Genomic DNA, 1,153,433 nt, shown 5'->3' on the forward strand with positions numbered 1-1,153,433 from the left:
GTGAGTTCATTAGTAACTAAAAAGAATTCCCTCATCTGTTTGGCTTTCTTGTGTTTATTTAAAGCATTCTCAATTTTCAGGTTAGCAAAGATCTCATCATAGTTTGAGTAATAGTACTCCAAGCGACCAGTTTGGTAAAATAAGCTAGCTATCACACTGCAAGTTATGCCATAAGTAAGAGGAAGCATATTGTATGTCACTCCCTCAGAAACAGAAGCAGGCAACTTTACGCAGATATAGCAATCTTTGACACCCATAACCTTAACATACTCTCCCAAAAGCCTCGAAAATGTATTGCTTGAAAAATCACCAACAGACCTATCCTGATGAACATCTGGTCTGTGATCAATAACTTTGTTAGCTTTGTTTGTTGCACTATGTTTGTCTTGACTAACTGAAGCTTTGCTTGTCATATTGACTTTGTACATCTCCTTATCGATCCCGAAAGGAAAGATGACAGCTAAAACTAACCAGAGCAGAATTAATATGAGCGTACATATCAGAGTCATCTTACAGCATTTTTTAAAGATGGAACAGTTCGAAGTACCACGCGTCATAACAAAAGGCATTTTTTTTTCTTTTTTCAAGTAGCCTTATTTGCAAAAAGAGAAAACAAAAATGTTCAAAATTTTAAAAATATGTCTAATGAAAAACCTAAAACCTAATTTTTTAAACACCCCCTTTTAAATGTTTTTTTTTTTTTAACCCTCTAACAATTTTTCTTTGACCTTGCGTCACGAGTTATTCTCCAGCTAAACACAATTTCTTCGACCTTGTGTCACCTAACACAATTTCTTCAGCCTTATGCCAAGAACAGAAACCTAAATTCTAACAGATTAGTTCTTCAATCATTGTCACTATTTTCCTCAACTTCTTCCTGACTGCTACTATTTATCTCAATTACAGGCGGTATAATCAAATATGCCCATTCAGGAGACTTGTACTTTTGATTTGGCCTCAAAACTCTCTTTGTTTTTCTAGCTACCACTTCTATTTTCTTTCCTTTTTCTGCTTACTTTTCAGGATCCTCCTGACTAGTAATCTCATTAACCTGCTCCTTTGATCTTTTAATTAACCTGACTCTCAACCCTCCGTTTTCACTTGGCCAGGTCTCTCCTTTTCTCAAGATTTTTCTTTTTGGCTCAGTCAAGTTAGATTCTGTTTTCCAGGATCTTTTCATCACTCTTTCCCTTTGACACTCTTCATCACTCTCTCCGGAATCACTGTCAGAAATTTCAATTCTTGACTCAGGATCTTCTCTAATCGGCAGCTTCACTCCGTTAGGAACAACACTTCTTCTCCCATCACTGGTACTTGGCAATTCGTCTTCCTCCGCTTCTTTAATCACCTTCAACTTCCCAGTTCCGGTCTTCTTGTTCCTGCTTTCAGAGCTTGTTTTCTGCTTTTCGATACTTTCCTGGTCTTGCTTCTGAACTTGATCAGATTCTTCTGTTGTTTCTGCTCCCTTCTCTTTACTTTGATCAGGTTCTTTTGCTTCTCCCGCTTCTTTGTCAGATTCTTCTGCTGGTTCTTTTTCTAGCAGATTTTCCTCATCTTCAGAATCTATTTCAATTATTTTCCAATCTTTTCCAATCAAATCTCCATTCACAGATGGTTTTTCCAGATGTCGACCTCTCTGTCGATCTTCAGAATCTGGATTTTCTTCAGCTGCTTCTTCAGAATCTGAATCATCTGTTGTATCACTCTCTTCGTCAGAGTTTTCAGGTGTAGGTATCGGAATAGTATGACTGGGATGAATCCACCTTTTTATTCCTCTACACTTTACTGCATTCGTTGTCACGAGTATCACCTGCCTTGGTTTCTGCCACCTCGGGACCAGGCAGTTTCTTCTTCGATGAACTTTTGTTCTGACCCAGTCTCCAGGTCTCAGGTCATGTGTCTGCACTTTGTACTTCAGTTCCCACCTGATTAGACACAGAAGTCACGACGTCAGACAGCTTCTTACAATACTCCAAAATTGCACTGTCATTAATGCTTAACAGTTTTCCTACTGGTACAAAAGCTTGTCTCATGACTCTGCCCATGAGGATCTCATGGGGACTTAGACCTGTCTTTTTATGTGGTGTACTTCTTAGAGTCATCAGAACAAGTGGAAGAGCATCTGTCCACTTTATGCCTGTATCAAGACACATTTTCCCAATTCTATTTGTAATTGTTCCATTAATCTGCTCAACTACTCCAGATGCCTCTGGTCTGTATGCACAGTGTAACTTCTGCTCAATGTGTAAGGCTTCACAGATCAATTTCAACAGTCTGTTATCAAAATGTCCTCCTCTATCACTCTCTATAGTCACAGGGAATCCATACCTTGGTATAATCTCTCGTAAAAGCAATTTTGCTACAGTAATTGAATCACTGTGACGTGTGGGGAATGCTTCTACCCATCTTGAAAACAGACAGACAATCACCAAAACATATTGCAGCCTATTGTGTTTGGGCATTTCAATGAAATCCATTTGTAATCTGGTGAAAGGACCACCCTCCCGACCTATGGTTCCCGTTCCCACAACTGATTTCCTGTTTGGGTTCATTTGTTGACAAGTCAAACACCTTTGGCAGAGAGACTCTGCAATTGTTCTAAACTTGGTATTAAACCAAGTCTCTTTAAAAAGCCTAATCATAGAATCTCTTCCAATATGACCAGGGCCATGGTACATTCTGGCCATGTCAGCAATCATGCAATTTAGTAAAACTACCCTGCCATCTTTGTAAGTCCAAATTCCATCCGCATCACGTTGTCTACATTCTGCCTTCAACCATGTGTTTTTCTCATCATCATCAGCTTCATTTTGCAAATCTCTGATTTCCTGCCATGTCTCAACAATTGATGTTAGCATCAGTGAACTCAAAACAAATTCTTTATTTTTCTCCCAATTAAGTGCATAATTGTTCCTTGCGCAATACTTTGCGATTTCATCTGCATAAGCATTGCCTTTGGTGATTAAATCCTCACCTTTTCTGTGTGCTGCGCATTTTACTACAGCAATTTCTTTTGGCAACTGTATGCCATCAATTAGTCTTTTGATGAACTCTGCATTTCTGATGGTGAGCCTGCTGATGTCATATAGCCTCTCTGAGACCAGAGCTGTCCATAATCATGCACAACTCCGTACCCATACTGGCTATCCGTAATTATGGTAATTCTCAAATATTTTGCCAATTCACATGCACAAATTAAAGCAATTAATTCAGCCACCTGTGCTGAACGATTTCCTTCAAGACATGATGCTTCTTCAACATCTGCCACTGTACAGACTGAGTATGCTGCTCTCAAAATACCTCCTTCTGATCTCAGACAGGAGCCATCTACAAAGTAGACATAATCTGACTCAGGCAATGGTACATCTTTAATGTCTTGCCTTGTCTTGGTACAGTATTCCATAACATCCAAGCACTCATGCTCCACATCATTTTCATCAATAATTTCGGTATCAGGTAACAGTGTGGAAGGATTTAAATTCACACACCTTGCTATTGATACATTGTCTGATCCCAGAATAATTTTTTCATATTTTGTCAACCTATTGCTTGTCAGATGTTGCGTTTTGCTCCTTGTCAGGAGAATTTCAACTGAATGAGGAACATAGACTTTTACAGGAAATCCCATTATGATTCCTTCACTTTGCTCAAGACTAACACTTGTTGCTGCAACTGCTTTTAAACAACCTGGTAAGGCTTTTGCAACTGGATCAAGAACTGCTGAGAAGTAGGCAATAGGCTTTCTCAAGTTTCCATGTCTCTGAATTAACACAGACAAAGCACATCCCTTTCTTTCGCTGCAATACTGCTCAAAACCTTTTTCATAATCTGGCATGCCCAGAGCTGGAGCTTCACACAGACTTCTTTTTAGCTTTTCAAAAGCTTCCAACTCAATGTCAGTAAGGACAATTGGATCTTTTACATCTGATTTTGTCAGTCTCTGCAGTGGCTTCGCAATTACTGAAAATCCACTGATCCATTGACGACAGTAACCAACCATTCCCAAAAACATTCTGACCTGTCTTTGTGTTTTTGGAGGATGCATTCCCTGAATCATTTTAATTCTCTCAATTGTCACTTGTATCATTCCTTTTGCAATTCTATGGCCAAGATATTTTACTTCCTGTTTACAAAACTGCAACTTTGCAGGAGACACTTTATGTCCCTCATCTGCCAGATAATTCAAAAGAGTTATTGTATCTGTCACACAGTTGTCTCTTGTTTTTGCTGCTATCAACAGATCGTCAATGTACTGGACTAATGTCGATCTGCCAGGTAGATTAAGATCTTCCAAAGATTTCTTCAACAATTCATTAAAGATAGAAGGACTCTCTGTATACCCTTGAGGAATTCTGCACCATGCGAGGGTCCTACTCTGGAATCTGAAAGCAAAGATTTCCTGGCTCTCTGGATGCAATGGAACAGTAAAGAACGCATTGCAAAGATCAATGACAGTATACCATTCTGCATCATGCGGAATCTGGTAAAGAATGACTGCTGGGTTTGGAACAACTGGACAACAAGGAACAACAATTTGGTTAACTTTTCTCAAATCCTGAACGATTCTATACGTTCCATTTGGCTTTTTGATCCCCATAATCGGTGAATTACAAGGACTGCTCACAATTTCTTTCAAAACACCTTGCTTAATGAATTTCTCAATCACAGGAATAACACCCTCAATAGTTTCAGCTTTCATTTTATACTGAGGAATGTTTGGGAATTCTATTCCCTGCTTCACTGTAATTTTGACTGGATCGACATGCTTCATCAGACCCATTTCGTTTCCTGTCAAATCCCAAATTTCAGCTTTAACTGTCTTTTTTAGTTCCTCTGGTAAATTTTCTTTATCAAATGTAGGAAACAATCTTATTTCTTCTGCCTCAACCATTAGCATTGTCAATCTGTACAACCCATCTTCCTCCATGGTTTGTAATTCAATTCCATCAGGTGAGCAATATATTCTGCAATTCATTTTGCACAATATATCTCTCCCCAGCAAGTTCACTGGACTGCTGTTGCAAACTACAAACCTGTGTTTGTCTTTAAAATTGCCAATTTCAACATTCACAGGCTCTGTAAGGTCCGTTTTGATTTGCTGATTACTTACTCAGACTACTTGGATGGTACCCCCAGAGAGAGGTAGGTTTTCAATTTCCACTGATCTAACAGTAGAACGGGAAGCACCAGTGTCCACAAGAAAAGTGATTTCTACATCATTTACTTTTCCATTTACAAATGGACCAGACTGGTCAACCTCAAGAGTGGCTCCAATTACACACTCTTCCCCCTCTCTCGGGCACCGTCAGAAGCAGTCATCAGAATTGCTTCCTTGGTTTCCTGTTAACAAAAATTGTCCTGATGCATTTTGCACATTTTGCCTTTGAGCTCTTATTACCTGATCACCTCCGCTGAATCCAGTACCTGGATTATATTTTTTACCTCCCCCGCAACTAGGAAAAGGAGGCAGTGGAATCTGATTCTGCTGTTGTGTCAATTGCTGCTGTAGCTGTCGCTGAAGACTCAGGTCATTCAGTTGACGCTGTAGCTGTAGCTGTTGCTGCAGATCAACATCATTCTGCATCTGTGGGTTTAATGATGTATTTTTAAAATTTCTGGGTGGGTTTTTACACTCGTTTTTCCAATGACCGATTTCGCCGGAATTAAAACAAGGCAACTTTTGTTTTAATTCTTCAATTTTAGCATTAAATTTTGGCTTGTTGAAATTATTTTTGAATTTTCCCTGACCCTGACTCTGATTCTGAACAAAATTTCCATTTTTATTGTCAAGGCTTGCAATCTGTTGTTCAGCCACCTTCACTTGTGCCCACATTGCCTTTTCTTTTAACTTCTGTTGCTTTGCCTCCAACTCATCACTGCAGTATTTTGCCTTCCTCAAAATATCATCAACTGAATTTGATTGCCATCCGACAATATTATTCCTGATCATTTCTCCAATTTCTGGTCTAAGACCATAAACGAATCTGTGGATAAAGTGGCTCATGTCCTTTTCATCTAACTTTTCATAGCCACTATATTGTTTAAAAACCAGTAATAACCTTTCATAAAATGAATGAACTGATTCTTTTGGCTCCTGATTTGTCCTGTCTATTTTAACCCAATCAACTTCTTTTGGGGCAATTTTCTTTTTCAACCAATAAATCACTTTGTTATAAAGATCCATGACCTCTGGTGCCGGAGCACCTGTTTCTTTAATTCGATCTGGTTCCGCTTTTGGCCAACTCACAGCAATTTTACATTCTGTCCAAAGATCTGATGGGACAACAATGTCAAAAAATCAATCCAGATCAATCCACAGAACTTTCGAAACTTTAATGAATCTGTCTACCTGTCGATACCATTGCACAGGCTTCTCTCTCAGCCGAGGAAAATCATTAGTGAAAAGCAAAATATCCTGTCTTGACCATGGGACATGTACATATCCTCCACCTGCAATTTCCCTCATTGGAAACTGTTTAGACAGTTTATCCATCTTATCCAACCTTTCATCTTCCCTCTTTTTGTTCCATTTCACTCTCCATTTACTCAAGTCACCCAATCTTTTAATGTATACAATCAATTCTTTTATGTGAGTAATTCTTCTCACTGTATTGAAGTTCCCAATGTCCTTCTCTGTAAAGTCTAATCTGTAATGCTTTCACAGATTTTTCTGCTTGCTCAAATCAACTTCTAATTCTGCAGCCAATTCTTCTAGTTGATCATATTTATTCTTTGTTTTCCATTGAATGCTCTTACTGATAAACAGGAGTTCATCATCTCGATAGAATTTTAAACTGTCAGGACCAATTGTGCCAATTATTAACTCTTCCAAATCTGCTTTTAATTTTGCAACATCAAGTTTTGAACTCGACTCAGTTTTCTCAGGGGTCTCAGCATCTGACTCTGCACCCATTGGTGTCTGGTTAAAAGAACCTTGAATAAAAGTCAAGTCAGGCATTTTTGATTTTTCACAATGTATTTCAGACAAATCTGAATAAAAATTTTCAGCTACTTTTTGAATTTCTGCATTTAATGGAATTGTCAAACCTGGCTGTTTAATTTCTTTTTGATCAAAAACAGGCTGAACAGGACCAATTGTTACTGGAACTGTCACTGCTTCCATACCTTTAGTTATCTGCCGAATTAATTCCTCTTTTGATCGTAAGTATTCTGAAGTATTTGCAACTTCCTCATTTCTGTCAGTTCTCATTAAATTTCTATGAGCTTCCCTTTCCATTGGAAAACTTCTGTTTTCATTATAAACACTAGAATTAGTTCTTGTTTCAAGTCTTTCTGGAGTTCCAAAAGATTCAGAATTATCTGGGTACAATTTGGGTGATTCATTTATCGGAGGTGCACTTGGTGTGGTTCCAGTAGAAACCATTGGAGTGGACCATGAACAAGGCGGTCTCAATGGGTCATTCTTATTATTTGTCGTATAAATTTCCTCTAAGACTGCGTCTTCCGATTCACTTTCTACAACAGCATTATTTTTCTTTTCAGTTCTCTTTTCACCTGGAGACCCTAAAACCATTTCTCTAATTAAATAGAGACCATCGAACATATGTCCCTGTCTCCACATACGCATTCTATCTTCATGCGATTCCCGTCTGTAACTCGGTGTTTTCGGAGGTCTTTTTATCCCACTCGCTTCTTTCTGAAGTTGAATCATCTCATCCTCCGATTCAACTAAAGCTTCAAATTGTGTTGGTCTATGCCTTGGTACAAGAGCTGACATCTTTTCTCTTAAATTTCTTAAAATTTTCATGTTAAAAGAACCATCATCCGGCCAAACCAATACGCCGTCATCCTTTGTATAATGCTTCCAAACATCAAACCACAGAACAGTATGATAACCATATTCACCTTCCATATACGCTGCAGGTGTCTTGTACTTATGAAGTAATTTACCACCTCGCGTTTGTATTTTCTTGTCGGGTGAAATAAAATTTTAAAATTTTTGAAGCATTGTAGTCTTTTTCTCAACATGTTTGTAATAATAACTCATTTTTAAATCAAATCCGCTTAATCAGAAATGATCGTAAATATTTCCTGGTTGTTCCGCAACACCAACCAATCCGTGCGCGAAACACACCAACAAGCCAATCAGGTTCGAGCTACGTCACCACCTTGCTCGACCAGTAAGAACAGAGCTTCCCACAAAAGCCAATCAGTGTTCAGCTCAACAAAGTCACGTGAGCCAATCAGAGTACAGCCTGTGACGTATAGTACCCAATCACTGCGCGAACCGTGTGACGTACACAGCCGCTGCGGTTTCTCGCGTCTCACTCTCAACGCTTACCCCTCCTTTACAAAAACTTTTCACAGCGCCATTTTAAGGACGCTTTTTCAATAAAATTCAATTAACGACGACAAAAAGAACAAACCATTTGTCTGTTTCTCTAAAATAAAGTGATAGTTTTTACAGACATACAAGAAATTATTTGCGTGGAATAGACGACGCTACTCTCACAGAATATACATTCGTCGATAAAGTAAACGTTTACTCTACCCTTCAAACAGGTAATAGCGAACGCGTTTCCCTCTGAATGCACATAAAGTAGCAATTCAAAGTTTGACTCGAACGAAATTACAGAATCATTTACGCACTTTCAAACGGGAAGTATCCCTAACCATACACACATGAAATCTTGGCAGGACTCTAACCAGCCATGGATAACATGAATCGTCAGTAAAATAAACGACGTTACCTTACCCTTCACTCAAGCTCGAATATATTCTATTACTTTTCCCACAGAGAGTTTTAGAGCGGGCTCATTGTCCCTATACTCAAAGCTTCGATTTCATAGACAATCTTCACTATGCATACATTCTATCTAACACACCTATATCCCTAACGCGTGTTGTACGACCACAACACTTGTGATATACGTCAATACCACAATTCTGAAACAGATCAAATGCACTGTGTGACTTCACTTGTCACACCACTCTATACCGGTACAACTAGGATTTTTCACACTGCAGGAAAAAACCTTTCGACTACATGTGACGCAAATGAACGAACTCAACATATGTTAATCATCGATCCTATGTAACTACCATGTAGCATGTTGGTTACCATAGCAACCATCAAGTCTGCTACCAGGAAATTGATCCAGCGGCCTATAGGAAATATGTCATAAGCTACGCTACCCAACTTCACAATATACACCATTAATCAATAATCAATCACAAGGCCCATAAATCTAACATGACATACTTTTACCAACTGAATCATGTGACCTAATTAACCTATTCACAAAATTATATACATTTATATACATCCGCGGTAAATGAATTCATCATACTTTACAAACCCCACAAATTAATTAAGCCACTATGGCGATAAGATCTTGCTAATGGTAACCTAAACTCATGAAATAACAAGACCAGCTTGTTTTCCAAAGTAAGATTTTTATTAGCTATTTATTTAGAAGATGCATTAGAAATCTTTATTAAAGCATTTTATTAGAATCATTGCAAATAGTATTGACGGTTTAATGCAATCAAAAATATTATTCAAATTAGAAAATAACAGTTTGGCATCATCAAATCCTAAGTCCCTAACTACACTTGCTATTTAGAAGAATAAAAGAGTAAAGTCGTTGAAGACTCTTACGTGCTCCAAGGAATGTCCGTCTGCACGACACCCTCATCAAAGGTCAGCAAGAAGCAGCTTTTCTCTTCCACGGGGGAAGAGTTTTTATACCTTTCTACGCTAAGCTAATCTAAGCAAAAGTATTTTTCTCTGCTGAAATCAGAGTCCAATTGGCCGAAAAGTGACAAGCTTCGTGTCACCAAATTTTTTAGAATATCAGTTCCGTCACTTTCTTAGAGTCCATTGTCTCTAGTTTTCGAACAACGAGGCTTCCTCCAGTTTGCAACATTCAACCGAAAGAATGTAATTGCTTCCTTGGATATGAAATTGTCACAGGCTCCTCTGCCGGTTCCTGGCCTTGGCCTTGCTCGACTAAAGGATAGTCAGCTCATCACGACACAATTTTTCAGGCAGGAGGAACTCTTCATCATCATGGACTCTTTCTTGCTCCGAGCAGATTTTAGCAAACACGAATACACTAGGCCCAAAACCGCTTTCGAAAACTATCATATAAACAAACACAAAAGAATAATTAATGCGAGAAATACAGTTCGTTCTGTTGCCACCCACCATTGCTAATGTTTAACCCATTAGTCTAAATTACCTAGCTGAAGCGCACAAATAAAGCAGCATTTATATCTACCATTCTTCATTTAATCCAGCAGGATTCTTTATGCACCTGTAAAGAATAGAGTGACACTGATAGAGCGCGCGAGGCCACCCGACCAATAGTTTTCGCCGTTTCCGGCTTCAGGGCCCATATACTTTCAAATCACCATATACATCGATCAGGTGACTTCACGAGCTCTACCAATTTGTGTGTGAGTTCCCTACTATTATTTCTCAGTGCACCCGACTTACCATCCACCGATGCGGGTACCTAATGACCACAATGAATCAGGGAGCTAGCTGTAAAAGGAAAGGCAGCAAAATACAATCCCAACCAATAACATTCAAAATACTGTTTGAAATGACCACGGACAACGGGAAGTTTTAAAATGTTTATCTAAAGTTCATTTGCTTCATTCATAAGGTACATCAATATAAGGCAATCAATAACCAAGATAACGTAAATGATGTAACTGTAAAGAATTAACGATAGAGTAATCATTGAAATACTGATATAAAATGTAACGAGAAGATACTATGCTATTCAATAATATTTAAGCATGGGCGGACTATGTAGGTAAAACTACAGGAGGGCCTATAAAGAGTAACACGCTTCACTTAAGGTGTAGGGGCCTTTAAACAATCTAGGCAATGAGGTTCTAGACCATATCAGAAAATGACAAACTGCAATGCAAAATATAATTTCTAACAAGTGAGAAGACATAGGAACAAACTTATGGAAAAATGCAAATGACTTTCAATAGTTGCGGAAAGACATGGAAAAATAACATATGCAATGATAAACTTTATTGAAGCAAAGTTAGAAATTCAGAAGGTGCAAGATTTAAGAGGTTCAGAGCAATATTTACCTAGAAAGGTGTGGAAACCAAACCCTGGCCACGGGTCAGTTAAGGACAGGAAACCCTCAAGGAAGGATACCCCTCAAAGGACAGCAGGTGCAGAATGGACACCCCGGATAGGACAGGATACCCTCGGATTAGGAATCGGGACAGGACCTCAGGACAGGACAGCAAACCCTCAGGACAGGACCGCTCAGGACAGGACCGGAACCCACAGTTCGGAAGCAACGCCTGCGCTCCACCCGCTCTGCAGTTATCGATCAAGACCCCGATTGGGTCAGCGAACTCCCAGCAAAGTGCTTGCCAGCACTTTAAGGTTCAGTAGAACCTTAGTCTATGGTCAAATTCGGACAGAGTGCTCCGCAGCGCTCTGTATCTTCAGTCACCTATTGAGTACGATGGGTCAGTGACAGGTCAGCTAAACCAGACAAGTCGGACGGTTCCCTAGGTGAACCCAGGGTAGATATACAGTTTGGGGACAGTGTACCACCCCCCAATGTTGCAAAGTGTCAGAATCCCTCAATTTCGATTGGTCCTAAGGTAGGATTTGGGTAACACACCAATCACAATTCAACCTTTCAGGCCTGTATTTGCATGTTTGGGCACCGCCTAGTAAGATTGGGGTTCCCATGAGAAGCTACACGGCAAGCAGCATTACAATATTACAATGTAACATATAAGGAGCCACATTCGCTGTTCTCGCAGGGCAGAGGTGACTTTCTCAGGAGCATCTCGCCCATCGCTGCCAACTGGCTATGTTCCATCAGTCAAGGTCTACTGTGCTGCCGAAGTTGCGCAGGCGCAGAAGGGACCTCCAATATGGCTCTCCTTTCACTCAGACCCCCATTCCCCGCGGTACATGAAAAGTAAGCGAAAACAAATTAATACATAATAATGTCATCATGAAAACACATCACAGGGTTTGTACTTTCTACTTATCATTATAAAATATATTTATGCAGTTTGAATGTTAGCTACATTGATACAGACACAAGAGCAGTGGCACGAGCAGTACCACATGATGGGCACAGCTATGGATTACGCATGCGCATAAATTTCCCTCCACTTCTGCAGACGCGTCAGAACACGTGAGTGTGGCTGACGCATGCGCAGTAAATAAAATACAAGCGGCGGCCATATTAAAGTACACGGGTTAAATGTATTAGAAATACACGTAGGCAAGCTTCGTAAACTTTGCCTAAACAAAAATAAACGTTAGTAAAACATACGTTTTGTTACCTTATTACACATAAACGAGGTTCTTGACTTCGGCAAGCCGCAAAATATGCGAAGCTTTGCTTCATCAATCCCCTCTTTGATGATATTTACTATCATCACAAAAAATGGAACCAGATGCCAACTTTCTTTCACACTTTATATAGTTCTATCTCTTCCAGCAATCGTTCTAACTTTTCTCTCTCAGTTCTAGTAGGGTGAGAAGTCTTCACCTTTTTGTATATCTGATCATTCACTTCCCCCAATTCAATCTCATCCACACTCCGTTTCAACCCTCTTGCATTTACCTCGTGCTTCTTGGTGCGCTTACGGCATTTACAACAGATAAAAATGAGAAATATGATAAGACCTATAATACCAATTGGCATCAGTATCTTGAACAATAAGCTTTTACATACGCTAGCAAGCCAATGACCTACATTTGAGAGACCATCTACCAGTCTCTTCCAGGCACTATCAACCTCGAGTGGTTTGAGTTCCTTTGTCAAATTAGTAATGTTTTTCACATATCTTTTGATCTGTACACTTTTATCCGGAATATAAGTGCAACAATGTTGCGCCTTCAACATCCGGCAGACTCCGCCCTCTTTCGCTAATAAGGTGTCAAGAGCAAGTCGATTCTGCAAAACCATTGATCTGATCGCAACCATTTCGGTATTGACCAGCAGAAATCCATGAGCTGTTTCAGTAGACAACACATCCACTATAGTAGACAATTTGCAAATTCTGTGAGTGTTCAGAACCACTCCCACTCCAGGTATCAGTGCACTGAAAATACTACCCATAATTTCACCTATACTTTCTCTTTTACTACGCACTAAGCCATTAGTATCTTCATTGCTTCCAGCTTTTCCATTCACATGGTATATTTTCGGGAAGACAATGCCAAAATAGCAGCTTCCATACCAGTGATCCGGCAATTTGAAATAAGCCTTGTCCCCACAAATATAATAAATTCCAGGAAACACAGGCTCTGACCCATTTTTGAAACCCCAACCTCCAATTACCTTGTAATTATGTTCGCATTCACTGGAACCAATGAAAACATTATTATAATAGCTAGTCTTCTCGCGGTGAAGACATAGCTTGCCTTTCTTTTCAAAATCCAGCAACAGAGCAGGTCCCGCCCCACCATTTGAGGTGCCTTCCATGTTCTCAGCCCACTTTGGCTTTTTCTGACTTTCGTCATTAGCCTTCTTTTGTATTTTAATTCTTCTTTTCTCTGCCATGTTCAGGAACATCTTTTCCTGTTCACGCAAAGAACAAGTCAAGTTATCTCTGTGTGCATCAGCTATGTCAATGTTACCTATAGTCAAGAAGTAGTCTCCCATATATCTTATGGTGTCGCTTTTGGTATGTACAGGATTCAAGTTCCCACGTATAGGAAGTTCAGAAAAGATTACGTCATTATTAGAGTAATAGTACTGTAACGGTCCTCTTTTGTAAAATAAACTAGCTAAAATGCTACAGGAGATTCCATATGTCAATGGCAAGTGATGGTATGTCACGCCTTCAGCCACAGAAGTAGGTAGCTTCATGCAGACATAGCAATCTTCAATTTCCATAGTCTCTACATAGTGTATTAACAAGTTTGCAAAAACATTTAAGTGTGTCCTGTTCTTAATTCCATGATAATGTAGTCCTCCCTCATCTGATGCTTCTAAGTCTCGTTTTGTTTGTCTCAGTGCTCTCTCATGTCTTGCTACACTCTGTGTTGTCAACTCCTCACTGTCTGTATTTACAATTTCAGTAGGGACAATGTTAGTATCTTTACTTACAGTGAAGGGTATAAAGATTGTTAGTCCTATCCAAATTACTATCAGTACTACTATACTACATATACACACCTTGCAGCATGTTTTGCAACGACTGCAACTAGGTCTACCATTCACAGTTGAATCAGACATTTCGGCTCAGAAGAAGTTTCTCGACCCCTCTTTGTGTCTTTACACAGCTAGCTTACTTTGTGCAAATTCACGGTGGTTCGTCTTCTTCTTCAGCAGAGTACTCAGGGACGGGCTCTCAGTCGCTTATGTCAGTTATATCAAGATCTTCAAGTTCTTCCAAAACGAGTGTCCATTCAGGAGACTTGTACTTCTTGTTTTGTCTTTTTATTTGTTCACTCCTTCTTTTGGAAGAGTTTTCTTCTTGCTCTGCTATCCGCGCACTTCTCCTTGCTTCTGCACGTTTTTCTTCCACTGTCTTTATCCTTAGCCTCAATCTCTTTACGAACCTAGGCTCAAGGTTATTTCTTTTCTTTAGTCTCTTAGTGGGTACTTGGACTTCACCTTCTTCTCTTATCCTCTTGTTCTCTTTCGCTTGTGGCAATTCTGCTTCACTTTCTTCTTCTTCTTCCCCTATCTGGCTAGTTCCAGGGCTAGCATCAAATTCTTCTGCCTGGTTACTAATCTGGCCTTGTTCAGGAATATTTTGTTTTTGGCTTTCGATTGTCTCTGTTTCTGTTTCTGTTTCTGTTTCTGTTTCCTGAACCCGTTCTTCTAACCCTATCTGATCCTGTTCAAGCACTTCGATCTCTTGATTTTCTTCTGCTCGAACTATCACTCTATGTCTAAGCTGTCCCTTATCCACATCAGGAGTTAGTGGAGGTGTATCGAACACCTGTTCTGTCCCTGTCTGACCTTCTCCTTCCTCAGTTTTGATGTGAATCTCAAGCGGCTGAGGTTCTTCGCCTGTGCCTTGCTTTTCCTGACTAGTCCACTCTCTACCTTCACAAAGTCGTTCTCTTGTTCTGATAGGATCTTCGGTCAGATCAATCATCGGTATCCATTCTTCTGGCCATATACTTGGCAGCTCGTCATCAGCTACTCCTGGCTCAGCTTCCTGGACCTCCTCAGCAGGCTGGATTCTCGGCAGTTCGTAGTCAACTACTCCTGGGCCAACGTCTGCTGTTCCTGCAGCCTGACTGGTGCTGGGCTGCTCGTTGTCCGCTGCTTCTGGTCTGGCTCCTGCAGAGTCCTCTGCTGGATGCCCTTCTTCTTCAAATCCTTTGTCTGGTAATACCTTCTGGGTGTGGCCAGCGTGGATCCACTGGGGAATACCTGCGACCTTCACTGCAGTGGTTGTTACCAGGATTACTTGGCGTTTCTTTCCCCACCTTGGTGCCAGACAGCTTGATCGAGTGTGCTTCTTTATTTGGACCCAGTCTCCTGGAACCAAGCTGTGGAGAGGAGTCGTTGGATTGAGGATGCCGTCGTCTCCAATCTGGCGAGAGATAGAACGCACTTGGTCACCCAATCTTCTGCAGTATTCAAGCACCAAATCATCAGTAATACTCAACAGTTTGCTTCCTGGCACCCATGCTTGTCTCATCACTCTTCCCATAATGATTTCATGGGGACTTAGGCCTGTCTTGCGGTCAGGAACACTTCTTAGTCCCATCAGGACCAGGGGCAGGGCCTTCACCCAGGTCATGCCAGTTGCATCAGTCAGCTTTGCTAGTCTGTTTTTGATAGTTCCATTTACTTGTTCCACTATTCCAGAAGCCTCTGGATCATATGCACAGTGAAGTTTCTGCCTTATTCCAAAGGCCTTACAGAGTTCAGCCAGTATTTCATTCTGAAAATGTCCACCCTTATCTGATTCAATAATGAATGGCACCCCGAATCTAGGTATCAGTTCTTTTAGTAAACACTTCGCTACGGTCAGTGCGTCACTTTGGGGAGTAGGGTAAGCTTCTACCCATTTTGAAAATACGCAAACAATGACAAGGACATATCGTTTCCCTTCACAACGGGGCATGGTGATGAAATCAATCTGTATCTTTACAAAGGGACCCCCGGATCTCCCAATTTTGCTCAGTTCAACCATTGTCCTTTTGCCTGGGTTCATCTGTTGACATGACAGGCACCTCTGGCAGAGGGACTCTGCTACCTTCCTGAACTTCTTACTGTACCAAGTCTGTTGAAATACCAGAATCATGGCATCCCTACCAATGTGTGATCCTTCGTGTATTAATCTTGCCATTGTGCCAAGTAAGTGTCGGGGTAACACAGGCATACCAGTTGGGCCCAAAATGACACCATCCACACGTCTCGGTCTACACCCATCCTCCTTCCATTTCTCTCTTTCTTGCCAAGGAGCCGACTCCTGCCACTCTCTCACTTCATCCCAAGTAGGCACTTCCTCAAACACTTGAAGTTGGCAGCTGGCTCCGATTCCCCCTCGTTTAGGATTAACGATATAGTGATCTCTGGCGCACCATTGGGCCACTCGATCAGCATAATCGTTTCCCAGTGATACTTTGTCCATGCTCTTCTTATGAGCACCGCATTTTACCACTGCCAGTTCCTTGGGTAACTGGATGGCCTCTAAAAGGTCATGAACAACTTTTGCATTCCGAATGGGAGTACCTGAGGAAGTCAGGAATTCCCTCTGTAGCCACAATTGGCCAAAGTCATGCACAACTCCATAACAGTACTGACTGTCAGTATACACTGTTATGCGTAGGTTCTTCCCAATTTTGCAAGCTTTTATCATAGCAATCAATTCGGCTACTTGTGCAGACTTGATGTTATATAGGTAACCTGCTTCTTCAATTTTTGTTAAAGAGACTACTGCATAAGCAGCACTCAGGCCTCCTAGTTCATGTCTTAGACAGGAACCATCTACAAACAGCTCTTTATCATGCTCAGGCAATGGCGTTTCTTTTATGTCTGGGCGTGGTTTGGTGCTGAACTCTGTCAGATCAATGCAATCATGTTCATCATCATCCCCACCTTCCATTTCCAGGGAGTCGGGGAGTAAAGTGGCAGGGTTCAGAATACCGCACCTAACAATGCTTACATTTGCTGCACCCACAAGAATCCTCTCGTATTTAGTCAGCCGACTAGGGGTGAGATACTGCGTTTTAGTTCTGGTCAATAGAATTACCACTCCATGTGAAACATACACAGTCACAGGATGTCCCATGACTATGGACTCACTCTGTTCCAAACTTGCACAGGTAGCAGCTACTGCTTTCAGACAGCCTGGTAACCCAGCAGCTACTGGGTCCAAGGTGGCAGAGAAATAGGCCACAGGCCTTCTGGTCGTGCCATGTTCTTGAGTCAGGACTGACAATGCGCAATTATCGCGAGTGTCACAGAATAGGGCAAACTCTTTGGAATAATCTGGCATTCCCAACGCAGGAGCTGTACACAGACAGTTTTTCAGTCTTGTGAAGGCCATTAGGCTTTCATCGTCCCATTCTACAATATCCGGCATTCCTCTCGTGGTCATTTTTATCAAAGGCCTGGCTAAGACTGCAAATCCCAGAATCCATTGCCTGCAGTACCCTAGTACACCCAGGAACATTCTGACGTCTTTTTGAGTACGGGGCAACTGCATCTTTTGAATTATTCTCACTCTTTCTGATGTGACTTTTCTGACACCCTTTTCTATCTGGTGTCCTAGATATTTTACTGATTTTGCACAGAACTGTAGTTTGTCAGGGGCCACTTTATGCCCTTTCTCACACAGATGATTTAGGAGGGCAATGGTGTCAACTACACAGTCCCTATGACTTTTAGACGCCAGTAGAAGGTCGTCTATGTACTGCACTAAGACAGAGTTCCCAGGTAAGGTCAAAGTCTCTAGACATTTTTTCAAGATCTGATTAAAGATAGAGGGGCTCTCTGTATACCCCTGAGGGACCCGGTTCCAGCAATACACGTGACCTTCGAAGGCAAACGAGAAAAGAAATTTGCTGTCGGGGTGCAGGGGTATCGAAAAGAATGCATGACACAAATCAATCACAGTGAACCACTCAGCATCCCAAGGAATCTGGTACAATATCACTGCGGGGTTCGGGACAATAGGGCAACAAGGAACTACAATTTTGTTTACCTTTCTCAGGTCTTGCACTACCCTATACTTGCCACTAGGCTTCTTGATGCCCATAATCGGTGAGTTGCATGGGCTGCTCATTACTTCCTGTATGATGTTTCCTTCTAATAATTTTTGAATTTCCAGAGTGACACCTGCTTTCACTTCAGCATTCATTCGGTAGGGCTTAGTGTTAGGATATACTGCATTGTCCTTGATGGCTATCTGTATGGGGTCCACATCTTTCATTAATCCCACATCTTTTCCAGTGAAATCCCACACCTCTGGCTTTACCGCTTCCTGGAGTTCTTGGGGCAAATCCTGCAGGGTCAATCTTTTAATTTCTGAGTCAGGTCTAAGTAACAATAGTTTATAAATGCCATCTTCATCCGGGGTCTGTATTTCAACACCTTTTGGTGTGCAAAAGATGGTACAGTTCATTTTGCACAGCAAATCACGACCCAGTAGATTCACTGGACTGGTGTCACAGACGACAAACCTATGCATTTGTTTAAAATTTCCAATTGAAATCTCCATTGGTTCGGTAACAGGAGTACTAATCAATTGATTAGATACACCCACTACTTGGATATTTTCTCCCGAGAGGGGTAGGTTTGGAACGTCCACTGTTCTTACAGTAGAACGGGTAGCGCCAGTGTCCAACAGAAAGGTGACATCATTTCCGTCAACCTTTCCTTCAATGTATGGTCCAGACTGGTCTACCGGCAAGGAAGCGCCAAGTACGCACTCCTCGTCCTCCCCTCTCAGGCCCCGTCAGTACTGATCATTACAAAGGAAGGTATCATTTAGCAGATACTGCGAAGTTGCTGTATTTATGTTCTCACCGCTTTCCCAAACTTCTATCTCCTCACCCTCTCCCTGTTTTCCCCTGTATACCTGCTTGGGTGCTCGAGGCACCTGAACTGTTTTTACCTGGGGTTGAGTCTTTCTTGGTCTTTCTTTCTGCGTCTGTGGAGTTAAATCAGGTGTTTTTGCATTATCATCTGTCAATTGGGGACACTCGTTTCGCCAGTGTCCAATTTCGCCACACTGATGGCAGGGAAATTTCTTCATAGCCTCTTCCCTGCTAAATTTGGGCCGGGGCTTTCCTCCACCCCCTCCCCCAGGACTTTTGTTCTCAGCATTTTTAACCATGTTACTCAATTGTTTTTCCTGCTGTTCTGCGAGCTTCACTTGAGCCCACATCACTTTTTCCTTAAGGGCCTTTTTCTTTTCTGCCATCTCGTCCTCGCAGTACTTAGCGTACCGCAGGACGTCATCCATTTTCTTTGTATGCCAACAGATTTTATTATCTTTTATCCACTGACAAATTTCAGGTCTTAAACCATTTACAAACCTGTAAATAAAGTGCGTCATGTCCTTCAAATCGATGTTATCAATACCACTGTATGTTTTAAATACCTGCAATAACCTCTCATAGAAGGAGTGTACTGTCTCGTCCCTTTCCTGTGTTGTTCTATCTATTTTTGTCCAATCAGTTTCTTTTGCGGGCACCTTTTCTTTCAAATGCTGAATTACCTGCTCATATTTTCGCATGACATCCTTTGATGGCTCCCCTGTTTCCTTATTTCTTGGGTACTCTTCAGTAGGCCAGTCTATGGCTATTTTACACTGGGTCCATAAATCTACCGGAACCACAATGTCGAAAAACCCATCCAGGTCTTTCCACAGACATTTCTGTACCTTCACGAACCTTTCCACCTGCCTGTACCAGTCTACTGGTTTCTCTCGTAATTTTGGAAAATCGTTCGTAAAGGACACAATATCCTGTCTAGACCAGGGGACATGCACATATTTCCCTCCAGGTACTTCGCGCATGGGGCATAACTGTTCAGGTTTCTCTACCTCCCTTAAAGCAAATTCAGGAGTCACTTGTCGGGAGCGAGCCTCTTCCCTCTTTTTCGCCCACCTGCTTCTCCATCTTTCCACATCTCCCCATTTTTGCAGTACTCCCAATAATTCTTTAATCTGCAACTTTTTTCCTGCCACATTCAGGTGCTCTATATCTTTGTCTGAGAAGTCTGCTCTGTACGGTTTCTGCAAGGGCTTGGATTTTGAGATATCTACCCCCATACTAGCTGCAGTTTCGGTCAGTTTTTCGTGGAGCACTCTGGTGTTCCTTGTGAAGCTTTTACATATAAACGACAATTCTTCTTCAGAGTAGGTATTCAATCGATCCAACCCCACATTTCCTGCCATTAATTCTTCTATTTCTACCCTCAGCTTGTAGAGGTCTAAAGGTTTCGTTTGCGGAGTCTGTTTCTCTAATTCACGACTCCAACTCTCAATTTCATCCAGAGTTACCAGAGAGACATTCCTAGTGCCTGTTGCTGACTCTAATTTAATTTCTTTCGCATTAAAAGGGTTATGCCTCTGCTGCATTCCCTTTCCGGTCGGTTTGTTTGGCAAGTCCAAGAACGCAACTTCAGACTCGCACTCACTGGACTGATCATCTATGATTATCGGTTCCTGTCTCGGGGGTGCCATGACTGGGGTCATAACTGGAGTAATCGGATTTCCCTGACCATTTCCGTATAACGGGACCACTGGTCCAATAGTTACTGGAATAGTCAATGCCTCAGGACTGGTATTTAACTGGGAGATTTTCTGAATTATTTCTGTCCTTTGTCTAGCTAGAGCCTCTTGCTCCTTTTCCACTAGTATCCTTCTTAAAGTCGTATCATGTAATATCTGTGGGGTCAATGGAGGAGTAAAACTCGGGGCAGTAGGATGCGTTTCACTTGGTCCCCCACCATAATTTGGTTTCGGGAACAAAGTTCCAGTGTTAAAGGACCTGCGTTCTTCCTCATACGGAGGTTGAACAAAAGGCAGTCCTGAATTCGATGGTTTCTCTTCCTTTTCATACAGGGGTCTGGGAAAGAAAACTTTCGTACGTGAATATTTTTCTTCCTGGCTTGCGGGTACTTTGGGATATATATCCCTTGTTTCCGCCGGTTCGGGTTTCTCAAAATAGGGCAATACTTGACCACCCCCTCCCAGTCCCAGGGATCTGTCTTCTTCCTTGAGGAAGTGACGTCGGGGAGCATCTCCTACACTGGAAGATCGGGTTCCCTCGTTATAAGGTGGCGGACTTCTGGTACAGATGTCATCTATCAATTCATCATCTGACTCCCCAGGGGCCCCCTAATGCTTACACTTTTCGGTACTTTTCTCACCCGCTGCAGGGTTATGACATGCCGGCATCATGGGAAACAGACCCTCAACAATCATGCTCTGCCTCCACTGTTTCATCCTTTTATCCCTGGACTCCTGTTTCAGCCTGGGGTACCACTTGGTCAAACCCTTGTCCATTCGGGGTCTTTCTCTTTCAAAAGCCTCAATCTCCCATTCCTCTAATGCCTCATACTGCGTTAGTCTCGGTCTGGGATGCAGTTCATTCATCCGAGTTCTTAAATTAAATAAGATCCTACCATTGAAAGTACCATCTAACGGAAAAGCCAATACTCCGTCATCTTTTGTGTACTTCACCTAATTCTCCAACCACACACAGGTATTGTACCCTCGGTCAAACATCATGAATGAGGCAGGAGTATTGGGTGGTGGGACAAGAACACCTTCTCTAGATTTAATCGGTTTGTCCGTTTTAAAATAATTTTTCACCTTACTTACAAGGGACATTTTTCTCTTGGTTCCGTACATAATATCGTATCTATTAGTCTTCCACTGATCCCTTTCAAACCCTAGGTGCCTTGGATCAGGTCGAGTTCCTGTAGTCTGCGAGTGCCACATACGACTTCTACGCTAAACTTTGTTTACAAACTACCTCCAATCAGAACGCGCTTCAGAAATCCGTGCGACCAATGGGTGCGCGACTCTGAATAATCTCCGCCAATGGGTGTGCGGCCCCTTCGTGAGACAGTTCCCACGCTCTGGCGCTCACCCCTCCTTTACAATCTCAGCTCCGCTACCCGCCCGCTGCTTCTACCAATCCCAGCGCGGCACAGAGTGACGTCAGAGGCGCTTCGCGACTGACTCCCTCCCTTTACAAGGTAACGGAAACTTTCTTTCTTTTAAAGTACTCAGTGCTTGGTTATTTTACAACAAATACACATTCGCCACAGTGCTCAAGTGTCTAGATAGGAACGCTTTGTTTTACTGCAAGTAAACTACTTCCATTTACTTTTCACACACTGCGAGTAGATCTCTTCCGCCTACCCTTCACTTTAGCATCGGTGAACCTGTTATTCCCCTAAACTCATCCACTTCTTTCCGGGATATATCTGAGTCTAAGGTTTCTCAGCGGACCCCTTTGCTTTCACCCAAGCTCCGAGGAACCTGCTACTCTTCCGATGTGACCCTTACTAGGTTACGCCACTATGGGAATTTTGCCAATGAACCCCGTTACTGACATTTATTCACACATGTATTCAGAAAACCCTAGTTAGTGCTTCCCGGTTATCTTAACCTGCACCTAACTTTCCTCGAGCCTGTGACCTCAGGACAATGGATTCTATTCACCACTTGCCCTTTCAATTCCCCGGGGAGTTCGGACAACACAGAACTAAATGGTTGACAAATGCATGGATTAATACATATAACAATATAAGAACAAGAATAATAACAATACAACAATTCATGAATTCCAAAACAGCGTATTCACAAGAGAATGATCAGGTCTCTTAGAACAGCCGCTCTTCTAGCAGCATCAATACACTAGCAGCTTCCGACTCAACTAGTCCAACTAATCCCTGCCTTACTCTCAACTAGTCCCTAACCATCCTCTGGCTACCAGTAAAACTGATAGAGCGCGCGAGGCCACCCGACCAATAGTTTTCGCCGTTTACGGCTTCAGGGCCCATATACTTTCAAATCACCATATACATCGATCAGGTGACTTCACGAGCTCTACCAATTTGTGTGTGAGTTCCCTACTATTATTTCTCAGTGCACCCGACTTACCATCCACCGATGCGGGTACCTAATGACCACAATGAATCAGGGAGCTAGCTGTAAAAGGAAAGGCAGCAAAATACAATCCCAACCAATAACATTCAAAATACTGTTTGAAATGACCACGGACAACGGGAAGTTTTAAAATGTTTATCTAAAGTTCATTTGCTTCATTCATAAGGTACATCAATATAAGGCAATCAATAACCAAGATAACGTAAATGATGTAACTGTAAAGAATTAACGATAGAGTAATCATTGAAATACTGATATAAAATGTAACGAGAAGATACTATGCCATTCAATAATATTTAAGCATGGGCGGACTATGTAGGTAAAACTACAGGAGGGCCTATAAAGAGTAACACGCTTCACTTAAGGTGAACGGGCCTTTAAACAATCTAGGCAATGAGGTTCTAGACCATATCAGAAAATGACAAACTGCAATGCAAAATATAATTTCTAACAAGTGAGAAGACATAGGAACAAACTTATGGAAAAATGCAAATGACTTTCAATAGTTGCGGAAAGACATGGAAAAATAACATATGCAATGATAAACTTTATTGAAGCAAAGTTAGAAATTCAGAAGGTGCAAGATTTAAGAGGTTCAGAGCAATATTTACCTAGAAAGGTGTGGAAACCAAACCCTGGCCACGGGTCAGTTAAGGACAGGAAACCCTCAAGGAAGGATACCCCTCAAAGGACAGCAGGTGCAGAATGGACACCCCGGATAGGACAGGATACCCTCGGATTAGGAATCGGGACAGGACCTCAGGACAGGACAGCAAACCCTCAGGACAGGACCGCTCAGGACAGGACCGGAACCCACAGTTCGGAAGCAACGCCTGCGCTCCACCCGCTCTGCAGTTATCGATCAAGACCCCGATTGGGTCAGCGAACTCCCAGCAAAGTGCTTGCCAGCACTTTAAGGTTCAGTAGAACCTTAGTCTATGGTCAAATTCGGACAGAGTGCTCCGCAGCGCTCTGTATCTTCAGTCACCTATTGAGTACGATGGGTCAGTGACAGGTCAGCTAAACCAGACAAGTCGGACGGTTCCCTAGGTGAACCCAGGGTAGATATACAGTTTGGGGACAGTGTACCACCCCCCAATGTTGCAAAGTGTCAGAATCCCTCAATTTCGATTGGTCCTAAGGTAGGATTTGGGTAACACACCAATCACAATTCAACCTTTCAGGCCTGTATTTGCATGTTTGGGCACCGCCTAGTAAGATTGGGGTTCCCATGAGAAGCTACACGGCAAGCAGCATTACAATATTACAATGTAACATATAAGGAGCCACATTCGCTGTTCTCGCAGGGCAGAGGTGACTTTCTCAGGAGCATCTCGCCCATCGCTGCCAACTGGCTATGTTCCATCAGTCAAGGTCTACTGTGCTGCCGAAGTTGCGCAGGCGCAGAAGGGACCTCCAATATGGCTCTCCTTTCACTCAGACCCCCATTCCCCGCGGTACATGAAAAGTAAGCGAAAACAAATTAATACATAATAATGTCATCATGAAAACACATCACAGGGTTTGTACTTTCTACTTATCATTATAAAATATATTTATGCAGTTTGAATGTTAGCTACATTGATACAGACACAAGAGCAGTGGCACGAGCAGTACCACATGATGGGCACAGCTATGGATTACGCATGCGCATAAATTTCCCTCCACTTCTGCAGACGCGTCAGAACACGTGAGTGTGGCTGACGCATGCGCAGTAACTAAAATACAAGCGGCGGCCATATTAAAGTACACGGGTTAAATGTATTAGAAATACACGTAGGCAAGCTTTGTAAACTTTGCCTAAACAAAAATAAACGTTAGTAAAACATACGTTTTGTTACCTTATTACACATAAACGAGGTTCTTGACTTCGGCAAGCCGCAAAATATGCGAAGCTTTGCTTCATCAATACCACATAGACAAAAAGCAAAATAAGCACATGCCATTCTTTAAATCAGCCGCTATTAGTCATGACACAACAATAGACAAGTTTAATTTATTATTTTCCACATACATAGGAATGCAACATAATGCACGTTTATGAGCACACATGTTAGTAACCCTCGTGTTTTCACGTGAATGCAACTTATGTCTAGGTTGAATTAATACACACACAGCACGAATTATTAGTATAATTATTTTCAGTTATGGAAGTGTGACTTCACGAGCTGAAATGAAAACATTTGTGAATCTCGCTCCATCAATGTCACTGTTGGTTTCTCAGGCAATCTATATTTCAAGACATTATCAGTTAATACTATGGGCCAGTTTTTTGTTAAAATAGCCTTAATCTTCCGCTCTTGCATGCTATATGTCGTCACCAGCCATGGGGTTTCTTTATCACTGTCCTCCTCTATTGTGTTTACTTCATTTATGGGAAGCAAGGACTCTCTAGATCTTTCATTAGCTTTATGCACTGCTTTACTTAGTATGTTCGCAGAGTAACCTTTTCTCTTGAAGCGATCTAAGGCTTAATTTTTACTTTTCTCATAACCTTCCTGTCTACTACAAATACGTTTCAATCGCAGTAACTCCCCAAAGGGAATGCTTGCGATCAGGTGCTTCGGATGAGAACTGGTAGCATGTAATAATGCATTTCCCGCAGTTGGCTTTCTAAATGCACTAGTGACCAGTTTCTCCTCCGCAATCTGTATTCGTACATCAAGAAAATCCACCGCAGTGGAACTGCTATTGGATGTAAAATGCAGGTTACATTCGTTGATATTGATTTGATCAATGAACTCTTGAACACTGATGCTGTCACCTTTCCAAATCATAAAAACGTCGTCAATAAAACGTAACCAAACAATAACCTTCTGATCAAAAATGTCCCTGTACTTGCCCATGAGGACTTGCTTCTCCCAGAGCCCCACGTGTATATATATATTTATATGGATGTCGTAGACCTTTTTTCTATGACACCTGTCAAATAGTCCTACTTTTATGTTGGTGGTTAATGAAAACTATAGTCCTACTTCTATGTCTATGAACTGTCCCGGTTTTTTGTTTAGAGAATCTGGTCACCCTAGTTTAGTGGCTGATATAAACTGCATAAGTCATGGAGTTTGCGTTGACAGTGGGTCGCGGACCGGTTGACCATGTTTCTACAGGTGAATAAGCTAGTACCGGGCAGTAACCGCGCAACAACTTGGTGGTTTACTGGCAAAGTTCGTAGCTGCTAAATTTTGAGTTGACATATGTGTGACATTTCAATATTTTGATATGCTTATGTGTGACATTTCAAAGTCTTATGAGTGACATTGTGAGTGACGCTTCATCAAAGAAGCTATTCCTGCGTAATATTTAAATAAATACTTATTTTTCTGACAACGCAATTGTTTTGCTAGAGCTTTAAAACGGATACCAAATTTCTGAAGTGCTTGTCAAAAACCTAACATCTATTTTCTAATCATTACCCATCGTGGTGCCATGTTAAGGACTGTATGGTGGATGGCATTTAACTAAATTAAAAAGCATTTGCTGCTTATTTTCCTAAATTAAATACAGGCTTAGTGAGTTGTTAAAAGTAAGTCTTAAGATATCCTTTACATTTCTACATTTTGTGAATGCACTCCAGAATTCATATCCATGTGTGCAGCATTAAAGCCCTCTAACTTCTCAAGAAGGTTATAGATATTAAACTGACCAGAAAGAGCTTACATCTTTTTTAAGACCTTTATAAACCTGAACAGTTTGGAAGGAGATACAATGCCATACAGTGTCCCCAAAAATATTTTACACAGGCATGCCCATTGTAATAATGAGGAGACATGTAACAGGTAGGACCTTTTTTATTGCCAGCCCTCACAAAAATGCGGTTAGCCAATGGCTGCCAGTCCACTCCCTTTATCAACGTTCCACTGCGAGCGCCACGCGCACACACACACAAGAGGTGGGACGGAGGCGGGAAACGGACAGAAGTAAAGGTAGGGCATAAACAGGCAAAGGTAGAACATTACATTTTCTCCCTTTTTTTTAAGACAAACTAATAAACAACATAGTCTTTAAATCCAACAGGGGAACAATTCTTCATCTGTTTTTAAGATAACTAGTACATTACATAATCTTTAAATCTGACAGGAGGAACAATCGTTCTCTTGTTCCGAACAGTGCCATCGGTACTGGTTACAAGCCTAGGAGGAGACACATTGGTGTGAATCCCAGCAGTGGCTGGCGCAGTGCTTGCACCTCACAGTTCACTGTTACTTGTATTTCCTGAAGATGCTAATGCTTTGTTTTGTAACTTATCATGCGTGCTCACTGGTTCCGGGGTCCTGCTGCTAACAGTATTTGATCCATTCCACCACTGACCATTATCGAGTAGGACAGCAGTACTCTTGGTCTTGACAACACGCCTAGGCTCACTCTACTTGCTCATGTTTGTTCTTTTTCTAGGATATTTAACTCTCACCACATCGCCTGCCTTCACAGACAACTCCTTCACCACATTATTAGCATTGTAATTAATGCGCATGCGCTTCTGGCAATTGTCCACCAGACTTCTCACCTTGATCTCTTTTTCCCTGTAGTTCTTGTTCTCCCATTTTTTCCAAACCAAAGACCAGTATGACTGCAATTGTGTGATTGCTGCTCTACCCTTGATTAGCTCAAAGAGGGTTCTACCAGTGGCATTGTGTACGGAGAGCTGCCTCAATGGGGATGTGAGATCTTAAAGCCGTTTGGATGGTTTCTTTAATTAGACGAATGGCCCGCTCAACCTGGCCATTGCCTTGTGGGTGGTACACAGAGGATCTCACGTGTTCTATGCCATTCTTTTTCATGAATGAAGCCAACTCTGTTGATACAAACTGCACACCGTTGTCGGTGACTAACTGATGTTGAAAACCCTCTCTGCAAAACAATTCTTTCAAGAAGCTCACTACTTTATGCGTGGTAGGTTGTGACACAAATTTGACTTCCATCCACTTGCTGAAGTAATTGATTATAACTATGGTATAGGGCATTTCTTAGTTTAAAGCATTCATCAGTCCAATAAAGTCGATGCCGACTTTTATCCAAGGACCCTCAGATAGTTCCACTGATGTCATAGGGCAACGGTGTGTTGTCATTGTCTTGTTTGCCTTAGTGCAAACTGAACAATGAGTGACAAATACATCAGCATCGCGATCCATGGAGGGCCACCAGCATCTCTCCCTTAACCTTTGTTTGGTACCTGTCATCCCCACATGGCCTTCGTGGGCTGTTATCAACCTTTTGCTCAGGGACATCGGTGCCATCAAGGTTTCACCACGGAGAATGATCTCTTCGACAACACTGATGTCTTCTTTTATTTTCCAGTACGGTCTAAGTGCCTCGTCTAATACCCTTACTCAAGGCCATCCTTTAACCACATATTTCTTAATTTCAGCAAACACATTGTCACTCTTTATAGCCTCTAACCATTCTGGTTTGGTAATGGTACCATTGGATTCCTCATAGTCAAGAAAGCACACAACAAGCAAGTCATCCTCCTCCCCCTCATCACAATTAGATTCACTCTCACAAGGGGCACGTGACAAGTAATCTGCCGAAACATGAACTCTGCCAGGAATGTACTCCATCTTAATCTGATATGCCTGCAACTTACACGCAAACTTTGCTATTCTTGGAGAGGACAATTAGAACCCTTTCCTCCTAGTATGCTGACTAATGGCTTGTGATCAGTGCAGATGCTGAATTCTTTGCCCCACAGAAAACTCTTAAACTTTGTAACTGCCCAAACACAAGCCATTAATTTGCGCTCAATTACTGAGTATTTTGTCTTTGGGCCTTTAAGCTGGTGTGATGTGAATGCAATGACTTTTCCCCCTTATTCTATGTTTTGGCTGAGCACTTCCCTAGCCCGATTTGGCTAGCATCTGTGGTCACAATACTTTGCAATTTTTTGCTGAATGATTGTAGTGATTGTGCTTGCTCAAGTTCTTTTTTTAATGACCTTTATGCTCTGCTCGCATTTAACTTTCCAAATTAATTCTGCATCCCTTTTGATCAGTTTCTGTAGTTCAACTTTGGCAGCGTAATGTTGTATGCACTTAGAGTGGAATTCACTCATGCCTAGGAAAGATGCAGGTTCTTCCTTATTTGTCGGGTTTGGTGACAAAGAGAATGCAGAAATCAAAGACAGTTTTGGTCGAACTCCATTTTCATCAATGAGGTAAACTAAGTACTCTACAGTTTATTTTGAGAAATTTGCATTTGTCCTTTTGCAAGATGAGACCACAGTCCTAAGTCCTTTGCAGGACCTTCCTTAGCACGGCTTAGTGTTCTTTTTCCGTCTTGCTGTAAATCAGCACGTCATCCTGGAATTACCTCACACTTTCCATGCCACAGTCCAGTTGCGCTTGAATACAGCAGATGCTGAACACAGCCCGAAAGGTAATCTGCAAAATTGATATGCACCTTCAGGAGTGATAACTGCTGTATATTTTTTGACTCCTCATGTGGCTGTATTTGGTGGTATGCCGTGCTGAAATCTAGCGTTGTAAAGATCTTTGCCTGATCCAACATCATCGCCATCTCATTTATTAGAGGAAGAGGTTGACAATCTGCCGCCACATGGCGGTTTAGTTCATGAAGGTTGATGCATAAGCGTATCGTTCCACTCTTTTTCTTCGCAATAACCACGGGCGATAGCCATTCAGACGTATTGATTGGCTCGATTATTCCATCTTGGCACCAACTCTCCAGGATTGCTTTAACTTCAGAGCGGGCAGACAATTGTATGTTTCTGACATGTTGTTTTACAGGGTACACAAATAAAAATGGGGGAGAATGGATCACTTGTCCTGTATAACCAGGGTCTTAGTTAGCGTGGGAGACCATCGTTGTAAAAAACCCTCATATACCTACACAGGCAAAAGGCGGTATATCTTGATTCTCCGCATCAGTGTACCGTAACAGCATGATCATAGGGTCTTTTCCTTTGTCAGTATGCTGACCTCCGTATGGAGGAAGACCAACTCGTTTGTCAGTAGTGGCCAGGAACAGAAAAGAGGGTGTGCTCGTGCTCGGATGTGTGAACTAAAATTCCCTATGTCGCTCTCGTGTGTACTTTATTCCTGAGATTGTGATGTGGGAAATTAAAAACAAAGTTGTGCGTATATAGACCCAGTTACTGGTCTATCTCACTAGTGTTGGTCAACATGTTTCAGTCTCGTGGGACCTCTAGAGGCTTTCGTCAGGACCGGAAAATCTTTAAGAGCACATTTTGTCTCTCAGTGTAGGAGGAGGGGATGTACTCACCACCCTTGGATTCTGAGGTCAGATCTGTAGTATCTGTGCCTGAAAGGAAAAGTGTTCACAAAATCACGTGCTTGTTACAAAATTGCTAGAAAATAAGTAGTTCTATGCTGCGACAGTAACATTTCAAAGCTATCTCTCGCATTTCATATTAGGACAGAGACAGACAGGCGTCCCTTTGGAGCATCAACTGAAGTGAGACTAGAGTGGGTTCATGGTGGAAAAAGGGGCGAGTACTTTAGTAACATTTCAAACAGACATGTGGGTAATGTATGCTCAAAAAGCTGGTTTAATGGTGTAGCATGGGGTCAGAATATTCATTTCTCTATCTTTTGTAGGGTTTAGACAGTGCTCAGCTACGATATAGTGCACTGCTCCCATTGAGAATAATAATGTCATCCTTTCATTCATTAAACTTCAGAGTCGGTTGGCGGTTCAATTCATGTCTACATAGATCGAGTGCATAATAAAGGGTGCGCTAAATGACCAGCGGCGTTCAGTTAAAGAGTTAAGTAAATAACTGTTCCTTTATCATGCACCTGAAAATATTCTGCTGGCCTCCAAATGTGTCTTGCACTTTAATTGATTATAGGTGCCCTTTGACAAGATTGTAATTCTCGATCCAGTGTCCACCAACATCTCAACGTTTTCTCTGTTCACACAGACACTGCATTTGGGCTGGTTCTGCACGTCTTCTCTGTTGATGATGGCCACTAGCAACACCAAGTTTTCTAACAGTTCACTCTCATCAAAGTCTTCCTCTGATTTGGATTCATTCACTGTGTAAACCTTCTTTGACCATGATGTTCTGCAAACCTTAAGGAAATGTCCAATTTTTCCACATCCCTTGCAGAACTTGCCCCACGCAGGACATTCTTTATTGGATGCCACATGCGTACTGGACCCACAACGATAATAGCAAGACTTGCCACTGTATGTACTGGAGGTTTTTCTTGTGTAGTTCTTCCGTGGTCGATTAGTTGCTGACCCTTCTTCTTTTCAAACTAGATTGACACTCACTTGCTGGCTGTCAGGTTTACGCAACAACTTCACTCCCGTGGCTGACCTTTCCATGCTCATAATGGTCGAAATTACTTTCTCCAGGCTCGGGTTCCTATGACATAATAACTTCTCTTGCGCCTTCCCATAAGTGGTGCGCATCACCACCTGATCGTGTATCATTTCATCGATGTCTTTGAATGTTCATGTTGTGGCCAACATCCTTAGTGTTGCAACGTAGGATTCGATTGCCTCACCTGGTGCCTGATACCTGTAGTAGAAAGTGTATCTTTCCATTATAACGCTCATAGTGGTATCATAGTAATTCTTCATTCTTATTTTGGCTTCAATGAACACATTCCACTCCTGATCTTCCCCCTCTTTTTCAACAAGGGTTATGTTAAACAACCTTGTTTCCTAGCTGGATTGTATTCAGTCCCATCAATAGCCTCCAGATGTTTTTCAAAACATTTAACCCACTGAGTCCAGCGTTCGGCAGGAGACCCAGGGACTTCCAAAAAGGTGCTGGGCATAGCCACTGCATTCATTATACCAGCCATGCTGACGCAGTTCCACCAATGTTAATGTAATTATAGCCAAAATGTCTCTATAACACTATTTAGAGTTATTAGTGAGGTGTTTGGCTCCCTCCAGTGTCTGAAGTATCACCCGAGGACAATAATAATTGAGCCTGTTCCCTCATCCTTCGTTTCGCAACTCCTCCCAGGGGCTGGCAGGAGAGAGGCAAAGGCGAGTTTGGAAGAGGCAGAGGAACGAACAGCTGGCGTGGGTGTGAAGCAGCTGACAATCGGGAGGAGTCGACTAACACCCCTCCTACCTTGCAGCGTCGAAGAGCCGATCCGTGGTAGGATCGGAATGGCAGCCAACCTTCACCACCGTGCCTTGATGTATTCCGTAAACATGGCAGGGGCAGGAAGCATCGGCATCCCGTAATCGTTGCCAGAAAGATCCGTGTAATAACAAGGAGACATGAACAGGTATGACCTTCTTTATTACCAGCCCTCACACAAATGCCGTTAGCCAACGCCTCCACGCCTGCTCCCTTCATCATTGTTCCACCGTGTGTGGCAAGCGCCACACACAAACACACAGGAGGTGGGACAGAGGTGCGGAAGGGTCAGAAGTAAAGGTAGGGCACAGACAGGTAAAGGTAGAACATTACACCACATATACAGAACAAATTGTTTGTCCACTTGATTTTTACCAGATAAACGCACATCAGGAAAGTGGCTTAATGAACAGAATTGTTCTTTAGACTAAGTTAAACACTTCAGTAACAGAAACCTATGTGTGCAACTAAATTTCCAAATTGACAACCTGAAGGAATCAAATTTATTCTAACGGGTCACACTTACCAATAACCCATATCACATTAAGGCTTATAATAATTCAGTCGTCAATGGAGAAGGTTCAATCGTTTATTCTTCAAATACAAGCCCTGACAGGGGAGCCTCAGTCTACACGACCCTCGGAGGTGCGCAGAGGAGACTGATTACATGTTCAAAGTCCAAAGCATATATACGTTTCATGCGTTAAAGATGACACCCTACAAGGAAAAACACAGTTTGTCAGTAAGCCAAGAGGAATACCCATATAAGGCACAATCGATTGTTAGCAACCTAGGCCTCAGCTATTCCGGGGGCAGGGCAGCAGGGTGCCTCCCTGTCTATCTGAAGCTTGGGAGGATAGGAACGGGCTCTGCTAGAATGTGCGCATCCCACAAGAAAGGCAGGTGCGACCTTGAGTCTCCTTTGAGCTAACAGCTAGGAGCTATAGAAAATGGTTTAGCTGACGCCATGGTTTCGAGCAGAAAGCATAATCACGCGGTTTCAGGGAAACAGCATTTGCACACAAAGAAACGAAACAACATGGCTCCAGCCATATCAATAGGACTAACCAAGAAAAAGTGGATCATAAGTTACTAGATGATTATAGTGCATTATAACTATACGATTATATAATTATGAGGTTATATTGGACACATTAGGCCAATAATGTGTGTTATCAAAAATTCGATCCCAACAGCCGGCCCTTTAGCCTAATATGGCCAATACACATACGTTTATTCTACAAAAAAACCCTCTTCAATTTGCATGAGGTCTGACACTTCCTTTTGAATCATCTGCTTTTCTACCTTGACTTGTCGAGAAAAATGCAATGCAGATGTGATCCTGGTGGCACAAAACGAGCAGCAGGCCGGGCCACATTGGAGACACAAGCAACACGTAAATATTACTCCAAAGGCCCCCGCCAGCACCATGAATATCTTCCAACCCCAGGTAGCTAAAAGACCCCAGAACCAACTGCTAAGAGACCAGGTGCCGTTATCCACATGGGCCTCACTAGCTAATCGATGTAGTTTCTGTATAGCAAGGTGAATAGTAGGGGCTGAGTCTGGAATAAACACACAGCAAGAGCTGCCGATCACACGATAGGCTCCTCCCCTATCTGCGAGGATGACGTCAAGAACCATCCGGTTCTGGAGCGCAACAAGCCTCGTCGCAGCAAGCTCTACAGTGATATTAGTTAAAATTCCAGTAGTGGTCTGGACCACATTCTCAACTATCCGGGACAGGCGTCTTATACTGCGACTATTGAATATGGGCCCCCAGAAGGGAGTGAGTCCCTTAGCAAAGTCTTCGAATTGTTGTAAGGAAGTATCCGTTTGATCGGTACTATCAAGATCATAGCTCCTAACATTCCGGCTAACTACTACCTCTTTCTGTATCAACTGATGAGTTCTGTAATAATCGGGTGGGGCAATATACACAGGGGGATAGAGAAATGAAAGATAGCAGCTTCCTGCCCATCCCCGGGGAAGCCATGTGTAGGCATTCTCACCGCAAACGAAATAGACATCTGGTGGGGTAATCATAGGTGGGGTACTGTATACTTGTAGAGTATAGGTGTAATTACATCTACTCCTGCCTACCTTAACATGACCTCTTCCCTGTATGCAAAAGGGGGAGGTAGTATTAATGATGGGGATCGGTAAGGCCTTGTCATTTGTGACATTTCTTTCTTTAAAATGCTGAAAATACATAGTATCATTGAAAAGTTCAAAATCCTGCATTTCCTCCATTAGCCAAGTAACATTCTTATAGTCAGTATATAAGTTCATACAAGCATTGGGATCCAAGGAACCCTCTCCTCCGTTTCCAGCTGCATCAAATCCCTGATGTTTATCTGTGTATTTTAAGATAGCTTCATAATCTTTCTCAGTATACATTTTTGGTTCAGGTACATAATGCGAATACATCAAAGATAACAATTGGAACCAAGCTTCACAGCTGGCTAAATAAGACATCAGTAAAGAAATAAACAGTTTGTGCTGGTGCATGACTGAAGGGAGTAGCCCACATACCCAACAGTTCGTCTTATTCGTAGTAGAATGGGTCTGATGCAACATTTCTATAAAAGCATTTTTCATATAAGTTTCTCTATGTCTAGCCTTATGAGGGGGCAAAGAGTAGAAGAGATGCTCTTCCGGGGCAACGGTAGTTCCTAACAACTTCTGTACCGGGTGCTGAAATTCTAAATATACAAATACACTCATCATAATAATTGTAATAATAAGGATAAAAACAGCGAATGCCACCTTCACTCTGGTGGACCATCCGGAAAACAAATGCATATTATCCACATATCGCCGAGGGGCTAGTGGTCTCTCATCTTCCATTGCAAATCGGGCAAAAGGAAACATGCTCTCTAAAAGTCCAGATATAACTTGGTCCCTCTCTATAAGTCCAAAAACTATCTTTGTATCCACAAAGCACGCACGCCACTAGAGGGGTTCTTCTTCCCTGTGTCCTTTTTGGAGCCTCACAGGCAGACTCTTTGCTTTTTCTCCATGAACAAAAACGGTAAACAATTTCCTTCGTCACGTAGAACGACCGCAGCCCCCAACTCAGTCTTTCTTGCTGAACAGAGCCACTTAGTACAATGTTCCAAGCTCTCAACGCGTTCAGTCCACTGTCTCGCCCAGTACCCCAGCAAATCTATCCGATGTTTCTTAACTCAAGTCTTTCCCTAACTCCTACCATGAGGATCTGGGGTATCGTGCCGTTTTCGGGGCCGCAGGTCGTAGTTGCAGCGACCAGGTCGCTCTTGATCAGAAAACAACTCAGTTGCACGGGCATCAGATAATTCGAACCCTGTGATGTACCCACAACACTGGTCTACGCTGATTGGGTCACCACCCTGTCAACTGGGGGCACAGCTTCACTTGGCTGCCCCTCTTCTCGGGCTTCTGAAAAAGGTACAAAGCTCTGGAGCGATTCTCCTTCTTGGCTTGGAATTTCTTCGCGGTTTTGCAAATCAAAGGGCAAAGGATAGGGGGGGGGGTCGTTTCAGATGACTCACATGGATCCAGTTTTTCCGCCCATGCACCTTCACAGCCGACCTGGTAGCGAGGATGATCTGGTAGGGTTCAGACCATTTTGGTTCCAAACTCGATTTCCGTTGATAATTCCTCACCAGAACCCACTGGCCTGGTTCCAACCGATGTCCAGGACCCTCTGGGAACGGCCGCAATGTCTCGGATACCTGTTGATGAATAGAACGCAGATCTTTAGTTAAGGCATACAAGTAGTCTGTCATCAAATGATAATCAATATCTCTAAAGGACCTAGGTCTAGGGACTCCCCACACATTTGCAGGGCGGCCAAAAATAACCTCATATGGAGATAACCCGGTTCTTGTGTGCAGTGTCGTTCTCAGAGACAATAATGCTAAAGGGAGTACATCAGGCCAATTTAATCCAGTACTAGCGTAGATCTTGGCCATTTTCAATTTCAGTATACCATTATATTTTTCAACTAAACCTGCTGACTGGGGGTGCCTGGCTGCATGAAACTTCTGCCTGATTTGTAAACCATCACAAACACTCTGAACTAGTGCAGAGTTAAAATGTGTTCCATTGTCTGACCAGATAATCCGGGGCAAACAATATCTGGGGAAATACTCTTTAACTAAGGCTTTAGCAGTTGCAACCGCAGTGGCTTCTTTGGTGGGGTAGGCTTCAACCCATTTACTGAAAGCACAAACCACCACCAACACATATTTCAAATTATTCACTCTCTCCATCTGTATGTAATCAATCTGAATAACTTCAAATGGCAGAGATGGTGGTGCAAAATTGCCACTTAGGACAGATTCTCTGCCTCCCGAGTTATAACGTAAACACACTGGACAATATTTGACCACATGTACTGCCGTTTGGGAATATTTGGGTTGCTCCAGACGGGGTCTAATACAGCACAAATACCTTTTGCTCCTATGTGTGCCGGACCATGGGCCATGGTCACTATAGCGTATACTAATGCATTAGGGAGTAACCAACGCTGTCTTTCAGTTCGATCTATCCAATATTCATTCTTGTCTAGTTGTCCCACTTCCTGCTCCCATTTCTGTGCCTCATCTATGGTAGCTTCCTTCTGCAATTCTCTTACACTTTCTATTGTATTATCAAATACAGATGTTTCCGCCACCCACCGGGCTGAAGCACTAGGGAACATGGGAGTCATTTTAGTCCGGGCTGTTTCCTTTGCTACTGAATAAGCATAAGTATTTCCTTTTCCCGTGAAATCAATAATTTTCTGATGGGCACTACATTTAACGATGGCCACTTTATCTGGTAGTGTCAAAGCTAACAAACGATCAATCAAAGGACCATGCTCAATCTTTTGGCCATGCGTGGTAAAGAAGCCCCTTTCCCTCCACAGTCTCCCAAAACTATGGGCAACGCCAAAGGCGTACTGGCTGTCCGTGTAAATATTTACTCTCAATCCTTTGCTAATTTCACATGCTCGTAACAAAGCTATTAGTTCAGCTGCCTGGGCTGAATGGTGTGAAATCCTAGCAGTTTCTACCACAGTTTTTAACATCGTAATGGCATACGCAGCTGTTGCAGTTCCGTCTGGTAATTTAAAACAGGAGCCATCAACATACAATTCTCCTTGGGGGTCTGGTAAAGGGGTGTCTGTAAGATCTACACGCCCTTTTGTTTCTTCTTCAGTTCTAAATATACAATCATGGATATCGTCCTTTTTATCATTAGAGGGGAGAGGCAAAAGTGTCGCTGGATTCAATGTAGCACATCTTTTGATTGTAATATGGGGTGCAAATAATGTTAATTCATAACCTGTTAAACGAGCACTCGTGAGGTGCTGGGTTTTAGTTCTGTTTAACAGAATATCCACAGCATGTGGCACCATGACTGTAAGGTCCGTATTCAAAACTATCCCCTCTGATTGTCGAATGGCCACTGCTACCGCCGCAGTGGCACTCAGACAACTGGGAAGGGCTTGTGCGACCATGTCCAGTACTGATGAAAAGAAGGCACAGGGTCTCTGTTTCCCCCCAAAATCCTGAGTTAACACTGAAAGGGAACAATCGTCCACCTCGTGCACATAATGTGAAAAAGGCTTCCGGTAATCCGGGGTAACCAAGACAGGTGCAGAACACAAAGCAGATTTCAAAGAGTCAAAGGCTTCTTGGCATTCATCCGTCTAGGGTAGGGGTTCATGCACATCTTTGGTAGTCAAGTACAACAAGGGTTTAGAGAGAAGTGAGTAGTTAGGAATCCATTGGCGACAGTAAGAGGTTATGCCAAGAAAAGCACGGACATCAAGTTGAGTATGAGGTACAGACATGTTAGTAATCACAGATATTCGTTCCGGTGTTAGTCGTCTCCCCGCTTTCGACAGTAAGTGGCCAAGGTAGGTCACTTCCTGTCGACAATATTGAAATTTGGAAAGGGAGACTTTATTTCCTTTTTCAGCCAAATGATGTAACAATTTCACAGTTGCGTCCTTTCAACCATCCTCCGTATCGGAGGCCACCAGAATGTCATCCACATATTGAATGATCGCATTACCGGTGGGCAAGATTAGTTCATCCAATACTGCCTTCAAGGCCTGGCTATATATGCTAGGGCTCTCTGTATAGCCTTGAGGTGCGCGTGTAAGTCTGAAGCTTCGTCCTCCTAATGAGAATCCGAAGATATGTCTGCTATCAGGATGAATTGGGATGCTAAAGAAAGCGTTTTTTAAATCGATAACAGAAAATTATCGTGCGGTAGGGGGAATCATAGTAAGGATCGTTGTGATGTCTGGTACCACTGGGTATTAAGGGACTACTATTTTATTGACCGCTCGAAGGTCAATCACAAAACGATATGCGGACTTATAATCCGGGGCACCATCAATCGGTGTCTTTTTTAGAATCGGTAAAATTGGACTATTACAGACATTAGCAGCTGTTTCTTCCACTACCCCCTTGTCAATGAGGTCACGAATGATATGTAGCAAGGCTCGTTCACCTTCTGGTGAAATTTTATACTGCGGAATGCGGGGCATCTGTGCATTTGGTTTCACGGTTATTGACACAGGGGCTATTCTTAACAGACCAACATCGGTGTCCCCTGTCGCCCATAAGGTCTGAGGAATGGTAGAGAATTCAGGAGGCAAGGACTCATTCTTAGCGAAATAGTGGGCCATCTCTATGGGTGGTTTCTGCATTGTAAGAAAGACACCATCAGGGGAACAATAAATTTGTGCATGGAGTATTTTCAAGATATCCAATCCTAACAAGTTTTCTCCACAATTAGAAGTGAGGAGGAAGGGTGTATGCATAGAAATGGGACCAATCGTAAAAGGCAGAGGTTTTGAAATGGGGCTCACTACCGGTATTCCAGAGAATCCGACTGATACATTATTTTGGCCAGACAGAGCTGCCCCTGGGACCAGTGCATGGGCGACTGAACTACTCATCGCCCCAGTATCCACTAAAAACGTCCCAGATGTACCCAATAGTTCTCCTTCTACATAAGGTCCCTCTTGGTCAACTGGTACTGTAATATGGCCCCCGCTCTGTCCTTGGCTGTCTCATGCGTAATCTCGGTCATCATACCTGTCATTCTGATAAGTCTTATTGTAGTATTGTCTATTCTGAGGGTCATCAAAATGATTCTTACGAGAACCCTCGTGCTGTGATTCTTCCCTTCTCATACTATTTCGATCTATGTTCCCCCGACCTCTTCCTCGACCTCTACTGGGTCCGTTCCGCCCTTGCAGCAGAGGGCAATCCTCCCTCCAATGTCCTCCCTCCTTACAATAGGAACATTGGTTTATCCCAATATTCGGAGGGCCCCCTCTCCCTCTCCCTGCCATCTGGCCTCTCTGAAACGAGCCTCGCACTCCCCGTCCTGAAATTTGCCCTCTACTGACTTGCTGCAATAGTACCCTTGTTTTTAAATCCTTAGTCTTCTTTTCTGATCTTTCCTTACTCTCATTCTCACGATGTTCATAATATTGGGCCATACTGAGGATGACGGATGGTGCAGCCATAGTCCACGTACTCTCAGCCGATTGAAGACGGGACATAACCTCCGGGAGCAGATTGGTGACAAATCTATTCACAAATAATCGAAGGTCCTGGCCACTGAATTCTATGAACACTTTCTCGAACCGAGTAAAGAAGTCGGACACACTCTCGTCTTATTTCTGTCTACATGCTGTTAATTTATCCCAATCTACTTTCCTGGGAGGCAGAAGTGCATGGTCCGTATCATGTATCTGTCTCCAGATATCGACCGGGATTAGAAGAGCAAAAAATAGCTCGATATCAGCTATAGTCATGATGGCGGAATTGGCAGCTTCGGTCAATTCTTTGTAATAAGCTGTAGGATTTTTACGGGGGTCTGGTAGCTGGGCTTTTAATGTAAGGACTTCACTTCGTTTCCAAGGGGTATAAACCCATTGTTCCTGAAGCCTAGCATCCACACGAGCCCTAGTTATCACATTATTAGCATCCCTTATTTCAGGTACTTCAGGGAAAAAGAGGGGATGCACTTCTCTCATGGGGTGTTGCGCCCCCCATTCGGCACTCTTCCGGTGCATCCGTTCCCGAAAGTGCAAAAGGGTAGTTACGTTCTGATACACTTCTTCAGTTTGGAGATGAAACTTATGAGCACGATCCCTGATATCACGCAGTATCTGGGGAGGTAAACCCTCCTCAAAACACTGTTCCCATAGTGAAATCAACCGGATCGCCATGCTTTCTAAAGCCAGCTGCTGTGCAACCGGTTCAAAATCCTTCATAGTGCTCCAAATATCTTCCAAAGTATAAATAGGGTTCCGCATCCATTGGGATGCTTGTATAATAATAGCTCTCCTTTTCTCCTGTCCCAACAGCGACCGAGTGACAGCTCGCTGATCACTCGAGTCAGTCAACGGTCGCTTGGGTGTGGCACCCGGACTAATGGTATTTTGGAAATCCAACATAGTCTGAGTCGAAGGGGAGAGAAATACAGGGTGTAAAGAAGAAGGGACATCCGCATCCGGCTGAAGGGATATTAGGGGTGAGGTAGTTGGTCGAAGAGATGGAGGGGAAAGCAGAACGTCAGGTCCCGACCTACCAACGGGGGCCGTGGCGACCATCCCAGACTGTTGTCAGGTGGCCGAGGCGGTTCCCGTTTGGTCAACTCGTATCACCGGCACAGCCGGATACAAACCTTGAGGGGCATAAGGTGGAGGTGGCCTGGCTTCTAACAATTCTTCTAATTCATCTCCTGTCTCTGGTCTAGCCACATAGCTTTTATCGGTCTCTAACCGAAACTGCCTATCCATCCGTTCAATATTTGTCTCCACCTTTTCTTTATCATATGCTACTGCTTTCTGTGTTATTGTCTGACCTGACTTCATTTTCTCCTCTCGAATTCGTCGTCTTTTAGCCTCCTTCAACCATAGGTTCAAGGAATCAAACATCGACTGACGACTTTTCTTCATAAATAATTTATTCTGAATATAATTAGTTTTCTTCTCATCAAAAGACCCCGTAAGAGGCCATTGTAAATCCGAATTATCCTCGGTGTATTTATTCCAAAGGTTGTTGAACAAAATTGGTTGTAACCCATGTTTGACATACATATCAAAACTGTGACTGCCTTCGGGAGGGGCCGGCTGCCTTTCTTCGAGCCGCGTACCTCGCTGACAGCAGCACCCGAAACATATTTTACAAAAACACGGCATTATGCTTAATTTTACTCGCTCTCTCTACATAAAATCAAAAAACACATACTCATTCGGACGCGTCCCTTCTTAACACTCACTCATACACTCTTCATAAAATTGTCACAGTAAAGTGCTGTAAAACAGTGCAAGGCAAATATTTCTCTAAACCTATTCGAATGCAAATGACGTCTTCAAATACGAACAGAGCCCGTCGACTCCTGTTCGGGGAATCGATTCAAAAGAATTCCAGACCAACAAATTTCACAAAAGAGAGCAATCGTTCGAGTGCTCTGAGACCCTCAGTTCGGCTGACCAAGAACTCTCTCACAGGCCATCCCATGGTCCTGTTCTGGTTGGGCCGGGTATCTGGACACGTCTCCAGGCCCCTAGCTTACCCAGTTGCTCCCAGAGCTTTCCCGGAGATAATTCGGTCGAGCGAGCAACGCCGTACTCTGCTAAGGCATCAGAGGTAGTCTCAATTATTCACCAAACAAGTCCGTGAGGTCTCTACCCGTGCAGCCCCTTCGCCACAACGGTAGATCCCCAGATTCCCTCGTGGTCCGGCTTCTCCGGCCACCTTCCAACAAAGACAGTTAACTGTTTATCCAAAAATGAAAACACTCGCTCTGAGTGATCCTTATCCAATACAAATCACAAATATCACTCACCTGGTGCACTCAGGTCGATTGCGAATTCTCCACTGCTGACACCTAAACAGACCGACACAGTCTGTTCTTCTCTCGGGTTAAGCCCGTAGGACTCCGGCATAGGGTCTTCAGTAGCTGGGAGGGATACTGGGCTCGAGAGTGGAACGGCTTGTTTTCATACCACAAACGGGTGTCTCAAATCAGGATCCTCTTTCTGTCCACCCACTCGGCCAGAACTCCTCCTTGCCCCATTACTCCTTTTTACAGGAGGGGACGACCCTATCGCGGAGTCCTGGCGGAGTCGCCAACTGAAGGAATCAAATTTATTCTAACGGGTCACACTTACCAATAACCCATATCACATTAAGGCTTATAATAATTCAGTCGGCAATGGAGAAGGTTCAATCGTTTATTCTTCAAATACAAGCCCTGACAGGGGAGCCTCAGTCTACACGACCCTCGGAGGTGCGCAGAGGAGACTGATTACATGTTCAAAGTCCAAAGCATATATACGTTTCATGCGTTAAAGATGACACCCTACAAGGAAAAACACAGTTTGTCAGTAAGCCAAGAGGAATACCCATATAAGGCACAATTGATTGTTAGCAACCTAGGCCTAAGCTATTCCGGGGGCAGGGCAGCAGGGTGCCTCCCTGTCTATCTGAAGCTTGGGAGGATAGGAACGGGCTCTGCTAGAATGTGCTCATCCCACAAGAAAAATTAGGGAACGTTTTAGTAATGCGCGTATGTTAGTATGGTATTCTGGGTAGTGTAGTCTCAAGCAAAATGACGTGCACCACCACGTGAACGCGAGAGCGAGAGGCAGCGAACGGCGCGGGCCAATCAGGAGTAAGGTAGCATAGAGAACGAGCTTTAAATGAAGGGGTAACAACAGGAGGTTAACTTCACTCGATCAGAAACAAGGGAGGATGGGTTTTAGCGTCCATTGCAGGTACGTGTAAGGAGATTTGCCAATCAAAACACGAATATTTTGTGTAGCACTGAAGGTGTGCTGAGAGAATAACCGAGGCAGTTATGTTTAAACACAGGGGGGTATAACACGTGGTTTCTGATGGCGAAGGGTGAATAGAGAACGCTGTATAGATGGAGAGGGGAATGGGAGCCGGCAGTTTCTATGCACAATAGCGCTGTATGCGAGTGATAAAATGTGGCTGGATAAGCACTGTTTATAAAATGTGGCTGGATAAGCACTGCTCACAAAGGTAGAGTCTGCTAGTGTTGAGGCGACATGCTGCAGAAGAAAATGTGCACAATGATTATGTTGTACTAGCATTTAACTATTTTAGATTAGATGATGTGTAAGTTTAATATTAAATTAACGTAAGTGAATACACGATGTTTACCTTTTTCCATTATTGTGATTTATAGTGTTCCCTGACGAAGGGCAATGATGTGCCCGAAATGCATTGGATTTTTAATAAATATTGCTTTGGACGAACCACTGCGTTGATCATGTTTGAAAATGAGGTCCGGAGGGCACGGTTCAAGCATTTGAAATCTGGAAAATGGCAGCATACAGCCTGAATGTGAAGTAAAAGGACAGAGTAATGCAGAAAATGTGATAAAATGTGGAATATTATGGTTAAAACCATGGAATATTTGGAAATGGAAAAACATGGATGGAATTTTTGCCGGAAGGCGCAATGATGGCAGCTGCGACTGGTTTTGGGGTGACATGTGTTACCCCACCCTTCTTCATTCATCCCACAAGAAAGGCAGGTGCGACCTTGAGTCTCCTTTGAGCTAACAGCTAGGAGCTATTGAAAATGGTTTAGCTGACGCCATGGTTTCGAGCAGAAAGCATAACCACGTGGTTTCAGGGAAACAGCATTTGCACACAAAGAAACGAAACAACATGGCTCCAGCCATATCAATAGGACTAACCAAGAAAAAGTGGATCATAAGATACTAGATTATTATAGTGCATTCTAACTATACGATTATATAATTATGAGGTTATATTGGACACATTAGGCCAATAATGTGTGTTATCAAAAATTCGATCCCAACAAACCCCAATGAGAAAAACACTGCACACCTCCTAGATAGTATGAGCAGCCTCGGATTGACCCATATCCTCCACGACCCTATACAGGACACATGCCAGATCCCATTTTCACCCCCAGCAACTGCATCAAATACAGCCATGTCACAGAACTCACATGGATCAATCACTCCATCGTCCACCATGTAGTGACCAGCTGGTCACTGGTCTAGTGTTCCTATGTAACAGCCACTCCCAGAGGACTGGCTTACACCCCACCCCACACCCATCCCCCATAGGCGTCACAGGACATGTGACCCTGATAATAGGAGTCCGGGCGCATGTCCCCTGGGCCAGTTCTACCCACCATCTAAGTGTGTCTGTGTCGTGACTCTTTATGCATTGGGCCCTAGTGCCCAACACCATTACATCGGTGACGAGCGGGCTGAATCCACGTGTACAGACACCTTGTTTGGTGGTTGAAGGGGGAGAGTGCTGCCTGTGTTGAGGGCACCCCCTGAGAGCAGGCGCAGGATGTGCCTGGTGGCCCGCTGGGCATGTAAAGAACCCCAGGGGTGAGTGAGATGAGCGGGAGCCCACCCTGCATCAAAGTGACTGTCTGCGGGGCATGAGGTGAGCCCAAGCAAGTGCATTGCAGTGGTCAGACTTGGTGAATAGCTGGTGTAGCGGAAGGCAGACGGCTGAAGAGACCCACAGTGCGGTAAGTAACCACCCAAACAGTAGGAGAGACGGCACAGAGCGAGAGCAAAAATAGCCGCATGTGTGAGCAAAGGAGCGTGTCAGCAACTGCAGCATGAGTGCAGTTCTGAGGTGAGGAAAGTGATCAGAGAGTGCCCACCTCTCTGAGAAGTACAAAGCGGTGTGAGCGTACACGGGCCGCTACTCTGGGACAATGAACCACAGCAAGTGCGGTGGAGCGATGAATAGGCCCAGAGAAGGTAGCTAGTAGTGGGCAGTGGAGGGCGTCCCTTGAAGCAATTCTGCCGCAGGCGGATGTGTACTCCGCGGGTGGGCGGTGCCCAGCTGGACGAGGCCGAGCGAGCACAGAGAGAGTGATTGCCGCTGCGGTTCTGCCCGCAGGAGTGAGGGGCTCAGTTGCAGGCGGGGCCGTGCCAATACCAGGAGAGGCTCCCGCAGCCCCTGTGAGCAAAGAGAAACCTCTGCCAGAAAATGAAGGGACGCCAATGGAGATTCAGCTCGGCAGAGGCCGTAGACTGCCGGCAAGAAGGGGAACAATAGCCAGCCAAGAAATAGAGACAGTCAACGTGGAGAAGTGCACAGACGTCCGTTGGCGGCCCAGGTACTGTGAAGGACTGAGTCAGACACCCGCCAGAGAAACTGGGCAGCTCCCTGCCCTGAAGGTAGGCTCCAGCTGTAGCAGAGCCAAAAGGAACAAAGCAGCACGTACCTGGACGTCTCGAAGAAAAAGGCAGCACCCGCTGGTGAGTTTGCCTCCCTGACTCTGCTCCAGCAATACACGAGGGAACAAGTAGGCCAGCGGTTCTAGGCAGCGGTTTCAAGATTATGGGGAGGAAAGGCCGTGGACTGCAACAATAATCCTACAGTGCCATCTAGTTGGCAGGCACGGTGCCATTCTTAGCATACAAGTAATAGTGAACGTGGACACGGCTCAACAGCAGGACAACAAAGCTTTGTGACCTACGAAGAAGGACTGACAGTAATGGAAGACTGCCCTGATGGCACGTGGAATCGTCCAAGAAACAAAATAAAAAGAATGATAAAGGTGAAACAAACTGAGTGGAAGGGAATGCCAGCCCTGCAAATACTCCCGCCATGCACATAGTGGAGAAAAGCTACCATGGCCTGAAGAGAGGACTGCAGGGAAGCCTGTACCCATGTGAAGTGCACGCGTCGCAAAATGCAAGAACCAAAAAGAGGAAATCGCGTGGCACAAGGCCACTGCAGAAGACACCATGAGAAGATAGAGGTACAAGAGTCTGCAATGCCAAGCAAACCTGGTGACTACAGAGGTGAGCAAGCTAGCCCATTTGTGACACCCACCTTTGGGGTCGAGCGAGAGACTGGATGGCGAGAGTGCTTGGGCGTCCCAGAAGAAGAGGATCCGACCACTCCACACCAGACCGTGGAGATCCAAGGAGCAAAGACCTCAGGGATGCCTGTGAGAGCAGGTCCCACCACGAGTGATGAGTCTACGGCCGCTCTTCTGTAGGTTCCCAGAAAGACGAGGATCTAGTGTTCCAAGACCATCCTGTGAAAGGAGGTGCACCAAAGTCTAGGAGACAGAAGTAATCCTATCAAGAAACAACTACCCTCCAGGTGGAGCGATGGACTTGAAGGTGGGACTCATAGATCTTCCTCCACGAACCTAGAGGGTGGCGGTGGAGTGACACAGCAAGGGACACCCAGTCCTGTGGAAGCCTAGTGAGGTGGACCTCAGGGAAATCCTGTGAGAGGGGAATACCTGTGAGAGGGGTATCCTGGTGAGATAGGGATGTTTGTAACGACTCCATTATTCTGTGGCAAGATGGAACTGCTGCAAAGAAACAACCTGGACTGAGTTGTAAAAGGGTAACATCTACCAGATTCACTATCCATCCATCTACACCGTCCAAGATAACTGTACATATAGAGACGTGAGTGTCCACTTCCACACTTTGAGTCCAAGGAGGACCAGACCCGCAGGGCACCATTGTACTGTGCCAATTAGAACTGGTGGTCCTGGCTGCAGTGGTACCATCCTCTTGCTCTGCAGGCAGCTAAAGAGACTCAGCGGAAGTTTATGTTATTTGTTTTATTCTCTCCCACAGGTTGGACTTTGTTGGTTCCAGTTTGAATAAAGTTTGGGAGAGATGTAGTGACCTGCTGGTCACTGGTCTAGTGTTCCGATGTAACAGCCACTCCCAGAAGGCTGGTTTACACCCCACCCCACACAGGCATCACAGGACATGTGACCCTGCTAATAAAAGGGGCCGGACGCATGTGCCCTGGGCCAGTTCTACCCACCATCTAAGTGTATATGTGTTGTGACTCTTTGTGCATGGGGGCCGAGGGCCCCGCACTATTACACACTTTAGAATCTCCAGCCCCCACACTGCTACTTCCAAGATCACCAACACCCCCCACCAGAAGTGGAATACAATCTCAGAAACCAGCTGGGCAAAGGCCCTCAACACCTTCAACCCTGCTACCACCATCAACCTCGGGCTCACCATTTGCGCAAACGGCTCATCCCCATCAAGAGCAACATCCAGAGAAAATCCTCTAAAAAGGCTAGCTGGTACACCCAAGATCTCATAACAGCGAAACAAGACAGCTAACAGTTGGAGTGTAGATGGCGCACCAACAAGGACACCTCCCACAGGGCAGACTTCAAGATCTCCCTCAACCCCTACCACCACCTGCTGAGGGCAACAAAGCAGACAGTCATTGCTGCAAACATCTAAACCAGCGGCAACAACACCAAGGAACTCTTCAACATCGTTAAGGAATTCTCCAACCAGGCTGGCAGCGAAAAGAACATCACACCCTCACAGGAGCTGTGCAACAACCTCGCCGACTTCTTCCGTGACAAGATTGCAACATATACAGAAACTTCGAACCCCAACCCACACCTATAGACTTCCTCCATAGATACACCACCACCGTAACCAACACAAACCATTCATGACCTCCTGGAACATCCTCTCCACCCAGGACACCACCTCCACCTTGAAATCCATCCACTCAGGAGCTCCCACAGACATGTGGCAATACCACTTCAACCTCATAAACCAGAGGATCGCCATGAACTCACCACCCTACTCAACACCTCTCTCACCACTGCAACATTTCCCAATGCCTGGAAATATGCCACAGTCAGACCACTACTCAAAAAACCCTCCACCGACCCCAGCGAAATATAAAACTACCTGCCAATCTCCATACTCCCATTCCCAGTGAAGGTACTTGAAAAGATTATCAATAATCAACTAATGACACACCTAGAGCAGAACCAGCTACTCGACGCCTCCCAATCCGGCTTCCACAGCAACCACACCACCAAGACCGCCCTGATTGCAGCCACTGACGGCATTCGAGCCCTCTTCGACCGAGGAGAAACAGCAGCTTTGATCCTCCTAGACACCGTATCCTACCACATACTGATCGAAAGACTCCACCACATCGGCATCTGAGTGGACGCGCTCAGATGGATCACTGCCTTCCTCACCGGACAAACCCAGAGGATCCACCTTTCACATCTGAACCCAAGGAGATCACCTGCTGTGTCTCCCAGGGTTCATCCATCAGCCACACACTCTTCAAAGCATATATGACCCCACTGGCCAATATCGTCAGACCCCATGATCTCAACATCATTTTCTATGCAGACAACACCCAACTCATCCTCTCACCCAGCGACGACCCAACCACCACCACCAAGTCAAGTCAAATATACTTTTATTTGATTTTGTTAAAAATCATAAAAGGTTCTGAAGAACCATCCTGGAACATAATACTTTAAGTATACATTCTAAAAACATATTATAAAAAGCCAACTAGGTCGTGACCACAAGCGACAAACAACTGGTAAGAGTAAAAATATTGACAGGTATATCAGTGCAATTGGAAAATGTGTATACAGATTGTTGCTAAGCAACTTGAATTAAATGACTTTTGTCCAGTTCTTTTGCCGCGATTTTCCAGAAATGTATGGCTCTTCAAGACAGTTGAATCGACGACCCTCCAAGACACTTTATCACTGCCGCTCTACATGTTCCTACTTGTTCCTTCCTTAAGGCCATCTGAAGGACAGTTTTTCGAGTTTCTGATAGTGCAGTGCAGATACATAGGAGATGTAATAATGACTTGTCCCCTTGTCTGCAGAGGCGGCATTCTTTGGATTGTCATATGTATTTCAATTTCGGGGTCAAATCCTGCGTGGGAAAAGACCCCATTCGCAGCAGCGTCAGATAGTGCTTTTTCTGATAAGAAAAGTGTTCAAACAGGTACGGTGGGGTATCAACATCTGATAAGCATGTATCACAGCCCAAGCATGGTGTTTTTTCGAAAAGGCAGTTTTATACGTTAGTAAAGAAATCCGTTTGATGGCTTTATTTACGACGGATTTAAAACCGGAGTAAGTTGTAGGGAAAATCCAGGCCTCCTCTAGCTGTAATGCCGAGAGAGATTCCTTCAAAACTGTAGTAATAGAGTTGATTAGCCTTGCTTGATTTTCGATCTCTACCCAGCAATAGTGGGCTAAGGGATTTTGTATTCTGGTTCCCTCATCCTCCAATAATATTTTACTAGTGCACCTTGTCTGGCCGGGATCTGATTTTTTAATCCACATTCTAGACGGATTTGTGCTTCGGAGATATGTAACGGAATTAAAAACAATCTCTTGATAAAGGTGGATTGTGCTGTATTTAAAGTCATGACATCTTTAATGTTCAGAATTTCTGAGCCATAAGATATGGAAGGTACAAATTTTGCTGCAATCACTTTTAGCAGGTGGCCAGTAGAACAGCCTATAAGCTTTTTTGTTAAAATTTTGAATGCAAACAACAATTGTTTGGCTTTCGTGCGTCCTTGGTCCAAATGAAGCTTAAAGTTGAGATTGCAGTCCAGTTGAAAACCTAGGTATTTGTGCAAAGCGACCCTGGTCAGTGGTTGGTCATCCAATTTCCAGATAAATTTACGATTCTTCATTGTTTTATTATTATAACCACCACCAGAACAATCTTCCACGGATGCATGACAAACATCGCCAACTGAATGAAGAATAACTGCCTGCAGCTGAACACAGACAAGACAGAAGTACTGATCTTTGGCAACAGCAGCAACAAATGGAACAACTCCTGGTGGGTCCATCATACCTGCACCCACTCCCTCCAACCACACCAGAAACCTCTGAATCATCATTAACAACTAGATCACCATGAAATCACATATCAGCACCATCTCCTCCACCTGCTTCCTCACTCTGCACATGCTAGGTAAGATCTTCAAGTAGCTACCCCTAAACACGAGACACACTGTGACACAAGCCCTCATCCCTGTCCGACTGGACTACGGCAGTGCCCTCTATTTAGAAATCGCAGCACACCTTCTACAGAGACTTTAGATCATACAGAACTCTGCAGCCAGACTCATCCTCTGCCTTCCCCGAAAAACCTACATCACACCCCACCTCAGCAAACTTCACTGGCTCCCTGTTCAGAAGAAATGCCAATTCACGCTGCTGACACACACAGACAAGGCTTTACACAACCAAGGGCCTGCCTACATTAACCACCGCATGAACTTCCACCAACCATCGAGAAGACTACGGTCTGCCTCCCTTTCACTTGCCCATACTCCCTGCATCTACTGAGGCAGAAGTGGAGGATGCTGCTTCTCCCACAGCACTGCAAAAACCTGGAACTGCCTCCCCACACACCCCCAAACCATCACCTCACTTCCAGAATTCCAAATGGCCTTCAAGACCTGGCTGTTCGAATAAGCCTCTGGGGCCTGCAAGCACCTGGATACCCTATCAGATGATTAGCCGCACTTTATAAATCTTGATTGATTGATTGATTGATTGATTGATTGATTGATTGATTGAAACTTACTTTCTCCACATGACCAAATTTTGTGATCATGGGCAAATCACCGTAGGAGTGCCTACATGCAATTCAGTTTGCAGTGTGTGCTATGTAAGCAATGTCATTATGAGAAAACCATCAGAGCAGGGTCAAGAGCAAGTGCAAAAATAAAGTTAGTAGAACATTAGTGAATGGTGATCAGTTGTGACAGAGTACTGCAGCAACTTTATTTTGCTTAGACGGATGTGAAGGAGTGGTGTTACATATTGTGGATATCGTCACATTTCTGTTTGCATAAGAATCACATGAGTAGTGTCTAAGACATTACAGAGGCAGCCTTAACATATATTTTGTTCCAGATTTGTGGTTTAGTTATGCATTGATCACAATGAATTTGATACAACGTCCGAGTTGTAAGGCAGGCAGAGTGTGGCAGTAGATTTTCCATTTAACTTAAAACTGAAACAGTGTTTTGATAATCATGCTGACCATTGGATTACAGTCTCAATTCCCATTGTGACTCAGAGTCTGACAGGAGTCAGCAAACGTTGTAATTCATCAAAGGACTTTGGGACTGCCTTCTGGGGGAGTAACCATTGCAGACAGGACATTTAACACAAACGTGTGTGACTACATTTTGGGGCAGGCTGTGTGTTGTGCTGGCCTTGAGTGCTGGCCTAATACTACAGTTCCTCTAGTCCAGTAAATACCAAGTATAGCAGCAATAGTAATGTTGATGGTTGCTAGACTGGATGGCTGTGAGAGCTTACCAGAGCAGCTTGTGTTCCTGTTGATAATAGGAGGGCCTCCTCTCGCAGCTAGTAGCCAAATCACTCTTAAGAGTCAGACACTGGACTGGGAACAAATCATACAAAAAGAAGCACACACTTTCTTGTGCTTGGTCAGAAATGCTCTGCCTGGGAGGGTTGTTGAGACATGGGTCAGTATAGAAAGCAACATCCTGTCACTCTCTGAGAGTGTGACCTCAGCAGCACAGAGCAGCACCGACGGGTCTCACATGGACAAGACTGATGCCATTTTCTTCTGGTGGCAGAGGCTGTGCAGCAACAAGGTAAACAACCAAAGATGACACCTGCCGCATTAGAGACTCCCTGAGGCAAGAAGCAAAGGCACTGAAGCGATCCCAATGAAGTGGCACCTGTAGCGTCCTCCCAAGCCTGGTAGCATGCAAAAGACCACACCTCACATGGAGCTCTGTAGAGCACATCTTTATTCTTCAGAGTGCAACTGTTAACTAACTGCACACATTGTATCATGACCTTTTATTACCACACCCAGACAAAACAACGTTTACGCCATTCTACAGAGTCCATCAGGAAACAGAAGGGTCTCACTATACATATTTACAAGACACTACATCTCCCCCACTGCTAAACAAAAAGTACACACATTACACATATACATAATAGTTCCTGTCAGGAAGCCCAGGTAGGAAGACAGGGGTGAACAGGACTTTGTAGGGGTAAAGGGTATGCCGAACCCAGAAGATATTTACCACCCCCAATCCGTGGACTGAGTTACTGTCTCTAAGGTGGCACATTATATTCCAACCCACATAAACTTCAGACCCGGCGATCTATTCAATGGCAGGACCAGATGAAGTTATACTATAAGAACTCTCCCTCATGACCCATTTACTTTTTAAGGATTCGTATTACAGATTCCACCAAGGGCACTGACAAATACCAAAGACCATTTGTTTCTTTAACTTTCTTATTACACTTTATTTAATCATATTTAGTAATTAATGATGATTTCTTTTCTCTTTTTTTCTTTTTCTTTTTTCACTTCTTTCTTTTGTGAATAAAAAGTTCTAAGATAAGCACAATGCTATCACAAATTTACAATATTACAAGGAATATTTACACAATAAATTACAACTGAATTTCATACATGCCTGGGTGGAGAAAACATGCAACCAAAATCATACATACACACTTTTCACACAACACACTCCATCTGCACGAGTTAACACGTTTCAGTTGTTTGTCTATTGATCACAATTTTGTTCACTACGTTCCGTAGGATTAAGTAATAGACTTGGTCAACGCGTTTCGGTGGGGTAAACGATAGTAGTGACCACCTTCTTCAGGACCCGTCCGAGTATTGCATAAGAGTCTCTACACACAGGAGTATTCCTTTTATTCTACGCCTTTCTGTTCTCACATCCCAGCGGATTGTTTGGGGATATTCATATTCTATTCACGACTGTCTGATATTACTGACTTTTTACAGACGTGTCAAACTTAAGACACGGGGTGGACGCAAGTTATAATTCTTTTTTTATATAAAGGAGGTTTCCACTAGCTGTTCATTCTTTTACAAATATGTCCTCCTTTACTTTTTATTTTTACTTTTCCTTCTAGCGTTTTTCTTGGGTTGCTCTCCCTTATTTTTCTTTTTTTTATATATCCAATACTTCTTCAAGACTGTTAGTTAATTCTTTCTACGCTTCTGGCTTAGTCCCATCACAGAGTCCCGAGTTGCAGCATGCGTCCACACCATCAGCTGATAAACCTCCTTTATATAAAAAAAGAATTATAACTTGCGTCCACCCCGTGTCTTAAGTTTGACACGTCTGTAAAAAGTCAGTAATATCAGACAGTCGTGAATTGAATATGAATATCCCCAAACAGTCCGCTGGGATGTGAGAACAAAAAGGCGTAGAATAAAAGGAATACTCCTGGGTGTAGAGACTCTTATGCAATACTCGGACGGGTCCTGAAGAAGGTGGTCACTACTATCGTTTACCCCACCGAAACGCGTTGACCATGTCTATTACTTAATCCTACGGAACGTAGTGAACAAAATTGTGATCAATAGACAAACAACTGCAACGTGTTAACTCGTGCAGATGGAGTGTGTTGTGTGAAAAGTGTGTATGTAGTGTGTATGTATGATTTTCGTTGCATGTTTTCTCTACACAGGCATGTATGAAATTCAGTTGTAATTTATTGTGTAAATATTCCTTGTAATATTGTAAATTTGTGATAGCATTGTGTTTATCTTAGAACTTTTTATTCACAAAAGAAAGAAATGAAAAAAGAAAAATTAAAAAAGAGAACAGAAATCATCATTAATGACTAAATATGATTAAATAAAGTGTAATAAGAAAGTTAAAGAAACAAATGGTCTTTGGTATTTGTCAGTGCCCTTGGTGGAATCTGTAATACGGATCCGTAAAAAGTAAATGGGTCATGAGGGAGAGTTCTTATAGTATGGTTTGTTATTTTCCCTCTTCTCCCTGACCTAGAAATTATTTGTTTCAGATGGGGTCCCCCTTTTTCCTCTAGAGGACCAGGTGAAGGTTTCAGGGTTCTACCCCTCCCGAGGTCACGGCAGAGGCCGGGGAAGTAAAGTTGTAGTGTAGTTCCTATCTTCCCAATAGGCTCTGCGCATTGGAATAATACCTACAGCAGTAAAGGCCTAGGCCAGACGTTAACTAGGTCTACTACTGTCGATACTAGACTTAAGTTTTGGGTTTGCCAGCGTAGCTCAGAGTTCGCTAGAAACTTTCTCGAATGTTCAAGGAGGAATTAACTTCCCTGATTAGACAAGAAGGGATTTAGTTTCTGACAACCATAGAACATGACAACTTTGCTCTCCCCTAATCAAGAGTCAATCTCGAGAGTCGTGTGAACAAAAGGCAAATTATTTTACTCAGTCAGTACGTGCATTCTTAGTCTCATCAGAATGTAGAGAAAAGGAAGAGACGGGCGTGTTCAATAAAAAGGTGTGATTTATTGATCAGTCTCTTTTCTCATACAAGAGAAATGGATCGATATTATTGCAATACTTATAGCTAAGTAAAGTGCATACATTAAAAGCAATAGTATAAAGTAATACTGTAAAAACATTGATATGGTTTCTAAGCCATATGATGTTTAAAATGATTAAAATATATTTACATACACATATACATTTGACTAAACGTACTCAACTGGTGTTTCTAAATACGCCTACCCCGTGTACCTGACCTAAGTCTAATACGTGGGCGGGAATAGAAAGTTACAGTTTAAGTTAAGTTTGTTTTTGCCAAGTGAATAACTAAAGAATTCTCTGTGAGGGGTTATTCAGTTCTGTACCCGGAAGTTAGGATGAATGAGGAATGGTATCTCTCTCTCTGGTCTCGATATTGCAGGCTGCCTGCGAGGGCTACCCAGAAACGCCGGTGCTGGATTCTCGGCAGGAGAAAGCAGCGCGTCTCTCAGCGCGTCAGGAAGGCGGGGCTGCTGCCAGCGGGGTCTGCTTCTGCTCTCGGCTTCGGCAAGTATGGCTGCTCCGTCTCGTCACCACGCGTGTGTTTGCATATGGCAAGATCGGTAATATTTATACCTTTAAGGTGCCGAGATTGACGTAAGGATGGACATAGATACGTCAATAAAGATGTCATACGATTTGCTCGTTAGCACATTCTTTACTAAAGTTCTCGGTGAAATCAAAACAATGGCCGTGGGGTTTTGCCCAGGTTGTCATAGGTTTGATTTGTTATGAGAACTCCGTATGCCTTATCAGGGGCGGAGGAATATCGCTTGTCTAATTAGATCGCAAGCGTTATGACCTAATCAGATAACACGTTCCTGTGCCGTAGTGTGACTGCGTCAGATAACGGTATCTGCATCATGGGGATTTTCTGCCTCATGGGCTGACTGCTAGTTAACTTGTTGGTTTGTTTAACTAGAATAGGGTCAGGAATAGGGGGATCGATTCAGGACCTATAGGAATACATGACACCCACTCCACGCTAACTATGGACATATTTACTAATCTAGGCATAGTATAACATAGTACAACATACTATAGAGTAGTGTGTATACCTTACCACCCCAAAATACATAAATGCATTTCGAAATTTTCAAATATACTGAAAAAAATTGCAGACATATATATGGTATGCACTCAAGCTGTAGAAAAATGCCAAAGTAATCGCATTTGTATACATTATTGCTTATTTGGTATATGAGAATTACACATGAAATGGTTTCTGACAGAAAAAAGTTTCGAGACCATTCCATCACAGAATAACATATCTTTATGAACATGCCAGCGGGCAGCTAATGTCTATAAGCTATCTAAATTTTAGAAACCTTAGTTCTCTAAGAATAGTTCTTACTTTAAGCAGAAGATAGTGTCCCGGAAAATATGCAAAAATATTTGGGGGCTGCGGAAAAAACTGCTGTCCGTGAACTGGAGCGAAAATGTTCATGTGACTTTATTTTTAAAGTTGAAGGCCGAATTCAGGGAACGCCGTGTGCGAGCTTGCTCAAAAGTCTCTATTTCTGTTCGGGTGAGAACATCATATCATTTAGGCTTTCGAAAAAACTGTCAACAGCTTCCTGGGAAAGTTCCACTAACTCGGAAATAGGTGTAATCATGCATTCTTGCGCATGATTGTCTCCATTGACATTCTGATTTGCATTACTGACAGAAGGTCGTACATGTTCGATGCTGCTTTCATCTTGAACTTCACTACCCATCAATCGTAGTGGTGAAGCTTCCACGAATGCCGTCATCAGGATTGGTAGCCTTTGAGGGCAGCACAAAGCATGAACCTTGATCGGGCTCAACAATGTTTCTGCATCCATCGGCGCATCCGATTGTAGCGTCAGACAGGTGTCTAACACGCATTCTTCTCCGCATAGCAGACACCTCAATACAGGTAAAACACATCTTTGCCACATTGGTCGAAATGATAGAAACCAAGTCATGTTCAGGTCTCTAAGCCGGGAGAGTCCCAGGATTTTTGATATCCGGTCCCGGTATCCAATGGCTAGGATTGTTTCTTCCCTTGTCGCAAGAGTTTTGTCTGTGACATGGGTTGCCATAACGAAAAATAAGGACTAAGAATAGGATTCCTGCAATTAGTCCCAGGATCAGGGGAAGTCCGCCAAAAATCGAATGGACGAAATCTGGAAAAATACCCAGTATGGCTTTGAATGGTGTTAATGCCATCGAAAATACTGCCTTAAATACCTTTGAGACCCCATTGGTATCAGAAATATTTAAGATTTCATTCAGGATTTCCGCGAAATGTACGGGGGAATTAGTTGATAATAATGTATGTATCTCTGCAGTCGTCCTTGCGACTTGTAGATCATACGTTTCTTTTGATGACGAGAGCCTGGTAGGCGTCTGAAGAAGGACTGTTTTCATTCTGCTTAAAGTATCTATTCGAATAGATGTAATTTTCAAATCGGGCCATGCCCTTGCCTCCCTGTCTGGGAAGGAGCTGGGGAACAATGAGCGTCCACAGCACTTGACCTTCGCAGTCGTAGTAACTAGATAAGGAGTCCCGGGCATAAGACTACAACATCTGCGGTCTACAATAAGAATGTAACTCCCATTATAGAGTCTTTGAAAGAATGGTTCTATTTCAGTTGCAGGTGCGCCTTGCTGGTGACATGAAAGGTTGTATGAATTCCCTTCACAGGCTCCATGCAAACTAATTCCGTTACACAGAAGCGTGCCGCTTAGTGACATCGCACAATTGTTGCCACTAAGAAACACTTTCTGTCCTTTATTACTGACACATGCATGTGAATAGGGCAGGTTCCATGTTGTTTTAAGGTACCCCTTTCCCAATTTCTCGTACATGCCAGCCTGTATATATTTTTGGCAGTATTGAAGCCTGAAGGTTGAGATTGGAATATTTATGATTCCGTGTATTACCCATTCACTGACAGGTCGTTCTGACATTGTCATTGGTAATCTTTCTAGTTTTTCAATGCTCAAGATTGTATAATCAGCACCCTTTTGCGCCATACCGATTTGTCTATCAGTAAGGTTAAAGATTTGGAATAGTGACGTTGTGTTGATTAAACGCCAAGGCACATAGCCTGAACGCAGATTTTGTAACGTCCAGCCAAGCTGTACAATAGAACGCAATTGTGACTGACCATGTTGTAATAACAGTAAGTCTTGCGATAATATATCGATTGCTGACGACACAATGCTGTCCAATGAAAAAATTCTGGAGGACAGAGTCATTAACCCATTGTCCACTACAGAAAGTGATTTTTCCAAATTAATACGGTCAATTTCCCGTATTCTCTCTGCTGTTTCAATTTGATTAACCTTCCAGGCCTCATTGTATGCGGCATATACAGAGGCTGCTATGAAACGCTTCTGACGCTGTTTGCGTGGTCCCAAAGTGAAGTCACGCAAGTCAGCACCATCAGTAAGTAAAGTTAGGTGTTGCTTAATTTCTGCCAGTGTGGAAGTTTGTAGCCATTGAAGGCATAATTTGCCCACACTGTAGGTGGTTATTATCCCTGGGTGATGTCTTTGAGGATATCTAGGGTCTGGCCTGTTCATTTTGAAACCCTGTGTTTTGTTCAGGAATCTGTCTTGACAGTTATTAGTATCTGTGGGCCAGAGCAACCACTGTTTCCAATTTGGATGTGTTTTGTTTTGGTTTAATATATGGTTTACGTCTATCTATTCATCTTTAGAAGTGTTGCTAAACCTTGTTGGCTTTGGAATAGACGGGTTATTTAAATCTTTGATTTTGGCTAAGCCAAGACAGGTGGTCTGTTGAACAGTGTCATTTAAAAATATCATTTGTTCTGGGATCATGCAGGCTCTAAACAAAGCTTCTATACCCTGTACTTGCCATTCTTTTGTACCCCAAACACTTTTCAATTCAACATTTTTGTCCCAATAATCAAATCCAAAAGTATTCATTTGTTCAAAAAATGAGTCTGAATATAACAATTTAGTGTTGGTTATCATGGTTTTGGTTCCTGTCTTGTTTGACAATTTAAAATAAAATGTTTCAGCATTACTTGTGTTAAAACCTGAAAAGTATGAATATTTGTCGTAAACGGTTCTTGAGCTCCCTTTTGGAGGTGTTGCACAATGTTCCCATTGATTATAATTTAAAACATTTCTAGGTTGTGCAGATCTATGTAAAAAGTGATTACCATAGTGGTTATAGCAATACATACTGTCATAATTTGTAGAACCCTGCAAATAATCATGTTTGGTAAATTTAGCAGACATTACTAAGTCAGACATCATAATATTAATGCTTTCGAAGTCCCAATCATCAGCAAATGAGTTTGGTTTTGCAAAGTCACTCAAGGAGATCTTAATTTGGTGTGGATATTTCAGGATCTCGACAGGACCATAAATTTCATAGTCAGTGTTGTCCCAGGCTACCCCACCAGGTATCGGATTGGCTGTGAAGTTGGCTGAAGAAAGTTCTCTTTTCTCGACGTGTGAAGAGGTGTGTGGTTTGAGGATCAAGTTGATGTTCTGACTTGCTGTGTCCATTTTAGCATATTTTCCCTCAATGAAGCGTCCCAAAGTAAGTACCATGATGAGCCAAAGTATGAGGATAAATGCACCAAAACCCACCCAAAATTCAATCCATGGAGAAATTAGATATGTTACTTTCAGTTGTTTCAAAAGTTCCTTCGCTTTGTCTTTAAAGGTGCTTGATGATGGCTGTGTCTTTGATTCACTGAAGCCTTCAGAGGAATCATCGAAGTTGATGAAGTAGCCGGATGCAGTTCTGTCAATTGTTCCAATTGGTTCAGGATTTTTGTTTCTTGCATTTTCACTTGGTACTTCATTATAGATTGGTGTGACTCTGCTAAATGTTTTTATTTGGGTTTTCAGAGGTCTGAGTTCTATTGCATTGTTGCATAGTCCTTGTTGTTCTTCTGTAGGCGTTTCGAACGTGATGAGCCTCTTTGTTAGGACCTCTGTACTGGTAGCAAACCTTGGTGTTCTGCTACTTATTGGGAGTCCACTTGGCCTACTGTTTGTTATCGGCCACATGTTGTGGTTTTACCAGGTCGATGGATACAACTCGGTTCTCCTTTTTACCAGCAAGTGGCGGTAGTACAACTGATCTTGTCCCGTTGACAGACAAGACAGGAACTGCTTTTCTGTAAGAAGGCCCAAATTCCTTCTTTACCGCGATCTTTTCCCTGACTAGATCCCCGACTTTTGGAATCCAGACAGGTCTTGCTGGGACAGGTGGTGGTTCTTCAGTGGTTGTTGGCTGTTGTTTCAACTTTATGTTGCTCAGGTCTTTTCTTGTTTTGTTTAAGTCCTGCAAAATAGCCAAACGGTCTTTGATATCAAAGCTTTTTTCTTTCACCACTGAAGTCTGACTATCAATGTCAGAGATAATCATCCTAGTTCCAAATAATAATTCGTACGCACTGAATCCCTTCAGAGAATTTCTTGGCAAGTTATTGAGACTACGTTGGACACTTATTAGATGTTTGACCCACCTAGCTCCCGAACCTAATATCCTTTCCGCTATAGATTGCTTTATGCCTTGGTTTTTTCTTTACACCATCCCGTACCCTCAGGAAGGAAGTGAGAAGATTCCCGCTGGGCTGTGCTCATTTGGCCATGTTTCCCCCCAGGCTGGTGGGCTTGAGTGAAAACAATGGTCGAACGTAGCATGCTCTTAGCGTATATGCCATTTAGACTCACAAATCTTTGTATAACAGTCCGGACGTCAGCCGAGTGCTGGTGATCTACATTATAAGTGGAACTAGCCTGTATATGTTCATCGCAAGCCCTGCTTTTTACTGGTGATATTATCTGCAGTCAGATTCCACCGTATTATATTTTTTCTCTCCCCACTGCGATTTCTGTTGCAGTTTGGGCAGTTTTTTACAAACATGGTATGATGTAGGCTCATGCCTGGCCACCAGTACCGTGATTGTAATTCTTCCAGAGAATCTTTTAGTTTGAGGTGTCTGAGACCCTCGCCCATATGTGCGTCTGCGATTAACAAGTTTCTCCTGTCCATGTTTGGAATCACTCTATCCCCCACTCCAGGGATTCGAGCAAAAGGGACGGAGTTTGCATCGATTATGTATGTATAATTGAGTGGATAGTTGATCGGTAACGCTGAGCAGTCGCCTTTTGATGACGTTTTCACCGCCAGCACTGTTTCACCGTCAATGTATTTTAATGTACGCTTTTTTCGAACTACGGGAGCCGATTTAGTGGCTGCCGCTGCGGCTGTTTCAGCCAATGAATTCCCTACAACGTGAACGCCATCACGCTGATGACTCAGTGAGTGAGTCACGTGAGTCTTTGGTAGTTCTTTTTGTAAAAGAGCTATTTGTTCCCAGAGCAGTTTCTGCTTTATTGGTGCATCTGTGTCATCTTTGTAACCGTTTTGAATCCATGTCTGCAAATCCTTGTTATATGATTTGACGCAGTAATATGAATCTGACACTATAAGTGTCGGGAATTCGCGATCCGCATTATCTAGCGCCATTTTCAAAGCTAATATTTCAGTTTGTTTTTCTGAATTAGTTTCTACTGAGTGTGATTTTGTTAATAGAGGTTTTAATTTACCTCCGCGCCACACTTCTTTTGTAATCTCACATGTGGGGTTGTATGCTTGTTCTCCCCAAACGGAGGGTTGAGCATGTCCGTCTGTATAGATTACACAGGCGTAATGTCGTAGAGGCAGAATGTCGGACGGCAGAGGGTATGTTTTTTCATATTCTAGATTTTCCATTTCTTCTAGCTCTGGATCAAAGTAGTAGTATACTTTGTCCGTTGTGATTGAATTCACCCATTGTAACCATTCTGGATCCAATGTTGTTGTTGGTAAATTACACGGTGTTGTTAATGCCTCAAAGGCTGATTCAGCTGTTCTGACTGTGATATGTCTACCGTCAGCTATATCTTTTTCTCTAGCTATTGCGGTTTGAACTGCATGAACAATTTTTTCTTTGTTGCTGATTTTCTGTTCAGCTTCTGTGTACAAGTGTGATTTGAATGCAATTGGTACCTTATCTCCCTCATTAGAGGTCAGGTATGTGAATCCGCATCTCCCTGGGATGACTCGAATCACAAGATTGCGTGTGTTATCACGTGTTTCTAATTTTGTTTTAATTAACATGTCTGTTTGTAAGGATCTCAAAATTTCTGTGTGTATTTGAGTCCAACTGGATCTTTTAAAGTCTGGTTTTATTAGATCATAAAGGGGTTTGACCCTTTCTGCGTACTTTGCAATGTATGTTCTTCCGAAATTTAGGAAGCCTAGAATCGACTGTAAGTTTTTTAGTGTTCTAGGTGCTTGGAGTACGGCACATTTCTCTAGGAAATTGTCGGCCAGGCTTTTGCCTTCACTTGATAATTCATATCCTAAGAATAGGACCGTCAGATGGGCAATTCTGGATTTTTTAAAGTTGAATTTGTAACCCTCTGCAGCGAACCCAAGTATTATGGTGTTCACTCTTTTCAAGTGAGTCTCCAAGTCATCATCTGTTAAGTAAATGTCATCGACATAAGATAATGCTTCATCATCATATAGTTGTAGTAATTCTGTTACTCTCGCTGAGAATACCCCCGGGCTGTTCTTGTACCCCTGGGCTAACCGACAGAATTGCTTTTGAGTGCCATTTACTGAGAATGCAGTTAAATATCTGCTCTCTGGTGCTATGTTTTGACAAAAGAATCCATTGGAAATGTCCAAGGTTGTTTTGTATTTTTTGCGCACTATGTTATTCATTAGTGCAGCACTGTGTGAGTTTTGCACTGCAAAAGTTTTGCAACATGTGTTAAGGAGTCGGTAATCCAAAACTAGACGATATGAATTGTCTGGTTTGGAGACCGGAAACAAAGGATTGTTCATTTGTGAGGTGCAAGTTTCAATCACCCCCTGGTATTCTAGCTGATCTAGTATTTCAATTACCTGTTTTTTAGCTTCCTGCTTAATTGGGTACTGCCTTTGTGCAGTAGGTTGTGATTTTAACTGGATTTTGTGAGGAGGAGAATCCTCATCCCATCCTACGTGATTTTTATATAAAGCAGGAGCTAGAGCCACTGCCCATTTTCTAGCAAGTGTGTATTTTTTATGAATCGGAATTTGATTTGAGAAGGCAGGCATAATTACTTCTTCGCCATGAGGGCACTCCCTGACAAACTCTGGTGGCCAGTTCTTTTCAGCTAGAAGGATATCATAGCCCTTGGAGAGATTATCCCAAAATAGTCCCCTTATTTTCCTAGTCTTATCTCCCTCTATACGTAATGTTATCTCGTATATCTTGTGAGGTTTGCTAACCCTGGTGTCTGCAGTTTCCACTTGAAGATATTCATTCGTGTCCACTGTCTCCAGATGATTCATAAGGACTTTGCGAGCTATGCTCACTTCTGCTGCACTGTCTAGCATTGTCTGAGCCCACTCTCCGTTTTTCAGTTGTGTCCTCAGTATTCTCGGCATTGTTAACTACCTTGATACTGGCTACCTTCTTTTTTGGAAATTGTAATTTCTTTTTTAGTTGAGCAGGTTCCTTGTCTTTGGACTTGGCGTGCTCTTCTCTTTGTTCTGATCGTCCTCTTCTTTCCGATTTCTGCGAGGAATTCTGAAAAGATTGAGAGGGACGTGTATCAATGTCTTGATATCTATCAGGTTTTTTTATATTATCCCTATTTCTAAGGTTAGATCTATTCCCAGAGGGGTCACTCTGTGGTGACCTCTGTCTTCGGTTTGGAGATTTTTCTCTTCGCCTAGGAGACCTTCCTCTGGACTGGAATTTCTTTTCTTTAGGATTGGATTGTTTGTTTCCATCCCAGTTCTTTTTTGGTGAATTATTAAAAAATATTTTTTCTGGACTTTCAGTCAGTTGCGGTTTTACTGGTATTCCACCTAAACTATCTCTACCTAGTTCCTCATAAGATTTTTCTATGATTCTGGCAATTTCAGCTGGTTGGTCTGCTATATCTGTCTCTTTTAACCTCTGGCGGATCGCCACGTTTGCTGCTTCACCTTTTATGTTGGCTAATAGTATAGCCGAGACCTGCTTGAAGTCTTTTAGTAATTTCATACCAAGAGTTAAAGCAGGTTCTGGACCGTATTCATCTTGAATTTGTTTTAGCACATCTGGTATTACCGAAATGGATGGAACACCGTGCGTTTTTGTGTAGATGGAAGCAAAGACTGTACCCCAAGTGTCACAGTCCTCAATGTGTGGTGCGATTCCCATTGGAAGGCAGATAGTCAGAATCCTATGTTTTTCCAGCGGGGTGGTGTCAGGAAACACCGCCTCTATTTGGGTAATTTTCTGTGCCAACCAGAATGGTATTTGTTCCCGTTTAGCCGGAACTTTACCTAGGCAAGACTGGATGTTCTGTGGTGTAATTTTATTTGTGTTCCCCTGGTGAGGGGGTCAGCTGTGGAAGTTTAATTGCTGGCTGAATTGTTGAAGTCCGCATTACATACTGGACTAATTGTCTATGAATTTTTAGTAATTGTTTTAGCTGTATTAACAGCTCTCCTGTAGACATCCCTTCGATGTCTGGGTGTGGTGTGTATCCGGCTAAGACCGGCCACGTTGCTCCTGGTCTACCTAAAGGACCAAGCCTGGTGATGTGATTATTATGTTTTAGGGCGCCATCAAATAAGAGCAAATGCTCTTGGAATTTGAGTGGTACTTCCACCTCCTCGAAAGGAGTGTACATTTCAGGAGGTTCCTCTATTTTGTAATAGTGGAAGTACTTTGTTACAGCATTTGCTGCTGGAAAATGTATCCATGAATAATATACCTCTGTCTGCCGATATTCGTGTGCCTCAATTACGAATATGACTGTGCCACCTCTAGATGTCAGTCCATTTTCTATAAGTTTTAGAGTTATAGATCTCCTTTTGATGACCGGAATGAGTATTATATCCGCGTCTGCTGCTTGCATGGTAGCATCAGCTGCTGCGAGTTCAGTTGCTAATCTAACTGTCTCTCTTTCATCCTCAATGTCTGACATTTTACTGTCCAAAAGGTTATTTTGTTTGTTTGCAGATCAGGTTTCTTATGGAAACAGAGATTAGATGCACAATATTTTGGAACTGTTTATCCTTCAATGTTGACTATACCAAGAACCATACATAGGAGTTCCCTCCTGCGAGGTCTGGCGGATATAACCTTTCACCCACTCCAGACGTCTTTGGAGTATTTGGGAAAAGGGGTCTGAATGAGAAAGCACGACTGAGTTACTCTAAATGTCTTACGTTAGTTTTATCGCCCTTTCCAAACGCGTTGGGCGCCATGTAGTGTAGTTCCTATCTTCCCAATAGGCTCTGCGCATTGGAATAATACCTACAGCAGTAAAGGCCTAGGCCAGACGTTAACTAGGTCTACTACTGTCGATACTAGACTTAAGTTTTGGGTTTGCCAGCGTAGCTCAGAGTTCGCTAGAAACTTTCTCGAATGTTCAAGGAGGAATTAACTTCCCTGATTAGACAAGAAGGGATTTAGTTTCTGACAACCATAGAACATGACAACTTTGCTCTCCCCTAATCAAGAGTCAATCTCGAGAGTCGTGTGAACAAAAGGCAAATTATTTTACTCAGTCAGTACGTGCATTCTTAGTCTCATCAGAATGTAGAGAAAAGGAAGAGACGGGCGTGTTCAATAAAAAGGTGTGATTTATTGATCAGTCTCTTTTCTCGTACAAGAGAAATGGATCGATATTATTGCAATACTTATAGCTAAGTAAAGTGCATACATTAAAAGCAATAGTATAAAGTAATACTGTAAAAACATTGATATGGTTTCTAAGCCATATGATGTTTAAAATGATTAAAATATATTTACATACACATATACATTTGACTAAACGTACTCAACTGGTGTTTCTAAATACGCCTACCCCGTGTACCTGACCTAAGTCTAATACGTGGGCGGGAATAGAAAGTTACAGTTTAAGTTAAGTTTGTTTTTGCCAAGTGAATAACTAAAGAATTCTCTGTGAGGGGTTATTCAGTTCTGTACCTGGAAGTTAGGATGAATGAGGAATGGTATCTCTCTCTCTGGTCTCGATATTCCAGGCTGCCTGCGACGGCTACCCAGAAACGCCGGTGCTGGATTCTCGGCAGGAGAAAGCAGCGCGTCTCTCAGCGCGTCAGCAAGGCGGAGCTGCTGCCAGCGGGGTCTGCTTCTGCTCTCGGCTTCGGCAAGTATGGCTGCTCCGTCTCGTCACCACGCGTGTGTTTGCATATGGCAAGATCGGTAATATTTATACCTTTAAGGTGCCGAGATTGACGTAAGGATGGACATAGATACGTCAATAAAGATGTCATACGATTTGCTCGTTAGCACATTCTTTACTAAAGTTCTCGGTGAAATCAAAACAATGGCCGCGGGGTTTTGCCCAGGTTGTCATAGGTTTGATTTGTTATGAGAACTCCGTATGCCTTATCAGGGGCTGGAGGAATATCGCTTGTCTAATTAGATCGCAAGCGTTATGACCTAATCAGATAACACGTTCCTGTGCCGTAGTGTGACTGCGTCAGATAACGGTATCTGCATCATGGGGATTTTCTGCCTCATGGGCTGACTGCTAGTTAACTTGTTGGTTTGTTTAACTAGAATAGGGTCAGGAATAGGGGGATCGATTCAGGACCTATAGGAATACATGACAAAGTAACCTTCTGAGGACCCAGCAGCACGCCGGGTGACACCACTGGTAAGCAATATACCTTCTTCCCTTCACGGGGTGGGTGGCAGGTTGCAGTGTTTCAGTCAGAATTGGGTGTCCATAACAGGGGACGCATGGATACTCCAAACAGTGAAGGGCTTCCACATAGACTTCTATGGTACTCCATGTAAACGCTCCCTTCTCAGACCCTTTGTGTTCTTTCAGCAAGGGACGCGGTAGTAGACCAAGACGTGTCAGAGCTTCTGGAGAAAGGGGCAGTTACCCATTCCTTTCTTCATCTCTGGGGTTTCATGAGCAATATCTTCCTTGTGGAGAAGAATGACATGGGTTACCACCAAGTAATACATTTGAGAGATTACACCAGTGGGTTGTGTAGCAACATTTAAAAATGGTGGGCATGCACCTCATCAGGGATATCTTGCTACTAAGCAATTGGTTGGTGAGGCTCGATCTGAAGGACGGCAAGAGAACGAGGCAGAAACGCGAACTCCGAATTGAAGAGAACATATCCAGTTCACCAACGGACACACGCTGATATATGCCCGTTCAAGAAAATTTTAAAAACCTTTAAGATATATACACAGACGGATAAGAAGAGTGGAAGTGCCCTCATATATCGACAAAGAAGAGGAGAGGTTTCTTATCCCTCTGCTATATACCAGTGAAGAGGAAGAACTTCACCCTTTACTAGAAGTCACGATCCGAGGTGGCAGACTAAACAAAACACCCTCAGCGGTGCTCTGACTTACACCCATATGAGAGGGTGTCAAGTAATAGTTCTTGAAGCCGGTGACCCCAAAGAAACGGCAGTCCTGAAGAAGGTGCTCCAGTATCTAGCGTCTACAGCACCGAAATGCGTCGACGCATTCTATCCTTGTATAGAATCTAAGCAGGGTCCAGTGAGCAATAGATATGCATATATTAATGGTACTATTGACTGCACTTTTATATTAACAAAGGACCATTGGATCTAGATATTAGCAGTGGCTAAGGAATTTAAAGGTCACAGTGTGTAGGTTTAATGATTCTATGATATATCTGCCTGTCATATTGGTTTTTATATGGTTTTCTTTGTGTACATTTTATTTAAACTTGCCCATGTATGTAATGAATTGTTATGAACATGTATTTTTTACTGTACTTGTTCAAAGATTGTTCTTTGAAATTTTAATTCGTCATTTTGTGTAGATCTTTTTTTATGCTTTTATTAAAAAGACTGTGAACGTTCAATTTTAGTGTGGAAATTAACCTTTCGCCATAATATCATTTTAATTTGTTTGTTCCTGCTGGAATATAAGTGTATGAATGCTTAGATAGATAGGGTATGGAAGTATAGTAAGTCCATACGAAAGTGTGTACCCAGGGATTTCTCTCTGACTGGTCGATCTGAAGGACGCCTAGTGGGCCGGGCAGGTTTTTGACTTCACATGCCTGCTGTTCGGTCTGTCCTCCATACCCTGGTGATTCACCAAGGTGCTTTGGCCCATCATAGAATGGCTACACAAATGCCTTCCTTCAAGAGTGGAGTCATATTCGGGGGTTTCCTCCCTTCTCGATGATCGCCAGACTCACAGCGATAGTCAGACACCAGAAGGTGGAGGTGATCTGGTGACAACGCTTTGGAAATCGCAAGTATAGTATTAAGTTCTTCTGGAACTTTCTAATCCCACTTCTACAGACTCCTCATCTGATTACGGATCCTCATGGCAAATTGCACCATGTGGTTCAGGACATAACTCTCATGTTGTTGGTTTGGAAGATTACAGGAGACATTGGGAATTCCCAGGGGTTTCGACCTAGGCTGCCTCTCCTATCAGATGAGCATGAGCTGACTCTATGGACAAGAAATACGGTTAGGCCGGCCTGGTAAAGATGGTCATGCTGGAGTCTGCAAAGGGACCTTGATCCCATGGGGACAGATGTAGTGCATGTTGTCAATTTCTTGTCTGAACCTGTTGGCAAGGGGCTGGCATATCGCTCAATTAATGCCTGCAGATCGGCAATCTCAGCAGGGCATGTGCCTCTTCATGACATTCTGGTGGGAAAACATGCTTTAGTCTTTCTTCTCATCAGGGGTATTCACTTGTCTTTCCCACCTGAACCAATGTAATCCTCCCTATGGGACGTCAATGTAGTGCTACGTATGCTTTGATCATGGAATGATAACCAAAACTTGTTCCATAAACAGTTTAACAGGTAAGCTGGCGATGCTCTTATGCCTCATTTCTTGTAAGAAACTGTCTGCTATCAGGGCCAGGATATTACAGTGTGTTTGTTCACCCCTGAGGGGGTATCTTTCACCATTTCTAAACATAGCAAGGCCAATACCAGGGTGGTACTTTACCCAGCTTTTCCTTGCCATCCCAAATTGTGTGTAATTCTATGCTTTCAAACGTACGAAGTCATGACAGAAGAGTATTGTTCTCCTGGGATTGCTCAACTATTTATATATCTCAAGAAACCTTTCGAACTGGTTTCATCAACTACCATCGCTCGTAGGGAGAGATGGATTGTACAAGAAGTTGGTGTTGATAAATCCGCCTTTGGGGCTCACTCCGCAATGGGAGCCATTTGGAAGATATTCTCAGTACAGCAGATTGGTCTTCAGACTCTACGTTTAAGACCTTTTACTTTAAGCCAATTAAGTACAAGCATGGCTTCGCTGGTTGCCAACCAGCTTTAAACTAGCATAATCTGAGACTCCCGCTATATAAACTTTCCTAGCTATTGTAAAGGAAAGTTTCAGTTCTATTAAGGAGACAGAGGTGAGGATTATACGTCCAGAGTAAATTCATAATATCACCCTCCCTTTAGCCTATATGGTTTAAGGTGTTCTGGATAGGTATATGTAATATTAATGCAGTGATTTCACTGAATAATAATTGTTTACAATGTTTTCTGGTGAAGTACTGAAAAGATTGATGGATACTTTGTTTTTTTTGCCATTGAAGTGATACTTTGAGTGATGTTTTCCGTACCTGAGAACTTACACTCTATGTCTTGTTTTGTCTCATGATCAGACAAGCAGCAAGAATTCTGAGAGAAAAGCCTGGATCAGGGTGTTTCACATTAAGATAGAGGAAGTGCTTTTCCTTGATGTTCAATATTTGGGGCTTACTCTATGGTTATTGTGTTGACTTTACAGCAAAGAATCATTGGATATGTAGTCTTTGATTAAAATGTTCTTGTTAAGGTTGCTGTGTGATAAAAATGAAAGAGTTAAGCATACTCCTCGCCTCCATGTCCTTAATAGAATTGAACTTTCCTTCACAATAGGTAGAACATTTTATATTCATCAATGTTTTATAGAGAGAAGTGGCATCACTGCTTATCTCCTGAATAACAAAAAGTAAAACCCTTTGTTTTTACTCTAACTATTTACATTGTAAAAATATGTAAAAGTGTGACCAATCCTGCAAATGCTGCATAATCTTTTTGTCTGTAGTATGCCAACCCAAGTTCCACCCTTCTCAAGATTGTTATTTTAGCCCAATCGATCCTGTCCATAACACCTTCTCGGGTAACTTTATAGAAACTTCCAGATAGGTCAGGCTCCATACTATGCACGAATATATGCTTATATTCTACCTTCAGCAGTGATAAATGTAGAGTACACAACTCTTTTTCTAAAGAGCACTTGCACGTGCTTGCCTTTTTTGACTATATAATTCCTCTTTGCATTTCAGTGCGCTTAAGGTTGCAGCAGTCAACAAATTACATATATAGTGTCCTTCCGATGTAGCTTCAACTCTACATAAAAGACCTGGTTGGAGCACGCCATTCCAATGAAGGAGCTTAATACCAAGAGTAAAGCAGCATGCTGTACTGAAATTAAGTTAAAGTAAGACCAGCTTACCTCCTCAGGTATTGCATATGGAAGATGGAAGCCTCAGCTTGAGGAAATAGCTTTTGCTAGGTATTTTACAGATGGGCAGACATCCTTGAGCATCCAGGGTTATAAAAGAGGTTATTTTGATTTTGTACTTTTCAGAATGAGGACTACAAATGAGTCCCTGCGTTTTTCATTAAATAGACAGAAAACTTGCAACCAAAAGAACACTGTTTTGTTTAGTAATTTGGTTGCCATCTTAGGTTTTTGTAATCCCCAGGTGCTTTCAGTGCGATAACTTCTCTATATCGACTTTAGGATATCAACTAATTTTCTTGTTTCTATTAACTTCTACAAAGCATAATACTTGCGTCTCGGCAAAATGAAGCACCAAGGGATTGTGACCTTTGCGTGAAAGAAATGTGCCTCAGGCACGCGGCTGTCCGGCTGCAGATCTATCTGGTAGGGCCACATCATTGGTGAAGAGAATGCTAGTAATCAAGCAGGGAATAGCCGACTATTAAGTAACTTTGGAACTTAAGTCGCAGATATATAAGTTGGAGAGGAGGAGTGCCAAAATGAACCCCCTCTACGGCATTCTACCCTAATCCCCAGTGCCTTATTCTCCAGCACAATGTGTGCCCATTTGGCTGCATATGTTTCAATAATGTCGGTACACCTATTAACAAGATCTTATTTCATATCTTTATGCTGTCCACTTTGTCAAATGTCACAGAGCTGACCACAAATGCTTAGAAAAAGGGAACCAATCCATATGCAATACATTTCTTGCTATAAAGGCCGGTGGCTTTGCATATGGCTATACCTCCACGGAAACCAATCTGATTGAGTGGTACCAGTCTGGCCTGCATTATCTAGTCAAAATAACAGTAAATAGAATAGAAAGTTTGGGACAAATGCTAAAGATAATGATCCATAGGCAAGATCACATATCTTTGTGGAGATCAATCCTTTTTACATACTGATACACGGCCCCTGACCTCAGATACAACTCCCCTTCCTTTCTCATATTTCTGCATCACCCAGTTAAGGCATCACTTTGCTGACCCCATCTGTGTGTTTGTATGGGTCTCACTGTTCATCAGTGTCCCTGGCACCAGGCTCCCCAAGGAACACTTCAAGTAGAAACTGATATCTTCTGTGATTCTATCCTGGCATGGTTAAAGAAAGGAGCAGTTACAACTGCTTACAGTGACACATTTCTGAGTGGTGCCCACCCCAATCCTACCTCTAGTTCAGGGTTCTCCAAAGTCCGTCCTGGAGGGCCGGATCAAGCAAGATATTTAGCATATCCCCATTTAGATAAATGTAGTTAACTTAAAATCTGGCATGGATCCGGCCCTCCAGGACCCACTTTGGAGAACCCTGCTCTCCAAATTTAAAAGCTATTTAAGAGCTTGGATATGAAAGGCACCACTTGATCATCTTAAACCGCCCACTGCCCTCCCTTCCGCCAAAGTGAAAAAATCCTGCTGTTCAACGCATACGCCAGCTTTTTCCAGGTAAAAATCCTTCATTTTCTCAGAAATTCATTACAACTCTCTCTAATATTTTTAATGTGTGTTATATCTGGGCACGCACCCATTGGCCTATGATGCCGCCCCCACGATGTAAATATCAAAGCACTCAATTAAAGCGTGCTGTCAGGCAGATTGATACTAGAGTTTAACACTCCCTGTTATATTACTTTATCTATTACTTTATTACTTTATCTCACACTGCATTAATTCCCGTACTTACTTTACCCTAAAGCTGCTTCCATTTTCTTTGCGGTTCCAGAACAGAAATACTTTAAGCGACCTTTCATGTGAAATGGAGTAGGATAATCAATGGAATCAGAGTGGAGGGGAGAGTCGGCCCCCGAATGGCATCCTGCTGGTGGGGTACCAGACAGCAAGGCTTGCTTGGAATAGAATCTGTCTGGTGCACTCGTAGGCTTTTTCTTAAATCCTCCAAACAGACGATAGAAGCCCCTATAATAGAAACCTAACTATTCCATGGTTATCCAGGCGAGTTTGGAAGAGGCAGAGGAACGAACAGCTGGCGTGGGTGTGAAGCAGCTGACAATCGGGATGAGTCGACTAAACTTTCCTAGCTATTGCAAAGGAAAGTTTCAGTTCTATTAAGGACACAGAGGTGAGGATTATCCCTCCAGAGTAAATTCATAATATCACCCTTCCTTTATCCGATATGGTTTAAGGTGTTCTGGATAAGTATATGTAATATTAATGCAGTGATTTCACTGAATAATAATTGTTTACAATGTTTTCTGGTGAAGTACTGAAAAGATTGATGGATACTTTGTTTTTTTTGCCATTGAAGTGATACTTTGAGTGATGTTTTCCGTACCTGAGAACTTACACTCCATGTCTTGTTTTGTCTCATGATCAGACAAGCAGCAAGAATTCTGAGAGAAAAGCCTGGATCAGGGTGTTTCACATTAAGATAGAGGAAGTGCTTTTCCTTGATGTTCAATATTTGGGGCTTACCCTATGGTTATTGTGTTGACTTTACAGCAAAGAATCATTGGATATGTAGTCTTTGATTAAAATGTTCTTGTTAAGGTTGCTGTGTGATAAAAATGAAAGAGTTAAGCATACTCCTCGCCTCCATGTCCTTAATAGAATTGAACTTTCCTTCACAATAGGTAGAACATTTTATATTCATCAATGTTTTATAGAGAGAAGTGGCATCACTGCTTATCTCCTGAATAACAAAAAGTAAAACCCTTTGTTTTTACTCTAACTATTTACATTGTAAAAATGTGTAAAAGTGTGACCAATCCTGCAAATGCTGCATAATCTTTTTGTCTGTAGTATGCCAACCCAAGTTCCACCCTTCTCAAGATTGTTATTTTAGCCCAATCGATCCTGTCCATAACACCTTCTCGGGTAACTTTATAGAAACTTCCAGATAGGTCAGGCTCCATACTATGCACAAATATATGCTTATATTCTACCTTCAGCAGTGATAAATGTAGAGTAAACAACTCTTTTTCTAAAGAGCACTTGCACGTGCTTACCTTTTTTGACTATATAATTCCTCTTTGCATTTCAGTGCGCTTAAGGTTGCAGCAGTCAACAAATTACATATATAGTGTCCTTCCGATGTAGCTTCAACTCTACATAAAAGACCTGGTTGGAGCACGCCATTCCAATGAAGGAGCTTAATACCAAGAGTAAAGCAGCATGCTGTACTGAAATTAAGTTAAAGTAAGACCAGCTTACCTCCTCAGGTATTGCATATGGAAGATGGAAGCCTCGTTTGAGGAAATAGCTTTTGCTAGGTATTTTACAGATGGGCAGACATCCTTGAGCATCCAGGGTTATAAAAGAGGTTATTTTGATTTTGTACTTTTCAGAATGAGGACTACAAATGAGTCCCAGCGTTTTTCATTAAATATACAGAAAACTTGCAACCAACAGAACACTGTTTTGTTTAGTAATTTGGTTGCCATTTTAGGTTTTTGTAATCCCCAGGTGCTTTCAGTGCGATAACTTCTCTATATCGACTTTAGGATATCAACTAATTTTCTTGTTTCTATTAACTTCTACAAAGCATAATACTTGCGTCTCGGCAAAATGAAGCACCAAGGGATTGTGACCTTTGCGTGAAAGAAATGTGCCTCAGGCACGCGGCTGTCCGGCTGCAGATCTATCTGGTAGGGCCACATCATTGGTGAAGAGAATGCTAGTAATCGAGCAGGGAACAGCCGACTATTAAGTAACTTTGGAACTTAAGTCGCAGATATATAAGTTGGAGAGCAGGAGTGCCAAAATGAACCCCCTCTACGGCATTCTACCCCAATCCCCAGTGCCTTATTCTCCAGCACAATGTGTGCCCATTTGGCTGCATATGTTTCAATAATGTCGGTACACCTATTAACAAGATCTTATTTCATATCTTTATGCTGTCCACTTTGTCAAATGTCACAGAGCTGACCACAAATGCTTAGAAAAAGGGAACCAATCCATATGCAATACATTTCTTGCTATAAAGGCCGGTGGCTTTGCATATGGCTATACCTCCACGGAAACCAATCTGATTGAGTGGTACCAGTCTGGCCTGCATTATCTAGTCAAAATAACAGTAAATAGAATAGAAAGTTTGGGACAAATGCTAAAGATAATGATCCATAGGCAAGATCACATATCTTTGTGGAGATCAATCCTTTTTACATACTGATACACGGCCCCTGACCTCACATACAACTCCCCTTCCTTTCTCATATTTCTGCATCACCCAGTTAAGGCATCACTTTGCTGACCCCATCTGTGTGTTTGTATGGGTCTCACTGTTCATCAGTGTCCCTGGCACCAGGCTACCCAAGGAACACTTCAAGTAGAAACTGATATCTTCTGTGATTCTATCCTGGCATGGTTAAAGAAAGGAGCAGTTAAAACTGCTTACAGTGACACATTTCTGAGTGGTGCCCACCCCAATCCTACCTCTAGTTCAGGGTTCTCCAAAGTCCGTCCTGGAGGGCTGGATCAAGCAAGATATTTAGCATATCCCCATTTAGATAAATGTAGTTAACTTAAAATCTGGCATGGATCCGGCCCTCCAGGACCCACTTTGGAGAACCCTGCTCTCCAAATTTAAAAGCTATTTAAGAGCTTGGATATGAAAGGCACCACTTGATCATCTTAAACCGCCCACTGCCCTCCCTTCCGCCAAAGTGAAAAAATCCTGCTGTTCAACGCATACGCCAGCTTTTTCCATGTAAAAATCCTTCATTTTCTCAGAAATTCATTACAACTCTCTCTAATATTTTTAAAGTGTGTTATATCTGGGCACGCACCCATTGGCCTATGATGCCGCCCCCACAATGTAAATATCAAAGCACTCAATTAAAGCGTGCTGTCAGGCAGATTGATACTAGAGTTTAACACTCCCTGTTATATGACTTTATCTATTACTTTATTGCTTTATCTCACACTGCATTAATTCCCGTACTTACTTTACCCTAAAGCTGCTTCCATTTTCTTTGCGGTTCCAGAACAGAAATACTTTAAGCGACCTTTCATGTGAAATGGAGTAGGATAATCAATGGAATCAGAGTGGAGGGGAGAGTCGGCCCCCGAATGGCATCCTGCTGGTGGGGTACCAGGCAGCAAGGCTTCCTTGGAATAGAGGGATTCAAAGTATTCCCGCCACACCTCTTCATCCAAGTTCGGGTCTACTGACGTTTTGGGTCCAGAACTGTCAGAGTTGACAATACCCCAGAAGGTCCTCATGTCCCTGTCCCCAAGAGCAGTTCTCAATGCATCCCACCTCTCCAATTCCCACTCCTTTTTTGCTCCATAGATAGCCACCTTGTATGCCTTCCTTGCTGTTGTAATTTTCAGGCGATCCTTATCCTTGATAGATGCTACTAGCGTTCTTTTAGCCATGCGGCACCGGTCATTAAACCAGGAATGGGGCTTCCTGCCTCGGTAATATATTTTATTCTTTTTTGGGAAGAAGAAGGTCAGTGCGATTGCTCCTAATTTGGTGTGATTTTTTTCCACCTTCTCCAGATCAGGACCATCCTTTTCCATGGCTATTGAATTTGAGGCCGCCAATAGAACAGGGATTAACTCTTCATACAGGGAGCTCAGTTTGTCTTGGGAGTGGCAGAAATGGGACCATCTCACTCTTCTCCTCCTGTGGAGTGGTGTGGCTCACTGGTTAGAGGTGGCAGACCGGGGAGCAGAGGACGGCCCGGGACCAGGGTTCAATTCCCGACGCGGCAGGGTCTTGGACCAGGGTCAGTGGACTCGATAATTCTCGCCTCGGTGCCTACTCTAACTAGGGATCACACTCGGCAACTCTAGGCATTAGCTTGCCTTATCTCCACAACGGCCCCACACATACGCCAGGGATGCCTGGTTTCACCTTGGAGATACCCAGTAGGGACCATCTCACAAGGAAAACCAGAACGGGTTCCCCAGCGGTCTATAGCGCAGAGATACTCCTTCGGGAGTCGATTCTAGCGCGTTAGAAACCCACAATTAATTAATTAACTGGAGAGAGACAGTTTTACATCGCTAGATCCAGCCGGGGAGGGGGATTTCCCAGAATTCTTTGGTTTAAGTTCCAATACAAGTGCGTGGTGGTTACTGTCCAGCCGAGGAATAATTTTCAAATCAATCAGCCTGTCCCAGGATTTTAAATCAATTATGATGTAATCTAATTAAGAACCATGGTCTTTTCTATGGAAAGTATAGCTATTGGAGGTATCAGACGATGCTCTACCATTGCAAGCTCTTAATGAATGCTTAAGAACAAGACAATTCATCTGGATCGCCAGGGGGGGACCATTTTTTCACCGGCGGGCATCTCGTCTCCAAGATTATAGCTGTTGTACTGGAAAACCGTGTGTCTGGAGGGAGGCAGTCTCTTTTTAGTATTCGTGGACCTGAGGTTAGCTTTCGATATGTCCCAAGGGAAAAACTGTGGACAGTCCTCCATGAGATGGGGTTTCCTGAATACTCATCCCACCTCATTAAACGGCTACATGAGGACAATTTTGCGCAAATCAGGTTTGGCAAGGCTGGTGAGCTAACTGCTCCCATCCCGATTAAGAGCGGTGTCCGCCAGGGATGTGTCCTAGCCCCCGCTCTTTTTAGTTTATATATTAAAGGTCTAGTATATTCTCTCCTGGTTGAAAAAGACCTAGATGCACCCAAGTTGGCCTCCCGACTGATTCCGGCAATGATGTTTGCCGATGATACACTACTAGTATCCAAATCACCCATGGGGCTACAGAGGATCCTGAATAAGTTTGAGGTTTTCTGCAAAGAAAGAGGGTTAGAAATTAACCTTCAGAAAACCAATTTCATGGCATTTAACGGTTCCAAGAGCACACATTCCAACCCCCTACTGTATGGCAAACCCCTCGAAAGAGTTTCCTCTTTTATTTATCTGGGGATTACCATTACAGACAAAAGGGATTTGGAGGAACACATTAAAAAAATCTTCTCTAAAATTGGCCCAATCATCAGGTGGGATCATGAAGGTCTTCTGTAAGTCCAATCTGAAACCAATTGGCCCAGCTATAGAAATATACAAGGTGCAAGCCCAGGGAGGGGTACTTTACGGGGCTGAACTTTGGGGCCATTCTGGTCCTGAGAATTTACCGCAGGTAGAGAACCACTTTTTAAGGCACCTGTTGAATCTCCCACAGAGTACCCCGTTATCTCCTCTCCGATTAGACTTGGGTCTTATGGCAATTTCAGAAGTACTGAATCTCAAACCTCTAATGTATTGGCGCAGTTTGTGGGTAACCCCAGAACTTTTACCCTATAGAGAGGAACTCTCAGAGGTAATGAACCTCCGGGGGGCTGCCAATTTGCCGTGGTTAGCTTACATTAAACACACGTTTACTAGCATGGGGCTAAGGGAATTCTGGGTTGACCCTGAGCTTGCCTGCTCCTCATTATCTAGGAAACAACTGAAGATTTATTTTGAGAAGCATAAAATGGCCCAGCTTCATAGCAACCCACAAATAGGCAAGTTAACCTCAACATTCCTGGAGATAAAAGACAGGTTCTTCTTTGAGCCGGCTCTAGATGTTATTAAACCAGCTGCTGCGAGAAAACTTTACCTTCAGTATAGGTATGGGGTGTTGTCACTTCGCTGTTTCACTCACAAATGGAAGGGCTCCCAAGCCATGAATTGCCCGGCTTGTGATTACCCTGATGAGACAGAACTTCACATGTTCTTCAGCTGCCCTGGCTACTATAAAGCAAGGAAACGCTGGCTGGCGCAGATCTGCAGGGACCTTGGAACTAGACACTGCAAGGAAGCGTTCAGAATTCTTAAGCATGATAAGAGTATCCCTATTGTTTTCTCAGTCGCAGGCTTTTTATTTTCTGTCTGGTGCACTCGTAGGCTTTTTCTTAAATCCTCCAAACAGACTATAGAAGCCCCTATAATAGAAACCTAACTATTCCATGGTTATCCATGCTTTTTTTTTTGTTTTTTTTTCAGCCTTGTTTTTGGTTTTGAGGGACAAAAATCTAGTGCTTGGACTGTGCTGACATTTGTAATATAAGATTGTGGTAATCTTTTTATGAACCTTTTTAGTATAAATGTATTTATTTATTTATTAACTGCGCTATGCACTTTCTACAGATGAATTCTTGTCAACAGCTTAGTACAACCCCCCAGGTATGACTAGTTGTCCTCTATTTCAGGACATAGAACTCTGAAATAGGCTTGGGAATGTCTGTATTCTTATTGTATGATATCAATGTATATAGTGATATTTATTTAATCCTCCTTTTTATAACAACATGTAAATGTATTATGAGGGTATTTCTTTTTCTTTCTTCCCTCATTTTTAAAAATGTACTGTATGTATTTTCATTGTACTTTTGAGGTCATACTGACCGAAATAAAGTTTTTGATGATGATGAAATGGAGTAGGAATTTGAGTCTAGGCTCTTCCCTGCAGGAAGTTAAAGGCCATTTTATGTGTTCTAGCTGTAATCATTTGGGATTTGTGCGGACGGAATTAGTGTTTGGTTTGTAAACATGATTAGTAAAAGCATTAGCAAAATGAAAGGTCCCAGTTGGCAGTTAGTAAGGTCATACCCTCCTGGTGTGTACTCGATATATAGCGCTTAGCCCTGGCGCTTACTATACGATGCGCCACTAAAGCGCTTTGTCGGCCGGTAGCGCGCTATTCGGAGTGATCCAAGAAAGGTTATTTGGTGGTGCTTCAGTTTGTGGCGCAGTTTTCCTGCAGGCATGCTTTTTGTGCGCTGTTTTCCTGCAGTCATGCATTTTGTAATGTGCATTTCTTGTTCATTTTTTATGGAAATCCTTATGTAGCGAATCGGTAATGTTATTTTCGTTCATAAAATCCTTCTCTGTGCACGGTTTCATTGTAACTACTGTGGTCTGAGGAACCCACATACAAACTGGTCTATCACTTCAACAGTATAACTTTTGTTATTTTTTAACTGTGCACAGACTCATCCGAGACATAGAAATAGTTACTCTCAGCAGACTTGGGAGCCCTTCCACAGATCAGCTCAAGGGCAGCCCTTCCACTCCAGTTAGACTTTCCAATCCAAAAAGAACCGATTTCCTCTCTGTGTCGGTCCTCTTGAGGATTCGTCAAGCAGTAATTATATCACCTCTCAATCCATCAATCTAGCCTGGACATGTCCAGTGAAAGCCAGCCTCCCCTCAGCATCTATCTCCCTGCCGGGCACTCGGCGGCTGCCTCCCCCTGTGCTGTCCCTGCTCGCCTCATCAGCCTCGGTGTGTGGGGTGAAGACATCCGTCAGGATGGCCGGCATCCAGCGGCGATGCCCCTCCGAACTTTCCCATCTCTTTAATGAGGCAGGGCTTGACAAAATCAACACTCGTACGAGGGACTTATGAAACTTCTTCACCCCTCTCTCTCCAGAATCCCCTCCTCGTCTCACCTCTGCCCGATCGATGCAGTAAAGTCAGGAGAAGGTAAAGGACAGACTGTAATAGACTCCGCTCCCAGGAAACCAGCCCCTCTGCGCTCTCGTGTCTGTGACCCGCGCAAGGCGCAGGCCACTTTAATCCATGACATTTTCAGATGTATACATTTTCCTTCACTTTTATTGTTTCTGAGTTAGTGGTACCAGCTGGCAACACTTCACCTAGTCAAAATGCATAATTCTCTTAATTTATCACGAAGTAGGGGGCGTTTCTATTCCCTACCTCGCAATTTATGCTATTTAACAATGCATTTGTGAATATGTGCCAAATATAAATAATACATATTTGTACTCGTTTGTTCTGCATGTATAAATATGGCATAGATTGTAGAGAGGGATTAAAGGTATTCAGACATGCTTGTTATTTTCAAAGTCAGTGCATTTTTGTGCTTAATGTAGGCCGGGGTAAATTTTAATTTCAGTGAGGATAGCCCCCTTAATTCTGCAATATAGATTTCAACGCCTTTTGCATTTTTCAGTTCATGCGATTTTTGGCTTCCTGTTTCTCCTGTAAAAAAAAAAAAAATGCCGCCTGTAGAAAAGGCCTTACAGGAACTTTGAAACTTAAGTGTGCTGCGGCCACAAGACATTGTCTGCTCGAGCCAGCCTCCACAAGTATCTTGCGTGACTTCAGTATGAGTGGTATGGTATGACTCGTGTTCAATTTTTACACAAGATGCCAGCCAAGTGCATTATGCGGAATATACATAATTTCATTAACTTTTTACGAAATACAATGCATTGTTTGGCACGGCAGTGGTTTCCCTGATTTTCAAATAATATAATTATGCTGATCTAAGCCAAATTTTGGGCATATTTACAACAAAATGCTCCGTATTTACAACAATTTGGCGCACCACTGTATCTTCCCTAGCGCAGGCTTCCTTGCACCATAGTGCAAGGGTGCCTACGTTGCAGGGAAAGATTGTTTTTGTGCAGGAAGGGACACCTTCCTGCACGTAAACAATCATTAATGTTGTTTGCTCTTTCTGTGTGTGCTGCAGCACACGTAGAAAAAGCAAAAACAAGGAGAAATAAAAGCATTTCTCCTCGTTTTGCCATTCTAATGCCTGCTCTTGCATGGCGTTAGTTTTTGCCGCTGCCGCCCACTTGTAAATGTGGGGCAGCGTCAAAAAGCAATGGGTGTTGCAGCGGAACGCCCACAGCAATACCCATTGCATGCCCCTGTCACACAGATACATGTGTGAAAGGGTATCTTATTTACAAAGCGGCGTTAAGCCACAAGAAGTGGCTTAAGCCACTTTGTAAATATGGAGCAGGGTATTGCGCCACAGGAACATTGTTAAAAGTGACGTTCTCGTGGCGCAATGCCCATGCAAAAATTCCCGTTAGTCTTCTTTTTTCGTGCTAAAAGACAAGCAAAGATGTTTAATAACAACACTCCTTTTTAAAAAATTTTTTTATTTCAACAATTTTTATTAGCAAATTTTCATATATACATACAGTACGGTGATAGCATTGCCTCGCGGGCTCCGTAGGGGTTACAACGGGCTTGGCGGGCTACATGGTGGGCGTATATCACTCGTTTGATTGTATATTCATGCTGTTGAGTCTTGTTGTACCCTTGTACAAAAATAAAGAGATGAAGAGAAGAGGGTGAAAGGAAAAAGAAAGTACCTCAGGCAATTTTCATTGGTGCAGAATGCTGGCCGCATGAAAACCTAACTTCTAAACTATACAGTGCAGGCTTCAGAGCATAGCTGAACGCGTTACACAGGAAGGGCTTCATAGAAGGAATTTCGCAGCCAGCAACTCCTGAAGGGATTTACCGCTTCACGCTAGAATTGGGAGTTCACTAGGAAACATTTATGAAATTAGCTGATAGACAGGGTTGGACAAGCGTATATGGCACTCTGGCAGTGCCAGAAGGGCTGGTCTCACAGGTATGGGCTGTTTATGGCCTGATGGGCCGTCTTGTACTGTTGACTTACTTCCCTGGTATTGCCACAAACATTCCCTGCAGCAAGCGCAAGTGCACGCAGTCTCCCATTCTTTGCAAAAACCTATACAATGGATCTTTACCAATCTTTACCAATCTTTTATCAAAACTGCCCACATTTGAAATGTGGGCCACTTTTTCCAGCTATCTGGTTAGATAACGAGGGCCACTTTTATGTTGCTAGCAAGCCAAATTTTCTGTGCCGGTTTGAGTTCTCTGAGAGAGAGCCTTAACACGCACATTTGCCAAAAATATCGGACATGCCCAAAGGCCCCCTTTGCAATTATGAGGTACATTTATATTCCTGTCCAAACATCTGTTTGCGCACAAATTACGGTTGGTCCTGGAAATGGAAAACCTTTACTTCGGGAACCCACATCTCGGTGGAAGAAGGCAGTAAAAGAGAGGCAGAAATAGGGTGCAGTCAAAGGGCAGAGTAATGGGAGGCCAAAGTCTTGGTGAAGGGTTGTGTCCTGAATAGGAACAGAGTGCCCTTAAGTACAACTGTCTGGGCGTATGGGTTGCAGCTAACAGAAAGCCAAAATCACCTATTTTTTTTTTTTAAACTCTTTATTCGTGACTGATATAGGATGTCATACAATACATTCCTTCATTATACCACATAACAGTCTTTTCCGTTTTCTTTACCATTAACTTTTGGTAGCATATTCATCCAAATCATGAGACGTTTGTCTTACAAATCGCCAGATATTTCCCAGTGTTAGCCGTTAAACATCATAAACGTGACTTACATATTTTGCTAAACCCCAACTGTCCCGCCCTCCCCTCCCACCCGCCCCCCGTCTCCTGGTCGTTCTCTCTTATACATTCTACCTGTCGGGTCAATGTGCCTCAGTCTATCTAGAAATCGTTATGGTGCAGAGGCCTGGTCTATCCCTCATGAGTCATAGTCGCGCTCGTGTATCTTGGCCGTCCTCTGCTACATGGGTGCATTCATTCCATCGGATCTTGCAAACTGGTCAGATCCGTTTCTTCCAATTCAAACATCATTAAGTCCCACTCCTGTGCTATAGGGTATTTGCGAAGACCCTTGTCCTCCTCCCCCCGTAGCGCCGCGGATTCAGCCTTGCCCCATTTCAACAAATCAGCTCGCCACATTTCCGCCTGTGGGGACCTGGGCGATTTCCATCTCATAGTGAGAACCCTTATTGCTAACAAGAGTGCCAGGTCCGTAAATTTCAGTTGTGCTTTACATGTTTTGGGTCGTTTCCTGTTCCCTATTAGACAGGGTAACGCCCCCTCAGGGATCTGGAGTGCTGTTATGGAGTGTAATGTGTGTTTGATCGTCCCCCAGTAATTGCGTATCTTCGGGCATGTCAATAGCATGTGAAGGATGTGTGCCTCATCTTCTTGACATCTTGGGCAGCAGTGTGTAGTGGCAGGGAACATCCTGTGGAGTCTCTGGGGCGTGAGGTATGCTCTATGGAAAATCATGGCCTGTAAGAACTGGAACTTAACATTCCTAGATACTCTCCTATGATGGCCAAGAATGATTTTCCACTCCCCGTCTGTTAGGGGTTCCCCCGTGTCTGCAGTCCAGGCCTTACCTAAGTGTGGTGATTGGTGATATCACATGTTCTCTAATACCGACATATAGCCATTTCACCAGGTGTCCCCCTGTACCCATATAATGTAGAAGGTGCACCAATTCATGTTGATCAGGTTTCGTGCGTTGCGGAGCCCAAGTTCGCCGCACATAGTGCGTCACCGAGGCATGTATCATGTATAAGCGCGGTGACGCTCCCGTGGTTCGCACAAAGGAGGCGTGATCCAGCATGGTGTCATCACCGAACAGGTCTCCCACTCTGTCCACCCTGGCCTCCGTCCAGGGGCGCAGTCTGCGTTGTGTTAGAATCCCTTGTGGAGTCGGGAGTCCCAGGAGGGGGATATTATCTGCATATGGAGAAGTCTCCGCCGTGAATGCCAGCGCCTTCCTCCAGCAGGTCAGAGCCACACGCAGGAGGGGGTGACAGTCTCTGGGGATCCTAGCATTGGGTAAAAGGAGGGAGTGCAGATCCCCTCTTGCCAGTTTGTCCGTCGTATAAGCGATCTCATGCAGATCTCTGCCCGCCACCCATCGCGTCAACCACTGGAGCTGGCTTGCATAGTAGTAGCTCCGCAGGTCCGGTACGCCCAAGCCTCCCTGTCTGGTGTTCAATTGTAACTTTTTAAGGCTGATTCGTCGTCTCCCTGAGCCCCATATAAGGTTGATCAGTAATGTATTCAGTGTGGTAAAAATTTGCCGTGGGAGAAGTACCGGCAGGTTTAAAAAATAATATAGTATGCGGGGGAGCAGGACCATCTTTGAGACCGCCACTCGACCCATTACTGATAGGGGCAGGGACGTCCAAAAGCCTATACTCCCTCGTAGGCCAGTAATAGCCTTACGGACGTTACCGTCAATTTGATCCTCTGGGTCCCGGTACACATTTATCCCGAGATATTTAAACGTGGTTGGTGCCACCTGGATTTCATAGGTACCGAACTGTATCTGGGGGGGCTGCTGTCCTTCCCGGAAGAAGAAGCCTAGAGATTTTCCCGGGTTTATAGCCAAGCCAGATATGGTCTCAAAGCGTCTGAATATAGTCGCCAGGAGTGAGTGATCCCCACGCAGGTTCCGGAGAAACACCAAAATATCATCGGCATATATGGAGACCAAGTGGTTGGTGCCTCCCACTGGTATGCCCTCCTCCGCAGCTCTATTTCGGAGCGCAATAGCCAGGGGCTCCAGCGTCAGTACGAACAGGAGCGGTGACAGCGGGCAACCCTGTCGGGTGCCCCTGTGGACCTCATAACTGCCTGACATATATCTTCCCGTACGCGCCCTGGCCGTCGGGCCTATATATAGTAAGCAAATCCATTTTATGAGGGCCTCAGGAAAACCAAAGCGATGCAGGACTTCAAACATAAAGTCCCACGTCAATGAGTCAAACGCTTGACGGAGGTCTAGGGCTATACAGCCAGCGTGGGGCAAGTCTGGAGGGGTGGTCGTCATAAGGGCGTGGAGACGTCTCGAATTTTGGGAGGTGCTCCTCCCAGGGAGGAAGCCACATTGATCAGTATGGATCAGGCCGGGGAGGTGCTGTTGGATCCGCATGGCAATAGCCTTACTGAGGATCTTGTACTCCGTAGGGAGCATGGATAGGGGCCTGTAGTTACTTACGTCTAGGGTATCCCTGCCGGGTTTCGGGATAGAGATCACCAAAGCCTGCATGGTTGTAGCAGGTAGATGGCCAGCCTCGTAAGCGGTGTTATATATTTTCTCCAGGACGGGTGCCAGTATATCAGAATATGTTTGGTAAAATTCCCCTGGCAGGCCATCCATACCCGGAGTCTTGCCTCGGTTAAGTGTATGGATTGCTATCTTTATTTCCTGCTGCGTTATAGGTCCAGCTAGGGCCGTCTGTATTCCCGGGGCCAAAACTGGGAGTGTTAGTTCTCCTAGGAAGTCCGTCATTTCATCCCTGGCAACTACAGAGGGGGGAGAATAGAGTTTCTCCAGGTGAGTTTTAAATACATTGTTAATTCCCAGTTGTGTGTGCACCTGGTCGCCTGCCGCATTTCGGATACTCGTTATTGTAGGGCTTTCTGGGGTATCTCGGACTAGCCGAGCAAGTAAGGCACCGGACCTGTCCGCCTCCGTCTGTTGGCGTTTCAGATAGGTCCCATAGTCCACCACCCGTAGGGTTTCCAGCAATTCAGCATGCTCAATATTACACAGTTGCAGGTCGGCCTTTCTGTCGGGGTCCTGCCCCGCCGCAGTTTCAAGGTCTCGCATGCGCTTCTCCACTTCGCATATTCTATCATGGATTTCCTGCCTGACTCCCACCAGTCGGCCAATCGCAGCCCCCCGTATTACAGTTTTCATTGCATCCCACACAATCAAGTTCGAGGACGTAGAGTCCCAGTTTGTATTGAAGTAGTCAGTCAAGGTGTCAGCTATGTGTGTTCGGAAGGGGCCATCTTCAAGCAGTGAGGGGTTAAGTCTCCAGGTAGGGACTGGTGAGGGTACCTTTCCCCAGTGTAGGTCAAGTGTTAGTGGTCGATGATCCGAAAACGTTTTAGCAAGGTAATCCGAAGTGACACACTTAGCCATGATGGAGGCGGAGCATACAAACCTGTCTAACCGGGTATGTAGGTCGTGCATAGGGGAGTAGTACGAGTATTCCTTGTGTGTTGGATGTAGTGTGCGCCAGATGTCAGTCAGCCTCCAACCCTGTAGCCATGTCCCAAACGAGTCTGCCAATTTGTATATCCCCGTCCCCCGAAGGGGGGTGTGTGATCTGTCCAGGGCCCCATCTAGTATCATGTTCCAGTCACCTCCCAATATCCAGGGGACATCCACCCAATCCGCCAATGCCCGACCCACTGCAATAAGGAATCTATCTTGGTCAAAATTCGGGGCATAGATGCTGCCTAGGACTACCACCTCCCCGTCCAGGGTGCCCCTCACCAGTATATAGCGCCCTTGCTCATCGGTCCGTCTCTCTAGTTCCACAAACGGAGTGCCGTGGCGTACCCATATCGTGGCCCCCCTGGAGAAGGCAGAGTATGTTGTGGAGAATATGGTTCCTCTCCATTTCTTCCGTAGTAGGAGTGCCTCCGAGTGTGTTATATACGACTCCTGTAGGAACACTATGTGTGCCTTTTGTCTAAGCAAGAAAGCGTGTACTCTGTGTCTCTTCTGGACCGCCCCCAGCCCTCGCACATTCCAGGTGACCAGCCTATACTTTCCCTTGTCGTCAGCCATATCCCCCTGTAGGTGTCGCAAGAAGTGTTCCCATATGTCTTAACAAGTGATTCTGCAGTGTCAACCAGGAGACGGTTCCCTTCCTATCCCAAACCCCAACTTTGGAGGCGCAGCCTCTAAACCCTGCTGTGCCGAACCATGAACTTTGAAACGCAATTAAACAGATTACGGTGCATACGCTAGTGGGGGGTCGGCCAAGCATGTGCCGTGTCCAAGGTGCCATACTCGGTCAAACCGTCGGCTCAACGGCGCCGCCGGGGAAAGTTCTCTTGAAACTGTCTAGTAGCGATAGCCACGTCCTGTGGAGGGGGGGGTGAAACAGAGGGATAGAGGAGGGGGGGGGGAGAAGGGTGATCCCCTCCTAATACAATCAACAAGCTGCAGCCGTGTATCGGAGGACTGCAGGAGGTGTATGAACCTCATCCCACAAGCTTTGTACAGAGGAGTCCCCTTCCCCTCCCGGGTCCAGTCCACATAGTGTTCGTCAGCAATATAGGACTCACATATATACACCATGCAAGTAAAGCCTTTCCCCTCCCCTCCAACCCCATCGCCCCCCTGGCTAATACAGAAAAGGATATCATGTTGATCTTAATCCTCAGGTCCCGTCCATAGAAGGTATCATTCTAGGGCATTGTCTATAAGTTTGTCCGCCGCTCTGGGTGTCACAGTCGGGAACAGCACCATACTGCTGTCCGTGTCCGAATGTATAGTGCTATCCTCTGTGTCCGTGTTAATTGTCACTCGGTCTTCTCTGAAGGAGCCCACTGCTGCCACTGCATCATCCTGGCCCTGCTTCTGTTGGTGGGCCGTAGGTTTGCGCTGCCTCGGGTGATTGCGTCGAGCGCCGTTCCTGCTTTCTTCCTGGGTCGAGCTTTCTTTAGGCCCAGTGTCCGGAGAGTCTTGCGTCGAGTCCAGATGCTCGCCAATTTCCATCACTTCCATCCATTCCTCCACGTCGGTGGGGCTTTAAAAAAAGTGAGTTTTCTTGTTGTGGATCACCTTCAGGCGCGCAGGGAACAATAAGGCGTAGCGTAGTTTTGCCCTCTGGAGTTTCTGTTTAACTTCATAGTAGGAGGACCGTTGTTTCTGCACCTGAGTGGTGTAGTCTGGGTACAGTGATATTCGTTTGTTCTCCCATTGTATGACCGATTTCATTCTGGCCTGGTTTAGTAGTGTGTCTCTGTCTCGGTAATTTAGGATCTTGACAATACGTGGCCGTGGTGTTTGTCCCGGTTTTGGTTGGCCAGTTGGGATCCTATGAGCCCTCTCCACACAGAAGAATGGTGACAGACCTTCAGAGGCGACGTTATCTCGGAACCACTGTTCCATGAATTCCGTCGCATGGGATCCCTCGCTTCGTTCCGGCAGGCCAATAACGCGGAGGTTATTGCGTCGATTACGCCCTTCCGCGTCCTCCACGCGTTCCAGCAGGGATTTTACCTGATGTTGGATCACTTTGATGGAGTCCGTGTGTTCAGTCACCGCCGGGGCAAGGTCAGCTATCGTCAGCCCCTGATCCTTAACTTTATCCGCTAGTTTCTCATGATCTGCTTTAAGCAAGGAAAGATTTGTGGTGAGGGTGCCTATCTGCGTCTCCATCACAGCCCTGGAGTCCCTGATCTCTTTAAGTATGAGATCCAGTTTGTCGTCGTGCTGGCCCCCCGAGGCGGAGGAAGTCAGTATTAGTGGCGCAGAGCCCTCAGGGTCCGCATCCAGTGCTACCTCCTTGCCTTCCACAGTTTTCACGCCCTTTCGCCCCATGGTAGATGGCGAATGTTCGTGTGGCGTTAATGGTGCGTCCTAGGGCAAGTTTCAGTCGTACGTTGTGCACCTGAGTCCCCAGTAGTTGTTCCGGTGGCCTCCCGTGTCACGTACACCCGGGAGCAGTCGCTTACAGGGTCACAGTGCGTCCGCGGGGGGCTATCCCTCGCCTTTCCCAGGCTATAGTGGCGTCGGGGCGTTTCTTTAGTGTTGTCCACTACCAGGCGATATGTCGCTCCCCCTAACCGTCCAATGCCGGCGGTCCAAGGCCAGCAGTAGTATTGAGTTGTCTCCGACTCCTGTGTCCCCCTAGTCGTGAGTAGACGGGTGGGCAGACTCAGGAGGGCCGTCTGGTGATTCGCTTTCCGTGGCGCCTCGGGGGTTCTCACCGTGGTATCTCCGGCGCAGCCGACACTCGAGGCCCCGGCTCGCCGCTTGGAGACAGGCCCCGGGCTCCTCCACCTCCACAGGCACTCGGCCCTGCACCACCCTAGCTCCTCCGCCTCTCAACCGTGCGATCGGGCCTCCGCAGCAGAGTCTAGCCTCAAGCCCAGGGGTCGCTCACCTCAGTCCGCCACCTCCGTCATTCCAGGCATTAGCTGCATCCGAGGCCCCGGCTCACTGTGCAGTGCAAGACCTCAGGGGCTCCTCCTTCACTCCTTCGGGCCTCCCACCTCCAAACACGGCGGACTGTCAGCAGGGCAGGCGGGGGAGACTCCAGTCGGCAGGCGCGGACAGCAGTGCGTTTAGGCGGCTCTCCGCGTCCCTGTGAAACGAAGCTCCGGCCCGCAGCTCAGGATTGTCTGTAGTCCCCCTTTCCTATCCAGGCACCAGGCACTGCAGGGCACCGTCCGCACCTCTCTACATCAGCAGGAGCAGGATCTTCGCTGCAGGGGCCCGTCTCCGGTCCGGGAGGTTCCGCCGCACCGCCGTTCTACTTTCTCCGCAATCTGGGCACAATCCCTACTCGAGGCCCCGGTTCGCGGCGTGGTACTGGGCCGCAGGATCGATCGCGGTGTAGTTCCGGAGTCCCTGCCGTCAGACCTCCAGGATTATCAGCGGGGCAGGCGGGAAGCCCTATCTTCAGGATACAGTCGTCTATGGACGAAAACAGCCCCTCCGCATGGACGGTAGGATATTTTTTCCCCCGGCGGCACCGGAGCTCTAACAGACTCCGTCCGCCATGATGGCCTGCTAGCCACGCCCCAGCCAAAATCACCTATAACCCACATGGCGGTGAAGGGGAAGGTCGTTAGATACACTTTGTGCAAACTCTACACAGCATGCATAGTCCCTCTACTGACTCAATACGGAGGGTAATAAGAGCTAAACTTCTACCAACCTTTTGTTTCGGTCAACTTGCTTTTCCTTGTGCTTTGGCTGCTAGGATGGAGAAGGTGCAATGTCGAGCCAATACGTGAATTTTTCATCTACCTTCATATACCTGAAGTTCTTTAGTGTGCTTGGAGTTCAGCCTGAGAACACAAAATCTGGAAAATATATCCGCCTTTGTCAAGTAGTATCAAAGAACACACACTTCGGCCTCAGACACAATGAAAGAGGTACTGAAGGCCCTTTTCACAGCAGGAAAGAATCCTCGGCCAAAGTACTGGACTGAAGCGTGCACAAAACTGAATCTGGCTAGGGACAATAGGGAACACACCTAAGTTCAGCCTGTTGCACCAAAGGCATCCCTGAAAAAACAAATAATGCTTTTGTCGAGGCAGGAAGATATTAAAGCTAGAGAAGCTAACTGTAACATCAAGCACCTGTTAAAATCGTGCAGGATAAACCCCTTCCAGCGATACCTGAATGTACCCTAGGGAAGACTGCGCTCACACGCAAATTCTCTATGCAAGCCTCATGGTAATCCCAATTAAAGAAGCATATGGAAGATGGAAGTCACTTGCCAGTGCCGGCTCGTGCAGGCTGTGCCATACAAGAAAGGAAACTTTGGAGCACTTAACATGTATTTGCCCGGTTCTTTTAAATGCACAACACATTTTAATAAAACCAATATTTCTAACTTACGCACACCTGTGGGAAAGCAAAAGATCTAGGGGCAGATGTATCAAACGTATTTTTTTTGTCGCAAACGCTGCGAATCGCAAAATATTAGCGTTTGCGACAAAAAAATCAGAAAATGCTACGTATCATTGAAATCGCATCGCAAACTTAAGGAATCGCAAAATTTGCGATTCCTTAAGTTTGCGTCAGCATTTAAGGAATCGCAAATTGCGATTCCTTAAATGCTATGTATGAAGCATTCAGGTTTTGCGAATTTACACTAAGAAATTGCAAATTACCACCAACTTGTTGTTGGTGTTAATTTGCGAATTCTTTTACAAATGCACTTTTTGACATTTGTAAAGGTGCCATGTGGCGCTCATACATGCCCTTTGGGCATGTATGTGCGCCATATGTGCACACATGTAAATTTCATGGGTGCAGCAGGGTGTCCTAAAGACACCCTTACACCCTTGAAATTATTCTCAATTTGCGATTAGCAAATTGCGAATCGCAAATTGAGAAGAATTTCCCATTCCTTCCTATGGGCCTCCTGGCCCATAGAAATGAATGGAAAATTATTCCTTAATTGCGATTAGCAATTTGCTAATCGCAATTAAGGAATTTTAAGTAATCGCTAAAAAATAGCGAATTTCTAGATACATACAATTTTGCAATTCTCAAATAGCGATTCTCAAAAAATCGCTATTTGAGAATCGCAAATGGGTATCTTGATACATCTGCCCCCTACTCTTCTCCATGGAAACCCCGGCAGACTGCCAAGATGTGGGAAATACATTGCTACAATCCAAAGACTGTTAACTGGTTAAATTCCATAACATTACAGAGTATCACACAAATTATAAGGCCGAAGTAACTCCAGGAAAGAAAAAATTGAACATTAAAGCCGCCAGGTCCCCGCACAAAAACGCTGTTCGTCTCTTATTAAAGTACGATGCACTTTCCTAGATGAGGCTTCTGTCTTGTAAATAGACTTTTCATCTTCATTTCCAAGTATTAAGCGTGTACTAAGCCGCCCCTTTGAAGTACTGCCCACGATCATTTGCAATTTAAAGAATGCGCACAAGAAGACAAAGAGCTATAAAAAAAACAAGCAGCTGTTTTTAAATATGTCCGTGCTTCTGTTTGTACTTTTTTTTAAAACATCACAGGTAACATTTCATTGTCCTCTACGATACACTGTTTGAATATTTTAACAAGGATATGAATGTAATTTTAATTTCACTTTTATGGAGTTTACCTTTCTTTTGTAACAATTTCGATTAATTGAACCAAATTAATTACTTACTTTCTTACTAATAGGAGCACAGTCAATGACACTCAACCTAGGTTCTTCTTTATGTTTGTCATCAAGGGAAAAAGTGACACAAAAGGTAGTAAAGTAGCTGTGTCTTTCTCAATTGGTCTTGAATTTTACAATAATCTGGAGCCTAAAAGAACTACATAGAGATCTATGTGTACCTTGCATGTCCATGGACATATTACTGGTAAGAAAGCTCAAGTGGTAAATGTGCTTGCCTGAAGATCTGTGTGTAATCTATGGTCATAAGCTATTACCCCAAAAAAATAATTAAAAGACTAATATTTATTGGGACAGAAAAGACTTCTGCATGGTAATGGACGTGCACCCCTGCCCTGAGTTCCTTACTGTACTGCTATCTGGATCCCTAATGCTGACTTTGTTGTCACAGGCAAACACTTATCATGCGTGTGCACCATGACGTACGCCCGTCTCACAGTTTACAGTCTTATTGGAATGAGAGGGACATCCAAAGTGCTAGTCTCATAGTGGTGGAAGGCTACTCCCTTCACTAGGAGTTAAGCAGCACAAGTGCAGTGGTGGCAGCATACCGTGCAGTGATCAGTAGGAGTGAACAGGTAATTTTTAACATGTGTCACTTGTGTGCGGCCAACCAGCTCACTCACCTTTTAAAAGTTCTGCTGCAGTCTGCTCAACTCAACCATTGCGTACATCAGTTAGATTCAAAGAGCTGCAAAGCACAGGAGTGATGACTCCACGCTGGATATGTTTACCTGGGGAGGATAAAATACATTGCTAGAGCAGCGTTGTGCAGTGCATGTATGGTGGGTGTGTATAATTGCAAGGGATACATTATATGATAGATGTAGTGCTACGCTGTGTGTTCGCAGTGGAAGCATGTGCTGAGTGTATGTGTGCTTGCGAAAGGTACAATATGTGAAGTGGGAAGTGTTGTGTAAGTCGTGGTTGGAGAATGTATTTGCTGGCAGTGTGTGTTTGCAAGTAGCGAACCATAGTACAATACAGAGAGGCTACAGTATTGAACAGTGCACAGAGTGAATGTGTGTGCTGAATGTATGTGCGTCTGTGAAGGCAGAATACATGGAGGTAACAGTCTTTAATAAGTATGTGTGCTGTTTCCATACACTGAGTGCAAGTGTGACTGCAATGGAACAAGGATTGACAGATGCATCAGAAATTGACGCATCTGTTGATGCAAAAGTCACGCATTGCTGGAGTCGTGTCACATGCATGACGCAACTTCAGCAAAGCTGGGAGAGGATTATCCTCATTGTGCTGCGTCACTCCTTACTCCTGCTTCATGCAGGCGTAAGAATTTGACGCAGTGGCATCCTAGTAGTGGCGCAGTGAAATCTTGCAGTTTTCACTGCGTGACTTCTACGAGGATTTTTTGCATTAGAATGCCCACCTTGCATACATTATACCTCACACAGGTATAATGTGACGCAGGGCTTTACAACGTGACGCATCTCCCTAGATGTGTCACGTGTAAATGGGCCGCATTTTTATGCTGCTGCTGCGTCACAAAAAGTGACGCAACAGCAGCGCAAAAATGACACAAGGGGCTTGTAAATCTGCCCCTTGGCTTTTTAAACAGTAACTCCCGTGTTGGTGTACTGTGTTCTGTGTTGCTGGGTTTCTTTCATAGTGCCGGGACACTCCTTGGAGTAGCCGTGCACTTTTCAAATACCTGCTAACATAACATAACATATATTTTAAAATCGATATTTAATACAACTATATTATTGTAAATTATATATTTTTTCCGATATTTTTGTACTTTACCTTTTTAAGTACGGGGATTTGATATTTTTGTATCCTATATTTTTCCATCAATATTTTTTACATCTATATTTTTGTGGTCGATATTCTGTCTGTGATCCCAGAGATAGGTTAAAGCTCTAAGATAGACACCAGTTGAATTTAGTTGTAAAAAAAATCAGGGCTTGTCTACAATATCTTATGTTATACTCTTTTAAGGAGTGTTTTATAAAATGTATCCTGGGAACAACTTAAAAACAACAGAAAAACAAAAACTGCAGGATGAATTGTCGGGCAGTTGTATCACAGCAGCAGGGATCTAAGGACCTTGACGAGTCATTACAACGAGAGAATGAAACAATATGATTAGCCATTATATTTAATCTAAACCGGGTAAGAATACATCTTTTTTTACTATTATTTATGAAGGCCAGGTAGGGTTGCAGTCCCTGCTCAGGTGAAAGGCAGGAGTACAGCGTGTAGGTGGCTTTCTGGTTGACTTGAATACGTTTTTCTTCTCCTGAGTGGTGTAGGCATAAATGCTTCAACTATTTCCTGCCTAATTGCACTAGAGTGCAGGGGCATCAAGAAAGTGTTGTTGCTCTAATGTGCGACACAGTGCTCCAATGTTCCTGAGCCATGGTATGTGATTCACATGATCAAGAGACTGGTAGGATCGGTCTATTCAGCAGTGCCTCCTGATTTGTCATACTCTGTGCCACAAGAAGAAAGGAGTAAACATAATTGTAATCTTTAAATGCCTCTTCCAGTTCACTATGACACAGTATGGATGCACAGCTCGATGGAACTGATATTAAACTACGTAGGCAGGCTTTTTCCATCAGATGTAACTTTTTGGTTAATACATGGCCCCATACTTCATCCACATAGGTTGGCACCTATAGGCACTTAGCATAATAGATGATACACATTTCCTTCAAAGGGTTCATCCCCAATTTGTGTGAATGAGGGCAAAAAGCCCATTAATAGCCTATGCTAATGTGTCATTTCTCCAGTCAATCTGCTGCTTCCTTGGTCCTGCCTCATCAAAAGAACCCCTAAGTAGGAGAAAGTACTGATCTGTTTTAACAGCACGTCATTAATACTAAAATGACAAGGGGGCAGCTGCTTGTTTCTGATGATCATGACAATGATTTACCTTGATTAACATTTAAAGATACTTTTTTTGCCCTTAAATGATACAACAGTATCGAGTAGATAGATTGTATTTGTCACAGTTAATGCAAATCATTGCCATAATTGAATTAACACATTGTCTTCCATATACATACGTAAACATATTGAAAAATTAAATAATCACAAACAAGGGTAGTAGTGTTCCCTAAAAAGGAAATACTGCACATCAAAATAAACCAATATTATACACATTAACAGTCAATGGCTTGAATAATATACAAATTGCTGTAAGTACAGCGGGGTGCTTAGCTAGCTTGAAGCACCCACCACCCAAGAGTACTATTGGCACGTCGAAATCAACATGCACCTAAGTGACAGAAAAAGAAGCAAATACAGCACACCCATCATAAATTAGATTCTGTCCAAAGCAAAAAGCAAAATTATGGACAAATGTCAATCAAGGTTCAATACGTCAGTCCTAGTAATCCTAAAATTCCAAGGGGATCCAATAATGCACAGGGTACTTCAAAAGACTACCGTAGACAACATTCATTTAATTGATTTTCAGAAAAATTCACAACGTATAAAGCAGCAAAAATTAAATGCTAATTGGTGCGAAACAGCAAGCAAAGGGAGCCCAAACAATGGTGCAAAGCTTCAAGTAAAAAACATAAAATCCACATTCCCGTTCTCGTCTATCTTTCCTACAGTAAAACTGAAAGCAGAGTAAAACATAAAAAAATGATTACAGAATCAAATATAAAACACAGTAATATTAAAATGTACTCTTCTGCTGTACCGTTAACTACGGTATTTTTAATAATATAATTAAGGCCTAATCCGCCTGTAATTGACTGAAGTGTGTCACACAGGTTCTGAAAATCAAGGTTTTAGAAATAACACCACAATCATTTAACCCTATGTGCAACATTCATAAGGTTAGATGTTATCACCAAGGCCAAAAGTACTTGTTACCATCCTCACAAATTTCAAGAATGTTGACGTTCATTGCATGGATTCTCCCTTTAAACTGGTTTCGAATGCCTTGTTACAAGATCGGCCTTAACCACCATTTTCTATGCAGAGAGCTTTCCACAAATACACACAATATAGGTTAGTGATTATGTCGGAAAATTACATAAGCCGCATGCAGAGTCTTCAAATCCCTTCAGTCCACCATAACTGTAACCTTTAAACTGAAGCAGGCCAAATCGTATTCGCATCAGCTGGTGTTTCTGCTGCATCAAGAGAGGTAAATTAAGTATGAAGTCAAAATTAGAGATGCACCACTTTTACAGCGATATTCAGAAAAGTCCTTTGAATAATAATTCTGTAAGGATCCACACAGTCGTTGTACATTGGTCAAGTTTTTCTTTTCCTTTATTTAGTTCTTCAAAAGACAGACAGCCAACGCATTTTGTCCGAAAAAGCAGGAGTCCCTCAGGGCAATGTAGGAAATAAATGGCGGCTTTTGGCGTAATAACCTTGTCCAAATATTATATTGCGACTGGGATGGTATTCATACCCTTACGTTCCGCTAACCAGCTTATTGAACTTATCTATCTGAGCCGGTGCGCGGTCCAATCACAGCAAATGCCAAAAGGTTAGATGTTCTTCCGTTTTCTTGAGATCACTTGGTAATTTTATAGCTAGGTGTACGGCTTGTGTGGTATGATAGCCACATCAATTCAATACCACAATGGGATTATTGTTCCCTAGGCCATGTCGAAAATGTAGGCAATGGCTTTCATATCGGCTAATCCGGCGCCATATCGCAAATGGCGTTTTCCTGCCGCCAAAACCCTTGTATACTGACGATTTCTCAACATTCACATTGTTCAGGGTCACAGAACTACACAATCATTTTTAATTAACTTTCAACCAAAGATTACCAACATGGTTTTGGCAATGTTTATTTCAATTCTATTTTCTTGGCAAAATTGCCCAAGGGCATCCAATGATCTTTGCAGCCCCACTCGCGTTTGGTCCAAAAGCATGGTGTCAAGTTGGTGAAACTCTAACCTCCACCCATGTGTTTTGCACCAATTAGCATTAAAGTTTGCAATAATGCTTTACTTATGTTTATGCATGATAATGTTTTAATTCGATTATGGCAATGATTTTTTTTAATTGTGCTAAATAAAGTCTATCTATAGAGAAGAGTCTGCAAAACTCTTGGAGTGTGGACTATCAGCACCCCATTGTCTGCATTAGAATAGCTGGAATAGAGGGGGCGTGGCCAACAGCCAAGTAAGATGACCGCACATTAAGCGAGTTTCACAGCAGTCAGTTACAAATTCCCCCAAAATCTGCTATCATCCATGCATCACCGACAAAGAGGGATGCAATGATTGATACAGACACCCTCAGCAGTTGTTTGGGTACAGTTTAGGCTGCCCAGAGCCCCGTTTGGAGAGAAGAGCCAGCATCAACTCACAGGCCATGCGTAGTTGGTGGCGTTCTCCTGGGAGTTGCGTAGTACGAAGCTTGGCAGTTAGGCAAACGCTGGAGCGATTCTACCAGAGCGTGGAGAAGGGGGAAAGGTGAGTGAAGCACCAGTATGGTCTGCCCGGTGATGAGTGGGGATCGCCAGAGCGGGACGACGATGGGGGGTGGGCATGGGCCGCCCAGTTGAGATTGCTGATGCCTGGTCTGAGGAGCCCGGAGGACTCCGTCAGAGGTGGGTGCCTTCCCATACCCGGTCTCTACCCCCCACACTTTCTTCCTCTCCAGTTTCCACTCTTGGTGCCGTGGGGGCAGCTCCAGCTCTTGGCAAGATACTTGGCTGGTGGAGGAGCCTCAGAGCCAAATGGCTGAGTGGAGGTTCTCAGCAATGTAAGAGAGGTGCGATGGCGAGTGTGTGGGCCTGGGAGAGGACACCCTAAAGCCGACAAAACGCCTGTGGACCCCTGTGGGGAGGATCGGACACTGCTGGTCTGCAACAGCCGTGCTACCAACAGAGATGAGGTTCCTGAGGGGCATGCATTCCAGAGGGTGAGGCAGTACGCAGTCATCGTGGGCTGATCATAACCTCGATCTATAGAGTGGTTGGTACAATATAACAAACGGGGCCCTGAGAGCCACATTGCATAGGCACAGCTCCCACCCATCGCCCTTGTTGAGCCAGGTATAGTGAGGATTAACCTTATTGGCTGAAGGTTGCTAGGACCTGAAGTTAGCTGGGTCTGTTTGGACCCCCGGGGGTGAGCCAGCCGTGCAGAAGAGAGCAAGGGTGTCACAGGCTTGTTGGGCCCGCTGGAGCTGCAACAGGCTTCTGCGCAGTGGATGCTTCATCAGTGAGCAGCTCTTGGGAAGTAGCATGACCACCCTACTTGTCTCCTGATTTGTTGGGGCAATGATCATAACGTGTGGGGCCAGACCCACGCAATCCTATAAACTCAACAAGTATGCTGTTCTGATTTCCAACCAGGGGGAATCCTCCCTAAATGCAGGGAACAATGCTGGTCCCTCCACTTGGATCGACAAAGAAGCCACTCTATGTGAAATAATGGCGGCAGCAATAAGGTATCTGAGAGGGACATTGGAACCTAAGCTAGACACAGTCACAACAGATGTGAACCTTCTCAGGGCAGATGTCAGGAACATAGCGGACAAGGTGAAAACGGTGGAATCTCAAATTAACGGTCTTGAGTCTATGACAAACCATTTGGAAGAGCAGGTTCAGACCCTCATCAAAAACAATGTGATACTTACAGCTAAAATAACCGATCAGGAAGGCAGGTCTAGGTATAATAATATCAGGGTGGTGAGGGTCCCCAAAGGGGGAAACAGCGTTTTCAATATGGGTAATACCACGCGGGTAGGTTACAATGCGGACGTTACATCGGCCGCATTGTTACCGCGCTTGGCATTACATCGCAAGTTGTTTCAATAACTTGCGCTAGATGGCGCGTGACACCAGGGAATGTGTTTGATTTTAAATCAAACACATTCCCGGCTGTTGTGCTAACTGGAGTAGGAATAGTAATTTATTCTATTCCTAAGTCCAGCGCGCTATCTAGTGCAAGTCATAGAATCGACTTGCGATGTAAAGCCATGCGTGGTAACAACGCAGACAATGTAATGTCCGTGTTGTAACCTACCGCGTGGTATTTGCTCGCGGTGTAACAAGACATATTCCCCTGAAGGAACTAAAAGGCTAGGTGTGGACCTGTTCATAGAAGATTTGATGTAAGTATGGGCGAATTTTGCGAATTCGCAATTCGCGAAATTGCGTATTTACGGATTCGCAATCTGCAAAATTTGCGAACTCTCGCGAATTTTGCGGATTTGTTTTGTGTTCGCAAGTGTTTCTGCCATTTCGCGAGGGTTTTTTACCAGTTCGCAAACGCGAACTAACTTGTCGGGTAGCAACGGTCGCGACCATGTTGTTTCTACGTCTGGTTCATCACAGCACCCTCTTTTTCACCACTGCCACCCTTTGTTTCACCACTGCCACCCTCTGGCTCACCCATGCCACCCTCTGGTTCATCACTGTAGATTATGGGGGGAAAAGCACACCTGCCCTGCCTCAACTGACATGAATGAATTAGGGGCTGATTAATGTGTCACTGAATTTGAACTTCCAGTCTGGCACCTGCTTCCTTATCTGTAATTGCTTTCTGTTGCAGTGTAATTTTTTTTAACAGGACCTTTGTGGCATACTTGTAGCTATTCTCTGAGCCTGCTGTGAGGGTCAACGCAGGGTCATAGAATAGTTTCAAGTAGGCAACTGAACTCTGGAGGGGCCCCTCAGGAAGCACTACAGGGAATGGTTACTAATGATAAGATTGAACTTTTGCACCAGCTGAGTGCTTTCAGTTTTGCAAAAATCGTTTTTCTGCAATTTCGCGAGATTCGCGGGGCGCAAATTCGCGCGAGATCGAATTCGGAAGCCGCGAATTCGTGCGAATATACGATTTGTTTTTTTTGCGGCGTGTTAGTTCGCGTGATTTTTTGCTTTTTCGCAAGCCGCTTGTAGCGCAACGTTGCGAAGTTACCCTAGCGGTCGTTCATGGGCGCGGCCATCTTGTTTGCGTGACGTATTTCCGTTTCCGGGCGCTATGTGTAATCTCGCAAAGTGTGCGGCTCGCTAGTACAAGTTTGCGTGTGATCGCGGGGAAAATCTCGCGCGAACTTACCCATGCGGTCGTGAACGGGCGCGGCCATCTTGTTTTTCATTCATTGCTATGGTTCTGGGCATGCTTTCTGTATCCTCTGTCAATCTCTGCCATCCTTTGCTTGTTTGAATTTTTTTTTGATCTATTTTACTTATTATCTATCCCTCTATTTTTCTAGCTCTATATTTTTGTGTTTTCTGCTAATTTTGGTTAATTTCAAACTACTTTTTTAAACTCTTTTCTTTTCTTCTTCCCTATTCTATTTCTTATTTATTATTTACCTTCCTTTCTGCCCAGACCATGTAAATTGTAAATTGATACTTGTATAGCGCACTACTCACCCGCAAGGGTCTCAAGGCGCTTGTACGAATACCGCTGTGGAACCCATCCTGGCTTTCTCTGTGAGGTGTCCACTCCTGGGCACCCCCAAGGTGGAGGCCAGGCATCCTTAGCGTTGTGGGGGCCGTTGTGGAGATTAAGCAAGCTATTGCCCAGAGTTGCAGAGTGGGACTCCATGATTGGAATAGGCACTGAGGCGAGAATTATCAGGTCCGTGGAATTTTTGAGCTCAAGACCTGCCGAGGCGGGGAATTGAACCCTGGGCCCGGGCTAGACCTCTGCATCAGGATCTGCCGCTCTAACTATTGAGCCACACTTCTCCACACATGGTAAAGGGAGCCGGGAAGCAGCCTGAGAAGGGGAAGGGTCCCGCACCCCGTGCCCGGCTCCCGTGCGGACGTTTGAGGGGGGAGCAAGTCATAGCCCGGGAGATCTTTAGCGCGGAGGAGGTGGCCGCACTAGTGTTTTATGTCCAGCGCCGCCTCCCCAGGACCATCATGGCAGGCGGCAAGATCGCTAGCGGCTACGGGCTCTGGGAGCGCCGAAAGCGGTGGGAGAAGATGTGCAGGGCCATGTTTCAATTCTCCCGGGTCCGGCGCACCTACAACCAGGCCACCCACTGTTGGACGGATCTCCTGGACCGGGAACGCGACTTGCTAGACCTGCTCGGCATCGAGATCCCCGGGCTTGGTGAGTAGTAGTAGCTATTTCTAGCTATTTCATCACTACTCTGTTTTCTCCTGCTCTGTGTGTTATTATATTGCACATTTTTGTTTTTTACCAAGAGCAATAATGCTGCCGATTACATTGTAGGTAAATTATATTTCAAAATCTTCTGTGCATTTCAGGTGCACTGCTCTCCTTCTCAGTAGCGTTGCTACTATGCTTATTTTTTTCGGTTTTGTGTTCATTTCATTGGCCTGAGAAATTATGTATGAGTGTAGTTTAAAGAACTGCGTAATGCTAGACACTAAGGGTCAGATTTTCAATTACCGGCGCATCCTTGCAAAGTAGCAGGGATGCGCCAGTAATTGTGCGCCACGCCACCACCACCCATGGTGCGCCGTATTTACAATGCGGCGCACCATGGGCCCAAAACGTCACCGAAGCGTTACGCATCTGTGCCGTAAAGGCGGCGCATTGCTGGAGTTGCGTCGCAACGATGGTGCAGCTCCAGCAATGCTCTGGGGTGCCCTATCTACCCAATGCTGCGTGAAGCCGTACGTCTGCTTCAAGCAGGCGCAGGGTTTGAGTCACGCATCATTGTCCTAAAAGTGACTGATTGAAATCTTGTAGATTTCCCTCAGCCACTTTTAGGATGCGTTACTGCGCAGGAACGCCCTCCCTGCACCGGAACGCCCCCTGATGGCGCAGGGCTTTACAACGTGTTGCATCTCCCATATGCGTCACGTTGTTAATATACACTGCCGCTGCGTCATAAAAGTCACGCAACAATGGAGCGAAAGAGCCGCAAGGGGCTTGTAAATCTGCCCCTACAGACTCAAGTCCAGTCCTTACTTTGTACACCTGGCAATAAGAAGAAATAGTGGTGGTGGATTGATAGTTTGAGTATTTTAATGACTGGTTAATGTAGTAGGAACTTTTTAGTGTTGTCGCTGATCTGCAATCACAATGGAGTTTGTCTGTCACTTCGCGTGCTGCGGACTGCTGCCTGCCAGTCCTAGGCGAACCTTTTTAGTAGTTTGTTTAGTGAGTTACATAACTTTCCAAGTCGACGGTCCGCAAATCAAGCAATACTAATATCGTAGTAGACCACATGAGATAGGTCAATATATCCAGTGGAATAGTTGTCTATTTGCTATTTCGCCAAAATATTTTGTTATTGTTCTTTTGAAATGTTTAATTTGGTTGACAACAATCATCCATGTTTTCGGGTCTTTCTTTCTTTCATGTTGTACATCAGCTCCCCCCAGGGGCAAGAGGACAGAGGAGGAGGGGTTATCGGCTGCTGCTGCTGTTCAAGGCCAGGATCGGTCAGGGGAGGGCTCCTTTGCTGGCCCCGGTAAGTTTTAATTTTAATATAGAGTACCTCTTTTTTCCTAGCGTTCCTCATTTGATTTTTTCTAAATCGTCTTTGATCTTCTTGTAGACTGTATCTAAATTCTTATCCTGCCTCTACTATGACTCCCTGTGGTATTACTAGATTATTCTTATTAGTCTGTCTGTGTAGCTAACTAAGATTGCACATTTGGCAAAAGGTTTTAAACGAAACGCCCATTCTAGTCAGCAATAGCTCTATGCACTGAGTGCAGTCCTCTGGGATTGTCCATAATGTCTTTTCAAGTCTTCTAAATGTTTATGCTTTGACAATTACCAACAATAAAAAGGTGAATGACCACTAAGAAAGAATAAGATACTACTTTACTTTTGGTTTGGATAGGAGGACAATCCATACTACTACTGTTGCAGGGACAAATCTGCACAAACAGAACTATAGACACTAAATAGTGCATTGTTTATCAATAGGCGCAGGTAGACTTTCCACATACCTCAGTGATATCAGACTTTGAAGAACCCCCAATCTCCTTACTGACTAGATAGCGTGGCAGAGTCATTTAGCTCCCGAATTCATCGATGATTGTTCCCCAATGATGATTATCCAACGCAGGACAAGAGTACGGAGTCAGAGTCCAGAAGTGTCAGAGGCACGGACTCATGCTTGGAAATTGCAAAACCTTTTGCTCATTCACTCTTGACCAAAAACCACAGAATCTATTTCAGTTTTAAAGCTTTATTAAAAGTAAAAATATTTATTAAAATCAAGCTTGTCATAAAACATAAACAGTTGATTAAAAATGGGAAAGTGCTTAGTGATTTATTTCACACATTTAGGGGCCGATTATGATGGCGGACGGACTTGAGTCCGTCCGCCACCATAGAGTAGGAGGGACTGTCCGCAGGGGCAGCGGCGGTCCCTCCATACCGATTAGGATGTGACCGCCAGGGTGGCGGTCTCATCCTCTATTGTTAACATTGCGGCGGGTGGAGCTTCAAGCTGCACCCGCCACAATGTTAAAAATGCATGCACAGCATTTACGTGCACAAAGCGGCAGGCACCGCACGGTGCCTGCCGCTTTGTTCACGCAAATGCAGGGGGGTACCATAGGTACCCCCCATGTGCACCCCCCCTTCACCCAGGGAGCCCGCATCGGGCCCCCGAAGTGAAGGTCCGTATGCTTTTCCACGGCATAAAAGCCGCCGTGGAAAAGCATACTTTTTACTCCATCCTAATATGGCTGGCGGTGTCTGATAGACACCGCCAGCCATGTTACAGCTTATCCGCCGCGGTTGTAAGTCAACCGTGGCGGAAAAGCGGCGGACCGAAACCAGGACCCACCAGCCATCCTAATGTGGCGGTGGGTCTTTGGTGGGTCCACAGAGGATTTTCCGCATCCTCTAGGCCGGCGGTGGCTTCCGCCGGCCAGGAGGATGCGGAAAATCCTCCATCATAATGAGCCCCTTATTGTGGACGAGCCGAGCCCTCACCTGGTTTGAACTTTAATTTTTCTTTTTGGTGCTGAATCGTTGGTCACTCCGTCCTAGTGATGATGATTTGTTCTTAGAAGTGAAGCTTCTGTCTGTTATGAGAAAAATGGTGCGTGTTAAAAAGCAAGCATTCATCAGTTGTGCCAAAAAGTGCAGCAAGACAACACCCTTCCCTGGAAAAAGGGACATTTTTACTTTAGATTAGACAGTCACAAATTATTAGATTGGTTTCTGTATTCACATTTCTTCATTCCTAGACAAAATACTAGTGAGTGGTGTATGTCCATGACATCTAACATTCTTAAATGTACTTTGTAGGTGGAACATCTGGTGCTGGGCCCAGCGCGGAGGTGGAGGAGGACACTTCTGGGGAGGAGGCGGTGCAAGTGCCGGACAAAACTGCTGTGCGGGTTGCCACGGTAGTGGCGGGCAGTGGTAAGCTCTTATATTCCTTACTTATTGAGATTGCAGACTGCATAGTGTGCTCTCTGCACGGGTGTAGTATATATGTTCTACAGTTAAGTTACTATACTGTTAAGCAGACTTTCAAATTTAGAACAAAGTTTTTATCAACCAGGTAGTAGCCTCCTCTAAATTTACTTCAACTCAGCGGTGATTTTTTTTTCGAGATTCCAAATCAGATCTGAGATGAACTTGATGGATGGGATGAACGAAAAGCGAAAGAAGGGTGTAAGTAAGTGTGGAAGGACGAGCAAGTTAAAAGTAATGATGACTGACAAAGAAGAATGATACGTGTTTGATTGGTGCCCGAGGTGGCTGGGAAGGAATATGATGCATGGCTGGGTGAAGGATAAAGCAAGGATGGGTGGAAGGAGAACAGCCTGGGTGGGTGAAACAGAAACTGTATGTGTGCGCAATATATGCTTTGGTTGAAATTCAAATGCAAGTCAAGCACAGATGTATGGCTTGCGGTTTCCCAAATAAAATGAAAAGGTTGTTTTCCCGCGAGAAAACGTAAGGTTTGTCCAGATGAGAGACATGGAGAAGAATGATTGACATATAGTTTGAATGGATGGATGCCTGGATCATGGTACTATCTGACTCTTAGATAGCATATGTGTATCTAGAGAGAGTAGACGGTCACTGGATGAACTAAGTGTTACTTTAAAGAGCATGTAGCATCGCACCTGCACGTCCGTCCTAGTGTAGGAAAGGCAAGGAAAAAAAGTTGTAATTTTGTCCGAATACTACCATGAATAGTAGCAGTAGTTTGTATTGCAAGCACAGCATATATCCGGCTATTACGATGGCCACTCACTACCTCTGTTAATAAGTTTAGTAGAACTCGGTCATTCATGTGTGGATGTATCACTGTTCACTCAATAAAAAGCAAAGCACCTAAAGTCATCCCATATGTAAGCAAATACATACCATGTGCAGTGATAGATAATCAGATTATTTATCTTCTTCATTTTCCTTTTCTAGTATTCATTGGCACTGTAGGGTGAAAGTTAAATTAATTAAGCAGTAGCCCTTGTAACAGAGTATTCTCAGTGCCACCCGTAATAGAAAAGTAAGAGCATCACCACCTGCATGTACTGGACTGGTACAGTAACGCAAGTCTGTCTCACTCATCATGGCGGGCGTCTGTTTTTCTCGGGTGCAAGTTGACTGCGCTGGCATTATGCCGGCTTGCAGAAGTTAACGTACCAATTTTGCTAAACAAGAGAGAAGAAGAAGAATAAGACTGGTGTACTGTCATAGTCGACTCTAATGGAGTGAGTCCATAGTGCTCGTAGAATTGATTCCTTAAACTCCCACTAATGTTAGAGCAAGGATAAAGAAGTGGGAGGTTAGATAGATACTGGCCACAATAGTTATGTACTGCACTTGCAAGTTGCTAGTTCTACTGTGACACAACTTTCTGCTGAATCATTTTGTGTTAATCTTAAAGAGCATTGGTTACAGACTATGTCTTTCTTTCTTCATATAGATGCTCCTTCCAAACCAACACGGAAGGAGCTGGCTAAAAGGGCCCGGCAACGGAGGCTGGAGGCCACTGTCGCCGAATATCGGCGACTGGTGGCCCAGGAGGAGGAGGACACGCAGAGTACGTCGACAACATCCACGGCGACACCTGCATCCTCCTCCGCGCTCCCTGGGTCAGCCAGTCAGCGCAGCAGGTCTCCAGTGGTACGGAGCCGGGGTACCGCAGCCACCCGCCACCGTCGAGCAGCAAAGAAATCAGCTGCCCCCCACAGCAGGTGCAAGGCACGTGTGCACCGCCTTTCACTGAGGGTGTCCTACCTCGAGCAGGAGCTCCTCAACACCAAAACCCTGCTCGAGACCCTCCGCAAGGAGCATGCCGACCTGGCCCGAAAAGTCAACAGCAGCCAGCAGTAGGAGGAGACTGTCCCTTGCCCCTTTTTTAAAGACTTCTGGTGGGGTGGGAATTGGGAGTTGGGTTTTCTACTTTTTTGGACTTAGTTTTCATGGACATTCGTTGGGGTTTGGGAGGGGGGGTGGGTTGGGTCTTGCGGGAGATTATTTATGTTAGGGATATATAAATATACTTTAAACTTTATCTTAGCATACGTGTTTTTTAATGCTTTTGAGGCTGGTGGGTGGGGGTTTAACAGTAAGTTTGTTTTCCTGAAACTTAAGTGGCATCTTGATTCAAGTTGTGTAAGTACTAGTAATTGCCCAAATGTTTTCAAAACTAAGTGCCTGTCACAGAGTAAGTGAATTCAATAGTCCTAGGACCGTCAGTCTCTTGTCTCTCCTAATACTCCATTATACTACCTCCCCCCAAACGCTTATCTTACCGGTAATTTGTGTTTGGAAATAGGGCTAGGCACAGGGCTGGCTGCACGGGAAATGGCGATTAAGGTTGGCAATATTCGGGGCGTGGCCAACAACATGGCCGACTAGGTCGAGACTCCCGGTAGCTCAGGCGAGCCGATCCTGATCCGACTGCTTCTATCCTGCTCAGAAGTCCCGTAACTCCCGCCATACACGCCTTGTGACCCCCAGATGCAGCAGGAGTATTATCGGACCGAAGGTTGCCCGGGTGGCTGAGCTCGCGAAAGAAAACGATCTGGCGAGGATTCGGCGTCGGACCCAAGATGGCGCCTTCCCGCGATTGTGAAGCGGAGAGCCCAACTGCCTGAACAACCGACGGAGCGGACTAGCGGCCGAGGGACAGGAGGTACCGGAGCCCGCGCCGGCTGAGGGATCCGGAGTGCGGCGGCCCCACGAGGGACAGATCCCTGGAGACCCCGGAAAGTGCGGCGTGATATCTGCCGCGATCTGCGCCACAGAGAGTACCGAGACCGGCGGAGGAGGCACAGTGGGGCATACACCGTCCCCCAGCACACACCCTGCCCCCTCTATCCGGAGGGGATCTGGACAGAGGAGCCGACGCGGGGCATCTGCAGCCTGGCGGGGCTAGCGGGCTGCCTCCCAGCGACAGTGCGCAGACGGGTGAGTGAGGCGGACCCGATCTGGGCTGGGAGAGGCTACGTGAGGCCGCGGCGGCGAGGCCTACCAGCCGCGGCGGGTTGCTGAGAGCGGGCTCTGCACCTGTATGCCCAAGCAGCTGGAGCAGCACACGACCCGGTGAGTGGGGCGGACAGAAAGGCACACCCATCCCGGAGTGGGGTACAGTGGAGTCCCGGGGAGCTCGGCCCATGGGAGGTGCCGCCTGAGGGAGCGCTGACGGCCTGGACGCAGAACGTGAGGCCTAGTTGTGGAAACGGAGGGCACTGCTGGAGTCGTCTGCTGAGCCCTAGGTTCTGAGCCGAGAGGAGACGGATCGGGCCTACAACCCCCAGATGTCCTAGAGATTGACCCGGACCCCGGGCACGCGACGGGGGCCAGAAGTGTGAGAACTTGAAGTGCCTTGTGGGCAGTGACCGGTGATCGCGGACTGTGGGAGTTGGGGAAGGTGGTGGTCCCACCCCGACACACAAGATGGGGAAAAGGGAGGCACTGGCCAAGAGCCAGAAGCAAGGAACCCTTGACAGGTACAGCACAGGCCAGCCGACTGCAGACGCCACAGCGTCCCCCCCCACAATCGGACACGGCCCTATTTATGGAAGCTATACAGGCCTCTAGAAGCGATATCCCGGCCTCCCGTGCGGCGCTGGAGGTCAAAATCGGTGAAGTAGGCTCCGAGGTGACGCTACTGCGCCAGGACTTTCGCAACCTAACGGAGAGAGTGACCGTGGCGGAGCAAAAAGTGGGAGACGCTGAGGACGTCATCAGAGGATTGCAGAAGGATGTAGAGGACCTCTGGGCATCACATAAAAACCTCCAGTGGAAGGTGGACGATGCGGAAAATAGGGCCCGACGAAACAACCTCCGTTTTGTGGGCTTTAGAGAGGGAATCGAAGGGAACAACATGGAGGCCTTTCTACATGCATGGCTCCTGAAAACCTTCCCGACTGCGCGCTTCTCTAATTGCTTCGTCATAGAGAGAGCACACCGCGCACTCCTCGCAAAACCGCCGGAGGGGGCCCGGCTGAGACCCGTGATTGCCCGCTTCCTGAACTTTGCAGATAGAGACACGATACTCCGGGAGGCACACAGACTTGGGGACATCAGACTGGAGAATGTGTCCATCATGATATTCCCGGACTATAGTCAGGAGGTCCAGAGGCAACGGCGATCCTTTGACCAAATAAAAGCAAGGCTCAGAGACCTGCGGATGCAATATATGCTCCTCTTTCCTGCGAAGCTAAAAATAATCTCCCAGGGAAAATCGCACTTCTTCACGCACCCAGATGATGCCTGGCAGTGGCTGGAGGAGCGGCCCCCACGGCGAGACCCAGAGGCAGGCAACAGGGCAGGACCGAGTAGGCCAGCGGAGGATACAAGATGGAGGCAACAGAGATCCCAAAGGCCTAGGGGGTCCCGCGGCACGCGACGACAACAATCGACTCCTTACCCGGCTTATCCTACAACTCAAACACACCGAAGAAATTCATCTTCACCGCTGCGGGACCTACGCACCGGCTCCCAATTCAGCAGTCTCCTGCAAGATGCCAGATCCGATGGAGAGGAGGACAACGGTGGGCGCTCCTCTGGAGATGAGGGGGTAAAAACACCGTCGCTACATCCGCTGGTGGTGGCGATCAATGAGATGGAGAAAGAGGCGGGCGGAGGGGCCGCCACATCTTCAGGTGATCTACAAGGCTCACATTCGTGAAGTGTGAACTTCTGAGACATGACTGATACCGGCTTGAAGCCGGACTGCGCGCAAGTTGGCACACCCCTTCCTGCATTTCCTTCCTTCCTCCTTTTCTGTCACCTTAACTATAGAGGGTTAGACATTGACTGGTGGTTTGAGGGATCGACTGAGGGGGGGATTCGGGCCTCCAAGTTTTCTGTGAGTTTGGAGTTCTAAAGGGGGTTGTTTCAAGAGGGTGGGCAACAGACCCTTCCCACCGGGCACGTCCCTTTGGTGCTCTATGGCCGAAAGGGGACTGAAGGGGGGAGGTGGTGGGGTGGGGGGTGGGAGTTGCATCCAGGTTTGGGTTGTTCGATGGAGGGAGACACGGATTGCTGATGTTGATGGGTGGGGGGGAGTTTGAGGGGGGACTTGTTGTATGCATGTCAATTCACTTCGAGGGTGCTAACACAATGGGCTCATACCATGGCGCCTCTGAGACGCTGTCCACATTTTGACGAGCTGGGATGATGATGGCACCAATAGAAGAGGACACACCCAGTGGGAGGTTGAGGATCTTGACGTGGAACGTCAATGGATTGGGAAACAAACTAAAGAGGGGATTGGTGAATAACTATATTAAAAGACTGAAAGTTGACGCGGTCCTCTTACAAGAGACGCACCTACAGGGCACCTGTTGTAACTTCCTTGCTAGAGGGCAATATCGGATGTTAGCGCATGCAGGCTTTACCTCCGGCTCGAGGGGGGTGGCAATCCTCATACGGAAACAGCCGCCGTTCCACATTACACAGACATGGGTGGATCCACAGGGGTCATTCGTGGGGGTGAGGGGGAGCTGGAGGAGAGGCGACTACATGCTCATTTCGGTCTATGCTCCCCCTAAATTACAAGCCGGCACACTGAAAGCCGTGGCAGATATACTAATAAAAACGTCTGACACGATCCAAATAGTAGGGGGGGACTTCAATGATGTAATGGACCCCACGAGGGATAGAACGGGAGGGGGAGTCAGAGCATCGACAACCACACAACTAGCAAAGACCATGGCAGCACTGGGCCTCACAGATGTGTGGAGGTGGCGACATCCTGGGAGGGCGGAGTTTTCTTTCTTTTCAGGGGCACACAGGGTTTATTCCCGGCTAGATTACATCTTTATGGCCCGGAGGACTCTACACCACACGGACACTATAGAATACCAAGCAAGGGGTATTTCGGACCACTCCCCCCTCATGGCAGCTATTGGGATAGGGACGGGACAGTCGAGGTGTGACACATGGAGACTGGCGGCATGGGATCTCCAAAATGCGGATGTAGTACGTGGCCTTCAGGCAGACGTGAAGGTATACCTGGCGGAGAATGTGGGTTCTGCGGAATCCCGTGTGACACTGTGGGAAGCGCTCAAGGCGGTCCTTCGAGACAGGGCCCAAAACAGAGTAGCGGACGAAAAGAGGAAGGTTGAGGAAGAGGTGACCGCGCTGGAGAGGCGGGTCAGGGAGCTGGACTGCAGGTATCGCTCAGGGGGTGACTCAACGGTCCTTAGGCAACTGTTAGATACCCAACGTCAATACAAACATCTTGTGACAGGCGAGGCGAAGGCGCAGGCGCTGGCGACGCTTCACCGCCTATATGACGTCGGAGACAAGTCCGACAGGCTACTGTCCTGGCTCAGTAGGAAGGAACGGGATGCGCGTTGGGTGGAACAGGTTCGTGATGGGCTGGGTAACTGGGCACGGACGGATGAAAAGATAGCGGAGGCATTCGCGGCCTACTACTGCGCCTTCTATGAGGCCAGGCCGGTGGGGACGGTGGAGGACGCGCTCCAGTATATGGCTTCTATCGATCCCCCAAAATTAGAGGAGGCAGACCTCACCGATTTGGAAGCGAACTTCACTGAGGAGGAGGTCAGACAGGCATTATCCAGGCTCCGTGTGGGGAAATCACCAGGCCCTAACGGCTTCCCAGCTGAATAAAAAAAAAAACGGCAGACCTACTAGTTAAACATATGCTAGGCCTGTTCGAGGATGCCCTGGAGGAGGGTTCGCTGCCAGTCGACCTCCGCCAGGCCACAATTGTACCTATTTACAAAGAGGGCAAGCCCCCCGAGGATTGTGCGTCTTACCGGCCCATCTCCTTACTGAATGTGGAGGTTAAACTCCTGGTGACGATCCTGGCACTGCGCCTACGGGGAGTCATGTCAGGCCTAGTACACCTGGACCAGACGGGCTTCCTGCCGGACAGGGCCACCCAGTATAATCTTAGGAGGACGCACAACTGGCTGATGGAGGTCTGTGGCCGCGAGGACCCCCACCTTTTCTTATCCCTTGATGCCGAAAAGGCATTTGATGCAGTCCACTGGCCATTCCTGGAGGGAGTCTTGATTAAATTTGGGTTTGGCCTGAAATTTAGAAAATGGGTGACCCTGCTTTATACGAACCTTAGAGCGAGAGTCCGGGTGAACGGAGCACTGTCTACAGACTTCCCGGTACAACGAGGCACTAGGCAGGGGTGTCCCTTATCACCTCTGCTGTTCGCGCTAACAATAGAGGTCCTTGCGTGTGCGATTCGACAGAATGTGGACATTGCGGGGTTTGGCATGGATGTGGGAGGGGCCGCACAAGAGAAGATATCCTTGTACGCGGACGACATCCTCCTCTACGTTACGCGCCCGACTAGCACGATTCCTGCGCTGTTTGGGGAGCTGGCTAGATACGGGGCCCGAGCAGGGTACCAAATAAACTGGCATAAGTCGGTCCTCTATGACCCAGGAGCCAGGGAAAACTGGCCTGCCCTGCCGGAGAAGCTTCTGAAGACAGGGGGGGGCTTTAAGTATCTGGGGGTGTTCATGACCACGGACGGCTCCCTCTCCTACGCCAGAAATATACAGAGGGTGGTGAACAGCTTCTCGGAGGACGCGGCACGCTGGAGACTCCTCCCGTTGACACTCCTGGGCCGCTCGGCCATGTTTAAGATGATTACTCTACCAAAATTTCTGTATGCCTTCCAAAATGAATATTTCCCCTTCAGGAGACAGGTTTTTAGCGACATTCACGCAGAATTGCGTACATTTCTTTGGTTAGGGAAACAGCCCCGAATTGCGCTGACCACCTTGCAGAGACACCAGTATGATGGGGGTATATCTTTACCCAACCTAGAAGCCTACTACTGGGCTGAACACCTCGCACCAATAAATGACTGGATACACGCCCCGGCGCAACACCCCACGTACACCCTCGAAAGACACACGATGAGCACACATACATTTATGCACTTTTTGTACGGAGGAAAGGGTAAGGGCAAGCTACTGCCAGCCACCAAAATCACCCTAGGGGCGTGGGCCACAGCCACGAAGGTCACAGGATGGCAGGGCAGGCCTACTCGTCAGACACCCTTATGGAATTGTACTTGGCTCAAGGAACTGCATAAACTAAAGGGCTTTAGGGCCTGGGACACCATAGGGATTACTACCCTGGGCGATGTGACAAAGAGGGGGAAACTGCAAACGTTTGCGGAACTGAGAAAGGAATATGGTCTTGGGCCTACACAAGCCTTCAGGTACACGCAATTAAGGCACGCCTGGAGGGCTGAAGCGACTCTGGCAACTCCGCTCCCAGAGTACGCGCCACTGGAGGGGCGCCTCCTGCAAGAACAGATCCCACGACAGGCAGTCTCCCTCACATACAAGACACTCATGAATAACATACCTAATGGGCTAGTAAAGCTACGACAAATCTGGGAAAGTGAAGTGGGGGAAATGGATGAGGTGGACTGGGGAACTGTTTTAATGCATCCACGCAAAGTGGCAATTAAATCCCGCCTGCGGCTAATACAGTTTAAGGTGCTCCACAGGACCTATTTTGATCGGGTGAGACTGCATAAAATGGGGAGGGCGTCAGATCCATGCTGCCTACGTTGTGGGTTTGAAAGGGGGGATTTTCTCCACACCATTTGGGGGTGCCCGAAGATTCAGGACTATTGGGCTGCAGTACTCCAAGAATTGGGAACGGTGCTGGAGACCACACTTCAGCTGGACTCCAAACTGGTACTATTGGGGATGACAAATGACGTGGATGTAAGCCGCCCACAGTTAATTTTCTTGGGGCTGGCCTTAGTGGTGGCCAAGAGGGATGTGGCCAGGAAGTGGGGAGCCCCAGAATGCCTGAGACTGGCAGAATGGCGTGATGGCCTTGACCTGTATATGGCGGCAGAGAGGGTCACTTACAAGGCACGGGGTGTCCAAAGAAGTTTGGGAGGGTGTGGGGGAAATGGCGCCAATATCATGGGCTGGATGGTGGCCTCTGAAACGTTGCTGGGAGGGGGGTTGGGGGACCATGTGGGTCATGGACTGGCGGGTGCTGTCCTAATCATTTTTGCCAGAGACATTGATGTGGACTATACACTGTTAAGACTTTCCATGAGGAGTAGAGGATTGGGGCTCGGGCGGGTTGGTGGGGGGGCTCGGGGTTTGGATCTTTGGAGGGATATTGACATGCCTGTTTGGTTGTTCTGCACTGAAAATGCTAATAAAAATATATATATAAAAAAAAAAGGTTGGCAATCCTGGGCGGATGAAATGTCATCATTGCGGTGGTACTTGTGGTGTTACACAGTGGCAGTTGCAGCATCTGAAAAAAAAGAAAATGAAACCTTGTTTGTCCTTACCGTAGCATTAGAACGGTGCGATAGAGAATATAGCAGGTGACAGTACACTAGAACAGTGCCACAATGTAGCCGAACAAATGGTAAAGTATTGAAAGTATAACTAGTACTTGCGTTGAATTTCTTTGACATTGGCTACTACTACAAGAAATAGTACTGAAGGTGAAGGACACAGCAGCGTAATAATTTGCCACGTCTAGGAGGAGGATGTTCTTGATGAGCAATCAAGTTGATGGCGCACACGAAAATCTGCTTTCATTTGCCAATAGTTATGGGTCTGTGTCAAGCTGAGTAAGAATATATCCTCGGATTCCTTCACCAGCCTGTTGCTATGACCTTATCCTCCCCAGCAAGTGTGTGGAATTATTGCTGTCATTTAGTCACACATCAATAAAAACCACACAGCTCGGGGGAAGAGGGTTAGGGTTTGGAAAATGGATGGGAATGGGGTTTTTTGGGAAAGTTTTGTTGAGAGAAGAAAAAAAAAGCACAGCATGGACAAACAATAATTGAGATAAACAAATCTTTGGGTACAAAGCTATCCATAAATCTTTTAAGTGACATAAAGGAAGTGCATGCACTACTGCATGCATGGTTACTGAAAAGTAAGTAGTACTTTCGACAACCATGAATGAAAGAATGCGACAGTACAGGGCTGCAGTAATAATTATGTGTTTTCACTAGCCTATCTCTGCACTCAGAGAAACACTTCTTACATTAAATTAGGTTTAAAAAATAGCAGAAGTAAAACCTATAGAATGGCTGTAGGGATGAATTTAGAAGCAGAGATCAAAGAAATGCAGAGTCACACTCATAGAAGTTCACAGCAATAACATTCCTTAAAAGATATTTAGAAAAGAACGGATACTGTATCTGTATGTTGTTGTAGTTGTCCTGTTGAATTTGGTAAGTTACATGCATCCAACCATTCCTCTTATTAGCGGGACTCCTCCATTCCATCTGACGCTCCGTCCATCAATGTTGGTGACCAGAAGACACCCTGTCCACTGCCTGCCTGGCGGATGCTGAATTGCGGTTCGCTAATGTGAAGCCTGACTTCATCCTTTTTTTCCCATTGCACAGGCTGAAATCCGGCCTGTAATTATTGATGGAAAAACAGGAAGTGATATTAGAACACCACTGACAAATAAATATAAGGTATGTACGCTGTGTAGTGCAAAAAGTCACACTTTGAGTTTCCTAATAGACAGTACAATATTTTTGAAAGTGCCTACTCTGTCTGAGTCTCCTTTTGAAGGATAAATAAGTATGGGCGAATTAATTTAGCGGATCTTTCCCCTCAAGCTAGGTGTACTGTAAACTGTGTTTTAGAACAAAATTAGACCTTCCCAGCAGTGCTCCCAGACCCTTACTAAACCCAGTCGCAAAAATGTAGAAGACCCCCAATCAGATCTCCAAAATGGTGACAAAACGTACTGTGAAAGTAAAGTAGGCCCAAATCCCCCCTTACCCACCATGGATTGTATTCAAACCACTTGCAAGCAAGCAAAAGTATCCATACACAGCATTGCTCCAAGACTCGCAAACCCCCCCACAAACACCAGGAACCCCCACAAACAGCCCCTTGAAAACGGTAGAGTGAGTGAAATCTCAGAAAATGCAAAAACTTTTCCCCAGGGATTGTCTCCAAAACACTTTCTTTCGGGTATTAGACCTTCCCAGCAATGGCCCCAGAACTGTCAACCCGGGCGAAAACAAGTTTAACCCCGCCAACAAGCCAAAAGGCAAAACCCGGGAAAAGCCACACTTAAAAAAACTTTGGGCCTACCTTGAATTCAGTCCAAATGCGCTCTGCAGCTAGGCCCTAACTCCCCTTTTCCACCATGGATTTCCTGAAAAACAAATGCAATCAACATTAGACTATGTCAGCACTGCTCCCAGACCCCAAAACCCACCCACAAACACCCGGAACCCCCCCAAACAGCACCTCAAAGACAAGCAAGTCAGCAAAAACACACATAAAAATTCACCTCCGATTTTGTCCAAACCACTTTTATCCGGTATTAGACATTCCCAGCAATGGCCCCAGACCCCTGCAGCCACCCGCAAAAAAGCAGAACACCCCCAAACAGGCAAAAAGCAAAAATGGGCCTACTACCTTCAATTCTGTCCAAATACGCTGTGCAGCTAGGCCCTAACTCCCCTTTTCCACCATGGATTTCCTGAAAAACAAATGCAATCAACATTAGACTGTGCCAGCACTGCTCCCAGACCCCAAAACCCACCCACAAACACCCGGAACCCCCCCAAACAGCACCTCAAAGACAAGCAAGTCAGCAAAAACACAAAACTATTTTCACCTCCGATTTTGTCCCAACCACTTTTATCCGGTATTAGACATTCCCAGCAATGGCCCCAGACCCCTGCAGCCACCCGCAAAAAAGCAGAACTCCCCCAAACAGGCAAAAAGCAAAAATGGGCCTACTGCCTTCAACTCTGTCCAAATACGCTGTGCAGCTAGGCCCTAACTCCCCTTATCCACCATGGATTTCCTGAAAAACAAATGCAATCAACATTAGACTGTGCCAGCAGTGCTCCCAGACCCCAAAACCCACCCACAAACACCCGGAACCCCCCAAACAGCACCTCAACGACAAGCAAGTCAGCAAAAAAAAAAAAATTTCACCTCCGATTTTGTCCAAACCACTTTTATCCGGTATTAGACATTCCCAGCAATGGCCCCAGACCCCTGCAGCTACCCTCAAAAAAGCAGAACACCCCCAAACAGGCAAAAAGCAAAAATGGGCCTACTACCTTCAATTCTGTCCAAATACGGTGTGCAGATAGGCCCTAACTCCCCTTTTCCACCATGGATTTCCTAAAAAACAAATGCAATGAACATTAGACTGTGCCAGCAGTGCTCCCAGACCCAAAAACCCACCCACAAACACCCGGAACCCCCCCAAACAGCACCTCAAAGACAAGCAAGTCATCAAAAACACAAAAAAATGTTCACCTCCGATTTTGTCCAAACCACTTTTATCCGGTATTAGACATTCCCAGCAATGGCCCCAGACCCCTGCAGCCACCCGCAAAAAAGCAGAACACCCCCAAACAGGCAAAAAGCAAAAATGGGCCTACTACCTTCAATTCTGTCCAAATACGCTGTGCAGCTAGGCCCTAACTTCCCTTTTCCACCATGGATTTCCTGAAAAACAAATGCAATCAACATTAGACTGTGCCAGCAGTGCTCCCAGACCCCAAAACCCACCCACAACAACCTAAAATCCCGCCAAATAGCACCCCAAAGACAGGCAAGTGATCAAAAGCGCAAAATCTTTTTCTGCTCCGATTTTCTCCAAACCACTTTTATCGGGTATTAGACCTTCACAGCAATGCCCCAGACCCGTCAACTCACCCGCAAAGAAGTAGAACACCCCCACAACTGCAGAGTCTTTCTTCATTGGGCGTAATCCAGCCATCTGCTTTGAGGGAAATAGGAGTCTGGAAGAGGAGGATAGAGGAGCATGTTCTTGTGAACTTGTGAACCTGAGGAATGCAGACTGCGGCACCTTCAAATCAATAAGCAAATAAGTGAAGACAGTTCTGCTGATGGGCTTGTTTTTGTGATTAGGTGAATAAAGTTTTTTTGGATAGATTTTGCAAAACAAAGAAAGACAGACACACAGGAATAAAAGTGAATAAGGACGAAAAAGAAAGTTAGTGATTCCTTGACTCATTTTCAGGGCTCTGTGTCAGGGAAGAAGAGCTCGTCCTCAAACTCTGCTAATTCAGACGGGAGTAGGTCAGTTAACAGGGAAGAACTTCCCTCATCTAAGTTGGTGTCCTCCTCGTCTTCTTCCTGCGTGCATTCTCGTATTTTGTAATTTGGTGGTATGAAGTGCTGATTCATCTTGATCATTGTTAACCTCTCCACATTTTTGGGCGAGAGGTGGGTCCTTTTGGAAGTTACAATGCCACCAGCAGCACTGAAAACACGTTCAGAAGACACGCTTGCGAGTGGGCAAGACAAGTAATTTATAGCCAGGTTGGTGATCTCTGGCCACACATCTGTTTTCCCATGCCAATACGCCAATGGGTCATGAGGAACATGGACCTCTGTTGAGTCATTCAGATAGGCCTGCACCATCGACTCAAGGTTCTCCAGGGTTCCTCCACTTTGCTTACTTTTTTCTGGGACCATTTGAGAAGCAAACCCAAGCTGAGTTAGCCAATCCTCTTCTTCACACAATGTTGTGTCTGGTGCAGATGATACGGTTGCTGGTGTCGTTAACGGCTGAGAGGAAAAATCATTCACTTCTGCCACAGCCACAGATGCAAAAGTGGATTTTTTTGACTGCGGATGGCCTGCTGATGCTGATGTACTGCCTTTTCCTTCAATTGCCTGCCGTTCTCTTTCAAACCAAGTGGTTGACACAGCTAGCCAATGTTTGTACTTTGTAACATCTGCATCATCAAAAGGAAAGAATACTCTGCCTGCCACTGCCTTTTTGTACCGTGGATCCAGAATAGTAGCACAAATGTAATGCTGTTCTGTGTGGATCATTTCAAGACGATCATCGCCAAGTAGGCGGTGTAATAACTTCTCCGCCAACTCAAATGCTTTTTCCTTTCCATCTTTTTCAAACTTAGAACACACCGCCTTCAGTCGGTGCTCTAGCATGCGCAACAATGGGATAGCTTTTCCCAAATTACAGTCCTACCTGCTGACTGCACGTGTGAAGACCTCAAAAGGACGAAGCATGTCTGTCAGGTTTTTAACTAGGTCCCATTGCTCCACCTGTGTCCTCATGTCTATCATAGGTGTACCCAGTTTGAAGAAATACTGATCGACTACCGCATACTGCTCATACCGACGCTCAAGCATGTAGAAGGTTGTGTTCCAACGTGTTGCCACCTCCTGGATGAGTGCTTTCACTGGCAATTTACATTCATGTTGCAGGCACCTCAGCTGCTTCAGGGCCTTAAAAGAATGGTTGAAATGTGTGCACATTCTTCGGCAGGTGGTCAGTAACTCGAAGACTGGACTTACTTCACTCAAGATTTTTTTAACAACCAGGTTTATACAGTGCGCCAAACACGGCACTCTGAAATAGTTACCCATATCCATGGCCTTAACTACATTGGCGCCATTATCCGTGGAAACATAACCAATCATGCGTTTTCTTGGGGACAGCCATTCAAAGACCTTTGTGTTAAACTCATGCAAAATGTTTTCTCCTGTATGACTTTTCTCCATGGCAAACATGGCTATTGTTGCATGTTTCCGAGCAGCTTTATAAACTTTGTCCGAGTCAACACCTGCGTTTATCTTTGCTTTAACCCCTGAAAAAGAGACCCAGTGTGCAGTGATGCACATGTAATCAGTGGCTGCGCAACTGGTCCACATGTCTGTTGTCAGATGTATAGTGTGAACAGCACTCTTCTGCAAAGCTGCCCCAATCACCTCCAGCACATCTTCATGTAGTGCTGGAACCACAACTCTGGCAAAATAGAACCGGCTAGGAACCTTCCATTTAGGGCAGAGCGTTGCCACTATTTCAAGAAAACCCACCCCTTCCACAAAAGAAAAAGGGAGAAGATCCAGCGCTACCATTTTAGCCAGTTTAGTGTTATACAGACGCGCCGTTGGGTGGTTGCGTTCAAATGGCGCATCTGAAAACAACATGCTTCTAATGGTGGGCTGGACCATTGTACGGGATGATGATGATGACTTCTTCGACCCAGTTACGCTCAGTGATGATGAACTTTTTCGCATTGGTGTCTCACTCTCTCCCACACTCTTAGTTTGGCTCATATATCTTGCAGGGGGTGTGCTGCTGACAGGGGTACTGGGTGTAACTGAAGAAATGTTTGACGCTTCTTCCTCCTCGTCATCAGCAGATGAAACATCAACGGATACAATTTGTTGACTTGCAATTCGGGCATCCTTGATCTCCCTTAGGTGCGCATGCCATTTGACAGTGTGCTGTCTCTCAAGATGACCTCTCTGACCTCCGGTACCATAGTTGGTGCCAAGCTTACCACGACTAACTCAAACCTTACAAATGGTACAAATGGCTATGTTTTCCCTTGTTGGGCTAACACTAAAGAAGTCCCAAACTGCGGACTTCAAATGTCTGTGGTGACGGAGGAGGCGATACTGGAAATGCTGCCAATGCCAGATGAACTGGAGGATGTGTGTTGCCGAAATTTAGTACGTTGTGCACTTACAGCACCACTAATTGAGGAAATGGAGGTGGAGGTGGATGGAGGTCCCTTCTGGCGAGAAAATATGGAAGCTGTAGATGGTGGCGTACTAGTTAACTGCATTTGTGGTGGTCCCATTCCCACGTCGCCATCATCATCATCATGCTCATCAGCATTTCGGGATAGGGTAAAAATGTCTGTTTGCTGCATGCCCGCTGAGGCTGGAGTGACATCTATGATGACTGCGTCGTCGTCGTGAGAGTCTTCATCAGCAGGAGTATACGCCACTTCTTGTTCAGCGTCATCATCACACTCCATAACTCTGAGACTTTCGGGGACCTTCCTTTTACGCTTAGCTACCTTTGTCAGATCATGGTGTGCCTCATTCTCAGACAGGCCTGGTGGTTCCCAAGTTTCATCCATATCATCAGAAGGAAGGGGGCTTGAAGAAGAAGTAGACACCATCCTTGATCTTTTCCTTGCTGTGGATCTGGAAGACAATGAATAATCAGGAGGAGTGGCTTCCTCATGTGATACCTCGGCTTGAATGTCGATTTCCTGATGTGCCCCTACTTCGGGAGGAACAACTATTGTGGGCACTTGTGCCGCTCCATGCACCTCTGCTTGTGCCTCTCCTTGCTCCGCCTCTCCTTCCACATGTACTTGGGCTTGTACTTGCACATGTGGTTGTTGTTGCGGCTGTGGTTGTTGAACACTCGTCAGATGAGTTACAACAACCTGTGTTGATTGAGGGATGCTGCTACTTTCTTGCGATGAGCCAACCTCACTGGTCAATGGTGATTGAACAACTATACTGGCTGCCTCTGCAGCACTCAAGGGCTTGGACCTAAGTTGGCGTGGTGGTGGTGGCACTGAGCCCAATGGAGCGGAGGTGCTGCTCCCAGCTTGGTCCCCAGCAGACCCCGCTGCTGCTGCAGGCGTACTTTTTTTCCCCAAAAAATGTGGCGGTCGTCACACCAGTCTCCTTGGTAAGTGGCGCCAGTTGCTTCTTCTGCTCCTTACTGGCAACTTTCTTGCTAGAGGAGCTACGGGCAACTTTTTTTGGGGCCATCTTCTTCAGATGTCAGAACAGCAGGCCGCAGTTGCACAAGTTGCAGAGTTGTCTGTGGCCACACGTGACGTTGTGCTGCACACACCGCAGCAGGACTTCTTCCTGGCACTGATGAGGAACGATGAGGCTGATGATTCGTCTTTCTGCACCTAAAAGCAAACGAAGCCAGAGGAACATCAGTTAAATAAATGTTGCATATGTAGCGCTTCAATTAATAGTTTGCAAGTAAGCATTTTTATTATACCCACACCCCAAAATGGAAAGACCAATAAAATGCATCACTGACAGAGTACCCCTGGGCATAATGGATGAAAGCATGGGAGACTGGGTGCAGGCCTATGACACAACAAAGCACACTTCCTGGCTTCAAAATTGCCCCTAGACCCCCACCCACATGGCCAGGCCCTGCCTGGACCAGGCCTCAAAATGGCCCCCACCCACATGGCCATGCCCCATCAACACCCCAAAAAATCAAAAAACACACAAAAATCACCACAATCCAATGCCATCCATGACCTCCATGATGTTTAAATTCAAGACACCCCACAAAAGACTAGGCCATGCACCACTGAGTACCCCTGGGCAAAAGGCCCCAACAACATTAGCCAAAAAATCGAAAAACACAAAAAAATCACCACAATCCAATGCCATCCATGCCCTCCATGATGTTTACATTAAAGGGACCCCACAGAAAGACTAGGCCCATGCACCACTGGGTACCCCTGGGCATAATGGATGAAAGCAAGGCAGATTGGATGCAGGCCTATGGCACAAAGCACACTGCCTGGATTCAAAATGGCCCCTTGACCCCCACCACATGGCCAGGCCCTGCCTGTACCAGTCCTCAAAATGGCCCCCACCCACATGGCCATGCCCCATCAACACCCCAAAAAATCAAAAATCACCACAATCCAATGCCATCCATGACCTCCATGATGTTTACATTCAAGACACCCCACAGAAAGACTAGGCCAATGCACCACTGAGTACCCCTGGTCAAAAGGCCCCAACAACATTAGCCAAAAAACCGAAAAACACACAAAAATCACCACAATCCAATGCCATCCTTGCCCTCCATGATGTTTACATTAAAGAGACCCCACAGAAAGACTAGGCCCATACACCACTGGGTACCCCTGGGCATAATGGATGAAAGCAAGGCGCATTGGATGCAGGCCTATGGCACAAAGCACACTGCCTGGATTCAAAATGGCCCCTTGACCCCCACCGCATGGCCAGGCCCTGCCTGTACCAGTCCTCAAAACGGCCCCCACCCACATGGCCATGCCCCATCAACACCCCAAAAAATAAAAAAACACACAAAAATCACAACAATCCAATGCCATCCATGACCTCCATGATGTTTACATTAAAGAGACCCCACAGAAAGACTAGGCCCATACACCACTGGGTACCCCTGGGCAAAAGGCCCCAACAACAGCCAAAAAATCGAAAAGCACACAAAAATAACCACAATCCAATGCCATCCATGCCCTCGATGTTTACATTAAAGAGACCCCACAGAAAGACTAGGCCCATGCACCACTGAGTACCCCTGGGCAAAAGGCCCCAACAACAGCCAAAAAAACGAAAAACACACAAAAATCACCACAAACCAATGCCATCCATGCCCTCCATGATGTTTACATTAAAGAGACCCCACAGAAAGACTAGGCCCATGCACCACTGAGTACCCCTGGGCAAAAGGCCCCAACAACAGCAAAAAAATAGAAAAACACACAAAAATCACCACAATCCAATGCCATCCATGCCCTAAATGATGTTGAAATTCAACAAAACAGTTGCATCATGCACCCATAACTAACCCTGGTTCTACTGGATACTGTGGCTACCCACAATATATTTTATTTAATGTTCTGAAAAAGTTCCAAAATTGTAGTTGCAGCAACTGTAATGCCCCAAACAAACAACATCAACTTACTTGTGAAATTTCTAATCCAAAAGTGATCCAAAGAAAGTCAAAAAGGCCTCAAATCCAAATATCCAGCAGCATCCACAAAAAGTAATCCTTCCAGGTCAAGATCCAAATCAAAGTGACCAGGACATGAACAAAGCACTGGGAGGAGCCTGCTGGACTGGAACAGGAAGTTGGAGACTGTGGGGCACTTCCTTCCTCCCACCCCCCCAAAATGGACTCCTTCAAAAAAAAGTGCAGGCAAATGTCAACCTGAGGAGTTATTCTGATAAAAATCATCATTTTCAAGGTTTATGCTGCCTGCTGGTGGATTTCTTGTGCGAAATTGCAAATTTTGCAATCTCGCATTTGCGAGATTGTCGCTGCCCGCCGCATCTACGTGTTCGCAAGTGTTTACTCCCGCGATGCGTGATCACGGGCCTTTATGACGTACTCGCGTTGACAAACTCTCACTGTGCAAGGTGGCAAGCCGCGATGACGTAATCGCGGTCGACAAACTCCCGCGGGATCCCGCAGCAAGATCCAAAATGGCGCAGCACACGCTGGGGCAGTAGACCTGTGGAGACAGCATATTCCCTCTGCTTGGCATTATATATATAGGAGAAAAACAACTCTTCAAACGCTGAATGACGGTAAGTGAACGCTGCGCGCCGCAAAATTGTATAATATTCTATTTGTCAAGCGCGACCAAGCAAAAAAATCCGCTTTGCGAATTTGTTTGCGGATTGCGAATTTGCCGAAAATCCGCAAAATCCGCGAGCGGAACGGATTTTACGCCCACGCTTAATTTGATGCTCAACACTCAACACCCGAAAAAAACTTTCTAAATTCTTCTCAATAGAGCGAGCAAATAGAGTGTTGGGCCTTCAGCCAAAACTGGGTGCCCCACCACGCATGAGAATTGCCAGAATATTTAACTATAGCGATCTAGAAGCAATACTGCAGGTGACGTGTGCCAATGGATACCCATGCATCGAAAATGCAACAATCAGATTCTCCCAGACTTCACCTTGAAAGTCCAGTGACAAAGACGGAGCTTTGAGGCAGTGAAACAACCCTAACATGATAAAGACATCAAATACATGAACAAGGGCAAAACATGGCATTTCAATACTCCTGAGGAGGCTTGGGATTGGGTGGAGGGGTGGCATCCTGCTCACCGGAAAGGGACAAGAACTAAAGGAACTCATTGTCCAGGGGCGGAGGCTGCATCCCATCAGAGGTACCCCCCTGAAGACCGTCAATGTCTGGATCAGTTGGTGGGCACATACCAATATTCTCATGGGCTTAGGCTTGTTGATATGTATACTTTGTCTTGACAGGTTTATTGGTGTCTAACTGACCTCCGGGTCCTTTGTGGGTTAGTTATACGAACTATAATGTACCGTAGCTGGACAATACCCTAAAGTCAGGCTCTGGCACCAGATTACTGACACACGATCCTTTGACGGGGGATGGGTATTTATTCTTGTATATTCACATATGATTCATAATGGCATGTGCTACCCACCCCTAATTACTTATGTTTCATAGCGGTCGACAGGCACCCTGCAAATTGGGGGGCATGCTCTAGCTCACAAGGCAGGGTAGCAGGGAGGGGGGTGTTTGAGGGTTTTTTGAGGCATTCTATTTGGTTTGTTTTTTTGTTCATATTATTGATGCATCACTATAGACTCAGTTTGACGGATGGGCTTCGGAAATGCTGAGGTGTCTTTGGGCGTTTGTTGACTGAGCCAGAATGGAGCTGTCCCTGTCGAGGTGCGATTCCATCCTACGTTCCTTGTTCTAGAATGACACAACACCTGTACAGAGACTTAAATATAGGGACAGGCTCCGGATGTGATTCTACTCCAAGAGATACATCTTAAGGGCACATGCTACAAGGCCATAGATAAATTTGGTTATACACTGATAGCTCACTCAGCTTACACAACAGATTCGAGAGGAGTTGGTATATTTACTCAGAAAATCTGTTCCCTTTAGAGCACATAATACTTGGAATGACCCACAGGGTAGATCTGTGGCAGTAACAGGAACTTGGGAGGGTGAGACAGTAAATCTTTGCTCTCTATATATCCCTCTGCACCTTCATGCAAGGACTCTGCCGGATGTGGGTGTGCTACTCTTAGCCCTGCCTGTTGGAACACTAGTGCTGGGGGGCGATGTTAATGACGTAATGGACGTCACTCTTGACAGGGTCAGAGGTGCAGAGCTGGGTGGAGGCAGGGGTACGCTGCCCTCATTTGTAGAAGCGATGGGGTAGTAGACCTGTGGAGACAGCATAATCCCTCTGCTTGGCATTATACACACTTCTTCTCTGCACACACTAGTTATTCCTGCCTGGTCTATCTCTTCACGCATGGTCTATTGGCTGGACTTTTTCAGAATGCTATAATATATGTGATGGCTATCTCAGATCACCAGTAGGGGTTCACTTACAGGGACCCTCAAATACCACCCCGTTGTTCCCCAGAATTGGCACTTGGTACCGTCAAGATAGGGAAATGAAAAATAAAATAAAAAATAGGACAACCCAATACTTTGAAGAGAAATGGGGATCAGTTGACTCTCCCTGTACACTTTAGGAAGCCTACAATGCAGTGCTCCGGGACCAGTTCCTTGCCCTTATAAGGGGGGAAAAAGAAGGAACATAAACTTGAATAGGAGGCCATTGAAAAAGAGATTTTGACGCTGGAAGAGAAAGCTGCGTTAGACAGGTCGGAGGGACTGGGCCATCAGCTTAGGCTAACACAAGACACTCTTTGTGCTCTTGCAGAGAATAGGGCCAGGCACTATGCCCTGACAACACAGTGCCGCCTATATGAGGTAGGCGACAAGGCCGGCAAACACTTGGCCTAGTTGGATCGCAAGACCTGGGACAGGGCTTGAGTGCTAGAGGTCCAGGACACTGCTGGGGTGATGTGGAGGGCCAATGTGGCCATATCTGAGACATTCACCACGTATTATGAACACATATAAGCCTCCATGGAGCCCAAGACGAAGGTAGATATTGCAACCCTCTTGCAAAAATCGACCTACAGATGCTTACACAGGTCGACAGAGACAGCTTGGAGGCAGACCTGATGGAGAAAGAGGTAGCGAGTGCAGTTTGGGGGTTGTAGTCTGGGAAGGCGGCAGACCCAAATGGCTTGACAGTGGAGCTATTTAAGATTTGTATAGAAGGGGTGACCAAGCCTATGTTGGGCATGTCACAGAAAAGCCTGAGAGGACAAGTGCCTACAGAGGGACCAGCGCCTTACCACAATCATTGTCCTCCACAAGGCGGGCAAACCAACATCCTTGTGTGGTTCATATAGACCAATATCCCTCTTTAATGTGGAGGCGAATGTACTTGCTAGGGTACTGGCGACTAGACTGAGAGGGGTACTAACGTCACTAGTGCATCCGGATCGGGGAGCTTCATGCCCCATCGCAGTACTCAACTTAACCTCCGACGCCTATACGGGGTGCTGAGCCAGACCAATCTGCCCTTCTTGAAGATGGACTCTGTATTGGCCCTCAATGCTAGGATGGCTTTTGACAGCATACTATGGAACAACATTTTTGCAGTACTGCTAAGGCTGGGCTTTGGCACAAACGTTTGTGAATGGGTTAGGCTGCTATATTGGGGTCCCCTGGCACAGGATAGAGTTAATGGAGTAACATCCCAGGAGTTTCTCCTGGGCAGGAGGACAAGGCAGGGCTGCCCTATGTCACCTATGATTTTCGTGCCGGCCCTTGAGCCACTGGCGGCATGGATAAACAGGGATCCTCTGATTAGGGGATTGCGATGGTCGGCAGTTAGGAGGAACAAATATCGCTATACGCTTATGATGTTCTCCTCTATGTGACCCAACCATATCGCTCTGTCAGCTGGTTGCTCCAAATATTTGAGGAATTTAGCGATCACTCAGGTTACCCGATACATTGGTCCAAGTCTGTGGTCTTCCGCTTGCCGTAGGAATACCTCACCTTCCGTCGGATTGCGAGGCACCGATTGTGCAGGACGGGTTCAAGTACCTGGGTACATACATTACCGGAGATCTGCAGGATTTTCTCGATCTTAATGTGCTTCCCCAGTTAGAGAAACTACACTGTGATGTGGCCCACAAGATGATGACCCTCCCACCCTCATTGTACATATGGCTAAATACGCCATTTTGCCTCCCAACAATGATATTCCAAAAGATAGATCAGGAATACGAATGCTGCTACGGCAGGGATCTGCACCTCGAATTGCATAGCGTAATTTGCAGAGGGGAGTGTATGAGGGAGGACTGGGGATCCCGAATGCTCAGCTTTACTACTGGGTGACACAATTAATAATGATCAATGACTGGGTTTTCACAGACCAGCAGAAACCTAACTATGGGGTGGACAGATAGGTGTTGGGCCAGGGGAACTGCAAAGCCATTCATTCTCAGCGCTGGAGGAAGTGTACCATGCCTCCACACACGTGTTTGGTTGTCAGGGCCTGGTGGGAGGCGTCGCGCTACCTGGGTTGGCAGAGTAAACAAATAGAATGAACCCCACTGTGGTGTATTGACTTGTTAAGAGAGGTAGGGGGCCTAAAAGTCTGCTTGAGGTGGGCAATGCTTGGGATACAACATCTGGGGGATATCTGGAGAGGACAGGCTCTAATATCTTTTGCTTTTAGGCAGGATTATGGCATGGCTGACACTGAACACTACAGATTCTTACAACTGGGCAATGCGGTAAGTCGCCACATACGGGAGGGAGTGCCAGATTTGTCTCCATTGTAAGACCAACTCTTGGCAGACCCTATGCTAACAAGGGTATTTCGCTGGTCTATAGAAAATTACTAAATAACTCCCCAGGCTTACTGCTACATCTACGTCATAAGTGGACAGAGGACCTAGATGATGTTGACGATGAGGAGTGGGCTGAAGCACTTCAATTTCTTAAGGAAATAGCCATCATGACCAGATTTTGCCTGATTCAATTGCGAATCCTACATAGATCTTATAATTCATGAACCCTGTTTTTTTAAGGTAGAGACAGCACTGTCCCTGCTGTTTCTGTGAGGCTGCGGCCAAGAAGCAACATTCTTTCATATTCTTTGGAGATGCTCCCACATTTCGTCATATTGGGCACAAATCACGGAAATGTTTGCTCGCATCACATTTGGGGCCTGATTATGATTGCGGTTTTCCCGCATCCTCCGGGCCGGCGGAAGCCACCGTCCGCCCGGAGGATGCGGGAAAACCGCAGCGGACTAAAAAAGACCCCCCGCCAGATTAGGATGGCTAGGGGATCGATTTTTCAGTCCGCAGCTTTTCCGCCGCGGTCGCCTCCCGTCCGCGGCGGAAAAGCACTAACATGGCTGGCGGTGTCTATCAGACACCGCCAGCCATATTAGGATGACTGGAGGAACATGCATTTACACGGCGGCATTTCATAGCCAATAGGTCTCGCTTTTGGGACTTTTTTTTTCTTTCTTTTAGTCCTCATTTATCTATAATATGCTCTAAATTCAAGAAAGGAGTGTTCCATGCATCACACATGGTCAGAGTGATTTGTAGGGTCCTTGTCACTCCACAAGGGAGAGATGGATACCAGAGATCTCCAGACCTGCACCGTCGGCTTTATTGTGATGAGTCCAGCCCCTAATCTTGATTCTTTTTTGGAATGATGGCAGCCCTACCAGTGGGCTCCATTTGCTGCATATTCTTAATCACCAGACCAAGAAAACAACGGCGAATCCAAAATCTACAAAAAGAAAATCAATGGATCAACAGATCAACAAAGCCAGGAAATTATAACTTATAAGTGATCCTAAACAGAGGAACTCATCTCCACCCACTTATCCCAAATTCGCCCCAATTATTATTATTTTTTTTGCTTTGTGCCAGATTGGTCCAAACTTGATACCCTCTGAATGGAATGTATCCACTCTTCTTCTGTAGGAGGGCAGACTAAAATCCATTTAATACAAAGCTCTCTTTGAGCCAGAAGAATGGGTGAAGAATAGTGCTCTATGTTTTTTTGTTAAAAGGCCACCATCTAAATCCCTCGGAAATATCCCAAAAATGATGGACACAGTTGCTAATTTTATTTCAAGCCCCATACATATGCACCTCGTTTGCCTGGTCTTCTCCACAATTTGGACACTTCTTGATCTCTTGACTTCCCATTTGTGATAATTTCTGGGGTGTCCAGTAAGCTTTGTGTACTGTGAAGAGGGGGTTCTTTTTTAAAGGTGAAGCATTTACGTATGACCACAAAAAAGACATAGATACTTGCCCTATATTTTCGGGGTCTTCATCCGGCAGGTCCTTCTTCCTTCTTCCAAATCTCGTTAAATGAGGCCTGCATCTCTTCTCCATTCTGGACTAATAGCCAGTACCACTCTGACACTTCTTTTGACTTTATTGGTGAGAGCATATATTTGAGGCCAAGTTCAAGGTCACTTTTAGCTCTTTACCTATAGATCTTGCCTAACTTTTCAGCTGATAATAATTACACTTTGAAACCGCCGAGAAGTGAGGCCAGGAAATAAGTTCTGCATCGAAAACCAATTGCCCCCATGTAGCAATGCCGCAAGCACGGAGAGGAGCTGCAAGGGCATCTTCCATACACAGAGGTGTTCCTGGGGAATCCCAGACTGGAGCTACCTCATTGTAATTTGGTATTTTTAGAAGCCGTCTCACCTGAGACCAAAGCTTCATAGCTGATAATAGAGTCTTCAATTTAACCTTCTTAAAATATGCTTGTTGAGTGAACTCTGTTGGAAGGGCTTTATAAAGTGGGGAAAAAGATACACTTTCCATCAACAGCTGTCACATTTTTTTTAAATGGAAGGCACAGAAATATAGGTATAAGTCAGGGGTTACTATACCTCCATAAGCTTTCTTCTTTCTAAGTTTCTTCAAAGCTATTCTTGGATTTCTATTTCCCCAGATACAACTTGAAAAAAGCCCCTGCACCTTTTTTAACCAGATTTTTGGGAAGTCTAGAGGGATAGTATTAAACAAAAACGTATATTTTGGCAGAATTGACATTTTAAGTAAATGTAACTTCCCCAGCAGTGACAGTGTAAGCCCCCCCCATGAATGAAGTTGTGATCTGACTTTTTTTGTAACTTTTTCGAAGTTAACCGGAGCTATTTTATCAATATTTTGAACTATCTGACTGCCAAAATATCTAATTTCCTTCTTTGTGTGAGTACTCCTTAAATTGGTATTCCTTTTCATTACTTCCGTTTTTTGTTGGTTGATAAGGTACCCAGAAACCTTTCCAAAGCTCTCTAATTCAGACCATATCTCTGGGGACAAACTTTCTAAATTGCCAGTGTATATAATAAGATCGTCTGCGTATAAACACATTTTTTTCTCCCATCCATTACATTTAAAGGGGAAAATATTCTGGCAAGCTTTCAATTTACACGCTAAGGGTTCAATCTAAATGTTGAAAAGTAAAGAGGATAGGGGACACCCCTGTCTAGTACCCCTTCTTATTTGTATTGACCTAGTTAGTTTCCCATTGATAAGGATTTTAGCAGTGGGATTTTTGTAGATAGCTTTGTTTGCTGTCAAAAAAGTGTCACCTAAATTGAGACGTTGAATTACTTTGAACAGAAAAGGCCAGTTGACCCAGTCAAATGCTTTAGCAGCATCTAATGTCATTACTGCTAAAGGGATCTTATAGGTCTGAGCCATATCTATCGCCCCAATTAGATCATGTGTCAGTTCACTAAGCTGCCTCCCTTTCATAAACCCTTTCTGATATGGGTGTATTAAGGGGCCTATTACTTTATCTGGACGTTTAGTGATAATCTGGGTGTATATTTTATGATCACACTTCAGGAGCGAGAAGGGCCTATAGGACTCAGAGAGTCTTAAATTTTGTGATAGTGGCTTTTTCCCACGACACAGGGGGCTGTGACCTTCTATAAATGATAAGTCAAGCAATTGAAGGAAAAAGAGGCGAGTTCTTCTTTTAAGATAATGTAAATTTAATTAGGAATGAAGTTGTGGCTGGTGGCTTTCCCCTTTTTTAGGGAACTGATTGTTTGAATAACTTCCTCCCTAGATTTGAGACGATTTAATTGCGCTTTATTGTTTTGCTGAAGTGAAGGGAGAGCTAAGTCTGAGAGGAATTCTTCCATACTATCTTCCTCTAATGTTTTCTCATCGGTATATACATTTAAAAAAAATTGGACAAAGGCCTCCTCAATTTCAGAATCATCTGAGATGTTATTTCCAGTGCTCAAACAGTGGATGTCCCGTATCTAATTTTTTGTCTGGTCTACTTTGGTTTTCCAAACAAGAAGCGTGCTACACCCCTCACCATATTCATGGTGAGCTAGTTTACTAGCATCCCACTTTTTAAAAACTATTATTTCCAGAAAATCAGCGAGCTTATGTTTCGCAGTTTCTAGTTCCCTTAAAGTATTAGGGTTCCCCTGATCATGCTCTAAATGTTCCTACGTACATTAGCTTCTTGATTTTTGGTCTCCTCTTACACCTTCTTGGACTGGGAAATTGATATAGCTGTTCTCAGTTACATTATTTGCTTTACCCTGAGTCCTAGCAAAGGAGAGAGATAAGCTGCATGGATAATGGTCACTCATTGCTATTTCGCATATATTATAGTTGAGGATGTGACTTGAATGCTGCTTGGAGATTAAGGCAAAATCTATAGTAGATTTGCATCCCCTCCCAATGAATGTTGGCTTAAAAGGGACCGGTGGTGAACATAGTTCATTTATGAAGCCCAAATCTGATTGGAATATTATGTTATTAAAATAATTGCCCAAGATAGTATGAGAAAAGTGTGCACTAACATCCTCGCTGCTTGTGCCCAAGCCGCAAATATTCAAGTGGCTGTGTGGACTAAGAAGGGTATTAAAGCCCCCCACCCATAAGACACAGCTATCACCTGTCTTCGATACTCGTTAGATTTTGGGAGAGGTCCTCTAAAATATTACTAATCTCTGCCTTGGGGATATTATTATAGAAGTTTACCAAAACTATTTTTTGGTTTCTCCCATCCGTCATCAGTAATATTTGATAGTAATCGGACATTGATTAAAATTTTACTGTTACACCACTTAAGAGATTTGATATATAAGTACAAAGACCTCCCTTATTCCTTCCCCTTGCCATATAAGTAGCGGGTGTGTGAAAAGTACGGTAGTCGTTTATATGAATGGGCTCCATGACCCAGCATTCCTGTAGACATATGATCGAAAATTCTTGGATAAATGATAGACAGCCAGGGTCACCAATCCTACCCGATAACCCCGCGATGTTCCAAGACATCAGTCTAATGCTATCAGACATTTCTGCAGTTTTGTCAATAATCCTGTCAGTTTTCTTTGAGGGTATATCAGCTGACATACCTCCATTTTCTAACTCAGATCATTTACTCTGTACCAGGGAGACTTCCAACTCATCCACAATGCTAATGGGTAGAGTGCTCCTGTCAGAAGGATGTTTTCCAAGGGTGTTATCAATATTTTTCATTTAATCAAATTTTTGGCTGGAGTTGTTTGATGTGGCGGTACTTGTAACCAGTCAATCCACCATATCAAGTGTGCTATATCTGTTGTTGGTTGGGAAACCCATTACCTGCCCAGAGCCCTCAAGGGCTATTCTATTTATGGGATATCTTATTCCTGTGCTTCCCTCCATACAATTTCCCTGTAAGGCATAGTTCGATCTACCCGTTTCAAGGCTATAGAAATAGGTGAGATCAAATGGCTGTATCCCTGTATGTGTCATGTAGTGCCATTCATCACATATATATCTTGGAGTTTGCCTATCTCCAAAATTTATGATGATGCAATGTCCTTCAATGTTTTTCCTACTTCTCCCTACCCAGCTGACTCTCCGTACAAACAGGATCTTACTATGAATGTGTAGGGGTAAGGGTCTATTTGTATTAAGCCAATGTGTCGTCTTGTTTTTTAGTTCGACAAAAGATTCTGAGATGCCTTTCCCTAGTTCTGGGACTCCTGTCAGAACAACGACATAGGGGGTAGATTCTGGGGGTAAATCTATAGTTGGTAACAACAAGCTTCTTCATCAAATGAACCAATACCAATACGATTTCCCCGCTTTGGTGTAATTTTGGTATTTCCCCCTCCCACCGTATGATTCAAGTCCCCTTTTCCCAAGGTTTTTTCAGCATTCTTTACACACTGAACCTCTTCCGTCCTTATCTGTGATTGACGTGTCCTTGAATCACAGCCAGGTGTTTGAGCTTGTAGGCGATAGCTGGCATTTAGGGGCCCACTTTGCATGTCAGCGATAATTATCGCTAATGACATGCAAAGTGGGCGTGTCAAGATGTTAGCGACTGAAAACAGTCGCTAACATCTCTAACTCCTATTAACAACTTTTGGAAATATTCGCGCTAAGCGCGAATATCTCCAAAAGCTAACGCCTGCTAAAAGCAGTTCTTAGCCATGTTATCCAATGGAAGGTGGATAACATGGCTAAGAGCATTGTCACGATAATGCATGAATATCGCTGATTTTTCAGCTTGATTCATGCATTTCGCAGGATTTTTACAGCTTTTGAGATAAACCTTGATAATATCAAGGTATCTCAGCGGTAAAAATCCTCGGTGATATTTTTTTCCCGCTAACCAAGCAATAGCGATAATTATCGCTATTGCTTGGTAATATGCCCCATGGTTATTAAGTTTCCCTTCAAGAGTTATATTTAGCGATTTTAAGTTAAAATGTTTGCTTTGCAATTCTTGTGCATCGATTCAATATTATCATTTCTCAATGGGTCTCCATTTTCACTGTGAAGTGTTTGAAATACTACCTCAGTTCCAGCATGGCCAGATTCAAATGCATGTTTGGTCCACTTGATTTCCCTTCCAAAAGTTAGTGAAGATTGCCAAGACAGGAACATCCCATGACAGCAGAGATTTTCACTGGTGGACTACAGCTGAAAGTCTCCAATCATCAGTTGGGAATGGCAACATTAAATCATGCTGCATCTTTGGCCTAGAGTCTGTCAACAGCAGCAGCCGACTTCCAATGCCCTTGTTCAAACCAGTTACATACATAGCAATGTCCCAGGCATCGGAGTTGGCAATAGTTAGGGCAGTGATCAGCACAGAGATATATGACCATACAATCAGAACAAGCACTGACAAAGTCAATAGACCTGACTTTACATGTATGCAGAACTAACGCAGATAGAAGATTAAAGATGTACAACATAATGAGCATGCACAGACACATGAACATATAGAAACAAACTACATCAACTAACGAGCAGGCACGGACAAGGACACGGACTCACAAATTAAGATGTACCCTTGGCAAGCAAAAATCTAGAATCAATGAAGCATGTAATTCATGTAAAATACATAACTTGCAGATGGTAGTTGGTTAACTGGACTTTTTTTTAGCACGAAAGATTGCATGCATAACTTGATACAGACCCAAAAAATACACATCTTTAAAAATTGTCCAATTATATTGCTTATGCAAGGTGAAGTGGTTTTCATTTTTAGAAAACCCTCTAAAAGGCTTGTGCAAATGGCAAGCGGCGGCTACATGCTCATTGGGTCTGATTGAGATGTGCACGAGAATGGTTAAACGTGCAAGTTACCGATATAAGTGGCTGATGTGACGGCGCCATATGGGAGGTGAAAACACACAATTGTGTGAATGATTTGAGATCACAGTAAATGGCACGTATGTGGTAACTGTATGGCCAACAGTGGATGGTTCCATACACGTTTGACCGCTTTGTTAAGCTTTCTGGGGAGTAAAAAAATGCCGATTAAGAAACTGAAGTTGCGCTGGCATGCGCACCTACTTGGGTGCGCATGCCGGTCGCACATAATGGCAGAGAGGCAGTGAAACAGCACGAGTCACATTGCTTGCTGGATGCCTTGAGTGATGTTGATGACCCAGGAGGTAGTGTAGGTTTTGGGAAACTCAACATGGCCGTCAGATACTCACATTTCCATCTCCTAAACATGCATGTCTCATGGTCCTGTTGCAAAGATCTTGGAAAGCATGGAGTCAAGCACTAGCAGACATGAGATCTGTGATGGTGGCAGTTCTGGATACAGGAGCAGTGGTGATCATGTGTAAAGTGGACCTTTAACATGGTTAAAGGTAAAGCGCCGGTGCCGCGATTGCTGCAAAAGTTAAGAAATAGAAAAAAACATCTGTTTCTTTACTTTTGTTACAATCGGGGCACCCGTGCCTTACTGTGAACCATAACTGTTCACATTTTGCGCCGTTCTCTTCCGCTGATCACCAATTGTCACTTGCGTCGCCACTTCTTGTGTCAATTCAATTCAATAACTTTATTCGGTCATTATGCAGAAAAAATAACCATAAAAGTACAATTAATATATCACAATTTCAGAATTTAAAAAATATAGAAACAATCATGGTACATTATAAATAAACTGATTAAAATTTCATACATAAATTGATTTACGGGTTCTAAAAACATTCTTTAAAAACAGAAACAGATGCAACAGTTAAAATATTATCTAGTTTCTGGATGGCTAAAAAGCAAGACGACATTGCCTAAGTTCCATACTCTTCAATAATGGTACAATCCATCTTGTCCTAGGAATAGTGTAAAATCTGCAAAATAGCAAGATATGCATGTCCGATTGGCTGGACAAATCATCGCATAGACATTTACACAATTGTCTTGCCCAGTCATTCATCTTGGGAAAGTTTAGGAATCTAAATAAAATATTTAGCCTAAACCGCGTTAAAAAAAAACGTTCAAAATCACTCATGTGCAGCTTAACATACGGTTGAATATTAAAAGTGGTCATTGTTAAATGGTGAGCCACCACCGAAATCTTTGTCTCGGTATTCGTTCTATATTCTCCCAGAAACGTCATGCAAAGATTTTTAAGTTCCTTCCTGGAGACCTAGCACATAGATAAGGGATCACTATAATATTCTTGGTGGCCTATTTGTGTAAGAAACGTCTTTACGCAGTATAACCATCTTATCTTGCAAACATTATAAAGACTCATCGCGTCCTTCAAAACCAGACGGTTAAAAACACATTCCTCAGTAGTCCATACCCTGTGCCACAAAAGATCCGGTTGTACCTTGATAACATCTTCTAAATATGGTTGTCCAAGTTCAGCATGGCAAATGTACGTGGAGACACTATCCGGGACTGCTAAAAGATACCTCATAAACGCATAAAAGTTCCCCAATCGGTCGTCTGCCTATTTTTCTACTAAAATTAGTCAAGGCCATTAAGGATTTACAGAACAGCAACCTTCTTGATGATTTTATCGCGTTAATCCATGATCCGGACTGATCAAACAGTATTCCCAAATAAGGAAAAGTGGGGGTAAAATCCAGTGGTTTCGAGTTAATGTACATTAATTTTTCTTTTTATCTGCACCAATACCACAGTTCATTCAGAACGTTTTCGTACAATTAATTCTAAAATCCAAATTTGTCATGAATTGGGTGAAAGATGTTACCATCCTTTGCATGGCCACGGGTGTCCGGGCCATCAAGACCGCATCATCCGCGTATAGGAGTGCAGGGGCAGATCTACTAGCTATCATAGGCATGTCCCTGCACTCCTGTAAAAGTGTTCTTTCTAGGTCATTAATATATATTGTGAACAAGAAGGGGACGAGAACGCATCCTTGCCGCACTCCTCTTGCAATACTAAACGGCCTAGTACACTCCCCGTTCTTGGCAAATCTAACTTTACCCCTTGCCCCCGAATAAAGCTCCCTAAGAAAAATAATTATATTTTCCTCTATTCCTAATTTTTCCAGGATCAACCATAATTTGCTGTGGGTAATGCAATCAAAGGCTGATGTTAAGTCAACAAAGGTTAAAAATGTACAGCCTCCCTTGACTTTACTATATTTTTCTAAAATAATGTGTAAATTAAGGCCCAGGTCAACGGTGCCAAGGCCCTTCCTAAATCCATACTGAAGATCACTAATTATCGAGTGTTCTTCAGCCCATGATTGTAATCTATTTAAAATCACACGACCGATAATCTTAATTGTGGAGTCTAATAACGATATAGGGCGATAATAATACAATAATAGAGTCATACCATGATGGTAACAATCTGGTCGAGCAGCATGCATTAAACAACTGCGTGAGGAGTGGACCCCATAAGGCCACGTTATTTTTATACAAATCAACCGACACCCCATCCGGGCCCGGAGCCTTTCCTCCCATCCTGGCATTAATACCCAAATTAACTTCATTCAGGGTAATACCCAGATCCAGTCTCTTAAAGGTATGTGGGGTCTCCTCGCCCACTACGTCCTCAATTTGTACCTGCTCTGTTGCAGGGGAGGCACTGTATAAGTCTGCATAATGTGATACCCATTCGCTCTCTGGTATGGCTATCTCTACACTTGCTTTTGCTTTATCATTTAAAAAAGGGACATTAACTGCTTTCCAGAAAGATACAGTCGCTTTATTTAAGGAAGCCTCGCACAAAGACTCCCATGCTTCCCTTTTCAATGCATCCTTTCTTTTTTTCAGGGTCGTCTTATAGATCTTTCTCAAGTCCCTTATTAAAATCTGATCTTTATCATTGGCATTTAAGGCACGCTTAAGATTAGAATATGCCTTAGTGCAGGCTGTATCAAACCAGCCTGCTGTATTTTCTCTAAGGTTATTCGTTTCTACCCATAAGCGTGTTTTAATATGTGAAGAAATTACTGCAAAGTTTTTAATGATTGCAAAATTGTCTGAATTTTCATCCAGACAAACACCAATATTAGAATCACATTTCTTTACTAGGTTATAAAGAAAATCTTCTGGGATCACTTTTGTCCATTTTAGGGAATACCCATTTTGTCTATTCAGGACAATATTATCAATAAGCCGCCTTGGTCTACTATTTTTATCAGATTCTTAATGAGGCATTATGATTTCAACACTTCGGGGAAAATGATCGCTTAGAGCGGTATCCAAGGTATTAACATTTTTTACTAGTCCACTATGTCTAGCAGATATCAGTATATAGTCAATTATTGAAAAAACACCTCTGCCATTGTATGTGGGACAAAAAGGGACCTCTGGTTGACAGATTGTATTAGCATAACCTAAGTCACAGCAAAACATGATTTTATTCATAAGGTCCCTGCATACAGTGGGTTCAAAGTGTGTTAGACTAGTCTCTTTGTCCAACATTAAACCACATATCCCTAACTCTCCTCTCTTACATAATGAACAATTAAAATCCCCTCTCCAAATAACAAAAACTTCTTTAGAATTACATTCTAGCAGGCTTTTAACATCTGCCCTCAATGCTTTCAGCATATTGCCTCGAACGGAGCATTGATATAAAAATTTAGAATAATCAAGCAAAGTACTTTATAAATATGCATCCTGACCGTGTGATAATATCTATTATCATGGGGCATCTCTATTTTTTCACATTTAAGAAGATTCGATATAGGTGCATAGCCCCCCTTTAGCCCTACCATATGTTGAGCCAACCGCTGGGGTAAATAATGTTTTAAAACCACACAGATGATATGCCTCTTTAACCCAGGTTTCTTGTACACTCAATATGTTGTACTCATTTACGAGATCAATCCAGATTTGATTAGACACCTTAGTTTTTAGGCCTGCCACATTCCAAAACATGATCCACCATTTCCCCTTATTAATTGTACTATCTCCTCGGCGAATGCAACCAAGATTATCACTAGTGTTGATGTTATATTCAGTCATAATGTTCGCTACAATGCCATATTCCTCTACTACACCAATCTCTACAGTACTGATTACCCCAGATCTCGCACAGGAATCCAGTTGAGGACAGTTTATTCCATCTATGGGATCATCATTTGGTTATGTTGCATTTGTTAAATTTAAGCTCACATTAACAGTAGAGTTCCCGCTACTCAGTCAATCTACTCCTTCAAGGCCATAAAGCACTTATTCGTTGTACCCCAGATGAATACAAATTTAGTGGCGTATTGAAAGTGGGAGGATAAAAATAACTTAAATCTACCGTTTGCATACCATTTACCCCTCTTTGTTGGAACCAGTCACAAATGTGACGGACCACCTGTCTATCCCTGAAGTTAACAATGATACAGTCACCAACTATGTCCTTTGATCTATGACCCACCCAATTTACTCTTCGTACATGCAATATTTCACTGTGTGTATGAGGAGGGAGAGGTCTATTATTGTTTAGCCAAAAGTTTACCTTATTTTTTAGTTCGGAATAAGTTTCTATTTTATCATTGTCCAACTCGGGAACCCCTGTCACTACAACCACATATGGAAATGAGTCTGGTGGTAAATCAATGCGTGGATGAGTGCGCTTTGTTTTTACAGGATTTGTTGTTTCCTTGGGTTCACGTGTCGATTTTTGATCTTGTCCGGGATTCCTTTTCCAACCCCCCTCCCCTTACCCCTTGACGTCCCTCATTTCCTTGTATCGGTGTCCCGCTTTGAGTACTTATGCCAACCTGGCTAGTCCCACATAACAGTGATGAAGGCGTGTTAGATGCAGTTGGAATGTGCAATGGGGGAATTATGGTTGTGTGTTCTCGTGTTATGTAACTTTCCACGGCACTTGGCTTGGGTATACTCTCCACAGATTTTTTCACAATATCGAAATTTACTGTAGTTTTCCCAATCTTTCGCTAATCATTTTCAACCTCTCTAACATGGGTAGCATTAAGGACCTAATCAATTGTTCTACTTTCTCCATAATTCCTTCGACAATTTGAGCCGCAGGCAGGGGAAAATCTTCCATCTCTAGCGGCAAAGTCCTTGACGGGGGAGAAGATGTGGGCGATGTAAGTGAGGGTACAATAACTAATGGGGCCGAGATCTCAGGTTCGCCAGCCTTAGTTACTGTAGTTGTTTTTGTCATCTTGAAACATCTATCCTTATGAGAACCCCCTCCATGCTTCCTCTTAGCATTGGATACTGATATTTGTTTTAAAGGTTGGGGGTTGTGGATTTCAATGTAGACCTTGTAGGTAAGTGCAAGGATGTTTTATTAAGTGTATCATCCAAAACGGAATCGTTAGTTAAAACAGTGGGGCTCGGGTCTTTTGTCCCAGGTTGATTTGACAACTCTTGTAACTGATAGTCATTATCTTCTCCCGCAGTTATGTGTAATTGTACTGGTTGTTCTGGCGAGATTGCTGACATTATACCGCCTAGTGAGGATCGTTCGAGGTACATAGGGTCCAATGAGAGGCGACGTTCAGTCAGAGCTGTCTCATGCGCTAATACCGATGTGGCCCTAGTTATGAACTGGTCTAATGTCCCAGCAACACTCCGCCCGTCACTACTTTCTTCCCTTTCCCTACATGTGCTGCCATTATTCCTGTGTGTTCAACTCTGAAACGTGACTAAACCTTCCTACGCCACTGATTACAATAACTTTACAGTCACAATTCATACAGTCCTTACGATAATAACGTTGTTCGAGGGGTGGTCCAGCCCAGCCTCCTTCAGTCTCCGACAGGCTCTGACGGGCCCGCCCTTGGCCCGAGCTTGGCCCGGCGCGCGCCCGCTCCAGGAAGGTCTCTCAAGCAGGCTCAGGTGCGGGCTCTCCACTCACGCCCCCTGGGACTTGTAGCGTGTGCCAAACGTCCTCCTCGATATTGCTGGCGATGCGGCTCCCCGGGTGAGGTGAGTAACTAAAAGGAACTCACGACTGCTGCGAGGAGAAATGTTTTAGCGGTGCTGGCTGCATTGTATGGCAGCACACGGCTTCAGCCGCGATGAGAAGTGTTTGGCGGCGATGGCCGCGTTGTATGGCAGCGGCTTCAGCTGCGAGGAGAAATGTTTGGCGGCTCCGGCCACGTTTGAGAAATGTTTGGCGGCTCCTAGCCGCAATGAGTACTATTTTGGCGGCTCCGACCGCAAGGAGAAATGCTTAGCGGCTCCGGCCGCGTTAAGAAATGTTTGGCGGCTCTGGCCGCGAGGAAAATGTTTAGCGGCTCCGGCCGTGCCGAGAAATGCCTTGTGGCTCTGGCCGCGTTGAGAGGTGTTTAGCGGCTCCGGCCGCGTTTGGGAAATGTTTGGCGGCTCCGGCAGCAAGAAGAGATGCCCAGTGGCTCTGGCCACGTTGAGAAATGCTTGGCGGCTCCGGCCGCGTTGTGTGGCAGAATGCGGCTTCAGATGCAGGAGAGGAGTCACTCCCGCAGCCTTCAATCAGTTTGCGCCAGCTCCCTGCTTGTGTCACTTTCGCACTCTAGCACCAAGTTCGATTCGGGTTGTTCACGCATTTTAGCTTACAGTGCTGTCATAACTGTATGTTTATTTATGTTAATTTTTTGCTCTTAAATATATGATGCTGAATGCACATTCTAAAAAGCTACCAAGAGTCTCCTGGTTTGTCCTCTCATGTAAAGTTTTTTGACTTACATAACTAACTGTTCCTACCAGTGGGCATATGCACTCGCTTGAAGTGGGCTACCCACTCATTGGACGAGATTGCCACCTCTATTGACAGAGCCTCTATTCTCTGAAATATGAGCGATTGATCATCTGCCAAAACAATGGGTTGTCCTTAGCTTTGGAGACCTTCACTAGCGCATCCCAGACCTCTTCCTAGATGAATTTCTTCCTCTGAGCAAGGGCCTATTTGGGTTTCTGTCTACATTCAGTGATCTCAGTCTGGCAACTGGTGTCTTTTTTCAGGACCTCTTTTATGGATGCAAGGACCTTATTGCAGTTGTGATCAAACCATCCTTTCATCTTGCTCCCTGCCTCACTGTTTTATCCGTCAGCAGTTCTTTAACATACCTTGATGTTTCAATACAAGCTCCCAGAATTCCCATCTTTCCCGCATTATCATTCAGGCATATATTGATATTAAATATGTTGGCCCCAATAAACTTCGTCAAAAACCCCTCTGGGTTACCCCTTTCACATTTAATTTGAGTGACCATTTTTCCTGACTACTTCAATGTATTTTACTAATCGGGAATGCTGGAAGTCGAATTCCCATAACACTAAGCTGATCTCCATAATTTGAGGGTTATGATCACTGAAACAAGTAGTATATGTCTTAAAATTGTTAATGTAGGAATTCAAATTAGGTAACACCTGGGTCAAATCTATGGTGCTCTCCCCTCCTCTGCCAATGAAGTATGTTTCAAAGACGTAGTAGGTGAACTAACTTCTTTGGCAAAAGCAAAATTATTCTTGGCAAAGATTCAACTTATCGTGTTACCATAGTCAACATGGCTGAAGTGGATTTGGCTGTTGCCTACTGTGTCACAGACCCCACATACTTCTTTAGCTGTAAGTTAGCAGAGGTGAGTATTAAAATCCCCTCCCCAGGTAAGATATAAGTCATTTAGATGCTGCTAAGTCATCGTCTTACCTAAATAATACATTTGATCAGGAGAGTGTGCCATGAAAGTGGCTGCTTAGCTGCAGATCTCCATAGCTCGTGATCCCGATATCAGCATGACCCAATGGTGAATATTTTTACCTGGATGCTGTAAGGAATCTGCAGCATAGGTTTATTCTTTTAAGGTTCCGTTTAATTGTAATTCCTCTAATGCTAGGCTTTCCCTCAAAACAATGCGCTCACATTGACTGCCCAGTCTTCCCTTCACCTTTTATTCTTTTGGCATTTTTATAAGGAGCAGAGAGCCAGATACATTAGACCTCCCTAACACGGCAAGGGTTTAAGCAGAGCCACGTCGCCCTGTTCTATATTAAGAAGTTTTATGATCTCTTTGTATGTTTCTGTTTAGCCTCCTTTCTTTGGGCTTGTAAACGAAGGAGAAGTTTACTAGAATTGGAAAACGATGTTAACCCTTAGATTTAAACACACCTTGCCTCTTTGAACACAATATTATGGCATTTTGGGGTTTGCACATTTCCTAAGCTTATTTTCTGGCCTTTTTTAAATTGTTAGTATTTAAGAATTTTTATTTAAATTCATCAGTTTTTTTAAACTTATGTATCTATGAGATAACTGGGAACCTGGACCTCAGCATCTACCTTTGTATTATGTCCCTTGCACAAATAATATTTATTGAAAAGTGTAATTTGCGCAATCCGATTTTATACCCTCACTGTTTTAGGGTTAAAATTTGTACATTTCTTTTTCCTTCGATTTTTAAACTGTTAGTTTTAATATTAACTTATGACTATTGAACTGTATTGAATTGGAAACGAATTACATAGTTTTATTGTTTTTAAAAATGGATACTTTGATGATCCATGTGAAGAACCGGTTAAACCCACTTACTGGGTCTCAGCAGCTGGGGAACCGCCCAATACCTCCATACCTTCCATCTTAGTAAAAGGATACAAAGGAGCCTTCGTCTGCAGGAGGAACCCAGATTTATTCAATAGCCCGGGCTGTGGAACAGAGTCCCAAGCTAGTCAGAGACAAGACAGAGGAGGCTGCTGCTTCACTCTGCAGCTTACACGCCTTTTATACTTTTTCATCCCAGTCTTTTGGCTGTTAGTTCATTGTTTAATCAGGGCAGTGTTTGCAGTTGATAACCAGATCCAGACGATGTTTGTAGATGGTGACCTGGTCAAGGCTTGGTACACAAATCATTGTTCACTCGGCTTTGATCAAGGCTCAGTATTTCAGGTCATTGTTCTATTGCCTTGATCAAAGCCTGGTCTTTCAAGTCATTGTTTAATCACCCTGATCAAGGGCCAGCAGTCAGACCATTGTCCAGATAACTTGATCACGGTGTGAAGGATGTTTACCAGGCTGGGAGCAGGAGATGGAAAACAAATCATCTACTCAGGGTGTGAGTGTCTCGTGGCTTTCAGTTGAACTGCAAAGAACAGGGGGGGTTGTGTGTGCGACAGTTCCTGTGCAGAAATGCAGGCTGCAAGATGGTTTTTGTCGTGTCAGTTAGAATTTCCTCAGACATCAGCAGAAATGACAAGGTGGGTCATGTGGAAGTGTTTGACACGAGATGGCAATGAAAAAGCAATGGAGTCCCGGTACAAATGATGCCGATCAGAAAATCACTGTTCCTCAGACCCTCCTTTTGCCATTGAGTGGGAAATACTTTTAAGAAATGTCAATGTTCATAAGGCCATTGGTTTCTTGTTGGAGCATCATCATCATATTGGTGTTGTGAATGTTAGAGGATGGAGGCTTGATGGTCTGGACACATATTGTACAGAGCACTGGCAGACACTGAAAGCACAAACAGCAGGAGACCAGGACAGTTACTCCCAAGGCAAGGAAGATGAGAATCTTCCACCCCACTGGGAAAGGAGGCCCCAGATCCAGCCTGTGAGGGACCAGTTGCCTTCATCCAGATGAACAAAGGTGATGCAAACGTTGGATGGCATCGTACACTGTAGGTGCGTTGTCTGGGATGTACACGCAGCAGCTGGAGCTGATCAATTTACACACACCACCACGATCAGCAAGGATGATGTCTAGGACCATTCTGTTCTGAAGCATTATGAGGCGGTCTGCCTGTAGCTCTGCAGTGATGTTGGAGAGTTTTTCAACAGAACAAGGGAACCCTTAAGGTATAACATAGGGACCTTGGGCATTATCATATTCTATAAGACAGTGGTCCCTATATGTGAATAGTATACACAAGAACGTTGATCATACACTTAATAAGTGGTATGTCTTCTGTCCGTCCGGACAGGAATTTTATTTTCCATTAGATAGAATTACAGTGTTTTTAAAAAAAAAGTTAAGCGGGCACAGCCGTGACCCTCAACATACAAGACACAACAACGAAGTGAATGGCAAAAAAGGGCAAAGCAAGAAGTATGTCTGCGTACTTGTATTCAGTATATCAGACTTAAAGTATTCAAAGAAACACACCATTGCATTTTTCTCAATGTTACATAAATGTTTTGCATCTGGGGTTTATAGTCGACGACGTTTCGATGCCTTTTTATAATTGGGGCATCATCATCAGGACAAAGAATATTAACATTGTTGTCTTGAACAGGAATAGTAAGTACTAAGCCTTTTCGTTACATTTACTTTACATACATATTTACATTGGAAGGAAAGGGGAGAAAAAACAAAGGATATGGCATAAGTAACAAGCATGTAATAAAGATCCTCATGGTTGTACATAAAGTGATTTCCAGTGACGCATTTCTGTTTTTAATTCGGAGCTGCGTGATAGGTGATTGATCTTTTGATTTCAGCGAGTGCATGTCAACAAGCAATTAGTGAAAGGAGTGAAACTTGTGACAATTAAAAGTCCGTTTTGAGTGAAAGGGAGGTCTATGGCATTCGGAGACAACCATAACGGCGCGGTGGCTGTGAAGATCTATGGCATTAGGAAAAAACCATAACGGCGCAGTGGCTGGGGAGACACGAGAAAGGAGCAGCGGCTTCATGCATGGTCTGCCGTGGTGAAAAAACGAGAATAACAACTGTGGCAACATGCTCAGTGGCTCATATTGAGGTGTGCACGAGAATAACAGCGGCGGCTACATGCTCATTGGGTCTGATTGAGATGTGCACGAGAATGGTTAAACGTGCAAGTTACCGATATAAGTGGCTGATGTGACAGCTCCATATGGGAGGTGAAAACACATAATTGTGTGAATGATTTGAGATCACAGTAAATGGCACGTACGTGGTAACTGTATGGCCAACAGTGGATGGTTCCATACACGTTTGACCGCTTTGTTAAGCTTTCTGGGGAGTAAAAAACCGCTGATTAAGAAACTGAATTTGCGCCGGCATGCGCACCTACTTGGGGTAATCGTGGTAGCGTATTTACCTGGTCTGCCGGGTTTTGACCTCGACTGATGGGCCTCGGGTTCCTTAAAACCCAGAGGTAATTATGTGCGATCGGCATGCGCATCCAAGTAGGTGCGCATGCCAGCGCAACATTAGATAAAAATTTCACTTAAAATCATAAATATATTGAGATAGATTAAAAAGAATTAAAAGGAACAATATTTACAAGAATTTATCAGAGGGAAACCTTATATACAAAACATTATTTCATGAATATACAAATTACCTAAACAGTGGGAACAACTGCTGGATTCAGTTTATTCCTGCGTATTGCCCACATCCAGCTAAGGAACTTAGATAAAGCAATTATTAAACTTTCAGAGCTGTCCGTTTTGAAGACCCTAAGGGCCTCTGTGCCTTTTTGTATGCCTTTCTGAAGGCAGATCGGCCTAATCCACCTTAATCGTGGGATTTTATACACCGGGCAAATAAACAAGATGTGAGCAAGGCTTTCCGTTTGTGTAATGCAGAAGGGGCACATAACACCCCCACCAGTGGACCATTTGCCTGTAAAGATATTAATTGGCAAAGTGCCCACCCTGTATTGCTGGAACCATTTCCTGTCCTCAGGGATTGTAATAAGGTCCCAGTAGGGTTCATATGCTGGTAGGTGTTTAAGCTCCAGAAACTCACATTGTAATGAGGGCACAGTACATCTTCGAGAGTCTCGTAGAGAGAACATCGACCAATACAGTTCCTTAAGAATCTTGCGTGCGGGAAAAATATTTTGTGCGGGATTTTCCCATAGATCACCAAGGCCCATAGCGATGTAGATGGCCTTGCAGTCTCGGAACCATTTTATTTGATTGGCCATGTCCATGTCCCTAACCTCGAGGAGTGCCTGGGCATAGTGGGAGAGTTCTGGGGTGACACAAATCCTCCGCCAGTATGCTATAGGTCTGAGTTGCGCTACATCCTCTATCCTCTGACAACCTAGGTCTATATATAAAGGTAATAGTGGGGTAGATGAGGGTAACCTCACTAGACCTCTAATAAATTTGTTTTGGGCAATTGCCAAAGCAGAAATATTACATGACCCCCACAGTTCTGCCCCATACAACACAGAAGCTCAAATTTTAGTGTCATAGATTTTAAGTGCCGGAGCTATGGGTTGGGTAGCCGAGGAGCGCAATTCCCTTAAGAACACTCCCGCCAACTGGGCATGTCTAGTTACCAGTTGGTTAATATGTGGTTTCCATTCAAGCCGTGAGCCTAGTGTAATGCCCAAGTATGTGAATGATTGGGTTTGCTCAAGTAACTCCTCATTCATTATTACTCTTCCTGTCACATGCTTATGTCTATGCATTACCATGAATTTTGTTTTAGACACATTGATAACAAGGTCATAGTCATCACAGAAGGTCTCAAAACGCCCAATTGCTCTCTGAAGGCCCTGTTGGGTCCTAGAAATCAAAAGTGTGTCATCTGCAAACATCAGCAGGGGTATCGACACACCACTAAGCTTCGGAGCGTCAGTTGGAAAGTCCTTGTAGTAGTCGATAACCCTGTTGATGTACAGAGAGAAAAATGTTGGGGCCAGATCACATACCTGTCTTACGCTTTTCTGAATTGGGAACCTATCTGTGACCTGTCCTTGTTGGCCCCACCGGACCTGGGCATAATTGTTATCATGAAGTTTAACTAAAAAAGCAAGTAATTCAAGTGGCATGCCTTGTTCCTGGAGGACTTGCCACAACTTCTTTCGGGGCACTAAATCGAAGGCCGATTTTAGGTCGACGAATGCAGCGTATAGTGTGCCCCCTCCTAGAACTACCCACCTCCAATAAATAGTGACAAATCTAAAAACCTGGTCCACCGTGCTTGTATGTGCACAGAACCCAGCTTGTAGAGGTGACAAGGCATCAACCTCATCAATCCAGCTTTGGATCCTCGATAGGACTAGCCTGGCCACCACCTTTTGAATGCAGTCTATTAGGCTGATTGGCCTGTAATTTGCGGGATCGGACCGGTCACCTTTCATAAAAATAGGGATTAGCTCCGCTCCCTTCCAGGTATCTGGGATTGGGGAGCCTTTGGCAAGTGCATTAGCTAAGTGCATTATATACTGTGCCCATACATCTTTCCCGTAGATAAAGATGTCCGCTGGTATGGTATCCAGACCTGGCGCTCTGCCTTTCGGGACAGTTTTTAGGACATACTCTACCTCCTTTTGACTGAACTGTAGGGGAGTTTGGGAAACATTGGCAGGAACGATTATTGGAGATATCCCAATATCCAAGTCCTGGCAAGCAAACTCCTTCTTAAAGTACTTCACCCACATTTTGGGAGAAACATCGTTTTCTGGTTTAGCTCTGGGGCAGCCCTTGCCCCATTTTACCAGGTCCCAAAAACCTGCCATATTTCTAGTTTTACTGGCATCATATAATTCCTGCCAATATTTTCCGTCCCAGGATTTTTTTGCTTCTCGCTGGGCATTCTTATACTTAAGCCTTGCGTCTTGGATTACATCCCTATTTTTCGATTTTACTGCTGCAGCAAGTGTTTTATAAGTGACTCTACAGCTCTTATCATACCAGGAAACTGGTTTGTGGTTTTTAGTATTATGTCTGAATCCTGTCACCTCCTTAGTAAAAAATATTTTAAGATTGTTAAAAAGTGTTAAATGAATAGGAGCAGCCTTGGACAGGGAGGCTTGATTTTGCAAACATTCCTGTAGCTCGATGGATGCCCTTTCAGCTAGTTCCCCCAGAACTGTGATGTGTTCCTCTTTCAATAGACATTCGGACCATTTCACCCTCCGTTGATCATTAGTTTGGACTAGGTCAATAGTTATTTGTTTGGGGTCTGTGTGCGATGCACCGTTCAGGTCCAAAGTTAGACTTAGGGGGTAATGGTCACTCTCTGCTCTTTTGACAATGGACATATCATGAATAGATTCCCAAAACTCTAAGTTAACCAATATATAATCTATTCTACTAGTACGTACCCCATTGTCAAAAGTTGGTGCTCCTTCTTTGTCTGCGCTGGTCCTACCATTAAAGGCACGCAACCCCTGTTCTTCAATATGGGAGGGGTCAGTTTCATACTCCTTACTAGAGTCAGTGGGTACGTTGTTATCTTGTAGTTGCAATGGGATACCAAGATCTCTATCTAAGACCCTTTCCGTTCCATTGGAATCATGGGTAGTGGCATGTTGAATAAGACCCAGGGAGGAACGTTTATTTTGTAATAGTTCTAAGCATACCCTCCTCTCGGTTAGGGCTATTTCTCTTTCCAGAACGTTTGCTGCCCTTGTAATAAACTGATTAAGAGTTCCTTGGACTGGCCCACCCACCAAGGATTTTTTACCACTACTTGTGTGACGATTCATTTCACTTATAGATCGGTATGTCAAGATAAAGTCTATAAAAGAAGCAGTGGAATAGTAGTTTTTCAAACAAACAATGGATTCTCAATACAGGTCCATAAACAGTGTCAATGCCAGAGTCCTTACATGTAATGAGCCAATATTCCGGGATCCAGTGTCAGTGGGGTGGCCCTGCCCTGCCTCCTCCTGCCCCGGACCCCCACAGACGACGCGCCCTTTGCCCGGGCTTAGCCCAGCACGACCTGCGCGCGATCCCGCGATGCGGGGGGTATCCGGAATTTAAAGCGCCTCCTGGTGCGGGTGAAGGCGTCTTCCGGCCGCGAAGCAAGCTGGGACTGGTAGTCCCTGTTTCCCCAGGCAGGCAGGTCTCCCCCCCACTGCGGCCGCGCTCAGGATGTTGTAGAGCTGCGGCGGCGGGAGGAGACCTCAGACAGCAATGCGGGCAGCGGTGGCAATGCAGGCACAGGGTACGGGCTCCAGACAATGCCCCAACAACAAGCAGGGTGCGAGTTCACAAAAGATAATGTATCCACTTTTATTTATAGTGGATGACTATCTATCCTGTTCTACATTGTGGTATGGCACACTGGTCATGGTATGACTTCTAGCCTGTCACGACTACCATATTGGATTCTGACTACCTTGGAACTCAATGTCCTGATGCTGATGTTAAATATGTACATTTATGGTGAGCACCTGTCTTGTTTTCATATTTCCATACCTTGACCACTTTTGAATATCATTAGGGGTAATCGGTGCCTCAGCCCTGGCACATCTCCTTCAACACCCGCCCCCCCCCCTTTTTTGTATATATTAATATCACTTGGACATCTTTGGATACATATAAGTATATCCAAATTTATATATTTGATGTGTCTCTGCAGTCTACATTTCTATTCTTTATATAACTGACGATTTTTCACTTTTCGATATTAGGTCCTTGACCCCAAAGTTATATTTTACCTCATAGAAAAGAACTCGACGCATCCTGAACATTTCCGTTCATATAGGTCAGTTTGTTGGCTTTATCTTTCACGTACCTATTCATCTTGGTTACGGCATCTTCACAACCAAATACTCATCTGTTTACTTGATCATAGAACTGTCTTTTTAATGTGGACATGTTCATTTAAACTAACTTCATTTCCTCTGCACAGACCGTCCTTTTGACTCTCTGATCACATATTTAGGTGATATCTTACTCTCTGCTTTTTGCTTTTCATATAATCTCACACTTGGGTACTTTATCTCATCTATTGTTCTGACTCCTTCTTTTTCTCTCTGATTTTATCTGTTATATAACCCTTCTTTTTAATAAACTCTTTATTTTTTTTCACTTAGGCCTATAATGTTGTCTCAATCACATTGATTGTATATATATAAACACCTTTGTAATTTAAAAAATATTCTTGTCTCTGTTTCACAGCCTTGAGAAAGTCATGGTACTGATTGATGGTACCGACGAAACACGTGTCGGCTGTTTCTGTTAATTCTACATCTATTTTTATGACGGATCTTCAAATAAAGAAAATGAAAACATTCACTTTTTGCTCTTCTATCCTGTCTAAACATGAATATTACATGACACTTATAACTTGACTGTTGTGCATTTGTTCTTAAGGATTGTGCTCTCTTTGACCCCTCCTTTTGCCCTTATGGCTTACCTTAGTCTGACACACCAGCACTACTCTTAGCCGGGGAAGATCACAGTCTTACAGCCTATAGGTACTTGGCGAAGTCAAGGGCAAACCTTCCCTCGGGGGCGCAAGTTGTATCGGTCGGAAGTAGGGACAGTATGGTCGGGAAACAATTGTTCTTGGTGTTGAGCAGAGTTAAGGGAGGGTTCCACCCTTCCTTTCAGTATGCTGTCACTCTCTGCTTCCATAGATGTAGAATGCAGTCTGTCATCGCTGAATGGGACAAACGTCGGGACTGTTTCTGCTTTGGAGTCTCCTAGTCCTTCCCTCACCCACTGATCATAGGGGAGGGGCAGGGGCACACGCCTGCAGTGCGATGAATGCACCCAATTCTTCCGACCTTCTACTTTCACGGCGGTGCGGGTGTCTAGTAACACCTGATGGGGTTGTGATCAGTGGGGATCGAGGCTCTTAGTCCGTTGAAAATTCCGGATCAGGACCCAGTCACCAGGTTGGATAACATGTCCTGGGCCCTCGCTTTTGTCAGGTATGGCCTCATGCACCTGGTGATAAAGAGTACGAAAGGTATTAGTCAGACTGTACAGATAATCAGTTAATACAGGGTATTAGACATCAGACAGTTTCTTAGGCCACAGGACACCCCATACATTGGCAGGTCTCCCAAACACAATCTCATGGGGAGATTGCCCTATCCTGGTGTGGGCCGTTGTTCTTGTGGACAGTAGGGCTAAGGGCAGAGCATCAACCCAAGTGACACCTGTCTCGGCTACTATTTTGGCCATTTTAGTTTTTAGGATGCCATTGTACACCTCCACTAGACCTGCTGACTGGGGGTGGTTAGCTGCATGAAATTTTTGTTTTATACCCAATGCTGTACAGACGTATTCCATAATTTGTGCTGTAAAGTGTGTCCCATTGTCCCTCCAGGGGCAAAACCGAATCATGGGAGGTACTCCTTTAATAGTACTTTGGCGGTCGTGATAGCGGTGCAGTCTTTGACGGGGTAGGCCTCCACCCATCGGCTGAATGTACAGACCACCACTAGGACACATTTAAAATTGTTACATCGGTCCATCTGGATGTAATCCATTTGGAGGACTTCAAAAGGGAAGGTAGGAGGAGAGAATCCTCCCTTAGGAGTAACTGTGCCTTTTCCTGGGTTATCCATTAGGCAAATCATGCATGTTTTAACCAGTTTGTCAGCATATGCTGGTATCTTAGAGTTGTACCACGTAGGTTCCAACAGTTTACATATCCCTTTTGCACTGATCTGAGCAGGACCATGGGCCATCGTAACTACTGGTGGCACGTGACTGTCAGGTAACATCCATTGTCTTTCCATAGTTGTACGGACCCATCAAGCATCAATTCTCTCCTTTGCTAATTGCTCCTTCCACACCCTTAGTTCCTCAGGAGTAGTATGGGACTGAATATCAATCACACTCTGTGCTGTTTTCAACCATGCCCTCGTCTGCCACCCACCTAGCGGGACCTCCTACATACATTCCTTCCCTTTTTCTAAGAGCTGTTTGTCTGGCCGTCTGGTCAGCCAGGGCATTGCCTTTCCCAACATCATCTGTCACTTTCTTATGGGCCTTACATTTTATAATGGCCACCTTTCTGGGGCGTGTCAGGGAGTCCAACAGTCGGTGAATTAGGGGGCCATGTTGAATTTTGGTCCCATGGGAAGTAAGGAAATTCCTTTCTTTCCACAAACTCCCGAAGTTGTGGGCCACCCCGAAGGAATATTGGCTGTCAGTATAAATATTTACCGTCATCCCTTTGCTTAACTCACAAGCTCTAGTGAGGACCACTAATTCTGCTGCTTGAGCAGAGCACTGCGGAATCTGAGCTGTTTTTACTACTCGCACTAATGTTGTGAGAGCGTAGGCAGCTGAGGTGTTACCATCTGGCCCTCTGAGACATGATCGTCTACATACAGTGTACTTTCTGGTTCTGCTATCGGGGTGTCCTGTAAGTCAACCCGTCCCTTTGTCTCCTCCTCTGTCCTTAATATGCGGTCATGTGGGTCTAAGCGGGCATCCTGAGTATTCAGTGGGAGTAATGTGGTGGGGCTTAGTACAGTGCATTTTTTATGTTAATGTGGCTGGCAAAGAGTGTCAGTTCATATCCTGTGAGTCGTGCGCTAGTGAGGTACTGTGTCTTGGTGTTATTAAGGAGGGTATCTACAGAATGGGGGACCATCAGAGTCAGGGTAGAGTTCATGACGATCCCCGTACTCTGACGGACTATGAGGGCGGCCTCAGCGGTCGCCCGTAGGCATCCTGGGAGAGCCCTTGCAACAGGATCTAAGGTGGCTGAAAAATATGCACATGGCCGATGGTGACCTCCGAACATCTGGGTCAAGACAGCGCATGCACAGCCGTCTGTCTCATGTACAAAAAGAAAAATTGTTTGTTATAATCAGGAGTACTGAGGACTGGAGCAGTACACAGAGCCTTTTTTAAATCTAGGAAGGCCTGTGCATGCTCTCTAGTCCATGGAAAGGAACTGTCTGATATGTCTTTGGTGATGAGGGCAAGGAGAGGTTTGACCATGGTTGAAAAATTGGAAATCCACTGTCTACAATATGATGTTAGGCCTACGAAGGCTCGCACCTGCTTCTGTGTTCTTGGGGCCGTCATTGCATTGATAATGGCCACACGATCAGTGATGAGCTGCCTTCCCTCCTTCGAGAGGAGATGACCTAAATAGGTCACCTTCTCTTGACAAAACTGAAGCTTTTTCAAAGAGACTTTGTGATTATGGAGGACAAGGTGGCGTAACAAACAGAGAGTAGCTTCTTTACATGTTGGGGCAGAATTTGAAGCAATGAGGAGGTCATCTACATATTGTAATAGTGTGAAATTATCAAGGAGTTCCAAGGAATCTAGTTGACTTTTTAGGGCTTGACTATAGATACTGGGGCTCTCGGTGAAACTTTGAGGGGCGCGGCAGAATCTAAAGCTCCGACCACCAAGGGAGAAACCAAAAAAATGTCTGCTGTCAGGATGTATAGGAATGCTGAAAAAAGCATTCTTCAGGTCTATGACAGAGAAGTGCGTTGCATCAGAAGGGACCATCGTTACGAGGGCTGTAATGTCGGGGACAACAGGATATTGGGAGATTGTTATTTTGTTAAGGGCTCTAAGGTCAATCACAAATCTGTATATTTTAGGGGAGAGAGCATCTCCATTGGTCTTTTTAAGAACGGGAATAATGGGAATGTTACAGATATTGCCACGTGTTTCCTCCACTACGCCCTTGTCCATTAATTCAGATATTATCATTAAAAGGGCCATTTCTCCTTCCGTGGGCAGTCGATACTGCCGGCGGCGGGGGAGAAGTGCACCTGGCTGGATGCGTACCACATGAGGGAATATGTTGAGACACCCTACATCAGACTTTGTGTACACCTGAGGCGGAAAGCCGGGTGTTAGGCTACCTGTGTAACATTTTAAACTTTCATTTGGAAACGTTATTAAATACCTGATTTGCGCCGTGTTTTACCCATAATCCTGCAATCCCCTCGCATTGGGAAACAACTCCCACTGAACCCTGAATGAAGAGTGGTTCGTGGCGGCCATATTGGTGGAACAAGTAAGTCCCAGCGCTCTAGCGCTGTAGACTATAAAAGGAGGCAACGCGATAGCTCGCGAGACTTTGTGTACACCTGAGGCGGAAAGCCGGGTGTTAGGCTACCTGTGTAACATTTTAAACTTTCATTTGGAAACGTTATTAAATACCTGATTTTCGCCGTGTTTTACCCATAATCCTGCAATCCCCTCGCATTGGGAAACAACTCCCACTGACCCCTGAATGAAGAGTGGTTCGTGGCGGCCATATTGGTGGAACAAGTAAGTCCCAGCGCTCTAGCGCTGTAGACTATAAAAGGAGATGGCCACCTCTCCGCGCAGCGGACGCGTGCAGCGGCGCCGAAAGCACGCCGAAGTCGAGCCAAAGTCCTACCAGTCTGCGCCGGTCCGCGCTAAGGACGAGCTCAGGGCCCAACACCCTACTCCATTAATTGTTTGGTCAAGAGAGGAGCTACTATCCCTGAATACCCACTCCAAATATTGCCAGCATACCATTAATGCGGACTCCTGGCAAGAACCGATAAGCTGTTCGAAGTGTAAGTCAACATTACTACCATTCTGCAAACCTAAATGTAATGCTAAATCCATATCTATAAAAGGTGGTCTAATAAATGCACGTTCAATGTGCAAAAATGCACTCTATATCTATGATCTTATCACAGAACACGCCTTGGACTGCCTATTTATCACAGAGACATGGCTACGCGAATGGTCGAATCCCGATATAGCCCATGCCCTTCCCACGGCTATTCAATTCAGAGGCAGGACAGGCCAGTCCACCGTGGTGGTGGTTTGGCAATTATATATAAGGATACGTTAAAATGCACTATAACAGAGCTGATTGATATCTCAGGTGCAGAAAGCCTAAGTTTTTGTATTACAATAGGAGATTTATTTTCCTTTGCGGGTGTATTACTGTATAGGCCTCCAGGATATGCCAAGCAATTTCTGGAAACTATAGGGGAAGTACTCAGTGGTCAAACTCTCAGGTTTGCGAACTTTACTGTATTGGGAGATCTAAACCTCCACATGGATGACCCCAACGATAAACATGCCGCAGATTTCAAAGAAATCATGCAGGTTTTAGGTCTGATGATGCACATCTCGGAACCTACTCATTCGGCAGGACATATACTTGACTGTGTTGGCACCAACATTGAGATGATGAATGTAAAACCCCCATTACAACAAACATGGACGGACCACAAATTTATTGAATTTAACTTTAGCATTAATGATACTGAGAGAAGGAAGAAAGTCTGTAATATCAAGGACAAACAGGTCCCTTGTTGGGGCAAAATCATTGCACACCCTGACCTGACAAAATGGACTAATGATAGCAAACCTATCCTTACAGGAAATATACACACCGACAATCAGAAATTCGAGGGTTGGATGAATATGATAGGAAATTAAATCACTACCATAGGAGCAGGCCCCAAATCCAACAAAAAAAAGCTTTCGCCATCATGGTTCTCAGGCCAGCTTAAAGATATGTTAACTAATGTGAAAATCTTAGAGAGAAAGTGGTGACGCTACTATTAAATAGAGGATCAAAGAATTTATAAGACAGAGCGGAAACAATACCATACCGCCATAAAAAACGCTAAATCAGCATATTATACGGCACAGATTGAAGCGACAGGAAATAAACAAAAAGAAATATTCAATATTGTGAACAGCTTCAGAAACCCGAAGGCATTAACGCAAGATATTCCACCGTCTCAGGATTTATGCGATAAGATAGCTGACTACTTCTCCCAGAAAATTGAAACTATTACTAAAGATTTTCCAATCTTTCAGCAACACAAATCTGACAGAGAGATCAATTTAAGCTCACAAAAATCTGGATGGTACACCTTTGATCCCATCAGTCTGGAAGACACGTATAAAGCAATATTAACTATGAAATCTGGGTCACCTTTTGATCCATGCCCTCCCACACTGCTGCAAGCAATAGTAAATGAAACTAATCCCAGAATAAATTCCATTATCAAGCCTCCCTCTCCTCAGGTGAGATTCCTTCTAACTGGAAAGTAGCAGCAGTGAGACCCCTACAAAAGAAAGCTATTAAAGATCCTACCACTCTTACTAACCTACGTCCCATCTCACTCCTCCCAACCCTATGTAAACTTACTGAATCCTGTGTAAATAAACAACTGATGACTTTTCTGGAGGAGAATGAAGTCCTCCACCCATGCCAAGCGGGTTTCAGGAAACACCATTCGACTGAAACAGCATTACTTTCCACCACTGAAACCATTCGAGCTGCACTGGATCAGGGCAAGAAGGCGGTCCTGATCCTTTTAGATCTCTCTGCAGCTTTCGACACGGTATCCCATGCTATCCTTTTACATCGCCTAGCTAATGCAGGCATAGCAGGAACCGTGCTCGAATGGTTCAGAAATTTTCTGGCACACAGGCGGCAGGTCATTATGCTAGGTCAATTCTGCTCTAAGGAGAGAATGCTGAGTACAGGGGTTCCACAGGGCTCAAGCTTGAGCCCCACTCTATTCAATCTTTACATGGTTCCCCTGATCCATCTTATCTCCTCGTTTGGTATTGACTCTATAGCTTACGCTGACGATACCCAGTTAATCTTGACATTGGATAAAAATGTGGCGAATGCCGAAATCACCCTCAAAGAATGCCTCTCGGCAGTATTTGCATGGATGACTAGTAATCATCTTAAATGTAATTCTGCCAAAACAGAAATAATACCTTTTGGCACCAATAACTGTTTTTCCCCTCAATCCTGGTGGCCCAAAGAAGCAGAAGCGCCACCCAATACTATCAATGCAGCAAGAAATCTAGGGGTTAAATTTGACAACACTTTGTCCTTTAGCCAACAAACTAGAGAAGTAGCTGGTAACTGCTTTAATATTATCAGAGGCTTGAGGAAATTTTTCAAACTCCTTCCTCTGAATGCCAGACAGACTGTTGCAGTGGCACTTATTACATCGCGGTTAGACTACTGCAATGGTCTGTATGCTGGGCTAAATAAAGTTGCCCTCCACAAACTGCAGATGGTACAACATGCCGCAGCCAGGCTTGTTCTGGGTTGGACAAGAAGATCTTCAGCCTCTGCTGCGCTAAACGCACTGCACTGGCTCCCAATACAAAAGCGTATTCTGTTTTAAGTTTTGACAATTTCCTTGAAAGCCTTTCACCATCAAAGCCCAGCCTGCTTACAAAAATACTTTAAACAATACCATCCTGTACGTGAACTGAGATCTTCATCATCTAATCTGCTGATCGTCCCTAAATTCAGGCTGATAACGAAAGGTGGCAAATCCCTACATGTGATTAGCACTAAAGCATGGAACAAACTTCCTCAATCCCTTCGTGCCGCTAACACAGAAGTCAGTTTCAGAAAACAACTAAAAACATGGATTTACTCATTACCAGACAAAATCTGATCGTTCCCCAAACTGACATTTGAACATACGGGCCCCTTTGATCCACTGGAATTTGCACTCCGGTAATACCCCTTTCCTGGCTGTCCTATGCTTGATAGGACCCTGTCTCATCAACTTCATCATAATCATCATTGTAATAAGTGCGTGTTGCTTCGTACCCATCAAACCTATTGGCCGGGCGCTGCCGTATGGGATCGTCATCCCTGGGCCTGCGTTCTTCATCCTGTGGATGGGGCAGGCCATGGTCCCCAGTCGGCCTCCCCTCCCTGGGAGCCCGAGGCCAAGTCTTCCCTGCTTGGATGTTTTCAGCTAACACCGGACACTCATCTATCCAATGATCGTACGCCTTACAATAAGCACACTGATCTGTTTGGAGGGCTCCCGTACATTGAGGGCTGGAGGGGGTGGACTGGTGAGCCCTCGGAGGGGGTTGGGGTTGAGGTCTGAAATTCCCGCAGGCATCTGGACCTCGGGGAGGGTAAGCCTGCTGCAGAAGTGCCTTAGTCTTAAGATCCCTAACCTTCTTACTGTCTTTGTCTCTATCCTCTTTTTCCCTATTCTCGTGATATTGTGCCATAGCCAAGATACCAGTCATAGTTTTGGCAGACCACGTACTTTCAACTTTCTTAAGCCTGGCGGAAATCTCAGAAAGCAAGTTGCTGACAAACTTATCGACAAATACTGGGCCAGAACCTGGGGTGCAGGGATCCAAACCACTATGCCCCTTGTATTCTGTCTCAAAACGGGTAAAGAAGTCAGCCACATTCTCATCTTTTCGCTGCCTACAGGTGTTTATTTTATCCCAATTAATGACAGTTTCCGACAAAAGTGTTTTCATAAACGTAATTATTTTACTGGGCAAAGTCAGGATGGCAGCTTCTGGTTTAGTCCCTCCTACCCTTGCTTCTTCCATAGCCTCTAGGTCAGCCCATTTACCTCCCAACGCCGCTTCATGGTCAGTATGTCGAATTTTATCCCAAATTTCAGTGGGGACAACTGTACCAAAAACTAAATCTATATCCTCAAGAACGAGAGTACCTCCAGATATAATCTGACCTAATTCTCTGTAAAAGGCAGCCGGATTCTTCCGGGGATCTGGTAATTGTCCTTTTAACTGCATTACTTCTGACCTTTTCCAAGGAACATGAACCCAAAGCCTGTGCCAGTGTGCCTCAACAGCCCCTCGGCCACTATTTTGGGCATCGGTAAGTGCGTTAACAAAGACAGGGGCCGCCTCTCTCATTGGCATAGCTGTTTCTAGAGGGGTGTTGGAAAAAGCGGTCATATCACGGTTAGCCATTAAAGCAGACATAGGGCAAAACTTCCCCTCTCCCTGAACATCGCCTCTTTTTATTGGTGACCTGCGGTCCACTAGTCCGGCGGGTATCTGCATAAGCGCATTCTCGAATCTTTGCATGACCAAAGTACACAAGTATTCAGCCCAGGTGGTCTGTTCCATAATCGTCCACTGGGAAAAGGTGGACCATATTTCTTTAAAGGTATACATTTTCCCGATAATTATCCAACATTCACTCTGTTGCTTCTGCAGGTCATTTTCTCGAAGGGACGAAAAACTGATGGCAGACCTCAAGGAAGCCAGTCGGGGGGAATTCAGTAATTTATATAAGTCTTGTCTAACCATAGACCACGGGGAAGCAGGAAAAGGGCTTGTAGGGGTAAAGCCGCAGGGGTTGGACGGCTGGAGACTTGTTGTAATTCCTGCAGCAAGGACAGGGTTAGCGGGCGTGGTCGGTGTCATAGGAAAAAAGGGAGGAATAGTGTGACAGGGAGAACAGTAAGAGGGACTGTGGGGGCAGGAGTGGGCGGCGGCAGTGGGACATGCGGGGTATGAGGCATCAGGGCAGGGTACATTGGGCATATGCAGGAGGGCTTTCTAGCATGGTATCAAGCAAGGAATCACCTTCTTCTCCCTCTTCCATATGGCCCTTTCCTTTCTCCTCACGAGTTTGATAAAACTTTTGTACCCGGGCCCCATGCTCCCTATCGGCTATTTCTACTGACTTTGTCATTTGATTTTGTAAATTTTCTCTGGCATGGTCGGCCATTGACATACATTCCTGTTTCCTTTCTTGAGCCTTCTGCTTTCGAGCTCTCTGCACTATCTCTTTCCTCCAAAATCGGACAGATTCAAACATAGACGGGCGCGTTTTTCTTTTCATTAATTGTTCCTCTAAGTTTGCTAGAACTTGGGAATTAAAGGAGCCATAAAGTGGCCACTGTAATTCCGCATTACTTTGTTTTGTATATTTTACCCAGAATTAGGAAAACATTATGGCAGAAGGGCCATGTTTCACGTAAAAAACAAGGACCCCCTGAGTGGTGGATAAATTAACTCCTAGGTCAGGGAAACAAACATTTGAGAAAAAACAACCTAGGCAGTTTTACAAGTACTTGTCTGTTCAATAATAGAAAAATAAGGGACCAATAATAAGTAAAAGAACACAGTATTAAATTGTCAACACATTAAAAAGGTTTTCGTAAAAAGGTCATTTTATTTCACAGTCATTAAAGTAGAAAACATTCAGAAAATACCTATTACTAAAAGGAACAAAAACAATACAATAATAACATAAGATATAATTAATAAAGAGAAGAGTTATGTATCGACGCGCGTTTCGGCGACCAGCGCCTTCTTCAGGACCAACTCTCTATTACCTAAATACAAAACAACAGTACATAAAATTTCAATGAAATAAACCAGAAAGCATCTAATACAACAATCATCAAACTAAATCAGAAATTAATAAAAGGCAAATACATTTATTAATTGGTTAAAATAGCAAATGCTAACGACAATTTGGAACTGTGCAAACAACGCATAAAAATATATTCAAAAAGCCCCTCACAAGACAAGTTTCAAAATCCAAACAGATATGGATTGTTTTGAATTAAACTTCTGTGCTTATATGATCAGTTAGGCTAAATAGCCGTCTTGCTTAATGAAGAGCAATTGTAATAAAGAAAGGGGGGGGGGGGGTAAATAGTAGGATCACAGAGAAGAGAAAGTGAGAAAATGAAAAAAAAAAAAAGAAAGGGATAGGTGGGAAGAGGCCCACGGCCTATAATCAATGTGGCTCCATAGGTCCTTGTAGTACTGATACACCCAATCACGAAGGTTTAAACTTCATGAAGTTTGGTTCTATATGCAGAAACACGAAGATTTAAATCACATTGTCTTTACTTACTTTATCAATTTGACACGAATAGCACAAAATTAATTCTCTCACTGCAAATTTGAATGTAGACTGCAGTCTTAATTAAAACAAAACCTGTTGTAAAAGATAAATTAAAACGAAAAATAAATGGTAAATAAAAATTCTTCAAGATAAAATATCTCAAAAGTGCTCTGATACTCGAATTCCCACTTGAGGGGCAATATCTAAAGATTCCTGGGGGTACTCGATCGAGAGTGTGACATCTGAAAAAAATAAAGGCTATGACCGGTATCTAAAGTGACCTAATAATAGCAGAACATCGATAATCACATAACCCGCTAAACATCAAGACGTTCGATTTAGTTGTTTGTATACAGAGATTTTCAAATGCTCTTACTAAGAGGGCTGAGAGAATTGCAGAGGCTGGCTCGAGCCGCGCTGCTGAGATGTTATCTTTTAGTTTCCCTGTAAATAATGGAGAAGGCTGACATTTGTGACCTTTAATTAGGACTTTGCCTCCGAGGAATGCAGAATGACCTCTCTGAACGGGCCTCTAAAGGTGGGGTTTCTGGTTTCTCAGTAAAAACATCAATAAAATGAAAGAACTTAATTTAAGAGGGAAACTAAAAAGGGGTTTCTTTGAAAAGTCCCAAAACATCGTGTTAAATGCTCTGCAGAACTGATACATTTGTGCCTCCACGCTAAGTAAAATAATGTTTGCTAGTTGCATTTATTTCACAAAAAAAACGAAGTGTTGCATTAAGTCTTAGATAAAAATAAGATACAGCCCTTTTCCAAAATTTTGAAGGCTACAGGCTACAGGCCTATGTGGAAAAAAAAAAACGATTTTCTAATTAGGAATTATTTCTTTCAGTGGAAATTATAGGTCCCAAATTAATATGGAGTGTCAGTGTAACCATTTCTTTTAGAATGGTAAAAATAAAGTGGCTTGATGTTGCGAGGTGAACTGATAAGAGAGTAACAGTTAAGTAATGAAAATTTATTTTTGTATATGTTAAAATGTGTCCTTTTTTTGTGCTGTGTGTTTTTTTTCTTTTCGCTTCTGCTCACAGATCATTCATGGACTGCTCTGGGGGCTTTCAAGCATAACAAGACACGTGAGTTTGGTTGATTCAAATGAGATGTTTTTTTTTGCATAACTCCTTCAAAAAGAAATGTCCATGCGTTTTTCATGTTTGTGTATTTTGATCTATCATGAATTGTTCTTGCTGGTTCTGTGTGTCCGAAAGTTGTATTTGACAGCAGATACCCACTCTATTGGGGATCTACTGTCAAAAAGGAGGGTATCCTTACACAATATTATGTGTCACCGCTCATTTATTTACGTTTTGTGCGTTTTTGCATGCTTTATGTTGTATGTTGCTGCTTAAGAAATTATTACAAATTCACCCGTGTTGTTGTGACATGTATGACGATACGTGTCGCTGTCAACAGTTGAGTAAAATTTTCGCTGATACTAAATTTCACAGATATGATTTTTTTTTCATATTGTGAACCAGACAGACAACACTTCGCCAGTGTATGTCAAATTTGGCTATAAGTATTGAAGAAAAATAAACAGCAAATTGTGTTATTTGTAGTCACGATACTGCCCTTTTCCTGTAAGGAAACAGGCAGCCCTAAAAATTATATATCCTGATTGGACGTAAGGATAAATGATAGATTTGTGACTCTTGTACATGGTGACCTAATTTCTATTTCACATTAGTCAGTTTTATTCTGCTTCCTAAGTGGCTTTCCTATGGCTCTGGACCGTAAAAGAAACCAGGTTTCATTTTTTCCCTGAAGAAGGAACTGGAACATTAGTTAGGATTACCGTATATGGTGTAGTTGCCAGCGGTAGAGTTAAAATTTGTGTAACTTTGGTCTTTTTGTATCCCCCGTACTCTTGGTGCTGTGTCACATGCCTGAGGCACCCAAGCAAACTCTTGTTCTTCCTATAGATTTTTCTTTTGTTGCTTCTCCCCTGACCGATGTCGCATCATGCTTAGTTATTGGGGATTTTAGTTGTGTCCTAGTTTCATTTCCCTTTTCCATATTCCTTTCACCAGTCAGCCCATTTATTATTATGGGTGTATTGTTTATGTGCACACTTCTAGACTAAAGTGATGTATTAGGGACCCTCCATGTTATGTAAAATATTTTTTCAGACTGACTGTCGGGGTAGTGATAGGCTGGTTAACTGACCCAATATTATAGTAAGACACGTTTTCCATCTCAATAGGAGATATCTTAAGTTCACCTTTTGAACATGACGAATTTTCAATGTCTATTTTAATTTTTCAGTTCTCTTTTATTCCTGCTGCTTTAATTTTTGGTGGGATCAGATGTGTTCTAATCATGCAAATACCAGGACTCTCTAGTTCTTGTCCTTTTGTCTGCACACTTGATCATTAGCCTTTGTATTGCATAGTGCACTTAATGCACATTTTTTAAAGGGACTTTTCTTCATGTCTTTGATAATCTGTATTATGTCATTTCTCTATTGGAGATGTTCTAGATAAGGAATTTAGGAACACCTAGGCTTAATCATTGAGGAAAATATGTATTTGCACCATTAGACAATGCCACCATATGTGAAGACATCCATTTAGATAGAATTTTCGTGTAGTTATTTACCCTTAGATGATGAAGGATTTGCTCTCACACGGAAACCCAATTGAAAAGCCTAGAGACACTGTTTTGCCTACTGCCTTTATGTTTGAATTGCTTTTTGAAAATGACAGTGTATTCTAGACCAACATTGTCCACGGCGTGTGGCCACTCCCTTGCAGATTGCAGGCCACCTGCTTGCAGTCCCCTTGTTAAAAGCCATGAACTGTTTTTGTGCTTGATTTGAAGGAAACTAACAATTGTGTTACATTTCCTATATCACTAGGTTCTGCGGGATCTTCCAGAGTCAAAGGAAGAGTGATACCCTGCAGACCTGTGATCGAGACTAAGCCCACTCCCCATCAGTGACCGCTACAGATGAATGACAGATTTCTTGGCTCTACAATTTCTGCAACCAGAAAGTCGCGAGGCTAAACAGCGATCATCAGCGTGCCGTCAATGGTACCTCCCAAGCAAGGCATTTGCTTCATTGGAAGGCGTTGCAGAGAAAAAGAGGAGCTGGTTCCTTGTTTGCCACAGAATGAGAGCTTCTGTTTGTTTGAGCTTTGTACCTGTTATGTGCTGGAAAACCTCTGACAGTGTACAGTCCCTTGAGCCCTTGGCCCGAGTTTTGGCCACACACACACCTCTTTTGCTTTGCTCCAGCGGAAAGGCAGTGCACCCAAGGATCCACGTTTGGAAAAAGGCACTACATTCTGGTGCCCATGAGAGAGCAGCTTGAGCGTCCTCTGACACTAAATAATGAGTTTTGGAGTCTGAAAGTGCTGCTGATCTTGAGAGGTTGTTTCTCAGTAGTGCTTGGATCTGCACGAGATGTTTTGTGCCCATGATCAATGAAGAGCACATCATTTGTAGTGTCTGCCACAAAGAGGAGACACTGGTGCATTGTTTTGAGACATTGAGACTTTCAAGTGAGCTGTGGGTGTTTGCCAGGAGGGCACTCCAACTAAGCAGTACTTTTTCTCATGAAAAGGCCTGAAATCGAGAGGCCCAACGCGGAAGAAGACACTGGAAGCGGATTTGATGGACAATAGAAGTCTGCCAGAGAGGCTTTTTGAACAGACTCTGGGCATAGTTGGTTGCACAAGAGGTTTCCGTGTGATTGTATAGACTACGTGTTAGGAGAATGATTTTATTGTTCTGCTGGCATTATTTTAAAGTAGTATTCTGTTTAGAAAAAGCAGAATAAAGTCCATTTTCTGTGAAAGAGTATCCCCTTTTCACCTCAGAGCATTAATGAGGGTCACCACTGTTTCACTTGAACATATAATGAATTACAGAAATGCATAGGAAGACCTAAAATGTACTAGATAACTTTAGGATTTACCTTTTGCTTAGGGTTGTGAAAATTATGATTTCATTTGTAATAGCGGTCACTACTTTGTCTATATGTTCTTAATGACGTGTTTTCTAGTTTTTTTTAAACATGGCATTGTCTTTTATGGGTGGGATTGTTTTTGCTGCCCAATTCACATCTGTACCCACCTCCCAACCTATGTCTCTTCCTACTTCTTCTTTGCATCCTGTCCAGATTGTACAGTTTCTGCATCAACACCAGTTAGTAGTTGAACATCACTGATTGTTGGGCGTGTGGTCTTATACCACATACTACAGATAAAGGCATTCCCTATTTGGTCCTGCCATATATGGCCTTTGTGCTACTGCGTGTGCAAGGAGACCTGTCCTGAGAGAGTCGCTAAGTAATAGGATTATGCTTCAGCAACATCTTGAGGATTTTATAAATATAGACCTGGACTCAGACTAGCGTGAGTATAGGTTATTGCCTATGTAAGGGTAAAAGGAGCATCTGTGGTACTGAAAATTCTGGACTCGTGTAATAAAATTCGTCGTAGCATGACGATTTTTATATCAAAAGAGCGAGAATGGCTAGTACACTATGTACAAGCATTTTCGTCAATTTCGAGTGACGATTTCACCTCGAAATCGTCATTTTTGTTCTGAACCCTTGGCTTCCATTTTGTGTACAGCAGCCATTTTGTGTGTTGCCCTTTACATAGGCTATAATACAGCTAAATTCGATTCCAAAGGCCACGTACACCTTGATTGACTTTTCTCTGACCTGGGCAAGTTGGAACCATTGCCCCAGGCCGAACCTGTTTGGTCAGTTCCTCTCCCAGTGGCCGAGCAGATAGCATCAAGGCACAACATGCCATAAACCATTTCATCGCACACACACCCTGCCTATCTTACTTCCATCTGTTCCTGTTCCTGCCTCCACAAGCTATTTATGACATGGGCTGTGATCTTACTGTTTTGGGGTTATCCGGCCTTGTCAGCTAGAGAATGTATGCATTATGTGGACATTGTTTATGGCCTGGACTTATCTTGAAAGTGGGTTTGCATCTGTGTGCACGTCCTGGGAATGACCAACAATAATGTACTTCAAAGAGAAAATGTGTGCCTAGGGCATAATAAATGGTATAAAGGGTCTGTACTCAGACCATTCAGCAGACTGCCTCATTCAATTGCTAAGGCAGTTGGGTGACGTAGCCTCACAAATGTGTTTAATAAAGATGTCTTTTTCATATTTTCAGAGTCTGTGCCAAGTTCTTGTTATAATTAGTAAGTATTCCTGAGAGCGAAAATTACCAAGTTCTACAAGCGGTGGGATTAGGATTTGTGCTTGCGTACACCCTACAGCAACTTAGTGTGCACCACGCACCTTACACCTAATTTCTGTTCTTTCTCTGTCTGGCAATTTTGTTTTCCAAGAATTAGTCTCTTCAATTGGCATTTTTGGTTTTTCCAAAATCTTTTCTTGAGGTGGTGGTTGTAAGTAGCTCCTATTTGACGATTTTCTATCAAGTATCCCATACAAATGTCTGAGGGCCCATCTGGCAAGATGGAGTTCGAGCTGGCTGAGTTAGAAACTTACTCAGTGGCGCAGCTTAAGGAATTTTGTCAGGAGAAAGGGGTGTTCTTTAGGCGTGCTGCGAAGAAAGCAGAACTTCAAACCAGCTTGAGAGCATGGGTAGCAGCTCACCCGGATGGGGGGAGGGATGAGGAAGGAATGGAGCCTGACACCATCGCAGAATAAGACCTGCTGTACCAAACCGAAGATGGCAATCTGTTACCAGATCCTTGGACACCTTCGAGGGCGGGCAGTAGAGTGTCTGGAAGGAGCCTGTCCTCAGCAGAATTAGCGGACAGGAAGGAGAAGAGACAACTAAAATTGGAGCTAGATCAATTGGAGAAGGAGCGGTAGGAAAGGAGGTTTATCCATGAGCTTACTTTAAGGGAACTGGATCTTAAAGCCCTACAGATAGGGACCTCCAGTAATCCCATTGGTGGCAGCGCACCTAAAGAAGTTACCAGGGAGCCTAGACTTTACCTGCCCAAAGATGTAGTCGCTAGTTTTAGCGTAGGGGACGACATTGGCAAGTGGTTGGCTGCCTATGAGGTCTCATTGCGAGCCCATGGGGTTCCTGAAAGTCACTGGGGGGTGGCCTGTATAAGTACATGCCTCCCGTGGGGAGGGATGCCCTTCTAGCTTTAGAACAGGAGGAACAGACCAATTACCCCACCATGAAGATTGCCTTAGTCAGGAAGTTTGGGCTGACCCCAGAAAAATACCGGCAGAAGTTCCGGAATAGTCACAAGCTCCCCACGCAAAACTGGGTAGATTTTTTGGACTACCCTAGAAAGGCATTAGAGGGCTGGGTGCAGGGCAGTGAGATTACTGATTACGAGGGGTTGTATGATCTGTTCCTAAAGGAGCACCTCCTCGAGAAATGTTTTCCGGAGCTGCGCCAACACCTGGTGGACAGCAAGCTGACTAACCCTAGGAAGCTTGCAGATGAGGCAGACACATGGGCCAGTACCAGAGTGTCTACTAAGGGATCTGGGGGGGACTCCCAAAGAGCTGGACAGGGGTCTTCCCAGAAGAAAGAGGGGGGAGATAAAAAGAAGGAGTTCTACAAAGGCCCCCAAAATAGTTCACAAGGGAAGGAGTCAGGTTTCCCCAGCCAAATCTGGCCACCAGAAATCCACTTATCCTGACCAAAGTCAGCAGCCCAGAATTGTCCTATGCTACGAGTGCGGTGAGGTTGGACACTATGAATGAGATTCCAAGTGTCCAAAGAGAGCGCACCCTCCCACTGGAGGAAAAATCCCACGGGTGGCGAGTGTAGTGCTCAGGGAGGAGTTGCCCCTAGACAAGGGGGGTGAGTGGGCAGGGCTAACCCTAGTGTCCCTGGGAGACAGCGAGCTGGTTCCTAAGGTCCATGTGCCACCAAATACCACAAAGTATAGGCAATGGGTCACCATCAACGGCCAGAGGGGGGAGGCTCTGAGGGACACAGGTGCCAGCATGACCATGGTGAGAAGACAGCTGGTGTCCCCAGAGCAGGTGATTCCCAACGTACTCCACCCAGTTGTGATGTCTGATGGCAGAATGGGTCATTATCCCGTGGCTGAAGTTCCCTTTGAGTGGGGAGGGGTTGCAGACCTTCTACGAGTTGCGGTGAGCCCTGCCGTGCCAGTCGATTGTCTGTTGGGGAACGACCTTGAGCACAATGCTTGGAAAGAGGTAGAGTTCCAGACACATACAGAAATGCTGGGATCACCTGATTGGACCTGTTCAAGCATGTGGTCCGCGACTGCCCGGAAGGGGAGTTCGCAAGGGCTGGAGCCTCGAACAAAGGCACAGCCAGCTGCCAACAAGGGGAAGATCCGGGGACAGGAAAAACCTGCCTCGGCGTCCACACCCCGTGAGACGGATGGGGCACCTGAGGCGGTGGTCCCAAAGTCCACGGAGGGGGATGTTGTCTCCCTGGAGGACTTACCTATCCCTGCGGAGTGGCAAGTGGAGGGAGGACCTACCAGGGAGGAGTTTTGTCAAGGGCAGAAGGAGTGCCCTACCCTTGAGCGTCTAAGGCGACAGGCCGAAGCCCAGGCAGCAGGTAATACTTCAGGGAACTTTCACATCTACTGGGAGGATGGTCTCCTCTACAGTGAGCCCAAGGCTCCGGTGCACGGTTCATCCCGAGCCTTGGTAGTTCCCCAGCGATACCGAGCCTTTCTTTTGGAGTTGGACGGTGCACGGTTCATCCCGAGTTGGACGGTGCACGGTTCATCCCGAGCCTTGGTAGTTCCCCAGCGATACCGAGCCTTTCTTTTGGAGTTGGCTCATTAAATTCCTTTGGCAGGACACCTGGGCCAAGACAAGACCTTTGCCCGGCTTGTTCCACACTACTATTGGCCTCAGATGAGGGTTGCGTCCGACACTTTTTGTAGGACGTGTGTGTCCTGTCAAGCCAGTGGGAAAACAGGGGTTAAGCTGAAGGCTCCGCTGGAACCACTGCCTGTCGTTAGCACCCCCTTTGAAAGGGTGGGCATCGACATTGTTGGGCCATTAGATCCACCCACTTCAGCCGGTCACAGGTTTATCCTAGTACGGGTGGATCATGCCACTCGCTACCCAGAGGCTATTCCTCTGAGGACCGTTACTGCACCTGCGGTGGCCCGGGCCCTGATGGAGATTTTTACCCGAGTGGGTTTCCCCGAGGAAGTTGTGTCCGACAGGGGGGCCAACTTCATGTCAGCATACATGCAGGCTATGTGGCAGGAATGTGGAGTCACTTACAGGTTCTCCACTCCTTACCACCCCCAGACCAATGGTCTGGTGGAAAGGTTTAACAAAACCCTGAAGGGCATGATCAGGAGTCTGCCTGAGAGCCTGCGGAGGAAATGGGACATCCTCCTACCCTGTTTGTTGTTCTCAAACAGGGAAGTGCCACAGAAGGTGGCCACAGGCCCTTTGAGCTTCTGTATGGGCACCCTGTTAGAGGACCTCTCAGCCTGGCAAAAGATGGATGGGAAAAGACTCCCAGGAGGCTTCCCCAGGATGTGGTGAGTTACATGCTGGCTTTCCGTAGCCAAATGGCTAAGTTGTGGAAGCAAGCTTCTGACAACCTTGAGGCCAGCCAGGCAGTCATGAAAGAGTGGTACGACCACAATGCTCACCCCGCGGAGTTGGAACCTGGACAGAAGGTGTGGGTCATGGAGCCTGGAGAGCTTAGTGCCCTCCAGGATCGCTGGACAGGCCCCTTTGAAGTGGTTGAAAAGAAGGGCAAGGTCACCTATTTGGTGGATCTTAAGACCCCCAGGCAGCCCCATCGGGTGCTCCACGTCAACCGCCTCAAGCCCCACCATGAGAGGTCCGAGGTCACTTTGATGATGGTGACTGATGGGGCAGAGGAAGAGGAAAGCGAGCCTCTCCCTGACCTATTTGCGTCCCAGGAGAAGGATGGTTCAGTGGAGGGAGTGGTCCTTGCACCATAACTGACTCCCGAACAGCAGAGGGATTGCCGCCAAACCTGGAGCAGTACTCCTCGCTGTTCTCCCTTATCCCGGGAAGGAGCCACCTGTGTACCCACGATGTGGACACAGGGGACAGCCCACCTGTGAAGTCCAAGTCCTACCGGCTGTCAGGTAAGGTGAAGGCTAGCATCCATAGTGAGGTCACCAAGATGCTGGAGCTGGGAGTGATTGAACCCAGGGTGCCAGCTTATGGACCACTTATGGGAGTTTCCCTCCATGACTGAGGTAGAATTTGACAGACTGGCTCAAGGGATCTCTTCGGGCTCTCCTCTTGACCCCATTCCTCCCAAAAACTGGAAGGCTTCCGGAGAGGAACTCTTTCCCTCTCTCCGCAGGATCTGCAATCAGTCCCTAAGCAGTGGCCTAGTCCCTGCCCCTTGGAAGCAGGCTCTCATTGGGCCACTGTTAAAGAAACCCTCTCTGAACCCTGAGTGTCTACAGAACTATCGACCAATCTCCCTGTTACAAATCCCGGCAAAAATTGCCGAGCGCTGGGTGAGCTCTTGTCTCTCCGTACATCTGGAGCAGAATCATTTTCTGGACGAAATACAATTCGGCTTTCGTCCAGCCCATGGCACTGAAACAGCTTTACTTACTGCCATGGAGGACCTTCGTATGCGTGCAGACAGGGGCCAAGCAGTAGCCTTGATCCTGTTGGACCTGTCTGCCCCATTCGATACGGTCAATCACGTGATTCTATTGGAGAGACTAAGAGAGGCCGGGGTGGGCGGCACTGCCCTGCATTGGTTTCACTCCTTCCTGCGGGATAGGAAGCAGGCTGTGTCCCTCCCCCCGTTTCAATCTGCCTTCTCCCCGGTGATCCATGGGGTGCCTCAGGGCTCCTCCATCAGCCCGATTTTATTTAACGTCTATCTAAAATCACTGATTACGTTAATAAAATCCCACAGGCTAAAGGCAATTAACTATGCCGACGACACTCAGCTCATCCTCTCTTGGGAGGGCGAGGAAGCGATTCCTTTGGAGTCGTTTCATGACTGTCTGCGAGATACGCCTGGCTGGCTACACAAAAATTCCCTACAGTTCAACGCCTCTAAAACCGAGGTTCTGTTCTGTGCCAGAAGTCAGATTCCACGCCCGTTCCGGGCGGAGTTTTGGCCCCCTGAAACCTTGGAAAAGCCACAGACGGTCACCACTGTTCGCAATCTGGGGGTTATGATGGACAACAAACTCAGCATGGAAGCCCAGGTTGCGAAAACAGTGTCCACCTGCTCCGTCCTTATTCGATCACTTCGCAAGATCTTGCCACTCCTTCCCTCACAGGCCCGGGCCTTAATAGTCAGGTGCACCATTCTTAGTCGCCTTGACTATTGCAATGCGCTTTTGTTTGAGGCCCCGTCTGTGCTGCTAGACAGACTCCAAAGAGTTCAAACTGCCGCTGCCAAACTGGCCCTGGGCTGGCCTAGGAGATCCTCAGCCACGGCGGCTTTGGCCGAGCTTCATTGGCTCCCTATGAAACAGCGAGTTGCTTTTAAATCTCTCTGTCTTGTTTTTAAAGCTTTGCATGGAGTCGGGCCCGGCCCCCTGCAATCGATGTTTGACTGGTACATTCCAACCAGAGCCCTCCGATCTACAACGGCCTGTCTTGTCAAAGTACCAAGATTTAAAAAAGTCAGGACAGGAGGAAGATCTTTCAGGGTTGCTGCAGCGAAACTCTGGAACAGCTTGCCTTTGGATGTCCGTCAAACAAGTGAACTGCTCCCTTTTAGGAAACGGGTTAAAACTTGGCTGTTTCCAAAATGTTAGCCGCTGCTTATTCAACTGTTGTTCTCCCAGTGCATCTCTCTTAGGAGCTATCTCAGCGCCAGGATACCTGCAAGGTGATAGCTGCGCTATATAAATGTTTTAAAATAAACCTTCCGACAGCCCCTGGTCCAGTCCGGTGGTACTGGTAGCGAAAGCTGCCCCACCGGGTACCACACTAGAACTCAGGTACTGTGTGGATTACAGGGGACTGAACTCAGTGACGAAGACTGACGCTCATCCCATCTCAAGGGCGGATGAGCTCATTGACCGGTTGGGAGCTGCCCAATACCTGAGTACCTTTGACCTTGCATCAGGATATTGGCAGATCTCCCTAATAGATGGGGCGAAGGAGAAGTCTGCCTTCTCCACCCCTGAGGGACATTACCAGTTCCGAGTGATGTCCTTTGGGCTCAAGAACGCCTCTGCTACCTTTCAGCGGTTGGTGAACCAGGTCCTCTCCGGTATGGAGACCTTTTCTGCTGCCTACCTTGATGACATCGCTGTCCTCAGCAGCAGCTGGGAGGACCATCTGTGTCACCTCTGGAAAGTACTTCAGGCCCAGCAGCAGGCCGGCCTGACGATCAAGGCCAGCAAATGCCAGATCGGGCAGGGGTCGTTGGTGTACCTAGGTCACTTGGTGGGTCGGGGGAAGGTGCAGCCCCTCCAGGCCAAGATTGAAACCATCATGGCCTGGGAACCCCCCAAGACACAGACTGAGGTCCGAGCTTTTCTGGGCCTCACCGGCTACTACCGCCGCTTTGTCAAGGGATACGGTACCATTGTGGCTCCCTTGACGGAGCTTACATCCAAGAAACACTCTCGACAGGTTATTTAGACCTAGGCGTGCCAACAAGCCTTTGACACCTTGAAGAAAGCTATGTGCACGGCTCCAGTGCTCAGGGCCCCAGTTTTTTCCAAATAATTCATCATCCAAACAGACGCGTCTGAGCATGGTATCAGGGCAGTGTTATTGCAGCTCAATGATGAGGGTCTGGACCAACCTGTGGTTTTCCTTTCCAGGAGACTACTTCCCCGGGAACAGAGGTGGAGTGCAATAGAGCGGGGAGCTTTTGCGGTGGTCTGGGCCCTGAAGAAGTTGCGGCCATACCTGTTTGGTTCGCATTTCCTTGTTCAGACAGACCACCGGCCCCTCCGGTGGCTCATGCAAATGAGGGGTGAGAATCCCAAGTTGCTAAGGTGGTCCATCTCCCTACAGGGAATGGACTTTAGGGTGGAACACCGACCTGGAGTGGACCATGCCAACACTGATGGTCTCTCGAGGTTTTTCCGCATTAGTGATGAGAACTCCCAAGGGATTGGGTAGCTCTCCCCACTTTCAGCTGGGGGGGACGCGTGTTAGACCTGTTAGCTTTTTGGGTGGTCTCCCCTTTTATTGTTTTTGGTCCCTTTCTGCCTCCCATTATTTTTGTCCACCAGCCCTTTTTGTGTGACTTTAGGTCTCCGGGTGCCCCACCACTGCCAACCAGTGCTGAGGTACAGGTGCGCCTTCCTAAAATGGTGGCTAGAGAGGGTTCCTAAGATGGACGCCTGTCAGGAATTACCTCGGAGCTATGGCCCATAGGATAGCATTAGAGGGTTCCAGAACCTTCCAGTCCACTCTAGTGACCTTGGCCTAGGCTATATAAGGGAGGACACTGGGCGGCCATTTTGTCACTGCTGGGCTGGCTGGAGTACAGACAACTGCGTCAGGGGGATTGTGTCTCAGGCTACTCTGACTGTTCCTAGGGGCTGTGAGATAGTTGTGGGTGCTGCCCTCCTCCCTGTTGATCTGGCCCTGCCTATGAGAGAAGATCTGTGAACCTCACGACCCAGTGTGGCCACTCATCAAGAAATCTTATTAATTTCAACTGCTGGTGAGAGTGACCTTGCCCCAACCCCAGAGACCTTGGAGGTGGGCCCAAAGAGCATCGTGGAACAAGAGACCTTTGTTACGACCCCTGAGGTGAAGTGTGATCTCAACCTCAGCCCTTGCCTGGTTCGGCCGAGTTGAGGTGTACCGTTTGTGCCAGTGCCGTGTGCTGTCAAGGTGTCCCAGCGCTATAACAATCAGAGCCCCCTCTTTGCCTTTCTGACCTTTATGAGGCGCTGGGGTGCCGAGTCTGACTGGTGTTGCTGTGTCGCTGGCCTGGGTGCTGAGTGGAGCCAGGCGATCCCAGCATGGGGCGTGTGGAGGGCGTAGCGACGCGAGGTTCTGTGGAAGACACTGGGCGGGGTCGCTGAGCAACCGGACCCCCGCCTAGCGCGTCACCTTGCACAGTTTGGGTCGGAACTCCTCAGAGAGGCGGAGGCTGCAGCGGCCCTCGGACAACCGGATTGATTCACCATCCGGTGCTCCGGTAGTCGGGAGTGGACACGCGGAGACCCGTCTACTTTGGGGCCTCGGAAGCCTTCACATCACCGCTCAGCCGCCGCCCCGCCTCAGATGAAGCGGTGACGGGCCGGAGCGGGAGGACGGGGGAAGCGCGGCCTAGTCAACCTGCTTCCCAGAGGAAATAAAGAGGGCGCCGATCGGGGGCACAGGTATCTGGGGGGAGGTACAGAGGAGGGAGGGGCTGAAAGGAACAAGACCTACAAGGAGGGGGCGAACTATGGAGATTGGGGGTGCCACAAACTTGCCCTAAGCAAATCCTCCCTCCAGTAAATCGTGACTGACTGAATCGAAGAGTAGGTCTTAGACTCTGATTCCCCCCCTTTGAAGTAAGCCTCCTAGAACACATCAGAGGAGTCGGGGAGACCGCACACTCTGTGTAAGAAACTTGTCATTTCTCTCCTCTGAATATATACATCAGCTCGTCTCAGATTGATTCAGAAGCCGGTTAAAACTTAAATTCACTTATTAGCATGTTCCTATTGATTTCTGGGTGATGTATATTACCGGCTAGTAGCCTAACTGAATGTATTCAGAAACCTGGTGCTGACTACTGTGAGGAAGTGTGTTGTAATATTCAATTAATGTGATTAATTCTCCAAGTGAATTGTTGAAAATTCTACAATATTATACAGTGGAACTTTCATTCATTTTCTTCCACAATACAATGAGATAAAGTCTCACTATTTTCTATCTTACAGAGACGGTGTGGTGTCATTTTTGGTGTGTGTGCGCAGGTTCGTTACAATTGCCTTCTGGATTTAGCCTTCCCACTCGGTGCCATGCTACCCTAAGTGGGCCGGCAGCCCCGGTTCCAACAGTGGAGTCCCTGTTTGGGCACCATTTGAAGAACCGGTTAAACCCACTTACTGGGTCTCGGCGGCGGGGGAACCGCCCAAGTCTTCCATACCGTCCATACTTAGTAAAAGGAGACACAGGAGCCTTCGTCTGCAGGAGGAACCCAGATTTGTTCAATAGCCCGGGCTATGGAACAGAGTCCCAAGCTAGTCAGAGACAAGACAGAGGAGGCTGCTGCTTCACTCTGCAGCTTACAAGCCTTTTATACCTTTTCATCCCAGTCTTTAGACTGTTAGTTCATTGTTTAATCAGGGCAGTGTTTGCAGTTGATAACCAGATCCAGAAGATGTTTGTAGATGGTGACCTGGTTAAGTATTGGTACACAAATCATTGTTTACTCATCTTTGATCAAGGCTCAGTCTTTCAGGTCATTGTTCAATTGCCTTGATCAAAGCCTGGTCTTTGAAGTCATTGTTTAATCACCCTGATCAAGGGCCAACAGTCAGACCATTGTCCAGATAACCTGATCACAGTGTCAAGGACGTTTACGAGGCTGGGAGCAGGAGATGGAAAACAAATCATCTACTCAGGGTGTGAGTGTCCCGTGGCTTTCAGTTGAACTGCAAAGAACAGGCGGGGTTCGGTGTGCGACAGTTCCTGGGCAGAAATGCAGACTGCAAGATGGTTTTTGTCATGTCAGAATTTCCTCAGGCATCCGCAGAAATTACCAGGTCGGTCATGTGGAAGTGTTTGACACGAGATGGCAATGAAAAAGCAATGGAGTCCCGGTACAAATGATGCCGATCAGGTCCATAAGCTTTTGAATCTCCTTCCACAAATCATGCAGACCCTCCACTTCACAGGACTCCTACTCTCATACATTTGATGCATACACAGAACTAGATCCAGAGTGTGAGCATTCTCCTACATCACTCCAAAAGTCTGAATGACCTTCGCTTCAGATTGTAGGATGGGGTACAGGCAGCTCTGTGGTCATCTGAAGAGCCAGGTCTTGAGATCTTTTCTGAATAGGTGGAGTGTCAGGCTTCATCTGATGCGGAGGGGGAGTTTGTTCAAGGTCTTGGCCGCAATGTAGGAGAAGGATCTGCCACCCGTTCTGGCCCTGTGGATGCGGGGGACCGTGGCTAGGTCGGCGGAGCAGAGATTTCTCTTGGGACGTGGAAGGAGATTCTTTCATTAAGGTATTGGTGCCCGGTGTTATGGAGGGCTTCGTAGGCGTGGGTAAGCAGTTTGAAGGTCATTCTTTTTTGACTGGGAGCCAGTGGAGGTTGCGGAGGTGATGTGATCATTTCGTCGGATGCTGACGACAAGTCTGGCTGCGGCGTTCTGGACGGTCTGGCATTTGTGGAGGAGTGTTTTGTTGATTTTGGCATAGAGCACATTTCCGTAGTCCAGACTGCTGGTGATTAGAGCATAGGTGACAGTCTTCCTTGAGTTGGGGATCAATTTAAAGGTCTTGCAGAGCATGCGGAGGGTGTTAAAGCATGTGGAGGCCATGGCGTTGATCTGGCGGTTCATGGTGAGTGAGGAGTCGAGTATGATGCAGAGGTTGCAGGCAGGGTCCATAGGGGTGGGAGGGTTTCCGAGGGCGGGGGGCCACCATGTGTTGTCCCATGCAGGGGGGTGGATCTAAGGATGAGGACTTCCATTTTCTCAGAGTTGAGCTAACCAACACTACCTAGGCAAGGCTAGACATACATGCCTGCTCAGCACCAGTATACCCTCATGGGTGATAGCGCACTTTATAATTACACATAACATAGCATAACATTATTGTTTTGGGGCACCAACTGCAAATAGCTGCATCCAACCTGCAAGACATGAGTTTGAATCCTTTCAGGTATAAAGTCGGTGTTTTTTTTGTTTTTTTTGCAGGTTGGTCTGGGCAAGACTTATTTTTTCTGAAAATTCTGGAATTCTGGAATGAATTGAATCCGCACTGGTTTTTTATGAGGTGATAGTAGATATATTTGTACTCAATTTATAAGAGTAAGTGAAAGAAAAACAGCCAACATGTGTTTCGCCCCCTTACATGGCCATCCGGCCTGGGGCTTCCTCGGGGCGAGTGTCGGTTAGATAGATTCTATCTGCGTCATCGGTAACTATAATAGCTTGTAGATTCTCAAATAGCAGGCATAATGCCAGGGCGGGGTGCGGTGTTCTGGTCACGTAAGGTTTGATAAAAATTGGATAATTGGTGTAGCGGTATACACTTACTATAAGCTATATATATGGTTATGGTTATTGTAATCTCACACACACACTTTCCTACAGAGCACGCAGACTTATAAATGCTATAGATAGAGAGCTCAAGAAAGCAAAAAAATGCATCAAACACCACAGTTCATCTCTAAGCAACTTGTGAAGCGAAAAATATATTACAAAAAAAGCAAGGCTGCTGTTTTTTATCCCGATGGTCCTAGGAATCGGACATCAGGGTGTGTAGTGTGATTCTATACTGTTGAACTTCATCTGCTTCCAGCCAGGTAGGAGAATTCCTTGAACAAAAGCCCTACTGATTATCTGGGAAGTGAGGCAAATGCTGGAGAGAATAGTTCTCCCTCCCACCTACCTTGCAGGGCGCTGCTACAACACCCACACTGAGTACACTGAGGAGCTCAGTGCCAGTGACTGAACTGGGACTCAATATGGAGGATTCAGTGGGGGCTGCCAACAATCCTTGTTCTGGCTCGAGAGTTGCTGCCTGAGCTGGAATCCTTCAGGTTCTCACCCACTTCTAACATTACTGAAAAGAGTGAAAACTTGACAGGCTAAATACCACTTACCAGCAATTTTCCACCGCTGCATTTTGCCAGAATTTCTTTTGTTTATTTTTAGAATTGTTTAGATAGGCTCACTTTCAGGGAATGGTTCTGGAATTTAGTACACAATAATGCCTTTTAAATCTCACTAGGTCAGTGCATTGTGTAGACCTGAGAAAATTTAAAAACTCAAAAATGTTCAGAACATGAGTGCAAAAATACATTATGTCCTAACGGTGTGTATCACTTACAACGCAACTTTTACGTCGTAATGCTGTTACAACGCAGCTATTACAACGCAGGATCCATTACATCGGATGCCATTACAACGCATGGCATTACAACGCAGATGCTATTACAACGCATACCATTACATCGTAAGTATTGGTAAGTATATAATTTTTTTTTATTTTATTTAATATTATATAATTGATTTAATTATTATTAATTATAAATAAAAATAAATAAAAATATTTAATTATGTTTTTAAATATTATAAATTAAATTTATTAATTTAAGTAATTTTTTTAATAAGTATGAATATAGGAGTATATGTTTTGGTGTACTGGTTACTGGTGTACTGGTACTGGTTTGGGGTGTTTGGGTATTTTTATGTTTTAGGGCAGGTTTTGGGTTTTGGGGTACAGGGGTGTTTTTAGGTTTCAGGGTAGGGTTTGGGTTTTGGGGTACAGGGGTGTTTTTAGGTTTCAGGGTAGGGTTTGGGTTTTGGGGTACAGGGGTGTTTTTAGGTTTCAGGGTAGGGTTTGGGTTTTGGGGTACAGGGGTGTTTTTAGGTTTCAGGGTAGGGTTTGGGTTTTGGGATACAGGGGTGTTTTTAGGTTTCAGGATAGGGTTTGGGTTTTGGGGTACAGGGGTGTTTTTAGGTTTCAGGGTAGGGTTTGGGTTTTGGGGTACAGGGGTGTTTTTAGGTTTCAGGGTAGGGTTTGGGTTTTGAGGTACAGGGGTGTTTTTAGGTTTCAGGGTAGGGTTTGGGTTTTGGGGTACAGGGGTGTTTTTAGGTTTCAAGGTAGGGTTTGGGTTTTGGGGTACAGGGGTGTTTTTAGGTTTCAAGGTAGGGTTTGGGTTTTGGGGTACAGGGGTGTTTTTAGGTTTCAGGGCAGGGTTTGGGTTTTGGGGTACAGGGGTGTTTTTAGGTTAAATTAAATTAATTATATTATATTAATTACATTTCTTAATTAAAATAATTAAATTAAATACATTATTTTAAATAATTTAATTTAATTACAATAAAAAAAATATTTAAATTAAATTAATTTAATTATATTAATTAAATAAAATTAATTACAATTTTTATTACAATTAATTTAAATAAATAAATTTAAATTTATTAAATAAAAATAATTACTATTTTAAAATGTATTTTAATTAAATTAATTTAATTATATTAACTTAATTACATTTTTTAAAAAAAGGTATACTTACATATACTTACGATGTAATGCCATGCGTTGTAATAGCATCTGCTATGTAATGACATGCGTTGTAAAGGTTTGCATTGTAATGGTTCCTGCGTTGTAAAAATTGCGATGTAACGGTCTGCGTTGTAAAATAACGCGTTGTAACATCATAGATCCTGTCCTAACTCATCTCGCTTTCATTCTAATCCAATTCTCTATACCATTAACTCCATTCCACTCCATCTCTTTCACTGTCATATATACCCCCATTTCTTTTCTTTTTTAGGTTTCGCCTCGTCGAAAGCTGCGCCACACAGCTTTTCGGCGCAGGCGAAATCTAATGTTTACAGTATGTGGCTTGGGAATCCGCCCTCTGTTCCATTGGCTAGCTCCATAAATGGAGGCTAGCCATTGGAACAGAGATCTGTCCATCAATTGCGGAGCAGATTAGGGGGCGTTCCGGGCATTTTTACTCATCCTGCCCCTTTGACAACGTCATTGCGGTGGTGGGCAGTTCCTATTTTTTTTTTGGTGAAGGTTTGTTTTGGTCATTGCAGGCCAACCGCCGCCGGAAGAAGTCCAGGTGAGTGCTTTTTCTTGTCGTGCCACTCCCGCACCCCCTCCGGCTGTCCGTGCCTTTCCCGCCCCCCCCTCCCGCTGTCCGTGCCTTTCCCGCCCCCCCTCCCGGTGTCCGTGCCTTTCCTTGTTAATGCCTGCTTTTAATGTTTGATTTCATTACTTATTGAACATTTGATAATTTGCCCCTATTTCTGTCCATAATCATATATTGGAACAGATTACCCCGCACAGGAATTTCACCAAGCACTTGTTGCAATGTAACAATGAAGTTACGGGAATCAGGAAGTACTGCCACTATTCGTTTTGTTTCAGATACGCTCTAGTCTTCCTCGCACAAAACCCTGAGGCACGGGAGAGAAGTCGGGTTCATTTAATTATGAGTTGCAGCTGTCGGAAGGAAGGGTATTTAAACTGCTACGGCTGCTCATTTGCCTCAAGCTGCAGGCACAGATGGAAGTATTTTAAACGAGTAGGCGGGGACCTTCAAGTCATAAGTATGTTGTAGCGGTATGTAAGGTGGAGACTTTAATTCGCAAGAGGACCCTGCTAAATGCTTTCCTCTTTTTCCTTAGGCTAATTATATTGTATCGATAGGTGTAATTGTGAAATTGTTTTTTATCTATTTGCTGTGTATGAAAAAGCTGTTTTTATTCTGTATTTTATGTGGAATTCCATGGAATTCCAAATCATAATAAAAATAAATTAAAATTAAATTAAAATGGAGACTTTAATTCGCAAGAGGACCCTGCTAAATGCTTTCCTCTTTTTCCTTTGGCACTCGAGTGTGTGCCAACAGGCCCGCCTCTCCGTGTACCTATGGAACACTATTAAGTGCCTTAGTATGTATGTACCCACTATGTGTGTTTTGGTGTGCTGTCCAGAGTGCATGACACTTAGTTTCGCTCTGTATGAGCCCTAGATGTGCCCACGTTTGCATTTGTTTGTTCCCACAGGGACGAACTTTTAATGTTTTATTTTTCTTTATTTCGCCTCACGATTTTAAATTACAAACATGATACGGGTACTTTATACTGCTGCCCCGTTCCTCAACAGAACAGAAACAGAACAGAACAGAACAGAAACATGCCACCAGGGGCTACCCCTGTGGGTGAGTTATTTTAAGCAAAAGGATTCTTTTCCCCTTGGGTCAATGGGAGGGTTGATGGATTGATCTAATCAAGTTGGTACTCTAGTATGTTCATAGTTGTTTTCTCACCAGATTAAGCCAGTTTAGTAATTTGGATGCATACAGAGTTGCTTTGGCTGAACAAAATAGATTCCTTATCATTTGCATTGTGCTCAGCATACTTTAAAAAAAGGAATAATAGTATGTCTAGGGAGCTTTCTGTTTGTAGTTGCATGCAGAGCAGTCCAGTCCACATCAATTCAAGTGTTTACACTGTGGGTATTAAAGCTAGAAAGACTGAAGCAAATCAAACTGAAAGATACTTTACTTGTTTCTCTGCTACTTTGCAGCACCATCGCTTTAGAGGGCAAGCATACTGCTTTCCAGCTTATGCATGCAAAATGTGATCCAAACTTTGCGAACTGAAAACATTACTTCCCTATAACACTATGGTTGCAGCTTTGAGTGTTTTAAGTTGAAGTACAAATTCCTCGCCAGCCCAACGTCATGAAAGTAGCATTTTGAAATTAAAATTCACACCATCGTAAATACTTAGTACATGTACTCGGACAAGTGCAGACCAGTTCAGATTACAGGAGAGAAATGCTTATCTAAAACGTAGCTTGTGTGCCTGTGCACTGTAGTTTATAGAGACTTGCTCAAAGTTCATACCACTGCACGACGTTCACTCTTGCCTTTTTTTAAGCTTTCTGAAGCTATTGGCATTGTAAATGACAATGCCATATATTTATTTATTTTCAAAACAATCACATAAATAAAAAACTTGTCATTTACAATGCCAATAGCTCAAATTTTTCAAAAGGCGAAACCATTGCATTGTAAATGCTTGTCTTTTTATGAGTTGCTTTCAACCACCTTTCATTTTCTCTTTTCCTCCTTTATTGTATCCCTCTCCCCTTTTCTTTTGCTTCTTAATCCAGCTCTCACTTTCTTTATCTGTTTGTACTTTATGTTAATTTCTCTGTGGAAGGGAGTGCTTTATAACCTGTGAAAACCTCACAGTCAGACCTCTGCCACACGTGGGACCCCCCTAATGGAGTCTCATCCACTGTAAACGCCATGTCAAAATGGATTTGAGTTATAACCTCCACTGCTTACCTTTTAAAATAAGGTCCCCTGCTGTGCAGCTGGAGTAAGAAGCTCTCCTCAGGTTGTGTGCAAATATGTGTGCACTTGTGTGACAGCTTATTGAGGAAGATGTTTGTGTTACTCAGCCTGTCATCTGCCCACACACAGCACTGCTGCGGGTGAGACACAGCCTAAATTGACTTTACCTGCTAATGCCTTAAAATTCAATATGAAATCCAAAAAGAAATGTCATATTTCTTTTTGGCTGAAGTGTAAATCTGTAGAATTAGACACGTTTTATCCTTAAATAAAGCAGACAGAAAGAAGAGCAAGTAATATCCATTGCTGTCCTAGTGACCATCACTGTCATGATCTAGTACCCAGCTAATGGGATACCCCGCACCCTTTGGTGAAGTTAGAGAAGTATGTGTTGAGAAATGTAGTCATCAGGCGGGAGGAATCAGGTGGAGTCCCACGATACGGGAGCGGCCATGACACAGGCAACCATGGTCACAGTTGTAAATCGATGTGAGAAACAGGGTACAACTGGCCCCAGCACCACACATCTTTTGCAGAGCCTACAAAGGTTAGTGCTACTTCCCACCTGGTGGTCATATGATGCCTCAATGTGTACGGAACAACCAATCAAGACAGAAAAACAAACATATAATTTCACGTAATGGTGTTTCTAGAGCAGGCCGATCAGCAGATATTTATATGTGCAGTGTGTGGATGTGGCCATGTTGGGTGTAGATAACCACACATGTATTGCAGCTTTTACTAGACCCTAGCATGTCCTTTAATATCGTGCAGCCTAGTTTTTAATGTGTTTTGCCGACAGCATGACGATCTCACTATTAATGTACCGAAATGATGAGAAGTTCAGTCAAACCCTGCATTCGGTTTGTGTGTATAATCCAGATGGCTGTAGATGATATACAAATATTACCAAAGAGTAAACACAGCAAAGATCAGTGGCAAACATGTTTCATCCTCACAGGAGCTCTGAGAGAGTGCAACTCCAGCTGTCAAATAATGTTAAAATTCTCACAACATTCTACTGGCGTTGTGTGGGAGGGACACACAAGCTATGCCAAATGTCTGCCGGAGGAGTATATTTGGTGTCTGAAGTGCAGTGCCAGAATGGAAATGAGGAAAAGAGTGCAAGAGGAATGGGACCAGGTCGAAGAAATAGTACCTGCATCGCAGTGGACGGCAACTAATCAAGTGGAATTAATCTGTACTTGGTTGCTGCTCCTCAGCTAAGAACAAAAGTGACGGATCAGGTGTGTGCGTGAACCAATTAGGAGGCAGCAAAGAAGAGTGACACTGAATTTAACCTGTGGTAAGCAGCTGGCGGATCAAAGTCCTATATTGAATACAGCATGTCTTGAAGAAGTGCATGGGCGCTGCTTAGGCTCGACCCAAAAATGGTGGACCACTCAAAAATATGCGCTTTTGGGGGGGCGTGGCTAGCAGCCGGAGATGGCGGCAGCATAGAGGGCGAGCTCCGCGGTTGAAGCGGCCTCCGGTCAGATCCGACTATCTATCCGATTATAAAAATCACCCTGCGGGAAGGTACTGAGGCCCGGGACCGGGCGGCACACCCGACAGAAACCAGATTGCAAATCCGACTGCGGGAAGTGAAGTTCGTCGCATTGCCCACTCAGGCCGCAAATCAGAACTGGAGCCGGGGAGCTGCCTAACGCGGAGGGGCCGACAGGAAGTGCTGCGGGCTGGGCGAGGAGGTGCCGGAAGCGGTCGCTGGTGCGGGAGCACCGGGAGCGAGAGGGGTTCGCAGCCCAGCGCGAACACCGGAGACTCTGATACCCGTACCCGCGAGACGGTACATCAATACCTGCTCCCCGGTGAGTGGCGGAAGCGACCCAGGCCATTACACGGCGGCGGACGGACCCAGCTACCCGGGCCCGGGGCCGCCATCTTGAACCCCGGTCACCGGAAGGCCCGGGGTACGGGACTGTAGGGGTGCCACGGAGGACGACACGGCGCCCTGCTTGAGACATGGGGGTCGGGGGCCGGCATTGATCGGACCACAGGAGGCCTAGCGCGAGGGGCACCAACATCTCGAGTAGTGACGCAGGGGCGGCCATTAGCGCACCGGCACACGACTCCGACGCAGCTGCAGCCGCGTAGAAGTTGTCCCGCGGCATAGGTCCGGCCATCCTGGGCTCCCGCACCCCATCATCGGCATGCAGTGCTCTAAACGTGGCTGCTGGGACACGATACAGTTGGACCCCCGGCATTACAGGGGGGGGAACCACATCGCTACTGGGCATCGCTGTATTCCCATTGACTTGGCGGGTCTGTGGGCCCGTTCCTGTGGCGTCTGGAGTAGACCCGGCTGGGACCTGGGAGCAACGGGGACTGCGCCAACCATCCTGGGATTAACAGGGGCACAGAGAGGGCGGCCTCCAACGGCATGATTCGCACACACCACCCCTGCCGAGAGCTACCTCCATCCATTTAGTGACGTGGGTCGGTGGGCCCGGCGGATCACGCGGCGACATACCCTCGCCTGTTCGACTCGCCGGCGGTCTGCACCCTGAGAGTGACACGCGGTGCAGGCCACGTCCGTTTGTGGCCTACAAGTAAGAACAGAGGACAAAATCGACTGGTCCTCCAGACGTCAGCTAGGCCCAACCACGTCCATGAGCCACTGACGAAGCGGCAGGCCTCCACCGGGGTTTCTTCTGGAGGGACCCTGCTTCCTGAGAACTCTATCCACAGCGACCACCTCATTGTAACGACAGCTGTTATGGCAGGCAAAGGGCCAAAGGGAGGTAACACACAGTCGCGACTCGAAAGGTACGCATATGACAAAACGACCTCTTCCCCACCAGACGCTAAAGCGCAGGCGACCAAGACAGCTGATCCGGCGGGAGGTAAAAAGGCGACCCTGGAGGACGTGATGCGGGCCCTGACGCAAGTGCAGGCGACGGTGGGGTCGATCTCCACGGAAATAACATTAATAAGAGCAGACTTCCACAAGATGTCGGAAAAAGTTAATTCGATGGAGGTCGTGACCAAATCTTTAGTGGAGGATGTCTCGGAGCTCCAAATCAGTGTGGAACGGATCTCGAAAGAAAATAAAGACCTGCTTGCTAAGCTGGATGAGCAAGAAGGGCGCTCGAGGCGAAACAACATCCGCATAATGGGGGTTCCGGAGTCGGAGGACACGAGGGTGATGGACCTCTATGTGGAGGAGCTGATCAAACAAGAACTCAAACCCAAGGGTCTCTCCGCCTTTGTCTCAGTGGAAAGAGCGCATCAGGTCCCGGGGGGACGTCCGAAGCAAGGCGTAGCCCCGCGGCCGATCATTGCACGACTCTTCAATTTTAGAGACAGGGATGCGATCTTACAAGCGGCAAGAACTTCGCCCCCAGTTAAAATTCAAAACGCTACCTTGGCGTTCTTTCCAGACTACACGGCTGAGGTTGCACGCAGGAGGAGGACCTTCTTTGAAGTCAAGAAGGAACTTAGGGCGAGAGAAATTCCCTATGCCATGCTATTCCCGGCCAAGTTGAGGATAGTGGTGGATAACAAAACTTGGTTCTTCGACACTCCGGAGGCTGCACGCGACTGGCTGGAGGGCTGGAGACCAACGGGCCTACCTCGCCGCTCTAACAGACCAAACAAGCACCGCACTAATGGATTCCGTCCAGGCTCCCAAGCATCCGGTGGCGACGTAGACCCACACTCGCCCCTGAGTGAGGCTCAAGAAACTGAAGGTAACGAAGAACAATGACTTCCCGGGATTACTATGACAGACTAAATGCAACTCTGGCCGGGCAGGCCGCCAAGGACACTGGGCGGAGGTCCTCCGTGGACACGGAAGGAGGCCGCCGACTCCGGAGAGTCCTTCACCCCAACGAGCAAGTACTGTGTTTGGGGTTTGGGTCAGGCACTCTGCTAAGTTGGGGGGCGGGCAGTTCTAGGCCCGTTTAGCAAGGGGGCAGGGGGGGGGAGTTGGGGGTAGGGGGGGTTTGTTTTCTTCCAAGCTGTTTCTCAGGTGAAGATTGGTTTCGCGAGGCACACACACAAAGTACGGCGTGCTCCTGGCAAGGTACTAGACCGCATTTCCTATGGTACGTAGGTCCTCTCAACCACAGAAGCTATGGCACACAACACACGGGATGATATAGGGAGGGGGGAACCTAGGACGGGCAAGTGGCACCTCTGCAACTTTTGCCCTGGAATGTGAGGGGCCTGGGGGACAAGGTCAAACGAGGGCTGGTATTACAAAGTATAAAGAGATTTAATCCGGCCCTGGTCCTGCTGCAGGAAACGCACCTAACAGGCACAGCCACACATGCTCTAGACAGGAAAGGTTACCGTATGATCGCTCATTCAGAATTCACTAGGGGGTCCCGGGGGACAGGAATACTACTGCATCAATCCTCCAGATTCATACTTCAATCCACGAAAATAGACACGCAAGGGCGCTTCGCAGCGGCACTTGGACAGTGGGAAGGGAGACAGCTGAATGTAGTCTCGGTGTACATTCCACCGGCGCTGCACACGGTAGCTCTCCCGGACTTGGGGAAATTTCTGTTGGAGCTCCCAGAAGGAGATCTCATAGTAGGGGGGGATTTTAATGCAGTGGCACACACTACACTAGATAGATTCCCGGTACGACCACTGGCTCCGGGGTCTTCCCGGCTGAATGACTTCCTAGAAGCGCAAGGTCTGATAGACCTTTGGAGACGCCTACATCCTTTTTATTTATTTTTTATTTTTTTATTGAACGTTCATGACAATTTAATACATACCAAACATGATAATATACAAGAAACTATAGTAATATAGATACATGCGGTAAAAGCAGGGGCACTTAAAATATCATAAAGAGAGAATGTTAAATATTAAATATAAAACAGGGGTTAAAAAGAGTGATAATCATAACAGGATCAAGGGCATGAAGATCATTATAAGGGCCCGCATCTTGACAGCCGCCATGTAGCCACTGGCGCCCAAATCCGTATCCCCATTTCCCTAGATTTAGGTCCCTTTAAAGCATAAAGTTCTGACTCTATATTATGAATCCCTAACATCCTGCACATCCACATTTGGAAAGTTGGGGCCTCGGCATCCTTCCAAGCAGCGGCGATTAGTATTCTAAAAACCGCAGTTGATATAAAGATGAGCGCCTCACACTCAATAGTTAAAACCGATTTAGCATCACGACCAGTTATTAAAAGTGTCGGGGATAGGTCTATTTTGACAGCTAGCAGCCCCTCTAAAAATTCTGCGATTTCCTTCTTAATGGGGTCTAATTTGCCGCAGCTAGAAAACATGTGTACAACATCAGCTGGCCCGTTCCCACACCTAGGGCAGTTGTTATCCACCCTCTTGCCCCAATCGAATAATTTCGCCGGTGTATAGTATAAATTAAAGAGGGTCTTAAAGTGCTGTGCTCTTAGATTTGAGGATCGCAAGAACCTTTTATCCATTATAATGACTTTGTCCAGGTCAATATCTGGATCCCCTAGTTTTGAGGCCCAAGCTGTCTCTGTCTTAACTATGTCATCAGGGAGTACTTCAAGCAATAACCTGTATATTTCCCTCATTTTACGGCCTCCCCCCTTCATGTAATCTAGTAATGCGCATCTTTTGGATATATTTATACAGGGTCTCTTTGATTTTATTGTATTGACCAGCTGCATATACTTGAACTCTTGGCACCCTTGAAGTGAATGACGTAGTCTCAGAAGTTCTAGACGCCTACATCCAACTGACCGACAGTACACATACCACTCGGCGGTCCATGATAGTCTGTCACGGATCGACTATTTCCTGACACCGGGCCACGGGCTACTCACTGTCGACGACGTACAGATTAAGCCGAGGGGTGTCTCGGACCACTCCCCATTGACGCTGACTCTCTCCGACCCGGCACGGTCCCAAAAGCGCATATACCTGATATTCCCGGGATATCTTAGGATACCGCAGGTGACCAAGGCTCTTAAAACAGCGACTAGGTGTTACCTCGCCAAGAACAAAGGTTCGGTCTCATCCCCATCGGTCCTGTGGGAAGCCTACAAAACGGTTCTCTGAGGACAGGCCATTTCCACTATCACGAGATATAAGCGCACCCAGCAACAGGAACTGCTAGACTTAGAGGACAGACTCGCTAAGGCAAACGAAGGCCATATGGCTAACCCGACCGGGGACACACTGCACACGCTCCAGCTGTGTCAGCAACGTCATGCTGATCTCCTACGCCGTAAAGTGGTTGAATATATAGCGGCCACGGCGAATAGGGTATACGATGTAGGGGACAAGGCGAGCAAGCTCCTAGCCTGGCTAGAGAAGAAGCGAGAGGGGCAGAGGACTATTCTCCAACTGAAAGACCCTACGGGGGCGATGCACACTCGCCCTGCCCTGGTAGTCGAGCTCCTGGCTGATCACTTTCAGACAGTATATACCCCTGAAGTAGAGGTTACACAGGCAATGGCGGAGACAGCGCTCGTGGGAGTGCCCAACCGCACCCTGTCGCAGGACAATGTAGAAGATCTAGAGTCCGATCTGATGGCTGGTGAGATACAATCAGCTATCGCGGCGTTGCATTCAGGAAAAGCTTTGGGCCCCAATGGGATACCGATTGAGTGGTACAAAACCATGTCTGAGACGCTTACTACACCATTACTCAATATGTTCGTAGACAGTTTGGAACAGGGACACCTGCCACCTGACCAATGCCTGGCTACCATTGTAGCGATCCCGAAACCTGGCAAGCCCCCTGAGGAGTGCGGCTCCTACCGGCCGATTTCTCTCCTTAATGCCGAAAGCAAAATCTTGGCGAAACTGTTGGCCAACAGGTTGCTGCCTCACCTCGGACACCTAATTCATCCAGATCAATCGGGATTTATGCCACACAGAAGTACAGCAATGAATCTCAGGCGCTTGCATGGTGTAATGGCGAGGGCTCCATTATTGACGGAAGATGCAGCAATCCTCTCGTTGGACGCCAAAATGGCGTTTGATTTGGTAGAATGGCGGTACCTCTTTGCAGTCCTTCAACATATGGGCTTTGGCCCAAAATTCATAGCGTGGATTAGGCTACTGTATAGAAACCTTGTGGCGCGAGTGACAGCAAATGGCCACCTCTCGAGAGTCATTTCATTGGCAAGGGGCACGAGACAAGGTTGCCCACTCTCGCTGCTACTGTTCGCTTTAGTATTGGAACCCTTGGCAACTATTATTAGGACCACTCAGCTACTACGGGGCATAACATGGGGAGATGGCTGGGAGGACAGAGTGTCATTATACGCTGACGATATGTTAATATACCTAGCAGACCCGGCGGAGGGGATTTCAGTATTATTGACACTGTGTGAGCGACAGGGGGTAGCCTCAGGTTATAAGATCAATTGGACGAAATCGGTGCTTTACATGCTGCATGGGACCCCACCACACCTGAGAGTGGACTGCCCTTTGCTGGTGGAGGCCGTCTCCTTTAGATACTTGGGGATCCAGATCACACGGGACCACGTGACCTTTCAGGACATGAATCTAAGGCCGCTGCTCGACAGATTGAAAGCGGACGTGCGCCACTGGAAGACACTCCCGCTGACATTGTTGGGCAGAGCGGCGCTTTTCAAGATGATGGCGCTGGCCCGGTTCCTTTATGTTTTGGAAAATACACCAGCACTAGTCCCGCCTTCCTTTTTTAGACAGATATCAGGACAGCTGTCGGGCCTGTTGTGGGGGGACCGGCCGGCGAGGGTCGAGCAGGTGAAACTGGTTAGAGACTGGTACAGTGGGGGGATTGCGCTCCCAAACCTGGAACTATATTATTGGGCGGCGCACCTCAAGGTGATTAACCAATGGGTGCATGCACCGCAGGCTGACCCGGCATATCTAGCAGACAGACGGCAGCTTGGCACTAATACACTTCTGGCCCCGCTCTACCACAAAGGTCTAATGGCGAAATTGATCGGCCCGACTAAGCACACTGTCGCATTATGGCATAAAGCTCAAGCACGTCTGAAATGGGGGGGGGTGATCACACAGCTTACACCCTTGTGGGATTCTAAGTCCCTGGGCAACCTGAGACGCAGTAAGGGCTTCAATCGCTGGGACACTATCGGGATTTCCACGGTGGGTGATATGTGGACCAGGGATGGGGTGGTTCCGTTCGACACCCTGAAGGAGCAGTATGAGTTGAGTACTACTGAGACATTCCGATACATACAGATTAGACATGCATTGTTGGCTGTACTGACACCGGGCACGAAGGTCCCGGAATCTGCTCCTTTAGAAGACCGACTACTCACCGACTACATGGAGGCTAGCGCTACTTCCCTCACGTATCGCAAATTGGTAAACAACCTGCCTGACCCATTGCAGAAACTGAAAGAAAAGTGGGAGGACGAGATTGGGGAACTAGATGAGGCAAGTTGGAATGCTGCAATGGCGTCGCCTAGAGAAGCGGGAATTTCGGCGAAATTCCGATTGGTACAATTCAAGATACTGCACCGGGTATACTACACGCGCACCACCCTACACAGATTCCAAAGGGCAGATCACCCGTTTTGTTTGAGGAATTGCGGGGAAGAAGGAACACTGTTTCATACCCTGTGGTCTTGTCCTAGCATGGTAGCCTACTGGAGGCGAGTGACGCGCACGGTCGCCCAGACTCTGCAGCTCCCGGTCACACCTGATCCTAGAATGTGTCTGTTGAATGTATGGGGCCCGACCAACCTGACACCACATGGGCGGAGATGGGTAGTTATAGGAATGATGCTAGCAAAGCGGGATATAGCACAAAAGTGGGGGGCATCAGCGGCACTGACCGTAGCGCAATGGTGCAGAAACATGGACATGCTCATGATGGTGGAGCGGGCGGTATACCAGCAAAGGGCTAATCCACGTAAATGGAATAAAATATGGTCGTCATGGAATATATATAGGGGGGAGCTTTGTGACCCGCTGCCAGAGGAAGAAGATGTAGATAGTTCAGAGGAGGACGACGATATGGAGTAGGGGTGGGAAGAGCGAAGGGGATACAGGGATACAGGATGATTCAGAAACTCCCATGTCCTCCTGGCATGGACAATAGACAAACTACCTGTGGGATGTGAAGCCTTGGCCGCTGTACTGATGCAAATACAAACGGTGATTCTTATTTTGAATGCTTCTGAACTGCCAATCTATAGACCTGAATGTTGACTGTTAAGTAATAAAAAGTAAAACGTTGCGATCATGATGGGATGTGGCTGAATGTTGACGCCACACCATTTACTGTATGACACTACTGAATGCCTTATTTTGATGCAACAATAAAAAATAATAATAATAATATGCGCTTTCCTCCATGTATCATAGTTTGCAGGTTGTTAAATGGAAAAAAACACCTGTTATTCTTTCTTTGCTTTCAATGATGTGTTAGTACCCTTTGCTTAATATGTCAGTTTTCTTGCTTTGTGTTTGGATTAGTGAGGTCATTGTAAAATGGCAGCTAGGTATGTATTTTGTATAAATGTGGAGCTTCAGAGAAATTACTGAAAGCATCTAGTAGTAGTCCTCGGTGTTAAGCTCTTACATGTCAGAGGATAATAGTGAGTCTCAGCCTGTCTTGTGGGTTACTCATTGAGGGGTCCTCAGCCCTTATAGTTGGAGGCTGTCCGCCTCACACCATCTCTATCTCTCTATCTCTGACTGTAATTCTGACTCTCTTTCCCTCTCTCTTATTCTCTCCGTACTACCCTCTATTTTGTTTCATCTCACTCCTCTTCCTCTCCTCTCCTCTTTTTACTTTTCTCTTTCCCCCTCTTTTTTTTAATTCGCCAATACTCTCCTCTATCTCATTCAGTTTGAACCAATTTAAAGCGTTTCAATGTAGCTCACTTCCATGTAATAATTCTCTACCTCCATGATCATAAGTCTAATACTGTGCAGTGTTTGAAGAAGTGGATATTATTTTTCACAAAAAATATTCCTAGTGTCTAATAGAACTGGCCTCACTGAGTTGTCCATGTTTTCTTGCACTATGCTACTTTTGTCTCTCTCCTGTGGTCATTGACACATTACTTGATCGCAAGCTGCCGGTTTTAATGGTTCTTTATCTGAACAAATATTCTGCTAGGTGGTAACTATTGTCGAGCAGTCTGTAACGGGAAACATCGTTTACAACGCACAGGTTACAATGCGTGTCATTACAACGCATTTTTTACATCGGAAAATCCATTATAACGCATGTCATTACATCGCATAATCCATTACAACGCATTCCCCAAAGTAACGCCCCCAGTGGACTTAGAATAGTAATTGCGTTGTAATGGATTATGCGTTGTAACGACATGCGTTGTAATGGATTTTGCAATGTAAAAAATGTGTTGTAACACGTGCGTTGTAAAGTGTCATATTCGTCTGTATCATAACATTTAAGTTTGGATCTCGATGGATTCCCTGTTGGCTTGTATAACTTGACTTAGTTTATTTTAATACCATATTTGGATAGTGTGTTGCCGGATTTCTGTTGCTTCTTTGTGAAGGATCTGTCTCAATCTCTGGAATGGAGAGCTTATCTTCAATGACCATGAAAGTCATCATCTGGTCATGCATATCGATTTACTAAAAGGCTAGGGTTAATGAAAGTGACATCACACACCACTTAACATGGTATGACAGGAAGTGACATCATATGACCCAGAATATTCCCTGAATGTGATGCCACATTACCTTAAGCCTGGTGACATCATAATAATTGACACTGCTGAAATTCTGTAATAACTGCATGATTAATATAACAACACCACACAGAAAAATGCCTGTTTTAGATACCAACAATATGAGGATGCTGACATGACCTTTGAAAGTGGTGGGGCATAATAAATGTCCTGATTTCTATTAAACGAGCAAAGAAACTAAGCCCACCCTGTCCTAGGGGAGTTCAAGGGGGGTTCTACAGCCGAGATCCTTCTGAAAAAATGGTGTCCTGTAGTGCATTTTAAAGAACTATTTTCATATGAATTTACCTAAAAGCCATAGCCCCTGAAAAGGCACTCATAAAATATTCAAGTCCTTTAATGGAGAGCCAAGTCAATGAAACCTGACACTCCGCAGGAGCTGACCCCAATTGTTTTTAAAAGTTGCTTCAGATGCCCCTATATATTATATATAAAACTCATTGGGCCAAGGCTAACATTTCGTTATGGGTGCCCCTCATAGGGGTGGGTACCCCTTATGTCAAAAGTTACATACAATAGGTTAATTGCAGAATGCTTTCCAAAAATAGCATCCATATAGCATAGGTGACCATTATGTCAAAAATTACCTACATTTTGTCGTGATTGCATGCCATCATAACCCATGGACTTTCTCTCTAATGATATGAATTACCTCCAGTGTGCCACCATCAGCATTTTCCACAGGCGTCCCAGATGTCAAGAATTGCCTCTAGTATGCCAGTAGCAGTATTTTGCCACAGGTGCCTGTCATGCTAAAAATGTTGCTTCCAGTATGCCAGCACCAGTATTTTGCCATGAGTTATGTTATGTTATGTTGATATGTTTTGTATAGCGCTCAGCTGCTCCAGCAAAGAGTTGTCTCAGCGCTGAAGCAGAAACATAGAGGCTGGAAGTAAAAACAAGCATTGGAAATGCAATCGGGCTCGGATTTATTTGAGTTTGAGCTGATGGCATTGTAAATGGCAATGTCTTTTCGCCATGTGTTATGGAGTGTGTGCATGTGGTGTGTAGTGGAATTATGTGGGTTAGATTGGAATTGTAGCAATGGTGGCATGCTGTGCTTTACATGAATATGTTTAAAAGTAAAGTGTACCATACTGAGATTGCTACAATAGTTAATTGTGGATGTGTTAACAATTGATGCGTGCACTGATGGCTGGTGGTGTGTGTGACTGCCTGTAGAAATTGGGCACTGATGGCTGGTGGTGTGTGTGCTTGGTAAAAGACTGCACTGCCGGCTGGAGGTGTGTGTGCCTGGTGGAAGGGTGCACTGACGGCTGGTGGGTGTGTGGTTGGTAAAAGCGTGCACAGATGGCTGATGGTGTGTGTGTTTGGTGAAAGCGTGCACTGACGGTTGCTGGTGAGTTCGCCTTGTAAAAGAATGCAGTGACGGCTGGTGTTGTACGCCTGGTGGTGTTTGTGGTTCGTGAAAGCGTGCATTGATGGCTGGTGGTGTTTGGCCCTGGTGAAAGCGTGCACTGACGGCTGGTGGTGTGTTGTTGTGTGTGTGGTTGTGTGTGTAGTGGTAAGTGTGTGGGGGTGAGTCTGTGGGGGTGAGTCTGTGGGGGTGAGTGTGTGGTAGTGAGTGTGTTACACCAATGTGGCGCACTGGTGCCACTGCACCTGCTGCAGCAATGGTAGCTACGCCACACTGGTGCCACTGTACCTGCTGTAACAATGATAGCTACACCACACTGGTGCCACTGCACCTGCTGCAGCAATGGTACCTACGCCACACTGGTGCCACTGCACCTACTGCAGCAATGGTACCTACACCACACTGGTGCCACTGCACCTGCTGAACAATGGTACCTACACCGCACTGTTGCCCCTGCACCTGCTATGCCACACTGGTGCCACTGCACCTGCTGCACTAATGATAGCTATACCACACTAGTGCCACTACACCTGCTGCACAATCATAGCTAAGCAACACTACCACTGCACCTGCTCCACCAATGGTAGCTACCACTCACCGGTACCACTGCACATGCTGCACCAATGATAGCTACGCCACACTGGTACCACTGCACCTGCTGCACAATCATAGCTAAGCAACATTACCACTGCAACTGCTCCACCTATGGTAGCTACCACACACTGGTACCACTGCACCTGCTGCACTAAACTGGTACCACAGCACCTGCTCCACCAATGGTAGCTACGCCTACGCCACACTGGTACCACTGCACCTGCTCCACCAAATATACTTACACCACACTGGTGCCACTGCACCTGTTGCACAATGGTAGCTATGCCACAGTGGTGCCACTGCACCTCCTGCACAAGGGTAGCTACACCGCACTGTTGCCCCTGCACCTGCTATGCCACACACTGGTGCCACTGCACCTGCTGCACAATCATAGCTAAGCAACACTACCACTGCACCTGCTCCACCAATGGTAGCTACCACTCACCGGTACCACTGCACATGCTGCACCAATGATAGCTACGCCACACTGGTGCCACTGCACCTGCTGCACAACCATAGCTAAGCAACACTACCACTGCAACTGCTCCACCTATGGTAGCTACCACACACTGGTACCACTGCACCTGCTGCACTAAACTGGTACCACAGCACCTGCTCCACCAATGGTAGCTACGCCTACGCCACACTGGTACTACTGCACCTGCTCCACCAAATATACTTACACCACACTGGTGCCACTGCACCTGCTGCACAATGGTAGCTATGCCACAGTGGTGCCACTGCACCTCCTGCAGAAGGGTAGCTATGCCACACTGGTGCAACTGCACCTGCTGCACAAGTGTAGCTATGCTGCCTGTGATGTCCTTCTTGTGAGTGTGAGAAGCTTGCACCGCTGCTGCCTGTGATGTCCTTCTTGTGAGTGTGAGAAGCTTGCACCGCTGCTGCCTGTAAGTATGAGAAGATTGCATTGCGCATCTCTGTGCTGTGCCTGTTCTTTGTAAGGGACTCTTGCTCTGTTGCTGCTGCTGCCTTGGCACAGTACCTGCTGTGAGTGTGTAAGGGAAGCTTGCACCACTGCTGCTTGTGATCTCCTTCTTGTGAGTGTGATAAGCTTGCACCGCTGCTGCCTGTGATCTTCTTCTTGTGAGTGTGAGAAGCTTGCACCGCTGCTGCCTGTGATGTCCTTCTTGTGAGTGTGAGAAGCTTGCACCGCTGCTGCCTGTGATGTCCTTCTTGTGAGTGTGAGAAGCTTGCACCGCTGCTGCCTGTGAGTATGAGAATATTGCATTGCGCATCTCTGTGCTGTGCCTGTTCTTTGTAAGGGACTCTTGCTCTGTTGCTTCTGCTGCCTTGGCACAGTACCTGCTGTGAGTGTGTGAGGGAAGCTTGCACCACTGCTGCCTGTGATGTCCTTCTTGTGAGTGTGAGAAGCTTGCACCTCTGCTGCCTGTGGTCTCCTTGTGAGTGTAAGAAGCTTGCACAGCTGCTGCCTGTGATGTCCTTCTTGTGAGTGTGAGAAGCTTGCACCGCTGCTGCCTGTGATGTCCTTCTTGTGAGTGTGAGAAGCTTGCAGCGCTGCTGCCTGTGAGTATGAGAAGATTGCATTGTGCATCTCTGTGCTGTGTCTGTTCTTTGTAAGGGCCTCCTGCTCTGTTGCTGCTGCTGCCCTGGCACAGTACTTACTGTGAGTGTGTGAGGGAAGCTTGCACCACTGCTGCTTGTGATCTCCTTCTTGTGAGTGTGATAAGCTTGCACCTCTGCTGCCTGTGGTCTCCTTGTGAGTGTAAGAAGCTTGCACCACTGCTGCCTGTGATGTCCTTCTTGTGAGTGTAAGAAGCTTGCACCGCTGCTGCCTGTGATGTCCTTCTTGCGAGTATGAGAAGATTGCATTGCGCATCTCTGTGCTGTGCCTGTTCTTTGTACGGGACTCTTGCTCTGTTGATGCTGCTGCCTTGGCACAGTACCTGCTGTGAGTGTGTGAGGGAAGCTTGCACCACTGCTGCTTGTGATCTCCTTCTTGTGAGTGTGATAAGCTTGCACCTCTGCTGCCTGTGGTCTCCTTGTGAGTGTAAGAAGCTTGCACAGCTGCTGCCTGTGATGTCCTTCTTGTGAGTGTGAGAAGCTTGCACCGTTACTGCCTGTGATGTCCTTCTTGTGAGTGTGAGAAGCTTGTACCACTGCTGCCTGCACACACTCACAGCAGGTACTGTGCCAAGGCAGCAGCAGCACAGAGCATATCTATGTATATCAAAGCATGCTTTTTATTATATGAATTCCAGCGGTGGGGGCTGAAAGGACGAGCAGGCTGGGAGAAGTGATGTCAGAGGCTTCTGTGAGCTCCCAGCCTGTCGTTTCTAGTGGTGGGGGCTGCAGTGTGGAGCGGTGGGGGCTGAAAGGACTGTCGTTTCCAGTGGTAGGGGCTGCAGTGAGGAGCGGTGGGGGCTGAAAGGACGAGCAGGCTGGGATCGGCGATGTCAAAGCCTTCTGTTAGCTCCCAGCCTGTCGTTTCCAGTGGTAGGGGCTGCAGTGAGGAGCGGTGGGGGCTGAAAGGACGAGCAGGCTGGGAGAGGCGATATAGAGGCTTCTCTGAGCTCCCAGCCTGTCGTTTCCAGTGGTAGGGGCTGCAGTGAGGAGCGGTGGGGGCTGAAAGGACGAGCAGGCTGGGATCGCCGATGTCAGAGGCTTCTGTGAGCTCCCAGCCTCTCGTTTCCAGTGGTGGGGGCTGCAGTAAGGAGCAGGCGGGGAGAGGCAATATTAGAGGCCTCTGCGAGCCGGCATCTGGCGAAAGGCCAACACTTAAACATAAAAGGAGCCAAAGGGACGCGCGCACGCAAAACTCACGGCAGACTGGTGAACGCGCCCCGACCATCTGGATTCTATTACCGCAGCGCCCTGACAGCTTTAATGGATAATTTATTGCACTGCCGTGCGCATAACCACACAGGATATGGCGGAAGTGCTGAAGCAGAAAAACATATGGCCTATTGCGTGAAGGATACTAGAAACAGGGCACCGCGAGGACCAATTACCATGCACATGGCAAAACAAAGAACTGAAAAATCTCGCGCACTGAGGAATTTTTCCTGCACTATTCAGAACCCCCTAACAAAAGGAGCTCGGAGCTCCGCCCCCCTGCTGACGCAGTGGTGACGAAGGCCGAGCCCTAAAAAAGCACTAGACTGTAGGCAAAAGATGAGTTTTAATTGCTCTGCTAAAGGCCAAGTAATTTTTCATGGCACAAATGGAGTATGGTGGAGCATTCGACAGCTTGGCCGCCAAAAGACGGAAGGAGTGTCCGCCCGACCGTACCTTCCTCGTACGAGGCACAATAGCCAAGTGTTGTCCAGTGGAGCGGAGCTGGCGCGTAGGGTGGTAAGATGACAACAGATTGGTCAAGATTGCCAGAGAGGAGAGTTTCAGGATTTTAAATGCAGTACAGAGGACCTTAAATTCCACTTGGTTGGCCGTAGATGTGGGACAGGTTCTGGGTATGCCCAGCAGGGTTCTAGCCGCTGCGCTTTGGAAGCGCTGTAATCTCAGGGTTTCGATCTTATTAACCCCTAGGTACAGTGCATTGCATAGTCCAGTCTTGATAGAATGGACGCCTGGATGATCATTTGCCTGACTGGTGGGTCAAAGAACTCAAGCAACGGTTTAAGCCCCCTAAGTATGTCAAAGCAGGTCCCGGCGACTTTTGGTTTGGAGCTGAAAATTGAGACCAAATCTACCCAGACTCTGAGATCTTTCAATACCTGCTTAGGAGTAGGTGCACATCCCAGTATGGCTGGCCACCACCAGTCCCCCCATAGCTCTTGAGTGTTACCCACCAGCAGGACCTCTGACTTGCTGGAGTTCAATTAGCGACAATTATCAGTCATCCACTCTGCAACAGCCGGGAGATCTTCCTGAAACTTAGATGCTGCACTCCCAGAGTAGTCGGAGAGGGCTATCACTAGCTGTGTATCATCAGCATATGATACAATGGTAAGCCCTCTGCTCCTTGCCAAAACTGTAAGGGGGTTGAATGTAGAGAAAAGCAGAGGGCTCAGAACGGAGCCTTGCGGGACCTCTTGCTTATTGGCATGGTACGTAGAGGCGAAGGGGGGGGCTATAACCTGGAAGGTCCTATTTGAGAGAAAGGAAGCACACCAGGTCAAAGCTGGGCCCACAACACCTGCTTCTATTAACCTGTGTAACAAGATCTGATGAGAGACCGTGTCGAATGCGGCGCTGAGGTCTAACAGAATCAGCGCCAACGTAGGTCACTCATCCAAAGCGAGCCTAAGATGTTCCGTGACAGCCAGGAGAGCATACTCTGTACTGTAACTTGAGCGGAAGCCATTTTGAGAGATGTCCAAACAATTGTTTTCTTCCAGAAATCTGGCAAGTATGGAATGGACATAGTTCTTGGTGATCCTGTCAATCCATGGGAGGAGAGCGATTGAACGATAATTATCCAGTTTGGCAGCATCCAGGGTAGGCTTCTTAAGCAAAGGAATCACCTTTGCTTGCTTCCAAGAATTGGGAGCTGTCGCACTGGACAGAGAGTTGTTAATCACCTGTCTTGGAGGTGACAGTAGCAAAGGTAATGATCTCATAAACTGGTGAGGTTTGAGAGGGTCGGAAGGGGAACCTGATTTGATCTTGGAACACACTAACCGTAGCTCCTCCAAGGAAACCTGTGGGAATGAATCCAAAGTATGAGCAGGCGGTGGACCCGAGTCAAGGTCGGAGCTTATAGCAGTGTGAGTGAAGGATAGGTAAATGTTCTCCACTTTTCGACAAAGAAAGTAGCCAGAGCCTCACATTGCTCATTAGAGGAAATAGGGGGCACAGCTGGGACCCCGTGCTGTTTTTGACTTTTCAATATAGAAACGATAGATTTAGTGGGGTATCCACTGCTCCTAATTTCCCCAGAGAAATACGCTGTGCGTGCAGTGTGAATGGCCCCATAGTAGCTTTTCATAGTTGCTTGATGGCACTTTTTCTGTGAAAGGTCGTACTTCCGTCTCCAAGATCGTTCCAGCCTGTTACAGGTTTTACTCAAAATGGCCAGGTCATCATTATACCATGGGTTGGATTTGGAAGTGCGACTAACTGACCACTTTGCTGGGATAAGAGCATCAAGAGAGCTACAGATCCAATCTGAAAGTGCTTTATCAGCAGCGCTAGGGTCGTCAGGCAAGCTGATAGCAGAACTGGTGAGAAGGTCATGAAATTGGACGAGGTCAAGTTTATGCCAGGGGTGTTTGAAAGCAACTTTCTGACACTGCTTCCGCAGAGGGGAAACCCCTGAGAGAGACATAGTAATCAGATAGTGATCTGACCAGCAGACAGGGTTAGGAGTGTGAACTAAGAGAGAGGGGAGGTTAGAGAACACCAGGTCCAGCAGATGTCCTGCAGAGTGAGTGGGACCCTGGACCAATTGCATCAGCTGACAGGCACCCAGGCCAGGAAATTGCCAAGCTCCATTTCCTGGGGATTTTGTAAGTGTAGGTTCAGGTCTCCGATGACGCTGAAATTGTCTGTCCTTGTGGCCAAAATATTAACAGTGTCCACAAGCGATGACCTGAACTCTTTGGAGGCGCCAGGTGGATGATAAATAAGTAACTCCGACATAGTATAGCAGGCGTTTAGAGCAAGCCCGAAATGAGCACGCTCACAGCCAACAATAGTCTCTTTAACAAAAAATCAGGTGTAGCAAGATTTAAAAATCATAGCAATGCCTCCACCTCTAGACTCTCTATTGAGGTTAGCAATGTTAAAACCCTGAGGGAGGGCCAATCAGAGCATAGACTCGAAATCAGCAGATAGCCAGGTTTCAGCTAGAAAAAGGGTGTCTGGGGATTCCTCAGGGAGAAGGTCATAGATATGAGCATGATGTTTCACTGTGTGCTTCCATAAGCCAAGAATGTCCTACAGTACGGCTGGCAGACCCTTAAATATATCATATTCTTGCTTATGCTCACTTACATTCACTCACCCACATCATTCTCACTCCCTTGGCTCTCATTCACTCACTTGCACTCATTACTTCTCATTTGCTCAATATCACTTACTCCCACTCATCCTTACTCTGACAAACCCATACTTACACTTACTTGCTATCACTCATACTCTCACTTGTTCATTTTCACTCACTTTCAAGCAAACACTCATTCTCCCTTATTCATTCATACTCCTTCATATTCACTCTTACACTCACTAATACTTTCTCACTCACTCATAACCACTCGTACTCTCACTCATTCTCATGTATTCGCGCTCACAATTACACTCACGCTTAGTTGCTCACTGCATATGTTTCTCATTTACACTCTCTAACACGCCCTCACACTCATTCTTACTCATTCTCATCCTCTCTCACTCACTTGCAGTCACTTGTCACTCTTATTCACTGATAACTCTTTACTGATGTTCAGTATCACTCATACTCACTAATTACTTACACACACACATAACTCTCTTATACAAAGTCTCACCCACAATAGAATACACAACCTGCATTAAAAAAGATTTTTCTCCTTACCTCAGCTGCCACTGAAAGTCTTGTTCCTGCTCCTGCTGCTCTATTTTTACTACTCTAATAATATTGAATAATAGACATATCGGTGTAATAAAAAAGGGAAAACTGGAGCCCTAGCGACCATAACAATGAGCTTCCCCTCTATTCTTGGCACTGAGTTTGCAACCTCCGAGGCCAGGAGTAGCAAGGGCCAAGTCAGTGGTAGCACCTGCAACCCCTAGTACCTCTAAGTGGCTTCCATGGCCACCAGTGATTCACTGCTTGTAGCACCCGTTTTAAGCTGGACTTTTCAAATGTTATATACGCAGCGTATATTTATATTTCCTCAATATATACATAAACCATCATTGGTGATTTTTGTATGGGGGCGTGGCTTAAGAGCCGATGGGGCAGGCTGCGTGAGCACAGAGCTCCCCGCCCGATCCCCTGTGTTTATCCTGCTTTCGACACCTCCCAGGCCCCCAGATGGACCCGATAGTGTGGCGCGCGACCAGGAGTTGAGGGACTTAGTTAATTGCCCGATTCTAGGCGTGGGCTGGTCGCGTTGGCCCTTGGCGGAGGAGAGGGGGTCGGCTGCCAAACGAAACAAAATGGCGCTGCTCGCTGCCGTCTTTCCCGGCTGGAGCTAGCATCGAAGGCAAAGGCGTACTGTGGCTGGAGAGGCCCCGAGGTGTGGAGCGCGGACCCCCGAGGAAGAAAACTGGAACCGGAATAGCAGCAGAGCGGCTGGGTGGCGTGGAGCTCTGAGCGGAGGTGAGCGGGCGCTGTGAGAGCTGGGGCCGCAGAGCGTGAGACGGACTGAGCCGACGACCCACCATACCGGGACTGCAGAGAACTTTGGGTGCCGCCGGAATTGGGAGCGCAGTGTGCCCAGCCTGCCCTTTCTCCGGAGACTCCCCCTCGCCGCACTGGGGACACACGCGTGGTGGCTGACCCCTGCAGGGAGCACTACGTTGGACGGACCAACGGGGGACGGGCACTGAGAGGAGATCGGGGCCTCTTTCCCACAGGGACACCCACCCCACCTCACCTGCAGCTATGAACCGAGAGCTGGGGTCAAGATCACCACAGGGAGCGCTTCAGGTTAGAGCGTGGGTGGCTAAAAGCGGCGATATAAAGCACTGGACCAGTACTACCCTGGCAGGGGTGTATTGACTGGCGGAGTCCTCCTCGGAACCGTGAGGCGGAGGGAAGACGTGAGAGGCGGCACTGCGACACGGTACTGGGCAGAGGGCACTCTGGGGCGGCCTTGGGAATCAGCGCTGGGCATACGATGCTCTGCAGCGGGACCACGCGGAGGACACAGTGGGGCTACAAGATGGTATAGGGGTCACTGCAGGAGCGCAACTGCGAGGTGACGAGAGGAGTGCCTGGGCCTGCCCCCCCCCCCGTCCATGGGACCAGGGTGAATCGGGGTAACCCCGGCCTAGGGCACTGAGAGAGGAGCCTTTTGTTGGGGCAAAGGCGAGCCGAGTGGACTGCCCATCCTGCTTGGGGATGCTGTATGACCGCGATTAGCCCTACCTGGATGGCTCATTGGGACTGGGGCTCCTCCTGAGCAGTGCAATATTGGTGAGTGGAGCATGCTGAGATCGCTGGGAGGAGTGAGAAGCGCGACACTGCTTGCTTGCACGGGGAGTGAGAGTGGCACTGCTGTGCAAGGTTGCAGGATTTTAACGATCGCAGTTATGGGAAAGCCTCGCAGCAAAAAGGAGGAAGACCCCCAACAATCGGGGGCTGAGTCCCCACCCCAGGAGAATAGGGGTGAGCAGGAAATCCCACAGGACACTGGGATACAGCTCCATTTGGACAGGATACTGGCGTCATAACGGACACTCGAGTGGCTCTCCAGCAGGACATTGCGCAGGTTACAACGGGACTGCGGTTGCTGCGAGCGGGCCACTCGAAACTTGTGGACCGAGTGAAGTAGACCGAAACTGCACTTCAAGAATTGGGCCCTGCGCAGACTGCGCTGTCTACATCTATGGCGGGTGTCCTGGATCATCTCACGGTGCTTGAACGGAGGGCTGAGGATGCGGAAGACAGGAACACACCCAACAACATCCGCGTGGTGGGCCTGCCGGAGAAAATTGAATGGTCGGATATAGTGAGCTACTTAGAAACTTGCCTGCAAACTGTTGTGGCACCTGAGGGGCTATCGAATTTCTACACTTTGGAACGGGCACACCGAGTACCAGCAAAGCCACCTTTGCAGGTCCGGCCCCCGCGGCCGGTGGTGGCACGATTGCTGCACTTTCGTGATCGTGACCTGCTTCTCCGGAGGGCCCATAGTGACGGCCCATACCAGGTGGCCAACAGTAGTGTTACTATATTTCCGGACTATTCGTTCGACACGCAACAACGCCACATGTCCTTTCAAGCTGTGAAGAAGGAACTACGGGCGGAAGGGATTCAATACTCTCTGTTCTTCCCAGCCAGGTTGCGCATTGCACTAGACGGAAAGACCCACTTTCATGACACGCCGGAGGATGCGTGGGATTGGTTGGAATCGTACAGAGCGGGGAAGGATGGCCGGGCAGCCGAGATGCGAGAGCTGGCTGCGGACTCTCAGCCTCGTCGGTCGCAGAGACTGCGGCGTCGCAGGAGGAGCCTACGGAGACCATCGATCTCGCAGACGGCTATAGAGCGCAAAGGCGCCCTGGAAGCTCTGTCGGCAATCTCCGGAGAACTGCTGAGGTCCACGCCCGAGGCATCAGATCTTGGCAGTGATAAGGGTCAATCGGAGGCGGAGACTTATGTGTCAGTCGAGCAGCGACTACCAACGGTCACTCCTGGGACGGCGGATGGACTGCTGGATGAGTAAACTCTATGCTAACTGTGGGACTGGGAACTTTTACCTGTAGTGGGGAACTGCAATGTTTGATCCTTAGAGGGGGGATGTAGCGATGTGGCGAGAATGATGGGTGCCTGAAGTGGGATAATGTACAACATTGAGATTTTCTAATTTGAGTGAGGTTGGCACTAGAATACTAGTAAGGAGGGGTGTCGGGAGAGCGAAGCAGAATGCCTGGGACCGTGGTGGTGATGATGGGAATGGGGACTCTGGGGGGGCCCGGGAGGTATTGTATCAGAGGGGATTTTGGGGCAAGCACTGATTGTGTTATAGAATTTCCAGCACGTCGTCCATTAGGCTCTATCCAACCCCCACCGGATGGAATTAGTTGCTGTGCCTTAATTTTGCATGGGGCATGTCATTGGGGTAGTTTGGATGGGATTCACTATGTTAGTGCCTTTTCTTGGGGGGGTGGGTGAAGTGTTGGGTGGGTTGAGGGAGTTGGGGGATGGATTTGGTTTATTTAAGGGGATTGGTCTGCCAGTGAGCGTACTAGACGGAATACTGCTGTTGAGTGTTGGGTATACATATGAGGATGTTGCCGCCCAGCGGCCAGGGGGGGCGGGCTGCCGTGGGTGGCTATTTTATTGTTGTTACTGGTCCATCACCTGATGTAAAATGTATAACCTGGAATGTTCGGGGATTGCACTCCATGTAGCGTAGATATAAGGTACACTCTTATTTGGTTCGCAGGGGCACGCAGATAGCTCTCTTATAAGAGACACACCTCACTAGACCGGAGGGGCTTGCCCTGCAGCGCAGGTGGCGCGGACAGTTGTACTATACCACTTATTCAGCATTTGCGCGAGGGGTCCTGATTTGGATTAGAGCTGGGGTTCCTTTCCAGATGCTGGACCAACTGGTGGACCCTGAGGGTCGCTATGTCGCGGTTCGTGGCCGTCTCTATGGGCAGGAGGTGACCCTTTGTAGTATTTATGGTCCCAATGTAGACCAGGCGTCCTTCTTGGGGACTCTGTCTTCTGTCCTCGTGGATTATTTCACAGCTCCAGTATTGCTGGGGGAGACTTTAACTCAGTAGTTGACGTATCTATAGATAGGTCCCACCCACCGCTACCCACAGCCCCAATCAATAAACTGGCAGGGGCTCGAGCCTGCTGGCAAGACAATTGGGGACTCCTTGATGTTTGGAGAGTGCAACACCCAGATGATAGGGATTACTCCTACTATTTGTCGCTGCATGACCTACACGTCCGACTGGACGCTATCTTGTGTAGTTCCATACTGGCACCTCTGGTGGTTAGCAGCGAATATTTGACACTGACCATATCGGTTCACAATCCGCTATTGGTGAATCTCTGTTGGATGGCGGAGCGCCCTAAGATCCCTAATTGGAGGTTGCGACCCGAGATAATGGAGGATCAGGTCTTTAGAACGGAGTTGAGGGATGGGGTGGAACACTATTTTGAGGCGAACGCGGGCACTGCCGCGACGGCGGCCCTTGAATGGGACGCTTTCAAGGTAGTGGTCCGTGGGATATGTATCGCCAAATGGGTGGGAGTTAGGAAGCTGCTGCTGCAGGAGGGAGACGCGAGTGAACGAGCATTACGGGATGCCGAGAGATCTCACTCGGAGGGCTCGGGTCACGAGAGCTGGTCATATCCCAGAAGGAGACGGTGGCTGCACGGGTGGAGCGCCTACGGTGCTTCAATCACAAAATGTACTTGCCTCGTGCCCATGCCGAGCGGGACAAGGTGGGCACATTGTTGGCCTGGTTGGCGGACCCCACTCCGAGATACATGCCCATCTTGGCACTGGCTTCCGCAACGGGACAATTGGAATATGAGCAACATCGCATTAATGACCGATTTCGGTCCTTCTATGCGGATCTGTATACAAGCCAGTTGCAGACTGGAGAGGGGGACCCTCGTGCGTTCTTGGAGGGATTGGAACTACCCGTTCTTGAAGAGGATGAGGCAGAGGCGATCGGTCAGGATATCACACTGGCTGAGATTCGTTGTGCTATTAAGCAATTGGCGCGCAATAAAACGCCAGGTAGCGACGGCTTGCCTATCGAATTTTACTTGACATATATTGACCTCCTGGCTCCCAGATTGTTGGTGATGTACCAAGAGGCTGGACAAACCGGGATACTGCTGTCTTCTACTAGGGAGGCCATCATAGTCCCACTCCTTAAACCAGGTAAGCAGCCGACGGATCCGGCTGCTTATAGGTCTCTGTCCATGCTCACGACTGATTATAAAATACTGAGCCGAGTGCTGGCTACCAGGCTCCTCCCCTTTATGACACGGCTGATACATCCAGATCAGGCTGGATTTATACCGACGCGCAACACCGCTGGTAGCTTACGTCGATTGCTGGGAATATTAGATGGAGGTCATGGAAGAGGAGGGCAGGAACTGGTACTATCAGTGGACATTGCTAAGGTGTTTGATAGCCTGGAATGGCCCTATCTTTTTTCCGCCATGTCGAGGTTTGGACTTTGCGCCAAATATGTTCGGTGGACTGAAATCTTATATTCGTTGGCGACTGCTAGGGTCCGTGTGGGTAGGGCTGTATCCTCATCCTACCCGGTGGGAAGAGGCACCAGACACGGCTGCCCTCTGTCCCCGCTGCGATTTGCCCTAGCGATTGAGCCATTGGGGGCGTGCGCTCGGAGGGGGGAGGCATACAGGGGCTTGCAGCTCCGGGGTCAGGTGCATTACATCTCGCTCTACGCGGATGATCTCCTCATGTTCTTGGCAGACGCGGGAGACACGCTTGAAGGGGCGTGCGACCTACTAGACCGCTTTGGGGACATCTCAGGTCTGCGTGTTAACTGGGCAAAGAGTTGTGTATTCCTAGTATCGAGCACATGCGCTCAGCCGTTGTTACCACCTGGGCTGACGTGGGAGCCGAGATTCCTTCCCTATCTGGGGACACAGATTTATCATGCACAGGAAGATCTTATGGAGGGCAATATTGAGAGAGCAATGAGGAGCTTGAGGAGTAGCATGCGATTCTGGGGGACACTGCCACTGTCGGTGATGGGCAGAGTTGCACTGTTAAAGATGGTGGCGCTTCCTCGTCTGTTGTACTTCTTCCGGACCCTGACCATAAGGATACCAGCTGCGTTTTTTCGGCGGCTGAGATCAGCAGTGGGTGGCTTCATTTGGGGTGCGGGTCGACGCAGAGTAGCATTAGATACACTGATGAGGCAGAGAATTGAGGGGGGCCTATCCACCCCAGATTTCGAATTATACTATCTGGCTGCACAACTCCAGGTTCTCACACAGGCGGTGGCGCTGGAGTTCCGAGGACCGGAGAGGGGAACGGTCCCGGAAGTGCAAAGATACGTTCTATCCATTGTGATTTTGCAACAAAGACTGAGGACTGTGGACTGATCGATGGTCGAGAGCACCCTGAGGTATTGCTGGAAGCGTTCTCATTCTAGGATTGGGGAGAACCGCCCATACGCTCCTGAGATACCACTGGGCATGTGCAGCACACTACCACACGGTGGAGATTGGTCTGGTCTGGCGGAATGGGAGGAGCAGGGGCTGCAGATGGTGGGTGACCTGTATGCGGATGGTGCTCTTCTGCCCTATGGCATGCTGCAGGAGACCTTTGGTCTTCCACGCGGCAATTTCCTGCTGCATGCAGCATTGATAATGGCCATACAAAAACATTGGGGCGCCGGCCTCTCGGAACCACCATTAAGCAGGGTGTGTCAGTACGTCGTGATGGCAGCGGGTACATATAAGGCAGTCATCTGCCTATACAAACGCATGTTAGGGGAGGAATCTAACCCATTACAAAAACTGCTGGAGCGCTGGGCGGCGGACATGGGCAGAGATATCCCGGATGCGACCTGGTCACATAAGACTGCATGGAAGGGCATCAGGAATGCTAGGTTCCAACTTATCCAATTCTTTGTATTGCATAGGGCATACCTCATGCCAGCTAAAATTAATCAGTACTTTCGGGTGGATATGGCGGTCTGCCCGCGATGCCGGCTGCAGGAAGCAGATCTGTGCCATATGCTGTGGGACTGCCCTCAATTGGGAACATATTGGGAGGAGATAACTTCGTCCCTTTGCAGAGTAACTGCGCGACAGGTTGATATGGATAAGGGAGCATGTCTGCTGCACTGGTTCCCGCACACTAGTAAGAATAAAATAACTAGCAAATTTATGGACTTGGGCCTCATCCTGGCTAAAAGGGAAATTACATCACACTGGAAGGCAGCGACTGGCCCTAACTATATTAGATGGAAAGCAGCATTCCTTGTGTGGGCGGGCAGCGAGAGCTCTGTGCGGATGCAACAAGCCCATAGGTCCCATAGCGATAGGGCGCTGGAGGCGGCGCGGGCATTGGAGGCACTGGTGATGGGGCTGAGGCTGCTCGATGCAGATATGGATTCGGAGTCAGATTCTTCGATGGAAGGGGAGCAGGCGCAGGCGCAGGTGGTTTCCTCCTACCCTGGGGAGACAAGCGTGAGGGTGGGTCCTCGACTTCCAGGTGAACACAGCGATTCGTAGTGTGATAAATGAGATGGCCAGTACATAGAACATACATTAGGATAGTACATTGCTCACACTCTTTAGTTAGGTCATGGCGACGGCGGCAGGGGTGGGGGGGCTTGGGAGTTTATAGACTTTGAGGGAGGCCACACATAGAGAACAGAATAAAGGACTGGAACTATGGGATCGGGCATGGTGCGGCAGTGAATGAGGGAACTGGACATGGTGGAGAAGGATTTGAAATATGATTCAAGAGCGTTGTTATTTTATTGAAACACTGTTGTGTTCTCTCTCAGGGGTACTACCTGACATTGTATATTTGTGATGGTCCTCCTTAATGTCTTGTTTGTATCTTGAAATAATAAAAAGATTTTTTTTTTAAATAAAAAATAAAAATTGGTGTTTTTTGTATATTTTGAATTGATTAATTCTAGTATGGATTCAAAATACGTGTGGTCCTTTATACCAAGGATATTTTGATTATATAACCCCAAAATAATCGTTATTTGTATATTTTTATTACTCCCAAGTTTTAAGGGACTCGTATAGTTATATAATCAAGAACACCTTAAGCACTGCTCATTAGACTGCACACTCAGTATTCAAAAAGTCCTATTGTAGAACAATTATTGATAAATTGGTGTTGAGTACACGTTAATAAAACATAATGCTCACCTCTGCTCTTTACTTTGAAAGTAGATTTGCCAAAATAGCATTGAAGGAAAAGCCTCAAATCAATTAAGCACTTGGAACCAAGCATCATTCCACCTTATTCTTGAATCGTCCTCAATGTATTTAGTTTTTTTGTGACAATGTTTTATGATTGGAGTTTTGAAGGTGATAACTGCTGAAAAAATGTATTTTCCTCTGTTTGTTGCCGAGGCAGTGGAGTTCTGATAGTCTTTCTATATGAATGTCTTTCAGCATTCAGGATCAAAGAAAGAATAGCAGCTATGATGGATAGCAGTGGAGCTGACTTTATGGGACAGCAGGAATGCAGCCCCCCTGGAAATGAAGTGATGGGATCATGGCACCTTGGAGATAAATATTAGCATTTCAGTTACCTACTGCTGGCTGCTCAAAGACAACTCAACTTCTCAAGGCGTACAGGTAGTCACCTCCCACAGGTCTGCATGAGATAGAAACACATTCCATGTAATTTTGTTCTGAGTCTGACATTCTCGCATGGCAGGAACATGGTTTATTTATTTGCCCCCTTCCCACAGGAAGCGACAGGGGTGAGGCTCACAAGGAAGAGCATTCAACTAAATTGTGTTATATGATTAATCCTACCAAGTGCCTGGATGCTGTGACTGAAGGCAAGGTTTCCCGGACCCAGGAGGTGTGTATGCTGAGGTCAGTGTTGCCATATTTGCCTTTTTTCTTGCACAACTGAACTATTTGTTTCAATATGTGAAATAAATTATGGATTTGTCAGGGTGCTCAAATGCTTTTTTTAATGAATGTGTGTGTTTGTGTAATGGGCAAGGGAAAGGCATTCTTAGCAGCTGACATCCAATGTCATATTGACCAGGTAGCAGCCTTTTCATCAAACAGTCTGTGTTTTGAAACCCAACTACCCCACTAAGCCAAATTGCGTGATCCTGGGCAAATAATAGTCTTCTTATGCCAGTTCTTAGTATAAGTGTATAATGCAGCGCGCTCTTTGAAAGAATATGCCCTAAGAATCAAGGCATTAGAGCCTAGCAGCAAGCATGCGCCAGTAACACAGGAACATGTCCAAGAAGAAAGTTGTCGGCATACATTGAGTTGTTTTCAGAAAATTAAGCTTTTTTTTGACACACTACTTTTGCTTTCATAGTGTTCATAATAATGAAAGGATTTGTTTATTTGTCTCCTAAAAATTGATATTAGCATAAAATTAGACCGAAGTATGCAAAAACGTGATGGCTGGAATGCTTGAATTAATCTCAGACACTGGTAATTACTTGGGGCTGCATTCCAGTCCATCATTATTTTGCACCCAGCCATATGAAAACCAGTCTTGACCCTGCTCCAATATGAACAGTCCAGTCCAAATTGCCAGCCCAGGTCCTCACTGAACCAGAACACAAGTAAACCAAGACCGGTTTTGCCCTTATTAGGGCTCATCAGTTAGATATAGTTTGATCACAGTGTGCACAGGACCCACATCTGGGCATACCCGTTCCACCTAGGGCTTGCACTGAAGTGTACAAAAAAATGATCGATGGAATGCATGAATGATCTCAGCCATTGGTGGCACTGGGGCGCATTCCAGTCCATCCTTAGTTTGCACACCATGCCACCTCAATTTGGACTCAGCCACATGCAAATCTGCCTGGCCCAGCCCCACTGCCAGGCCTGGTCTTTCCTGAACCAGAATGCAACCAACCCAAGACTAGCTGCAGCCTTATTAGGTCTCATCAGTTGAGTATGGCTTGATTCTAGTGGCACAGGGTGCATGGGACACATATCTAGGCTTACCTGTCCCACCTAGGACACTGCACCGAAACAGATACAAACAGTAACAGAGGTAATGCTTGAATTCATATCAGTCCACTGGTAATCTCTGGGGACCGCACTCCAGCCCATCGTTTTTTGCCGACAATGCTACCCAAGGTTGAACCCAGCCATATGCAAATCAGTGTTGACCCTGCTCCAGTAGGTACAGTCCAGCGTGAACTGCCCAGCCAGGTGCTCCATGGACTGGTCTGGAACACAAGCAACTCAATAACTTTTTCACCTTTATTAGGGCTCTACAGTCATGTGTAGCTTGGAGCACTGAGCCCATATCACAGTGATAAAAGCAAAACTGCATGCCCCGGAATGGAATATGCTCTTAAATAAACAGCCAGGAGTGGTTGTCAGCATTGAGCATGATATTCATCTACTTGGAAGCAGGAGCTCTTGGCTACCTCCAATAAGTAGACTAAGATGTTATTAGGAAACATATTTTTAGGGAGTCTGAAATTCGGGTGGTTTAGGCTACCTCAAAACAATTAGCAGATTAGAGGGGATTGCCCATGGATGGCTTTGCAACCGCTGGTATTTAACCAGCCTGTTTCTGCTCATTAAAGAAAATGTGCCTTTTGCTTTTTGTATCAGGTGGCTATCCATGTCTATAGTAAAATGCGTCAGTCTAATTTATTTTTAATAAATGGCCATGAAACATAAAATACTAGACCCACCTTGGTAAAAAAATAAGGATGGCCAATTCTTCTGATATTTGCATGATTGTCCTGCATTTCAGTTGTCTCTCCTGCATCCCATACTGAGCTGGGTAATTTTTTTCTCCTGTTGCAGGAGGGAATTTGAAGGATGAATTATTCTAATGAGTTTGGCTATGTACTTTAAATAGAAAAGGAAAATGCAGCTTATTGACTTTAGGAGTTTTTACAACCTAGTGTCCTCCAATTTGAGACATTTTAGAAGTCTGATATTTCTGCACATCTTTGTTGTAAACATAATGTAAGAAGTAAAAAAAGAAAGCATTTTAGACTTAATAGTGTATTATGGCATACCTCTTGAGACAATCTCATTTAGAGGGTGTCATCATTCTTTGGCTTAGCTTCGTGCTCCAAAAAAGCAAAATGCCTCCAGTAGACGTCAGCAGGATCACTTAACCAGAACACCATCCTCACTATCCCAAAATTGTGTTCAGATCCATTGATTTAAATGGGATCACCCTGCTAAAGCACTCAGACTCACCCTCCTTGGAGAATCAAAAGGTTGAGGCATTTCATGGTGTTTCATGAATCTGGAGGAGTGGCAAATAAGGAGGTCAATACCTTTCAACTATCCCTCATTTGCCTAAAAACCTCTTATGAACTTATAACCACCTAGGAAAAAAAACGTGCAGAGAGGCCTTTCTGGGGAATTTGTCCTTAGTGCTCTTTTCCTGTATGGAACCCATTTTAGAGTAACATAACGGCAGATAAGGGAATAAATGCATATGGGGGCAATTATATGCCCAAAATCAAAGGATTTGGTCCAGCAGGAGAAACCGGATTGCCCAGCAGACCTGTACAGCGCCAAGAAACCAATCGGTGTAACTGCGCTTTACAAGACGATATAACATAACATACATTTTATTGTGTGTATCTTTCCCATTACCCCATACTTTATCCATTGGTTCGTGAATTGGGGCAATATCGTCCTGGGTTGATATTCACTGTGCAGTATGCGACAGTCCAGTTTAACTATCACACGTTTACCGTCACCATGTAGCCTGATTTCAAGTACTTTCATTATTGCAAAACATGACAACAGAAAAATATTTTCAAAACGTGATTGCACAAAGCACTCAATTTTGTTCCATGGGGAAGAAGGGATTACAAAATATGGGCCTGATGTACTATGATCCAGTTGCAAGTTGCATTGGATTTAGTGATCAAACCTTAAGGTCCCCATTAGGATGGTGGGAGGATCACCCCCGCCGGTAGTCACCACCGGCCCGGCGGGGGGCGATCCTGCTGCCATCCATGCGGGTCCGTGGCGGACGGAAACACCGTCTGCCGCTTTTCCCCCCGGTCGACAAGTCGACCAGGCGGAAAAGGGTTCAATATGGTGGCGGTGTCTGTGAGACACTGCCAGCCATATTACAATGGGGGCGGAAACAATGCAGCCACGGAAAGGCATGCAGAGTTTACTTGCCGGGGCCCGTTGCGGGCCCCCAGGGACTCTGGGGGGTGCACATGGGGGTATCTATGGTACCCTCCTGCATTTCAATGTACAACATGGCAGGCACCGCGCGGTTTCTGTCACGTTGTGCATTGAAAGGCACAACCTGCCTTTGTGGCATTGCGGCGGACGGTGCTTTCAGCACTGCCTGCCGCAATGTTTCAAATGCGCAATGCAACCGCCAGTGTGGTGGGCGCATCCTAATAGAGGGTGCGAGACCGCCGCTAGCATTGCGGGCGGTCCCGATTCCCGGGTTTGTCCGCCCGCCATACTAATGATCCCCTAAGTTTGCACTTGAAATGCACTTTTAAATGTAATACATTTGGTGTAATGGGCAGGTTATGATTTCAACTCCCAGCAAGGCCAATTCAATCTTCCACCCTTCTGAGGCTGTGTTTTTAGGGAGGAGGATTTACCTTGATATGTAATTTTAATTTGGATATTGTAAAGCCAACAACAGAATAAAACCAAAATATAGTTCCTGCTGTCTTTACTTACATAATCACTTCCTGTTTTTGTGAGTTACAAGTTAATCAGGGACATAATATTAAAAATTCAGACCCAGTATAGGTAAGTTCATTAGATGAATACCTGGTAAAAAGACATGCCTTCAGTCTTATGATGAGACAACCAAATCAATATCAGATCACAACCTTTTGTGAAAGCATCATATAGCAATACAGTGGGCTCCGTGTCTAGCAGATGCCATCGTTCACAGTAGTCCTAGCGCTAGAACTTGCAAAGCGACTGGGCTAAGTACCACAGCCATTGACAAACTACGGTTATAGCTGCAGTGTAACCACTCTTTCCAGAAAAAATGGCAAGCAACAATGGCCATTTCAGCAGGTTTACCCCAAACCTTTTGACTTCCTCCTCCCCTTTTTGCTGAATTCGTTTTTTGTTGGCTTTAGGACTCTGAGCATTTTACCACTGCTAATAAGTACGAAAGTGCATGTGTGCTCTTCCTATAATGTGGTAACATTGGCTTATTTACAGTTGGCACATTTAATTTACTTAAAGGTCCCTAGAAAAGTGCACTGTGTGAGCCTAGGGCCTATTAAATTAAATGCTACTAGTGAGTCCTGATGACCCATCACCAGGCTGATGGGCCTTCCTGAGGTAGATTGGGAAGGAGGAGCTGACACCGTAACAGGGCTGTAGCTGCATACCCTGCTGTAGATGTCTGGAGCCAGGCCAGTAAAGGCAGAGACCTTGTGATCTTCAATGGCCTCTTTGATATCTCCCCACTTCATATGCACAGTTGGGTATAAGTACTGGACCCCCGAGTCCACCAAATCAGAACTTTGCTGGAACCAAGGACATTCTGCCAGGAAGAAGAGCTGCTGTGCTGTAGGAGGGACTGCCACGTTGCCAACTGCATTGCTGTGTTGGCCTGCAGCCTGCTGATTGCTGACTGCTGTGCTACAGCAAGGACTGCCTCTTTGCTACTTGCTTTGCTGTGTTGGCCTGCTGCTTCTTGCCTGGGACTGGGAAGGACTGGATCTGCTCTCAATGTCCTTGCACCCAGGTTCTCCAAGGGCTTGCAGACTTGGCTCCTGTTTTTTAAGTCTCAGGGCCAACGCATCACCCTTCGACACAACAGCTGCTCAACAACAGAGTTTCTACCTCCGACGTGGCTCGACAATGACAGTGATCCTACTGCTGCCGACGATCTGTGTGGCTCGACGGCAATCCTACCACCAAAACTGCTTGAGAATGACACATCGCCTGTAGTTCAATGGAGCTCGATAACACGGGAAACTCTTTTCATGGCTCCATGATGACACATCAGGCTCTCGAAGTTAACACTTGCTTCAGCCCAGGTATTTCTTCAGCAGGACCTGTCTGAGTCCTGTAGCCAGCCTGTTTCCACTGCGGTCGGCCTGAACTTTGGATTTACCTCAGTGTAGTGTGACCTCACGTAACTGTTTAGTGCAATTGGCTTCTAAGCACTGTTTTGGTATTTCATTTTTAAAAATTCTAAGCATTTTTGTCGCTTTGGTCTTGTTTTACTCAGATAAATATTATCTATTTTCCCAAACTGGTTTGGAGTCTTTTTGTGGTCCTCTCACTGTGTTACTTAAAATTAAGTGGTGCAGAAATGCTTTACACATTGCATCTTAAGTTAAGCCTGACCACTCTGTGCTAATGTACAAGAGGGTAAGCACAGAGTAATTTAGGTTGTGCATCTGACTGACCCTGACTAGGCTTGTGGTCCCTACTTGGACAGGGCGCAAACCTCTGCCAACTAGATACCCAATTTCTAGCGCAGCCTTCACTTTATTGAATACACTGATGAGGTGAAAATAAATTCTGTACAATATGTAGGACTGCTGTCCAAATGAGCCTACTATTACTCAAATCATCTAGAGATAAGATTGATATGGTTGCACAACAAGACTTTTGAAAAAGGCTCTGAAAATTGGATAAAGGATGTGAAGAGGTTTAGTAGCCATCAAAAGTCAAATCAATTTGAGCATCTGTAACCAAACAAGCAGCTCTAAAAGGTGGCACTAATGTAGCCTCTTGTTCACAGGGCTGTGTGAAATAGATGAAGGATGTTAGAAGTGCACTTCTATGGGTACTATCATTGCTATCATCTTGGGCTAGGAAAGGACTTGCTGTGCATAAACTTACAGATGAATATTCTAATGGAATGCTTTATGCAGTAGTGGATTGACCACAGCTGACAGTATGGCTTGATAAAACAGGATTTAATGGGCTTCTCATGAAGTCCTCAATGAAATGTTGTCAATTATGTCACACGGTGTGCTTCGGAGGTTGATAAAAGATTCATGCAGAATAATTATTTTCCGGTATTTTAGATGAAACTGCTGCTATATCAATGTGAGAAAATGGGATGTTGGTTGTCTGGGGTTTGAGTCTTGGTAAAACAGTAACCACAATCCTTGTCCGGATAAGGCACAAACCAACTCTAAATTGTGAGGGCCTGCACTGTTGTGTTGGGTCATGTCGACAGAGCTTGCAATACGAAGTCCAGCGTCAGGGATGCTGTGCGCAGTCGGGGCAATACACTGGTTCAGAAGAACTGCGATGCGGAGTACGTCATCATCGAGGCTGCAGTCAACAAGGAATGCATAGGCCTGCAATGCATTACGCAGGAGCGGTTGTGAAGATGTTGCGGGCTGCTGAGGTCTTTGCGATTGGTCTAGTCCATCCAGCAGCAAAGATGCGTTGGTTCTGCTTGAGGTTGTGCACACAGCAGAGGAGATGCGTCAGTTCTGATGGGTCCACAGAGGCTTTCAAGCATCTTAGGCCCACTTCCTAGTATCCAGGACTGGGGTGGCCAAATTGGCAGGGCAAACACACAGATGGCAGATTCCAGGTGCAGGGGCAAGGTTGTTGGAAGCCTGTTGTGTCCCTGAGGTTTCAGATCATGAGGCCAGCCAACTAGCCTTTGGAGTATGGGAGTCACTCTGGGTTCTGTATTCAAGAGATGCAGATCCAGTCCTTCTCCCAGAGGCAAGAGGGCAGCAGGTCAGTACAGCAGGGCGGCAGTTCCTTCAGAGCAGCAGAGTAGCAGTCTTTCTTCCTTGCAGAATTACAGGTCCAGAAGTGTAGTGAAGTGATGGTATCTGAGGTCCATTATTTATACTCAGTTGAGCTTTTCAAAGTGGGGGGAAGCTTCTAGAGGCATGCCTTTGAAGTGCAAAGGTGCCCTGCCATCCCGACCTTGGCTCCAGAATGAATACAGGGGGTAGTGTTTTGTATGGGGGAAAGGACACAGCCTATTCAAGTGTAGGTGGGGATGGGCCCCGCTCCTCCCTCCCATCCTGTCATTGATGGCCCATCCTGTCACACTTAACTCCCCATTGCGTGTGACTGTCTAGGAGGAATACACAAAGCCCAACTGTCACCCACACCCAGTCAGGTGCCCCAGACTGTAGGCACAAAATGGCTAAGACAAGAAAATGACAACTTTCTACAAGTGGCATTTTCAAAACTAGGATTGTAAATTACATCTGCAGAGGCACCAAACATGAAGTGGTTACCGGTTACCATTTGGAAATTATACTTATAAAATATAATATGGTAACTCTGATGCTATACTATGAGAAAGGTAGCTCTTGCTGTAGTGAAAAACAACTTTAGGAGATTGTTCACTACCAGGACATGTACTACTTAAAAGTATACATCCACCTTTTTGAATAAATTGTACCCTGCCCATGAGCAGTCCTGGGCCTTCTCTAGAGGTGACATATATATTAAAAAGGAAGGTTTGGGCCTGGCAAAAGGTTTACTTTGCCAGGTCGAAATGGCAGTTTAAAACTGCACAAACACAAAGGCTACAAAGGCAGGCCTGAGACATTTTTAAGTGCTACTTAAGTGGGCAGCACAATCAGTGCTGCAGGCCCATTAGTAGCATTCAATTTACAGGCCCTGGGCACAGGTAGTTCCACTTTACTAGGGACTTACAAGTAAATTTAATATGTCAATTGGGTATAAGACAATCTAACATGTTTTAAGGTGGAGCACAAAGACTTTATCATTGGTTAGCAGTGGTAAAGTGCGGAGAGTCCTAAGGGAAGCAAAACCGCAGTCAGCAAAAACAGGTCTGAAGGCAAAACATTCGGGGGAACCACGCCAAGAATGCCAGGTAGAACAATCAGTAAGAGAGCAGATCCCTATATGCTTCCAAATAGCTTTTGAGTATCTTAATGTGAGCTATTTTGGGGGGTTTGATACAGTGGTTAGCACCACATCTCTATCTTTTAATATGTGAAAACATAATACTCTTTTTAGATTGACTTCTACACTAAAAAGAGTTGAGGTCAGTATTATGATTGAGCTTCTAATATGGCATGTGGTTAACAAGCTTCTTTGCAAGAGGTAGAACCCAGAGCCATCTACGTTCACTGCCATGCACATTATTTGAACATAGTAGTTCAAGCTAAGGCTCATGAAATTCCTGTGGCTATGAATTTCTTATATGTCATAAAAAATTACATCTGTTTGTGAGAAACTCTCCCAAAATTCTTGCGTGGTTTCAAAGCTTTCAAACAGACAGCAGCATTCCAATGAGCCCATGTAGTCTAGCTGGATGGACAGTTCATGCAGCATCTTTGAAGTCTGTGAGCACCAACTATGATCAAATTATGGAATTTTTAGAGAAAGTTTCTCTGAAGATGGTAAAGCAGGGGCAAGTGCTAGAGGGATGCTGTTTTCTCGCATAGAGAAAGTCAAAATAGCACATCAGAGAGTGAATTTAAAATTCCTAAAGGGCACAATTGTACAACTCTGTGAGACATATATAAACTTCTTTGAAAAAACTGTGTCTGCAGCTTCAGTGATGATCTTGGAAATGGAAGACCCGAAAAGACTAAGAATACTTCTCTGCCATCTGGATGATGATTCAGCTTCTCGTGTATTCCAGTCTCAAGAAGACAGATACAGACAAAGTTACTATGAACTAGTTAACAGCACAGACTATATGTCCAACATTGAAAAGTGTGTTACAGGAGAAGCAAACGGTAAATGTGTTCTGGATTTCTATTAGACAGACTTTGATGAAAGAGCTCCACGGTGACATGCAATACAAAACAGGAGAGAACTAATGTTACCTCTTTGAAACAGGTGGTTGATGCACTTCAGAGTAAACAAAGTCACCATTTGAACACTTTTCTTTCTGATCTGCACATCTTGTTAGAAGAGTGACTATCCCAGTTTTCTCCTGGACGCTGTTTTTTCAGACTGTCCGTTCCTGGAATTTAAAAGTATCCTGCAACTACTTTGATCGGACCATGTAGCAGTTATGCTAACTCTTACACTGCCTCCTACAGCCGCCAATAGGCCGCCTCCTATTGGAAGCTGCAGGCGATACCAATTGCATTGCGTGGACAAAATTGAGTTTAATAATCAATTAAGCTTGAGCTGACTGGATTGGGTCTTCAGTTCTAGCAACAATTCCTCAAAAAGCTGGGAAAATCACTAGGACAGCACCCACCGAACTTTGGTTTTCAGAAGAGCTTAGACTTCTTAAAATGCAATACCACAGACAAGAAAGGCACTAGAGACATAATTATGATATAAAGGAAAAAGAGCATTACAAGGAATTATTAGCCCAGTACAAAGGAATGATCCATAATGCTAAAATCAAGTATTTTTCAGAAAAAAATTAAAAAAGCAAAGAATAATTCTAAAGAACTGTTCGCTACAGTCTATAAACTCAGCCGAGTGCAAGATCCCAGAGATAATGTACCGGATCAAGCCTTCTGCGATACTTGGCTTCTACCTTTTGTAGTAAGGTACTTTGTAGTTATGACAAGTTTACAGCATGATCTGGAGTTGATACCATCAGACAGTTTGTACTCCCTGATACGGCTAGAGGGGAGTTAGAGGACTCTAAGGTTCCTTTTATCTCTCACCCTCAGTTTTCAACATCTGTTGCAGAAAGTCTGGACCTACATGACATTAATAATTATTAAAGCCCCGACTCTGCACATCTTTATGAGTTCCCACCTATAACATACCAGCAGGTCACCAAACTTTTTTCCGCTGCCAAATCCGGCTCACCGTTGAACCCATGCCCTCCTAAAACCAGTATATTCCCTAAAAAATGAAAAAAGTTCTACATTTTAAGACTTTTAAAAAGAGCCAACTTGGATAAAACAGACCCAGGCAATTATCATCCTATTGCCCGCCTGCCACCACCAGCAAAACTTCTGGAAAATGTATAAACCAAGAATTGACTACATTTATCCTTAGCAATGACATTCTGGATCCATCTCAATATGGTTTCCGAAGTGGACATAGCACCAAGCTGGCACTGATCACGGCATCAGAAGAAATAAGACACTCTGTAGATAAGGGAGGCATGGTGGCACTGATCCTACTGGATCTTTCGGCAGTGTTCAATACGGTGGATCACAGCCTCCTAATACATTGCGTCCAAGAAATAGGCATAGCCGGTGCTGCCTTATCACTGTTTAAATCCTTCCTCTCGGACCGGCAACAATTTGTGGAAATGGATGGTCTCAGTTCTCAGAGTTTCAATCTTCAGTGTGCGGTTCCACAGGGCTCATCCATGAGCCAACCCTTTTTTATCTATATGTGGTGCCCCTGGCCAGACTTATCAAATCCTATGGATTTGCTATGGTGTCATGCTGATGACACCCAATTTATAGTTTCCATTTCAAAAGATTCCCGCAACACAGTCCATAACGTTCATGCCTGTATGCAACAGGTGAGTAGATGAATGTCAGAAAACTGTCTCAAGTCGAACTCTAATTAGACGCAGGTTCTTCTTTTTGGCAGAGATTTATCCTTCTGGTCCCCATCTGGTGACCTACAGAATTAGGCAGTCACCAAGACTAAAAATCTGGGAGTCATCTTTGACACCACCCTGTCCTTCTCCCACCATGTGAAAGCGATTACCTCATCTACCTGTTATACTCTGAAGGTCCTGAGGATAAATGTCCCTTTTATACCACTGGACCTGCAGAAAACAGTGGTCTCTGCACTAGTTCTGTCAAGACTGGACTAATACAATGGACTTCTGATTGGAATGAACAAAGATGTTCTTGTTAAACTGCAGGTTATACAGAACTCTGCGGCCTGACTGCTCATTGGATTGCCAAAATATTCTTCTGCAGAGGTGGCCCTCAATGCTCTGCACTGGCTTCCAGTGGAAAACAGATTAATTTAAGGCACTTTGCATTGCCTTTAAGGCACTGCATAACCAGGGCCCTGCATTTCTGATTGACCAGTTTCGCTGGTATACACCAACCAGAATGCTGTGGTCCTCCTCACACATGTTGGTGTAGGTCCCCAAATCACGACTTTCTAACTGGGGTGGCAAAAGGTTTTTAAATATCACGGTCAGATTGTGGAATCATCTGCCATGCAGACTTAAAAACTCGCCTGACCTAATCTTTTTCAGGAAGAGTCTGAAGACTTGGCTTTTTAAGGCATAATTTCTGTTATATCTTTAGTCTTTAGCACTTCTGTATTTTTTTGTATTTTTTTTTTATTAAAGACTTTTATTGGTCAAAGTACAAGAACACAGCCTCAGGCCTACAACCCAAACATGGGCCGGCCGCAAAATGCATCCATCGTGCATCGCATCCAAAAACGTATCATCTCCATTCATATAAGGAAGGTAAAGAATAGCAGGTAATAATACGGAAGCTGAGTCTCGCAAGTATTCTAGTGCATATAGTAAGCAGTCTCTTTTCATAGGTAACCTAACAATACGTAACCATAAATCAACCCCCCAGTCAACATTTCAGGTTTCAGATCTAATCTTGGCATATTTCATGTTAAAGTGTGCATCCAGAGAAGGACATATAACAACTCCTAGGGCGTGTTGAAATATCAGTCCGTGATGGGCGATAAAGCAATGAACCATCTGTGAAATTCCATCGATAAACTGTGCACGGATAAGTCACCTTCATATCGCTCACATTCATCCGAGGCTGTCATTCATACCAGTCATGATCTAAGGGCTCCCCTCCTCCGCTACCCTCGACAACATGTACAATGTATACGGTCCCCACACATCCCTAGGCCTTGAGGTTTCTGGCAATTCTTCATAGTAACAGGTCAGTTGGTCACGACAATACGCCATGTCCTGTAACCATAGCTTGACAGTTGGTGCTCGCTTCCCTCCCCACGTCATAGCCACTCTACGCTTGGCCACCTGCAGCGCTAACACTATCAAACGTCAAGATCCTAAAGCCATCCCCGAAGCTATTCCCAAGCACTTCTGTATCTTACTGCGGGCAGGATGTTGGATGACAAGCGCCTAGACGCCTTAGGGTATAAGATGCGCTATACAAATAAATAAATAAATATGAGCATTCATTTCCTTGCCTTCGACACAACAAGACCTATCTGTGATCAATCATGGAGCAAACTAGAGTGAGAGCTGCTGCTTTTCTACTTGGAAAATAAAATGAGTCAACTAATTTGGATCTTGAGGCAATAGCAGATTAATTTATTTGATGATCCACATATTGTCGAAGTTCATTCTACATTAAACCATGTAGACATAAGTACATCTATATGCATGCTTATATCCAGCATTGAGAAGTCTGATGAAGAATACACTAGCTTGAAAAATGTTGTGGATTCCTAACAGATATTGATGAAAGATGCTGCTGCTTCACCATGATGTTTCTGAACTGCTACAACAAGAGAGGAATTGTTGTTACATCATTTAAGTAAGTACCCAATGCCCTCCTAAAACCAGTATTTTCCCTAAAAAATGAAAAAAGTCCTACATTTTACGACTTTTAAAAAGAGCCAACTTGGATAAAACAGACCCAGGCAATTATCATCCTATTGCCCGCCTGCCACCACCAGCAAAACTTCTGGAAAAATTTATAAACCAAGAATTGACTACATTTATCCTTAGCAATGACATTCTGGATCCATCTCAATATGGTTTCCGAAGTGGACATAGCACCAAGCTGGCACTGATCACGGCATCAGAAGAAATCAGACACTCTGTAGATAAGGGAGGCATGGTGGCACTGATCCTACTGGATCTTTCGGCAGTGTTCAATACGGTGGATCAAAGCCTCCTAATACATTGTGTCCAAGAAATAGGCATAGCCGGTGCTGCCTTATCACTGTTTAAATCCTTCCTCTCGGACCGGCAACAATTTAGTGAGTGAGCAAGATCATCAATAATTTTCTCATCTTTCTGAGTTGCTAAACCGAATATTGCTGCCCTCTTAGATCAACACAATAATGAGGCCATTAAGTTGTTTGTTAAAGCAATTAGATATGCATTTTCAGCAGTTTCTCAGTTCAAAAATATTCTGCTGTTAAATGAAAACAAAAACAGCACAATGTCTGTCTTTGAGCCTATATCTAACTTTGAAATTTGAAGCAGGAAATGCTACATGCAAAGAAGTTGTGGAGGGTGGTCTTCCCACAAACTGTTTACCTCCTTACCTCTTATTTGTGCTCATTGTTTTTGTTGGCCTTAGGACTTAGGACATGGTTACATTGGTGTATACACAATTAGAATATTTAATGCATTGGTAAGCCCCTTGTAAAGTGGTATAACAGATACACAGAGCATGTAAATTAAATGCTACTAGTGGGTATCCAGCACTGATTGTGCCACCCACAAAAATTGCCTTTTAAAATGGTCTCAGTCCAGCCACTGCAGAGCCTGTGTGCACAGTTTTACTGCCACCTCAACTTAGCATTTAAATCTATTTGCCAAGCCATAAACTCCTCTTTTATTACACATAAGTCAACCCTAAGGTAGGACCTAGGTAGCCCAGAGGGCAGGGTACTGCGTAGGTAAAAAAGGTAGGACATGTACTTTTAAGTTTTTAGCTGTAATTCCTGATTAGAAAGGAGTACCTGTGTCATGTTTTATATCTTTGGAATGGTAATGATAAATCCTTTTTACTAGTAAAGTTTAATTTAACATTTCTATTTTAGAAATGCCACTTTTAGAAAGTGCAAAAAACAACAAGTGATGGACTGAATGTGGATCAATGTCACACACTCCCCCAGTCAAAAGATCTGGGCCCAAATCCATCGTTTTTTTGCACTCCACACCACCCTGGGTCAGATAATGGCTTTATGCAAATCAGCTCTGACCCTGTTGCCCCATGGGAACAGTCCAGTCCGAACTACAACAGCCATATCTTTCCCAGACCGGAATCAAGCATCCGAGGACCGGACCGGTTTCGAGGTAACACCTCTCTTCAGCCCGGCTAGCTTGACTCCAAGTGGTGTGGAGTGCCTGGGACCCACGTCTGGGCAACAGGGTCAGAGCTGATTTGCATATCGCCATTGTCTAACCCAGGGTGGTGTGGAGTGCAAAAAAACGATGGATTTGGGCCCAGATCTTTTGACTGGGGGAGTGTGTGACATTGATCCACATTCAGTCCATCACTTGTTGTTTTTGCAATTGCCGCCCTAAGTGCGCTGGGGATGCCCAGACGTGGGTCCCAGGCACTCCACACCACTTGGAGTCAAGCTAGCCGGGCTGAAGAGAGGTGTTACCTCGAAACCGGTCCGGTCCTCGGATGCTTGATTCCGTTCTGGGAAGGACATGGCTTTTGTAGTTCGGACTGGACTGTTCCCATGGGGCAACAGGGTCAGAGCTGATTTGCATATCGCCATTGTCTAACCCAGGGTGGTGTGGAGTGCAAAAAAACGATGGATTTGGGCCCAGATCTTTTGACTGGGGGAGTGTGTGACATTGATCCACATTCAGTCCATCACTTGTTGTTTTTGCAATTGCCGCCCTAAGTGCGCTGGGGATGCCCAGACGTGGGTCCCAGGCACTCCACACCACTTGGAGTCAAGCTAGCCGGGCTGAAGAGAGGTGTTACCTCGAAACCGGTCCGGTCCTCGGATGCTTGATTCCGTTCTGGGAAGGACATGGCTTTTGTAGTTCGGACTGGACTGTTCCCATGGGGCAACAGGGTCAGAGCTGATTTGCATATCGCCATTGTCTAACCCAGGGTGGTGTGGAGTGCAAAAAAACGATGGATTTGGGCCCAGATCTTTTGACTGGGGGAGTGTGTGACATTGATCCACATTCAGTCCATCACTTGTTGTTTTTGCAATTGCCGCCCTAAGTGCGCTGGGGATGCCCAGACGTGGGTCCCAGGCACTCCACACCACTTGGAGTCAAGCTAGCCGGGCTGAAGAGAGGTGTTACCTCGAAACCGGTCCGGTCCTCGGATGCTTGATTCCGTTCTGGGAAGGACATGGCTTTTGTAGTTCGGACTGGACTGTTCCCATGGGGCAACAGGGTCAGAGCTGATTTGCATATCGCCATTGTCTAACCCAGGGTGGTGTGGAGTGCAAAAAAACGATGGATTTGGGCCCAGATCTTTTGACTGGGGGAGTGTGTGACATTGATCCACATTCAGTCCATCACTTGTTGTTTTTGCAATTGCCGCCCTAAGTGCGCTGGGGATGCCCAGACGTGGGTCCCAGGCACTCCACACCACTTGGAGTCAAGCTAGCCGGGCTGAAGAGAGGTGTTACCTCGAAACCGGTCCGGTCCTCGGATGCTTGATTCCGTTCTGGGAAGGACATGGCTTTTGTAGTTCGGACTGGACTGTTCCCATGGGGCAACAGGGTCAGAGCTGATTTGCATATCGCCATTGTCTAACCCAGGGTGGTGTGGAGTGCAAAAAAACGATGGATTTGGGCCCAGATCTTTTGACGGGGGGAGTGTGTGACATTGATCCACATTCAGTCCATCACTTGTTGTTGTTGCAATTGCCGCCCTAAGTGCGCTGGGGATGCCCAGACGTGGGTCCCAGGCACTCCACACCACTTGGAGTCAAGCTAGCCGGGCTGAAGAGAGGTGTTACCTCGAAACCGGTCCGGTCCTCGGATGCTTGATTCCGTTCTGGGAAGGACATGGCTTTTGTAGTTCGGACTGGACTGTTCCCATGGGGCAACAGGGTCAGAGCTGATTTGCATATCGCCATTGTCTAACCCAGGGTGGTGTGGAGTGCAAAAAAACGATGGATTTGGGCCCAGATCTTTTGACTGGGGGAGTGTGTGACATTGATCCACATTCAGTCCATCACTTGTTGTTTTTGCAATTGCCGCCCTAAGTGCGCTGGGGATGCCCAGACGTGGGTCCCAGGCACTCCACACCACTTGGAGTCAAGCTAGCCGGGCTGAAGAGAGGTGTTACCTCGAAACCGGTCCGGTCCTCGGATGCTTGATTCCGTTCTGGGAAGGACATGGCTTTTGTAGTTCGGACTGGACTGTTCCCATGGGGCAACAGGGTCAGAGCTGATTTGCATATCGCCATTGTCTAACCCAGGGTGGTGTGGAGTGCAAAAAAACGATGGATTTGGGCCCAGATCTTTTGACTGGGGGAGTGTGTGACATTGATCCACATTCAGTCCATCACTTGTTGTTGTTGCAATTGCCGCCCTAAGTGCGCTGGGGATGCCCAGACGTGGGTCCCAGGCACTCCACACCACTTGGAGTCAAGCTAGCCGGGCTGAAGAGAGGTGTTACCTCGAAACCGGTCCGGTCCTCGGATGCTTGATTCCGTTCTGGGAAGGACATGGCTTTTGTAGTTCGGACTGGACTGTTCCCATGGGGCAACAGGGTCAGAGCTGATTTGCATATCGCCATTGTCTAACCCAGGGTGGTGTGGAGTGCAAAAAAACGATGGATTTGGGCCCAGATCTTTTGACTGGGGGAGTGTGTGACATTGATCCACATTCAGTCCATCACTTGTTGTTTTTGCAATTGCCGCCCTAAGTGCGCTGGGGATGCCCAGACGTGGGTCCCAGGCACTCCACACCACTTGGAGTCAAGCTAGCCGGGCTGAAGAGAGGTGTTACCTCGAAACCGGTCCGGTCCTCGGATGCTTGATTCCGTTCTGGGAAGGACATGGCTTTTGTAGTTCGGACTGGACTGTTCCCATGGGGCAACAGGGTCAGAGCTGATTTGCATATCGCCATTGTCTAACCCAGGGTGGTGTGGAGTGCAAAAAAACGATGGATTTGGGCCCAGATCTTTTGACTGGGGGAGTGTGTGACATTGATCCACATTCAGTCCATCACTTGTTGTTTTTGCAATTGCCGCCCTAAGTGCGCTGGGGATGCCCAGACGTGGGTCCCAGGCACTCCACACCACTTGGAGTCAAGCTAGCCGGGCTGAAGAGAGGTGTTACCTCGAAACCGGTCCGGTCCTCGGATGCTTGATTCCGTTCTGGGAAGGACATGGCTTTTGTAGTTCGGACTGGACTGTTCCCATGGGGCAACAGGGTCAGAGCTGATTTGCATATCGCCATTGTCTAACCCAGGGTGGTGTGGAGTGCAAAAAAACGATGGATTTGGGCCCAGATCTTTTGACGGGGGGAGTGTGTGACATTGATCCACATTCAGTCCATCACTTGTTGTTGTTGCAATTGCCGCCCTAAGTGCGCTGGGGATGCCCAGACGTGGGTCCCAGGCACTCCACACCACTTGGAGTCAAGCTAGCCGGGCTGAAGAGAGGTGTTACCTCGAAACCGGTCCGGTCCTCGGATGCTTGATTCCGTTCTGGGAAGGACATGGCTTTTGTAGTTCGGACTGGACTGTTCCCATGGGGCAACAGGGTCAGAGCTGATTTGCATATCGCCATTGTCTAACCCAGGGTGGTGTGGAGTGCAAAAAAACGATGGATTTGGGCCCAGATCTTTTGACTGGGGGAGTGTGTGACATTGATCCACATTCAGTCCATCACTTGTTGTTTTTGCAATTGCCGCCCTAAGTGCGCTGGGGATGCCCAGACGTGGGTCCCAGGCACTCCACACCACTTGGAGTCAAGCTAGCCGGGCTGAAGAGAGGTGTTACCTCGAAACCGGTCCGGTCCTCGGATGCTTGATTCCGTTCTGGGAAGGACATGGCTTTTGTAGTTCGGACTGGACTGTTCCCATGGGGCAACAGGGTCAGAGCTGATTTGCATATCGCCATTGTCTAACCCAGGGTGGTGTGGAGTGCAAAAAAACGATGGATTTGGGCCCAGATCTTTTGACTGGGGGAGTGTGTGACATTGATCCACATTCAGTCCATCACTTGTTGTTGTTGCAATTGCCGCCCTAAGTGCGCTGGGGATGCCCAGACGTGGGTCCCAGGCACTCCACACCACTTGGAGTCAAGCTAGCCGGGCTGAAGAGAGGTGTTACCTCGAAACCGGTCCGGTCCTCGGATGCTTGATTCCGTTCTGGGAAGGACATGGCTTTTGTAGTTCGGACTGGACTGTTCCCATGGGGCAACAGGGTCAGAGCTGATTTGCATATCGCCATTGTCTAACCCAGGGTGGTGTGGAGTGCAAAAAAACGATGGATTTGGGCCCAGATCTTTTGACTGGGGGAGTGTGTGACATTGATCCACATTCAGTCCATCACTTGTTGTTTTTGCAATTGCCGCCCTAAGTGCGCTGGGGATGCCCAGACGTGGGTCCCAGGCACTCCACACCACTTGGAGTCAAGCTAGCCGGGCTGAAGAGAGGTGTTACCTCGAAACCGGTCCGGTCCTCGGATGCTTGATTCCGTTCTGGGAAGGACATGGCTTTTGTAGTTCGGACTGGACTGTTCCCATGGGGCAACAGGGTCAGAGCTGATTTGCATATCGCCATTGTCTAACCCAGGGTGGTGTGGAGTGCAAAAAAACGATGGATTTGGGCCCAGATCTTTTGACTGGGGGAGTGTGTGACATTGATCCACATTCAGTCCATCACTTGTTGTTTTTGCAATTGCCGCCCTAAGTGCGCTGGGGATGCCCAGACGTGGGTCCCAGGCACTCCACACCACTTGGAGTCAAGCTAGCCGGGCTGAAGAGAGGTGTTACCTCGAAACCGGTCCGGTCCTCGGATGCTTGATTCCGTTCTGGGAAGGACATGGCTTTTGTAGTTCGGACTGGACTGTTCCCATGGGGCAACAGGGTCAGAGCTGATTTGCATATCGCCATTGTCTAACCCAGGGTGGTGTGGAGTGCAAAAAAACGATGGATTTGGGCCCAGATCTTTTGACTGGGGGAGTGTGTGACATTGATCCACATTCAGTCCATCACTTGTTGTTTTTGCAATTGCCGCCCTAAGTGCGCTGGGGATGCCCAGACGTGGGTCCCAGGCACTCCACACCACTTGGAGTCAAGCTAGCCGGGCTGAAGAGAGGTGTTACCTCGAAACCGGTCCGGTCCTCGGATGCTTGATTCCGTTCTGGGAAGGACATGGCTTTTGTAGTTCGGACTGGACTGTTCCCATGGGGCAACAGGGTCAGAGCTGATTTGCATATCGCCATTGTCTAACCCAGGGTGGTGTGGAGTGCAAAAAAACGATGGATTTGGGCCCAGATCTTTTGACTGGGGGAGTGTGTGACATTGATCCACATTCAGTCCATCACTTGTTGTTTTTGCAATTGCCGCCCTAAGTGCGCTGGGGATGCCCAGACGTGGGTCCCAGGCACTCCACACCACTTGGAGTCAAGCTAGCCGGGCTGAAGAGAGGTGTTACCTCGAAACCGGTCCGGTCCTCGGATGCTTGATTCCGTTCTGGGAAGGACATGGCTTTTGTAGTTCGGACTGGACTGTTCCCATGGGGCAACAGGGTCAGAGCTGATTTGCATATCGCCATTGTCTAACCCAGGGTGGTGTGGAGTGCAAAAAAACGATGGATTTGGGCCCAGATCTTTTGACTGGGGGAGTGTGTGACATTGATCCACATTCAGTCCATCACTTGTTGTTGTTGCAATTGCCGCCCTAAGTGCGCTGGGGATGCCCAGACGTGGGTCCCAGGCACTCCACACCACTTGGAGTCAAGCTAGCCGGGCTGAAGAGAGGTGTTACCTCGAAACCGGTCCGGTCCTCGGATGCTTGATTCCGTTCTGGGAAGGACATGGCTTTTGTAGTTCGGACTGGACTGTTTCCATGGGGCAACAGGGTCAGAGCTGATTTGCATATCGCCATTGTCTAACCCAGGGTGGTGTGGAGTGCAAAAAAACGATGGATTTGGGCCCAGATCTTTTGACTGGGGGAGTGTGTGACATTGATCCACATTCAGTCCATCACTTGTTGTTTTTGCAATTGCCGCCCTAAGTGCGCTGGGGATGCCCAGACGTGGGTCCCAGGCACTCCACACCACTTGGAGTCAAGCTAGCCGGGCTGAAGAGAGGTGTTACCTCGAAACCGGTCCGGTCCTCGGATGCTTGATTCCGTTCTGGGAAGGACATGGCTTTTGTAGTTCGGACTGGACTGTTCCCATGGGGCAACAGGGTCAGAGCTGATTTGCATATCGCCATTGTCTAACCCAGGGTGGTGTGGAGTGCAAAAAAACGATGGATTTGGGCCCAGATCTTTTGACTGGGGGAGTGTGTGACATTGATCCACATTCAGTCCATCACTTGTTGTTTTTGCAATTGCCGCCCTAAGTGCGCTGGGGATGCCCAGACGTGGGTCCCAGGCACTCCACACCACTTGGAGTCAAGCTAGCCGGGCTGAAGAGAGGTGTTACCTCGAAACCGGTCCGGTCCTCGGATGCTTGATTCCGTTCTGGGAAGGACATGGCTTTTGTAGTTCGGACTGGACTGTTCCCATGGGGCAACAGGGTCAGAGCTGATTTGCATATCGCCATTGTCTAACCCAGGGTGGTGTGGAGTGCAAAAAAACGATGGATTTGGGCCCAGATCTTTTGACTGGGGGAGTGTGTGACATTGATCCACATTCAGTCCATCACTTGTTGTTGTTGCAATTGCCGCCCTAAGTGCGCTGGGGATGCCCAGACGTGGGTCCCAGGCACTCCACACCACTTGGAGTCAAGCTAGCCGGGATGAAGAGAGGTGTTACCTCGAAACCGGTCCGGTCCTCGGATGCTTGATTCCGTTCTGGGAAGGACATGGCTTTTGTAGTTCGGACTGGACTGTTCCCATGGGGCAACAGGGTCAGAGCTGATTTGCATATCGCCATTGTCTAACCCAGGGTGGTGTGGAGTGCAAAAAAACGATGGATTTGGGCCCAGATCTTTTGACTGGGGGAGTGTGTGACATTGATCCACATTCAGTCCATCACTTGTTGTTTTTGCAATTGCCGCCCTAAGTGCGCTGGGGATGCCCAGACGTGGGTCCCAGGCACTCCACACCACTTGGAGTCAAGCTAGCCGGGCTGAAGAGAGGTGTTACCTCGAAACCGGTCCGGTCCTCGGATGCTTGATTCCGTTCTGGGAAGGACATGGCTTTTGTAGTTCGGACTGGACTGTTCCCATGGGGCAACAGGGTCAGAGCTGATTTGCATATCGCCATTGTCTAACCCAGGGTGGTGTGGAGTGCAAAAAAACGATGGATTTGGGCCCAGATCTTTTGACTGGGGGAGTGTGTGACATTGATCCACATTCAGTCCATCACTTGTTGTTTTTGCAATTGCCGCCCTAAGTGCGCTGGGGATGCCCAGACGTGGGTCCCAGGCACTCCACACCACTTGGAGTCAAGCTAGCCGGGCTGAAGAGAGGTGTTACCTCGAAACCGGTCCGGTCCTCGGATGCTTGATTCCGTTCTGGGAAGGACATGGCTTTTGTAGTTCGGACTGGACTGTTCCCATGGGGCAACAGGGTCAGAGCTGATTTGCATATCGCCATTGTCTAACCCAGGGTGGTGTGGAGTGCAAAAAAACGATGGATTTGGGCCCAGATCTTTTGACTGGGGGAGTGTGTGACATTGATCCACATTCAGTCCATCACTTGTTGTTGTTGCAATTGCCGCCCTAAGTGCGCTGGGGATGCCCAGACGTGGGTCCCAGGCACTCCACACCACTTGGAGTCAAGCTAGCCGGGCTGAAGAGAGGTGTTACCTCGAAACCGGTCCGGTCCTCGGATGCTTGATTCCGTTCTGGGAAGGACATGGCTTTTGTAGTTCGGACTGGACTGTTCCCATGGGGCAACAGGGTCAGAGCTGATTTGCATATCGCCATTGTCTAACCCAGGGTGGTGTGGAGTGCAAAAAAACGATGGATTTGGGCCGAGATCTTTTGACTGGGGGAGTGTGTGACATTGATCCACATTCAGTCCATCACTTGTTGTTTTTGCAATTGCCGCCCTAAGTGCGCTGGGGATGCCCAAACGTGGGTCCCAGGCACTCCACACCACTTGGAGTCAAGCTAGCCGGGCTGAAGAGAGGTGTTACCTCGAAACCGGTCCGGTCCTCGGATACTTGATTCCGTTCTGGGAAGGACATGGCTTTTGTAGTTCGGACTGGACTGTTCCCATGGGGCAACAGGGTCAGAGCTGATTTGCATATCGCCATTGTCTAACCCAGGGTGGTGTGGAGTGCAAAAAAACGATGGATTTGGGCCCAGATCTTTTGACTGGGGGAGTGTGTGACATTGATCCACATTCAGTCCATCACTTGTTGTTTTTGCAATTGCCGCCCTAAGTGCGCTGGGGATGCCCAGACGTGGGTCCCAGGCACTCCACACCACTTGGAGTCAAGCTAGCCGGGCTGAAGAGAGGTGTTACCTCGAAACCGGTCCGGTCCTCGGATGCTTGATTCCGTTCTGGGAAGGACATGGCTTTTGTAGTTCGGACTGGACTGTTCCCATGGGGCAACAGGGTCAGAGCTGATTTGCATATCGCCAAGATTTGCAAATCTACAAGATTTCACTCAGTCACTTTTAGGCCAATGCTGCGTCAAAACCCTGCGCCTGCTTGAAGCAGGCGTAAGGCTTGAGGCAGCATTGAAAGAATAGGACCCCCCAGGGCATTGCTGGAGCTGCGTCGTGCTTGTGACGCAGCTCCAGCAATGCGCCACCTTTACGGCATAGATGCGTGACGCATCTGTGCCGTTTTGGCCCCATGGTGCGCCACATTGTAAATGCGGCGCATCATGGGTGACGGAGCTGCGGCGCACAATTACTGGCACATCCCTGCTAAGTTGCAGGGATGCGCCAGTAATTGTACATCTGCCCCCCAATTCTTAACAATATCCACAAGAAAGACGTTTATGACAGCTGCTTAAAGGTTGTGTGACATTTTTCTGAACATGTTGTAGGGATTTCTTTGCTCAATTTAAAAACAACGAAGGCAGAACTGGGTATAAGTACTGGGACTCGGACCCCACCAAATCAGACACTTCTGGACCTATAAAAAACCTCTGCCAGAAGAACTGCTATGCAGCTACAAGGATTGACACTCTGCTGCCCTGCTGCCTACTTCTCCCTGACCCTGCTGAGGGAGAGTTGGACTCTGCCCTGTAACTAAAGTGATCTCCAACGGCTTGTTAGCTTGCCTTCTGTTGCTTGAGACTCAGGGCTATGAAAGTCTCTACCCTGCTCCTGTGTCTGGTTCACTGGAAGTGGACCCAAATACTTGCACCAGAGAAATCAACACATTTCCACTCTGCTTGGAACAGAGCCGGCACATTGACCTTGTTGCGGGAGTAGAATCGGTGCATCACACTCTGAACTAACGCACCGCCTCCAGAACCCGATGCATCGGAACCGCGCATCACCGCCGCAGCAGTGATTGAGATTGACGCATCCCCTCGACTGCATGGAGAAACCTGACCCATCGCATCAGAAGAAATGCCTCTCGGCTTTGGTGCTTTGTCTCCGGAACCAATGCATCTCCAACACTGCAGGATCAACATTAATGCATCGCTTGACTGCGCGCACCCTGCATCTCGCTGTTACGACCACAATCAAGTTACTGTGTTCACTGAGCCTGCGTGGCTCTTCCCTCCCAGCCAGTGCTCAATCGCAGTGGGCTTGACCTGGTGACTTTGCCCTGCTCTAGTGTGACCAGATAACCCCACAGGCACTTATTGCTTCTAAGCACTAGAAACACTTTTATTCTTTAAAAAGTCATATCTCAACTTCTACTTATTGGATCTTTGTCGTTTTGGTCTTCATTTATGTATAAAATTATTGTCTATTTTACTAAACCAGTGTGAAGTATTTTTGTGGTGTTTTCATTGTGTTACTGTGTGTGTATGTGTTGCACAAATACTTTACACTATGACTCTTTAGATAAGCCTGAATGCTGTATTTCAAACTACCAGAGGAAGAGCACGGGTTATCTTTTAGCGTGTATATAGCTTACCCTGACTAGGATTGGGGTCTCCTTGGACAGGGTGCATTCCTCTGCCAACCAGAAACCCAATTTCTAACAATATCCGTTAGAGAGAAGTTTATGACCACTGCTTAAAGGTCCTGTGACATTTTTTGAACAGTATTCTAGGGATTCCTTGCTCCTAAATATTTAAAAACTCTGTGATTTTTGGATAATGTCATTTTATTTATCATTTCACCTCTTTTCCTGGGCTGATTTCTTTGTTTTGCTAGTGTTGGTGGTGAACGTAAAGTTTGAAACAGAATTCGCCTCTCCCTGTCTGGAACTGAGACATTTCCATCTATGCTTCCAAGAAAAATCTACATCACTGACAAACAAAACTCACGTTTTACAGTAGTGCGTTAAAATTACTGACTTTAACGTACAAAGCACAAAAAACATGCCACCTCGAACTAGAACTGAGCCTCAAATGTAAAACAAAGGGGCATATTTACAAGGAAGTGGCAGAGTGCAGCGTTGGTCTCCTTGGCTTAACACCGCGCTCCGCCACTTCTGAAACGCAAGGATGCATCGTACTTACAAGAATACAGTGCAGCCTTGTGTTTCCCCCTGCACTGGCACTAATTTATCTGCCTAGCGCCAACATAGGCACCGTTGCACCATAGAGCAAGGGTGCCTACATTTAGGGGAATGATTGTTTATGTGCAGGAGGTGTCCCTTCCTGCACATAATCAATCTGATATGGCGTTTTGAAATTTCTATGTGTGCTGCACAACACAGCACACATGGAAACAGCAAAAACTAGGAGAAATTAAACATTTCTCCTCGTTGCCCCAGGGTAAGACCATGTGTCCCTGGTCTTAATGTTTGCCCTGCCCCATATTTACACCACCCTTGTAAATACAGGGCAGCGTCAAAAGCAATGGGTGTTGCAGTGGAACGCCCACCATAACACCCACTGCCCACCCCTTTCACGCTAAGTATAGCGTGAAAGGGTGCCTTATTCACAAGGCGTTGTTAAGCCACATTAAATGGCTTAACGCCGCCTTGTGTATAAAGCGAAGCCCCCATCGCCACAACAACATCAAGAAAAAAGAAGTTGTGGTGGCGATAGGGGCTTGTAAATATGCCTGAAAGAGTATATATTTTATGGTCAATTTGAAGGGTTTTCGAGCTAGCTGGGTGTTTTACTGGAATAGTTGTCACTTTTACCAGTTCAGTGTGTTTACAGTACCCCCTGTAAATATTTCTATGTATGTCCAACACATAGCACTTATTAACAGAAAATCAAGAACACACACACAGCAACACAAAAGAGAAAGAATGTTCCTAAAACATATTTGTCGATAACCTGGAAGGCAAATTCAGAGCCATAAACCTATATCACTAGGTCCTACTACTACAATGTTTACAAGCATTATAGGCTGCATCATGACCTTTGGCATCTCCATATCGAACTTCTACTTGTTGTGAATGTTGCTGTTGAGCCTCCAGCTTTTCCTTGTTATGTCTGAATGAAAAAGTTCTGTGTGGCCCAAAAATCCCTTTGGCAGCTTCCAAATAATTACATTAACCAATTGCATTGCTGCCGTATGAGTATTTCTAAGGTTAAATACAATAACCCTACTCTGAAGAATTCACAGAATAAACAAACCCTGGAGGACGAAGGCCAAAGCTTCGCACTGTAAAACACTGGGTATTGATTTTGTTTAAAGATTTTGTCTGATGTTCCCCATTAATGAAAGCTTGATTTACTGACGTTCCACAGCACATTTCTTACATCCTGTATATATATATGTATGTATGCATATGGTATTTCTGTAGAGCAAACCTAGGAAAAGACCGAGGAGTGCTGTATAGGGTCAAAGACAAGCATAAACTCAACAAGTAACAGTAGTGGTAGCTGGGTTGTAGATGGTTAATACTTTGTACTCTAGTGTTCTCTAAAGAGGTTAGTCTTCAACTTTTTTTTTTAACTGGAGCAGCTCTGCGCTGGTCTTGATGGATACAGGGATGTAGTTCCAGCTCCTGGATGCACTGATGGAAAAGGCCTGCTACCTTTTCTTTTTTACACTTATAAGTTAGCAGTCTGATGATGTCCTGGATATGGGTGTCCATAGAATCGTGGTAGATTAGTTATCAGAACTTAATACATTAAGATTTGCTCTCAGCATTAGGATAGTTTTGATAACTTGCCAAACATTTGAGTATGATATAAGTGAACTTTATGGGGGTCACCTATTCATTCTCTACTCACTAGTTCTGTGTATATATGTATGTAGAGGGTCTTTCTATACAGCGAACCTAGCCAAAAAACAGCTGAGCACTGTATGAGGTCAAAGACAAGCATTAAATCAATAAGAGATAGGAGAAGGTGCTCTCGTTGCGGATGCTTTATTACGATGTAGTGTTCTTTATAGAGGTGCGTCTTCAACTCTTCCCCAAATTGGACCAGTGTTGGGGAACTCATGATGTCCTAATTGGCAGTAGCTTCTGTAATTCATGGACTTCTATGGAGGAATAATTTGCCACATTATATACATTTAAAGGAAACTCAGGTCACATGCCTGTCAAAAAGGTTATTTTGCAATGCTGGTCAAATTGACAGAGCACTTATCTTATTGGAACTTGAAAGGGAGAGGCGGTTACAGTATTATTGATTTATACATAGAAAACACACCAAAAATGCTACCTCAAACCAGATCCGAGCCTCGGGTGTAAAAAAACAATATTTATTTCATGTTGAATTTGCAAGCTAGCTGGGTACTTTATAGAGTTACAGTTACTGTTACCAGTTCAGCGTGTTTACAGTACCTGATGTATGTGTATGTATGTATGCATCCAACAGACAATACTTATTCACAGAAAATCAAGAAGACACAGACAGCACCACAAAAGAGAAAGAGTGTTCATAAAACATATTCATCTATAACCTTGACGACAAATTCAGAGCCATAAACGTATGCCACTAGAGCCTACTAGTGCAATGTTTACTGGCCTTACAGTCTTCATTATGACCACTGGCGGCTCCATTTCGAACTTCTGCTTGTTGTAAATGTTCCTGTTGAACCTCCAGATTGTTATGTTTAAATGAAAAGGTTTTATGTGGCTCAGAAATCACTTTGGCAGCTTCCAAATAATTACATTAACCAGGTGCATGCCTATGTTTTGGTGCTTTATAAGTAATTCTAAGGATAAATAAAATAACCCTACTCTGAAGAATTCACAGAATAATGATAAGCCTTGTGAGACTATGAACAAAGATAAGCACTATAAAACACTGTTTAATGATTTTCTTTAAAGATTTAGTCTGATGTCCCCACTAATGGCAACTTGATTTACAGATGCTCCAGCCTACCACAACACATCTCTTTCATTCTGTATATATGTGTGTATGCATGTGGTATTTCTGTAACATGAACGTAGCCAAATGGCAGAGGAGCGCTATATACGGTTAAAGACAAGCATAACGTCAATGAGTAATAGGAGAGGTAGCTGGGTTGTGGATGGTTAATACTTGTATTCTAGTGTTCTCCAAAAAGGTTAGTCTTCAACATTTTCCAAAAGTGGAGCAGCTTTGGGCCACTCCTAATGGGTACAAGAAAATGTTGTTCCAGATCCTGGCTGTATTGAAGGAAAAGGCCTGTTACCATTTTTTATAGGTATTAGTTTACATTCTGATGATGTCCTAGCTGTGGGTGTCCAGAGAATCCTGGGAGATTTATCAGAACTTTTGTCCACAGAATTAGGATCGTTTTGAAAATCTGTTAATAATACCAACTTTGACCACATGTTTTAATTAGGAAAATGTTATAATTGAACTTCATGGGGGTCACCTATTTCTATGTATATGTGTATGTGTATGCAGATGGTATTTCTATACGGTTAATATAGCCAAAAAGCAGCTGAGCACTGTATAAGGCCAAAGACAACCATAATGTCAATGAGAGATAGAAGAGGTTGCTGGGATGTGAACAGTTTATTATGATGTAGTGTTCTTTAACCCCTTCCATGGGCGTGTGCAGAGGACGGCCGGGGGCCGTCCGAACCACGCCATAAATCACCCGCACCGCGGCAGAATTTTCGCCGCGGTCAATGGGTTAAAGAGGTGCATCTTCAACTCTTCCCTAAATTAGAGCAGTGTTGGAGCACTCCTGATTTCCAAATTAGCAACAGCTTATCGAAATCACAGACTTCTATAGGGCAATGTTTGCTACTTTCCATACGTTTAATGTTAAGACCTGTAAAAAAAGTTTTGCTCCAATGCTGGTAAAATTTACACGGCACTAATCCTCTTATATATGAAAGAAAGAGGCAACTATAGTATTTGTGGTCATTTCTGCTGGAATTAGTTTTCAATGAAGTTGTCAATGTCTCGGAATACTTCAGAGTGAAGGCAATCGCCAGTGATCTCACAAAGCTAGGCAAACGTGTTTGGTGTCATGTCCAAGAGCCTACATTCCATTAGGGATTAGTGACATGACTGCTGCTGTTATCTTTGAATATGTGACACTCTCTCTCGTAGCCTTATGCTCAGTGTTTGCCTGCTAAACCTGGTCTCGGTGGCTCAGCTGTAAACCTAAAATCAACGTAATTATTATCTACAAAAGCCATGTATGAAATATGTACAGCTTGACTATATCACTCTGTAGGCAATTCAAACTGGTTTCAGAGACTCCCATGGGTTATTACAAGGTCAAAATATAAACTACACACATATATCGTGACCATAATATCGACACCAAAATATTATCAGAATGGAGTTGATAATAGTGAATCTACACTGACCAGGATGTTATTTCAGGAGATGCTATCATGATTACAATCATTCTGTGAGTGAGCATTTCAGGAGTCAATAACGTGACAACCTTTCCATCTCACACTATTATTCAAAACTTTAGATATATTGACCAACCTTTTCTGTGCTACATGGTTCAGATTTTGTTGTAGGCTTCAAATAACATTCAATAAAAAACATAACATCGGTTGCAGTGGAACATCATAGTGTCACGAAAAGAAAAACAGAAGGGCTGACGTTCTCCTTTTTGAACAAAAATAGCTTTTGGCTTGCCAGACCACCCATAGTCTGAAATTGAGATGCAAACTCCATTATATTGTTTTTACCAGTATCTGCTATTCAAAGCAATTTGGCATGTTCTTTTTAAAAAGATTTCTTTTCTTTACTCTGCAGGAATTCAGGTAATCTCTAAAATCATCGTTCTGAAACATGAAGATCTTGCTGTTAATAATTGTATAAATGAGCTGCTGCTTATGAGAGCACTTAACGATGACACCTACAATGAATATAACTTGAATTGACTCCAAATGCTGTGTGACATTTTAAATATTAGTTGAAAATTCTAATATTTTTTGCCTAGAGAATTACATGCTCATTTGTTAACCCTTGCTCAAAAGCAATTTATATTTTTATATCAATGTATCCATCTCTCTCATTAAGTTAGAAATTGTGTGAACAGAGCTTTTTTCGATTTCTTTAATGTGAAAGGGCATCAATACTTGAGTATTTGAATAGGCTGACTCCAAATTTACGCAGACTCGAATTCTTTTAGGATTAAACCGGCAGAATCATTCATCTCTATTTTACATCATGAATAATAAGGCGAAGAAAAACAAGTGTAATGAATAACAGGATTATTACATATTATTAATTGAGACAAGTTTGAACATTGTTGACATTCTAATTGATATTGAAGTTTAATCCAGCAGGCACTGTAAATTGAAATTGTGTGTATTGTAAAGCGCACTGCTACCGGCACCGCAGGCCTCGTAGCACTATAGACCGCTGGGGAACCCGTCCTGGCTTTCCCTGTGAGATAGTCCCTCCTGGGAGTCTCCAAGGTGAAACCAGGCATCCCCGGAGTTTGTGAGGGGCCGTTGTGGAGATGAGGCAAGCTTAATGCCCAGAGTTGCCGAGTGTGTTCCCTGGTTAGAGTAGGCACCGAGGCAAGAATTATCGAGTCCACTGATCCTGGTCCAAGACCCTGCCGCGTCGGGAATCGAACCCTGGTCCCGGGCCATCCTCTGCTCTCGGGTCTGCCGCCTCTAACCAGTGAGCCACACCACTCCACTGTATTTACCTAAAGAAGAACATTAACCACTTGCTGAACAGTAAGCTACTGATTACTTGAGGGCTCATATTGATAACCTCTCCTACAGTGGGCACCAAAAATTAGCATAGTCATTTATGGATCATGAATTACATTTACATTCACAGAACTGTATGTGGGTGAGAAGGATAAACAAGTCTTCCCAGAGCATGTGCGTGACATTCAAAGAAAATAACTGATGTCAAACAACAATATATGAATTCCTAAAATGTTGTTTTCCTCCTGAAGATGAAATGCCACATAACACAGAGCAGAGGAGGTCATGCATTTCACGTTAACTTTTCAGTGTTTAAAAATCAGCGACAAATGGTAACAGATACCTTTTATGTTAGAGCTCATAAATGTAGAATATCAGCCCAACACATCATTGTGCCATACAGGTCTTTTTATGCTATTCTGTGCTAAGAGACGTCTTTGCAGTAATTTGTTACACAATCTGTTTCTTCAAGATTATCAGTTTGACTGTATTTCTCCCAAATTCTGGATTGGTTTGCTGTTTTAATGAGTGTTTAGGGCTTGCTCTTTTGTTATGGCGAGCCTCTTTTTCCGATGTGCAAGCACTAGCACTTAATGCCCCTCACAGTTCTATGTAAATGGACTGGGATTACACTTTCAGCGACTCTCTATCGTCATTAGGAGTTGAATACCACGGGGCTGGAGAAGATAATACCCAAACACAGACAGTTTCTAACCTTTTTCTGTCTACACCGCTCTTAAAAAAATTCCTAATATAATTCACAGATAGGCATTTTAATCTTAGCTAAATTGGCTCCTTAGAATACCCACATTAGGATATGATGTCTCTTTAAAGCACTAGACCATTTTATTGTGTGTACAACATTGTTCATCCTTAAAATATGTGTGATATTTACATGTTTTAAATTGGAATATGCTGTGCTTTGTGATAGTTTATTCCTGACAATGTGTGATTGTTATTTCAAATGTTCAAATGTAGAGAGTTAACACAATATAATGAATTCCATGTAGGCCAATGTATGTTTTCTGTTATCACGTCTTGCTTATAATGAATTTGTTTCCAAGGACTGTGAGCATATGATTATGGATCATCCGACAATTATAGACATTTCCATGTGCCCGTATGAGATACAAACATGCAGGGAAAATCCATTGATTAGAGAGGGCTGATTAGCATGCAAAATGTAATTAATATTTTAGTATAATCGTCAAAATGGCCACAACATAAAGTCGGTCTGTATGATGATCCCAATCTCTTGATTGACTGAAGTTCATTAATTTGTAAACATATGCATGTTTGGTTGCTCTCCAGCAATATAAATAAAGCCATAGAGTGAATGGTTCAATCTGATTGAGTCGTTCACATTTCCTTAGTTGACATATAACACAAACATTTAATATGCTAACTGCAAATATTGCATTTCACTATTCTCATTAGCCCAAAAAATGATTATGAAGTACATTCTTGACATACAAAGACGAAAGTGCAAAAGAGTTGTTGTAATATCCATTTTGTTCTTGGGGACTTCTTTCTCTGCCTATGTTTGGCCCTTTCAATCACTATGTCACCCTTTGTCCTCTTTTCAGACATTTTTCACTGTTTTCAGCTTTCTCAGCAATTGTTAACTTTACCCCAAATGATGAGGGGATGCTTTCTTCTCCAACACAGTTGAAATACAGCTTGTTTTCCAGAATACAGATTTCTTGTAGTTCAACTAACGTAGTGTTCATTCTATCACATAACACTCTGGTCCTGTTTTGAAGCAGGCAATTCATGGTCATTGTTTCAAATAAACATTCAGTGTAAACATGCTGCACCCATATTTTGATCTACTCAGTCACAACAAAAATACTCTGTTTCTGACTTTTCATCATTCCAGAATGAATAATCTCCAAAACATTTGACATTTTTGGTAAGTTTGGAAACCAGATATGCATTTGTAAAGAACAACCCAGATTACAATGCTCTGTTTACTAACTGATGTGAAATATCTTCTTGAAGGTCTTCTTAAAGTTCTCATTGCAAAGGGGATAGATAAATGGGTTTAAAGTGGAATTAATGTAACCAAGCCAAATCGTAAACATGTGGAAGTTGTGATTGCTGCAATTTTGGCAAAAAGCTATGACCATAAAGAACACGAAGTACGGAATCCAACACAGCATAAATGCCGCCATTATGAATCCCAACTGCTTTGCAGCTTTCCTCTCCCTATTGAGGTGTAGCCCCTGAATGTTCTGCTTGGAGTGAGATCGTATTGTCTTCCAGGTGTATTTCAAGTAATTTAAACTGGATGTGCTCTTTATTTCAGTTTTTGACTCTACCTCTGCAGTGCAAGCAGAATCTCTCTTACACAGGACCGTGTCCGCGAACGTGGCCTCATCAGACGAACCAGACAACTCAAGTTCCTCGTTTTGTGAAACAGGTTCCTTCTCTTTCAGCTTTGCCTTCCTGACGGCTACAAATTTCCTGCTTCCCTTCCTGACTCCTGGATGTTCTTGGACAATAGTAAGGGGAAAGCATCGCAGCTTCACAACCTCACTTCTGCTTCCTTTGACCAGTTCTGGAGTTTGTTCACAGCCCCTCTGATGAGGACTGTTTTTCATACTCGAATGTGGAAACGGACTAGGTGCAAAGCTACCATTGTCTGCAAAGCTAGAGTGTGCAGCAGCATGATTTCCCTCTCTGTCCTGCTTTTTGTTGTAGACGTGCTGCTGCTCCCGAAGTCTGCTGCAACGCACCAGTTTTGTGTCACAGACAGAGTGGAAAGAACCATTAATGAGCTCTCGGTGTTGGTAATGCTCTCTGACTGCCTTATAGATTTTAGTATAGAACCACAACATCAGTATAGATGGAACATAGAAATTCACAATGGCCGTCAGCACTTTAAACCAGGTCACGCTGTGAAATTCAGTTTCACACACGTGTGGCGGCACGTCTCTTACTCCACCATTGGCAAACACGTGCCACCCCAGGATGGGTATGATCCATGTTAGAGAAAGAATCCAGGCTCCGGAAATCATCACAGCGGCCCTGGTCTTAGTTCGGTACTTCAGATATTTTAGTGGTTGCTCCACAGAACGATAGCGATCAACACACAAAATAAAGAGGCTGAAGATAGAGGCGGTACTGGCAACATAATCCATGGACAGCCAAAACAAGCATGCAGGCCTCCCGAGAATCCATTTGTCTGTTAGTAGGTACACAATGTTGAGTGGCATGACAGCAGCACCCACCATGAGATCCGCCACAGACAGACTCACAATGTACAGGTTTCCAACGGTGTGAAGCTTGCGCTCCAGTTTTACAGCATACAGGACCAGAACATTCATGACAACGGTGATCAGAGAAATGCTCCCGAGGGCAAGGCCGAGAGTAGCCGAATGTACTTCCGTGGTGTTTTCTGGAGAGGTCACATTTGCTTTCGGCATACTTCCGGGAACGCCTCCTGCAGATTTAGAAGACGTTTTCAGCTCTTGAACATTCATCATGCCTTAATTTTATGTTGGGAAGTCTGTAAAAGAAAACAAATAGCATTTGGTTAGTTAAGGAAACGCGGTAAGGCTAGAGCAGCACACACACAAACCTGAAAAATTATAGGCCCAAAAAATTAAGCAGGTTACAAAAATGAATAAACATGTCAAGTTAATTTGCAAGATATAAATATAAATGAATGTTTGCATTTTAAGTCATCTTGAAGTCTTGTAGCTTTTTGCGGTGCCGAGTAACAGCGCTACACAACCCTGCAAAGGCACCATGATTGCACTGCGTAGAAAGAACAAATTAGAGTTTAAATCAGATTATTATCCGCTAAATGGTTTTGTGTTGATTGGAAGGGAAATATGTAATTGCAGTGTGTCTTTTGACGTTATATTGTGCATGCAAACAAGTTAACAGCATGCACATTTCTTTTTTTGTGATAAAAGCATATTAATATTCACAAAACAAAAGTGAGTACGTTTAATTTTAGTTGATGCCTAGTTTTAGCTCCTGCTTCGATTTAATTCTAATTTCAAAACAAACCACTGTTTTAAATATCTTTCATTTGGAGAAGGCATGGAATCAGGAGCGGCTGGTATGCTGGAGAAACAGGAGGGGAGTGGGAGGCACTAGTGGGCGCAGGGGGGAAATAAAAAAAAAGGACCTTCATCCGGTTGCGTCCCGCTCCTCTTCACCGCTTCAGGAAGGCACACGCTCAATCCTGAAGCCAGCCGCGGCCGGAGGTGGGAGTACCTGCCGGGCGGTGATGTGGGGAGTGGGAGGGGCAGGGTTTGGGGTAGTAATGTATGGATTACGGAGTTTAACAGGTAAGTAAACATATAAATAAATAAAACAAATTTCGTTGCGCGCACTGCATCGCATTTGGTGATGCAGTGCACGCAACAAAATTTGTTTTATTTATTTATATGTTTACTTACCTGTTAAACTCCGTAATCCATACATTACTACCCCCCACCCTGCCCCTCCCCCTGCCAACGTCACCCACAGGTACTCCTACCACCGGCCACGGCTGCCTGAAGCTGCTCTCGCACGAGAGCAGCTTCGGGATTGGCCTCAGCACCCTCAATTTGCACTCCAGGACATACTGTGAGTCTGTGCCTGCTCTGTCCAACCCAGCTGCGTTGCTGGGTTGGAGAAAGCTTTCACTGCGCTTGATGGTTTGGCCGGCCTGAGACAGCCGTCCAAACAATCATGCGCAGTAATGGGAGTGCACTAACACTCCCCTCAGTGCCTGTCACTACTAGGCCCTGCCCCCAAGACTCGTCAGGAAAAAAAAACCAAACAAGTGTTTTATATTTCTTTGCCTGACGTTTTAGGGGGTGCGACACTCCGCCGCCATAGCGAAGAAGCCGCCGCTGACTGGAATGCATACAAAATTGCATCAACAGGAAACAGCCTATCTTTTGCTCAACCACAAAAAGAACTGGAAATTATAAAAGCATAGTAAATGCAATGTATAAACAATTCCAGTGTAGCACTAAGGATTGGAGTAATTACTGGTTATCTTCATTACTCTGATTCCCTTACTTCATCGACCCTCTCCCCAAAACAACTTGTCACCACTGCCGTCTTCTTTTATTGTATTACTTTCTGTATTTCTATTGTTGAGCTCTTCTTTTTCCTTCTGGTTTGTGTACTTTCAGCCAGCAGTTATAATAATAGAAGGGAGGGAGTGAAAAATTAGGGCTGTGACGAGGAAGACCAAGAATCGGAGTAACATATTTATTCCATAATATGTAAAATAACACTGTCCCAATCGATAATACGAAAAAAGAATTCAGATTAGCAATTGGGCTGCCTTACACACACCTTTCAAAGAAACATGTTGCGTTTTCGTCCATGTCGCTACCTTTGCCCGCGTGAATGTACTCCCTATCCTTTCAGGTAAAGGAGCCTGCATGACTTGGAAGCCTCCTTCATTGCCATCGTTAAGACTCAGTGTTGACAGTGTTCTCTTTTTCCCCTTTTGCTGACAAACCAAATGCAACAGAGAAGCAGATTTCAGAAAAAAAGTCTGTTCTCTCCAAGTAGATTGACAAATCTCCTGTGCAAATCTAGTGTATGTAAATCTTTTTCGTATTCATTTGCGGGATTGCGATAGAAAACACGTAATCAATATAATGATCTGCATGAATTTTGGAAGCAAAGAATATCTGGTTTGAATGCAATCTAATGTGAATAAAACTTGGTAAACATTGCTCTTCAAAGCAAATCTCCCAATTCTCCCCTACTTCATGCCTGTGCAATTGCTACCATTTTTGTATATTATTATAAGATAGTGGTACAGAATGTAAGGGTTCTAAGGGACTGACTTGTAAATCTGGTAATACTAATGATGAATCCCATCCTACAACAGGTGAATGAACCATGGGTCTGCGATTTTCAAAACCATTCAAAAGTCATTTTGCCAATTTAGCCATTTCGGAAATACTTAACAACATTTCTCGGTATGCTCCAGTGGCTACTACCTGAGAACGTAAAGTTGCTGTGGAAAGACCAAACAAGGAGCCTGTTGTCATAAAACCTAGTATTTCAAAGATAAAAGCTGTTCGTAGATGAGACCTAAAACAATTTTTTATTAGAGCAAGTAGCATTCACAACATATTAGGAATGAATGAAAATGTAACTGTAAACTTTGTTATCTTGACATATAGCATGGTCTAGCTGGAGAGCCACTGTAAAGCTCTTGGTACTGGAACAATATACTCCTGTCAGGCAAATTCTATTGTCAACAGAGCTGATGCACTTTGTACCAACTGCATATGATGTAAAGTCTGTCTTGATTCTGCCAAGTAGATGGCGTCATGTTAGTCCAGATGAGACTAGATGAGGTCATTGATCATCTGTACACAAAACTCCTGCTTGATGTAAGACAGTATCTTCCTAAGTGTTGTCAACTGTAGAAAACAGAGTATTTGCCACTTTGGGCATTTGGGTGCCTAGAGACTGATTTGAATCCATATAGATCCAGTTCTGGACTGACTTTGCTAATGTGTGACCCTTGATATGTGTCCCATCCGTATTGTACAGAATAGAGCAGTCTGAGGAAGAGTTAACCAACTTGCTTTTGAATAGATTACGTTTAAACGAATTATCATATTTCCACCACTGTGAGTAGGACACACCGCTGATGTAGCTCAAAAGTGTTCTAGGTGCCATTGGAATATATATAAAATATGGCTTGCATTAAATGTAAGAAATGTGCCAGAGGCATCATCTAGCCCTGAGGAACACCATAACTGAGATCCTGGGTTGCTCTGTAGAATCGAGAAAGAGTTACAGTTTGTTTTCTATTTTTGAGAAATGATTTGAGTAACTGATAAACTGTACCATTTAAACTGACTGTCAGTAGCCTTGAGAATGTAATTAAAAATAAAATCAAGGTATTAAAAGCCATGGGCTTCTTCAAATAGACCAGGTCCCTCAGGCCACCCCCTCAACACAAACGAACCACTACGATGCCTAGGATAGCATACATTTTATCAAAAAAGTCCATGATATGTCGAGAACGAGCCACCATTATGCAAGATAATATCAAGAATGTCACCAAGAATTAATGCTATTGGTCGTGGACTGTACCCTGACCCTTAAACTGCAATTGGTAACCATGGGTATCTGGGGAGAGCAGACAGTGGACTGATTCTTTCTCTTCTTTCGCAACATGGCTTTAATGGTATCCAGGAGCGATATAGTGCAGTATTGGAGGAAGGAGGGCAATATTAGGCCTACAATATCTAAATGGATCTTGAACATGAATTGATGCATGCAGGCAGAGGAGGTGTTATATCAAGCAAGGGGGTGCCCATGTAAATTTGAGAAGAGAAGGTGTGGGGACCATAGAAGGAGATCAGAATGGACTTCTAGCCTGACAAGGTATCTTAAGAGGTCAAGGTGGAAGGCAGCCGTGAGACCACGTCTGACAGCGGGATACTGGAAGGGTGCTGGGGGAAAGGCGTTGGAATAGATCAGGTACGCTGAGGTGGGGCACAGTAGAGGGGAGTGGGGGCGCCACGGGTGTACATGCTGCAAGGGTATTGTTAGTATAGTTGTACTTTGTTTCAAAAAGATTTTTAAAAAAAAGAATGACTGCAGTTTTTTATGGATGGCCCACTGTTTTGCCAGGTATACCCAGAAAATTACCAAGAATGCCCAAAATATGCCATGGATTGACAACTATAATGGCAGTCATAATGTCACTTTGAATGGCCACCATATGCCAAGAATGGCAACTATTATAGGAGATTTAGCTAGTAGTCAACAACAATGCTCACATTTATTCATTGATAGACCAATATTTTGCCAAGGAAAGCCACAATCTCACCAAGTCTAATAACACTGTTGTTTGCTTACCAACATACCTTGGATTTTTACTCATTGTCTCACTTATTGGTTTGGTTGTGGTTGTTGCTCACATTGGGTTCACTTTGCCCTTGCAATGTTCTAATATTAATTTTAAGATGTGATTTATGATGTTAATAAATTCACATTTTTAAAGTGGAAACCTATGCTCTGGATTGTCACGCTATCATATTACAGTAATCTTGCTGTGTCATCCAACAATTCTTTGAAAAATGAAGTCTATGTGATTAATTGTGATTGTAGGATCACAACAGTGCCAGTCTTCCTGCCAGCCCCCTCCTGCAGCTATTGACACACACACATACACAGACAACCACTCACACGGGCATGGGCACACTCACATATGCAATGTACACTCATCTAGGCACACATTTATTTGCACATGCTCAGACATACGTCACTCACAACCCCATCTCATCTTCTCTTCCTCACTAACCTCTCTGCCGAGTGCAGTGATCCTGGTTACCAGTGACTCAATGGTTTGCAATAGTTTCCTTCCTGCTCTGGAGCACCTTTGCGTGCAGATGACAATGGCAGCTGATGGTGGGATCTGGGAACAGTGGATTGTGGTGTCATGGAGCAGCAGTAGGTCTAAACTGAGGTGGAAAAGTATGATATCAAGCTGGATGAAACCAATCAGTACCCGGTCATTCAAGAACATCAGTGGCGTTGGCTAAAGTGCAAACAAAAATTGGTATTTGCTATACTTGGAGTGACATCATAATTATGTCCCATAACAGCTCGATCTCACATCTGATACTGAAACAAGTAATATTTGAGAATGCATACCCTCTGTCACAGCTTAATATAGGAGACAAAAGAGCAGACTTTTGACATGTGCCTGGAGTCTATTGGTCACTATTCTTTAATTACTGTGAAAAATATATAGAGAATGAGGAATCGCTAATATTTACAATATCAAGTTTCATCTGCTTCAATAAAACTTTTATTATAGTACCAACATTGAGAATTAGGTTTAAAGTAAGACTGTGCTGTTTATCAATTAATCATGTTATTAGACTAGCTAGTAAGAACAAAGGAGAGCGTTGTGTCTGACTCAGAGAACTGTTTTCATTCTTCCACTTACCCTTCAAGACTCACAATCTTCAGTGTGAACACAGTTTGAAGGGCCAGGGTGTTAGGTACTGTCCACAATCGTACCTAATTAGATAAGTATAAATACTATTCTGATGCTTACTTTTAACCCCAGATTCCTCTCCTTAGAATACTACTCAGACTAGATACAGAAAGCTTTTGCTAGCAATGCATCTGCCTGCTGCTAAGGTGGTGTCATAGGGATCCATGTTGACTCCACGCCATCCCGGAAGTGACAAACCTGAGCTGCATATAAGCGCTACCCCGGCGTGCTGACATGCGTTCTTTTCATTCAGCACCCTCCCACTTGGATTCAGAGCTCTGCTCCCAATTTCATTGGTCTTCTGATGACTCCTAAAAGAGAAGTCTGGTGTGCTAGGCAAAGATGTCTTCTCCTAAGACTATAGTTTTCCCTCCTTCCATGACTGTAGAAAACAGGTATAGGGACACAGACCAACACAAGGTGTCTCTCTCGTATTTGCATTCAGAACATGAGACAAAGTCGAGCAACATGTTTGCACTTATGCACCCAAAGGTGCTCTAGGACGAGAAAAAAAACTGTGGATCACTGAACATCAGAAGACGACACAGGCCTTTTGTAAGTCTGACTCCTGCTTCACACCAAGGGAGTGGACTCGCTTCTACTCCCAATGTAGCTCCTGCAAGAATTAAACTTTACAGTAAAAGTCCTATGGAAAACTAACGAAACTGGTGCTCATATAAAGCGCTCTGATACCCGATTTCTCGGGTCTAGTTCGCGCTATATAAAACTCTTTAAAAAAAAATAAAAAATAAAAATAAAAAGAAGCTGAAATCAAAGTTTAAATACAAGCACAAGAAAGTGAAGTGAGAATTGTCCCCATCCCACCACTCTGTATCCAAATAGAATGCCCAAGGCTATCACAATGTCGGGGTCTTATAACACTAGCAAATAATAACCTGATACAGTCACTCAGAAAATAAATATGTAAATACAAATCATAAAAACATTATAGTCACCAACTTAAAATTCAAAAGTAACAAGCATTTACCAATAATAAATACCTATATACCACCAGCTCTGGTTAAAGACAACAGACTCAGAGATGTATTGTCTGAATCAACCAAAAATCACACCAAAGCCTCCACAATAATAATCACTGGCAACTTCAATACTAACCTAATTGCAGTAAAAGAAGATAACTCTCTCGATGATCACTGCAATATCCCAGTCTTATCGGGCATGGGGGTAGGTATTGTACTAGGGGGCATTTAGTCGATTTAGACCAATCTACTTCGGGTCCTGCCACTGCCTCAAAATCCTGCAATATGCTTAGTATAGGGGAAAGGTCTGCCGTAATATCGCGGTCATAAATGAGCACGCCATCCGTGTACATCGACACCACGTGCATGGAGTCAGCAATTGGGATGCCCCAGCTCTCCCCCTCATTATGAAGGTGGATCGCCAGAGTTCCATCGCCATGGCGAAGAGTATGCTAACTTGAAGGCTTTATTAAAAATGCTTTTTCTCTAATGCTGACCTTTCCCTGACTTAATACAATGGACTGCTTACAACTGGTGAAATGTTGCTTTATTTGTTCTGTACATGTGTACATCTCAACATTCCTAAATGTTTCTTCAGTGTTCACAGTGACCTATTCCTGTGTTAACAGGATTTCAGCTGTTGGTATAGGGGAATACTTTGTATTTCTTTTCACCAATATTAGGCCTATGTGTACTCTCAAATCCTTTGTTTCTCATGACCAGCATGGGAAAGCTTCTCACTGTTGCAAGTGTCCTAGGTGACGTGAATTTGAGCATATGAGTGTCTTTGTCTTTTGATGGTGGGGTTATACTACATCACTAAAATTTGCTAGAGACTTTACAAAAGAAGAAACTCTAAACGGTAGCCACACCATTCTGATTTCTCCTACTTTGACATAAACACCATTGATTTTTGCTTCTAGATCAATGCTATATTCTTTCCCCCTTGCAAGAGGTTGCTATGCGGAACTTTTTCTTACTTTTGTACTGCTTTGCTGGTGCTACAGTCGGTAACTGAGGACTGAAACCATTTTTTGCAGAACCATTTTCATTTTTTATATCCTTTATCTCTTTGTTCTATGCTAATGGGCTCACCCTTAATGGACTTTCCATTTGAAACCTTTTCCCTTATGTGTAGGATTTGAGCTGTTAGACAACCTATCCTTCTGCCCTAATGGTTGTGTGACTCTTTACTCTGTAAATTGATTCTGAGTGTAGTAATTATCATTTAATAGCGCTCCTAGATGCTAAAGCAAATCCTTTTTTCAAAACATCTCTTAGGACACCAAGAAGATTAAAATAATCTTATAAAATGTAATCAATCTGGATTTAGGATCTCATGTTCTACTATAGATAATATATTTGCCTCAACAAACTTGGCAAACAAACCCAAACAGGAACAAGCATTGGCATAGCCAATAGGTCTCGCTTTTGGGACCTTATGAGCATTTAGTTGTTCTTGGCACAGAGAAAATATACTACTGGATTTCAGTTAGTGTAATCAGATATCATAGTTTAATCACACAAGAATAAGAAAAAAAAATAAAGGGTAAAGATAGGAAAGACGAAACCTTGGTAAAGTAAAATAATGTCTCACAGGTGCTGGCACTGATGTGCACTTTTTAGGCAGATGTGAACATGTGAGCGGGCGAAAAGCTGTCAGTGCACGAGAGGCAATGTCGTAAGCAACGTAAGCAAAGTATGCAGTTATGCGGGGAAGCAAAATATGATTGACAGGTGAACAGTGCAATGGGTGAACAGGGATGATATAAAGCCCCCCTATGTACCTATACAAGTATTTATACCTAGATGCACATACATATCTAGGTTTTCAATTACACATTTACTCGCCAGCAAAAGCAGTCCCTAGGCAAAACCGAAAAATAAAACACAACCCTTGTGAGCAACACTCAACTCTCTGGTGAACTTCAATACAATAGAGTTCTATGTATCACAGGATGGACCCCTATTACAGACTAATGGGAAATCCGTGCATAGAAACAACTCGATTAAGTAAATGGTCTTCAAGTTTGAAAAGGATTTTAACTGAGCAGCTTTTCTGAAAAAGAACAACGTCGCCATACTTATTATTATTAAACAAGCATTGGCAAAGCGAATAGTTTTCGAAGACCTATTGGCTTTGTTAATTTTTTTAAGCTATTGCTCAGCAGAGTAAATAAAAACAAAGCACTATAATACTGCCAGTGTAGACAACATCATAGCACTTTTATTTTATTTATTTTGAGTCAAGTGGTGTGCGACATAAAAAAATGCAACACAGCTAAATAGCTCGTGCACAGCTATTTACACTTGTTAAGTTTTTAAAGATGTTGCAGGCTGCCGTGCAACAGGACTGAAAGGAAATTTAAAAAAAAAGATCTATAGCGCCGAGTTGACTGCTTCATAGCGCTTTCTTTCTAATTTTCTTTAAGGCATGTGGGAGAGAAGCTTGCGCTGCTGTGCCACATCTTTAAAACAAAGGCAAATTCCAGTTTAGGATGTCTCCGAAGAACCAGACCAGCAGTGATCTGTTCTTGGATAACTATTCAGGAAACAATTTAATCTTTGAACTTTGGTTCACAGGCCCAACGTCGCCTGGAAGTTTAAATATGCCAACAATCTTTAGCTCTGATATATTTGTGGTATGCGCTCTAGTCTATGCGCGTATACGCGATGACGCGGCACGCACTAGACTAGAGCGGATAGGCGCGCATGCGCAGTAAAGGAAAAAGGAAAGGCGCGAACGCTAGGAACGGCAGTTGGCGACCGGAGCTTGACATAGTTAGACGCTCGGCGCCCTTAGCTCTCAACCGATTGTAATGATTTAATAAACCTGAGTTACATACACTAACCTGTCTCTGCGTGTCCTGTGGGAGAACTACAAACATTACAGTGGCGACGAGGCTGGGATCCGGACACCACCAGGTGCAGTGGACGACAGCAAACACCCCCACAGCCACACTCACGAGTCAGCAAGGCAAATCACCTGCAAGGAAGAGCAAAGGGCGTGGCAGCAGCGCAGCAGCACGGCACGAAACCGAACACCAACCTTACAAGCCAGGTTAGTGTGGCCCAAGACTCCAGGAGCCCCCAGGCAGCAACCTGGCAACCAAGGGAGACTCCCCCAAGCCAGAGGAAGGGGGGGAGAGTGCACAGACTGCGCACAGTGCGAGGGATAATACCCCAGGGAGCCCAAGGGGCCAAGGCGACACGGCAGAGAGCGCAGGAGCGTCTGGTGAACCCACCCAACGAAGGGCCCAGGAAGGTGAACCTAGAGGTGAAGGCAAAATGGCGAATCAAGCGTCAGCCCTAATGGCACCAGTCCCGTTCCTACCCAGACCAGGTGAACCCCAACTAAAATGGGAAGACTGGAAAGATTATTTCCTCAATTACATTGAGGCTCTTGGAGATGAGAGTGAAGGTGAATACACGCCGGAAAGGAAAAAGAGACTGTTGCTCCACAACTTAGGCCCAGAGGGGGTGAGGGTGTTTAAGAACCTGGTGCCCAAGGAGAGGGGTGCAACGGAGACGGATGTTTTTGTGAATGCCCTGGACGACCTGGACAGCCATTACCGCCCAGCGGTCTGCGTCTCAATAGACCGCTATAACTTCCAACAGCGAAAACAAGAGGCGGGAGAGTCCATTGATGACTATGTGGCAGCCCTCCGTCGGCTAGCAATCACGTGTAGGTATGGGAATCTGCAGGATGAATACATCAAGGACCAAATTGTAATGCACACCACCAGCAGAGCAGTTCAAGACAAGCTATGGGCGATGAATGAGACAACCCTGAAAGAAGTTGTGGCGATGGTCAAAAAGGCGGAAATGTCGAAGAGAGGCGCAGACGCGGCGAAAAGGGAAAGTGGGCCGAGACAGATGATCAACAAGATTGATGAGGCACCACAATCCAACAAACCCAAAAGCAATTACGGAGAACCGAGGAAGGATATAAGAGGGTCTGGGAAACAGATGGCTCGTTCCGGCCCGGGGACAAAATTCGCGTGCTACAGATGCGGCAGTGCAGCGCACGCGGCCCAGGACAGGCGTTGTCCCGCGTTCCGCGCCAGGTGCTCGTTCTGTGGGTTGACCGGTCACTTCGAAAAGGTCTGCCGGAAGAAAGGGACGAAGTCCACTGTTAAGTGCATCGATGCGGCCACGGCCAACGTAAGTGAGGAAGACGATTTGGATGAGGATGATCTGGTTCTGTGCATTGAGGATCAAGTGCTGGACGTGTCCGGGAAGCGAAGAGATAAGCCCCGCACCGACATGCTTATCGGGGGCGTCAAAGTACATGTGGCCGTGGATTCAGGGTCCCCCTGGACCATCGTACAAAGGTCGATATGGGAAGAGGACTTCGCGCCAGTCATAGGACCTGACCTAATGCCGCCGGACATCAGACCCATCTCGTATACCGAGAATGCCATCCCCCTGGTTGGGTGCAGGGACCTGGAGTTCGAATTCAGAGGACGGTCAGCCACGTGCACCCTGTATGTAGCGGAAAAAGGCCCGTCGGTACTGGGATGGAGAGACGCAGGTGATCTCGGCATCATACTCAATCCTGGGGGGAAAGAACAGATTTTGCTAACAGACGAATGGCCCCTCTCGAAGGAGGAAGACTGGAAGGCAGCATACCCCAAGGTCTTTGAGGGCACGGTTGGCAAACTGGACAAATTCGTGCATAAAATGGTCCTCAAGGAGGGAGCAGTACCAGTGGTGCATAAGGTCCGGAACATACCGATGTCCACGAGTGAGGCGGTGCGCCAGGAACTACTGAAGCTAGAAGAGCAAGACATCATCGAGCCAGTGGACAGTGCGGAATGGCTATCGCCCTTGGTAGTGGTCAAGAAGCCCAATGGCAAGGTCAGACTCTGCGTGGACCTAAGGGAGCTCAACAAAAACCTCATAGTGGAGAGGTTCCCGCTCCCTAGAATAGAGGAGATGCTGCCAAGGACAAAAGGCATCACCCACTTCTCCACCATAGACCTGACGTCTGCGTATTACCAGATAGAACTGCATCCGTCGAGTAGGAAGTACACAGCCTTCATAACGCCCTTTGGATGCTACCAATTCAGGAGAATGCCGTTCGGCCTAGCATCCGCTGCGGCCGTGTTCCAGAAGCTGATGCACAGGTTGTTTAAGGACATCTCGGGAGTGCAATATTTCCAAGACGACATCCTAGTGATGGGCTCCGACAAAGGTGAGCACGATAAGAAACTACATCGAGTGCTGGGAGTGCTGCAAGGCAAAGGATTGACGGCAGAATGGAGTAAGTGTAGAATAGGGTCCCGCTCTGTGACCTACCTGGGGCACGAGATAGGAACGCATGGCATCTCGCCGAAAGAGCAAAATGTGAAGGCAATAAGGGACGCCAAGGCCCCAACTACCAAAGAGGAAGTGCGGTCATTCCTCGGAATGGCCGAGTATTACAGCCGGTTTGTCAGACATTTTGCCACAAGAACGTACAGGATGAGACAACTAATCAGAAACAATGCAAAATTCGAATGGGATGCAGAAGCCCAATCCGAATTCGAGTCCATTAAAGACTGTATCAGCCATGCCATCCCATTGCAAGGGTATGTCCCCACCGGCAAGACGGTTGTGACAACAGACGCAAGCGACAAGGGCTTGGGGGCTGTCTTGGCGCAGGAAAGGGAAGATGGAGCCAAGGAAACGATCAGTTTTGCATCCCGGGCGCTGTCCCCGACGGAACAAAGGTACAGCGTAATTGAAAAGGAGATGCTGGCGGTCACGTGGGCGTTGAGCAAGTTTCGTCAGTTCATATGGGGCACGAGATTCAGACTTCAAACGGATCACAAGCCACTCATCAAAGTGTTGACATCATCGGGCCATGACACCGCCACCCCGAGAATAGCGAAAATGACCTTGAAGTTGCTAGACTATACATATGATGTAGAATATCTTCCAGGAACGCAGAACAAGGTAGCTGATTACCTCAGCCGGGCAGCGGCAATGGAGGAGGCGCCGGGTGAGACCCCGGACACAGAGGAGATGGTTGCCAGCATGGAGGATCACGAAATGTCGATCAGTGCACAGGAATGGCAGGCGGCTTACGAGCTCGATGAGGAAAAGATGGAAGTAAGGAAACACCTTACCGTGGGGTGGCCGGACAAGAAGAAGCTCACGGAGGGTGTGCGACGATTCTATGAAATAAGAGAAGAATTGTCCCTGAGTGACTCGGGGATATTCTTGTACAGAGGAGAGAAAGTGGTGCCCCCAGTGACACTGATACCCAGGCTGCTGAAATTGCTCCATGAGGGGCATTTGGGCATTGTGAAAACCAAGGCGTTGGTCAAGCAGATGTATTGGTGGCCAGGAATGGATACCCACATTGAGAGGCAAGTGCGGGAGTGCGGGCAGTGCCAAGGAGCGGATAAGGTGCTCCGCCCACTCAGACCAGCTCTGGGGAAGTTCGACACCCCGCAAGGCCCCTGGGAAGAGGTGGCCATAGACATTCTGGGGCCTGTGCTGGACAGCAGAGGTGTGAATAAGTACATCTGTGTGATAATTGACAAGTATTCCAAATGGCCGGAAGTGGACATACAAGAGTCGATGGACACGGAGACGATCCTTAAGTTCCTAACCTCGGTGTTCCTCAGAGAGGGAATACCCAAATCCATTCTCAGTGACAATGGACCGCAATTTGTATCGGACAAGTGGAGGAGATACATGAAGAGGAATGGGATCGAGGTGAAACACACGGCTGTGTACCATCCAGCTTGCAACGGCCAGGTCGAAAGGTTTAACAGGGTGCTCATGGGCTCCATTCAGGCAGCCATATCGCAAGGAAAAGACTGGGAGGTGGAAGTAATGAACATGCTATGGGCCTACCGGATAACGCCCTCGGTGGTGGGGTATAGTCCGTTCCAAGTGCTAAGGGGACGATATCCCTTCACCCGGGACAATGTAGCATGGAGGGAGAAGACCATCACCAGCAAGTGGTCCCCAGCGGTGGTGCAACACAATCTGGAGAAGGCCCAGAAGATCTATGCAGCCCACTATGACAAGCGACGCAGCACGAAGGAAACGGCGTTGGAAGAAGGGGAGTGGGTTAGGATCAAACTCCCCACTCTGCAAAAGAAAGGCGAAAGTAAATTCAGCCAGCCGCTACAAGTCAAGGAGGTGCGCGGTAGGGCGGCTCTCCTCAGTGACGGAAAGGTCTGGTCGCAAGACCGCATGGCCAGAGTCAACAAAATATTAGTCTGGCCCAAGGCTGAGGAGGGAGAGAGTTGCATGAATCACCAGGAGGCCAGAGCCCTCTCGGAGCACGGCACAGACAACCACGAAGAAGGTGCAGGTGATGACAGTGAAGCGGAGGTCCGGGGAGCCAGGACCTCCGACGGCGGTGATGTACAGGCGAATGCAGAGCAGAGAGCAGATGCGAGAGAAGCTGGGGTGTCCCGAGGAGAGACAGAAGAGGGAGAGAACATGCCGGTAAGACACACCCGCAGCGGAAGGGCAGTTATCGTGCCCTCTCGTTATAGAGACTTTGAGATGGAAGGACACTAGTTTGTTGCTGCCCCCCATGGTGCCCCACTAAGACACTTTCACAGTTGGAGGACACTCAACCTGTTGGGGGGGAACGTCATAACCTTGTTTCCATTAAAGGGGGGAGATATGTGGTATGCGCTCTAGTCTATGCGCGTATACGCGATGACGCGGCACGCACTAGACTAGAGCGGATAGGCGCGCATGCGCAGTAAAGGAAAAAGGAAAGGCGCGAACGCTAGGAACGGCAGTTGGCGACCGGAGCTTGACATAGTTAGACGCTCGGTGCCCTTAGCTCTCAACCGATTGTAATGATTTAATAAACCTGAGTTACATACACTAACCTGTCTCTGCGTGTCCTGTGGGAGAACTACAAACATTACAATATTTCATAATGGCAAGAAGCTAGAGCAGCCTCGTGTGGTACAGTGAAGTTAACCTTGGGGCAGTAATTGTAAAGTACAGGTTCAAGTCATAATCTGTGGAAAAGAATCTAAATTTTACGTCTGAGTTTATAACAGAGGTGGGATGAAATGATCTCCTAGTCTTTAAGGCAGTAATTATAAATTAATGAAAATAAAATCATCTGAGGGCGATTAAAAACTTTCAACAATAGAAAGCACGTACAATTTGTTGATCGCTCATTTGGTCCCTTAAGACTCAAGAGATCATGCGAGTCTTATTAGACATCTGAGGTTGCATATAAAACAAGCCCCAAGCTCTGAAGGACAGCCTAATGCACGCTGGGAAATGTAGTGTGTTTGTTTCCAATGAGTCAATGAGAGAGCAGCAACAATCACGCTGTTGTTTATTTTGCATTTTAAAAGGCTTTTCTCAACTAAACACAATTAATTACATGTAAAGTGGCTAAACCTAAAGCCCTGCTAATGTTGGTGTTTTTTAAATGATGGCGTCGGCTCAACATCCTGTGATTTTGGGCACATCACATTTCCCTGTGCCTACAAAAAAAGAATGTGTCCTTGTGTAATGCAACTAGTGCTCATGTAAAGCGCTTCAGTACTACTGGGCCGTGTTCAAACTATATAAAGGTACGATAAAAAATATAATAAAAAAATGTGGTAGCTACGGTAAAAAAGAAAAAAAAAATAGCACATGTGCAGCCATAGAAGTATATTAGACGTAATTCCTTCTGCAGGAGCTCTTTCAAACTTTCACAGGACTTGAACACTGTTCATGGATAAAAAAGCACAACCACAGTAATAATATACAATTAGCTCCTGTGCAGAACGGGAGTTAGCCGGACCTGTGCAGACGCAGTGATAATACATATGACACATCACCTTCCACCATCAATGAGCATGACTTAACTGGCCTTGCGATGCTGAAGCAAAACACACAATTACAAACCAAATTAAATGTTTTCTGTGATGGACATGTCGCAATATACTCTAGACAGTTCTACCAGGCCATACCAATGGCAGAACGCGTGCTATATAATTTCTATCACTTAACTTCTGATGCAGGTCACATTGCTTTATCAATCTGTGTCTGTACAAACCAGATGTCGGAAGTATATGGTGCTGTACAGGTGCACAACGCCATTGGACTCAAAGGCTTCCGCACCCTCCCCTCCTGTATGTGTCAGCCCGGGCTGAGGCAGCTTCCCGGGCACACCCACAGCCGCACCCCAGTACTTCACAGGTCTTTAAACGACCATGTACTTTTTTAACGAGGCTTTATTGTCCTTTTACTCCTTCTTAGAGCCCCTGCATCCCCACTCTGCATTTTGCTGGAAGAATTAGCACCCACCCCGCCTGAAATTTCACACTCGTTGCGCCTCTGCCGGCGGAGGGAACCAAGAGGCGAACCAGTAGGTGACCCGCGGCCGAAATGGCCAGGACCAGACGCTGGACGTGGGGACTCCTGAGGGGGTCCCAGGCATGGGGAAGCATCGGATTGGGGCACCAATGAGAGCCAAGGCAAATCATCTTTAACTTTCTCGGAAGTCCAGCCAGAACCAGCGAAGACGTTTTCTTCCACGCCGCCATGTCACGGAGTTGACAAACGCTCGAATATCCATTGTCTGATGTACACCGAGCCTGGCCCCACATTCTGCTCAACTCTGACTAGTTGGGAGCGGGGCCATACCTTCATCTATTAGTAGACTCCCTACATCTGAGGATTCAACGCTACCAAGGAGGAGGAGCGGCTGGCGTGTAATCTCTTTGCAAGCATTCACACTCTCATTGATTTATGCACCACCGCCCATTTGGCTAAAAGGGTTATAGTGCCCCTACCCGTCCTGCTCTGTTGCCCCTGTTGCTGCAGCCTCAGGACACCGAATTCTCTAAGCAGTCATGTATGCTGGGGCTATTGTACTTTTCAGGCCGTCCAAACCCCTTTGAAAAGCGGTGCGCAGCTTTATTTTTGGAACCAATTCTTTGTGTGCTTTTTTTCAGCCTACCTGCAAGATGTGACTCAACCTTTAGGGCGGCCGACTTTGAGGCTAGGCACCCAGGTTCGAATCTGGCAGGATATCTGTCTTTAATGCAACTGGTGATGATGTAAACCGCTGTGGTATCTTTCGGTCTAATTCCTACTATGTTAAACTGCAAAAATAAATATGTACGGCCTCATTAGCATATTTCTTCGCTCTCTCCATTGACAAACACACTACTAGTCACAGCCTAACTTACAACAAGAAAAAAGCACTCGCACGGCAGCAGGGGGGAGGGATTCACTCGCGGGAGCGATAATTGCGGCCAGATGGGCCGCGTACTCCCACAAGTGAATATCCTCACGTGCACCCGTTGCCATTGAAGGCACTGGCAACGCGTGCACGTGCTTGGCTGAAAAGCCTAAGCGCTCGGAAAAGGTTGTTTTCCTTTGCAGCGCATGCGCTGCGAAGGCTCGACCTAAAAAGGGGAACGTATTCATGTGTTTTATAGACTTTTTCACCACGTTTGACCGAGTTAACAGAAGTAGACTGTGGCAAAAATTTAACAAAGAATAACACTTTGGAACATGGGTTCAGGTGAAGCTGTCCGAAGGCAACAAGGTAATTCCTAAAATACCAACTAGGAATTGCTTTAAACAAGGCAGTGTTCTAGTCCCATATTACTCTCCCTATACTTTGCTTATCTTGTACACACCTAGAATCAAGGTGATGCTGATGCGCCGAAGCTTTGGAGCCCCTTGATTTTGTACTTAGTATATGCAGACAACCGTATTATCCTCTCATAATCATGCAGCATCGGGTCCCGGAAAAGCTCCACTCTTGTCCCCACACAGCTGCAGAAAGCTGAAAATTTTTTTTTGTAATAAAATGATTTTATTACAATTGTATTTTTCCGGCTTTCTGCCGAACAGAGAGGGCAGGGCAGGCCAGTGTGCCATTGACAGCAATGACGAGCTGCCCTTTCACTGTGAATTGCGCATGTTGGTTTGGCCGGCTACATTATTATGGCCAAACAGACATGCACAATTCAACCTCTTCAGCCCGGCTGTCATAGACAGCTGAGTTGGGGAGCAGGCACAGGCCTTCAGTGCTCTTCGGAGTGCTGAAGCAGCCTGCTCCAGAAAATCCAGACACTTCTCTCACGCAGCATGAGAGCAGTGTCTGGATTGGATAAGGAGCAGTGAAACCTCGCGCTGGAGGAGTCTGGAGCCGGCTGGAGAGCACAGAGGATGTGCTGCAGGCTAAGAAGGTAAGTGAAAGGTTTTTTTTCCATTTTGAAATGTAAATGTTTATATGTAGGTTTAATTTTATTTATTTCGACTCACCATTTTTGTGGGTCACCAACCGCCACTGCAAACACGACTTGGCTTTCAAGGACCCTTAACTCGCTTACAGACATTTATTGATCAGAATCACCTGAAGTTAAACTTCACCAAAACTAAAATAATGACAATAAGAGGCTGCAGCAACAACATTAACGGACCCGTAGATAGAACAAAAATACTACAGACAATCAGTAACACTTACCTTGGAGTGTAAAACTGACACAACATTCACCAAGATCCAGCACATCAATCAAGCCACAAATAAAACGATGGAAGCAGTCAACTCTATCAAGCGATATTCAAGGTAATTTGGAGGTGGGGCAATTGGTTCTACCATCATGGCCTTAATGACCACAAAATACCCCAATACTTTTATATGGTGGTGTGACTTTTCATCAATAAATAATAACCAAACTGGAGAAGCAACATAAAAAAATATATGGTCAGCAATCAAATTAAGCTTTACTACTCCTCATAAGACTTGAATTTGGAATAAACTCATTAACAGCTTTCAAGGATCAAAGCTAAGTAAAGTACATTTGCAACTGCTTGAACTTGGTGGAAGAAACACCAAACAAACTTGTTTAAAGTTTAAGTGATACACACTTCAAGATCTTCAGTATTTCCAAAGAATCTAGATATAACTTCACATCTAACCAAGTTTCAACTACCTTCACTGCTACCTAGTGCTAATTAAGCAGTTAGACAAGATCAATTTGAGGAGAATATGGCCCAGCTAAAACTATACAAAAAACTCTCACTGTCTTATCAAGACCTTTGCAATGAAACGCCAGCACTCTGCTCTTGAATAACAAACAAAAATCTACTTCCTTAGATTCAGACTTCTCTACATACCACTTTTTCAATTTGAAGGTGCATGGTGTGGAAGAGAACCCAACAAAAAACTAAACAGATCATGTGCTTTAATGTAAGAAACTAATGATCACATCGTTTTTTCTGGCCCAACCTAATACATTTAAGGAATACACATATTTCAGTCTCTAGATGTTAGAACCATTCATGGTCAATCTAGTTTCCAAGGCAACAATACTGAACACATTGGTTCAAGGAGTATATGGTTTTTTACTTGGGTACAGCAGACTAACATATTTGTATTATCAGTAGCAGCATATCCTGATATGTTTGAGAACCATCTTATTATCTCTTCTGTATATGAAGTAGATATTTTTGTTGTAAATGGCTTTAAGTAAATTATGCAATAACTTACTTACCGTTTTTTATCTATATTAATGTTATGAATCTGTGATTAGAAATAGCTTTCAGAAGAACTAGTTACTTACCTTAGGTAACTTTGTTTTTCTCTTCTGACCACTGTTTTCTGCCCTGCCACACCCCCGTTCTGTGGAGTGGCCTCTTCATACTATCTAAAAAGACCGGCAATCTACACACCGGTTCTACCACTCAATCATGCTTTGTGTCTGTGGGCATGGAAAGAAACAAGCAAGAAACTGACGGCAGCGCGCTGGGGTGCTGCTTATATGCAGCTCTGTCACTTTTTGGGTGGGATGGAGTCAACGTAGGCCCATATCCAGTCTGGCCCTATGGGAGTATTCTAAGGTGAGGAGTATGCATTTAGGTAGAGGGTCTGCCAGAAAGAGCATTACCAAAGGTAAGTATCTTGTTCTTCCAGTGTGCCTGGTAGCTTTTGCTTAAGTAGGAACTCATTAAGCGTACTATTTTATGTAACAAGCTTCAAGCACTTAGCTATTCCCTATGGAGTCTGACTTATTCAGCTAGATGCAAAATGTAGTTACAACCAAGACATAGTGTTGTGCAGGATTTTATATTGTGCACATTATTTAGTCTTCAGTAGACAGTTTTCTGTGACATCTTGTGCAGGGCACTGGGCAACAGCCAACACATGTTTCACACATTGCAATATGTAGTTGAGAAGGTTTTATACGTATATAAAATGTTTTGAATCAACATGACATTAAACGTATGCCTAGTCACGCTAATGCTATTTGTAGAGAGAAATTATAATTCTTTACGTTTAGATTTTATTACAGCTAATGTTGGCCTAAATTTCAAAATGAGTTAACATTGCTTTCCATCTTTGATTTGTGAAGTAAGTATTTTATTTCTAGTGAAGCTGAAGTTCAAATGCTGCTGGAAACGCTGTTCTTTGTCACTCTTTCCCATGTGAAGAAACGTTTCCTTTTCTTTATAATTATCATGGAATGTTGTTTTAATAAATAGCACATTCAAGATACACCTGCAGTGTGCAGGCTAGTCCATGTGGCTTATCTTGTTACAGATAGAGTACGTTTGGAGGACTAAGAGAGAAGTTTGTATAGTGGGAAACCTTAAGAACCTATCGGGTATGTAATTGTATAATTTCCCTTTAACCTGATTGGACAGTCTTTTTGACAACTGCATGTAGTTCAGTAAGATTTGAGAGGGTTGTGTATCTTTAAAGAAGAACAGAAAATACGTTTTCAGCGTGCTGTCTCAGAGAGAGGAATTACTTTTCCTCTGTCCTTCCCTTTGAGGCTACCCCATGCTGGTTCATTCTCTACTTCATGAGATTTCATTTAATTTGATTATATATTAATTGAAGCATATTCATTCTGATCATAAATTGCTGCTAACCTGATGTTGCCTTCTGTTAACCATCACCATTTCATAAACCTTCATCGTTTGATGCTAAAGAATTCTCTGTCCTTTTTGTGGAGCCTAATGTGCTTCACGTATTATTGAATGTATTTAGTTTATTAGGCTCAGATGTGGATTAGGTTAGGGGATCAGCATCTCTCCGGGTCCATCCAGAGAAACGCTTTATGGTTCTTGATTTTGCAAAAAAAAGGTTCAAATAGTGCTGGGACTTTTATCAAGGCAAATGTAGGTTGATTTTGAGGTCCCTCTATGGTTCTGTGTGGGAAGAGAAAGGTCCTCTGTGTTTTGCAGGAGGAGGGGGTCTCAGAGCAGTAACTGTTTCCCTTGGTTGGATTTCGTCTGCGGTCATGAAGCCTTGAGAAACTACCAGGCCTAAAGCCCCAAAGGGTGAAATAAATGTTGCATGATTTCCAGTGCCATGCACAAATGTGTAACAGAAAGCTGTATTCTGAAGACTTCATAATCTGTAGAATATAAACTGAAAAACTAGATTTCTCCTTCGGAACTAAATTTTGCGACTTGCTGAATATTTGAGACTCACTAACGTATTTCTAAGTTGGTGTAAGTGTTGTACCTCCGTACATAAATACTGTGCGCTAGCCGTAGAGTGGCATGCACCATGCACTCTGTCTGCTACTTTAACTAGCAAGGACAGGCCCCTACAGCCTTGAATGTGAATAGAAAGTTTAAGCTTGCCAGCACTCAGTTGTAAGTGCCTCACAACTGTGATTAGGGAGATGTGATTAAAGGGTTGAGATCGGGAGTAATCTATGCGAAAATCTATTTATTTAGCGTGACAGCACTAATTAACAAAGGCAACACGCTGCTTTGCATTTATATGAGACCATGGGGACTCATCCATCATACACAAGCACCGCAAAGCAACATTTCGCAATATATGCTGTAATTACAAGGAGGGCCCTGCATGTTTCAGGTCTTTGATTGAACGGATCGATTTATAATACACCTTTGGCGATCAGCATTTGGAGGGTCCATTGATTTCCCACATGTATTTATTTACCTTTGTTAAGTTAACTAGTTCAGTCTACCTCATGTAAATGGAAAGAAAGTTCATAATCATATTTGCATAATATTTCAGAACCTGGAGTCAGGACCTGGTTAGGTTTTACAACAGTGACTGTTTGATAGTTCTATGTTGAGAGCCTCTTAAACCTACTGCCACTCGGTAAGTGTCCTCTGTGTGTGTGCAAATTGTGCATCCAATAATATGCATTATTTCACAATATAGTACTTGTGCTCACTGATGCACAGGGAGGCTGTGATGATTCTCCAACCCGGCTGTGGAAAACAGCTGGGTTGGAAAAACCTAAGCGTGCATGTCAGTTTGGTCCACTTGAGACGGGTGGCCAAATTCACATGCACACTTAAAGTTCACCTCCCATGCCCCGCCCCTCCCGGCACACGCTGGCTCAGCCAGCAGCTGAAAAATAAAACAATAGAAAAATATATTTTTTAATTTGTCAGCTGCTAGCTCTGAGCCAATGAGGTGTTGCTCCTCCACCATTGCGTAGGAGCTGCTGCTGCCTCTAAGAAGAGAGATGCAAAGTAAAACATGTAAGAAAAATCAAAAGGGGGAGTGAAGAGGTGGTGCTGGGTGGCACCAAGGTGGGCACGTCCTCCTCTTTGCTGAAGTACCGTTAATCAGTAGGGTCCACCTCGCGTAGAGTGAGTGTATACCCTGATGTTAATGGAATACACACTAATTATTAAAATACCCCTCACACACCAAAAGGGCCCTTGGTGTCATGCTTCATCATCGGGGTCTTCCCGTCCCGCTGCGGGACGGGGCAGTGCTGCGACAAGCGACTACGCTGGAGCACCTTTAGATGGGGGTGCTATGTGAGTGGAGTGAGTGTCAGTGAGGTCAGGAGTGATACATAAAGTGATGTTAAAAAATACCTGGCCTGGTGGTAAGAAAAATTATTTAATAGGCACCGGCTGGTATTGTTAAAAACGTGTGATGTGGAGAAGTTAAGCTGGTTAATGGGCTTACTCTCCTGTGTGGGTCAACATGTTTTGGGGCGTGGAGCCCCTTCGTCAGGACCGGGAGAAGATCCCCCTGTCACTCACAAGTGTTACACCACAATACATTTTTTTTAAGTAAGGCGTATGTACATATAAGTGTAAAGAAAATGTCTTATCAATGTGTGTAGCTATATATTTTATATTTACACAGTTCCTACTACTAACAGATTTGCTGATGTAGTATGCTTTTTAGAGTGAGGAATCAATGCCCCATGAGCCAGCACTAGACAGAAGGGTATTTAGAGGGTCCACTCAACCCCCAGCACGGCGGTGCTTCCTCCTTCGTCCGCGGCTCCCGTGTTACATACACCCAACTTAATTTTTTTTTATTGTGGTGTAACACTAGTGAGTGACAGGGGGATCTTCTCCCGGTCCTGACGAAGGGGCTCCACGCCCCGAAACATGTTGACCCACACAGGAGAGTAAGCCCATTAACCAGCTTAACTTCTCCGCATCACACGTTTTTAACAATACCAGCCGGTGCCTATTAAATAATTTTTCTTACCACCAGGCCAGGTATTTTTTAACATCACTTTATGTATCACTCCTGACCTCACTGACACTCACTCCACTCACATAGCACCCCCATCTAAAGGTGCTCCAGCGTAGTCGCTTGTCGCAGCACTGCCCCGTCCCGCAGCGGGACGGGAAGACCCCGATGATGAAGCATGACACCAAGGGCCCTTTTGGTGTGTGAGGGGTATTTTAAGAATTAGTGTGTATTCCATTAACATCAGGGTATACACTCACTCTACGCGAGGTGGACCCTGCAAAGTAAAACATGTTCAGAGAGTCTTGCAAATTGCACATTAATCTATGCCCTCTTTGTGACTCTGAAAATGAAGAACCAGTTTTCATGTGCTGCTATCTTGCGGCACATCACCCCCTTCCCCAGTGGATCCCTAAACCTGCCTGGGGTATTCCAAGCTCAAATTCTCCAGGATGTATTGGTTAACTATCCTCTTCTGCTCTTGGATGTTCCTCAGATTATCATGTGCCTAGGTACACCGCCTTCCAATCTCTCTATCTCTTTTCTATACACATATTCTTATCTCTGCCTCTCTCTTCTACTCTCTCTCCCCATCCACCGTTTCTGTTCTCTCTCTTCTCTATCACTTATAATCCCCTGTTGTGCTTCTTTCAATTAACCTTAGGGAGCTGTCAAAAGTAATGGCCCTGGGCCTTCAAAAACCGGCCTCCAATGGCTCAAGTCACCAAGGGAAATGCCACATGAGAAAAATGGCCAGACCACCCCTCCTTTTTAGGTCTCGGCTATAACGTGCTGAAAGCGCGTTCTCGCCAGAGAACTATTGTCGGCGTCTCAGCAGTCTGAGACGCCGAAGTGAGACAAGACCTGGCCGCGCGCAGCGTTTTTCCATAGGATAACGTTGTGCGTGCGGCCAGGTCTTGTCTCCACGGCATGCATGGCAGGCCGGATCGCGTCGCGCGCCTCTGTGGAATGCAGGGGGAGTCTGCAGAGGGGCGCGCGGCTGACAGGAGATGAGAAACGCGCGAGGCACGCTCGGAATCCGACGCTGCGATATCAAAGAAGGGTTGTCTCTGAAGCACATTGTTCTTGATAACCTACCTGACTCTATTAGACTCTAGCTTGCAGCTAACCATCCAGCTAGCATTCGTTTATGCATCAGCGCTCTGAAGTAACTGAAGGGTGACACATCGCGTTTTAGAACACTCCTTCATAACAATAATAATTAAAAAAATTATACATCCCCGCATTAATGTGCCTTCTGTACCCTCTCGAAGCGGTCCAGTGAAGACATGGCTTGGCAGTTCGGGCTGGACTGTTCCCATGAGGCACAGGGTCAGACTGATTTGCATATAGCCATGTCTGAACTGGGGTGGCAGAGTGGGCTAAAGAACGGTGATGGATTAAACCCAGATCTTTTGACTGGGTGTGAGTGTTTGATTGATTCAGATGCTCCGTCCATCACCACCCCCTTTTGTACCTCTTTTGGCCGCCATAAGTGTGGCAGGGTATGCTCAGACGTGAGTCCCTTGCTCACTTTGCCACTGGATTCAAGCAAGCCGGGCTGAAGACGGCTGGAATGCCAGAAACCGGTCCTCGGAAGCTTGTTTCCGGTCCAGTGAAGACATGGCTTTGCAGTTCGGGCTGGACTGTTCCCATTAGGCACAGGGTCAGACTGATTTGCATATAGCCATGTCTGAACTGGGGTGGCAGAGTGGGCTAAAGAACGGTGATGGATTACACCCAGATCTTTTGACTGGGTGTGACTGTTTGATTGATTCAGATGCTCCGTCCATCACCACCCCCCTTTTGTACCGCTTCTGTACCCTCTGTCACAATGTTCAAGTCCCTTCACGCTGACTCAGCCTTTCACCTTTAGGAAATTATGAAAGAAGCTCCAGAGAGTTGGGTGGCAGTCACATTTCTGAGCTGGTGAATCTAAGCGCTGTATACGTGCTTCTGCTGCTTGACGCAGCAAAATTTCGTGTACTGCTTTGCGTAAGCAGACGAATCTTGCGTACATTTACACCGTGATAAGTGCTTGACGTTTGGCGAGCCAGACGGATTGTTGTGTTAAACAATCCGCTTGCCAGAATTAGCCCTTTAGTAATAATTGGGTAATCTGACTTTGCAATCATTTATATTGCTGAGTTTTATTTTATTTTTCTCGTGGGAATGTCATAGTTTTTCCATTTTTTTTGCACGCACCGTGGAAATCATTGAGCCTGGGGTGGGAAACAAAGCTTTATCAATGTATTTAAAACATTTTTATGGGCATACTTAATGTGCTATTGTTTTGGAAGTGTCTGCTCGTAAAACGCGTTTTATGGGCCGAGCGGAGAGAGGAGAATTCTGCAGAGCCCTCTTGTGGCGGAAGCTACGAACTTTTATTTAGCCACAACGCATCGTCTCTCCGCGCTCGGCCCAAAATTTCTGGTCTGAAATGGAATATGATAGTGATGCCAGGACACACGCAGGTTAGCAAACCTGTCATAGGGTTGTATCAGAAATTAATCTAATGCCTCTGTCTTGAGCACGACAGTGTTTAGATTTCGAGGAACTGCTGAACAAAGCGGTATACAGAAGCTTAATGCACGCGGCTATTGAGTGCCTGTGCCTACACACTTGAACACCTCGCTTCCACAGAGGTCCCCGCCCACTAACCTCTTCTGTTCAAAATTACATGATTCGATTTTTTTAAAGCCTGTCCCCGCCTAATAGTTCCAGTCAGCCATGTAAAGTAACACATCATTTTATTTCAACAACTGGAATTATCTACTGATAATAACTCCCTTGTTTTAGTAATTTAACTTTTTTTGAGGCCTCGTGTTGTGTTGTTATTTTGCTTTGGTCACAGAATAGCTTTTAAACAGTCAGGGTTTATTTAAGGGACAAGGGTTCCTGTGGAATAGGCAGCTAACGGGAAGAGCAGGGAGGTGCCAGACAGTAAATGCTACACTCGAGTGAAATAAGGTCATTTTGTGGCATTATAAATGACAATGACTTCTATTTATGTTTTGGTTTTTAAAACATAAATAAAAGACCTTGTCATTTACAATGTCAAGACCTTAAACTCGCGTTCATTTACAATGCTAATAGCTCTAACTTTTGCAATGCCGAGACCGTTGCATTGTAAATGCTTGTTTATTTATTTTACTAGCAGCCCGTCCCGACGTTGTCTGGGTATGAATTGCTGCCGGCCAGTAGTATATTGTTTTGTAGGATTTCGTTTTGATAGCAATTGTTATCTGTGACAGGCCTGTGAAAAGCTCAGATTCGCAGTGCACTGCTGATGCACTTAAGAGTGCGTGTTCAGTAGTGTGTGAACTCGGGTTTCCCCACTTTATTTTTCCTTGCAATATTATATAGCGCGAACTCGACAACATGGCATGAGCACAATTTACATTACAGAAGAACACATTCATTTGTGGTAGTCACGGGGAGACAAAGCGATTTGCCTGGAATCACAGGATGTTGAGCTGATGCCGAGATTTGAACGTAGCTGCCCAGCTCTAAAGTTCGCAATTCTAGAACTTGTGGCGGGAGGTGTGTCTAAAAGTGTATGTCGGTGCTGGCCATCAATGAGAGAGACCTGTGCATTTTTCAAATGGGTGGTGAAAAAATATGAGTATGTTGCTGGAGATGTGGGCCGCCGTGCCACCAATATACTTACCGAGGGAGGGTAAACACCCATTATTCCGCAACTTTCTTTCCGCATACCATCACTCCACATACTTTCATTACGAAGGTACCATGACTCCGCAATGCCATTATAAGCATGGCATTACATTTTATATGCTTGTACCACGCATACATTTACAACAAAATTCGTTGTAAATGCATGAATGGTAAAAGCATGTTTTTTTAAAAATGTTTGGATAATGTAAGTATGGGTATAGGGGTATATGTTTTGGGGTGTTTGGGTATTTTAAGGGTTCAGATATAGTTTTGGGTTATGGGGTACAGGGGTAGTTTTAGGGTTTAGGGATAGGTATGGGTTTTGGGGTACAGGGGTATTTTTAGGGTTCAGGGCTAGGTTTGGGTTTTGGGGTATGGGGTATTTTTAGGGTTCCGGGGTAGGTTTGGGTTTTGGGGTACAGGGGTATTTTAAGGGTTCAGGGCTAGGTTTGGGTTTTGGGGTACAGGGGTATTTTTAGGGTTCAGGGCTAGGTTTGGGTTTTGGGGTACAGTGGTATTTTAGGGTTCATGGGTAGGTTTGGGTTTTGGGGTACAGGGTTATTTTTAGGGTTCAGGGCTAGGTTTGGGTTTTGGGGTACAGGGGTATTTTTAGGGTTCAGGGGTAGGTTTGGGTTTTGGGGTACAGGGGTATTTTAAGGGTTCAGGTTTTGGGGTACAGGGGTATTTTAGGGTTCAGGGGTAGGTTTGGGTTTTGGGGTACAGTGGTATTTTTAGGGTTCAGGGCTAGGTTTGGGTTTTGGGGTACAGGGGTATTTTTAGGGTTCAGGGGTAGGTTTGGGTTTTGAGGTACAGGGGTATTTATAGGCTTTAGGGCTAGGTTTGGGTTTTGGGGTACAGGGGTATTTTTAGGTTTTAGGGATAGGTTTGGGTTTTCGGGTACAGCGTATATTTATAGGGTTAAGATGGGTTAGTGTTTAAGGGTGTTGGGGTATTTTAAGGAGTAAGGGTGGGTTATGATTATGGGGTGTAGGGGTATTTAAAAGGAGCAGGGTGGGATTAGCACATGATATGAGACATGGCATGAAGGGCGGAACGTACCACACGCCCCCAGCGTTTGTCATGCCCCCAGCACACGCCCACAGCACAACGCAGACACGTCCACAAGGGACTACTTTGCTGGCACGGTTCTTTTACCTTTTAAATGTATATGGTGGGCGTCTGCATAGCCTATGTCCATCTGCTGCAACTGCCCTTTCCAACGCTGTATTGGGTGTTGTGATTGGTGCTGTGGTTCCTGAGATTACCCGCCTCAAAGGTTTGGGCTCTCTCTTTATTATATTAGTATGGATTTTATGGGACTTATAAAGCGCACTATCGCCTAGCAGGCATCCTGGCGCTGAACAGCTCAAGCAGTGAGAGTGTGTACAGTATGGCGGCACCAGAGTGTGGGAAATAGCCAGGTCTTAATGGCTTTTCTGAAAGGGAGTAGCTCCTGAATTTGTCTGATTTCACAGGGCAGACTATTCCAGAGCTTAGCCGCTGCAACTTCAAACAGTCTACCTCCCATTCTGACTCTTCTAAATTTAGGTATCCTCACCAGTCTTGCCGAAGAGGAGCGAAGACTTCTAGAAGGAGTGTACCAGCCACATTTTTTACGCAGGGATAGGGGACCGGTCTCATGAAGAGCTTTAAATACCAGACAGCGAGATTTAAATTGTACTCTCTGTCTCAAGGGGAGCCAATGGAGTGTTGCTAGTACTAGTTTGGCAGCTGCTGACTGGATTCTCTGCAATCTATCCAGCACAAATTCAGGAGAATTTAGCAGAATGGCATTGCAGTAATCGAGCCTGCTAAGTATTGTACATCGTGCAACTTGAGCCCGAGCCTGAAAAGGGAGTAGAGGAATTTTTTTTCAGAGAGACCGGATAATTGCAAAACAAGAGGCCGTCGTCTTAATTACCTGAGCTTCTAACGTAAGTCTACTGTCAAATATAAAGCCCAAGTTCCAAGCTGTTTGCACTGGCTGTATTGCCGTTGGCGTTTCCGGAGGCCAGAAATTGTCAGTAAAGGGCGGAGGAATCTTAGATGCTGCACAGTATATCACCTCTGTCTTTCCGGCATTGAATTGCAATGAGTTTTTTCGTAACTAGGAAGCCGTATCCCGAAGGCACTCATGAAATACCTCCCCAGAGGTCGCGTTCTCACCCTCCATAGATAGGATTAACTGAGTATCATCTGCATAATTTACTATGCTAATGTTGTGTGATTTAATAACATCAATTAGAGGTCTTAAATAGACATTAAATAAAATAGGGCTGATCGATGAACCCTGAGGCACACCATGCTGTATATTAGAGAAAGCAGACTGAGGGTAGAGGAGAAAGAGGAGAGGGAACAAATAGGGTGGGAGAGGTGGGGAGAGGAGATAGGAGAGAGGGAGGGGTAGGCAGACAAGGGAAGGGGAGGCATAGAGAGGAGGTGAGGCAGAGAGAGAATGGGAAGGTGGAATTTGGAGCAGAAGTGGAAAGGGGAGGGGCATTGGAAACTGGGGCCTGGAAAGAAGAAGGGAGATGGAAAGGGACCAGGGAGGCAGAAAGATCAGAAGGCAGCATTTTACCATGGGTGGGCCTGGGAATTAGGACTGCACTGATATACATGTCTATAGACATAAATACGTAGGCATTCATGCATGAACCCACTGTCAAGCAAACGTGCATACACACAAAAAATCTAAGAGCTTTTTAGGTTTCACCTGCGCTGTGCTTTCAAAATCCCTTGCATTTTGTATATCTTAAAAGGAGGCGCCTATCAGTTCGCTTTTATGTGGTACTTTTCTTTTTTATCTGCCCCTGGATGCACTCGCTTACAATACTTCTAACAAAGCTGTTCACACTGTTTGACCCCCATTCCCTGTCAAGATAAGATCTCTTCTCACAGGAGAAGGAAGACAGCTTCTGCCTGTATGCTGGGATGCTTGCTTTTTATTACTTGGTTGTGTAAAGCAGATGCTTTAGCCTTAGAATGTCTGTAGCATTTCCTATTCATGTCTCAGTACCTTTCTTTGCACTTTGTAGGCATTATCGGATTGTTTTTTTCAACTCAATGGGCAAGATTCATAAAAGTAATCTGAGACAAATTTCTAACTTTACGACTTTCGGTATGCACAAAAGGCATTTAATATGAGTAAAGATACGATTCCTAACTTTACTATACTAAACTGAGACAAAATCCTAACTTTACGACTTTCGGTATTCACAAAAGGCATTTAGTAGTAGTAAAGTTAGGATTCCTAACTTTACTACTACTAAATGATTTTGTCTCAGATTACTTTTGTGAATCGGGCATATCTTATTTGGTCATTACAATCAAATTCAAAATGTTGTAATAAACATTGTGCATTAAAAATGGACTTAATGTACAAGAGCTATGCTATATTTTACTATTAAACAGGCAGCCACAAGTGCAGTAACCTTGCAGCAACAGGGTCATGATTTCAATTGTACAGCAGGTGCAGTCGCACTGAGCCCAAAAGTTGGCAGAACTCCTCTAAACACATAATATTGCTATATTACAGTTATCTTGCAGTTAAAAGGGACTTGATTTGAACGGTGCAATAGGTGCAGTGGCATGGGGACCAAAAGCTCTAGGGACCCCACTAAAACCCGATAACGATATCCACAAATCTCTTGATATCGACCAATGTTGCCTCCTCATTCTCCTGGACCTATTGGCAGCCTTAGACATGGTTGATCACAATCTACTCATCAAGGCTCTGCAAGAAAGGGTAGGTGTAGATGAGGTGGTCCTACACTGGTTCTCCTCCTTCTTACACAACCGCTCCCAAAGGATAAAAATCAATAACTTTACGACCGCCAAGGTTCAGTGCTATCACCACAACTGTTCAACATATACATGGAACACCTCACCACCATACTTAAAAAAGCTTATATCCCCTTCCACCTATATGCAGATGACACCCACATCTATCTCGAAACCTCCTCCATTGATTACATTCAGTGACTCAACGACACTCTAAGAGAAGTCCACCACTGGCTTTCACTAAACAACCTAAAACTCAACCAAGAAAAAACAGAAATCCTCCTCATCTCCAACAAAGAAGAGAACCCTCGAATCGTAGAATGGCTAAAAGCAATTGACGCTCTTAACGACAATCTCACTCTGGCTAACTTTGTAAAATCATTAGGAATCACCCTAGACCTAAATCTTGACATGGCCAAACACATTAAGAGCTCTGCAAAGAGTGCCTACCCAATCTGAAGCTACTTAACAAAATAAAACCCTTCATCCCGCTCAAGGACCTCAAACAAGCCCTTCAATCACTGTTGCTATCAGACTCGACTATGGGAATGCAGTCCTCACGGGTACAGCAAAATCCCCCCTAGCTCCCCTCAAAACTACTCTCAATGCAGCAGCCAGAATGGTCACCAGAGTTAAGAAATATGATCACATCTCACCCGCACTCAGAGAACTAAAATGGCTCCCAGTCAAATTGCGTACCAGCCTCAGAACTGCCTGCCTCACGCACAAAGCCCTGCACACAGGGAAACCTGACTACCTGGCCGCCAAACTCAAGAGGGACGGTCAGACAAGGAACCTCAGGAGCTCCAATACCCTACTACTCATCCTTACGATAACACGCAAACAAAAAACGCTGCACGGTCCTTCGAGGGAAATGAGCCCAAAATCTGGAACTGCATCCCAGCTAATATCAGGACTATCCGGTCCTTTGTAAACTTAAAAAAACACCCAAAAGACCTCTTCCTCACCGTTCTCTGCCGAACCGCTAGCCGCTGCCGAAGCACACAAGCCTGCATTCTGCAGCACCCTGGAACTATCATTAAGATCTACACTCCCCAACCCTTACCTTGTTCCTTCCTCCCTGAAAGAGGTTCAACTTAAGACAGCGTGCACTCAACGAGGTGATCGCAGGACTTCCCTACCTTAATGTTGCACATCACACTGGGACTTCTGAACCAATATGTATACTACTGCTTTATTGTGTGACTCTTGCATTAAAACTGCTGTAAAGCGCTCCGATACCCTCGGGTCCAGGCAGCGATATATAAAACTCCTTAATAAATAAATAATAAATAAATGAATAATTGCTAAAATGCACAACTAAACAGGCAGTCACAAGTGCAGTTACCTTGCAGATAACAGGGTCATGATTTTCATGGTGCAGCGGGTGCAGAGGCACCGGTCCCAAAAGTTGTCAGAACTCCTCTAAACGCCTGATATTGCTATATTTTACCAATATACAGGGAGACACAATTGCAGTTATCTTGCGGTTAAAAGGGGCTTGATTTGAATGGTAAAGCAGGTGCAGTGGCACTGGAGCCAAAAGATCTAGGGACCCCATTAAAAGCAGAATATTTCTAAATGTTACTACTAAACAGGCAGTCACAAGTGAAGTTATTTAGGCAGGCTCTAGGGTCATGATTTCAATAGTGCTGCAGGTGAAGTGACACCAAGGCCCAAAGCTCTAGGCACCCCATTAAGCACCTAATATTGGTATATTTTACTATTAAACATGCAGTTACAACTGCAGTTAGCTTGCAGGTAAAAGGGACTTGATTTGAATGGTGCAGCAGGTTCAGTGGCACCGGGGCCAGGGGCTCTACGTACCCCATTAAACACCTACTATTGCTATATTTTACTTCTAAACATGAATTTACAAGTGCAGGTTCCTTGCAGACAACAGGGCCATGATTTGAATTGTGCAGCAGGTGCAGTGGCACCAGGCCCAAAAGTTGTCAGTACTCCTCTAAACACAAAATATAGCTATATTTGACTACTAAACAGACAGTCACAATTACAGTTAACTTGCAGTTAAAAGGGACTTCATTTGAACGGTGCAGTTGGTGCAGTGGGACTGGAGCCAAAAGCTCTAGGGACCCCACTAAAAGCAGAATATTGCTAAATGTTACTACTACAAAAAAGATGACTGAGTGCACACCGGTTATCAAATTTTATCCAAAGTTCTTTAGTGTTCCATTTGTAAGCGTGCTAGCCCGGAAGCTTGGACTGCCCATTTGCCACGTGTTAGAAATACATCACTGAGAATGTGGGGCGTGGTATCACCCCACTCCAGACGCACAGCTTTCCTTTGCGCATACCAGATATGCTTAAAATTATTCCAATTAAACCAACATTGTTTACTTGTATTTCATCAACGCTTTATTCCATGTTTTCCATAATCGTCCTGTCACATGCAAGACTCTCTATGTTTCCCTTCATTCCTTAATGCTGTAGATATGCCTGCTGGCCTTGTTCTAGAGCATGGTGTGGTACATAGGTGTTTCTCGAACGACAATTTTCATCACCCAATGCATTTCGGGCCCATTGTTGGCCCTTCGTCAGGGGTACTCTACAATTTTAAAACATTACTATTAGACTGCGCCATAAACACTCTTGTTAAGTACACAAACATATAATGATAACTTCAGTTAAACACATTGGTAACGTTTTGCCCTCTGAATTCAAACATGGATAAATGCCCAGTCTTCCATATTCTGAATGTTTTCACCCTCCACCCCTTAAGTTCTAATCACTCGGATCTCTCACAACTGTGTTAACAATATGGAAGACTGGGCATTTATCCATGTTTGAATTCAGAGGGCAAAACGTTACCAACGTGTTTAACTGAAGTTATCATTATATGTTTGTGTACTTAACGAGAGTGTTTATGGCGCAGTCTAATAGTAATGTTTTAAAATTGCAGAGTACCCCTGACGAAGGGCCAACAATGGGCCCGAAATGCATTGGGTGATGAAAATTGTCGTTCGAGAAACACCTATGTACCACACCATGCTCTAGAACAAGGCCAGCAGGCATATCTACAGCATTAAGGAATGAAGGGAAACATAGAGAGTCTTGCATGTGACAGGACGATTATGGAAAACATGGAATAAAGCGTTGATGAAATACAAGTAAACAATGTTGGTTTAATTGGAATAATTTTAAGCATATCTGGTATGCGCAAAGGAAAGCTGTGCGTCTGGAGTGGGGTGATACCACGCCCCACATTCTCAGTGATAAATGTTACTACTAAACAGGCAGTTACAAGTGCAGTTATCTAGCAGGCACTAGGGTCATGATTTCAATTGTGCTGCAGGTGCAGTGATACCAGGACCAAACGCCCTAGGTACCCCTCTAAACACCAAATATTGAAATATTTCACTACAAAACAGGAAGTCACAATTGAAGTTACCTTGCATGGTTTGAATAGTGCAGTAGGTGCAGTGGCACCGGGGCCAAAAGTTGTCATAACTCCTCTAAACACATAATGTGATATTACACCAATTAATTGTATTATTTCCATCTTTCATTTTAAAAATGTTGCTATTACTTACCCGCACTATACCACTAGTAACAGCACAATATATTGCCCTTTTCTACATAAACAAGTCATAACACTTGAACAGACTTTCTGTAACTTCTATTGTACAACTACTCAGCAAGCTACAACTTACAACAAAAACTGCTTTTTATTAATCACGTTGGCGATACCTAGTGCATTTACCAATGCTTGTTTATACTTACCTGCTGGTTTCCCGACTCCTGGCTCTCGCTTGTGTACAGACTCCAGTTCCAGGATTACTGTCTTAGAGCTCCCTGGAGCACCAGGCCACTTTTGGGAAATTAGGTGATTGTGTACGAGTGTGAGAGTGCTGTCTCTAGTGTGACGTGAGAGCACTGTTAATATGTCGCTACTGGCTTGTGGAGCATGTAAGTGTGCCTTTTCTTGTGTGTGAATGGTAGTCTGTGAGGGATGTGAGAGCACAGTCTGTAATATGATATCTGATCTGTGAAGGGTATACGAATGAATCAGTAGTATGATTGCTAGCCTTAGTGCTGTTGGTAGCACAGGACTGCTACATTTAGGGGGGTGAGAGTGCTGCCTCTAGTGTAATTGCAATTGTGTGAGGGGTGTGCCTGTTGTTACTGTGTAAGTGCAGCTCCCAAAGGTGTGATGGTGATGTCATTATTGTGAGACTGCTTGTCTGCAAGGGGTGTAGAGATCTGGTTGTGTTTGACTGCAACTCTGTGAAGGGCATGAGAGTGCTGTTGGTAGTATGTGACTGATAGACCGTGAGGGGTGTTAGTGTGGTGTTGAAAGTGGGTGAATACTGTCTGTGAGAGGTGTGAAAGTGCTTCTGTGGCGTGACCACTACTCTGTGCGGAGTTTGAGAATGCAGTTGGCAGTGGGATTTCTGGTCTGTAAAGTGTGTGACTGCTGTCAGTCTTGTGAGACTGCTACTCTCAGAGGAGTAAGAGTGCTTCTGCTAGAATGTTACTGTTAGGGGTGAGAGTGGTGTCTGCAGTGTGAGACTCAGACACGGTAAGGGATGTGAGTGCTGTCTATACAGTGACTGTTTCTCTGTGAGGGTTGTGAGGGCTGAAGTTCAGGTGAGACTACTAGTCTGTTAGACGTGTAAGCCTGCTTTGTAGTGTGATTGCTACTTTGTGAGTGGTGGGAACATGCTGTTGGTTGTATAGGGCTGCTAGCCTTTGAGGCACGTGGAGAGTGCTGTTTGTAGTGTGTGATTGATACTCTGTGAGGGATTCGAGTAACCTCGATAGTGGGAGATTGGTGGTCTGTGAGGGTTGTACGTGATCCTGGTTGTGAGGGATGTGAAAGCACTGTAGCAACTTGTGACTGCTAGTCTATGATGGGTGCTAAAGAGCTTCTATTATTGTGCAGGTTGTGAGAGTGCGGTGGGAGTGCTGTCAGTAGTGTGCGACTGCTCGTCTTTGAGGCGGTGTAAGACTGTTTCCAGGAAGGTGCAAGTACTGCCCTGTGAACGGCGCGAGACTAGTGCTCTGTGAGGGTGTGAAAGTACTCTTGGGATTGAGTGAGTGCTAGTCTGTGAGGGGCATGAAATTGTGGCGTGCAATATGTGACTGCTGCTGTGAAGAATACGAGAGTGCTGTCTAAGTTTCAGATCTCTAGCCTGTGAAAGGTGTGCATTCTATCAGTGCGAGACTGCCACTTTGAGGACTGAAACAGTGTACTGTAGCCTGTGACCGCCACATTGTGCTGCTAATTCTAACATCTCACATTGTGTAGTGGAAGTACCCGTCTGTGAGGCTAAGCCACATTGCGCCTTGCACTTGAGACGGGACTGTTTCCAAACAAGCTCGCTGAGCCGCTCTAGTTTACGTTTTTGTTACTCTTGAAGCCATATATTAATTCTCATGGACACAGCTAGGCAGCTACCGGTTTACTTTGTGAGAATGTAATGTCACCAATACCAGGTACTGTGCTTAGTAGGGTATATATTTGGTTCTTTTCTTCCCTTGAGGAGCTTGCCTCCACTGCCGATTTAAGGGAAATCCCTTGTTGTTTTTTTCTGTGCTTCAGGACAAATTAATTTGGTTTGCATTAACCCTTTACAGTGGCAACCAAAACGTGACTGCCAGCCTCTGAAGGATGTGAGAGTTCTGTTTGTGGTGTGAGGTTGGAGGTCTGTGAGGGTGAGGGCTGGTTGTTATCAGTAGTTTGTAACTTCTACTCTGTGGAGTTTGAAAATGCTGTTGGTAGCGTGGGGATGATAGTCTCGGAGAGGGGTGTAAAATGCTTCCAGTAGTGTTTGACTACTACGCTGATGGGTGTCGGAGTGTTGTAAGTTATGCAAGATTACTTGTTGTGTAGCTTCATGTGCAAACTGCTAGTGAATGAGACGCGTGAGACCTACTATTGGTGTGTGACTGATGGTCTTTTAAGGTTGTGAGAGTGGTGAGACTACAAATGCGAGAGAAGAAAGATTATGGCTCAGTGAGAAACCAGCATCAGGCCTTGGTGTTGTTTGCTGCACACTTGAAGAACGCTTCTCTGTCATATTTATCCTTTTCTGGGCTCCCCAGCCTCTGACAAGACAGCACAGTTGTCAAAGCACCATCCGCATACCTGCAGGAACAAAAAGACAGGGGTTTGAATCTCGACTAAAGAGGATTTATGAAATTCATCAGTAGTTTGGAAAAGGGCAACTAGTTTTCATGGACTATTATATTTAACATTTATCTCAGAATCAACTATGTTTGTATTTTTCTTCTCTTGGTGGTTAAAGAGATTGAAAGGCGCATCAGGTGGACTGTCCTTTACATACCTTTCACAGGTTTATTATTGGTGGTTTCTGTTAAGTCTAAAAGTGCCTTATGTAACTAGGAGCAAAGAGTAGGTAAGCATTTTATGTTTGTCGGATGTGACAAAGTTTTACCTTGTGAGAATTCAGGGCAGGCACCTTTGGTGTTGGCTTATATTATATTGGGACATGTCTGCAGAAACATTTCTTGTTAAGCCTGTGAGGTAACTTGGTATTCAGTACTTGCCCAAGATGTGGCTGATCATGGTTCTAGAATCAAGTCAGACCCGATACAAATGTCAGGCACAAAGGAGAGCAGCACAGAATGGCATGCGAGGTCCATTCCAACAGCATCCTCCACCATGCTCTACTATATGCATGCCATCGCCCTGAAGTGTTACTTGTGGGTGCAATCTGGGCCAGTGCTGAGAGCATATCTCTATGCTCCTCCAACCAGAGAAAGTTGTAAACTTACAAAGTTGATCATTTGCTCCAAATATAGCCATAATCCCACAGCAGTTCATTTCTGAGTTTCTTCCAGTTTTTTTTTTATGCAGGCTTTGTATGTGGAACCAGGAGCTATATGCTCAAGGCGAGTGACACTGTCAATAACACATATTTGACAACGTTTATGCTACATCCGCTTATTACCATTTTCCTCCGGGGTCTGATAAGCACTCAGGATCAAATTCGGTAAGCTTGCCTTGATATTTTGTCTCTGTGCCCAAGGCCAAACATTAATGGACGCCCCTCTACTTTAAACGTAGAAGTATGCGATTGCTTCGGTATCCATCACATAATAACATCTGGGAATTTAGCTAATGATAATGAATATCCAAATATTACCCTTTGTTTATTCTAGTAATGTAATATTTGGAGTATATATGTGTATTTGAATGCAGTGCTCGTCGAAGGATAGATTCAGAGCACTAGACCCAACACATGGCCAGATGTTCGAATAACTGGTTGCAAAATACTGGTCACAAAATGAGACTAGTAAAAAATGTTACAAACTGACCTATGTATTAATAGGTTGGTTAGTAAAATTCTGAATTGTAGGCGGTCACAATCCAACCTACCTCATATAGGACGCATATTACAGCTATGATTGGAGACCATCCCACAGATTTGATTGTGTTTTGTAGATCTGAGTGGGCGGGAGGGGGCAGTGCGTTCCCCCTGCAGCCCTGGGGACCGCTACCTCCCCGGGAGCAATGCATGTTGGAAATGTGGAGGGGCCGGCAAGGCCCCACCGCAGCCCCAGGGACCGCAACTTCCCAGAGAGTTGTAAAAAAAAAAAAAAAGGAGGAGGCTGCGTGGCCCTGGGGACTGCCACCCACCAGGGCCACTCCTGCCATGTCCTGGGGTGCCCACCTGGGACATAGCTGTTTGTTATGACTTGGCAGGAGCTTTACTATTCCTGCCAACTCATAGCAAACAGTGCTCCGCTTTGAGAAAGCGCACTGCTGGTTGGGGGAAAAAGTCCCATTGGAAGCGCCAGGTCCTTGGGAAGAGGAAACCCTTCCATTAAATTGATCATTAAATACTTGTGTTTGAACCTGGCTATTTTTTGTTTGACATTGTGACCGGTATTTTGTTTGATAACATTGCTGGTCTCTTTGTCCCCTAATTCTGATGTTTACTTTAAAAAAGTTTCCCACTCGTTTTAGCTATGTTGGCCAAATAAATGCTGTTCATTATTATGGTTTATTTGTAACAAATATACAGAGCAAGTGCGTTTTGTTTTCATTTTTCCATTACTGGACAAGGCATCTATGTTTCCTGGTAAATTAATTAACAAACATGAAGATATTGTCTAAAGCCTGCAGACCTGCATATGGTGCTTCATTGAGGTTGACTCTGTAGGCCATTTAGACCCTGGTGAGCATGTGAGCTGTTTGTGAGATATCAAAATTAAATAGCCCTGATGTGCACTGAGTTATCTATTGTGCCTGAGAACCCTTATTTTCTTTCCTTTATGGAGATGTCATGCCATGTGGGTAACTAGCTAGAAAAAAATATATTGGAAGGGCACCTTTAAAATGGGAAAACCGGGTCCTACGTTTCTGATGGCAGAGCCAGCTGAGGCTTCACAATTGGAATCGTAACAGTTCCTTTCGCTGCTTAAGAAGTCAGGGGGTTTATAAACCTCAAGTTTGTCAAGGGAGAAACTTTGACAATTTAAAGCAACTCAATATCCACCAAACCCTAAAAGACCCTCTAACGAAACATTTACAATTTGAAGAAGACATCTCAGAGATCCAGAAACCTAGGCCTAGCAAGTTCAGGCTAATATTTTTCTTTTTTTTTCAAACCTGGCATATTGAGATTCAAAATAATTGCTGTGGATTAGGATCTGGCATATGAAAATGTTACTAGCATGGTTCCTAAGGCCCTGATTGCGAGTTGGGGGATTAATTCTGTCCCATGCGTAAACCTCTGTTTACACACAGGCCGGAATTATGAGTTTGGCTTAATTTAACGCATCTGACAATTATTGGATGTGGCAGGCCAAACCTGCCGAAATTTAACAGGGGAAATATGTACAGTGTTTACCTTAGCATGCAGATTTTGGGGTGTTAAACACCAAAATCTGCATGTTATTCCCAAATAACTCATAATCTGTGCTATTGATCACACCCAATTAATAGAGACCCCAGTTTATCGATATTTACCACGTGTGGTAAATAGCACCTTTATTTGTAATCAGGCTCTAAGTATTTTGTATTTACTAATCTGGAATTCAGAAGTGCTGCTTCATTTCTTTCGCAGCGATATGTCTCTGATACACTTTGCTTCTTCAGCAACTTATAATGCTGGAAATACCACCTTTTAAGCCCCCACATCTACTTTAATTGCATTCACTGGAAGTGGAAGTACACGGGGCCACTCATTGTATCTGAAACACCAGTGTCACAATTAGGAGTGATGCTGGGCACCAGAAAATCCCCTGCAGGTTGCAGTGTACCTGCAAGTCCCATGGAAAGGAACTGTGCTGTATATCAGTTATGCCGGGTATGTGCCCAGCATGGTGGTGTGTGTTTGGCTACACCCAGAGAGTACACATCCACATCGGTGTGCCAGCTTTGACTCAACACAGAAAGAATTAGAACACTAAAGGGGAGAAGTTCTAAATACGAGAAGTAATAAGAGATCAAAGGGAACTAAGAGTTATGAGGAGAAGACAAGGCAAGAGACATGATAATCAGATTGCAAAGGAAATAGAGGCATCATGTGAAAGGAGGAAAGGACAAAATATAGGTGGGACAAAGTTAATAGGAAAGCGGAGAAGGAACATTTTGTGTTTGAGGGGGAACAAGCATGCAGAGAGGAGGGGGAAGTTTGTAGTAAAGACAGACTTTTTAGCTCTCCGCTGTAGACGGCGTGCATGCACAGTCTCACACTGAGATATGTTGTATCTACATCTGGGCTTAAAGCCCACTCATAGGCTTGCCATTTGCTGGCACCATTGTCCCTCCATTTTCCTTTCTACCCATTTGTGAAGGACTTGCATACGGCATGCCTCTTCTGGTGTTTAACCCTGCCCAAGCGCAAGCCCAACTACATTATACCTGTGTGCCGGCCATTGTTGTTCATTGTTTTGGGACTGCTTTATTATTTTTCAAACTGGGTTGGGTGACTCGTCCCGCTACACATTAGGAGCGATGTTCTAAACTAGCGCCATGCGCCAATTTAATTATTTTTAAAATCCCGTGCCTGGCTGCAACCACCTCTTATTCCTCATGTGCCATCTGCGACATGAAGCCTTAGCCCTGCCCCCTCTCATGAGGGCAGCATTACCAGACTAAAGAGGCTGCGCCACACACTAAAGGCTTTCAGTGTATCGCCGTCATCTAAGATGAGAACAGGCAGCTCTTCTTACTTATGCAAAGTGCACATACTTAAGATAATGTTAAGGATGCAGCGACATTTCAATTAAAAACTGCGGTTACTACTGAAGGAAAGAAAAATATAAATGATACTGGAACAAAAGATGGACGCCTTTGCTACCTTTAGGGCAACCAATCATAGAAAACCATGAAAAAGGGAGATGGAAAGTTCAGTTTGACAACTGCTAGCGTCATTGTTAGGTACAGGAAGTTGTGCTGGGTTCACTGATAGATTATCGACCCCCAAAATATCCCCATACACAAATATCGAGTTATAAATATCGATGTCAAAAATATCAACATCCTATATCGGGAAAAAAATATTGATGTAAAAAATATAGTTGTACAAAATATACATTTATATATATATATATATATATATATATATATATATATATATATATATATATATATATATATATATATATATATATATATATATATATGTATGTATATATATATATATATATATATCTCCCAAGCCTCCAAACACCAGCCGGTTGCACTCGTGGGTGGGTGCACGCCAAAACGGGGGTGTGCCCGTTACACAATGTTTTTTACACACATCCAAGGATCATACAATCCACAAAGGAAAGCAGCACTCGCAGGGGGTTGTTCCAACCAATTTATTCGTGGCGGAACAAACAGCAACGACGCGTTTCGCCGTAGGGCTTTGTCAAGTTATGAGAGAAGCAAGGACACGCAAGAACTTAATAGTTGCCAGAATGCCATAAACAACAAAAAAGGACTGCATGATTCTTAGGACAAAAACGGCAGCCATCTTGGAACGTATATACATTCAATTAAATGCGCATATGTAGCTATACAATAGCAATTTACAACTATGCCATTAATCGCCCATGGATCCTAATATGAAATCCAGACATAATGTAGCCCTGTATGGGCAAAAGCAATCCTACTGACATCCTCAATACAAATAAAGGCTGATGTAAGTTAGCACCACAAAAAGGAGAGTAGATCTTATTTTGAAGCATATGCTGAACCCCTGTTCTAATTTCACAATCATTATAAGCACTAATGCTTATGGGTGCTTAACGAGCATAAACACTCTCCAAATTAACAAAAGTGATACACTTTGATTACGCCCTCAAATGGGCATGGATGCTTAGCCTGCAAAACAAGTCCAATGACATCTCTGCAAACAACATCTATTAGTTAAGTTAAACATTCAAAAATAGAAGAAAAACAGTCACAGTTTAGAATTCAAAGAATAGATCCAATGAATCATCATATAGAGTCAGAAAGGCACAGATATGAAAACATGATGCACGACATATTGTGGTAGAGAACAGACAAACCAGATGCATTAATACATTTGTACACGGGTCCTATCCCAAATGTACTGATAGCTCTTCATGCATATTCAAACCCCTCGGACTCTTACTCTGTAGGTCAATTATGTACCTGGATTCCAGGCGTCTGAGCTTTAAGAGGCCATCCCCTCCTCTAATGCTGGCTGGTACATTATCGAGACAGATGTAAGACAACAGATCCCTGTTGCTATTGTGCATCTTCTCGAAATGCCTTGCCACAGGGTAAGATTCATCCTTTTTGGCAATAGCACGCATGTGCTCTAGTATTCTTAGTTTTACTGCGTTGGTGGTACTGCCGATGTATTTTAAACCACACGGGCAGGTGAGGCAGTAAATCGCAAAGGGGGTAGAACATGTCAAGAATTTTGAGATTTTTTTTGGTGTTGCCAGACCAGGTATCTTAAAAGTAAGCGTCCGCTTACTATACTTACAGGCCTTACACCGACCACAGGGGTAAAAACCACTGAGGACAGGCATTTGAGGGGCAATGGCAGGGGGAGAGAAATGACTGGAGACTAGATGATCCTTAAGGGATTTAGCCTTCCTGTAAGTGACCAATGGATTGGTCGGCAGGTCAGCTTTGATGATGTTATCAGACAAAAGAATACTCCAATTCTTTTTAAAGATTTTCTTAATCTGACCAGCATTGCGCGAAAAGGTTGTAATGAGACGAAATGCCCCATTTTTGGATGCCTTAATATGTTTAGGTTGCAGCAGATCTTTCCGCTTAATCTTTTTCACTCTCTCAAAAGCGCGTGTCAAAACCCCATTTTTATACCCTCTTCTTTTAAATCTTTGAAGGCTAGCAGCCGCTGCCATTTCAAAATCAGCATCATTGGAATTGTTACGCCTCAACCTTAAAAGTTCTCCATAAGGGATACTTTCAATTAATTGGCGTGGATGACTGCTGGTTGCATAAAGCGTGGAATTCCCAGCCGTCTCTTTCCTGAACAATTTAGTCTGTAAAGAACCATCCTCATCAACATAAACAGTAAGGTCTAGATAGTTGACAGCACTCTTACTAATCTGACCTGTGAACTTCAGATTCATGTCGTTGTTATTAAGTGCCTCAACAAACACATTAGCCGTTTCCATCGAGCAATTTAAAATGATAAACAGATCTTCTATGTAACGATGCCATCCTATAATTTTGTTGGTCCATTCCTCATTGTGACACCAGGGTGCCTGTTCTTCCCAGTGGCCTACAAAAAGATTGGCAAAGCTCGGAGCAGAGCAAGCTCCCATAGCTACTCCGGACATCTGCTTATACAACTGATTGCTGAAAAGAAAGATGTTATTATTTAAGCTGAAATTCATGAATTCCATCAGCATTTTGTTATGCTCATAAAAACGAACAGGACGTTTCTCCAAGAAACTGGCCATAGCTCTAAGACCATCGCCATGAGCTATACAGGTGTATAGACTGGCGATGTCGAGAACCATCATGCAATATGTGTCTTTCCAGGTGACTAAATCAATAATGGACAAAAAGTGTTTAGTGTCTCTCAGATAGGAAGGCAGAGACATAACCAAAGGTGAAAGAAACGAGTCAACATAAATCGAAAGGTTCTCAGTGAGACCTCCATTAGAGGCAACAATAGGCCTCCCCGGAGGATTGTGTAAGTCTTTGTGAACCTTGGGAAGGTAGTAAAATGTGGGAATTACTGGGCTGAGACAACGTAAATAAAGATATTCATCTGTATTGAGCATATTCACTTTATACCACTTGGATATCATATCGTGGTACTCTACCACGCTTTGGTTGTATACTTTGTTGTTCACAAGCCTGTAGGTGTTGACATCACCCAATAAACGAAGAGCCTCAGTTTCGTATTGAGCAGTGGTGAGGAGGACAATGTTGCCCCCCTTATCGGAGGGTTTGCACACCAGATCAGAGTCTTTGCATAGAGTCTGTAATGCATTCTGTTGATGTTTGGTGAAGTTCTCACCGGAGAACGCATATGACTTCGATTTTCTTAGTCTTGAAAGATCCATCAAAACAGCATCCGAGAAGGTGTCTATGGCATCTGAGCCCATGATAGGCATAAATGTAGAGGCCGGTTTAAACACACTGCCCCCACTTTTTTGTTGTATGTCCAGATGCGCCAGTGTTTGAGTATTGGTGATATCGCCATCTTCACCTATGTTAATTTCCTGATGTAAGCCTTCTATGGCACGTAGACCACCCAAATCCCGGCATCTCAAACCATCTCCATCTTTGTCAGCTAAAATAGTAGAATTAGCACTGTGAGATTTAAGTTTGAAAAATTTGTGCAGTTTTAATTTTCTCGTGAATTTAAAAAACGTCGATTCTTGTTTGCGCAAAGTCAAAGTTCTTACGTGGGCAGAAGGATAAGCCCAGTTTTAGGATGGAATTCTCTTCTTCAGTAAGTACTTTGTTGGTCAAGTTGATGATGGTCAGATTATCTTTGTCTACAGGGTCCTGTCTTATGTCTTCTTCCTGTAGAAGTTCTTCCTGCTGCGTGTGACAGGTGGGGAACCTAATGGATTTCTTCCCACCGCCGCCGCGCCTCGTCTTCCTCTTGCCCCCGCATTGTCCGGGGGTTTGCCCCTGCCTCCCTCTAGTTGTTGGTTGCGCATGACTTTGAACTCCACGTGAAAAGAAGGAGCTTCCACGCTTCCATCCTCACTTATCGCATCGTCTGCGTTAACATCTGATTCGGAGGTCACGGGGTCTACAGAGGCGGGTGCGCTGATCTTTTGCTTCAGTTGTTTCCTTGTGTGGTCATATTTCTTTGCAAAAGTTAACACCCTTCCCATCTGATAATCATTCTCATCTCTTTCTTGAGGGCATTTCGTCTCATTACAACCTTTTCGCGCAATGCTGGTCAGATTAAGAAAATCTTTAAAAAGAATTGGAGTATTCTTTTGTCTGATAACATCATCAAAGCTGACCTGCCGACCAATCCATTGGTCACTTACAGGAAGGCTAAATCCCTTAAGGATCATCTAGTCTCCAGTCATTTCTCTCCCCCTGCCATTGCCCCTCAAATGCCTGTCCTCAGTGGTTTTTACCCCTGTGGTCGGTGTAAGGCCTGTAACTATAGTAAGCGGACGCTTACTTTTAAGATACCTGGTCTGGCAACACCGAAAAAAATCTCGAAATTCTTGACATGTTCTACCCCCTTTGCGATTTACTGCCTCACCTGCCCGTGTGGTTTAAAATACATCGGCAGTACCACCAACGCAGTAAAACTAAGAATACTAGAGCACATGCGTGCTATTGCCAAAAAGGATGAATCTTACCCTGTGGCAAGGCATTTCGAGAAGATGCACAATAGCAACAGGGATCTGTTGTCTTACATCTGTCTCGATAATGTACCAGCCAGCATTAGAGGAGGGGATCGCCTCTTAAAGCTCAGACGCCTGGAATCCAGGTACATAATTGACCTACAGAGTAAGAGTCCGAGGGGTTTGAATATGCATGAAGAGCTATCAGTACATTTGGGATAGGACCCGTGTACAAATGTATTAATGCATCTGGTTTGTCTGTTCTCTACCATAATATGTCGTGCATCATGTTTTCGTATCTGTGCCTTTCTGACTCTATATGATGATTCATTGGATCTATTCTTTGAATTCTAAACTGTGACTGTTTTTCTTCTATTTTTGAATGTTTAACTTAACTAATAGATGTTGTTTGCAGAGATGTCATTGGACTTGTTTTGCAGGCTAAGCACCCATGCCCATTTGAGGGCGTAATCAAAGTGTATCACTTTTGTTAATTTGGAGAGTGTTTATGCTCGTTAAGCACCCATAAGCATTAGTGCTTATAATGATTGTGAAATTAGAACAGGGGTTCAGCATATGCTTCAAAATAAGATCTACTCTCCTTTTTGTGGTGCTAACTTACATCAGCCTTTATTTGTATTGAGGATGTCAGTAGGATTGCTTTTGCCCATACAGGGCTACATTATGTCTGGATTTCATATTAGGATCCATGGGCGATTAATGGCATAGTTGTAAATTGCTATTGTATAGCTACATATGCGCATTTAATTGAATGTATATACGTTCCAAGATGGCTGCCGTTTTTGTCCTAAGAATCATGCAGTCCTTTTTTGTTGTTTATGGCATTCTGGCAACTATTAAGTTCTTGCGTGTCCTTGCTTCTCTCATAACTTGACAAAGCCCTACGGCGAAACGCGTCGTTGCTGTTTGTTCCGCCACGAATAAATTGGTTGGAACAACCCCCTGCGAGTGCTGCTTTCCTTTGTGGATTGTATGATCCTTGGATGTGTGTAAAGAACATATATATATATATATATATATATATATATATATATATATACACACACAACACAGATCCAGGTGAAGGTAGAGGCTGTCCAGCGGGGTGGTCCGTCACTGGGTTACCGGCAACCCCCAAACTATTCCACAAAATCTTCTGGAGTACAAGAAAAGCAGACGGACACTCCGGATAGTTGCAGATATTCATATTTAATGCTGCAGAAATCAACGAGTTTCAGCTTTCGCCTTGGTCACGCTGGAAACACATACTTGCCCACTTCCATATGAAGCCACAATTCAGCCGCATAGAAAGAGGACTAGTACCACCATCATCAAGTGCAAAACAAAGGCCGCCATCCTAGCGTGATACAAATGTAGATCAATAAAGTTTTCAATATGGTTTTCAAGTGTCTTAGTGCCTGGTATGTATGTGTAAATCCGCATATTATAAATCAAAATCATATTGGTATGACCAGCATGAAAAATGAGAAATTAAATAGTTATTCAATGTAACACATTCATGCTTATGACAATTTACACCTAGTTCATAAATGTTTCTAAGTAAAATAATATATTTCTCAGCTCCTATTCAGTGAGGAAAAACCGCCTCTATATAATTTCGTTTCACTTAATACGATTTGGGTATGACCAACATGAAAAAATGTGAAATTCAATACAGTTGTTCACTGTGACACATTTCGTTTCACTCAATAGGCGCATGCGCATTAATGACCAAATTACGCATAAACAAAGCATCTCGCCCCAGTGGGCATAAGCTGAACTAAAGAAATAGCTGATCAAAATACTAACTGTACACCATCCGTATGAAAACTGCCTGCTAGCCATTTCATGTAATCGGCACAAATGTGTCAATGTACAAATCGCAAATAAACACAGCAATCTCGCCCTAGTGGGCATAAGCTGCACTAAGACACATAGTTCATTAAATTACCAACTGTACACAATCTAGCCCTAATGGGCTATTTGCTGACAAAATGATCTTGTATCACAGCTTCGACGAAACAGCTTCATTAAGTGATATATTACATACCTATAAAAAATACAAAAATGTGACTAAAATTAAAATAGATTAAAATACAGCAGAAAAACAGGTTTCAGGGGTGTTATACTTAGTTGGACATTTCACTCGTACAAAACCATAGAAATTCCCCCGTTATTGTTAGTTCAGCTAACTAACTCGCGCGCCCGCAATGCACTGCTGATGACTTCACATATTACATCACTCATGACATGGTCAGTGATATCACTCATGACATCACTGATGACATCTGAGGGATCTGCCTTGCAGAGAGGTGTTCAGAGGCCATGCCCCTTTTTACACCTCTCTGCAACGCAGCTCTGTGGAGCTTACTGGAGGTACCTGGTGGGCTAGTAGGCCCCCAGGGACCCTCAGGATTGAAGAGGAATTAATTCCCCATCTTAAAAAGCTCCACAGGGTATGTTTGCACACATGTCATCTCAGGCCCCACCCCCTCCATTCACCACTGTGCAAACGCGTCCCGTGGTGCATTTTAAGTTGGGGGTAAGTCCGCCTGGAATCCTGAGGGTCCCTGGGGCCCAACTAGCCCACCAGGTACTTCCAGTAAGCGCCACAGAGCTACGTTGCAGAAAAGTGTAAAAAGTGGGCGTGGCCTGGACCACCTCTCTCCAACGCAACCCTATGGTGCTTTCTGGTGGTCCCTGGTGGGCTAGCTGGCCCCAAGGGACCTCCAGTATTGAAGGGAAACAAATTCCCCAATTTAAAATGCGCCACAGGGCGCGTTTGCAGAGTGTTTCTGAGAGGGGGCGGGGCCTAGGCAAGATCACATGTCTTTATTTTTTTTTTTTTGGAAGGGGCTGTGTGGCCCTCCTTTTCACTTTTTTGGGGCCCTGGGGACCCCATCCCCCAGGGCATCACCCCCAATTTAAAAAATATATATATTAACGGGAAGGGGCCTGCATGGGCCCCCCTCCCGTGGCCAATTTTTTTTATACTAATATGGAGGGGGGCTGCGAGGCCACCCTCCTCAGGCCATTTATGGCCCCGGGAACCCCAACCCCTGGGGCAGGCCTTTGCGCGTTTATTCTTTAAAAGTAATTATTGGGGCGGGGGGCCATGTGGCCCCCCCTCCCTGGCCACTTCTGGCCCCGGGAACTCCATCCCCGGGGCCTGGCCACCTCGTTGGGGACTGTGGAGGAGCCCCAATGTCCCCACGGTCCCTGCGTCCTGCGGGAGCCGACATTGCTTTTCCACATGGGGAGCTGCTGACTTGCTGCTCACCGTGTGGAAAAGCAATGTGGTTTGGATTTTGGAAGAGAGAGCAGGAAACCCAAATCCCGGTTTGCTATGTCAGGGCAGGAGCGCAATGCTTCCACCCTGTCATAGCAAACAGCAGTGTCCCGGGGGTGGGCACCCCGGGACACTGCAGGAGCAGGCCCTGGGGGGTGGCAGTCCCCAGGGCCATCACAGCTCCAGGAGGGGGCCGCGTGGCCCCCCTCCCATTACATGCAGAGTCCCAGGGATGTGGTTGTCCCCCGGGCTAGGGGGTCCTTAACGGATCCCCAAATTGACATAATATTGCCCCGGGGAGGTGGCGGTCCCGCGGGGCGTGTACACAGGTATTTATTTATTTAAAAAGAAGCCCCCGGGGTGGCGGTACCCAGGGCAGCGGATAGGCCGTGTGCCCCCACACAATAATTACAGAAAGCCCTGGGGGTGGTGGTCCCTGGGGCTTGGGGGGGGCTTTGAGGCCCCACATACATTTTAAAAAGAAGCCTGGGGGTGGCGGTCCCCGTGGCTGCGGGAGGGGCTGTGTGCCCCCGCAAATATTTCAAGAAAGCCCCGGGGGTGCGGTCCCTGGGGCTGCTGGGGTCCCCCTGGGCCCCCACAAATATTTTTGGAGATGCCCCCGGGACGTGGCCCACCCTGGGGCTAATTAATAACAAAGCACTTCATTTTTTTTATTTCCGTGGCAGGATCCATGGATCCTTTGCACATCCCGCAATTTAAAAAAATAATTGCTTTGGGCCCTGGGGGTCCTTGTGGGACCCCCTAAGTTGGCCTAGGGAGTCAGGATGTTTCTACCCTGCCCCCATTTCTTGTTTTACACATTAGTTTTTCTCCTTTCTTGTGCCTCTGTTGTACCGAGGCACAAGATGGCTGCCAACACTTCCTGGTTTGGAGTGGTGACAGCCAATTAGCATGAAGCTCGTGATCGGGAGGGTGCGCGGATCCTGCGCGCTACTATATCTTGATTTTTATTATTTTGATTTTCTCAGCAACTACTGAATGGATTTACACCATTTGACAACAAGAGTTGTTTCTGAACCAAGGGCTACCTTTTTGCCAAATTTGGTGTAATTCCGTTCAGCAGTTCGGGCTGTAGCCGTGTCTAAAGTTTCTTATGGAAATAACACGGAGAAAATACGTTTTGGGAACCCCCTTTCCCCACGAACATTGACCCCAGAGGAAGAGACTGTGTTGAAACTTGGCCTAACATTTTGCCCCACTAGCTGCTACGAATACACCCAAACCCGGATAGATTTATTTAAATTCATCCGGAAAATTAAGTTGCTGAAATTCTTCAAACTAAGAACCCCAAGTGAACAAGTATCGAGGGGTGCGGCAAGGGGAGAAAGATCTGAACATGAACCCGGAGAAGTGAATATCCGAGACTTGGAAACACTTGCTATGCTAGAAGAACTGAGAGATGAGAGTGGCACCCAAAGAACCCCCCAAAGGGATGATGTCACAAGAGCAGCAGAGATGGGGATAACCAAAGTGGGGGAACCAAGCCTGTTCAAACCACCATCACGCTTCTGTCCACAATCACCAGTGGATGCTATCGATATTTTTTCTGATACAGTGATTCGAGAACTCCAAAGTCTAAAAAGAAAAGAGGAGGACTCAAAAGGCAAAACTAAATGGAACATATCCATAAGTCAAAGAAAAGCAGTACAAAGTTTGGAACGAGATGATTCGATTATAATAAAGCCATCTGACAAGGGCGGCAACGTCGTTATACAAACCTACGACAACTACTGCAAAGAAGCTCTCCGGCAACTGCAAGACAAGACCAACTATGCCTTAACCACAGAGGAGGAATACAAAATCAGTATCCAGGAATATGCAGACCTAATTAACAAGTGGCATGGAAGAGGAACGCTTTCAAGGGAAGAACTACTATTTTCACAGAATAGACAGCCAAAAATACCAACATTTTACCACCTACCTAATGTGCATAAAGATGCTGCTAGACCACCAGGGAGACTGATTGTGTCGTCAATAGGAGGGCTGACTGAGAACATGTCAAAATTCATTGAGTATTTTCTTGCATCTTTGGTTGCTGAACTAAGCTCCTATACAAAGGATACCAAGGACTTTCTCAAACAGATACAAGATATAGGTTGGGAAAACAATTTTATAATGATAACATTGGATATTTTAACTTGTACAAGAGCATAAGACACCATGACGGTCTAGCAGCAGTAAAGACATTTCTGGGGCACCGTCCGACCAGATATTTGGAGCATAGCGAAATGTTGCTTGAATTTATTTCATTTTGCTTAAACAATATTATTTTCATCTTCCAAGGCCAACAGTACCGACAAATAAGGGGCAAGGCGATGGGCACCTGCTTTGCCCCCAGCTACGCGAACTTGTTCGTAGGCTGGTGGGAGAAGTAGGTAGCCTGGGCCGATGACATGGGTAAATGGGTGGATCAAGTGGGCTGCTGGCAGAGATATATCAACGACCTCTTCGTCATCTGGAAAGGGTCTAAGGTATCAGCAGAAGAATATATCCCCGCCCTTATTGTGAACAACTTAAATTTAAAATTCACCCCATGAGGATCAGTGAGGTGAACTTCCTGGACCTCAAAGTCTTTACAGAATATGGAATCATCCAAACAGCCCTGTACAGAAAGATCACAGTTGACAACTCTGTCCTACATGGACGTAGTAGCCACCCAGTGAGCCTAGTAAGTAGCATCCCCTAAGGGGAATTGCTACAAATAAAAAGGAATAGCTCAAGGAAAGAACATTTTGATTAGGCAGCTAGCAACAGTATTAGACAGTTCAAAGCAAGAGGCTACTCACAAAAAACATTGCAACAGGCAACAGAGAAAGTAGAATCAATTGACAGACAGACTCTACTGAGAGACACACACACCAATACATCAGAGGACAAGACAGGAAGTCTGAGACTAATTACTACTCATCAGCAGCCAGTAAAATTAGAGCTATACTGTGCAGAAATTGGAGAATCCTAAAATCAGATAATGTGATAGGGAAAGAACTCTCAGACTATCCAAAAATCTCTTTTAGAAAGTCTAGGTACTTAAAGGACCAATTGGTACAAAGCCATCTCACCAAATCTGTTCCGACGTCAGGATTACAGAACCTATAAGGCTCGTTCCCATGTGGGAAATGCAAAGCTTATAGCACTAGCAAAAGAACCCTGACCTATCAAGTCCCTGATAAAAGATCACGTACTAAAATTACCAAATTCATGACTTGTACTACAACACATGTAGTGTACTGTCTGGAATGCCCATGAGGCTATCGCTACATTGGGAGCACAGTCAACGCGGTTAAGATGTGCCTATTGGAACACCAAAGAGCAATTGCTAATAGAGATGAAAACTACCCCGTAGCCCGCCATTTTGCTAGCCACCACAAGAGCAATAGAGCTCTCCTGCAGTTCTTCAGTCTAGATTGCATCTCCAATGACATCAGGGGGGAGATAGGGAGAAGAGGCTGCGACGTCTGGAGTCCAGATATATTATCAAACTCCAAACAAAGTCACCTAAAGGCCTGAACGCTGGGGAAGAACTAATAACTCATTTATAATATGTATGATATATGCTGATTTATTGAACATCTGATCTGAGCAGAGCGGTCACACCGCATTGCTCGCTTTGTGGGGCATTTTGCTTGATTTACAAGCAGTTTTAAAACTCCTTCGTTTTTGTATTTGTTTTCATACTTTATTTCGTTTTCCCCTCCTTTTAACCGCCGCTCCTCATACCTGCATTGTAATTGGTAATTCACCGCGTTTTGCGGGTCCTGGGTCCTTTTGTTGCTGCCTCTCGGCAGTTGGGCAGTTTGGCGGCCATATTAGTTGAGGGAAGGACGCCGGGCGTGTAGTACACGCTCTAGCGCCCAAGGACGCTCGACCTCCTCTTAAGGAAGGTAAGATTAGGGCTCGGTCTTGCTGATTTATTGAACATCTGACCTGAGCAGAGCGGTCACACCGCATTGCTCGCTTTGTGGGGCATTTTGCTTGATTTACAAGCAGTTTTAAAACTCCTTCGTTTTGTATTTGTTTTCATACTTTATTTCGTTTTCCCCTGCTTTTAACCGCCGCTCCTCATACCTGCATTGTAATTGGTAATTCACCGCGTTTTGCGGGTCCTGGGTCCTTTTGTTGCTGCCTCTCGGCAGTTGGGCAGTTTGGCGGCCATATTAGGTGAGGGAAGGACGCTGGGCGTCTAGTACACGCTCTAGCGCCCAAGGACGCTCGACCTCCTCTTAAAGGAAGTCATGTTGATGCGCAGCAGTCACGCGCAGCGGGAACGCCGGATCACCGCCGGAGTCACGCCAGAGTCCAGCCCGTCTGCGCCCGTCAGCGTCCCGGAGGCGAGCGGAGCAGCGGGTGGGGCTCTTTCACCTGGATCGTCCCATCCTATTGTTATTAGGATTACCTATACGTCCCCTGAGCTATGGGCTCTGCGAAACATTCCCTGTGGTTGCTATACTGTCTTCCCGGGTCGATATAAGGGTAAGAGACGTTGCCCTGGCTGTGACTGGGTACCAGACTATGCCCCGGTCACCTTGCCGAGTAGGGAGTCGGACAGTGTGAAGCATCATTGTCTGCTTCTTAATACTAGATCTGCACGCAGGCATGCGCAGGATATCTACAATCTGCTGGCCGCTGAAAAGCCGCTTTGTCTGATGCTGACAGAGACCTGGTTTGAGGATTTGTCTAATCCCGATATAGCTATAGCAATTCCCCCCGATTATAATATCTTCAGACAAGATAGACTGGACGGGAGGGGCGGGGGTGTGGCACTTGTGGTGAATAAGTCTGCCACTTGTACCATCATTCCCGTGGATACCATTTCAGGGTCTGAAGCCCTTGCTTTTTCTATAGCTCTGTCGCCGCATCAATCCCTCAAGGGGCTCTTAGTGTATAGGCCCCCTGGACTGGCAGGCTCTTTCTTCGATGAGCTTCAGTCGATCATCTCGGCGCTGGCTCTGAGAGCGGAGCACTGCATCCTGGCCGGGGATTTCAATTTCCATATGGATGAGCGTCTGGACCCTGATACGATCAAGCTGATGGAGATCACGGCTCCCCTTGGCCTTGCCCCTTACCTTTTTGGACCAACGCATGTAAGGGGTCATACCCTAGATCAGGTTTTCTCCACGTCCCCCATTGAGGTCGTGTCACTTCTGCCGGTGCTTTGGTCTGACCATAGCCTGGCGAAATTTCATGTACTAGGTACCAATAAGCCATCTAGTACCGCTCCTAGACAGATGGGGCGAGCCCCCAGGGCCTTTCATCGGGTGACTCCAGCAATGCTGGTCCAGGCATCTCGCGATCATCCCTGCCCTTCCTCGGGAGACCTGGAGAGGGATTTAGAGGCCCTGCAGGTGTGGCTCACGGATAGGCTGAACGATCTGGCCCCCGTGATGGCCCCCGATTAACATCGAAACGGGTTTCTGCCCCCTGGTTCACTGAAGCACTGTCGGCCTCTCGTAGGCAGTGCAAGGTGGCGGAAAGGGCCTGGCGCTCTCAGTATGATCCAGCGGCCAGGCTTGTCTATAGGACTGCGGTCAAGGCCTACCATCGTGACATCCTCCTGGAGAAAAAGGGTTACTTTGCAAGAAGGATAGAGGCGGCCTCTAATTCCTGCAAGGAGATCTTTACAATTGTCAAGGAATTCAAGCCGCACAAATTAATTCAACTCAGGCCGCTCCATCGGACTCTTGGGTCTCGGCTCTCGCGGATTTTTTCACCACCAAGATCAAACTGATTCAGGACTCTTTTCCTCTGAGGGTACTTGAAGTTCCTCGGAGCCTTGAAGATGGGTCAGGTTCGCAGCCTTTGTCGGGCTCAGTTTTGGCGGCTTTTCCACCTATTTCGATTCCTTCGTCGCTGGCACTTATGGCTAATCTTAAGTCTGGGTCGCCTCTTGACCCATGTCCGGCCAAATTCCTTGCGAAAATGGCAGATGCTATAAACCCGCTGGCGAACCCGCTCTTGAATCTTTCTTTGAGTCGGGGGCTGGTCCCGCAGGCTTGGAAACAGGCGATGGTCATTCCCCTTCTCAAGAAGCCTGGTCTTGACCCGGAGGCCTTGGCCAATTATAGGCCAATCTCTCTTCTCCCGGCGCAGGCGAAGATCCGGGAGAAGCATGTTCATATTGTGCTCTCCAATTTCCTGGAATCTCACAATCTCCTGCACCCCACCCAATCTGGCTTCCGCCCCAATTTGAGCACCGAGACGGCGATTCTGGAGGTGTCTGAGGCCATTAAAGAGGTGCGGGATTCGGGAGGCAAAGCCATGCTCGTCATGCTGGACTTGTCTGCAGCCTTTGATACCGTCCCCCATGAGGGTCTCCTCATCAGACTCCATGAGTTCGGTCTGAGGGGGACGGTGCTTAGCTGGTTTAGATCATTTCTGGCTGGCCGCCGACAAACGGTCTGGGCCCCACCCAGCTCTGCCGTGATGCCGCCTTTGGGGGTCGGAGTTTCGCAAGGTTCTGTGTTGAGCCCGACGCTTTTTAACATCTATATGACCCCTCTTGCGGCACTGGCGGAGTCTTATGGGGCCCAGGTCGTATCCTATGCTGACGATACTCAGCTCCTCTTTACGTGCAGGAAAGGAGAGGAGTTTGATGGAGAGAGTATCCGTGAGTGCCTTGGGGCTGTCTTCAAATGGTTCCAGCTGAACAGCCTCAAATGCAACTCAGATAAATCTGAGGTACTCTTCTTCGGCTGCCCTCACGACCCAGATTGGCAGGAATGGTGGCCGGTCAACATGTTTCCTCCAGCACACTCGTCCCAGTTAGCTAAGAATCTGGGAATTAAGATGGATAATGGCCTGGCGTTAAGATCTCAGGTTCTTGGTCTCACGGGAACTTGTTTTGGCCTGCTTAGGATGCTGCGTAAGTTTCTTCCTTTGTTATCAGTAGATCATAGGAAGTTGACGGTGCAGGCCTTAATTGGCTCAAGATTGGACTATTCCAACGTCCTGTATCTTGGCCTGCCGGACTACCTTCTGCAGCGGCTCCAGGTGGTCCAGTACTCGGCCGCGCGGGCCTTTTTTGGCCTATATAGGCGTGCCAGAGTTTCGGGACTCCTGCAGTCGCTCCATTGGCTGCCTGTCCGGAAACGGATAATGCTCAAGGCCTTGACCTTAGCCCATAAGGCTCTCCATGCTTTGGGGGCAAAATATCTCCAGAAGAGGCTTGCCTTTTACCACCCGACCCGATCCTTGAGGTCTGAATCCCTATTCCTTGCGGTGGTCCCTCGAGTGAAAAGGGCCCACATCGGGGGTCGCTCTTTTGGGCTGTTGGCACCACAGATGTTGAACACGCTGCCTTTGGCACTACGCAGCACCTCTAACTTGTTGATTTTTAGGAAGGGCCTTAAAACCTGGCTTTTTGCCCAGTAGTCTGTTTCTGTTCCCTGTTTCACCTTGCTCCAATGTGTTGTGTTACTCTGTGATTGGTTTTAATAAAAGCGCCGGGACACTCTATGGAGTAGCCGTGCGCTATAAAAGACAAAAATAACATAACATAACATAACATATGTATATATTTCTGAGCAGCTTGACTCATGTCTGAGTTAGTGAATGGGAGGACTTAAAAACCAAAACACTTATGAGTTAGACAACCTATTAGTTAGTAGTAACATATTGTAAGTTGTGTGTCAGATCTCACCCTCCCCGTGAGGAACAGCACCGAACATCGCCGAGTCCCGCGACGGCCGGTGTTGGGACTACAATTCCCGGCATGCCGAGAATCGCGTCACGCAGGAGACGCGAGATCAGGCGCACACCCGGAAATAAAGACCGCATCAGAAGGCAGCGGCGCCGCCGATAATTCTGCTGAGTCCGGAGGTATTTGTGTGGTAAGCGGTGGTAGCGGTAAGCCTTTGTTCTCCTTTACGGGTGCCCTTGAAACCCTCAGTAACCTTTTGTGGACCACAGTTCTAATCACACGGGCAGCGTGTGTTATGGAAGTTCAAGTGACTTTATTGAGCTCCAGTTCTGGACACGCAGGTAGCGTGTGTGATGGCTTCCCAGTGACTCTCTCGGCTGAGAGAGGTCACATTTGTTCAGTGAGAACTTCTTGTGAGCATATTCAATGATGCAGTTGCTCAACGTTGCCTAAGTGCTTTATTCAAGTCTGGAGTTACTGGATTGGCAACACGAGTCTAGAAACATAAGTGATTCCAGTATGCAAACAACGTTAAGGAGGAATTAACCCTGTTTGCTGTCTTTTGTTTTCTTTCACAATTTTGTTTATTTTATCTTACACGCAGGAGAAACGAGAGAGGGGTATCAAAGACAAGGGGTCCTGTGCTGTTAGGTGAGCATCCCTAAGATGGTATGTGTGGACTTTGTGAGTGAATAGCATAGTGATTGTTGGCTTCAGGGTTCATGCAGGGTCTTTTGTCTCTTATACAGCGAAACAGAGTCCCTGGTATCACCTCAAGTCTCTTCTCCTCGCATTATTCCTAGTTATTTTCTTTCACAGGTATGAGGGAAAGTGTGTGATATTTACATGGTGTTTGATCAGCAGAAGTGTGGAAAAGTAGTGGGTACGGGGGGGATTTATTCTAATAGCGTGTTCATTTGTCATTCCAGATCTCCCTCCCCGCTGTTCCCTTCCTTTCCCTCCCCAGTGAAACTGCCTTAATGGTCTGTGTTTTAACCCAGACGTTGGGGTAGTTCTTCGGGGGAAGGTGTGGGTCTTTCAGCACAGCTCCGAAGAGATAGAGGCGGAGCCTGACAGAATTATCGGCCCACGAATATTCCCTCTTCTCGGCAGTGCTGGAAAACGCCATGACCACGTTATTTATTTATTTATTTATTTGTGTATTTGTAGAGCGCCTGAATCAGCCCCGAAGGGGTATCTCCGCGCTTTTGCTTCCGTTGTGGTGTTGTGTTGACAGACAAGGACAATACTGCAGTATGGAAGAGGAATTACTAGGCCTGAGTAAAAAGATATGTTTTTAATTTCTTTCGAAAGGAAAGAAGATTGATGGTATGTTTCAAATGTGCAGGTAGGGAATTCCACAGAACTGGGCCTTTGAGAGAGAGAGCCCGACCTCCTTGTCTGGCTCTCTTCACTTTTGGCACCTGAAGCATCTGGGAATTACTGGAACGCAAGACGCGGCCGGGTGTGTACAGTACAAATATACCTTTTAGATATTTAGGTCCTGATCCATAAATGCACTTGTGCATTATACAACATGTTTTAAAATTGACACGTTGTCTCACTGGAAGCCAGTGGAGATGAGAAAGAAGGGGACGTGATGGGGTGCGTGGTTGGGCGTCCATGATGAGTCTTGCTGCAGTATTTTGTATCACCTGCAGTTTATCCATTTGTTCCTGATTGGCCGAAATGAGAAGTCCGTTGCAGTAGTCCATCCTGTTGATGACTAATGTCTGTACCAACGTCTTCCTGTGGATGTCAGGCAGGAAGGGAAAGATACGTCGAAGCAGCCCAATTACCCGGAAGCAAGTTCCAGTGACTTGGTTGACGTGATCTTTCAGTAACAATGCTTGGTCCAGACGCACTCCCAGATTTTTAACGGTCTGCTTTGGGGCGGGAACCGGTCCCAACTCCAGGGGCCACCAATCTGGGGACCATAGTAGAGTGGCCCCTCCAAACAACATGACTTCGGTTTTAGCCACGTTGCATTGGAGAAAGTTCTGGGCCATCCAATCCGCTACAGCTCTCATCCCGTCTGCAAAGGACTGCATTATTGTCGGCGTAAGAGTTTGGAAGGGGAACAGCAACTGGGTGTCATCGGCGTAAGAGATTGGAGTGAACCCATGAGATCTTATTATGTCCGCCAAGGGGGCCACGTACACGTTAAAAAGCGTGGGGCTCAAACACGAGCCCTGTGGCACTCCCTTAGTGAGCTCCCTACAGATGGATTTGTGGGAGCCCAACTTGACACCCTGTTGGCGGCCCGTGAGAAAGCTTTCCAGCCATGACATGGCGGTCCCTCCTATTCCCATCTCCCTCAGACGGTCGAGAAGTATTCCATGCGACACCGTGTCGAAGGCAGCGGACAAATCTAATAGCACCAGAATCACTGAGCCCCCCCCATCAAGTGACATCCTCATGTTATCAGTCACTGAAAGGAGGGCTGACTCTGTGCTATGATTTGGCCTAAAACCAGATTGAGAGTGGTCTAGGCCGCCCGCTGCCTCGATGTAATTGGACAGGTGCGTATTGACCTGTTTCTCGGCTAGTTTGCTGAGGTATGGCAAGAGGGAGATGGGCTGGAGGTTGGCAAGCTCCGTCCAAGGGAGGGCAGCGTTCTTACGGATGGGGTTCACCACCGCTCTCTTCCAATCATTTGGCACGTGTCCCTTCATTAAAGACTGGTTTATAACATCTTGAATGTAAGGTCCCAGCAGAGTACTCAAAGGGGCTATGATTTTGGCGGGGAGGAGATCATCAGGGGACCCAGTTTTTACATGGGTAATCAATAGTTGGAGATCTTTACTATTAATTTGAGGAAAGGCAGTCAACGAGGAATTGATGTTATTAATTGAGGAGGGAACTTTTGGGATACCTTTTTGCTTTTGGGATGTTAAGATTTTTCCATAGATGGAGTCAATTTTATTCTCAAAATAGAGAGAGACCTCATCACACAAAGTCTGTGAGAAGTCGTCCGGACTAATACATGCCGTGGGCTTAACAAAGGTTTCAAGAATCCTGTATAGCTCCCTAGGTGAATTTCCTGCTTCGGTGAGTTGTTGGGCCAAGCTATTCTTGCGGGCGGCTTTGATGTTTTTATAATAGTTTGCTTGCGCCATACGATGAGCCTTCCTATTTTCCTCAGAGTGAACTCTCCTCCACCTTTTCTCTATTCTCCTACATTCCTGCTTCTCAGTTCTGAGTGCCTCCGTGTACCATTTTTCCTGTTTGGCCACAGGAAACTGCCTAAATGATTTCAGGGGGGCAATTTTATCTATGGCCTCAGTGAGTGAGTCATGGAATTTGTTAAGTGTATATTCTACTTCGTCTGTATCTCTGAGGTCGGGCTTCTCCCAGACTTTTTGTAGTGCCTCAATGGTTAATTTACGCCATTGTCGGCGCATTATTGGAGATAGAGGTTTCATATTGGAAGATTTATTAATTTTTAATATATTGAAATCTATTAAAAAATGGTCAGTCCAGTCTAAGTGGATCGTGTCCTTGCAAAGTATATTTCCACAGTTCGAGAAGATCAGGTCAATACAATGTCCTCCCTCGTGTGTGGGTCCCTTGTTTTTTAATATTAGACCCAAAGTAAGCAAATGTGCTAACAAGCTTTTGGTGTCTGGGAGTTCTGGTAGATCAGCATGGATGTTGAAGTCGCCTAAAAGTAGGAAATCTTCGTTTGCTCGTATGTGTGGGGCAAGTATTTTCAAGAGGGAAAAAGAAAAACCCGAACATGATCCAGGGGGTCGGTAAAGGAGTGCTCCCTTACTAGTCTTTCTGTTGGGGAAAGAGATTCTAAAAATTATGATTTCCAGTTGTGGACAACATTTTTTATCTAAAATGTCCAATTTCAGATAGTCTTTGTAGATAATGGCTACGCCACCACCTATTTTGTCAGGGCGGTCGGAATTATGGAATTTGTAGCCTTCAGGGACTCCCAAGGCAATTGCGGGCGTCGTGTGGGGCTTTAGCCAGGTTTCTGTAATGAAACATATATCTGGGGTTTGAGTGTGTACTAAGTCCCAAATAGCGAACTGGTGTTTAGGCATAGATCGAGCATTTATCAGGATACAGTGCAGGCCATCAGTGGGAGCATTGATCCTATTAGATTTGATTGGATAGGAAGTGGAAAAATGGCAGTTTAAACAAGAGAAAGGCCCTTCTGGGCAAGGCCAGTTGTCACGAGTACAACCGGAAATGATACGTTGTCTTAAGTTCAACAACTCTAAGGCTTCGTACCTGATAATTTTAGGTTCGTGAGTGCTCGGCATAGTGAGGGACCCCTCACAGCCCCGTCCTGTCGTGGACGGGCGCAGACGGGCAGCTCTTTGGCGGGTCTTCGGCGGGGCTGCGCGCGATCGCTGCGCGCTCAGAGAGGTGCGAGGGCTAAATAGCCCTGAGTGCAGCCACTAGAGCGCTAACCGCTCCTAGTGGGACCGGAAGTGGTGGAAATGCCTACCACCCCCTTGCTAGAATGGGAGGTGGGAGGCGGCTGCCAGCGCTCTAAAGCGAAAAATAAAGGGCACAAGAGTGCGGCCAGAAGCGAGTATTGGTGCGGTGGGGTGCGGGAAATGCGGTATTTCAATTCCAATTCTCCAAATGTAAGCACAATATTTAAAAACACACAATTTAAAATACGATGCAGTCGCTATGTCATTTCTTTTAAAATCACCTCTGGAGCAGGTCTAGCCGGCAAGCGGGTTGGAGACACTGCCACCATCTCCTTCCCTCAGCGAGCTCCTCCGGTGCTCCGCCTAAATAGCCCTGAGTGCAGCCACTAGAGCGCTAACCGCTCCTAGTGGGACCGGAAGTGGTGGAAATGCCTACCACCCCCTTGCTAGAATGGGAGGTGGGAGGCGGCTGCCAGCGCTCTAAAGCGAAAAATAAAGGGCACAAGAGTGCGGCCAGAAGCGAGTGTTGGTGCGGTGGGGTGCGGGAAATGCGGTATTTCAATTCCAATTCTCCAAATGTAAGCACAATATTAAAAAACACACAATTTAAAATATGATGCAGTCGCTATGTCATTTCTTTTAAAATCACCTCTGGAGCAGGTCTAACCGGCAAGCGGGTTGGAGACACTGCCTCCTTAGACGATGTAATGGCAGCTCTGGCGCAGGTTCAAGTTGAACTTGCAGCCTCTAATAGAGAAGTGGCGGCTGCCAGGGCAGAGAATGCCCAATTAAAGGCCAGAATGGATAGAACCCAAACGCCACAGGCCCTGGGAGGGGGGAGCCAGGTTCCTTCTACCTCAGTGATAGTGGAGATGCCCGCTCAAATTCCCCTAGCTCCACCTGAACGCTTTTACGGTGACAACAACAAGGTCCAAGTGTTCATAACACAAGTATTGTTGCACTTTATGTGCAAACCAAAGATGTTTGCCACAAATCAAGCGAGAGTAGCTTTTCTAATCTCACATTTAGTGGGTGAGGCAGCCCAATGGGCAGTCCCTGTCGTGAGGAGAGATGACCCCTTATTATATGCATGGGATGACTTTCGTGCTGCTTTTGAGAAAACCTTTGACAGGAGGGCTGAAACCTTTTCGGCTGATAGGGACCTTCTGAAATTAAGACAAGGCGGTTCAGATTTGGTAACATATCTGAATAGTTTCCGTCGTTTGGTGGCTGAAACAGACTGGCCTGAAGACAAACAATCTGCCCTTTTTTATCAAGGCCTGAATGATGACCTAAAGGATGTGTTGGCTCAAATCGATCCGCAGCCTCGTACTTGCTCTGCACTTATTGAACTCGCTTTACGCCTGGATCACAGGATGAAAGAACGAAAAGGGGATCATCGGACGAAGGAAAAACCTGTTCTACCATATGAACACACAGGGCATGGGGAAAAGAATTCCTCGGTGCCGGAAGCAATGGATATTGGAGCGGTTCGAGCCTCGTTGACGCTCAGTGAAAAGAACTACCGTCGGAAACAAGGTCTTTGTCTATATTGTGGGAAGAAGGGACATTTCCTGAGAGAATGTCCGGTACAGCCCAAGCCTGGTAGGGGCAGGATTGGTCAAGTAGCCGCAGGACTCACTGAAACGGAACAGGAAAACTACAAAGCTTGAAGGTGAGCGGAGGGGAACCATCAAGCAGAATAACCATCCCTTCCATCACACCAGAAAAAGAAACTGAGAAGACTCACCTGTTTTTACACCTGTCTCTAGTAATTGCTTCTAAGGAAAGGAACATCAGAGCTATGGTCGACTCGGGCGCTACCGGTTGTCTTTTGGATTTCACGGAAGCCGAGCGCCTAGGGGTGTTGTTGATTGCCAAAGAACATCCGGAAATGGTATATGCAGTGGACGGTAAAGAGCTGAATGCAGGACCCATACTGTATAATACCCCGGAATACGTACTTTCCTATGAAGGAATACAACGTGAAGAAATATCATTCAATATTATAGAGGCGCCTCAGTATGGGGTCATTCTAGGACTCGCGTGGTTAAAGAAACATGAAGCCCATATTCATTGGACCTCCGGCATGGTGCATTATCAATCTAAATTTTGTCAAGAACACTGCCGTCATGAAAGGATAACTCCTTCAGGGGCATTGGCTTCAGTACTACAAATTGCTACTGCCGCGGAAAAAGAAGTCTGCCTTCCTCCTTGTTATACTGCTTACGAAGAAGTGTTCAGCGATGTGAAGGCCGAGACACTTCCTCCTCATCGCTCGTATGACTGTCGGATTGACCTACTTCAGGATCGGTGGTGCCCAATGGCAGAATATACGCACTCACGATACCAGAGAACAAAATCCTACGAGCCTACCTAGATAAATACTTGGCCCTTGGATTTATCAGGCCTTCCAGGTCCCCAGCAGCATCGCCATTGTTTTTCATCCCTAAAGCCAATGGCGAGAAAAGATGCTGTTTTGACTACAGAGCCTTGAATACCATCACGGTAAAAAACCAATACCCATTGCCATTGATACCGGTCCTGTTGGAGCAAGTACGATCAGCCACCGTGTACACCAAGCTAGACCTGAGGGGGCTTATCACCTTGTCCGAATACGGCATGGTGAAGACAGCATTTAAGACGTGGTATGGGCTTTATGAGTATCTTGTGATGCACTTTGGATTGTGTAATGCCCCAGCCGCATTTCAATTCTTCATTAATGAAGTTTTACGGGAATTCCTGGATCATCATGTTGTCGTGTACATTGATGACATCCTAATTTACTCGGATTCCATGGAAGACCACGAAGAACACGTAAGCCAGGTGTTACAAGCCCTGATGTCCCATCATCTGTACTGTAAAATCACAAAATGTGAATTCCATGTCACCACCGTGGAATTTTTGGGAGTGATGCTTACCCCATCAGGACAGGTGATGGCGGAAAGAAAGGTCAAGGCTGTGAAAGACTGGCCGCGTCCGTGCAACATCAAGGATATACAGAGCCTGTTAGGGTTCGCCAACTTTTATAGGAGATTCATTCGTGATTTTTTTGGATTGGTGACCCCGCTAACACGCCTTACAAGGAAGAACGTCCCCTTTGTTTGGGATCAGGAAGCGCAGCAGTCGTTCGAGCAGTTAAAGATCTCCTTCTCTACGGCGCCGATATTGATCCATGCCAATCCCGAATTGCCATTCGTAGTGGGGGCAGATGCCTCGGAAGTCGCGATTGGTGCCATACTGTCCCAGAGAAACGAGACCACCGGAGTGTTGCATCCCATCGCATTTATGTCTCGGAAATTATGTGTGGCAGAGTGTAGTTACACGATTGCCGAAAAAGAACTGTTGGCCATCCGGGATGCCTTCCTGGAATGGAGACATTTGTTGTTGGGTGCAAAACAAGTGGTCACTGTACATACCGACCATCGGAATCTGCAATTCATGAGGGACGCAAGACATCTTACACCACGTCAATTGCGATGGATGTTATTCTTTGAAGAATATCGGTTTATCGTCACTTTCAGACCTGGCACCAACAACAAGAAAGCGGATGCATTGACCCGTCAAGAACATCCAACAATGCACACTTTGAAACCAGATAGAGCGATCATCGATCCTTCTCGAGTGGTTGGGGTAACACAAACCATGGATTTCCTCTCAAGAGTGAGAAACGGTGTACAGACATGTGTGTGGAGTACATGGATTAGGCACCATCCTGAATGGAAGATGAAACATGGGGTACCGATGAGAGGAAATCAAGTACTCGTACCAACAATCATTCTGCGAAAACTTGTGTACTCTTGGTGTCATGACACCCCTTGTGCGGGGCACATGGGATACTTGAAAACGTTGGAGAAGGTGTTGAGACAATTTTGGTGGCCCACTGTGCGGCCTGATGTACAGAAGTGGGTGATGGAGTGTACGACATGTGCCCAGACGAAATCTAATCGACAACAACCTCAGGGACTTCTGCAACCATTGCCCACGCCAGAACACCCTTGGGAGAGGTTTTCAGTGGACTTCATAGTCGGCCTCCCCAAAGATCAAGGGAACACCGCCATCATTGTTGTTGTGGATTACCTAACTAAAATGGGTCACTTCTTGGCATGTAAGCAGGTCCCTACAGCTGGTCAGCTGGCTCGCCTCCTTTTGGTACACGTTGTAAGGCTACACGGTCTCCCTAGAGCGATAGTGTCTGATAGGGGGCACAGTTTACTGCCCGCTTCTGGAAGACCTGGTGCGCAGAGTTACAAATAGCGCCCTCTATGTCCACCAGTTTCCATCCGCAAACCGATGGGCAAACTGAGAGGCTAAACCAGACTCTGAAGCAGTATTTGCGTTGTTATGTTCAGGACAACTCAGATGCTTGGGTGGATTGGTTGTGGGTGGCAGAGATCGCATATAACCGCACCCAACATTCGTCCCCACAGCATACTCCTTTCTTTTGTACGTATGGGCATCATCCCAGATTCACCCCTCTGTTACTGCCTAGTACGTGCAATAAGCTGCCAGAAGTCAGGGAGAGGTTGTTGCGTGTTCGCAAAGTGCTCCTTGCCACACGCAAGAATCTGGTACGGGCCAAGGCTAGTTACAAGAGGCAGGCTGATAAACATCGTAGGCCGAGTCCGGTGTACAAGCTTGGGGATTTGGTGTGGTTGTCCACGAAGCACATTAGATTCAGAAGACACAGCCTATTCAATCCAAGGTTTATAGGGCCCTACAAGGTTGTGAGACACATTAACCCGGTGGCGGTGAAGTTGCACCTACCTGCTCATTTCAGGATACATCCGGTGTTCCATGTATCCCTTTTGAAGCCTTCACATTGCCCGCAACGTCGGTTGCCCGTACCCGTCTGGGTGCATCATGACAGAGAGTATGAGGTGCAAAAGATCTTGGACTCCAGGAGGGTGAGGGGGCGTTTGTACTACTTGCTATCCTGGAAGGGCTACGGCCCGGAAGATAACTCGTGGGAACCTGCTGGGGCTGTGCACGCCCCCCGGCTGGTGGCTAATTTCCACAAAGCTTGTCCGGACAAACCCGTGTAGGGTTGGTGGCCCTTGCGAGGGGGGATGTACTGTCAGATCTCACCCGCCCCGTGAGGAACAGCACCGAACATCGCCGAGTCCCGCGACGGCCGGTGTTGGGACTACAATTCCCGGCATGCCGAGAATCGCGTCACGCAGGAGACGCGAGATCAGGCGCACACCCGGAAATAAAGACCGCATCAAAAGGCAGCGGCGCCGCCGATAATTCTGCTGAGTCCGGAGGTTTTTGTGCGGTAAGCGGTGGTAGGGGTAAGCCTTTGTTCTCCATTACGGGTGCCCTTGAAACCCTCGGTAACCTTTTGTGGACCACAGTTCTAATCATGCGGGCAGCGTGTGTTACGGAAGTTCAAGTGACTTTATTGAGCTCCAGTTCTGGACACGCAGGTAGCGTGTGTGATGGTTTCCCAGTGACTCTCTCGGCTGAGAGAGGTCACATTTGTTCAGTGAGAACTTCTTGTGAGCATATTCACTGATGCAGTTGCTCAACGTTGCCTAAGTGCATTATTCAAGTCTGGAGTTACTGGATTGGCAACACGAGTCTAGAAACATAAGTGATTCCAGTATGCAAACAACGTTAAGGAGGAATTAACCCTGTTTGCTGTCTTTTGTTTTCTTTCACAATTTTGTTTATTTTATCTTACACGCAGGAGAAACGAGAGAGGGGTATCAAAGACAAGGGGTCCTGTGCTGTTAGGTGAGCATCCCTAAGATGGTATGTGTGGACTTTGTGAGTGAATAGCATAGTGATTGTTGGCTTCAGGGTTCATGCAGGTTCTTTTGTCTCTTATACAGCGAAACAGAGTCCCTGGTATCACCTCAAGTCTCTTCTCCTCGCATTATTCCTAGTTATTTTCTTTCACAGGTATGAGGGAAAGTGTGTGATATTTACATGGTGTTTGATCAGCAGAAGTGTGGAAAAGTAGTGGGTACGGGGGGGATTTATTCTAATAGCGTGTTCATTTGTCATTCCAGATCTCCCTCCCCGCTGTTCCCTTCCTTTCCCTCCCCAGTGAAACTGCCTTAATGGTCTGTGTTTTAACCCAGACGTTGGGGTAGTTCTTCGGGGGAAGGTGTGGGTCTTTCAGCACAGCTCCGAAGAGATAGAGGCGGAGCCTGACAGAATTATCGGCCCACGAATATTCCCTCTTCTCGGCAGTGCTGGAAAACGCCATGACCACGTTATTTATTTATTTATTTATTTGTGTATTTGTAGAGCGCCTGAATCAGCCCCGAAGGGGTATCTCCGCGCTTTTGCTTCCGTTGTGGTGTTGTGTTGACAGACAAGGACAATACTGCAGTATGGAAGAGGAATTACTAGGCCTGAGTAAAAAGATATGTTTTTAATTTCTTTCGAAAGGAAAGAAGATTGATGGTATGTTTCAAATGTGCAGGTAGGGAATTCCACAGAACTGGGCCTTTGAGAGAGAGAGCCCGACCTCCTTGTCTGGCTCTCTTCACTTTTGGCACCTGAAGCATCTGGGAATTACTGGAACGCAAGACGCGGCCGGGTGTGTACAGTACAAATATACCTTTTAGATATTTAGGTCCTGATCCATAAATGCACTTGTGCATTATACAACATGTTTTAAAATTGACACGTTGTCTCACTGGAAGCCAGTGGAGATGAGAAAGAAGGGGACGTGATGGGGTGCGTGGTTGGGCGTCCATGATGAGTCTTGCTGCAGTATTTTGTATCACCTGCAGTTTATCCATTTGTTCCTGATTGGCCGAAATGAGAAGTCCGTTGCAGTAGTCCATCCTGTTGATGACTAATGTCTGTACCAACGTCTTCCTGTGGATGTCAGGCAGGAAGGGAAAGATACGTCGAAGCAGCCCAATTACCCGGAAGCAAGTTCCAGTGACTTGGTTGACGTGATCTTTCAGTAACAATGCTTGGTCCAGACGCACTCCCAGATTTTTAACGGTCTGCTTTGGGGCGGGAACCGGTCCCAACTCCAGGGGCCACCAATCTGGGGACCATAGTAGAGTGGCCCCTCCAAACAACATGACTTCGGTTTTAGCCACGTTGCATTGGAGAAAGTTCTGGGCCATCCAATCCGCTACAGCTCTCATCCCGTCTGCAAAGGACTGCATTATTGTCGGCGTAAGAGTTTGGAAGGGGAACAGCAACTGGGTGTCATCGGCGTAAGAGATTGGAGTGAACCCATGAGATCTTATTATGTCCGCCAAGGGGGCCACGTACACGTTAAAAAGCGTGGGGCTCAAACACGAGCCCTGTGGCACTCCCTTAGTGAGCTCCCTACAGATGGATTTGTGGGAGCCCAACTTGACACCCTGTTGGCGGCCCGTGAGAAAGCTTTCCAGCCATGACATGGCGGTCCCTCCTATTCCCATCTCCCTCAGACGGTCGAGAAGTATTCCATGCGACACCGTGTCGAAGGCAGCGGACAAATCTAATAGCACCAGAATCACTGAGCCCCCCCCCATCAAGTGACATCCTGATGTTATCAGTCACTGAAAGGAGGGCTGACTCTGTGCTATGATTTGGCCTAAAACCAGATTGAGAGTGGTCTAGGCCGCCCGCTGCCTCGATGTAATTGGACAGGTGCGTATTGACCTGTTTCTCGGCTAGTTTGCTGAGGTATGGCAAGAGGGAGATGGGCTGGAGGTTGGCAAGCTCCGTCCAAGGGAGGGCAGCGTTCTTACGGATGGGGTTCACCACCGCTCTCTTCCAATCATTTGGCACGTGTCCCTTCATTAAAGACTGGTTTATAACATCTTGAATGTAAGGTCCCAGCAGAGTACTCAAAGGGGCTATGATTTTGGCGGGGAGGAGATCATCAGGGGACCCAGTTTTTACATGGGTAATCAATAGTTGGAGATCTTTACTATTAATTTGAGGAAAGGCAGTCAACGAGGAATTGATGTTATTAATTGAGGAGGGAACTTTTGGGATACCTTTTTGCTTTTGGGATGTTAAGATTTTTCCATAGATGGAGTCAATTTTATTCTCAAAATAGAGAGAGACCTCATCACACAAAGTCTGTGAGAAGTCGTCCGGACTAATACATGCCGTGGGCTTAACAAAGGTTTCAAGAATCCTGTATAGCTCCCTAGGTGAATTTCCTGCTTCGGTGAGTTGTTGGGCCAAGCTATTCTTGCGGGCGGCTTTGATGTTTTTATAATAGTTTGCTTGCGCCATACGATGAGCCTTCCTATTTTCCTCAGAGTGAACTCTCCTCCACCTTTTCTCTATTCTCCTACATTCCTGCTTCTCAGTTCTGAGTGCCTCCGTGTACCATTTTTCCTGTTTGGCCACAGGAAACTGCCTAAATGATTTCAGGGGGGCAATTTTATCTATGGCCTCAGTGAGTGAGTCATGGAATTTGTTAAGTGTATATTCTACTTCGTCTGTATCTCTGAGGTCGGGCTTCTCCCAGACTTTTTGTAGTGCCTCAATGGTTAATTTACGCCATTGTCGGCGCATTATTGGAGATAGAGGTTTCATATTGGAAGATTTATTAATTTTTAATATATTGAAATCTATTAAAAAATGGTCAGTCCAGTCTAAGTGGATCGTGTCCTTGCAAAGTATATTTCCACAGTTCGAGAAGATCAGGTCAATACAATGTCCTCCCTCGTGTGTGGGTCCCTTGTTTTTTAATATTAGACCCAAAGTAAGCAAATGTGCTAACAAGCTTTTGGTGTCTGGGAGTTCTGGTAGATCAGCATGGATGTTGAAGTCGCCTAAAAGTAGGAAATCTTCGTTTGCTCGTATGTGTGGGGCAAGTATTTTCAAGAGGGAAAAAGAAAAACCCGAACATGATCCAGGGGGTCGGTAAAGGAGTGCTCCCTTACTAGTCTTTCTGTTGGGGAAAGAGATTCTAAAAATTATGATTTCCAGTTGTGGACAACATTTTTTATCTAAAATGTCCAATTTCAGATAGTCTTTGTAGATAATGGCTACGCCACCACCTATTTTGTCAGGGCGGTCGGAATTATGGAATTTGTAGCCTTCAGGGACTCCCAAGGCAATTGCGGGCGTCGTGTGGGGCTTTAGCCAGGTTTCTGTAATGAAACATATATCTGGGGTTTGAGTGTGTACTAAGTCCCAAATAGCGAACTGGTGTTTAGGCATAGATCGAGCATTTATCAGGATACAGTGCAGGCCATCAGTGGGAGCATTGATCCTATTAGATTTGATTGGATAGGAAGTGGAAAAATGGCAGTTTAAACAAGAGAAAGGCCCTTCTGGGCAAGGCCAGTTGTCACGAGTACAACCGGAAATGATACGTTGTCTTAAGTTCAACAACTCTAAGGCTTCGTACCTGATAATTTTAGGTTCGTGAGTGCTCGGCATAGTGAGGGACCCCTCACAGCCCCGTCCTGTCGTGGACGGGCGCAGACGGGCAGCTCTTTGGCGGGTCTTCGGCGGGGCTGCGCGCGATCGCTGCGCGCTCAGAGAGGTGCGAGGGCTAAATAGCCCTGAGTGCAGCCACTAGAGCGCTAACCGCTCCTAGTGGGACCGGAAGTGGTGGAAATGCCTACCACCCCCTTGCTAGAATGGGAGGTGGGAGGCGGCTGCCAGCGCTCTAAAGCGAAAAATAAAGGGCACAAGAGTGCGGCCAGAAGCGAGTATTGGTGCGGTGGGGTGCGGGAAATGCGGTATTTCAATTCCAATTCTCCAAATGTAAGCACAATATTTAAAAACACACAATTTAAAATACGATGCAGTCGCTATGTCATTTCTTTTAAAATCACCTCTGGAGCAGGTCTAGCCGGCAAGCGGGTTGGAGACACTGCCACCGTCTCCTTCCCTCAGCGAGCTCCTCCGGTGCTCCGCCTAAATAGCCCTGAGTGCAGCCACTAGAGCGCTAACCGCTCCTAGTGGGACCGGAAGTGGTGGAAATGCCTACCACCCCCTTGCTAGAATGGGAGGTGGGAGGCGGCTGCCAGCGCTCTAAAGCGAAAAATAAAGGGCACAAGAGTGCGGCCAGAAGCGAGTGTTGGTGCGGTGGGGTGCGGGAAATGCGGTATTTCAATTCCAATTCTCCAAATGTAAGCACAATATTAAAAAACACACAATTTAAAATATGATGCAGTCGCTATGTCATTTCTTTTAAAATCACCTCTGGAGCAGGTCTACCCGGCAAGCGGGTTGGAGACACTGCCTCCTTAGACGATGTAATGGCAGCTCTGGCGCAGGTTCAAGTTGAACTTGCAGCCTCTAATAGAGAAGTGGCGGCTGCCAGGGCAGAGAATGCCCAATTAAAGGCCAGAATGGATAGAACCCAAACGCCACAGGCCCTGGGAGGGGGGAGCCAGGTTCCTTCTACCTCAGTGATAGTGGAGATGCCCGCTCAAATTCCCCTAGCTCCACCTGAACGCTTTTACGGTGACAACAACAAGGTCCAAGTGTTCATAACACAAGTATTGTTCCACTTTATGTGCAAACCAAAGATGTTTGCCACAAATCAAGCGAGAGTAGCTTTTCTAATCTCACATTTAGTGGGTGAGGCAGCCCAATGGGCAGTCCCTGTCGTGAGGAGAGATGACCCCTTATTATATGCATGGGATGACTTTCGTGCTGCTTTTGAGAAAACCTTTGACAGGAGGGCTGAAACCTTTTCGGCTGATAGGGACCTTCTGAAATTAAGACAAGGCGGTTCAGATTTGGTAACATATCTGAATAGTTTCCGTCGTTTGGTGGCTGAAACAGACTGGCCTGAAGACAAACAATCTGCCCTTTTTTATCAAGGCCTGAATGATGACCTAAAGGATGTGTTGGCTCAAATCGATCCGCAGCCTCGTACTTGCTCTGCACTTATTGAACTCGCTTTACGCCTGGATCACAGGATGAAAGAACGAAAAGGGGATCATCGGACGAAGGAAAAACCTGTTCTACCATATGAACACACAGGGCATGGGGAAAAGAATTCCTCGGTGCCGGAAGCAATGGATATTGGAGCGGTTCGAGCCTCGTTGACGCTCAGTGAAAAGAACTACCGTCGGAAACAAGGTCTTTGTCTATATTGTGGGAAGAAGGGACATTTCCTGAGAGAATGTCCGGTACAGCCCAAGCCTGGTAGGGGCAGGATTGGTCAAGTAGCCGCAGGACTCACTGAAACGGAACAGGAAAACTACAAAGCTTGAAGGTGAGCGGAGGGGAACCATCAAGCAGAATAACCATCCCTTCCATCACACCAGAAAAAGAAACTGAGAAGACTCACCTGTTTTTACACCTGTCTCTAGTAATTGCTTCTAAGGAAAGGAACATCAGAGCTATGGTCGACTCGGGCGCTACCGGTTGTCTTTTGGATTTCACGGAAGCCGAGCGCCTAGGGGTGTTGTTGATTGCCAAAGAACATCCGGAAATGGTATATGCAGTGGACGGTAAAGAGCTGAATGCAGGACCCATACTGTATAATACCCCGGAATACGTACTTTCCTATGAAGGAATACAACGTGAAGAAATATCATTCAATATTATAGAGGCGCCTCAGTATGGGGTCATTCTAGGACTCGCGTGGTTAAAGAAACATGAAGCCCATATTCATTGGACCTCCGGCATGGTGCATTATCAATCTAAATTTTGTCAAGAACACTGCCGTCATGAAAGGATAACTCCTTCAGGGGCATTGGCTTCAGTACTACAAATTGCTACTGCCGCGGAAAAAGAAGTCTGCCTTCCTCCTTGTTATACTGCTTACGAAGAAGTGTTCAGCGATGTGAAGGCCGAGACACTTCCTCCTCATCGCTCGTATGACTGTCGGATTGACCTACTTCAGGATCGGTGGTGCCCAATGGCAGAATATACGCACTCACGATACCAGAGAACAAAATCCTACGAGCCTACCTAGATAAATACTTGGCCCTTGGATTTATCAGGCCTTCCAGGTCCCCAGCAGCATCGCCATTGTTTTTCATCCCTAAAGCCAATGGCGAGAAAAGATGCTGTTTTGACTACAGAGCCTTGAATACCATCACGGTAAAAAACCAATACCCATTGCCATTGATACCGGTCCTGTTGGAGCAAGTACGATCAGCCACCGTGTACACCAAGCTAGACCTGAGGGGGCTTATCACCTTGTCCGAATACGGCATGGTGAAGACAGCATTTAAGACGTGGTATGGGCTTTATGAGTATCTTGTGATGCACTTTGGATTGTGTAATGCCCCAGCCGCATTTCAATTCTTCATTAATGAAGTTTTACGGGAATTCCTGGATCATCATGTTGTCGTGTACATTGATGACATCCTAATTTACTCGGATTCCATGGAAGACCACGAAGAACACGTAAGCCAGGTGTTACAAGCCCTGATGTCCCATCATCTGTACTGTAAAATCACAAAATGTGAATTCCATGTCACCACCGTGGAATTTTTGGGAGTGATGCTTACCCCATCAGGACAGGTGATGGCGGAAAGAAAGGTCAAGGCTGTGAAAGACTGGCCGCGTCCGTGCAACATCAAGGATATACAGAGCCTGTTAGGGTTCGCCAACTTTTATAGGAGATTCATTCGTGATTTTTTTGGATTGGTGACCCCGCTAACACGCCTTACAAGGAAGAACGTCCCCTTTGTTTGGGATCAGGAAGCGCAGCAGTTGTTCGAGCAGTTAAAGATCTCCTTCTCTACGGCGCCGATATTGATCCATGCCAATCCCGAATTGCCATTCGTAGTGGGGGCAGATGCCTCGGAAGTCGCGATTGGTGCCATACTGTCCCAGAGAAACGAGACCACCGGAGTGTTGCATCCCATCGCATTTATGTCTCGGAAATTATGTGTGGCCGAGTGTAGTTACACGATTGCCGAAAAAGAACTGTTGGCCATCCGGGATGCCTTCCTGGAATGGAGACATTTGTTGTTGGGTGCAAAACAAGTGGTCACTGTACATACCGACCATCGGAATCTGCAATTCATGAGGGACGCAAGACATCTTACACCACGTCAATTGCGATGGATGTTATTCTTTGAAGAATATCGGTTTATCGTCACTTTCAGACCTGGCACCAACAACAAGAAAGCGGATGCATTGACCCGTCAAGAACATCCAACAATGCACACTTTGAAACCAGATAGAGCGATCATCGATCCTTCTCGAGTGGTTGGGGTAACACAAACCATGGATTTCCTCTCAAGAGTGAGAAACGGTGTACAGACATGTGTGTGGAGTACATGGATTAGGCACCATCCTGAATGGAAGATGAAACATGGGGTACCCATGAGAGGAAATCAAGTACTCGTACCAACAATCATTCTGCGAAAACTTGTGTACTCTTGGTGTCATGACACCCCTTGTGCGGGGCACATGGGATACTTGAAAACGTTGGAGAAGGTGTTGAGACAATTTTGGTGGCCCACTGTGCGGCCTGATGTACAGAAGTGGGTGATGGAGTGTACGACATGTGCCCAGACGAAATCTAATCGACAACAACCTCAGGGACTTCTGCAACCATTGCCCACGCCAGAACACCCTTGGGAGAGGTTTTCAGTGGACTTCATAGTCGGCCTCCCCAAAGATCAAGGGAACACCGCCATCATTGTTGTTGTGGATTACCTAACTAAAATGGGTCACTTCTTGGCATGTAAGCAGGTCCCTACAGCTGGTCAGCTGGCTCGCCTCCTTTTGGTACACGTTGTAAGGCTACACGGTCTCCCTAGAGCGATAGTGTCTGATAGGGGGCACAGTTTACTGCCCGCTTCTGGAAGACCTGGTGCGCAGAGTTACAAATAGCGCCCTCTATGTCCACCAGTTTCCATCCGCAAACCGATGGGCAAACTGAGAGGCTAAACCAGACTCTGAAGCAGTATTTGCGTTGTTATGTTCAGGACAACTCAGATGCTTGGGTGGATTGGTTGTGGGTGGCAGAGATCGCATATAACCGCACCCAACATTCGTCCCCACAGCATACTCCTTTCTTTTGTACGTATGGGCATCATCCCAGATTCACCCCTCTGTTACTGCCTAGTACGTGCAATAAGCTGCCAGAAGTCAGGGAGAGGTTGTTGCGTGTTCGCAAAGTGCTCCTTGCCACACGCAAGAATCTGGTACGGGCCAAGGCTAGTTACAAGAGGCAGGCTGATAAACATCGTAGGCCGAGTCCGGTGTACAAGCTTGGGGATTTGGTGTGGTTGTCCACGAAGCACATTAGATTCAGAAGACACAGCCTATTCAATCCAAGGTTTATAGGGCCCTACAAGGTTGTGAGAAACAATAACCCGGTGGCGGTGAAGTTGCACCTACCTGCTCATTTCAGGATACATCCGGTGTTCCATGTATCCCTTTTGAAGCCTTCACATTGCCCGCAACGTCGGTTGCCCGTACCCGTCTGGGTGCATCATGACAGAGAGTATGAGGTGCAAAAGATCTTGGACTCCAGGAGGGTGAGGGGGCGTTTGTACTACTTGCTATCCTGGAAGGGCTACGGCCCGGAAGATAACTCGTGGGAACCTGCTGGGGCTGTGCACGCCCCCGGCTGGTGGCTAATTTCCACAAAGCTTGTCCGGACAAACCCGTGTAGGGTTGGTGGCCCTTGCGAGGGGGGATGTACTGTCAGATCTCACCCGCCCCGTGAGGAACAGCACCGAACATCGCCGAGTCCCGCGACGGCCGGTGTTGGGACTACAATTCCCGGCATGCCGAGAATCGCGTCACGCAGGAGACGCGAGATCAGGCGCACACCCGGAAATAAAGACCGCATCAAAAGGCAGCGGCGCCGCCGATAATTCTGCTGAGTCCGGAGGTTTTTGTGCGGTAAGCGGTGGTAGGGGTAAGCCTTTGTTCTCCATTACGGGTGCCCTTGAAACCCTCGGTAACCTTTTGTGGACCACAGTTCTAATCATGCGGGCAGCGTGTGTTACGGAAGTTCAAGTGACTTTATTGAGCTCCAGTTCTGGACACGCAGGTAGCGTGTGTGATGGTTTCCCAGTGACTCTCTCGGCTGAGAGAGGTCACATTTGTTCAGTGAGAACTTCTTGTGAGCATATTCACTGATGCAGTTGCTCAACGTTGCCTAAGTGCATTATTCAAGTCTGGAGTTACTGGATTGGCAACACGAGTCTAGAAACATAAGTGATTCCAGTATGCAAACAACGTTAAGGAGGAATTAACCCTGTTTGCTGTCTTTTGTTTTCTTCCGCAATTTTGTTTATTTTATCTTACACGCAGGAGAAACGAGAGAGGGGTATCAAAGACAAGGGGTCCTGTGCTGTTAGGTGAGCATCCCTAAGATGGTATGTGTGGACTTTGTGAGTGAATAGCATAGTGATTGTTGGCTTCAGGGTTCATGCAGGTTCTTTTGTCTCTTATGCAGCGAAACAGAGCCCCTGGTATCACCTTAAGTCTCTTCTCCTCGCATTATTCCTAGTTATTTTCTTTCACAGGTATGAGGGAAAGTGTGTGATATTTACATGGTGTTTGATCAGCAGAAGTGTGTTAAAGTAGTGGGTACGGGGGGGGGATTTATTCTAATAGCGTGTTCATTTGTCATTCCATATCTCCCTCCCCGCTGTTCCCTTCCATTCCCTCCCCGGTGAAACTGCCTTAATGGTCTGTGTTTTAACCCAGACGTTGGGGTAGTTCTTCGGGGGAAGGTGTGGGTCTTTCAGCACAGCTCCGAAGAGATAGAGGCGGAGCCTGACATTGTGTATATAGATAATAATATCAACATAAAATTATAATTAATTGGAAACAGAAAGTATTGATTAAGAGAAGTTTTCTCACTGTGTAAACCAATGCTACCCCATCCAGGGCTTAATAACTACAAATTACATGTGTTTCTCTGTAAATATGGTATATTTAATGTAAATATTGGAATCATGTACATTGCAAAGTCAAATGTTGATAGGATTATCCCTATTTAAAGCTTTAATGAATCATGCATTGCACTGGATTTGAACAAGCGTAAATAGACTGCTGCGAGGTTCTTTGCACATTCCAATATGGCGACCGTTAAAGAATTGTATATGTCCTTTCTTTGTTTTGAGGACTATGATTTGTCAATATCAACTTCCGCCTCACTGACGCCAGCCGACACTGACGAAAGCTAAGGCTGAAACGCGTCTGTTGTTTCGAATTATTTTTGCGTGAATAAATACTAATCCGGATTGAACTTACACGAGTGCTGGTCCTTCTGTTTTTTGGCAGCGGAGCTTCATATATATAAGTATGCCTGTCACCTAGCGTGATCAAGGCGTAAAGCTGAAACGCGTTGCTGTGTAACTGCAAATAAAGAAACTTTTTCAACGTACCACTGCTGGTGTCCGGAGATCTTCTTACTTAGAAGGTAGAAAGCTGCAATATATATATATATATATATATATATATTCACTGAAAAAAACATAGGTTATAGACCATATATAGTTAGGAATTTAGCATTTAAAAAACCTTTTTTTACTCACACAAAACCATTGAAATTCCATATATAGTTAGTAGTACTAACTATATATCGCGCACCCACAATCCACTGCTGATCATGTCACATATTACATCATTCATGACATGGTCAGTGACATCACTGATGACATCACTGATGACATCTCAAATGACATCACTGATGACATCACTGATGACATCTCAAATACCATCACTGATGACAACATCCAGTGACTGTGTATTTCTGTAAAGTTAAAATATGTCTTACATATTGAAGAATGAGTGGATGTAGTAGGTGCATGACTGACTGTATGAGTGAGTGGTTAAATGTGTCTCACTGAGTGCATGGGTTAGTGACTGAACTGTCTTAATTTGTGCATCATTATGTTTGTTGTTCTGTAAACTGCTGCATGTGTTGATCAGTAGCTATATGAGTAAGTATATGGGTTATTGATTGGTTGCTCAAGTATTTGTATGGGAGACTGAGTGTGTGTGTGGGTGGCTGGGAGGTGTATGACTCTGTGCATAGATGTGTGAGCAGTTGATTCACTAGATGTATGGGTTCAAACGTGCATGTGGAAACAGCTGTATGGGTGGTTGACTGTGTGCATGAGTGCATTGGTGAGTGAATGGATATCTCAGTGCTACATGTCAAAGTAAGTACATATGTAAAACACAGTACATGTGAGAGTTGGCATATATAAATAACTGTGCATAAGAGCCAGTGAATGTGTGAGTGGCTGTATGCATCATTGTGAACTTGTATCAGGGATTGTAAAAGAGAGTAAATATGTGTTAGTATATGTTTGAATAAGTAAGGTGTGTATAACTGTATAGTTGAGGAAATGGAGGTGTGATTGATTCTTTGCATGACTGACTAGGTGTGTAAGTAACTCCATGGATGAGTGACAGTCTGTGAGTGTATCTAAGGTTATATTCGAGTCTGAAGAGGTTCATCGTATTATCACATGAATGATGTCATCAGTGATGTGATCAGTAATGTCAAATGAGATGTCATCAGTGATGTCATCAGTGATGTCATTTGAGATGTCATCAGTGATGTCATCAGTGATGTCATTTGAGATGTCATCAGTGATGTCATCAGTGATGTCATTTGAGATGTCATCAGTGATGTCATCAGTGATGTCACTGACCATGTCATGAATGATGTAATATGTGACATGATCAGCAGTGGATTGCGGGTGCGCGATATATAGTTAGTACTACTAACTATATATGGAATTTCAATGGTTTTGTGTGAGTAAAAAAAGTTTTTTAAATGCTAATTCCTAACTATATATGGTCTATAACCTATGGTTTTTTCAGTGAATTTTCAAGGTTTTGTAAATGCTAATTCCTAACTATATATGGTCTCTAACCTATGTTTTTTTCAGTGAATTTCAATGGTTTTTTAATAGCAAATATCATAAGCTGTCGAATGTCAAGTACGTGGTAAGTAAAAACATTTTCGTGTTTATGCACACTGATCTGCTTTGAATGCTGCCCCCCCCTCATTTCTATTAGGAGTACTCTCTCTTTGCAGATAGTGAAGGGTAGTTAACGCAGGCCTTTGCCCCCGTTGTAATCCGTCGTGCCTGCTTCTCTCTCCATTTGATTGATTGTTATCCAAGCATTTACTGTTTTAGAATTGGTTCTCTTTGGTTCATTCTCTATTTACAAACAAGCACAGAGTCGCAATACTCTGTTTAGTCTTTGCAGATAGTGAAAAATCGTGTAAAAAAACAAAAGGAATCGAGCAAAATCAGTAGGCCACTAATGAGATCTCTTTTTGACCTCGCTAAAATAGAAACATTAGGAACAACCCCTCATGAGAAATACGAAACTAGTGAGATGAACTGAGCTCCACACCATGATGGCTGCAAGACAGCTCGGCTCCGCCACCCACCCCGCCCAAAATAACGATAAACTCTATGCAAATATTACAAATATATACAACACACCAGCAAAGTAACAGGGTAAATCATTTTATTAAATAACTATTTACATAACTATTTTATACTTTTTGTTGCCCGATCCGGCTAGCTCAATCGATCGAGCATGAAACTCATGCATTCTGATAGTTCAAAGTTTTGAGGAGTGCTTGTTAGACTGTCTGAAGCTTATTTGCACCTGCTACAGCTTCACTATTCTCAATGTAAGTGGGGGCTGTTTGAGAACGTGACTGCATTTGAAAACAATGTGATGCGGTGCCTCCCTGAACCGCTTGACGGAGGCCACCGAGGGACGGTGTGATGGCGCGGACTCGGAGGGGGCGCTTGGCTCCGGCCCCCTCCCCAAGTCCTGTTGCCCTGGTGTGGCCTGAGATCGCCCCCGACATAGGTGGCCGGCTCCCGGGGTCAAGCGGAACTTTTTGCCTTTTGGTGACTCTTCCATTCTTGACCTTGTCCCACAATCCGTTTGACCTAAAGACACGCTGTAGTGGGGCGCCCCTTTACCGTTTCAGTTGCCATTTCGCCCGCTTTTGCTACACTGTGCCTCTTCCGCTATTCAGCTGTTTACCGCCCGCTCTTGCGACTACAGCGTCTCGCTCACCATGTAGTTGAGTTGCTCCCGCTCTTGCGGTGCAGCAACAGGCGGCTGCCACAGGACTCTCAAAATGGCGGCCGGCTCTTCAGATTTGGGCGTGGTCCACTAAAATGGCCCTGCGACACCTTGGAACTCGGACGCTTGTCTGCTAGGGCTTGGGCTCCATTCTCGAAAGCGTCCCCTCAGCCTTGAAGATTCTACAAAAGTCTTGGGGGCCCCCGACTCCCGCAGGCTTCTGGTGGGGAGCGGCTGCCATGATTGCTCGTGGAATGGCCACGACGGAGCTACGAGATGGTGGTGCTCTCATGCTGACGCCAGCTTCAGTCTGAAACATCCAGAAACACTGTAGACTACCAATTCGATCAGTTCCGGTAGCGCCCCAACGTGAACCGGTAGAGAAGAACTTGCCCTCCCCTCTTTGACTGATGGTTCTTGTTGCCTGTCCCTTCTGTTGTCATTTAACAGAACTATTTAGCCTGCTGAAAGGGGTTGTGTTCCGACCGCTGGTTGGAGGAGACATTTTGACTATATTCTGGACCTGCGTTGTCGCGTAATGCGTCATATGACGCGCCGCGTTAGCGCATCCGGAAGTGCTCTGGTGCACGAAGCGCAGCTTCCCGGAAGCGATCCGGGGCGCGGCGCGCAGCGCGTAACGTAAGCATAACAGGTCATGTGACTTGTTAATAAAACTTTTCATTGGTTCATTTTACTTTTCTTATTCTAATGATGATAGGCTTGGTCATATGACCTAAAAATGACACTTTTTATTACTTTCGAACATTATTTTTTCTTAAACATATATGTTATAATGTTCCAGGCTAATGTACTTTCCCGGAAAATTTACAACTGTCCTGCAAGTAAAATATATTCCTTTTTCGAGAAAAAGGGCGTTTCTTCGTCCCATGACGGAGCCGTTGAGCAAAAGAGGCTCGGCCTGCTGTCTTAGTCGCCGATACGCCTGAATATCAGATTCTTATCGATCACTTTATGTTGCAGGAGTAGAAAACACAACAGCCCTTGACCATTTATCTTTACTGCGTTCCTGCGTATTATACCTTTTACCCTTCATGTAATTGGACTGCTTTATTTCACTTGCCTTTTACTGATTCGAAAACAGTGACTATTATTAAAAACGTTACCAATGTAAATACTACTACCATGTTTTCTTTTAAAAACCTTTATTGTGAAAATGTCAGTATACAAATACGGTCCTACAACCACGTGGGCCGGCCACGGAGCAAACTGTAATCGTATATGATGAGGAGACATTTACACTGTAGAGGAACGTAACGGGCGGGCCATTAGGTTGCAAGAACTAAGGTGTCTAACAGTTGCGGAATCGGTGGACGTACATTTTATAATTAAAATACGACAGGGCCAGTTACAATAAAATTATCTAGATATACATTTGCGGGCAAGTACCATGGGTGACGTTAATTCGAACTTTCAATAGTACAGTAATCAATAACACATCAGAACCTAATATCAATAGGGATGTCGAAATATTCAATCAATTCTCGTCCCCGCCCGCCATGTGCTTCAAAACTGCATACGTATCTCGTGATATCAAGGTTGTGCAACCAGTACACAACAAGGAGTTACGAGTCCCATTTATTCCGGCGCCATTTTCGGCGAGGACGGGCAGGTCCAGGATATAGTCAAAATGTCTCCACCAACCATCGACTATGATGATGTTCATATGCTGTATTTATTAGAGTAACACTCATCTGTCCACATGAAATTAATTTGCCACAATCTAAACATGTCATTTTAATCTTTCCAAAGTTCTTCTGAATATTTGGGACCGTTTCCCTTGCCTCTGATGCTGTCAGTGCCACTTCTTTGGTGAATGTACTGGCAGGTCGGGGGTTGTCCTCCAAATCTCTCTTTTGTGCAGCACTATAATTAATCGGTGCCACCTCTCCATATGACGATGCATGGTATAATTACCATAACTATATTTTTTTTCGGTTCCTCTGGAGAGTACATCGTGGCAGATGAGGCAGGTAACGTACCGGGCATTTACCTTTTTTGCATGTAGAGGAAAGGAAAAAAAATTCGACCGTCCGAGTTCTAAGGTGTCCCAGGGCCATTTTAGTGGACCAGGCCCAAATCCAAAGAACAGGCCGCCATTTTGAGAGTCCTGTTGCAGCCGCCTGTCGCTGTAGCAGCAAGAGCGGGCGAAACTCAGCTAGACGGCGCTCCACTGCAGATGAAGTGCCTCAACCTGGAGAGGGGGGAGAGGCTCGTTTGCGCCGCCTCCCCCCCCCCCCTTCGGGCACCCCACGCCGTCTTTCGGCGCAGCATTGTAGGATGGCCACACCAGTGCGGCAACTTGCTAGACACCACCTCGGTGCCATCCGGATCTCGGCGCCCCACTGCAGATGAAGTGCCTCCACATGGAGAAGCGGGAGAGGCTCGTTTGCGCCGCCTCCCCCCCCCCCCCCTTCGGGCACCCCACGCCGACTTTCGGCGCAGCATTGTAGGATGGCCACACCAGTGCGGCAACTTGCTGGACACCACCTCGGTGCCAACCGAATCTCAGCGCCTTGTGGTGTCTTCCATTCCGAAAATATTGTTGGCAGCATTTTGAAAGGAAAGATAAACAGCCGTTTGTGGCCCTCACTACACCGTTCTCCTAGTGAGTCTCACATTGTTACATTTAGGAAGAATGTTGAAGAGTAGTATGTTGAAAATCTGAAGCCATTGTTCTACCAACTCTCAACCAGCCTTGGATGGAAAAATCCTGAAGAATGTACAAACTGAAAACCAGTTTTTGTCTGTATAGCATCAGCAGCAACGCTTGAGTCAGCTTTGTGTGAAGCCGCCATTTTGATTCAATCAATAGCGTCCCCCTGCACACATTCAGGGACCTGGTCGTGTCTTCAGGTCAAACGGATTGTGGGACAAGATGCACAAAGGAAAAGGAAAAAAGTTCCGCCGGACCCCGGGAGGCGGCCGCCTATGTCATGGGCGATCTTAGGCCACACCAGGGCAATAGTGAAGCTGCAGCAGGTGCAAATAAGCTTCAGACAGTGTTACAAGCGCTGCTCAGAACTCTCAACTATGACACCACCTCGGTGCCATCCGGATCTTGGCGCCTTGTGCTGGTTCCGGCCTATTCACACATCGGTCCGCTACTGACGCCACCTCACAGGCCAACGGGGCACCCCACGCCGACTTTCGGCGCAGCATTGTAGGATGGCCACACCAGTGCGGCAACTTGCTGGACACCACCTCGGTGCCATCCAGATCTCGGCGCGTTGTGCCGCCTTCGGCCTATTCGCCGCAAGTGCGCACGCAACTCAGCTGCATAGCGAGTGAAACACCAAGGGGCGCCCCACTGCAGCCGAGGAACCTCCATCTTGGGGGCGACGCACAGCATCACATTGCTTTCCAATGCAGTCAGATCCTCAAACAGCCCCCACTGACTGACGCGAACTCACAGGCCAACGGGGCGCCCCACGCCGACTTTCGGCGCAGCATTGTAGGATGGCCACACCAGTGCGGCAACTTGCTGGACACCACCTCGGTGCCATCCGGATCTTGGCGCGTTGTGCTGCCTTCGGCCTATTCGCACATCGGTCCGCTACTGACGCCGCCTCACGTGCCAACGGATTTTCTACGCTTTTTATAGCCCTATGCCGCATAACAGGTCATGTGACTTGTTTATAAAACTTTTCATTGGTTCATTTTACTTTTGGTTTCCTAATGATGGAAGGCTTGATCATATGACCTAAAAATAACACTTTTCATTGGATTAAAACATTTTTTTTCCCAAACGATGAAAGCCCCACCTTGTTTCTGGATGTTTCAGACTGAAGCTGGCGTCAGCATGAAAGCACCACCATCTCGTGGCTCCGTCGTGGTCATTCCGCGAGCAATCATGGCAGCCGCTCCCCACCGGAAGCCTGCAGGAGTCGGGGGCCCCCAAGACTTTTGTAGAATCTTCAAGGCTGAGGGGACGCTTTCGAGAATGGGGTCCAAGACCTAGCAGACAAGCGTCCGAGTTCCAAGGTGTCCCAGGGCCATTTCAGTGGACCAGGCCCAAAAAGGAAAGAGCCTGCCGCCATTTTGAGAGTCCTGTGGCAGCCGCCTATCGCTGCACCGCAAGAGTGGGCGCAACTCAAATGAATGGCGGATTTTGGCACAGTGTACCAAAAGCGGGCGGAATGGCAAGTGAAACGGTAAAGGGGCGCCCCACTACAGTAGACGAGCCTCCACCTGGGGAGGCCCGTTCACGCCGCCTCACCCCCCCCCCCCGTGGCGCCCCACGCCGTTATTCGGAGCAACATTGTAGGATACCAAAACCAGTGCGGCAACTTACTGGACATCACCTGGGTGCCATCCACATCTCAGCGCGTTCTGCTGCCTTGGGACTATTCGCACAACAGACCGCTACTGACGAGGCCTCCCCCCGCACCCCCCGGACGCCCCACGCGGTTTTTCGGAGCTGCATTGTAGGATACCAAAAACCAGTGCGGCACCCAGGTAACATCACCTGGGTGCCGTCCAGAACTCAGCACGTCGTGCTGCCTTGGGACTATTCGCACAAAACACAGCTACTGACCATTGTTGCTTCTTTTTTCAAAAAAATGTTTAAATGTATTTACTGTTTTTGTTGCGTTGTATATATTTATAAGTTATTAAAGTTTTATAATCCTACTACTTTGTTGGAGTGCTATATATTTTTAATGTGACACATAATTGTAAAAACTTTGATGTACAAAGAGGCATCCCTGGAATCTTCCGCCTCAGGCTCGGTCCCCTCCCCAATCACAATACAGGATGGTTTTCAGATAGTAGGAACGCGTGTGGTGTGACGGGTCTCATCGGGTGGGGGCCTTGATCTACTGTAACTCCTTTGAAGAGGGGTGATTCTTTACAGCTTGGGCCATAAACTACATCTGCAGGGCTAGGTGATAGCCTGGGACCGGCCTGGACAATCGGACACAGAGGAAGAGGAGTGTCAGAGGGTGCGGTAGTGAATAGGGCGAAAGGGAGGTGTCGGGCGGGCACAGGGTGTGATTCTCAAGGAAGAGCAGCGCAGATGGGGGGAGGTTTATTGCCCATGCATAAGACAGAGAGTGGGGGTGACCAGTGCCTGGGGGAGATGCTTGCGAGGGTGGGGAGCCATGCTAAGGATCGACAGCGTGCAGAGAGTGGGTCTGGTCAAGGCATCTAAAATGGCTGCCGTGCACGACAAAAGTGTGGCATTTGAAAAAAGGCAAGATGGCGCAGACAATGTTTTTCAACACTTCCTGATTTCCTTCGAATCGAACGTTAACAGACGTTATCTCTCCCACACTACCGGTCCCCCTGGGCTTAAACGCCGAGATGGTAGGGACTGCATCCCGTGGAGATAGGCCGAGACGTCACTCAGCAGAAAAAAAAAACAAAAAAAAAAAAGTCTATAAACATACAATAAGTTAAAAGTCAATCATTCTTGTTTCCTTGTAGTACGCTCCCCAGTCCGCTTTCCGTTACGCGAACCGGGCGCACCCCACGAAAAAAAACGATTTTTTTTTTTTTTTTTTTTGCCCCGCGGGGCCCTTTTAAAGCCTTCACATCAAACCTAGGGGGTCAGGGAGGATCTACTATGCCCCCTTATGGTCATTTCCCCCTTTGTTTTGGCCTCCTCTTGTCTCTCGATCCTACCGAGAGACAAGATGGCGGCCGCTCCGGACTGTTTAGAATGTTGACAGACACCGGAGAGCCAATCAGCTTCGCTTCGCGAAGTTCCGTTACGCGTCAAGTACGCGAACCGGAGCGCTACCCGGAGCGCTGTTACAGATATATATCTTTTTTTGAACGTTAATTTCTCAAAATCCACTGGAGCACATATATTGAGACCTAGCAAAGGCACATCGGGCTAACAGTCCCTACAATTTTGCCAAGTTTCGTGCAAATCCATTCAGCCGTTCGGGCTAAAAGTGAGGCCAACCGCCCTATGGAAATTAACATGGGAAAAACGCGTTTTGGGACCCCCCTTTTTTCTCGGCCCCCCCTTGACGAACCCCCCCAAATTTTCAGTGGCTGCTCAGAAACAAAATGTTCCATTTTCCTGAAAATTTCAGCCAATTCCGTCCACAAACGCCAAAGTTATTAGACATAGAATTTTCAATAATCCCATAGAGAAAAAATCCTAACTATATATACCTACTGGCGACCGCCAGTAGGTAATATATATATATATATATATATATATATATATATATATATATATATATATATATATATATATATATATATATATATATATAAATATATATATATATTACCTACTGGCGGTCGCCAGTAGGTAGTTATAGTTAGGATCTACTTTCCATAGGAAATCCGCAACATTCTATTGGGAATAAATTTGGCAACGGTGGACAAATCTTCGCGAATTTCTCAAAGAAGATGTCCCGCTCTGCTCTGCTCCTTCCCTGAAAGTTTGGGGGGATTCGTCAAGCGGGGGCCGAGATAAAAGGGGGGTCCCTAAACGTGTTTTCCCCATGTTAATTTCCATTGGGCGGTTGGACTCACTTTTAGCCCGAACGGCTGAATGGATTCCCACGAAACTTGGCAAAATTGTAGGGACTGGTAGCCCGATGTGCCTTTGCTATGTCTCAAGATATGTGCTCCAGTGGATTTTGAGTAATTTGAGTTAAAAAAAAATATATATATCTATGAGCGTGCCCCGGTACGCGCACCGGGGAGCGTACCAGCGCGCTACGCGAGTACACTAGCGGAAAGCTGATTGGCTCTCGGGTGTCTGTCAACATTCCAAACAGTCCGGAGTGGCCGCCATCTTGTGTCTCGGTAGGATCGAGACACAAGAGGTGGCAAAAACAAAGGGGGAAATGACCAAAAGGGGGCAGGGTAGACCCCCCCTGACCCCCTAGGTTTGATGTGGGGGCCATAAAAAGGCCTCGCGGGGCAAAAAAAAAAGTACTTTTTTTTTATTTTTGCAGGGGGAGCGCCCGGTACGCGCACCGGGGAGCGTATCGGGGAGCGTACCCTGGAGAAAAAAGAATGACAGTTATTAAAAAATGTAGCATTTTTTTATAAATTGGAGGTAGTTCTAAAAAGAACAGTTTTTTTATTCTTTTTGTTGTTTTATATTTTTTTATTGTTTTTTTGAATTTTTTTTACTTTTTTTGGCTTTTCTGAACAGTTTTATTTTTTTGTATTTTTTATGGAGAGAAACAAAAAACAGGGAATTGTAAATGGCTCAACTGGAGCAAAAAAAAAAAAAAACAGGAAAAAATTAATGTTTCTTCGGGCACTTGTGGTGATCCCAAGCACGGGTGATAAGTGTAATGCTTTGCTCACCATAGCATATTAACCCTCCACAAAATATGCAAACAATTTTAAAATTGGAAAACTTGGTTTGAATAGTTGAGCACATCTCCCTCGCTTCTGGACCCGATGGGGTGGGTTGATTACTTTGGGAGGTGCTGGCAGAAGATTGGGCAGGGTTTTTGGCAAGTTCCCTGACCTCTGCCCTAGCATAGTTATTAGGGTGCCGGCGGTGCATGTGCCGAATCATGGTGTTGTTGCCAAAAGAGTATTTTTTGTTAGGGTTCCCCCTTGAAAGTTGAAAACCACAGATTAAACAAGTCGCCTTTGGCGCATTAACTTTCTTCTTGTCCTTTGGGATGGAAAAAAACTACCAGATAAAGTGCTCCTTTGGCTTATATGGGGTAGTATCTTCTGGTAGGAACCCCCCCTCCTCTTGCTCCTCCTCCTCCTCTTCTTGGTCCCCACCACTGCGGTGTTGTGGTGGTCCTTGTGGTGGTGGTGGTGGTGGTGGTGGTGGAGATGGAGCAGATGCTCCTGCAGCTGCTGCTCCTGTAGCCATTTTTCAGACAAATAGGTACAGAGAGGTCTTTCAACAGGTCTTCCTCACTCTAAGTACAAAGTGAGAATGAGGAAAATAGGTGGGGGCTTTCATCATTTGGAAAACAAAACTGTCCTGAACCAATGAAAAGTGTTACTTTCAGGTCACATGACTCGGGCCTTCATCATTTGGAAACCAAAACTGATCTCAACCAATGATAAGTGTTATTTTCAGGTCACATGACCCGACGCGCTTACGCTACGCGCCCCGGGGCGCATAGCGTAAGCGCGTCAGGACGTTGCGCGATCGTATACGCCCGGGCGCTTCCGGGTGCGTTTACGCCTTGCGTCATAAGACGCATCACTTGGCTACGCGAAACGTCACGATGTTGTTTTCGTTCGCGGCAATAGCGCTAACGGGGCGCTCACTGGTACACGCCCCGGGGCGCGCCGTAACACTGCGCTCACAGGTGAGCGCATCGGTACGTGCCCCGGGAGCGCTCCGGGGCAAAATAAATAAATAAACATAAAAAAAATACTATTACATAATTATACAATATAAAATTCGTTATAAAAAATATTACTTTTCATACCTATAGAGATTTGCTATTAAAACACCTTTGAAATTCACTGAAAAAACCATAGGTTTCACACCAGTTATAGTTAGGGATTGGCATTTAAAAAACCTATTAAATTCACTGAAAAAACCATAGGTTTCACACCAGTTATAGTTAGCTGGAAATTTTACTCGCATAAAACGATTGAAATTCCCACGTTATAGTTAGTTGGACTCACTATAACTTGCGCGTGCAATGCACTGCTGATGACGTCACATATTACATCACTCATGACATGGTCAGTGACATCACTCATGACATCACTGATGACACCATCCAGTGAATGTGTGTCTTTCTGAAAAATAAATATTTGTTATGTAAAAGTTGATGGAAGAATAAATGTTTAAATAAGGGTTTACATGGATTTTTCAGTGAATATATATATATATATATATATATATATATATATATATATATATATATATATATATATATATATATATATATAAATATATATATATATATACACACACATATATATATATACACACATATATATATATTCCGTTTCTCCGTTTCACCGCCCGTCGCTCCTCTTTACCTCAGGTGCCTCCTTACCGCACGGTGAAGTGCGTAAATATTCGAAAAACACACGGTCCTCACTACCCAGGTCCGTTCCACAATTAAGGGCACTCACAGTACTCTCACGCCGTTTCTCATTGCCATAGTTTTTTTCAGGCGCTGCATAGTCGTATCAACAAACGCGTTTCGGCGTTGCCGCCTTCGTCAGTGTCGATAGATACATACTTGCATACTGTTTAAATAAGGTTACAACGTATCTTTTTCACGTGATTAAAACCAAAGTAACAAAAAGGGGAGGGTAAAAATAAAAGAAGGCACAGTGAAATCTCTACATTACTGTGGCGGCCATCTTATAAAGTCAGAGGAACGCTTAATCCAGTGATAGCATTTCTTGCTACATGGCATACAGGCTAACCAAAACTTAGCATTCATTGTCATTCAACAATATTTACAATGTACATTTCATTCTAATTATTGTCATATATATATATATAAATGATGAATAAAAAATTAACTTAAAAAAATATTTAGATTTTATATACATTTTAACAAATATAAAAAATACCTTGAATTTACAAAATGTAAACATACATGTATAAAATGTAATATATATATTTACTTTAAAACAATTAATAAACTATTATTTAAATGTATTTTATAATTTTATAAATATAAAAAAGTTACAAATAAATATATTTATTTACATACACCTATAACATAAAATCTAAGAAAAAAAATATTATAAATTAAAGCATTAAACTATTTAAAAGTCTGTAAACTTACATTTTCCACTTCAGTGAGTGCAACAGTAGGGAAAGTGTTGGATACCGGAGAGGTAAAAATTACTATTCCTACTCCTGTTAGTGCAACAGTAGGGAAAGTGTTGGATAGCGGACGGGTAAAGATTACTATAGCCACTCCAGTCTGTGCAACAGTAGGGAAAGTGTTGGATAGTGGAGGGGTAAAAAATACTATTCCTACTCCAATGAGAGCAACAGTAGGGAAAGTGTTGAATAGCGGAGGGGTAAAAATTACTATTCCCACTCCAGTAAATGCAACAAAAGGGAAAGCGTCATGCGCAACAAGCCCGGGCACCAGCCGTCATGTGACGCCTCTGTGATCCAGATCCTATACAAAGCAAGGGGTGGGCGTGCGCCAGATAATGAAGTTCAGAAAATGATATTGGATTTTCAAAGAAAGTCTTTATTTTCAATTCTTAATTTCCTTACGATATAGAAACATTGAACTCAGCCAACGTGTTTCGTTCTCTCATGGAGAACTTCATCAAGGCTCGTAAGGGCGAGTAACCTCGCGAAACTGGAGTATGGCTACACATAAAAAGCGCTAAAATAAATTATATTGGGCGCAGTATAGAACGTAAGCAAGGCCTGGTCCGGTCTGACATCTAAATGAAGGCACGAGTCCTTAAGTGGGGAATTTTTTTTGTGTGCAAGATCGCGCTCCAGAACAGCGCAGCCAGGCTCATTATGGCAAGGTAGTAGAGCCAGTTCTGGCCTCTAAATGTAGAGCTGGAATCTGAATTTAAATTAAGGGAATAGTAGCAAGGTGTGGTCGATGTTCCAGGCAGAGTAACACTGGATACAAAAGGGAATTCCCATGGCCAAGTATGGCCTTGTTAGATGAATAACAACCGTAAGGAAATTAAGAATTGAAAATAAAGACTTTCTTTGAAAATCCAATATCATTCTCTGGACTTAATTATCTGGTGTACGCCCGCCCCTTGCTTAATAATTAACAACCAATTAATAATAAATTAATTCCCACAATTAACAATATAAAATCTAAATTAAATACATATTAATACATACAATCTGTTTTACTTATTATAATTAAATTACTTCCCACCCTATTCCCCTATAAACCCACAACCCGCTCCTAAACAAATGACACAGTTAACATAATTACCAATTAATTATTGAATAATAATGAACCAATAATTAATTAATAATAAATTAATTCCCACAATGAACACTATAAAATCTAAATTAAATACTAATAAATAAAAAATAATAATGTATGTATTATAATTAAACTACTTCCCACCCTATTCCCCTGTAAACCCACAACCCACTACAGAACAAAAACATGCAACATGTAATTAAAATAAAAATAACTACAAAATATTTAACACATATTAAAAAACAAAAGCAATACTTATACAAAAAAGTAGATCACATACATTTAAAATACATAGACAATACATAACACCAATTTAAAAAATCGATATTTTAATCAACTATATTTTTGCAAACCATATTAATGACTTCAATATTTTTAAAAGCGATATTTCTTACCTTAAAGTTGATATTCTTGACCACGATATTCTAGCTGTTGATATTTCTGTCACAACATTTCCAACTCGATATTCTGTCTCTGTACCGTTGTGTTGCTTTTTAGGGAATGAGAGTGGGCTGATCTTTGTAAGAAGGGGCAAAGCATTTCTTGTCCTTCTAAAGATCTGTTGCATGCCCTGGCGCTGCAGCAGCGAGCACCTGGCATCATATCTCCTGTCCCTTGGTGTGGCCACATCCACACTTTGAGCCCGATTAGGGTTGCATTGGTACATAACACCCACCGATACACACAATCTGAGGCCCCCTTAATTTTTCACCTACACGCATCCCAGCCATTACTAATTCCCGTTCTTCATTAACACCATCAATGCTACAGGGATTAATCCTCCATGCTGAGGATCGATCAGTCCCATTGTTCATGACGAGCTGAGCTCGTCATGAGCACACAAGCAGTGTACTGCATGACGAGCTGTGCTCGTCATGAGCATGGAAGAGGTTAATTTAAAACCTAACAGCTCCCTTTTCTGGGGTTGTTGTTTGAGGAAACTATTCCCATCAAGCAAGTCCTATGTGTTTTTCTCATCCATTTATTTCATAATCTTACTGCGGCTGTTGTTCTCGCATTGTCCCTATTTTAAAATCAATTCACCTCTCAGATATTTGACATAACTATATCTGACATGGGATTCCCACACACAAGGGACCGACCGCACACACGCACCCTGTTTGCTAACCCCTCACTACAGATTCCCACATTGAAGTATATGTTCACATAGGCACGTGTTGCTGCATCAGCGTCCCCATACGAATCCTCACTATGCTTTCTAAATGCCCTGTTATTTTACTCCTGGTTTTCAGCACACAAATTAACTACTCACCTCCTCACCTGTCTGGTGTGGGGACGTGTTTGCAGGTTATCTCCTGGCTTTGTCTTGCACACTTCAGCAGGCTGCCTTTCTTCTAGCCCTTTGCCAGTTGGACCCTCCTCCTAGCTAAACGTGCAACCTCCTGGGGCAGCTAGGACAAGTTGGCTTGAGATAGAAATGATAAAAGAGCACATAAGAGCATGGGGTGACCCCTCTAGGGCAGGGGCTTCCTGCCACATGGAAGGCTGTTGTGCAGCTGCACTAGAGTCCCAGGTGACCTGTGCCCACACAGAGCCGAACCTGGGCATTGCTAGAGATCTGGGTCACACAAGAGACAAACTGTCAGCGTCTCAGGGATCGCTGGGTTCTGTTTCTCTCGGGATACGATCAGGGAGTCTACAGGTATAGGACAATTTTGCAAAGATAGGGACAAAATAATTGTTGTATTCAACTATATACAACAATGATTGACTGTGGAATTTGTACCTGATTAGTTCACTCCTATGTTTTTTGTTTCCACTCGGTTATGGTTTGTTTCGATGACGGCTAGGGGCTGTGTGTCCAAATGTTTTGCAGACTATTTCTCTCTGTTTATGCCTTCACCCGTAAGTCTCTTTCCCAGTTTGTGGTCTGGATCCCACCCAGATCATGGCTTCCCTCTCTCTTTGGTAGATGTAAAAGTTGCCCGCCTATTTCACCCACCACTTGCAGCTGAGCCTCAGTACATATGCCGTGCTCACATGTCCTCTGGGGTTTAACTTGACAAACTTAACAAATGTTTAATATTCCTTCGGATTGAATTGGCACTGGTGTAAACACATTATGTATGCGACGTCCACATCGATTGATCACACACATAGCGCATTTATGCACATAAAAACAATCCTTTACTGAGCCATTTTGCATCTAGACTTACTGATCCATTTTGAGTTCAGACTTTTTCTTTTGCAATTTAATATATGCCTTGCATATTTCTTTTGCTTGTGTATCTTTAGACAGAGTGCGTTAAGTCTTCACATTGATTGATCAGGTTTACTACTTATGCTTCAAGTGAATTGTGTTACATCTGTTATATACACCAAACTTTCTTAGAGTTATGAGTATTTGTATAACACATACGTGGATAGTAGTATGACCCTGTAGTACGGCGGCAAGTTTTTGATGTGTTTCCGTGTGTTGAGTGGTTTTGAGTTTTCCTTGAAGATTGAGTATAAATTATGTTATGAAGTGCTTCAGAGTGGTGGTGGCGTGATTCATTTTGGAACTTTGGTGTTGCAGATCCACAGTCACATCTATTTCATGAATACATTGAAGTGAATCCACCAGCAGAATACATCCCGTCCGTTAACTTACCCACAACATAAAAACTGCTTCAAAGACGTCCTAAATCACACAACTTCAGTCGTAAGACTCGGTCCGCTCAGCATAGGAGGAGCGACATGGCCGGTCTTAGCGGCTTACACTCCATATCCTGAGACAGACACTCCCAGTAGGGGAAGTGTGTACACTATACAAAGAAATGGTCAGGCTACACAGACACATTGTCCAGTTTGTCATGCGAACACTCAAATTACAACCTGCCAGAGCTGCTCCTGGTATACTATACACTCAACCAACACCAGTAATTTGTCCACAGACACTAAAAGCAGTCAAGGGTGCGTTTCCATCTACGAGGGATCAAGTACCATTTTGGATTGCTCAAAAAATAGCACAGTTGGAAGCAGTATTTCCCCATACAGGTCCGCAGGAAAAACACAGAATGTTAACAATTTGCTTGCCAATGGGAATGGTTCCTTCACTGGAGGATTGTACCACATGGGAAATAATCTTTGATGCAGTATACATTAGAATACACGGTACCTCAATCATATCAGTTATTCCTGAATGGTAAACAACCTTTACAACGCAGTCAAAACACCGCAGAGCCATTAAGACGCATCTTTTACAACACAAGTCGTTACCACGACTTGCGCTGGAGGGCGCTCTAGACTAAGGAATAGTAGATTTACTATTCCGACACCTTCCCTACTGTACGTAGGCTGGAGTTGGAATAGTAAATCTTACTATTCCTAAGTCCAGCACCCTACAGCGCAAGTCATGGTAACGACTTGCGTTGTAAAAGATGCGTTGTGATGTACCGCGATCATTTTGATCGCGTTGTTACATCATACATGCTTCCTGAAGTATTGAAACAAATACAAAACGAGTACAGGGCAGAACCTGCCCTGGACTTGAGAATGAAACTGATGGGTAGTTTTGATCAAGTCTTGGTGTCGTGTATTTCTATAGGTTCTGAATCGATCCCCCTATTCCTGACCCTATTCTGGTTAAACTAACTATCAAGTTAACTAACAGTCAGCCCATGAGGCAAGAAAACCCCCATGATGCAGATACCGTTATCTGACGCAGTCACACTACGGCACAGGAACGTGTTATCTGATTAGGTCATAACGCTTGAGATCTAATTAGACAAGCGACATTCCTCCAGCCCCTGATAAGGCATACGACGTTCTCATAACAAATCAAACCTATGACAACCTGGATAATCCGTGCGGCCATTGTTTTGATTTCACAGAGAACTTTAGTAAAGAATGTGCTAACGAGCAAGTCGTATGACATCTTTATTGACGTACCTATGTCCATCCTTACGTCAATCTCGGCACCTTTAAGGTATAAATATTGCCGACCTTGCCCTATGCAAACACACGCGTGGTGACAAGACGGAGCAGCCACCCTTGCCGAAGCCGAGAGCGGAAGCAGACCCCGCTGGCAGCAGCCCCGCCTTCCTGACGCGCTGAGAGACGCGCTGCTATCTCAAGCCGAGAGACCCAGCACCGGCGCTTCCGGGTAGCCCTCGCAGGCAGCCTGGAATATCGAGAGCAGAGAAAGAGATACCATTCCTCATTCATCCTAACTTCCAGGTACAGAACTGAATAACCCCTCACAGAGAATTCTTTAGTTATTCACTTGGCAAAAACAAACTTAACTTAAACTGTAACTTTCTATTACCGCCCACGCATTAGACTTAGGTCAGGTACACGGGGTAGGCGTATTTAGAAACACCAGTTGAGTACGTTTAGTCAAATGTATATGTGTATGTAAATATATTTTAATCATCTTAAACATCATATGGCTCAGAAACCATATCAATGTTTTTACAGTATTATTTTATACTATTGCTTTTAATGTATGCACTTTACTTAACTATAAGTATTGCAATAATATCGATCCATTTCTCATGTATGAGAAAAGAGACTGATCAATAAATAACACCTTTTTATTGAACACGCCCGTCTCTTCCTTTTCTCTACATTCTGATGAGACTAAGAATGCACGTACTGACTGAGTAAAATAATTGCCTTGTGCTCACACGACTCTTGAGATTGACTCTTGATTAGGGGAGAGCAAAGTTGTCATGTTCTATGGTTGTCAGAAACTAAATCCCTTCTTGTCTAATCAGGGGAGGTAATTCTTTCCTGAACATTCGAGAAAGTTTCTAGCGAACTCTGAGCTTAGCTGGCAAACCCAAAAATTAAGTCTAGTATCGACAGTAGTAGACCTAGTTAACGTCTGGCCTAGGCCTTTACTGCTGTAGGTACTATTCCAATGCGCAGAGCCTATTGGGAAGATAGGAGCTACACTACATGGCGCCCAACGTGTTTGGAAAGGGCGATAAAACTAACGTAAGACATTTAGAGTAACTCAGTCGTGCTTTCTCACTTAGACCCCTTTTCCCAAATACTCCAAAGACGTCTGGAGTGGGTGAAAGGTAATATCCTCCAAAACCTCGCAGGAGGGAACTCCTATGTATGGTTCTTGGTCTAGTCAACGTTGAAGGATAAACAGTGTTCCAAAATATTGTGCATCTAATCTCTGTTTCCATAAAGAAACCTGATCTGCAAATAAACATAATACCATCCTGTCAGTAAAATGGGAGACAGTGATGAAGAAAGAGAAGCAGTTAGATTAGCAGCTGAAATAGCAGCAGCTGATACTACAGCACTCGAAGCAGACCCGGATATAATACTCATCCAGGTCGCCAAAAGGAGATCTATAACCTTAAAACTTATAGAAGATGGACTGACACCTAGAGGTGGCACAGTCATATTCGTAATCGAGGCACACGAATATCGGCAGACAGAGGTATACTATACATGGATACATTTTCCAGCAGCTAATGCTGTAACAAAGTACTTCCACTATTACAAAATTGAGGTACCACCTGACATTTACACTCCTTTCGAGGAGGTGGAAGTACCACTCAAATTCCAAGAGCATTTGCTCTTATTTGATGGCGCCCTAAAACATAACAATCACATTACAAGGCTCGGTCCTTTAGGAAGACCAGGAGCAACGTGGCCGGTCCTAGCCGGATACACACCACATCCAGACATCGATAGGATGCCTGCAGCTGAACTATTAACACAGCTGAAACAATTACTAAAAATTCATAGACAATTAGTTCAGTATGTAATGCGGACTTCAACAATTCAGCCAGCGATTAAACTACCACAGCTGACCCCTCACCAGGGGAACACAAATAAAATTACACCACAGAACATCCAATCCTGCCTAGGTAAAGTTCCAGCTAAACGGGAACAAATACCATTCTGGTTGGCACAGAAAATCACCCAAATAGAGGCGGTGTTTCCTGACACCACCCCATTAGAAAAACACAGGATTCGGACTATATGTCTCCCAATGGGAATCGCACCACACATTGAGGACTGTGACACTTGGGGTACAGTCTTTGCTTCCATCTATACAAAAACGCACGGTGTCCCATCCATTTCGGTGATACCAGATGTGCTAAAACAAATTCAAGATGAATACGGTCCAGAACCTGCTTTAACTCTTGGTATGAAATTACTGAAAGACTTCAAGCAGGTCTCGGCTATATTATTAGCCAACATAAAAGGTGAAGCAGCAAACGTGGCGATCCGCCAGAGGTTAAAAGAGACAGATATAGCAGACCAACCAGCTGAAATTGCCAGAATCATAGAAAAATCCTATGAAGAACTAGGCAGAGATAGTCTAGGTGGAATACCAGTAAAACCGCAACTGACTACAAGTCCAGAAAAAATATTTTTTAATAATAATTCACCAAAAAAGAACTGGGATGGAAACAAACAATCCAATCCCAAAGAAAAGAAATTCCAGTCCAGAGGAAGGTCTCCTAGGCGAAGAGAGAAATCTCCAAACCAAAGACAGAGGTCACCGCAGTGTGACCCCTCTGGGAATAGATATAACCTTAGAAATAGGGATAATATTAAAAAACCTGATAGATATCAAGACATTGATACGCGTCCCTCTCAATCTTTTCAGAATTCCTCGCAGAAATCGGAAAGAAGAGGACGATCAGAAGAGCACGCCAAGTCCAAAGACAAGGAACCTGCTCAACTGAAAAAGAAATTACAATTTCCCAAAAAGAAGGTAGCCAGTATCAAGGTAGTTAACAATGCCGAGAATACTGAGGACACAACTGAAAAACGGAGAGTGGGCTCAGACAATGCTAGACAGCGCAGCAGAGGTGAGCATAGCTCGCAAAGTCCTTATGAATCATCTGGAGACAGTGGACACGAATGAATATCTTCAAGTGGAAACTGCAGATACCAGAGTTAGCAAGCCCCACAAGATATACGAGATAACATTACGTATAGAGGGAGATAAGACTAGGAAAATAAGGGGACTATTTTGGGATAACCTATCCAAGGGCTATGACATCCTTCTAGCTGAAAAAGACTGGCCACCAGAGTTTGTCAGGGAGTGCCCTCATGGCGAAGAAGTAATTATGCCTGCCTTCTCGAATCAAATTCCGATTCATAAAAAATATACACTTGCTAGAAAGTGGGCAGTGGCCTTAGCACCTGCTTTATATAAAAATCATGTAGGATGGGATGAGGATTCTCCTCCTCACAAAATCCAGTTAAAATCGCAACCAACTGCACAAAGGCAGTACCCAATTAAGCAAGAAGCTAACAAACAAGTAAATGAAATACTAGACCAGCTAGAATACCAGGGGGTGATTGAAACTTGCACTTCACAAATGAACAATCCTTTGTTTCCGGTCGCCAAACCAGACAACTCATATCGTCTAGTTTTGGATTACCGACACCTTAACACATGTTGCAAAACTTTTGCAGTGCAAAACTCACACAGTGCTGCACTAATGAATAACATAGTGCGCAAAAAATACAAAACAACCTTGGACATCTCCAATGGATTCTTTTGTTAAAATATAGCACCAGAGAGCAGATATTTAACTGCATTCTCAGTAAATGGCACTCAAAAACAATTCTGTCGGTTAGCCCAGGGGTACAAGAACAGCCCGGGGGTATTCTCAGCGAGAGTAACAGAATTACTACAACTATATGATGATGAAGCATTATCTTATGTCGATGACATTTACTTAACAGATGATGACTTGGAGACTCACTTGAAAAGAGTGAACACCATAATTCTTGGGTTCGCTGCAGAGGGTTACAAATTCAACTTCAAAAAATCCAGAATTGCCCATCTAAAAGTTCTATATGAAGGATATGAATTATCAAGTATAGCCTGGTTGACAATTTTTTGAGAACAAGAAGAATTGAAAAATCTAAAATATGAAAAGACGTATCCTCTGCCAATCGACATTCTGCCTCTACGACATTACGCCTGTGTAATCTATACAGACGGACATGCTCAACCGTCCGTTTGGGGAGAACATGCATACAACCCCACATGTGAGATTACAAAAGAAGTGTGGCGCGGAGGTAAATTAAAACCTCTATTAACAAAATCACACTCAGTAGAAACTAATTCAGAAAAACAAACTGAAATAATCGCATTGAAAATGGCACTAGATAATGCGGATCGCGAATTCCCGACACTTGTAGTGTCAGATTCATATTACTGCGTCAAATCATATAACAGCGATTTGCAAACATGGATTCAGAACGGTTACAAAGATGACACAGATGCACCAATAAAGCAGAGACTGCTCTGGGAACAAGTAGCTCTTTTGAAAAAAGAACTACCAAAGACTCACGTGACTCACTCACTGAGTCATCAGCGTGATGGCGTTCACGTTGTAGGGAATTCATTGGCTGAAACAGCCGCAGCGGCAGCCACTAAACCGGCTCCCGTAGATCGAAAAAAGCGTACATTAAAATACATTGACGGTGAAACATTGCTGGCGGTGAAAACGTCATCAAAAGGCGACTGCTCAGCGTTACCGATCAACTATCCACTCAATTATACATACATAATCGATGCAAACTCCGTCCCTTTTGCTCGAATCCCTGGAGTGGAGGATAGAGTGATTCCAAACATGGACAGGAGAAACTTGTTAATCGCAGACGCACACATGGGCGAGGGTCTCAGACACCTTAAATTAAAAGATTCTCTGGAAGAATTACAATCACGGTACTGGTGGCCAGGCATGAGCATGCACTACACCATGTTTGTAAAAAACTGCCCGAACTGCAACAGAGATCGCAGTGGGGAGAGAAGCAGTTTAATACCTCGTCGTATCAAGGCAGATAACATCACCAGTAAAAAGAATGGCTTGCGATTAACATATACAGGCTAGTTTCCACTTATAATGTAGATCCTCAGCACTCGGCTGACGTCCGGACTGTTATACAAAGATTTGCGAGTCTAAATGGCATATACGCTAAGAGCATGCTACGTTCGACCATTTCTTTCACTCAGGCAATCCAGCCTGGGGGGAAACATGGCCAAATGAGCACAGCCCAGCGGGAATCTTCTCACTTCCTTCCTGAGGGTATGGGATGGTGTAAAGAAAAAACCAAGGCAGAAAGCAATCTATAATAGAAAGGATATTAGGTTCGGGAGCTGGGTGGGTCAAACATCTAATAAGTGTCCAACGTAGTCCAAATAACTTGCCAAGAAATTCTCTGAAGGGATTCAGTCCGTACGAATTATTATTCGGAACTAGGATGTTGATCTCTGACCTTGATAGTCAGACTTCAGTGGTAATAGAAAAAACCTTTGATGTCAAAGACCGTTTGGCTATTTTGCAGGACTTAAACAAAACAAGAAAAGACCTGAGCAACACACAGTTGAAACAACAGCCAACAACCACTGAAGAATCACCACCTGTCCCAGCAAGACCTGTCTGGATTCCAAAAGTCGGGGATCTAGTCAGGGAGAAGATCGCGGTAAAGAAGGAATTTGGGCCTTCTTACAGAAAAGCAGTTCCTGTCTTGTCTGTCAACGGGACAAGATCAGTTGTACTACCGCCACTTGCTGGAAAAAAGGAGAACCGAGTTGTATCCATCGACCTGGTAAAACCACAACATGTGGCCGATAACAAACAGTAGGCCAAGTGGACTCCCAATAAGTAGCAGAACACCAAGGTTTGCTACCAGTACAGAGGTCCTAACAAAGAGGCTCATCACATTCGAAACGCCTACAGAAGAACAACAAGGACTATGCAACAATGCAATAGAACACAGACCTCTGAAAACCCAAATAAAGACATTTAGCAGAGACACACCAATCTATACTGAAGTACCAAGTGAAAATGCAAGAAACAAAAATCCTGAACCAATTGGAACAATTGACAGAACTGCATCTGGTTACTTCATCAACTTCGATGATTCCTCTGACGGCTTCAGTGAATCAAAGACACAGCCATCATCCAAATCCTTTAAAGACAAAGCGAAGGAACTTTTGAAACAACTGAAAGAAACATATCTGATTTCTCCATGGATTGAATTTTGGGTGGGTTTTGGTGCATTTATCCTCATACTTTGGCTCATCATGGTATTTACTTTGGGACGCTTCATTGAGGGAAAATATGCTAAAATGGACACAGCAAGTCAGAACATCAACTTGGTCCTCAAACCACACACATCTTCACACGTCGAGAAAAGAGAACTTTCTTCAGAACTTTCTTCAGCCAACTTCACAGCAATTCCAATACCTGGTGGGGTAGCCTGGGACAACACTGACTATGAAATGTATGGTCCGGTCGAGATCCTGAAATATCCACACCAAATCAAGATCTCCTTGAGTGACTTTGCAAAACCAAACTCATTTGCTGATGATTGGGACTTTGAAAGTATTAACAACATGATGTCTGACTTAGTAATGTCCGCTAAATTTACAAAACATGATGATTTGCAAGGTTCTACAAATTATGATAGTATGTATTGCTATAACCACTATGGAAACCATTTCTTGCATAAATCTGCACAACCTAGAAATGTTTTAAATTATAATCAATGGGAACATTGTGCAACACCTCCAAAAGGGAGTTCAAGAACCGTTTATGACAAATATTCATACTTTCAAGGTTTTAACACAAGTAATGCTGAAACATTTTATTACAAATTGTCAAACAAGACAGGGATGAAAACCATGATAACCAACACAAAATTGATATATTCAGATTCATTCTTCGAAAAAATGAATACTTTTGGATTTGATTATTGGGACAAAAATGTTGATTTGAAAAGTGTTTGGGGTACAAAAGATTGGCAAGTACAGGGTATAGAAGCTTTGTTTAGAGCCTGCATGATCCCAGAACAAATGATATTTTTAAATGACACTGTTCAACAAACCACCTGTCTTGGCTTAGCCAAAATCAAAGATTTAAATAACCTGTCTATTCCAAAGCCAACAATGTTTAGCAATAACTCTGATACAGATGAAGAAATAGACATAAACCATATACTTAACCAAAACAGAACACATCCTGATTGGAAACAATGGTTGATCTGGCCCACAGATACAAATCACTGTCAAAATAGATTCCTGAATAAAACACAGGGTTTCAAAATGAACAGGCCAGACCCTAGATATCCCCAAAGACATCACCCAGGGATAATAACAACCTACAGTGTGGGCAAATTATGCCTTCAATGGCTACAGACCTCCACACTGCCTGAAATTAAGCAACACCTAACTTTACTTACTGATGGTGCTGACTTGCGTGATTTCATAATGGGACCACGCAAACAGCGTCAAAAGCGTTTCATAGCAGCCTCTGTATATGCAGCATATAATGAGGCCTGGAAGGTTACTCAAATTGAAACAGCAGAGAGAATACGGGAAATTGACCGTATCAATTTGGAAAAATCACTTTCTGTAGTGGACAATGGGTTAATGACTCTGTCCTCCAGAATATTTTCATTGGACAGCATTGTGTCTTCAGCAATCGATATATTATCGCAAGACTTACTGTTATTACAACATGGTCAGTCACAATTGCGTTCCATTGTACAGCTTGGCTGGACGTTACAAAATCTGCGTTCAGGCTATGTGCCTTGGCGTTTAATCAACACAACGTCACTATTCCAAATCTTTAACCTTACTGATAGACAAATCGGTATGGCGCAAAAGGGTGCTGATTATACAATCTTGAGCATTGAAAAACTAGAAAGATTACCAATGACAATGTCAGAACGACCTGTCAGTGAATGGATAATCCACGGAATCATAAATATTCCAATCTCAACCTTCAGGTTTCAATACTGCCAAAAATATATACAGGCTGGCATGTACGAGAAATTGGGAAAGGGGTACCTTAAAACAACTTGGAACCTGCCCTATTCACATGCATGTGTCAGTAATAAAGGACAGAAAGTGTTTCTTAGTGGCAACAATTGTGCTATGTCACTAAGCGGCACGCTTCTGTGTAACGGAATTAGTTTGCACGGAGCCTGTGAAGGGAATTCATACAACCTTTCATGTCACCAGCAAGGCGCACCTGCAACTGAAATAGAACCATTCTTTCAAAGACTCTATAATGGGAGTTACATTCTTATTGTAGACCGCAGATGTTGTAGTCTTATGCCCGGGACTCCTTATCTAGTCACTACGACGGCCAAGGTCAAGTGCTGTGGACGTTCTTTGTTCCCCAGCTCCTTTCCAGACAGGGAGGCAAGGGCATGGCCCGGTTTGAAAATTACTTCTATTCGAATAGACACTTTAAGCAGAATGAAAACAGTGCTTCTTCAGACGCCTACAAGGCTCACGTCATCAAAAGAAACGTATGATCTACAAGTCGCAAGGACGACTGCAGAGATACATACATTATTATCAACCAATTCCCCCGTACATTTCGCGGAAATCCTGAGCGAAATCTTAAATATTTCTGATACCACTGGGGTCTCAAAGGTATTTAAGACAGTATTTTCGATGGCATTAACACCATTCAAAGCCATACTGGGTATTTTTCCAGATTTCGTCCATTCGATTTTTGGCGGACTTCCCTTGATCCTGGGACTAATTGCAGGAATCCTATTCCTAGTCCTTATTTTTCGTTATGGCAACCCATGTCACAGATCAAACTCTCGCGACAATGGAAGATACGATCCTAGCCATTGGATACCGGGACCGGATATCAAAAATCCTGGGACTCTCCCGGCTTAGAGACCTAAATATGACTTGGTTTCTATCATTTCGACCAATGTGGCAAAGGTGTGTTTTACCTGTACTAAGGTGTCTGCTATGCGGAGAAGAATGCGTGTTAGACACCTGTCTGACGCTACAATCGGATGCGCCGGTGGATGCAGATACACTGTTGGTTCCTACCAAGGTTCACGCTTTGTGCTGCCCTCAAAGGCTGCCAATCCTGATGACGGCATTCCTGGAATCTTCACCACTACGATTGAAGGGTAGTGAAGTTCAAGATGAAAGCAGCATCGAACAGGTACGACCTTCTGTCAGCAATGCAAATCAGAATGTCAATGGAGACAATCATGCGCATGAATGCATGGTTACACCTATTTCCGACTTAGAGGAACTTTCCCATGAAGCTGTTGACAGTTTTTTCGAAAGCCTGAATGATATGATGTTCTCTCCGGAACAGAAATAGAGACTTTTGAGTAAACTCGCACACGGCGTTCCCTGAATTCGGCCTTCAACAAGTCACATGAACAATTACAATCCAGTTCACGGACAGCAATTTTTTCAGCAAGCCCCTAAAATATTTTTCTATATATTTTTTTCCCGGGACACTGATCTTCTGCTTAAAGTAAGAAACTATTCCTAGAGAACTAAGATTTCTATTCTTAGATACTTTATAGACTTTATAGACTTTAGCTGCCCGCTGGTATGTTCACAAATATATTTTATTATGTGATGAAATGGTCTCGAACTTCCTTTCTGTATAGCCATATTAAGAGCCATTTCATGTGTATTTCTCATATACCAAAAAGCAATAATGCATAACAATGCGTGTTTTACTTTTGCATTTAATTCATAGCTTAAGTGCATACAATATATATGACTGCAATTTTTCAGTATATTGGAAAATTTCGAAATGCATTTATGTATTTTGGGGTGGTAAGGTATACACTATACTCTATAGTATGTTGTACTATGTTATACTATGCATAGATTAGTAGATATGACCATAGTTAGCGTGGAGTGGGTGTCGTGTATTTCTATAGGTTCTGAATCGATCCCCCTATTCCTGACCCTATTCTGGTTAAACTAACTATCAAGTTAACTAACAGTCAGCCCATGAGGCAAGAAAACCCCCATGATGCAGATACACTGTTGGTTCCTACCAAGGTTCACGCTTTGTGCTGCCCTCAAAGGCTGCCAATCCTGATGACGGCATTCCTGGAATCTTCACCACTACGATTGAAGGGTAGTGAAGTTCAAGATGAAAGCAGCATCGAACAGGTACGACCTTCTGTCAGCAATGCAAATCAGAATGTCAATGGAGACAATCATGCGCATGAATGCATGGTTACACCTATTTCCGACTTAGAGGAACTTTCCCATGAAGCTGTTGACAGTTTTTTCGAAAGCCTGAATGATATGATGTTCTCTCCGGAACAGAAATAGAGACTTTTGAGTAAACTCGCACACGGCGTTCCCTGAATTCGGCCTTCAACAAGTCACATGAACAATTACAATCCAGTTCACGGACAGCAATTTTTTCAGCAAGCCCCTAAAATATTTTTCTATATATTTTTTTCCCGGGACACTGATCTTCTGCTTAAAGTAAGAAACTATTCCTAGAGAACTAAGATTTCTATTCTTAGATACTTTATAGACTTTATAGACTTTAGCTGCCCGCTGGTATGTTCACAAATATATTTTATTATGTGATGAAATGGTCTCGAACTTCCTTTCTGTATAGCCATATTAAGAGCCATTTCATGTGTATTTCTCATATACCAAAAAGCAATAATGCATAACAATGCGTGTTTTACTTTTGCATTTAATTCATAGCTTAAGTGCATACAATATATATGACTGCAATTTTTCAGTATATTGGAAAATTTCGAAATGCATTTATGTATTTTGGGGTGGTAAGGTATACACTATACTCTATAGTATGTTGTACTATGTTATACTATGCATAGATTAGTAGATATGACCATAGTTAGCGTGGAGTGGGTGTCGTGTATTTCTATAGGTTCTGAATCGATCCCCCTATTCCTGACCCTATTCTGGTTAAACTAACTATCAAGTTAACTAACAGTCAGCCCATGAGGCAAGAAAACCCCCATGATGCAGATACCGTTATCTGACGCAGTCACACTACGGCACAGGAACGTGTTATCTGATTAGGTCATAACGCTTGAGATCTAATTAGACAAGCGACATTCCTCCAGCCCCTGATAAGGCATACGACGTTCTCATAACAAATCAAACCTATGACAACCTGGATAATCCGTGCGGCCATTGTTTTGATTTCACAGAGAACTTTAGTAAAGAATGTGCTAACGAGCAAGTCGTATGACATCTTTATTGACGTACCTATGTCCATCCTTACGTCAATCTCGGCACCTTTAAGGTATAAATATTGCCGACCTTGCCCTATGCAAACACACGCGTGGTGACAAGACGGAGCAGCCACCCTTGCCGAAGCCGAGAGCGGAAGCAGACCCCGCTGGCAGCAGCCCCGCCTTCCTGACACGCTGAGAGACGCGCTGCTATCTCAAGCCGAGAGACCCAGCACCGGCGCTTCCGGGTAGCCCTCGCAGGCAGCCTGGAATATCGAGAGCAGAGAAAGAGATACCATTCCTCATTCATCCTAACTTCCAGGTACAGAACTGAATAACCCCTCACAGAGAATTCTTTAGTTATTCACTTGGCAAAAACAAACTTAACTTAAACTGTAACTTTCTATTCCCGCCCACGCATTAGACTTAGGTCAGGTACACGGGGTAGGCGTATTTAGAAACACCAGTTGAGTACGTTTAGTCAAATGTATATGTGTATGTAAATATATTTTAATCATCTTAAACATCATATGGCTCAGAAACCATATCAATGTTTTTACAGTATTATTTTATACTATTGCTTTTAATGTATGCACTTTACTTAACTATAAGTATTGCAATAATATCGATCCATTTCTCATGTATGAGAAAAGAGACTGATCAATAAATAACACCTTTTTATTGAACACGCCCGTCTCTTCCTTTTCTCTACATTCTGATGAGACTAAGAATGCACGTACTGACTGAGTAAAATAATTGCCTTGTGCTCACACGACTCTTGAGATTGACTCTTGATTAGGGGAGAGCAAAGTTGTCATGTTCTATGGTTGTCAGAAACTAAATCCCTTCTTGTCTAATCAGGGGAGGTAATTCTTTCCTGAACATTCGAGAAAGTTTCTAGCGAACTCTGAGCTTAGCTGGCAAACCCAAAAATTAAGTCTAGTATCGACAGTAGTAGACCTAGTTAACGTCTGGCCTAGGCCTTTACTGCTGTAGGTACTATTCCAATGCGCAGAGCCTATTGGGAAGATAGGAGCTACACTACATTGGCAATTATGCTGAGCAACATCAAGCGGGAAGCAGCAGCGGTGGCCATACGCCAACTCTCAAGGGAAACAACTCCTGCAAATCAGGAGTGTGCATTACCAAAAATTAGCAAAGACACCTATGCTTCACTAGGTGGAGATAGTTTGGGAGCCAAACCAGCAAAACCACAAATGGTGAGTAATTCTGACAAAGATAACTCAAAGCAAGCTCCCATTTCTTCTAAAAAGAAATGGGATAAAAATCAATCTAAAAATAATAATATCAGAAACACGTCACGATCAAGGGGTGGGTCTTCCTGATGGGAGTCCTATGAAAAGAGGTACAACCTGAGAAATCATGATACCATTAGAAAACCTGACAGGTATCAGGATACTGACACACGTTCCTTTTGTTCCTTTCAGGGTTCATCAAAAAGCTCGGAGTGGCAAGGACGGTCAGAGGCAAGGACGGTCAGTACTGGCCTAAAGATTAGAAAGTCCTAGGTTACTGAGGACTTAGCTTCTGAACGGGGAATGGACTCTGACGATGCTAGACAGCGCGGCAGAAGTAACCATAGCTCACCAGAACCTGAAGGAATTTCTGGTGACCGCAGTATTGAATGAATACTTCACGGTGGAAGCCCCTTATACAAGAGTGAGTGTCCCACACCATCTACATGAAATTAATCTCCAAATTGAGGGGGACATCCCAAGAAAAATTAAAGGCCACTTTTGGAAAAATTTGGATACGACATCATGTTAGCAGAAAAAGATTGGCCACCTAAATTTTTAATGGATTGCCCAAAAGGTGAAAGCGTAATTTTGCCTGCTTTTTCCGACCTCATTCCTGTTTCCTTAAAACACTCATATGCGCTGGAGTGGGCCCAAGCGCTAGCTCTGGCATTATGCCGCAACAATGTAGGGTGAGACATGGAGTAAAAACACCACGAAATCCTGTTAAAAACTACCTCAACTCCAGAGACCGTACCCTGTTAAAAAGGAGGCGAAGAGACAGGTCAACAAAATCTTAGACCAACTTGTATACCAAGGTGTGATTGAAACTTGCACATCAATGAACAACCCTTTGTTTCCCGTACTGAAACCTGACAACACATATTGTTTGGTTTTAGATTACAGATATTTGAACACATGCACAAAAACATTTGCAGTTCAGAAAGCACATAGTGCCGCATTAATGAATAACATTGTGCAGAAAACAACACTAGATATCTCTTATGGATTATTCTGCCAAAATATAGCTCCTGAAAACAGATATTTGACCGGACTTTCTGCCCTAGGCACTCAGGGTCAATTTTGTCACCTGTCCCAAGGCTATAGGAACAGCCCCGGCAAGAGTGTCAGAGCTACTACAAACTTGCAATGAAGAGGCTGTGTCCTATGTAGATGATATTTATTTGATGGACGATAAATTACTTGAGCACTTGACCAGGGTGAACAACATAATTGTTGGTTTTGCCAATGTGGGTTACAAATTAAATTTAAAAAAATCAAAAATTGCCCATCTAAGTGTCCTATTTTTGGGATATGAGCGGTCAAGTGAAGGCAAGAGCCTTGCTGGGAATCTTTTAGAAAAATGTCTGCTGATCCAAAGAATCTGAAAGGTTTACAATCCATTTTAGGATTTCTGTATTTCGGCAGAACATACATTCAAAATTACGCAGAAAGAGTAAAACCTTTCTACAACCTAATCAGACCAGATTTCACAGCAAACAAGTGGACTCAAACATACTGATACTTTACGTTCAGTTCAGGCTGACATGATAGCTTCAAAACACCTGCAGACAAGAGTAAACAACCGAACCTGGTAATACTGGTCGTCCCCGGGTTATCAGGGTATACCTACATCAAGTTCAATGAAGGTGAGACAGTTCCTATTGCATACAAAACTCATTTGTACACAAATGCTGAAAATAGATTTGCAGCAACAGAAAAAATACTGACAGCAGTACAGACTGCTGTAGTGAGAGAAAGAGCGCTGGCACAGGGGAAACACATCATCATTGTAACCCCGATACCGACTTTAGAAGCAGTAACCACAGCCAGCATTCCAAATGCAAAGGCACTGCTTCCACGATGGATACAATGGGCTAATTCTCTCACTGCATTAGATGTAGAATACAGATACGATCCTACACTGAGAACTCAAGCATTTCTGCAGTAGGAATTAGAATACCCTCCCCCGAATTAAGTCCTGCCTCTAGATCAGTATGAATACATGATTTACACTGACAGATCTGCTCAATCCGCCGTAGGAAGCAAGCAGCAATTTAGCACCGCATGTGCTATAGTGAAAGATTGCATGCGGGATGGTAAGTTCCTTCCCAGCAATAGGACAACACAATCTCTAGTAGATTGTACAGCCCAGCTGGCAGAACTAAAAGCCCTGATACTAGAACTACAGTATACAGATTGGGAATTGTCGCACTGATTGTGTGCGCTTCATTTTACTGTGTGCAATCTTACAATGAATATCTTCACTACTGGGGTCAGAATGGGTTCAGAGATGCAAAGGGTGGCATGATAAACCATACATTTTTGTGTGAACAAGTGGCAAAGCTGAAAGAACGCCTGCCATGAGCTCAAGTTATTCGCACCGTGAGTCATCAGCATGTTGGCATACACGTTGAAGGGAATTCTTGAAGCCGCCATGGCAATAGTGTGAACTGCTGCCATTGCCGCAATCACTCGTTCACACACTAGAATAGATGGAGATATACTCATAGCTATCAATGCCACAAAGAACAGCTGAGCCCTACTGCCAAAAGGCTTTCCACTGAAATATTCCTACAAGTTAGATGCGCATAACACACCGTATGCTCAAATTCCAGGAGTGGGGGTATAGAGTAATACCAAACAAAGTACGCAGATTACGTTTAAAACTTGCTGCACACGAGGGTCTGGGCTCAGCACACGAATGAGTCACTGCAACAATTTCATTGCTGTAGCAGCGTTACTGGTGGTCGGGGTTGACATAACAAACGAAGGACTATGTCCTGACGTGTGATATTTGCCAGCAGATGAAGGGTTCCACTGTTCACAGGCCACCACGAACACCATTACTGATTTCAGACAGATCCCTCACACGTGTCTATTTGGACCACTGCGGCCCCTTAAATTCTGACAGGGCTTACCAGTACATCTTGGTGGCAGTGGATTCATGCTCTAGATTCCTGTGGGTTTGGCCCCAGCGCTCGGTTGACTCTCGAACTGTTATTAAGGATTTGCGAGTCTTATCGGGGCATACGCAATTAGCATGTTACAGTCGGATTGTGGTCCTGCGTTTAGCTCTGGGGCTTTCAAGGAAGCCATGGAAAGTATGGGCGTGGCCTTGCGAAAACTCCTCACCCAACATCCCGAGGGAAATGCGGTAGTAGAAAGGAAAAACCGGGACCTAAAGCAATCCTTAACAGCTAGAGCATTAGGCTCAGGTGGTGGTTGGGTTGATCACCTAAATGGGGTCCAAAGAGCACTAAACAATATACCAAGAATATGCTTGGTAGATTGTACCCCATATCAAATCCTGTTTGGGACAAGAATGTTGGTACCTGATCTTGATTGTGCCAGCACAGTGGCAGATGCTAAACCATTTGAAATTAATGACGTTTGGTTGTTTTACAGGAACTCTATGAATTCCGAGCATTACAGAGCGATGCGCAAGTCAAATGCACCACCACTGGTGAAGTGAAACCGGTTCTGGCAAGACCTGCCTGGGTCCCAAAGATAGGGGACCTAGTCCGGGAGAAGATCGTGGACAGAAGAGAGTTTGGGCCATCATACAGAACAGCTGTACCTGTCGTAGCGGTAGTAGGAACAAAAACAGTACTACAGGAGCCTCGAGCCGTTAAAAGAAAAATGATTTGTCTCCATTGATCTGATCAAACAGCATCATGTAGTTGGCTCTCAACAGTAGGCCGCGTGGGGTCCTGAGTAGTCGCAGACCTCCTCCAGCTACTATACATGAAGTTCAGATGGAATGACTAATAACCTTTCAAGACTCAACTACACAAAGTGAAGGAGTACCAAATAATGGAGCACCAGTTGAAATTGAAAAGCATCAAGAAGTAACAACAATGCAAGTTGCATTTCGGCCCAACAATGATGTCTACATTAATGTGTCTTCAAACGACACATCTGCCAGTTCTACAAAACCTGTGGAGCTACAAAAGATAGATCAAACTGCGTCTGGCTACTTGATCACCTTCGATGATTTCTATTCAGATCCAAGTGAACCTGATGAAACGCCGCCCACTTCAAAGAAAGAAAATGTCAACAATTCTATCTTTTGCTCAAAGAGACTTAAAGAGTGCCACCTTGGTTGACCATTTGGTTTGCAATAGAGGTAGTATATCTGTTAATTTGGATTGGCATAGTGTAGTAATGTAGTCCACGCTGATAGGATGTGGTTCAAGATGATTTATTGAAGTAAGTTACATGGAGAGGAGTGTTAGTGAAGCAGCCCCATCAGGAGCAGCCTGCATCCTGCTCAGCCCATTCTCAACTGTCAACTACACCTCACAGGCACCCAACATTCCAAAACGCATAATCACTCCCACATTCCATGCAGCACACAGCACATTCACAAAGGCTGAGCAGGTAGTGAAAATGGCAGAACATTAACATGAACAGGATACTACATATGCCCCTTTCTTATATTACAGAAGTGTAAGTCCAGTACCTTAAATAAGATATAACAATAAGAACCCAGGTAAGTAATTAATCAGAGGAACACTAATTCAACAGAATAAATGTAATCGAAATGAACAAATAAGAATAAGCAAAGAGATAGGTGAAAGAAAATGAAGAGGAAGAGATGGATAAATATACACAAATAAATAAGATCTATCTTCTCTTTCTATAAATTACAAAGAGAGGAAAAAAGTAATAAGGCATAAGAAACAACAAGTAAGCAGATGGACATAAACGCACGAATGGCTACCCCCAAACACACCCACTGGCCAGACAGGCATGCAAGGAAGAAAGACATAGCACAATACAAACTAAACACATGCTAGTCACCCAGACACACAGAGAAGAGGAGGGAGGATCTACTCCTAAACATTGGAGAAAAGGAATCACAGTACAATGAGGGAAAGACTATGGACAAAGGAAGAACAACAACCACATATTCAAGATTCCAAGGATGTAAAGATAATGTAACATCTCAAGTAGAACTGAACAAGTGAGAAAACAGAGAAGATGAGAAGGAGATACAAACAGTATCACTCATCCTCCCCCATTTTCAAATTGACAATGTAATATAATATAGGCATGGCGTTGAATTTTTAAATTGCTAATGTAAAATAAACTGTGCCGCAGCAGGGGATTACTAATGTAAACCTAGCAACGAGAAAAGTGTAAGATGGGAATGGCACCCATAGAGGTAACCATAGAGTGAGGAAAATCTCAAGCAGAACTGGGAAAATAACCCCATAAGACACTTTGTGTAAGGGTAATAATATACCACTAGTACGTGAAGGTGGGAGTAAAACACATAACCTACCCCAACATAAGGGTGATAGATAATGTAAATGGGACTGAAACCCATGACCTACCCCCAACATGAGGGCGAAAGCTAATGTAATTGGGAGTGAAACCCATGCCCCACCCCCAGCATGAGGGCGAAAGTTAATGTAAATGGGATTGAAACCCATAACCTACCCCGAGACATGAGGAAGCGAAGAAAAAGTAAATGGGACTGACACCCATAACCTACCCCCAGGACTAGGGGTGAGCAGCTAGAAAGAATGGGACTTTGACCCATAGCCACGGACCCTAAGTGGGGGTAAACATAACTTGAGCCAACGTAAATGGGAGGAACACCCATTTGAGGCAAATGTAATTTGAGCAAATGGGACTAGAACCCAATGCCATCCCTATGTAGGGAAGAAAAAAAGTGTAAGGTGTACACACGTGAAATGAACAACGAAACCATGAAGGTGTGTACTCAATGTCCATGAACATAATATGATGAGCCCACAAAACCCACTAAACAATCTCATGCAGTTAAGTGTGGAGAAAGACAGGTCTTCCATGAAATGTACCAAAAACCAAAACATAGATGCATATGGTATAATCACAGCCAAGCATACAATAGACCTAAATAACGAATCACATTAACATTTGCTGACGGTTAAAGTTTAGGGTGTGAGTGTCACCGAAGTCCTGTGCCACACACTGAAGCTCGTAAACAGACAAGCTTTGCAGAGATAGCAAATAGCTCACTATGTCTTGTAACACCCTAATTCACTGGCAGCTTATAGGAGTCAAACGTGCATTTAATCCGGTGGTTGGCACACACACAGAATATGCTGATGCAGTACACAGTGAGCCTGTGGTGAGCCTCAGAAACTACACCCACAAGTTGTATTCATGAAATACACATGTCTGTTCAAGTAACATTTCCAGCTCCTCGGATGTGCTAGCATTCCAGAATAAACATGGAGATACCTCACTTGGGGTTGAACATCGATAGATCCTTGACGACCACCATGAAGAAGACAGAATGCAGCTCGAACATGGTGCTATACCGCAAGGCAAAAAAAAATGAGAGAAACCAAGTCCCGCTGGTTGCGTGCTGTCACCAATCACAAGATGGCGGCATGCACAATGCACTGTGCCGGATAGCTCCCGGCGCACTTGGGCGCTAAACAGTGCCCCTCAGCAAGTGCTGGCATGTCGTTATAGAGGGTTCTCGAAGAGATGACCTGCGCTGCTTTACAAGTGAGGTAAGCAGCACGCGCAATGACAAAGGACTGAATAACGGATTAAATGGGTGAGAAGCCGGCCGGACGTTGAATTCTGAGGAGAACAAACGATGTTTAAGCACTCACTAGACAGTGGGAAACAAACATCAACCGGTCCCCTAGGTCCACCGCAGCTCAATCATCACGATGCACATGTAGAGAGTGTTGAAACTCTGACAAGCGTTGAATGACACCACAAAAGCAACCAGACTCCACTTAACCCTGCATTTCAAACTTTCAGTTCCCCAATGAGGTGAAACGAATGTGGACATGATCACACAATGTAGACGGCATATGAACAAACATGCCACAAATGGGTAGTTTGTGCAATCAAAACGTCAGCTGTAATGTACCCAAAACGTGTGCTGCCAGATACTTCAAACACCAAGCTGATGGCACAATGCAGTGACACCTCCATACAAGTGCCTACACCAAACTTGACTTTAGAGCTTGCCATGTGTTGCAAAGGGGACGTGATACCATTCATCTTGTGATCCCCTGCAGGGTATAGACTGAATACAATTTCCTTCCAGTTCAGTGTGACATTCAATACCAATACTTGCGCAATGTAGAATTCAGCTAGATTCTCCACAGAAACATGTTCCTAGCGACGCAAGACCAACATGTTGAATAGACAGCTGCCAGTAAGTTGTAGTGAGGGTACCACAGACTGATGTGGAAAATCCACAGTCCTTTTAAAAGTGTCAATGAGCGTGGCATGCTTAGACGGGTGCTTGCTGATGGAAAGACACTGGTGGGGCTGCAGGGCGTTGCGCTTCATTTCCACTTGTTTCTTGTAGACATCTTCATTTTTCTGTAAGGAACATCTTGCTCTCTTCCTGTCGTCTTTGTTGTACTGTGAACAACATCTTGGTTCCTCGCTTTTGCTTTTCTGTGGATTTCTCGTCTTTGTAATATATGTTACGTTGCCAGCATCTGTAGACTCTGTAGGAAGCTTCATCTTTAGGTCCTCTTTTGGCTGCCAGGTCCTCCAACTTGTTGCCAAAATAATGTAGTAATATCATCCGAGCTGATAGGATGTATTTCAACATGATTTATCGAAGTAAGTTACATGTAGAGGAGTTGTAGTGAAGCAGCCCCACCAGGAGCAGCCTGCCTCCTGCTCAGCCCATTCTCAACTGTCAACTTCACCTCACAGGCACCCAATTTTCCGAAAAGCATCATCACATCAACATTCCATGCAGCACACAGCACATTCACATAGGCTGAGCAGGTAATGGAAATGGCAGAACGTTAACATGAACAGGATACCACACACAAAATGACTGTCTTTTTCTGCTTCTGAACGGACATTATCTCCCAGAACGCTCTACAGTAAAATCTGTGTACTTGGTCCTGAAACCACATACGTCATCACACCGTGAACAAAGAGACTTGTCCTTAGTGAGCATCACAGCAATCTCAATACCGGATCGTATAGTTTGGGATAAAGTTTCTTATGATGTATATGGCCCCACTGAATATTTGAAAATACCACATTTGTTTATAAAAAAATTAAATAATTTAATTACCCCCAGTACAGTTTCTGTTGTTTGGGACATTTAAACTGTGTATACTATGCTTACAAATTTAGAACAGTCTACTACATTTTCTTACATGAATTTTATGAAGATGCAACTGATTATGATACCATGTTTTGTTACCAGCATTATGGTCATCATTCTTTGCATACAGCAAGTGTACCACGCAAAACTAATGTGTATCATCCATGGAAAATTGTCCCACACCGCCAAAAGGTAGTTCTGCCACATTCGCACAGAAGTATGCATACTTTTCAGGGTTCAATACATCAGACCCTAGATCGTTTTATTACAAACTTGCAGAAACGAATGCAACTGCAAAGAAAATTATGCTAACAAACACAAAGCTGATATACTCAGCACCTTTTATCTCCCAACTATCTATACAGGGTTTCGACTACTAGAGAGACACCATAGAGACAAAATCCATCTGGGGGATAAGAGTGGCAGGTTCAGGGAACAGAGGCTTTATTTAGGGCTTGCCTGATACCATTACAAATGATTTCCTGAACAGAAAAGTGCAGCAGACTACCTGTTATGGGTTTGCAAAAATCAGAGTCCAAATAACACAAGCATCCCCTCACCCACACCTATTAAGAGGATTTCAAATGACACACTAACAAGTGAGGGGACACATGGTATAGGTACATACAATTCTTCATATCCCGATTGGAAGGGTTGGTTGGTTTGGCCGGCTGACACGAATAGGTGTCACTCAAGATTCAGGGGTACAATTGAAGGGTTAAGTATCATTAGGCCTGACCCACACTATGTACACTCAGACGACCCAGGGGTAGTGACTTCTTATAGTGTCGGGAAGTTGTGCCTAGATTGGCTAAAGACCTTGACACTATCACAGGTGAAACAACACTTGTCCTTATTGTCAGACAACATGAATCTTAGGCATTTCTTGTTAGGTTCCACGAAACCATGTAATAGTTCCTTTTTGTTTGCCATCTATAATGAGGTTTGGAAAGTCTTCCAACAGGACGCTGTGGAGAGACTAAGTGAGATTGATAGAATTAAACTAGAAAAGGCCTTAGCTGTTGTAGACAACGGCATGAGCACACTCTTGTCTCGCATTTATTCACTGGGCAACATTGTGTCCTCCGCAATCGACATAATGGAACAAAATGTGTCTAATCTGCAACATGGGTAATCACAGTTATGAGCTATTGTGCTTTTAAGGTGGACACTTCAATCATTGCATTCTGGCCACGTTGCATGGCGATACATTAAAGACACAAATCTGTTTTCGGCTTACAATCTGACCGACAGACAGTTGACCATGGCACGCAGAGATGAGAAGTACACTATGCTGTTCATTGAGAAATTAGAGAAATTAACTTTTACTGTTGCAGAGTCACCGTCTACAGAATGGTTAATCCATGGCTATATCACACTGCCAATCACGACATTCCAATTCCAGGACTGTCTGAAATATTACCCAATAGGCAGGTATGAAGCGTTGGGCACAGGGTTCATATGAGAAACGTGGGAGTTGCTGTACACATACAGGTGCAGGAAGAAGGACAGGTTAATCTTTTTGAGTGGTTCGAACTGTAATAAAGGTCTGAGTGGGTCTTCAGTGTGTAAAGAAGTATTGTAATGCATCAATATCAAACTTGTCCTGCTTCCTGAAGGGGTCCCCAGCTGTGGCAATTCATCCAGTTTTTGAGTTACTTTCGAATGGGAGTTACTTAATGCTGAATGACCTAGGCTGCTGTGGTACAATGCCCGGCATTGCTAATCTAGTCACTGTCAACTCCAGGGTTGTTTGTTGTAAGCAAGTATGGTTTCCCCCGGCTCGTGCAATTAGGGAGGCACCACTGTGGCTTTCGTTGAATGTTTCCAACATAGGGTTTGATTCTCTCAGCAGACTGAAAGCGATGCTGTTTCAGCAAAACGTTGCCTTAACGTCAGCCCGAGAGTTCTTTGATCTCCAGGTTGCAAGGTCTTCGGCAGAGATGCAGGCGCTGATCCGGATGAACTTCCCACTCCATTTCGGAGAAATGGTCCATCATATTTATAACATGTCTGATACGCTGGGGATAGTTCACTTATTTAAGAGCATTGGATCAGGCCTGCTAACCCCCTTTCAAATCATTTTTGGATTAATTGCATCATTTATACACTCCGCACTTGGAAGTGTTTTTGGAGGGCTTCCTTTGGTCCTGCTTTCAGTAGCGGGCATCCTGATTTTAAGCCTACTGCTTTGCAATGGATGCCAACATCACTCAAGACATGGAGAGAACACTGCTGGAGCCACGTTGTCGTGAGCGCTTGGTGTTGTTCGTAGGTATACCTCGGCTTCTAGAATTGAGTGAACATTGGTTCCTGTCTTTCAGATCGACCTGGCTTGACTATGTTGTACCAGTCTTCTGCTGCCTATTTTGTGGATTTTAACGTGTGTTGGGCCTCTGTCTGCCACTTCCATCAGTTAAACCGCCGGACATAGACAAGCTCCTGGCGCCTTTGCGGGCCCACATGTACAGTTGTCCACATCGTATTCCCAAGTTGATGATGGCATTCCTAGAGCCTCCACAGGATGGTTCAGCTCCTGTTGGAATGGAGATTGGCTCCACCACGGATGTCTCAGGTGAGCAAGCATCAGTCTCAGGCACACAGGCATCTAATTCTTCCCCGACTGAGAGATAGCCACCTCTGTTCACTTGATATCATACTGGAGGTGCTGGGAGGACTGCCTCCTGTGGATGACATGTTCAGTGATGTTGACTCTCCGGCGCAGGATTCTTAAACAATCTGGCCTCTTGTGTGCTGGGAACGTTTGGCAAGTTTTTAAAAACATCTTCCAAATTAAAGGTTGAACTGACTTTGTTTCAATCATTCCTTTTTTCTCTCTCTGCTCTGTATGAATGTAGTGACTTTCAAGGTGCTCAGAGAAACTGTGCATATATATATATATATATCAAGGACACATAAAGGTCCTTTTTTAGAACATTTTTAGGAAAATATGTTTTCTGCTTTTATGAACAATATTTTAAAGACCTTTTCAAGTGCTTTTAGTATGATTTAATATACATGCTTTCTATGCCTTGTTATAGCATTTATTCGAGCATTTACCTAGCTGACCTTGTTGACCTTTTTATGAGTGGGTGTCATGTGTTTTAGGATAGTCCCATCATGTACATACAAATTACATACAGTTTGTCCCATCCACACGACATAACGGTTCTACATAGGTCACCTTTTACCTAGTAGCTTCCTTCTGTCATTTTGACAACGGGCTCTCCGCATCCTATCTTAATCCCTGTACCTGATGTACATAAACATGTCCTCAGGCACAGCCGATTTATTCTGTATAAGGGTCACCACTTTTTTCCATCCATGGCCAACAGCCAGCTGTGCATGAGTATTTTGTTTCAGAAAAGGATCAACGAGGGATTAGTGAATGTTTCCAAAACATATCAATTATTGAAAACCCCAGAGTGACATCTTTAGTATAAAAGACCCTAACTCTCCCCAAGAAAGACAGGAGGATTCTTTCCAGGCTGGACCGAGACTCTGCAGGCTGATCCTTCAATAAGCAGAGACCTGACAGGGGTGCCATCCTCGATGCAGAGACTGGGTTCTTCATTCAGAACCATCAGGTGAGGGGTTAGTACTTCCCTGGGGGTTTCTTGGCTCCATTAGGCTTCATGTAGGATCTATCCTGACATTTACATACACATGATTCACTTACATATCTAGGCTAGGTACATTTAGGTAGGCTACGCATCGTAGGAGTACGCAAATTCTATAGTTTTATATAATCTGCTTTTATTCATTTTAATAGCGATATAATAGAAATGCATCTGCTATTTACAATGTTGGTACTAGCGATCACTTTTGTCTGCTCCTGTCTTTTGATTGTCGCAGCTAATATGTTTCACACTAGACTGATGCTTAACCAATAAATACTTATTGAAACCATTCCAATCGCCATTCTATGTGTAGTCGGAGAAAAAGTAAGCACGAGTGTCTGAGCTAAACATACTGTATTGTTTCCACGATACCTGGGGAATCTGGGTAGTCATGTTCGGAGGTTGCCAGAAACTACACACCACTGTAGAATACAGGGGGAAGGTAGTGGCCCCGTAGAGGTAGCTGGTCTAATGGCTGACTCATCCTGTGGGGGTGTCCAGAGTCTGTGTGCACACCAAGCCCTTAGTTTAGGTCATCCAAAACGCACAGGTCCTGGGGGTCCTAGGAACTACAAGACAGCAAATACTGTCAAACAGGTCTCCAATGGAGGCCGCCGATATTTAGCAAAACCTACAAACACAAGCAAAACGTACCAGGAGCAGCAACGTCCACTATTAGCACTCTGCAGGCTTAGTTTTATTGTCCTTCCAAAAATGCTACTGTATGAGTGGTTAATGACACAGTGGGCAGCAGAGGTAGTAGTGGGCATTAGAGCGGCACCAATGCCTGTAGCTGGAATTGGCAGTGTCCAACACTACTTCAGCTTAAGGCGGTTACATCATCCCCTGGTGGCGTCTGACTTATTTTAAAGAGAAAGTGAGGCTGAGAGTGAGACTGTTTACTGGTATAATTTCTAGTGTGGGCATGTAATGAAATGGTTGCAGAAGAAAGTGATTTACATGCTTTATATTTGCATTCAGACACTTGACGTTTTCACACAGTAATCAAAATTTTAAAAAATTGATATTTTTAAGTTGTGGGAGCGTTTCACTTCAGTACACAAGCACTGCAGTAAGTGGCATTTATTAAACTTGATGTATTTCAAGGTGATCTCAGATGTGATGATAAAGAAAAATTAGGCAAAGCTGAGATGAATCCCAAATTTTCTTGCTTTATGCTATGCAGTTGAGCCACTAAAAGGGTTTTTCTTTCAGTCTCTCACTTTACATGTGGGCTGCTTTACAGATTGCTCTAAGTAAAGTCGGTCTGTTCTGTGCCATAGGTAAAGAATGTTACTTGTCTGATAGGTCTAATTCCGTTATTAGGTCACAAAGCCTACAAGACAGCACATCTGTCTGGCTTGCAAAAGACATCTTGGGGACATTCAGAAAGTTGACCTAGGAATGCATTCTGCCGGCTGCTTACCATTGGCTTTGTGGCTCGTGAATCTCTTTGCTGGCTTTATTCGCTTTAGGCTGTCCAGGTCGAGTCCGTCCCTCAAGTTGCCCAAACCTTGTTTACTGCATTCTTTCACTAACTTGCTTTTGGTAAACAGGCCTTTAAATCTTGTTCTTATCTTGTCACATTTGCTGTACATTCAAAGACATAGGTAAAAATGTCAGGCTGTGTATTACAGGGAGCTTGGTGTTTATTTTTCTACCTCTGACTTCAAAGTGAGAGGATTTATGTGACAATCATGTGGGGTACTGGGCGTCTGCTTGAGGAAGGCTCTAGCAACAAAAAAAAAGTGACAGCAAGAGTGCAAGATTTGGACACCGATAACCAATTTAATGGAATCTATAGCCTTTTTCAATGTTTTTCAACTCAACAGAATTACACTCTACTGAATACCACATAAATACACCCGCATAAATAAACTTTATGCCACAAAGCAAGAATCCACATAAATGCACTCCACATCATGCCACATAATACCCCTCCACATTATTTCACTCATCATCACACAGATCCATGCCAGACAATTCAACTCTACACATTTCCAATCCACACCGCATAATGCAATAAACCACACAATTCCACTCCACAACACCATTCCACACACACCACATACATCCAATCCACACCACAGAATTCCACATCATGCCACAAAATGTAACACCACACAATTCCACTCCACTGCATGTCGTTCCACAACACACATTACCATGCTACATAATTACACTCCATGACACATAATACCACTCACATAATTCCAGAACACTCAATACCACATAATTAATATCCACACATTTCCACTGCACACCATGCCACATAATTCCACTACACAACTCCACTCAACATCACAGAATTCTACGCCACACAATTCCACAACAAGCAATCCCAATCCAAATGACTTAATTCCTCTCCACACCACATACATCCACTCCATTCCATACCATATAGCTAAAATACATTGTCATTGACAACGACATTAGCTCTCGGGTTACCAATGCTTGTTTAGTCCTCTGGGTTGGTAAAACAATGTGAGGATACTTAGACAGTCCATCCTCACGTTCCCTTCTTTTTGGAATTCTTCGTGGCAGTCGCTTCAAACATGCTAATATGACTTCAGCAGCGACTGAAAGTTATCAGCAAATGTCATGAATATAAGTCCCCGTGTGCACCACCGAGCAGGAGGTTAGACTAGAGCTGCAGCACAATTTGCATTTAAACAGACTTCTGTCATTATTTTTATATTTCGATTACCCCATGATCTCCGAGTACGGCTAGTGCATCAGGGCCAGAACAGGGGAGCAATCCACAGAAAATAGCCTGACGGAGCGTCATGAAATTTTCGGCTGACTATACCGAGGGGGTTGCAGTGAAGTTAACTGGAAAAGTCTTCCTGTAAATGCATTTCATCCAAGAGTCAACAGAACTGCTGTCGCTGCTGTGATTGCACATTTCACATCATCCAGAACCAGAAGGCCACATTTAGGGACAAGAACAATTGTTGTCAGTAGAATTTGGGCAGTATTTTAGACAACACAAAGTTGGAAAGTGGAGTTAACATATAAAAGTTTCTCCGTTTTCTGTAATTCAATTTAAAGTAGAGAAATACATATATATCTGTCCCTTCAATGAATGTCAGCCAATTTACCCTACAATAGTCGAACTCTTTGTTTGCAAAAAAACCTAGCATGTCACGTCATTCATGACATACAGTATATCCCAGTTACACATGTGCTGCACAATAATGAAGGACACCTTGGCTCTATGTTTAGTGTAAAAACCTTAATATTCATAGGTCGGTATGATTCAATTCAATTCTGATGTAAACCGGGCCACATGAATTATGTCGCAGGGTTGGCTAAATCATGCAGCAAGGAAAGGCATATTATGCGGCATAATGTGGCACACTCCGTTATTTTGACATTTTAACACATTTAATATGGTAAGGGAAAACGATTCAACTCATTCATATCCGATTAATACATCAAAACTACAATCGGGTGGGCTAACATTCTCAATGTCCGCCACTGTCAGACATACATGACGTGTGACTGTTTTTTAAATAACTTTGAGCCAGAAGTTTTATTGAAATATGTAAATTATGCAGCAGATGGTGGATTATGTGCAAGTGCACCAAATCAATATTTATGGAAAAAATGCGGTTCTCGGCGCAGCACTAGCTGATGCAGCGCCACCTACTTAGTTGTTGAACACCCGGGCCGCCCTCCCCGGGTTCCCTGCAGTTCTGCGTGACCACTACATGGGCGCACCCTTCTCTATTAGTTATAAAAATAAAAAAAGTACGATTCAGACAAAAAAATATATATATAATAAATAAACTTAGTAGTAATTACACTACGCCACGACCCCCTCCAACTCAGCCTGCCACCTCTGCTCGCCACCAACAGGACACCTATCTCCGCGTCAACGACGTTCCTGTAACCCAGGCTGTAGTCCGAAGGGACAAAGAGAACGAAACCCCCCCCCGGGACACAGTCTTACATAACATGCTAGGTTTCGTTTCTGCTAGGTTTAATTTGTCCATGTCTCACAATGACATCACCACAGCCAGCCAACCCCCTTCCTTGTCCAGGGGCCCCGGAGGAGGCTCAGCCCCGTGGCACAACTAAGGGCGCCCCTCCCCTAGGCGCCTGTTCAGAATGACATAATTCCTGTGTTCGTAGGCATAGGCTATTCTCAGTGGTGGCTGCCAGCTATGGGGACAGAGGGGGCGGAGGTAGGGATTTAAATAGAGGGCAGGAGGAAAAAATAAAATAAAAATTACTTGGCCTGCAGGTCCTCGCTTGCCCCGATCTTTTTCTCCACTCCAGCATGGCCCAGCCAACTCCCTTAACCAATCCTGGCGCTGCTCTCATGCTGTGAGAGCAGCAGCACCATGATTGGCTGGAGAGGGCTGGTGGGGTGCTCCTTCAGACCCTATAGGCCTGTGCTTGGTCTCCACCCAGGTAAGACAGCTGGGTGGAGAGCTTGAAAGTGTGCATGCCACTTTGGCAGGCACAAGACAGCCGGCCAAAGTGACATGCGCACTTTGGGGCATCCAGCCAGTCACTACTCCTGTCCGCAGTGGAGACGCCCCGCATGTGGGGAAGGCTGGATGCTGCAGTGTGTGACGCTCTAGTGTTTCGCGGGTCTCGGCTGAGACCCGGAAACACTCCCACAATATGTATCACCTTCTGGCCAGGCGTGGCCAGAAGGCTATAAATAAAAGGACGGAGGTTGCTTGTGGCTTCCGGTCCAACGCTGCAACCAAAGTGTGTTGTCCATTATTCCACGTATGTGTCCTCACTTACCGGTATGCCCCAAGTGTAGTGATCTCCCACTCCCCTACACAGTGCACGTACTATGCACGTCGTGAGCCGTTGTGGTGGTGGAAGGACAGACGGCGGGAGAAGCAGGTACCGCTGTGGTATATCGCACCGGGAAGCAGCGTGAGGAAGGCTGCGAGGGGGCCGGCGAGCGGTGGCACCTTTGTGGTGTGAGACGCGGCAGTATTCAGCTGCGCAGCACGAGGGCCCGGCTGGCGCCTGGAGCGGTGCGCGCATGCGCAGTGATCGTGAGGCCTGCCCCAGCGTTGAGATCGCAAGAAGAAGCCTCGGTCTTTGTCGAGCAGGTGGTGCGCTCAAAGCAGGAAGGCAGAGGATTCCCGCAGCGACTGAGTGCAGGCAGGCAACGTGTGGCAGAGACGACATAGGCGAGTGAGAGTCTCAGAAAAAAAGAAAAAAAAGCATTGGCACCTGCAAGAAAAAAACAAAACATAAAACACACATAAAGAGGTACATACATAGAAACAAGGTGGCATGAATAAAGGGCATATACACACGAACAAAGCCAACAGGAAGTGCCTGGCTAAGTCACAAGACAGCCACACATCACGCACCAGACCGAACACGAGGTGCATCAGGAATATCCAAGACAGCTGCTGTGATGTCAGTTGTGCAAGACGCCGCAGCGACAGGAGGAGCTCAACAGGCTGCAGCCCCGGCACAAGGAGCAGGGTCGGCAGGACTACAAGCAGTAGGTCCGGTAGCTCAACTGTCACCACACTCCCAGATTAATCCAATACGACCATTTAGTGCGCTGGCTGACCCAGGCACAGCAGCGCCGAGATGGGCAGTTTTGGCTGAGTCGGTTAAATAACTACTTCACGGCAACGAGGGAAAAGGACAATGAGGTGAAAAGATCCCTGCTACTGCATTTGGGGGTGATGAACTCTACAAATTATTCTCACACCTACCGAACACCGGAGCGTCTATGGACTATAATGCTGCTGTTCAGGCGCTAAATGCACACTTTGACCTGCAATTAAACCCCCATTATGAAAGGTTCAAATTCAGACAGTCCAGGCAAAGGGAAGGAGAAACGATGGATGCCTTTCATGCAAGACTGAGAGAGCTGATAAGCAAGTGTCCGGACGATGATCAAACGAAGGAGGTAACAGCGCAGCTGATTCAAGGATGCAAGAATAAACACCTAAGGACGCTTATACTAAGACAACCCCGCATAACGTTGGATGAAATATAAATGTTAGCCAGGTCTCATGAGCTGTCGGATGCACGAGCCACGGCGATGGAGGCTGCCATCAACCCTTCAACAAGTGCTGAAGTAACAGTGAAGACAGAAAGGGTGGATGCTGTGCGGAGCAGCAGTCGCGGAGGAAGAGGAAGATGGCCGACCAGGACATAGCGGCGTGCGCAATGTGGTTCCTGCGGATATGAAGAGGACAACCAAGATGGCTGCCCTGCACGTGGCAAGACGTGCGACAAATGCGGAGGATTTAACCACTTCGCCAGTGTCTGCAGGGGTGGTGCAAGAGGAAACTTTAGAGGACAAGGAACCGCAAGGAAGAAAGCACCGTCTAAAGCAGTCAGACAACTTGCCCTAGAAGAGGTACGTGATGCACACCCGTCGAGAGGGAGTAGAACACTATCCCGCTACCCACAGCGGCTGGATGACTCGTCGACGGAGGATGAGGAAGAGTGCTACTACGTATCATTCGTGAGTGAACTCAAAAGGAGGCGAAGACCACAGCCAAAGTGTCAGATTCAAATTGATGGATCGACAGTAACAGGGGTTATAGACACTGGAGCCACGATCAATGTGATGGGCATTCAACATTACAAGGCGCTGCGGCCAAGACCGCAACTGGTACCATCGAAAGCTCGGATTCTCACGTATGGCAGCAAAACGCCGTTACCCCTGCGAGGTAAGATGACCGTGCAAGTGAAAGCCGAAGATCAAGAGCTGACAACCACCTTTCTCGTGATTGACAAAGAGGCGGACTTGCTGGTCGGCAGTCACACGGCTGAGGACCTTAAACTAATTGCTTTCGCCAATGCTGTTAAAGCGCTACACATGGAGGAAATCTTTCAATTATTCCCAACACTGTTTCAAGGCCTAGGAACCATCAAGAGGCCACCAGTCAAACTACACATTGACAAGGCGATACAACCGATAGCGTTGAGGCATAGGAGAATTCCATTTCATCTGAGGTCAGCAGTGGAACGAGAATTACTAACGCTGGAAGAGCAGGGAGTGATAGAAAAAGTAACGGGACCGACACCGTGGGTATCGCCGATGGTGGTCGCAGAGAAACCCCGGCAGCCTGGCAAGATTCGAATATGCATTGACATGAGGATGCCCAATAAAGCGATCAAGAGGGAGAGGCATCTTACGCCCACGGTAGATGACATACTAACGGACCTCAACGGAGCTCAATGGTTCTCCAAATTAGTCTTAAATGCCGGATACCATCAACTAAAGCTAGCAGAAGAGAGCCGCTACATCACAACGTTCTCGACGCACTTAGGGCTGAGGAGATATAAAAGACTCAATTTTGGCATAACATCTGCAGCAGAAATTTTTCAAAACGCCATTAAAGAGATCCTGTCTGGGTTGAGTGGGGTATTGAATGTCAGTGATGACATACTCATCCACGCCAAGACTAGCGAAGAACACCATAGGAGGCTAAAAGCTACGCTCCGAAGACTAGCTGATTTTGGAGTCACGCTGCACAAGGACAAGTGTCAGTTTTTCAAACAGTCCATAGAGTTTTTCGGATATGTCTTCGACTCGGAAGGAGTCAAGGTAGATCCTCGGAAGTCAAACGCCATCAAGTGTGCTCCAGCCCCAACCACCGCGTCGGAGGTGAGAAGCTTTATGGGCATGGCGCAATATTGTGCCCGGTTCATCCCGCAGCTTGCCACCATAGCCGAACCTCTGCGGAATCTGACGAAAAAAGAAACTCCCTGGAGGTGGTCTCAACCAGAAGCAGAGGCGTTTAACAAAGTAAAGGCAGCGTTGTTGGACAGCACCATGATGGCATATTTTGATACGGCAAGACAGACAGAAATATTGGTGGACGCCAGCCCTGTTGGTTTGGGAGCGCTATTAACACAAGAATCGGAGCCTGGGGTGTGGGTTTCCCTGGCATTTGCAAGCAAGGCCCTCACAGCGACGGAGGCAAGGTATTCACAGATCGAGAGAGAGGCTTTGGCAGTGAAGTGGGCCTGCAATCATTTCCACCTATATATCACTGGACAGCCTTTCAGGATGGTCACGGACCATTAGCCGTTGATACCTTTGTTTAAAGGTACAGCACCACACCCACCGCCGAGAATTGAGCGATGGGCCATTCAGGTCCAACATTACCAAATGGATCTGCTCTACAGACCTGGAGCAAAGAACCCGGCAAATTTTCTGTCACGACATCCCCAGGTGGAAGCGGGTGAGACTTAAGACCAAGAACTATCGACCGAAGAATTTGTAGACATAGTGTCCCAACTGTCATGTCCCCAAGCACTGGCAGCAGAAGATATTGTAGCTCAGTATGACAATGATGTTGTGTTGTCGTGACAAGAGTAAAAACAGCGATAGACACTGGATCATGGGAGAATTTCCTGCATAATGTGAGTGACTGGAATGAAGCAGACCGCACTCGTCTGTCTCAGTTCTGGAGGGTACACAATGAACTTAGTAGGGCAAACAATGGACTCATCCTTCGGGGGTCACGTGTAGTGATTCCGAATACTCTCCAGGATCGAGCGACCTCACTGGCTCATGAGGGACACCAAGGCACGAGAAGGATGAAAGCCAGAATGAGGGAAAAGGTGTGGTTTCCTGACATGGATGAAAAGGTGGACAGTGTAGTAAGAAACTGTCGAGCATGCCAGTTGACCAGCTTGCCGGATACCCCTGCACCTGTCATCACGGAAGAGCCTTCTCCAGCACCCTGGACATGGGTCAGCTTGGACTTTGGTAGTTTTCCTGACGGAAGGGTGACTGTGGTGCTGGTAGACAGTTACACTAAATACCCTGTAGTTGAGGTAGCACCATCCACCAGTTTCGTAAATGTCCAGCCGATCCTCAGCAAAATATTTGCGATGTTTGGTATCCCCCAGGTGGTCAAACCGGACAATGGCCCAACGTTTCAAGGAAACAAATTTAAAGAATTCCTGCAAAAGTTAGGGATAAAGCACCGTCGAATCACACCCCAATAGCCTCAAGCCAATGGAGAAGCAGAAAGATTTATGAGGACTGTCAATAAAATCCTGAGGATAGCAATGGTAGAAGGGACTGATCCAGAGACAGCACTGCAACTGTTTCTGAGGGAGTACAGAAGCACTCCCCACAGTACCACCCAAAGATCCCCGTGGTCATTGATGTTTGCAGGACCCCGGCATGACCTACTACCTACAGCAGAGAACTGGATGCCTGAACCATATATACCGGCCGCTGCCCAAGAGAGGAGGAGAAAGACGAAAGAGAGGGCAAGCAAGAAGAGGCGGGCACGGGACAAGAAATTGATCCCTGGAGACATGGTGTTGGTACGAACACGCAGACCGGGAGGGAAGTTTCGCACTCCCTATGAGGTTGAGCCGTGGACAATCAAGGCGACAAAAGGCACCGCTGTAACGGCACAAAAGAGTGGGGAAGAAATCACCAGGAATATATCGTGGTTTAAACGCATTCCTCCTACGCCTCAAAACCTTACGACACGTGATGGGCCCATCACTGAAGCTGCTGACCAATCTGGCAGTGTCGGCGAACGGGTTGAGAATGGTGAACGTGTCAACACACCTCCATCTCCAATAATGAGAGAGTTTGAACCCGTGCCACCCAGGGGACGAAGTTTTCACAACCTACGACCAAACCCCAGACCAAGCCAGAGATTGGCTGATTTTGTATGTATGTATGTTGACTTACTAAGACTGTTCGACAAGAAAAGAAGAACAAATACCAAGGTGGGAAGGGATGTGACGCTCTAGTGTTTCGCGGGTCTCGGCTGAGACCCTGAAACACTCCCACAATATGTATCACCTTCTGGCCAGGCGTGGCCAGAAGGCTATAATTAAAAGGACGGAGGTTGCTTGTGGCTTCCGGTCCAACACTGCAACCAAAGTGTGTTGTCCATTATTCCACGTATGTGTAACATGCTAGGTTTCGTTTCTGCTAGGTTTAATTTGTCCATGTCTCACAATGACATCACCACAGCCAGCCAACCCCCTTCCTTGTCCAGGGGCCCCGGAGGAGGCTCAGCCCCGTGGCACAACTAAGGGCACCCCTCCCCTAGGCGCCTGTTCAGAATGACATAATTCCTGTGTTCGTAGGCATAGGCTATTCTCAGTGGTGGCTGCCAGCTATGGGGACAGAGGGGGCGGAGGTAGGGATTTAAATAGAGGGCAGGAGGAAAAAAAAAAAAAAAAATTACTTGGCCTGCAGGTCCTCGCTTGTCCCGATCTTTTTCTCCACTCCAGCATGGCCCAGCCAACTCCCTTAACCAATCCTGGCGCTGCTCTCATGCTGTGAGAGCAGCAGCACCATGATTGGCTGGAGAGGGCTGGTGGGGTACTCCTTCAGACCCTATAGGCCTGTGCTTGGTCTCCACCCAGGTAAGACAGCTGGGTGGAGAGCTTGAAAGTGTGCATGCCACTTTGACAGGCACAAGACAGCCGGCCAAAGTGACATGCGCACTTTGGAGCATCCAGCCAGTCACTACTCCTGTCCGCAGTGGAGACGCCCCGCATGTGGGGAAGGCTGGATGCTGCAGTGTGTGACGCTCTAGTGTTTCGCGGGTCTCGGCTGAGACCCAGAAACCTTCCCACAATATGTATCACCTTCTGGCCAGGCGTGGCCAGAAGGCTATAAATAAAAGGACGGAGGTTGCTCGTGGCTTCCGGTCCAACACTGCAACCAAAGTGTGTTGTCCATTATTCCACGTATGTGTCCTCACTTACCGGTATGCCCCAAGTGTAGTGATCTCCCACTCCCCTACACAGTGCACGTACTATGCACGTCGGAAAAATGAAATGGGAATTAAACATTTCATCTTTTCATTGGTATTTTATTTTTCATGTGAGGCTCGCAGTGGGGCAACGCTTCCCCTGCCCAAGTGAAGAAACCGCCGCAGGCTATTCTATCAGAAAATAAAGCTATTATAGTGCTAAAAAACAGACTCGAAGGCTGCAAATTTAGGTCTACATGTACAAAATCTTGGAATTGCGATTTCTTAATTGTCAATCTTACCGAAACCAATTAGGAAATCGCAATTCCTAATGGAAAAGAACTTACAAACTTTAGATAGCAATTCCTAATGGGTCGCAACTCGATCTACCTCAGATAGTTGAAGGCCTTTAACCCTTTGCAGCTTCATGGGTATGAGAATCCCATTCTTTTAAATATGGGCAGATGTATGAAATATAGTTATGGGCTTTTTACATTATATTCTGTATATTATGGAATAGCTTTTCATCCGACTTTAGCAGGAACGATTTGTGACAGCTATATCCATTAAATGGCCTCGTGGTGAATGGGTGACATAAATCAACATGTGTGCCTTGACAACAAATTATAAGCTATTTTCACCCAGTAGGTTGGGCTTGCTGTTGCTGCGTGCAGACGCTCTGTAATGCCCTTATCAGTTAAAATATCCACATGAGGGTTTGTCGTATGTATTTGTATGTAACTTGTAAATACCAATAAAACATTTATGAAAAAAAAATATCCACATGAGATCGTCATCCTTAAGCCCTTGCATACACAAGTGAAATTCACTACTTATTTCAGTACTCGGTTCATCCTAGTCTGAAGAAAATAGACATCTGAGGGTTTAGGACAGGGCACAGAAAATGATGGGACGTGCAAAGGAAATATGCTGATGGGCCCCAAGACCTGGCTGTTCGCACAAGCCTTCAGGACCTGGATACCCTATCGGGTGATTAGCCACGATTCATAAATCCCAATTAAAGAAAAGAAGAAAATGTGCATTTGAAAAAAACGTAACAGTGTGCCGCTTTCCTCCATTGCGCGTCAACACAACCTTAACATCATCTCTTACGCCGACGACACGCAGTTAATCCTTTCCCTCACCAAAGACCCCAACACCGCCAAAACCAACCTTCACGAAGGCATGAAAGAAGTAGCCGAATGGATGAAACATAGCTGCCTTAAACTCAACTCAGACAAAACGGAGGTGCTCATCCTAGGATCTTCCCCCTCAGCCTGGGACGACTCTTGGTGGCCTTCCGCTCTGGGCGCAGCACCCACACCCACAGACCATGCACGTAACCTTGGCTTCATCCTAGACTCCTCTCTCTCGATGTCCAGACAAGTCAACGCCGTCTCGTCCTCCTGCTTCAACGTACTTCGCATTCTCAAAAAGATCTTCCGCTGGATCACCCTCGAGACAAGAAAGACTATCACCCACGCTTTGGTCACGAGTCGACTGGATTATGGTAACACACTATACGCCGGAATCTCAGCAAAACTACAGAAAAAACTCCAGCGCATCCAAAACGCGTCAGCAAGACTCATATTAGACATCCCTCGCCAAGATCACATCTCCGGACATCTAAAAGACCTCCACTGGCTACCCGTCAACAAGAGAGTTACTTTCCGCCTTCTCACCCATGCACACAAAGCCCTCTACAACCTAGGACCCGAATGCCTCAACACTCGACTGTCCTTCTACAAACCAACCCGCCAACTAAGATCGTCCAATCAAGCCCTCGCCGCAATCCCGCGCATCCGGAAATCCACCATGGGTGGCAGATCCTTCTCCTTCCTGGCTGCCAAGACCTGGAACTCTCTCCCCACCCACCTCCGCCTTACTCAGAACCACATCTCCTTCAGAAAAGAACTCAAAACCTGGCTATTCGACAAATACTGAACCCCTTCCCCCAGCGCCTTGAGACCCTCTGGGTGAGTAGTGCGCTATACAAATGATCGAACTTGAACTTGAACTTTTAACCAAGGCAGAGTTGCAGTCTGTGCACAACTCAGGATTGTGCAGACAGCAAACGTCACATAATATTCCCAGTAGTTCGTCTGGAAAGCTACGACTAGCATAGCTTTCCAGGCATACTCTGGGATTGTTTGTGAATTCCCAAAAGTCATACATATAAATATGTAAGCTGATGTTCACCGGTGTCAAGGTACACGTTTTTTAAAATGGGGCACAGATATTTTTATGTCTGACTTTAAAGTACAGAAGACCTATCATTCCAATAAGCATAGAGTGGACTTTGGATCAGCTCTCTTTAGCTATTGGCTCTTTAGGTCAGTGCCTTAAGTAACTGGCTTTGATTCTTCCATTCACATCTTGGATCAACCTAGTGGAACATACATCTCCCACCTCATGCTACTGATTGTATGTGGATCATGCTGACTTCTAGGCAGCACTCCCATTACAATGCTTGAGGCAATAATTTACACCTGAAATCTTTACTGTTATTGTCACATTTATTCTATATCTTATCCAAGCATTATAATAACCTGGTAATCCTTTTTTTGTATTTTTTCCAGTTTAGCAATCGCACAGTATTTTGCTGCCAAGGAAAGTAGTTTGTTTGCCACCCTATAAATGATGTGAATTTCTTACTGAAGAACGCTTTTATTTCAACCCCAATGGAACTTTGCAAGAGACATATACCCGATTTGCTATACTCGAGTATAACAAAATAGTTGCAGAGATGCAAAATTATGGGAATATCTTATTGAAGAAAGCTTTCATTTCAACACCAATAGAACTTTTCAAGAGGCATATCCCATATTTGCTATACAAGAGTATCACAGATTTGCAGGGATGGAAAGTGAACAACAGACCAGTGTTGGCTCTCAAACTAGCGAACAAGGGCAGCACCAAGGCTGGCTTTAAGGGGTGTGCATACGCATATGGGCATATTGGTAAGAAAACATTGTGAGGTCCCCACAAGTGACCCTGGACTATCTTGCATGTCTTTTTTTCAGAAATGTCTGGGTTTGATCAGTTTCCCAGGGTGACGGCTGATCCCAGCCCAAAATCCACAGCTTTCCACACTGGTGCGGTACCATTTTTATTGGGCGATGTGTGGGAACACCAGGTAGTAGAACATTTGTGGACCCCTGCATAGTCTGGATCATTTCCTCACAGAAATGCAAGGAACATTGTTTTAGTCGAAGTTTAAGGTTTTTAAGAGCTTCTGGGTAACAAAATGTAGTGAGATTCATGCAAAATCACACTACCCTGGAAACCCCTGGGAGTCTAGTTTTCACAAATGTCTGGATTTAGTAGGGTCATGTCCAGCCCAAAGTCCACAGCTACCCACATTGCAAAAATTAAAAGTGAAAAATCATTGTAAGGTACAGCTCAGTTGTTGGGTCTGAGTATCACATATTTTTGGAGAACCTGCAAACACTATATTTCTCAGTGACCAGAGGGACCTATCAGACATAACAGCATATTGTAAATTGGCCATTGTAACAAAAAATTACTGATGGAAACATTGACACAAAAGGCTGTTTTTTCTACTAAATTTCGGTATTTTTTTTTCAACAGTTAAATCTTGTGGGCTTAACACAAATGACCCCTTTCTGAAATCTGAATTTTGTCTACATTTCAGAAATTTATAGCTTTCCGGGTTTCACACTTTATTCACCACAAATTGCAAGTAGGTTGAAACCACAACAATCAGGAAAAATATGGCATTCTTCTTAGAAAAATGCAAAAACAGTGGTAAAAATAGTTTATACAACTCTGCTTTTTCATGACATCTGAGACGATGGTCATCCTAGCACAGCAAATCTTTCATTGACGCAATTTTGAGGGAAAAAAATACACTTTCTTGCACGTTTTCCCCATTAAAATACTTTAAAAAAAAAACTATTTTCTGAGCTTCCTCCACTGGAATCTCCAAACCTTTTGTATCTTTACAAGCCCCAGGATGCTAAAAAAAAAAAGTTATGAAAGCTTAAGCGCAAGTACACCAAACATTCAAACGAGGGCTTCGCACCAGGACAGAAAGACCAAGCAGTCAAGTGGTTAATCCTTGATTGTTCCATGTTGATCCCTCTAGTGTTCTTGGAAATTTACATCAATAAGTGTATACGTTTTTATAGGTTTTGGAAGGGTCTTCATTTTGGTTACTTGTGTTCTTTTCCAGAGAGAGCCTTTAAAATGTTTCTGCTTCCCCATACTTTGACTTCTTGTATCCTACTATACCTTATTATCATCCATGGCCATCATCTCAAGGCCTTGGTTCACTCTTTCTCAAAATTACTTCATCTATTTGTCTACTTCTTACATTTGATATTTCATCACAGAAAGAAAACCTTGTTATTGGAAGAGGCTCACATTTTGTCCAAGTGTCCAGAGGGAACACGTTCGCTGTTTTTATCAATCATTCAGTGGTACCTCTGGGATCTGTAAGAGTGAGCTTTATATTATATGTGTATCGTTATTTAGGTTTTTCTGCAGGGGTCAAGGGCAAAAGTAGGCAGCCCTGACTCGTTATTGACTGAATGTCAGAATATTTTTAATATAATTATATTGTGAAAACAATTCTGTGTACTAAATATTGTTTACAAAAACATTGTCCCATTGAGCGAGGATTTATATTTTAAAGCATTTATTCCAATTGGGCGATATGTTTGTAAGGAATATTTATTACACACACACACACACTGTATTCAGGTAGTGCATCTAGAACTTGAATTTGGATTGTGATTTATTTGTTGCAGTTAACCCTGACTGTTTCGTTCCTGTACAGGTGTCTTTTTGCTAAAAGAGCTTTGACATTATCCTAAAATGTTAACATCTAGGTTATTCAATTAAATAGGCAAATGTTTTTGACATTTTGATTTTGAAATAACCGACTTTAACTATCTGCGGAATTGTGTGAGTAGGAATCATCATGCATGTGTAACCCCTTCTTCAAGAAGCAGCGATAATTATGCTTTGGTCACATTGCAAAAGTACAATGGAAATCAAGCCCAAGCTTATTTAATAACCTTCAGCTGCAATTGCCATTGGTGAATCAACAACAGGAAAAAGAAAGTCACCTGGGATGAGAGGGTGAGCTGAATGGGTCCTAGATTTATAGCATGTTCTTTCAAGATGTCAGTGCAGTAATTGGGCAGAAGAAACAAGTGCTGTGCTGTGGTGATCTAATTTTCAGTCAGATTTGAAAGGGAGGGAATTTAGTTTGGTGTCTGCTAATTAAAGAGCCGGAAAGGATCTATCAGGCTGTAATAGCTTTTCTTACTAGTTACATTTGTCGCCCATGGTCTTGGGCAGGTTTTCTTAGAATCCAGGTTCCCTTTTAATCACCAATAAATATAAAATAATATTGCCTAAAACCACTGAACCAGACCTCCCCTTCCCTTCCTCAAACAAGTCAAAGTTGTCTTTCTAAATACTTCCGAAGGTTCATGTACTTAAAATATTAGCAACATTTTTTATTATATATTTTTTTGTCTATTGCCTCGTTCCTCACCTCTTTTCTTTCACTGATTAATAGCTCTTTTATACTTCATCACATTGTGAAGGCTTCAATTTATGTGAGGAAGGAATAGGTTCTACAACTTTCTTCTTTTTCCTGGAATGTATTGTCTTAGTTCAGTCTGTGTGGTACATTTCACAGTCATGTTTACTTGGGATCCTGTTGGCTACTGACATTGGTTCAGTAGATCTTCTCCTTTATGTGACTCCAATAAAGCTGGCGGATATCCATACGGTTGTACCCCTAAACATTTTATTCATACCTTCAACTTTGTCTATTGTGTTCAGGACACCTGGTGTGAAGTTGTGCTTTCATGACTGAAATCTCTTCTGCCTTTTTTAGCCTACAGCTTTTTTAGATCTGCTTTTTGTGTTTCTCCTGACTGGTAACTCCATTGTGTTTAGCAAGTGAAATAATGTGATTTTAAAAATCTCCATGTTCTGAATATTATTCAGACCTCATTTTATTATCTCCATGTATCCAGAATCATTTGCATTCTTTGTTTGCTCCTGTGAATACTAGAAGTCAAAAGTACAGAATTGTGACTGGGGTTTTCATAGGCTGCATGTCTCCTTCATACAACTCTGCAGCTGTACGAAGTCTAGGTTTATTAATTTTCTCTAATTGTTTCTGCTAGCTCAACATAAATGGAGCTTGTAATGCCCATACAAGTGGAGTATTAGAGTAGGAAGCACTAGAGCTGTCAGAGCTTTGGGCTCTCTGACGTTTGTGTACTTTGAATTGCAGCATTCTAATGTAAACCTTGACCTGGATTGTAGTGATATGTGCAGGCAGTGCGGCTGTGGTTGTTGAATAATAAAATAAAGGACCCAGTTAAGTATCACTACTGGCTCATTTTTCCCTAAGACACTGGAATATCTTCTCATTTTGCAGGTGGTCTACATTAAGTGGATAGAATTCATCAATGTGGGGTCTTTTGAGATGAATGGGGGATTAAATGCAGCTAAGAAGAAGGCTTTAAGATGAAGTTCAATTTAACTCTTCATATTTTGATCCAATCACTATAAACAGAGACTGGGGTAATCAAGTGTGCATAAACTCCTAAGTGTCAATATCTGATGCTCTTCTCTCCCATATTTACCCCTTCTTCACTCGTTTCTCTCTCCCATATTTGTCCCTTCTTTACTGATGCCTCACAGATTTAATTTGATTTACATTTTTAAAGCGCTAGAATGCCCAGGGGCATCTTGGTGCTGCTTTCGGCGCAGGGAGGTCATACATGTACAATGACTAGTTGTTAAAGAGACATGTTTTTAGTGAATTCCTGAAGGAGAGGAGATTTGGACTGTCTCTGAATTTGATAGAAAGAGAGTCTCGCTGTTCCTGAAATGAAAGTTTATCCACCGCACTGAACTTTTTGTATCCTGGGGACCATAAGAAATTTGGTATTCAATGATCTTAAGTGTCTTGATGGGAGCTACAAATGAAACGCTTTTTCAGAAAATCTGGGCCAATATTATGCAGCGCTTTAAAGCTATGGATAGAGATGTTAACTGGATCCTTTTGTGAGTTGGGAGCCCGTGTAATTTAACCAATTCAGGGATGGCCGATTTGTATTTAGGAATGCCTACAAGCATTCTTTCAGCCGCATTCTGAAGCATCTGTAGTTTCATTAATAGTTTTTTATAATAAGGAAAAAGGCATTCCCATAGTCCAGTCAGGACAGGGCCAGTGCAGTGACTACTGTCTTCTGAAGATCTAAGGGAAAGAAAGCACATATCTTCCTGATCAGTATTTTCCACCTTAAAAATGATGATGTTAAGGTTTTAATGGGGTCCTTAAAAGCCAATTTATCATCAAAAATGACCCCTAAATTCTTAACTTTCTTAACCGGTATGGGGAGAGAGCCCATATCGGCTGGCCACCAGTTGGGTTTCCAAAACGAGATGCCATTCCCGGGAGAAGGACCTCTGTCTTCCCAGAGTTAAGCTGCATGCAATTGGCTCTCATCCTTTTATTGATTTGAGCCATGCAGTTATTAAAGAGCTCTGCTGTTTCATTTGGATTGCTGGGTATTGAGACAATTATATGGGTATCATCGGCATATGAAATGACCAAGAAACCACAAGATTTTTTGAACTTAGCCAGTGGTATTACATATAAATTGAAAAGGGTGGGGCTCAGGGATGTCCCCTGCCGTACTCATCATGGCAACCTATAGGGGGCTGAGGAAAAGGATCACAGTGTTACATGTTGGACTCTGTATGACAGAAAGAATGTAAGAGTTTTTAGTGTTACCCCTTTTATGCTAGCATCTGAGAGTCAGTTGATTAGAATATCATGATGGACTGTATTAAAGTCTCCCGATAGGTCCAAAAAGATCAAGGCAGCCTTCCCTCCTTCATTCAGTATCAATCCTACTTCCTCAAAGGGTGCAGCTAATGCAGTCTCCAAGCTGTGAGCAGCTCGGAATTCAAACTGAGCTGGATCTAGCAGACTTATTATTCATGAGGAATGTTAGTTCCATGTTTAATGCTCTTTCTAGTACTTTAGGCGGTAAGGGTAATCTAGCAATGGGCCTGTAGCTGCTTGGGTCAGCTGGATCTAAGTTAGATTATTTTTTTAGCAATGGAGATATGGAAGCTATTTCCAATCGGCGGGGAATAGTCCTGTTGTTATAATGGCATTAAGAATTTTAGTGAGTTGGTCACTTATGACTGCCTGTGCAAGATGAATTATCCATGGAGGATAGGGGTCAGCTGGTGAGCCGGACTTGGTTATGTTTACAAGCCTCGAGACTTGCTCCATATCTAGTAGAGAAAAAACTTCTAGAGTTTTTGGTGGGCATGGGGTCTCGGTGGTTTAAGACCTTAGCTTTCTAACCGTCTCCCCTTAGTCGTCTTTGTGGCCTTTTATAGAACTTTAGCCTTCATGTGGCACCCAAGAAGTGATAGTTACAGTTAATGCATGCTCTGAAATACCACCAGTGTCAGAATATGAGACAAGGCATGCTTCACCATCCCCTGTTGCTGATAAAGTTGCTGTTGGCTGCAAAGGCAGAGACTGATAGTGAATGTAAGCAGCATCAGCATATAGCCACTCAACACCACAGCATCAAGTGGCACATTGGGGTCTTCATCCCTGTTGCTGCACTGTACTGGCAACAGGAGCTGGAAAGCATAGACCTGCTTTCAGCAAGCATGTCCACACACACGTGGTCAAAGCTCTGCTACTCCTGCACTTCCCTTCTTACCCTGAACCCTGGATGCACTGGCCAGTGCTGCTGCCGAGACTTGACGACTAACTCTGAAGGTACCTTCTCCTGCTCAACCTGCCACTACTCCTGCGCCCTCCCAAACCTGTATGCCACCTCTCAAGCACTGCATACAACCCTCACCTCACACTTGCCCATGCTCACATGATGCCCACTTCTGCCCCCCACTCCTTATCCTGCATTCTTCTGAACAACCCCTTCCTCACCAAGCAAGCACTGAGTCTGGGGCCTACTGCATTACTGCACACCAGACCAACTCTGCCTGACAGAAACCTGGCTTACTCCAATATTGGCTCCAGACATTGCCACGGCTATCCTCCTGGATACAAGTTCATTAGACAGGACAGGTCTAACAGACCTGGAGGAGGACTTGTCAACATCTTCAAATAACACTTCTAGTGATACAGTACCTCAGCTAGCACTAACAGCCCCATGGAACATTCTGACTTTTAAACTCCACATCAATGCCAATTACATCTGGAGTGGCACCCTCATCAAATCACCCCTCGGACCCTAAGCTTACTTTGGAAGCGCCATTGCAGACTCCTTCACACCCTGATACTGGACTCCAGCATCTTCACCCTCCTCCGCGACCTCAACTACCACCTGAATGACCCCACCAACCCCAACACAGCAAATGTTCTGGAGGACCTGACAAACCTTAGACTCACTCAGCGAGTTGAAGGCCCCACTCAAGCCACAGGACACCTACTGGACCCACTCTTCACAAGCTTCAGTGAAATCACAGTGGACAAGCCCATACCCATCACTTGCACTGACCGAGCCCTCATCAATTTCAACATTCCCAAACCTCACCTCTGCAGAAATTAAATCTCTGAACCCTCACAATGGGATTCAGAAAAGATCTTTGAAGAATCCTGGACCTCGAAGCATCAACACCACCGGCCGCAACCCCACAACAACGACCTGTCGAGATCCATCTCCAACGTCAATGCCTGGATCACCTACCGCGCAGACATCATGGTTGCACTCAAACACCAAGGCCATCAGAACCAGACTACAATCAAAGTACACAGAAAATCCTAAACTCACCAAGCTCCTCTGCAAGCAGATATAACGTAGATTGAGAGAGACAAAGCCAGGATTACACTGAGAAGTGCAACTACAGATAAGCCCTCAGACGATGCCTACTAACTAATCAGAACCTCTAAATGCTCTACTCTAACTAAGTGCATCAAAAGCAGCACCAAAAATGCCAAGAAAATCTTAGCTTTTTCAAAGATTCCACCTCTTCGGCAGCAAGCTTTGCTAGCATCACTCGCTCAAAAGACCTCTGCACCTAGCTCTCCCTGTTCTCCAGCTGCAAAACCTCTAGCTTCTATGACAACTTTGAGCCCCCACCAGACTGCTCCGCTCTCTCAGCCACCCTACACATCACTTTCAATGCCCAGAGAACCACCTTAACCACCTGGCCCACCATCACAATTCAAGAGACTGCAGGGACCAGTGCATTGTGAACCCCCCGCTTTAGCAGGCTAGGGGAGTGGGGGGGGGGGGGGGGGGGAGACTAAACGGTTCATTAAAAGTTATTCAATTATACATTTTGTTTTTTCAGTCTGCATGCCTGCAAATAAAAACAATCTCAGGGAATGGCATGGCTGAGAGGTAAGGGACAAGTGTTGTTATGTAAGCGAAGTTCAGTAAAGCAGAAGGAGAAAGCAATGATGCAAACGCGAAAAAGACAGAGAGCTGCAAATAGTGGGAGGGAGAGAGGAAAACAAGGAAAAATGACAGAAAATATATAAGTGTGGGTGAAACTAGAAAGGGGAAAGAGTGGAAGAAAGGGTGAAAGTAAAGCAATGTGGAAGGAAGAAAAATGAATAGCAGGAAAGGTAATGTGAAAGGAAGGATAGGTGAAAAGAAAAAAGGAATAATGGATGCATGGACTGATGGTTGAAAGGATGGATACAAGGAAGAATAAAATGATCAGTTGGTGAAAGGATGGAAGGAAGGATGAAAGAATTGATGAGAGTGGAAAGACAGATGGAAGGATGGACAGAAGAGTGATATAATGAATGGGTAGAATGACTCGATCTCTGTGTGAGGAAAATAGTCATTGGATGGACTGATGGATGGAAAGTATAGGTTAATGTAAGAACAGATGAATGAATGGAATCTCAATGGATTGTTAGAATCATAAAAGAATGGACGGTATGATGGAAATTAAAACAGGATGATGGATGGGTCGAAGGCTAGCAGGACAAATGGATTGGGTGATGAGAACTATTCTTGACGGGCCAGGCTCACTTGCTTCGCATCACTTAGAGGTGTGGTTCAACTTGGGGGTATTTTAATTTTCTGGGTTCTTGGCAGTGACACACTCTAGAGCACCATCAGAACCATGACATCATCACGTAATGACTAAAGGACTAGACCCCATCAGGTCAGCCCTCCTAATTGACTCAGTAAACAAATCCACCTTCCCAGATGCCTGGAAACATGCCACCGTTCTTCCTCTCCAAAGGAAACCCCAAGGAATCGTAAAACAGTAGCCATCTACATGCCCCTTTGCCTGCTACCCTTCCCAGCAAAAGTCATAAGAACATCATGAACAAACATCGAGCCGCTCCCCCTCAACAACAACAATCCTCTTGACACCATGCAAACAGGTTTCAGACCCAACCACAGCATTGAAGCTGCTCTCATCACCACCTCAGTTGACATCCGGCTGATCATGGGCAGAGGAGACAACATTGCAGTCCTCTGTCTGGATCTAGCCACCAACTTCAATACCATATCCCACCCCACCCTCTTTCAATGACTACATCATGCAGGTATTCAGTGACCAACGCTCCGCTTGATCTGCTCTTTCCTCACAGGCTACACCCAGTTGGTCAACCTGACTCCTTTCAGCTCAGCCACCACCTTTGACCTCATTCAAGGCATTCCATAAGATTCACTACTCAGTCCCATGCTGTTCAATGCCTACATGGCCCCACTTGCCGGTATTATTCACACCCAGGGAATCAATGTTATACCATACGCAGGTGACTCACAGTTTATCCTCTTTCTTGTTGACAAAACATCAGACACCAAAACCAGCTTCTACACATGCATGCCTGAAGTCGCCGAATGGATAAAAAACAACTGCCTCACGCTCAACACGGACAAGATGAAAATAGTTCTCTTCTGTAAAGATAACTTTTTATTGGACTCCACCTGAGTGCGTGTTTATCTGAGGCTCACACCATCCCAACTACCCATGTGAGAACTTCATAATAATTGTTAACGACCAACTCACTATGACAGGCCAAGTCAATGCCTGCACTCCCTCAAGATGCTCAAGAAGATTTTCAAGTGGCTTCTCTTTAAAACTTGCAGAAGGGTTACCCAGTCCCTCATCATTAGCAAGTTGGACTACAGCAACACACAATTCACCGGAAAAATCCAGACCATACAGGATACAGCTGCCAGACTGACATTCCGACTTCCTTCCCGCAACCACATCACTCTGCACCTCAAAGATCTCCACTAGCTCCCCATCCACAAACGGGCATCCTTCAAACTCCCCATGCACACATACAAAGCATTAACTTCCACATACCTACCTGATACCTCCTCTCAGCTGGACTCCTACTTGGACACATCCCTCACATATGCAGAACCAGATGCCATGGCCGAGCTTTCTCCTATCTTTCTCCCAAAGCCTGGAATGACCATGCACAATCAGAGCCTCCTCAGTTCTTGAATTTTGATAAAAATCTAAGACATCACTCTTTACCTAGAAAAGGGGGTGGTGATGGACAGAGTATCTGAATTAAGCAGAACACTCCTACCCAGTCAACAGATCAGGGCTTGATCCATCACCGTTTTTTAGCTCACTGCACCATCCCAGTTCAGAACCTGGCTACATGCAAATTAGTCTGTCCCTGGCCCAGTGCATCATGGGAACAGGGCAGACCAAACTACCAAGCCAATTCTTTACTGGATCACCACCCCCTTTTCTGTATCGTTTTTGGCCACTATAGGTGTGGCAGGGTATACTCAGACATGAGTCCCTTTCTCACTGCTCCATCAGGATTCAAGCAAGCCGGGCCGAAGAGGCTGAAATGCCAGAAACCGGTCCCCGGTAGCTTGTCTCCTTTCTGGTGAAGAATTGGCTTGGTAGTTTGGTCTGCCCTGTTCCCATGATGCACTGGGCCAGGGACAGACTAATTTGCATATAGCCAGGTTCTGAGCTGGGATGGGGCAGTGAGATAAATAACGGTGATGGATCAAGCCCTGATCTTTGGACTGGGTAAGAGTGGTCTGCTTAATTCAGACCCTCTGTTCATCACCACCCCCTTTTCTGTATCGTTTTTGGCCACTATAGGTGTGGCAGGGTATACTCAGACATGAGTCCCTTTCTCACTGCTCCATCAGGATTCAAGCAAGCCGGGCCGAAGAGGCTGAAATGCCAGAAACCGGTCCCCGGTAGCTTGTCTCCTTTCTGGTGAAGAATTGGCTTGGTAGTTTGGTCTGCCCTGTTCCCATGATGCACTGGGCCAGGGACAGACTAATTTGCATATAGCCAGGTTCTGAGCTGGGATGGGGCAGTGAGATAAATAACGGTGATGGATCAAGCCCTGATCTTTGGACTGGGTAAGAGTGGTCTGCTTAATTCAGACACTCTGTTCATCACCACCCCCCTTTTCTGTATCGTTTTTGGCCACTATAGGTGTGGCAGGGTATACTCAGACATGAGTCCCTTTCTCACTGCTCCATCAGGATTCAAGCAAGCCGGGCCGAAGAGGCTGAAATGCCAGAAACCGGTCCCCGGTAGCTTGTCTCCTTTCTGGTGAAGAATTGGCTTGGTAGTTTGGTCTGCCCTGTTCCCATGATGCACTGGGCCAGGGACAGACTAATTTGCATATAGCCAGGTTCTGAGCTGGGATGGGGCAGTGAGATAAATAACGGTGATGGATCAAGCCCTGATCTTTGGACTGGGTAAGAGTGGTCTGCTTAATTCAGACACTCTGTTCATCACCACCCCCTTTTCTGTATCGTTTTTGGCCACTATAGGTGTGGCAGGGTATACTCAGACATGAGTCCCTTTCTCACTGCTCCATCAGGATTCAAGCAAGCCGGGCCGAAGAGGCTGAAATGCCAGAAACCGGTCCCCGGTAGCTTGTCTCCTTTCTGGTGAAGAATTGGCTTGGTAGTTTGGTCTGCCCTGTTCCCATGATGCACTGGGCCAGGGACAGACTAATTTGCATATAGCCAGGTTCTGAGCTGGGATGGGGCAGTGAGATAAATAACGGTGATGGATCAAGCCCTGATCTTTGGACTGGGTAAGAGTGGTCTGCTTAATTCAGACACTCTGTTCATCACCACCCCCTTTTCTGTATCGTTTTTGGCCACTATAGGTGTGGCAGGGTATACTCAGACATGAGTCCCTTTCTCACTGCTCCATCAGGATTCAAGCAAGCCGGGCCGAAGAGGCTGAAATGCCAGAAACCGGTCCCCGGTAGCTTGTCTCCTTTCTGGTGAAGAATTGGCTTGGTAGTTTGGTCTGCCCTGTTCCCATGATGCACTGGGCCAGGGACAGACTAATTTGCATATAGCCAGGTTCTGAGCTGGGATGGGGCAGTGAGATAAATAACGGTGATGGATCAAGCCCTGATCTTTGGACTGGGTAAGAGTGGTCTGCTTAATTCAGACACTCTGTTCATCACCACCCCCTTTTCTGTATCGATCACTCTTTACCTAGGCTTGGCTCTGACTCGTCCCATGCCACTCTTCATTTTCAGCTCCAGGATACCCACCCGGGTGAGTTGTGCGCTCTACAAATGCCCATAACAGAACAGGAGCACATGCATGGCTACTTGGATGTATAAACCAAATTTCAGGACCAACACAAATGGCAATGTTTCATCAGGTTTATTAATACAGGAATTAACAAGAATTATAGTTCACTTGGTGTTAACTTGAAGTCGCATATCTAGGATACCTCGTTTTCATTGTAATCACTGTTTTCTCCCATAACTTTGCCTCTTCACTCCTATTTTAGCTTTTTTTCCTCCCGTAACTTTGCCTTCCTTCCTCCTAATTTCGTCTCTTACTCCCTCAACTTTGCCTTTCTTCCCCTGTAACCGCATTTCTTCCTCCCATAAACAGCATTTTTTCCTCCTAATTCCATCTCTTTCATGTAAACGCTGTGTTTCCTGACATAACTTTGCCTTTACCCCCCCGTAACCGCTCTTTTCCTCCCATAAACTTTGACCTTTTCGCCTGTAAGTGCGGTTTTCCTCCCATAAACGTTTCCTTTCCTCCCCTGTAACCGCTGTTTTCCAACAATAAACTTTGCCTTTTTTACCCTGTAACTGCTGTTCTTACTTCCAGAAACTTTGCATTATTCCCTCCCAATTCCGTCTCTTTCTCCCATAACTTTGCCTTTTTCCCTTGTAACTGCTGTTTTTCCTCGCATAACTTTACCTTTTCCCCCTGTAACCACTGTTTTCCTCCCACAAATGTTTTCTTTCTTACCCTGTAACCGCTGTTTTCATCCCTTAAACTTTGCCTTTCTGTAGAGTAATATTCCACAAAGATCTTGATTAAAACGTTAAGTTTATTGGTGAAATAAAGAGCACTCCCTGAACACAACTGTAGGCTCCAAGTGGTAAGCGGTAACTGTCTTCCAGTAACAGTTATAACTAGAAATACATATAACAACTGTACAATATAGCGAGGCAAATACATTCAAGTAATAACATATCACGAGATGTATTCAAAGATAAACATCAGCGCGAGTTGCGCACAGTAAATGTGTATCTGAAATGAAAGGTGTGCACGAGTCAAGCGCGAGAGCACACGCGTGCATGAACGCGTGCATAAATGCAAACACTACACACCTTCCCTCCTTATAGAATGAAAACAAAAAAAAACAAACAAAAAAAATTTGAAAATTAAACTTTGCTCATTATATAAGCAACAAAATCTGACAACCATTTGGGTTTTCTAGTAGTTCTCTTGGGTAAAGAAACATCTCGTTGGACACCAACACTTTGATTGATAATGTCATTGTTTGAGCAACAAGGTATAGTATCAGTGTTTGGATCAGTGTAACAACTACTCGAACAACATGGAACAGCAATTGTATTATCACTAGTTACACTTACATCTAAATCCTCATCCAAATATGACGAATCAGGATATTCAAGAATAGAATCTTTACAATACACATTCTTATCAGCCTTTAGAATAGCAATCCTACTGAGATTCCAAACTTTGTCATTTGATAATCTCACAGAATTTTTTAATACTTCTGAAACTTCATAAGGACCCATAAATGCACTTTCTCCTTTCTTAACCTTCCATGGTTTCTTTACTTTTACCATCATACCAACTTTAACCATTGGATCCTTTTTTGAACCAAATTTCTCATCAAAATATTTTTTATTAATGCAATGAGTGCGAATAAGATTTTCTTTAACTTTGCTCAAATCAACATTTGAAGAAGTAGAATTGACCAACCATGACGGATTCACTTTAGTTCTAGGAACTCTTCCCCTCATGATTTCAAAAGGAGAATACCCAGTCATGGAATTCATGTTTGTCCTATACATCCAAACTTTCTTAAATATTTCAATTTCCCACTTTTTGTCATCATTACCAGTAAGCTGTATAGCACTCTTAAGAACCCTATTGAATCTTTCTATCACTCCATTCCCACCAGGATTATACAAAGAAGTAGTGGAATGAGTAATCCCAAGTCTTGTAAAATAATCATTTGCTTTCTTCGAATTGAATTGTACACCATTGTCAGAGATGATCCTTACTGGTAATCCTTCTTCAATGAAAACTCTATCAAGAAAACATAGTACTGAATCAGTATCTATTTTCTGAACAATTTTGATAACTGGCCATTTGGAAAAAATATCAATAGCTGCAATGACAAACTTAGATTCACAACCAATGGGACCCATAATGTCAATAGCAATAGTTTCCCAAGGATTGTTAGGAATGGTATGTGCACCCATATTAGGTTTAAGAGTAACCAACGATTTATCAGAATTCGCACATACAATGCAATTTCTAACTAAACGTTCAATAAACATATCCATACCTGGCCACCAAAATAATTGTTTGACCTGTTGTTTGGTCCTGACCATACCATTATGACCTTCATGACTTTGTAAAACTATAATTTTCCTCACACCAACTGGTGGAATAATACGTTCTCCTCTTCTAACGATGTTCTCACAACATGAAAGTTCTGATCTTACCTCCCAGAAACTTTTCAACTCTGAACCTAAACATTTTTTTTCAGGCCAAGTACTAGAGACGTAATCAGCAACACTCTTTAAAATTTCATCATTTTCAAATTTCTCCTTCCATAGAGTTTGATCAATAGAAATGGGACCCTCATCATGAATCATGGCAATTTGAAAATCATCCCATTCATTATGTAAATCCTCCTGAATAGGTAAGGGCATCCTAGATAAAAAATCAGCAGAAACATTGTCTTTACCAGGTACATATTGTATAATATAAATAAAGTCTTGTAAACGCATGGACATACGTGCAATGCGTGCTGAAGCTCGTAGCATGCCTTCTGTAGTAAGAAGCCGTACTAAAGGTTTGTGATCGCTTCTCAGAATACATTCCTTACCCCACACAAACACCCTGAAATGTTCCAAAGCCCAAACGCATGCTAAAGTTTCTCTTTCTATCGTGGAATACTTTTCTTCAGCAGTTGTAAGCGCCCTGGAAGCGTGTGCAACAATTACTTCTTTTCCTTTATTATTCTTTTGAGTAAACACAGCGCCCAAACCCTTTGAGCTAGCATCAGTAGTTATGATGTTTTGCAAGGAAGGATCAAAACAAGTGAGCGCATTTGCAGAACAGATAGCATTCTTCACATCACAAAACTCTTTCTCACACTCATCCGTCCATTCAAAAACAACTCTGTTTTTAATCAACTGTCTGATATTATACGTTCTACATGAAAAATCAGGGACATATCTGGCGTAAAACTCGACTAAACCTAAAAAAGATCTCACGTCATCTTTAGACTGAGGATGAGGAGCTGACTCAATGGCTTCTAAAAGCGATGGTTTAGGCTTGATTCCTTCTTCACAGAGCTCATGTCCTAGGTAATTCACTGAATGAACACCAAATTTACATTTCTCATGCTTAATGGTAAGGCCATGTAAATTAAGTGCACTCAAAACTTCTTCAAGAGCAGCAATATGTTTGTCTTTATCATCATTGAATACCAAAATGTCATCCTGAAAACAGATGACATTTTTGCAATCCTTTAAAATGTCCTGCATAACTCTTTGAAAGATTGCTGCCGCTGATGCTAAACCGAATGGCATCCTATTGAATCTGAAGCACCCAAAAGGCGTAATAAATGCAGTCAAATCTTTACTTTTATCAATCAACTCTATCTGATGATACGCTGCAGATAAATCAATAGTAGAAAAGAACTTTGAACCCCCAACAACAGATAACATTTCTGAGATGCGGGGAAGAGGAAATTGATCAACTATAATATTATTGTTGAGATGGCGAAGGTCAATGCATAGTCTAACCTTGCCATTGGCCCGTCTAGCGACCACTATGGGCGAAACCCACTCAGATGATTCAATTCTATCTATAATTCCTTGTTCTACTAAAGCGTCTAACTCTTTTTTAACTTCATCCCTAACAGCAAAAGGAATGTTTCTAGCTTTGTGTATTTTAGGACAAGCATTTTCTTTCAATCGAATTTCGTGTTTAAAATTGTTTAACCTCCCGATGCCTTTGGAAAAAACATTAGGAAATGTATTTAACATTAGAGAAGATATTCCATTTTGTTCATCAATTAACATCACGGGATTAGGACTATTAGGATCCAGCACGATGTCAAGCTTACCACAGTCAAACCAACTAAGCACTGAAGGGCCTTTCTTTGAAACATATAATTTAGTGATACACTTCCTGTTTTTAAATCTGAACACTAAGGTTCTGAATCCTAGGATATCTATCCTTCCACCAGAATACCCTTCAGGATTGATGTCACTTTTCTCTAAGTGACTGCTTAGTCTAGGTACAAACAGTTTATTCCAGACTGATTCACACACAATAGAATAAGGAGATCCAGAATCAGCATACATGTTGATTTTTACACCCCCAATAACCATATCACATAAAGGCTTTTTCTTAATAGAGTCATTTACATTCAGAACTGTGGAATCTTTTATGTTCAGAACATAAGAACACTTGTTAGAGTCATCAGTAAAATCATCATCATCACTGTTGTCACTTAATTCAATACACTTCACCCTTTGATTAATTTTACCTTTTCTGCAAGCGGAAGTGAAGTGTCCCACTAAGCCACAATTTGTACACTTCTGTTTCAACCCCGGACAAATTTTGTTATTGGCCAAATGAGATTTACTATTGCACCTAAAACACTTTAAATTACCTTTGAGATCTTCAGAATTTCCCTTGGAGGAAAATATTTGTTTCTTCTTTGAGAAATCTTTATTTTTATTATCATATTTGTGATTGATTTTTGAAACCACTTCTCTACTAATTGAAGTGCTTTTGCCTTTAACTTGTTGTGCACTCCTACAGGAAAGTTCCGCTTTCCTAACTATGGATACTATAAAATCTAGGTTTTCATCACCATTTATCCACAGTCTTTCTTGTATGGTGTCATTACTGGAATGCATAACAACCTGATCTCTAATGAAATCTTCTTGTAAATTACCAAATTTACAATCTAATGCTAGAGTTTTTAGAGAAGAAATGAAATTATCAACAGATTCTTCACTTAACTGCTTCCTTTGAAAGAATTTATATCTAGAAATTCCTATGCATACTTTAGGAGAGCAATATTTATCAAAATCATATATAGCTTTATCAAAGATATTCATGTCCCCACTTGCTTGTGATGTAGGTAGTTGATTGAAGGCCTTTAACCCTTCTGGTCCCAAGCAGTGCAGGAAAATACCTTTCTTTTCTGGGGCTTTCATTTTTCCATTGGCATCCAATGTTTCGATATAATTTAAGAAATAAGCTTTCCACTCAATCCAGGGCATACAAGGAGAGCTACCAGCTGACCAATAACTTTGTGGTGGTGAAAGAGTATAACCCTGGGCACACATAGTGGTGTAATGAGATAGTTAAAGTGATGGTAGATATCAGTATCTTGTAAATAAAGAAATAATGACTATATATTTTATTTATTTTTTAAAAATAATCTCAAAGTTAAGATTAAAGTGCTTGGTTCTTGAATGGGCTGTCAAACGATTCCAAGAAGAAACGAACGTTTCTCTATATTAATCACAGTACCTTTTGTAATGCCCAAACCGTCTTCAACAAGCCAAGCATCGCCGTTTATTTTGCCGTTTGTAGGAAACAGATGAAGAAATTCGAAGGCACCTTCTTTATTTTCATGTAAGGCGGAGAGTAGCGTCTTGGAGGAAATGCAACAACTGTTTCCGCCCAAAATCGTACAAGCGTAACAGCGCAGTACAGATTAATCACGGGCGCAGGGAAGAGCAGCTGCAAAGACGCACTCCGTAAGGTAACAGATCCCAATTCTTGAATCCGTAGACTCCGTTTGTCTTCGTTTCAATGGCAAATCTCAAAGAAATGTATAGCGATTGTAAAATGAGCCGTTGTGATATTTTCTGAAGAATTTTTTTTTTTTAATTTTTTTAAATTGTTGAAAATCAACCAGGAAATGCTCCTTAAATAGGTTCAAGATGCTCCGTCCCTCGTCGCCAAATTGTAGAGTAATATTCCACAGAGATCTTGATTAAAACGTTAAGTTTATTGGTGAAATAAAGAGCACTCCCTGAACACAACTGTAGGCTCCAAGTGGTAAGCGGTAACTGTCTTCCAGTAACAGTTATAACTAGAAATACATATAACAACTGTACAATATAGCGAGGCAAATACATTCAAGTAATAACATATCACGAGATGTATTCAAAGATAAACATCAGCGCGAGTTGCGCACAGTAAATGTGTATCTGAAATGAAAGGTGAGCACGAGTCAAGCGCGAGAGCACGCGCGTGCATGAACGCGTGCATAAATGCAAACACTACACTTTCTTACTCTGTAACTGCTGTTCTTCCTCCCAGATACTTTGCATTTGTTCCTCCTAATTCCGACTCTTTCTCCCAAAGCTCTGCTTTTTTTCCCTTACAACCACTGTTTTCCTCCTATAAACTTTGCATTTTTTTCTTCTAGTTTTGTCTCTTCTCTCCGTTCACTTTGCATCTTTCCCCCTGTAATCACAGTTTTTCTCCTATAACCTGCCCTGCTTTTCCTCTTAAAATTGCTGCTTTTTCCTGCCATAACCCTGCCTTTTTTCATGCCTCATCTTGATCTAACCATTGTCATCTGCCCGTTTCTCCTGCATCTCGATTACCTGGCCCAGCGCCCATTCCCCTTCCAGGACCTACTTAAAGGAGGCCGCAGCACAACCCTATTCATCAGGTCCCCGGGCCAGCTCCCACTGTCACTTACAGTCAGGCTCCATAGCCGAGCTCTACCACTGTGCACCGCCATTCCAGCCTTACCCCCCACAACATTTCTTAGATCTAATTTGCCTCATTTTAATTATAATCACAGTTTTCTCCCATAACTGTCCCTCTTTCCCACTAGAACTGCTGTTTTTTCCTCCTATAAATATGCCTTCCTTTCTCCTAATTTCATCTCTTACTCTCATAACTTTGCCTTTTTCTCTTGTAACCACTGTTTTGCTCCCATACACTTTGATTTTCTTCCCTTGTAATAGATGTTCTTTCTCCCATCACTTGGCCTCCTTTTCCTTTCAAATTGTTGCTTTTTCCTCCCATAACCCTGCCTTTTTTTTCCAGCCTCTCGATCTAACCATTCTCATCCACCCGTTTCTTCTGCCTCTGGTTTATCCCAAGTGGCTTCCCCCTCCCAGGACCTACTTAATGGAGGCTGCAGCGCCGAAGGCACTCCCTTCTGTGCCTGTCGGAGCCTGGACTGTGCCCAGTGCCAGGAACTCAGTCTCTCCGACCTGCTGTAACTACACAGCTGCGGACCTCCGAGCCCTAGATCCTGACCACATTAACTGTTGCATCATGTCTCCATGAAACACCAGAGGACCATTCTCCTGTCAGCACTGCCACTGCACCTGCAACACTGGAACAACCACCAACACCTGGGACACCACAAACCTGACGGCGTCCGCCACGCCAACCGAGACTGCCATGGCACAACTCCACGCATCTAACTCAATGCATGATCACTCACCAAACACACCACGGAGATGTGGGACACAATCTCATCCCTTACCCTGGATGTCATCTTCATTTCAAAGACTTTGCTGACCCAGACATCAACATCGCCACCTCAGAGGTCTACAAGATAGCGCACTGGGACCAGACCAACAAGCACAGAGGTGGAATCGCCATAATGCACAAGAACCCCATCCGATGCACTACCGGCTCGATGAGCCCACCCCAATAATGGAACGCCTCAAATTCCAATTTCACACAGACAGTAGAAGCAGCATCAGAGGCACCCTCACCTTCCGACCTCCAGGTCCTTGCTCGAGCTTCTGTAACGCCATTCCAGACATCATCATCCCCATTGCCATAGACTCAGAACACTACATCTTCCTAGGGGACCTCAACTTCCACCTCGAAGACCCCAAACCTCCTGGAAAGCATGAGAAACATTGGCCTCAATCAAATAGTCACCGACCCAACCCACACTGCAGGACACACACTAAATCCCATTTCTGCATCTAGCAACAGAGTCATATATAACCATGTCTCTCAGCTCACTTGGACCACCCACTATAATGTCCACTTCATCATCTCAAGGCACAACATCACCAGCACCATACCCCCCCAACATTGCGCGCAGTAACTGGATGAATGTGTCAAAAGACCAGTGGAACAATGCCTTGAACTCCCACTGCCCTGACAACAGCCAACCCAGTACAGGCAGCAATAAACCTCTCCCAGTGGATCACAGACTGTGCCAACACAATCTTGACTGCCAAACCACCCAAATCCAAAGGACGGGCAAGAAGGGTCAGTTGGTTCACCAGTGAGCTCAAATCCACTAAAAGCAACTGTTGGTAACTAGAAAAGAAGCGGTGCAACAACAAAGAAACAAGGGACTACACCACCTTCAAAACGAGCCTCGAATAGTACCACGACCTCCTGAAAGATACAAAGAGGAGCACCCTAGAGGCCAACACAAACCACAGCAAGGAACTCTTCTCCATCGTGAAGGAGTTTTCCAACCTCTTAGCTGCTGAGATCAGCATCACCGCTTCTCAGGAATTGTGCGACTCACTGACAGAATTCTTCTACGAAAAGATCTCAGCCATCTATGATCATTTCAAACCCCAACAGCCTCAGCCTACTCACACCCACAAACCTAAAACCTGAACACCTGCTCAGCCAATGGGACCCTCTCACAAATCAAACCACTATCTCCATCAGGGAGCAAGTACATCAGCAACAAACTCAAGAAAGTCTTGAACACCTTCATTGCCACAGCCTCCTTCTGTGGAATCTGGAAACATGCCAAAGTGATGCCCTTTCCTGAAAAAACCTTCAGCCTACCCAACAGAACCAAAGAACTACTGGCCCATGTCCCTGTCCCCTTTCAAACAAAAGTGCTAAAAAAAAACATCATCTAACTCACCACACACCTGGAACACAACAACCTCCTGGATGCCTCTCAATCTAGATTCAGTCAACCACAGCAGCAAGACAGCCCTAATCGTACCCACAGATGACATCAGGGCCCATATAGATAGCGGCGAGACAGCAACCCTCATCTATCTGGACCTGTCAGCCGCTTTCAACACAGTCTCCCACCAAATCTTGATAAACAGACTCCACCACATTGGGGTCCAGGGAGACACCCTCAAATGGGTTGCCTCATTTCTCAATGGATGAAGCCAGAGGATCAATCTCCCACCCCTCACCTCAGAACTAGAGGAAATCGTGTGTGAGGTTGCCAAGGATTATCCCTCAGCCTCACCCTCTTCAACACCTACATGACCCCCCTGACAGACAAAGTCAGATCACACAGACTCAACATCATCTCATACACCGATGACACACAACTCATCCTCTCACTGTCCGAAGACCCCTCCACCACCAAAGCCAACTTCCAAAGATGTATGATAAACATCACCGTCTGGATGAAGGACAACTGTCTCAAGCTCAACTTCGACAAGACAGAAGTCCACATCTTTGGAAGCAACCCCTCGCCATGGAAAGACATATGGTGGCCGGTGGTCCTCAGCCTATCCCTGCCCCCACAGACCATGCCCGTAATCTCGGCATCATCGTAGACAAGAAACTATCCATGAAGATAACGGTAAACGCGGTCTGCCCAGCCTGTTTCAACACACAACTCACGCTCCACAAAATCTTCAGGTGGTTCCCTGTGAACACGAGAAAGACCATCCAGCAGGGCCTCGTCAGAAGCCGGTTGGACTACGGGAACATGCTCTACATAGGTACCACCTCACGCCTACAGGCACTACAGACAATACGAAACTAACTCAGCAGCATCTTTGACCTCCCCAAAAAGACACACATCACACCGCACCTCAAAAAACTGCACTAGCTCCCAAACCAGAAGAGGAGCCAGTTCGAGATGCTGACCCATGCATGCAAAGCCTTGCACGACACAGGGCCAGCATACATCAACAAACGCATCACTTTCCACCAACCAACCGGACTCGTATGCTCTACCTCCTTCGCTGACACCCCCCGGATCAGGCGAAGCAACAGCGGAGGATGCTCCTTCTCCCACCTAGCAGCCAAGGCTTGAAGCGACCTCCCCTTGCACCTCAGGACCACCTCAGCGCTCCAGAATTTCAGGAAAGGACTCAAGACCTGGCTGTTTGAATGAGCAGTCTACCACCAAGCGACCAGCAACCTCAGTGCATTGAGACCCTCATAGGTGATTTGTCACACTTTAAAAATATGATGGATTGATGCAATATGCAAGACCACATTAGTACATCCAAATGCGGTGCAATCCTCCAACCTGGACTTCGTAAGAAGAAGAATCCATTCATCCCAACAATTGACCTCAAAATAGCAGTACAATCTCTAGTCATATCCAGCCCTGATTACAGAAATGCAACTCTAACCGGACTACCCAAAACACAATTGGCCCCACTAAAGGCAAACCTCAACGACACAGCTAAACTAATTATGTGATCAAGGCATTTTAACCACATCACCGTCTCATTCAAGGTCCTAGAATGGCTTCCGATCGAAGCAAGGATACTCCTTAGTAGAGCATGCTTGACTCTCACCACCCTGCACTAAGGTAGACTTGAGTACTGATACCTAGCCCACAATCCAACATGATCAGGTGGTATTTGCTGTCTTAGAAGTGAGAGCTCCCTCCTGCTGGAGTCAGTGAAATCACTGACCCAAACAGGTGTTAAAAGTCAATGTCACGTTCATCTTATACTGAGTGGAAGGATAAAGCAATCTTTATAGACATAATGCATTGTGGTCGATGGAGTACAGCATTTTCGTGGTACTATTTATAGACCAATGGTATTTTTTTTCCAACAAATGCAACAAGCGACAGGTAAAATGAATCACACCTACCCCTCTTATTTCACATGTATCACCACAAATATGTACATACACGGTGCACACTCTTTTAGTATCCACCACTCTTGGATACCGATGCCATGTAGACCCCAAAATTATATAAATGTAGTGGTGTACCCAAAATTGGATCAATATCAATATCAAAAAGAACAAAGTCCAATTAGACCATCCAAATTTCTATGTTTCTTCTTTATCTTTTATATTCTGAATGTTACAGCTGCAGTAAACGTGCTTCGTCCACAGCAGTGGAGTTCTTCAGGGCAGTGATTCGAGACCCTCTTGTATTTTTACTCCCAGAGTACAATTCCTCAATGAGAATTTTCAAGGTAAAAGTCAAATGCCTAGACCTCGTATCCAGGAACAGGCCAAATCCATACCTGTCCTTTGTTTTATTCATGTGTGGAATATTCTGCCTTGATATAGAATATGGATCTAGGTGTCTGGTATGGTTAGAAGCTTGTCTCACATCGACAATTTTAAACATTTAAAAGTCAGAAGGTGACCTTTCCACCTGGGTGAACATGGTTGCTGTATCTGATGCCCTCCATTGCTGTCTTTTTGACTGTGACCCAGTGTACCGTGACCAGATAAACACAGCTAGAGCTTTATGCTTTTTGATGCTATTTTTTCAATCTTAAATAATGTATATGTCCACTCTTCCTATTAAATTTATGTTGTTTTGGTGTTATTTTATTTATTAAAATGTAATTATTTTTCTAACTTGGATTGTGCTTTTTCTTGTACTGTGTTTTCACTTTATTACTGTTTGAGTGCTGCATACTTTACACATTGCTCCAAAACTAAGCCTATCTGCACTGTGCCAGAGATACTGTGGGAGGGGGTTGAGCACAGGTTTATTTAGTGACTTTAGTGGTTCCTCCTGACAAGGATTGTGATTATTGTTATAGGTGGGTTCTTGTCCCCTCAACTAATACTCCAGTTTATTACACCCAGTCTTCAGAGCCTCCACCTAAATGGAAGTTGTATTTGCTTGCTTTGTTCATTGTTTGGCCAGATTTGAGGTTACATTTATGCCTCACCACTTTCAAATTTCACCAATGACCACTGCTCATGAGGCTAGGTTTGCTTACCCCGGCCGGATGAGACCCTAGGTATGGTCGTAAATTGTCTTATAGGAAGGAGATGCAGTCAGACCAAAACTTAAAACAGCTGTTGGGTGTAAACAACGGCTGTATATTTCTTGATCTATACATCTGATTTTAGGTTTTTTTTTAATCAAAGGTCCTTAGCACTACATTTGAATAATGTGGCCATTTTACAAAATTGCAAGACCCCGAAATTATGATAGAGCCAATTTTATTCTGGGATCATCATTTTCCACTGAAGAACTTGTTCTTGACCCAGAGGAATGCTATAATCGGTGCCACTCCTTTCTACACCAGTCCATAGGCCACCCTCATGTTTCCCCCATCATCAAAACTCTCTTAAGAATAAAGACATGAGGCCTGGTTAACAGCCCGCAGCAGAACACAGATAGATACTACACGGAATTAATGTAAGTATGACACTGTGTATTATTTATATGGAATGTTGCAAAAGACACCCCATGGGGATGTGCAATGACCACGCGCTGCACAAGTTCTCTTCTTTGTGTGACTTGGTCTAAAAACTAGAAAGATACCAAAGGGGATGATGGACGGAGCGTTTGAGCAAATCAAACACTCACCCCCAGTCAACTGATCTGGGTTTAATCCATCACCATTCTTTAGCTCACTCCACCACCCCAGTTCAGACATGGCCATATGCAAATCAGTCTGACCCTGTGCCTCATGGGAACAGTCCAGCTCGAACTGCCAAGCCATGTCTTCACTGGACCGGAAACAAGCATCCTGGGACCGGTTTCGGATTCATAATCCTCATCAGCCAGGCTATCTTGAATCCAGTGGTAGAGTGAGCAAGGGACCCACGTCTGGGCATACCCTGCCAACTTCGGGCGAACAAAGCGCTACCAAAGGGGATGATGGACGGAGCGTTTGAGCAAATTAAACACTCACCCCCAGTCAACTGATCTGGGTTTAATCCATCACCATTCTTTAGCTCACTCCACCACCCCAGTTCAGCAAATCAGTGGGTGTTTGATTTTCTCAAGCGCTCCGTCCATCATCCCCTTTGGTATCGCTAAAAACTAGAATGAAAGTTTCATATATAACATACTAGCAGCCTGTTCCGACCTTGTCCGGGAGCTTATAGGCTTCCCCCTACCCCCGCCTGCCATGACATTGCCCAGCAGCCCGTGCCCCCGCCCGCCCCGTCCCCCGCCTGCCGCCTGGTCCGACCCTCGCCTGGCCTGAGTCAATGGAGGTGTTAGTCCCCGTCCCCCGCCTTCCCCGACATTGCCTTTAGTAACTCCCCGTCCCCCGCCTCGCCTGACACCCGCCTGCTTACCTCAGCCGCCCCTCCTGAGTTGACAGCTCCTCGCCGCTCTGCTCCTCACCGCCTGTCCGCCGCCGCTCCTCCCCGGCGCCATGTTCGCCTCTCCGCTGGTCGCACCGCCGCTGGCCTGTCCGCTGCTCCTCACGTGACCGCTCCTCCCCCACGCCATGTCCGCTGCTCCTCTGACGCCGCTCTGACGCCGCTCCTCGACCTGAGTACGCACGTCACGGCCGGCGCTACTTTGGGGGGGGACTACTTTTTTTTTAAATACATTTTTTAAATAAGGTTTATTTTTAAACTTTATATAGCCTATAACCATCTACACACCCTGACGATTTCTACGGAGTATCGGGTGTGTAGATTGGTGCAGTGGTTCCGGAGTTTACCCGCCTCAAAGCCTGAAAGTTTCTCCTTTATTATAGTAGTATAGATTTGAATTGGCTGAAGGGGCACCCTCCGGATAATCACCACTTTGTGCATGTCACCATTTCAGGCACGTAAAATACTTGTTTTTCTGAGAAAGAGAGAGCCCTAATTGCTACAAAATGGCGTCTTTCTTCGGAGAACATGTCAATCATTTCCCCCTGCGCTTAAGTCGCTAGGAAGTGCTGTTATCTGGGTAACAGTCTGAGACATATGCTCGCTGAATAATCAACGGAAGTTGTTTTTAGCCACTTGTGTTGAGCATAACAAGAGATGGCACACTGCACGAATACTGCATCCACTTATGGATCCGCTGCTCAGCTAATTTACAACAAATGGAGGCCATGATTTAATTAATTATAAAACATTCTAACGTGCCATCACTGAAAGGATGTCAAACGCTTGCCATAACTTACAGGATGTCAAACTGTTCCTTTTCCCGTACATATAATCCTGTTATTGTTAACTCAGTTCTGCGGATGGTTATCTGGAAATAAAAACATGATTTGATCTGGACGTAGAAGTGTAAATGCAGATTGCACAAATGTAACATGTTTACGACATGGGCTGTAGGGCCATTTTCCGTTCAAGAATCTTTGTCAACTCTCAATTGATTCATTAGCAGGCCATAAGTCTTTTCTTGATAAAAATCTGCTGGGCCAATTGCTCTTCATATCTGGCACAAGAGCCTTGCACCTGCTGTTTATTTATGCAGGAGCCTGTCTTCTGCCAATACATTAGCATTAGGCTCATGCAAGGAACATCGAGGACAAAAATAATTAACTCTTGCAGTGCTCAAGTCAAGCCCCCTTCCCCCAGAGCGCTGCATTCTTCAAAATATTTTTGCGTGCAAGTATTAAAACTTTGTGAACGTCATTTTGTATTAAATATAATTTGCTCACTTTAAAGTATTAATCATAATGATATTAATGGTCTAAAGCTGTCATACATTTTATGAACCCCTTAATTTTTTAATTACAGACCCCAGGTGAAATATTCACCTTGTAAAACTGCACCCAAGGAACCTTTCTTCTGTATTCAATAGCTTTTTATTTACTGCACTTAAAGATGAACAGTATACAGGCAAACCACGACCTGGTTACATACGCTTATGGCATGCAGCACGTTAGGAAGACTAGACAATTCAGGGGCAGTATATTTTAATAATATAATACTGTAATTTCGTTTATTACATAATGTAGCCACAACTTCCTATTTCTTCACTTGGAAGCAGTAAGTGGATAAAGAGCATCAAAGACCACACTCACAAGGTGACAAAATAGTTGGGAAGATCAAGCCTTTTGACCCGCTTGCCAACACAAGATGATGGACGGAGTGCTCAAACCTTTCAAACATTTATCCCCAGTCAAGAGTTCTGAGTTAAATCAATCATTCATTTGCTCATCATGCCACCCCAGTTAGGACCCAGACATATGCAAATCAGTCTTGACCCTGCTCCCCATGGGAACAGTCCTGACCAAACTGTATGGCCAAGTCCTCCCTGGGCTGGAAACAAATATCCTGGGAATGGTTTGGGGGTATCACCCCTCAACAGTCAAGCTAGCTTGAATCCAGTGGCACAGCGAGCAAGAGGCCCATGTCTGGGCATTTCCTTAGCCACTTAGGGCGAACATAGCAAACACAACAAAATAATGGACCAAGCGCTCACACTTTTCAAACACTCACTAGCAGTCAAGAGATTTAGGTTAAATCCATCATTCTTTTGCTCACCATGCCATCACAGTTTGGAAAAAGCGATATGCAAATCAGTCTTGACCCTGCTCCCATGGGAACAGTCCAGACTCAACTGCCAGGCCAAGTCCTCCCTGGACTGAAAACATGCATCCTGGGACTGGGTTCGGGGTATTAAACCTAAGCCAGGCTAGCTTGAATCCTGTGACACAGCAGGCAAGGGACCCACGTTCAGGCATAACTTTGGCCACTTAGGGTGATGGACCAAGTGCTCAAACTTTTCAAACACTCCCCCCCAGCAAGCGTTCAGGTAAGAGCAGTGGCGCGGGCAGGGTGGAGGGGTGATGTCGACAGATGATGGACTAGGGAAAATAAAATGTAAAAAATATATAAAACCACTTACCTTGCGCCCACCGCATCAGCAATTTGGCAAGCGCAAGGTAAGTGGTTTTATAATTAAAAAAATATATTTTCATTAATCCGTCGTCAGTCGACTTCCCACCTCCATCCCACCACATCGCTCTTACCTGAACCAGCCGCGCCGGACCCCCAGTCAAGAGATATGGGTTAAATCCATTTTTCTTTTGCTCACCATGCCACCCTCCTAGTTTGCACCCAGCCATATGCAAATCAGTCTTTACCATGCTCCCCATGGGAACAGTCCAGCCCAAACTGCCACGCCACCAGATTCAAGCTTCCCTGGCTGATGAGTGGTGATACCCTGAAACCAGACCCAGGATGCTTGTTTCTGGTCCAGCGAGGACCTGGCCTGGTAGATCGGGCTAGGCTGTTCAACTGGGGAGCAGGGGCAAGACTGATTTGCATATGGCTGGGTTAAACTGGAATGGCGTGGTATGCAAAAAAATGGATATGATCCAACTCTGTGACTGGGGGTTTGTTCAGCATTCGGTCCATCATTTATTCTTTTTGTAATTTTGACCCACTTACCAGCAAGAAATATGTTTGTCAAAGGTACCAGTAGATGCTAAGTGAATACTCAGGACAGGTAAAACTTATTTTGAAAATCTTTTCTGAGCCATGGGGAGACCTTCATCAAGTTTGTCTTTTGCTGATTCCGTTACAGCCTAAAGAGAAAAGTCATCCATCTATTTCAGAACACACCCCTCTAAAAGCAAAAACTTTAGGATATTGCCAGCCTCATTCATGGATCATCTAAACAACACTTTTGAACAGCTCTTTGCTACCCTCTACCAAGGAGATCCAAGCCCTGAGCAATCTATGGAGAAGGGTGGCAGCTTGCACCTATCTTCTAGTATTTAATATAGAGCTATTCCTGAGCCCCAACATTGTGGACCATGGAGGCAGGCAAGTGACACAGTTTTGTCCCGTTGTTTTGTGGAATCTCAGTAAGATGATTTCCTGATGAAAAGTGGTGCCTGCTCCATGTAAACCATTGACAAGTATAAGGTATTTCGTTCAAACATTATTGAAAAAATTAATATCACAAAGCAATCCCCCTGAGCATTAGTCCAGATGAGCTTGTATGACTCAGCTGCAGAAGTTGAATCATCAACAGGCAACTTCTGGAAGAGCAATCACTCTGAAGACTTTTTCCGCTAACAAAAAGGCTCAGACCAGGGAGCACCAATGCCTTGTTATCGTCATGACCCTGGCCTCCTTGTGTTCTCACCCCTCCTTTACCTTGTGTGTGTTGTGGGATCGAGCACACATTAAAATGCCTCCCTGGCTGTTCATGGGATTAATTGCCGCATAGGCTTGATAACATTCTTAGCATGGTAATTATCTCATTTGGCCCTAGCCCACCGAGCCATGAAACACCAAAGTACAAACAGTATCATCTCCCAGGTCCTTCAGCCTGACTCATCATGACTAAGGTGATGTTTGGGCCGATTCATAGGCATATATGACTATAGGGATGTTAGGGTTGACTCATAGGTACATGATTATGGGAATATATGGGCTGGGTCCTCAGGATTTGGGATCAGTATTTATCCCACACTCAAACTAGGAGGCAGTGCTTGACTTACCCACTGGTTGAAGAGGACGGATCCTATTCACCGATCATGCTCACCTGAATGTCTCCACGACCCAACCAAGCTTCTTCTACATTGTAGGTATCCTCCAAATCCAGTGATGCAACAAACTCCATCCCTGCAACACCGCAAAGCTCTCCTGCTAATCTCCGACGCTGCAGACATTTTCTCCCCTTTAAGTCCAGCAATGTAGGGAAGACGATCCCTGCAATGCTGCACCTAAAAGGAGAAAACGTGGGGGCAGATGACGTGGGAGCAGATGTACTACTGTTTTTTGAGGTTGCAAACTGGAATTCAGCCTGTTTACGACTGCAAAATTGATCTGCCCCATGCACAAACCATATTTTGCGAGTCGCTAACCTATTACCGATTCGCAAAATATTGGTTGCAACTCGCTATTCGGCAGTTTAAACCTATTTCAAGTAGGTTGTTAACCACTCGCAAATGGGAAGGGGTCCCCCTTTCTTATTTTGCAGATTCCGAGCTTCACTTCTCCTCTCTGGTAAGTATTGGTTTCTAGATGATTAGTTATCAATATCTTTTTCTGCCTTTTAATAACACCTTATATTAGTTTGTTACTCTATATAAAATTCTTATTATCATTTGTTCTATTCTTTACTTGACAGATTTCGAGTTCTTCATGAATTCTATGGTAAGTACTTATTTATCTTATGCAACTATTTACACGTTTTTCGTAATACTTCTATGGATAGTAAACATGTCTTTATAGTATCGTTTTAACTTAGCTTTATTCTCTGTCTTCTCTCGTAGGTGGCACTGCGATGCGAAGAGCTGACCAAAAACTATGACACTGTGCAACGTCTTCTGAGGATAGCACAACGGCACATACAAACGTCCTCAGGCTCTGTGTCCTCTGTCTTTGCTTCGTAGGTGGTGCTGTGATGCGGAGCGCTGACAGGAAACTATGAGGCGGAGCAATGTCTTCTCAGGAAAGCACAACAACACCAACTGATGTCCTCAGGACCCGTTCATTCTCTAAACCCTAACTACTCCCGACGGAAGCAGTGGAGAAAATACCGGACAAACCCGACGAATAAATATCTTTCTGACACTCTAGAGGAGCGGAAGCGCAAAGGTGCGTACTCTTGAATTTCTTCAGTGAAGTGCGCGTTCATCTTAGAACGCGAGCTTCAACTAATCTCTGTACACCTGTAAGAAAAAGACTAGACCGAAGAGTTAGAAGCGGCGGCCATCTTTGAGTTTCTCTGTTGATTCAGCATTGACCAGTTATTGTTCTTTGGCTGTTTCTTCCCTGTCAGGCAGAGACGGTCAGTTACTAATGTACCAACTGTTGGTATGGCACGTTTTGAAGGTCTGACAGAGTGCTACGCATTCTCAATGGTGTTGCAAATTGCGTTTGCCTCATGAATAAAGATGAGGCATGCAATTGTGACGCCATTGGGAATAGCAAACAGTGTTGAAACACTGTTGTACATTCACTTTAGAGAGTCACAAATTGCGAGGCACATTTTGGCGCAATTTGCGACTCGCTAAAGTGAATGGTTGTACATATGGCCCATGGTTAAGTAACATCCTTAAGGTTAGTGCACTAACGGAAAGTGTATCAACCAAAGACTTGTTTTCATGATGCTGAAAATCAGAAAACAGACAACCTTGAACATTGATACATTATGGGTATTATTTAACACATAGAGGCTTTGTTTATGTGCCCTGTGACATTATGTCCCATCCCTTATTGTGCTGTAGTGTGTAAATTTAAAAGCACACTCTTGCACACCTTGTGCCTAGTGTTGAACAAACAAGGTGTGCCTTAGTGTGTGATGTGAAAACATGATCTAGCTTCTGTCGGAAGTGCCACAACTCCAAGGATAACAGTTAATTATTGGAATTCTATGGAGAAGTAGATTTATTAGTGCATAAGTGACTGTTAGTACACGTCACAGGTGGAATATTTCACAGCTACTCACTTGAATATCCTCTCTACATGAATATGCAGTACAGCTCACCATGCACTAAATTATGCTCAAATAACAACAACCCTCTCCAGGACTGAGAAAAGACATAAGTAAGACTCCAAGAAGAAGGTGGCTGAGCTCAAAGGCAAGCAAGTCTCCCTGTTATTTTGTCACAAACCCCCCTTCCGTTCTGGTGTGGCAGTTGATTCAGGGTTACAATTCCCTGACCAGATTCTACCCCTGCTTCTACTTGGAGCATTCTTTTCAACTAGAAACATTTCAATTGAGGGCACCAGTAAAGTCCGTCCCCAATGTTGAAACTTCATGTGAACCAATCTGCTGATTAAGTGTTGCTAAAGTTTAAGTACGGCATAAAATTGTTATAGTCTGTTCTGTCTTTGCCAGCATAATGGCTTCCATTCACAAGCATTCTAATAATCCATAACACAAATGCATCTTCTTGTTCCATTGGAAGTAAACTAGATACACATGTGTGGTCAGAGACCAACACTCTAACAGAGTAAAAAAAGAACTACATCAGTTCCTTGATATTTGTGTCATTTTTCTGTTTCATTAGCAACAATGCTTGTGCCATTCTTAACAAACAGATTTCAATCTGTACATACCCTATACATACAGAAAGGGGCTTTTGGGTCGCCTCCTTCAGCCATTGGCTTATTTGGCTCAGTAGGCTCAGTCATGGGTTTGAGAAATTGTCAGTCACATCTAGGATCAGCTCACAGGTGTATTTTAATATCACTGTCTTCCTGTTGTCTGTTTAAGTTTTTCCTACCTCCTTTCTTGGGATGTATACGGCATTATTTTTCAATTGAAAAGTGCACTCAGACAAAACACATTTAATGCTTTGTCTCTCATGAGCATTGCATTGGAAATAGCCCTTTCTGCAGGGTCATCCCAAAACATTTTGCCTTCCTCCTCCCCTTTTTGCTGAATTCGTTTTTCTTGGCTTTACGACTCTGTATATTTTACCACTGCTAGCCAGTGCTAAACTGCTTGTTTGCTCTCCTTAAAACTAGAATTGGCTTATTCTCAATTGGCATATTTATTTTAAAGAGAAGTCCATCGTAAAGTGCATTATATGTGCCCAGGGACTGTACATTAAATGCTACTAGTGGGCCTGCAGCACGGATTGTGTCACCCACTTAAGTAGTCCTTAAACATGTCTCATGCCTGCCACTGCAGAGCCTCTGTGTGGAGTTTACACAGCCATTTTAACCTAGCAAAATAAACCTTTACCCAGGCCCAAACCTTTCTTTTTAATACATGTAGGTCACCTCTAAGGTAAACCCTAGACAGCCTCAAGGGCAGGGTGTAGTGCATTTGAAAAGTTGGACATGTAATTTTAAGTTTTTTATATGTCCTGGTGGTAAAAAATGCTTACATTTGTTTTTTATTACCGGAAGGCCTAAATCTAACACATGATAACATGGGAGTTACCTTTTTACATTTTATAAATGTAATTTCCAAAGGTTAAGAGATAACTGGTTTAATTTTAGTGTCTCTGAATCACAATTTAAAATCTTAACTTATTGTGAAGTTGGAATTTAAATTGCAGTTCTGAAAATTTAACTTTTAGAATGATGGCATTTTCAGGCCTTAGCCTTTTAGTGCCTGCAGCCTACCTGGGTCGCATGACTGAGTGTAGCTGACAGCTGGGCTATGTGCATTCCTCCTAGACAGCTACACACAATGAGAGCTTAGGTATGACTGGTAGTGCCATTACTGGCAGGATGGGAGGGAGGAGCTGGGCTAAGGCTCACTCACACTTGAATAGGCTGTGTCCTATCTTTACACAGAGGTCATAGTGACACTTTAGCCAGCTTGAAGCCAGGGCAGGGGAGGTAGGGAATTCCATGCAATTAAAATACACTGTCCAGAAGCTTTTCCCATTTACCAGAACCAGGGAATCAGTGCATTTTAGAAGGACCTCAAACATCAACTCTTCAGCACACTTCACTTCTGAACCTGTGGATACTACTCCAGGCAAAAAAAGACTGCTGTGCTGCTGAAAGGTCTGTCACTCTGCTGGACTGCCACTCTGAAGGAGCTGCTGCCATGTTGTGCTGACCTGCTTCCCTCTTTCCTGGGGAGGAAGAACTGAACCTGCAGCCCATCCTCAACCCAGGACCCCAGAGATACTCAAAAAGCTAATCTGCTGGCCTCTTGATCTGAGCCTCAGGGACATATTAGGCTTCCCACCAGCTCCTGACCACGAAGTGGTGTGCGTTTCAGATTTTCCAACAATCATGTTGGTATATGATGTTAAAAAACATTATACAACAAGGAGGTAGCAGGAGGGGGCTTAAGGAGCAGGAGAGGAATGTAGATTGGTAGGGTGACTTAGTAGGAGAAAATACAAAATTCTATGAAAATAACCAACCAACCAAAAATAATCAACATTTTTGAAGACTTTCAAAACAGAGAGGAAGAGTGTGTGTGCGTCACCTCACCATACCTGACTGAAAGCACGTGTACCTAACTATTTATCAGAAAATATATTTATTAGGGGGTGTACCACCCCAAACATGCTCCCTGAAGCTCCACCCCTGGATCCTTGCACCACGCCGACCACCACCAGTGACACCCTCCTTACTCCCTGCGGCCCTCTCCAACAGGAACTGGTCTCTTAACAAAAAACATGAGTCCAATTTAGGTGGGACTAATATGGGACTGCATCTTACCTATGCACCATCGCAGTCAATCTGAAGTTTGACTTTGACCCAGTCCAGCGCGCTAGATGGCTGCGGTTGGCTCGTATGCTTTTAGACTCTATATTTTAGTTTATTTTTACAAATTCATAACTCCGGTTCTACTGAATGAATGTTTGTTGGTTTGATCTTGTTTTATTTATTAAATTAAGCTCTATTTTTCTAACCTGGGGTGGGGTCTATTTGTGTGGTGTTTTCAATGTTTTATTGTTTGAAGTGTTGAACAAATAATTTACACATTGCCTTCAAGTTAAGGCTGACTGCTTGGGCACATATTAATTTGGGGTTTGTTAGTGCCTTACCCTGATTAGGACTGTGGTTGTTGCGTGACCAGGTCACATCCCGGTCAACCAGTAACCCAATTTCTAACACATTGAATACAGAAATACCTGTAATTATTATTATAACAAGGTTTGTTTAAAACCTATTTTGAAAGGCAATTGTGTTTATTTACCATTTCGGAAAAGGATAATGCATTTCTGGCCATTTATCGGTGGAACAGTCAATGTAAACAAGCTCTGATGAAACAGCTACTTTTAATAATAATGTTATGCCTGCACCTAGCCACTGCCACTATCCCATGCTTACACTTACAATCAGCTCTTACTTTTTACCCCTATTGCAGGAAACAATTGATACCCCTTGAGTGGAGGCACGGGTCTTTTCTCATTCTCTGGATAGATACACGGTGCATGGTTTGTTTTGGATTAATTTAACGGGGAGCTGTCCTTTTCCATTTCTACTAAGAATAATGTACATCCCTGCCTTCCTTCAGTTGCCATTTCTCACTTGAACTTTCATACATGCTCGCACTTCCTCCCCCCACCGCCATTAAAGTCTTGCATGCCCGTCAGTGGAGAAACAGTTTTTTTCAGTGGCTCTGGATGGATACATTGGCTATTCAGAGATACTAAAAACATAAGACCTGCTTGGTTATTGACTAAAGGGGTTTTCCTTTGATGGCGGCTATGTTTGTGACATTGATCTTGCAAAACACACACAGACATTGATCTTTTCAAGCCTTCTGTCATAGAATGACAGGATTATTCTGAATTTATTTTTAAGGGCAGTGGGCTTTTTTCCGCCTCTGACGTGGATTACACAATAATCCATGTCTATTCAAGTGAGAAACCTCTGGGAAGCAACTGTCCCACATTTGCACTTTCATTCACACTTTCACTACCTACTGATTCCATTTCAGTGGAGAAATATTTCTCCTGGCTCTTGATAGGCTCGCTGGCTACACGTGTTTAGGGACCCTGACACCATATGGCCAGAGGCACATAACCAGTTTGGTTTCTTTGGCGGCAGCAAAGTTTGTTACATAGATTTATTTTTGGTACTTTTTGAATAAGCTTGCAGCATTGTTAGTTGGTTATTTGCTTCTCTTTTGCTTTTGGGACTATGCAGCAGTCGCCACCCTTCTGCTTTCATAAGAACGGTGGGCCCATCAATCTGGAAGGTTTTCTGTATATTTTAACACCCAGATCTCGATGTTACAATACAGTCTCTCGGCAGAGTGTTAATCAGTGTCTTAATACAATTCTGTCTAGGTTTCAAAATTTTATGTCACTTCTTTTCCTGAGATGACCTGCTCAAAGCTACATTTTAACTTTATTTTTTATACAGCGATATCATTTCGCAAACACCATGCTCTAATATTCCAATATACTATGACATTGATTGTATTCTGCACAAATAATACAATGGCAAATATAAACAGGGTACATTTACAAAAGTTACTTAAAACAAATTTACAGTATGAAACTTTTACGCTGTCAGTGTCTGAATATAGACCATGGATTTTGGTTTGGGCTACATGCTAACCTGACCTTTCCTTTGTACATTTCTGACTAGACGACAGATACAACTATATAATATGGTTAGGAGTATGAGCGGTGTAAATACTACTGCCATTCAGTTGCATTATATATTAGTTGATGATTTACTTTTGTTTTATTTTACGTCAAAGACATCTTAAACCAAGGGTTTCACATCAAAATAATTCTTTATCTGAGAACTTAAAGCATGATCTAAAGTAAGGTGACTGTAGAAATCCTCCAATATCTACATATAGTTCTTTCATCTGTTATAGGACGGCCTAGCAGAATTTCCTCCACCCAAATATTCCGATGGTGAATAACATTTCACCAATAAATTATTCTCTTGATTTTCTTTTTCCTCGTGGAATGAAGAGATTTTCCTTTACCACTTTTGAGAAAGCATATTACTAACTTAGTAGGAGATGGCCACACCAACTTAATAAAGCACAATTTTGTTTGGATACAACAAAGTTCACTGAGACACTGCTCAACCTCCCCTACCTATGGTAAAAGCACTAGATGTATAATGACATACAGTGCCATTGGGCTCAAGGGGCATGTACACCCACTAGGTGCGCCCACTGGGCACTATGGTATTACAGAAGGGGCTGCAGATGCTTGTGGCGTCCCTTTTGTAATACTGATAGCGCTGGCGCTCATGTAGCAAAAGCGGGTGTTCTCTCATTTCCATTGGGGTCGTGCCCCCAAGCAAATGTGGGAATCACTTTGCCTCTGTGCCAGTGCCCTATAACAGACATGGGCACTATGGCAAACAGGCCCTTTGGTGGTGCACTGATAGTGAGCCACATAAAAGGTGGTGACTTTCAGTGCAACCCTTGAGTGGAGCACTCTTGAAGGGCAAAAGTGGGTCCCATGGTTGTCCCCGAACAACCCCCTGCAGATTGGTACAGAAACTCACTACACCCAGTCCACTTGTCGGAGGATTCTATTACTTCTTTTTCAACTGCAGGCGGGTACTGCCTGCACAGAGAAAGTAGGACTGCCTGCTTCAAACAGCCAATCTGCTTAAGTTTGCAGCAACCCTGAGGACGGTGGATTACTTGCATCTCTATCCCAGTTTGTGCCTGGCACACTTATTTAAAGGTGTGACATGAGCAACCGGGACAGAGACCATTGTAGTTATACAAGAATTTTCCTCAGAGAAATGTGTGATGGGTTCATACAATGCTGCAGACTCAAGGTCATCAACATCTATCCCATAGCACCCAACATCGGTGGGCATTCGTCTACGGAGCCCCTGATCACTCAAGTGACCCAGACTCTGTCCCCTCTGCTTTCCAGTACTCTTCATCAAGAATCCGTGTTTGGATTCCCATGGATACTTTCTCCTCTTTCATCAGTGGCACTTTCCTGGAGTCCTCCATTGGGTTTGATGGGGGTTTCCGATGCCACTTCACACCTATGCACCCAGCTCCCCTGGGATAGGTAACTTGGGTACCACTGTATTCAAGGGCGGGGTGGCGATCCAACCTTCTGTCTTCCATGGCGTTTCCCCAGGGTCCACTGGGAAGGGTCACTAATCTTTAAAAATCCAACCGTGACTTACAGGTAGAGTTGTTCGAAGCCCATGGTCGAGTTCTCACACTGCACACACCCTCTGTGGGGTCCCTGTCTACTTACCTAGGGTGGTTCCTTGGGTCCCCAGTGATTCTACAACCTCTCTGCCTTGTCCTCACTCGAGTATGGTTTGGTCCCCTCCTGGGGCTCACTGTGTATTAATGCTATTTACTGTGATTTATTTGCTATAGTATTGTGTTCTTTGTGTATATCTCCGTGTGGAGATATTGGAACCTATTAGAGAGTATTATATAATAAATACATATTTTTATAAATACCTTGTGTGGTTCTTTTTCATGTATTCTATACTATAAGATTGCATTCTGGTAAAACAAGCTGCTTTAAACTCTTTCAAGACTAAGCCTGAAGGCTGCACTCCACAGCTACCACTTGGATAACTTTCTAAGGTAATCTGAGACCTCTTAAATCACCATAAGGGTTGTATGGACTGGTGCAAGGTGCCCACTTACATTAGTGGACATCATATACCACGCCAGCTTCTCACAAGAGGTGTTCCAGTCACTCTGCCACATGAAGAGTGAGAGCCCTCTCCCAGATGAGCTATTTAGAAATGGGGAACTAGGCCCATTTTCCCTCTCTGGAAACATCATCCCCACTATAAGAATCCTAAGAACTGGCAGATATGCCTTAAATTCACTCCACTTTCTAGTGCCCAATCCTTACACGTGTAAATAGGAGCACAAAGCCAACACCAGTAGTTTCCAGAGGAGAAGGGGAATGGGATGACAGATAGAGAGATATGCAGCTCAGATCTACAGAATGGTTCTCTCTGACTGGAAACAACACTGATAATCAGTGGTACTAGGACTGCAATTAAGAAATCTCATGAACTCACAGCTTCTTTCTAGCAGACTACTCTGAACCTAAGGCTGCGGAATAGAATGTTCTGCTGGAAGTCACAAGCGAAGTCCAGCGAGCAGGACCTCAGGGGAAGAAGTCAGCTATGAGACAAGTTGTAGAAAATTGCACATAAACATGAGCCTGCAGGAGCAATACGATACAGCAATAATACTATGGGCCTGATTACGAGTTGAGGCGTTATTTATCTTCCCTAATAAAGAACAATACCACAGAATATTGTCATTATAGGGAGTGATAAACAACACGTATTGTGAGTTTATGGGGAATAACATGCAGATTTTGTTTTTTTTCACACCAAACTCTGCATGATATGGTAATTACCGTATGCTTTCCTCTTAAATTTCAGCAGGTTTATTCTGCCGAAATTAAATGGATGTTTGGTTATTTAATGCATCCAATAATTATTGGATGTGCTAAATAAAACCAGCACGCCAGGAAGCTAGATCCTCTCCCGACTGACCCGGTCCCCTGGCTGCCGACGGATACCACTGAGTATCGCGGCTTCCGCCGTCCGATTCTGGGCGGTCGCTAAATATCCGGCTTCCATCCTCCGAGGCACTTCCGTAACCATCACCCTTCAGACTCACTCGGCCTCTATCCTCTGAGGCTCTTCGGCATTTAGAGGCTAAATCAATTTTAAGGCTTTTCATTGTAATTGTCCTGATGATGGACCCTGTGATTTACTAGGGGTCCGAAGCCGCGCCTAAGCCAAGCCCGTCTGCGCCCGTCCGCGACCGGACACGGCCCAGGGCCATATCCCCTGGTCTTGATGGCCGATTTACGTGGAGCAGGAATGATTTAGTAAGTCTGTCCTCTGCTACATGCACACTCGGCCATCATAGCATAAGAGTTGGGGAGGTTGAAGGGTGCAGACACTGCCAATTTCGTTTCTGCACATTGACAGCAGATTCCAGGGTCAGTTGCTTCTCTCTGTCCTGTGGTCTGCTCAATGTGAGGTCGCTTCGTCGCCACAAGCATGACATACATGATCTTCTTGCAGATAAACAACCTGATCTGCTGTTTATCACAGAAACGTGGTTGGATGCCAATTCTGACCCCGACATCATTCAGGCACTACCAGATGATTACCAGATGGTGAGACTGGATAGACCTGAAGGCAGAGGGGGAGGAATTGCGATTGGGTTCAAACAGCAACTTTCCTGTCAATTGGAACCAGTCCATCTGGCGGGAAGTGAGGCTGGTGTTTTCACCATAAAAATTGATGGGAGAACAACTGTGAAGGGCTTCTTAATCTATCGCCCACCGGGACCTATGGCTAGGTTTAAAGGCAACCTTTTAGAGTGCGTCACAGAAACAGCGATAAGGAGAGACAAGTTTCTGTTACTCGGAGACTTAAACACGCACCTAGAAGATTTGTCCGACAAAGGAGCTATGGAGTTCCGTCTAGAACTTCAGACCCTACAGTTAGAGCTAAAGGGGCAGCTTCCTACACACCAACATGGACATTTGTTAGATCCAATATTCGCCAACTGGGAGGAAGTCTTGGTTGCCTCCCCGGTGCCCCTGCCCTGGACCGATCATTTCCTTGTACCATTTTCAATCTTCCTTCCTAAATATAAAGCCACGAACCCCACCCCCCTCAACTACCACAGGCGTAAATGGGCTAGGTTTTCCCTGCCAGAGTTTAATAAGGCTCTCACCGCAGAGGGGCCCCCGGGAGGTGACAATGCGGATACGGCAAACAAACTGCTCAATGACCGTATCACGGCTGCCCTGAATTGCACAGCCCCATTGGGCCGGTCTAAGGAGGGGGCCCGGAGACAAAGAACTGCACCTTGGTTCAACGAGGCGTTGCGCTGTGCCAAGAGGGACTGTAAACGTGCAGAAAGACAGTGGAGAGTGGCCTACGATAACCAGTTGAAAGAGAGATATCTCGTCAATAGACGGGTTTATCACAATAAGATCCGGATAGAGAAAGCCGCATATTATGCGGACAAAATCCTGGGTGCAGAGAACTCAGCTAAGGAACTGTTCAGCGTATACAAATCCCTGTCCATCCCTAAAACCTCAACAGGAGGGGAAGAGTACTCGGTAGCCACCTGCAATCGTATTGCTAACTATTTTGGGGACAAAGTGTCCAAGATCTACTCTGCCTTCCCTGTCCCACCCTCAGTCGCGGAAGTATTAGCAGTACCAGCAGGAGAGGAAGCTGGACAAAACCTGCTTCTCAATTTTATTACCCCCTCATCAGAAGATCTAATTAAAATATGCAGATCAGTGAAGTCAGGTTCCCCTCGGGACCCAGCCTCTCCTAAGCGGTTGTGGGACAGCCTGATGACACTCGAACCCTACATCAGGCACCTGCTGGATGTCTCCTTCAGGTCCAGCTCTGTGCCAGAGGACTGGAAACAGGCTGTGGTGCTCCCACTCCGCAAGAAGCCCAACATAAGTCCTGAGAAGCTGGACAATCTGCGTCCCATTTCCCTGCTACCTTATTTCTCCAAAGTGGCGGAAAAGTTGGCCAATATGCAGTTAATGCACTTTGTGGAGAAGACTAATCTTCTTCATCCCACCCAATTTGGGTTTCGGCCACGTCACTCCACGGAGTCAGCTCTCCTTATGGCAACCGAAACCATCAGGCAGGGTGCAGACGAGGGTCAAACTATGGCCTTGATACTTCTGGATCTCAGCGCTGCGTTCGACACTGTGGCACATTCCATCTTGCTACAGTGTCTGAGCAAAGGAGGGGTGAGAGGCGCAGCGCTGAAATGGATCCAATCATTCCTATCTGGCCGAGGCTTTCAAGTCAGGCAGGGTGACTTCTATTCGGAGCGTGTAGCTTTGGACCAGGGGGTGCCGCAAGGCTCATCCCTGAGTCCAACTCTCTTCAATCTCTACGTTGCTCCGGTAGCCACTATAGTGGAGAGTCACGGCCTGCGCATGGTGTCTTATGCCGACGACACACAGCTGGTCATCTCCCTATCGCGTGCGCCCAGTCTCGCGGCGGACATCTTCAGATCGTGCATGCAAGATCTTGCTGTCTGGATGTCCGCCAACTGCCTCAAGCTCAACGGAGGCAAGACTGAGGAGCTGGTCGTAGGGGGTGGCCAGGCGGCGTGGACGTCGGCATGGTGGCCGCCATGCCTGGGACCAACACCTACCCCCTGCCAGGAGGCGAGGAATTTGGGCATCTGGTTTGATTCCAACCTGACCTTTGGCCCCCAGATCAATCGGGTGATTGGATCCTGCTTCGGGACTCTCAAGAGCCTTGGGAAGGTGCTGAAATTTCTACCCATCAAAGCACGCCAAACGCTAGTGCATGCACTAGTCACATCCAAGATGGACTATGGCAACCTTCTCTATTTAGGGACCTTAGAGAAGAATCTGAGCCGCCTGCAGGTCTTGCAGAACGCTGCTGCCCGATTGGTGCTCAGACTACCCAGAAGGGCTGCCTCTAAAGCGGCTCTTCAGACCCTGAACTGGCTCCCGGTAAGAAGCAGGGTGGAATTTAAAGCACTCTGCACTTGCCATCGAATCGTCAATGGTAGGGCCCCCCTTCCATTGCAGGGACTGCCGACATAATATGAGCCTGCCTGTTCCCTTTGATCGTCCGGCTCGGGGCGTCTGTCCATGCCCAAGGTGTCTAAAGCAAGGATGGGCGGAAGATCTTTCAGGCATCTGGCTGCGTTAAGCTGGAATAAACTTCCTGCGGCGTTGCGTCTTGAGCCATCCGAATCAATCTTTAGAGCCAAGTTAAAAACAATATTATTCACCCGGTAACAGGTTCTGCCCCCCTGTAGTTTCCCTGCAAGCACTCGCTCCATAGCGCGGGGACACGCCGCTGGGCTTCACCAAGCGCTTTACAAAACCCCCTATTATTATTATTATTATTATTATGCATGGGACCAATGTTGTTTGATAAAAAGTATGTTCCCCGCGGTCCCTGCTGACTGAATTGGGGCCCCTTGTTGTTGTAAAACTAAATAAAACCAAGCTTGTAATTCTGTCCAGTGCGTAAACACCTCTTAATTAGGCCCTAAGTCTCAAATGCCATGACCCAAGCCCAGAGGGAATCAAAAACAAAAAAAGGTGAAAGCCAGCTAAAACAACATTGCCAAGCTTCATTTCTAGCTCCAGAAGTCCCCTCTTTCAATGACCTATCTGCGTCTGCCAAAGATGGTGAACACAAGAGCCTTCAATGGACCTCCCTTTGTTTTTTGGTAAGTCGGATCAGACCTGACACCCGGGTGCTGAGGGCAGAGAACCCCTTGAATGAAAGGCATCTGTCACTTGTGCCTCCCTATTACATCTCCATGTGAACACAAAGGGGGTTGCTTTGAATTTAGTGAAGCAATCAGTCAGTTTACAAAGTATACCCTTGCAATAAAGGACAGAGAATTGTGTGGTTTATGACAGGGTGGGAGACTGGTATTCATGCATAAATGGTAACATGCCCATGTGAATTATAAACAAATGGGGCCATTCCTTACCATTTATGGCAATTACGAATGACTGCTTTTCAACCCACCGGGTAGTACATTCAATGTTTGTTTTCATAATATTCATGAGGAATGTGCATGAAACTAATGGCTTATAATGCATTCAACAGGAGATTATTTGAATACTCGCTGGTCTATGTAAACGTCCTGCTAGAGTTCACTGTTCGTTGGGACAATGGGTCGAAACGTAATCGCAAAGAAACATATGGTTAGTCACACAAACAATAGAGGAATTATCAGCTATTGCACAGACAGGAGAAATGGAGTGCCAAAAGACAGTAATAATCAGGCCAGCTACTGAAGTAATATTTAAGTGATTTTTGGGCAGGGATCAGAAGATCAAACAATGTCGTATCAGCTGGACCATTCCAGCGGTCAACTACTGCTTTCTGTGTTTGTAGCACTTTACATTGTGAGGTCTTGCCTTTTTCCTTGTCAGGGCAAGGGGGATACACTTCTAAAATAACCCCTGCTTACCACCTTGGTAGCTAAGCGCATGCAGACAGGCTTATCTCAGAAGCAGTGTGTAAAGAATTTGCGCACAAATAGTAATACAGTGAAAACACTACAAATGCACACCACATCAGTTTAGAAAAACACATAATCTTCATCCAAACCACACAAGACCAAAATGACAAAAATCCACAATACAATAATCAAAATATGAGTTTTAAAAGGTAGAAACAGTTTTGTCCATAGCAAACTATAGTTGGGACACTTTCAACACAAAGAACCTTGAATGCTTTAAAAATGTAAACAAAGACAGCCGCAGGGAAGGTAATGCATCGGTTCCTTACGTAAAGGGAAGGTAATGCGTCAGTTCTTCACTCCAGGGGAGGTGATGCGTCGGTTTCTTACTGTGGCCCCGGTGTCCTTGTAGATTTGGCACCCCGGGCGCTGCGCCGGTTTCTTTGGCAATGCGTCGGAAAAGTTGCAGATGTGTCGCACTTCTTGAAGTTGCGTTTCTTTTCCAGCTCCCAACAACAGGAACAACCTCCAGAGGCCCAATTCAGCAACAGGCACCTCATGGCAGGTCAGAACTCCCAGCAAGGAAGTTCAGAGGTGCCGGGTTATGAAGTCTTTGTATCCCTGAGACTTCAAAACAGGAGGCAAGCTCTACTTCAAGCCCTTGGAGATCTTCCTCAAGCAGTAGACACAGCATACAGGAAAGTCTTTATCCTCTCCTTGGCAGAAACAGCCACTACAGGCCAACCCCAAACAGCACACCCCAAAGGGGCAGTACTTCTTTAGTTTTCCCAGCTCTTCTCCTTAGCAGAGGTTACTCTTGAATTCCAGAAGTCATCTAAAGTCTGGGGTATGGGGTCTGGGTCCCACTTTTTATAGCACAAAATCTTTTGTTCTCTGGTAGCAGAGAAGTTCTTTGCCTAGACAAAACAGTTCTGTCCTCTCTGGTGCAGCTTCCTGGCAGGATGTGGAAACAGCATTGTCCAAGGCAGATCCAACCCATTCAGCTGTGGAAGAAATCTCCTCCCCCTACTCTGAATGCAGCCCAGGTCTATTCAGCCCAGCCTTGACTCACACTGGAAAGGCAGGACAGACCTCACCCTCCTCAAGTGGCTGGCTAAACAGAATGCACATCCCCAGACTCAGTCACTACAAAGCCAGACAGTCAATACCCAAACCCAGCAGAGGCACACAAGATAGCTAAGCAAGAAAATACACAGAATGTAAAAATCATCCTTTTTTTAAATTTTTTTAACTTTTTATTGATTTTTTGGCAGTGGAACAATGCATAGTGGGGAATACAGGCAATACATAGAAACATCATAATACATTAACTGATTAGACAGAGAGAGAGATAAAAAAAAATGTAAATTAAAATTTGATACAAAAATAGTCATATTTAAATCCAGTTTGAAATCATCCTTACTAAAAGTTTCATCTTCATATTCTGAGTTCAGGCATACTAAACTTTACCTTCCTATCTTGTCCCAATGAATGAATGAATGACGGAATTTGGAAAGCGTCGGAATCGCCCCCGAAGGGTTATCTCCATGCTAGAGGTGCGGTAATTTAAGGCCTGAGAGATCAGTTACTGAAAAGTTCTGTTTTCAGGAGTTTCCTGAAAAGGAAGAGATCTGAGCACTTGCGTAGATGTACAGGTAATAAATTCCAGTACCGTGGGGCGAAGTATGAGAAAGCTTTGCCCCCTGCACTGAGTTTTCTGTAATGGGGGGATAACAAGAAAAGCGTTCTCCCCTGAACGAAGTGATCTGCCAGGCTGAAAGCAATTAAGTTTTTCCGCAAGGTAGCTTGGACCTCTGCCCTGAAGTGCTTTATGGACAAGACAGCAGATCTTGAACTTAATGCTTTGGCAGGTGTGTAGCCAGTGAAGATGTCTCAGCAATTGCAGGGAAGATGTTCTGGGGGGCATGTTAAGTGCCAGGCGGGCTGCCGTATTCTGAACCGCCTGGAGCCTATTCAGCAAGGATTCATTCATGGCCGCTGGAAGGGCATTACAGTAATTGAGACAACTGATTACCAAGGCTTCAATCAGGATCCTACATAAGTATGGGCACAAAATCCGTTCCGCTCGCGGAATTTGTGAATTTTTGGCAATTTTTCGAATCTCGCAAAATTACCGAAAAATTCGCAAATTCGCTTGCGGGTGGATTTTTTTGCACATGCCGAAGTTGAAGCTCAAATAATCAGCCCAAACAACTAGTGAGCACGGTATAGGCTAGGTAGGTATGCTTCCTCCCTATATCTACCGCCTACAATTAGATGTAATCCTTGATGGAGGTCTTTGCATCCACGAGTTTCTCGAGCGCAATCCCCGTGTACTTCCTGTGACCAGGAGGCTGCTTTCTTCTCATCTGCTGCTCTGATCGGTCTCTGAACCTTTATAAAAAAGAGGCATGTGCACTCGCATAGAAGCCCCTCCCGTTTGGCCCCGCCACACACACACTAGGGTTTGCAACGTCTTCCCGCCCTTTCCTCACTATGATGGACAGCTCACTCGAGGGACCTTGGCGCCTTTCGGCGTGGTGACAAAGTTACAGACACACGTTGTCACTGGAGACAACTCTTCTGGCCCTTTACGCAGCTGTAGTGTAGCAAAAACACTATACATTTACCCAACGAGGTAGCACTCACTGATTAGCCAGTATAAAGTACTCCAGTTGAGTAGAGGTATGGCACAATACCGTGGCATCTTCGTGGATAAATATGCAGGCAAGATTCATTCTGGCACGATGCTCCTGTCACAAAAATGAAACCTCAACAGGAAGCACTTACAGATATAAGCAGGTGCCCGAGTTGAAGCTCAAATTATAGTCGCGCATTATAATCAGCCCAAACAATTAGTGAGCATGGTCCAGGTGTGCTTCCTCCCCATATCTACTGCCTACAATTAGATGTAATCCTCGATTGAGGTCTTTGCATCCACAAGTTTCTCGGGCGCAATCCCCGTGTACTTCCTGTGACCAGGAGGCTGCTTTCTTCTCATCTTCTGCTCCGATCGGTCTCTGACCCTTTATAAACAAGAGGCATGTGAACTCGCATAGAAGCCCCGCCCGTTTGGCCACACCACACACACACTAGGGTATGCAACGCCCTTTCCTCACTATGATGGACAGCTCACTCGAGGGACCTCGGCACCTTTCGGCGCGGTGGCAAAGTTACAGACACACGTTTGTGCAAATCCGCGAGTTCGCAGATTTTTTCGTGAACTTGCGGATTTTTTTGCCATTTTGAGCGAATTCGCGGACCGCGAATCTGCCAAATTCACCCATACTTAGTCCTACAAACGGATAGAGGAAGAAGATGGAGCACTCTATGGAGAAGACTAAACGTGTGGAAGCAAGTACCTGCAGTGGCCTTTACTTGGTCTCTCATAGTAAGAGAGTAGTCCAGACGGACGACAAGTTTTTTGACACTATTTTTGGGGGAAGGGCTAAGTTCAGCTCCAGAGGCCACCAGTCTGAGGACCATACAGTTTGAGTGCTGCCGAATAATAACATTTCAGTTTTATTGGCATTAAACTAGAGAAAATGTTCGTTCATCCAGCCGGAAATTGCTCGCATACGCTCAGCAAAGAGAGATTTGGTCGAGGCCTTACTGTTATCAAACGATAAAAGAAGTTGAGTATCGTCTGCATTAAAAAAAGGAGTAAACCCATGATCTCTAATTATCTTTGTGAGAAAGCCCACATACACATTAAACAGGGTGAGGCTAGGATAAGAGCCTTGTGGTACCCCCCTTTGTGAGCTCCATGATGTGGACGCGTAAAGGACCCAGGTTAACAGTTTGGGTGCGCTGGTCTAGAAAACTCGCAAGTCATTTTAGCGCAAGTCCATGGATTCCAATCAAATTCAATCTTTGGAGTAGCTTATAGTGAGACACTGTGTCAAAAGCTGCGGAAAAGCCCAACAGCACTAACAGCACAGCCTTATTGTTGTCAAGGGCAGGTTTGATGTAGTCTGTGACACCTATACAGGTGGATTCAGTAGAATGATTAGGTCTGAATCCAGACTGTGAGGAAATGAGGCAGCCTTGGGATTCTATGTACTCCATAAGCTGTGTTAATATGTCCTTCCAAGAGTTTACTCATAAGGGTAAAAAGCTAAACAGGGCAATAATTTGCCAACTCTGTTGCTGGCACATGTGCCTTTTTACAGATCTGAAGCACTTGTGCCGCCTTTCATTCATGTGGAAGTTTCCCTTCACTCAGAGATGCATTCAATATAGTAGTTGCGTAGCTAAAAGGGCAAACAGATTAGCTGGTATAATGTCGAGGGGTGAACCAGATTTTACTGTTATCAGCATCTCTTCCACTATTTATACCTGCAAAGCAGGGAACCTCTCTAAGCAGATATCTCTCTCCCTGGGAGATGTAGACAGTAAGGCAGTAATATCAAGTGATTCAGAGTCTCTGGGAAATTTATCATATTTCTTTAAATTTTTTCCTCAAAATAATTGGCAATATTGTCACATAATACAGGCAGTTTGCTTGGTAAAGGAATTGAGAACTTTATAGAGTTTGTTAGTAGAAATGCCTGCTTGGTTTAGCCTATTGGTAATATGGGCTTTACATGCTTTTTTAATGTTCTTGTGGTTCAGAGCTAAGGCATTTTTATACATTACTTTCCCCTTCACGGTTTTTGATTTCTGCCATGTCTTTTCCAATTTTTTGCAATTAGACTTTGCTCTACAAAGTTCATAGGTATACCAAGCTCTGTGTTTTCTATAGGGATTGACATGCTGTTTTAACAGCGCAAGAGTATCTGTGACTGACTTTATGGCCTCATGAAATACATTTAACCTTATGTTAATATCTCCAGGTTCTTCAAATATGAGTGGTGTAAATCTTGTACCATTGTCTTCTAAGATTACAAATGGGATTTGTAGGGGTACAGGTAGGTTGGGTGAGCCTAATCTGAAAGTTAATCAAAAATTGATCTGACCATATCACTAGACAAGAGGTTCTGCAAGTATACGGGGCGAGTTAGTAAGAATAAGGTCAAAGGTATGCCTGGCCGAATGTGTAGGGCCTATATTGATCATTTCTAATCCCAGGGAGGCCATGTCTGCAAGGAAATGAACGCCATAAATATTCACAATATTTTAACTGTGAATATTAAAATCCCCCAGCACCAAAAATTGCTTGGAAGAAGTAGTATGAGGAGCAGTTTCCAACAATACTAGGGCGTGAATTCAATTCTAAAAATACAAATCTCTATATTATTGTCCGAGGCAGAGTCAATGATAGAGACTTTCAACGTTTCCTTATAAACAATGGCAATGCCTCTGCCCACTTTACTATCCCCGTCTAGTCTTAAAATGCGATAATTTTCAGGGAGAGCTAAAGTAATGACCGATATGGAGGAGGATTTATACCAGATCTCAGTGAGGAAATCTAGATCAGGGGAATCAGAGTTCATTAGATCCCATATTTCAGTGGCATGTTTAGGCAAGGATCAAACGTTATATTGATATAGATGTTCTAAATATACTACCATTCCATCCTATGAGACAGATAGCCTTTCAATAGTGAAAAACAAAATACACTATTTCACTATCAGTACATGTCACACACATCAGGGCATGTCATTCCTTTCACATACACTGCACCCTGCCCACCGGGGTACCTTGGGCCTACCTTAGGGGTGACTCATATGTAAGAAAAGGGAGGGTTAGGGCCTGGCAAGTGGGTGCATTTGCCAGGTCAACAGGTCAGTACCAAACTGCGCACAGACACCACAGTGGCAGGTCTGAGTTACATTTAAAAGGCTGTTTGTGTGGGTGCCACAGTCAGTGCTGCAAGCCCACTAGTAGCATTTGGTTTACAGTCCCTGGGCACACAGATATCACTGTGCTAGTGACTTTACAGTAAACCAAATATGCCAATCATGGAAACACCGATCCATAACAACAATTTACAGAGAGAGCACTTTCACTTTGGCACTGAACAGCAGTGGCAAAGTCCCCAAAACATCTAGACTTGCATAAACGAAGTCCAACACACAGCAAAATCACAGGAGGCAAAGCCAAAAATACAGGGGAAACCCACGCCAATTATGCCAGGTTTAACACAGACTATATCTGGAGATTAATAAAGTTTCTCTCTGACTTAATACCTGATATCCCTGATTACCATTTCATCTTTTAGGTGAAACAGTACTTAAACTGCATTCATTATTGTATTTTTGTGCTTGGCTGCTTTTTTCCTAATTTGTGTAACAATTCATCAGATAGTTTTGTTCTTCCACATCTCTTTAGAAGAATTTTACATTTTACATGCATTCTTCTAGAACATTTTCATTTTTGCTTTACTTCATAACCCTTTATTATAATTGTGCAAGCTAGCAGCTATTATTTTCAGTCTTGTGTGGCTGTACGAGCAGTTTTAATATCAAAGTTCCTTTTGTTTGGTCAAGTCAACCAAATGTATGTATTTATCTGCACTTAACGCCATTACAAAGTAATATAAAAAAAAACGAAATGCAGTACATCTTGAGCTTAAAAACATCCAGTTTTAGTTAGCCCTCTAAAACAGAAAACAAACACAAAAATTAGGCTGACTAAGCAAAAAATAAAATAAAGTTTTCCAACATTTCATGATCTGAGCGCTTTAAGTGTCCTTTTTCTTGGTCCATGCAAAACACAATTCTCCCCTTTTCAGGTCGTAACACAATATATTGCCTCCTTTATCTGACACCCTTAAAATGATAAAAAAAATTGGAGGCAGCCAACACTTCCTTTCATTTAAACAACAATGGCAAATTCAAACTACATATTGCAATTACACAACTCTATAACTACAAAACCTACACATTGCAACGTACATTATTTCACATTCTTTTGAAATCCAAAATTGGTGATAACATGATAATGTGCATAAATAAATTGATGTTTGGAGGAAGACGATTGTTAAAAGTTTTGAAGAGCGCTGCACAGCTCTTGCCTTAAAAGGTAACTTGACGCTAAAGATGAAAGCAAAACATTTTTTGAACTAACTTTAATTGGAGTTCTTACAAACAGATAAAGACAGACGTTTCAATTTTTGGACGCAAGGTAAGAGAATGAATGTCTACCGACTGATACGAGGTATAGTGATCTGATAAGAACAGATGAACGAAGAAAGCCGGCAGGGTGATATGCTGTCGGTTGCTTTGTCAGACAGATCATTGAAGGCTTTGTGGGTAAAGCACACGGTTTATAAAGATGCTCGCTTCATAATAGGCAGTCAGTGGAGATCCAGAGATGGGAGGAGATTGAGGGAAAGAAGCCACAGCATTCTTTCTTCTGGCCTCCTCTTGCTCTACCTCCACCAGTCCTTGTTCCTCCTCCTCCCCATCTCCTGCTGACTAGGATGATCCTGATCAGCCATTCTTCTTAAAAGTAACACCAGCTACTTCCCAAACTGCACCAGAAAGGAAACAGCACATTCCCTATTCAGGTTGTAAGTGCAAATGATCAGACAGGGCTGTGAACTTCTTTATTGGCAGTCGTTCTAGCCAATTCGAATGGTTTTTAAATTTGGAAAATACTGCAGCGCTACTGCAATAGTATCTAGGAAGTACTGTGGTACAGTCAAAATACAAACAAAAAAAAAATCAAACATTTGAAAAGCGCTCATAAATTTGACAAAATATTCAAAGTACGCTATTAAAACACAATGCATAACTTCAGGTTCTAAATCTAAATATCTGGGCTACCACCACAGACCAATAGTACTATATTACAGCAAAAATCATACGCAGTGTGCTGACTGTAGAAAACTATTATAAACGTATGTATAAATTACAAAAATAAACATTAGGTAATATGGATAGCTTCATAAATATATATATGCATATATTAGGTCGTCACATATAATCATTAGCTATACTTTCAACATGAAATATACCTTTCAGCTTCATCAATATATGAAAATATGTGCATACATTAACAAACCCAATGAAATCCAATTAAAAAAACAAGGGTTAAAGCTCAGCTATGGTTGAGGAACTAATATTTATTTTTTAGCATGAACAAAACCATTAAACTACACATTCATTCGAATTTTTACCATAGTTATAACAAACATTTACAATTCATGCAAATCATTTACACGATTACAACTACTGCACTACCATACACGTTGTTTTCAGTTCTCTAAACAATCACCAATAACTATAGCTCAGTCCTTCTGCGCTGCTTATACCCTTTCATATTACATTACTTACAGCACATATCAGACCTTTCATAACAACACTTATGAAATGTAAAATCACATCATCTGTCTTTAAAGAGTGTTTTATAGAGGGTTGTGTTATAGTTACAACAATCATTAGAATGCCTGGATTTTCACTCAGTGTCGTGAGGTCCAGGACTGCAACAGGGAATGTATTTTATTACTTTGAGTCATTGGATTGCATATCCATGTGGCGACACTATACATTTTAGGGGCATATAATATGAGGGTTGTGTTATAGTTACAACAATCATTAGAATGCCTGGATTTTCACTCAGTGTCGTGAGGTCCAGGACTGCAACAGGGGATGTATTTTATTACGTTGAGTCATTGGATTGCATATCCATGTGGCGACACTATACATTTTAGGGGCATAGAATATGCACATTTGTTACCATTTTGTAATGCTTTCTACTAACTGAACAAATAAAAATAAAGGTGAAACCTTTGCCCATATAGTATTAATGTGAAGAAATTACAAAATAATATGATAATGCATATCACAGAATGTGCTGCATTATGCATATAATTTGACTTTTCTTGCAGAATAATTCGGTCCTACCCTGCAGCATAACTCCAGTGGCCTCGATTATAGTATACTTCTTGTCGTAAAAGGAAGAAGGTATCTAGTTGAGGTAGGGTTGCTGCACTTTTTTTTTTGTAAATATCTTTATTAACATGAAGGCATAGGTTATACACACAATATTGCAATCCAATTTCAATTTTGTCGTTCGCGCAAGCTCGCAGCAGCAGAGCAGTATAAGTAATGTGCATACAGATGTACGGTAAGTGCATTCTCAGAGGCAACACGGATGAGTGCCATCAGTTGTCCTTCACACAATTCTCTGAGACCAATGTCGGTGTCTCAGTTCGTATATGGTACATCATTCTACCCTTCAACTTATATGTACTAATTTGCATGACAGATATCAAAGTAAGAAGAAAAGAAAACCCAACTATTGTCATCACATTCCTATCATTATACACACGCCCTTAGCCAACCATCAGTCACCTTGCTTGTTATCAGTGTTGTTTGCAGTAGTATTACATGAATACAGCATTCCGTAGGGTACGCAACTTGGCAATCAAACACCCACCAATTTACTCTTCCTCCCCTTCTGAGTCCAGGTTCTCGTCCTCCGGCAAAGGCTCACAGATGTCCCCTCTATAGATATTCCATGGCATCCAGATTTTGTTCCATTTACGGGGGCAGGCTCGGAGCACATACACTACCCTCTCCGTCACCATAAGCATGTCCATATTTTTGGTCCATCTAGCCACTGTGGGCAGTTCTGGAGCACCCCATTTCTGCGCAATGTCTCGTTTGGCCACTGTCATGGCTAGTGTGGCCCATAGCAGGCCATATCTGTCCAGATCATTGGGGTCCCAGATGTTCAACAGGCATTTACGGGGTTCGGCCAGAATAGAGATCTTAAGGGCCTGGGAGACAGTGCGCATAATTTGCCTCCAGAATTCCTGTATCTTTGGGCAGTCCCACAGTGTGTGAAATAGTGTCCCTTCCTCCCCGCAATCTCTAAGACAGAAGGGATGCGGTGCCCTGTGTATCCTGTGGAGAAGTGTCCTAGTGTAGTAGATTCGGTGCAGAATTTTAAGTTGCACCAATCTGAATTTCGTCGAAATGCCTACTTCTCTCGGTGACGCAAGCGCTTCATTCCACTCCGACTCATCTACCTGTCCTATCTCCTCCATCCATTTCTCTTTAAGTTTCAGTGTGGGGTCTTCCAGATTATTAACCAGCTTTTGTATATGTGAGAGAAGTTGCACTTTGTGACATAAAGTCTGTCAACAGTCTATCCTCTAGCGGTGAGGACTCTGGTACTTCAGTGTCAGCAGGGATTGCTCGGAGCAGTGCGTGACGTATCTGCATGTACCTGAATGTCTCAGTGGGGTTAAGATTATACTGTTGTTGGAGTTGTGAAAATGCAATCACTGTGCCCCTGTCCCACAAGTCCCCCACCGTGGAGATCCCTATGTGGTCCCATTGAGTGAACCCTTTGCACGCTCTAAGGTTTCCCAATGAATTTGTGTCCCACAGTGGCGTCAGTTTGGTGATTCTCCCTTTCCAGCCCAGTCTTGCGTGTGCTACGTGCCACAGGGCCTCCGTGTGTTGTGTTGGGCCTATCAGTTTCTTAACCTGCGACTTGTTGTACAGAACGGAAAGCATGCCGTCCGCACCCAGTTGGGACCAGTCCGCTTTGTAAGCTGGATCCGCACGCGGGGTGTGAATCCATTGATTAATGATTTTAAGTTGGGCCCCCCAATAATATAGTTGAACGTTAGGCAGGGCAATCCCACCCTCATACCAACTTTTGACCAATTTATCATGTGCTATACGCGCCGGGCCGTTGCTCCAGAGTAGGCTGGTAACCAATGCTGCAATTCGTTTGAAATATCGCGGTGCTACCATATACGGGGTATTTTCCAACACATAAAGGAATCTGGGAAGGGCCATCATTTTATATAAAGCAGCCCGCCCAAGAAGGGTCAAGGGCAGGGCCGCCCAATGCCTAACGTCTGCACGCAGGCGATCCAGTGGCGGCTGCAAATTTTTTACAAAGAAGTCAGTGTCAGTATTTGTGATGACAATACCCAAGTACTTGAAGGAGGTAGTTGTCAGTGTCAGGGGGCAATCCTCCTGTTACAAGGGCGGTTCCGGGCCCTTAAGCACGTACAACACCGATTTGGACCAATTTATGGTATAACCTGACAATTTCCCATGTGCGTTGCAAAGATGTAATAGTGCAGGGATCCCATTGCTAGGGTCAACCATGTATATGAGCATATCGTCTGCATATAGGGAGATTTTATCCTCCCAGCCAGCCTCCCATGTGATGCCACGAATCAGTGGCATTGCCCTAATTAGGATCGCTAAGGGCTCTAGTACCAGGGCAAAGAGCAGAGGTGACAATGGGCACCCCTGTCTTGTCCCTCGCCCCAACAGAAACGTCGGTGAAATGTGGCCATTTGCTGCTACTTGTGCCACCGGTGACGTGTAAAGCAGCCGCACCCATGCTATGTATTTCGGTCCAAAGCCCATACGTGCAAGCACTGCAAACAGATATTCCCATTTTACCAAATCGAACGCCATTTTGGCATCAAGTAAGAGGATCACAGCCTGATCGGAGAGGAGGTGTGCACGCGCCAGCACTCCATGGACCCGTCTGAGATTCAGTGCCGTACTCCTGTGGGGCATAAAGCCCGACTGGTCAGGGTGTATCAGTGTGGATAGGTGTTGCGTTAGACGGCTGGCCAGTAGTTTCGCCAGAATTTTGGCTTCCACATTGAGCAAGGATATCGGGCGGTATGAGGTGCATGCGGTCGGTGGTTTGTTCGGTTTCGGTATGGTCACTATCGTGGCCGTGCGCTGGTCCAGCGGTAGTTCCCCCTTGTGCAGGCTGTCCGTGTACATGTCAAGCAGTGGCTTACTTAGTTCCGAGGCCATTGCCTTATACCATTCTACGGGTAGTCCGTTGGGACCCAGCGCCTTGCCGGACTGCAACGCCTGCACGGCCAAGTGAACCTCATCTTCCGACAGGTCAAGTTCGAGCTCTAGCTGCGCCTCTTGCGTGAGTCTGGGAATGGTAATATTTTCTAGTGATTTTGCCGCCGTCTTTGCAGTGACGACATGCTCCGGGGTGTATATCTTTTGAAAATGGCATGCCAGGGTGCGTACTATGTGTTCAGGGTGTGTCTGCAGCTGTCCGTCAGGTGTGTACAGTCTCTGTATGCCTCTAGTACTGCCTCCTCTTCTATCCAACCATGCCAGCATTTTCCCTGCCTTGTCACCCACATCATATATTCTATGCGCTGTACCCGCGATGTAGCCCTGAACTGTTGTTTTAAGGTGTGCCTGGTACTGTTGTTGACGTAGTTGCAGCAAGTGTAAAGTGTCCGGGGTGGGGTCAGACATGTGATCAGTGTTTGCGTTATGGAGTGCCAGTTCCAATTCAGTAAGCGCCCGCCGGGATTCCCGCTTGTGTCACGTTATCGCTGCTATTGCAGCACCTCGGAGGACCGCTTTGTATGCTTCCCACAGTACTGAGGGTGAGGACACCGACCCAACGTTTTCCTGAAAGTATTGTGTGGTCACCAATTTGAGTTTTTTCCTGATTTTCGGGATTTTTAGATAGTTTGGGTAAATAGGGTATATTCTAGCGCATTTCTTCTCTCTGGTAGTGAGTGATAGAGAGACTGGCGAGTGGTCAGATATGCCTCTAGGTAGGATATCCATCTTATCTACTGAGCACAGTCCCATCCCCAGAAACAAAAAATTGTCTATTCGGGAAAGGCTATTATGCGCAGCGGAGTAGTATGTGTACTGGGTCGCCTCTGGGTTCAGTTGCCGCCATATGTCTAGCAGGCCCATTGCTTCCAGAAAACCAGGAAGCGCGGCATTTCCCCTGGGGCGCTCTCTCATGGGAAAAGTGTGACTGTATCACCCTCTGGGAGGTCCAGGAGGAATTTACCAAGTGCCGGCAGTGCCGTAGAGTGGAGTGCTGGGGGAATGTACACAGATACAACATTAAGAGGCCTTCCCTCCCATTGGCCATGTATTGCGGCGAAGCGACCCTGATCGTCTGTCTTGCGGCTGTCCACCAGAAAGGGTGATGTCTTTTTCACGAGTATTCCAGTCCCTCTGGAGCCTGTCGTGAATTCTGCATGTTCTGCCATCACATACCCTCGTCTATCAAGCGCCTTACATGTTGTCCCAGCAAGGTGCGTCTCTTGGACCAACACTAGATCAGGTCCCTGACGTTTAATGGCCTGTAATACCAGCCCCCGCTTAACTTTATCCCCTAGGCCTCTAACGTTCCAAGTAAGCATGCGCAGGGGGGGCACCATAGTTGTGTTAGTGGTGGCCTCGTCTGGTGAGGCGTTCAGCCGTCGGGCCATTGGTTCGTGCTAGTAGTGTGTAGGTGATCTGCTGTCTAAGTCCCCGCAGGTACGGTGCTGTGAGGTGGCGTTTCCGAATTGGTCGGAACTTGGTGCGTGTGCGTGTCCCAGAACATGAGTGATGACTATTAACAGTAACATTAACATTACAACTCCCCCTCCAACCCCCCACCCTGCTTCCCTGCCCCACGGTCCATCTCCCTACCCGTTTCCCCAACTTGGCAGAGTGCTTTACCCCGTTCCCAACCATCTTACTTGCTCGTGGGGTTGGTGAGTCCCCTACAGGCACCGGCTATTGCCCACCCTACTCAGCTTCACCAGCTCCAGGGTCCCTCATGTCGGCCCCACTCCGCCTTCTAGACAGTCCACCCCTACAGCAGGGCCGGCTGTCCCGAGGCAAGCGGGTCCCGTTCCAAATCAGAATACATCCCCGTAGCGTCTTCTTGGTTCGCAGGAGGACTGGTTAGTACATCTGTGTGCCCTTCGCCAAGATGGTCCCCCCGGTCTCTGTGTGGATGTCGACGTTGTCCCACCTGTCTCGAGCCGTCAAGCCAGTCCTGTGCCACTTCTGGCTTGTCGAAAAACCAAGCCTTTCCGTCCGCCACAATCCTCAGTTTAGCGGGGAACAACATTGAATACTGCAGGCCCTTGTCTCGGAGTGCCTTCTTAACTTCAGTAAACGATTTCCGGCGTCTGGCCACGTCCGCTGTGTAATCCGGAAAGAAGGCCAACGTTGCGTTTTGTAGCTTGACAGGCGGTGAAACCCTTGCCGCTTGTAGGATTGCATCTCTGTCTCTAAAATTAAAAAGTCTGGCCAGTACCGGCCGCGGCGTCGCTCCAGGTTTGGGCGTTCCACCAGGCACCCTGTGCGCCCTTTCGACAGAGAAGAAGTGAGATAATCCTTTAGGTTGCAGTTTATTCTTTATGAGGTCCTCGACATATAGGTCCATCGCTCTCTTCCCTTCCGTCTCCGGTAGGCCAAGGATGCGTATGTTGTTTCTTCGGGAACGTCCTTCTTTGTCGTCCAGCTTGTCTTGTAGTATCTTAGTGACTTTCTCCATCCGTTCCATCGCCATTTGCAGTTCCGAAGTGTCTTCTATCAACGACTTTGTGACCACTTCAACCTGAGATACCCTTTCGGTCATTTTCTGGAAGTCTGCACGCAACAGCGTAACCTCGGAAGAGATGGAACCCACTGTCGTCTTTACCTCTGAGAGGGTCTTCATAATGTCCTCCAGGGTCACCCTCTTGGTTCCTTCCGAATCAGGAGTAGCGCCTGTGGAACTTCTTCCAGCAACTTGGGAGAGTCCATGTTGGCTATAAGCAAACTTATCTAGTTTGGCCTGTGTCGAAGCGCTCCTGGTCCCTTTGCCTGCCATAATTAGAGACGTGCCCCACTCCGGACTGCACCGCGGTTCTCGTGCAGCGATACGCTGGGCACCCAGCGTGTGGGTCAGGGGGGTTGTGTGAATCAGCCAATGGTTTGTCAATGTCCCGTCCCTGAGTGGGTTCCACACCGACGAGGCCGATGTCTTTTGGCAGTTTTTCTGCACCGGTTACCAGTGCCAGCAATCGCAGGGGTAGCAGTCGGTTAGTTGCGCAGTTCACCAGTTGGTGGTTCCCGTGATGATTAACCCCCTGGTACACCCCCTGCGCCGGAGTAAGTCTCCCAGCGCCGGTACTGCGTCCCCGTCGTAGTCTGGGAGAGTGGTAGGTGTCAGCCCGGGGCTCGCTCAGAGTGGTGTCCACCGTGGTCTCTCCCGCAAGCACCCCGAAAGGTTCTCCATGCGCCTCCTCCAATGTATCAAGTCAATTAGCACTGCTCCAGAGCACTTACTGGTCTCAGTGTCCGGTGTCTCAGCGAGGGGGTGTTTTTTCACTTCTGGAGCGCCGGCTCTCCCTTAAGTTGCTTGCGTTGATGCAGGTGCCCCTCCAAGATGGCGTCCCGCAGTAATCTATTGCGCTGTTCGTCACCCGGACACTCGCACCAAGCAAGTCTTCCCCCGAGTCTGCAGCGCTGTCTCACAGCCCTCGGCGGTCACCTCTACTCACTCTCGTCCCGCCGGGTTCTCAGGGACACGCACCTTCGTTTGTCGAGGTGGACTGCCTTCCGCTTCGCTCCTGCCAGGGGAGCGGCTGTTGCCACCCAGGTCAGGCCGGCCAGAGCACACTTCCGCCGGGGGTAACAATTACGCAAGGCCGGTGCTGCTGCGCAATCACAGGCCCAATGACGCCGGTGCGGGATGTTGCAGTATCCGGCTTACGATGTGCACCGGAGTCGGATCTAGCGATGCCGCCTGGGTCCCGAAGCCGGTTCCGCTACTTCGGGTGGGCGGTGTGTCGGATTCATGTGCCGGATTTCACTTAAGGCCGATATGCCTTGGGGAGCTCCCACTTCACGCTGCCGCCATGTTCGGCTGCTAGCCACGCCCCCCCCGGGTTGCTGCACTTTTAATGGTAGCCATAGAGGCATGGCTAATTGCTGTTTGTGAACATTTGTATAGTGCACAATTGGTCAATAATATGGCATAACAGTCCAAATGTTTCCCTCTCAGATAGGAGTCTGGTTCGGTCTTGCGCATTTTTGAGTCAGTAGGGTAAAGCTAGATAGATTTCATGAGTTGTTCATTATTGGTGGGAGCGTGAAATGGTGTTGACGGTCAAAAAGGAATTCTATTGATTGAATGACCCCCATTTTACCATTGTTAAGATAAAACTCAGTGGCAGCTTTTCCGCCAAGGCAGTGGAGCATTGCCCCACTGGTCAAAAGTCAGTCGCACTTTGCATCTTCCCCACCAGACTGCATTACACAGCCTGTTGGAACATGCAAAGCCTCCATGTCCACCTCTGAGCGCCGAACCACGGCGCTCAGACCAAACACAATGCTTCATTGCAGTGTTGTGATTGGCTCAGGAGTGTGCCTGAGTGCTTCCTGCTGCTGGCAAGGACTGGAGACCGGAAGATGAAGAGGACGGAGGAGAGGCGGCCGTCCGTCCGTTTCAGGTAAGCCCTGTTTATTTTTTTTTTCCATTCCTTAACCACCCCCTAACCCACCACCGCCATCCGGTGCCAGCTGCTACTGATAAAACTAAAAATAATTAATTAAAGTGTCTTGTAAATGCACGGATTAGGGCTATACATGTTAATAGCATTTCTTATACTCTCAACACTAAGACAATTGGGGAAAAAAATGACAAGCGCCCATTGGGGCTTTGCGGGGGGTGGCCGACCGAAGGGAGGCTCGCCCCCCCGGGGATTTTGGGGCACCGGGAGGAAGGGGAGGGGAGGAATAGAAAGGGGACACAGGAAGGGACTTTGGGCTGGTTGGGCTGGGCGGCGGTTTTTGGGCTCCTTTTGGGCTGGGAGGGTTAATAAGTGGCCATTTTGGGTCACTGGTCACCATTTCATGGGACAGTGACCCAGCAGCCGGGGGGCTAGGAGAATTTTGTGATTAGTTAGTTTTGTGCTCGGTCTATTTGTGAATTGATTAGGGCGAGGGTGTTGTGAGGACTTTTGTGGATAGCGGTAGGGGTTACAGGGTGAGAGCGAGAACGGTTTGTGCAGGTTGGGTGTTTTTCACAGAGTGTGAGGAGGCGAGCTGTGGTGTTTGTTACGGAGGCGGCGGGCTGACGGTGGCATACCTGGTCGAGATGGCGGCGGAAGCTTTGTCTGATCCACGGGTGCGGGAAGCGCTTCGCCTGCTAGGCGAAGCGGGCAGGACGGAACTTCTGCGCAGTGATTTGCGGGTAAGGCCCCCGCGGCGCGCTGCGGATGGCGCCGCGGCGGCGGTGGCGGCTTGCGAGCCTCCGAGGTTGCGTGCGCGAAAGGGGGAGGGGGCGGGAGCTCAGGGGAGAGCGGCGCGCGGTGGCGGCCAGCGAGCTGCTGGGGCGGCGAGGAAGAGAGGGGGGTCAAGACAGAAGCGCGGCGGCCAGAAGAAGGCGCCGCTGACATTCGTGGAAGGCGCGGAGGGCCTTGGGGGGGCAGGGGGGGGCGGGAGGGTACAGGGGGGAGCGATGGGGAGTGCGGTGGGGGGGAAGGTCATTGAAGGGGGTGCAGGTGGGGAGAATGAGGCCCGTGTGGCGAGGCACGGCTCCAGGGGTGGGGGGGGCGGGAGGAGGACACGCACTGAGAGGAGGCGGAGGGGGGGTGCATGGGCAGGTGGAGGAGGCAGAGGGGCGGAGTGGGGGCAGGACGGAGAGGAGGGAAGAGGGCCTGTGGGTGTGGACAGCGGAGTGGTGGGGGAGGGGGAGACAGGGGGGCGGGGAGCGGCAGGGGGGGAATCGCCGCTTATGATAGAAGATTCGGAGGGGGGGATGAGGGGGGTGCAGGGGGTGAGAGCGAGCAGGGGGAGAGGAGTCTGAGGATGATGAGATAATTCTGCCCAGCAGAGGGGGCTCTCCGCGGGGCGGGGGGAGGGGGGTGCAGCGGGGAGGGGGTGCGAAGGGGGGCAGACGGGGGCGGACTGGGGGTTCGGGGATGCATCTTGGGTTGGGGCGGACGGAGGAGGGGGGAGGGTGCGGGGGGGTTCGGGGGGGGTGCGGGTTTGAGGGAGCGGCAGGGGGTAGCGGGGGGGAGATGCGGAGATGGGGTGAGTGGAGGGGTTCGGGGGGGGGGCGCGTGGGACGGTCCGGGCGGGGCGGGGAGCAGGGGTTGGGGGGAGAGCGGGTGGGGGGGCGTCCGGCGTGGCGGGGAGGGCATTCTGCGGCAGGGGGGAGAGGTGGAGGGGGAGGTAGCGGAGAGGGTTTTGCCCCGGCATGCTGGACTTCCCCGTTTTTCTCTTGGCAGGAGCAGTGGGGTAAGGGCTCGGGTGAGCAGCATGCGGCTCCACCCCGCCGAGTGGATGGGCCGGCTCTGCCTAGTACGGGCGGTCGCGCTCCAACAAGGGACCTGGTGTGGACAGACGACCGATGGATGGGCCATAGCTCTCCGATGCCCCCCTCCCGATGGGTCGATCCGGCCGCCGGGGGACGGGGATGGAGCAACGATGTGACGGGTTACTCAGCTTACCACCAAGAGAGTAGGAGGAGAGTGAGTGTGGACCTAGGTACTTTGATGACGGAGTGTAGGGAGAAGGCAGGTCTCAGCAGGGTGTCCACAGGAAGGGTTTTTGCTGTCGGCGAGGGGAGTGCGGAGATGGAGTCAGAGGAAGAAGGGGAGTTGCGGGAGGACGGGGGGGAGGTCAGTAATGTTGTTGGCAGTGTTTTACAGGAATGCCCCCGGCAAGTGGTGCCGCGAGTGACGGCCCCCCCAGCTGAAATGGTTAGGCGGCGGGATCCGGTGCGGACGCCAGCCTTGACGCCAGGTAAGACCAGTACGGGGTTGGGGAGTGGCTTGGGCACGCCTCATGGAGGCAAGGCGGGTGGAAGTAGGGATGGCAGTTGCCAAGTGTCGGTGGGGACGGATGCTGTGGGTGGTGATGAGGTGAGACTGGTGAAGGGTAGGTATGTGATGGATGCCGGGGTGTGTACGGAGGCGGATGGCGCAGCGTCGGGGAGTTCGGGGACGGGCGTGGCGGCTGGCGGGTCGACGGCGGCGGGCGCCGGGGCGAAGGAGAGCTGCGAGGTTCCGGTCAAGAAGCTGCCGTACATAGGGGTAGCGAAGCCATTGGGGGCGCATTTGTCGATGGCAACTAGGGAGAAGATATGGAAGGGGGAGTACGTGGAGATTTTGAAGTTGCTCCACCGGGAATTGATGGCCAAGGAAGGGTCGAAAGAGGAGGAGCAGGAATTGGCGAGGCGGCCAAAAGTGCCGGTTACTATCGAGAATTGGTCGGCGGCCTTCTTGATTTATGCGAGCGTGTACTGTGAGAAGTACCCTGACAGGGCGGTAGCGCTGTTTAAATACATGGATGTGGTGCGGCGGGCGCAAGTGACCTACGGGGGCAATGCTTGGTCGCATTACGATGAGGAGTTCCGGGCGCGCATGGCGTCCGACCCGGAAGCTAAGTGGGGGGAGTTGGACGCGGACCTGTACCAGCAGACGATGAGTGGGGCGAAATTTGGCTGCACTATCTACACGGCCAGTGGCTTGCCGTTGGCTCCTCCCCCCTTTTCGGCCCGCCCCACCCGTGGGGGGGTGGGGACGGGGGGAGCCGGGAGCAGTCCCGGCGTTGGGACATGCTGGGATTTTAACAGGGGTTCCTGTCTCCGGCAGACGTGCCGCTTTCGGCATGAGTGCTCCGCTTGTGGAAAACGTCACCAAGAGGTGCGATGCTGGGGGCTTTGGGGAGGCCCCTCACAGGGTCAATTCCCGGCTCCCGTGCCCGGCAGGGGGAGGGGAGGGGGTAGGGGGGGAGCGAGTACCATGGGAAAAGGCTCGTACACCGGTTAGGCTGGAGCGGCTGGAGCCTTTCTTGGAGGTGTATCCGCGGGCGGACGATGCGACGGTGCTGCGTCGGGGTTTCAGGGAGGGTTTCCGGTTGGGGTACGAGGGTCCGCGGATCGCTCGATGGGCGAAGAACCTGAAGTCCGTGAACGCACACAAGGGTATCGTCCGGGAGAAGCTCTTCAAGGAAGTGAAAGAGGGGAGGATGGTGGGACCTTTCGAGGTAGCGCCGTTGAGAGATTTGATCATTTCACCCATTGGTGTGGTCCCAAAGAAGGAGCAAGGTCAATTCCGCCTGATTCAACATCTCTCATGGCCGGAGGGTGCGTCGGTGAACGACTTTATCTCGGCGGATTTGGCATCGGTGTCCTACTCGTCCGTGGACGTTGCGAGGAAGTTGGTGAAGACGGCGGGTCGGGGGGCGCTCATGGCAAAATGCGATGTAAAATCGGCATTTCGGTTGCTTCCGGTTCACCCAGCTGATCATCATTTGCTGGGGATCCAGCTGGATGGTTTCATTTTTGTCGATAGAGCGCTTCCAATGGGGTGCTCTGTGTCGTGTGCCTTGTTTGAGCGCTTCCGCTCTTTTTTGCAGTGGGCTTTTTCCTGGCGCACAGGCTCTGAGGCGATTACGCATTACCTGGACGACTTCTTCCTGGTGGGCAGCCCCGGTTCGACGGACTGCCAGCAGCAGCTGAGCAGTTTTACGGACCTTATGGATTACCTGGGGGTGCCTTTGGCGCCAGAGAAGACGCAGGGGCCCAGCACGGTGCTGTCGTTCCTCGGGATAGAGCTCGACTCAGCGGCCATGGAAGCACGCCTACCGGATGACAAGCGGTCGGCGATGATGGATTTGGTGAAGGGCATGTTGACCAAGCGGAAGGTGTTGGTGCGAGAGGTGCAGGTGTTGCTGGGGCATTTGAATTTTGCGTGCCGCGTTGTGCGAGCGGGGCGGACCTTTTGTCGACGGTTGGGATTGGCCTTGTCCGGTTTGTCGCTGCCTCACCATCACGTACGGCTATCGGCGGGCGCGACAGAAGATCTGTGCATGTGGTTGGCTTTCTTGGAACGTTTCAACGGTGTTCCCATGGCGCCCCCGGAGGATTGGGAGTGGGATGTGACGATGTCATCGGATGCGGCGGGAGTCGGAGGTTTCGGACTCTACTGGGCGGGCCGGTGGTGCGCGGAACAATGGCCGGAGCAGTGGCAGGCGGGGGGGAGAAGCATTGCTTTCTTGCAATTGTTCCCGCTGGTGGTGGCTTTGACAGTGTGGGCGCGTGAGTTGGCGCACAGGCGCGTGTTGTTCAAGGTGGACAATATGTCGGTGGTGCAGGTGGTGAACCGGCAGTCTGCAAGGGAGCCCCAGGTGCTAAAGCTGATGCGCGTGTTCGTGTTGAGGTGCTTGGAACACAATATCTTGTTTCGGGCTCAGCATGTGCCGGGAGTGGACAATGACATTGCGGATGCTTTGTCTCGTCAACAGTGGCAGAGGTTCCATGGGCTAGCCACGGAGGCGGCGGCGGTCAAGACGGAGGTGCCGGAGGAGATGTGGTTGGTGGGAGAGCGCGGGTCGTTCAATTGGTGAGGTCGTCCATGGCAGCGTCCACGTGGAGGAGTTACGAACAGGTCTGGCTGGCGTTTCTGCGTTTTGGAGCGGTAAGGCAGCGGGACAAGTGGCGTCGGGAAGAGCAGGTGGTGCAATTTGTGCTGGGGTTAATGGACAAAGGTCTGGCGAGAGTGACAATTGCGGGTAAACTGGCAGGTTTGGCGTTCATGGGCAAGCTTTGGTGGGGTTATGCCCCTCGGCGGGTGAATTGGGAGGGCGTCTTTTGGAGGGTTGGGAGAGAGAGAGAGGGGCTCAGGTGCAGAGGAGAGGGCCAATTACAGAGGCAATGTTGGAGGGACTGGTGGGCTTTTTACCGGCAGTGTGCAGAGATCGGGAGGAGACGGTGCGGTTTTCCACATTGATGTCGTGGATGTACTTCGGGGCCTTTCGGGTGTCGGAGTTGGTGGGTTTGAAGGGGCGGGCGGGGCTGACGTAGGGGGAAGTGGAGTTCCGAGGCAGGGAGGTCGCAGTGCGGCTTCAACGTTCCAAGACTGATCAGCGAGGGAGGGGTACTTGGGTGTTGCTGGGTCCTGGGGGAACAGAGGCGGTGTGTCCGGTGGAGTGGGGGAGACGGCTGGCGGAAGGAGGGGTGCAGGTTGGGGCGGAGGTGTTTGGCAGGAGAGAGGCGGGACGAGTGACGGCTGCGCAGTTGCTATGGGTCCTGCGGCACGCCCTGCGGTGTATGGGTGAGGATCCGAAAGACTTCGGGACGCATTTGTTTCGCATCGGGGCGGCGACGGAGGCGGCGCGGAAAGGTTGGGGGAAGGAGGAAATTAAACAGTTGGGACGATGGAAATCGGACTGTTATAAGACGTATGTCAGGTTGCGAGGGGTAGTGGTGGACTAAGCTGGAATTTGGATTTGCTGCTTATATATGTTTCTTTCCAGGTGTGGTGGCGGGGCCTACAGCGGCAGCAGTGTCTATATACGAGGTGGGCCATTCTTTTGTAAAGAGAGCGGAGAAGGCGGAGTGGGAAAAATACAGGAACCTTAACCTTGAATTGGATGAGCAGTTGTTTAGGTGTCATTGGAGGGGTAAAGGGGGCATGCGTTGGCACGAGTTGGTGCCGGTGTTGAATAACGTTGTGCGGGGAGGGGTGTGCCCGGATGTTTTGGTGGTTCATCTGGGGGAAAACGACCTGGTTCAGTGTAAGGGACTGGCACTGGTAAGGCAGATGAGGAGGGATTTACTAGAGATCAAGAGGCAGTGGGCAGGGTGTTACGTCATCTGGTCGGAGTTTATACCTAGGAGATGTTGGAGGGGAGCGGAGCGACTGGGGGCTATTGACAGGACTAGGAGGAAGATTAACAGGGAGATGAGGGCCTTTTGTGAGAAGGAAGGGGTAGGTAGAATGGAGCATCCGGAACTGAAGTATGGGGCGGTCTACTTTTTTATGGAGGATGGGGTACATTTGTCGAGATACGGGATGGAGCTCTATATTGTACAACTGAAGGAAGCATTGGATCGGGCAATAGGGGTGCAAAGGTATCCGAAGGTGCAAGGGTCCTAGGGGGGGGGTCGAAAGCTTTCGAGTGGCGCTTTTCCCTAGTTATAATGGGGGGGGTAGGATAGGAGGAAGGAGCTTTACTGGTTGAAGGGGAGGGAGTGTATATATGGCAGATGTTAAAACAGTTGAGGCAGGCGTTTGGGTAACTGATAAGGATTTTTATGATGTTGTCGGGGAACTGTTTAGGGGTGGGGGTGGGGGGATTGGTCAGGTATATGTATATTTAGTTAGGCCTAGTTTTGTACGGCAAAGGCCAAGGTTGGGGTATGTTTTCAGGATGCACCTGTTTCCAATAAAAGCGGCCTTTATCACACCTTACACCTGTGTCCGGTCGGTTCTTCCCCTCCCCGTCTCCCGATGGGCCCCAATGGGGCTTTGCGGGGGGTGGCCGACCGGAGGGAGGCTCGCCCCACCGGGGATTTTGGGGCACCGGGAGGAAGGGGAGGGGAGGAATAGAAAGGGGACACAGGAAGGGACTTTGGGCTGGTTGGGCTGGGCGGCTGTTTTTGGGCTCCTTTTGGGCTGGGAGGGTTAATAAGCGGCCATTTTGGGTCACTGGTCACCATTTCATGGGACAGTGACCCAGCAGCCGGGGGGCTAGGAGAATTTTGTCCCACCCGCCCTCCCTTAGGATGGGGGGGGGGTTTCCTTTCTTTTCTTCACTTCAAGGTTGGGAAAATTAAGGGGGTTTTTGTTGGTTGCAGGTGCTTTCTGTGTTAGGGTTAAAAAGTGTTGTCGCTGGGAGCAGGTGCTGGAGAGTTTTATGTAGGATGGCGCTTTTCCCTAGTTATAATGGGGGGGGTAGGATAGGAGGAAGGAGCTTTACTGGTTGAAGGGGAGGGAGTGTATATATGGCAGATGTTAAAACAGTTGAGGCAGGCGTTTGGGTAACTGATAAGGATTTTTATGATGTTGTCGGGGAACTGTTTAGGGGTGGGGGTGGGGGGATTGGTCAGGTATATGTATAATTAGTTAGGCCTAGTTTTGTACGGCAAAGGCCAAGGTTGGGGTATGTTTTCAGGATGCACCTGTTTCCAATAAAAGCGGCCTTTATCACACCTTACACCTGTGTCCGGTCGGTTCTTCCCCTCCCCGTCTCCCGATGGGCCCCAAGTAGTGTGCTGTACCAATCTGTGAATCTATTTTTACAGACAAGGGAGAATTCTGTTTTCCAAGAGGTCCCTTCCTTGCCAAATTTTGGGTTTGTAAGTTGGAAGTATGAATAAGTGAACTCAGCAATACATTCAATAAAATGGAAAGTGTGCGGGGTAGAGAGGGACGGCGTACACGTATTTTAAAGGGGTGTGTAAAAATTGGCACACACGTCTGGATTTCATAGTTTCCTGTGGTGCCTGTACAGTTGTGCATCAACATTCCTACTGACATTTTTACCAACTGAACGGAACAATATGTCGTTCTTATTGTGGTCATTTGCTTCAATTGCCGTTTTCGAACCTGTCAGGCCCTTGTCAGAGAAGACATGCCACTGAAAGTTTGCACCAGTGCGATCTTTGCAATGCTGAGATGTCAGTGGCATCAATGAACTATGCTCCGGAAAAAACTACAAACAGGCACAAATGCACCGCAATTATGACTACGTTTTACTACCCACGGGAAAGACCGGGACATTTTCCTCGATTGAAAGTGTCAGTAGCACCCACGCACAACCACTGCACAATGTATGAAAAAAAAAACTCTACATTATTTTCTGATGCTGCCATTTGTTTAAAGACCATTGCAGTGTTGTACATAGTTGTAGCTTGCTCTGAAATACAAGAGATCCGTTCTCCTGAGAGTAGTTGCAGGTTGACAAGGATATAATGGAATGCTTCTCGGTTTAGTAGCGGTAAAGAGTCTATGGTTAAAGTTCTCACTAAACACATTTAAAGGTGTCTGAAACCACTGGCAAGATTGTTGACTTCTGTTCTCATTGTTTTATTTATAGTTCCTAACCGTATTCCTATGAACAGATGCGTCACTTATGGTATCAATAGTCTAGATATGTGCACTGTTTTCCAGAGTAATTTAGGACACCTTAGCATTATATTAAAGAAAATTATTCCCATGAGACACCAGGAACGCTTTGAGCGCAGTAGTTTCTGGCATAGTTGAAAAGATGATCTTAACTCCATGTTCCATATTTTACGGTGATAAATTAACCCTTTTTTTAATCTTCTTTTAATTATTGGTTGATTAACACACAGTGATCATTAGTACCCCTCCTCCATCACTATGGGAAATTTAAACTGAAGACAAGCACTGGCACAGACAACATGTTTGGCTTTAATGGGAGTTAAATCAGCATCACAAGACAATGGTGCAATCCTGCATGTTGGTAATAATGTCAGCAGCGCAAGCATGCAGTTGCATAGGTCCTAACTAGATATTCCTGTGAAGTCAGCAGCACACAGGTGCAGCAACACAAGCTGTTAATACATGACCCTGTTGAGAAATCAGTAGGACAGAGCAATACTAAAAGCTGTTGCTAGATGTCCCTAATGAATTTCAACTCATTTTCTTAAAAAGCACGAAGACAAAAGCATAGTATTTTTTTCTATTGAATAATTTGAGACTAAGATCATCTGAAAATACACAAGTAACTTTTTTGTAACCACAATTCTCAATGTCTCCCTACACAGCAATCTTACCACAATTCCAAAAATGTCTGTCATTCTCACAGGAAAAATATTGCCTACCAGTATTAGGGAATAGTTTAAGAAGAAATATACTTTCAACTGTCATTGTTTTTGGGGAAGAGTCTGGTGCATGAAGACCCCCCTCACATGGATGGAGTCTTCATTTTCCTTTTAGGATTGTGTAACTAATGAAAACATTAAAATATATTTTAGAGTGATTTCTTTGCATGGGAAGTATTAGTGAATATATTTATGTAGACAAAGAATCCACAAAATGTAGTTTCTCAGTGTGAAATTTCTGTATAGTGTTCTTAGTGGCAATTCCCTCCTCCTCTAAACCTTTCTCCTTCACCCATTTATAAAATGAGTCTATTTTTCCTCTTCCTCGTTCTTCTTTGTTTCCCCATGTGTTTGTGGGGCGCCCTTTCCGTATACTAATATATGTTTTTAACTCTTTACCCATCCAGCTTCCCATCATCGTTTCCCTACCTATTTTTTCCGCTTTAATTATAAAACAATGTTTCAAGCATGTTCCTCTCCTGGAGAGTTTCCATGAAGTTATTTTTTTTCTTTTATGTATTTTCTTATCCTGCAGTAAGCCTTTTTTTCCTGTATTTGTGTTTTTTTAATTTTTTTTATTTTTGACCAAACTGTAATTCTGTTACATTCTTTTTTCATTAAATGGGTATCCTTACCTCTTGGTTCTCAGAAACAGGAGTTATCTTTTCTATTTTTTATCTATGAATTTAAATACTACGGGCCAGATGTAGGTAATTTTTTTTTCCGACTCTTAAATACCGACTCATACCGATCGGTATTTCAGAATCGGAAAATGGTATGTAGGGAAAAAATCTGTAAAATGTACCGAATCGGAATCACTCGGAATTTCAAATTGGTATTTACAGAATCAGTAAATACCGATTCGGTAATACCCATTCATTCCTATGATCCTCCTGGGCCATAGGAATGAATGGGTTTTAGCGAACCGTTATTTACCGATTCGGAAAATACCAATTCGGTAAATACCGATTCTGAATTTTGAAAATAACAAACATGTGAGCCTGTGAACCAATCAGGAACACTCACCACACCCAACAAAGGTACAGAGGAACCAACCAATCAGAATCAAGCACCCCTCCCCAGTACCTGGGAGTGGCCACACCCATGCAGGTGCAGACCAACTGAACAGTCTGGAGAGCAGGAGGAAAGACAGAGGAGCAGGCTTCCCTGAGCATACCTGAGCAGCACAATGGAGACCCAGGATGGCCAGAAGGAAACAGCAGAGCGCAGGAGGAAGATGAAATTCAGCCCTGCAGAACTGCAGGTGCTGCTTGAGGAGGTGGTGAAACACCACAGCAAAATATTTGGCAAACAGTCTCTGCATGTTGCAGAGTCTGTCAAGCGCACTACCTGGCTTGACATCCAAGCCAAGGTCAATTCCATTGGGGTCACCCACAGGGAAATATATTACCTTAAAAAAAGGTGGTACAATCTGCGTATCATGACAATTTTTTTTCCGCTGCACACAGAAAAGAAGCTGCAGCAACAGGGGGAGGAAAAAACCGAGCCCCACCACTCACAGACATTGAGGAGCTTGTGGAATCCACCCTGGAGCCGGAATGCATCCATGGCATTGGGGACGGTGACAGCTCTGCCAGAGCTGCAAAGAAAAAAGGTAAAAGCATGGACAATATTAACTACCCATTTCCCTGTCCCCTTCCCCACTGTGTGTGCCTGCATCATACTCCAGAACAGGTTTTACTAATGTCCAGCAATGCATCATGGGAGACGTAGTCATAGGTAGATACATAAATGCAGTCAACAGAATAGAGCAAGGGATGCGACACACTACTACCAGAAGCAGATGAGGAGCAGGCAAATGTGTGATAGTAATGTGATTTAATCAAGACACATAGGTGAACTACTCCACTGACACAATGTCCATGTCTGTCCACAGGAGAGTCATTGCGCAGCACAGCAAAGGAGAGGGAGGAGAGGGCACCAACAACAAAAAGGAGGGAGAAGAGAAGAGAAGAAGCTGGTCCCAGCGCAGTTCAGCAAGGGAAAACCACAGCGCAGGCAGCCAAGACACCTGAGTGAACAACCAGACCACAGCCTCAGTCACCTCTGTTGTTTGGGACTCATGAGTCAGGAGCAACAGCACTTTCCTCCACACCAACATCACCGTCACCTGTGCATGGAAGGGCAAGGCGGCTTGATGTGCCCCCTCTCCGCATTCTAGAAACATCTGAGGAGGAAGAGGAGGAGGTCGACGTGCAAAGCAACCCACCAGTGTCAGACAACGCTGAGGAGCAGCCCACTCCAAGAGCTGTGCGGGCCAGTGTCCGAGGCCGAAGGGCACGGGAGAGAGGTGAAGGGCAGGATGTTGAGGGGGTCTTCTGCGGTCTGGAGGCCACCATGGTGAAGGTTCAGCGCCTGCAGGCAAAGGCAGTGATGGCAGTTCACAGGCAGGTGTGCAGCTTTAACAGCAAGATCGAAAATATCGACAAGGGCATAGGTAACATTTCGGACAGCATGCAGTAGCTGGCAAATGTCATGACAGACATGACCCAGAGCATGACTGTCCTGTGCGACAAATTAGATAGGGACCACTTGGAAAGGTGCAGGGATCGTCTGGGTTGGCGGCAGCAGACCAAAGCATTGAACCGCTTTGCCACTGCAACCTCCCTGCTGTGCAGACGTTCTGTTGCTATGCAGGATGCAATTGTGCACTGCTGCACCGATTTGTCTAGGGGGATGGGTAGTCACCTCTGCCATGGAGCTGATGCTTACGCAACAGGCAGCCACTGCTGGAGACACAGGTGTGGGGGAAACTGATGAATCCACCAGCAGGAGTGGCGCAAGCACTCCTGTTCCTGAAATGCGTAGGAGCAGCAAGCGACAATCTGCAGAGCCAGGCAACACCGAAAGCCTTGACACCCAGCCTCGTCCATCCCACCCTGTACTGCGTGGACGCAAACGTTAACTTTGCCCTCAACCCACAGGACAGGTCACGGTGGGGTTAACTGTGACCACCCAGTCATGAACATTGACATTGTGATACCATGGTGTGGTAGGATTTGAATTCCGTAGTGAAAATTAAACTACGTACTTCATATTCTTTGCCTGTCTGTGTCTCATTACTTACTTAGAAAAATTGCCGTGTGATCTCTGCCCGTCTTAGTCTCCCATCTATTGCTGGTGCTGCTACTGTAGCATAGGGCTCTGCCTGTTCTGTGTCATCATCAATGTCCTCATGATGTGTGATCTCCACCTCTGTGCCTTCCTTGGTGGCAAGATTGTGCAACATGGCACAGGTTGCTATCATTTTGCAGCACAGGAATGGAGTATACTGACGTGCCCCTCCACTCTTGTGTAGGCAGCGAAACCTGCTCTTGAGGAGTCCAAATGTGCGCTCCACAACGTTGCGAGTAGATCTGTGAGCCACATTGTAAAGCCTCTCACTCCTGGTGGATGGGTTGAGGTAGGGGGTGAGCACAAAGGACCGCAGGGCATATGCACTATCGCCTAGGGGGAATAGAGAGTGCCATTAGTTGCATTATCATGATACATTCATCTACTATGACTGTCAGGGAGTGTGAAAGTCATTTACCTAGCAGGTATCCGTCCCCAAAGTCTCCAGCGACTAGGCGTGTGCATATCCCACTATTCTGGAATATGTACGAATCATGGGTACTCCCAGGGAATTTTGCCACGATGTCTGTAATGATGTTGCCAGCGTTGCATATGACCTGCACATTGATGGAGTGCATTGACTTCCGGTTCCTGTATATGTGTTCTGTGGCTGCAGGTGGGCAAAGTGGGATGTGGGTGCCATCTATGCAGCCTATCACGTGAGGGAAGTTGCCAGTTGATACAAATCAGTCTTGGTCTTTGCAAGTTCTGCAGGTGTGTCAGGGAATAAAATATAATGCTGCATACTCTGCATCATGGCCTCACGGAACTTCTGGAAAAAACGGGACAGGCATATTTACCGATTCGGGTACTTTTTGGCACCTACATCTCAAATTCCAAATACCGGTCGGTAACGGCCAAAATCACCGAATTTCAGCCGTTACCGACCGGTATTTGGCTACCTACATCTGGCCCTACATCTTTATACATATAGCACCCTATTGATTAATTAGAATGTTCCAAACATTCTACTGATTCACAACACAATTGCTAGCTGTGTGTTTGTGGGATTTCCTTGCCTTTTTCCCCTTGCCTGCCCAGCTGTTACTTCTACTTCCTGCCCCTGTTCCCTCCATGACTTTCCGTTTGTCCATAGTTTAACGAAGTTAAAGTGGTTTGAGCAGTTCACAGACGGTAGCCCACAGAGATGGTCTTAGCCCAAGCAACAGTTTATTATAAAGGTCTCATTTACTAGTTGGCTGGATGGGTTAGTAAGTCTTACACCCGGGACAAAAAGTTCAGATGAATTAGTTCTTTTACAGCATCTATCGCTCTGCACAGATCCTCCACAAACGTGGCAAATCTTAGCACAGTACCTTATCGAGTAGCTGGGAGGCTGCAGCGAACAGTGACACAGTGACACAGTCCAGGGGTAAGATGGAAGAGGGGTGGCCCTGCACTGCCTCTTCCTGGCAATGACGGGGAAGGACAGGCCCACCCTTGGCCCTGGCTTTGCCCGGCTGTGTCCCATGCTGCTGTGGATGATGGTGCTTTTTAAGTGTGGCGTGGCAGGCTCCTCCCTCCAGGGAGCAAGGTGTCCAGGGACTTGGAGTCCCCCAGCATACGGTGGGGGTCAGAGCAGATGAGCAGCGCCCCAAAATATCAGCCACTGCAATTGTGTCACTTTCTTCTCTTCTTTGCGATGCAGTTCTAGGATATCCTTCAGCTCTTTCTTCAAACAGTCTAGATAACTTTGAAACTTCTCCTCGTTCCCTTTGGCAGACACTTGGAGTGCAGTGTGTTCTTGTTCCAGTGATTCACAACAAAAAGCCTTACCTTGCCATTTAGAAGGTACCAAAATCAATGGAACTGATATCTAGCCTATTTTTGTCAAAACACATTTTAAACATATAGCTATTTCTGCATAGAACCAAGGGTTTGAAAAAAATTATCTGTGATGGTGATTTTGACACACAAGAAATCCTCAAAAATGATGTACAGAAAGACTGAAGTAGCTGTAATGAAATGGGCTTCTCTAAATGAACACGTACGTGGCCTTTGGTGGTTTTACCACTCCACACACAAATAATGAACTAATGGTAGGAGATCATTGGAACACAATCTGCCTTAGAAAAATAACAAACTCTGCAAACGAAACTGCTGAAGTTTGTTGCGACAGACCAACTCATCAGTAGTGCTTAGTCATACTTCATAAGAATCGAAGGGCGGCATAAATCAAGCCAGATATGCCTAAGAACAAAGTACAGAAATGAATGCAAGGACTGATCAAGCGAGTCACTCGAGGCAGTCTCAAGCAGATCCATCATGTTATGACGTCTGTGGTTCTTCTTAAATTGCATACGCCCCCTCCTTCTCTCAGCTTCTCTGCGGCTGTCACTTTTTATTTTGGGTCATTTCAAAGAAAGGAATTAGATCCAGAGGTTTGGTTGGCACGGAATGGCATAATTGATTTATAGATCAAACTGGTATATATAATGCAGTCTCACATTGCTCATTTTGTTTGTTGTTTCTTCAGGCTCATGGAGTAGATGGCCCCTCTCGCCTCATGCTTTTCATCATGTCATTCATGGCTACGTGACCCATCCATCAAAACATACCAGTCCACATGAGGTGGACTGAGGGTTTCTGCAGCTAACAGCAACACAATCCATCTTTAGCTGAAGTGGTTTAATGAAAACACGCCAGCCTCGATCAAAGCTTGCTGGTAATTCACAAAAAAGGAAGAGTACCAAAAAGCATAATACATCATGTGGTAAAATGCCCTGTAGCAGCCCTGAAAGAGATTAGCAAATGTGCTAAAATACACTTATTTAAAACAAGCATCACTTGTAACCTGGAGGTAACCTGAGGGCATTAACACAAAAAAGATGTTAGACAGCTCACTATTTTGAAGCATGAGTATGAGCAACAGAGTTGAATTGTCATAAACAGTAGAGTAGAGGAGGTGGACTATGAGGTTGTATCTAGGAACCAACCATTGAACACAAGTGCATATTGAATAGTTACTCAGACCATATGTACTGTGTGGAAATGTTAATTATTTGGAAAATTTCAGTGAAAGATATCCAGCCCACTTCAAAAAGCATCATCATAAGTTTTGAACTCTCACTTGGCCACATTTTCTTCAGATCTCTGGCCAGGCGAAAGACCCACTTCGGACAAATGATATTACATTGCCCGTTCCGTTATCACTTGTAATCAAGTTCTATATCTCCAGTCATTTGTTCGCAAATTAAAAGAATTATCACAAAAGACTCCATTTACTGCACTTGGCCATAGTAGTTTCTAGTGTAATTTTTTTGTGACGCTATCTTTGATAGACAAGTGCCTGCAAAATTAAAAGTTAAAAACACTCTTATTCCTTTAATATTTTGAATGCACCGAATGTTAAATGTATGTTTTACTATATTAAAAAAATAACAGTTAAAAATGCAGCTGTACATTTGCTAAGTTTGGCACTCTGATTTTCTTTGATCGCTATCTTTACTGGCTGTCTTTCTAAAGAACCTTTTAGTACAGCTGTATCATGCAACTGTACTACAACGTAATTTCTCTTTGTTCCTTGTCATTAATACTTTTTCTTAAGGGGCCCACATTCTAATTCAGCCAATGAAATATAAAGCTAATGCTACAAGTGACAACTTTGGTGTCGCCTGGTGCAGGAGAGACAGCAAAACGGTTTATCTCACCTGAAATACTTTAGTAGATCCGGTCTGCCACAACGCCCCTTGTCTTTGCTAACAGCATTTTATTTCTAATTTTTATAAGCCAGAATGCCCAAAAAGTGTCTGTGAACCACACCTGGCAATGGCCTGTCCCTGTCATTCTATGCAGTTGTCCAGCACACGTAAGACCTGTGTACTAACTGCGCCTGGAACTCACAAATTGGACTTGGTTCCCTGTTGTGCTTAGTCAACGTCATCCTACTTTTTATTTTATTTGACTACATGGGTCAGAGCTCATTCTGACATTTATTGTCTGTAAGTTAGGTCCCTCCTAAACTAATAATCTCTGGTATAGAAGCTTTTTTCGGCCTGGGAGATTCTGGGGGACCCTGGCATTAAATGGGTGCAGTATAATAGACCACCCAAACAAAACTACTTCAGAATTTCATTTCAGTGCGATTCAATAAATACTTTTAAAGAAACTAGTTACCATATCCAGCCAGTTGAATAACCTGAGAGCCTTATCAGCTACTGGAGTTGGAATAATATAACCTCTACCTGTAGTTCCGAAGATATCAGTAATATAAGCTGATACCAAGAGGTCACCTACTTCTTTGTGTGTTGATTTCTTATTTTAATTTAAAGGTTTAATAATATTCAAGCTCTTATGACCAAAGTATTATTTTTTTCATTGCAACAGGTCAACATTATATATTCACTCTGATTGAGACAACTGCGTTATTCCTTATCTGTCACAACACCTGCTTTAATTTAGTCTAGTGGTTCTGAACTTTTTGACTTCTAAGGAAGCCCAAATAATTTTTACTGGAGCCCGGTAACCGCATTGAATCATTATTGGACTCCAGGGATGCCTACTGAATTATTTAACCCTTGAGTGCTTATGACGGAACCAGGTCGTCATGAGTCACGAGCGGCGTGTGCTCATGACGGCGTGGTTCCGTCATGCTGCTGCCGCTCCGCCTATGCGGCACTAATTCCCTGCCTGTACGAGCGAATTAATGAGCGGGCGGGGTCATGACGGAACCACGCCGTCACGAGCACACGCCACCCATGACTCATGACGGTGTGGAGCCGTCATGAGCACCGAAGCGCCGCGCTCACCCCCCAGCCCGTGGCGAAATTCGTGCCGCGGCAAAGGGGTTAATACCAGTTGAAAAACTCCAGCCTAAGCATTTTTGGTGATTTAAATTTCAAAACAATTAAAAAAAATACAGAAAAGTATTCATCAAACAAATACACAAACTGTGAAATATTTTATTTAACCCACAAACAAATATAAACATACTATTAGGAAGGTTGGAGCTTTTCAAAATTCGATTCAGCCTACTTATCAACCATACTATATTCTGTTTGATGCACTTGCACTACGCGCATGAATCAATCTGAGGATACTAACTTAGGGCCTGATTCACAAAATGCCTCCACACTCGTGGCGGAGGCCATGCAGTCATGGGGGAGCCTCCGCACTCGGGGTGGAATCTTCTTAATGGGAATTCTCATTAAGGAGACTCCCCCACGTCTGCTGGGCCTCTGCCATGAGTGAGAAGGCCCTTTGTGAATCAGGCCCTTACATTTCAAATTTCTTCACATTCATAGAACATTTTACTATTTTCAAACGTATAATCATGTTATTTATTTATGTACACTTTTTTAATCCATTAATATTATTTAAAATTGTAAGGATTCCCAGACTCCCTGAGTAGGCGTCACTGACCCCTTGGGGTCCCTTAGCCACAGGTTAAGAACCAATGATCTAGTCCTTGATTGCTGAACTTGTCTAACCTGGAGAGTCATGGAGGTTTTGGAGGCCGAGCTGTGCATTGCAGATTAAGTACCCATTATGCTTGCCATTAGGGAACACTCACAGTAACAGTCAAACCCCCGAAACTGCTAGGCGGTAGCTACAAGTTCACTGACCTAAAAAATACCTGAAAAAACATCATTTTTAATGCAAAACCTTGTCAAATAAAAGTTTAGGGCTTTTTACGTCCCTATGTAGAACCTGCAACTATTACTTAGTTTATGAGTGTTGTCCCACCCCACTTAGAACCCATCTTCACACATTTATGCATAATCATCAAAATGTTGCTATTGTAATATAATCCTGGCCAAATTATCCTCATTTGCCTGTTGCGCATTTTCACAAATAACTCAAAGATACAAACTTTAAGGAGGATGTTACTCTTTACAAATTCAGATAGAAATATAAAATATTAAATAGCAGTGCAACTACTGAAGCACTTAAACGTGACTGTACTGTTATGCAGGGGATATTGGTTCAACCAAAACATACACAGTAACGCTTACATTCCTTATTATGTTGGTGCTATAGACCACAATTACATCCAACTGGTGTCACTGAAACTCACCAAAGTCCAGGGAAGAAGTATTTCATTGGAAAAGAACATTTCAATCAGTTTTCATATGACTTCCACTATAAGTGTGTGCTTCACATATATCGGCTAAGCATTTCACTATCATCCATTGCTATATTTCTCTACCAACTAGACACTATTAATTTATAACATTAATCAAACACACATCTTAAAAGAAGTCTGACATTTAAAAAGCAATATGCAAATAATCTCCAATATTCATTAGACACACTGTACCTGCTTGTCATATTTCTCTGCACCTGAATGAATGTGAAAAATGGCTTGTGACACAGCAGAGAGCCACTGGGGAGAGATGTATTATGGCTGCTGACTAAATCGGGTCTTGAAAGGCATTTTACATTATTATTATGCTTATTATTATTCCTGCATATCCATAAGAGACATTCAGCTTCCTCATTGCAGGGGAGGCTCCTCCCCTATGGCAGAGTAACGTCACCCCACTCCTTTTAAGCAGTTAGAAACATAAAATGACAATAACTTTGTGTTATTGTCATTTTATGTTTCATATCCAGCTGCTTTGCGCTGGGTGGGTGGGCGGGGCTGCTCGGCTTTCCGAGCAGGGCAGGGGAGGAGTGGTTTGCCCACTCCTAAAGTACCCAATGACTGTTTGGTGGGAACAGTCATGTGCACTTGCTTGTTCTCCATGTAGGTTGCATTATAACCTGCATGGCGAACATGCCCCCCCTTCTTGAGCACCGCGTCATGGCACCTGGACCAATCACAATGCATTGCAGCGTTGTGATTGGCTTAGGGGAGGAAGCCTGGCTGCCTGCTTCCTGTTCCTGTCAGAGGTAGGAGAGCAGGAGCAGAGAAGACGTGGGACCCGGCCTCGAGGTACGTTTTTTTATTTTTTATTTCCGATCCCAACTTCCCTCTCCCCCCTGCATAACACCCACCCCCTCCCCAACCCCACCCCTGCCTCACCACCCACGAGCCATGCCGGCCGCGACTGCCTCATTCCATTAGAGTTAGAAGTAAGGTTGTATAGATCGACCTCTACCAGTTCCATTTCTACCTTTTGTATCTTCTTTAATGTTGTTGCAGGATCTCAGTCACCACCATTAAGGACTTAACTCCCTACCTTTCAGGATGAGTACAATTTGTGATTTCGCCTTTATGCATGCAGAATAACTATTGATTATTTTACTTTGATTTTTGTCTATCATTTAATTTAGGTTGAATATTATTTTTTCATATCTCTCTCTATACCACTACAATTGTATATAGTGGCTTACTCAATTCCCCAGGATCTTCTGGATCCTCAGATCAGTGTGCAATGTGTAGTTTATGCTGTTTTTAATGTTTTACTTCAAACATACTCTAGAGACACTCTTGAAACATATGTTTCCATGTATCACTATTCCAAAAGGGAGACTATGGACACAATTACAAGTTTAGTGGAGCAATATCCCCAGGCGGTATTCAGTGCCTCGCAACTATAAATGGCCCTGTGCACTGGTTTTCTCTGTCTAGGAAATCTGGGACCCATTTTTATCAGCTGGCAAATCCATCTGGTAAAATTACTTTCGGCTTTAAGACTGAAAGAGTAGCCCATCATCACCCCAGACCTCGCCGGACCCACTCCTACATGCATGCATGCAGAGCTCCAGCCAGACAATCTACTTGTTCCTTTGTCTGCTGACACCTTTACCACTTTCCTCATTGCACTGCCCCTCCTCTGACAGTATATAGGAAATGTAAATGGTTATCGCCACAGAATTGTAAATTCCATGCAAAATTCCACATGGAAAAGATGTGTCAGTACAGTTATCCCCTGTTCCGGATCAGAAACACAATATTGAGGTAAATATTATCGTTTGACACACATATTGTGTGAAAACATCATTTACCAAAATATTGTCCCTGTACTTATAATGGTAAGTTAAAAAATATTGGAAATAAAATATCAGTTAACACTAACATCCCAAAATATTTTTTCAATTATATATATATATGTGTATATTAAAGTAGTAAATGTTAAATATTTAAGTATATAACATTAATATAATGCAAACTACATACATTCCACTAATACGTAATACTATATATAAATATACACTTTTTTTGCATATATATAAATATAGTCTAAGACAATTAGTAAAAGTATATATTTGACATTATATTAAATTAAATTTACTACTATGAAAAGACACGTATCTATCTATCTATTTCATTCAAACTTAAAAACTTTTAACAATTGAATTAAAACATTAAATACATTGCCAAATAAATTAAATAACATTTTTTTAAAACAAAAACCACATTTACAAACAAATTATAAGAATGTGAAAAATATAAAAAACATACAATTTAAATAAAAACAATAATAAAAAATATATATAACCAATATTAGAAAAAGTATTGGAATCCGAGCACATTTGATAAACCATTTCCACTTCAATGGGGAAAGTGTAGGACTTCAAAGTGGTTAAATGTACTATTCCCATTCCAAACAGTGCACCAGTAAGCAAAGTCTAGGGCTTCCAAATGGTTAGATTAACTATGCCCACTTCAAACAACTGAACAGTAGGGAAAGTACTAGACTTTAGAAGGGTTTAAGTTGCTATTCCTACTCCCGTCAGCACAACTGTAGGGAAAACATAAGACTTCGGAGAGGTTACATTTATTATTCCCAATCCAGTCTAAGGAACAGTAGGGAAAGTGGAGCACTTCAGAGGGGATACATTTACTATTTCCACTCCAGTCTAAACAGTGGGGAAAGTGTTGGAATTTGGAGGGGTTACATTTACTAATCCTAAATCAGTATAAACAGTAGGGAAAGTGTTGGACTTCAGATGGGTTAAATTTACTAATCCCACTCCAACCAGCATAACAGTAAGGAAGCGTTGGACTTCGGAGGGGTTACATTCACTATTCTCACTCTAATCTAAGCAACAGGAGGGAAATAAATCTCAATAAAAGAAATTGCTAATCAATTAATAATTAACTTCCCACCCTATACCCCTCCCAACTTAGCAGCCGACTCCTAAGATAAAACTAAAATTAATATTACACAATTTACATAATTGATAAGTAGTCTAGTCAAATTAGTTCAAAAAGTGGGCTAACCTAGAACTAATTGCAATAACATGTCTGTGAGTGGACTCCTATTGAATTTTTTCCGTAGAAAACGATGGTGAAAAGTCTACCCATCTATCATGACGCATTAATCCAATATGGCGGATTTTTCAAAATGGCTGCCCAATATTTGAGATATAGGGTATAACTGTTTATATGCCCATGTGTGGTATCATTTTATATGTTTTTAGGGACGGGAAAGTGAAAAATAACATCAAAAATTGTTTCTGATGACCATAATATTAAATAATCGCGGAATATGTCAGATAGACAAAGTTTGTATAGTTTTTTCGTTGACTTATATGACAAAGTTTGAAGGAACGTAAATATTATAATTAACTTTTGAAATAAAAAGTTTGCTATTGTTTGTGTTTTGTTTTCTAACTGTTGTTATTGTTTGTTTTTTTGTTAATCAAAAATGTTTCATTTATGTGTTACAGGTTCTTGCGAGTTGCTGTGAGATACAGTGAAAATGGACGTAGAAAAGTGTTTCATTTGTGATGTGGTGTTTCAGTGAGTACAGATACATACTCATCTTCTTGAAAGAGGAGTGACTGGAATTCAAAAAACATGCAAGGAGAGAAAAATATCTAAGTTTCACATTTGTGTTGGGCAGAAAGTTCACAAGAAATGTAGAACGCGTTTTGTTAACTTGAAAACTCCGTTCCAGGAGAAATAATCAGATCCCACAACTTCTTGTGTTCTATGGTTCTGTGAAACCCCGTCTTAATGACCGTTGAAAATTTTCCAGTTGGAGTCACAGTGGCGATAATGCCCATCCCATGAAAAGTACCATGGCCATCTATTGTAATAATATTGTGATCAATATTATCAGCTGCATATTGAATGAATTTCGGAGGACTTTCAGAAGGTTCCACAAGGACAAGTATAGTATTTCCTCTTTCTGCTGCAGCTGAACATTCGAAACAAAGAACTTCTGAATAGGAGCTGCAGAATCCCATATGATTTACTGCTTCAACCACAAATCTCGAGCTTGTATTGTCATGTAATTGAACTGCCAGCCCTAACTGCAACGGTGCAACTAAAACTCGTGGGCACACAGCTTGTATAATTGCCTGTCCTATAGAAGCTACTTTTCTCTCTCTGTTGGTTTTATCAGTAACAAAAACTGATAATAAGAGCCTTAACGAATCAGGAATATAGCTCACATTATATTCAACACTACTCATGTTTTCAATGGGTGGATATATTTCTGGTTCTACAGGGATGTCTTTAATATAATTTCTTATTATTTCAGCAGCTGCCATAAGGAGATTGTTTTGATCCTCTTCAACATCTTCATGGCTATGACTGTGGTACTCTTGCAATAAATGAGCAGCTGTACTTTTAAAAGTATCAACATCAGTCCCTGCAACTGTTCCTATGAAGATTTCATCTTCAAAATGCTCTTTGAGTTTTTGTTTCATATACTTTGAACTGTATGGTTTGCTATCTTCTGGCAGTAATTCTTGAATTTTATTAACAAGTTCTTTAACAGTAGTTTGTTCTTCATCATTTTCCTCCATGTATTTAACTACTTGAAGAAAAAGTTTCCTGGTGAACTGAGTCCTCTGGTCGACCTGAAGATATTGAAGGGTTATCAGTGAACTGCCCGGGAATTAATTTTCCAGTACAAAAATTGCCGAAACACTGTTTGTGGTAGCATGCATCTACAGCATGTAAATCAGACACAATTAGGATACGTATCTTAACTTTGTCTGCCTATTCATCATTGCGTTTGTTGCATTTTTGTAAAACTGGTGATTTGAATTCAACTGTTCGTGCATTAAACCACACATTTTTTTTCTTCTCCCTGAAGTATAAACTTAACTCAGTACCACAGAATTTTATTTTCTTCTAAAATCAAACGGGGTTTCATACGACCGTAAAACACGAGAAGTTGTGGGATCCGATTCTTTCTTCTGGAACAGAGTTTTCAAGTTAACAAAACGCGCTCTACATTTCTTGTGAACTTTCTGCCCAACAGAAACGTGAAACTTAGATATTTTTCTCTCCTTGCATGTTTTTTTAATTCCAGTCACTCCTCTTTCAGTGAGTACAGATACATCGTCATCTTCTTGAAACACCACATCACAAATGAAACCCTTTTCTACGTCCATTTTCACTGTATCTCACAGCAACTCGCAAGAACCTGTAACACATAAATGAAACATTTTTGATTAACAAAAAAACAAACAATGACAACAAAGTTACAAAACAAAACACAAACAATAGCAAACTTTTTATTTCAAATGTTAATTGTAATATTTACGTTCCTTCACACTTTGTCATATAAGTCAACGAAAAAATTATACAAACTTTGTCTATCTGACATTCTGCGATTATTTGATATTATGGTCATCAAACAATTTTTGATGTTATTTTTCACTTTCCCGTCCCTAAAACATATAAAATGATACCACACATGGGCATATAAACAGTATACCCTATATCTCAAATAATGGGCAGCCATTTTGAAAAATCCGCCATATTGGATTAACGCATCATGATAGAGTGGTAGACTTTTTACCATTGTTTTCTACGGAAAAATTTCAATAAGAATCTACTCACAGAAATTGTATTGCAATTAGTTCTAGGTTCCGCAACATATTGACTAGTCTAAAGAAACAGAATAACTAATACATAATTAATTGTTAATTATCACTAGGGCTCCCGGTTTTATGGTATTTATTTTTGGGGCATTTCTGTCTATATTTATCCATATTTATTTTTTGCTAATTTTATCTGTATTTATCCATATTTATTTTGGGTTTTGTGAAAAAATTTATCTGAAATGAGTATATTTCTTCATTTATTTGTCTGATGAATATGCACTCATGCCTGAACAACTCACAGGTTTCAGGGATATAAACACACTCAGATGATAAAATATGCACAACCTTGAAAATAAAATGTGCATGTTTTTTACCTGAGCATATCTATTGCTGTTTAAGGCTCTTTACTAAAATTCCTTTATTTGTTTAACCTCATTACCTTTCGATCAACAGAGCAATTGGCCTGGTAGTCATGATTGACAGCATTTAGAATCAGTAAAAAAAAACTAATTTCTGTTTTTATCCACATCTTAAAATAAATACAGACAGGAAAATAAATGTTTTTCTGTCTATATTTATCTGTAAAAATCAGTAAAAACGGAAAACAGGGAGCCCTAATTATCACTTACATTTCCATCTATACCCCTACAAATCGAGCAACCCACACCTAAAATATAATTAGAATTTATACATATTAGACAATTTACATAATTAGTAATCAAATATTTAAGGATTAATAATTGTTAATTAAGTATTACTTAGGTAACTCCCCACCTTAAAACCTAGCAACCCACACCTAAAATAATTAAAATATTACACAACATACATAATAAATAATTAAATAATGAACTAGAAATTAACAATTTACTGTTCATAGTTACTTAATTAACATCCCACCCTATACACCTATAAACCTAGCAAAGCACATCTAAAATGTAACCAAAATAAATCAGCATTACATAATATCAATTACATAATAAAAAAAGTATTAATTCATTAATAATTAACTACTACTTAATTTACTTCACATTCTATCCCCCTACGAACCAAACAACCCAATATGCCACTATAAATTACTATTAAGAATTATATAAAGAAATCTAAATTACTAAAAATTACAAACTATATGTAAAAATATATTAATTATACAAACACTGTAAGAGCACGATTTGACTCTTTTTTAGGGGTGCATTATATTCATGGGTAGTTCGTGCCTGCATATAATCCTTTATTGTGTTAACATTGGGTCATTAGAACGTGTACTCTAACAACGTGAAAAGTAAGGTGTTAGGTATATTTCAATGTAAACATGAAGAAGTTAACGGTGCAAATATATGTGATTGGACGAAAACCTTAACGTGTAGAATTCGTACATGTAGCCAATGAGTATTCACACAATTGATGTGCTTATGCAAAGTGTTGATTTGAACGTGCTCAGTAATAATGTTCCTTTTATACATGTGCTTTCATGAAGTTATCTGTCATTTCTTATGTTGACCGATTTCTGTTGGCCTGAATGTTTTTTTCCCCTGGAAGCTCTTGCTTTAGACTTGTTAGTGCATGTGCATGTGGAATTTGTTCTTTCTAACGTTTCCGTTGCATGTGGAGAAATTCATTCTTGTCAGTTAGAACAATGTCTTTATTTTAGGAGTTAGGCTTAGGTACATTGAACAGCGATGCAAATAATAAGGGATTGCTGTACTTTCTCATCGGAGAGAGCCTGGGAATCAAGGTCCTCTAGCCAAAGCCTGGGAGCATCGCTGCTGTGTGAAAAGTTACCTACAAGGATGGTATGATGTTGCAATGGATTTTGCGACCTTACTTGCAAGTTCATGTATTGAAGTAGGGACAGTGTCTGGGGGTCTTGCATTGACAGAGAGAGAGCTTCTTAGAACGAGCTCTGTAGCTTTATGCTGCTTGACCCATGTCAGCATGTGAAAGCCTTAACATGCTGACACCTTTACAGAACATGCCTTTAGGAAATGCTAAGTAGGGATGTCACGTTAGTGGTAGTGTAGGGACAGACTAATGCTTTTTACCTATGAACCTCCAATTAAGGGAAATCTGGATGTTGGAACCATCATTTTCTGTACCTTGATTCTGGAACTGGTTATTCGGTGTATGCTGCACCACCTTAATTTCACCCATATGTTTCACTTTGTATTAGTTCCAATGTATTTCTACACCCTCACCCTTTTAGGTGCTTGTATGTTCAACATCGTCCTAGGGTTCCAGAGTAAATCTAAAATGTGGTACACTGCTCTCTCACTGGTAACACAAAAAATTCATATATAAACTAAAACAGTAAAATAATTAAAAAACAATATTTTATACAACTATATTACTGAAAACGATATTAAAAACAATATTCTTAAAAACAATATTACTCTACTAAAAGAATTATATTTTTGACAATATTTTTGCATCACAATAGTTTTGTATTACGAGAAGCTTCAGGTCGGTATCAATAATTCTAGCCACCCAGTACTTGCTTAAAAGTGTCTACATTTTAATTGGAGCCAGTGCTGAGGAATGATTGTTGGTTTGCCACAGACAGATGCAGCATAAGCGCAACTGTTTACCACACTGTGTATATTCAACAGGGGCTTTACTTAACACGTAAGATTGCTGCATCACTTCTTGCAGTCATCTATACTGTGTTTCAGCAACATGGTTCACCTTCTGGCAAATGGCATTCCACGACTTTGCACTTCTGAGTGGGGCTAAAGTATTACCCAGCCAGGCAAACAGATGCTTAATGAATCAGAACTCCGTCTGCCTTCCACGGGCCTCTTGCAGGTGCATTTGAGGTTATGGTCAACCTTTGTTTGGTGTGAGGCACAGTTTTGTTTTAGCACTTCCACTGCTGTGCGCTGTGGTCTGAATGTTTGCTTAACAGTGGTGGGAGATCTATTTATGACAAATGTATGGTTACCTGGTGTTTCTACGGATTATGATTTCTTCTGACACTTTTTGGAAGAACACTTATTGCCTCTACTCCTCATTTATTTCTCATGCACAACTTGGCATGCATGCAGATTCACATCAGATTTCCCTGCATACTCTGTCTTTTAATGTGTTGCCATGTGTTTTATGAAACAGGACACATTAATGCAATAAGCAAATACAGAAGTTTTTCGTCAGTTTTTACCTAATATTGAGGTAATTCTCTGTACCTGCCTGTACATGAGTCCTAGTGGTATGAATATGGGTGCTTTTGGCAGAAGAGAGTTTCCTGTCCATCACCATATTGCAAAACACCATATACAGCAAACTCACCCAGAGCAATATCAATTTCGAGTCATGTATATATTTGTATAGAAGATACAAATATGTAGTTTGAATCAAAATACCTTTGTGGGTACATAAAGTAGTGCTCATGTTGTACTTCTCATATACTCTTAAATGTACATAGGTTGAACATAGTGTTAAAATTTAGGTGAAAATGTGGGCATGCAAAGAAAGTGGCATGACAATAGGGATTGTCTACTGCAAAGCCAGAGCAAAAAATGGAAAATGTAAATACAGAGGGAGAAGTAAATACAAAAAATACCGCTGAATAGTGAGGTCAGTTACAATTCAGAACATTTGTACCGGCGTTCACTTCTGTAGCGCAAATGCCCACAGGCTCCATTGTACTCCAGCCATGCCTTTGATTAAGTTACACACCACACATGCCCTCTCACAGGTGCAACTCGGGAATCACATAGAAGTCAACGAACACAGCTTATGACACTGTCAGCCCAAAACACATCACCAAAATAATAAATAATTTAAAAAGGTCTTATAATTGTTCACATACATAAATCAGTATATAGATCACTTTGTAACTTTACACACATATAGGTCACATAGTACAAATGAAAAAACAAAATTAGCATAATAAGGTATAACTCTAAGCAATGCAGGAGCCTATAGAAATCACAATATGAAAAAGTAAAAATATACATACTTAGAATATTACATTTACAAATATGTGCTAAATGAATTAAAGCCGCAGTCTGCCGAACTTCTAACACTACTATAGCCACACAGTCAAAGCACAATCCATATTCTACTCACATACATACACACAATGTAACCTGTAGCTCATGTCTGGTAGCTGCAATGTCTCACAGTACACAGGGAAGAGGGTAGAGCACATGGTGTAGGATCTAAATATTTACAACCAGTAATACGGTTTGTCAGTTAACGTATTTACGTGATGCTTGTTTATGTATTCCTTTCAATTCATAGTAATAAACAGCTTAGGCAGAGATTTGTGTGTATGCCATATCACTCTACATTTGGGTAATCGTCCCTTAAATACATATGGAACGTTACTATTAATAGATTTTCAGCCATATTTTAAGTTGTACGGAGCCCTAGCCCCTCATTCAAGGAACTGAGACATGCACTACGACACTCCCCTCAATTTCCAACAGTGCTTCTATACTGAAGCGAAATCATAGAAATAAAATTGGTCAACAAAAGTACTTTATATGAAGCCCCGCTGGGAAATACTAGGAATGAGAGACTCAGGCCTTCATGTCTTCATTCTCATAAAATAATCTCTGGAGTGTAATAAATTAATTTTGCTATCTGAACCACATTATGAAAAAAGTAATGCAATTATGAAATTATATTCCCATTAGTAGCATTTGACAAATAAAATATTTTGCAAGTTCACCCTATAACATTCATAACGTGTTTGACTACATCTATAAAGTACATGATTATTCGGAATGAATGCATCCTTTATCTGTTACCACCCAGGCTGTCTCTCACTCTCACTCTCGATTTCTCTTTTGTGCTTCCCTGAATGTCTGGTGCTAGTTGTGGCTCGCTGTCCCTCATTCCCTCTTTGAAATTCCAGCTCTGTGCTGTGAAAGAGGTGCACTGATGTCTGTGCAAAAAGTACCTGCCACAGCTAAACAGTCATGGGTTTTACACATGTGAAAAGGCGTCTTTCTGAACTGTTCCTTCCCTTTCGGCAGGATGATTTTCATTGTGTTTTTTCAAAGAAAGCAAAGAAAAGATGTAAGCAATAACATGTCACATTTAGAATACCCACTATGATGGAACCTAGTTTATATATGCCTACAGTTTCTCTCAAGAACTGTTATTTTATTACATTTATATATGTGTATTATACATTTATATATAATATAAATGTATTTATATTCATAAGGAGTCTTGAACGTTCATGGAATGAGCATTGGGATCTCAAGCCAGTCCATGCGGAGTTGGTGAACTTTTATTGTCTGCTGTTAGCCAAGACTGTTTGATTTTACTAAAATAAAATGTATATTACACTTACTTATTGTGGCTTTTCTCATCCAGCCATCAACATCCATTGTTCTGTTTTTGTGCCCTTCATATTTTTTTTCTGCCCACTCCAGCATAGAGCATGAGGCACTGGGTCAACCTACTTCAGCCAGACTAACTTGATTGTAAAAGACAGCATTCTGCCCTTCCACATGGAGCCAGTGCTCAATTTGTAGTGCCAGTGCTTTTCTAAGAAGGCCACTGCAGCTTGCACCACACATTGCCCATGCCAGCGCTGCCAATGACATTACCAACATAACACCTAACCATCTCACACGTACAAGTGTGACAATTCAGACTAATTTAGGGAACACAAAGCTATAATAATGGTGTGAGAGGCTGGTATTATTAATTTCCAATGTATATTGTCTTAATAAACATGGTGGTTGTGCTCATCTCAGAATTAGAGACAACACCACCATGTGGTGGACTGTTACTACAACAGGTGCTGACATTTAAGTGCTGGTACCCTGCACTGGAAACCACAGCCTCATATTAATCGATGCAAACAGCACATCCATGCCCAAAGTAGCCCCCTTCAATGCAGGCACTGCTATGGTAGTGTATGCATTTTGAGTCCTAACAGATAGTTTTGCTTTCAGTCAATTTATTTTTGCCCTCCCGATTACCCTGGAGGAACTTTCAGGCCCTTGTTAAAGTTTGCCAAATATCATGTTAAGCAGTGAGAAGAAAAAAAACTATCAGCTAGAGCCAGTTGTAATGGCTTGTTTCCAAATGCCAACATACAGAACATATGACAGTTACTATACACTTTCATTGTCCTGCATTTGAAAGCTGAAGCAAAATCCATCTCACCCAATTTCTCTTTATTTCCAGAATTTAATTTCTCTCGCCTTTGTCATCTTTTGAAGAATTGCTGCAATCATACGCCGTTATGTGCCCGGGTTAGGCCCAAATAACGGAGCTACACATTTTTCTTAGATTGTCCTAATTTAGGACAATATCATTTCTGCTGAGACCTTGTGCACATAATTGTGTGTGCGACAATGTTGGATTAGTTTCTCTGAAACTACTTTGTATATACAGCTAGCTTTGCGTAGCAATATCACGATGCCTTGAACACCATTTACAATCGCACTATGTGCAAATGTCGTTCTATCTTCATCCGTGGGGCGACATCGCAGGTGAGAAAAAAAAAAGGAGGAAGGCAAAAAGTTTGGGGATTACCCAACTAAAAGGGCCAGTTTCAACACTCACTGAACCCATTCTGGAGAAAGGTGTCTCTGCGATTTACGGGGAATTGATAAATAACTCCCCATACCTTCGGGGAGGTCTGAGAAATACTTGGACGGAAGACCTAGGTAACATCGACAATGAAGACTGGGCTGAGGCTCTCCAGGGCCCACGGGAAATAGCTATTTAATCCTGGTTTAGACAAGTCTAACTTAAAATACTGCATAGCTCATACTGCTCACACACTGTTTTACATAGGATTGGTACAGCTGCCACGTCACAGTGCATCAGGGGCTGCGCCCAAGAGGTCACTTTCTTCCATATTTTGTGGGAGTGCCCAGTGATCCAGGTCTTCCGGCGGGGGTGACAAGGTTGATGTCCCAGATTGTGTCCTTACAGGTGCCTCTCAATATCAAATGGCTTTTACTAGCGGTGCAGGGGGAGGAGGTCTGGCCTCGTTATAGAAATATTTGGCTGAAAATGGCAGCCGGAGTGGCAAACTGCCATGTCGCAAGAAAATGGGTTGCGAGTCTCCCTCAGAGTGTTGCAGAATGGGAGCTGGACCTTGATTGGTGCCAGAGAGCGGATGAAGTAATCTATTGAGGCAAGGGATGCATCAGAAAGTGAGAAAAGGTGTGGCGAGCCTGGCAAGAGTTCAGGAGGACCGATATGGTGACAGACTAAGGGAATAAAATTTGAGCTGTGCGATTTATTGGACCATGGATGCTGTCTGACCTGGTATACCATAAGGCTGAAAAAGAGGCAGAGGGATTTAAGGTTTAATGCTTGTTGCTCACATTGGTGCATCAGTGCAGTGCCAGATTCTCTTGACTCCTGTATTTCTCTCCTTCCTATATTGTAAGATGAGCATTTTTTCAATAAAAACGTTTATTAAAAAAAACACCTACTAGAATAAAGTTTTGATACCTAAATCGTCCTGCAAGAATCGGTCACATGAAATAGTAGACTAGCAGGACTTTTAACCGCAGTATGCAGCAGGCATCTCTCCCCTGAAAGGAACAAGCAGAAGGAGCCTGTCCTTCCTATGGAATTACTGCTGCCACTTCTGCTTGGTGTAACGAGAAATGAGGTGCCTCTCCTTACTTCAGAGTCATGGTCTTTGGTCTCAATTCTTTTCCAGGGAAGACCCTCAGTGAGTATGCACGATTGTGTGTTCACTGAAACAAAAATCCAAATCCTGCAGAGGCCTACTGTGGCTTTACTAGCAGTACAACATAGGACAGTGACAAGCCCTCTCCAGCGCCACCCACAAAGCTTCTGCCCCAACAATAGCACAGTCCACAAACAATTTCCCCTTGAGGCTTAAGTGAAATGTGACATAACACATAAAAGCCCCAGAAAATGTGCATGAATTTGTATCTTTATTTTCCTATGTCAGCCTAATTCTGAAATCATAAGTAGACTTTAGTATTGAACAAAAGTTGAGTTCTAATAAGCAAAAGCTTCCAGAGCTGCCATGGAATGATAAAAAACACTGCCTAGAGAACAACAGCAAGAAAAAAAACTCCACATATTTAAATAGATATTCTCAAACAAGATGCAAAGATGAATTTGTTTACCGTCAGAAAAATGTTTTGTTTCACAGGGGATGGCAATTCATGTTTACATCACATTGTTCGTAAGACAGTAACAGTTTCAAGTGGAAAAACAGAATTTCAAACGGCACTTGCAGGAGACCCACCCACCGACACTGCTTTTTTCAAGGCCAGGGGGATAAATGTCAGCAATAATGGTTCTTTAGTTTAGCTCTACATAGCCAACAAAAAGAACTGGCACTGAAGGACAATGTTCAGTAAAGTGCATTCTGGAACTAGGCGCATGTAGCCCTTTTAAAGAAAGAGGCTGCCTTGGTTTTTAGTATGCAAATGTGATGCAAATTAGATGTAATTTTTCCTTCGTTCAATATACCTTATAGCGACTGGTTTGGATTAGGGTACTACAATGTAGTTTTATAATGGTAATTTTAGTGGATAAGTTTAAATTCAGGAAAAAATCGTCCTTGATAGGCTACTTAGAGGGTGCCCTTTATGCTGGATTAATTAATGTTGTGCACTCACTTTGGAAATAATTGTGGACTAAGTGAGGATTAATTCACAGTTTGTTTGTGGATTTGTAGATGAAACAATAAACAAGCTATATTGATCCTTAACAATGAAACTAAGATTTTTCTGGTGAGAATGTACGACAGAATTAGTTTTTGTCAGTCTAACAAAAAGAATGAGCGACTTAAGGAGTCAAATCAACTGAGAACACCATAAGTGTTTGCTGCAAAAATAGGATCATAAGATGCAGTAAAATCAACAGGAACCATTTTAAGAAATGTCCTGAAAAATTTAAATTTTAGACTTAATAACAAATTTTATGATGCCCCAGAGCTCTGCAAATCATGGGAATAAAAAAGAAAGCCTGATGGTGTCTTAACATTTTTTACACAATTATTTAATATCAGCAAAGCAAAACTGTAACAAACTAAAGTTCTTGAGTTTGGAACAGAAGCTGACAACATTGATGATGGCTTTGAAGATATCCTCGAAGAAGTGGAAGACAATCCCATGAATTGACACACTGGTGCTGTGCAAATGTACTCTCTTTTCCAAATCATGTTTTATGAATTACATCACTGCAAAAAGAAAACTCAGCTTCACATGATTACTGCCCACGCAATCTATGACAAGTGTAAAAGTGGAGAGCTAATCACTTCAATGAATAGGATTGGTTTATCAACAAGTTATAATGACATAGTAAGGTGCAGGAATTTGAGTTTACTTTGGAATGGTGCACCAATAAACTTCTTATCCACAACAGAAGAAAGTAGACGTAAGTACAGGTATTCCTTTTTATTCTTTCTTTTTTCAATTCCGATATTTAAGTCCATACACAACATCCAGCCGACGCGTTTTGTTCACTTAAAACTTGAACTTCATCAGGGCTTTCAAATAGTATATCACCGGATTGCCGAGGTAACTTCAATAGGGTTCCTATGGGAAAAAAATTGTTCTCAAAACATTGCTCCTCAGGCCCTGAATGGGCTAATTTCAAAGGGACATTGCTGCTTTCATGGCCAAATGATAAGGCCACAGGTTTGATAGCCCATCAAATATGCAGTGAGTCTGCGGCAAGCTGTCACCTCGCTGACCGGGTAGAATGATGGGATTGGTTTATCAACAAGTTATAATGACATAGTAAGGAGCAGGAACATGTTAGCGGCTCATGCTGTAAAATCATGTGAATCCGACAGCACACCACTTCCAAGTCACTTTATCAGGAAAGGATTTACTGGTCCTCTTAATAATTTTAATTTTGAAAACAGCTCTTCTTTGTCTGGAACATCCAGCAAACATGGTACTGCCATGGTGCTGGAAAGCAAGCTTACACCAACGCTGATCTCCGTTCAGGTCAAGCAATACTGGCAATAGTTTAGGTTTCCCAGGTGCCTGCAGCTCCTTTTGCATCATGTTGGTTGCGCCCTGAAGGTGTGACCCATATGCGGGGTCGTTCACTGAAAGGTGCGTCTGAGCTGGTGTCCGCTGATCAAAACGTCTCCTTCAATAATATTATATCTGTCTCTCTTGAAGTTTACATGAAGCTTCAAAGAATATGTAATCTTATTCATTGGACACACATGTCTAAACTGACTATTTGACATGAGGGAATAACTACGAAGCATTCTGTGTTTTATCTTATGTATAATACCTTCAACGACCTACTTTTGGAGATTATTGTGTATGATGCAGCGGACTCTCATTGAGTAATGTGTTGTGTGAGAATGATTTTACTTAGTGTACGGTTTGGTCATTTGTATGTTTGTTGTGCCTGGACACCATTTATATGTATAATCGTCTGTTGATGTGGAATTGTATTTATTGGAGTATTTATTAAATGTCTATTAATTGTTTATTTGATATTTTTGATTTTGTGAGAATGGGTACAATAAATTTGAGATATTTTCCCTAATAACTATGGTTTCTTGGCATTAGCTGCATAGCGTCTAATTGTTTTTGATTGCACGCTGCATTTTTGCCTTTGTGGGACGGGACTATGTAGTTCCCTTTTTCTTTATCCTTGGCGTATAGCTCTTTTATAAATTACCTTCAGGAAGTGGGTTGTTCTTGATTGATAGGTATGGATTTCCCCTGTTCCCCTGCCGAGGCATCTTTTCTGGGGCTCCCTCTGGTGTGATTATTGGCCTTCGTGTTGTGCCACATCTTGAGTTGGCTGTTCGAAATGTTTCCAATCGAGTCATTGTACTTCCAAATGACTCAGATGTTATTATTGTGCTACTTAGATTTATTGCAATGTTCTTGCAACAGTCTTTAATGTATTTGTTTCATATTGTGCTGTTTGTGTGTAACACAGTGGCTGAATGAAAGACTAGGCCCATTCTTCTACAGAAGCAATGTTTTATGCAGAGGTTTGTATTGACTATATGTGCCTGCAGTGACATAAAACCCATATAAACTGTGAAAGAGCGGATTTGGTTTTCCCTTTGGAAATCGTAATTCATGCATTGACCTTTTATTAAAAAGATCCCTTGTTTTAATGAATAGGAAAATGTTTACATACTGAGGTCAATAAATTTGGAATAGTTTCTCCCTTTTTCATTCAGGAAATGCATGGCAAAAAGGAGCTGATCAATTAAAAGGGATAGCAGTAACTTGGCAATTAGGAACTTTTGAGTTTATCAGATATTTCAACCATAAAGCCTGTAGGAAATTGGGTTACTGGTTGAGGGGGGGGACCCATGCCCAAATAGAAACCACGATTCTGGTCAGGGTGAAGTCAAAAGCAAACTCGAAATGAACCTGTCCTCAACCCTCTGATAGCTTGGCACAGCACAGTCAGGCTTAACTCAGAGGCATTGTATGAAGGATTTATGAAACACTTCAAAACAGTAATAAATGGAAACACCAATTAAAAGGATCCCACACCACACTAGAAACATACTGTAGATTTAAATAAATAAAACAAGACTAAAATGACAAAAATGCAATCAGTACATCCAAAGATATGCATTTTCCAAAAGATTTAAGTGAAAATATTGACAAAAAGCCCAGAGTGCCATTCGCGGCTAGCTAGTCATGTGAGACTGGGAGAAAGTCACAAGTTAAGGCCAACCACAATGGAGTGCGAGTCAGATACAGTGGCCAGGTTAGTCCTGTTGAAAAGTTACCATCTCAGGCCAGTACAAAAAGTCCCATTTGCGGTGGAGAGGGCCGTGAGGCGCAGGGAAGCATTGCGGACTGTTGTTAACGTAGCGATAAGAGTAGACTTGGCATTATGGATGGTCGTCACCGCTATAGCACGAAGATCCTGTTGTTGCTGCAAGGGGGCTGGCTGGTGCTTTGCTGTGACACTCCCCGCAAGCAGTCATTGCTGTAGCGCAAAGAGTAAGGTTGACAGAACTTTGTGCTGGTGGGCTGTGCGAGCAGCAAGGTTTTGGCACCAACGGAACAATTTGCAGTTCGGAAGAGCCCAAAACTTCAATTTAGCCTCTCTGAGGCCATACCATGGGTCTAGGTCCTGGGAGGCACTACTTGGGTGTCAGGGCATGGTCCAGCTGGATCTGGGTTCAGGTGATTGTGAGACAGTTTTGTCCCTGAGTCACTGAACAGTAGGCAAGCACACTAGTCCTTTGAGCCACTCTTGGGCTCAGGGGCAGATCCAAATCCCTCTTACTCAGGCAGTAGGGCAGCAGTGAACAGCAGTCCAACAAGACAGTAGTCCAACAGGGCAACAGAAAGGCAGTCCTTTCAGCAGCACAACAGTCCTTCTTCCTGGCAGAGTGTCCACAGGTCCAAAAGTGTAATGAAGAGTTGGTCTGTGGTCCAATATTTATACCTGGTTCTCCCTTTGAAGTGCAAAAAGCTTCTAGAGTTTTCCCAGTGAAGTCCACAGGCTTCCTGCCTTCTATTCCCTGGCTCCAGACTAACTACAGGGGGTATGCAGCCCTTTGTTTGGAGACAGGACACAACCTATCCAGGTGTAAGTAGGACTGTACCCCTGTTCCCCCCCTGCCATCCTGCCAGTGATGGCTCATCCAGGCACACCTAAGCTCTTTATTGTGTGTGGCTGTCTAGGAGGGATACACAAAGATCAGCTTTAAGCTACACCCAGTCATGTGACCAAGAAACAGGCTGCAAGCACAAAACGGCTAAGGCAGGAAACACAAAAAACAAGGGAGTGACTGGGAGCATATCTAAGGTTCAGAATACATGCTTCCTGGATAAATGTATAAGTGATAGGTGTGCAGTTCATATAGAATTAAGAAGGAAAAGAAAGAAAGGTCCGAGGGATCTGAATAATCAGAAGCAAGAGCTCTCACACCCCCAGCTTAATAAACAATGTATAGGTGTATTTTAGTCATTTTTAGCTCACTCGATCACCAATCTACATACACTGCACCTCCACACATGTTTCATCACAGTTTACGAAACCTTTAAAAGATCTCTGGCAAAGACTCCCCTAAGGGCGCTGTGGGCAGTACAGCGCCAGCTCAACAAGGAGCTGCCAGATGAACAAGGACACCCAATTGGATGTGTGAGGGCTCCTGCTTCTGATTAATCAGATCCCTCTGACCTGTCTTTCTTTTCCTCCTTAGTTCTGCATACTTATAGCCTATACAATTAGGGCAGGAAATGTTTTTCTCAGAGTGGCATTTTAAGAATTGTAATTTAAAATCTGACTTCACCACGAGAGAGGATATTTCTTTACTATTCCAAAGACACAACACATGAACTGGTTACCTGCTCTTATTTGGAAATGACATCTTATTAAATATAATACATTAACTTCAATGTTATGATGGCAAAGGTAGCCCTTGCGAAGGAGAAAAATGAATGTTAAGATTCGTCACTACCAAGACATAAAATGAAAGTATGTGTTCTTCTTTTTAAATACACTGCACCCTGCCCTCTGGGCTGTCCAGGGCCTATCCTAGGGGTGAAATATGTATTAAAAAGGAAGGCTTGGGGGCGTGGCCAAGATGGCGGCGGAATAGGACGTGGTTTTAGGTCCTCTCCGGCCCCGGGCCCGTATAGCCTTGTGAAGCACGGCCCCGGAGCTCTTTCTGGCGCCTGAACACCCGAGCAGTGCTGCAGAGTGCTGCCTGTCGGCGGTGAGACTCCCGGAGGCACAGGAGTTGTTCCAGCACTCCCGGCATCGGACGCGGTGTTCGGGTCCAAGGCGTTGCGGTGAGCGAACACACGAGGGAGACTCGTGTTCCCCGGGGCAGCGGGCGCTGAGAGACCTGCCAGTTTGCAGAGCAGGGGGCCACCGGAGTTGAACAGGGGCGCGGGGGCGCCGAATTCCGCTGGGCCCGGAGGGAGGAGCCTATTGCCGGTGAGCTTCTGGAGCCGGGGCGGCCGCCCTGCTAATCGAGGCCGCGGTCTACGGCCTGGTGGAGGACTCACCCGGCATTGCTCCCTGGACCCGCCTGCAGTAGCGGTCCCCGGCCGGTGCACGTGAGGTGGGTGCCCTGGCTCCGGGGGAGTGAGTGTGCCCGGTTGGAGACGGGGTGGACAGCGCGCTGCCGCCAGCGGAGTGGGGCAGGCCACGAGGCGGCGATCAGAGTGGTGGCGCCTGATCTGGCTGGGTCGGGCTGATCCCGGCCCCGGGGCTACTCGAGGAGCTGCTGGAGTGGACAGGAGAGGCAGCGTTTGCCGCGTCGGCGGTCTGAAGTTCAGGCGGGTAGTGTCCTCAGGCACTGCTGTGACGGCCCTGGCCGGTTTCTACCTGGGGGTGCCTCGACATTGCTGGTTTTCCGCCCATCCTCCTAGGCGAGGGGCACCCGGGAGTTGATTGGGACCGGTCTGGGTGCAGAGTCGAGCGTACATCGAGAATTGCGCCTGGATCCACGGTGCCCTTGCTGACCTGCCCGCCTCCCTGTGTATATGCTGGGCATCAGCCGAAGTGTTCTTCAAAGCTGTAGTGGCTGACCAAAGGTAACGAACAGATCAACTGCTGGCTGCCTGGGCTGCTACCTGAACGTGTGCAGAGCTTCTTGATCATCGCTGGGGATACCCTCTGGAGCTCCTGGGTAGGTCTGCTAAGTGGCGGTGTGGTGCGGTTCATTTCGGGACGGTCAGGATGTCTTCCTCGTTACGCAAAGGGAAGGCCGGTAAAGATGGACAATCGAAGGGCTCTCAGCAGCCGGCTTCCCCTGGCCCAAGCTCCTCGCCTAGATGCTCCGATGACGAGGCGCCGGCCACTAAGGCCTTCATGACTGACCTGTTCAAGTCCATCAAAGAGGATATTTCGGACCTCCGAGCGCAGTTGACCTCTGACCTTCGGGAGGTGAGGCGGGATGTGGACTCTGTGGGGGAAAGAGTGGCCACGCTCGAGGACCACGACCTTAACATGGCGAATGACGTCCACCAGCTGCAGCAGGATGTGCTGAGGCTCACGGAGCAGAACCTGGATCTGCAGGCGCATGCGGAGGACTTGGAGAACCGCTCCAGGAGAAACAACATTCGCATACGAGCGGTTCCGGGCGATGGGGAAGCAGGAGACCTCCGCGGCTACGTCCATGACCTCTTTCGCCAGATCCTGGATGACGAGCAGGTACAGGAGATCCGAATGGATAGGGTCCACAGGGTTGGTCTGCCACATAGGGGAGGAGGCCCACCTCCGGACATCCTAGTCTGTGTCCATGACTTTCAGCTTAAGGAAAGAATCCTCAAGAAGGCCCGTGACGCTCCTTCTTTGCAGTTCCGTGGCCACCGCCCGCAACTCTACAGGATCTCGCAGCGACGACTCTTCAGAAACGGCGGGAGTTCAGGCCGGTCACGGCATTCCTACGCAACCACAATATCACCTACTCCTGGGGCCATCCGTTTCGCATAATCTTCCGTTGGCAGAACAGACTGGCACAGATACGCTCGCTGCAGATGGCTAAGGATCTTCTGGGCATCGGGGATGATTCTCCAGCTTCGAGGGTGAACAGCCCTTCACCAAGGCGGCGACACCGCTCCTCCTCTTGGCACAGAGTGGGGTCGGGACCAGATCGTGGACGGCCGGATTGTGCAACTAGCCTGCAGGAAAGGGGAGACGCAGTGGCCTCCGTCACCTCAGCAACGTTGTCATCTACGCAGCAGAGCTCCAGAGCGGCCTGACTTGTGGGCTGCTGGCCTTGAGGGGCCGGAGGGGCCCTCGTTCTTTGGTTCGTGGGTATACAAGTACTTTGTGAGAAGACACCCCGAACTGAGGCCATGGGAGATCGTCTTGAGGTCTCTCACCCCCCTCCCAGTGACTTCATGGTGCGCTGCACTGTTCTGGGACGCTTCGTTCAAGTCACGATGAGTATCGTTCTTATTGTTAATGTTTTGGGTTTCATTCTTCAATGTTATTTCTTTCTGTGTGGGGTGGGGAAGGGGTTGGGTGGGATGGTGGTGGTGTTTGACTGCTGGGTGTGTGAGGTGTTGTCTCCCCTAGAGGCGTTATTCCTTGGCTTCTGTTGCTGGTGCCTTCTCTCAGGCTTGGCCGCTGTTTTTGGTCTGGTCATGGACTCTGTGCTTGCAATGGGCCACTTTGGCATGGGTCACTTGAAGCTGGAGGGGGGGGGGGCTGAGTGATGGTTCCCGGGGGGGGGATGTCGACCTGGCCGTTGCTGTTGCCGCTTCTGCTCAGTTGCTTTCCTTATGACATGTTTAGTCCCCAGATACGGGTTGGCTCAGGTTCGACAGATGCCTTCCAGTGGGATCCCCAGGGTGGTCCCTCAGCTGGGCCTCTGACTGGGGGGGGGTCTGTGTGCGAGTGGGGGTCCAGGAGAGGTGGTTGTAGAGGGCTCGGGGGTTCTTTTCTATCATGCCTGTTAGTATAGGGTCTTGGAGCGTTAAAGGTCTCAACTCGCCTCAGAAGCGGCAGAAGGTGTGGAAGTATGTGATGGATCATCAGCTGGATGTTGTGGGGCTTCAGGAGACGCATTTGGCGCGCAGGGACGAGCTACGTCTCAAGCATAAGGCGTATCCCCTTATATATAGGTCTTCGGCGTCAACGAAACATAGAGGGGTGGCCCTCCTCTTTCGCGCTGCATTGCACTTCCAACCCGTAGAGGTGCGAAATGATAAGGATGGCCGCTGGCTGATGATGAAAGGGCTTGTTCAGGGGCAGCTGTGTTCCTTTGTAGTGGTGTATCTTCCGAATGCTGGTCAGAATAAGTTTCTCCAAGATTTATTACAGAAAGTGGGAGGCTTTGCTGAAGGTCACTTGTTCCTCCTGGGGGACTTCAACTTGGTATGGGACAAGTCGGTGGATAGCTCTGGGATTCATAGGGCTGAGGCAGGGGTTTTTTCAGCGTCTACGCAGCAGAAGGTGGGGGAGTTGGGACTGGTTGATGGTTGGCGCTTTTATCACCCCACTGCCAGGGATTACACTTACTTCTCTCACGTACATCACTCCTACTCCCGCCTGGATCACATTTTTATCAGTCAGGCCCTTAGGGGAGATGTCCTGGATTCCACCATTCTTCCGCTTTCGGTATCGGACCACAGCTTGCTGGTGCTTAGCCTCCGTTGGTCGTTGACTGGCGGTGGGCAGAGGAAATGGTATTTCCCGGCTTCGGTGATCAGGGATGATGCCTCCAATAAATCCTTGCGGGCGGCCATTAGGGAGTTCTTTGAGCTTAATCCTGCAGCTGATACATCGGTCGCTAACACTTGGGATGCCTTTAAGGCTTCCATTAGGGGCACATGCTTGGGCCTTAATGCACATCTTAATAGGGAGCGGCGTAAAGACCGGGAGGCTCCGGAAACAGAAGTGGCCCGCCTCGAACAGGCTCATAAGCTCAATCCCTCGAGAATAACCCTCCGACCCTTGACTGCGGTGCGAGGGAAATTGAGGGCTAATTATAACAACAGGGCCGAACTTACGATGCTGAGGCTGGGGCGACAGTCTTACTCCAGTGGGAATAAGGTGGGACGGCACTTGGCACGTCAACTGTGAGATAAGAGGGAACGTGAATATATTGGAGGGATACGGGATTAAGCGGGTGTATTGCAACACAGGGATGAAGCAAAGGCGGCTATTTTTGGACGCTTCTATGCGGACCTCTATGCGGGAGACAGGCTCGCCGCGGAGGCCCAGAGGGAGTTCCTGAGGCGACTGCCCCTCCCTCGGATCTCCGCCGAGTGGAATGGGTTACTGGATGCGCCAATTACCAGGGAGGAAGTGCTCGAGGCCATTAAGGGTTTGAAGTTACACAAGGCGCCTGGGCCGGATGGCTATACGGCGGTCTTTTATAAAACTTACGCCTCCGAACTGTGTGACTTCTTAACTTCCCTTTTTAATGACATGGCCGTGTCCGGCTCCTCAGCCGGCTCCCTGGCGGAGGCGGTGATTACGGTTCTGCCGAAACCCGGGAAGGATCTCGCCCATTGTGCGTCATTCCGCCCCATAGCACTACTTAATGTAGACGCTAAATTATACTCAGCGATCCTGGCGCATAGATTGCAGGATCTGCTGCCTGCGATCATACATCCGGATCAATCCGGTTTCATCAAGGGGCGCCAGACTCACGATAACACTCGCAGGGTGGTTCACTTACTTGAGAAGGCCGACAGGTTCCGCATCCCGGCTGTGCTGGTGGGGTTGGACGCCGAAAAGGCTTTTGACAGAGTGGATTGGGGCTTCCTATTTAACACGCTGTCCGCCTTTGGGTTCTCGGAAACATTCATCACTATGGTGAAGGCCAATTTCAGCTGCCCGAGGTCTAGGGTAGCAGTGAACGGGCATATGTCAGAGTTCTTTCCGCACTCCAGGGGCACCAGGCAGGGGTGCCCCCTTTCCCCGCTCCTGTTCGCATTAAGTATTGAACCATTAGCTATGGCGGTGCGAGAGCATGAGGGGATTCGGGGTATTCCGTTCACGGGAGAGCAACACAAAATCACGCTTTTCGCTGATGATATTTTGTTATCAGTAACGGAACCGGAACGCTCACTGCCGTGCCTTCGGGAGGTCTTGCTGACCTATGAAGCAGTGGCAGGATTCAAGGTTAATTATGGCAAGTCTCATATCTTGAATCTTACTCTCTCTCCAGAGGAAGTGGAGCGAGTGAGGCTTTTGACACCTTTGGCCTGGGCGGTTGGATCGCTGGTCTACCTGGGGGTTCACCTGACTCCGACGGTTGGCGGGCTTTTTTCGGCCAATTTCCCGCCCTTGTTAGCAAAGACCCGAGCTGAGTTGGATAAGTGGAAACCTAAATTTATATCCTGGCTGGGCAGGATCCATGCTGTTAAGATGGTTCTCCTCCCCAAATATTTATACTTATTTCAAGCCTTACCTATCCCTCTCCATAACGAATTTTTTCGGCGTCTTAGAACTCAGATACTACGATTTGTGTGGCAGGGGGGTCGGGCGCGTCTTTCATTTACGGTGTTGCGGCAGCCGAGATCCGAGGGAGGAGTGGGACTTCCTGATCTGCAGCTTTACTATAAAGTGGCGCAATTGAGAGTGCTGGTGGAGTGGTCGCAGCAAATGTCGGAGAAACATTGGCTGCATATGGACCGGAGCATGGCTGGCAGATCGGTCTGGGACTTGGCGTGGAAGCCCAAGAAGGATCGTCCGCTGAACGCCTATATCAGTACTCCTACGGGTACCACACTGAAGGTTTGGGACTCCTTAGCTGCGGATGAGCGGTGGACTACTTTCCCTTCACCATTTACGCCTATACACTTTAATCCAGCTTTCCCGCCAGCGCTTCGGGAAGGGGCCTTTGATGCCTGGAGGGAAGGAGGCTGCAGGGCGTTGACGCATCTGTTTCATGGGCAGGCACCCCTCACCTTTGCTAACTGCATGAGGGATTATGGGATCTCCCACGCTGAACGATTTCATCACTTACAATTGTATCACTGGGCCACTATGCCCGGGATAATGGAGGCGGCGACGAGACCTCCATCGCCTTTCGAGGCTTTCATATTGCGGTCATCGGTCATGAAGGGAGTCATCTCCTTCTTATACCAGCTTTTGCTTAAATCGGCGGTGACACCTAGGCACCGCTACATGGGCCAGTGGGAGGTCATGTTAGGGAGAGACATCTCCGACACGGAATGGTCGGCCTTGTGGCGGGACATGACGGCGTTTAATCATTTGCTGCACCTGAGGGAAGCTCACCTCAAGACGCTCATGCAGTGGTATATGTGCCCAACGCGGCTTCACCGCATCTATCCGGCCACGTCCGACCTATGCTGGAGGGGTTGTGGACTCCTCGGGGACTTCCGCCACATCTGGTGGGACTGTCCAGTGATTAGGCCGTATTGGGAGGAGATTCTCTCACATATCAGGGACATCCTTCACTATCCCATAGAGGACGATATTGCCTCTGTTCTGTTGGGATTGCGTGAACCCGGTCTTGAACATCAAACCCGGGCCGACAAGAAGATTTTATGGCTTTGTCTGGGCGCTGCTACGCTTACGCTGGCTGCTGCTTGGAAACGGAAGGAGGCACCGGCAATATCTCTGTGGCACGCACGACTCTGGAAGCTTCTAAGCATGGAAAGGATGGCGGACATCTTCCTAGGTAACTTTAAGAACTTTCAGTTCCAATGGGGCCCATTGGTTGCCTTCCTGTCCAAAGGTCTGCCCTCCGCTGTGTGTCCTGCATCCTTAAGGTCGCTGCATCTCTTTCAGGTTTAGTCTGGAGGAAGAATGTGTGTGTATGTGTGATGGGGTCACCACCATGGGGGGGGAGGGGGAGGGGGGGGTATTGTTACCTTCTTGTTCTGGTTATTCTAGGTGCTTACTGCTCACTGCTGGGTCCATAGCCGTTTGGCTGTGATGTACAGAGCATAGGATTGATGGCCCTTCTCCTGGGCGTCCGCCTCGAACGATATTGATGCTGGCTTCACCGACCTATTGGTGCAATGGCTGTAATCACGTGGCGCGGACTTGTTGTGCCATACATGGGGACAATGCTCCTGACTCGATGTCCTTGCAAGGCGAAATGTGTAACACCTAGTTGACCTTTTGTGTTCTTTGTTTTACTTAAACATGCAAAATACAAATTTTATAAAAAAAAAAAAAAGGAAGGCTTGGCCCTGGCAAAAGGTCTCTCTGGAGAGGTCGCAATGGTATTTTAAAACTGCACACACGGGCTGCAATGGCAGGCCGGAGACATTTTTAAAGGTCTACCTAAGCGTGTGGCACAATAAGTGCAACAGGCCCACCAGTAGCATTGGGTACCACTTTATGAGGGACTAAAAAGTAAATTTAATATGCCAATTGGGTATAAGCCAATCATTCCATGTTTAAAAGAAAAGGGTTGAATGGGAAATTCAGCTTGGATATATATGTAACACCTAGGGAGAAAGAGAGAGTCTGAAAAGGGCCCAACCAGCCTCTGAAGCAACAATACAACACCACAAGTGGTGTGGTGTCCTAATGATAAGATCGTCTGCAGGAAATACCAGTAGCTACTCTAATTATCCTATTTGGAATCTGCTGGTGTGTCTCCTACTACCCCTGGAAGTTCCAAGATTTGGACGAAGTGGGCTGACTCACATGATGTGACATGCTTCATCATAGGCCACCTCATCCCACCCTGGTAAGATGATACAACCAGGGCAGACTCAACCTCGGGCTGGGCTATCCAGAGGGAGTTCTTAGATATTATTTGTTTTCTGGGTAAACTTGGGTCTAATTATGTGACTAAAATACTTCAGGGTATACCACAAAAGTATCAGACACACCAGCAGATTCCAAACAGGATCATTAGACTAGCTACTGGTATTTCCCCCAGATGCTCTTATCATAAGGACAACTCGCTTGAAAACATCAGAAAGTCATAGTTTATTTATTTAACCATTCCACATGGGTACAAAAAAGTATCTGGCTTAGTCAAGAGAAAATCATTTGCTAGTTATAACTATATCACACTAAATGCAAATGTTATATAAGTTATTGCATGTGATCCTTTGATAAGATTTAGGCACAGGGCTATTTTTTCTATTTGCAGAAGGCCATCACGGGCACTATTTTGAATAGATGTTTGTGAAATCTTGTGAACATCTTAGGTTCAGTTTATGAATCGCTGCCTGCACTGCATGGTGTCAGTTTAAGAAATTGAGTCAGAGGGAGCTGGATTGTCTGTCCGCTGAAAATCACATCATATTGAAAGTGTTTGTATTAGCTTATATCAGCCTTTACCTTCTTAGTGTCCTTCTTATGCATTCTTACTGGATACTACTTGGCACCATACTCTATTTGAGGGGTACAAGAGGGCAGAAACCAGAACCTTCACTTCCAGAAGAAGCAGGGTTGGCTTAAAAAGCAGGTCAAGGCGTCTTCCAGACACCTATCATCACCAAGGAGTCACTGCATCATTGGGCACAGTGTGTCATTTAATCCTCCCACCTCCAAGTCACCTCAGCCACAATCTGATATTCTACTTGGATATGAAGACATCAAATCAAGTAACTATTATTGGAGTCACTGTATACCTTAGGCATGTTAGTGATAACTGGTTTGTTAAACAGCAATGCTCAGATTCAGAGCAGACTTTTGTCCTCAATCGGTATAAGGATAGCCAAGCCTCCTTTTCACCCACCCTGTGACAGTTTGTAGTTGTACGAAATAAGCATTGCCATTCATAGAAGACTATCAACAATGGTGAAACACAATTACCAATACAGAAGTGAGAGATGCCTGAATCAATATTTACCCACATATTTCATTACAGAAGTAACAGAGGAGAAAGATATAGAGAACAGTTAAAAACTGAAAAGGGTGCTAGTTAGTCACAGATTTTGTGTATCACATGATGCTACCACTACCACAAACTCCAGCACACCAGCAAACCCATCACCTCCAAAATTAATATTGACAGGTGCTATGCCCTAATACTATCAATTGCGGAAGGAGTACAAACTCTGCATGCTGATCATGGGGCCAATCTTTGGAGTTTCTTTCTGCAAAGGGAGACGATCAGGAATACACTATCCCTCCCAGGAGTAAACCTGCTGCAACACCGAAGGTCAGACTAGAGTCTCAGAAGTGTACAGTTGCAACAGTAACTATTAACTTCCTTTAAGAGAAGAAATGTATTTATTTATTTTGTCCACTGGAAGGCCACAAATTCTCCAGTTAAGATCCCTAATGGTGCAACACATATTCTGTGAGAAATGAATGGGTCAAATCTACACACATCGCTGGTCAGGGCCGAACTAGTAGCCAAAATTAGCCCTGGCAAAAAGGTTTAAAAAAGGACTACATTGCACTAAGCAAATTAGCATAATGAGCAAACTGGACTCTCTCTCAGGATATTTTTTCCTCATCCCAGGTGGAAACATAAAAAAGGCTCAAATGTTTCATTTTACCGCTCAATTTTTCAAATGCATTGGATAAAAGACGTTTTACTTATGGGTGGTTCTGAATGAGAGTGAAATATAAAATAAACCTTTTTTGTTAGAGTGCTCAAAAGTATTATTTCTTCAAAAAAGAAATGTGGCCGATATAAAAACTGAAAATTATGTGCTGATAACAATTCTGATTCAAATTCCTGCTCCAAAGGCAATGGCATTGGTTTTAAACCTTTGGTCAGGACACAATTCCTGCGAAAACTCCATCCAAATTCCCTCTAATGTTAGTCCAATAACATTACTGTGGTGATATGCATTGCACAACTTGGAACCATTCTATGTCACAGTGAATGTTCCATGTACAGTGTTCTCTTTGGGGCAGTTATTACTTTGCCATCCACCTGCCTGCTGGGACGGCTCTACCTTCCTGCAATAAACTACATCCAAAGAATATATTCCTTGTGTCCAGACTGCATCTTTTCACTGGCGACTGAGGACGGGATCTACTCAACGACCCTGCCGATCTACCAGGAAGAACTTTCAACTTGTGCCGTTTTTTTTTAATTCTACAGTCATCCTACACGCAAAACCGTGAGTACATCTTCGACTCTAATTTACAAGTACTCACTCGAGAGAGCGCGGGAGAGCCGTACCCATTCAAAGACTTTGCCTAACACGGTGATTTACTTCTCTGTTTACCTAAGAGAAGTACGGAAAGGAAAGCACGAGGAAGCCCGACTGCTCCTTTCAAAGATCTCTCTGAAATATATTATTCCTTAAAGAGTTTCCCAGGTCCTGAAGGTACACGCAATTGCTGAATGCATAAACACTTTGTCATTAAAATACACTATTATCCTCACCGCGTTTCACCAAGTTAACGGGACCTTCACTCGATGCTGCGTCCATAAGAATGATGACGTCATCGAATCTTGGGCGAATCACGCGACCATCTGCCGTTCACTTTTAACCAATTACAGGCACGTTTCTGCAAGCTCGTGTGTTACTCTCCATAGTAACCAACTCCCTACCAACCGAAGCCAGCACTGGATTATCACCTGCACCTTGCTACGTGAATTTGCTGGCTCAAGAGGGAATTGGTGTTTCCACACGTCAGACACTTTTACCATCTCCTCGTTTTTTTTTTTAAAAGAAAAATATAAATCATTCATCGTGCTGGTTGCTGGCTACTCGTCGGATACAATAAAATTACTTTAAACGTCAAGTAATACCTGATGAAAGTATTAACAAGAATAGCGACAATTTTTCAAATGAAGGTGATCTTTCTCATGAGGACATCATGCATCAGGAATACGTGGTGGTAGTCATGGATTCCCATGATAAAAGCGTTTCTCAACATAGTCCTGATCCCGAGGTTGATGTTATCATTGGAAAAGATCACGTTCAGTTGCTAGTCGACACTGGTGCACGCATCACCATTATTTCACAAGATAAATACACCAAATTTTGGAATAATAAGAGTTTATTGCCCCCAGATATTCTTACTGTAGCCTTTGAAGGCAGTAGGATTAATTTACTCGGATTTTTCTGGGCTGACATCAATGTATTAGGAGTAACTATCAAGGGGAAGGTGTATGTGGCCAGGAAAGGAATTAATGTTCTTGGTCTTATCCACCAAGCTGAAATAGGTTTGACTATTAAGCCAGGATTAGCTAATCCAGTTTTCATTGACAAACAGGTTAAAGGAGACACTTCTGTTACCACGATTACTGACAATACACTCTGTACTCATGTTCACGACACTTGGGAACAAAAGTTTAGTAAAATCTTCGAGGACCGTCTTGGAAAAATTACTAACTTTCAGCATTCTATCAGAGTAAAAGACAATGTTGTTCCTACCAAGCACAAATTACGCAATGTTCCTTTGAGCATCAGAAGTGATCTGTCTAAACATTTGAAGGCTCTGTGTGATCAAGGGATCATTGAAAAAGTTGAATCCACTCTATGGCTTTCCCCCATTGTCTTAGCCAAGAAGAGATCAGGAGATTTGAGAATGTGTGTTGACTTACGCACTCTCAATGAAGCCATTTGGGTTGATGGGTTTCCTCTGCCACAAATTGAAGACCTTATTGCCAAAGTGGGGTCATCTTCGTGGTTTACGAAACTTGATCTTAAAGCTGCCTATCACCAGGTAGAATTGCACCCTCAATCCAGACACCTCACTGCCTTCGTCACTCCTGATGGTGTTTTTCAATTCTGTCGTCTTCTTTTTGGACTGGCGTCAGCCGCAGCAGTCTTTCAAAGACTCATGTCGGAAATGTTTGCCCATTATCCCAATGTAGTTGTTTTTCAAGATGACATTCTCATTTTTACTAAAACAGAGAGTGAGCACAACCAAGCAATTAGTGAAGTTTTCGAAGTTCTCGAGAATAGAGGTGTAACCCTGCAGAAAAGTAAATGTATTTTCAAGGCTAAAGAAATAGAGTATTTAGGACATATCATTTCGGAAAAAGGTATTAAACCTAGGCCTGGTTTAGTTAAGAGCATTATTGAGGCACCGGCTCCTCAAAACAGAGAACAACTCTTGTCTTTCCTCGGTTTGTGTGAGTTTTATGCAAAGTTCATGAAGGATTTTGCAAAAATTACTGAATGCTTCAGGTCTTTACTAAAGAAAGGGGCTGCCTTTGCGTGGTCAGAAGAATGCAAAAAAGGTTTTCAGATTATCAAAGATCATATACTTTCAGCTCCAGCTTTACAAGCATTTGTAGAAGGAAGACTAACTTTTGTCACGGTTGATGCATGTGAGTACGGTTTGGGTGCAGTTCTTTCTCAATGTTCTGGCGGGAAGGAATACACAATTGGCTTTGCCTCTCGCACTCTCCGTCCCGTTGAACGGAAATATTCCGTCATTGAAAAAGAACTTTTAGCCTGCACATGGAGTGTGGAGAAATTCAAATCATATTTGTGGGGCAGGTCTTTTGTTCTCAGAACGGATCATCGACCTTTGGTTGATATTTTAAATGGAAAAAATGTCAAACACACGACAGCTCGTTTAGCAAGGTTGTCCACGAAATTACTTGAATTTTCCTTTAGCGTGGAATACATACCAGGGGGAAGAAACAGCAGAGCTGACTGCCTCTCTAGGCTTCCCATAACCGACAGTGATGAACAAGATTGGGAGACTGAAGTAGAGGAGTGTTTTGTTGCTAATGTATGTCAAGAGTCCATTTCTTTTCTAGAGGATGATTGGATCAAAGCACTAAGTGATGATGTGGTTCTTAAAGAAGTTTCCTCTCTTATTAAAAAGGGGTGGCCAAAAGAGAAATGTCTTTCTCCCGTATCTTCAAATGTTTTGGAAGATTAATACTGAGCTTTCAATGGAAAATGGTATAATTGTCCGTGGTGACAAATTGGTTCCTCCATCATGTTTTAGGGAAAAAATTGTTTTGACAGCACATTCTGGCCATCTCGGTGCCACTATTACTAAAAGAAAAGTGAGATCTGACTTCTGGTGGCCAAAAATGGATTCTCAGATAGATGGGATTGTCAGACTATGTTCACGTTGTAATGCCAGTGACAAGGTATTAGTTTTGGAAGGCCTTGTAGAATCTAAGGTTTCTGTTCCTGGTCGTGCTTGGCAGAAGTTGGGAATGGACTTTCTGGGACCGTTCCATGTTCTCCCCAACAACTCCAAATACTTTTTGGTCCTCATTGATCATTTGTCAAGGTGGGTAGAAGTTGAACCAATTAGTATACCAAATTCTAAAAGCGTCATTGATTGCTTGAATAGTATATTTTTGAGAGAAGGTTATCCAGAGGATATCTTAACCGATAACTGCGTTCAATTCATCTCTCATGAAATGAACTCCTTTTTGAGGTCGTGTGGTATCAAACACACCAGAACTCCTCTCTATCATCCGCAAAGCAATGGCAAGACAGAAAGATTTAACAGAGTTATTGTGGAGTGTGTTCAAGAGCTTTCAAGTCTAAAAGTTGTGTATTTAAAGCAGTCAAAGATCTTGTATGGTCCTACCGCACTTCCCCTCATTCTGCTACCAACTACACTCCATTCAAACTCATGAGAGGAAGAAAAGCTTGTTCACGTGTATATCCTTTCTGGATGGTAAGAAATTTTTCTCAAGGTGGCGACATGAGCAATATGTGGGACGCTGCTCATAGAAAATCCTCTGATGTGTCTTCTAAACAGGTTAAACCTGGAAAGAAAATTTCTCAGAACGTTCAGATTGGAGATTGGGTCAAAGTTAAAAATCCTGTTTCAGTTAGGAAAGGTCTTTCAAAGTTTTTAGATTCTCAGCAAGTAGTGGATACTCGCAAGAATGTGGTCAGATTGACCAATGGCAATTGGTGGTGTACTTCCCAGATTGCGAAAGATCCCTCTGGTTCTTCAAGTAATGTCAATTTCAAAAATGTTTCAGAGGGGGATGAGGTTAGGAAAAGTACCAGAGTGTCTGTCAAACCTAGCAAGCTGCGAGATTATGTTTAACCCTGTTGTACTTTTCATTCAAACCTAGCAAGCTGCGAGATTATGTTCAACCCTGTTGTACTTTTCATTTATCTTCCCATGAGTTATGTTTTTCTTTCACTGTACTTATTGTTTTTGTGTTTCTTTTACTAAAAGAGGGGAGGTGTGGTGATATGCATTGCGCAACTTGGAACCATTCTATGTCACAGTGAATGTTCCATGTACAGTGTTCTCTTTGGGGCAGTTATTACTTTGCCATCCACCTGCCTGCTGGGACGGCTCTCCCTTCCTGCAATAAACTACATCCAAAGAATATATTCCTTGTGTCCAGACTGCATCTTTTCAATTACCTTTGCATCGATGCCAAGTGCCTCACTCAAGAATTACTTCTCGAAACGCCAGCCTGTCAGGGGTGATCACACATGCTTAACAACTTCAATGTTGTTCATTGTAACAGGAAGGTAGGTCATGATACTAGGTGACTGCTCATTGTGCTGAGAGGGTTTTTCAGGGTGGTAGTAAGGGGGTAGACTAGTTATTGCACAACCGATCCTTATGAAAGCACGAATTTCCAAAACGTTTGGAATTAGGAGTTGTATGACATTTTCCCTAATTGATTCCGGTAAGTCGAACCTGCCAAACATATTGAGGGTAAAAATGCTCAGAAAAATGCACAAAAAGCAACACTGTGTCTTAAATACAGATTCTTCATGTTGTCCCTCATTACCAAGTTGAAAATGTATAATAAGAGACATTTACCACACCCTGATGTAATGCAAGTTACCAGGTCTGGTAAATATCTCACCCTGACCATCTTGTTCTGCCCAACTTTCTGTGATGGCTAAGCTGATGAAATGATTGCAGGGGAAGCTGTGGTGAACCTCGTAGGTCTGAAACTAAGCGCCAATTAAAAACAAGTTGGAAAAGTGCAGGACAAATCAAATCTTCTGACCTGAGAAAAAGGAGTGTCCTCTAACTTTTCAGGACTAATACCAGATAGATTGAGGTTTAGAAAGTACTTACTTGTATAACATTGCTCTTAAACTGTGTTTGCTTTTTCTTCTCTGGGATGGGAAGAAACCTCCATATTACGCCGTTTTCACATACACTTTATTTCTGGTAATTCCTGGGATCGTCTGATGATTTAAAAAAAATATAAACTGAAATAAGTATCAAACATGGTAATTGAAACATAAATTTCAACAAATCAAGAAGACTAATATGTTTTTTCATTAGGAATGCAGAAAAATTAATTCAAGGAACGAACTTTGCGTTTTCCCCTGATAGAATCCAGCAGGTCAAACCTGACAAAATTTTGTGTGGACGAAACACAAGATGTGGAATTGAGGGTATTAAATAATAGTCCTGTGTGTAATGCCCTATATTCAATTTGAATACTCAGAATAGGAGGCATTTACCACACCTGAAAAATTTCTCTCCACAGTAACAGCATTTAGCAGGTCTGGTAAAAACCTCATCCTAATCTGTCCAACTTTAATGGAGGCCACTATCGAGGTATTAAGAGTTTGTCAATCTGCTAAAGATGGATTTAGCTGAAGTCCATATCCCAGTATTAAATGTTTGATGTCTGCATTTTATAACTTGTGCAGCTTATCGGAGATGTGCGGCAGTGTTTTAAACTGACTTGATATGTTATGATTCTCAGTGGGGAGTACATTAGTTGAAGTTGCTTGGCTGCTAGCATCCAAACTGTTTTTGAGCAGTCTCTGTTTCTGTAAAAGCAGATCGCTAGTCTATTGCTGGAAAACTGATGGGATTTTGTTTGCAACCAAGATCCAATTACCTCATTCCATGCACATAGTATGTGTGCCACTCTTTTTCGGAAAGGAAATTAATTATATGGGATCTGAAGTCAAATATTCTGAGGCAGCATCTTACCATGAAGTACCAAACCGATAATATTACTATACTATCATCAGCCTTCATGAGGTGTTACATTCAGTTTGTAGGCATTTGAAAGCTACTGTGGCAGGTTCCCTCACTAACTCCACATTACACTTCACAAACACCATCTACCTAAAGGATAAATAGACATTGGTAAACCCCAGATGTCTCTAAATTCTGATGTAAGGCTGATTCCAAGACCCTGAAGGCAAGTTCACTTAAATGAAGTCAACAATAAACCTTTACCGGATTAAAGAACAGAACCAGAGTGAATTTAAATGCTTACGTTTGATCCATAATTGGATCATTGGACTGACCCACAGTTATTTCTTGAAAAAAGTGAACATTGAGATCATACAATATTTTAAAGCCTCTTTCTTTTACAATAGTCATGTATCAGGGACACAAATCTATCACTGAAAGGGATCCACTTTAGGAAATATGATCCAAATGACCCTAGATTTATAAAATCCATCCCCAAATGTATACCCATGTTGAAAATGCATTTCTGTAAGTAATTCTGGTTTGATGCTGGGACTGTTGCAAACAACAGGACGTACAACACTAAAGTCATCTTTGTACTCTGCACTATAAAAGTATAATTATTATTTACTTAATCATCGCCCTTCGAATGGACTATACATTTTTTAGATTAGAATCACTACAATTCCTATGACCAATACGTTGCTATTTGCATTTCCCAATTTTAATCATAGTGCTTACATCTCTGTAAAGTGTCAACTTTACAGATAATAACAGTTATTGTAATTAATTACACATCCAAACTAGTACTATGGCTGTGTTTAGCGCTATGAGACCCGACGGTGATTTAGCGCTTTACAAATATCAATTAACATAACATAACATAACATAGAGAATATTCAAACAATAGTAATACTTAATGCACAGAAGTAGGCGTTACATCAGAGAGCACCTAACTGCCAGTAGGGTGCAGCTTGTATGAGGTGGAATTTCTCACTCGACAAAACTGGAAAATAGTCTGGAGGACACCAAAGAAGTACATATATGCAATAGTAATGTTAAGTATAGAGTGAACAGTTCATAATTAGTGAAGTAGACTAAGATTTTCAATTTATTAAAATTTCTTTGTATAGAGCTAGTTTATTTATTTTTTCTACAAAGGTTTATATTTCCATTTCCAAAAGTCTTAAGGTTTGCTTCAAAAACATAGCATATGCAATGAAGTATTTGTAATGACAGAATCAGCAGTATCACAGAAAGCTAACAAATATTGGTACATTAATTGTCAAAGACCACGATGGTGGAATTGTTTACAGCCAACACATGTTTCGTCACATAGACTTTTTTAAGGTTGTAAAATATGTATGCAAGTATTAAGATAAACACAATTTTGTGGATGAGGCAAAAAGGTGGAGGTGAAAAGCAGGTAATAAATTGTGTTAAAAGACGCACAGAGACTTGTAGGATAATGGCAATCATGTAGAAAAAAAAACATAATTGAGGTTGTCATTGAAAGAATTTGTGCGACTAAAAAGATCCAAGAACGAAAGGGGGATGTCCCTGTGCGTACTACTTGGTTGATAACACAATGGAAGAGACGAACATTGCAGAGAGAGAGAAGATGTAACACTATTACCTTTCACAACAAACAATATCTATTTTTATCAAGTTTTTTACTCTAGTGCATGCATCTTACTTGTCTAACCGCTGTGCTATTGTATACATCTGAGAATGTATTCTGGGGAGTGTACGTTTAGTACAAAACCTAAGCTAGACACTTCTGGCTCAACTTTGCACCGTAGAGTGAGGCTGAGTATAATGCAGAACAGCCATTTTAGTTCAAAAGACACCAGTGATGTTGGAGGTTGATTTACTAAATCTGGCACTTGTATATTTTCTGTTCTTCATGCAAAGAAGCATTGCAATTTTTAATGCAGTGCTCTGTGCGTGAAGGATAGTAAATCTGGGCCTACAGATCTTAAATAGTTTTAGAATGTTGGGTTTTCCAAACAAAGGTGAATAGAGGAGACTACCAATCGTTATTCTAATTGCTGAAAGTAACTTAGACATCTCATGTTGAGAAGGTCCTAGATGTTTATCTCCTAAACCAGCTGCCTCACAAAGCCTTAAACGCTTGGGGCCACATGTACGACCATTTCTTTTTGCAAGTCTCTAATTGCAATTTTGTGGCTTGCAATTGGAGACACAAACAGATAAGCGATTCCCAATGGGGTCGCAATGGACCGGCCTCATCAATATTAATGAGGCAGGTGGTAATTGGCAGCCCTTGGGGAAAGGGCAATAACGCATGGATGATGGCCTGCTGGGGACAACAGACCATCATGTCTGTGTTTGCTTTTAAATAAAGCTACTTAAAAAAATGCAGTCTGTTTCCTTAAAGGGTGATGGGATGCGTTTCAAAAAGAAAAATTTAAAGTTTCGGTTTAATTTTGTAAGGGTAGGCAATTGTCCCCAGGACCACTGCCTGCTCTTAAAAAACTTTTATTTGCCAGTCACAAAGGAGAAGGGGTCCCCTGGGGATCCCTTCCTATTTGCAACTGGCTTAACACCTACTTGAAGTAGACAGTAAACTGTGATTTTGTTTGCGACCTCATTCCTTTTGCAAAACACTCATACATGCCCTTGCGACTTGCTGTTAGGAAGGGACGCCCTTGGCATGCCCATTCCTAATAGCGACTCGCAAACCCTATTTTTGTGAGTTGGTAATAGGTTACAGACTCAGAAAATATGGTTGGTACATTGTACAAGCCATTTTAGCGGTTGCAAATGGCCTCCATTTTTGACCGCTAAAAATGGACGTACATGTGCCCCCTAGAGTACAATTTCCAAACTTTCATGTGGATTAAAAACTACATAACTTTTCTTTAGATCAAATAGAGGTCCTGTAACAGAGGGGTAACAAAATATTTTTTTTTGATGACTTGATTAAGTATGTAGTCCACTAAAATGTAGCATGGGAGATGTGATTTACACATTTCATTTTCTATCCATCAACCTTTAAACTATAAAAAAAAATGTACTGATGGACAGTTTCACAAACAATACAAAAACTCCTTACTACTTACATATTACTGTTCAGATTTTTTTTCCTGGACAAGTTGTGCTTTGAAAGCCCTGAAAATATTACTTTGACCCTGTTTTTTACCGAAGATTGGGTCCCTATGTTGATAATGAACTTTCTGCTATAATGACAGATTTGTAAATTCCTGATTGATGTGTATTAGAGATTTTCCTTTTATTCCCTCCATTGTCACAGATGTATTTCTTAATGTGGTCTGGTGTTAGCTAAATTCAACTCTGTCTCATGGAGCAGTCTTTTGAACTCCAGTGTGTTCCTGGAGATGCATGGTTGCAGCACCTTGGGTCACATATGACATAGCATAGCAACAGTACCTTAGAAGCCACACTTTGCACTGCAATCTGCTAGGGAGGTCCGGGTTATGAATACCAAGCGGTTACATATTGGACACATAAGGTTATGAAAGGAGTAAAGTATATATGATACTCTTCTGGGAGAGGAAAGTCCACCTGGACCAGAGTTCTGTAATTTGGAAATAAGGATTACAATAGTTATTTTTTAGCTGTGAAGAAGGCAACTTCCTTGTGAGCGGTCCAAGCTGTGTAATTCACTTGTACATTCTGTGGGTGTCACAAATGCACTAAAATGTTTGGGACGGTAAATCCTTTATGATTGCAAAATTAACTTTTGTGAATTCTGAAAGTTAATTTTGCACCTCTAAATTAGTTCACCCGTGCATTTGAGTCAAATGTGAGACATCACTAATATTTATGTGAGTAATTAGAAAGCATTGAACAGAAAAGTGGGCATAGAAGGTACAGTTCATGGAAGTCATTCTAGAAATGTTTTTCTTAATATTGTTGAGTTTCCAGATGAATATTGTTTCAGGTGATATCGAAAGAATTGTTGTGTAAGATCATGCTTCTAAAAAAAAATTATGTAGTGTTTAATAATTTTGATTCGTAAGGTTAAACACTGGAGGGTAAAATTCCAAATTTTGGAGTGCCATCAGTTTAGAGACCGTGTCATGTATAGATACTATTTTGGTTTCACTTCATATAAAAGTTTCATGTTTGGAATGCCTATAGTGTTTATCGAAGACAATTTACATGTCACAAGAAAACAGAACATTTAAGTAAATAATTCAAGAAAATACCTTAAAGTAAGATAACAACAACCATCCTCCCAAAGTGAGACAGATTAGAAATTATTGGGAAAAATTCTATTGGAGTTAAATAGTTTGCTTCAGAAAAAAATTAAGAATGTGTCTTTCTTAATACTCAGCAGGCATCTTCAGATGGATTTGAGATATCTGGTAAATACACTTAGACTAGATTTACACTATAAAAAGTTGGAGGAATTCTTCCTTATGCTTCCAATTAAAAAAAAATCGATGGAGTAATACCATTAACAACAGTGAAACAAATCTAACAAGGCTATTGTTGTAGATTTCCACGAATAAGTATATATACTGCTGAGCAAACTAGAAGAGTTTTTGATGGAAGTTAACTTACTCAATTTGAATGAGAACAATAGAAAGTTCTTAACTTAGTAAATGTAAAAAAGGAGGCTGAAGGTGAAATGAAAATCTCAAAGGTTGGTAAATTTCAGTTTTATTTAAAAAAAAAAAGAAAAATTCCCTGATGATTATATACTTTATTTTACTGGACTAAATGGAATCTCAGCCTAGAACAATGGATTTAGTTCTTATAAGTCCTCTTTCCAAACTTGAAAAAGATATACCCCTATATTCAAATTATAGCTCAATATCATTGTTGAATGTCAATCTAAAATCTTTGCCACTAATTTTACTTAAAAGATCATACACAGTTCTCCCAAAACTTAAACTGCTTTAGAAAACCAGAAACATGGACATGAATGAGCAAGTCTCTGCTTAATGTGAATTAAGAATCCAGCAGCTCCAAATATGTTGATAAGTAGACATATATAATCATTATACAGAACCTGAGAGACATGAAAGACCCATGAGACTCAGTGCTGAAAAATAAAGAACCCCAATCATAACAAACTGCCTTAATGCTCATAGTCATGAATATAGGCTTAGAACTAGCCCCTAGACACACCTGAGATATCACATGTTAAAGGCAACATGACAGAATTATGCATCAAAAACCAAATGAGGAGAGTAGGTGAACCTTCAGAGGTCATTATTTCAAATTGAATTGTTATTAGAGTGTTCAAAGTTCCATCTGAAATTTAAATTGTAGCCATCTAGTACACCACCTTATTGTAAGACGTTCTACTGCTTAGGGATGTTCACATTTTCTATGAACTTGAAGAGCTCAGGGATAGCAGTAATGAAATAAAAACCATTCAAGTGGGATGGATACAGAGAAATCCTAATGAGGTCTGTAACTCCAATTACCAGCCCTATAAGGATTTCTGGGGTTACTCAGAATGTGGCCCTCTGTGGGTTAGTAACTTAACACATCCCTTGAATTAGAAAGAGTAGTATTGATGGAGTTTGTTGGAGGGAAAATTAGCCCTCTGGGTGTTATGGATGTGACTTCCATGTCCTAACATTCCCAACCGGGCACTATGGATGTGGAGGTTACATTCACAAACCCACCACCAGAGCAGCAGGTGCTGTGTGCTGCTCCGGTGCCATTCACCTGGTGACACCCTCCAGTGTCAGAGATGGAGACCCCCCTGCTCTAGCCCAGCAGGGTTGTCACTCTCCTGATAAATACACAATGCAGCCTGGTACCCAGTAAACTACTTCCTGTGTTCTCTAAGAGCATGGAGGGGGGTAGACAAAGTAGGAGAAGTACACACAGGAGAAACCCCAATGTCTCCAAGGTACTGGAAGAGGTGCACAGGAAGGAAAATTCTCCTTTAAGAAGACCCCTCACTCACCAACCTAGTTGGTGACATGCTTCATCAATGGGGTCCCACCCAAATAGTCGAATGCCAAATTTAACTCCCTAGAATTTTTTTATTCTGGAGCAACTGGGCAATATTAAAAATGTTGGTAAGATGCCTTTCTCGGTTAAATTTACCTCCGGTATCTTCGTAGTGAAAAAAAGTGCATAAAAGGTGGTCTACATGTTTCAACCGGAGGGTGATAATACCATGTTTTCATCAGAACCAGTGAACGTGACCCGGGCGGTATACACTCGCTAAGGTGTACCCTACCCTTGATCACTGCAACCCAACTATTTACTCACAGTCAGGTATCCTTTTGTCATGGAAACCGGGCTCTGGGTGCTTCACGATTTCGTGGAGCCCAGTCGCTCGCTTCTGCGCCTAACCTAAGGGCCTGGAGGAAGCTGTGCCGGGTCCTTAGTTTAGGTGCCGCAGCCGGCTGAGCCCCTTTGGGCAAGGGCATGTGCTCCTCCACCACTAATCTTACTACCCTGCCTTGCGTAGGCTGATGGGGGTGATTACCCATAATGTGCCCCCTCAGGGGGACGGATATGCCTCTAAACATCATGGCTTTAAATAAAATAATGAATTGGTGGTACCTACCATGGGCAGAACCACTTCTCCACCCTAAAAAAAAGAATGCAACAGGTGAAGAAAGTGCACTAGACACCAGGGCTATATTGAAAAAACAAAACTAAAGGATAGGGTCTGCCTACAATGCGCAGGGTCATGCCCCACCCCAAAAAGTAATTGCAGTGTTTTTGCACTTAGAGTGGCAAACAACGGATTTGCCTACAGTTTACCCGCTAGGGAGTAGAAAGACCACTAGACATCAAGGATAATAAAATAAAATAAAACAATGGGGTGGCTCACGATACACAAGGCCTTGCCCCCACCCAAGCAAAACAGATAATCTTTCTGTCCCCCCCAAAGGGGCAGATTCAGGTGCCTGTCCCTGATTTTGCCCCTAGGGGGCAGAAAGCCCACGAGAGATTAGGGGATTTAAAATGGCATGAAAAAGAACAAAAGAAAGAAGGAAGGCCTACCCTGGCATCAAACTATACCCCCACTGCTGAAGGTGCAATGCTGTCTTTCTGCCACCCTAGAGGAAGAGGGCAGGTTTATCCTGATTAGGGAGGTTGGCCTGAATCTGCCCACTAGTGGGTGTAGAAAGCCCACTAGACATCAAGGATATTGTATTAGGATCAAAAGAAAGGGACGTGAAGGCGTGCAGGTGTCCCACCCTGGTATTGACACCAGGATTTTACATTTGGGGAAAATATGAGGGTGCATGCATGCCACCCTGCATTGTGCTATAACCCCTCCCCAAAAGGGCCAAACCAGTCTTCCTATCTCCCGGGGGCAGGGAGGAGGTTTGTCCAATTTGCCTTATGGGGGACAGAAAGCTCACTGGATGCCAGGAATATATATTTTTTAAATAAAACAATGGGGTGGGATGTGGCTCATCCTCACATCATACCCCACCCTCACCCCTAAAACTTCAACAGTCTTTCAGCTCCCTTGAAGCATCCATAGTGCAATGACAAGGTAGAGGAAATTTTTATCTTTTTGGCGTTATTTTTACATATGGGTCAGGAGAGCAGGGCTAAATTCCAGTATCGTCCCACTTGCCATGTTCAATGGCAGCCATCTTTGGACTTTGGCTGGTCCTTTCGAGGGCAAACCTACTAAACACAGACATTTCTACAAAGTAGACACCTCTGGCCTAGCTTTACCTTGTATGGATCCCACAATGTTTTCTTACCCACAATGCCATGAAAATCTCAAACTTTGCCTAAAATCACACATTTTCTTTGCATATCTGTGATGTAAACTTACGGAATTGACAGTGATCAAGAAAATTCCTCATACCCATCATTCCCTCACTTGTGTTGATGAAAATGCTACCCGACTTGTGTGGCTCAGCCTAGGACCTGCAACAATAAAAGTCCCAGAAACACAATAAGGAAATATCAACAATAGGTGTTGGTTCAGTAATTGGTTCTGTGCTTGTCCACCACATAGGGAAACCTACCAAACTCAGAAATTTCTGAAAATTAGACACCCAAGGGAGCATACATTTCCCTTGCATTTCTGTGATGTAAAGGAACCTGCAGAAAATTACAAAATTCCTAGAAACTAGAAAATCGAGCAAGATCCACCCAATTCACTCCACCCTGGACTCTCCAGGGTGTTTAGTTTTCAGAAATGTCTTGGTTTGGTAGACGTCCCTAGGTGCTGGGCCTATAATCTTTAGCGGCTCTGAAGTTGTTGTGGGCTTCTGTGGATTTGGTGTTCCTCCAGGCCTTTTCGAAGCGGCAGCAAGTGCGTCTGGACTCTCGAAGTTCGGTGGTGAACCACCATCTAGCTTTGACATGGTGTTGTTTTTCTTGAGGGGGGCTATGGTGTTGGCGCTGTCGGAGATCCATCTGTGCAGGGTTCGGGCTAATGTGTTGGGGTTGTTGTTTTCCGTGATAGTTGGGGTGGAGTTGCTGAGTGATGAGGTTAGCTGGTAGTCCGTGGTTCTGGCCCAGTTTCTTCGTGGGAGCAGGTGCTGGTGTCTGTGGATGGTGGGTGTTCTGAAGGTGAAGTGGACGCATCTATGGTCAGTCCATGGGAGTTTGGCGGTGTAGCTGAAGGTGATGGAGTTTCTTGTTGTGAAGAGGGGGGAGAGGGTGTGTCCTGCTGAGTGCATGGGTTTGGTCACGATCTGGCAGAGTCCAATGTTGTGGAGATTGTCTAGGAGGGATGTGGTGCTGGGGTCCAGTTGGTTGTCGAGGTGGAAGTTGAGGTCTACCAGTAGGGTGTAGTTAGTGGACACGATGGCATGCGGGGAGATGATGTCCGTGATGGAGTTGGCGAAAAGTCCGCTGGGTCTAGGGGGTCGGTAGATGAGGGTGCTGGCCAGTATCTTGAAGTGAAGGTGTTCCATCAGGTCTGTGGGCACGTCAGGGGTGTGTGCTCAGGCGGAGGGTGGATTTATGGACAATGGCAATTCCTCCTCCCAGACGGGTGGGGCGGTCCTTCCTGGAGATCTTGTATCCTTGGAGAATGGCGATGGCGATGTCTGGTCCCGAGGTGGTGTTGGTCCAGGTTTCAGTCAAGAATACTACGTCCGGGTGGTACTGTTGAGGAGGTCCCAGATTTCGGTGGCGTGTTTGTGGAGGGATCGGACGTTGAGGATGATGCATTGCAGGGTGTTCAGTTTGGTTGTGTTCTTGCGGGCGGGTTGCACTGGGTCCGTGGTCTTGGCGGTGCTGTGGGTGTGCCTGCAGCGGTGACAGCTGAAGGGTCCGTGGGTGTCGGGTGGTGATGCTAGCTTGCAGTTGTTGTTGCGGCCTGTTTTGAGAGCTTGGAGTGCACCTGGGTCATAGTGTTGGTGGTACAGAGATCCAGAGTTCCTGGCGCTTGTCGCAGTCGGGTCATGGACGGGCGCAGACGGGCTTGCCTTTGACGTGGCCGCCATTATGTAGGGGTCGGGGAGGGCTGGACAGCTTGGAGGCGGGAGGGGAGCTGGATTGGGCTAGTCGCACTGCTCGTGCTGTGGGGAAGGGGCCGCGGGGGCAGCAGTGGTGGGGAAAAACGGGCTGAAAAAGGCAAAAGGCAAAAAGAGAGGAAAGTGCAAATAAGGCAGCAAAAGTGCAAGATAGAGTGGAGGAAAGACACAGAGGACACAGAAGGAGAGTGAAGGGGGGAGCTTGAAATGAGGGAAAACGACAGAAAACGGAGGAAAGACCTAGAAGGAGAGTGAAGGGGAGATAGAAGTGAGGGAAAAAGACGGGTGAAAAAGGAGAGAATGGAGACAGAGGTCCACTGAACCACCAGGGATGAGGCGCAGGTGAAAGCTGCTGGTGGAGGAGGGCCTTGAACACCAACACTCGGGAGTGCAGGGGCTCGGGGGAAGGCCTCACTTAATGGTGGAGCTGCGAGGGAGGGAGAGCATTTCTTTGGGAGTCATGTGAGAACACAGAATATTAGAACATTTGCTATTAACAATGGATTTCTCTGCATTTGTGGATTACAAATCTAAGCCGGTGTGCAAAAAGAAGGCATTTTGCAAAATACTTTCTGAATCATATGATAGTATGGGTAACTGCAAACGTAGCTGTACAAATAAGCACTGTTCCTTAACTTGGTATCTTGTGTACATTTCAGAAATACAGTTTATACAAAAGGAGCGTGTGATTCATCCAAATAATGATAACTTTCCAAGCAGTGTGCTCATATATCGTCCATTCTCTGTGTATCCAACCAAGAAAATCCCAAGGGAGTCTTTTTAATTGGAAAGCCAATTCCAAATTTATTATTCAGTCCAATTTCTCAACACAAAGGTACACTATCCAATTTATCCAGCCAACGCGTTTCATCCTACGCGGACATCATAACGGCTGTAAATTGAAAACAAGCCAGTCAATAATCGTTTTTTCACATACATGTTCACACTTCACATTACAACATTTTTAAATCAGTCACTATGAATATATTAGTTCAGACTCCCTACCTATATCCAATCTAAACAACAAAAAGACATGCTCACTCATAAGTTTAAAGCAATACATTTGCTAGTTCCAAAACATAGAACCCAATGTCCCCATTTTGACCATTATAATTGCTGCATCGATTTTACATCATATTCAAAGTATACGTTTTAGACCCTCTACATGACTACATTTCTTCAATTCTGCACCCTACAATGAATATTATTGTGTTACCTTCTAATATCATGATAATCATATAACTTTAAATTCCATTGCGTGCACTCATCCTTCTTCTAGTATCAATCTTTATTTATTGCAAACGTCTAGAATATGAGAGAAAACACCAAGTTGCTCCTGTATATGCAATGTTAGTCCAAATCTGCTATGGAAGACAACCCTGAAGCCACATTATCACCTATTCCTAACTTCTCATACTCCCACGGGGCCCCAGGCTCATGCTGCGTCTCAATAACCTCCATTCTGTCTACAACTAGTATAGCTACCACTCACTACCCGTTAATAATCCTCAAGGTCAGTTGCATGATACTAAATAACTCCATTTTGAACTTTCCCATATCAATTCATCTTCATTCATGCCCTCTGTCTATCTGCAGTATCAGACTACTGGAGGTAGCCCATATACTAAAGCAGTGGTTCAAAAATCTGTGTGCCGCGGCACCCTGGTGCGCCATCAAAACTAGCCAGGGGCGCCGCAAACAGTTTGGGAACCACTGACTGATCCACAATAAGATTAATACCTGCGGTGAAGGGCAGGATGCTTCAGACACTGATTTGTGATCGGTGGCAGTTATGTTTATTCTTTCAGTGATGTAGTTCAGGAGCGGGGAAACTGGAGTTCAGGAGAAAGTTAAGAAATCCCAGACGGAAACGTGTAAGCACTGCAGCACCGTGATTAGGAGTTCAGGCACAGCCTTTCTGGGGAGGAGGATGGGGCCTACGTGGGACACACAAGGTCAGCAAGTTGGTAGAGTGGGCTGCCGGGATTTAGGTCAGAGGTGTTACTTAAGAACAGTGCTTAATTTGTAAAACATTAAGTCCCGGTGCTCAAAAACGGCATTTGTGGCGCCCTTGATTTTACCATTGTATATGTACTGGGAGCTATCACCAACACCTAAAAGCTAAAAGCTGCAATATTTAAGCAGACACAATTTGCGCCCAGCTCACAGGCACTACCATTACTGTTTTGCACCATTTGTATTCTATCACCAAGGCAGGCGACAGGAATGCACATTTGTTAACTTCTGCAAGAGAAGCCTGTGAAATACGAATGTGCACTTGTGAAAACTAGAGTAGACATCCTCTGCACTATAGGTTCACTATGACGTCAAACTTGACCACTGACTGCAGTGACAAGACAGCAGGAGCGTGTAGTTTGACACAGCTTCAGTATCATGAATCTTCTCTTAGCAGGGACGTGGGAGGAATCACAACTGCACACGGCGGAGTGAAGGTCTGTGGGGCTATAAGAGGCACCTCACATCTCCTCAGACAGGTAAAACTAGGCCCTGTGCAGACAAGGGGAAGCAAAAGGGGCACACTTCCGTTGCACGAGGGCGCCATATGCTGGTGCTTTCATGCAGCCAGGTCTCTCGGTGCCAGCAGGCAGTCTAGCACAGCCACTAGTCTGATGGAATGCCCCACCTGCTCCTGGTAACCGTCATCCGACTTGATGCAGGCAGCACTGTGCTCACATGAATATATGTTATGTTATGTTATGTTATATATTTCTTGTAGCGCGCATTGCTAGTCGAGACTGTCCTGGCGCGAGAGAGGATTCAGTGTCAGAAAATAACAAAGGGATAACATAACAAGAGAGGATATGTGCATTACATGAGTTGCTTGAATAAGAAAGTTTTAAGATGCTTTTTAAAATAAGTAAGGTTTGTCGTGTGTCTCAGATGGTCAGGGAGGCCATTCCATAGCTGGGCGGCTATGACCGTCATGGACTTTCCCCCCAGACGAGCTCTCTTAAATCTGGGAGTGACCAGATGTCTGAGGGAGGCCGATCTCAATTGTCGCGGGGGATGATAGAAGGCAAACCTGGCACTGAGGTATGGTGGGCATGGACCGTGTAAGGCCTTAAAGGCCAGTGTTAGGACCTTAAAGCGCACTCTAAGGGCAACTGGAAGCCAATGAAGATCCGCCAGTTGTCTTCGTACACTGTGGCATTTAGGGATGTTGAATAGGAGCCTCACTGTCGCGTTCTGGACTACCTGCAGTTTGCGAAGCAGGAAGTCAGGAGCGCCCGCATAAAGTGCATTAGCGTAATCCAGGCGCGACAGAATGAGTGCTCTAGCCACTGTTTCCTTCGCTTCTTGGGGGAAAAGTGGGAAGAACTTCCGGAGGGTGACCAGAGTCCCGTAGCAGGTTCCCGCCAGTCTCGAGATCTGATCTCGAAAGCACAGGTCGGCGCCGAACCATATCCCTAGGTTTTTAGCAACTCCACCATTACCAGATGGGCACGGCAATCCAGTGGGCCAGATAGATTCCCTAAATCCCACCGGGAATTGGCCATACAAGAGAATCTCCGACTTGTCCTCGTTGCATTTGAGCTCAGCCTTGGCCAGCCAGGCAAATACTGAGGACAAGCAGGATTGGACTCTCAGTGTATCAAGGTTGCTCTTGTCCCACGTGAAGAGAAGCTGGGTGTCGTCGGCGTAGGCCATTATTTTGGCACCCAGACTCTCTGCAAGATGTACCAGGGGGGTCAGGTATACATTGAAGAGCAGGGGGCTTAGGGTCGACCCTTGGGGGACTCCAGTGTCCACCCTGCTAATCGATGGCTGGTAGGGAGGGAGCCAGATTTGTTGAAAACGGTCCGTGAGGAAGGACTTAACCCACATGAGGGCAGCGCCAGTGATGCCAATGTCCTCAAGCCTAGAGATCAGCTGGGCGTGAGGAACCGTGTCGAACGCGGCAGAGAGGTCCAATAAAATTAGGGCCTCTCTGCCGCCTCCGTCCAAACAGTCCCTAATAGCCTCAGTGACCTCCTATAGAAGTCTATCTTTGACTCTCCCCAACTGCTTGCTCTGTAGACTCAGTGGAAATGATTTAGCACTGCTTATTGTGCAGTGTAGTAAACAAGGCATGGTGGGACACTGATGAATGAATGAATGAATGAAATGTATTTTATCCTGCGCAAACTTTGCCCAATGGGCGTCAAGAAGCACCAAGTTTTAAGGGCCTTTTTAAACAAACCAATTGAGGGTAAGGTTTTAATCTCAATTGGAAGAGAGTTCCAGAGCTGAGGAGCGGCGACAGAAAAAGCTCTCGCTCCCCATCTGGTCAGCCTAGCACGGGGCACTACAAGTTGCAGTAGCCCGGCCGATCGAAGACATCTTGTTGGAACATAACGGATGAGCAGGGTACCGAGTGCGTCATCGGGGCCAGCCGCAAGTGCTCTGTATGTAAGACATAGAATCTTAAAAGAGATTCTATACTGGACAGGGAGCCAGTGAAGGTCTCTCCTAGCAGTCGTGGCCAATGATGCCATAGGAAGGGCCAGAACAAAGCGCGCTGCAGCGTTCTGCACGATTTGCAGTCGATGAATGAGGCCCTTGCTGAGCTCCACATACAAAGAGTTACAATAATCGAGCCTGGAGCCAACAAGAGCGACTGCGATCTGTTTGCGCGCCTGGAGGGAGAGATAATTACGAATTCTATTTAGGATCCTAATAACACCCCAGCACGTGGCCACGGTCCTATTAACTTGCAGCGTCATAGCAGGACAGGAGCACAACAATAATCAGAACAGCAAAACTTGAAGTACTAAGGCAGCAGGGGGAAGCTTGCTTCAGATTCCATGGCTGGCCATACACACCATAATACTGACAATGTGCATTTCAGATCTGTAAGCACATATGAGGGCTTCTAAAGCACATTTCTGGGTTGCACTGCCAATCATAGGGCTATCCAGTGCATGCCAAAGAGCCCCCAGTGCACACTCCAGGTCTTCCAGTGCATCCAAGGAATATAAGGGCTGCATTGCCATCTGCATTATCTGAGTGCCCCTGGTTTGTTAAATCGCAGCCATGCGCCACTCTATTCTACATATCTCCAATGTGCTTTGACACTACAAATTATGAAACACACAATAGCTGCACTCTTACACTTAGCGATCATGCAAAAGGTGCCAATGAGAATACGTTTTTTCATTGGCCGCCCATCTCCCCCCATTTGGTTCCCAAGAGTGAGCCCCACATCAATCATTATAATACCTTTGTTGGCTTCATCCCAATTATTTTCAGGGAGAAAAATGGAAGTACTCCCAAGGCTGGGTTTACATCCCCCCACCGCCAAAAGAAAGTAACATATTGGGGAGCCGCAGCCAATGGCCAATAAGGCAAGGGAGCAGTGAGTTGAAAAAGTTTGGGAACCACTGCCCTTAAGAGACTAGGGCAATCATCTGTAACATACAACACTTTCTCAAAAGGGTGTTATTTGGAAGTCAAATACATGTAGCACAATTAATTGCTGAGAATTAAATCAAAAAAGGGGAAAAAGACCAGGGAGACATTTGTTTGGTGATATAAATTGTATTTTAGTGAATGAACATATTTGACATATTACGTTTCATATGCACAAGTATGTGGAACGATAGCACTGCGTAACATTGAATGGCATGTAACCTGTCAGATACTGTGCACAAGTGCTCAGGAAGGATTGTGATGGTGCAAGTGAGACATGAGGAAGTGTGTACAGAAATATCAATGTAAGGTGCAGCACAGTTGTTGGCTTTGGGCATCCTGTATTTTTGGAGGGCATGGAAACTTTATATATCCCCACGTCCATAAGGGTCTGCTGGGAGGCAGAGCCTGACGCCAAAGAGCATGGCCTGGTGAAGGCATCACACCCAATTTGCAATCTGTTCAGTGCCCATACATGCCTCAATGAGGGATGTCCAAGTGTGCATAGCGGTTGCTCAACAGCCGGCAACGGAGTGTGTTTGGAATCACACAGGCGAGACTGAACTTCTAATGTGGCGCGGCTGGTATACAGGCGTCTCCTGTTGGCCTGGCCAGCACGCCTGCTGTACGGCGCACTGCAGATCAACGTGGCAGCACCTTCCATCAGAGCTCTATCTGAGGTGCACACTCACCATACCTTTGTAAACTGGTTACTGAGGCTTAGTTTTTTTCTGGTTCCAGTACCCCCTGGGCCCCAACTTTGCCGATTCCTTGCATTTGAGATTTACATTTACTACTGTAGTATGAGAATACATTTCATGAAAAGGAATATAAAGTAGGGTTGCCAAAATAAAAATGGCAGCCATATGTTTAAAGAGCCTGGAAAGACCTCGTCTTGGCAATAAATAGGGTTATAAATAAAAAAGTATGTATTCATTTGTAATGTGACTTTTACACAGAGAAGTGCTGAAAATACAGCTTTAGATGACTGCTTATTTTTGTCAGTGGGGCAAAATGGTAGTTGGTGGGCCAAGCCACTGAAGGGGGCTTCCTCATTGTGTTTTGCAGGGGGGCCCCCTCAAGTTTCGTTACACCACTTACCAGTTCCTGCCATATTTACAAAAAAATGTGTATATCGACATGTGTGGAGATCTCTGCACATAAAAGGTAGGTGAGGTGGAGGCAGAGGTCTCTGGCTGCAGGTTTGTTAATTGTCATTTGTAGTACATTAGTAGAACTACTTACCGCTTGTGAATCAGGCATATTCTCCTTAACAGACAAAATTTATTTTTTTCGGCCAAGCTCTAATGGTCCTGAAAAAGACTCCACGAGTCCAACCGCATGACGGATGTGGTAGAAATTAATTGTGCATCTTCACCAATGACGCAAATATCTAAAAGCCAACTTGAAACCAATATCTCAACAAGATTTAAACGAGGGTAAGAAGAAAGTGTCATAACAGCATCGTACTTCAGTGCCTTTGTAGTGTCAGCAGTGACAGCTTAACTTGGAAATTAATTTTAGATGTCCCAGCACGACCACCGTTACAACCTGCGTTCACACAGCTGGCATTGTGAGCCTGCAGCTGGATGTCATGAAGGGTTTCATGACACTTGCAGGACGATGAGGACACCTGATCTCTACAGCTCTGTTTACTCACAGAAATGCATTATGGATCATTAATTCTTGCTTCTATTATCCAATTTGTTAAAAGTAGTACAGCCTCACATAAATAGTGGACAAGGGCTTGAAAGCCCACATACGACTGCTGTTACCGTGGCAACCACTTATCTAGTATTCTCACAAGATTGAACCAACACTTAATTTCTTACTGCAAATAAGGAAACATACATTTGCTTTTCCACAACAATCAAGAAAAAAAATAAAACAGATTCATTTGAAAGAAAAAAGTGGATTTGATAAACAAATTTCGAATACAGTAGTGTAGGATTTTCCTAAATCTTCTTTACTATGAAATGAAATGAGGATTTATAAAGCGCGTGGCTGCCTGTAAGCGTCCCAGCGCTAATTGAGGGTGATAATGGTTTATGTTTTCTCTACCCATATTTGTACACTGTTTTGTTGGGGAAAACATGGGACAAGGGCTTGTTGAACATTCTGGGACATGCAAGGTGACATGACTTACTGTTTAAATCATGCATTTACCCTCCCTGATGCGTAAGAATTCTTACCCCCAGCTCAGTAGTGGTAGAATATCTTCTACAGCTAGAGTGCTACAGCGAGAGGGCTCCACTAAGGAGCCTATATTTTTCCACCAACTGGCTATGCCTGCCATAGGAGGAGAACCCCTGGGGGTGGAATCCTGTGGCAGAAGATCCATCAACACCCACCACTTCTAGTTGAATTCCTGTGGAGACTCCCCCCCCCCCCCCGCTGAAAACCAGCAGAGGCATGGACATAAATAAAATAACACATTTTTATTAAAATTGTATTTTGCGTTCTGGAGGCTGCCTGCAAACCGTGCTGAGGAAGGGGTGCGGACAGCCCAGTGACGCTGGAGCAAGCACCAGGGAGGAGGGGGAGTGGTGCGCACTGCTCAGTGCTGGGCCAGCCAAATTGTCATGCGCACTTACCCTTTCTCCACCTAGCTGTGTTGTTCAGCTGAGTGGAGAATCCAACACAGGCTCCCACTCAATGTCTGAGTGCAGAACAGAGGCGATCAGACCAATCCCAGCGCTGCTCATTGGGATTGGGAGCTGGGAGCCTGCACAGTGTGTGCACAGCAGTTCCTTGAAGGAGGCGAGGATCAGGAGGAAGGCGGCAGCCGTCGGAGCTTATTGTTTTATTGTCTTTTTTTTGTTCCCCATCCCCCGGCCCTATCACTTCACAGTACTAGCGGCTGCTACTGAAGCTAGGCGGTTTTTTTCCTAGCATGTTGAAAACAGAATACTTTCCTTTGAGCCCACCACAATTGCCTTGACATTTTTTCAGTTAGTTAACTGCCAGGAAAGGCGGCACAGTGGCCAGTCTAAAAGGGGTGGCTGAAGTGACACCATACACCCCAAACTTTGAACCTTGGAGGGGCTCAGGGGTCTCCTTCACCTGCAGGTAATCTATCTGGTTAGTTTTAATAGAGGGATTACACTGCCAGAGCTGCAGATTTAGAATCTGCTATTGTTTGGCAAATCCTTTTTATTTCCCTTAACTAGTTCAGATGATGGATGTTGCTTTATGTGGGTAGGTGGCTTGATTTGTTGCCCATTTGGATGATACTAACAGATTGCAGTCACATGAGGAACACATACGTTTAAGACAGGGCGAGACGCCAGAGTTCCTTGTACTCAATCAGTGAATCAGTGAGTAGGCACTTATTGCTAATGTATGCAGTCAACCTCTCTGCATAATATGAGCGGGGCATAAGAAAGCTGAAGTCTCGCACACTCACGCGCACGCACACACACACGGGCACTCTAACATCAAACAGCACACTTTTTCAAATTTCGCAAAAAGAGTTTGGTTACACCGCTCTGGCAGAAGTAAATTTATGATTTATAGCTGGAGGGTTGTTAAATGTTCCTTTTTCTTTACTCCATCCATAGTGAGCTGAATATTAATTTTAACCTGAAAGATATATTTGGTACAAAGAGTGAAACTAGACAGATAGTGAAGTAGAAAAGTAGAGAAGTAGAGAAGGCTAATAAGGAGAGGAGTCTTGAAAAGTAAGTGTAGGGAAGTGATATAAGCAGTGCAGAAGTGTGGAGAGTAAAGATTGAGCAACGACTTTAAGTAGGCAGTGTAGGCTTAGGCACAGTAGATAGTAAGGAGCTGATGGAGTGTACAGAAATAATGCAGGGTGTGAGAGAGTGTGAAGAAGAGTAGATGGAACGATTTAGAGATAGAAAAAAGGGGTGGAAATGGAGATGGAGGGATAAGAAGAGAAGAGAAGGTGGGAATGGATACTGAGAGAGGATCAATAGTAGACAGGGAGGTAGCACAGGGTAAATGGAAAGTATATATAGGATGAGGTTGAGTGTATGAGAAGGAGTGTAGTAGAGGAGGTGACTATTGAGAGAGAGGTGGGGTAAATGCTTTTTAGAGAGTGAAGGGGTAGGGGACAGACAGAAGAAGATTAGAGAGAAAGGAACCTTGGGAATAGAGGTAGAGTGACAGCGAGAGAATAGTTAGAGTGAAAAAAGAGGGAGAGTGAGAAGAAAACGACATTTAAGATAAAGTAAGAGAAAAAAAAGGAAAGGGGGTTTAGGGTGAGAGGATGAGCATGGAGAGGGATAGAACGGCAAATAGAGGCAACATTTAGGAGGGAAATATAACATTATAATTAGAAAGTATGAGAGCAGGGAGAAATGGAGATCCAAGAGCTGAGGGCAAATAGGAAAGTGTGGAGTAATACGGGGAAGAGGTGGGGGTGTTTTGATATTCATCACACACATTAAAAGGTATAAAACCCTTGACACTGTCTTATTAGCTAATCCAGTTCCTGCACACCCACCAGTTTGCAGACCGTCTATTCATAATCCATTGTTCCTTGATAGTTCACTTTTAGTTGTACTTACTTTGCTAGAATGAGTAGTGGTAATGTGTGAACATTTTGCAACTTCTACTAAATTCTGAGTTCTAAACTATACTCCCTTCCAACCACATAAAACAATTCCCCATAGTTTCGAGGTCAAATTGGCCTTTACTGGGGCCAACAAGGGGTACAATGTCTCTGTTTACGAACCTCCACTTGTATTTACAAGCACGTTCTTAATAAAAAACATTTGGCCCAGACTGTTTTTCTTACTGTAGATGTTCAACATGATACGGAGTTTTTGAAGCAATGAAACAAAGGTTGCCTGTGTATCATTATGGCCTTAATGCTGCTACAGTTGTATCACACTTTGGCAGTTTAAAGGTCTATTTACCTGCCTGTTCGGAAACATTGACTACATTCAGGTAATTGTGTTTTGCTCCTAATCAGGGGTGGGCTGGCCTATAAGGCAATCTGGCAGTGTCAGAAGGGCTGGTCTCACAGGACTTTGTGTGGGCAGGTTTTTAGGTTGAAGCCTACCAGACAGCTGTCTGGTTCACTAACGACATCTTGGGGACATTCGGAAAGCTTCCCTGAAAACGCATTTCGCCCGTTGCTAACCATTGGCTTTGTGGTTTGTAACTCACATTTGCTTGCTTTCTATTTGTTGGCTCTATGTTTTAGGCAGTCCAACTTGAGGTCTCCCTTCTATTGCACACATACTAACTACTGTATTCTTCCACCAGTGCTTGATTTCTGTAAACAGGCCTTTAACATCTTGTTCTTATCTTCCCACATGTGCTACGCCTTCATAGACAGAGGTCAAATGTTATGCTCGGGCTTCCAGGGAGATTGGTGTTAACTTTTCTGTCTCTGATTTCAAAGTGAGAGGATTTATGTGACAATCATTCTGGCTACTGGGGGCTGCTCGAGGAAGGCTGTACAAGGTTATTTTTTTCCAGCACACAACAAAACTTAAATGTGAATGTCTGTAAATAAACTATTCGGATATCTCAGAATAAATCTTAATTAGAAAAGCTAATGTTTTCCCCAGGAACTAGAGATGCTGAGGGCAGGGAGAGGCAAAATGGCCACGAGTGGTTCGTAGCACCTAGTCGCAGGCTTCCCTCCTCACGACCCGATGCAGTAAGATACATGGAGAAGGATGCGGTGGACCCTATCGCACCAGGATTTTAGTGTGATCGAGAGGCAGCAGGAGCTGGGCTCGGTGTGGTGGATCCTGCAACCGGTAGAGACATTGCTTTCACTCATCAAATTCGGCTGTACGAGGATTGCAGCGCTGCTGGCAAAGCCGATATCGAGGCAAGCGAGGATGGCGCCCCGGGGACCTAAACCGGCTAAAGACAGCCAAGATGCTAAAGCTCCTGCCGAGGGCATCATGGATAATAGCAAGCCCTTACAATCGGTGAGTACTCAGCTCCGGTCTACGGGGGGGAGCAAGGAGGCCCCCAGCGATATCATCAAAAAAGCTTGGCAAGCAACAATCAGGTTGTGCCCCCGCTGGTAGCTCCATGAACCCAGGCAGCAAAGGCTCACTAAGCATCCAGATCAAAGGAATGAGCGAGCATGCTCAGAAGGGAAGTAAAGATACTACCAAACCTAAAGATACAACACTCCATCAACCCACCTTGGACGAGGCTTTCTCCAGTAAACTGCACGAATCAACTCCAGCGGGAGCCGAGAATGCGCTGGACGCGGAAAAAAGTGCCGCTGGAGCTCACCGCGAGGACGCGGAGGCTTTGGTTGCCGGGCAACGCTGTGAGATCGCGCGGCCTGGGAGCGCGGCCAAAAGCGCTGCCGAGAGCTTCATGAGCGGGGATACGGTGGAGCAAGATGGGAGGCACAGAGAGCACAGAGAGCAGCCCTGGAGTAATGGAGGTTCTACAGTTCTGGAGGAAGGCGAGCGAGGCCAAACTCTGGGCGGCAGGGACCTGAACATGGCAAAAGCCACTGTGAGTATGATGCAGTTAGACTCAGGCTGGGCAGAGCATGAAAGGGGGGGCAGGCTCAATAGAAGGGGACTGCTTCTACTCCCTGAACGAAGATTCAGAGTCATTGATGTCTAGTGAAGATGGCTCACTGGAGGACACCGACTCAGACTCAGGCTCAGCTAGTTCAATGTCTGACCAGGGGAATACACAACAAAAAAGGCGATCTAAGGTTAAGGATAAAGTAAACCCTGCCAGCACAGCCAGGAAGCTAGTCTGGGACTATTCTGCAACATCTCAGATGTACCAAGAAGGGGGAGCTGAAACCGAGCAAGCAGGGCAAGCTACACCCCCTACACAGCAGCAGCCACAGCCACAACCCGCTTCACTGGACCCCCTGTTCACTACCCTGAAGCAGATGCAAGGGGAGGCAAGGCTTGAAAGTCGCTGGGCCAAACAGGCAACGAAGAAAATCCAATCCTCCCTCAGGAAAATGAACAAAATGTATGAGGGTATGGCACTGAGGGTGACTGAGGTGTAGGAAAGGACTGGAAGGCTTAAAGACAATGTTAGTAGATGGCAGTCTTTTAAGCAAGCTCAAGAAAAGATAACAGAGGACGTCCAGTGGAAGCTGGAGGACTTTGAGAACTGCCAGAGATGGAACAACATAAGACTTTTGGGTGTGGCTGAAGGGATGGAAGGGCAGGATGTTAGGATGTTTGTGATTAGTCTGCTTAAGGGCGCATTTCCTTAGATGACCTGTTGGAAATGGGAGACCGAAGTGCAGAGGGCACACCGATATCCCCTGACTTTAAGGAAAGGACAGGGGGCACCCCACTTGGATAGACCCAGAGCAATCCTGGTGTATGTGGGCAACTATCTGTTGTGGCAGGAAATCATGGACAAGGCAAAGCCTGAGTCAAAGCGAACATTTAACCAGGTCACGTTCTCCGCTCGCCCAGACTTCTGTCATGCTACCGTAGAACGGAGGTGGAGACTCAGGCAGATGATAGCTCCACTTCAGAGCCTCGGTTCTGAGGCTTATCTGTTGTTCCCTGCAAGACTCAAGGTTATCACAAAGGGCCAGGTCAAGTTTTTTCTCTCTGAGGTGAAAGGACAGAAGCACTTGGAGGAATTGAAAGGGGTGAAGAGGGTTTGAGGGATAAGGTACGCCTCCTGTAAGTGCAGGTAAATCCAGATATCTTCCTCAAAGAACTAACCGGCGGTTATTTGGCAAAGGGCAATGCAAGTACTAGCGTATAGTGGGGTAGGTAAGGGATAAGAGGCGCACCGCCGAAACACAGTGGAGCATCGGGGGGAGGAGGCTGCGACAGCTGCGAGATTTACCGCGGTCAAACATAGGTCATGGTTGACCTATTTGCCTGTGAAAGGGGGGGAGGTCTCAAGGGAGGGCTTGGGGAGGGAGGGGGGGAGGGAGGGGAGGGAGGGGACAGGGGGAGGGGGAGGGGGGGAAGGGGCACTAAGGGGGGCAGATGGGTCCTCCTAGAACATGTGATACATGGTGAAGTATATACTATTGTCTCAATCTACAGGTCGACAGAGGATGATCCGGACATCTTTGAATACCTGGATTATGAATTAGCCTTATGGCCGGAACCGACAATCTGTTGCGGGGATCTCAACATTAATGGTATGGCTGGTTTAGGGATCGAGGGGGGACAGAGATACACGGGTCGTAAAAAAAAGACAGGTGTCGCAATAGTCAATCTGGCCCAACATAACTCGCTAGTGGATGTCTGGGCACGATTGAACCCTACAGGCACTGGCAGTACATTTTATTCTGCTTCACATAAGGTTTGCGACAGGTTGGATTATTTTCTGATTTCTAACTCATTAATGCCAAGAACACAGATAGAGAAACTCCCCAGGATTATGTCAGACCATAACCCACTAGTTATTACTCTTAAGATAGACAAAGCTGCTAAAAAAAAGGAGAACACATGGTCGTTTGAGAGGGCTTTGTTAAAGGATGACGACTACGTAAAACATATGAGCAACTGGATTGTTACGTTTTGGGACATTAATAGGGGAGCAAGTCATCAGGGATTGTATGAGACGCCTTTAAGGCAGGTATAATGGGAGAGACCCTGAGTTTTAGCCTACACAAACAGAAAAAGGAAGGACTAAAAGTGACAGAACTAATTAAGCGAGTGGCGCTAGCAGAAGAGGAGGTGTGCACAGCAGTACAGCAAGTGATACCCATAGAGCAATTTCTCCTTAAAATAATAGCCGCCAAGGCAGATGCCGTTGAAAACATAGCTAGGAAAGCAGCGGCCAAATTCCTACTCAAGAAAGAACTATGCACGAACTAAGCGAAAAGGTGGGGCATACATTGGCGATACACACAAGGCAAAAGGCGGCAGCAGGTGAAATAAGGGAGATCTCGGATTGCAGAGGTGGCACTAGAATAGACACTTGCGGGGTCCGGGAGATCTTCAGGCTTTTTTATGCAGACCTGTATAAGGAAGAGCAGTTAGGGGGTAGAATAGAGACCCAGGTGTATCTTGGAGGTGTACTAGCCACTGGCCTTTCTGAAGAAGAGAAGGTGCTTTTGGATCTTCCTATAACAATCAAGGAGCTTTTAGCAGCATTATATACCCTTCCATCAGGTAATGCGACAGGCCCTGATCAGATACCCCTAGAATTTTATAAAACCTTTCAAGCAGTTTTAAGTAAAGATATGGGGGATACGATGCTGAGGGTACAGGTAGGGGAGTCTATACCGAATTCGTGGGCAGGTGCAGATATAATCGTAATTTTGAAGAAGGGTAAACCATCGGCAGAGCCAGGGTCCTATAGGCCTATTACCCTTATGAATGCAGACACAAAAAATTTCTCCAGGATCTTGGCTCTAAGATTAGCTAGAGTAATAGAAGGGTTGGTCAGCCCTACCCAAAATGGGTTTATTACAGGAAAGGGTACCGCGCAACATATACGCCAAGTCATCACCCTCTTCGATGCGGCGGAGGTCTCAGGAGACCATTTGGCGGTCTTACTACTAGATGCAGAGAAGGCATTCAATAGGGTCTCCTGGGACTACCTTTGGACAACAATGAGGTGGAATGGCATAGGGGAGGGATTTGTTAGGGCTATACAGGCTTTATATACAGGATCAACAGCTCGGTTAAGAATTAACAGAGGATATACCGAGCCCCTACAGATACAGCGCGGGACTTGTAAAGAGTGCCCGTGCTCGCCACTCCTTTTTGCCCTGTATATCGATCCACTCCTGCGCAGACTGGAATCGAACAACAGGATTTTGCCGTTAACTGCTCAAAGGCGAGATTTTAAAACATTTGCACATGCAGATGACGTGGCAATTGCTACATCAATACCAGTCAGGATGGTTGAAGAGGTGGAGACAGAAGCCCAGGTATTCGTTTGGGTTTCACGATATGCCCTTAAAGGGCCAAAACACAGATAATTAAAAATAGCATGGCGATCTGTGAGGATGAAAGGGTTACTCCCTCAGCAAGCTACCTTAGGATTAACATCTCAGCAGACTTGGACAAGATGGTGGAAAAAACATTGGGCCTATGATTACCAAAACTAAGCATGATCTGGACAGGATGCATAATCTGCATCTATCACTAGTGGGACGGGGAAATGTGGTTAAAATGATTATTCTGCCTAGATTTTTGTACCTATTTACGACAATTCCACTTTTTTTTTAGGCCAAATGGTTTACTGCACTAGAGCAAATTTTGAACAGGTTCATATGGGTGCATGGCAAGAGAGCGCTGCGCTATATGTCTCTTTCTAGGGCTAGAGGAGGCTGGGCGGTCCCGGATTTTAAAATGTATTACTGGGCGGCGGTGCTCCAGTTTATGCAGGGATTCCTAGGGGGACCGGCAGGGGATCTAATAATAAAGGCTGGCTCTACAGATGTATATGCAGCAATTTTGGGTGAGGTAGCTGAGAACTGTCTACTTAATTGTGCAGATTCAAGTTATTATAAGAGAACAATATTTAAAACACTACAAGCGGTGTGCAGGATATGGACAGCCTTTTCTAAAAAATATGGACTTGGTAGATTTAATCGATATACACGATTGTTTAGGAATCTGTCTTTACCAGGTGAAATATTCGCTGATGCAGTTATAGCTGAATGGACAAGTAAGGGAATTTTGAATCTGGGCGATCTGATTGGGACAGATGGGATTGTTCAATTTGTTGAATTACAGACGACTTATGGGATAGATAGAAGGAGTTTTTTTAAATACCTCCAGGTCCGGAGCTTCCTTTGGAATAAGCAGGGAGGCTCGGCAGGGTTCAATAAGAATAAAATTCTTGATGCTATCCAGAGGGGGGCAGAATGCTCTATCCGCAGTTTGTATTCAGAGCTATGTGCCACAAAGGCGGATGACCTGGAGAAATATAGTGTTAAATGGTCAAGCAAGCTGGGGATAGAGATGGACTGCTTTCAGGAATCTTTAGAATTGGGGCAGACCCTATTATGTTCAGCGGGGCTGCAGGCGCAACAGTATAAGACAAAATATTCCTTATATTATACCCGGGCAAAAATAGCACAGTGGGGGGGAACTACGGGGATTACGTGCCCGTGCTGTGACTCACTAGAGGCAGATCTAGTTCACATGTTTACCACTTGTCCGCAATTATACACCCTGCACAGGGACATAGAAACCTTTCTCTCGGAGACCTTGAGAATCGACATCACACTCACACCAGTATGGATTATCCGGGGGGGTTAGTGGAGAAGGCGAGCAGGGGTCTGATTCTCAGTTCCTATTCATGGCCATGTCTGTTCTACGTATGTGTATGGCAAGGGGATGGTTAGATAGATCACCACCAACTCTACATCAGTGGTTGGCCAATCTCCTTGCAGTTTTCAACCTAGAAAAGGGTATATACGCAAGAAAGGGAAAAAGGGGAAGATTATTAGGGAGGAGAATATGGGAACCCATTCAGAAATGGAAAGAGTCTTTTGAAAATCCCCGGCGTGATCTGCCTTGAAGGAATGGGTGTATGTATTTTCCTCTTGTTAATTTTCTGACGTTTAGCTTGGTCACTTTAAAGACAAATTTCTCATTTATTATTGTTTTCTCTGTAACGTATTGAGATCTGGTTTATGCTGTGCTGTAACAACAACAAAACCTTTTAATAAAATATTTAAAACAAAAAAAGAAAAGCTAATGTTTTGCTAATTCTGAAGTGTGGTGGGAACAAATATTTTATCATGATCAAAACAAATAAATACACTGGGTGATGCCATTTCCACACATTATAATTTGTGCAGTATATACTAAAACTGTATGTCTGTGCAAATGTAATAATCATTTCATGTAAAATTGTGTTGCCTGTAATGTCAGGATGCTACCACATCATGTATACTTCATTCTACGCCACTCCACCCTACTATGCACCACTCCACGCTACTACAATCTACTGTGCACCACTTGACAACACTTCACACTACACCACTTCACTTTACGCCTCGCTACACCAATGCACTCTACTTTACTATGCACAACTGCACTCTTCGCCACTCCACTCTATGCCACTCTACTCTCCCCCACTGCACTCTATGCCACTCCACTCTACCGTTCACCACTCCACTCTACTCTGAAACAATCTACTCTAATACACTGCCCTCAGCAACACTGCTCTCTCCTCTGCCCCATTCCAATCTAGACAGCGTCACTTCAATCTACTCTGCTCCACTCTACACCACTTTACTCAAAACCAATGCATTCTGTGCCAATCTACTCTGCACCACTGTACTCTAACCCTTTACATCACTGCACTCTATTCCATTGTACTCCGTGTCACTACACTGCATTCCACTCTTACCATGCCCCTGCTCTCTGCACCACTCTATGCCACTGCACTCCACGCCACAACACTCTAGACCACTCTACTATACACCACTGCACTCTACAACAGTCTACTCTGCAATACTGCACTCTGCCACTCTCTGTCACTGCATTCTATGCCAATGCACTCTACGCCACTCTGCACCACTATACTCGGTGCCACTGCGCTCAATGCTACTCTAAACAACTGCACTCTGTGTCAATGTACTCCATACCAATTACTAAGCCTATGCACTTGACACCACTGTACTCTGCGCCATTGCACGCTATGCCACTGCACGCTTTGCCACTCAACACCATTGTGTTCTACATCAATGCATTCGATTCCACTCTACTGTGCACCACTCTATGCCATTGCACCACTCCTCTGTACGTCACTCTACTCTGAAACAATCTACTCTACGACACTGCACTCTAAGGCACTGCACTCTATGCCACTTTACTCAAACTCTGTGTCACTGCAGCCTATGCCACTGTACTCCCAGTCACTGTGCTGTATGCCAATCTACTTTACACCACTGTGCTGTGCACCACTGGACTCTAAACCACTGAACACTATGCCAATGCGCTCAATGCTAACTACTCTTAATCACTGCATTCTACCCAGCAACACACTACACCACTGCACTCTTATGTTACTGCATGGTACACCATGCTACACCATTGCACTACATATCAATGCACTCTACACCACTTTATTTTACTCTGCACTACTGGAGTTTACGCCACTTCTCTCTGCACCACTCAAGTCTGCACCAATGTAATTTGCGCCACTGCAAGACTGCACTCTCTGCCACTAAACTAAATGCCACTCTACTCTTCACCACTGCACCTTACACCACTCCACACTATGCCACTCTACACCATTGTGCTCTAGATCACTGCACTCTACGCCACTCTATTCTACTCTGTGCCACTATACTTTATGCCACTGCTCTCTGCACCACTCTACTCTCAGCCACTGCACTCTACGCCACTACATTCTATGCCACTGCACTCTACTCTACACCACTGCTGTCTATGCCACACTACTGAACTCTATGCCAATTCACTACAATCCACTACAGTCTAGCCCACTACACTCTGCATCACTACACACCAGTCTAATCTATTCTGTATCCCTGCACTCCATGCCACTTCACTCTACGCCTCTCTGCTCTATACCAACACACTCTACTCTTCTATGCACCACTGCACTCTACTGTGCAACACTGCACTCTATGCCAATGCATTTTACTTTGTACCACTCCACACCAGTGCATGCCAATCCACGCTAATCTAGTCTGCACTCTACGTAGTGGAGAAGCGTGGCTCAGTGGTTAGAGGCGGCAGACCCGGAAGCTGAGATCAACCGTGGACCAGGGTTCGATTCCCCGCCTCGGTGGGTCTCGGGCTCAAAATTCCATGGACTCGACAATTCTCGCTCTGGTGCCTACTCAACTCACGGGGTCACACTCTGCGACTCTGAGCAATAGCTTGCTTAATCTCCACTACGGCCCCTCGCGGCGGGATGCCTGGCTTTCACCTTGTGGACACCCTGCCGGGGGTTTCTCACAGGGGAATACCAGGACAGGTTCCCTAAGCAAGCGCCGGGACGCTTACGGGCAGCCGTGCGCTTTACAAGTCCAATACATTTACATTTACATTTACGTTACTCTATTCTACTCTGTACCACTCTACTCTACGCCACTGCTCTGTCACCACTCTATGCCATTGCACTCCACACAAATGCACTCTTCTATACATCACTGCCCTCTAAGACAGTCTACTGTGCAATACTGCAATCTCTGCCACTCTCCTCTATGCTAATGCCCTCTTCACCACTTTATTCGAAACCAATTCACTCTCCATCCCTGCATTCTATGCCAATCTACTCAGCACCACTATACTTTACACCACTTCCCTCCAGTCCACTCTACAACACTACACTCTATGACTCTCTAGTCCATTAAACTCTACTCCACTTTACTCTATTCTGTGCCACTTTACAACACTACTCCACTCTACAACGCTCTATGCAACTCCCTCTATGCCACTTTGCTCCACTCTATTCAACAACACACTACTTCACTACTCTATGCACGCCACTCTATGGCATTCCACTCTGCTCTGCGCCACAAGACTCTACAACACACTATGCCATTCCTCTCTCCTACACTACTCTACTTTGTGCCACTCTACTCTATGACAATCTACTCTGCTCTATGCCACTCTATAACACTCCACCCAGCATCCTTTACACCACTCCATGACACACTGGCACTCCACTCTATGAAACTCTACTCCACTCAACTCCACTCTATGACATTGTACACCACTCCACGTCACTCCATGGCATTCCACTTTACTTCATACCACTTTACGACACTCCATAAAACTCCACTGTACTTCTCTTTGCAACACTTTGCTCCACTCCACTCTCCTTCACTCCACTAACTTTTAGAATTGCTGAATGGCAGCCAGCAAATGCTGGTTTACAACATGGCTAAACATATTGGCAAAGCCAAAAGCTCTTGCATACGCAAGACCTATTAGATTTGCCAACGCTTGTTTAATAACATGCTTGTGGGCCTCTTTTATGGTCTGATGGGCCAGTTTTTACTGTTGATTTCCCGGATATGACTAATAGAGCGCATGGTCTACCGTACCATGCAAAACACCTAAAAAACATGATTTCAGATGTTGGCCATTTCTTTATCTGATTTGATAATGGTCGGCACTTCTATTTTGAAGTCTGGTCCTATTTTCTGTGCCAGTCCGACCGTTTTGCATTATCATCTTTGCTTACAGGGCTCCACTTCCAGTGATGTAGAAAGGAATTACTGACTGCCTTCATGTGATAATATGCTGCATGATTGCAATATTTACAGCATGTCATTTTATCAGATGGCGAGTAACTGGTTAAAAATACTGGTTATTTTCACCTGCAATTGTAACTCCTGCCAAAATATTACACGCAGTAATTTTTCATGTGATAATATCTCATGCAAAAAATGTGTTCCTAGTAATTACAAGAAGCTTGGTGATTGACAGCACTTTTGTAAATAAAACTAAAGTTTTCATTCCCCTCTAAACATGTGGTAAATATTGGCAATCCCAAAAATCAACAAGAGGAAACAACACCACATTGTTATGTGGTCATCATATCCGGTAATAACATTAACACAGACATTTTAAATGATTTTCATCATAAAATGTTTTAAAATAATGTTAAACTTCCACACACACAATTGTCTACAATAGGACTCCTGAGCTCACAGGTGACTCCAATTACCAAAAGTGCCAACATATGCGGCCCCAACACTCATTCCTCCTCAGCCTGCAACAGGGAGCAAGCCCATGTCAACTCTTACTTTAGGCCGCATTAAATACAAATCTTGTTTAAATACTACTACTGCAGCTGCAACTTGAAGATGCATCCCAGGGCCAAAATGAATCGACTGCTGCTCCCTAGGCTCGGGAGAAATCCCACGGTAAACAGCGTTTACAACGCAACTTTTACCACGCACTACCTTTACCACGCAACTTTTACAATGCAAATCGTCTTGGGGCGCTCTAGGATAGGTAATAGTTTAATTTACTATCCAAAACCTTCCCTACTATCCACGGGGACTGGAGTTGGAATAGTAAATTAAACTATTCACTATCCAGCGCCCCCCAACGCAAGTCTTTGTAACGACTTGCTTTGTAAAGGCTGCGTGGTAAAGGCATGCGTTGTAAAAGTATGCGTGGTAATGACATACATCCAATCCCACGATCATTGCTTAACCCCCTCAACATGTCACAACATATCAAATGGACTTGGACACCACCCTGCACCACCTGAACGCCACTGTGGATGCACTTGAGCTTAACATTGACAGTAAAACTGCCCCTCTTCCTGTAATTACTGGCTGTGCATTGTTTCAATTTTCTGTGTCCTGTGGCATTAGAGATACCGCTAAGATATTTGGGGGCGGTATCATCACATCCATTCATATAGCACACCTCGGTTGGTATTAACAGGCATGCTGGAAAACCGTACTGAGAGGCAACTGCAACAGGGACACCAAGAAACTAATTTTGTAGAGAAATATGAGCTGAGGAAGCTATCCATTATCACAGTGTTAACAGGGGCACTCCCATCCCGTGCCTCTCACTCCTGCACACAGTCACTAGGATTCCATTTTGGCCTTGTATCAGCAGCCAATCTGTATTCTGAATCTGTTACCACATGTGTGGGCATTATGTGCAATTTACTTCCTAAGTGCAGACCCCACTCCCTTACCACCATCAGTTTTCCATCATGAAGTTCTACAGGATCAGAATTTCAGTTCTTGGCATGTGAGTGTTAATATTGGATGAGAGTGTGGCTACATCACTTCAAGTCTCGTGGTACACTCTGAAAGATCTATTTGCATCACCTCGAAGGAAGAAATGTCTTTGTCCCAAAGAAGGTCTATAAAAAAAATACTATAGAGCCACCTTTGTTGGCTGGTCTCTGAATAACAGCATTGTCTGTGTATTTGTCACAATTCATGGATATCTGATCTGCCCTTATTTAATAGATTTTTTTAATATTAAATGACAGTGGTCAAGATATTAAGGACTATTAGTTGAAGTATTTCTAAGGTATATTTTTTTGTATTCCACATACAAATTATTGGATGTCTCTGTTTGAGAAACGAATACATTGTAATTATTTTTTCTCACAAACTAAAATAATTTGACTATTGCAGAGGATTTTGAATGAGTCGCTCCACATTGATATCTAATTCCATAATTTGGCCGGTGCCCTCACTACTTTAGCGTATTTGGGCTGTAGTGCTCAGAAATTGTATATACCCAATGAAGATAAGAGGCCTGATTAGCTGTCCCTCCACATGAAGCCAGGCCCAGTCCTCACGGTGGTGTAAATGAACGTGTCAATTCAATTTCGATTTCAAGAACATTTCAGTTAAAAATACATGACAGAGGATCATGCCAAATGTGTTTGTAAACTGCTCACATGACAAGTGCCACAGATCTGGATCATGTCAATAGCACACCAAACAGACCGTACTGTGCATAATGCTTCTGTCATACCAGATTTCAGTCATCTATTCAAAAATAGAAACTGCAGAGCAAAGGACACTGTATATCTTTAAAAAACCTATGGATACGTGTCATAAGTTTCAGGCTATTGCAAATTTGCCTAGAAGAAAGAAATAATCTAATTTGTTTTGTTATATCCTGTTTGAAAAATCCGGCAATTAAGTTAATTTTAACCCAACATTTTGAGATTTACATTTAAGTTTCACGCCATATTGTCGAAATTGAAAACGCAGGGTAGCAGATACCCTATGTATCTTTCCCTTGTTTCACCTAAAATGGTCTGTGTTTAAATTAAAATCTTTCGCAAATGCTCAAAGTAAAATATTAAATAATTCACAACCAAACACTGGAATTGAAATGCCAAGGATGCAAAATCGATTTAAAACAATGGGGAGTTCTCAGGGATTTGTTCTGACCTAATTAAATGCTTGTGCTGTGAGACATACCTCCTTATTTCACAGACTTTCCATCTATCAAATAAATTACATTAACACCTTAAAAATCAGGAGTTACATTGTGTGCCACCAGGTGACAATGAGATTCAGCTTGTGGTCGATTTCTTTCTTACACCTTCCTCCTCACCTGACACAGTGGTAGGACGAAAGAACGCAAAACAATCGTATTGTATAATTTACTTCACTTTGCAATGCTTGCAATACAGAAACATATTAATGAATAAAAACAAAATCAACATTATCTTGTACATAATTTCAATTATGTTCCACTCCGTCTTGGAAATCTTAAATGTAAAGGCTGCCTGAGAAAGAACTCTTCGGTCCTGGCAGTAAAAAAGTAATTATTTCCTACATTTTGAATCAAGGTGATTAAATTAGGGTTCCCCCACCCAAACCACCAGATCCTTTTTCCCTGAGAGAAAGATCAATAATACATTTCTTAAGATGTTGTGGCTGTCCGTGTCACATGCAGAGCAACCGCTTAGGCAGGGAGCCCTGGAAATCCTTCTCCTGCTTTGTTCCCCCATGGAACTAGGTGGGAGGGCTCAGATCCGGGGAGGCAGGTTAAATCCCCTCTAGTTAAGTCACTTCCAACACAACTGGGGGTCTTTTACATACAAAACAATACCCTGGGTTCTCCTCTTCAGGAGCTCAGGTACAGCAAAACTCACCATACCACTTACCCTTATCAAAAAGTTTGTGAATATAAATGTAATGCAAATGTATTAATGTTTTACGTATTATGTTCTTCGTTTAGGTAGAGTTACAGAGAGTGATACAAACAACTTTGGTGTGGAAAGCAAAAACAAGAAAGAGCTCAAGGGAGGCTTCATGTCATTGATCCTGGACAGCTAGGTCCCAGGATTAAAGCAATGGCATCCTATTATTCCAAGAGGCAGCTGTAAGTCAGAGCAACTGGGGCATGCCAGGTACCGCTTGGCCTCGGTGAGTGGGGTCCTGATATGAAGTGAACCCCAAACATTTAGCACCAGATGTTGTGTATTACCGGTGCTCATTGGCTAATAGGACGAGCAGTCCACTTAGGTCATACTGTTGTTATTGCGAGAGCATGGATGTTATCTTTCATATATCTCTATGAATTCACCTTGGAAAAATAAAAAAATAAATTTGTGCCATTTATTTTCAAACTTGACAAATGTGTCTTAGGTTATCACCTTAAAGTAAAATGAACAAATGAAGTTAGATTTAGATACTGCATCCTAAAAGCATGCAGAATGTTAGAGGAAGGTATGTGATTACATTTAACCAGAAACAAACTAATGTAATGTTTAACAAATATTTATATATTTTTCTTTAAGCATAAATAAATGTAATAAACAAACCATAGCATACACAACTTTATAAAGAATAAAACGGTTAGGTGTCAAGAAAGTGGTCATTAACATTAGAATGTGTAATGTGAGCACTGACATTGAAGAGAAAACAGATGCCATAATGATTTGTGCTATGAAAAGTTTTAATTTAAATGTGCTTTAGAATCCTGAATGATTTATTAACCTATAACTTGAACTGCAAATTAGTATTCGAAATAATAATGAAGTGTTGACATTTTTTATTAGGGGTACTTTATACTTTGCATGATGTAGGTGAGAAACTTTAATTGCCTAATTGAAGGACTAATGCATGGTATTCCATAATGTGAAATTCACATTTTAGCACAAATTCATCGTGCACAGGCTGTGTTTCATGAAGTTACCAAACCTACTTTTCTTTCCTAGTATTAACTTATAAACTGAACAGTCGGTAGCCTGTGGGAACTTTTCGTAAAGTTTCTACTTGTGCTCTAACACAAAATGATTCCTTTCACGTTTGTAGCTCACTCGACTGGACTTGCAACACAACTATTACGTCCTAGAGCACCTACTTTGGAAAGTACTGACAAAGGATGAGAATACGGACTTGCCTACTTCCGAAAGGATCACAACTAATCATATGGCTAAAGTACAGTGGTCTTAAGGAAAATGCAAAGTAATGGATTACTTAATTCTTCCAGATTTGTATTCTTTTTACCTACTACATCCTCTCATCCTACTGAAATTGACCAATGGGACAGAGTGATCCGACAAATTGGTGATATCAAGGGATGTAAACTAGGAATCAATGGAGTATAATTGCCCCAAGTACGGACAGGGGTGGTTCCTGTTCTTGTCCACCATCTCTACCTATCTGAGGTGCATACAGAGACTGATGAATTGGACTTCCAGAAACAAGGCAAACTGTGACGAAAGACTGAGTTTGCTGCCGGCTAGTATGCGTGCGTAGTGGAACCTTTCCGGCTGGAAGGTTCGACAACAGCAGTGGCATTGACGTTGCAGTATGGACAGGGGCACACTAACCTGTCCATGAACTGGAACTGGTAATTTGGTGATTTATTGAACTTTCATCCATAGGGTTTGTATGAGAGATAATTGTTTTTTATAGACTCACCTGGGATTTAATCTGCCTCGGCTGAGGAAAATAACGCCCTTCAGATTGAATTCCACAGTTGTTAATGCTTATTAATTCCTTTCAATTCATAAATTAGATTGCTTTATTGCTATGCAAATTATTTTAAATGCGATAGAGATTAAACCTGAGATAAATTACTTTGCTGATTCGGTTTCATTATTTATTGTATCCAATTTATCTGTTTCAAATTGTAATGATCTAAAAGGTAAAGTTAATCCAAGAAATTCCAATCAGTATGAATGAATATTAACAATTATCTTATTCCAGGTCCTCATACGATACTTTTATGTCAAGAACGGAGGCTAATCTTATTGCAATCTTCTTTATTTAGTTGACCACAGCCACTTTAAAGAACTTTAGAACATTGTAAAACAAAACAAAAAATTCCAACCTAATAAAAGCCCAGAACACTCGTAACTCCTTCTTTTCTTGGCTGCTGCAGTCAAGATAAATATTCTCTAAATACAGTTGCTGCGATTGTTAATTTAAGGAATTTTGATGAAGCTTACTGTTGTGTATGCTACATTAACATAAACGTATTCTTTACAAGCCATTTTAATTGTTATATATTTTTTTGCCAATAGATCAGCTGTTTTTTAATGGATACCCTTGTTTTTAATTACCTAGGTGCACATGCATCAAAAAAGTCAATAGCGATTCTTTAATTGCGATTTATAAGGAATCGCAATTAAAGAATGACTATTGCCTGTGCATGTAGGAATCGTAAATAAAATTGCGATTCCTACAAATTCCTTAATTGCGAGTTGCAAATTGCGAGTCGCAATTAAGGAATTGCTTCCCATTCATTTCTAAGGACCTAGAGGCTCGTAGGAATGAATGGGAATTGCATGTGCAATTTGCGAGTACCCAATAGGTACTTGCAAATTGTGCATGCAATTTCAAGGGTGCAAGGGTGCCAAAAGGACACCCTGTTGCACCCCTGAAATTGTAATGTGAACACATGTTGTGTACACACATGCCCCAAGGGCATGTGTGTGTGTGTAACCAGGAACTTCGAAAAATGCACTTTAGTGCATTTTTGAAAGTTTTCGCAAATTACCAACAAGTTTAATTTGACAGTAATTTGCGTCCCCTAATAGCGAAATCACCATTGCATTTGCGGCATCGCAATTTTCCATTCCTTAAAGGCAATCACAATGTAAGTAGTAGCAAATTTTGCGATTCCTTAAATTGCGAGTTTTGCATTTGGTATGATGCATTCCAAATGTTAAAAAAGGGTCGCAAAGGGGCAGATTCTGAGAATCTGCCCATTTGCGACCGTTTTTTCTTTTGATTCATGTGGCCCTTAAATACTTGCTGGTTTGCCTTCTTAAATATTTGCCTGTAAACGCTTATTTCTCAAAGTGTTTGGCAGGGTTTTCGAGGTATTCAGGGATAAGATAGACTTTTTGTCCTATATATTTGAGTATGCGCCACTCACCGATACTTCAGTTGGGAGCGGGAGCTGCACACCATGAAAACCTTTTGAGTTGCTGGTCGCGTGTCTCAGCTGCGTCGCTAGGAGCTTCAATAATGCTCTGAATGCAGCTGAAAACTCGCCTGCTCCACTGCCATCCTATTTTGTGTGGTTGGAGCCCACACTGTACCGAGGCTCAAATCGGAGGTTGGGTCTCGGCCTACTGAGGTCCCGCAATACTGATTCTTTCGATCCGGCCCCCGTTTTTATTTCTCGTATCACCTGCGAAGTGAATGGAAATAGAAATAGGACACTTGCAGTCGCCGACCTATATCAGCACATTGTCTTGCGGACATATCAACATATCAACACCTCGGTCTGATTTTCATTGAAAATTGATTTTTCACTTAATTCCAATGATAAAACTGAATTGACAGTTATCACATCAGCTGTTTGTCAGTTGCCTCACTGCAGTCAACACGATAACTGCTCTAGCGTACTCCGACTTCAATTATTTTTTAGAATACATCTATAATTACAAAAAAAAGAAAGAGGCTATTAGATTGGCCTTTTCCTTAAGCTGTTTTGTCATGAATCCTTTGGATATGACAAAAGAAGGCATTGCTAGCACTTCGTCGGAGTCCCTAGAGGATAAATTAAAAGGGATTTTAGAGAATTTTTCTCAGGACCTTGAGAAAAAAATGGATAAAAAGCTTGAAACTTATTTTTGATAAAAATAGACTCATATGAGGAGAAATTTTAGTCAGCTAACGTAGGTCCCCTCATCAAGAGAGGAGGTAAAGCTATTAGAAAACACAAAAATATAGAACCACCTGTGCAGAATATCAAAAGGTGTAAATTTTCTGATTCTAATAAGATTTCAGTGCATGTGAAAATTGGTGGTATCGAGTACACATAAGGGGACCGTGGTAAGGGTCCATTTAAAGAATCAGAATTAGAACTTATAAAAGCTTGCAGACATAAGGTTGTGCATTGTGATGACTCCTCGGGGAGCGCTGAAGTTGAGTTAAGCTGTTCATCTGACTTTGACTCAGAGGTCTCTGAGATAATAGCATCAAAAAAGACCAATGCAATAGTCTTAGAGGATGAACAATATAGGGAATTAACTGATCCTCTTGGTGGCCTTATGTTTGCCCCTTCTCTGTTAAAACACCCTTTATCACCCGAATGGTCACCAGCTGCACATGTAGCAGATTATATGCAGTTCTGGATTAGAAGACAAATCCCCAAAGATGTGAGATTACGTCTCAGGTCAGAATGTCCTAGACCCCTATTGGCAAATAAGTGGACACAAACCCCTGACCTGGATGCAAAAATAATTGCCGTTATTGGAAAAGGAGGACGAGACCGCAGGAAGGGCCTGGATAAGGGGCTGCACATGTGCGAGGACAAGCTCTTAGAACTTTCTGGTCCTTGAACAATAATTTGTGATATGACAGAAGAGGCATTTGTTGGAAAATCAAGCCTTAATATACACGAGTTAAGACAATGGATTCAACGTGCTGTGTGCCTTATAATTAACGCTAATACGGCCATTTAAGTGGAAAGAAGGGCAAGTATCCTTCTAAAAATAAATCCTAATCGGGTGCAGTTAGCGAATAATGAAGGAGGTCAAGAGGCAAATGGCCAACTTTTTGGCAATGATTTTATTAAAGAGATGTCGAAGTATGTGGGAGCTTTCAGCTCCTTACAAAAATCTCAAAGAGAGATTAAGAAGGTTTTCGAAAGACGTGTTTTTGGCGGGGCCAGGCAAACAAGAGGTCGGTTCCCCAGCCGAGGCCAGGGATATTCCTGGACCTCATTTTATGGAGGATTTAGACCTAACCTCTACCTGTCTCAATACACATATGGAGGATTCTATCCCCAAAGACAAGGCTTTAAAGGAAGAGGATCACAAGGTGATCATCGTTCAAGAGGTTCAGGTAAGTCAAGACCTTCCAGTTACCCCTATAAACATAGCAGGGAGACTGGCTCAGTTTTCAAGGAATTGGCTAAAGATAACAAGAGACCCATGGGTTCTGTAAACTGTTATGGGATACCACATAGATTTTGTTGGGGAACCTGTGCAAGACCATATCCCAGAAATGATAAGGTTCTACGAGGAGCTATCAGAATTAGTCAACAAAGAGGTTCAAGACCTGAAAGAGAAAGGTGCCATCAGAGAATCAAGTGGGATCACCAAAGGGTTTGTGAGCAATATTTCTGTGGTCCAGAAAAAATTAGAAAGGTATGAAACCAGTTATTAATTTTAAGAGCCTCAACAATTGGGTAGAATGCCACCATTTCAAAATGGAAGGTCTACACTTAATAAGGGATGTACTACAACCGGGAGATTGGCTAACAAGGTTAGAACTAAAAGATGCATATTTAACAATACCTATTTTGCAAGATCACTAAAGATGCCTTCACTTCCGGTGGGCAGGAAAAATGTGTGAGTTTGTTTGCCTATCCTTCGGTCTCTCTTCAGCCCCTTGGTGTTTCACCAAGGTTCTTCGGCCCATGGAAGCTTATCTGAGAGAACAAGGTTACGTCTGAATATCTATCTAGATGACAGACTGTTAATGGATCAAATGAAATCAAGAGTGATAGGTCACACTACCTTGGCAATAAATCTCTTAGAAGACTTCGTTTTTGTCGTAAACCGACAGAAATTGTGTTTAATTCCAAGCCAGGTTATTCAATTTCTAAGGTTCATGATAGACATAGTGCAAGGTCAATTGAAACTCCTGAGGGAAAAATTGAAACCCTTAAAAAAGGAATTCCGAAACATCCTATTTTTAGGAAAAATATCTCTTCGAATGTTAGCAAGGGTGATAGGTATGCTATCTTCTACGATTCAAGCCATTTTTCCTGGTCCTTTGAATTATCGGGGTCTTCAGCATTTGAAGAGCAAACACCTAAGAGATGGCTTGAATTATTCAGAGGAGGTGACCCCTTCTCAAGAGCAAGGGAAGAAATATATTGGTGGTTAAAAAATATGGAAGCGTTGAATGGGAGAGCAATTTTTGGTTCTCTTCCAGATTTGGTCATAGAATCAGATGGCAGTTTGTCAGGTTGGGGAGCGAATTGTGGTTCAATTTCTACTGTAGGTCTTTGGACAGAAAGAGAAAAGAGTTTACAAATAAATTGTTTGGAACTACTGGCAAGCTCTTTTGTGATAAAAAGCATTACGAGCGATTTTGCAAGGTGTTTGATTCTTTTGAGAATAGACAATGTCTCAATAGTGAGATATATGAACAGACTAGGGGGTCCGAAATCAAAAGATTTAGCAGATTTGGCCAAATTATTTTGGGATTATTGCCTGAAACATTAATATTGAAGTTCAGGCGGATCTTATTCCTGGCATGAACAATGTGGAGAGATTGGTTTTCAAGGAATCACGGTGATTTGAGCAATTGGTCTCTGAACAGGGAAATTTTCCTGAGACTGATGGATCTTTAGGGTCCGTTTCAGGTAGATTTGTTTGCGGACAGAATGAATACACAATTCGAGATTTTTTTACAGTTGGCCTCCAGATCCGGAATTTGCGGGCGTGGATGCATTCACACAGGATTGGAGGGGTCTGAAATGATATGCCTTTCCTCCTTTTTCAATGATTACTCGAGTCGATTCAATGGTTTGCAAATGGAAGTTTTCTCTGGTTCTAGTGACTCTACTTTGGAAGTCTCAAGTGTGGTACCCTATCTTGTTCGAAATGCTTGTAGATTACCAAGTTTTATTCCCAGTATTCCCGCAAATTTTACTAGGCCCATCAGGAAAGTTACACCATCTGGTATTGGAAGGGGAGTTGAGAATGATGGCATGGAAAATTTCAGGAATTAATGGGAAGTGCCAGGACTTTCAGAAGAGGCATCAAAACTTATCAAGGAATCTTGGGCACCAGGAAAATGTAAAATGTATAGATTGGTTGGCAAAAATGGGTTTGCTGGTGTGTTGAAAGGAATTTCTATCCCATTTCAGTGGATATAGTAGAAATAACCAACTATGTCAGAATTGTTCGCAAACGGTCTAGCTTATAGGACTATCAATGTACGTCGTTCAGCTATTGCTGCTGGTCATACTCTGGTTAATGGATACTCAGTAGGACAAAATGTGCTGATTATTAAGTAGTATTAGGATTTCAAAACCACTGATATCTAGGTACAACTCTCTGTGGGACATTTCAAAAGTTTTGAAGTATCTAGATAATCTGGGTACCAACAATTCATTGTTTCTTAAATTACTTTCTCACAAATTAACAATCCTTCTGTGTTTAATTTATTTTACAAGAGTATCCGATGTTAAAGCATTAGAAATCTCAAAGAGAGTTTTTTCTCCTGAGGGTATATGTTTCTATCTAAATAATAGAACCAAAACTAATTCACAAACAATTTTCTATCCTTATTTTTCAGGATTATATGAATTTATGTGTTGTCTGTTGTGTCAAAGAATACGAGAGGAAAATACTTCAGATAAGGTCTAATGTTAAACAGCTGCTGATTTCTTTCAGGAAACCTCACAAAGGTGTATCATCTGCAACCTTGGCAAGATGGGTGAAAGAGGTGATGAGAATGTCTGATGTAGATGTTTTTAAAAAAAATATTTTTATATTGTTTTATTTCAACAATCAGTCGTACAATGAGCAGTATAATGTGTAGATGTTAGTATGTTCGGTGCACGTTCTGTTCGTGGAGCTTTTGCTTCTCAAGCCTTTTTGCAAGGAGGTTCTTTGAATTATATTCTGAAATGTGCTGATTGGTCGAATTATATGGTTTTTTGCAAGTTTTATTTTAGACCTATTGAAAATGCTGCTTCATGTCTATTAAAAATGCTTTAAACAGAGGAGGAGCCAAGATGGCGACCGGGATGGCTGCATAAACGCTCGGCTCCGTGAGCCCTCTCACCCCGCACGTATATCCTGGCAATTATCCTGCGAAATAATTGCATATCTAAAGTTGGCGAAGATACCGTTCACTTACTGTCTGCTCCTGAGGCTTCTCCGTGCGGTAGACCCGACGAAATGTCCCCGGCTGTTTGGCGGCCTTCACTGTGCCGAGGCCGCGATCTCGAGTGAGGAGAGTATCCGGCCGCGACTGCAACAACAGCGGCCTCTGGCTGCGGTGGGGAGCCGGTCGGAGGGAACCTGAGATCTGCAGACCAAAGGCGACAGTGCGACCTACTCCAAATAGCAGATTGCCCTGCGGGAAGTGCGCTACAGCAGGATCGGAGAGAAACCATGATCCTCGGCCCCCCCTCGGTGTGATGCCAGGGCATTAACAACTTCTCCCGGGACGGACGGGTGACTCCCGAGGAGCGGCAGAGAATTTGTTTAGCCCTTTGGTGGCCCTCCGTTGAGATGCCTGCTCTGATTTTTGGGGTCCTCCTGTGAATCCTGCTACATCCTGGTGTGGGGCCGGTCCTGCGGTGAGATGGAGAAGGAGGAGGCCGTAACGGCTGAGATGGCGGATGGCGCCCTTTTCCGCACCCCTCATCCGGACAGAGAAACCGCTGTACAAGAGAGTCCCGGGGGTTGGCAACATGAGAAAGGGCCCACGTCCAGAGATGTACTGGCTGCATTAACAACCCTGCAAATGTCCCTGATCCGGGAGGCCCGGGAACTGGGAAGAAAGATGGCCGCCATTGTTGTTTCGCCGTTCCATGTCGGCTTGGTTCAATCTTGTGTAGGCGCCGATCTTCCCGCCTCTGTGCCACTGACGACTGCCTCCGCTACGCTTACGTCCATGGAGCCGCTGATGGACTTGGTTCAGGTGATTACTGTGGGTACACCTGTTGCACGTATGATTGACTCATTGGGGCCCTTGTCTGCTCGGCGAGTGACAAAACGACATCGATCTGTGTTTTGGGCTGCCTCGGCGGTGTTTCAGCGCTTGCCGCACTGTGTGATTCTTTTTCCATGGCTGGCGAAACTGTGTTCGGACTGGAGGTTATTATCGGTGTTGATATTGACACAGACAGATTTTCGTCATGCGTCTTCGGCGGGATTCTGGTGGCTAACATCCTATGGAGCAACGACACTTCCAGATCCTCCTGGAACATTTGGACCCTTCTTGCTATTTTGTATGCCGATTGGGACCGAGACATACGTTGGTACTATGGATAGAAGAGGCCAGGGGTGAGACCGTTTGGGACATGGTGGGACTCATTGGTGGTTGATGGTGATTTCAGGGACACTCAGCGGGGACATAATTGATTGTGATGTAAATGGTTACTCTTTTTCGAAGATGTTTTCTCATTGCCGTCAGACGATTATTACACGCGGTGGTGGGGAGGGGCCGGGTGGCCTGGTTGATGGCCCTTCTCCAATAATTTTTCTTCTGTTTTCTTTCTTCTTCTCTATATCGGGTTTCTTAATTAGGGCGACAGGCACGCTGCTGGGGGGGGGGGGGGGGGGGGGGGGTAGGCCGTAACCTTCTGCAGGGGTGCAGGGTGGGGGGTTGGGGGATGGGATTGTTAATTTGTCCTTTATTTGGCTTTATGGCCCTTTGTCCTTCTCTTTTCGATGTCGTCGTCTTTTATGTTTCCTACAGTGTGTTTCGCTTTGTGGGATGGGGCATAGCTTGCAACGAACTGTATGTGTTTTTACAACTGTCCTGACTCAAAGGCCCTACCCCCATTACTCTGAATGCATGTGCACTGCTGGCGGGTTTTCTGCTTTTTGTTCGCTATCGTAGGAGCATGTATGATTGTACGACATTGATTTTAATTTTATTTTTCTTTCTTGTAAAATGAACCTTCTTGGATCCTTATTCTCATATCGTGAATTTCTACATATGTTCTATCCTGGACGCTCAGCAGACCTTGATTTCCGTGCCGCTGTATTTTTCTATAATGTATTGTTCTATTTTCGACTTGGATAGCGGCCGGCCGGAATGGTTGTAGGCCCATATTTGTATTTCCTTGCTGAAACAATAAAGGTTCTTTAAAAAAAAAAAATGCTTTAAGCTTGCAATAAGATTAGCCTCCAGTCTTGACATAAAATGCAGATTTTTCCCAACCTTGATGGCCAGAAAATCTAGATTTTATTAAAGACACAGAGGCTAATATTCCCTCCCTAAACTTAACCCATTTTTGTTCATCTCTCTTTTCTTTATCTTGTAGGTCGTGCTCAACAATAAAAAGAAGGGGTTAAATAAGATGGATATGCATCTGGTTGGACTCTAGCTGTTGACAACGTTTCTTTCCTCTGAAGAGGATTCAAGTTTATTTAGACAGTTCTTATGTTCTTGTTTTAATATATTTTATATGTCTTACTACATTTTAAAGAAAGTTTCAAAAAAGAAGGAAGAGTTATGAGTGGTCTGGCTTTTTATTAGGTTGACATTTTTTGTTTTACAATGTTCAAAAGTTCTTTAAAGGGGTGTGATGATCTAAATAAAGAAGATTGTAATAATATTAACCTCCGTGTCTTTAATCAAATCCAGATTTTCTGACCATCAAGGTTGTGGAAAATGTACGTTGTTCATCCCCTAAGTATTCTGTTCCCCTGCAGCACAGAACAAGATCCATCTGAGGACCTAATGGGATTAGTGTGGTATTTGAGGTTATTCTAGGATAAAATTTGACCAATTAAAATAATTTATGAGGCCCAAAACTTTTACACTACTACACTTGCTACTCATGAATCACCCATGATAACCCAATACCACATCAAATAAACATCCAACGTGATTTTATCCAAGTAAAACTGGTGTGGTCTGAATCAGGGTGTGAACCTTTCCCTTGCATGCATTTATTATGTCTATAAAGTGTGTGGCTGCCTGGCTATTAGATGTCTGTGATATATTTTTTGTTGTACTACTAGAACATAAACCCACAAATGAATGAAATATGCACCATCAGCTTGCATAAAGCCTACAGGGGGGTCAATGATGGTGGGTGGAACTATATTAGAAAGGGGAGTAGACTGAGTATTTGGGGGTCAAATAAATGACAAATATGTCTTGTGCTACGTAAATTTGGAAGTATAGCTTCAAACTTTAAAAGAACATCTCCAACATTCAATTCAATTCGTAAACATTATTTGGTTTTTAAAAAAACATAAAAGTTACACACCAGTAATACAGTTAAAATGATCCAAGCTTGATCAATAAAAGAACGCCAGTAATACAATAAAAAAACAAGATAATAAATAGATATAGGAGGGACAGAGGATAGCATACATTATTGATCCATGTAGTTCCTGTAATTAACACATGCTTTTAAAAAACCCAGTATAAAAGGTAAACAGTCATCATTTAATAATTGCAAGTACATCAGTGCGGGTCGAACCTGATTAAGGAAGCTGTCACCATACCTCAAAAAGTACATGTTGGTCTGGCAAGTAGGAGGTCAAACATATTCAACCGAAACCGGGTTAACAAAAATGTATCGTGCGTAGACAGAGACCCCATAAGGTATTGCTCTGTCCTTGGTGTTGTTTTTAGCATAATATGTGTGCGCACGCTGCATTTCTCAACCTCCTTAGCTTCCCTTTCCAAATTTCTCTCTAGTAAAAAGGCTACCTTAATTGATTCCACGTCCTTCTTTACAATACAGTCAGGATTAGTGAATAGTTCCCCCCGCCCAACCCTTTCCAGACTTCTCTTCACGTAATTCAGCCACGGAATACGTGTTGAATTATCGAGAGCCAGACAGTCTCTTAAAATTAAATGAGTAAGGGGCATATCTGAGTTCAGCCAACACTTTATCCAGCAAGAAAGTGGACGCAAAGATATTAAGTCATTTAAATATGGGACCCCTAATTCCTTGTGGGCCACCATATTAGAGGTGCCACGAGGAACACATAACAGGCGCTTCAAAAAATCATTTTCTGATATTTGAAGGGACTGTCCTGCAGTATAGCCCCATAATTCACTACCATACATAGCTATTGACAAACTTTTTGCATTATAAGGTTGTAGCATGGCCCCTGTGGGCTTCTTCCCTATTTTAGACGAACAATTAAAAATTGCAGAGTTCGCCCTAACCATGTTCCCTTTTGTTTTTTCTGCAATAATGGGCCCCAATTCATCTTATCGTCGAATAGACTGCTAAATAGGAGAACACGTTGGAACATGGGATCTTGGAGTCTCCCACTTGAAATTGATATTTCTTTCTGTGCCTCTCCCCCACCTGCATAACATACGATTTGGTATTGTTAATCAACAAATCTCTATCTAGCATGAAGCTTGAGAAAGCAGATAAAAGTGTTTGTAGCCCATTTGCAGTCCTGGATATAAGGAAGTCGTCGTCCGTATGAAGCAGAACGGAAATCCCACGCCGTCCTACTCTCGGGTAATCTGCACCAGTAGCCCTTAAAACATTATCCAAATTGTTGATATAAAGATTAAAAAGAAAGGGAGCCAATATACAGCCTTGCCGGACTCCCTTTTTGATGTTAAAATCCCTATTGACCCACAGACCCTGGGAAAACCTAACATTGGCTTTGGTGGACTTGTGCATGTCCTCTAGGAAGTTAACAATACCATTATCCACCCCCATGGCCCTCATGGACTGCCACCTCCTGTTCACACAGTCGAAGGCTGAAGACAAATCCATGAAGGCCAGGTGTATCGTCCCAGGTCGAGCGATGGTATACTTGCTCAATATCAAAAACAAGTTAAGACATTGGGCTATAGTGGACCGACCCCGCACAAAACCATATTGGACCTCCGACAGGGTCATCTGTTTCTCAGCCCACAGTGTCAATCTTTGCAATAGGACACGCCCCACCACCTTTGCCACAGAGTCTACTAAGGAAATCGGTCTACAGCATAATGTGCTATTTCTGTCACCCTTTTTAAAAACAGGGATTACGGTAGATGTTGCCCAGGATTCAGGACAGCCATACTTTACTGCTGCATTAAATACCTGTTTTAATATCAGGGCCCAGAACAAAGGATCGGATTTGAAAAGATCTGGGGGGATCCCATCCGGTCCGGGTGCTTTACCCACCGTTAATCCCATTACTCCTTCCAGGATTTCACCCAACTGAAATGTCATTCCTTCCTCGTACATGTCAGGTGGTTCCCTGTCATGATACCCATTCCTATTATCAAACATAGATTCGAAATGTGTTACCCACTCCTCCTCAGTTATATATGATTCAAGCGCCTCCCCCCCTTCCTGCGTGAACAGAGGCCGGTGGACAATACCCCAGAACTTTGAACTGTTTCTGAGGGTGCTAGATTCTAATAAGTCACTCCATGCTTCTTCTTTTAATGCTTCCTTTCGAGTGGCGAGGGCCGCCTTATACCCCCTGCGGCAGTTTAGAACCTCAGTTTGAATTCTGTTTTTTTTTTACAATGCCTCCCTCAGCATTTTTGCAGCTTTAGTACAATGCTGGTCCAATCATCTGGGTCCCACCCTGACATTTCCTTTCTCTGGAGTGGATAAAAGCATAGACACCTTATGAGAGATGATGTTAAAAGCCTTTAAGATCTCAATTGGCGTAGAGCGCTCCTCCAAACAGAGGGACAATTCAACCCTACATGCTGACTTAACCTCATTGTAAGATAGTTCAGGCGTTACTTGGGACCATTTTAATCTGCGCCTGCCATCAGCTAAGCGTAGTATGCCCTTATTTGCTTCCACTGCACACTTATCCACCAATAAGCCTGACAGGTACAGTGTTAGGGGATTATGATCGCTAAATTCACTCCATGAGACTTTAAAGTTCTTCACGGAAGATTGTAATGAGGATGAAATAAAAATATAATCTATAAAGGATCCCTTCCCCTGGCCCTTAAATGTAGGCACGGTAAATTTACTACAAGGGGCAGTTAGAGACAAAGTAGCCATCAGATCTAAGTCATTAATCATATCATTTAGCATCTCGCCTTGAGTCGAATGCTCAAAGTGGAACCCATGTATTAGAGGGCAGCCTAGTTCCGACAAACAGGCCGTATGCGGGTCACCACATGGGTGTACATTAAAGTCACCAGCTACCAGGAGGCTATGAAGGATAGCACCCAATGCTTGTTTTATAGCATCACCCAGTACAAATACATTGCTGCCCTCAGCTGTGACATACAAATAGGGCCGGATTACACGTGTCGGTGGTGCGGGGGCATGGTGGTGGAATCTCGCCGCAACCCACCCACCAGACTACAAGCTATTTGTAGTCTGGTGGGCGGGCAGCGTGGCGTTCACAGGGCAGTGGCTCTTTCAAACGCAGCATCGTAAGGGTAAGGCGTCACAAGGTACATGCACGGTATGGACTGGAAAGTCCATGCCATTCAGGCACTTTTGTGTATGCAAACAGGGGCACATGTTATGCCCCCTGTGTGCATGCATAAGCATAGGAGGCGCAGGCCCCCTTTGTTTCCTCTCCTGGTTTCACAAGGAGGAGGAGTCGCCAAATAATCCCTGGAGGAGAGGAAACTTGTAATATAGTTGAAGGGACCGCAGTAGATCAGTCAAGCATATTACGGCCTCCTGAACACAACACCCCCTCCAGGGAACGGTGGTCCCCGGGTAATCCAACTGCCCAACTCGTAACGTGGCAGTCTTGTAATCAGGCCCATAGTGTTCAAATCAACAGCTATAAAATTAGTTACCCAGCTAGTCTAAAACATGAAAGCTCTAGGAGGAGTACGAAAGGTAAATAACCTCACATTAGCAGAAAATACATTTTGAGACCTTTGTTTAACTAGCCACAGAGGGATGTATGACGTTATAACGCATACTTTTACTCCGCAGACCATTACAACGCGACTTTTACTCCGCATACCGTTACAACGCATAGCGCCTTGGGGCGCTGGATAGTGGTAAGTATAATTTACTATTCTAACTCCAGTCCCCGTGGACCCTAGGGAAGGTGTTGGATAGTAAATTATACTTATTACCTATCCTAGAGCGCCCCCCAGCGCAATGCGTTGTAATGGTATGCGGAGTAATGGTCGCGTTGTAATGGTAGTGCGGAGTAAAAGATCCGTTGTAACGGGTGTATACCGCCACAGAGTGGCCCACTGCAACCATTATTTCTGGATCTGGGAATAAAATCAATTTTGCTAAGGGCCACTGTTTTTTCTGGGGTAGGCTACAGCACATACAGGAACTATCACAATATCGTCTTAGCCTTAAAGAGATTATTATAGCCAACACAAAATCTCATGGATCAACAATTTGTGTATTATGTTAGCTACACATAGTCTGGAAGAGCAATGGAATAACAGGGCGGACCCTTCGCAGATATTTAAAGAGCAACTAAAACAAATGTAAAGGAAATACGTGCCTGCTAATGCTTGACAATGGTAATTAATTCCGATTTGTTGTTCACTGGGGCCATTCAATGTTCAGTAGTCCCAAGGATTTGCCAAGGGGCAGATTTATGTTAACTGGCGCATCCCCAGGGATGCGCCAGTTAATGTGCGCCACAGTGCGCCACTGCTCCGCCTCCCATGGTGCGCCGCATTTACAATGCGGCGCACCATGGTGCAAGGCAGTGAAGATGCGTGACGCATCTCTCGGCGTACGGGCGGCGCATTGCAGGAGTCATGTCGCAAGTGCGACATGACTCCTGCAATGCACAGGGGCCACCTCTTCAATGCATGGTGCGTCACCCTTACGCCTGCTTCAAGCAGGCATAAGGAATTGACGTAGAAAGTGACTGAGTGAAATCTCATAGATTTCACTCAGCCACTTTTAGGAGGCGTTCCTGCGCAGGAACGCCCCCCCTGCGCAGGAACGCCTCCTTATGGCGCAGGGCTTTCCAACGTGACGCATCTCATAGATGCGTCACGTTGTAAATAGGGCGCATTGTTTGCGCCGCCGTTGCGTCACATTAAGTGACGCAATTGCCGCGCAAGGGCCTCATAAATCTGCCCCAAGGAGAACAGACACTAGAGAAGCAATTGAACGCATTCTGGCTAAGTTTCTCCACTGCACATGGTGCACGAGGAAGAAATTCATTGATAAGCTGAATTAGCTGGATGTATAAATGCTACAATTATTTAAATCCCTCTTTTCTACATTGCACATCACTTCTTTCAGAATAGTTTTTAATATTTCTGTGTAATGTTTGGTTTTATTCTGGCCTCAACAATTTTTAGGGGCTTTTATCTATTGTATTTGGCGCTTGACATAAAGGAATACAAAATAAATTTCACAACAAATAAAAAATAAAACAACACTAAAATGATTAAGTATGCTTAACGTTAAAATGAAAACAACTTCTAACACAAAGTCCTAAAAGTCAGCAAAAAAATAAAAAATACAATCATTTAAAAACAAAATATATAAAAGACTTAAAAATGAAATGTTTACCTTTTGTCCCTTGATAGTTTTAACATCACAATATTCTTGACACAATATTTGTGTTTCACAGTATTTTGGCAGAATACCCTACAGCTTCTGTGATTTTCTGACGAGATTGAAGAGAACGAGATCCAGTAGTGGTTTAGAATGTTGTATTTGATATTGTAGCCTTTGCCTTTTCTTCGATCATGCAGTCATTTGATTTGCCCTGCTAGACACATTATTGTAGCATACATTTAAACAATCACTCCTATATCCAACTCGTCTTTTATATCATCCTGTAGATTATGGAAGAAAAGGGTTGATCATTTCAGTCTGTTTACTGACTAAGGGGCCAAATATGAGTTTGGCTATGCAGATGTGGACCACCATGCCAGTGGCACATTCCCACATCGCTAAACTCGTGTGGGCACCGCCTAACAGATTACGAGTTTCCTCATGTCTAGTGGGCTTTTTTTGGTGATGCCTCGGAAAATGGGCACCGCAATGGGAATACCGAAAACAGTTCCTGCATGGCATGGATTGTAAATTCCATGCCTTACAGGAACTGGGGTGCATACACACATGAGGGTGCATGTTGTGCCCTCCTGCATGCACACCCATGCACATTGGCAACAGAGTTTCAGGACCACCAGCCTTTTCATAGAGGAAAGACCTCCATGACACCGCTGGCGATCCTGATACCCAGCAACACCACCAGTGTATTACTGAGCCCCTGACCACCGAGCCACTGCCAGGGAACAATGGTTCCCTGGCAGTTGCAGCAGTGCAAAAGCACTCCGATGGCCAAAGTTGTAATTGGACGGTTGGTTCATCGGTGCAGCACTGGCTGGACAGCTACAACCGTTCCCCCGTGAGTCTGGTGCTCCTCGGACTGCCAGACTCATAATTAGGCCCAGTGGTCTAGCAAGGGAGTGGGCGGACCGTCCTGGGTGATGAGTTTTGGTGGCGTCGGCCTCCCCCCACACCACTGCTCATACCTGCTGCCGGCACAGGGCAGCATACGATTGGGACTTGTCAGACCCCCACTCTTACCTGCCACCATGGGTGGCCAAAGGTCTAGCTATGGCACCGATTAGGCTCCAAGTGTTTGAAGTGAACAATATGATATTCATTTTTTATTATCTTGCAGAAGAAACAGAAATTCACCATCAAATGCATATGTTTTTAATCTTTCTAGAAAAGTGAACTGAAATTCTATCGCAAATGCTAAGGAGTCAAATAATGCATCAGGAGGATTGGCTATAATCATTCTGTGAGGTTTCTAACGACATAATGAATCTTGGCCTGATATGAGGAAAAGAATTGGCTTGAAATAGGAAATGAATTTGACAATGGTTGACTAGATAATTTCCAGGATTACCATTAATCTTCCCCCGACATGGGAGACATATTGAACCCCATTTTAGTTCAACAACACCTGAGGAGACTGTTTGTAATAACACAGCTTTGGCTTTTCGTTTAAGGCATGATTTTTAATCGCTAGCACCCGTAATTTGTCCTGGAGTCTCTTAATATTAGCTTCCATAGCTGCTGCACCGATGCCGCTCACACTTCTGTATGCCGTTCGCAATCTGTCAAGAGAGCTATGCTGATATGAGTAGCATCCCTGAACCAGGTATACTTTGTATTTGCCAACAGTAAGAACATACTGGTGAATTTACGGTTCCAAAGTCTCAAACTCTGCAGAGCAGAGTTTGATACAGATGATCTGGTTGGAGCAATGATAGTAAAATAGCCGTTGAGGAGAGAATAATAGAACACCTCTCCAGGGGATGAGTACTGGGCTAAAATGATGAAGATCAGCAAGTGTGCTTGAATAGAGGTTGAGTGAGCAGGACTAGTAAAGCAGAGAAAAAGCTAACCAGAGGAGATACTGGTATAAGGAAAACAAGGAAATGATAGATATGATGCCAGGAAAAAGGAGCCAGAAAGGAGTCCAGGAATATTTGTTTATAGGGGCAGCTGTAAAGCAGACAATGAGGCTCCTAATCCCTTTTATAGGCAGTCTATGGAAAAAGTGAGTCTCCTAGTGTAGAACATCTGCAATAGATCTTGTTCCTCTGGGCAGGCTTGAAAATATTACTTTGCTCAGCATGCATCACAGAGTTTGTTGTTTTTATCCCTAAGACACTAGTCCACTGAGTTTGCTGTGTACCGAAAATGCCAGAAAGGAAGGAGAGAATTATCAGTACACGGTCCAGGTAAATATATTCCTTGTTGGGGTCCGGACAGATTGGCAGTACATATGCGGAAGAGTAGTAATAAGCAGGAGAATGTAGGAGTGACAAGTGTAGCCTCAAGCAAGAGTTAAGAATAGGAGTAAACAGGAGTAAGCAAAACCATTGTGTATATGCCTTAAAACAAGCTTATTGCCATGTGCCTCAAGCACAAGAATAGGACACTTTCTAGAACTGTGCTTAATTGATAATTATAAAACAGACTTCCCCAAAGATAGATTTGTGGGGTGTGTGAACAATAATATATGTGGGAATGTCTCTTGAAATCACTCTCAGGAGCTCAGGTGAAGATTCGTATAAAACTTCCAAAATAAAAGCCATGTCCGAGAGAATTTGAATTACTTTCCAAAGAGCACCTAAAAATCAGGGCGGCCCTTACAAGGGCAGACCTTAGCAAAGAAGTCCCGTCAATCCTCCAATACATGACTAAGCTAAACAAAATCGGTCACCAAACATCGCACTTATACAAACTCCTGAGCCCGAGCACATCGAGATTAAATAACAAAACAATCAATTACTGGGAAACTCAGCGTAACAGCCCTTTTAGTGAGACTGAAAAGCAACGGCTATGGACATCTGCGCCAAAGAACAAAGTCATACCAACCCTAGCCCAGACAAAATACTGGCTCCTCCACAAAACCTACTGGACCCCGGCACGCCTAGCAACAGTCGGTCTCCATAATAATGACCTTTGTTGGAACTGCCATGAACAGAAGGGAGACTTGGCACACCGCATTTTTCACTGCCCCAGAGTTAGGACCTTTTGGGAGAAAGTCAGGGATTTCATACACAACATCCTAGGATGCTCACCACCTATACACTTTCCATAGTGTAGTCACGGCGTTCATGGAGCCAGAACTCCAGTCACAAGATGATAGCCATCTGTTAGACCTCCTGTTCACAGCGGCGGCAAAAACAATTCTTTCCAACTGGAAAGACACAAGGAGAGCGACTTTCATGGCCTGGTTCAACTGGATAACTTTCCTAAGGGGGGCGGACAACATAACTTTATAATACTCCCCCGAGATGCACTCAAAAGGAGAGATGTGGCACACACTAGACAGCTTCCTTGGATCTCATAAGCCGCCTTAGGCAGAAAGCACATCTCCAAAATATTGTATCTATCCACCTCCCAACACAAAACTAGGGGACCTTGGTATTAACTAAATACCACTTTCCTATCTCTCATCCTTTCTTTCTCTACCTTTATCTTTTACCTCGCTCGAAGGTAATGCAATATGTTTCCACGGGCCATGAATAGTTACTTTCGTTTTTTTGATGCCTTAACATATGTTGTGTAAGCCAAATGTAACTGCAACAGCAAAATAACAATGTCCTACATTGCCATCTATTTCTCTGTATTGTATAACAAAAACATTTCTTTTCTAATAAAAATTGTTGAAGTAAAAAAAAAAAAAAAGAAAATGTTATTGTTTGAGTTTTAGTAGTTTAAACATATGGAGTGGTGCCCACAAGGTTGACAAAAAATATGTATTGTCACCGAGTGGAATGTCTGCATAGGGATCTAATCTTTTTCATAATCAAATTTTAAAAGCTGACCCAGGGTAAGAGGTGGATCCTTTTCAAGTGTGCTATGTTAGCCATGAGACCCAGTAATGATGAGAACCGAGAGTTAGAGGAGGTATTCTTGAAAGCTGAATCATCTCTGTCATTTCTCTTGCTAATTTGACCTTTTACAGCCTCATCCTCTGAATCTTCTGATCAAAGATAGGAGCACCAGCCAGAGATAAGACTAAATGAGTGAATGGCAAAGGTGATGGATTCCTCTCAAGATACATCAAAGATCCTATTCCAATTCCAACACTGGTGCCCAGCACTTCACACTGGAGTACATTTTGATAATTTATGCTGAACACTGGCTCTTCAAAACCACCACACACTTCATGAAGATGACAATTTGATGCAGGTCCATAATGGTGAGATTCAAGACCCAGAAGATGACAAACAGGTAGTCTGATACAGAAATAAGTCCATTGTATAAGAACAATTGTCCTCCCATGCGGCCATAACTCCAATGTAACTTCATTCTTCTGTATTGAAAGATTTCCTTGCAATGTTCGGATCTTAGTTTGTGGCAAGAATAGAGCAAGTACAATTGTACCACATTTTGTTTATTTGAACAGGAATTTCTGTGATTGGATCAGATGGGATTGTTTATGATTCATTAATCACCTATTATGTGACAGACAGGCACACATACATTCTCCATGATATTCTAGGTTGATTGACTGGAAAACCATGAACTTTCAGTCATCCTAATATGCGTGTACTCAAAGTCCTTCGGAGATAAGTATTCTCATCAGTGGGACTACAATCTTTTTGAATGCTTGAGTAACTGCATTTATTCCTCTTGAAAGCACTATACAATACATTTTAACATGTGATAAAAATCAGAGATACTGATGATAATATGATGGAATGTTTACTGTAAATCGAACTACGTGATGACATTACCAGGCCCGGCAAGTAAAATCATGCATTTTAATTTTTATTTATAGTATTTATAGAGCGCTCTGCAACCCTACGGGCATCCTGGCGCTGAGTACATATAGCTGAGAAACCTGTGTAACAGAGAGAGCAGTGGTCTGGTGTTCTGAACGATTACATTTTTGGGAAGAGCCATGTTTTGACCTTTTTTCGAAAGGCCATCAGTTCATTTGTTTTTCTGATGTCAGTAGGAAGGTTGTTCCACAGAAGAGCTGCAGCTATACTGAAAGCTCTTCCACCACAGGAGGCTTTCTTGATCCTGAGTATGCTGATAAGGTTTAAGGATGAGGATCGAAGAGACTGGGTAGGCTCATACCAGTTAAATTTATTTTGGAGTGGTCGGGGGCCTAGCCCATGAGCTGCCCTAAAGACAATACATAGGGATTTGAAGCAAATTCTCTGGTGTATAGGCAACCAATGAAGGTCGGCCAAGGCGAGAGTGGTAGAAGATCTTCGTTCTTGGGAGAGTGCCAGTTTAGCTGCAGCCGCCTGGATACTTTGAAGTCTGGAAATCAGATAAGCAGGGGATTCCAGTAAGAGGGCGTTACAGTAATCCAGGCGGCTGAGAATGGTGCTCCTGACTATGTCGGTTCTGACCTGTGAGGGCAGGAGAGGTAGTATCTTTCGCAGTCCTCGCATTAAAGCAAGGCAGCTGCTGATCTGCTTGTTAACGTTGGTCTCTAAGCTCAGACTGTTATTGAAAGTAACTCCGAGATTCCTTACTGATTTCACTGGGGTAGGCGAGTCTCCTAACAGCCGGGGCCAGAAGTCTGTAGGTAAACTTTTGGGGATTCTTCCTACCATGCAGTGCAGTATTTCAGTCTTGTCACTGTTAAATTGTAGTGAATTCTGGTTTAACCAGAGTGACATTTCCAGCATGCAGGTATGGAAGGTCTCAAGTGAGTCTGCATGAGCTCCATCAAGAGAGATCATCAGCTGTGTGTCGTCTGCGTAATTAGTCACGCTAATGCCGTGACTTTTGATGATGCTTATCAGGGGTTGTATATATACGTTGAAAAGTATAGGGCTGATTGCAGACCCCTGTGGGACCCCGTGTGGGACTTTAGCAAACTCTGATTGATATGGGGGAATAGCTACTGCCTGCCATCTCTCCGTCAGGTAGGAGCAGAGCCAGTCAAGCGCGACTCCTCCAACTCCAATGTTCTTCAGTCTTTTTATCAGGATGTCGTGGTTCACCGTATCGCATGTGGCAGACAGGTCCAGCAAGATTAAGATTGCCGATTCTCCCCTGTCTGCCCTCATTCGTAGGTCATCCAGAACTGTCAGTAGGGCTGATTCAGTTCCATGGGCTGATCTAAAACCAAATTGCTCCTCTTCCAGGATGTTGTTGGTTTCTAGGAAGAGGGGAAGGGATCTACTGACCCATCGCTCTATGATTTTTATCGGGTATGGTAGGAGCGATATAGGTCGGTAATTCTTTTGGCAGTTTGGGTCCAGGTTTGGTTTTTTTAGTAGTGGGGTGACAACCGCCAATTTCCAGTCTTTAGGTACGGAGCCTGTGTGAAGAGATTGGTTGCATAACTGATACAGCATTGGGAAGATTTCATCTCCAAAGTTCTTGACTATTCTATGGGGTAGAGGGTCTAGAGGGGATCCTGATGACGTGTTAAGGGCTATTTTTAGGAATTCTTGTTCCGAAGGGACCTCAAAATGTTCCAAGATAGCGTTTGGAGAAGGGCCTCTAGCATTTTCCGCTAATTTTTTCCTGAAAGAATAGTGCTAGTCCGTCACATAATTCTTGTGAGGGCTTGATTTGACTGTCAGCGCAAGCAGGGTGAGATAGCTCTCTGACAATCCTGAAGGTGTCGCAAGACTTATTAATGTCACTTGAGGTTTAGTATTAAGCAAACCCACAAAGATTATAGAGTAAAATCTAAACTCACCTCTGGGAGACACTAGTAGTAGGTGTAAAAATATGACCTGATGACCATGAGGTATCAATTACCTCAGCATGACAGCCAATTTCTGTCTGGAGCAATACATCCTAAGTTTTTCTTATGAGCTAATAACAATTGTCTCAGGATAATCAAATGAGCTGCTATTTTCTGCCATTCAAATGATTCTTTAGTGTAGACAAGGCTATTGAGGATAATTGGGACTTGGATAATCTGGAGTATTATTTTGGAGGAATGCCTGATGGGACATAGATGCTGGTGATTTTGAGGACTTCTATTGTCAAATTTATTTTTTACTATGATTTCAAGTTCTGGGGGAGACGTCACATTCAACCTGTTCAGAGACATTCAGACTTTCATGGACACATGCCTCCCTGTTTTTGAAATGTCCAAGCATTCACCAATGACGGCCAATTCGCAGAGTATCACAGAGCCTTATTTACCTTTTCTTAAATATATAACTGATTAGGGATTTCTATGAGCGTTTTGGATGAATAACCAATTGGTATTTTATGTACTGAAAGGACCTATTGATTTACTCTAAGAGTGTCTAAACAACAACTTTCCAACTCTGAGAATGTGTATAGGATTAATTCTATTTGAGCAATCTATGAACCACGATGCACCTTTGCTCTTATGTATATGCAAATAAGTCCACCTCATAAATACCAGCTCAAAAATAATATTCAAATAATAATTGACACGGATATTCACCTCAGTTTTGGCTGAAAATAGGCTTTTTACAGTTTCATGTAAACTGTTATAGTATTTTGTCTTCTAATGGGGTTCATGTACACATATGTTGAAATACAATTTCTTGACCATGAATGGATCCTCCTTATCAATTATTCTTTGTGGACTGAGTTTCAGTGTTTTGATAGGCTTGACTAGGCTAGAAATATAGTTTAAAAGACCCAGGTCGAAGTATTTTTCTGAATGAACCCAGAGGAACAAATATTATATTGAGTTAATTGAGCTCTAGCTATTACAATGTGACAAATGCGTGTACAGGTCCTTTTATTCTAGGCATTGATAGGCACTGGTCTACATCGCAAGTGCTATCGCTGGGCACAACACTTGAAATTTGTAATTAATATTAGGCTTTTCATGGATTTCCTTTTACAGATCCCGCTCCTGGGTTTGTCAGCCAAGAGGCTGCTTTCTAAGGCAGCACAATTGAAAAGAACACTATCATTCACAAGATTGCCTTTGTAAACATATATACAAACTATTTAGGAATGTTTGTACCTGCTTACTTTGGAGATGAATGAGAGCTTGTGTGTGGAAGAGGTCATGAAGCAGGTGCAGCAGCAAACACCTGGACTTGACAGGTGGCTGTGGCAAAGTGGTACATATACTAGCATATACATGTGTGAGACAATCGTGCCCAAGGGTAGGCTATGAGATGAGATGGGGACAATGTTGGAGTGCCTTGATGGATTGAGGAGCCTACAGGTAGCAGGTCATCTTGCTTGTGTCCTACCTAGAATAGTACCTGGATTAGCTGCCCTCTTCCGTGGTAGAAACTGTGATCCTGCACCCCTGGATGGAGCTGAGTAGACCCCTTCAACTCTGTACCCGGTAACACTGACACACAGTCCCTAAGGTGTTGCCATCAACGGACCTGCTGAAAAAGGGAGAGGATTAGCCCGGGTCACCTCAGCAGACCTCAGTGGGGATCTATCAGGAGCATAGAGGTTGAAAGAGGTTGGCATTGCTTAAAGAGGCTTCAGACTACAGGGACTGGCAACTGAAAACTACTCTGACTGCTCACCATTGAAGAATACCCCATGCACTTCTTGTGTCTTATCCAGTGGGTAGGGCAGTGATACAGTAGTGTGAGGTGTAATAAGATTAAAACTCTTGTGAGCAATTGGGTTGTTGGTTGAGGGGCTGTTAACTCTTCTCAAGCAACAGCGACAATACCCATCACAGTGAATCACAAAAGTCACTAAATTAACCCATGTATAAACCTCTGGCAGCTTTCCCCAAAAGTAGTCATGCTAAACTAAGAGGCATTGTGTAAAGTATTAATGTAGCATACAAACAGTAACAACATGAAAATGCAACAAAAGAGAAATCCCACACACGTTTAGAAACTCAATAAAATATAAAAATGACAAAAATCCAGAGCAGGAGGGATGTCCTTCTTGCAGCAGGGCTGAGTGTAGTCCTTTTTCTTAATCTTCCACAGGTCCAGACGTGAACTGAAGTGTGGGTCGCAAAAGATGAAATCAACTATTAATCTTTCTATCTTTTACAAGTATTGTTCAGACTGCCTTGAAAACCTTCATCAGTGATGACACGCTGTGTGAATACCATGTTCCATATTTAGTGTTATAGCCAACTAAGCTGAGTGTGATGTATAATAACAAGGTATACTTCTTTGTTTCAGAGGAGTGGGCTTCAGATCTGCTTAATAAACATTGTAAGGCGAAGCCCCCAAGGGCATGGATAAATGGGGGAGAATCTCACAACTGATTGGCGAGCAAAGTGCCATTGATAACTAGGACTGAGATTAGTTGTGGGCAGGGTAGTATCTTCGTGGCTGGATTCTTAATATCAAACCTTCATAACTGGTGGGCATGAAATGCATTGCTTTGATAATGTCCAGACAGATGTCAGTGGCACCTGGCAGTGCTAATATTATACACTGTGAATCTACAGTTTTCACAATTCTCCTGGTTAGATCATTAGGATATAAGATATTAGTTGGGAGGGCAATCTAGTTTCACAGATGGATTCTTCTTGACTGTTTGAGGAAAGGTGGGAGAAGTTTGGTCTTCATGAGGTAGATCATGACTACACAATTCTGGAGTAGATAATAAATAATAAATACAAGATGGAAGCATGCTGCCATATTGATCTCCTAGTTGACGTAAGGGGTACAGGCAATTAATTGAGCCACTAAGTGTTGACATTGAATGTGCGTGGTTTAAATCATAGATGAAAGCCAGGAAGGAACTGGTATACTTGAGCAGGCAACCAATGAGTATGATACAAGAGGCATGTTTACTGAATCCAGGACATGTTGCTTTCAGTAAACAATGTGGTTGTAAAATATATTTTGGATCCTTCCCACTCATTCTAAGAGAGTTATGAGATTGATACACAGCAGGTCGAATATCCTTCTATCATAGGTATTATTGGATGAATATGGGAGCTATGTAACTGTCCATGGTTGCATATCAGGTGTTGTCCTAACACTGATCAACATATTTGCCCCTGATATTGAATCTTACGGGCTTTCAGGAATAGGATAGGATAGGAGATGGGCATAGGTAATGAAATTTCATATGCACTGTGGATGTGGGCTCTGGATAGATTCCATACCAGTATGGTGCTGCCTCAAATTGTTCCACTACTATCCCTAGTGTAGCTGAGCACCTGACTGGAGACATTTGCACACACAACGGGAACAATCTGCACTTCACTCACCTATGCAAGAAGCAGTCTCTCACAATGTCCTCATTTTAATTTCAGGGTGAATAATTAACTGGATGGAAGGAATCTTTTAATTGTAAGAACTGCTAGAGTTTCTAGATACCTTCACCAGTAATGATGACAGTCTTAGCAAATAAAGGTAATTCAGTAAGCAAGTTATTAAACCTTTCCGTAATTTGCCATGGGTACTGGGGCAGATACACACCAGTGTGAAATAGTGTCCCCTTATTTACCTGGAATCCTGGTCACATGCAAATGAGGAAACCCTTTTCCATTGCACCAATGCCTTATTACAAACTTAGGGACAAATGAGATGTCAGAAGGCACACTGATTGTGGCTCACTGATTGTTGAGCCACACAGACTGTGAAGCAGTCAGTGCACCCAGAGGGTACACCTTGGTGGTAGGCTGTGGGGATCCCAGGGACCAGCAGGTATCCCCCAGCAGGCAAGCACAGCAACACAATACACTGGCCAGCAGGTAGATGGCTGTCCACTCTTGAAACTGAGGCTGGTTCTGAGTCAGTGAAAGACCATGCCATGGTTTCAAACTTTGGGCGTGTCTATCAGTAATACACTCTAGATGAATGTGTGAACTGTCTAGTATGCACCTGCGCTGAGGACAGTACATTTTTAATGTAATCAGGGCAACTGTCCCAGTCTGCACAAGGTGCAAATAGTTAAGGGTGCGCCAAGGCACAAACCAAGATAGTGAACCCGATGTATAATTCCGAATCAAGTTGTCATGAAAGGATTTGGGTAGTTGACTGCATTCAATTGGTTTGCTATGTGTCAACGGCAGCAGTTTAATGTTGACTTGGGCTGCACGGTATCCAATGGTGGGATGCTGCTCTACTCAAGGAAAAATGGCTTGGAGTTTCCGCACCTGGATTTCCCTGGTATCTGCCAGCAAATCTTTCCAGTAAATTCAAGTGCCAAACGCAGCACCCACCACATCTCCTATGACAAGGGAGGGAGACGTGAACTTTCCCACATGCCAGCCCAAAGCCTGCCATGACCACTGGCACACAGTCATACCCAGCAAGCACACCCCTGCTCCGATTTACCACCTGCAGAGAGCAGGTGGTAAATCACAGCATTAATCCATATGGAATTAATAATTCCTTAAGGAATTTCACCTAAATAAAAGCGGTCTGCACTGATATTCTCCAACCTGTGTAGATTAACTTATAGCAGCCAGATTTGGTTTTGGTCATGCTGTCCGGAAACATTTTTTCTGGCCACACTGTATCCCCACAGTTAAATTTGGTTGACTTGTATACAGGCACTTCAAAATAGCTTAGAGTTTTTAATAAACTGGGTAAAAAAAGCAAATATACTCTTTTTGTGAGTCTAGGTTCATGTAACATCATAATGGTGTGTTGTTTTGCATTCCTGAGATCTGTTGATATTTTCAGAAACATCAGGGTGAAGGAACGTTGTTTAGTGTAGTACCAAACCAGTTGCCCACAAAATGTATTTTAATAGTCTGATGCAAAGGAAAATAATGTTTTTTACCCTCTCATGTTGAGGTTGTTGTTAGCAGTATAAGTATCTAGACTCTCTTTGCATGAGCAAGGTCAGGTTAAATAAACTACTACAATTAAAAATGTAAATGTTGTTGTAGCAGACATATTTACAGAATTTACAGACATACTAAGAAAAGGGGATAGATTGCTGGCAAGATTGGGCAATCTCTGAAGCAAGAAAAAAAACATTTTTGAGGTAGCATTTTTTGAGAACATATAGGGGTGGATTCCGATCCGGTAAAAAAAAACGTCCGTACGAATCGTATCGTATCGTATCTGGAGCCCTCTCAGTACGACTCGTACACACGCCGTATGACCCGACGAGTACGATCCGGACCGGGGCATCGGGACGCGATCTGTACGGTCCACGTCAGGTAAGGGCGATTCGTACTGAAAAGCGCACGATCACCTACACACTGTACAGTGCGTATCCCCCATTATCGCAGGGGTATGCCCCGTACACCCTGCGATCATGGGGGGTACGCACCGTACCCCATGTACGCTGGGTGTACGGGGCGTACCCCTGCGATTATGGGGGGTATGCACCGTACCCGGGAGGGCCGTTCCGTACCTGTTTCGGCGCAAACTCTTCTTTTACGGCTGTTTTCAGCTCCTGTAAATAAAGGGTCGTACGGTGCATACTCGACACGTATCGTACTTGCTGGGTCATATAAACCAGTACAGATCTCGCGTACAGCGGGTTCTGATGGAGACTCGCATGGGGATTCGAGTCGTACGGTCTGTGTACGATTCGTACGGAGTCCGGCTCCTGGTACGAATCATACTTTGACGTACGTATGCGGGACGTTGCAGGGTACAATTCGTACGGGAAAAACGCTCCGAGCGGCTATTCGGAGCGGTTTTCCCCGAATCGGAATCGACCCCATAATGTTCATCAAGACAAATTCCTGAGATCAAGCATGATCAAACAATACTTTAGATAAATATGTTTTGGACGTTTCCATTGGTCAGCTCTGCTAGTTTGTGAAGTGAACTCATCTAAGAAGCACATGTTCCTTCCTTATTATAAAGTACTGATCATGATGCAGTGTCTCCTCATTTTGGAGGAGAACTCCACTGCAAACTATGAAGCTTTTAAAGATAGGTGGTTAATTACAGATTGGCAGACCTGGTATTCTACTACATACCTGGCAGATGATATCGTCCACCAAACTGACAGTGCAACTTATCTATTTAGAGTTGGGCAAGCCATCATGTTTGGCTGCTGGAGCACACACTGGCTCTGCTGGTGGAATCCTTACCCTGACAGCTCCAGGGACATTGAGCTGTTGGTCTAAGTAACTCAGATCTTCTGCCCTATTTTGGGCAGACATTCTAATTCGGTTTTTTTCTTTTTACTGCCGCCAGAGAAAACCTAATGGTTCAGAACTTTTCAAAACAAATTAAAAAACACCCAAGGTTTCAGGGTCATTAGTTTTAGTTTTTTTAACAAACTCCAAAAACGGAGTTTGTTTTTGCAAGGTGGCAAATAGATCTCTGCCAGGTAAGTGGAGAAATCTAAATATGGCAGCTGTAGTCCACCAGGGCAGTGGAGAACATAAAGCCACAGTACAGGGCACTGATGACCCCCTTACTTGTCAAAATGAAAAAAACAGAACATATGTCTGAAATTCACAGCTACTAGCTATATGTGAAATAGTTCTCCATTAAACAAGTCTTTATTTGTGCTTAGTTATATGGGCAAGCCCACACAGGTCTCATGTGTACTTCTCCTCAATGGTTTCTGGTCATGATGTCAAATGCAGATACAATAGGTGATTGCTCCCACTAGACAAGAGAAAGCCTCATACATGCAGAGGCATTTTAAGGCATGAGCAGTGTGGCCCATTGACCAGGGCCTACACTTTATGAGACCCCCCTTGTTACAGATTGGGACAGTTCCATGATGCTGGTGCTGTAATAAAGTTATCATCTTTTTTGAAGAAAAAAAAACTGATTGATGTACATTTGCTTGCCACTCATGTTAGGTACAGACTTCGGGGCCAGAAACTCGAGATTGAAACAGATCAACACCAACATGTGCTGACCGAGACAGACCTGACTCTGGGCCCAGAGTGACAAGTTTGACATAAAAGCAGAGAGGCATTCGTAAACTACACTAGTAACAGATAATTAGAAAAAAGAAAAAGTGAAGAAAAATAGCAGCATCCTAAAACCACTTACAAATTCGATGAAAATGGCTGCCATGGGTCTCTGGGATGAGGCTCAGTTGCCACCTAATAAAACAAATATAAGGAATGGCTGTGATCTCGGAGACTTGAGTCTGTAGGAGCTGGGAAACATGAAACAGTTTTACTTCCAGATGCTTGAGCATACTAGATCAATGTAAGCTGAAGATAGCAATGCTGTTACAGGCTTGAGCCTGCAAGATATGAGAATCTGCTGGGACGGCTTTGCTGTCTACTATCTAGCTGATAGAGCACCTGCCTGAGGTTTGAGCCTGTGGAACAGACTTTCTGTCTGAGTCTTTCCAATCTGTGTAACCTGAGGGATAGCGCTGAGGCCAGAGTTTAGGAAATGTGAATCCCTGAGTCTGTAATCTAAAAATGTGTGACTTTGGGTATAGCTTTCCTGTGTGATGTCTGAGCCTATGTTGCTGTCAAAAGCTTGAATGTCTATGATTTGATATTTATGAACAAAGCCCAGCTTTCTAAAGAGCCTATGACTCCAGTGCTGACCCTCAACTAGCTCAACCTCAATTCAGTGTAAAGCACCTGGAAGTCTAAGAAATTTAGAAGTTATCAGACAGTGTCCCTGAAAAGCCCGCAATGCACCCCACATCTTTCCTAAGTAAAGTACTTTAAAGAAAAAAATCCCTTTCTTCTTTTCTCTTAGGTTTCACAATATGCAGTTGTAGTTCTTGGAAGTCTTTGGGCTCTTGAATTTGTAGTCCTTCCTCTTTACACAAGAATCAATATAGAGAATTGCATCTCCGGGATGTGTAATTTCTAGCACTTTTTCCGTCAAAATTGTCCAAATAGAGGTCCCCAGAATTGTTTTTGGCCAAGGCCCAATAGTTCTTGCGTGTGAATTGGCCAAAAAGTATGAATAATTTAAAAATGCTCAATAAATGTACAATTGTTTTAAACAGGGGCCCCCAAAATATGTTCGCCCCCAAAATCCGTAAGGTGTCGGAAATTCCTATACACTGTCATCTTCCTATCAAGCCACCCCCCTTTCAGAAGCATTATAAGTGGAGCATCAAATACACACTGGACAGAATTGTCGAGAACTGTAACAACTCTCTCATCCTGCACATCCTACTTAGTCAGGGAAAGCAGAGTAAGGTGTCCAAACAAATTAAGAAGCTGCAGTCATGACTTCAGATACAAGAAGGCCCAACCATTATTTCACTTCCTGCGTAGAACAACAATCTTACTATTACAGAGAGAATGCAACACAATGTGGCGGTTGCCAGCCATGGGTACTGGGGAGGTGGTCAAACCGCTGCTGCCACATTTCCACAGAAAGGAGCCCATATTTGATATTTCTGTTGGAAATCTGGGTCCAGAGGCAGGTGGCACACTAGGCGGCCGCATAATCAGTCTGCAGAAGTCCGACCCTGAAGTTTTCAACACCACCATCTACTGTAACGCTCAGAGGACAACAATCTCATTATGAAAACCAGCAGAACAAAGCCAAGAGTTCAAGCTGGGCGCATTGTCATCAGTGAGCGCTTGTGATTGTTGGATGGCTTTGAGAGAAGTGTTTGATGAACACAGTCGGTGCTGGACAGGAAACCTAAACCAGCAGACCTGAAAATGTTTCAGCACCTGTGGTAAATGGCACAGGGGAGAGAAACTTCCGAGCTCAGCCCCCTTCCAGGGAGGGTTGACAATGATTGACAGTTGCTTTCACAGTGAGCGGGATCAGTGGGGAACAATGTGTCCTTCCCTATTTTTTTTAAATGTAACAAAAACAGTTTCCCTGCTTTTTGTTGAAATACACCCATGCTGGAACAGTTAATTGTGGCAGGGGGTGCTTTGGCTGAAATGGAAAGGAGGGCGTGTCCTGTGCTCTGAAGCCAGGAGAGGGACAGATAGGAGGAACAAGAAACAGGCCTCACATAATCACAGTCAAAAACGCATGATACGCTACAAAAAAATAAAAGAGAAATAAGACCCTTACTAGGCTTGCACGTCCTCGCTCCTCCCAATTTTCTTCTCCACTCCAGCATAGGCCCTGCCAAATCCCTTAACCAATCCTGGGGCTTCTCTTGCAGGATGAGAGAAGCGCCAAGATGGAATCATGCGAGCTTGCTGGACGTTCCTGTAGGCCTGTGCTTGGTCTCCACCTAGCTGTCTATGACACCTGGGTGGAGGGCTTTAAAGTGCTCATGTAACTTTGGCCGCTGCAAGACAGCCTTCTAAAGTGGCATGCGCATTTTGGAGCATCCAGCCAGCCACTTCACCTCAGCGTTTCCATAAACATTACTATAGCACTGCTCTTTTGAATTTACAGTACATTGCAGTACTTAATTTGTAAAAGAATAAGTGGCAGGGCACAAAGTTTTGCACAGTAGCCCACAGCTGCCGTGCTGCATAGTCTTGATTCCACTGCTTGGGAAAGAGTTAGTTGTTGCTGGAATACACAACAGCTTTGTTCTTTTTAATATATTATTTTATTACAACAATACATTTCCTCATATTTTCTTATATTTCTACAATTATAATTAAAAATAATATATATTATCTTTGCCAGGAATGTCTAGAGATAGACAAGCTGAGCTGTGGGGTCTCTGATTAGGGCTTGAACATCCCTAGCTCTCCGTACAACTTATCGGTGTAAATGCAGTTGTTTTCTGAGCCCTTGTTTGGACACTGGACAAGATCTGAAAGTCCAGAGAATGGTTGTTGATATTTTTTGCAACTCAGTGCACCATTCATGAAAAGTTATTATTACCACCTGCCCTGTAATAAATGGGCCTAGGAGAAATGTTAATTAGGCTAGACTAATTTCAGTAATTACGCATTACTCTTCTGAAGTGAAATTACCAAAGTTATGAAATTATGTCAGCTTGAGTAATTAGAGTAATCTGGGGAAAAACTCCAACCGCAGAGCACAGGAGCAACGAACTCAGAGAGAGCGAGCGGTTGCTGGCTTCCGCTGTTCATTTCCAATAGCATTTGGTGCACCGTCTGGCCCATTTTGGACGCAAAGGTGCATTTTGCACTTGGAAAATAGTGATAAATGCAGGATTATGCTACTCACAATCACGCATAATTACAAGTCATTGTGCAGTAATTACTCCATAGCGAATTACGCTGGTTAGGCCCACCCCTAGTAATAAACCAGATTCTTAAGCTTCAGGGTAAGGGGAGGAATTTGAACAGCTTACTTGAAGCAAGAAATGTTGTGTGGAATGATGTTACAAAATTTAATAAATACAAGCTCTATGATATAGATCACTAGTACAAAGAAATTCCTGAAGATGAGCTGCTCGGCTTGGAGCACTGACATTTCTGTGCATGTTCGTGATTAATAGAAAGGGGGATACCTTTACGCATCATCCAAAAAGTGAAAGGTGGCCCTGCCCTGCACGTGATGTTATGAATGCCAGAGACCACTCATCAGAACTGACGTAGGTGGGGGTGGATCACATGGGTTGTGACATCCCATGAACAAGTGTTATTCATGTATCAGGGTCCTTGTCATAGTGTCTAGGTCTGTGGGGTGTAAAATATAAAAATGTAAAATTGTAGCCGTAGCTGTGTGTGCATTGTATCTTAGTCCAAGAGGGCAAGCCTGGGCATGTTCAAACAGTGACAGCAGGCTTGTGCCAGCTGTCTGCCCCAGCAAGAGGAGCTGGGAAATAAGCAGAGAGCCCCAGCCTCCAGCCCTCAGCCCCATGGTTGGCTAACCCAAAGGGGTTGGTACTATGTAGCTTCTAAAAAAAGTAGTGTCTGTCTTAAAAAAAACTAGTCAACTTTGAAATGAAGCCCAAACATAGGTGTTTGCTCCAAACTTCCCATGAGAGGCCTCAAACATGATAGCAGATGTCAAATGATAAAGTGACATAGTAAGCAGTCCAGTGCTGAGAAATTAAAACTCAAAACAGAAATGGCTGCTCCAAACGTCCCAGTCCAGTTCTGAGAACCCCCAAACGCAAATGGATGCCCCAGAATTCCCACGAGAGGCCTCAAACACGATAGCAGATGTAAAAGTATAAAGTGACAATAATCGTAAGCAGGCCAATGCTGAGAAATGAAACCTTCAAACACATTAGGCTGCTACAAAATTTCAGCGAGCAGGCTCAAACAGGATTAACAGCTGTCCAACTATAAAAGTGACAACAGTGGCAGCCCCAAGGTTGAGAAACACAGGTGTATGCTCCAAACTTCCCACAAGACGGCTCAAGCATGATTAGCAACTGTACAACTATAAAAGTGACAACAACAGAAGCAGCTCGATGCTGAGAATGAAGCCCAAGAACAGGTATTTGCTATAAACTTCCCACGGGAGGCCTCAAACATGATGGCAGATGTCAAATGATAAAGTGACAAACCTCGTAAGCGGTCCATGGCTGAGAAATGAATCCTCCCAAAGCCCCCAACACATATTTCTAACCGCACCCCTCCATAAAGTACAGGGGTCTAATCAACATGCCATAATAAGTATAAAAATCCCAGAAGGAGTCAAACACACACCTTCATACTAAAGCCACCCTTTTTGGGACTATGTATTTGATGTTTGCGGTGAGCAGGTCTGCCACAAGACATCAAGGAGAAAAGAATGGCCTAGAATGATAAGGTGTAAAGTGCAGTTGCAAACCATCTTATGCTGCTGGTAAATAACTAGGCAGTGGTGCTGTATTATGTTTACAATGTTTTTACTGGTATTTAACACCGGTTCGGTTTGCATTCACTATGAATAAGCCTGCAACATATTGCTAGATGTGTTGGGGGTGACACACATGGTTATAACCTAAGGTTTTTAAATGTTGTTTAAAGTTGGTTGAGTTTGTATTGAATGTGAATAATCCTGCAACATAATGCGAAAGGTTTTGGAGTGGCACATGGTTATAACCTTAAGGTTGTGAAATGGTGTTTAAAGCAACTTGGGTTTATATTTATTGCGAATAATCCTGCATCATATTTCTGGAGGTTTTGGGTGGGAAACTTGGTTATAACCTTAAGGCTTTTACAGCTCCTAGAAACCTTTTCCAGGTGGCCTGTGGTTTTGTAGCTGGGCCAGAGCACACAAATATACTAATCAATTTACAAATAAACACAAGGCTTTCATGTACTCACCCAGAGGCGTCCTTATTTTTATGGTGGCTATCTGTGTAGTCTCTGGCTGTAGGTGTGGCAGTAGCGATGTAGCTGTGGTTGTAGATAATTTTAAAAGGCTAGCAGCGATGCTCCAGTCCCCTATGAGTGCGTGGTCTCTGTGGGTGATTGTGCTGTGGATCCTGGGACGGTGTCCCCAGCATGTCGATTCTGTCCTACAGAGCCCGTTTCAGCCATGTGGTCCTCTGGGGGCTGAGGGTTGCGTGTTGGCTGGGTCCACAAGGGGGGGGGGGTCATTGTCCCCAGAAGCCCTCTTTTCCCAAGTGGGGCTCTGGGAGTTGGTGGAGTGGGGCTGGCGTGGCCTCTAGGACCGATGTTCTCTTCATCTTGTGTTCGTCCCAGAGCCCTCTGTGGCTGGGGGGGAGCGGGTGCTGGCAAGGCCTCTGGGACCGCTGTCCCGATAATAGGGTTCCGTCCCAGAGCTTTCTCTTCCCATGCAAGGCTCAGGTGCTGGGGGAGCGGGCGCTGGTGTGGCCTGTGGGACCGTTGACCTCGACACGGTATTCCTGCCCCAGAGCAGGCTGCAGCCATGCGGTGCTTTTGGGGGGGCTGTGAAGTGCGCACTAGCCCAATGTCTGATTTCTCCCACAGTGCAAGCTTAACCCTAGCAGAGCTCTGGGGGCCTGCGGCTGGCACGTCCCGTGGACCCCTTGTGGGCCAAGAGGGTGGGCAAATGGCTTTGGGCCGGCCTTTCCCATCCTCGGTGAAGGCTTGCCCCGCCCACCATTATGTTGTTGTTGTGGGACACCGCCAATATCACTGTGGGCAGGTCAGGTTCTCTGCGAAGGCCTGCCTCAGCCCTCCATAATGCCGGCTTTACCGCACAGTTCTAGGGCATTTCTCGCCTTTATGGCAACCCTGCATATTGTAGTGATGTAACGGTCTAGCTTATTTACGCACACGCATCCACACATCCGCAGGCCAGGCGTGGCCTGCGGGGTCCAATAAAAGGAGGACGGGCGCTCGTGCACGTCACTTCCGACCGTGACGAGGTGTGTGTGTGATTGCTGTCGCGGCATCGCGTCCTGCCCCTGCGCAAGCATCATCCACCAAAAGGGGCCCAGCACACACTCCCACAACACTGGCGACGAGCGGAGGGGGCCCAACCCTCGCCCGTTCACCGACAGCCTGCCCGGAGCGGTCTGCTCCTCTCCACAGTGCTTACCACGTGTCTCCCGGCCAAGCCACCTGCCTTCACTGGGCCGGCCCACGTGTCCCTGCTTCCCTGCCCGGGTCTTCGGTGCTGCTGGGTGCTCGCTTCACGAGTGCCTCCTCTCTGCGCACCGCACAGGCAAAAGAAAAAAAAAAAAGAAAGAAAGAAAGGAAAAGGGAAAGTGCCAACGGCACAGAAGCCGACACTGTGACTGCTCCGGCCGCCTGGAAACGCGACCGGCTGCCAAACACCACGCATCCCGGCGCGGCACCCTGCCAATGCTCACGCATTGCGCGTGAGCCGCGGAAAACGCCCTGTGATCCCCCACGCATTGCGCGTGTGCTGGGTGCCGGCAAGAGGAGGCCCTGCCGCACCCTGGAGGGACACTACTGACGACCTGGTACCTGCAGGAAGATCCCAGAAGGCATCACGACGCCCTCAAGCCATGGGAGGCTTGCCACACCCGCGATGGAACCGAGGTGGGCCGCACAGCCGCCACGTGGCACCACGGAGCGGCGCCGGTAAGGCAGCAACGCTTCCTGCAGCGGGCCACCTGCCTACAAGAACACCTTCGCCATGGGGGGCGAAGATCCACCCGCCCCCACCATCAACATCCCATTTCAGCATGCCGCTGCGGGGGTGCTACCACCATTCAGTGAGGCAGCGGACCCTTCTACAGCCTCGCCGCGATGGAAAATCTGTCTCGAGAGACTGGAGAACTACTTTGTGGTCACGAGAGAAACAGACAACGCAGTAAAAAGATCGCTGTTACTCCACTATGTGGGGGATGAGATTTTCAGGCTCTTCAAACATCTACCCAATACGGGTGCTGCGGATAGCTATGACGCGGCTGTTGCGGCCCTCAATGGCCATTTTGACCCCCAATTGAATGTAGACTTCGAAGTGTTCAAATTGGGCCAGGCACGCCAGCGAGAGGGTGAATCGATGGACCAATTCCATACCCGTGTCAGGGAATTAGCCAGCTCCACCGACGAGGACCAACCAAGAGCCATAAGACGACAGATCATTCAAGGGTGTAGAGACAAGACACTAAGAGGGTTAATCCTGCGCAAACCCGGAATCTCACTGGAAGACATCTTAATCCTGGCCAGGTCCCACGAACTCTCAAGCGTCAGAGCCACGGCCATGAAACAGGCTCTACACAAAACCTCAGTCAAGTCCGAACCTATCAAGGCAGAACGTGCAGATGCCGTGCGCCGCGACCGCGTGGACCACCACCGAGAGGATATCGGAGAGACCCACCCCAAGCCCATTGTGGATATTGCGGCCATGAGCCCCACGCGGCCAAAGACTGCCCAGCTCAGGGGCAAACATGTGCGAGTTGTGGGATTCCAAACCACTTCGCATCGGTTTGTCGCAGGAAGAACCAATCCAAGAACTTCAAGGGACCACGGACGCCTACCAAGGCCGTTCGTCAACTATCACTAACTGAATCACCCCCGGTGAAAACAGAAAGACACCTACCCACAGTGTATGATGACTCGGAGTCGGAGGATGAAGAGGCCTACATCGTCTCGTTCGCACGGGAGCTCAAACAACGACGACGACCACAACCAACGTGCATTGTTCAGATGGGGAACAACGAGGTCAAGGCCATCATTGACACTGGTGCCACGGTCAATGTAATGGGCTTGCAACAGTTCAACAAGCTACGCCCACGGCCTAAGGTACTACCTTCCAAGACAAGAATCTTCGCCTACGGAGCAGACACGCCCCTGCCCCTCAAGGGTAAAATCATAATACCCATCCAAGCCGACAAGTCAGAGGTAATGGCGACGGTTCATATCATCAACCGAGAGGCTGACACGTTGCTAAGTAGCCACACGGCGGAGGACCTGAAACTAATAGCATTCGCCAACCGAATAAGAGCACATCAAGTGGATGAGCTATTGGGACGATTCCCGGAACTCTTTAAAGGACTGGGATGCATAAAATGTGAACCTGTTAAACTCCACATTGACAAATCAGTCACTCCCACCGCACTACGCCACAGACGGATACCTTTTCACCTCCGCCCGCTCGTGGAAAAAGAACTCGAGAAACTAGAAGGCCTGGGCGTCATCGAAAAGGTCACGGGACCCACTCCGTGGGTCTCACCCATGGTCATTGTAGAGAAACCGAAGCAACCGGGCGAGATCCGTTTGTGCATCGATATGCAGTTACCAAACACCGCCATTCGAAGGGAAAGACATCTAACCCCGACTATGGACGACATAGTGGCCGACGTCAATGGGTCGAAGTGGTTTTCCAAAATTGACCTCAACGCGGGATACCACCAACTGCCACTAGCGGAGGAAAGTCGCTTCATCACCACCTTTAGCACCCACCTAGGTCTCCGGCGCTACAAGCGGCTGAATTTTGGCATCTCATCAGCGGCAGAGGTGTTCCAGAACACAATCAGAGAACTCCTATCTGGACTACCCGGGGTGATAAAGTTCAGCGACGACATTCTGATACACTCTGCCACCGCGTCTGAACATCACAAGCACCTTCGAGATGTCCTAAAGAGACTGAGCACCTATGGAGCGACACTCCACAGAGAAAAGTGTCAATTCTTTCAACCATTAATTGAATTCTTTGGCTATGTGTTCAACCAGGAGGGGATCCAGATTGACCCGAGGAAGTCAAAAGCCATAAAGGACGCCCCAGCGCCGAAATCCCCGGCGGAGGTGAGGAGTTTTCTGGGGATGGCCACGTACTGTGGCCGGTTCATTCCGGGCCTGGCTACTCGAAGCGAGCCGCTGCGAGCCCTGACCAAGGCGGACGCCACGTGGCAGTGGGGCCTGAGGGAGGATGAAGCCTTTCAGAGTATCAAGGACGCCACCTTGGAGAAAGCCACCCTCTCCTACTTCGACCCCGCCAAACGCACGGAGGTGATCGTCGATGCCAGTCCGGTGGGCCTTGGCGCTGTCCTGACCCAAGAACATGAACCCGGCCAATGGACAGCATTAGCCTTCGCCAGTAAGGCTCTGACCCCTACCGAAACCAGGTACGCCCAAATCGAGAGAGAGGCTCTCGCCATCAAGTGGGCCTGTGGCCGCTTTCACTTATACTTACAAGGACACTCTTTCGTCATGGTCACCGACCACCAACCCTTAGTGCCCATCTTCAAGGGATCTGCACCGCACCCACCACCTCGCATTGAGCGCTGGGTGATTCAACTCCAGTCGTACAAAATGGAGGTGGTGTACCGCCCAGGGGCCAAGAATCCTGCAGACTATCTGTCGCGTCACCCCACACAACCTGAGCCGGCCCCTGTAGATGATGACTGTGAGGAGTACGCACGGTGGGTGGCACTCACCTCATGCCCACAGCACATGTCGATAGAAGATATCAAGGAAGCGGCCACCGCCGACAACATCTACACGAGGTCGCTGCAGGCAGTTCAGGAAGGCTCGTGGGCTGACTACCTACACCCACCCAACTCCTGGACTGCGGAAGACAAGGAGGCGCTCATGAAGATCTGGCGTGTCAGGCACGAGCTAAGTGCCACCGAAGATGGAGTGTTACTCAGAGGATCGCGGCTGGTGATCCCACAAAGTCTGAGGCACCGGGCAACGCAACTCGCCCACGGAGGACACCAGGGCGCAACGAAGATGAAGGCACGCATGCGGGAAAAGGTGTGGTTCCCGGAGCTTGAAACCACAGTGGAAGAGTGCGTGAAAAACTGCCTGTCATGTCAGCTGACCGGCGACCCCGAGAGACCTGCACCAGTAATCACTGAAGAAGCTTGCATGTCACCCTGGACCAAAGTCAGCATAGACTTTGGTAGTTTCCCGGGGGAAGGACACACGCTGGTGGCCATTGACGCCTACTCAAAATACCCTTTAGTGGAAAGGGTTGTCTCCACTGCGTTCACACACGTCGGCCCGGCACTAGAAAAAATATTCTCTATGTTTGGGATACCCTACCGAAATACGAAGCGACAACGGACCGCCCTTCCAGGGAGCTGAGTTTGCCACTTTTCTGAAGTCCAGAGGCATCCTACACTGACGCATCACACCTCAATGGCCCCAAGCCAATGGGGACGTAGAGAGGTTTATGCGAACACTCAATAAGACATTCAGAATAGCGGTAGTGGAGCAAGCCGACCTCGAACAAAGGTTGCACGAATTCCTATGGGAGTATCGGGGAACCCCTCACTGCACTACGCAAAGGAGCCCCTGGACCCTCATGTTCCAAGGCCAACGACGTGACCTTCTTCCCAGCGTCCCGGGATTGGCGCCGGATTTGGCCCACACAGAAGAGACCCAAGAACGGAGGCGACTAGGAAACCAGCGAGCGAGCTGACGCCGGAGAGCGACTCCAAGACTCGTGAGGCAGGGGACCCGAGTGATCCTACGAAATAGGCGTCCGGGAGGAAAATTTCAAACACGATACGAGCCGGACATTTGGACCATAACCTCCACCAAAGGCACCATGATCACTGCAAGAAAAGGCGAAGAGGAAATATCGAGGAATGTCTCCTGGTTCAAAGCGATCCCGCCAGCATCGAGACAAGGCTTGGAAGACATGGGAGAGAACCGCAGATCGCAGGTGGCAGCCACGCCGGAGGAAGAAAGTAGCTCGCCATCAGGGAGCCAGACGGAGAGGTTCGAGCTGGAATCGATGTCCACGACTCCGTCGGATACGGTCATGGACAGTTACCAAAGCATAGAAGGTGGCCGGGGCCACACTCAGAGGTACAACCTGCGGCCCAATCCACCACTGAGTCAAAAGTTAAAGGACTATGCCTGTCTGCTGAGGCCCTGAAGCTGACATCAAGGGACACGCAAGTACAGGAGCATCTTGTTGGGAACCCGCACCTAGATGAAAAGAAATGATTGGACATTATTGAAAAATGTTTATAAAGTTGGATAGGGATGTAGTGATGTAACGGTCTAGCTTATTTACGCACACGCATCCACACATCCGCAGGCCAGGAGTGGCCTGCGGGGTCCAATAAAAGGAGGACAGGCGCTCGTGCACATCACTTCCGACCGTGACGAGGTGTGTGTGTGATTGCTGTCGCGACATCGCGTCCTGCCCCTGCGCAAGCATCATCCACCAAAAGGGGCCCAGCACACACCCCCACAACACATATGATGTTTAGCCCCAGGGTCATGTTAACAAATCCCCAGAGACTGCTAACATGACCTAGGGGCTGTAGATCACAAGTCTGCCAGAAAGAATGTGTACCATACAACCTGCCAAGTGCCTGTAATGGAAAGAGGTCAGGGGGCCACTAATTTTCTAAGAGACAGTGTTTTGTTACTTCCAGTTTATACGTTAAAATACTAACACAGAACAGTGAATTATTAAATGCAATCAAAGAACAGCATGCACACAGCACTGGATAGATTAGATCCTAGATTAATGTTGTGAAAAGGTTTAAGGTGGTAGAATTCCATTCTTATTATTAATGAAAACCATCAACTACAGTGTCCCATTTTCATGTGTGCTTCTCCAGAACATGCACTCTTTAACTATACTGTCTACCATTCGGGGTTACATGTGGTTCCTATATCTTGTAGTCCTCTGGCTTAGGTAACATCTTCCTTGACACTGATTTAAACACATATGTCTGGCTCTTCGTAATGTGTGCACTACAAAGTGTTCTGACACCCTACGATGGTATGTGTGGCATTATATAACTAATTAAATGCATCTGAACGAGATGGGCTGTTGAGACTTGAGCGGCATTGTTAGAAAAGGTAATGATGAGGGAATCCTTGGTGGAGAAGGTCACCACTTCACCCCCGGAATGGTGGAGGCAGCAGCAAACATTATCGCAGAGGTCGCCTAAAGCTAGACTGCCTCTGCACTGCCGCCCAAAGCACTTTTATTTCAATTTGTATAAAGCTTTTTTTTTCTTTTGCTATGTTTTATTTGGCGTAATTGTCTTACCTGTAGTTTCTTGATACAAGTGTTGATTGTAGCAGTGTTTCTTATGTATTACCCTGGAACAATTATTTGCAAACTGGGGATGTGTTTGTAGACACTGCGCTAGGCTAAACATGTATTAGCATTTTCCGAGGTAAATGTAACAATTAGTACTGCTTTGTTTATTAGAGTTGTTTTAAGAGTCATCCTGTCTGCTCTACCCCATAGGATCTTGTGGAAATAACTGAGTCATGAGGAAATGATCGTCTTTCAGCAAGGTATAGATATTTTGAGTTCTGTATTCTTATGTATGTGTGTGTGTTTTTACAGGTTATGCCATTGAGGTTCAAGTGGCGATCGACACGCTATAACAAATCCTAGAGACTCAAGACGCAATGCTCAATGTACAACATAATCCTGCTCTTACAGGTAAATAAAATGGTCCCTGCTCAATATGCTATGTAATCATTAGGCCCTGACAGTCTAAAAACCCCATAGATGACCTATAGGAGGGGCCCTGAGAGAGCTGTCCATGTCAAGTCAAGGTGTTATGCTGTAAAATGTGGTGTTTATTATTATATTTAGGTATACAAGGACAGCATGCCATCCCAAAAGGTAGAACCGCGATCCAAAAAGGGGGCTAAGGAGGGGTCCAAAAAAAGGAAGTCTCCAGCGCCTGCTACTAGGAAAGGAGCGATGCAAAGGAACATAATGGATGTGTTTTTACAAAATGAGTCAAAAGAACCCTAAAGCCTTTTTGTCTCAAACAGCACAGGCCTCCAGCATTCAGTAAGGAAGGGTGTACAAAGTGTGATGTATAAGTTATGCTGGAAGAGGTGTGGTCTAGGGGTACTGTAACCAGTTGTACAGGCTCTTTTTTAATTCTAATATATATTTTCATGTTTACATTATAGAAACAACGCATAAGATATCTGGAGAAGTTCTCTGCAAAGTTAAGCTGACATCAACGGTGTTAAAGTACATCAAAACGACACTTCAAAACTGCCAGTCATCAACAACCGGTGAGAGTTGGTGTGTGCACCAGGACAAACCATGCTCTGACTCTGTATATATCGGTCTAAGACCCAGAACTGTCTTTAATCCATACACCACTTTACAAGTCAACCCTACAACCTGTACATTGAACATTCCTACCGGAACACCATTTCTGCAAGGGGTTGGAGACCCCAGTGGGTGCAAACTTGGATCTGAAGCAATGCGAAAACCCAAAAGTAAATCAACTTTCTTTAAAGAATCGGAAGCAGCAGTACACGGTCCCTGACCTACAAACAGTTTCTTTAGACCACTCCTTAAAAAATGACCATTACACTTCAGACCTTGCTAGTCCATAGGCCTCTAAATGCTCAGCAGCTGAGATGTCTAATGTAGATGTGTTCCTCAGAGGTAAAACCTGCTATAACCAGCCCTCATAGTCTTTTGGACTCTAGGCATGAAAATGATCCACCCATAGAGGACCCTTATTCTGTGTGTATGGGGTTTCTCAAGGCACTAACAGGGGTGGTGGAAAATTCTGAAACACCTGTCGAAGCTGTGCACAGTGGCCCTTCTTGTCTAGACACCGAAGGGCTGCAAGCATCTGTTCGGCAAACACCTGTTCATAGTCCCAACGATTCCTACACAACTGTGGCCCGAGTTATTACGGCCAATATTTAAATTCCCCATACCCTAAGTTGCTTATTACACCCCCCAACATGTACGATCCCACCAGCCCCCCCCGTCAAGTGTAAATCTGCCATCACCCACCTCAACATGCCCAGGCAGTATTAAAGGCTGGACTTGGTGTCAAAATCAATGTTTGGAAACAACATCTATAGGGGTACTATCATCAAGAGCCCCCAAATCCCACCTTCCCCTGTGGGTAACAAGAGAATGGTCCTGGGGTGCTTTAGATAAATATACACCTGCCCTATGCTAGCCCACAATGACCCAGAATATGATTTTCTAGATCACAAAACTATACTAGGGACATATATCAAAGACATACAACAGGCTGTTAGAAAGCTGAAATGCAAGTTGAACTCGAAGACTTTAAAACTAGGGAAGGTGGGAAGCAAGAGCAAACCTTGATAGATGCCCAGTGGAAGATAATTAAAATAATAAGCCTGTAAATCAGCCGCTACAGACATAAGGGTTATACCAGCATGACTAGACCTTCAACACCCCCTAAAGAGCGATGGTTCCACATTTATTAACAAAACTATAAATAGGTCAAAATATAAAAAGAGGGTCCATGATAAACTGACTAAAGCACTTTGGTTCTTAAACGTCCTCAAGAACAGAAAGCAACTAGAACCCCTCAGTCATGGTCTATAAGTTTCAAACCCCTTGACAGAGCCATATAAATTTAGGAGGGAACCTCCCGAGGTCCAGTCATTTGATTCGCTCAAGGGGTAAAGTTGAGAGGCTCCAACACCTTGAACACACAAAAGGGTCAGTTGTATTTGCTGTAGCAGGGGAAGCTGTGGGGATGGCGCTCACAAACACCGCCCAGACCGTTCAACTAGGTTGTGGGAGGCTGCCAAAAAATGGGTGAGTCTGTAAGAAACACATGTGGACTAATAGCGCTAAGCAGAGAAGGCTTTTAATAATTAAATTATAGAAAGACAGAATATGCGCTACCCTGAGTCTTAAAAATAAACCTGCGCACAACCTAAAGGAGACACCCGAAAATGATTCACCTGAGAGCTCACCAAAAAACACTATTCCCCAATCTGAGGATTTAGCGCCAGTGTGGTTAGAGAGCATTAGAAGGTACAGGGGTACTGTAGAGAGATTTAACGCTACAGAGCATTCCGAGGAATTTAGGTTTATTAACCTAGAGGACATAAGCCCCTCTGATCATTGGGTTTTAGCTATCCATCAGGCAGTAAAGACGCTCAGAGCGATTGTTACATGATGTGGGGCCTAATGATTTCTTCCAATTACGCTTTGAGGGGCAGGACATTGACAGTCTTGTTCACCAGAAAAACACCCCACAATGTGTTTGATGCTGTAGAATTTGTAGAAAACCTCTCTAGTATTTTACAGAGAAAGGCTGAAAAAGAAGTACATGGCACCTTCAGAGTCATTGCCATCATTGTACGGGGTCGTGAGGGGGGAGTTTCCAGGCCTTTAAAGAGTGTTTTGTACAGTAAAATCATTGGAAAGAAACAGCATTGGCTGCTCAACTTTAATAACAGAATGACAAACACTATCCTAGCGGCTAGCATCATAGGGTAACTAATGGATCGCTGTCAGGAATATCCAGGTTGCGCCTGTATTGCTGGACACTCGTGGGTGCAAGCGCTTGGATAATGGACATTGAAATCGGAAACTGGAGTTTAGACTACAACTCCCAGACTCCCCGGTGAAGGGAGGTATTTGTACAATCCCAACACGCTTCCTGTTGCGTGTAATTCGTTTTTGGTTCCTGGTTCCGGGAGCCGGTTGGAGACCCCTTGTGGCCTCTCATCGGCTATCTGGGTCTGTGCCTGTTTGGATCCTGCTCTGCCCGTGTGATCCAGGTAGGATCGGAACTGCTGTGAGAGCCAAGCTATTCACGGGCGGGTTTCTGCTTCGCCGTGTTTGTTTATCCTGCAGAGAGCGGAGCACGGTGGTTAACAGCCACGCGTTGCCGTTTCTATCTTCACTGGAGTGCTGTAACTCCAAGGAGTGCATCGAAGGGTTCTGCCCTTAACTTTACTGCTTATTCTGGTTTTGGGGACTAACAGTCCGCGGAGCATGGTGGTGGTCGCATCTACACGCTACTGTGCACTGTATTGTTTCCGGCCTTCTCTTTTTGATTTACTTTCAGGAGCGAGGAGGATTACTCGCAATGGGAAATACCAGAGATTACTATGATTTTGTTCTGACTCTTTCTCAGGAACATCGTTGTGGATTGTTTATTCCCTTATGGCATGTAGAGCGGAGTGTTGTGGTTCTTGCATCCCACGCACTACCGTTTCTGCAAATAAGGAAACTGTTTAAACACTTGAACACCAGAGGCTCTTATTTTCTTGTTCTATCCCAGCCAGGAGCTGTACGTTTTAGTAGAATCCAGTTAACCAACCCTCTTGCTTTCTGTCATGGTATGTTGGATATAGGGGTATGATTCATGTGGTCTATGTGTTCTAGAGGTTGTGCTTTGTCCCTGACCTGTGTTTGTATTCCAATAGGCTTCATTGAAAGGCAAGAGGTGATTGAAGTGTTTTTCGCCCAGGCTGGTTTCACTCATACCCTAAGGTACTTAGGTTTCATATAGTGAGATCCCTGTTCTTTTTATCTCTCGCCTAATGGCTCAAGGCCTCTGTGTAATTGTACAAGAGGGTTTGTGACATTTGGAGGTGGACCCTTATAAGCATCAAACGGATTCCGTGGAGCAGATCTGGACAATCGCAGCACCCCAGATGCAGTCATTAGGTCTAGAGCAGCCGAATCCCATGCAGTGTTTTAAATACCACACGGTCGTTGGGGACCTACGTCTTTTTGGGAACTGTTTTGCCATTAGGGTGAAAGTTCTTTACCACAAAGGGCCTTGGAAGTACTTCACAACTGGGGAGCATGTGAAAGCTAAGACCGTATATGTTCTCAACCATGAAAATCACTTTTATGGAATCTTGAACCTTAAGGGTTTTCTAGGAACCAAGTATGTGTGTGCCCATTGCGTCCACATCTTCAATACTCAGGCAAATCCCCAGTGTGAAATGCACTGTAAGGTGTGTCAAAGTGACAGATGAGTCGTAGTCGCTGACCATAAGGTGAGATGTCGCACCTGTAATTGTCACTCGCAAAACTGCTTGAGCAAACACACCAAGGATGTTATGCGCATCCTTTAAACAGATTGTGCGGGTGCAGGCACTACATGGCAGAAGATCACAAATGCATAGTGTTCGATATAGAGTGTACACATGAGACAGGTATATACCAGCCTAACTATATTTACGCTCATCATATAACTTCCGATGACAACTGGGAGTTTAAAGGTCATTCATGCATGAACTATTTCCTCAACACTTTAATTCAGCCAAAATTCAAAGAGTATACACTGATGGCGCTTAACTCTAAAGCATATCACTCTTTAGTTTGCAAAATATGATTCGAGAAAAGATGGCCATAGAACTGATCAAATAAGGTTCATAGATACCATACTTTTTCTGCCCATGAAATTGAGCAAGCTGTCAAAAGCCTTTGGTTATTCTGGGTGTAAAGGTTATTTCCCACACTTTTTTAACACCTGGGTGAATCAGAATTATGTGGACCCCATGCCGCCACCTGACAGCTATGGTGTGGAGTATATGATGTCTGCGGAGATAGAGAGCTTCTTTCAATGGTATGGTAAAAACTGCAAAAATACGTTTAATTTTCAAACAGAGTTGAAAGTTTACTGCCAGGCTGATGTAATGATCTTGTAAAAAGAATGCAATCTCTTCAGAGATGTTTTAGTCGAGATGACTAAACAGGAAAAGGATTTGAAACCCAACACACCCGAGATGACAAAATCCATAGAATACATAGACCCTTTTCAACACATTACACTGGCTTCCATGTGTTTGTCTATCTACAAACACATGTTTTTAAGACCTGAAAGCATAGCTCTAGTACCTCCAAACCTCTATATCAGTAAACAGAAATGTTATTCAACCCCCTTTATCCAATGGCTCATGTACGTCTCTGCCAAGGAAGACATTCATATTCAACAGACCTTACAGGGTGGTGAATACCGCTTGGCTCTTATTACCTAGATGGGTACGCTGTAATTTAGGATGTGCCAACTGCCTTTAAATACAACAGGTGTTTTTAACACTGTTGTCCGCATTGTTATAAACCTCACGATTTTAACAGGCAGCTGGGTATCAAGTTGGAATACTTACACTGATGTACTCAGGTGAAGGCCCAGTATGTTTAAAACTGGCTTTGTTATGAGATCCCTTTGGGAGCATGAGTGGTTAGATATGCTAACAGCTGATACAGAACTCTGTTCTTTCATTAAGAGTTGCGAGTTACGAGAACCTTTGGAGCCCCGCAATTCCCTATTTTGGGATTGTACAAACCCTACACAGTTGTACAGGGCTGTGTGTGAGGGTGAGAAAATACATTACTATGATTTTTCTAGTCTGTATCCATTTGTGAACAAGATAAATTTATACCCCATGGGCCATCCCATCTCCCATCATCATATATAGGGACTTTAAACCCATAGCCAAATACTTTGGGCTAGTTAAATTACAAATCTATCCTCCACAGCGGCTTTACTTTCCCGTACTACCATACAAATTTGATGGTAAGCTACTGTTTCCCCTATGTCGAACATGTTCTGAAAGTATAGAGCCTAGCGAGTGCCTGCACTCTGAAGAACAAAGGATGGTCGCAAGGACCTAGTGTAGCAACGATGTTCAGGCGGCCTTAGAGAAAGGTATGTTAACTTGTTTCTCAGAGTCAAACAGTAGGCATCAGGGTATCCAGAATGGTGCACTAGCCATGCTGCAAAGCAAAAATAAATCGATGACTACTATGCTCGCAAGGGGATATGCTAATGCCTCCAGTTCATAGAGGTCAACCCCACCAAACGTCAGTCAACCAAACTCTGCCTCAACTCATTATTGGGAAACAAACCTGTCAAACACAACCAAATTCACAGATCCTGACAAACTGTTTAAGTAATTTTTTGCGCTGTGTTATGACCGGTCCAGCTGCAAGTTTATTGATGAGACGCCAGCTTTATTTTGGAAATACACAAAAGAGTACTCCACAAAGTGTAAGAATATAAACATCTTCATAGCCTGTTTCACAACTGGCTTTACAAAGTTATGGATAAACTTCAGGACCAGTGTCTGTATCATGATATAGGACTCTGTTTTTGTGTGTGTGAGTAAAGTAGGGGATGAAGACCCTCCACAAGTGATTAACTAGGATTATCTAGAGGATTTGACCAGCAAACTCTAATACATCGTTAAATTCACCGCATCAGGTCCCAAGACCTATTCTTACAAAACAATGAACAACAAAGTATATATGAAAGTCAAACGCATCAGTTTAAATGTTAACACCACCCTCAAAATCAATTTTGACAGTCTAAAGGATCTGGAGAGTGAAAACTTTGCATCAAGCACTGTAAAAATTATAAAACAATAGTTGTAAATCAGCCTAGCATAGTCCGGTCCAAAAAAAGGTGGGAAATTACAACCCAACCCTTACATAAAACCGAACAGGTCCTGACTGAGGACTACACAACCCAACTGTACGGTTATTAATGGTACATTAGTCACGCAATTCCCTACAACTTTGGGCTCCAGATTGCAACATTCATTCTCCTGTGTTTTAGAAGGCCCCTTAAATTGCGGTAAAAGTTGTTTTATAAAGAAGCTGTAAAAAAAGCTCCCGGGGTATTATCCCAAACCACTAACAATATTATATTGCTTTATTCATGCTGGCAATATCTTTATACTGAACTATCCCTAAGGTTCCCACACATCAGGTTTATATAAGGCATACCTAATAATCTCAGCAACGATGCATTGTTACCAATGAACCATGTAAACATGGTGATTGTAGACGACCTTATGCGTGAAAGTGGGGACCATCCAGAGCGAGAGAAAGCTCTTAGTCAATATTCACACCATCGCAAACCAAGCATATGCTACATCATGCAGAACTTGTTTTACAAGGGTAAGATCAGTTGTTCTGTAGCTCTCAATTCCTCATACCTTGTTTTATTTAAAACCCAGTGACAAACAGCAGATAATCATAGCTAAACAGATGTATCAGGGAAACACCCAGTTTTTCATGTAAACATTTAAAAAAGTTACTGAGTAACCCCATGGCTACTTGCTTGTCGACGTAAAACACAATACTCTAGAAGAATACAGACTACATGCTGGTATTTTTAAGCCTGATCTCCCCATCGCATACAAGCCTAAATCCAAGCCCAGAGCCTGTAAAAGGAGTTAAAGACTTTTCAGAGCATTTACAATCGAGACCATAAAAAATAAGGAGTTGAACATGTCGGCCCATAAACGCCTTAATTGGGCCCTTCTAAAAAAGTGGTTATAGCTAGCTCCCACTAAAGAAAGGCCATTCTACATGCGAATTCTGATGATTTAGTGGTGGCCGTTTCAACCTGCTTTAAACAACATTTAAAAATTGTAAGGTACAAACATGTGTGACACCCCCAAAACCTCTAGCATTATGTTACAGAAGTATTCACATTAAAAACAAACCCAACAAGCATTAAACAACATTTAAAAACCGTAAGGTTACAAGCATGGGCACCTCAAAACCTCTACTATTATGCTGCAGAATTATTCACATTAAAAAACATTGTAAATATAAAACAACACCACCCCCTAGTTATTTACATGCAGCAGAAGATGGTTTGCACCAGCACTTTGCGCCTTGTCATTCTGGGCCATTCTTTTCTCCTTGATGTCCTGGGGGCAGACCTGCTCACCATAAACTTCAAACATGTAGTTCCAAAAAGGGTGGCTTTTGAATGTGGGTGTGTGTTTGAGTCCTGTGGGAGTTTTTATACTTGTTGTGGCATGCTAATTAGACACATTCACACTTTTTGGAGGGGTGGGATTAGGAATATGGGTTGGAGGCTTTGGGGGGCTTCATTTCTCAGCCATGGACTGCTTACTAGGACTGTCACTTCATCATTGGACATCTGCTATCATGTCTGAGGCCTTTCAGGGGACGATTGTAGCAAATACCTGTTTTTGGGCATCATTCTCAACATTGGGCTGCGACTGTTGTCATTTTTATAGTTGGACAGGTGCTAATCATGCTTGAGCCCTTTCATGGGACGTTTATCGCATGCACCTGTGCTTGGGCTTCATTTCTCAACCTTGGGGCTGCTACTGTTGTCACATTTATAGATGGACAGCTGTTAATCCTGTTTGAGCCTTCTCGTGGGAAGTTTTGAGCAGCCTAATGTGTTTGAGGGTTTCATTTCTCAGCATTGGCCTGCTTACGGTTGTTATCACTTTATACTTTGAGATCTGCTCTCATATTTGAGGCCTCTCGTGGGATGTTTGGAGCAAACACCTGTGTTTGGGCTTCATTTTAAACTTGACTAGTTGGTTCTTATTAAAGACACTACTTTTTTTAAAAGCTACATTTGACCAACCCCTTTGGATTAGGCAGCCATGGGGCTGAGGGCTGGGGTTGTCAGCATATTTCCCTGCACCTCTTGCTGAGGCAGACTGCTGGCCCAGACCTGCTGTCACTGTTTAAACATGCCCAGGCTTGCCCTCTTAGACTCTTACAGTTTTACATATACCACAGCCCTAGACACTATGACAAGCCCCCTGACATGTGACTAACACATGTTCACATGATGGCACAAGCAATGTGATCGCACCCCCACCTACGTCACTTTCAAGGAGGGCACTCAGGCATTCATAACATCACTTCCGGGGCGGGCCACCTGTCACTTTTTGGATGATTAATAAATGAATCACCCTTTCTACTTTGAATTCGACAATGTGCTATTGTTGTGGACAAACAGAAACATGCAATCCATTGTAGATTCCTCAGTCTGGTTTTAACAGCAGCGCACAACTGTGCAGCTCTCTTTGCTCATGCATTTCCAGTGTGTTTGAGGGATGTTTCTATGGTGACTGGGCGTCTGTAGAACCTTCACTGTGTCAGAGACAAGCTTGCATTGCTGCTACATTTCTGGTCCGTGTTCTGTGTGTGGGTGAATCTTCAACTTATACTGTTTTTTGCTTTTCTCTTGTGTAGCTTTTTTTTTGGGTGAATACAATTTATAAGACTGCTAACGTCTGTATTTATTTGTGAGGTATGTATAAGCTGCTGTTGCATGCCTGCTCTGTTCATGACCTTGCAGATCTGCTCCTGCATGTCCTATGCCTGTTCAGTGTGTAAGAGACACTTCCACTGCTCCTGACTTCTGGGCCACATGTGGGATGTTTTTGCTGTGATGGCGTGAGTCTGGCCTTCAAGTGAGTGCTTGCGCTCCATCTGCTTTATTGTGTCTTTTCTACAAACAAGAATTGGCAAAGCCAAGCGGCTTGGCTTGTTATAGATGTCTGTGACCTTTATTGTAATGGTTAAATATGGTATGTGGTGTGGCACAAAGCAAAACTGTTGCGCAAGCCTCCATCTGCATAACAACAATATTTAAATACATATGTGCACGCACACCCACCCACACACACACACACTGAGAAATTAAGCATAGAGACACAAATGCGTTCAAACAACAAAGGTACATGAACACAGAGGTGAATGTTGATTGGGTGCATAAAGTGTGTTCATGACTGTGGTTGTGTACAAGGATGACTGAATTGTTGTATGGTTGTGGATGCATGTGGTGTGTGTGTATATTGATGATTCTAAGTGTAGGTGCACTGACAAATATTTTGTAGCGTTGATGGATGAATGCTTGGGTGTGTGTAGCTAAGTGCCTGGGTGAGAGTGGATGCTGGATGAATGTAAGTGAGTGGATCAATGTTAGGAGGAGGAAATAGTGGTAAGACCAGATGTAAATAGAAGAAAGAATAGGCACCGTTTGGAGTAAGAGTAGGCAGGCTTAGAAATAAAAATAGAAGTAAATGGGAGTAAGAGTACAAGTAAGAAGGTGTAACCGGGTTAACATATAGTTAGCTCTCTATGTACCTAATGCTAAATCTGTCAAAGTGAAAGTCCCCATGTTATTGACCTTGGAAAGATGATAGGCTGAGTCGACTACGCCAGATTTCAAACTAGAGTACAATAAGTTGGATAAAGGCTTCTACATCAGACACCTTAATGTAGAGTGGCTGCAGGCATTCCACCACTTAAGTAAATTTTAGCCATAAAAAGTGTTTTCCTTCCACATCTGTATGATCTGTACTGAAAATTTACTAGAAATCAAAATACATTTTTATACAAATAGCCAATGAGACGACTAAGTGAAGTTCAATATTTTGAGGGGCCTGCACATATCAAATAATTACAGAAGACTTGAAAATCATTATTTGAGTCATGGAATTAGGACTTCGCTAATCTAAATCAATTTAATATACAGTCGCAGCTCCATTAGCTGCAGAAAAAGACACATTTTGCACGAAGTTATAGCTTCAAAGCACTATACTACCTTTTAGCAGATATCCCGGTACGTATAATAGATGTTTACAGAGGAGACCCTGCATGCAACATCTAAATTCTGAATAACCCAGGGCTAAGCAAACTGTTGTATGCACCCAGTTAGAAAAATAAATTCCCTCTTCATTGAAAAGTGACTTCATAGGTCAGAATACTGGTAGGTAACCTTTAACAAAGAGGAAGTTAAAAGTCGATGACACAACAGCATCTTTAGTTTGAAAAGATGGCAAATTGGACAGGTTAAGAAGGGCTTCTGATCCACCCAATTACAGGTTTATATTTCACCCAAACAACCATGGGACTTTATTGAATTTCCTTTTCTCCCAGTAGTCTCCATCACATGCGTTTAGATAATGCCTAGGAACAGTTACATGTACAGTGTCAGTGGATACATTCACGGTAGATACATTTAATATGATGATCAATGCCACAAATAGTTACATCAGAGAGAGAAAGACGTAGTAAAGTTACTTTTCTGGCAGCAGTACTTGATGTTTTTCAATTTGATCACCTTCCATATTTTATGATTTCCTATTATATTAAGCAAAGTGAAGCAAAATTTACTTTAAATACAATGTAATTAATAGTCCTGTAAACAAGCAGGAAAACTGTTACAGTAGGAACCACCGGTAAAAACAAAATACAACATTGCCTGAAAAAATGCACGCTATAGATAAATAACTCTAAACTTGTGTTCTGAACACGGGTCAATTATTACAGGTGGTACTCACCTGATGCGGGTCATTAAGACGCATGTGGTCTAATTTGGCACATAGATGAGAGCTGTAGAGCAGCTGTTTCAAGCGTAAGTGATAACATCTTGCTGTAGATGACAAAACTACATTACTGGTGTTAAATTGCCACAATTTGCCACATTAATTACATTACTAACTGTGTCACGAGAAAACTGTCTTGAGATATTTTGAGATTGTAACTGTGAGTGCAGCAGCAACAATATCACAGGTGGCGACAAAATTGTGAACACATCTAATCGCTCTTGGGGAAGAAGAGCCAAATGGGACGTACAAATTATAATATATGGAAAATTAGTAAAAGCCTAATGCTTAACTATTTGCCCAAGAGTAGAGGTTATGTCTGTAAGAGAAAACTGCATTCAGAATAGTACACATGACTCATCGCTTAATGAAGGCGACTTCTATAACAGGACGAGCTAGTGTCAAGGGAAATATATTAGATAACATTGACAACATTCTGATCACTAGAGTAAAAAAATGATTTAGTGACATACATGAAAAGCATCTGTCATGCTCCGGTTTGATCTGACCTTGTCATCTATGTATGTATATATATATATATATATATATATATATATATATATATATATATATATATATATATATATATATATATATATATATATATATATGTATGTGGTAGAGCACAAATCTAGCTGAAAGTCAGCAGAGCACTTTAGTGATCTAAAGGCAAAGATACAGTCAACAAGCAATTAGGTGGATGGCTAGATTGTGAGAGTGGAAGTGTACTGTTACTTTATCTTGATGTTCTGTCGTTTGAAGAACTCTGTCTTCAGCTCTTTCCTAAATTGAAGCAGGAAATGCGTACCACTAATGAATATGTAGATGTTGGTCCAGATTGAGGGTGTGTTGGGGAAGGGCTGTTGCCTTTTTTTTTTAAGTCACACCGACAAACAGGTTTAGATGTCTGTTGAGAGCTATTATCAGCACACACCTGACGCAACACACAATCATATGTACACATATATCTACAGGAAGGGGCTTTTAGATAGTCCCTTCCAACCATTGGCCACTGTGAGCATTAGACACAAAGAGTTGCTCATTAGCTTTGGTATAAGCCCATGGCATTTTGTGGATGGAAACATTCTGACAGTTTCACTTTATATTATTATTATTTGTTTTGCATTTGCTGCTGACAGCATTTTGTTTATATTTTGCATTGCTGTCCGGTCTACTACATCTTGGCTGGTCCTCACCATATGTAATGTCTGACAGCCCCGATGGTCCTTTTTCCCCCAAGGGAGGCCTCCTTCCTCCTTACTCACATAATGAGCTAGAGTTATTCTGCCCCATAACTTCCAAGTCATGTGTTATTCCAGTGACTCCATAGTGAGAACAAAGAGGAGCAAAGTAAGAGTACATCTCTGTCTGGTAACTCTCTGGACTGCCCATGGGTTAGACCCATCATGATCCGGGCTGTGGGAATACAGTATAAGACATGGCTCCATGACTGGAAGCCTTCCTGTTAGAAACTGGATCATTAGTAGTGATAAATAGTGACGTACCACTAGTAATAAGGCCACAAAACAACTAAGGTCTCAATAAATGAATCCCTTGCTCAACCCTTGGTAATCAGCAAGGAGCAGGCAGGCTTAACTTAGAAGACAGGCATGTGAAGGTTTTAAAAACACGAATACATTAAAGAAGTAAAACAACACTCAATAAAAATCCAACTCCAATTTATAAAAATAGATTATGTTTTTATGAACAAATAGACACCAAACAACAAAAGGGCCCAATTATGTGCCCAGTCACCGCCACACCGGCGCTCTGACTGCCCTATTCCAACTAGAGCAGTCGAAACCGCCATTGCTGCATGGATGCCGCCAGGGGACCACCGTTCCCTGGCGGTGGCATGGCAATTTAGAGGCAACAATATGCTTGGTGGGAAACACATTTTATAATGTCCCTGCTTATAGTTACAAGGTACCCTAACCTTGGGGCACTTAGGAGAATCCTTAGGGTTGACATATGTAACAATAAGGTACTTTGAGACTATGGAAGTACCTTTAAATCCAAAGTCGAATTTGCATATACTTTTAAGGTAAATTCAGCCTGAAAAGCAGGGCTGCCTTTCAAAATGACAGCAGGCACTACAGCTGCGCACACAAGTGCAGGAAATCTACTAGGCCTCTAAACCTCCATGCCCAATTATATACTGGGGACTGAAAGGTAGGTGGAATCCCCCTGGCCCAATTATCTACTAGAGGCTGTCAGTACCAATTGTAATTAGACCTAATTACATCTACTTTTAGTCAGAGCACAGGCCCGGGTTCGGGTTAGCAAAGCCCAGGGCACAGCCAGAGTCAGAAAACCAGCAAATAGTGGTGAAAATGGGGGAAAAAAGTCAGGAGGACACTGCAAACAGGTACTGATTTCTCACAATTCACCAAATCCCACATGCCGCAAAAGTCTTGCAAAACTCTCAGTCTCAACCCAATTGCTGGGTAATTCATTTAGCACATGAGTCTGACTTTTTTGAGGAGATGCTCCTACCCGGGACAAATCCACTTTATCTGGACAAATTAGATGTGCTATAATTCTCGGAATCCTAGTCACCAGTATTTTCCGTAGGATCCTACATCCCATATTTAGGATGGGCAATGGATGATATGAAGTATGGTCCTGAGAGCTAAAGTCTGCTTTCAGTAGCATGATTATGAGTGCATCACGAGATGTTGACTGAAGCATGCTTTCATCTCTTTCGACCTTTATTCAGTAAGCACCAGGTAAGGAAGTCCTGATAGTTTTTAAAGAATTTGAGTGGGAGCCGATTACTGCTGGGGATTTCAAAGGCTGCAAGTTGTTTTAATTTCTGAACCAACCATGTCTGAGATCGTTTTTAAAGCTCCAGGGCATGTTCGTTTGTTACCTTCTGTAGCCTAGAAATGTTTAGGCATTTGTCTATTTGGTCCCAACTTCTCCTAGTTGTGCAGATAACTGCTTGTAATATATAGCAAATACCTTGTTTATTGCAGTCTGTGTATGCAGATGATGTCTTTATGAATAACAGATGGCCATTATTACCATTGGACGTTTCTTTAATTGAATCAGTCTCTCCAGTAAGCCATTTTAATGTCTCTGTGCTAGCATTTTCCTATCATCATGTAGCCCTATTTTACTGCTTAGTGTGGCATGGTGGCCTATCTTGCGTACTAATTCCTGCCTTTTAGATTCAGATCAACCTGTTCCATTTTCAAGCGGGCACAGGTCCTTCTTAATTCTGGTCATCTGGTGGCGGAGGACTGCATGTACCACCGTGGATGCTTTAATACAGACATCCCCATATGTAAACTTTGAATACCTCTCACAGAATAAGTGTGCATCAGTTGTTAAAAATGGGGTTTCTAGTTGGCAGAGGTACCTTTTTCCAAATAGGGACCCTTGCTTCTAGTCAGGATAAGGGGGATACACTTCTAAAACAACCCCTGCTCACCCCCTTGGTAGCTTGGCACGAGCAGACAGGCTTATCTCAGAGGCAGTGTGTAAAGTATTTGTGAACACACACAGTAACACAGTGAAAACAATACAAATGGACACCACACCAGTTTAGAAAAACAAGTAATCTTTATCTAAACAAGACCAAACTGCAAAAATCCACAATGAGGTATCAAAAATAAGGCTCTTAAATGGTAGAAATAGTTCCATTAAATGCAAGTTGAAAATGCAACACTTTTCCCACAAAGTGCCTTTGATGCGTCACGCAAAACAAACAAAATGGTCACAGGGAAGGTGATGCGTCAGTTCCTTGCTTCGGGGGAGGGGATGCGTCCGTTTCTTACTGCAGGGGAGGCGATGCGTCTGTTCCTTACGGGACAAGATGGGATGCATCTGTTTCTTACTGCGTTCCGGTTACGATGTGACAAGATGGGTGGAGCCGAACCGGTGCGATGCGACAAAATGGCGGCTCGATGCGATGCAACGATCCGGTACGATGCGTGAATGTTTGCAGCCACACAGCAGGTGCTGTGACGGTTTTCCCGGCGATGCGTTGGGACCAGGTGTGGATGCGGCACGCGTCTTCTCCGTGGCTCAGCGATGCGTTAGGAATTGGTGCGGATGAAACCCGCTTCTTCTCGTTGCGTCGATATTCCAGCTCCCAGAGGCAAACAGTCTCTAGAGGTCCTAAACAGCAGCAGGCACCTCTTTGCAGGTTGGAATTTCCAGCAAAAGAAATTCAGGGGAGCTGGTGGTGAAGTCGTTGTGTCCTTGAGACTTCAGAACAGGAGGCAAGCTCTTGGAGATCTTTTCTTCAAGCAGGTGACAAAGCAAACAGCAAAGTCCTTTTCTCCTTTCTTTGGTAACAAGTAACCACTGCAGGCCAACCCCAAACAGCCCAGGGGCAGTGATCTTCCTCAGCATCTCCGGTTCTTCTCCTTGGCAAAGGTTCCTTTTGATCTCCCAGAAGTTATCTAAAAGTCTGGGGTCTGGGTCCCACTTTTTATACACACAAATCCTTTGCTCTATGAAGGTAGAGATGGTCTGTACCCAGCCAAAACCAGTTCTGTCCTCTCTGGTGCAGCTTCCTGGCAGTAGGTGGAGACAGCATTGTTGAAAGCAGACCGGGCCCAGGCAGGTGAAAGGAAATCTCCTCCCCCTACTTTAAATTCAACCCAGGTCCATTCAGCCCAGCCCTGACTCATCAGACTGCCGGAGCAACGGCCCTCTCCCAGCCCCTGTCACTCACAAGCCAGACATGCAATACACAAACCTAGCAGAGGCACACTGGATGGTTAGACAAGAAAATACCTACTTTCTGAAAGTGGTATTTTCAAACACAGAATGTAAAAATCACCCTCACTAAAAGATGCATTTTAACATTCTGAGATTAGGCATACTAAACATTATTTTCTTATCTTCTTCCCAGGGTCAGTTATGTTTATAAGATGTTATAAACAAACTGCCCATTCTGGCCAATGGGAACAGATAATAGTGAAAAGCTAAATTGGCAGTATTTCACTATCAGGACATTCCACACACATCAGGGCATGTCCTACTTTTCAAATACAATGCACCCTGCCCACAGGGGTACCTGGGGCCTGCCTTAGGGGTGACTAACATGCAGAAAACGGATGGTTTGGGGACTGGCAAGTATGCGCCCTTGCCAAGTCGACATGGCAGTCCCAGGCTGCATCCAGGCTCTGCAATGGCAGGCCTGAGCCACATTTTACAAGCTGCTTCTGTGGGTGGCACAATCAGTGTTACAAGCCCACCAGCAGCATTTGATTTACAGGCCCTGGGCACACATAGTGCACTGTACTAGGATCTGACGAGTAAATCAAATACCAATCATGGAATCACTAATCCAACGATTTACAAAAGGGAGCACTTGCACTTTGGCACTGAACAGCAGTGGCAAAGTTCCCAAAGCATCTAGACGGGCAAAAACACAGGAGGCAACAGCAAATAAATGGAATGGAGACCCACGCCAATGGTGCCAAGTCTAACAGCAGTTGACCTCTAGTTAGTGTAAAGATAATGCTGCATTTCCTGTATGATTGTACCATTGTAACCAGCATCCTCCAGTGCTGATGCTTGCAATTGTATAAACGGGTAGGAATTCTAGCCAATACGGGACCACTTTGCAATCACGCAAGTCATGGATTATGGTTAGGTGATGTCATGGCCAGGTTATCCACTGGATGTATTTGTCTCCTAAAGTGGATTGAAACAATAGTTGTGTTAATGCATGCATATATCGCAGATATGTGGGAGTAATGAGAGCATTCTCCATCCATGGAGTGGGCTGCTTCCAATAAGTCCATCAGGCTAAAGTTCTGTGCCTATACATACAATTTATCTGCTAATGTCGGTGCAGGAGCTCCTGGCAAGGGATGATGTGATCATCTTTAGTAATGTGAAACACACAATTAAAGTCTCCTCCTATCAAGAACAGTTCATGAGGGACTTTTGAGTTCCATAAAGAAGCTGTTTTGGGGTGATAGGCCTCACCCCTATTAGGGAAGTAATGACCTAAGATATGGATACTTTTGCCATCTAATGGGCTTGAAGCCCTGGAGGGCAGGCCAATGCCTGTCACCCACATGTTCCCAGGGCAGTGCAGAGGGAGCCTATTTATTTAAGCATTGGCCCGAGTAATGGGACGGCCCATTGACTTGTTTGCCCGCAGTGCTCTCCTAGGCCTAATGATAGATCTGGGAGTAGCTGGAGTGACCTCATACTTGTGGTCCTAGGACACTGGTCGCTAAGAGAGACATTGCCCGATAGTGGAACTCAGCAAAACCACCAGGGGTGGGGCTGTGGTGCGCCTCCATGAATTGGTGCGTGAAACTGGAAGAACCATTCTCTGCAGCGCAAGGATGATCAGACAAACACAAAATGATATGGGGGGAATGGTGCAAATATTATGGGTTGCCAAGTACTGTATGTTCAAAGCACATGTCACTTTATATTTGGCACAGCTTACTTGCACTGTATGGATTTCGTCTTGTGTTGTTTACTTCATAATCTTTTTCTGCACTGTTACTAACATCCATTTTGCTGCTCATAATCCAGTACCTCCCTTCTGAAATGATACCACTATCTGAGATTTTAAGCTGTGCCTGAGCTCGTGCCAACATATGCCTGAAAGTTTCAAATCTCAAAGGCTGCATTCCAACAGAACCAGACGGTGGGGTCAAACCCAGTGTGCACTGTGAGGCTATTGTTAGGTTAATCTGATACTAATAGGTGTATAATGAAAACGCTCTACATTTTTGTGGTTCATCATCACCTGCCACTGGTCAATGCAAATACTCAAATCTGGAAGGAGCGTTTGTTTTTACTGAATTTATTTCACAATACACTATATTAAAGTCCAAAAAGAAGATCTTCGAGGTGTCAAATGACCAATTCTGTTCTTTATTATTGAATCCAGTCACATCATCAATGTCAGCCAATCTTGACAAACAATTCAATATTTTTCACAGCCAACGCGTTTCGTCCCCTTCCGGGACATCATCAGGGCTTTCTATCAATATGAATCCATCCAATCCTTGTAGAACCACCTCACCACATTTCTGGTGTACAAAACCGATCCTCAGATCTAAAGTACTTTTATTGATATGTTATTCTCATAAATATGCACCCGTACAGATTATCACTGCTTGTCCATTTTCTAACAATATCTCTTAAAAAAAAAAGCTTTATTCTGCACTATCCCTCCAACACGTTCTTGAATTAGCTTTAAAGCGCCCAAATTTTCCGGGATAATATATATCGGGCCTACTCATCAGTTAAACTCCAGAATATCAATAGTATCCTTCCTCCAGTTTAAAAAAGTGCTGGAAATTCGGAAATCCTCCTGACAACAACACGTCTCCTAACTCTCCATCTTCTCGTGTTTCTTAATAGAATTCTGTCCGCATTTCCACTAGCGTCGGATCCCTGGCCCGATCGGGCCTCAAAGATATAATTTTGGGACTTTAATATACTGTATTGTGAAATAAATTCAGTAAATACAAACGCTCCTTCTAGATTCGAGTATTCACTTTAGGCTGCATGTCTGTTTTACCGCTATGGGAAGCTGATGCCGACCTTCTTTTGTGTTTTTTGAGAAGCTTGAGGTAAAGGGTATCTGGCTAGTACACTGCAATACTGCTACTTCTGCTCTGAAGCCTGTGACTCCCTAGCTAGTTTCTGATTTGGAGTTGAGGTATGATGCGGCTGTGTGGTTGATTCAGGCCTGCTCCTTTTACCCTGCGGTTTGAGTTTTCAGCTTATTGTGATGTACCAGCTTGGGATGAGAATCCATGCTGCTCTGCCCAATTGCATGCAACCTATGAGTCAGTCAAAAAAAGTTGTATCTTTAATTTAGGCCAGGATGGCAGCACATAACACAGTTCCATTTCCCTGAGTTTGCGTTTTACTCCATGAAAGAGGCTCTCTGGTGTTCGGCAGCTGGAGTGCAGTCGCATAATATCGGGATTTTGCTATTTTCTGTAGTGAAGTGGCCAACCTTTTGTAGCAGCTACACATTTCTTATTCCTAACGTATCCATCTGCATCCTCCGCACTTAGCTCAACGAAGCAAATCAGCCTTTTGGAGCTGGAGGACCTTCAGCGAGGTTTCTTTTGGCACAACTCTCACCACAAGCTACTCCTGATCTTCACAGAGCAGGTCCATATCCATTGTAACTGCATCTATTTGGCTTCCAGGGAGACCCTGATGGTATTGATCACCTCCAATATTGTGTCCAGTGTGTCCGTCCGCCCATGATCATTCGCAAGTTGGTTGCATGTGCTTGGATAATCCGTGCCCTCCTGGTCTGTGTCCCCATGTTGCAATGGACCGAGGGTGGAAGGCCCAGTAAGTTAGTGACTTTAGGCTTCCCCATCTTCAGGTGTTGATGCACTGATTGCCAGCGATGTCCAATTCCTGTGTGGGGGGTTTATCCAAAGGTAAGTCTCCTTGTCCACTTGCTTTCAGCTGGATTTCCATAGTTTCTGCCATACAAGAAAAACACAATTGTGTCCTTAGTGTGGATAATGTGTTGGCCCGCTTTTAAATTACATGGAACAAACAAGGAGTACAGCCTAGTGGAAGCATGAGTACCCTGTAGTGTAGTTCCTATTATCCCAATAGGCTCTGCGCATTGGAATAATACCTTCAATAGTATAGGCCTAGACCAGACGTTAACTAGGTCTACTACTGTCGATATTAGACTTAAAGTTTTGGGTTTGCCAGCTAGCTCAGAGTTCACTAGAAACTTTCTCGAATGTTCAGGAAGGAATTAACTTCCCTGATTAGACAAGAAGGGATTTAGTTTCTGACAACCATAGAACATGACAACTTTGCTCTCCCCTAATCAAGAGTGTATCTCGAGAGTCGTGTGAACAAAAGGCAATTTATTTTACTCAGTCAGTACGTGCATTCTTAGTCTCATCAGATTGTAGAGAAAAGGAAGAGACGGGCGTGTTCAATAAAAGATGTTATTTATTGATCAGTCTCTTTTCTCGTACAAGAGAAATGGATCGATATTATTGCAATACTTATAGTTAAGTAAAGTGCATACATTAGAAGCATAAGTATAAAATAATACTGTAAAAACATTGATATGGTTTCTAAGCCATATGAAGGTTTAAAATGAATAAAATATATTACATACACATATACATTTGACTAAACGTACTCAACTGGTGTTTCTAGATACGCCTACCCCGTGTACCTGACCTAAGCCTAATACGTGGGCGGGAATAGAAAGTTACAGTTTAAGTTAAGTTTGTTTTTGCCAAGTGACTGACTAAAGAATTCTCTGTGAGGGGTTATTCAGTTCTGTACGTGGAAGTTAGGATGAATGAGGGATGGTATCTCTCGTCTCTGGTCTCGATATTCCAGGCTGCCTGCGAGGGCTACCCGGAAACGCCGGAGCTGGATATCTCGGCAGGAGAAATAGGCAGCTGCTCGATTTCAGCGCGTCAAGAAGGCGGGGCTGCGCCAGCGGGGTCTGCTCTGCTCTGGGCTTCGGCAAGTCTGGCTGCTCCGTCCTCGTCACCACCGCGTGTGTTTGCATAGGGCAATATCGGTAATATTTATACCCTTAAGGTGCCGAGATTGACGTAAGGATGGACATAGATACGTCAATAAGGATGTCATACGACCAGGTCGTTAGCACATTCTTTTGCTGAAGTTCTCGGTGAAATCAAAACAATGGCCGCAGGGTTTTTCCCAGGTCTGTCATAGGTTTGATTTGTTATGAGAACTCCGTATGCCTTATCAGGGGCTGGAGGAATATCGCTTGTCTAATTAGATGGCAAGCGGTATGACCTAATCAGATAACACGTTCCTGTGCCGTAGTGTGGCTTTATCAGATAACGGTTCCTGCATCATGGGGGTTTTCTGCCTCATGGGCTGACTGCTAGTTAACTTGTTAGCTTGCTAACCAGAATAGGGTCAGGAATAGGGGGATCGATACAGAACCTATAGGAATACATCACACCCACTCCACGCTAACTATGGTCATATTTACTAATCTATGCATAGTACAACATACTGTAGAGTATTGTGTATACCTTACCACCCCAAAATACATAAATGCATTTTGAAATTATCAAATATACGGAAAAAATTCAGTTATATGTATAGTATGCACTCAAGCTGTAGAACAATGCTAAAGTAAGCACGCATTTGTATACATTATTGCTATTTGGTATATGAAAATTTACACATGAAATGGCTCTTAATACAGAAAAAAGGTTCGAGACCATTTCATCACAGAATAAAATATTCATGAACAGCTATCTAAATTTAGAAATCTTAGTTCTCCAAGAATAGTTCTTACTTTAAGCAGAAGATAGTGTCCCGAAAAGTATGCAAAAATATTTTGGGGCTGCTGAAAAAATTGCTGTCCGTGAACTGGAGGGAAAATTGTTCATGTGACTTTATTATTAAAGTTGAAGGCCAAATTCAGGGAACGCCGTGTACGAGTTTGTTCAAAAGTCTCTATTTCTGCTCTGGTGAGAACATCATATCATTTAGGCTTTCGAAAAAGTTGTCAACAGCTTCCTGGGAGAGTTCCACTAACTCGGAAATAGGTGTAACCATGCATTCGTGCGCATGATTGTCTCCATTGACATTCTGATTTGGATTGCTGACAGAAGGTCGTACCTGATCGATGCTGCTTTCATCCTGTACTTCACTACCCCTTAATCGTAGTGGTGAAGCTTCCACGAATGCCGTCATCAGGATTGGTAGCCTTTGAGGGCAGCACAAAGCGTGAGCCTTGATTGGACTCAACAATGTTTCTGCATCCATTGGCGCATCCGATTGTAGCGTCAGACAGGTGTCTAACACGCATTCTTCTCCGCATAGCAGGCACCTTAATACAGGTAAAACACATCGTTGCCACATAGGTTGAAAGGATAGAAACCAAGTCATGTTCAGGTCTCTAAGCCGGGATAGTCCCAGGATTTTTGATATCCGGTCCTGGTATCCAATGGCTAGGATTGTTTCTTCCCTTGTCGCAGGTGTTCTGTCTGTGACATGGTTTGCCATAACGAAATATAAGGACTAGGAATAGGATTCCTGCAATCAGTCCTAGAATGAGGGGAAGTCCGCCAAAAATCGAATGGACGAAATCTGGAAAAATACCCAGTATGGCTTTGAATGGTGTTAATGCCATCGAAAATACTGTCTTAAATACTTTTGAGACACCGCTGGTATCAGAAATATTTAAGATTTCATTCAGGATTTCTGTGAAATGTATGGGGGAATTAGTTGATAACAATGAATGTATCTCTGCAGTCGTCCTTGCGACTTGGAGATCATACGTTTCTTTTGATGACGTGAGCCTTGTCGGCGTCTGAAGAAGCACTGTTTTCATTCTGCTTAAAGTATCTATTCGAATAGAAGTAATTTTCAAGTTGGGCCATGCCCTTGCCTCCCTGTCTGGAAAGGAGCTGGGGAACAATGAGTGTCCACAGCACTTGACCTTCGCAGTCGTAGTTACGAGATAAGGAGTCCCGGACATAAGACTACAACATCTGCGATCTACAATTAGAATGTAACTCCCATTATAGAGTCTTTGAAAGAATGGTTCTATCTCTGTTGCAGGTGCGCCTTGCTGGTGACATGAAAGGTTATTTGAGTTCCCTTCACAGGCTCCATGCAAACTAATTCCGTTACACAGAAGTGTACCGCTTAGTGACATTGCACAATTATTGCCACTAAGAAACACTTTCTGTCCTTTATTACTGACACATGCATGTGAATAGGGCAGGTTCCATGTTGTTTTTATGTACCCTTTTCCAAATTTTTCGTACATGCCAGCCTGTATATATTTTTGGCAGTATTGAAACCTGAAGGTTGATATTGGAATATTTATTATCCCATGTATTATCCATTCACTGACAGGTCGTTCTGACATTGTCACTGGTAATCTCTCAAGTTTCTCAATGCTCAGGATTGTATAATCAGCTCCCTTTTGGGCCATACTGATTTGTCTATCAGTAAGGTTAAAGATATAGAATAGTGACGTTGTGTTGATTAAACGCCAAGGCACATAGCCTGAACGCAGATTTTGTAACGTCCAGCCAAGCTGTACAATAGAACGCAATTGAGACTGACCGTGTTGTAATAACAGTAAGTCTTGCGATAATATGTCGATTGCTGAAGACACAATGCTGTCCAAAGAAAAAATTCTGGAGGACAGAGTCATTAACCCATTGTCCACTACAGAAAGTGATTTTTCCAAATTAATATGGTCAATTTCCCGTATTCTCTCTGCTGTTTCAATTTGAGTAACCTTCCAGGCCTCATTGTATGCTGCATATACAGAGGCTGCTATGAAACGCTTTTGACGCTGTTTGCGTGGTCCCATAGTGAAATCACGCAAGTCAGCACCATCAGTAAGTAAAGTTAGGTGTTGCTTAATTTCTGCCAGTGTGGAAGTTTGTAGCCACTGAAGGCATAATTTGCCCACACTGTAGGTGGTTATTATCCCTGGGTGATGTCTTCGAGGCTATCTTGGGTCTGGCCTGGTCATTTTGAACCCCTGTGTTTTGTTCAGGAATCTGTCTTGACAGTTATTAGTATCTGTGGGCCAGATCAACCACTGTTTCCAATCTGGATGTGTTCTGTTTTGGTTTAATACATAATTTACGTCTATCTCTTCTTCTGTAGAACTATTGCTGTTCATTGTTGGTTTTGGAATAGACGGTTTATTTAAGTCTTTGATTTTGGCTAGGCCAAGACAGGTAGTTTGTTGAACAGTGTCATTTAAAAATATAATTTGTTCTGGGATCATGCAGGCTCTAAACAAAGATTCTATACCCTGTACTTGCCATTCTTTTGTGCCCCAAAAACTTTTCAATTCAACATTTTTGTCCCAATAATCAAAACCAAAAGTATTCATTTGTTCAAAGAATGAATCTGAATATATCAATTTTGTGTTGGTTATCATGGTCTTCATCCCTGTCTTATTTGACAATTTGAAATAAAATGTTTCAGCATTACTTATGTTAAAACCTGAAAAGTATGAATATTTGTCGTAAACGGTTCTTGAGCTTCCTTTTGGAGGGGTTGCACAATGTTCCCATTGATTATAATTTAAAACATTTCTAGGTTGTGCAGATCTATGTAGAAAATGGTTACCATAGTGGTTATAACAGTACATACTATCATAATTTGTAGAACCCTGCAAATAATCATGTTTGGTAAATTTAGCAGACATTACTAAGTCAGACATCATATTATTAATGCTTTCGAAGTCCCAATCATCAGCAAATGAGCTCGGTTTTACAAAGTCACTCAAAGAGATCTTAATTTGGTGTGGATATTTCAGGATTTCAACCGGACCATATATTTCGTAGTGTGTGTTGTCCCATGCTACCCCACCCGGTATAGGATTGGCTGTGAAGTTGGCTGAAGAAAGTTCTCTTTTCTCGACGTGTGAAGATGTGTGTGGTTTGAGGATCAAGTTGATTTTCTGACTTGCTGTGTCCATTTTAGCATATTTTCCCTCAATGAAGCGTCCCAAAGTTAGTATCATGATGAGCCAAAGTATGAGGATAAATGCACCAAAACCCACCCAAAATTCGATCCATGGAGAAATCAGATATGTTTCTTTCAGTTGTTTCAAAAGTTCTTTAGCTTTATCTTTAAAGGTTATTGATGATGGCTGTGTCTTTGATTCAGTGAAGCCTTCAGAGGAATCATCGAAGTTTATGAAGTAGCCGGATGCAGTTCTGTCAATAGTTCCAATTGCTTCAGGATTAATGTTTCTTGCATTATCATTTGGTACTTCATTATAGATTGGTGTGTCTCTGCTAAATGTTTTTATTTGGGTTTTCAGAGGTCTAAGTTCTATTGCATTGTTGCATAGTCCTTGTCGTTCTTCTGTAGGTGTTTCGAAAGTGATTAACCTCTTTGTTAGAACCTCTGTACTGGTAGCAAACCTTGGTGTTCTGCTACTTATTGGGAGTCCACTTGGCCTACTATTTGTTATCGGCCACATGATTGTGGTTTTACCAGGTCGATGGATACAACTCGGTTCTCCTTTTTACCAGCAAGTGGCGGCAGTACAACTGATCTTGTCCCGTTGACAGACAAGACAGGAACTGCTTTTCTGTAAGAAGGCCCAAATTCCTTCTTTACCGCGATCTTTTCTCTGACTAGATCCCCGACTTTTGGAATCCAGACAGGTCTTGCTGGGACAGGTGGTGGTTCTTCAGTGGTTGTTGGCTGTTGTTTCAACTTTATGTTGCTCAGGTCTTTTCTTGTTTCATTTAAGTCCTGCAAAATAGCCAAACGATCTTTGATATCAAAGCTTTTTTCCTTCACCACTGAAGTTTGACTGTCAAGGTCAGAGATCAACATCCTAGTTCCAAATAACAATTCGTACGGACTGAATCCCTTCAGAGAATTTCTTGGCAAGTTATTTAGACTACGTTGGACACTTATTAGATGTTTGACCCACCCAGCTCCCGAACCTAATACCTTTGCCGTTATAGATTGCTTTATGTCACGGTTTTTTCTTTCAACAATTCCGTTCCCCTCAGGGTGAAATGGACAAGAGTACCGCAATGTCATGCCCATGCTGACCATGGCCTCCTTATAAGCTCTAGAGCTAAAAGCAGGACCGTGGTCTGAATGCAGCATGCCAATTGCGTATGTGCAGATAAAGACTCGCAAATCTTTTATAACAGTTCTGGCGTCAGCCGTTCGCTGGGGCCACATCCATATGAATCTCGTGCATGAGTCCACTGCAACCAAGATATATTTATAGTTACCATCCCTTTGTAAGGGACCACAGTGGTCTAGGTAAACACAGGCTAATGGTCTATCCGAGATTAGAAGGGGCGTCTGCGCTGGACGTCTCACCGTTGATACTTTCATTTTTTGACATATTTCACATTCTAAAACATAATTCCTTGTTTGTCTTCTCATTTGTGGCCACCAGTATCTCTGTTTTAATAATGATACTGTGGCTGAGACGCCAGCATGTATAGAAGCAAGCCCTTTGTGTGCCGCTATTATAAGTCCTAACCTATGTTCCATGTTTGGAATTGCCCTATCCCCCACTCCAGGGATTCGAGCAAAAGGAACATTGTTTGTATCAGTTATGTATGAGTATTTTACAGGAAAGCCTTTCGGGAGTGTTTCTATCGAATCCTTTTCTGTAGTGCTGACAGCTTGTAATATTTCGCTGTCTATTTTTGTTTTTGACCGGGTGATGGCAGCTACGGAAGCCGTTTGCACAGCTCCCTTCGCGGCCTCATCAGCCAATGAATTCCCTGCAACGTGAACGCCATCACGTTGATGACTCAGTGTATGTATCACGTGAGTCTTTGGTAGTTCTTTTTGTAAAAGAACAACTTGTTCCCAGAGCATTTTATGCTTGATTGTGCCACCTATCGCATCCTTGAAACCATTCTGAAGCCAGATCTGCAAGTATTCATTGTAAGATTGAACGCAATAATACGAATCGCACACTATGAGTGTGGGGAATTCTCGATCGGTATTTTCAAGCGCCATCTTGAACGCCAGTAGTTCAGCTCGCTGAGCTGTACAATCTCCTAAAGATTGTGTTTTAGTGATTGCTGGTTTAAATTTTCCTTCGTGCCAGCGACCTTTAACGATCGCGCACGCAGCACTGTAAGCTTGCTTACCCCCCACTGCGGGTTGTGCTGATCCGTCTGTATATATTATACAGCCGTAATGTTCTAGAGGCAGGATTTCGGTCGGCGGAGGACATTCAAATTCATATTGGAGAAATTCTTGTGTTTTTAAGTAAGGATCAAATTCGTACGCCACGTCTGTTGCAGCAAGAGAATTAGCCCATTGTATCCATCTCGGATGGAGTGCTTTAGCATTTGCAATGCTTGCCTTTGTTACCGCCTCTAGGGCTGGTATTGGTGTCACGATTATTATACGTTTACCTTGTGCCAGGGCTCGTTCTTTTGCTATAGCTGTCTGTGTTGCAGTAAGAATTTTTTCCGTTGGGCTAAATTTCATTTCATCCTTAGTGTACAAGTGTGATTTGAATGCAATTGGTACCTTTTCTCCCTCATTAGAGGTCAGGTATGTGAATCCGCATCTCCCTGGGATGACTCGAATCACAAGATTGCGTGTGTTATCACGTGTTTCTAATTTTGTTTTAATTAGCATGTCTGTTTGTAGGGATCTCAAAATTTCTGTGTGTATTTGAGTCCAATTGGTTCTTTTAAAATCAGGTTTAATTAGATCATAAAGGGGTTTGACCCTTTCTGCGTAATTTGCAATGTATGTTCTTCCGAAATTTAGGAAGCCTAGAATTGACTGTAGATTTTTTAGTGTTCTAGGTGCTTGGAGTACGGCACATTTTTCTAGAAAATTGTCAGCCAGGCTTTTGCCTTCACTTGATAATTCATATCCTAAGAACAGGACTGTCACATGGGCAATTCTGGATTTTTTAAAGTTGAATTTGTAACCCTCTGCTGCGAACCCAAGTATTATGGTGCTCACTCTCTTCAAGTGAGTCTCCAAGTCATCATCTGTTAAGTATATGTCGTCGACATACGATAATGCTTCGTCGTCATATATTTGTAATAATTCTGTTACTCTCGCTGAGAATACTCCCGGGCTGTTCTTGTACCCCTGGGCTAATCGACAGAATTGCTTTTGAGTGCCATTTATTGAGAATGCAGACAAATATCTGCTCTCTGGTGCTATGTTTTGACAAAAGAATCCATTAGAGATGTCTAATGTTGTTTTGTATTTTTTGCGCACTATGTTATTCATTAGTGCAGCACTATGCGAATTTTGCACTGCAAAAGTTTTGCAACATGAGTTAAGGTGTCGGTAATCCAAAACTAGACGATATGAATTGTCTGGTTTGGAGACCGGAAACAAAGGGTTGTTCATTTGTGAGGTGCAAGTTTCAATCACCCCCTGGTATTCTAGCTGATCTAGAATTTCTTTTACCTGTTTTTTAGCTTCTTGCTTAATTGGGTACTGCCTTTGTGCAGTAGGTTGTGATTTTAACTGGATTTTGTGAGGAGGAGAGTCCTCATCCCATCCTACGTGATTTTTATATAAAGCAGGAGCTAGAGCTACTGCCCACATTCTGGCAAGTGTGTATTTTTTATGAATTGGGATGTGATTTGAGAAGGCAGGCATAATTATTTCTTCGCCATGAGGGCACTCCCTGATAAACTCTGGTGGCCAGTCTTTTTCAGCTAGAAGGATATCATAGCCCTTGGAGAGATTATCCCAAAATAGCCCCCTTATTTTTCTAGTCTTATCCCCCTCTATACGTAATGTTATTTCGTATATTTTGTGAGGTTTGCTAACTCTGGTGTCTGCAGTTTCCACTTGAAGATATTCATTCGTGTCCACTGTCTCCAGATGATTCATAAGGACTTTGCGAGCTATGCTCACTTCTGCTGCGCTGTCTAGCATTGTCTGAGCCCATTCTCCGTTTTTCAGTTGTGTCCTCAGTATTCTCGGCATTGTTAACTACCTTGATACTGGCTACCTTCTTTTTTGGAAATTGTAATTTCTTTTTTAGCTGAGCAGGTTCCTTGTCTTTGGACTTGGCATGCTCTTCTCTTTGTTCTGATCGTCCTCTTCTTTCCGATTTCTGCGAGGAAGTCTGAAAAGATTGAGAGGGACGTGTATCAATGTCTTGATATCTATCAGGCTTTTTTATATTATCCCTATTTCTAAGGTTATATCTTTTCCCAGAGGGGTCACTCTGGGGTGACCTGTGTCTTTGGTTCAGAGATTTTTCTCTTCGCCTAGGAGACCTTCCTCTGGACTGGAATTTCTTTTCTTTAGGATTGGATTGTTTGTTTCCATCCCAGTTCTTTTTCTGTGATGTTGAATTATTATTAAAAAATATTTTTTCAGGACTTTCAATCAGTTGTGGTTTTACTGGTATTCCACCTAAACTATCTCTACCTAGTTCCTCATAGGATTTTTCTATGATTCTGGCAATTTCAGCTGGTTGGTCTGCTATATCTGTCTCTTTTAACCTCTGGCGGATCGCCACGTTTGCTGCTTCTCCCTTTATGTTGGCTAGTAATATAGCCGAGACCTGCTTGAAGTCTTTTAGTAATTTCATACCAAGAGTTAAAGCGGGTTCTGGACCGTATTCGTCTTGAATTTGTTTTAGCACATCTGGTATTACCGAAATGGATGGAACACCGTGCGTTTTTGTGTAGATGGAAGCAAAGACTGTACCCCAAGTGTCACAGTCCTCAATGTGTGGTGCGATTCCCATTGGAAGACAGATAGTCAGAATCCTGTGTTTTTCTAATGGGGTGGTGTCAGGAAACACCGCCTCTATTTGGGTGATTTTCTGTGCCAACCAGAATGGTATTTGTTCCCGTTTAGCCGGTACTTTACCTAGGCAGGACTGTATGTTCTGTGGTGTAATTTTATTTGTGTTCCCCTGGTGAGGGGTCAGCTGTGGAATTTTAATCGCTGGCTGAATTGTTGAAGTCCGCATCACATACTGGACTAATTGTCTATGTATTTTTATTAATTGTTTTAGCTGTGTTAACAGCTCTGCTGTAGACATCCCATTGATGTCTGGATGTGGTGTGTATCCGGCTAGGACCGGCCACGTTGCTCCTGGTCTACTTAAAGGACCGAGCCTGGTGCTGTGATTATTATGTTTTAGGGCGCCATCAAATAAGAGCAGGTGCTCTTGAAATTTGAGTGGTACTTCCACCTCCTCGAAAGGAGTGTACGTTTCAGGAGGTTCCTCTATTTTGTAATAGTGGAAGTACTTTGTTACAGCATTTGCTGCTGGAAAATGTATCCATGAATAGTATACCTCTGTCTGCCGATATTCGTGTGCCTCAATTACGAATATGACTGTACCACCTCTAGGTGTCAGTCCATTTTCTATAAGTTTTAAGGTTATAGATTTCCTTTTGATGACCGGGATGAGTATTATCTCCGGGTCTGCATTTTGTAGTGCAGTATCAGCTTCTGCTATGTCAGCTGCTAATCTAACTGCCTCTCTTTCTTCATCACTGTCTCCCATTTTACTGACAGGATGGTTATTTCTTTTGTTTGCAGATTAGGTTTCTTATGGAAACAAAGATTAGATGCACAATATTTTGGAACAGTGTATCCTTCAACGTTGACTAAACCAAGAACCTTACATAGGAGTTCCCTCCTGCGAGGTCTGGCGGATATTTACCTTTCACCCACTCCAGACGTCTTTGGAGTATTATTGGGAAAAGGGGTCTGAGTGAGAAAGCACGACTGAGTTACTCTAAATGTCTTACGTTAGTTTTATCGCCCTTTCCAAACGCGTTGGGCGCCATGTAGTGTAGTTCCTATTATCCCAATAGGCTCTGCGCATTGGAATAATACCTTCAATAGTATAGGCCTAGACCAGACGTTAACTAGGTCTACTACTGTCGATATTAGACTTAAAGTTTTGGGTTTGCCAGCTAGCTCAGAGTTCACTAGAAACTTTCTCGAATGTTCAGGAAGGAATTAACTTCCCTGATTAGACAAGAAGGGATTTAGTTTCTGACAACCATAGAACATGACAACTTTGCTCTCCCCTAATCAAGAGTGTATCTCGAGAGTCGTGTGAACAAAAGGCAATTTATTTTACTCAGTCAGTACGTGCATTCTTAGTCTCATCAGATTGTAGAGAAAAGGAAGACACGGGCGTGTTCAATAAAAGATGTTATTTATTGATCAGTCTCTTTTCTCGTACAAGAGAAATGGATCGATATTATTGCAATACTTATAGTTAAGTAAAGTGCATACATTAGAAGCATAAGTATAAAATAATACTGTAAAAACATTGATATGGTTTCTAAGCCATATGAAGGTTTAAAATTAATAAAATATATTACATACACATATACATTTGACTAAAAGTACTCAACTGGTGTTTCTAGATACGCCTACCCCGTGTACCTGACCTAAGCCTAATACGTGGGCGGGAATAGAAAGTTACAGTTTAAGTTAAGTTTGTTTTTGCCAAGTGACTGACTAAAGAATTCTCTGTGAGGGGTTATTCAGTTATGTACCTGGAAGTTAGGATGAATGAGGGATGGTATCTCTCGTCTCTGGTCTCGATATTCCAGGCTGCCTGCGAGGGCTACCCGGAAACGCCGGAGCTGGATTTCTTGGCAGGAGAAATAGGCAGCTGCTCGATTTCAGCGCGTCAAGAAGGCGGGGCTGCGCCAGCGGGGTCTGCTCTGCTCTGGGCTTCGGCAAGTCTGGCTGCTCCGTCCTCGTCACCACCGCGTGTGTTTGCATAGGGCAATATCGGTAATATTTATACCTTTAAGGTGCCGAGATTGACGTAAGGATGGACATAGATACGTCAATAAGGATGTCATACGACCAGGTCGTTAGCACATTCTTTTGCTGAAGTTCTCGGTGAAATCAAAACAATGGCCGCAGGGTTTTTCCCAGGTCTGTCATAGGTTTGATTTGTTATGAGAACTCCGTATGCCTTATCAGGGGCTGGAGGAATATCGCTTGTCTAATTAGATGGCAAGCGGTATGACCTAATCAGATAACACGTTCCTGTGCCGTAGTGTGGCTTTATCAGATAACGGTTCCTGCATCATGGGGGTTTTCTGCCTCATGGGCTGACTGCTAGTTAACTTGTTAGCTTGCTAACCAGAATAGGGTCAGGAATAGGGGGATCGATACAGAACCTATAGGAATACATCACAACCCAATCAATGGAGTGACGTATTCCCCAGCAGCACTGTCCTTCTTGTGTGTGGTTTGGGGTGTGAGGAGCCAAGGGCTTCAGTCTTCCTGCATCAATCACCACTTGGCACCTCTGGGGTTAGCATGTCTCTACGCAATAAACCACGCGATGTTAATGTGCTTCTTAATGAAAGGGTTCGCATGTCAATGATGATACTGTAGTTCCCCTCTCTCTCCTGTGCTCTTGAGCTTTGTCTGTCCTGTATTCTGGTTATTCTCTCCACTCTGTTTTCTGTTACATTCCAAATTCAGTCCACTGTCAGTTGCAATTCCTATCGGTTTACAGTGTAACTTCTGGCTTTGGAGTCCTACCTAACTCAGTGTTATTGTCAGTTTCCATCCACTTTGTGCAGTCTCTATAACAGCTGGCATAAACTGTGATTTTGCTGCATAACTGCTAAAAGCAATTTGCTGGTGTCTATCCAATAGGGCTTTTGCTGATCTACAAAGCGACCCCTTCTCATATACCAGTATATCCCTTAATTTGATCAAAACATGTTTTTGACTGTCTCTTATCTCGCCCCTTGCCTCTATTTATGGCCATATCTTTTCCTCTGTAGTTTTGTGTACAATTATATTTTAGGAAGCATGATATTTACATGCCCTATCACCTTGCTAAGTACTCCTTCTGGAATCAACCATCACTGCGTTCGCTCCCTGACACATAGAAACACATTAATGCGCCAGTGAGGAGCTGGACATTGTTTGGCTTTTTTTTGTAACCTACCAAACAAATCAAAAGTGCCTTGCTCCTCACCAGGGCACATACATACAAGTCTGCTTTACCAAGGAGGTGTGTACTATTTAGATTTTTCTTTTTTTCCAGTAGAGAGGCTGCAGTTTCTGCCTGGCTTTATTTACCAGTGTTTCAGCAGCAACACCTTTTTAGGTGGCTGTCAGAGCCACTTTCATAGGGCCACCGGGCAAGTACGGATAGTAGGCCTAACAGTGTGGTTTGATGGCCTTTTACTTCTGGTGTTCTGGGGCACGACTTACTATGGAATTTGAATTACTAGGCCAAGTACCCCTTCGGCACTTGACTCTCAGGGTATGCATGGTCTGAGCAGTCCAAGCTATATTGGTGGGGAAAGTGTGGATACAGGGGGAAAGTGTGGATACAGGATGGAGAATACGAGTTCACAACTCAAAATGTGCACAACAGCAGCAATAAATCACTGTCCAGCCAAATACTTAATTATGAAAAAAAAGAAGAATTTTATTTTCTAACACTATGCATACAAAGGGAACCTACAACATATCAATCAAACAATCAATCAATTCCCCCTGAGATTTGGTCTCTACTGTTTCTTTGGTGATTACCTGTCCCACTCTCACCTCATTTTAACAATATTGGATATTTTCAAATTAACTGTTGTAAACATCTACATTATGCCCCACAAGCAGTTTGTGTCTCAGGAGTCCACTTTGAGTCTGTGGTAAAATCATTGGTGTTCCTGTATCGCATTGCTACTAGCAGCATGCTCGCCCAGGAATGACCAAAACCAGCCTTACCTGCACTTCTGTTGCAGGGGCAGAACATGTCGCTGTCTTTGGTGCTCCCAGTGACTCCCTCTGGCATTTGGGATCACTGCAACTCACAATCTATGGGCTCTGGCCCTATCAGCAAGGGAATATTCTCCACTGCAGCACCTCCTGGCATACGTAGTCGCCACCTCGCTACTGAACAAGGCTACGGTCATTACCGCATGTCCGTCATTCCCTCTGCGGCCCCTCCTGGCATACAGGGTCGAGACCACGCTACTCCAAAAGGCTACAGCCATTGCCACACTGAAGTCTTTTGCATGGCGGTCCCTCCTTGCATATGGGGATGCCATCATGCTACCGCACAAGGCTACGGCCCTTACCACTGGACAGCCTTTTCCACTGCTGCCCTTATTGTTTTACAGTGTCTCTGCGTCGCTACTACGCAAAGTTCTGGCCTGATCAGAGTAGCAAGGCAAACGGATAAATTCACGGGAGCCCTCTTCTGGCATACAGAAGTCACTTACTCTGTCTTGCATGGGCAATTACCCAATCGGTGCAGCAGCTGTTTCCTGACACGTCACACAGGGAGTCCACTTGACAGGGCTCTGCATTGAACCTCGCTTCCTCCAACGTTCTCCTATTCCTCACGGGGACACTGGTCTTGCCAACCAGGCAGGTGCTGGTGCTCCAGGTTTCAGGGCAGATGGTCTTGGATTCCCTGGATGATGTCCACTCACCCAGCAGGAAGACTTACAGGCCTTGGCCCCCAGTCCTGGTCACAGGCAAAAGTCTTACAGAGCTGCCCCTCTTCACACAGCCCATATGGCGGCTTGGCAAAGGACAATTTTTGGGGTCTTAAACACTGCTTCCTATAGTCTATTTCCAGACAGAAAATGTGAATTAAGGTCTGCTTCTTTGAAGTTTTATGTTGGGGTTCTGCTTCCTTTAAAGTGTCAACTCCTCTTCTCCCTCTTCATCTTAAAAAGCGGTCTGTCACAGAAGTAGTGTCTCCAAAGCTGATCATTCCATAACACAGATCGTGGGAGTGACTAGAGTTCACACCCTGATTTCAGCCACAGTGAAATGGGCCTGAAAAGGTTAGCCCAGGGCCCTCAGACTTTCTCTTTATTATTCTCTTTTCAGCCCCATCTCCTTCTTGAGACATCCTCAGGCCCCTATCTTGTAGCCTCTCACTGAATAAAAGAGCACCATTTAAAGTGCACAGGGGAAGTTTTGCTTTCCCCTCCCCATTGTGTGTCCCACCCCTTACATGAATGCAGCAATACATACATCTGTCTAGGGGGATCCCTCAACCTCCTCTCCATGTGTCACCATGCAGGTCGAGGTTTCCCAAAATGAAGCCCAGGGTCCTCCATGTATTGTACAATCCACAAGCACACATACACTGAGTGCATGTATACAGCAAACATGCACTGCACAGCACTGTACCCTCCATGTACTGCACCACTCATAGGTAAACATACATCCAGCACTTGCATTTAACATGAACGCACTTTATGTATTTTATCACCCATAGGCACACATGCATACAACATATGCATTTAACATGCATGAACTGTACCCTTCATGTATTGTACCACTCCCAGGAACACATACACTCAGCACATGCATTTGTCCTGCACGCACTGCACAGCACAACATCGTTCAGGTACTGTACCACTACATCCTTCAGGCACTGTACCACTAACATTGCATCCATTCGCCATGCACGCATTGTTAAGTACCACATTATCCCTGTATTTACCCTTCCCAGTAGCATATACATCCAACACAGATACACCACCTCTGCGCTGAGCAGCACGTCACACCAATCTGATGTAGGCCAAGGGTGAGATTAGCACACAGCAGTGGAACTTTAACAGTGAGTGAGCTTGTAGGCCTCACTCCTGTGGTATAGGTTAAAAAAGACCTTTTGACTCCTACTGATCACTACAAAGTATGCTGCCACCACTGCGCTCGTAATGCTTAACTCCTGCTGAATATGGTTCCTGTGGACAATTGTAGTTAATAGAAATTATCAATCAAAGGCACAATGGCGGTAACAGGGGTAGGTGGATGTCAAAGAGAGATATTAAGCTATATACTGCTGGATGTTTTTACATTTAAAACTGTTTATGTACAATTTCAATCAAAATTCTAAATCAAGTGCATAGCGTCTGCAGTGAACATGAAACCTACACAATAATTTGTGACATTTTGTGGCATACAAGGACGGTTTCTATATTTACAAAGTTGACCAAAACAGTTTACAAATGTATACAGCCTTCTAATGCAGTGACAGAGGCTGAAAAATGGTTCACTTCGAAAATGTCGACAACGCTTTGACCCTGCCAACAACGAAGGGTCTCTTCAGGATCTAGCAATGCAGGGACATCTGAATTGAGAATCAGCTGTCAGAGTGAAATGACTGCAACCCCAGGAAGCAAAAAAATTAAATCAAAGGGAGGGTACTGACAGGGAACCCAACCAGGAAACCCAGTAAGGGGGTGAGCTGACTAGGGCTGGGCGTAGTTCGCGAAGTAGCGCTACGCGAAGGCACGCAAAGTGCACTTCGCACTTCGTGAGCTATGCGTAGCACTACGCGAACTGCGTAGTACCCTGTTCGCACTGTGCAAGATGCCATTTTCAATGATTGCACAGTGCGGACAAGCATCCGGCAGTGTGCAATAATTGAAGGCGCGTATCAAGAGAGAGAGAGAGGACTAGAAAGCTAGTCCGAGTCCCCGTGGTTTATATGTGTTATCAAAAGAGACTAGCTTAAATATGACCAATATTGTTAGGACTCTGATTAGATTTGTCATGGGCAACTCGTTGGTGAGTTCATGAAGCCCTCACCCACCAACCTGGTTGGTGGCATGCTTCATCATCGGGCCCACCCAGTGACACCTAATGTGTCCCGGGTGTGCTGCGACGCCTGATTACAGCGGAGCAGGTATTTTACTGAGAGTGCAGTGTGAGGTGTAAAATGAAGTGTGAGTTAAAACGGCTTGGCGAGGGTCCCAGTACCCGAGGGTAAATTACATTTTAATAACTGGGCCCCCGTCAGCGGTTAAAATAAGGCTTGGGGATGTGAGGACGGTGCAACAGGTACAAGGCAGGCTCTGACCAGAAAAGCTGATCAACCCCTTACCGCTTTACTCCTGGAAGCATTGGCTGCAAAATCTAAGCGCATATATGAGAAGGGAATCCCCCCTCTCACACTTAGAGAAACACCTTAGTGAGTGTAACACATAGCCTGGATTACACTCCTTTTTAACCTGCACTACACTCTATTTTAAAAAGGTCCTGAGGAAAGCCAGATTTAGTTTAAGTCACTGGCTGAAACATGTCGACCAACTGATGGATGTAGGAGGTAGTAACTCGCCTCCCTTAAACATCCCCAAGCCTTATTTTAACCGCTGACTGGGGCCCAGTTATTAAAATTTAATTTACCCTCGGGTACTGGGACCCTCGCCAAGCCGTTTTAACTCACACTTCATTTTACACCTCACACTGCACTCTCAGTAAAATACCAGCTCCGCTGTAATCAGGCGTCGCAGCACACCCTGAACACATTAGGTGTCACTGGGTGGGCCCGATGATGAAGCATGCCACCAACCAGGTTGGTGGGTGAGGGCTTCATGAACTCACCAACGAGGTGCCCATGACAAATCTAATCAGAGTCCTAACAATATTGGTCATATTTAAGCTAGTCTCTTTTGATAACACAATAATTGAAGGCGTCATCTTGCACAGTGCGAGCTGTAGATTTCTGCCGCTCGAGTAGATTTTTACTCGAGCGTCAGCTTTCTCAATGCGAACTGGTAGTTTCTCATCGCGAGCAGTCGCAAGCATACGCGACCACTCGCAGTTCGCGTAGTGCGAAGTAGCGCAAACTTCGCAAACTACATGAGCGTAGCGTAGTGCTTTGCCCAGGGTTAGAGCTGACAGTTATATGGGTGCTGAAATTAACTTGCTGCATCAGTATATGAGCATGTCGTGGCAAAACACGAGGATAGAGCGTTCCACCAAAAGGCTCAAAATGTGACTCATCATTTAATAACTTCATCAGCTTCAAAGCAGTCCATGAATAATTGATTGTTCTAAACACGAAAGTTTGTGTAGATGAAGAATTCTCTGTGTGAATAATATCTGCAAGTCCGCGAGTGGACTTCCGCAGTTCTCTCATCTTTATCGGAGCAAACCCAGATGGCTTTTTCCGGATATTAATCGCACGGAGAATTCTTCATCCGCACAAACTGTTGCTAATATGCGCTAATATGACATAATTGTGTAGACAGCATTCCCTACAACAAACCACACATATTAGCTATTCCCAGCTCCAGATTTTCGGGGCAACATTTCCTTGGTTAGCGTTCAGCAATTTATGTTTGTCGATTTAAGAAATGTAACAAATACTGAACAATATGTTTAGAAAAATTAAACTATTTCCTAGTGTTTATATCTTCCAAGTTGCAATGAGATATTGATGCAGGGTTTGCATTATTATATACACCTGTATTTGCCCATAAAATAAAGTTGGATTGGTGCAGAAAGAGCCCAAAAGTGTACTTGAGTTTTAAGCTATCTAATATAATGTATTTATTTTTAAATATAAACTCTGGCACACTGATTTTCGAACACGCCAGCGATAACAGTCTTAAATGTAAGATGAATTGGCTTTGCCATTGCTTGTTCATTTGTGCACCTCTGTGCTGGAAACTACAGGAGGCACAGAGATTGTCAGCCAGATAGACGACGGTGCTCGTTGTGATTGACCAGCTTGCTGCATTGAAGGTCAATGATCGGGCAAGCTCAGCATGGGCTATTTTGAGTGGCTACTGACATTATTTCCTGCTCTGACATCTGCCAGGTATTGCTTCTGTTGTTCACAATGAGGGATCTGACAGATACAACGAACATGTAATTGCTTAAACCAGGGGTCTCCTACCTTTTGCGTAACACGAGCTATTCATGTGCATGAAAATCATCCCGAGCTACTAATATTAGTATCATAGTTGTGACCAACCCATCCAAGATTGTCAGCAATGATCACAACAGTGCATTATGCAGAGTTAAAAGCAGTATGGCCCTCTACATAGGTAATACATAACAGCCATAGCTGTACCCCTAGTTCCAAGGTAATACTAGAGTAATGCATCTCGCCAACTCAAATATTAGCTGTAAATGAATGTTGGATTTAAAATATTTTTTTCCAAGCAACATCATATATGAGTTCTGAAAATAAAACTAAATTCATCTTGAATCTATGTTTTTAAATTGTGGTGTATAAATAATAATCCAGCCAAGCAAAAGTAGGTTGAGCTGCACATGGGAGAGCTACTCACAAGGAGATAGAGAGCTACTGGTAGCTCATGAGCTGCTCGTTGGAGACTCCTGGCTTAAACGTTCATAAGTGTCAGACAGTTCAGATACTCTGAGATCTAATTATCGTATCTGCACAGTCTACCAAAGACTATGGGCTGATGTTCAAAGTGATTTAGTGAAATCAATCCCTGAATTGCAGGGTTTGCAACTGCTAAATCGCCTTTTCTGATATAATAACCCCTTTCTGCAATTCAGAAAACGTTTTCTGAACTGCAACATGGTTCAGAAATCCATTCCAAATCACAATTGGGTAGAGGGCCACATTTAGTGCATTCTTTCTAAATTGTGAGTAGGTAAGGTATGTATCAATGCTTTGCACCTGTAATTCTGATGACAACCCATTGATATGTTACTTACTTCCGTGTTGGGATGTTAAATGATTTGCAAAGGGGAAATGGTTTCGCATGCACTGCACCCCCTTTGAGAAACAGTGTGGCAGTTTTAGGGGGAGTACAGAGTGATCCACGGGACCAATGACTGCTCTCTCTGAGGTTTTCCAAAATGGTTTATTTTTTCTCTTTTTAAAGCAACCCGGGTTCCTTTAAGAACCTTGGGATGCTCTAAAAATAAAATCGGTTTTCGAAAGAGATTAAACGGGTGGTGACCTGCTGACACTTGTAGGCCACGGTCTCTGTGATTTCGACCTGCCTAACTGATAATTAGGTAGGTCATTCTGCAACCCCCCGTATTTTTTTTAATTGACCACATTGTACATAGGTCTGTCTGTTGGAAAATCAGATTGCATTTGCCAAAAGGTCTATGCACAATTTGCACCCTCTTTTTGAAAGTGTAATCTTTACACGTCTACCTTTCTACCACATAATAATTCTACTTTCTGAGTTCTGTTTCTACTATTATATTAATCGAAATTTTTGGAAGTTGATGTAGTTTGAGGCCAAGCTGCAATGAGGTTTCAGACAAATAGGAATTTTAGATTCGACCCAATATTCACATCTTCATGAGTGTGAGAGAATTACTCTACTTCATCATCGGTTTGTAATGTAATTCAACGTGTCTAAATATACATTTGCATTTAAAATGGCAAACGCGACAGAGAACCTGCCTGACAATCGACTGGTCGTCTGTCTCATTTAGAGACAGGTTGACCTCAAGTATTTCGTCGATTGGGGCCCTCTATTCGCTCAGTTGATGAAATACTTCGCGCGTAGGGACATTGCACGACCCTCCCTATTTAGGGTAGGCCGTGTAATGTCTTGGTTTCTCTATCCATCACCACCATAAAAAACAAGCATTTACAATGCAACGGTCTCGCCTTTGCAAAAGTTAGAGCTAATGGGATTGTAAATGACAACATTTTTATTTATGTGTTGGTTTTGAAAATAGATAAATAAATGGCATTGTCATTTATAATGCCAATAGCTTAATCTCTCGCAAATGCGAGACCTATTGCATTTGCGCGCACGCACACACACACACACACACAGCTACACACACATCCATCCACACACAGCCACACACACACACACACAGACACACACAGAGCCGCACACACACATACATACATACACATACACACACATACATACATACACATACACACACATACACACACACACACACACACACACACACACACACACATGCACACACACATGCACAGACATACACACACAGAGCCACACACACACACACACACAGAGCCACACACAGACAGCCACACACACAACACAAGAACAGAACCGGCCCCACAGGACTTTGGAGCACTCCAGGAACTGCCCAACAACGGTGGAGCGGCCCGCTGCGAGACGGGCCGCTCTGACTCTTCCTCCCCAACACGGACTATGTTGAACCCCACTCACCGGCTCTCCTCAGGCTGCTCCTCCAGTGGGGGTTCAATCGCTGTCTGGGCTCTTGGACAGCTGCACGCGGGGCTGACATGCGGCGGGGGCAGGCACCGACAATGAGCCTTGTGCCCCCTCAGTGTTACCTCTCCACAGGCTGCTGCAGTTGCGGGGCTCTCCCTACTCGGGGAGCCCCGCCTCGCCAGGGCCACATTTCACCCGGTCCATCTCAGGACTAGGACTTAGTGTGGAGCTAGCGGGGCTCTCGGCTGCCGTCTCCTGCACTTTCGGACGGATTTCAGGCCCCGCCCATGTCACGGGCAGGAGCTGCCTGACGTCCGGTTTGGACACACGCTTTGAATTGACGTGGACCCCATGCGATCTTGGCAATCAACGCATGCTATTGTCCGGGTAATTTTTCGAAAAGGGCTGAAATCAAGTGGTTTTCTCAGCCCACACAGACTCTGTGGTGGAATTTTGGGAGTTATGACTTTAAATAGAAAGTAAGTGGACGGCAAATAGAAAGAATAACTTAATAGTCAACCCTATTCCGTCCGATAGTACATTTGTTTTTAAATCAAGCTTTTAGCGCTATTTATGTTGTGTTTAGTAAGACAATATTCACGATCGCCCAGTTAAATGTCTATATGTGAACTTTACAAAGAATGTTGATTGCAGTTAGAATATACTCTAATCCAGCTCGCACCTCCACTCTACACCTTCTCCCTCTAGCCGCACATCAAACCGCACAATATGCTAGTTAAGTAAATCATCGTAGTGACAATACAACACAAAGCATTTCTTTTTTGCGAAATTAAGAGCCCGTCAGATACAGAAATGCGTTAATACAAAGAGCTCTCTGCAAATTTTGAAATGCTACTGACTCGCAGCAGTCCATAAAGATCTGTATTGTGCGGTAGAAAGGTGCAGCCTCGCGCTGGCTCTAGGGCGATGGTCATTGCTCGCGCTCCGCCGTCTCCAACTGGTGAGTGCACGCTCTTGTCGCCGCTTGTCCGAGGGATGGAGGGAGGGAGGGAGGGGATGCACTTCTCGCGTTCCCCTCTTTGTGGTCCGGAGTCCTGGGTAGGCGCTACCCGTTATTCTGGGTGGCGTGACCACGGAGCTACTGTTCTTTTAACGCCGCTTTGGAGCTCTCAATACTTCCCCTTCCAGCCCCACTGCCTGCGGCTCTGCCCGAACCCAGGACGGGGTGGGTGTGCGAGAAGAGAGAGTGGCCAGCGGGGATGCAAACAAGTCGGCCTGGAGCGCATAACAGCCTCGGAAGAGACACGGGAGGGCAGGAGCGTGACGCCGTGAGCGTGCACGTTGGCTTGGCGTTCCCTGCGGCTCGAGACAGTAGCGGCGCCTGCAGTCTTCGCCGTTTCTTTGAAGCGCGTTCACAGACCGGTGTCTGCTCGTGCACCGGTCTGTTCCACTGTGAAGCGCGTTCACAGACCTTAATCGGCTCGTGCCCAGGTCTGAATCGGCTCGTGCCCAGGTCTGTCTCCCTTGGGAGGAAACATGGCGACTATAAGTCTCGTTGGCGGCAGCGCTTCGCGCTGCAACGCCAGCGAGACCTAAAAAGGGATAGGATAGAAGCAATAATGGTTTCCATGCCCGATGTGGGGTCATTAGGTTTTTGATTTTCTAAAATAAACAATCACTTTGGGAGTTTGTTCTAAAAAACAAAAAAAACATAAAATGTTTTGTGGTTGGCCGCCACACTGACAGTGCCGCCCACTAACGTTTTAAGTACATTGAAGGGCTCCACCGTGACAAGAGATTTGGCAGATAGAATACCTTTAGGATGACAGAGGGAATGTTCGCCTACTCCGTCCATCAAACTCTAAATCAGGACTATTGCCACAAAACACCTTGATAATAACCTTTAATAATAAACCTTAAGATTCTATACCTTGATCACTTTATCCACTCACCCAATAGCTTTACAAACTGGCGAGTGGCCTTAAGTGCGGTCTCTGAATTTAGTCTGCTGCAAACCAGAGAAGCTTTCAGTGAAACATCTACTCTCTCTGATTGCCTTAGGAGTAAAGGTTTGATGTCAGCAGCAGAGTGGGCGCACACAGCCAATGTATACCAACTGGAAATAATTTATTGAAGTTATATCAGGCGATGTGTTTAATTCTCAGCCGCTGAATGAAAGCAGCTTGTGATTGCTGACATATTTGCAGACAGATAGCTTTCAAACTTGTTGGGTTAATTACTCTCTTTGCAAACACCTTCCAGCGAAAAATACAATATGAGTAGAGAGCTATTTTTGTGACATCACACGAATTGAAAAATGGGCATTCTTCAAGGAGTAAATAACTTGAGTCCACTAGAGGATGGTTAGGGCCGTTTGATCGCTTAATGTTGCCAGGCCGCTATGTTCCAACTTCTAAGCTTTCCTTTGATAGCCTAAATTATTTAGTGCAGGCTGAGCAAAACGAAATCCCCAAGAATGGCTGTGAAAGGAAAGCCCGGAATTGTAAGCAAAGTGACCTGCTTACATGGATTGATTTTGCTACCCTGCGCACCAGCGTTTGAAAAGACTACATATGGCTGAATAAAAAAGCCCAATCCCCGTCTGTGATTGTTGAAGACTCAATTTCTAAGTCTGTGTTTCTTAAACTAAGAGATCACCCCAGTCAACATTGTTCTATTGGGGATGTGGCTTGGCGCTCGTCGGTGATGGCGGCGCTGGGGTGAAGCTCCGCAGCTGTCCCAGGGAGCTTACCGCTTCTGCTTCGACTTTTCCTGCCTAAACGTCGTAGCACCTCACCGGAACACTTCAGGATACTGCTGTGATGCTTTGACCTGCTTTCCGTACTTTTCCGACGGAGAACTTTGCCGGGGTGTGTGCCAGTGAAGCGGCCGATGTCGCGGCCGCCATTTTGTTTGCCGGTGCGCTCGTTAGCGCTTTTCTCATCTGCCGGTGTTCAGCGGCCTCCACGGTACTGTGCACACTCTATGCCTCATTAATGCCTGCGTTTGCTCCTGACTTTGTCCCCTAATAATTAAGGCGTTTTATCCTCTTGCTTGCCTTCTGCTGCCCCACTTCGCATCACCTCACAGAAAACCTTAGCCGTCATTTTGAGAGGCTGCTTGCCTTCAACTTTGCATGCTGGATCGCGTTTGCGGCTCTGAGGAGGTATGTGGAAGCTGCTCAATACTTGTTTTGACTATGCTGGCAAAGCTCATGTCCCTGTTACTTATAGGGTGAACTAAGACCCACCTACTTTATTATGCTATGAAGGCACAGTTTTAAGTTATTTTTGGTCATATCTCAGCTAACTTCATTTGAGCTGGTTGCCACTACTGCTCTTATGGGACCTCGTCCGCCCTTGGTTCTGTTACCACTGTTCTTTATGCCTCTTTAGCTTTTTATGGCATTGGACATATTCAAGCACTAAACTTGTGTTCACACAGGTTGCCTTTTCATTACTCCTGACTTCGCGTTTGCATTCAGGTGTATGCACTCGCCTCTGCCTGTGCCTGCTTCATGATTGTGCCGTCACTCCTGCGTTGTGCATCCTAGCCTCGTCTACTTTGCTATCCAGCGTTTGTGTGCGTTGGATACTTTTACTATTGAGCTGCTCTCGACGACAAGTGGACTTTCTTCCCCACGCACGTAGTGATTCTTCTTTTGCCTGCAGAAGCTTTTGAGTGCCTGCTTTCTTATTATTTCTCCTTTGGGCACCTAGCATATATTTGGTGATTGCTGCACTCTGGTATCCTCTTTATGGGTAGGCTTAAGTCTTCATTGCGCCTGCCATCTACCACTAGGCCTGCTTATGTGAAAAACTGTACAGTTTTTTCAGCTTTTTCCAAAATAGAGGACTCTCTTGCCTCATCTGCCTCTGATACAGTGATGGAATCATCTCAACCGGTTCCGGTGAAAACCAACGTCAAGAGACTAAAAAAGGATCCCCTCTCACCGCCCAAAAGATCCTCGGGCGTTTCCATGGAACTCTTGTTGGATGAGATAAGATCCTTCCGGCCTTTCTTGGAGGAAATTAGGACCTTGCGTCCCTTCACGGAAGAAACCAATGTCAAACTTCAGGCGCTCTCTGATAACTGGTCACAGATTGACACGAGAGTCTCCACTGTTGAACATTCTGTTGCGTCTCTCCAGGAAACCTGCTCCACAGTGACTAACCTGAATGCCCAAGTGTCCAATCTTCAGAGACAGGTGGAGGAGTTAGAAAACAGAAATAGACGCAATAATCTTCGCATCTACGGCCTGGTGGAAGGTCTTGAGGGGTCAGATCCAATTGCCTTCTTTACCTCCTTTCTTCCTAAACTGCTTTGCCTTCCAGAAGGAACCGTTCTTAATATACAACGTGCACACCGGCTAGGGCGTTTCTCCTCGATGGCTTCCTCCTCACAAAGACCGAGAGGCGTCATCCTTTATTTCCTGGAGTACACAGATGTCCTGAAGGTTCTGGCGGCCGCCAAAGCAGCTTCCAAGTTGTCATGGTCCGGATCTACTTTGTTTTTTGCCCAGGATTATGCGAAAGCTACTGCAAACCGCCGAAAAGCCTTCTTGAATTTGAGAGATAATCTGCGTTCAATGGGTGCAAGATATGGCCTCTATCATTCCTGTTTGTTTAAAGTCACCTTTAACAACAAGACCACCACCTATGAAGACCCAGTACGCCTGCAAAGCTTTATTAACGCTCACAAGACTTCTGCCATGGATGCCTCTGGGTCATCTTCCTCTGCCCCTGGCTGAGTTGTTATTTTGCCAGTTGTTTTCTTGCCTGTTTTTCCGTAAGATAGTTGCACTTTGTTGTTCCTTACTTCCATAATCTCTTGTTACCTTTCCTGTTCTTGTTCTAGAATGCATTAATGTTTGTTGACGTTTTTCTTTTAGTTCCTACCTTTGTCCATGGTTCACCTTTTTGTTCTTTTCTTCTTGCCCATGCAAGACGTTTTCCCTACTCTAAGGTGTCTCCCTGGTTACCCGTCGAGCTGACCCTGGATGTGTCGCCTCACCCGTGTGGCCCTAACCCTCCCCGGTTACTTCTCGTTTTTTCCTTTTGTAGGTTTGTTCTCTAGTTGCTTCTTCCCTCAGTTTTTTGTTCTGATTTGTTTTTTCTCTATTGTCTCTTTTCTCCCTTGTTTATTCATGGCTGATGTTTTTACTTACAAGGTTTTTATTCCTTTTCTCCTTCTCTCTCTCCTCTTTCTCTTCCCCCTCTTCCTTTTTCTTATGCTTACCTCAGGTTGTATTTGACTTTATCTTCTCTCTTTTTTTATTTTGACTTTCCTGATTCTTTCTCTGCTTTCTATTTTACCCTCTCTTCTTGCGCATTATTCCTTTTTAGTCAATTTTTTCTTTCTTTTTCTCTTCCTCTTTTCTATTGCGCATTTCTTTTCTCTATTTGTTCTTATTCATGGGTTGCTATTCTTGTTCCATTTTACGTGTATTTATTGATTTAATGTACATGCTATGTCCTTGAATATAGTTTCATGGAATGTCAAGGGTATAAATTCCCCAATTAAGCGTCAACGCATTCTATCGCACCTTGCCAAATTGAATGTTGATGCTGCGTTCCTCCAAGAAACCCATCTTTCTGATATAGAGTCTGCTAAGCTTAGAAGAGGATGGGTAGGTGAAGTCTTTTATTCGCAGGGTGACGGTAAACGCAATGATTTTGCAATTTTATGCCGCAGGTCTCTTCCTTTTACAGTCCTTTCCCAGGAAGCAGATACTAATGGTAGATGGACACAAGTCAGACTATCACTTAGAGGTGTTCCAATCTCTCTGCTTAATCTATATGGACCCACCAATGGCGAACCACTTTTTTGGGCTGAATTCTCTTCGCGTATCGCCCAATTCATGGATGAAAATCTTATCCTTGCTGGGGATTGTAACCAACCCCTAGATCCGTTTATGTCCCCACTAAATCGCACAAACTTTTTACCCAAGCCATATCCCAGCATAAACTTGTTGACTCTTGGAGACTTTGTAATCCATCCTTGAGGGAGTTTACCTTCTATTCTCCGTTCCACCGATCCCAATCGCGGATTGACTACATATTTGTTTCCCATAACCTTGCACAAACGCTTACTACGGCCGATATTGGTCCAATCTTACTCTCAGATCATGCCCCTGTTGTAGTCAGCCTTGACGTGATCCCTAAGGTTGAAGGGCCTAGGAGATGGCGTTTTAACAATGCTCTCCTCTTGGATCCCAAATTTTCCTCTTCCTTTACTGCCTTTTTTGATGAATTTTTCTTGTTTAATGATGTCCCGCCCATTTCAAAACATACTGTTTGGGACGCTTTCAAAGCAGCTGCACGCGATTTCATTATTGGTTATGTCGCAAAGAAATGCAGGACTGCTCGCCACTTCACTAAAAATCTCCTTCATGACATTAAGCGATTGGAACACGCCTATTTTACTTCCCATTCTCAAGATAGTCTGACAGCTTTGGTCGCAACTAAGATTAAATATAATGAAAAGTCTACAGAAGATGCTTCCTTATATTTTCTTAAATCAAGTGCTAAGTTTTATGGTGGTAGGAATAAAGCTGGAAAACTCCTTGCCAATTATTTAAAGGTCAAGCATAATAAAATGAATATTGAATCTGTTTTTGACACCAGTGCTCGCTTACAGCATAAAGATGCCGATATCTCTCACTTCTATGAAACTTTATATACCTCAGACACCCAACCTTCCCTCCACTCTCTCACACATTTTTTCTCGACTATCCAAAAGCCGGCACACTTTCCTCTTGATCTTTCTTCTGTAGAGACTGACATCTCACAGAAAGAATTGCTTACTGCGCTCCACCGTCTCAAACTCAATAAAGCCCCCAGACCAGAAGGTTTCACTGTGGAGTTCTATCTTCACTTCTCCAAGCTGTTGATTCCCAAATTGCACTCCCTTCTTCACACTTTTGTTGCATCAGGTGCCTCTTCCGGGACCTTTTCTGACCCACACATCTGTTTAATACCTAAACCCGGAAAAGATGTGCAGTACTGCAAGAATTACAGGCCCATTTCCCTTGTCAACATTGACTATAAACTCTTCGCTAAGTCTTTGGCGATCAGGCTGGACCATTTGCTTCCTAATCTCTTGGGCGAAGAGCAATCTGGTTTTGTTAAAGGTCGTTTCATCACTGACAACACCAGACTTTTATTTAACATCTTGTCAAAATCATCCCATTTTAACCATTCCCTTGCAGCGATAGCCCTGCATGCCGAGAAGGCGTTTGATAGGGTCGAGTGGCCTTACCTCTTTCACACTCTCGGTTGGTTTGGATTTGGTCCTAAATTTGGTTCCCTAGTCTCATTGCTGTACTCTCACCCACAAGCCGCAGTTTATGAAAACGGTCAAATCTCCCCTTACTTTGACCTTGGTAGAGGAGTTCGCCAAGGCTGCACCCTCTCCCCTTTCCTTTTCAATCTCGCCTTAGAACCTTTCCTGTCCAAGCTCCGCCAGAATCCCGACATTCATGGTTTTCAGATTGCGGAGTCTTCCGTTAAACTTGCTGCCTACGCCGATGATATTTTGCTCTTTATTTCGAAGCCCAGTACCTCCATCCCTGCTTTCTTGGAGGAGGTGCGGAACTATTCTTTAATTTCTGGCTATAAGCTCAACAACGATAAATGTGAAATTCTACCCTTGACAAAGTTCACCTTTAAACCTGATTTCAACGCCTCCACCTTTGCCTGGAGTTCCTCCTACATTAAATATTTAGGTTTGCACATCACCCCTTCCATCCCCGACACCGTCTCCCTGTGCTGGTCTAAATGTATTCAGAAAATATCTGATCTTACAGCTAGGTGGCACCCTCTCTACCTCTCTTGGTGGGGTTGTTTAGACACCATTAAGATGATGTTATCCCCCATCATTCTATACACAATTTATAATATCCCTGTCCCTATCCCAGCCAAATTTTTAAAGAAAATTAATTCGGTCCTTTCCTCCTTTCTCTGGCAAAACAAAAGGCCCAGAATGTCCCTTGCTAGGCTCATTCACCCCGCTTCTGAAGGTGGAGTTAACTTTCCGGATTTCCCAGCCTACCAGAAAGCCTTTTTTCTATGTCAAGCCTCCTTTTGGTTACTAGACCCTGCTTCACCTTGCCCTTTGTGGACTAAGGTCGAGCGCTTCTTCCTTTCCCCTTTCTCCTTCGCTGAATATCTCTTTCTCACGCAAGCCCTCCTCGATTCCTACTCTCATTCATAAATTTACTGTCAAACTCCTTTTATCCTCTAATCCTCCCCCTCCTACGACTGTTGCTGATTTTCTCTCATCCACTATTTGGCATAACAAGTACCTTTTAATTCGTGGTAATCCCTTTTACTGGAAATCTTGGAGGTCCAAAGGATTACTCTGGATTTCGCAACTCTTCTCACACTCCACCTTTTTACCTTTTTACCTTTTCACATCCTACGCTCCACCTTTGCTTTACCCCTATCCTTTGCTCCCAAATATCTCTTACTTAAGGCAGCGGTCATGGAGGTCTACAAAACACTCGTGCAGGCATCATCTCCACTTTCCCCTCTTTCTCCTGACCTTACTCTTCAACTTCATTCTACCTTACGAGCTACTCCTAAAGCCTCTACTCTATACAAACACCTTCATGCACACACACATCCCCGACCCAAGTCTAGAGTGGAGGAGCAGTGGGAACATGACCTTTCTGTATCATGGCCGGTTCCCTTTTGGGACAAAATTTGGACAAAGGTTCGTAAAACATCCAGGGCGGCGTCTTTGACGCAATCCATGTTTTTCATCTACAACCGAATGCTCCACACTCCTTCTACCCTTAACAAGCGATTCTCTACCACTCCGGATGTTTGTTGGTCTTGCTCCCTGCCTAATGCCACCCTGTTTCATATGTTGTTTCTCTGCCAGCGTGTACATGCTTTTTGGTTACAGGTCTGGGCTCAAATTAATGTCATTTTCCGTACCTGTATTCCCTTATCTACCACTCATCTTTTTCTGGGGAGTCTTTCCCCTTGTTGGGACGGCACTGATCTCAATGCTCGTATTGTTGATTTGTTACTGGCTGTTGCATTTCAACAAATTACTCTTGATTGGAAGACTGCCTCTACTATTTCTTTCAAAGCATGGTGGAATAATGTATGTCATAATCATAGGCTTGATACTGCTTTTGTCTTTCCTGCCCAGATGGCAGACAAACGTGTAGACCTATGGCTTCCTGTTATGGTGTATTTAGATACTTGTACTGCTCATTCATTTTGTCCATGACCTGCTCAGCAGGAGGTTTCCAAACCTCCATGATGCCCTTGTCATTTCCTTTCTTTTCCAACATTTTTTTTTTTACTTGCATACTTTCATTTGTATGTTATTTGTTGTATAATCATTATGTTCCCCCTTTTTATCGAGCTGGAGAAAGCAAAGTGAAGCATTGCGTCCAGCGAAGTATCTATTGTTGTCCGCTTTCGGGAATCTGAGACAGGGGATGTGCACGTGGCGATTTCACTTCGTGGGCGCGCACACCCAGGCCGGCGCCGTGCACATCTCCTGTGTCAGATTCACAGCAAGACAGGCTCTCACCGCTTTCAATCGCGGGCACACATAGCCACACTCACGCATGCGCACACACATACACCCACGCAGACACAATGCATCAGGGCGCACGCACACAGACCCACATATACACATGCACAGCTAACAGACACACAGTCACACATATACATACATACACACGCACAGCTCCACACGCGCGCATACACACAGCTACACCCACCCCTCCTCCCCTCTTACCTCACCGGGCTCTTGTCGCTGCGCATATCTGCATTATCTGGCACACGCGGGGCTTCTCTGTCAGCACGATGCGGGGCTCTCCCCTTAGGCATGGGAGCCCGCAGTGCTTACCGATGTTCTTCACCCGGGCCCCCTCCTGGGACCCGGGACTTCAGCTGCCGGACCTGGGAGGGCGGGGGCTGCCCGCGCATGTGCGGCATTTGTAACCGGGGCTCTTCAGAACGAAAGTTAGAAATGCCGCGCATGCGCGGGCAGCCCCCGCCCTCCGAGGTCTCCACCCAGCCTGGATACAGAGCTTGTTGCTTTTGCCTTCACTATTTGAAACTCTTCATTTCGATGTGGACAAAATAAAAGTGGACTCGAGAAAGAGGATTTTTAAAAACGATGCCATTTGCATAATTTGTAAAGCGGTGAGACAACGAGGATGATTAGTCAGTGGTAAGGCTATCGCAATATACTAATGTCGCAAGTTCGGAGACGGATGATTTGCTTTCATAACAACAAACCTCGATTTATTTAGCACTTCCTTTAAATCTTTCCATTTAAGTTAAGATAAGTCGTTAGCAAACACCCTCAAACTCCCAAATGTCCAAAATAGTGCCCCAGTAGAGCTAGTGCACTAGCCACCAGTCTGTACCTGCACTACCACAAACGTTCCGGCCCACATCCTGACATTTGCTTTCTTTTCTGGGGGCACTGCCGGTTCGGAGGCTGATGCATGGTACTTCCTAATTGCAGAAATTAGTCCGACCTTCCAACAGTCCAATTAAAAGGTTCGTATTTTTTTTTGAGATATCACATGGGGTGGGGTGTGGTCTCTTTAGTGGTGCTAGAGTGTTTTTCCCCTCCACAAATTTGTGCAAACCCAGGAGCACATGACATCTAGACTGCACCCATTGTTGGAGCATTTCTATAGTAACAGTCGGATGTTTGGGGTCTTACAAAACAACTGCTCTGCTTCGCGGCCCCTTCTTATCAGAAAGTAGCTAGTGAAAAGGGGTGACAGCCTGGATGGAGACCCAGGTGGTGTAGGTGTATACTAAGTGGACATGCCAGAGTAGGCCTTCATGCCAGCATGTGTAGGGGGAAGCCTCTAGGACCATTACTTGATCGTTAATGGGAGTCACCAGTTAGGAAGCCAGAGTATTTCGATGCTTCAAGTCTTGACGCTCAATCGTACAAAGAGCCATGCCTTAGTGTTCAGTTAGAAATAACACAAAACTAGTTCAAATATGTTCTCTCAACGTTTCAAGCTTTATTACAAATGTCACAAAAAAATTTAATATCTCACTTCTGTTCTTGGATTTTCGTCACAATACAATACAATGAACATAATCTTCACAATAGTTATTTACAAAAGCTATTGCCATTATAAATTACAATAACTTTTTTAAGTATTCATTATTTAAAAAAATAAAAGCCATTTTTATTTGTATATCAATACATCTAAGTCACGTAAATACAACACATATTGCATTTCAAAATCTATAGGTGTCACATTTGCCAAAGTTAAAACTATTGGCATTGTAAATGACAAAGCTATTAATTTCGCTATTTTCAAAACCAACACATAAATAAAAAATGTGTCATTTACAATACCAATAGCTCAAACTTTCCTAATGCGAGACCTATTCCATTGCAAATGCTTGTTTAAGTTTACCTAGGAAGCACAGCCGTACAAGCTTCCTCCGAGGGAACCACTGTTCTTTTGGCTATCAACATGTGTGTTGCACACATATATTCAAAGTACTTTAAGGCTTTTTCTGTATCAGGTTAAACATATAAGCAGAGACATAATGAAAATGTATGCCCCGCTGCAGAATGTCAAAAGGGGACCCTGAGTATCACATACCTCATGGCTATTCATTGACCTTGGGCTAAATAGGCCCCTCTCAGGGATTGAGGGGCCCCCTACCCGAATGGTCGTGGGCCCCTCAGCGCCACAAGGGCTGCAGGAGCGTGCGTTAGTTAAGCCTCTGCATACATGCTGCGAAAACTAGTATTAAGATGAGTTTGCACAAAGTGATTTCTTTTCATTACAGCAACGTACGTTTTTCATAAATGCACGAACCGGGGCCCTGCAATGGTTAACATCAGTACAGGCAATAATTTAATTATGTTCAATAATGAAAAAGGTGAGATTAGCCTCGTGAAACTTTAAATTCAGCTGATGAGGAATTTGTGGGTGTAGAGTTTTTTGAGAAGTTTCTTTGAAAACAGGGACTCTGAAGGAACCTCTGATGTCATTTGTGAGTCCATTTATCCAGACGAATAACTTACAAATGCTTTACGTATGACAGAATTTGTGAGGACGATCCACAGTCTGCAACCTTACAGAATGTCTCCATGGGTAATAAAATAAATTATTCACAGTACCTTGATGTATTGAAAAGTACAATCTAAATTCCTCAGTTTTCGTAAACTTCGACTTTGTTGTGACCAGTGCGTACAATGGGCAAATGTGGAGTTATTACACAAGGAGTAAATCACTACTTGTGCATGAACGTCATGAAAGCACACAGACACACACATTCACACACACACTCTCTCTCTCTCTCTCTCTCTTTCAGTAGAACATTTATAGAATTATAATACTTAAAAAGAGAATGCAAGTGAATGTCCAAAAATAGTGAATGATGGGAAAGCCTAATCTTTGGATTGCGCCATTTGCAGATCTAGCACTAAAACTTTGGGGAACTTTGGAGGGATAGCTACCTGTGCAGCATTTACACTCTTTGAATATTAGATTTCTGTTCACTGTGTTATTTGTCTGTGTCATCAAGTCATTCCCCATTCCCACCTATTCCCATTCCCACCTATTATAGATTAAAATATTAAACTAATCTTCAAAGTTAAATTTACCACTCCACTGAGTGCAACAGTAAGGAAAGTGTTGGATAGCGGAGGGGTAAAAATTACTATTCCCACTCCAGTAGGGGTAAACATTACTAGTCCTGCTCCAGCAAGTATACCAGTAGGAAAAGTGTTGGATAGCGGAGGGGTGAAAACTACTAGTCCCACTCCAGCGAGTATAACAGTAGGAAAAGTGTTGGATAGCGGAGGGGTAAAAATTACTAGTCCCGCTCCAGCGAGTATAACAGTAGGAAAAATGTTGGAGAGCGGAGGGGTAAAAATTCCTAGTCCCCCTCCAGCGAGTATAACAGTAGGAAAAGTGTTGGATAGCGGAGGGGTGAAAATTAATAGTCCCACTCCAGCGAGTGCAACAGTAGAGAAAGTGTTGGATTGCAGAGCAGTAACAATTAATATTCTCACTCCAGTTAGTTCAAAATTAAAAACAAACAATTTTAACAATAAAAATATTTTTTAAAAATCCAAAATAAATAAATATATATATGGTAAAAATGAAAATACAAATATATTTAATATAACATTTTTAAATACATATGACAAATACCTACAAATATCTTAAATCATTTTTAGAAATTATTTAGAAAAAAAACAATTACATAAATTTACATTTTTTATTTCCTAACCTATACCACCACACAATTCACAACCCACATCTAAATTTTATATAAATATAATCCCTTAACTAACACTTAATTTCCAATTAAATAAATATTATTAATTAAAAAAACAAAATAAAACTCAAACATTGTTTAACTTCCCACACATTACCCCTGTTATCCCCACAACCCACAGCTAAAATTAAACTGTAAAAAATAAATTACACAATTAAAACTTATTTTCAATTAAAAAACGAATAATATTTAACTAATTATAAAGTAAGTAAAATTAGTTTACTCCCCACACTGTACTCCTATAACAATAAAATCCACTCACAAAAATATAAACAAATACCCTAATTAAATAGAAATTAATATTAATGATCAACTATAAATTCATTAAACAAATTACTTCACACCCTTTACCCCATAAACCCCACAACCCACACCTAAAACAAAAAAATCACACAATAACTATAATTAATTAGTTAATATAAATTAACTAATTATTAATTCCCACCCTTTACTTCTATAAACACCTAAACCCGCACCTAAAATTAATCACACAATTTCCATAAATAATTTTCAATCAATTAAATATTAAATAAGAACTAAATATTAATTAATAAAAAAGAAGTCACTTCCCACCCTTTACCCCATAAACCCCATAACCAACACCTAAAATAAAATCACACAACTAACCATCATTAATTATCAATTAAGTTAATATAAATTAACTAATTATTAATTAAACATACATTTCTTCCCACCCTTTACTACTATAAACCCCACAACCCACACCTAAAATTGATTACACAATTTCCATAATTAGCAAATATTAATTAACAACCAATTATAATTAATCATAAATAAATTACTTCCCACAATTAAAACTACAAAATCTAAATTAAATTAAATAAAAAATAATCATTAATTTATTATTTTGAAATTACTTCCCACCTTATTCCCCTATAAACCCACAACCCGCTAAAGAGCTAAAAAATGCAAAATTTCCTTAAAATAAAATTCATAACTACTAAAAATGTAACACATTAAAAAACAAACAATACTTATACAAAAAAGATACATCACATACATTTAAAATATAAACTAAAATACATAACACTAACTAAAAAAAATCGATATTTTAAACATCAATATTTTTGCAAATATTAATGACTTCTATATTTTTAAAACAATATTTCTTACCTTAAATTCGATATTCTTGACCACGATATTCTTGAATGTCGATATTTCTGAATCACTATGTTTCCAACTCGATATTTGTGTAAGCAGACATTTCCATCTCGATATTCTGTCTCAACAACTTTAAAAACGATTGCCAAATCTTCACATCTATTTTTGAAACCCTGATTTTTTGTCTAAGTGTCCCTATTCATTCTGAGATTAGTTCTCTATTTTTGGAACTCAGCAGAGTCATTTAATCATTTATATCATAAATGGCAGTGCAATTTCAGAGCCGGTTTTCTTGTTGTACAGTTTGAAGCGGAAGCTTTTTGTTTCTTAGTTTTTCCTAGGGTTTTGGGCCCAGCTCTGCATAGCTTGCTGATCAGTGCTCAAATTACCATTAAATAAATACCATTCAAACAAAAATACAAGAGGGAATTCATGGCTAATAGTGAAGTAATACTAAAATACAAAATAATTCCATTCCAGTGGTGACAACACAGTCACAATAAAGGCAAATATTTTAATCATCCAAATAAACAACTTTAATGTGTCTGCAGATTTGAGCTTGTTGTTCTGAGGAATTGCTAACGTAGGAAACAGATTACATTTCTGTAAAGCTATTACCAAGACTTTCGAACTAGACAGAGAAAATGACGCAAATAGTTTGACCTAGGTTCACAATGCATTTAATCAATTGTGAATGCGTTTATTGAAAATAATGGAGACATATGTAGCCACATTTTGCTACTTCTACAATAAATAATTAATTCTAAGAAGCTTATAGGGATAGGTTTACAAATGGGTTTCTAGTATTAGATAATCAATGAGAAGTCTATACATTCTGCCCTTGTCCAAATGTACGGAATGATGTATGTGAAAGAACGGAAAAATGAAACCGAGAAACCACATTGGAGGAAACCAAATCATGGAAAACCAATTTTTAGGAAAGACATTTTCAAGGAAATAACACTAAATTTAAAATTAGAGGAAACATTTTAATGGACAGATAATTATAAGGAACAATTAAAAATTACTCTAAACTTGGTTGACTAGTGAGGGGTGTTTGGGTTCAGGGATGGGTAATGGTGAGGGTTTTTTAGGTATCAGGAATGGGTGAAGTTTCGGGATGGCGAGCATTTTTTAGGGTTCACAAATTAGTGCAGATTAGGGTTAGTGAGGTGTTATTAGGGTTTTGAAAGGGGTAGGGGTGTTGAGGGGTTGTTAGGGTTCATGGATAGGCAAGATTTAGGGCTGGTGAGTGATTTTAGAATTCAGTGGTGGGTAGAGGTTAGGGGTTTTAAAGAGTTTTTAGGGTTGAGGATTGAGAGGGGTTTAGGGTGGTGAAGGCTTTTAATGATTCAGGGATAGGTGGAGTTTAGATGTAGAAAGGGATTTTTAAGGTTTTTGGAAGGGTAGATTTTAGGGTGTTGAGAGATTTTTAGGCGTCGTGGATGGGTGGTGTTTATGGTGGTGAGGTTATATTAGGGTTAAGGAATGGGTGGATTTTAGGGGTGAAGGGTTTTAAGGGGTCAGGATGGGTCGGAATTAGGCGTAGAAAGGGGTGTGTAGGATTCAGGAACAGGTCGAGTGTAGAGGTAGTGAGGCATTCTAGGGTTCTGAGATGGGTGTAGTTTAGTGGTCAGAGATTGGTGTAATTTAGGGGTCAGGGATGATTGTACATTAGGCGTAGTGAGGGATTTTTAGGATAGGTGGAATTTATGGGGTTGAAAGGGCTTTTAGAGTTCAGGGGTATAGTTTAGGCTTGGTGATTGGTGTTGGGGGACAGTAATGGATGGTGTTTAGGGTTCAGGAAGCATGTGTTTAAACTGTGGTGATGGGGTAAGTAAATTAAAAACATCCAAAGCAATAATTTAACAATGTAAAATATATCAATCTGAAATTAGATCCCCTGAAGTAAAGCACTGAAATAAATGGTGATGCACACTTACAACGCAACTTTTACGTCGTAATACTGTTACAACACAGCTATTACAACGCAGGATCCATTACATCGGATGCCATTACAACGCATGGCATTACATCGCATATGCTATTACAACGCATACCATTACATCGTAAGTATTGGTAAGTATATACATTTTTTTTATTTTATTTAATATTATATAATTGATTTAATTATTATTAATTATAAATAAAAATAAATAAAAATATTTATTTATGTTTTTAAATATTATAAATTACATTTATTAATTTAAGTAATTTTTTTAATAAGTATGAGTATAGGAGTATATGTTTTGGTGTACTGAGGTATATGTTTTGGGGTGTTTGGGTATTTTTTGGTTTTAGGGCAGGGTTTGGGTTTTGGGGTACAGGGGTGTTTTTAGGTTACAGGGTAGGGTTTGGGTTTTGGGGTACAAGGGTGTTTTTAGGTTTCAGGGTAGGGTTTGGGTTTTGGGGTACAGGGGTGTTTTTAGGTTTCAGGGTAGGGTTTGGGTTTTGGGGTACAGGGGTGTTTTTAGGTTTCAGGGTAGGGTTTGGGTTTTGGGGTACAGGGGTGTTTTTAGGTTTCAGGGTACGGTTTGGGTTTTGGGGTACAGGGGTGTTTTTTAGGTTTCAGGGTAGGGTTTGGGTTTTGGGGTACAGGGGTGTTTTTAGGTTTCAGGGTACGGTTTGGGTTTTGGGGTACAGGGGTGTTTTTTAGGTTTCAGGGTAGGGTTTGGGTTTTGGGGTACAGGGGTGTTTTTAGGTTTCAGGGTAGGGTTTGGGTTTTGAGGTAAAGGGGTGTTTTTAGGTTTCAGGGTAGGGTTTGGGTTTTGGGATACAGGGGTGTTTTTAGGTTTCAGGGTAGGGTTTGGGTTTTGGGGTACAGGGGTGTTTTTAGGTTTCAGGGTAGGGTTTGGGTTTTGAGGTACAGGGGTGTTTTTAGGTTTCAGGGTAGGGTTTGGGTTTTGGGGTACAGGGGTGTTTTTAGGTTTCAGGGTAGGGTTTGGGTTTTGGGTACAGGGGTGTTTTTAGGTTTCAGGGTAGGGTTTGGGTTTTGGGGTACAGGGGTGTTTTTAGGTTTCAGGGTAGGGTTTGGGTTTTGGGGTACAGGGGTATTTTTAGGTTTCAGGGTAGGGTTTGGGTTTTGGGGTACAGGGGTGTTTTTAGGGTTAAGGGTTGGGTTTGTGATTAGGGCTAAATAAATTATAGTTACCATTTATAAATTAATTGAAATATATTTATTAAATTAAATTAATTATATTATATTCATTACATTTTTAATTAAATTAATTAAATTAAAAAAATTATTTTAATTAATTTAATTTCATTACAATTTTAAACATATTTAAATTAAAATAATTTCATTATATTAATTAATTAAAATTAATTACAATTTTTATTAAAATTAAATTAAATAAATAGATTTAAATTTATTAAATTAAATTAACTACTATTTTAAAATGTATTTTAATTAAATTAAATAAATTAAATTAATTAAATTAAATTAATTACATTTTTTTTAAAAAGTATACTTACCTATACTTACGATGTAATGCCATGCGTTGTAATAGCATCTGCGATGTAATGCCATGCGTTGTAATGGCATCCGATGTAATAGATCCTGCGTTGTAAAAATTCCGATGTAACGGAATGCGTTGTAATAATCCGCGATATAGTGACACCAATCCAAATAAATACCTCTAACAAAACGTTTTCTAAAACTAAGACCTGCAACCATTGCATTTACACCTTAAAAGGGAAGCCTGCAAAAGCCAATTTTGAACAAAAAGACATTCTAGGAATTAGTTTCTATGAAATGGCAAATGCCATTCATTCTAAAAAAATAAATTGAATTTAGGTGAAATGGTTTCTCAGTAATAGTATTCCATGAAATTCTTTTTCTATGAAGTCACATACAACAGCACTGAATGGAGTGAAGCAGTACAAATGTGATAGCATCATGTTGAAAGTGGTGGGGAAGCAGGGGGGTGGGGTTTTGTTTGTGCACATCTGAATATTGTCAGTGCGGGACTGCTATTTTTGTGAAGAAAGTAATTTGTCGAAGAACATCTACACTTGGAATTTCATGATCCGCTCTCCCAAATCTACAAATAACTCTCCGGTAGAGTATGTGGCACGTAAAGGTATGCACTCTGGAAGAATTGTGGGACCCAGCAGAGTTAGGTATGTGCAATATTCACACAAAAAAGCTAATATAACGGATTCAAAGTGGATTATCTCAGACACACTAGCCTACTAACGACCAGGAGGGCTGGAGCAGAGACAGTCACATTATAGACTTAGACATCGAATGCTATATGACAGCAGTATAGTTAATCACGTGTCAGTCATGTGTCCTTGACAGACCAGCAAGTCTAGGGCAGAATCAGCCACAAATAATGATGGTTCTTCTGCAGAGCATGGTTTGACAGAACCATTTTAACTAACAAGTCAGACTCTCAAAAATGCTGCATTACTGATACAAGGGTAGAGATGAGGCTCCATTTCTCCTCTCTCTCACTGGCTTTATTTTGGTTGTGTAATTATTTGATGCATGTTATTGTTTGTGGTACAGGTGTGGTCCGTTACCAGGATAATGTGGACATATATTTTTTTAGTTGTCAAGTGTAAACATCCAAAGCTTATACATTTCAAATATACTTATATTTTCTACCTTTTTCACTTGTGATGAATAGAAAAAGGTGCATTAATAAATCTAATGGTGATTTTCTTTATAATTCTTGTTGTTTTCTTGTATCAAGTTACTTTTTCTCAGAATACAGTTGAAGCAAGTTACATAATCTCAGGTTACTATCAACACCTGTTTCACTCTTTGGGGGATTGCCATGTCTAGGCTATCTCAATGCTTGGTTGGATTGTACGTTTTAAAAAAATAATTATTAGGGTCTTTCATTATTTTGAGTGCTCTCGTCAGGGTGTGTTGGTCACATATGAGCAATAGTCTAGATGCAGTCTGAGGTTCGATTATTTGTAGTCTCATTCAGTTGTAGTGTTTGTACTAGGTTTAATAGCCACATTAGGTTACAACACTTGTTGGCTATAACTTGGGAATGTATAGCTTGCTGGCTGTTGCTATTAACATGTAAATTGCCATGACGGTAATCTGATGTCATATAAATCATTACAAGAAAACAATCTGCCATCTGTCAGGATTGCCTGTGGAAGGGCAGGATTAGAAAGGCAAAATCACAGACATGTCAGGCAGTTCTAAACAAAAAAAAAGCTAGAATAATTTTCTTGGGGTTCATCAGATTTTAGACATATAACTCAAAGACAGAGTCCAGAACAGTATCCCAGAAAACCTTCTCTGATCTAATTACAATCAGTCATATGTTAGCCTTTTGCGTATGCATGAAGGTCATAGCCAGGGTAAAATGGTCTGATGAAAACAGAAGAACATAAGCAATAGGGAAGAGACAATCATTGGATGATAAATTAATAGTTCACTTCAGTCTCAAATTACATAGAGTTTCAAAGACTGTCCATATGGATTAATATAAATGTTTAACACTTTCAGGAGTGAGTAGTGGACATCTTATGTGCATATGCATAATTTGAGGAATTGCTAAAAATAATAGGAATTTGACAGGAGGATAAATACATTCCTGAATATTTAAGTGCATACAACAAGACAGTATGGCCACAGAAACTACATTGAAAGTTTAGAAAATGTCTTAGTTGGACGACAAGAGACATCCTATAGACCATATCCAAAACAGACATGATTGCGACAGTCTCAACTTTGCAATAACAAAAAATAGCAAGGCTTCTGCTGTACCCAGAGGAAAGCATCCAACCCCAGCTAGCCCTCACATGGAGGAACAGCATTTTCAAGGCCATCGGGACAACAGCAAGCTTTTGCAAAGACGTCGGAACAACAAAAGTGTCTTAACAATGAAAGACTTCTCAAAAACGTTTTTACCATGAATATGCCTTTACCACAAACAAATTGAAAATTATAAATGTAACTTATTCTCAAGAAAGATTATTATATATATATGTATGTTTATCCAGGAGAAAATTAGAAAATGCCAATTTACAATAGCACATTTAAAATTCTATAAAAAAAACGTAACATCTATCTCGTGGGGTTGGAGATTAAGTCTAAACCACCATTTAAACTAACTACGAATGGTCTGCATGTGGAATATTTTACTGCATAACTAATCAATGGCCCTAGTATCAGCATCTGATAAAGTGACTCTGAAGTGGCACACATGCTACAGTGGATTGCAGAAGAAAAGAAGATTACAGGAATGCTCTTGAAATTAAATCTGCAAAACTAAAAAGATGTTAATATTTCATATACCCTCTTTTCCAACTCACTACATCATTAATCATTTATTTTTTGGGGATTCACTTGTCAGTGTAAGTCCTGTGAGTAAACAGCACAAAACGAACAGAAGTTTTATAAGACAAAAAAGACTGGATGGCTTGAGACAGCGACAAACAATTCAGACATCAGACACTGTCTTTGACTAAACTGGAGTGCTCGTATCGCCAGGTGAAATAAGCCTCTTCAACAAAGGCCTGTATTTCTGTACTATACCTAAGGACCATAATACAGCCAACATGATTAGAGACCTAAAAACCTTTGAGAGAAGAAGCAGGCTTGCAGAATTATTTAAAAATAATTCTGATGTTGATCGGCCAAGCAGCCTTCCAGATCCTTTTAAGAAGTTCCAAAATCCCAAATCATGGACTCTCCAATGTGATATAAATCCTGTTCCTGGCAAATAAATTGTATCCATCAACAAAGTCATCAAGGAATCAACACCTAAAAGGATTTTTGATATCACCAGAGAAGAAAGATAATCTCTCCACTGCCTTCAACAGAGAATGGATGTCATCATAAAACAGCCAGACAAAGGTGGTGCAGTGGTTGCCATGAAAGTAAGTGATTATATTAAGGAGGAAATGAGAGAACTAATGGATACTAACACTTACAAAGCTTTGCAAAAGGATCCCACAGAAGACTTGAACAAAGATATTACAAATATGGCTGTAAAGTACAGGAGATTCAATTTCATTGACTAAACAGTGGCTATACTTCTTCACCCCAAACCAAAACCTGGGAGATTTTATATGCTTCGCACAATTCACAAAATGAATAATCCTGACCATCCCATTTTTTCTGGCAATGATACAGCCACTGGGAGACTGTCTTTATTTGACTTGAACCTGAACCTCCAACCCATTGTCTAGGAACTTCCATAATTTGTTTAGTATACCAGCGACTTCCTTCAGAATATTGAAAAATTAAAACAAACCTACACATTTGATGATGACACCCTTCAGGCTACTTTTGATGTTACATCATTATGCACCAACATATCACATGAGGATGGCCATTGCTTACCGATGAGCCCCCAATTTACGATCTCTTAATGGAGAGCTGAATTCATGCAAGATGTAACAATGCAGGGTTCTATTGCTGTGATTCTAAAAGGTGCATCACATGTGAATACCTTTTACAAACATCATTAGAAACCAGTTCTGTTACAAGAAGGACCTATGGAATAAGACAGTATCTTCCATGCTGTGAAAAACAATATGTAGGCCAAACCGTGAATGACCTCCGTACGGATGTATGACAGTACAGCGCAATCATTTTGATCGCGGTACTTCACATCGCGGATTTTACAACGCAAGTCGTTACAACGACTTGCGTTGGAGGGCGCGGATTGAGGATTATTATAATTTTATATTCCAACACCAGTCCACGTAACAGTAGGGAAGGTGTTGGAATATAAAATTACAATATTCCTTAACCAACAGCTCCATCCAGCGCAAGTCGTAGTAACGACTTCCGTTGTAATGGAAGCGTGGTAAAGGTCGTGCTGTGTAAACACCGCATTGTAAACGACGTTTACCCTCCGTACACGATTCAAGAAAAACAAAATTCAGCATTAATTCATAAAAAACTTGACCAGTCTGTAGCCAATCATTTTAGCCTTGTGGACCATTTGCTATCAGATTTGAAGATTTACCCTGTCAAACATCTCTTGAAGGAAAAATTACTGGACTCCAGAGAAAACATCTGGATGAACCGTTTAAAAGCATTGCAACCAGATAAACTGAACATCACAGATATTACCACCTGATTACCACATTACTCAAGGGACCTCAGGACTGCATTGATTCCAAATTCCAAATGGAATCTTCACTTATGATGCTTTTTAAAATTCCATAAGTGCGAGCTGGGCAGCCACTGAGAAAACAATCTTACACTACCTGTGGAAGAGTGAAGCTGAAATGTTGTAGTGGAAATATATTTTTGTTCTTTGGTGAGTCGCTTCTTTCTTGGATATCCTTTGGGATCCGGATTTCTGCCCTGGCTAGCTGCTTTCTTGTGCTCCTTAATCTTGAGTGGGTATGTGAGTACCCAAGTGGGTCTGTGAGTGGGTACATGAGTGTAGGAAAGTGCTTATTTTTGACATGGTTCGCCCCCACTTTTTGCCTGATGTCTGATGTGATTTTGAACTATAAGTGCACTGGGTCCCTGTTAACCAGGTTGCCAGCACCATAGCTCTTTCCTAAAACTGTACCACGATTGGCACAAATTCAGCCACTCTTGTAAGACCCTAGTAAATGGTACCCCTGGTTCTTGGGGCATGGGCACTGGATAGGGGCCACTGGGGCTGCAGCGCAAATTGTGCCACCTCAGAGACCTGTCACAAAGACCATGCAAACTGCCACTGCAGGCTGCATGTCTTGGTGCAAGACTGAAGAGTCGACAGGGCTCACAGCCCTGTGTTCCATGACCCCATACACTGAATGAGGTATAGATAAATCACCCCTATACAGGCCTTCAATCCCGAAAGCAGGGAACACTATATCTTATGTGTGGACATACCTGGATGAGCAGATATTACCCTGTGGATGTATGACGTTAAAACGCATACTTTTACAACGCATACCGTTACAACGGGACTTTTACAACGCAAATACTATTACAACGCATGTATTTACAACGCATTTTTTTACAACGCAGGTACCTTTACAACGCATACCATTACAACGTAAGTATTGGTAAGTATATATAATTTTTTTAATTGTATATTATTTAAAATTAATATAATTTAATGTAATTGTATTTAATTTAATTTAATTTAATTTAATTTAATTTAATTTAATTTCATTTAATTAATTTAATTTAAATTTAATTTTATTTTATTTTTACCCTGTACCCCTTTACCCAAAAACCCAAAACTGACCCTGAACCCTAAAAATACCCCTTTACCCAAAAACCCAAAACTGACCCTGAACCCTAAAAATACCCTTTTACCCAAAAACCCAAAAATGACCCTGAACCCAAAAAATACCCCTTTACCCAAAAACTGAAAACTGACCCTAAACCCTAAAAATACCCCTTTACCCAAAAACTGAAAACTGACCCTGAACCCTAAAAATACCCCTTTACCCAAAAACTGGAAACTGACCCTAAACCCTAAAAATACCCCTTTACCCAAAAACTGAAAACTGACCCTGAACCCTAAAAATACCCCTTTACCCAAAAACCCAAAACTGACCCTGAACCCTAAAAATACCCCTTTACCCAAAAACTGAAAACTGACCCTGAACCCTAAAAATACCCCTTTACCCAAAAACCCAAAACTGACCCTGAACCCAAAAAATACCCCTTTACCCAAAAACTGAAAACTGACCCTAAACCCTAAAAATACCCCTTTACCCAAAAACTGAAAACTGACCCTGAACCCTAAAAATACCCCTTTACCCAAAAACTGAAAACTGACCCTAAACCCTAAAAATACCCCTTTACCCAAAAACTGAAAACTGACCCTGAACCCTAAAAATACCCCTTTATCCAAAAACTGAAAACTGACCCTGAACCCTAAAAATACCCCTTTACCCAAAAACTGAAAACTGACCCTGAACCCTAAAAATACCCCTTTACCCAAAAACCCAAAACTGACCCTGAACCCTAAAAATACCCTTTTACCCAAAAACCCAAAACTGACCCTGAACCCTAAAAATACCCCTTTACCCCAAAACCCAAAACTGACCCTGAACCCTAAAAATACCCCTTTACCCAAAAACCCAAAACTGACCCAGAACCCTAAAAATACCCCTTTAAAAAAAACCTAACATATAACATTTTAAATATAATTATATACTTACCAATACTTACGTTGTAATGGTATGCGTTGTAAAAGTACCTGCGTTGTAAAAACATGCGTTGTAAATAAATGCGTTGTAATAGTATTTGCGTTGTAAAAGTTCCGTTGTAATGGTAGTGCGTTGTAAAAAATGCGTTGTAATGGGTGTATACCCTTGTCATTACGAGTTTCCTAGCTCCATGATGACTTCACTGTACCCTAAGATGTTTGGTACCAAACATCTTGTTATAATAAATCCTCACTGATGACAGTGTTGGAATTATTAATCAATGCACACAGGAGACCCTTTAGAGTGTTCCCTGAAAACCTACCAAGCACTGGTGTGGTCTCTGACTAGTCATAGCCAGCCTTCCATCACCAGACAGGTTTCTGACCTCATGGTATGAGATCCTGTGCTTTCAGAGACCAGAAACAAAGCCTGCTCTGGGCAGAGGTGCTTCACATCAGGCCGAAATGGTCTTCCAAAGCAGGAAGCTTCATAGGCAATGCCACCCTTAAATTGCAGCCGGGCTTCCCCAGATCGTGGGGGATGCCAACCCTCCTGTCCTGCTCCACATTTGGCAGGAGGACAGGTGGAAAAATTAGTTAGATGAGGAGTGTTCACATCTAGCCAGCACCACCCCTAAGGTGTGGCAGGTGATGTGGACCCCTTACTTGAAAACCCACCATCTTGAGATGGTGGGAAAAGAAACTGTCAGGGCTAGAGTAGTGCCCCTTCCCACAGGAAATGGTCACTTAGAGGGCATAGATACCCTAAAGGTAGGTGCCCATTGGCTACCACCTGTTTCCCCTTTTAATGTCCCTAAATGTAGTATTGAGATGGCATCTCAGGACCTTTAACCTTAGATTTGATGGACAAGAAATAGACATGGGCAAAGAAGAGCTGCTGCCCAAGAACTGGAGCCCCGCTTCAGGGGAATTGAAGCCAAACCCTGCATGCTGCCTCAAGGACTTGACAATCATGGTTGTGTAGTCTTGTTCTGAACCTGTGAGGACTCCAAGAACCCTGGAGCTCCTCCAGCCTTTGAGAAATCGCCAAGAACCTCCCTTGGAGTGAAAGTTTCACTCCCCTGCACACCGCAGACACCGAACTCACTAATTCCGGTTTGTTAACTTGCTGATTACAGGTTACTCAGAAGCAGCACCCAAGCCAAAAGAGGTACACCAGTTCCAGAGAGTCAATACATTTGGAGACACCAGGACCTATGGGAACTGCACCATACCAACCCCCTTCACCCAGACCCCCTTTAGCAAACAGTGAGATGAAGAGTCCATACCAGACTCCAACTATCCTTGAAGCAAGCAGCCATTGAGGGACGACAAGAACTCTGAAAACCATGTTGTGAGTGGTCCAACTTTCCCAAAATCGTCTCTCCAAGTTGCCTGCTCCTAACCGCAAGGACATCTTCACGCATGGTGCCCAGCTGACCTATCTGCTCTGCACCCAGCCCGTCCAACCCCTGTAATGATGACCCAGCTGTGCTGCCATGCTCCTGAGACACTTGGGACCCCCCTCCCTCGAGCTGGACCCACCGACCAGTGCTTAATTTGTGCCGATGCTTTCCGGTGCTTAGCACCGGCACTTACTTCTCAGGGCCGGTTCTACAGCGTCTGCTGCACGTGACGTCACGTATGATGTTGATGATTTATATTTAATTCACTCCCTCGGCGCAGAGTGTTCTTGTCTCCCAAGTCCCTGTAAAGATTGTTGCAGCTATGGGAGGCTGAGCGAAGAAGATTCAGACGGCATGACTGCTTTGGCGGCCCTCAGTTAAGTGTTTCCAGTGGTTGGGACACTGATTTGGCAATTTGGGCTGCATTTGGTTGTGCAGGTGCAGGGTTTGTGCGGCAGCCAGGCAGCGTGAGCAGATTACAGATCGCTAGGCCCCGGCACGCCCGCACCCCATGAGTCATGAGCAGCATTGAAGTGAGCCCGCCAATGTTTAGGGGAGGCAGCTGCACCACCAGGCCTATATCAGCGAATTAAGGCAGTGCCCCAGCCCACCACATAACCGTAGGTAAGTGCGGGTAGCCAGGCCCATTGCCAAAGAAACGCTGCTTTTATATTTGTTTAGCAAGGTGATGTGACGCTGATTTGATGATACTGTGCCACTGCCTCTGCCTGGCCTAGTAGCGGCCGCTGGCTGTACTCTCTCATATATCACGATGAAGGGCCTGGCCGGGGTTAAGTTAAAGGTCCTGCCCGGCGCCTGAAGTTTCTTCCAGTCTCCCTCTCTCCTAAATAGTTTGCTGCTTCAAAACTATGTATCAGTTAGTGAAAGCAGTGCCCCGGCCCACCACGAAACGGTAATAATCATAACCAAGTACTGTAGCCATCCACACTTGTGTTAAAAAGTGTTCTTTCGTTTAAAGTGTTCAGTTTTAAATCTGTACTTTACTAAGGGAAAGGGGTGCTTGGTAATTTGGCTTCGTGCAGAAGAATGTGAAATTACTTTTTTTCAAAAATAAGCAAAGAAATAAACAATCCCACCCCCTCAAACCAACAAAGAGACAGAAACCCTTTCAGACATGTTACGCATTTATCAGGCTTTATTGAAAACCAATTTAAAAGAAAGTTGAACTACTTGTGATCATAGTGTGGACCGAGGCAGTAGTGTCAGTAGAGTCCACACCACGTGGGGCAGTGCTCAACGCAGCCTGGCTACTACTGGTCTCCTCTGTTAAAGGTGGGCGCACTCCGACAACATAGGTTTCCCTTCTGTTGAACCCCGAAACATTCCTACTGGGTGCTGCTCCAGGACCCCCTGGAGCAGACGTCCAGGACTAAACACTAGGAAGAGATTTTACACTGGGCTGCGATGGAGACTGCAACCCAGAGCTTGTAGTGGGTATCTGGGATTACTGCAGCAGTACGATATCCTGCAGATATAAATGAACTAAGGGAAACATACAGTTTTCCGCCAGTGCGGCACTGACTCTCAAGGGTATGCTCCCAAATTAAACTTCAAGGCTGACCTACATAAAATACACCAAGAAAAGTCAGCATGGAAACAAAATGGCGCAGAGCCTAGGGTTTGAACTGCATAAGATGGTGGATAGCTTGGGGGAGGCCAGGAGTCGGACATAAAGACGACCCAACACTCTCTCTGGCCTACGTAAACACGTCACTACAAGCTTTGCTTGGTACAGGCTTTTGAAGGGTTCACATAGGGTGCCAGCACTGGTCTATATGGGGACATCAACACCAGTGTTTTCTGCATGCTGCAGCTATCCTAATATGAGGCTTCTAGCATGACTTTGGAGGTCTGGTTAACGTTCTCACTCTCGAACCCACTAGTAAGCAGCCACCTTCCTTTAAATGGGTTGCTTGTCACCTGCAGGTCCAAAGAGATAAGGCCAGTAGTATATCAGGGTCCTGGGGGCTGTAGCAGGTGAGTGTAGTTTGGCATGAACCACAGCCCTGCCTCAGCCAAATAATTTGTTCTCTGTGTTTACCTATGCATGCCTGGGGCCTATAGACCAACGGATTGAGGTTCCTGCTTGCACTGCCTTGCAAGGCTTTTAGCTCCAGTTTATTATGTCAATACAACTTATTAAAGGGCCACCCTTTCCCTTATAGGCTAGTGAGTTGGGCCTTTAGCAGCAACATTGATTTGGACTGGGAGGGGTGGGGGAGCTTTAGCAGCAAGTAAAGACATTGGCATCAGGATACAATCTCTGGTCCAGGAAGCAGCTTGGTTACCTCTCAGCAGAGGCTGGATGAGTGAAAGGGGAACAGCCAGACCTTGAAAGTGCTCTTCTCTTGGCAGCAAGGCTTGCAGTGGAGAGTTTCGTTTGCCAGGTAGTGAAGTCCTTCTGCCCTCGTTGCAGTGCACCCTTTGCCCAGTGACACTGATATCCGCTGCATAGCTGCCAAGGTTTCAGATTCCTATGAGTGCCATTTTCATAATTTCAGTCAATTCAGTGTAATTATGAGTGACATTTCAACGACTATGAACCAGTAGTACTGACTATGATTGACACTTTCTGGCAAGCAAAATCAAGCAATGAAGACGAGAGATTAGAAACATATAAATATCAGACATTGCACCCATTTGTGCATCAAGATTGTCTGAATCATACGTTTTGAGCGGAATCATCACCCTTTATTAAAGCATTATGTTCCTAAACAGGGCCTTCCATGTCTGTGATTCCTCAACACCTTTGAGCGATGTTTGTAATATTTAGGACAAGGTTATGGTAAAAATGTACTCACTCGCGTGGCCTGCAACAAAACCACAGTCCAAAGCTATCTATAATACTATAGGCCTCTGAATTTTTACTCTTGAAAGTCCTTACATTGAAGTTTTTTTTCAAATGTGTACATTTGATATGTTAAGTAATTCTGCACAGGTGTTCAAGCCAGAAAATAGATGTAAAGATATCCCTCTTCAAAAAATTAAATAAATGTCGGAATTTGTAAAGCGCACAGCTACCTCCACCGGAGGTGTCCCGGCGCTGTCCGTATACCGCTTAGGAACCCTTCCTGGCTTTCCTGGGAAATGTCCACTCCAGGGCACCCCCCAGGTGCAGCCAGGCATCCCAGCGCTTTTGGGGCCGTTGTGGAGACTAAGCAAGCTATTGCCCAGAGTTGCAGCGTGGGACCCATGATCAGAACACGTACTGAGGCGAGAATATCCAGTCAGGGTAATTAATGAGTCGGAGACCCGCTGAGGCGGGAATCGAACCCTGGTCCCTGGCCAGAGCTCTGCATCAAGGTCTGCCTGCTCTAACCATTGAGCCACACTTCTCCACTCCTACACTTCTTCAAAACACACCTGGTAGTAGCTACAACACAAATCTGTTGCAGGAAGCTCAACAAAGAATCCCTACCAGCACAAGCATCTCTGGGAGAGGCTCAGGCTAGCTTGCAGTTTCACTCTTACCATTAAACACAGGCCTATATGCTGCCTACAAAGTGCCCTTGAAGTCTTGACCCAAGGCAAGGGTCTGCTTTTCGGATCTGGGAAAGTCTGAATTTTCCCTATTATGAGGGAGGCCAGCTCACCTCATCAGCCCATTCCTGAGATTGCCTTAAGTTAAAGTGCCAAGCTCTGGAGGTACCAAACATACCGGATGCGATGGCAGGAGTAGGATCCCCTCTATATAACCTGTCTTAATCACAGGACTATTCAAAAGGTGGTGGTGATGGACAGAGTATCTGAATTGATGGACAGAGTATCTGAATTAAGCAGAACACTCCTACCCAGTCAAAAGATCAGGGCTTGATCCATCACCGCTTTTTTGCTCACTGCACCATCCCAGTTCAGAACCTGGCTACATGCAAATTAGTCTGACCCTGGCCCAGTGCATCATGGGAACAGGGCAGACCAAACTACCAAGCCAATTCTTTACTGGAAAGGAAACAAGCTTCCGGGGACCGGTTTCTGGCATTACAGCCGTCTTCGGCCTGGCTTGCATGAATCCTGATGGTGCAGTGAGCAAGGGACTCACATCTGAGCATACCCTTCCACACTTGTGTTGGCCAAAACGATTCAAAAGGGGGTGGTGATGGACAGAGTATCTGAATTAGGCAGAACACTCCTACCCAGTCAAAAGATCAGGGCTTGATCCATCACCGTTTTTTAGCTCACTGCACCATCCCAGTTCAGAACCTGGCTACATGCAAATTAGTCTGACCCTGGCCCAGTGCATCATGGGAACAGGGCAGACCAAACTACCGAGCCAATTCTTTACTGGAAAGGAAACAAGCTTCCGGGGACCGGTTTCTGGCATTACAGCCGTCTTCGGCCTGGCTTGCATGAATCCTGATGGTGCAGTGAGCAAGGGACTCACATCTGAGCATACCCTTCCACACTTGTGGTGGCCAAAACGATTCAAAAGGGGGTGGTGATGGACAGAGTATCTGAATTAAGCAGAACACTCCTACCCAGTCAAAATATCAGGGCTTGATCCATCACCGTTTTTTAGCTCACTGCACCATCCCAGTTCAGAACCTGGCTACATGCAAATTAGTCTGACCCTGGCCCAGTGCATCATGGGAACAGGGCAGACCAAACTACCGAGCCAATTCTTTACTGGAAAGGAAACAAGCTTCCGGGGACCGGTTTCTGGCATTACAGCCGTCTTCGGCCTGGCTTGCATGAATCCTGATGGTGCAGTGAGCAAGGGACTCACATCTGAGCATACCCTTCCACACTTGTGGTGGCCAAAACGATTCAAAAGGGGGTGGTGATGGACAGAGTATCTGAATTAAGCAGAACACTCCTACCCAGTCAAAATATCAGGGCTTGATCCATCACCGTTTTTTAGCTCACTGCACCATCCCAGTTCAGAACCTGGCTACATGCAAATTAGTCTGACCCTGGCCCAGTGCATCATGGGAACAGGGCAGACCAAACTACCAAGCCAATTCTTTACTGGAAAGGAAACAAGCTTCCGGGGACAGGTTTCTGGCATTACAGCCGTCTTCGGCCCGGCTTGCATGAATCCTGATGGTGCAGTGAGCAAGGGACTCACATCTGAGCATACCCTTCCACACTTGTGGTGGCCAAAACGATTCAAAAGGGGGTGGTGATGGACAGAGTATCTGTATTAAGCAGAACACTCCTACCCAGTCAAAAGATCAGGGCTTGATCCATCACCGTTTTTTAGCTCACTGCACCATCCCAGTTCAGAACCTAGCTACATGCAAATTAGTCTGACCCTGGCCCAGTGCATCATGGGAACAGGGCAGACCAAACTACCAAGCCAATTCTTTACTGGAAAGGAAACAAGCTTCCGGGGACCGGTTTCTGGCATTACAGCCGTCTTCGGCCCGGCTTGCATGAATCCTGATGGTGCAGTGAGCAAGGGACTCACATCTGAGCATACCCTTCCACACTTGTGGTGGCCAAAACGATTCAAAAGGGGGTGGTGATGGACAGAGTATCTGAATTAAGCAGAACACTCCTACCCAGTCAAAAGATCAGGGCTTGATCCATCACAGTTTTTTAGCTCACTGCACTATCCCAGTTCAGAACCTGGCTACATGCAAATTAGTCTGACCCTGGCCCAGTGCATCATGGGAACAGGGCAGACCAAACTACCGAGCCAATTCTTTACTGGAAAGGAAACAAGCTTCCGGGGACCGGTTTCTGGCATTACAGCCATCTTCGGCCCGGCTTGCATGAATCCTGATGGTGCAGTGAGCAAGGGACTCACATCTGAGCATACCCTTCCACACTTGTGGTGGCCAAAACGATTCAAAAGGGGGTTGTGATGGACAGAGTATCTGAATTAAGCAGAACACTGCTACCCAGTCAAAAGATCAGGGCTTGATCCATCACAGTTTTTTAGCTCACTGCACCATCCCAGTTCAGAACCTGGCTACATGCAAATTAGTCTGACCCTGGCCCAGTGCATCATGGGAACAGGGCAGACCAAACTACCAAGCCAATTCTTTACTGGAAAGGAAACAAGCTTCCGGGGACCGGTTTCTGGCATTACAGCCGTCTTCGGCCCGGCTTGAATGAATCCTGATGGTGCAGTGAGCAAGGGACTCACATCTGAGCATACCCTTCCACACTTGTGGTAGCCAAAACGATTCAAAAGGGGGTGGTGATGGACAGAGTATCTGAATTAAGCAGAACACTCCTACCCAGTCAAAAGATCAGGGCTTGATCCATCACCGTTTATTAGCTCACTGCACCATCCCAGTTCAGAACCTGGCTACATGCAAATTAGTCTGACCCTGGCCCAGTGCATCATGGGAACAGGGCAGACCAAACTACCAAGCCAATTCTTTCCTGGAAAGGAAACAAGCTTCCGGGGACCGGTTTCTGGCATTACAGCCGTCTTCGGCCCGGCTTGCATGAATCCTGATGGTGCAGTGAGCAAGGGACTCACATCTGAGCATACCCTTCCACACTTGTGGTGGCCAATACGATTCAAAAGGGGGTGGTGATGGACAGAGTATCTGAATTAAGCAGAACACTCCTACCCAGTCAAAAGATCAGGGTTTGATCCATCACCGTTTTTTAGCTCACTGCACCATCCCAGTTCAGAACCTGGCTACATGCAAATTAGTCTGACCCTGGCCCAGTGCATCATGGGAACAGGGCAGACCAAACTACCAAGCCAATTCTTTACTGGGAAGGAAACAAGCTTCCGGGTACCGGTTTCTGGCATTACAGCCGTCTTCGGCCCGGCTTGCATGAATCCTGATGGTGCAGTGAGCAAGGGACTCACATCTGAGCATACCCTTCCACACTTGTGTTGGCCAAAACGATTCAAAAGGGGGTGGTGATGGACAGAGTATCTGAATTAAGCAGAACACTCCTACCCAGTCAAAAGATCAGGGCTTGATCCATCACCGTTTTTTAGCTCACTGCACCATCCCAGTTCAGAACCTGGCTACATGCAAATTAGTCTGACCCTGGCCCAGTGCATCATGGGAACAGGGCAGACCAAACTACCAAGCCAATTCTTTACTGGAAAGGAAACAAGCTTCCGGGGACCGGTTTCTGGCATTACAGCCGTCTTCGGCCCGGCTTGCATGAATCCTGATGGTGCAGTGAGCAAGGGACTCACATCTGAGCATACCCTTCCACACTTGTGGTGGCCAAAACGATTCAAAAGGGGGTGGTGATGGACAGAGTATCTGAATTAAGCAGAACACTCCTACCCAGTCAAAAGATCAGGGCTTGATCCATCACCATTTTTTAGCTCACTGCACCATCCCAGTTCAGAACCTGGCTACATGCAAATTAGTCTGACCCTGGCCCAGTGCATCATGGGAACAGGGCAGACCAAACTACCAAGCCAATTCTTTACTGGAAAGGAAACAAGCTTCCGGGGACCGGTTTCTGGCATTACAGCCGTCTTCGGCCCGGCTTGCATGAATCCTGATGGTGCAGTGAGCAAGGGACTCACATCTGAGCATACCCTTCCACACTTGTGGTGGCCAAAACGATTCAAAAGGGGGTGGTGATGGACAGAGTATCTGAATTAAGCAGAACACTCCTACCCAGTCAAAAGATCAGGGCTTGATCCATCACCGTTTTTTAGCTCACTGCACCATCCCAGTTCAGAACCTAGCTACATGCAAATTAGTCTGACCCTGGCCCAGTGCATCATGTGAACAGGGCAGACCAAACTACCAAGCCAATTCTTTACTGGAAAGGAAACAAGCTTCCGGGGACCGGTTTCTGGCATTACAGCCGTCTCCGGCCCGGCTTGCATGAATCCTGATGGTGCAGTGAGCAAGGGACTCACATCTGAGCATACCCTTCCACACTTGTGGTGGCCAAAACGATTCAAAAGGGGGTGGTGATGGACAGAGTATCTGAATTAAGCAGAACACTCCTACCCAGTCAAAAGATCAGGGCTTGATCCATCACAGTTTTTTAGCTCACTGCACCATCCCAGTTCAGAACCTGGCTACATGCAAATTAGTCTGACCCTGGCCCAGTGCATCATGGGAACAGGGCAGACCAAACTACCGAGCCAATTCTTTACTGGAAAGGAAACAAGCTTCCGGGGACCGGTTTCTGGCAATACAGCCATCTTCGGCCCGGCTTGCATGAATCCTGATGGTGCAGTGAGCAAGGGACTCACATCTGAGCATACCCTTCCACACTTGTGGTGGCCAAAACGATTCAAAAGGGGGTTGTGATGGACAGAGTATCTGAATTAAGCAGAACACTGCTACCCAGTCAAAAGATCAGGGCTTGATCCATCACCGTTTTTTAGCTCACTGCACCATCCCAGTTCAGAACCTGGCTACATGCAAATTAGTCTGACCCTGGCCCAGTGCATCATGGGAACAGGGCAGACCAAACTACCAAGCCAATTCTTTCCTGGAAAGGAAACAAGCTTCCGGGGACCGGTTTCTGGCATTACAGCCGTCTTCGGCCCGGCTTGCATGAATCCTGATGGTGCAGTGAGCAAGGGACTCACATCTGAGCATACCCTTCCACACTTGTGGTGGCCAAAACGATTCAAAAGGGGGTGGTGATGGACAGAGTATCTGAATTAAGCAGAACACTCCTACCCAGTCAAAAGATCAGGGCTTGATCCATCACCGTTTTTTAGCTCACTGCACCATCCCAGTTCAGAACCTGGCTACATGCAAATTAGTCTGACCCTGGCCCAGTGCATCATGGGAACAGGGCAGACCAAACTACCAAGCCAATTCTTTACTGGAAAGGAAACAAGCTTCCGGGGACCGGTGTCTGGCATTACAGCCGTCTTCGGCCCGGCTTGCATGAATCCTGATGGTGCAGTGAGCAAGGGACTCACATCTGAGCATACCCTTCCACACTTGTGGTGGGCAAAACGATTCAAAAGGGGGTGGTGATGGACAGAGTATCTGAATTAAGCAGAACACTCCTACCCAGTCAAAAGATCAGGGCTTGATCCATCGCAGTTTTTTAGCTCACTGCACCATCCCAGTTCAGAACCTGGCTACATGCAAATTAGTCTGACCCTGGCCCAGTGCATCATGGGAACAGGGCAGACCAAACTACCAAGCCAATTCTTTACTGGAAAGGAAACAAGCTTCCGGGGACCGGTTTCTGGCATTACAGCCGTCTTCGGCCCGGCTTGCATGAATCCTGATGGTGCAGTGAGCAAGGGACTCACATCTGAGCATACCCTTCCACACTTGTGGTGGGCAAAACGATTCAAAAGGGGGTGGTGATGGACAGAGTATCTGAATTAAGCAGAACACTCCTACCCAGTCAAAAGATCAGGGCTTGATCCATCGCAGTTTTTTAGCTCACTGCACCATCCCAGTTCAGAACCTGGCTACATGCAAATTAGTCTGACCCTGGCCCAGTGCATCATGGGAACAGGGCAGACCAAACTACCAAGCCAATTCTTTACTGGAAAGAAAACAAGCTTCCGGGGACCGGTTTCTGGCATTACAGCCGTCTTCGGCCCGGCTTGCATGAATCCTGATGGTGCAGTGAGCAAGGGACTCACATCTGAGCATACCTATCCACACTTGTGGTGGCCAAAACGATTCAAAAGGGGGTGGTGATGGACAGAGTATCTGAATTAAGCAGAACACTCCTACCCAGTCAAAAGATCAGGGCTTGATCCATCACCGTTTTTTAGCTCACTGCACCATCCCAGTTCAGAACCTGGCTACATGCAAATTAGTCTGACCCTGGCCCAGTGCATCATGGGAACAGGGCAGACCAAACTACCAAGCCAATTCTTTACTGGAACGGAAACAAGCTTCCGGGGACCGGTTTCTGGCATTACAGCCGTCTTCGGCCCGGCTTGCATGAATCCTGATGGTGCAGTGAGCAAGGGACTCACATCTGAGCATACCCTTCCACACTTGTGTTGGCCAAAACGATTCAAAAGGGGGTGGTGATGGACAGAATATCTGAATTAAGCAGAACACTCCTACCCAGTCAAAAGATCAGGGCTTGATCCATCACCGTTTTTTAGCTCACTGCACCATCCCAGTTCAGAACCTGGCTACATGCAAATTAGTCTGACCCTGGCCCAGTGCATCATGGGAACAGGGCAGACCAAACTACCAAGCCAATTCTTTACTGGAAAGGAAACAAGCTTCCGGGGACCGGTTTCTGGCATTACAGCCGTCTTCGGCCCGGCTTGCATGAATCCTGATGGTGCAGTGAGCAAGGGACTCACATCTGAGCATACCCTTCCACACTCATGGTGGCCAAAATAATTACAAAAAGGGGGTGGTGATGGACAGAGTATCAGAGTTAATCAGAACACTCTTACCCATTGCACCATCAGGATTCAAGCAAGCCGGGCCGAAGACGGCTGTAATGCCAGAAACCGGTCCCCGGAAGCTTGTTTCCTTTCCAGTGAAGAATTGGCTTGGTAGTTTGGTCTGCCCTGTTCCCATGATGCACTGGGCCAGGGACAGACTAATTTGCATATAGCCAGGTTCTGAACTGGGATGGTGCAGTGAGCTAAAAAACGGTGATGGATCAAGCCCTGATCTGTTGACTGGGTAGGAGTGTTCTGATTAACTCAGATACTCTGTCCATCACCACTCCCTTTTTGTAATTATTTTGGCCACTATGAGTGTGGAAGGGTATGCTCAGACATGAGTCCCTTGCTCATTGCACCATCAGGATTCAAGCAAGCCGGGCCGAAGACGGCTGTAATGCCAGAAACCGGTCCCCGGAAGCTTGTTTCCTTTCCAGTGAAGAATTGGCTTGGTAGTTTGGTCTGCCCTGTTCCCATGATGCACTGGGCCAGGGACAGACTAATTTGCATATAGCCAGGTTCTGAACTGGGATGGTGCAGTGAGCTAAAAAACGGTGATGGATCAAGCCCTGATCTGTTGACTGGGTAGGAGTGTTCTGATTAACTCAGATACTCTGTCCATCACCACCCCCTTTTTGTAATTATTTTGGCCACTATGAGTGTGGAAGGGTATGCTCAGACATGAGTCCCTTGCTCATTGCACCATCAGGATTCAAGCAAGCCGGGCCGAAGACGGCTGTAATGCCAGAAACCGGTCCCCGGAAGCTTGTTTCCTTTCCAGTGAAGAATTGGCTTGGTAGTTTGGTCTGCCCTGTTCCCATGATGCACTGGGCCAGGGACAGACTAATTTGCATTTAGCCAGGTTCTGAACTGGGATGGTGCAGTGAGCTAAAAAACGGTGATGGATCAAGCCCTGATCTGTTGACTGGGTAGGAGTGTTCTGATTAACTCAGATACTCTGTCCATCACCACCCCCTTTTTGTAATTATTGTGGCCACTATGAGTGTGGAAGGGTATGCTCAGACAGGAGTCCCTTGCTCATTGCACCATCAGGATTCAAGCAAGCCGGGCCGAAGACGGCTGAAATGCCAGAAACCGGTCCCCGGAAGCTTGTTTCCTTTCCAGTGAAAAATTGGCTTGGTAGTTTGGTCTGCCCTGTTCCCATGATGCACTGGGCCAGGGACAGACTAATTTGCATATAGCCAGGTTCTGAACTGGGATGGTGCAGTGAGCTAAAAAACGGTGATGGATCAAGCCCTGATCTGTTGACTGGGTAGGAGTGTTCTGATTAACTCAGATACTCTGTCCATCACCACCCCCTTTTTGTAATTAATCACAGGACTAGCTTTGCTTCAGAGTCCTACGTCTAGCTATCTTGAATTGTTACCGCTGCTTCATAGAGCTATGCCTACAGTCATATTGTTAACAACTAGTGATGTTTGGTAGCTACTCAACTGTCCAAAGCATCAGCCGATAAGCAGAAATTCTACCACAACACTGGAAAGAGCAGGAAGTTGAGGCACTTGGGGTTGGTGAGTTTAGGATTGTGGAAAGATTTGGTTCATACAGTTCACCAACACCACTCAACAAGCAGTGGTCTTCAAAATGCTCCACTGGCTGCAACATACCTAACCACACCCTCACCACTTCTGCCGAAATGGGCAAGGCTCGTTTGACATGTTTGCCTTTAGTGTGATGTTTGGATTTTTCATAACCTTGACTTCTTCAGTGATGTAACTTTGAGGGCAGCACCAACACTTTGAAAATGGTTCCAGCACCACTATCTTGGGTGCTTTTGTTTGGCATTTTCATACTTTCTGGCATGGGAGCCTTTGTTAGACGATTCCATACTTTCTGGCTTGGGTGTCTTTGTTATCTGTTTAGAGTGTTTTCTGAACATTTTGGTTTATTTTGTCACATGAGCTATGTAAAAGTTGTATCTTTGAACTCATAGACTGTTAAAAATGCCATACTTTTGTATTGTCCTTTCCCTAAATCAGCACATAGAGTACTGGAATTGTCCCTTTTCAATGCGTTAGTGATTTTAGCTAATGTATTCCAAAATTGTTCTTTAAATGTACGTTTGATTTAATATTTTTAAACATTTTCACAGGACAGTGGAACCTCTTATCAAAAGCTTACTTTGAGGAAGGCTCCCTTACTGAAATTCCGATCGGGTATTTCATACAACTATTACCCGTGCCAGTTGATAGTGGGTGGAGTCAGTGGAGGAAGTGGGTGGGGCTGGAGAAAAGTAGGTGTGACCTCTGACAAACATTTGAGCACCTGTACTTCATATTTTACAAATTAAGCACTGCACCGGACTTACCTTTAAGTTGTCCTGTGAAGTCTTTTCAAGTGGCCCTCTTCATTGTACCCCACCAGCTACCAAGACCCTCAGCCCTCTGCTCCCAGGCTAATCCGGGATGCTCCCAATATTCTGCTGCTTGGACATTGGACCTGGTCCTGCTATTGACCTAAAACGAAAAGGTGAACTTCGTGAAAGCAAAAGTAAAGGTGGTATATTGTGAGAACTCTGTAAAATTGTAACTGTAAAAGTACTTACTGTAAATCAAAGTTCTAAGCCTTAACAATTACATAAAAATTGATACTATTTTTATAAATTGGTCTTGGATTTATTCTTGAGTGTGTGTCTCACTTATTGCCTCTATGAGTACAACAAATGCTTTGCACTACCCTCTGATAAGCCTTACTGCTTGCCCACACTACCACAAACACAGCATTAGTACTATCTACTTTTGCCTCTGTAAGCCAATAAGGGGCACAGTGTACTTCCTTTTAGTACACTATATAGAGAGCCAGCTTACTACAATGAGTGTCTGAGTGGGTCTGGGAGTTGGTACGTACCTCTCTGAGTAGGTCTGTGAGTGGGTGGGTGGGTGAATGTCTGAGTTGGTCTGGGAGTGGTTACATGAGAATATGAGTCGGTATGGGAGTGGGTGCATAACTATCTGAGTGGGTGGGCTTGTGAGTGGGTGCATAAGTCTCTTAGTGCATCTGTGAGTGGGTGTCTGAATGGGTGAGTGGGTGTCTGATTGGATACATGTGTGTTTGAGTAGGTATGTGAGTGGTTGTCAGAGTGGATGAATGGGTTTGAGTGCCTCCATGAAAGTGTGAGTCAGTCTGTGAGTGAGTGCATGAGTGTCTGAGTGGGTCTGTCAGAGGGTGCATGAGTCTATGAGTGGGTCTGTGAGTGAGTGCATGATTCCCTGCGTAGGTCTGTGAGTGAGTGCATGATGCCATGAGGTGGTCTGTGAGTGGGTGCATGAGTGTCTGAGTGGATCTGTGCATGGGTGCATGAGAATCTGAGTAGGACTGAGTGAGTGTGTCTGCGAGTGGGTGTATGAGTGTCTGCGTGGGTCTATGACTGGGTGCGGTGTATGAGTAGGCCTGTGAGTGGGTGTGCGAGTGTCTGACTGGGTTTGTGAGGGGGTATGTGAGTCTTTGAGTTGGTCTGTGAGGGGGTGTATGTCTGAGTGGGTCTGTGAGTGGATATGTGACTGAGTAGGTCTGTTAGTGGGTGTGTGTGTGAGTGCACAAGTCTCTGAATAGGTATTTAAGTGTGTGAGTCTAAGTGGGTCTGTGAGTGTCTGAGTAGGTCTGAGAGTGGGTGTGTGAGCCTGAGTGGGTCTGTGAATAGGTGCATGTGTCTCTGGGTCTGTGAGTGAGTCTCTGAGTGGGTCTGTGAGTAAGTCTCTAAGTGGGTCTGTGAGTAGCTCTGTGAGTGTATGAATGAGTGTGGTGTGAGTGAGTGGGTGATTCTGTGGGTCTGAGTGGTTGCATTGATGTCTCACAGGGTCTGAGACTAGGTGTGTGAGTCTCCAAGTATGTCTTAGTTTATGTGTGAGTCTCTAAGTGGGTCTGTAAGTGGGTGCATGAGTCTGGGAGTGGGTCTGTGACTGTGTGCATCAGTGTCTGAGTGGGTTTGTGAGTGCCTGAGTGGGTCTGTGAGTGCCTGAGTGGGTGTGTGAGTGGGTGTCTGAGTAGGTCTGTGGGTGTGTGAGGATCTGACTAGGTTTGTTAGTGGGTGTGTGAGTCTCTGAGTGGGTTTGTGAATGTGTGCTGGAGTCTGAGTAGGTCTGTGAGTGGGTGTATGAGTGTCTGACTGGGTCTGGGAGTGGGTGCATGAGAATATGAGTTGATCTGTGAGTGGGTGTATAAGTGTTTGAGTGGGTGCATGAGTCTCTGAGTAGGCCTGTGTAGGAAGCTGGCTCTATATTTAATGTACTAAAATGAAGTACACTGTACAGAGGGTCCAGTGGAACCCTTATTGGTATACAGAGACTAAAGTAGATAATATTAATGCTCTTTTTGAGCAGTTAGGCTTCTCAAAGGGGAATGCTAAGCGTCTGTTGTACTCACAGAGGCAATAAATGATACACACACTCAAAAATAAACCCAAGACCAATTTGAAAAATAATGATTTTTTAATAATTTTTCAGACCAAGAACTTCGTTCTAAGGTAAGAACTTTTTAAGTTATGCATTTTTAAAGTTCGCAAAAGAAATCACTGTTGTGTGTAATTAGGAACGAAAGAAGTCAATGGGAGAAAATAGGAAAAAGCATATAAAAGCAGGCAGAGGGTTCTTGAGGTTCACTTTCGAGATTTAGGTAAGTAGCCATGCCCAGACCAATGTTCTAGCAGCTGGAGATCTGGAGCATTACGATTTTGGACAGGAGCAGGGTGCTGGTCATTGATAGCAAATTCAAAACAACAGGTGATGGACAGAATGCAGAACAATGTCATACATTCACCCCAGTACAGAGATCTGGGCCTAAATCCATCGTTTTTTTGCTCACCATGCCTTTCCAGTTTGAACCCAGCCATATGCAAATCAGTCTTGACCCTGTGCCCCATGGGAACAGTCCAGCCTAAACTGCTAAGCCAGGTCCTCCCTGGACTGGAAACAAGCATCCAAGGACCGGTTTCGGGCTTTCAACCCTCTTCAGCCTGGATAGCTTGATTCCAGTGGCATGGAGAGCACGGGACTCACGTCTGAGCATACCCGTCCCACTCGGGGTGACAAATTCAAAACAACAGGTGATGGACAGAATGCAGAACAATGTCATACATTCACCCCAGTACAGAGATCTGGGCCTAAATCCATCGTTTTTTTTGCTCACCATGCCTTTCCAGTTTGAACCCAGCCATATGCAAACAGTCTTGACCCTGTGCCCCATGGGAACAATCCAGCCTGACTGCTAAGCCAGGTCCTCCCTGGACTGGAAACAAGCATCCAAGGACCAGTTTCGGGCTTTCAGCCCTCTTCAGCCTGGATAGCTTGATTCCAGTGGCATGGAGAGCACGGGACTGACGTCTGAGCATACCCGTCCCACTCGGGGTGACAAATTCAAAACAGGTGATGGACAGAATGCAGAACAATGTCATACATTCGGTCCAGGCAAGGCATGGCTTAGCAGTTCGGGCTGGACTGTTCCCATGAGGCACATGGTCAGACTGATTTGCATATAGCCATGTCTTAACTGGGGTGGCAGAGTGGGCCAAAGAACGGTGATGGATCAAACCCAGATCTTTTGACTGGGTGTGAGTGTTTGATTGGTTCAGATGCTCCGTCCATCACCACCCCTTTTGTACCGCTTTGGCCGCCATAAGTGTGGCAGTGTATGCTCAGACGTGAGTCCCTTGCTCACTTTGCCACTGGATTCAAGCAAGCTGGGCTGAAGACGTCTGGAATGCCAGAAACCGGTCCTCGGAAGCTTGTTTCCGGTCCAGGGAAGGCATGGCTTGGCAGTTCGGGCTGGACTGTTCCCATGAGGCACAGGGTCAGACTGATTTGCATATAGCCATGTCTGAACTGGGGTGGCAGAGTGGGCTAAAGAACGGTGATGGATCAAACCCAGATCTTTTGACTGGGTGTGAGTGTTTGATTGGTTCAGATGCTCCATCCATCACCACCCCCCTTTTGTACCGCTTTGGCCGCCATAAGTGTGGCAGGGTATGCTCAGACGTGAGTCCCTTGCTCACTTTGCCACTGGATTCAAGCAAGCCGGGCTGAAGACGGCTGGAATTCCAGAAACCGGCCCTCGGAAGCTTGTTTCCGGTCCAGGGAAGGCATGGCTTGGCAGTTCGGGCTGGACTGTTCCCATGAGGCACAGGGTCAGACTGATTTGCTTATAGCCATGTCTGAACTGGGGTGGCAGAGTGGGCTAAAGAACGGTGATGGATCAAACCCAGATCTTGTGACTGGGTGTGAGTGTTTGATTGGTTCAGATGCTCCGTCCATCACCACCCCCTTTTGTACCGCTTTGGCCGCCATAAATGTGGCAGGGTATGCTCAGACGTGAGTCCCTTGGTCACTTTGCCACTGGATTCAAGCAAGCCGGGCTGAAGACGGCTGGAATGCCAGAAACCGGTCCTCAGAAGCTTGTTTCTGGTCCAGGGAAGGCATGGCTTGGCAGTTCGGGCTGGACTGTTCCCATGAGGCACATGGTCAGACTGATTTGCATATAGCCATGTCTGAACTGGGGTGGCAGAGTGGGCTAAAGAACGGTGATGGATCAAACCCAGATCTTTTGACTGGGTGTGAGTGTTTGATTGGTTCAGATGCTCCGTCCATCACCACCCCCTTTTGTACCTCTTTGGCCGCCATAAGTGTGGCAGGGTATGCTCAGACGTGAGTCCCTTGCTCACTTTGCCACTGGATTCAAGCAAGCCGGGCTGAAGACGGCTGGAATGCCAGAAACCGGTCCTCAGAAGCTTGTTTCCGGTCCAGGGAAGGCATGGCTTGGCAGTTCGGGCTGGACTGTTCCCATGAGGCACATGGTCAGACTGATTTGCATATAGCCATGTCTGAACTGGGGTGGCAGAGTGGGCTAAAGAACGGTGATGGATCAACCCCAGATCTTTTGACTGGGTGTGAGTGTTTGATTGGTTCAGATGCTCCGTCCATCACCACCCCCCTTTTGTACCGCTTTGGCCGCCATAAGTGTGGCAGGGTATGCTCAGACGTGAGTCCCTTGCTCACTTTGCCACTGTATTCAAGCAAGCCGGGCTGAAGACGGCTGGAATGCCAGAAACCGGTCCTCAGAAGCTTGTTTCCGGTCCAGGGAAGGCATGGCTTGGCAGTTCGGGCTGGACTGTTCCTATGAGGCACATGGTCAGACTGATTTGCATATAGCCATGTCTGAACTGGGGTGGCAGAGTGGGCTAAAGAACGGTGATGGATCAAACCCAGATCTTTTGACTGGGAGTGAATGTTTGATTGGTTCAGATGCTCCGTCCATCACCACCCCCTTTTGTACCGGTCACTGATAGCAGGCGCACTACGAAGAATGGGGTCACCTGAAAGCACGCTGCACAGAGGGACTTAAAGGTAAGTCCGGGGTGTCTCACTTGCGGGAGCAGGTTGCAAAGGTCTCAGGACCATGGGAGCTCAGCTGCTTCATCGTTCCCCAGACGGACGGGCTGGGTGTAGAGCAGATAGGGCAGACAAGCATTGTGCGTAAAAGATGTTCCTCTTGGTCAGGGGCAGGCAAGCTGCAGAGGTAACTCCAGGACAGCTGGGCCCCTAACAGAGCAGGTCTCAGGGATATCGAAGTACCTGGATGACTGTCTGCGTCCTGTGTTGCTGGAGTCCGGATTGGACTCTTTCTTCTTTGTCTTTCAGTAGTTCTGTACCATTGGGATTGGCAAGGCACAGCTCCGGTAGGTTCTGGTGTTCTCTCACTCAGTGGAGGGACAGATCTGACCCTCTAGAGATACAATACTTCTTCTTGCTTGAATGCTGCTTCGAAGTCGCCGGGGAGCAGTAGGTCGGTAAACTTGACTTCATGGTTTCGTGCCTTCAGACTGCAGGGGAGTAACTCCTCTACTCCAAGGGAGGTTCCCTGCAATTTATCAAAGGCTGGAGGTGCTCTGGGGTTCTTAGAGGCCTCACAGTAACAGGATAAGACAGTGATGGCTGAGTCCTGGAAGCAGCCAGTTGGGTGTGGAGCCAATTTTGTGCAGCAGGTCATCAGTTCTCAGTTCAGCAGCTTTTCTTTGTCCGTTGATCTTCTGAGGTCTCTCTACATTGCAAGGCCCAAGGTTGCCACCTAAATTATTATTATTATTATTATTATTTATTTTTATAAAGCGCATAGTCACCCGGAGGTATCCCAGCGCTAGAGAACCCTAAAACAGTAAATCTGAGGTCCGGGAGCTGAGCTCGAAGAGGAAGGCATAGGAGCTAGGGAAAAAGATGTGTCTTTAGCAACTTCCTGAAGCGCAGATATTGTGGTTCAAGACGTAGGTCACGAGGAAGAAAATTCCAGAGACGGGCCGCTTGTACCGAGAAGCGTCTTCCTCCTGAACGGACTTTCCTAAATCTTGGGGTATTGATGAGATTATCTGCGTTGGAACGGAGGGATCTAGTGGCTATGTAAGGGGTGATAAAATTGCTGAGGACTGGGGGGCCTTGGTTGTGCAAAGTTTTGTGCACAAGACACAAGGCTTTAAATTTGACTCTCTCCCTTATGGGGAGCCAATGAAGGAGTTTGAGAGCGGGTTTGGCCGATGATCTGGCCGGGGTGTTTGTGATAAATACTACATTTAGGGGATTTATAGGGGAAGACCGGTAGAAACCAATTAGCTACCTACCTTTAGGGTGTCTATACCCTTTAAGTGATCACTTCCTATGGCAAGGGGCACTGCACTAGCCCTGATAGGTTGATTTCCTACCATCTCAAGATGAAGGATTTTCAAAAGTAGTGTCTACATCACCAGCCACACCTTAGGGGCATTGCTGGCTAAATTTGGGCACTCCTCCTCATCTTACTAATTTCCCAGCATTACTTCCCACCAAAAGAGGAGCAGGAAAGGTGGGTTGGCACCCTCACTTTCTGGAGATGCCTGGCTTGGATTTCAACGGCAGTACCACCTTTGAGGCTTCCCGCCTTGGTGTGCCATACCGGCCTGGAGTAGGTGTGAAGTACCTGCACCCAAATCCAGATTTGTTCCTGGCCTCCGAGAGCACTGGCTCTCACCCCTAGAGGTCAGAAACATCTCTGGTGGTGGCTGACTAGCTAAGACTAGTCAGAGAGCACACCCGTGCTTGGTAGGTTTTCAGGGGACCCTCAAAAGGGTCTCCTGTGTACATTTATTAATAAATACAACACTGGCATCAGTGAGGATTTATTAAGATGAGATGTTTGGTACCAAACATCTTAGGATACAGTTAAGTCATCATGGAGTTCTGAAACTCTTAATGACAAGTATCCAGCCTATGTACTCTCTATGGCTCACCTGGGAACTTATAATATCCAAGAATGACTTGAATGTAGCTGGATCGTCAGCCCATTGGATATATTGCACCCTGCCTTAGGGCTGAAAGGCCGGCAGTAGGGGTGACTTACTTGTACCTCCTGCAGTATATGTGGGCATGGCATTCAGGGCTCTATGCCATGTTTACTCTTCGGTTTCCTCTGCACCAAGACACACAGCCTGCAATGGTAACCTGCCTGGTCTTGGTGAGGGGCTCCTGGAGTGGCACACATTTGTACTGCATCCCCAGAGGACTCTATTCAGTACCCATACCCTAGGTACCAGGGGCGCCATTTACTAGGGACTTACAGGGGCAGCTGAAGTGGTGACAATAATGGTACAGTTTCAGGAAAGAGATACAGCACTGGGGACCTAATTAGCAGGGACCCAGTGCAATTAAAGTTTGAAATTACTTCATGCATCAGGCAAAAAGTGGAGGCTAACCATGTCAACGGAGGTACTTTCTTACAGTCTGCGAGTGGGTGCATGAGTGTCTGAGAGTGAGTATGTGAATCTCTGAGTAGGTGCGTGAGTGGGTCTGGGAGTGGGTGCATGAGTCTCAGATTGGGTCTGGGAGTAGATGCAAGAAAATAGGAGTAGGTCTGTGAGTAGGTGCGTCAGTGTCTGTGCGGGTCTGTGAGTGGGTGCGTGAAGATCTGACTTGGTCTTTGAGTGGGTGTGTAAGTGTCTGAGTGGGTATGGGAGTAGGTAATGGACTCTGAGTAGGTCTGTGAGAGGGTGGATCTGGAAGTGGGTGCATGAGTGCCTGAATGTGCCTGGGAGTGTGTGATTAAGTGTTTGGATGGGTCTGTGAGTGGGTACATTAATGTCTGACTTAAACTTTAAGGGAGGTGTGTGAGTGTCTGAGTGGGTCTGGGAGTGGGTATGTGACTGAGTAGATCTGTGAGTGGGTGCACGAGTTGTGGTGTTGGTGTAAGAGGGTCTGAGTGTGTCTGGGTGGGTAGGTAAGTGTCTGGGTGGGTCTGTGGGTGGAAGATCCTCTGAGTGGAGGAGTGAGTGGGTGCATGAGTCTCTGAATAGGTCTGTAAGTGTGTGCCTAAGTATCTGAGTGGGTCTGTGAGTGGGTGTGTGAGTATCTGAGTGGGTCTGTGATTTGGTGCATGCCTGAGTGGGTCTTTGCGTGGGTATGTGAGTTGGTCTGTGAGTGGATGCATAAGGGCCTGAGTGGGCATATGAATGGGTGTGCAAGTGTCTGAGTGGATCTGTGAGTGGGTGCATGATCATCTGAGTAGGTGAGTGAGTGGGTGTGTGAGCCTCTGACTGGGCGAGAGAGTGGATATATGAGTATGTGAGTGGGTCTGTGAGCAGGCGCGTGAGTATCTAAGTGGGTTTGAGACTTAGTGTGTATGTCTCTGAGTGGGTCCTTCTGAGTGCATGCATTAGTGTGCGAGTGAGTGTGTGAATGTATATATATATTTTTTAAATTTCAGCAAGGTTAGTGACTCTGCCTCAATGCTACGCAGGGGAGCTGTGCTGAGCATCGTGATGGGCCTGTGACCCCAACCACATGGTAAAAAAAATTTGGGTCATTTTCTTACTCACAAGGGTCCCTCAGACACCCCTACCATGCACCCGTGGAGTTAGGGTACCCCTACCATGACCCCTTTTATAGTTTGCAATCTTGCTTTTCATCCACGGGGACATATTATTGGTTTACAAAATGGTAGCCACAACATTCTACATAGGTTGCGGCCAGTCAATCACAGCACTTCTACTGGCACAAGGGTTTCGCGAATCTCCGCTTAGGCATCGCAAAGTATCCTCATCTCTAGACATCCAAATTTGGTTTTCTTTAAATATCTCAGAACTACTGAACAGATTTACACCAAATCACAAAAAGGTAGCTATCTGGACCAACAGCTACCATTCTGCCAAATTTAGAGTAATTACTTTAAATAGTTTGGGCTGTAATTGTGTCTAAGAACTTGCATGGGGAAAACGCGTTTTGAGACCCCCCTTTTTCTTCCCACTTGACGAAATCACCCCTAAACTTATTATCACAACGGCTGAACCAACTGGCGTACTCATTTTGAAAAATACGTGAAGATTCGTAGGTAATTTGTGTGTAAATATATATGTGTGTGTGTGTATGATAGGGCAAGGGTATTTTTAAGGTTTAGGGTGGGTCTAGGTTTTAGGTGGCAAGGGTATTTTTAGGATTTAGTGTGGGTATGGGTTTTGGAAGGGAAGGGAATTCTTAGAATTAGGGTGGGTATGGGTTTTTGGGTGTGAAAGGAATTTTTAGAGTTTAGTATGGGTTTAGGGGTCAATGTGTTAATAAGGATAAATACATTTCTGCACTGCTACACTATCTTGGTGTATTGGCGTTCCTTACTTGATTAGTAAGCAAGAGGAGAGGAGAAGAGGTCCGTGCCCGTCTATGACCGCAGCAAAGGGCGGTCGGGATCGTTTTGATTGATATATATATATATATATATATATATATATATATATATATATATATATATATATATATATATATATATATATATTCATACACACATACATTACCTACTGGCGGTCGCCAGTAGGTAGTTATAGTTAGGACCTACTTTCCACAGGAAGAATTTTTTTTGTTATGCTTACAACTTGAGCGTAGTTTGATGAATCTTCATGAAATTTTCAAGACTAATTCTTCGTTGATATCCGCTCCTATGTTGAAAGTTTGTGGGTGATTCATCAAGGGGGGCTGAGAAAAAAAAGGGTCCCAAAACATGTTTTCTCCATGTTAATTTCTAGAAGAAACTTTAGACAAGGCTACAGGTTGAACGGGTGAACGGAATAAACCCAAATTTGGCAGGGGGAAGGGTCTTAGTCTAGAAAGCACACTTTTTTTATTTGGTGTGAATCCGATAAGCCATTTTTGAGAAATATCGAAATTTACAGATATCAATATTTTGGAATTCTGCCATCTGATTGGCTAAGGCGTTACGAGCACGAGCTTGCTGCTGATTGGCTGCGAGCCCTGCGAGCGGTTGCAACTAGGAAGTGTTGGCCGCCATTTTGTGATTCCGTTGAAGCGAGTAAGCGGAAAAAAGGGCAAAAATAGTGGGACAGAGGAGGGTAGGAGCACAGTAACCTCTGTGTGGTGTTTAGGGTGTACTATACAGGGAGTGCGAGCTAATTTCTCATACCTAGCGGTCTGAAACTGCTGGGCAACGGAAATTAAGTGAGGTATTGCCTAGAGTCTGATGCTGCTAAGGTGAGCTGGTGCGGGAGTCGGGGATTAAAGTGTGAGCCCACATTGTGTGTCTTATGCTGTGAAGTCATATGTCGTGGTCGCTGCACTACACCTGTAGTGTCAAAATGTGTTTATACCTACTAGGATGAACGACTGACCCGTACTTGTCTGAAAGTCCTGGGGTAAGGAAAATAAGTGAGGTATTGTCTAGAGTCTCATGGTGCTAAGGTGAGCTGCTGGTGGAGTCAGGGATGACAGCGTGAGCCCAAAATGTGTGTCACATGCTGTGAAGTCATGTGCTCTGGCCACTGTGCCACATCTGAAGTAGTGTGAGCATGTAGTTATAACTACTCGGATGAACTTTTGTTTCAAACATTATAATTTGTGTATGGTGCTTAGGGAGTGTTATACAGGGAGTGCGAAGGTAAATGTGCGCGTATCAAATGAATTCAGTATTTGTGAAGTGGAAACTACTCACTCCTACGGGTCTGATGGCACTGGGGGCGAAAGCTCAGCTGCTGATGGACTCGGGGTAAAGTCGCTGAACTTCTGATCCCTATGGGTCTGAAAGTGCGGGGTATGGAAATTAAGTGAGGTATTGCCTAGAATGTCATGCTGTTAAATTGAGCTGCTGCTGGACTCGGGGATGAAACCGTGAGCCTCAACTGTGTGTGTGATGCTGTGAAGTCATGTGCTCTGGGCGCTGTGCCACACCTGTCCAAGTTGTATATGGTGCTTAGGTGGTGTTGTATAGGGAGTGCGAAGGTAAATCAATACAGTATTTGTGATGCGCAAACCACTCACTCGTATGGGTGAGTAGAGTCGGTGATCAAAGCGAGAGCTCTGTGTTGCAAAGTGAGATGGTGTTGCCGCTGTTGCACAGCTGTGTGGAGAATACATTTTGGCGAGGGTCCGGGAGTTGCCGTTACCTGGCCCTAAAATAGCAGGCCTAAGTTGTAAGTTATAGGGTGGCTCTAAAAAGAGCCCTTGTGTTCATTAGTTGGAGCTACATATAAGTGTGGATGCACAGCTTCAAGTTATTCAGGAAAACTCGATTTCCCTGATCTGTGAAGAGTACTCCATCACTTCTGTAGATATCAGCCATATCAAAACGTACGTTGTTGTTGTAGATGGCCCGCATTTTGTGGTCTCTGAGGTATGCAGACACAGCTTTGTTAACTTTCTTCCTCGATTTTTCAATCTAAGGACAAAATTGTCTTGACCATTTCCACTTCTGTCTTTGGCATATATTGGAATATACAAAGACAGTTTGAGGCAAAAGTAACATCAATTGTCCAAAGGTGTCCTTCATAGGCATTTCCAAACCTACTATAGTCAATGTGCCTAGGTCGTTTCCACCACAGTGCACAATCATGAGCTCAGGGTGTTGGAGAGGCAAACAGGTTTTAACCAAAAGCAACAATTGGTGCCACTTCAATCCTCTCTGTGGAAACCATTTAATGTTCACATTTTGTAAACCTAGGTCTAAGTCAATACGTCTCTGTTCTGCATACCTCTGGCACCGGAAAACATAGCTATGTCCTACTAGCATTTTGAAGGTATGGCTGGAAGGTATCGAAAGATGTCTGTAGCTCATGCTGTTCCTTCGTAGAATAAGAGATATGTTTAAAGATAGGGAACTAGTTTTTTTTCAGATACAAAACGATACTTGATTGGGATATGAAAAGCATTGTTTTTTAAAAGTAGGGTGCACATACGTTTGGTGGAAAAGCATCTTTGTGATTGGTTAAGAAAAAGAAGTTTGATTGTGAAGTACATATTATAGGATAAAGGTTGCTCAACTCAACGACACCTGCTACTTGCATTTGGAAGGCACTGTTTGAACTTAAAACAATCGTGAACTTTTAGCCTGCACGTGCCATTAAATGTTTGAGAAAATGTTGCAAAAAAAAAAAGGTTTAAAAAAATTGATGAACTTTTGACCTGCACGTGTTGTAGAACGTTCTAGAAAGTGTGTTGATAGAATACGTTGCACTGCTGACTTCGATGTGTCATTGAATATGAAAAAACTGTTTGGATGGAAAATTAAAAAGAAACTAATAAAGAGAAGTTTTGAAACGTAAAAGTATAAAGGAAGTATTCTAATGTGTTCTTTACATGTATTTATGTGTGGAGGAGCTAATTATAGAAACAACAGCAGCAGGAAGAGGAAGAAGCAGGGAGTGGCGGGACGGGGGAGATGGGCACAATGTCACACATGTACAATCAAATACAGCACATGTATAGACAAACAATGGCCAAAATGAAACACACGAACAAGGCGCATAAGTCACACAATCCGGCAACATCACACCACTGAACGAGCATAGAAGTGAAAACCACACTGCGTTCCTACAGGATGTGTACAAAGGCCGGTCGTGGATGTTGTGAGATTTGTGCAACTGTGGTCATTATGGATGAGATGCCGAGCCCGTGGCACATGGGCGGGTTCACTGTGTGTTACGTTGCCAAACAGCTGCTCCTCCCTCCCACGAGTGTCATGCACGCACCTTATGTCTCAGAAGCGTCCTGGATCCACGATGCTAAACACCCTGCTTCCCCTGATCACCCTCCGGGCGTCAGGACAAAACACTAACGCCCAAAGCGTAACCCAGGGAACACAGGGGAACAAAACAAGGGTAGGAGGGGGAAGATAAGACAGACACACCACAGTCTTCTTTAGCGCAGGGTATATGGAATCTTCCGCTATGGCGCTTTAGAAATACAGAAGAAACAATAGTGAAAACCAATCCCTCCCCGTGTCTTTCCCTGAATGTTATGTAATGCTTCTATATAGTACCTCGTGGAAGGACAACGAACCATGAATCAAAAATAAAGGAATAACAGGAACTCTGCACTGCGCTGGACCTGACTGTATACGTAATGTCTGCACCCTTTGAAAGATAAATAACACTCTTTATGTACTCTATCTCCAGCGTATAACGCTCTTTTCTTATCTCTATATATATGAGGTGCTGTGGTCGCTGCCAGGAAGTTAGGGTCGCTGCAATTGAGGACTCAGGACACAGTTATACATGTGGGTTTGGCTTGTGTTAAAGAGGGTTAGTGGGACTACGTGTCGCCGGCCTTGCATATCGAAATATGTCTCACTAATTGAAAGGAGTTTGGTGCTGTGGTCGCTGCCACAGACTTGGGGTCAGTGTGATTCATGACTTAGGATATGGTTACACATGTGGGATCGGCTTGTGTTGAACAAAGTTAGTGGCACCACGTGTCGCCGCCGTTGCATATGGAAATATGCCTCATTGATCAGAGGGAGTCTGGTGCTGTGGTCGCCTGCCACGGACTTGGGGTCCCTGCCATTTAGGACTCAGGACACAGTTACACATGTGGGATCAGCTTGTGTTGAACAGCGTTAGTGGCAGCACGTGTCGCCAGCCTTCCATATGGCAATATGCCTCACTGATTGAAGGGAGTCTGCTGCTGTAGTTGTCTCACGGAGTTGGGGTTCGCTGCTATTCAGGACTCAGGACACAGTTACACATTTGGGATCGGCTTGTGTTGAAGACAGTTAGTGGCACCATGTTTTGCCAGTGTTCCACAGTGTACGCCAGAGGTAGCGGTGAGCAAGGGCCCACAGTCACGTGCATACATTGGTGGCCCCACTGGCCTGCATAAGGCAGGTTCAGTGGCATCACGTGTCGCTGGTCTTCCATATGCAAATATCCCTCACTGATTGAAGGAAGTCTGGTGCTATGGTTGCTGCAAAGAAGTTGGGGTCGCTGCAATTGAGGACTCAGGACACAGTTACACATGTGGGATCGGCTAGTGTTGAACAGAGTTAGTGGCAGCACATGTTGCCAGCCTTCCATATGGCATTATGCCTCACTGATTGAAGGGAGTCTGCTGCTGTAGTTGTCTCACGGAGTTGATGGTCACTGCTATTCAGGACACAGTTACACATGTGGGATCGGCTTGGTTGAACAGGGTTAGTTGGCACCATGTGTCGCCGGTCTTCTACAGTGTAGACCGGAGGCAGCGGTCACTAAAGGCTCACAGGCAGGTGACGCTGACTTGAGCTGCACAGATTGGGAGCATTTGGTCTTCTTAACCCATTATAGACTCTTACACAATTTGCGTCGCTACTAATCTTGAATTGTGAACCATGAAACCCCAGTGTAGGGCGCAGGCAGTGGTCAGGATGGGCGCACAGCCACGTGGCGTTGAATTGAGCTGCACAATTAGTGGCACCTGGAGCACTCAGCGTGTGCACACCCTGCTATGATACGTGGTCCCGGCAGGCTGCACTGGGAGCAACGTCTCTTGCGAAATGGACTGCTTCATTTGCAATCGCCACTATATCTGAATTGTGAGTCCTGCTCTCCGTAGTGTAGATCGAAGGCAGTAGTTAGCATAGACATCGAGGAATGCTTTTTGTCGCTTCTAGACAAAATCCGAGGACAAAGAGTACAATTCTCTGTGCCAATAATAAAATCAAGGCTGAATTCAAATTGTGAACCCTGCTGTACGTAGTGTAGATCAAAGGAGTAGTTGGTACAGACATAAGTCTGCGGTGCTGTGCAGGTGGGTTTGCAGGGGGGCTGTGTCGAGGAGGCCCGCGGTCATGGTGGCAGCCACGTGCTAGGGTGAGGGCTGCCACTCTGACAGACTCGTTGGTCTTCCCAGAAGTGAACCACGCCTAGGTCCTGGCCTATTTATTCATACGGTACAAAAGGGGGTGGTGATGGACGGAGCATCTGAATCAATCAAACACTCACACCCAGTCAAAAGATCTGGGTTTGATCCATCACCGTTCTTTAGCCCACTCTGCCACCCCAGTTCAGACATGGCTATATGCAAATCAGTCTGACCCTGTGCCTCATGGGAACAGTCCAGCCCGAACTGCCAAGCCATGCCTTCCCTGGACCGGAAACAAGCTTCTGAGGACCGGTTTCTGGCATTACAGCCGTCTTCAGCCCGGCTTGCTTGAATCCAGTGGCAAAGTGAGCAAGGGACTCACGTCTGAGCATACTCTGCCACACTTATGGTGGCCAAAAGCGGTACAAAAGGGGGTGGTGATGGACGGAGCATCTGAACCAATCAAACACTCACACCCAGTCAAAAGATCTGGGTTTGATCCATCACCGTTCTTTAGCCCACTCTGCCACCCCAGTTCAGACATGGCTATATGCAAATCAGTCTGACCCTGTGCCTCATGGGAACAGTCCAGCCCGAACTGCCAAGCCATGCCTTCCCTGGACCGGAAACAAGCTTCTGAGGACCGGTTTCTGGCATTACAGCCGTCTTCAGCCCGGCTTGCTTGAATCCAGTGGCAAAGTGAGCAAGGGACTCACGTCTGAGCATACCCTGCCACACTTATGGCGGCCAAAGAGGTACAAAAGGGGGTGGTGATGGACGGAGCATCTGAACCAATCAAACACTCACACCCAGTCAAAAGATCTGGGTTTGATCCATCACCGTTCTTTAGCCCACTCTGCCACCCCAGTTCAGACATGGCTATATGCAAATCAGTCTGACCATGTGCCTCATGGGAACAGTCCAGCAGCTTGCCTGCCCCTGACCAAGAGGAACATCTTTTACGCACAATGCTTGTCTGCCCTATCTGCTCTACACCCAGCCCGTCCGTCTGGGGAACGATGAAGCAGCTGAGCTCCCATGGTCCTGAGACCTTTGCAACCTGCTCCCGCAAGTGAGACACCCCGGACTTACCTTTAAGTCCCTCTGTGCAGCGTGCTTTCAGGTGACCCCATTCTTCGTAGTGCGCCTGCTATCAGTGACCGGTACAAAAGGGGGTGGTGATGGACGGAGCATCTGAACCAATCAAACATTCACTCCCAGTCAAAAGATCTGGGTTTGATCCATCACCGTTCTTTAGCCCACTCTGCCACCCCAGTTCAGACATGGCTATATGCAAATCAGTCTGACCATGTGCCTCATAGGAACAGTCCAGCCCGAACTGCCAAGCCATGCCTTCCCTGGACCGGAAACAAGCTTCTGAGGACCGGTTTCTGGCATTCCAGCCGTCTTCAGCCCGGCTTGCTTGAATACAGTGGCAAAGTGAGCAAGGGACTCACGTCTGAGCATACCCTGCCATACTTATGGTGGCCAAAAGCGGTACAAAAGGGGGTGGTGATGGACGGAGCATCTGAACCAATCAAACACTCACACCCAGTCGGTTTTTCTCTATTTATTCATACGCCTACGCTGGAGTGGTGTACGTTGGATCAGACCACTCCGCTTCCGCTTCCGGGGGGGACAACACAGCTACATGACCAAGATCTTCCCCACTGCCTGAAGAAACATTGTTGCGTCCACTGTGCACGACACTACAAGTATCAATAGTATATCTCCACATGGAGATGTTTGTGGTTTGCATAGTGAGGTCTGTGCAGCGCATCAGCGTTATACTTGGCATTGTGTGCATTATTATTGATGAGTGACTTGCTTTCTTCATATATAGTTTGTTGCCCCATCTCCCAACATTCAGCTATTGTGCGTCCATGGTATTTTGGGAAGGTCCGTGTCCTTTTTTGCGCTGCCTTGGTGGTAGTAGCGGGGGTGGTCCGGGTGGGGAGGTTCTGGTGGTGGTGGCCCTAGGTGTTGTGGTCTTGTTGGCTGTCGGACCTGCATGATCATTAGCTCTATCACGTGTTGGTCTTTAGATGTGGCTGTGAGTTGGGTCTAATTCACGCAGTAGATAGTCGACCTCCTTACACCAGTTAAAGGTTGATGTTACTTTGTTACTGCTAACCCGGCTTATCGCCTGCTTTTTGATCACATTGCAGATTTGGCTGGTTGTTGAAAATATGAGGAATTGGTGTTTTTGTGTTTTTTTGCATGGGAACGCCTACTTTGCCTATTATTAGAGTTAGTTGTGGCTCTCGTTTGTGGCGATTTTGTTGGCAGAAGGTAGAGTGGTGCAGTTTTCACCAAGTTGAAAATGGGATGATAATTAAAAAACACAGAGAAAAAGATAGGTTTAATGAACATTATAATTGGAAATTAGCATTTTAAAAACTTTTGAAAGTCACTGGAAAAAACATAGGTTTTACAGACGTTATAGTTAGGAATTAGCATTTAAAAAAACCTTAGAAATTCACAGAAAAACCATAGGTTTCGGGACGTTATAGTTAGTTGAACATGTCACTCATACAAAACGATAGAAATTCGGCTGTTATAGTTAGTTGAGATAAATATAACTCGCGCCCCCGCAATGCACTGCGGATGACGTCACATATTATCATTATTTGACATGGTCAGTGACATCACTGATTACATCACTGATAACATCTCAAATGACATCACTGATGACATCATCCACGTGACAATCTGATGCACCTCATCAGACCTTAATATAACACTTGATACACCCACTCTAAAATACAGACTATATTTTTCGAACCCATGAACACACCAATACCAGTTAGTACATATCCACTGACTAATTCCTAGGTCTACACACACATCAATTCATTCACCCATACAGTCATTCATACATACAGTCAGCCATCAATACAGCATTATCATATCCAGTCACATATCTATACAGACACTGCCTCTCATTCATAGCGTTATTTACACACCTAGTCAGAAATGAAAATAATTAATCACACTTTTATTTACTCACGTGTACAAATATACACATATTACCTCATTTATTTAAATATATACTGACACAAACTTACACTCTAATACAATAACTAATACAAGCACACACTGATGCTTACAGGCACTCTCACAATCCCTCACTCTCCCATATAGTCATTTATACAGTCTAACACTTATATATACTGCCTTTCACATATGCAGTTACTCGCACATGTACCAGTGAGGTATCCATTCACTCACTAAGACACTCACACACACTCAGCCAGCCATACAGCCCTTCACAGATACAGTCTTGAACACATATACCCAGTGAATTATCCACTCACACATCTATGCACAGAGGCACACCCCTCACCCACCCACACAGACACTAAGGCACCCATACAGATACTCAGACAAGCGATCGATAGCTCATATAGATCTTCATTTAGCTGCTAACCAAACCATGCAACCACTTACACACCTTCTGACAACCTAAACTGTGTGAAGGCCTGTATCAATCGCTAACACATGCATTAAGCAAGACACAATTAATCACTCATTTATACAGTCAGTGACACACATACTTAATCATTCATCCTCACTCTTATACATCCATTCATTCATCAATACACTTTGGCATATATATACATATATAAAGCATATTTACATTTTATAGAAACACACATTCACTGGATGATGTCATCAGTGATGTCACTGACCAGGTCATGAGTGATGTAATATGTGACGTCATCAGCATTGCATTGCGGAGGCGTGAGTTATAGTTAGCTCAACTAACTAAAACAGCCGAATTTCTATTGTTTTGTATGAGTGAAATGATCAACTAAAATGTCCCTGAAACCTATGTTTTTTCTTTGAATATATATATATATATATACTAGCAGCACGTCCCGACGTTGACCGGGTATGAATTGCTGCCGGCCAGTAGTATATTGTTTAGTAGGATTTCGTTTTGATAGCATTTCTTATCTGTGACAGGCCTGTGAAACGCTCCGATTCACAGTGCACTGCTGATGCACTTAAGAGTGTGCGTTCAGTGGTGTGTGAACTCGAGTTTCCCTACTTTATTTTTCCTTGCAATATTATATAGCGCAAACTCAACAACATGGCATGAGCACAATTTACATTACAGAAGAACACATTAATTTGTGGTAGGCACGGGGAGACAAAGCGATTTGCCTGGAACCACAAGATGTTGAGCTGATGCCGAGATTCGAACGTAGCTCCCCAGCTCTAAAGTTCGCAATTCTAGAACTTGTGGCGGGAGGTGTGTCTAAAAGTGTATGTCGTGCTGGCCATCAATGAGAGAGACCTGTGCATTTTTCAAATCGGTGGTGAAAAAATATGAGTATGTTGCTGGAGATGTGGGCCGCCGTGCCACCAATGTACTTACCGGGGGAGGGTAAACACCCATTATTCTGCAACTTTCGTTCCGCATACCATCACTCCGCATACTTTCATTACGAAAGTACCATGACTCCGCAATGCCATTATAACGCATGGCATTACATTTTATATGCTTTTACCACGCACACATGTACAACGAAATTCGTTGTAAATGCATGAATGGTAAAAGCATGTTTTTTTAAAAATGTTTGGATAAGGTAAGTATGGGTATAGGGGTATATGTTTTGGGGTACTGAGGTATATGTTTTGGGGTGTTTGGGTATTTTAACCCCTTCCATGCTGATGACGAGCTCAGCTCGTCATGGAGTGCCCATTCATTTCAATGGAAATTACATTAAATGTCTAGGCACAGGCTTAGCATCCAAGTGGGTAAGGGTTCAGATATAGTTTTGGGTTATGGGGTACAGGGGTAGTTTTAGGGTTTAGGGATAGGTATGGGTTTTGGGGTACAGGGGTATTTTTACGGTTCAGGGCTAGGTTTGGGGTTTGGGGTATAGGGGTATTTTTAGGGTTCAGGGGTAGGTTTGGGTTTTGGGTTACAGGGGTATTTTAAGGGTTCATGGCTAGGTTTGGGTTTTGGAGTACAGGGGTATTTTTAGGGTTCAGGGCTAGGTTTGGGTTTTGGGGTACAGGGGTATTTTAGGGTTCAGGGGTAGGTTTGGGTGTTGGGGTACAGGGTTATTTTTATGGTTGAGGGCTAGGTTTGGGTTTTGGGGTACAGAGGTATTTTTAGGGTTCAGGAGTAGGTTTGGGTTTTGGGGTACAGGGGTATTTTAGGGTTCAGGGGTAGGTTTGGGTTTTGGGGTACAGGGGTATTTTTAGGGTTCAGGGCTAGGTTTGGGTTTTGGGGTACAGGGGTATTTTTAGGGTTCAGGGGTAGGTTTGGGTTTTGAGGTACAGGGGTATTTATAGGGTTCAGGACTAGGTTTGGTTTTTGGGGTACAGGGGTATTTTTATGGTTTAGGGATAGGTTTGGGCTTTGGGGTACAGGGTATATTTATAGGGTTAAGATGGGTTAATGTTTAAGGGTGTTGGGGTATTTTAAGGAGTAAGGGTGGGTTATGATTGTGGGGTGCAGGGGTATTTAAAGGGAGCAGGGTGGACACCCGGAGCTGGAATGTACAGAACCTGGGAAGAAAAAACAATGAAATATTGGGCACAATGCTGGCTTTTTTTTCCGTAATCCCACACCCCGCACACGCCCACGCCCCCAGCACACGCCCACAGCACACGATATGAGACATGGCTTGAAGGGCGGAACGTACCAAACGCCCCCAGCGTTTGTCACGCCCCCAGCACACGCCCACAGCATAACGCAGACACGCCCACAAGGGACTACTTTGCTGGCACGGTTCTTTTACCTTTTAAATGTATATGGTGGGCGTCTGCATAGCCTATGTCCTTCTGCTGCAACTGCCCTTCCCAACACTGTATTGGGTGTTGTGATTGGTGCTGTGGTTCCTGAGATTACCTGCCTCAAAGGTTTGGGCTCTCTCTTTATTATATTAGTATGGATATATATACACACACACCCACATATAAATATATATTATAGATAAGTATGATGCATTATTAATATTATAGGTGAGTATTAATCCTTTATAAATATATATATATATATATTTTTTTTTAACCACTTGTTGCTGTGCGTGCACCTGATCGCTGGTGGTGCTTGTGAAAGGGCTAGCCCTTGTTAAATGCCTGAATACCTCAATCTTCCTTAAATTGCGAAAGAAATAGCCCTCTGGGAGGAAAAGAATCAAATCCTGTTTTAGTTATTTCAGGCCACTTCAGATAGGGCGCGTTTTGGCTGTGCAGCTTTCTCTACCTGTACCATGTATATACTCTTTTTGGTCTAGACATAAAAAAATACTATCAGAATCTTTGTAAGCAACATCATTAAATCAATTATTGTGCGCTCTGAGTTATCAAATAATGACAACGAATATCGTGCTGTCTTTTAACATTAAAAGCGCTGTTGCACATTTAAGATGAATACCTTAAACTAAGTTCAACATTTCAAGTGGAAATTAGCAAAAAATCATGCAGAGTGCACTAATTATCACATTGAAAACCGACCCTCCTTTTAACATTTAAAGTGCAATTGGGCGTCTAAGGTAAGTGCCGTTAACTCAATTAATTGTATTTCAAGCTAAATAGCTGGAAATCATGCAATGCGTGATATTGAAACTGCATTTTCAATGGGCAAACAAGTTCATTGTAGCCCATTCTTTTCACCAATTAGAACAATTAATAAGCGCTCAGAAAATCATCAAATTATACCAGATGCAATGCATCCCTGAGGGGCAGAACAAGTTCATTATAGTCCATTGTTGCTACAAATATCCTTAAATGTGCCAAACAATGTTCAAAGGAACAAAATAGCTAATAATGGCAGTCTGTGCAGCTTGTTGATACATAGCTGATTGCAAGCATCTCTCCAAGGTTCCATCGTATACAGCCCCCATATTCATTCAAAATGAGTCATTCTTTTTAACCTTACTATGATAGTAATACAGTACTGTAAACTCTTCGGCTGCTGAAAAGGATCTTTTAGCCATCCTATCATTGTTGATTTTGCCAGGGCTGTACAGATATGCATGGTTTTTACTTTTTGGGTGGGAAGGGAGTTTTTAGGGTTGAGGGTGGGTATGGTTTTTGGGTGGGAAGGGGATTTTTAGAGTTTAGAGTGCATGTGGATTTAAGGGTTTACCTGTTTATACGGCAAGATATATATATATATATATGAAATAACACGCATACAAGATGAAATAGATGCTCTCACTAATGATACAAACAAGGACTTTGTGGCAAAAAGTATTAAAGAAATGCACGAAAGGAAAAACAAACACGAGGAGACGATTAAGACCAGAAAAATATGAAAGTTTGTGCGAGACAAAAACGATTATGAACAAGGACAGGTGTTTACTTTTGCGCGCAAATATGATTTGGTAAAAAAACAAAAAGTGCTTCATCGTCAATGTGCGCAAACAGTGCAGACAACAACCAGGGCCGGACTGGGAACCAAAACCGGCCCTGGGAAAGTGCTCGGCCGGCCCCGACCCCCGGCAGGGGGGTTGGGGGTGCGACCACACCATTTGCCAGGGCCGGTTTTCGGCCGATTCTGTTACAGGGCCGTTTTTTCAGCAACGCTGCAAAAGCGGCCCTGTAAACAAAAACGGCCCACAGGGGCCCAAAACCGGCCCCCACCCTTGCGGCGCACCGGGGATTGCCCGGTGCCCGCAACGGCCAGTCCGGGCCTGACAACAACCACTGGTTTAGCCTCAGCGACAAGCACGGTATTATCCAGCTCTGAATCTAGCCTCGCCCTAAGCTTTTACAGGACTCCACAGACTTTGTCTAAACTTAGTAATGTGCAATGGGCCAATGATTATGTTTTTTTAACCTTAGATATTGCTTCACTTTATACTTGATTTAGACATCATGATGGTCTTCATGCCATTGAGTTTTATCTAAGACATAGAAACATTAATATGTATCAACATAACAAAATGCTTTTGGAAATGATACGGTGGTGTCTTTTCAACAATGTGTTTCTATTTGAGGGCAAGATCTATAAACAAAAGCAGGGTGTAGCAATGGGGGCATGCTTCTCCCCCAGCTACGCATGTTTACATGTGGGCTGGTGGGAGGAGCATGTCCTCAAGGGAGAGCACAAGGCACTTTATGAACAGCATATTATACAAATGTGGAGATATATAGACGATGTTTTTATAATTTGGAAAGGGACTGAAGAGGAGACAAATGAATTTGTGCGCCTCATTAACAACAATGATTTAAATTTAAAATTTACATCTCACATTGACCCTTTGACCACCACCTTTTTGGACATTCTGGTGTGTATACAAAATGGGAAAATTGAAACTAGTCTATATGGGAAACCAACAGCGGGCAATACATTGTTGCATGCCTTAAGTTTCAATCCACACCACACGATTGCAAGCTTACCCTATGGGGAGTTTTTGAGAATCCGTGGGGCTTGTAGTACGCTAACGGCCTTGGATAAGGCCCAAGCAACTGCAAAGTGTAGATTGCTAGAACGGGGTTATGATGGTCATAAATTGGACCTGGCGATGAAAAAGGCACATAAAAAAGAAAGATCTGAATTAATCCATGGTCCTAAGAAAACCTTGGCCAATCCCCATCCTGCTATTGAGACTCCGGATAATCAAGAAAAATCTTCTGTGAGTCCATGTAGATTCATTACAACATACAGCAGGCAGTCCCAAACAATCAGGAAGATTATCAGCAGACAATGGCCGATAGTTTTAACTGATGTTGTTCTGCAAGGAGTTTTACCGATCAAACCTAATTTTACCTACCGTAAGCCATTTTCCATGCGTAGTGATTTGGGTAAAACCAGTCCTGAGCTGTATAACAAAAGCAATTGGCTCTCGCAGAAGAAAGGTTTTTATAAGTGCAGTACCTGTCGGGCATGTAAGTTTGGAGTAAACACCAGTTCATATAAGAATGCCTTTTCTGATGTTCCGATTAAAATCGGTGGGCATTACACTTGCAGAACCGAATATGCAGTTTATGTTTTAAAATGCATTTGCGGATTAAATTATGTAGGAAGCACAAAACTTCAAGTACATGCTAGAATTTTGCAGCATCTGAGGGCCACAGTCAATTCAGATCCGACATATCCTGTTGCGAGACATGTCAAGTCAGAACATAACAATAATCTTAATGTTCTATAATATTTCGTAATTGATAGTGTCCCCCAAAGCAAAAGAGGCGGCAACAGGGAGAGGACTCTCAGGCAACTCGAAACCAAATACATCATTGAGCTCGACACAAAAAACCCGAGGGGGCTCAATATTTGTGAGGATCTGCACTATTATCTTTAAATCTTCCAAATACATCAAGTTAGATGAGAACAACATTTTTATCATGGAAGGGCGGTTTCCAGTGTTTCTTAAGGTTTGTTAGGTTTTACAAATATGCTTTTATAATAATTCTTAAAATATATATATATATTTTTAGTCTGTATGTACATGAAATGTTTTTACGTTTGCCTTGTGGTCAATTTATGTGTGTTTTAGCAAGAATTTATATTTTTGTAGAGGATTGGTTTTATACTATTTATTGGCCCACTTGCACTGGTCTATTTTGTATTGACTATCTACATCATATTTATATTATATTTAAATAAGCATGAGTTTGGTCCTAGCTGTTATTAGCCTCAAATTTTGCACACAAGTCATGAAACTCTTTCCATTTTGGATAGTCACAACTTTTATATACACAATTATTCAGCATTAATTTAGGTTTTTTTTTGGTTTTTTTTCAAAGGAAGATAATATTCCATTAGCTCCCAAAATGCATATCATCATTTAAATTATATTCTGAATCAGCTCGTATGTCCTTTTCCCTACCCGATTTGGCAACCCATATATATGGATCCCGGCTGGGATGCCAAAATATTTTCATTAGGTTATCATATTTTTAGTAGTCTGGGTTGCCAAAGAAAGTATAGTTTAATATTAACTATAGAAACATTTTTAATGCACAAAACACTTTAGGCACAGTTTTTTATTTTTATTTTGGGAAGTCACTGAATTTACAAGATGCATAGATATCATAAGTTTTCGGTTTAGCATGAGTTGGTATGTTTTGTATCACATCACAAGCGTCGTGAAGGAAGATATGTAATCTTAAGATTTTTAAAGTTTAAGAGGAAACAATGTTTATGTATTATGCAGGTATGATTCTTCTTCTTTTTTTAACTAAGAGGTGTGTTTTTATTGAAACACATTAGAAAGGTGTTTTAGAGGCGTCTCTAACAAATGCACACGATCTCCATATCATGACGATTTGATATTCTTAAAAATGTTTCCCATGTATTTAAACAGATATTATGTATAAAATTTATGAAATGCCGTAACTTATTGTCTTTGTGTGCGAAAATGATTATGTATAAAGTTGCACACCTTTGATAGCATGTTGTTTCATGTATAGCATGGTGTTTAAGTCTTTTCACTATGTCTTTGTTCAAATCATATGACTTCCTAACACCTGATTGGTGTATGGTGTTTTAAACTTGTTGGGTCACATGTAATGTCACTCCAGTGAGCAAGGCGACCGAGTTCGCCGAAACGCGTCTGGATTTGTTGAGCACGTGCAGTTCACTTGTAAAAATTGAAAAAATAAATACCTGCTTCTTCATGAAGAAGAAAGTGTCAGTTTCTCCGTTTTGCGCAACTGTGCATCTGGGAGTGTTGCTGACTCGATAAATATAAATAAATATATATATATATATAAATCTACTGGCGGTCGCCACTACGTAGTTATAGTTAGGACCAAGTTTCCATAGGAAGAACATTTTTTGTTTTGCTTATAAAACGTGTTTTCTCCATGCAATTTCCATAGTAAACTTTAGACAAGGCTACAGGTCGAACGGGTGAATGGAGTTACCCCAAATTTGGCAGGGAGAAGGGTCTTGGTCTAGAAAGCACGCTTTTGTTTATTTGGTGTAAATCCATTCATTAGTTCTGGAGAAATATTGAAATTTACAGATATCGATATTTTGGAATTCTGCCATCTGATTGGCTGAGGCGTTACGAGCACGAGCTTGCTGCTTATTGGCTGCGAGCTGTTGAAGCTAGGAAGTGTTGGCAGCCATTTTGTGATTCCGTTGAAATGAGTTAGGGGAAAAAAGGGCGAAAAGAGTAGGAAATAGGAGGATAGGAGCACTGTAACATCTGTGGGGGAGTGTGAAGTGAATTACTCACTCCTACCGGTCTGAAAGTGTGGTTTTCTCAGAGTGACATGGTGCTGAGATGAGATGCCGCTCCACTGGGGTATGAAACCAAGAGCCTAAACCATGAGCTCATTGCTGTAAAGTGATGTGCTCTGGTCTTAGTAGCATACCTGTGCAAGTAGTGTTAGTAGGTGTTTATACCATACAGATAGTGGGAAGCGAACTAATGACCCCTAACGTGCGTTTATACTATACCAGAAGTGGGAAGCGAAGTACTCAAGCCTACCTGTGTAAAGACTCGGGGATCAAACCAAGCTGATTGCTGTAAAGTGATGGGCTCTGTGGCTGTAGCATACTGGTCACCGTAGTAGAACTGTGTAAGTAGTGTTAGTACGCGTTTATACTATAGAGGAAGTGGGAAGTGAACTACTCACCCCTACTGGTCTGAAGATTCGGGGGTTAAACCGTGAGCCTAAACAGTGAGCTCATTGCTGTAAACTGAGGTGCTATTGGGCTGTAGCATACCTGTGGAAGTAGTGTTACTTTGCGTTTATATGATGCAGGGAGTGGGAAGCGAACGACTCAAGCCTAACGGTCTCAAGACTCGTGGATGAAACCATGAGCTCATTGCTGTAAAGTCATGTGGTCTGTGTAGTATTCCAATGTATGAGTGAGTGATTGGTTGTCTGAGTACTTACATGGTTGTCTGAGTGTCTATATGGGTGGGTGAGGGTGTGTGTGTGACTGCCTAAATGGATGAGTGAGAGGGTGAGTCAGTGGCTGTATGGGTTAGTGAGTGCAAGTGTGAGGGGCTGTACGGGTGAGTGAGTGTGTGTATGGCCATGTAGTTGAGTGAGTGGATGTGTCAGTGTCATATGGGTGAATAACTGGGCATTTGAAAGGTAGCATAGGTGAGTGATAGGGTATATGAGTGACTGTATGGGTGAGTGAGTGACTATGAGAGTAGCTGTATGGGCAAGTGTGTGTTTGTGTCAGTAACTGTATAGGTGAGTGAGTACATGGTAGTATCTGTAGAGGTAGGTGAGTGGGTACGTGTATCTGTTTCGGTGAGTAAGTGGCTGTGTTGCTGACTGTATGGGTGAGTGACTAGTGTGTGAGTAGCTCTATTGGTGACTGACTCATTGTGCGAGTGGCTGGATGGGTGTATGAGTGGATATGTCAGTGGCTGTATTAGTGAGTGATTAGGTGTATGAGCAGCCAGGCCGCCCATCCCAGGACAATTTAGTTTCCTCTTCCCCTAGAGCTTGGCCTCTAGTGTGTGTGCCTTGGTCCTACCCAGGGCACCCACTTTCAAGTGCAGGTGATTGTGCGGGAGCCTCAAGGCTCCAGTGGTCCCCGCCGGCTCCCCACCTCTTGCAGGAGCTGCCATTGCTTTGGCACACAGAGAGCTGCTAATATGCAGCTCCCTCTCTGTCACAGCAATTGCGCTCTGCTTTGTGCAAGCAAGAGCAAAATGCTCTTGCTTGCTCAAAGCGGAGCATAGTTTGCTATGGTTTGGCGGTAGCAGTAAAGGTCCTGCCAAGCCATAGCAAACAGCTATGTCCCAGGGGTGGGCACACCAGGACATAGCAGGAGCCGGCCCCGGGGGATGGTGGTCCCCATGGCCCTCTATGGCTTCATGAGGGGGGGCCACATGCCCCCCTCCATTGCAGGACACAGCCCTGGGGAGTGGTGGTCCCCGGGGGCTGCGTGGCCCCACACTTACATTGTTTACATTTATCCCGGGGAGGTGATGGTCCCGACATCTGCAGGGTGCCCCACGGGGCCCCCACATTTTTTTCACCTTAGCCCTGGGGAGGTAGTGGTCTCAGGACTGCAGGGGGCCTAGTGGGCCCTCCAAATTAATGCTTTTGCCTCTGGAAGGTTTCGGTCCCCACAGCATGGAGGATGCCCAGGTCAACCCTTGCATAAATTGCAAAGAATGCCCCCGGCAGGTGGCAGTCCCCGGGGCTGCGGAAAGGCCGTCTGGGCCCACCGCATCATTTTACTATTTACCCTGGGGTGGTGGTAGTCCCTGTGGTGCAGGGCGGTGCCACGTGGACACCCCTGCATAATTAATAAACACTGCCCCCGGGATTCGGCCCATCGGGGGCTTTATGAAAAGACATGTAGAAGCTGCATGCCTTTTTAAATATATTTTGCAGAGGATCCACTGGTCCACCCGTGAATTTGTGGCACAGTAAAAAAAAAAAGTTCTAGCCCCCGGCGGAGTTCCTGTGGGACCCTCCCAGCATATCTGGGGGTCAGGTTAGTCCTACTCTGCCCCCTTTTCTTTATTTTAACTTTTGTTTGTGGGAATCAGCTTCAAGCCGAGTCCTAAGATGGCTTTAGTAGGATCCGAGAGTCCACTGCAAGGACTCATGTCCCCAGATACCTATATTTATTAAACTTAAGTATCTCTGAAACTACTGAACGGATTTACACCAAATAACAAACACACTTTCTGGACCAACATCTAGCTTTCTGCCAAATTTGGTGTAATTCCGTTCGGGATGTAGTCGTTTAAAAAAAATTAAAAATCGCCATAGACATAACATTTTCAACACAGCAACTGAACTAGAAAGGGAACGTTTTTTGAAAATTTTGTAAAGGTATATATATCTTCACAAATATGTGTTCAGGTTTATTCTTATCTGTAAAACACATTTTTGTGGTAAAGGCATGTTTGTGGTAAAAAAAAAGTTGTTGTAAAGACTTTCATTGTTAATGCTCTTTCATTGTTCCGGCGTCATTGTTAAGGTAATTTGTTGTAAAACGAATCGTGGTTCCATCATACAACCCTCACAGAGCACCTGTTTGTGAATTATTATGCTCATTTTGTAAAATATCCCGGAAATGTGTTTCTGAAGCTACACGTGGGACAAAGGTACCAAAAGTATCTGACAACCATCCATCAAAATGCAGCCACAGAACCCCACCTTCAGTGTTTTGGACCAAGTTTGAGTTCATCTTTGGTCCGACCGATAAATATTTTGGAGCCCTCATCGGATACACCCTACAGGGCTTACAACTAGGGACAATTCTCTAAAGTTAAAATCTTGACTCAACAGATCACCAAGAATAAGCTGGTCACATGCACTCGTAGGTCAGTCTAAAAATGGACCTAGGTCCAAGTCTACCATATTCCATTGACTTACATTGAAAATGTCATTGTTATTTTTTTCTATTGGAGTGGTTTTTAGGTCTCGCCTACGACGAACGCGCTGAAAGCGCGTTCTCGCAAGCGAGAACTATAGCCGTTGTCTCAGCAGTCTGAGACCGACGAAGTGAGACAAGACCTGGCCGCGCGCAGCGTTTCTCCATAGGATAACTTGTGCGCGCGGTCAAGTCTTGTCTCCACGGCATGCGAATGCAGACCGGATTGCGTCACGCGCCTCTCTGGAATGCAGGGGGAGTCTGCAGAGAGGCGCACGGCGCTGATAAACAGGCAAGAGGCGCGTGTGGAATCCGAGTCTGTCAGGCTGCACGCGCTTTGCTGCCCGGCATTTACTTTCGCTGTTCTTGTTTTAATTGTCCTTTTCGCTTTTCTGTGTATACGATGCCATAAGCCTCCGTCGTGCTGGTTTCACAGCGGCTCGTGAAAGTCACTGACTTACCTGCCACTGCTGCAAATGTCTCCAAATTTAGGTAGGGACCGTCTACACTTAGTACTACGCATGCGTGAATTTCCACTCTTCAAATAAACTACATCCATCTTCTCATGGTCTCCGACTTCTTCCAGAATCACTCTCATGTTACCCACTTTAAAACAAAATCACACGGGAGAAATTACCTCACCCTTTTGGAAACTCCCTGCTGGTCCTAGTTAGTACTCACTCAGTGTCATCGTAAGCAAGCTCTTTAACAATCACAACTTGTCTTTTTAGCTAACTGCTGTAGTTGATTTCAAATCGAACCGATATAAACACAAGCTCCTAAACTGTCCTTGCCTTCAGGGTCACTTTTGCTGCTGCTATTCACTTTCTAACTAATGTTTTCCTTATATGCCAAAGCTTAATGCTAGTAATACGAGCTGTGCGATGCAAAGTGCTATTGTGGGCTTTGTGGTCATTTGGGTGCAGGGTTTTAGCCTCTGGTCCCTATTTTCTATATATCTGCCGGTTTACTGGTATGACGCTAGTAAAAGCAAGTTTTGTCTGAGAGCTTGCCAATGAACTTGCCTGATCATGTTAGCAAGAAATTCATTTCAAAGCGCCCTCACATCACTTGTCGCATTATAAACACGCATTCACAAAGCCAGTAGGCCTGGCCTTCTCCAGCTGGCGTGATAGATTTTTCTTTTATTTCTTATTGTAAACAGGCAAGAAAAAGGTAACAAGCATTTGCAATGCAATAGGTCTTGCATTTTCGCGAGTTTGAGCTATTACCATTGCAAATAACGATTCCTTTAATTTTTGTTTTCTTTTTTAAAACATAAAGGGCGTTGTCATTTACAATACCAATAGCTTAAACTCCAGTAACTGCGAGACCTATTGCATTGCAAATGCTTGTTGTTTTTTGCTACTAGCCAAAAAGGCAATAGCCAATGATTATTTTCGTAATTTATTATATTTTGGGACTTGATTAATGTCAGATTCGGCTGGTTTTAAAAGGTTAGGAGTAACTTCAAATTTAAGGAGCACCAGCCCTTACATAATAGATATTTTGCTTTATCTTGACGGGCAGTGCATAACCTGTGAGCCAAATTGCTACCTTGCTCTCTTATTTTTACTTTTTGCTACTGAATATGATTCATAGTGTTCCATGTTTTGGCTGACGAGATAAGAAGAAGCCGTTTTCAAAGAAAATAATCAAGTATAGACCAAATAGGTGTGTATGAACGTCTCTGGGCTTGTATTCACTGCATTTCCAGATGAAATACCATTTTGTCCATACAATGCATTTGTTAGCGCAGAGGATAAGAAGTGAATGCAATGTACAAAGCTATGTAGCCCGCATGAAAGGTTCCGGTCAATTTCACTGCCTGACAGTTTCCAAAGCAAAAATGAAAAAATACAAGAAAGAGTGTATTTCTGAAATACAGCCTTCCAATACAATTTAAGATCAAGGTTTTCTATTGCTACATTTAATGTCATTGCTGAACTGCGGATGTGATCCTAGAATGTGATAGAACTCGCAAATGAATGACTTCCTAGAAGCACATACAGCTATCTGTACAACTGAAGCTATGTTTAATTCACACTGTGCCTCATTTTGGCACAGTAGCTACATTAGGAATGGCGTTGAGTGAAACTGAAAGGGTCGGAGCTTAGAGGAACTCCTGTAGTTGCATAAGCTGTTCTACAAAAGTAATAAGTTAAAGGATGTTACTTAATGCAAGAAACCCACAACGTTCTTGCTTTTTTTGAAGTATTGAAATTCCGACCAAACACTGGTGATAGATTGAAGTAGGCTAACCAATTGAGCAGTCGCCAGCATTAAATGAATGGCCGATTAAATGGTGTGTTTTGCGGTAAGGGTATATATATATATATATATGGCAAAATGAATTCATTTATGCTGGTCAGAAATTCACAGAACTTTTCATGACATGCCTACATTGTGTAATTCTTAGTGCATAGAATTACACCGCGTACGTCTGCGGAAGGGGTGGGAAGTGGGAAGAACATACATTTTTTGTGTTGTAAGTTTATGAACACTCACAAACTTGTGAGTTTGTAGCCATTCGCCAAATTCAGACCCACCCTTTTCCAACCTGGAATTGGTGGTAGTTTTAGTCCAGCAAAGTGCTGAATTAATTCCTCCTCCATGTTTGGAATGAGAATCTCCTCAAGATATAGAGGTGAGTCGTGGAAAGGGGTTTAACATGGGGAAAATGTTTTACCTGTGGAGAAAAAATTGTAATTGCACATCAGGCTCCATTTCCCCAGTGGCCAATTGTACACTATAACTGTACTCGTTCATAGCAATACTTCTACTGGTGAAGACTTACTTCTTTTCTTTGTGAATTGGGCTTAAGTTTCTAGAAAAATTAGGCAAAGAATTCGAGTGCTGGAGACCAAACACTATACAAGTTAAAAGCATAATTTTACTTAATTACCTTGCACAAAATATATCTACTTAACCCTGCTGTACTCCACAATGGTAATTCAGCGAGATTCCATATCATTGTTTAGGAGAGAGACTTCTGATAATTCTCTGCAATATTCACATCTATTTACTGTGTTTTCTTTTGAACCCCCAAGAATATCACCAATTTCAGCCTTATCATGCATGTAAGTGAAATTTGTATAGTGGAAACCTTGCCAAAAGGAAGTGCAGCCCTGCGTAGTTGTAAAGGCAAGCATACAGTCGACAAGGTATAAGAGAGGTAGTTGGGGTCATGGAGCAGAAGTGTACTCTTACTGCATTGTGTTGAATGTTAATTGAAGAAGGGAATGGGGCTCCGAATGAAACATGCAGCAGTGTGAATGTACCATTAAGGGGAGAAAAGTGAAATCTGAGACATCCTGGATTAGGGTGTTATCACCCACCATTCAGATGCAAGAATACAAGGGTTTGAAAAGCAGTTCTGAAGTCTCTTTTTGGGAAGCAAAGAATTCACTTTCTTTAGCGAGAGCTGGTACCATGCCACCTTTTTGGGGCAAAATGTGTTGCTTTATGGTCCAGTGGTGGCCAGAGGGAATCTACAGAAATTGGCAATTCGTGAAAATTGTAGTTTAAAGCCCTCTTGGTTCAAGCCATTAAGCCAGGTTTGTACTATTTCTTGCTTGTTCTTGGCACTGATGTCAAGACTGTTTTCTGCGAGTAGAGAATCAAGAGGCACCATGCAGAGGTGGAGGATGACCAAAGACTGTATGAATCCCAGGGTTTAAGGTTCTTTTGAGACCTTTGGTTACCTTTATAAATGAACTGGTGTCAATTGAAAGTTAGGAAGAGGACCATTGAAGAACATGGCAAGTGAATTCTATTGGAGACTCCAGAGTCTGGATGCAGGTGGGTGGATGGATGGTGTCAAGACAGCTGAGAGGTCAAGCAATATCAGAAAATAGGCGTCATCTTCATCTGCGGTCAGAAGCATGTCATCTACAATGTGTAAGGTAGCATTCCTTGTGCTGCAGCCAGATTTGAAGCCAGATTGGTAGCTTATCAGGACATGGTTAACAATGACGTGGTCTTGGAGGTGAGCCTCACATACGATTTTGGTGTACTTGCTGATAAAGGGTTAGTAAGTGATGAGCCATTAGTTGGCAAGTTTATCCTACTGTAGGTTAAGTTTCTTTAGGAGTGGGAAGATCTGACCTTTCTTGAGGGCATCTGGAAAAATATCTTGCATGAGGAAGGGATTGACAATAGTGAGTCAGAGTGAGAGAACGTTGATGAAGGATAAGAATAAGACATCATTTTGATATTGTGGCTGTGCTATTGGAATACAGTGTATTTTTTCACTGAATTTGTCTGTGGAGCATGCGTTAGCAGTGCTAAATATGGCGCAAATTCAAAGCTGGATTGTTTTGAAGAGCTCTGTGTCTGTGGGTGGTTTAATTGATGGTGCTGGTATAATATTTTCATTTGGCTGATATGACGGCTTGTATATGTGTTGTGTGAATGGATTTCAATAATTTGAGGTCATCAGCAGTTCTGTTTTTCTTATATTTTCTTTCCAATCTGCAGATGGAGCATTATTTATTGTGAGTGATTTCAGACACTCACATCCAGTCACACATCTGGGTTGAATCCATCATCGTTCTTTAGCTCACTTTGCCACCCCAGTTGAGACCAAGCTATATGCAAATCAGTCTTGACCCTGTAAGGGAACCACGTCTCGACATACCTTGCCAACTTAGGGCGAACAAAGCAAACACAAGGAGAGGATGATGGAGGATGATGGAGAACTGAAACTTTTCAGAAACTTACTCCCAGTCACAGATCTGGGTAGAATCCATCATCGTTCTTTAGCTCACTTCGCCACCCCAGTTCAGACCCAGCTACATACAAATCAGTCATGACCCTTCGCCTCGTTCGAACAGTTCAGCCTGAACTGCCAAGCCAGGTCTTCCCTGGACTGGAAAAAAGCATCCTGGGACCGGTTTCGAGATAACACCCCTCATCAGCCAGGCTAACTTGAATCCAGTGGCAAAGTGAGCAAGGGACCCACGTCTAGGCAAGCCATGCCAACTTAGGGCAAACAAAGCAAGCACAAGGAGATGATGGACCGAGCGCTGAAACTTTTAAGACACTCACCCCCAGTCACAGATCTGGGTTGAATCCATCATCGTTCTTTAGCTCACTTCTCCACCCCAGTTCAGACCCAGCTATATGCAAATCACCATTAAATTAGCAGTAGAGAAAAGCTATCATAATAGGACGTTCAACTAGAGTATAAAGGAAGGAAAGTAGTAGCTTCTAACCCTAATTTAGATGGACCTTGCAAAAACTGTTCTAAAGCCAAGAGGTTTTGGTTGGCAGAATGAATTTAAATTTTTTTGTTAACATTCTTTTTATTGATATAACAAAAGAAGCAAAACAGGTCATCCCGATGTCATTACATATTACAAATGTTACCTTTAGTCTCAAGTCTAGTTCCCCTCATGGCTCTGCTACAGCAAAAATGGTCTTTATGTTAATTATGTGCCTGTTTTCTCTTTCATTGCCAGTTCAACAGTTGGGGAGACACAGGGTCCACCTCGATAAATGTTCAATTATCCCCATTTTATATCCCATTTCCGGGGGCACCCTCTGTTTTTGAACAGTGTTCTCTCTGCAAGCATACATTTGTCCATTTCTTTAGTCCATAGTGACAGAGTGGGTCCCCTCGCACTTCCCCAATGCATTGCTATACATTTTGTGGCCAGTGTGTACCCCAAGGTAACCCTGTGATGCTCTATTGCTGTGAGGTCTGTGGCCTCCCATATGTTAGGGAGCCCAGTCCGAGTGCTAATTTGATATTCTTACCCATAAGCTTGTGTAATTGTTGCGTAGTTTTTCTACAGAATGGAGCTATACTCGGGCAGTCCCACACTGTATGGTAAAATGTGGCCTCTCCCTCACAACATCGGAGGCAAAGTATATTGTCTCTGCGACCAATTTTGTGTAAGGTGTGCCCAGTCATGTAGTTTTCTGTGAAGTATCTTGAATATGATAAGGCTCAGATTTAACAAAATAGCCACTTCTCGTGGGGAAATTATTGCATCCTGCCTCTCTTCATCATCAAGAGGTCCTATATTTGTCTGCCATTGTTTATGTAAAGATTGGAGTGGGTCTGGCATATTGTTAATCAACTTTCTGTATGTTAATGATATGGCTTTTTTCTTCAGGGGTTCCGATAGTACTCTATCCTCAAGAGGGGATGTCTCTGGCAACTCCTCTGATGCGGGGAGTGCTGCATTTAGGGCACAGCGGATTTGTAGGTATCAGAATACCTCCCTCTGATCCAGTTCATATTCTGTTTGGTGTTCAGAGAATTTTAAGAGTTAACCCTTTTTCCATAGGTGTCCCATATTGGAAATGCTGATGGTGTCCCATCTTTCAAACCCAGGTTGGTTGCTGAGTTTCCAGAGTTTCCGGGTGACCCATAATGACATGGTGAGTGTTAAATTATTTTGGCAGCCAAGTTTTTATTTGCTTGCCTCCATATGTCAGTAGTTAAGGCAGTTGGGCCAACTTAGCAACCTTTCACTAGCTTGGAGTATAGAGTCCCATTATACCCCTCTTTCCCCATCTGATAGCGGTCAAGTTGATAGGCGGGTTCTGTCAGGGGATAATTTACTCAGTGGTTGATAACACTAGTTGTGATGCCCAGTAGTAAAGGCGCACATCAGGGAGCGCTATTCCCCCGTCATACCAACTTCTAGTCAGTCTGTGCCTAGCTATACGAGGTGTCTTCCCATCCCACAGCAGTGTCCTGACTTCACTGTCTATATGTTGAAAGTAGGACTCGGGAAATGTGAATGTGCAGTTCTGAAGGTTGTATAAAAAACGAGGGAGAGCAAACATTTTGAAGAGGGCCACTCGGCCCAGCAATGACAGAGGTAGTGTCCTTCAGTGTTTCACTTCACAATGCACTCTATTTAGGGGGGCACTAGATTATTGTCATAAAAGAGGTTTGAATCTGGTGTGATGAATATACCCAGATATCAGAAACCTTCCTCTGCTACCGTTACTTCACATCCTTGCGGGGGTTTCGGAATCGGACCATGGAGTATATAGATCACCGATTTGAACCAGTTGAGATCATGTCACGAATATTTTCCGAAATTTGTGAAAATATGAAGGATTCTGTGTGTGGATCGTGTAGGCGATGCTAGGTATAGCAGGATGTCATCAGCGTTGAGGGAGATCTTGTCTTGCTGTCTCTCAGCCCATTTTAGTCCCCTAAGCACTATCTCCTCTAATCCAGGTCGCTAAAGGCGCTAGCATCAGTGAGAAGATCAGTGGTGGCAGGGGGAACTCCTGCCTTATGCCCATCCCAAACGGGAATATCTGTGATGTGCGGTTATTTACTTTGACTTGCCTCGTAGACTTGTATAGATCAGCTTAATCCAACCAATACATTTCGGGCCAAGCAGCAGCGAGGTATTCCCATTCAATTGTGTCGAATGCCATTTTGGCGTCTAAGGAAAGTATAGCGATTCCGTGTTTTCGACCCAGCACGTTATGGAGTTGGCGGTGATTCAAGGATGTGCTGCGGTCGGACATGAAGCCGGACTGATCGGCGTGTTCCAATGAGGCGATGATAGTGGCAAGCCGGAATGCCAGTAGTTTCGCAAGGATTTTGGCCTTCACATTTATTAAAGAAGTTGATCAGTAAGACCCTAGGGACTCAGCAGGTTTCCCTTGTTTATTTATGACTACGATGGAGGCCAGTCTTATATCTTCCAGAAAGGATCACTGCTCAATGCTTGCAAGATACATGTCTTGTAGAAAGGCTGCAATTTGAGATGCCACCAACTTCATGTATTCAATGGGGACACCATTGGGCCTCATTGCCTTTCCTGATTCTATTCTTCTGCGCAGCAATTAGATTTCCCTTATTGGTAATATCTCCCTCTAGCACCTCCCTGTCACTAGGTGACACAGTGGATAGGGGCATATCCTCCAGCAGTTGACGCGAGTCTTCCGCTGTAATGGTCACTTGACAGGTATAAGCGTGCTTGAGGTGATCAGCAAATACTTTGGCGATCTCTTGCGGGTCTGTGAGGCTGTGAGTGTCATCAAAGCAAATCCAGGGGACCCAACGTTCGGCTTGGTCATTTTTCTCAAGCCAGGCTAGCAATCTACCTGCTCTGTCTCCGAATTCATATATTTTATAATGAGTGGCCGTATGTTTCGCTCTGGCTACTTCTTCAACCATTGCTTTATATTTGCGTTATTTAATATGTAGCTTCTGCCTTGTGGACACGTCTGGGGTCTGAGTATATACAGTTAAGAGACAGTCAATGCGGTAAAGGCTCTTATGGACATTTGAGAAGAAGGTGAAGTTTTGTATATTTGGATTAATGTGTCTCCAGATGTCTAGTAGTCCCATGGCATTAACAAATTCAATAGTGGTGAGATGACCCTATTCTCGTGTCGGGTGGTAGGCGATCTATCGTGTCATCCAGTGACATATCAAAATCCCCTTCCAGGATCAGAGAACTGACTGGTAAATCAAGAATTATCTTTCCCAGGTCTGCCAATACGGACCTACCGAGTGGAGGTGGGGCGTACACCGAGACTACATTTATCGCTCTCCCTTCCCAGCTAGCATCCAGGATCGCAAACTTCCCCTGGGGGGTCAGAACATGTCTGTAGTACACTTAGTGCCAGGCATTTATGGATTAGGATACCCGTGCCTCTAGAGCCGGAAGTGAACCCTGCATGAACCGCAAGCTTAAATCCCCATCTATTCAATGCTTTGCTGTTATTGCCCACCAAGTGCGTCTCTTGCAGCAAGACTTTATCTGGAGCTTGTCTATTAAGATACTGTAACACTATGCTTCTTTTCAGTTTGTCCCCAAGACCATTCACATTCCAAGTGAGGATTTTTAAAACTGTTGTGTGTGGGTGTGGAGCCATGGTTTAGTCACAATTGGGGGATGTCTGACTGCATATATGGCATCTAGTGGCCAAGTGTCAGGTAGGGTCACATCTGTGGAATCGTTTAATGGTAATCGTTGTATGTCTTGCGTGGCTCGTGAGTACAAAGTGCACATGTGGTCTATGTTGGTACCTGTGTGTGTAGGGAACCAGGGAACATTGGGACATGACCTGCAACTGAACTAACCCCCTTCCCCACCCACAACTTGCCCCCCCACTGTTTCCCTGCCAGTGGATTTCAAACTAGCCACTTCCCTAGTAAGGCAGAGCGCCTGTCACCCCCCCCCCCCCCAATAAGAAATGGTGCCCATGGGTCAGCCTCGCCCTCCTCCTAGCCCACCCCCTTTTATTTAATATGGTGAGAGTAGTTGTAGAAGACTGCAGCCCTTCGATTACATGACTCCCTTTTTCTATTCGCTTATCGACATCTGTCCCTTTGTCCCATTTATACATTACAAAGGCATGGGTCAGCGTTTGGTAGTGATATTACACTATGAGTTTGCGCTTTATGTACCAAAGTTCCTACCCACAAATGTACTCCGACAAAGTATCGTCAGCTTTACCAGGTCAGTTCATTTGTGTTTCTAGCTTCCAGAGCACAAGGCGTCCACTTCTAGACCTACTTTGTCTCCAGACTTCTGGGGAGGTCGTGACTGATTCTCTCTAGGCTCAGCATGTCTGTCTTTGTTGGGGTTCCCAACTTGTCGCCAGCCTTCAAGCCAATCCCAGACCTCCTTTGGTGTGGAGAAAAAACGGTTCTTTCCGCTGTCTGCGATGCACAGTTTTGCTGGGAATATCATAGCATATCTAATATTTCGGTCTCTGAGTGCTCATTTGACCTCCAGGAAACTGCGTCTCTGCCTTTGGACTTTAATTGTGAAGTCTGGGAAAAAGGTAACCACGCTATTTTCAAGTTTGACTTGGGGAGCGCATTGCGCTGCCTGCAGGATGGCGTCTCGGTCTCTGAAATTAGAAACTCTGGCAACAATTGGCCGTGGGGGAGCCCGGGCTTAGGTCTACCTTCGGGGACATGGTGTGCTCGCTCGATAGTAAAGGAGTGTGAGATGACTAATTCTGCGATGAACAGGTCCACTGTTGGGTCTTCGCACGTTCCAGCTCACCCAAGATTTGCACGTTGTTCCTGTGCGCATGACCCTCAATCATCCAGTTGTGCCTCCAACTTTTCTTGTTTTTTAGTGAGTTGTTGCACTTGTTGTGTGAGTTGGGACGTGCCGGGTGAGAGCACATTAGTGACCTCTTTGACTTCTTTATCTCTTGTGTCTATTTTTCTGAGGTCCAAAAGGGGGTGGTGCTGGACGGAGCATCTGAACCAATCAAACACTCACACCCAGTCAACAGATCTGGGTTTATCCATCACTGTTCTTTAGTCCACTCTGCCACCCCAGTTCAGACATGGCCATATGCAAATCAGTCTAACCCTTTGCCTCATGGGGACAGTCCAGCCTGAACTGCCAAGCCATGGAACGGATTCAAGCTTCCTAGGACCCGGTTCTGGCATTACAGCCGTCTTCAGCCAGGCTTGCTTGAATCCAGTGGCAAAGTGAGCAAGGGACTCACGTCTGAGCATACCCTGCCAATTTATGGCAACTTTCTGAGGTCAGCACGAACATGAGATATTTCAATACTAACTGTGTCTATCCAGGGAGGTTCGGAGGGCCAACGTAGAGCTGACTAAATCAGGTCGATACCGGGCTTCTCTGAGGGCACCAGTTGATTTTTTCCCCCTGACCTGCTAGACTTGGCGTCCTGCTGTCACTAATCGCATCACATCACTGAGCGGTTCCTCTGCTGCGACCACTTTGTCTGCCTTGGTGGATGTGAGTGTCTCTGTTTACAGACGTCTGGTTTCTGTATTAGTCCCTTTACGGTGTGCTCATAAATGCTGCTTGGTTTCTCTGTTAGCACATTGCTGCGGCGTGATTTTAGGGCAGCCTCGCTGGGGAGATGCTTTCTTCCTGACTGGGTTATGTGCCTGCACCCCAGATCCGCCCCTCCTGTCCCACTTCACTCGGGTGGGTAATGATACTAACGGGCAGGGTCACTGCATGGCCTATTCGCTCCCGGGCCGCACTGGAGATTGGTTGTCCCCCCTTCCCCAGAGGCCTCTCTTGCCTTGCTTCACAGTTTGGGAAAGACCCACCCCGCTGCAAGAAACATGGGGCATGCTTTGCTTTCTAAAGCAGTTTCTTCACTCCAGCCGCAGAGGTAGCCGCAAACCAGTTCTCTTGAAGGGGGTGGGGGGACCTCCTTTCTTCCCACCCAAATTCCTCTGGGAGGCAGCCGTACCTTTTACCGGCAGTTGTGATCGTACGCTGCGGTCAGCCCACTGTTCATGCTTGCGTCTTATCCACATCCGTTCGCTGCATTTAGCCTCCCGATGACTCCTTGCTCAAGCAGCCTCCACCACCAGATACTCCGCGGTCACCTGAGCCGATACTCGCCTAGCTTCTGCTGTGCCGCTGGGTACGTCCGCTACTCGCCCCACTGTCTTTGATTCACTGCGCAATCAGCGCCACCGCCATCTTGTCTCTGCAGGGCTCCGCCAGGTAGTTGTTTTATCCCTCGTTCCAGCAGTGCAATTTATGCAATGAATGAAATGAAATGAATGAATGAAATGAAATTATATTTATATAGCGCATGCCTACCCTAAGGCATCCCAGCGCTTGTAGACCCCCAGGCAGATGAAAACGAGAATTAAGGGAATAGTCAAGTCTTGAGGGATCTGCGGAAGGCAAGATGATTGGATTCGGCCCGAAGGGAAGGAGTAAGAGAATTGCACAGTTTTGTGGCATTTAGAGAAAATAGTCGACCTCCACTTCTGGTTTTCTGGATTTTAGGAATGGAGGCCAGGAGTAAAGATTTAGAGCGGAGGGTTCTATTGGGTTCATACCGCTGTACAATGTTCTTAAGGATAGGAGGGCCTAGGTTATAGAAGGCTTTATGAACAATGCATAGAGATTTAAAATGAATGCGCTCCTGAATAGGAAGCCAATGTAGAGCCTTAAGAGCTGGTCTGGCTGATTGAATTTTGGGAACATTAAGCAGTAATCTGGCAGCCTGATTCTGGGTGGTTTGTAACCTGGCGATGGTAGCCAGCGGAGACCCCAGATATAGCGCGTTGGCATAATCCAACCTGGACAAGACCAAAGCTTGTACCATGATTTTCCTCACCCCAAACGGTAGAATGGGAAGAATTTTCCGCGCAGTTTGAAGAATGCCGAAACAAGTTGCGGCTGTCTTTCTAGCTTGATGTTTAAAGGAAAGATCTTGGTCCAACCAGACACCCATGCTTTTAAGCTGGGGTTTGGGCGAAGGGGCAGGACCTAGAATGATAGGCCAAATATCTTTCACATTGAGTGGTGAGCGATTTCCCAGGACCATGATTTCACTCTTATCTCAGTTAAGTTTCAGGAAGGAGTCCCTCATCCAAGAGGCTATCTCTTGAAGGCACTTATAGGGATCAAGAGAGGTACTGTCAGATTTGTTAAGTCCAATCACCAATTGCGTATCGTCAGCATACGTGACAATATGGATCCCAAAAGGAAGAACTGCCTCAGCCAGGGTGCAGGTATAGGCGTTAAAAAGAGTATGGCTCAATTATGAGCCTTGTGGGACTCCACAGCAGAGGGGATTCGCTTAGAGATAGTTTCATTGTGAAAAACTTGGATGGACCTATTCTCAAGGAACGACTGGAACCATGCCAGTGCGGATCCAGAGATACCTAAATAATGCAGCCTTTGAATTAGAATCTGATGGTTCACAGTGTCAAAAGCTGCACTGAGGTCGAGGGTTAGTTCTGCCCTCCGGTTACACTCGGGCTGCAGTTGCGTGTTCTTTGGGTTTTCAGGCGCACAATATATGCCAGATATTTGTCAGGCAACAGGCGAGGGTTACAGAGCCGCGCAAGTGTGCAGCCATTTCCGGCAACTGCTCAGAATTTACATTTTTAACAGCTCTATGTGTATGTGGTACAACATTTCATATTATTGAACATACATCTGGAAATCTACTATCTCAATCACAAATCTTGTTTGAGGCACAAGAATATTTTTCTTAGTCTGGCAATGAGCTTTTTTCCTAACACGAATGTTCTTCATGTGTTAAAACAGGAGAAAATAGGGTTTGTATGCTATTTTTTTTTTACATGATTATACATTTCAAGGTGGGTACAAATTTCATACTGAACCAAGGTTTAGCTTTACACAAATTGTGTATGGGAAAAGAGCCAGATTCCACATTTTGTAGCTCAGGACAAGGGAGAACATGGAGATTAATAATGGAATATAACCAAAACTGCAAGATATCCATTATAGTAGAACTTTACCCCAGTAAAGAAAATGCAAGGTGCAGTAATCCCCTGGATCCCCTTAACTTGCTGTAGATCAGATGTCATAATCTGTTTCTCTAATTCATCCAGCACTCTTACTACAGTGGTACGTTGAACAAATATCTTACAGGCAAGAGGTATTCTCATTTAACTTTGGAATAGAAGTGAAAATTGACACCAACTCCTCAACAGGCCAAACACAATGTAAATAATAAAGGATAGATATTGGAGAACGTTGCAGACGTTATAGTCTATTAGTAAGCTTACGTCACCCTTCAGAAATTCATATTTGTCAAACAAAACTCAGTGCATAGTTCTTTGTATACAATCCTTCAGTATTGTTTGATAGCTCGACTGTTTCACTTGTCATGTTATCTTTTTTTTTCATAAACCACAGATGGAATCGTATGTGCACTTATCTCAGATGTGGGTATGCAACAATATTGAAATGGATCGATGATCCCGAATCAATCCAAAGGTCGCCTTGACCCCATGCGTCAAAGTATGAATAAACCCAGAAATGACAAACACATGCCATAAAAAGTTCAAATATTTATTACGTTTTTGCTTCAATGTAATATATAGTGGGTGGGATTTGTAAATGGGCATCATAAAATGGGTTAGCAAAGAGAAGGGGAGGGGTAAGGACAGCAGATGTGAGGCAGCACAATTTAGAAACAAAGATTTCAGAAGCAATGGCATGAGTGAGTAAAAAACACTTACATTTTTCGTGCGAGCTACATTATATATGGAGAAAAATTGCAGACAATTAAACAGTATGAAAATAAGGCTTTATTTCCTGCACACAGTAAAGTGAATTACGTCAATGTGATTCTAAATTTGGTGGCAAAGAAAAAACGGCCCCATAGAATGGGAATGATTTCCTACGAAAACAAAATCTCGCCTTGTGGGGAAGCTGGGATTTAATTCCAGGTTTCTGAGTGACACAATATGCAATTCAGCCTGAGACTATTATCTCGTGACTTTAGCTTTTGACAAAGGGACAGGTGTTGTGCACAGATGTCTTCCAAGAACTAAATTCGTGTACCAGGTCCAATAACGCCAACGAAAAGTACATAAACTACCAGGTAAATCTACATTAAAATGTAAAAGATATTTTTGGGGGGAAACCGGTTAGGCAAACCACGTGCAATTTATTCTCAAAAGGGGAAAAGGAGTAAAGAGATTTATTATCGTCAGAATTTGTATAAACCGCCTTAGCAAACTTTATGAATTAAAAAACACGCCGTCCTAGCTTGAAGTAACATATCTGGAAGCAGACCACTCTATATGGGAATATATCTCACATCCCCCGACTTAATTAACACAACTATTTCATAAGAGGTCTCATACCTGGGAAAAGGTAATGGCCTATATTCCCAAGCCAACATGGGTACATATTTCCCACTGAACTTGCTCTCGGGCTACAAGGATCTAAATGACACACATCTGTGAACTGCAGCTTGGCATATTTTCACTTTCGTGTTATGCATTTAAAAAAAAACTAATTTTAGGTGAAACAGACAGGCATTCATTTTGAAACTGATGCAAGCCTATACTGCATCAGGTACTTACAACCTCCCCCCACTCCCCTACCATGCACTTGGGAGTGAAACATTTCTTTTGTTGATTTAATTTAAACAGACAGTCAGCTAAAGATGCAGGTCATAATCTTTGTTGACCACATTTTTTTTCTCCAAAACTCCTTTTCCTTACCCCTGTGCAGCCTTGACAACAGTAGCACTTATAGTAATTACATCACGGTATAGATAACTGCTTGAGAAGGCCTTCCCAGTTTACATCTTTCCCACTGTTTCTCAATAAAGTGCATTCCACTCACCAAGTTATGGTTACCAATCTGTTATTTAAAATACATTTTATTTCCCATAATAACCGGAGACGTGCAACTCCAAATCAGACTACTAACCAATGCAACGATAAAGATTGCACAAACAAATAATGATGAAACACAATCTAGTTTACCAACATTACCCACCTATGCAGGCCCTAGAACTGGCATCCTCATAGACTTTGCTTAAGCCTTTTCTGCAAAATCGGGGGAGGGACTGTGGGGTAGAATTTAAAAACCAAATAGTGTGCTCAAACAAGTACCCTGTATGATCTATAGGTATGAAAGAAGCATTTGCAGAAGAAAATGAATGGGCCGCACTTACAAATGAACTTCAAATCACAAAATGCGGCTTCTTGTCAAGGCTTAAATTGAGCCAGTAGGTATTTGGACAGCTATGAGAGACCATCGTAGGCTGTCAATATGTAACCCTGTGGAAGTAGCACCAACAATATGAAAGAAGTCTAGAAAGCAGGTATTAATAGAGATGGACTGCCCCTCAGGGATGCCACTAAAATCTACTGCAGAGCCTATATTACCATAAACTAAAATAATACCCCAGCATGCAGTCAACAAGCAGAGAGACATTAACATCCACAGAGCTCTGGCAATTCCACTGAACTTAGGATCAATGGTCTGCAATTTCATCCAGGTTCTCTGTCACCTGAAACTGCTATGTACGATAGTTCATGAGTACGATAGTTCCCCAGCCACTGGTACCACACCGCCATTATATAGCAGCAGCATGGTGAGGAGGAGAGCTCTGATTTCCTTTTTCACATCACTGCCAGTGCTCAATACTATGGGTATGCTTCACAGGGACCTCACACTCACAGCACTATTGCAATGAATGATGGACAACATTATTTAGTACAAAACAGAAAAGTCAACATTGCAGTCAAACAACCTCATTTAACAGGGGTAAATGGAGCAATATAATACATTTTATGCACCACATCTAATATGATTTACTATCACTGAAATGATTTGCTGATATTTCACTGGGGTGCAAACACCAACACACTAGGTATGGATGTTTACTCTTCGGTGATTGCCCTGTATTATTGTTTTATATACAGGCGTGCCCATCCTATAACCCCGCTCCCACCCTGCTGATGATCATTTTGCCTACCTACATCTGCTGCGCTGTGCATTTACGCAGTGCAGTTAGTGAAGTGCCCGTCCTTGGGACAAATGCTGCAAAAGGCAGCATACCCACTCAATTGACTGGCAATCAAAAAATGTATTCAGAGTAAAAAACCAGGCCTGGTCCACAAGGAGCTACACAGAAATGCCTGGGAGTACCTTTTATAACCATTTTTATACCGCTCTAGCTGATGCATAAAGTTGGTCATTCAACAGCATATGTTGCTGCTTCCTGGCAGAATCAAATGGTTGGTGTAAGGACTCTCCATTCCCAAAGTTCCAGCTTTTGAAATTCATTGACTTTGCATATTTGATGCAAGGATGACTTCAAGAAATGCTGTAGACTCTGAAGACCCACGTCTTTTTCCCAACTTCCTTTTTTCATTTAATTTCAGTATTGTACTTTGTACTGTTGTATCTCTTACCTTTGTCTTATCCTTAAATTGTTTTATATAGCATATATATATATATATATATATATATATATATATATATATATATATATATATATATATATATATATATATATATATATATATATATATATATATTCACTGAAAAAACCATAGGTTATAGACCATATATAGTTAGGAATTAGCATTTACAAAACCTTGAAAATTCACTGAAAAAACCATAGGTTATAGACCATATATAGTTAGGAATTAGCATTTAAAAAACCTTATTTTACTCACACAAAACCATTGAAATTACATATATAGTTAGTTGCACTAACTATATATCGCGCACCCGCAATCCACTGCTGATGATGTCACATATTACATCAATCATGACATGGTCAGTGACATCACTGATGACATCACTGATGACATCTCAAATGACATCACTGATGACATCACTGATGACATCATCCAGTGACTGTGTGTTTCTGTAAAGTTTAAATATGTTTTACATATTGAAGAATGAGTAGATGTATAAGTGTCTGGACGAAGGATTTAGTAGGTGCATGACTGAATGTATGAGTGAGTGATTAAATGTGTCTCACTGAGTGCATGGGTTAGTGACTAAACTGTCTTAATTTGTGCATCATTATGTCTGTTGTTCTGTAAACTGCTGCATGTGTTGATCAGTAGCTATATGATTAACTATATGGGTTATTGATTGATTGTCCAAGTATTTGTATGGGAGACTGAGTGTGTGTGTGGCTGGCTGGGAGGTGTGTGACTCTGTGCAGATCAATGTGTACTTGTATCAATGATTGTATAAGAAAGTAAGTATGTGTTAGTATATGTTTGAAAATGTAAGGTGCTCTATGTTTAACTGTATAGACAAGAAAATGGAAGTGTGATTGATTCTTTACAGGACTGACTAGGTGTGTGAGTAACTCCATGGATGAGTGGCAGAGTGTGAGTGTCTGTATAGGTGTATGAGTGCATATGATAGTGTTGTAAAGATGAGTGATTGTATGTATGAATGATTGTATGGGTGAATGAGTGAATGTGTGTGTAGACGTAGGAATCAGTGAGTACGTATGTAGTAACTAGTATTGGTGTGTCAATGGTTTCAAAAATTATACTCTGTATTTAACACTGGGTGAAACAGAGGTTATATTAAAATGTGAGGAGATGCATTGTATTGTCACATGAATGATATCATCAGTGATGTGGTCATTGATGTCAAATGAGATGTCATCAGTGATGTCATCAGTGATGTCATTTGAGATGTCATCAGTGATGTCATCAGTGATGTCACTGACCATGTCATGAATGATGTAATATGTGACATCATCAGCAGTGGATTGCGGGTGCGCGATATATAGTTAGTGCAACTAACTATATATGGAATTTCAATGGTTTTGTGTGAGTAAAATAAGGTTTTTTAAATGCTAATTCCTAACTATATATGGTCTATAACCTATGGTTTTTTCAGTGAATTTTCAAGGTTTTGTAAATGCTAATTCCTAACTATATATGGTCTATAACCTATGGTTTTTTCAGTGAATTTCAATGGTTTTTTAATAGCAAATATCATAAGCTGTCGAATGTCAAGTACGTGGTAAGTGAAAACATTTTCGTGTTTATGCACACTGATCTGCTTTGAATGGTGCCCCCCCCCTCATTTCTATTAGGAGTACTCTCTCTTTGCAGATAGTGAAAGGTAGTTAACGCAGGCCTTTGCCCCCGTTGTAATACGTCGTGCCTGCTTCTCTCTCCATTTGATTGATTGTTATCCAAGTATTTACTGTTTTAGAATTGGTTCTCTTTGGTTCATTCTCTATTTACAAACAAACACAGAGTCGCAATACTCTGTTTAGTCTTTGCAGATAACGAAAAATCGTGTAAAAAAAAAAGAAAAGGAATCGAGCAAAATCAGTAGGCCACTAATGGGATCTCTTTTTGACCTCGCTAAAATAGAAACATTAGGAACAACCCCTCATGACAAATACAAAACTAGTGAGATGAACTGAACTCCACACAATGATGGCTGCAAAACAGCTCGGCTCCGCCACCCACCCCGCCCAAAATAACGATAAAGAGCGGCTGCCATGATTGGTTGCGGAATGGCCACGACGGAGCTACGAAATGGTGCTGCTCTCATGCTAACCCCAGCTTCAGTCTGAAACATCCAGAAACACTGTAGACTACCAATTCGATCAGTTCCGGTAGCGCCCCAATGTAACCCGGTAGAGAAGAACTAGCCCTCCCCTCTTTGACTGATGGTTCTTGTTGCCTGTCCCTTCTGTTGTCATTTAACAGAACTATTTAGCCTGCTGAAAGGGGTTGTGTTCCGACCGCTGGTTGGTGGAGACATTTTGACTATATTCTGGACCTGCGTTGTCGCGTAATGCGTCATATGACGCGCCGCGTTAGCGCATCCGGAAGTCATCCGGGGCGCGCAGCGCGTAACGTAAGCATAACAAGTCATGTGACTTGTTAATAAAACTTTTCATTGGTTCATTTTACTTTTCTTATTCTAATGATGAAAGGCTTGGTCATATGACCTAAAAATTATGCTTTTTATTACTTCCGAACATTATTTTTTCTTAAATATATGTTATAATGTTCCAGGCTAATGTACTTTCCCGGAAAATTTACAACTGTCCTGCAAGTAAAATATATTCTTTTTTCGAGAAAAAGAGCGTTTCTTCGTCCCATGACGGAGCCGTTGAGCAAAAGAGGGTCGACCTGCTGTCTTAGTCGCCGATACGCCTGAATATGAGATTCTTATCGATCACTTTATGTTGCAGGAGTAGAAAACACAACAGCCCTTGACCATTTATCTTTACTGCGTTCCTTCGTATTATACCTTTTACCCTTCATGTAATTGGTCTGCTTTATTTCACTTGCCTTTTAATGATTCTAAAACAGTGACTATTATTAAAAACTTTACCAATGTATATACTACTACCATGTTTTCTTTTAAAAACCTTTATTGTGAAAATGTCATTATACAAATACGAGCCTATAACCACGTGGGCCGGCCACGGAGCAAACTGTAATCGTATATGATGAGTAGACATTTACACTGTAGAGGAGATCGTAAAGGGCGGGCCATTAGGTTGCAAGAACTAAGGTGTCTAACAGTTACGGAATCGGTGGACGTACATTTTATAATTAAAATACGACAGGGCCAGTTACAATAAAATTATCTAGATATACATTTGCGGGCAAGTACCATGGGTGACGTTAATTCGAACTTTCAATAGTACAGTAATCAATAACACATCAGAACTTAATATCAATAGGGATGTCGAAATATTCAATCAATTCTCGTCCCCGCCCGCCATGTGCTTCAAAACTGCATACGTATCTCGTGATTTCAAGGTTCTGCAACCAGTACACAACAAGGAGTTACGAGTCCCATTTATTCCGGCGCCATTTTGGGCGAGGACGGGCAGGTCCAGGATATAGTCAAAATGTCTCTACCAACCATCGACTATGATGATGTTCATATGCTGTATTTATTAGAGTAACACTCATCTGTCCACATGAAATTAATTTGCCACAATCTAAACATGTCATTTTAATCTTTCCAAAGTTCTTCTAAATATTTGGGACCGTTTCCCTTGCCTCTGATGCTGTCAGTGCCACTTCTTTGATGAATGTACTAGCAGGTCAGGGGTTCTCCTCCAAATCTCTCTTTTATGCAGCACTATAATTAATTGGTGCCACCTCTCCATATGACGATGCATGGTATAGTTACCATAACTATATTTTTTTTCGGTTCCTCTGGAGAGTTCATCGTGGCAGATGAAGCGTGTAACGTACCGGGCATTTACCTTTTTTTGCATGTACAGGAAAGGAAAAAAAAATCGAGCGTCCGAGTTCTAAGGTGTACCAGGGCCATTTTAGTGGACCAGGCCCAAATCCAAAGAACAGGCCGCCATTTTGAGAGTCCTGTTGCAGCCGCCTGTCGCTGTAGCATCAAGAGCAGCCGAAACTCAGCTGAATGGCAACTGAAACGGTAAAGGGGCGCCCCACTACAGCAGACGAGCCTCCACCTAGGAAGGCCCGTTCACGCCGCCTCCCCCCTCCCCTTCGGGCACCCCACGCCGTTATTCGGAGCAGTATTGTAGGATGGCCACACCAGTGCGGCAACTTGCTAGACATCACCTCGGTGGTAACCGAATCTCAGTGCCTTGTGGTGTCTCCTCTTCAGAAAATATTCTTGCGCTACCTTTGCCCCATTCACACATCGGTCCGCTACTGACGCCATCTCACAGGCTAATGGGGCGCCCCACGCCGAGTTTCAGCATTGTAGGATGACCACACCAGTACAGCAACTTGCTAGACATCACCTCGGTGCCATCCGGATCTCGGCGCCCCACTGCAGATGAAGTGCCTCTCAACTATGAAACCACCACGGTGACATCCGGATCTTGGCGCCTTGTGCTGGTTCCGGCCTATTCACACATCGGTCCGCTACTGACGCCATCTCACAGGCTAATGGGGCGCCCCACGCCGAGTTTCAGCATTGTAGGATGACCACACCAGTACAGCAACTTGCTAGACATCACCTCGGTGCCATCCGGATCTTGGCATCTCAACGCCTAGTGGTATCTTCCATACAGAAAATATTGTTGCGCTGCCTTTGGCCCCATTCGCACATCGGTCCGCAACTGACACCATCTCACAGGCCAACAGGGCGCCCCACGCCGACTTTTACCATTGTAGGATGGCCACACCAGTGCCACAACTTGCTAGACACCACCTCGGTGCCATCCGAATCTTGGCATCTCAGCGCCTTGTGGTGTCTTCTAGTCAGAAAATATTGTTGCGCTGCCTTTGGCCCCATTCGCACATCGGTCCGCTACTGACGCCATCTCACAGGCCAACGGGGCGCCCCACGCCGACTTTCAACATTGTAGGATGGCCACACCAGTGCGGCAACTTACTAGACACCACCTCGGTGCCATCCGGATCTTGGCGCGTTGTGCTGCCTTCGGCCTATTCGCACATCGGTCCGCTACTGACGCAAACTCACAGGCCAACGGGGCGCCCCACGCCGACTTTCAGCATTGTAGGATGGCCACACCAGTGCTGCAACTTGCTGGACACCACCTCGGTGCCATCCGGATCTTGGCGCGTTGTGTTGCCTTCGGCCTATTCGCACATCGGTCCGCTACTGACGCCGCCTCACGTGCCAACGTATTTTCTCCGCATTTTATACCCTATGCCGCATAACAGGTCATGTGACTTGTTTATAAAACTTTTCATTGGTTCATTTTACTTTTGGTTTCCTAATGATGGAAGGCTTGATCATATGACCTAAAAACAACACTTTTCATTGGATGAAAACTTTTTTTTTTTCCCAAACGATGAAAGCCCCACCTTGTTTCTGGATGTTTCAGACTGAAGCTGGCGTCAGCATGAGAGCACCACCATCTCGTAGCTCCGTCGTGGTCATTCCGCGAGCAATCATGGCAGCCGCTCCCCACCAGAAGCCTACAGGAGTCGGGGGCCCCCAAAACTTTTGATGAATCCTCAAGGCGGAGGGGACGCTTTCGAGAATGGGGTCCAAGACCTAGCAGACAAGCGTCCGATTTCCAAGGTGTCCCAGGGCCATTTCAGTGGACCAGGCCCAAAAAGGAAACAGCCTGCCGCCATTTTGAGAGTCCTGTGACAGCCGCCTATCGCTGCACCGCAAGAGTGGGCGCAACTCAGCTGAATTGCGGCTTTTGACACAGTGGACCAAAAGCGGACAGAATGGCAACTGAAACGGTAAAGGGGCGCCCCACTACAACAGACGAGACTCCACCTGGAGAGGCCCGTTCACGCCGCCTCCCCCAGGGCGCCCCACGCCGTTATTCGGAGCAGCATTGTAGGATACCAAAACCAGTGCGGCAACTTACTGGACATCACCTTGGTGCCATCGTTCTGCTGCCTTGGAACTATTCGCACAACAGTTTGCTACTGATGACCCACCCCCCGCGACGCCCCACGCCAGAAATCTGGACGTTGTGCTGCGTTGGGACTATTCGCACAGCCGACCGCTACTTCGTTGTTTTTCCCTAAAAATGTTTATATGTTATTACTGTTTTTGTTTTCTTGTATATATTTATAAGTTATTAAAGTTTTATAATCTTACTACTTTGTTGGAGTGCTATATATTTTTAATGTGACACATAATTGTAAAAACTTTGATGTACAAAGAGTCATCCCTGGAATCTTCCGCTTCAGGCTCGGTCCCCTCCCCAATCACAATACAGGATGGTTTTCAGATAATAGGAACGCGTCTGCTGTGACGGATCTCATCGAGTGTGGGCCTTGATCTACTATAACTCCTTTGAAGAGGGGTGATTCTTTACAGCTGGGGCCATAAACTACATCTGCAGGGCTAGCTGATACCCTAGGACCGGCCTGGACAATCGGACACAGAGGAAAAGGAGTGTCAGAGGGTGCGGTAGTGAATAGGGCGAAAGGGAGGTGTCGGGCGGGCACAGGGTGTGATTCTCAGGGAAGAGCAGCGCAGATGGGGGGTGGTTTATTACCCATACATAAGACAGAGAGCGGGGGTGACCACTGCCTGGGGGAGATGCTAGCGAGGGTGGGGAGCCATGCTAAGGATCGACAGCGTGCACAGAGTGGGTCTGGTCAAGGCATCTAAAATGACTGCCGTGCACGACAAAAGTGTGGCATTTGAAAAAAGGCAAGATGGCGCAGACAATGTTTTTCAACACTTCCTGATTTCCTTCGAATCGAACGTTAACAGACGTTGGGGCATATTACCAAAGTTAAGCGATATTTATCCCTAACGATGCTTAGCAACGATTTTTTTACCGCTAAGCATCGTCAGAAATTATCGCAGATAAACCTTGCTATTATCAAGGTTTATCGCAAATACGATAAAAAACGACCGCAATGCATTAATATCGCTGAAAACTCAGCGATATTCATGCATTAAGGAGCTAATGCTCTTAGCCATGTTATCCACCTCCCATTGGATAACATGGCTAAGAACTGCTCAGGGCAGGTGCTAGCTTTTGGAGATATTCGCGCTTATCGCGAATATTTCCAAAAGTTGATAATAGGAGATAGCGATGTTAGCGACTGTTTCCAGTCGCTAACATCTTGGCATGCCCACTTTGCATGTCATTAGTGATAAATATCACTCACATGCAAAGTGGGGCCCAAGATGGTCGCTATCTCCTACTAGCCGTCGCTAACTGGTGTTAGCAACAGCTAGGTAATACAGATATAATTTTATCTCCGCGGAGCGCTGTTACAGATATATATCTTGTTTTTGAACGTTAATTTCTCAAAATCCACTGAAGCACATATATTGAGACCTAGCAAAGGCACATCGAGCTACCAGTCCCTACAATTTTGCCAAGTTTCGTGCAAATCCATTCAGCCGTTCGATTATTATTATTATTATTTTTTTTGCCCCGCGGGGCCCTTTTAAAACCTCCACTTCAAACCTAAGAGGTCAAGGAGGATCTACTATGCCCCCTTATGGTCATTTGCCCCTTCGCTTTGGCCTCCTCTTGTCTCTCGATCCTACCGAGAGACAAAATGGCGGCCGCTACGGACTGTTTGCAATGTTTACAGACGCCGGAGAACCAATCAGCTTCGCAAACCTCCGTTACGCGAAGCGGAGCGCTGTTACAGATATATATCTTTTTTTGAACGTTAATTTCTCAAAATCCACTGGAGCACATATATTGAGACCTAGCAAAGGCACATCGGGCTACCAGTCCCTAATATTTTACCAAGTTTCGTGCAAATCCATTCAGCCGTTCGATTATTATTATTATTTTTTTTTTTTTGCCCCGCGGGGCCCTTTTAAAACCTCCACATCAAACCTAGGCGGTCAGCGAGGATCTACTATGCCCCCTTATGGTCATTTGCCCCTTCGCTTTGGCCTCCTCTTGTCTCTCGATCCTACCGAGAGACAAGATGGCGGCCGCTACGGACTGTTTGGAATGTTCACAGACGCCGGAGAACCAATCAGCTTCGCTTCACAAAGCTCCGTACCGCGAAAAGTCCGCGAACCGGAGCGCTGCCCGGTCCGCTGTTACAGATATATATCTTTTTTTGAACGTTAATTTCTCAAAATCCACTGAAGCACATATATTGAGACCTAGCAAAGGCACATCGGGCTACCAGTCCCTACAATTTTGCCAAGTTTCGTGCAAATCCATTCAGCCGTTCGGGCTAAAAGTGAGGCCAACCGCCCTATGGAAAACTCAATGTTAAAAACACGTTTTGGGACCCCCCTTTTTTCTCGGCCCCCCCTTGACGAACCCCCCCCAAATTTTCAAGGGCTGCTCAGAAACAAAATGTGCCATTTTCCTGAAAATTTCAGCCAATTCCGTCCACAAACGCCAAAGTTATTAGACATAGAATTTTCAAAAATCCCATAGAGAAAAAATCCTAACTATATATACCTACTGGCGACCGCCAGTAGGTAATATATATATATATATATATATATATATATATATATATATACATAATTAATTAATTTAGAGCATACCAGTGTATATTGAATATACCACGATAAAAAATTATCATTTACAAGTATCAATGGAGATTGATAAATATATCAAAATACAAACTATGAAAAGTATAACGAAGTGAATGAACCAGACTGTATCCCAAGCAGGTCAGGACTACCCTCAAAAACACACAACAATGGACCTGAACTCTAAAGTTCCTACTGTAATACAATTTTTCTACAAATGATGACCTTCTTGTCTTCATCCTGATCTGGGAGACACTTTGCTTGTCTTCTGAATCTGATGTATGAACATTTCTTTGTCCGAATTGTGCACTTCCTTTCCTTGAAATGATGCTAGTACGCTGCTAGAGCTGTAAGAAGGGCCTAAAGTCTTCATTTAGGCGTAATAATGAACTTTATGGTAATCCTGACGAATGGCAGATTTTCCACATTTCTGCTAATTTGTAACTGATCCTAAAGTCAACAGATTTGTTTTAAACTAACTTGCTAGTTAACAGCTTAGAATATCCATATATAGGAACTGACTGGCAGTCACATTTTCCTTGGTTTGCCACTTGAACGGGGAGAGGTCCTCAGTAAATGTTTACACTGATGTATCATTCAGGCTTCAAGCATAACCAAAGGCAGTGGGCCAACTCTGCTGATACCAGTACTGCTGAGGCCCTGACCATGATCAAGCCATCAAGAGGCAACACTAATTAAAAGAAGCTTGTACCAGCCCTAACACCATGGTGGCCATCATTGGTGAAAAGAACATCACTAGTAGATCATGCCTTTGTATTTTATTTCCGTTATACCTTCACAGGTGGAAAGATTCTGCTGTGGTGCTGAGTTCTTCTACAAGTTCTGCTCTCAACATAAGATGGGCCTTTTGTATAGATTGAACTTCCTAAGGACTACAAACATGCACACATTGCATTTTTGTAATAATTCTTTATTAATTGTTTTTCTATATAGGGCGAAAATAGCTATTCATATTCTTGACCTTAGAAAACAGAAGAGCAGCAGTCATTCACAGATGATGCTGGCACAAAAACAGAATGACGCAAAGATATTTAAAAGTCGCCTAGCATCTGCCAACGCAGTGTTTCACCTGTCGGGCGAGTGACCTCACTAGCGTTGGAGACAATATAGATATATGTTGCATGCGCTTACTTATTGGTATAAAGACATGCAAAATAATCGAAACTAATCAGGCATTAAATAATTACACAAATGACTACGCGATATAGAAACATATCTCAGTGGGGGGGGTCAACGCAATCTGGCCCCACCCTTAAAAAAACAAATGATTAAATATTACTTTCAAATATCACTTGCATTGCCATTAATCTCCTTAAAGAATGAACCTACAAACATATGCCTGCTAATGATAATTCTTAATACTCATTGGAAATATTTGGCATTGTCTGCAATCTTTCCTCATTCTCATAATATCGCCAATGTCATTTTAACTTTTTACTCATACTGAGATCTTCAAATTCCTAAGAAAACTTGTTTAGTGATTAGTCAGTCCCTATGTCTGCTTGTCTGATATGGAGAGCTCTCTGGTAAAAACACTGAACATGTTCAAGCAAGCCTCACTGAATTAACAAGTTTAACCAGCTCTCAGTGAATAACATGTTCTACCATGTCTCACTGAATAACATGTTCTACCATGTCTCACCGAATAACATGTTCAACCATGTATCACTGAGTAACATGTTCAACCATATCTCACTGAGTTAATATGTTCAGCCAGGTCTCACTGAATAACTGTCAAGAAAGTGAGAGAGCACAAATCTGAAAAAATGTATAAGTGCACCATATTTACAAGCACGTAGTTAGTTTAAATATACTTTGCACAAGAGTGTCTTATACCCAGAAGTGAAATGTATAGAGTGTTTAAGTAGAGTAACAATAACCATAGCAATGTGAAGACTAATGTAGAAATGTTAGAATGAATATGAAAACCTCACGTTCTCATGTTAAGTGATCATGTAAGAGAAAAGTGAAACCTTGCAAACCAGTTACATTGTGTAGGCCTCATGGCAATTCACAGTAAATATAAAAGTGCTGCTAAAATAATGTGAGGTGGGGTTAACATTGTTCTTCCAAAATGTATTATCGAATTTAGTACTGAAATATATGTTTTATAGATGTGTTGCATTATAGAAACGTGTGCTAGTTAAGAATACTGTTTAAATCAAGTTAAATGTTTTCAGAGTGCAGGGATCCGCTTCTTGTAAATCAAGTAGGCCTGAACAGATAATGTCGTTTCTTTGATCTGCAATGTGCTCGTTAGAGAAGAGGTCGAGAGGCACCAAGTACAGAGTTTTACACATGTTTTATGGCCTATAGATATGGTGGAGTCTGGAATTTGAGGCCCACTGTAGGATGGTCTGAATGCAGGTGCGAGGGGTCCTAATCAGTCGTAATGAATGGGGCTTTGTTCAGTGGCGCCTGGCGCAGGCCTGTAGGAGGTTTCAGGAATTTCAGGGGGTACCAGCGAACTGGAGAAGAAGCCTGGGAACCAAGGTCAACTTTAACGAGGGTCCCGAAGAGTATCATCATGGAGTTTTGCCGCTGAAATCGATACCACGTGAGGGGCGTCCCGAGGGGCGTTCCTATCGGAAATGTGATTTTGTATTAGGGAAAGCGACCCGGGGGAGAGACAGAGCAGATGATTTTGGGAGCCTAAGAAAGCGGTTGAGTAGGCAGATAGTCTCTTCTGTAAATCGGTCTCCTGTGATCAGCCTAAGAGAAGTGTGTGATCTTCTTAGGAAGTCACCACGGCTGACACCTTTTGGGTAAAGATCTTGTTAAGTAGGGATGTCACTTAGTCTAGTGTAGGGACAGACTAACCTGAATTTTCTTTTCTGTAATGACTCTTAAGTTGCAACTTGTATCTATTCTTGCAACTCTGATGATCTTCGAACTTGTACTCATTATTTTGTTTTGTAGACTCAGATTATTCAAAGAATATATGTTTGTAGTGATACCAGTATACCTTTTAAACCTCATCTTGAGAAGTTTGTATCTTCAATTATCTTTGACTTTATATTAAATCTTTAAACTTTATCACTGGTCAGTGGTTATTTAGAGTGGTGTAAGTTCTTAACTGATTGACCTAGTAGTAGATTGCCTTTTACTCAATGACAGGTACCAACGATCCAGTCGACTTGGTTTGGGATCTGGTAAGGTAACTATAGACCAGAAACCCCGCGTTAACAGTTGGTAGCAGTTTAGGATGGTTATCTTCTTGAGGAAGGTAATCTAGATAGGTTAGTTTACCCCAAGGCCCCTAGACATCGAGAGACGAGCAGCGGAAGAATCGTGCGCCGAAGGTGCAGACGGTGCGAGAAAAGCAGCAGTATCGGAGGAGAGTGAGTATAACAAGGGTCATGCGTGAACAGATTGCGGTGTTTTGTGTGGTAGTTGGATTGTAATGTCTTGCGGAGTTGAATGCCTGTAGTGTGATTGAGAGAAGGTTGTGAGCGCGCGCAACCTGGTAAACTGGTTACCTGGTAAACGGGTGAACTGGTGAATCTTAAGTTCAGGCCAGAGCTTAAGTGGTTTTGGGTGTATCGAACATCCAGAGTAGTTGTCGACCATAGTACGGAAGTCATGAGGTACCATTGACCGCCGTGGGACCGAGATAGGGGGAGTGTAAGAGTGAGCGTATGAGTAACGGACGCTGGTCGGAAGTTACTGTGTGTGAGTAACCTATCAGAGAAGGCGATTGTCTGGAAGTAAACGGAAAGACATTTCGTCAAGTTAAGGGGACAACTACAGAAAGACTGTGGGCGTACAGTCAAGAAAGGTGATCGCTTGGACAGAAGTAATCATTTTTCAGAGTATGAATGGGATGCACGCATGACCGAGGAGACGAGCTGAAAAAGGAGGGGAACTGCTGCAAAGGCGGACGGGTGACGTCGGTTAGAGCCGCGCTGTGATTGAGCGGTTGGTGTGACGTTAGCTAGAGCCGCGCTCTGGTTGGGCGGCTAGAGTGACGTCGGAGGACAGCCGCGATCGGATAGGCCAAATAGCGAGAACAGCGCGGTGATTGGTAGATTGTCATCAGGAAGTAAACAAACGCGGAGAAAAGAGAAATCATGAAGTGTTTTAAGTGTTTGAAAGGGATTTTTAAAAGAAAAGAAGTGAACATTATTACGGGGAAGAGGCACCGCCGGAGGGTACACCATCTCATTATATGGCAGCGAATGTGGGGCTGCATACAATATTATGGATTGGGGCTTGGAATAAGCTTACGGAAGGAAATGAAGAAATGCAGTTCCCAAAGTATGGGACGTTTAAGTTAGAAGTGTTACATCGGTTAAAAGCAACCATGTCCTCATTGAAACCCCTGCCTAGACCAACCCAGTTTGAGGCCCTTAATGCATGGATTAGGGCGGCGCACGACAGGAATTTGAACAGGCGTCAACAAAGATTGACTCGATCGGTAAGAGCAGTGCGAGATTCTAAATGGGACGAGGAGGCAAAGAGATGGAGGGTACAGGCTATTGAGGTAGAGAAGTTGTATCCAATGAGGGAGGTGGTAGGTGGGAGGAACCTCATGGAAGAGGATGAGGAGAGCGATTCGGAGGACAATGTGATAAACAGATTGTTGATAGACAGACCACCTCCGAGAGTTGGGGAAATTGAAGATAGAGGACTCGCAAGGGAAGATGGGGCTGCCATAGAGGGGTTTACACCACTCCCTATATCGGAATGGACACCTATCAAAGGCGAGGAGACACCTCAAAACAACACTATACAGAGTGTAGTGGGAAGGTTTGTGGTACAAAAGACGCCAATCACCGAAAAGGTTGAGTCTTTTGGATTACCGGATGCTCTTCAAGTACCTGTTACCATAGGACCTATAGTGTCAATTTACAATCCAGATCATGGGAGAGGGGAAGAGCAGGCACGGTTAGATAGAGAAAGGATTGAGATGGAAAGTAGGAATAACGTGACAAATGCATGGAAGCAATTGCCAGGATCGGTAACGTGGAACACCCCATTGATACAACTGTGGGTCCCAACACAGGACAGGGAGGTCAGAGAGGACCGATGGACCTGAGGGGACCACGGCCGAAATCTTATACAGAATTAAGAGCAGACTTGAGAGAATGGGATGGGTCCACGGTAACCCCGAGTAATAGGTCAAGAACATAACCCGAGTGGGAAAACCGAGGTAACGGGACTGTATCTCATTGCGGGGCTAGCGAAAGCAGTCAGGGGCGAGAGGGTCAAAGTCAGGAGAATAGAGGAGTTACACGTCCTATAGATCGGAGGGAACAGCAGGAGCAGAATGGTAGGAGTATGGAGTGTGAGGAGATGTCTCGCCTCATGCAAAACGAGGGAGACCAAAGAACACAAGAGTACAGAGATAGGTTTAGGTGCACTCATCACGCACCTGGGGAAAATGTACAACACTGGCAAAGAGGGAACAGTGAAAGATCACGTCATACATCGAGTGATCGGAGGTCACAGATGCATGAGGAAGAAAGAGGGAGTAACGGAATGCCTTACCATGCATCCCGAGAACCTAGACAGGATGGGGAATGCGGGGCTATGAGGCGCGAAGGAGTGTTTCACCATCCACCCCGAGAAGATGGAAAGGCATGGGACCTAGAGAGATGGGAGCATGGGAGGACTCCACATAACTCACCAGAGCTTAGGCGTAGAACTAGGAGCTGGGATGGGAGAGAGGCTGAAGGAGCACCTAGAGCCGAAGTACTGAAAGCAGCGATAAAGGTTAAAAGGCTTGATGTCTCCAGCCTAAAATCCGATCTAGATGAGATTATAGAAGGGACGGTGCCTTTAGAAAGGATTGATTTGTACGAACAAGATGAACTGCTATTTATAGCAAAGGATATTACTAGAAAGGCCAGAGCAATTCATGAGAAACTGACTAATTTGGCGGACAGGTACGTGGTAGATTTGTCCAGAACAAAGACGTTACAGAGTAACCATAGGTTGCAGTACTCAGACCAAGACCTAGACGAGAAGAGAACTACAGGATTAAAAACACACATAAGAGAGTTGATATCGGGAATAAGGGTGTGGAGAGATCTGGACAAATGGGAGGAGAGATGGTCCAAAAGGGGTACAGTTAGACGGAGTACAAGTGTGATGTCTCCAGAGGGAAGGGTAATGCAGATGGAGGCATTCCCTTTGCGAGAAATATCAAATGGGAATTATGTACATGTACCTTGGAGTAGAGGAGATTTGGCTGCATTTACCAACTCCTTTCCGAAATTAAGGGAGAACCCAGTTGAGTGGTATAAGCAGGTAGAAAGGTTTGTAAAGATCTCTAAGGTATTGTGGATTGATTTGAACACCTTGTTTGACATTGTGGTTCCAGGGGATTTGTGGGTAACCTGCAAGATTAGTGTCCAGTGGCCAAATGTAGAACCTGAGAGGAATGCTAGAACTAATGGACCGTCGGATAGTGTCATGGAGAAATATGAAAGAGTAATAGCCTGGCTAAAGGATAAAGTGCCTCCACAAGATATAGATTGGGTAAAAATAGACCGAACAAGACAGGAACCCAAGGAGACAGTTCATGAATTTTATGAAAGATTACTGAAAATATTCAAACAATATAGTGGACTCGATGTAATGGATCCCAAAGACATAGGACAGTTTGTGTCAAAGTTCGTTTTGGGGCTGAGACCAGATATTTGTTTGATGATTCAACAACATTTAATCTGTTGGCAAAACAAACCACTAGATGAGATCCTGCGATATGCGAGATACTGCAGTGACGAAATAGATTCTAAACCAAAAAATCTAAAGGAGAAATTGATGGTGGTGCAGATGCAGTCGGCAGGAAAGGGTGGACAACAGAAACAGGGGATGGGATGAAAGTCAAATGGTCAGAACAAGGATAATGAAGAAGGGCAGAGACCTAGAGTAGACTTTGCCACTTTAAAGAAGACGACAAAGTGCCACCAGTGTCACCAGGTGGGACATTGGAGACGCGAGTGTCCCTTTAACCCTGAAAATGGAGAGCTAGAATTAGAAGAGCAAGTTCAAGAGGTTCCAGCTCAAAAGGCGACAGTCCCAGGAAGCAAGGTGGTCAAAGGGGGGACTTCGGCTCCAAGAGCTCAGTTTCCACAGCCACCGAAAATCGCGACAGGGGGAAAGGTCTTTAAACAGATGCCTTTTTCTTATTGAGGAAGAAAAGTGTTATTATATTGATCCATTGACAGGACAGCGTGTGAGTAGGGAAGAGGACTGTACCCTCGGGGCAGTCCTAGAGGTGGATCAAAGGGGGCCATTTGTTGAGGCTGAAGTGGCAGGATGTCCTACAACGTTCTTGGTGGATACTGGAGCTACTCGATCAACTCTGAGATCAGCGGTGGTTCCAGATTTACCGATGTCAGGGGAAACAATTCAAGTGGTAGGAGTTGCAAACAAAAGGATGACTAGTCCCTTGACTGAACCAGTATCCGTGAAAATAGGAAACCATATGAATGAAAATCAGTTTGTAGTATGTGATTCGAGTCCTGTATGTCTGTTAGGAAGGGATTTGTTGTGCAAATTGAATTGCACAATATACTGCACCCCGCAAGGAGTGGAGGTACAGACTACAGACGATGATGCTACCTTCAAGGTAGCCAATTCAAAATCTTGCATAGAACTATATCCTACTCTGACTGTAGAAGATCTTCCCCAGGACCTACGAGATGCTGTGGCGTCAGAGGTATGGGATTTCACAGGCTAGGAAATGGGATTGATCAAGGGGGTAGAACCAGTGAAAATAATGGTAAAGCCAAATGCCGAGTATCCAAGAACGCCTCAATACAAATTGTCCCAGGAAACGATTGCAGGAATAAAACCTGTGATCGAGTCAATGATTCAACAGGGAATACTACAAGAAATCGTGGGAAGTCCTTGTAACTCCCCGATTATGGGTTTGCAGAAACCTAGTGGGAAATTCAGAATAGTTCAGGACCTTCGAAAAATTAACAATATAGTTGTTTCATGTTGTCCAGTGGTACCGAATCCATCAGTGATACTGTTTCAGATACCATGCCAAGCAGAATGGTTCACAGTGATAGATCTTTGCCAGGCCTTCTTTTCAATCCCATTGGATGAAGAAAGCAGGTACCTTTTCGCTTTTAAAATGGAAAATCGCGTCTTAACATGGTGTCGAATCCCACAAGGATTCACAGACAGCCCATCAATCTTCAACCAGTTGTTGAAGAAGAATCTCGAAAATCTAGTACTGCCGCAGAATTCGGTTCTGGTTCAGTTCATAGATGACCTACTTGTTGCGTCAGAGACCGAGGAAGCATGTAAAACAGATTCCATTGCCTTGTTGAACCATTTAGCTGAAAATGGACATAAGGTATCTCCGAGCAAGTTACAGTACTGTTTGACAGAAGTACAGTATTTGGGGCACCGGTTAGAAAAGGGAAAGCGTAAGATGTCTCCAGACAGGATTGAGGCGATAATGAAGATGAATGCGCCTACGACACAGAGAGAAGTTAGGATGTTCCTAGGAATGGTTGGTTATTGCCGACAGTGGATAGTTAACTTTTCACTGAAAGCAAAACCCTTACAGAAACTGACGCACAAGGAGGTGAGTGATCCGGTACCATGGGACGATGAATGCCTAGTGGCATTCCTGCAGCTGAGAGACGACTTGTGTCGTGCTCCGGCTCTGGGGATGCCCGATTACGAGAAATCTTTTTCACTTTACTGCTGTGATAAAGAGGGATGTGCCTTGTCAGTCCTGGCACAAACCCATGGAAATGCCCGTAGACCAGTTGCCTACTTTTCGGCTACATTAGATCCGGTAGCCGCAGCGTTGCCCGGATGTCTCAAATCCGTTGCTGCAACGGGTGTCAGCATTGAAAGGTGTGAGAGTATTGTCATGGGACACCAGTTAGTGGTGTATGTACCACATTCTGTAGAATTGTTAATGACCAGGACAAAGACGCAGCATCTGACCAATAGTAGGCTCACGCGTTACGAGCAAGTTATCCTTGCTGCGGAGAACGTGACCCTTAAGAGATGCTCTGTCTTGAACCCTGCTACTCTGATCCCATTACCAAGTGTAATAGAAGGCGAAGAATGTGAAGACCACGATTGCCTTGGTGTGACTGAACTATGCACGAAGCCCAGACCAGATATCGTGGATGAGCCGTTGACTGACCCTGATGAAATATACTTTGTCGATGGCTCATGTTTAAGAGACGATACTGGTCGGTTGAGAGCAGCTTATGCTGTTTGCACCATTACTGGAGTTGTGGAAGCCGCTTGCCTGGAAGGAGTACATTCCGCACAGGTAGCAGAAATCATTGCATTAACTCGTGCCTGTATAGCAGGTAGCGGAAGGAGAGTCACCATATACACTGACAGCCAATATGGTTTCGGTGTGGTTCACGATTTCGGGCAATTGTGGTCTCAGAGAGGTTACATGACCTCTTCTGGTTCGCCCATTCGAAATGGAGAATTTGTGCGACTGTTGTTGGAAGCATTACAAGGTCCAGCTGCCATTGCTATTGTAAAGTGTGTAGCTCACACTAAGAATACAGATTTTGTGTCACAAGGTAACCGTTATGCAGACGAGGTCGCCCGCTATTGTGCGGAGCAGGACTATTCCTTCACAAAGGTAGAAATAGATGGGGCGGAAGAGAAGACAGAATTGAGCATGATGTTGGAAACAGTAGACACTTGGGAGGATTTAAGAGTGAAGCAGGAGAACGCACCTGAAACAGAGAAAAAGGCATGGGAGATAGCAGGTTGCGTGAGAAGCGAGATGGATTTTTGGATTTCAGCAGATGGGAGGGCAGTGTTACCTGAGGAACTAGCGAATCCAATGGCAAGACAAATACATGGTCCAGTACACCTAGGAAGAGATGCCATGCTGAGAGTGTTTAGGCAGACTTGGTATTGCCCTAAATTTAGGATAGCGGCAGAATCAGTATGCAAGCGATGTGTTACCTGCCAACAGTTAAACATAGGGAAAAGAACACCAGTTACACTGAGTCACATTGGGAGGTCTGGGGGGCCTTTCAATAGAATGCAATTAGACTTTATTGAAATGCCAAAAATCAACCGCCTTAGGTATGTTTTGGTGGTTGTATGCATATTTTCCAGATGGGTTGAAGCATACCCTACACGCAGGTGCGATACACTCACAGTAGCCAAACTATTGCTCAGGGAGTTGATACCACGCTTCGGGGTGCCTGCCTCTCTGGAATCGGACAGAGGAACACATTTTAACAGCGAAATTGTGAAGATGTTGTGCTCTGCATTAAAGATCGATCAAAAACTGCATTGTAGTTATCGACCAGAAGCCTCAGGGATTGTGGAACAAGTAAATGGCACCCTGAAGAGTCGACTAGCTAAAGTCTGTTCATCCACATCTTTGAGTTGGCCAGATGCTCTTCCTTTAGTACTCATGAGCATGCGTAGCACACCTGACAGGAGGACGGGTCTCTCTCCACACGAGGTTCTGATGGGGAGGGCCATGAGACTTCCCACCGTTCCAACTGCTGCCCTATTGAACATTACAGATGATCTGGATGATCTGATCTTGGATTATTGTAAGGGACTGTCTGACGCCATCCATTCTGTGTCCCTTCAGGTGCAGGCGGCTGAAGTTCCATCATCAAGGAACCTGTGTCATGATCTGTGCCCAGGGGACTGGGTGCTGATCAAGAAGCACGTCCGGAAGAACTGCCTAGATGTACGTTGGCGTGGGCCCTTTCAGGTAATCCTGATCACGAATACCGCGGTGAAGTGCGGAGGGCTGCCAAATTGGATCCATGCATCCCATACTTGGAGAGTTCCAGCACCTCTAGAAGAAACAGCTCCTCTCCCAGACGAAAGTCCAGTCGTGGAAGAAGAATCACAAGAGGGGACCAGTTCAGCTGTGGGGGTGTCGGAAGGAGTTGGTAACGCATCTGATCCAGAAGAGGAAGGAAGGCAGGACGGCTGTGAGACCGAAGACGCAACTGAAGGAGAGAGCTGCAGTGAATACGACTCAGACACAGATCAGTACCAGAGTGATCAAGAACCGAGTGTGAGGACGAGAAATAGGAGAACAAGGCGTGAAGCAGCCACCTGGCCGGAAAGAAGGAGGAGGCTAAGCTTAAGGTCAGCTCGGGAAGAAACGCTTGCTCCTATATCCGAAGACTCGGATCCGGAAGAAGATACCCAGGATCAAGTCCAGGAAGGTCCAAGAAGATCAAGGACTGTGCGAGTACCTAACAGAAGATACTCTACTCCTGATTGGACCTACCTCGTCGCAGATGTCCGTGGGTCACAGAACCGGGAGGGGCAGGGAAGTGAGCCTGATCAGAATTGAACCAATTATCACAGTGCAATTAAGGTTACTGCTACCAGGAGTGGAGGCCGAAAGATTGCTGACACTCAACATCGTCTATCCTCCTCTCCTGAGCGGAATCAGAAAATTGATTTTAGAGACAGTTGACTTTCCGGTTTGTTGTTCACAATATCCAATATTGGAGGGAACTCTTCTTCGTTTGGAAATGCTTGAGCGAGTAGTGGAAGTTCTTGGAACACTCATTGTCTTGGATTAATACCTTGTTGCGGATGTCTTCAAAGGGGCGCATAACTGGGAAGGTGAAGAAAGTAACCCTGATCAGAACAGACCCTTTTGTAACTGTGGATGTAGAGTTGATAGTACCAGGAGTGGAGATTGAAAAACGATTGACTCTTAATTTCGTTTGTCCTCTTGTCCTGAGTGAAATAAGAAGAATAATCCTAGAGACAGTCGAATTTCCATGTTGTTGTACGAAATGCCCAATACTTGAGGGAATCCTTCTTCGTATGGACATTTATGAGGATGTGGTGGCACTTCTTGGAACACGTATAGTTTCAGATTGATAAAAGACTTTTGAAAAGAACTTTGTAAATATTGCTGCAAGATAACCTAGCGCCGAGTGGAAGAAGAAAAATGGTAGGGACTTCCTTTTAGCGGACGGAGAAGGGCTAGGGTTGTCTATTTCTACAGGACTCTAAGGCTGTTTGCGGAGTAAACTGTCAGCTTCCAGGTATTCAAAAGAGAAACACTGTTCGAAAGAGAGACTTTGTTCGGAGAGAAGGAGGAACTGGTGCTAGAAGAACACCCAAAACTACACTGTTTGAGAACATGGAGGCCGGCAACCCGAACCGCAGGGCAAAATGTATAGTTGGCACACTTTTAGGGGTAGTGATTTCTCTTATAGTTTTAGTGGTTACTGTTTCATACATAGTGGGACACGAGAGGGATGCAACTGCAGTCAAGGAAGTCAAGGGAATGTCAACACAGAGAACAACTACTGTTAATTATAAGGGAAACATCAATGATAAAGACAAAGTTTTGTTGGATGCGGAAATAAAAAGGTTACATACAGATGAATCACAGGGGAATTTTAGGTCAAATGCTTATGCCAAATTACTTTATGAGTACATTGATGTCATGGAGGCGAAGAATTGCTACGTTTGTATGCAATTACCAGCTTCTGTGGATGAGGGTATCAGATACCATCATCTTCCATTGACATATGGAATCACATGTAGTTTGTTGTTGAGCATATTTTATGGACGAGATGGGTTCGAGTATTATTTCTCGAATTTTGACTCGACATTACCAGAGGTCCCAAATTACAAGCATCTGAATACATGGGACTATTACAAGAGCGAAGACAGGTTACAGAAATTTTTCATTCCATGGAAAACTTTAGATACATCACATGCCCGAAGAAACAATTTGACTTGTCATGTGTCAGAAATTGAGAAAAAGTTTATATGGCAGGTGGATACTCGATACAGAAGGCAAAAGATTCAAAAAGCTTCAGGACAATGGGAAACAGATTGGACCAAGGAAGAAAGGGAACACCAAAGGAAGGGTAGCAAGGGTCCAATTGCCTTAGATAAAGAGAAAAGGGGGAAACTATGTATTCATAGAAGTCACTCCTATTATGAGAATTTGTTTGTAGGGGAAGTCAGTTGTGAACATGCTTTCCAATTGGAGTATTACTCCAAGGATTTCTTGAAAGAAATGCAAGCAATACCAAATGTATATTTTGTATGTGGAAGAAATGCTTATGTGAAGTTACCAGATAATTGGTACGGATCATGCTATTTAGCGATTGTCTTTCCCAAAATATACCATGCAGAGAATTTAGAGACAACAAAGAGAGGAAAACAAGCTAGGGGAAGAAGAGATCTAGGCGCTGAAGAAGTGGTTGGGGATGTATTTGGTGTGGTATTTCCCTTTTTGGGATTGATATTGAATGACATCAAGCTTAGGAGATTGGCTACAGTCGTAGATAGGTTGTCTGCCAGTACTGCTAGATCATTAATGCTGGTGGAGGGCGAGATGCAATCGATAAGGGCAATGGTTCTTCAGAACCGACTTGCTCTAGACGTTCTGTTAGCCAAAGAGGGAGGAGTTTGTAAGGCTTTGAAGGTCCAGGAATGCTGCACTTACATTCCGGACAATTCAAAACCTCTAGAGAAGTACATACGAAACATTACTGCAATTCACCACGAAATTGAGGATCTGACAAAAGTAAATGTGTGGGAAAAGGTAGGTCATGGAATGGGTAAAGTTGGAGGTTGGTTTGCCAACCTAGGAAAGGGTATCATTTGGTACATATTGAAACCCATCATCATAATAGTGATTTGTGTAATCACTTTGTGGGGATTGGTGCGACTGTATCAATGGTATAGAGCAAACAGGTTGCAGAGATCTATGAGAGAACAGGAGAGAAGACTGACGGCGATGCAAGATACACAATATAAGAGTCTGAAGGCATTGGAGACAATGAAAAGAAGTGGTACTGCCATGACTTCACTTTGAAGGGTCCTACCTTTTAGAGATGGTGTTTTGATGGTGATGACTCCTGAAAGTCATCAAAGGGGGGACTGAGAGAGCACAAATCTGAAAAAATGTATAAGTGCACCATATTTACAAGCACGTAGTTAGTTTAAATATACTTTGCACAAGAGTGTCTTATACCCAGAAGTGAAATGTATAGAGTGTTTAAGTAGAGTAACAATAACCATAGCAATGTGAAGACTAATGTAGAAATGTTAGAATGAATATGAAAACCTCACGTTCTCATGTTAAGTGATCATGTAAGAGAAAAGTGAAACCTTGCAAACCAGTTACATTGTGTAGGCCTCATGGCAATTCACAGTAAATATAAAAGTGCTGCTAAAATAATGTGAGGTGGGGTTAACATTGTTCTTCCAAAATGTATTATCGAATTTAGTACTGAAATATATGTTTTATAGATGTGTTGCATTATAGAAACGTGTGCTAGTTAAGAATACTGTTTAAATCAAGTTAAATGTTTTCAGAGTGCAGGGATCCGCTTCTTGTAAATCAAGTAGGCCTGAACAGATAATGTCGTTTCTTTGATCTGCAATGTGCTCGTTAGAGAAGAGGTCGAGAGGCACCAAGTACAGAGTTTTACACATGTTTTATGGCCTATAGATATGGTGGAGTCTGGAATTTGAGGCCCACTGTAGGATGGTCTGAATGCAGGTGCGAGGGGTCCTAATCAGTCGTAATGAATGGGGCCTTGTTCAGTGGCGCCTGGCGCAGGCCTGTAGGAGGTTTCAGGAATTTCAGGGGGTACCAGCGAACTGGAGAAGAAGCCTGGGAACCAAGGTCAACTTTAACGAGGGTCCCGAAGAGTATCATCATGGAGTTTTGCCGCTGAAATCGATACCACGTGAGGGGCGTCCCGAGGGGCGTTCCTATCGGAAATGTGATTTTGTATTAGGGAAAGCGACCTGGGGGAGAGACAGAGCAGATGATTTTGGGAGCCTAAGAAAGCGGTTGAGTAGGCAGATAGGCTGATCACAGGAGACCGATTTACAGAAGAGACTGGGGGCCAGATGTAGGTAAAACTTATTTACCGATTCTTAATTACCGAATTTTACCGATTCGGTAATTAAGAATCGGTAAATAAGAAGTGGGGGTATGTAGGAACATCCAGATGTTCCAGTTACCGAATCGTTAAGAATCGGTATTTACCGATTCGGTAAATACCGACCGGTAATGCTCCATTCATTCCTATGGGCTTTGAAGCCCATAGGAATGAATGGGGCATTACCGGTCGGTATTTACCGATTCGGTAAATACCGATTTTGACAAGGGTGCAGGGGGTGTCACTTTGATACCCTCTAGCACCCCCACAAAAGGTTCGGGGGCCATATGGCAGGCATACCTGCCCTAAGGGCAGGTCTGCCTGTCATATGGCACAGGTGTGCATGCACACATGTGCATGCACACCTGAATCGGTATTTTAACATCAAATACAATTTGATGGTAAAATACCGATTTTGTAGGCCTTGTGGGACTCAGAAGAGTCCCACCTACATATCAATTTTACCGATTCTGTAAATATACCGGTCGGTAAATTTACCGACCGGTATATTTACCGAATCGGTAAAATTACCTATTTTCCCTGTTTACCTGCCCCTACATATCAAATGCCAAATACTGGTCGGTAACGGCCGAATTCGGCCGTTACCGACCGGTAAAACCCTACCTACATCTGGCCCTAAGAGAAGTGTGTGATCTTCTTAGGAAGTCACCACGGCTGACACCTTTTGGGTAAAGATCTTGTTAAGTAGGGATGTCACTTAGTCTAGTGTAGGGACAGACTAACCTGAATTTTCTTTTCTGTAATGACTCTTAAGTTGCAACTTGTATCTATTCTTGCAACTCTGATGATCTTCGAACTTGTACTCATTATTTTGTTTTGTAGACTCAGATTATTCAAAGAATATATGTTTGTAGTGATACCAGTATACCTTTTAAACCTCATCTTGAGAAGTTTGTATCTTCAATTATCTTTGACTTTATATTAAATCGTTAAACTTTATCACTGGTCAGTGGTTATTTAGAGTGGTGCAAGTTCTTAACTGATTGACCTAGTAGTAGATTGCCTTTTACTCAATGACAGGTACCAACGATCCAGTCGACTTGGTTTGGGATCTGGTAAGGTAACTATAGACCAGAAACCCCGCGTTAACAAAAGCCTCATCAAAACGAATTCTTGTGATTTATACTATGACAATTGCTGGCTTTTCTTTCCTTAAAATTGCACTGCGACATGAATAGGATCAGGCTTTGCGGAGTTACAACCTTCTGGTGATGGATCAATTTATTTAGTCAGTGCAAAGCCTACAAACCATTGTGAGAAGTACTGTAAAAATCGGAATGTACAGAGTTTAATATGTAGAGGAAAAGACGTTACACAGTTTGACTCAGTACGACTAATTTACAGTTGGTATGATCCTCAATCTCAATAAAACGTTAAATTCATTATTATCAATGGATTTTTTGCAGAGTCCCACCTCGCCACACATAATTCTAGGGCACGTGTTATGTGTTGGCCCTTTAAATCCTATCCCTTTACAAACCGCCGTTTACACAAGATGTGTGGCCATTTCTGCAAACTCTACAATATTCTTTTTTACAGGTAAATTTCCTCAAGTCAAACCTGACTAAAATGAACAGCAAGGATATTTTGGTGTACACTGCCATCTGCTCTTCTGTGTGGAAAGCAAACATTCTGCTTGTATTCTACATTTTCATGAGAAAAAAGTGAAATCAGAGATATTTACCATGCCCAGTGAATAATGCACCCGGTATCGGCACTCACCCAGTGCAGTAAATATTTCAGCTGCACTTGGCCTCTTAATAATTAGTGCCACAGAAGATGACAAATCTGGGACAAAGCATGTGCAAGGTATATGTAACTACATTAGAATTTTTAACCTGGGCGATCTGTAAACATTTGATAAATCTACATGGAGGGAATTAGAATTGTCTCGAAAAGGGTAAGTAAGTAATAGTTTTATTGTCCGGTCAATTAAAACCTTTACAATTTCTCTTTAAAAAGAAAGTAAAAAAAATTACAGCAGCAAAGTTCATGATTTAAGACTACTCAATAATATCAATATAAAAACATCCATGCATTGTATTGACATCATTAGTGCAATTGTCCATAATTGTCTAATACAGTACATTATTGAGAGATTTGATTGTTCAATATCTTATCAGGTTTTCTGATCCTGAGCATTTTTTTTTGAGAGGGGGGGGGGGGAGTAAGATACTAAAAAATTTAATTTTTAATAAAACATACTCAGTTTGAATAGAGAAGTAAATATATAATAGAACAGTTGCTTTCTGAACAGCGGCAGAGGTAAGTTGTTGTTGACGGTTATACTGATCAAGTGTTGTCCAGAAGAAAGGCAAACTGAGTATGTGTTGTTTGGTATAAAAGCAAAAACAAAAGAATGATACAGTGATGGAGAATACCAGAGATTTATCAGAAGAGTTTCTCCCCAGCGACTTCCATGAATTGCACGAAGTGACACGCCAGCTGAGCGTTCCCTCCTCCGAGGCATGCCATCACTGCTTGTCTACAGGTTCTTATCCCCTCGTTACGAAGTGTGGCTTCAGTAATTGGCATATTCAGCCCGTGATTCTCTGCAGAAGCACAAAAAATGTATTATACTCTTGTTAGCTTCCTTGCATAATCGGCATGTTATCTGGCCCGGCAATCATTTCCAAGTGGGAAGATGCTGCAGTGATGGTAAAATGCCCATTCGGAGATGAAGATATTTTTCTTTCTTCCTCCTGTTGAAGCCTACACCTAGGTAGGATTGCAGGTAGGGCTTGGCGTAGCTTTGCACAACAAACCATCCATGGGATCTTTCTGTGAGAGCCGCCTTGTCTTCTAGTAATGATGGTTTCTTAACTGCCTTATTTACTATTTGTTTAAAACAATGGTAAGACCCTGATGCTGCCCAAAGTTCCTCCAGTCCCAGACGCTCTTTTTATGCGGTCAGGTAGCTCATGGCTGCACAGTCCCTCTTTTGTTGTATTTGGATCCATGGGTAAGAATTCAGTGTTCCTGCTTCAGCCCTTTTGATCCCATACGAGCTCTTGCCTTTGGCTCCTTTACGAGCTAGTCCTTGGCTTTGCAGGCCAAATTCCAGCCTTATTTGAGCCAGCGAAACATACTTAGGTAGACTGAAATTCATTCTGGCCGCTCTTGAGACAGTATTGTTTAGTGTGGCTGCGTCTCTTCCCCTCATGCCCTCGCTCCCATAAGTGATGGCTGGAATGAGCTTTGCTTGACAGACTCGTAGTAATGGAATAAGATTTGGGCCAGTTGTTTGGTGCCTAATGGATTTTATTGCCACAGCGATAGAGTTGCCTCTTCTTTTGATGACATCTTTTTGTGCGTGAAATGTGACTTTATTGTCTATTGTCACTCCTAAGTATTTATATTGGTCCACTACTGCAATTGTAGAGTTGGACAGGTGCCAGCGAAACTTAGAAGTATCCTTTCTTGGATGAATCCTCATTACCTTTGTTTTGTCGTGGTTGATGGTTAAACCATCTCGAAAAGGGAACATTAGGAAAATATCCTGTATTAAAAAAAACATGAGTCTCAGGATACCTCAAGAGGTGCCTGACTGCAGGCTACAGTTACCATGTCGCATAAAAAGGGGTTGATGAGATAGTTTGGAGGGTGAATTCTCTTGGTGACATATTCTTTAATACGGGAAATGGGAGGTCTTGCACTTTTAATTTGGAGGCTAGAGAGATTTGCTGAGCAACCCGAGAACTTGCATTGTTCCTGAATCAGTGTCACTTGCATTTCCTATGTACACCTATGATGTTTCCAGATAACCAAACTAAAGAAGTGTTGTATGGCGTTTTAGGATCCGAGCGAAATTTCCGGATTCATGCCCTTATATAGGTACAATTCACATTGCCCTAATATAGGCATAGAAATCATACCCACATTTAGACATAGACCATGCAGTCTAAATACAGGCATGGCTACTTCCACCCGTACCAAAAAGTCACAACGATTTCTTGGAAAATCAGCCTAAAGCAGTCAGGGACATCCCCTTGCTTGAATATTGATTTGTACAAGAACTCATGGAGTTTTCACAGAACTACCATTCCCTTGGGGTTCTTTTCTGATGTTATTATGCCCGACTTTACGTCAAACTAGGCACCTTCAAAGTATAAATACGCCTTCACTTGCTCTAGCAAAGACACAGTGGTTCAGAGCAGCTCAACTATCTACTTGCCCGACGCAGATCGCTACAGCAAGTGCCGAAGGAAGCCGACCCTCCATCTGACGCACTGATCGAGCAGCTGTTCCTAATCTCGCTGAGATTCCAGCTCCAGTGTTTCCTTACTCTCCTTGCAGGGTGTTGGGAAATCGAGTCCGAGACTAGAGATACCAGACCTCCTTCATTCTAAAGTAAGGTATGGAGCTGAATAGACCTTAAGAGAAATCTTGGATAGATTCTTGGCAAAGAAACTAAACCTATGCTGTACCACACTTACTTCTTCCCTCGTACTAGACTTAGGTTAGGTACCTTGGGGTAGGCGTATTTTAGAAGCACCAGTTGAATACTTTTAGCCATTGTTATTTATGTATGTGTTTATATATGGTTTAGAAACCATACCATGCTTTTACAGTATTATTTCATAATACTATTCTCGCTGTACGCATTATACTTTGCAGCTTGCATTACGATTGTAGCAGTTCACTTTACTTGCATGAGACAGAAGACTGTTCAATAAATCCTTTTATTGAAAATGCCCATCTCTCTATTTCTCTGCACCTCTGATGAAACGAAGCATGCACGATTGACTGAGTAAAATATCTATCTATTGTTTCCACAACTCTGAAGATATGTTTTCCTGGGGAAACAAAGTTGTCATGTTTATGCGGTTGTCAGAAACTAATCCCTTCTTGTTTATTCGAGAAAGTTTCTCGTGACCTCTGAGATAGCTGGCAGCCACAATTAAGTTTAATATATTCGCTAGAGACCTAGTCGACCTACGTCAAATCTATAGGATGTATTATTCCAATGCGCAGAATATTGGGAATGTAGGAACTACACTACAGAAGCCTTTGTTTTTATCTTACTTGATAAGGCATGTTGCCAATTGGAGTATTCCATTAGTTGAGTGAAATAATACACTGCTGCATATTTGATTGCCTTATGTAAACAAATTAAGAAGTAATTTACTATAAAGTGGCATACTTTCTCTGGCTAATGACTTTTTGATTTTGAAACAGGGCCATCAAAACCTAGGAAGATATACAAGATCTTTAAACATTTTCTAGTTGGGACCATGTGGCTTGAAGAGAAATGATTCATCCTATTTAATCAGGCTTTTAAAATGAATTAAAAGATATAGGGCCCGATTCACAGAACTAACTTAAGGTAAAATCCTAAACGTACTACCATTTTGGCATTGACAGAAGGCACTTACTCATTTTGGTATTGACAGAAGGCACTTACTCATTTCAGTATTCACAGAAGTTAGGACTCCTAACTTTAGGACTCTGAAATGCCTTCTATGAATACCGAAAGTCTTAAAGTTAGGATTTTTCTGAGTTTAGGACTAGTAAAGTTAGGAGTCCTAACTTTACTACTCCTAAACTGAGAAAAATCCTAACTTTAAAACTTTCGGTATTCACAGAAGGCCTTTAGGAGTCCTAAAGTTAAGACTCCTAACTTCTGTGAATACCCAAATGAGTAAGTGCATTCTGTGAATACCAAAATGAGTAAGTGCTGTCTGTGAATACCATAATGGTAGTAAGTTTAGGATTTTGTCAAGTCAGTTCTGTGAATCGGGCCTGTAGTGTCACTGGTCATATGTCCTCCAATGAAGGGTGCTAACCTCATAGATTTGTTATCCCACAAATATTTTGCCTGCACCCTCCTATATCGCTGAATTCATTTTTGTTGGCTTGAGGATTGTGCAATTTACCGCTGTTAATCAATACTAAAGTGTTTGTGATCACTACTTAAAAGATAGTAAAATTGTCTTACATTTTATAGGTATGTTTAATTTACTTATAAGGCTTCAGTAAAGTGGTGTACCATATACTCAGTGCCTGTAAATTAAATTCTACTAGTGGGCCTGCTGCACCTATTGTGCCACCCACTTACGTAGCCCCTCAAACCATGTCACATATCTGCCACTGCAGCTAGAATGCAGTTTTACACTGGGAATTCGATTTGGCAATATAACCACCTTGCCAAGCCTTAAACACCCCTTTTATTGCATAGTCATTTTTAAAGTAGACCTTAGGTAGTCCATAGGACAGGGTGCATGATAATTAAAAGGTTGGACAGGTACTTCTAAGTTTAACATGACCTGGTAGTCCTAAATTCGTTTTTTTAACTACTGTGAGGCCTACCTCTCCCATAGAATAACATGAGTTACCTTATTGCATTTAATAAGTGCTATGTGTGATTGGGAACACGTAAATATTTCATGTTTGGTGTCTGAGAAATTGTAATTGAAAACAGCCTTTAATGGTAATGTCAGATTTTCAGTTACAATTTTGAAAATGCCACTGTTAGAAAGTTGCCCTTTTTCTAGACCAGCTATTTGGTGCATTCAGCCTTTTCCTGGGTCACAAGAATGGGCGTTGCTGACAGCTGGACTTTGTTTATTCCTCACAGACAGCCACAAAATAGAGGGATTGGTTGTGCCTAAATGGGCCATCAACTGGCAGGATGAGGGAGGGTGGAGCTGGGCACAGTCACACTTGCAACTGAATAGGTTCTGTCTACCTTCACCCCTGCATTGTTCATGCAGACAGCCAGGGCATGGTAAGTGGGAAACTTCAAGAAACTTCAAGCACTTCAAACGGAATTCTCTAGAAAGTTGAGCAACTCCAAAGAAGGAACTAGGTAAAAATGGGACCCTCGGATTCACTTTTCAGTTCACTTTCTGGACCAGCAGAAGGACTTTGAGGAATCCCTGCTGCTGTGTCCTGCTCTGTATTTAAGAAGACTGCTTTCCTGCACCTGTAAGGACTGCTCTACTGCCTGAAGCTTGCCTTGAACCCTCAGAGTATTGCACTGCTGCTTGATCCCAGTTTCACTGCCTTAAACCAGGACTACCAGAGTGACTCGAAGGGCTAGTTGGCTGGTCTCCTGATCAGAGCCTCAGGGCCAAACAAGGATCCAACCATCTTGAACCTGCACCTGTACCAAGCCTGGAGGAGTCCTAACACCCAGGGTGTGCCCATCCAGCCCTAGACCATCAGTGGTGGTGTTAAATGTGTCCAGATAGCCAAAATCCAAACCTTAGAACTGCTCTGACACCTGGGAGGAGACCTGGACCAACCTGCTGGTTTAACTGCCCAAGGTGCATCACCAGCCGGCCGGACCTCAAAGCATCTCCTGCTACATTCTTTTCTGCAGCAGAAAATCTTTTTGAGCGGTTCTTTGCCAAAGGGCTATCCAGTCTTGTGTTACTCTAATTGGCTACTGCAAAAACAACAAGTGATGGACTGAATGTGGATCAATGTCACACACTCCCCCAGTCAAAAGATCTGGGCCCAAATCCATCGTTTTTTTGCACTCCACACCACCCTGGGTTAGACAATGGCGATATGCAAATCAGCTCTGACCCTGTTGCCCCATGGGAACAGTCCAGTCCGAACTACAAACGCCATGTCCTTCCCAGAACGGAATCAAGCATCCGAGGACCGGACTGGTTTCGAGGTAACACCTCTCTTCAGCCCGGCTAGCTTGACTCCAAGTGGTGTGGAGTGCCTGGGACCCACGTCTGGGCATCCCCAGCGCACTTAGGGCGGCAATTGCAAAAACAACAAGTGATGGACTGAATGTGGATCAATGTCACACACTCCCCCAGTCAAAAGATCTGGGCCCAAATCCATCGTTTTTTTGCACTCCACACCACCCTGGGTTAGACAATGGCGATATGCAAATCAGCTCTGACCCTGTTGCCCCATGGGAACAGTCCAGTCCGAACTACAAACGCCATGTCCTTCCCAGAACGGAATCAAGCATCCGAGGACCGGACTGGTTTCGAGGTAACACCTCTCTTCAGCCCGGCTAGCTTGACTCCAAGTGGTGTGGAGTGCCTGGGACCCACGTCCACTCTAATTGGCTACAGCCTCCAGCATTGTACAGCTGGAGATTTCTAGCTTCCAAAAACGAAAGTAGAAATCTTCACCATGACTTTGTCGACGACACATCATTCTTGGACACCGCCTGCAGTAGATGTCCACGGTTAGCACTTTGAGGTTTTAGGTGCTCATTTTTACCATAAACTTTAAAAATTCATAACTCTGATTCTACTTATTGGATTTTTGTTATTTTGGAGTCAATTTATTATAATGTGCTCTATTTTTCTAAATTGGTAAAGGATTTTTCTTGTGTTGTGTTTTCACTTTATTACTGTTTGTGTGCCGCATAATATTTTACATACTGCATCTAAGTGAAGCTTGACTGCTTTTGTGCCAAGCTACTAGTGGGTAAAGCGCAGGTTAATTTAGTGAATTTTGTGGTTCACCCTATGAGGGATTGCGGCTGTTGCTTCAGCAGGTTATACACCTCACTCAACCAACAACCCAATTTCTGACACAAATTATTGAGACTGGGGTATTCATAGTACACAAGTTTAGGAGAGTAGAAATACAGAACTTCATGAACCTTTGCAGTTAGATATTGTGAAAGATCCTCTTTCTAAAGAAGAAAGAGTAAGAAGACAGGAAGAAAGAGTATGTATGTGTTGCAGCAATCTGGAAGTTTTGTTAACAACAGTCGAAGTAAACTAATGTCCTTAAAGTGAAGCATCTGTAGTGACACATCTGAGGAAGGCAGAGCCTTTGGAAACATGATTCATTGACAACGAAAGGGGATGCCTTGTTGTGTGAAGAAATGAATTCATTTTGTAAGCAGCTATCAGTTGGTCATATGATCATTCCTATGAAAATTACATTAGAATCTGTTCAGGAATCCAGGGCAAACAGGGGCTGCTAGGCTCCAACCACTTTGGTTGAGAATGTTGGTCACCGGTGTCCTGGGATCCATCCTACTATGGCTCTAAAAACTGAGTCAACTACAACCCTTTCCACAGTGGACTCTCAGGGCAAATGGTCACAGGCTTCTTAGAATGGTAGTGTAATGGGACAGAGCTCAGTTCTTAATTAACCACCAGTAACACAAAGGTAATGCCCAGCCCAATGCTTAGTTTTATGTAAACACAGTACATTTAATCTCAGAGAATACCTACATTTGTACAATTTAATGGATACAACATGCAGGGTTGCATAATGCTGTGTTCAATCAGTGACGCACTAATCTCTTTCACTTTGCAGTAATTATCTTCCTTCCTACTAGGGCCAAGAGTCCTGCTACTGCTGGATCTAAGATGGGCTAGGCTGAGGAGCAGTTAGCTTACATTTCTTCACAAGTTTACATATGCAGCTCAGGTCAACAGTTTATTGTTCCTTTATTTTATAACAAGTGCTAATCAAGTTCGATAGATCAGCGTTCACACCTTTCTATCCCTTGTTCCTCGGCACGGGCTAAGCCCCATTATTTACCAGCAAGAGGCTCTTGCCAAACTCGGGTGAGCGGATGATGCTGTCACACCCTTCCACCTTTGAAGTGTGAACTCTGTTATGGAGCCTGCATTTACAGATAATGTTGCGAGACAACTTCAGGGACGCAGGTCCTAAGAACAGAGCCTGACTCACCAGGGGCCACTTTCTTGGTTGGCTGTAGGCATGCACTCAAAGATACTTGCTATCTCCAAGCCTAATCTTCCTGAGAGTGCAATGTCAACCCCGTGGCATTTGGTGAGGTCCACTCCTTTTCTTCTTGGTGGCTGCAGTGGCACCAGCAGCAGCACCAGGTGATCAAACCTGAGACTTGTTACCAGATGACATATTGCTGGCACACACTTGGTGCAGCTCATTTCATGAACTGCACAAAGAAGTCAGAGGAAAGCTTTTCAATGCAGGGATTTTGTGGCACAACCTCTTGGGTCATCCGCTTTCTCTGGGGTTCCCCTTGCTGGGAACAGGCAGGTCTCTCCTCCTGGACAGTCTGTTCTACAGGATTGGGCACAAGCATTCCTGCTTCTATGCACTTTAGGCAGACCGCCAGCTCCTTCAATGTAAAGTGATGACTTCAGGCATTGTCCCCTCACCTCTAGAAGATTGGCTGTCAGATAGACACCAGCAGAAGTGACACACCAGCTTGTGGACGTCGCTGCAGAGCACTCGCTTCCTTGGTCAAGAAGAACTTAGGAATGGAACAAAGTATGGTGGTTTGGATTCCATGTATATACAAATTTTCTAGAGAGGGCATATGTATCCAATGTCTCAAGTTTAAGAACTGAGTGGGGTTGACACTCCTTAAAGTGTCTCAGACAGCTTTCCCTATACAGCCTTTCCATAAAGTGATGCTTCTCACAGCATATAGCACAGGGACTGGATCCTTGCAGGAAAAAGTAAAAAAATGCGCATAGTGAAGTTTCAGCTTTCTGCACCTGGCTATCATCAGCCTTCCTGAAGCAGTAATTTGAGACAGAAAAAATGCCAGGACTTGCCTGGAAACATTCTCACCTTGAACAATAGAAACTGCAGTCCCACCCTTCAGTTCTACCACCTAATTGGTAGTGCTCAAGGGTAATTAAATAGCAATGTTTTGCTAACAAAGGCTTTGTGGAATTTCTAAAGGTATCCCTGTTTCCATCCTCAATTCAGGGTCTGGGTTCCAAATCTCCAGTCACATGAATGCAGGCAATACCATATCAATGTCTGAGAAACTTATCCTAGCAATCTTTCTTTTGCATGCCTCAACCATGTACAAACATACAGTTGCCACATGCTCACTTCACATGCACATACATTTGACATGCACATACATCTGACATGCACATGGGATGCCATTGCAAGGTACTGGGTTTCAAATGAAAGCATAGGACAACTTTACACAATAGGGATCACTAGGCCACACCCTCATTGATGCAAAGAAAGGTCTAGCCACACTAAAGATTCACAAAAAAGAGCTTACTGTCACCATTGCTTTATGTGCTAATGTCAAAAGAGAGGGACAATAGTCCACTGCCTACTATGATGGCATGCTTGGTGCACCCTTCTAAGTCAAAGAAGAAGTTTTGGAACCAGCATTAAAAAGGCCAGGCCCAGGCCTCTGTGACCATGTTAGATTAACATGATTCCAGGGCCAAAAATTAAATTCAGGAGACACGTTTCACATACAGTCCAGCAAGTGAACATTACGATTTGCCATGGAGGGGACATTCCTGTCCTAACAATGACTTTACCATATGGACAGGAAATTATTGTTTCTGGACTTTTAGATAGATTTAGAAGCCTCAGAGAAGTATATGGCCATTAAGTGTGCTCAATCCTTACAGATACCTGTGATTAAGAAAAAGTTTCCTCTAGACATTCAGGCAATAGATCACTCTACATTGTTTTCCGAGCCTGTATATTTTCATATGCATATGCTTTATTTGGTAAGTTTTTGCAGACAACATGAACATATTTCTTTTCATTTGATTGATGCATCTCAGCTAAAAGTGAACGTTTGGCATGTTATGGTTGACCATGCAAAGTCTGAGTAATGATTAGGCAGCAAGAACACTAAAATTGAAATCCGATTATTGTAGGTGCAAGTGTTTGATACCTGGTGAATCATCCCACCATCACTCTTCAAGGCTTAACCAGGAAAGATGAAACCTCAAGTTATTGATTGCACATTTACTTTCCCTTCATGTTATGAAAGGGTCCATGATGTGTTTAATACAATAAAAGCTAGTATAGTACCTCCACAAGTACATTATGATTGCAAGATTGATTTGAATGTTGGAGAGCCAACACCTTGCAGTTGAGTATATGCAATCAGAGTTGGAGGCAGAACATCTTAGATAGCAGATAAATGAGAATTTAGCCAGTGCATTTTCTTTAAATAACAGCCTCCTCCCCTTATTTTTTTCTACCTGAGAAGGGAAACATGTGCTTAGCTGGTCAAGATTTATGTTTAGTTACCATTTATTGTTGTAATAGAAACCTCATATCATGCTATAGAAAGGCTTTTGTCCCAGAGGAATCCAGGGACTGCCAGGTGAAGCCAGTGACATATTTTTCCAAAACATTTTCCCCTGTAGAATTAAATTACACTTTTGCTGGCAAAGACCTGTTGGCATTTAAGAGAGCTTTTGAAAAATGTATATGTAGTGTATCCTGAAAAACATGAGGCTTTCATAATATGACTTCCCTCAAAACAACTGTAGTAACATCAGAGATGTATATATTCTTGCAAATACTATTGAAACCTTGGGCCTCTGTCCTCACTAATCAGCAATCTAGCATTCTATTTACTATTCTATCAAAAGGTAACCTGTTCAGGACAGATTCAGAGGAGATCAGAAAAATCATCTCGAACATTCCATTGCATGTAAGACTCTTTAGGCCTTCTTTAATTCTCTACAAGCTTTTTGAAACATCACAAATAACCTTGTGACCTAATCAGCATTTGCTTTCACAGGACCATATCAGTTCTACCTTGTGCATCATGGACACCAGAATTGGCATATTCAGATCTGTGCTCTTCCAAAAGAACAAGACAATACTTCTAGGTATTTATGCCAGCTAAACCCTGTGTGGCACACAGGGGAACTGCACGGTTGGCTAATTAGAATTTCATGCCAATAGGCAGTCTATTCACCATTCTGCCCCATCCATGGAAAAGAATCCGAAGAGATCAGAAAAATTATCTCCAACATTCCATTGAGTCTCAGACATTTTGGCCTTATTGTACTCAAGTGCCTACAAGTATTTTATAACCTCATGAATGACCTCCTAGCTGCATTGAAAATGTACTCATATATTCCACAGTACCCACAAGATTTTCTAAAAGACAACTGGAGAGACCACCCCATTGAAAGATGTAGTGGGAAAAGAGGTTTTTTCCGACCACAGATAGCGGATCCGAATCCACTTCGGTGTGGAAAGATAGACTTTAAAGAGGAATGCTGTGCATAAAGAAAACTAGTCCATGAAATAGCTCAGACTATCAAAATTGAATACTGATTTCATTAATATAACATGACTTTGTTAGAATAATAAGGCGCTCCCATACCCTATTAGAATGGCTATGATCCCAGCACCTTACCAACAGTGCATACGAACACTTGTGCTACAAACTTTCATGACCCTCCACTATAGCTGCCAAAATTATAGAGCTCAAAATTAAGGATGCAATCCCATCTCAGAAACCACAAAAATTCTCTCTGTTTTTCTGTGTGTCACTGTACAAATAAATGATAATTTTCCCCACCTCCAGAGCCTCTTCAAAAACCAAGATAAGAGACTAATAGGGGAGAAAGTGCCCCAAATCCTATCTCAGTCTAGAAAAGCATCTCTGGCAGAGTGTTAGCTTGAGAAGTCACAGACTGCTTTAAACTTCACAGATGACACCTGACTCCAAAGGAATACTGACCTACAATTTTCCAGGAAAGGATAACTGATTTGCAAGAATACAAACCCCAGATGAGGTCCATTGAAGAATTATCAACCACAATGCAGGAGGTTTGGGCTTAGAAACTGTACCTTGAGACTAAAGAAAATATAACGTCTAGCAAATAAGTGTTTAACATAGTTTCCTGAAAATATGTGATGGAGTGATTATCTGGGAAAGGTCTCCCATGGTATTTTAAGTTTAATTCATAGGGAAATCAAATTAAGGGACAGATTTATATCTTGGTGGAGAAGGTACTCCAAGGGGACTGAGTTCCCTCCCCACAAAGACTATGGTCCATTCTTCCAATTTACATGCAGGCAGGCAGGCCACACTTTGAAAACGGCAGAGAATACTCTGTCTTTGCCATGGTCAAACTTTCCAGATGGCCTGACGGAATAAGGGTAAATGATTTGGCTCTATGTCTGCCCACCTAATTAAAATGTTCAGAAATATAGCCATTTTTCAATGCATATCAACGCCAGGAAAAGTGTGGCAACAAGGCGCATTGAAAAGTACTCAATGCCCCCACTTGCCATGGGGGGAAACTTCCATGGTGAGGGGGGTGTAACATCCTCCCCAACCTTGGTACTCACCAATGAGTATGCCACACATGGAGCTTAGTATAACATATCTTTATTCTGCTGTGTGAAAAAACAAACTCAACATTCTAAACCTGCATTCATTTCACTCCACTCTAATGATTACGTCATAGTTCAATGGAGTCCATCAGGAGCCATAAGAGTTCTGTCATTTCAAGCTCACACAATACTAATTCTCCTCCTCTGATAAATAATTTTTTATTTTTTTTTATAAATATGTACACAATCATAGCTTTTCAATGCTTCTTCGTTGCACTTTGATCACACATCCCGACCGTACCTTCAGAAACTGGGGGCAGGCATTAGAAGTGTCCAGGACCAGCGTTGGTGATGCAGGAACAGCAGCAGTCAGGGGGTCTTTACTTGTCCTTTCAGACAGCGATGATCCACATGTCAGAAATGCGAGGAATATCACGTAAAGAACTTCCCAGGATGTTGGGCAGCCATCATGTGTCCTTTGCTGATCACAACATGAAATGGTTCAGTATCAAAAGGTTAACGCAACATGTGATTCCTCCAACTTAATTTACTTGTTGAAATGCCCATGCGGGAAAATATACATTGGGAAGACTGAAAGGAAAATAAAAACCCGCTTAAACGAACACAAGTCCAATATCCGGACCAAACAAGAGAGATCCAGCATCGCCATGCACTTTTTAGAACACAAACACACAGTGGCACAATTGAAGTTCATGGTGCTTGAAACCATTGAAAAGAAAGAAGGCAGAGACAACAACAAAATCTTATTACAGAAAGAAACAGCGTGGATTTATTGCATGCAATCCATGAAACCATTGGGGTTAAATGATCGGATCGAACTCAGTTGCTTTCTTTAAGTACCCATGATGGTACTGACGGACACTTTGCTCAGTTGGTAACGACTGTTCTTTTCAATGTTATATTTGTTGCAGCAATTTTTGGATCAATAACTAATGCTCATTCACTTCATCACTTTTTTCTATCACATATTCATCCTATCTTCTGTTTCCCCCAGCCCTATATTCAATGTCCCACACAGCAATTTTAGCGTATGCATCACCAACCCCCCCCCGGTCCATCTGATTACCTCAACCCGTACCCCGTTCCAAGATGGCCGACCCGTTTTTTTTTTCGGGACATACGGAAGTCCTTCCTCTATTTTCACCTTCACCCTCCCCGATCACCACGCCGTGAAACTGGATGTTATTTCACCACTTGTGGCTCACACGTCCATGCTAAACCTCCCATGAACACATTTTCGGAAGCCGACCTAGGCGTCTCGTTTATGGGAACTGATTGAAACGAATGACGACAATCTTTTGAGTAAGTCGGGCGCACCCGCATTTCACCCAGCTTCTCTTCTTCAACCGCTATTGTCGACCACTGACCCTCGCTGTTCATTTTTTTACAGCACCGGCGAACCTATCGACCTAAACATGATGTAAGTCATTTTCGTTTACCCCGTTTTGAGCCCACCACATCACCCGTCTTTTTGTCACCACACCCCATTACTTCTTGTAACTTTCCGTTCACATTTCTTCTGGGCACATTTCTTCTGGGCACCTGCTTCAGAATATTTACCATGCACGACTACCAATATAATACTGTCATGCCATTGATGTTGAAATATTTGCTGTATATATTTGTTTTTGACCAGGGGCTACGTAGATGATTAATATCACCGTTTAATTTACAGGGCTCCTTGAGAAAGGGCTATGAGAGCCCGAAATGCATTGGAGCATTATTGGGATAACAAGTCATTGGTTTAAAAGAATTTTGTGAAACGGAAAAGATATATATTGTGAAAATAACAATGATTCAACATATTCAATTAGAATTATGATGAACTTTAAATAAATATCGTTTTGAAACCAGAGGAGTCTGTGCTCATACGAACCATAACACGGAGTGCCCACCGCAGGGATGTTTGCATGATCTATGCATTCACTTCTTTCTACATTAGCTGTAGCGTAATTGGACGGTTACGCCACCTGCAGGAGCACCTTTAACTCAAACTAAAGCATCTAAAAAACTCAAACAACTCAATAAGTTTCTTTTATCAACTTCAAGCTGTGCACCACGCCTACCATTTTTTTCACATCTCAGTATCAAAAGGAGCATCAGACTTCCAATTTCTATGCTGACAAACAAGCAGTCGATCTCCTCTAGTGAACGTAACATCGTTTGCATGTCAACGCTAGGCTGCATAGGCCTTCAATTTCCTTTTACGATCCAAGTCGTTCATGCATGTTTCTTACTAAGTATTTGATCTTCTCATGGTCCATTGAAGCAAATTGGTTGTCATGGCTCTCCAGAACATGAAGGTTGCAGGACTTTCACTTGTGGTCAAGTGAGACGTCGAAAGGTAAGCTCTAAGAGGTGATTTTTTTTAATTCTTTTTTTTTATTTTAAATACCAAAGAAACGACATTCATGATTAAAATCAGAAGAAATAGTCCAATTTCACATAGATATACACATCAGGTGCTACTATACTGTATAATACTGTGGATGTTATAGTAACTTCAGCTATGGAGTATCCGGTCTTCGAGAGAGGGAGCATTTGGTGGGACACAAATATTACCACAATATTCATTCCATTTGCTCCAGATAGAAGACCATTTTTTAGGGCATCCTCTCACTACATGTACTGTTTTTTCCTTTGTCATACACCAATCCTTGTCAGCTTTCCATGCCTATTCATATCAATGCAACAGATTATAACAATCCATAAGTATTGTGACTCATACATAAAAAAGCTGTACCACACTAGTTATCCTACTTCTTCTCATGACCCGCATAAAAAGAGACAGTATAGTAGTTTGACCTAACCCTTTGTCAAATACTTGTACACATTCTGGAACAGTGAATATAGTAAACCCAGCAATCAATATTACAATAACTTCAACATTTGATCGGATAGGGTTGGTTCCTTGAATTGTCTGACCCCAGCGTCGACGCGTTTCGATGGTATGTGAATTATTCTCCCATCTTTATCAAGACTCAAACAAATATGGAGAAAATGTCCAAATGAGCTGACAGAAAGCATACTGTACCTTGGTCGGTATATAGATGACCTGCTGATGTTTTGGTCCGGCAGCAAGGAGGAATTAGACATGTTTTTTGATTTTCTAAATGATAATCCTTTCAATCTCAAATTCACAAAAGAGCAAAGTGTTTCTAAGATAAATTTTCTGGATATCACTATTGTGGTTAAGAATGATAGATTGCATGCGGTTCCCTATAGAAAGGATACGGCATGTAATTCTTTGTTACATGCCCAAAGTGCACACCCCAGCTCACAAATTAATGCAATCCCCTATGGGGAAATGCTAAGAACTAAAAGAAACTGCAGCGATCAGGAAAGATTAGATACAGAACTTAAATCAGTGGAGAAGAGATTTCTATCTAGGGGCTACAGTAATGAAATAGTGACTAAAGCCAGAAACAGAATTGATAAAATCAAAAGAAACTCACTGCTTGTGAAAAAACCGCGTAAACCTGACAAGACAAAAAGAAAGATAAGGTTCATTACTCCATACAGCACTGTTAGTACAGATGTATATAAGATACTAAACAGAAACTGGCACCTGTTGTTGGAGGATCCCAGCCTGCACAACAAAGTAGGAACTAAACCCTCGATCACCTGGAGTAGAGGAAGAACTTTGAGACAAGAACTGTGTCCAAGTTACATTCCTCCACTAAGAGGGCAAAACTGGATGCCTACATCTCCCAAAGGGTTCTACAGATGTGGCAATTGCTGCATATGCTGCTTTGCATTACATAAAACAACCAAGTTTAGGTACAATAGTCCTAAATTGCACACGATACAAAATGTTATCAACTGCAATACCACTTACACAGTGTATTGCATAAAATGTATATGTGATTGGATATATGTAGGCAGCACGATAAGGCCATTAAAAGAAAGAATACAGGAGCATATTAGGGCTATGCGCAACAACAATGCCCAATATCCCTTGGCGGCACATTTCAACATGGTACATCAACCAAATGATCTACACAGAATCAGGTTTCATGGAATAGATGTTGTGATGGCAGGTAACAGGGGTGGTAACCGTGAACAGCAACTACGAAAATTGGAAAGCAAATGGATCATTTCTCTGAGAGCGGTGGAGAAAGGAGCAAATATGGACAAAGAGATGTGTGAGTTTCTATGAATATGCACATATTTTTGGTTCATCAGAATTGGGGATAGACAAATGAGATTTAAATAATTGAATGTGCCCATAAGAAATACACGTCCATGTCCAATGAGAATTTGTGTGTATGTCGGTCTGAATAGTAATATAAAAATATTACATGAGATGAGAAGGACATATTTTGTAATGCGCTTGGAATGGTGCCCAAACTGTACTAATATGATTAGATAAAAAGTATTTGCCTTTCGCTTTTGCGGTATATAACTTTACAAATGTTCCAAGATGGCCACTACTTTCACCTTAGTGAGTATTGAAACTATTCGGCATAGTCCTTTCTTTGTGACTAACATAAAGGGTGGGCCAGGACGACGCAGTCACTTCCTGCAAGACTAACGCGGAAGAGAGACGCCTTGCTGAGACGTGACCGGTTTCGCGATGGCGGTAAGTTTAAAAATGGGTCCGGGAACAACGCAAAAGATAGTTTGTAAAACGACTGAGTCGAAGAGTCTTTGACTCGTCACAGAGACCGGGGCCTTAAAACCCAGAAGACTCGATTGGCAGATGCGCTTTGTATTTTCTACTTTTGTCGTTCTCCGTTTTTTAAATAATTAGGGAAAGAAACAACTGGATTAGGAATACGCATCTATGTCAACGGAAATATGACATACGATTGCATTGATTTTTTAATGAATGCGTGATGTGAGGACGGGTCCATGGAAGTCCGTATGTGGCGATGGGCAGCGTAAATAGATGATTGGGGCATACGTCCGGCGTAAGGGGAGTCCGCTTGTGGCGATGGACAGCATAAAACTGTTGTGACATGTGTCCACTAGAGGATTAACACGATAGCAACATTGGTCATTTTACAGTAGTGTTGGACCGGTATTTGGAAAGGCATTGTTCTAGAGCCTTGCTGTAAACTTGGGATAGCATAATGGAATACACAATTGGAAACACAATAGGTTTATAAACAGTATATGAAATCGTTTCCCTCTTAAACAACTGAAATGGGGATGAACTTATCATTTCAGATGGAACTTATCATGGCTCCTTCAATCCTCGATTAAATTACAGACCACTGAGTGACGAATGGATTTAGAAGTACAAGAATTATGAGGAACAATTTTCACATTCACTATTTAAGGCTTTAAGGTAAGCCGGCCTATATGGGAATTGTCCTTGATGAACTGATGAGTGTGATGCGACATACTAATGTGAGAAAATGTTCTAAATACCGGCGTTGTTTGGTTTTACAGGACCAATGATTAAGGATTTTTACGTCTTTTATTGATTTATATGAAAACACGCCACTCACCATACTATTTTTCTTTGGTAAGTGGTTTCTTTTAAATTTTAGGTAGCAATGTATATGCACTCAGTTTCCAATTGTGCAACTAAAATAGCAATAACATTTGAATATTGATAGATTTGTGGTGACTACGGGCACACTGAAATGCGTTCTAACAAAAGACACTGAGGCACAAGTGGTGGTCATCTTGAGCGAAAGGTTTTGCATGGATAACTTGAAATAGAGTTTTTCAACAGCTAACATAAGGCAACTATGTGAAGTAGGGTGACCACTAAATAACGTGTGTAATCGACTTTCTCAAATAAATGTACATTATGCTTGTTATTTGATTAAGCAACTGTGCAACTACTTAGAATCTAAGTACCAGACTTGAAAAACAATAATGATACATGATAGACGCTCCAAACTGGGATTTAGGGGAACAAGTGTTGGAGCCTTTGGTTAATCATGGATGGGTAAAGGTGGCCTTTAATGTATGATTTTTACTGATTGTATGTATTTGTATACTAATTTGCAGCCTTGAAAAAGCCCGCGGAGGGCGAAACGCGCGTCGGCTGTGACGATATGGCAAGAAAATAATCAATAAATAAGAACTTTAAGAACTAATGGACTGTGTACTATCTGAATACTTGTGTGGACTTGAAGAGAATTGAACTATTGAAGTGATTGAATTGAAATTCAATTGGATAAAAGTAACTAGTAGGGATGTGCACTGGTTTAATTATCTCTAAGACTCAAACAAATGTTTGTCTCTTAATCTTCTATTCGTGTCGTTTTTTTTGTTAATCCTATACAGAACAAATAAATATTCACAGTCAGCTTCTTAATGGGACACTTGACTATACCGGGTTTCTTAATATTCCAAACTCCTTTATACATGGAGGACATTATAATGCAACCCTCATTCTATTTATCTTCTATCAACCTCATTTCTACACATCTTTGGACGCTCTACAACTAAATTCATGACATAAAAATATTTGTTATACAAAATTACTGTGTTTGCCAGTGTCAGAATCCCTTGTTTTCACATTTTCATAATTCTTAATTATTCTGCTACTGCAGATGCCATTGTGTGTCTTCTAGAGAAAGAAAATGCCACAGTAATATCATCCCTACTGCATTTCCCCCATGGCGTTTTTTTAAACTAATATTCAGCATACTTTTATTTTCTATATTCTATACCTTTGTCCTTTCAAGCCTCGGCTATAGTGTTGTGCCCTTACCTCCTTAATAGGGGTTTTTGTTTGGCTGTATCACTTCCTGGGTTTCGTGCTTGTCTAGGTTGCACTTTCTTTTGGTTGCTACCTCCCTTATTACCCCAATCTGCATTATTAGATATATAGCAGAAAAGAAAAGGGGAAATTTGACATCAGATGTACCTCTTCTGAATCTTATTGGTAAACCCCAAAGGTCGCTTGCCGATTTGACCTGATTCGTAGTTGTGCCTAATATTCCCTCATTCAGCATGGTATAAAAAGTGTTTCTTTCCTTTTAGTTTTACGAAGTCCTATAAGGGGTCAAAAAATGAACAAATCTTCACTATTGTACTGTGTCTCCCTAACATGCATGCATGCTACAAATTGCGATCTCGCCCAAAAAGGGATTCCTAGCTTTACCTTATGTTGCTTTAAATGGTTGCAAAACGTAAAGCTGTAGTTTAGATACACTCGCTGACACACGATGATTGGACATGCGGCGTTAAATCAATCTGCCGTCGTTGTTCCAAATAACCCTGTCAGAAAAGATGTTATAAGGGTTTTAAGCAAATATAGAAACTAATTGAAGTATCTCCACCATGAATTGCCCTTAACTCCCAAGGTGAATGATACCACCCACTGGGGTTCTTGCCTGCCATCTGAGGCTACTCTTACCTCGAATTTGGGGAAACTGTTCTTGCCGCTTCAACTTCACCTCGGTTGAGATGCCGCCAGTTGCGTGTTGCTTTTTTCCGTTTTTATTAGGCGATCCCTAATAGGCTACAGATCCCATGTGATCGCTCACGTAGTAGGCTTTTTAGGTCCTTGTATGTGATTGGTTGTAAATAACACGTGGGACCGTTCTTACGTGAATCATTCTTTTTTTCTTTTTTTCAGCTACTAACTTTATTGTTATGGATTCGTTCGTGGACATCGACAGGAACGTAAAGAAACTTTCAGTTTTGTTTTTCGTTCCATCTCCCCGACCATTATGTTTATATATCACGCGTTAGTTATATTAAGAACTACCCTCACACGTTATCCTATTTTAACTTTCTTTCTTTTATACTTGAGGACACTGATCTTATTGCAATTAGCTCATTTGTGAAGGTGAACTCGGAATCTACAATTGTCTAGTCCGTTTACAACACTCAACCAGAGCTGTGTTAATTTCCTATGGATCATAGTAATATGACAGGTTACTCTGTTGATCTATAATATGACCACCCTCACATAGACTTAAAGTCCCCTGACTTAGTATTGCAGTATTTGGAGCCAGTCTTCTCTGGTGTTAAGTCCTTTATCAACTGTATTCAAGTAGCACATGTACCACTGTTCCCGTTTTTTTTCTTTTCTGATCAATGTCGCCTCCTCTACGGTTAATTCTGATCTTTTATAGAATTAACTATTGGAATTCATTGCACTGGTGATTCTTAGTACAAAAGTGACTTACTAGGGGGGCGTTGTCTTTCTTTGTTCTGATTGCAGATTTATGTTCCAAAGGGCGAGTACGTAACTCCCTGCTGGTTTCGCCTACATATCCTTGAGAAGAGGGACAAATGAGGAGGTATACCACTTTCTTACTACGGCAATTATTAAGTATAGTAGGGGTCAGAATTTTGCCAGCAAATGTGAAGCTCTTGCTAATAATGCATTGTGCACATACAGAACATGTCCCACATTTATTATTTCCTGTGGCTAATCCTCCATTAAGTGTGGTTTGCTGTGGTTCTGATGTTCTATAAGTTTTAACCAATGCATTCCGAATTGTTTTATTACGTCGGAAGAAAATCAAGGGTTTTTCCAATATAACTGCGGTGTTCTGATTTAAGATCTTCCAGTTTCTGTTCACAATATTTTTTATCTGTTTACTAATGTGGGAGTACTGAGTCACAAAGACCACTCTCCCTATTGCCACATTCTTTTTTTCTCTATTAGGGTTTAAAAGACTTTCTCTATCATAGAATCTCGCTCTTTTTAATGAATTTTTGATGAGTTTATTCGGATAGCTCCTTGCTTTTAATTTGTTCTTAAGTCCCTCAGAATGTTGGTAAAAATCTGTTAGTGATGTGCAGTTTCTGCGCAATCTCAGGAATTCCCCGAAAGGAATATTATCCTTTTGTGAGTGCGGGTGGTTACTGGAGTACTGGAGAAGAGTATTTTTGTCGGTCGGTTTGACATACAGTTCAACTCCTAACTCTTTATTGGTCTCCTTAATCACGATATCCAGAAATTCAACTGAGGTATTGCTTATATGGGCCGTGAATTTTAGATTGGGGTCTCCTAGATTTAACCACTCCAAAAATCCACCAATTCGTTGCTGGTACCGCTCCACACAAAAATGATGTAATCTATGTAGCGGTGCCAGCAAGAAATATGTTCAAAATAGGGTGTCATCTCATTAAAGATGTGGCGCTCCTCAAAAGCGCCCACATATAGACAGGCCAGACTGGGGGCACAAGTGGCCCCCATGCTGGTCCCCTTCACCTGGAGATATAGTTCTTCTTTGAACAGGAAGATGTTATTTTTAAGTATCATTTTGATACCCTCTAAGATGAAACCCATGTTTCCTCCATTCAGATCCTCATTCTCAAGAACTCTGCTAATCACCTGTATGGTATTGTCTTGAGAGATGTTCGTGTACAGGGCTTCGATATCCAGGGTGACCAATAACTGGGTCATCCCGTCAAAGCCCTGTCCCTCGAACACAGTAATCACATGAGCAGTATCCTTAAGATAGCATCTCTGTTTTTGTACGATGGGTTTAAGGAAGAAATCCAAGTATTTACTTAGTGGCTCCAGAATTGACCCAATGCTGCGGAGAAATTTATATTCATTCTCACTAATCAACCCCTCTTCCTTCCCTTTTATTAGTAAAGTATATACTTTGTTTTTTAAAACTTCTATTTTGGAATACTTGATTCTTTGATAGTGTTCTTGGACATTCAGTAATTCCCTCATTTTAGCATCATAACTTCTTGTGTCAAAAATGGCAACACCTCCGCCTTTATCGGCCGGCTTTATAGTCACATTTCCATCATTCTGTAAGTTTTTAAGGGCTTCCCTGTGGTTTCCTGACAGATTATTGTTCCTATTTCTTTGGACTGACATTGCCAGATGTTTTATTTCAATTTCGACTAGACGTTCAAATATTTCTACATTATTGTCCACTTGAGATAAGCTAGGGGTGAAAATTGACTTTGGTTTAAAACCAGTTACACTGGGAATTGGTATATAGTCTTTATCCTCAAAAAATGTGTTTAATCTGATCTTCCTGAAGAAGTTTCTCAAATCCCTCTCTAATTCAAAGATGTTATGTGTATCAGTAGGTGTATCAGTAGGTGCAAAACTGAAACCCCTTTTTTTAGTAGTTCAGTTTCATCTAAACTCAAAACTCTTTGTGAGAGGTTAATAATAGGTAACTCATCTACCTCCAATACTGATTGTTTTGGGTCACCAGATATTCCTGGCCCCCGTTTGGAGGTTGACGGTTCCTCTCGGGTTCTTGGCGATTGTACCCCCTGTGTCCCCTGTAACCCCGATTCCGGCGCCTCCCTAAAAAAGCTGGTGGTTCTCGCTCAAAGGGGGCTCCTCTACTATTGGAATTCCCAGCTTGTGCGTTGTCGCTACTGGAGCCTGATGTTTCTGAGAAGGTTATCCATTTGTTATTTCCCCTCCCATATTGGGGTCTTTGAAATTGGGGTTTCTCCCATCTCTGTTCCTTTTTACTCTCATAGTAATCCTTGCTTAAGTATGGGTACACTCCTTCTACGCTGTATCTTTCAAGATCTTTCTTAAACCTTTTCGTCTTTTTATTCCAGAGGTATTCCCTATAACTGAGTGTTTCAGCTTCCAACTCTTCTAGTTTTTTCTTAGCGTCATCTAATGCTGAGTTTTGTTCTAACGCTAGTTCTAACCCTACTATTTGCTGTTTCTCAATTTCTATTAGTTCCTGAGCGGTTTCTATAATCAAGATAAGCCAATCTCGGTTACACCTATTGGCAATATAGGACCAGGTTTCGATGAATTTGGGATGTTCAACAAATAAGCCTAGCTCATTTCTGACTTGTAAGCCTATGGGAATCACACAAGTCACAATACTTATGAATTGTTATAGTCTGTTGCATTGATATGAATTGTTTTTTACTGGTATTTTTAATGAATTGTTTCCTTGTTTTATGTAGAAAGATGTGGATCTTTCAATTTTAACTTTTTTGAATAAATACAAATGAATATTCTAATTTGAAATTACAATTTTATTAGTTTGACTACTGTATTGATATTTCTATTTAAAAGTAACGGGAATGGTGTTTTTTCTTTGGTTTAGCACCCCATTTCCCCTGACTTTCTTAAGGGGTCCCTCTCTTTTTCTATAGAGCTTTCCATGACTACCTTGGGTGGCACACTTGTGCCCCACAGCCTAGCAAGAGTTCTCTTGGCTACCATCAAACCCAGTGTGACCCATGTTTTATCTTTACTATTTAAATTAGTGGGTTCCCAAACGATCAATAGACATCGTTTGGCCTCAATACCTAAATTCAGTCCAAGGACCTCTCCAAGACAGTCATGAATCCCCTTCCAGTAATTCGGCATGTGCACACATTCCCACAGAATATGCATGAATGTACCCATCCTGGCCACATTGCCTTCGGCACCTCCCATTGTCTGTCCTACCCATACTGACAAGCTTCGTCCCCCTGATATATATTCTATGGAGGTTTTTGAGTTGGACCAATCGCAGGCAAGAGGAGATTGTGGTCTCCTGTGGGGAGGCGACCGCTTCTTGCCACTCCTCATCGTCGAGCTCCAGTCCACCTCCCAGTACTCTCGGATCAGTCCAAGGGGGTCTGACACATTATTAATCAGTTTCCTATAAGTCAGGGATACCGCTTTCTTCTGCATATACCCATCAAGCAACCGATCCTCCAGCGGTGAAGACTCTGGAGGAGATTCTCCCTTTGGTAACTGTGATGTTAGTGCGTGTCTCACTTATATGCATCTAAAGTATTCTGCATCAGCTGACTCGTATTCTTGTTGCAGGGTGGCAAATGATACAATTTCTCCCCTCTTCCATAGGTCGCCTATCTTCGTGATCCTAATCATGTCCCACTTGTCAAACCCCTTTGTGTTTTACTCCAGTTAATTGTATACCCAGAATATTTCTCCAAATTTGAAAAGATATTAGGCACTCTATGGAGGGATGCTTTGGGGGATGCGAGGTACAGCAGAATATCGTCCGCATAGAGAGAAAGGCGGTCCTCCCGTGTTTCAGCCCACTTCAAAACCCGAATCACAGGGTCTCTGCGAATACATGCAGCTAAAGGTTCTAGAGTCAGGGCAAAAAAAAGGGGGACCGTGGACAACCCTGTCGAGTCCCACTGCCCAGTGTGAATGCTTCCAAATTTTTATTATTAACAACCACCTGCGCCAAGGGCTCTGTACACAAAAGGCAGACCCACTTGATGAAGTTTGGCCTGAACCCCATCTTGGTCAAGATTGCAAACCGATATGGCCACTCAATTGTGTCGAAGGCCATTGTGGCATCCAATGAGAGCCCGACTGCTTGTTCACGTTTAGTGCCCGGACGCCCTGACACTCCATACAATCTTCTCAGGTTTAGTGCTGTGTTCTGGGAGCACTAATTTGCTGATCACTTGAACCAAACGAGCAGCTAGTAGTTTGGCTAGTATTTTTGGCTTGGCCTTTAATAAGGAGATGGGCCTGTGTGAAGAACATTATTTCTGGGTTTATGTATGGTAACCAGTGTAGCCACTCTTTGATCTCAGGGCAAGTTTGTCAGGCTTTAGCGCACATAGTTCAATCGGCAGCCATTAGGGCCCATTGCCTTACCTGATCCCAATGTGTCCCCATTCGTATTGTCGTACCTTGCGTATCCCATCTCTTGTCCTGCAAAGCTCAATGTCGCACTTTCAACTAAAACATGAAACAAACCAACCCCAATCCAACAACACCCCTCCCTGCTGCCCTGCACTCTGGGCCTAAAACTGCCCATGAATCAAATCATGCAGAGTGCCTGTCGCCCAAACTTTAGACTAAAATTAGACTATATGGGGGGGAACTCCACCTCCCCGACCAAATCCCTAATTCAAAAACTTCTTGCTTCACTAGGGGGGCCCCAAAGATTGTCCGTAATGATTAATAAGGCACTTAGCATAACAATCCAGATCATAGTCTGTCCTTTGGGCTCCGCCACTACATCCAATGTGAGCGGCCCAAGCAGTCTAGCAAGTTAATGGCACCGTGGTTCCTCTGAGCAGTGCTTTCATCCCAGACGGTCAGTTCCAACTCTCAGCAAGGGTTATGTTCTTTTGCAGCTCTCCAGCCCTCTAGCCAGTCTGCAGCATCTTCCCGATTATCGAAAAACCAAGCTTTACCCTCAGCTTCAATATAGAGCCATGCAGGAGACAGCATAGCATACTTGATCCCCTTGTTCCTGAGCCATTTTTTACTTCCAGAAATGATCTACACAGCTGCTGGACATTTAAAGTGAAGTCCGGAAAGAAGGAGATCTCTAAATTCTCATATCTCAGTGGAGGGGCAACTCGCACAGTGTGTAGTATAGCATATCTGTCTCTAAAGTTTAATAGTTTGGCTAACATTGGACGGGAAGGTGCTCCAGGTTTCGGTCGTTCTCCAGGGACTCTGTGCGCTCTTTATACAACAAAAGAATTCAGATAATCCTTTAGGCCGGAGATGTTGGAGTAGGAGTTCCTCTACAAATAGGTCGGCCCAAGGACCTTCCTCCCCTTTCCGGCAGTCCAATTATTCGGACATTGTTCCTTCTAGTATAACCTTCATGATCCATTTTTTCCCCTACCAGTTTACGACAAGCCTGTAGGTCTTTTATGTCCTGTTGCATTTGTGATGAGTTTCAAACGAGGCTAGTGGTGACAACCTCCATTTGTTTCACCTTCTCTGCTATTTTTGTGAGGTCTGCTTTGATCAGTGTCACTTCCGACGTGATAGTGTCCATCCTATGCTCCAGAGAAGTTCACACCCCTGAGATGGTGTCAATGATATCCTTCAGTGTTGGGTCCTGGTTATCTCCCACCGGGGCAGTCACCATTTTACCTTTAGCATTGTGATCGGAAATCAGTTGGTTTTGGCAAGGATATTTATTGAGTTTCGTTTGTTGCGACCCTTTCAAGCCTTTTGTGCCCGACATCTTCTCTCTGTTCATCCGGGACCAGTATTCGCTACCTAATTTGGGCCTTTCCCCTGTCCAAGGACCACCAGACGAATTATCAATTCCCCTCCGTGCCTCGCAGTCCCGTCAATATCAGACCTCCACCAACTCAGTACGTGGGAACTCTCCTGAGGCCCACTTAACTCGTGTGCGTCGTTGTATCCGTGACCAATGTGTCACTTTGGGACAGCTGGGTGCAACTGTGGTGGTAGTGAAATCGGCCCCTGCAGGTCATGCATACCCCAAAGCCTCCAGCTTGACCCCACACTAAGCACAGGACGGACTGTGGAGCTGCGCCCACGCTACTGTCCTTATTCAATCCTGCCAGCACTCACATAGCTCAGCTGAGCTGAGTTGTGTCACCGCCCAACAGCCAGGTTCTCAGAATTCAAATAGCTCCCTCGAATCTGTAGCAGATGTCGGCCCCAGAGTGTCGATGCAGCAGTTGCAGCTATGCGCACAGTCAAGCATATAGGCTGGCTTCCCACAGGATGCCCGGTACAATAGGAGCACTGCGTCATGTATCCGTTCCCAGTAACTTGCCTCTTTCGAGTGGCTTCTTCTCTACCTCAGTGTTCTAATGCCAGTCCATCGGCAGCTCTCGGAGGCTCAAAGGGCCAGAGATGTCCGGATAAGCTCCATCGGTTGCTGCTCTCTCTTGCCTTGCCGTGAGTTGATTTTCTCTCGTCCCGCAGAGCGCCCGCTGGAGGCCGGGGCCACTACCTCGCATTATTGAGGGGCCGGCTCTGCTACGTCACCACACCTCACTTCACTGAACGCCAGGCCCCGGCTCTCAATTACGGAAGGTCTATCCCCGGAACTTTGGGTTCTCGCTGGGTCGTTTTTTGGCTCACCAGTGCCTGCAGTGCTTCCGGTGGCCCCAACTCTGCTTGGGTAACAGATTAGTAGGTCGGATTGCAGGAATTGGTTGGGGTTGTTACGAAGTTATCTTATCCAGCGGCCATTTCTTTCTGTGGTGAAGCCATGCCTCCCGAAGACGTGATTTTAACACAATTTTAAGATTGAACTTTTCTAGTACAGCACACCTAACAGCTTTCTGGAGAGTGCTCATGAAACGTTCGACAAGGGCTTTGGCCTGTGGCCAAAGAGGTCTGCTTTTCTGGTGCTTTACATTAAGATGACTAAAAAAGTCTGACTTATATAAAGGCAGATCCAAATGTTTGGGCCATTATTTTAACACATGTTTTTAATGCAGCCTGTATGTTTGGTTTTCCCTTGTCTTGGGCAAAGGCAGTGATCATCCCCATTTTTTAAAAAGGTGCCAGGGAGGACCCAGCATGCTATAGGCCCATTTTGCTTCTTGATTCCTCTGCCAAAATCATGGGGAAGTAGTCCTGGAGCGCATGAGAGCCTGGCTTGACAGCGTCACCATGGTTTCGGACCTCCAGTATGGTTTTAGGCCGGGGAGGGGAACTTTGTACCAGTGCCTTAACCTTCACCTGGTGATCGGGAAGTATACTATCTCCGGGGGTAGGGGGGCCTTCATGGACCTCTCCTCAGATTTTAATCTTGTTAACAGGTCCAAGCTGTGGCTGGTTCTTCAGGAAATGGAGCTAGATGCGGATCTCCTTCCTGGCAACTGCCCATGACACCACGGCTGCAGTATGCTTCAATGAAGATGGCAGCCTGTCTGACTCTTAGGCGGTAAAAACAGGGGTGAGGCAGGGATGCATATTGGCCCCTCTGCTCTTCACCCTCTATATTAATAAATTAGGGGATCGCTTAACAGCTTGCTGCAAAGACATACCACGAGCCAGCACCAAAATGATTCCAGCACTCCTGTATGCAGACGACGCAGTCCTAGTGTCCAGAACCGCCTTGGGGCTGCAACTGCTTTTAAATTGTTTTATAGATTTTATGGATTACTTGGATTTCATTACAAATTTTAAAAAAACACACGCTATGACAATAGGTTCTAGGAGGGCAGCATATGCAAAATTCTACTGTAAGGGGACTGAGCTAATCAAAGTGTCTACCTTTCCATACCTAGGGGTGCTCTTTGATGACCAGCGCTCGTGGTGTGCACAACGCACACTTAAAAAGAATGTCTTAGCTAGAGCAGCAGGGGCAACCCTAGATTTCGCTAAAAGAATAGGCTCTAAACTGTTCCCTGTGATTTTAAAAGTGCATCCCCATGACCACTTATGCCAGCGATATCAGGGGCTATAAGGATGTGAGGATGTGAAAGAAATGCAAGGAGCAGAAAATAATTTTATGCGTAAACTTCTTTCCGTACCGGCATCCAGCCCAATTTTTAATTTACAGGAGGAGTCGGGAGCGGGCTATATTTCAGACAAGATCGCGGTTGGTCCACTTCTCTGCTGGCTGAGAATTTGGGCTCAACCAACTCCAAACTTAAACCAACTGATTATTCAGGATTGCTTAGCCTCGGAGAAGGCATTAAATATTCCATGGCTCAAATACATTAAAACCCAGACTGAGAACCTTGGATGCCCGACTTGTTTTTGTTCCCTACTCCCCTGACTAAATCTGCTGTTAGAGCGGTTAAATTTAAGTTTTTAGATAAATGTCAATGTTTCAGGGAGGAAAAAGAACTAATTATGACCTTGGTGAGAAAGTATGTCATATTGAGCCTGGGCCAGCAGATGCAACCATATTTAACATATATAAACAAAGTTTACCATCTTTTTGTTTTAACGAGATTTCGATTGAACATTGTTCATTGGTTACTGGACTTTCCTAAAGGTTATTTTAAACCGGACTCAGCAAATTTGTGCACATGTGACAACTTCTCAGAGCAAGACACTTTACATATGATGTTCTTTTGCACTCACTATGACCCCCTGCACAGAAAGCACATTCTTCCCCTATTAAGGGGCCAACATTTTTTGAAAATAAGGCCAGCACTAGTTTATTTACAAATGTTAGGCTCACCTATAATCTGTGTTGGGGTAGCAAACTTCTTAATTGGGGCAATCAGACATAGGAATAGGATGACGCAGAGTTAACCCCTCTGAATAAGTTGGTAGTTTGTCTATGTCTATTACCACTCAATGTAACATTACAGTCATAAATGTTGTTTTTATCCTTTGTTTTGTATAATATTTTAATGGGTTTTATTCACTTCAAGACATGAATTGCTATTCGAATTATATGATGTTTTATACTGATTTGCTGTCTTATGTTGCACTTTTATGGCTCTAATCAGCCAAATAAAGGTGATTTTGACTTTGACTGACTGAGAAAGTCTGTGAAATCTTGATTGTTGAAATGTGGGTCAATGTCAGATTTTAAGTTGGCAGGTACACCCCATGTCAAGAAGATGCAGTCCAATCTGTCGATGACTCTCTCTGGAGTGATAGATGAGAGATCTTCTATGCATGGAAAACAGGAGTATTCAGCCACAATCACCATCCGGTGATGTCTGTTGTCAAGAGGACCGAAAAAGTAAACAGCAATTCTTTCCCATGCATACACTGGAAACTCGGACATGTTTAAGGTGTGTTGAGTGGTTTTTGATGCCAGGCAGATTGCATAGATTGCAGGCCTTCAATTCTCTTTCAATTCTCTCGTTGAGATGTGGAAACCAGAGTCGGAGGCAGAGAGGTCATTTGGTGGCGGCTATTTCGCAATGCCCTTAATGGGCCACTTCAATTTTCTGTTGTTGCAGATTCTCCAGAAAGACAATTATCGAACCTCTTAGAATAATGCATTCTTGAGTAACAAACAGTTTATCGTTAACATTTTTAAACTTCTGGTATTCACTGTCACTGATAAAGAGGTCGAGAGTGCAGGTACCAAGACTTATGTGTAATAATGTCTTTCACTTTTAGCATGTCGCTGTCTTGACTAATGGCAGTGACAAGTTGTTCTAACGAAATGGCAGCTCGGGTGCTTGATTTCACAATGAAATGTATGTGTTTCAGGGGTCTTGGAAGGATTGCCAGAATACTGTAGAAGCACTCATGAGAAGTAGTCTGCAGGGTTTTGATCTATCCCTTTTTGATTTAACCTGCTTCTTCTCTTGCATCAACAAAATCAAAAAATCTAAAAAATCATCAAATGTCTCTATCAAGGCAGTCCATCTGTCACCAATATTTAGCTTTTTGGCACTATTGAATGGAGGTGGGGTATCAAGAAAGCGGTGGCATTGTAACCATTGGTGGAATTTACTGGCATGGAGAGTAGTGTTCTTTCCAATGCTGCATGTTGATCTTGTTTATGCAAACCCCATCTGAAGCCTTTCGATGTGCTGGCCCATGGGTCATCTTTGATAATGACAGGAAATGTGACTTCTTTCTTGATCTTCATAGATAAAGCAAACTTTTACGATTACGATCGCCTCTATCGGCTTTCTGAACTTCAGAGATCTCTGGAATTCACTTAGCAGCTTTGGTGGTGTGCCGCTTCAGGTATGATGGCCCTGCATGCACAACCCCAGGTGCTTTCTCTGGGGTCAATCCCTCCAGTGCTGTGGAATTATGTCTCTCTTTAATCAGTAATGGTAAGCAGATGACCGTTTCTTGTATCTGTATCACTCTGACTTTAGGCGTCTCTTTGTGCTGTTTGACACCGGACGGATCTCTGCCATGCAGCGCTTCTGTTCGCAGCTTTGGTACTTGCCAATGACTATGCCATTCACGAAGGTTAGCATAGCACATCTTTTCTCTTCTGTGGGTAACCGTGAACACGACATTCTAAACCTGCATTCACTTCACCCCGCTCAAATGCTTACGTCACAGTTCTGCAGAGACCCTCAGGAGGCACAAGGGTTCCGGCATTGCGAACTCACACAACAATCCAGGGGGCAGTGTCTTTTTTTTTATTTTCAAAATAAAACTCTGGTGCAGACTCTTCTTTTTTTAAATAAAAAAATGTGGTAAGGTTCCTGTACATTTCCATCTTGTTGATAGAACTGCTCAGCAAAATTACAATTTCACAGTAAAGAAGGCCCATGTTACACTGAAAAACGAATATCATTAATATATTTTATAGATCTTACTTTTGTGCTTTATTTGTGTTTGGATAATTTCCACAATTCTCTTCAATGAAAACTTTAGTGGAGCCGCAAGTACTGTAAAAAGACTCACCTAAGGAGCTTAGTGAATAAGACTCCCTCAGGAGAGGGATTGAAGATTTATCTAACTGCTATCAGGAAATATGCAGGGCTGCACTGCAATTGAGTGAGGCCTTTGTGAAAAATGCGTCTCTATTCATAAACGCTGGCTGTGTGTATGAGTATGGAGAAGGCACTTCTGAGAAGTCAATAGAAATGAGCTAATCCCTAATTTAAAATCAAATTTCAGAACTGACAAAGACAGTAATAATGACATTCAGGATGGTAAGCATGTTCTGCAAATTAAAGGAATTTTTGTTTTGTATTGCCCATGGCAAAAGTGGTGCTGGAATTCCATTGAGACAACATCATGGCACAATATTGCTCATCTAGGGATGTGGTGATTATAAAAGAGGATGAAACCTTGCAATACATGCACAAAACGTGCTTAGCTAAACAGAGGCCATACATTGTTACATGCACATTGCCTTTGATAACTTAGTATAATAATGTAGACTACCTTGCTGGCAGATGGTGGCAAACTAACACTGTCAATCGCATTGTGAATGTGTGACCACTGGTCTAATGTGGCCAACTTGTTGGTGGTTTTATTAGCTGCAAATTCTGCTTTAGTTTCTTGGGTGTCAATATTGTGGTCAATGTGGACTGTTATTCCCTTTTGAATTAACGGACTATTATCACACTATCCGTGTGAGCACATTTGGACAGGGCTGCATAAAATAGCAATGTTAATTAAACAGCAAACACAATGCCATAACAGGAAACTTGGAGGGATAACATATTGTGGGGAACATTGCCTAAAAAGGATTTAGACCCGCCATCCCAAGCACTCTCCAAATAAAATAAAAAAAATACAAAAACTTTGGAGGCTGCCAATGATGTCCAGGGAGGTTTAAATACTAATTTTAGACATGACTGCACACCTCATCTTAGTTGCTGGAAACCTACTTAGTTTTTTCTGTCTCTGTTGGGGCCTATTACGGTTTGGCTTGAAAATGTCCCAGTATCCCCTCACCTATCCCCCAGGCACTACTACCACAGACATTTTTAATTCAGGGATGAAGAAGAAAAAAACCTGATTATATAGTTTTGGCGATTGAAATGCAAGGATTGGTGTTTCCGCATCAATTCCTACTTGTTTGTAGGCCTTGTCGGTACTCGAGGAGTTTCACTTTGCGGAATCACGTGGAGTTACATAAAAACTCGGCAAGATATTGCAGAGTTCTGCCAATGGGTAGAAAATGCACCTCATGCTGCTCGCCCTTCGATTTTTGCATAAGTAGTACATTTGCACAGAAACAAATTCAGCACTAACAGCACGACGTGGTGCGCAAGTGCGCAGCCATTTTGTTTTATTCAGGCTGCTGCCTAGCTTACCACTTACACTGCACTAAAATGGCCACTGCCACATGTTCACAACTACAAGCAAGAAGGCATGGACAACAAAGAACTCATGAAGGCCTAAGTCAAAAGCACACTTGCTACACAAAATGGTCACCTTGCCACATGGCATGGAGAACAAAGACATAATGGAGCCTATGGCAAACACATACACACGCTGACCACACAAAAATGGCCACTTGGCCAGCAAAGAAGGCAGCATGGTAAACATAGAAGAAAACCTATTCAGCAATGCCAAAATCATAAAGCCATCTTTAAAAATCCCTCAACCACAAACGTCCCATGGCATCAGAAAGTACCCTACCAAAATACAGTTTAACATTTTGCAGAAAAACGTAAACAATTTTTTAAAATGTAATCCAATGCCATCCATAATTCAATAAATTTTTCAAAAATCATTGCACAGAAAAGATTTTTGGGGGGCGTGGCTTGGACGCCGCGACAACATGGCGGACCTGGCGTGAGCTCCGTGCAACGGCGGAGCGTTTCTTTTCCGAAATGCCGTTTCTGAACCGCTGCTTCTGCTTTCTCCGGTGGTACCGCTATCGGAACATGCGGTGATCTGAAGGACAGCATTTTCTTGACGTTTCTCCTGCTGGTGAGAGAGTTCGTGCTGCTTACGTCTCCTCCTCAGCGCGAGTGAGAACGGCCGCCATTTTAGGCTGCCTCTGCCTGTCGGTAAGCCTGCTGCTCGCTCGCTTTTAGCGTGCATCCACTGCTTAATGTCATATGCCATCTCAGCAGCGCTATGATAGACTTTCTTCACCTACCATTCTTTTTTTTTTCTGTTTCATTTTATTTTTCTTAAAAGGTGCGCACCTCGTATATTTTCAATGAGGTATTTGATGTTCTTGGTTTTTCGCGCCCTTTTTATCCTTCTTGTGCCGCCTGCATCTACTGCAGTACTATAACTATTTTTGGTGTCTCATACGTCGTCGATGGTCTTCTCCTATGCTGTTTCACGCTCATGGCTCTTCACCACAGTGGCTGTTGGATGTGGGGATCATCGTCATCTACAATTCACCTGTCTCATTGACTGGATCTGTGTAGGTCCGCGTTTTCTTCAACCGTTGAGTGCGTAGTCTCTTCATGCTGGCAATGCTCTTATTTTGACGGATTACTTCATTTTTCTGTGTGGATTCTCTTCAGCAATTATTTCTCTGCATTGAGAGTTTCTTGGCTAGCGCTTGCAATGGCTAATGCTGCCCACTCTGCCCGTTCCTCTGTCACCGGCACCACACCCAAGAGACTGAAAAATGACCCTCCTTCACCTATACATGCCTCACCAAACCCTGTTCTAGACTCTATTTTGGAGGAAGTTCGTGGTCTGCAACCATTTATGTCTTCAACTAATGAGAAGTTGGAGCAGATGGAGGAGCGTTGGATCACTATGGAGAGCAAGGTCCTGGATCTAGAACAACGTGTTGGCTCTCTTCAGGATGTTACTACTAAAATTCCATTACTTGAACAGGAAATTCATAAGCTGAAATTACACACTGAGGACCTTGAAAATAGGAATTGTAGAAACAACCTACGCCTTTTTGGCCTGCCGGAAAATGTTGAGGGGCCTAACATGGTTGTCTTTCTACAAAAATTTCTACCAGAGCTCCTAGGACTTCCGCCATCTCCTACTCCCCTAAACATTCAAAGAGCACATCGTTTGGGCCGAATTGCCTCTAACTCTGCTAGGCCCAGAGGCGTCATCATGCTCTTTTTGGAGTTTACCGAGCTTATGTCTGTCCTTAAAGCTGCAAAACTCAAACGACGTCTTACTTGGTCGGGTCATAACATTTTCATTTCTCAGGACGTTTCCAATGCAACGAATGCTAGACGTAAGGAATTCCTGGAGCTTCGTCCTCTCATGAGACACCTTCATCTTCAATATGGAATCCTCCATCCTTGCCTTTGCAAGATTACCCATGATGGTCGCTCCCGTACTTTCGACGATCCAGTGAAGCTGAAGACATTTTTACAAAGTTTTCCCTCTACAGGAATGGATACTTCAGTTTAACTGTTACTTTCATGTTTCATTTTTTTTTTCTTCTGATTCCTTACACTGTCTCCTCCTTGAATTGTTTTCTATCTTATCTTTAGTATCCACTTATTGTTCATTATGTTCTTTTGCTGTCTCCTATCGTATGTAGCCTAATACTTTGGCAACTTCATCCTTGAATCATTCTTTTCTCTTTTCTGTCTACCCTACGCTAATCATTTATCGTTCTTCACTGCCTGTGCTCTGCCTTGTCGCTTGTCACCATGCTCCATCTACATCGCTTTTCTGCTTTCTTACAGATCTGGCTTGTTTGCCATGATTTGTTTCCGTTTCTGTACTTTCTTACTCTCTTTTTGTTTCTCTCCTTTCCCTCTCTCTCTTCCTTTCTCTCTTTTTGTTCTCCTTCTCTCCGGTCTTTTTCGTCTTTTGAATATTTCTTGTTGATATTGATGATGCTGTCGCAGTTTGCTTGTTCTTCTCATGTATTTCCTTATGTGGTTTTACCCGTTTCCAATACTCATGATCACTGTGTTTTTATTTATGTCCCCTTGCCTGCAGTGTTTACCCTTCATTCGTCTCCCGTTCCTCATCTCCCTCATCATGTGTAATTTCGTGTCGTGGAATGTCCGTGGTCTTGGAAATCCTGTTAAACGTCAAAAGGTACTGTCCCATTTGTCTAAACATCAATCTCAAATTGCATTTTTACAAGAAACTCATTGTTCTGAGGTGGAATCGTTAAAGCTGAAACGTCATTGGGTGGGTCAAGTTGTCTTTTCACCTGCTCCTGATAAGAAAGGTGGTGTTGCTATATTATTTCATAAGGCTTTGTCAGTTCAAATTGTATCCACTGAACATGATGCTGATGGACGATGGGTAATGGCGAAAATTATAGTTCAGAACAAGACATTAGTCTTGTTGAATATCTATGGCCCTGTTCGTCCTGACCCCAAGTTTTGGTCTGATATTAAAACTCTCTTGTCCTCTACTGATTGTCCTAACCTGGTGGTTGCCGGGGATTTTAACCAATGGTTGGACCCTTACTCTGACAGACTTTCCAAATGTAAATTTCAACCTGACAAAACTCACAAAGCTTTTCAATCAGCCATTGCCTGTCGTCCATTCTATGATGTATGGAAAACTTGTAACCCTGACTCCTTTGAATATACTTTTTTTTCTAACATGCATCAGACTCGTTCTAGGATAGATTACATTTTGGTCAGGAAATCCTTGCTCCCCTCTATGCTGAAATCGGAAATTGGCTCCATTTTTATTTCTGACCATGCCCCTGTGTTTGCCACACTTGGGGGTCGATTAGGATCGCGGACGGACTTGAGTCCGTCCGCGACCCCTGAGGAGGAGGGAACGTCCGCATGGGCTGCGGCGTTCCCTCCGATCTGATTAGGATGTGACCGCCAGGGTGGCGGTCACATCCTCTATCTCTAACATTGCGGCGGGTGCAGCTTCAAGCTGCACCCGCCCCAATGTAAAAAATGCATGCACAGCATTTCCGTGCACAAAGCGGCAGGCACCGCGCGGTGCCTGCTGCATTGTGCACGCAAATGCAGGGGGGTACCATAGGTACCCCCCATGTGCACCCACCACCACCCCTTCACCCAGGGGGCCCGCAACGGGCCCCCGAAGTGAAGGTCCGTATGCTTTTCCATGGCGGCAATGCCGCCGTGGAAAAGCATATTTACACACACATCATAATATGGCGGACGGTGTCTCATAGACACCGCCTGCCATGTTATGGCTTTTCCGCCGCGGTCGGCTCCGACCGCGGCGGAAAAGCGGCGGACGGAATTCCAGACCCACCAGCCATCCTAATTTGGCGGTGGGTCTTTGGAGTCTCCGCCGCGGTTTTTCCGCATCCTCCAGGCCGGCGGACACTTCCGCCGGCCCGGAGGATGCGGAAAAACCGCCATCCTAATCGGCCCCTTGATTTGTCACTCACCTCCACGTCTTTTAGTCGATGGAAATTTAATACCTTTCTTTTGTCCGACCCTCTTTTTGTCAAAAATGTTACTGCCTTCATTAATGAATTCTTTACCTTTAATGATCCCTCGGATACCTCCATTCCCAACACGTGGGATGCTTTTAAAGCTGCCCTGCGTGCTTTTGTTGTATCCTTTGTCTCACAAAAGAAGAGAGTTGCTAAAGCTAAATATGAGGCTCAATTACGTGATCTCAAACACTTAGAACACACGTATTTTACATCTAAGGACTCCGCTGCTCTTACCGCCCTTATTGCAGCAAAGACAGAACTCAATAAGTTAGCCACTGTTGAAGCCTGTAACGTCCTACTTAAAATCAAATCCAAATACCATGGTGGTCAAAACAAAGCGGGTAAGATGCTGGCCAATTACCTGAAAATTAAAGCAGAGCGTAAAACCATCGGACCCATTCTTAATGATTCCACGAACAAACTGGTATCCTCTGATGAAGATATTGCTGATGTCTTCCATAATTATTATCAATCCCTTTACTCAGATGATACTTTACCCTCCACTCAGAACCTTGACTCTTTTTTTTCAGGCCTCCCTCCCCCTCCCAATCTCTCAGATGAGTTTGCCTCTTTAGAGAAGGATATTACCCTCCAGGAAGTGATCTCTGCCATCCATGCACTGAAACGCTCTAAAGCCCCTGGCCCAGATGGCCTCCCTGTCGAATTTTATTCCACGTTCTCCTCGATTTTTGTCCCTAAGTTGTTACAACTTTTTAATTCCTTTATTGCTCAAGCCAGGGCCTCCGGCTCCTTCATGGATGCGTTAATTATTATTATTCCCAAGCCAGATAAAGACCACTCCCAATGTAAAAATTTCCGCCCTATATCCCTGATTAACTATGATTGTAAAATTTTTGCCAAACTCATCGCCACACGTCTTGATAATATTATTCCCCTTTTGATTAAAACAGATCAAGTTGGATTTGTTAAGGGTAGGCTTGCTTCAGATAACGCCCGTATGTTTGCTAATATTATCTCTATGAGTAAAAAATATAAGGACCCCCTTGCCGCCCTTTCTCTAGACGCGGAAAAGGCCTTTGACCGCATCAATTGGCAATTTATGTTTAAGACTCTCCAATGGTTTGGTTTTGGGCCTTCGTTTATTTCTTTTGTGAAATTGTTATATTCTTGTCCCCGTGCCAGCATTTTTGTAAATAATCAATTTTCTAAATATTTCCCCTTATCCCGTGGAACGAGACAAGGCTGCCCATTGTCTCCCCTATTATTTATTCTCTGCCTTGAACCTTTCCTTGAGCGTATTCGTAATAACGATTTGATTACAGGTTTTAAGTTCTCCTCTGTTCATACCAAACTCTCTACTTATGCGGATGATATCCTTGTCTACATGTCCAACCCTGTTGCCTCACTACCCCATTTTATGTCCGAAGTCCATTTATACTCATCTGTTTCTGGTTCTAAACTCAATTTATCCAAGACTGAAGTCCTGCCCTTAAATCCTGCTTGCTCCCAATACATGTTTAGTGATACTGAATTTACATGGTGTCCCACTAAACTTAAATATCTAGGTATTTGGTTTTCGTCTTCGCTAAAAGACACCCTTAAATATACCTTTAATAATTTGGTCCAGAAATTACAAGCTCTGCTTCTCCTATGGTCCCCGCTATTTCTTTCCTGGTGGGGTAGGCTTGACACTATTAAAATGATGGTTACTCCTCATGTCTTATATACAGTCTCTATGCTACCTTTCAGAATTCCTAATTTATACTTCTCACGTATAAACTCTCTATGCACAAAATTCCTATGGAATAATAAACACCCTCGTATTGGATTACTCAAACTTACTAGACCAAAGAATGAAGGAGGTGTTCGTTTCCCTTTGTTTAAATCTTACCATTCTGCTTTTCTACTTAAACAATCATTTTCCTTAGCTTATGATTTTCAAGCAAGACCAGTTCCCAAATGGGTTATTTTTGAACGTTCGCTTTTGAAGGATTTTCCTTTTGCTCATATTGCTTTTATGTCCAATTGCTCATTTATATCCAAATACCCCATTTTGAAGTACTCGCAAACTCTTATTAATGACACTTTTTCTAAAGATGTTAACCCCCTGCACTGTTTTTTGTCTTCTCTTGTTTGGTACAATCAATTTCTCAAATACAAGGGTAAATCCTTTTACTACAAATATTGGAAAGAGAAGAATGTTTCCTTTGTATATCAATTTCTTCATGACTTTAATATTATCCCTTTTCAAGAGTTGCAACTGCGATATCATTTACCTGATACCCTTTTATGTGAATATACCATTATTGTTACAGCTATTTCATCACATCTAGCTACTTTTACACTCCCAACTGAATTTCCTGTTGTTACCCCACCATCTCCTTTATATCCTTTGTTCTCTACCCAAATCCCCAAAGCTGCCCTGGTTTACAGCATGTTGTTATCTAATACCCAACCCCGTCCTAAAAATCCTGTTGAACTTTCTTGGGAAAATGACTTATCTGTCTCCTTTCCCATTAATTTATGGGAGAAAGTTTGGGCAAAGTTATTTAAAGTCTCCGCAGCGGCCCGTGTGACTCAATCTCTATATTTTGTATATTGTAGAGCGGTTATTATTCCTGTTAGCATTTGTAAATTTTCTCCCACTTCCTCTTCCCTATGTTGGTCTTGTGCTAGTGCCCCAGGTACATTAATACACTTGTTATTTGAATGCCCTAAGGTTTATTCCTTTTGGAGTTCAGTTTGGAAGGTTTGCATGTCAATTTTTAAATTCAAAAATGCTGTATCGTTCCCGCATGTTTTTCTAGGTTCCCTTTCCCCTGATATTGATATGATCCCTTCTGCCTCTAAGTTATTTGACCTATTTATTGCTCTAGCTATTAAGGTTATTCTATCGTCCTGGAAAGATAATTCCAAAATATCTATATCCATGTGGTGGAATTTTATTTGTGATGAACACAGAATTGCCAATGTATCCTCCTCCTCTATCCCTCAAAAAATTTAATCTGATTCTATCTGGTTACCCTTTGTTTCTTACCTTTCCTCTAATGCTATATTTCACTGACCACTATCTGTCTTTTCTCGTCTTTTCTCTTCTCTTCTTTTTTCCTTTCTCTTTTTCCTTTCTTCCTTTTCTTCTTTCTTTCTTGCCTTCTATTTTCCCCTTCCCTTCCTTTGCATCCCTTGTTTTTATTGTATTTCATCACTTACTGTTATGCCCGATAATATCCACCTATTTTCGTTCATATGTTCTAATGTATGGCATGTACCTTGTTTTTACCTGAAAACTTATCAATAAAAATTTATTAAACAAAAAAAAAAAAGAAAAGATTTTTGGGAAAACACCCAATGCCTGATGCTGGCTGGCTTTGGCTCGTGGGCAGACTATGCTAGAGACAGTAAATGAGCAAGATAGTGCAAAAAATCACAAACAACACGCAGAAAAATGAAGAAAAAGTACTTTAAACACAGGCACCCGGCCACCCCTCCCAAAAATGTGCAAACATTTTCCCATATAAGTTGTTTCCCACCATTTTTTACTTGAGTTTCACTTAGACGTTTCTCCTTCTTCATCAGGCAACATGTTTGGTTGAAAACCTCTGGACCACAATGTTGTGCGATTCTTGTAAACCCAATGTGGCCAATTACTCAAGTTACTACCTCACTGGGATCACCAACCCTCTCATAATGTGGCCCTAGGAATTCAGTGTACCCTTCCACTTATTATTCCTCAATAGAACACATTCTAGTAAGTTGGCCTCAGTGGCATGAGCCTCGTTTCCTGAATTCCGCAAGAGGATGAAGACCTGGCTCTTCAACTAACTCAACTAACCCCAGCAGATGACCTTCTCACCTCATGTAGCGCCAGGATACCCTTAGGGTGATACCTCGTGCTATACAAATCCATATAACATAATAAAACATTGCTATCTTCTGCTCGCAGTGGGAGCGATAAGCAGTCCAAATGGAGTGATAGCTCTCCTGTGCATTCAGACAAATACGTATTACAGATAGAGATAATTCAAATTCAAACAAGGGAAAAGAAACCTCAGCTTGTTCTTGGGAAAACCTACAAAATGTATCTGCACGCGCCTTGTCCTTTTGCTCGCTTGTAATCCTTACGCAGTAAATCTTGTACTTGACTCCACGCTCACATTGTTTACTGAGAAACTGTTGGCAGGTGTCCAACACGCTGCGGTTTGTGGCCAAGGTTTTTTAAAACTTCATTACTCCAATACTCCATTATTTTCTTTTGATTTAATTCAACCCCGATTCGCATAATCACTGCACGCTGTTCTGAAAATTAGATTTGAGAATACGGCCTTTGGTAGTGTGAATCGCTGCTGTTATTATTTTTGGACATTTTGTACTGTTAAATATATTTCAATAGGACCCAGGATAATACCAGTAAAGACGATTTAGTAACCTAGGATTACCTATATCTTTAGACCAAGCAGAGCCATTAATCGAAACAAGAGGAAAGACATGCGTTTTGTTGAGGATTAGGACCGTGTCCATAGCACAGGAATATTGGCTAGGGCGTCTAATTAATATGTTTTATATTTTTTATATGTGTACAAATGAGAAAGCCAAGGTACATACATATTAGTAAAGTTTGACCTTGATTTACAATGCAGGTGTATGTCTATAAGATATAGCTCAAACGTCCACAATTCACATAATAATTACACCTACAATAAGTGAGTAGGAATTCAGGAAGAAAACTTTATGCATTTCTTAGCCTGTGACATTTGGATAATATAAAAACTTCTTAGCTTTAAAAATTCTAACCATTAGCATAGCACAATAGGTTCTTAGGATTCGTGCAGCCAAGAGGGTTTATCATGCACACTACACAAAATGGGCTTTGTATCAGCCTACCGAAGTATTGTGCAGTTTTACATTTAGTAGTGGTGATAGGCAAGATACCCCAGTGCCCACACACTAGCCCTCTAGGGAAGCTGGGAACTTGAGTGTGCAGCACAGCTGTGAGGTTGGAGACAGCAATGTGGGTCAAATCAGGTAGTGCCTGAAGCAGGCATGGTTCTCCAATCTAGAGAATCATATGAGGTTCTTTTCTGCACCGGCACCACTCTGTAGTCATTCATTTGGGAATAATACCATATCGTTCAGAGGATACCAGGGCATGCATATATGGATGTAGGTGGTTGGCAATCATTTAGCCAAACCTTTAGTGCCAAAATTAATCATAGAGACGGGCCTGTAAGAGGCACAGACAATAGGGGGCTTACAGAGCTTCAAAAGAACTGCATTTACCGCTTCTCACAAGAATGGAGGAAAACTGCCACACGTATGAATCTGTTTGAATACCGCTTATAAATGGTGGGGGGCTAGGATTTCTGTAAACGTATTACAAAGTTCAGATTAATTCCGTCCGATCCTGGTGCTTCACCCATGGAGTCTGTCTCTGGTTTAGCACGGAAGAAGATAGAGGATAAGGGCAGCCTCTACAGAGAGTGAAAGTGAATTGAGATTGGATTCCTTTGGTGTGGAGATGCCGACAATGAAATGAGGAAGATGGAGACAGACAGGGCTACTTAGAAATTTCTTGGAGACTTAGTTAGAAAGGTGCTGCCTATTAGTTCTTCCTGAGCGCTGCCATTTGGTAGTCACACCGCTCCAGCTGTGCTCGCTTCACCCGATCGAAGCAGGTGAATGACACACACAGCCTTCTTGCAGCACAATCCGCGGCACTCACACAGCAGCACCAGTGGGCCAGGGCTTCCCCTCTCCTCACTCACCTCATGCTTGATCTGTTGGTGCCTGCCTGTTAGGGATTTTTCATAGCCACAGGAGGACCAGGCAGTTCACTATGGGCCATCTTCCAGCCCAGTTTTCTTCCCAGAACTCCACTGAAGGGATTCTGGAAACCTATGAATCAGCCCAATCCAAGATGGGTGCCATCATTCCAGCTCACATACTATCTCAAACAGTTATTGTTAGACCTGGCGTCTTTTGGCGGGTTTCACCTGTCTTTCTGCTTTCTGACCTACTGTTTTGAAGGTATGCTGGACTTCGTTTTTGCTGGTTTAGTGTCTCTGCTCACTTTTTCACTGCTAAAGTGCAAGTGCTCCTACTGTAAATTGTATTATGATTAGTGTTCCATGGATGGTATATTCAATGTACTATTAAGTCCCTAGTACAGTGCACTGTGTGAACCCAGGGCCTGTAAATCAAACACTACGAGTGGGCCTGCAGCACTGGTTGTGCCACCCCAACACAAAGCCTTTCAAAGGTGTTTCAGAACTGCCGCCGCAGTGTCTGAGTGCAATTTTTTCTTCCATGTCGACCTGGAAAGTGCACCCACTTGCCAGGCCCAACTTTCTATTGCCCTACATGCAAGTTACCCCCTAGGGTGCTCCATGAGTGGGGTACAGTGTATGTGAAAGAGAGGACTTGTAGTAATGTGCTTTACATGTCCTGATAGTGAAATACTGTGCATTTCATTTTTCACTATTGGTGATCATTGGCCCTGCCTTGTAACATTTTACAAGTGCATCTTTCAATTGGGAAAAGCTTGTGAAATTGAATTCAGGTTCCCTGAGCTCAGAATTTAATAACATCTTTTAATAAAGGTCTTTTTTTTTAATTGTGTGTTTGAAAATGCTACTTTTAAAAGTGGGCATTTTCTTGTTTAACCATCCTGTGTACCGCTGGCGGTTTGTGTATTCACCGTCTGGTTTTGAGTGACAGGAGTTGGGAATGGGTATTTACTCTAGACAGTTACAAGGTGGGGGGGGTTAACCTCTGTTCTGCCTTTACTGGGTGATTCATAGCATGGCTGAAAAGAGCTTTCTGCATTTAGAGTGGCGGGAGGTGCTTTAACAAACACCTAAATAGGCTGTGCCTGCTCTACACAATGCTGTCTCCACCTCATGTAGTGAAGTTGGATCAGGGAGGACAGAACTGTTTTTTACTGAGCTCAGAGACTCTTGAAACAAAGGCTACAAAGAGAAAATGGGATAGAAGTAGTAGACCTTAAACGCCAGAACTTTCGAACACTTGTGGACTAAGGACCCTACCAAGAAGAAGGACTGGAAGAGCGGCCAGAAGGTGTTCTGTCCCTTTGTTGGGTTGGTGTGCAGATGCTGCTTCTGTATTGGGCAGTGAAAGGACTGTTCTGAACTTTCATGAATCTTGCTGTTGGAAGTTTCTTAAAGGGCTTGAAGCAGAGCTAGCCTCGTGTTGGAAGTCTTAGGCACACCAAAGAAGTCACCATTCTCTGGGTACCTGCATCTGGAACTGTGTGTTTCAGCTGCCTCAGAGAAAAAAGCAATCTTACGCCGTCAATGACGCTGCTGCTGGCTCCGTGATGTGTTGGCGCCGCAGAGAGAACCGACTTACTTTGCACTGCAAACCTTGTCTCACCGAAGATGTCGCCTGCCGCCGCCACTGAGCTGCCTTCTGCACCATGACCTTAGGGCTTCGCACTTTTGCACTGCCTTGCTTCACATAGCCGCTCTGGTTTCACCAGAGATGCTGCTCCACATGGACATCGACGCCACTGTCTGGGGGCCCCTCTCCTAAGTTACTCAACACACCGCCCAGTCCCACCCCGAAGTCTTGGCTGACCAATGCAGGCACCATCGACTTCAGATCGTCTCCCGACGACAGCGCTTTAGGAAATCCGACGCCATTGCCTGCACCGCCACCTGAGGGCACCGCACATCGCATTGCTGTACTTCGCATTGCGGGCTCGACACCCGCTGATGCTGGTGCTCCTATATCGCAGAGTTTGATCTGAAAAGTGTGTGACTTCAAGTGCCCGACAACTCCTGCACCCACCTCCGAGACAGATGCCTGCCGTCACTGCCTCTTCGGACTTCATCGCAATGTCCACGACACCCAGTATTTCCAAGGTATTATTTTACGGGCATTTCTGATACCGTAGCTGGCCCGTGATGCTACGGTCTGCCTGTACTGCTGGATTTGTTTGTTCACAGTGCTGAGATAACCCTGGGCAGAACTATCGGCTTCAAGGAAGCCTTACTGCTTGTGCCAAGCTACCAAGATGGTGAGCAGTGGTTAATTTAGAAATGTAACCCGCTTACCCTTAGTAGAAGGAAGGGCCCCTACTTGGACAAGGTGCATACCTCTGCCAACTAGAGACCCCATTTTTAACAGTAATGGGGGACTCTTCTGATTCTGTTTCCTTTTCCTGTGTTAGGCCTATTTAAGGGAGGCTCTTTCTGACTTCCAATAATTCGCAACACTGAGTGTTTTCATGGTGTTTCTCACCCTTGGATTCAGCTTTTGCTGTTCTTCAGGCTCCAGATTTTCCAGTTCTTTGTACTTCCTTATTTCTAGTGCCTGGCCTTCACTTGGAAAACAGCGTTTCGCAGTCTAGTTGTGTCATCTTGCCCTTTGACTTGTGACAGCAACTTCTGGAAGCTCCATCTTCTTAGGAGGTTTTTTGCGCCTGCTGTTTTTTCCTTCCCTGGGGCTCTGGAGGTCACTTTTCTGTTGGGTGCTCACAAGTGTCGGCGGCAACGTAGCTACTGGAAGAGGTCACCCTTATCACTGGCATACCAAGGCCTAGACAATCATATGTCCAACCCGCTTGGAGGCCACTATCAAACATCTTAAGGCCTGATTCCGATGTCGTTCGGAAGGGCTCCAAATCAGATTCATGTTTGCCAAATCTGATCCGGAACCCTTGTTTCCAAAAGAATCGGACACACTTCCAAATGACCAATTCCGATGACTGGAAACTGTTAGGGCTGACCGAATCAGTTCCGAAAGGCATTCAGGCAGTTCGCATCTTTCGCTGCAAAATCATACTGTTCTATGGACTTTGTGTTCTGAGGGAGCGTGTACGATGACCGATCAGACATCCATTCCGAAACAGTTTCTCCTGAACGAATTGGCTGCTGGAATGGGTCATTGGGGGCCCATAGCAGGCCCCATTTACCTGGGGCCCTCCGAATTGGGCCCATGGAGGTACCCATGTGACCCCCCCCCTTCCCAGCCATGCACAGTGTGTCACGCACCATGAGGTGCTCACCACAGGGTGCAAGGTTTTCCTTAGCCACCCCTTTCTTCAATGGGAGCCTCCCATTGTCGGCTCACGGTTACTGGTGTACACTAACCTCCAGAGACAAATCCAGCAGGGGCAATGGGCATATCCCATATCCCCTTTGCACTACCCCACAGAGGGATGGAATACACTCCACCCTGCACTGCAGTGCGCAAGGTAAAGGGGAAAATAAGGGATAACTAAAAACTCTGCTGCACTCTTCCTAACGACTCTCCTACATCGGGGATACTGGAATATGCTCACACAAGAGAGTTTCTGTCAACAGCTCACAGCTCACTGTATAGGAAAGAAAGAATAAACAATAATACCGTAATCACTCATTCCTACTCTGTTGGTGGGTCATCACTGCCCTCCCTCCTTGTTTTCTGAGGTACTTACAGGCAACCCTTCATGCTAGCCCTCAGGTAGTAGGCAGCTTCATGGATATAATCCCAAACAAAAGGAAAGTTCTTGTCTAGTGCGGAAAGACTCTCTCCCTGAGAGCCTGCGCTAAAGTCAACGGCAAAGTACACAAGCTAAACGTTGGTGTGATACGTCTCACACATGTGTGCCACCAACATAAACTGAGCTGAGCTGCTGAGTGACTCCTTGGTGTGTTCCCCTTTAAACACAGTCACACGAAACAATCCTCTTTCCGAAATAGGAACCAAAATGGTTCCTTCCATGGGATAAATGAATGAGCACGGGCTTTGAGAGCTCCATGCTGGGGCAACAAGGTCAGTGGAAAATAGTCACGGGGACCCAAAACGCTTACCTCATACTTGCAGGACTCCAGTCCCCCTCTGGAATCTCCTTTGTCCCAGCAAACCCATTGGGAAATGAAGGCAGCAATGTAAGCAGCTTCCCAGCTGCTCCTGAAAATTCTGTGTTCGGAACAATCCTCCTGGGGCTTCTGCGGTGTTCTCCTCGCATCAGCAGGAAATCCGCCTTTCAGCGATACGGTCTTTATGCTCTCCAAACTCCAGATACTGCAGCAGTTGACAAGCACCGGATTCCCCTGGAGGATGGCGTTATATATCGTCTCTACCTCCCAATAAGACCCGGCTGCCTGTCCTGATGCATGCTGGGTGTTTTAGTTCTTCCCTACCTACCCACTTGTGAACCGTGCCACGGAGGAATCTTGACACCCATAGAAGTCAATGGGAGTTCTACCAACGCATATCCGGAAGCATCTGGATGCATCCCAATCACTTGGCCGGTCTTCCCCGAGCCGTTCAGAAAGCATTCCAGGACTGAGTTACTTGGAATGCTTTCCGAATGACATCGGAATCGGGCCCTAAGTAGGGTCCACCACTCTAGTCAGGGTAAGTGTGGTACACACTGAAGGTTTACCTGTGCTCACCCTCTGGTAGATTGGCACAGAGCAGTTAAGTAAAATTAAAGAGGCAACCTGTAAAGTATTTTTGCACACACACAGTGAAAACACCACAAAGTATTCTACACCAGTTTAGAAAAATAGCCAATATGTATCTGAGTAATACAAGACCAAAATGACAAAATCCAACAAGCACAAATCAAGATATGAATTTTGCAAGATTAAATCAAAATGCAGTGCTTAGAAATCAACAGTTCCCGCTGGGGCTAGCTGGTTGTACTTGACCAGGACAAATCCAAAAGTTCAGTCCGACGACGATGGAGCACAGGCCATATACAGTTGTCACACAGACACGCTGACAGTACCTTGGATGCTTTGATAATCGTAGACAATGTACTATGCAGAGGAGATGAGGTGTCACGGATGCAGGTGATGCAATGGCTCCTGGATGTGATCAAGGTCGTTGAGGCTTTTGTTGCTCGGGGAGGATATGGTGCACGAAGGAGATGGTACGTTGATTTCGGGTGCAAGGCCTCGGTTCGAGAAGGAGGTGCGATGTCGAGGATACATCAATGTCAAGAGAATAGTGCATCAATTCCTAGCATCAAAGTTAATCCGTTGGGCTGAAGGCAATGCGTCAGTTGAAAGCCACCTGGGCCGGAACTTTGTCAGAGTTGGGGTGGTGCACCACAGACGTCGGTGATGTGGTGCCTGAGACTCATGAAGCAACAGTTTTTTGGAGGCAGTGAGGCAAAATGGAGGCTACATTGAAAGTTGAGGGGTGTCCACGGCTTCGGTGCAAGCAGCAGTGATGTATTGATTTTGCAGGGATGCACAGGTTCTGAAATGACATCTTGGAGTCGACTGTATTTGGCTCCACTTGGCAGAGCAGGACTCACAATAGAGGAGCCCAAGTGTTGGTAGTAAGATGCAGGCAAATCTTTGTTTCCCTGAGGCTTCAGCAATGGCAGACAAGCCCAAAAAAGCCCTCGGAGAGAGTAAAGTTCAGTCCTCTTACTCCCAGGCAAGAAGCAAAAAGCCAACAGAGCAAAGCAAGGCGCAAAGTGCCAGTCTCTCCTGGCAGCACAACAGCTCTACCTTCTGGCAGAATGTTTCAGTCCAGAAGTGTTCCGAGTATATGGTGTCAGAGGTCCAGTACTCATACCCATTACAGCCTTTGAAGTAGGGAGACTTCAAAGAAAGGTCTTTGTAGTGCACAGACCCTGCCAACCTGGCCCTGGCTCCAGACACACTACAGAGGAATATGCAGCTGTTTGTGTGTAGACAGGCACAGCCGTATTCAGGTGCACGCACTGTACTGACTAAGGTCGCAATGTAGGTCTAGGGATGTTAAAAACAAGCCATTTTCATATGAAGAAATTCAAGCAGTCTAACTTATAACAATAGTTACATGGAGTGTCTTGTGCAAAAGCTGCAAAATGGCAAAATGCTGTTTAAGCTTCTAATAAGCATATGATAACATAGCAATGTGTGCAAGCAAGGCTCTGCCTTCACTACAGTATCAGCATTCCGTCCATCAATTGTTCTTTTTGCATTTGTTGCCCAAAGTGGGAATGGTATGCCAAACATGGTTCCCGTGCTCACCATGTCACTAGAGTCAAGCTAGCCTGGCTGATGAGGGATGATTCTGGTCGGAGGGTGCTCGTTTCCAGTCCAGCGAGGACCTGCCCTGGCAGTTCATGCTGGATGGTTCCTATGGGAAACAGGGTCAAGACTAAGGGGCTGATTACGATGGCAGACTGACTTTAGTCCGTCCGCCATCATCTCGAGGAGTAGAACCGCCCACTTACAAGGTGGTGGTCCCACAGGGGGAATTACGATGCAACCGCCACCACGGCGGTTGCACCTGCCATAGTGAACATTGTGGCGGGTGCTGCTGGCTGCAGCACCCGCTGCATGTTAAAAAGGCATGTATTACATTTCCCTGCACTACCTGGCAAGCTCCATGCGGTGCCTGCTACACGGTGCAGGGAAATGTAGGGGGCCCCCAACCCCAAAATAAAGGGCCCTGGATGAAGGGTGGACCACTACGGGCCCCCAATGTCCATCTCCACCGGCCTTTCCATGGTGGGTGGATCGCCACGGAAAGGCTGGTGGAGATAGTTCATTGTAATTCTAACAGTGGTGCCCAGTAGGCCCCGCCGCCATTTCAGAGAATATGAGGGCCTCCGCAATACCGGCAGGCTCAAGAAGCACTTCGGATGCGTGGCAGTTGGACTTTCAGACTGCAACGGTACCGCCCGCCATTATAATATGGTGGGTGGGTAAATGGGCTCACAATGGCGGTGAACCCGGCACCGACAGCCTGTCAGTGACAGGTTCACCGCCAAAGTAATCAGCCCCTAATTTCCATATGACTCATTCTAAGTTTGGTGTACAGACATCTGTGGACCTTCATTTTTATGTTCTCTACTTTCTGCAGAATTTATCGGGCCAGGCCGGAGGAGAAGGAAGCACTATAATAATAATACGAATAAGAATGGAGATAAAAAGCGACCTCAGAAGTGAAACGTAGAACATGGACTGGGACTCAACAAAAAATATTAGAATCTTGTCACAGAGATTATTATCACGAGGTATTTGGCTCTACCAACATTTTTTTTTTAAAGTAGAGAACATAAAAAATTATGGTCTACAGATGTCTGTACACCAAACTTAGAATGAACCTATTGGCATCATAGGAATACTGAAAGTAATATTACAGTGGATTGAGAACACAGTATTAGATATCAAATACCGGAGCCCTGATGATGTCCGCATAGGACGAAACGCGTCGGCTGATTTGAACATGTGAATGTGCTGGTCTAAAATATATGTGGAAATGAACTGTGACCTTTAAAGTAAAAGATAAGGACTTGTTGAACAAGAACTTGTTAAAAAGAACTGTGATTTTGTTGGATTAAAGAAGAACATTTATTTTGGAATAACAATTGTCTGCCTATGGACTGGTTATTGAAAAGATTCCAAATATTGGCAAAATTTGTTTTCAGAGATTGTTGGGCGTTCCTCTTGAGTGTAATTGCTGATAATTATGTTAGGCTTTTACTTATGCCCGATAGGCCATGAATCCTTCCAGGGGTCTTTGTGGAGGAGGCTCTGGAGATGTTAAATGGCTGTTACGTTTGCTGGTTGCTAATCAGTTTCAGGTCCTGGACTCTGCCTTTGGGCTTGCAGAATCCAATCTTCTCACATGCATATTATTGTAGAGTGTGAAGTGTAGAGGAGCTTTGGTCTGTAGTTAACAACACAAATGTTAAACTCTATCAATGGCAGTCAGTTCCTCCACAAAGTGCAATATTTTGTGGGGCCAACTACTATAGTATTTATTAAATTGACCAGTTTTCTCTAGTATGGGTAAAATAATTGTAAATGTAAAAAACCGTGAATTAGCTTTAGCCAAAAACTAGCCTTAATGCCAACACAGGGGAATAATTGGAAGACAGGTATAGCATCAGAAAAATGATGGTATACCTACTGTTGCTATGGCATTCACTCTCCTGCCTGTCACTTTCTTACTATTCATGGGGGTAACACTGACACAGAGAAAAAGATTAAAAAGCACGGAGTCCAGATGTACTAATACCTATTGATAAACCAAGATGTAGAATTTTCTCACCAACTGGTTTTGAAGGTGTGTGAAATGCTCAACTCGACGTATGTACAAACCTATTGCATAGCAATTTTTATATTCACAGGAGTGGCAAAATGACCAACCTACTGAATATTAGTTAGGCAGGGTGCAATTTGTGACTGGGATGTAGACATGCAAAGTATAATAAAACTTTATCCCAAATTTGCCTTTCTAAATTATGAGAATATTTTTTAAAGCAACATATGCCTATTAAGGGGACAATTCCAAAAGCAATGATGGGAACTCATCTATAATTTTATATATGCTATGTGCACCATCTCAGTGTCAAGCACATAACTGCATGTTTAGAATACCTGAGGATGTATTAAAAGTGGTGTGCACTGTCTCTGTTAGCTCTGTGGAGCACCTTTATCTTAGATGTATGGGGCACAAACAGGGAATGTGTGTCTATTACAGATAATGTCCCAGGGCAGCCACAAACTCATGACTACCCAGAGGCAGCACATTAGTAAAAGACAGACAGGCCGTTGGAAGCAGCAGCTGCATCTTTCACAGTACAGGCAACAACATGACTATCTTCACAAAGGGGGACAGAGAACCCCCAGCAAGCGGGGTTCAGTGAGTGACTGCATTTGCCTGAAGGTAGATATGTGGGGGAGTCCCAGGATTCCCCTCTCCCGTCTTTCATCGGACACACTCAGGGGTGCACTGACTGTGCTCTCGACCTTTGTGGCACATAGTCAGTGCACATCCTTGCTTCATTTTTGCCTTTGCGCCCGCATCCATAATATAGCATAGGCACAGAGGCAAACTGTTTTCCTCATTTGCATGGGGCCAGAACTCCAAACTAGTGAGTGTCTCTCACAAACGTGACGGTGCTATATGTGTGCAGGTGTGATCTGTGATTTAGACGGGGACATTCTGTAATACCAAAGTGCACCAGGAGTGCATAAATGGGCGCACATGCCTGTTGTACCGCAAGAGTACTTTATGTAATATGGTGCCAGGTTGGCATTGATGTGATAGTAATCTGCACGGGTGCAATGTCAGCAGAGTGCAAGTAGCCGTCTGTTTAATCAGTGTGTTTGCAGCTCAGCAATAGCAGTTTTCACATCAGGATGATCATTAACCCAACCTCTTTCTTTATTGCACCATGATGGTGAAAGTGCCCATGCAGCAGAACGTGAAGGATTATAATGATGTACAATGTACCAAACATTTGTTCTAGTTTGTTTAGAACTGTATTGCTGGTTTTAATGATTAAAGGGTCAAAACGGATTCCTATCTCTGGATACAAACTAGCTATAGAACTAATGGGAAAAAGTAAGACTCCTCTCTGTATAGTATTCATTATTGTTATTTAGGGACAATTATTTTCATTTAGAGATGGCCAGTTTTTTTTATAATCATGTCTCGGGCGTTTTACATGAATTTGTTTGTTTCAATAATGTAAATTATCATCTGGATATGATGATTATTTCCAGCACTCCTTGTTTAACTCTAAATCATACTAATTGGACGAGCAAGCACGTGGGTATCAGAGGCACACATTTTGTCCCTTACGGTTGAGGAAAAAGTAAGACATATTGTTAGAAATGGGGGTCTTTAGTTGTCAATGGTTTGCACCTTAGTCCAAGTAGGGACCCTTATTCCTCTTCAGGGTAAGGGGGATACACTTCTAAAATAACACCTGCTCACCCCCTTGGTAGCTTGGCACGAGCAGGCAGGCTTATCTCAGAGACAGTGTGTAAAGCATTGGTGCACACATACAGTAATACAGTGAAAACACTACCAAAGGACAGCACACCAGTTTAGGAAAATAAGTAATCTCTATCTAAACCAAACAAGTCCAAAATGACAAAACTCCACAATACAGTAATCGAAATGTAATCATTAGAAAGCAATAACCGTTCTGTCCATAGCAAATTATAGATGCAACACTTTCAACACAAAGTGCCTTGGATGCGTCACAATCATGAATAAAAACAGCCACAGGGAAGGTCGATTCCTTACGCCCAGGTAAGGTGATACGTCCGTTCCTTACTGTCAAGCAGGGGAGGGGATGCTTCCGTTCCTTACTGATGGGGAGGTGATGCATCAGTTTCTTACTGTGTGGGTAGGTGATGCGTCAGTTTCTTACTGCGGCCCTAATGTTCTTGTCAACTTGGCACCCTGGTGTGATGCGTGGGGATCGGGGATACCCCGGTTCTCAAAGCAGCAGCAACGGCGCTGCGTTGGTCTGTCCAGCGGCGGTCCCACAATGAGTTGGTTCTTGCAGCTGCACAGCAAGGCCTGCGTCGGAATTGGTGCTGTGATCTCGGACATCAGAGATTGGTGCACGGAATTCAGCATGCAAAGATTTTTCCTGCCGTGGGCAGGCACTGTGTTGGTTTCTTCAGCGTCACAGCAGTGATGCAACAAAAACGGGTGAGGATGCATTGTGCTGCTCTTAGTTGTGGCTCTTTTCCAGAGCACAACAGCAGGAACAACATCCAGAGGCCCAACACAGCAACAGGCACCTCTTGACAGGTAAGACCTCCCAGTAAGGAAGTTCGGGGGAGCTGGTGGTGAAGTCTTTGGGTCACTGAGACTTCAGAACAGGAAGCAAGCTCTACTTCAAGTCCTTGGAGATCTTCCTCAAGCAGTATACATCGCACACAGCAAAGTCTTTATCCTCTCCACTGCTGGCCAATCCTAGACAGCACACAGCAAAGGGGCAGTACTTCTCCTTCAGCTTTCCCAGCTCTTCTCCTTGTCAGAGGTTCCTCTTGACTCAAGAGGTATTCTGAAGTACTGGGGTGTGGACCCCAATATTTATACAGCATTTTCCTTTGTTCTCTGGTGGTAGAGAGTCCCTGTGCTTAGTCTAAACCAGTTCTGTTCTCTCTGGTCACACCTCAACCCTCACAGTGACTGTCTGAAGAAAACAGTACAACCCCAGCACCTGTCACTCCAAAGCCAGACAGTCAATCCACAAACCAGCAGAGGCACATAGGATGGCTAGGCAAGAAAATACCCACTTTCTAAAAGTGGTATTTTTAAACACAATATAAAAATCATCTTTACTAAAAGATGCATTTATATATTCTGAGTTCAGGCATACTAAAGTCCATCTTTCCATCTTGTCCCAATGGAAAGTTATACTTATAAGATGTTCTATCCTATTGGACAGACAGCTTTTCAATAGTGAAAAACGAAATTCACTGTAGTTCACTATCAGGACATGTTACACACATCAGGACATGTCCTACCTTTCACATACACTGCACCTTGCCCACGGAGGTACCTTGGGCCAACCTTAGGGGTGAGTGTAAGAAAAGGGAAGGTTAGGGCCTGGCAAGTGGGTGCACTTGCCAGGTCAACATGGCAATAGAAACTGCGCTCAGACACTGCAGTGGCAGGTCTGAGACCACTTTGAAAGGCTGCTTGGATGGGTGGCACAATCAGTGCTGCAGGCCCACTAGCAGCATTTGACTTACAGGCCCTGGGCACACACAGTGCATGGTACTACGGACTTAGTAGTAAATCAAATAAGCCAATCATGGAAACACCTATCCATAAACACAATTTACATGGAAAGCATATACACTTTAGCACTGAATAGCAGTGGTAAAGTGCCCAGAGTCATAAATCCAACAAAACAGGATCAAAAACAGGAGGCCAAAAAGCAAAACGTCTGGGGATAAACCAGCTGAAAGAGCCAGGTCAAACATATATTATTACCATATAATTTAAAGTACTTCCCGTTAAAGCTTTTAAGTCCACATAGAATCTACAGATTATTTTTGGGTGCTGCACAAAAGCAAATAAGGAAGATTCAAGGCAGGGTGGGTGCTGGATTGAACATTACAGGAGAACACAATCAAGGCACTTTATTATTATCTCACGGAGTATGTAAAACGGACAACCATACTGAGGCTTCTTCATTAAAATATATATATTGATGGAACTACATGATGCTTTTTTCAAAACACGTTCATTATTTGTTTCTCCGACAGCCTTCCAGCTCAAACAAATGGTCACAATAACTTCCATGTCTATTCCTGTGCTTATTTAGGTTGTTTATCTTAAAACCACTGACCACGTTTGAAGCAATAGAAGTTAAGCTTCCTAGAAGTCTGAGCATGTCTTATATTTACATAACAGCCTTAAATCATTTGCTGAACTTGTAGAGATGGAGCTGCCACCAATAAGGACGCAGGAGCCAGTTTACGGTTAACACGTTTATTTCTCTGATACTCCTAAAGAGCGCCGAGCCTCTGCTGCCTACCGGCTCTGCTCTCGCACTTCGCGCTGTTTGCGCCACTCGCACTGATGCGCGCGCACCGACGTGACGTGCGTAGACTAGACCGTCACTACATATCTCCCCTTTTTCCAACACATAACATTTGTAACTTACAGTCCGTCGCTCAGATCATAGTCTCTGAACCTTGTGGGCTTTATCACCGCCCTGCCGCTCCGATTCAGTCTTACCAGGGAGGTGTGGTTCTCTTCCTCGCCACTCCTTCTGCTTCTTCGTGCCTCTCCTTGTCCATTCATATCACTCCGGTTCTCACCAGCCCTCTGCTCTTGCTCGATGCTTCTCACTTCCACCTGTCGCTGTTCTTCTCTTCTCGTTGCAGGTTCATCCTCCTGATGTTCTTGTTGGCCGAGCTCATTCTCTCCTTCCTCTTCGTCTACTCCTCCATAGTCCCACGTTAGGATCTTATTGCATCTTGCCATGCGGTCTTGTGACCATATATTTCAGTCACTCAATCTGGCCGCTCTGCCCTTAATTTCCTTCACCTGCATAGGCTTGCTGTATTTGCTCTCTCCCTTCCTTTGTAGTATGGCCAACTTTACTCTCACCCATTCCCCTTCTTTGAGTTCAGTGTCTTTCACGTTCTTCCGCTCATTGTAATGTTTTGTGTAGACCGCTTGTGCTTTTTCTATGTTAGCACGCACCACTGCAGGGGACCATTTGCTTACTATTGTCTTTTCTTTCCACACCCGATTGTCTTGGGTGAATGGTTCCCGGCCGCGCAATACCTGGAAGGGGCTATAGCCGGTGCCTGTGGGAGTGATCCTGTATGCCCACAACATGTGCCAAATGTCCTTCTCCCAATCTTTGTTGTCCGAGATGGCTGCTTGGATTGACCCCATCACTACCCTGTTGAAGCGTTCTACTTGGCCATTCGCCGCTGGGTGGTATATGGCTGTGTGCTTCGCTATGATGCCATTTCTTTGCATGAAGTTGTTCAATTTTTCCGATCTGAACTGGGGCCCATTGTCGCTGAGGATGGACTTCGGGATGCCCTCCCTCACAAAGGTGTCAGCCAAAAATTTTACTATAGTTTCTGTATCCATTGTTTCCTCTATCTTCACTTCTGGCCACTTCGAATATTTGTCTACTAGGACACACACATACTTTTGGACTCCATGTGTGTCTAGGATCGGGCCTAGGATGTCAATTGACAGCTCTTCCCACGGATTTTTCGGCGGTTCGAATGTACCCAGTGCTGGGCGTAGTGGTTTGAGTGTCTTGTCAGCACCTTGGCACCTTGCACAATCTCTTACATGCCGTTCTGCCCTTATATCCATTCCTGGCCACCAATAGTCTTGCTTGGACCTCAGCTTGAGTTTTCCAATACCCAGGTGCCCTTCGTGTAGGATGTCCAGCAGTCTGGGGATGATGCTTGTTGGGGGAATGACCTTCTCACCTCGGTACATGAATATTCCTTGGTCATCCATGGACAGTTCTTCCCTGACTTCGAAGTAGGGGTTGAGTTCCCCACGGGTGTGTCTCTTATCAGGCCAACCTTGGGTGATGTATACCTTCACCTCTTCTAAGGTCTGGTCTTCCGCATACGCCTGTTCCCACTCTTGCAGGCTGATGACCTTTTCGTGATCCTCCATAAGTGCTACCCATTCTTCTGTTCCCGCCTTGTCTTCCTCACTGGGTTCCATAGCCGCCGCTCTGCTCAAGTAGTCTGCAACTTTGTACTTGCTGCCTGATATATGTTCCACATCATACCTGAATTCCAGTAGTTTCAGTGACATTTTGGATATTCGGGGCGTGGCATCCGCGTGCCCGCTCGATGTGAGTACCTTCAGTAACGGTTTGTGATCCGTCCGCAATTGGAACCGTGTGCCCCACAGGAATTGTCTGAATCTCATGGTGGCCCACACCACTGCCAGCATTTCTTTCTCTATCACACTATACTTTTTTTCTGTTTCGCTCAGTGTGCGTGAAGCGAAGCTTAATGTTTCCAGTCTTCCCTGCCCTCGGTCTTGCATGAGGACGGCACCCAATCCTTTATCACTGGCATCAGTGGTTAGTACGGCCTTTCCTTGAGGGTCGTACCCTTGGAGCGGTATTGCTCCGGCCACCTCCTTTTTGATGACTTCAAATTCCCTCTGTGTATCCTCTGACCAGCGGAATTCCGTGTTCTCTTTTGTCAGCTGTCTCATGTGATGGGTCTTGGAGGCAAAGTGCTGCACAAACTTCCCATAGTACTCTGCCATTCCCAGGAATGATCTGACCTCCTCCTTGTTGGTGGGGGGCGGTGCTTCACAGATGGCCCTTACGTTTTCTGCTTTTGGAGTTACGCCTTGCACTCCTATCTCATGCCCTAGGTAGGTCACCGAGTTCATCCCTATCCGGCATTTGGACCATTCTGCCGTGAGTCCTTTCCCTTCCAAGATCTTCAACACTTTCCCAAGCTTCACGTCGTGGTCTGGTCTGTCTCTCCCCATCACCAGGATGTCGTCTTGGAAGTATTGAACGTCGGTGATATCCTTGAACAACTGGTGCATCAGTTTCTGAAACACCGCCGCTGCCGAGGCCAGTCCGAATGGCATCCGGCGGAACTGATAGCATCCAAACGGGGTGATGAACGATGTTAGTTTTCGGCTCTCCGGGTGCAGTGCTATTTGATGGTAAGCAGATGTCAAGTCTATAGTGGAGTACCACTTAATTCCCCTGGTGCTAGCCAGCATCTCCTCTATTCTGGGTAAGGGGAACCTTTCCACCACAATGTTCTTATTTAGTTCCCGCAGATCAACGCACAGCCTGACCTTACCATTGGGTTTCTTAACTACCACCAAGGGCGCCAGCCACTCGGCGCATGTGATGGGCTCGATGATCCCCTTCCTTTCCAAGTCTTGGAGTTCCTCCCGCACTGCTTCCTTCACTGCTAGCGGGACGTGTCTTGCTTTATGGGCCACTGGTACGGCGTCTTCCTTTAGGACGATCTTGTGGGCGAACTTTTCCAGTCTTCCTACTGTGCCCCGAACACCTTGGGGTATTCACTCCTCCATTTGTCAAGATTGGGCAATGCTTCCTGGTCTGTCAGTAGTATCTGTTCCTTGCCTCCCGGATCCAGCTTGATGCCCAGGTCGCCTTGATCTAGCCATCCCAAGACCGACGGGCCTTTCTCCGATACATAGAGCTTGCAGTATGCTGACCGGCCTCGAAATTCAAAGTTCAGAGGTCTGTATCCCGCCATAGGTATGCGGTCTCCATTGTATGTGACTGGCGGATGTCTAATTTTTCTAGCTTTGGGCCTAATCGTGGTGCGAATTTCTCCTCCCATACCGCTCTCTGGATGATTGTGAAGGGCGATCCTGTGTCTGCCACCACGCTGATCAAGACTCCTCCTATTGCCATTTCTAGGACAGGTTTCATTGTCCTTCTTCCGTCTCTGCCCAGGACTTGGCCGTCTGTGCTAAGCACCTGGTCTTCGATGTAGATCACCGTGACGACCTCCTCCTCTGTGTCGCCGTCTTGGTCTTTGTTCGCTTGACCCACGTATCTCACTATGCCTTTGGAGGCCTTCTTCCGACAGACCTTCTCGTAGTGGCCAATTATTCCACAGTACATGCACTTGGTGCGAAATGCGGGGCACTTCCTGTCGTGCGCTTCATGCGACCAGCTCCCGCACCTGTAGCATGGCTTCTTGTTACTCCCTGCTTGTTTCCCTGATGTACTTGCGTTGCTTTGCCACTTGTTGGGTCCCCTCTCCGTTGGCTTCTTGTTCTGGTAGTCTCTGCGAGGTCCTTCATCGTCTACCTTGTTCACCATAGCGTTGGACGCTGTTTCCTTCCTCGTCACGTCAGCACATCGTCGTGCTAATTCGGCCCTTTTGACGATGACCAACACCTCTTTCAGTGTAGTGTCTCCGCTGGCCCATAGTTTGTCCTGCACTGTCGTGCATGTGGTGTGCATCACCACCTGGTCTTTGATGAACTCCTCTTCCCAGTTGTCGTACTTACACGTGGACGCCAATCTCTTCAGTGCCGCCACGTATTCCTCCACCGTTTCTCCTTGGCGCTGCTTCCTCTGTTGGAAATTGAACCTGTCCACCGACACACACACGGCCGGTCTGAAGTGTTCGTTTAGGTCATCGAGTGTGTGCGCATATACATCATCGTCCGTAGCTGTTCTCTGTTTCGGGACTAGGCTCTTGTAAATCCTGTGACCTTCCGGGCCAAGGTTCAGCAGTAGGATGCGTTTCTTTCTCTGGGGTTTAAACACTTCCTCGTTCTCATCTTCCAGGACTCCTATGAAATTGTCTATATATTCCCTCCAGTCCTCCCACTTCATGAGGGGTTCTCCGGGGCGAGGCAAAAACTGTACCGGCGCCGTCGCATACCCTGTTTGCATACTCATTTTCTCTCTCTTGACCTTGGGTGGCACACTCCCTTGGCTTGTGGTAAATAAATAATTAATTACCGGTACTATTTTTCATATAATCAATAAAACAGGTAGCTCAATAAATAAGAGTCAGGATTCGAGGTATCTTGAGTCGTCAGGCTTTAATCAGGCATAAAGGACAGGAACAGGACAGCCTGCACAGGAAGGGAATGAAGGCAGCTGCCGGGGGATAAGGGAATAATGCGGGACTGGGAATTGGCTAGCAAACTTTAATATCGGTGTACAATATATATACTTTAAACAAATGCATTAGATTCAATACAGTAGGCGTAGCAGTAGGCGTGACTCGTAGCAGTCGCGAAAGATAAGGGCAAAATGATGTAACAAGAAGGCGTGTACAGGGCGTATACATAGACATGTGATGTAAACGTAACAGAAGTGTCATAAACGGGGCGGAAACATGGAGGGGGCTACCTGAGCAGCTGGGACCTCTAACCTAGTGGTGCGCGCAAACGGGCAATGACGTGTTACCAGGGAGAACTGGGGGCTACGACTTCTGCGCTAGAAGAGGAGACTAAAGTCTGGAGTGTCAGAGCGACATGTACCCAAGGCATATCTAGTATCTGGTGTTTAGAGTACATGTTGATAGAATCCAAAAGTTATCAGGGCAAAGGCTAATGGACACTAAGACTGGTGCATGCATAATTCTATATGTATTGCGTGTGCGAGGAATATTCTATGAATATTAATACAGTATTTCTCTTACATGGAGACATAGAGGCTAGACCATGACGGAAACTATTGATGCGATTCAGTAGCTTAGGAATGCAGAGAAGGAGGGCTGGACTGATAACTAGAAACATAACATACTCTTGGCAGACTGGGAGGCAGAGCCAGGCCGGGCCGGGCACTGCGAGGCAGGAAGTAAGCTAAGGGTCAGGGATACAGGTGGGGGCTGTATCGCTCCCCGGAGAGGGTTCAGGAGACAGGAGCTGAATCTGAGTCCGGGCCCTTTTGAGGCCTAGAAACGGGGACAATTCAATGAATTAACGTGCACACTGTGAAATGTGGCAACGTAGGTTTACATAGGCCTAATATTCGTTGTTTTCACGAAGACTGGAAACTGGTGTACTAGAGATGGACACAACTGTAATTGCGTCTTTAATCGATCAGAGGGGAATACATGCATATCGATCATGCACATATAACAAAATATGGGGAACACGTAGGCACATACAACATGGCAAAATTTACTTTTCCACATTCCCTCCTTGTGCCCTACGTTTCCATCAGGAAACATCAATATTCATGATACCATCTATCATTTCATATAGCATCATTTGCTCGTCTCGAATTGTCTTGGAACGGGATTTAGGAATACAAGAGGTAGCACACATGCCGCAAATCGCAGGGCCACATTGTATACAGAGGCAGCAACTGAATATAATCATTACTGCAATACCTAGGAATGACAATACTTTCCATCCCCAGGCAGATATAATACTCCAGAGCCAACCGGACCATGTCCAGGTGCCTGGATTCTGGTGTAACTGATGGGCAATTTTATGAAGTCTGGTTATAGCTGAATAAACAGACGGCGCGTTATTAGGAATGAAAATGCAGCAACTAGATCCGATGACTCTACATGCTCCTCCTCTATCGGCCAGTATGACGTCAAGAACGAGACGATTTTGGAGCACGACAAATCTCATAGCAGATTGCTCTTCAGTTAAGTTACCTAGAGCAGAAGTAGTCTCATTCACTACTGCTTCAAGGGTTCTGGTTAACCTACGTATTAACTTACTATTCTGGACAGGTCCTATAAAGAAGAAGAATCCTTTATTAAAGTCTTGATACTGTTCTAGAGTAGTTTCAGTTTGATCGACAATTGGGGACTCGATCTCCCTTCTAGGTCTGACGTGTACTAGATGTGTGTTTCTATGATAATCAGATGGGGCTAGGAAAACTGGTGGCAGTAGGAAGGCAATGTAACATGTTCCATCCCAATCGAGGGGCAGACGAACATATGCGGTCTGACCACAAACAAAATAAGAATGACGTGAGGCTTTGAAAATAGATTTCCCACTGTCACTATACTCGACAGTAGTAGTACAATCACTATGTCCTACATGTGCGGAACCATTCTTTCTGACACATAATTCGCCTTTGACTGGTAGTACTGAAATAGCAGGCAAATCTGGAGTAGTATCAGACTGAACATTCAGGACCATGAAATTCGAAGAATAATTACCTAAATCATATACTTCATTTTCTAGATCTAACCCTGTTCTATGGGAAAGACCTTGCTTGTCTGGAAAACATGTTCTATTCAGAAGGGACATATCATTGGAGGATGACGTTAACGTGGACCATGCTCCACACGAACCATTATGTGAAAATGGATAAGGAAAGAGTGGCAGAACTCCCTTCGGTGTCTGGAAAGGGGGGAGTCGACCACACACCCAACAATTAGTGGCATTGCTGGTCTGGTGTGAATAGTGTAACATTCTAATGAATGTATTATTTCGCATAGCAAGACGATAGGATAGCTCGTGAGGAGGCAGATCAATAAATGTGTGCTCTACTGTGGCATTAGAAAACATTTTTACATGTGAAACTGGAAAACATAAATGTAAAGCATAACTTGTGCAGGTAACCATAAGACTCAAAAATGACAAAAAACTTAGAACACTGATACATCGTTTAGAGTTTTGACTAACTCTCTCACTATGGGGGTCTATCTCATACATGTCAGAAACCTGTCTAACCGTTTCACCCGAGAGGGACTTAGACAATTAAACTGGCTGACTTATTTTACTAGACCGAAGTTTCTCTTTATACTCCTGTTGCGGAGTTTTCTCTAACAGGGGAACTTTGAGTTCAGAGTCTGTTTTTAGGCAGTCTTTAGGAAAAGTATTTTCTGGTACTCCATGGAATTTCTTTATGTGAGTCAGGTGGACCCATCCTTTTCTCCCCTCGAGTTTCACGGCGGTCCTTGTTGTAAGCAAGACGAGGCGGGGCTCCAGCGAACTTGAACGATCAAAATTCCGCACCAACACCAGATCGCCTGGAATGACTTCATGCGGTTTCACCTCGGTGTTGTCTGGAAATGCGGCGGCAACCTTTGAACGACAAGAGTGTAGGGCAGACATCAAGGAAGCTAGGTAATCTGTCAGCATATTACTGGAAACATCTGTAATACTGCGGGGTCTAGGTGTACCCCACATGTTTGGGGGGCGGCCGAATACGACCTCATACGGGGACAGACCTGATCTGGAATGTGCAACCATCCTCATAAAAAATAAAGCAACTGGCAGGGCAACTAGCCAGTCTACACCTTTCTCTTTACATATTTTCGCAATGCGAATTTTCAACGTCTGATTATGTCTCTCTACGAGACCGGCTGCTTCAGGATGGCGCACACAATGGAACTTCCACTGGTACCCTAACAGAAGGGAAACATGTTTCATAAGCTCGGATGAGAATGGCTGGCCGTTATCAGAATACACGACCCTAGGGAGTCCATAGCGGGGAAAGAATTCACGAACCAACTGTCTGGCAGTGGTCGCGGCTGTGTAATCTGGAACAGGATATGCTTCTGTCCACCTGGACAAAGCGCATACAACTACGAGGACATACTTGAAACCTCGACATCGCTCCATCTGAATATAATCCATCTGGAGGACTTCAAAAGGGTGGTCAGGAGGTTGGAATCCACCTTGTTCCACCGGGACACTTTTACCTGGATTGAACTGACAACATATCATACAGGTACGGACTTTCTGTTTGGCTGCAGCTCGTAAGTGCTTGTTGAACCAAAGGTTCTGAATACTGTCTAACATAGCTTTTTCTCCTAGATGTGCTGGACTATGTGCGGTATTAATAATGACTTGAACCATAGAGTCGGGGAGAAACCATGTGGCTTTTCCCTTCGTCAACCATCCTTGATCTGTCTGGACCCCTCCTTGTTCGGACCATTTCTTGATTTCTTCGGGAGTAGCATGTAACTGTATGTCTATGACATCTTGTGTAGGGTCCTTGACTGTCATACAAGTAGTCGGATCTGGAGTGAATGTCTGTGTCGTATTAACTGGAATGTCTGGGGTCTGAGCTGTAAGCTTGGCTGTTCGATCTGCTAGATCGTTACCTTGGGAAATGATGTTAGTAATTTTCGTATGTGCTTTGCACTTCATGATAGCGATAGCTGTCGGTAAATGTATTGAATCTAACAGAGCTTGAATGAGGAGACCATGCTGAATCTTGGTTCCATGAGAAGTCATGAAACCTCTCTCCTGCCAGAGCACTCCAAAGTCGTGTACGACTCCGAATGCGTAACGTGAATCTGTATATATGTTTACTTTCAGGTTCTTGGCACGTATGCAGGCTTGGGTCAGAGCAACTAGCTCTGCTGCTTGAGCAGACAGGGTGTCAATACGATGTGTTTCTATAACTTTAGTTTCAGTAGTCACTGCATACGCGGCTACTAGTTCTCCTGTACTTGTTCTCATACATGAACCATCCACATAAAGTGTCAGGTCGGGATTAGGTAATGCAATGTCTGTCAGGTCTTGTCTTGGCTTTGTCATAGTGTTAACAACTTCCACACAGTCATGTGTGGTCGGATTTGAAGTAACTGACGGTAACAGTGTAGCAGGATTTCGAATGTTGCAGCGTCTGATTTCTATGTGTGGCTGGAACAGTGTCAGTTCATAACCTGTTAAACGTGCAATGGTCAAGTGCTGAGTCTGTGTTCGGTTTAATAGAACTTCCACGGAATGTGGGACTTGTACTGCCAGGGAGTGTCCTAACACTATGGAATCACTCTGTCTGATTGCTAGAGCTGTGGCTGCAACTGACTTGAGGCACGCAGGCAGAGCCTGGGCTACTGGATCTAATGTGCTCGAGAAATAAGCACAGGGCTTGTATTGTCCTGCTTGATCTTGTGTGAGAACAGATAATGCAGTACCATCACGTTCTGTGACAAAAAGTGTAAAAGGCTTACTGTAGTTCGGTGTTGCTAGAACAGGTGCTTGGCATAAGGCTTTCTTTAATTCATTAAAAACAAGTGTATGTTCCTGGGTCCAAGGGAGGACAGTCGATACGGCTGCCTCCTGTGTCGTTAACTGTATCAGTGGCTTGGCTAGAAATGCGTACTGAGGAATCCATTGTCTGCAATAAGAAGTAAGGCCAATAAAAGCTCGTACCTCCTTCTGTGTCTTGGGCTGTGGAAGACTCGCTATTAACTGGATACGGTCTGGTGTCAACTGCCTACCCCACTTGGACAGTAAGTGGCCTAAGTAGATCACTTGCTGGACACAGAATTGTAATTTGGAAGGGGACACCTTGTGCCCCTGCTCGGCCAGAAAATACAGAACGGTAAGTGACGCACGCTCGCAGTTACGTTCAGAACGGGCTGTGATCAGTAGATCATCGACATACTGGAGCAGGGCAGTATCAGTTGGCATGTGAATATTGTCTAGTTGTCTCTTAAGTGCTTGACTGTAAATACTAGGGCTTTCTGTGAAACCTTGAGGAGCTCGTGTGAATTTATAGCTCCTTCCATTTAAACAAAAACCAAAAAGGTACTGGCTGTCTGGATGAATGGGGACACTGAAAAATGCGTTCTTGAGATCGATAACTGTGAAAAATGTAGCTTCAGAATCAATGGCTGTCAATAGGGATGAAATATCTGGGACTACTGGATACTGGGGTATGATACATTTGTTAAGCTCTCGAAGGTCAATCACTAATCGATATACTGGAGGTGCATTTGGATCAGTACGTTTCAGGACTGGAATGATAGGAGAATTACATACATTGGAGTCAGTTTCTACAACTACTCCTTGAGCAATGAGCTCGTCAATAATTTTGGATAAGGCTGCTACAGCCTCAGGTGGCAATCTGTACTGTCTGATTCGTGGCAAAACTATACCTTGTTTGAGAGTCACATGATGGGGTGTGATGTGCATACAACCTACATCAGTTGGACCTTGCGCCCATAAATGCTGTGGTACATTTAATAATCTTGGATCAAAATCACGTAATACATAGTGACCTTTAAAGTCGCGTAAAAACAATCGTACACCCTCTGGGGAGCAACAAATTACTGCACCTAATTCCTTTAACGTTTTAATGCCTAACAAATTTTCTGGACATGACTTCGTAAGTAACAAATCAGTAGTTCGGGACAACGGACCAACTTCTAGGGAAACTGGTTTCGAAATTTCATTAACAATCGGCTTTCCTGAAAATCCAAGGGAAACATTTTTGGAGCCTGAGAGCGGAGCCCCTGGAACCTCGTCATGACTGATAGTAGTCCTACTTGCCCCTGTATCAATCAAAAACTTTCTGTCTTTCCCTAATACTTGACTGTGCACATAGGGACCCTCTTGATCTACAGGTATCTCGATGAGAGGCAAGCCTACCTCCCTCTCTAGGCTGTTTCATGAATACTGTTGATAATCTGGATACTCTGACTGAGCATACTGGTACATTTGCTGTGTAACATGCTGTGTTGCAGCGATAGGCTGCGGTGCTAGAACTGTCTGTTGTGCATTCTGTGGTGGCTGAGAAGCCTGTGAAACTTGTTCTTGTCTAGGCGGACGTGGTCTTTCTTTAGTTTTACCAGTAGCTATGTTGTGTTTCAGAACTGCACACTCGTTTATAAAATGACCTGACTGTTTACAGTAATTGCAAGTCCCTTTAACGGGAGCTGCAGGATGACTGGCTTGATTCGGACCCCTCTTCTGACTGTCTTGTGGAACAGATTGTGCAACTAATACTTTCATTTTCGTGTCTTTCATACGTCTCCTTTCGTGTTCTTGCTCTTCCCTGATTCTATTCTGGTGATACTGGAGCATTTGTAGCATTTGTGACGGAGTATTAGCTTGCCAACTACTTTCGACTTTCAAAACTCGATTTTTAACTTGTGGACTTGAATTCTCGACTAGTTTGCTAACAAAAAGATGAGGGTACGATTCACTACTCGTCTTCAGACCACTGTTAATAATAAAACATTTTTCAAATCTAGAATAAAAATCACTAGTGTCTTCATCCTGTTTCTGTTTACAAGCTGAGATTGCATCCCAATCTTCCTTTTTCGTGGCTAGTAACCTTGGCAAAACCTGTATCAATAACTCGGGCAATTCTTTAACTTTACCCCCAAGACCGGTACCTGGTACTCGTGAAGTATCTTCAGCTTCTAGAGCTGTCCAATCTATCTTTTTCTCTCCCACCTCCCATTCTTTTTCCTTGAGTTTTTCATATACCCCTGCGGGCAACAGGACCTTTAACATTTTAATGATATCAGGATACGTGTATTCTCCCATACGGAGCATGTCTTTTAATTCTCGATGGAACCCTGCTGGATCTTTGTCGTGACAGGGAATTAACTTTTTCATCTCTAAGAGTTCCATCTTTGTGATAGGGGTGTAAACAAATACTCGTTCTAGATCACCACCCGTTGTCCTAACTGGGTGTACTTCTCGTAACGGATGCTGTCTATCTATGTAAAATGATTTACCTTCTGGAGGTGAGACATGAACAAAATGCGGATTCAGAAACGTTCGATATTTGTGGCGCTGTTCTAGAATGATACTAATTAAATCAGTACCTAGACCTTTCCATCTATACTGGAGTAACTCGTTCAGAACATCATGTAACGGACCTGGATCAGAATGCTGTCCCTCATACAGTGTAATGAGGTGCTGGATCATATACATACCCACCAGTCGCTGCTCGGCTGGGGGCAGTTTCAGAAACATTTGTGCTACTATTTCGTCTGGAAAAGTGGTAGAATCAGTAGTCCATCGGACCGCTGATCGGACTAGTTCTTGTTCATGCATGGTACTAAGTTCACTAGGGGGGCGTGGCTTGGGCGCCGATGGTGATGGTCGCCTGAGAGCTCGGCTCCGGGACTGAGCCCGTGATTATCCTGTAAATCGGAGGCTGCGGGGCACCCCGAACCCCGCATTCTGCTGGACGGACCGACGGCGACCTGCCAGGGCCCTTGCTGTGGCTCGGACGAGTGGTGATCCGGCGTAAAACCGAAGTTTGCGGATCCAACATGGCGCCCGGACTTCATTGTCCCCCTAGCCAGATCCATTGAACTGGAGGAGCGCCGCCGGCGGCGTCTCGCCCCCGGCTTTGCCATCCCCGGCTGATTTGTGCACTAGATATCGGTCGGATCGGACTTTCCACAACGAGAATGCACTCGGTTGGGTAACCGGGCGGATGCCCACGTTATAGTGGATCCCGTGAGCGGACGTCTGGTGAACCAGGCGGTGGCCGCGCTCACGACGCCGCACCTAGCTACAGTTTCCTGGCCTGTCCACTCCCATGGGAGGCGCGACACTCTGGCGCCACAAATCGTCCGGTGGAGTTGGTGACCCTCACCCCGGGACTTTAGCGGCTGTGCGGGCCTGCCCGACCTGGCGGCGGTTGTCTCCGCCCCCTTATCGGTGCCCTCGGACGCCGTGGTGGTGGCGCGAGCCGAAGTGGAGAAGTTCCCGCAGGCCCTGGAGAAGGAGGTCTCCGATACTCGACTTAAGATCCAGTGACCGGGAGGGTCGCGGTCGGCATCTGCCCCCGGAGACGCATGCTCCTGGACCATCACGGAGTACCCCCGGCGACATGGGGAAACCTAGAGGAGCCAAGGGGGCTACCCCAACCGCCTCAGACTCGGAGACCCAGGACAGAGAGGAACATGGGGACCCAAAGAGTTCTGGTGGTGCGTCGATGCAACAGCAGTTCGACCGCGTCCTGGAGGCGATAGCGACCACGCGATCGGCCCTCCAACAAGACATTGCCCAGGTGGCGACGAGCCTTGGTCTCCTTAGAGCGGACCACGGCAAACTGTCGGACCGGGTCAAGGAGGTGGAGAGCTCGGTGAAAACCTTGGAGCCGGCACAGCGAACCTTGGCTGCGTCTATGAAGGATGCCTTATCCCGGATTGCGACCCTAGAGCAGAGAGCGGAGGATGCGGAAGGCCGCAACAGGAGGAACAACATCCGCGTGGTGGGCCTTCCGGAAAAGATCGAGGATGGCGACATGGTGGCGTACTTGGAGGCCTGGCTCCGTGACACGGTGGCCCCGGAGGGGCTGTCCTCCTTCTACACCTTGGAGCGTGCCCACAGAGTCCCGGCGCGGCCACCGCAGCAGGGGCGTGCCCCGAGACCAGTGGTGGCGCGGTTATTACACTTTCGGGACAGAGACTTCATCCTCAATGCCGCCAGGCATAATGGCCCATTCAAAGTGGCGAACAGTCAGGTGAACATCTTCCCGGATTACACCTACGAAACTCAACGCAGGCGGTTCTCCTTCCTGGCGGTCAAGCGCGAGCTCAGGAGCGAGGGCATCCAGTACTCGCTACTCTATCCTGCTAGGCTCCGCATTATTGTCGATGACAAGACTCAATTCTTCGACACCCCGGAGGATGTCTGTGCCTGGCTCGAGCTTTACAGAGCAGGGAAAGATGGCTTCGGCTCCTCATCCCAACAGGCGGAGGGGCCGGAACAGAGACGGCGATCCAGGAGGATTAGGAATCGCCGTGGCCGCTCAGGGGGGCCCTCAACTGCAGAGATGTCGACGGAGCGGAGGGGAGTGCTGGAGGTGTTATCTGAGTTGTCTGGCGCACGGGACGATGCCATTGAAGAGGAAGCGGACCCGGGTGACGGGGGGGCACAGTCGGACTCCGAGGACTCGGTGACCGATAGCGCCCATACACCGGTGATCACACCGAAGTCGGCGGAAGACCTTCTGGATGGACAGGGGTAACGGGTTAAGCTACCTCATTTTGGGAGGGGGCCCGGCAGGGGGGAGGCGGTTGCCGTCACTTGATGCTGACAACGAGGGCGGGGAGGGTGGGGTGCCCCTGTTTTTGCCCCGAGGGTCTTTGGTACTGTTTTGGGCTTGTTTTAGTCCTGGTAGCCTGAGCGTCGAGGGCCCACTGCCTCCGCCCGGCCCGCACCTGGCCCTTAAGGCCTTCCTACGGTGGCGACCGCAGGATTAGTAGGGGTTATTGGGTTGTTAGAGGGCAAGGTTTGGATGGGATCTGGATGGTGCTGTTTGGGTCCTGTTCTGGGGAGGGTGGGTGGGTGGGGGTTTGGTTCGTTCTTGGGTTGTTTGGCCTTGGTTGGGGAAAATGGCCGCCATCAGTGCTGGGAGGTATGATGTACTTTTTTTGTGGGGACCCGGATGAGGAGACTGTGCGAGGACAATATGGGACAATGGCTGATGTTGCTAATTTGAAATGTGTTACTTGGAACGTGCGGGGGCTTCATACTATGTCCAGGCGCCACAAAGTCCACGCTTATTTAGTGCGTAGGGGAGTGCAAATGGCGCTGCTGCAGGAAACTCATCTGAACAAGGCGGAAGGGGCGGCGCTACAGCGTAGATGGAGGGGGCAGGTCTTCTACACATCGTACTCCGCGTATGCCAGGGGGGCGCTAATTTGGGTTAGAGCTGGGGTCCCCTTCCAGGTCACGAACACAGTGATAGATCCAGAGGGGCGTTACGTGGCCATTTCGGGCACTTTAGGAGGGAGGGACTTGAACGTTTGCTGTATGTACGCTCCTAATATAGACCAGACTGCCTTCCTTTCCAGGTTATCGGGCTCGTTGGCCCACTTCTTTTCCGGGCCCCTTTTGCTAGGAGGAGATTTCAACTCAGTAGTGGACGTAGACACTGACCGCTCACATCCACCCCTTCCCGATTCTCCGGCTCGTCGCACGGCTAAGGGTCGTAAGGATTGGCAGACCCACTGGGGTCTGACGGATATCTGGAGGGCGCATCACCCCACTTCTAGGGACTATTCATACTTCTCGAGCCTACATGAGTTGCATGTCAGACTGGATGGATTTCTTGGCTCGCCCGAACTGGTTTCGGCAGCGGTCCGATCTGAGTACCTGTCCAGGACCATTTCAGACCATAACCCCCTCCTGCTGGACCTTCGCTGGCTCCCCGGGGCGCCGGCGGTGCCCACCTGGAAGTTACGACCCGAGATTCTTGAGGACAGTGTTTTCAGGGCGGACCTGGGGGATAAGGTATCGGAATATTTTGCGTCCAACAGCGGCACCGCGAGTACAAGAGCGTTAGAGTGGGACGCTTTTAAGGTAGTGGTGAGGGGTTACTGCATCTCTAAAAAGGTGGGCATGAGGCGAGTTATCCTAGCTGACTTAGACGCAGCGGACCGGAAACTCCGCGAGCTGGAAGTTCGCCGCCCCGGGTGCCCGGAGTTACAGGTACACACGGCGGGGGCGAGGGAGAAGGTGGCGGCGGAGGTCGAACGGCTTCGCTGTTTTGACTACAAGGCCTACACGGTCCGGTCCATCGCGGAGGGGGACAGATCGAGCGCGTTGTTGGCATGGCTGGCCAACCCTACGCGTCAGTCCTCATTGACGACAAGTATGCGTAAGGCGGACGGAACCGAGGTATACACCCAACCGGAGATTCTCAGCTGCTTCCGGCATTATTACGAAAGTTTATACCGCAGTCGCTCCGCCCGAGACCCTGACCGGCTCGATAATTATCTGCGCCCACTGGAGCTCCAAACAGTGGAGCGCGAAGTGGCGAAAGCCCTGGGGTCCGACATAGAATTGGGGGAGATCCGCGGTGCCATTAAACGGATGGCGAGAAATAAGACCCCGGGCCTGGACGGCCTGCCCGTGGAGTTTTATGCAGCTTATGCTGACCTCCTGGCCCCTAGGTTATTGGTGGTCTACAGAGAGGCGAAGAGGCTGGGGCGGCTCCCGAGCTCGATGTGTGAGGCGTTGGTGGTTCCTCTCCTCAAACCAGGAAGGGACTCGTCAGACCCGGGGTCTTACCGTCCCTTATCGATGCTGACGGTGGACTATAAGATACTGAGCAGTATCTTGGCCTCGAGGCTGCTAGGACACATGAGTTCCCTGGTGCATGAGGACCAAGCAGGTTTTATCCCAAGGCGTAACACGACTATGAACATTCGCAGGTTGTTCCGTTTGCTGGGGGAACCGTTTGTGGATGCCCCGTCCCCGGTTGTCTTATCGGTGGACCTAGAGAAGGCTTTTGATAGCCTGGAGTGGGACTACCTTTGCACGGTGCTGCGGAGATTCGGCCTCGGAGAGGGCTTCATCAGATGGACCGCGGTTCTCTATGCCTCTGCATCGGCCAGGGTCCGGGCGGGACCACTGATTTCCTCGCAATATCCGGTAGAACGAGGCACGAGGCAGGGGTGTTCGTTGTCCCCACTTCTCTTTGCACTGGCGGTGGAACCTCTCGCGCTGCATCTTCGATCGGGAGCCCACTATATGGGCCTGTGGACGCCTTCGGGCCCGCACTACGTTTCGCTGTATGCAGACGATCTGTTGCTCTTCCTAGAGGACCCCCTCGACGCTTTACATGGAGCGGCGACGGCGCTCACGGAGTTTGGGGAGGTTTCGGGCCTCCGGGTGAATTGGTCCAAGACCTGTCTTTTCCCGGTTCGTAAGGGTGCCCCCGCCCCTACTCCAAGTAGGGAGATTAGATGGGAGCCCGACTGCTTTAAGTACCTGGGGGTATTCGTCTATCACGACCCATCCGACCTCCTAGATGGGAACATTGCCCGCAGCACTCGAGCACTTCGAGGCTGCATGGACTTCTGGGCCACGCTGCCGCTCTCGGTGGCGGGACGGATCGCTCTGCTTAAAATGGTGGCGCTTCCCAGGCTCTTATATTATTTCCGGACACTACCGATCTGGGTCCCACCGGCCACGTTTCGACTATTACGATCTATGGTGGTCGGATTCCTCTGGGGCTCGGGCCGCCGTCGGGTGGCCCTCAAGACCCTGATGAGGCCGAAGGATGAGGGGGGGCTTGCGGTGCCGGACTTCGAAAAGTATTATCTGGCGGCGCAGCTCCAGACCTTCACCCAGGCGATCGCCCGGGAATTTCGAGGCCCGGAAGACAGACGGGGGACGGGCATGGCCAGGCATGTTCTCTCCTTCATAGTGCTGCGGCAACGTTTGGCCCTGCGGGATTTGTCGTTGGAGGAGCGGACCGTCCGCCTATGTTGGAATCGGGCTCACGCCCGAGGCCATCTGAGAACACCATATGCGCCCGAAATACCTTTGGGGATGCTGACGGCCCTCCCCCATGGAGGCGATTGGTCGCGATTGGCGGCCTGGGAGGACGCTGGCTTACAGCTGGTTGGGGATCTGTATGAGGACGGGGCGCTCTTGCACTTCCAGGATCTTATCGACCGCTTCGAGATCCCCCGTGGTGACTTTCTGTTGCACTCGGCCATTGTTCGAGCGATCCAGGCGCACTGGAAGAGCGGGCAGGAGGAACCCACCTTATCTCCGGTGTGCCAATACGTGATGATGTCTGCGGGCACGGTGAAGGCGGTCACTTGCCTTTACGGCAGATTGATCAACGAGGGGTTGGCTCCTCTCACTACTTTGAGAAACCGCTGGGAGGAGGACATTGGCAGGGAGATCCCGGAGACGACCTGGTCCCAGTTGGTGCGGCGAGCCTGGAAGGGCACACGCCACGCCCGTTTTCAGCTGGTCCACTATTACGTTCTCCATAGAGCATATCTGACCCCAGTGAAAATTAAACGATATTTTGCCACGAATTCGGCGGATTGCCCTAGGTGCCCCGCTCAGGAGGCGGACCTCCTCCACATGTTATGGGCCTGCCCGGGATTATCATCCTACTGGGTGGAAGTGGGGAGGACCCTGGAGGAGGTGACGGGGAGATCCTTATCATTTGATGCGGCGGTGGGACTCCTACACTGGTTCCCTCATACCCCTAAGAATAAAATCTCCAGCAAATTTATCGACCTAGGGCTCCTTCTTGCTAAGCGAGAGGTGACCAGGAACTGGAAGGCACGAGTGGGTCCGACAGGAAGTCGATGGCACAGCGAGCTCTTGAAGTGGGCGGCGGGGGAGAGCACCCTGAGATACCAACTGGCTGGGAGGCAGCGTAATGAGAAGGCGCAGGAGGCAGCGTTGGAGTGGGAAATGTTAGTGCAGGCCCTCAGGGATTATTGCGCCCCCAGCGACTCTGAAGGTGAAGAAGCGACTCGCCCCGAGTCCCATTAAAACGTTTGCACTATTATTCCTGTTGCTTTCCCCGTGGGTCCCATAGTAGATCCTGTTGCGGTTGTTCTCAGGCGCTGATGGCGGGGTTGGGTGGGATTTACTTTGGTTAGTAGTATTTTGAGGGTGGGGGGTTTTTCTTTTGGGTTTATAGGCTTGTTTGGAAAAGCAGATGACGGACAGTGGATCATCCGGACCAGCTCTGACATCCTTCTGAGCCCCCATTGAATTTCGCCGCCCGACCCCAGGGTTGTGGGCCGGAAGGCTGTGTACGGAACTTACGGTGCGGGGACAGAGGGTTGTATTTCGCTGATATTGCTTGTGTTATTATGCTGGTCGATTTTGTACCGATTTACTAATTCCTGCAATAAAAATATATTTTAAAATAAATGGTACTAAGTTCACTATAACCGATTCGTGATTTCAGAATGTGATCGGTAGCTTGAAATACTTGCTCAAGAGAACCTTGTTCTGGTGCTGGAGGAGGGAAAACTTTCTTGTGTTCTAGGCGTGAATGTCGGTCGGGAAGTCTAGTTCTACCTACATACGCTATTCTGGAGGGATTCTCGTCGTCTACCTCTTCGGTATCAGAGTTGTCTTCTTTCTCGTTTACTCGTACTGCTTCTTGTTTCTCGTGTAACTTTATTATTTCCTTACGGATTTTCTTGTACATACTGTCTATACAGTTCTGTGTCTTGTGTCTTCCCTCGGCTATATGGTCACTCCACCTGGTCAGGACTTTCATTTCTTCCGGATCTTTATCCGGATAATCTTGTTCCCTTATTAAACAATTAATTAGAAACTTTAAAAGCATGAGCTAAATCTCGACTTTTCTTTGAGCCATGGCCTCGCCAATACTTCCTGGATCTGCTCCTGTACGGATAAAACGATATATTCTGTCTAGATAACCTTTCATATTCGGTAGGGTGTCCAAATATTCGGTCACCCGTCTTACACGCAATGAATATATAACCATATCATCATCGCCTGGGACTGGATCATAACGGCATTCGGTAAGGGCTCGCTTGATATCTGCAACTGACTGATGCTTGGGCGAACGCTGTAACGCTCGGGCATGTAGCTCGAGTAATGTCACACGTCTGTGTTGAGGCGGGGTTCCAGGAGGACTTCCCCCCGCGGCTCCTAGACTAGAATCGTCGACGGATATTGTACGTGCTGGGAGAGTGACTGATATAGCAGGTACATGTACTGTAGGCTGGACCGGGGGTACCGTAACGGGTGCTGTAACGGGTGCCCCGGTGGCTGGAGGAACAGGAATTACATTATTTACGGGAGCTGGCGGAACAGGATTTGTATATTCTGGGACTGTGTCATCAAAATAGGACGAGAGAAAAATATCAGCTGCGGTTGGTTTGTGACGTAGCTTAATCGGAACTAATGGCTGCGGAAAATTACATGGTGCTTCCGGGGTTGCTTTCGGCAAGCCCTCGGCAAGAAGAGGATACATACCCTTAATGAGGGCATTTCTCTGTCTGTCTGACTGTTCGGCTTTAACTCGTTCACCTACTTCGATTAATTCCCTTTCTTGGGCTCTTTTTGAGGATTCCCTACTTAATTCTGTTTTTCTGATTTCTTTTTCCGTTCTTCTATGAGATTCTTTGCGCCATAACTCGATGGCATCTTTCTGGGACTGTCTAGATTTCCTTTTCCATAATGCTTCTTCTACTCGCATGATGCACTCGGCATCCCATGTACCTGACACGGGCCATCTATATTTCTCTTCTAATTCCTTGGTGTACTCCACCCATAAGTCTAGATATAATATGGCACTTAAGCCATGCTTATGATACATAAAATGTCCTGGACTGTCCCTAGGCGGGACAGGAACTGCTTCCTCTAGCAGACCTTTTCTGGTTTTTAACTGACGTAACTTCGAGAATAAAGGCATAATTTAGGCTGGAGTCTGGACACAATACAATACACGATAAACACAATAATAACTGAAAAAACAAATCACTCATACCACGACATTGAAAACACATGAAATGACATTTAAAATAACAGTTCGGACAGAATACATGGATTTCTTGAGAACAGAACTTACTGGAATGACTAGATGTACTGCTAAAACAGCACGAAACTTACCGGTCCCATAAAGAGACACTTCAGGACCCGCGTCCACCTAGGTGAACACTTCGTGTTGGATTTGCGTACCCAAACCCACGGACCAGAGACAAATTAATTTGACCCTGTCTAGATACTACCCCAGCAACGGTACTCACCGGGCAGCAAGAACGGAAGGCCTCGGACTGGACTGGACTGCTACGACGACGGACTACGAACTTCGGACTTCAGTTACAGGTGGGCCTCCGGATACCTCGGACCTTGGACTCTCGGCTTGGGCTCTGGTCGGGACTCGCCGCGTTCCTCACCGCCTCGTCTGGACGCTGGACCGCAACCTCCGTCTCCTCCGTGGGCCTGAGGGATACTTGAAGCAGAAATATCTGCACGTGCACGGTATGGTTCCGTCACGGCTGCAGAGGATCAGGGGGCCTGCGTGGCTTCTCCGGCGCGTGGGGAAAGGGCAAGTCCCTATTCGGGCGCCATTATGTGGTAAATAAATAATTAATTACCGGTACTATTTTTCATATAATCAATAAAACAGGTAGCTCAATAAATAAGAGTCAGGATTCGAGGTATCTTGAGTCGTCAGGCTTTAATCAGGCATAAAGGGCAGGAACAGGACAGCCTGCACAGGAAGGGAATGAAGGCAGCTGCCGGGGGATAAGGGAATAATGCGGGACTGGGAATTGGCTAGCAAACTTTAATATCGGTGTACAATATATATACTTTAAACAAATGCATTACATTCAATACAGTAGGCGTAGCAGTAGACGTGACTCGTAGCAGTCGCGAAAGATAAGGGCAAAATGATGTAACAAGAAGGCGTGTACAGGGCGTATACATAGACATGTGATGTAAACGTAACAGAAGTGTCATATACGGGGCGGAAACATGGAGGGGGCTACCTGAGCAGCTGGGACTTCTAACCTAGTGGTGCGCGCAAACGGGCAATGACGTGTTACCAGGGAGAACTGGGGGCTACGACTTCTGCGCTAGAAGAGGAGACTAAAGTCTGGAGTGTCAGAGCGACATTTACCCAAGGCATATCTAGTATCTGGTGTTTAGAGTACATGTTGATAGAATCCAAAAGTTATCAGGGCAAAGGCTAATGGACACTAAGACTGGTGCATGCATAATTCTATATGTATTGCGTGTGCGAGGAATATTCTATGAATATTAATACAGTATTTCTCTTACATGGAGACATAGAGGCTAGACCATGACGGAAACTATTGATGCGATTCAGTAGCTTAGGAATGCAGAGAAGGAGGGCTGGACTGATAACTAGAAACATAACATACTCTTGGCAGACTGGGAGGCAGAGCCAGGCCGGGCCGGGCACTGCGAGGCAGGAAGTAAGCTAAGGGTCAGGGATACAGGTGGGGGCTGTATCGCTCCCCGGAGAGGGTTCAGGAGACAGGAGCTGAATCTGAGTCCGGGCCCTTTTGAGGCCTAGAAACGGGGACAATTCAATGAATTAACGTGCACACTGTGAAATGTGGCAACGTAAGTTTACATAGGCCTAATATTCGTTGTTTTCACGAAGACTGGAAACTGGTGTACTAGAGATGGACACAACTGTAATTGCGTCTTTAATCGATCAGAGGGGAATACATGCATATCGATCATGCACATATAACAAAATATGGGGAACACGTAGGCACATACAACATGGCAAAATTTACTTTTCCACACTGGGACTCCCTGGTGCGTCGTCCTGCTCTTCCTCGCTTGCTTGGGCGTGGGGACTATCTGCGTCAGCCCCCTCGGTCCCCAGTGAGTTATCCAGTGCGGTTTTCCCTGTCTTGCGGGCCGCAGTATGGATCGGCGCACTTCCTGCTTGTCCCTGGGGTCTGTCCCTCCTTTTTTCGCTTCTCTGTGCTGCCCCCTCGGGTGTTCCTGGGCTCTGCCGCGCTCTTTAGGGTACCCGTTGTTGTGCTCGAAGGTATTCTTGGCCTTCTGTCCCTTGTGTTCTTTGTTTGGTGGTCCTGGTGCCACTGGGGCTCTCCTTGTTGTCTTGTTGTCGTTTTGGTGGTTCTGCCTTGCTGGGGGGTCTTCATTCCATCCTCGTCGCCATTGTAGAGATGGAGCTGCCACCAATAAGGACGCAGGAGCCAGTTTACGGTTAACACGTTCATTTCTCTGATACTCCTAAAGAGCGCCGAGCCTCTGCTGCCTACCGGCTCTGCTCTCGCACTTCGCGCTGTTCGCGCCACTCGCACTGATGCGCGCGCAGCCAATGATGGCCGCCAGCACGTCACGTCGCCGACGTGACGTGCGTAGACTAGACCGTCACTACAGAACTCTTTCTACAAACAGAAATGTTTCAAGTTATTCGGAGCTCCGGTAAAAATTGGATGTTGCCTACTGCACTACTTTGTAGGCACAGCAAAAGTCAATGTTCTGGGACTTTTTACACTAATTCAACACCACCGCTGGAAACTAGAAACAAAACATGCTGGCTGTAATTTAGCGTACTGTAAAACACTCCAATTTGTGGAAAATGTCTTAAATACGCAGATGGAAGGGATTACTTCTGTTCTTGTCCTTGCATGGCAGAGGTAATTTTACCATAATACTCTCTACTGGAGGAGAGGCATCCAATGGAGTATTTAGCACTTTCTTCACAAAACGGAGGAATTCCAAAGGAAGTGGTGTTGCGAGTGCCACAAATTCAAGAACAAAACAAGGGTAGAGGCAGAGGGGAACGCCCGATGCGAAGTGAGTCAGACATAACCCACTAATAAAGCTTGTTGCCAGGCACAGGCTGACAGAGGAAGTCTTCTTCACCATTGCTCTGCCCATGGTGAACTGGAAGCAGAATACCAGCTTGGTTGCTGAAGAAACCGAGAGACAATCCTAAACTGCTGAAAAATGTTCACCTCTTTTTATTTCTCCACTATGCTGCCAAACGTTAAGAAAGTTTTGTTATTTAGGTTCTAAGTAGCTTCTTGAATTCATCCAAATGTTTTCATCCATTGCAGGCTGGTTTTCACCCAGCCCAAAGTACAGAAGCAGGGATGCTTCTGTCCCTATGATCAACAATGGGAGTTGGGTTTGAGACACGAGTCCTCACAAGTTGTCTTGGCTCTATTACCACCTCTGATATTGTTTACAATGCAATTCTGCCGAATCATCTGAGAGCAGTTACTCTATCAGATCAGGCCCTGTGTTGGATATCCTCCTTACTTGGAGGCCGCACATAGCAAGTGCAGTTCGACCTGTTTTTATTTTCTAAGACCCATAACGCCTGTGGGGTCCCCCGGGGCTTAGCATTACCTTCTTTGCTGTTTAATGTTTACATCTGCCTGTTGATCTCAGCCCTGGCTAACAGTGGTTGTAGATTCCACAACTATGCTGACGGCCCTCAGCTCATGTTCTGGCTTGAGAGTACTGCCCAATCTCATTAGGGATTCCAATCTGCCCTCAAGTTAATTTGGAACTTGATGGGTACTAACTTCCTCAAGCTAAATGTTGATAAGACTGAGATGGTTATTCTCAATCACAGGGCGGATCCCTGGGCCAGCATCTACTAGCCTCCGAGCCCGGTGTCCCTCCTGACCCAGTGGCCTCTCTCAAGAGCCTGGGCGGCATGGTAGACAATCAACTGTCCATGATCCACCTGATCATGCTAGTCACATTGTAGCGACTATTGCAGCAGCAATTGGGCCCCACTTCAACTATGCAAACTTTGTATTAATATCTTCTTGCAAATTCTTGACACAAAGTAGAAATCATTAAAAATACACCAGCTTTTATAATCTGTAAACTTCATATAGACATGTGCATATCTCTCCTGCCTTAATGAAGCTTCAAAGGCTCCCCATCAAATAAAGAGCTATTTTTAAAATGGCTTGCATTATTTAGAAATTCATTCATGACTAGGTTCTAGCCATTGTAACAAGAAGAATTATGATATCACTTGAGCTCTTACATCCTCTCTTGCTAACCAGTTGAGGATTAATCAGTTCAAGTGACAAAGAGCAGGGGGCAGGAGCCTCTCTCTTCTGGATACCATCTTCTGGAAACCTCTCCGTTCCTCAGTAAGACTAGAATCCAAATACTTGAAAATCAGAAAGCTTTTGAAGCCCTGGCTATTTAAGCATACTTTTTTATTAACCTGAGCCCTCTCTTCTTTCCCTCCTGGTTGTTTCAGTGCCAAGAACCCCAGGGTATACGTGCACTCTATATAGTTTCCATAACATAACAAACATAACACTCCATTTAAAACAGTTGAGCATTTTTGTCAGCAATTTTGAGGAAAGGGAACCTCCGCATTAGAGTCTGCCTTCTGAGTGGTTTGATTCTCCAGGTGGCTTCGACCACCATTGTGAAATAGATGGAGCTGCTGAAAGTTTTGGTGCTAATGTTTTTTAGATCCCATTGCTCGGCATTAGACAGTAAGAAAGCAACCACCTTGAGTGGACACCACCATTGAAAGACATCACCAGACAGCAGACCAAAAGATGTATGATTGAAAACAAGCATTGATAAAGCCAATAAGTCTTGCTTTTCTTAAAAATGCATTGACAAAAAAATAAGGAACCTGTGAGTAGGATTCCGTTTTTTAACAGACTGCATTCGGAGAGCTAAGGTTTACCTTCAAAGAGCAGTGTTATAAAAAGGAGTCAGAACATGAAGTTCGCACTTAAAGTACTTTTGACATTGGGCCGGTGTTTTCGGTGCAGGTGTAATAAAAGGTTATGTGTATGCGTGTCTTTCATTTGTGAATAAAACGCTGCACATCCAACACCATGTCAATAAGACAACAAAGATAGACAAATAAACTTGCACGGGTAATTAGTCAAAACCCTGCCATAAAGACAAACACTACAAACTTCCTAAACAGTAAAAGAAACCAGCAACTGAAATTTCATCATGTCAGTAAAATATATATGTCAGTGTATGCACATTGACTATTACAACCTATTTCATGGTCTTCTACAAACTAACAAAAGAACTCCTTCAGCACCTTCAACCATGAGAACATAAATGGGAAAAGAAATGTCAGGGCCATCATGGAGAGCCCATCCAAGCAATGACAAGCCATGAAAAAACCTTGAAAGTTAATGGCTGAAGTTGCTGACTGAAACACATTCTCTATATATCATTTATTACTTTAACATTTTTTAAGGATTAGTAACATGAAGTCTCCTAGACAGCTAGCTGTCAGGAGAGACCTACAGATTAGAATACATGCATTCTCAATCTATGTACCCTGGATCTGGAATGATATTTCAGTTGACATCAAAATTGCTTTCCACCCTTGCAATCAGAAAAAAACTAAATATTGTGCAATATAATGCACACACTTCATGAACTGTTCTGAAAACACTAGCCTAACAGTACTAAGCAACTTGGTGGTGGTACAATGCAATATATTCCATATCATGAGAGAAATGTAAATGAGTACAATCTTTAAGTACTTACCAGATGAATCCATCCATGTCTGAGTTCACAGTCAAGATGTTGTGTCGACAGCCCCATGAAGTTGGGATCCTTTTACTAAATCCATTTCCTAAGAGAACACTGAAATCAAAGAAGCACATTGTAAATTGTGGGTCCTGACATGCATTTCTAAGTTTCCTTCAACCATAGTGACAAAAGTTCAAAATATATTTGCTTATTCCAAATAACCAACATTTCTGCATCATGCAGACAGTCCTTGGGGTACAGTTTAGATGCATTGTTTGCCAAGTCACAGCAGGCCTATGTTTACGCAGCATCTGCATTTCGGCCCAGCCATGTTTTAATGCCGCTTATGTTAAACATGGACCTATTAATCTGGCACAATGTAAAGTGGTTACTCGCAAACAGTTGCGGAAATCATACATTATTACTGTTCTTGAGTCAGAAGGAATTCTATAATGCGTGTAAAAAGCTGCTGTTGCAGAGATCGAAGCCAGCCCATAATAGGTTACCTTAGTCCCTGAATTTGCATTTACAAAATGCCATTATTGTGACACCTGTTCCAAAGTGCAAGTAAAACATTGTGACGAGCATTGGCAATGCCAATGGAGCTGGCTTAAGAATGAAAGTGTTTGATGAGTCATTAATGAGTTTAGGCACTCAATAGCACATCATTAATGCACTCTGCCACTCATCTTTGCACTCATGCATCAATTCATCTGTCCATTGACTCATTCTAGCATTCACCCTCTTATACAACGTTAATAAAACACATACAAACTCAGCAGCATTTGTGACAAACATTAAAAGGATAAAAGTGGATAAAAGAAAAGATGCTGCTGTTAAAACATGGAGGGCATATATTTGCAATAATGAAACTGAACATAGTAGCTGGTGTACGCCTTGTAGAGCTATTATACAAATCTTATTGTTGTTTTACAGTTCCAGCAGGACTGAAATGTTAAGAACCAACCTCTTGTACATTCTGGAATAATAAAACAGTTATACACTGTGACAACCACATCCCATAATGGTTGCATGGTTTAGAGGCAGTGGCCTTGAGGGATGCTGCTTACTGCAGATGAAATGAAGAGCAATCAAGTATCTGTTAGCAGTGCCTGGGGAGCGGAAGTATGCTCTTAAGAAAAGAAACATTAAACTGAAAAAAGGAGACGCAAATTTAAGACCGTCGGTGATATTAAAAGAATTTGGGATCAAATTATGAGTATTGATAAAATTCAATTTTTAATGCCGAGCTATAAATCTGGGGGAATCCAGGGATGCCAGATATATTTTCTGATGGCGCCTGCGCACAATGGATAGACTATGGTATAAATACTTTAGGCGATTTACACGGACCGGATGGCCTCTTGAGATTTAGTATATTAAAAATGCTGTATAAAATTAATGATGCTATGTATTTTAAATATATACAGATACAAGACATTTTGGTTAATAGAATGAAAATTAGGAGAGTAGAACATTCAGATACTTTACAATGTATTTACTCTAGTTATACTAAATCACTTATTAGTAAGAGCTACGCTTGTCTTAATAAATGCCGAACAGGGGATTGCGCAAAAATGGCGGATAAATGGACCAAAAGGTTAGGAGTTAATATCAGCTCCAACCAAATTGCTGGATCACTCAATCAATCAATCAATCAATCAGGTCATTTGTAGAGCGCACTACTCACCCGTAGGGTCTCAAGGCGCTGGGAGGGGGGGGGGTGCCGCTACTCTACCGCTACCGCTACGCTACTCACACAAATAAATCGAGTGGTCCAATCTTCAAATTTGAGGTTACAGTTCTATAGAACGGTTACTCAAATATACTATACACCTCAAAGAATTGCTAGCTGGACCTCCGGAAATATCTCTAATGAGCGTACTAAATGTCTAAAATGCAATATGGAAGCTGCTGGTATAGAACATATGCTTTACCAGTGCCCGAAGCTCATGACATTCTGGCAAGGAATAACAGAGGCTCTAAATAGTAGACACATATTAACACCCGCTCTCTCGGCACACTTGATACTGCTGGATATACAAGATATTAATTGTAACTATAAAGACCTGATATCTATTGTTTTTGCTTACGCTAGGCTGGTCATTGCTCGGACTTGGATCTCGAAGGAACCTCCCAGTGTTATGGAATGGTGGCATCTTATTCATGAAATATATACAATGGAGATATCACTGGCTAAACTTAGGGGCCTTCAGGCATTAAAAGGGAGGGAAAAAATTTGGGGAACGTTTATGAGTTAAATCTGCAAATGCTTTTCAAGACCAGCATACTTGCATTACTGTTATGATTTAGATACTTGTGAATATTTATACTGCAATTCTTTGCTTGTACTTCAATGTTAATTTTAGGTATAGATACTTATGCAATGATGTATACATAATCAAATATGATTTCTCTTTTCTTTTTTTTTTCTTTTCATTTTTTATTTCTACTTTCCTTTTTTGCTTATTCTTGCAATAAATAAAACTATTAAAAAAAAAGAAAAAAAAAAAGGAGAAGCAAATAATTTAGAAACTATAAAAGAAGAAAACTGAAAACTAAAGGACTGGCCAACCAGCCCTGACACTGAAGTACACTCACTAACAGGTTGATGTGTGAATATGATCAGCATTACATTATTCACAGGGCAAGAGAGCCAATGACTGATGTGGACTGAACCATTACTCCATGCAGTCCACTGTCATGAATGGAAGAGTGTAAATGATCCTCAGACAGACCAATGGCAGATGATGGCTGAACCAAAGGCCCTATTTGTTTCGATTATGATTTATTTATATATGAATGTATTATTAAACATGTTTTTATCAGATGATCTTACAGACAACTATGCCTGCCAGTTATTCTGAAGAGATTTTGGCAAGAATTATTACAGTGCAATTCTTGTACCATATGATTTGTTCTTCCCTACAAAGGTAATCTGAGATTTCATGTAACAAAATACCTTTACCCTAGGCTTTCAGCGTTAATACAATCTGCCCTTAACTGACTATTGACTTTAAAATATGATTTTCACAATCAATATGGCAGGCTTACTGCCTCTATTGTAACGTTTCATAATATACATACCAGACCTATGCCATTGAAATATTTTTCATGGTGAACTAATCAGGCCTAAAACTGTTATCAATGGCATATCACCGTGATCAACTCAGACCTCCTGTATTGAGCTGAAGACGTACTGGCATACATACAAAAAATTACAAATGTATACAAAATTACTGTGGGCAAAGCAAAATACTATTTCTCCTGAAAAGGCTCAACAATGATTCACACAGTGCAAAGCTTCTATACCCGCAGTTCATCGGAGTGGTTAAGCAGCACCAAAACTCCTGCCTACTACAGTAATCTGTGAGCTTCCACGTAACAAAATACTTATATGTTGGCTTTAATAAAAAGTAGTCATAATTTGACCTCAAATGCCTTTTGACTTTAACATATGCTTGTTACACTCAATATGTCGGGCCTACTGCCTTTATCTTAACTTTCATTGTAATAATTCAGGCGTAAAACCTTTATCATTGGGTTGTCATCATAAGCAACTCAGACCTGCTGTGTAGGTCTTAAAACTCCTACAAGGCAACCATCAGGTATATGGCAATAAAATACAAGTATGAACAACATAACAGTTGTCAAATCATTATAAAATCCTACTAATAGAACCTAATAACTAATATCATAGTGCAAATCTTCTGTTCCCATAGTTTGTTTTGGGTGGGTCACCAACAACACCTAAACCCTTGTATACTACTTTGGCGAGATTCCATGTAAAAAATAACCAGCTTTTAGCAGAGTGTAACATCAATCCACCCTTGCAAGCCTATTGCCCGTAACACACAATTTTCACAATAAGTACGTCAGGCGCACTTGTTTTGTCATACCCTTTCATCATAACTAGATCATACCTAAGGAATCAGACATAACTTTTCCCAGTGACCCAATAAGGCATCTAGCCTGTACCACTGGCTTGACACTATATCCAACACTGGCCTACTGAAATGTGCATAAACTGCTAATCATCAGTCATACAGTTATAAATTACAATGACGTACAAAATTACAGTTGGCAAAACAATAAACAACCCCTCTCAATCGAGTCTAACTATAAGCAACACAGTTTAGTTATACTGACAGGATTTTCGAGAGTTGGTGACCAACACCAAAATCCTTGTTTTCTATCATAATCTGTGAGATTACATGTAACAAACTGTCTGTCTAAAGCCTGTCCAAAGTGTGATAACAATTCATTATTAGAGGCCTATTGGTTTTATCACATAAAAGCACCAGGCCTACTGCCTTTGTCGTATCGTTTCATAATAAACAGACCAGACTTACGGCTTCTTCCATAACATTTCCCGGTGCATCAATCAGGCCTATAGCTGCTATCGATGGCTTGTCACAAACCCATAACCAACTCAGGCATACTGTGCTGAGAGTAAACACTTCCACAAGGCAACCATCAGGCATATGGTTTTAAAATTTCAAATGTATACAAAATTACTGTTTGCAAAGCAACATTCTATCCTAACAGAGCCTAAAGAGGAATATTCTAGTGTATATGTTCTATCCCCTCAGTTTGTTTGGGTGAGTCCCCAACACCAAATCCATGCCTACAGGTCAGTAAGAATGCATACTTAAAACCCTGTTTCCTTTAACAGATGATTTTCACAATAACTATATCAAGTAATTCTCATACCATTTCATAATAAACAGCTCGAGCCTATGGGATCAGCATAACTTTTCCAAATGAAGAAATAAAGCATATGACCTTTACCATTGTCTTTAGACCCTAACCAACACAGGTCTAATCAAGTGTACTTAAACTGGCAAACACCATGGATACCGTTTTCAAATTACAAATATGTAGATAAATACAGTATGGGCGGGTAGTGCCAAAGTCCTTGCATGCTACAGGTATATGTGAGATTCCATGTAAGAATATACCTACATGTAGGCTTTAATATAGAGAAACAACAATCTACCCTTAAATGCCAATTGACACCAGTGATTAAACGCACTAAATTCAAGGCCCTCACTCTGGCGTTCAGAGCCTTTAGGGGACAAGTGCCAGCATACCTGAGAGCCAGACTTAAGCACTATCATCACAACCAGAACCTCAGATCTAACCACCACTGTCTCTTGGCCATCACCCGGTTTCGTAGATCTAGAATGGGTGGCAAGTCCTTTGTGGTCATTACCTCCAAACTTTGGAATGCCCTGCCTCTCTCCCTAAGCTCATCTGAGACAGAACCTATCTTCCCGAGCTGCTTGCATGCGGCGGATTGCAGAGGGGTAGCAATCTCCATATACACCAACATTCCACTCCTCAAACCAATCCCAGTTTTCCCAGGTCCTTGAGCGAAATTCGCCATTCATAAATAGATCTCCCCATGTGGTTATTTGTAGCCGTCGACACATAGTCTGCAACCCATTTTCGCACAATAATTCCACCCTGGGATGACAAGTAAGGGGCATACGTGGTGCATATAGGAATGTGACACCCAAGGTTCGTGAGATTCTCTGCCATGCATCTATTGTAGTGGTCACTGTATTTAAAGGAGTGCCCCATGCATGGATTGGGGCACATACAACCCCATTCAGGGGTAGAGGTCTAGCAATCCAGACTTCGGCAGCAATTTGGGGCATAAATGGGGTGGGCTTTATCCAGTGGTATAGATAATGGGCTTGCGCACCAATATAATATGCTTCAAAATCCGGTATGTCAAATCCACCCTTGTTATATGGTTGTGTCATAACGGCCCATTTTAAACGCGGCTGTCGGCCACCCCACACCAATCTGATCAATTCTGTTCTCAGTGTCTTAAAGAAGTAAGCCCCTGGGTAGTACGGTATGTTGAGGAAATAATATAAAAAGCGGGGTAGAATGACCATTTTGATGAGTGACACTCTGCCATCCATCGATAGTGGAAGAGCTAACCATCTCGTAACAGTATCTCCCAATTGCATGATAGCCTTACCATAATTTAGCTGCAGCGTCTCCTCCCTATCTCTGGAGATTTGTATGACTAAATATCTCAGGTCAGTGCGACACCATTCCAAGGGGAAGTCTAAAAGAAAGTCTGGCACGGTAGGAGTTAGGGGATAGAACTGCGATTTTCCCCAGTTTATCGTGACTCCTGATAGTCCGCCAAAGATCACAAATAATCGCAATAGGGCATTTAATTTATTCTGAGGGTCAGTTACATATACTGTGACATCTTCAGCATAAAGCGACACTGATATTTGGCGTTGCAGACAGCGAAAAGCGCTATCCCGATGTAACTGTCGTATTAGACATCCCAGGGGCTCTATCGCAATGGCGAAGAGGAGTGGGGACAACGGACATCCCTGCCGTGTACCCCGTGTTATGGCTAGTGGGTCCGACAGGTGCATATTAATTAGAATTTTCACCGTGGGCTCTGTGTATAACAGTTGCACCCAGGCCAGGAATATCTGCGGAAACCCCATCTTCCGTAACACAGTAAAGAGATATCGCCACTCCACAGAGTCAAATGCCTTGGAGGCATCTAAAAAAAACGCAGCAAGAGGAAACTGGGGAGCTACTGTTTGTATAAGTGAAAATAGAGTGCGCAGATTGTGTGATGTCGCTCTGGTCGGGACAAAACCCGATTGATCCGGGAGTATGATCTTTGTCATTAACAGGGAGAGCCGCGTAGCAAGCACTCTGGCCAAGATTTTCGCATCACATTTTATTAGTGACAACGGTCTATAGGAGTCACACCATCTAGAGTCCTTACCTGGCTTCAGGAGGGACGTGATTACCACTTCGCACATTGATCTGGGTAGTATTCCCACCTCTAAGGAATCCTCGAATACTTCCTTAAGTACCGGTGCCATAATATTTATATAACACTTATAAAATTCCGCCGGTATACCGTCTTGGCCCGGGGCCTTCCCATTGCTCAGCGACATGATGGCATCCCTAATTTCGTCTAATTCCAGGGGAGCACTCAGAAATTTCCTGTGTATGTCACTTAGCCAGCATAATGCCACGTCTCCAAGGAATCCGTCTAAATCTACCTCCCCCGTGTATTGTGTGGTGTAAAGATGCTCATAGTGTGCTTTGAACTCATCAGCAATACTGTCATTGTCCCTACGGACCTCTCCATCACAAGTTTCAATTTCCATAATAGTGTTAGTGCCTCGTGTCTTGCGTATTACTTCCGCTAAAGCCCTTTCTGGCCTTTCTCCTTCCCCATATCTGCGGGCAGTCCAATACTTGCTTCGGAATTTGGTTTCACGTAACGCCTCCTCCTCAAATTTCGTTAGCTTGACAATGAATCGCTTGTGCGCCTCTCCCCAGTCTGTGTCCAGCATTTGGCCCTCTAACTCCCTCATCTCATCCTCCAGTTTGTGGATTGTGCGCTGTATATCACGCAATACCCCAAAACTCTTCGCCATGCACCATCCCCTCACTGTGACCTTGAAGGCCTCCCACACTGTCGTCACATCATCAACCGTATCTTTGTTCCTAGGAAAAAAGTCTGTTATGTCAGCTTCAAGTTCTGTCTGAAATACATGGTCCAGGAGGGCAGTAGGATGCAGGCGCCAAGCACTTCTAGGACGACTATAGCCGGGCACATCCAACTTAATCAATACAGGACAGTGATCTGATTGGGTTCTAGCCAAATGTATAGCCACAGTTATGTCAGGAGCCATTTCTTTGGACACAAAACAGTAATCTAGTCGCGCCCATGTGCCCGTATAAGAAGTGAAATGTGTGCCCTCCTGCCCTGTAGGGTGTAAGTGCCTCCAGCTGTCTATCAACTCTCCCTCCTCCAGGATTCCCTTCAGCGCCTCTCTCATCTTAGGGTGATAATGCGCTTGACCATCCGCCCTGTCTACTACTGTTGCCACTGCTACATTGAAGTCAACACCCCAAATAAGTTTTCTGGATCCAATATCTAGTATCTTCCCCCAGAGTATCGTAAAGAATTCTGGTGTGTCTGTATTCGGTGCATAGCAATTAACTATGGTGACTATATTAGTACCCAATCTCCCCCATATCATTACGTAGCGTCCGGCATTGTCTACCAGCTGACCCAATTGTGTGAAAGGGACCGTTCGGCGCACCAGGATGGCTGTTCCTCTAGCGTAGAAGGAGTAATTGGAAAACACCCTGAGTCCCGCCCATCTATTGGCAAAAGATGGGTTTGTGTGTGGTGATATGTGTGTCTCCTGTAACATTACCACGTCAGCTCCATGCCTTAATATAGTTTGTTTTTAAATGTATGCATTTTTATTATTACGTTTTGAAAAACATGACGCTTGTAGAACAGCTGAAGCGGTCTCTAGGACAATCTAAAAAAGGAATTTGTCAAAAACATAAATTAGCAGTCTAATCAGGAATGTATAATGAAAGGATATCTTATGAGTGTGTTTGTGTGTTCAATATTTAGCGATTTTTGGCTTTTTTTATTGATTAGCTGCAAACCAATCATTGGAGCATCACGAACATTTATCACTTCCCCCCGTTGTAATTTATGCCTCTAACTCCTGTTGCGTCTCATCTTCAATCCCTTGAGGTCATCCCCTACTATCAATCCCATTAGGGGAGAAGGTGGATATATCCTCCTGTTGGAATAGAACCTGATAAAAACATTCAAATACTTTAATTATGTCTTTTAAACCTGTAGCGTGTCGCCCATCCTGGACTTTAATTCCCTGGATATTATTCCTTACAATCTTTTATTTAGTATGGAGAGCCAGTAATTTGTCCACTGATTCTCCATATTCATAGTTATCCTCTTTATGTGCCTGGTACTCTGCTGCACACCTCTTGTTATAATAGCTAGTAATTTCAGCTTTAATCATTGCAATTTCTTGCTGCAGGGATAATACTGTCGCCTGTTGCTTTTGACTGATTGCTAAGATGTGGTCCTTTTCTAAAACCATTATTCTACTTGTCAGACCATCTATTTCCTCCTTTACCAGATGTCTATTGTCCCAACAAAGCTAATAACGTCCCCTCGTAGACAGGCCTTAAAGTTGTCCCAGACCATACTTCGAGAGGTACTATAACAGTTCCCATCAAAATCCTGTAGAATCCATTGCCTGATATGTTGTATAAAGGAGGTATTATAAATAAGCTTCCTATCGAATGTCCACTTGGACCGTACTCATGCACCCGACTGTATTGCGCATTGCACAATTAATGGGTTATGATCAGATAGTACTTTAGGTAAATTCTTAATTCTTACATCATTACCCATAGATGACAATACAAAAAAAATAATCTAGTCTGACATATTTACTGTGGGGATATGAAAAATACGTATAGCCTGGATCTGAGAAGCACTTCTCAACCCACACATCCACTAAAACATGACTTGTTTTCAGTGCATCCAGGGCTTTATATACTAGTGGCTTCCTTCCATTATATTTTGATCTAATGTCCCAGCGCACATCCAGATGGATGTTCCAATCCCCACAGATAACCAATGGTTCTGGCCAGGTGCCAGCTCAACTTCAAGGTTTTTCAAGATTTTTGGGTCATCCTGGTTCAATCCATAAATAGTACAGATTGTCAATCCCATCGGTAATACCGTTATCGCCCATCTGCCCCTCTTATCTTCCTATACCCGAATAGCAGGGCCCAGGCTATTTCTAACATGAATAGCAACTCCCCTTATATTGGAAGTTTGGGTAGAGCATGCAACCAAAGTATAACCGCTGATTAATAAACTATTCCTCTTCCCTGAAGGGATGTGTGTCTCCTGCTGACAAACTATGTCAGGCCCTTGCAATCTCAGGGCTGCAGCAACCCTTGCTCGTTTAACCCTATCATTCAGGCCCCTGACATTGATAGTTCCTATATTTAACTTCCCAATTCCCAAAACAGAGACTGTCCCTCCAAGTTCTCTCTAGTCCCCTCTCCATCTGAACCTTCTCAGCCACCATACAGCAACATTCCTCTAAATGTTCCCTCCTCTCTCCATACTCAATCATTTTGTGATGCTCCTTTTTCCAAAATATAAAAAAAAAATGTTTGTCCCCCCCACTCCATCCCCAGATCCCACCCTCCTGTCTCTTCCCTCTCCTACCCTCGACCCCACGCCCCCTGTTCCACCCAACCCTTCCCCCCGCTAAATGAGGCAAAAGAACCAAGGCCCTCAGTGATGAAAAGCTGGCAGGTCCCCCACCCCCTGGTGCACAACCCCCCCCCCCAGCAAAGGCAGAAAAGAGAAGAAATAAATACTCGATCCTCCAAAATACACGTCAACCAGTCAATCCTATTCCATATACTAGCCCAACATTATATAAATATTTCCTATATGTTCTAAATTGACTGCAAAAATTATTTTGCTAAAATTTCGGAAGTGAAAAACTGCATCTGGCCCTTGCAAATAACCTTAAGTTTGGCTGGGTTGAGCAAAAAAAACCTGCGCTTCCTTTGTCTACAACACTGGGATCAGCTGCCGCAACTGTCATATTTTCTCCACTGTCAAATGACAGAAATCAGGCCCTACAAAAAAATTCAACTCCCTTTCCTGTTCTTTTCTGATCTGGTCTGGCTAAATCATAAATCGCCTCTCGGGCAAGAAAATGATTCCAAACTTATCAAAATGGCTCTGGGTTGAGCTGTAGTCTGTCCTGGTCTTTTATGTTGATTGAAGGGGAATCTGTGGGCTCTCTGTATTTCCACCTTCCAGTCCCACTGCGTGAGTTCCAGGAATGCTTCGTTAACAAGTTTTATCAAAAAGTTCCGGACATCCTTTCCCTTCACACCTTCAGGAAAACCCAGGACTAACAGCCCTTTTCCTTCTTGCGTGATTTTCCAAGTTGCTTAGCTTCCAGATAGTGTCATCTTTTTGTGCTTCAAGGGAATCCGTGTGGGTTTTTTGAGTGACGAGTTCATCCTCCAGTGTTGAAATGCCTCCCCAATCGTTACTGCGAACTCCAAGCAGGACTTCGCAAATCTGCGAATAGAATTCTGTAATTTCCGACAGGCACCTTGAGACCTTAAGCTCTCTGTGTGAGTCTCCTCCCAGTGGGCCATGATACTCTGATAGATAATAGAGCGTGAAATTTCTGCCGGGTTTTCCAGCACCGTGGTCCCGGTGGCTATACCTCTAGTAGCCTCATCCTTACTTTCTTCCAGATTGGGGGAAAAAGAATAATCCAATACTAATAACCCAACAAGCTCCTTAGTCTTTGTTACAGGGACCTCCCTGTGCTCTTTCAGCTTACAAATCGTTAATGGAGCATCTGTAGAATTACCCCCTACATCCACATGTAAGCTGCTTGTATCGCTCTCATCGCAATGACTAAATTCTTAAGCACAGTCCATCCCCAAACTCTCATCCCCAGAGGAATTAGAAGGGTCCGACATCAAGAAGAACTTGTCCCCGGTGTCCCCCACCTTTGTAGGTCTGAGGTGTCCCAGCCTCCATTTCCCCCAACAGTATTCCTGCCCCCTGTTTTAACTCTCCCCCTAGATCCACCACCTTGAGATCTGTCACGTAGCTCCTTTTCTCGCCGGTAATTTTGCGGGCATTTATCTTCCTTAGAGGTGTTGTGGGGGATCGTTGGCATTATACCCCCTCCAGCCGGGGTTTCCACACTTGTGTCAGGGCTTTCCCCACTCTCTAGACTCCCCCTGCCAATGCCCCCAACACTCACCTCTGTTCCATGAACAGAATTAGGAGAGGTGGCCTGAGCTGTTGCTTCCTGATGCAGCGAGGAATTCTGTCAAGGAAGTTTTGGCTGCAGTCCCATCGTCAGCCGCCATTTCACTGGCCTGCTTTGTTTTTGCTGACTGTGCTTCGAATAATGCAGGCACCGTTTGCTTGCAGCGGGCGGGGGTGGGGCGCCCACTTTCGGAGTTGACTCCCCAACGTCAGTAGACACACCACGGCCGCACTCCGACCTTCTGTTGTTGTTCCGCTCCCATCGTCAGCCATCTTCACAGAACTCACTGGATTTTCTCCTATGGCCGGTCCATGGCTCTTTGTGCCTTTCACCATCTTTGGAGGCATCCGACATGCTATGCAGATTGACCGAACCCAAGAGAAAAGAGGACCAGCGTTGGCGAGTTGTGAGGGTGCCGGGAACTCACAGCCCTGCAGCCAGAGCCTCCAGATCATGCCTGACAGATAAGAAAAACACAATCCAGACCAAGGTTGGGGGGGCTCGGGAAAGTCACTCAAGGGGTGCCAGCCAGCTTACTCGACCGCGCGAGCAGCCACCATCTTGCCCAGACACCTCTTGCTATAGTTTTAAATGTGTTTTCTTATATTTATTATTTTTTTAAATATGAATCTAGTTTTTAATTTTGTTGTTGTTTAATAGTAACAGTAGTAACAATGGTTTCAATATTTATGGCCTTATTATGAGTTTTACGGTTTCCCAGTTGGACCACCACCGTGGAGGTCCTAGGAAGACCGCCAAGCCCGTGGTGAAGTCGTCTGCCAGATTGCAAGTTGAATCCCGGGTGGGTGGGCAGTGCCGGGGTGATGTCACGGCAGAGGCTCATAGGAGAGCCTAAATAGCATACTACCTCTGTGACCGCACCTACAGCATGTTTGTGGACAGTGTGACATGGACTATGTTGTGCACGCCACACCATGCATGAACTAAGGTGCAATTCTAGGGGGGCACGACATGTGCCCCCCCACACGCATCCCCCTGTTAGGACCTTCTTACCTGCATTTCCACCAACCTTTCCATGGCAGGGACCCTACCATGAAATGGGCAGTGGAAATCCAAGTCGTAATCTGCCCCACTGCCACCATCATAATGCACCAATCGGACCACCTGGGTGGTGGCAGTCGGACAGCGAGTACGGCGGTCCCAGGACCACTTTACTTGTAATAGGCCCCTTAGTGTATCTTTATTGTTTCCTATAGTTAGGCTTTTTACGGTGATATTTTTGTAGTCAATATCAGTGATTTCATTTTTTAAGTATAGGGTCGTGGTATGAATATTATTGATATTTTTGTAGATATTTGTTTAGTTCACTATTTTTTTGTCTATTCTTTTATATAAGATTTTCTATGTTAAAACTTTGACATATGCCTGGTTTTTCAGTGTCTCCTTCAAGTATGAATCTAGATGCAAGCAATATACTTATGAACAGTTATAATTTGACTTCCTTTTCTAGTGTTAATTTAAAATGTATGTTGTTTTTCCATTTCCCAATGTTAATGTATTGCACCTGTTTTCAGCTGCTTCTTCTTCACGCAAGTGCTCTTTCCCTTTTTTCTGATTACATTTTCAGTAGTAGTAAGAAAGTCTTTGCCACAGATATAGCTTAGAAACCATGCCATGTTCAGAGTATATTACTTAAATATACTCATTAAAGTACCATCTTGATTTGGGTTTATTTGCAGGGACTATCCACATGCTCTGATCTTCAACACCATTGCACTTTGATCAATTTGCTTTTGTGTTCACATAAAAATACCTGTGCTGTGCTCCGAATGCTTTTAGCATCTGATGTTGTTCAAATGTTATGCTTATGTTCATGCTGTGCCCATCATGCGGCTGAGAAGTTAATAGGAAAATGATCATCTGGAATTGTAGTTTCTCTTTTGATAATGCCTGATACCTGAGCAACACAAGAGCTCCATAATCATCTCTTCTAATCAGTTTTCAATATTTTAAGTGACAGCTTGCAACACCAAAGGAAATTGAGATGCTTTATTAGGAACTAGCTTACCCGTCGCGCGTTGCTGCGATCTCAGAAGAAGGGAAATTCAAGGTAACTTGTTATGATAACATTCAATTTACATTGTGTAATTTTTATTGAAACGTATTCATTTTAATATGAAAAACATTTCAAAGTGTCGTTTTAATTCTATTTATTTTGTGGATACACAATATTTTTTGTTTTTCTGTCTGGTGCGTACACGAATAAATCAGAAGGTTTTCCGACGCGTGAGCTGGCCACATACAGTTGTCCATGTGAGAAGCACGGATTCTCCAAATGGAGTCCACACACTTGCAGCGATTGTCCTTGTGCTTTGTTGATGGTCATTGCAAAAGCGAGTCGCACCAGAAACTGTAAACGTTTGAATTCAAATGGCATATCTGTTGGGATCATTGGAATACGTGGCGACAGTACAACTTCCCCCTTGAATTTCCCATTCAAAATTGTAGCTTCGATGACATTGTTAATCATCTTTTTCACCGAAAGTCTTGTACGTTTCAAAGTCGTGGTGGATTGATGTTTCGGAGAAGAATGATAGGCACGCCAATTTTCAATGTCAAAATGTGCGGTGGCATACCGGGCAAATCCAGTGAATTCTAGAATTCCGTTGGGTAATTGACAACTTCATCTTGATTCATCACAGTATCAATGGACTTATACGTTGTCGCTTCGCTTTGTATTCCGTTTTGATTGCTGAAATTGATGGCATTTACATCGTTGTTCGTAGCTGCTAATATAGCACGTGCACTGAGCCACTGATGATTTTTGTAATTCCGCGCTCTATTAGAAAGATTATGAGGGCCCTGGGGGGCCGATATTTAAAAAGATTTTATGCCAGAAACCTTCACAGGAGTGTACTCAACAACTTCCCAAAGTTTCATGGCGATCGGATGAATGGTGTAGTAATGCATAAAAGACAAACAGACAGACAGACATACATTCGTTTTTATATATATATATATAGATAATGCTACATAGATAGGCTACCTCATAATTGTGTTTTACTGTACAAAAATTGCTTTCAAGTAGTGTTTCATTACCATGAGGCAACGCTGAGGCACTTTCATTGAATTGATAGCAAAGTACTTTGTAAGTTGCGCTTTGGTGAAAGCGTACTGGTTTGTAGGGTGGACTATGTAGGAAGTGCTTTGTGTTCTGTATGGTGACCTGAGTGGTGCTAAAGAGGGATGAGAGATGGAATGATTAAGGTAACATTACGGGTTGGAGGGCTGGAGATTGAAAATCTGATAAGTATTTTTGTGTTGTGTGATGGTCAGTGGATCTGTGATCATGTACCTGACTTTATGCATGGAGTGATGTGAAAGGGAGTGAGAGAGGTTCTTTCCCATCTCCTTTTGTGTGAAATTGGTTCTGCTTCTTGGATGGTTATGGTCCTCATTCCTCTGTTGCGGAGAGGCAGATTTGAATCTCCTTGATGAATTTGAGGTTCTCTTAGACATATTTTGTATTTGCAGGTAGGGGTTCCATAGTTCAGCTACTTATAAGAAGGCTCTCCAGAAGTCAGGAAACAGGACATTCAAATAAGATTATAACACATTTGAGGGCCAGCCCAGCTTAATATAGACTTACAAATTAGTTATAGTAAATCTAGACACTCGATCATTTTGGCTTGATCATGTGTTGTTGCATGTTTTTCTGACACCAATTTATGGCCTTTGCTGTAGCATTTTCCTGCATATGTGGCCCAATACCTTTGCGAACTGTGCCATCAAAATTCTTTAATTTTTAGATCCCGAGATAAAAATAAATATTTAGCAGGCTGAATATGCTAATGTCACAATGACACACCACACATTAATTGCGTGGGGTACAGTTTGCATTCCATCTGTACCTCTGGTTTGGTACAAGGCAACAAGAATGTTGGGTTGGCTATGTGCAATGAAGGAGAAGCCAAATTCAAGTTCCAGCTGAAGAGGGAGCAACAGATTTTGCTCAGAAAACAGGAATTGTGCCAATCGCCTATTTGAAGATCTGGAAGAAATTACACCCAGAAAGCTACATGCATGCCACCATATTGTTGCATGGCCTTATACACAGTGATACTGTCTTAAATAAACGATACAAATCAGTCTTGTGGAGGGAAATTATTTTTCCAGTCAAGAAAAAATGTAGGTGAGCATAACAATACTTGCCGAGAGGCTCGCAGGACAAGTAAAACACTTGCCAGAGAGTATGCTAGGTGAAAGCGCCTTCTTGGCGCGAGGTACATTTTGGAAATCCATATTTTGCTTCCTAGTGGGGACACATTCATATTTGTGATATTTAGACTTCTTAGATTAAGAACAGGCATCAATCAGAAAGTTAGAATTGAGTATACATATAACAGTTGTGAAATCAGAGTTCACTCCTGAATTGAAAAGGTCTCCAACGCAATACACGTTTGCCTACACTGTGGAACATGTTTACCACCCTGCAGCTGTACTGTACTCCTAGGAAGAATATTGAAGTGAATTTCAAGTGCCAGCCTTAGAAAGGAATAAAAGTGCTATGCTAGTGATCGAAAGAGATGCATGACATCACCTTAGTTCTACTCAGAAGTTATTCTGCTAGAAATGATGTGAACACTACACCAGCACGGTTATTGGGGAATAATGTAAAGGTTTTTCTAGAAAGCTCACCAAAGGCTAGCCCAAAACAGTTGTCTCCTTGGCAAGGAAATGGCGAAGAACACCAATTGGCTGGCAACAACTGTCACTAGATCCGATCTCCGTCTAAAGTGGAATAGTGGTAAATATAGAAGATGAGTAGGCATGAGCATGAATTAATATCAGTGCCCGATATTAATTCAAACATACCAATCATCATCTTTGTCTTTCCTTATAGGCATTACACCAGTTAGTTATTTATCTTTTTCAGGCTCATGGAAAGGCAATGATAATGTGCGTAACTTATAGAAACCAAATGAGAGACTAACTAGAAGACAAATGCCTTAGCGTACGTGTAAAGTCCAATAAAAATTTGCAATACTATCATCCTGATTACTAGTAGGAGCATGAATGGCTATTGTGCCACTTGGCAACATTTACACCGCAGAGATGGTAATCTCTCCCTAGCCAGTGTTTATTATGACATCATATCTGCACAGGAAATAATCATTTAAGACAAAACAGGGCATCAAAAGTGAGACCAGTTGATGTGAGTATATAGGGCCCGATTCCACGTTTTGTGGTCCTGGAGCAAGCCGCCACGCTGCAGCCCGCTCCAAGACTGCCAAACTGACCCACCATCGGCCCGCCAGATTCTGAGTTTTTTCGTGGTCTGATGGAGGGAGGCGTGGCGGTGCCTTTGAAAGGCACCCATAAATGCCTTAAAAAAGCAGGACTGCCACAGCGCGTTTCAGCATGGCCGTGTTAGAACAGAGAGCGCAAACCAAGAAAAAAATGTAGAACTGCGCCATATTTACAAGCACGTTACATTAGTCTAGCAAATGATATATATGAGTGTCACCTATATAGAATGAAAATATATAAGAATGTTTAATTAGGCTAAGAATGCATATATTTGTGTGAAAAATTAATATAGAATCTTGTAGTGATGTTAGAATAACATTGAAAGTCTCACGTTATGCAGCAGAGTGTAAAGGAAATGTAATTCCGCAAACCATTGAAATGTGTAGGCCACATGGCAATTCACAAGAAATGAATAAGTGCTGCTACATTATCATGAAGATGTGGACTTTGATATTGTTATAATCCAAAGCATTTTTAATCCTAGAATTTAAATATATGTTTTATATAGATGTGTTGCATTATAGTAAAGTGTGTTAGTTAAAATACCGTTTAAGTGAAGAAATTAAATGTTTTCAGAGAAGCAGAAGCCGTTCCATGTGGTTTAAGTAGGCCTGAACAGATAAAGTCATTTCCTTTAAACTAAATGTGCTCGTTAGGGGAAAGTCGTGCTAGACACTAACTGTAAATCCTTTTACATGTTTTATGACCAAAGAGACGGTGGAGGTCGGAATTTGAGGCCCACAGTACATGTGTCCGTTGCAGGTGCGAGGAGCCCTAATCAGTACTATGATGAACGGTCCTTTGTTCAAGAGAGCCAGGCACAGGCCTGTAGGAGTCTTCAGGAATTTTAGGGGGTACCGTCTCGATGGAGAAGAAGCCTGGGAAGCAAGGTCAACTTTAATGAAGGGCCCAGAGGAGGATCGGACTGGAATTTGCTGCCAGAATCGATACCACGTGAGGGGCGTCTCAAGGGGCGTTCCTATTGGAAATGTGATTTTGTATTAGGGAAAGCAGCCCGGGGAGGAGATAGAACAGAGGGTCTGAGAAGCCTAAGAAAGCGGATGGGTAGGCAGATAGGGGAATTGCAAGAAACCAACTTGTCAGAGACTAAGGGAAGTGTGTGATCTTCTTTGGAAGTCACCACTGCTGACACCTTTTAGGTTAAGATCTTGTTAAGTAGGGATGTCACTTAGTCTAGTGTAGGGACAGTCTAACCTGAATTTTTCCTTTCTGTAAATGACTCTCAAGTTGCAGATCATAGCTGTTCTTGCAACATTGCTGACTTTTGAATTGGCTTTAGTAATATTCTTCGGTAGACTAAGAGCATTTAGAGAATATTTGTTTATATTAGTACCTGTGTATCTTTTGAATCTTATGCTGAGAATATTGTATCTCCAGCTGTTTTTGGCTTTACAATAAACTTTTAAAACTTTTCATGGTAAGTGGTTCTTTAGAGTGGTTTAAGTCCTTAATTGATTAATCTAGTAATGGATTGCCTTTTACTCAATGACAGGTACCAACGATTCATTCGACTTGATTTGGGATCTGGATTAACAACTATAGACCAGAAATCCCGCGTTAACAGAACTCTGGGTGCATGCACACAGGGGGGGTACAACATGTGCCACCCTTAATGCTCCTCCATGCATGGGGCACACTTCATGACTGCCAGCAGTTTCATGGCGGAAGAACCTCCATGTCACCACTGGCCGCCCTGAAACTCGTAATATGCATGGCAGTGCCACAGTGGCACTGTCAGCATATTGTGAGCCCCTGACTGCTGCAAGACCCATAGGGATCGCGGTTCTCTGGCAGTTGCAGGGGTGCGATTGTGGTCAGATGGGCAAAGTTGTAATATGGCAGTCTGACCGCTGGTACAGTGGTGGCTGGGCGGCCGTGCCCCTGAGAGTCTGCCAGTTCTCGGACCCCCCAGACACATAATCAGGCCCATACTGTCTTGGGAGTCATCATCTTCTAAATTTAACTAAAGTCATTATTGATGAACCCAGAAGAGTTGCGAATAAAGTGTGATAGTCATTGTTTTAAATTTGATCTTACTGAACCATGCACAAATAAAGTACATTCACAAAGAACATTACAAATAAATAGCATGTATCATATACATGTGTACTATGCTGGCACTCCACAAATAAGATAAAAACACACTAAATGACATTCATGCACAGATCAAAAAGTCCTCAAAAAAATCTATGTGGCACACAATACATATTTTTGTATACTTGCTCTAAAGTTACTCTATAGATTATTGTAATATTGTGAAAACTGAACAAAAAAATCAAAACGTGTTACTGAGCATGAATCCAAAATAAGTACAGGCAGGTTTACTGAAGTGCTCTGTGGCAAATCAGTTGAAAATAATGGATCATAATGTGTATTGACTTTCAAGTCATCAAGCCTATAGAGAATCCTGAGAAAGAGGGTGATGGAAGCAATATGTTGCTCAGAAGAGAGACCGTTTTGATACACGGTTTGGATATTATTAACCCTCACGTTTTGAATAAATGCTAGAACATGAAATACTGTTTGTGAACCACCGGTGGGTTGAAAGAAAGAATGACATTTCTTTGAGGTGGGCATTACGGGATTAAAATTGCTAATGTATATTTTAAAACAATGGGAACCAAATGCTGATGTATGAGACATGCTTCTGTTTCCCGGTGAACCATGTAAACACGAAAAGCTAATTACAAACAGACACTATTTTGATTTATGCTAAAAGCGTAAAGCTTGTACTATTCTTTCAATGTTAGAGCAAGTTGTGAAGCAGGTGTTTACTCTCCTGATAGGAATAGAATATTTAATTAACCAGGATGTTTTGAGTTTGAAAGTTGAAATGAATACGGTCATGTTTAAAGTAATAATTGTGCGAATAAAATATTTGGTGACACTATGTTATGTTAACTGAGATTTGAGGAGCCCATAATCACCCACAGGTCTCTTAGCGCTTTGAGAGGGTGGCCAAACCCCACCAGCAATCACAAATACAACACTTGGAGGGGTTTTAGGCTGTGTCCAGGGCCTCCCTAAACAGGAGTTGCTTCCTGAAAGGGAGGAGTGCAGGTTCCTTGTGTAGATTCTTGGGCAGTCGATTCCAAAGTTGAGGAAATAGGGCAGAGAAGACTCTGCCGCCTTTAGATGCAGTTTTGAACCGTGGGTATGCCAAAAGGCCTGCCTCGTACAATCGAAGTGTACCGCTCGGCACATAGTTCCATAGGCGTGTCTTGATATAGGCTGGGGCCTGGCCATAAATGGCTTTATTAGCGATGCAGAGAACTTTGAATTTTGCTCTCTGTTTAATGGGGAGCCAGTGCAGCTGCTGCAACAGGAGGGTAGCGTGGGCCCATCTGGGAAGCCTAAAAATCAATCTAACTGCATCATTCATTGTCACCTGTAACATACTGATAAGTATCTCGGGAAGACCAATATATAAGGCATTACCATAATTCAATCTGGACACGATCATAGGCGACACTACCATCTGTAGCGTGGCAGATGAGAAGAGGGGGGCAAGTCTCCACAGCTGTCTCATTAAACCTGTACAGGTTCCGACCATGGGAGAGACTTGATTTGCCATGGCAAGATTGGTATCAATCTTGATGCCCAAGCTTTTTATGACCAGAACTGGCGTTGGGGTGGTGTCAAGCTCTTGTGGCCTGAAGAGGTAATTCCAGGGATTGTTTTTGGAGGGGATGACAAGGACCTCAGTTTTATCAGGATTGATTTTTAATGAATTTGCTGTCATCCAGTTCACAGTATGTTTGAGTATTTTTTGCACACAGGCGTGGGCTTGAGGGCAGTTACCAATCTGGAGAATTAATTGTGTGTCCTCCACGTAGTTAAAAACTTGGCAGTCCATGTTGACCAGAGCGGCCACTATTGGCTGGAGGCAGATGTTGAAAAGAAGAGGGGGCATTGCTGAGCCCTGGGAGATGCCACAGGTGAGTGTGCCAATATTCGACACCTGCTCGCCCAGTTGGACCCTTTGGGACCGTCCTGACAAGAAGGACTCAAGCCATTGGTGTGCCAACCCACGAATGCCCAAATCGTCTGTCCGAGCCAGAAACTGTGCATGATTGACCGTATCAAATGCCACTGACAGATCTAACAGGACCAGGGTGTTCGATTTTATGTTGTCAGCCATGAGTCTAAGTTCATCCAGCACTGACAACATCACCAGTTCAGTGCTATGGTGGACCTTAAAACCAGCCTGCTGCACCTGGAGTAGCTGTTGTTCCTCAATAAACAACAAGAGTGTTTTGAGGACGTTGTTCTACTACTTTCGCCAGGAACGGGAGCTGGGCCTATAGTTCTTAAGATTGGCTACATCTGCCCCAGGTTTTTTCAGTAGTGGGTAACCCTGCCTTCCTTCAGGCTGGCGGACAAGTAACCTGTCTACAGAGAGCGAACAAGTAGATCAAGGATCTCCCTCTCTAACCCGGGAAGGGTCATTCAAAATATCCTTGGAGGGCAGGGGTCCGCTGGAGAGCCTGATTTGACACTGTTCATCAGGAGTGACATTGGAGGCTAGCTCTAAACTAGGGAGGGAGGTAAGTTGCTTGCTGGGGGTACGGGGGACTGGATCCCGATCCAGGGGGCACTGGTTAGTTGGTGTGTTGTCAATATCAGTTAGAATGTCCCTGACTTTATGAAGAAAGAAGGCCTGAAACTTATTACAGTCTGCCAGCTCGGGTGAGGATTTCTGCTCTGATTTCTGGCTGAGTTCTATCAGGATTCTGAAAGTTTCTTTCTGTTAGTTAGCAGCGTCCGTAATTCTTGCATCATAGTATTCAGCCTTCCTGGTCATGATGGCTTTTTTATATGTCTCAGATTGGCGGAGGGTATGCTTCCATCTCCTCAGGTCCTCATTGAACCAGGGAACCCCCTTGCCCTTATTCCTGACTCTTTCCCTCCGGGCAGGTGCCACCTGATCTATGGCCGATCTCAAGATGCCGGTAAGGGCCGCACTCTCCTGGTCGAGGTTACCTTTTGTGTAGTTTTTAGGTGAGATACTAAGCAGGGTACCCACTAGCTTGCCTGCCTTGATTTTTTTCCAGCCTTGCACCACTCTCCACTCCGGAGGTAGTCGCATGAGTTGGCTGTCCAACGGAACACAGCAACTGATTAGTGAATGGTCTGACCAGGCACAGGGGCTAATATCTATTAGGCTGGCCAGTGGCTGAGTGGTCCAAATACGCCCCTTGACGTGGGTTGGGGAGTCAACCAGCTGATGGAGCCCCATCAAGCTCATAGCTTCCTCAAATTGACTGGCAAGCAACTCTCTCTGTGTTTTGTCCCAGTAGTAATTGAAGTCCCCCACTACCAGGATTTGTTGCTACCGTGAGCAGAGGTCTCTGACGATTTCCATGAAAAGATCATTGAACCTGGGTGTTGATCTTGGGGGGGGGGGGCATACGCCACCATGAGTGTCAGGCAGGAGGATTTGGAAAAGATTTTTACCCACAAAATGTCCACGCTTTCAGGGCTCTCTGCCGCTATCTTATCTACCACTAGCCGTTTGTTATAAAATATTGCTAGTCCCCCTATCTGTTTTTTCTTGTCTGTCGTGCCATAGGACATTGAAATTCCTGGGTAGGGCTGCCACCATATCCGGGATTGAGGTGTCCACAAGCCAAGTTTCTGTGACCGCCAGGATGTCTGTAGCTCCACCCTAGAGGAGTGAGAAGATTTCAAGGCTGTGCTTCTGCAGTGAACGCGTATTTAGAACTGCCACCTTAAGTCCTAGCGGTTTCCCACGCTCTGTGTTTATGTAGGGAGGTTGTTGAGGGGTCATGCACCCGCCGCCCCCTTTGTTTCTCAATATGGTCTCTGACCTCAGTATATCTTCTACCCTCTTGTCCATGGCGTGGTTCTCAGAGGCTAGAGTCCTTTAAGCTTTCTGCTGAGTAGGTCAAAAAATGACCAGGGGTCCTGGCCCCTGGACCCAGACGGGCACAGATGGGCTTGCCTTAGGTGCCCATTTGGCGCGTCCGCTGCAGCGCAGAAATTATGGTGTTCCCTTCTGCCCACCCACCAACCAGCCCTGCTGTGCAGCAGCTGATCTCCCCCTTGAGCACTAGACCACAGTTGCAAAGCAGAAGTGCTGGTGATCTGGGAGGGTACAATCAGGCGGCGAGTCAGAGATATGGTGTAAAAGGAAGGTGCAACAAGTAATACAACAGATTCAAATTCCGATCTAGCAGCATATTCAATTTCAATTTTATCTTTTTTAAAACCAAGTAAAAAGTGTGATTTTAAAAGTATTTAAAAGCCACTAACATACCGAACGTTGAGACACTGCAAATTGAGGTTTGGCACCCCTGACATCCCTTTAGGATGTCAGGGGTGCCAGGGCTCCCTTTAGGAGATCAATAAACAGATTAATTGATGTAAAAAGAAACACTAAGGACAGGGCCGTTTCTAGGTGTTTTGCCACCCTAGGCGAGAATTGAAAAATGTCGCCCCCTCCCTTTTACTACCATCACTCTCTCCCCCTGTCATCCAGGCTATTCAATATAAAAGTAAATATTTAAATAGCATATTTTGGGGTGAAAATGAATTAACACAGAGCTGATAATGGCCTGGGAGCTCAGGGCTGGAGCTCTGTGAGGACTGAGGCTGCAAGGGAACGGGGCTCTGACTGCTAGAGAAAGAGAGTTGAAGGTTCCGAGGCTGCTAGTGGATGAGAGGTCTGAGGGACCGGAAGCTCTGGGACAGGAGCTAAGAATGCCGAGGGTTCCGGGGAAGGCCCGGGCTGCCAGAGGGTAGGGAGTTCTGATACAACTGGAGCTGTTAGAGTGTGAGACCTTTGACGGCCAGGACAGGAGCTGTACAGACAACAAGGGTCTAGAGAAGACCAGGACTGCTTGAGGACGGAAACTAAGAGGACGGGCTGCAAGGAGACATAGGCTCTGGGAGGACTGGGGGGCGCAGCAGCTAGAGGAAGGGGTCTGTGAGAGTGCTGGTGGTAGCTCCAAGAGACTCCCCTGGGGCACTGGATTGTCCAAAGTGCAAGAGGCTACTAGAGGCAGCGAGCTCCTAGAAGGCCAGATCCACGAGGCGATGGGAGGTCTGAGAACACAGGCTGGGTGTTAAGGAGAGTCTCCAAATGTACTGTGTCTCTGCCTCCCATGGGCTGAGATTTGAACTCTCAGTGTGGCCTAAGCCCTGTTATGGTTTTGAGAGTGCTTGTTCTCCAAGGAACCTGTCCCTACCTTCAAGGCCCTACTGCCGAGATAATGGACGGAATGCTGAATAAATTAAAACATTCAACCCAGTCAAGAGATCTGGATAAAATTTGACGTTCCTTGGGTCACCGTGCCCCCCCACTTTAGACCCACCCATATGCAAATCTGTCTTGCCCCTGTTGGGAGCAGTCCAGCCCGAACTGCCAGGCCAGGTCCTCTATGGACCAGAAACGTGAACCCTGGGACCGGTTTCGGGGTTTCACCCCTCATCAGCCAGGCTAGCTTGAATCCTGATCTGTGACTGGGGTGAATGTTTGCATTGTCCAGCATTCAATCCATCATGTTCTTTTTGCAATTGTCACCCTAAGTGGGAAGGGTATGCCCAGACATGGGTCGCATGCTCGCTACGCCACCAGATTTAAGCTATCCTGGCTAATGAGGGGTGATGCCCCGAAACAGGTCCCAGGATGCTTGCTTCTGGTCCAGGGAGGACCTGGCCAGACAGTTCGGGCTGGACTGTTCCCATGAGGCACAGGGTCAAGACTGATTTGCATGTGGCTGTGTCTAAATTGGAATGGCGTGGCACGCAAAAAAATGATGAATTTAACCCAGATCTGTGACTGACTGGGGCAATGTTTGATTGGCTCAGCAGTCTGTCCATCTTCTGTTCTTTTTGCAGTTGTTACCTTAGGTGGCAAAGAGTGTGTGTACCTACAACATTCGAAGCCACATCCCACTGGCATGCTTTCACTCGCCCAACTCCCTCCCTCCTCCTCGGCCCACCGACTGGGCCCAGATCACACAGAGCGCACTCCATGCGACAGGGACTGTGCTTTTTGACAACCCTACCCTATCTGAAACAACAACAGTAGGAAGCAAAACCTGTCTTTGTCTGAAAAATTCATGAAGCTCCTACATAAAAGGTTACAGTTAAAGTTCACTGACTCGAAAGAATTGGTGGTGTTTTACAGATGATAAAGAATGTAATTACATATTATAGAACGTCATATAACAATGTTGGAGGTAACTCAGGTTTTAAGGTAGTAGGAGAACTGGAATTCTATTACTAAAGAGAGTTAAAGAACGAAGGGGGACAATATTCCTTCTATAAGAATGTGCAAAGGTTTCCTCGGCGACCAAAGTTAGCATTTCTGCTTCGTAATGTGACAAAGGTAAACAAACATTCTTGTCTGGAGTGTTGATAAAACATGTCATTTTAAGCATGTTTTGTGGTATCTGTTAACTAAGGATGTGTGTATGAGGGCTGGGAGTTCAGCTGAGGGCAATGTGGGTGACTGTGTGTGAGGAATATGTGGGCAGTAGAAAAACAAAAAGAAACTGGTAAATAAGCAAAAGGCGAACTGATGGGGTAACAGTCAGGGACACTCAGGAAAGGTAAGGGGTAGATATGAAACCCAGAGCACAGGCCAAGGAGGCAGGACATAGGCACAGATGGCCGTGGTGGGCTGTGGTGAAGGGGCGGGAGGTGTGCGCGAGCACCCCTTCTGTAGCAAACATTCATGGCAAATTCAACTAGAGGGTGACAAATGTTATTGAAGAGAGATAGGATCAGACTTTTAAAATCCTACCACTAACTTTGGGGGAAATAGGACGGTGACAATAAAATAATTACCAGGGAGTCCGTGTTTAGTTCTGGCTTGTCGACACAGCTGTCTCCGCAACCATTGATAGTCATTCTTTAAATTACCCATACAGTAAGCTTCAGTCAGAGAAGTCTTTCTCTCAACTCATGCTATTGGCTCTATCCTTTCCCCCCCTATGTCATGTTTGCTTGGCAATCCATAAGGGACTATTTCAGACCTCTGAATCATGTTGCATTACATTTTTTTACTCCTAAATGCATTGTATAGGAAAAGCAATCGTTTTATCTTTGTTTTGCACTACTATAGGCATTTTAAAAATACACCAGTCAGGTTTCAAAATGCAAGCCACACCTATTGGCGTTACCAATGCTTGCTTTCTTAAGTAGGGTGGGGACTATCTGTGATTCAAGGTAAGGCTTTGGCGAAGTGGATGATTGAGTGAAACTCTGCTGGGCTGCTATGTAGGGCTCGCATCTCAGGAGGATTAGAGATTGTAGGGAAACGAGGGAGACTGACAATGACAAAGGTTGTGTGAGTTGAAAGGGGAGAAATGATTCTGAAGACTCGACAGAAGAGAATAAATTATGCTAACGAGGGGGGTAGTAGTGGTGAAGGATTTTAACTTTAAAGAGAAGCCAGAATAATTTGTTTCTGATTATGTGAATTAGACTCTGGCTCATTGTGGGGGGTGGGGGCTTGGGGGCACTGAGAGAATGATGGGACTGACTGCAAGTTAGGATGAGTGCCCGAAGAGGAGCTCAGTCAGTAAGTGAGATCTATCTTGCTGGCTTGAGAGCTGCTGTGAAGCTGAGAAAAATAAACCAGAAGGCTGAAGAAGTCTGTGGTGCCGTGTTGTCATGACTTGCGAAGGAGTGAGTGAACTGATGTTTAGATGGCAATAGTAATCTCAGAGGCGAAGAGTGAGGGGAGTAAAGAGTGAAGCGGTGAAGAAGGAGCAGGGGGATGGGGAGGTTGGCACAGTTATGAGACGGTTGCCTAAATTAAGTATCCACTGCAAATATTACATCAATATCACGGCAATGACAACGTTTGCCGCCTACTGTGTGCCTGAACTGCATGTTAGGATTTACGAGTGCAGGAAAAGGCAGCTGGCCTTGCGGTCTTTTATTAAATGTCAGCTGGTCCAATACGGCAGATTTGAATACCGCTTTTGCCAATGAACATCATCCCCCTGCTCCTGCGCACAGGCTTCATGCACAGGCCCTTTCAGGCACCAATATTTTATAGCTGTTGGACAGAGGCACACAGGCCGAGGCGCTTTGCCAGCCTTTGTGCCGGCTGTAAGAGAGGCCTGGGCAGCGCACACCCTTCTGGGAACAGCTTGGCCCCTCTGGGCGCTGGGAAGAAGCATGCGGTGACAAGCTGCTCTGCCACCCTCCATTCTCCCTCCCCTGATCCAGGGCTCCCATTCATGCCCATCTCTTCCTCCAGGTGATAAATCACTGACTGTCTCATAGGAGCAGTGTGGGGGCGTCTCAGCCGTGAACCCCATGCACTGGGATCTGCTGCTGTGTTTCATTCTGGCACGAACGTCACTGGCCCCCAATTAAGTCCCTCATTTGGGCCATTCAAAGAAGGTGCTGCTTTGTTTTACACTCTCTTGGAGGAAGATCACACAACAAGCAGTCACGGCAGAAATCAGAAATGTCTCTGTGACCCCAGACCCTCTGGAGTCAAGGGCCAAATTCATGTTTTTTGCCGCCCTCCCCCTTTAGCCGCCCTAGGCGGCTGCCTAGGCTTGCCTAATGGAAGAAACGGCCCTGACTAAGGATGATTAAATCTATTAATTCATTGGGTGTATGTTTGTGTGTAAAACCCAGCTATTTGAGTATTTGTTGTGAAAGCCAGTGGATAGCCCGCAATGTTTTACTCTCTACTGCTGCATTACAAAATCTGGCTAAGGAAAATCAGCCACTAAATACTGCATTTACAGATGTCTCACAATCTTTTATGCCCATTGTGCAGCTGATGGAAATATTGTGTCTGACAAATCAAGGATCAGAGCAGACCTAAAAGACACAAAGGGTCCGGACTTAAAACAAAGATCTACCTCCTCTGGCACTTAGGGGCTTACTACGAGTCCGGTGGTCCATGGTCCGCCTGAATCGCCCAAATCGAGATGAGCAGTGGGACCATCACAGCCCTGTCGCAGGCAAAAGGGAACTGCCATTCCCTGGCAGTGAAGAAGCTTCCATATGCTTGGCGGGACCACCGCTGTCCTGCTAAACATATTAGGAATTACCTCTCCACCAGGGTTTACATGGCGGTTCCTTCTCTTTGTAAACCCTGGCAGAAAAGAAACAAAGGGGGGCCTACAGGGCCGCCTGGTGCCTCTGTACCCTGAGGATGCACACAGGGGGACACAAGATGTGCCCCCCTGTGTGCATGTCTTGCATGAACTGTTTTTGGTGTTTTAGCGGCTCCTTTGTGGGAACTCCCTGAAAAAAGCCTGCCAGACAGGCGGGAACTCCTAATCTGGCGGGAGGCCTCACTACGGGTTTTTAAAAAAAAAAAATGTTTATATTTTTTTTTATTGAGAGTTCATACACACAATATCAATATTACAAAATGCAATTGTTAAGAAATTTAGTACAGTACATGGCATACAAATATAAATACAAATCAATACTAGCGTTTGATTGTCAACAGCTAGATTATAAAGTGCAAAGTTGAATAGAAAAACCATAATACATTTTAAACCATTCAGTGCTTAATTATAAAGTGCAAAGTGCATAAAAGCAGACTAATGAATCTGGGAATACTCCAAAGATTTGGATGTTATCAGACAGTAAAAAGTAGAAGAAAAAAAAAAAAAATGTATTGTTCGAACACACTCCAGAACTTTTCATATTTCTTTAGTGCCCCAGATCTTAACGCATATTTTCTTTCCCTGCCCTGGATTCGTAATAATTTAGCCTTCCAAGCCTGAAATGTCGGTACTTGGTTGGTTTTCCAGGACTGTAGAATAAGCGATTTAGCTATTAAAGAAGCAATAAAAAAGAATTCATCATACTGAGTGTGAATCGCTGAACAACCTAAAACAGCGACTAAATCGTCAAATATTATAGAGGTTTTAAGCTCGAGGGAGAGGTATTTTTCAATTTCCTTCCAGAGTGGCTGAATTTTAGGACATTCCCAAACAATATGTTTCCAGTTTCCTTTTTCTTCACAGCGGAAACATTTATCCGGAACTAGGGGGAAGATATTATGGAGATAAGAAGGAGTTCTGTAGATCAACCATTTGTTATAAAATTGCATGCGTTTAAAATTAGCGCCGCGAAAGATAGTTTTGTTAAATTTATTTATTTTATCCCATACTTGTTGGTTGATTTGAATATCTTCCCTTTTTTTCCACCTCTCAATACTCTTACCAGACAATTCCTGCTCCTTATTCTCCTTCAATATTTTAATCCAAGTACTCATATTTTTTTTTATTTTATTATTCAATGCTGTTGAAATAGTTTCGTTATAATAAAGATTTACAATATCCAGCTCTCTGAGTATTGGATTGAGCATAAAAAAAGACCAGTTTAAAATGGAATGAGAATGCTGTACCTGTCTGGCAATTTGTTCCCATGACTTCCACCTGTTACCAACAAGGAAGTCCTCAATTTTCTCAAAGCCATTATCTTTCCAGAGATTTATTATTTTACTATCCAGACACCCCTCTTCCCCAAGGTTAAAATTATTCAAGTCCGTTGTGTTACATATTCTGGGAATACAATGGAACCTCAGAAACTGGATTTTCTGTCTGAAAATCCACTGGAGGGACTTGTAGCGAATTTTCTTTGGATCCTTCGTGGTTCTAATTGGATCAGTTATTTTTACTTCTGACAACATCTTCTTCATAAAAGAATTGTCTGCCTCATTAGCATCTAAGAAGAAAAACCTAAAACTATGGTGTGCAAATGACGCGGAATAATATTCTCTAATATTTGGGAGGGACAACCCTCCTTGTGCAGATGAGAAATATAAAGTGCTAAGTGCAAGCCTGGGGGTCTTTTGGGCCCAAAGAAAAGAAGAAATCAAGGCATCCACTTTTTTAAAGAAGGAGACCTGGATAACACAGGGGGCTGCATGAAATAAAAAATTAAAAAGAGGTAGAATTGACATTTGTATAAGTGCTGCTCGGCCTATTAAAGACAGGGGTAATAAATTCCAGCGTTCCAGAAGAGATCCAACTTTTTTTTAGCAATGGTGAATAATTAAGTGAGAACAAATCATCTAAGTTATCCAATATAAATATTCCCAGATATCTCTTCGGCAAACGATTGTATATTTGCCTAAATTCTGGGATTAAAGTGTCTACAGTGCAATTTAGTAGAATAATTTCCGTCTTGTTAACATTAATCTTGTAACCTCCTAATTTTTGAAAGTCAGAGAATATTTTTAAAATTTTCGCTTGACTTAAGGGGTTAGAATCCAAAAAAAGGGCAATATCATTGGCATAGAGTTTTATGTTAGTCATGCCGACTACCGGGACTGTGTCAGTTCGTATATTTCTAATCGCAATCGCCAAAGGTTCAATAAATAATGCAAATAATATTGGCGACAGAGGGCAACCTTGTCGGGTACCTCTAGTGACTTGGCATGTCCCAATATGAGAATTGTTAATAATAATCTGTGCCCTAGAATTCGTATATAGTTGTTTTAAAAGAGAAATAAAAACTTTCGGGAAACTAAAACTGTGCAAAATAGCAAAAAGGCAGTTCCATGACACTAGATCGAACGCTTTTTCTGCGTCTAAAAACCATATTTGGGCTTTCACTTTATTAATTTTAATTTTAAAAAAATCTAGTGCCTCCAATACAAACTTTGTATTTGAGTGGAGATGTCTGCCTGCAATAAAACCACACTGATCATTAACTACCAGGCGTCCCACTATTTTATTCAATCGATTGGCTAAAAGCTTCGTAAATAATTTGTAGTCTGTATTTAATAGACTTATGGGTCGGTACGAATTTATATTCTCCCTGTCCTTTCCTTTTTTTAAAATACTTACCACTACAGCGGAGTGAAAAGAGTCCGGGGGGGGGTCCCTCCTTGGAGTAGATCATTAACTAAGATTAAAAGTTCTTTACGCAAAGTTCCTCCAAATTTTTAAAAAAATTTGATCGGGAGACCATTGTCTCCGTTAGCCTTACCATTAGGGAAGGAACCGATCACCTCATCTAGTTCAGACTCTGAGAAAGCCTCTAACTTGGGAATTGTAAGATGGGATAAAAACTCCCCTATTGAATCAGATGAGGCCTCTTCAGTTGTTTGATAGACTCCCTCATAATGTTTCAAAAACCACTCGCCGATTGAGTCTGTAGTTTTAACGTGTAGTTTAGTAATGGGGTCGGTTAATTGATTTATTCTATTGCGAGCCTGTTTTTCCTTGGCTTGCCATGCCAGGAGCTTCCCGGTGTACTCGCTCTCTTCATATATCCTCTGGGCGTAAAAATTACTATTAGTTTCACCCAGGGCGTAATAAAAATCCCTCATCCTACCCTTAGCCTCGGAGAGTTTTTGCCTAGAGTGCGATGTTCTCACCCTGTAGTGGTATTGGGTTGCCTCTGTAAGATCAATTTGTAATTTGCTTCTCTCCTCCCTTATTGTCTTATATTTTGGGATTTCTTTAGATGTAATTAAACCCCATAGAGTGGCTTTAAATGCATCCCAAGTCGTATTTAATGGGGCTGTCCCTCTATTTTGTGCAAAGAACTGGTCTATAAATTCTTCGATTTCTATACACCATTGCGGATCTAGGAGATTGGCTTTGTTAAAAAACCATCGTTTCGGAGCGCTTATATCTTGTGGTCCCAGTTTTACCTCCATAGAGAGCACTGCGTGATCTGAAAAAGCATTGGATAAATGTACATAGTTATATAGCTCTGGCTCATGGGAGGTTAGGAAAAAATCCAATCTTGAAGCTGAGTTATATTTAGCCGAAAAGTATGAATATTCTCGTTTGAGAGGGTTGTTAATTCGCCAATGATCCCTAATATCGAGGTCTAATTTACAACTTTGAATCGCCAACGCTGATTGCGGTTTGTTTTGACGGCGATCTTTTTTGGATGAGTCTAGTAAAGGATTTTGCAACAAATTAAAATCACCCCCCCATACTATTAATCCGGGAAGGCCTGTTAAGACATTCTTTAGTCCCAAGATTGGCTGAGAATCATCTAGGAAAGGGGCATAAATTGAAGCTAAAATAATATTCACATTGTTTATTTTCCCATATGCCACAGCCCATCTACCTCTGGGGTCTGTGGCTGTACCTGCCAGAGTGAAGTCTAGATGTTTTCCTATCAATATACATGTTCCTCTCTGCGCCAATCCGGCTGAAGCTGATATTGTATAACCGGCCCAGCTCTTGAATATTTTATCTGCATCCGCCTGGTCTTTGTAATGGGTCTCTTGTAGATAGATAATGTCAGGATTTAAATTTTTTAACCAACATTCGATGGCATTTTTTTTGCGAACATTATTCAGACCATTTGCATTAAAGGAGATAAACTTCAGCATTTTGTTTGGGTTTTTAAAGGGTGATAATTAGAGACATACTCAGAAACGCCCATAGTGAATATGTATTCTGAAAAGATTTTTAAGATTCAGACTATACATATTGGCATTAAGGAAGTTCAAAATAGGAGGCAAAAACAAGTCTCTTTCTGTGAAAATGAGCAAATAGGCAGCGCAATTATAAACCCTAGCCAACCCTTTCCCTATGCGTAAACCCGTAAATACAGTCATTCTACAACAATATTGAAAGGTAGCATTTGTGCAAATAATGCAGGGAGCGAGCAGACAAACACTCTCTGTGTAAATGGGGCGAATGAGCAGAGTAATAGCACAATAGATATCTAAAGACCTCTCTTCGTGCAAATAGGCAAATAGGAAAATAGGCAAACACTCTATATGCAGCAATAGGCAGAAGGGCAGTGCAAATACAAATAGCAGCAGAAATAGATAGCAACAAATCATTTCATTGTGCAAAATAGGCAAGCACACACTCTCTGTGCAAATGAGTCGAATGGGTTGTGCAATAGTACAACAACTCTATGCGCAGCCATAAGCGAATGAGCAGTGCAAATACAAATAGCAGCAAATAAATAGCAGCAAATCCTTTCTTTGTGCGAGATAAACAGGTAAACAGTGCAAATAATACTAGCAGCAGACCATTTCTTTGTGCAAAAATAGGCAGATGAGCAGTGCATATATTTATAATAACAGACCCCTCGCTTTGTGCAAAATAGGCAAATAACCCGTACATCTGTACGCAGCAATTTAAATCCTCCCCTGTGCAAAAACGCAAACATCAAAGCTGTATTAAAGATTATTAATCTTAGTCATTCCATGACTGTGCAGAACTAGATAGTAGAACAAAAAAACTCTTCAATATATGAACTCTCTTTTTTTCCCCTGCAACACCTCCCCTCACCACTCCAACCCCCCCTCACCCCCCTTAGAGTGGACGGTACCCCCCCCCGTGTCCCACTTCCGTCCTTCTCTGATGTTTCTTCTTTTTGGATGCCATTACATTGCATCCTTGTGTGCTTCCTGGCATTGCCTTAGCCCCGCCCGCCCGACAAACAAAACTGAATCAGTTGTGAGCTAAGCTCCTAAACTTTCTAGAAAGGCCTGCGCTTCATGAACGATTGTAGAAATAAAAAACTTCCCTTTGGCCAATACTTTGAGTTTCGACTGCTGCACGATCATTGCTTGTGCTCCCTTGCTTTTGAATGAGTCAATGAGTTTCACAAAGTCCCTTCGTCTGTGTGCAGAGGCCGCCGAAATATCTGAAAATATCCGGAAATTATTTACACCTTCCGAGTTAAATGATATCTTAGAGTATGCAGTGTTTAAAATTCTCTCCTTCACTCTGAAATTAGAAAAATTAAGCAAGATCGTACGCGGATATTTCAAGTTGTTAGGTTTGTATGCCGGGACTGTGTGCCCTTGTAATTGTTAAATGCCCTTGAAGTTCGGGTATAGCTTTTTTCAGGAGAGACTCTGACCACTTGACTACATCCTTATCTTCAAGTCCCTCAGGTATGCCTACCAGGCGTAAATTCGACCTCCTGTTATAATTTTCAAGGTCCTGCATTTTTTCTGCTAGCAGGGCTCTTTCTTTATTGGCCACCAGCAGGTCTTTCTGAATTGCTGATAAAGAATCCTCTAGGGAAGAAATCCGAGTTTCAGCTTCGGTAATCTTTAAAGGAATATTTCCCAAGCGCTCTTCCATTTTCGTGAGCCTACTGTGCAGTTGTGAAATCTCCTGGGCCTGGGAATGTTTAAAATCTCTTAGCTCCTGAAGGATGGTACCAAGCATAGTTTCGATTGAGTTCGTTTTTGTGGTATTCGGAAGTAAAAATAACCCCTCTTCTTGAGATATCTGGGACGCCTGGGATGTCTGTTGGCTTAACTCTTGGCTGTAGGTTTTCATGGTGCACTCATGACTTAGGCTGTTGTCTGGGGCCGATGTTGTAGGTGCTGGAGGTGGTGTGAGAGTCATTTCTTTAAGGCCCTCCTGATCTCCCACTGCCAGTAATGCTGCCTCTGGTAGCTCAGACGTTATACAGCTGGTTAGCACTCCTCCAGCGCTCAAATCATCTTGCACTGGCATGTCGTTTTTCCCTCCCAGATTCATCCCACCTCGCAGGGGAGTGCTCGAAAGTTGCCCCTGCTGAAGGAGGGGTTTAGAGAAAAGAGGGTACTGTTTTAATTTGTGCCCGGATCCTTGAGCTAAAGGTGTTTTATCGGCTGCTGTGTCTGCTTGGTCCTTCTTGGGTCCCTTATTCATCCCTTCCATATCCGTCTCGCCTTTCTCGCTTTTCTCAGTACCTTTCTCCGCATCATCTTGTGGACTTGGCCCTGTTGACTGGTCGAGGGGGGACTGATTTTCGGCGTCCTCGTCTCCCTCGCCTCCTTCGCCCTCCTCTTGGTCATCATCATTGTACTCGTCGTCTTCTTCATCTGGTTCTCTTAAAGCATTGTATTTATTTCTGCCTGCTTGTGTCACTGTAGCCTTTTGTCGCAGGGCGTTTTTTTGCTGAGTTTTTCGTTTATTTTTTCTTTCCCCCTTGACTACGGGTGGGGTTTTAGCAATCGACTTCAACAACTCCCTTGCGTGTTCCTGCTTGGCCTGCTTGCCCTTTATTCTTGCTGCCATGGCGGCGGGACACAGACACAGACACAGACAAACACAGAGGGCAGACCCTTAGCAATGGCAGGGCTGAGCAGTAGCAATTGGCAATTGGCAAGCTGGCAGAAACACACACGTTCACTCACTGACAAAAGAAATTGGTAGCACTGGTAGCAGTTGGAGACTGTTGGAAACAGGTTAATGAGTTCAATAATGAACCTGATTACTGAAACCCCCCCATAGCAGAACTTCAGGTGCTTACTGCTTATACGCGGTACTCACGCTGAGGAGGTTTGAGGCAGTTTTGAGGGAGTTCGCAATACTCAATTTGCGGCAATTGCGGCGATTTTATGGCAGTAGCAACAAAAACGTGTGGTCACCGTCTTGTTCCTGATGACTTTTTAATGTTGGCGTTTTTTTTTGTGTTGGCGTAGGCGTAGCGAGCAACAGAAGCAACAGAAGCTGCAAGGCGGTATCTCGCCTTCCCTTTCATCCACTCTCCAACGTCAGTGTTTTTGCTCGGCCCAGGCAACACCACCGCGTAACAGAAATGAGAGGGAGCAGGGAGGAGGGGCAGGGGAAGAGCGGTGAAGCGACAGCAAAAGCCGGTAGGCAACCAGCGGCGAAGATCCGGGTTTGCTCTGAAGAAACGCCGAGCAAAATCACCAAGCACAATGTCAAGCTTCAGCGAGCGGTCATTACACGGCAGCTAGGTCCTCACCAAACATTCGTGGCGATCCTTAGCAATTTCTGCCGTTTCTGCAGTTTTCGGCCATAGGACACAAAGCAGTGGGAGAGGGAGCAGGAAGGCAGCAGCAGCAGAACGCCAGCATTTTTCGATCGTGCTGCCTTCGTGGGCGGGGCCTCAGCACGTCCGGGAGCACAACGACGGCTTGCGTGGGTCAGCCGTCCATCCTCCACCGGTCGTTCTACGGGTTTGGTGGTGCGGTGGTGGGTGGACCTGGCAACTCACAGGAAAACTCATAATCGGGCCCTTTGTGAGGATACCATCAATCAACTGCCATCCTCAAGGGCATTGGTGGATTTGAGACAGAGAGAGCACTGGATTTCTGCTAGATGAGCATACGTGAACCATTGTCTGAGTATGAATGAAAACTTCCTTTACATTTTTTTTTTTTTAACAGGCATGCAGGCAAAATCTGTATGGTATGTTAGGCATATTTGTAGAGCGCACTGTCACCCGGGAAGGTATCCAGGCGCATAGGAGGTGTGAGTTTAGCCACACCTAGGGACTTGTGGGACTACTCGAAAAGCCCAGTATTCAGCTTCTTGCCGAATTCAAGAAGTGAGGAGGAGGTTCTTATGTGTAGTGGCAGGTCATTCCATCCTTTAGTAGCAATGTAGGAGAAGGCTTCACAGCTGGATCTAGTTTACTGTATGTATGACGTGTGTAAGTAGGAGTATGGATGTGGGAAGGTGTCTGGAAGGTTTGTGAAAGTAGTTGCAATTGTTGAGGTATGTAGGGACACCTATGTAGTATCTTGAAAGTTTGGGTGAGGAGTTTGAATTGTGATTGTTTGTGACTAGGGAGCAGTGTAGCTCCTTCATGTGTGGTGTGATGTGAGTGCAGTATAGAAGGTTGAGAGGGATTATGGCCACTGCGTTCTGAATATCCTGTAGCTATCAGGTGAGCTCTTGGTGATCCTGGCATAGAAGGCTCTCTCATAGTCCAGCTTGCTTGTGACCAGGCTGTGCTTGGCGGTTTCCGGGGTGCTGATAGGGAGACATTTGAAAATCTTCTTCAGCATCTTCAAGGTATTCAGTGAGCAGTCTGTTGATGTAGTTCTCTAAGACCTTGATTGCAAATATGTGCACAGAGATTGGTCTGTAGTTGGTGAGCATTAAGGGGTCCACCAAGGGTTACTTCACCAATGAGAGGACGGTTACATATTTCCACGCATCTGGGAGGGTTGTAGAAGAGGTGGAAGCATTCAAAATGGGTGTGAGTATGTTGCTGATGATTTGCATTTCTCTGGAGTAGGCGTGGTGATGGCTGGGGTCCGATGAGGCCCTAAAGTGGATCAACTTCATGGTGGTGGCAGTTTCTTTTAGGGTGTTTATGGGCCATGTGGTTAGCATTGCTTCTTTGGATAAGATTGGGAGGCTTTTGGCGAGGTCTGTCATGTCTGGTTGTAGCTGAAGTTGCTTTAAATGGTGGTGTTCAGTTAGATGCAGCCCGGCTAGATTACAGCAGGGGGCACAACAAATTTTGATTTGGCTTCCAACCACAATAGATGAACCTGCCATAGATTGAGCAAAGAACTCATTAACAAAAAGAAGTGCTGGTTCTAGTGCATGTGCTAAATCAGCCAGTTAGTACATGCTGGAGGGAAAACACTGAACATAAATAGAGTGAAATGTCACAAGATACTATGGCCCTGATCATGAGTTTTGAAGAATAGAGTGAGGCATTTAGCACACTGGTTGTACACCGTTATTATTCAACTTGTAAATCGAAGTTTGCACAGAGATTGAAATGTAGCCTTTTTTTTAGTTTTTTTGCATGCAGCATGCTGCTAAGGTATTGCATGTTTCCACAAGCGTGACTGCATTCGTTGTCTGCAGCCATCCCCGTTCCAGCCTTCAGGGCTCACCTCAGTATAGAGCATGACCAGGGCCGTTTCTTCCATTAGGCAAGCCTAGGCAGCCGCCTAGGGCGGCTAAAGGGGGAGGGCGGCAAAAAACATGAATTTGGCCCTTGACTCCAGAGGGTCTGGGGTCACAGAGACATTTCTGATTTCTGCCGTGACTGCTTGTTGTGTGATCTTCCTCCAAGAGAGTGTAAAACAAAGCAGCACCTTCTTTGAATGGCCCAAATGAGGGACTTAATTGGGGGCCAGTGACGTTCGTGCCAGAATGAAACACAGCAGCAGATCCCAGTGCATGGGGTTCACGGCTGAGACGCCCCCACACTGCTCCTATGAGACAGTCAGTGATTTATCACCTGGAGGAAGAGATGGGCATGAATGGGAGCCCTGGATCAGGGGAGGGAGAATGGAGGGTGGCAGAGCAGCTTGTCACCGCATGCTTCTTCCCAGCGCCCAGAGGGGCCAAGCTGTTCCCAGAAGGGTGTGCGCTGCCCAGGCCTCTCTTACAGCCGGCACAAAGGCTGGCAAAGCGCCTCGGCCTGTGTGCCTCTGTCCAACAGCTATAAAATATTGGTGCCTGAAAGGGCCTGTGCATGAAGCCTGTGCGCAGGAGCAGGGGGATGATGTTCATTGGCAAAAGCGGTATTCAAATCTGCCGTATTGGACCAGCTGACATTTAATAAAAGACCGCAAGGCCAGCTGCCTTTTCCTGCACTCGTAAATCCTAACATGCAGTTCAGGCACACAGTAGGCGGCAAACGTTGTCATTGCCGTGATATTGATGTAATATTTGCAGTGGATACTTAATTTAGGCAACCGTCTCATAACTGTGCCAACCTCCCCATCCCCCTGCTCCTTCTTCACCGCTTCACTCTTTACTCCCCTCACTCTTCGCCTCTGAGATTACTATTGCCATCTAAACATCAGTTCACTCACTCCTTCGCAAGTCATGACAACACGGCACCACAGACTTCTTCAGCCTTCTGGTTTATTTTTCTCAGCTTCACAGCAGCTCTCAAGCCAGCAAGATAGATCTCACTTACTGACTGAGCTCCTCTTCGGGCACTCATCCTAACTTGCAGTCAGTCCCATCATTCTCTCAGTGCCCCCAAGCCCCCACCCCCCACAATGAGCCAGAGTCTAATTCACATAATCAGAAACAAATTATTCTGGCTTCTCTTTAAAGTTAAAATCCTTCACCACTACTACCCCCCTCGTTAGCATAATTTATTCTCTTCTGTCGAGTCTTCAGAATCATTTCTCCCCTTTCAACTCACACAACTTTGTCATTGTCAGTCTCCCTCGTTTCCCTACAATCTCTAATCCTCCTGAGATGCGAGCCCTACATAGCAGCCCAGCAGAGTTTCACTCAATCATCCACTTCGCCAAAGCCTTACCTTGAATCACAGATAGTCCCCACCCTACTTAAGAAAGCAAGCATTGGTAACGCCAATAGGTGTGGCTTGCATTTTGAAACCTGACTGGTGTATTTTTAAAATGCCTATAGTAGTGCAAAACAAAGATAAAACGATTGCTTTTCCTATACAATGCATTTAGGAGTAAAAAAATGTAATGCAACATGATTCAGAGGTCTGAAATAGTCCCTTATGGATTGCCAAGCAAACATGACATAGGGGGGAAAGGATAGAGCCAATAGCATGAGTTGAGAGAAAGACTTCTCTGACTGAAGCTTACTGTATGGGTAATTTAAAGAATGACTATCAATGGTTGCGGAGACAGCTGTGTCGACAAGCCAGAACTAAACACGGACTCCCTGGTAATTATTTTATTGTCACCGTCCTATTTCCCCCAAAGTTAGTGGTAGGATTTTAAAAGTCTGATCCTATCTCTCTTCAATAACATTTGTCACCCTCTAGTTGAATTTGCCATGAATGTTTGCTACAGAAGGGGTGCTCGCGCACACCTCCCGCCCCTTCACCACAGCCCACCACGGCCATCTGTGCCTATGTCCTGCCTCCTTGGCCTGTGCTCTGGGTTTCATATCTACCCCTTACCTTTCCTGAGTGTCCCTGACTGTTACCCCATCAGTTCGCCTTTTGCTTATTTACCAGTTTCTTTTTGTTTTTCTACTGCCCACATATTCCTCACACACAGTCACCCACATTGCCCTCAGCTGAACTCCCAGCCCTCATACACACATCCTTAGTTAACAGATACCACAAAACATGCTTAAAATGACATGTTTTATCAACACTCCAGACAAGAATGTTTGTTTACCTTTGTCACATTACGAAGCAGAAATGCTAACTTTGGTCGCCGAGGAAACCTTTGCACATTCTTATAGAAGGAATATTGTCCCCCTTCGTTCTTTAACTCTCTTTAGTAATAGAATTCCAGTTCTCCTACTACCTTAAAACCTGAGTTACCTCCAACATTGTTATATGACGTTCTATAATATGTAATTACATTCTTTATCATCTGTAAAACACCACCAATTCTTTCGAGTCAGTGAACTTTAACTGTAACCTTTTATGTAGGAGCTTCATGAATTTTTCAGACAAAGACAGGTTTTGCTTCCTACTGTTGTTGTTTCAGATAGGGTAGGGTTGTCAAAAAGCACAGTCCCCGTCGCATGGAGTGCGCTCTGTGTGATCTGGGCCCAGTCGGTGGGCCGAGGAGGAGGGAGGGAGTTGGGCGAGTGAAAGCATGCCAGTGGGATGTGGCTTCGGATGTTGTAGGTACACACACTCTTTGCCACCTAAGGTAACAACTGCAAAAAGAACAGAAGATGGACAGACTGCTGAGCCAATCAAACATTGCCCCAGTCAGTCACAGATCTGGGTTAAATTCATCATTTTTTTGCGTGCCACGCCATTCCAATTTAGACACAGCCACATGCAAATCAGTCTTGACCCTGTGCCTCATGGGAACAGTCCAGCCCGAACTGTCTGGCCAGGTCCTCCCTGGACCAGAAGCAAGCATCCTGGGACCTGTTTCGGGGCATCACCCCTCATTAGCCAGGATAGCTTAAATCTGGTGGCGTAGCGAGCATGCGACCCATGTCTGGGCATACCCTTCCCACTTAGGGTGACAATTGCAAAAAGAACATGATGGATTGAATGCTGGACAATGCAAACATTCACCCCAGTCACAGATCAGGATTCAAGCTAGCCTGGCTGATGAGGGGTGAAACCCCGAAACCGGTCCCAGGGTTCACGTTTCTGGTCCATAGAGGACCTGGCCTGGCAGTTCGGGCTGGACTGCTCCCAACAGGGGCAAGACAGATTTGCATATGGGTGGGTCTAAAGTGGGGGGGCACGGTGACCCAAGGAACGTCAAATTTTATCCAGATCTCTTGACTGGGTTGAATGTTTTAATTTATTCAGCATTCCGTCCATTATCTCGGCAGTAGGGCCTTGAAGGTAGGGACAGGTTCCTTGGAGAACAAGCACTCTCAAAACCATAACAGGGCTTAGGCCACACTGAGAGTTCAAATCTCAGCCCATGGGAGGCAGAGACACAGTACATTTGGAGACTCTCCTTAACACCCAGCCTGTGTTCTCAGACCTCCCATCGCCTCGTGGATCTGGCCTTCTAGGAGCTCGCTGCCTCTAGTAGCCTCTTGCACTTTGGACAATCCAGTGCCCCAGGGGAGTCTCTTGGAGCTACCACCAGCACTCTCACAGACCCCTTCCTCTAGCTGCTGCGCCCCCCAGTCCTCCCAGAGCCTATGTCTCCTTGCAGCCCGTCCTCTTAGTTTCCGTCCTCAAGCAGTCCTGGTCTTCTCTAGACCCTTGTTGTCTGTACAGCTCCTGTCCTGGCCGTCAAAGGTCCCACACTCTAACAGCTCCAGTTGTATCAGAACTCCCTACCCTCTGGCAGCCCGGGCCTTCCCCGGAACCCTCGGCATTCTTAGCTCCTGTCCCAGAGCTTCCGGTCCCTCAGACCTCTCATCCACTAGCAGCCTCGGAACCTTCAACTCTCTTTCTCTAGCAGTCAGAGCCCCGTTCCCTTGCAGCCTCAGTCCTCACAGAGCTCCAGCCCTGAGCTCCCAGGCCATTATCAGCTCTGTGTTAATTCATTTTCACCCCAAAATATGCTATTTAAATATTTACTTTTATATTGAATAGCCTGGATGACAGGGGGAGAGAGTGATGGTAGTAAAAGGGAGGGGGCGACATTTTTCAATTCTCGCCTAGGGTGGCAAAACACCTAGAAACGGCCCTGAGCATGACACTCTTCCAGTGTCCATGTAGGGTTCACACACAGCTTTAACACATGGAGATGATGGACAGAGCGCTGAAACTATTCAGACACTGTTTTCAGACATTCACCCCCCAGTCACAGATCTGTGTTGAATCCATCATCGTTCTTTACCTCACTTCCCCACCCCAGTTCAGACACATCTATATGCAAATCAGTCTTGACCCTGTGCCTCATGGAAACAGTCCAGCCGGAACTGCCAAGCCGTGTCTTCCCTGGACCGGAAACAAGCATCCTGGAACTGGTTTCGGCTAACAGCCCTCATCAGCCAAGCTAGCTTGAATCCAGTGGCAAAGTGAGCAATGGACCCACGTCTGGGCATGCCCTGCCTACTTAGGGAGAACAAGGCAAACACAAGGAGATGATGGACGGAGCGCCAAAACTTTTCAGGCACTCACCCCCAGCAACAGATCTGGGTTGAATCCATCATCATTCTTTAGCTCACTTCGCCCCCCAGTTTAGACACAGCTAAATGCAAATCAGTCTTGACCATGTGCCTCATGGGAACAGTCCAGCCTGTACCGCCAAACGATGTCTTCTCTGGACCAGAAATAACCCTCATCGGCCAGGCTAGCTTGAATCCAGTGGCAAAGTGAGCAAGGGACCCATGTCTTCCCTTTAAAAGGTGGATCAGGATTCTGCCCACCGGCTGGATGCCCAGTGTGACTGATTTTCTCATGAGTGAGGGCCCTTGCAGGATTCTTGGTAATCACTGTGCACCTTCCCGTAGGGTACAGTCAGGCAGTGTATCTATTCACCACTTCCTGGTTAATTTACAATTAGCATATGCCTGTTGGCATGTATACCGCTGCACCTACATCCAAAATGTAGCACACACGCACGTGCAAAAGCATTCCCTCAATTGTATGCAAATTATACATTGGACGGGCACTAGCATTACTCACCCACATTGCATTTTTTGGCCTAAAAGCTGTGCAGCACTAAATTAACCATGAGTGGAAAATAAAATGAACACTCCTATTGCGATCGCAGAGCACATTTCGTAATAATACGACGCGGGGAAGGGGAACAGAGTGAATAATTTAAATCAGTCATGATGCACGGAATATAGAATGCAAAATGTTTGTCGAATGGCCTTGCGAGTATTTTACTTTGCTTACCCTTCCAATGCTGACAAAGTTAAGGAACTTTATGCCATTTTAAAGATTATAAGTGAGAGGGTATTGTCTGGGCCACCATCTCAATAGTGGAGACGACCACACTTCTATATCACAGACAGCGCCATATATACTGCGAAAGGCAAGTTAGGAAATTCAAAGTGAATATTGCAAAATGATCGAATGACATTTCTATGATTTTTAATTTTACTTCGCCTTTTATTTAGTATGCATGGCACATACATTTAAAAGTGGTTTTAATTTAATCTTCTCCCTTTGTTCTTGACCGTACTAGCTTTGCTATTATTCCGGATCCCCAAATTACCACTGTGATGTACTCTGTTTTCATTGTTGCTCCTAATGTGGCAGAAAACTGCACTTTGGAGAATAATGGAACATTTCCCGCATGTTATTAATTGTGTTACAGAAGTAGAGGTGCCCTCCAAAGACAACCCAGAAATGTTTATGTATGATTGACGGAACTGAAGGTATTTTCATCAAACGTTTCTTCCTCATTACCATTTCACTTTAAGTGATTGGAATTCAAGCAGCAAACGTAATCCTGGAGAGACGTTCGAATTAAAAAGCCACAAATTAGAAAGAAGCTAATTAAAGTTATATCAGAGTTGTACTAATTCCCGAGGTGGTATTTATTTTCTCTACGTTGACAACAGAGCACTGAGGACCGACAATTAATTTATACAAACATGGCTAGCCACATCAAATGAGAATTACACAACAGCGTGAGTAAATACTTCCAATTTGTGGTACCTGGGTGTGACGAAAATACATACATGTGTCACCAGAAAAAAAACATGGCATGTGGAGTCGGATCAGGGGCTGTCCCAGGAATATAAAGCCACCGCATAGATAGACAAAGTCCTTGGGCCAGTTGGAAACTTGCTCAGTGGTGCTGGCTTTCTGCTCTACAGAGGCTGCAGGAGCCCCTAGTGCAACATTTATAGGTTTTTATAACTCTACGTCTTTTTTTTATAATGTTCAATAATTTTATTGCCATTTAATTAGCCAAAGTATAGTACAAATATGCATAGACCTTGTCAAGCAAGAAGTAGTCATAGAACAAAATAATTAATTGTATTACAGTACATAGAATAACATATGTGTGATAGTACATCATCTTACCAAAGGACAACATAATGTGGAAAACATGGGAGACAGACATAAGTGGCACAGAAAAAAATTATAAAGAAATCTGGTAAAATAATAAGGTATAGGGTTGTGTGCCGTAATGAATTCCCTATAATATAGCTTATTGAAGTAAGACAAGAGAGAATCTGAGAACATGTCTAAAGATGGCAAGGAATGTAGCAAGGTGCAGTACCCGACCTTGTCACACAAACAATGAATGTAATAAAAGGGCAAAAGCGGATGGAGAGTAGAGGGGAGGAGGGGATATCTATTCGTATTTTAAATGTACCACAAGTGCATAGCGGTTAGCAGTGAATCAATGAGTGGGATGATGTGAGTAGGTCCAATTGTGGACAGATTCGACTGTGTCACTGTTAGTCATCACTACGAAAATAATATTTATAAATCTGATTGGGAAGAAACTTACAAAGTAACAGTTATTTTGAAGGTTTGTGCCCCTACCACACAAGAAGGGAAAGGGGAAGGACCCGTCTTGTATGAGGCAGGCTGTTGTGAGCTCACTGAGGTGTTTGTAATTCTTCCCACTGTAAGATTAGTTTTTCCCTTCTCTGCTGTTAACATCGGCAAACAAAGTCCCTCAATCAGACTGAATAAATATCCGGGTACTAGTGGATCCACACACTGAGCAGCCAGGTCCGGACTGGCAATAGCGGGCACCTGGCAATCCCCCGGGACGCCTCACGGGTGGGGGCTGGTTTTGGGCCCCTGAGGGCCGTTTTTGTTACAGGGCCGTTATCTGCAAAATCGGCCCTGTACCAAAATCGGCCGAAAACCAGTCCCGGCAAAGAGCTCGGTGGCACCTCCAACCTCCCCCCGAGTGGGGAGAGGGTGCCGGTTTTTGTTCCCAGTCCGGCCCTGTGAGCAGCCTATTTCAAAGTGAGCTAATAGAATTTGGCCTGGAACCCCCCCCCCACCCAACCCCTCTCAAAGTTACTGACACAAAGTGCATTGGCAATCCCGATGGGGGAATACTGTATGATCTCAAGATGGTTTCTGTGGGTGCCCTCAGGAATGGAGAGTTACCAAAGGACGTATACATGCCACACCAGGTTCCCAAAGTTATTCCTCGTTTATCTTTTCATTTGACCCAGCGATTGCAATTTCTTTCAGCAGGAGAGGCGTCTGAGTTAAACATTACTGAACCACGGTGCCCCTCGGAGTCTTGTAATCCTGATGTGGCAGTAACTCTTGCTACAGGCTCCATTAGGGCCCCCGCTACTTGTAATGTCGGCATAGATATTTAAATAAACCCCACCCAGGCACGGATAAACCTCATATAATGCCCGGGTACATGTGAAGAATTATCAAAGGAATTAGAATATACCCTCTCCGAAAAAGGACCTAAGATAAAAAGTGACTCATTGAGCAGCCTTTTTTAAAACGGGTGTCATGACAGACTGACCCTCGTGGTTGGTGTGCTTGTGTTTAGGGGCCAGATGTAGGTAATTTTATTTTACCACCTCTTAAATACCGAATCATACCGATTCGGTATTTAAGAAGTGGTAAAATAGAAGTACTGAGATGTAGGTAAATCCAGATGTGCATTTACCGAATCGGTAATATTCGGTAATTACCGATTCGGTAAATACCGAATCGGTAATGCCCATTCATTCCTATGGGCTTTGAAGCCCATAGGAATGAATGGGCATTACCGATTCGGTAATTACCGAATTTCACAAGGGTGCAGGGGGTGTCACTTTGACACCCTCTAGCACCCCCAAAACAGGTTCGGGTGCCATGTGGCAGGCATACATGCCCTAAGGGCAGGTCTGTCTGTCATATGGCACAGGTGTGCATGCACACATGTGCATGCACACCGGAATCGGTATTTTACCATCAAATTGAATTTGATGGTAAAATACCGATTGGATAAGGCTTGTGAGACTCAGAAGAGTCCCACCTACATATCAAATTTACCGAATCGGTAAAAATACCGATTCGGTATTTTACAGAATCGGTAAATTTACCGATCGGTAAATTTACCGATTCTGTAAAAATATGCCCCCTACATCTCAAATTCCATTTACAGGTCGGTAACGGCCGAATTCGGCCGTTACCGACCGGTAAAAGCCTACCTACATCTGGCCCTCGATGTGTTAGGTGAGTTACTCCTGCAGGCAATCCTCATCTTTCAATGTGTAAGCCAGTGATAACATCAAATTCTCCAAAATGCACTTCATTCCTTGATACATATGCTTCATAGCTATTAGGTATGGGAATTGGCATCTGTTGCTTAGACTATTTGGGGAACTGAGTTGTAATTCGTTATTTGTAACTCTACAGGAGTGAACGAATAAAGTTGTGGATAAAAGCTAACATTCCCCACCTACTCTTTGGGATGCTTATTCAACATGGAATGCTTTTAAATGTAAGCAGAAAAACATCTGAGAGGGACTCTGGCTATCAGGTGATATTCACCCAGGATGTTCAAGCTTTTTACGTTGGCAAGTGTAGTGATTGCTCCTTCAGCTACTCAGTAGCTTGACTGATGACCATTGAGTAGGGCACAATGTTGAACACATAAATGAAGTCATTAAATCTGTTAACTGCTGTGGCATGACTAGTTAGATACTGGTTAGGTGCTTGTTAATACCACTGGGTGTGTATTTGTGGAAGGTGGATATTATATATAACCCATGAGAATAGAAAATCCTCTGTCAAACTATTGACTTGGAACATCAGAGGCATAAATGATCATGGCTAAATTCGGAATGTCTTAGCCTACTTAAAAAATAAATTGCCTAAGACCAACAAATATATATCTGGAGAAATAGTAACACTTCACTCAAGCAAGTAACATGAAATATATATATATATATATTTATATATATATATATATATATATATATATATATATATATATATATATATATATATATATATATACACACACTATAACATCCCTTCAGCCTTCTTTTTTTAGTATATATATATACACACACACACACACACACACACACACACACACTAAAAAAACAAAGGTTGCAGGGACGTTATAGTTACTCTCAGATTCCACTCGTAGAAAACCAGTGAAATTCAGCAGTTATAACTACCTGAGTTAACTATAATTTACGCTGCCGCATTGTACTACTTATGACCTCACATATTGCATCACTCATGACATGGTCAGTGACATCGCTGATAATATCACTGATGACATCTCAAATTACATCAATGATATCACTGATTACATATCCACAGAACCACTCGCACACCCACTCACACTCCCTTACAATCTCTCATATGCCCATTCACACAGCCACTCACATACCCATTCACAGACCCATATAAGTACTTGCACAACCACTCGCTTATCCATTGAGCCACTCACTGATAGAGCCTTATCATACAACCGGTCACGCACCCATACAGCCACACACTCACCCATACAGCTACTGACAGACCCAGTTATTCTGTCATTAGAAACTTCCCACCTGTGAACAGGGCGGAACAATGCTGCAACGCATCAGGAAGAGTTAGCTGCCACATTCTATCATAATTCAATAAAGTGCCTGATGAACTCTTACCCTGATGTACGGTGCTTTCTTTTGGATATATATCTACATATATATCTCAATCAAATGATGTGGCGTATTAACTGCTCATACAATGTTAACTTTTTGTAGACCTGCCTGTACAGCCATGCTACCATGGGTCCCCTAACTTGCATTAACCCCTCAACCCATTCCACCCACCACACTGTAGACCCCAGCTAACAGTAAAGATAAACCCCACTCTCCATCATAATGAGAACAACAAAAAAACATATTGATATAACAGGTATGGTGGTGTACAGAAGACAGAGCATCACAAGCCCGGCTCTCACTACTAAACGCAGTGTTCGCCACAATTATATAGACAGCAACATCCACAAAGCCTTATTATTTACTGTCCAAAACATTCAATTTGAGGACTGCAAGAATTGAAGGCAGACATCTGTAGTGAAAGTGGTGTTCTTGGGGCAAGTCCTAACAGAACTTAATGTGAAACATTATAGATTAAAACAGCAAAGGGTGAATGCATCCAATTATCATTAGGAGCATATCTTGGATATGATGCACATTACCTGCATACCTGCATGTATACACGTGGCAGGGGAATATCAACTATCATCTTATGCAATATAGAGTGATTTGTAGAAGTATACTAAGAGGAAACAGGGCAATCAACCAATATCAGAGGCCGCTAGCAATCGTCTTCTGAAACCTGAGGTGATGGGTCAGCACCCCTCTCCTCCTGCAAGGAATGGCGATGTGTGTCTTATTAGAGCCTTGATCACCGATTGTGAATCAGAAAATATACAGGCCTTGCCTTGCTTCACACCTCAGCCTTATAGATTGACTTGGACAAGCACCCAGGGAGACACACATGAGACCAATGTATTGCCACCCAGTGCAAGAGCACTTCTTCCCGGATGGGCTGGTACTGAGTCAACCACTTATTAGTTCACACGCCATAATTATTCATAATGCACCTACCCCCTTTTCAGTAAAATCTACCATGATGGGTGGCGGAAGGTACAGAAGGCATTATCAGAATGTTTTCTGTAAGGAAGATCTCTGATTGATTTCTTGGAAACTGGCTGGACTCAAATTGACAATCAAGAGTGGTACTCGTTTATTAGAAATTATTATGTTTGTTTATTTCAGGAGACCTGGGCACTGAACAACATTTTCATCAATTGATGTGTTTCATACAGCGTGGAAGCTTTACCACCAAGAAATTCATGGTGTGGGTTGGGGACCATACTGATATTGGTAAAGACCAACATTTTGTTTACCCATGAATTGCGGAAAGTAGACTCATCTGATTTAATGGGGGTTATTCTAAAATTCCGAATGGGTCTGAAATTGGATATATATATATATACACGTGATGAGATGAAGAAACGCCTGGTTCGATATGAAATGAAAATACGTCAACGCAAACAGGAGAAGTTTGAAAGGGACGAGCATGATTCCGCCCAGGGAAGAATTTTAACATTCTCAAAAAAATTTGATGGACCGAGAAAAGCCCTCAAAAAAAGCTCTAGTGCTGGACCAGTGGAGGAACCTCCCACCTCAGAATCCTCAGCAACAGAGGAAGAACCTTCCGAAGATGAGAGACCAACCACGAGCAATGTAGGAAAGAAGACTTCTTTTCATTTGGAGTTCGATCTTATCCGCAGCACTTGGTTGAGAGGAGGGAAGTTGAAACCACCCGAAAAGGACGCAGAACAAGACGAGGTGGCTGGCAGAGGAAGAGGAAGGAGCAGAGGCGCGGGACAACAGATTCACAAGAGAAGAGGCAAAAAGTGGTAGACGCGGGTCTGACCATAATTAACCTCACTGACAATCCCTTAACAACAGCCGAAGAAGAAACTCTAAAACTAGGGCTGAGTTTCTGTCCCAACAAGAGACTAGAATATACACAAACTCGTATTGACCTGTTCAACTTGACCAGAAAGATAAAACTACACAAATTCCACAAACTTAAACCTCATACGGAGGGTTTAAAGAAAACACGCAAGAAAACCACCATGTATCCGACTGACATATTATCTATCAAAGATCTACAAACAACACGGGTGCTGGAAGATTTGCAAGCTGAACATCATGATGTAAATAATGATACCAATACCAGCACAGTAGCAATGGACATTGAACAACAATCTCCCATTACCAATTTTAAGGCACCCTCACAGTTCAATCCGCAAATGCCATATGACGCAATCGACACCTTTGCGGATGCTGTAACACGTGATCTCATATTACATAGACAGTCGAGTGCCAATAGAGCCTGCAAAAAGAACAATTTAACGCAAGAACAATTGAATATTCTTTCCACATTCAAAGACAACAAGGAAGTAGTGGTAAAACCCTCAGATAAGGGTGGGAATGTAGTTTTATTAACTCGTAACCAATATTGTAAGGAATCCCTAAGACAACTTGAGGTACCTGGTGACTATCAAAGAACCTCTATGGAACAATATAAAGAAAGCATTCGTTCATACCATACTTTGTTGACCAAATGGCGGAACAAATCCATATTGGATACAGATGAGTTTTTGTTTGTACGAAATCCGGAACCTATACTGCCAACCTTCTATCAATTACCGAAGGTTCACAAAGACTCCAAGAACCCTCCGGGACGACCTATCGTCTCCTCCAAGGGGAGTCTAACCGAAAACGTATCCATCTATATAGACTCATTCCTCTCAACATTGGTTGTTTCCTTACCATCTTTTGTGAAAGACACCAAAGACTTCATCCAACAAATTGACCAGATTGCATGGGACCCATCTTACCTACTAATTACTTTAGACATAGCCAGCCTCTATACATGTATTCAACATGATCAAGGCATAGAGGCTGTCAAGTACTTTCTCGATAAGAGACCAGCTAAATATGCCCTGCACGGGCAATTTTTGATCGAATGTCTAAGTTTTTGTCTAACTAATAACATCTTCTTGTTTCAGAATGAACTGTTTAGACAACTCAATGGTACAGCGATGGGAACCTGCTTCGCCCCCAGCTACGCGAATCTTTTCGTTGGCTGGTGGGAGGAGCAGGTTGCCCTAGTAGGTGGAAACCTCAAATGGGCAAACCAGATTGTTGTCTGGCGTCGATATATCGACGACCTCTTCTTGGTGTGGAGGGGCTCCTCCACACAAGCTGAGGAATTTGTTGAAGCACTCAATACCAATAATCTAAACTTGAGATTTACATCAGAAATCAGTATAAATGAAGTGCACTATCTTGACTTAAGAGTCTATGTACACCAGGGCAAACTAGAGACAAGTCTCTATCGTAAGCCAACAGCTGGCAATAGTATCTTGCACTACGAGAGTGGCCATCCTTCGAGCTTGATCCGTAGCATCCCCTACGGGGAGCTACTTAGATTAAGACGGAATTGTTCTCTGGAGTCCGAATTCGTCAGAGCTGCACATGATAGCATTGCTAGATTTCGAGCTAGGGGCTACGCACAATCTCTCCTTGACAGCACCTACAAGAGAGTTTTAAAGATCCCAAGAAAAAATCTTTTTTCCCCAAAGCCCCCCTCTGTGGAAGATACGGATTCCAGAACTAAATTCCGCCTGATAACAACTTTTTCGGATGAGGTTCCTCAACTGAGACATATTCTTATGAGGAACTGGCACATCTTACAAACCGACCCTATTATAGGGAGTGATGTTCCAATTAAACCACTCATAACCTTTAGAAGGTCGAAGTCAATTAAAGATACGGTAGTGCAAAGCCATCTATTGCCGTTACCATCTAAATCCACAAGAACTCTCAAAGAAATGCAGGGATTCTATCCTTGTGGAAAATGTAAAGCCTGTGAAAGTAGCAGAAGAACATTAACCTATAAGGTTCCAGGACTCAGTCAACCTAGACGTATAAACAAATTCATCACATGTACAACCCCTTCTGTGGTGTACTGTCTAGTTTGCCCGTGCGGTCTCCAGTATATTGGGAGTACCATGAACAACGTGAAACTTCGGATACTGGAACACCAAAGGGCAATTATGAATAAAGATCCAAACTACCCCGTTGCACGACACTTTGCCGAGAAACACGGAAGCAACAGGGAATTGCTCCGTTTTTTCGGGATTGATCATGTGCCTCAGAATCCCAGAGGTGGAGACAGAGTACTCCGTCTCCGCAGACTTGAATCTAGATTCATAATAGATCTGCAAACCAAACAGCCTCAGGGACTGAATATAGGAGAAGAAATGACAGTACACCTCGGAAGATAAATTATGATAGCCATCGTAGCTTCCCACAATTATGTTGAAACTGTAATGAATTATAATATCTTCACTTTGAAATGCACGCATAATTGGGTTGAGGCTTCTTTTCCTTCTCAAATGTTTTCCCCTCCCTCCTTTGCGTCTTTCCCTCCCTCCCATCCTCTGTTCTCCTATTTCTCATGAAATCTATATTCTCCCCTACCATTCTATTCTCATAAGATATATAGAGAAATTTTCTTCTTTTTGCGACCCAGCCCTTAGGATATTTAAGTTGTATTAGAAATAGAATATGATAATTAAGTCAATTTAATTGATTGACCTGAGGTAATGTTTAAAATATTGTGGTTTTGCAATTTCGAGATCATTTCTTGTAAATCTTGTAAATATTGTGCCTTGCTATCTCCGCGGGGTAATTTTCAATTGAGAATAAGTTGAATGTTATGGGAGCTTTGCCGATCCACGGCTAGTATATGTTTTGTCTCTATGTTTTCCACACAGCGTGTTGCCATTTAATAAAATTGTGACCTTTGTTCACGGGGTAGACATGCCAGATCAATGCCGATACACGGCAATATTTTATGTTCTCTGGCAGTGGCATAAGCAATATGGGCACATAGGTATAAAAACGAGTACTAGTGAATTATAGCTAAAGACTCTGTATATATGAATACAATCATGATAGATTAATTGTATATTATTTGTACATATGTTGTTAGTAAATCTTGTTTTCCCCTGTGTAAATATGGCTGCCACAACTACCCAATCCTTGCGTTTAAATTTGCATTCACACATTTTCGCCAAGTCCGCTTTCTGTTTCTGTGTTACACGGTACAAATAAGCGTCATAGACTTTAGGTCGGTGACACTGAAGAAGGACTAAAAGTTCGAAACGCGTCTGTCATCTGTGCTGTGTGCTGAATAAAGACACTTTGCCTAACCTGGAGTGCTTTAACTCTCTTTCTGGGACGAGAGGGGGACCTAGGAGCTTTTTTATATATATATATATATATATATATATATATTAGGTCTATGCCCTCAACTATCAAACCACCAATTATATCTCTTTTAGATGTTTTGATTGTTCAGTTTCAACAGAATGCAAACGTGATTGTAGCTGGTGATCCTAATTCTTCATTTGAACCCTCTCATTCTCTTAGTATGATAACAGAAAAGGAGGATAAGCAATGGGGCATCCCTAGCCTTGAGGGTAAATCTTAACACTGTCTCTCCAATGTTGCTCTACCAATTGCAATACTGACAGTGGGGTCAAGTCTGAGAGCATGTAATGGGAGAACTCACTCTGACCAAATGAGAGCTGCTATATTCGAGAGAGGAGCCTTTACTAGTGTGATTGACTACATTCTTCTGGAGGTCAGTCTCTGGCCACTGCTCTATGACATGGTGGTTTTACCACGTGCAGATAGTTACCACAATGACCCGATTGTTAAATTTGTAGGGAATGACCTTTCAAGATTGCGATCTATCCAGAGCACAATGGTTCCTGAACCAGTTGTGGCCAATAACAATAGCTGAGTTTCTTCGCCTAGGGTATGGCCAATGAGAACTTTCTTGCTGAGATAGATCAGTGGTTCACACATTTTGTATCTAATTATGGGAATTCCCCTGCGGAGGCTATACAAATTCTAGATATTCATAGCATTTTTTTAAAACAAATTACAAAGTATTTTTTATAAAAATCTAATGGTAACATATTAGCCCCTCCCAAAGACCCAAAATGGTATGCGCCCGAATGTGAGCAGGTCAAGGAAGCGCTGAGAAGTGCTATTAGGGACCACAATCAACTTGAAATTAACACAGCCTGAAGGGACTACAAGTTAAGGGAGGGCAGAGCTGGTGGAGTGCCACTAAGCGGCCCACAGAGGTGCCTAAAAACTCTGTGGAACGCAGCTCCCCTCCACCCTACATGGTGAGTGAGCACTTACCTGGTCTGGCGTTCTCCGCCATGCCCGGGCTGCCCTCCTCCTCACCGTAGTCTCCTTGCCGTCCTCGCTGGTGGTAATTTAGCAAACCCCTACATTGTACGTCTTGCAAGAACTGCGCACAACGTAGGGGTTTGCTAAATTATCACCACTGTGTTTTATACAGTTATCCTCAGTTGACCAGTTCAATTTTAATGCTCCTTTTACAAGATTATATTTTATAAATTATCATGAATTGTATACATTTTTGGAAAGTAGGATTAGTTTTAATTAATAAATTAGATATGTAGAGATAGGACTATTAATTTGAGGTACTCTTGATATCCCGACAAAATCAACTGTATTGTAATGGCACAGCCCTTGGGCTGCTGTGGTGTTTATAATTACGTTTAATGTTTTCTGAGAGTAGATCTATGTATTATGAATACCGAATGAAGCAAAACTGTTGCATGTACTACATAGATGTTCTGTACCTTTTATGGTTATGTAAACAAATAAAGAATTTTTGAACTGAGTGATCTGTAAAAGTATACTAAGAGGAAGCAGGACAATTAACTAATATTAGAGGCCACTAGTGGTCATCTTCTGAAAACCTGGGGTGCTGGTTCAGCACCCCTCTCCTCGTTCTCCGAAAAACAGGGATATGTGTCTTTTATCATTAAGCAATTTTATTTGTTTTTTAATGTTCAACAAAAGAAACAAAACATTTCTGCGACAAAACATATATACCTTTACACTCACAGAGCAATTCCCCTGACCAGCCCAGCGATGGAGAATATTCAGTCCCCACCCCAGACTGCCCAGTCCCCCCAAGGCAGTTCATTCTAGCAGCCCCAGCCATTTGCCCCACACCCGCTGCTGCTTAGCCGGGCACCCTTGTGCCTCATAATCGATTGATTCGTAATACTTAGAAAGGACGGTGCAGGACTAAATCATAAGGTAGAACTTAGCTGGCTCCACCTCGCACCGAGGGCATTTTGGGGATAGGAGGAACCCGGACCTATACAACCACACAGGCATAAGATATGAGCAGTGAAGATAGTAAATTTGGATGAGGCGAAGCCTGCTAATATTGTGAGTACACTGGGGCCATTAATGCATACCTCCAGTCCTCCTCCAGTGGACCAAGCCATCGGGTCTTGAGGGAATCTAGCATGGATGGGTTGTTTATCAGGGATTGGTGAATTTGGGATATTCTCCCTTTCCCAGATTTCCCATGAGGAGCTTAGCTTCCATTGGACTGAATTCAGGTATTGTTTTTTTTTTGTAAACCTTTATTTGTACAAAAAGGAAATACAAATCTGGGCCTGCAACCAGACCGGCCGGCCACGATACAATAGAGCAATCCAAAATATACAGAAGAAAAATATACAGAGACAATCAGGATAATATGCAAGCAATACAGTTCGAAAAAGGAAGGGTGGGGAGGGGAATCTGGACGGCCCACAAACAGGAAGAAGGAAGGTTAATTTTTATAATATTACAATAAGGAGTATAACAGGCTCGGATACAGTATAAATGAATCCAGGTTCCCAGAGCAAATTGTTGGCCATACGAAAACTAAAGGGGCAGCAATGCGGAAAATTATCACTACAGTCTACATCAGTCCGAAAGCAGATGCGGTTAATTCAAATCAACATACAAGTAGACTCAACGTGTGCACCTCTACCACCCAATAGCACAGCAGAGATAGGACGATGGAACCGGAACACTAACATCACTAAAGCCAACCCGTCATACTAACCCTAGGGAAAGAGAGGAAGAGAAGGGGAGGGGAAAGAAAAGGGGGAAAAAGAAAAAATTACAGACTGAAAGAGAAGAGCGCCGCGCCGAGACAAGCATCCCGTAGTAAGGACACAGAAAGAGCAGGAGTATTAGCAACAAGGAAGGGATGGGAGTCGGCACTGAAACGCAGCATAGCCACAAAAGGAGAGAAGCAGCAATCCAGACCCCATCCCTATAATACCACGGGAGGCGGGGACAGCCGCGGCGCTCCTATAAAGGGATACAAAAGGGCCATAGAACAAAGGAAAATAAAAATTCAGGTATTGTTGTGTGTTCTGGAATGACTAGGGCCAGGGCATGTCGCAACAGGAGATATATTTGTAGAATTGAGTAGGCTTCAGAGAGTATGTTTGCTTCAACTGCTGGACTGAGGACAAGTGATCCACTCTCCATACATCTCCCACCCGGGTGATACCAATCAGATCCCACTTCGGGAAGCCTGTTAATGACCCCACCTTCCGCAGGCGAGTGCCGTGCCAGAAGAGTGTTTGTAGTGTAATCCTGGCATCCCACCGGGTGTGTCGCATCGCATATCTCTATGCCAGAAGGGCCATCCAGGTGGCTGCAGGTAGGGCGTGAGGAATAGGAGCCCCATATAGCATGGCCTGGATCCGGGAGAATCAGAGGCTCTCCAGCTCCAGCTGGTAGGCCGGGTCTGCCCAAGCCCCATTAAACCAGTCATGGATAGCCAACAGACAAATGGCCAGATAGTACAGAAAGAGATTTGTCATCCTCATGACACCATCGTAGGGGGGCCAATGACAGTGTGCAAGAGCCAGTTGCGACCTTGAGTCACCCCAGAGGAAAGTTGTGATCAGAGCGTCCAATCCACTGACCCAGCTGCGGGGGAGATGCAGCGGGAGGTTCTAAAGTACGTAGAGGAGGCTAGGTAGAACCATCATTTTAAATAGGGCTATCCTACCGAGGGGGTTAAGTGGAAAGGATTACCAACGCTTAAGATCATCTTTTGTACGTTTGAACAATGGGTTAACATTAAGAGACCAGGTCAATTCTGGGAGAAGGACAACCCAAAAACCAAGGTACTTGAAAGAGAGTCTCCGAAGGAGAATGTGGTCTGCCAATCTACACACACCCGAGAGGGGTGCAAAGGCACTATATTGGAATTTGTAGGGTTCAAACGCAGGCCCGATGTTCTCTCAAAGGACTGGTGAAAGTGGAGTCATCTCGGTCCAGAGTTGCCGCGTCAGCTAGAACGGACTCGGACATCATCGGCTTATAGGGCGATTCAGTCCTCATGGGAGTCCTGCCAATGCCACTTCCGTATCCGCTCTTCAGTCCATATAAGGTAAGCCAAAGGCTTCGCGAGAGTGAATAGGAAGGGAGAGTGGACATCCCTGCCGGGTGCCCCTCCTAATGGGGAAGGCTTGTGAAGGTGCCCCATTTACAAGGATCCTTGCAGACGGGTTTAGGTAGAGGACTGCCACCAGTTTCCGAAAGTGGTGGCCAAGGCCTGCACACTCCAGTACACACCTCAATTAACGCCAGTCAACCGTATCAAAGGCCTTTTCAAAATCAAGGAGCATTAAGGCCAAGTAAGGAGTGAGGAGATGGCAGTGAGCGAGAGCCACCTGAAGGCGTCTCAGGCAGTGTTGTGTACTGTGAAGCGGCATAAAGCCACATTGGTCAGGGTGTATAAATGAGTGTGAATCACTCGTTCAGGCAGGTGGCAAGAATTTTGGCATAGATTTTAATCTCAGTATTAATTAGGGTGCCTCTTTTTAGTGCCTTTATCTTCCGTGCATCCGAAAATATACAGGCCTTGTGGCTCAGCCTGAGTCAGACTGGGTACAGCATGCTGTAGTCCATGTCAAGGTCTTTAATTTCTTCTTGACTGGCAGAAATAGTTTTTAATCCTCCTGCAGTTATAAAGTAAAATCTGGGAATAGCAAAACATCAAGGTCGGAGTAGTGTGGATTGCACAGTTCACTTGTATTTCATGGGGCTGCATAGCGGTCTCTATAGTCAAACAGTCTAGCAATGATCAGCCTGGGTTGGGATCGGTCTTGGTACCACTAACAGATGTGCTGCTCATTCACAAAAAGGGCAAAGAAAGTGTAACAATGCAGTAGGTCAATGAGAAGTTGTTCCACAAATAAGTCCATAATAACGGAGGACAGGGTTTTCAGAATTCCCACCATTCTAATATTGATCTATCTTGACCTGGCTCTTTTAATTTTTGTTTACTTTATCAATGCTAGCTCCCTCTAGATCTTAAAGTGTGTTGCTTTTGCTGCAGTACCATCATCTTTAGCTTCCGTCTCACATTTCTCTACCCTATCCAGCCTTGTGGAATGCTTGTCAAGCTGTCCATCTTATGATCAATATGATAAATAATTGCATCCATTTTCTCAGCAATTGTTTGAAGGCTATGTCCCAATTCCTGCAGGATTAGGTATAGATCATCTGCTGTAAGGTTGCTGCTAGCCAATTCAATTCAAGAAACTTTTTAAATTTTTTTTATTTTTTTATTTTTTATTTTTAAAAGACCTTTATTGTTCTATTGTGCAAAACAAAAAACATAGCGGGCGGCCTACAACCGTAACAGGGCCGGCTCCAACGATCCAATATGCATAGAGTACAATTCAAATAGCACAGCCCATCAGCCGACAACCAGCGGTCCGGCGACATCGCAATATAAAAAAAAATGGATTATGCAAAATTGGCAACTGTAAGTCAGAATATATAATCGACCTTTCATTTATATATGGAAATAACCAAACTGAAGAACCAACCATCCCCCCCCCCCCCTCCCAATCATCCTCGGAGTCCAGTAGGGTAGCAATCAGTAGTCAAGTAGAGCATAGAGCATAATAGGGTTGAAGCAAATTGTTCTCAATCCCCAGCGGAGCTTGTACATTGCGCACGTCCTGTAGTATATGCTACACGAACTGAGAAAGGGCGTGACAGACCAGAAGTGTAGGCTGTTGCCAATACCAGGCATCAGTAGCTAGCGAGTCATACAATGAGAGGCGCTGATGCACGGCACCAAAGCACAAATTAATGAATACCTGTGCAGGTCCACCTTCCCAGCAGGGCATAGGCCTGCACATAAGTCTATGATTGGAAGAAGGTCACAACAGATCATTGCAGCAATATATACAGGAGTACATCAGTCATCAGGAAGCTTGGACAGCATATAGGTCGTGTAAGGACCCCAAATGTCTCTTGGGCGGGAAGCAGTGGGCAGTTCCTCATAATAGCATGTCAGTTGGTCGCGGCAGTACGCCAACTCTTGCAACCATGTCTTAACTTCAGGCGCTCTCCTCCCCCCCCAACAAATCGCCACTCTGCGCTTGGCCATCTGTAAGGCCAATATCACCAATCGCCGCACCAATATCACCAATATCACCAATCGCCGCACGCCGCACACCAGCAGGTACAGGTTAGCGCCTTGAGACCCTCTGGGTGAGTAGTGCGCTATACAAATGCCCGAACTTGAACTTGAACTACAGTAGAAACAATGCCAAGCAAACAGACACGTGGATCCATAGCTATTTTCACTGTCGTCATGTCAGACAGCGTCTCCGTCACATCCAACCAAAACGTAGACACCCGGGAGCATACCCAGGCCAAATGCATAAAGTCTGCGTCATCCATCCCCCAGCGCACGCACATAGCAGAGTCACGCAGCCCATATTTAGCTAACTGCGCAGGTGTGTAATACTATTGCTGTAGAAATTTGTAGTGCACAAGTCTAAAATTACCGTTAGCTGCAAATTTACCAGTCATACCACAGCATTCCAACCAGTCGTCATCCGTCAGGGGCTCCAGTAAACAAGCATCCCATCTAGCTCTAGCAGCCAGAGTCGCTTCCCCCTCATCCTCCTGCGACGCTCGATACAAGCGCGAAACCAATTTCACACGACTATTTGCAGTATAAAGCAACTGTAAGGCGCCCAGCACTGGCGGTTCCGCAGGGAAAGATGGGTATAGATCACGCACCGCGGCACGTAACCTAACATAAGTAAAGGTAGCCATTGTTTCGTTAGTCTCGTGCGCCAGGAAGCTTTGTAGAGAGAGAAATTAACCCGACGGAAATGCATCACCCATGGTCTGAATCCCTGCACCGCGTAACAGCTGAAGAGTTCCCGTTTCACATGACACCGATATTTTAGCGTGATGTAATAACGGCATGGCCGGCGCATATAGCGGCATACGATTTGAGCGTTTCCCTAATTCCCCCCAGGCGCTAGCAGCACATTGCACCGTGTCTACCTCGCCCTTCTCATATACCGAATGAGGATTTACAATCATCGCTTGTAAGGGCAATGGATATACTGCTCCCGCCTCAATCGCCACGTGAGGGGTATATGGCGGCGCCGAGATCCAGTAAGAGGCGAAATGCGCCTGGGCACACAGATAGTACAAGCGCATATCCGGTATAGCAAACCCTCCCAGTTCATATGGCTTGATCAGGATATCCCATTTCACCCGGGGCTTCTTACCATCCCCGGCCAAAGTGGTTATTAACGACTGCAGCTTAGCAAAAAAATGAGTCAGAGTCAGGGGGATATTAACAAAGAAATACAAAAATCGCGGTAGCACCACCATTTTAATCAGGGCCACACGATCAGCAAACAACGGTGGTAGCCGCTTCCAGCGAGTTACCTGATCCTCCAATTTCGAGATCGCTACTCCATAATTAGCTCGGATCATTTCTTGTGGATCTCTGTGCACCCAGACCCCAAGATAACGAACGGGTTCGGTGGCCCATGCTAATGGGAATTCCAGTGGACATGTCTGTGTAATGTCAGTCAAGGGTAATATGATGGATTTATCCCAATTTATCGACAACCCAGAAAAGCTTTCGAACCGGATATACTCCTGAATCACCCCCTCCAGGTACCTACTAGGCTCCCGTATATACATGACCATGTCATCAGCGTACATGGATACCGCCAGTGATCGGAGAGGAAACCGCAACGCAGATGCAGCATGTCGCTGCCGCAAAATACAGGCCAGGGGTTCTAGAACTAAGGCAAATAATAAGGGCGAGAGTGGGCACCCCTGCCTCGTACCCCTCAATTCAAGAAACTTTATTCGGTATGTATAAAATAACCCTAAAATTGTTAAAAAAAGGATAAAAGACACATAATTATTGTGGAGAATTTAAGAAAAATAAGATTACACCCAGTGTACATAATAATATCACAATTAATCAAGGCGCATAATAAAAATATTTAAATAGATTAGGTTTCCATCTAAATTCCATAAAAGCATGGCTATGTCGGTACTACAATACTTTTGCGTATATTAATTACATTTGTAATAAAAAGTGCAACATTAAGTCAGACCTTAAAATCATTTAACTCAAGCATGTATTTTAGAGCAGCAATATGCGATCTGATACCTTGTGCAAGTAGATGTGGTTTTAGGTAATGGCATCTAAAAATTTAATACAATTTGCAAAACAATATAGCTGCTAGCCATGTTTCCCAGAGAGTCCTTTCAAACCTCATCATCTCATGTCATGTCGCACTCTTAGAGTTAAACGAATGGTCTGTTTTACGCATTTTGAGAGACCTTTTGGACATCAAATACACAGCAGGTAGTAGCATCTGCTTGAAGCGCTCTTTATTTTATGCTGAAGGCAGGGTAGCAATGTCAAATAAGGAGAACTGCTTAGGGTCAATCAAAGAAGACGATTTTCAATAAATGTGCAAGGAGGTCCACAACCCTTAATAGGATCAAATATACTCCCTCGGGTCAGGCAGAAAGATATGTCAACTTGGAACCCAAAATGCATCCACAGGTCATCCAGTTCAAACCCATAAACCTGTTTGAACATACACCAGCAGCGAACAGTGGTCACCTACTATTGCAATGTGTAACAGGAAATGAGTCTTCTGTCCATCTCATGGGCCATATACATCATTGCAGCACAAGTACAGTAGCCCTATCAGGCCTTAAAGTAACATCAGGCCCCCCTAATGGCAGCATACTGAGCAAAACTCAATCCCAGGGCCATTGTTCCAGAGGGAGTGCTTGGTAAATCTCAGCTCCCAATTTGCTTTGGGCATACCACTCTTTCGCGGACGACAAGAACCCGGCAGTACTGAAAAACATTAGCTCCTCACAGGTGCCTCCAGCCATGCAGCAGCAGGGCTCTACACGTGGGATCAGATTTGGAGCCTGCCATCTGCCAGAGCGGATCCCAATCTGGCTGTACCCAAAGCCAGCTCACCGGATCGGCCTCCACTCTTCTGCCATGCTAGTCAGGGTCAACTACAATTTATAAAGCTGGGCACTGCTGTTTTTGCACATTTTCGGGCTCAAACAGGGTTGCCTGGCCGATTATGATGCTGGATTGATATTACGGCCAAAGGACCCGAACTAAAGCACAGCCATCCTCGAGCATCTAAGAGCACAACTCCATAATGCTAGGCATTCCTTCCTAAATTAAAGAGGAGATCTTCACCTTTTTGGATACCAAGCTCTAGAAATCCCTTTCATGGACTACAAAGCACTACCCACACTGCTGTCCTTTAAGCAAAATGTTGATGAATAGCTTATTAACATCTGAACAGTGACTGCTGCCAATTTCATCATGGGACCACTTCCCTCCCACTTCCCAGACTATACTACATCAGTGTTGATAAAGTAATGTAACAACTAAACTGCTTTGTGAAGGCATGCATGCCCTTTTTAGGGCTCGGGCCTACGCCACCACGAAGTGGGGGGTGGAGCTTCCGAGCTCTTATGTATTTAGAAAAAAAAGAATTCTGAAAGGGGTCTGGCTGGCACATTCTTTAGTGCGCGCCTGCATTGTTTATGGCATCTGCCTAGTGATTCGTCTTCGCTGTGCTGTCTATTTAGTAGCCTTGACGTGATAGGGTATTTTTACTTTTCGTCCGTCATTTATTGCAGTTGTATGGCATATTCTGTGCGAGAACGAGCACGGCAGAGTGATTAATCTTAATTAGGAGCTGTCAGAGTGCCCGTGTAATGCAATCCAGATGGTGCGAGCGCGTTCACCATTGCATTGCATGTATCATGCGCGCGTTTAACATTTAAGTCTCCCGGTCTGGCTGACGCGCAGGAATGTTGAATATTTACAGCCTGGGCTGATTGTCTCCAGAGAAGGCAGTCTGCTGCGGACTGTGGACTCCCCACATAAACCCACACCACATGGGCACCAGCACGTGAGCCGCCGGCGCATACAATTACACCCACCGGCTAACAGCGCTTTTTATCGCCGCTCAGAGCAGGGTCTTTGTGCACCATCATCTTCCACATCACAGTCACTGGGCAGTCTGGCCTGACCCTCGCACCAAAAAAACAGGCCTACAAACACACAAAAACCAACACACACTTAACTACCAAAAAAGCCCTCCTAGCACTGCCAGGCTCTCCTCTAGGCCAGTCCGACCTTCGCCGTGCTGGGTGCACAGCTAACTATGCCTGTGACCATCATCCTCTATGCCATTTGTTGTGAAAGAATGCGCCTGCAATGTCAGATTAAAGGGGTCAGTCGTACCTGTGAAAGCCAGCCACCTTTTCACGGAAACCCTCACGGTGCCTGACAGTGACTCTGCTGGTATTGGTCGAATTCTGCAATAAGCGACCTGGCATCTCACCAGCACACCCTGTATTGATTGACTGGGCACACCCAGTACTCCATGAGTGCCTCCTGCACACAGCTCGCCCTGCGAGGGAACGACCGACGCAAACACAGTCCGGTTATTTTTATAGTTATGCAGTTTGGCGACTTTTTATGGCAAACGTCACAGCCATGTTGTTTGCTATTCGAAGTCCAGACATTCCTTCGGCCACCGCACTTGTGTCAAAACAATACACCCAGTAGTGAGTAGAGTAGTGAGTAGTGAGTAGAGTAGTGAGTAGTGAGTAGAGTAGTGAGTAGAAAGTAGAGTAGTGAGTAGTGAGTAGAGTAGTGAGTGGAGAGTAGTGAGTAGTGAGTAGAGTAGTGAGTGCAGAGTAGTGAGTAGTGAGTGCAGAGTAGTGAGTAGTGAGTAGAGTAGTGAGTAGTGAGTAGAGTAGTGAGTAGTGAGTAGAGTAGTGAGTAGAGTAGTGAGTAGTGAGTAGAGTAGTGAGTAGTGAGTAGAGTAGTGAGTAGTAAGTGCAGAGTAGTGAGTAGTGAGTAGAGTAGTGAGTAGTGAGTGCAGAGTAGTGAGTGCAGAGTAGTGAGTAGAGTAGTGAGTAGAGTAGTGAGTAGTGAGTGCAGAGTAGTGAGTGGAGTAGTGAGTAGAGTAGTGAGTAGTGAGTAGAGTAGTGAGTAGAGTAGAGTAGTGAGTAGGACATCACAGGAACCAGCTGTGCAAGGTTCTTACACTCACAAGGAGACCACAGGCAGCAGCTGTGCAAGCTTCTCACACTTATAAGAAGGACATCACAGCCAGCAGCTGTGCAAGCATCTTACACTCACAAGGAGACCACAGGCAGGTGAGGTGCAAACTTCTCCCACTCACAAGAAGGACATTACAAACTGTAGTGGTGCAAGCTTCTCACACTCACAAGAACGACATCACAGGCAGCAGCAGTGCAAGCTGCTTACACTCACAAGAAGGACATCACAGGCAGCACCAGTGCAAAGTTCTTACCCTCACAAGGAGACGACAGCTAGCAGAGGTGCAAGATTCTCACACTCACAAGAAGGACATCACAGGCAGTAACAGTGCAATATTCTCACACTCACAAGGAGATCACTGGCAGTACACACCACATGAACACACTCCACAACACATAGCAACAATACATTGGCATTTATAATGCCATTAGCTCAAACTCAAATAAATCCGAGCCCGATTGCATTTCTAATGCTTGTTTATCTTTTGTTTTCATTAAGAAGTTATTCGAAATTATTATGTTTATATCACAAGCCATACAAATAATTACTATATTAATATCTGGAATGGAATCAAACACACAAAAGGTGATAGGAGGTTGCTTGAAGTAAGTAGCACTCCAACTAGTTGTTCTTTTGCTAACCATGCCACCTCAGCTTGGACCATATATAAATCAAACCTGATCCTGCTCTTCATGGGAACAGTCCAGCCTGAACTGCCAAGCCAGGTCATTCCTGAAATGGAACACAAACAACCCAGGACTAGTTTTGCCCTAGTTATAGGCTCATCAGCTGGGTACAGCTGGCAGAGTGATCATGGGACCCACGTCTGGGCACCCTTATGCCACTTAGGATGGTACATGAAACACACAAAAGTTGAGGGGAGGATGCTTGCAGTATGTCCGTGGGGTAGCACTCCAACCCATCATTCTTTTGCTCACCATGCCACCTCAGTTTTGACTCAGCCATATGCAAATTAGTCTTCACTCTGCTCCTCATGGCAACAGTCCAACCGGAAATGCCAAGTCAGGTCTTTTGTCTCTAAATTCGGTGAGCGGGTACTCCCTCAGGGAGAAGGAGTAGTTAATTCTGTTTCCCTGACAGAGTAAATCCCATCCGCCAAGCTCTAAATCAGGCCTGTATTTTGTTAACTTGCCAGGTTTGAACTAGAGCATGGATATGAAATGATATACAATAATGTTACAGCATTATTCACTGTAATACGTAATTACTGATTGACATCACTACAACAATAACACAAATAAAAGATTGAAGCAACATTTTTGTCTTGCTTGTGGGTGCATACTAGTAAAATAAACATCGTGTGATTCAGCTGTTCGTGCAAAAGTCCTTTACTTCAGAAAGAAAAAAAAATCCTTTCTAATATAATTCAGTGTTTGCCTTCCGCAGGGGCTGTACGTGTTCAAAAGCCGATGCACCTTGTCATTTTATCGACCGCTGCACCATCTGAGATTACAGTCCGCCTCCATTCTAAGTGCCCACTATGCAGGGAATGTAGATTTGTTACCGAAACGACATTATGAGACTTCATGGCATTTGCTTGAGACAGAAACTAACGCTTAAGCATTTTTCAGTGAGTCAGTCCGCCCCCAACCCCCCCTCCCCTCCCCCACCACTCAATGTTCCATCCAGGCAAGAACTCAGTTCCCGTAAAACTACAATATTTTCATGAATCATAAGTATTTATCCATTTTGTGCGCTGCAGATTAAATATGCCACTCAGGATGTGAAAGGCTCGCACGATCTTTCCGCCATAGGTCACATCCTCTCTTGAATCATTGAGGGATTACTTTTAGTGTGATATTAATTCTCTTCCTGATCATGTCTCAATCACCTACTACTGTGAATGCAGTGAGCAATTCTGTATTGTAAAGTGTTTGAGTAACGCATAGTAATAGACCAAAATGACAGACCTTGTTTACGGAAACGGATTTTATATGACCGTGAACTTCGAAACCTTAGTGTTGTTCTTTCTCTGCCTACTCAGAAAAGTATTCTACCACCTGATTTGATTTTTATGATTTTTTCAGATTAGGAGATACTTTGTGTCTTAAGAAATAGTACTTCTTCATATCTATAGAAAGTTTGCTGCTATAACTATTTCGTTCAACATGTTTGTTACAGTAGGGCAGGAAGTATTCGCTGGTGCCCTGATGTGAATCCCCACTTCAAAAGGTGCTTGTAGGAGCAATCCTTTTTTCCAGGTTTGCAGATACTGAAAACTGTAGAAATAACCTGAAAGGAAGGACGATTCTACTGATTTCAGATGCTTCCTGTAAGAAATTTAGTTTTTGGATGACTGGGGTGCGAGCCCTAGGCAAGCAGCGATAGTGATCCTTTTCAAGGCGAGGCACAAGAAACCCTAAATTAACCTGTGCTTAGCACTGAGAAGGCAGGTTTAATTTAGAAGCAATTTCTAATTTGCGCAAAACTCCAAAGAGTAATTCCGTGAAACACCACACAAAAAGGATACCACACCAAGTTAGGAAAATAGAATGGTCTTTAATAAATAAAACAAGACCAAAAGGACAAAAATCCAATTAGTAGAACCGGAGATATGCAACTTTAAACATTTTGATAATAGCACTAAAGAACACAAAGTGCCAACTGTGGATATCTGGTGGCGACGGACAGGGACAAAGTCAGAAGTTCAGGTTGCCTGCGATGGAGCACGGGCCAGCTACAGGGACTCTGTTAGGCCCACTGACCAAAGTACCGTAAATCCTGATTTGCGGAGGCTTGCGAGGATCCGTGCCAAAAATGTACTGTGCAGACGAAGGGATGCGCTGGTCCTGAGGTGAGGTGAGGCGAGGTCCTGCATTAGTTGAGGCTGCCATAGACGAGGGATGCAAGGGCCTGTGCTGAGACTGTGTCATGCAGTGGCAGTTCCAAAGAGGCTGTGGAGGCAATGAAAGTCTTTGCGACGAGTCCAATCCACACAGCAGTGGTGATGTGTTGGTTTTTCGAAGGGTTGCACTGTGCAGCTGAGAAGATGAGTTAGTTCCACTGGATCCACAGAGGCTGGCAGAGCTCCTTAAATCCTCTTCCAAGGGTCCAGGGCATGGACAGGATCAATTGGTAGTGTAGACTCACAGATGGCAGAGTCACTCTAGGGTTCTGGGTTCAAGAGATTCAAGTCCAGTCTTTTTCACCCAGGCAAGCAGGACAACAGCCCCTCAGAGCAGCAGTCCAACAGAGGTGTACTAAAGAATTGGTTTCTGAGGTCCAGTATTTATACCCAATTGTGCCTTTGAAGTGTGGAGAAGTTTTTAGAGACATGTCATTTAAGTGCACAGGTGCCCTGCCTTCCTGGCCCTGGTTCCAGACTAAAAACAGGGGTTTTGCAGCCATTTGTGTGGAGGCAGAACACAGCCTATTTAAGTTTAAGTGGGGCTAGGCCCAGCTTCTCCCTCCCATCCTGACAGTCGTGACCCATCCTGGCACACCTAAGCTCCTTATTGTGTGTGGCTGTCTAGGAGGAATACACAAAGCTTAACTGTCAACTACACTCACTCATATGACCCAGAGACACAAAACATGAACTGGTATCATATTTATTTTCTATTTGGAAATTACAGTTTGAAGGACTGGACTTTTAACAGTACCAGCGGTGCCAGGGAACAACACCTATAACCTTCATGGGATACCTGTTTCGGCGCACAAACTACAGAGACACGGGACACTTCCTTCGGCGTCAAAGATCAGCTTTTATTACTGCAGGGAAACAGGAGTCAAAAGAAGTACATTGACATGTAGGTTCTGCGAGTCTGCTTCGAATTGCATATGTGGGTCGCTCTCTTTTATACAGAATGTTGCCATTGCATAACATGTGGACAAAAGATTACAATCCGGTTCCCACAGTAAACTTCAAAGAGGTCGCTTTCATGTGTTCAGAATCCCGGAACATAATTACAATAGCAATGCCGGTTCCCAACTGTAAAAGTACATCTTCCCACCATTAGGCACACTCATTAGAGTTGTAAATGACCAGGAGAAAGAGACAAGGACAGCTGCAAGGAAGTCAGACACGTGTAGAGAAAAGAGTGTGGGGGTAATATCGGAAGCATGATCGTGGGATCAAAGAGCTGGATCCATCGCCTGCATGGCTGTCACAATAGACCAGTACAACCAGATTACCCTCAAGCTGGGCCATCTGCCTTCGCTGTGTCATTCCTCCGGCCATAAAGACGCATGAAAGGAATATGCGTCTTCCGCCAGGCTTGGGAACTAGAAGGTCAGGGAGCGAACAGTTACCTGCTCGCTGACTACGTGAGGGCAAGAAACAAAATGGATGCCGTATCTAAAATGGAACCCGAGGGTTCAGATGAAGAACACGTAATATTAGGCGAACCCTACCAGGTAGTGTAACGAAAATACACACACTTGCCGAACTCGCCATTTACGGTTCGTAGATACCAAACTCGTCCATATTCGGTAATACCCAGAACGCCGTAATAATTTTTATGGAACCTCAGACGGTCCTTTTGCCCTCATGTAGGCACGCACTAGTCGGAATCATAATCGATTTCGATACTCATCAGATCATCCAGATGTTGCTGATACATTATTCTATCCTTCAATGCCTCTTTGGTGACAACGGACTGTCTTATACACGTCGTAGCACAAAGGCCACATAAGGCAGGACCACATTGCACACAAAGACAACATGAGAACAGAAATGTCACAACAACCCCTATGATCATCAGAATCTTCCAACCCCAAGTCGATATCAGACCCCAAAACCATCCCAGAAGCGTCCAATTTCCTTCGTCCACGTGTATGGACTCCGAAATTTTGTGCAACTTAGAGATGGCTTGATAAACCGTTGGAGCGTTATCAGGTATGAATACGCAGCAGCTCGAATGGATGACTTTACAAACCCCACCTCTATCTGCTAGAACGATATCTAGAACCATACGGTTCTGCAACGTCATTAGTCTATCCGCCTGGAGTTCGGCTGTCAAATTACCAAGGGCATTTGCAGTTATGTTGGCAGTTGATTCTACTACACGAGTTAACTGCCTCAAGTTCCTGCTATTAACCATCGGTCCCCAGAACGGTAGGAAACCCTTAAAGAAGTCTCCCGCTTCTTGTCCGGAAGTATCTTCTTTGCTAACCACACCTCTCGCAATTCTAGTTCTGTGGTAATCAGAGGCCACAGTGAAAGTCGGAGGCAAAAGATTCGCAATATAGCAGGTACCCGAGAAGTCATGAGGTAACCACGTATAGGCTCGATCATAAAGTAAGTACCCTTGGCAGGCAGGAAGACAGGGGAGGAGAGCGTCGGTAAGACATACGTCTCGGTACAAGCACTCTCCCCGAACTGAGCTCTCGGATTTCGACCAAGACCTTTCAAGCAGAAATTACCAAGGTGAGGTACAATCCATATCGGTGGCGAGCTTTTAAGCTGCCTCTCACCCACTGATAAGCTGTACTCAGCCTCACTTAGTTCCTTATATGCTCGCACCTCTTCCTCTGGGATGAGCGATGCGTCAAAAATATCTCTATCTAAGTCTGCAATAGCTCTCGCCAGAGTCTTGTGGTACGGACCAGGACCAGAGTTTGCTGAGCGTGGTTCTCGATGGGGGTAGGAATCTAGTGCGCTACGGAACATAGTTTGTAATGCTCGAGCTGACCCTTGTGCACTATAAGGCAGAACTAAGTACGGAATACCCTTATCCATGGTATGTGGCATTAACCCACACACCCAACAGTTGGTAGTGTTTACCACTAACTGATGCTGATGCAAGAGTTGAATAAAAGAGTTGTTTCTGAATTCCGCACGTCTGACTTGTTCGTGTTGAGGCAGAAGATAAAAGGAATGTGGAGAGACAGTAGAAACGAAATATAGATCACGAGATGGGAGAGTAGATGTAGCAGAAGACAATAAGAATTGGGACCCATAATATACTCCCCCCACCAGCAACATAGATATGGTGAGGAACAGTATGACCACCTGTAAGAAAAACCATTTCGTATGAAATATTTTATGCAATGCAGATCTTTGCGCCAAAATTTCCTCTCTTTTCGACAGCTCAGACAATGATGATTCCATCCCCTAACGACCGTCCGCGACGTTCTTGACGCACTTCGTTCTGAGTAGTGGTTATCAATTCCCAGGAGTTCCCAGAAATTGATAATAGAAACCGACCTTGTGTCGATAGCTGCTAAACAGAAGGAAGTACCCGCACGGCCTTACGGTCAACCTGGATGGTAGGTTCTAGCTAAATAATGTTCTTGGCTGTACGAAAAAAGAAAAAGATACACAATATATAATGTCCACTGTTTTCAGAGCAATGTAGAACCTAGAAACAAAAAAATCTTTTTATTTGTGGCTTGTTCGTGGACGAAGAAAATATCGGCTACTTCCAGGGTGAGTCTGATCTTCAAACAGTGGATTGGACGGCAAAGGAGTGTTCAATTGTTCAGGTGATTGTTCAACAGTCAAATTTTCCAAGGTTGACGTGGAGGAAATTGTTTGAGGGGAATCAACAATGGTGTCAGATACAAGCCGAGCTTCGCTGAATAGAACGAAACGTTGTGGAGTGTCGGTCTCAGATGAAGAAAGACCTCTTCTCATCCAGGTGTCCGACGGTAAAGGAAGCGGGACTTTTTTAGTATGGGTAGCGTGTACCCAGTTCCGGCGTCCGTGTAGTCGAACCGCCGTCCTCGTAGCTAGTTGTACCTGAAACGGGCCCACAAATCTTGGTTCAAGGTTTCGTTTTCGTCCGTAGTTTCGGACGAGGATCCAGTCCCCTGGTTGGAGCCGATGACCAGGACCCTCTGTTTGTGACGGCAGAGACTCAAAGACCTGTTGATGAATCAAACTTAATTTAGCAGTCAGATCATAGAGATAATCAATCAACATAGGGTATTCGATTCTATCAAATTCTTTAGGTCTTGGGACTCCCCATACATTAGCAGGACGGCCGAACACAATCTCATATGGGCTGAGCCCTACTCGAGAGTGTACAGTTGCCCTGGTCGACAGGAGAGCCAGAGGCAAAGCGTCGGGCCATGATAAACCAGTTGTTGCCTGAATCTTTGCCAATTTCAGTTTTAGAGTGCCATTATATCCTTCCACCAAGCCTGCTGATTGTGGATGATTTGCACTATGAAATTTTTGTACTATCCCTAAACCGCGACACACACTCTTCATCACACTCCCAACAAACTCACTTCCGTTGTCCGACCATACGACCCGAGGCATTCCGTAGCGGGGAAAATACTCTTTGAGCAAAATTTTTGCCGTGGATAAAGCCGTATTATCCTTAAGGGGGTAGGCCTCAATCCACCTAGAGAATGCACACACCACAACCAACACATACTTCAAGTTATTACATCGGTCCATGTGGATAAAGTCCAACTGGATGACTTCGAAAGGGTATGTAGGAGGGGCAAAATGGCCAGGTGGAGTGGGGGTGCCCTTACCAGGATTGTGCATCAAACACACCATACAATTCTTAACCACTCTCTCGGCACACTTAGTAATCCCATCATTCTTCCATACATGAGACAACAACTTGCATATGCCTTTAGTGTTGATGTGCGCCATACCATGAGCCATTGTAACAACAGCGAGCACATACGCATCCGGTAACATCCATCTCTGCTTCTCTGATAAATCAACCCAACATCCATTCTCATCCAATCTTCCCGTGCTCTCTCTCCATTTAGTCCTTTCCGTCTCAGTGGCTTCATTCTGTATTCCTTTCACACTTTCAAATGTGTCTTCACACATACCAGTCTCTGTTGGCCATCTCACTGAGCTCGTAACATACATTCTGTTCGTCAAATCTTTAGCCGTCTCTTTAGCCGTTTCATCCGCAAACGCATTTCCACGACCCACATCATCTGTTACTTTCTGATGTGCGCTACATTTGACTATGGCCACTTGTTTAGGCAATGTGAGTGCATCTAAAAGATAATTTACAAGCTGACCATGTTGAATCTTCGTGCCATGCGACGTAAGGAATCCTCTCTCTCTCCACAGTCGTCCAAAACTATGTGCCACGCCAAACGCATACTGGCTATCTGTAAACACATTCACCCGTTTATCTTTAGACAACACACACGCTCTCGTCAATGCGATTAACTCGGCAGCCTGAGCCGAATTCTGACTTAATCTTGCGCTTTCCACAATCGTTCTCAATGTTACTACAGCATACGCAGTCGTCACATCACCGTTCGGCAACTTAAAACAGGAACCATCCACATACAAAGTACCATCGGGATCTGTCAATGGAGTATCTTTTAGGTCAATACGACCCTTAGTTTCCTCCTCAGTTCTGAGATAGCAGTCATGTACTGCTTCACCACTTGATTCTGTGTCGATCGGCAGCAATGTTGCTGGATTCAACACATTACATCGTTTTATTCGTATGTGACTGGCCAGCAACGTCAACTCATATCCAGACAATCTTGCGCTCGTCAGATGTTGAGTTTTCGTTCGATTCAATAGAGTGTCAACTGCATGCGGAACCATTACCGTAAGCATATTATCCATGACTAGACCTGCTGACTGTCGAATGGACGCCGCAGCTGCCGCTGTAGACCTTAAACAACTCGGCAAGGCTCTTGCTACTGGGTCTAAAGTCGAAGAAAAATAGGCACATGGGCGTTGTTTGCCGCCAAAAGGTTGTGTCAGAACACTCAACGCACAACCATCCCTCTCGTGAACGTATAGTGTAAACGGCTTGCTGTAGTCAGGAGTACCCAACACAGGAGCCGAACACAACGCATCACGCAATTCCGAAAAACTTTTCTGACACTCTTTAGACCAAGGCAATGGGGATGGAATATCTTTGCACGTAAGAGCTATCAATGGTTTCGCCAACAATGAAAAATTTGGAATCCATTGTCTACAATAGGACGTAATACCTAAAAAGGCGCGAACATCTCTCTGGGTTTTTGGCACAGTCATTCGGGTAATCGCTGCAATTCTCTCTGGGGTCAACCTTCTCCCTTCTCTTGACAATGAGTGACCTAAATAGGTGACTTCTTGACAACAATACTGTAGCTTTGAAGGCGATACCTTGTGATGTAAGTCATGTAGATAATGCAATAATGATACTGTAGCCGTTTTGCAAATAGCTTCTGTATCAGCTGCCACTAAAAGATCGTCAACGTATTGTATCAAAGCCGCGCCCGTCGGTAAAACAAAGGCATCAAGCTGACCTTTAAGTGCTTGGCTGTAGATTGACGGACTCTCACAGTAGCCCTGTGGAGCGCGTTTTAGCCTAAAACTGCGACCACCTAATGAAAATCCGAATAGGTCTCTGCTTTCCTCTGCAATCGGAATGCTAAAGAAAGCATTCTTTAGATCGATCACCGTGAACCAGGAGGCAGATGCCGGAATCATTGTTAGTAAGGCCGTAATGTCGGGAACCACAGGAAATTGTGGAACCACTATTTTGTTCACCTCTCTTAAATCTATTACGAAACGATACACAGGAGGTTTAGTTGGGTCAGTTCGTTTCAGAATTGGCAATACAGGGCTATTACACACGTTTCCACGAGTTTCTTCAACAACACCTTTTCCAATGAGATCATGAACGATTGCTAACAGCGCTCGTTCGCCCTCAAGAGAAATACGATATTGAGGTAAACGTGGTAATCGCGCATTTGGTTTCAATTGAATCACATAGGGTGGAATGTCTAACAGGCCCACATCGTTGGGACCTGTGGCCCATAGGGACGCAGGGAGGGAACTCAATTCCGGTGGGAATTTATCGACCGACAAATACATGGGAGAGATCACTCTCCGTCCCAATGTAAGCTCCACTCCTTCGGGGGAACAATACAATGTTGCATATAGTCGTTTCAACAAATCCAGGCCCAAAAGATTCTCACCACAACCTGTAGATAGAATCAGTGGAGCCGTTAGCTCACGAGGTCCAATCATAAGAGGCAAAGGATTAGAGACTGGGTTACTAACAGGGGCGCCAGAGAATCCAACGGAAACGTTCGTTAAGCCAGACAAAGGTGCGCCAGGGAGTTTCGAATGCATGATGGAACTTTTTGTCACACCAGTGTCTAACAGAAAAGGCTCAACTACACCCGATGTAGCCACTGCAACGTAAGGCCACTCTGATCGACCGGAACTGACACTACTCCCTCTCTTTGTCGTTGGCTGTCCTAGTAATGGTCATTTACAACAGTCTCATGCTCTACGTAATAATCATCCACATTATACTGTGCAGATCGAACTGACCCCGCATTTCGCTGGTCAAAATAATTATTCGCATCCGATTGATTTTGATGACGATCAATCTGATTGTGGGATGAACCACGACCTCTACCTCGTGATGCTTGTTGAGGACCACCACCACGGTTTCCTCGTGTCGACACACCATTCAGGCGGTCCCGTAAGGCAAGACAATCATATTTTAGGTGTCCCTCTTTCCTACAATATGCGCACTGATTATACCCAAGTGAAGATCTATAATCAAAGTTGTCAGAGCGCGGCTGCAACCTATCAGACTGTGCTCGTGGTCGATACTGCTGTTGTGAATCATTTTGGTTTGATCGTGGAGGGTATGCTTGCTGCAACAAAACCTTCGTTTTGAGCTCCTTCGTTTTCTTTTCTACACGATCACTTTCTTCCTTTTCCCTATTCTCATAATACTGGGCCGTTGCTAGTATTTGCGCAGGGGTTGAAACTGCCCACACACTCTCTGAATTCTTTAATTTGTTGCTTAGTTCAGGCAACAAATTCGATACGAACTTGTCAACGAATAACCTCTGGCCTCCCTCAGCGCCCATGTCCTGGCCGCTGTGGTCGACAAACGCTTCCTCAAACCTTGTAAAGAAATCCGAGACACTCTCGTCTTTCTTTTGCTTACAAGCTGATAACTTATCCCAGTTCACCTTCATCGCTGGCATGAGAGTTTTCATGAGCGTAATGATTTTCTGAGGCAAATCTAAGATTAGCTGGTCAGGCTTAGCCCCACCAACTTGTAGTCCATCAGCCGTTATCAATGCAGCCCAATCACCCCCTAATTCGACTGCGTGATCGGCTTGACGAATTTTAGCCCAAACTGGTTGCGGTACAACATTACCGAACAACATGTCGATATCGGCAAGGTTCATAATAGAAGCTTCCACCAGTTGTGATAACTCCTTATAATAACCAGCCGGATTTTTACGCGGATCGGGTAAGGATTGCTTCACTTGCAAAACCTCCGATCGTTTCCATGGAAGATGTATCCACACTCTTCGAAAATGCGGTAAAACCGCAGGGTTAGCAGCAGGGTCACCAGGCACCCAAAGTGGCGGAACCTCTCTCATAGGATACTGACCAGGAACCGCTTTCCAACTCTCAGTGGTATCATCAAATGATACCCGAGAATGTGCTGTGGATCTGAACGCTAATAAGCGTTCCACGGCACGTCGTACATCTTCTCCTATAATCATACCATTCGAAAAGTGACTCTGGAGTTCAATTATGTCGGGCGGTACATTATCTACATCATCGTTATACCATTCTTCCCTCAAAAAGTTACACATCTCCTCAAACACGAATCTCTGCGTAGGTTCATTAAACTGAGAAAACGTGTCAAAGACCACACGAGGAGTGTAGTTGGCAGGATGTCTTATCCACCTATGTGCCATGGTTACTAACGTCTCTTTCTCCCTACCACTAGGGATCTGACTCCGTCTTTGAGGAGTTTCAGATAAATTAGACGAAAATAATGGACCAGAAAGAGGTGAATAAAGGGTAGCAACAGAGTTAGGAACACGCTTACGAACAGAAGGAGAAAGAAAAACAGGGGCAACAACACTGGAGGTGAAGGAAGGCATAGTAGGAACGGACAAGGTAGTCGGAGTAGCAGAAACAACAGTCTGCGAAGGTACAGGTACAGGGGCAGTAGGAACAAGGACAGGTGGTGGAACAAACGTAGGGTTAACAACGGGCTGACCCGCAGCCGCTGAAGCAACAAGGGGAGCTACAGGAGGAACAACAGGAGCAGCTACAGGAGCAGTAGCACCCTGTACATAAGGAGGTGGTGATTTCATCAAATATGACAACAAGGAATCCTCCTTCAAATCTTCTTCTTTCCTTTCTAGATTATTCGGTAAAACCGGATAACATTTATCTATTTTCATGTGATGCAATCTAGTAGAGATTTCCATTTCCTTTTCTTCTTTTTCCTGTTTACATTCTCGTATAGTTTGCATTATCGGAACGAACCCTTGCTTTTGATCCTTTTTAAGTTGTTTGATTTCTTTCTGCTTGGCCTCTTTACGCCATATCCGAAAGGAATCAAACATAGCTGGCCTAGCTTTCTTTAAAAATAATTTAGCCTCAAGATTATCTAAAATCGAAAGTTCAAAAGTTCCATGTGGTGGCCATCTAAGGTCACCGTCTTTCTTTGTATAGCGGACCCAGTAATCATTATATATTATAGGACCCACCCCATGTCGACTATAAAGATCATGTATCGGAGTTCCAACTGGAGGTATCGGACACGAGTCCTCCAACCGGGGATCCATTGCGCAACATTGGAAAATACGAAACAAACCACTATGGCTAGGCATCGTGCACACTAACCTAGTATCAAACTTCAAGGATTACCGAAGCAATAAAACCTCGTGTAAGTCAAAACCCTCGGTTTTTGGCAATTGCAACTGTCAAATAATACTAAGAACCAATACTAAGAACCACAAATGCAATGGAACCATGCAATACAACAAAGCCTTAAGGCTACCACAAAGCTCGGAGAGCTAACAACAAAGCCTGAGGAGGCTATAACAAAGCTCAGTGAGCTATTACAACAAAGCCTTAAAGGCTACAACAAAGCTTTCGAGAAGCTAGAACAACCACTAAGGACTGGGAGCGACCCACAAATACTTAACTCAGAACTTCAATGGCGTCACCAGGAAGGCCCGTCTATCGTCTCGCTTGTACGTAAGGTCTGCGCCGGGCGTCGAAGACAGGTCGACAGTCAGGGCATCGGTCCGTCGCAGCCGTCAGGAGGCGGGAATCTTCGCAGGGAAAAACTTCGGGCCACTTATTTCGACAACAGGATCGATGAAGCGGGGTGCACCTTCCCTCGGAGATTTCACACGAAGTTCCTCACGATCATCAGGCTTTGGACCGGTACCGCTGAAGTCGAGCCCCACGTTGGGCGCCAACTGAAGGACTGGACTTTTAACAGTACCAGCGGTGCCAGGGAACAACACCTATAACCTTCATGGGATACCTGTTTCGGCGCACAAACTACAGAGACACGGGACACTTCCTTCGGCGTCAAAGATCAGCTTTTATTACTGCAGGGAAACAGGAGTCAAAAGAAGTACATTGACATGTAGGTTCTGCGAGTCTGCTTCGAATTGCATATGTGGGTCGCTCTCTTTTATACAGAATGTTGCCATTGCATAACATGTGGACAAAAGATTACAATCCGGTTCCCACAGTAAACTTCAAAGAGGTCGCTTTCATGTGTTCAGAATCCCGGAACATAATTACAATAGCAATGCCGGTTCCCAACTGTAAAAGTACATCTTCCCACCATTAGGCACACTCATTAGAGTTGTAAATGACCAGGAGAAAGAGACAAGGACAGCTGCAAGGAAGTCAGACACGTGTAGAGAAAAGAGTGTGGGGGTAATATCGGAAGCATGATCGTGGGATCAAAGAGCTGGATCCATCGCCTGCATGGCTGTCACAATAGACCAGTACAACCAGATTACCCTCAAGCTGGGCCATCTGCCTTCGCTGTGTCATTCCTCCGGCCATAAAGACGCATGAAAGGAATATGCGTCTTCCGCCAGGCTTGGGAACTAGAAGGTCAGGGAGCGAACAGTTACCTGCTCGCTGACTACGTGAGGGCAAGAAACAAAATGGATGCCGTATCTAAAATGGAACCCGAGGGTTCAGATGAAGAACACGTGATATTAGGCGAACCCTACCAGGTAGTGTAACGAAAATACACACACTTGCCGAACTCGCCATTTACGGTTCGTAGATACCAAACTCGTCCATATTCGGTAATACCCAGAACGCCGTAATAATTTTTATGGAACCTCAAGTTCATTAAATGTAATAAGGTAACTCCAATGTTATTCTATGGGAGAGGTAGGTCTTGCAGTAGCAAAAAATCGATTTTAAGAATTTGTCACTACCAAGACATGTACAATTTAAATTACAAGTCTAAATTTATAAATACACTGCCCACTGGGCTGTCCAGGGATTAATCTAGGGGAGACTAATATGTGTTAAAAAAGAAGGTGTGTCCCCAGCAAATAAGTTATTTCGCCAGGTCGAAATGGTAGCTTAAGAAACTGCTGAAACCAGCAGCAATGGCAGGCCTGATACATGTTTAAAGTGCTACTTAAGTGGGTGGCACAATCAGTGCTGCAGGCCCATAGTGCCATTTAATTTACAGGCCCTGGGCACAGGTTGTGCCCCCTTACCAGGGACTTACAAGTAAATTAAATATGCGAATTGGGTAAAAGCCAATTCTACCATGGTTAAGGGAGAGATACCAAGCACTTTAGAACTGGTCAGCAGTGGTAAAGTGCGCAGAGTCCTAAATGCTAGCAAAAACAGGTTCAGAAACCAGAAGGGGGTGTGGCAAAAAAGTTTGGGGTGACCCTGCAGAAAGGGCTAAGTCGAACACTTCCCAAAACACTAGAGCTAGTCTTTACAGTTCTGCAAATTATTCTTGTGATGCAGGTCAATATCTGGGTATGGAAGCACTAACTATGACTGACCGGTCCCAGGCTGCTTGTTTCCGGTCCAGGGAAGACATGGTTTAGCAGTTCGGGCTGGACAGTTCCCATGAGGCACAGGGTCAGCCTGATTTGCATATGGCCATGTCTGAACTGGGGTGGCGGAGTGAGCTAAAGAATGGTGATGGATTAAACCCAGATAATTTGACTGGGGGTGAGTGTTTGATTTGCTCAAACGCTCCGTCCATCATCCCCTTTTGTATCGCTTTGTTCGCCCTAAGTTGACAGGGTATGCTCAGACGTGAGCCCCCTGCTGACTTTGCCACTGGATTCTAGCTAGCCTGGCTGATGACGGCTGCAATGTCAGAAACCGGTCCCAGGCTGCTTGTTTCCGGTCCAGGGAAGACATGGCTTTGGCAGTTCGGGCTGGACTGTTACCATGAGGCACAGGGTCAGACTGATTTGCATATGGCCATGTCTGAACTGGGGTGGCGGAGTGAGCTAAAGAATGGTGATCGATTAAACCCAGACCATTTGACTGGGGGTGAGGGTTTGATTTGCTCAAACGCTCCTTCCATCATCCCCTTTTGTATCGCTTTGTTCGCCCTAAGTTGGCAGGGTATGCTCAGACGTGATTTCCTTGCTCACTTTGCCACTGGATTCAAGCTAGCCTGGCTGATGACGGCTGCAATGCCAGAAACCAGTCCTAGGCTGCTTGTTTCCGGTCCTGGGAAGACATGGCTTTGGCAGTTTGGGCTGGGCTGTTCCCACGAGGCACAGGGTCAGACTGATTTGCATATGGCTATGTCTGAACTGGGTTGCGGAGAGAGCTAAAGAATGGTGATAGATTAAACCCAGATCATTTGACTGGGGGTGAGTGTTTGATTTGCTCAAACGCTCCGTCCATCATCCCCTTTTGTATCACTTTGTCCGTAGTAATACCTTTTATCATGGACGAACATTTCTTTAAAAAGATTTATTAAAACCAACAGTTATGTATACTCAAAAAAACCTACAATAATGAGTTGCCATGTGTCCTTCTGATAGTAAGAACATGGATTTGACACATAGGGCCCAATTCTGATCTCGTTCGGAAAGTATACCTACCGAATCGGTTCAGGAATGCTTTCCCTACTACTCGGATTGGGGGAGTCCGACCGAACAAGTACGATGCATCCGGATAGGATTTGGTTAGACTCCCATTGACTTCAATGGGAGCCTGTGTTCCGAACGTGAACAGAGGCTCCCATTGAAGAAAGGGGTGGGTGGGGAAAACCTTGCACCCTGTGGCGGGCACCCCATGGTGCCTGCCACACTGTGCATGGTTGGAAAGGGGACATATGCATACCCCTACAGGCCCATTTTAGAGTTCCCGGGTGAAGGGTGGCCTGCTATGGGCCCCTAAGGACCGATTCTGGCAGGCATTTCATCTGGCTAAACCGATTCTGAAAGGCTGTCCGAATAGATCATCGCACTTGCTTGTTCGGAAACCAAGTCCATAGAGCTGTACGAATCGATGCCGGAAAGGCTCAAACTGTCCAAGGCCTTTCAAAACCGTTTCGGTCAGCCCTAAAGGTTTCCAGGTTATGTACTTGGTCGTTCGGAACTGGGAACGGGCAGGTCGAAAAAAAGGGCTCCGGATTGGATTTGGCAAACCCGAATCCGATTCGGAGCCCTTCCGACCGACATTGGAATAGACCCCCTAGTGTGATATTACTCGAGGGTTATTTTCCTGCGCTGGCTCTTAGATGGGCTGATGGAGTCAAGCAAGGCTTTTAATGGGACAGAGCTATGGACAGCAGCAGTATTTAATGATCAATTTGTGAGGAAACCAAAGCTACTTGTTTTCTGAAATGGCTGGAAGAGCTAGACTTCTATTTGGTGATAGGGGATGTAAAAACATAAAAAGAATACTGCAGCCAAACGTTGGTCAAGAATGGGTGTGAAAGAGCTCATGTAAACAAAGATGGTTTGATCTGAAATGTTAATGTAATAGACATGGCATTCTCTTTGGCTGTCCAAAGCACATGGGCCCTTCAACATAAAAAAGCTTGTTGTTGACCATATTTGTTATCTACAAAGGGGTTTATTGAGGAAACCACCTGAGAAGAAATGAAATTCCTCATTACTTAAGATGAACTCATTATTGTCCATATAAATAACTGGACACCATTTATTTCAGAGCTATGATTGTTCCACACACTTTGTGAAATGCCCCTGGATGGATAGCACCGGTGAAGACATATCCCTCAAGGTACTGGTGAAGGACATGTAGGAGAAGAAAACCTTTGCTTACAGGAGTCAAGTCAGTGGCTATTTATAAAATACTTGTGTCAGGAAGCAGGTGATCTGGATATTGTGTTGAAACTGTAGAACAATCTCCAGGATGTAGGATACAATCTAGAAGCATGCACGAACCGTAGGAATCCCTACCTGTATAAACTGTAAGAAGAATGTATTTATGTCACGTGGCATTTTAACCCCCAAAACAATGCAGGAATTAATGATCAGAAAAATAAAGGAAATACAACTTCCACATTTAGGATAAGAGTCTAATCTTTCATGAACTATAGCCAAACTGACATTTGAGATGTTTTAAGGTTGCTCAAAACAAATGGTAGACACGGCCACTGGAATGGTAGCAGAATATCATATCCAATATATTGTCTCAAACATTGTTTACAGAAATGTCACCACACTGGAGTTCATAGTACAAAATCTACACCAATTTACATGATATATTTGGAGAAAAATATATTACGGCGCCACAATAGGTTTGCTGTTGATATTCTGACGTACAACCCATTAATTTTTTATATATGGTTATATTACACATGGAGGGTCATGAGGGAGAAGAACCACAGAAAGCAGTAAACAATTGGCTGAAGAACCCACTGATCATATCATGACAAATCTTACTGTATTTTGCCGAAATAAATTAAAAACCTGCTTGATGAGAAGGAATTGATATTTATTGGTAATACATTTCCACTGATCACTTAGATTCTTTCATTTTCTGTTAACTGTTTCCAAGCTGTATAAAACAGATGACCATTCACACTCAAAACATAATTTGCAGGAGAAATATTATACTGGAAATATTAGACGTGACAAACATTTGCATGAACATGGTTTGTAGAGAGACACATTTTTCAAGAATTGCTCAACAATTTCCCTGAATTATAGTGAAAACTGATTGATTGCTGTGGCTACCTCACATTTAGAAGTCTGCAAAATCGATTCATTGGTTTGGGAGCTTTGGAAAGTTCTGTGGAAACCATTTTGCAAAGGTCATGACGTTTTTTTTTGTTTTGCCACATCTGAATAAAAATCATGACCATTTTTGTTGCATATATATATAACTTAACTCTGACAACCTGTTTTTGCAGAAAACAGTTACGCCCTCATTACAAAAAGGAACCAGAGGGAAACAAAACGTAATAGTGGGAATGCTTAAATAAATCTCAGCCACTGGGAATAAATTGGGCTGCATACCAGGTCATCTTTTATTTTGCCCACTATGTCACTTCAGATGCGAACCAGTCTTATGCAGATAACCATAGGTCCTGCTCCAATAGGAACAGTCAGCCCAAACTGCCAGACTTGGTCCACTCTGAATGGAAAAACAAGCAACTCAAGACAGTTTCGGCCAAGTCAGGTTCCTGCAGTACAGTGTGTACGGAACACAAGTCTGGACATACCGCGCATTGTAGGAAAAAAATGCTTAGTGCAATGCTTGAATGAATTTCAGCCACTGGTAGTTACGCAAGCTGGATCCCAGTACATTGTTGTTTGCCCAACATGCCTCTTCAGCCAGGAAGCAGCCATATACAAATTAGTCTAGGTCCTGCTCCACTCGTACCAGTTCATCTTGAACTGCCAGTGCTGGTCTCCTCTGAAGGAAAACAAAAAAACCTCCATATCCAAACCCAGACCAGTTTCGGACTGGATTGAGGGAGAAGAGGAGGAGGAAGAAGAAGCAAAAAAGAGGAAGACCGAGGAAGAGGATGAAGATGTGGAGGAGGAAGAGGGAGATACAGCGGAAGAGAAGGAGGAGCAGGGGGAGAGGGATGGGGAGAGGGAGGAGGGCGAAGAGGAGGAGGGGGCCTAATCCTCAAAATTACAGCAAAACACAAAAGATGCCTATGAAATACAGTCAATATTAAGGTGCTGAGAAGTACTGTATCTTTGCAGCTGGATTTTTTTTTTAGTTTAAACAATTTTTTATAATGTAAAAAGTCATACAGTGCGGTGCTCCTTAACCCAGGAAACACCTGCCACATCAGACATTGCAGATTGTCTTTGAAAATTAGTTTATACATTATCATCATCATAGTCATGAAATACAATATAACGTAAACACATTGGACCCCCCCCCCCCATTGCACTAATACATTGATGCGTTTCGGATGCCACCACATCCCCATCCCAACAAATCAATTCCCTCACCACGTGTCCTGACCCTTACCCAAGAGGCCCGCGGATCAAGGTAGAAACAGATGCACTAACCGGGGGCACAGGATTTTTCTGTTTTGCCTATGCACTCGAGCTTCCGTTCTCTGAGCTCACCTCTTAACATTGAATGGTTACTTAACCTCCCGCCACTGATAAAAAGGTTTATTCTAGCATTCATCCTGTAAAGCTTCTCTTCAACCTCGTGTTGGTATTTTTGGAGGCTATCACATTCCCTTCCATGTTGAATTATACCTCTTTCTTTTAACCCCTGCCCTTTGGGGGCAATAATAAACACTGAATAAGGTCTAACAAGAGACTGTTTGAATTATATTCTCTCTTCGTTCTCTACTATTATATTATTATTATTATCGGTGAGCTTATAAAGCACCTGGTTACTCCAATGGAGTGTTCCCATGCTAGGACATCACAGACCACAAGCCCTACCCCCCCCTCCCTCGAAGTCCCCATCCCTTAAGATGCCATCAGAAAACTAGCACCAATACCCAGGAGGAGATAGAAGGAGCCAGGTATTCAGTTATTTACGAAGCATTGTTTCCGATGGATAGGTCCTCAATTCCATAGGCAGGTTATACCAGGGCTTAGCCGCAATAAAACCAAAGGATCTACCTCTTGACCATACTTTACGAACCTTAAGCACTACCAACTTAGTAGTGCCCAAAGATCTCATATTCCGGGTAGGTCTATAAGCAGTGAGTAGTGGGCGCAGATACCTCGGCCCTTTCTCATTGAGGATCCTATGGCAGAAGCACAAAGCCTTAAAAGTGATTCTAGCTGGTACAGGGAGCCGATGTAGTTTACTTGAAGCTGCCCCCACCGATACGCGCCTACGGATATTCAATATCAACCGGCCAGCTGCATTTTGGACCTTCTGTGAGATGCTCAAATTTCTTTTAGTAACCCCAAGATAGAGGACGTTAGAGTAATCCAAACGGGAGGTGACAGTGGCCTGCACCATGGTCCTTTTGGCATCTAATGGTAGTATAGCCAAGATTGTGCGCAACATTCTTAGAATGCCAAAACATGTTCTAACCACAACTGATATCTGCTCTGTAAACGATAGGTGTTGTAGAACCAGACTCCCAAATTTTTAACCTTGGCTTTGGGAGTCGGTGTTGGTCTTAATTCCTCCAGCCACCACAAGTGTGACCACAAGGAGGGCTTTTTGCCAACCACTATCACCTCCGTCTTTCCTGAATTTAATTGCAAGCAGCTGAACTTCATCCAGTTGGCAAAATCACTCATGTAGGCCTTGAAATTAGGTGCTGCTTCTGCCTCCTTTTGCTCCAATGTGACAATCAACTGGGTGTCATCAGCATATGACACCAGTTTCACTCCATAATTTAGCACGTCTGCCAGAGGGCACATGTACACATTAAATAGAGTTGGGTTGAGGGCCGAGCTCTGTGGCAACCCTTGAGACAAAGGACATACCTCGGACTTAAAAGGATGTTGTAAGACCTGGAAGGATCTATTCTGCAAGAAGTGCTTGATCCATTTCCATGTGCCGCCTCCGACACCGGCCTCCCACAGGCGTTCCAACAGAAGGCCATGGGAGACCGTATCAAACGCCGCACTCCGGTCCTGTAAAATCAATGCTGTTGTCCTTCCCTCGTCAGCTGCAATTTTTAAGGCCCCAGAAGCAATTCAGTGCTATGAAGCAGCCTGAAACCAGACAGGGTTTCATGGAGAACCTGTTTTCCTTCCATTAACAGAGTCAGTTGAATATTCAGATGTTTCTCCTCAATTTTAGCAAAATAGGAAAGCAAGGATATAGGTCTCAAATTTACTGGGAGCGCTGGATCTATAGATGGTTTCTTTAGCAGTGGCACCACCATAGCGTGTTTACAATTGCTAGGAACCTGCCCTGAGCCAAAGGACCTCTTCAACAGTTTGCTAAGAACCGGCACAATGGTTTCTTTCCCTCGCAGTAATAATCTTGGGGGTGGGGGGGGTGGTCAGATTCAGGGGAGACCCGGATTTCACTACTTCCATAAGTTTTAGAACGTCACTTTCCCCAGGAGGATGAAAAATAAACCTATCCTCAACCCGTGAATCCTTTTCAGCTGGAGCAAAGATATAATTCCTGCTACTATCAGGGAAGGTAGCATATATATTCTCTATCTTCCCAAGAAAAAAACTGTTACTTTATTACAGTAGTCTGCAGAAGCAGGCAGTATTGCTGTGACATGTTCTAAGTAAGTATGTTGTTTAACAACACTAAATATTTTATTAGAGGAGTTTTTAACTGATTCGATTTACTCAACATAGAACTCCCTTCATGCTCTCCTAATTTGTTGATAATAGAGCTTGAGTGCTTCTAAGTATTTCAGCTTATTTGTGTTCTGATAGTTCATCCTCAGACGGCGTTCGAGGCGTTTGCATTCAGTTCTCAGCAATGCCAGTTCCTCTGAGAACCATTTCGCTGATGGAGTTAGACGGGCACTCTTACAGGGTTTCAGATGTATTAAGGAGTCCACTACCGCCTTAATCCACAGAGAGACCGGATTCTCTGCTATCTGGGTGTCAGCCTTTAATTTTGGAGCACTTGGGGCCAACTTATCCCTAAATGAATTGTGGGTAAGTAGGGCCCATTTCCGTGTCATTATGGGCTCTGGTCGATTTTCCAGATTGCTGGGGACCTTTCACAATCCTAAATGGGAGAATCGAATGGTCAGATCACACTACAGGCACAGGTGAAAGCGCTTCTACTTGTGCACTGTTAGAAAAGAAAAAATATTGTCTAAAATAAGGCCCTTAATGTGCGTGGAGGTATGGATCAGCTGTTCTAAGCCCATGGCTTGTAGTCACCTTGTCATCTCACCAATTTCCTGATTATCTTTATCGTCCAAATGTAAATTCAGATCCCCAAAAATTACTAAATTGGGTAGCTTATGGTATAAGGGGGCAGTGTCTCAGCCAATGCGTTAATAAATGCTCTTGCCGGGCCTGGGGGTCTGGCCCCACAATTGACCATTCGCTATGAAGGGACATGTTAAAAATGGCCGCTTCGTAGCCAGACAACAGCAGTTTGGACAACTTAATCTGGTATTCTTTGTTCAAAATCACAGCAAGCCCTCCCCCCCCCCCCACTCTGCCCGGATCTGTCGACCCTCAGAATAGCATAGCCCTAGGGCAATGCTTCCAGTATATCCGGCGCGGATTGCTCATGAAGCCATGTTTCCACAAAAAATAGCCCTGCTGGCTTTTGATGCACTAATAAGTCATGAATTTCATGGCTATGTTTACTAAGAGACAAGGAAAGTAAGAAGTCTTTCACTGATTCTAATGTCACCCCTTCTTCCTTTCCTCTGTAGCTGACGTTAGCACAAAGTTACAATTCCTACAGCCCTTCCTTCCTGAACCCACCAAGATGGAGTGTAAGCAATTGCTCTCAACTGTGTTTGAGGGCCAGAATCTCTGCTGAGGAGTAGCAGCCTGTGTACCCTATGAGAGAACTAGGGGTCCTGGCCCCTGGCACCGTCCAGGCCTGGACTGGCGCAGACAGGCTTGCCTTTGGCACACCTTTGGCGCGCTCGCCTGTTTTGCATGGGATTATATAGTGTGTGTCCTGGTAGCAGTAGACCGCTCCTCCAGCACAGCACACTCTGTGGCCGGAAGTGAGGATGCCGGAAGTGAGGCTACACTTTCTACGAACCCCTCCTAATAACACCATCTTCATTAGTGCTCCCCTCTATTTCACAGAGGATTGTAGCCCACATCACTTTCTTCTTTAATAGTGGTGGGAGAAGGGGCCCTTCTGTGAAGCATGCCTCCCTGGGATGGGTGAGGGCCTTCAATAGAATTTCCCAACTACACAGCCCTTCCGTTTGCCTCCACACTTAGCACCCTCACATTGACTCCAGACCACAAGCATCTTTTTCATTTTGCTGCATTAGTTTCTGGACAGGGGTAGAAAAGCTACAACGTGATTACAACAATTTGAAAAATTCTGTTTCTAGAACTAAAATTGTACTGAAATTTTGGCAAAAAAACATTGGTGTACTTCATGTGATGATTACACTTAAAAATGACAGATTGGATACTGATGCATCAGAAAGCAATAGCAGAGAATGATAATAGAAAATTCAGAGCTAGAAGGAATCCATATAATAATCAACTTGTGTTTCAAGTAGCCAGGAGGAGAAAGCTCACTTTTTCTTTCCTAGGTTGAACATTTCTAGAATTAGTTTGGAAATGCAAAGTTTTATGGAAACCCAAAGGTTGTGAAGTTTTTCGCTTTCAGAAGTGTGAAAAATGTGTCAATTTATGCTACAAATGTACTTACTTAACTCCAACAAAGTGGTTCTGCAGACTTTTTTCTCAGAAGCAGTTATGTCCCCTTTACGAGTGGCCATCCTATGTTGATAAGTCTCATAAGGGACCTATGGGAATTATGTAATTTGCAGGAGCACTGTGGAACTGTTTTACTTTTATTAAAAGATTTTGGCTGCTAAAAGCAGCTAAAATCTTCTGTTAAAAGTCAGGGGCAAAATGAAAAATTATGGACGAATCACACTCTAATTACAGATCTACCCAGAACTTCCCATTTCTCAATGGATCCATAGACTTCAATTCATATTGGGACATTCTCTCCATACCTGAAGCTACCCCCGCCCTGGTACTGTTATCTCTCGGAGTGGTGAAATCCTACCAAGGAAAAGCTGGGTCTGCAGAGCCTCTTCAAACCTGTCACTAGACATGTGATATGCGTGGCACATATTTGAGAAGAATACTGATTTTATGTGTGCCATTTTAAAGAGAGTGCACAAATCACACATCCAACCAAACATCCGAGACTTTAAAAAGAGAACTACACTATATATAATTAAAGCACGCTCTGGGGAAATTTACCCTTTCCCTCAATAGGGTAGGACGTCATCAGCTGCTGGTTAGCTGTATAGCGCGTTATACCACCTTGCTAGCGCCTCTAATCTCTGCAAACGAGGATGGTGTTGTGCAATCCTCAAACTAATGTTTTCTGTCTGATAACACGTGCTGTTGCTTTCTTATTAGTTAATACTTACTTCTGAGTTTATTTTCCCATTCTTGAACATATATACAGTTTTAAATCAGCTACCAGATGTGCATGGAAAACTCATACCAAGCTGTAGTACATGATGCAAACCCAAAGGTGACATTCTGCTCCTCATACCCACTGTTAAACTAATAATTCTCAAAATAGAGTGTTGTATACACACATTTTTATTTAAACTGCGTTTAAGCGCATGCATGGCTGGGAAGAGGTTGTTAATGCGGAGTCGTTTGACTTTTTGTAATGAGACAGTTTTGTGATGCTCTGATTGAGGTTCCGGTTTGTAACGAGACACGTTTGTGGTGCTCTGATTGAGGTTCCGGTTTCTGGTGTCAGTGTAATTGTTGGACACGCCACAAGATCTCTGCTTCTTTTGGGTGCAGACAGAAGAGGGCATGCAGCTGATGGGGAACTCGTCTCGGACCAGCATCTATAAGTTCCATTTCAGAATGGCTCATCTCTGAGCAGCTACATATATAAAAAAAAAAACGAAAAGAGTGTTTTGCCTAGACTTCTTTTTTTCATACAGTTGGAAGGCAGTTATCCGCATTAGCTAATGTTGAGGAATCTTCTTTAATGTGTCACGACCTATTGGCTTTGCCAAGCATCATAATGTCCTGCCACAGCAGTGTTGGCAAAATATCATTGTGGCTACATCTCAATGCATATTCTAGCGCTGTCCGTAATGTCGGTTTTTTTGGCGGATGCTGGGGGGGGGGGGGGGGGGGGGGGGGGGGGTTGGCCACTTTGTTTTAACCAGAACCTTGCATAGTTCTCCTAGCTAATCCTACCCCAAGGGTTATACATTTTCAATATTACATGCTTGACCATGATTGAAGAAGGTAACCTTCTTTATTTCTTTCACGTCTTGCTTTTATGCAGTGGTGTTATTTGTGTTGCATAATAAACTGCCGATAGGTCTCGTTAGCTTAAGATCGGGTGGTGCTAAATATTTAATTAACTTTCATGGGCATGCCTCTTTACTTTCCCAACTACAGTTTGCATGTAATTGGTGCAACAAGTGGTGACTGTGGTTTGAAGCAAATTGGTAGCTCTGCATTTTAATAAATGTTCTGTTGAGTTTAGATTTCTCGGTTGTGTTGGGGCAACAATGATGTGGTGACAATTTAACAATGTAATACAATTTTCACCACTTGGTAATATTTTGATTTGTAGATTTATCCGGTCCCTAATTGAATGCTGAGGTTGACAAATACCTGGAAAAGTCTTGTTTCCACTGCATGGTTTTCTGCCATTACTTCTCACCTCTTTAAAACGGTGTGGTCTTGGGCATTTGATGTTCTTTTCCATGTGCACATCATTTTTTTGCATAGCAGACTTTGGAGTGCATTTATCCCCTAGAGATTATATAGAATCTTGGACATTCTGCTTTGAGTTTTTGGTGCAATATTATTGTTAGTAGAAATAGCCACCAATGCACACGTTGTACGCCGCTCTATGCAACACAACTCCACCTTACACAACGCAATGCCACTCCGCTCCACGCAATACCACTCCGCTTTACGCAATGCTACTTTACGCAATGGCACTCCAGTCTACACCACTCCTCTAGATACAACTGCCCTCCAATCAAAGCCACCCCACTCTACACAATGCCTCTCCACACAGCTGCATACTACCCCATGCCACACCATGCCGCTCTACGCCCTCTATGCAACACCACTCCTCAAAACACCACTCCACTCTATGCAACACCACTCCACTCCACTATACGTAACACCATCCACTCTACACAACACCATCCACTCTACACAACGCCACTCCACTCCACCACACCGCACTCCACTTTACGCCACCCCACTCTACGCAATGCCACTGTACGCAACACCACTCCAATCTAGGCAATGCCACTCTATACCACAACACTGTTCACCACTCCATAACACAACACTCAACTTTAGAACACTTCACTCTATTTCCCTTTACACCAATAACGTTTAGCCATACTGAATAGCAGCCACACTAGTTGTTCACAACTACCAGCCTGTTTAATGTGTGTAGTCCAGAGTCTACATTTTACTTGAGCAAGATTACGGTTGCCTAATGCTGCCTTTTTTGAGCTGGATAGAATGGTCCCTGGTTAACCAGCTAATCTCTGGAAGCTGGGCATTTAGATCCTTTCAGCGCACTGTGCACGTTGACATCATTGTCCACATCTGGCGCCTACTGAAGTGCTTGTGGCAGGTGATGCATAAGAGATGCTGCATAATTTCTTTTTTATCCCAGAAAGTCTGAGCTGGTGTGGCCATCTGAACGGAGGTGCCTCACTTAGACTCAGAGGCGCAACCTTGTCAAAAGGGATACGGTTAGGAGTTCTACAAAGTAATTTTGTTAAAATTGGGAGCACCACCTCAGTATCACTCAGCGCCAGTGCAGCTCCACCTGAGCACCACCTCAACATCACTCAGCACAGCACCACTCTAGCACCCACTAAGAACCACCACAGCACCACCTCAGCACCAGTGCATTAGTGTAACACCACCTCAGAACCACCGCATCACCACCTCAGCATCAGCGCAGCACAACTTAAACACTCAGCACCACCTCACCGTTACATAGCAACAGCACAGCACCACTTTAGGGCCACCTCAGCACCAGTGAATATCACCTCAGCACCACTTCAGTACCACTGCAGCACCGGAACACCACCACAACAGCAGCACAGCACCACCTCAGCATCAATCAACCCCACTGCAGGAGCACCTCAGCACCAGGGCAGCACCACCTCTATCTCTCTCTCAAGCACCTACACACACACACACAATTACTTGTTCTCTCTCTCTCACTCTCTCATTTCTCTTTCTCTGTCAACCTTTGTCCTTCTTGTGGGTATCATTCTTTCTATTCTATTACTCTCCTCTCATAATAATTCAATCTGTCTTTGTTACCTGTTTATTTCTTTCCCCCTACAAACACCCTCCGACCTCGGTCCTAGCCTCGCACTCTCCCCTGTAGCTCCGCTGTGCTCAGCGCTGCCTGGAAGCCCCTGCACTGCCTGGAAGCCCCTCCCGTTGCAGGGTTCAAGACTGCCCGGCGCCTCCTGCCCTCCAGGCTGAATCTGGTATTCTGAGTCTGGTTTATTCCTTTGCTCAGCCCTTATTGTTGCTCTGCGGTTCTTCTGTTTTTTGTCATTGTGCCTTATTATTCTATTGTATTTTTGGGTGCGGTTTGGTTTTCCCTTCGTTCTTCCTGCTGCCGCATCCCCCCGTGACCCCTCCCCCTGACCGCCCGCCTCCCAGCTGCACGTCCCTCCCCCCTCCCCTACACACGGGCAGCCGATGCGCGGTCGCGCCGCTGGTGCGCCGAAGGTGCGCCTAAGACAAGCCCGTCTGCACCGCGGCTAGCACCAGGAACCCTGGATCTCCCGGACCCCTGCGATACAACTCCGCCACACTCCACGCACTCAACGCCAGAAGACACACCGACTGCGAAAGATCCACACCCAACACCACCCATGGACAGTTCTCGTGCAGACTCTGCTGCAGATCCTTCACCATCGACCAAACCCCCACAACTGCCGACGCTCCGCCTGACATGCATTCTCCTCAACGTGCGATCCCTGCACCGACACGCCGTAGAGATCTGGGACCTGATCGGCGCCCGATGTCGCCTTTTTCACGGAAACCTAGACCAACGCCACCTCCGGCCCAGACATCGCCACAACCATCCTTGATGGCTACAAGATCCAGAGAAAGGACCGCCCCCACTGCCTAGTAGGACTCGCCATCGCACACAAGACACCCTCTGACTCCACATCCAGCACGATCGACCCCCCACTCCAACACAGAACACCTCCACGCTAGGCGGTACGCTCATCTACAGACCGCGGGCCCTTGCACCCAGTCCGCAACTACCATCGCTGAGCTAGACGCACCCCACGCCATCACCTCCATGGACTACATCGTACTCGGGGACCTGAATTTCCACCTCAACAACAGCTACGACCCCGACTCCACCACTCTCCTCGACAACCTTCGTCTAAAGCAGCTGGTTTAGACCGAGGTTGTCGAGGAGAGTGGTGGAGTCACAAAGCCGGACACACCCTCGACCCAATCTTCAGCCACACCACTTAGCCCCCCTGGACAGACTACCGCTGCGTCCACTTCACCTTCAACACCGCCACTGCACTCAAGCCCGCCCCGCGCCCACCATGAAGGAACTGGAGCGAGGTTACAGAGGAACACCTCAACACCACCCTCTTCCACGACCCCCCCAGCACCACGACCAACACCAACTCCGCAGCCATAGAATTTAACCTCTGAATCTCCCGCTGCACCCACAAACTTGCACCCCTCCGCCACCCCACCAAGCAACACCCTCTGAAGGCTTCCTGGTTCACTACAGAACCACAAGAAGCCAGACGCTCCTGCAGACGCCTAGAGATAACCTGCCAAAACCAGAAAACGACTGAAGCACGGATCAACCACAGGAACGCCCTAAAGGAATCCCACCAGCACATAAGATACACCAAACGGACCTTCATAAGAGACAAAATCCAGACCAACACGACCAACGCCAAGGAACTGTTCAACGTCATACAGCAATTCACAAAACCCCCCAGCATAGCCACGGACGTCACACCTTCCCAGGAACTCTGCGACAAGCTCAGCTCCTACTTCCACCTGAAGATCAAGGTCCTCTATAACAACTTCAGCAAACAGATGCCGCACACCACCCCCTACGCCGCCGATAAGCCAACCATCATGACCTGGAACCCTGCCACCGTCGAACACATCACCGCAACCATGAATAAAACCCACTCAGGAGCCCCTACGGACCCCTGCCCCTGCACATATTCCACAGGGCCTCCGTCGCCATCTCACCCAAACTAGGATAGACCATCAACGCCTCCTTGTCCGGCATCTTCCCAGATGGCTGGAAGCAGGCGGAGGTTAAACCGCTCCTCAAGAAACCGATGGCAGACCCAACAGACCTGAAAAACTACCGGCCCATCTCTCTCCTCCCCTTCACGGCCAAAGTCACCGAAAGACTAGTAAACGCCCAACTGACCACCTTCATCGATGAGAACTCCATCCTGGACACCTCCCAGTCTGGATTCCGCCACAACCACAGCACCGAGACCACCCTCCTCGCCGCCAATGACGACATCCGCATGCTACTCGACCAGGGACACACTGAGGCACTCATCCTTCTGGACCTCTCCGCAGCCTTTGACACCGTTTCACATCGCACGCTCACAGCCAGACTTCACGATGCGGAGATACAAGGTGCCGCCCTCCACTGGATCCAATCCTTTCTCTCCGGCCCAACCCAGAGGATCAGACTCCCTCCCTTCCTCTCCGAACCCACCGATATTAACTGCAGAGCACCCCAAGGATCATCGCTCAGCCCCACACTCTTCAACATCTACATGGCCCCCCTCGCTGCCATCGTCAGACAGCATGGGCTCAGCATTGTACCGATGACACCCGGCTCCTCCTCTCACTCACGAAGAATCCCGAAGACACCAGACTCTGTTTCCAGGAAGGAATGAAGAACGTGGCAGCCTGGATGATGGACAGCTGTTTGAAAGGTAACTCTGAGAAAACCGAAGTCCTCATCCTCGGACCCTGCACCTCTGACTGGGACAACACCTGGTGGCCCTCGGGAATACACCCATCCCTACAGACCACACACAAAACGTCGGCATCATCCTCCACTCCTCCCTCTCCGTGAACCACCAGATCAACGCAGTTGCCTCCACCAGTTTCAACTGCCTGTGCATCCTCCGCAAGACCTTCAAGTGAATCCCCTCTGACTGCAGAAGGAACATCACTCACGCACTTGTAACCAGCAGACTGGAATACGGCAATGCACTATACGCCAGAATCAACAGAACCCTTCTACACAAACTCCAAACCATTCAGAACGCAGCAGCCAGACTCATCCTCGGGACACCGCGTCACAAACACATGACCCACCAGCTACGAGACCTCCACTGGCTCCGTGTCGAGAAGAGGGTCACCTTCAAACTCCTCCCCACGCCTACAAATCCCTCAACAACATCAGACTCAAATACCTCAACAGAATATTCTTCTACGTACCCAAGAGGAACCTCCACTCCTCCGACCTCGACCTGGCAGAGGTCCCCTGCATCCGCAGAACCAGAACAGGTTGGAGAGCCTTCTCCTACATCACAGTCAAGACCTGGAACATGCTCCCTGTGAACATCAGACACTCCCTGACCCTGCACACATTCAGGAAGGACCTCAAGACCTGGCTCTTCGACTGATCCGGGGCTGCTCCCCCCCCCCAGCGCAATGAGACCCTCACGGGTGAGTAGCACGCTTTATAAATCCCTGATTGATTGACCTTCTTACCTCAATGTTTCATTCTCTATCTCTGGCCCAAACACTTCTATGTATATTATTGTATACAGATTTCAGACTATCGACATAGATTCTAACGTGCCCCATTGCCATAAGTGACGTCAGCACTAAGAATCTGGCATCTGTTGATTCCCCCCTAGTATCCATCTGCTGAACTGAAGAGCCGCCTGTGAAGACGTATTCGCAATCATCATTTCCAGTCCTTCGTGCACCTAGGGAACCAGCCCACGTTAAGGCCATAATCTCCTGGCTATTTACACTGTTGCATTCAATGCAAGTATCTGCCCCAGCTCCACTGGGAGGTGATTTCGTTGCCCTTTGAAGCCCTGAGGAACTTTGGCTGACCTGGTTTTGGGACTGTGTTGGGGCCTGCGATGCTGTTCAATCCTTCGTGTCTCGTTCCATCTGCCCCGCGGACCGCGCGCTGCCCAGGACTCTCCATCCCAGCTGCCAGCGCGGTCTAGCGAGAGGCCAGACACACGCCCCCCGACCCCGGCCCTACATAACCAGCCACACCCACTGCGGCGCGGGACGCAAAAAACATTGAATATTGCAGGAGGCGATTTCGTTGCCCTTTGAAGCCCTGAGGAACTTTGGCTGACCTGGCCGCGCGCTGCCCAGGACTCTCCATCCCAGCGGGCAGCGCGGTCTCGCGAGAGGCCAGAGACACGCCCCCTGCCCCCGGCACTACATAATCAGCCGCACCCACCGCGGCGCGGGATGCGCGCGGGCTTGCCCGGGCCAAGGGCGGGCCCGTCCGCGCCAGTCGCAGCCCGGAGGAGGCTGGGCTGGGCCCACCCCCTTGGTCTCCCACTCAGCAACATAGCACATCGTGAGTTTGTCATTGTATATGTGTGTTTATTTACCACTGAAAGCTAGTATAACCTATAAAAAACATGGGTAAAAGAAAACTAGTAAGCCCAAAGGGCACAAGGGCACAAAGACCACTATAGATACCCAACAAACAAACCGCGCATAAGGCAAGCTCGTCTGTGCTTATCCGTGCCGAGACCGGGCCAAGGGCTAGAACCCCTGATCAATCCCAGCGACTGGCTCCCCACATCTACCCCAAATCCACATTGATGGCACTGCGCACGCCTAACATCGACTGCGCTCAATATAATCCACACCTTTGGTCAGATACCACAAATTTAAAATGTCCTCACTGCAACGTCAAGTTACAGATAACCAATGATAAAATCAAAACGCATGCTGTCACTGCATCTATGTTTACCGACATCACCGCTGCACTAATCAACGCACGATCCCTTGTCAAGCACCGGCAAGAAATACACAATCTCATTATCAACAACAACCTTGATTGTCTCTTTCTCACGGAGACATGGACCGATGGAGCATCCGATCCTGACATGGCAGTTGCGACCCCCCCCAGCCTATAACGCCTATCGCCTAGATAGAGTAGGGCAGCGCGGAGGAGGACTAGCCATCATCGCCCGCGACCATATAACGGTCAGAATATCTCACATCCCCTCCACCTCCTGCGAAGCCCTTCTTTTCGATCTTAAACTCACCCCATCGTTTCATTTTAAAGGCATCCTCCTATATCGACCACCAGGCTCTCGCACCAACTTTCTAGCAAATCTGGGTGCAATACTAGAAGCTCCATCGCTGGAAGACTCATTTACATTATTGGGCGACTTGAACTTCCATCTTGAGAATGCATCTGACAAGGACACCCGTTCCTTGATATCAGACATGCACACTATGAGTCTTCGGCAACTGGTAACCACCCCCACCCATATAGCCGGTCACACGTTAGACGGCATCTTTACTAATATGCAAGGCGTTAATATAATAGATACCTTACCAATGCCATGGACCGACCACTTCGCCATTTTAATAAAAATATCAGTTACATTAAATAGACTCAGACTCCACTCTGTATTGAAACCACAAACCATCAAAGTTTGGAAGGACATCGATCACGCTGAGCTAACGACCTTACTCGAAAAAACCCGTCCTGATTCAACATTTGAACCAAACTTGGCCTCCCGACAATTTCAGGAGTGGATAGGTACCGCCACCAACTCCTTAGCCCCAACTAAAAAACTCTCTAGAAATAGAGCAACACCATCAGCCCCGTGGTTTACAGAGGAGCTACGTATTAAGAGGCAATTCTGTAGAAACAGGGAGAGACACTGGCGCAGATCCTACTGCGCTGAAAGCAAGACCAGTTATAAGGAAGCACTCGGACAATACAAAGCTCTTATTGTCGAGACAAAAAAATCCTATTTCACTGAACAAATCAATTCTGCAAAAAACTCAAGTAAAAAACTTTGAGATAACTAAGATCTTAGCGGGAAACGCACCGGACCTGAATCCTCCACAATCCCAAGTCTTTTGTGATTCTCTGGCCGATTTCTTCTTCACAAAGGTGAATGATATATATCAAGCATTCTCCACGAAAACAGTAATCAGCGCCCCCACATCTAACAACGGGACTAATAATATCGAACTATTTCAGTTCCTAGACCTTGGAGAAACACAAATCAAGGAAATAACGGCCACAATTAAATCAGGCTCAGCATTAGATCCTTGTCCTCTAAAAGTCATTCGTCCGATCATGGACTATCTCTCCCCTGACATTGTATCAATCTGCAACACAATGTTCAGAACTGGGATATACCCAGATTCCCTTAAAAACACCTTGGTCAAACCCTTACTTAAGAAAGCTAATCTGGACAAGGACCAACCAAAAAACAACCGCCCCATAGCCAGTCTTCCCTTTTTAGCCAAGGTAGCGGAAAAGGCTATGAACTTACAACTCTCAGAGTTCATAGAAAAACATCAACTACTGGACAACACTCAATTTGGTTTCCGCAAGTTCCATGGAACCGAAACTGCCTTAATAAAAGCTACAGAGGACATAGGAGTGATCCAGGACCAGGGAGGTACAGCAATACTCATATTGCTCGATCTGTCTGCAGCCTTCGACACGGTCGACCACAAGATCTTGGTCGACCGTGCCGAAAACCTGGGCATCCGCCACATGGCTAAAAATCTGCTTTCCTCCTTCCTGGCCGGTAGATCACAGGTGGTCACATTAGGGCCCTTCCAATCGCACAAGCTGTCATTACCGTGTGGGGTTCCTCAAGGCTCATCCCTCAGTCCGACACTATTCAATATCTATGTGTCGGACCTGGCCTCTGTCATCAAGGCTTATGGGATGAGCCTTACCTCATACGCAGATGACACTCAGCTTGTGTTGGCCATCAACGGGAATGGAGACAAGGTAGCTGAAAACTTCCAAGAGGGCATGCGGGCGATTGGTGAGTGGATGGCCTCTAACTGCCTAAAGTTAAATGCTGAAAAAACAGAGGTCGTCATATTTGGACATCTCTCCCCCGGATGGTCAAACACCTGGTGGCCCCCGACGCACGGAACACCACCTACACCAGCCATCACCGTCAGAAATCTGGGGGTGATTTTTGACGATAAATTAAATTTTATGGCCCACTCAAATAAAATAGCAGCAACAGCCCATCATAAACTTAGGCTGATCAAGAAAATCATGCCGTTTCTACCAACCTCAGCAGGTAAGACGCTGGTAAGCGCCCTCGTGTTGTCATCTCTTGACTATTGTAACGGCTTATTCATCAACGCCCAAGCAAGAGTGACCAACAAAATGCAGACCATCCAGAATGCTGCAGCCCGTCTCCTGTCTGGAATCCCAAAGTTCTCACCAATCTCTGAGACTATAAGGGACCTGCATTGGCTCAAGATTCGAAACAGGATCAAGTTTAAAGCGCTGTGAATACTTTATAAAGCACTGCACAACTGTGGTCCACATTTCCTGAAATTCCAACTCAGATACCAGTCCTCCATAAGATCGCTCCGATCTAACAAACTTAAAATCCTACAAATACCACGAACAAAAACAGTCAACTGGGGCGATAGACGCTTCCTAGTGGCAGCTCCCAGATTATGGAATTCCCTGCCAGCTTCCATCAAAGACAGCCCATCCTTGATGCATTTCCACAGAAAGATAAAGACCTGGCTGTTTGATCAAGAATAGTTACAGGCCTAACCTTGGGAATACATTCACAGTTTCTAGCGCCGAGACGCCTACATGCAATTGTACGCGCTGTATAAATCTCAAAAATAAATAAATAAATAAATAAATATTAGACTACCCAACAGGCACTGTAGGCGCCTTAGACAAACAGATTTTATCTGTAGAAGAATCAATTGGAGGAGCATCATCTAGATCCACTCAAGAGTCGCCTACAAATGAGGCAATTCACTTATCGATCTCAGGGGGGAAAAACCCACTCCAAACTAATGGCTGTATCCAACTTGACTCTGATGATCTAGAACTAATCACAAATGATTCCCCCACACCACCCCCCCAAAAAAAAGCAGAAGAAACCAAGTGGCAATGAAACAATTGACGTCCAGAATGATGTCATCCCAATCACAATACATTCTCCCCCAAAACAGAAGAAACAAACAAAATCTTTGAACCAAGGGAAAAAACGGGTAGTCCGCCAAAAAACACAAGCAAAGCAGAAGGAGAGGATAACACACCACTGTGATTGTAAGCCTGACATCCAAATCTTGACATCCCTAGTGGAGCGACTAGATATGTATATAAGACTGAGGCTGGATCAGTTAACATCAAGAATGGAAAACATAGAAAGTACTCTGAGTATAGCACACAAAACACTGGCCCCAAACATAAATAATATTGAGCATCCTACTAACTTGTCAACATATATAGAAGTTGCAGATCCCCTACTTAGAAAAGGAAGAACTAAAATCAGACCTTCTCACCCAGATACTATTTCACAGACCACTCCAGTAAATAAATCTCTAGTAGGAAATAAGACCCAATCTATTTCAGAAACAGCGAAAAGTACTACTAGTAAAAAGATAGTCTCCCCACAATTAAATACCCAAATCTCCACATATTCCCCCTCAGCCCAAATGACCACACATCTTGAAGGCCCCAGAGGATGATATATCGATACCGGGCACACATCTAGATCTGCCCCCACAAGCTACCCCTTATATCATCGTTTTGGGTAATGTTCCCAACTATGAATCACCCTCGGAAAAAACATGGATTTCACTTAAGAACAAGTCACTAAACTCGCTGAGTAGTAGGGTGGGACTCCATAGAGAATTATTCCAGAACTTTAAGATGGTAAGGCGTGTACGCTGGCTGGGGTCTCGAGAAAAGGTTCTGACAGGAGACTGTATAGTCTTGACATTTAGCTCACCAGCACTGGTCAATGACATATTGAGGGCGGGGCTAATAGAACAGTGGATGCTATAGGGATAATTATACTACCATTAGGATTTTTCTACCCTCCTAAAAGAAGTAGTAACCCCCACTTTATCTGGAGAAACCCGTGCAAAGATCAATGGGTACTCAATCACATACCTACTTACAATAGATTTAATATTCTCTCTGGACTTGACGACAATGAATGACTGGAGAAGGGATTAGGTAATAGCAAAAAGATAGAACAATTGGAAAAGCAGAACGATGAGACTGTGAACTATCATCAGACACAGCTATCCGAACTTGCTGGACATCACCCAGCTAGCGTAGACACTATACCAATACCAGATCTGGAGGTCTCCCAGCCATATTTAAATTTGTCAAGGGTTGCCCAACCAATTCACCCACTTAATTACGAAGTACCTTTACGATCAACTATAAACAGCCATGAACTGAAATCCCCGAAACACCAGAAACTTAATATGGTATTCTGGAATATAGCCGGTCAACTTTCAAAGAGTACGAACGATAAATGGCTGAATGAGGTGAGGGCACACAACATCATATGTCTCCAAGAGACCTGGCTCAGTACCCCAATTCATTTGGAGGGTTTCAAGACTTAATTCTCACAGGCTATTCCATCATCTTCTGGGAGAAGGAAGGGGGCTTAACGACATACGTGTCCAACACCCTGGTTCTAAAAGAAATAGTCACTCTGACCTTGGAAAACAATATTCAAATTTTGAAGTTAAAAATAAGTAAATCAACCTGTTATTTTTTAGTAAATTTTTATAATAATTTCAACTCAAACGATTTAATTGAGCTTCTTAACAAGGTTTCCTTTTTATTGCAGGAACTACGCTCAAAACATATAAATAATTCAGTTGAATTGATTTGGGGCGGTGATTTCAACGTATTTCTTTGTAAAAAAAACTCCACAAAAATATGTGGAGTTCAGGATGATGAGGGAACAAATTTAACGCATTTCGTACACAATAAAATCGGAAATCGCATGAATGAAATTATATTTGGAATGGAGTTAGGGTTTGCAAACGAGTTGGCAACTCCATCAGCAAATTTTTTACCCACCTTTCATGGGAGGGGTTTAGAAAGTACAATTGATTTTATACTCTTTTCACATACCCTAGCACCAACACTACAAACGTTCGAAACACTCAACAACGCAATAAGTGATCACTCTCCAATTAGTATAACCATAAAAAACCCACATAAAATAGTGGAGCCTGTCTATCTAAGTATATTGGACCAAGAAAATTTGAAATTAGATAGGCTTAATGGTTATGCATTAAAGTGGGGAAAAACAGATCAAGAATTAATGACTGCTAAAATAGTCAAACATGCCTTACCCTTACTGGAAATTTGTTTAGACCCAGAATTCCCATCTGAAGTAATTTTGACTAGCTATAAAAAATCACTAAAATTATTGAAGAAGAGCTATATTGTAAATCTTCTAAGAACAAAAATTTCTCAAAGGGATGGTTTAACCACGAATGTACCACAAAAACATGAAAAGGAGCGTTCCCATTGCATTAAGCACCATATGAATGAGATCAACCAAAGTCACCCACAGAGTAGCTGGAATATTTTTAGAAAAATGTATTTATTTTTTAGATAATCATTTCTTTGATAAGATTCTCAGAACCAAAATAAATTTGGGTCAACTTCTAGTACATGAAAGTTCATAAAGTTATACGGTCATAGAAAAGACATCAGCCCAAAGATTAATAAAACATTAAAAACATATCACACAGTTCAGTCATTCTAATCATTCATCCACACAAATCGCTATCAAACAAACCATATAGTCATACTCAATCAAAACATCAGAACATAATACAGTGGGGGGGGGGAGCGCCGACGCGCGTTTCGGAAGTAAAGAATAATTTAAGAAAGTCCTTCATCAGGGCGCATATGTTCAATCCAGAGATCTGTGCGGTCCTTAAGATCCAATTTGGTAAATCATAATCAGTGTAGGTTTTTATTCACATTCTCTATTTAGGGCTGACGAAGCATATCTGTAGATGATGTAAACACAGGTACGAGGAGATCAGTTTGATATGCAGAGTAAACACAGGTACGAGGAGATCAGCTTGGTGTGCAGCGTTATGGAAATAGAAATGCAAGATGGAATGAATTCCAAGAGTGTCCTCCTGTTTATAAGTGAAGGGACAGATATAGAGGATTCAGTTAAAGGTGCATCGTAGTCCTAGACTGTTCTTAGTACGTAGAATTGAAAATGTAACATGGAAGAATTCAACAGTAATTCTCCTGACAGCATATGGAAATACGCATGCAGTTGTTCTATTAAAACTTGAGCATAGGTAGACAAGAATGTACTAAAGCTTATTCAGCATTGAAAATCGCACTAAGTTATCGCAATAGGGAAAAAAAGAGATCGTCAATTTAAGAAAAGCTTATGACGTAGCACTAAAAAAACGGAAAAAAGAGTTTAAGAATGACTTATGGACTCAGCTACATAATAGCTGTACAACGAAAGATAGTTCCATCTTTTGGCAAGTAGTTAAATCCCCTTTTTTAGCACAACAAAATAATATACCAAAGCTGGAAGTTGCCATAGATGCTAAAACATGGGTCAATCACTTCTCAAAGATATTTACTCAGGACCCGGAAGTGAACACAGAGAATTCAGAGTGTCCTACTGTGGAAAAGTAAATTTTGCCATGTTCTGTGTCCCTACGTGTCATCCATCATATGTTATGTGTGCATGATTAATATGCATATGTATTCCCCATGTTTGATTAAAGACGCAATTACAGTTGTGTCCATCTCTAGTATGCCAGTTTCCAGTTCTCGTGAATACCACGAATATCAGGCCTATGTAAAGCTACGTTGCCACGTTTCTCAGTGAGCACGTTATTTCATTGTAAAGTCCCCGTTTCTAGGCCTCAAAAGGGCCCGGACACCAGATTCAGCTCCTGTCTCCTGAAGCCCTCGCTGAGGAGCGACACGGCCCCCACCTGTATCTTCGACCCTTCACTTACTTCCTGCCTCGCAGTGCCCGGTCCAGCCTGGCTCTGCCTCTGAGTCTGCCAAGACTATGTTATGATTCCAGTTATCAGTTCAGCCCTCCTTCCCTGCATTCCTAAGCTACTGAATCGCATCAATAGTTTCCGTCATTGTCTAGCTTTTACGGCCCCACGTTAGAGAAATACTGTATTAATGGTCATTTAATATTCTTCATCACGCACTACATGTAGAATAATGCATGGTCCAGTCTTAGTGTCTGTTAGCCTTTCCCCTCCTGACTTCTAGTTTATATCAACATGTTCCCTAAACATCAGATACTAGATACTGTTTAGGTACATGTCGCCCTGACTCTCCAGACTTCAGTCTCTGCTCCTAGCACAGAGTTCGAAGCCCCCAGCTTCTCCTAGTGATACGTCATTGCCAGCTTGCGCGCACCATCAGGTTAGAGGTCCCGGCTCCTCAGGTAGCCCCCTCCATGGTTTCCGCCCCATTCATGACATATTCTGTTACGTTTGCATCACATGTCTATGTATACGCCCTGTTACACCTCTTTTCACCCTTATCTTTCGCGACTGCTACGCGTCACGCCTATTGCTCCACCCACCGCTACGCCTATTGCAATGTAATGCTATGTGTTTGCGTTATGTATATATGCTCATGTACTGTTATTAAAAGTTACGCCGTCATTCCCGATCCTGTCCCCGGCAGCTGCCATCCTATTCCCGTGCAGGTCGTCCTGTTCCTGTCCTTATGCTGTATTAAACCTGCAAAACTCCTACTACCTCGAATCTTGACTCTTATTTATTGAGCTATCTGTTATTCATTTATTCATTCAAAAATAGGGTATTATTTATTTATTTACCACATAATGGCGCCCGAATAGGGACTTGCCCTTTCCCCACGCGTCGGTGAAGCCACGCCGACCCCCTGACCCTCTGCAGTCGTGACGGAACTCTTCTGCGCACCGGCAGATATTTCTGCTTCAAGTATCCCTCAGGCCCACGGAGGAGACGGAGGAGGCGGTCCAGCATCCAGACGAGACGGTGGAGGAACGCGGCGAGTCCCGACCAGAGCCCAAGCCGAGAGTCCAAGGTCCGAGGTATCCGGAGGTCCACCCGTAACAGAAGTCCGAAGTTCGTCTGTCCGGCGTCCAAGTAGTCCCGTCCAGTCTGAGGCCTTCCGTTCTTACTGCCCGGTGAGTACCATTACTGGGGTAGTATCTAGACAGGGTCAATTTAATTGACTCTGGTCCGTGGGTTGGTGGTACACAAGCCCACAAACGAAGTGTCCACTCCGGTGGATGCGGGTCCTGAACGTGTCTCTTTATGAGACCGGTAAGTTTCGTACTGTTTCAGCAGTGCATCTAGTCTCTGTTCTAGTCAGTTCTGTTCTCGAGAAAATTCATGTGTTCTGTTCTCAGCATTCCAGGTAGTATTCTGTTCGAACTGTTATTTTAAATGTTCTTCATGTATTTTAATGTCGTGGTATGAATGGGGAATAAGTATCGTGTTCATTGTGTATTGTATTGTGTCTAGATTACAGTTCAGTCATGCCCCTGTTTTCCAAGTTACGTCAGTTAAAAACTAGAAAGGGTCTGCTGGAAGCAGCAGTTCCCGTCCCGCCTAGGGACAGTCCAGGTCATTTTATGTATCAGAAGCATGGCATAAGTGCCATACTATATCTAGATTTATGGGTAGAGTATACCAAACAGTTGGAAGAAAAGTATAGATGGCCCGTATCGGGTACATGGGATGCCGAGTGCATCATGCGAGTAGAAGAAGCATTATGGAAAAAGAAAGCCAGACAGTCACAGAAAGATGCCATCGAGTTATGGCGCAAAGAAGCTCATAAAAGAACCGAAAAAGAAATCCGAAAGTCAGAATTAAGTAGAGAATCCTTGGAACGAGCCCAAGAAAGGGAATTAATCGAGATTGGTGAACGAGTTAAAACCGAACAGTCAGACAGACAGAGGCATGCTCTTATTAAGGGTATGTATCCTCTTCTTGCCGAGGGCTTGCCAAAAGCGACCCCGGAGGCATCCAGTAACTTTCCGCCACCATTAGTTCCGACTAAGCTACGTCACAAACCGACCGCAGCTGATATTTTTATTTCGTCCTATTTGGACGACACAGTCCCAGAATATGCAAATCCTGTTCGCGCTCCGCCAGTCCCTGTAAATCAGGCACTTCCCGCTCCTCCAGACACCGGAGTACCTGTTACGGTACCCCCGGTCCAGCCCGCCATACCAGTTCAGCCCGCATTTCAATTTCCTGCCACACTAGTACGAAGAGGATCAGTAGACGATTCTAGTTTAGGGGCCGCAGGAGGAGGTCCTCCTCAAACCCCGCCGCCACATAAGCGTTTAACGACAGCCGAATTACATATGCAAGCGTCACAGCGTACGCCCAGACATCAGTCTGTAGCAGAAATAAGAAAAGCCCTTAATGAATGCGGCTATGATCCAGTCCCAGGCGAGGATAATATGGTTTTATATTCATTACGTGTAAGAAGGGTGGCCGAGTATCTAGTCACCCTACCGAATATGAAAGAAGACCTAGACAGAATATATCGTTTCATCCGTACAGGGGATGATCCAGAAAGCATTGGCGAGGCCATGTCTCAAAGGAAAGCTGAGACCCAGCTCATGATATTAAAGTTTCTGATCAATTGTCTAATAAGAGAACAAGATTACCCGTCCAAAGATCAAGCCGAAATGAGAACCCTGACAAAGTGGAGTGATAATATAGGCGAGGGTAAGCACAGAACCATGAGTGCTATGGACAGTATGTACAAGAAAATTCGTAAAGAAATAATAAGGTTACACGATCAACGTAAAGCAGTACAAGTAAGCGAGAAAGAAAGTAACTCTGATACTGAAGAGGTAGAGGACGAGAATCCCGACAGAATAGCGTATGTAGGAAAATCTAGATTTCCAGATCGTCATTTACGCCTAGAACACAAGTCTACTTTCCATCATCCAGCACCAGAACAAGGTTCTCTAGAACAAGTATTCCAAGCTACCGATCACATTCTGAAATCACGAATCGGTTACAGTGAGTTAAGTACTATGCATGAACAAGAACTAGTCCGATCAGCAGTCCGATGGATTACTGATTCTACCACTTTTCCAGACGAAATAGTGGCACAAATGTTTCTGAAACTGCCCCCAGCCGAGCAGCGACTGGTGGGTATGTATATGATCCAGCACCTCATTACATTGTATGAGGGTCAACACTCTGATCCAGGTCCGTTACATGATATCCTGAACGAGCTACTCCAGTATAGATGGAAAGGTTTAGGTACCGATTTAATTAGTGTCGTTCTAGAACAACGTCACAAATATAGAACGTTTCTGAACCCGCATTTTGTTCATGTCTCACCCCCAGAAAGTAAACCATTTTATATGGAAAGACAGAATCCGTTACGAGAAGTCCACCCAGTTAGAGGAACGGGTGGCGAACTAGAACGAGTGTTTGTTTACACTCCGATTACAAAGATGGAACTCCTAGAGATGAAGAAATTAATTCCCTGTCATGATAAAGATCCAGCAGGGTTCCACCGAGAATTAAAAGACATGCTCCGTATGGGAGAATACACGTATCCAGATATAATTAAAATGTTAAAGGTTCTGCTGCCCGCAGGGGTGTATGAAAAGCTCAAGGAAAAAGAATGGGAGGTGGGAGAGAAAAAGATCGATTGGGCAGTTCTAGAAGCTGAAGATAAGGCACGAGTACCAGGTACCGGTCTTGGAGCGAAATGTAAAGAATTACCAGAATTATTAATACAAGTTTTACCCAGATTATTGACAACTAGAAAAGAAGACTGGGATGCAATCTCAGCCTGTAAACAGAAACAAGATGAAGACATTAGTGATTTTTATTCTAGATTTGAGAAATGTTTTAGCATCAACAGTGGCCTCAAGACAAGTAGTGAGTCATACCCTCATCTTTTTGTTACTAAATTAGTCGAGAATTCAAGTCCACAAATTAAGAATCGAGTTTTGAAAGTCGAAAGTACCTGGCAAGCTAATACCCCGTCCCAGATGTTACAGATGCTCCAATACCACCAGAATAGAATCAGGGAAGAGCAAGACCACGAAAGGAAGCGTATGAAAGACACGAAAATGAAAGTACTAGTTGCACAATCTGTTCCTCAAGACAGTCAGAAGAGGGGTCCAAATCAAGCCAGTCATCCTGCAGCTCCCGTTAAAGGGAACTGCAATTATTGTAAACAGCCAGGTCATTTTATAAACGAGTGTGCAGTTCTGAAACATAACATAGCTACCGGTAAGACTAAAGAAAGACCACGTCCGCCTAGACAAGAACAAGTTTCACAGACTCCTCAGCCACAGAATGCACCACAGACAGTTACAGCACCGCAGCCCATCGCTGCAACACAGCATGTTACACAGCAGATGTACCAGTATGCACAGTCTGAGTATCCAGAATACCAGCAGTACTCATGAAACAGCCTAGAGAGGGAGGTAGGCTTGCCTCTCATCGAGATACCTGTAGATCAAGAAGGTCCCTATGTTCACAGTCAAGTATTAGGGAAAGACAGAAAGTTTTTGATTGATACAGGGGCAAGTAGGACCACAATTAGTCACGCCGAAGTTCCAGGGGCTCCGCTCTCAGGCTCAAGAAATGTTTCCCTTGGATTTTCAGGAAAACCTATCGTAAATGAAATATCAAAGCCAGTTACTCTAGAAGTAGGTCCATTGTCCCGTACCACTGATCTGTTACTTACTAAGTCATGTCCAGAAAATCTGTTAGGCATTAAAACACTGAAAGAATTAGGTGCAGTTATATGCTGTTCCCCAGAGGGAATACGATTGTTCCTACGTGACTTCAAGGGTCACTATGTATTACGAGATTTTGATCCCAGATTGTCCAATGTTCCGCAGCATTTATGGGCGCAAGGTCCAACTGATGTAGGTTACATGCAAATCACACCCCATCGTGTGACTCTCAAGCCAGGTGTAGTGTTACCACGAATCAGACAGTACAGATTGCCACCTGAGGCTGTAGCAGCCTTATCCAAAATTATTGACGAGCTCATCGCTCAAGGAGTAGTTGTAGAAACTGACTCCAATGTATGCAATTCTCCGATCATTCCAGTCATGAAACGTACTGATCCAAATGCACCCCCAGTATATCGATTAGTGATTGACCTACGGGAACTTAATAAATGTATTATTCCTCAGTACCCAGTAGTCCCAGATATCTCTTCCCTATTAACAGCCATTGATTCCGAAGCTTCATTTTTCACTGTCATAGACCTCAAGAATGCATTTTTCAGCGTTCCCATTCATCCAGACAGCCAGTTCCTTTTCGGATTCTGTTTAAATGGAAGGAGCTATATGTTCACACGAGCTCCTCAAGGTTTCACAGAAAGTCCTAGTATTTACAGTCAAGCACTCAAGAGACAACTAGACAACATTCACATGCCAACTGACACTGCCCTGCTCCAGTATGTCGATGATCTACTGATCACAGCCCGTTCTGAACGTGACTGCGAGCGAGCGTCACTGACGGTTCTGTATTTTCTAGCCGAGATGGGGCACAAGGTGTCCCCTTCTAAGCTTCAATTCTGTGTCCAGCAAGTGGTATACTTAGGACACTTACTGTCCAAGAGGGGTAGGCAGTTGACACCAGACCGTATCCAGTTAATAGCGAGTCTTCCTCAGCCCAAGACCCAGAAGGAGGTACGTGCTTTTATCGGCCTCACTTCTTATTGCCGACAATGGATTCCTCAGTATGCATTTCTAGCCAAACCACTGATACAGTTAACGACACAGGAGGCAGCCGCACCGACTGTCCTCCCTTGGACATCTGAACATACACTCAGTTTCAATGAGTTAAAGAAAGCCCTATGTCAAGCTCCAGTTCTAGCTACACCAAACTACAGTAAGCCTTTTACACTTTTCGTCACAGAACGTGAAGGTACAGCATTATCTGTTCTCACACAAGATCAAACAGGACAATACAAGCCATGTGCTTATTTTTCGAGCACATTAGATCCAGTAGCCCAGGCTCTGCCTGCGTGCCTCAAGTCAGTTGCAGCCACAGCACTAGCTATCAGACAAAGTGATTCCATAGTATTAGGACACTCCCTGACAGTACAAGTTCCACACTCCGTGGAAGTTCTTTTAAACCGAACACAGACTCAGCATTTGACAATTGCACGTTTAGCAGGTTATGAATTGACACTGTTCCAGCCACACATAGAAATCAGACGCTGCAACGTTTTAAATCCTGCTACATTGTTACCATCAGTTACTTTAAGTCCGGACACACATGACTGTGTGGAAGTAGTTAACATTACGACAAAGCCAAGACAAGATCTGACAGATATTCCGTTACCAGATCCCGACCTGACACTTTATGTGGATGGTTCATGCATGAGAACAAGTACAGGAGAACTAGTCGCCGCGTATGCAGTGACTACTGACACCGAAGTCATTGAGACACACCGTATTGACACTCTGTCCGCTCAAGCAGCAGAGCTAGTTGCTCTGACACAAGCCTGCATACACGCCAAGAACCTGAAAGTTAATGTTTACACAGATTCACGCTACGCATTCGGAGTTGTACACGACTTTGGAGTGCTCTGGCAGGAGAGAGGTTTCATGACTTCTCATGGAACCAAGATTCAGCATGGTCTCCTTATTCAAGCTCTGTTAGATGCCATACATTTACCGACATCCATTGCTATCATGAAGTGCAAAGCACATACGAAAGTTACTGACATTATTTCCCAGGGTAACGATCTAGCAGATCGCACAGCCAAGCTTACAGCACAGACTCCAGACATTCCAGTTAACATGACACACACTCCAGATCCGACTACATGCATGACAGTTAAGGACCCTACACAAGATGTCATAGATATCCAGCTACATGCTACTCCTGAAGAAATCAAGAAATGGTCCGAACAAGGAGGGGTCCAGACAGATCAAGGATGGTTAACGAAGGGTAGAGCCACATGGTTTCTCCCCGACTCTATGGTTCAAGTCATTATCAATACCGCACATAGTCCAGCACATTTAGGAGAAAAAGCTATGTTAGACAGTATCCAGAACATTTGGTTCAACAAGCATTTACGAGATGCAGCCAAGCAGAAAGTCCGTACCTGTATGATATGTTGTCAGTTTAATCCAGGTAAAAGTGTCCCGGTGGAACAAGGTGGATTCCAACCTCCTGACCACCCTTTTGAAGTCCTCCAGATGGATTATATTCAGATGGAGCGATGTCGAGGTTTCAAGTATGTCCTTGTAGTTGTATGCGCTTTGTCCAGGTGGACAGAAGCATATCCAGTCCCAGATTACACAGCTGCGACCACTGCCAAGCAGTTGGTTCGTGAGTTCTTCCCCCGTTATGGACTCCCTAGGGTCGTATATTCTGATAACGGCCAGCCATTCTCATCAGAGTTAATGAAACACGTTTCCCTATTGTTAGGGTACCAGTGGAAGATCCATTGTGTACGCCATCCTGAAGCAGCCGGTCTCGTAGAGAGACATAACCAGACCCTGAAAATTCGCATCGCAAAAATTTGTAAAGAGAAAGGTGTGGACTGGCTAGTAGCTCTGCCAGTTGCCTTGTTCTATATGCGCATGGTCGCACATTCCAGATCAGGTCTGTCCCCGTATGAGGTCGTTTTCGGCCGCCCCCCTAACATGTGGGGTACTCCTAGACCCCGAAGTATTACCGATGTTTCAAGTAATATGCTGACAGATTACCTAGCTTCCTTGATGTCTGCCCTCAACTCTTGTCGTTCACAGGTTGCCGCCGCATTTCCAGACAATACCGAGGTGGCACCGCATGAAATCGTTCCAGGATCCATGGTCCTTGTCCGGAATTTTGACCGCTCAAGTCCGCTGGAGCCACGCTGGAAGGAGCCCCGACAGGTCCTCCTCGCCACCCGTACAGCCGTGAAGTTGGAAGGTCGCAAAGGCTGGGTGCACCTTTCGCACGTGAAGAAGTTTTATGGACTGAAACCCGTCTCAAAGAACATTTCCCAGGATTTGAAGGATTGCCAAAATATTATTCTCAAGGACTGTCCCGCAAAAGACATTGCTACAAACCCTCCCCTGTTAGAGAAAACTCCGCAGCAGGAGTATAAGTTGAAACTCCGGTCTAGTAAAATAAGTCAGCCAGTTTGATTGTCTAAGTCCTCCCCTAGGTGAAACGGTTAGACTGTTTCTGACATGTATAAAATAGACCCCCATAGTGAGAGAGTTAGTCAAAACTCAATCCGATGTATCATTTTTCTATGTTTCGTATTATTTCTCAGCATTATGATTTCCTGCACCAGTTATGCATTTTACCTGTGTTTCCCAGTTTCTCATGTAAGTACGTCTTCTAATGCTACAGTAGAACACACGTTTAGTGATCTGCCTCCTCATGAACTCTCTTACCGCCTCGCTATGCGAAATAATTCTTTTATCCGCATGCTACATTACTCACACCAAACCAGCAATGCCACTAATTGTTGGGTGTGTGGTCGACTCCCCCCTTTCCAGACACCGAAGGGAGTTCTGCCACTCTTTCCTTATCCTTTTTCACATAATGGTTCGTGTGGAGCATGGTCCACGTTAACGTCATCCTCAACAGATATGTCTTTTCTTAACAGTACATGTTTTCCAGACAAGCAAGGTCTCCCCCACAGAATCGGGTTAGATCTAGAAAATGAAGTTTACAATTTAGGTAATTATTCTTCGAATTTCATGGTCCTGAATGTTCAGTCTGATTCCACTCCAGATTTACCTGCAATTTCAGTACTACCAGTCAAAGGCGAATTATGTGTCCGAAATAATGGTTCCGTACATGTAGGACACAGTGATTGTACTACTATTGTCAAGTATAGTGACAGTGGGAAATCTATCTTCAAAGCTTCACGTCATTCTTATTTTATTTGTGGTCAAACTGCATATGTTCGTCTGCCCCTCGATTGGGAGGGAACCTGTTACATTGCCTTCCTACTGCCACCAGTTTTCCTAGCCCCATCTGATTATCATAGAAACACACATCTAGTACACATTAGACATAGAAGGGAGTCCCCAATTGTCGATTATACTGAAACTGCTCTAGAACAGTATACAGATTTCAATAGAGGTTTCTTTTTCTTTATAGGACCTATCCAGAATAGTAAACTAATCCGCAGGTTAACCAGAACCCTTGAAGCTGTAGTAAATGAGACTGCCTCTGCTCTGGGTAACTTAACTGAAGAGCAATCTGCTATGAGATTTGTCGTTTTGCAAAATCGTCTCGTCCTTGACGTCATATTGGCCGATAGGGGCGGGGCCTGTAGAGTCATCGGATCTAGTTGCTGCATTTTCATTCCAAATAACGCGCCGTCTGTTTATTCAGCTATAACCAGACTCCATAAAATTGCCCATCTGTTACACCAAGATCCAGGCACCTGGACATGGTCCGGTTGGTTCTGGAATATAATTTCCGCCTGGGGATGGAAAGTCTTGTCCTTTCTAGGTATTGCAGTAGCGATTATATTCAGCTGCTGCCTCTGTATACAATGTGGCCCTGCGATTTGCGGCATTTGTGCTACCTCTTGTATTCCCAGTCCCAAGCCCCGTTCTAAATCCCGTTCAAAAAGAATTCGAGACGAGCAAATGATACTGTATGAAATGATAGATGGTATCATGAATATTGATGTTTCCTGAAGGAAACGTAGTGACAAGGAGGGAATGTGGAAAAGTAAATTTTGCCATGTTCTGTGTCCCTACGTGTCATCCATCATATGTTATGTGTGCATGATTAATATGCATATGTATTCCCCATGTTTGATTAAAGACGCAATTACAGTTGTGTCCATCTCTAGTATGCCAGTTTCCAGTTCTCGTGAATACCACGAATATCAGGCCTATGTAAAGCTACGTTGCCACGTTTCTCAGTGAGCACGTTATTTCATTGTAAAGTCCCCGTTTCTAGGCCTCAAAAGGGCCCGGACACCAGATTCAGCTCCTGTCTCCTGAAGCCCTCGCTGAGGAGCGACACGGCCCCCACCTGTATCTTCGACCCTTCACTTACTTCCTGCCTCGCAGTGCCCGGTCCAGCCTGGCTCTGCCTCTGAGTCTGCCAAGACTATGTTATGATTCCAGTTATCAGTTCAGCCCTCCTTCCCTGCATTCCTAAGCTACTGAATCGCATCAATAGTTTCCGTCATTGTCTAGCTTTTACGGCCCCACGTTAGAGAAATACTGTATTAATGGTCATTTAATATTCTTCATCACGCACTACATGTAGAATAATGCATGGTCCAGTCTTAGTGTCTGTTAGCCTTTCCCCTCCTGACTTCTAGTTTATATCAACATGTTCCCTAAACATCAGATACTAGATACTGTTTAGGTACATGTCGCCCTGACTCTCCAGACTTCAGTCTCTGCTCCTAGCACAGAGTTCGAAGCCCCCAGCTTCTCCTAGTGATACGTCATTGCCAGCTTGCGCGCACCATCAGGTTAGAGGTCCCGGCTCCTCAGGTAGCCCCCTCCATGGTTTCCGCCCCATTCATGACATATTCTGTTACGTTTGCATCACATGTCTATGTATACGCCCTGTTACACCTCTTTTCACCCTTATCTTTCGCGACTGCTACGCGTCACGCCTATTGCTCCACCCACCGCTACGCCTATTGCAATGTAATGCTATGTGTTTGCGTTATGTATATATGCTCATGTACTGTTATTAAAAGTTACGCCGTCATTCCCGATCCTGTCCCCGGCAGCTGCCATCCTATTCCCGTGCAGGTCGTCCTGTTCCTGTCCTTATGCTGTATTAAACCTGCAAAACTCCTACTACCTCGAATCTTGACTCTTATTTATTGAGCTATCTGTTATTCATTTATTCATTCAAAAATAGGGTATTATTTATTTATTTACCACACTACGAGGGAGTCCCCTCGAGAAGCGATTTACCCTTTCCAGTTAACTTTTACCCACATAGAGATAATAAATGCAATAAAAGCTTCAAAATCAGGAAAAGCACTGGGCCCCGATGGGGTTCCCATGGACCTCTTTAAGCATAACCTTGATTTGTGGTCCCCTGTCCTTACAATAGTTCTTGAAGCAGCAAAAAATGTGGGACTAATTGACTCTTGGTCCACCTCAATTTTAGTCCCGATTTTTAAAAAAGGCAATAGACAAAGCACGGTATGCTACCGTCCAATTTCGCTTTTAGATTCATTTGGTAAGATAGTGGGTCGTATATTATTAGAGCGATTACACGATTGGTCTGCTGAGCACAAAATAATTTCAGACCTACAATACGGGTTTCGTGAAGGGCTGGGCACAGTTGACCAGGTACTGAATCTAACACTCCTAATGGGAAAATACGTGCAAGCAAAGCGGGGGTACCTCCACATGCTATACGTTGATTTGACTGCAGCTTTTGACTGTGTTAGTCACACAAATCTCTGGTCAATCATCCTAGAAATGGGAGTGGACCCTTTACTGGTTAACTTTTTGCGCGAGTTGTATTCAGGAGCAACTGCTAAAGTCAGATATGGGAAAGAGGGAGAACTTACTGAATCCTTCCGGATAGAGAGGGGGGTCAGACAGGGATGTGTTCTGGCCCCCTTCCTATTTACACTTTATACCAATGGACTAGAACTAGCCATGCTGGAAGGTTCAAAAGATCTCCCAGCAATCCGTCGTCGGCCAATCTTAGCGCTATTATATGCCGACGACGCGGTGATCCTAGCCAGAACTCCTATACAGCTACAGCGCACCTTAAATAAATACTGTAATTTTATGAAGAGCTTAAACCTTAAGGTAAATATAAAGAAAACATATACCATGCAAGCAGGGCCCAGACCAAGGAAAGCAAAGGATATACACATAAATAATACCATATTAGAAACTACCGCATCCTATCCTTATCTAGGAATTTTGATAGACAATCAAGCTAAATGGACACAGGCCATTAACTCCAGGAACTTATTATTTCTGAGGACACCTACTGCCCTAGTGGCATTTGCACAGAAAATAGGCAAGAGAGCCCCTCTAGAAATGTTGAAGATCTATAAGGCCAAATGTACCAGTGTTGCACTCTATTGTTCAGGGGTGTGGGGATATGCTAAAGTGGAAAACTTACAGAAAATCGAGAACGCTTTTTGAGATATCTTCTTGCAGTCCCTAGGAGCACTTCTACCTATGGGTGTCACTTAGAGCTAGGGCTGGATTATATAACAGACATCATGCGAATCCAACCCATTATGTTATGGCATAAAATCTGCACTATAGACCAGTGTGAACTAACTCGATCACTAGTTCACGACTGCATGTCCCTTGATAACATGGATAAAATTAAATGGCTAATGTACGTAAAAAATGTTCTTAGAGATCTGGGCCTTGAGAGATATTTTATTAATCCATCACTTATATTTGAGCTGCCTAGAAAAGAATTAAAAAAGACATCACTAGCACACCTAGGTTAGCTCCGTCTCTCAAAAGAAATAGGAAAAAGCTCAGTGCAGCATTTATTGTCTATTCTTACTGTCCCTACATTACAACCGTATTTAACATATAGTCTGAATTTGCACGAAAAGTTTTTATTGACCCGTCTTAGATTCAATATTTTTCATAGGCTCGTTTATTTTCCAGAGCAAAATGATTGGTCCACAAACTTAATTTTGTGTCCATGCGATGATGTTTCTTCTCAATTGTCAATTCACATATAGTTCTTTTGTAAATTTTATATTGTACCCCGTAAACGTTGGATTGTTCCTTTATTGAGATTGATGGGCATTCGTCGCTGTCGTCCAGCTTTTATAGCAATACAGTATCTTGACAACGAAACATACCAAAAGCGATAGCATGCTTTTTGAAATGTTGTGCCCATCACCGAACCAATCTGGCATAAACAATGATAGTGAAGCCTCTTTTTAACTGATGAACTTGTAATCAACTGTAATCAATAATGAATCAAAGTATGAAATATGTTTGAAATGATTTTATGAACTTTTATGGTTTTTTAACAATTATGGTAACCGAATAAAGATTTTTAACTGAACCGTCTGCTGCTCATGTTGTAATTCAGGTACTATTTCCCAACTTCCACCCTCCCATTGTTTATATCCGCCCATAAACAAAACAAAAAAAAGGTATAACAAACAAGCATTAGAACAGGCAGGAAGAAGTTCCCAGCATTGCGAGGACTAAAAAACTCCAGTCTCCAGTGCACTTCCAGACCTGTGGATGTGTGCAAATGTTATGGATAATATGCTGCATGGCTAAACACTCATAAACGTCCTAAAGGCAAACACATAGGTAAAATACATTATCATGTTTAATGCCAATAGCTCTCTAACTCTCCCAAATGTGAGACCTATTGCATTGTAAATGCTTGTTTTACTTTTGTGATGTGCATATTTGGAAGTTACCAGGCCAGTTGGAAATATTAGGACGTTAGCTGGAACACTGTTGGAAAGTTGCATTAGACTCAGAGATTTCACCTGCTTCGAACAGGCAAAGTGTACAGTGGAGAATAATATGCAAAATGACCATGGTAAACCAGATTTCAAAATGTTGCTCCAATAAAATGTATAATCTCTATAATTTCTTACTCTCTGACTCTGAAATTACCAGGATCCCCAGTAACCATAAACATGGTACTGTGAAATACCAGAGATTTTTACAGGCCACTCATAATGAGGGCTTTAGTGTTTTTCACTAACATATATTTCTTTCTTGTAGACCTCAACACACAGATCCATAAAGAAAAGTATCACCAATATAGTGCCAGATTTTGCTGTTCAGTGTATATGGCTCCAAGAAGTCATTATTGGTGCTTTTGTTATCACATTTAGGACACCTTCTTGTCATGATTGAGTTGTTGTCACAGTGAGGATCAAGAGAGGTGTTGAAGTCTTCCTAGCTCTTCTCTTCAATCATCCTCAGTGTTTGTAAGTTAGTCTCTTCTGTACTCTGGAGTTTCCCGCCTGAATTAAAGCTGGCTAATTCAATTCATTACACATTCTGGAAATTCCTATGACTTTGACTGAGTCAACTTAATTTACATAAGAACTTTTCTCTTTCTGTCACTTTCCCTTCAAGCATACTTTTTTGTCTTTTGAGGGGAGGTTGTCTATTTACCTACCTCCATTTCCTGCTAAAGGTCTGTAAGCTAAGATACCACTCTGTGATTTGGGCCCACGCATCCATAGAAATCTTGGGGCAATTCCATCCTACCCTGAGATCGTTTTTGAAGATGGTGATACTGATGGCAATGTCTTCTGAATCACCTGTATCTTTAGTGCAACAGTCTCACTATGGAAAGAATTCCTGTCTGGTGTGTACGATTTATCTTTGGGTGGCACACTCCTACAGTACAAGCAAAGCCATTTGCTAAGTTCTAGTGCACTCATACTTTGTGGCCCTTCTTTCTCTGGGAAACACAATGATGATGGTCACCTCTTCTGCTTCTCTCCAATATGTGACCTCAGTGCTACATCCTCTTTGCCTGCACCTCTCCTCCTAAAACCTTTTTTTCATTGAGAAAACTCTTCCTAATACTCCATCTGCAGTGGCTAATTTGTGGAAGAATAGGTGAATGGTGACATAACTATACTACATATAACATACTCCTCTCTTACATCTAATATGTATATGCTTGCCTTAAATGCGGATATAAATTAGTTAGGTGGTCAACTGCCAGGCCAGGTCCTCCCTGGACCTGAAAAAAACATCCTGGGACTGATTTCAGGGTATGTCACCCTTCTTCAGCCAGGCTAGCTTGAATCCAGTGGCACAGTGAGCAAGGGACCCACGTCTGGACATACCCATCCCACTTAGGGCGAAAAGTGTTACAGCAAATGTTAGATCTGGGGGTCTCTATTTGGCAATGGTATTCACCTTTGTCCAAATAGGGACCCTTAGTTCTAAGTCAGTATAAGGGGATTACACTCCTTAATAATCCCTGCTCATCCCCTGGGTAGCTAGGCACGACCAGACAGGCTTATCTCAGAGGCAGTATGTTAAGCATTTGTGAATATACACAGTAATACACTACAGATGGACACAACACAGGTTTTATAAAAATAAGTATTTTTTTATAGACTTAACACAAGACCACAAACGGCAAAAATCCACAATACTACACTTAAGATTACTTAAAGATGATAAAATATTGTTAGTTCAAGTTAATGATCAATGTGACAAAGTTCTCAACAAAGTACCTGGATGCGTAACGCAAAGTGAACAAAAGGCTTGCAAAAGTGGAGATGCGTCAGTTCCATGATCCGGGGGAGATGATGCGTCGTGCCTCAATGCTTGCGCAGAGTAGGGGATGCATCGTGATCCTTACCGGTGCGGAGGTGAAGCGTAGATTCTCGGCCTGTGGGCCCGTTGCGGTGCGCAAGATGGCGCCTTGATGCGATGCGATGAACCGGTCGCGATGCGAGTAGATGGTGCCTTTGACGCGGCGTTGCGATGACAATGTGTAGACGCCCCGGCAGCCTTGCGATGACTCTGTACTTTGGAGCCGCGACCGGTCCTGCGACACGCTTCTCCGGTGATGCGATGGCGACTCTCTCGATGGCGTCACGATTCTCCGGTGATACGACAGCAGGCAGCTTATGATGAACACACGCTTCCAGGGAGATGCGTTGAAGGCTCGCTTCTCCGGCGATGCGACGATTTCAGCTGCGGCGGCAACACGCTTCCTCTCGGTGCGTCGCGCTCCCAGCGACACGCAGATGTCTGTAGATGGAATTCCCAGCAAGGAAATTCACAGGGGAAGCTGGAGGTGAAGTCTTTTGTCCCTGAGACTTCAGCAGGAAGCAAGCACAGTGCAAGCCCTTGGAGAATATTCTGAAGATGATGAAAGTCCTTAAAAAGTTCCTTCTCCTTTCCTTGGCAATGAAGCAACCACTGCAGGCAACCCAGCAAACAGCACACTGGCAGAGGGGCAGTCCAAGCTCCTGCAGCTTCCTTGGTTCTTCTCCTTGGCAAAAGGTTTCTTGTTCCAGTAGTGATTTAATTTCTTGGGATCATGGTCCCAATATTTATACCCCAAAATCCTTTGTTCTCTGAAGGCGGAGAGGCCTCTGCCTAGTCCAAACCAGCTCCTGAGCAATTGGTTACCTGACTCTTTCCTTCCATTCACAGTGCAGGGCAGAGACATCAGACACACCACAGGAGGTGGAGCCAGCATTGTAGAGGGAAGGCCCAGCCCTATTCAGGTCCCAGGTGCAACTCCTCCCTCCCATCTAGATGCAGATCTCTCTATTCACCAGTGGGCTGCCCCAGCCTGTCTGCTGGAATTCCCCAGCCCTGTCACTCACAAACCCAGACAAGGAATACACAGCCGAGCAGAGGCAGGCCTGGACAGTTAGGCAAAAAAAAAAAACTACTTTCTAAAAATGGCATTTTCAAACACAGAATGTTAAAACCAACTTTACTAAAAGATGTATTTTATCATTCTGAGTTCAGGCATACTAAATTCGAATTTCTACCATGTTCCCTGAGTCAGTTAGGATTATAAGAATGTATTAATCAAACTGCCTATTCTGGCCTATGGAGAACAGGTAGCCTTCAATAGTGAAAAACGAAAATGGCTGTAATTCACTATTAGGACATGCTACACACACCAGAGGATGTCCTACCTTATACTTACAATGCACCCTGCCATTGGGCCTACCATAGGGGTGAATAAAATGAAGCAAAGGTAAGGTTTAGGGACTGGCAAGTGGGTGCACTTGTGGAAAATTAGTGCGTTTTGGTGAACATTATCTGCGCCATCTTGCCTCTTCCCCTGATGCCACACTTTTGTCGTGCGCGCCCGCCATTTTAAGATGCCCCGATCAGAACAAACCCTTTTGCATGCCGCTGGCCCCTGACATAGCCCTTTGCCTTCACTAAGCCTGCACGCTGACCACCCCCTGCTTGCACCTGCCTTGAGTCATAAACCCCTCTTCGGCGCTGCTCTGCCCCCGGCCCTCATCCTGTTCCCAGCGCGACACCTCCCTGCTTTCCTTTCATGATCTCCGGCCCTTAGATGCAAACCCCCTTTTTTCCCCGTGTGCCCGTTTTGTCCTCCCCGTTCCCAAGCCGACACCCAGCTCTGCCAATACCATCCTTGCCCCTCCCCGTACAATAGAAAGCTTCCCCCATCAAAGAATCCCCGGGTTGATCAAAGCCCCCCCCCACCCCATGAGATCCGATCAGACTCCCCTCATTCCGTGAATCGGCGGATTATCCAGCTGCGCGATGCTCATCACCTGTTGTGACTAGGGTGGGGACTTTAACTGTAAATGTGTGGGAACGGGCCCAAAGGGGAGTTCCGAGAATGTCTTTTCCGCACATCAAAGCTTTAAACATGTATGTGTAATCTGCAATAAAGTCATAAATGTGGATATAAGAGGCCAGGCCTCAGAAATACAGTTAGAGCACCTCAGAACGATACCTTCTGTCCGTTTCGTTGTGTTCTCCTCCGGAGAGAATAAAAAAACCTTGTTTCCTGCTTTCCAGTCTCCAGCGCCTGCCTCTTCATTGATTTAAATAACTAGAGGGTCACAGAGGCAATACCGCCGGGCAAATATCGATTGTCCCCGACCCGATTGAACTTTTTACAATTGGCGTCCCAAGCGTGGGGCCCATCAGCGACTCGTGGATCCAGTGGGAGAGGTCCCGACGACAGAGTGAACGACTGCAACGATCGGGAGAGCTCTTGCCCAATAGACCCTCGTCTGGCAGCCGATCATCCGAACTTCACTAGTTCCGAACAGACCTCTCTCGAGTGATCTACGGTCCTGACTGGGAACCATCAGGAGTGCCGTGAGAAATACGAGAAAAAGAGGACGATCGGGCGCTGGATTCGGAAGACAAGAAACTGTCCACATGGTCCGGGTAAGGTCGTGTTGCCACGACAAGTTGCGAAAGAATTTGTTTTGATTGCTTGATTGTTCAAAAATACTAGTATTGCCTTGTTTATTTTTATTTAGAGATTCACTGTCTGCAAACGGAGAAGCAACAGGCTCTCTCTCCCTTTGCAAGCAGTGGAGGATAAGTAGGGTAGCAGCCGTGCTTGTTCTTTTTCTCCCCCACTCAATAATTGCTTGAAACTGAACTGTTGTTCACAAACTATTGTTTCCTGGAGATTCTCTGTCTGCAAGCAGGGAAGAGACCATCCTTTTTGCAGATAGTGAAAAGGGTAGGTAACGCAGATCTTTGCGGTCCTACTCATTCTCCCCATTGTTATTTTGTTGGTCTTTTGGTTTTTTTGGATCCATGAGGTATTCACTACCTGCAAACAACGTAGAATAGAAATATTCTGTCTAGTCTTTGCACCTAGTGATAAGATAGGCAGTGCTGACTTTTTAGTCCCTCGTTACGAGCCGTCATGTCTGTCTTCTCCCCATTGATAAATAGCCTGTTTAGCCCGGACCGGGTGTTAGAGGTGGACCATATGGCTCCACTAGAAGGCACCCCTAATAAGGACATGTTCATAAACTATGGGTTAGTCACCATAGCTTATAATAAATTATGGCACAGGTATACCGAAGATAGCCAAGACAAACAGTGGCCACTGGCAGGATCCTTTGACCTTGATAAAATAGACACGTTAGAAATAGCCCTTCGAAATAATAAGACAACGCCAATTATGCTCGACAGTCTCGGTATGTGGCGCAGAGAGGCTACGAAACGACAGAGAAAAGACGAGGATAAACCAAATAGGGAAATATACCGACAGGACAACCCCAGGACACCGCTACCCACAACTTATCCCCCGACACTATACAAAGGACGACCAGACTTAGGGTCAGACCAATGCGCTTTTTGTAGGTATGTCGGACACTGGAAAGCCCAATGCCCGACTCTACTGAGCGTGAGTAAAGGCAAAGGGCCGACAAGAACGACAGACCGACAGTACGAGAAAAGGCGCGAGACAGAGAAGAACCCGACTTACATAGACAGACCAGACAGAACCACCACGTTTGATTATGCCCGATGGCACAGATTTCGCCAGGAAAATCTCAGCGGCATGATCAAGTTCTCCTAGGTCGGGCAATGTCAAGACGGGAACCCAGCCTCGTTTAAAATTCACAGACGGAAAGAGATAATTATGACCAATAACTGTTTTTATATTTGTCTTGGGTCTTTGTATGTCGTACTTGTACTGTCCCCCGTCTGAGTTCGTGTGTATGTAATGAACAAATCTGCGTCATCCCTCTACACGTGTTTCCGTGTTACTCGACCCCTGTTAGCAGAAACTTAGCATAAAAGCAACCTGGAAATAAAGAAATGATAAAACAAAATCCGTAGACCATTAATAAACTTGAACTTTTAATTTAACACAACAAACAAGGAATAATAACGATAAACTGTAGAAAATGAAAGTCAAACAGAACATTCGCCCCCCCCATTCTGGAACCTTCCAAAGTAGGGCAGGGTTACGGCTACGCCCAACCAACGGCAACCCATATAAGGCGAGCCCCGCCGCCAACTCTTGGTCAGGAAATCTTAACGTATGGGGGAGCCGGAGGAGAGACAGGAGCCCGCAGCCTGGGCATTTGCAGGTAGTCCCGCCACGTGTCTCCTTGGCCGGCCGCAACGGGCCTGGAAAGACTAAGGTAGTCCCGCCACATGTCAAGAGGAGAGCGAGGCACCTCTTCCTTTTCTCTTCCGTCACAGCCGCAGCAGTCCTGGACGGCGGGATGTCCTGCACGTACCTCCACAACAATTTGTCCAAGTTGGGCTGGGAGGGAGAGGCGACGCGGACGAGCCTCTCCCACCTCCACCGGTAGGAGGTTTCCCAGCCCCCAGCCCGGCGCCGAACACCCCCAGTCAGGCGATGGTGCCCATACTTCCACAGCACCGGACACACCATGGTGGCACCCCAGTACTTGCGCAGCACCGAACACACAATGGTGGCACCCCAGTATTTGCGCAGCACCGAACGTACAATGGTGGCACTTGGGGAACACCGGATGTGGAGAGGCCTTCATGCGGGGCGATGAAAAGGAGCGGCATGGAGTGCACCGGGAGAAGGAGACGATGTGAACGAGTCTCCCTCGCCCCCCAGGTGGGGGCATCACAGCTGCACCCCAGCTGAACGTCCCGCTCTCACAAAACAGGGACCTCTTCCTTTCACTCCGAAGGGTCTCTTCCATTCTTGCAAACTCGACGAGAGTGGCCCCTGTAGGGCCTCAAGATGGCGTCTGGATCCGCTGGAAGGCGGGCCCCGGCCACTAGAGTAACTTTGGCCAGCCATACAACTCGAACATTTGTCCCATGGAGCACGAGCCCCCATCTCCGACAGCATCTCCGCAGCCTTGAAGATCATACAAAGGTCCCCGGCGGAGCCTTCGGCCTTTGCAGGTTTCCGGTAAGGGACGGCTGCTTCGATCGCCAACGAAACAAACATGACATTGCCACACCTTCTGTTAGCGTGAATTCTAGAACTGCCGAAAAGGACTCTGGTCCAAACTGCCAGTAATGGAAACATTTCCCCCTGATGCTGCTTCCGGACTGTGCCGGCCCCGCCCAAAATGGCGCTGGTATCAATCGGAACTTACGAACACCTCGTGGTGTTCCTTCGCACTAATATAAACTTGATGTTCTGAGATTTTTGTGATCCTTTGTACACTTGGCTAGAAAAGACAAGGAGAGCTCACTCGACGAACAGTATGAAAGAATCCCCATTACAAATGTTGATTACAAACGTACAATGTATTATATTTTTATAACTGATGTAACCCTCATTTACGATGCACACGTACGGTATGCATATAGGAAATCTGATTACAACTGTTATGATTATGTTTCTAAATTATGAAAATATATGCCCCCGAACCCCCAGCCAATTAATAGACGTTTTAGTCTCTTACAAATGAATGAGTAAAACTTTCCGATGTTTTTATTGTTGCAAACGACACCCCCCCCACTGTACGCACTTTAGCCATTGCCACGACCGACCAAATACGACCACACCCTCCTAAACCATATGCTGAAATGAATTTGCAAAATAAAGTCTTTGAGACTATGGACGGGTATTGCATGCTTTATTTTAAAACAATATGGGATGGGTAGGAAAGTTCTTTTTCTGTGCACCCTACTCTGCTCTCTCTTTAAGGTTAAAGGAAGATGGTTGCCCAGCCCTGGAGGACGGATCGGATCGACAACACGACACTCCGTCTTAAAAGTACGCGACTGACTCATGAACTCTCGCGTAGAGGAAGGCCGTGACTTCCAAGGATGGGTAAAACGAATGGTGTAAATGAGGGAATGTAAAAGGAGGGTGAAATGAAATAATGTAAATATTGTAAAGTACAACGTTCCAAAGTAGCAGGGACCCAAGAACCGAAGAACTTTAGAACGCCACGGCGTTGAAAGAGGTTTAAGGATCCCGATAGTGAGATATATCCTTTGACTAGATACCTCGCACTAGGCCCCTCTGGTTTCCTTTTTATGTTTCCCCACACACGCCCTACATGAACACACTACCCCCCCCGACTCCGAAAACTATATCCCCGGGGACCCCGCCCCAAGGAGGAAAGACGAGTAAGAGGTAAGTAAAGGACTTATGAATCCATGTATTTGAATGCGCGCGAATGCTGTCTCCCCCACCCCCCCCCCCCCCCCCTCTTTTCCTCCCTCTGCAGGTTACGTCAGAAATTACAGCCGAGGTGTGGCGAAGATCTGAGACCTTGCCATGTCTAAATACGCGAAACGGACTAGCGCCGCAGGGTGGTGTCTAAGCACGCCTGCAAACTACTCACGTATCGAACAAACCCGAAAAATTAGCACAACCTGACAAAAAGTGACCACCCTTAAACCAGACCGGAAGAATGAACCCATGTCACGTATGATGCGAAACTGTGAGGGAATGTGTGTGTGTGTGTGTGTGACCGAGGCGTTGACCCAACTGGTCAAAGGACCGAGAATGCGAGAAAGTGCGACAAAATGGTACCTCCTTTTTCTTCTTTCCTTTTCTCAAAGCACGTCCCCTCTACCCTGTCTAATGCTCAAACTGCATGATTACAAGATTCTAACGCGGACTCGTGAATACCCTTTACTCTGTAATGCACTAAATAGCCTTTCTTGAATGCACTGCCGCCCTCTCTGTTGCACGTGTACTATTTAGCCTGCCGTTGCACTCTTTTTTTCTCTCTCTCTCTCTCTCTCTCTCTCTCTCTCTCTCCTCTCTCTCTCTCTCTCTCTCTCTCTCTCTCTCTCTCTCTCTTCTCTCTCTCCTCTCTCTCTCTCTCTCTCTCTCTCTCTCTCTCTCTCTCTCTATTTTTTGCACTACCACTCTTCCGAGTGGTTAGCCCCGAAATTGGCAGATTGCCACCCCTAGCACACCACCTAATTGGCTTCAAATACCGTCAGTATTTGCACAAACATTTGTCTTTAAATACAATCACCCTGAGGCCGCGTCATTACCTCTCCTTTTCCGCTAGAAGTCAATGAACCCAGGTTGGGCCGTAAGGGAAAGGACAGGTAAGACGACAGAGGTTCCCTAATCTGGCCCGAAATAAGGGAACTACATGTCAACGGCTCCTATAGTATAAAACAAGGACCTCAGAATACGCGACCCTCCCCTCCCCGAATCGTCGCAATACCCAAACCAGAAGAACGATCACCCCGTTACCTCCCCTGTCTATGTCCCTGGTTGTTTCCCATAAAACCCCTGTCCTTCCTAGTTAAAGTAACCGGGCTGTAAAAGGTTACGTAGGACCCAGAATGATGTTTTACAAGGTTAACAGACTAGACCAAGGTAAAGAAATCATCAAAATGAACCCCGCAGTAGTTGAAAAACAGGATGCACCGATAGAAAGGAAATGTTTAGCCATATTCGTCTCTCAGCAAAATACCTGTGTAGTACCATGTTGACGACTCACTGTACCCTTTTGTAAATGTGAAACTCTAGAGAACAGCATATCTTTGCCAGATTTGTCTCCCGAAGGTGGGTTACCATCAGATGAACCGTCATGCCTGTAATAAATGATTATGAAGGAAAGTCATAGTAAATCCAGCAGGTCCGCCACCGGTCATTCATATGCCAGTTGTGAACGTTAAATATAACGGACATTTTCATTCTTTGCCTGGAGCTGGGAGAGAAATAGACTTTTTGATTATCTTCATCTGCAAATTTTCTAAAGACTGTCTTTTCAAACTTGTTTAAGGGTACTGCTGTTGGAGGAGAGAAGGACCGGATGTGGGAGCACGAGGCCCGACTGCAGACTAAGGAACACCTGCGACATTAGCCAAGGCGAGACCACGACTGAAAAGAGCTGCAGGACGAGGCACTGTTTTCGACAGCATGAAAAGAAAGGGTCGACCTGATGCCCCTGCTCGACGTCCAGTGCCTGTTGACAAGTCCCCGCTCTCTGAATTCCGTCACACGCCCGCCTATTTGAAGTCTCTCGTTCCCCTAGTTTGTTCCTAATTTGGCCTTGCTCCATCCCCCTTTTTCCTCTGACCTACCCTATGGACTGTTTTGAACGCTCTTCTTCCATCGGAACTTTCTGACAATCACCTCAAAGGACACAGGGCGGAAAGGACCTTCCCGACCAGAAACGCGAGGAAAGGGTCGTGCCCTGCAACGCAGAACTTAGAACAGAGCTGGACTTGTAGCTCCACCGCCGGTGCTCAACAGCGCCAACGAAAGACCACAAAGAACAATGAGAACTCGTAAACTTCGAACATTTGACATCCTCAATCACCGTTTTTTTTGCCTCATTTCTCTCCCAGCCGCCATTGTATTGATCCTGCTCCAAACCGAATCTGAAATATGTATTAACCTGCCAGTTCACGTTATGATATGTACTTGCTGCTCGCCGTTTTTTTGTATTTCATTCCTATGACTTTCCTGCTGAACAAATTTATCAAAGTTTATCAAATAGGTGCACCTCCTAAAAACTAGAAACCTCAAAATGTATTGTTTACAACTCTTTTTCTAGGGTTCCTACCGGTTTCTTTCTCATGCCCACCACAATAGACCCGAGTAGAAAATGAACCAGCAAGATGTCTTGAATATGTTAAAGGGGGGACTGTGGAAAATTAGTGCGTTTTGGTGAACATTATCTGCGCCATCTTGCCTCTTCCCCTGATGCCACACTTTTGTCGTGCGCGCCCGCCATTTTAAGATGCCCCGATCAGAACAAACCCTTTTGCATGCCGCTGGCCCCTGACATAGCCCTTTGCCTTCACTAAGCCTGCACGCTGACCACCCCCTGCTTGCACCTGCCTTGAGTCATAAACCCCTCTTCGGCGCTGCTCTGCCCCCGGCCCTCATCCTGTTCCCAGCGCGACACCTCCCTGCTTTCCTTTCATGATCTCCGGCCCTTAGATGCAAACCCCCTTTTTTCCCCGTGTGCCCGTTTTGTCCTCCCCGTTCCCAAGCCGACACCCAGCTCTGCCAATACCATCCTTGCCCCTCCCCGTACAATAGAAAGCTTCCCCCATCAAAGAATCCCCGGGTTGATCAAAGCCCCCCCCACCCCATGAGATCCGATCAGACTCCCCTCATTCCGTGAATCGGCGGATTATCCAGCTGCGCGATGCTCATCACCTGTTGTGACTAGGGTGGGGACTTTAACTGTAAATGTGTGGGAACGGGCCCAAAGGGGAGTTCCGAGAATGTCTTTTCCGCACATCAAAGCTTTAAACATGTATGTGTAATCTGCAATAAAGTCATAAATGTGGATATAAGAGGCCAGGCCTCAGAAATACAGTTAGAGCACCTCAGAACGATACCTTCTGTCCGTTTCGTTGTGTTCTCCTCCGGAGAGAATAAAAAAACCTTGTTTCCTGCTTTCCAGTCTCCAGCGCCTGCCTCTTCATTGATTTAAATAACTAGAGGGTCACAGAGGCAATACCGCCGGGCAAATATCGATTGTCCCCGACCCGATTGAACTTTTTACACACTGGCCAAGTCGACATGGTAGCACTAGACTGCACACAGGCCTTGCAATGGCAGGCCTGAGACACACTGTACTAGCTGCTTCTGTGGGTGGCACAACCAGTGCTGCAATCCCACCAGCAACATTTGATGTACAAGCCCTAGTCACACATGGTGCACTGTACTAGGGTCTGACAAGTAAATCAAATAACCCATTCATGGAATCACTAATTAATACATCAATTTAACATAGGGAACACTTGCACTGTGGCACTGAATGGCAGTGGCACAGTGTCCAAAGCATAAAACCAGCAAAAACATATCAAAACAGAGGAGGCAATCCATCAAAAATGGAAGGAAGACTCACGCCAATGATGCCAGGTCTAACAGCAAACAAATGATGGAAGGAATGATGACAATGCAAACATTCTCCCCTAGTCAAAATATCTGGGTTAAATCCATTGTTCTTTTGCCCACTACGCCAACCCAGTTTGGACCCAGCCATATGCAAATCAATCTTGACCCTGTGCCCCAATGGAAACAGTCCAGACTGAACTGCCAGGCCAGGTCCTCCCTGGACTGGAAACAAGCATCCTGGTCCCGGTTACAGGGTATGTCACCCTTCTTCAACCAGGCTAGCTTGAATCCACTGGCACAGTGAGCAAGGGACCCACGTTCTAAACCCGTCCTAGGATACTTGTTTCCAGTCCAGGGAGGGCCTGGCAGTTCGGGCTGGACTCTTTCCATTGGGCGCAGTGTCAAGACTGATTTGCATATGGCTGGGTCCAAACTGGAATGGCATGGTGAGCAAAAAAACGATGGATTTAGACCCAGATCTCTATACTGGGGTGAATATATGACATTGTTCTGCATTCTGTCCATCAATTGTTCTTTTTGCATTTGTCACCCCAAGTGGGACGGGTATGCCCAGACGTGAGTCCCATGCTCTCTATGGCACTGGAGTCAAGCTATCCTGGCTGATGAGGGCTGAAAGCCCGAAAACTGTCCTAAGATGCCTTTTTCCAGTCCAGGGAGGACCTGGCCTGGCAGTTCGGGCTGGACTGTTCCCATTGAACACAGGGTCAAGACTGATTTGCATATGGCGGAGTCCAAACTGGAATTGCGAGCAAAAAAACGATGGATTTAGGCCCAGCTCTCTGTACTGGGGTGAATGTATTACATTGTTCTGCATTATGTCCATCAATTGCTCTGTTTGCATATGTCGCACCAGAAAGCCTTATGGCAGAACAGCTATAAATACAATTTTTGCATATAGTAATTTGTAATTCACAGTTAGCTTAGAAATGGCAAGTCTAGAGAGATGGGGGATAGCATAACTAGATAAAATGTATTGCTCGAGATGCATCTAGAGATTACTAGAGGATGGACAAATTCTCAGAATTACGAGAAGGGCAAAATCCATTCATTTTCTATATTTACTTGTGGCGCAAATTTGAGCTAAAACGGCAAAAATCCGCAAAAGACTGTTGGAGAGACATTTGCAGAAATCAGCGGGCGGTGTGAAGTGTTAATGCGCATTTCTGGAACGTTCTATTAATGTGCATATTTATCTGGAGGAGGAACATTACTGGTAACTTGCGAACAACATTTTGAAGAAGAACTACGTGCACCCATTAATCCCCATTTTGCCTGCAAAATCAATCCGCGGAAAAAGGCAACAAAAACCACACGCAAATGTAATTTGGAGAGGCTTGTTTTTATGCCCCCATTTTTCAGCATTTTCTTATAAACGAGCAGTAAAACGTCATGGGATATTCATTTTAGTATTCATTATGAAGATCCTTCCCCTCTCTCATTTCTGCCAAGAGATGCATCATTTTCTCGCTCTTGTACTCTGACGTCGGTCAGCCCTGTCGCATCAGGACCTGGGTCGCATTAGGTCCTTCTCACACATTATTCCCCTGTCAAGAAGGGGTTATGCTTCACTATTTATATAAATTGCCCTGCGGGCACGTGATTGTCGACAGTGGAATCTCTGCAGTGACGTATGCAAGAGAATCAAAGACTCGCGCTGTCAGAGAATAATTCAAAATAACGATTACAGCCAATTGAGAAAGAACGCTCTGAAATGCTTCAAAGCGGGCCGGGTGGCGCACACGGGGGTGAGGTAATTGTCGCTGCTGACTGACCCAGGATGTCCCCCAGAGGAACTTCTCGACGCCCGTGAAAAGTGGAAAAGGTGACGCGCTGCCTGTGTGTTAGGGGCCAGCAGCATTTATAGCCTGGAGACGGTGTTGCTTAGATAAAATGAAAGGCGTCTTTACAATAAATACTGAAGCCCTTCCAGAGAAAATATACAATTCAAGAGCGTGCATGGCTGATGGAGCCGAGTGCACTTGGCAAGCGATTGGATGGAAGACTGCCTTATTTATTAGGTAGTTGAATTCGAGGTCTTCCTGAGGACTTGCGCAGCGGTCTTCGTGGTTATTGTCTTTAAATTGGCACACTTTTCGAATCTATAAGCCATGAGTGCGTACTTGATATATTTTATTCATGCGAGTTTCGCTATGTCTTTTTTGATGCTAAAAACGGATTGGAAGTGACGTGCTCAGTTCAGTAGCTTAGCAAAGATACCACGGGCCCTGGAAAATGACCCTCTTTGCCTGCTGTTCGTGTAGTCAAATATAGCAATTATCAGTGTTCAATGGGCCCATCAGTGCTCTGGGCCCTTATGCCTCTGTACCAATGGTGGCTACGCCACAGGCACAGTTCTAGTTAATGCAAAAATGCAAAGTACAATAGATAAAGTCTTACTACAGGAGAGAGCACCAGTTCAAGGTAGAGCAGTTGATCTGCATTCCCAGCTCCAACCTCCACTGCAGGGAAATGAACGTGCCTGCCTTTAAAGGGGTGGAGTGATATCAGTCCCAGGAGGAGGGGGGTGCAGTCTGCAAGGTCAGGGCTAGAGGATGCTCCATGCTATCTCGCAAAGGTCTCCTTGCGAGCCCGGGGCGCTAACTGGGCACCACTTAGTAGGTTACGAATTGCTAGTGGACCTCCTGAGAATTCTCTTTATGGCTGGATCAGTGGTGCGGAGCAGGTGCATGGACAACAATGGTCACTTATTTGCATGAGAAGACACAAAAATGCAAATGAAGGAATAATCCTCTAACACTGCCTGCCTGGGAAATTTGCATTTATACAGAAGGGATTTTACAAGCGTTTGCACCCAATTTTGTAATACAGAAGGAAGGGGGGGGGGTTAGATGTGAGTATCTGGTCCTTTTACATTAAAGGATGAATTACAGTATTTTGCTAGTTCACGTCTGGTCTTGTGGAAGTTACTATTTATTTAAGAACTTCCTGTCATTTTTTATTATTTCTATTGTCATAATAATATATAAAATATGTAGGAAAAGAGCAATATCATATGACTATTTGAAGGACAGAGTCATAGAAGTGCATTGGAAAAAATATTATATAGGAAAGGCTAAACCAACCGATTCCGTGATGCAGCTGCTTGGCTATCATCTCCTATCATCGCTTCTATGAGCCTGGTTCAAGCTTTCTCTAATTTCTATCAGTGTTGTCATAAGGCATGACGTAACACGCATTTGATTCTGCCCTCAGTGTCTCGTCTCTTTCATTGTCATTTTTTAGGTCAATACTCAGCCTGATAAGGGGATACATAAATCCAATTTGAATTGTAGACATCATGATCCTCTAATCAATGTGTAGCTGCTGCTTTTTCTTTTAATATTTCATGGCTGATCCCTGTGGTTGTAGACTACAGAGTCTCATTGATTTTTGATGTTTGGCTGGAAGATTGCCAGCAACATACAGGGAATTACTCTCTTCAGACAACGTACCAGTGCCCTTGCCAAGATCTTTATTAATGAGAGCGAAGGGCCTGGCACTCGTGCATTGCAGCAACTGTCTGCCAATGTGGGTATTGTCTTGATTAGCATCCATTACATTCTTTCAGAAGGCTACCTATAGCCTCTCTTCAAGTTGGAAATAACATTTTCCTAGTAAGCTGTTGCAAAATTCACCACTGATCCCTTGCTCGTCTACTGAACATAACTTTATCATTAACTTAATGTCTGTTTCTCTGTTTTGAGCTGTGGCCTCTCAGCAGTCCTCTTCCCCTTAAGTTGAACTTTGATAACACCACATTGGAAACGAATGCTGTGCATTTTAATTGTAATGCTGATCCTAAAATTGTGTTTAACTCCAAGGTTATTTCTGGGGTGCTTGTCCAGAGGACCCATATATTCCATTTTAACCCTGATGGCCATTTGGGATAATTGCTGTGTCAATTAAGGTGCAATACTTCTTACTCCTTGTTCCTTCTGATTAATATGAAAGAGTCACACTGGGAACAGATTTTGTAAGAAATTCATGTTAAGTTCGTACTTGGCTGGTATCAGTTCCAGCAACTTCGCATTTGATAGTGTTCACAGGCATTCCTTTCAATTTGTTATGGCCAGTGCAGGTAATGAGGGGGAATCCAGCTAGGTACTGTATCTGACACCCATTAATGAGTCAAACCTGGAGTTAAACTTGGCTTCTCCAGCAGGTTTATCCCCAGACATTTTGCTTGTTGGCCTCCTGTTTTTGACCCTGTTTTTGTTGGCTTTAGGACTCGGGGCACTCTATCAATGCTTATCATGGCTAAAGTGCATATGCTCTCTGTGTAAATTGTTATTATGGATTGGTGTTTCCAGGATTGGTTTGTTTGACTTACTACTAAGTCCCCAATACAGTGCACTGTGTGCGCTCAGAGCATGTAAGTCAATTGTTACTAGTGTGCCAGCAGCACTGACTGTGCCACCCACACAAGCAGCCTTTCAAATTGTTCTCAGACCTGCTACTGCAGTGCCTGCACACAGTCTCTACTGCTATGTCGACCTGGCAGTGCACCCACTTACCAGGCCCTAACCTTCCCCGATATTACATGCGAGTCACCTCTAAGGCAAGGTACCCCTGTAGGCAGGGTGGAGTGTATGTGAAAGGTAGGACACGTATTGATGTGTGTGACATGTCCTGATAGTGAAATACAGTGCATTTCCTTTTTTACTAATAAAAGGCTATCTGTCCCATGGGATAGAATGGGAGTTTATTTATAACTCCGTATAACGTATAGCTTCCCATAGGGACAAGGTGGAAAGGTGAAGTTCATATAAAAATGCATCTTTTAGTAATCATGATTTTATTAATATGTGTTTGAAAATATCACTTTTAGAAAGTAGGTATTTTCTTACTTATCCATCCTGTGTGCCTCTGCTGAGTTGTAGACTGACTGTTTGGCTTTGGAGTGACAGGGGCTGGGGATGTGAATTCACTGTAGACAGCCAGTAGTTGTTGGACTGTTTAAATATTTTAGATCAACGTAAACTTTGGCTGCGTCCAATATTTATAAAATATGAGATAAGCAATAGGAGTCAAGCACTCGAGCTAATTACCGAACTCCCAAACCTTGATATTGCAATTGCACTTGGGAAATTTATAAAGGATGTACAGATTTTTATAAAAAGCTAGGATCAGGTTTTAATGTTTTAGATAGAAATATGTCTAGAGAAAACCTGTTTTAAGAATTTTATTAGGACAAAAAACATTTGGAGTAATTGTCAATACGTGCACCCTTCTCCTAATGTCATACGTTGTGAGAACACCATTTACACCCTTCTTTTAAGAAATTAGATTTTAATGAGAGCTTGTTTGAACTGTTGTCAATAGATAATATTTTTAATGCATATAGTACTGTATATGGTATATTGGTTTAAAGATTATGATCTAAATAAACTTACCTTTTGACCTTGACCAGTAGGGGGTTGAGGTGTGTCCTGCCTCTCCTAGATGAGTCAGAGCTGGGCTGAATAGATCTGGGCTGCATTTGGAGTAGGGGGAGAAGATTTCCTTTCACCTGAATGGGTCTGGTCTTCCTCACACAATGCTGTCTCCACCTCCTGCCGGAGGACCATAGAGGACAGAACTGGTTTTGACTGAGCACAGAACCTCTCTGCCACAGGAGAACAAAAAGAAATGTTGTATAAATATTGGGGCCCAGACCCCAGAACTTTAGAATACTCTGGACTCAAGAGGAACCTCTGCCAAGGAGAAACACTGGGAGAGCTGAAGGAGAAGTACTGACCCTGTGCTGTGTGCTGTCTGGGGTTGGCCTGCAGTGGCTGTTTTTGCCAAGGAGAAGACAAATAATGCTGTGTATCCTGCTTGAAGACCTCCAAGGGCTTGAAGTAGAGCTTGCTTCCTGTTCTGAAGTCTCAGGGACACAAAGACTTCGCCGCCATCTCCCCTGAACCCTCTTGCTGGGAGTTCTGACCTGCCAAGAGGTGACCATCCTTGTGTTGGGCCTCTGGAAGTTGTTCTGCTGCTGGGAGCTGGGAAAGGAGAAGCTTGACGCATCTGCACCCGTTTCAAGGCATTGCTGCCTTCCGGGAAGAATTTCCATGCATCGCCATCGTGCCGCCGAAGAAACTGACGCAGCGCTGCCCGCGGCTGGAGAAATCGCCGCTCGCTGAATCCTGTGCACCAGTCTCTGAAGTCCGAGATTACCTCACTGATTCCAACGTAGGCCCTGCTGTGTGGCTGCAAGAACTGATGCATCATGGGACCTAGGCTGGAGAGAACAATGCAGCGCCGTTGCTGCCACAACGAGACCCATCACATCCCTGATCCCCACTCATTGTACCGGGGCGCCAAGTCTACAACAACGTCGGGCCGCACTAAAAATCCAACGCATCACCTCCCCCGCACAGTAAGACATTGGTGCATCACCTCCTCTTCAGTAAAGAACCAACGTATCACCTCCCCTGCGTGGCAGTAAGGAACCAACCCATCACATCCCCTGGAGTAAGGAACTGACACATCACCTTCCCTGGGCATAAGGAACCACCGCATCACATCCCCTGGAGTAAGGAACTGACACATCAACTTCCTTGGGCGTAAGGAACCAACGCATCACCTTACCTGCATCTGTTTTTATTTATGATTTCGATGCATCCAAGGTACTTTGTGATGAAAGTGTTGCATCTATAGTTTGCTATGGACAAACCTGTTTATCTTTTAAAAGCCATATCTTCATAACTGTATTGTGAATTGTTGTTGTTTTGGTCGCGTTTGGTTTAGATAAAAATTTCTTATTTTTCTCTAAACTTGTGGTGTCCATTTGTAGTGTTTTCGCTGTATTAGTGTATGTGTGCAAAAATGCTTTACACACTACCTCTGAGATAAGCCTCTCTGCTCGTGCCAAGCTACCAAGGGGGCGAGCAGGGGTTATTTTAGAAATTATTCCCCCTTACCCAGACTAGGAAAAAGGGTCCTTACTTGGACAAAGGTGCAAACCATTGCCAATGAGAGACCCCCATTTCTAACACCTGGGATCCAGGGCACCCCTACTGAAATATGCTGACTTTGTTGCAATGTAATTTGCAGACACCAAAATACATTCAGCAGTGCCCATATGCTGTCTGCTTTCAGGTTGGAGCAGTATCCTAAAGGGGGTGAGAGTGGTTTGTAAAGGTTTATTTTTAGCTGGGCCCAACACAATGGCCTCACTTAAAGTGCTATCAGCCCTCCTTCTTTAGGAGTTTCATCTTGGTCAGGAGCCATCTGAAGCCTAACGCCTAGATGCCAATGCAATGGAGGGAAACAAAGGCACCCAGCTTCTTATCACTCAGAAGTGCTCCAGAGAAACTATGATTTGGAGACAGGTTTTTGACTTCAACTCCAGTTTGTTAGAAATATGCTTGCACTGTAAGAATGCAGGATATATCTGTCTGCATGAGTAATTCTATTAATAACGGTGTAAATAGCACTTACAATTTTTTTTCTTCTATATGGGTAAAGGATGTTAGACGGTACAACGCGTGCTTTTTACAACGCGCACTGTTACCACGCAGGTTTTACAACGCAAGTCGTTACAACGACTTGGGTTGGGGGGCACTGGATAGTGGAATAGTTTAATTTACTATTCCAACTCCAGTCCCCGTGGATAGTAGGGAAGGTGTTGGATAGTAAATTAAACTATTCCCTATCCTACAGCGCCCTCCAGCGCAAGTCGTTGTAACGACTTGCGTTGTAAAACCTGCGTGGTAATGGTACCGCGTTGTAAAAGTTTTGTCGTAAAGGATGTTTCCCATGGGTAAACATCCCAATGTTGGGTGTCAGAGCCTTTTACATCACACTCACATATTACACTGAGACAATAAATCACACAAGGGTGTAATTCAAAGAAAAGGAAATGTTACACCGGACAATGAGTGTTACAAGTTGTAGGAGCAACATATCACCCATACTAGTAGGTTTTGTCTGTTAAGAGTGCTTGTTTTGGAGAAACACAATGTCAGGATTAAAAACTTATTGCAGTAATTTGGGCTGTGCAAGAAATTGGGTTACTGGACGAGGGTTCAAGCAGCAACTACAATCGTTGTCAGGGTGAGTTGCAAAAGCAAATCCCAAACTAATCTGTGCTCAATCCGCTGGTAGCTTGGCTCGGAACAGTCAGGCTTAACTTCAAGGCAATGTGTAAAGTATTTGTGCAACACTTCAAACAATAATAACATTAAGACACACTACTAAAGGGATCCTACACTGGAATAGAAGAGTAGAATAGATTTTAATACATTAAACAAGACCACAATGACAAAAAATCAGTAGAACTGGAGATATGCAATTTTAAAGATGTAAGTGAAAATAGTGCCAAAAGCGCAAACTGCCTCTTGTGGCTAACTTGTCATGCGAGACCAGGAGAAAGTCACAAGTTCAGGGCTATAGTGATGGAGTACGGGTTGGATACGGGGACTAGGTTAGTCCAGTTGAAAAGTTACCTTCTTAGTCCAGCATAAAGAACCATTCATGGTGGAGGGGGCCGCGAGGAGTAGAACGGTGTCACAGACAGCTGCCGATATAATGCAAAGAGAAGGCCTGGCATTGAAGATGGTCATCGCTGTAGCGCAAAGAACCTGTTCTCGCAAATGGGTACGCCGTAGCTTCCCAGGTGGTGCTCCCCGTTAGTCAGCAATGCAGCGTGAAGAGTGGAGTTGATGGAACTTCGCATTGGCGGGCTGTGCAAGCGATACAGTTTTGGCACGAATGGGCCTGTTCACGGTCAGAAACAGTCCAAACAACTACAATTAAGCCTACTGAGGCCACACCAAGGGTCTAGGACCAGAGGGGTACCACTTGTGAGTTAGGGGCTCGCTCTAGCTGGATCTGGATGCTGGCACAGGTTGTTTTAAGCCTGTTTTGTCTTGGTGGCTCTTACCAGGAGGCCAGCAGGCTAGCCCTTTGAGCCACTCCGGGAGTCAAAGAGTAGCTACTGTTAACTGGGAACAAAACAAAAACAAATAAACTTACATTTCTGGAAGGATATAAAGGTGCACAGTGAAATATTAACCTTTACTAAATGAATTACTATGAGATAGCCCACTCAGTGAGTACATCCTAAGGCAACACGTTATGAAAGAGGTTCTACAAACAGAAACAGGTGTACCCCACTGCATATAATGCATCTACACTGATCGGTCAGAAATAAAGTGAGTTTTCTTCCCTCCTCCGGCAACAAAACGTTCAGAAACACCGTGCACTAATATGCAATATAACCATATAGAGGATGGTACTTAAAGAACAACTATTAACAGTACTGTAGTATTCAGCCATGATGCCCGGAAGGCTTCAACTGCACAATATAAATGTATTGTGCATCAAATATGGGAAATGAGCATAGTGATGTTTGTCATCAGCTGCACGGAATATCTGCACGTTCAGGTAGTAGATCGCTTTCTGTTGCAGAAAATCTGCTCACACGGATGGGTACAATATAAAGCGCCCACCACATCTGGGGAATCACTAATACCATGAAAGCTGCTTTCACCACCTTCATGACTGCTGCATCAGTAGGAATAACAACAAATAACACCACATGTCCAAGCATGACACCCACGACTAGGGATGGATGTAACCCACGTAATTCCGTGCAATATATTCACGCGGAATTCCCTAAAAATGGATCAAGAATGTGCAAGTTACGCTAGAAGAGTAATTCTGCATTTAGCGCTATTTTCGAAGAACATAAATGCCCTCATGTCCGAAATGGACTTGAGGATGCATTTTGCACTACATGAACATGAATAGCGAGCACTAAATGGGCACTCGGTGTTGGATTTTCTTCCAATATACTCCCAGCATGTAGCACTGATTTATTAGTGCAAAATGCACTCTTACAGGAAGGCACTCAGGGCCGCAAAGTACTCATATAAAGAAACAATATGGAACAAACTGTTAATTGCGGGGAAACATCCTAACAGCCGGGTTTTTTGGGGTATCATAAACAAGCTTAACCAAGGGGCAAAACTCCAACAAGAAGCTGGGGTCGGAGCAGAAACCTGGATCAGACACGTGCAAAATCTATACAGCAACAAAGATACAGGTCATGTTAAAGATTCAGGGGCAGCGAAGCTTAACATGGAGCACCCAAAAGGAGTTATGAACAGGGAATTTAGGGAAGCCGAGCAGGAACTTCCTCAGAAGGGACCTACAGACCTAGTTGACCTAACCACCAAAAACAAATTGAGGTCAATAATTTCAAGAATAAAGTCCGAGGGTGCAGCAGGACCAAACGGGCTGCCGAATGCGATCTTCAAGTACGACCCGGACCTGTGGGCAGAGACCCTAACGCCCCTGTTCAACCAAATTTACAACCGAGCAGAATTACCAGCCTCCTGGAAAGGAAGCATTATACACCCAATTTTTAAGCATGGCGATCACAGCAACCCCTCAAATTTTAGACTGATATCACTAATAGACATAGAGGCCAAACTCTACGGCTCCTGCATCCTATCCAAATTACAAGCCTGGATATCAGAAATAAAGATTATGCCAAAATTCCAAACAGGATTCAGGCAAGGAATGGGAACAACAACCAACCTATTTTGCCTGTCTATCCTAACGGACCAAGCAATAGCAAAGGGCACCCGTTTGTATGCATGTTTCATAGACATCAAGTCCGCATTCGATCGGGTGAACAGAGAGCGCTTGTGGAGCAAATTAGAGAGCTGGGGGATGCCACACCAACTTTTAAGAGCCGTTAAAGCCCTACACCACTGTACTTGGGTAAGAGTGAAGCTGGGAAATGGTGGCAGTACAACCAGCAGCATCCAAACGCACCAAGGCCTAAAGCAAGGCTGCGTATTAGCTCCCACCATTTTTAACCTTTTTCTCTCCGACCTAACAAATGCGATCGAATCTGCAGATAGCCATCCACCATCATTGGCAAATAATCCAATACATTACCTACAATATGCAGATGATATTGTATTATTGAGTAAGACTCCAATCGGCTTACAAAGAGCCATCAATAAATTAACCTTGTATTTAGAACGGGAAAGCTTAGAACTCAACAAGGAGAAAACCAAAGTACAAATGGATGGCCCAAGGGGCACAAGTGAAAGAACAAGAGCACTATAAGTACTTGGGAATTACAATAACAAGAGGAGCAAACAACAAGGACCACAAAACAGCACTAAAAGCAAAACCACAATCTTTAATCTTTGCGTATCGCTCTCTAAAAGAAAAAACGGATTGCCCTAACCATAACCATCTTTTAAAAGCGATGGCAGCGCAGATTATGCCTACTTTATCTTACGGCCTAGTCACGTGGTGTGGCAAGGAGGTGGAACTTTTAAATGATTTACAGATCAAAATTTACAAAGCGGGGGCGTGGCTACGCAAGCGGAGATGGCGGTCGCAGCTTGTTAGAGCTCCCGCCGGCCCGCCATTAATCCTTCCTGATATCCTGGTCCCCGACCCCAGAACCCACAGCCACAACGGGGCGGTGATTGCCGAGAACACCTGGACTCCTCCGGTGTGCCCAGCGGAGGTCCGGCGTCCCGGAACGGGACGGAGCCCCGAGGTGCAAAGTGCGGCCTGGTGGGCGGAGGTGCAGCCGGGACCTCGATTTTGGCGCTCCCCGGCCGGGGAGCGGTGCATCGCCGGGCCTGGTGACGGCCGCGACGCCCGGAGACCCGAGGGGCTGGGAACGCGGGAGAGTCTCTGTGCTCCCTCTGCCGGGGCCCAGACCTACACGGAGGAGGAGCCGGGGCAGCGGTCGACCGAGATCGGCTGGAGAGGCCTGGTGGCCCAGGCGCAACCGGGGCCCCGGTTTTCGCGGCCCAGTACTGGCCGGGTCCTGCAGACGAGGCGGAGGTCGGGCGCCCTGATACTCCTGAACGGCGGTGATTGACCCTCGACGTGGGCGGACAGTGGAGAAGCTGGCAGCAGCCGTGAGTAGTGCCCCCCCCCCCCCCCCCAGGCCGAGGGAGACGCCAGCGCTCTGGCGCGACATACGCAATAACTATCCACCCTTCTGGGGGGGGCTGCTGCTCAGAGGTGACCCTGCTCCTTGGCGGTCACTGGGGCCGGCCGCGTCCTGACCAGGTCATTGGGTTGCTTCGAGACGGACCAACCGGGACCTGCCTCGGGGCCGGACACTGTCCTCCCTTGCCCTCCATAATTGTCCACCCTTCTGGGGGGGGCTGCGGCTCGGAGGCGACCCTGCTCCTTGGCGGTCACTGGGGCCGGCCGCGTCCTGACCGAGTCATTGGGCCGCTTTGAGACGGATCCGCCAAGACCTGCCCCGGGGCCGGACGTTGTCCTCCCTTGCCCTCCATAGACCTTGGCAGGAGCGGTCGTGGCTCGGCGCCTCCTTCCATCGTGAGGGGCCCCCCCCCCCTTTTTTTTTTTTTTTCCTTTTGCTTTTTGGCCCTCCGCAGCCATGACCAGGGGAGGTGGTGGCCCCGCCAAGCAAGTGACTATCGACAAATTCACCGGGCCCAGTGGGGGCGCTGGCTCATCCGGGGGTGCTCCGCCTGGAGGGGGGCCAGACAATGCAGCCCTTATGGCGGCCATTACTCACTCGAGGGACATGCTAGACGCCAAGATCGGGGCAGTGGGCGCGGATGTAACCCTATTACGCCAAGACCTGAGGAACGCAGTGGCGCGCATCACAGAAACCGAATCCAGGGTAACGGTAGTGGAGGAAGATGTAACTACCCTTAAAAAGAGAATGGCGGCGATGGAATCAGCGCAGCGGATCACGGCGCTCCGGGTGGAAGATGCCGAAGGGCGGGCGCGCCGCAACAACCTCCGCTTTGTTGGCTTTCCGGAGCGCTGTGAGAAGGGCAACATGGAGCTCTTCCTCACACAGTGGCTGGAATCGTGGATGCCCCCAGGGACGCTGTCCACTTGCTTCATCATCGAGAGAGCTCATCGCGCCCTGACGCAAAGGCCACCTGAGGGCGAGCGGCCTAGGGCGGTGATCGCCAGACTACTAAATTACCATGACAGAGATGCTGTGTTGAGGGAAGCTAGAATCAGGGACGCCCTCCTCTATGAAAATCATAAGATAATGATTTTCCCTGACTATACCAAAATGGTGCAACAGCAGCGTCATTCCTTCATGGCCGCCAAGGCAAAATTGAGGGGTCTTAAGCTCCAATATTCCCTGTTGTATCCGGCACGCCTGAGGGTGATTTTTCAATCGCGGACATTGTTTTTTGATACGCCGGAAGACCTCTTCAAATGGACGGATGAAACGGTGCGGGTTAGACCGAACTCGCAACCGGGGCTCAATCCGGGCTCTCCAGAGGGCTCACCACGGGCTCAGCAAGACCGGACGTCGAGGAGGAGGGGCCGAACCAAGCGATCCAAATCGCGCAGACGTGCGGCCTCGGTTGATGGCACACAGACCAGTGGCAGGACCGAAGACTCCGAACAATCTGGGACAGACCACTAAAACATTCCAAGGCCCTGCCTTTCCATCTCTACTGTCACGGCTGTGACTTCTGGTTGGACTCATCGAGTCGTCTGGGCCTTGATGACTGCCCGGCACTGTTGCCGCCATGGGGCAGTACTTTGTCTGTCCTCTAATTGAGAATGGGGCTGTGGGGTGGGGGGTCGGGGACTGCGTGATGGTGGCTACCACTCTCCCTCTAGAGAGAGAGACTCTGTGGGAGGGGGAGTAAGCTTCTTGTTCCGTATGGGAATGTTGGGATCCATTGGTATGGGTGGGCCCGGGCCCTATGTTCTGGTCTCGGGACCACCCATGCCGCGACAGGTACTTCAAGGTTCTTTGAGGTATAGGGTTGGGGGTGGCGGGATGAGGGCGGTCGGGGTTAGGGCCGCTGAGTTGGGGACGGGGACTGTTTGGGGTTGCGGGACCGTGGGGTTGGGGACCGTTGTCCTTGGGGTTGACAGGGCTATGCATGTGTGTGTTGCTACGATGTTCCATATGACGTGTGGTGGGTGGCGCGGGAGTGGAGGGCTCGGGTGTTGGATCTTAATGGACCATGGCTGAACCGGTTCGTAGACTTCCTGTAGATACTATACGAGTGATTACGTGGAATGTCAGGGGGCTTTTAGATAAAATCAAACGTGGGGCTGTGTTACGCTGGGGGAAGAATGAAGCTGCAGATGTCCTTTTACTTCAAGAAACACACATGATGGGTACAAAGGCTCTGGGCCTACAGAGATTTGGATATCAACAGGTCTTCCATGCCGGGTTCTCCAGGGGGTCCAGGGGAGTCGCCATATTGCTTCACCGCAGGGTGGCTTATATCCACGAGAAGCAGTGGGTAGATCCTCAGGGTCGTTACCTGTTTATTAAGGGCAGGGTGGGTGCGGAGTCGGTGGTGTTTGGCAGTGTTTACGCCCCCCCCCCACTCCAGTGGGCCTTAGCCGAGAGGCTGTTTGCTGTATGGGAGGACATCTCGGGACCCTTAGCAGTGATTGGGGGAGATTGGAATGATGTGATGAATGTAAGCGTGGATCGCCAGAGGCGCCTAGGGGGATCTGAGCTCCCGCCCCCCTCCCCTTCGCCCTCCAGACTGCGTGCAATGAGTGAGGGGTTGGGCTGGGTTGATGTGTAGCGACATATGCACCCCACGGCCCGGGACTATACTTATGTCTCGGCTGTACACGGCTCCTTTTCGAGGCTCGACTGTGTGTTTGTGCCTCGGGACTATTTGTGCAGGGTGAAGAGCGCGGACATCTTACCGAGGGGCCTGTCCGACCATTCCCCCGTCTCGATTGGACTGGAACTCCTTCGGAAAAGACAGCCGTTTCGATGGAGGATGTCCTCGTGGCATCTCCTTCAGCCGACATATGCTAACCATTTACGTAAAACGATTGACCATTTCTGGCGGGAAAATCTAGTGGAGGGCGCTGATGTGGGGATGGTGTGGGAGGCCATGAAGCCTACCATACGGGGAGCAGATATTGCATGGTGCTCGGCGGCCCGTCGGAAGCGTCGAGAGCAGGTTGCAGAGGCGGCTGTACGGGTAACGGCTCTGGAGCGAGAAAGTCGTGAGGGTGGTGATGTCATCGGGCTACGCCTGCTTCTACAAGCACAGCAAACCTACGGGTCCCTCCTGATGGATGAGGCCAAGCAGGCGTGGCTGGCCACCAGAAGTAGGATATATCAATGGGGGGACAAGTCCTGCTCCATGCTGCATAGATTGTGCCAACAACACTTTCAACCCCTCCTACTGCCCGGTCTCACGAATGGTGGTGGGGAGGTTATGACCGATCCACATGAATTGGCTACGAGTTTTGCCATGTACTACTCCACCCAGTATGCCCCGCGTGACCGGTTGTCGGATGGCGACTTGGCCCGATTCCTTGAGGAGCTGCCGCCCGTGCCGATATCTGATGAGACTAAGACGGCCCTGGATGCTCCCCTCACAGCTGAGGAGTTGGGAGATGCTTTGGGGCAACTTAACACTGGCAAGGCCCCCGGCCCAAATGGCTATCCTAGCGAATTTTTCAAGAAATTCCATGTTCAGCTTGGATCTTATTATCGCCGGGCGCTGGAAGCGGCGCGTACCAGAGGGGTGTTGCCCCCAGATTGGCGACATGCCGAAATAGTGGTCTTCCTGAAGCCGGGCAGACCCCCAGACAGTCATGACTCATATAGGCCCATCTCTTTGATTAATGTGGAGGCCAAGATTTTGGCCAAGGCCCTGGCGAACCGCCTAGCTCCTCTTATCACCGACCTGGTCCATCCTGATCAGGCAGGTTTCATGCCACACAGGGCAACGCGACATAATATCCGTCGCGCTCAGGCGGCGATTGACGCGGTTGAGACTCTGGGGGACCGGGCGGCGCTGTTGCTGGCCGACATTAACAAGGCCTTTGACTCTGTCAGCTGGTCGTACCTGTTTGCCTTGCTGCGCGGCCTTAACTTGGGCCCGGTCTTTCTGTCATACGTCCGGCTCCTCTACACCGACATCACGGCCTCGGTGCGGGTCGCCGGGGCTGTGTCCGAAACGTTCCATATCGGCCGCGGGACCAGACAGGGTTGCCCTCTTTCCCCCTACCTGTTCGCACTGGCCATGGAGCCCCTAGCTGCCAGAGTGCGCCAGGATGCGCTGATACAGGGCTTTCAATGGACTGCCACTCTGTCTGACAAAATAGCCCTGTATGCGGATGACGTCCTCTTTTTCCTTACCGACTTGCAGCACTCGGGCCCGCGTGTCCTGGAGGTGATGCAACAATTTGGGGAGGCCTCGGGCCTATATCTGAACCTTCATAAATCCACATTGTGGGTGCTAGGAGGGGGCGCCTTGGCGGACCCCTGGGCCTCAGGGCTGCGGGTGGCTACGACCGGGCTGAAATATCTCGGCGTATTTCTATCGACCTCGGCAGCCACTGCTTGGGATCATAATCTCATACCAGTCTGGGAGAGGGTACAGTCGGACGTTAAGACTTGGTCTCGGATGCCCCTGTCCATCTTTGGCCGCTCTGCCATTTTTAAGATGGTGGCGCTACCACGCCTCTTGTATCAGCTACAGAACCACCCATATCCTGTCCCACCTCAGTGGTTTCGACAGGTCAATTCTCTGCTGGGCCGCTTCCTGTGGGCCGGAGGGGCCGCCAGGGTTGCGCTACGTACGTGCTTTTTGTCCACCTACGGTGGGGGCTTGGCCACGTCGGATCTGCAGTCCTACTATCAAGCCGCACACCTCCTCATTCTAAACGACTGGTGGTATAGCAATGGCGAAGACCCAGCCTACGCCCTGGAACGTGCCTTGATGGGCGACAACTCGCTCCACACCATCCTCTATTCACCCCGGTTGCGTCGATCTCTGCCGAGGGTTACACAACTTGTCTTTGCAGTGTGGCGGCAGGCCCTGCGACGCATGGGCTGGTGGGGCAGACTGACCGCGGAGACGCCCTTGTGGCGTAACGGCTTGCTACCGGAACTGTCTAAGCTATCAGGTTTTGATGGCTGGGACGCAATTGGTATTTCGCAATTAGGCCAAGTGATGTCTGGCACAGCCCTCAAATCCTTTCAGGCCCTTCGCACCGAGTTTGACATGCCCCAATCTCAATTTTTTCGATATTTGCAATTCCGGCATGCGCTGCTGCCCAGTCTCACCGGCATTGACTCCCTTCCTGACTTCAGCCCGATTGAAGCTAAGGTATTCATGGGCGATCTGGGAGATAAAAAAGTTTCACGCATTTACCAGACAATGGTCATCCATTGCTCCTCCACCCTCCTTCCACTGAAGGCGGCCTGGGAGATGGACGTGGGTCAGCTGGATGAGGATGATTGGCGTGAGGCCTTGGTATCCCCGAGGGGTGCGGCCATTGCCGTCCGATTCCGATTAATCCAATTCAAAATCCTGCACAGAGCCTACTATACCCGCGAGCGTTTGTGGAAGGCGGGACTGATAGAGTCCCCGGACTGTCTGAGATGCGGGCTGGAGAGGGGTACGTTGCTCCACACGTTGTGGTCGTGTCCTAGATTAGTTGGCTTCTGGAGAGGTGTATGGGACTGCTTGTCGGAAGTGTTGGGATGGACCCTCCCTCGTACCCACCGTCTGGGTCTGCTACATATTCTAGAGGGGGTTGGTGGCAATATGTACAAGAGACACCTGCTCCTCCTGGGGCTGGTGGTGGCCAAGAGAGACCTAGCCCGAGTATGGAAGGATGTGAGACCCCCCCCCCTGTGTGCGTGGAAGGCTGGCATAGACTTCTGCATGGGTCTGGAACGACCGATCTTTGAGGCCCGAGGGTGCCCCCGTAAGCACTTTAAGGTATGGAAGAGATGGGCGGACTACAGGGGCCTGTTGCTGGACCCCCCAGTGGAACCAGAGGAAGATCTTTAACTCCCTGTGGCCGGACGGCCCCGTTCCCCCCCCCCACACACACACTTACCACTTTGAGAATTTTCATCGACACCGTCCATACACACATGCATAGGGTTAGGGTGGGATTCAGGGGAGGGATCCGGGAGTTGGGGATGAGTGGATAATTTAGTGATAAAGACAGAGATGATCGTTTCTTATGACCTTGTGCTGCAATGATTGTTGACTGAATACTCAATTCTATTTTCTTGATTGTATCGGAATGTCTGATGGTGCCTTCCCGATTGTGGGGGTCCGTCTTGTTACATATGCTCATCTTTGTCAATAAACTTGTTGTGAAAAAAAAAATTTACAAAGCGGTTTTCAACCTGCCAAAATCCGCCTCAGCCTCCCAAGTAAGGCTAGAATTTGGTTTGCAAAACCAGAAGTTCCGGAGCATGAGCGGTTTCGTGAAATTCTGTTGCAAACTTAGATCTGCAGATCCAGATACATTGGACTGGCTAAGCTGGGAGGAAATTAAAAAACGGGGGGAATCTGAATCTGTGAACAATTGGGGAAAGTATCTGATACTCTGCGTGGAAAAGTTAGAACTGGAAGCCGTCTGGAAATCTGGGACCGATAAGGCAAGTCTAAAAAAATTAGTTAACTCGGCAGCAAAATGGAAATCCTTTTTGGAAGACAAAGAGTTATTGTCAAAGCGTCGGCATGCTTGGACCATCATGAACTCTTTTACAACCCCAAAAATAAACTCATATTTAACATCCCACTTCAGTGGTCATCTAAAAAAGGCTTTTATAGATTATCGGATGGGGATGCATGTTACAAAGGATTTACTACCGGCGTGGAAAGCAACACACCAGATGACCCAATGTCGCCTTTGCGGGTATAAAAAACGAACCCCTTGTCCACCTTTTCTGTATATGTCCGGCCCTGACAAGCCAGAGACGACTGTTATTGAAATCCATCTTCAATGCGTTAAACATTCGATCTTGCAGACACGCAGTCACAAGCTGGCTCGGAGGTACCTCCATAATTCTGGCATGCCGTGGAGTTAAATTCTTGGCAGAAGCAAGAAAACTTTTAGAACTAACAGAACAGGAGGACTCCCAGTTGGCGGACAAAAAGGGTAATTCCAACCCTCGGATTTCATGAACGCTGCCACAAACAAAACAGAGGCCGAGGGACAATAATTTTAGCATTTTAATAATAAAATTGTACTGTTATTTATTATGTGAATTTTGTAACAATTTTAACAAATTATGCAAATAAAACCTTTTGACTTTGAGCACTCTTGCATCTTAAATGGACATGAGGATGCATTTTGTACTAACCAAGCTAAATGCAACAAAACAAACAGCAGCGTGAGCAATCGAATGGGCTTGTTAGACGTGCTCACAGTCGAAGCTTCCCCCCACCCCAAATTACTCTTCAGTAAGGGGGGGTAGGGATCATTGTGTTATAAACGGTAATTACGCTTCACGGAATTACTGAAATGACACGGATAACTCTGCTGTAGAGAAATTACTCTCAGGCCTACCCAGGACATTGTTTAAGATAATACCGAAATATGGCCAAATTATCTCTGTGGCCAAAACCATTTTCACTTGAATGCAAACTATGGCGCGGAAGAACTAAGCTAACAAATTTATGTTTTTGTGGGCTTGAATGAAAAATACATGGGTATACAGAATTATGCATAATTTAAATAGATCGCAAAATGTGATCCCGGTGTTCATGCTTTCACAGCAGAAAACAGACTAATTGCACATGCGCCTCTAAATTAAAATGGAAAGTCTCAACATAGCAAATAAGGCTGAGTAACTGAGCTTTGATACATTATTCCATAATGTGAAGTTATTCTACTGCTAAAAAGAACATCTTCAATAAATGTCCATTTTATATCATAAACTAATTTTACAATACGTTTTTGGAGATTTACAATGTAAAATTTGTTAACGAAAACAAATGTTCCAGAATTTGACGGATTAATTTGTAAATTAATACTGAAACGTAACGAGCAACGAGTGGCAGAACACAAGAGAGTTTCTCCAAATCTAAATGCCTTGCCAGCTGGACAGAGATTAGATGTGCTTTGAAGCGTAAAAGAACACATTATAATTGCTTTCGTTGGCAATAAACTTGAGGCAATCAGATCATGTTTTCTACTAATGATGCATATTAAGACATCCGTTGGTAATTCCTGGCACGGATTCCATATTCTTCACTATTCACTTCTGGATTTTGAGACGCCCAAGCAAAAGGCATGAGCGTCACAAATGGCAGAGGAAGACATTTTTTGCAATATGTGATAGATAAATGTAATCTATTGGCCCGTAAAGACAGTGAGATCTGTGATTTGCACTGATGGCACTATGGGCTATACTACTAAACCTCCATACGCCTGATGTGCATTTCAATTACTAGGTGAATTTAGTACCCTAAGTAGCAAAGCTCAGATCCTCTTCCTATGACATCATCCATTAACTGACCATATATATGTAGTCACGTTCTTAGCCCCATTGACTTTATACTATTATATTTATTATGAAGGAGATATTTTTCACATACAGATAGTGAAACTGAAATTCAAGATATTTTGTGGTCAATTAAACCAAATCAGCATTATCTGCACACACTCTTTATTGTAACAGACACCATCTGTGCAAGAGAAGTTTCCAGTAGGAGTGACGTTCATTTGTAGAGCATTGCAGCACCAATCAAAAGTACAAAGACGAAATTGCCTCTTTTAGAGAGAAAAAATTCTACTCACCAGCCGTTGCTAGGCTTCTATGTTCACCTCCCCTTTTCTCTCTCCCAGTTGGGCTAGTTTGCTACATAACTGTAAGCGGGGGCTGGCACACACTTTTGAAAACGTGGAAGTTCTCTTTAAACATTCGCACAAGATTCCTCTTCAGTTCCTTAATGAGTGCTTTGAGCTCCTTGTTTTTTGGGGTCATTTTTGATAAAGCAATTCTTGCTTTGAGAATCGTCGAGTAGAGGTGCAATGCAGGTCCCTGCAGGCCTTGTGGTGCTAGGGGTTACCCGCTAGGGGGCATCCATCCGTATTAAGGGATCCCATTCAGCCAAAGGTAAATGATTAACTGAGATATGAGGAACCCATGAGCCATTCATCACATTCCACAGGGGGGGATGGCGGGGGGGGGGGGAGAGACACCATCATGCTGTGCTGTGTCACTGCTGTTAGTTTTTTACTACACTAACACTGTCATGCAATTTTGCCTTTTTAAGAGCGTCTCTAAAGGGGTCAGCAATACTTTCTCAGCTTTTGAGAGATTTGCTGTATGGGGGCATTCTAATTTCGAGTCTCCAAGAACCAGAATACAAAGAAAAACCTGGTCTACCGGAGAAACTCCAACACAACCAAAATGCTGGAGAGATCCACAACTATACAGTCAATGGCAGGATTCCAAGGAACCTTGGATTGAAATCTTGGCATGTGGTTAAAAGGTTTTCTTTTTCCTGCTATGCTGCACCAGCACACCTTCTTTCTCGAATATCTGGTACACCAAGAGAGACCGGTATTCCGTCCATTAACCTTTTGTTCCTGTGGCTGCTTTACCTCTGAGACGGAGGGTCCATTCAACCGCACCAGAACAGTTAGACGTGCAGTGGCATAGCGGGAATGGGGTGTGTGTGTGTGTGTGGGGGGGGGTGAGTGACGATGAGTTGGGTAGTAGGTCTGCCCCGGTCAGCACTATTTTTAGGGGCAGCAGAGGTGACCAAGTTGTGTCTGTCAACTACCACCATTCCCGCCACCCCCCAGAACAAGTCTTCTGTCTGCCACCAGACCTCTCTCCCCTTGGAAAAAGTCACCAGTTGCCCCACCCCTTACCTGCACCGGGTGGCAAACTTAGGGTCCACCCCGGGTGGCAGTAGGTCTAGCTATGCCACTGTAGGCATGCAATATTCTGGAGGCTCTCTGGGCATGTGTTCTGTATGAGATGGTGCTCTTTCAAGCATGCAGCTGCTGGTATTTCTCCATTACCATCTTCCTGCTTGAGCCTGCTGAACCTCAAATAAAAACAAGAATAATGGAAAGAGGAGTTCATGTGTATGTGACCATCAAATAGCTTGCTCGGCTTTGCCCTCTAACTAGGCACACATTATGAGTGATCTTGGAAAGGACTGGTATCCCCCATCTATGGTGTTAGCGATCCTGGGTTATGGGTTATTTAAGAGGCAGGAAAAATTCTGCCCATTGCGAGTTGGACAATGTGGGGCCACTAAGAAATTAAAAATCAATAGGGGAATTGGAAATGCATAATTGATTCCTTAGGAAAGTCCTCATTCTGATATGAAGCTTCACCAAGGAATGTCATCTGTTCTCAGCAGACGAAGTCTCTGGGTGGAATTCACCCGGTCTGTGGAATTACCACTAACCATGTAATTCTGATGGGGTCTGTAACAAACACTACAATGACACGACATTAAGGCACCAACTCGTAATGAGGGTCTGACGTTTTCTAAAATGCATTTTCTACTGTAATCGAGGGCAGTTGTCTATCAATGTCACATATGAAGTTGGGGTATGTGGTGGATTTACATGTTTTTATATCTTTATTCATACATGAGCAGACATGAATAATGGGGCAAGGGCCTCAAAATCATGACTAAGGGAACGTGGAAGCAGCTTTGCTTTGCATGCTGTGACTTAATAACCCCTGATTATATTAGGAAAGGTAAAGATGCAAACCTCAGAGTGCGAATTGATATTGGCTAGGAAAAGAAGAGAGAACAGGCTGAATGTATAACACATGACATAGGTGAACATGTGAGCGCAGTTTTCATCTAAATCCATATTAATCGGAACTTGGTTGTGTCCCACCATTCTGCCTGAAAAAAATGTTTTTTATACTTTAACTTTGAAATGCGAAGGTGGTCGATTTACAATGGATTAAAAAGTGAGGATTGTCCTACATTTCATGAAAGAATATGTATTTGGGGGTGCAGTATAAGAAAAATACCAACTGAGGCAGGACATGTAATTATGTGAGTGGCCTTATTTGTGCTGTTTGATATATTTTAACATGAAACATCCATTGAAAGATTATATCTACACTAATCATAACAAACATTTGTTTAAAAGTGTATAAAACCATGTTAACGTAGAATATGACTAGAATATACGACAAGATTTAGTTCTATGTATCCATAAATTCGGAACGCCATAAGCCAGTGCAGTATGCAGTCTGCCTTAAGATAACTATCACTCCCACACAGTAAAATGGCAAGACTTGCCCAAAGTAGTTCATGATGTGTCCAAACATCAGAATGACTGTTGTCTCAGTGATTAAACATGCCCAGCAGTATGCTGGAGAATGCTGCCCATTGTTAGAGCACAAATGTTGCTCTTTCATTTGCAGGGGTGCATATAATCATGGATAGTCTGCACCTGCATGTAAACCTTTACTGTGTTAATTTAGGCCATTAGAACGTGAACTGTAATAAAGGGAAAGGTGAAATGTTAGGGATAATTTCAATGTAAATGTGAAGAATTTAATGTTGCAATTAAATGTGTTGAGCGGAAAACACTATTGTGTAGAATTCGTACATCCTTCTGACAACTATTCACGTATTTGAAGTGCTTATGTAAAGTGTTAATTTAGAAGAGCTCAGTAAATAGTGTTCACTTTATGTGTAATTACACAAAGACTTGTTCCATTTCTTATGTTGACCAATTTTTGTAGGCCTGAACGTATCTTTCCCCTGGACGCTCTCGCATTAGACTTACAAGAGAATTTCATGTACATTTTGGATTTGTTCTTTCTCACGTTTTCTGCTGCAGGTGGAGAATTCATCCTTGTTAGCTAGAATAACCTTAATTGACCTTGCCTTGGGACATGTAAGGTAGGGATGTCACGCTAGCGGAAGTGCAGGGACAGACTAATGCATTATGCCCACAAACTTCCAATGAAGGGGAATCTCGATCTCTGCGCCGTTATCCTCTGTATTCTGGTTCTCAAACGGATTATTTTGTGTATGTTGTATCACCTTAACTTCGCTTGTATGTTCGGTTTTGTATTAGTTCCAATGTATTTCTACTCCCTTATCTTGAAGTACTTGTGTGTCCAACTGTTCTTGGCTTTGTAATAAACAAACTAAATTCAACGTAGAATCTGTGATTCTTCAGAGTCATAGTTCATTGAAGCCATATCATTGATTGGATAACAATTTTCCCTCCTCCACGCGATAAAAAGAGTCATCGCCTGGAGTTCCAGAGTAGATCTAGAATATGGAACCCGGCTCCTTCACCATCAAACCAAGTGTAAATGGAAAGCAATACTGAATCCCAATACTAGAGAGAAATGAGCAGGCACAGTACAGTTAAGCAGCCCGTAGGACATCTCAGTGGGTTACTAGACCTGCTGTGTGATGCTGGATTTAGTTGTTGCCTTAATTTTTACACTTGAGTTATTGGTCTCCTGTTCGAGAGCAGAAACAAATAGTTTGTGAGGGAGATTGATGTCACAGATTTCTATCACTGTACTATAAGTGTGTTGCCGTGCCCTGGCATGTGTGGCCTAGCCTTTTAACATATGGTATAATAACAAATACGACAACGACTTTTTGTGTGTTAACATGGTCACTTTTTTGTGCCTTGAGTGCAGTAGAGTGTAATGAAGTAAGGCCTAGAAGACAGGCTTGCTTGCTTGCTTTCTAAAAGAGCTGTTCAAAGATGTAGCTAACAATATGTGTTCTGGATTGTCACATTTTCCATAGATCTCATTAGCAAGGAGAGAAAGGAAAATTATCTCAAGAGGATTTCACAAACAGGGTAACCAAAAGATGACCTTACAAGATCTATCGTGAAGAAAGAAGAGGAGACAAAGTAGTAGTAAGCGTCTGGGTACTTCCCATGATTTGAACAAGAGCCTTGTTCACTATCCAGTTCAGTAAAGCAGTAGCCGAGCGAGAGCCAATCCTTCCTCACCACCTAGAGCACAATGTATAAGAAAAGTATAGAAGACACCCGTGGTCGGAGTGAGGGTAGACTCATGGAGCAGCGGCTGGAGGGATGATGAAGCATGGAGTTCTGAATTTACTCCTGATGGTACATTAAGGTATGCAAGAAGCTCTCCAGGGCTTAGCATATACCCATAACTAAAATAACCATGCTCTCAATCACTTGGTGATAATTTAGATAAGTAGTCGATTCATTGATTAGGGAATGAGGGATGAAATAGCGTTTGGGCATATTTGACCTTTGCTTTAAAGCAAATATTGCTTTCTTAGTTGTACATAATATTTACAATTCTTCTTATTCACATCAAATGTAAACCAATAGTGTGTACAAATAGTTATCTAGTAAGGATTATCAGTGTGTGTGTATGTATTTATGTGTATAAAATATTAGGGATTAGTGTGGACCTCTGCTAATACCACCTCCACATGGTACGGCACGTTTTGTTTGATACCCAACACTTCTGCCCATACAAGCCTTAACACAGTGGGAAGGAGGTTTCTCTGAAACAAGTCACTGTTTCCTTTTGGCACTTAGCAAATCTACTGAGTGTGAACCCAATAATTTGGCTGTTACAGAACATCTTAGGCCAGTCAAACGTTACAATGTAAAGTGCTCACATTGTCACCATTACTTCATGGACCACGGCTTCTCGCCTTTGTGCTGTGATAGCCTCTTGTACACGCCTTGTCTGTGACTTTGAACCGGTCTTCAAATCTGTCATAAATTCAATTTCTCAAACTAAACCTCCTAGCACTTGCACCAATCATCACTTGCTTTATCAGTACCCAGCTGTTCAGTGGAGCCATCTCCCAGGCCATTAACCTTGCAGTCATTGGCAACAACATATATTTGTTTTAGCATAGAGGTGTAGAATTCCTTTGTAATGTAGGGATGTGTGTTCTCTCTCCAATGAGTGATCCTTCTCTAAGAGAAAGACCTGTGCCATCCTGATTTCGTGACTCAGTGAGGCATGACAAAGCCAATTGGTTGTGCTATTTTCTGAATGAACGAGCTCATTTAGTAATTGATACATTTATTGAAGATATTTTGTGCAAGTATTATGGAGTGTTTTTAAAACAAATCTGCCCAGGTGTGTGTGTGTGTGTGTGTATGTGTATGTGTATGTGTATGTGTATGTGTATGGTTAGTATGTTACACAGTTTCAAGGTAGTATGATATGTTTATGAGTGATATGTGTTTATAGATGTGATAAGTGTGAGCACGAATGATGTGTGTGGACATTGTAAGTATGTGGATTGTGGTGTGTGTAAAATAGTTGGTGTAAATGTCGTGCATGTTGATTTTTGCATATACAATTTAAAAATAAGTACAATCAAAGGTTCGCTCTCCTGTGGTCATATTGCACTAGATAGCACCCCAACTAGCGAAAGAATGTGCCAACTTTTCCATATTACCCAGATTGCACTTGCTGTAATTATATTTTACGAAAAGGTTTGTACTGATTGCCCAAATGTTGTTGGAAAATTGGCCAGGCACAAACATTCATCTATATAATCCATCAATGAAATCTGGACGCTAGAGATAGACCTTTTCTTTAATTAGATAGATGGCCACTTGAAATCATACCAAACACTACTATCTCTGACCAGCCAGGTGTTCAATACATTTCAGGTGAACCGCACACTCTTGCAATGAACTGGGAATTTTCCCTCGGGAATGCCACATTGCTTTAACTAGGAATACGATGCTGCACATTGTTATGGAAGATTAACAGTTGTGAAAGCTGTTATATATAGTGCAACTGAAAAATATTATAGGTGGCCCTTGTTTGGTGTTTCAGATCCTCTTTTTGCATTATTTTTGATCATCAAATGCCCCAACACCTGTAGTAAATATCCGAACTAGTTATGCAGCTGAATGTATTTGAATATAGAGGCAAGATAGCTGTATTTCCATTTCCGAGGAGCCTCATCAGGATGCTGAGAGTCTGAGCTGTTGGCGGATGTATCCAGGCCAGCCTCATCTAATGCCAATTTACCAGCAGCATCAACAACTTTGGGTTCATTTTTATTCAGATGGGGGTATTGTAGAAACAAAACAAGTGGCAAGCTCTACATTGGTGCTGAATTGCTCTAGCAATAAAGTAGTGTTCAGAGGCTGGCATGCTCAATGTGTGCTACTGTCAACCCTTTAATGCAAAGATGATTTTAGCAAGGATGCAAAGTGGGGAAGGGAATACTAACCTATTCAACAAACTCCCTATTTCTCTTAACCTGTCAGAGGCTCTGGGTGAGAAGGTTATTTTGCTTAACTTAATTGACTGAATTGATTTTAATTATCACCAACGGATTTCTTGATGCTGAAGGAACACATTGAACACACATAATGTGATGGATGGAATGTGTGCAGTAAGTCTAAACACTGGAAGTCTCTCAGAGTAGCATTCCAACCTACTGTTTTTTTACCCACCATGCCACCTTAGTTTAGATCCAGCTACATGCAAAGCTGTCTTGACACTGCTTGAACAGGAAAAGTCCAGCTCAAACTGCCAGGCCAGGTCTTCCTTGAACCAGAACACAAACAACACAAGCCAGCGTTTGCCCTGATTGGGGTTAATCAGTTGGGTGCAGCCTTTCTTCACTGGGATAGTCAGCACAGGAGCCACATCGGGGCATACCCTTGCCACTTATGGTATAACATCACACACACAGAAGGTGATGAACTCTTGCAATAACTCTATCCACTGGCAATCACTCGGGGTAGCATTCCAACCCATTTTTCATTTGCCTACCCGCCACCTCAGTTTGAAACTAACCATATGCACACTAATCTTACCCATACTCCAACAGGAAAAGCCCAGCCCAAACGTTCAGGTCAAGTCACCGCTGAACCACAACACAGTGGCCTAACAGAGGCCCCCACAGCCCCCGTGGTGCGGGTGGCCCTAATCTTCAGGGGGCTTCCCTTGGCACAGATCTCTGACCGTAGACCGCTCGACTGAGTCCGGAGGGGGGCCTCCATGTACCTTGCAAGGGGGCCCCACTCAAGTTTCGTTACGCCAGTGCCACAACACAATCAATTCGAGACCTGTTTTGCCCTGATTGAGGGCTCATCAGACCTGCCTATCAATAGTCTGGGGGGCATCCATCAGCGTGTCTCATGAAACAGTAATTCATGTGGGATTCTGGACATATTTCATGTCAGATTAACCATCAGCACACAGGCATTCCCTGCCACAAACAGGCTTTATAAAATACAAAAAAGTTAAAATGTCAAAGAGCAGTTTTTAAATTAGCTGCCAATGTTAATAGTTTTACCAATACAGTTAAAGAAATAGAACCACCTTAACATTGAATCACATATTTTTTTAACATCGATCACAGTTAATGACCGAGATCTGCAGCCTATTGCCAAGTCAGCAGTGGCAAATACAGTGCTGGAAATGAAAAACATTTACTCCGGGATCACAAATTGGGGGTCAAAGTGTGGGGACAGAAATGGGCAGGAGTCATGAGAAGGGGAATCTAAAAGCCAACTTAAACATTTACTTGTAAAAAAACACTCTGCCTCAAAGAAAATTGACAACAAGAAAATATCGGAGAGTAAATCAGGTCTGGATTACATTATTCATCATAAAGGAGCTGCCTTTTAAAACATCTTATGGGTGTTAAGACACCTGCTGCAGAGATCTTTGTGCACCCAGCAATTTCTTAAGTACATAAACGGTAAGATAATTCTGTTGATTAATGCACTTGTCACAGGTTTGATTCATTACAAAATAGTATGGAACATTATTTTGACTGCTGCAAAGCACAAGGTGTAACATGCCGGTCACTAATGTATAGTCTTTTAGATAGCTCATCGGGTTATTGTTTTTGTTGTTGTGATCCTTATTAACCCTGGAGGTCATAAGTTACAATTCATTTAGCTTAGAAAAGGGAGCTATGAATGTATATCAAGGAGCTTAAAGCAAACTGTAAGGCATGCATTTAGAACCTTTTGTTTTTTTCTCAATCATTCACTATTCTAAAGCTGCTATAAAAGGGTTTCTTTGGATATTAAGAAATAATTAGTAGCACATACAACTCTAACTGCCGCATCCTGTAGACCTCACATGCAATATATATTTTTAATTCTGGGCTCATTACAGTGTCGGTCAGAGTTGCCTCAGATCTGCAGCGTCTCAGACTCGAGACTGACCAACCCGTAGGCCGGCAGTTCCGACAGCCTGATTACGATGCGACTGAACACTGTCGGGTCGGATTCCCACTGTTCTCTATGAGAACTAACGCTATGGCTGTAAATTGGCCTTAATACGGGCTCCTGTAGAGAAATGGCGGTGAGTGTAAAACCTTGCACCCTGCGGCAGGCATCCCATGATGCCTGCGACACAGTGCAGGGTTTTACAGGGAGATACCCTAGTTACCCCCTTGACCACCGACTGTAGACCACTGCTGGGGGTCCCCAAAGTTATTTTCTGATAGCCTTTCCATATCGGAAAGGCCAGAACGGAATCTGTGAGAAACCAACATCGTAATCCTGGCAGCGGAAACACCATCCATAGGGCATTGTGGTGCGGTTCTGACAGACAAGATCAATCTGAGAGCCAGTCAGAACCGAGTTGGAATGACCGTCCGGTTTACGTTCCGACCGCGTAATCGGTCGGTTGGACCGCAAACCGACCGAGTCAGTCGGAAAGCCTCCAACCTACATCGTAATTGCCCCCTTAGTGTATTTAAATAACATGCCTTCTTAACGTGTAAAGCCTATTAACATGGATTAGATGCTTATCCTACACTTTGTAACTATCATAGTTTTATGTAGCATCTCTTGTGTATTAACTTCCACACTTAGATAATATATGAAGTTATGACAATAAATTATACAGGTGATGTAAAACACTCTGACACCCTGCATTGGGATAAGTGGCATAATAAAAGCATTAAATAACAAAGAATAAAGGCTTAATTTAAGAGTCAATATGTAAAGTATTTGTGCAACACAATAACAGTGAAAACACCACAAAAAGACTCCCACACAAGATTAGAATAATCAATTATGATTTTATAAATAAAACAAGTGAAAAATGACAAAATTCCAAGAACTAGATGTCAAGATATGAATTTCTAAAGATTAAGTGTAAAAATAGTGCTTAGAAGCAATAAGCTTCTATGAGGGTCTCTGGTCACACTGGACCGGATGAAAGTTAAGAGTGCAGGCCAACTGAGCATTGGCCAGGTGTAGGAGCCATACAAGGCTCACTAAACAAAGTACCTAGATCCTGGTCACAACAGTGAGATGCAGGGCGTAGCTGGGCGATGAGTCTGTGCCCATCGCAGAGTTAAGGTGATGCGTCTTTGATCTTAATGCAGGGGTGGTGATGAGCAGGTTCCAAAGATGATGCACCAAGCTGGTGCAGAGTGCTATTCACTGATTCTGCTTCCACAACAGGGACAAAGCATTGGTTCTGCCACACGCAGACAGGAGATGCGTCACTTCGAATGGACTAAGCACCAGGGTCCACTTCCAGGCACAAGAGCAGGATAGTGAGACTTTCATATCTTGGAGACTCAGAAACAGGACGAAAGCCAACAAGCCGTTGGAGATCACTCTGGGGCCAAACAGGGTTCAGTTCTTCCTTAGCAGAGGGTAGCAGGCAGCAGGGCAGCATTGAAGAAAACATTTTCTTCCAGAGCAGCAGTCCAGCAGAGTGATAGTACTTATAACAGCTCAGCAGTCCTGCTCCTTGACAGTGTTTCTTTACAGCTCCAGAAGTGTCGGATTTAGTGGGTCAGAGACCCAGTGTACTTATACTCAGTTGTGCCTTTGAAGTGGAGTTGACTTCAAAGAGGGTTTGTAAAGTGTACAGAGGCCATCCCTTCCCAGCCCTGGCTCCCAACTCAGTACAGCGGGTGTGTAACCAACCCTTCATGTGGGAACATAACACTGCCCATTTAGTTGTCATTTCCTCCCTCGCATTTTCCCCCGGATGACCCATCAGGATACAGATGGCTACTCAGCCTAACCTTGCTTTATGTGTGGCTGTCTAGAGGGAATTCGCAAAGTCCAGCTGTCACCCACCCCAGATGTGTATTGGAGACAGGACGCAGACACAGCCTCAAGAGCAGAAAATGCCATCTCTTTAAAAGTTAACCATTACAAACTAATGGGGTAACCCATGATGCGTCAAATGACCTGAGTACAATGTAGTAAAGACACAAAATGGTCCTGACGTCCCTTCTTGGATGTACAAAAAAAGGGGGCTGTGAACTCTCAACTTAAATGGGTAAGTCATTGAAAAGTTTACACTTTATAATTGTTATACAAGTGAGAAAATATTCTTCACAACACACCAGAAAGAAAGACAAAACTAATTCGATTATTTGAGGAAAAATCTCATTTATATTCTCTTATTTTATGCAACAACAAAGTTAATTAAAATAAACATATACATGTCAAAGCTATATCAGTAGACCAATGCTAACTGCAGTGGGAATCCTGAGACCTAAAGTGCTAAATTGTGTGGGTGGCACAATCATTGCTGGGGTCCCATTAGTAGCATTTAATTTATAGACTCTGGCACATGTATTGCACTTTACTAGAGGCCTATAAGTAAATGAAACATGCCAATTGGGTATGAACCGATGTTACCATGTTTAGAGGAGAGACAACACATGCACCTTAGCACTGGTTAGCAATGGTATATTGTTCCAGAGTCCTAAAGCCAACAAAATGAAGCAAAACAAGTTTGGGGTCACCCTTCAGAGAAGGCCATTTTCTAACAGTTCTATATAAATGACTATTTGTGTAATTACTCCTCTACAAAAATAAATCAGACATTCTTACAGTGCACACATGATTTTTACATACATTGGTTTTAAAAGCCCAAAACCTGTCAAATCACAGTTTGTCTCTTAAGTATTTGTGAAATGCCAACATGTTAAGTGTTTTTGTTTTTTCCATGGCACGGGAATCGACTCCAGCTAGCTCCAGGACATCACTAGACACAAAACAAGTTGTGCTGATGGGGCGTTAAGTAAGTTATTTTGGTTGAGCCCAGCTGAAACTGAGACTAAGAGACCTTAATAAGCCTCTCCAGGTTGCTGCTCTGTACCCAAAGAAGACACATCGGTGGCAACTCTGAATGTGTCCCAGCATTGGCAAATTGCATCTGGACAAAGTCAGCATAGTTCACTGGGGCTGTCCTTGATCCCTGATTCAGTTCAAGAATTGCTGCTGGGTTCGGTATGCGGCTAGACCTCCCTCATTTCCTGCGCTGGGCCAATATCAGTCTCTTACTCCCATTACTAGCTGGAAAAATACACACACATGCAGATATTATAATGCATCAGGTATAGTGTTAACATCTGAGTTTGCTACATTAATAGAAATAAAATGCCATCTTTGATTACTTTTCCGCCTTAGGACTTAATATCTATATGCATATTGCCTCCAAATACACCCATGTCTGTATAATGTGTGACTTCTATATGCATTATTATAAAAAGGAAATGCTTTCATACTTTTGAAAAGGTTATTTTCATTCTTGCCATGCCGATGCTTCTTTTTATCTGCATGATAATTTTTTTGCTCAATGTCGGATATTTTTCCTATTTCGTGCTCTTTGTTGTGAGAGTTTCTTGCACTCTCTAGATATCAAAACCAAAGACCTGCTGCTGGTATGGTAAACATGAGAGCTGATGCAGATGATAGGTGGGATGATTATGTATGTTTTCAAAACATCGCACTGTCTAAAGTGCATACACTTGATTCAGGTAGTGCATGAGTTGAAGACAGCACAGAAATGGGGCAGGGGTTGCTTCTCCCTGTTTACGAACTGTGCGGTCTGCAGCTCATGCACTAAGATAGAGACATTTCGAATTGAACGTTTGTGCATTAAATAGTGCAACTGCATAAAAATAGGCACATAGCTCTGCCCTGTTAAAGTGCACATGTTCGTGATATGGCGCATGCCACCAGTACAGACATGCTAACTTTTCTTGATGTTGAAACTGGGGACGCTAAATTTTGCCCTTGCTTTTCCTTCCCAATTTAGCGCTGATGATCTTTTATTTGCCTACTAAAAATGGCGAGGGGAATAAACTCTACAGAATTATACTTCCAGGTTAAAGGACCACAGACTCCGAATTCCAGTTATGGATTTTATTATAATGCCAAAAACAGTTGTATATATACGCATCTGAGAATCAATGAATATAGGTATATAAAAATCAATACAGAGCCGAATCTACGCATATAATTCATTTGGCACAGAAGAAATAAGGTGATAAATTTGAGAATCAATATACAACACAGGATGAAGGCTGAGTCAAGTTCCTTATTCATTAGAAAGAAAAGTATAAATTCTCTGTCCCTACACTACTCTCATAAGGGATCCCAGCTGAGTATCCTAGCTTCTTCCCAAAGGTGTCAGCACGTAAAGACTTCCTTGGAATCACTCACGTTAAAATGTGTCAAGATAGCTTAAGGCTATGGAGCTTGTTCTTAAGATGCTCCTTCTCCTCCGAAACTCTAGAAGTCTGATTCTCTGTCCCGGTGCATCATATTAAAAACACACTTCAGCTCCCTCCAAAGGTTTCACATGACAAATTATTTCACTTGCAAAGGTTTGCGGTAATTTCCATTTGTTCTTTAATTAAATCTTGTCTTCCAGTGGCCTTGAGGTTCAGATGCATTTAATAAACATAATACATTGTGTAATTAAACCTATGCGGGTGCGTTTAAACCATGAGTATGATGCACCCATACACAGAGTGCTGTAAGCGCTCTATCAAAATCGAAGGTCTTCACATTCACTAATAGTATAAGCACTTTATCAGGAATATCAGGGGCCAGATTTTTTCAGAGATGGTACTAATACCATAGTCCTACTAAAATAACCTAACTTAGTTACGAGGGGAGGCTATAAAAATGATAACATACAAGACCCAGGGAGAGAGAATATGGCACACGTCACGTGACAAAGAAAATGCAAGGTTGTGGAAAACCACAATCTGCGCGAAGCACAGCTAAAGGCAAGAAAATGCCTCTCTAAATATCAACAGACTTTAAGAAATCAGAATCAAAACAATATTGTTTGCGTAACAGATGATAGAACAGTCATTTAATTCAAACATTTGTTGAAAAAAAACTCGAAACAGAATTAGTAATAACTCCCAACAGTTCAAATCATATTGTGGTAAACCATTGCCATCATTCATTAATATCTCAAAAAGCGAATTGAAACAGTGTATTGTCTATTTACAAAATGCAAATGACACTAAACCCCATTGCATTTCGGGTTAAAACTCAACCCTTCGTCAGGGGGTGCAAAATAATAGATGTTAACGAATGTTATGTCTCTTGACGTCCTCCATGCAGCGCTACATCAAAGAAATGAGTATCAAATAAGAAATATGTTGATCATCAAGACAAAAATGAGAAGTCACTAATAGGATGAAGACGTGAATAGTTGCCAAACGTGCTGAGAGAATGACCAAGAAAATTTATAATACCATCTGGTAACTGCGTATGGTACAAGTGCAAACAGATCCTACTGCCACACCAGTGTCCACTTAAAACACTCAAATATCTAACCGGCTTACCCCAACAATATCGGTATGGAACCAACTGTGTGGAACCAATGAAGTCAACTGTAAAAGACACAAGAGCAACTCCTGTTACCTCCTGCTGCGGGATGCGAGTAGTGCCTTAACAAAGCGTGATAGCTGACTCACTTTATCACAAAGTTAATCATCAAAACCCTGTGAAAAAAATAAAACGGCCGGCAACTACCGCTAGTGTGCCATTTACGTGAAGAAGTACTTAAAAAACACCACATTAAACTCACCGTATGTGAAACCGGCAGCCGCCGACTTCCGTGTTCAACAAGGGACGTCAGTAGTGTATGTGAAGTACGCACGTGACGTTCTAATCCTCTACTACCACAATTTAAACAACCCATGTCTTAGAATTAAAAAGGGTTCTCTCGCTTTTCAATACTCAATTCACCCAACTTTATTTAACGCTGTGAGGTGTATGGTTCGATATTACATCACGAGTCACCCATATTAACAATGCACCTTATACTGAAAAGGGTGAAATCTTAAGCGACCACTGTGTCATAGATTAGAACATGTGTACAGGACACTTCTTTCGACCTACCAATACTGGAACAAGACAAAACAATCTTATTGGAAATTTGTGCACTCGTCAAAGTTGCCAACCTAAAATGGTTACCATTTCAGATATGAGATCCAAAGTGCTAGTCTCACCGCTAAAGTGCGAGAACTAAGGTGCCAAAAGGAAAAAAGAAAAAGAGAAAAGAACCCATGCCTCTAATTTTCTATGATACATACCTATTGTTAAGAAGTGCTCAAAAAGCGGCGAGTGCAAATCCTTTACAATAAAATGCTGAGTGATGACATGAAACTTGACAACCATCAATTATAGGAAACACAGTAGTTCATAATGTTCATTCAATTCCCCCTGAATCACAGTACCTAAATCTTTGATCCAACGTGTTTCCCTGCGTGCTAGTACTGTATTGAAATCAACACCTGGAGTTGTTTGTACATACTCCAGAATGGTAAATCTAAGCTGAGGAATGGTGTGAGCTGCACTTTCCCAATATACTGCTAGAGAGGAACTCTTGTTTTTGTTACGTATCCTGCTCTTATGTTCCACTATCCGAGTTCTAATCTTGTGAATAGTTCTACCTACATATACTAGCCCACATGGGCATTTGATGGCATATATCACCCCCTCTGTGTTGCAATAAGAGGTGTGTCGCAACTTTATTGGCTGACCAGTCCTCTGGTGTGTGAAGGTGTCACCCACTATTACATTGCCACATTGGGCACGGTTGAAACACTTTCGCATGCATTTGTAGTGTGTTTTTATTGCGATTTGGCCGGGTTTCAAAAGCTCCCTCAAATTTTTGGATCATGTATGAGCAAATAATAGTACATCTTGGAATACTCCAGCAAAATCTGCTTCATGTTCAATGATATCCCACCGCTTCCTTATTATAGCCTTAATTTGAGATGCTTGATCAGAATATTTTAAAACTAAAACTTCTCTTTCTTTAGTTTTTTTTTGTGTTGAATCAGTAGATCTTCACGTTTCTTCAAGGCTACTGTCCACTCTGCTTCCTCAAGCGTCTCTTTAGGATATCCTCGTGCTCAATATCTATCCAATTGCGCAAGTATGCAAAATTTACATATGGACTCATCCGATGTTATTCTCTTAATTCTTATTAGTTGAGAAACCGGCAAGTGTTTCTTCAATAAATATGGGTGTGACCTTGAATAATGCAGGGCATTATTTAAATCTGTGGGTTTCCTGTAAACTGCTGTTTTCAAGCCTGTACTTGGCTTTTGGATCTCAATGCCCAGGAAGCGTATCCTCTCAGTTTGTATATCATAAGTAAACTGTATTCTGGGATTGCAACCATTGAGTTCTGTTATGCACTCCTCCAGCAGACTTTTCGAACCTCTCCATACGACCAATATGTCGTCAATGTACCTTAAAAAGATTGCTGCATTTTCCCTCCATTTCCTGTTGTTTAGAATGTGTTGGTACTCAAAATATGCCATGAATGTGTTAGCATACGAAGGGGCTCCGGGAAAGCCCATGGATGTGCCCATAATCTGTAAATAAAACGTGTCCTGCCTTGTGAAATAACTGTGATATAAAGAAAAATGTAACGGTTCCAAAAGAAAAATATTTTTGTCTTGGGTCATAGATGATTGTAAGAGTCTCCATTCCACCGCCTCCAGGCCCTCATTGTGGGCTATGGATGTATAAGGAGAGACCACATCAATGGTGCACAAAAGAATATCTTCATAAAAAAAGTGACAAAATGACTCCAATTTTAACAGGCAGTCTGTGGTGTCCTGTATATATGTCACCGATGAATGTACTAGAGGCTGTAGATGATAATCCAGAAAATGCCATTTTGGTTCGTGAATGGACCCACAGCCAGCGACTATGGGTCAAAAAGGTGGATGTACTCTGTCCAGTCAGGCCAGTCTTTTCAATTGAGTATTACACGTCAGGTGCCAACATCAGGAATACAGTATCAAAGATGATAACTGATCATCTTGATTGAAATTATGTGGACCGGCTAGTTGTGCAGGTAATAGGTACACAATTTCCTCTTACTGGGAACCAAGCACCCCATTCTAGAGCTTGACTCTCTCAGGGTAATGAAACAAAGCAATCCAAGGACTACTCAGGTGGGGTGGTGTGGCCTAGTAATGACCATTCACTTGCATACAATAATAACACTCAGTAAATGGTTGTTTTGTCAGTGCTTTTTCTTTAGAAAAAGAAAAGTACATACTACACAATAATTTGCAAATATCTACATAAGACAGATTGAAAATTCCTTGGATGACATTGAAATAACACATGACCACCAAGCGGTCATGATCCCCAAAATCACAGCATGCCTCCACCCGATCCACATCTTAGCAAATCAAAATATAGGGATGTATCACTTTAGATAAATCCAGCCTGTTAGCTTTATCAAGGGTTCTCTATAGTACAAAAACAACTAACTACAAGTAAAAACTCCATTGTTTTTGTGTAAACACAATATTCAATATTAGCCAGGTGTAAATGCAACTTTCAATATCAATAAAGCATGTCAACCTTGATCAATAATCACGGTCTACATTATCTCAATAAAGCATTTTAAAAAGAACATAATGTGTCGGTGTGATTTTTATATACTTTCAGGCTTCATAAAATGTAACCACAGAAACCGCTCCTGAGGCACTGCACTCCAGGGGCCGTTTTGCATTTGAAGCGCACTTTCCCTGTTTGCGCAGTAGGCGCACCTTTAAATAGGTCTGCAATGCACAAACAGGGAAAGTGGGAAAGTGCAAAGTATTACAATGAAAGTGCTGCCCACAAACTCGTGCTGCCCTGGGGGGTAGGCATTTAAGTGAAATACGGAGCAACTGCTTTAAAGTCGCTTTGTGCAGCACTGTGCAGGCGGCACCCAACTGCACTTTAAAGAGGGGAGAGAGATCCCTTTGCAGGCAGATGCAGTGAGGGACTGCACCCACATGCAAGGGGGCTTTTGGGGGGTACATGGGACCCCCTTTCTCCCGTCCAGAGCCTGCCTTTAGGGGGCACACTGAAAGTGTGCCAACTTTTTGTCAGTGCGCCCCTAAAGGCATGTTATATTCTGCACCCGCATCCACTATACAGCACGAGCGCAGAGGCAAAGTGATTCCCTCATTTGCAAGGGGCCACTCCACTATGAAAATGAGGGCATGCCCTCAAATGATAGAGCTGATGCTACATGTGTGCCAGTGCTTTCTGTATTACAGAAGGGGCCGCAAAAGCATTTGCAGTCGCTTCTGGAATACCAAAGTGCCCCAGGAGTGCACAACGGGGGGCACTCTTTGTAACATAGCCCCATGTGTCTTTAAATACTTTCCGGTCATATAAAATAAACTTGCAAATAAGTAACACAAATCTATTGCCACACAGATGTTGGTGTTGATGAGCCTAACCAAATCTAAACTACAGCATTGAAAGATAGGTTTTGTGAAGTTGAAGACACTGAAGAGCTGAATCCAAGGAGATAATTTATTATATAATAAAGCAAATACAAGGTAATTACCTCAGCCCACCATCCAGATTAAATGCCTCTCTCCTCTCCAAAAGATTCTCCCCTGTCCTCGTGACATTCCACCCTGATATCATGAGAATGTCATCTACATTTCCCCCTTAACATCATGGGGATGCCATCAACTAGATACCACACACCTTCCCCCAACAAACAAAAGTGTGAAAACTATTTACAAGGTAAAGTAAAATATATCCACAATATATTTGCAATGACATGTGAGCAAAACAGAAGTAACATTTTCAGATTTTACAAATCAGGTGCCATAGTCCTTCAAATAAGAAGGCCTGTGTACTGTACAGTGATGACCCTTTCCACACAAGGACTGAGGAACACTATAATTATTCTCCTGATGAGTCATAGAGGAATCTGCCTTTTCAATTACTCCACATGGATGTGAACACCTATTCAGGTTCCAGATCTTTTTGTCTTCCATCTTGATGACATTTTTAAATAATTTTACCACTCTTATTATTCTACTGAACTTGTAATAAACTGATCTTATCCTAGGAAGTTTGATTTTAACCCAGTTTTTCACATTCATCCTAGTCTCCTTAATATTCTTACGATCAACAAACTCACACTTTCTTTTCAGCATCTTTCACTATCCACAACTTTCTTTCCCAACATCTGCTGACCTAACAATCGTCTCGTTTTATTAACTCAACTTGGGCAGATGGAGTAGTTTGGATTTCTACCCTTAAATAATTCAAACAGAGATCTTCCAATTGCGGAGTGAGGCGTTAGCCTATACACCTTCACCTTTTCCAGTGCTTCCTTCATCCAACACTTGCCACACACAGCAGCTAGTTGAATAGTCTCCTTTAAAACTTTGTTAACTCTCTCTATCATTTCATTCACTTTGGGATAATAGAGAACTAATTTCCTGTGAGTTATTCCCTTCTGTAGCAAGAAAATCCTCCATTTGCTGAGAGGGCATCTGAAAAACATTGTCAGTAAGCAACGAAGAAGGATAGCCCTCTCTCAAACATTTCTTCTAGAAGAAACATAATATCCCTTGTTTAGACCGAATTTACTATTTTCACTTCTGGCCATCTAGAATACAAATCAATCAAACTCAGGATATAACGATCCACACTCGATATTTTGATAGGCCTCACTATATCTAAAGTAATCTCCTTCTAAGTTCCCACCAGCAATTAATGCAATACCATGGGTTGCATGTGATACTTTAGCACCTTGTCACTGCTTACACACGCACAATGTTTTCTCACCCTTTGTTCCACCATCAGAACCATTCCCGGCCACCAATAATCTCCGCGCATTCTTTCTTTAGTCTTCGAAATTCCTGAGTGACACACAACGCTTTCTCAATTATCCATTCCCTTAAACTTTTGGGAGATACAAGTCAGCTACAAAAACCCTTCTTTGACACACAATTCATCTTTCACATCCCAAAATGATTCCACTTCTTCTTCACAATCACTTTCGTGCACCAACATCTTTTTACCATATGCATTGCCTCCTGTAAAATGGAATTTCTGATCTCACACACTTTCCAATCATCCTCCTTCAGTGCGTCATCTCGATCATCACAGTCAAATTGGCTTCCCCAAAGAAACGTTCTCAGTTTTTTCATGGCCCAATATATGGCCAGAGTCTAATTTTTTATTACTGATTATCTTAGCTAGGCCCCCTTCAGTGCTTTGGAAATAATTAGTATTCTAACTCTCTTTACCTTTAATGTCTTGGAACAGTACACCATCTGTCATCAAAATGGTCCTTTGGCCTGGTTCAAAGCTGCTTAGACATAGGACCTTACGCAAACAGGATTTCAGAGCCAAATATTCTTCTTCACACCTCTTACTCCACACAAACTCAAATAGATCCCTCATGTTTTCACTTTTCCTAGCAAAGTTAAAAACTAATTGACTATAGTATTCCGTCATGCCCAGAAATGTCATAAGTTCTTCTTTGTTAGAGGGACTGGGCATGTTAATAATATCTTCCACCAGATCATGATTGGGTTGAATGTCTTCCTCTCCTCCCCCTAGACTAAATATCCAAAATACTCAATCTTGTGTACATTGAATTTACACATTTCCATTTTCAGAAATAAACCACGAGATTTAATTCTCTGCCATATTGTTCGCCCCTTGCATCATGTTCCTCAGCAGTGTTTCCGTATACTAATATGTCATCCTGATAGATCCTGACACTATGTAACCCTTTTAACATGCTCTCCATTGCCCTTTTGAATACCGATGCCGCTGATATTAATCCAAAGGGCATCCTTACAAATTTGAATGTGCCAAATAGTGTTACAAACTATGTCAAGTCCTGCGACAAAGGGCATAAATTAACTTGATGGTACCCTGAGGTGAGATCTAGCGAGGAAAAACACTTGGCATCCCCCAGCGAACAAAACAGCTCATTAATGTTGGAAAGTGGGTAATGATCTACTAGGACACTTTTATTTAACTCCCTGAGGTCCACATATAACCTTGCTTCACCCCCCGCCTTGTGTGCCATCACCACCGGAGCCGGCCATTCAGATGCTTCTCTATCTTCTATGATACTGCTTTTAGTTTAATTCTTTAGCCATATCCTCCTTCCCCATTAACGGTAAATTCCTGATGTTGCATACCTTTGGTAAATAGTTTGGTTTGAGTTTTATGAGATGTACATAGTTTTTTTAAGCATCCCAGGTTGAAGCAACTTAGGAAAATCCTTAGCATACCTCTCAAAGCAGATCTGCATCGGTTTCCTGTTACCTAACTCACATGATCCTCAACAATGTCCTTTAGCCTTACAGAAGGAGATTAATTGGGATCTAAAGACACCTTCAAATCCCACTGATGGAACAAACGTATAACAGACTCTCCCTTTATGTAAATTTTCCCTGCTGCAAGTCTGTCCAAAAACTCCAAGCAACCAAGAAAGTATCCTAACAACTCTATGGGTCTCCCCCCCCCCCAATATCCTTTTGGCTTGATATCAGGTTTTAACAATTTCACCTTGTTTCATAATTTATAATCAAAGAAACATTTGGGTATTAAGGTGATCTTATCCCCAGAATCAAGTACCATGCTTATAGGCATTCCTTCCAATAAGACCTCCTCAATTAGGCCTTCATTCTCACCAGTGTTGATGTCAAAGTCAACAGTTAAATCTCTAATCTTCTGTTTTACTGCGACATTTGTTCTACAACAGTTTGTGAAGTGAGCCTTCTTCCCACATTTTCTGCACCATGCTTTCCACCCCGTGCAGTTTTTGAAGTTGCCCACATGAGTGGTGTTCCCACAACATAAACATTTTATTATTATTTTTTGTTTATTTTTTTTTTGTAATCCTCATCTGCCCGACACTCGTTCCATAGATGCAAAGAAACACACCAACCACCTCACTGCCTTCGGGAGCAAGGCCCTGATAATTGAGCCGCTTCGCAAACTAGGCAGAATTTATTGCGGGTTGGCAGGAGATGTAGTGCACCTTGTTGACACTCCTCTAGGCAACTTCATGCCTGTAGGGCCAGTAAATAAAACTCGGAATCGGGGCAAACCACTAGACTGAGCCATGGAGTAGGTGGGCATAATCATCAGACCTTTGGGAAAAAAAAATCCCCCCAAAAAAAAGATTCACTTCCAGTCTATCAAGGGTTTCCAAAAGGATGGGCACTGGGTGGTACAGGATCTGGCCAGATCTAGCTTGGATGTTTCGTAAAGAGACGTGAACCAGGCGGAGTGTGCGGGGGGGATGGTATCTACCCAATGTATACATATCTGCCGTCTCGCCAGAAGGATAGCATAGAATAAGAAAGACCGCACAACCCCGATGATGTTCTGATCTAGGCCAAAAATAGCTAATGATAGCGTAAGGGGAATGTTGGTTTTGAGAATTGAATCCGGGGTGACTTTAACCTCTTTCCAATAGGCGATTATGTGGGGGCATTCCCAAAACATGTGGATATCTGAGGCTGCTGGAAGTTGACATTTGTTACAGCATTTCCCTTCCTGATATTTAGAGAGACGTAGAGGGGAGAGGTATGCCCGGTGTAGAGTGAACAAGTGGTTTCGTCTCAGCCAGGCTGGTTTGACAAGTCTGTATAAAAGCGAAAAAGATTTTATCCACATGTCCTCGTCCGATAACACGATTTCACTTCCCCATAGCTCCATTGGGAGGTTGAAATCTCCATCTATCTCCTCCTGGATGGACCAATACCAAAAAGCAACCTCCTTACCTCCTGTCTGTTTTTCGACTAAGTGCTGTTCAAGGGGGCTAGATCTCCCAATATTAGAATTTTTCCTAGTTATTTCACTAGCCCAGCTGCTAATTTGGATGTACTTAAATCTTGACAGTGTTGGCCCTACTTTCTCCCTGAGCTCCTCCCATTCTATCAAGACGCCTCCCAATACCAACTCACCCCATCTTGAAAGCCCAGCTTCAATTAGGGGGGCTGCCAAACAGTCCAGAAAACACAGTGGGAGCCCAGGAGAGTCCCATATCTGAGCATAGTTGGAAAAATATGCCAGCCCCACTCTAAGTTTAATTTGCACCCAGGACTTCAATATTGTTAGAAGAGTCTTAAGCCTCACCTTTTTGAAGAACTTTCTTTTCCCGAACTTAAATAGAAACCCATCTAGCGGAAGGTTTGCCCCCACCAGCATTGCCTTGAACAGTCTCCCATTTGAAGAATTATCTGGTGACTTCAAGAGCATCCTTGTGTGGGAAAGCTGGAATGCCCATGCATAATACTGCACATCTGGCAACGCAAGCCCTCCTTTTTCCCTCCTCCTCCTTAATTTTTTCCAGGCCAACCTTGTAGCCTTATTGCCCCAAATGAAGGAGTTAATTTCCTGCTGACATTTGTGAAGTTGCTTAGAATCAAAAGCCAAAGGGATTGAATTAAAGATAAAAGTCAGTTTCGGGAGGATAGACATTTTCACGATATTAACTTTCCCAAAAATTGACAGTCGAAGACCCGCCCAGGATTTCAAAAGGGCCCTACATTCTTGGAAGACCAGATCTAGGTTAGCCTTAACCAAGGTGTCGATATCTTGCGTGATTTTAACTCCAAGGTAACGAATTGAAGGTGTCACCACAACGCTTGGGTTAGTAATATTCCACGTCATAAGCTCAGTCTTCTCGGCGTTAATATCATAGCCCGATATATGTCCAAATTCTTTGGCCATTTCGACCACTGTGGGAAAGGCAATTGCTGGGTCACTGGTGTAAATTACTATATCGTCAGCGTAGAGCCCTACCCTTTTTTCCCAACCTCCAAATTCAAATGGGGAGATTCTTGGATCATCCCTAAGAGATTGTGCAAATGGTTCAATATAGATATTAAAAAGTAGGGGTGATAGAGGACAACCCTGTCTCATTCCCCTACTTATCTGAAAAGGCTGTGTACATGTACCGTTCACCAAAATACTCGCACTAGGATTAGCATACAAAAGACCTATGGCCCTACAGAAATTAGAACCCTATAGCGAATTTCCTCATAACTTCAGCTAAATATGACCAGTTTACCCTATCGAACGCTTTTGTTGCGTCGAGTGTCATAATGGCGAGAGGGAGGGAGAAAGTTGAGGCGATGTCTACTGCCCCGATTAAATCATACGTGAGATCTGAGAGCTGTCTACCTCGCATGAAGCCCTTCTGGTCAGTATGGATAATTGAACTAACTTCTCGTCCCAGCCGAGTCGCCAACACCGCTGCAAAGAGCTTGTAATCACTATTCAAGAGTGAAATTGGCCTGTACGAGCCACATTTGGCGGGGTCTTTCCCAGGTTTTGGGATCAGGACGATTGTTGCCTCCCCCCATGATTTAGGTGGGGTGGCTCCCTTTATTAAGATGTCATTAAAAAGATTAGTGAGTACTAAAACAATTTCGGGAGCCAAAACCCGAAGTAACTCACCGGGGAGACCGTCTGGGCCAGCCGCCTTACCCCGCTTCACCTTTTTAATAGCTTCGCTCACCTCTATCTCCGAGATTGGTCTGTCAAGCCGGTCACTTTGCTCTGGGGTGAGAGTAGGGAGAATTATCTTCTCTAACCAACTGAGCCTAGTCACCGGGTCATCTGAGATCTCCTCCTTGTATATTTGTTGAAAAAAGCCAAGAAACGCTTCCCCGATGTCTATGGTGGAAGTTCTTTCATTAGTCTCCCCTTCTACGCTAATGAGTTTAATGTGATTTTTGGCCTGATAGGATTTAATTTTCCAGGCAAGGACCTTGCCCGACGATTCTCCGTATTCGAAGTTTGAAAGTTTACTTGCTGCCCATCTCTTTGCGACCCTCTCTTGGAGGATACTTTCTAGTTTCCCCTTTAATTCGTTCCGTAGTTTCTGATCTTCATTAGTGCCAGTTCCAGAACCGATACGTTGATCCAAGAGAGCGATTTCCTGTTCTATGTTGGCGATCTTTGCCCTTTAGACTTTCCCACGATAAGAGGCCCTGTTGGTAATGTGACCTCGTAAGTTTGCTTTATAAGCCTCCCACACAATGTCTAATTGAGCAGAGTTTATGTTAGTGTCCATAAAAAACTTGGTTTCTTGAATAAGTAGGTCCGTCTCCTCTTCCTCTAAAAGAATAGTACGGTCGAACGACTAAGACGTAAGGGGGATTTGCTGACCTGCTTTAAGGGAAAAGAAGATGGCCGAATGATCTGATAGATGCGAGGGTAAGTAAACTAGTTCCTCCAGAGGATCTCTTAATGAGTAGCTAAATAGGGCATAATCAATTCTAGATTTATGGTTATATTTATAATTATGATAAGATATACCCAGTGCATTACCCGCTCTCTCCCTCCACGGGTCTGCTAGTCCAAGCGTTGACATGATCACCCTAAGCGTTTGCCTGGATTTCTCGTAGGTTAATGCCCTAGAGTTGGGGGATTTGTCCAATTTAGGGTTTAGTACTAGATTAAAATCTCCCACCCAAATTATTGGATCATGAGTTGTTAAGAGGTGGCTCTGGATTTTATGGAGATATGAGGGGTCGTCCTGATTAGGGCCATAATAACCCACCAAGTTATACGGTCTACCCACTAAACCTACTTTAGCAGATAGCCACCTGCCACTAAGATCTTCCTCATGATCTATAATCTGCGCTCTGACTTGCTTTTTGAAAATGATAAGGATGCCCCGAATATTAGCGTTGTGGTTGGTACAGATAAAACTATCAACCCATCTAAGATTCCTCAACATATCCTTCACTTCTTGCTGAAGAAGATGTGTTTCCTGGATGACGATGACCTGCGCTGGGGAGTCCCTTAAATACTGTAATATTCTATGCCTCCTCCCCCTTACACGCAGGCCATTGACATTCCAGGACAAAAATTTTATCTCCGGCATCTGTCATTCCCCCTTAACCAACTCAACAGGTCAATAAAGAATACATTACTCCCAAGGCAAAATAAACAAGACTGAATTACGTTTAGTGAGAATTGTAAGTTAAGAACGATGTCTGACCGATGAAGATTTTTTTGCGATTTTACCCCTGCCCCCCCCCTCCCTGGAAAACCCTCCCTTACTTAACCTGGCCAGTGATGCCAGATTTGTCTCTCTGAGGAGCCCCCCACCGCCCGGCCCTGTTACGTGTTGTTAATATGAAGGGTGTAATCCGACAGAACCGACAGAGCCACAGTTAATACCTTTAGGGGAATCTCAGAGGGAGAAAAAAAAAAAAGTCCAGTATAGAGAAGTGCAAAGGTGGTGGAAATAAAGGTGAAAGTAGAAGCAAATAGGCCTCAGAGAATTCTTCCCATTTTTTTTTTTAAGGCTTCACCTGTAAGTCCCACCCCCCCCGCTTCCCGACCCGTGTCATTTATCATTTTATTTTTGTTTTTGTATTACTTTCTTTTATATATTTTTTTTTTGTTTAAACTTTATTTCTTTTTTTTTTCTTTTGAAACACCCACCCGTGATTTTTAAAAAAAAATTTTTTATTAAATGTTTTTTTTTGGTTATGTTTTTTTTTGGTTATGCTCCTACTATATAGGCTGTCAAATAGAGTTATCGAATGGAATTATCAAGATTAAGTTCATTAATCTAAAACGATGATACTATCGTTGACACGGACAGGCAGCAACTATACTGTACTAAGGGGCAGGCTATTATAGAGAACTTAATCTCTTGATCTCTTGGTCTCTTAGTCTCTTAGTCACTGTCGAGCACCTTGCTCACGCTCGCTAATAGAGGCTAGGAGTTCATCTGCCTCCAGAGGGAACGAATGTTGTGCATTTTGTTAGAATACATGACCCTCAGGAAGGCGGGGAACCTCATCTGAACAGTGACCCCCAGACCCCTGAATTTCTCCATTCTCTGGCCTAGCTCCCACTGCCTGTCGAGGGTTGTTTTAGACAGATCGGACCTGACAACGAAGGAGAAATCTGGGGCTTTTAAAGATGTAGCTTTAAGCGGCAAGTTTAATATTTTCTCCTTAATGGAGTAGGTTAGAAAATTCACTAGAATTTTTCTGGGTTTTGATCTCCCCGAGTTTAGGCGAAATGGGTCTCTGTGAGCTCGTTGAATGTCCCTCTCCAACTCTTCGACAGATTCCTCCAAATTCAGGGTCTCTTTAAGCAATGAAGCAATGAATTTTTTCATTGCTCCCCCCTCCTTTCCTTCCGGGACTTTCAGGAGTCTGATATTGTTTCTCCGTGAGTAGTTTTCCAAAGACTCCACTCTTTCCTTTGTTACCTCTCCATCACGTCTTAGATATTGTATCTTTCCCTCTGCAACTTCCAGTTTGGCTTTTAATTCGCCAACGGTACTTTCTAGAGTATCTGTCCTCTCGGAAAGGAGATCTACTCTCTTGTCTAGGGCATCGAACGCCGCTTTTATCTCATGTTGGTTACGTTTAGATTCAGCGAAACCGCTCTTGATCTCATGTAGGAGTGTTTCCAGAGATACCCCATCCCGAATTTCACAAACTGAGGGTACCGGCTCATCGTTATCGTTCTCCCTTCTAGCAAGTAAATTTAAAGACCCTAGCTCCACTGAAATAATATCAGCAGACTCCGAGACCGCCAGGGTTGGGGACGCGGCCCCTTGGGTATTATCTAGTCCACTCATCTCTTTGTCTTAAGGGATACTCTCCCCCGCTCTACACGTAACTTCTAAGACCTGTGGCAGTACCTTGAAAAATGTCTTAAGCGAGGGGGTAAGTCGCACAGCGCTATTGTAAGTACTCCTGAGTTTTTTTTTTGCCCCAAGCTTAGGGTCAGAAGCCCGGTCAGAAGCCCGGGGAGTAAAGGCGGTGTGTTTGCCAGTGAAAACGAAAATGGAAGACCCTGGGGTACCCTCCTTAGTAATACCTTCTACTTCGTTCACTACGCTAAAACCCGGCCCTTGATCAGTAGCAGTGACAGTAATGGTGTCTGCAGTGTCTACAGTGGCTATAACCCTTGTTTCGCCGAACCCATCCTCAGTAGTACTTTTGGCTTCTCTATGCCCGGACACCTTACTTGAAAGTTGATCAGGATCGCGATCACAGCTGGTGTCGGTTGCACTTACTGTTCTCCCCTCCGTTATGGACCTTACCTCTGGTTTAAGTTTGAGGCGACGTGCCCGTGACAAAAACATTTTATAGTGCTTTTCTTTAACACCTTAGTATCCTCTTTCATAACAGCGTCCTTCTTAACAACTACTTTGAACAGAGGGGTGTGGCTTGGCCGCCGAAGACAAAGGATGCGTGAGCTCTGAGTTCCGTGACGGCCTTCCCTGATTATCCTGCTATCCTTTATCCTGATGACCCTACCGACCTGGGCCTGACCACATCCCCACCTGCAGACAGTGAGGCCTGATCGGGGGCGGAGAGATCGACCCGACGGTGGTGTGGAGCCGCGCTGCGCCCGAGCTCTCGCGGACGGCGCTGGCCATCTTTGCGGCCTGTGCACCCTGCTTCATCCTCGGCGTCGATTTCGCAGAGGGCCGACCGGCGGTGGGGGCCGGCCGGCCGCCGGCTGCAGCGGGAGTCGGGGCCGCGGATTTGCGGCCGATCGGCGGCGGCGGTGGATGGGCCATCTCGAAGTGGACCAGCAGCGGGACCTGATTCGCAGTGCCCGCAGGTGAGAGGGCTGGAGGTCTCCTGTAGCTGCCGGGGCCTGCTGGACGCGAGATCGGGGCGGTCCCGATCCTGCAGCGCCTCACCGACAGAGCCTTGCTAGCACTGAATAACTGTTCTGAGGAGGCGGGAGACCTGCGGGCCAGTACTGTGGGCCCCTGCAGCGGCCAATTCCTGAGGAGCCTTACCGGCTGCTGCTGGCGTGAGGTGCCGAGGCTCGGACGGGGGGTCTGAGAATATAGTGGGACCGGAACCCGGGGGGCGGCTCTCTCCTGGCGTGTATCACAACGGCCTCCCCGTGGCCGAGACCGGGGCCATCCGCCACGGATACCGCCGCACCACGGAGGACGCACTGACCGCCACATACCGGGTGCCCTGCCCGTCGACCCGGAGGGGCGGCCAGACCTTTGGGCCTACTCGCGGCATCTGTCCTGGGCTGCAGGGCTCCCTTGCCCAGTGCTGGAAGTGGGGTGCTGAATTTGGGGACCCACGACGCTGCCACGTGCGCGTTACGGGGAGAGTCCCTTGGGATTGCAGGCTTGTGTGCTGGCCCCCCAGCGCGGCGTGATTTACCGGTGGAACTGTGTGAGGGGACACCTGCTGTCGGGGAGCGCTGAGACCGGCTGCCGCCATGGGGAAGCGCCTGAAACCTCCTCTGGACGCAGCGGGGGATGCGGCGAGCAGTCAGGACTCCACAGTGGCCACTGGATCGACAACGGGCCTACCGCAGGACCAACTGGAGCAGATCTTGAAGGCCATCGCCGACACCAGGGAGGCCCTGCACCACGACATCGGTCAGGTATCCACGAGTTTGGGGCTCCTGCGGGCGGACCACGGCAAACTAGCAGACCGGGTCAAGCAGGCCGAAATTCGGATAGACGCACTGGAACCCACGGTCAAGGCATCTGAGGCTTCTTTGGGGGAGCTGCAACGACGGGTGCACCTGCTGGAACAGAGGGCGGAGGACGCGGAGGGTCGCAACCGCCGCAATGAAGTACGCGTGGTTGGCCTGCCTGAAAAAAATCGAAGGGTCGGACATGTTGGGCGCGACGTGGTGGTCCCGGAGGGCCTGACGCCGTTCTACACTCTGGAAGGCGCCTACCGAGTGCCGGCCCGGCCCCCGGCTGAGGGTCGGCCTCCTCGGCCGGCGGTGACGCGCTTACTGCACTACAGGGACCGAGATCTTATTCTGCAAAAGGCGCGGGCACTGGGGCCCTATAAGGTGGACAATGCTCAAGTCTCCATCTACCCGGACTACTCTCTCGAGGTTCAGAGGCAGCGCTCAACCTTCCTGGCAGTCAAGAAGGCTCTTCGGGAGGAGGGTATCCGCTACTCTCTCTTGTTCCCAGCCCGCCTGCGGATCATGATGGATGGTAAATCCTCCTACTACAATTCTCCTGACGAGGTGCGGGACTGGCTGGAATTATACAGGACCGGCGCGGATGCTCATCTGGCAACTGGGGAGCCGCGGAGGTCTGCACCGAGACCTAAGCGGACCAGGAGACCACGGAGACGGCCACCGAATGCTCGAACTCCCTCCGTCTCGCAAACTGAGCTGGAACGCAAAGAGGCCCTCCGAGCGGTCTCTACCATCTCCAAGACAGTGGGATCGACGTCGGCGATGGAGTCGCGCTCCCGTGGGGGCTCTGAGAAGGTGGCATCGGAGGAGTCGGGCGGCGGCGACCCCGGGCCTCCCCATGTCACACCTGGGACTGCAGATGACTTACTGGACGAATGATCCTAATGCTCCCCCCGTAGTGGTATTGTATATGTTGCTGTACTCCGGATCTGTGTTTGGGGTGGAGACTTGCAACCCCGGCGGGCAGGGTACTGTTGTTGGGCGGCTGCCTTGCACACTTTGTGGATCCTGCCATTGACGGGGTGGGGATGTGGGACACCTGGGTCACACTGGGGCTGGCCGATCAGGAGGCGTATGTAGCTCGCAGTCTGTTGGAAATAGCGACAAGCCCCCCCCCTATCTCACACCTATTGTGAGACTCTGGTAGTTACCAGAGACAGTTTCTTTTGGGATTTTGGCTTTTGGATGGGTTTCTACTGTTTGGGGCCTATTCTGGGGATGGGTGGGGTATGGGACTGTTGGGTGATCTTAGGGTTCTGGTTTTGGGGTGTTGTCAGTGTGCCTAGGGTTCTTTCTTTACTCAGAACTGTACTTACTATTGTGAATGGGGACCTTACCTGAGCTGAAATGTGTGACCTGGAATGTGCGGGGACTGAATTCCATGCTGAAACGTCACAAGGTGCATGCCTATCTTGTTCGTAGGGGGATCCAGGTAGCCTTCCTGCAGGAAACCCACATTGACCAGACAGAGGGGCAGGCTCTGCAGCGCAGGTGGCGGGGACAGCTGTTTTACACTGTATACTCGGCCTTTGCAAGGGGAGTTTTGATTTGGGTACGGGCGGGGGTTCCCTTCCAACCCTTGGTGACTGTGGTCGACCCTGAGGGGAGGTTTGTGGCTGTTCAGGGCCGCCTAGATGGAAGGGACGTGATGCTCTGCAGCGTCTACGCCCCGAATGTGGAACAGCCTGCCTTTTTTGCGCGATTATCCGGGAAACTGGCGACAGTCCTGGCTAATACGGTCCTACTAGGGGGGGATTTTAACTCTGTGTTGGATGTGGAATTAGATAGATCTCACCCACCACTGGCGCAGGCGGCAGCTCACAGGCTAGCGAAGAGTAGGGGAGAGTGGCAAAGTAGCTGGGGCCTGGTCGATGCATGGCGAGCCCAACACCCTACGGAGAGGGATTTTTCCTTTTATTCCCTCCCACACGCTCTGCATGTTCGCCTTGACAGCATTCTCTGCTCGCCGGACGCTCAGTGCTTGGTCCGCCACAGCGAATACCTGGCTAAAACGATATCCGATCATAACCCTTGCTTGGTAGTGGTCCAATGGACGCGGCAATGCCAAGCTATCCCGACATGGCGGTTGAACCCATTGGCGCTGGAGGATGCGGCGTTTAAGGCTGAAGTACGCACTGGGGTGGAAGGCTATTTCGATACCAACGAGGGTACAGCATCGAGTAGGGCGCTAGAATGGGACGCCTTTAAGGCGGTGGTTCGGGGTGTCTGTATTTCGGCTACCGCGGGGGTCCGTAAGACCCTCCTGCAGGATGTCGCGCTAAGCGAGGATCGCTTACGCGAGGAGGAACGTCGTAGTCACACGACTCCTGAGGCTCTCGGAGCGGTTTCGACTGCGCGGGAGGAAGTGGCGTCAGCGATGGAGAAGCTACGCTGCTTTGATTATAAGGAGTTTCTAGTTAGAGCTCATGCTGAACGTGACAAGGTGGGCTCGCTGCTGGCCTGGCTGGCCAATCCTGGGTCCCGAGGCACTCCGATTGTAGCTTTGGCCACCCCGGAGGGACACATGGTTTACACTCAATCGGGGATCAACGATCAATTCTTGACATATTATGCACACCTCTATAGGAGCGAGATGGCAAGTGCGCCTGTGGAGCTAGATGACTTCCTTTTAGCGGCACAGCTTCCCCGGCTCGACCCGGACCACGTGGACCACTTGGGCGGGGATATCTCCGAAGGTGAGATCCGCGTGGCCATTAAACACATGGCTCGCCGCAAAACCCCCGGTACGGATGGGCTGCCGATTGAATTTTACGCAGCCTACGCGGATGTACTGATACCACGATTGCAAGCGGTTTATCGGGAGGCCTGGGACGCCGGGGCCTTGCCAGCGACTACTCGTGAGGCTTTGGTGGTACCCTTACTGAAGCATGGTGGTGATGCTGGCTCCCGCTCGGCCTACCGCCCACTATCCATGCTCACAACGGACTACAAGATCCTGAGCAAGGTTCTTGCGACGGGGCTCCTGGCGCACATGCGCGCCTTGGTGCACTCTGATCAGGCGGGCTTTATTCCCCAGCACACCACCGCCACCTGCGTGCGTCGGTTGCTTCGGGTCATGGGGGGCAATGTTGCCGGCCTCCCGGGGGCTGCTGTCCTTTCGATTGACATCGAGAAAGCATTCGACAGTGTTGAGTGGCCGTACCTGCTCCGGGTACTGGGGGCCTTTGGACTGGGCGACCGATTTGTGAAGTGGACTGCCTTGCTTTATGCCGCGGCCACTGCCCGAGTCAAGACGGGTGCCACCATCTCTGCCCCATACAGGGTTGGTAGGGGGACTCGGCAGGGATGCTCCTTGTCCCCTCTACTATTCGCACTCGCCATGGAACCTTTGGCCGCTCACGCCCGTATGGGCGGAGCGTATGCAGGCCTACAACTGAGAGGCGATGCCCACTACATCTCGCTCTATGCAGACGACTGTTTGCTGTTTTTAGCAGACGCTGACGATTCCCTGCGTGGGGCCGAGCGCTTGCTCTCAGATTTTGGCCATCTCTCAGGATTGAGAGTCAACTGGGGGAAATCTTGCCTCTTCCCGCTGACACCGGGAACGGATGACTCCCGACCAGAGGGCGAGCTGCGATGGGAATACCATTGCCTCCCTTATCTAGGTACGCACATCTATCATTCACCATTGGCCCTCCTGCAGGGTAACTTCGATCCGGAATCTGCGGAGCTGCATGGGTTTCTGGCGGACACTGCCGCTGTCGGTCGCGGAACGAGTGGCATTACTGAAAATGGTGGCGCTTCCCTGTTTGTTATATCTGTTTCGCACGCTGCGATCTGGATCCCGGCGTCGGTTTTTAACAGACTCCGCTCCTTAATCTCCGGGTTCATCTGGGGATCGGGTAGATGGCGCGTTGCGCTGGCCACGTTGATGCGCCCCAGGGCAGATGGGGGACTTGCGGTCTCGGATTTTGAGTGGTATTACTTGGCGGCGCAGCTGCAGTGGCTTACCCAGGCAGTGGCTTTAGAATTCCAGGGTCCGGAGGGGGTAGAGGGCAGACTATTTCCACGACATGTTATCTCCTTTATAGTCCTGGGTCAGAAACTGGACCTCTCCCAGCTCACGCTGGAGGAACGTACGCTTCGTAGCTGTTGGCTTCATTGCCATAGGCGCTCCGGCACCGCTCGCCCATATGCCCCTGAGATCCCGCTAGGGATGTGCACGGCCTTTCCACACGGAGGCAACTGGACCGCGCTGGCGGCCTGGGAGGAGCTCGGATTGCAAATGCTCGGTGACCTTTACAAAGACGGATCGCTGCTCACATTCCAGGAGCTGCGAGACACTTACGACCTCCCTAGAGGTGACTTCCTGCTGCACGCCTCGCTGGTGGCCTGCATTCGGAGACACTGGAAGGGAGGGCTCACCGAGCCACCGACATCAGAGTGCTGTCAATACGTGGTCATGGCAGCTGGTACTTACAAGGCCGTCACCTGCCTTTACCGGAGGTTGTCGACTGAAGCCCTGCAGCCCATGGATGGGCTGAAAGCCAAGTGTGAAGGCGATATTGGGCGACCGATCCCCGAATCGACATGGCCGCAGCTAAGGCGGCGGGCGTGGAAAGGCACTAGGAATGCCAGGTTCCAGTTGATCCAGTTTTTTACCCTACACCGAGCGTACCTAACGCCGATTAAGATCTCGCAATATTTTGAGGGTGCTTCTTCACTCTGTCCTAGATGCGGGACGGCGGAAGCGGACTTCGCACACATGCTTTGGTCCTGTGGTGAGCTAACTGTTTACTGGGAAGCGGTGATGGCCTGCCTGAATGCTGTCACGGACCGGCAGATAGACGCAGATATGGGCGCTTGCTTACTGTTATGGTTCCCTCACACCCCCCGTACTCGAGTTACCAGTAAATTTTACGATTTGAGCTTGATACTGGCCAAACGAGAGAACACCATGCACTGGAAATCTAGCCAGGGACCCAGCTACTTGCGTTGGAGAACCACTCTGGTGCGCTGGACGAAGGTGGAGAGCGCGTTGCGGCTGCAACAGGCCAGGCGACTAGACCATGAAAAGGCCCTAGAGGTAGCTAGAGCGTGGGAGGCCCTGGTGATTGCGCTTCAGTTGCCTGAGAGCGAACCGAGTGAAGATGAGGGGGCAGCGACACCGTAGGAATATTATCTCTAGGGGTACCCCACTTCCACTGAGGCACACAATAACAACGAGTAAGACAGGGGTTCTGAGGGATCGGACCCCCCATTGATACGCACTACTTACCTTTTACTACTGTTCCTATTGGGGAGGTGACTCACTGTTGGTTCACAGCTGCTTGAGAGAGGTCACTGGCACACTGACAACGGGGGTGGGACGCAGGGAGGGACGGTTGGGGAGATTGTTCTACATAAAAGGCATCTTGTCAGGAATGCATTATTATCCTAGACTGTTGGTTATTACTGCATTGTTGTATCCACTGTATCGAACTAATTTCGTACCGGACTGCCAATAAAAATTGTTTTTACAAAAAAAAAAAAAAACTACTTTGAACATATGAACCTCATCTCCTTCACCTTTCTCAACCAAAACATTGTCCTTTTTTTATTGTCTCGATGCAAGCCATTGAATGCTTGCAAATTTTGACAATTGTTAAAACATCCTTCAAATTAAGGTTATCTTTCTGCATCGATTCCTTGACCTTAACAATCGAATACCCCAGCATGAACTGGTCACAGAGCCTTTCTTCAGAAGATGCACCAAAATAATAAGGGGAAGCTAGCTTGCACAAAGAGGAAATTTATTCTTCCACCAATTCGCCTTCCCTCTGCATCCTCCTCCCAAAATGGTACCTTTCCAAAACTGTACTCACCTTAGGAAGATAATGCACGTCTTACTTTTTAATACACATTTCAAATTTGTTTAGTCTTTCTGCCTTATCAGATAAATCAGGAAAGTGCTCAATTATCTCCTGACCCTCTAGCCTCAAATAATGCATTAAAAGAGATGTTTTCCTCTCAACACTCAACTGCATGCTGCATACACTCGAGTAATGCATGAAAACCTTTTTCCATTTTGGACCATTGTATGCCTGGTTCACCTGGAGATAAGAAAAAAGAATGAGCACCAACTCCCAACTCCCTGCATCATAAACGGATACAATAAAACCAAAAGCAGAAACACAAAGTGAGTTGACCAAAAGTACCGGTCTCTAAACATGGTACCTAAAAAAGACAGAAACAAAATAACACACAGAAACAAAGGAGTCAACTTTACTCACCAGTATTCAAACTAATACCCGAGAGAAACATGTGAAATAAAAAATTGCAAACACAATAGGGAAAGACCTTCTTAATGGTGAGGGCAAAGCCACTCAGCTTAAAGGCGCCTGGGCCAATCCTATTTGAGAGTCCAAAGCAGAGCCAATAAGCTTAAAGAAACCTGGGCCAATACGATTTGTGTGACCAGGGTCACATAACACACTCTGCCTCCTCTGTGAAGAAAACAGAGAAAAGAAATATTCACCCATGAAACACCACAGCATTCCGGAGTCACCCGATGAGTGCACTGTTATTTTTTCACTGGTGGTGTAGAAGTGCGGCACAGGGGAGATTGAACGCACATCGAGCACTGGCAGCAAAGGGATTTGACGGGCGGCACACAACAAGGAATGCAGAAGAGTCACCCACTCGTCCTTGAGCGCATGGCGAAAAATGTAGCCGCTGTCCATGCTCCTCCACATAGAGCGCCTTCTTGTCTCATGGTGACAACTGCAGGCCAAACCAAAGGGGATGATGGACGGAGTGTTGAACATTGCAAGCACTCATCCCCAGTCAACTGATCTGGGTTTAATCCATCATCATTCTTTAGCTCACTCCACCGCCCCAGTTCAGGCATGGCCATTTGCAAATCAGTCTGACCCTGTGTTTCATGGGAACAGTCCAGCCCGAACTGCCAAGCCACATCTTCCCGGGACCGAAAACAAGCATACTGGGACTGGTTTCTGGCTAATCAGTCATCATCAGCCAGGCTAGCTTGAATCCAGTGGCCAAGTGAGCAAGGGAACCACGTCTGGCCATACCCTGCCAACTTAGGGTGAACAAAGCAAAACCAAATGGTATGATGGACGGAGTGTTGAACATTGCAAGCACTCACCGCCAGTCAACTGATCTGGGTGTAATCCATCATTCTTTAGCTCACTACGCCACCCCAGTTCAGACATGGTCATATGCAAATCAGTCTGACCCTGTGCCTCATGGGAACAGTCCAGCCCGAACTGCCAAGCCATGTCTTCCCTGGACTGGAAACAAGCATCCTGGGACCGGAAGTAATTTATGTGTTGTATCTATCTATTGGACTCATTTATGCCCAGTCAAACAGGAGTCAACAGACATGCATATGTCCTCACATGACAACTTAACAACTTTATGCTAATCAACTCACTGATGACAAGGGTGATGAAGTTCCACAAACACAGCCAGACTAAGAGTAGGTACTCATACTGCCCTCAGCATGGTTTGCAGTCTTTTAATGATGCGTAGTTGAGAATGACTGTATGAGTCTTGGAAATTAGGATCCTGTAACACCAACAAGAGCAACAATGAACACATTGTGTACAGTAGGATCAGCATTGCCCAACATCAAGCACACTGATCCCACCAGGCTACAGGTGCAGCTCAATTTCTGTGCCATCTGAGGGGCACAGGAAACTTAGAGAGCTCAGTGTCTGGAATCATTAAATGACTGAAATGGAGACAAATCTGTAGAAAAGCATGAGGTCTCTGACATATGTTGTGTGTATGTACTATTGCGGATGAGAAACATATTGTAACTCACAGGACCTCACTCCAACCCCTCTGTTGTGCGGTGTTGTAGGTTTTTACATGATTCTACACTGCATAGAATAGCCTTGTACAGAAAAATGCGGATATGGTATCTGCCAGTTTATATATTGGTAGACATATTTAAAATTATTATTATTTTAGCACTAGTTATTAAAATAGTTACATGTTAGTTAAGAGAGCAAACTAAGCTGCGGCTATCTATTCCATAATGCCAGTAGCATTTGCTGGCTGCCTGTCACAACATTTCAGTTCTTGATTCAACTGGCCAGCTTCAGTTACTCCTCGTGTGTCTTAAATTTCTGTAAAGGGGAGCTTCCAAAATAGGAAGAGACTTGTGCATCTGCACTTTAAAAAAAAATCTGGTTTTATTCATCTGTTACATAATTGTTTTGCATATTTCTATAATAGACTTTCTTCATCGTTTCACATTCAAACGCCTTTTAAACACTTCCCAATGAATTTTGAGCTTATGTAGTGCTTTGTTAGGGTAATTCTCTGAAAGAATTAAATCTTGAGTAAATAGCCCTAGCAGTAAATCCATAGAAGGACTTCAACAGGTGGGGCTGTACAAAACCTCAAAGTTTAAGCTCTCTTGCACCATGTATCACATTAGTAAGTATGAGGCACTGAGGAAAACCACAGAGTTGCAGGCCAGAAAAGCCTGTCCAGATCAAGAACCCCTCTGTGCTCCATGTAAATGTAAATGTAGTAGTACTTGTATAGCGCACAAATCGACCCATGAGGGTATCTCAGCGCTTGTACGCATAGCGCTGTGGAACCCTTCCTGGCTTTTCCCTGTGAGGTTCCCACTCCTGGTAGGGTGACCAACCGTCCGTAAATTTCACGGACAGTCCGTAATTTTGGCCGTCTGTCCGTTGTCCGTGAAGGATTCTTTAACGGACGCCATTTGTCCGTAATTTTAACCAGGCACAGCTTCCACCCACCTCCCTTCTTGACACCGATGCTGTTCCAAAGCTCAGATACCCCGCAGCATCAGAGAGGCACAGCGGGATGGCAACCCTCACACCTTCAGCCCTTGACTTCAGCCCTTGATGAGCTGTTAAGAGGTGCTTGAAGGTGACAGAGGGGGGCTGCTTCAAGGAGCAGGGGCATCTATTCAGATGCAAACAGCCCTGAATGCATCATGTCTCTGCAATTTAGAGGGGGCCTCACACATTCCATTTCTACCCAGGGCCCCAAACATCCTAGACTCGGCCCTGATTACACAGAGGCAGCAGTGGTTCTCTCTCGTCACAGAGCTTAATTACTGTCACTAAATTGTAAGCAAATCTCGGTTCTTCAAACATGCAGTCTATAATGTAATAAAATTAAGAAATGGCACAATCGCACCCACACTGATTAACAAAGTATGGAGGACAATCAGTTAAACCAGTTCTCTTAGAGTATCTCCTGGAAGTACTGTACATCAAAGTGGGGGATGGCATTTTGGACAGAGAGCCTGTCATCTGGTTGTCTTGTGCAGGAGGGGGCGAGGAGCCCAAGATGATACTAGAATACTGCATGCCCACCCCTGTGTCCACCCTGGTGGATCCTGTTCCCCCTCCTGTGATGGCTCCTGTCCCCCCTCCCCTCCGCCTGTAATGGCTCCTGCCCCCCCCCCCCTGTGATGGCTTCTGTCCCCCCACTGTGGTGAATCCTGCCCCCCCCGCCTGTGATGGCTCCTGTCCCCCCCTGTGGTGGATCCTGTCTCCGCCCTTGGTGGCTTCTGTCCCAGTCCTGCAATGGCTCCTGCAGAGAGGGTGAAGTTCCTGATGGGCCTCTTCTCAAAAGGGCTCAGCTCAAATTAATATGGAAAGGTGGGCGAGTGGGTAAGTGAAGGGATGGCTGGATGAATTAGTGAAAGGGTGAATGGATGAATGAAAGATTGAATAAATGGATAATGAGAGGATTGATGGATTGATGAGTGAAGGGAAGGATGGATGAGAGAAAATGTAAATAGCTGGATGTATGGGTGGAAGGGTAGCTGGATGATGGATCAGGAGAACGATGGATGAGGGAAAGGATGGATGGATGAGTAGAAGGATAGATGGATGAGGGGAAGGATGGATGGATGGATGAAAGGAAGGATAGATGAGGGGAAGGATGGATGGATGAGGGGAAGGATGGATGGAGGGCAAGGATGGATGGATGGATGGAGGGGAAGGAAGGATGGATGGATGAGGGGAAGGAAGGATGGATATGGATGAGGGGAATGATGGATGGAGGGGAAGGATGGATGGATAGATGGGTGAGGGGAAGGATGGATGATGGATGCAAGGAAGGATGGATAAGGGGAAGGATGGATGGATGAGGGGAAGGATGGATGGATGAGTGGAAGGATGTATGGATGAGTGGAAGGAAGGAAGGATGGATGGATGAGGGGAAGGATGGATGAGGGAAAGGATGGATGGGGGATGGATGGAGGGGAAGGATGGATGGATGGGTGGGTGGGTGAAAGGATGGATGGATGATGAGGGGAAGGATGGATGGATGATGAGGGGAAGGATGGATGGATGACGGGAAGGATGGATGGATGACGGGAAGGATGGATGGATGGATGAAAGGAAGGATGGATGAGGGGAAGGATGGATGGATGAGGGGAAGGATGGATGGATGAGGGGAAGGATGGATGGATGGATGGAGGGCAAGGATGGATGGATGAGGGGAAGGAAGGATGGATGAGGGGAAGGATGGATGAGGGGAATGATGGATGGAGGGGAAGGATGGATGGATAGATGGGTGAGGGGAAGGATGGATGATGGATGAAAGGAAGGATGGATAAGGGGAAGGATGGATGGATGAGGGGAAGGATGGATGGAGAGAGAAAGGGAGGATGTATGGATGACTAAAAGAGTGGATGGGTGGTAGGGTTAGTAAGTGAAAGGATGGCTGGATTGGTGAAAGGGTAAATGGCTGGATGGATGAGTTAATGGATGGATGGGATGAAGAGTGGATGGATAAGTGTACAGATGGATAGGGTGAAAGGGAGGATGGATAATGGATGGATGAGTGAAAGGATGGATGAAGGGATGGATGAAGGGATGGATGAAGGGATGGATGAGTGAAATGATAGATGGAAGGATACATGATGGATAGGTTTGCAAATGGTTGAATATGTTTGGAAATGACTGGGCTTAATTATATACTATTGCGCGACCTCTGATGTGTCTGTAAAACTTACCTATTGTCCTGACGTTTTGTCCTGAATTTTGACCTCCTGTCCTGAATTTGTGTCCTGAATTTTGACTCTTTGTCCTGAATTTTTACACTCACCGTCCTGAATTTGCACCAATGCCAGTTGGTCACCCTAACTCCTGGGCACCCCCAAGGTGAAGCCGGGCATCCTAGCGTTGCTGGGGCCGTTGTGGAGATTAAGCAAGCTATTGCCCAGAGTTGCAGAGTGGGACCCATGATTAGAATAGGCACCGAGGTGAGAATTATCAGGTCCGAGGAAATTGAGCCCAAGACCCGCCGAGGCGGGAATTGAACCCTGGTCCCGGGATAGACCTCTGCATCAGGGTCTGCCGCTCTAACCATTGAGTCACACTTCTCCATCACCTTCTCATATACCTAGAAGCTATGCTTTGTTGACTAGATTAACTTGCATTGTAAATCCACGATACAGTGGAGTTGTCCGTCTGCTATATACGACACCATAGCCTTAAATCGAAATCTGTAACGTGATTGCAGCTGTAGCTACCAATCTCTTAGTGGAAACTGTTCAGATCTAAAACCAAAGTCCTCGGAAAAACATAATTGCAGGTGACATACTCAGATTGAGGAATTTTGCCAAAGTTAGCGAACAGCCAAATCACAGTTCACATATTCATACAACTATCTAAAAGCATGTAAACCTGCACTTCTTGTTAATCAGGAATGTGATTTTGTCACCCAAAACATTAGCTGTTGCATATACATAGTCAAATAAACTCGTCAATTCGTTTACGGCCTCGATATCAACTCCCCATAAGGTGCACCAAATGAAAAGCCAAACCTTCGGTGTAAAATCATGCGGTAAGTAATGACCTTGAAAAATGATGCTTGCGTGTACTAGTGTTTTTTGTACCAGTGTTCAGCGCTGTATTTGTCTACAAAGCATTGAAATGACTCTTTATGCTAAATAACGTATATGGTGGGGGCCCACAGCTGCAGTTCTTCCTCTACTGCTGCAAGCTTTTAACTTTTGTGGAAAAATAAATCTTGCTTTAAAGTTAAAAGCCAGCAGCAGCAGTGGAGGAAGAACTGCAGCCCCTGGGCCCGCACTATAAAACATTATTTAGCATAAAAAGCCATTTCAATTATTTGTAAACAAATACAGCACTGAACACTGGTACACAGTTGATTGCAGAAAAACAAGACCACCTGAAAGTGCCACTCCAGACAAAATTCACGTTCAGGTGGTCTTTTTTTTCTGCCATCAACTGTGTACCAGTGTTCAGGGCTGTATTTGTTTACAAATCATTGAAATGGCTCTTTATGCTAAATAACGTTTTATAGTGCGGGTTCTTCCTCCACTGCTGCTGGCTTTTAACTTTAAAGAAAGATTTATTTTGCCTCGAGTAGCACCAGTCACAGCTACTGTCAAAACACTTGGTGGGGCAGTGAGGGTGGGGTGGGGGTGGGGGGTTTGGAGGAAATAATATTTAAAAAAACATTAAATGATTTACCTGCTGCTACCTGATCCCGCCTCGGTGCTTCTCTTCTCCCGTCCCCACCCAAACCCAACGCTGCTCTCACATGAGAGCAGCGTTGTGCAGTTGAGCAGTGCATTCTCAAACACACCACAATTGTTTGGTTGACTGCTGGCTCTGCAGTATTGCACATCCATGTCATTGCACTAGACACAAATTAGGGGATCACAGATGTGTGCGATGCCAAGAACTACAGCCACCACAATGCAATGAGAAACTAAGAGTTTCTAACAAGCAGAGCTATCTTAAACATGTTTTACTTCTGCTGAGTCTGCACTAATCTGGTGAAATAGATTATGGTTTGTTTAGAATGGGAGTTGTATTACCCTATCACTTGTGAATAGTGCTCCCTCCGGTATGAGGCAAGGCCTTTTTTCAGAGCGCAAGACCCCTCTCTTCCGCTACAGCATGGAGACAGGTGAGGGTAACTAAGCCATCTCAACCCAGGTCCCTGAGGTCGCAGGTTGTCAGTCAGTCTGATGTTTAGGGAACGGCTATTATTAGCAAACTGGCAAAGAAAGTGAAGCTTTAATGAGCAGTGACCCGCCAGACTTAAGTGTCTGGAGGCTACAAGCCAGACTGGGCATAACGACGGGGAGGGGGCACACGCCAGACTAAACCGTAAGGAGCCACAAACTAGACTGGGGCCTAAGGAGGTACAAGCACACTGGGACTGAAGGGGGTGGTACAAGCAGGACTGAAGGGGGTGGTACGAGCAAGACAGGAGGGTGACGGGACAGAAGCCAGACATCTGTGCGAGGAGGTCACCGGCCAAACTGGAGTGTAAGGGAGGCAAATACAAATCTGAGGCATACGTGTGTCAAGGGCCTGCTTGCAGTGTGAGGTGGTGTTGGGGGCATAGGTCATACTGAGGGTACTGGCCAGGGTAGGGCATGTGGGAGGGGGACATGGGAGGAGCCGTTTCTAAATGGCACGTTCAGGTAGTCTTGCTTTTCTGCCATCAGCACACATTCTTGAAATCTTATAAAGTGAAAGTAGAAGTCCCACGTGGTAATGTATAATGGGATAAGGCAACCTACTACTGCGCGTTACGCTTTGGCATATGTGCGCTGTTTTGTATTTTAAATTCCCCGTTTTGTCTATTTTCAGTTTAAAAATAATTTTATCGTTTTCCCTTGTTTTTAACTTACACCGCATACTTGCACCATAATTGTGCCCCACACCGCGGCTTCAGCGGCTCTCCAGCGCGCTCCCTGGGAGTCTCCTCGCCATCTTGGGGGTCTGAAGGGGACATCGGCCGGACGCCATTGTGGTCAGCGCTCTAGCAGTCAGGCTGACTGGCTAGAGCCCTATTTATTCTTAGTATGCAAGCGCGCGGCGTGTGTGCCGTAGTAACGCCGGAGTCACGCCAGAGTCCAGGCCGTCTGCGCCCGTCCGTGCTAAGGACGGGCGGGACGAATGGGCGACTGGCCCTACCGGGGGTGGGCACGGTCGTATCAGGTATTCACATCATGGCCTGTTGAACCTTAAACCTTCTCGGCTGCCGTGTCACTATTCGAATTCCCCGGAGGCTATCCAAAACTTTCCCGGTTGTAGGTGTTTCAGGACAAGCTGCACAGGAGTTGTCTCGCCATCTGGACCCACCAATGCAGGCTCTAGTGGTAAACCTATGCTTAGCACAAGGAGGGATTACGGATTCCTGATCAATGCGAGATTCTGATAAAGAACAATGTGGCCTTTAAGGACTTTGTCACGGATAGAAGACCCTCTTGGGTCTTCATTACGGAAACGTGGGCTAAAGACTCCTCGGGACCGGATTTGGTGGAGGCGGTACCGGAGGGCTATACGCTAGTCAGGTCAGGCAGGATAGAGTGGGACGTACAGGTGGAGGGTTGGGCATCCTTTATAAGGATTCTCACTCCTGCCGTATCACCCCATTATCAGCCCCTCACGATGCCTCTCAGGCTCTCCATTTTTCTATCAATGCAGCATATGCTGCTCCATTTATGGGTATTCTTATATACCGACCTCCTGGGCCTAGAGCAGATTTTGGACAGCATATGCTCAGCATTTTAGAACCTTATTTTGGTTGGGAGCACGTAACGGTATTGGGAGATATGAACTTTCATCTAGAAAATCTAGAGGCTAGTGAAACTCTTTCTCTCCTAGATACTTTATCTGCTTGTGGGTTGCAGCAGCTGGTCAAGGGTTTTACCCACCAGGCGGGCCATACGCTGGACGGGGACTTCTCGAATGATAGTCGGCTGACTATCGATGTCCCGATCCCGCTCACCTGGTCAGATCACTTTGCTGTCCCCTTGGAATTGGATGTTACTCCTGTAAACAACAACCCGAATGGCCCTAGTAAAATGGAATCCAGGCGAAATCTTAAGAGTATAACCAATGACTCACTTGCTCCCCTAATTCCCATTATGGCTATCTCTATGGAGGAGGATGTGTGCTCAGCTGTGCTTAAGTTAGAAAATTCCATTACAGTAGCTATGGATGAACTGGCCCCAGCCTTCCCTACGTTACTCCGCAAGAAAAAGAGCGTCGGCCCCCTGGTTCTCTGAGTCATTAAGACTTCTTAGACAGGGTTGTAGGAAGCAGGAACGACTCTGGCGGGCCAGCTGGGCTACGCAGGACAGGGAAATCCATAAATCTCTTTTGAGGGGATATAAGGCTGAGGTCATGAGAGCAAAGCAGGAGTATTTTTCGAATCTTACTACCGCGCTTATCTCGCCAAAAGAGTTGTTTAAGATCGTGGACTCGCTGACTACCCTGCAGACCCCGGACCCAGTCACTTGCACACAGCAGCTCTGTGACGATATTGCCCAATACTTTCATACAAAAATTGTCGAAATTTTTTCGGCCTTAGAGTTGCAAAGGGCGTCAATATCTTTTTCCCCTTCTCAATCCATCCCCTCTTCAGCATCTGCAGGGGCTCCTACTCTGGTGTGTTTGTCAAGTTTTCCCCCTCTTTCCCTTCAGGAACTGGATGTCCTTTTGACTAAGACCAGGTCGGGATCTCCCCTTGACCCCTGTCCACTTAAACTTCTTAAACAGTGTAAGGAAACTCTCTTGCCCCCACTACTGGAGATTATGAACAGGGCAATGCGGGATGGCATTTTTCCCTCTCAGTGGAAGAAGGCGGTGGTTAAGCCCCTTCTGAAAAAGCCTACCCTAGACCCGGAGGTTCTTAAAAACTTTCGCCCCATTTCGCTGCTCCCAGCTCCTGCAAAGATGCTAGAAACTCATCTTTACCAGCATCTCGCATCTTTTCTGGAAACCTCTGGTCTTTTGGATCGCTCGCAGCATGGATTTCGCAGGGGCCATAGTACAGAATCGGCCCTTACCAAAGTGCTTGATAACATCCGCACCACAGTAGACAAGGGCCTGCCTACCCTCCTTATCCTGTTAGATCTCACGGCTGCTTTTGATACACTGTCTCCCTCGGTGTTAATATTTCGGCTGAGGGAGATAGGGGTGGAGGGGACAGCACTTAGTTTGTTGGCCTCCTTCCTTGACCAGAGGGAACAGAGAGTCAAGCTGGGGGAGTTCCTATCTCCATCCAAGCCTGTGCAGTGTGGTGTCCCACAGGGGTCGGCATTAAGTCTGACCCTGTTCAACATCTATGTGACCTCACTTGCCGGGCTTATTAGATCGTTTGGGATGGAGGTAGTCTCCTACGCTGATGACACTCAGATCTTGTTGTCACTCGCCCAGTCTGTCAGCTCCTCTGCCTCCAATTTTAGACACTGTATGGAGGCAGTTGCCCAATGGATGATTGACAATTCATTGAGGCTGAATGGCGAGAAGACAGAGATCCTAGTGTTCGGTGGGAAGGATGACATCTGGTCCGCGGAATGGTGGCCCTCATCTCTGGGGGCTTGCCCTGTACCCACGCTCCTGGCTCGAAACCTGGGTGTCATGATTGACCCGGCCCTTGCGATGGGTCAACAAGTGAATAGGACAATCTCCACTTGTTGGGGTATTATCAAGATCCTGCGGAAGATCAAACACTATCTGTCCCTGCAAGCCCGCAAGCAAATTGTGGTCGCATTAATAGCTTCTCAGCTCGATTACTGTAATGCCTTATATGCAGGAATAAACAAGGGCCTGTTACAGTGACTACAAACTGTGCAGAACGCTGCGGCTAAGTTTGTGCTGGATATGCCCAGGAGCTCGTCAGCCACTGCCGCTAGGAAATCCCTGCACTGGCTTCCGATTGAAGCTAGGATCTCCTTTAAGGTTTTCTGTTTGATTTATGGGGCCTTGACCAGAAAGGGGACGGGAGGAATAAAAGATTTGCTGGTTCCGTATGCTCCCTCCAGAAACCTTTGTTCCTCCAAAAAGCTCTTGTTATCAGTCCCCCGCGTTCGAAGACCTAAGTGGGGAGGTAGGGCTTTCTCCAGTCTTGCTCCGAGATGGTGGAACACTTTGCCCTGTGAAATTAAGTCCCTGCCATCAATGCAAGCCTTTAGAAGGGCTCTGAAGACATGGCTTTTTGCCAAAGCTTACCCTTAGTTTTTGGGATCTGCCTTTTATGATTCTTTCTTGAAAGGCGCCTTGATGCCTCCGGGCTAAGTTGCGCTATATAAGTTTTTATTCATTTCATGTGCTCTACTCTTGAAAACCTTGTACTGGCTAACGGTAGCAGTGGTTAGGGGAACACATTATGGGGACAATTGGCTCACCAACCTAGCTGTACCATATGCTGCAAGTAGGTGACTTAGTATTCAGTTTCTCCCCTTCATGAAGAGCTCGTATGCCTGTCAAAAAGAAAATTATTTCTGCCTGTCACCTTCGTTATAATATCGTCTCTCAGAACAAAACATTAACCTTTGATGTCTGAAAAACATGCGCAGTTGGTGTCTGAGTTGCAGTGAAAATTGAATACTTGGAATCACTGCTGGCTTCTCAGCTTAGCCAATCTGTGTGATCCTAGACTGATATGTTCTTTCATTGACTCTCCCTTTTATTCATTGGTGTAAACAAGGAGAGGGCTAAAGCTGAGGACCTCTATTGCCCTGAGATAGTCTCAGAGGTGTGTTTCATTCACACCTCTCCCAGGTAAAAATGAAGTTGAACGCATTGTTGCTTAGCTGCAACAAGTCCATCTAGAGCAGAAGATTACAGCTTTTGTGGTCTCTTTCTTCTGCGTGGTCTCTTTCTTCTGCTTTATTTTAATAGTTTACATGAACAAGCGGTCAAATATGTTTTTTTTGGGCACTTTATAGATAGAGAAAACACTAGACTCTCTTTCTTCGTGTTTCCACGTTCTGCATGTTCCAAACTACTCCAGCTTTTTTTTTAACTCCTTTACTGTTTTGAACGTTCCGCGCCAGTGCGGAACGTTCCGAGAAATGGGCGGGGCTGCGTCGGCCAACAGTCGTTCGCAACACCAGCCAGGTAGTGCTCCCGTCGGCCGTTGGCTGACGGGAGCACGGAACGGGTTAAAACTGACTTGTATTGAAGTGTTTCTAATATCTGTATGCAACACACATCTAGCAGGTTTTTGGTATGTATAATTTTGCAGCACTAGAGATTTTATTTGTATTCTTCATGATTGCAAGCATGCTCACTCTATCATATAAAAGCGATACGCACCAAGGTTAAGTGGTTTGTGCGAAAGGTGATGTTATGGCCATGCATTATATGGGATGAAGACATACATCCTGGTGTACATGTTCAACCTTGTTCCTTTTTCAATGCATTAATCATTTTAGCCAATTTATTCCAAAATTGTGGTTTGAATGCACTTTTGATTTCATTTAAAAAAAAGTTTTCCTTAGGGGCGGTTGGAACCACCTATCAAAAGGATGTGGCTGGGGCCAGTGGAGGAAGTGGGTGGAGGCAGGGGAAGCGGGTGTGGCATCCTTAAAAAAATTTGAGCACTTGGACTTAATATTTTACAAATTAAGAACTGCATGCACGATGCCCTTTCACTGCCACGTTCACGAATGGTTCATACTCACAAGAAGGAATCTTACCAGGGTATGTCATTTTCTGTTTCACCCTTTACTTGTATGTGTGTAGTATCTGAAAATCTATAAAATCAGACTGTAAGTTAATCATAAATACAGAACTACACATGGTGCTCATACACCCGGTATTTCTCATATGGGGCCCATTTTATTTCACATTGTACTGTTGAACTTGCAGCCACTTTTTTTCTAACGGATATTTCATCTACACAAAGAACAAGAGAAGATAGCCATTTTAAACAAGAATCGGCTAGTACCATTCAGCTAACGCCTGCAAGCGGCAGGCTGGGTTAGATAGCCACAGCATGCTTGGCTATTTGTAGCGCTGTGTGTCAGGGCCTCAGTCTGCGCATCCATAATAGGTCAAAAACAAGCAGAGATACTTTAAAGACAGATGCTGAAGGTTTGACATAACGTGGGAGCGCGACCGGACATCCTCCTAGCCATTAAGAGACTAAGCGATGACCTGCTGTCATGAACGCAGATGTATGACAGGCAACACCCGTTATTAGCATTTCTCTCTTGTCTTTCTGTCAACATTACAAACTCACTGGATGTTATTGCTGCATTCCAGGCAAGCCAACAAGAAGTCTCTTAAGAACCGTGTTTACTTCACAAATGCGCATTATCTCAACAATCAGCGAACAGAAGCCTAAATAATCGTTAAACTGTTCACCACTGGGATAAGAGGGAACCAGTGGGTGGAAAACGAATTCCATCTCCACTGAGAGGAACGAGAATTGAATAGGAATTAAAGCTGTAAGGCACACCGATTATAGGGTCTCAGGTGAAACATCCTAGTCATTAACAAAAATAAGCACTGGCAAAACCAAAATATCTGTGTCTGTTTAATGTTAATTAGGGATGTGTGTCTGTATGCATGTGTGTGCACATCAGAAGGCAAGGATGTGTGGATGGAAGAGATTCTTGGGGGGTGAGTGGGGGAACTGAAAAAATGCATGAGTGTGTAGATTGCAGACAGAAGTGAGAGCCAAAGACGTTTTGTGCCACCGTGGTACTTCCAGAACATGCCACACATTGTAGGGAACCTTGCGTAACATCCATTGTACAAGTGTGTATTCGGTGCCCCTGTAAATTCAGAGGGGGCCTATTCTCATTTGTACGGCCCGATGCAAATGAAGGAACATATTTGCCTTTTCAAACAATACAGATCATGGACACTGGTGGAGGGTTAAAGAGTGTCTCAAGAGTCACCGTGTACCTTTTAAAAAGTGTCTTACAGTCTTTGTGCCCCAGAGGAGTGAGTCATGGTAGAAAGCATGAGGATGCTAGGGGTAGTTGGCATATCCGCACCCCCACAGGGGATGAACAGTGACATACTTTAGACCCTTGCAGGGGGGTGTCTCTACCCCGTTTATAGGCAGAATGGTACAGCCTGCAGTTAAATGTAAAGCGGTAGTTTACAACTGACTACTTCATCTTTCATTGGTGCACTATCCCGAGCACGGATATGAACTGTGAGCGCTGGAGAGAAGATTTTTTCTGCAAACATTATTTCAACTTAGATGTATGGATAGATGTGTACAGTTACTCCATCAGTGGGCATAACCTGTTGGAACAGTTATATTCAGTTTGTAGTGTCTGCTGCGATGCAGATATATATCAATACATGGCTGCGGTAGTGTATACAGCTAGTTGTGCGTTTTTGAAGTAAGGTTTTGACATGGATTTAGCATGATAGTCATACTCGTGCTGATCTAATTATAACTGTTAAGGTGATATAGTGATGGCAGTACTGTTCTCCATATTCAAAAAATAGCTTGCCTAATACTCCCCTGGATGTAATCTGACAAAAGTTTTTTTTTTCAACCTTTGCAGCGCTATGGAAAAATGGTCATGGTCTTATCACAAAGTTAGTACTGCTTGGGAGTCTAACTACAGGATCTCATTGGAATCGAGGGTGACAGCAATTGTGAGTTGACATCTCTATCTTTTACTTTATTTGTTTTTTCACCTAACAATACTTCAATAATAGGTAAAAAGGACACATTAAATTGCAGTACAAAGTGCATTTCAACATTCTAATTTAATGCTGTTAAAACAGCATTACAACATTACAACAAACTACTTCAATAATATTAACAAATTGAGCGCCGATAAGGGTTGAGAAGGTAAAATACTTACTATTGTTAGTATAAATGACATCCAACTGTTGTAGAATACAATGATACAGGAAGCACTTGTTAAAATAATATAAACTTAGTAATTTCTGTACCCTTCTTTGAAGATTCCTATCTGAAAAGGTGGGTCAGATTGACTTACATTGTGTCTATAATCACTATTTCTATTTGTAATTGTCTCTACTGTTGCCCCCTTTGTTAGCTCCATAGACTATTGAGATACATACAGCAACCAGACCCATTTCTTGTTTCAGAGAATAATGCATATAGTGATTAATAGACTGTTTGCTATCCAGTAGAATATTTGCTCGAAGAGTCAACCGAACTGACGTCATTCAAGAGTAGACTAGATGGGATCATCTGCAGACCGGCATCTGTCAGACTTACAACCAGCAACAATCTCTCTCCAGCAGTATCGAACACAAGGACATTCAGTAAACATACATACACGTGCAACATTAGCTTTATTCCATCTCATTGCTTTCGCGTGAAATTGAAGTTGGTACTCAAGGAAATTGCAGGGCTTTAAGAGAGGTTGGAAATGATGACGATCACTAAAAGGAGGCAGGGTCCGAGAAGGAAACCTAAATGTCTTTTATAACAGGTGTGATCTATGTGACTAAGCATTTAGGCAACTAGTCTCATTTGCTTAAATTCATAAATAGATAGTAATTGAAATCAGCATGGAATAAGGTGGTTCACAGTTTATATGGCACCGCTTTTAGGGGCCATAAGCAATACATCATTTGACATGTTATAAGTAAATTACACACAATGGAAGGCATTCACAATATTAACATTTACTAATTGGCCGTCTCCTTTATAAACAGCAAAATATGGTGTGTTAGCATCAGCTACATAAACAAAGCACCGTTCTTGCACCTATTTTCAATTGCAATGGTACTTTTTATCTTCATGCAGACCCAGGTACCTCCATGGTGCTGTTATTTTTGCAAATAATCGATCTGTTTATTACGCAATTAATTCTATCTTTTTTGCCAACTTTAGAAAGATGCAAAGGTGTTGGACTCAGTGTGATTTAAACTTGTGGCCTACAACTTGCCTTCAGATTTCCACTGTAGGAAAATTAACCTAGTGGGCGATCGTAATGGAAACGAAACTGAGTCACAAAACTGATTCATGTGTATGTGTAACTAACCAGCGCAAATAGCTAAATTCATGACTGCATGGAATTCACAAAAGGTGACATTGTAGTAGCCCCTGGTCTTAATGTGCAGTTTTACCGGATGACTGAATAATATGGGGCATGAGTAAATTCAAACTGCAGCAGTAGGAAGTGGACAATCCGGGGAGTGATTTGGCGAGTGGTATTGTCAACTCACGCAAACTCTTCTGTAGGTAGAATGACTCTAATCCTACCCCTTTCAGCCCGGAAAACCTTTGGCGAATTACTCCTATCCGAGGATAATTAAAACCTCTTTCCATAGTAGGAAGGGGAATGTAACACTCCCAAACATTGTGTTGTTGTTGGTAAAGAAGTTTCTCGAGGGGAAAATATATTCCCTTTAGAGAAAAAAAAAAGAATGTTGCCACTGCACTTGGAATTGTGCACCATTTTTTTGTTTGAATATGTTTATTGCATTTTGTCATTGTACAACATTACACATATGTAAACAGAGATAGTAAATTATGCTGTAGTGCAGAATATTTGCCACAGGTCGTTGCAGTCAGTCATACACACGAGAGGGCATGGTAGCAAGGATCAAGAGAAAAGTAACATAATTAAACAGCATGACAGATTCGTATAATACAGACATATGTGTGAAAGAAGAATGATCAATAGTGGCAGTGCTCAACAATGGAGAAAGCAAAATCTGTTTCGTGACCGCATATCTTAGACTTGTTCAATTCGGAGCGCAGGCAATGCCATGGCAGTAAATCGAAAGGAATTGATCACATTGACAGTGTATCACATATCCAAAGCTTCATTTTAAAACAATCAAATATAAAGAACATTCTAAAATATACAAGGAACAAAAGACTGGGTGGTGACTAACAACAATCGTGTGTGTATGTGTGGTGTCCTCGAGGTGGGCGGGGAGTAGGTCCACAGTGTCTCACGTCCGTGGGAAGGAGCAAGTTGTAGGCTCCGTCTTGTGTGTGAAAGAAAAAAAATGTGAGGGGGGAAGGAGGGAGGGGGAGGAAAATTTTATTAGTAGCGGTGATGGAAAGAGAGGTGTAAATGTTTATACAATGCCATTCTGCAGGCACACCCGGTGGTAGGTCACCAGGGTACCATCCCAGTCCAGCGCTATGGGGTACACCCGGAGCCCCGCCGTCTCTTCTCTATGCAGCGCCACACTCTCCGCTCTCGCCCAATTGTCCAATGAGTTACGCCACTGTATCGCTTGGGGAGGCATACTATGCTTCCAGCGTCTAGTAATGATGCGCTTCGCTGTGATCAGCCCCAGATCCCAGAATCTCGCATGGACTTTCGTCTGCTTTGTCCTTTTAAATAAGCCCAATAGGCAAGCTTCCCAGGTATTCCGTAAGGTGCCCCCTGTCGCTTTTGCCAAGACAGTTGATACTGCAGTCCAGTAGGTCTGTAGTGAAGGGCACGTCCAGAGGACATGTAGGAACTGCGCATCCACAAGTCCGCATCTGGGACACGCTGATGTAGTAAGCCCAAAGTATCGGTTAATTTTGTCTGGAGACAAATACGCTCGATGTACACTATAATACTGTATAATCTTGAAGCGTGCATTGCGCGGTATATGTAATGCCCCAGCTAATATCTGTGCCCATTCTCTGTCAGTCCAGTCCCGGCCTTTGTCAGCTGTCCATTTGTCTCGCAGGCGCTGAGGGGAGAACTGCGTGTGCGTGTGTAATGCTTGAGCGAGCCAGTGTATTATGTGGGAACCATTTCCCATCACATGCATGTATTGAATGAGCAGGTGTGTTGGCGGTTCCTCTGCTAACGGTACCCAGGTCCGCGTCAGTGTATGTGAAAGCTTTGCATGAGGCAGGAATTGTCCGGCCGGTAGTCCCGTATTGTCCGCTAGTGTCGCAAAAGGGAGCAATGCGCCCTCTACAAACAAATCGCCCAGACTTTCCAAATCGGCTGCTCCCCAGCTGTCTAATACAGGCGTCGTGAGCACTCCGGAACCCCAAGGCGTACCCAGCAGTGGCAGATTGGGCGCATACGGGTTAGTCGCTGCGGTGAGTTTCAAGCTTCTCATGTAGCACTTTCTCGCTACCGCAAGGTGTAGCTGGCCCGGAGTGTGGGTCTTAGCCAAGGGATGAAACAGCGCATGTATCTGTGGGACCGTCAAGACTGTCTCTGCCGTGGCTGTATCCCCCAAGTTTCTCCCACTCAGCCAGTAAGTAACCCATTGCAACTGTGCAGCTAGGTAATAAAGCTCGTGGTTAGGGACCGATAGCCCACCACTCTCTGTCGCAGCATAAAGGGTTTTCAACGCCACTCTGGGACGCACCTTGTTCCAGATCAAACGCCTAGTTAGAGTTTCCAGTTCGTGAAAGATGCGGGCCGGGACGTATACCGGCCGATTTGCATAGTAATACAGCAACCTGGGCAGAGCGATCGCCTTTGCCAGCGCGATGCGGCTGGGTACATTTAGCGGAAGAGTATTCCAAAAGGATACTAGAATTTTATAGTCTGTATTAAGCAGGGCAAGAGGCCTATAGGACCCCATGGTTAGTGCGTCCTTGCCTGGCTTCAAGAGTGAGATCACATTTGCCTCATTCAGGGACAGAGGGAGGGCAGCATCTTGTACTGCTGCTGCATACACCCGTAAAAGTTCAGGGATGAGAATGGTAGCGTATGCCTTATAAAACTCCGCAGGCAGTCCGTCGGGGCCTGGGGTCTTACCGTTTGAGAGAGAGAATATAACAGCGCGGAGTTCTTCCGCTGTGAATGGTGCGGCCAGTTCCTCGCGCTGTGCATTAGTGATCGTCGGTAACGGTAGGCCTAATAAGTACTCAGTGATATCAGCCCCAGTGGCTCTCAAACGGGAACAGTACAGGTTCCCGTAATGACCCGTAAATGTCTCATGTATAGCCCTCTGCGTGTAGACCACAGTGCCTTGCGTGTTGCGGATCGACAACACCGGTAGTGTTTGGGTGTCCTTCCTTTTCAGCCAAGTCAACAGTCTGCCAGATTTATCCCCAGCGTGATGTGTGTGCGCCGAGTGTGCTGCGTAATTTAAGTTCTTTAATCTATCAAGAAGCTGTGTATGTTTCCCGCGGGCGTCCAGTAATCTCGTATCGTCACCCTCCACTGTTTCTCGCTCGTCTGTCAGTAGCTCTGACTCTATCCGTGTCAGTTCCCTGTCCACCTGGCGCCTTAGTCCCGCCTGCGTTCCCAGACAATGACCTCTCATGACCACTTTAAAGGCATCCCACTCAACTTGTGGGGTGGATGCAGTATCTGTGTTATCCTCAAAATATTGTAAAATACGAGTCGAAAGCAGTTCCCCGAATGGAGCATCTAATAAAACATCCGGCTGAAGGAGCCACGTGGGAATCAGTGGGTGTGGGCGTTCCCAGGCAAAGTCAAGTTTATGTGGGTTGTGATCTGAGTGGGTGCGACCCAAATAGCAGGAGTCAGTGACTAAGGGTAGGAGGTCACTAGTTAACAAGAATCTGTCGAGTCTGACATGTAACGCATGAGCGCTCGAGTAGTATGAATAAGTCCTCGTGTTGGGATTGCGGCTGCGCCAGGCGTCAAAGAGATCCCATTGCGTCGCCCAATCAGCAAATGCTCTCGATGTACCATGCATTGGCACATTTGCCAAAGGGGGGGGGAAGGACCTGTCCAGTGTAACGTCAAGGACACAATTATAGTCGCCCCCAAGCAAAAGTGGCACTACCGGCCATGACGCCAACGCTGTCGACAATTGAGTAAGGAAACGCCCTTGGTCAATGTTGGGAGCATAAATAGAGGCTATGACTATGTGTTGCCCATCTAGTCTGCCCTGAAGTAGCACATATCTGCCTTCTTCGTCAATGTTGCTGTGTGTGAGAGCAAAAGGGACCCTCGGACGAACCCATATAAGAGCTCCGCACGCGTATGCCGAGAAACCTGTGGCATATAGTTGCCCCCTCCACCGGCGGCGCAGAGTATGCACCTCTATGTCTGTCAGGTGTGTCTCCTGTAACAGCGCTATCTGTACCTGGTGATGCTTGAGATATGAGTATACCTGATAACGACGTGAGGGGGTGTGCATACCACTCACGTTCCAGGTGCAAAATTTAATCGCAGTCATTTCGACATCGTATCCCCACCTCCCAGGCCCAACGCCCGCCCACAGCTCCACGAGCAGTATCCCAACAGACCAAATTGTCGCAATATGCACAGTGTTTGGACCACATAATCACACCACCTCGCCAGCACACATCAGAGGGAAGGGAAATAAGCACCAGACCCATAACTATGAATTACAGAGCTACAATGCCAAAAGGTCGACTGCGAAACATGCCGTCGTCCAAACACTCTAATGAGCACTAACTGTTCGTAAGTTCAAGGGGGGGGTTCACTGAGCTTTGGTATTCAATGTACAAACGGTTCATGCAGATAGGGTGAGGGTGCACTCCCCCCACCACAGGCAGTCATTGTCGTATAGCCCTTCAGCAGCAAGAGTTCCCGGCAGCAGGTGCAGACCAAGAGGCAGGCGACCGGCAACCACAGCAGACCGGTCGCAGGCAAGCACTTACCGCTGGGGGATGGCACATCTGCACCCTCCGCAGAAACCCGGGACTCACCAGTAACAGGACCATCCACAGCAGGGCACCAACGGCAGACTCAGTGCCCAAAGCCATAGTTCTCGAGTCCAGATCTCGCTACGGCACCTACAAAATACCATCAGCAGCTCCCTCATCCATCAGTAGCGCAGGTGCACAGAGATCGCATGCGGGTATTTTGCGAATCTCACTGTTGGCCAGCAAGTCTGTAACAAAGTCAGTGGAGCAAATCAGCCGTCTGTGGCGTAACATCCGGGAGATCGGCTGACCCTTGGGAATCCTGCAATCCGTATATATATTCGTCGTCACTCACTAGACCCCCAGGGCTGGCTCCCGGGGCTGGGATTTCCGTCAGCGAGCCGCTGATCTCCGCCACTCTGCGGATAGCCTCCTGCTGCTCCTCATGTTGGTGTTCAGGGGTAGGGCCCACATTCACTTCCGGGTGCACTGAACTCGCCGCCGAGGGTCTTCTGCGTCGGTGCCGTCGAGCCCCTCCGCCGCGGCGCATCCTCGGGGCATCCCGCCAGGCTCCGTGTCAACGCCTGAGTCAAGCCAGGATTCAGCGGCCTCCGGAGTATTGAAGAAGTGTGGTTTGTCCTGGGCCACAACTCGTAGGCGAGCAGGGAACAGTAATGAGTATTTGAGAGCTAGGCGGCGGAGTCGCTGCTTGACTCCCAGAAAGGAGTGCCGTTGACGCTGCACCTGTATTGTATAGGCTGGAAAGAACATGATTGTTGCATTATCGATCCTGACCTCTGACAGCTTTCTGACCTCACGCAGAATAGTTTCTCGATCGGGATAGTTCAATACGCGGATGAGCCTGGGCCTAGGGTTGGAGCCCTCTGGGGGAGGTTTGGTCGTAACACGATGAGCGCGCTCCACAACAAAGTGCTGCGAGAGGGTACCCTCCGGGAGAATATCCCTGAGCCACCGCTCCACATGCTCCGGTGCTTCTCTGGGTTCCCATCGTTCCGGCAGGCCCACGATGCGAATGTTGTTCCGTCTCCCTCGCCCTTCTGCATCTTCCGCACGATCTTCCAGGAACTCCACCCTGTTAAGGAGGTCTTGCACGTGTTTATCCATCTGGGTGAGTTTGGGAGACAGCTCCGTTACTGCGGTCTCCAGTGTCGTCGTTCTCTCAGAGAGCTTTTTGTGGTCAGCCCGGAGGTGCGTCATATCTATGGCCATGCTATCAATTTTAGTCTCTAGGGAGGCGCGGGTCAGCTGCATTGATTCCTCCAGTCTTTCCATAGCTGCCAACATCGTGTCCAGCTTGGAGGCGGTTTGGTCCATGTCAGCCTGCTTCGCCATTTTCCCCTTCACCTGCGTGTTGCTTGTTACAGCTCTCGTTTTAGGTCCCACCGGCATGGGAGGCGGTGACGTGATCAGACAGAAGTGCGTTCCAAAGGGCCTCGCTACGCCGCCTTCAAAGGGAGGCCCACTGGCCGGACAAGGCAGAACAACTCCAAGGAAATCAGATCCACAGTGCACCGCTGAATGTCTCTGGTACGCTGATTGTGGGGTTAGCCAGCCCAGTTAGGAGGAACGAATGCAACACGAGTGCTGCGAGTCTCAGGTTCGAGAAGGAGATGATTCTGCAGCTAGGCTATGAGCAAATGTCCTGTGCAGAGATGAAACGCCGTAGCGGGTGTAGACCAGGCAGGGATATCGTGTCCATAAGGCGCACCTCACCGTGCCGCCACAGGGAACGCCCGCGGCGCAGCAACGAGATCAGCCAGCGGGTCGCACCTGTTATCACCGCTGACCGTGTGCCACGTGGTAGTTTCTCTGTGCAGTGTTCAGCCCCTCTCCCATAGAGGTATGCGTGCACCCCAGACAGGAGGGGGGTTGCAGCGTGTCTGGGCCAGGAGCACCACAGCCTCGCAGCAACAGCAGGGTCCGGCCCCTCCCCCACGGGGTCACAGGGCGGCGGGCGCAGATCGTAGATTGTGTCCATTGCTCAGTGCAAGGGGTGAGCCCCCAATGGAGATCCAGGCCTGGGTCCGAGGCTGCAGTCCGTAATGTCCCAGGAGAGCGTCAGCGGCAGGGACAGGATCCGTATCCCTCCCCCCCAACAGTGCCGCAGGTAACGACACCGAAGTCCGTGGGGCCGCAGGCCCAACCCCGCCCGTCCACTAGGCGGGGGGGAGTCAGGGATGGCACCGTCTTCGCCCCACCGCTCCCGGTCCGGGGCCCAGGCGGCACAGGACTCCGCCACAGCCGGGGGGGGGGGGGGGCAGCGCAGGCACTCACCGCCGATCGCTGGAAGCAGAAGGGTCCCAGCCGCGTCACCCCAGGGAGCAACAGTTCCCGCCGCAGCTCACCTCTGCAGGGCCCAGTGGGTAGGCCGTGTCCCAGGCCTCAGGTGGACGGCAACTCCCACCGGAAGTAGTCCCAGGTGAGGGCGGCGCGGCTACAGCTCAGCGCAGCCGTCCAGGACAGGTGGATGAATACTGTTCCCAACAGGCAAAGGCGATGCACTGCAGAACCTCCCACTGTGTGCGGCAGGCAAGGTCCACTGATCACCGCACCACAGCAGGTCGTAGTTGAGGCTCTCCGGTCGCGTCTTCTTCTTCGAGGCCGCCAGCGGGGGGGGGGGCAACGCCGCTCCACCCGCCTCATCAGCGCCCCCGCTCCTCGGCGTCAGCAAAGGGGGCGATCAGGGCCCGACGTCACTCCTGAGCCACTGACCACGGCCCCGGGGCCTAGCAGGTCGGCAGAGACCCCGGTCTCAGGTGCTTCCTCACGCCGGCCGGAAGCGTCCGCCGGTGGGCCACCCGGGACCACACACCACCGGGGCGGACCGCGAAGAGCAAATGTCCCCAAAGTGCAGCAGCCGAGAGCCGGGTGTCTCGGACTCTTCCTCTGACGTTTCGGAGCCAAATCGGATAATCGTGTCGGAGAAATGGCCTGCGGTAGGGGAGCTTCTTACGGAGCTCTACACAGACACGTCCGCCATTGTTGCGTGCTCAGCCACGCCCCCTTGGAATTGCGCACCATGTGTAATTACACCAGTGGAAAGGACAAGTCGTAGGCATTAGCAGAAATGTTTTAGATGTTCAAAACTATGCCTAAAAAGCTGCCACTGGAGTACCTTCTCAGGCCTATCCTGGAAACGTTTTCTGACTGCATAGTCATAATTTGCACCCGTGTGATAAAATACATTTGTAGGTACAATCATATAACAGTCAATTAAAAATCTCACACTCTGTGACCTATTCATAATGGTAAATTTACAAGTGTAGATTTTCTCTTGTGTAAATCTAGTCCTTCACTTAGATGAAAAGTGTATTATTATTTAAATTAACACAATATTCAAATGTATAATATAAATGCAAAAAAAATGATTGTTTTCAATAGAGGACTAAAAATAACATTTAAAACACATTAACTCTTCACAATAAATGTTTATTAAATGATTAGGTAATGTAAATTTTAATGAATTTTTTAAATATTTATTTAACAAAATAAAATGAACAACCTCACTAGTATTTTGAATTTTAATTAACATTTAGTACATTTTGATTCAAAGTTGTATGTAAATGAATTTTAGATTTTTAATAAGAGTTTATTTTTAAAAGAATTGCATTACATTGTCTATTAATGTTTAAAATAATACAATTGTCATTTATTAATTTTGAGTAATGTTTATATATATATATATATATATATATATATATATATATATATATATATATATATATATATATATGTTAGAATATGAATGATCACAAATAAACAACAGTCAGCCAGGGCAAAAGTCCAGATCCCAAAGCATACAATGAGTCACAAAGAAAGGAAATATCCAAGAAAGAAGAGACTCAAACAGATGGACTCGCCAAAGAACAAAAATATATCATCCAGCAACAAATTGACAAGTCTTTACAGTTACCCAGGGAAGTACTTATTTGGAATACCAACAGCAGAAACAAACATGACAGATTTCCATCTGTGGTTGACTATCATCCATCATCTTCCAACTACAGAAATATAATACAAAAAGATTTCCCTTACTGTCCACTTGTGAAAAATTGCAAAAGGTTATTCCAAAACTGCCAGTCATTGCTTACCGCTGAGCTCCCAATTTATGATCTCTTATTGTGACAGTTGAACTCAAGCAAGCTGTAAAAAATGCAGTGGTTCATTGCTGTCACTCTAAAAGATGCATCACGTGTGAATACCTTTTACAAACATCATCAGTAACTAGTTCTGTTACGAGAAGGACCTATGGAAAAAGACTGCATCTTACATGTTGCTCAACATGCACTGTTTTTGTGATTCAGTGCCAAAGCTGTAAAAAACAATATGTAGGACAAACAGTGAATTACCTCCGTACACTATTAACAAACCACAGATCAGCAATAATTAATAAGAAACTTGACCAGCCTGTAGCCAATCATTTTAACCTTGCTGATCATTTACTATCAGATTTGAGGATTTTCCCTGTGGAACATGTCCTAAAGTAAGAACTAATAGACTCCAGAGAACTTCTAGATGTACCGTTTAAAATCAATGCACCCAGATGGACTGAACATCACTGACAATGCCACCTGTTTGCTGTATATCTCAAGAGATCGCAGGACTGCAGGACTGCATTGATTCCACATTCCAAAAGGTATCTTCACTCATGATGCTTTTTGAAAATCCAGTGTCATCTGTGCAGACACTGAACAAACCATCTAGTTCTACCTTAGGAAGGTGGAAGCTGAAATGTTGTAGAAAAAAATATTTTTTTGTTGAGTCCATTTGTTTGAGTCATTTATTTCACATACATACATACATACATACATCTATATACATATACACACAAACACAATTTTTCTCCCATTAAGAAAAATCCAGGACACTCCCGGATGCTGAATTGAATTTATTGCAGAAAACAGCCCTCGATCAAAGCGTTTCTCCTTTCTGCTTGATCACAGTATGGCAAGCGTTTCTTCACTTTCATTTTACATACAAAAGTAAATAAACAGTGAAAGTGGACAAGCGTGTTACTGGGCCATTACATTTCAAATTCATGAGCGCCATTTTGTAATGTGTGTGCCCGTATCCGCAAGGCTCCAGAAGTATTGAATTAAAGTGCAAGTGCAAATTATTTAGGTCCATTTTACACAGAATGTAATATATTACACTTTTGTTCTCGAACAGTTCTCGTGCTCAACTAATAACGTGAAAATCTTACTCTGTACTCATATGATATTATGATCACATTGTTTGAAATTAACACTAGAGTTGGTCAATTCCAGTGCATGGTTTCACATCCTGCCCTAGAGGGCCTATAAGATGGAGCCAGCCTTTTATTATACAATCCCCTAAAACTGCCCCAGTGGGCACTTATAAATATTTCGGTATTGTTGCCAACTCTAGGCGATGATACACCTCATTAACCACAGCATATACGAGCCTTACTATACAGTTGTGTGGTTGCCTCCAGATTGCGCTTGTTCCTATATACAAACACTGAAAAAAGAAGAAAAGGAGAAAAAAACAGCTCTCTCCTCAATTAGCACCATGAAAATAATGAATTAAAGAAGCATATTTGGCACTAGGTCTCTTTTCGATAAAGTGGATTTGTATAAATTGAATTTTAATATGTAAAAATTTTTTTTCACCTTTTTAACTTCATTATAAATTTGTTTTTTTCTTCTGGAGGCAACCACACAACTATTTAGTAAGGCTTGTATATGCTGTGGTTGAGGTGTTTGCAGTATATATATATACACACACCCCAGACTCGCACACAAGTCACCTTCAATGGCAAAAAGGTTGTAATCTTGGATTTTACTTTGAATAGTGCCTCATAAGCTAGTTTACAGTGTGTGTATAGGTGTATATATATATATATATGTACCGTTTATATACACCTATACACACACTGTAAACTAGCTGATGAGGCACTATTCAAAGTAAAATCCAAGATTACAACCTTTCTGCCATTGAAGGTGACTTGTGTGCGAGTCTGGGGTGTGTTTAGGGAAATAAGCAGCCCCTTCTCACTCAACTACACCAAACTGGTTCAGGGACCGGCTGTTCCTCTAGTGCCAAGGAGCTACAGAGAGCTCAGGAAACAAACGACTTCCCTGTCTCCTGTTACACTTATTTATGATTGGGCATGCCTCAACCTCGCCACTTCCAAATTAAGTGTTACTGAACCCTCCCTAGCTGCCCTTTCTGAGTTGATGTCTCACATACCTCACACCCACGTCTTCCTGGCAAAAGGTCTAAGCCATTGTTTTTGCTCTGGGAGCTATATTCACACCTTATTAAGGCCAAGTAGTGACGGCCAGCTTCTGGTAGGCTAATGTCGATTAGCCTACTGGAGGTTCAGGCTGACCAATTCTAAAAACACTTTCTTAAATATTTATTAAAATCTGACATTGCCACTGAATTTCTAATAAATATTAAAAAAAGGTTTTTGAATTATTCCGGTATCTTGTCCCCAACCAAACATAGCAGAGTAATAATTTTTTTTCAGAACCTTAGTTTTTCTTACAAGATAAATACAGCCCTTCACAATGAAAATAACTTATGTGCGGGGGGGAATGGTAAGTCACTAAGTACATGCCAACATTAAACTATTGTATGCACCACTTTCAAATGCTACTAGGTCTACTTAGTGATGACGTCTTTAATATTTAAAAGTAGGGTTCTTCCCTGCCTAAAAAGGGCATTGTTGGCAGGCTGGTGTGTGTGTTTAAAAAGCTGCCATAGCCAGGCTAAACAGGAGTGTCTGAAGTTACATTTTCCTTGTCACTCAACTGGGCGGCCGAATTTGTGCTGCAGCCCACAGGTGACATTTAACATTTCATGCCATTGGTTATTTTCCTACAATATATACTATGGCCTTAATGGAAATATAAGGAGGCCAATTAGAAGTTGGCCAATATTACCATGTTGTATGGGTCAAAGAACATACACTGGGGCCTGGACAGCAGTGCCCCAGTATGCAGGGGCCAAAGACTAGCAATATCAGTCAGTAAACAATGGGGTTGACCAAGCAAAAAAAGAGAAAGCTTCTCACAGCTAGAAAAAGGCTGGGGTCTGATCTTTTGGCTTAGACGCTTGCAGAATTATTTTTGATGTATCCTGTAGTTAGATGTTCAACTCTTCGATGGTATGACAGTGAGCCATCCACATTTGCAGAAATGAGTTTTGCTGCATGATTATATAACTGAATTTGACCAAGATTGTCACTAATTTGAACATTAGTTATGTGAAAGTCCATAGGTCGCACTCTACCTACGCGCCGTGAGAGGTACCAGACCCGATAATACTTGGCAGCCTGCACAGCAAACCCCGAGAACCTGCCTATACTCTGCTGATGAAGGTCAATAATCCTGAAACACCGGTGCCCAGAGTTGGCCTGCAACTTTGCCTTTACACTTCAGAATCTATGAAAAGCGCACAAACTTCAAAGAACGGCATTTACCATGATGCTCATGGGGTATACCCGCTGGTGGGTGGAGTAGAGTGCGACCTATGGACCTTCACTTAATATGGCTCCCTCGAGCCATACGAGCTGACGAGCTCAGGTTACGCACCTACGCGCCGTGAGAGGTACCAGACCAGATAATACTTGGCAGCCTGCACAGCAAACCCCGAGAAACTGCCTATACTCTGCTGATAAAGGACAATGATCCTGAAACTCCGGTGTCCAGAGTTGGCCTGCAACTTTGGCTTTACACTTCAGAATCTACGAAAAGCGCACACGTTCCAAAGAACTGCATTTACCATGATGCTCATGGGGTATACCCGCTGGTGGGTTGGGTAGAGTGCGACCTATGGACTTTCACTTAATATGGCTCCCTCGAGCCACACGAGCGGACGAGCTCAGGTTACGCACCTACGCGCCGTGAGAGGTACCTGACCCGATAATACTTAGCAGCCTGCACAGCAAACCCCGAGAAACTGCCTATACTCTGCTGATGAAGGACAATAATCCTGAAACACCGGTGTCCAGAGTTGGCCTGCAACTTTGCCTTTACACTTCAGAATCTATGAAAAGTGCACACGCTTCAAAGAACTGCATTTACCATGATGCTCATGGGGTATACCCGCTGGTGGGTGGAGTAGAGTGCGACCTATGGACTTTCACTTAATATGGCTCCCTCAAGCCACACGAGCTGACGAGCTCAGGTTACGCACCTACGCGCCGTGAGAGGTACCAGACCCGATAATACTTGTCAGCCTGCACAGCAAACCCCGAGAAACTGCCTATACTCTGCTGATGAAGGACAATAATCCTGAAAAAACGGTGTCCAGAGTTGGCCTGCAACTCTGCCTTTACACTTCAGAATCTATGAAAAGCGCACACGCTTCAAAGAACTGCATTTACCATGATGCTCATGGGGTATACCCGCTGGTGGGTGGAATGGAGTGCGACCTATGGACTTTCACTTAATATGGGTCCCTCGAGCCACACGAGCGGACGAGCTCAGGTTACGCACCTACGCGCCGTGAGAGGTACCAGACCCGAAAATACTTGGCAGCCTGCACAGCAAACCCCGAGAAACTGCCTATACTCTGCTGATGAAGGACAATAATCTTGAAACACCGGTGTCCAGAGTTGGCCTGCAACTTTGCCTTTACACTTCAGAATCTATAAAAAGCGCACACGCTTCAAAGAACTGCATTTACCATGATGCTCATGCGGTATACCCGCTGGTGGGTGGAGTAGAGTGCGACCTATGGACTTTCACTTAATATGGCTCCCTCGAGCCACCCGAGCTGACGAGCTCAGGTTACGCACCTACGCGCCGTGAGAGGTACCAGACCCAATAATACTTGGCAGCCTGCACAGCAAACCCCGAGAAACTGCCTATACTCTGCTGATGAAGGACAATAATCCTGAAACCCCGGTGTCCAGAGTTGGCCTGCAACTTTGCCTTTACACTTCAGAATCTATGAAAAGAGCACACGCTTCAAAGAACTGCATTTACCATGATGCTCATGGGGTATACCCGCTGGTGGGTGGAGTAGAGTGCGACCTATGGACTTTCATTGAACATTAGTTATAATTAACTTTGAAACTAATCCTTTATGAGGTATATAGGCATACATTTTTATACACATAATAAATGTATACTTTTATACATGCTCTCTCATTTCCCTACATTTTATTTACAATAACCTAACCTTTACTAGAAGCTGTGGTAAGATGGTGCTGAAGATATTTTGAGTTAGAATCTCCTTCTATCTGCACTAGCATTGCATGGTGTGACTGATTACCTTTGTGCAATGACAGAGTTCTGAAGATAATTGGTGAATCAATTTTTCAATCATGATCCTTTCCACGTGGCTATGATTGACCGAGATATGGGCTTCTTGTTAGTATATCATATTCCTTCATGGTAGATTGGTTATTTTTACAGACTGATGTTATCAATTGTGTTTATTCGCTGCAGTGTGATTGTGCAAGATTCTTCAAAATAAGTATCCATAACATCACCAAGCAAAAAAGGGGACTGTGATATGTTACAGTTGAGGGGAAGTGATCAGAATGCTATTTGCAGTCAAGGATGACCAGTGGAGTTTCCAGAAATTTAAATATTCATTGATCTGTAGCGACCTTCCTTCTCACAAGAAAGACAGATGCCTTCTCTCCTGTAAACGTCTTTTTCAGCTGTTAATATTGACTTGTTCATGGTAATGATCCACAGTGGGTTGGATGAAGAGAAGCTGTGTCTGAGAAGCTGAATTCTTGGTTGAATGGGTTGTTAACCCTGGTCAAGCAAAAGCTACAATCCCTTCCAGGGTGAACCACAGAAAGTCACTAAACTGAGCCGTGTTTGACCCAGGGTAGCGTGGCACATAAAAAGGAGCCAGGCTTAACTCAGAACTATTTATGAAGCACCCAAACGGTAATAAGGTGAAAACACGACACAAGAAAAATTCAACACCAATTTAGAAAAGTGTTCAAAGTCTCAAGTTTTGGATTGCGACTATCTGGACACCTCTAGCACTACCACCAAGGATCTGGGACTGGAGGGTTTGGGTGGTTAGGACTCACTCAGGCATGGTCCAGGTGTGGTTCCAGAATGGTGGGAGTCTGGTATGTCCTTGTGGCTCTGAACAGGAGGCAAGCAAACAAGCCCTTGGAGTTACTCTGGCAGTCCTGGGTTCAGGTGAAGGCACAGGGCTCAAGCAACAGAGGAGGCATCTGAGGGTGCAAGGCAGGTTCCAGGCAGCAAAGCAGTTCTTCCAGGTTCACCAAAGCAGTGTTATTGAGTACACAGCAGGCCACAGCAACAAGCAGTCCTCTGAGAATTCTCCCAGAGGTCCAGAAAGTGAACTGAAGAGTGGGTCTAAGGTCCCTTTTTTATACCTGGGCCCTTTTTTTGAAGTAGTAGAAGTTTCTAGAGGTTTCTCTCTTTGAAGTGCTTGGAATTTCCCGACTGCTCTGCTCTGGCGCCAAGCTAGCTTCAGCGACAATGCAGTGATGACAAGACCTTTGTGTGAATGCAGAGCACAGCCTGTACGGTTGCAAGTGGGGTTGTACCCAGCACCACCTCCACATCTACATCCTTCCACGAGGCGGCTCATTCAGGCACACCTAATCCCTCTATTGTGTGACTGTGTGGGAGGAATTTACAAAGTCCAACTGCCAACTATACGCAGTCATGTGACCTGGAACAGGCTGTAGGAACCAAATAGCAAAGGCTAGGAAAATACCAACTTTCTAAAACTGGAATTTTCAAAATTGTAATTTACAATATGGCTTTACCATTAAAGAGGATTTTTAATTAGAATTTCATGGACACCAAATATGAAATGCTAACCTGGTCCCAATCAAATGTTATTGGTCGGGTTTTAAGTTGCAATTCTAAAAATGCCACTTTTAGGAAGTTGGCATTTTCCTCTCCTAACCAGTTGGTGCCTGAAGCCTGTATCCTGGGTCACATGACTAGCTGTAGCTGACATATGGTCTTTGTTTATACCTCCCAGACAGTGGGGCAAAGGGTATTGGCAGGATGGACCCTCTCTGAATTGATAGGGGGTGGATCTGTCACCTACCACGCTTGTACATCACAAAGCTTCTGCCCCAGCACACTCACAAAGGGCTTGAGACTAGTATTTTATGCCCCGGAGAAGTTGGGGTCAGGGCAGGGAGGCAGGAAATTTCAAGCAAAGTGGCAGGTACTGTGCAGTGCCTGCCACCTTGTGCATGGAAATAGAGGGGGTACCCCCCAAGTGCACCCCCCACCCTCGACCCCCCCTGAGGACCCGCAACAGGCCACCAAAGCACATTGCCGCCATGGAAAGGCCTTCCACCGCACTCATCATAATATGGATGGCGGGCCGGCTTGGCGGCGCCACCACCATATTGTGACCAAGTCCACCCGGCCAGCAATCGGAACGATTGCCGATCGGCGGAAAAGCAGCTGACGCACTTTGCGCCTGCCGCGATATCCCCCGCCATTACTGTACCTGTACGTTGGCTGACGGATCAGCGCCAGCGGTGGCGGTACGCCGGCCATCCTAATCACCGCCTTGGTATCTGTATCCGGCCTGCACTCCATCGTGGTCGGCCTCAACTTGTGACTTTGTCCCAGTCCAGTGTGACCAGATAACCACAGATGGCGCTTTGTACTTGACAGCACTGTTTTCACCATAATCTTTAAAATTGCAAATCTCAGGTTCTACTGATTGGGTTTTTGCCATTATCTCAAATAAATGTATTACATTTTACTCTATTTTTCTAAATTGGCATGGGATTTTTCTTGTATTGTGTTTCTACTTTATCACTGTTTGAAGTGCTGCATGAATATTTTATACATTGCATCTATATTAAGCCTGACTGATTTTGTGCCAAGCTACCAGAGGGTTAAGCATCAGTTAATTTGGGGTGTGCTTGCGTTTCACCCAGACAAGATTTGGCAGTTGCTACTTGAGTAGGGTTTCAGCCCCCTCAACCAATGACCCAATTTCCAACACTGTCCACCAATCCTTTTGCACCTTGACAGGAACCACCATGATGGTGGTTTCTATCAATATACAGCGAATCCCTCCGGGCCAGCGGTAATCTCTAAATTTGAAGTATTGTAGTCCTTCACAGTGATGAATATATTGTCTTTAGCTACCTTGATGGACTGTACACTATCCACCAAACTTTAAATCTGGTTGTAAATTTTTAAACCCTCCAACCTTCACTTTCAAATTAACATTAAGATTTTCACATTTGTTTGTATGTCCTTTAAATAACATATTAAAATGTGTGCCTTTGTGGGAGTGCGCTGGTTTCTGTATTTGTGAGTTGTCTTGAGGTTCAAACTGTAGATATTGGTTAGGTGGGGGGGGGGCCAGCTTCCATTTGTGATTTAGTGGGGGTCCACTGAAGTCAATAAAATTAAGAACATCTAACATATAACTTTATAGAATGCAGCAGATTCATCAGTCCACGTGGTTTCCATCACTAACTTCTTAAAGTAAGAAACAATAGTCACAGAGCCTTAGGGACCAGAGACTTGGATTCAGCATGAGTTTTCTGTCCCAATTTCCTTTCTTATTTCCAGTTTTTAAGATATTTTATAAATGTAAAAACCATGTAGCATCCTTGACCACTAACAGGGCTGTTCAGGTAAGAGATCCTTTTGTTAAATAGGTCAAATAATAAGTACTTTTAGTCTGTATCAGTAGCAAACTACAAAGTGGAGCTTGAAAAATGCACTTGACACTGGGACGTTCTTGGAATTCCCAGAGAATGTCTCAAGTGCTTTCGCCTGAGCCGGTTTTACAGAATTGCCCTGGGGGCTCAATGGACGGTTTGCACCAGCTTTGTGCACCCACAGGGCACTTTGGTATTAAATATGGGGCTGCAGATGCTTGTGCAGCCCCTTCTGTAGTACAAATAGCCTGTTGTGACAGCGTTATCTCAAGAGATTGTTCCTTCATGTGCATGGGGGGGGATGGTCCCATGCAAATAAGGGAATCTCTTTACCTCTGCGACCGCGTCATATTATATACGTGGGTTCAAAGGCAAAGAAGCTGTCACAAGACTCCCCCTGGTGGCAGCCTTCTGAAGGGGGTCATCCAGGCACCCTCTTGCAGGTGGGTACAGTCACTCACTGTACCGGCTTTCAAGAGGATCTCTTTCCTCTTTAAAGTGCAAGCGGGTGCTGCCTGCTTAGTGAAACATGGAGCGGCTTTGAAGCTGCTGCTCTGTATTTCCCTTGAATGCACTGCCCACAGGGCAGAGTGACTTCATGTCTGCCCTGAGGGCAGTGCGTTCAACCTAATAGGGCACTCACCGTTTGCGCTCACAGCACCTGTTTTAGGGGGGGCCAGGACGCAAAAAGAAAGTGTGCTCTGTATGTAATAGGGTCGCTGCTGATGTAGAAGAATTATCTGTTTGTGGAGATCTAATTCAAATGGAACGAGTTTTCAGCAGAGGAATATCACTATTCACATGTTCAAGTACAAATTATATACCAACAAAAAGAGAGGTAGGGAGAGTAATGGACCACTCTTATTCCCCGGTTACATGTGTTTAAACAAAAAAAGAGTGTCCTCTGAAGTCTGAGAGACCACAAACAGGAGCAAAAGAACAGAAACTGAGCTCACTTAGATCAGTTAGGAAAGCCCTCACTCACCACCTAGTGGTGACATGCTTCATCATTGGGCCCCACTTAAGAGGCCGAGTGCCTCTTTAGTGTGCTTCAACGCCAGAGTTACTGTGGAGCTGGTTTTCGTGAATTAGGGCGGTATATCTGGGACACCCTCGAACCGGAGATCGTCGGGGTCCGGTTCGAGGGTGTCGCAGGTATACTGAGGGTGCCTAGCGTCAAGGGCGGTGTGCCAATTATGCTACCACCCCCTCCCGTGACCCATGGTGTACCATGAACACACCATGTAAGTGCCAAAGCCTCCTAAACCAGGAGTAACTGGAAGAGAATTCTCTTCCTTTTTGTGCACTTTTTTCACTACTTTTTTACTTTTAACGTCCCTAGGTAAGGGTGGGCCTTAGCGCGCCCATACCGCCAGGGTTTAACACACCTTTTCTTTGTCCTGATGAATGCCTGGTAACCTGAACAAACATGTTGACTGACTAAAATTTGGAAACAACCACGCAATTAACTGTGGACTATTTCCAATACATAATTTTAATTATATGTCCTAAGTGATCTGTTAATAAATATTTTTGGATACACTCAAGACTTTTTTTTAATCCCCTCACTACCAAATAATTTAGTATCACTTCATGCCCTAATTCACGAAAACCAGCTCCGCAGTAACTCTGGCGTTGAAGCACACTAAAGAGGCACTCGGCCTCTTTAGTGGGGCCCAATGATGAAGCATGTCACCACTAGACAAGTACAAATTATGTAAACTTTTTTATTTCAGCTTTTAGATTGCGAATGACCGGTGCAATTTCTTTTTATGTAATGATGGCTATTGCCTTGTCGCAGGAGCAAAACTGAGGATGTCATTTTTTTCACATTACGGAAGACTTCTGTGAAACATGGAACAGAATACAGATCTCCTATGCTTCTCTCCCTCTGCAAAATGCCCTTAGAATAATACACAAAGGCTGTGCCAGATGAATGGGGACTGAAAAAGGGTACAGCAAAACCAATAAATACAGTACCCAAACAACATCACTGCCTAGTTAACACATCTACTGGCAGTGCATAACCTGAGAGAAGTCTGGCTCAATCTTTTCCACTCTATTATCCTCCCGTCACAGTCTCTTATTCTTACTTTAGTCTGCAGTCAAGCTTGTAAAACGTAGGGGCACAAAACGTTGGTTCTATCTTCTGAGGCCGCTAACTTTTCTGGACATTCCAGGTGGCAGCAGGAGCGGATCATGCACTGATGCCTGAGAATGTGTGGCAACTTATGTTCAGCTTTTTATGTCAAATGCCCTAAGTGGCCAATGGCTATAGTACCCAAAAGCATTTACAGAAGTCATCCTGCTAGCCCATTGATTACTTCAGAGTGTTGACTATGTGAGGCTAATCTTCACGGATATCAGTGCCACCATAATGGATTATCTAGAGTGCACTCTTTTACAACTCTCATTAGAAGACCATTCTTCATTTGCTCATCACATCTATTTCTCTTCAGTTGGTTGTACTTTCCTTGGTTTCTGTTTCTTTCCTGGACACATTCACCTTGCTTATTAGACTTCTCTGGTGAATGATCCCTTCAGTCCGCATTAAGGGAATAGATATTTGGCACCATATGGTTACATGGATTTGTTCCTGGTCAACTACAACCTACAATAACCCTTCACATAATTTCACATTAGCATTCATAGTATACTCTGTTATCACTATAAGATGCGAAGGAAAGACTTCCCGAGAACTGAGAAAGGACTGACATGGCAAGAGAGTAGAAAGAGGAGTCGAGGTACAGTCTACGTGAAGGGTAATAATGACATAAATGCAACCCAAAGGAGTTCACGGCACACACGATCATGCATGCGGGATGTTTCACGGCACACACGATCATGCATGCGGGATGTTTCGCAGACGACCTAGATATGCTTCTGTCATTAGACACAATGGGACTAGGAGCTCACGCACACCTGTTCATGGTGGAAGGACCGCCATGTTTGAGCATTCTATGGGCCATCTGGCTAGATAGTAAATGTGCATTCCCCGGAAACACCTGACAGGAAATCGAGAATCCTCGGTCTTAGAAAGCACCATGGTCAGTGTACCAGGTCCACCACGCCAATCAGCATGAATACAGTGTCTATCTGAATACCTAGGACATACCTCCCACATTACCAGAGAAGCTGGCCCCTGGCAAACCAGGTGAATTGAATGTCGATCATGGAAGGAATAATTCAACATAATAGAACATATGTCTCTTTAGGGCCGATTAATGGCACAAATGTTACTTTAAATCGATAAAAAGTGATTTGATGGAATTCATGCAAAAGTCACAGCCCCTGGCAAATCGCTCGGGCTACATGCCAAGTCATATGTTTTTTCCACACAGTCTGTCCTGATGGCAATTAACCATATGCAAATCAACCTTTGTTGTGCTCCAATAGGAACAGTCCTGTCCGTACTACCCCTCCACGCCCCCTCTGAAAGGGAACAAAAGCAACCCTAAACCAATCTTAATGCAGCAAGACCGGAACACACGTCAGATGTTTTCATGAAATCATTCATATATTTGTTACCGTATATCTTAATGATATAAGAATATTTTTAGAGGATAATTAAAAACATGATCAGTATGAAAATGAAGTGGGAGGATGGGACAATCACTTATGTGAATAAGCAGAGAAGGAATAGTTCCATCTCCTAAGTGTGGGGTTTTTAAACACATGAGGCAGGTTTAGAATACCCTAGGGCTAGCCCACACAAATATCTAGGTGTTTTTCAACTCACTTTAATTTTGGTAAGCCTGTCTTTTACAGGTTTCCATTTTTCATAGTTGCAGGAAATATTCAAGCCTGGGTCGATTGATTGAATTGCCCCAACTGCCAGCAATTTGGTCAAACATATTTATTGAACAGCAAAATAAGTGAAACAGTCATTCATTAGAAATTATGTTTTTATTGATTCTCTTTAGAGTAGCTTTGCGGGACAGTCGAGTACTGTAATACAGGTTTTGTAGATCTTTTAAAACCAAAATTACAAAATAAACATTGCTTTTTCCTTGTATTTAATTCCGGTTTCATCATACCTTGGAATATAGTCGTAAATTAAGATTTTTAAACATGTCACTATACTAATACTATGTCGAACACTAAGATTTCTTCTACTGAAGTTGGTTTATGTTCAAACCTTGTTTTAAGGTTTCTATGTTATGAATCATGCATTCACTATTTCCTGAAGCATTTTGAGCTGAAATGATTTCTCCTGTTAATCTTATACCGTGCACTTTTAAGCACATTTTATGGTTTTCATGAGAATCAATCAATAGGCACACCTCACTTAACATCGAAATTATGTTAAATCATCATGCATTATTTGCTGCAATCTATGGTAATAAAGAAACTACAGGAACATAAACATTCTAAAAAATGACCCTGATACTGGCCAATCTGGATGGCTGTGATTGACTTGAAGGACCATCCAGAGGTGAAGGGTACTTGAAAGTGACGTCATACAGTGATGAAGGGGATATACCTGTCTCCGTTGAGAAGTCTGCTAACTTCATTAGCTGGAACATTGCGGAATTTGCGGGAATGTTTAAGGATCCTAAGTGGGTGGATTTTATCAGGGGCTTTGGTTTGATCTGTTTGCAGGAGACCTGGGCATTATCTAAAAGTTTTTTTATTGAAGGTTATAAGACCTTATTTTACTCCAGCAACTGAATCTCGGTCTGGAAGAGCAAAGGGGGTCTGATTACCTTTGTATCCTTGGTGATAAGGGGGGGGAGGGGGTGAATGTGAAAAACACATGGGGTTCTACTATCCAGGGTCTAACATTTGTCACCGGAGGTCATTCCAAGCTGACATTGTTGAAGTTTACATTACCCAACCACACAAACGATGTCAGTAACATTCAGGCATTAGGAACACTACTAAAGAAACTGCAGGGTCCAAATACTCTTGTAGTGAATATCATGGTGGCAGGAGATTTCAATGTCCACTCATGTGTGGATCCCAGGGAGGCGGGTGAGTATGAACGGGGCTGCATGCTACTGTCGGGTCTTCATTTTGAACACTCAACCCAAGGCTTGTTATTGAATGCCTTAATGAGGGAGTTTAATGTAATGTTTACCCTGGAGGAGTTTTCCTCTAGTATGTGTGACTTACATCCAACTTTTATTGGGCAAGCTTGTGAGACGTTCATTCATTTTATTTGTGTCTTAGCTTCGCTTCTTCATTTATTTGTAAGTCTGACATACCTATGAGCCTTTTAGCAATCACAAACCAGTACATATATGTTTAGGTTGGTCTCCCTTGGTTTTAAAAATGCATGGTGGGATAAGGTGGTATTTACACTGTCGTGTCGCAGGGTAGGAGACCAAGATGGTCCCAGGTGGACATAGAGCCATTTTATAGTTCCTTGCATGCAAGATGTGATAGGGAAATTAGAGTATTGTTACAGGCTAATAGTTTGCCTGAGGAAGTATTGGGGGCTTTTGAAGTCATAGCCAATATGGCATCCAGACATATGGCGGCTCAATTGCCTCAGGGCACAAAGGACGGGCAAAAATGGTTTGGCAAAGGTTCTACCCTGGCACAAAAGCAGTTTAATGCTGCCCTGAACGCTAAAACCATTTAGTGAAGAATAGTCGTTCTCAATATAAAAGAGAGGTCGCAAGGAGAAAGAATGTTTTAAGGGATTTGGCATGGGAAGATCCGCTAGAATCCGGTACCCCAAAAATAGCTCTAAGTTCAGGAAAATGGTAAATTGTCCTTTCTTCGCCTCAGATGCCAAAGATTCTCTGGGGTCGCATATCACATATGATAGCTGGGTTTCCTTTTTTGATAAATTCTTTAAGACCAGTGACAGGGCAGTGGGAAGTGTGGAGGGGACTTCAAATCTTGTTTTCTCCCTTGAATAAGTGAAGAAATGAATAGCAGGGCTAACAAGGGGGAAGGCACTTGGGCCCGATGACATCCCCCCCTGAACATGTATATTGGCGATGGCGAGGAATGGGTCCCAGCTTTAACATCAATTATTAACTTAGCGGTGATAAAGAGTCCGCCATAGTCTCGGGACTCTTCCATTATCATTCCTGTCTTTAAGACGGGAGACAGGGACAACTCGGCATGCTACAGACCAATTTCCCTCATTGACTCTGTCGTGAAGGTAGTAGGGGGCATTCAGAAGTACAGTATGGTTTTCGCATTGGGAGGTCAACAGTTGACTAATGTATAAATCTTTATATGGTTTTTAAGCAAACACACAATAGCGTGCCCAGGCTCTATTCATCTAGGCTTTATGGACCTTTCCTCAGCATTCGAAGGAGTGAATCGAGGACATTTCTGGTGACTTATGTTGTTCATGGGGGTGGACCACAATATTGTTCCTTTTGTAAGTTACCTATATAGGAACACCACTGCCTTTTGTTCGATACGCTACTGACATGAAATGTACACACAGTTTTTCTCTTGAGAGGGGTTCCGCCAGGGCTGCATTTTGGCCCCCTTTCATTTTAACCAATATATTAATAGATAGGGACAGGCCCTGAATGATACAGGACCAGACTACCCACATGTGGGAGCCCAGCGTTTGCCGGTGCTCTTATATGCAGACAATGCTGTTCAAATGGCAAACACAGCTAAGGGGTTGCAGTCCCTGTTGGCTACCTTTTCCAATTTTATAGAAGATCTGGATTTGACTGCTCAAAAATCGTATGCGATGGTGGTGGGCCCACACAAGACTAAGACCCCCCCCTTCCCCTTAAACAATACACCGGGTCCTGGGGTCACCAGGGTCAAAAAGCAGCCCAGGGTGGGGGCGCATGAGTTGGCTGCCTTTAATGGGTTGGCTACTGGGCTTTGCCACAGATTTTATACACAAAAAGCCATAGAAATTCAGCAGTTCTAGTTCTCTCAAGACACTATAACTTGTGCCCTAAGATAACTATAACTCGTCCATGCACTGCTAAGTACCTCATATATTGTGATTGTAATTGCATTTATATAGCGCTTACTACCCCTGACGAGGCGTTGAAGTGCTTTTTTGGCAGGTAGCATGCTACTGCGTAACCCAAAAAAGATTAGTGGTGAATTAGGATAGGGAAATATGAGATTAATTGGAGCAGTGGATTGGCAAGTAGCATGCTACTCTGTAACCAGAAAAGGATTTGTGGTGAATTAGTCTAGGGAGTTATATGAAATTAATTTGAGCGGTGGACATGTTAGTCTGTTATTTGGATTGAAAAAGATAGTGGAGTGATGGAGAAGGGACAGTTTTGCAGTTCTAAAGCATTTGCTCCCCTGATGAGGTGTTGCAGCACCTTTCAGTGAGTAGCAACTTACTCTGGAACCCAAAAAGGAATAGTGGTGAGTTAGTGTAGGGAAATATGAAATAATGTGATTTGAGTGGTGAACATGTTAGTCTGTTATTTGGATTGTAAAAGGAACAGTGGAGGGATAGAAGGAGGAAGCATCTAGAATGTTTTCTGGGGGGAGTTCATAGCAGGAGGAGGAGGTTTGGGATGAGTAAAGGGGAAATGGAGGGGGAAGAGTAAGAGGAAGGGGTTAAGAAAGCCTTGTTTGGGAAATCTGAATAGTAAAAGAGGTATGAGATAAGTCAGGAGAGGTAGAGGAGGAAAGAGTCTAGAAAGGGGATCATAGGAGTGGTGTGGGACGTGGGATGAATGGGAGAGTGGAGGTAAAGAATATATTGAGAGAGGTATAGAGTGAGAAATAAGGTAGTGCATTGGAGAGAGTAGTGGAATAAGGTTCGATATGGATCAGAGTGGGGGTAGAGGATTTATGAGAGAGACATAGGGTAGAGCATTAGCTATGCTAAATTAGAAACAAAGTAATACATATGAAGATACATAGGTACATGAAAGGTATATCATAAGTACATTGAAGGTACATATGCACAAGGAAGGTAATATATGTAGATTAAAGTTACATTTGATAAACTCAGACCTTCAAGTGTTTCTGTACTTTCATTTTTTGTTTGTAATTTAATAATGAAGCAATTGTAGGTAGTTATGACAAAAGATTTACCTATTTAAGCAGTCCCTATATACATATGTTAAGCATAGAATAACGTAACTATATATAATATGTACATTTGTTGAGCAGAACTAACCAATATAATTAATTTTAAATATGTAAATATCTTTAAAAATATAATTATTATGCATGTTTATACAAAGCAATATACATATGTAGGTACACATCTCTAGTCTAAATAAATGCTTTTATACAGAGGGATATGCACTATATTTATGTTTGAGTATCTTGGTAATATGGGGAGGAGCCAATTCTTGAGTGGTCTTCTAAGGGGGTTCTCTGTGGATCTTATGTTTGGGGGTAAAGAGTTCCACAGTTTGGCTGCTTGAAAAGAAAAGGATGTGCCACCCATGGTTGTCTTATTGTATGGTGGGATTTTGAGGTGAAGTGCCACTCTAGAGTGGAGGTTCTTTTGTTGAATGTATTTTGTGATTTTGTTCCTGATAAAGAGCAGTCCTGTTCCATGTTTCGCTTAGTGAGTGATACAAAGCAGCTTGAATGTGGATCTTCTGGCAACCGGTACCCAAAATAGCACTTTCAAAGAAGGCAAGATCTGGGCTTGTGGTTTTATATGTAACAGTAGTCTGGCAGCAGTGTTCTGAATCAGTTGAAGTCTTTTCATAGTTGTTAAAGGTGATCAGTGGTAGAGGCTATTGGCGTAATAGAGTTTGGACAGAACAAGAGAGCTGGTAGCTTGGACCCCAGGAAGGGAAAGATGCGTTGCAGTGTATTTATAGTAACAAAGCTTAATCTTGCTAGTTTTTTCACTTGGCATTTACTGATCGCTTGGAGTCCAAGGTTTCTTACCTCCTTTGATAATTTAGGCGGTGTTCCCAGATCATCAGGCCATGTGGCGAGTTGGTCATAATTTTTCCAATAACCACACATGAGTATTTTCATTTTGGAAGCATTCAATCTGACATTGCTCCATATCATCCATTGATGCACAGCTCTGAGGCAACTGAAAATGACATCTTCTATGATAATACCAGAGCAACTGGAGTGTGAATAGAAAATGTTACCCTTCTGTAGTCCAACGCTTTCCCTGCTGTTGCACAGACTGTAGTGGAAACAGTAAATTTTACCCTCCAAAGCCCAATGCTTTCCCTACTGTTGCACAGATTGGATTGGGAATTATAAATTGAACCCCTCTGAAGTGCTTTGCTTTCCCTACTGTTAAAAAAACTAGAGTCAGAATAGTAAATGTTACCCCTCTGAAGTAGAACGCTTTCCCTACTGTTGTGAAGACTGGAGTGGGAACAGTAAATTTTAAACCTCCGGAGTCCAATACTTTTCCTACAGTTGCATAGATTAGATTGTGTATAGTAAAAGTTATCCTTCCGAACTTCCACGCGTTACCTACTGTTGCATGGACTGGAGTGGGACTACCATATCTATTATTCTGAGACTGCAATACATTTTTAATATTGCTTAACTATTTTAATATTATTGTTTATTTGTTTCATTTTATATTATTTGTATATAGAATTGTTTTATACCTTTTTTGAAATCATTTTCGAAATTTGGTAGTTTATTATGTTTTGCTTTTGATTTAAAAAAATGATGATATATATATATATATATATGCAAAAAAGAAGGAGAGAACTCTGGGTAGTTCTCAAGTTTGGGTGGAAAGCAGCCCCTGTTAGAGCACTCTCAACACCAGCGACACTCTAGATCTGCTCACCTCAAATGTCTGTTTTTCTATCAAAGTTTTTAAGCATAGGTTTAGCACAGTGCTATCCACGCCGAGATAGAAAATGACGAAGTCTTTTGAAATTTATACAGCAAAGTTTTTAAGCATAGGACTAGTACAGTGCTGTCCTTGCTGAGCTGTAAAATTACAAAAGCCATTTATCACTCCAGGCACAATATTACAGCTTTGAATTAGTGAAATACCAACTGAAGCCAACCTGAAATGAGTAAAAGCAACCCCTGACACAGTGTTTTGCTCTAATTAGAGCTCTTCAGAGAGGTATAGCTTTGTCCAGACACAAGGTAGCACCTAGTATTAAGTCAAAACAAAACCCTTTCAGGCATAGAGTGACGCATAAATTATGCAAAAAAGAAGGAGAGAACTCTGGGTAGGTCTCAAGTTTAGGTGGAAAGCAGCCCCTGTTAGAGCACTCTCAACACCAGCGACACTCTAGATCTGCTCACCTCAAATGTCTGTTTTTCTATCAAAGTTTTTAAGCATAGGATTAGCACAGTGCTATCCACGCCGAGATAGAAAATGACAAAGTCTTTTGAAATATATACAGCAAAGTTTTTAAGCATAGGACTAGTACAGGGCTGTCCTTGCCGAGCTGTAAAATTACAAAAGCCATTTATAACTCCGGGCACAATATTACAGCTTTGAATTAGTGAAATACCAACTCAAGCCAACCTGAAATGAGTAAAAGCAACCCCTGACACAGTGTTTCGCTCTAATTAGAGCTCTTCAGAGAGGTATAGCTTTGTCCAGACACAAGGTAGCACCCAGTATTAGGTCAAAACAAAACCCTTTCAGGCATAGAGTGACGCATAAATTATTCAAAAAAAGAAGGAGAGAACTCTGGGTAGTTCTCAAGTTTAGGTGGAAAGCAGCCCCTGTTAGAGCACTCTCAACACCAGTGACACTCTAGATCTGCTCGCCTCAAATGTCTGTTTTTCTATCAAAGTTTTTAAGCATAGGATTAGCACAGTGCTATACACGCCGAGATAGAAAATGACAAAGGGGCTGCTTTCCACCTAAACTTGAGAACTACCCAGAGTTCTCTCCTTTTTTGCATAATTTATGCGGCACTCTATGCCTGAAAGGGTTTTGTTTTGATATATATATATATATATATATATATATATATATATATTCACTGAAAAAACCATAGGTTATAGACCATATATAGTTAGGAATTAGCATTTACAAAACCTTGAAAATTCACTGAAAAAACCATAGGTTATAGACCATATATAGTTAGGAATTAGCATTTAGAAAACCTTATTTTACTCACACAAAACCATTGAAATTCCACATATAGTTAGTTGCACTAACTATATATCGCGCACCCGCAATCCACTGCTGATGATGTCACATATTACATCATTCATGACATGGTCAGTGACATCACTGATGACATCACTGATGACATCTCAAATGACATCACTGATGACATCACTGATAACAACATCCAGTGATTTTTTGTTTCTGTAAAGTTTAAATATGTCTTACATATTGAAGAATCAGTGGATGTGTAAGTGTCTGGACGAAGGATTTAGTAGGTGCATGACTGACTGTATGAGTGAGTGATTAAATGTGTCTCACTGAGTGCATGGGTTAGTGACTAAACTGTCTTAATTTGTGCATCATTATGTCTGTTGTTCTGTAAACTGCTGCATGTGTTGATCAGTAGCTATATGAGTAACTATATGGGTTATTGATTGATTGCCCAAGTATTTGTATGGGAGACTGAGTGTGTGTGTGGCTAGCTGGGAGGTGTGTGACTCTGTGCAGATCAATGTGTACTTGTATCAATGATTGTATAAGAAGGTAAGTATGTGTTAGTATATGTTTGAAAATGTAAGGTGCTCTATGTTTAACTGTATAGACAAGAAAATGGAAGTGTCATTGATTCTTTACAGGACTGACTAGGTGTGTGAGTAACTCCATGGATGAGTGGCAGACTGTGAGTGTCTGTATAGGTGTATGAGTGCATATGATAGTGTTGTAAAGATGAGTGATTGTGTGTATGAATGATTGTATGGGTGAATGAGTGAATGTGTGTGTAGACATAGGAATCAGTGAGTGCGTATGTAGTAACTAGTATTGGTGTGTCAATGGTTTCAAAAATTATACTCTGTATTTAACACTGGGTGAAACAGAGGTTATATTAAAATGTGAGGAGATGCATTGTATTGTCACATGAATGATATCATCAGTGATGTGGTCATTGATGTCAAATGAGATGTCATCAGTGATGTCATCAGTGATGTCATTTGAGATGTCATCAGTGATGTCATCAGTGATGTCACTGACCATGTCATGAATGATGTAATATGTGACATCATCAGCAGTGGATTGCGGGTGTGCGATATATAGTTAGTGCAACTAACTATATATGGAATTTCAATGGTTTTGTGTGCGTAAAATAAGGTTTTCTAAATGCTAATTCCTAACTATATATGGTCTATAACCTATGGTTTTTTCAGTGAATTTTCAAGGTTTTGTAAATGCTAATTCCTAACTATATATGGTCTATAACCTATGGTTTTTTCAGTGAATTTCATTGGTTTTTTAAAAGCTAATATCTGTAGCTGTAAAATGTATTCTTCTTTAAATCCAAAAATATATTTTATATGTTTATTAATATATATATTTTTTAAATATTTTTTTTTCTTCGTTCCCGCTTGCACTGAGACGCCAGATCATTCACTAATGTGTAGGCACATACAGTTACACGGTTCATGCAACAAACACCGACCAAATATGGCTTGCGTGTTGCAAGGCACGCCAGTTCCTGCTATCATCCCCACGTTCAAGTTGTTGGAAAATGGTAGTTATTTGATGCTCAATAATGAAGATTGTTCTGGGTTAATTAAAAGTATTCCTTTTATCGTAACAGTAAGTGAACGGGTTATTTGCTGCAGAAATGTTCTATTTCCTCCCACACATGAACATAGGGAGTTTTCAATCTGGCCACAAATACCAACCTTGGGAGCACATTTCAACGGCATGGCAAGAATAAGAGCTCTTTTGTCTCAGAGAGAGGTGGCCTTGAGTTCGGCCCGTGAAACTTTCGTGCTTCACATAGCGAACACCCGTACAGAGGTGCAGACCCTTTTCAATTCAGATTTGCCTTTCAATTTCAGCAAGATGTTTCGGACTATCTTTAACGCATCCTCCACAAAGGCCCTGGCGCACTTTTTTAAAGTTGTTACCAGTGGTCTCGTGACTTCATTTGAGAAAATCTTTGGAGTCATCCCTGCTTTCTTTCATTCTATTTTTTCCACTCTGCTTCGAGAATTGCCATTTTTACTTGCATTACCAGCGGACGCTCTTGTGCTTTTTTACATTTTTAAATATGGATGTCCCTCCTATGCAACCTCCCGACCTGCAGCTGCTGACACTGTTCCGCAATCGCATGCTATAATATTATGGCACAATGCCGTTGGCGATATTAAGCACGGCATATGGATTATCTTTTCGATTCTCCTACTTCACCTGTGTCCAGCCTGTATTTCACTGCCTGACCTGTGATTTCGATTGGGCCATTGATTTGTGTCTCTGCGGACCGGTTTCTCCTGACGTCGACTTTAATCAGCTGATGACTCCTATCATTACTCACGAGTTGGTTTGTCCTGGCGAAAGGATTATGGCTGTGGCATTGATGCATGGACTAATTGGTCCCTGGAATTTACTGGCGGCAACACAGTCTTTCTTGGAACAGAGCTTTCTTGAAAACCCACCGAGCTGTCCTCTGATGGTGATAGAGGATCCGGTGCTGGGAGAGCACGTATGTTCTTTTCCGCTTTTAAATTGGATGGCTGAACTGTTTTCGGATGAAGACGGTGACTTCCTATTGGAGGCTGTTGCAGCTTATTTTGCATACACAGTTATGTCATAGACCTTTTTCATGTTTGATATGCTGAGTACTAGCATTTCATTGACAATTCATTGACTTATTTGTCAAGTTTTTATTATTTACCTTGCCTATTGGCTTAAGACTCGATAAAGTACTTGGCTGTTTTATTTTTCTTTAGCATTAAATTTTCCTAGTTTTTAATGCTTTACCTTGCGGACCGTCCACATATAAACTTGCAATCTGCTCTCATGAGATGGCACTTCTATTATCTTATTCAGTTCGTTTCCGGATCATGGGGAGGTGTCATCTAGGTCCTGGATATCTTTACACCGTGTTAAATTAGCATGGGCTCATTACCGGTTTAAACGCCATTTTTCCTTTTTTGCAACTTCTGCACACAACACTTAGTTGTTGCTTTAGCTTTCAACCTAGTAGTTCATCGTGGTTTACATGAGAATAATATGTTATTGCTCTACTATCTGCTTTGCTTGTTAAACTATATCTGTACAGCGAGTGCTGAAGTTTCAAGAACAACACGATACAGAATTGTTATGAGGTCTGATCTCCACGACTTCATACTCATAACATAAGTGCAACTTCTGCCAATTCTGGGCATGAGGCGGGTTTTATATTGCTTTGCCGAACACACATACACAACACTTGATGCGGTTCACATGAAGAGAGAGCTGGTGTATGCTGATGTGATTCCTTCAAATCTAAGACACTAAAGTATGGGCACGCCCTAAACCAACACAAAGAGACCTTCTTAGCAAATAATATAATATGTGTATTAGGGAGGGTGAGATATAAGCAGCCGCGGGCCGTGGAGGGAGTTACGGTGAGGCAGGGAGGCGGGGAGGGGGAGAAGCAGGGTGGAGCCCTCTCCACCCTGCCCCTCCCCCTCCCCGCCTCCCTGCCCCACCGTAACTCCCTCCACGGCCCGCGGCTGCTTATAAGTGTTGCTAACTCTTATTCATTTACAGCATGTTAACATACTATCACCATTCGCTTTTTATGTACTAGTAACTATACTGGTAATTTTGCTACTGATAATATGTGTACTTGTATTATCTAAGATACTACGCCTGAGAAGACGGCATTAGTAAATAAACATTTCAAATACACATGTGTTCTTCTTAACTCCATGTTCTGGTTTCTAAGAAATATATAACGACCGACTGTTCATGAGTTCCACGTATCCTGAGGTACTATAAGTTCATATTCTGGATTGTCTAAACATTGAGAGTTTGTTATATCCAATGTGACACTGTACCTAGCTTGCTAAGGGGTTTTTGATTACTAAGGTGAGTTTTGGGACACCCTAATTCGCCGAGGTTCCAATCCTCTGTCCACAGTTCTGTGTGAGAACAGAAACCCTGCGACAGGGGCACCCCCGACCCTTGCTGGAGCTTCATCACACTTGCGATACAACTCCAGCAATGCGCCACCTTTACGGCACAGATACATCACACATCTGTGCTGTTTTTGCCCCATGATGCGCCGCATTGTAAATGCAGCACACCATAGGTGACGGAACAGCGGCACAGAATGACTAACACATCCCTGGTGATGCGCCAGTCATCATAAATCTATCCCTATGCTTCTTATCTTGTTAGAGATGAACCGCCATATGTATCATCAAAGTTTTTTGCATTTCCTAAATAGCGAACTTTAAGGAATAAATAGCGATTCTTTACCATTCCTAGTTTGCGATGAGCTATTTGCTAATTACAAATTACCCATTCATTTCCTTCATTTCCATAGGGCGGTTGGACTCACTTTTAGCTCGAACGGCTGAATGGATTTCCACGAAACTTGGCAAAATTGTAGGGACTGGTAGCCCGATGTGCCTTTGCTATGTTTTAAGATATATGCTCCAGTGGTTTTTACGAAAATTAACTTTGAAAAATATATATTGGGCTACATTGGCCTATATATATGTTGGAGCCCAAATGTAGCCCAATGTAGCCCAATGAAGCCCAATGAAGCCCAATGGAGCCCAATGTAGCCCAAAGATGGCCGCCAGAGACGAAAAAAAACAAATGTAGCCCAAATATCAGCCAGATGTAGCCCAACTATAGCCCAGTGACAGAATGACCAATCAGCTTCGCAAACCTCCGTTACGCGAAGCGGAGCGCTGTTACAGATATATATCTTTTTTTGAACGTTAATTTCTCAAAATCCACTGGAGCACATATATTGAGACCTAGCAAAGGCACATCGGGCTACCAGTCCCTAATATTTTACCAAGTTTCGTGCAAATCCATTCAGCCGTTCGATTATTATTATTATTTTTTTTTTTTGCCCCGCGGGGCCCTTTTAAAACCTCCACATCAAACCTGGGGGGTCAGCGAGGATCTACTATTCCCCCTTATGGTCATTTGCCCCTTCGCTTTCGCCTCCTCTTGTCTCTCGATCCTACCGAGAGACAAGATGGCGGCCGCTATGGACTGTTTGGAATGTTGACAGACGCCGGAGAACCAATCAGCTTCGCTTCACAAAGCTCCGTTGCGCGAAAAGTACGCGTCCTGGAGCGCTGCCCAGAGCGCGCTTACAGATATATATCTTTTTTTAAACGTTAATTTCTTAAAATCCACTGTAGCACATATATTGAGACCTACAAAAGGCACATCGGGCTACCAGTCCCTACAATTTTGCCAAGTTTCGTGCAAATCCATTCAGCCGTTCGGGCTAAAAGTGAGGCCAACCGCCCTATGGAAAACTCAATGTTAAAAACACGTTTTGGGACCCCCCTTTTTTCTCGGCCCCCCCTTGACGAACCCCCCCCAAATTTTCAAGGGCTGCTCAGAAACAAAATGTGCCATTTTCCTGAAAATTTCAGCCAATTCCGTCCACAAACGCCAAAGTTATTAGACATAGAATTTTCAAAAATCCCATAGAGAAAAAATCCTAACTATATATACCTACTGGCGACCGCCAGTAGGTAATATATATATAACCTACTGGTGGTCGTCAGTAGGTATTTATAGTGCGGACCTAGTTACTATAGGTAAATGGCAACATTCGATTCCCAATAACGTTGGCGCCAATTGAAGAATCTTCGCGAAATATTCAAAACTAATTCTTTGTTGATATCAGCTCCTATGTTGTCGGTTTGGGGATGATTGGTCAAGGGGGAGCCGAGAAAAAGGGCGGTCTCAAAACATGTTTTCTCCATGTTAATTTCCATAGGAAATGTTAGACAAGCCTACAGCTCGAACGGGTGAACGGAATTACCCAAAATTTGGCAGGGAGAAGGGTCTTGGTCTAGAGAGCACACTTTTGTTTATTTGGGTAAAATCCGTTCAGTAGTTTTTGAGAAATATCGAAATTTACAGATATCGATAGTTGGGAATTCTACTATCTGATTGCCTGAGGCGTTACAAGCACAAGTTTGCTGCTTACTGGCTCAAGCGGTGCAAGCGGTTGCAACTAGGAAGTGTTGGCTGCCATTTTGTGATTTTGTTGAAGTGAGTAGGGGGAAAAAGGACAGAAAAAAGTGGGAAAGGGGAGGATAGGAGTGCTGTGAGGTCTGTAGTGTGGTTAGGGTGTGCTGTAGAGGGAGTGTGAAGTGAAGTATTTACCCCTACCGGTGTGAAAGTGCTGTTTTACCCTCTGTGAGATGGTGCTGAGGTGAGGTGCCGGTACACTCCGGGATGAAAGCGTGCGTGTAAACTGTGAGCTGACGGCTGTAAACTGATGTGCTCTGGGCGCTGAGGCATACTGGCTGAAGCAAGGTATTTACCCCAACCGGTGTGAAAGTGCTGTTTTGCCCACTGTGAGATGGTGCGGAGGTGAGGGACCGGTAAACTCTGCGACGAAAGGGTGTGCCTAAACTGTGAGGTGAGTGCTCTGTAGCATCCTGGCAGAAGCAAAGTATTTACCCTTACTGGTGTGAAAGTGCTGTTTTGCCTAGAGTGAGATTGTGTTAAGTTGAATGTATCTGTAAAGTCGGGGATGAAAGTGTGTGCTTGAACTGTGAGCGGAGTGCTGTAAACTGATGTGCGGTGGGCCCTGTAGCATACTGGCCGAAGTGAAGTATGTACTCCTACCGGTGTGAAAGTGCTGTTTTGCCTACTGTGAGATGGTGGTGAGGTGCCTGTACACCTGGGGATGAAAGCGTATGCCTAAACTGTGAGCTGAGTGCTCTGTAGCATACTGTCAGAACCAAAGTATTTACCGTTACCGGTGTGAAAGTGCGGTTTTGTCTTGAGTGAGATGGTGCAGAGGTGAGGTCCCGTTAAACTCTGGTATGAAACCGTGCGTTTAAACTGTGAGCTGAGTGCTGTAAACTGATGTGCTCTGGGTGGTGTAGCATACTGGCTTTTGTAGCATATGTGTGCAAGTGGTGTTAGTATACGTTTAGAGTATAGCGGGAGTGGGAAGCAAAGTACTCACTGGTACCGGGCTGGAGACTCTGGGATGAAAATGTGAGTGTAAGTCGTGAGTTTATTGTTGTAAAGTGATGTGCTGTAGGATACTGGCCGCTGTAGCATACCTGTGTAAGTAGTGTTAGTGTGCGTTTATACTATACAGGGAGTGGGAAGCGAACTACTCACCCCTACCGGTGTGTAGACTCGAATAAAGTGTTTTAGGAAGTAGGAATAAAGAAATAATCATGAAGAATATAATGTAGAATGTTGAAATGCCACAGAAGAAAAACGGTGAAATGAGGACTGTCTAAGAAAGTGGCTGTGTGTAATAAAGGCATGGAGTTTGCAAATTATATAGAAAGTGTCTTTATTTAAGTGCCATAATTGGACCCACTGGTGCAAGAGCTAGGCCATCCAGCTGATGCAAAGTTTAAGCACTTCTGTTGTATTCAAACGTAAGCTCCTGTATCAGTGAATTGCATATTACATGATACAGTTGCATGTGACAAACAATAGCTAATACACTTGAATGACTCTACATTCTATAAGGAAAATAAAGGTAGGGTACTATTTCCACATATATCCTTTAAGAAAAGAAAGAAATAAAAAAAGAAATTGCAAAATGTAATCATCAAACTTTTTAGGTACATTGGCAGTGCTTTTTTGTAACACAAAATTATCAACAGTAGAATAGTCAGAAATGTGTTGTACAGTAGATTCAATACGGTGCGTGTCAGAATCTGTACTAGTTCTACCCACATTAGAACTTTGGGGATGAATACAAACATTGTGCTTCTGAGAAGCACATTCGGTACCTTTGTAGTCAAACCATGCATTATTGTCTTCAGCTGTTTCAAAAATACATTTATGTGTAGAGAGCTAAGGCATCGAGCTGAGACAAACTTCAACCGCTTCTGCTGTAGTCAAATCGAAGCTTCTGCATCAGTAAATTGCACATTCTATGTTACAGTTCTATGTGACCTACACAATAGCTATTAGACATGGATGAATAAATTGTATAATGAAAATAAAGGTAGTTTACGATTACCACACTGTGCCAACCAGTTCCTAAACAAAGTTGTCTTTTTTCATTTGTATTGTGAGGTTCTGAGCAGAGGTTGACTGAGTAAATTTGTGTGAAAGGGCTTTGTGAATAACAGGGAGGCAGAGAGGCGTGTGCACAAAGAATGGACGTGGTTGCAAAATGGGTGTCGGGTTTAGGCTAATTTAGGAAGTCAATAGCGTATTTGCATAGGCCCTACATCACCAATCCCTGGTTAAAGTGGAGACGTAGGGGGCAATACTGACGATAGAGTTCAAATGTCTGAGTATACTTAAAAAGTTGTTATATGAAAGTAGTAGGATTGACGTGTATTAGAAAAAATGTAAAGGAAAAAGTCAAAAAGAAGGAAAAAAATCCATTCAAGAATAACATTAGTTGCTTACAAGTCTTGGAGATTCTAGTCCAGAAGTTCTTCAGCGGCTTGGGATGCGTAATGTTCCAAGAGGCTATTGTTGCCATTGTCTGAGAAAAGCGAAGCGATCCAATTCATATTCTTGAAGGGAAGGTAATGTTCCTCGAATGTTGGAGCGGCAATTTGAATTGGCAGGCAATCTGCGATGTTGTGAAAGGTCGCAAGTTGCAGGAGATCTGACGCGGATGCGCAGAAATCCCATTCTGCTGCGATTCCATTTTGCATTGCATTCGACATTGCTCCACTGCCAAAACTATCACGTTCATGGTTTTCAAGAAAATACATTACCTTCTGGATATTAGGAGCAATTGTTGGGATGTTGGAAAGGCATACATCCATTCGCCAGTCAAATGGGAAAGTTTCGCAATCAAATGATGGTTGTGCGCATATTGCATAAGTGTAGATAAATGTTATGCTGTAGCTAGCTCCGATAATAGATAGAGGCTGGTAGCCGAAAAGGTTTTCTGTTTTTTTTACAGTATTGATGCAGCTTGACGTATGTATTCTGTCGGACATAGTTTTTACCACAGAGAGCGTAGCCATTTCTAGAAGTAGAATTAGTAGTAGGATGGCTGCAAATATAGCGAGAATTATGGGCACTGTTCCTGTTATTCCAGAGACTATCGAATGAATGTAGTCTGGTATTAAAAGAAGAACAGTTTGAAAGTGTGTTAGAAGGTTGTAGGAGACCATGTTAAAAAGTGTGCCAGACCTGCAGTGTGACGTGTTGTAAATTGTGAACAATTCACAAAGTGTAATTAGCAGTTCGTATTTAAAAGGGGAGTGTATTTTACTTGAAGTTTGTGGTATCTGCAGTTGATACATTTCTTTTGCAGAACTGAGGGAGACTACTGTTCTGAACAAAAGCTCTTTTAGTTTGGTTTATTTCTTGAAATCTGTTTTCAAACTAAGAATTGAAGGCCAAGTTGAAGATGGGAGTTAGTTTGTGTGGGTGGGAATAGACATTGCCACAGGAAGTTACTGTGTTTGAAACAGTAAGGACATGCGGTGTGCCAGCTCACATTCCATAGGAGTGCATGTTATTGAGCAGTAGATAACTGCTGTTTGAATGCTGCATGAATGTTAGTCAGATTCTAGGTGTTGGCGTGCTTTTTAGAAAGGACTCGAGGTTGGGGGCTGTAAGCTTAGAAGCGCCGTGTAGTTGGACATTCTTGGATAGTAATGAATGACTGTCACTGTGGTCGCACTTTTCACCTTTGATAAAAACTTCTGTATGCTCTTTAAGACAGCGATATGTAAATGGGAGAAACCACTGCTCGTGAATAAACGCGCAACCTTATATAATCACATACAACATGAAAAACAACATGTGCACCTAGCAGACACAACGACACTACATACCATGGGAAACCTGGCTAGCCATGTACACAAACTAAACATGGCATGGCACCTCTGCCTCACAATGCAGAATGCGGGGAGAGATGGGAGCAAAGTATGTGCGAATGTGGTAAGTAATTATCGATTATAAAAGTATGTAATATAAAGTCTTGAGGGGATGTGCCGGACACAGTTGAGTATGCAGAGCACATACATGTACATGTCAACATACACTGATGGTCTATTGAGTGAAGTGGACAGTGGCCGCAACCATGATCGTACAGTCAGTAGGGAAGATTACAATGGTAGAGCGTTCATGCCTCCCCTTCCCCTAAATGTTTAATGTAGTGGGCTGGCTCGGCATACGCAAGGCTAGCATAGGTGTTTGAAGAAGAGGCAGGTTTCTCTGGGTGTGGTTCTCTTCTGGATTGGCGAACGAGTCTGCCAGGTCTGCGCAGCTTACACAGCCACGAGGCTGACGCCGTGAGCAAAGGTGGCTGCGTGAATGATGCTTTCAGCGTGCTGGTATCGAGAAAGCTTAATGGCCGGTGCAACGCATATATGCTCCACAGTTCACCTTTCGACACCGCCCTATGTGAAAGAGGGCCCACCACGTGCCGGCGGAAGCTCATGGGCCGAGGTCTCCGAGCTCGGAAGGCTCCTGAGATTAACGTTGGGTACCGCGACACAGGCACACAGCGCCCATCCTGAGGCCCAGCACCATGGAGTGCGCTGTATACTACTAACACAGTAGTCGGACAGGTACCAACAGTGGAACAGTGTTTTTGATACCATAGTGGACGATGCTAGAACTGTATCTGAGAGTGGAGATGAAGGTACTCCCTTCAACTAGGTGTAAGAAACTCTAGGTCCCAACAGTGGAACGGTGTCTTGATCCTACAATGGACGATGTTAGAACTGTATCTGAGAGTGGAGACGGAGGTAGTTCCTTCGACCAGGTGCAACCAGCTGTAGGTCCCAACAGTGGAACCTTGTCTTGATCCCACAATGGATGATGTTAGAACTGCATCTGAGACTGGAGATCAAGGTACTCCCTTCAACTAGGTATAAGAAACTCTCGGCCCCAACAGTGGAACGGCGTGCTGATCACACAATGGACGATGTCTGATATTACCTGTTGCTGGTTTTAACAGAACTCCCTCTGTTGAGGTGCACCAAGCTCTGTGCTTCAGTAGTTAACTGCTGCACATGGTTATTCGGCTTAGTTTGTTATGTGGGAATCTAGGACTCTAGTGTAATTTTCCCGATTCATGCCCATATATAGGTATAATTCACCCAGTCCTTATATAGGCATAGGAATCTGTTAGAAACGGGACCCTGGCCGGCCAAGACTCGCGTCGAGGTCAGTCAGGGATCACCATTTCTAAGGTCAGGGCTAGGGAGTCACACACCAAGATAACCCCCGCTCACCCTCTAGGTAACGTGGCGCGAGCAGCAAGGCTAATCTCAGAGGCGATGTGTAAAGCGTTTGCGCGCGCACCCCAGCGACAACAACCAAAGGCCCACCACAAAGGAAACTCCACACAAGGTTATATCAAAAATAGCCTTTGTATTATAATAATAAGAACACATTAGATAACACACACACTTTACAATGTGCCAACAGGCACGGGCAAGATTTACAAGGGATTATGTACAGGACAGGGTCACTTGGACCACTGTCAGGGGTATGCACTTGTTAGAAATAATACTTGTAGGTATAACACTTTAGCACATCAACATATAATGACTGTAACACAGAAATAGAAAATGTAGCATACAACCAGTAACTACTGGTAAAGGGAAAATACCTCCTACGCCACCCTAGTCTCTGTAGGGAAATCACGCAGGGAGCTAGGACCTATGGAAGGAAAACCTATCACCTCCTACGCCACCCTAGTCTCTGTAGGGAAATCACGCAGGGAGCTAGGACCTTATCAGCAGGACCTATGGAAGGAAAACCTATCACCTAAGCAAGTCACATTTAGCAAAGGGAAGGAAACCTAAAATAATCACCTAGGCAAGTAACATTTAGCAAAGGCAATCAAACATCAACATTCCTCTAAGCAGGTTACTTTTAGCAAAGGGAAATAAAAGAACAAGGCATTACCTAAGCAGGTCACTTTTAGCAAAGGTAATGACACCAACAATCCCTTTTAGCAAAGGGAAATAAAAGAACAAGGCATTACCTAAGCAGGTCACTTTTAGCAAAGGTAATGACACCAACAATCCTCTAAGCAGGTCACTTTTAGCAAAGGGGATAAAAACATAAAGAATCACCTAAGCAGGTCACTTTTAGCAAAGGTAATAACAAACAAGAATTGCACATGTAACATTAAAACACATTCAGAGGTGCAGGTAGAACTTTTGCGCAAGAATCATATAGCAAAGAAATCACAATGCGCAGGGTGCATGTAGCACAACACTCAAAATGTCCCTCAGGCCAACTGGCCTCGAAAGGGGCGGAATGCCCTGAGTCTCAGTGTCAGGGAGGTCTGCGCAGGCAGCACAGACACAAAAGCCTAAACGTAGCAACTGTCCACTAAGTGCTGGACAGTTGTGAATAACAGGTAGGCAGACGTTGGAGCCAGGTGGGCTCAAGAACAATGGTGGGGAGACACAGCCTGGGAGCCTCGGGGCTACAGCCAACTAGCTGCCTGTGTCCCCCTAGAGCCTCTGTGGCTCGCAAAACAAAGGTGCTGGCGCCAAAGAGCTTCTGCGCTCTAAAACAATGATGGGCGCTCAAGAGCCTCGGGGCTCTGCACTGACTAATGCCCCTCGCGTTGGAGTCCCTCGTGGACTCGGGGCAACTAAGCACGTTGGAGCGGCCCGCTGCCTTTCGGGGCCGCTCTGTCACCTTCTCAATGCCTGGAGCCTCTCGGGGCTCCAAGAAACAACTGGGCGTCGGGGAGTCCCTCACGGGGACTCGGAACAAATGCCTGGGGTCGTTGGGGCGGCCCGCTGCCAACCGGGGCCGCCCTAAATAAACTCAGAGGACCCTGTCCCCGTACTCACCGGGTCTCCTGGGCCAGATGCGTCTCCTCGGCGGGTCGGCAGTGCGGGGAGCTCCTCTCACTCTCCGGGGCTCTCCTCTCAATCGGGAGCCTCGGGAAGGCGCGCCGGCCGCTTCCTGCTCCTTTGGCCTGGCGCCGTCCCGCTGTAATCCGCCTGACTTCCTCTGGGGCCGCCAATGGCAGCGCGGCCCTGGAGGTCAGGAGGCGGGACTTCCGGGTCGCAACAGGCAGCGGCCCGGCAACGGATTCCAATGCTCCTGGGCTGCGGCGGTGACCTCGGGGCAATGCCGGGTGGGCACCGGCTCGCAATAAAATCCGCACAACGGGGCAATGCCGGGTGGCACCGGCCTTCAAATTAAAAATAAAGCGAGGTGGGCACTCGCTCGCTCCAAAAACCGGCAATATCGACAAAGCGCTCCCAAGCGCTCTGGGAGCACAGGATCAGCGCGCTCAGCGCTGGAAAGACAAGCAAAGCGCCAATGAGCGCTGGGGCACCAGGAAAGCGCTCCTAGCGCTATAAATCAAGTAGAAGCGCTTCCAGGCACAGCAACAGCTCCAGCAGGGTCTGGAGGCAGACAGGGGGGCAGGGCAGGGCCAGAGCCAGCACACTGGGTCTCCAGGCAGGGAGACAAGCCAAGTGGCGGTCCTCCTGGCCCCAGCAGCAGCAACAGCCCCCTCTGGCAAGGATCCACAAGTAGAACAATTTCTGTGGGGACACAGCCCCATATTTATACAGAGAATTCCTTTGTTAGGAGGTGCAGGGTGGGGGGAAACCAGTTGCAGCTGGCTTGGGAGTACCCTTGATGGCCCAACCACCCCTTTCATTCACTGGGGAGGCTAGGGTCATTAGACAAACCACAGGGGGGCGGAGCCAGCATTGTGTGGGGAAAACCCAGCCCATCCAGGACACAGATCTACTCCTCCCACACATCACTCATGCTGATCTCACACTCACCACCGGGCAGACCCATCCAGACTTCCTGGAGCCTGGCATGCCAGCCAGCTCCAGCCAATCACGCTCCACTATCCTCACTGCACACATACATCAATGTCCAGAAGTAGCACTTCCCTTCTAGACACATACAAGCCGCACATACCATTGCGCAGCATTCACTCTCACGAGTTCATACATACTAAACTCGAGCCTGCACTCCCCACACATCAGGAACTACCAGGGCACACGCATTCCCCATGCATTCCTATGGGAGGGCAGGCCAGCCATACTACACGCACGCACTTTCACTCTGGGACACAGGGAAAAAGTGCGCCAAGACCCAAAAATCACTACACAGGGTCACAAATAAAGGCAAAAAGATTAGGGGTGAACCTGCCCTAAGGCCCAAGTCTAACAGAATCATTGCCTTATTTAGTCTTAGCCTGTGCAGCCCAAATACGGCATGGCTACTTCCACTAAACTCCGAGAATCCACAATGATTTCATGGAAAAACTAGCCTTCAGCAGTCAGGGACTTCCCTCAGCTTGAATACTAATTTATCCAATAACTCCTGGAGTTTTCAAGGAATTGAGGCACTAGTGACAATTTTATGTCCAATCTTACCTCAAACTCGGTACCGAGTATAATTATGTCTACATTTGCCCAGTCAAACACACGGTGGTTTAGGAGCAGATCGACTAACTACTTGCCCAACGCCCTGCTGCTGCAAGTGCCGAAGGAAGCCGACCCTCCAACTGACGCACTGAGAAGACGCTGTCTTTTCTCTTGCCGAGAAATCCAGCTCCGGTGTTTCCAGGCTTCCTTGGCGGGTTGCTGGGAGATCGAATCCTGAGAGAGAGATACAAGACCTATATCATTCTAAAACCATGGTACGGAGCTGATTAGACCCTTAGAGAATTCTTGGAACAGATTCTTGGCAGAAAATTACTGGACTTAAGCTACACCACACTTACTCCTCCCTCGTACTAGACTTAGGTTACGTACACCGTGGTAGGCGTATTTTAGAAGCACCAGTTGAGTACTTTTAGCCACTATTTTATCACTGTATGTATTTTATGCATTTTATGTATTCTATGTTTATGGCTTAGAAACCATATCATGCTCTTACAGTACTATTTTATAATACTATTCGTATTATATGCAGTGTACTTCTTAAGTAGCATTTCAATTGTAGCAGTGCATTTCTTATGCTTAAGAAATAAGACTGTTCAATAAATACTTTTATTGAAAACGCCCGTCTCTCTATTTCTAAGCACCTCTTGTGAGTGAAATAGCCGTCTATTGTTTCTGCGACTCTAGAGATACGTTTCATTCTGGGGAAACAAAGTTGTCATGTTATATGGTTGTCAGAGACTAATCCCTTCTTGTATTTTCAAGAAAGTTTCTAGTGACCTCTAAGCTAGCTGTCACTCACAATTAAGTCTAATATATTCGGCAGAGACCTAGTCGACTTAAGTCCTACGTCTAAGCTGCAGGATATATTATTCCAATGCGCAGAGCCTATTGGGAATATAGGAACTGCACTACATGGCGCCCAGCGTTTGCTAAGGCAATAATTTAACGCCAGATACTAGAGTAACTCAGTCGTGTTTTTCACACAGACCCCTTTTCTCCCGTAAAAACTCCAAAAGACGTCTGGAGTGGGTGAAAGGATAACATCCGCCAAAACTGAGTAGGATGAAAAAACCTATGTATTAGTTTTTGGTTTGTTCAACGTTGAAGGATACAGTGTTCCAAAATATTGTGCACCTAATCTTTGTTTCCTGGAAACTTGTTCTGCAAACTCTCAGCCGACTAAAATGTTGAATAGTGATACAGAAATAGAGAGAGCTGCAGCAGCAGCTCAAGCGGTTTTAGAAGACGCTGCTATCTTAGAAAATGAAACGGATACTATACTGCTCCCGGTAAACGAAAGGAAAAGTATAACTTACAGACTCATAAATAATGGAGTATCATCAAAAGGTGGCAGGGTAATCTTTGTCCTCGAGGCACATGAGTATCGGCAGACAGAGGTATTCTATTCATGGATTCAGTTTCCAGCAGCTAATGCGGGAAGACGTGAGTTCCCCGACTACAAAGCAGAGGAACCTCCAGCGAGAATACGTTCCTTTCGAGAACGTTAAAATTCGATTAACTTACCAAGAGCATCAGCTCTGGTTTAAAGGTGCCCTAAAACATCAAAATCACATTACCAGGCTCGGTCCACTAGGTAGACCAGGAGCAACATGGCTGGTACTAGCCAGCTATACACCACATCCAGACATTGAAAGGATGTCAGATGCAGAATTGTTAGCTCAGCTAAAACAGTTAATTAAAATAAATAGACAATTGGTTCAATATGTCATGCGGACATTAACAGTCCAACCAGCTGGAAGAATTCAACAGCACACCCCTCACCAGGGTAACACAAATAAACCAGCAAAACGAGAACAAATTCAGTTCTGGTTAGCACAAAAAAATCCTCAAATAGAGGCAGTATTTCCTGATAGTACGCCTCATGAGAAACACAGGATTCTGACAATCTGCTTACCACGCATAGAGGATTGTGACACTTGGGGCACAGTCTTTGCTTCAATCTACACTAAAACACATGGGATTCCGTCCATGGCGGTAATACCAGATGTTCTAAGACAGATTCAAAATGAATACGGTCCAGAACCGGCTTTAAACCTAGGTATGAAATTACTGAAAGATTTTAAACAGGTCTCGGCTATACTATTAGCCAACATTAGAGGTGAAGCAGCATCAGTGGCAATCCGCCAGAAATGAAAAAAAACAGACAGTACTGAGCAACCATATGAGCTTGCCAGAATTATTGAAAAATCCTATGAAGAACTAGGTAGTTGTGGTTTTAGTGGTTTCCCACCCAAACTATCTCTAACAAAGAATCCTGAGAAAACTTTTATAAAAAATAATCTCACTACTCCTAAAAAGAAATGGGAGAACATTAAACAAACGCTTCCTAGAGAGAAGCATTCCTAGTCCAGAGGAAGATCTCCTCAACGAGGAGGTAGGTCTCCCCAAAGGGAGCCCTCTGAAAAGAGGTACAACCTCAGAAATAGGGATACATTAAGAAAACCTGATAGATATCAAGATAATGATACACGTTCCTCTCGTACCTTTCAGACTTCACCGCAGAAATCAGAAAGAAGAGGACGGTCAGAACAGAAAGAAGTTCGCATGAAGTCCAAAGACGAACAGCACGTTCCAAAAAATAAGAAAACTCAATCCACCAAGAAGAAGGTAGCAAGTGTAAAGATCAGACATGCCAAGGACACAACTCAAGAATGAGGAATGGGCTCAGACAATGCTAGACCGCGCAGCAGAAGTAACCTTAGTTCGCAAGATCCTGAAGGATCATCTGGAGACAGTGGACTTGAATGAATGCATTCAAGTTGAAACTGCCGACACCAGGGTTAGTGTACCCCACAAGTTATATGAAGTAACACTACGGATGAAGGGGGACATAACTAGAAAAATAAAAGCTCTCTTTTGGGACAAGCTTTCCAAGGGTTATGACATACTTTTAGCTGAAAGAGACTGGCCACCTGCAGTTCTTAGGGAGTGCCCACACGGCGAAGAGATAATTATGCCAGCCTTCTCAAATCACATTCCAATTCATAAACAATATGCATATGCCAGGAAATGGGCAGTAGCTCAGGCTCCAGCATTATATAAAAATCATGTAGGATGGGATGAGGATTCTCCTCACCACAAAATCCAGTTAAAAAATCAACCTACTGCACAGAGGCAGTATCCAGTCTAGCAAGAAGCTAAAAAACAAGTCAGGGAGATCTTAGATCAACTTGAATATCAAGGGGTGATTGAAACATGCTCCTCATCTATGAACAATCCTTTATTTCCTGTCTCCAAGCCAGACAATTCCTATCGTCTAGTTTTGGATTAAAGACACCTAAACTCTTGTTGCAAAACTTTTGCGGTACAAAATTCACATAGTGTAGCACTGATGAATAACATTGTGCGCAAAAAATATAAAACCACATTAGACATTTCAAATGGGTTTTTCTGTCAAAACATTGCACCAGAAAGTAGGCACTTGACCGCTTTCTCAATCTTGGGGACACAGCGACAATTTTGCCGTCTCCCCCAGCGATTCAAGAATAGTCCAGGGTTATTTTCAGCCAGAGTAACAGAAATACTACAAATGTACGATGATGAGGCATTATCTTATGTCGATGACATCTATCTTACAGATGATGATTTGGACGTGCACTTGAAAAGAGTGAACACCATAATACTTGAGTTTGCTTCTGAAGGGTACAAATTCAATTTTAAGAAATCACGAATTGCCCACCTCAACGTCCTATTCTTAGGATACGAGTTGCCAAGTGAAGGCAAAAGCCTGGCATCAAACTTTCTGAGAAATGTGCGCTGCTTCAACCTCCAAAGACGCTGAAAAACGTACAGTCAATTCTAGGTTTCCTAAATTTTGGAATAACTTATGTTCTAAATTACGCAGAAAGGGTTAAACCTCTCTACAAACTAATCAAACCTGATTTCAAACCAACCAATTGGACTCAGAAACATACAGAAATTTTGCGTTCAGTACAAACAGACATGTTAGCAAAAACACAATTAGATACACGCAACATGGCGCGCAATCTCGTGATCCGTGTCATCCCAGGGAAATGCGAATTCACATACCTGACCTTTAATGAAGGAAAAAAGGTACCAATTGCATTCAAATCACACTTGTACACACAAGCTGAAATGACGTTTACTTCAACAGAAAAAATTACGACTGCGGTTCAAACTGCAGTAGCAAAAGAGAGCTCTCACGCAGGGTAAACGTATAATGATCGTTACACCTCTACCTGCCTTAGAGGCAGTGACGAAAGCGAGCATTCCAAATGCCAAAGCTTTACATCCGAGATGGATACAATGGGTTAACTCTCTTGCTGCATCAGACGTTGAATACGTTTTTGACCCCTATTTGAAGACACAAGAATTCCTACAATACGAATACGAATGTCCTCTGCTGACCGAAATTCTGCCTCTAGAACATTACGGCTGTATAATATATACAGACGGATCAGTACAGCCCGCAATTGGGGGTAAACAAGCCTATAGTGCTGCGTGCGCGGTCGTTAAAGGTTGTTGACGCGAAGGTAAATTACTACCTATGGTCACTAAAACTCAAGCACTCGGAGACTGTACAGCTCAGCGAGCTGAACTACAGGCTTTCAAGATTGCGCTTGAAAATACCGATAGCAAATTCCCCACACTAATAGTGTGCGATTCGTATTTCTGCGTTGAATCTTACAACAAAAACTTGCAGAACTGGGTTCGAAACGGTTTCAAACATTCAAAAGGTGGCACAATTAAGCATAAAACACTTTGGGAACAAGTAGTTATATTACAGGAAGAACTACAAAAGACTCACGTGATTCATACACTGAGTCATCAGCGTGATGGCGTTCACGTTGCAGGGAATTCATTGGCTGATGAAGCCACGAAGGCAGCTGTGCAAACGGCTTCCGTAGCTACAATCACTCGTTTGAAAAGAATAATAGATGGTGAAACGCTACTAGTAGTAAAAACCTCAATGGAAGGCAGCTATGCAGCGTTACCTCTAAACTATCCACTCACAAATACATACATAATTGATCCAAACTCCGTTCCTTTTGCTCAAATCCCTGGAGTGGGGGACAGAGTAATTCCAAACAGGAATCGGAGAGCTGCTTAGGTACACAAAGCACATATGGGAGAGGGTCTGAGACATCAAGGGACCTTGAAATCTCTAATAGAATTCGAAAAGATGTACTGGTGGCCGGGACTAGGAGTTGGTGTGTACAATTTCGCAACTTATTGCCCTAACTGCAACAGAAATCGCAGCAGCAAAAGCCACCAGATACCTGACTGAAGAGTAGCCAGCCCAGTTCAGATACCTATGCTAGACAGCATTAGGCTATCTACCTGCAAACGTCATAATGGACGAATGCAGTCCCACGTCTACTAGGACAAGATTTATTTGGATATGACCCCAGCGCTCGGCTGACACCAGAACTGTTATAAAGGATTTGCGAGTCTTTATCGGCACATAAGCAATTGGCAGCTACATTCTGACCAGGGTCCTGCATTTAGCTCTAAAGCTTACAAGGAGGCCATGGCTAGCTTGGGCGTTGCATTGTGGTATTCTAGTCCCTTCCATCCTGAGGGTAATGAGGTAGTGGAAAGAAAAAAACATGACAAAGCAATCCATAACAGCTAAGGTATTAGGTTCGGGTGATGGGTGGGTCAAACATCTAATAAGTGTCCAACGTAGTCCAATCTGCCAAGAAATTCTCTGGGTGGAGTCACCCAGTATGAACTAATGTTTGGTACTAGAATGATAATCGAAGACCTCGATTGTCAGACTTCAGTGATGGAACAAAAACCCTTTGATGTCAAAGATCGTTTGGCTGTTTTACAGGACTTCAATGAAACAAGAAGAAGTCTGAGTAATACAATTCAGAAGCAAACGCCCACTGAAGACAAACCACCTGTCCCAGCAAAGCCTGTCTGTATTACAAAGATTGGGGTTCTGGTCAGAGAGAAAATTGTGGTGAAGAAGGAATTTGGCCCTTCTTACAGAAAAGCAGTACCTGTCTTGGTAATCCAAGGAACAAGATCAGTAGTACTACCGCCCCTTGCTGGTAAAAGGGAGAACAGAGTTGTATCCATCGACCTGGTCAAACAACAATCAAGTGGCCGATAATAGGTAGTAGGCCCAGTGGACTCCCGAGAAGTAGCAGATGACCGAATCTTGCTACAATCCAAGAGGTTCAAACTGAAAGACTTATCACTTTTGATAAACCTGCAGTACGAAAAGAAGGACTATGCAACAAAGCCATGGAACATGTACCTCTGGAAACCCAAATAACAGTTTGTCAAGACACGCCTGTCTACAATGATGTGACATCTGACTATACAAACATGGCGAAACAAGAAACAGCTCCAATGATTTCAATAATCCTGATGCAATCCCAACAATTGGCAGAACTGCTTCTGGCTTCTTTATCAACTTCAATAACTTTTCTGAGGATCCCAGTGAACCTGAGGATGAGCCAGCAAAGACAAACTTCAAGAAAAAAATAACAGAACTCCTTCATCTACTGGAAAAAACGTATCTGGTTTCACCATGGGTTGAATTTTGGAATGGATAGGTATATTTTTCCTCCTGCTCTGGCTCGTTCTAGTGTTAAGCTTGGGAAGGATGATTGATGGAAAATATAGTACTATGGACACAGCGAGTAAGAAAATCAACTTGGTCCTGAAACCTTACAAATCATCTCATTGTGAAAGAAGAGGCCTGTCAACAGTGAACATCACAGCCGTTCCTATACCTGGGGGTATAGCATGGGACAGAACTGATTATGACATCTATGGTCCGGTGGAATTATTGAAAATTTCACATCAGTTTAAGGTTTCTTTGAGTGACTTTGTCGCACTCAGTACATTTTCTGATGATTGGGACTTTAAGACTGTTAACAACATGATGAAAGATTTAGAAATGTCAGCTAAATTTACAGAACATGACTACTTAGAAGGGTCATCAGATTATGAACAAATGTATTGTTTTAATCATTATGGTCACCAATATTTGCACCAATCTGCAAGCCTTAGAAATTTGTTTCACTACAATCAATGGGATAATTGTCCAACACCGCCAAAAGGCAGCTATAAAACATGTCAAGAAAAGTTTTCGTACTTCTCAGGTTTTATTGTTATCGATCCAGAAACGTTTTATTTTAAAAATATAAATAGGACAGGTATGATAACAATGCTGACCAATACTAAACAAATTTATTCTGCAAATTTTTATGCTCAGCTGTCTACATTAGGTTTTAACTTTTGGAAAGACAACATTGAGACGAAGACAATCTGGGGCACTAAATATTGGCAGGTACAAGGTATAGAAGCCTTATTCAGATCCTGCATTATACCAGATCAAATTATGTTCTTAAATGACACTGTTCAACAGACGTCTTATCTTGGCCTGGCTAAGATTAAAGAGTTAAACAAACCGTCTATACCTACACCCACAAGTGACATAGCACTTCAGATGAGGAAGTAGACGTACCCTATATCATTAAACAGAACATAACTGATCCTGATTGGAAAAAATGGTTAATCTGGCAAACAGACACTAATAACTGTCAAGAAAGATTCCTGAACAAGACACAAGGGTTCACAGTGAATAGGCCAGATCCAAGATATTAACCACTTACAGTGTAGGGAAGCTGTGCCTTAAGTGGCTTCAGAAATCTACACTTTCAGAAATTAAACAACACGTATCTTTACTTTAAAGCAATGATTTGCGAGATTTCTTAATGGGGCCTCGCAAACCACGGCACAAACGTTTCATATACGCCGGAATATATGTGGCATACAATGAAATATGGAAAGTGACGCAAATGGAAACTGCAGAAAGAATATGAGAAATTGATCGTATACATTTAGAAAAAAGCCTCTCTGTAGTGGACAATGAGTTAACGAATCTGTCCTCCAGAATTTATTCTTTGGACAGCATCGTGTCATCTGCCATTGACATAATAGAACAAGACTTGTTAATGTTACAACATGGCCAGTCTCAATTACGTTCTATCATGCTGCTGGGCTGGACGTTGCAAAATCTGCATTCAGGCTATGTGCCATGGCATCTAATCAATACCACGTCATTGTTTGCTGTATTTAACCTTACAGATAAACAAATCTCTTTGGCACAAAGAGGAGCAGACTATACCGTGCTGATCATTGAAAAACTCGAAAGATTACAATTAACAGTTTCTGAGAAACCGGTCATTGAAAGGATAATTCATGGCACCATTAGATACCAGTGACGTCTTTCCTGTTTCAGTATTGTCTGGAGCATATACCAGCGGGCCTGTATGAAAGGTTGGATAAAGAATACATTAAGTCGACCTGGGTTTTACCATACACACACAGATGTTGGAATGGGGACATGAAGTATTCCTTAGTGGTAAGAATTGTAAAAACTCACTGAGTGGCACACTTTTGTGCAAGGGTATTAAATTGCACGGAGACGGTTCTGCAAATAACCTCTCTTGCCACCTGCACGGTTCGCCCTCCACAGCGATAGTACCGATTTTCAGGCAGCTATCCAAGGGCAGCTACGTTATGCTCAACAATCACAGCTGTTGTGGCATGTTGCCAGGAAAAAGTTATCTCGTAACTGTGTCATCCACGGTCACTTGTTGTATGCAAGTATTGTATCCAAAAAGTGAGACAGGAAGGGAGACGGCTTTATGGCCTTCACTGAATATCTCTTCTATACAAATTGATACTTTAAGCAGAATGAAAGTCATTCTTTTACATAAAAATGTGCCACTGACCTCGTCTAGAGAAACGTATGATCTGCAAGTAGCAAGGTCTTCTGCAGAGATACATGCCTTATTATCAACAAACTGCCCAGTACATTTCGCAGTAATGTTAAGTCAAATCTTAAACATGTCTGATACCAGCAGCATCACACATGTATTTAAGACGATTTTTTCGGGACTGTTAACACCATTTGAAGCAGTCCTCGGCATTTATCCAAATTTCATGCACTCTGTGTTCGGCGGCCTGCCTCTCATCTTGGGACTAGTAGCAGGAATTCTATTTGTATTCCTTCTGCTCCGATATGGCAAGTCCGGTCACCAGCAACACCGAAACTACCATGGAACAATGCCTCCTTGCCATGAGGTATCGTGTGAGGATTTCACAGATTCTTGGCTTGGCTCGTTTAAGAGCTGAACACAACGTGGTTTCTATCGTTCAGTCCAATCTAGCAAGATTGCATCTTACCTGTTCTTCAATGCCTCCTTTGCGGACAGGAATGCGTGTTGGACATTTGTCTTACACTTCCATCAGTACTGCCATCGGATGTTGACACTTTGCTAGGTCCAGTAACGGCTCATGCATCATGTTGTCCCCAACGGCTGCCTATTCGGACGACGGCATTCATTGAGGTCTCACCGGCAAGTCTAACTGAGGGTGAGATACAAGAAACTACAGGCATACAGGTACCATCTACTACGGACATTGCTAATGCATCAAACGCTGACGGCGATGATCCACACTTCTGCACTTTTGATCTGCTAACTGAAGTGGTTCCACTTTCGCCTACCACGGTAGACGGTTTCTTTGCGAGCCTAGATAATCTGATGTTTTCTCCTGAAACTCCTAAGAATAACTTTTGATTATTTCACACAGCGTTCCCTGAACTCTACAATTCGGCCTTCATTTTTCAAAACAATCCACTAATTTGAACTTTTTCCAGAATAGAACTTGGCACAGAGTAATCTGCTTAAAGTAGAACTATTCTTAGAGAACAAGATTTCGTGTTTGAGCTTCCTAAATACCAATATTTGGCTTCAACCTCGAAAACAAACAGTTAAAAACGTATGCTATGGGACAGATTTCAGGTATCATTTGATGAATGTACTTTCGTTTTTTAATAAGAGAATATATGCTCATGATTTATGCTTGATTTCAGATGACGCCTATAACTGTTTGCTTACAGTATATACTCATTTCATGTGAACAAACCTATTCAAATTAATTTTTGTATTTTGGGGTGGGATTGTGAACACTTTGCTTTAGATATGTTCAATGCTTAGTGTTAGAACTGGGGGTCTCTAATTGGCAGAGGTAAGTACCTTTGTCCAAGTAGGGACCCTCACTTCTAGTCAGGGTAAAAGGATATACACAGTAGATAACCCCTGCTCACCCCCTAGGTAGCTTGGCACGAGCAGACAGGCTTATCCCCAAGGCAATGTTAAAGTATTTGCACTCAATGCCCACAATGACCCCCCAGTACACCACAAATGTAGACCACACAGGTAAGTATATGTAAAAATATAACTTTATCTAGTTTCAGCAATAAAAAGGCAGTTACAGTAGGATTGCACGTTCTCTTGGTTTCTCTTAGTATCTCTCTGATATTTATCTCACTTCTAGGAAGTTCTTATTTCTTATTAAAAAATAGTCTCAAGTCTCTTGAAAACTCTCACAGGAATAACTCAGCTGTGCCATGGGGCCAAAATCAGCTCTTCGCTAACTCTAGCAGTATTTAACCAGGTTACCCTCACCGTGGCGCTTCCTCTGAAGCCTCAGCGTAGTAAACAGCTCGAGCACAGCCCCTGCCGGTCCCGTCAGCTCTCCCGCCTGCTCTCGACAATCCAGTGAGAGGCGGGGAGCTAATGTGGCACTTCTTTATTGGGACGACAGGCCGGGGGCGAGGAACACACACGCGTTGCTCCCTCGGCGAGGACGGGTCTCCCTTCCGCTTCGAGCGCGGCTCCGGCGTTCGTCGACAAGGCTTCCTCGGGTCGAACCAATGAGGTCGCGGCTCCACAGACGAGCCTCTGCATACACCCGGGAGTCAGCCAATGACAGCGCGGGTCCCGGGACAAGCCCCTGATGATGCTGAGCCGGCAGCCAATCAGTGCGCAGCCTCGGAGATGACGCGGCGGCGCTGGGCCAATCCCAGCATGGCGTTCACTGAGGGGGGCTCGTTTCCTTTAGCCAATGGGAGCGCGGCGGCTTCGATCTCCGTCGCCGCGGCTCCGGTCAGGGACGGCGAACTTCTCAGGGTGTTTCTGGCCCCGGGCAGCGGCGATGAAAAGGCGGCAAGTGATTTTTGGGCCACAGGTCGTGACTAGACCGCCCACAAGGCCACCAGTTCGCTGGGGAGGATTCTTGATGCAGGGAGGCACCACGATCCCCCGATCACCCTCGAATATGTGCCGATGAGCACATCGATCTTCTCCCACGGCCAGCAGTTAGGAACACGCGCTGAGGGCAAAACACAGCGCGATCTTCACAGCAATTTGGCAATGCTTGGGAACCTTTTAACCCTGGGTTCCAGGACAGGAGGCCAGCTCTTCTCAGGCCCTTGGAGATTCTTGCAGAGACACAGCACACAGCAAAGTCTTGGTAGTTCAAGCAGGTAGGGCCACAGCACACAGCAAGCCCTTCTTTTTCTCTCCTTCAGTTGGATAGCAGGATAGGTCAGCCCTTAGAGCACACAGCAAGGCAGTCTTCCTTCAGTTCCTTCAGCAGTCCTTCTTCTGGCAGAGGTTCCTCTTGATTGTAGAATCAGATTTTCTGTTGTCAGGGGTCCTTCTCTTATACCCCTAAAAGTCTTTGAAGTCTTTGTGCAAGTGGGCCCTGAGCCCGCCTAAACCAGTTCTGGGTGTTGCTGGAGCACTTGGGCTTCCTGGCTTCCTTCTTCCTTTCAGTGTGAGGGGCAGAGGTGACAATCGCCCAGCGGGAGGTGGAGCCAGCATTGTGGCAGGCAGGCACAGCCCTATTCACTCCTAGGTGCTATCTCCTCCCACAACTCTAGTTGCAGATGCAGTCATTCAAGCACGGGCTGACTCCGACAACCTCCTGGGGGCTCCCCAGCCCCTGTCACCCTCAAACCAGACAGTCAATCCACAAGCAGGCCCAGGCACACAGAGGGGTTAGACAAGAGAACAGCCACTTTCTAAAAGTACTGTTCTCAAACACAGAATTTAAAAACAACCTTTCCTAAGATATGTGTTATTAAATTCTGAGTTCAGGGATATCAATCACTTATGTACCATCTTGTTCCTATGAGAAGATAGGCTGGTATCCATTGGGACCAGCCTCCCCCATTTTAGTCTATGGAGCAAGATAACCTTTCAGCAGTGAGCACACAAAATGGCTGCTGCTCACTACCAGAGCATGTTACCTGCACTAGTACATGCTCTACCTTTCCTATACACTGCACCCTGCCCAGGGGGGTACCTTGAGCCTTCCATAGGGGTGACCAATGTGTACATAAAGGGAAGGGTTAGGCCCAGCCAGTGGGGACACTGTCCAGGAGGACATGGCAGTTCACTGACTGCACACAGGCACTGCGGTGGCAGGCCTAAGACACCATTTTAGGGCTACTTATGTGGGTGGCGCAATCAGCGCTGCAGGCCCACTAGTAGCATCTGTCATCACCAGCCCTGGCACACACAGTGCACTTTACTAGGGACTTCATGGTGATACAAATATGCCAATCAGGTATACCCAATCAATATGATAATTTACATAGGGAGCACTTACACTCTGGCACTGATCAGCAGTGGCAGAGTGTCCAAAGCATCTAAACCAGCAAAAACGAAATCCAGCACAGCATCAAAAATACAGGAGGCAGAGGCAAAAAGATAGGGGAAAACCAAGCCAAGGGTGTCAGGTCTTACACGTGTCCCCTCCAGCTGAAAGTGGGGAGAACTACCCAACCTCTTGGGAGTCCTCTTCACTAAGGTGGAAGAATCTGGACAGACCATCAGCGTTGGCATGTTCTGTGCCAGGGCGGTGTTCCACCGTAAAGTCCATTCCCTGTAGGGAGATGGACCACCTCAACAGTTTTGGGTTCTCACCCCTCATCTGCATTAACCATCTGAGGGGTCTGTGGTCGGTCTGAACAAGGAAGTGAGTTCCAAACAGGTAGGGCCTCAGCTTCTTCAGAGCCCAGACCACAGCAAAAGCTTCCCTTTCAATTGCACTCCATCTCGGTTCCCTGGGGAGTAGCCTCCTACTAATGAAAGCTACAGGTTGGTCTCCGCCCTCGTCGTTGATCTGTGAGAGTACTGGTCCCATGCCTTGCTCTGAAGCGTCTGTCTGCACAATGAACTCACTGCAAAAGTCAGGTGCCTTAAGCACCGGTGCTGTGCACATGGCAGTTTTTAGGGCATCAAAAGCAGTTTGACAGGCCTCGGTCCAATTCCCTTTCTTGGGCTGATTTCTAGAGGTTAGTTCTGTCAGAGGGGCAACAATGGTGACGTATCCTTTGACGAACCGTCTGTAATACCCGGTGAGGCCTAGAAAGGCCCTCACCTCTGCCTGGGTCTTGGGGGGTTCCCAAGCCAGAATGGTATCAATCTTTGCCTGTAGGGGCGCCACCTGGCCGCTCCCCACCTGGTGTCCCAAGTACACTACTGATCCCTGCCCTATCTGGCACTTACTGGCCTTGATAGTGAGGCCTGCCTTCTGAAGGGCCTTCAACACTTCACAGAGGTGTTGCAGGTGTTCCTCCCAAGTGGAGCTGAACACAGCAATGTCATCCAGGTAAGCAGCGCTGAATTGCTCCAGCCCGGCTAGTACCTGGTTGACCAGTCTTTGAAATGTGGCAGGACCCTTTTTCAACCCAAAGGGCATGACGCGGAACTGGAAGTGCCCCTCTGGCGTTGAAAATGGTGACCTCTCCTTGGCCCCTTCAGTTAAGGCAATCTGCCAGTACCCTGAAGTCAAATCAAAGGTGCTGAGGTACTGGGCAGCTCCCAACCGATCCACAAGCTCATCAGCTCTGGGGATGGGCTGTGCGTCAGTTTTGGTGACCGCATTGAGCCCACGGTAGTCCACGCAGAACCAGAGTCCTGGGGGGCCACCGGGGGTAGCAGCTTTCTTAGGCACTAAGACCACTGGGCTAGCTCAGGGGCTGCTGGAGGGCTCAATTACCCCTAGCGCAAACATCTTGGAAACTTCTTCCTTGATGCTGGCTCTGACCTTGTCAGCCACCCTGTAAAACTTTTGCTTCACAGGCAGACTATCTCCAGTGTCCACATCGTGGACGCACCAGTTGGTGACACCTGGGGTCAGGGAGAACAGGGAGGCGAACTGAACCAAGACCTGGCGACAGTCCCTCTGCTGCTCTGGGGTCAGGGTGGGCGAGAGGACCACACCATCCACTGACCCGTCTTGCTCCTTGGCTGCCAGGAGGTCAGGGAGAGGATCACTATCCTCTTCCCCTCCAGCATCTGTAGCCATGAGCATAGTCACTTCAGACCTCTCAAAGTGGGGTTTGAGGCGGTTCACGTGCAACACTCTCAGGGGCTGCCTGGGAGTCTTCATGTTAACCAGGTAGGTAACTTCGCTCTTGCGCTCTACCACCTCATATGGCCAGGGGCGTAGCTAGACCTTGTGGCGCCCAGGGCTATCCCTCAGATTGCCGCCCCTAATGAGGAGGCGGAAGGGTACTAGGGAAAAAGGACCAAGAGACACATAGTATTGCCACTAATAGTTACCTCGATCATGCAAGTTACATGCACATACATGACACGGTCCAAGGCTACACAGTTGAATACACAAGTGACCGGCAGTACAAAGGAGAACACACAGACTGCCACCCTGCAGGATTTCAAGAAGGGCCTAAAAACATGGTTATTCGATTAACATACCTCATCAGCAGCATACATGAGAATAGATAAAATTATAAATGTGAATAAATCACTGGTGTTGCTGAATATATGACTAAAGAGTTTTAATTTTAACTGGTACACCAGCTGTTTAATGTTCTTGGGTAATATCGCATATATGTGGGAAATGGAGCGAGGACGATGGGCGAGGAGGTAACGATCCGTTTAATTACTAGTAATCTTTATTACTTGTCACAGTTCTAGTTAGCGACCCTCCCTCTTCATACACACACAAACCGACTGTACAGCTTCATTTTTAGATACCCTTGATAATACAAGAAGTTCGGAGGTGTACTTCCTCCTTTTCTAGAGGAGGGAACAGTGAAGTCATAGGATGAAGTTATATTGGGTAAGTTTTTTTAATGCTATTGCTGAGATTGGTAAACAAAGCCTGCATGCGCAAAATAATCACTCATATGGGTAAGGATTGGGAGGAGTAAGACGGGTGAGGAGGTAATGCGTAATTTCGGTGGTCGTGGAAATAGCATTCAGGTATTCAGCATAACCTTCATAGCTGCCAAGGTTTCAGATTGCTATGTGTGACATTTTCATAATTTCAATGTAATTATGAGTGACGTTTCAACGACTATGAGTGACACTTCCTCGCAAGCAAAATCAAGTCACAATCCAAGGTGCTCAAGTCTGGGTGAAGTTTGCCTTTTACAGCAGCCTATAGTGCCACATTTCAAGGGTAAGCCAAGTCTCCAACTCACCACATTAAATATAATTATCACACATTATAGCGCTTCCTCAGTGTCAAGCTGAAGTGCTGCAGTATAGGAATTGTTCATATAAGAAATATGGTAGCCAGTAAGCGGTAGGTACTTGGGGCCTCTCAGCTCCTTGAGTGTGAACAACATATTATAAGGGCGGCCTGCAGCGTCAGTGAAAGACAGTCATTATGCTGTCTGGGGGTAGGGGGGCTAGGAGCATGAGAGCCATATTAAAGATGTGCTCTCACCTGACTTCCCTGTGGTGCCGGCTACAACAAAAACAAAATCAGCCAGGATCCTGTACCATGCCCACTTCGCTACCCACTGACAGTGGAGCAGGCACCTTGCAGGAAAATCAGCAATGTAGGCAGAGCAGTAAGCAGCAGTCCATCACAGATCTACAAGGGGTGGGGAGTAGTACTATTAAGGTACGTTATAGGATGATGTCTAGGGTTAAAACAAATAAAGTGTTGCTGACACTGTACATATTAGAGTGTGGGCAAGGCGTAGTGTAAGGATTAACAGTTATGTGTGGTTAGGGTTTGAATTTGGTTGTGTTTACTAAGGGTGATAAAAAATATTTTTGCTACAGAAGACTCAGTTGTACATAGTCCACCATGGTGGGTAAAATAGTGCTAATTTAAACATCTGTTTGGAGTCTCATTGTGACGGATTCTCAGAAAATATCTTTCTGAGTAACAGCCTCCTGGAATGACAAGGATCCTTTGCACAGTGCTCCTCCATCAGAAGACACACTGCTGAAAATGATACGTGCCACATATTTTTTCCTCCTCGCTTAACTTTCCACTTGGAGTGCTTTGACTCTTCCGTCCGCTGTGCTACCTCTATATAAGGGCACTACATGGACTAAATAGTTAATCCAGAAGTAAGGAAGAACAAACACACACACACGAACACACACACACACACACACACAGTATTTAAACCTTCACGAACAGCATCCACTCATTTACATATCCCTGATGGGGTAGAGAAAAGCATGATAATATAACAACTTCAGTTGTTATTCAAGAGTCCCTTCACTAGTCTGCAGTCTGCCATTCCCAATCTGTATCTCAGTAAACATAAATATACAGTACGTTTCATCTGCTATAAACATTTTAGTAAAATGTAAGAAGGATGCCTTCTTTTGTAGAGCCTTATTTTCAACATAATGGCAACTCCATTTAGGATATTTTTTTCAAATAATGGATTTGAAATGAGCATGCAGACTTTATAGCGCTTTAATACGATCCAGGTAGCATCACGCTTCCTGTGTGCGTTCTATTTTACTGAGGATAAAATAAAATCCATAGTTGCCCATTTCCAAATAAATAAAATGTAATAATTACGTAATTATGAAAAACAAAGAGGAAGTCGGCAAAGAAAATAAATGCTAAGAAACAAAGCAAAACATGATTACATTTTTCAGAATAAACGAAGTACTGTGAAGTAAGTCATCTCGGCTTGAAAGACAGTGTTAATCTCAGATGGCTGTAAACCGAAGCTACTTAATTTTTCTTTCTAATGGTGAGGATTGTTACGAGAGAGCTAAGGATGGTGGGCGGGTGAGGGAAGTTAAATGAAGCTAATTACCTTGACACTACTACTCACACAGCGCGGCCGCGGTCTAATCAGGACTCGCACAGAATTCTTGAGGCTCAGCTGCAGGAATTCTCTCGTGTGGCGTGATCGGCTGAGGAGGCTGCATACATTACTGGCACCTCAGCGCTACATAGCACACTAGGGGTGCCTCGGGAACTTCAACTACTGTGGCGGGATTTGCCTTCTGAGCATAACGGCCGCTAGCTTGTGCCTCCTGCCGCCCGCCTTCATGTGTCCTGTCTCGGCTGTACAGCCATTGAATTCATATGCTGCATAGTCAGACCGGCCCCGCTCCTACCGCGCACGAGGGGCAGGGCGTCAGAAGAGGCAGCATGCCGCCCGGCAGTGCATGGGAGCTTGGCATTGCCCAGGAGACTGCATGTCCTGACCATAGTGACCCAGGCGCGATTTGCGCTCTCACCAGACCAGTGCGTGCAGCTTGTGTGCGCGTGCGTGCAGCGTGCGTAAGCAGGTGAGCTTTCTTGAACTTCAAATGGGCCGCGCGGCACTGGTGGTCCGTTGCGGCGGCCTTTATTATTTATTTGGGGACAGTGAGTGTCCCCAAATAAATGATAAAGGCCGACGCAACTGACCACCAGTGCCGCGGGACCGCCGCCCCCAAAACAGTGCCGCCTGGGGCGGTCCGCCCCCCCTAGCTACGTGAGTGCATATGGCCCGGTCCACTTGTCACGGAGCGCACAAGGCTCCACCGGCACCATCCCCCACACTTTCTGACCAGGGTGGAACTCAACCAGATTGGTATTCTGGTCGTACCATCTTTTCATTTCCTCTTGGCTAGCCTCCAGGTTCTCCTGAGCGAGCTTCCTGAAGCTCTTTATCTGGTTGCGGATGGCCAGCACATAGCTAAACACATCCTGGGGGGTTTTCCCACGGGATTTCTCCCACCCCTCCTTCACCAGAGTGAGAGGTCCTCTGACAGGGTGGCCATACAGTAATTCAGAGGGACTGAACCCTAAGGATTTCTGAGGAACCTCCCTGTAGGCAAACAACAGGCATGGTAACAAGACGTCCCACTTCCGTCTCATGGGTTCTTCTAGGCCCATAATCATGCCTTTAAGGGTGCGGTTGAACCTTTCAACCAACCCATTTCCTTGAGGGTGGTAAGGAGTGGTGAACTTGTATGTCACCCCACACTCTTCCCACAGAGACTTCATGTACCTAGAGATGAAGTTTGTACCCCGGTCGGAGACCACCTCTCTGGGGAATCCCACTCCGGAAAAGATCCCCATCAATGCACGGCCCACCACGGGGCTGTGATTGTCCTGAGAGGGACTGCTTCCGGGTACCGGGTGGCATGGTCCACCAAGACCAGGATAAACCTGTGGCCTAAGGCGGTCTTGGGGTCCAGGGGCCCCACGATGTCGATGCCCACCCGCTCAAAAGGGGTGCTCACCACAGGAAAGGGTTGGAGGGGTGCCACGCACTTCCCTCCGCTCTTGCCACTGGCCTGACAAGTTTGGCAAGACTTACAAAAGGCACCGACGTGCTTCTTCATCTGGGGCCAGTAAAAGTGGGTGACAAGCCTTTGATACGTCTTGTCTTGCCCCAGATGTCCTGCGAGAGGCACGAGCCAGACCAAGTAGGAAGTTCCTGAAGCGCTCAGGTACCACCAGCACACGGGTTGCACGGGCTCAGCGAACTTAGGCTCACTATAAAGCAGATCATCCTCCCAGTAAATCAAATGTTCCTTGGACCCTAGGCCTGCTGCCTGGTCTGCAGCCTGTTGCCGCACACCAATGAGAGAAGGGCACTCCTTCTGAGCCTGGCAGAACTCCTCCCTGGAGGGACCACCCTCTTGCTGCCAATGGGTCAGCTCAGGCAATTCCCCCAGTTCGGCCACCTGTTCCCCTGTAGGTTCCAGGGCATCCCCCACAGGTTCTGCTTCCTCCTGGACCGTGGGAACGGTGGGGGCTGGTTTCCTGCGCCCTCTGCCCCTTCCTCTCTTGGCAGGTCCCTGGGCCATTGTTCCAGGCTCCAGTTCTGCTGATTCACCCCTACTGGCTGCCATAGCACGTGTGGTCACACAGATCCACGCAGGCAAGCCCAACATTTCCAAATGAGTTCTGTGCTCCACATCCATCCATGGAGAACTCTCCAGGTCGTTACCTGATAGACAGTCTACAGGCAAGGCATCGCTGACAACAACTTCCAAAAGACCAGAGACTCCCCCCCCCCCCATTCAAAGGGATCACGTCTCAACTTGCAGAGGCGCACTGAACTGTCAGCTGCCACCACAGGACGGAGTACATTGGGAATGATCTGCTCTTCAGACACCCACTGACACCTGACAGATGTCACGCTGGCCCCTGTGTCTCTCAGAGCCTCTCTCTCTTTTCCATTGATGGTCACCTTCTGCCCTTATTTTATAGTGTTAGCGGGCAGCAAGGTTTCCTGGACCATCTCTTGGTCTCCTAAAGAGACAAGGGTCATCACTGCTAACCCCTCCTCCCCACTGGAAACCAAATCACCTCCCAAAACTACACTGGCTAACCCTGGGGTTGGAGCACCAGTGGGTGCTGGAGGTTTGTTGGGACATTTAGGGGCAATGTGCCCCACCTCTCTACATGCATAGCAAGTAGGCTGAGCTCTGATGTCCTGCCTGCCCTTATGGGGCCAAGGCCTCTTAGGCTTGGGGGGTTGGGACTCCTTCTCCTTGTAACTAGTTTGGGGCCCTTTAGAGAACTCCTTACTGTTACCCTTGTCCTCCCCACCCTTCTGCTGGGGACCCTGTCCACCCTTGGCTGGGGTACTTACCACCCCCTTGTGGACACTGGTGTTAGTCCAGCGGTCCGCCTCCTTAGCAAGCTCACTGGGATCAGTTAACTTGCTGTCGAAAAGATGCTGGCGCAGCTCTGGAACACACAAACTACTCAAGTGCTCCCAACCTATCAAGTGACACAACCCCACATAATCAGTTACTTTGCTGCCCTTTATCCAACCTTCCAGTGTACGCGTGTACATACTCACACACTCCACCCAGGTACTAGAATCAAGTTTCTTGAAGTTCCTAAACTTCTGGCGGTACTGTTCTGGAGTAAGCCCATACCTGAGGCATAAAGCCTCCTTCATAGCGGGGTAGGTTAAGGTACCTGCTGCTTCTAAGGGTGCCAAGACATCCCTCCCAGAGGCCTCAAAATGCTTCCACAAACCTGCCCCCCAACTCTTCTCAGGCACTTCATTCATCTTCAAGGCAAGCTCATAGGATCTAAACCATGCATAGATATCCACACCCCTCTGATAATTCTGCACCAAATCTTTGGGTATGTATACCTTACCCGCCTGCACTGGCTGTGCGCTGCCACCATTAGAACTGGACTCCCCTTGTTTAGCTTTAAGGTCCAGCTCCCTCAGACTCCACTCATGAGTCAACTGGAGTTTCTTCTCTTCCAAAGCGAGAGCATTTCTTCTCTCCTCCGCCTTCTTTTCACAGTCAAGGCGAAACTTTCTCTCTTCTGCTTGAGCCTTGAGTTTAAAAAGCTCAATATCATGGGCCCTAGCCCTCTGATTTTCCTCCATCTCCTCTGGAGAAAGACCCCTACTGGAATGGTTGCTGCCAGCCCTAGAAGCTGACCTAATCACTGGTAAACCCTGGGATTCAAAACCCATCATCTGTGCATCCCTCTCTCCAGTAACATCCTCTGAATCAACATGTTTGGCTTCCCACCAGGCCCTTAGAGCTTTCTGTAGCTCTTCCTTGTTTGCGCTGCCCTTCACTGGGCATCCAAGCTGTTTGCAGAATTTCTTCAGCTGCTCCTTTTTATATGTGAGCAACTCCTGAAAGTTCAAATTCCAATTCTACTCCTTCGCTTGCTGCTTTCCAAAAATAGGTTTCACCAGAAAAAAAATTAGGTGCAAACTGTGGCTGCTAAACTAGACTAGTGGTGTACACAAAATCACTGCAGGTCAAGTGCAAATACTTAGTTCAAAATCCTCACCTCTGTCCAACAATGTTAGAACTGGGGGTCTCTAATTGGCAGAAGTAAGTACCTTTGACCAAGTAGGGACCCTCACTTCTAGTCAGGGTAAAAGGATATACACAGTAGATAACCCCTGCTCACCCCCTAGGTAGCTTGGAACGAGCAGACAGGCTTATACCCAAGGCAATGTTCAAGTATTTGCACTCAATCCCCACAATGACCCCCCAGTACACCACAAATATAGACCACACAGGTAAGTTTATGTAAAAATATAACTTTATCTAGTTTCAGCAATAAAAAGGCAGTTACAGTATGATTGCACGTTCTCTTGGTTTCTCTTAGTATCTCTCTGATATTTATCTCACTTCTAGGAAGTTCTTATTAAAAAATAGTCTCAAGTCTCTTGAAAACTCTCACAGGAATAACTCAGCTGTGCCGTGGGGCCAAAGTCAGCACTTCGCTAACTCTAGCAGTATTTAACCAGGTTACCCACACCGTGGCGCTTCCTCTGAAGCCTCAGCGTAGTAGACAGCTTGAGCACAGCCCCGGCCGGTCCCGTCAGCTCTCCCGCCCGCTCTCGACAATCCAGCGAGCGGCAGGGAGCTAATGCACCACTTCTTTATTGGGACGACAGGCCGGGGGCGAGGAACACACACGCATTGCTCCCTCGGTGAGGACGGGCCTCCCTTCCGCTTTGAGCGCGGCTCTGGCGTTCGTCGACAAGCCTTCCTCGGGTCAGACCAATGAGGTTGCGGCTCCACAGACGAGCCTCTGCATACACCCGGGAGTCAGCCAATGACAGCGCGGCTCCCGGGACAAGCCCCTGATGATGCTGAGCCGGCAGCCAATCAGTGCGCGGCCTCGGAGATGACGCGGCGGCGCTGGGCCAATCCCAGCATGGCGTTCACTGAGGGGGGCTCGTTTCCTTTAGCCAATGTGAGAGCGGAGGCTCCGATCTCCGTCGCCGCGGCTCCGGTCAGGGACGGCGAACTTCTCAGGGTGCTTCTGACCCCGGGCAGCGGCGATGAAACGGCGGCAAGTGATTTTTGGGCCACAGGTCGTGACTAGACCGCCCACAAGGCCACCAGTTCGCTGGGGATGATTCTTGACGCAGGGAGGCACCACGATCCCCCAATCACCCTTGAATATGTGCCGATGAGCACATCGATCTTCTCACACAGCCAGCAGTTAGGAACACACGCTGAGGGCAAAACACAGCGCGATCTTCACAGCAATTTGGCAATGCTTGGGAACCTTTTAACCCTGGGTTCCAGGACAGGAGGCCAGATCTTCTCAGGCTCTTGGAGATTCTTGCAGAGACACAGCACACAGCAAAGTCTTAATAGTTCAAGCAGGTAGGGGCACAGCACACAGCAAGCCCTTCTTCTTCTCTCCTTCAGTTGGATAGCAGGATATGTCAGCCCTTAGAGCACACAGCAAGGCAGTCTTCCTTCAGTTCCTTCAGCAGTCCTTCTTCTGGCAGAGGTTCCTCTTGATTGTAGGATCAGATTTTCTGTTGTCAGGGGTCCTTCTCTTATACCCCTAAAAGTCTTTGAAGTCTTTGTGCAAGTGGGCCCTGAGCCCGGTCTAAACCAGTTCTGGGTGTTGCTGGAGCACTTGGGCTTCCTGGCTTCCTTCTTCCTTTCAGTGTGAGGGGCAGAGGTGACAGTCGCCCAGCGGGAGGTGGAGCCAGCATTGTGGCAGGCAGGCACAGCCCTATTCACTCCCAGGTGCTATCTACTCCCACCACCCTAGTTGCAGATGCAGTTATTCAAGCACGGGCTGACTCAGACAACCTCCTGGGGGCTCCCCAGCCCCTGTCACCCTCAAACCTGACAGTCAATCCACAAGCAGGCCCAGGCACACAGAAGGGTTAGACAAGAGAACAGCCACTTTCTAAAAGTACTGTTCTCAAACACAGAATTTAAAAACAACCTTTCCTAAAAGATGTGTTATTAAGTGAGCACACAAAATGGCTGCTGCTCACTACCAGAGCATGTTACCTGCACTAGTACATGCTCTACCTTTCCTATACACTGCACCCTGCCCAGGGGGGTACCTTGAGCCTTCCATAGGGGTGACCAATGTGTACATAAAGGGAAGGGTTAGGCCCAGCCAGTGGGGACACTGGCCAGGAGGACATGGCAGTTCACTGACTGCACACAGGCACTGCGGTGGCAGGCCTGAGACACCATTTTAGGGCTACTTATGTGGGTGGCGCAATCAGCACTGCAGGCCCACTAGTAGCATCTGTCATCACCAGCCCTGGCACACACAGTGCACTTTACTAGGGACTTCATGGTGATACAAATATGCCAATCAGGTATACCCAATCAATATGATAATTTACATAGGGAGCACTTACACACTGGCACTGATCAGCAGTGGCAGAGTGTCCAAAGCATCTAAACCAGCAAAAACTAAATCCAGCACAGCATCAAAAATACAGGAGGCAGAGGCAAAAAGATAGGGGAAAACCACGCCAAGGGTGTCAGGTCTAACACTTAGCTGTTATTGAACTTAATATTCGTGGAGTGGGTGTTATGTGGGAATCTAGGACTCTAGTGTAATTTTCCCGATTCACGCCCATATATAGGTATAATTCACCCAGTCCTTATATAGGCATAGAAATCATTGCCTTATTTAGCCTTAGCCTGTGCAGCCCAAATACGGCATGGCTACTTCCACTAAACTCCGAGAATCCACAATGATTTCTTGGAAAAACCAGCCTTCAGCAGTCAGGGACTTCCCCCTGCTTGAATACTAATTTATCCAAGAACTCCTGGCGTTTTCAAGGAATTGAGGCACTAGTGACGATATTATGTCCAATCTTACGTCAAACTCGGCACCTTCAAAGTATAAATATGCCTACATTTGCCCAGTCAAACACACGGTGGTTTAGGAGCAGATCGACTAACTACTTGTCCGACGCCCTGCTGCTGCAAGTGCCGAAGGAAGCCGACCCTCAAACTGACGCACTGAGAAGACGCTGTCTTTTCTGTTGCCGAGAAATCCAGCTCCGTTGTTTCCAGGCTACCCTTGCGGGTTGCTGGGAGATCGAGTCCTGAGAGAGAGATACAAGACCTCTATCATTCTAAAACCAAGGTACGGAGCGGATTAGATCCCTAGAGAATTCTTGAACAGATTCTTGGCAGAGAAATACTAAAACTTAAACTACTCCTCACTTACTTCATCCCTCGTACTAGGCTTAGGTTAGGTACACCGGGGTAGGCATATTTTAGAAGCACCAGTTGAGTACTTTTAGCCACTATTTTATCACTGTATGTATTTTATACATTTTATGTATTCTATGTTTATGGCTTAGAAACCATATCATGCTCTTACCGTACTATTTTATAATACTATTCGTATTATATGCATGTACTTCTTAACTAGCATTTCAATTGTAGCAGTGCATTTCTTATGCTTAAGAAATAAGACTGTTCAATAAATACTTTTATTGAAAACGCTCGTCTCTCTATTTCTAAGCACCTCTGGTGAAACGAAGTATGCACATCTGACTGAGTGAAATAACCGTCTATTGTTTCCGCGACTCTAGAGATACGTTTAATTCTTGGGGAAATAAAGTTGTCATGTTATATGGTTGTCAGAGACTAATCCCTTCTTGTATTTTCGAGAACATTTCTAGTGACCGCTGAGGTAGCTGGCACTCACAATTAAGTCTAATATATTTGGCAGAGATTATTGTCGACTTAAGTCCTACGTCTAAGCTGCAGGATATATTATTCCAATGCGCAGAGCTTATTGGGAATATAGGAACTACACTACAAGTTGACTGCTATCGCTGGAATACACCGCCGTACAGCAGGTCCAAACAGTAAAACAGGGTCTTAATTCTATGATTGAGGAGGTCAGAAGTTAAAGTTTGTGATGATTTCTGTGTACTCTCTCCGATGAGGAGCAAGCAACTCTAGGTCCCAACAGTGGAACGGTGTCTTTATCCCACAATGGATGATGTTAGCACTGTATCTGAGAGTGGAGTTGGAGGTACTCCTTTCGACCAGCTGCAACCAACTCTAGGTCCCAACAGTCGAACGGTGTCTTGATCCCACAATGGACGATGTCCAATATTACCTGCTGCTTGCTTTTCTCAGAAGTTCATGTGTTGAGGTGCATCACACTCTGTGCTTCCATAGCTAACTGCTGCAGCACAATATTATTAGGCTTGGTTGACAGTAGTTGGTGAAGTATACTGTGGTACAGCAGGTGCGAACAGTGAAATGGGGTCTTGATTGTAGGATTGAGGATGTCATAAGTTAAAGTTTGTGATGATTTCTGTGTACCCTCTGTGATCAGGTGCAACCAATTCCGTGCTTTTGAATTGAACAGCATGTGGATGTGAGGTGTTAATGACCACTGCATCTGTTCTAGTCTGTGGTTCGCAGGGTTCACAATTTAGATTGAGTGGTGATTGTTTAATTACAGAATCCAGTAGTTAAGTAATTAGAACGTCTATTGAAACATACACAATATTGTTTCATTAGAACATTGGAATGTTGGGAGCTCCATTGAAAACAATGGAGCAGCTCAGTTCTTATAATGTCTTGTATAAGCCTGGAGCTGCAACTTTGCAAAGTTTTTTTGTTCACAGCTCTGCCTGTGAACAAATGCTTCAGGGAGCCTGAAGGTATTCCAATCCCCTTGTGCTCTCTTAAGGCTTTGCTTTATTTGTTAGAACATTCTATCCTCTAGTGGCAGAATGTTCAAATAGCCTTATAGCCCTTTGTAGCTGGGATTTAGTGGCTATTAAAATCCCTGTCCCTTGTTAAAGGCCCTCACCTTCGGCTTGGGCCTTTAATGCTGGAAAGGGCCTTTAATTTCCGGCATAGCCTGCTACGGCGGGCAATAAGGCTATAGTATACTTGTTTGATGAAGTTTTTTTCGATGAGTTATAGGTTTTGTACAATAACCAAATTCATCTTACAAGTCGAAAGGAACAGTGAATAGTGTGGACTGTGGACAGATGAAATCCCAATTCAAATTGTTTAGATTTATTTATAGTAGAGTTTTATGTAATTTATGTCGTATTTTTTTAAAGAGAGAGTGAGAAAAAGTATTGATGGTTGTGTGTGTGAGTAGTGCCTTCAATTAACAATGCAGACAGTAGTGTTCACAATTCAGTTTGAGTCACTATTATAGATGATGCAGTCCTGTAAGAGAAGAGATGGCTGTAGTTTGCTCTGTCTGCACCACTTATACGCATCGTTGCAAGCTCTGCACACGTTTTGTTTGCTTCATGTATTGCAAACTGTAGAGCTAAAGTCAATGCCACCTGGCTGTGGACCCTTGCTGAATGCTCTCTCTGCCCTGTACTGCAGAATACAGCATTCACATTTGCAATGGAGTCGGTATTGTAGATGATGCAGTGCTGTAGGAAAAGACATTGCTCCAGTGCGCTTAGTCTGCACCACTCATACGCATCATTGCAGGCTCTGCACACTTTTTTTGCTTCGCGTATTGCAAACTGTAGAGCTCAAGTCAATGCCACGTGGCTGTGGGCCCTTGCTGATCTCTCACCCTGGCCTAAACTGCAGACAGCAGTGTTCACAATTGAGATCGAGTCGCTATTGTATATAGGGTAGTACTGTAGGAAAAGACATTGCTCCAGTGCGTTCTGTCTGCACTATGCATATGTATCATTGCACAGGCTCAGCACACGCTTTTTGGTTGCTTCACTTACGACACACTGGGCAGCTCAAATCACTTTATGTAGGTGTGGGTCGTTGCTGACCGCTCTCTGCGGCCAACACTGCAGACAGCAGTGTTCACAATTCTGATTGCGTTGCTATTGCAGATGATGCAGTGTTGGTGGCAACAGATATTGCTCCTAGTACGGCCTGTCTACAGTGCGCATTATTGTGGACTGTGCACATGCTGAATGCTTTTGATGTGGCTATGTGAGTGCACTAGAACTGATGGAGCATTTATGATATAATCTTTTTGTGTATTATTTCAGATCTATTGATTGTGTGTCAGTATACCAAAAGTTGTGGTTCTTTTACAATAGAATTATTTCTGTCCCTACCTTACTGCAGCACAAAATATTGATTCTTTTAATATTGAATCCCTGTGTGTGATGCAATGATTACTGTTGTAGGTGATGCTAGCAGCTACCATTCCCTGAGGGCTGGTTTACACTCACCCCACACACATCCAGCACAGACGTCACTGGATATGGATATGTGACCTTGGTAATAAAAAGGAGTCGAGCGCACGTGCCCGTACCCACTTCCACTAACTATCTATGTCTGTGTGTTCATTATCTATGCATGATACAGTCTCTGGGCCGTACTATCTTATGTTGTGCTGTGGACAGCGTATGCAACCATGTTACCTCTGGTACTGTAGAAAAATTCGATAATGTAACTTTTAGGTGTATGGCTATCACAGGTGGAAGGCTACTTTACAGAGCATGAATATTGATGAAAATGATGGTTGCCAAAAATAGTAGTAGTCTGTATTTTAGAGTGCGTGTATCATAGTTTATTTTAGGGCATCAGTATGTGCATCAGATTATCACGTGGATGATATCAGTGATGTCATCAGTGATGTCATTTGAGATGTCATCAGTGATGTCACTGACCATGTCATGAGTGATGTAATATTTGACATCATCAGCAGTGCATTGTGGGCGCGCGAGTTCTAGTTAGCTCAACTAACTATAACTGGCGAATTTATATTTTATATGAGTCAAATGTCCCACTAACTAGAACGTCCCTGAAACCTATGTTTTTTTCAGTGAATCTATAAGGTTTTTTAAATGCTAACTCCTAACTATAACGCCAGTAAAACCTATGTTTTTTTCAGGGAATATGTATCGCTGTCAATCCTCCAACCACAATTCCTCCCACAGAAATGATGCAGACACTTTGACTTTGCTCTATAGAAATTTTACTTTGACATATGCGCCATAACATGTTTTGGCTCCCGCTGACTGCCTGGATCACACAAATGCTAAATCAATATATTTGCTTTTTATAGCAGTGAATAAAAAACACACAAGAAATTTAACATGATCTAAATATATTTTCTTAATAAATGTATGTTTATATAAACATAGCTTCACATTAATTTAGGAGTGTATGTTCATAGAAGTTTAGATCTATAAATAGTATTACATGTTACTTAAATTTACAATACATTATTGTTATATCTTACAATATTTAAGATTTACAATTTTGAACCATTTATATATTAAAAACAATATGTTTGTGTTTTTAACAATATTAGGGTAAACCGATATCTCTGTACTTACCTTTTTAAGTGTAGGAAAATGATATTTTTGCAATCAATATTTTTGACACAATATTTATGTATCATGATATTGTTGTGGTCGATATTATGGCAGTGAGCCCTCCTCAGCCTTGGAAAGGTGTGAATGGACAGGAAGTGTCTCCTTCCCCGTACTCTAAACACTAGTAATCATAATGCAGGGTTTCAGTGGAGAGGGCTGCATCTCCCCATAGTTTAGTAGTGGGGATTGCAAGAGGTATTTACTGCAATGAAAGAAAATGTAAATTCTAACTCTAAAGTATTTTAACAATCTCGCGACAGTCTTGTAGGATCATATAAAAAAGGTGAAAATCTGGTGCATGAAAATGATGCCCATCACAACAGGGATATGATCAATGAAAATGCTAATTCCATTATGAAATTATGCTCAAATGAGAGGCTTATGAGCATAAAGCAACAAACACTGCCCTCTAGGTGTGGATGCTGAACACTGTGTGTCTGATTCATGCGATAGCCTCACGATACACTCATGCTACGAATGGGAGCCACAGGGCTCTCGCTAGTGCCTCACATGAGTCATCAAGAAGGAAAAAAAGTGGTACATAGTACAAAAGACATACATAATGAAAGTATAGGACAGTTCTGAAAAGAGCTTTTCCAAGGAACAATCTCAAAAACGTATATTTTTGTAACTTTTTTTTAAAGCTATAGAACAAAAACAATAACTTGGGAAAAAAACAACAACATCTCCTTCATAACGAAGTGGGAAAATTTAGGAAAAGTTAATAAATACAAAAGCTAATGCAAGGTAGGTGGGCATTTATGATCATGGACAAGTCTATCCTGTGCACCCCTCCTTGTCTCTGAAAAATGATCTCCTTGCATAATCAGCAAAAAAGGGTTTTGTTCATATAAGCAGACTCATTATTTGCTTTAGCCGGGGTACCTGGGCAGGCACAGTGTCATCATGTTCAAAAGACGTAGACGCCCTTGATGAGTTATCCAGCTGTGTAGCATGGGCTAACACCACCAGAACAAGGCGTTAAGTGTGCATAGTACTCAAATCTCACAACATCCCAATTGTACTCATGGACTATTGCTTATTCTGGCTGCCCCTGCCAAACTCTAAAGGCATTTGTTGTAATGTCATACAACTTTTAGGTTGGCCAAAGTTTAATAAGGAAAATCAGCAATTTGGTCATTTTAATTACAACAATCTGTTTAGTGAGAAAAATGTCCACCTGTGATTGCTTGCTTTTTGAAATGTTATCTGTAAGGCCAAAGTAAAAGAACACTCTGCTTTGAGTAACTGTGCCCACATAGAAATAAATTGCTCATTATTTCTTCTCCCACAGCACTGTTCATGTGTCAAATTTTGGAAAAACAATTATCGAATACGTGCATGTTCTGACTGCAGGAGCGTTTATGAGAAAAACGTTTCCAACATCAAGCAAAGAGTAAGCTTTCTTTGTCACTCGATGAATGCTGAATGAAAAGCAAACAATGTTGTGACAACTTTTCTGCTCACATAAGATCGGTACCATGTCACAATATTGTACGTCTGTCATTAATTGAAGGGCACTGTACAAATTGAAGCGAAAGTAACAGCAAGCTCAAAAAGTGTTACGCGGCTTCAAGTTAAGACTAAAGTAGATCTTGTTGTGATAGTTGACTGTCAGCTCTGTACTGCTGCCACACAACTTAGCAATTTCATTATTTCTTATATGTTGAATTCTAAAAGGAGAAATATAGAATTGCAGCACAAAGGCACACAAGGTACAGATAGGAAAAATGGTCACAAAACTTCTTAAAAAGGACCAACTCTTCAAATCACAGAACCCTTGCTCCGTCACCTTAAAAATAGATCAATCAATCTTTTGATAAATAAAGTGCTATTCATACCTCCTAAACCCGAAACACCTGAACACGTCCTCAATGATCCATAGCCCACTGCCTCAAGTTTTTGAAAGTCTACAGACCTTACAATTAACCTGAGGGCCTGATTCACAAAAGAAAACTTACACTTTTGTGTAAGTCTACTCTTTTTCCTTATACCCAAACTACAATTTAATAGTAACTTTATGAGTGCCGAGACTCTCCAGTCGGTGCGGTGAACTCCACACATAAAAAAACAGGCCTGTTCCTTCTATTTATGTGCAGAGTTCTCCGCTGCAACTGCGGTGTAAACTAACCTTTGTGAAACAGGACCCGGTGTTGGGGGTTGAGCTTCAAACATCCCATTAATCATGCCATTTAAAATACTTTATTCGAGAAGCAGGGTAGGACGGGGGCCTTAAGGAGCAGTTGGAAGGGAGAGGAGTGTAGATTGTGAGGGGGTACCTATAACTCAATTACTGGAAAATGGTCCTCTCTGAAGAGTCACCCCAAACCTTTTTCCTCCCTCCTCCTATTTATGCTGAATTCTTTTTGTTGGTCTTAGGACTCAGGGCACTTTACCCCTGCTAACCAGTGCTAAAGTACATGTGCTCTCCCCCTACAATGTGGTAATATTGGCACATCCACAATTGACACATTTAATTTGCTTGCACGTCCCTTGTAAAGTGGTATACCTTATATCCAGGGCCTGTAAATTAAATGCTACAAGTAGGCCAGTAGCACTGGTTGTGCCACCCACACAGGTAGCCCCTTAAACGTGTCTCAGGCGTGCTACAGCACATCCTTTGCATGCAGTATCACTGCCACTTCGACTTGGCATTTAAAACCCTTTACCAAACCTTAAACTCATGTTTTATTACACATAAGTCACCCCTAAGGTAGGTCCTATGTAGCCTATGGGGCATGGTGCTATGTAAGTAAAAGGTAGGACATGTACTTTTAAGATTTGCATATCCTGGTAGGGAGAAACCCCTACATTCGCTTTTCTCTGCTGTGAGGCCTACTCCTCTCATAGGTTAACATTGGGAATTCCTTAATACACCTTTAAGCTGTAATTCCTGATTAGAAAGGAGTTGCTCTATCATGTTTCACATCTTTGGAATGATAATGATAAAACCTCTTCACTAGTGAAGCTGGATTTAACATTACTATTTTAGAAATGCCACTTTTAGAAAGTTACAAAGAACAAAATAAAGCCCCAAGTCGTCTTGAGAACCCCCAGCCACCAGTGGTTTGAAACGCGATGACGACAACCATCGGAAATCCCATTCACTTTGCATCAGTATAGACAGCGAAAAGAGTTTAATAACTATCAACCCATCCATATTAGATGACCTTGGAACCCCAATGAAAACACCAAGAGCTTCATAATATATCAGAGAAGTAATGCTATAACCCTGTGGTCAAAATGTATTGGACTGTTTAAAACAATTGATTTCTAATGTGTGTCTATAAATACACCACCACTTTTTAACACTTATTTTGTTCAACCCAAAACATGTTTTGCACTATATTGTTTGCACCAAAGTTACCATTTAGTGTAGGAATGTAATGTCATATTTTTTCCCTTTTTGTGAGGAATGTTAGATTTATGGTAAAGAAGAGTGTTTCCCCTTTTCATGTCTTGTTAAAAATGCAACAATCAGGTTTAATAATTTGTGAAATAATTACACAAAGCCAGTTTATTAAATAACTCACACTAGCCCTTGAGTAAAGTGACTTGAATCAATGCAGACACCTCCCATTTCATTGTTTGTACTTTATGAGAGGCCCAAAATGGCTGTAGTTAAGAACCCAACCCCACATGGTTATAAACTTTTAGAAAGTTGGCATTTCTCTACTCTTTCAGGTCTGTGTGCTGGCAGCCGTCTCAAATACATATCTCGGGTGGCTTACAGCTACACTACACTTTGTGCATTCCCTCTAGGCAGCTACAAACACACGAAGATTAGGTGTATCTGAGCACTCATCTGCATTCTGATGGCTCTTCCTGTGAAGGGAGGGAGGGGCTGACACTTACACCTGAATAGGCAGTGCCCTGTCCCCACACAAAGGGCTGATTACCCCTTACTGATAGTCTGGAGCTAGGGCTGTGAAGAAAGGACCTTTGTGCACCACGAAGACCCTTCTTTGAATTCACCTCAACTTCAAAGGGGCAACTGGGTGTAAGTACTGGGTCTCTGACCCCACCAAATCAGACACGTCTGGACCCATCACTGAACTCTGTCAGAAAACTGCTATGCTACATCGAGGACGGTCACTCTGCTGGACTGCTGACCTGAAAGGCTTGCTTTTCTGTTGTGCCTCCCTGCTACCTGCTCCTCCCTGACCCTGCTGAGGAGAGCTGGACTGTGTCTTGCAACTTAATAATAATAATAATCCACATTTGTAAAGCGCACAATCACCCGTAAGGGTCTCTAGGCGCTGGGGGCCGTCGGGGAGATTAAGCGAGCTATTGCCCAGAGTCACATGGTGCTGGGCTAACCTGCCGCCGGAGCCGAGATCGAACCCTGATCTCCAGATTCCAGCGTCAGTTGCCCTGGCCGCGGCGCCACACCTCTCCCCTTAACTTAAGTGATCTCCATGGGCTTGCTGGTTTGCCTCCTCTTTGAGACTCAGGGCTTTCAAAGTCTCTATCCCTGCGCCTGTTTCCCCGTAAGTGGACCCAGGCACTTGCACTGGAGTAATTGACACATCTCTAGTGGCCTAAAGTTGTGCATCATCCCTGTTGTGGGAGTAGACCCTGGCACATCGCACTTGGAATCACCGAATCACGTCTGTAAGAACCTCTTTGGAACTAACGCATCGCCACCCCTGCATGAAGAAGATCGACACATCGTCTCCCCAGCGTGGATTAACCTGGCGCATTGTCTTTTGAACCACCGCACTCGGACCCCGGGCTCAATGGACCCATCGCATGGCCACCACGGTGTGAAGAAAATTAATACATCACCTCGGTTGGAGCCCAACATCAATGCTTTGCTCATCTGCACCTCACTATTACGACCATGATCAAGGTACCCTGTTCACCGAGGCTGTGTGGCTTTTGTCTCCGGCCTGCATTCTATCACAGTCAACCGGAACTGTTGACTTTGACAAGGTCCAGTGCAACCAAATAACCCCCATAGGTGCTTATTACTTCTAAGCACTAGAACTTTTTTTAATGGAAATTACAAATGGAAAGGTGCACCCAGAAAAACTAGTAGTCCATAAAGATCACGTAAGTTTCAAGATGTATGCTTTATTCCTTCTTCCCTTTGTACAAAAGAAAAAATATATATTGATACAAAGAACATCCAGCCAAAGCATTTCGTTCAAACAGAATTTTTACCTTCATCAGAGTTGTAAATAACATACAAACAAGAATAAAATACTTCTAACTGGCACATTAAGACAATACAATACTAGGTACAAGTACATAGAGAAAAACACAACTTAGAATAAATTCACTAACGTACAGTACTTCATCCAAACAATGTCTACAAATTGTATATAAACACAAAATCCAACATGACAACAAAAACAAAGTTCATGGCCACAGAATAATTACAAACATTATACAAATGTATCCCCATAAAATGTTTAAACGGAACATCTCATATATAGTTTCATTACTTTCAACTCCTAATGTGGAGAATTACTTAATCTTCGTTTATGAAATCCTTCCGAGTATGTTAACTAAGTTTCTAATATAAAAAGTATCCTGTATGGACACGGAAACGATCCATCCAAGCAAACTTATCAGTGGTATCAGGAAATATGTATTCAGGGAGGGATACCTCTAAGGACGATACCTAGAGATGATATGAATATATAATAAAATACACAAAAACGTAATCAATCTGCACATGGTATGTAAAATATCAAGAATGGATAATCCAAGTAAAGAATACAACCTTTCTGTCACGGAAACCTGCATGCGGCAACCCAAATGTAACTCCGAAAATTCATACTTCATAGGCACATACACAACTCAATGTTATGGGAGCAGGAGTGCCCAATAATAAGGTCCCCATGAGTACAGTCTGTGTGAAAATAATACACATCAATCCACACTTTCAGTGTACCAGGATAGTGCAAACCACAATGCAAAGGCAACATTACGTAGGAATAAACAGTCTGTGCCCCCTTGGTCATAATCGGTGAACTCATACATACAACATACTCGAATTCGGTAAAAGTGAACAAACACCATCAGTAAAAGGTGCACCTAGTTAGACAAATCATTAGAAACATAGAGTTCTCGGAGGGAGGCAAGATGGCCGCTGTAGAGCTGTGCTGAGCAGTCGCACCTATTCCCTCTCCTGCCTAGTAATGGACTAATCTAGGACCAGGATGCTGTGTATCCCTGATGGCCTTTGATCACTGGTGAATACGAGGACTGCAGGAATATAATAAAATCAGGAAGCAAATACCCTGGTTTAGACCGGCTTGGGTCTGGATCAAAAGAAAAGCTGCAAGCCTGATGAGCGGGGTCGGAATAAAAAAAAAGCAGGGTCTGGCGCCCAAGATGCCCACACGGCCAGCAAGACAGGAGAAAGGACGGGAGAAGGCGAAAGATCTGCCAGATCCCCCGATGACTAAAGCAATGGCAGCTGTAACATCAAAGGAGGATACTGGTGCCGGGAGAGCTCCTGGGGCGATTCTTAAGGCATTACCCTCCACTGAAAGGAAAAAACGGAGACGCAGTGAAAGGCGAGTGCAGACGCTAGAGGCTCTGCTGATGGCCCTGCGGAGCCGCGGAGCACGATTTCGAACCTAACAGCTAAAGGAGATGGCAAAAGCAAAAACAAGGATACAGGAATGCGGCAACCTATTCTGACAGAAGTTTTCTCCATGAAGGTCTCTCCACTGATGACACAGACGATCAGCTGGATCTGGAAAAGAACGTCCTCGAGAACGCAGCAAGCACGGACGCAGCAAGCACGGAGAGTATGGTTGCCAGGCAATGGCCCGATCTCGGCTTAGAACCAGGCACAGACGTGGTGGAGGTTCACGCTGCAGGACTGACTCACGGCAGAGGAGAGCCGATGCAAGGTATGGCAGGTGGAGCCAGTGGGGGACACGGGGGGCACCTATCTACAGGAGTGCGGATATGTTGGGGGCCTTACTATCGATGGAGGCAGAAATTAACGCCTCAAGACACTCAGTCAGCACCTGGGGCAGCAGTGTTAGCTTGGCTACTAAAGACAACCCCACAAAAAGCATAAGCAAGTTAGCGCCAGAGAAGGGCGTCGGCGGCTCAATAGAGGGGGAGTGTTTTTACTCTGTGAATGAAGACTCAGAATCTGTACCTTCATCTGAGGGGAGTTCAGAGGAGGAGGAGGTGGAGGAGACCAATTCAGGGTCTAGCACCTCAGGTAAAGAGTCTACACAGAAGAAAAGGCATTCAAAATCAAGGAGACGTGCGTCTGGGTCTCCCCTACACCCCAAAAAGCGGTTAGACTGGGACTACTCTGCCACTTCACAGGTTTATCAGGATGACACCAGTGCTGGGGGTACTTTACCTGAGGCCTCCCCTCTCCGAGACTCCTTTGAGATTTTGTTCAGCACTCTCAAGCAGATGCAAGGCGAGGCAAGAACAGAAAGCCGTAGAGCAAGGCAGGCCTCAAAGAAGATTCAGAACACCCTTAGGAAGGTGAACAAACTGTATGATGAAATTGCGGTCAGAGTAACGGAGGTCGAGGAACGGACAGGCAAACTGGAGGATGAAGTTGGGGACTGGCAGTCATTTAAGTCAGAGCAGGAGAAATTGGCAGAGGACATGCGCTGGAAGATGGAAGATTTTGAAAACAGGCAGAGACGAAACAATGTTAGACTGCTGGGTGTGGCAGAAGGGTCAGAAGGGCAGGATACTAGGCAGTTTGTGGTAAATCTGTTAAAAGGGGCCTTTCCAGAATCTCAGTGACAGTGGGATAGAGAGGTACAGAGGGCAAACAGGTTCCCATTTGTGCTAAAGAAGGGTCGAGGCACTGGAGGCACAAGGGGTGATGGTCAGGGGACCCTGCCTAGGGCAATTCTTGTTAACATTGGGAATTTTCTGTTGAGACACGAGATCATAGACAAGGCAAGACCAGACAGCAGGAGGACATTCGAAGGCACCACATTCTTCGCTAGACCTGATTTCTGCCACGTCACTGTAGAGAGGAGGTGGAAGCTCAGACAGATGATTGCACCCTTTCAGGCTCTGGGCTCAGAGGCGTACCTCCTCTTCCCTGCTAGACTCAAGGTAGTTGTAAAGGGGAAAACATGGATGTTCTCCTCGGAGATTAAAGCTCAGCAATTTTTGGAAGAGATTAAAAAGCAGAAAGGGGGTTAGGGGCGGGCTTTACGGAGGCTTTGAAGTCTGTATGGGATATCTTGCTGATTATAGATACAAGAATTTGGGGTAGCACAGCATAGGTTGGTGGAAGGTGGGAGAGGGATGCGATTCACACAACTCAAGGCGACCACACATAGGTCTCTTGACCTATTTGCCTGTAATGGGGGGCAAGGGAGAGGGGGGAGCTAGGGGGGGGGGAGGCTTGGGAGGGCTCAGGGGGGAACAGGGGTGAAACAGGTACACAAAGTTATGGTATTTTTTGGTTGTCACGACACACTTTTGCATGGAATAAAATACAAGGTGTACAGTACATGAAAGATAATACATTGCAACAACAGATGCAGATTTTTCTCAATGATCCAACAGCTTTATTTGTAGGTCAAGTGATGTATTGGTATGGCATGTAGAATTGCCTCGATAAATGTGTGTGGGCTTAATGAAGTAAACAAGAGGCTTAGAGTGGCTGCCTTTCTTAAAACGCTCATTCTTCATTTGGTTTGTCTGCAGGAGACCCACATAGAGGGTGTAAAAATATTCCTTCTGGAGCAACTGGGTTTTACTGTATTAGCTAACTCCAAACAAGGGACCAAAACTAGAGGGTGGCAGTACAAGGGAGAAAAGAGGATGTAACAGTGAAAAGGAAGAAGGAAGATCAATGGGGGTGGTGGGTAATTGTGGAATTCATTTTTAAAGGGGAGACTATCACGCTGGTCACAATCTACGGGTCAACAGAGGATGATCCAGATGTTTTTCAGTTTCTGGATGTTGAACTGGCGCAGTGGCTCAAACCAATTGTGTGTTGCGGAGATCTTAATCTGCATGACCCCTGTAGTTCATTTCTGCAACCTGGGAGACAATACCTAGGGAGGAAAAAGAGGACGTACAGAGCATTGTCAGATCTGATCTTTCATAATTCCCTGGAAGACCCCTGGATGAAGTGGCACCCACAACTAGATGGTAGTACTTTTTTCTCAGCCCCCCATAAAGTGATAGTTAGATTGGATTATTTTTTAATTTAAAATAGTTTGATTTCCGGTTCAAAAATTGAAAGACAACCCCGGATTATATCAGATCACAGCCCGCTAGTTTTGACACTAAGGTTGGGCCAGGTCCAAAGGAAAGTTATACAGTGGACTTTTGAACAAGCGCTATTGCAAGATCAGGCATATCCGACATAAATGGAAACATGGATTAAGGATTTTTCGGATATAAATAGAGGGACAGCACCTCCGGGGGTGGTATGGGATTCGTTTAAGGCTGGAGTCAGGGGAGAGACAATGAGCTTTGTATTGTCTGCCCAAAAGAAGGAAAAATTAAAGCTAGAAGAGTTATGTCAAAACCTTTTGAAAGAGGAAGCAGATCTAGCAGTAGCTATAACCCAGAACTCCCAGCTGGACCGGCACCTGCTTAATATTATTGCACTTAGAGCAGAAGCCCTCGAAGGAATGGCCAAAAATATAGCTGAGAAATATCTAGTTAAAAAGGAGAACGCATACAAACTAAGTGAAAGAGTGGGCCATATCTTAGTCATTCGAACTAGGCAGAGAGTAGCTACATCCGATATTAAGGAGATTATAGATGTGCAGGGCAACTCCGTAACAGAGGCAGACCAGGTCAGAGAAGTTTTTAGACAATTTTATACAGATCTTTATGCCTCAGATAACACAGGGGGCGCGGTAGAGATAGAAGGGTGTCTGAGGGATGTACTCCCCCCGGAGCTCTCTATGGATGATAAAGAGGAGCTAGAAGCTACATTTCAATTGGAGGAATTTGTTTCGGCTCTTGGTAGTCTACCGTCGGGGAAGGCAGCAGGTCCGGACCAGATCCCGGTGTAATTTGTTTAAGTATTTCAAACAGCACTATTAGTAGAGATGTTTAATATTATGCTGCTGGCACAGAAGGGGGATTCTGTTCCTGAGTCCTGGGGAGGGGCAGACATCATCGTGATAGCAAAAAAAGGTAAACCTCCAACGGCTCCAGGCTCATATCGGCCGATTACATTAATGAATGCCGATGTAAAAGTTTATTCTAAAATGCTGGCCAAAAGATTATCACAGGTTGTTGAGGGTCTGGTATGCCCCTCCCAACACGGGTTTATTCCAGGGAAAAGTACGACACAACATGTTAGGCAAGTAGTCACGATGTTTGATGCAGCAGGTACCCTGGGAGACCCTATGGCAGCACTCTTTTTAGACGCAGAGAAAGCGTTTGATAGGGTCTCCTGGGGCTACCTATGGTCTGTCATGAGGTGGCATGGCATAGGTGAGGGATTTATAAAGGCCATACAGACTTTATATAAAGATCCAACGGCCAAGATTAGGGTAAATAGGGGGCACTCGGCAGTGGTTAAGATCAGCAGAGGGACCAGGCAGGGTTGTCCTTCGTCTCCTCTGCTATTTGCGCTTTATCTGGACCCGTTCCTGCGCAGATTAGAAAGAAACACAGAGATTCCAGCAATGGCTATAAATGGCTGCTTGATAAAAACACTGGCTTACGCTGATGAACAGGAGGCGCAAAGATTTGGACAGGTCTCGGGATATAGTCAGATTAGCCCGAAAATGCAGATTGTAGAAAATAGGTACTCTAGATGCAATGATACTAGGGTTGTTGGTTCAGCGGTATACCTGGGAGTGGCAATATCGGCAAATCTGGATGCTGTGGTAGAAAATAATATGGCTCCACTAATGTCGCGGGTAAAAGTAGATTTAGAAAGGATGAATAATCTACATTTGTCACTAGTGGGCTGCACCAATGTAATTAAGATGTTGATTCTTCCAAAGTTTCTTTACCTTTTTAGATCTATCCCTTTATTTTTTTAAGTTAGCTGGTTCAACGTATTAGAGGCAATCTTGAATAGTTTTATCTGGGCGCAGGGTAAAACGCGTAGGGCTTATAGGTTTAACTCTCTACCGAGAGAAAGAGGCGGATGAGGAGCCCCAGACTTTAGACTTTATTATATGGCGGCAGCCTTACAATATATGCAGGGGCTAATTGGAGGTGCGAATCTTGACCGAAGGGTTACCAGCTTCTCTACGGATGTGTACTCAGTAGTTCTAGGGGCGGAAGCGGGAAACTGCTTTCTAAACTGCATCGATTTTGGATATTTTAAAAGAACAAGGTTCAAGACGATTGCCACAGCCGTCAAGATCTGGAATGCCTTTTTGAAGAAGTCAAGAATGGGGAGATACAATAGATATACTAGGCTCTTTAAAAACAGGTCATTCCCTCCAGCAATATTTGCAGACCTAACAATGGCAGGGGATCACACAGATTGGGGATTTTTTTTTTACCTCAGAGGGGGTGTTTCAGTTTGCTGATTTAAGAAACAAGTATGGCATTGATAATAGAGGCTTTTTTAAGTATCTCCAGATTAGGAGTTTCTTAGGTAGTATGCAGGGAGGGCCAGCTGGATTTGGTAGGAATGAGATTCTTGAGGAAATAAAACTCGCCGGGGACTGTACGATCCAATTCTTTTATTCAAGCTTGGCTAAAGGGAAAACGGACGATTTGGAAAAATACTGTAACAAATGGATGGAGAAATTGGGTGGTGATCCAGATTGGTTTCAGGAATCATTGGAATTGGGTCGAACAGTTCTGTGTTCATCTCCTCTGCAGTCCCAACACTATAAAACTCTATATTCATTGTATTTTACGCCAGCCAGGATTGCAAAGTGGGGTGGCACCTCGGGTATCTCTTGTCCCCGTTGTAATTCCCTAGAAGCAGATAGTGTCCACATTTTTGCCACCTGTCCCCAACTGCATACACTCCTGAGAGATATAGAGGTCTTCTTCGGGAGGTCATTAGGCATCCAAATAACGCTTACGCCACCTTGGATCCCTCTTGGGATAGGTTCAGATGGGGATGACGCACTGCGATAAATCATGTTTGTAGCAATGGCAGTGTATAGATTGACAATAGCTAGGGCTTGGCTTGATAAAAATCCTCCAGGTATGCAAACTTGGCTGGCTAACCTGCTGGCTGCATACAATTTGGAGAAGAATATTTATGCACGGAAGGGCAGGAGAGGAAGGATCCTAGGGGTGAGAATTTGGGAGCCAGTAAACAAATGGAAGGAGGCACTGAGTCTCCACAGAACTTGATAAAATGTATATACCCTTGTAATGAAATTGTATACATGTACTGTATAAGTATAAAGGCTATGAAATGATGAAATATATGATGAATTTGAATAATGTAATGTAAAGTGTGCATAACTTGGTAAATAAAAATATATTTAAAAAAAACAGAAAAAAAACAGAGTTCTTTGTCAAAAAATATATAGATGGATAAAAAGCAAAAAAGTAATAAAATATACATCTTGAATCATATACGCGATCTTTATGGACTACACGTTTTTCTGGGTGCACCTTTTCATTTATAATTTTAACCTAATTCTGCTGTACAGTGGTACCAAACAACAGTGAGTACTGGAAAAGAAGTGCAAGGACAATAATTTGTTGGAACTTTGAGTGAGGTGCTGTCTCTTTAGTCAGCCGTCATTTCATGTTGTTGGTTATTTAACATTTTTTATTATTCTTTAAAACCAGAACTTCAACTTATTGGATTTTTATCATTTTGGTCTCGATTTATTTATAAAATGGTATTTTTTTCAAAACCAGTGTGCAGTGTTTTTGTGGCGTTTTCATTGTGTTAGTGTGTGTGTGTGTATTGCACATATACTTTACACATTGTCTCTTTAGACAAGCCTGACTGCTCTGTGCCAAGCTACCAGAGGATAAGCACAAGTTATCTTTTACTGGGTATCTAGCGTACCCTGACTAGAGGGGTGGTCCCTACTTGAACAGGGTGCATACCTCTGTCAACTAGAGACCCCATTTCTAACATCACCAGGAGCCAATGGCCTACCAATAGAGCTATACAAGCGCTTTGTGGTGCTTCTCCACTCACAACTGTTGAACTTGTTCAGAGCGACAAATGAGGAGGGGTACCTGCAGCTGGACCTTACTCATGTCAAACGTGTGGTTTTCCCAAAGAAAGGTAAGCCACCTAACTTATGCTCATCGAACATACCCATCTCCCTGTTGAATACTGAAAGGAAAACCCTGGCCCAAAATCATAGCAACTAGACTAGCGTGAGTGTTATCAGATCTCATACACACTGACCAAACTGGTTTTCTTCCAAGGCAAGTCATGTGACAGAACATCTAACGCCTGAACTTATGGCTGGACAGACTAAAGGCAGGTGAATAACCTAGGGCAATGAAGTTGCTTAACGTTGAGAAAGCGTTAGTTTCTATAGATTGGAGCGGCCTATATGAGACCCTAAAGGGACTTGGCTTTGGGCCCCAGTGTGCAGCCTGGAGGCCCTCCTGCATAAAAAGCCCACTGTGGCAGTGAGTGTCAATAGGGCAGTCTCTGAAACTTTTTTCCTGGGGAGGGGAACGAAACAGGAATGCCCGCTGTTTCCTCTCCTGTTTGCCTTTGCCTACAGGCTCTGACGTGCTGGGTGCACTGTAGGGCAGACATTGCAGGCTTTCCCCAGGTCTCGCCGGAGCCAGAGACAATTTGCTATACGTGGATGACACATTGGCCCAGCTACCAGAACCAGAACTGTTGATCTCGGCTATATTTTCAGTGCTTTGTGCCTTCAAGAACTACTCGGGATTCTGAATTAACTAGGAGAAGTCCGTTATTCTCCAAATGTGACACTTGGAGGGACTAGAGGGTGTGGCAGGAGACATCTGTTTGATAACAACAAGCTTCAAATACTTAAGCATTGATATTACAATGGACTGTGGCAAGGTTACTGGAGCTGAACCTAGACAGAGTACTGACGGAGTTTCGCGAGGACGCTGACAGATTGCGCAAACTACCCTTGATGATTATGGGCTATGGCAGCCCTGTAGAAAATGAATACTCCTCCCAAACTGCTCTACATATTACAGAATACTCCATTTATTATTCCACATAACTACTTTGAGATGTTAGATAAGACGCTCTGCACCCTGCTATGGGATGGGGCACTCTGAGAATAGCTCTGCAGTCCTTGTTCAGGTCTGTGTAGAACAGAGGTCTTGCGCTACTGATACACAAATACATATAATTAATGAATGGGGACAGAGCCCATACACAGACCCCACCTATATAATAGAATGGATGACCATGACAGTGGCAACCCATGTTTATTTCATCTACAAGGGGGAAGGGGTCGATTGCCTGAGCTGACCAGGACGGCCTTGCAGGCATGGGACAAAGCCAAAGCCACATGGGCTGGACGGGGAAACTCACCCGGCCCCTCTACTTTGGAAAGGCACAATGCTGGTGAAAAGAGGGAAAAGAGGGAAATTTGCAGGATTTCATGGTTGGGAGCACATTGGGACTCAAACACTAGGGGACATACTCACGGGTGGCAGCTTCATACTATTTGAGACACTACAACTAGAAACGCCCTGGCCGAGATTCAATAGTTTAGATACCTACAATTGATACAAGTGCCTGAACAGAGACTGGATACTGGAGCTGGGCCTTGATCTCCCTGAACATACCCCACTGGAAAGTTGAGTCCTGGGTGACACTCCTACCTACAAAGTGGTCTCTAGGTTGTACCGGACTATACTAAATAAGCAGCCTTGAGCACCATAGGGAAGTCGCCATAATGGCCAGGACACACCTGGTCCAATTCTACATCATTCATAGGTCCTACGACTGTGTAGCATTGGGAGGGTGGAGAGTCCAATGTGCCTCAGCTGCAACTTAGAAAAGGCCACTTTCCTTCATATGATCCCAATAATGTTGATATCTCAAGGAAACACTTACTGTTTTGCATGCTGGGCTTTGTCGGAGCCAAGAGTAATTAGGCCAGATTTGGGGGTTAGGGGGTAACGTGGCCATGAAGGACCAATGGAGGAAGGGAATTCATTGTTGCATTGGGGAGAGAGTGGTTTATGAAAGGCAGAGCCTGCCCCAGAGCGTTTGAAAAGGTTTGGGGGAAATAGAGGACATACCATGGACTAACAGAGCACCCTGGCGACCCAGCAGAAGTTGAGACCCCAACAGATTGTCATTACCCGCAAGCAGGGCAATTCATTGGCGCATGACAAGAGACGATGGGGTTGTTTACTTGGGTGCTGAATGCGGTCTTGGCAGAGGCAGGGAAATGGGGAACAATTACATGGAACTATGTGTGCACTCAAGTGTCTATTAATGATTGTTCTGTAAAATCAATACAAATATTTTAATTTAAGAAGAAGGTGCGTCTCTTGACTGTAGTAGGAAAGGGGGGTAGAGAGTTCTGAGTACCCCTTCCATCTATGTACAGTCTTCCCAGAAGAGTGCAAGGAATATTGGAAGCATCGGAAAAGAACAGCCTCGCAGGTAACTGATCTTATTGCTGCCTTCCTCAAATATGTAAGTCAAAATAGTGCTGACAATTGTTTTCCATTTTGGTGCAAGTGTGGCCTCTTCAAGAATGCATATCTCACGTTCCCTTCATCTATTTTTCTGTAATTTTCATCTCATTGTACTTTTTAAATGGACTTTTCTCTTTAATATACCTTCCTAAATTAGTTATATGTTCTTAGCATTTTTTTCTACGTTAATGCTGTTTTGTGCTCCTTACGTACTTAACACATACTTCTCATGATAAATGCATACTGCTACGTGTCATTGCTGCCAGGAGCTAAACATAGGATTTCTCTTTGAAACTCTGTTTTACTTTTCATGACACTGATTCCTATTCTGGTTGTCACCTTAACCCAACTAATTATTCATTATCTCAGAAATCCTTTTTGTATGGAGTTAAAGGGTTTTCTTCTTCATTCAATAGTTTATACAGCTCTTTCAACAGCACAAGTTCTCCTAGTTGAGTTACATTTTAAATAGTTCATTTAAGGGCAAGGCATCTTGTGTTCTGGGAGGAAATTGAGATTTTGCATTTTTATTATTTTCTTTCTGAATGTACTCCTTATTTTTCCAAGATTGGTTTTAAGACGTGTTTTATTTTTCAGCATTAAACAGTAATGTATGATTTCGACTGTAGTTCCAATGCACTCAAGTTTACATGTTTTGTGAAGTTTAGACATATTGTGGGGTTCTTCGCTTTCTTTCTTTTCTTAATTTAACTGGTTCAAGACTACTTTTTAGAGTACAATTATTGCACTCTCCTGAAACTATTATGGACTTAGAGTCCATTCCTTTAATTTGAGTGGCAATAGTAAACTAAAGTCATCTTTAGTTTTTAATTGTAAAGGCTTATTGTTTCCTTGTGTGTATTAACTTTATACTACATTATAGTGTTCAAAGATTCCTATATTATTTCAAGCTTCTTGGTGGACGGCTCTATTTGCCAGAGTGCATTCTGTGCTTCTCTTGGTCTTAGTGGAGTACCTCTGCTCTTTGCTTTCATGATTTCATATAATTGTCTGATCCATTTTCACATTCAGGCTCCATTTAACCAAAGGTCTCGCAGTTGTTCAGACTTTTATTGGGCAAAAAAAAATATCAAACCTCGTGGACTTCGCTCCATTCACAAAAAAGGAAACTTCTGTTTTGTGCAAGCCAAGCCTAAAAGGACCAGGCTCAGTTTTTATATATTTGCTTAGCTCTCTTTAAAAACGCTGAAACTCACAACATTCACTTTGAGGGTTCACTTCCAATGAATCCCTGGCTTCGCAGTTCGAACGTGAAATACGTGAACATTGTCCAAGGAATTTTAAAGACTATAGCAAGCATGTGATAATTCCAGTACTTTCGTTATTTTTGTCCTAATCTATGTCTGTGCTTGCTGCCATTCTCATTTGTCCCTGTTGTTTCTTGACTCCTCCTTCATTGTATCCCAATGTTAAGTATCAAATAATGTATTGTAACATAAGCCATTTTGCTCCTCCCAGTTGCCACTTCCTTACATTAAATTTCTATGTCTCCTAAAACCTGCTTCTACCCTACACACCCTTGACAGACCTTACACCTGCAAGTCTAACAAACAAATGCGTTTGGAGACTACTGGTTTGCATTTGTGCAAACTTGATGAAAGATGGTAATGAGCAGGCCCCTTGTGTTTAATAAGCGCAGCAACATGCACATAAAAAGAATTCTAAACCTATGGAACTGTATCAAGTACTTTTATTTATTTTATTTTAGGTTTTATATAGCGCCAGAATCGACTCCGGGGAGTATCTCTGCGCTTAAATGTCATGCTATGACTTGTTTAAAAAGAACAGCTTTTGTAATTACTTTTTCATATGACACTTCAAAGAGATGATGCAAGAGTCCATGAGAAATCCGAACAAACTCTTGTCACCTAAATAAAACTAATAAACCTGAAGAAAAGGAGACGCCATGTTTTCATAAATGCAGTGAAGTTATCGGGAAAGGAGGCACAGTTTATTGACTGGGGACAGGGTGAACTTTATGGATGACTGAGTAGACTGCTGCGAATTAAGCTTTGGATTCGCATTATCTAGATGACAACAGAGAACAATTTAAACATCATGTCCACGTTGAAGAGAGTGGAGGTTACTATGATCAACAGTCTCCTAATGGCTTTAAAGAACACCGGAATAGATCATGAGGATCTGGAGATTTAGAAGTAATTACAATTTGTATTTGTTCAGCCCTCAAGCTCATTAAATTATTAAACCACATGGCTGTATGTCTAACCTGTCAATGGTGAGTAAACCAGGTAGAAAATATGTTTTGGAGGGTCGAGTCTAGAGTGAGCCCCAGCATTGTTAGGAATAAGAATAAGGAAGAAGAGTATGCCACTACTCACTGGAGCCTGGATTGTGGTGAAGAGATCAACACTGTCTTCAAGAAAACAAGCTTCCTTCTCCATATAGATGACCTTACTCACTTGCTCACCTTTGTCTAGTATACTTCCTTCAATGGTCTTTACACAAAGAATGTCTGTTGCCCGTACCACAGCATAGCATTCATAACAGGTAGTCTTTCATTAGTGTACTCATGGGCTTTTTCATTCCCACCTCTGATTACATGCTGCATGTATTTGTTTCACGATAGACCCATTACTGTAATCCCTAAAGCGTTCCAGACAAAATGAAAAACATTTGAGAGAAGATAAATACATTTCGAAATCGCATCACTTTTGAATCCACATTTCCATGCAAACCTGCAGGTAAAGTCAACCTGTTTAGCCTAGGAAAGGACGCTCTGCTCTAAACCAGACTTCAGGCATCAAGAACACCTATTGACCTCCCCTCATCTCTTTATCGTAGTGAAAAGAAACAGATACACGAATCAATCTTGCAGTTTCTCTTGAATATGATTATTGCGTGCAATAGAATTTATTGGTAACAACAAGAAAACCCAGTTGCAATATTGTGCACTTTTAATACATGTGCTGAAATTACTTTAGGGCCACGTGCTCCGGAAGCCCTGAAGCACAGCAAGTCAGTACTGCTGAAGACATTGTTGCCGAATCGAGTTGGGGCCTAGTTTCACTGAATGAAAAATCAGACGTATTGGTGGAAGAAGTAAGCAAGCCCACTTCGTCCTACGGTAGCGCAATCACTGCGGCACGTCAGGCTTCCTGAATTCGGCTAGAGTTTGTACGTTAGAAAATTGTTAAAAAAAAGGTTTTCTGACAACTGTTGTGGCCTAAATATCATGTACCATGTAGATTACAAATTGCATAAAATGTAAATAGGTCAGGGGGGTATTGCTTTTCTAAGAGACATCCTTTTGTTACTTGCAGTTTACAAGTTGAAATCCTAATACAGAACTGTGAATTATTCACTGTCATTAAAGAACTGCATGCACAATTCAAAGTATAGATTAATTTTGCAGATAGGGTTCATTTGGGTAGACATAGATTATTATTATTAAAGGCAACGATGGTGTTCCCTTTTCAATTCTGAGTTTGTGCTTCTCCAGATGAAGCACTCCAACTATACTGCCTGCAAGTATGGATGACATGTCACTCCTATACCGTCTGGTTTGTGTAACATTTCCTATTCGCTGAGTTACACACTTATGACGGATTGTCTCTTTGTAATGTGTGTGGGTGATGCAAAGTTCTGACACCCTTCACTAATATGAGTGGCGCTATATAACTAATTAACATAGGGGTTATGGAGACTTGAGGGGGCACTGTTAAAAGGTGGTAATGAGGGAATCCGTGGTTGAGGTGGTCACCACCTCTCCCATGGATGGGGGGGGGGGCACCACCAGCGCTAAAGCCGGTCCTGCACATTCTTCTAACTCTCTCAGAAGACTCTGCATCTTCCATGAATTCCTTCATCTTGGTCCAGCAGATCCTGCGGGACTTCAGCATAATTCTCAAGCCCAGATTTATTTGTCTAAACCTTTTTTAGTTGGCAAGGTCCATCCTCCAGCGATTCCAAATGACCGGACTCCTGCGATCCTCTGCCTAACGGCCGTGTATTGCTGACCCTGGTCCCGACTGAACTGCTAATGTGATGCTGTTACAGAATTACACGCCGGCTCTCACTTTTCCCTGTCTGACGTACCAGCTGGAATCCTCTGCCGACTTCAGAAAGTTTGCCTAATTGACAAAACAATACTGGCATGGGCTCCGTTTACCATAACAGCATCATCTCCCCCCCCTCCCTCCCTCCGGCTCTACACAGGCTAGTGCGAGCAGGTGTCTGCTTCCTCCCCTGGTCTCCTGCATCCTCCATGGTATTCATATAATAGATGGGAAACTACGTAAAACCTGTGATCCTCACTCAATGTTTCCCTCTAACACTCAAAGGGTATTCAAAAAAATTTTTGAAGGGATTTCCTGGTGACCTTGAGTGTCTGTAGTAAGTATGGATATTTCATGGGGAAAACAAATAGAAACGTGGACCTTCTTTCAAGGTTAATAAAAACACCCACAAAAAACACACAGATAATGGAAGTGAAAACAAATAGTTAACGAACAAGCTTGGGTATTCTTTTTGCAAGTGTGAACACAAAGCTGAAAAATTAGGATAATAGGACAAGATCAAGATTAAAATTACTCTGCAACTCTGTATGTAGCCATGGGGCTAATTTCAAGATTAGCCTTTTGTTTACAGGTAGATAGTTGCGCATAGGTTGCGTCATATCTTGTTGTGGTGGGAATTAAATGGTGTGTGTAGTGCTAATAGATGTTGTTTATTGTTTTTAGTTCATAACAACCATCACAATACAAAATATAGTTTAAATACATTTTTTTAAAGGATGTCGCTCCATCTTCATTAAAACGTTATATATATTAATACATCAAATAACAGAGTTATATTACAATTTTATAAAATATATTCAGAGCATAGTTATAAGTACTTTACAGTTTTCAACAGGCTATTTGTATGGGGGTACATAGGAGATATGGCTAGCATGATTCTGTGGTTCATGATGTCATCGGTTACCACAACTTTAGCTTCCTTATCAATATCATACAATATTATAGCTTGCCTTTTATGGATACTTCCTGCTACCAGTTTTACTGCTTTGTCATGGATTTGCAAATACTTCAACAACTTACAATTTAGGCGAGGATCGGTAGAGTCCAAGCTTCTCATGATTGCTGTTTTACATGTATGGAGCCCTCGCTCATTAGATGAAAACTTTAAAAGTAATCGGCGTGCATTCATCATTTCGGGGCATATGCAAACCAAATGCACAAAATCTTCTTCTGCAGGGTCACATAATCTACATGTGTAGTGCTAATAGAAATGCTGCCAATTGCTGACATCTAAATTGAAACAAACTGCATTCGAGGACGTTTTACTTGTGCTGGAGGTATGGTTGTTCGCAAATAAAATCAGAAATACAGTTTATTTACTAAAATCAACACCTGTGCTATGCAGTATATGAGAGAGTGCAGCATACGGAACATAGTCAGCAAGTATGCTTTATTACACGGATTCAAAAGCATATCCATGTCTGTATAACATGTTCTTTTCTTAAACAGCCAAAAATAAGACTTCTTGCTAAGGCATCCAACACACTACCTAATTTTATTCACTTTCATGCTAACAGCATCCAACGAAATATATATTTTTAAATTTTTTTATAAAACACCTCAGTTTTACCTGCTCCCAAGCTTCTCACCTCCTGATTGTGCACTGTGATGGCAATGACCTAGGCACATTGAATGGGGGAGGGCTGGAAATCCTAATGAAAGAAACCTTTGCAGAACTGATGTCGCTTTTCCCTCACACTGTCTAGGTGTACTCTAACATATGCCAATGACAGAAATGGAAGTGGGCAAATCAATTCTATCCACAGATTTACAAACCCAGGAAAAACTGTTAATAAAACGGTTTCTGCATTCCTCATAGACCATCGCATGGGCTGTATCTATAACAACAATCTGCGTTTTGACATGCATGGAATTTATGGAAATCGTGGAGTGCACTTTAAAGAGGAAGGCAATAGTGTGATACTAAGTAACTCGCAACTCTGCATCCAGTCTTAGAGCCACCCTAGTAACCAAAATATTGTGAAGTTTTACAAAAGGTTTTTATTTTCTTGAGTTTTTGGGAATCTTTGCCATGATGTCTTGATCCTCATAGACACATCGTGCAAATGGAAAACAAAAGCATACTTTCAATGACTGCCAACACACCCAAAAATAATATGCAAACAAAACCATTCTGAACACTACCCTACCCATATTACTATATTCCTACTTCTTTCAAAGCATGTTTAAACTTATATTTTTGTACTAGGTTTCTCTAGAAACCTTCCTTCAGACCTATTTTGTGTTTTTGCTGTTATTCGGGACATTGCGATGACGTTAACCGCGACGATCGCACCTTTTCCATAAAGTCAAAACATATATATCCACACACTACAGTATTTTACACACTAGGGATTTCTTACAGTATTCTCTAAAGTCATGTATTTGTAGAGAGTTTCTATAAAAACCGTCTGTAAAACCTATTTTATTTTTTCACTGCGGCTCCGGAGACCGCAATGACTTCCATAATCGTGATCCCCCTGGACACATCACAAAAATGGTAAACAAAAGCAGACATCTAATGGCCACCAAAACGAACATGTACAGATTTCTATTCTGAACATTGCCCTACACATATTACTATATTCATACTTCTTTCAAAGCATGTTTAAACTCATATTTTTGTACTAAGTTTCTTTAAAAACCCTCTTTCAGTCCTATTTTCAGTTTTTCACCGTCAATCGAGACGTCACGATTACGTTGTTAACTACGACGACCGTGCCTTTTCCATGAAGTGAAAACACATATATGCACACACATTACAGTACTTTACACACCAGAGGTTTATAACTGTACACTTCAAACTCATGTTTTTCTAGTGTAATTTCGAGAACAACCATCTCTAAAACCTATTTTCCGTTCTCGCAGTGAGATCACGATGATGTTGGTAATCGTGATCCCCATGGTTACGTCACAAAAGCAGAAAGCAAAAGCAGGAATTCAATACCTGCCACCAAATAAAAAAATTATAAGTATATTATTAATTTTAACCATCACCGTACATAACTCAATATATAAATAACTATATAAAAAACACCAGACGCTAAAAACACAAACAGCCAGAGGGACAGAGAATGGTAAAGTAAGAAAATGCCCACTTTCTAAAAGTGAACACACGAAGATGATGGACGGAGCACTGAAACTTTTCAGACACTCAACCCCAGTCACAGATCTGGGTTGAATCAATCATCATTCTTTAGCTCACTTTGCCACCTCAGTTCAGACCTAGCTATATGCAAATCAGTTTTGACCCTGTCCCTCATGGGAACAGTCCAGCCCAAACTGCCAAGCCAGGTCTTCCCTGAACCGGAAACAATCATCCTGGGACAGGTATCTGGGTAACACCGCTCACCTGCTAGGCTAGCTTGAATCCAGTGGCAAAGTGAGCAAGGGACCCACGTCTGGGCATACCCTGCCAACTTAGGGCAAACAAAGCAATCAAGGAGATGATGGACAGACAACAACAAAAAGGGTTTTTTGAGTAAAGGGAAAGGGCGCTCAGCTGCTGTTGACGCCAAATAGGTCAGATAAGTCAGATTCTCAGAAGTAGGCGTTGGTGCATATAAGCGAGGGGATAAGCCCTATATCTCCTCCAAAACGTCTGTTCAAAGAACATGCGTTTGTAAACATAAAAGCAGGATGACTATTGCACAAAACAAGAGAGTAATTCCTTCTCTATTTTGCTAGTCCGTGTCTCAATGGACACATCACCGGCCAAGTGACCTTTTTTCTTTCAATTGAAACATACAGCCCTGAGGAGTCGCACTATTATGTGAAGAAACACGTGTCGGCTGGCTGCAAAAGATATTAAAGAAGACGTTCTTTAAATATTTTGTTCAAGATATTGTGTTATCTCTGACAGCAATAGTTGTGTATATCTTTGAAAATGTGTCCATTGAGACACGGACTAGCAAAATAGAGAAGGAATTACTCTCTTGTTGTGTGCAATAGGCATCCTGCTTTTAGATGATGGACGGAGTTCTGAAACTTTTCAGACACTTACCCCCTGTCACAGATCTGGGTTGAAGCCATAATCATCCGGTCCCAGGATGCTTGTTTCTGGTCCAGGGAAGACATGGCTTGGAAGTTTGGGCTGGACTGTTCCCATGAGGTCCAGGGCCAAGACTGATTTGCATATAGCTGTGTCTGAACTGAGTTGGTGAAGTGAGCTAAAGAATCATGATGGATTTAACCCTGATCTGTGACTGGGGATGAGTGTCTGAAAAGTTTCAGCGCTCCGTCCAACATCTCCTTGTGTTTGCAGTGTTTTTCCTTAAACGTGGTTTGTTTAAAATTGAGAAGGTTTAATAGTGCAGAATGCTTTGAGAGTTCCTATGCTAGATTCATTTCGAGTGTAACTTTTGTTTGAGATGCTGAATATATTTAGTATGCCATTCGCAAAAGGTTTTATGCTTGAAAAATTTCAAAATGTTTTCTGTTTTTGAAACTTACTGATCATGTGCATGATCAGTAACAAAGCATTGCATGTTTCTAGAGAGCCATGTATGCAATTATATATTAAGTGTGATACCTAGATTTCACTCACACATAGCTCGGAAGAAAATTATATATGCAGTAAAACAGGTAGTTTTATACTGACAGAAGGAGATAACCAATGAGTCAGAGATATAGTGACAAGTGTTAAGTATCTAACAGCAATGAAGGTACTTTCAAAGTCAGTCAGGCAGTACTCAGGCACTCATGCAATCACCAAGCCACTACTCAGGCAGTCATCAAATCAGTGATGCACTATGCATGGAGTTATTTAATTACCCAGACACTATACATGTACCGTTGTAATCAGGCAGGCCAAAATTATGTAGTCATTAAACTATGCTGGCACTACCCATACATCTATTTTAAACAACAAGGGAACCCATACGGTTATCCAGGGACCGTGGGTGGCTATACTTTATAAACAACAGTGGTCCCAAGGAACATGTAGATATAGATTTAGTAGATAAAATACAGTCCACGATAGGAGCTATATTGGCCACTGTCCAGCCGGACAGGGTATTTTTTATTTTCCAATGAAATATATAATGGAGTAAACAAAGGCACAATCCTGTACCTTTTTGTGAACACACAGAGAGGGTTTTTAGGCAAGAAAGAGCATAGTTGGCCACTTGTAATTCAGTAAGGTTTTTAAGTAGTGCCAAGTAAGTGCTAGACACAGCATCAATCAAACATAATAGTTAGGCTGTCAAAACACTTTAAACAAGTCGACGTTTCGATCCCTTATGCTCAATATTACGGGATCATCATCAGGACTAACAATCCATATATTTGCTTGCCTGGTAAAAACATTTTAACACACAACCGCCTAATCGAAACAGAAATACAAAATGAAAAAGAAAAATAATAAACAATGGGGAAATAAAGAAGAGAGAGAGAGAGAGAAGGGGGGGTTACCCACTGCGTTAAGCACTGAATATCACTGACATTGCACTGTATTCGGAACCGACTTAGCGTGCCTAGTAATTTCGTGCAAGTGATATCTGTAGCCTTGATTCGCGCTGGTGGTGAGGAGGGTGACAGACGATATGGTTAATAAAAATTATTAATGAAATAAAATATATTGATAATGGACCAATAGCACTTTTCTGTCGGAATACGAGGTGGGAATATCCTTATTACAATTGTCAATATTCTTTTGCAGGATCAATAGTTTTTATTACAGAATCCGCGTGGGTGCATCAATCACGGGCATTCGTGTCTACTCATACATCATGCACATACGTGCTCATCCATTCCGTGTCTTATCCAGGGACGGGGGGGGGGCGCTTACCCATTGGGGGTCGGAAGGGTTCAGGGAAGGTTTGAAAGGGTGGACGAGGCTTTTGGATAAACCTAGAGTGAGGAAGAGAAACCAATAAATGGGGAATTGCCAGTAAGTAGTTGTACTACTGGTGGTGGATCGCGGTTGCCAGTAAATACCTGGTAAATGCCGGTAATCAGTCTCGTCTTCAGTTAATTAAGAAGTCTGTGGGGTAGAGGACTTGGTTTAGTAACAGGGTGGTAGAAAGGGCTCTATACTTCTTACCGCGGGTGAGGGGGCTTACCTTGATTGTAATGAGTGGCCGCATGGTCAGTTGATTGCTCGAAAACGAGTCGAGTCTGAAAAAAGAGAAACCGCGTTTGAGTAACCGGGTCTCGATGACCTCGTGGGGGGGGTACGGGGAGCGTCTTAATTCTATCAGCTTTGGCTTACCTTGGGAGGAGAGAGCCTCCTCGGTGTCCGTTTCCCTGGGTGTACTGTAGAATCACAGTCACTCCGGAGCTCTGGAGGGAACGCTAGATAAGCGTGGTCTGCCCGACAGAGACAAAGGACTAGGCGCGCATGGGCGCCATCTTGGAGTGGGGTGTTTTGTTACTACATGAGATAGAGTGCATTGGTGAGGTGCTGTGGTGAATTCCGGCGATGCAGTGACATTAAATATTTTGATAACGGCGCAGTGCTAGTGAGGCTGTGACTGTGATTAAAACCAAGATGAAAAATGGTAAAAATTGAGAATAATTACAATTATGTACAAAATGTTAATTTAACATATGCTTGTTCAGAAAAAACGAACAGGAGGGTCAAATCTCGCAGAGGTATATGCAATGTTTAGAGTTCCATTGAAATGTTCCAGACTGGTTCCTTTTCCTTCCTTTATAACAATGTGGTCCAATCCTCAGCAATCCACTGCTGAGGATTGGACCACATTGTTATAAAGGAAGGAAAAGGAACCAGTCTGGAACATTTCAATGGAACTCTAAACATTGCATATACCTCTGAGAGACTTGACCCTCCTGTTCGTTTTTTCTGAACAAGCATATGTTAAATTAACATTTTGTACATAATTGTAATTATTCTCCATTTTTACCATTTTTCATCTTGGTTTTAATCACAGTCACAGCCTCACTAGCACTGCGCCGTTATCAAAATATTTAATGTCACTGCATCGCCGGAATTCACCACAGCACCTCACCAATGCACTCTATCTCATGTAGTAACAAAACACCCCACTCCAAGATGGCGCCCATGCGCGCCTAGTCCTTTGTCTCTGTCGGGCAGACCACGCTTATCTAGCGTTCCCTCCAGAGCTCCGGAGTGACTGTGATTCTACAGTACACCCAGGGAAACGGACACCGAGGAGGCTCTCTCCTCCCAAGGTAAGCCAAAGCTGATAGAATTAAGACGCTCCCCGTACCCCCCCCACGAGGTCATCGAGACCCGGTTACTCAAACGCGGTTTCTCTTTTTTCAGACTCGACTCGTTTTTGAGCAATCAACTGACCATGCGGCCACTCATTACAATCAAGGTAAGCCCCCTCACCCGCGGTAAGAAGTATAGAGCCCTTTCTACCACCCTGTTACTAAACCAAGTCCTCTACCCCACAGACTTCTTAATTAACTGAAGACGAGACTGATTACCGGCATTTACCAGGTATTTACTGGCAACCGCGATCCACCACCAGTAGTACAACTACTTACTGGCAATTCCCCATTTATTGGTTTCTCTTCCTCACTCTAGGTTTATCCAAAAGCCTCGTCCACCCTTTCAAACCTTCCCTGAACCCTTCCGACCCCCAATGGGTAAGCGCCCCCCCCGTCCCTGGATAAGACACGGAATGGATGAGCACGTATGTGCATGATGTATGAGTAGACACGAATGCCCGTGATTGATGCACCCACGCGGATTCTGTAATAAAAACTATTGATCCTGCAAAAGAATATTGACAATTGTAATAAGGATATTCCCACCTCGTATTCCGACAGAAAAGTGCTATTGGTCCATTATCAATATATTTTATTTCATTAATAATTTTTATTAACCATATCGTCTGTCACCCTCCTCACCACCAGCGCGAATCAAGGCTACAGATATCACTTGCACGAAATTACTAGGCACGCTAAGTCGGTTCCGAATACAGTGCAATGTCAGTGATATTCAGTGCTTAACGCAGTGGGTAACCCCCCCTTCTCTCTCTCTCTCTCTTCTTTATTTCCCCATTGTTTATTATTTTTATTTTTCATTTTGTATTTCTGTTTCGATTAGGCGGTTGTGTGTTAAAATGTTTTTACCAGGCAAGCAAATATATGGATTGTTAGTCCTGATGATGATCCCGTAATATTGAGCATAAGGGATCGAAACGTCGACTTGTTTAAAGTGTTTTGACAGCCTAACTATTATGTTTGATTGATGCTGTGTCTAGCACTTACTTGGCACTACTTAAAAACCTTACTGAATTACAAGTGGCCAACTATGCTCTTTCTTGCCTAAAAACCCTCTCTGTGTGTTCACAAAAAGGTACAGGATTGTGCCTTTGTTTACTCCATTATATATTTCATTGGAAAATAAAAAATACCCTGTCCGGCTGGACAGTGGCCAATATAAGTCCTATCGTGGACTGTATTTTATCTACTAAATCTATATCTACATGTTCCTTGGGACCACTGTTGTTTATAAGGCACTACCCATACATTCATCTAATCAACTAGGTACTAACTATGGACATATGTAACAAACAAGGCTGTAACTATGCAGTCATTATACCATTTATGCAAAACCTATGCATCCATCTAAACACCCACTTACAACCCATGCAGTCATTGAAATACTGAGGCAAACACGAGCACTGATGAAATACGTAGATGAGTGCATTGTAGTAAACCTCTCACCTATCCAGTACCTATGCAGTCATTAAATTACTGAGGCAATAGGCTTGCACTAATGCAATCACCCCGGCAGTACACTTCCTTTCATTCAATCTCTGAAGCTTTAACAATGGAATCATGCAGTCACTCAGGCACTAGTCATGCACTCATCTAATAAGTCAGGCACTATTGATGCACTTATTCAATTCTCCAGACAATACCCGTGTAGTTCTCTAAGCATCTAGACACTACCTGTTCACTCAACCAAAAAGAAATGGGCAGCATCTAATCGCTGAAAAACACTATTCATCCACTAATCCAATAGGCAAGGTGCTAAACATTGGCTTAAAGAATCATATATGCACTATCCATGCACTGCATAAATCACCTGGATATGCACTCTTGCAATCATCCAGGCACTAGAATTTCACTCATTTAATCACCCCAGCAGTATCTATGCAAGTATTGAATTATTGAAGCATTAATCACAAACTTGTCTAATCATTCATGCTCTACTCTTGTACTCATCCAAGCACCCAGATACCAGTGGCATACCCATGCAAATGTGCAGACACTAAGTATGTGGATACTACTTGAATACTCAGGGAATCACCCAAGCACTACCTATGCACTCATTCAGTCATCCAGGGAGTTTAGATGTATTCAACCACAAACCTAGGTATTTACAAGTTTTACTGAGGAATATGTAGTCTTTAGACAATTTGGGTGATAGTTTACTACAATGGTACTCTCTACGTAATTAGATGAGTGCATGACTAGAGCCTGAGTATTTCATCAGTGCCCATGTATACCTCTGTATTTCAATGACTGCATGGTTTGTAAGTGGGTGTGTAGATGGCTGCATAGGTTCTGTGCAAATGTTGTAATGATTGAATAGTTACAGCCTTGTAAATGTAGTTATACATTAAAAAAAGTGTAGAAGCAGAAATGCAGTGAAACTGAAATAACGAGTTGAGAGTAAGTAAAAGATGTCAATTTAAAGCAATGACACTGGCCCATAGGGCTACGCAGGGCAAAGGCTCGGCCTATTTCAAAACTTGCCTACGTCCCTATCATAATACCAGATCACTACGTTCAAACTCTCAGTTTCTCTTAGTCATTCCTAGGTTTAAGAGAACCCGGAAGGGAGGAAAAACTTTCCAAGTTTCTGCTTCTCAGCTATGGAATAAGCTCCCTCTGTCCCTCCGAGCATGTCAATCAGAATCTCTATTCCGTAGCACCCTTAAAGCTCATCTTTTTGACCTATAATATGTTCTATATCCGCCCACTGCTTCCAGATTCATTAGCGCCGGGACGCCCCGCTGGGGCAGCTGTGCGCTTTATAAAATACACAAATAAATAAAAATAAATAAATAAGAGCGTAGTTGATACGGCTTTTGCTTTGAAGAGGAAGCTTTTCCTTTTGATTCTAAACAGAATGAAGACTCTTGACAAAATAGTGCTGTGCATGAGGAGACAAAACCAGAAAAAAAGGTTAGTGAATAGATGTAACTGTTGTACAGGTTTTAGTGGAAAATAGATACATACTTCTTGTACAGAGGCTTTCTTTAATGAAGAAAGGTATCTCCAGGATAACAGATTAGTTCATGCTATTTATTAAAGAGAATGATGTTAGGAAATAGAGAATGGTAGTCCTATAGCAAAAGAGGTGATGATACCTCGAAATGTAGAAGAAATTATTGCAGAAGAGGTAGAAGGAAGGCGTAGTCAGGGTACTGTATACACAGGGAATTGTAGTAGTGTTTCTAGTACTAGACAGCAATCCAATAATATATTAAGATAATTCCTACATATCTTTCCATATATAAAACAAACATCGTCCCACATGAGTCCAAAAAAGACTCCAGCCAAAATCTACCACCAGCTCACAAACGTCTGGAAAAGAAGATTCAAGAAGGACGACTGGGTGTATACTTCCTGTTCATTTTATTGAACAGTAGAAGCTTTATTTGATTGCTATATTAGACAATCATAAAAGCATTGAACAGTATATTATCCAATGATATGCCTTACTTTCACGGTCATTAGTGTGATGTTTTCAGATTGTGCATTGCACTAGTTTGGCAACAACTTGTGATTCTCCATGAGGTTGGGTAGTAATGGGTAGTTTGATAGGTTGTAGTTATGTTCTATGAGTTAAACCAATTCGATACTTAACAGCTAGACTCAAACTTTGTGTAAAATATGTCTATATATCTGTTTTCACTTTGTCATTTGTATTTGTGACTACTGAAGTCATTGCAACTTCCAGTGTTGCTATGAAGGAAAATGCATTTTTGATTTAGTTATTTTGACAAATGAATACAAAAGGCAAAGTTAAATTAGCATCTTACTAAATAGCTACACTGAAACCTTATGTAAAATATATCTATATATGTGTTTTACACTTTGTTAAAAACACCTGGTATTCGCAGTCTGTCCTTGGCAATTGCACTCCCTGTGCAATCATCAAGGACGTCCTTTCTCCACCACTCTGCAAACGCGCCTCTGTGTATAGTACTAGTTGGGGATGAAGTCCCCTTGGCTCTTGAGCGTATTTGGGGGTCAACTATCCCTCCTGTTGGATGCTAAAGGACCTCGGGGACCAATAATCCCTCCTTGTACTTTGTGTAAGTCCTACACAGCGAGATTCCTGAGAGATAGTCACAGGCCATCCACACCCTTTCCACACCATTCTGCAAACACCATTGCTACTTAAAAAACCATGGAAATTCACACAAAAAAAAAGTTTCGGGTAAGTTACAGTTCGCAATTAGCATTTACAAAACCTTAGAAATTCACTGAAAAAACAAAGGTTACAGGGCTGTTCTAGATAGGAAATATAAGAAAAAAAACTTAGATATTCACTAATGACATCATCCGGTAAATTAGTGTTCCTAAAATGCTTAAGAGTGTTATATATACACACCAAGGCGTATTGATGAATCAGTGGGTGTACGAGTCCCTGTACGGATGATTTAGTGGGTGACTGACTGTATGAATGAGTGATTAGGTGTCTCAGTGAATGTATGGGTCACTGACTAGGTTGTCTGAATGTCTGTATTAGTCTGTTGATTGCTGTTGGAGTGGCTGTATTTGTTGGTGAGTGGGTACATGTGTGGGTATATGGGTGATTGATCGGTTGTCGGAGTACCTCTATGGGGGGTATGAGTGTCTGTGTGGGTGTGTGAGAGGGTGTGTGACTGCCTACATGGATGAGTGAGTGTGTGCGTCAGTGGGTGTATGGGTTAGTGAGTTTAAGAGAAGGTTTTATTAGTGACTGAGTATGTTTATGTCTATGTCAGTGAATGAAGAGATGTGTCAGTGGTATATGGGTGAGTAAGCGGATATGTGAAAGGCAGTATAGGTGAGTGTTGGAGTTTATCAGTGGATGTATGTATGAGTGAGGGATTGTGATAGCGGCTTTATGGGTCAGTGAGTAAGTGTGTGAGGGGCTGTATGGGTGAGTGATTATATGTTAGTATCTGTATGAAAAAGTGAGTGGGTGTGTATATAACTTTATATGTGCATAAATGGCTGTCAAATTAATTCTATAGGTGAGTGAGTATGTGTGTGAATAGGTCTATGAGTGACTGACTGTGTGAGTATCTGTATCAGTAGATATATCAGGGGCTGTATTAGTGAGTGAGTTGGTGCATGAGAGGCTGTATGGGTGACTGAGTGGATATGTGTGTAGACTTATGAATCAGTGAAAGGGTATGTAAATACTGGTATGGGTGTGTCAATGGTTTCTAGAATGGTAATGTGGAAGTTGCAGTTGGTGTATGAAAGGTTACATGGGGTGTGAGTGGCTGCGTCAGATTCTGTGGATGATGTCATGAGTGATGTCATGAATATTGTCCCAGACCATGTCATGAGTGATGTAATATGGGAGGTTATAAGCAGTGCATTGCAGGGTTGCGAGTAATAGTTAGCTCAGATAACTATATCTGCTGAATTTCTCAGGTTTTGTACAAATGAAATATCAGCCTAGCTATCACTACCCTATAACTTTGATTTTTTGAGTGAATATCTAAGGATTTTTAATTTTATTTCCTAACTATAACAGCCATGTAACCTTTGTTTTTTTAAGTGAATATATACATATATACACATAATACTGATAGGGGTTTTCAGACAGCCCTCATCACTCAATGTATTGTGGTTGTGTTGTGAACTGGTGGCTAATGCCTATTTGGAGATGCCTTGAATAAGTGATAGTGGCGCCTCTGACCTGGTCATGAAATGCAGATTTTCCCAACTAGAATAGTGAAGGCAAGTCTTAATTTTGTTGAAGAGATAGAGGGGAATATTATCCATTCACTGTTCAGAGCTTGTCCATTATTTTGCCCTCCCTTAAAGTCTCCATACTACAAATGGTCTCTCAGCTCTGAGAAAACTCCTTTTTCTTCCTAATGTTTTGTCTGGACAGAAAACATATGAAGCTCAGGAATCCAGATTCTTGAATATTCCTGTTGAGTGGTCCTGGATATTCCAAAGAAGTTCTGTTAGTTTTAATGGGTTTCTTCTAATATTCTTCCATCTCATTCATTGAGTTTTATTTTTATTTTTTTATTCTTGTCCTGAAAAGAGACTATTACTCAGTGGTGACTTCTATATAAAGAGTAGTCTCTTAAATGAATGGTGGCTTCATTTTCCCCCAACCTGTAGTTTGTGACCCATGGTTTGCTGCAATGTCTAATCTTCTGTGATTAATGGCTTTTATAATAAAAGTAGGAGGTAGGGAAAGCATATTTTACTTCAGCATTCTAGCTAGGAAAATCTATGTTTTGTGTATTCTCGTTCAGAGACCTAGCAGTTTGGAATCACAATGACGCACTGGTAATTATTCTGGGTGACTTGCTATTCACAGTTTTTACATTTATCTGTGCCATTAAAAGAGGGGCCAACCATTTGCAAATCAGTCTTTGCCTGGCCCCAAACCTACAATGCAGACCAACAATCTAGGCTGCAGCCAATATGAATTGTAAGAGAAATAGTTCATTTTGTGTTCAGCCTCCCCCCTCATTTGTGAGGTGCAGCTTCACTTTCTTGGGCAAAGCTAGCTTGAGAGCCACATTTAGGCACAACTGTACCACCAATGGATCTTAACTGTATAACATTGATTGATGCAAATGCTAGACTCATTCTGAAAGCCTGGAAAGTCAAACAGTATGTACATTTTGTGAGACAATGGGTTTTGCCCATCTAATTCGCCCAGATTTTTTGCTTCATGATCACCTGCTTTTTTACCTTTTACCTTGGGGAAGCCTCATAACCTGTGACTCACTCACGGTAAACTCATGGTGAATAGACTGTGCGTGTTTACTACAAGTGCCTACCCCATTTAAGACCGCTGTGACTCAGAAAGGGTATGGAGCACTTGGCTGGTTACAGGTGAACATATGTGCAAAAGTGTAAGGGCTGCATGTGGGAGACTCCTGTCGTGCCCAGCCTGGTAACTGCACTAGCTCAGAGGGGGTGTCCGCAGTGTTGGATATTGATCTGGGATAGGACTCATAATGTTAGTGTACACTCATAATAATAATAATAATAATAATCCACATTTGTAAAGCGCACAATCACCCGTTAGGGTCTCTAGGCGCTGGGGGCCGTCGGGAAGATTAAGCAAGCTATTGCCCAGAGTCACATGGTGCTGGGCTAATCTGCCGCCGGGGATCGAACCGTGATCCCCAGAATCTGGAGTCAGTCACCCTAGCCGCGGCACCACACCTCTTCCACATAGTGAAAGTCAGTGTGGTTTACTGTCATCTGCTGGGTCACTCCATTATATAGCTATGGGAGGGCTGCCTTAGAGTACAGCTGTGCTTCCCTTTGGCCTAGGATTACTCACGGTCTCGTTCTTAATAAGCCATATCAGCACTGTTTCTAAACTGCCACCCAGAGCATAATTTCCATCCGTCTAATTTTTTAAGTTAAACTTTATTTCTCTGGTTGTTGCCTCATCAAAGCAAATGTCATCCTTCCCATGTGTCTGCCTTGAATCCAATGTTAAACCCCTCAATTAACGGCGGCATAGTATTTTCTTTTGGTTTAGATTGCATATATTTTTTCTTTTGGAATACTTGGAGCTAGACTTCTTCATTTTAAAACTTTCCAACTTTTTGTTTAGGGGAAAATGAGCAGTGTGTTTGTAGCCATTAAGTGTTTTCCGGTGCACAAATTTACAAGCCAATCCAATTGGATTTTTGACTTGCACATATCTACATACCATAAACTGGACCCTAAGCATGGTACAATCGGGTTTTGCTACTATCTAAATCCGCTCATATTTAAAACTCTGTTATTATCATAATTGTAGGGTACACTACCATACAGTACCATAGGCAACATTGTGGAATTACATGTTCATCAATATAGTGCTAATCCTAATATAATCAGAGTTGTGCTGAGAGAGGAGGACCATGAACTCTTGATAGAGTCATTACTGTGATTCCTGCGGTCAAAGTGTGCCAATAACCCAGACAACATACAAAAATGACACCTCGTACATTTTTGCCAGAGCACTTCTCATTTGATTCGGCAACAAGGGTCGAAACAATTCATTTTAGTGGTGGGCCTCTAACACTACAGGTGAACAGACGATTGGATTATTTGAACCCAAAGTTGTCGGCTGAATTCCGCTACATCCAATTCAGGGAAAATATAAAAATGGAACGGTTTAGTCTGGAGTTTGATTAGGAGCCTCCCGCTCAAGGGGAGGCAATTGGAGATTACCAGACAGGCTGTACCCTCTTGTATACAGTTAGCCTTGCATCATTCCTACTTTACACCAAGCACTACCTTGTGACCTCATGGTGACAATGTAGAGAATTTATACAAATCTTAAATAAACAGGATTCTGGCATAGCTCAAACCCCACTTGTAATCAAAGCTCTTGTAGAAACGAGCCATGTATATTCTGAGCCCGGTCATGGTCCGTCTTTTGATATAGCACCTCTGGTTAAACACAGTGTCATGTTAAGTGCCCCGGTAAAATGGAAGGTCTTCCACATTTCAAGTCCTAGCCCTATGAGAACTCAGACAAATACAGAGTAATATTTAGTAGTTAATTTGTACAAGAATAAGTGCAGGGCTTCTAATTTTTTCTCAGAAGTCCGCCACAGCACTGCTAAATGCTGGGGCTTCTTAATACCAATGCTGTCCACTCTTAATTCCACCTCATGCCTCTTTCTTTCACCAGTATACACCTCCTTTCTCTTTTTGCCACCCTTGGAGGGTCTTTTTCTGTCCTGCTTTCTGCCTTTGTCCTTCCTTTTCTGCATTTCTTTCTCTGGCTCTCTTCGTTTCCAGTGCCCAACAGTTGCAGGCATCAGCACAGATTAAGCAATGCTTTTTATCTGAAGTAGAACACATTTGGAAATAGTCTGTTGTTTATGTCTTTGCACACACTTCCCATTCACAGCACCTCCTATGGCGCCTAATTTGAGAGAGAGCAGTGGGAGGGCTGCATCAGTGAGGAACGAAAGAGCAAGACACGCTCCCAGGGTTTTATTTTTGATCCTTCAACTGAGCGGCCTAAATGCTCGGGATGAGCCCAGCTAATGAATTCCTCTTTCGCTGCTCTCACTTTGTAGTACAGCAAGGAGGCCATCACTTCAAGGTGACTGCTTCAAGATGTTCTGCTTTGTAGTTAGCCACAGAATTTGTGCAGCTCAGAAACTAAATTCCTCTGTCTTGCTCCCAAGCTGTGAAACATGACACTCGGATACAAGCCATCCAAAAACTTTTGGCAATCGAAGTGGTTTGTTTATTTCGTTTTTCGCCTCAAAACAGTGTAATGCAAAATTATGAGCCTTGACTTCAGATCATATTTTGCATAATTCCAAGCTGCAAGCTAGACACATTTTGGGTAGAATTTTTTTTATACAGACTAAACCTTTACGCCCACAGTTATACGTAAATGTATTCAAATTATGTGTCGAACACATACCTTGTATAAATGTACATATAACTACGAGCCAAATATGTTTAAACTGGTTAAAATATAATCTACACAAAATATGTTCGGCCTGCAGCACAATGTTCAACCCTAGGTGATGGATCACAAAATGTTTTGACTGGCGCCATTTCAAGTTCTTGCTAGGAAGTGAGGGGGTACTTGGTGCTAACACTTTCTTCCACCGTGTTAAGAGAGCAGATTTGTGGAAGCTGTTATGTGCACACGTATATGTGCTGAAATTTATTTTGCTGCGTTTTGTTATGGTAGGGTTTTTTTTTTGTGTGTGCTGTTTTATGTGTTTGTGCAGCAATATTCCATTGCACTGTATATTGTTTTGACTGATATATTGTGTCCTGTTATTTTTTTTAACCAAGTTATTATTTTGCTTTGTGTTGCATTACTGTATTAAGGGGCAGATTATGATGGCGGACGGACCTGAGTCCGTCCGCCACCATAGAGTAGGAGGGGCCGTCCGCAGGGGCAGCAGCGGTCTCTCCATACAGATTAGGATGTGACCGCAGGGTGGCGGTCACATCCTCTATTTTTAACATTGCGGCGGGTGCAGCTTCAAGCTGCACCCGCCGCAATGTTAAAAATACACGCACGGCATTTGCGTGCACAAAGAGGCAGGCACCGCGTGGTGCCTGCCGCTTTGTTCACGCAAATGCAGGGGGTACCATAGGTACCCCCCATGTGCACCCTCCACCCCCCCTTCACCCAGGGGGCCCGCAACGGGCCCTCGAAGTGAAGGTCCGTATGCTTTTCCACGGCGGAAAAGCCGCCGTGGAAAAGCATACTTTTCACTCCATCATAATATGGCTGGCGGTGTCTGATAGACACCGCCAGCCATTTTAATGCTTTTCCGCCGCGGTCGGAAGGCGACCGCGGCGGAAAAGCGGCGGACAGATTCAAAGACCCACCAGCCATCCTAATTTGGCACTGGGTCTTTAAAGCATCCGCGGAGGATTTCCCGCATCCTCCGGGCCGGCGGTGGCTTCCGCCGGCCCGGAGGATGCGGGAAATCCGCGATCCTAATGAGCCCTTATGTTCGGTTGTACCGAGAAATTTCTTTAGATATATCAACAAATGCTCTAGATTGCCACTCAAAAGCAGCACATTCCTTTAAAGTTACAGGGACAAAGGAATATTTCCAACTAAAGTGGTAAAGTACGCTGCTGCAGCTCTTCACTTCAACTATCCAAGGTATGTATGTCAGCCGAAAATATTGACTGAGACCATGCTTTAAATTAGCAATTCCAGTGCTCCCTTTGTGATGCAGCCATAGGGTGTTTTAGGAGTACAGAAAGAACAAGCCGAGAGGCAATGTTATTAAAAAAAAAACTCAATAAAAAAAGGTTTCATTTGTTATTTCCAAAATTCCACCTGCAGGTGGTCCCCGATTTCTCAATTCTCGGCTGCTCATGTCACAATAATTTATGGTATTATTGCTGAAAAAAATTGCGGTTTCATACAGGCAACTAGTTAGTTTTAGTTTAGGATTTTATACCGTGAGTCATCGTGTCGTTGACTGGGACAGCATTTTTTATTTGTTAATATGACTTTTCAAATGAGAGCGTTCAGTTTGCGCAAGTGTGATGGTGTTTACCTATTGTCCTTTTACTTCGAGATTGTTCGGATTTTTACGGAACTGTATATTTAAGTTTGGATTGATGTGGTTATCGCGAGAGCGAGCGTAAAAACGTGCATAAGCTAAGTGATCTCATTTCAGCCTGTGCTTGAGGTCCTTCTGACTTTCAGATGCCTTCTCCTGAGTTCATGTACATGTAGTATGCAGGGCTTAATTTAGGCCAGTGGGGTCCACCAGCACTCATTTTTGGGGACTGGCACTTATTTTTCCTCATCAAAGGTTTACCAAGAGAAATAGAGGGAAACACACACAGGGAAGTAGAGAAAGATTGAAAAACCGTCACAAAGGGAGGAACCAACAAGAGAGCGATAATGTGGCAGGGGGTGTTGGGAAGTGGATTAAAGAGGCTTGAGGTGGATTTAGCCTCTTCGAGGCTCATGACAAGCTGAGCTCGTCATGAGCCACGGCGCTCCGTCATGAGCCGTGGAACGCTCGCATGCGGGGATAATTCCCCTGCTGTGCTGAGCGTTCCACGGCAGGTAATGCACCTGTGACGAGCTGAGCTCGTCATGAGCACAGGAGCGCCGTGCCTCATGACGAGCTGAGCGAGACGAGCTGAGCCTGTGCGCGCCCCCCTCCCCCCCAGCATAGCGGGGGATTAACCCCCGCAGCGAAGGGGTTAAGACTAGTCAGCCCTTGTAGCTGGGGCCCCACCTTTAATTGCACCAGCTGCCAGCTTCGAGCAAGGCTTCGATCCTTGGCACTCATTTTTTTTTTACAAATGAACCACTGGCTATTTTGATAGCACAAACTTAACCAAAAGGCAGTGGAGCGCTATACAGGGGCAAAGACTAGTATGATGTCTGATTTTGCATTTGCGATGTCTTTGAAAGTAACTTTTTTCCACTTTCAGTTTTCTCACCTTAAAGGTCAGCCTGTTCTTCCTGCAGCATTTACAGTCTAAGGTTCTTTACATCTTTAGTTTTTTAGGTTGAACGTAGACAGCACACATGCGCTGTCTGGAAGACCTGTAATCACTGTACGTTGTGTAATTCGCCTGCTGCTTGGGATTGGTTCACTCCTGCGTTGCACTTCTGTCCTGGCTCCTTATTGGTTGGTGGTTCCATACAGCATTCCGATTTTCTGCTGAGTCAGCACCAACTAAGTACAGTTTACTTACACTGTACTTGTTTATCAGTTCATTTGGGGAATGCATATTTTATTTCATGGTAATAATTAGCCACAGCAGATGCTTCATAGGTTTAATATGCATGGGAGCTGTGCATTATGTTTAGCACATCACTCGCTTTCATAATAACGCGGGCGCCACCCTTTATGTTTAGCACAGCGCCCGCTTTCATAATTACAACACAGGTGGGGCACTTGATGTTTAGCACGGTGCTCGCTTTTATACTTACAACGTCAATAGCTTTTGTTCAGCTTGAGGGAAGGCTCGTGTTAAAACCTATACTTTTGCTTGTGGCTCCCTCTGCACCCTGGCATTTTGTTGCATGCAAAAACTCCTCCGAAGCTCAGCATTTCTCATCTCGGTTTCAGGCACCAACATGTGGAACAAAGTCCTCCCTGCATACCCTTATGGCCACTAGCTGCACAACAACCCCCACAGTGATTGGCAAAGGCGGCAGGGAGGCAGGTGGAGGTCAAAAAGGTCAGTGTAGCTACGCTCTTGCACTTGTTTTCAACAATCTTTGTTGAAAACTCACTATTAAACACAAAGACAGGCCTGCAGCAGCTCAAAATAAGCAATAATTTACCAAATATTTACAAGAATAACAGTCAAATTTAAAGCCTGCAGGTTGGTAAAAGAATATTAGCTGCTTTAGAGTGCAAGAGTTTTACTATATTAATTAGCTATTGTGAGAGGGAATGTGGTCTAAAGCTTTGAGTCTCAGCATCAGCTCAACATCCTGTGATCTGGGCAAGTCGCTTCATCTCCCAGTGCGTTAAAAAAATAAAAATTAATGTGACCTTCTTTGATATAATCTGGTTTTCTCCAATGCCCTCAGGATAGTTTGACTATACAAACTTGTAAAAAGGTGTCTAATGATCAAAGCAGGATACTGATTTGACACACACGTTAGTGGCTCAACTGTACTTTCTAGAAAGTTTAAAACTAAAGGTTTAAATACAATGTGGTGCTGTGTGTGGATCTAGAGTCCGAACAGACTTTTACCTTAATTAATGAGAGTTGAGAAATCTTTCCATTATAAAAGCCATTTTGGATTAAGAAAATAAAGCTCAATCTCTTGCAGTCTGCTAACCAGTTAGGGGTTCGAAGTACCCGCCAAACTAATGCACAAGGGCGATTTGCATGCAACTGGTCTGAAAGATTGCTCATTTGCATACGCAAAGCTTGGGCGATAAAGCCTTGCAGATTTGCAGTTCGTCTAGACTGGAACTATGCACAGAATGGTATTTCAAGGTTCCTTTTAGGATACCTCTTCTAATGCTAGCAATTATTTTGATTTATGGAGGAAAAATGTCAGTGCTAATATAAATTATGACTTAGACTAATGTCTTTTCTGCTACTGTACGCAAATGATCAAGACAGGCAAAAATATTGCATTGATGTGTTTCCATGTAGAGAGTTTGAAAAAATATTTTATTTACTTTTAAATTAGAAATATGAAAACAGCAGTATACACTGTCGAAATGCAGAGTTATGTAAAATCACCCTGGTGTGTGGGCAGAAAGCAAGGATAGTAAACGGGCACACAAACATTAAAACAAGCACTTGCAACACAATAGGTCTCACATTTGTGGGAGTTTGATCTATTGGCATTGTAAATAACAATGCGTTTTATTTATGTGATTTGAAAAACTGCAAGTGGTGCGTAAACACGCACTTTGTACTTATAGTCGATGCTTGCGAGAACCAAGGCTGGCAGTAACTGCGCCTTGCTTCTCGTAAGCAACGACTAAGTACAAAGTGGGTATTGTTACGCACTGCTTGCAGGCTTTCAAAACATATACATTAAAGGCTTTGTTATTTACAATGCCAATAGCTCAACTCTCGCAAATGTGAGACCTATTGCATTACAAATGCTTTTCCTTATCCTGCAGGGCAAAGCCCCTTGCGAGTTGGAAATAAAAATGTCCGGAGTGCAGCAGGACATTGTTACTGCTGAAACTCAGGGATATGACTGGGCTTCTGCTCTTCGGAAGCTGAAGAGGATCCATTCTAGGGCAGCTGATAGTTCAGCAAGAGGCAGCACTTCTGGTGATGGGTCAATGATCAATGAATGGCTGTTGTGTGGCCACTATTGCATTATTACACCCACTGCAACTCAGGGCTACAGCTAGTTCTGCATGGTAGGGGGTAAAACTCTCAATTGAATACCCAAGTCGAGCAGTCAGATGGTACAATATCTAGCTGTGGGTGAATGGGGGGGACGGGGGTAAATCTCAACCTCACTTCAGGAGAACTTTGGAAACTTCAGCAGTACAAAGTTTCTTAACCTCACCCAAGTTCACAGGCGTCATTTAAACTTTCTTTACCCCTAGCCCTAACTAAGTAGAAAAATGTGCCAAAAGTATGTCTGTGTTTCCATTGTAGCGCAATTCATATTGCAAAGGTCTTCAGACCTGCACATGGTGGAAGTTATTTTGGTGCAAGACTACTTTATGGAGGCACAGGCAATGTATCTGTAGGAAGTGGAAATGATAGCCTTATACACAGATGTACTGTGATTCGGTCTGGAAGGGTGGCTAGCTAATGTCGACCCCATATAGTTATAGGCACCCAGAAAAGAGGAATGGCTGCGGTGTGGTCAGCTACCAGTGTTCCGCCAATTAAAGTCTAAACCCTGCATTCAATGTGTTCTTAAAAAAAATAACAAAAAATCCCCACCAACTGTAGTTTCTCTTTCAAATGTTGAACTCTGTGATTGAGTTCAGCCCACCCAGAGAGGCTACCTAGATGAGGTCAGGTTGAAGGCCTGTCCTATTTCTCACTTCCGCGAGCATTGACTTCCAGTCACTGCTGGAAGCAGACCCATTATAGGCACAGAGAGGACTGACATCAACTTGTTAACAGGAAACATAGGAGAACGTCTCAAAAGTACTAAAGATACCCTCTGTTCAAACAAAACTGTAGAAAAGGGGACTTTCGAAATGACAAAGTAACCATTTGTCTAAATGTGTTTGATGCATTATGCAGCTGAGTGCATTTTAAAGGTTATTTAAAAATACTTAAAAGGGGGTATTTGTTTGAGTAGTAAGGAAAGCGGATCAGTCCGACAAGGCCCATTACTTATTGTGGAAGCACCATCTTTTCACAAACAGTCCAGTTGCACTCTTATTTGTCCAACACGTCTAAACATCTGACCACTTAATGCACACACACTGCCTAAGCATTATCATTTGAGGTCTTATTTTCTGCTATACATGGTTTATGATCTTCCTACACAACCAGTACGAAATAAAAACGAAACATTCCAAGACTAATATCCGAAAAAAACTGTCAACGCAGAAGACAGCGTCCGAGCTGTGCAATGAGAAATGCATAGGTCCTCGACTGTTCGGAAAATGATAAAACATTTTTGAATGGCACTCTGGCAGCGCTACTTGCTGACATCTTTTACAACCATACTATGAAAGCAGAATCCAGGAAGTGGTAATGTGTGGCAAGAAGGTTTGTGTAAATTTGATGCATTACATTTTGTTGAGCTGGTAAAGCCTTGTATTCTTTTTGTGTTGTGCTGCAATATTGCAATGCGATGTTGCCTCCATGTACTGTGGTTGTAGTGTTGCATTCACGTTGTTGTGTTGTGCCGGTTATGGTTTAATTCTGCTACTATGTGGCTTTTGTGCATGTTACTGTGTTATATTCTGTTGTTTGCTTTAGTTATATCAGCAAACGCTGGTACATTTTTACAACCAAATACAAACATTCACAGTGTAATATAGCGAAGCTCGAATTCAATTATTTAACACAGCAAACCGTGGCAGGGACGGTCTTAAATTACCGAGTCCAGAGCTCAGTTTAAGTGATTTAGGGCCATATGTATCAAGCCAAATTGAGTTCGCAAACGCCGAAATTCGCAGAATTTTGGCGTTTGCGAATGCAATTTGGACAAATGGTATGCATCAAGGAAATCTGCTTTAAAAATAAGGAATCGCAATATATGCGATTCCTTATCTTGCGATTGCATTTAAGGAATCGCAAATTTTGTGATTCCTTAAATGCAATGTACGAAGCTAAAAAAATTAGCAAATTGGCCTTAAGGAATCGCAAATTACCACCAACTTCTAGTTGGTAGTAAGTTGCGAATTCATTTCAAAATGCATATTGGTTCATTTTTCTAAGTGCCATGTGACGCACATGTATGTGCGCCACATGTGCACCCATGCAGATTTCAGGGGTGCAACAGGGTGTCCTTTGGACACCCCTGCACCCTTGAAAATATTCTCAATGTGCGATTAGCAAATTGCGAATCGCACATTTCCCCTTCATTCCTATGGGCCTCCTGGCCCATAGAAATGAATGGGAAATTATTCCTTAATTGCGATTAGCAATTTGCTAATCGCAATTAAGGAATTTTAAGAAATCGTTAAAAAGAAGCGCATTTCTACATACATACCATTTTGCGATTTCTAAATAGCGATTCCTTAAAAATCGCTATTTAGGAATCGCAAAACGGAATGTTGATACATATGGCCCCTAGCTCTTCTGCTCTGCTCTTAGATGCACACATGTGACCAAAGTACCACAGTCGTTGCTGTGGGTCTTACCACTGATAAATACTCCAAGGGAGTGTATGGTAGCATTCCAGCTCATTGCCCTTGTAAATATCAAAGTGTTGCAAAAGCTAACTGCCCCTCTCATTCTTCGACTTATGAGACCTGATTACTTCCTATCCGGTAGCAAGAGTCTCCTTTGACAATTAAACGAATTAATGGTTTTCAAACTCAGTCGGATGCTAAAGCGTTCCAATATTGTAAACCATTGTAAGCTACCAAACGCTGAAAGTTTGATTTCCAATTCTATGTCACAATCTCCCAGAAGAAGTTTAAACTGTTTTGGGGTAGGTGTCTGCACCTACAAGAATATGCTTTAAACATTTGAAGACCTACCTAGTCTGACAAGCCTGTGAACTTCTAACCTTTTCCGTTCTGCATGTATGTTACCGTCACTCAGTTCCTAGTTGTTTGAAGAATCAGTTAGTTGTACTTTCGCTTTACAAACCGCCAAAATACAATAATACACAACACAGGTATCTATAAAACAAAGAAAGACAGCAAACCCTAGCCAGAAGACCAGTGCTCTCAAGTTATTTTCTATGACCAGATACACAACACGTTTTGCTTAGAAACAAGTGTACGCAGTTTTTTTTGCCATATTTGGGAGAGGTTTGAGTTTACTCCCAGAAAATGTGTATTTTTCGCATACACTGTATGACTGATAGAGTCGGTTTTGAAAAGTGACAAACCTCCATGCGCCTTTGCTAAATTGAGAGTGGAGACAGGTCATGTTGCTTGCTAGTCCCTAGGCTGTCACAGAATATGTTTCTGTGTATGCTTGTGGCCCTGTCATTGATTTGGCTGGCTGCCCACTAATGAGTCGGGAATGTGTGAGGATGCCTTCTTCAATGGGATTAGACCCTCTGAATTACCGAATGCACTGAGCTGCAACCATGGAGCCACTTCTAGGGTACTGGAGAGCTAAATGTAGCTCCCGAGTTACCCGTTAGAGACCCCTGGTTTACATTATATGGACTGGAGCAAGCATCTTTTTTTCCCTCCACTTTCAGAACATCGGAGTTGGAAGCAAAGACACTTTTGTTTCTCACATGAATACACAATACATAATGGAAAATCAGATTATTTCATTTTCCCAACAAAGCTGAACAATAAGCCAGGTTTTCACGCAGTAAAACTGTATCACAAACATGCAAGGACTTAAAAATGTTAGGCATATCACATTTTTGCAAGTATTTCATACTGTGCTTCATCTAATGTTGCTCTTGCGCAAAATCATTTTTTTGTTTGAATGCGTTTATTAGTTTTCCATTTTACAATACGAGTAAAACGCACAAAATAAGTAGTACAATATATAGTGCCTGGCAGCACGACACACAATTGGCTCAGAATACCAACATGGGGTAAAAGTCCTAGGTTACAGAAGAATAAAAGTAGGCCTAAATATTAATTCCCTGTGGATGCAAACAGCCCCGCAGTTTTCTACTGACAAATAGAGGAGATCTGCACAGTAAACCAAGTAGTAAATCGGTCAACAGGAAATAGGTATAGGTTGCATTGGTATAGGTATAGGTATAGGTTGTATTGGTAAGCAATACACAACAGCAAGCGAAACAAAAACAACAAACCAACAGCGAAGAGACCCCAAGCTAAAAGACCCAGACCATTCTCATAACTAATATATCATTTAAGCAGTGTATATGACCCAATGCCTGTTTGCAAACAAATGTGAACCGCTAGTAATGCACCTGCGAGGAGAGTCTGACAGTCATTAGTATCTGACAGTGAAATGTCAGTAATGATGAAGTAGTGATAGGTGTCCTCCTAAGGTAATTCCATGCTACCTGGCAGTGTTGGCATTAGTGTCTGTCTCGAGTTCAGGCAGAATAGTGTCCCAGTAGGTAGCAATAGGGTACTTACCTAGACCAAGGATATTCTTTCTATGCAGGGCAACACTTTCAGCTTGCATCCTTGTGAGCGGCAAGCATGTCCAAGCAATCAATGGAGCGGGTTCAGTTGATTTCCACCAAAGAGTAATAAGGCATTTGGCCACTATGGAACCCAAATACAAGAAACGAGAGGTACGTTTATACTTCTTATGCCTGCATAGAGACCCAAAAGACCTATCTCGAATGTGTGTAGGTCCTGGTACCCAGTGCATGTGGATAAGTGGGATATGAAACCTAACTAATAACTGTGTAACCTTGGGCAAGCTTAAAACATATGAAGCATGTCAGCATCCATCTGCCGACATCTAGGTGAAGCAGCATCTGTTATATTAGAATAGCGGTTAATTTTGTTAGGTTAAGGTAAGCCCTATACATGATATAAAGCTGAATGAGTTTAAAACAGAATATTGTGGTACATGCGCAGGGCATTCCAACAAGAAGGCCCATTTCTAATCCGTGAAGGCGTTGCAAGTTAGCCTCCCAGCACTGACGTAAAATGATCAGCTGTGGGGCAGTGCGAGTCTGCAGAAGTCCGCAAACCAGCAGACTAGGTGCTTGCTAGACCCTATTGGATGGAGAAATGTTATTATGAGATGGGCTGGGTGTTCATCGACCAATGACCCAAGGTTGCAATCACAGAGTTACATAACATAAATTGACCAGGGGTTAACCCATCCTCTTCTTTCAATGGCTCATATGAGACAAAACTAGGGCGCACGCCCGATATAGATTGCCTAGGGTGTGTATACCAGCATCATGCCATGTCGTCACTTGTGCCATCAAAGTGAATCTACCCCTGTTGGTTATTCGGAGCATCATCAATGCTGGTGCGTAAGGGATCACAGGGAGGGTGAGAAGGAGACACCGGTGGAATCCGTGATATACCACTCCAAGCAACAAGGAATTGGGTGTTTTTGCTTGCATACTGGGTTAGAACATTTGCATGACAAAGGGCAACCCCCACGCAGGCAGTGTCGATGCTGTATCTTCTAAGTGCAAGCCTGCCAACAACCAGGCAATCCACTGGATTTGTGAGGCAGGTTAATACTACTCAAATTGTGGAAAAGCAAGTCCACCCTGGTCTGCTGGTAGATATAACTTTGGAACTGCCACCATAGATCTGGACTTATTGCGAAGGAATTCCTTCACCTGACTAGTAAATGCACGGAAGAACGCTGCAGGAATGTATAGGGGAGTTCAGTAAAGTACAAAAATTGTGCAGGACCACCATTTTTAGGAGTGCCATTTGACCCATTACAGACAAAGGCAGCGTGCACCCGAAGGACATCTGCAAAAGCCTGGACATTTACAGCATAAGAGACATTACTATCAAAGATGTCTGCCTGGCAATTATATACACGCACTCTAACGCAACATACTAGGCTGACAATCCACCTGTATGCCATTCAGAAGCAAATATGGGATAGGAATATCCGACATGAAAGGGAACAAACAGAACTTAGTCCAATTAACCCTCAACCATGAAAGGGCAGCACATGCGTTGTGTCAAGCTTATTGCCACAGGGATAGTATATGTGTTTTTAAGATAAAGTAATTGTTAGAAATGGGATTTCTGGTTGGCCAGGGCTAGCGCCTAAGCCAGGCAGAAACCACCACTTTACTCAGGTCAAGGGAGTTACACGCTCCAGATTACCCCAGCTCACCCCCTTGGAAGCTTGGCACGAGCAGGCCGGCTTATCCCTGAGGCAATGTGTAAAGCGTTTGCGCAACACATATACACACACACACAGCAGCGACACACTAGGCACACCACAAAAGAAACTCCACACAATGTTATAAAAAAAAAGCTTTAGAATCAATCACAAATGTACAGTGTGCCACCTGGCACTAGGTAGTAATTCACAGGGGATTATATACGTGGCCGGGCTACGGTCAGAACCATCAGAAAGCACAAGTAATAACACAACAAGTAATTAGTGGTAAAATAATTAACTCAGCATTATCACATTAGGCATAAACACACTATGCAATCTCATTAGGCATAAACATCATGGCATGATTTTTGCATTAGGCATCACATTAGGCATACATCATAATGCCCAGCAGTGCACCCCAGTAGCACTAGAGAGGTGTACACATCTCCTGGGGGTCTTCCACCACACCAGGATACCAAATGAACACAGGCCAACTGACCTTCCTCGGGGCCCAAATACCCTCTGTCCAAAAGTTAGTCCTCTAAATTATAGGGCCTTCCCACTGGCCCTCCAGCTGCCTTGGCAGCGAAATCAATGTGCGCATTGCACTGGAGGTGGGGGAATGTTTCTCACTCCTTCCTTACTGTCAAAATAAACATGCCCCCATTGTTGCAGCTGCCAGCACTCTCGCGGTGCAGCTGTGAAGATCACCACGTACTGGCCCTTCAATGGGGCCATTCCAATTCCGCTCTCGGCACCCCAATACGGCCAAAAGGAAGTCTGCACTGGCACCAAAAAATAACAATTTCAGCCCTCTCACCAGGACCCCAAACTGCCATGTGACCATGTCGCAGCTGCCCACAATCAGCGGTGCAGCTGTAAAGAACCAGTGCCTGATTTCACCCCACTCACCGAGGCTCTCCGTGGACTCCTCTGGTCTCAAGCTGAACACAGGGCTTCAACATGGAGCCCGCGAGGCTGCGGTCCCTCTCTGGATCACTACTGCAGGGTAGGCTCCAGCCCACCATCAGGCTCTGCTCCCCGATCAGGCTGCAGCCGCTAGACCGCTTCTTCGAAGCAGAGGGAGGCGGAAATGGAGCCCGCAAGACTCCCTCTCTGTAGTTGCAGCAGGCCCCACCCGTAGTCAGGCACGGGTGCCTGACTTTCGTTTCGGCGGCTCCTCTCTTTGGCCCAGAAGTGTGGGTAGGCCCCCGCCTTCAAATGAGCATAAATGCGGAGTGGGCTCCTGCTTCACCAAAAATGCAGGGTAGGCTCCCGCTTCACCATGGAAGGCACAACATGCGGGGTTGACTCATGCTCAGTTCTGATGCAGTGTGGGGGATCCCCACACCGGGATTCCCTCGGGACGATGTGCAGCTTAGAGCTGCAAGGCACCAATGATCCTCTCGTCCTGCAGCAGCAAGGAGAAAGGTGCAGCACTAACGAGGCACTAGAATCCCAGAGTTCAAGGACAAAAGCTGGGCAAAGAAAGCAACAGGCAGGCCAGCACGCTAGGGCTCTAAGGCCAGCAGAACCCTCAGCTGCCTGGGAGGGCAGCAAGTCCATCCCCAGCAGTGGTTCCTCCTGACAGGCTGGCAGCCTGCCAGCCGCAAGTAAGCACCCAAACAGCACACGCTACATGGGGTCACAGCCCCAGTATACATACTACATTTTCCTTTGTTCTGCCATGGCACAGGGCTTAGGGAACCAGTTTCAACTGGTTCTGGGGGGTACTGGAGCACTTTGTGTACAGTGCTCCCACCCTCCTTTGTCAGGTTGGGCTCTGTCATCAGACACACCACAGGGAGGAAGAGCCAGCATTCACCCAGGTAGACGCAGACCTATTCAGGGTCAGAGGACTACTCCTCCCAATACTCCAAATGCAGATCTCCTATTCAGCCTAGCGCAGATTCACCCTGCCCTCCCTGGAGCCACACACCTCACCAGCCCAGGTCACTCCAGAGCCAGACATGCAATACACATCAGGCAGTCAGACACATAGCACACATAAATGCCAATTTCTAAAAGTGGCATTTCTAAAATAGTGATAATAAATCTGCGCACACCATTACCCAGCATTTATTATTACTATTCCAAACATACCAAACTTGACCATGCTGCTCCTCTCATATCAGGAATTACCACTGAAACACTCATCAGGGAATACCCAATGCATTCCTGAGAGGGGGCAGCCTCACAGCAGTAAGAAACCAAAATGGCCATTTGTCACTACCAGGACATGATGCACACTTAAGGTACATATCCTACCTTTTACCTACAATGCACCATGCCCATAGGGCTAGCTAGGACCTACCTTAGGGGTGACCGATATGCAGTACAGGAGGGGGTCACAGGCGTGGCACACACTTTAGGCGCCACATCACCGGGGCAGTAACACTGTGCACACAGGCCCTGCAATAGCAGAGGCCTGAGACAGGTTTGAAAGGTTACTTTGGTGGGTGGCGCAAACAGCGCTGCAAGCCCACCAGTAGCATTTAATTTACTGGCCGGGTATATTAGATACCACATTACTGGGGACTGACAGGTAAATTAAATATGCCAAACAGGTGTAGACCAATCTTACCATGTTTGCTACATAGAGCTCAAACACTTTACACTGGACAGCAGTGCTAAAGTGCCCAGAGTCCTAAAACCACCAACACCAGTCAGAAAAAAAGACTAGGAGGAAGGCAAAAAGTTCATGGATGACCATGCAAAAAGGGCCAAGTCCAACAGTAATATATTATCGGCATAGAGTGATATAACGTGTGTACTAAGCCCTAAAGGTATGCCCCATGTGCCTTCTCGAAGGGACACCTCAAAAGGTTCGATCGCTAACGTAATGGGGTTGTTGGCAGTCCTGTCTAGTGCCTTTATATATGTTAGTCGTGCCGATATAAGTGACCCCGTTTTGACCCTGATCAGCAGTTGGGTGTATAGTAGTCTCACCAGGTAGAGAAATCAGAGTCTGAATCCATAGCGAGGCAATACCTTAAAATGGTAAGACCACTCCAGCGAGTCAAGGCCTTTTCCGGATTTAAACCCATGCATCCGGCACGTGGCCAGCTTGGTCAAGAGTAAGTCATGACTCAAAAAAAGCGATGCAAATTAAAAGTAGTGTTTGGGGCCATAATTAACTCATTCTTATCTGAGTGCACTGGAGTCAGGACCAACAACGCCAACCAGTCTGCAAGGATCTCGGCTCAGATCTTGTAATCAGTGTTGGGTAGGGCTAGAGGTCTGTACGATCCCAGCAAAAAAAGGATCTTTCGTTGGTTTAGGGAGGGATATGAGGGTTGCATCTCTCTGGGAGGCAGAGAGGGCTTCTTAATACATCACCAAAAGGCGTATAGCAAGTAAGGGTGCATAGACTTTATAAAATTCAGCAAGCTGGCCAGTCGGGCCTGGGATCTTGCCTGTTGCTAATACTGTTATCGCCTCCTGGACCTCAAGCTGTGTAATAGGTTTGTCTAATTGCATATACGTTGATCAGGGATAATGCTGGGTATCAATATTGTAGAAAAAAAAGTTAAATTCTTCATAGTGTGCACCTGAGAGTCTAGTGGTGTGTTAGTTCATCATGTATGGCTTGAGGGGTGTATAGGAGTGTATCTGTAGCTGACCAGAGAGCCACTTTTGGGTGTTTGGGCTGATCTTGTTGGATAAGCCAGGCAATGGCCTGCCAGTTCCGTCAACTGCTGCATCGTCCGGGTAGAATGTGTGTCATAGGTGAGGCAGCACAATCTCACCAGCAAACCAGCATGTTAACGATGCATGCCCACCAGCTGTTGAGTAGTGGTGGGGTTGTGTACCACTTTCTGCTCATAATCTAAAAGCGGATGTTCAATACTAGAAATATCCCTAGTGAGCGTCCTTCAAATGTTCCATTGCCTCCCCAAGCAGTGATCACAAATAAATACTTTAAGTACATCCCATTCTATTAATTTGGTGGAGGCAGTGTCAGTGTTGTGTTCAAAATAGTACACAATGGAGAGGGGTGCGAAAGGGAGTTCCTCCAATGCACCGTTTGCAAGCGCCAGGAACGTATAGGGGGAGGGTTAATGTCCCACACAATATATATGTATTGAGGATGGTGATCAGAATCTGTGCCTCCTTAATAGTTGATGTGCAAGACAGAGGGAAGCAAAGAGGCCGTTCCCACAAATCTATCTATGCGGACGTGCAGTTGATGTGGAAAAGAGAAACTCATGCAATGCCTGGGCATTAAATGTTGCAGGTGTACATGATGAGAGGTGGTGGGGAAAAAGATGGTCAAGGGCCCTATTAAAGAAGCAATTGAAATCACCTCCTATAAGCCACAGCAACCCACTCCAGCGAGACACCGTCTATTGCAGGGTGTAAACGGAGCCCAGGAGTTCACAGCCATCAAGGTGACCCAACACAAACACGTATCGACCCACTGCATCTATAACAGTGTCATCAACCACAAAAGGGGTACCTGGCTTTACCCATAATAGCACACCTCTAGCATAAGAGGAGAATTTAGTGGTGAATACTTGTCCCTGTCATCACCTTTGCAGCCTAATCACTTCCATATTAGTTAAATGTGTTTCCTGCAATAGCGCAATGTGTGTTGAGCGATACTTCAGGTGGGATAAACTGCATAGCAACATGGCGGGGTGCATTCCTCGCATGTTCCAGGTAATTAAGGTGAAGTGTGTCATGTGTACAGTACAAAAGGGCACAGCAGAGTACCATTGCCTGTGCTGCAATGTGGGTGGTCTTGTGCAGTATTAGGAGAGTAAGTCTACAATATGTATGGTTGGGACGTGTACAGTCATAACAAAAAATAACAAAATGATCCATGAACATGGAACTGAAAATACCATAGGAGAGGAGGAACAACATATAACCACCCAAACTACAGAACAACAAAGGTTGGTTGAGTAAAAAACAGGCTAAGGGGCCAAAAAAAAGCAGAAGGGATTGTCACGGCAGCCAATGAATATGTGTCTCGCAAAGGTAATAAGAGCATGGGTTAACCCATGGAAGTGTAGTAACCCAGAACCCTGTGCAGTGGCTGCGTAGAGGGAAGTCAACACGTCATAATGGTAACTAACAGGGGAGGTCCTTCCAATTACAACATTGTAACCAACAGTATGGCTGCAGAGAAAAAGTGGTTAGAGACAATATGTTATATGAACATAATGTAACAATTAATCACAACAATGCATCGGGCACAATTAGTAGCACAGTACTGTTGTCAGATAATCTCTTCAGCTGTCTGTGAGGTCAGCTCAGGGGGGAGTGGAGCCCATCCCAGAGGACCAGGTGGTTGAGGAGCTATTATCACTATAGGTTTCTCTGAGTGAGCCGAGCGGTGCAAGCAGTCAGCAATCCAGAGGACTCCAGCCAGACCCAAGCATCTTCAGGAGAGTAAAATAACTGTTTTGCCAACGGGGACAGATCGTAGACACAGCGAGATTAGGAGTGAGTAACAAATACCAACTCCTGCAGATGGCACTTCATCACAAGGAAGGAGTTTGTGTTTCTGCACTGCCCCATTGTAGTCTGGGGAAAACATAATGTGCATATTGTCGACTGTATTATCTCAAATCTTTCGCATTTCACATACTATCAAGTCTCTGTAGTGGAGTAATCAGACCAGGAATAGTTGAGGGTTGGATCCAGGACGGGGATGCCATGTCGGAATGTGTTGGTTGCGTTCCACGGAGAACAACTGTGAGGGTCCCCAAAGGCAGCAGTTCCTTCAGCCAGATTTCTATATAAGCAATGACATCTGACACCTCCGCTCCTTCCGGAAGTCTAACTATCCAGACATTATTCCGTTGTGCCACTATAAATAATGGGGTAACCCAAAAATCGTCACCGGACCTGGGTATAATATGGGAATATAACGAATGGTCCGTGACTCATTCAGCATAAACTAAATAAGGATCTAAAGAATCCGTGTTGTGTGAAAAACTCCAACACTGGTATTAAACACCTAAGAGGGCCTAGGACAGCCACTCACATATTCGCAATCAAAAAACATTATGAAATGCAGGTGCTAAATCAGACAATGAAAAAATACAGATGCGCTAGAGAAGCCTCATTTGCGAAACATTTCATTTTCAATTAAACTCAAAATATGGTTTTTACAATGGTAATAGGTTGCATGAAGGGAAAAGAAGGGGAATATAGGATGTGATAGTGTGAGGTAGTGAATTCCGTTGTGAGCAGCCCTACTCGTCCTCAGCACGTTGTTCCAGGATGCTCACTCGCTTTGCAGGGAGGACCATCTCACACGCCTTCAGTTGGAGGTCAGTGAGGATCTGTTCAGCAGCATGAATTTTATCAGTCAACTTGCGATGGTCCACGTGTCTGCGTACGTTCTGCAGTCACAGTGCCTATTTTACTTTCTAAAGATGCACACATGTTCTCTTCAGGGAAGCTCTGATTTATTCATCTTCTGTCAGAACAGTGTCCAACTTGTTTCCAAGTCAAACAGGAGGAGAGGGAGTCTCTAGTGGATCTGAACTGCCGGCCATTTTCACAGTGACCGTGGAAAGTCACGAGGATGTGTCCTGGGTACTGGTGTGTAGACAACATATAGTGACTTGCATCAAGGGTTCTTGCTAAGTGGGGGAGCAGTCAGTGCTGCACTCAGAGCCCACTTACCAGCACCTTGCCACTACCAATGTTGTGGAAGCATGAGCAGGCCCTTGAGGTCAGCAGGGATCAGGCAGAGTCCATGCACTCCAGGTGAGAGGCACGGGCAGCAGGCATCACAATTGATGCAGCCGAGTCTCGGTGTCCCCAGGCCGTGTCCTCAAGCAACTTCAGTGTGCGTGGGTAAATGCCTGGCCAAAGATAATCATTCAGTGCAAGAAGGGCTTGCTTGCACGCACCTCAAAGCCCCTTAGTGTGTGGCAGCACGAGCAGCCCTATGTCTGCAGTCAGAAACAGGCAGGACTAGGCCACAGTATAAGAGGCACATATAGGAGCACTTTGTTCCACAGTAGAGGCCCACTCAATTGTCACAGCGATGTCCTCTATACTGGAGGGCCCAGTCAGGGTGTAAAGGTACACAGGGGTGTCGGGTCCCAAGCGGGAAATGCGCCATGTGAGCAGCTGCAACGTGTTATATGTTAGAATACCACATCTAGGGTAACCAGACTTCCCATGTCGCAGCTGCCTTCTTCCTGAGTCCCTGGGACACCTGCATTGCTGTAGGTATCTGGATGCCCATCCTTCCATTACCATGCCCATAACTGTAAGATGGGTCTGGTGGCTTAGTGGACTAATGCAGCCAATGCAAGAGCCTGTGTTCGACCTCACGGTCACAGGTTCAAATCCCAGCAGGTCACTCAGCCTTTCATCTATCTGAGGTCGACAAAATGAGTACCATTGAGTTTGGTAACAATAAAAATCTGTTATTCAGCACCTTGAGACCCACAGGTGTTAAGTGCGCTTTACAAATACACACGTTATGTTAAGCGGCTGAGGGGGATGTGCAGTCAACATGGTATTAAGGAACTTGTGTGTTTCCTGCATGGCCTATTGCCATTTTCTCTATGTTAGCCTAATTGTACATTTTGTAGACTGCATTTCTTTTGCACATGTTACTACATAAGCATGCTCGCTTTTGTGCCACATTATATTTTCACACACAACTTGTATAGATCTTCATGTTCTGTTCTTTTCCTCAGATTTAATCTGAGCACCATAAGAAAAGTCAAACAATGCTCCTTGGTGTACTCTCTGGTCAGGTCTATAACTCAAGAATGCAGTTGCTGTTTGTGAGCACACGTGTCATATCTAAGGACAGGAATTCTTAAAACACACACTGAACACAGGTCCTGAGGCAAGATTACTGAGTCAGCTGAGATGTAGAATGTGCTTTATAAATGCTAAGGAACGGGGTCCGTCACTAATCCCAGAGATCTTTGATATATAATCATTTAGCTTCCGTAGGAAGGGGGGGGGGGGGGGGTAATCTAATCTGTTTTATAGCATGACCGGCTTTTTATGGTATACAGTTTGTTAACCATGCTAAGGATATTTTTGGTATGCATTTGTTTTCGGATTGTGACATAATGCTGCATCCTAGAGCACAATAGTTTAAATAAATATTATAAACTTCCTTTGTGTCTCTTGTTTATTTTATTGTGGACAAGTACGAGTGTTACAGTGATCCCTGAGAGGAATGAGAGTGTTGTGCTCTGGGGTGGAAGGGCAAGTACAGGCACTATAGCTGGTTGGACTCTGGCTCATAGATACTGAGATGGTATGGTGACAGTCCCAACATGCTGATGTTTTAGGGTGCCAGACATAGTTCTGTCCGTGAGAAGGATCCAAGCAACAAGGACAGGCCCAAATAGCGCAATAATGTTCTCTGGAGGAATCCCCAGCAGCAATCTGCCCGCCAAGGCATCAATGTGCCTGCAATCACCATGAAACATCGGTCAGTAGCCTCTAGGGCAGCCTAGGCCTCTCAGAAATTCATTACCTCCCCACACTGCTCAATGCAACAGAGCACATACCTCAATGTCTGTGGGAAACCCTGAGCTAACAGCCATGCAGCATCACATCTGGGCCAGTGCAGGGGGAGGGGGAGGGGGAGTTCAAAGCCTCCACAGAAGTGGGACTCCATGGAAACCACTCAGCAGGGCACACAAGAGGGCCCAAGTTGCCGCTGTCAGGTAGGACTGATCAGGGGGGAAAAGCCGCCTTCAACAAGGCCCTGTCAATATTCTATTCTAGGTGGGTAGCTACACTCCTGGCTGGGCCAGCCTCCCCAGCAGATCAGTAGAGGAAGAAGTATTAACACAGCAGCGTGTGGCAACTGCAGGCCACTGGCCAGCTCAAGTTAGCACCGCATGCACATGGCAGGTCTTTCTGTATGCCCCGCATCACCGGAACGCTAGCAGCCTCCCTCTAGGCAGGGCAAGCAAACAACGGTTGTTGCAAAGTGATCTTGTGTGTCTTGCCCAACCCATTTGTTGCTGACTGGTGTCCAGGCTGTCACTGGGCTCTTTCTAACAAGGGCCTGTGCAATGTTGAAAATACAGTAAAAACACACACATGCATTAGGGTACACTATGTGTAGGGTACACCTATTGTATGCATGACCTACCCTATAAGTCCCTATTAGAAAATAGGACAGAGGGCTTACAACTAACTTTAACCCCCATGATACAATAGGGGGGGGGGGGTAGTTTAGAGGCCGGCAGCCTTTGTTGCATTTGCATGAGTGCACTGCTGGGAACCGGAGGTCATTTTAAAAGCAGCCCTGTTTTGTAGCACTGATTTTAAATGTATATTGTGCCCAAACTCTACTTTGGTGGTAGTGGCACTTACAAAGTGATAATCTACAAACGTTTGGCATATTAAGTACCCCAAGGTTCTCCCCTAGGTGTCCCAGGGGTGTGTTTGGGGTATGAATTTATAAGGAGGGTCCTTATAAAAGATGTTTCATATGCCCTGGGGATGGAGAACTTGCACATTTCACTTCCCACATTGTTGTAAAGTGCTTCCCAAAATCGAATTTCCTGCTATGGAGTAAGGATCTACACTATTCTTTCAGATTCAGGACCCCTAAAGTCTCCACAAGGCGTACTGGGTGTTGAGGGGGTCATGTAACTATAAGCAGGGCCTTTATAAAAGATGTTTTGTGTGCCTTGGTGTTTGAGAAAACGCACATTTAATTTTCCCAAATGTAGATACCTAGTCCCATAGGATACCATTTATGAATGCGTAACTATCGCTATGAATTGAATAATGATTTTATTCAAGAACTTAGGAGAATGGTATTGATAAATCTTAGCCTAAATTGTACAGAAGAGAAGTTAAGACCTTCTTGTCTGGAAGCCAAAATTCAGTCCTCCCTGATGTCAGAGTTTACAGGATTATCCATGCTGCTTTGATGAAGTGACCCAGAGAAAAGCTAGCTGTTGGAGTTAGCTCTGCCACAGAGGAATGCCCGAACCAGGGGAGGGGTTAAAAAAAAAGCATGAAGCTTCAAAAGGTGGGATATGATAGGCAGAGTGTGTCAGGTCCATCTACCCACCATCCCCTCTGACCCAGCAAGATTGCAGGCTTAAGGCAGGAATTTGCAGATGGTAGCGGGAGGAGAGCTATGGAAATGAGCCATACTGGAGATTAGTTTAGCTAGATCTTGCTCCTCTGCTTAGATTTCAGCCATACTGAAGTTTGGAGGAATAGTGCTTCTGGGAGAAGATTATGCCACACTGTGGAGGAAGTGGTCATGCTCTGGGCTGTTGTCCTGCACTTCATTGGACAGGAGTGCTCTCCTGCTTGAATCCAGAGAACACTGAAAAAATATGTGAGAAGAGCAGAGCCTCTCAGATCTGCTGCTTGAAACTAAGAGAAGAAGGATTGCCAAGCTGGAAATTCAATTTGCACCTCCAGGCCCTGCATTCTGACTGACTGTGCCTGATGCATTATCTGGAACTACAACCCTGTGGAGGTACCTTGCTTAAAGAGGAATAAAAAGTGAATTCCCTGCAAGCTATAGGTTAACAGAGCTCACCTGGACCATCACCTCCAAGAACACCCTGCCTGGAGTGCATCCAACGGATTTGTAAGGGCTTTGTCCGGGTGCATTGTGGGAATTGTTGTTCCAACCTTTTAAGGACCATCTTGGAGCTTCCAGACCCTTGGATTGTGTTTTGGACACTTTGGACACTCCAGGAAGAACTTCAGGAAGAATTTCCAGAAGTTTGGAGCTACTTTGGAAAAAGCTCCATAAGGGTACCAACTCAACCACGAGAGCCAAGCTGGTCACCTTCAACCACAAGCCGGCCTGACCTGTTGGTTTGTCCCACTGAAATGATCCGGAGCTCCGACGTCCAGAGTTTGTCTGGGAGCTCACTGAAAAGCAAGCCAGTGAACCCTCACCAAATCCAGCCTGGTGAAAAGCATTGTGGGACCACAGCAGAGAAAGCTGTTTCTAAGTCCGAAGGTAACATTTTAACAGAGGCCAACTGCGAGGGTTATCCAAGCAGGGCTTAGCCTAGTCAAGCGCGACCAGATGTCCCAGAGTGGTGCTCTAGGCTTTTATATACTTTTATACTACAAAGTGGTAATTCTTTCCAAATTGATATCTCCAGTTCCCTAGATTGGATTTTTGTCATTTGAAAGATAAATATAGATCTTATTTATAGGAATTGATGTGAGATTTATTTTGTGTGTTGTGCCTTAATTATTTACTGTATTCATGTTTTTAAATGCTTTACATGCCGGTCTGCTAAGTTGAGCCTACCTGCTGGCAGCCATGCTACCCACGGTTGAGCAGGGGAATAATCTATTGAGACCTATACTGAGCCCTAGTCTGTGTTAGCAGCCTTATTGACTGAAGTAGATGCATATTTACCACTAATAATAACCCACTTTCTAACATTGGTTGATCACCAGCATGATACAGGAGCAAGCGCAGGCCATGCAGCCCTTTCGGGACCGGCTGCACAGCGCACATGCCCTGCAGGCCATGGGTTGAGTTAGAGTCCACAGCAGGGGGCCGCCGGCGCATAGCGTCCTCATTGCTTCCAAGGAGAGGTGACCCCCGTAATGTCTACAAGCAGCTTCATGAGAGGAGGGAATCCAAAATGTGCGGTAGTGGTGGCAGGTTAATGAAGGATAGGATAAAAGACAGATAGACTGGGATGGAGTGGAGTTCTATCCAGAAGCGTCCGCCATCTTGGCTGCCCAAGTCACATCCCTGCCCTTGTACAAAATGTACTATCCAATAGTGAATGGCGCAAAAGCGGTTTGCTGGCTTCCACAACAAGCAAACTGCAAGATAGGTGCAAAATATTCACTACTTTTACGCACCTCTGCAAAGTCCGTGTCACCTCCGCCTAGGAGAGGAAGATTCCCTTATGTGCCTTGTCGAGTTACTGCATGGACTCTAAACAGAGCCTTTGTTAAAAGTGGAGTGAATTGTTGCAAGTCTGTGACACATATAGAAGCGGTCTCTCTGCGCCATTTTACAGTGAATTAATTCTAAAGACAAGCGTTACACCTCTAAAGAGAACATTGGGTGAGGGCTTCTTTTGAGTACACAGAGCCATTCAAAATGCACATGTATTAGAGCTGCATGTCTCACGAAATAAGACGAATATCTTATTAAAGAAAGTAGCTTCTTGCATGGAACCAAACTTAATCCATAAAGAAATTGAGTGGGATGGAAATTTGATTTTTAAAATAACCTTTAACAAAAAAATGTTGGCACTGCTCCAATATCCCTTTTAAAAATGCTAATCGTTTGTTGGCGAAAATGAAGGTTATGAAGGTGAAAGAATATGATTGGTTACCGTTGGAAAGATGATAGATAAAACCTTACAGGGCGAAAAAAAGACATTTTATTTCAGTGCTTTACTTTTAGCTCTCATTTTCACAATGACATTTCCTTAAGTTGGCAGGTGTCTGTCAGAGGGTTCTCGCTCATAGTTCCGTTTCTTCTTTCTCTGGACACTGCAATTTACTGATAGCAATGCACAAAGGAAAATCTCCGTGTAACCCCCAGCAGGGTATGAATGACGACTCAATTGTTGCATTCCATGAATATTATTTCTATATATTGTGCTTGGCATTATTTTAGGATGCTTTGTACTAAGGGAAGGTCAACATTTTCGATCTTGACAATTAAAATTAACATAAGTGCCCGCTACAGCATCTGTGAAAGAAATAGTGGAACTCAATTAAAAAAAATAAAGAAAATACAGTTGATGTCCTTTTTGAACCATAGGGTATTCATTCAGGTAATTTTTGTCAAATGCTGTCATCTTAATTGTCTACAATATATTTACTATAGTGTCTTATACTGTAATGTGCCCAATAATGTGCCTGGATCTCCGACATATCCCCGCTTCTCAAGTCCAAATTTTTATTGTACAACAGAGTTTGTAAAAACGAAGATAAATGACCAGAGCACTTTATTATGGAAATGATAAATGACCAGAGCACTTTATTATGAAAAAGCTCATGTGCGCCTTAACAGGTTTCATGACTGAATCGCAATATTGATTTATATTTATATGAGGTGCCCATTAACTTTAAAACATCTGCAAAGTTTCATGAATATCTGAGGCTTAGTAGACACTTTATTCAGTGCTGTACAACTTCTATTGTGTAGTTAGAGTAGACGTGTTTTTAGGATTGGCATAATGAAGCGCGAAACTTAGAAAAGTAGTAGAATCAAAACTGGTTTAATTTTAAATAGCTTGTCTTTAAGAAGACTTCCAATGTCTTTGAGAAGATCCTACCTTCTGCTCGATAGTTTCAAAATAAGTTTCTACCATGCATTTAATCATTTTAATCATTTAAATCTTTATTTCGGCATGAATACCATAAAAGAACGATTACATAGATACAATAAAACTTTTCTTTTAAAATACACAACTTGCTGTATAAATTCATTCAATTTTCATGTCGATTCTAAAATAAAGACCAAAAAGTTGAAACATTCATAATAACTATTCAATCTAGTGGAAACAGTTATGGACGACAGGAATGAAATTTCATCAATTATCCCTCTGTTATTAGTAAGCAGTAATTTTGACATATCGGCCTTTTACAATTTATAGCCCATTTTTCTTCTTTGGAAAAAAATACTATGCAAGAATCTGCTGACACTAAATACAATAGGTTGGCTAGTGTTAGACAAAAGAATCCTTAAAGCCTGGGAACATGATCTTACACCTAATGTTAAGCATATAGGTTTAATCCATCTTTTTCTAGCCTGAGCATATGCTAGGCAGAAGAAGAGGATATGTGACTCATTTTCTTTTTGATTACATCCACACATGGTACATGATTCATCTTCTACATGGTTTGTCGAGTTTACACCGCCAGACCAACGAGCCAATGTTGAACCGATTTGGAGATTACCATATCTGAATTTCAAGAATAAGGTCTTTGCTAAAGGTGGTTCTATTTCATCCAAAAAGGTCTCGAAGAATGGATCATCTTTGAAGGTAAGAAACCTTGTTACAAGTGACCCACTAGATGAAGCGTTTTTGGTCATATCCGTAATGTACGACCAAAAGCACTCTTTTACCATAGTTTTTGAATGGGGTGGAAGTAAATCTGGATGTTCCCAGTAATGCGTCAGATCTAGTAAGGTAAGCCAAAATTTAACATGTTTAAACCAGGATATCACCTTGAAGCTATCAAGCTCCATGATTTCTATGAGCCCATCTCTATATGCTTGCAGCTCGGGTACACGCCACAGCCTGATCTATAACAGTAAAGGACGTAGAATAATATGATGGTCCGTTCTACGAAAATTTAAATCAAGCTGAAGTGGGACCAGAGGAGTACTTCTAGGGACTCTGACCAAACTTCTCAAAAAGTTATTATCCAAGACCCTGAAAGTATCTTTAGACCCTGGGCCCCAGATTTCTGAACCGTATAGCACTGCAGGTTGAACCTTAAATTTGAAAAGCTCAACTGCAGGGGACACGGCCTTACTGGTACTTTGGCCTTGCTCTCTAAGAATGGGTTTTGTGTTCTGACTAAACATCATCTTACATTTTTCCAATTGGGCTTTCCATGTAAAATTGGAGTCCAATGTTACCCCCAGATAACCAAAATACGGAACTGATTCCAGTCTTAATCCATTTTAAGTTAGACAGCCCTTGTCAATTTTGATTGGATTTAGGACCATACACTTTGTCTTTTTCCCATTTATCTCCAATCCTTTCTTGTTGCAGTAATCGTTAAAAGAATTTAAGGGAGCTTGGAGACCTTTTTTTGTCTGGGAAATCAAAATGGTATCGTCCGCAAACAATAGGGAAGTAACTTTTTCGCCATTCAACTTGGGAGAGTCGTTTTTGCATCCCTCCAAATATAGAGGAATGTCATTCACAAATAGCGAAAACAATGTGGGGGCCAGTACACACCCCTGGCGCACACCACGTTCGATAGGGATTTTAGGGGTTAGTTCACCTTTTGGGCCCCATCGTACTCTCGCGAAGTTACCTCTATGGAGCTCTTTTATTTGGGCTATCAGGGTGGGTGGCATCCCTACTAAACTCAATGTTTCCCACAGTAAATTACGTGGGACTAAATGGAACGCCGCCCTTAAGTCGACAAACGCGACATGTAGCTGGCCCTTTTTAATCTTAATGTATTTCCAATAGAGGCAACAAAAGCGAAAGATTTGATCAATTGTACTAACTTTGGGTCTAAATCCCGCTTGGTATCTAGACAAAATTGCCTTTTCATCCAGCCAATCATTAACACGAAATAGGATATGTTTTGTGTAGATTTTTTGTAATATATCCATTAGGCTTATTGGACGATAATTTGAGGGGTCCATCCTATCACCTTTCTTATAAATTAAAACAATTTCAGCCCCCTTCCAGCTCTCTGGGAAGTCTAGATTCCGGGATAACTCGTTACACAGATGGTTGATATAGGGAGCCCATATTTTTAATTCGTGTTTATACAAGTCTCCCGGAATCTTGTCTAGCCCAGGGGCTTTACCAGACTTGATCTGCGTTATTGCCAATTCTGTTTCTCCTAGAGTAAAACCCAAGGTATCCCTCAGGATGGCGTAGCTTGGAGTTCTATCTGTAATGGGTTCCTCATATTCCTTATAAAGGTTAGAAAAATGGTTTACCCAGGTCTGTTCGTCTAAATAGACGTCCTTGACCACTCTACCTTGGTGGTTCCCATTCGCTATCAACCTCCAGAAGGCTATGTTATCAAGTGTTTTTGCTGCGTGCAGCAGATCTGCCCATTTTGCTTCCTCCCATGCCATTTTGCATGTCTTTTGGATCAGTTTATAATTATTCCTGGCTGACATAATATCTGGTTGTGCCTTTGATTTAATCGCAGTTAAAAGTGCCCTCTTGGACTCCCTGCAGTCTTTATTGTACCAGGGTTTGCTATGGGGCAAATTATGTGTCTTCTGCTGCCCTTTCCTCGGCATCTTGGTGACTAAGAGCTTTAAGGCATCAAAAATTTTTTGATGTAACTTCATAAAATGACTGTCATTGTCCTCCTTTGGGGTGTCATTTAGGTATGCTCCAAAGATGCTAGCAAAGAGCTTATAAATTTCTGATATAATTTCCCCGTTGCCCAGTATTAGTGGCCATTTAAGAGAACGTCTATTATTACTAATATGAATCTCATTTTGGTCACCGTTAGTTGCTTCTCCAATCGAAAAGGAAACTATGTCTCCAAATAGGGAATCCTCAATCTGAAGGACTAGGGGGAAATGGTCACTTTCTAATCTTTCTGTTACCTCCATGTCAAGAAGGAATTCCCATGATGACACCGAGGCAATAATATAATCTATGTTACTTTTGTATTTCCCTCTATAAAAGGTAGGCTTCTTCACAATATCTGATGGTAGCCGTCCATTGCATGCCCTAATGCAGTATTCTGCACATAGTTTCGTCATTTGGAGGGCCAGGGGCGAACATTTAACTGGTTTTATATTATCTAAAACAGGGATCCCATTTGCCTCGTCTTCTTCTAGGAAGATGTCACTAAACCCCACAATGGGCTCAAAATTGCAATTAAAATCACCTGCCATGATAACATAATTCTCTCTAGTATCCAAGTTACCCAATAGAAGATCTAAATGGGTTAGTAAAGGAGATTCTCTTGTGATGGGTGTTGGTCTGTTGTAAACATTCACTAAGTAGAGTTTTTTCCCTTTACAAACAGTGATTTTCAAAATCAGTATGTCAGAGGAGTTGGTGTCCAGTACTTCTATGTCCACTCTTAGGTTAACTTTTACCCAGATCAACAACCCTCCCGAGGGTCTTCCACTCCTAGAGGGAATCGCACTAATGCCATAATATTTGTATCCTAGCCTATGTATAATTTCAACTGACCAGGTCTCTTGCAACATACAAAAATCAAAGGTGTCAATGAAGCTTGCCCATTCCGGGTCCCTTAAATTTTTTGATACCCCAGCTATATTCCAGGAAACCAGTTTTATGGGCTGACATGCTTCCGAAATTTTATGCATCAGTACATTTCCCACCTCCCCAGGCACTATAGTATGGCATTCTGGGCTAGTTGCATCGGATTCTAGAGACATCGAATCATTTTGGAGTTCAGCGCTTTCCCTCAGTATTGGACTATCCCCAGTTATTGGTACCAACACAGGCAATAGACTTACATTCCCCAAAAGTTTAGTTTCATTAATATTAACACCAGCTCTTTGTAAACAAAGTTCACTTCCTACTTCCCCCCCCCCAACAAATTGCCATTCTCCAACTCATTTCCATCAAGCCCCTTAGACATTTGGCATCAATCACAGTCGTCTAGGCCGCTGAAGATGTAAAATCTATTAAAAGTTTCTAAAGGGGTAAAGGGCTTTAGGTGGTCCATTCTTCTATTGTTGGGGTTGGTTTGCCTATATGGGACACAATTCCAACCAAAAACATCAGGTGCAGGTACGGGGTTTAGGGGGTAAAAGGGCTCCATAGGATTGGATCTAATAAGTAGTTGCATCATTTGATGTGTATTACCAGCCCTCTGCATAACTGATGGATAGGAACAGGGTATAGTTTGGGATGTTATATGCGCGGCTGGTTGTTGCTGGAAGGGAAAAACCACGGACCTAGGATAAAAATATGTCAACGGTCTGGGTATTATGCAGCTACTTGTAATGCCTAGGGGCCAATTTAATACAAATTGAACTGCATTAGGATCCCTAAAGTTTACAACCACCACATCGCCCTCAATATTTTTTGGTCTGCTTTCCAACCATTGGAGGCGTCGGACATGGACAATTTCACCATTTATATGGGGTGCTATTGGCCTGTATAGACATAGCCAATGCATGATCTTGTTTTTTAATTGTACAAAACCCTCCCGCTTACTAGTTTGTAACACCGGGACCCCTGTTAAGACTACCACAAAGGGCACTGCCTCTGGTGGTAATTCTGGGTTTGGGACCGGTTTGGGCCTTCCCCATCTTGGCTTTTGTCCCCTCACCTCCGTCGATTGGCTTTCGTTTGGAATGTTAACTATATCATTGGATGGTTTAGTTATAACAGCAAGTGGCGTAGAAGCCGTTTTGTTTTGTGGATTTTTTGGAGGTGGAATTGGTTGAACAGTTGTTATAGTGTTCCCTTTAGGCGCCGAAATAGAAGGATTCATCAACAGAGTAGAATTAGCTGGTGGAGCTAGAGCGGCTGGGCTAGGCTTAGTCACGCTAGATGTTTTATGCGTTACTGGGTTCAATATTTTTGGATTCGCTTCGCCCTTATTTCCCAGTGCACGCTCAAGTGAGCTTAGTCTTAATTCTACTTCAATCAACCTCTCCAGGATCGATGCAGAATAGGTGTTAATTAAGCTTTCTATGGAGTCTAAAGTGACAGAATCGAGAACTATAGGGGGCGCTTTAGACATCACAGAAACTTCCGCAATATCCTCCATGTCTATGGGCATAACAGGCGGTGGCGGGGATGCAATGGTAATAGGCCCTTCGGTAGCAACTGAAATAATGTCAGTGCTAGCTACAAGAGTCTTCATCTTTTTTCCAAAGTCTGAATGACTTATTTTTGATTGTGGTGGAACCCCCCCTTTTCGCCTTTTTTACATGGAGGTGGCCCATGTACCCTTAGGGCTACCATAGGTTTCTTTATTCTACTGCACACTATTTTTGATGGTATAGGAGTGGGAGATTTTAAAACAATGGGAGTGCTCGTATGTATAATAACATCAGAACCAATCGTGTCCAGTTGAGGGGAGTTAGTTATACAGGGAGTAATAACAGCTGGTTCCACAGGTTGGCTATCAGTTATGTGAAGGATGACATCAGCTAGCTGGGAACTTACACTAGTGTTCAGGGGAGGTAAGGATAATGGCGACAAGCGCCGATTTTTTAAACTTTCCACAGAGCGGCGGCGATCAGCACGACGCTCTGCCAAGACAGTTTCCAATGGAATGTCTGGAGAAGCTTTGGTAAAGTAATCATCAAGGGTTTTGTTTAACAACGCTCCCTGCTTCTCAGACATAATAGGTAAATGTAAACAACCACAAACGATGGGTTACAAGGGCGCGAAAGCACAAAGGTGTAATAACAAAGAATCACGATAATAAATACCAGGGAATAATGTCCAGTCCGGTCTCAGTGGTTCTCGGAGGGTCTCAGAGGGTCCGCCCTTAGTCCGGGCTTTGTCCCGGGATATGTCCCGCACACGCGTCCCGCTAACGCGTAGTTACACCAGGTCTTATACGTTCTGTGAAAAGAGGGGGCGGAGTCACGGGAAGAGGCGGCAGGTGTGCTCGATGGGTCACGCACAGCCTGGTGGGCCTCGCAGTCCCGTCTTCCTGCAGCAGCAACTCTCCCCCACGCAGCTTCCAATGCCCAACGGGGCTCCAGGCAGGCAGGCAAACAGCACGGGATTACAATCTCCTTGGCGAGCGGCTCCCGCTAAGCGGGGGCCGCGAGGAGTTATCAGCAGCACAGGTCAGGGGGCGGAGACACGGGAAGAGGCGGCAGGTGTGCTCGATGGGTCACGCACAGCCTGGTGGGCCTCGCAGTCCCGTCCTCCTGCAGCAGCAACTCTCCCCCACGCAGCTTCCAATGCCCAACGGGGCTCCAGGCAGGCAGGCAAACAGCACGGGATTACAATCTCCTTGGCGAGCGGCATGCATTTATGTTTCCATTGACTTATATTAGGAAAAATGGTATGAAAGAATAAAACATTGATTGTAGCATTATATGTCCAAACTAGTTAATAGGCAGATGCTCTGGTCCATTGAAATGACCCATTGTTGCTTATTGTTTTGTTGGCATACTAGCTATTTTATGCATTGAACGTATGTCTATAGATATATATATAGAGTATAGGATCATCCAAATGTGATCAAGTCCCCCTAGTAGGGACGAAACGCGTCATGGCTGCCAGCGTTTGCTTGTAAAACTGAACCGGCGAATAAACTAAAGGCATTTTAAAGCTTGGTGGTTCGTGCTCTTTTGTCTGCATCCTGCGAGGGAAAGAAGCAGCAGTAAGGAGTTTCTCTGTGATTATATATATATATATATTTCCAGCAAAGTCTCCGAGCAAAGGAACATCACACCCTACAGGGCGGCCTCAAAATACCGGGCACGGAGCAGCCCGGTCCATTTTCCATCAGGCAAAGCACAACAAGAGGCCCAATACCGGGTAAGACAGGCTCAGCAACGCAATATTTCTCCATTTCCCTTACGCGTTTCGGCGTCAGCCTTGGTCACAGGGGGAGAGAGTCATTAGCATAGTGCAGTTTGGCGCGCTTTTAAAACTCCTAAGGTCACGTGACAGACATCAAGAAATACAAGTCCCATGATGCATCTGCACTGATAGTTTACGTTCTAATCACATCTTAATAGATCGTTTTTACATTTCAGGTGTCCAGTTATTTACAGTGCAAGTTACATCTTGAAGTGGGATAATCACTCACTATGTCACGTGAAAATTGTCTCTTAGCAAGGTGCTTGTGTTCCATGGTTGCCTGCCAAGATGCCTCCGCTCCGGCACGATCAGAGTGAGAGAGTCCCCCTCTCTCTGAATCCCTTCCTTCAAAACGCTGCGTTTTAGCAAAATAGCATTCCTTCCTAAGGATCACAGCGTCGAGTGGGTCATGCTCCAGGTCAAATATTTCCAGCAAAGTCTCCGAGCAAAGGAACATCACACCCTACAGGGCGGCCTCAAAATACCGGGCACGGAGCAGCCCGGTCCATTTTCCATCAGGCAAAGCACAACAAGAGGCCCAATACCGGGTAAGAAGCATTTATTTGACAGGCTCAGCAACGCAATATTTCTCCATTTCCCTTACGCGTTTCGGCGTCAGCCTTGGTCACAGGGGGAGAGAGTCATTAGCATAGTGCAGTTTGGCGCGCTTTTAAAACTCCTAAGGTCACGTGACAGACATCAAGAAATACAAGTCCCATGATGCATCTGCACTGATAGTTTACGTTCTAATCACATCTTAATAGATCGTTTTTACATTTCAGGTGTCCAGTTATTTACAGTGCAAGTTACATCTTGAAGTGGGATAATCACTCACTATGTCACGTGAAAATTGTCTCTTAGCAAGGTGCTTGTGTTCCATGGTTGCCTGCCAAGATGCCTCCGCTCCGGCACGATCAGAGTGAGAGAGTCCCCCTCTCTCTGAATCCCTTCCTTCAAAACGCTGCGTTTTAGCAAAATAGCATTCCTTCCTAAGGATCACAGCATCGAGTGGGTCATGCTCCAGGTCAAATATTTCCAGCAAAGTCTCCGAGCAAAGGAACATCACACCCTACAGGGCGGCCTCAAAATACCGGGCACGGAGCAGCCCGGTCCATTTTCCATCAGGCAAAGCACAACAAGAGGCCCAATACCGGGTAAGAAGCATTTATTTGACAGGCTCAGCAACGCAATATTTCTCCATTTCCCTTACGCGTTTCGGCGTCAGCCTTGGTCACAGGGGGAGAGAGTCATTAGCATAGTGCAGTTTGGCGCGCTTTTAAAACTCCTAAGGTCATGTGACAGACATCAAGAAATACAAGTCCCATGATGCATCTGCACTGATAGTTTACGTTCTAATAACATCTTAATAGATCGTTTTTACATTTCAGGTGTCCAGTTATTTACAGTGCAAGTTACATCTTGAAGTGGGATAATCACTCACTATTTATCAAAAAGAAGGAGAGTGATCAATAGATCAACGGACACTAATTACCACTGGGTCATGCTCCATATATATATAGTATAGGATCATCCAAATGTAGAAAAGATAATCATCCGGCACTCCAAGGTAGGGTAAAAGTACTCAGTTTATTTATATTTCGACGAATTCACATCAACGCGTTTCGGAAGTCTCCTGCTTCCTTGTTCACGACGTTGAACCACCATTTTTTTCAGATTAAAATACATACTGCAGTGGTGGTAAAAACTAACAAAGGACACAACATTCCACCAGTAGGACTCTGCCTAACATAATGCGGCGGCCATATTTCAATATGCTCCTCTTAGTATTCAGAGACATGTCGGTTCAGCTACCTTTCCATTTGCTCTCAATTTATCCAATTTTAAATCAGACTTCATGGATATTTGTAGCCATAATTCATTATTATTTACGAATATTAATTCCTCAATGTTTTCAATCTTTTGCACATTCGTATTAAAACACAAACTATTTAAATTACAAATCGTGCATTACACAATAACAAAAGTGCAAGTGCATGGAGCTATAAGAAATGTTAGCTTTTACCAAAATATAGCGACAAGTGCCTGTTCATGTTGGGTGCAAATTCCAACAGATTTAAAGTGCAAGTGCTATAGTGCAAATAGGCATTGTTCAATCATTGATACTTAGACTTCAAGTTAATTCACTGTAAAGTGCAAACTCAAATGGATATAATTCTTCATGACCTATATATAATTTAAAAACAGAACATTATTTATATCCATCTAAAGGTATGTTTCCAGAGACCAAAGACATATCCAATTTTAGCCTTTAACTTATAGTGTTTCCTAGCACCTTTAAAGTGCTGGTGCTTATGTAAACTAGAGATAACTTCTCCATGTAAACACATCACTCTTCTCAATGTAAACATACTTCAATACAGTACAATGATATAAATAAAGTGCAAGTGCATATGTAAACTGGATAACATTTCTCCATGTAAACATTTCACTCTTCTCAATTTTAAAACCTATTTAAATACACTGCAATAATCTCAAAAAGTGCAAGTGCAAAATAATCAAGAAATGGAATGAGCTACCCAACTTAACTTAATGAAACAAATCCTATGTTTCACGTATCTTGATAACCACCTGTGCAGAAACAAAAGAAAAATAATTTTTAAAAAACAATCAATTCATAATCTTATGTGCAGATTCTCTTATCATAACTCTTCATCATATTTTTCAAGACAGACAGGTATATAGGTCCTCATCTACATTCAGCCCATATGGCTCCTACAATTGAATTCCAGAATAAAGTATGTTTCTAATTTCAGGACTTCTCTTTCTCTGTCCCCCCTCTCCTTTTCTTTGGGACCTCTGCTATGCAGGTATATTGCAGGCTCACAGGGTTACTGTCGTGCCTGCTTGTTAGCCAACGCGAAAAACGGGGTTGGCAAAGTCTTGGTTGGCAAAGTCCCAAAATGTTTCTAAGACGCATGCGCAACTATTAGCACATGCGCAGTACACTTACTACCGTATTTAAGCCCTCCCTGAGTTCCCGGAAGTGCTTCGCGTTTAGCCAGTGACAGAGCCTTCGTTCCGGGTCACGGTGTGGTGTTCGTCCGAGGAGTCAGGGGCTTTGGCGTCTCGAGCTCGGCGGTTTTCCGTGGGTCGTGAGTACATCTGTAGTGTTTCTCACGTATTCTCCTTTGTGTTATTTATGATCTTTCCTTTGTGCTTTTGGGCCGTTTTTGTTGCTTCTTTTGTAGAGTAGATAGTTGTGCCGTGTTATTGTGATTCCACATCCTGGATCTAGTATCCTTTAGAGTGCACCCGGTGTTTTCGAGTAAGGGGAAAACAAGTCCCCTCTCAGTATTCTATATCTGATCGGAGTGGCCTTGTGAATTCTAACAAGGTTTCACTACCATCTGGTCTTATTTCTTTCATGTTCCAGTTTATAGGCACTTGAACCTGTTCTAATAGGTGAGCCTAGAAAAAGAGGTCTTTATGTTATATGCTCTACCTTTCCTTAACCTACCTAATTATTCCTTCTGGCTTTTAAGGGTTAGAGCATATCGTTTCCTGTTACACTTGGCTTCCTGTGCACCTATAGAAAGACAGCACACACGTTACAAGTTCCAGTTACTGTTTCAAGCCAATACACAGCCTACCAAAGGTATAGCCATCTTCCCAGATACACATATTAAGAAAGACAACAGGCAGGGGACTTTTATTAATGTTCTGCTTTCTTTTACATTAGTTCCTGGTATTTTGAAGATTACAGAATCCGGTCCTGTGACGATTGAAGAGTGCAGTGTCTTCCCTTCTATCCTTGTTTTGTTTGCCCCCTTTCCCCCTGGTTACCTTCTTGGTGTTAGAGTTACATCCTGACATCAGGCGGTGATAGGGGGAAGTTGGGTAATTATCTACGAGCTTCCACGACACTTCTGAGACAACTATACGCGAGCAGTACAGTTACTTTGGTGATGATTTGATTGATTTGATTTGATTTTGGATTTGTAAAGCGCGTAGCTACCCAAGGGCGTCCCAGCGCTGTCGTGTCAGCTTGAAATGCTCCTGAGGGGGAGTTATTGGGGGAAGAGCCAGGTCTTTAGTAGCCTGCGGAATAGCAGCAGGTTAGTTTCTTTACGGATGCTGAGGGGGAGGCTGTTCCAGAGCTTGGGGGCATTGTGTGCGAAGCGGCGCCCACCCGTACACACTCTTTTTATTCTAGGGATGCTGGCAAGGAAGAGGGAGTCTGACCTAAGCTGTCTGGTGGATTTGCGGGGTTTGATAAGTGGTTTTAGTATGGAGGGGACTTTGCCCTGGAGGATTTTGTGAGAGATGCACAGGGTTTTAAAGGCGATGCGCTCCTGAATGGGGAGCCAGTGGAGAGCTTTGAGGGAGGGTTTAGCAGAGCATCTGGATTTCGTCCCCGTGAGGAGTCTTGCTGCGGCATTCTGAACGTGCTGGAGTTTTTTGATGACAGCTACTGGGGCGCCAAGGTACAGGGCGTTCCCGTAATCCAATCTAGAGATGATGAGGCCCTGGATAAGAATTTTCTAGACTGGGGGGGGGATAAGAGGGAGGATCTTCCGGGCAGTACGCATGAGACCAAAGCATGTGCCGGCTGTCTTTCTCGCTTGGGCTCTGAAGTTAAGGTCCTGGTCTGGCCAGATGCCTAGGCTCTTGATTTCTTTTTTTGGTATAGGGGGGGCGCCCATGCTGGGTGGCCAGGCGGGAGACTTGGGGAGTTTGTACGGGCCACCTAGGAGCATGATCTCCGACTTCTCACTGTTGACTTTGAGGCAGGAGTAGCCCAACCATTTGGATATGCTCTGCAGGCAGGAGATCAGATTCTCCATGGACTGGTCGGATTGGTTGATGGAGACGACTAGTGCTTGATGGGACTCAAAATGCCTGGCAATAGGATATGTTATGTCTTTGTTTACAATCGCTCGCCTGTGTTGAACGATTCGTTGGTAAACGGGCAGAGTAGTACTTCCTATATATATTTTTGGACAGGAGCACTGTAACAAGCAAACAACAAAACTAGTTCTACAAGTCAGAAAACTTCTAATGGTTACTGTTGTGTTAAAAAATGTTCTAAAATCATTACGGTTCATGCCATGCCTTACATTTAGTGCATTTTTTAAAACCTGGTTTCTGATGTAGCCACGTGGGGGCCCCCTTCCTTTTTTCAATGAATTCGCTCTTGACAATCAGGTCCTTTAGAGATTCCGATTTTTTATATGTGATTTCTGGATTTCTATTAACTCTGGCACCCAACACTGGATCGTTTACCAGGTGCCAGTGTTTATTCAGGATAGATCTCATTTCTCTATGTTTTACGTTAAAGGTGGTTATAAATCTAGAGTTATTTTGAGCTCTCAATTTCTCTCTCTGTTCCTGCTGTCATTTTGTTCTAGAAGGTTCAAATAGTATCTTATGTCTCTCCAGATTTTTTGCCTTTCTAGATGCTCCTTTCAAAGCATCTTGACGGTATCCACTTTGGATAAATCTCTGAGACATTTCTTTTCTATTCGGTCATACTCTTCCTCATTGCTGCAAGTTCTCCTAGCTCTATAGTACTCCCCAAAGGGGATACTTCTAATTAACGCAGCAGGTTGGGCACTTTCTGTGTGGAGAATTGAATTTCCAGCAGTAGCCTTGCGGAATACAGTTGTCTCCAATTTTCCATCAAAAGGTTTAATTCGAATATCCAGAAAATCTATTGTGGTTTAGCTGTAATTCCCCACAAATTTTAGATTTAAAGAATTTTGGTTGGAGTAATTAATAAACAGCTCGATCTCTGTTCTCCGTGCCCTGCCACAGCACGAAGACATCATCTATAAACCGAACCCGCAATAGGACATGTTCAGTCCACTGGTCCAGGGTACCGCCCCCGAGCACCCGTTCCTCCCACCAGCCAAGATGTAAATTCGCGTAACTGGGGGCAAAACAGGTGCCCATCGCAGTCCCCCGTTCCTGCAGATAGAAATCATCACCAAAGAGGAAAATGTTTTTTGTAAGGCACCATTCCATTAGCTCTAGGATCATTCTATTCTGGGAGGCAAATCGTACTGGTCTTCTATTTAGAAAATGCTCTCAGACCGTCTTATACTAGTGTATAATGTTGATATATCTAATGTCAACAATACCATGGTCTCTTCATTCCAGCGAATATCAAAAATACATTTTAAAAAGTCAGTTGAGTCCTTAATGTATGAGGGCAGTGATCTCACTATCGGATTGAGAAAATAATCAATATAACATGAGGCATTTTCAAACAAACTACCATATGAAGAAATAATAGGTCTCCCTGGTGGACTAGTGGGGTTCTTGTGTATTTTTGGGAGCATGTAAAATACTGGGATTACTGATTTCTCTCCTTTAATGAATTTATATTCATCCCAGCTTAACAATCCTTCATCTTTCCAATTTGCCAGTCTCACAAAGAATTGCTCTGTTACCTTTTCATATTCCTTAAGACTGATCCTGCTATAGCAATTACCATCCTGCAATTGACTGAGTGCTTCTTTCTTATACTGTTCCCTTCCCCACAGTACGATATTCCCTCCTTTGTCCAAGGCCTTTATTGGGAGTCCATCTTCTTCTTGTAGTCTTTTCACAGTTTTGTGGAATAGTGCTTTCTTAGGATCCATTTTCTGTTTACTTTGATTCCCCACAAAATATAGATTTTTAAAATCTCTGGTTACATTTTCCCCAAAAATATCCAAATTGTCTCTCACAGTTTGGGGTAAAAATCTGGATGGTGCGCGAAACTATGTATGATCACTTTTATCCAAAGCAGTTCCCATTCCAGTCAACTCCTCATTTTCAATCCGACTATCATCATTGAACAAAGAAATCAGGTCTCTTAAGGCCGGTATATCATTGACGCAGAGGAAGGCTGTATTGTTGGTGGATATAGGAGTCTGTTCTTGTACTTGAAGATTAGTTCTATATTGAGCTGCATGCAACTTTGATAACTTGAGCTTCCGAATGTAACGATATAGATCCATTCTACTATTAGGATAATTATACTCATTATTATCACAGAAAGATAATCCTAATTTCAATACAGTTTCTTCATCCTCTGATAACTCTACAGTGCTCAAGTTAATAATTGTTGCATTGTCTGTCAATTTTTGAATTGCCTCTTTGTGTTGGAGCGCAAAGATCTTTTTGCTTGCCAGCCTTGCGCTCCTCCTGTATCCCTTGCCTCCTCTTCTTTGTCTTCTCTTCCTCGGTCTCTTCCCCAATCCCTTCCTCTTCCCATGCGATAGTTGGACTGTTGTTCCATCAGCATAAAATGGAATTCCTCTGTTACAGCCAATCTCACATCCCTAGATCCTCTGCTATTAGATTCATCTGATTCCTGCTCAGAACCAGTGTCTGAGCTGACTTCACTTTGTGAGGCAGTCTGCTGGTCTACTTGGCCACTGTGTATTTTTTGTCGCCTTACCATGTCGAATTTCTTCGCAAAGGTGTAGATTCGTCCGGACTCGTAATCCATACGATCCCTTGTAAATTTTGTGGCTTTTCTATCCTTTATGTGTTTCTCATATTTCTCCAGCCTGCCTTTTAAATCACTTTTGAACTTGTTGATTCTAACTTTATTATCATTTTTGTCCAGGATGTCATTTAATTCTTTGATTTTCGCCACCACTTCCAGACGTTCTTTCTCCGCATATTTTACCAAAATGCGTATCATATTGGTGGAACTGGCCGCACTGTTTTCCGCCCACTCTCCGAGCATTTCTAAATCTGGGTTTTCGTAGGAGGGTGTATTCATTATTCTGTCCACGTGGGACACGTCCCACTTGTAGATAATTGCGTAAGGATGCCACTTCCCACCATCGTGAGACTTCTCTTTTTTAATTTTTCATAGTTTTGCAGTTGTTTATTTAACTCATTGATGCCAATTGGGGCAGCCGCCCCTCTTTCCTTCTAAATAGGTCGTGATTTTTTCTTCAAAAGGTTTTAGGGGCTCTTGTTCCCTAGCAGCACATTCTTTGTCACTCATATTGTGACTGGTAACACCCTACCGAGTTAGCACACAGTTTTACCCGCACTCTCCCACGAAGCAGCTTACTCGCATGCAAATAACAATGCGCGTCTCACTGTGTCCTATATATATATATATATATATATATATATATATATATATATATATATATATATATATATATATATATATATATCTCCAATTACCGCTCCGGTGCTGCGATCCACCCCAAGGAGAAAAACACGGACTCCAGAATAACTTGCTCACTGCTGGCTGCAGGGACTTTTATTAAACCAGGTGCGGGATGTTGTCAGACAGGATGACGCGTTTTACGTGTAGCCTTGCTCACATACCTTAACTGCTCAAACAACTACATTTAAATACATTGGTGTAGGTGATCAAGTGATTAAAGAGACTACACATACAATGAAAAGTGAAAACATACTGCTTGTAAAAAACTACAAATGAACGTTTTTTCTGTTACATTGTAGATTTGAATGCCATAGACATTAAAAGCTCATCTTGTTTTTGAACTTCATGTAGATTTAGAGGTAGAATGTTTTTTTCCTGTGCACATACAATTACAATCTGGCTGTGGGGTAAACCAAAATAATAATAACAGTCATAATAATGGTATTATTAAATGGTTAACTAGATGCTATACTTTATTAACACCGGAGGCAAAATAGCTTAAATGTAATTAAACATAAGCTCAAAAGCAATTCTATGCACAAAAGCAAAAAAAATCAATAGACTGCTACCTGAATGTTCAATCTTGTGATTATAGCCTCAAATGAACCGGGTATAAATCTCTAGTCTAAATATATATATATATATATATATATATATATATATATATATATATATATAGTAACCATTAAAAACATATTTTACATATCAAATGTATGCTTTGGTATTTTACATTTACCATAAAAAGCATATATGTGTGTATATTATATCTATACACACACACACACACACACACAAAATATAAAACATTTAAAACATATGAACAATTCAATTGCAAAATATTAAATTGCTAACAGAAAATATAATTGTAAAAACCAAATCAATAATTCATGTCGGATATTTTATGTGTTACATAGGAGATCCCAATTATATTATTCTTTGGGCTTCCTAAACCTTCCGAGATTTAGGAAAGTGTACAGCCTCTAAATCAAAGGTTATGTTCGTCTTTTTTAAGTGTACATTTCTTTAGATGACTGTGGATGTGTGATGTTGTTCTGCATTAGTGTTTTTCTCTCACTGGTCCTCCCATGCTCATATTTGGGCTAAACATTTAGTCCCATTTGTAGATAAATGGCCTGTCCCACTTCTTGATTTTGAAAATGTATCCCCACAATCGCACACCAGATATAAGAACTAACAGCCTATTTCTCAGTCCATAGTAGCAGTCAGTCCTATAGGGGGCTGGTATTATTGCAAGGCAGGTAGGCATATGGGTCAGGACATGGATAACATTGTTGAGAATCAGAGGAACCATTAAGATGAGGGACAAATCAGGGGGAAATTCCCTTCAGAGCCCATATCTTCCCCTTCTGGAGACCAACACATGTTCCAAAAATGTGTTTACCCTAATAAAATAAAATCTTGAATGGTTTTTTTGGAAAGCAGTTCTTTTTACATAAATCTATACTTTGCGCATTCTACGAATTCCTAGATAAATGGTCAAAATGAAAAATGTTCTAGTAAAAGGTAGCAATCATCTCAAATGATTTGTTCACCTTACCAGTACAACTATTTTCAGATTTAGCATGCTTTCTTCTTCAGGGATTACAGGTGCTGGTGTCTTTATTGAGCAAGCAACCCAGTAATCTTCGCAAACTTTAGACTCATTAATTAATTTACCATTCATTCATTATAATTATGCGCCCATAATGTACTTAGAAACGACAGATATTGTATCCAAATCACACAGTTGGATGTTTGTCCATCAAAGAGAATGTTTATTAAAATGTTGTACATCAGCTTTATCAGAGTGTGCAATGAATATATTAAATTGTGGGATGACCAGAAAATGAACTGGTTTTGTAAAACACATTGAAGACTTGCCTTGTAACACAACATATTAGAACTAGTTGACTGCTTACTGTTAGTGCAACCTCCTTTGTCACACATCAGAGTTTTGTCATGTTCTTGGTAAACCTCACCCTCTCCACCTCAAAAGAGCACTCTTGTGCTAAAAGGATATTACTGCTCAGAGAGGACAAGGGAGGAGGGACAGAGAAGAATACAGAACAATGTCTCCAGCCCTTTCTAGAAGATGGACAAACTCTTGCACAAACAGATACACAATGGAAGAGTATTCAAATGATGTGGGACCAGATAAGCAAAGGAGCGTACCCCACCGATAATCTTATGAATATGTCATGGAGAAGCCAAAGTCATGTCCATGGATTGTAAGTTTCTAGGAGGTTGGCAGAAGCTGACACATGTTTAAAAATAACGAGGGCCCTCACCATGCAAGACTCTTGAGTGTGTCAAATCAGTTTGAACAGATTGCATTTCCTCACCGGAAGCCAATGGAGAGTTTTAAGGGGTGGTCCTTGGGGAATATGAGGAAGCATAATCCAGACCATCCTAGCTGTTGATTTCTGCACAATCTGAAGGCGGCAAATAGGGCCTGGTTTATGGCAACATATAGCGCATTTCTTTTTGTATAACCAGCGGGCTACTAGAGCCTTTGTAATTGTCTTGCAATAGTGCAGGATAATCCAATTCTCATATTCTTTACAGCACACAAAGAATTCTGTAACAGGACCCATACAAACAACATCTACCTGATATCTCATGCAGAGCGTATCATCAATTTTAACACCAAAATTCTTTGCTACTTTTTCTACAGTGGGATCGGGGCAGTGTTTGCAAGGCCACCAATTTGCTGTCCTGGCCTCCTTATTCCCGCCAAATAGGACTGTTTCAGATTTCCCGCTGTTTGGTTGGAGACAGTTCTGGCGCATTCTCTGGGCCATTGCACATGCAGTCACAGAACGTTAGTCTGTAACTTCTGGATTGTCCGCAATGGATACAAAAACTGAGTATCATCAGCATAGGACAATATTTTACACCTAAAACTCTTTACAATCTTGGCTAAATATGCCACATGGGTATTCAAAATGCCGGGGATCAGAGAAGACCCCAGTGGCACCTTCCAGGTGTTCAGGTTGGCTCTAGATTTGAAAAGTGGAAGGAGAACAGTTTGTGTTCTGTGAGCCAAAATATCTGTTAACTATTAAAGAGCCAGAGATTGGATGTCGATTTCATAAAGCTGCTGCACCAGGACTACATGCTAGAGACCATGTCAAAAGTCACAGGCAGATCCAGTAGGATAAGGACAACAGGTTGACCCTCATCCATAGTAGTTGTGATCCGATCTGAGACAGGCAACTGGGTCGTCTCCATACTATGCCCTGCCCTAAACCTTGATTGAGAGGCACCCAGAATTTCGTTGTACTTCAAATAACGAGACAACTGTTAGCGTTTTTCAACAGTAACTTCTCTGGGGCAGGCCGAAAGAAAATTGGGTGGATTGTTAGTAAGATTGGAGATATCTGTAGAGGGGTTCTTAAGGAGAGACAGTACATTCACCCGTTTCCAAGTTGTAGGAACCCTACCCATGTTTAGTGATATATTGCACAGGTGCAAACACAGAGGGAAATATGGAAACCACATGAGCGGGGAGTAACCTTCTAGAGAACCTGTATGAATAGTAAATCAGATGTATGATGTTTTGTATCATAATTTCAGTGAATATCCTCAGTCTTCCAGAAGTTGGAATGGATCTAGCATTGTGAGCAAGAGGTGGGCTCAGGGATATGGTTGTTTATTTCATACATTTTCCTGACAATTGTGTGCAGAAATACCAGAACTTCACAAATCTCAGTTAAGGAGTATATGGGATGCACAGGCCTCTGGATTTGTAAACCCTTTAAGTATGCCACAGAGTTCTTTATTAGAGGAAGGACTATTATCAATCCTCTCTACAAGGATATTTGTTGGAGCTGTGCACAGTTGCTTGTGGAATGTCTTCAATGAGTGATCGTACATAGATTATGCCTCCAGTGTCTCGAAGTGCCTCCAAATGTGCTCCAGCCTCTTATACCTCTGCTTTGCCTTTCTTTATTCAACTGAATAGCATTAGGCTGGAGGTGTTTTATGCTGAATGGTTTGGGGGTACTAGTTTATAAAAAGTCATGGTTCAGCAGTTATTATATACAATAGGTGCAGTGTCTACATCCACCTCATGGATTAACCCTGGGATCCTAGGAGGTTCCTAGAGTCTACCTGTTAGTCGTTTCCAGAAGCGGATAGTATAAAAGACAATGGGAAGGTAGGATTGGGCCTCAGTCCACACTTTAAAGGGTGAGGTAACGGTCTGTCTGCGTAAAACAGACCGGAGTGTGAATCATGAAATTATTGGAATTATAAAGCATTAAATATAAAGTCTGGTCTGCAATATGCGTAGGGCTTGTAACACAATGCCACAGCTTTAAAGCTTCTAGGCAATTTTTCAGCTGCTCATCATCTATGTCCACCACATGTTCCCAGTGTAAATTTAAATCTCCCCTCAGAAGGAAGTGTGCAGCTTGCACTTTGTGAGATGAGGACCTCAGGTAGTTTTAGATAGAAGTATAGAAGTCCTTTTTTCCATGTCCCTTTCAGACTGTTCCACTTCAGAGCATCACGTTTAAAAATCAGCATTTCAAATTGATGAGAAAGATGAGATTCTAAAATTGCACCATGGAAAATATCTTTACAAAAATCATCACCAGTATTGTGCAATCGCAATTCCCATACAATTGGGAATACACATGTGGGGCCAGATTTACCAGTTGCAAAAGCACATGAAATTCCCAGTCTGGTGAGAATTAACCAGTACATAGAGAACCAGCAATGTATGTACCATGTGGGGTAGGAATGGAAGAAAGGGGGGATGTTGTGAGTAGAGTAGATAAAGAAAGGGGAAGCTGCATTCTGGTGGGGGAGGCAAAACCTTGTGAAATTTCACTGGGTGGAAAACCATTTGTGGGAACACTGGTACACTCAAAATCAGGTGCAGGGGAACTCCATATGATTATTTTGTTATGCCGTACTCTGAACCAGGGCCTTGATATTTTTACAGTACTGGAGTAATATTACAATTATGCATATATTCATTTTAGAGGACTAATGACATTTTTTAAACAGGTACGTACTGATTCCTGTTAGGGACTTAAACTGCAGGAAATGCCTTTTTAAACTGCTGTGGTAGTTGGTACTTTCAAATGACTCAGTGGCAATCACCCCAGATGGGATGTGAGCATTCTTGTTTTTTACTGGTGACTGGGATGTGCAAGGTATACAGAAGACTTAAAATCCAAGGGAATAGGATGTGGAGGGGAAGGCATGGGGCACGACATTCGAAACCCCAATAGTTTTCACTCCCCTTTTAGCATTCTAGTTTGAAAACTTTTCTAAAGGAGGGGGATTTAGACTTCAACAGAAAAGTTTAGATTTCTTTTTTAAAGACCGCAATCTTCTCTAAAAGGTAATGATTACTTCGGTTAGAATCATTAAAAAAATATAGGTGAAAAAAATGAAAAGCAGAAGTTCTGTCTGTGCCAAACCGCAGAGGAAATCAAGGAATGACACAGCAGTGCTGCTTTGGAAAGCAACACTTAACCCTATTCCAAAAATAGCATCTTCCTCGTTACAGTGATGGTTCTGCCTTCTGTCACTTTGATAAACAGGATAGAGTGCGTGGAGGAGCTGGCAAAGCAAAAGGTCACCAAGCAACCATAAGTTGTCATTAAAATGATACACTATTATCTGAACACGCTAGGATTGTAGCCAACAACCTAATTCTTTATTGTTTACCTGTGAGTTATGTAATTGGTAAATTAATGAGGAGGCAGTGACGTAGGTTCCCTGAGACAGTGAATTTAAGCTGTATTGCAATGTAGCAAAGGGATGGGGCGCAACATTTGAATGGAAATATGTTAAGTGGTGCCTCCTGGTCATAGGTTTTTTTCAGCGAATTCTTTTTTTAAAAATGTTAAACATCTGTATTTGTTTTTTCCAGCAAGCAACACATGGTACCCAACAGCACACCTATAACAGAAACACTGTTTAAATGAAAAGGCATTTTCTCAATTCTACAGTGCCATATAATAAAAACAGTCAGTGCATCTCGTTCAAGCCATTATCAAATAGGTTATCATTAAAGCCCGCATACACAATAAATATGAAATAAATAATGAAATACCAGCATTTGTAAAGCGCACAGCTACCTCCGGAGAGGTGTCCCGGCGCTGGGGGCCATCAGGAAGATTCAGCAAGCTATTGCCCAGAGTCACAAGGTGCTGGGCTAACCCACCACCGGCGATCGAACCATGAGCCCCTGTGTTCCGGAGTCAGCCACCCTGGCCGCTGCACCACACCTCTTCCCTCTTCATGATTGGGACTGTATTGGCTGGGAAGCAGCCTCACTATCACCATCATCTATGCCATAGTTCTTGATCCAAGGACCCCAGGACTTATGGTATTTCTTCGGGCATCCCCTTGGTTTATATGTACCCTTTTCTGCTGCCATATACATGTCCATTCCTGTTTTCCATTCCAGTATGGTTGACACCTCTCTGGTGCTCCCCAGTGTTGGGCTATGTCTCTTGTTGCCACCACCAGGCCCAGGCTGCTGAAGAGGAGCTGGGCTTGTGGGATGTCTTGGTCTATGAATATGCCCAGAAGGGCATATCTCGAGTCAACTGAAAGGGACTCCCCCAGAATCTTACCCAACTCCCTTAATATTTCACTCCAGTACGATTGCATGTTAGGACAATCCCAAAGTGTGTGTAGGAACGTACCCCTGTCTTTTCTACACCTCAGGCAGTGGGGGCGATTAAACTCTTCCAACTTTATGTAAGCGGACCCAGTTATAGCAGACCCTATGGAGGATTTTAAGTTGGATGAGTGTTAGCCTCGAGGTAATTGCCACCCCAGTTGTGCATCAGGTTCACCTCCCAGTAAGTCATCTAGTTCACCCACCTCGCTGCCCCATATTTCTCTCTAGGTTCTTTCAGGAGTCAGGCATGATGTTATTAATGATTTTATAGGTCCAGGGGATTGCTTTCACCTCCAGTTCCCTTTGCAGTAATCCACCCTGTAGAGGTGTTGGGTCAGTCTATCCCTTCTGCTGTCCAAGCATATCTGTGTAGGCAGTATTAAAAATATTGTATTGCATTAAGCTGGTAGTCTCGCTGAAGGGAGCTAAAAGGAACCAGGTCTCCATCTTCCAAGAGATATCCCAGCTTGGAGATCCAATAAGGTCCGATTCTCCACAGCTTCCTAATTTCCTGATTTCTTTTACTCTCAAACCCAAGCCATACTGGGGTTTTTACAGGTTATCTTTCTTTCCCAACCTATGCATTTCCCTACCTTTGTTCAGGTCTCTATTGTGATCTGGGTTGCCAGTAGCATTTTTCTAATTCCCTTACCCACACATAAGTTGCGTATGTAGGGTCAGGAATGAAATTACCTTCTCTCCAGTACGTAGGCATCTCTGGGTGTGTGGCCCCAGTCATGGACTACTATTAAGTGTGCTGCCCATTAGTATACCCTGATGTCTGGGAGAGCAATGCCACCATTACGTTGGTTGCACTGTAGCGTGTGCAATGCCACTCTAGGGTGTCCCCCATTCCACAGTAGCTTCTGGACCACACTCTCTATTTTGGTAAAAATCTCAACTAGGATCTTATGATATTCCTTCTGGAGGACATATAATAGTTTTGGCAGAGTTATTATTATAAGCAAAGACGCCCCCCCCTAGCAGCATTAGGGGTAATGGCCTCCATCGATCTACTTCTCGGTGGAAGTCTGCCAGCAATCTCTGAAGGTTCCAATCTAAGTTGCGCTCCCTATCTGATTTTCCGCTTATTTTTAAACTTCAAAAGATGTTCTAATTTCTAGAAGTGCATCGTTTCTTTATGTTTATTTTGAGGACTTCTGTATTGTTGTTTATGAGACCTCAAATCTAACTGTAACAGCTGACACTTGTACCTTATTGAGATGTGGGGGGAAAGGATACAAGAGAACATAAAATAGGCATTGACACATATCAATTACACAATGAGATTAAGGGCAGGATTTGCAAACGTTTGTGCTGGGTTTACAGTAGAAAATTACCACAGCTTTCCCAAAAAAGCTTTTTGTTGAATTTATTTTCCAGTGTGAAACTTATTTTGTACTGGAAAGTTGCCTACAAGTAGTGCAAAGTACTGCTTTATGTTGCTGTGTATCAGAGGGGCATTACAGGGATGGTAGATGGCCATTCCCGCGCTATCAAGTGTGAGAAGTTGGGTTTTGGTTGAAAGGAGGTGACGCCTCTTCAAGCAAATGCCAAACTTGTTGTCAGGGTGAACCACAAAATTAAACTGTGCTTAACTCTCTTGTGGCTTGGCACAAAAGCTGTAAGAATTAACTGAGAGGCAATGTCTAAAGTGATTATGCAGCACACAATTAAAATCCCACACCAATTTAGGAAAATATAGTCACATGTAATACATTATTTTTACATAAAAATGACAAAAATCCAATCAGTAGAACCAGAGTTATGGATTTTAAAGTTGAAATAAACATCTAGCACCTAAAAAAAAAATACAAAACCAGTGTGCTGCTAAAGCGTTTTTAATAAATAAAAATGAATGCAATTAACATGTAGAACTAATGTGTGGGCCTTAAAGCAAAAAGTCACACATAAAATGCAAGTGAGAGCACTAGGCTTTCATAGGTGCATAAATTAAGTTAGAAAGACTTCTGAATGCATTTTTTCCTTTTCAATTTCTCTGCTCTGGGGTCAGGAATGTTAGTAATTAATGATGGGAGACTTTCAATGATACAAATATGCTGAACTGAACATGCACTAATAAGAAACATTAGATTTTGACCTTGCTGTATGCATAGTTTCATAGGATATAATAATGTAATAAATTGTGCAGTTTAATTTCCGTTTAATATTTCTTCATGAATACAATTTGACAGTTAGAATGTTCGAGAATTGCATGAGTTCATCTGTGTGATGTAGAGACGTAACCATGAACTGTTTTGTCTTGCAGTAAAAATTAATAGTGTGAACCAAACTCTACTTACTCAATGTATATTTTGAGACTCTCTGTAGAGCCATTTGCTGAGATTTTCTCTGACTTTCTTCGAGAGGCTTATTCTTTTCCCCTGCCTGAATCTCTGCTGCTCTGAAACTCTGCTGAATTTCGTGAACTTCTCCTTATGGGAAATGATAACTGATTAGGAATTGCTTCAGGCTTTATACTTTTACCTTTCGATTTGAAACTCTTTATGGGTTTTAAAGATACAAACCTTGCATTCCCTAAACTTGGAATAGAGATTGTTTGTATGGAACGCACTTTATGCAATTGTTCTCTATTGTATTACTGATAAATTGATTAGCTATTTTGAGAACATATTATTAAAGAGATACCTACTAAAAGACGCAATAAAACTTTGAAAACTCACAATAAATATCATTGCCTCCCAAGTAATCATAATTGGCTTGTCATACATAGATTGATCTTGATCTGCAGCTTCCAATTAATTTTTACTTACGACCAAGGTCCTTTGGCCTTGGGGCCAGCAAGAGGGGGGACTTTTCTCTAGATGAGTAGTAAAATTGATCACATAAACCAAATAATGTAACCCCTTGCATGCGTCTGACAGCCCCCGGTCGTCAGACATCACAGTGGGTGTGTGTGTGTGCAGAGGACGGCTAGTGGGCCGCAAGAACTCCACCCACTCTTTCCCCAGCACTCGGCCGAATTTGTGCTACGGTCAAGGGGTTAAGTCCTGCTCCACCAGTTCCATCCGTGAACATCTTGTCGCAAGAGACTGGGTCAAAGTTTAAAAATATATCAGACTGCAATGGATCACAGGTTGGATACAAGAATTGGATTCGGCCCAGTCCGCGCTTACCATTGGACTAAGGAGAAATTTTGAAGAAAATCTTCTGAAAAGATAAAGTTCCGCGGGGCAAGTCTGCAGGTGGTTAATGTCAGAGAGCTGTTGAACAAAGTCGCAGTGACGATTTCTATGTTCTGACTTGGTCACTTTTTAGAAGTCTAAAAGGTTGCGGCATGAGGCTGTGGCCGACGAGAGTTCCTCTCTTTGACCAAGGACAGCTGAACAGGATTTGTTGTTGTGGAGAAGAACAGAGGGGGGTGCCGCACAGTCAGGCTGACGACAGGTGATGGACCTCTGAGAAGTGAACGAGCAGGTTGGTACTGATCATCCCTCGGTTCTCAGGGCAGTCTTTAGACAAATATTTTTTAAGTCACAAGTTTTGGAGTTTAGCTATCTTGGCACCTTTAGCAGTACTCACAAGGGTCCACCACTTGGGAGGTACAACTTGAAGGGTTGGGTCTCATCTGGTTGGGTCCAGGTGTGGGTTCAAGATAGTTGTAACCTTTTCTGTCCCTAAAGATCTGGCCAGGAGGCCAGCCAGCTAGCCTTTGGAGTCACTCTGGTAGCCCTGAGTTCAAGCAGTGGAACACGGGCCTAAGCAGCAGTCTTCTGAAGTAAACAGCAGGCCACAGCAGCAGACAGTCTTCCGAGTCCTTCCACAGGTCAAGAAAGTGACCTGAAGAGTGAGTCTGAGTCTCTAATGTTTATATCTGGTTACTTCTTTGAGTTAGAAGTTGCTAGATAATTCCCTCTGAAGTGCTTGGAGTTTTCTGCCTCACCTGCCCTGGCTCCAGGTACAGTGAAGAGGTGTCAAGTCAACTGTGTGAATGTAGGGCACAGCCTGTTGATTTGAAAGTGGGGCTGGGCCCAGGTCCACCCCTCATCCTGCCAGTGATGGCCCATCCAGGCATACCTAATCTCTGTACTGTGTGGCAGTCTGGGAGCAACAAACAAAGTCCAACTGCCAACTTCACCAAGCCATATGACCCAGGAATATGCTGTATGCACTAAATGGTAAGAGAAGGAAAATGGCAAGTGCAAAAAGAACAATTGATGGACAGAATGCAGAACAATGTCGTACATTCACCCCAGTACAGAGATCTGGGCCTAAATCCATTGTTTTGTGATCCACATGTCATTCCAGTTTGAATCCAGCCATATGGAAATCAGTCGTGACCTTGCACACAATGGGAACTGTCCAGCTGGAGGTGTCAGGCCAGGTCCTCCCTGGACTAGAAACAAGCGTCCTAGGACCCGTTTCGGGGTTTCAGCCCTCAACAGCCAGGATAGCTTGACTCCAGTGGCATGGAGAGCACGGGACCCACATCTGGGCATATCCGTCCCACTCGGGGTGACAAATCCAAAAAGAACAATTGATAGACAGAATGCAGAACAATGTCATACATTCACCCCAGTACAGAGATCTGGGCCTAAATCCATCGTTTTGTGATCCACATGCCATTCCAGTTTGAATCCAGCCATATGGAAATCAGTCTGGACCTTGCACACAATGGGAACTGTCCAGCTGGAACTGTCAGGCCAGGTCCTTCCTGGACTGGAAACAAGGATCCTAGGACCGGTTTCAGGGTTTCAAAAGGTGGCATTTTCAAAACTGTAACTTAAAATTCACCCTTACCATTAACCCCTCCCATACTCATGACGAGCTCAGCTCGTCCTGAGCCCTGGTGGCCGTGTGCTCATGACGAGCTGAGCTCGTCATAACGGCCGCAACACTCGCACGCGGGGCTAATTCCCCCGCTGTGCTGAGCGTTCTAAAGAAACGGGTCATGAGCACACGGCCACCGTGGCTCATGACGAGCTGAACTCGTCATGAGCACCAGGGCGCTGTGCGCGCCCCCCAGCACAGCGGGGGAATTAGCCCCACAGGCAAGGGGTTAAAGAATAGTCAAATTACAATTCCTCAGGCACCCTACAAGAAATCCTTGCTTGTTCCCAATCAAAGGTTAGCACTTATTAAATGTTAGAAGACAACCCAATGCTATCCTATGGAGAGGCAGACCTCACAGGAGTGAAAAACGAATTTGGAAGTTTTTCACTACCAGGACATGTAAAACCTAAAAGTACATGCCCCACCTTTTAATTACATTACACCCTGCCCTATGGGCTACATAGGGCCTGCTTTAGGGTTGACATATGTAGCTAAAGGTGAGTTTCGAGCTTGGCATAGGGGTTATTTTGCAGAGTCAAATTGGCAGTTTACAGCTGCATTCAGGCTGCAATGGCAAACCTGGGTCATGTTTTAAGGGGGTACTTAAGAGGGTGGCTCAATAAGTGCTGCAAACGAATTAGTAGCATTTAATTTACAGTCCCTGGATCTATGGTATACCACTAGACAAGGGACTTATATGTAAATTATATGTACAACCAGGTGTAAGACAATTGTACCATGTTTTCAGGCGAGAGCACAAGTACTTTAGCACTGGTTAGCATTAATACAGTGCACCAAATCCGAAGGCCAACAACACATATTCAGCAAAATAGGAGGGTGAAGGAAAAAGATTAAGGGAAGACTATCCTAATGCTGACAAGTCTAACAATATGGCTCTGCACTGCTGTCTCCCCCTTAACACAACCTCATGCTGCCCTATGTATTAAACCGACCAGCAGATGCTTTTACCTCTTACACCTTTATCAAGAGATTGACTTCAGATTCACACTCCTGGAATGCTCCTTTTAATTTGGGTGTGGTTTCATTCTTACTTTGACCCTTGGTGTGCACAGTAAGGGGTGTGGTTTAGATATCAAATCACAGAACATTGATATAATAACGGGTGACACTGCCGACAGCACCATTTAATTGAGCCGAGTCTAAGAGCTGGGAGTTAAGACAATTTAATCTCTATAAATAGCTCATCAGGTAGTCAGGAAAAGTTTTCATATAACAGTTAACTGACTCTCAATCACTTTTAGAATTCATAATTTCCAGTTCACACAAAATTGAACTCTTGACTGGGTGATATCTGAGGCTATATCAAACACCTTTAATGATTGCACATAAACGCATGACAGAACAATGTGTCTTTTTTGTAAAAACACACTTTTGGCTGGGCATTTGCTAACTTGGTAATACTGCAAGTAAGAACACAGGACAGCAAAGATGAAAAAAATGGAGAGGCAGGACTTTAAGTAAGACAGGTCCCCATGGGTCTCAGACCTCATAGTAATTAAAAACTGCATTGAAACCGGTCCCTACTGGGCCCTATAGACATGTCCTTAACTTTACTGGCACAAATGTGGATACATTTCTGAATAATAAATGTAAAAACGTTAAGGCAGTCCATATCAGTGATTGTATTCCTGTTCATATTTTACATTTTACTTAATCAGCATTCCATAAGAGGTTTACTGTTTTCACAATGTTGCATTTCTGTATTTGTGTGTGCAGTAGATTACTCTTGTGTAGTGCATACTTTGAATGGAGTCACTTCCAGGTGTTTATAATGGGCCTCAATTGAGAGCTCTAGAATGGAGGCAGAAGGCAGCACGAGTTTCTCTAAATGCATGAACATCGAATCCTTGGCCATTTTGCAGAGCAATGGTCACAACTTGCAGTTATACTTGTGATTCTGGGCACATGTATGTGAAGGAGGTACACCATTGTCAAAATATTGACACGGGCAAATGAAGAGAAAATGCAGTGCTTACAGGTGGGTGAGTGCATTCAGTGTTTGAGGGTGGTGAAGGGAAAGATTTGCTAAGTGCATTCAGGAGAGAGTGAAAAGAGGGTGCTGAAGAGGAAAGAGATGAGGTTTAAGATAATGTATTGAAGATGGAGAAGATGTGGAGAGAAAAATTGTATATATGTCTAACACAGAGTGAACATAATAGGATTGACTGAAACATTCTAATGATCACTGTTCCTTCCATAGGCGTCAGTAAACTGTTTAACTCACGGTCTCAATTTCAGAATTGAAACATTTTCTATAATATTTACAATAAGATCATAGTTGGTACGAAGTTATCCTTAACAGACAGCTAACAACCATTGATAAAGCCTACAGTCCGGTCTTTCTTTCGGTATGTCATTGTAGGCCATCTGTTTTACATATCTGAATGCATTAATAGAATGTTTAGAGATAAACCATGATACTGGTTTGGTGACGCACTATGAGAATTACACTCTTCATTAAATAGACCATACCCCAAATTTTTTCAGCTCTGTGGAGGGCCAACCATGGCGCATTGTTACTGAGCTATGCCTACTGTGATTCTCATTGGTATCATTCAAACAATTTACAATAGACTGTGAAATCACTGGATATAATTAGAGCTGAACAACCACAATACAGACGAGCAACAGAACGTATGGGCATATTAAATAAAAGTGGGAAAATTATGGAACCTTGCTGAACACAGCAGCACAAAACCCATCATTTAAATGAAAAAGAAGGGAATACCACTGATTGAGCCCATTTGGCATAGCCCTAAAATGGATCCACTGCTTTATGGCTGGAGGAGAACAAAGACCACTATCTAGCCCTCACTAAGCCCAGGATTCAGGGCTGCAGGATTACATGGGAAAGCATAATTCCTGAGGAATTCAACTCCCATATGGTCCACTTCTGTCATGCAGACTACAATACCAGACTGGGAGACACCCATACAGTATTCCCGACATTTTCATCAAGTTTACAGCCTGCCACATTTGGATGGAAGGCAGCTGTGTGGCGGTCGGAAAGACAGACTGCCACGGATCCGACAGGCTGAAGGAGCCCATTGGTCCATCGGAGGGGCTCATAGTCCCTACAATGCTAACTCTGCCTACCAGGCACCGCTGTAGGGATTACGATGTCCCTTACCCACCAGCTTTTCCATGGTAGGTAACCTGGCCCACAGACACAGGACCTCGAGGGCACCTATGGTGCCCCCTACACATCCCTGCACCTTGTGGAAGGCACCACATGGTGCCTGCCACGTAATGCAGGGATATGTGTGGGGTCTCTGTTTTGTGTTTTGGCCAGTGCTGCAGAGCGCAGTACCAGCTGTAATACAAAACATGGTCAATGTGACCACCACAGTGGCTGTCACATTATAATTAGCCCTGTGGGACCGCCGCCTTGTAGGCGGGTGGTCCCAATCCAGAAACGATAGCGGACTGACTGAAGTCTGTCTACCATCTTAATCCGCTCCATAGTTTGACTTTTTAGGCCAGGTGAGAACCAGAGCACAGGTACGCACTTTTGGCTCCTAATACGGGCATTAACCAGATGCTATAAAGTTTTGGAAGAAACCGAAATAACGACAACACACCATAATTGTAATCATCGCATAATCTGTCAAAATTATTTTTATATTCATGTTTAAATATTCCCATATTTTCATAAAAGTTAGTGGATTTCTTACAACCAGAGTGGCCCAAGTGAACGACGTGGCAGAAATTTACCTCAGCCTGTTTGCTGCGAATTTTCAAACTTTTATATTAAAAGTATAACTAGAGTTGTTTGACTCTTAGGAAATAAACAAAAAAAAATCACTAGGTCAGAGAAGAAAATCAATTTATTAGAATATTTTTTGTGGGTAAAAAAAGTTCAGAAAGTAAGCAACAATAATGCATAAATGTGTATGATAAATATGTAAATGTTCTTCATTTTTAAGGATGCTAAATGTCGAACACAAACAAAAGATGCTAGTGGTCTACAGTGATATAGGAATTTCA

General features: G+C 44.6%; 1 protein-coding gene and 1 long non-coding RNA gene across 5 annotated transcripts; one reads left to right on the forward strand and one right to left on the reverse strand.

Annotated features, from left to right (window-relative positions):
• The first annotated feature begins 208,240 nt into the window (after nucleotides 1-208,240).
• Nucleotides 208,241-240,986, forward strand: LOC144782193 (uncharacterized). 2 transcript variants are annotated; one of them, XR_013601118.1, is made up of 3 exons: nucleotides 208,241-208,416; nucleotides 208,533-208,662; nucleotides 240,893-240,986. It is a non-coding gene; the product is annotated as an uncharacterized LOC144782193 (long non-coding RNA). The 2 variants fall into 2 exon arrangements; XR_013601117.1 differs by lacking the exon at nucleotides 240,893-240,986 and adding an exon at nucleotides 237,671-237,774.
• On the reverse strand, nucleotides 235,178-793,209 carry HRH1 (histamine receptor H1). 3 transcript variants are annotated; one of them, XM_078661412.1, is made up of 5 exons: nucleotides 793,094-793,209; nucleotides 641,511-641,658; nucleotides 485,097-485,209; nucleotides 276,182-278,549; nucleotides 235,178-242,095 (listed from the first exon to the last, which is right to left on the reverse strand). In XM_078661412.1, exon 5 carries the CDS (start codon nucleotides 242,070-242,072, stop codon nucleotides 240,558-240,560), a length of 1,515 nt encoding a protein of 504 aa, XP_078517538.1. In that variant the 5' UTR covers nucleotides 242,073-242,095; nucleotides 276,182-278,549; nucleotides 485,097-485,209; nucleotides 641,511-641,658; nucleotides 793,094-793,209; the 3' UTR covers nucleotides 235,178-240,557. The 3 variants fall into 3 exon arrangements, 2 of the variants coding, with proteins under 2 accessions (XP_078517538.1, XP_078517539.1); XM_078661413.1 differs by lacking the exon at nucleotides 641,511-641,658; XR_013601116.1 differs by lacking the exons at nucleotides 235,178-242,095; nucleotides 641,511-641,658 and adding an exon at nucleotides 246,932-247,037.
• Between the last annotated feature and the right edge of the window lie 360,224 nt (nucleotides 793,210-1,153,433).

The sequence above is a fragment of the Lissotriton helveticus genome, chromosome 9 (genome assembly GCF_964261635.1).
Source record: "Lissotriton helveticus chromosome 9, aLisHel1.1, whole genome shotgun sequence".
In the NCBI taxonomy this organism is placed as follows: domain Eukaryota; kingdom Metazoa; phylum Chordata; class Amphibia; order Caudata; family Salamandridae; genus Lissotriton; species Lissotriton helveticus.

Coding starts and splice junctions, on each gene's coding strand:
- HRH1 (XM_078661413.1), bottom strand. CDS start 242,072: ATGATGAATGTTCAAGAGCTGAAAACGTCTTCTAAATCTGCAGGAGGC.